The sequence below is a fragment of the Drosophila ananassae genome, chromosome 2L (genome assembly GCF_017639315.1).
Source record: "Drosophila ananassae strain 14024-0371.13 chromosome 2L, ASM1763931v2, whole genome shotgun sequence".
NCBI lineage: Eukaryota > Metazoa > Arthropoda > Insecta > Diptera > Drosophilidae > Drosophila > Drosophila ananassae.
The window spans coordinates 14,755,220-15,842,630 of NC_057927.1; the positions used below are offsets into that span (position 1 = coordinate 14,755,220).

A 1,087,411-nucleotide genomic window follows, 5' to 3' on the forward strand; every position below is an offset into this window, starting at 1 on the left:
TTTATTTCGAGAATTTTTAAGATCCATTGATGGAGATCTACGAGGATTAGTTCCCTGATTCATGAATGGTACTCCGTTTTTGAATCGGATGCAAAATAGTTAAGATATTCTCAAAAAAGTGTGAGAAAAGCGACAATCGCACTTTTCCAAGGGGTACCACATGATTTTGAGCCGAAAATGGGGCCAAAATTTTATTTGTCGATATTCACAATATTTGAATGCAGATAGAATCTACTCGGAACCCTGATCCGAGCTTGTATATTTTCCACCCAAGGATCTTAACTTGGTCAACAGGTATATGAAATAATTTATTTCAGAGTCATTATTTACTTATGATTATGCAATCGGGAAATTTTACATTTTTCCTATTTGATACATATTTTCTAAAGGTATAATAAATCTTCTTAGTCATGTAAAAATGCATGTCATATTGAACATATTCATGGAGCTAGCAGCGATTAGCGAGGTGTTAGTTGACTGCAACCTTTTTATACCCTTGCAGAGGGTATTATAATTTTGGTCAAAAGTGTGCAACGCAGTGAAGGAGACATCTCCGACCCTATAAAGTATATATATTCTTGATCAGGATCACCTCCTGAGTCGATATGAGCATGTCCGTCTGTCCGTCTGTCCGTCTGTCCGTCTGTCCGTCTGTCCGTTTCTACGCAAACTAGTCTCTCAGTTTTAAAGCTATCGAGTTGAAACTTTGCACACACCCTTCTTTCCTTTGCAGGCAGTATATAAGTCGGAACGGCCGGGATCGGTCGACTATATCCTATAGCTGCCATATAACTGATTGATCGGAAATGCCATAACTTTGGTGTTTTTTAAGTTAGAGGGTTGGGACTTTCCACACATGTTATATTTGACCAAAATATCTTGTGTGCAAAATTTCATAAGGATCGGCCGACTATATCCTATAGCTGTCATAGAACGATCGAAATTGGCATAACTTTGGTGTTTTTTAAGTTAGAAAGATGGGATTTGGTACAGATTACTCTTTTGGCAAAATAATTCGATATGCCAAATTTCATAAGGATCGGCCGACTATATACGATCCGCTATATATCTAATAATATAAGATGCGTGGCGCCACCTAGCGGACTGCGACTGAACTGCAAGGGTATATCAACTTCGGCTCCGCCCGAAGTTAGCTTTCCTTTCTTGTTTTTTTTACAATTTGGCATATTGTTATGCCAAGCTGGCCGCGTAGTCTTTCACCTTTACAGCCATCTGATTTCGCTCCTCATCGTTAGCAAGGGAATGATGTACTGCCTCCAAAGTTAAGGAAATGCATTGGTTCCTGCTCAGTCCAAAGACTTCCGATGCCAGGAGAAATTCTTTGGAGAGTGTCGTGTCGAACACTCCACTATCATCAGTGCATAGTACCTTGTGGGCATCCGCTTTCATAAGTCTTTTGAGGTGGTGCTCCTTCAAATCGGGAACAGTTCCGGATTTCAGATTGCTCGTTAGACAACATTCAATGGCAATATTCCTTTCCTTTAAATATGTAATATCGATTGGATCTAGGAAAGTTCCGTGGCCACACCGAGACATTCCAAACTGCAGCATCTCCTTGACTTCTGGGGGGTTTTCAATTTCCGCACAATGTATAACCAATTTAAGACCCATATCACGGGCGCGCGATAGGATTGGGACAAAGTCTGCAAACCTTCCCTTGCCAGGATTACCACTGAAATCGATTCCTAGAACCAGATCTGGGTGAGATCGCGCAAACTCTATGGATAAAGACACTGTTTCTTCGGCCGCCGCCAAAGGTTCCGCCCGATTTATTGAAGGCAAAAGTTTAACCAGTATCCGTGGGTACTTTTCCCTTGCCGTTCTGATTGCATCGATTACGGTCTGCAAATAATCCCTCCGGGAATAGTTACTATTCGCCTTGGGTGTTGTCCTTATCTCCACATACTGGACGTTGTCCTTGTCGAAGTCCCGCACTGCTAGTTCCGTGGCATAGCGTAGGCCCTCCACTGTGGATGTCAGCTCATGGACAAAACTAAACTTCTTGAAGCACGCATCCAAGTCCGAGTTCCTATCAAATTGAATGAACCGCTGGCATAACTGCGAGAATTCCTCCGAGGTGGATCCATACAGGCGCTCGGCAAGATCACGAAGGCTTTCGATTCCCAGGGAACCGTTAAGGTGTGCATGCAACTCCACTTTCGGGAGTTTTTTCAGAAATTCCTCCATTTCAGTGGTATTAAAAATATTCAATAATAATTCTAATCACTGCTTATCATCCGGTAATTATCGATAATTGATATGTAAAAGGATCAGCCGAAAAAACATGATAAACATGGCTTTTTAAAGCCAGAAATTATCGTTTGTGCTACTTTTATCGAAAACAGCTGAGACCCGATAACTCGCACTTCTACGGGTGTGGCAACCCTGCTGTGGAAAATTAAAGGGAAGAAGCTGGTTTTGTAAATATAGATTTTTCCGTAAGAGTTTTTTAGAAAATTGGGATATCATGTCGGATGCGCACCTAGAAGCGCCTCCATCGGTGCGTCTGACAAACGATGATTTCCGTAAATTGCTGGCCACGCCGCGTGCTCCTCCACCGGGCTCTGGAACCAGCAGCACATCTGGCGGAGGTTCCCTGGCTACGGCTACATTTGCTACGCCTTCTGGCCCCGCCTCCTCAGGCTCCGGTGGTGAGAAGAAAAAGGGACAGAGCAGCAGCGAGCGGAATGATCTACGTCGTAAAAAGAAAAACTTCTATGCGGCGCTCAAAAAACAGGAGGATGTCAAACTCCAAGAGCTGTCGGAAAAGTACAGGGACAGAGCTAGGGAACGACGTGATGGCGCCAATCCAGATTACGTGAATGTCAGCACGCCGGGGCATGGAAACAGCACTCAAGCTTACAGAGCAGTGGCTCCTGATATGAAGTCCGGAATAGATGCCGCAGAAAGAAGGAGGAGAATCATTCAGGAATCCAAATTCTTGGGTGGTGATATCCAGCACACCCATTTGGTGAAAGGTCTGGATTATGCGCTGCTACAGAAAGTTCGTTCCGAGCTCCATTCGAAGGAAGCAGAAGAGGAGGAGCTAGCCGCTGCGGCAGCCCGGGAAAAGCTTGCAGAAGCGGCAGCTGCAGCCGAGCAACTGGAAGCGGAACGGCGAGAGTCGGAGGACATAAATGCCATCAACGGGCCTTTGGCCAGGAACATTTACAACCTGATCCAAGCGAGGAGATCCAAAGAAGTGCCACGCAACGAACTCTTTGCGCCCGGACGCATGGCCTATGTTATCGATTTGGACGACGAGTTGGGCGAGTCGGACATCCCAACCACGCTTAAGCGATCCAAGTTTGAGGTTCCGGTGGCTCGCGAGGATGTGGCCACACTGACCACCAACGATATTGTAATCAACAAATTGTCTCAAATCCTCAGTTACCTTCGGGCTGGCGGTCGGAACAAGAAAAACAAGAAGCGCGACAAGGATAAGCCCCTTTTCTACGATAAGGAAGTGGACACTGCTCGCAGCCATCCTCATAGTGGAGGCAGCAGCGCCCCTAACTCTTCATCCAGCAAGGGAGGAAAGACTGCTGCTCCATTGGGTGACAGCATCTACGACGATGTTGGAGACTACCAGCCCTCCGCTTCTCGGGCAGATCGCCGTAATCAAGATTCTGGTAAACCAGCCGCTTCCTACTTCGGTGATGCTGCACCAGAAGCCGCTGAGGAGCCCATGATCACTAACATACCACCGCCGCCCAAGATATCGAAGGCTATGGCCTCACGATTCGCCAACGAACCTGAGGGTTACGCCGAGTGCTATCCTGGTCTGGAGGAGATGAACGACGCCATCGACGATTCCGATGACGAGGTTGACTACACAAAGATGGACCTTGGCAATAAGAAGGGGCCCATAGGCCGATGGGACTTTGATACGCAGGAAGAATACTCCGACTACATGAGCACCAAGGAGGCGCTGCCAAAAGCCGCGTTCCAGTACGGAGTTAAGATGCAGGATGGGCGAAAGACGCGCAAGAACAAGACCGAAAAGAATGAGAAGGCCGAACTGGACAGAGAGTGGCAGAAGATCCAGGTACGTGCATCGAACATTTTAATGCATTTTAGTACATACATCATAATAATTTCCCAATTTTCCAGACCATCATCCAGAAGCGGAAAATGCCCAAGGATGGCGGCGGTGGCGGAGGTGGGGATGAACCAGATTACAAGTCCGCCAAGTACTAGAAGTCTTGAAACATTATTCTATATTTGTAATTTAATTTTGTAAAACATTAAATATAAGTATGCGTGTAATTCTTACATGCTCTCAAGTGTACATTTTAGCCATGTTATCACTATTTTTAACTGCTACTGGAGCGGGACTGTTGGGGGGAGGTAGGAAGTGGGCATTTTGGGGATACGGCTACGTTCAGTGTGCAGCTTGGCAGGCGTGCTGTACCAATATCCGGGGTATCAGCACCAGTACAATGTGGCTCGGAACTGCGAAACCGTGTGGGCGAAACACGTTCGTTTCAATTGCATCGAGTAAGGCCAAATTTGTATAAAAAATTGTTTAAATAATCAAATAAAACTATCATTTTTTTTTTTGCACAGTTTTTACAGTCCCGAAACGCATCACTTATGCCTGTGTGGTTCCTAGTTCTGTGCGAGCTAGGGGTTTCATTAAGCTGGATGGGTGTGCACCTAGTGCCACCTTCTTTCTCTGCATACCTTAGACATATGACACTGAATAAGGGTAATTACCATCGTGGGAATGCTAATCTTAATCGCTACGCTATGTCCGAGTGAGAGGTGGTGTCTATCGACGAACGGATGCACGTGTCGAATGAAAACCATTATCCTCCGGGCTAGCCGGAGCAGGGCCCTTCGCTATGTCTATGAAACGGACGGAATAAAAACGGATTTTCTATTCAAATAAAACCACTATCCGACATGTAAGAGTGTTTCCGATGAAGGATACTGTAAATTAGATGGATTACAAAACTGGCTGGTCAGATAGCTGGTACGATAATTGGTAATTTTGCGTATTTCGGATGCCGCCACACATCCTCATCAGTGACCTTCGAAGAGTTACACCCAATAGCGGCCAATTAATTCGGCAAACACGGACACACAGACCGGACCGGAACGGAGAGTACTCCGTTCTTGACTAGCTAAGCGCTCAAAAATTGAACAACATATATGCTGAGGGCCCTCCAACGCCTTGGATGTCATTCCGGCAAGGAATTTGGGGGATTCTAGTGTTAGGGCTTAGAAAGAGTGCTTAGATTAACATTAATCTAATCGTGGTGCCAGCTCCTGGCCTCTGTTGTCGAGTTCCTACGTCGGCGCTCCACCAACTTGATGTCTCTGACGCACAGGTCGTGCTTGGAGTTGCTCGCAAATCGAATAACCGACTGGGTGCTGACTTGTGGCACATGGCGCAGATCCAACCACACAAGCATCTTGCACTTGGCCAGGTGTTCCAGAGCATTTTCCGATACCAGGCGGCATGCACTTAGATTCAGTTCGGCCAGACGGGCGATGGCCGTGGTGGAAGTGCCTATTTGGGCTACACCAGCATCCGTGATCCGCTGGCACGACGAGAGATCCAGGTGGCGCAAATGCGGCAGTGACTGGGTTATGTATCGCACCGCCACATCGGAGATATCCGTACCAGCTAGCTTCAGCACTTTGAGATCCCGTAGCCGCGTCTTAGAGTCACTCAAGCCTGGCCGTGAATCCTTTGGCGGCGAGAGTATATCCCGGACAGCAGCGTCATTCAATCCACGGACAAAACTCAAGTCAAGGGTCTGAAGGGGCGGGCAGAGGCAGGTGTGGAGCGCCAGTACCGCTTGAATAGGGCAGTTTTGCAGCGAGAGATTCTTGAGAGCGGGTAGGCGGGCCACCAGCCATGCCAACTGGCGCTTGGCTATTTGCGTCCAATCCAGGATCAGGTGCTCGGGCTGCCGTCGAACTATGGCTGTCAACAATGAAGCAGACATCTTGTGCTCCGAGCAATTCATAGTCTTCCAAAGATCAGGGTCCACCGCGGCGTTGGACCACACCTTGCACACCGAACAGCAGGTGACCAGTGTGTCCTGCGGCAGATAGCGGAAAATGATTTTAAGAACAGTGGGATCCATGGCCAGGTTCTGGGACGAACTGTGGTTACTCAGACCATTGGAGCCACTTAGTCCTCCGTTATTGGCACCTCTCTCTCCATTTCCACTGAAGTTGGTTCCACTTTGGTTGCTTCCATTGCTAATGCCATTAGTGCCGCCCGCACCACCTGATCCATTGCCGCCGGAGGAGGAGGAACTGGATATGCCAGCAGGACGCACAACATACTGCGGCTTTTTTAGAACTCTTGTCGAAGAGTTCAGCATCTGCTGAGCCAGTTGTGAGCGAATAGAGTTCTTTTTTCGCGAGCCACCGCCTCCTCCGCTGCTCCACTGGCTGGTCGACACATTTGCGTTGCCTGTTCCAGTTGCTCCATCCACGGAAGAACTACAGGGAGCATCGTTACTCTCCTGCATGCTGCTGCTGACGCTGGTCCCGTCGTCGCTCTTGCGCCGCTTTCCTCCCTTGGAATCTCCACCCACGGCACTCGGCGAGATCCCCGGAGATGGTGTGTCGCAGCTGTTGTTGCGTTCGGTCTTGACCTCCAGCTGGTGATGGCGCTTCATTCCGTGTTTCCAGTGTGTCATATGGCCGCTTGCTGTCCCAGACTCCATTTCCGATTCGCTGGTGAACACGAAGTCATTGTACTGGCCAACTGGCAGGGGCAGGCCACTTCCCTCCTGATGGGCATCGCCAGTACTTCCCGGGCCGTGGGAAACAGATACTCGACGAACCTCCGAGGATTTTTGACGGGCACGGAAGTGACGGGGCTTCAGCCATGAAATTTATTACATTTACGATTACACACAAATTTTTTCAATAAATTTCATAGCTCACCTTGTAGTCGTAGTTCTTTCCGGAGCGACAACAGCTCGGACACTCCCAGCTGTTTGGCAAATCTTCGTTCACGATGCCCTTGGCGTCCGCGGCATCTTCAGTTCCGTCCAACTGGGACAAGGCGCAGTCCGGGTGGGCGATCTCGTAGCACACCGAACACTCCATCAGCGCCGAGGGCCCATCAACTGAAGCCAGCTGCTTGGTCTGAGGCGATACAGGGGTCTGCCTCCATCCATCCAGGTGACAATAGACGCACTGCGCCGTAACCGGCAGCATCGGCGACAAGCACTGGCGCATCATACACGTTTGCTTGGCCCTGCCCGGTCCTCCGAACTTGACCATGTCCATGCAAAAGGGACAGGTGCCACAGTCTGAGCGCTGGCAGGCAGCGCAATTTTTGCAACGGGTCCTGCGCCTACGCGGCTGCCCAGCTCCCGTCAGATTGGGCGACAACTTCGGACCTGCTTCACCTGGGGATGGACACTGTCCATCTAGGCTGGAGATTCCACCTTCGCTGTAGCTTGAACAGGTGGCGATGACGCTAATGGGCTGGCCTGCGCCCACAGCAGTTGCGGCTCCAGCGGTGGGGCTCTGATTGCTGCTCGGGAGTGAAGAACTCCCGCCAGTGGATCCTCCTGGTGAGCCACTACTGCTGGACGCAGCAGCAACGGCTTGGGCCAGGTGCATTTTCTTGGGTGGGCGATACTTCATCGTGTCCGTCGGCAGAACGAAGGTGGCTTCTGTAAGGAAACAAACAAAAATTTTGAAGAATGAGTTTTCAAAAGAACTGGAAGGGAATCTACCTGGCTGCGATGTGTGGCCAGCTGCTGAGGCTCCACTTCCGTTCTCCAGCTGCTCCTTTTTCAGAACACCATTGCTGTACTCGATGCCAGCTCCGATCCCCAAGCCAGATCCCGTCCCGGTTGACTGAGACGCATCCGACTCGGCATCGCGTGCCCGCCCCGCCTCCAGTTGCTGCTGCTCCCGGATAACTTCGGCGTTCTTTCGCGCAATTTCCTGCTTGATCTCCTGCTTCACCCGTGTCCGATCGTACAGCTGGAACTGTGGATGGGCATCCGATGGAGTCCTTAGAACTGACACACCTGTGATGGCTAGATCCTGCTGGTCCTTGCAATGCCGCTCTACCAGCGAGCGAACATCCTTGATTAGAGCAACCGGATCCAGGACCAAGCTGGGCACGTTCTTCTTCTGCGGCGGCAGATCATACAGATACATCACAATCTCCTTCAGGCCGAAGAGCTCGTGGTGGGTGAGATGCGTGTGGGGTCTGGCAGCCATCTCCGCCTCACTCAGCGAGGGCTCACCATCCAGGTGGGAGTGACCCAACAGGGTGTGAACGTACCGGGCGAGGACGTACCACAGCATCTCCGTGAAGAATGGATAGCGGAACTTCTGGGGCACCTTCGTACTGTCCTCCACACTGGCGGTCTTCAGTTGCTTCACGATCCCGAACGAATGCAAGAAGTTTCCGCCAAACACGAGGGATTGGGTCGGCGTGTAGACGGCATGAATCCATCCCGTGGGTATGAAGAAGGTGTTACCTGCCGTCAGGTAGACCCTGGCGCACTTCTCCACCGTGTCGCCAAAGAAGACGTCGGCCTGCTTGCCGGACAACACCCACTTTTCGTAGAGTTGGAGATTGCGATCCGTCGGTGGGATCAACCAGAAAACTTTGCTGCCCCGGAGGATGTGATACCACACCGAGGTGCCGCCGAAATCAATATGAAAATCCGTATAGCAGTTCTTCACCGACATGAGACAGTACTTCTGCACCTTGGGGTACATCATGCCACCCAGTAGATTGGTGCCTTCGCGCTGGGCGTCCTTCAGCTGCTTCGGCCAGACCACATCTACCCAGTCGATCTGGCGGACGATCTCCGGGCTCTGGATGAATCGGTCCAGGCGTGTGTGCGAGAACTCCAGTGAGATTACGTTCAACAGGCGATCCTTTTGGGGATTGTCGTAGTATTGCTGCCACTCCTTCATCGTCATCTGCAGATTTTTTTGGGTATTAACGTCCATCACGTCGAGGAGGCGGCGAGATCCGACGCAGAGACGGACATCGTTCACAGTGAACTCCTGAGGATCGGGCATCTTTAGGCCCAAGCCGGCCTTGTCCCGGAACAGCAAAGGGATGTTGAAGCCATGCTGCTGCAGGAAGCTAAAAGAAGGAGTTTAAGGAATTATTATGTATCTTTTTTTAGCATGTTCTAGCCCCTCTAATATTAAACTAGTATCTAATATCTATCTAATCCCATTCATCCATATCCACTAATCACTTGAGCTGATGAAAACAAGCTTCAAGATCATTAGATAGCTCTTAAATACTAACAATTCCGTTAAATATCAACCGATAATAGCCCGCCCATTAACAGACAGATTTGAGATACTTACGCGACGGTGAGATCGCAGCCGCGCATCTCTCGCACCATGCCCGCCTGCGCGAACTTGGAAGACTCGAGCTTCTCGGCCACACTGAAGCCCCGCGTCCCTTCGCCGTCGTCATCACCCAGCGACCACTCGTCCAGATAAAGCTTGCGCTGCTTCCTCTCCCGCTGCAAAACAAAAGAGAGAGAGAGAACGTCAGAAAGAGCTTAAACAAGAACCATATAAAGAGCCGGAAGAGAGAGAGCGTAGAGAGTGTAAAGTGTAATGAATTCCTAAAAATACACCTTCTTGGTGAACGGAGGAGGGCACCTGAACCAAGCCCACCCGTTCCGCTCTCTCTCTCGTAGCTTCCGAAGAGGCGCTGTTTTTTGTCATTTCGTTTTCATTTGCTGTCGGAGCGCTGAGGTGATGGGTTCGGCACTCGGATGACGAGTGCGATGGTGCGATGGGGGTATGGAGAATGGATTTCGTGTTTTCTGGCAGTTTCCGCGGCATTTGTCACTTGCCAGCTAAGACGGCGCTGCCTACCTGGCCATATTCCCTTCAAATTGGGCTTTGGAATTCATACTTTGGGTTTAGAAATGGGTTAAGCAAAAGCACTCACTAGATAAGCTAATTATTTGAATGAGTTAGCCAAGTGCTCTCAAAAGATACTTTTCAAACCTGACCTTTGATGCTAGATGCATGGAAGGGTTATCATTATGATGTACTAGCCATCCCACCAATTGTCAAAGGGCAACGGAAATCAAGTTGTCCGCGGCAAGCAACCCCACCTTTGCCCCGTTCTCCTGTTGCTGTCGGTGTCGGCGCCCTCCCCTCAGTGCGCATGCACTTTGCATAGCTTTTGGACCGGTGGTGGTGGTGGTAGTGGTAGTGGTGGTGGTGCATGCACCAGCACCGGCAGAGGAGGCCCGGATGAGAGACTGTTGCTCCAAGGAGCGGAGAGTGTGCAACTGCTGCCGTGTCTCCTGCTTTGGGTTTATTTTGGCCGCTGCAAGTTCGCTGGCAAGGGGGGCTTGGGGGCTGTGCAACCAAAAAATCTATAAACTTGGATGCGCCTGCCCTCGTTCGCCTGTGTGCGTTCTGTCTCCGACTGTATGCGTGTGTGTGTGTGTGTGTGGTATATCCTTTTTAAGCGGCTTGCCCCACAGAAATGCTGAAACTTGTTTGGCATGTTCTAACCGATTTTTAGTGAGTTTTCATTGTGGCGGCACAGTTGCACAGCGAAAAATAATGTCAGCAGTTGTATAATTAAGATAGATCTTAATCCTAAAAGCAACTAATAATATTTTACAGATTTTTTTATTATTCTTGACAGTAACTTCTATTTATAAAATTATGAATTTTTTCATAAGAGATCTTTTTCTGGCTGTGTGTTATTGTTGTGGCTGAAAAGCTTGTTTTGGTGTCTGGCCGATTAACCATCGACAGGTAGAAGAGGAAACAATAACAACTACAACCACAACAACAACAACAGCAGCAGCCGCAGCCGCATACAAAAGTTGCGTGCTACTGGGGAGTGTGTAAGGCAGAAAATCCAAAATCCAAATCCAGTCAAGTGGTTTCGTATAATCGTGATGTGGTGGCGTCACCTCCACAAGCTCCACCATACCCTTCCCCACGAAGCGGGTCACCTCACCCAACCACCCGACCACCTGGGTACCCTAATGTATTCTATTTAAGGTGCTAATTGCGTACCCTTATCTGCCATGTGCTCTCGGTCTTTGCTCCAATATGGTTCTCTAGGTTAGTCATCGCAATGAAAGTTCCACCGAGGTACTCGTGTCTTTCACTTTCCGCTCTCTTCCCCACAACTCGTACATTTTTAATAGAGGTTTCGGTTCGGTCTTCCTGCCTGATACCGCCACTATGTACTTCAATATGCATAGATAACCAAGCCGCGATGGATCCGAGTGCGTAGAGCCAACTATCGAATGCCCTAACCTGTACCACTGCTGGTGACGTCAAAAGGTGTATCTTCCGTTAGATCTCAGCTACTAAGCTTTGAGTCACTCTTATAGAACTGCAATACCATCCCTAGAACTGATTCACATCTGTTTTGGTTTTTTGTTTACCTTGGGAGTGCAGGAGGGATAAAGGGATAGGGGGGCGCATTCTTTCTCATCACAGGGGGGCTCATCGAGGGACTGAAGAGCGAAGGAGAGGCGACGAGCGCCAACAGCTGCTGATCCAATTTTGGTGCTAATCAAATGTGAGCTGGCGCTGCCGCTGGCACCAGCGCTGGCGAACTTTGTGAGTTGGCCAAATGAGATATGAAATCCCCAGGCCCTAGAACTCTGTAGCTCCCCTCCCCTTAACTGCCATCCACCCACGAATCACTGTACTGGAGCACTGTCAACGTCAGCATTACTCTCTCCTCCGCCTCTCTTACTCTCTTCTCTCTGCCTCTCTCACTTGGTATGTAAATATGTTGGGCCAACAACAACAATTGAAATAATGACCTGTTATCTACGATACGGAATAGAAACTGAAGCAGAATACACCAAACACACACAGAAACACACCTATAGCCAAGGCAAATTGAAAACGAAATGCGAGAAGAGAACAACAAACTGCAAAAATGGCAAATAAAACTCATTGCTTTCGGTCATGCGGCCTCAGTTGAGCTCCAATGCTCATCGGGCGCAGAATGGAGATGCCCCCCACCCCTCCTAATGGGGGAGGGAATGGGGGTGTTGGGTAGAGAGTTGGAGACGGAAAACGAAAACGATTGGAGGCGGGGCATGCCGCGTGAGCATGCACTTATGTCTTTCCACCGATTAATGATGAGTTTTACGTTCGTTTCCACAACTAATTTGCTATCTCTCCACTCCACTTCCCCTCCCCTACAGCTAATAGGGCTTATCACTCTCGATTGCAATCGGCATTCAATAAACGAACTGGCCATCTGTTAGATATGGAGTATCTTTTAGGAACAAGATTTTTTCACTAATTTGTTTTCTAAACTTTAGTTTCTTTTAAGAAAAAAAAAAAAGTTAACCATTGAAACTAATTTGACAAAAAAAAATTCAGTTTATTGAGCTTCCACTGTGTGGCTTTGTTGCTTTATCGGTTATTGATAGTGGGGCGAGTGAGAAAAGGGGAAATAGTGGGGGGGACACAATGCAGGGTGCACGGTGCACGGTGCAGGGAGTACTCACCAGTTGACGCCGCTGCACGCCTTTTGCATTTGGGCTGGGATTACCATTGCCGTTGTTGCTGTTGCTGTTGCTGTTGCTGTTGCTGTTGCTCTTGGCAGGCGACGACCCCGTTTCAACGGCGGTGGACATCGCTGCCTTTTAATAAGCCTGCGACTGTGCCAGCGACTTGAATCAGTTTCTATTTATTTCCTCCTTTTTATACGAATGTGTTCGGTTCCACTCCGCGAGCACACTCCACTCTATCGGCCAGGCTGTAACTGCAAGATCGGAGATGCGTCAGGCGTTTAGAGTCGTTTTCATGCAGATTGCAATCCGTCGCAAATAATTACGCTTATTACTTCACACAAATTGAACGCCAGCAGACACACACACACAACACACACATCGGCAGCCACGCGACACTTAGCAGCAGTAGCAGCACACCTGCTCACCCACACGGTTCAACGTCGATTGAGGCAGAGCCGGACGGAGCCCAGGGTGCCCAGCGCCAAGTCAGGCGCAAAGAGACGACACCACACGAGTTGGAGACCCAGCCGTCGAACTCACCACGCGGCAAGAACAGTGGCTCGTCGGCGTGGGGCTCACTGCGTCCGGGCACCCCCACCACGTGTGCTGCTGCCCAGGGCTACGCCAGTGCCGCCACCGAGGTGAGAATCCACAAACGAATCCAAGCGAGCGAGAGAGAGCCGCCGCCGAACAACAGAACGAGCGAGGTGGGATTCGGATTTCGGATTTCGTATTTCGGATGCGTGGTACGCGGACTCGGACTCGGACTTGTCTACTATGTGGCTCGCGAGTCGCGACGTTGGGCCATTCAACAATTCGACAAATTCAACGTTCAAAACTTAAAAACGCCGAGGATGAGCAACACAACGCCGCCGATTGCCGCTGCTGCTGCTGCTGCTGCTCCACTCACTTGGCTCCACAAATATTCGTCACGGCGGCTACTTTCCCATGAACTTGTAATAAGAATTCTAAATTTGCACTTCGCCGCCTCGTATCTAGTTTTTGTCAGATTCTTTTTTTTTTTTTTGTCGCTCGGCCGCTGCCGCTGCTGCTGCTGCCTGCCTGCCTCTGCGGATGCGATTGTGTTGGTGGTGGCTTTGCTTTTGCTTTTGCTTTTGTTCTGGCAGCGTCGCCGCTTCCCGTTCTCTGAGTTACAATCTTTTATCGCTTGTGCCATGAAGTAAATTTTAATTATAATTAATACGTACATATGTGTACGTTCATAGGCCAACACAATCGCACACACAGCCGTACAAGCACAGTTTTGGGCACTCGCGTGTGTATTATTGTGGGGTGTGTGCTGCCAGTTTAAAACCAAAACAGAATATTACCGTTTAATTTGCGTCAGATAATCACTATTTTTCCGTAGCCGATTTACCGATTTAGCTGCAATTTCCGAAAAGCGGACGGCACCTGCAGTTATACCCACTTTTCGCAATTTTTCTGGTCTTCACTCGAAAAAAACGTCCGCGAGTGTACTCGTACTCAGAGTAACCATCTCAGTGTAGCCATTAATACGTTTCAGTATATATACCAGTATCAGTGAGACCAGCTATGTTTCGTTTTTTGAAGTAAAATTAAATTAAAAATAGTTCTTATTTTTGTTTTATAAAAGAGGAATATAAATTAATCCCTTATTTTTAAAAATATTGGGCAATTTCTATCCACATTCAATCCAAGTCTTTCATTTGTAAACGAGCACAACTGAATATATCGATGTTTTTAGAACTTGTTGCTATCGATTTTTTTTGAACTTCACAAAAAAATACGAATTTAAAATTTATATAAAACGTATTTTTTTAAATGAATTAAATATCTCCTTTCAGTGCAAATCTCAAAATTGAATTATAATATTTAAAACCCTAAGGTTGCAAAAAGAAATATTTTTAATTCAATTTATCAACTTCTGACAAAAAATACCTGGCTTTCTAGACTTTTCCATACAATTTCTTTACCTTAATAACTCATTTATTTGATTGAGAAATTTTAAAAACTTGAATCAAGTCCGCAGATGGCTGTTGGGGCTCACATACATACATCTATCTATTTTCAATAGTATTCATTAATACAAAGTAAGGTAAAGGAAGATGAGTATTCATTGCATGCTACCAACTTTTTCTTACTGATACAAACATACAAATCTACACAGTTTATGCTTATTGTTAGGTTAAATTATGGCTATAGCTACAGGTCCTCGTCCATGTGCTCATCAGACTTGTTAAGGTTCACATTACATGTATTGTTATTCTCGAAAAATTCCAGATCATCGTCGTAGTCATCCAGTTCCTGTCCGGTCGGTAGCCCCACGAGTTGTTGCTGTGGAGTTTGTGGTGTCGGAATCTTGTTCATTGGCATGACCATCTGTAGGGGAGATGGATGCCATGGCACCAGAGCAGTGCAGGGACGAGGAATGGTTTTGAGCAACCACTCCGGTGGGATTATTGGAGCACCAACATTTCCAGGACCTGTTCCTTGCTTCAGTTCATCGCAAATCACAATACGATTGGCATTGCGCAGCTTCTGCTCCAATTCCATAGCCGCCATTTGGTAGGCGGGATTAGGGTGGTGGGTCTTTCCAGTGCTGGTGGATGGAATATCATCGGTGGCCAAGCCTCCGGTAACGTTGGTAACGCTGTTATTGTTACCGTTGACCGATGAAGGGCCCACATTGATCTTGGAATCTCCAGATATCTGCAGACCGCTGAAGTGCTGGGTGATACGCTCCTCGGTGATTAGCTGCTTTGGGGGTCTATATGCCAGAGAGATTTCGAAATTGAATAAATGCTTTCACTCGCAGGTTCATATCACTTACAGGACTGACTCTTGCTGTTCTGATTTTCGTTTATGCTGCCATTTGCCACAGTCAACTGAGTTTCCTGGATGGCCGAAGGGATTCGCATTGAAGCTGCCGCTGCAGTTGCCAAAACCAAACTCCATTATTCCGCCAGGTTGCGGGGCATTAAAGGGAAACGACTTCCGCTTGGACTGGGGCTTCATCTCAACGCCTATGCATCACAGGACGAGGTGCGAGTGGGCGTGTGCAACAGTTATGCAAATAATTGTTGTGTACAAATTGAAAATTGCTGAATCTTCTGCGACTTGTTTTCTTCTTCTCCAGAGTTGCCACCAGCGATGTGTTAGGGAATGTGCTAAAAATGACCAGAGAGCCACAGGCATATAAAGCGCGGAGCCCGTTTCTTTTGAATATTTAAACGCGCAAAGTCTTCGAGAAAGTGTTCCATTTAAGCTCAATCTTAAGTTAATATATCAAGTCCAAACAGTGCTATTTTGTGCGGTTTTATACAATATTAAACTCACGTTGAAAGATCTAAATAACAAATTCCAAAATGCGATTCACAAGGTGAGTTTATTTTAAAAAAGAAAAGCTTTAAAAACCATTACTTTAAAAAATGGTTCTGTATTTTATAAGATTTAACTGATTTAAAGTGCGTGAATTATTTTCTTTCCTAAATGTTATTTAAAATAACTTATTTTATCGAAATATTCTCAACTTCTCTCTTCTGTAATTTATTTTTATTTTCAAGGGTTTTCAAGAAATTTCCAAATTCAAAAAAAACACAGGTTTACCATTTACCAAGATTTGTTTTCAAAACTATTTGAGTCTTTTATTGATAGAAAATGTATGAAAATTATGCCACAATCTTTCCTTAAAATGAAAATTTTAAAAATTATAAAAAATTCCTATAAAAACAAGGCAGCTCGTGACACCGATTAACTTCGATTTGCAGCTTCCATTGGGTGGCTCGCCACTCGCACTTTCCTTGGCTTATCTGGGATTACTTTTCGAAAATAACATGTTTTTCAACCCAAAACGGGCGCAATCGTCGTTCGCGAGCCACATTGCTAATGACGCTTGCATTGTTTTTCCTGGGCCTGGCCTGATCGCCAGTTACCAGGCGATTGAGCATCGATTCAAGACACTTTATGGTTACTATGAGTAAATAAAAAGAACCAGAGGGGGTTGCATCAGATTTCTTATCAGTTTGAGACGTCGGGAGGCCCCCTGGGGAGCAAATTGACGTCACTGCAGGAGCCTCATCCCCATCTCCGAGTGCAGCAATCAGGAATTAGAAATCAGCTATTTGTGTTTCGTCATTCGACGCGTCGAAGAAAAACAATCGGCTGGAAAATAACCTGGGTGTCTAGCTATTTTTACAAGTTCAAAACAGCAAAATATTTGTTCGATCGATCGCCTGTTGCTAGTTGGAAAACTTTTAGGGGCACGTGTGTGGGGAGCTTTTGCACGGAGACCAATTGGAAAACTTCTAAGTCGCGCTCTCTCCCTCGCTCGCCAATTTCGGTGAGCTTAAACGAAAGCTTTTATCCAAAAAAAAAAAAATAAATAAAACATTAATTCTTTGGTCTTGACAACACGTGCGGGGGCATATCTAGATCGGTGGATATATATTGCCATTGTTTCGGGATCCAGCAATCAGTTCAGTTCAAAGTGTTCCTCCAGGGAAAATTTTTATTTTCAGCAAAGGAAATCACAAAGAAAAAGTGCGGAGCAAGTAAACAAATTATTTCATTTTAATTAAGAAAATTAGCTTCTTCATAAACACGTTTATCAGCCTACGAAAAGTGGAATACAAAAAATTAAATAAACATTATTTATTGATAGTCGAGTACCAATATTGACACATCACTTGCTGAAAATATTTTATTATTTTTAATTAGAGCTGTGAAAACACGTTTTAAATTAAATTTAAATAAAATTAGAATCGTTGCATTATTGGGAGCAATTTTTAACCCATTCCCCAGACGAAAGCTTAGAAGTCAGGACCCGAGATTTGTTTATGTTTTCCCTGCTAATTTATTATCAAAATAAACAAAACTCATCGAGGCTGATAAGGTGAAAAAAAAAAAGTTGTCACCCACACAGTGATAAACGTACACATGGGCCTGGCAACAAGAGGAAGAGAAAATCACGAAGGGGTCAAGGTGTGGCGTTTCATTTGCCGCTGATCAAGACGGTATCAGAAAAGTGCAACGAAATCAGAAATATATTTAAAAAACACAGCCTGGCAACAGGTTTTTGGTGTTTGTAATTCGTATCACGAACGACTCTCGTAAATGGAAACATTCTTATTTTATTTCAAGTTTGGATAAATATATTTTCTCATTTCAATTGTATTAAAAATACAACATATTCCGATTATGTTGCGGCGTTCTATAAATTCCATAGTGATTATTGCAAACCGCAATTATACCAACAAGCCATGCTCCAGGTTCAGGTGCGTAGAATTAAAAGTGCAATTAGCAGTGTAAAATGATATCCAGTTGAAAAAAGAAAACAAAGTCCGCTGGGGATGGGCTCGTGCGTGACTTTCTAATATGCCAAAAATAACTTTTTTTATTTCTGGTTTACGAAAAGTAATTTTCCATTAAAAAATAAATAAGTGCTACAAGAAATAATCCAATAAGCAAAATCTATAAAAATAATACAAACAAAAATCTCTTCTAATCCAATCATTAGTGATTATTTTATAAAATTATTCTTGATTTGAAAATCTTTTTTGCTTGCTATGGTCGCTTCCGATCATAGCCTTGGTCTCAATTTAAAAAATAGATTTATTTAGAATTAAATGAACTGTGAAATGCCTCGCAACTGCATGTATGATCAGTTAAAATAACTAGGGTGCGGCACACGAGTATCATAAACAAATTATTTAAGGTGAAACCATTTTACCACAAACATACAATCAATTTATACCTAAAAAAATAAAATTTTTAAGTTACATATTAACTGTAATATAGTTTTAAGGTAGTCACGAACTCGTCTCAAGTTTTCTCAAACAGCTGTTCGCAGGGAGTTGCCACAGTATCGAGTTTCCTTTACTGGCAACTCCCCGCCCTTGCGCGTGTACTTTGTTGAATAGTATGAGTGCGGGCGAGTTGAATTGGAGTATTCAAATTAATTACGTGAATCGCACTTATCGTGGAAAAGCTGCTTGAAAGCTCGACGCGGACAGCTTAAACCTGTTATCAACTAGCTTGTTGGGGAGCGTGATTACTTGTTTTCGTCCAGTGTCGCTCCATCGCTCATTTTCGTTCCAGCAGTGTCGCATTCAAGTTCTCCGATCCGCTGTGTCTCTGATTGCATATATGTATATATTTGCCTTCTGACCAGACTACATATATTTCGCGATTTGGTTGTGTAAACAACTGGCACCGCGTCCCGCGAATCCAGAATTCCCCGAACAAAAGTAACGATCGGGTGTATTATCTGCGAAAACGAAGGGAAAAAAAATCACACGGAGTGGCGCTGCTGAAAAACCCGTGAGTCACCGCGACGTGGCCCAAGATAATTTCCCCGTCGAATAGAGACTTCGGGGAAGTACCTAAAAAACGATTGGTCAGCAGCGAGGCAGCACGGGTCGTTGAAGATCATTAGTGGCCCGCTCGCCAAATGCTGTGGTCGAGTTTCTGCGACGCAATAGAAAATCGGTAAAGAAATTCAAGCAAAGATGAATCAATACTATGACCTGGACAAGGGGAAGAATGTGCTGTTTATGAACGATGCCTCCAGCACAAGTGGATACAGCAGCGGCAACTCACCGACCTCAACCACCCAGTCCTTGTCGCCCGCCCACTCCCCGGCCACCATGGCCTTGCAAACGGATTTCGCCAATCTCAACTTGCCAGCCGGGAACTCACCACATCAACCGATGCAAAGTTCACCATATCAGCTGTTGAATGGCGGTTTGACTCTGGACGCGACTAATTTGTTAAATTCCTCTGGTGTCCCGAACGCCATGAATTTTGGCAATATGTACAACATGGATCACCAGTACCACATCTCGACATCGGCTGCGGCGTCGCAAGTTCAACAAAACTTTGGCTACCAGTCGGCGCTTGGCATGCTGCCACCTGGCGATTCAAAACACGTGCCCCAGCTGAGAATCGTGGAACAGCCAGTGGAGAAGTTCCGCTTTCGGTACAAGAGTGAGATGCACGGCACCCACGGCTCCTTGAACGGTGCCAACTCGAAGAGGACCCCGAAAACATTTCCGGAAGTCAGTCTGTACAACTACGATGGTCCCGCCGTAATCCGATGCAGCCTATTCCAGACGAACCTGGACAGCCCCCACTCGCATCAGTTGGTGGTGCGCAAGGATGATCGGGATGTGTGCGATCCGCACGATCTGCACGTGTCCAAGGAGCGCGGCTATGTGGCTCAGTTCATTAACATGGGAATTATTCACACCGCCAAGAAGTACATATTTGATGAATTGTACAAAAAGAAGAAGGATCGGCTGGTCTTCCAAATGAACCGACGCGAGTTGTCCACCAAGCAAGTGCAGGAGCTGCACCAGGAGACCGAGCGGGAGGCCAAGGACATGAATCTTAATCAGGTAGGTGTTTGGAGTTCGCTTCTTGGTCACCTTCCCAGAGCCCTTCAGACTAACTCTGTTTGGTCTGCTCGTTATTGCAGGTTCGCCTTTGCTTTGAGGCCTTCAAGATCGAGGACAATGGCGCATGGGTGCCACTTGCGCATCCGGTGTACAGCAACGCGATCAACAACCGCAAGTCGGCCCAAACCGGAGAGCTGCGCATCGTTCGGTTGAGCAAACCAACCGGCGGCGTCATGGGCAACGACGAGCTCATCCTGCTGGTGGAGAAGGTTAGCAAGAAGAACATTAAGGTGCGCTTCTTCGAGGAGGACGAAGACGGCGAGACTGTGTGGGAGGCGTACGCCAAGTTTCGCGAGTCGGATGTCCATCACCAGTATGCGATTGTTTGCCAGACGCCTGCGTACAAAGACAAGGACGTGGATCGAGAGGTGGGCGTGTCCATTGAGCTAATACGCCCCTCCGACGATGAACGCTCCTACCCGCCCCTGCCCTTCCGCTACAAGCCGCGCGATGCGATCGCTTCGAGAAAGAGGCGACGCACCTGCTCCTCCGCCACCAGTAGTTCGGGCAACTCCAGTTCCAACAATTCGTTCGATTTCCCGAAGACCATTGCAATGGCTCAGCCAAATGGAAAGCCCAACTATTCGCAGCACGACAAAACCATCAGTCAGGAGTTTGGACGGGACAATCATCTGGATGATCTGTTGAACTCTCCGGACTACCGCAAACTCATCTACCAGAATTCAGCCGAGCTGGAGAAAATCTGTCAGTTGGGCGAGTTGGTCGAGCTGCAGCATGGGGGCGAGCTTCAGAACGACGGCCATGGCCGCTCAATGTCGGACGTGCCTTCGGCAAGAAATTTAACCAATTACTACCTGAACGAAATCTTCAAGATCTTCGACGAGGATCGACACGCCAAATCGGAATCGGCTCGTCGGCGGGTGGAGGAGCTGTTCACAGATCACGCCCTGAAGAACGAGAACAATGACACGTTGCTGCACGAGGTTATTAGCTGCAAGAAGGACAACTTGAAGCTGGCCATTAAGACCATACAGGTTATGAACCATTTCAAGCTCAATGAGCTGGCCGACAACGCCTTGAATGCGGATGGAGACAGTGCCTTGCATGCGGCCTGCCAACAAGATCGGGCGCACTACATTCGACCACTTCTGGGACTGGGCTGCAGTCCCAATCAACAGAACCACGCTGGGAACACGCCACTGCACCTGGCCGTCAAAGAGGAGCACCTGAACTGCGTGGACAGCTTCCTGAACGGAGCTCCCATCAGAGCGGGAGAAATAGAGCTGGACTTGACGATAAAGAACGATGATGGATTAACGCCCCTGCACATGGCCATCCGGCAAAACAGGTACGATGTGGCCAAGAAGCTGATCAGCCACGACAGGAGTTCCATTAGCGTGGCGAACACAAAGGACGGAAATAACGCTCTGCATATGGCAGTCCTGGAGCAGAGCATAGAGTTGCTGGTGCTCATTTTGGATGCCCAGAACCAATCTCTCGCGGACATCCTGCAGGCAACAAATGCCGCTGGATATACACCCATACAGTTGGCCAGGTGCAAGGCCAACGAGCGAGTGGTGCAGCTCCTGGAGAAAGTGTATCCGGAGAAGAGCGATGTGGCTATGACCTGGATACCGCGGAAGGTGAAAGAGGAGATTGACTCTTCCTCCGATGACAGCAGCGATGCTGGGCAGCTAGAAATCAAGGCGGAGGAGATGTACATAAAAACGGAGGATGAGGACTCCGTTGAAATGGATTTGAGCAGTCGAGGAAGTCGGGAAACGGAATCAAGTCAAGACGCTGAAAGCGGCACTTCCCAATGGCACAAACTCCAACACCTGCTCAAGAACCATTCTGTGTACGAGCAGCTAAGTGCTATGCTCGGTGAACCGGTGGGTCATGGTGCCGATGCCCAGGTGCCCAAATGGAAGCTAATCGCCCGCCAATCCCATCTGGAGAAATTCGCCTTTCTGTGGGCCAGTGCTGATGAACTGTTGGATTATATTCTGGACAATGCCGCTACCGTGGACTTTGGAGCATTCGCCAGCGCCCTGCAAGTGATAGATCCCAAGGCCTACGCCCTGCTGGACCGGGATTTACGTTAGTCTCCTCTCCAGGTTACAGGAACCACCTCTACAGGAAAAAAGTTGTGGTTTATTTTGTATTGAACATTTTTATCAATAAAATACTTTAGATTTAAGATAATTAACACTTAAATATGGTACTTGTAATTTGTTTATTATTTAAAGAATTTGGAGAGTTTGGGACTTAAGAAAGGCAACTATTCTTTAACTTTTTTCAGACACTGTAAGTGGGATATTGAACTATACTAGATACATATACTATATTTTATTACTTGTTAGTATCGAGAATAGTGATATCATTTTTTAGAAGCTTTTTTCAACGAATCGCAGCTATCAAAAAGTACACTCCGAGAAGGGGGATTCACTCGGTTTGTTTATGCATCGTCCCGATCGCCCCTCCCTGGCAAATATTCTGGTGAATCACCGATCCGATACATATATTCGCCCAAGTTTGTGATCTAGGGGAATTACTGCAGCGCAACCACGTTGGTGGCCAGGGGGTTTCCCGCTGCATCTTATCATTTTACGACATTCCGGGTTTATAACCTTGCATACTAATACACTCGAAAAAGCTCCGCAAAATACACACACGCAATCTTTTATACACACGTTCTGGATCGGGATCCCCTCTCGGGATCCCCTCTCGATATTGGCACGTCTTTGGTGGTGGAACCCCTTCACAAACTTTCGAAGGCATGGGGCTGCCAATATGGTGCCCAGCGGAGGCCATATCTCTGTCCATATTCATCCAATCCTTAAGCGGAGTGCCGTAAACGTTTTGTAGTTTCATTCTTTAACGATTTCCATCAAAATTTAAGATTCTAGTATTTTATAGATTTTTTGCACCATTTTCTGTGGGGTCCCCTTCAAAATTTGAATATTTTAAAGATTTTTTTTATCAAATTTCCAAGGGGGTCCCCTTCAAAATCTGGAAATTGCATGGGGAGGACAATATGGCTCCCAGAGAAGGCTATATCTTTGCCAATTATTATCCGATTCTTGAGCGGAATACCTTAAACGATTTGTGGATAGATTCTCCATCAATCTGCATCAAAATCTAAGAACAAAATATTTTTTAGATTTTTTCTCAAATTTCCTGGGGGCTCCCCCTCAAAATCTGGAAAATGCATAGGGGGGACAATATGGCTCCCAGAGAAGCCTATATCTTTGCCATTAGTTATTTGATTGTTGAGCGGAATACCTTAAACGATTTGTAGATCGATTCTCCATCAATCTGCATCAAAATCGAAGAACAAAATATTTTTTCGTTTTTTTGTTAAATTTTCTGAGGGATCCTCTTCAGAATGTGGAAACACCTTAGAAAGGACTTGAGGGCCCCATCCAAAGGCCATATCTTTTCCAATTTCCATCCGATTCTTGAGCGGAATACCTTAAACGATTTGTAGACCTATTCCCCATCAACCTGCACTAAAATCTGAAAATAAAATATTTTTTAAAATTTTCTCCTTTCAAAAGGAGAGAAAATATTGCTTGAACCCTTTCTTTTATTCATCCGAATATTCATCCGATTATGAAACGGAATACCTTAAATGATTTGTAGATTAATTTTCTATTAATTTATGCCTTCGACAAAACAAAATTAAACAAAATTTGTCGTTAAATTTTCTCGTTTTGAATGTCCTAAGATTGGAAAATTTCCCTTCTCCTTTTTATTATTAACCATTTAGGTAAAAATTATAATTGTTTTATTTCTATTTTCAGCAACATGGCTCAAATCATCGATGGCAAGGGCATTGCTCAGGATATCCGCTCCCAGTTAGCCAAGGAACTGAAGGAGTTCGTGGCCGCCGGCAATCCAACGCCTCATCTCACGGCGGTGATCGTGGGCGAGGATCCTGCCAGCGAGAAGTACGTGGCAAACAAGATGACTGCCTGCCGCGAAGTGGGAATCTCCAGCGAGACCAGGAGGCTACCCGCCTCCACTACGCAGGAGGAGCTGCTGGCGCTGATTGATCAACTTAACAAGGATAATCGCGTAAACGGAGTGCTGGTGCAACTTCCGGTGCCGGAGCACATCAATGAGCGCACTATCTGCAACGCTGTTCACGTCGACAAGGACGTGGATGGCTTCAACGAGCTGAACATAGGGCGCCTGGCTCTGGACATGGAGGGCATCATCCCAGCCACACCCCTGGGCGTGAAGCGATTGCTGGAGTACACAAATATTGAGACTTTGGGAAGAAATGCTGTCGTAGTTGGCCGTTCCAAGAACGTCAGCCTGCCAATGGCCATTCTCCTCCATTCGGATGGGAAATACGCCACCAAAGCTCTCGATGCCACCGTGACCATTTGTCACAGATACACGCCACCAAAGGAACTGGCCCGCCACTGTCGCCAGGCGGACATTATTGTGGTGGCCGTGGGCAAGCCAGGACTAATCACCAAGGACATGATTAAGCCAGGAGCCTGTGTCATTGATGTGGGAATTAATCGCATTAAGGACGAGAAGACTGGAAAGTTCAAGCTAGTCGGTGATGTGGACTTCGACGGTAAGTAATATTTTTAAATCCTCTAAAACTTGTATCATAAATTCTTTGTTCACTTTTTCAGAAGTCCGTCAGGTTGCCGGGCACATCACTCCAGTTCCTGGCGGCGTTGGTCCCATGACAGTTGCCATGCTGATGCAGAACACCATTCAGGCGGCGAAGAAACAGCACTGCGCCAAGCTGAGTGCAAGAAACGAATGAAGCTTCGGCTTCAATCATCTCCTGGGTTGACGCTTCGCTGGGCGAAACATAGTATTTTTTTATTTAATCCACTAACCTGTAGAAGAGTTTAGAATTACTGACCAACCGCTAACATGACGATTGTACCACAAACAGAAACTATTTCACAATATAAACAATTTCAATCTTATCTTTGATTGCGTGTTTTTATACCACACTTTTTGGAAAGCAAACATAGGCAACAAGTTTCGCTTTTAGTATCGAAACAATCTTTTTATTATCACTAGAAATACAATTTACTTGGTTTCGCATCTGGTTTTTGTGTAACTTACAATATACAAGTCAAACAACAAACTTTATGACTTAACCCTAAGACTGCCAAAATGAAGAGAGCGCGCCTTGCTGTCTAATCCAAAACATGGATGTACAGACACACAATATAGAGCTGGGCGTAAAATCTAACTGCGAGCGCGGTTTATTTAAAAATTACAGATCATAGAGAATAATCGGAAGTGGTCCAAGGTTTGTGGGTGACCTCACAGAATCAAGGGTTCATCATTGCAATAAAATGTTTTCAGCAGCATGTTGAAAGGATGCGAGTAGGGTTAGAACCTCAAGTCAGGCTTGTATTTGGCCATATACCTAAAAAAAATATATATTCCATTAAATAAATATAAAATATATCAAAAATAGTTCACTCACTTGTCCAAAGTTTCCCAGAATTTACTGAGCACAGCCCGGTCCAGATGGCGTTTGTTTTGAGAGAGACGCAGCAACGTCACCGACCAACGCTCCACATTGGAGTCCAATTTCAGCTCACTGAAGCATAAATGAAAAGCGCAAACTGTCGAGAAACGCAGATGATGAGTATAAGAAATCTCAATGGGAAGAACATAATATTTCACATACTTTTTGAGAATATTTCGACGGGATTTCCATCCCAGGGCCAGCCCTTAAACTGCCATTGTGGTCCCATTACAAACACGGCCACCACACGCTGCCAATCCTGTTGCGAGAGCTTGATGGGATTGTCTATCACTCGGTAGGACACAGTCTGATTATTCCGTTTACGCTGTCAGAAGGAAGAACAAAAAGTTATATCAGAGAATGCCACGATAATTGGAACACAATTACGTCAAGTGGTTGCATCACAGAGAGAGTTTTTAGAAACCACATCGCACATGTGTCGGGCAAAGGCAATCACAACGAAAGAAATAATTAAAACAGACACATACGGTTACACATTTTAAGCTGTGAGCTCTTTTTGTTTGATTTTAAAGTCTGCTGTAAAAATACTATTAATTTCTGTTGGGTAGCGCACCTGTAATAACACCTCGCTGTCGCGCTGGCAGCCTTGCAGCTTCTTTTCGGCAGTGGACAAGAAGCGGAGCTCCTGGAGGATGTCCTTCACATTGAGCATGGTGATGAGACTTGTGTTGGCAGACGGAATAATGATGATGGGTGTGCGAGAGGGTCGCTTCTGTGGTCCGTTTGCGGGCAGTTGCCTCGCCTGGGCCGTGGGTACTAGTTCCTTGGGCCGACCGGCGGTGGCACCCGGCATACCTGGCGCTCCGGGCAGATTGTTAGCTTGCGCCTTGCGCTGTGCCAGTGATCCCTCGGTCACGGATTTCAGTGACATACCATGGTATGTACCCAAAGTATCAATCTTGAAGCCCTCGGTTTCCTCTTTTTGCCTGTTGAAACGCTCCTGATCGTAACGATTGTATTGGGATAACTGCGGCTGGGGCTTAGCTATCCGCGCCGGCTCAGGCATCTTGATAGGATTGGGGGCTTGCGGCCGGTTACGTCCTTCCTCGCGCGCCTTGATGCCCTGGAGCATGGCAAATATGTTCTTGGCAAAGACTTTTCCAGTACTCTGCAAGATAGAGGTACGCGTGCGCCACTGCCGTTCTCTGCTTATGATATCTTTTGTGGAATCCACATCGTAATCCAGGATGGCTCTCAGATCTGTGCCCATAGCCTCGTCGTTGTCTGTCCTTTTGATGGTCGTACGTTTGTTGGCCAAGCGCTTAGCTTTGATGGCGGCAATCTTCTCCACGGACATGGTCTCCGAGAGCGACTTGATATTGTCCATGTTCACGGCTGTCTCCTTTTGATTGACATCCCAGCGAGCCGCCAGTTGCTCGCGCACTTTTTGCACTTGGGTCTCCTCGAAGCGGGCCTTCTTGGCCGCCACTTCTCCGCTGGCTGCATCTCCTTCAGCTGCCCGTTTCACCTGGGTGGGTATCTCCAGCGGGGCACTTTTGTCGATGCTGGCACAGGTTGTGGTTTCGCCATTTAGATATGCCAGGAGCTCTTTTCGATCGGGTCGGTTTACGGCGGGAATATCCTCGGCAGCACACTGACGCACATACACGGAGTGCTGAAGCATAACATTCTTGAGCAGGTACAGCAGGCACTCCAGCGTGTAATATTCACGTGGAGCGCCCTTCTTGCCGGATCTGAAAGTTGAAAACATACGGATGTAAATTCCATCTCTTTGGTGATACCACTCTTGCGACTACTGACCCATATTTGAGATAGTTGGTCTTCACGCTTTTGGGCCAGGAGAACTCGCCAAATATGATCTGGCTATCGCGCTCGACAATCTCCTTTTTGTTTATGTTGTACTGCCGCAGCAGGCTCAACGGATCCGCCATTTTTCGGCCGCTCTTCTGTACGTTAGCTCACTAGGATCCCCCGGGGAATCGCTGGCTAGGATTGTGCTGCTTTTAGGCACTTATATTCTTGATATAACCACGTTTAAATCACTTAAATATAACTTTTATGGCATATTTTTCGCGTACTTTTTTTGGCAGAGGTTGCGTGGAGAGTGACCGTTCACGGGAAACTAAAAAATACCACAGATCACCACAGCATAAACATTACAGTATATATCGGCTCTATTTGAAGCTCGGCTTTGCAGTCATACTTTTCTCGACTTAAAATTATAATTATCTAAACATTTCCATTTAATAGAAAATATTTTAATAAAACTCAGCCAACTCGGCTGATAGCATATGTTTTTATTTTGGTAAGTATTTAGTTCGAGATTATTCACCTGCAAAATTATTCGGTAGAATTGGTATATTTTGTAAAACGCACTAGCGCCTGCTAATGGAAAAATATTGAACTAAAAAAGCCTTCCAACCGGCAGCTCCTAATAACAACTAAAATATCAATATAATTTTAAAAAATGCATTGAAATTAACGTTAAAATACGCAGAAGTGATCGCGAAAGCCATCGCCCATGATCGGTGTTCGAAAAAAGCAGAGTCGAAAGTTTCCCGAGGGCTGCGCCCACGTGAAAACTCAATGCCAAAGGAGTTGTAAATGTGTCCTTGTTCTTGTGGCTGTCATTTGCTGTGCCTTACTGCAACCAAAACAAAAAGTTAATGAGCCTCACGTGCAATGGGTCAATCGGCTGGTAAAATAGGTGAGTGCAAAGCTAAAATCTACTACATTGGTTTTTTGGGAGATGTAAATCCAATTGGTCCATGAATTAGAAACCAATGTGACAGCAAGTTGGCATTCCCAGTGTGGGAACATATGACTGCGCTCGGTGTTTTCCAACACTTGTTAAGCTGCCCTGTTTCGCGCGTTCTTATCTGCCAAATTTTATTTAAATTTTGCATCAAAATGTTTGAAAAGATTTAGTTGTTTATTACTATTTAGTATAAGGGATGCAAAATCTAAATCAATTACAAATTCTATTACAAATATTTAGTTTTTATAAGTAATTTCTATTATTGCAATAATTAGCTAACTATCTATATTTTTGTATAAAAATCTGTACAAGACTTAGAATCTGATATTTATTAGAGGAAATAAAGGCTTACTTAGGCATCATATAAACCTATCTATAAGCAGCTTAAATATCCAAAAAAGTTACAAATAAAGTCACATGAAAAAATCGAAAAAAAAAAACATTATGATACTCTTATTCTAGTTGCCAGGCGATAAATTGTCCTTAATGCTAACCGTAACCGTACCGGTTACAGGTGAATTTAAGGGGCGATGCTGGGCTGGAGTTACCTGCTCACTGTCGCCTCCATCACATCGAATCAACTTCGATTAGAACGAAGCTGCCCATGCAGCTGTAGATAATAAATTATTGGGTTTATGGCAATGATTTCTCAAAACAAGTCCAAGAAAGGACGAAGGATAGCGCAAAGACAATGGAGGGAATAAGTAACCCCAATAGGCGCTCAGTTCAGGTAGGATGGCTGACCCTGAGACGCAGCCACATGCTGTGGAACGCCGAAAACCCACCACGGCCAGGACCCTCTCTCTCTCTCTCTGTATGACTTGCCAAATGTCCTGTCTGTATCGGGAAAGGTATCTGCTGCATATCTTGTTCGTGGGACGAGGGAGTTTTTCCGTTTTACGGGCGGGAAAAAACTGCAATGTGGAAACTGTGAAAGGCGAAACCCCCCGAAAAGGCAAACATTTGGCCGGCAGGACAAAAAAATATATATATATTTCTCTAACGGAACGCAGCTTCCCGAGCATGTGTTGCATTATGTGCATTGGCGGGTATTTCTCGCATCCTTCGACATCCTTCGATGATGTTGATATTTGATTAGCGTTCGAAAACGGGGATGCGGATGTGGGAAGTGGATGAGGATGAGGACGAGGATGTTGCCAAACACATCCCTGCCAATTTCCGAATAAGTTCCTTTACTTAGATCTTGATCAGCGGGAGGAACAACTGCTTCGCAGGTATCCCAGAATACATCCTTAAAGAAAGTCACAAAATGAAACAGAGTCATTGAACCAGGGGACTATGACTTAAGTTTAATTTATTTTATATTATTTAATAATAAATCATGTACTATTTTCGGTAGTCTCCGTATAAAATGAACAAGCTATCATCTGCTTCCTTTAGAAATAACAAAAATAGTTTCCCAAACCATATGATTTAAAGAATTGAATGTGAGTCCCTATCCCTCAGGCTGTTTCCAATATCCCTTGAGAGTCCTGAGATATTGGTACCTATATACATACACATTGTATGCCAACTCCTCCACTCCCAGAGTTTCTCAAGTGCTTGCGCAATTCGATTTTGGGTTCTCCACAATTCTCCTTTGTATCCTGGCTGGATTAGTTCGGGTTTCTGTCTGAAACTCCACAACTGCTCCTGGCCCTGGCTCTGGCTCCGTTTCCCCTGTTTGCTCGAGTCCTTTCCCTTTTATTTTCCTTTCCGATTCCTGCTCCTTCTGTCGCTGGACTGGCCCCGTTTGCATATGTCGTTTTCTAATTAAACATCGGCATTTGCTACAGTTTTTACTTAATTATGTGTATATTGATCGGCTATCGGGAATCAGTATGGGGAGCCGAGGAATTCTCAGCTGTCTCAGTGCCGACAGCTGCCAATTTGTTATATATCTTTATGCTACTTACCTGGACTTATCTATATTGAAATTATATTTCGAATTTAATTTAGAAATTCTTATATGATATCCAAGGTGAAGGTGGTTCCAAAAACACATTACAGTTCAATCATAAGGTCTGTGATAAGAGAACCATGGATATGTGTATGAAACTTTAATCAAATACCCATTTTTGTAACTTTTATCGCACAACTTTTATTAGATTATATGCCCAGGGGTGTGATTTTCTTATCTATAATGGTTGGAGCGTCAGAAAGAAATCAGAAATAACTTGAGCCGCGGAAACTTCCACATGTGAGGGCGATAATTGATCACCTTTGGAGAAGATTAATTAGAAATTCCCTTGGCTGAAATGCCAATATCTCAATAAATCCACAATATATCTTTTAGTCTGCTAATTAAAATAGAATTATGGTTAAGTTTAAGGATTATATTTATATCAATTTTAGATATGATAAAGGGGAGTACCTTGTCTGCCATTTTCTTCAAAATTAAAGGGAATAACTATGTCCCTTTAGAGTTCATCGTTTGGCATTTTCATTAAACGCCTGCCTAGTTCGATTCTCCATAGAGGATGATTTTATAAAGCCGCAGGGATTCTGGGTTAAGGAACTGTCCGAAAGGTAAATCGCTGTGACATTCTCCAGACAATGGGCGAAAAAAAAAAAAGAAAACAATTGTGAGGCCAAAGGTAGAGGCCAGACTCGATGCGGGCCTTGATTTCCAAAAATCGAAGAAGACCTGAGCCATAGAGCTGTATGTGAGGTTGAAAGCCAGATGTTCGTGGGAGACCAAGAACTGGAGATTATAAAAAATTGCACTTCGATGGAGGGACTTTGTGGTGGAGCACATGTGCCAAATTCTAAAATTAAACTCAGACAACTCGCAAAACGGTGCAAATAAACAAAAACAGACCTACACCGGGAGGGAGATCTCCCCCGTCAAGGCGACAAATGGAAATGGAGGAGCAGCAGCTGGCTTCCAGGGGGCTGACAAAATATGAATGCCATATCGAGGCATATGTATAAAAATAAATGTAATCGTTAAAGGATCGGTTCGAACCGATCTGGAGAAGTAGAGCAACCTTATCAGTCAAGACAACTGGCGCACGTCTCTTTTTTGGTTTTTTTTTTTTTTTTGTTTCTTGTTGGTAACCTGGCACGTGGTCGACTGGTTGACTGGCTGCCCCTACTCCCTGGCTGCTTCCTTCCCGAAAATCCCTTTCCGCCCGTATCTGTCGCTTTTTGCTACGAATTTACACCTGGAATTGGCAAACAAACAGAACAGGGAAGGGAGGGGATGTAAAGCAAACCCTTTTCAAGTCCTTTAGCGACTGCAGCCACAGATGGACACCTTTCGTTGACGGATACAGTGGGTATACAGTACACTGTTCATAAAGAGATAAAATATTTTGAAATTTATTGAAATTTAAATAAAATCAGGAGATGATCATACTTTTGATAGAGGAGGCCAGCCAGGTCTGATCTATTATATAGAAATAAATTCATGTCCTTTTTAACCAATATTCCCTGTACTCCCTTTTGACAATATTGGGGTTGGTCGCTGGTCTCGATTCTCGCTGCACGGTGTTTCGACAGTTCCTGTTTCGCCAACCTTCTTCGTCCTTTTTTGCATTTTTGCCAAAAGCGGAATAAAGGCCAGCGGTAGTGTAGTGGAGGGAGGGGAAGGTAAGCAGCAGCAGCTGTATTTCCAGGACGCACGCCTGCTGCCAGGATGCTGAATATGCATTTCCACTTTAATATCAAAAATGTAAATGCTTTCTTGCCGATCCGATCCCTTCCGATCTCAGAAATTGCATCTGCTGTGAGGTCTGTCCTTTGAAACCTTTGGTTTGCTGATGCAAAGGACAAAGAGAGAGAGCCAAGATGACGATGGCTGTGGAGCACTCGGAGCACTCGGAGCAATTATCCATCCTTCATCAATGACTGCGTGGCGGCCATAAAGGATCAAGGATAATCAGACGCCAGACGGCAGTTGTTCGATTCTGTGCGGTTTAAGTTTAGAAAATGAGACCACAAAAGCGTGTGTCTGCTGTCAGTGGAATATCCTTGCTGAAGATTAAGGATCATAGGGATGGTAGAAGTCCTTATAACTAGGAGGTATATAATTCCTATTTTAGAAGGGGAAAAAAAAAGCAAAACTCATGTACTTGATAGCTCTCTATAACTTAATTATTTGGCCGGCAAAGTTCACGATCAAAAGCATTAAAGCAATTTACATAGTTTCTCAGTTATATGAGTGCCAGACCTTCTAACCTTTGCGGAGAAAGAAAGAATTGCTTTGAACCTGGGGCTGAACTGAACCAACAACAACAACAATAACAACAGTTAACAGCAGAGATCAGAGCAGCTTGGCCAAAAACACAGAAAAAAAAAACAACAAAAAATGCTTACGACCTGGTCTAGAACAACAACAAAAGCAAAAGGAAAAGCAGAAGCAACAGCAGGAAAAGAAGTGGAGGAATCGCTGATCAAGGTGCACAGGCATAAAGGTAAATTATAAGGGAGGCTCAATAGACGCGAAAGGCAGGCACAAAGGGAAACCTTAGTAAAACAGCTGCAAGAGGAGAGCCGACTCAAATTGCCTGCCGAAGTGCCTTCTCTCTCCAGCGCTCTCTTCTCTTATCAGTGCTGAGCAGTAAAAGAAATTGAAGTCTATATGGAACACTTAAAATAATTATTAATTTAAATAAAAATACAAAATAATTTTGTAGACATTTTTTTGTTGTCTTTAGGTAGAGCTTTGATTAAAATTTGAACCTTTCCTGACCAAATTTTCTGTATCTGTTGTTTTAATTTCTTTTAATTTTGTTTTTTATTTATTTTATAAACTACCTGAGGTATAGCTAGTTAATAATTTTGTTTAGCTAACTTACTAAATTGTGGTTTTAAGTTGTTCCTAATGTATTATCATGATTAGTAACAAATAAAATGTAATACAATTTGTATGAAAACTCTAAACAAAAATACTACTAAGGTAGTAACTTATTCAATAATAAATTAAACTAGTTTATAAATAATGAGAATTTGAAAAAGAAACGGCCATATCTGGCGGCCATCATTGAGAGAGCCATGCCAGCCATGAGAGACAGGGCAACCATTTTGAGAGAGCGGGTGTACAGAGCACCCTGTAGCACACAGGCACTGCTTAAGAGTACCGTAAGCCAAAATAAAACGGTCAGAATAACAAGAAATCTCCCACTGTGCGGACGTGTGAGAGTCTTCTCGAGGATAAGTCTTCTGAGATAGTGTCGATACCGTCATTTGTGCATCTGACGGATCGTCGTGCCGTAGGAATCATAATTTTATTTGTAATTTGAACGTGGAAGCGAAAGGTTCGCCCTCATCGTCGTCGTCGTCGTCGGTCTCTCGTCTCGTTCGTGCAACTAACTCCGTGCTACCGTTACGCGCAACCCAAACCAGCTGCCGATTTCCAAAATGTTTTAACTGAAACATTAAATTCAAGGAACTCTCCCCGCAATTTGGTGGGAAATAGAAATAAAAGTAGCATATCGCGTGTGCTCCGATCGCGTTTAGTTCTGTTTTAAATTTAACAAGAGAATATATTTAAATTCCAAACATGGGTCTATCGGATATACCAGCCAACTACATGCAGGGCAGCCATCCCCACCTGAGCCACCAGCATCCATCCCAGCAGCATCACCTGCACCAGCAGCAGAATCATCACCAGCATCAGCACCAGCACCAGCTCCACAATGCGGCTACCACCACGCCCGCCCAACAGGCCGCCCAGGTGCTGGCAATGGAGAGCAACGAGCTCCTCATGGCCACCAAGGACAAGCTGTCGAGCAAAAAGAAGATGCACTTGCTCAAGAAGATCAAGAAGCGTTTTGGACTGGGTTAGTACACAACCTTAAAGCTCTATGGCAGTTAAAAACATAATTATCGCGTGCGAAAATGTCTCAGATACATTATTCATTGAATCTGGCATGGAGCTACTACCTCCTATATATCCACCGATTCCCACATAATATTAGCATTCGGTCGGTCGGTTAATTAATGCGGCAAAGATAAATAAGCTGTGCGGCAAACATTTGTGCCTACATTAGCGTTTTGCGTTTTTCGTCTTGCTTCTCGAGAGAAATAAACAAATAAAGATTAAAGCAGAAAGCATTTTATTTGCGATTGTTTCAAGCAAAAAGCAAATGATTCAACGCTCCAAAAAGCACGCATAGCATAGCTTGGAGAGCTCATTGAAATAATACTTTTTGCTGAAAGAATTATATGGGAAAAAATCTAAAAATTACACCAAGGTCTTACTGCAGCAGTTAACCTCGTAGTAGTTCTCACAACTCTTTGCCGGAAATGTCAGTTTTCAGTTCTCAGTTCCCCTTCCTAAAAAAGTAATGCATTTTTCAATCACATACTCGAAAATGAAGATGAAGAACTTCCAAAAACCACAAATTGGTATACCTCCGAAAGCAATTTTCCCAAGGAGCGATTATGTTTATCATAACGATTATCTGGGCTGGTTCTGAGATTGTTTTTGTTTTGGTTGCAACTTGCAACCACCAGCTGAGCAAAAAGCCAGGCTCAAATGCATTCTCAGTCTCAGTATCTGGCAGGCCCCAAGCCGAAGCCAATGACGCATAGGCCAAGCTTCTCCTGCCACTTATTGCTTTTTTTTTTTTATTTGTCTTCCACAAACAGATGCGGACAAGAGGGGATAGCCGTTAAATTTTGAATATATATTTTTCTGTTCCCGACATCGGCTTTTGTTTAGTATTCAGTTAGTGTTTAGTCGCTTCTGGCACTATTCTTCTACCCACCGCTGTTGGCATCTGGCTCGGGTCGGGTTTGTTGCTTATTTTTACTGGGAATCGTACGCGAAGCGCCGTTTGCCGCCAAGGGGCAGGAGCCAGGTTGGTCAGGAGAAGAAGAGGTGTGGTGGTTCAGTTTTTCTCTCTTCTCCTCTTCTTGTTTTTTTTTTTGAGCGTTTTAGCTTATGGGGTATGCTTTATGTGGCGGCTTCCAATCCGTGCTTTTTGAACAACGTGCGTTGTGGCTATCGGTAATCAATGAAATTACTTTGTTGTTGTCCGGAATCAGCTGTTGTTGTCTTTCTATTACACTCGGTCTGTGTCTGTGCCCCGTGTATGTGCTGGCATGCCGGGCTTGCTTTTGGCTAAAAAGTTTATCTGCTCTTGGCTTTTACTTCTCACGGTTTACTTTTCGAAATGTTTATGTGCGTGTGTGGCTCTATCCAGCCTAGCTAGCTGGTTAGCTGGCTAGCTGGCCTGTAGTGGAGTTGTACGACGACCTTCGCTCGCTGACCAAACAGAAATAGAAACCAAAACATGGCACTCCCCCGCAGGGAGTACTCTACTATGTCAACTGGGAACATCTGCCACGATCTGCTCCCTCTAGCCTCTAGCCCCTGGCTATGAGCTCATCTGGATGTGTCATCTCTCGGGTAGTTTTGTATTTTTTCTCTCAAAAGTATGTCCATAATTGTTGCTATCAGTACTTAGACTACTCCCTAGTGCCAATTCCGGGTGATAAGGGTCAGTGCAAAAATAGTTATCAAGGAGAGTTTAGTTCCAAGCTGATTAGTGGTTATAAATAAAAGTTATTTTTCAAATAAACCAAGGGGATGTACAAACACAGACATTCTTGGATGTAAAAGAAATAACTCCCCTTGTTTCGTTCCAGTAACTTATCGGGTGGCCTAGTTATAGTTCCAACATAGTACTGTGGATATAAGAAAGTGTTCCTCCTAAAAGCTCTTCTATCTGACTGTCATTTTCCTTCAGCCATACCGAATGTAGTACAAAATTGTTAACATTTTGTCTAGGCCGAGAGATAACAATACGCACCCCAAACAGATACAGATACAGATACAGACAAATTAGATAAAAAAAACAATGCGCCGCAGGGTGTTGCAACTGGCCAAGCGCAACCCAGGTAGCAACAGGTAGAGTCTATAACCAAGCTATAGTCATCTATCCATAGTAGTTACCTGGCCCGAGAGCAGCTGTAATTGCCAGAGATGGCCAGCTATCCGAAAGGCATCTCTGGGTCGATTTTGAACGCCTTCAGGAGGGCGTTTTTCGGGTTAACACGGGCTAGTGCTACACTCTGCATAAATCACTAAAGTATTTTTCGATCCAAGCACCTACGGGTCTGGGATCTGGGTCTCTAATCTATGTTTCTGTCCACCAGCAGCTGTTCGGCGATCCATCGCTGACCAGTTTCGGGTTTTCTTGGCTCTTATGGCTCTTGGCCTCTTGGCATTTTTCGTTCCAGCCGAACTTTGATGTAATTAATATGTACACCTATTTTGGAGCGAACTAGAACTAGACTTGATTTTTTATTCTGCAGCTGTTCAGAGTCGTTAATATGCTAAAGTTAGCGATTTGAATGATAATCCCATTAAAGTTAGATAATGGGAATAATAATAATGCAACCAATCGAACAGAGGCCCGAAAAACATCTTGAGGCGCTTGCTTCTGCCTTTGTTATAATGTAATAATAATGCTATAATTATGTGTAAGACTCTTCTGTGGAGTGGAAGCCACTCCACTCCGAGAAACTCAACGCTCGAGTGATTTAATTACAGAGAGGTTTGAGGGAGTGCTGCCTTGTGCAGTCAAGTGCGAGGAAATGCCAGTCTCATAGGAGTAACTATGTATATACAACTATATATAATACAATGGGTATATAATACATCCATATAACGTTTGTGGGCCCTTTGCAGTAATTGCAACGCTTCGATAAACACCAGTCTACAGTCTACAAAGCGGAAGACCAGTCTACTGGCCTTATCGAATGTTCATAGCAAGTGGAAACTGTACATTATATTTTATTTATATTATATTTTGTAAATATATACTACAAAGTATTAGGCATTAGGAGAATGATTTACAAAGTATAAAGATTGCAATTAACATTTTCCTGTTTAAGAAAAATAAACAAAATCATTGTAGCTTCCTTATGGCTCTGCGTATAATTTTAGATGGGTTTCATGTCTATGCGGACTCGTTCGGTTCTTCTTGGCTGGGGCCTCCTCTTCTCGTACGCTCCAGCGCCCAACCGTGGATATATATATACTTTTATATATATATCTGTATCAGGCGCATCGATAGAGAGTCGTCCGTTGTTTGTAGGCTTGTAAAAATAAACATGTAAATGTGATTTGGCCACCTACCCTTCCTTGGCACCCCTTTCGCCGGCTAATTATATTAGAAAGAGGGGGCTCTCATCCATCCGGGTGTTTACAACCGGGGGTGTGTGGAGCTGTGGAGTCATTGAACCCAATAGCGAGGTGTGAGCCATTTTTAGGGTTAGAAGTTCTTAAAAGGCTTCTTTTCAGAGTGTTCTTTTCCTTATTCCTTCCTAGAATTCCTATAATTTTGATTAGAAGTTGCACACTCGAGTGACTGTCCTTCTTTTGATATTTTCGCAAATCAGTGTGCTTTGATTTCCCCACTATACCCACTGGCTATCAGATTTCGCTTAATCGCATGAAAAGTGCAATGTACTTGCTGCCTCGAAGAAGAGCTGTCCAGACCGCCGGCACACACTACTCGTACTGGTTACAAGAGCTTGTCGCAGTTTTGACCTCTGATGACATCGTTGTCATCATCAGACGGCCCTCTCTCTGTTGTGTAATTATTTTTATTATATTCGCCGAGTCTATTTCCATTGTGCCAGAGACTGGGCTTCTAGAGTTACTTGCCTCTGTGGCTGGCAGTGCGATTTCCGCTGCACTGGTCAGCTACACTGGACCAGCAGTGGTCCAGTCAGAACGGAAGTGGTTTTGCCAGCCAGATCGCCAATAATGTTGTGGAATTTCCTCCTCAACCAAACTGTAAACAAGAAAATTGTAGAGAAAATATTTAGATTCAGAGAAGTGGTGCCTAAGCCATCGGAAAAGTGTGTGGAACTTTCATATTTCCTCGTCCTACGCCAACTCGTTGTTTGTGAGAGATTAATTAACATCAATTAGCTTAATATTCGGATGTTTAAGAAAAGAATTTGGCATTGCCTTTATTGCTGTGAGAATTGGTATCTCGACACTTGTCGAGAGCGAGCGCCCTGCCCACAGACACACACCCAGACTAACTAACCAACCAAGTCCCGACCCACACACTGTTTCCTCTACTAATTTTCAAGATATACTACGCTTAGAGACTTTGTCGCTTATAGCTATTTGGCGGCGTGGGTCGAATCGATCCATTGACAAGCCCGGCCCGTGGAAGTCGAAAGCTTAAGTCCAAACCCAATCCGAGTCACTCACCCACTCGTTCTGACTGATTGCCGATAATTTATGCCAGTCGACTGGGTTGACCAATTGATACAATTTGTAAATGATCCAACCCACCCATAATACTGCCGCCCTTTCCTTGAGAAAGGCCCTGCTTTGTGGGCCATTTCCGGTGCAATTAAAAAGGCCTTCTGTGGCGTTAATTGTCCGCACACGTCCCGTGACTCATGCACGTGGGCTGACAACAAGAAGTACAAGTTTTTGGGTGGGTAGGCAGCACGTGACCTGTGACCTCAATCGGGGTAAGTGTGCCAGGGATACTAAATGATGAAATAATTCTCCTTTTAAATACTTATTTAAAGCAATTTCTTTGAATTAAGTTTCAAACACGATCTACCATTCAGACTTTACAATAATCCCTCTGTAATGACTCCACTGGAGGAGGGTCTCTCCACTCTTCCCGAGTGCCAATCGAAATCTAATGATGTCGACTCAATGGGATCTCGAGTGCTTGGAGATCTTCATCGTCGGATCGTTAAAATGATTTCGTCTAACGATTGCCTCACTGGTTTTTGTGTTTTTTGTTTTATGACACCTGCATGATTTTCACATTTCCCACCCGCTCCATCTCCATCTTCATTTCGATCTCCAGCTACAGCTGCAGCTTCTCCAATTCTTCGCCGAGATTCGGGAAGATCCAACCACCACCACCACCACACTCCTCTCTTGCAATTACCGAAGCTTGTTACAGGTTTTTGGCGATCGGTGTTTGGTGTTTGGAGTTTGGCGTTCGGCAATGGCAAATTTTCTATATAGTCGCCTATATATACAAATTTGGAGTCGTGGGAATTGTTTCTTCTCCACAGCACACAGTGTGTTTGCGTTTGTATCTGAGTTTCAGTTTGAGTTTGATTTTAGGCCCAGTGCTCGGGGATCGGAGCCTCAGTGCTCATAGCGTGGGAAATGTTTTTTTCCCGCTCTCGCTGGCTGGCGGTGAAGACGCGATCCGCCAAACGGTAAATCAGGTTTTTCCTTTTTCGCCAAACTACGAAAATTTGCCTGCAACTGCAACTGCAACTGAAGCTGCAGTCCAGGGCCACGTTGGGAACGTTTTTGGAAGATCAGGCAGAGAGGCAGACCAGGCCGAGCGGCAAACTCCAAACGCATAACGACCACCATCGAAAGTTTGAACTTTTCATCTCCGGAATCGGCAATCGGCAGTTGGTTAGTTGGCTGAATTATTTCGAAATTGGAGGATGATCAGGGATCATCATGGGAGAAGGGATAAGGAAGAGATTGGCCAACTATCTGGCCATTGGATAGAGCTAAGGGGGCATCATTAGAGCCACGATCGGAGACAATGCACTTAATTAATTAGTAGCCACTGGTCGGGCTAATTGAAAGTATCTGCGCGTCTCCCAGCACCGTTTCAAAGAGCAGCTCTGCGGACTTCAAGGAAAAAAAAAAAGTGGAAGCAAAGCGCGTATTTCATTCATTCATGCCATCGGAATCCATTGACGGACGACTGACGACGACGACTGTCTGGTGCGGTGATACTCGTGTCTTCTGTGGCGCGTCTGGGCCGCAAAAAGTAGGCGTCGCCAGTTGGCCAGGCCAGTACGGCCAGTAAGCAGTATAGACAACATCCTGCAGCTAATAGGCCCAATCCAATACACGTCCCAAGACGTGATTTCCTACTTCCTCGTCGCGGTCAAATCATAAATATGGATGGGAGATCGCCAGGCGTACTACACTACATACTCCAAGTGGAAGACCAGGTCTCTGCCTGGCTTTCTTTTCTCCACCACTCCACCGAGCGCCGCTACTCTTTCGGCTCAGAATGGGAGCCCACCGGAAGCTGATGGTGCTCCCTTTCCACTTCCTGTTCTTCCTTTTTCCCGCTGCGGAAGTGCCGGCGCACCACTTGAGGATTCGTTTGGATTTTTCGACATCAGGCAGAGACGAGATTTTGTGTGCAAGTCATTGGCCCTTTGGCTTAGGATTAAATTTCAACCCTCAAGATACGGCGAGAGAATCTTGCACAGCTCAAAGATACACTCTATCTTGTATCTGTCTTCCAGGGTTCTTTTTCCATTTTTTTTTTGTCGAAATTTGAACAGCTGCCGAGTCCGGCAGGAATAGCAGAAAGCAACAACCCCTGAGTCTGAACGAGGATCGAAGGGCATCGAAAACAACCCTCCACATTGCAATCGCAACGGGGACAAAGACCAGACGCTCGCTCTTTAGGGTTTTAGGGGTTGGTTGGATGGCTCTACCTGTTCCACTCCTCGGCTGTTCCAGTGTACAGCTGCTTTCTTCTGACCTTCCTTTACTTCTCCACGCTTACTCCTTGGCACAAAAACAAAAAGCAGAAAGGAAAAAAGGCAGCTGCCACATGCCGCTTTAAAGCAAACACATTGATCTCCAAGTGCCACGCGCCGCATATCAACATGGTAATCAACCTCCGCCTCCTTCGTCTTGTTTTTGTCCTGCTGGCAGGTCCTTTTTCTCAGGTATTCTTATAGTTTTTATTTTATTTTTTTTTGTAATGCAACTGCTGGCATGCCGCCGGGATCTTCAGATCTTGGGCATTCCAGCCAGTCGAGGAGAAACCTGTCGCCATCCCAAGACTCCTCCTTGGGTAATTATTTATAGGGCCATATGGATCGGGTATAGGCATTTTTTTCTACTGATGGTCCTCCTGCAGTCTCTGGTAATTGTCAGCAGCTGCTGAGGTATGGGGATTTGCTGGCAAGGTGCAATAATTATGCCACTTTTTGGGGAATATGTTTTAAGGATTCCTCCCAAAGCCTCCCGAAACTGCTGATTCTTCTCCGCATTTGAACTGTTGATTCAGAAAAATAAACAAATGATTTCCAGGAAGAAAACTCCAATAGTTCCAACCACTTCATGGGTTTTCTTTTCCAAGAAAATCACCAAGCAGCTGAGACAAAACCATGAAGAATCCTTTATTGTTTCTCAGTCTATCGAATGGATTTACTTTTTTCTTAAAAATACAATATATCCCCAAGAATCTCTCGATCTAGTCACGTGCCTGGAGCCGGAAAAGTAACTAAATTTGGGTTATTGACTCGCAGGTCATCTGTTGGGAAGGCTTCTGCGTAATTCGATCCAAAGCACATGGCTTGGACCCGAACTATTGGATCTCTGGCTACCTGTAGCCTCAAATGCTGCGTAATTCGATACTGGGAGCTGGAATTCAAACAAAGATTTTAAAACAATGTAGCTGAAGATGTATCTGGAAGATAAATGGAGAGTCTGGGAATGGGAATACACTATAATAGATACAATTACTAACTATAACTTTCATTTTATTATTAATTTTAGTTCGCCGCTCGCCTTCATCCTGCCCTGGTCCCAACAACCTGCCACCGCTGCAATTCCACAGCGTCCATGGCGATAATATCCGGATATCGCGGGACGGTACCCTGGCCCGTCGCTTCGAGAGCTTCTGTCGGGCCATCACCTTCTCGGCGCGTCCAGTCCGCATTAACGAGAGGATCTGCGTTAAGTTTGCCGAGATCTCGAACAACTGGAACGGCGGGATCCGATTCGGTTTCACCAGCAACGACCCGGCCACGCTGGAAGGCACCCTGCCCAAGTACGCCTGTCCCGATCTAACGAATCGGCCCGGCTTCTGGGCCAAGGCCCTGCACGAACAGTACTGCGAGAAGGACAACATCCTGTACTACTATGTGAACGGAGCCGGGGACGTGATTTATGGGATCAACAATGAGGAGAAGGGTGTGATATTGTCGGGCATAGACACCAGGGGCCTCCTCTGGACAGTGATCGACATCTATGGCAATTGCACGGGCATCGAGTTCCTGGACGCCCGCATCTACATGTACCAGCAGCAGCCGGCCGCCATGCCACTGACCACACCACCCGCGCCCGCCCAACTCCAGCAGCAGCTCGCCCAGCCCGCTGTGAACGCCGCCTCAACTCTGAATCCGCATCACCCGCACCAGCAATCTCGCCGCTCCCTGCCCGGTCACAGTGGCGCCATCGAGCACGACCTGGAGCGCCATGTGATGCCATCGCTGCAGTCGCTGCACTTGGCTGGCACTGCCAATGGTACTGTTTCCAGCGTAGAACAGGCTGCCATCGCCCACGACCTGGCCAATGGACTGCCGCCGCTGCGCTACAATGGCAACGGAAGACTGATCCCGGTGCCGTTCCACAACACGAAGGGACGGAACGTGCGGCTCTCGCACGATCGCTTTGTGGCCTCCCGCACGGAATCGGACTTCTGCCAGGGATACGTCTTCACGGCCCGACCCATTCGCATTGGCGAGAAACTCATTGTGCAAGTCCTCAAGACCGAGCAGATGTATGTGGGTGCACTGGCTCTGGGCCTCACCTCCTGCAACCCGGCCATGCTGCAGCCCAACGATCTGCCCAATGACTCCGACTTCCTGCTGGACCGTCCCGAGTACTGGGTGGTGAGCAAGGATATTGCGGCTGCTCCGCAGCGGGGGGATGAGATCGCCTTCTTTGTGGCTCCCAACGGGGAGGTGAGCATCAGCAAGAACAACGGACCTGCGGTGGTGGTCATGCACGTGGACCAGTCGCTCCAGCTGTGGGCCTTCCTGGACGTCTATGGCTCCACTCAGTCCCTGCGCATGTTCCGCCAGCAGCTGCCCAACATGGTGGCGTATCCGTCACAGCCGCAGGTGAATGTGAATGCCAGCAGCTCCTCGGCCTGCACCGCCTCCACGTCCCGCGTGCTTCCCATGACCGAGTCGATGAGCAGCCTGAATGCCGGTGCCACCGCCAAGCTGTTGCACCATCCTTCCCAGCTGAGCATCACCCAGAGCACGAGCACCTTGGCCTCGGCCGGTGGCGCCAATGGCAGCCGGATGATCAGCATGCCGTCCAACGGAGACATCCTCCAGATTCAGCCGAATGGCGGTGGCACCGTTCTGGTCGTCAATCTGCCCCCAGCCAGCAGTTCCCATGACATCAACGGACAGCTCAACGCCCGGCCAACGGCCACGGTGAGCTCCAGCGGTATTCTGGCCGGAGCCTGCTCCAGTGGCACTCTCATTAGCACCACCAGCAGTCAGTACATCGAGGTGAGTCTCCTTATAGCGGCCTTTTGAAGTAGCACCCTGACTTATTCCCTCTTCATTTTCATTGCAGCCTGTGGCCAATAGCACAAATAACGCGTCCAACAAGTGGAAGGATAGCCTGAGCGACCAGCAGAGCACGGATTCAGGCGTCGAGTGCACCATCTGCTACGAGAACCCCATTGATTCCGTGCTGTACATGTGCGGACACATGTGCATGTGCTACAACTGCGCCATCGAGCAGTGGCGGGGAGTGGGCGGCGGCCAGTGCCCGCTCTGCCGTGCGGTCATCCGCGACGTAATCCGTACCTACACCACGTAGGATCTACGAAGAAGCAAGTGTTTCCTAGCCAAGCAACCTTTTACTCGCAACACACACCACACACTACACACAAGTTATTGCATTTTGATAGAAATCGAGCGCAAACTAAATATTTTAAAAGGAGAGAAACGATGCGTTATTTTTGAAGACTAAACTGAATGGGATAGTTTTAACATATAGTTTAGGATATCGAATTATCACATATTTATGCTCTATCATTTACACCGTATATGTTTAATTTTTTGTGATCTTACGAGTAAGTGAGCCCGCGAGCCAAAACTACGATATATGTACGATGTTCTAACCGATCGATTTTCGAGATTTTTTCGTTTTTTAATTTTTTTTCAAACTCTTGAGACGCACGACGATCGCTCGATATCGCGTGCTGGATACTATGTTACCAAAGTATTGTGTAGGAACTAAATGTATTTTTGAATTAGAATTGACGAGTTGTTGCAAATTTACCTAGTTTTTCTTTATGTCAAAATTCGAAATTAATTAATTATGCTATACTTTATTTGGCGAATGATCATTTTGGTGCTAAATGTTACGAATTGCAAAATACAATTGTTAGCCGATTTGAAAAGTTATGTTTAAGCTTGCAGCAACTATTGGACAACGAAGAGTTTCTAAATTAAATCTCTATTAATTTTCACAAAAAAACAAATGTAGAGGATAAAACCAGTTAATGACTAGACTTTCCGGCAAGGAAACCCTTGAGTTTTTCACTCAAATAGAAGCACAAAAAAGTTTGAAGAGATTCAGATTCAAATCAGAAGAATACTTATGCACGAACACCAAAATAGAAAACAAACAAAAAATGTCAAAAGCGTGTTAAAACCTAGTGTTAGTTTAGTCCTAAGTACTTAAGTTAATTTCTAGTCAACGAATTATGCTGAAGTTTAATCTAGACCGGGACTTCATCCAAAGCCCTTGCGAACTACGAACAAAAAAATAAAACACCACAACACACAAAAAGACGTATTAAGCACGCTAAGCAATTTTAATAATGCCGCATTTTAAATTACACTTAAGTAGTGCACGTATTTTAATGCAGATTTAAATATATATTTAAAAAAAAAAAAAACAAAAACATAGAACAAAAGACTTGTATGTTGTACCAACAGATCGAACGTAATATGGTTAACGAATGCCTACATAAATCAACCATGCAGTTAGAAAATTGCCAATAATTAATTAACAATACCAAGCAGAAATATAAATGAAGCAAAAGAATGCAGATGAAAAACTTTACCTAAGATTGTATTAAAACAAACAAAAAATGTAATAACTAAAGAAGACAAAGAATATAATGCGAAATAAAGCGCAAGCTTACTATTTTTGTTATAAGTATGAATCCGGAAAGCCGGCCTTGGAGAGATGTTATTGCCACTATTAATAATTAACTTTTAATTTTTTTAAAAATGTATGAAGAACGTTCGTAGCGATACGACACTGCGCCTAGTTATGAATAAACATTTAAATGTATTTATGAAATTATATTTGATATATGTAAGAAACCGCAATGCTGTAATACCATTAAATACTGACAACAATATCAGAATGGCTTGTTTTATTATGCATAAAAGGGAAAATAAGATAAAACTGTGTAGAGTTTAGAGAAAATTAATTTACGGATGGATCATAATCGTTCAAGGTACTCCGCTCAAGAATCCGATAATATTTGGCAAAGATATAGTCTTCCCTGGGAGCCATATTATCCTCCCCGTGCATTTTCCAGATTTTGAAGGGGACCCCCCAGGAAATTTGAGAAAAAATCTTCAAAATATTTTGTTCTCAGATTTTGATGCAGATTGATGGAGAATTTATCCACAAATCGTTTAAGGTATTCCGCTCAAGAATCGGATAATAATTGGCAAAGATATAGCCTCCTCTGGGAGCCACATTGTCCTCCCCATGCATTTTCCAGATTTTGAAGGGGATCCCCAGGAAAATTGAGAAAAAATCTAAAAAATATTTTGTTCTTAGATTTTGATGCAGATTGATGGAGAATCTATCTACAAATCGTTTAAGGTATTCCGGTCAAGAATCCGATAATAATTGTCAAAGATATAGCTTTCCCTGGGAGCCATATTGTCCTCCCCATGCATTTCTCAGATTTTGAAGGGGACCCCCCAGGAAATTTGAGAAAAAATATAAAAAATATTTTGTTCTTAGATTTTGATGCAGATTGATGGAGAATCGATCCACAAATCGTTTGAGGTATTCCGCTCAAGAATCCGATAATAATTGGCAAAGATATAGCCTCCTCCGTGAGCCATATTGTCTTCCCCATGCATTTTCCAGATTTTGAAGGAGACCCCCCAGGAAATTTGAGAACAAATCTTCAAAATATTTTGTTCTTAGATTTTGATGCAGATTGATGGAGAATCTATCCACAAATCGTTTGAGGTATTCCGCTCAAGAATCCGATAATAATTGTCAAAGATATAGCCTCCTCCGTGAGCCATATTGTCTTCCCCATGCATTTTCCAGATTTTGAAGGAGACCCCCCAGGAAATTTGAGAACAAATCTTCAAAATATTTTGTTCTTAGATTTTGATGCAGATTGATGGAGAATCGATCCACAAATCGTTTGAGGTATTCCGCTCAAGAATCCGATAATAATTGGCAAAGATATAGCCTTCTCCGGGAGCCATATTGTCCTCGCAATGCATTTCTCAGATTTTGAAGGGGACCCCCAAGGAAATTTGAGAAAAAATCTAAAAAATAATTTGTTCTCAGATTTTGATGCAGATTGATGGAGAATCGATCCACAAATCGTTTAAGGTATTCCGCTCAAGAATCCGATAATAATTGGCCAAGATATAGCCTCCTCTGTGAGACATATTGTCCTCCCCATGCATTTTCCAGATTTTGAAGGGGACCCCCAAGGAAATTTGAGAAAAATCTCAAAAATATTTTGTTCTCAGATTTTGATGCAGATTGATGGAGAATCGATCCACAAATCGTTTAAGGTATTCTGCTCAAGAATCCGATAATAATTGGCAAAGATATAGCCTCCTCTGGGACCCATATTGTCCTCCCCATGCATTTTCCAGATTTTGAAGGGGACCCCCCAGGAAATTTGAGAAAAAATCTAAAAAATATTTTGTTCTCAGATTTTGATGCAGATTGGTGGAGAATTTATCCACAAATCGTTTAAGGTATTCCGCTCAAGAATCGGATAATAATTGGCAAAGATATAGCCTCCTCTGGGAGCCACATTGTCCTCCCCATGCATTTTCCAGATTTTTAAGGGGACCCCCCAGGAAATTCGAGAAAAAATCTAAAAAATATTTTGTTCTCAGATTTTGATGCAGATTGATGGAGAATTTATCCACAAATCGTTTAAGGTATTCCGCTCAAGAATCGGATAATAATTGGCAAAGATATAGCCTCCTCTGGGAGCCACCTTGTCCTCCCCATGCATTTTCCAGATTTTTAAGGGGACCCCCCAGGAAATTCGAAAAAAAATCTAAAAAATATTTTGTTCTCAGATTTTGATGCAGATTGATGGAGAATTTATCCACAAATCTTTTAAGGTATTCCGCTTAAGAATCCGATAATAATAGGCAAAGATATAGCCTCCTCCGTGAGCCATATTGTCCTCCCCATGCATTTTCCAGATTTTTAAGGGGACCCCCCACGAAATTTGAGAAAAAATCTAAAAAATATTTTGTTCTCAGATTTTGATGCAGATTGATGGAGAATTTATCCACAAATCGTTTAAGGTATTCCCCTCAAGAATCGGATAATAATTGGCAAAGATATAGCCTCCTCTGGGAGCCACCTTGTCCTCCCCATGCATTTTCCAGATTTTTAAGGGGACCCCCCAGGAAATTTGAGAAAAAATCTAAAAAATATTTTGTTCTCAGATTTTGATGCAGATTGGTGGAGAATTTATCCACAAATCGTTTAAGGTATTCCGCTCAAGAATCGGATAATAATTGGCAAAGATATAGCCTCCTCTGGGAGCCACATTGTCCTCCCCATGCATTTTCCAGATTTTTAAGGGGACCCCCCAGGAAATTCGAGAAAAAATCTAAAAAATATTTTGTTCTCAGATTTTGATGCAGATTGATGGAGAATTTATCCACAAATCGTTTAAGGTATTCCGCTCAAGAATCGGATAATAATTTGCAAAGATATAGCCTCCTCTGGGAGCCACCTTGTCCTCCCCATGCATTTTCCAGATTTTTAAGGGGACCCCCCAGGAAATTTGAGAAAAAATCTAAAAAATATTTTGTTCTCAGATTTTGATGCAGATTGATGGAGAATTTATCCACAAATCGTTTAAGGTATTCCGCTCAAGAATCGGATAATAATTGGCAAAGATATAGCCTCCTCTGGGAGCCACCTTGTCCTCCCCATGCATTTTCCAGATTTTTAAGGGGACCCCCCAGGAAATTCGAAAAAAAATCTAAAAAATATTTTGTTCTCAGATTTTGATGCAGATTGATGGAGAATTTATCCACAAATCTTTTAAGGTATTCCGCTTAAGAATCCGATAATAATAGGCAAAGATATAGCCTCCTCCGTGAGCCATATTGTCCTCCCCATGCATTTTCCAGATTTTTAAGGGGACCCCCCACGAAATTTGAGAAAAAATCTAAAAAATATTTTGTTCTCAGATTTTGATGCAGATTGATGGAGAATTTATCCACAAATCGTTTAAGGTATTCCGCTCAAGAATCGGATAATAATTTGCAAAGATATAGCCTCCTCTGGGAGCCACCTTGTCCTCCCCATGCATTTTCCAGATTTTTAAGGGGACCCCCCAGGAAATTTGAGAAAAAATCTAAAAAATATTTTGTTCTCAGATTTTGATGCAGATTGATGGAGAATTTATCCACAAATCGTTTAAGGTATTCCGCTCAAGAATCGGATAATAATTGGCAAAGATATAGCCTCCTCTGGGAGCCACCTTGTCCTCCCCATGCATTTTCCAGATTTTTAAGGGGACCCCCCAGGAAATTTGAGAAAAAATCTAAAAAATATTTTGTTCTCAGATGTTGATGCAGATTGATGGAGAATTTATCCACAAATCGTTTAAGGTATTCCGCTCAAGAATCGGATAATAATTGGCAAAGATATAGCCTCCTCTGGGAGCCACATTGTCCTCCTCATGCATTTTCCAGATTTTTAAGGGGACCGCCCAGGAAATTTAAGAAAAAATCTAAAAAATATTTTGTTCTCAGATTTTGATGCAGATTGATGGAGAAATTATCCACAAATCGTTTGAGGTATTTCGCTCAAGAATCCGATAATAATTGGCAAAGATATAGCCTTCCCTGGGAGCCATATTGTTCCTCCCGAAGAATCACATATTTAGTGGCAAAGATATAACTTTTAAAATTTTTATGAAATTAATAGTCTATTATTTCATAAAATTTGAATATTTGAATCTGAAGTTTAAAGTTTTTTGTGGGCGCGGAAGTATCGATCTATGAGTTGTTTATCGATGTTTCTACTCTTCGCGACTAAATAAAGTTGGGTCCCGCGAGTTGGCAGCCCAAGCGACATTTCGATATAAATATACTGCACGCAGTAAACAGAGATTTTATCGTGTAGTTGAAAAGAACAGATTTGAGGTGTTAAACGCGCATAAAATAGCCAATTCAGAGTGATTGGATGTACACATAACATTATTAACTATTGGAAGTGTAAGTAGAAAAAGAGCAGTCGAGGGAAAACAGTTTTCTCGCTGTTTTCAAGTACACACACACACAACGTAGACAAAATACTAACCCCTACCCCGCCCCTTGCTCTCTTTTCCACGAACCTTTTTCCAGAGCAGAGGCGACCTAAATTGTTGAAACATTTTCTAATTACGCATTCTGATCATGGATGAGGCGAATATACAGGACAAGGAGCGGTTCGCCAGCCGCGAGAATCACTGTGAGATCGAGCGACGGCGTCGCAACAAGATGACGGCCTACATCACGGAACTTTCGGATATGGTGCCCACCTGCAGTGCCTTAGCCCGTAAACCGGATAAATTAACAATCCTTCGGATGGCAGTGGCTCACATGAAGGCTCTCAGGGGCACTGGGAACACTAGTAGCGATGGTACCTACAAACCATCGTTTTTAACCGATCAGGAACTCAAGCATCTAATCCTGGAGGCGGCGGATGGCTTCCTGTTTGTTGTGTCCTGTGATTCGGGTCGGGTAATTTACGTCTCGGACTCTGTCACTCCGGTACTGAACTACACCCAGAGCGATTGGTATGGCACCAGCTTGTATGAGCACATTCATCCCGATGATCGCGAAAAGATCCGAGAACAGTTGTCCACCCAGGAATCGCAGAACGCTGGACGCATCCTGGATCTCAAATCTGGAACAGTTAAAAAGGAAGGCCATCAGTCAAGCATGAGACTGAGTATGGGCGCTCGTCGGGGCTTCATCTGCCGGATGCGGGTGGGAAACGTTAACTCTGACTCCATGGTTTCTGGGCATCTGAATCGCCTGAAGCAGCGAAACTCGCTAGGACCGTCCAGGGATGGATCTAACTATGCTGTTGTCCATTGCACTGGTTACATCAAGAACTGGCCGCCCACTGACATGTTCCCGAACATGCATATGGAACGGGACGTGGACGACATGAGCTCCCACTGTTGCCTAGTAGCCATTGGACGCCTGCAGGTTACCTCCACTGCCGCCAACGATATGAGTGGATCCAATAATCAGAGTGAGTTTATTACACGTCACGCTATGGACGGAAAGTTCACATTCGTGGACCAGAGAGTACTGAACATTTTGGGTTATACACCCACGGAATTGCTTGGGAAGATATGCTACGATTTCTTCCACCCAGAGGACCAGAGCCACATGAAGGAGAGCTTCGATCAGGTCCTAAAACAGAAGGGTCAGATGTTTTCCCTTTTATACAGAGCTAGGGCCAAGAATGCCGAGTATGTTTGGCTGCGAACGCAAGCGTACGCCTTCCTGAATCCGTACACTGATGAGGTGGAGTACATAGTGTGCACTAATAGCTCAGGGAAGACTATGCACGGTGCTCCCTTGGATGCAGCGGCTGCTCACACGCCAGAGCAAGTGCAGCAACAACAGCAGGAGCAGCATGTGTATGTTCAGGCAGCACCCGGAGTGGATTACGCCAGGAGGGAGCTCACACCCGCAGGTAGTGCCACCAACGATGGCATGTACCAGACGCATATGCTTGCCATGCAAGCTCCTACGCCCCAACAGCAGCAGCAGCAGCAACAACAACAGCAACAGAGGCCAGGATCAGCTCAGACCACACCTGTAGGCTACACCTATGATACCACGCATTCACCATACAGTGCTGGTGGCGGAGGACCCTCCCCGTTGGCTAAAATCCCAAAGTCGGGTACCTCACCGACACCAGTGGCACCCAATTCCTGGGCAGCACTGCGTCCACAGCAGCAGCAACAACAACAGCCGGTGACTGAAGGCTACCAATACCAGCAGACAAGCCCGGCCAGATCCCCGAGTGGACCAACTTACACCCAATTGAGTGCCGGCAATGGAAACCGACAACAGCCACAGCCAGGAGCATATCAGGCGGCTCCCCCGCCACCACCGCCCAATGCGCCGGGCATGTGGGATTGGCAGCAGGCTGGCGGACACCCACATCCTGCGCATCCTACGGCCCATCCGCACCATCCACACGGTCATCCTGGAGGACCGGCCGTTGCAGGACAGCCGCAGGGTCAGGAATTCTCCGACATGCTTCAGATGTTGGATCACAGTGCGCCGACAACGTTCGAGGATCTGAACATAAATATGTTTAGCACCCCATTTGAGTAATCACGAAGTATATTTCTGTCAGTTTTCTTTCCTCCTTCCTATTTCCTATCCCCTCCACTGTCTCTCTTAATCACTTCTCAAGTGCAATCCATCAGAAAATTGTTGAAATAATTCAGCCAAACGCATGCAAATTGTAATCTCGTAAATAGCATTTTAAGTACATAACGGTAGTCACGTACACGATTCTGATATCTTTAATTTTGAGACCCAAATCATTTCCACCTCACTCCTCCATGCCTCCACCACCTCCCACCATTTTACAACCAGCCCGTGCAAAGTATTTACATTTTAAGTTTAACGATCGTTCGTTGCAACAAAAAGGAATATATACATTGCTATATAGCCTATGAATTCTAAACTTTCTCATCGATTCTATAGGATTAAGTTGATGTGTCGTCACACACGCTACATGCTGAGTATTCACTTGTATTTCTCATCAAGCTAATTTCAATGTTCATGCAACGTATACATATATAAATATACAATTCGTAGTATAATATACATAAAACAAATTGATAATTGTAAGAAGCTAAGAAGCCACAATTGCACCACTTCCCCAAACAGCAACCTTCAACATTGACACCATTTCCTATTCATTTTGCTCATTTTTTTTGCAAGTGAAATTCGGAGAATACATATACACAGATTTGCTTAATGTGCAGCTTTTCTTTTTGTTTTAATTGCATTTTATGCAGCGAAAACGAAAACTTGTAAGCTCAATACAGTGGCGCTATAAATTAAATTGCCGCATGAACGCGCACAACGATAGATAAGACCAACCAACCCCCCATTCATTCATTCAATCCCAAGTTCAAACATAAAACTAGTTAATTAAGCTTTAATCCAAGAACAAAATTTTTAAAACAAATCTTTAGTCGCTAAGTTCCACTTTTTGTAATTAAGCCGCAACAACGATGATAATGCTTACATTTTTTGGGTATTGAGAAAACAATTTCGGTTTTTGATGGAAATAAACTTAATGTCCTACAAACTATTTATAAAAAGTTTCGGAATTTTCTTCAATCTATCGCTCGCCCGATTTTACGTCGCTACCACTGCTACCCGGGCTTTGTCGAAGAGCCTTCTTAAACTCCCGGAATCTAGGTCTCTTGGCTGGGCTACCTATGGGTGAGCCATCGGAACACTTTCGTTTTGCTTCGTTATGTTTATCCTGCTCCTCATCGCCACTAGGATCACTTTGCTCTTCCTTGATCTGCTCCTCCCGCTTTCTGCGGACATTCAGCCAAGCCATCATTGTCTTATTCATCGGCGGTTTTGCTGGTTTGGCGGCCAACTCCATGGGCTTGTTGCACTCTTCGCTCTTGTTGCGGGAATTGTTCACCAGCTTCGTCACTCTATGCCATTGCAGTGATTGGGCTGGCCGTAAGGTGGCCAAGGCTTCCGAGTCACTTACCCGCTTAAAGTCTAGCCAATCCTGGAAGAAAAATGAATTTTATTTAAGCCTTTTATCGCTAAAGTCGTGACCCACATTCATTTGCTCTTCGGTTTCAAGGATGGCCGGCATCCGGTAGTGCATCCAGGACATTATCTTGCTGGACTGAAAGGTGATAATACTGTAGCTGTACATCTTGTCGCCACTCTCGTCCTCCCACACGTCGAAAAGTCCGGCCATGCGTAGCAGTTTTACATCCGTCGGGGACCAGGTACTTTTGTCGTAGATCTTGGCATCGCCTTGTTGAGGAACGTATACCAGGTAGGCCTCTCTTTCTGATGGCTTTTTGGCAGGACCGGCTGTCTGCCACTCGTAGAATCCCTCGCAAACGACGACACAACGCTGGCCACGCTTAAAGGGGCCTCGATACAATTTAGAATCCATCAGGTGCTCCAATCGACAGTTGTTGGTGGTGAGTCCGTGTCGCTTATAATCGCCCTTGTGCCAGAAGGGTATCATGCCCCACATCATTGGCATCACGACCCGGGCGCACTTCTGGTCATCGGCATCGGAAAAGTGGGCAGCAGATACTATTACGGGGGTGATGTCGGTGGGCGCAATGTTATATGATGCCTGGTAGCGACGTCCCAAGTTAAATTCCGCCCGCCACTCAGGTGTTTCCATGTTAGAACTATCTTCATCCTTGGTGACATCTTCCTTTGTAGTGTCCGGCTCCTTTTTGACTGTTTTTTTGGGATACTTGCAGGCACAAAGCACCTCATCCGGATCTAGGGTCCTAAAAATTCGATTAACGGAGACTCTGTTAATGGATTCAACTTCTTACAAGCAAGTGCGACCACACATTAGTATAGGGGGGTAACAAAATTAATCAGTAATTTAATTATTTGACCAAGAATAATGTAAACAAAATATATATCAAGGCGGTCAGATAAAGATACCGCCTCCTATCATAATACTAAAATAGTTGTTTTGTACTAAAATACTAAATACTGCCCAAGTCATGGTGTTCTTCAATACCAAAACTGGTCACACTTTACCAAAAGTCAAAACAATTCGCTCCGTTCTGGTTTCTTGAGCCAATTTAAACGAATTTATACGTCATGGGAGAACGCTACAACATCCACAGCCAATTGGAACATCTTCAGAGCAAGTACATAGGTACAGGACACGCGGATACTACCAAATTCGAGTGGCTGACCAACCAGCACCGCGATTCCCTCGCCAGCTACATGGGACATTACGATATCCAAAACTATTTCGCTATTGCTGAAAATGAATCAAAAGCACGGGTGAGATTCAACCTCATGGAGCGGATGCTGCAACCGTGTGGACCTCCGCCAGAAAAGCTAGAAGACTAATCAATTATAACTAGAATTTACAAATAAAAATAATCATTTTCAAGGGCTGAATAGAAAAATATTTTTCGTGGTGGGAACAGAACCGATAGTATCGGTGTTATCAGCATAATTTCAATGCTGGAAACCAGGGATGGTGGCTCGTAGGTATTTTTCTTTTATACGGGTGCGGTCTTACTGCAGGTCAGGAAAAGCTTTTCACTCGATATAACTTATTTTCCTTTCAATTAATACTTTTCGAATGATAGTGTTTTAAAACAATCATTTAAAAATACATGCCGCACTAAGCAAAGTACGTTAACGGGTATTCCAATGGAATGGGGTAATTCCGGTAACCCCCAAAACGGTGAACAAAAAAAACTGCAATGCAATATACAGCAGCAGTCGCAACAACAATAACACATCGAACGGGATGCATATAGGCTGTGCGAAAATTCGCGGTGAACAAAAGATATCCCAGCGCAATTTGCAATTGCGTAGAACAAAAATTCGTATGTGCACACACAGACACACACCAGTGCAAAAAATTGGGCCTGCTATTTGCGCTATAAATGTCAGCAAATTGCGCACCGATGAATAATGAAAAATGAATGCAAAACCAGGCGACGCATAAACTTATAAATAGTGACAAATCACAACCTTAAGCAGGCCTACTGTTATTTCCCAGCTGCCCAATCAGCCTGTCTGCCTAAAGTTCTCGTAAAAGCTCCAATATTGCAGCCTGTAACTATTCGGATTTCCGCCACTGTGGTCTGACGAATAAAAAAAAATTGCACGCGGCGTTGCCAGACAGGCTCGAGAAAAAGCGTAATTCACCAACTAAGAACCCGAGTGCTCATGGCATGATTAATAAAAGTCTGCAAATTTTCCCGAATGGCTGAGAATGTTTATAAACAACCATTAAAGTTCGTCCAAGGATGAATTTGCGAATTTGCATCGCGAGTTTGCACCCACAGTCGTACGGCAACACTTGCGCATATCTGCGCTTTGCTTTTCCAAGGCAGGCGAACGAGGGGTTAAGGCGAGGAAGAGGGATGCAAAAAGCCCACGACATCGTCGAGTCGAAAATTTTCGCGAAACCAAAAAGATAAAAATAAATGTTTACTGTGCTGAAAGAGCTAAGGCATCCGACGGGTAGCAGGGCAAATTGTAATTAACCCACCGCTCCGCCACCCGGCATTCTCACCCCACAAAGTGTTAAATGTAATTTTTCGATGGCTGGCGCTCGATTGTATTGAATAATTCGCTGGCCCAAAGTGGGTTCATGGGAGCGGGAGTGCGGGGGAGTATCATTTTTTTTTTGTGTGTGCTTCTCTTTGGCTTTCGAAAAAGAAAAAAAAAAAAAGAAAACAGGGGGAAGCGAAAGAACCGTAATCGTGAAAGCACGGTGCGAAAATAAATAGAAGAGAAAAGAAACGAAATGTAAAGAGAAATGGGAAGCCCAGGGAAAACAAAAGAAAATACTTGCCAGGTCTGGCTCTTTGTCTCTCAATGATTAATTCCCGCATCATTGCAGCTCCTCCTTGTCCGAATCTTGGTGGCATAGACCCGATCCCCAGCACATTGGAGTCATAGCGCATTGAAAACTGAAAACTGAAAACTGAGAAGCAATCTTCATCGGGAGAGACTCTCCTGAACGCGTGGAAGTGGAAGTGGAAGTGAAGTGAAGCTTACTGCCGCTGCCAAATAATGAGTCGACATGAAGGTAAGTCCTTTGGAAATTATTAACCATTACTGCAATTTAAGTCGATTGATGATTGTTCCAGGCGTCAGCTGCGATTCATGTCTCAAGAGCAACTTTAACGGAAGGAGATACAAGTGCTTGATTTGCTATGACTATGATCTGTGCGCCGACTGTTACGAGGATGGCGTCACTTCCACGCGCCATTTGGTCGAGCACCCAATGCAGTGCATCCTTACCCGCTCCGACATCGAGCTGTACTTTGGCGGCGAGATGCTAACCTCTGACCAGCCACAGAGTTTCACCTGTCCCTATTGCAAAAAAATGGGCTTCAGTGACGCCACCTTGCTGGAGCACGTCTCCGCCGAGCACACGGAGACCAGTCTGGAAGTGGTCTGTCCGGTCTGTGCTGGCCTGCCGGGCGGAGAGCCGAATCTAGTCACAGACGACTTCGCCGGTCACTTAACACTGGAACACAGGCAGGGACCGCGCGAGCTCATTTCCTTTCTGATATCCTTTTCAAAACATTCCAAAAGAATAATATTTTATTTGCAAAGCAAAGAAAAAATAATATTACAATTTTTCTATTTGTTTTTTAACCAATTTTCTTTTATTTTAAAATTCGAAGATGTAATTTTCTCAAAAGTGCTGCAGATAACGATATTATTCGCAATGAAAAACTCATAAAAATATTAAAAACTTTCAGCGTAGTTTCCAAACTGAAATGAGTGCTGAAATTTTTATATAAGATTTTTTTTCCCCCACTTGACAATTGGATAACCTTAACCTATAGACTATACGACGAGCCTTCGGCCATCCGACATGGTGGTGGAGTGCGACGTATTCCCGGACGCACTCTCGGAGGACCGCGCGCAAGGCGCTCCAACATGCACTTCAGCTCTTCGAGCGGATTGTCGGCCTTGTCGCCCTCGGGTCGGGAATCGGTTGATCCCATTGCAGAACTGTTGTCGCAGCTTTCCGGAGTGAGGAGGGGTGGTCCGCCTACGTCGCAGCTGCAACAGCTACAGATGCAGATGCAGTTGGATCGCCAGCAGGTGACGGTAAGGGATAGCTAGTAGCATCTATTATATTTGTGTGTATAAGGAAACTGCGACTTTTGTTGCCTTTTTGTTTTGCCCGCTTGCATTATTTTAGGCATCGCGCCAAATCGATCGGCTGCCAAGGCGTGCGCATCCCATAGTCTCAACATCGAACTTGAATGCAGCCATGGCCGAAGTGATCAGCGGTGGAACAGGAAGCGGAGGAGGTGGAGGAAGCGGCGCAGTTGGAAGTGGTAGTGGCGGCGGCAGCGGAGGCACCGCTCCGCCCAACCTGCGCACCACCGAGTGGCCAGTGACAGCCAGCTTCTCGACATCAGCCAGCAGTCACTCGCAGACTCAGTCGAGTCTGGCCCCCAACCTCAATGCCAGAGAAGTAGTTCATCCCACAGTAGTTCAATCCCATGAATCAGATGTCCACTAATTCCCTTTGTCTCGTTATACAGGCGGTCAGCACTAGCAACAGTAGCACCAATACCCTGGGCATCAGTGTAGGTGTTGGCGGATCGGTTAACGGCAATGGAGCAGGATCGAGCGGAATAGGAGTTGTTGCTGGAGCAAATGGTCAGGCCGTGGGCCAGGTAGGAGCGCCTGCCGGCGAGACCCTTTTGCTGTCTCAGTTCATGCAGCCAACGCTCACCGAGGCCGAGTGGGCGAACGTGGAGCGCAAGCGGGGAGAACGGTAATTAAGTTATTTTACCAATCGCACCAGGATCTTACTAATTATTTTACTTTAGTTCCATGTTTGTGCAGTCGCTTATGCTATCGATGCTCTGCACTGAGGCACTGGACTTGAATGACTCCAATGAGAGCTTGAGCAAGAGTGATAATGTAAATAAGGGGCAACAACAGCAGCAGGATGAGGCCGAGGCGGAGACGCTGCTAAATAACAACGCCGACGTGGAGCAGCTCCCACAACCGGCGATGGTGCGACAGGTGAATCAAATGCAACAAACCTCACCAGAGGACTTTGTGTGTGACGAGTATCGCTATAAAAACAAAAAGGCCAACACAACACAAAGCGGCGCGGCAAGTGGCGTAGGTGGTGTGGGTGGTGGCGGCGGGGGATCGGTCGCAGGATCAGGAGCCGCTGCAGCTCCGGGTGGTGGGACTACCGGCGGAGCTGGCAACAAGCCATCGGCTGATAGAGGCATAGAGAGGCGCGGCGGAGGACGGCCACCGCCGGCAGAAATGGCCACGGGATCGCAGCAGCCTCAGCAGCAACAGTCCACGGCCAATACTGCGGCAACCCAACAGAAATACAAACAAAACGCTAATGCTGCGACGGCGACAGCTAACACAAATCAAATTCCCGACACTAGGTAGTGCCTCTGATGATGTTCACCAAGAGATGCATCAACATCAACAACAACCACAACTACAATAGAAACCACACCCAATGTAGCTGCAGCATCCACAAAAACAAATCTATCACCACCACAAAGAGCAAACAGCAACCGAATAAAACCGAAACCGAAACCGAAACAGAAAAATCAGCAGCCACAGTGGAACTAAAACCAACACAGCCGTATAAGTAACAAGTAAACCGTAGTGGAGGATAGCTGCTGCTCTGGAGGAATCCGATTCGTCTTAAGCAGTTGCTGGCGTGTCCGCCGCAGCAATTTCGTCAAAAAGGAAAACTATATTATGTATCGTTTATTAAATATATTAAAATTTATATAATTATAAAAAATGAGAAGAGATGTGCAGCAAGAAAAATTATTGTAATCATTGAATTAATTATAATTTAAAGAAACCACAAAAACAAAAAAAAAAATGGATGGTGTTTCAAATAATTTTTTAATTACAAAAAAAATTCAAAACTGGGAAGTGTATTGAAGTAAAAATTAGGATCGCAGACCCTGGTAGATATTAGATACCCTCAGAAGCTCAAAATTAGTTTTGCCTTTTAATTTATTTTTAAATCTATAAGTTTTGAAACTTAATCGAGCAACAATTTGAATGGAAATGAATACTGATATGGCAAAATGAAATGCGTATTCTTATCTTCTGATAACACGGGTCTTCTGATGCTTAAATATATTAATCTACAACTTATCAATACCCATTAGGTATCGAATTTTTCCACGTCCAGGGGCGGCAGGTTGCTCAGATCATAAGCGCTCTGAATTCCTCCAGGCCTCATGCAAAACAAACTCTCCACTGCCTTTTTGATTTGCTGCTCAGAGCAATAAGGGTTTATCATAACAATCGAATTAGCCAGCAGTTTGGCTAACTTCTTGAACAGGAATCGATTGGCAATTAGACCATCTTGCAGAGGACCCATCAACTGACAAACAATCCACGGACATATCCGCCGCGTGCAGCTGGCCAGCAGCACCTCGTCCAGCATATCGATTGAGGGGCTCGAGATTTGAGTGGCGAAGTCGTCATCGCTGTCCTCGCCGAAGAGGTCACGGAACATGTCCTTCAGTCTATCCTCACAGCGCCAGTCGGCCTCTAATGAGCGGATCAGACAGGCATTCAGCCTCCTTCTTTGGGCGTAGAGTTCGCAGGGCCAACGACTCTTACGGAGATCTTGCTCCCTTTCCAGAGCGGGTGAGAGGGATGGAAGTGTGGGTGAGGGTGTTTCTTCAGTCTTTTTGGGGCATGGCAGATCGGACTTTTCAATCTCCTCCAGTATGGCCGAAATCTGTGGATCATCGGTCGCAGCGGTGGGTTCAATGCCAAAAATATCATTTAGGTCGATGCGATCATCCCCAAAGAGCATGGCCAGCTCTTGGGCTACTTCGTCCTCAGTTTCACAATCGGGTGAGCCCTGAGTATCCATGTGATTCGTCTCCGGGATCAATGTTTTACAGCGACATATCTTACAAAGCGATTCGTTTTGAGTTTCAGATTCCTCAAGGCTGGCTTGGAATAAATCGATTTTTCGCTGGAGTTCATGGCTACCAAATTCATCCCTCTCGGTTTGAGACAAATACCCATTATAAGATTCATTCCAAACCGTCTGCGTGGTCTTATCTTCTAGTTGGTGGCGCTTGATGGACGCATCCACGCCTTTAACAGGACTAGCTTGAGATTGAATTTGGTCAAAAATAATATTGGCAAGCCGGCATTCCTGAGTGTTTTTCCTTACGACGGCTATCTGTGGAATGGAATATAATTACATATATGTGTATTGGGAAGTCAAGGTCAATTAAATGTAATACCATCTTGACCATTGCTCTTTGGTACACTTGTGCCGCCATGCATGCCTTCAACGCCTTGTCCTCCAGTTGAATCACGCTCTGCGGTATCCAGGCCAAAGCAGTGGGTTTGTGATGGTTTCGAGATTTCGCCGCCCAGGCTTTAACATTCTCCTGTAACTGCCGCTCTAAATAAAGAACGTATTGTTTCCGTACCTAGGCAACCAATAAAATGGTTAAATAAGTTTCTAAATCGAATAAGCAAATATTTATGTATCTTTATTTAGTACCACATCTGAGAGTGCCACAAACTCATTATTGCTCTCTTGTAGCATGATTCCAGTCTTATTTAAGGTTTGTACTTTTCAGTTTAATTGACTTTATCCATTTTTACGTTGTTTACAAACGGTTCATTCCACCAAAAGTGCGTCTATTCGAGAAATAATTTAAACAATGTCACAGCGTTGCCACTAAGTTGAAAACAGATGTTTTTGTCTGAAAAGCTCTAAAAGGACAAGCTAAGGATTTACCGTTTAAAGTTTGGCTACTAATCGGGATACTTTCTAGACTAGACTGTGGATATATTAGACTTGGGGGGTGGTCATGCAGCTGAACCTCCTTTGGCACCGGCACATGGGGCCACGGATCATTACAGACTTCAGGACTAAGGGCTACAGAGATATCCAGTTCCGTAAGACCCTCCTATTTGCCGGCTTTAAGGCGGAGCATCAGACTCTGTGAGCATTTTATAGACATCATATGGAATTTTTATTAAATATTTCTTAAATTCACAGGCGACAGTATTACATAAATCAATAAATATTAAAAAAATTTAGTCAAATAAGTTATAAAATTAATTCAATAGCATTTTTTGATTTACAACATAGTAGTGCCTATTTACATTATATGTTTATATGTTCGTAATAAGCCTATTTTAGTACAAGTCGAGGAAGTTCCATTACAAGACAAAACAAACATGATACAACATCAACAAAAGTCTAGTTTTGCAGAGCCAACGGAATCGCGTAATATTCCGCCATATATTTATTACAAATCGTTATTTTGAACAACAACAAAATTAAGCGTGAGGAAAATCTATTATATATATATGAATAATTGTATTTTAGGGCTAAACTGCTAAGCCGCGGCCAATAATTGGCTTAATTTTGAATATCAATCCGTCGATCGTTATTTTGACCCAGTTAGTCCAGAAACATGTTGTCGTCGTCAAATGTGAAGACGTTGTTGCGAGGCTGGGCGGGATTCGCAGAAGCTTCCGTACGGGCTCGGTTTCTGTCCGTGGGAGTTTGGGTGGAGCTGCTGGTACTGTTGGTTGGGGCTGGGTTCTCTGTTCCTGTAGCATTGCTGGTCGAATTCCTGGCAGCATCTGCTCCATTTTCGGCAGAAAATCCGTCCAGGAGGACGAATTCCTCGTCGGCATCACTGCCGTCGTCCGCAAGTGATTTTCGGCAAATGGGACAGGTGCTGTGAAGATTTAACCATGGCACAATGCAATTCTCGTGGTATAGATGCGAACATGGTAGCTTTCGCACAGTTTCGTCAAGTTTGAAATCGTCCCAGCATATAGAGCACTGAATCTTTCGTTCCACCTCCTCGGCAGTGATCTGCACATTGGGTATCTCGTTTATGCGTTGCGATGATAACGGTGGCGGTCCCGAGGTCTCCATCTGGTTGAGCATCTGGGTAACAATGGTGTCCAAGCCCTCCCGGCCCCATGCATAGTCTCCGGGGTTTCCCATAAAAAACATGTGTGAATTACCACCCCCACCGACGCTACCGCCAGGTCCAGTAACTATTTCAGCCGTGGCGCCGGCCAAGGGCAGACTCTGCAGAAAATCAAACAGCACGTTGTCAAGACGATCAAGATTTGCAGGACGCACACGTCCCCCGGCGGTCAAACCGGCCGACGAACTAGCCGAAGGTCCTCCGAACCCGCCCAGGTGCACCACATTGCCGTGCCGCCTATTTGGTTCAATGGTAATCTCCAAGTTCGGTACATTCCGCATACTCAGTAGCGAGACTATGTCATTGCGCAGTGACTCAACGTTAACCTGGGAGCCTGTGGATGAGCTGCTTCTGCTTTGGCCATCTTGCGATCCTGTTGATCCGCTGCTGCCTGATCGGCCACCGCTTGTGGTGGCAGCTGCCGGTGAAACCGATTCCGGCGCGTTCGCCGGTAGCTCCTCCACGAAGCCGTTGGCACACAGCGGGCAGGTGAAGTCCGCGTTGGGAATGTTGATTTCCACGTTGCACATGTGGCAGAAGAAGCGTTTCGGCTCTGCAGCCCTATCCTCCACCATAGCCTCGGCCATCCTGTGAGTCCTTTTCTATATCCTGCGGGTAACTGGTTGTGCAAGATGCCTAAACCTTTATGTTTGGTTGTTGTTATTTGTCAGCTCTAAGCTTTGCGTTGCACGGGCGGGGACAATGTACGCACACCGAACTCCACGCCGGACATTGGGTCTGCGACGAACTTTGGGGAATTTAATGAATTATATTTTTCTAAAAATAAGGCCTTTCAAAGTGGCCGTCAGCGCAAAAGAGCCGAAATCTTGGAGTCGTCGGGCACACTGATCGATATCGTGCTGCCAACTATTGAAAGTTTCACATATTAAATACATTGGAATAATATTACTTTCTTGAGTTATGATTTTATTTAATAAATTTTACATTTTTTGATAATAAAAAAAAATTAAAATATATTAATTTATAGAAAAGAGCCGTAGAGCTTGCGAATTTACATTAGTCCCGTTTCTTAAAATTAGCCAGGGTGTCAGCACTACCCGGCAAAAGCTGTCAGTTGCCAGACAATTTAAATTCGCTTGTCATATTTAGCACCTTTCAATTTCACAGTCCGGCAACCTAGAGCAGAAACAAAAAGTCATCTTCTCTGGCGGCGTTTAGCATTTTGCAAAATTTTCATTCCCAGCTAAAGTAATTAAATTGAACAAGATCCGAAGGCACCATGTCAATTTTAGCTTATAACGGAGGATGTGTTGTGGCGATGCGCGGCAAGGACTGTGTGGCCATCGCCACGGATCACCGTTTTGGAGTGCAGGCCCAGACCATCTCGACGGACTTCAAGAAGGTGTTCCACATCGCCCCTCGTATGTTTCTGGGACTCACAGGCCTCCAAACAGATATCCTCACTGTTCGCGATCGCCTGATGTTCCGCAAGAATCTGTATGAGACGCGCGAAAATCGCGAGATGGCCCCCAAACCCTTCTCAGCCATGTTGTCCAGCTTCCTATACGAGCACCGTTTTGGCCCGTATTTCATTGAACCAGTGGTGGCAGGTCTGGATCCACATACCCTCAAGCCCTTCATATGCAACATGGATTTGATTGGTTGCCCCAACGAACCTGTTGACTTTGTGGTAGCCGGCACCTGTGCGGAGCAGTTGTACGGCATGTGCGAGACCCTCTGGAGGCCAGACTTGGAGCCTGACCAGCTGTTCGAGGTGATCGCCCAGTCTATGATGAATGCTTTCGACCGCGACGCTATGAGCGGTTGGGGCGCCACGGTCTACATCATTGAGAAGGACAAGATTACGGAGCGCTCACTGAAGACCCGCATGGACTAGATGATGTTAAGAGTTCTCTTGGTGATTTTGCAAACAATTTTAAGAGAAATATACATATATACAAATAAAATTTGTTTAGGTACAAACTAACCGATTTTGTGAAGTCTGCCATTTATTCTGGTACTATTAACATCATAGGTGTCTTAATTACGAAACACTTTATTGAAGCAATATTTAAATTTAAAAATTTTTGTCATTTACTCCTCGGACCACTCAATAGATTTCTTAGCCATTGACAAGGCAGCCTCTTCGCTTTTAGCACCGCCAATGAACCCACTATGGTGAACAAAGACGAGACCTTCCACTCCTGCCTTTTTAGACAGCTCTTCATCTCGCAATCCTCGCCACGGCGTGGGAAGGAACTTGCGTCCGACGAAGCTGCTGGGACTCACGGGGACTCCAGCGACTCGCCAACTAGTGCCATCATTAAACACGACCAGCTTTGGCACACCCTCCACCTTGTATTCTTTCTCCAGATCTGCCAAATGTGCCTTCCAAGGGCAGAAAGTCTTTAGTACCAAGATCTCGCCGGAAGGATAGACACTTTTTGCATTTTCCAAAGCTTCTCGAACATAATCTCTGGCAGCTATCCAGGAGCATGAGACTTCTATTACGTTTTGCACAAATTCCCGACCAGCAACTTCCATAGCTTGGCTGAACCGCTGTTCGATATCCACGCTTGTCTCCTGCCAGGAGGGATTTAGTTTTCCGATCCGGGCGGAAAGATGGGTGGAAATTTTGTAAACTGGTTCTCCGCCCTCGAACATGGGTACACCGTTATCGATGGCGTCCAATTCACTGATTAGGTTTCTGTAAATCTGAATAAAGGCCAGTTTGAGGTTTTGCGGAGACAGTTGGATGCCTCGTTCCTTTTGCAAAATGCTTTGGATGACTCTCTCGCCGTAGTGACTATAGACCAAGCCAGCACTGCTAAGCCTGTTGAAGATTAGACGATCGTGTACAATGATCTTAGAGATTTGGAGCTAATCTTACCTGATCACGTTAAATTCCTCGCTAACTTCTGGACGAATACTGCTGAGAGTTTCTCCGAATGTTTTTTGATGGTGATCATACCATTTCTTTCCATGATCATATTCTCCACCCACATCCACAATTATATCACACTTTTCCCTCAGTTGTTTGTCGTCCCGGCTGCGGAAAATCTCTGCATTTTCGTACTCCGGCAGCTGTTTCAGCATGAAGCAGGCCACCACCTCGTCGCAGTGAAAGGTGCCGTTGTGAGTGCCGATCCACAGGGGTGAGCGCTTAGGGGGTGTGCTTCCAGCCATTCTAGTCAATAGTTCTGATATAAACGTGTCATTTATTTAATAAAAATAGGTTTTAAGAGACTACTTACGAAAACGCGGTAAAATAAGTCTTCCTAGCATTAGGGATGGAAGCACCGAGGCATCGATAAATCATACTTCACAGCGACATCGATGGCAACAGGTGGAACTAACGATAAGATGTGAAAGGTGGCATCATTGGTAACGGATTTTCAAATTGAATAAATTTAAGCTTGAAACTGAATTAATTAGCCTTAGTTTTTAGCATGATTTTACTAAAATGATATGAAAAAATATACCTGGTGTTCCTTACATGTACCAAGCACTGCCAGCTGATTAGAAATTCAACCTCTCAGCCATCGTTTGCATGGGCGTTCGAGTTGATCTAATTAATTAACAATTTGATGTTAATTTTTAAAACAACTTATAGCGACTACTTGGACTTTTGCTTCGATTTGAGAAAATCAATTGGAGAAAATTTCAGTAGGTCTCAGCATCTCAGAACCCACGCATGGATATTCAATAAATCGAACTAAAATAGTAACTTTCCGCAATGGCCGAAGCCCGATTACGCCGAAATATTAGTCGGCAAGTACCAGCAATGTAAGAGTGAAATTAATATACAAGATAAAAAAAAAAGAATATTAAAGTGGTTAAAAACTTGTAAGCCCCTGCTGGGAATTGAATTATATAACACAACTACTGCCTCAAGTTATTTAAATTTTGCATTTCCGTTAATTGTCGGCAGCAACTGATGAGCAAACAATTAAAACCTAAATAGTTTGTGTGTGCGTGCCTTAGTCTGGCAACAGAAAAAAAGCACATAAATCACTGGCGACTACAATGATCACGTGTGTGAGCGTACAAAAACAGTTTACATCAAATTGTTGCACAGACATTTTCCCTGTTTTCAGCCTCCCACGACCTTCAGTTTGATGCGAAAGCTCGGAAATCGACAGGTTCTAGTGGAAAAGGAAGCTGCTGGAACCGCACCAAACTCGTTTCTAAATACTTCTCCAATTCAATCGTGAAACGCAACTCAAAGATTAAAGTGCAATATACGCGATCCTGGGGGATTGTTTGTGTGATCATTGCAGACACATTGCTTATCAAATCGTGGAACGGTTTCGACCTCAGCTTCTTTCAATTAGGCTTATCATTACGATTACGTTAGAAGTTCGTTGCCACTGTAAAAAGCCGCTCGTTTTTTAGATTACCCTAGCAATTACTTTTTCACGCCCATAAACAAATGAGCAAATAGCAAAAGTACACAAAAATTTTTACCTGGCATTCACACTTGGTGATATATTTATAGAAAAAATGTAAGGCAATAGTCTTTAGTTTACTTTTTGTTTTGGAATTTTTACCTTATTGCAACCATAAAACCAAAAAGCTTAGCTCACGTAGTGAATTGTAATACGCATTTTTGAACGTAGAGGGTATTTCGTGTCCCAAACCTAAAGTTGGTGGTGGGATTTTCTCCTATATGGCCATTTAACTTATATTAGCGATGCTTTTTTTCCAGCAAATTGCTTAATAACACAAATATGTGAGTAATGCTTGAACGCGTCAAAGCAAAGCCAATGGCAATTAGATGGAGCAGTCAAAAAATATTAATAATTCGGACGATGACGGCTTTACACCTATTTGTTAGAAATTGATTTCCGCACCACCTAATAAAGCACTTAGTTTCGTTACCATTTTTTTCATCCAATATTTACCCGCGAAATTGCTAACAATAAGTAATTTATTTAAATAGAGTGATGACAAATTGCAGAATGATGCTGTGATTGGCCTGTAATAGGGTAAGAAATTGTTAAGTACCAGTATTGTAGTTTTGGGGAATAGCTTAAGTGAACTTAAGTGGGTTTCGTGTAAGTTTTTTAGGGGGGTCTCTTGATCAATGAGGGACTGTTACACGCTTCTGGTTCTATTCATGTGTGACGGCTTTTATGCAATTGTCGGCTAACTAATGCGAGATACACCGTTTCCTGGCTTAAATTTGCATCGTGTAAGCTCTAACTAGAATAGTATGTGTATTTATTTTCACCCAGAACCTGAATCGGAATGCTGGCTAGTGGAGCAGCTAAAGTATTGATTTGAATTGAATTGAATTCGCATCGACTTGGGGGAGGGGAAGATTTAGTGACGGGGCATTCATCAGGTAAATAAAAAATAAACAAAACTGGTTTGTCGGCAACTTAATTGTTTTCGTACTGAATGAATATCTTTTAGGTGCTTTGTTTCTTTATTTTTTGTTAATTCACCCCCCTCTGTTACCAAATTTTCTACTACTAATTGGCCCAAATGCCAGTTGGCGAGCTTTTTGTAAGCTCGGCTTTGTGGAAAGCTTCCTGTCGTCGCTTTGTTGTAACGGGACAGTTGGAGGCAGAAATTCGCGCTCAGCTTGGGTTTCGGTTTCAGTTTGTTTTTACCGCGCGACACGTTCAGGTGTTAGCCCTAACCGCCGGGCAGCCTTAGACTTCTCAAAGAATTTCTCGCGGAATATATTAAGTGTAGTGTAGTGGAGTTTGTCAAATAATGTCATTCAGCCTAAGTAGCTACTAGGTATCAACACTCTTGCTCCTGTTTAAAAAAAAAAAAACAGCCAAAAACCAGTTGAGATTTTTTGGCGAAATCATTCGAAAGTTCAACAGACCGATTAAACCTGCTGTAATCCCTTAACAAACGACTTGTATGCGTATAGTATACATATATCTCATCGATTAAGTGCAGTGTTTCGACTTCGTCTTGGAGTTCCGTGGCACGCAGCTCCTCCTTTAACCCTTTAATGCAAGTTAGAAGCTTGGCCATTAACCGCCTGACTTATGGCCATTAACGAGCGAGTTTTTGTGTTTTATTTTTTGTTTTCGCTATTGTGAAACCTTTATCTGAAAATGTCTCAATCTCAGTAAATATAGCAATCGGGTGCTATATACCCCAAAAAGCAAAGTCAAGAATTGACACTGGATTTTCGAAAAAGTTAAAACCTACCGAAGGTGGATATTCCACATACAGACGGCAGTCGGTGAAGGTGCGGCACCATCCGTGGAAGTTTTTCGATTTCGGGTTCGTCTTCAAAAACTTTAACGACCGGTTTACCGGGATCCCATTACCACAATGCGATTTATTACACATCTCATAGATAGTGTCTTACCACTAAACTCAATTTCTATCCAACCCAAAAATAACTGGTTTTCACGCTCAAGGCTTTCCTTTTTTCAAAATTTGACTTAATTTGTGCAGATGCATAAATTTCATATTAATTTTCATAAATCATCGGATGATGATATCCCACGTGAGAAATGAATTGAGAATTGAATACAATCCGCACCTTATTGCTACTTTCTTGTTGGCTTTTAAAAAGAAATTATTTCCGACGCGTACACACATATAAACACGTAATAGTCAATTGTGTCAAAAACTTCACTCGCCCCCCAATATCACATCGCATAATAAACGAGCTGGAATAAATAAAGAAAGCGGACAAAACAAGAAGACGTCGAATAAGTGTCGAATTATTGAGTATTTTTTCTTTGATTTCAAAAAAGGTTTCGCCACTTAGCGCCACTGTCGGGAGCCATTAATAAAAAATGATTGCCAAATGATGCCAAACTAATGGGAAAAAGCCAATGTATATAGTATAGTACTCAGTGGAGTAGTGACACTGCAAAATAAATAAAAATTATAAGCTCACAGGCAAAGAAAACAAACTAAGACGAACAGCAGCACGTGAACAAACTTAAAGGCGCATCAAGTATACGCCACGATGTCCAATGGCAAGGCCGACACAGCTGGCGCAACAGCTGAGAAAAACGGGTAAAAAAAAAATATTAAAAAAATATTAAAAAATACAGTTGCAACAACTGGTAGTGCAGCAGGCATAGTTCTCGCTTAGACAATGAAGCATCGTTTAATTGCCATCTGAAAATCAAAACTAATGGAATGCTAAATACACACTTCTCCCTCCATTCCAGATCTCTGAACGATCGGCCATTGTTCATGCAAGGCGTTAATGGAGGACGCATTGCACCCGCCAACGATGTGGAAGTCAGCAACTTTCGCCGCGCCCTCCCACAGTTCCTTGCTGTTAGTATTAAGAACATATTGCTATTCGGTAAATAACACATATATTCCAAATAAACCCTCTCTTATACGCCTCACAAAAGGGGGAATGAAATTGAGGATCCATCCCTTAAAACAAAATCAGCCAATTGCAATTATCAGTCATTATTTAAGTCGGGGATTTTACGATAACTCGCGCCTGCAATTAAACAATCATTAGGAAATTAGAAGTTGGTTTGCAATTCTCTTAAATATTCAACACTTTGATGTTTATGGATGCTTGTAAAATTCTACTCAAGACAGATTTTTATGCAAAAATCTATAAAACATACAAAATTTACACCATCAAATAAAAATTATATGCATTCCTTTCCATAAAATTTCATTCCTCCTTATTAAAAAATAGTATATACATAACTATATTTTATTACAAGTATAATTATTAACTCTTAAGGCTATGGCATGACATTGGGTTTTCCCACGATCGTGATCCCTGCCATTCAGGGCGGCGAGGGACGCAGTGAGTCCAGTGGCGACATTATCCTCAACAAGGATGAGATCTCCTGGTTCAGTAAGTCCTTGAAGTCTATTATCATTTTATTAATTAATGAAATTCAAATTAATATTTTAGGTTCTATTAATCTGATTTGTGTGCCACTGGGTTGCTTGTTTTCGGGAATTATAACCCAACCTTTGGGAAAACGAAGAGCTATGCAGGTATGTAATATCTTACTAACTTCTTATTAATTAATCTACATTTAATTTGGCTTAGATCCAAAGATATACTTAGCCACAATAATTTTGCGGCTCATTGCAGTGCAGGTTGGGTTACTTCGGTTACCGATCGCTCGGAACACTGACACACTGAGCTGGAAATGAGCTGCATGACTTTGTTTGGCTTATGCAATTATGTTTATCCATTGGTGCTGATCCACCGATCCCCTCTGCTTGCTTCCAGTTTGTCAACCTGCCCATTCTGGCCGCCTGGCTGCTGTTTCACTTTGCGACGCGCACGGAGCACCTGTATGCGGCTTTATGCTTGGCTGGACTCGGCGGCGGTTTAATGGAGGCGCCGGTAAGTGAATCCCAACCACACCGATTAATTGCTCTGAACTATAGATACCTTGTCACATGCTTTGTGCCGAGGGAGCTTCAACTTTAAAACCCTTTGTTTATCCACTGATTTGCATAATTCTCCAGAAAGGGAATGTGTTTTTCCGCTGTTGAAACTGCCAGATGATGTAGGTGCGAAAATATTATTTTTAAATGATTAAGAGAAGCTATAAAAATACAAAATATACAAACTTTTATCCGAAGAGCTTTAGTTTATTAGGATAGAATAAGAAGAGTTACTAACCTTTTTTTTTAGAAAAATTAGTTATTAAAGAACTTAAATCAAATGGAGGTGTGGTTCTGGGGGTTTCTGATTTTGTGTTTTGAGAAGATTCATTTTTGGGAGGTTGTGATTGTTTACTTCGATCCTTAAACTTTCCTTTGATTTTGCTGCGTAATTTTGGGATGGTGTCATAGAGTTTGCCACCAGACACCACCCTATGGGAGAAGAGGCACGTGGCATACATCCTCCCTATGGCACTTAGCATGCCACAACCGATGTATCTGTTTTTTTCATTCAACAAATTACCGGCTGCCATTACAAGGGGATTGGGATTTTGGGGAAAACTGTCCACGTCTTCGGGACTCAACTTTTGTGCGGCTGCAATCCATTTGTCTGTGAAGGAAATCATATCGGGAAAGACACCAGGTCTCAGTACCATAAAATCCGAGGTTTCACCCGCCTTTCTGAACCGATGTGTGTTGATGCAAAATCCCTCCAGTGTGTCCTGGCACTGGTTGCTCACCCGCATCGCGAGGATCCACAGATCGTCATCCCAACTTAGCGGCGTCAATTTTTTGGCTCGGGGCAGGGTCGGAACCTTTCCATTCATAACCCTTTGACGAAATGTGTTTATTCTCTTCAGTATATAGTCCCTTTGTCCAGTTAGCCCGACTCCCTCATGCCTTTTACCGCATCTGGGACTCCACTAGAATTGTTAAATAAATGATTTAATTTATTTAAAAAACGTGTATCTAAATTACTTACAAACATTTTGTTGCAAGTGAGGTGCGGTTTGTTGGCAGGACAGATGCGAGCATTACACAGATCGATTGGTTGAACTGGATCTGAATAAGACTCTTTGGGTGTATAAAATGGCCATTTGGTTCGGTAGATGACGTTGAAAGACCGGCGGACCAAAAGCAAGAAAATTAAATATTTAAACAACATTGTAACAAACAACATATGTAAAAATATAACTAAAACTAAGTATAAACTAACTATTTGTTTATTGGCGATAAATAATGGCAATTTGTACGCTTTGATTTGCCATTAAATACGAGTTATTTTCTTAAAAGTTAATTTAGTTACTGGGTTACTTCTTTTCTAAGCAAATTAAGAACTCAATAGACCTTTAAATGCCATGATCAGAAGGTCTTCTACACCTGTGATTACCGATTCCGTTGAGTATGTTTGTGTCATTTGCTGATTGCCCCTCATGATTGCACATACTGACCCACATACTCCTCTTGCAACAATGGCTAGCCGCGTCGTTACTCCAACATGACCTTGGCCAACTCCTTGAGAGCTTTGGCAGCCACTTGCCACTTGACTTTGCCACAAGTTGGCTGTCTATTTCTGTTTTTAACCCATTGTAACTTGGTTTTTAGTAGAAAAGAGGTATGCGGTATATATATACTCATATAATATTTATTTTTACTAATTCTAGTCTGAATTATCTACCATTTTAAGTAATTACTTTTTTATTAGTTAATTTCTAAGAAAATGTTAACATTTTAAAAAGCGTCTCAAATCAGAAAACTCTAATCTCTTGAAAAAATAACGATGATTTGAAAATGTTTCTTAAATGACACCGTACTAACGGACGACCTTGTGGTTCTTGCAGGTGCTCACCTATGTGGCCGAGATCACAGAGCCAAAGTACCGGGGCATTCTATCAGCTCTGGGAACTACCTGTGTCATCACCGGTGTCTTCATACAGTTCATACTGGGATCTCTGATGGACTGGCGAAGTGTGGCTGCGGTGAGTTCGGCCTTTCCGGTCATTACCATTGTGATGCTGTGCTTTGTGCCGGAGTCTCCGGTCTGGCTGATCCGCGAACAGAGATTCCGAGAGGCTGTGAAGTCACTGCAATGGCTGCGTGGCTGGGTACCCGAGCACAAGATCGAGGCGGAGTTCAATCAGTTGTACGACGAACTGATCACCCAAAAGGCCATCGAAATGGCTGCCGATGGAGCACCGCCCCCGGGACAGCGTAGTACTCTGGCCCAACGATTGCGAATGTGGCGGAAGCGTAGTTTCCTGGTGCCCTTCATCCTGGTATCCTTTACCTTCTTTACGGGCCACTTCTCCGGAAAGACGCCTCTGCAAACGTACGCTGTCCAGATTTTCCACACCCTCAAGGCGCCGATGAACAAGTACCATGCCACCATTCTCCTCGGAGTGGCCGAGATGCTGGCCACCATTTTGGGTGTTTGCCTGATCCATTTTACAGGCAAGCGACCATTGGTTTTGGTTTCCACTGTCGGAACAGGCCTGTGTTTCTTCGGTACTGCCACCTACGCTCATTTCCTGAATGAAGTTCCGGGCTTCACGGTCAACAATGTGGTGGTCAATGCCTCCTCAATCGTGCCCAAGGAGGCCATACTCTCCCAGGCTAATATCTCAAAGATTTTTGAGTCCGAACAAATGGCTATCAGACAGGAAACGGAACAGTTTACGACATTGCTGCCGGACTTGGAAACCACAACCTTCTTCGAGACGGAATCAAACAATCGCAGTAAGCGGCAAGCCGATGATTTGGATACTACGGATGCTCCGTTGGAGACCACAATGTATCCAGAGCCAGTCAGCAGTCCAGAACCCCCTCCCAGTTCTACCACTACTCCGACGACTACGTCGACAGCAAAACCACCCATAGTGGAGGAAATTCTACTGGTGGTGCCGAAGCAGGAGCATAACTATCTGGTTTGGCTGCCACTCATTCTATTGCTGCTATCTGCCTTCTTCTCCCACCTGGGCATCCGCATGATACCCTGGATTCTCATCGGCGAGGTATTCCCCGCAGAGATACGTAACAGTGCCTCTGGATTTGCTGGCGGGGTGGGATATATATTCGGGTTCTTGGCCAACAAGCTCTTCCTGGTAATGCTCAGCGCACTTACTTTGCCAGGAACGTTCGCATTCTACGCTAGTGTGGCCTTTGTGGGAACCATTGTGCTTTACTTCACACTTCCGGAGACGGAAGGACGTACCCTGGGTGTAAGTGTTGCACGAATTTGTATATAAGAAGTAATTCAATTAATGGCAAAAACATATTTTTTTAGGAAATTGAGGCACACTTTTCTAAGAAATCCGACATGAATCTGCTGCGCAAGCAACCCAGCGCCAAGTTGCCAATAAAGGAGGAAACTCCATATCCGGCAAACACCCTTAACGTTGAAAGCATGCAGAGTTTCCACGTACCTATCACCTCGCAACAGCAGGCCAAGATCATCCATCTGCAGCAGAGTGACTTCACTCCCAGGCCACAGAACGGCCGTACAGCTAACACAGGAATGACCAATCCGGCATTTGAGGAGAGCAACACCACGCACCTGTGAGGGCCATATTGTTATGTGGCTGTATTGTTAGTGTCATTGCCTAATTACATCCTTATCTCTAAAAAGTGCTTAACATTTCAGTGATATTTCTGAGAAATAAACATAGTTTTATACATGTGTATATGAAGTGGGTCTTGTTTGGCGATGAACTTTACGATTTAAAATGGTAACAAAATGCAAATACATTTTTAACAATTTGGAAGTTTTTGAAATTGCTTGCGCCCGCTTATTAAATAATCCATAGTTTGTCTCAATGTTAAGCTAACTTTTATGTGAACTCGACTTTTAACGTATTTTAAAGCATGCTTATAAGTAGTATTGTATAACACATTTCCTTGGAGATATATAATTTTAAAGATGCAGCTAACGCTGGTTGTTTCCTATGTCTCGTCGTCCTGTAGCTCGAGGAATTGTGTGCAGATGTCCCGACTGCATTCGCCCTTGTTATTGAATAGGAATTTATAATAATGGCCGTCCGCACAAATGGCTATTTAAAAACAATAAAAAAAAAAAACAATTAGATAATGGGAAGCCCAAGGGAGTTGTGGCTGCATATGCCCAAAAACTCACCCACAACCGAATTCGGGTCGGCACCGAAGGCACAAACACATCTGGGTCCCTGGGGTATTGAGAACTTAACGAAGCTCCACTGGCTCGAGAAATACTTCGGTAATATAGGCAGAGACGATTCACGCGGCTTGTTATCCTCCAGGCTGAAGACGTGAATGGTTCCGTGATCGGAGGCTACAACCAGCATGGTGCTCTGATGGTTGAAGTTGATGCAAAATATATTGGCGTGATTGCTACCTCTTCTCAGTTCCGAAACCTTCTTGCCACTCTCCGTGTCGAAGATGCGAATGAGGGTGCCCTTCTCCCCCGCAGTAGCCAGTCGGGTGCCCTGTAAGTTCAGGGCGATGCAGCAAATTGCCGCCTCGTGGGCAATCACTTCCAAAGGAGCACGCTCAGTGTTGGCCAAGTCCACAATCTGGACGTGACCGGTGCGCCGGCCGGGGAATGCGAGGAGGCTCTTATTGCTGTGCGGACACAGCACACATAACCCATTCGGATTGGAACTGGTCTCGAACACATGCAACTGCTGCGGCTGTTGCGTGAATGTGAACACTTTTATCACACCTTCCAGGACAACCACAATACGATCCCGACGTAGTCTCACTGCCCGCACTGGCTGGTTGAAGTCCAACGATATAGCTGGTGACTTTTTGAGATCGTCCCACACGATCACTTTATTTGGGGGATAGAGGGGCCGGATGCCACCGCCCACCAGAGCCAGATAATTGCAGCGGAACAACATCTCCACATGGCCGAGACCACCTATGGATAACAATGGATAAGCGTTCACACGGGTTCTTCATAATATCGTATGGCAAGGTGTTTCTAGCACAATGCAGAAACCCAACAAGCTTTATTAAAGACAGAATTATAGATCGGATTGTGGGTTTCTGAAATTTGTTGTGCTAACTCCGGCTGACCGAAGTTATTATGCTTTTTGAAAGAATATTACCCTCTGGAAAGTACTGGCGCTCCTTCTCTTTCAGCGGATCACAGTTGTAGACGCGGAATCCCGTGTCCGTCGCACAGGCAAAGCATCCTGCAACGCAATAGGTGTTATACATAGTTCAGAGTCATTCTATATCATATAAATAAACAACACACAACTATACACATTTACATACCCTGGTCCTGGTTAAAAGCTGCATAGAGCAGCCCATTTCCGTACGGATTCTGCTCCGTCAGATTCATTGCACTCTCTGTGGTATGCTGAACACCCTGCCAGTGGCGAAATCTTTATTTTTATTAGTGGCCACAGGAAATAAGAATTCAGTGGGACGGCAACAGCGGATGATTTTATTTTTCGTATAAAAACAATGGCGCAGTGTTAGAAGGCGTAGAAAAACCCGTGCCGCAAGTCGATAGAAGCGATAGCTTTTTCATTATTCGGCAGCCTTTTTATCGAATTCTGCCGAAAAATGTAATTCAGATAGATTGGGGATAGATTGTATAAAGCAAAATACATAAAATAGTAGAGTATAATTAATATATATAAACCAATCCAGTATAAAGTTCTATGCTATTATTGCTAATATGCTTACTATTGACATAATTTGATCAATGTCATTAAATTATTATTAATTTCATTAAAATTGTATTCTTTAATAAATAAATATATATAATAAACAACTTTTTTAAATTTCGTTAGCCGTTATTAGTAGGAAATCTATCCTGGGCCTGGCTGGCATCACTGGCAGCCCCACCACTTCAATTCTCCTCTGTTGTGATTTTTCAACACTGACCATTGCTTGCCCCAATCCACACAGAAAACAAAAAACAATATCTTCTAACGGCTTGAATTGGATCCGATGAAGTTACCTTACATATAAGCCGCGCAATGGAGTTCACCACGTGTCTCGATAACTTCGACGAGGACTCCATTGAACCCTGTCGCACCTGTGGCATTTACTATACGATGGGCCTGAACATGGACCAAGCGATGGTCAAGCCCATATTCGGAAGGGACAACGCCTCCAAGGAATACTTGGGGGAAATAATCGAGCAAATGGGTGCTTGGAATCTAAAGGTTCAGCACGTTCAGTGGTGATTCATTGATTCATATTTTAATGATTGTACATGTTTTTTTTTAGGTTGAACGGGACGATGGTCGACCACAATACATGTGCATATCCTGCATCGCCGAGTTTCAGAAACTTCTGAAATTCAAGCAGAGTTGCCTGGAGACGCAAGATCAGTTTGGTGACCTCGAGGCTCAGCGAGGAGTTGTTATTAAGAAGGAAATCGATGCTGATCCGGAGGAACAGTTTTGCGGGTTTATCTATTTGGACACTGATGACGAAGACATCAGCGACGAGGATGGAAGCCGACGTGTTTGCGCCGCATTCGACATTCCACATGTTCCCATCAAGGAGGAGCACATGGCCAGAGTGCCAACCCAGAATGAATCAGTATTCCAGTCGCCAGAGCCAAAGACACTGGGCTCACCTCTGCGGTCAAGCTTCGACATGATGGATGTGGAGGAGCTAACCGGCGGCATGTTTGTCACATCCAGCGAGGATGCGTCAGCAACGGCGGATGAAAATGATGACGAGGATGAGGAAGAGGACGAAGAGGAAGAGGAAATTTTTAAGTTCACCTACGACGACGAAGGGGAGACACAAGCCCCGCTACCATTGCCTGTACAGTCGCCAGTTGTCTACTGCAAAATGTGCTCGCACGAGTCACCCAGCCAGGAGGAGCATTTAAACCACATGAGACGTACCCATCTGCTCAAGGATTGGGAGTGCCATATTTGTGGCAAAAAGATTACGAACGCCCCGGAATCACGATTGAAGTTCCACATGAAGTGGCACAAGCTGGCCAATCATCTCAAGTGTGCCATTTGCGGTTTCCTTTGTAACTCTAAGGACACCCTCAAGGAACACAAACTGGCCGTTCATACTCGCACCAAATGTTCCTATTGCCGCAAGAGTGAGTAATTATTTTAAAGTTTTAGCTTACAACTGGGGTAAACAGAAAACTTGATATTTATTTGTTTGCTAAGCTTGTTTATTTAGAATATAACAAGTTTTGTTAGATGTGGCTTCCAATAAGTTTCGATTTTCTGATTTTTAAGCAGAATAACTTGAACAATTTGAAGATCAATTCTCAATAAGAAACACATCTTTTGAAAGGGTTTTTTGTAGGATTTTCTGCTAGTCCCATGTGGTTCTAATATGCAGAGCTAATACGCTCTTATCCAGTCTTCCAGTAAAGGCTACATCTTAAACTTATTTATGTATTCTTATTAATTTTTCAATAACTTTAATTGCAGCTGTTAAACAGAGCTTACTTCAGGAGCATATGAATAAACATTTGGAAGGTTTGTTAATTAAAAAAAAAACATTTTTATGTATTAATTGAATGATCTTTGCAGAACGCGAGGCAGAACTTGCTCAGCATGTTCAGCAAAATACGAAAATTCAGACCAACGCCAGCATTGGACGTCAAAAGCCATCTTCCAATAAAACGATCTCTGATGGCTCAGAAAAGTCTGAGCTAAGAAACAAATTACCTCCTGAGACCCCGTCTAATTTAGTGACCACTTCCGACCGAGTGGTATCATCTGCTTCCGTAAAACCAACATTTCAAGCTCCCTCTCCACCTATGAGGGAACCACCTTCCATGTCTATTCTGACGCTTGACGAACCGTTCAACCAGTCGCTTGAGTTGGAAGCTCACGTTCTGGCCAGTCATAAAACGCCACAAAAGAGAAAGAGGTCTTTGGAAAATGCACCAAGAACCACCCGATACAAGAGTCAAGCACAGTCTTTGTCGCTTCCGATGGAATTAAAGCAGACCAGTATTGCCGAGCCGGAGAATTCAAAACTAGAGGAGCCTAAAAGCCCTCGAAATGCTAGCCCAAAGTCGTATACTTCGTGCCACATATGTGGCAAGGAATTCGACTTAAAGATAAAACTTAACCGACACCTCAAAACGCACAAGATCTAATCCGATCTAAGCCATCAATTACCACCTGTATATATCCCATTTAAACGAACCACAATTCGGGAAGTTACTATGAGCTGAACCTAATGTATAGCCCTCTAAATTTTTAAGACTCATTGTGGTTATTACATTCATATATTTCATTGCCCATATAAATTAAGGTTTATTTAAAATCGCGAGTTGAAAAGCTATTTAAATTAGTATTTTTTTTATAGTTTATGAGATATCTGAAAATGAAAACTAGATTTAAAAAACATGACGTGATTTCATTGGAGTTTTATTGGGTGTCTTTCTAAATATACTTTATAAACTGTTTCCACAAAACTGGTTGCTGGGTGTCTATCATTTCACTTAATACATAGAAATATTAGCAATCGAACTTTCTGCCTATATATATAAATTACACGATGTGTTTAATTAAAATAGAAGAAGGATAAACAACGGGTTAACAAACTTCTTCAATCCACCTGGTGAGGTGGAAAGCCTCCTAGTTGCCACTTCCAGTGGCTGTTTTCAGAACTGTGGCCGGTATCAGTTTGGTAGTCAAAGTCTTTGTACCACTCTCCCCGGCCACTGTCGTCAAGGAGATCTTGCCACCAGTTGCTCCTCCCGCCCCCGATGCAGATGCCATTGGTATCACTTTTAAACTGGACAGTGGCTTAAGATTCATTCCCTGTATTCCTTGCGAGAAGAACAGCTGGCCACCGTTTCCCTGAACCGCAAACATGACATTGTTTCCAGTCGTTGTGGTCGCTCCAGAAGCGCCTGTCGTGCTGGTAGATTGCTTATTGGCAAGCATCACATTCTTGGCGATGCGAAGGGTTTGCGTGCCTCCCGCTCCGATGACTAATGTCTTTGGTGCTGACGCTATGGATCCTGAGGAAGTGGTTGTCGCCGCACTACTGCTGGTTGCAGCTAGTCTGAGGAGCTGGTTGCCCATAATAACGGTCTGCATGGGTGCGCCGGAAGCTGCCCGAGTCGGAATCTGCAGGGAATAAGGTTTATTAATACATATTCTCCAAGGAATAGTAGCTTTCGCTTTATGGGATAACTTACCGCGCCCTGCAGCTTCACCGTCTGACCGCCAATCACAATGTTCTGGGCTGTTCGCACTCCAGTTGTGGCGACTCCCGTGCCTGAAATGACAGTCCCTCCGCTAGACGCCGCTGTTGTGGTCGTGGCGGTGGTTACTTGGGTGGTGGCCACACTGCTGCCGCTCAGTTGCTTTATCGTCTTTGCATTCAAAAGCAGAGGTTTTCCCGGGAGCACTGTGGTTTTCCCAATTATCTTGGGCCCTGTGGCTACAGCACCAGTTTGACTGGCTCCAGTGCCAGTGGTCGTATTTGTGGCACTTACGATGCGCGCCATCGTAGGCAAGTGTTTTGTGGGCTGATTGGGACTCAGGGTGATCATATTGCTAGCTGAAGAGGTGGCCAACTGAATAATATTGTTGCCTGCCGTGGTGACGAGTTTGCTTCCAGAAGATTGCTTCTGAAGCAGGCCGTCAAGAGTGATAATTTGTCCCGCCGCTTGCGTTGTGCTTCCACCCGAACCACCTACAGCTGGCGTGGCACGAATAACCCGTGTTGTGGCTCCTCCTACAGTGGCTGTGGCTTGATTATTGGACAGCACTGGCTGCTTAAAGTTCTGGAGCACAATCCTCTGCTGAGGCTGCGGCTGTTGTGGCGACAAGCTCGTTGGCGTCTTGGAAACCGAGCCACTCGGGGAAGTGGTGAGTATTTTGGGAGCAGCTTTCGTCACAGCCTGGAACACAATCTTCTTATTCGCCGAAATCGCCGTGTTACCTACAAAAAAATTAAGTTTCAGAATATAATTTCACATAAACTAAAAATCCTTTAGTTAAAACTAACCCACAATAATCCTTTGCTGGGGGGAACTCTGGCCAGGAGTGCTGTTGTTGGTTGTTTGCTTCAGCTGTTGTTGTTGCTGGAGCGTGGCGAATGCCTGCGGCGACATCTTGACAATGGTACCTGCCGCGGGAGTGGGCGTTCCTTTGGCAAGCGTCGCAGGATTTGCAGCTTCTGTAGCAACACTAGTAGCCACAGGTACTGGCTTATTAGCCACAATGGATACCGCCCCGATTTTCTGCTGTACTGGACGCAGAGTCTGCGCTTGGGGTCCAACTATACGAGGCCCAAGCATTTGCACAGTGGCGGTCTTGGGATTCGTAGTCGTTGGATTTCCGCCGGCAGGCAACAGACGAATAATGTTCTTCGGCATCTGAGGGCGAGGAGTGATGGTCACTGTTTTGGGTTTGCCAGGTATTGGTTGCACCGGCTGTTGTTGCTGCTGCTGTTGGTCCAGTGGTATGATGAAGTTGCCAATTTTATTCCCAGGAGTGGGTTTCTTGATCATCACTTTCTTTGTTACCGCCGTGGGCGTAGATCCAGCTCCTGGTGTTGGCGTAGTAGACACATGTACGGTTTGCAGGCCTGTGGGCGTCGATACTAGAATAGGCGTAGTGTTCCTGGTCGGACTGATCTTGGAGATCGAAAAGGATCCGGCTTTTGGTGTGATCGACGTACGCGGAACGGGCGAGGAAGCCGGTATGGACACAGCGACTGGTTTGAGTAAGGATTTCTGCGCCAGTGGCGATGGATTTGTATTTGTATTTTGATTGGGATTCGAGGAGACAGCACTGGGCGTTCCATGAGGGAGGTGATACTTTAGAGGCGGCACAGGCGGACATTTGACAGCCAGTGGCTTTTTCACTTGGGCAGAAGCACCCACGGGCAGTTGAACTGAAACAGGAACTGGCGATACCACTGCTGACACCAAAGCAGGCGGATGATCCTGCTGCTGGCGTTCAGTACCAGGGGCTTCCGTTCCATCTTCCAGCTTCGGCCGGCTCAGTTGCTTCCTCTGTTGCTGCTTCTGCTTAACCAGGGACTGATTATGCCTATGCATTCGTTCAAACTCGGCTTCGGTTCGATTGCGATGCAAATATATCCAGATCTTCCGTCTGGCATCGTATTTCACGCAAGGATCTTGGCCGCCGTGCATTCTGTCTAGCGCTCCACTGACTATCGTCTGCAGGACATTGTCAGCTGCTTGTGGATTTACGTACTGGGAACATTTTAGTAATTCGGATATCTCGGCGCGAGTGCCTTCACCATTCGGCAGCCGGGCGGTGGCGTCGCGCACCAGTGTCAGAATGGTCACAAACGGAGGTCGATCGTCCACCATGACGGCATGGCCGCGGGCTTTGTTTAAAGGCATACTTTGGGTATAGATTCCTTTGACGGGGCCCACGACACTTTCGTATCCATTGAGGCGATACGTGAATGGACGATGTGGATACTCGAAGCGCATTCTCTCCTGCCGCTGGAACTCCTGGATCTCCGATTGGCTGGCCGTTCGGACGGTCCACGTAGTGGGACATCTGGGAGGAGGTGTTGGAGTTGTATCCACTAGGGAACTTACATTTGAACTCAACGCCGGACTTAGCTGCGAATTCTCATCCCGTTGCGTCCTCAGCCAACTCTGGCACAAGCCTATTAGCCGTGCATCCGAGTCCCGGCCAGCTCCGATCCATTGATAAATCCCCATCTGGGTTTTATTGTCAATGTAGGGTACATATTCCGTTGGCAGAGATCCAAAATCTCCGGATAAAAAGTTAATTCCAGACTGAAGTAGCTTCGACCAATCGATCACAGAACGCGGCCACTCCCCGATCGGAAAAGAAGCATCCGAATGCGCTTCCCTCCAGTTGTTGAGGAGGATTTGAAGTTCCCCATATGTGAGCCGGTGCTGAGGAGTGGATACAAACAGGTCCCTAAGCAGCGAGAAGAACGAAGATGGTCGGTTGGAAGATGTCGGACGTTGGACTGCTTCCCTAGTGGGGCTGCCGGTGATATGACCAGAAGCCTGACCAGGCAGAGCAGCAGCTGTTGGACTCGCACGGGGTTGCGCAATCGGTCCGTTTAATGGCTCAAGTTTGGGTATGGGCTGAGAGACAGGTGTAGTTACTGGTGAGGCAGTTGCTTTCTTTGGCATGAACTCCTTCGGCGTCCTGTGCTCCTCCGACTGGTCCTCGGCGACCCGGCGGCCAAACAGCTGATGTGGTTCATCCAGTAGCATGGGCTCCTCGTCCACCACTTCGCTCTTAGGCCCGGCTGAAGCCCCAATTGGAACCAGTGCGGGTGGATCGGGATTTAGGCGGGCCATCAGTGCCTTTGGTTTTCTGCCCGGTTTGAAATTTCCAACAAACTGAGCTCGGGTACATATGTCGCGCAGGCGCACCTCGGAAGTGTCGAATTCGGGACTTTCCTGAAAGACAAAAAGCAACTCAGTTAGTCTTGCTTTTGTTGAAATTTCAATATTTTACATTTTATTTAACTAATAGGAAAAAATATCAATTAAAATTCGAAATTATTAGATAGATTATTATTATTATTATTATTATTAGATTAGAAAATCAACACTTTCCAATTGTGATATGTCAGTGACGTAATACTTTTTGAGTCCAACAATAGATAACAATGTCTCTACTTGATAGTTAACCAATATTACTATTACTACTTAGTAAGGGAAATAATGCGTCTAGACTCTAGACCTTTATATATTATTTTAGACAAATATTTATATAATTTATACCAATCATATCATTACTTACCGGCCGCTCCAGTTTTCGGCGCTTGTAGTCCCGCAAATACTTTCGGAAATTCTTGTCGTTGAGTTGGGTGTTCCGTTCCGCTTGCATCAGGCGCAGTATCTGGTCGTCCTCCACGCCCGGTCGCCGCTTAAAGAACGTATTGTAAATGCATTTCTTGTCAGCGGCATTCGAAGGCCTCCCAGCTCCATCCCTCTCCTGCGCCTTGGGCTCCTCCGGAAGAACTTCTGGCGGCCCATAGGCCAGCCGCTCTAGCAGCTGAGAACAATCCTCGTCCTCTTCATCATCCTCGGCACTAATGTCTCCGGGCATTACCTTCAGCTCACCCATAACTTCAAGCAGCTCCTGAGCGTATCGTTTCTTCGCTCGCCGAGTGCAGCATCGATTCTGAGTGTTCAACGAAGGTGGCTTCTGCTTCCGTGGTCGTTGCCTCGGCAAATATTTACCAAAAGAGCCGTCGGTAGGAGGAGCTGATGTGTAGGCGTGCTGCAGGACCTGCTCTCTGGACAGAAAGAGTTCCTTGGCCAGCTGACTAAGGCGCTCTGCCTGCTGGAAGCGAAATTCCCTCCGACTGGAGTGCTGTATGCTCTTTCGTAGCTGCATGACATCCGGTCGCAAGCTGCCCTCCTCCAGTTGGCGTTGCAATTGGAGCAGCGGGGATTGTCCGAAGCGCTGGAGGCCACCGTTAAAGAGCTGCACGAGGGTTCGCTGTTGCTCAGCTCCGGCCTGTGCCGGCCCCGAAACCAGGCCGGTGAAATCTGGCAACAAGGACTGCAGTCGGGCTTGAATGGCTTGAGGCAACTGCTGCCAGGTCTCCATGGAGAAGAACTCATGGAATATGGACGAACTTTCGCAGAGACCACGAGGCAACCGAAAGACATCCCTTCCATTTAACTGAGCGAGTTCTAGTTCGTCCGACTGATAGGTGGCTGTATCGTCCTCCGTCTCTGAGCCACTGGACATGTCCTCGTCGGGTTCCTGATCCTGTTCCTGGTCGTCATCCAGCGAGTCGCTCGAATCATTCGACGAACTGCTGCTGGAAGTGCGACTCCGCTGGCTGCTCACCGAGCTGCTGGTGTCGCTCATCCGTTCACCGTCCCCCTCCTCTTCCTCGACAGATTCCGGACTACGATTGGGAAGCGAATGCTGATGGGGATTCGAACTGGGCCTGGGCACGGTGTTTATGTTTATGTTGCTACTCATCGCTACAGTTTTGTTACCAGCTTTTTTTCTGTTACGTGCTCGGCCCCAAAGAGCAATTTTTTCTCTACACTCAGTTATAAATTTTTCTCTTGTGCCCCTGGTGCTGCCTCGTTATATCAAGCTGCATATTAGCCAGCGCTGGCGCTGGTTGTTTTCTTCTTTTTTTATTGCCCAGCATGTTTTCTCTGCGATTTTTTAGTGGGCCGAGTTGGCAGCCCCGACGACACGCTAGGGATGAACCGATATGGCGGCTTCGGTTATTCCCGACAACCTGTATATAAGCCTTAAAAAACACAAAAACATAGATTTTTCGGTTTCTTAACGTTATGGTGTTACATTGTGCGAATTTTAAAGTATTGTGTCATACATAATTTCAGCACTAAGTTGTCAGCCAAATGTCAGATTTTGCATAACCGCTAGAGATGGGACGATGCAGCGACTTTGAATTGTTCATGAATATAATGAATCGGTAACGTTTCAAAAACAGTAATCTATGATAAATGGGATTTTATGAGTCAATTTTGATATTGGGCATTATTCTATATGTGTAAAAATAGAACAAAAACGTAATTCTTCAAAAATTGATATTCCAGTTAGAGATGAACTGTTTTTAAGTTTGAAATTTTGCCGTTCAGTATACCCTCACATTGTTCACAATTTTTATATATAAATAAGGGTGTGTTTTTCATATTGTTTGGGGTGAAATGTTCGTTGCATTGAAATCGGTAAAATAAGAGTTGGCAGGACGGTTAACAACGGAAATATGCTGTAAAAATACCAAAGTTTTGTGTGCCCTTGAGAAACCAAAACCTCTTCATAATGGGAACACTGGAAACGGAAATATACTGCAAACTGAAAAAGAAACATCGATCATTTCGATGTTTATTTTTAAATAATATCGATGAACCCGTAAAATTGGCTTATTTAATTAATAAAAACGTTACGATCCTCGATCCTGCAGTAAGGCACTGTATATTTGTATAAATTGGCCTTTTAGAGACTATTAGAACATGATCCAGCTCCATTTGGTATGACCAGATGGAAACCCTTGAAATACCAAAAAAGCTTTTTTTTGTCTCAAGTTAATACCGAAAATATCGCGCGCCATAAGTTTGTATATATTTCCGTATCACATATATAAAGACCCAACTTGTTCCAATCGCAATTCAGATCGCTCGCCGGACGGATTCTTGTTGGAGAGCCCGCGTTACCTGTGCATTTAAATTGATTTTAATTAATTCCAAAACAGGAAGAGCATTACTCCCTGAGATTTCATTCTCTTCATTTCCCAAAGAAGGTAAATATTTAAATGAAATAGTGTGACATCAACCGAATCGAATTATATGGGGGGGATGTGAATTTCGCAAATTGCGGCGTTTGGGGCCATACAAGTTTTTGTTGTACTGCTGATGATGATGCAAGCAATTTCTCCACATTATGTAGAATTGACTTTGCCGCCTCACAAACACTATTGAAAGTTCAATTCACACAGATTTGAACGCTCTAAAAAGCGTCTTGTTAGCGGAATGTGTAAAGGTGAAATAGAAGTCATTCCATACGGTGCTCGAAGCAAGAGCCCAACCAGCACTCCCTCTATAAAACACGCCATCGGGAACTGCAGCAATAATAATCACTAAACTGTTTCAATTGTTGTAAATCCGGGGCTGTCTTATCGAAATTTTTGAAATGCCCTGTGACGCTATGACGGATGAGTAATTGACACAATTTTGTCTGCTCGACTCTGAATACTTTTTTGTTGCTAAATTCATATTTCAACTGATAGGAATTTTATTGTATTCGACATTGGGTTTAGAAGTAACGGTGCTAACGTCCTTTCGAGGACAAGTTCAAGGGCAAATTGCATACATACATATCTACAAACTCAGTATGTGGGTAACTTTATGAGCTGGAAAAGCGCTTTCACTTTCACTTTCCACTCAGAACTCTGAAAACATCTCTCCCGAGTTTCCCGGCTGCGAAAGCTGCAAAAAAAAGCTTCACGCCATTTGCGCGTGAGAGAAACGAACGATAAAAAAAAAGCACCCCCAACCTCAGGAATATACCAATACTTAATCGAATGCTCACGCACTTGCATAATGGGCGTGCGAGTGGGATGGAACCATCCTTTTGTGGAGCACATTAATTTGTCAAGGTCAGTTGGCGCTTTTTTTTTTTTTTCATGTTTAATGCCGGCTGATAAGCGACATCTCTATGGGGAACAGAACAGCTGCTGATCAGTTTTTTTTTTGTTTACTTACTCACACATGCAATCATCACGTGCATACTTAATATATTTAAAAAAAAAAAAAAACAAAATTTATGGACACTCCAAGATTCGTTGAACTTTTGGCTTTGCCGGCTTCCGACTGCCGGCTAGAAACAAGCTTTCCGTCAGGTAACTCCGCTGCTTCGTGCTCCTGCTCCTCTTTGGATAAACGGTTTCTACCCCGCATTAAAAGGATAGTTTCGAAGGGTTATCATTCCCTATTCTGAATCATTTCAGTGACTGATTTTTAATATTTATTTATTTTAAGAAAGTTTAAATATATCTTAATAAAAGTCAGTATTTAAATCTGCTTATAAATAGTAGTATGTTACTACTTATGTTATAATAATAGACATAATATGGATCTATTTAATAAATATAATTTTCCCCATCCTAGATTCAAAAAAGGTTTAAGTGCGTAACGGTCGAGCATACCTTTTTTAATCGTTTTTTTTCAAACGGGAGTCGATAAAGTTGGCCCATAGGGGTGGCCTGTTGCTCTTGTCTCTGCTGTCTCATCGGCGACAGCGGCGATACTCTCTCGCGGCTCTTGCGCTTTCGGTTCGTGGGGTTCTCGGTGGGTTCTGAGCGCTTTTGTTGCTCGTGAAATTTTCCGCTTGCCAGGCTAGGCCAGGCCAGGCCAACAAATCTGTGCGGCATTCGAAAAGTTAGCGTTGTCCTCGCCGTGTCGGTTAGTCGGTTTGTGGCTCAGTTCTGTAATATATATTGCCAAAATATCGAAATCTGATTTCCTGCCGGATTTTGTGTTTTGTGCGTGTTGTGTGTGCTGCCAGAGGATATAGTCATCCCGATTCCAAGCTCCTTTGTCGCTGCATTAGCTCTGCCCGATCTCTAGGCAACAAAATGGTGAACGTAACCATCTACGACCAAGCGCCCCAGCTGAAGGTACATACGCCCCTGGCCTTTCACCGCCACCGCCACAATGTCACGGGAGTTACTCTACCCATTTTCCTGGTCCATAAAGATATACATAATCAGTTGGCTGGCTCGCTTTATCCGATAAATAAGCACTCATATCCGTAGATGGCCGAGATGAGTTATCACAGGGGGGCGGAATATGAAAAAAAATTATGCAACTGGGCCGAACTGCGCTGCAGCTGTGAAAAGTCTCGGTCGGCGGAACTGACCTTCGGCGGTGCAGCGACGTCGGTGCAAAAGTTTTCTTCCGCATAGCACTTTCCCTCTCCCAGGGTCTCTTCCACGCTCTCATTTTTCTTTTCTGCTCTCGACTGGTCGGACCACCCACCGCCCACTTCTCAAGTACGCACATTGTTGGCGTTTTGGGGGTTTTGTTTATAAATTTGGTCCAAAAGCTTTTTGATAAAACATAATCATTTTGGGATAATTAATAATGAAACCTAAATTAGAAACTATATCCTTGATATCTTACTTTTCAAACAAGGATAAAAAGTATGTAATAGATATACCCCTTAATTCGTAGCATTTTTTTCAAGTGCAAACTCGTGCCTGGTTAATTGTTTAGGGCTTTGTCGATCCTATTTTTAGACTCGTGCTAAATTGCCGCCTAATTTAGTCGATAAATTCATTATCGACCCGTTTCCCCAAAAACAGTACCAGACGCCCCACCATATTATGGCTTTTCATCAGTTCAGAAGACTTACTTAGAAGTTCCACGACAGTTTCTTAGATTATGAAATCAAAATTGTTTACTATTCATTTATGTTAGTTGTTTCCATGGAGAGCTAAATAGTTATGACTATTTAGGTAATAGTCACATGCCTGTCATGTTTTTATTTCAAGTAGAATTTCTTTCGAAATGATTCATTAAATTTGAAGATTCTATTCCTATTAGGATTATCCCAACTTTAAAACATAGATACCTAGGATAAGGTATTTTCTTAAAAATTTTCAACTAAGTTATTGAGTCTAGTTTAGAAACATTTCATAACGTTTACACTTCACACAAAGCCACTACAATTTCAAAATTAACAAACATTTTTTTTGTTATAGTCATAATACTGCCTCCATCCATCTCAAATTACCAGAAGAAATATGTTTTTCCTTCGCCCCTCATATAGGCTCTATTACAGTCATAAACAAACTGTCCGTAAATCTCATTACTCAGGCCCCGACGAAGTCTGTTATTGGCAACAAAATTATAACAATTTTTACTAATTTTTGTTCTTAATTTAATTCTATAATAGCCCAACGAAGTACCGCAAAACATGGCCGCTGGAGCTGATAGCCAATTGGAGCACATGTGCCGCCTGCAGTTCGACTCGCCGGTTCCCCATGTTCGCTTATCCGGAATCGTCTGCACCATCGGACCTGCCTCGCGCAGCGTCGAGATGCTCGAGAAGATGATGGCTACCGGCATGAACATTGCCCGTATGAACTTCTCTCACGGCTCTCACGAATACCACGCCGAGACTGTGGCCAATGTCCGTCAGGCCGTTAAGAACTACTCCGCCAAGCTGGGCTACGAACATCCCGTGGCCATTGCTCTGGATACCAAGGGTCCCGAGATCCGTACCGGTCTGATCGGAGGCAGCGGCACCGCCGAGATCGAACTGAAGAAGGGCGAGACCATCAAGCTGTCCACCAACAAGGACTTCCTGGAGAAGGGCTCCCTTGAGGTGGTCTATGTGGACTACGAGAACATCGTCAACGTGGTGAAGCCCGGCAACCGCGTCTTCGTCGACGACGGTTTGATCTCTTTGGTGGTCAAGGAGGTGACCAAGGATACTGTCACCTGCGAGGTGGAGAACGGCGGCTCTCTGGGATCCCGCAAGGGCGTCAACTTGCCCGGTGTACCCGTGGATCTGCCAGCCGTCTCTGAGAAGGACAAGAGCGATCTTCAGTTCGGTGTGGAGCAGGACGTGGACATGATCTTTGCTTCGTTCATCCGCAACGCCGCCGCTCTGACCGAAATCCGCAAGGTTCTTGGCGAGAAGGGAAAGAACATTAAGATTATTTCGAAGATCGAGAACCAGCAGGGCATGCACAACCTGGATGAGATCATTGAGGCTGGTGATGGTATTATGGTGGCCCGTGGCGATCTCGGTATTGAGATCCCAGCTGAGAAGGTCTTCTTGGCCCAGAAGGCCATGATTGCTCGCTGCAACAAGGCCGGCAAGCCCGTCATCTGCGCCACTCAAATGCTGGAGTCCATGGTGAAGAAGCCGCGCCCAACTCGCGCTGAGATCTCCGATGTGGCCAACGCCGTCCTTGATGGTGCCGATTGCGTCATGTTGTCCGGTGAGACCGCGAAGGGCGAGTACCCTCTGGAGTGCGTCCTGACAATGGCCAAGACCTGCAAGGAGGCTGAGGCTGCTCTGTGGCACCAGAACCTGTTCAACGATCTGGTGCGTGGTGCCACTACTCTGGATGCTGCCCATGCTGCCGCCATTGCTGCTGTTGAGGCTGCCACTAAGGCTAAGGCTGCCGCCATCGTAGTGATCACTACCAGCGGCAAGTCGGCCTTCCAGGTCAGCAAGTACCGCCCACGTTGCCCCATTATTGCCGTGACCCGATTCCCGCAGACTGCCCGTCAGGCCCATCTGTACCGCGGCCTGGTGCCCCTCATCTACAAGGGTAAGTGTCTTATTACTGCTTCTGTAAAATAGCTTTTCTAACTAGATTTCTGCTTACAGAGCCTGCTCTCAGCGACTGGCTGAAGGATGTGGATGTGCGCGTCCAGTTCGGTCTGCAGGTCGGCAAGAAGAACGGATTCATCAAGACCGGCGACTCCGTGGTCGTGGTTACTGGCTGGAAGCAGGGCTCCGGATTCACCAACACCATCCGCATTGTGTAGGTTTTTTTGGAATTTTTTTTTAGTTTTCAAAACACAATTTATTTGACTTGAACTTTTTAATTTCTAGCCCTGTCGAATAAACCTCTGGCGCTCAGGATGTACCTTGATGCATCGCATCGGCTGCGGTCATCACGTTAAAGATTACTATTAATAACCAAGCTAATTTATTAATACCACAATATTTGGAATATTGGATACTGCATGAGAATGCTAGAACCGCTGTCAAGGCGCCGAAAGCCGGCTTTGGCCACAAACAGACACACAAATATAATGTATCATTGTTGAATAATATAGTTTTTTCAAAAGTAATAAATTCGATATATGTATGTATTTATGGAAACTGAGTTGATATTGAAAGGAGAGATGAGGTTATTCTTATAAAAAAGACATGAATTCAAAGGAAAATTAGTAATACTTGAAAGGCAAACTTCCTTGGTGAAGAAAAGAGTTCTTATTAGAACGGTATAGGGTATATTTATCCAAAGTGTTTGTCAAGCTTTTGTCAAGTTTCTGACATTCAAATTGTAATCATGATCTAGAAAAATTTTACACCTTAACAGACTTTGTACAAAATTTCTCTCTTTCGGCCCATTTGATTTAAAATTCTTTCAAAATTCGTCAATACGTCGGAACCGCCTTTCGGAGGGCAACCATTCGTGTTGTCCCCCAACTTCAAAATCCTTTATCAAACACAAGTTGTCGTCCCTATGGACAAAAGAAGAAGGTGAGTCCTTTTTTTGGGAAAGTCTAGGTAATTCGGCTAACATTCTTTACTCCCAAATAGTGTCTCCAGGGAGGAGCCGAGGCCGAAAAGTTCAAGAAGGATTCCGGGCCTTATGTCTCTCGGCTGGACTACTTGTCCCGATTACAGTTTGATACACCCGCCCTGAGAAAGAACCTTACTGGGATCATCTGCACCATTGGTCCCTCTTCTGACAAGCCGGAACTTTTGCTGAAACTCATCAAGGCGGGAATGCGGGTGGTGCGTTTGAATTTTTCGCATGGATCCCACGAACTTCACTGCAGAGTCATTCAGGCGGCGCGCAAGGCGATAGAGATGTATCAGCAGGAGACGGGCATTCCATTGACAGTGGCCATAGCCCTTGATACTAGCGGTCCAGAGATCCGAACAGGACAACTGTCCGATGGCAGTCCCACCTCTGTGGTCCGCCTGAAAAGGGGTGATAAGATTATTCTCACTACGAACAAATCTGTGGAGAATCAGTGTACCAAGGAGAAGATCTATGTGGACTACGCCAGGCTTCCGGTCGATGTCCAGGTTGGGAAACGCATCTTTATTGATGATGGCTTGATTGGTCTGCACGTTGATAAAACGTCTAACGAGGAGCTCTTCTGCACCGTGCTGAACGACGGCAAGTTAGGCTCCCGGAAGGGCGTTAACCTTCCGGGATCTGAAGTGGACTTGCCAGCAGTTACCGAGAGGGACAAAAGAGACCTTAAGTTCGGTGTGGAGCAAAAGGTTGACATGATCTTTGCGTCGTTCATCCGCGATGCTAATGCCGTTGCCGAGATCCGTCAGGCTCTTGGGCCGGGCGGTGAAGGCATAAAGATCATCTGCAAGATCGAAAGCCAGGAGGGAGTGAAAAACATAGACGGCATCATCAAGGCCTCCGATGGCATTATGGTGGCCCGCGGGGACATGGGCATCGAGCTGTTCTCAGAGGATGTGCCTCTCGCCCAGAAAGCAATCATCGCCAAGTGCAATAAGGCCGGTAAGCCGGTAATTTGTGCCACCCAAATGCTGGAATCCATGGTATCGAATCCTCGCCCCACCCGGGCTGAGGCATCGGACGTCGCTAACGCTATCTTCGATGGTGCTGATGCGGTAATGTTATCCTCCGAGACGGCAAAAGGAAAGTATCCGGTGGATGCCGTCCGAAGCATGGTCAGGATCTGCGCTAAATCAGAGGCGGCGCTGTGGTACGAGAGCATGCAGGACGACCTGAAAAATGTGATCCGGTCGACTGCGGCGGATCAGATTTCGGCGGTGACCACGGCGATTGCGGAGGCTGCCATGGTGAGCCAGGCGAAGGTCATCGTCGTAGCGTGTCCCTGCGCCATGGTGGGCCAGATGATCAGCCAGATGCGACCGATGTGTCCCATTGTGATGCTAACCGGCTCTCACACAGAAGGCTCCACGTCGATGATCTATCGAGGCGTCTATCCGTTGTTGATCGAAGAAATGGCTTTGGGTTGCATGGATTTCCGCCGCATCGTGCGCACGGGCCTTAATATAATGGCCAGGATGGAGATTCTGGAGGCAGGGACGACTGCTTGCGTTGTGCTGGTGAACGCCATGTTGGCGAATAACATCAGTTTCCGGCTGTTCACGATAAAGCAGCCGTCCCAAAAGGAGATGGAGCAGAAAGAGCGTTGCCGAAAGCTGGCCCTGAAGAAGAAGTGCAAGAGCAAAGCCCCATGTAAGCATTTCAAGGACAAGGATAATAAAACCGAAAAGAATTGCAAATCTTCAGAAGCAGATAATTGCAAAAAGCTCCTTGAGCAGCAGAAAGAAAACGCTCAAGCAAAGAAGTGCCAAGTTTTGAGCCAACTTGAAAAATGCAATCAGTTATCTCAAAAGGATACGTGCAAGCCGCCGGAAGTCAAAACTGATAGTTGCCAGGAGGATAAATGTGTATCGCAGGAAGCTTTAGCGGAAAAGAAGAAGCAGCAGGAGAGGGAAATGAAGTTAATTGAAGAGGCCATTGCCAAATTGGAGGCAGCCGAAAAAGCCAAGCAATGTGAGCAGGCAAAACAGGATCAAATAGATCTGGAAAATTGCAGAAAAATAGCTGAGGAGGAGGCCAAAAAGGAACAGGAAAGAAAATGTAAGCAGATGGAAAAGAAAAGAAAACGAGCTGAGATGGCTAAGAAATGGAAACGGCTTTCGGCCAAAAGAAAAAAAAAGCGAGAGGCTGAGCTTTGCAAGCAGATGTCGCAGGACTCAGATAAAAAGGAAGCTGAAGCGGTCGACAAGATCATGGACGCTGTGTGCAAGAAACTGGCCGAAATGAGAAAGAATCCAAACAACAACAACCAAAACAAAAAATAGATATTACTGTCATTTTATTCGTGTTAATTCTAGATAGCAATAATTCTAGGATACCAAAACTGGCGTGCATTACATCGTATTTCTAAAAAGGGTTTTCCGAATAATATTTTTGAAGGATTTGGTTTTAATTTTTTTATATTATGAGTAATGAAAAATCTACCAAATACAAATTTCTGGTACTTATATCTGGTAAGGAGCTGGTCTCAAAGGTAACAATCCAAAAACATTTTTGAAATGTTTTTTAAATCGATTTCTGTTTGTAACGGTCGATTATCGATAACACAACGCTATTTTTTAAGGCACATCTCTAATGCGCGAAGTATAAACACACACCACGTTCTTGTTATTTCATTTTGTTGTGAAAAGCTTATAGTTGGTGCAACTTAGGTGGAATATATTTTGTTTAAGAAACCGCAAGGATGTCATTGCCGGTGACGAAAGCCACATCAGCCACTGCCACGCATGCTGTAGTACAGGCCGTGGAGACCTACATTCAAAACCAAAATTTGCTCGGCGAGATTGCCGAGCTGGATGAAATGTTGTGCGACTTGGTGGACTTGCACAAGGATAACGAGCTAGCCCTGAAACGTGTACTACAATGCATCCATAGCCTATTGCAAACGAACAGCAAGTGGAATGTGCGCTTTGGCCCCAAGTTGTTCCACAAACTCGTCTCTGTGGTGATCGCCGACAGTCATGAAGACACACCAAGTCGTCGGCAGCTCGTAGCCAATCTTCTTATCTGCGTCCAGTTACACGGGAGGAAGTTCCCGCGGATCCAGGGAAAGTTCGTGTTGCAGCAACTTTGGGCCCTCAGTTTAAGCAACGATCGGCAACCGCATGCGGCACAGATTCTGGTACACCTAGTAGACGACTTTGTCCACAATCTCGGAACGGAATGTGGAGTACAGTTGTTGGGGATAACACAAACTCTGTTGCAGTCAGAGGTGCGGGAGGATCGGCGATCGGCTTACTTTCTGATGAGCAAATTGAAGGATGTAGATGGGGTTCTGGCTGCCCTTCAGTGCAGCGAGCAGAATTGGAATGCCTACGTTGGCATACTGGAAAATCTAGAAGAGCAGCAGTCTCACCTTGTGCTTCCCACCCTGGGCACTTTGGTGCCCCGCCTTGGCTTAATGGCCAGTAATCATAGTGACGATTGGATGTCGTGGCTTCGAATCCTCTGTATCCGCCTTCTAAATGACAACAATAGCCTTGTTTTGCGTTGGACTGTCAAGTATTTGCTGGCCAATTTGAGTCTCTCCCAACTGTCGCACTTTAATTTAGTTACCGAGTTCGTGGCGGCTACTAATCGAACTCAACTGTATAATTCTGAGATACCCGATCCCCTGACAGAGCAGCAAATAAGAGACTTCATGGCAGGGTACCCGGTTGATAAATTGCTGGAGGCCATGGTAACAGTGCAGTGGCATTGTGTGCCACTGATTCACTGGCTCATGGGCTGGCGAGAAATACAGCTGCCTCTAGTACCCAAGGAGCTGCTTCTTGGCTTGTGTGCACGGATACGTGCTTTGCAAAATCCTGTACTTCGTGGATCCGCCATCAACGAAGTCATATTTTTGTTTGGCGTAAGTCCCCCCAATTTCAGTATCTCTTTATCCTCACTTTGCTCTGATTACAGAACACGATAAACGCCTTATCCTTGTGCGACTACTTGATGTTTATGGAATCTTTGTACAACACCGTTGACGACTATGCAGACCACCATCAACTGATCGACAAAATCAATAATTGCCGAAATCTGGAGGAGCATATTGAATACTTCAGCAAACGCTGCGCCGAGCTTATATCGCGAAAAGATTACCAATATGATGTGTTTGTTGCTTTTTTGGAAAAACTACGACTTGTGCCCACAGAAAAACACGGGTGGTGGCGACTAGTGCCAATATTTCTTCATCGAGAAATCGACAAACCGGAACAATATTTGGATTTCTACCGAGACGTCTATAAAGTAGACTCTTCGTTACTTAAGTCCGGAGTCAGTCTAGACCAGATGCAGAGCCACCTGCTGGACCGCCTCGGTTGCCGGACACGAGAGGAAAAGTCGTTTGTGCGAGAGAACTGTGTTGATCTTTTCGTGAAGGTCAATATTCAAACGTGGGATAAGCTTCATGAGTTACATCTAAATCCCACGGAACTGTTAGATCAGGGAACTGATGCCACATTTAAAACCCTTGCAAATATTTTAGCTGAGCATACGAAACCATTGGAAGATGTGACACTTATCTCTACCATGGTTTCACGGTTGGACCGTTTGAAATGCCGAGAAACGTAAATAGGGTGGGAGATAAATTTTAGTTGTAAACTAATTACACTTTTAATTTTTTAGGCAAGCAATCTTACAATATTCCGTGGCCAACCTGAATGACGATGAATACGAAAAATGTGTTGTGGGTGTCCTGGAGAAAAATACGTTTTTGTTGGGATGCCTCGATTCGGAGAGTTATATAAAGGCGCCTAAAGCTTATGTTCTTCAAAGGCTGTTGGAAGGAGAAACAACCACAGGCGATGCAAGGTATTGCACGAGATAAGTTATAAGTTTCATAAACAGGCCTAATCTTTTTTATTAACTGAAATTTCTTAGAATAGAGCGATCATTTGAAAATGAATTTGGGCAAAGGAGCGATGTTGAGGCTATGGCTCGCGTTCAGTTTATAGCATATAGCCAAAAGTGTAAAACATTGGACGTCAATTCCATCTGTGTTGATTTGCTAAACATGAACAACGAGCTATCCAGGAAAAAACCACGTTATTTTGCCAACTCTAAGGAGCACAGGAGGAAAATGCGGATTGCCAAAGCGATACTCGACCTAAGCAATCAGTGGATGCCTGGGCTGTGGGAGGCAGTTTTGTGTCCAAGCGACCAGCTGAACATCAGCTTCATCTACGAATATCTGGTGGCCAAGCTGCTGCCCGACATTGCCCCTTTACTAGACCAACTGAAGAATTTAATCACTCTCAAACCCAGTCAGCAAGTGTCACTGATCTCCGTAGTTCATACTTACTGCTTGACTCGATGGGACACTCTGCAACAGGAGCAATTGACAATCATTTTTTCAACCCTTTTGCCTCTAACAATGGGTGCTAATTTCCAGACTCGCTTATTTGCACAACTGGTTCTGCATCGATTAGCTACAAAGTGCATTGGAAGCAGGTGAATTTGAAATTAATAACTTTCGAAACCATAATAACTAATTGTTTATGTAAACAGCCTTGACCAACCCATAGCGGAAGTCCTGAAAAACTCAATTGAGGCAACATTGGGCGACAAACTGGCCGAGTTCCAAAAAGATGCTCGGCTCTTGCTACCTGAACTAGTCGAACAGGGCATTGAAAATGTTTCGGATGCTATTCTTTGGATGACAAACGCGCCTTTCGATGAAAACATCAGTTTTTTTAATTGTCGCTATGCCTTTAGAAAAAAGTTAATGGATGTTCGCGAGACCTTTCAAGCAAAAAGGGGAGAACAAACTCCTGAACACAACTCGCCAGCATGTTCGCTCAACGGAAATGTTCAAAGGAAAATGAATCCTATTGGTGATATATATCCTGGATGTGATTTTGAGAATACGTCTAATACGCAGGAAGATAGGGAAATCATTGTGGTGGCTTCCTTAATCGACAAACTGCCCAACTTGGGAGGTTTGGCCCGAACATGTGATGTACTCGGTGTAAAAACTTTAATCTTGGGATTAAAATCGCAGGCGGAAAAAAGTGATTTTACTAACTTAAGGTGAGTATTATAGAAATTTATATCTATAAAATCTTATTAATGAGAAAAAAATTTAGCATGACTGCTGAAAAAACTTTGAACATTGTTGAGGTGAAGCCCGAAACACTGGCCGAATTTTTGATTGGAAAGCAACTAGAGGGATACAAAATTGTTGGTGCCGAACAAACTGCTCACAGTACAAATTTCACGGAGTTTAAATTTCCGAAAAAGTCCATTCTTTTATTAGGGTGAGTATATTTTTGGTTTAAAACTGAAGTGAGAAATAATACTTCTATGTTCACTTATAGGCACGAAAAACATGGAATACCTGCGGATCTTATTGGTTTCCTGGACTATGCCGTGGAAATTCCGCAGTTTGGAACTGTTAGATCTTTAAATGTACACGTGACTGGATCACTTTTTATTTGGGAATATTGCAAGCAACATTTAGCAAAGGATAATTAGGATTATAGAAGTCTTATTGTACACACATTTTTTACATATTTAGAAATGTATATTTAAATTATAGTCATTTAAAACTACTGATTGGGCTTCCATTTATTACAAATAAAAAAGCTTTGGCTAAAAGCCAATATAATTAAATTATTTTTCAGTTATTGAATTAATTTTAAATTTGTTGGGTACTTAGATAATCGACTTTGGCTGATATCGATAACAATGAGCGATAATTTGAAGTCAGCTGATTAATGGAAACAAAACATAACAAATTGGACCTGAAACACTTAGTTTAATTAAAATGAGCTTCTCGGAAAATACCTCCGACTCAGATTGGTGAGATAGAGAAATACTCATTCACGGATGCCGTTTTTACGCATAACATTTTTTAGGAAGGACGCCAAAGTGAAAGTATCTCGGACCATCAGGGAATCCATATCCAGTTCTGGGAGAAGGACAAGAGATAAAGAAAAACACAAAAAACTGTCCTCGAGCAAGCCCAAGTACAACCAGAAGTTCTGTGAGAAGTGGTTAAAGATTTTCGAACCGTGGCTCCGGCGGGATCCTAATGACCAGCACAAGCCCTTTTGCCGGGCCTGCCAGTGCAGCATGGACTGCAACCGGTGCCACCTGGTGCGGCACCAACTCACCACCAAACACAAACGGAACCTGGAGTCATTTCTCACCCAAGGTGAGGGCGTGGAACGACGAGAGGGGCGTGTACGCCAGGAGCGGAGCAAGTATTACCATCAGCGAAGACCAGCCAAACACGAAAACAAACCAGAGGTTCGACCAAATGAAACCGCTGAGGAAGGTACTTCCTCTACGCTGCAACCCGTTGACAACCTGGACCCCATGGAAGAAGTGGCTGTACCCAAACAGGAACTTTCGGAGACAGAAGCCATTTCAAAAACGGAAGAAACTGCTAATTGCCAACCCAGGCCCTCTACTTCTGCTTCAAATCAAGAAGGTCTTAAACTCCTGCTACAGATCCACCAGGACAAGAACGAGTTAATGGAATCCTTTCGAGAACTGATGGGTAGCCAGGCGCACGTACAGCACCTTCCAGCTCCGACACCGGCCAAGGAAAAGAATCACGTTGATCTGTTCTTTGAGAGTGTCAGTTCGAGTGTCAAAGCATTATCACCCAAGCTCATTGCCGAGGCCAAGATGCGAGTCTCACAGCTTATTTGTGAGCTGGAGTTGCGTGGCCTCACGGATAATAGTCCCCACGATGCTGGAGCCGCACACTCGCCGACAAATAGTCCATTTGTACTGCAACAAAATGGAACTGGAGGTCAGATAAAGACACAACAGCCGCGTTTTAGTGGCGTTAGCTAGGAACAGTGTAATTAGTTTACTAGGAGTATTTTATGTATATTGATTATAGGTAAATAAGTGTTTAATTATATATTTTTGTACATCGATGGTTATAGATAAACCATTTTGACCAAAATAATTAATGCGAAAATATTTTTTCGTTAAATAAATTTGTATATTTTAAAAAAATACTGGTTTTCAAAAATGTTTCATTTCGATTTTTTTAAATTTCAAAAAGTTGTTATCGCTTAAAGAAACTGTCATCTCTAATACGCTAAAAGGCTAAACAAACATCGCTCAGCTGTGCGAAGAGATTTGAAATTTTCAAAACATTAACTTTCATGCTTAGTACATCTTAGGCATTAAGTAAAAAGCGGATTTGCCTAATGAGCAATGGAAAAACATTTGGGACGTCGGTAAGGCGCTCACAGGATCAACAATCAATGGCCAGGATTTACGGACTCGGTTCCAGCAACGGTGAAGTCTCACAACTGGAAAATGTGTCTTCAAATTCTGGAATTTTTGAGGTAACGAATGAAGAAACCGATCTTGGTTCATATGGAACGATGGAGCAAGATTTAAAGGTACCGTCATCTCCTATATGCGTCGGCCCATTTGTAACTCCAATGTATACAAAACTCTTGAATTCCAGTTCAAAAGGAGAAGATTGCATCGCCCTAATACCGTATGGAAGAGGAAGGACCTGCTTAACGAAAAACAGATGCCACAAACACGTCAGGAGCTTCTCCAAAGTATTGGAGAGCAAAGGGAGATCTTAGGGGCTTACTTTCAAAGACTGAACGAACAGAAGGCGGAAACCAGTACTTCTTCTGCTACAGCGATTGGTTCTTCTTCAGCTACATCTATTCCCGTAACTCCTCCGCGTAATAGCTATGATCTGTTCTTCGAAAGCGCCTGCATCAGCGTTAAAAGTCTTCCACCAAAACTTGCGGCTGAGGCCAAGAGCCGTATATCGCAGATCATCACCGAGTTTGAGATCCGCGCCATTTCACAGCAGGAGGAGCGGCAGGCGGCGGCTCAACAGGGACGCCAGCATAGACTGGATGAAACAGCTGGCGTCGTTTATGAATTTCATCCTTGCCCATAAAGTAGGTGGGGAGTTTGCTGTTTGGGCGCTCCAGCTCATACATTCACATCAAATTTTCTTTTTGGCGATTTCAACTCCGGATTTTCAAAATTCTCAATTAAAAATTAGAGTATTTTACATCCAGTCCAACATATAGGCGGTCATTTGGTCGCGTTTCGGCCCTAAATTTCTGGTATAAGTTTTTGATAAGGGAACGATGGCCGAAAACATTAAAGTATGCATTATTGGAGCGGAGGGCTGGTAGGTGGCATTGGGTATCCTTCCAGCAATATCTGTAACCGTTGGATGTTCCCTTTCTCGTTGTGATTTAGGGGCTCGGCCATTGCAGCCGCCGTGAGCAAAAATGTACGCCAGGGCATTTTCGACAGCCGTGTTCACATTTATGTGTTCGACGAACTCGTTCGCAGCTCTCCCTTGTCCGAGGTCATAAATGATAGTCACGAGAATGTCAAGTATCTGCCTGGGATCAAGCTACCCAAGAACTTGGTGAGATGAATTTGGCTTTTAAATGCAATGGTTTTAATACGTTAACTGGTCTTTGGGTTTTACTCTTAAAAATAATTGAATAATAGTTTAAACAGATATTTTATATAAGACTTCTTATAAATCTTACCTAAGACTTCCTTATAAACTTAAGGTTTAAATTATAAACTCTCGTTAACTCTAAGAAAGATTTTAAATAAATAAAATATAAACATGTTGTTCATATTTTAAGCAACAACTTCCTTCTTTAGGTTGCGGTGAATGATCTTTTGGAGGCTGCCCAGAATGCAGATATCTTGATATTTTCCATGCCGCAGAGCCTCGTTGATTCCTGCTGTAACATCCTAGAAGGTAACTTAAAGGAGACGGCCATCGCCGTCTCCATGATCAAGGGTCTAATGGAACCTTGCGACGACGATGTGGTTCTCGTGTCTCACGCTATTAGCGAGCGCCTGGGCATTCCCTGCTACTCAATGATGTCCCCCCATAACGCATTGGATGTGGCCCAGGGTAAGCCATGCGAGATCACTTTGGGCTGCAGCAATCCAGACCACGGGGAGCTACTGATCGCCGCTCTCGAAACCAAAAACTGCAAGGTGATTTCCATTGATGACGTTGATGGTGTTGAACTGTGCGGGACCCTAAAGGATATCATTGCCCTGGGAGTGGGCTTTGTTGATGGCCTTCACCTGGGCGACAGCGCTTGTGTTGCAGCCACCCATCTGGGTCTCAATGAGATGATGCATTTTATGAAAGATTATTTTCCATCCGCAAAGATGTCGACGGTCTACCAGACATGTGGAGTGGCCTCTACCTCTGGTTTGTCCATTTCTTCATGACTTTGGAAATCCGTAAAAGGTTTTTTTTAATTCTAGTTGATCAAAACATGACCATTGCCAAAAACCTTATTTCCTCGGGTCAGACCATTCAAGAAGTAGAACGCAATCTTCATGGAGGTCGAAAGCTACAGGGTCCCTTGGTGGTCAGCGAAGTGAATGCGATTCTGGAGACTGATGGGAACCAACATAAGTATGTGGTCCTGGCTATATAAGGGCTTAAAATTTAACTTCACACCTTAGGTTTCCTCTAATTACGGCCATACATAAGATATGTCAGAATGAGGCCCCACCAGAGCTAATACTGGATGTCCTGAGAAATCATCCCGATTTAAGGTATATTTTAATTATTCTCTTATCTTATAATGAAACTTAAGTTGCTGAATATTTTATAAATAGAAACTCATCCGTTTTGGATTTGTTGAACGAAGAAACTGACGAAAAGATGTCCTCCGAAGTTCTGGACGAAGTAGCCGACACTCTGCCAAAACTGAGGACTGCTCTCGACAAAATCCTGTCCGAGGCAGGCGACAAGAGCTTTAAGCATCTGAAAGTAGTGGGTAGCTGGTCCCCAAAAATTCAAAAACTAAAGGAGCCCATAGAACATCAGGTCCCAATCGAGACAGAGGACATCCCCGACTCGTTGAGTGCAAAAGCGTCACAGATACAGGAGGAAATACGCGATGGAAATGTGAAGGTTGCCTTTACGATGGATGTTGAGGACAAAGGCCGCCAGATGCGACTCCTATTGAAGGAGGCACCAAACTCTTCTACATCTATGGGGCAGTCAGTGGTCTTACCTGGAGTGGCATCGGGAAAGGGAAAGGAGATGACCCGAATGGGCAAAAGCGTTCAAATGGACTCATCATTGAGGTCCATGGATATGGATGCCCTGGACTTGAGCACTGAACCCAAAAAACCCACGCCCGACCCCTGGTTACAAGAAATCAAGCTAATAGACGAAACTATTCAATTAATGCAAAATGCATCGTCTCATTCCGACCATTCTGAGCTATTAGAGTTAAAAATGCAGAATACCAACGAGGAAAATGTGCAGGCTCAAGATAATCTTATAAAGTCGATCAAAAACTCTCTAGAGGTCATGGACGACAAAGAGGTGATAGACAATCTCATTGGTGAAACCGAAATGGTAGAAAGGAATCTGATTCAAGAAGAGTCCCAGCTTCACGATTCAAATGAAAGCGACTGGAAGATGTTTAAGGATGAGGAGCTGCAGGATCGAAGTCCTACTGCGGAACTTGATGAGCAGTATGAGTCGAAATTCTTCCTAGCGGATGAGGACTATCGGGAGAAGCGGCAGACCAGAATGGAACTCAACGAGGAACAAGATGCAGAGCTCCGAATGGAACTTAATGAGAATGATCCGGAGATGAATAAGTCCAAACATTTCACTGAATCCGAGCCCATTGGTTATCTAGCGGAGCGGCAGCCCAGAATGGAACTTAGCGATGACCAAGAGGCAGAGATTCGAATGGAACTTGATGAGGAGGATCAGGAGATAGAAAAGTCCAAATACTTCACTGAATCCGAGCCCATTGATGTGAATTATCTGGAGGAGTGGCAGGACAGAAAGGAACTGTACGATGAACAAGAGGCAGAGCTCCGATTAGAATATAATGAGGAGGACCAGGAGATGAAAGAGTCCAAATACTTCACTGAATCCGAGCCCATTGATGTGAATTATCCAGCCAATGCGGATTTGGAGGGGCAAGAAAGGGCCCAATTCGGCGACGAAGACGATCTTGAGCAGCTGGAGAAGAAGTTCCAGCACACGTACACGGTTTCAGAACTGCAAGATTCTGGTTGGGAAACCCTACACGACACGGAGCCCTTCCAAATATCAGAGGTGCGCCAGGAGGGTAAGCCAAACCTCCAGGATAACCTAAGCTCAGACCTTCAGCTGCAAGGCGAAAGAAAGACTCCATCAAAGAAGCTTATGGAGGACTGGCAGGATGTGGAGCAATCGGACTGTTTAAGAGTTCGGGCTAAAAGTATGGATTCCTCCCCCTGGTCAGTCGATAGTTATTTAAAGGGATTTGACGAAGAGTCCTCTGTAGATAAAAGTCGCTACTCAGACCATCTCGTGCGTTCAGATTCCCACAAACCATTCAAGTCCAAAATAACAGAAATACTGGAAGAAACGGCTGAGGACTTTCAGGATTCTGATGCTATTAGAGCTCGGGACGATCTCCAAGAAAGAAGTTCCGAAGACTTGGAACTGAAAGCCCGGAATACAAAATTGGATTTGATGGACCAACATGAAGATGTGTTTGACAGAACTGATGACGAGGATATGAAGACTTTAAAAAACTCAGATAAATTGGAGGATCGGCATGTGGCGCGGTATCATTTTGAAAAGGATTTAGATAATTCTATGGAGGATGAACAAAAAATGGAGCATCTCTACGAGGCAAAAATGGCTGAGGATCTGCCGGAGGCGGACGAGCACAGACATTGGAAAATGGTCGAGGATAAAGACACCATTAAAATGCAGGAGGAATCCGAGCTAGTGGAGGAAAAGGATGTCATCAAAATGAATGAGGATAATGATATCAAAATGCAAGACGAAGCCGAGCTAGAAAACTGGAAAACCGATGATAGAAATGTCACCAAAATGCAGTCTAACAGCTCCGATGATCACTTCGACGAGGACAACTACTGGAAATTGAAAGAGTTTGGGAATTTGAGGGATATGGGGTACTTTGAGGAGGGTTTGGATGAAAGACTCGTCGAATCAGCGGAAGAAAAGCGATCGACCAAAATGGGCGAAAGACGACCGCTCGTCAGCTTGGAGGAGGTTAATATGCGCTATTATAGCGACCAGAAGGACGGCGAGGGCAGCCATGAGTGGGATTGGCTGTTGAACAACGAAAAGATTGGGAAGGATGAGTCTGAGCCCCGGAAGTATGAAGAAACACTTAGCCGAGCAGATGAGGAGAACTTGGAAAAATTGAATGATAAGCTTACCCAGGCCCTAAAGCAACAAAAGGCCAAAGCAGGCGACGACTCCTTGCAGGGCAACTATTCGAAGATCTTCAAAGATGCTGGTTCCGAGTCCAAGTCCTTGGAAGATCTCGCCGAAGTTTCGGCCTATGACAGCAAAAACACCCTCGGGGACGAACAGGACACTGAGGCTACCAAGAAGCGCATACCACGTGAGTTTGCAGTTCCCGCTCCGGGTGCTACTCCTGCCTTCATTCCTAGAGAAACCCGAAAGCCGCAGCGAAAGCCTAAAATCCAGGAAGGCACCCCTCACGTTCAGATCGAGCCACGAACAGCTCCCAGCCAACAGCCCCACATCCGGCCCCACGAAGTCGAATTCGGACAGGAGCAGCGAGAGGTCAAGAAAGAGGAGGCGGCGGCCAAGCCACCGAAACCGCCGGCGAAGGAGCAGGCTCCTGCGCGCAGGCCCCCCGGCGAAAGGGTACACAAAAGGGAACAAATCCCGCAACCTGACAAGCGTAGTCCTGAGCGAAAGCGTCCTCAGGCCGATCAATTGGCATTCAAGAAACGAAGAGCCCCTGAATCAGGACTGGACCGAGCGGAGCGGAAAATGAACAGCATCATGCGCCAGGGCAAGGATCGCCAGGTCAACTACAGCGGCAAGAATCCCTTTAACAAAACGACAGACAAACCGGTAGACACCGACCCTAAGCAGAAGCAAGGTAGGGATGATGGACGTCGCCGTGTGGTGATATCACCACCTTTCAACCCGCCCATCAATCCCCGAGTGCGTGTGCCGCGTCCGCCCTTCGACGGACGAGATAAAGAGTATCACACGCTGACCTCCACCCTGACCACCAGTTCCCTGGTGCCGATTATGCGCAGGCGTCCGATGCTCAAAAAGAACGCCCTTCGAGGTCCCATTGTATCCAGTGCCCAGCTGAAGCAACTTTCCGTAATACCTCGACCGGTTCAGGCCATTCGGCGTCCGTCTCTGCAGATGCCGCCTGGGATGCCGCGTTCTCCGGCATTCACCAAGATCCTTTGCGCCTTGCAGATTGGATTCCTTGCCTCATACCTGGCGCGCTTCCGGAAGCAGAGATAAGATGTTGCCAACTAGCCCCACCCAAGCTCGGGCCCATCGATTCCCTTTGAGTGTAACCACAGTAGAACTAGCCCCACAACTATATGCACTTAGTATTTATATAAATAAAGCCGTTAAGTTTTATTCGTCCGGCTATAACCAAATCAGTTCTGGCAGCTCCAGCAGCTGCTGCCGATACTGTACGGTCTGAAACTGGTGGACAGGAGGCGGACGACGGTAGAAGATCGCCCGATTCTCCTGCGGCTGCAGTGGTCGAAAGTTGTTCACCAACGGCCTGTTCCTACTATCCCTCAGCAGCCAAAACTTGGGCAGCTCGTTGAAAGATATGGGCAGCACATCTTCGAACACGTGCCACAGCACCACCGGAGAGCAGAGGGGCGTGGTCAGTGATCCGCGGTAGGTGTAGAACTGGCCCCGGTTCAAGTTGCTCATCAGTGAGTCCAGTGTCAGGTTTTCGGGAAGTGTGTAGCTACTGTTATACGCTCCCAGGTGCAGCAGCGAACTAAACACCTCGTGGAGTCCATTTTCGTAGAATATCGGCGGTGTCTGGAATGCGATATATTAATCTGTGTGGGGAAGTGTCCTATTTCAATATTAATTCCAAGTTCTTCTTACTCTCACAACTCGGAAGAGTACGGCCAGAACAGCAATACCATCACTGTGCAGTTGTGCCTCGTCGAGGGTCAGGTACTTGTTATTCCGATGGACTATATGCATTTCGACGTCGTAGCGTCGTCCGTTCAGGACATGCTCGGATCCCTTGCTAGTCGGAGAGCCCCAGTGGAAGTGGACACCTTCGGCCTCGTAGCAGTCCAGCATCAGGCCGCCCGTAATATAGGGCTTAACGCCGTAAAATTTGGTTGTCGGAACTTTAAAATCAGCTAGTCAGTAGAAAAAAAATTAATTATACTCAATAAAAGTAAGTATTTTTACAAAATTTATGTACCTGTGTGTCCATTATTTCTTATTACCGCTTGACTGACAAATGACTGATCGTAGAGAACGAATTCCAGTGGAGGTATATCAATGGGTATTACTTTCCGGGAGCTAATCGCAATGGGGGATTGTTGGGGACCTCCGCAGTTCTTGTATGTGAGCTGCCACGTTTCAGGAGCATCATAATCAAAGTGGATTTCCGGCTTGAAGTCTGAAATGACAGGTGGCAGGTGGAGTATTAGAGCTAGCTAATGACAGTCTTGAGTAATCCCCTCTGGACATCGGGTTCCCATCTTCAATAGGATTGTCTTGCCAAGATTGGCAAGACATCACTGTAATTTTTGCACGCAGCTTGCAATTTTGGCCAAAGACCCTCTGAAATTTGAGAAATGCTAAGCGATACATAATTGATTTATTTGCGGCCCTCCGGACTCCGGAATCCGGACCATGGAAATCTTCAGTTTTCTTGTTTACATTGTTCCGATCGACGGATCTCGCACACGCCGGTTATATAACAATGGATGGGGTGTACTTCGACATCCGACTACAACGACTCCTCCCCCCAAATTGACGCGCTCATTGGCTTTCATGGAGCATTTGTGAATGCAAAAAAAATTTAATTATTGTTATTATTTACAAGCCACCGGGTGGGTTTGGTTGTTTGCCGTCCATTAGGCGATCCGCTATGCGACAGTTTTATGGGCTCAAGATTTGTTGGTTTTTATTTTTGGGATCGGGGATGGATCATAAACTCTCGAATGGCCAAGAAGCTGCGCAATAGGCTTTAGGGGTCATGCGGCGTTTCGGGTGACAAAGTCTGGGGACTGTTTCATTTTTTCCGACTGGACCATATCGATGTCGTCTCAATATCAAGGAGATCCACTTCGAGAGTAGGGCTGCGTACGATGCGTATTCTTAAGATACGACACACTTGGCTGATTTTCAGATACTTCTTGTACTGCCCCACTCACTTGCAACGAACGGCAAAAGAAACAGAAACCGCTGATAGAACTCATCGAATGCCGGAAAATGCATTTCCACCCGATCTATACTTTGTTGCACCGAAATTGCACCGAAACTGAACTCAAACCGCACTTTTCGGAGCCGATCTTAGTGAACCATACACGTTAGTCTGCAGACTGAGCCATCAGCTACTTTGGCCAAAACCTTTATACCATCGGGGGGCCAAATAAGGGCCGCACACTGTCTGGGTCCCAGGGTTTCTGCCTCTTTGAGAGCAACATTGTCAAACGCTCGACGGAGCAGCAGCAATAGATGGTTATCGCAACTCGACGCGGTAATACCTGGTACTTGTGCCGAGCTGAGCCGAGTTCGAGCACCGTTACCCCCGGGTATTGCATATTGTAATTGACAAAGTCGCGGGGGCGCCATAATGCAGATTATGGTAAATACCTGACCGCATATCTCGTTGAAAGTTTAGTTCCTGAAACACGTGGAAGTGTAGCTTTTGGCCAAGAAATTCTTAGATAAAAATAATTGAAAATCAGTATTTTTACATGGTATTTCTAGATGTTTAGACCATTACATATTTTATTTTATTTATAGAGTTTAAGTTCTTAAGTTTAAGAAAAATAAACAAGAAGTTGTTCCAATTAAATATTATATATTCCACCGACACTCTTCCTTATAAATATTAATTCTACCCTTAAAAAACTACTTTTATAGATCACTTATGCAAATGTTATTATCATATTACCCTAAATAAACAGTATTTATTTTGATCTTTTCTCATGACATCTTCTTGTAAATTGTAAGCTCGTTTTATGTTAGACTTTTGGTTAGTCCTTGAGCCGTGATTTAGTTATGTTGGCCTGGCTTAGAAAGGCAAGTGCGTCAGGCTCTTGAAGTCTGAAATCCAGTTTCTGACTGCAGCTGCGGAATGTTCAGCATATATTACTTACCACATTACAATTAATACAAGTAGGCAGTACAAAAGGCTTTTTTTTTTAAGCATAATAAGCTATTTTTAAACAGCTTTCAGGTGGCATTCGTTCTTAAAATATAAAGGCATGTAAGTTTAATAAATTTGTCAAAAGAATGGCTTAGCAACTCTGAGATACTTGAAATTTATAAAAAGTAAAGATGTTACCAAGTGCATTTTTGCCCTGATTAACAAAACTGTCAATGTGTTTTTTCTTAGCCAAGTAATTATGTAATCAAATGTAATTTTAATGCGAATCAGAGGTTTGTGTAGATTTTCGCGGTCAGATTCAAAAGAAATCTACCCCAGTTGGCGGAAATCTGAACAGTTTGTTTTTGTTTTTGTTTTTTTTTTTTTGTAGCTCGGCTTTCTGGCGCAACAATAACAAATACGTAAAATTTCAGTTGATATTGATTTTCCCCCAGTGGATCCCAAAATTGAGCGTGGAACCAGGTACCAGCGACCAGCGACCAGCTACCAGCCGGCATCAGCTGTTGGCCAAGTTGAAAGCAACAACAGCCGTTTAAAAAAAACAACTGCGCCGCGATAAAATTGTTTGCCAATAAGAATAGAGCTTAGTGCGAAGTGGAAGCCGAAAGATAAAGGAACGTGGCTGTAGCTGCAGCTGCATCAGATACATTTCCAGATACAATTTCGAGATACGCGCGAGATACTGAAACTTCAGAAAAAACAGGAAGAGAAGCCACCATCCACCACCATCGCTGCTCAAGTCCCGGCCATGTTCAAGTTTTTGAAAAGCAAACTGTAACGTATTTAAAAAAAAAAGGCCTACAACAAACAAAAAAAAAACTATACAAAGTTATCCGCAAAAAAACTAAAAAAAAAAAAACATCAAAACAAAGCGTGACAAAAAAAAAAAACTACGTTTCTGCGACAAAAACAATGCGCGAATTTGAGGCGTAAGTATGCGAGTGGGCGTGGGCGTTGTTTACGTCTAGGAAGTATCTTTGAGTAACTCGGGGAGTATATGGCGGTCGCTTGGGGTAGGCGGAAGGGAGGTGGCGAAGAGGAAGAGGAAATTAGGCGCGGACACGACTGAGAACCAGAATGAGATTCAGATTGAGAATTGAGAATGAGGTTGAGAAGGGACTGTGACTGAGACTGAGAAAGAGCCGAGCAAAACACAAAACACGCGAAGCCAGCCAAAAGTATCTGTGTGAATGAGCCACTCTGGCTGTGTGTTAGTGTGTGTGTGTGTGTGTGTGATTATGCTGCCGTCTGGACATCAGATAATGCGAATTATATTCGGTTTTGTCGCGTCATGTTAGGCCAGACGAAGAGCGCGCGCTTTTTTTTATTCCATTATTATTATTATTTTTCTTTTTTTTTTCCGCGCTTTTATCCATCGGATACACTCGTACACTAGCCGAAAATATGTGTGGAATGTGTGGGGCGGCGGAGGCGGTGGCGGGGTGCGGACGGTATGGAACGGAAGCCAACGCAACGGAAAGCGACGCGGAGTTCTGGCCTCGTGTGGAGCACGTCTCTGGACCGCGGCTCAATCGCATCCGGACGATGCCGAGGTGAGCATCACACGTTCCTCCTACAACATATCCGTTACCGTTATCTTCGTCGAAAGAAACAAGAAAAACAACAACAACAATAACATTCGCAGCCATGAGGTAGATTCTCGCTTCTTCCCCATATCGGCTAATCTGGTAACTAAGCTTTGTCGTAAAGCTACTATATGGTGGCTAAAAGATAGTGACGAGTGCCACTGGATTTAGAAGATATAGTAACAAGATATATGTGATAGCCAGGGGGTACTATTTGTATTTATACCCAAAGGGTAGAGGTTGAGATATTTTATCTAAATTATTATATGGTACTATTTTTTATATTTCTATGTGTATACCAAGTGCCTTACAGTTATCCTTTTTGATCATTAAAATTTACTATTAACACAAAGTGAAATTTAATTTTTATAAAGGATTAACTTGTAAAGAAAAAACCGTATTTATTTTATGGTAAAAATAAGTAAAAAGTCTAAAAAAAACATCCTAGAACTGTTTTGTCAGGTGTGGGGTTCGAACCCACGCTCTCAGATGAGAACCAGAGCTTAAATCTGGCGCCTTAGACCGCTCGGCCAACCTGACTTGGTGTCTCCTGCCAGACAAAATCTGATTCATATTCTAGAAGCTATTATATAATATATTTTGAAGTTGAAAACTTTTCAAATATATTTTGCCTTTTAACTTAAAATTTGACCAATTTAAATAAGAGAATGGTTAAGAGTTCTAACTCTCATTATTTTTATAAAAAATTTATAATATTTTTTGTATAATTTCAGTTCTCAATTCATTCCGAAACTAAATCGTTTGGTTATTGTGCGCCATGGAGAAAGCGACTTCAATATCGGAAATCGATTCTGCGGCTGGCACGACGCTCCATTGAGCGCCATTGGTAAGTTCCAAGATATATGTACGGTTGAATTCGTTACCTCAGTAATCCGGTTTACCGTCCAATCGTAGGCGTTAAAGAGGCTCTCACCGTCGCTGTTCCAGCCCTGCTACAGTCGAAGCTGGAATTCGATGTAGTCTACACATCGGTGCTAAGCCGATCCCGTGAAACCGCCGACATGATCCTAAGCAACATGAACTGCTCCTATGTGCCCGTCAAGGAGGACTGGCGCCTGTCCGAGCGCCACTACGGCAATCTCACCGGGGAGCGGAAGCGCGAGGTGGCCAACACATATGGCGAGGATCAGGTGATGCAGTGGCGACGGGCCTACGATGTGGCGCCACCACCGATAGAGGAGACCAACCGCTACTACTACACCATCTGCAGCAATCCCATATTCGACGAAGTGCCGCCGGGCCACTTTCCGAACAGCGAGTCCATGCATATGTGCGTCGAGCGGGTGGCGCCGATGTGGCAGGAGGTCCGCCAGGAGCTTCTCAAGGGCTCCAAGGTGCTGATGGTGGTCCACGGCACCGTGGCCCGTGCCCTCGTCCAGCTGATCGAGGGTGAGACCAGTCTTAGTTACCTATCCTGGAAATAGTGTTAAATATTATAATTTGGAATCTCCTTAGGCCTCTCCAACGATGCCATTGAAAAAATCAACATCGCCAATTGTGTGCCCCGCGTTTACGAGTTCGATCTGACCACGGGCAAGTTGATCGGCGGTGGCATCAACCTGGGGAATCCCGACTACATCAAACGCAAAGTGGCCGAGGTGGCCGCCATCGGGCAGTGATCTGGGAACTGATATTCCAATCGATGATTTATGGCAGTCACTCCGATTCTAAGTTATGCTACGTAACCCTGTGTCTTTGCTGGATGAAGTCTGAGTTGTTTGGATTTAAGTCTTAAATATTATAAATTTAATTTATTTTGTCTAACCTATCAAATATTTTGGGCCAAAAATATATACATTTTATACTAAAAATGGTTTGATTTTCTTTTTTGAAATACAGCTATTTTGGAAGAAGAGTTTTGAAAGAGTTTTAAACTCAAAAAGTTGTTAAGATTTAAATATGATATTCTTTACTATTTTATTTAATAATTTAATACCTTTAATATTAGAATCAATCCTTAAGAGAGTACATATTTGTTTAAATTACTTGAAATTATTAAGGATTATATTTTCTAAATAGTTATAGTCTTGCATTTAATTATTCTTCGAACTAGAACCTATTAAATGCATTTTATAATACTTTCAGTTGTTGCCACACACTGTGGCAGCCGCAGCCCAATGCCAGATCAGTAGTAACTCGGTTCGTTGTAGAGCGGACTCAGGTTGTTCGGCAGGATATAGATGTCCTCCGGACGCCCGTTGAAGACGAAGGGACGTTTCAGGGACGTGAGCTTGGAGTCATGCTGCGGAGCCGGCATCGAGGCCAGGCCGAAGCCCTGCGTGGATCCTCCATAGCCGCCCATGGAAGAGGACCCGGACATAGGCCTGTAAGGGTTACTTGGAGTTGGTGGCCTCATTCCGTATCCCCCGCCGCTTCCCAAGCTGGGAGGAAGGTGTCCCAAGCCCTCAGAGGGCGAACCATTGACCTGGTAGATCCCAGAGGGCTTTCCATTCGCCAGGAAGTTTACTGGTAGATTGAAGACGGATCCGAAGGCGGAGAACGAGGGCATCGGCTGGTATGTGAGGAGCGGGGAGAATCCTCCGCCGAACGGAGAGGTCGGCATGTTGGGCAGGAACATGTACGGCGTGGGCGGCAGCCGGACGTGGTAGATGGGCGAATTGCGGGCAGCCGAGGAGTGACTGGCCGGGGGCCGACGTCCGCCCGCCGCTCTGGACATGACCACGTCTTCGAGGTCGTTGCTGGCGCCCGGGAATGCGGGGTAGAACATGTCGGGAGCCAGGTAGAGGGGGAAGGGTATCAGCACCGGCTGGGCGTATCCAATAAAGGGCAGCATCTTGGGCATGGGCTCGTACGGATTAGCCGGAATCCCTGGCGCTGCGGCATACGGACTCCACGGATAATTCGCTGACGTGGGCAGTCTGGACTCCTGCTTAGGTTCCTGCAACATCTGATACGGATCATGCTCGTCTTCGTCCTCTACCTTCAGCTCCTGTTGTTCCGTGTCCTGGACATACTGCTGCTGCTCCTGATGCTGACTTCTTGTCTGCTGACCTGGCTGCGGGGATGGCACCACCAGTGGCTTCTGCTGGCCTTGCTTCTTCACCAGTTGAGACAGATTGGCCGCCTGCGATCCAGCGAGTAGCTGCTCCAGCACCAGAACTCCCAAGAAAATGCTCCACATATGGCTGGCCATTTAAGTTTGTAGCTGTGGATGGGATGTGAGTTAAGTCTGAGCTGATCTGCGGATGACCCCGAACCAGCCAAGCTAATCAGCATGCCTCCAGATAGTTTCTCACACTCCAATTGCGCAACGGGGCGGAGTTTCCCCCAATAAAGTGGGCAAGTGTAAACAACGGAGTATATGGATTACCACGGCTGGTTAAGATCGGGGCGAGAAGCTTCAAAGTTTACAAATTAGATAATTTTGTTGCCAAGAATTTTTTTAGAACTTCACTCACTTTAGTTACTATATTTAGTTTATTCACTTTATACAGACACTTTATTTACTACTTACCTTATTTTTGAATCACAGGATAATGGTATAAGTCCTTTTGAAATCGGAAATCTTTCTGAAGGGCCCCTGCTCGCAGAGGCGTCCAACTGGAAGTGCGATCGCGGCCAGAATCTGGGCTTTTTATATGGCCAGAGAAGAATCTGCGCCTGCGCCCCTCAGTCGACGTCGGCGCAGAAGCTGGCGGCGGCGCTGCCAGTAGAGCTGCGCATGCGCCGCAAAAGTCAAGTGCGATTCTTAAAGTTTGTTTGCATTGGCTTGTAGCTGCGGCTTGTAGCTGTTCTCAGCCATGATTTTGAGGTTCTGTGGCAAGTGATAAATCGGCTAATTGCTGACGGCTTAAATGCCCGCTTAATTAGCCCGACCTTAGAGAGTGGCCGGGCGGGGTCGGGTCGGGCTGGGCCGGGAGGCAGAATCAGCAGCTGCAAGTGGCAATATCACATTGCCGGCATGCACATGCAATTGCTGCATTTTGCTCGAGACGCCACATAACTCCACAACAAAAAAGCTAGAGAAATTGCGAGCAATGTTAATTACCTTTCGGGAGCCTTTCTTATAGCTAAAGTAAGAAGCGCCCTCTGCGAGCAACGCCCGCGATTATGCATTTTAATTTTTATGACAGGGCGAAAAGAATTGCGAGCTGGAGATCGGAGATGGGCTCATTAGTCAATGATATCCGTCCGGCTATCGCTATACAAGCACCTGGTAGCACCTGCTCCACCTTCTCCTCCTAGCTCCCACTCTCTCCCTTTTTTTTTAGCTCCACTCCGCTCCGAGTATCTGTATCTCTTCCCAGTTGCATAATTGGGCATAATTGTGTGCGATTGCATCGGCGTGCATAGCTACATATTTAGAGTGAGTGCATCTTTATTGTGGCTCGTCTAGAAGCCACTAGCCTCCTCACTTCCTACTCCCCGTTGTTGGGCATCAAAGGGGGCACATAATTATGTTGATATTCCGGAATCTAGACGATCTGATACACCAACTAGCCCTGCTCCCAGAGCTCCGGGGCATTATTAATAATTCTAATATGAATAATTTGTTTATTTGTCAAAGCCAGTGGCGTTGGCGCCGGCGTTGAGATTAGAGCAATAATAAATTACGCAGCTAATTAAGCGACGGTTGCAACTCCAACAGCAACAGAAGCAACAGCATCAGAAACTTTAGCGACATCCACGCAGATGCAAAAGATACAGATACATGCCGCAGATTGCAACGTACTTGCAACAAGCGGCGACGACAATAATGAACGGTTCGTGCTATACCTGTATGTATGTGTGTGTGTGTGTGTTGGGCACAACCAAGCCCAACTTGGCCAAGCCCCGGCCGGCCATGCCACACGTAATTAGCCTTGGAATGTCCTTGTGCACGTGACTTGCCCCGCGGAAGGAGGAAGGAGGAAGGAGTCACCATGGGCCATGGTGTGGGGCTAAATATAAAACGCGCGTGCCTGCGGATCATCAAACTTGGCCACTTTCCTAACGAAGCCACGTTAGGTGACGATGTACTCGATCCACTATAAAAAAAAGAGTTGAAAAACAAACAACAATTTATTTAAATTTGTTATCTATATCTTGTGGGTTTTGGATTTTTGGGAAATCTCGATCATAACCTTGATAAATTTATTAAAAATTATATTTTTAACTGTGTAAGCTTGTAATTCTTTTATATGTAGGATTGGTAGTGGTATCGTAGTATCGGCATTCGGAACGTAAACAACTAACAGCTATCAGGCTACGGCTACAAGGGTTCATTAACACCAACTGACAGCCCGGACAGCAACATGGCCCAAACAAAATGATGCTGTTGGCCAATTGCCATTTAAAAGGCCTTACCTCTCCAGCTCTAGCTCCATCTAGTATCTAGTATCTAGTATTTGTATTTGTTCTCGTATTAAATCATCACCAACCACCATCTACCGACACACTCACTCGAGCATGGCCCATCTAAAGTAAACCACTTTTGTTTTTTACTTCGAACGAGAGGAGATATAAAAAGAAATCGAAGCCAGTAGCCAGTAGCCAGTAGCCAGTAGCCAGAAGACTCAAGACATAAGATCACCAGAGAACTGGGTCAGAAGCGGCACGACCGCCGGTCGAGAATCTGAATTTCCGAAAACCCCTCCAGACGGGGCTAGACAAATAAATTATTTGGCAAATAATAAAAAGAGCCTATCTCGAAGCAAGTACCCTGTAAGAAGTTTATGTAGCTCTAGGGTGAGTCCCAGGTATCCGCAGTCTCTAATACCCATCATATAACATTTTCCAAAAACCCTAAGCTGCACTTAAGACATCGCCCCCACATGTTTGGTACTCGGCTACTTTCTTTAATCGCAAATAAATAAACAATTTAAGCAAACACTTTGCAAAAAGCTCACTTTTGCTGCAATTATTGCCAACCATTGACACAATTAATGGAGAGTGCGCAGAAATAAATCAAACAAATGCTTCCGGACGATGTTTGTCCAACAAATCGAATGATATGCTATAAAAATAGTTCGAGTACTTGATTTCAGTTGCGGTTATCGGGGGTTCTGCTGATAAGAACCGGGCGGTTTCATTTGTTTCATTGGAAGTTTAGTTTTGTTCGAGGCGAGACTCGAGAGACGAGGTGGCCGAGAGGTTAAGGCGTTGGACTGCTAATCCAATGTGCTCTGCACGCGTGGGTTCGAATCCCATCCTCGTCGAACCCTATTTTTTAATTTATTTTTATTATTAGTTTTTATTAATTAAGGATTAGATTAATTTTAAGCATTTTTAAGAGAAATTTTTGTTTCCTACGGTTACAAGTGGTATTTGTATTTGTGGTATATGTAAAAAATATTATAAAAAACCTATCAAAAGTTTGTTTTTTGTAAGTTATTGTTTAGTTGGAGACTCATAGGATCTTTTAATTATATCCTTGCATCCCTTATAAATTATAAAAAAAAAAACCTTCCGACGAGGATGGGATTCGAACCCACGCGTGCAAAGCACATTGGATTAGCAGTCCAACGCCTTAACCTCTCGGCCACCTCGTCATATAAAAATAATCCTTTTCTAAACATTTTTTGAATTAAGAACTTAAGAAATAATGTTATATAATAACAAAATATAATGTGCAATATTTAAAGTTTTAAAATCAAATCTAACGACTAAGTAGCTCGTAAAACTAACAAGAAATGAAAATAAATTAATAAACCTTAAAAAATATTTAAAAAAAACTTAAAACTATCAAAAAAAAGTTAGTCGACGAGGATGGGATTCGAACCCACGCGTGCAGAGCACATTGGATTAGCAGTCCAACGCCTTAACCACTCGGCCACCTCGTCCAGTGACGAGGGTAGGTCCATGTGCGCTCTAGTCATTAGTGGCGCAAATTGAACCGTGTTATCGACTGTAAGCAGTGTACTCTGTTAGAACTATGTCAAATGCTTTGTTCTGCTGTTAAATGCGATAATGTGTAGGCGAAATAAATAAAATACATTTTTAAATATAAAAACACCTCTAGTCATAAATACTAGGTAAACTATTCTTTGTTAAGAACCTTTGCCAATTATTCGCAAATGAGCAAGTGGGGCAGTAAGCGAGCTTGTGGCTGCCAAGGTCGCATATGACGAGGTGGCCGAGAGGTTAAGGCGTTGGACTGCTAATCCAATGTGCTCTGCACGCGTGGGTTCGAATCCCATCCTCGTCGGTTTGCTTTTTGCCGCCCCCATTATTTTTGGTTTTTGTTTATTTATCCCCACCGTTTAGTTAGTTGTTTTGCTACCGTAGTCCAAAAATAAACTTTAAAACACGGAGGACCATTAAAGCCGACACAATGCTCTGAAAAGCGAGATGCTAATCGCATTTCGATTGAAATTAACGTTTTACGGCCTCGACATTAAAAACGCAATGAAAATAGATACATTGATAACGGCTTAAGTGTCGGTGATGATGCTGGAGTAGGCACTGGATGATTTGGCCTTCTGATAAGCTATCCCGTGTGGAGGATGCTGGAATATGGTCCAGACGGGGGCCGCCGCACCATCCCGGCCAGATGAATTCCCCAGAACCGAGAACGGAGAACGCAGATCAAGAGAGGTTTATTGACTCCGAACCCGAAGCCGGCCAGAAGTCATCCCAAAGTGTGCCTTTCGAGACATTTAATGGCCCGACTGTTTGGCCGCTCAAGGTCGGCGGCTGGTTGGGATTCGACCCTGGGTCGAATGAAATTCGCAAACCAACCCGTGGCCGTAGGCATTTAAAAGATGGCAAATACTATTTGGATAGTTTAGTATAGTATTGCGAACAATGGCCACTCACGAAATTAAATTCCAATTGAAATAATAGTTGGCTTTTGCCAACCGAGTCCGGTGCGAGAGTCCAAAACAATATAAGCCGACGAGTAATTAACGTCGTTTCCAATGATTTCTTTCTTCGTCCGCTGGCCGGCTAATTAATGCATTTAACGCAATTACAATACACACATCCATGGGCATTTTATGTTATATTTTCCCCAACATTCGGTTGGGGGATTTCATCTGCTTTTCCTTTTTACTGGCTACCATCCAACTAGCTGGTAACTAACTGGTTTTCAATTACGAAAAACGTACTTCTCGATCATTAATGATCGCTGAGGAAAATGGGTAAAGAATTTTTGCGCCATTTGACGGGCGACGACGTGTTAAAATCTTTCCAGCCACTGAAAAAGGCCATAAAGTCATCATTAACGATCTATGTATCTTATGGATTGTATATCTCTCCATCTATCTATCGTTTGCTCTGATTGTTCATGATTTTTTGAAAGTGGATCGACTTTATGACGATTATAAATCAGTTGTTTCGGATAATCCGCTATTCTTAATATCTATTTAATAATTTAAAATTTTTTAGATTTATTTCAAGGGGCTTCCCCTTCATCTAATCACTCCCTCACTCATCCATTCTGTTTGGAGACAACCTCGAGAGCTCTTTCCCCGAACCACTCGAACACCCGGTTATGACTCAATAGAGACTCCAATAGGTAGCCAGCAGTCTTGACTTTGATGGCAATCCATGGCCAATTGACAGCCAATCGCCCCCATTCGGCTGGAGGCCAAGCTCCAGTGACCATCGCAACGCCCATTTTGAACCTGCTCCGTGCTCTCTGGCTCCCTGGCTCCATGCCCCCGGGGACTTTCACAAATCCCGCGAAAAATTCACTAAACGTTTTGGAACGGATGAGCAAATATTGAATTTTGCGGCCGGCAAGTGGCAAGTAGCTCGCTGACTTGCCTTGTACTTGTCTTTTCCTTTCGTTACACTTTTCTTTTTGTGTGCGCTCCACAAATATTTGACTTTCGATGAAAGTGCTCAGACGTGGAGGCAGCCTGACCCCCATTCGAGTAGCAATACGTATATCCCAGAAATGGCTAATCGACATGATTGGCATCGGTGGCATTGCGTAAGCAACAACTTTATTCCAAATGCATCTCGCATCTTTTGAATCAGTTGGAGATCGAAGCAAATCCCGAGTTTATCTCCCCCAACTTAATGCTAAAAACAAACCAAAGTACGGAGCCAGTGAGTCAGTTTTTATGGGCCGTACGCGGGTTTAACGAACTTGCGAATTTATCGACAATAAAAGATTCGCTATAATTGGCCCATATATAATCGTTAGAGATTTAAGCCGACTGATTAGTCCCCTCTTAGCTGTGACGTAGTGGCGGTGGGTGTTCCCGCCATTCATCTAAATGGATCTGCGGCGCTGTGTGTCTTTATAAGCGGCTAATTAAAACGTTGCCAATGTAAATGAAGCCTAAGAGCCCCTTAGACCCCTTCCACCTGCCCCAAACAGACGGCGTGTTGGCGAATGCTTAAAAATTCAGTAGCCAAACACGCGAACATCGCCAAGAGTATGTGTGCCTGTCATTCAGACCCAAAGTTAGGGGGGGTAAGGGAGGTCCGGGTCTAGACCCGAAGATTCCACCACCCAGCCAAGACTGGAACTGAGACTGCTGATGATGAGAGTTTGGCGAGGTCCGGGGCCCGTGCTCGGGCAATCTATCTGTATTGCTTCCGTCAGCATTAAACATATTACTCTTAATAATGCCTAAAACTTGGTTCACACACGACGCTCCAAATGAGACAGATCCAGAGATATGTGGATGCACAGAAACACCTTGCAGATACACCGCTACTACCCCACAGATACAGATACAGCTAAAAAGAAGCGCCTGGCGTTTGCAGCTTGTTCGTGATTTGTGTTGTCTAATCGTTAACAATTACTGATCCGCTCCGACTGCTCGTTTCTGTTCTGGTGCACCATCAGGAGCACTTGCAGAGGCAGATGCGTGCCGGCGAAGCGATCTATGAGAACGTGTATCTGTCAGATAGAACGCCATTTGGCATTGGCACATGCGAGAGCTTACGCACTTCAACACACACTTCGTAGGTCTAATTGCCAACAGTTTTGCTGCCACGGCTAATTAATATTTAAAAGGGTCTTCACAGCCAGCCCAGAAGTTAGTTGGCCAGACCCGGGGATAGGTACTACTACTATCATTAGTTTCGAGTATTTGCGGTTGTGTCATTTGTTTAGTTTTCGGTTTGGTTCGCTTGGTTTTTTTTCGGGGAGCCAAGTTTTAGAGACTCTCTGTGGTTTAGAAATGGTGAAAGACACCACATATGTGGGGTTGGGCCCTGGGAAAGTTGTGGTATGAAGTGGAAATGCCTTTATATAATCCCTCATTGTTAGTTGCTTTTACTTGTTTTAATTAACAGGCCATAAAACGGTGCTGCGAAGGGAAGCGATTTAATTAAGTCAGATTTGCCCAAATTTCGCCATAAATTATGACGATTTGGGCAGATTTACGGCTGCGCTTTTTGGTCCATTGGGTCAGAGGTCGGGAGATTTCTCCCCCCGACTCTCAGGCCCCACAATCAGCGTCAACAGCTCACGCAAAGGTGTTTTAAGGAGTTCCTGCAAACACCATTCCAATTAAATTATGATGAGGGCAAAAACCAAGATCCCTTCAAGCGCCACACGCACTGCCTCGGCCTGGAATGGAGTTCTGTCTGCCTGGTGGCCTGTCAATAAGCTAAACTAAAAAGGTATACTCGCAGAGAACACCTCAGAAGCCCAGAGCCTACCTCAATGGGGGCTTCGTGTTACCGCCAACGGCTTTTGTTGTCGTAGGTTCATTTGTAACTAATTTGTGCACAACATCGGAGAGACAAAGGAGCCTGACAGCCCAGACTCTAGACCTCATTTCACAGATCCCCTAACCCCTTACAGACCCTCTTCAATGGGTAGACTTAAAAAGAAGTACCTTAACCCTAAGTTGAATTCAATATTTGCATGTCATTTATCAAATATTAAATAGAAACTAAAATAATGTTACTATTAAATATGTGTTTATTTGATTTATAAAATTCGCATGAAATCATAATAAAAGGTTATGGCCGGAAAATGCATAAAACTAAGCTAACTATTTATTTTAATGCAAATTATCAAATAATAAGACTTTAATTGCCGGGAAGAACAGTCTTCCGGCAGATTCGCAAATAAATATAATAAACTTCTTGGACAAAGTGTTAAGGCAGCTGGCGGTTTGCCCGACGAGGTGTAATCCAATCGAAAGCTGACTGACTGGTCAAGTGGTGTTGGATTTCCGGCCGTTCTGCAGCTCTGCAGATCCAGAGACTCTGCAGAGAGACTCACGACTCCCCTAGAAATGCAAAACTGATGAATTTGTTTAGCAAATGGCAAAATGCGGAGCAGGTATGGCAAATCCCACAAAGTGCAATTGCCAACTGTAACAGTAAGTGGACAAACAATAAACTGGCTAATTTATGGCCCGCTCATCAGCATCGTCTGTCCAGCATCCGACCATGGAGTTGGAGCATCGGCATCATCATCGTCTGGGTTTTGGACCTCACACAACAATAAATCCCAACTCCGGCAAGTGAACGCTCGCACTTCCAGTTGATGCCGCTGATGACGAAAGCAGCAACAGAAGCCGCACCACCAGCAGCAGCAGCAGCAGCAGCAGCAACAGCAGTGGCAGCGACGCCGGCCGACTGATTTTTGATTTAAGACGAAAGAAGAGAAAAAACAAATTACAAACAGTCCGCAGATCTCATTTATTTGCCGCACGCCGAGGCGTTCACAACGTCGCGCTCAAGCTTACAAAAAAAAAAATCACAAAAAAGTCGGCAAAGCAGTGCGGGGAAAACTTCTAACACGGACGCGGAAAAAATATCTGAAAACAGCTACTCAAGTGGAAAATTCAAATAAGCAACTGTAATAAACGATAGAAAACGTGCGCCTGCCATTACGCATAAATTAATTTCAACAATTTATTCAAGTACACTAAAGACTCAGACTAAAAAAAAAAACGCAACAATCATCTTCGGTAGAAGGACACTTGAGCAATAAATTAACAAATATAATTAAAGAAACTTTTGCAATCAACTAATCCAACCGGCAGCTGCAGTTACAGCCATTTAAAGTGAGTGCGATTAGAATAAAGTCGTTTGTCCATTTGCAGTGTTTAATTATTTGCATTTGACGGCCCAGGCCGACGGGCGTCCGTTCATTAATAAGTTTATAATTACCGCCCCGTCCGCAGCGAGTTCGTTGCCTAAGTCTTTCGTTTTTCGTCTTTCACTTGCCGGGGACGAGCGCGATATGATTAATCATATCCGAGGATAGGCTTTACCGAGAAGATCTGAAAACAACCTTGGCAATAATGTTGATAAAAGCGCCAAATATAAGCGCTAAGATAATTGAAGTTAGCGAGTGGACAAATTAAAGTTTTCGAGTTTTTTTCTCAGTTCCCCAAAAAGTGTGCGAGAGCCATTAGGCATATTTCGAGGGCTCCAAAAAAAAAAAAAAAAAAACAATTAAATTGTAATAAACTTTTAAGCGATTGTGTGTGGTCTTAAATAAAAATATTTTTAAATTCCGCTTTTTGTTCCATTATCACTCGAATTCCAAAGATCATATATCATGCGGGAAAACAAAGCAAATTGCAAATTTCTGTCATTTGTCTTATTTTGGCGCTTAACACCAAAGTTTGACAAATATGAAATTGAAGGCGAAGTTTATCTCTTTAATTTAATTCAAATTAATAATTTAAAGTTTAGACGTGTCCTGTTTCTTGACATTGCTAGACAGCTCTTCTAGAAAGTCAATAAACTTAATAGCCATAATTTAAAAAAAATTTCCAAAAATAAAACATGTAGGGTTAAAAAAAGAGGGCGCCACCTTACATAGCGCTTGAGGGAATTCTGCCAGACACTAGAATTATATGTAGACAAATGTCTATATCGTAAAAAGAAATATATGTTCAGCTGATTTGCATATCGCGGACAAACTGTTGAGGCGGGGGTCGGTACCGCAACGCCCCTAGTTAGCCCCAAAAACCGTGTCTTGGTGTTGGCTTGGTTTTTTCGGCCTTTGCGGCTGCGCGATGGCGATCAATTTGTTTTTACTGGCTCATTAATCACTGAAGCGTTGAAATCTGCGCCGCCAGATGGCGCTCGACGCGCTCATTAGCGTAATTGCTCTGCCAGCGTCGCAGTTGGCTTCTCTGTCGGCGTTGCTTTGATTAGCGTGCATTAAATGCTTTCATTTAAATCAAATCGAAACGAAAATTATCTCAAACCTGGTGTGAGAGTGTCTACTGGCATGTGTGTGTGTGTGGTGTAGTGGCGTGTGTGGTGTATGGTGTGTGTCTGTGGGGAACGTGAGAAACTTTACAATGTAAAGGCGAAACATTTTGCGCTTTGATGCGCACAGACAAAATTTATTTGTTATTAAATTATTCGGCTTTGGCATGTGACTTGCAGAAAATCCCAGTGGCTATTATAATTATTATAAATGCGAGCGATCGAGTTGGCCACTTCGGTTGCCACCCCATCGATCACAGCCTTGAACAATCGCCACTCCCGTCGAGTGGGGCGTGGGTGGTGTTTGGGGCAACACTCAACACTTTCGATGCCTCTTTCTTACCTTGACACCCGATATTGCCTCTCACATTGCCATTTTTTTTTTGGTTTTTGCCACTGCAAGGCATGGATAATTTTTAGATTTCAAATAGCATTCCAAACTGCCAATCACCAAAATTCTTATTCATTTTTGGAAACAATATCATAAAAATCATTTTTTCTCAAGCTCAGAATTTGTAATAAAGAAATGCTATTTATATCAAGTTTAAAAAGCAAAACAAAACTAAAGTCATTAGCTTCCTTTATAGTATAAGAATTTCAGTGGAAAATTATGTATTCAAATTGCAAAATTTAAGATTTAAAAACTTAGATAATATGCAAAAATTATTCGTATACTTTGGCCTAAGCGCTACCTAACAAATTTATTTAGACGAAGCTTGTGGCATAAATCAAACAGAGGTTATTTATAAAGATAAAGCCTCGTTATTATTGAAGTAAGCCTTTTATTATAATCCATGCTACATATGTCACTGATAGAAGAGATAGGAATTAAGACGTTGGTTTAGAACTCAAGAGAGATTGACATTTTAATAAAAAAAAACATATTTTGTTTTCTCTTTCAGAATGTCACCCCTGCTGCCATTGGTTACTTTACTCATCCTGGTCCATTTGGCCAGTGCTCGACCCTATTCCTATGGCCCACGAGCGGATGCATCACCCACCCGGATGCCAAACCGGATTGTGGTGCAGTCACCCTCCCTGGAGAACGTATACATGGACTATGTAGTGACGTCCAAGCCACTGAACCTCCGCAAATACAACAAAAATGGCAGTAAGACGAAAAAAACGAAAAAGGATTCGAAAATCTATTACATTCCCGTACCTCCACTGCCCTTCCGTCATATACCCGGCATCGGTCTGGACTACCAGCCCATGAAGATCAATCCCATCCTACCGGCCACACAGGAGGTCCAAAAGAAGACGACAACCGTCCGCCCCACGACATCCCGGCCTAAGCTGGATCATCGGATTCAGAGCCCCAGCAAAGTGCTGAGGGTGCAGCACCACAAGGACTACTACTTCAACGGTCGTCCTTACCGACTGCAGGTGGCCCATGCCGATGCGAAATCGAAACTGACGGCCGAAAACCTAAAGTCAAACTTTTATTATAATAAAAATATTATTTATTAATACCTATAAAATTAGTTAGCAAAAAATAATAATAACAAAGAAAAAAACTGGAAGCTCAGTGGTGTTTTGATTCGATTGGGGATAAGCTTCTGTTGAAAAGACCCCGCCCAAAGGGAAATGGCAAAAGCCTTTCAAGCGGATCGCGTTTCCTATGAGCCGAATTGACAAAACCCCTGGAATTGGGTCAAAATCAAGCAAAATAAATGCGGAGAGGGGCCCATTATGTTTGATGATAGTTGTATGGATCATGATATAATAGTTAACCATCATGATTAAGTCGACTTCCGCATCGGTGGCTCCATTCGCCAGCAGCATCTCCGAATCATCTTCACGTGTGGTCTGGCCATCTTTCCAATCCATTTAGTAAAAGTAATTACTGTCACCGTTGTCTATTCGCATGCTAAATTTTGTGGCGTTGTGCAATCGATAATAATAAATAATAAGCCGATGAAATGTGGCCGGCTGAACCGAACTAGCCAGATGCCGAATTTGGGCCAATTAGAAAACTGGTGTTGGTATGCAAATGCGAATATTGGAACTCATTAGATGATTTGGGGCTTTCACTTGTGGAAATTAAATGCGAGTGCGTGAGAATATTAAAGTACAGTAGAGCTTCTTCATAACAAACCAAAGTCTAAAGCTAATGACCTGAAACTATGAACTAAACTATATCTAAACTTCCATAGATTAATGAGATTAGGGAACTGTAACCATAATTTCCTATTGAATTTTAAACAACGATTGAAGCTCCACTGCCTCCACCCCGAGAAAATAAAGGCCAGAATGGCTCTTTGGCCTACAAAGCATTGTTGCCACAACAGGGCGCCTAGCAGCGGCGGCAAGGTTATTGAACAAATTCTGCGGCCACGTCCCACCACCCATGGGCTGTGGCCATCTTTTTGAATCAATACAGAATACCCCAGCAGGCAGTGAAGAACTACAGTTTTTGAATTAATGTAACGGCTAAGTTTTCAAACAATTACTCGTTCACTGACGAATATATTTTGTGTGGCAAGATGAGCGACGAGGGGCGACCCCCAACGTTCGTGTCGAATGTGCAGCTGAATGTAGACCCCAGCGAGCAGCCGAGGCAGGATCCCGGCTGTCCGCCTCCATTAGATTCCCGCGGCACCGAATCCGAGGAAGTGCCATCGGAAGAATGCATCGTTGAGCTGGAGAATGTCACGGTTAAGTTTCGAATTTCAGAGGCGGACATAGTGGCTCAGGTGTATCCGAACTGCATGACTCTCTCAGAGATCAAGCAGGACATGGGCCGCAAATTTGAAGTGGATCCCTCGCTGTTAGTGCTGCGCCAGGATGGTCGGATTCCATGCGACACTCTGCCACTGAATTCCACGGCCTTGGATGAGTTCGGTATCCACGAATTTCAGCTGCAGCTAAGGCCTGACCAGAAAGGCGGCAGTGACTCCTCCATGGCCAAATTGGATTTGGAAGTTTACTACGAGTGGGTTACGAGGAAGATTACATAGATTGGAGTCCATAATGGTTACAAAATATATTATCCTTTGCAGCAAACACCGTCTGGCGGACTTCATCACCGTCCACATTTCCGGTGACGACACCCAGGATGGCCAAGCCAAGTCCGTGGTGGTGGAAATTGAAAATGCGGCTATTGTGAAGCCCTTTTTGTGCGGCTACAGGGACAAAATCAGTGGAAAGGAGTACCTGGATGCCTTCACCCAAACCGGTCCCTACTTCGACAAGATGAAGTTCAGGAAATACAAATCCAGGGACACGCAGACCTGGGAGCATAAGGAAAAGACGCTTGTGAGTTATAGAGATAAGCTTTAACTTCATTACCTTATCCGACATGAATCTTCTGCCCAGAATACTGCCCATGAGCAATCTGTGCAATGCTTCCTAGATGGTATCAATGTCCTCTATGTGTCCGCAGCCAACGACTTTACCATAGTCCCGGGCAAGTACCAGACTTTCGCCCAGAAGGAACGGGCCGAGCGAAAGCTGGAGAAGATTCTACTAATCCAGCGCAATTGGCGGCGCTGGATCCTTTGGAAATACATCCGATTGAGGGCCAAGGAATATCGGTTGGTGGAAATATTTGTTTATATATTTTATTATCTAACATTTGGTGGAAACATTGTTCAAAATCAGGCTCCTGGTCAGTAATCGTGAGGATGAGGACAAGAGGTACGAAAAATGCGTGGAGGAGCGAGTGGAACGAAATGCGGTTCTGAAACAGTTCCCCAAAACCAAGGACGACTTTGATCTTCTTTTCGCCGAAGTGGGCCGCTGGAAGAAGGCCGAACTAAAAAGAATAACGGCCAACTATGAAGGTCCTGCCCGCATTGCCGAGGTGACCATCCTGCTGGACAAAGAGATCCAACTTTTAAATGGAGTGGAGCGCCAGCGGGACCTTGTCTTCAAGGCCATGGAGGACTTCCGTCTCGAACAGCTGCTCAAGGAGATGGGTAAGCCCATTGAATGGATCGGCTACAAGGATTGCAAGATTCACATGGATCTGCTGAGTACACAACGAGTGCGTTTCCTTACCGAGATCTACAAGGATCTGAAGAAGCCGTTAAAAAAGGAAGAGCGGCTTGAGCTCCTCCGACAAGTCATGGCGGTGATACAAGAAGAAGCTTGTTATCCAAACTTTCCCGAACTTTTCGATCTTTTCGATCGTGAGAAGAACCTGTTACTCTACACGACGTCCTCTGATGTGGAAATTTTGCGCAAGCGTCAGGCAATTCTATTCTTTGACCTGATCAAGTTCACCAAGGGCCCGCCAAAGAATCGTGAGTTGTGGTTTAAAGCTTGGTCTGAAACTTCTGATGGCTGTGATTCTTTGCAGGAACTCCCTCACGCATGTGCATCGTTTGCAAAAAGGTGAAGGCCTTTGGGGAGTTTGCCATTCGCACCCGTCAGAGTCATGTGGACACCTGCAAGCACTGCTATTACCTAAAGGTATGTTTAACAGTCTATCACACTATCTAAGCCATTACTATTCCCATTTATTAATAATCAGCTTACGGCCACGGAGAACACGGTGTACCAATCCATTCTGAGATGTATCCATCGCGATGAGCGCAAGCGCAAGTGCACCACATCCTTTGCTTTCGTGATGCAATCAGACGATGTGCGTCACATCATCGACAAAATCTGGCATGGACACTCGGCACTCAGCAAGTCTGAGAATCTTAGTGAACTAAGGTAGGCCTTTGGAAAATATTACGTCGGATAATACTGATAAGTAACTTCTGAAGATTGCCACGCTGGAACAAGAGCGATGACTGGGCACCCTGGAACTGCATTTGCCTCACGGAGCGGGAGACTAGGGATCACTACAAGATCGACGATATCGAAAAGGTGTACGATCCAAAGTTTGTACTTCACGTCAGCAATCTGCACATGCTCGCGCGCAGCCTGTTCCACACTTTAGCTGCCGTGGCCGTTGAATTCCAGGAGACCGGGCAGTGGTGGCAGGTCGGAATGAACCAGCAACGCAGCAGCAAACTAGACGCCGTATAAACCATAATACATACTTCCCAAATAGTCATATAAAACAACTCATTTTGGTTTAGCATGTAATAATTCAGCGCCTAAGTTTACATTTACAAAATTTAAACAATTCCAATCTTGATCAAACATTACAAGGAAAATTATAAAAGCTACAACTTCAATTATTTGCTACTAGGTCCAAGTGCCTTAAACTTCGCCTCCAAATACTGAACGCGCTTCAGTAACTTGTCACTGGTGCTAAACTCATTATAGGGCACGGGTATAACATTATAGCCGCTCTTCTCGAGGAGATCGAACGTCAGATTCGTAACGCCGCTGGCACTGCGATGCGTTCCGTGGCAAATGTCATGGAAGTCGATCACCATCAAGGCCACCCTAGAGTACAAGATTGTAAGTAAGCAAACGAACCATATATTCAGCGAGTGGGTTACCTAATGGCTTTGGGGTTCTCCTTGTCCAGGGGCAGGGGATTTTTATTCGCATCAAACTGACAAATTGCATCTGCGAGAGAGTAAGTTATAGTTTCGGTGCAACTGTTAGAGGTATTATCTTACCTATAAGGAAACCCATTTTGCTATCCACCGCCGTCTGAAAATGATTGGTGGACGGCAGTAGACTTTTGAGAGCATCCAGCATGCCGTTGACTAGCACCTGCTTCGCTTTTGGATGCGCCATGAGAACCTCGTAGGCAGGGCTGTCGGCGGGCAGAAGTGGTCCTTTGTAATCTGTTGCCAAGAGTTGAGCATAGCTGTTTAGGTTGAGTAGCCTCATTTTAGAGGTCGCTGTCACGCCAGATTTATCCTTGTCTAATTTCTCTAGAAATTCGGGACTAAAAGAAACAATATTTTAGAATTAAATAGTTTAAAAGGTTCACGGAATCAGCCCACCTTAGAACCGAAGCCAGATGGTTTTGTTCAACCAGTCCCAGCATCGTAAGGGACCACACAAAGCTCAACCAATCGGATTGCTTCGTAAAGTCTTCTCGAACAATGGATTTTACAAGCTTTTTGCTCACTTCTTCTAGCTGAGAACTTTTGAAGTTCAGCAAGGCGGAGGTGAAGAAATAGGCACTGACGTCCTGAGGACGGCAGATTTCACTGTTCTTGAGAATCCATTGCGTCAGCGATTCCAGAATGTCTACAATTAAATATTGTTAATAAGACATAGATTAATTTACAAGATAATGCCAACTTACCCAAGTCTCTGTAACGCAAAATGCCCAGGCTGGTAAGTATGGATCCTACAACGGCAGACTTTTCCACATTCTTGGGCAGCACCGATTGGACATCCGCACACACCTTGGCGCCCAGCACCGAGTCTTGGAAGTTAAGCGTGGACATGGCATACAGGACATCCGCCGACTGTTTCAGATCGAGGGTTTCCGAGGCGCTGCTGATGTTAAAAGCCAGGGAGCGCAGCAAAGGTGTGCTTCTCCGCTTTCTTTGGGCAAGCGTACTCATAACCTTCACCATCTGGGGCAAGCTGATACTGGCTATTAACTTGGCAGCCTCATCATCCCCCGCAACGCCCAAAACAGTATTCAGATCGTCTGTGCGGAAGCCGGAAATCCGCTTAACGGCACCATTACTATCCCCTGGTGTCTTATTTCCATTTCCTCCAGCCGCATTCTTCGGAACAGTGCGTCCTAGCATGCGGCAGATCCGAAGAAACCTGGTGTCGTTCTCAAACTCGGAGATCTTCACCCGATCAATGGTACTCCAATCCGCCAGGATCGATACTATTTTTAGAGCATGCTTGCGAGAGAAGGCAGCATTGTTTTCTGTGATGGCCAGGAGACCGTTGACTGTCTTGGCATTTATAATGCGCTCATCAATGTTGCTGGAAGAGGGGCTTCGCTTATCATCTTTGTCATTCTTCAAGGACTCAAAAGCAGCAGCCACCATTTGACCTAAAAGTAAAATATATGTATTCCTTTATCTGGACAAAGTGGATCCGGGGATACTTACCCTTTGGCTTCTTGGGGGTCGCTTCAGTTGCCGGCGTGCGAGGGACTTCCACAGGCTCCACAGCATCCGCCGGCTGGCTAGTACCCGTAGCCATAGTCCGGAGACTGCTGTTGTAGGTGGCCCGGCGGTATAGCTGCTGGACCATGTTGCCGGCGAATCGTTGCAGTCCCAACATTTTTGGTCACTCCTCACGCTGCAAGAACCACATAGAAGTTTACATAACCTTTTTGTTTACATTTTTTACGACCCATAACAAGCCGGGGGTAGTTTTCCCAGGCCATTGATACTTTGCAAAGCATGGTAATCAATATATTTTGAAAAATCAATGGAGTTTCATTTAGAATTGTTTAAATAAAAGGATAACTTTCCTATTAGACGAGAATCCACAGATGACGGCACTGTCGGCAGCTGATGCTAGTGTTGGCCAACGCTCGTCCCCAAAAGTATCGACGACTTGCAACACCGGCTGATTGCGGCGCTTCGCAACACTACGGGACGACAGCTCACCAAAAAATTTTGCTGCTGTGATTTTGTTTTACAATTTTGGTTTAAATTTTTACATTTTTGTTTGGCGGAGAGCGCGGGCCGAATGCAGCGGGTAGACGGTTAAACAAAGTGCGCAATTTCCATGCAAAAGTGTAACAAAACGGCAGCAGACGAGCAAAAACAACACGCCAAGCGAAAACAAGTTCGAGTTGGATTTTCCAGCCACTACGGTCTTGACGAGATTGTGTGAAAAATTCCTTAGCTTTCAATTGCCCCGAAAATGGTTGATAAATTCATAAGCATGTGGAAAGTGCGCGAATTGGCGGACAAAGTGTAAGTTATGACCAGTAATGAAATGATAATGGGCCAGAGATAGCAATTGTGTGTACAACCTCTTCGTTGGGGGAAGAATAGAGGAGAATGTGGCGACTCCCACGCCCCGAAACTTTAGCCTTTATGTAGCCCCGCCCCCTTAAAATAACATATAAGTGCTAAAATCTGGGTAAATCCTTGATTGCTCAAGGAGGTGGGGCATTAGCTTGGATGCAATGCATTTGGGAGCTGGATTATGGTCGCTTTTGTTGCTGCTTTCAAGGTTGTTCGTAATTCCGAACGGGCTCGCACACACACACTCTCGCATTCCGATACCTGTCTGTGTATACACCTGAGGGAGAAATAATAGTAAACTTTTAACTAATAAAAAAAAAGTAGGAATTAAAACATATTATAGAGTTGTAATAAAGTTTAGTATTTAATGGTTAAAAATAAACATTTTATTAAATAATTTATTTGATGGATATTCCACGTTATATTTTAAATAATATATGGTTTATCGCTTATATTTGTATGTATTCTCCGCTCATTTGATGAATGAACAAAGTTTTTATCTCAAAACTTAAAGCTCGAAAAATAATAATAAATATATAATTATACACGACCCGGGCTGTTCTTGTACCCCACTTTGTAGCTGTAGACGTGTGCGTGAGGCTTTATCAAGAAAACAATTTGTTTGATTCCGCTGCCCAAATATAACAAAACATTTCCACCTGTATTAACACCACCAGTCAGTCCGCTCGCCTGACTTTCCACCGAAATGGATGTTTCTGTTCGGCCATCGAATTATTAATTATTGCCCGACGACCCACCCACCCCATATTCGGTCGTCCAACGGGGCTCCACTTTCCTACGACTGCACCTAGTAGTGACTCCCCTTAGGGCTAATCGGATAAAAGTGAAGCTCATATAATGGGGATAGACTCTTTCCCGGTGCTTATCAGGGGGTGATAACGGAAACTGGCCCAGTTGCGACAATTAGCACTTGCCATCGCCATTTCATCACGTTTCGAATGCCCATCAACGTCCGAGTACTTGCTTTTATTTATCTTTGACCAAACAATGTAAAGCTGTATTGTCGCACATCGTATATTTTAAGATATTTACGATTTCTGATTAGCGGCTGATATGGCTTTAAAGCAGCCTCAAAAGGCAATTCAGCAACTATAGAAATAATATCCACCTAGAAGGTTAGAAAATATTCTAAGTCTAACGTGTAATATTTATTAAGATGCTAATTGAGCAGGCATCGTGATCTTCTTAAACTTACTAGTAATATACCTTCTATTATTCAATTTTATAGCACCAATGTCGTGATGAACTACACGGAGACGGAGGGAAAAGTGCGGGAGGCCACCAACGATGATCCATGGGGCCCAACGGGTCCTCTGATGCAAGAGCTGGCCTACGCAACCTTCTCCTACGAAACTTTCCCGGAGGTGATGTCCATGCTGTGGAAGCGGATGCTGCAGGACAATAAAACCAATTGGCGTCGCACCTACAAGGTACACTCCATCTTTATCACTTTGTTACTCTTTCTAACTCTTAAAATAATTATAGAGTCTACTTCTGCTGAACTATTTGGTGCGAAACGGCTCGGAGCGAGTGGTGACTTCCTCGCGGGAGCACATCTACGATCTGCGCTCGCTGGAGAACTACACGTTCACCGACGAGGGTGGCAAGGATCAGGGTATTAATGTTAGGCATAAGGTACGAGAGCTTATAGACTTCATTCAGGACGATGATCGGCTGCGCGAGGAGCGCAAGAAGGCGAAGAAGAACAAGGACAAGTACATCGGCATGAGCAGCGATGCGATGGGAATGCGAAGCGGTGGCTACAGCGGCTACAGTGGTGGCGGCGGCGGCGGCGGAAGTGGAGGTGGCTACAATGACGGCGACTATCGCTCCAGTCGCGGAGACAACTGGTGTAAGTAGAGTAAGATAAGGATTCTTGGAAAAGCGAAACAATTTCTCGTTTCATAACCACAGACTCTGACAAGAGTAACGCGGATCGGTATGAAGATGATGATACTCACTACGATGGCGAGCGCGAAGGATCCGATAGCGACTCACCCAGTCCAAGGTAAGGAATCAATGATTATCGAACATGACATTTATTTATTATTCAACTTCTATCGTTCTAGACGTAATTATCGCTACAATGACCGAGCAAGTCCCGCCGACGTGGCCACCGAAGCCAAGCCCTCGAGCCTCAACATGAACATCCGTTCGAAGACCGTCAGCTCGCCGGTGTCCAAGCAGCCAGCACCGGCTACGTCTAAGCAGCCACCGTCGCAGAAAAAGATTGATCTTGGAGCGGCAGCCAATTTCGGAAAGCCAGCGCCAGGCGGAGCGGCTGGAATCCACTCGCCCACACACCGCGACACACCCACCAGCGTTGATCTGATGGGCGCCGGCTCACCAGCTTCTGCCTCTAAGGCCAACAACAACAACACGCAAAGCAATAGTAACGATTTGCTGGATGATCTGTTCAAGACCTGCTCGCCCACGCCGCAAAAGCAATCGGAGAAGACACTGAACCCCGGCGCAGTCACGGATGACGATGACGACTTCAATCCGCGTGAGGGCGACGCTGGTCAGCAAGATTTTGGTGATTTTGCTTCGGCGTTCGGAGGATCGACCACCGAACCACCTTCAACTGGCCTGGTCCCGGCAAGCAATGATGAGTTTGCCGACTTTACAGCATTCCAGGGATCAGCAACGACCAGCTCGGGACTAGATGCTAATCTTCTAACGACGGCCACGCCGGCGAACGACTCCTTTGACTTGTTTAATAGTGCTCCCGCAGCGGGCACGACGTCGCCGGGAGCCACCACGGCCACAGATCTCCTGGCGGGCCTGGGCGATCTGTCCATCCACCAAAGCATGCCAATGGGTGAGTTGCCGTTTGCAATTGTGTCGTAATACATAGTTTTAGGCTCTAGGATTAGGCTAACGTTAGAGTATAGAGTATTTAGAGTTCGGCTGTATTTAGGAATCGCTGCATGAAGGCGCGCCTCCCGAGCTTGACTAGAGCCACTAATCTCTACCTCGAGCTCCCATTTGTCCACACACAGAAACACACCCCGACTAATTACACCCTACCACACATAAACGGCAACATATTCCAATCGGATGCACTCGTTCTCTTCTCGTTCTCTCCCCCAGCTGGAGTCGAGGAGCAGGTGTCATTCGTGGATGATCCTCTACCGCCGCCCCCGGATTCGGTGCGCCTAGCTTTGGTCAATGCCCAGAAGAAGTTGCTCGAGTTGCAGAGCGTGCAGAGTTCCTCAGCAGCTACCCAGGTGGCTGGCATTTTGCAACAGCTTCAGGAACTAAATGCCTTGCCGGGTTTTTCCACCCCGGAGCAGTTGGTCGGCTGGGATGCGCCGAAGTACGACTGGACTTCGCTGGCAAACGAAGAGTTTGCGGATCTGCTGAGCCAATTGATGGATCTTTTCAGCCAGGATTGGCCAGATGCCACGCGGGACGTAGAAGTACTGAATCTGTTCAAACTGGATCACAGCTTTGATTACATTTTGGTGTCCTTTGAGGCGCTCATCAGGAAATTAGATCAGCTGCCTGCCACAATAAGCAGTTTTCTTGGAAACTTGTTGCAAGACGAGTGTTTGATTTCCATAGCGTTGCTGCACATCTCCCGCCAACGAGAATCGCTGATGCAACGCTATTCCAGAACCATTAAAATAATGCCGGAGAGGAAATTGGAGGAACTGGATGCCCGGGTGAAGGGATTCTTTCAACTGCTCGTTGGACTTCCGTCGCATGTTGCCAACCGTCTTGGCCGCAACCTGCCAGACATATTTTCTCCTGTTCCCTATAAGCAGCTCCTCCTCCGCCAGTGGCTGAAGTCCTTTCACTTCATTGTCCAGAGCGATAATGGGGAGGAGTCCTTTAACTTGGCTCCTTATTCCTGGCTATTGTCACAAATTGTGAATCTTTTTTACGATGGCCCGACTCTGGAGAGTTTCCTGAGAGTGCTCAAGGACTACGCGGTAGCCACCCGTGGCAGAAAGTTTGTGCAGAACATCCTTATCGATCTTGATCCGGCTGCCTGTGTCAAGGTGGCTCAGTCGGTTCTCTCGGCGAGACTGAATCTCTACCTTCTACTGGGACCTGGCGCATTGGAGGGCCCCCATTGGAAGCACTGCTTGCTTCAAAAGCTACCTCTTCAGCGCACGCCAGTGGAAAATGAGCAGCTGAAAACCTTAGCAACGTATCTGAATGCTACTTCTCCAACTCAGCTGCAGGTGCTGTTCCATCAACTGCTAGGAATCTGGTCCAAGCGCATCTCACTGCAAAAACTGAGCAGCCAGGAGCACTTGGCCATATCCAAGTTCCTTGTCCTGGCGGGAAAATGCCTTTGCCGCGGCCTAGAAATCGGTCTGGACAGCAAACGCCAGCTGCACGATGGTCTCAGCCACCACCTGCAGTCCCCCGATGCACTGCAGCGATATGTGGGCATGAAAACCGTAGAGCTTTTGTTCAACTTTATGGAACTACCGAACACAAAAGAGGAGGATCGTTTGCGGTTCGATTACACGACATTTAAGGAAACATCTGACTGGCACATATTCGAGGAGCTGGACGATCTGGCCCAGTTCGAGTGTCCTAGTATTGCGGAGTTAAACGAGAAGCCCACCAAGGGGAGCTTCCATCACTTGAAATTGCACTTGGAGGAGTTTATGAGCAGCTCAGAGGAAGAGAAACATAACTCCAAAGTAGAAGTTGTTGAGAAACCAGCAGCTGTCAGGAAGGAGAATCTCAAAATGCAGCTGGATTCTGATGATGATGAGCCTGAGGATGAAGATGACGATGATCTGAAGCCTTACAGCATGTCCAACGATATTAGCACCACTTTGGAACAGCGTCCAAAGTTTCTGCTTGATCTGCTGCATCTGCTGCGCACCAAGGTCGAGAACTATCAGGTCTTCGAAGGTGCCTTGGGCACGGCGGAGAAACTGATCCGCGGCCAACTGGCCAGGCATGACAGACAACTAGCTCTGGACTTGATGCAGCTATTCATTACCCTCGATATGCAGTTCTATTACGAGAACTTTGAGAACACCCGCTTCCAGTGTTGTGTGGCCATTTGTGTGTCGCATCCCGGGCCTTGTGCCGAGTACTTGTGTCGCCAGTTTCACACGGACAACTCCAGCTATGCGGCGGACGTGCGCATTCTCATCCTTCAAGTGCTCGCTGCCACGGCCAAAGAACTGTCGTCCGGCAATGAGAAGCAGGAACAGGAGCAAATGTCTACGGACTCTCTTGACATAATTCCGCCGGCCGCTAAGCAACCGCGCAAGTTTCAACGGTTGCAGGAAGAGGAGAACCCGGCAGCTCGGTTGGCGGCTGCCCAGCGAATCATCCGAGAGCGGTTGAAGGCCAAGACCAAGAGATACTTTAGCAAACCGTCGGCAACCGAGCGGATGGAACGGGCAAACCCATTCCACCCAGTTGCCGGCACCTTCTTCTTTAGCCTGGTTAGGGGTCAGCGGACCCGGCAGATGCTGTTCGTCAAGTACGAGAACATAGCCCACGACATCGACACCCAGCTACTGGTGAATCTACTGCACACTCTTTCCGTGCTGGTCATGGCTTCCCAAAACTGTCCCCTGCTGCCGGCGATGACCCGTGAGATCTTTGACCTGTGCGCCTTCGTGAGATTCAATGCCGAGGCTCGCGTCCGAGCAGCCACGCTTCAACTGATCGGGATTGCTCTGGTGACCACTCCGGCCCATGTTTTGGGCCACCATTTCGCCGAGTCGCTCAACGAGCTGCAGCGTTGGTTGGAGGATTTCATAAGATCGCCCTTGGTGGGCGGAGAAACATCCGAGGAGTGTCGAGATCTGGCCCAAAATATTCTGGATACCTGCTACAAACTATTCGATGCAGCTGCCATGGAGCAGGCTGGCTAAACTTAGCTATTAAGCCCACAAAGTGGGTCAATTTGTAACCATAAATTGTGTACAAAATATCTTCATTTAGAAGTACTTCACCCACTTTAATATAAATACACACTTAAAACACAGTGTCCTTATACCTACCATATATAAAATATTGTTTTGAATAGTTTGTACTTCATGAAATTACAATTTATGTATTTAAAGCCCGCCAAAGCATTGTATTGCAGGTATATACGGATTTATTTTATTTAAACTACTTTCTTCTGTTCATTTGTTTTTCTCCAACTCCTACTGCATATTTGTATTGCAACCACACACACATCGGATCTAATTTTATATTAAAACAAATATATATAAATATGTAATTAATTATGGTCGATTGAAAAGCATTTCTCAATATTCCGGGCATTGTGCCGCCGCCGCAGCCGCGGAGCCATTAGGTAAACAAACAAAACCCTAGCAATTCAATAGAAACTGCCACCGCAATAGATGCATATTTGATCTTATTTGTTTACAAGCTAATTGCACCCGACAACTTCATTTGCTACGCCTGAGTTGATCAACATCGCTTCCGAGTAGAGAACACTAACCAACTAGTAGTGCAATCGAAATCATATTCCGACACCCCCTACTAATAATCCAGCTTTTATTTAAAAGCATATTCTCCAAGTAAAGGCCTCCTAGTAACTTCTACTCTTTTTCTTTTCCAGACAATATGCTGCCACCTATCAGCAACAATCTGCTCCAGCCAATGTCTGTCACCAGTAACAATAACAATAATAACACAACAAATGGAGCATCAACCACCGCGTCCAGTGTCCAACCGGCCAATGTGGGGGCCACCTGGTCGGGCAACCTGAAGGCCGGAAACCTAAACATCGATCTGGACAACTTGCTAGTGAGCAAGTCGGGCAAATCAGGTGCCCCAGCGCTGTCGATGAATGCCCTTAAGACGCAGAGTCCGGCGAAGAACCCTCTGAATGTGCAGACCACTGGTGGATTCCCGGGACTCTCGCCGATGACTAGTCCGAATGTGTTCGGGGCCCAGCAGAACATTCCACAAAACCAGGCAGCATTTGCGAACTTCGGAGCATTTCAGCAGCAACCACAGCAGCAAAATCATAGCAATAATAACAACAACGGCTCGTCGGCATTCGATTTGTTTCAATGATATTGTTTAGCCTAATTAACATTACTCCGATCTACTTCCCGATATTTCCACTCACACATTCACATTTCCACGATCGCTAAACTTATCGTACTATTATTTACGTTTATCTACAACCCCTCCTCCTTTGCTGTATAAAGTTTGCGAAGCGTGCAATTTGTTGCTAAATTAATTGTTAGAAGGCTCCGTTCTCCTCTTTCTTGGATCCCACCACCCACCACGCATGAACTCCACATCTCCGTCCTGATTGTCCACTCGAAGCTTGGACGCCACCACCAGAAAGGTGATTGGCAGGCCATCAAGCGAACGCAATACTGAGTTAATGAATAATGGTTGTACTGAACGGATACATGTAAGCACAACGCGCGGACGGACGGCTGAGCGATCCATCATTCAAATTGTTAAAATACTACAAATAATGAAATCAAACAATTTTAGCAATAGTTAACGTTACGATGTGTCTGTATATAAAAATTGTATGTGAAAAATATGAAATATAAAAGAAGAATTGAAATCAATAATTTGCGAAGTCTTCTTGGGAACAGCCTTTCCGGCCAAGTTTTTGAAGTCCGATTCGAATTGGCCCAAATATTGACTAAAAAGTGTCTCAAAAGTGTCCATTTTAGCCACCCAAGGATCTTAACTTGGCCAACATGGCCTCCCCATCGATTTATTTCAGGAAAAAGGCCATAACTTTGTTGATAATTGTCCGATCGGCGAATGTTATACCTTCCCGATCTTGGATCTTCGAAAACTATAATTTTCCATCAAAATCTCACCACCTAAAATCGGACCCCATTTTCGAAATTTTTCAAAGTAACATCATGATTTTGGCCAAAAATCGAGCCAAAATTTTATTCCGCGATTGGGGACTACATTTTGATGCAGATTGACGGAAGGAATACCCTGATTTGTAAATGGTATTCCTTTTTTAAATCCGATACGAATTGGCTTAAATATTGACTAAAAAGTGACTCAAAAGTGTCCATTTTAGCCACCCAAGGATCTTAACTTGGCCAACATGGCCTCCCCATCGATTTATTTCAGGAAAAAGGCCATAACTTTCTTGATAATTGTCCGATCGGCGAGTGGTATACCTTCCCGATCTTGGATCTTCGAGAACTATGATTTTCCGTCAAAACCTCACCACCTAAAATCGGACCCAATTTTCGAAATTTTTCAAAGGGGTAACATCATAATTTTGGCCAAAAATCGGGCCAAAATTTTATTCCGCGTTGAGGACTACATTTTGATGCAGATCGACGGTCCTTAGTTCTCTGATTTGTAAATGGTATTCCTTTCTTAAATCCGATTCGAATTTGCTTATATATTGACTAAAAGGTGTCTCCAGTTTTCACTTTTTGGTCACTCCATGGTTTTAACGAGGTCAACAAGACCATCCTCAATGATTCTCAGAGACAGTGGCATTTCTTTAGCCCTTCCTTGAAGCCCTATTGACAGAAGGTCTTCATGGAACCCGGTAGTTGTCTTCTAGTTTCTTAGACCCCATGAAACATAGTAAAGAAATAAGCATTTGGGGAAATATACCCTATAGAATTTATTGAAAATAAAGTTGGATCCATTCGGACATAATGGAAATACAAATTAAGAAGGTAAAACGAAATTGGGAACTTAAAACTACGCAGAATGGAGGCGACTATTACGCTTCCACGGCTTCCTTATTTTTGTTCTTCTTTTTCTTCTTCTTCTTTGGCTCTCCATCGGCGTTTCCGTTGCCGTTTTCTGCCTCTGCCTCTGCTGCTCCGTTTCCATTGCTGGCTCCATTAGTATCTTCTTCTGCACCGCGCTTCTTCTTCTTTTTCTTCTTGTCCGACTGAGCAGAAGCGGCAGCTTCCTGACCAACTGCCTCGATGGCCTCCTTCATGACCTCGATATTCTTGCGAGGCACATCGCCGGATTCGTAGAACTTGAGGCGATCTTCCACCTGCTGCTTTAGCGATTCTCCGAACACGCTAGTAGGCTGCTCGAGGAAGCAATCAATACGCGAAGCAATGGAGCACTTGTTGGCCAGGAAACGGGAAATGCGGCCCTTGTTTTTAAGTCCGGCACGGCCAATGAACGACGAGTGATAGATCAAACCGTACTTGGGGGTGTTGGAGCGGGTCTTCAATGCACGGAACAGTGCCTTCTCAGCACCCAAAATTTGTACCGTGGATGCAGGGTACTTGGCCAAATTGGTCAAGCTGCCGGCATGCGAGATGAGGCGGGCACCAACTTGATCGCCAATCAAAGACTGCAGATTGGGCGCCACCAAGTTCATTTTGTTGTGCAAATAGGTGGACAACTTCTTTCGGTACTCGGATAGTTTCACAACTCGCTCAGCAAAGAGCTCAATGTTCATCAGATCAACGATGGAAATATCCATTCCCATTGACATCTTAGCCGCATCAATGATGGCTTGCGCCTTGGCCGAATCCATGACGATCTTTTCGAGCTCATCCAGCTGATCCTGGCTGAGGTTCTTGCGGTCCTTAATGAACTTGGCGGTTTTGGCAAACATGTAGTTGTCGGGCACGATTTTAACCAGTTCCGGGAAGTGGTAAGAGTACCACTCGCGTATGCGCATGGAAAAGGTGTTGACGTCCTTGTCGAGCTGATCCAGCAGAGCAATAGACTGAATGATCATGTTGTCCGAACGATGGACATTGAACTTGACCTTAGCACGGGAATAGCTATGGCCCAGACCCAGCTGAGCAACGCCAGCAGATTTGTCCGTAAATCCTGAGAAGAAAGAGCGAAACAAAACATTAGTTATTGAAATCTGTTTAAATTGCAGATCATCCTACCTTTGACCAACTTGGCGAAGTGGAAGCGTACACCGCGCAGAATTTCAGGAACTACACCGAAGTGACTGCACTGTACTCCAATGGCCTCAGTGATAGCTGCTCCCAGCTTAGCATCAGCAATGCCTAGGGTGCACTTCTTCTTCTTCAGCTTGGCGAAGAAATCATCGAGGAAACTAAGCAGATCCTGTGGCACAATACCCTCAGAGATGGCATTGATGTTTTCCAGGGCGGCGATGGCCGTCTTGAAGGGAGCAAATCCAGCCAGCTTCACTATCGAGTTGAACTTGGCAATGTCCGTAACGGAGGACTCTACCTGGGGCAGGAACATGGACACCTCCTCGAACTCCTTGACGGAGAAGAGCGAGAAGCCCGCTGCATGCTCGTAGAGCACATAGAGGTTCGACTGTGGGAGGGGAAAAATCACATAAATGATGGGCAACAATCAATTTGGTGTGGTGGCAAGCACATGTTTTGGAGGCCCTTTCGTCTGATACCAGTTTAGGTTAGCTTTTGCCGTATAAACACTTCACTGTTGCTCTTTTCATATAGCATAACTAGAAGGCAATAAATTTAGCATTTATATTTACCATATTTATGTCGAAAGTACACCGATTTTATTAGTAAATATATATTTATTCACAAAATGCGGTGCTTCACTTGTTTTTCCACGTGCTATACTTCCCAATGTGACCAGAGTCTGTGAGGGGAAAAATACAGTAGCCCTTTTCAAAATACCGATGCAAGACCTGTTTTGATATTAGTGACATTTTTCGCAAGCTGGCCACGTTGATAAAAGACAGAGAAGGAAAGAAAGAGTCTGCGTGAAAGCAATTTTATTTTTATTTATAACAATTTTTGCGTTTATAAACAACTGAAATCCGTAGTTGCACTGCACACTATCTGGAGTTCAGTTTATCAGCTGTTGAGTTAGTGTAGCAGCGTGTCACCGAAAGCGCAACAAATATCGGATTCTTATACGTCCCCCATTTCGTTTAAAAACCTGCTGCAAAAATTCCTTTCCAGAAATTTTTTTTTAATTTCATTGTTGCTTCGTATTGTGAGTTAATTGTGGGAATATTGGAGGAGAAAGACCCCAAACACCCAGACAAGCGGTGAGCTACTCGCCGAAAAAGTCCCAGCAGAAGCTTCCATTGCAATATTCGATTTGGAGCAGGTGAAAGGCAAAGGAGAACTGCATGGCCATGGACTTTTTGTTGTAAGTTCTTCATTGAAAAAAAATTTAAAAAAAAAAAAAACAAATGCAAAAACTACACAAAAAAATATTCCTCTTCAGAGGACAAAGAAAGCTTCGAATTCTCCCCTTCCTCGTCGCTGCTTTGTTCCCTACAAATTGCCCTGGCGGAGGTGGGGTTACTTCCCCAACTTCGTCTACAAAATGGGGTTGTTGGGGCCAAGACTAATTCGTTTCTTTCTCTCCAGCGGCTCGCGTTCCAGCAAGACCTTTAAGCCAAAAAAGAATATACCCGAGGGCACACACCAATATGATCTCATGAAGCATGCAGCCGCCACTCTTGGCTCAGGCAATCTTCGCAATGCAGTGGCTCTTCCCGATGGCGAGGATCTCAACGAGTGGGTGGCTGTCAACAGTAAGTGCACCCTACCCATTCCAATTGGATCCGGAATTCTTATAAAATCTTTCTTCTTTTAGCTGTGGACTTTTTCAATCAGATCAACATGCTGTACGGCACCATAACAGAGTTCTGTACGGAGGAGAGCTGTGGTATTATGTCGGCGGGACCCAAGTACGAATACCATTGGGCGGATGGCCTGACTGTGAAGAAGCCCATCAAGTGTAGTGCCCCCAAGTATATTGACTACCTGATGACCTGGGTGCAAGACCAGCTGGACGATGAGACTTTGTTCCCTTCAAAGATCGGTGTCCCGTTCCCAAAGAACTTTCTCTCCTCCGCTAAGACCATACTGAAGCGTCTTTTCCGCGTCTACGCGCATATCTATCACCAACACTTCTCAGAAGTGGTGACGCTGGGCGAAGAGGCCCACCTCAATACGTCCTTTAAGCATTTTATCTTCTTCGTGCAGGAGTTTAACTTGATCGAGCGCCGCGAGCTGGCCCCTCTGCAGGAACTCATCGATAAGCTGACGGCAAAGGATGAGCGGCAGATATAGGAATCACTGCAGCTGGTGGACTCTGGAGGTGGTGGCAGTGGGAGTGATTCAGGAGGCGTTGGCATGCAGTTGGACTTGTGATGGGAGCGCTCCGGCAGACTTTAGTTAGTTACCGCCCTTCCCCTTCCTCGTTTATCGTTTATAGCTTTTAAGTTTCGTTCAGTGCTTCACGTGTTCCCACTAAAAACATAAACAAACCAGAAGAAAAACTATAGCGGGCTAAATGCTGATCAAGAGCAACAACTATATTTTTATATGTGAAAAACGTAAATTTAAGAAATATAAATCATATTTATATATATGTAAAAGAGAAAACTGAACAGCAGCCACAGCACGCCTTCTAATACTAACCCACACATACCCCGCTTGCAAGAATCATTATTACGTTCACAAACTATGCGTGTTTTCCTTGTTTATCGTTTTTCTTTCTGTGTATGTATGTATGTATTTATTACTATTAAACTATCGCTATTTAGCTCGGCGTCGTGCAGCGAATTAAACGAAATGATTTTGTAATGCAAACCCCAGAAATGTGAGGCGGCGATGATCGTCGACAGCACCCAATAACTGATAATAATTGTAGACTTGATAAACATTTTTGATACGTTTTATACTAATAAAGAGAATATTATGAATTATGACACTCTTTATTTCAAAACAAAAACAAAATGGGTTAGATTAACTAGGTGAATACCAAATACTTGATTGTGACGAATAAACTTTAAAACTATGGATTAATGGGGTATTATGGAATAGCTCTAGTTTGCTTCCTTATGACATGACAGCCGATATGCGCTTAGTGAGTATTTGCGCATTTTTTGCACAAATAATCTCTCGCATTTGGCTAATCGTCGTCTTATCACTGTCGCCACACTAACCCCAATCACTTGAGCTTGCTTTTGTATTTGTCTTGCTCCACATAGAAATCGGCATTCTCCTCCAACAGCTGCTTCCATTTAAGTGCAAGCTCCTCATAGCTGGGACCCTGGCCACCCAAATCTTTGGGGAGTTGATCACAGTTAACAGAGGTTCCCTCCCGGCGAACAAACAATCGAGACCGAATCTTGGGGGTCATAAAAATTCTGAAAATGAACATTAATTAATTAAATGAAATTAATATCTGTTCGTTGTTCGAAAATCCAGCCCACCTAAAGGTATTTAAGAAGATGTTGACATGCCGTGGAGCATTGGTGAACTCCAGGAGCTTCGGCTGACAAGGGTACGCTGTCCAGCTCTCGACCGATCGCTTGATAAGCTTTGGATTCAATTGCAACGCATGACCTAGCTGAACGCCCTGCATATCTAGAATGGCCACCATGCCTCGGGCACATATCTCCGGCTCGAGTTTGAGCAGCAGGTCCAATATCATTTTACTTGTCTGGGAAATAAAGTTTTGAAAAGTTAAAATGTGCAATTCCAGAAAAAGAAAAATAACTTCAAGTATTTTTAAATCTCACCCATTCGAGCAGTATACACTGCGTATGAGTAGAATGTATCAAGAACTTTACTTAATCTACATAAAATACGGGGTTTATGAACTTTATCCTCCCATGTATGGTATATACACAAAGAGGCGAGCGTAAGGCCTTCTAATTTTTATAAAAATTAACACAAAGTGTGAAGTTGAGCACGAATCCATGACTCACCTTAAATACGTTGTTTTGAGAGTGCTTCTTAGGATCATGAGCTGCGGTTCGGATGACCACCACCATCCTTTGTTCCGCGTCCGCCCCAATTGGAAGGAATACGCCTAGATCAAGCAGCTCCTGGATTTCTGGAAGCTTAGGATCACGATTGTCAAACCACTCGGTGCGCTCAGCTCTCATTTGGTAGAATGTCTTTAGTTTTTTCTTGGTTCGTTCCACATCGAATTTAGAGGTCCGTAGAAAAAAGTGCAGGTTTTCGTAAGAGTTGCACCCGTTGACCTGGGGATTGGCTGTGAGCCAGTCGCTTAGCTCCTGCACCTGTTGCAAAACCTTCTCGGGATCATCTTCGCGGGTCGCCACTTGTCGCCGGGAACTACTGCTGCGGGACCACATGTCGGTGGCGTTAGTACGGCGGTTGTACCCGTACTAAACTATTGTTTATTAACAAAATTGGATTGCTACACATGCGTCGCTATCAAAGGGTGGCAAAGCTTTCCAAGCTTTTCCATCAAAATTGTTTTGTCAGCATTCTGCTTTGTCAATTCTAAAAATATATTTTTTCCTTATCCATTGCAAGCTTAATTGCTGCGTTTGCCAAAATAGGATTATCGCGGTTGATTTGTGCAATTGTGCCATTTGTTTACATCGGGGATTTGTTTTGGGGGCTTTTATTTTGGTTTGGAGCAGATCGATATCGATAAACGTCAACAACATTAGAGATGGGAGACAGTTAACATATGTAAGATCACTGTTAAATTTAAATTCAAAGAAATACCGTTGATATTTCAGAAAACAACGTTTTTTTTCTTTAATATAAGCTTTATTCACAAAGAAAATAAATAATTATTACATTTCAACACTTTTCTGGCAAGTGGTTCACCATTAAATCCTTATCCTCCTCCATCATTTCGGGTCGCTCGAGCTGCACTCTTCCGTTTTTTTCTATACTCTTCTTAGATTTTAGTCTTATGTTTTAAAATAAAATGAATATTTACAAAGATGTTGTACGTAAAACTTAACTCAACTGCGTAGATTTTCGAATAACAGGGTAGGGACTCAGGAGCAGGACCAGAAACGGAAACGGAGGGTTTTTGGGTGGTGCATCTTTTTTAGATTTTACTGTTGTGTGGGGTTTGCTGGTGGTGCTTGTGGTGGTGGTGCAAGTGCTCAAAAGGCCCCGTTGAAGTGCAGGTTTTGTGAGGCGAACTGCGGGATCCCGTGGTTGAGAGCTAGAACTTTACTGATTACTTTCAATTCGTCAAGATTTCTTAAGCTGCTAAATTGACTAAGTTGATTGCCACTCGAATGGCTCGAATGTCTATTTTTATAGTTTGCATTACCTGGACTGACTTCACCTCCTGATTTCGCCTGTTGTTGCAACAATTGCTGTTGTTGCTGCTGCTGCAGATATTGCTGGGCGTTCTGCTGCAACTGATTGCTGAGCTGCGGCGTCAAATGTTGCCTGTAAAAGTTCTGGTTATCCAAAGTGGGATTCGAACTCGGCTGCTGGCTGACAATTGTGGTGGCAAAGGAGTTGCTCGGCTGGATCTCCACATTGGAGTTCAGTCCAAAGTTGCCTACTCCCGTCTCTTGACGGAACTGGCGGCCCCTGTGCTGCTGTTGTTGTTGCTGCTGTTGCTGTTGCTGGAAGATCGCATTGCTGACATAGTTGGGCACTAGCAACTGATGTTGCTGCTGGAGGGGCTGCTGTTGAAATTGCTTGTAATTATGCTGGGGCAGGGCCTGAAGTTGCGACGCCTCGGCGGGTGAAAAGTTGAACTGATTCGAGGGCTGGACTTGCAAATTTTCATTCGATTTCTGCAGCGATTGCTGCAGGTTTTGGAAAATTTGCTGAACTGCATTCGACGGTGCTGGCAATTTTTGATAGTTGGTGTTGCTATTGCCATTGTTGTTGCTGTTTTGCAGGGCGAATTTATGACCCGAAACGGCATCGCGCAGCGGCAATTGCTGCTCAATTGGATATGTGGGATAAATAACAGTTTTGGTATGTGTGCTGGGTATAAATTCCACCGAAGGTCTTATGGAGTAACCCACTGAGGGTGGTTGCAGTGCCGTCTGAATGGCCTCCAGCGAACCATGTGGCTGCTGGACCGGTGGCGGTGGCGGTTGCTGCTGCAGTTGCTGTTGCTGCTGCTGTTGTAGGTGCTGCTGTGGCTGCAATGTACTGGGTTGTGCAATGGGCGTGGCCTGGTAACGGTTCTGGCTTTGCTCCTCTAGGAGCTTCAACTGGCGCAGGATCAGAGCCTGTTGCTCTTGAGCCTGAATCTTCAGTTGGTAGATCTGCTGCTCCAAAGCCCTCTGCCTTTCAATAAGATAGTTGTTCACATTTGGTGTTTCCTGAATGTTGCTCCTAGGCTCCTGCTAATGACAAATTAATAATATTGAAAACTTGGGAGTTGGAAATAATTATAAATAAATTAGTGCTATTAGAGAAATGGTCTTTTAATGTTTAAGCCTTAATTTTCCATAATTTATTCAGTTTACCTTCACATAATTGGTAGTGGTGCTGGCCAAGAAGGCGGGCGTGGTAGAGAAACCATTGTTGGCCGCAGTACTGGTGGTAATCTGGGTGGTGGTGGTGCTGCTGCTGGTGGGTGGAAACTGTGTGGGCAGTGGTGTGGCCGGCGGCTCCGACTCCAACACATTCAGTTTGGTAATGGTGGGTCCGACATGTTGCTGGTGTGGCTGATGTGTCTGTTGCAATTGCTGTTGTGGTGCAAAGCTGCTGCGCTGATTGCCCGCGAGCAGTGGGCGGAACTTATGGGCCGTTCCTCGCTCATCCAGATCCACCGTGAATGCGGTGACGAGCGGTGCTTCCTGGATGCGAATATCCTGCTTGTCCACCAGCTCGATATTCTCTCCATCCTCGTTGTGCGTGGGCCGCGGAGTGGTTGTCGTAGTCGTGGTGGTTGTTGTGGTCGTACGACGCCTGGTGGTGCGTGGTCTTGGCGTAGTTGTTGTTGTGCTGGTCGTGGTTGTGGTTGTTGTTGTGGTGGGTTTCCTTAAATTGCTGATTTCGAACTTGATCTCATGGCTGCCACTGTCGTGGGAGATCTCATTGCTGGTCACGGATCCGGAACTCGCGCTATCCACACTTCTGGTAAGTTGACGATTTTCCGGACCATCGGCCTCTGCGGACTTCGGTTCCAGAAGAGAAGAAACTGTGGGGGAGTTCTGCTTACGCAGCGTGGTCTTCTTCCACAGCTTAGAACGATCGATGAAAGAGGATAGCAACTGCTCCTGGGCATTCCGCTCATCGAAGGTGGCTGTATAAAACTGAACTGTGGGCACCACCGGCTCCGGCTCGGCGCCGTTGGTACTCTCCTCCAGGATCTCATCCTTTTCACGGTGTGATGGCAGAGTGCTGGTTTCCGTGCGCAGGAGTGATCGGGATCCACTGCTGCTGGGACTGTCCTCGCCACTTTCCGTCACCCCGGCGGCCGCCTCCTCTTGCTCCAGTTTGTCTATGGCCCGGAGTAGGGCCTGTCGCACGGAATAGTCCAGTTTCTGGATCGCTTCTCTTGGTATGATCTCATTGCTCTCTGTACTGCCATTGTCCGTGGCTGTATCCTCCACTTCCTCCGCAGCATTGGTTACATGAAGCCTCAAAGCCGCCAGCAGTAGAAGGGCCAGCAATACCCAGGGCAGGCCGTTTAGATGTCTCTGTTTGGTTGGGAAGATAAACCAAAGAGAGGAAATATTAATGGATGAGCTTAAGAGTTAATAACTTAATAAGTTTAAAACGTCACGTTTTGGGGGTCTTAGTTTCATGGCTCATTTCGTTTAACGACCATTGATGCTCGGGTTGTTGGCGACACCTTGGGCTGAATCGGTTTGGCTAATTGTCTGTGACATCTTCACTATTTCACAAGCCATTGCATTAGTCAACGTGGGCTTTAGTGTTATTTAAAGGCGGAATTTTTAAAAGTTTTTGGGAAATCTTTAAAGATTTTAATTGGCTTTTAGAGCATGCTGAGCTCTGCGAAATGTTTTGTAAAAAGCAAACTCACGAACATTTGAAGTATCTATGACCTTTGTAATATTTTTTTTTTAATTTCAAACAATTAGAGAGTCGAAGGATTTATGTATAGATTTCATAAATATGATATTTAACCTTTACAATCTTAACTTTACAAAAAGTGTATTTCATTCATGGTTCATTTTATGTTCAAAATATAAATAAATATGAAAAGTATTCCACATAAGACATCAAAAATATAAATTATAAAATACATATATAGAAACTCCCATCCCAACTCCCCAACTAATCATAATTTTCTTATTAACCTGTCACATTTTATCTGTCTCATACATTTCTCAATTATTATGCTGCATTATCGCTTTGAAATTTCTGGTAATTTTTTTTTAATTTCCCAGAGACCAAGCCCAGTTTTGAGCCAACTTGTGCAATCTGCTGGAAAATGCATGAACACTCTCTGACCCCTTCGTTTTTCCAAATCAAGTCTACTAATCGCAGAGCGGTAATCTTTCCGGCATATGCCCAACGGAAAATCATAACGCATTATATGTAGTTTTTTCTTGCTTTTTGCTGGTCAGACTGCCCACTCAGATGGCATCGGAGCATTCGGGTTTTCTTGACTTTTCCAGGGGAATGAATCCATGCACTGCGTTCGGGCCCCTTTTGCACAATTTCCCATTTTCAACAGCTTGACGATTGATTTCTGGTGGTTTGCTGGCTCTAGCTTGCCGAGACTTTTTGCAAATTGCCTTGCAACGCTTGTTTGGCCGTTGCCGAAAGTTTAGGCTAATTGTTGCCCCAAACGAGCCATGGATGCTGGCTGAGGGTTGGCTGGCTGGGGGGTTGGGGGTTGAAAGCCAAGCCATCTGACCACCTGTCGCTGAAGCACAGAGAGTGCCTCGGACTACGTGAGTTTCTCGCTTTGATTTGGTTTCGTTTCGGTTTTGGGCGCTCATTGTGGGTGCCCAGGATTTTCTTTGGTTTTTATGCCAGTCACGTTGTTGCCACTTGGCACTTTGCATTGTTTCTCGTTTTTGGCCAAATTTGTACGATCGTGGGGAAGTCGTTTCTGGCCGGCTGGAAATTATTTAATCAGCTCAGCAGCAACAGATGAAATGAAAAGCCCATTTGATTCGCAGCCAGGATTCCAGCGATTTGCATCGCCAATGTTGCATAAATATTTTATTACACGGGGGAAAAAACCTTCTTTTTTTGGACAGGAAAGAAATTGTCTTTTTATAAATTTTTTCCAGTGACTTCGACAAAAATCATAGAAACCATTTTTCAATTGAACCGCCTATAGTTCATCAATCTTTCGCATTGATTAAATCTTTCAACTCTGCTCAACACCTTTGACTCCAGATTTTCGCCCCAAAACTTTCTACTTGTTCGCCTTCAAACAACCGCAAAGGCCTCTCCTTTGAAGTTCGTCATTATAAAATCGAACATGACGCGACTTTTTATGCATTTTGAGTTAAAAAGACTGGCGGGAAAATCACCATTATTTTTTACAATTTAACTGGCAGTCCTCTTCCGCCCCAGCCAAGGCCAGAGTTCAAGTTCTGTTAAAGGGCAAAGCATTAGGAGCCACGCCACCATTTTCGATGGGAAATAATTCCAGTCTGCAGTCATTTCTTTTCCAACTTGTTTGTATTTTTCGCGGAGCTAAAGCCCACAAAAAACCAATAGCCCTGTCTGCTTTGCTGATCATTTGCATCAATCTCGGTATGGAAGCCATCAAGTTGGCGCTAAGCTAATCAAGTTTGCCGGCTTTGATTTCGTGAAGGGGCCAGGCTGGGGAGCAGGTAGGGAACAGTGAAGAGAAAAAATAGCAATCATCATAAATTGTAATGGTCAGGCCAAGGTAGTTGGATATCTCTGGCATAGTCATATTAAAAGGCTACCTGAGCATGTTGGCTCAATCGCATGTAGGCATTCCCATTCCCATTTCCATTTATTTCATTTCGGGCTATTTCCCTGCAATGTTTGGCACTTGAATACACGAAAATACAATCCGCATTATACGGAAGTGTTTAATTGTAAATATTTGCTGCAAATCGTGAAGGAAAACTCCCTTTAATATCTGTTGAATATGTTTTGTGGATGGGAAAGTCTTTAATCAAACTGAAGGCTAAAAATAAAAGCTGGCAAAATGTTTAAAATTTCTCTACTTAATATACTAGTTCACAGCCAGCTTCATTATAATAATCCCTTCCGAAGCTGCCAATTTCCGTTTTAATTGGACGAAGATATTCATATTGTAAATGTACGAAATTAACAAGCGCGTAAAACGCCATAAGGCAGCTCAATAAAATTCCTTTAATTATCCATAATTATTTTTACTGGCCGCAGAGTTCCGCAAAATCCCCCGAAGCCCCAAAAGCCGCAAAGTGTAAAAGTGATTTAACAACAATCGGACAACGCCAATAAATTAGCAATAGCCCAATGGTTGATGGCCCAGAGCTGTCTATATTATTCATATATTGCTTGATTTCTTGTGTGTAAAGTGTGTGTGGGTAGAAAATGTTTTCTTTTTGTCTTCCCCTCGTAGCAATTGCATAAGCCGGGAGCTGACCATACCGAAAGACTTCACTTTCGACGCCAAGACTGGGTAACCCAGTTCCACTCGACAACAATAAAAAAAATAAAGAGAAAAACAATAATAATAACAAAAAAATGGTACATCATATTCGTATGGCTCTCCCCTGGCTTTGTGATTAATTTCACGCCTGCTGAGCTCGGCTTCACCTCGGATATTTCGCATTCTGCAGATGCATTCCGCATTTTGCATTTAGCCGCACTCGCTGGGTGATTGGATTGCATCAGACAAGCCTGCGGTTGCCCACCGCCAGTGGCATCTACAAGCCGCCACGCATTATTAAGCAGCCCGGCAGCGGCCAAATGATAAGCCCCGAAAACCTGGTTGAAAGTTGTACATCTTCTCGTATAACGCAATCCATTACATTCCCATTCCCATACCCATCCCCACCAAAGTCCGATCGAATAACCAACCAGTCCACCAATTGGCGAGCCGGTGCAAATTGCCGTTTATGCTCAATGTGGGCCAGCATTAATATTTATGTGTGTCAGAGTTATGTTGTAATCCTGACTAGGCCGAGGAATGTCATAAAATGCAGTCGCATGCAAACTTTTCTCACTTATTTTACGACCAAGTCAAGTTCACGCCCAAACAAACGATATTTTAAAGGGATTTTTATTTTTTGTGGCTCTTAACAATGCTGTTCCAAATTAGCTATTAATATAAAAAACAAATTGGTTCACATTCATAACCAAATTATGGTTTATAAACAATGGATTCGTTGTTTCCCTAAATATAATCGAAAATATTCCAATTTTGAATGTTAAAAAGTAGTTTTCTGAGAAACTTTTTAACACTTAAGCTTCTCCTTAAAGGAGTTCTTTAAATTTCTAAATACTTGAAGAAGTCATCACATTTCAAACTAGAGATCATGCCCTAATCGATCATCTACTTTTTATGTCGTCTCAATAACAATCCCCTTGTTTTCTCTTGCTCAATAAATTTGTTACAGTATTTTATGGGCTTTTAACTGCCTTTGTAGCTACCAAGCTTTGTTGTCCACGGGCCCATAAAAAACGACTGTAATTGCGTGTGTGGGCATCTTGGCTGAATGGTAGCCGCCTTTCCAGCCCGATACCAGATCCCAGAAAGTGGATGGTCAGATAGCAAGTCCCCGGAAATTAGCATAATTTCACACTCGAATCGATTCGAGGCTGACGCGCCCTGCTCGGTATCGGGCCTGCCATTGTTTCGGCGCGATATATTAACCTAATCTCCGCGGATCGGGCCGATACTGTTTTGACATGGAATCGGGCTTTTGATTGGCATTGATTGGGCCCCCAGATATTGACCAATAACGTGATATCGCGATATATGTGTGCGATATGCGATATGGCAGGGGATATTTTTGGATTCATTGCTGTTTACATTTCGATTAGGGCCCATTTTGCTGACTGTTATTTGCATATTGATGTGCATTTAATTGGGTTTGGTTGCGTGTAAGCCCTCGAAGCTGCGGCATATCCGATGGCATTCATATAACATAATATAACAAGGCCCAGAGACACTGGTTATCTCTGGCTGATTGGCCAGAGGTCAAGTTTATTGATCGTCTCGATAAGCAGATGAGCAAGTTCAAGTCGAGGTATCAAATTCAATTTGCCAGCCTGTCTGGTAATAAATAATATTATGCTGTCTATTACAACAGGTTTCCATAATAATTTTGTTGTTTTTTCATATTATTTTTGAGATATTTTTACATTGTATTTGATTTTTTTGCCACGCCAAAACAAACTCTCGCCAACATTAGCGGCTGAGTGAAAATCCGTATCTTCATTTGATTGACCAACGCGTTTGGCCATCTCCCCGGCTTTTATTTAGCCACACAGCACATTTCATAATAAAAATAAGACAAAATTACCAATGTGCGCATATTACAATAAATTTCCGAGATACACACACAAATAAAGACACCCTACCGTATCTGTAAGGTTTTTCCATCCTAAGATAATGTTTGTTTGCTGGCTTTTTGCAGGCGCGTTCGCGTAATGTCTGCCCATTGTTTGTGTTTTGGGTCTCGGGAGTTCGAATTTATATATGTATAGTCAAGATGGGAGGGGCTGGAGGGAAAATTGCCGCTTTTTCCATTTTTTTTCTCCACTTTTTGTTTTGCTCTTTACATCTAATGGCGCGTTGAAACAAAAATGCAATGTCAATGGCATCATTGCGCCGTGTACTCGGCAATTTCGGTTTCACTTTTATCGATGCCCGGGCCCCTGGTCTTTTGAGGTCTTTTTTGAGGAAGACCCCGGATGATAAAGATGAAGATGGAGCCGGAGAAGAGATCATCGGATGGTGGCAGTGCCCAGTGGAAGTGGTAAATGTTTTTTTATGCCCAACGCCTGGACGGGGGCTTTGTTTTGTTTGTTTTTGGGTCTTGTGGACTGTGGACTGTCCATATAGTTACATATTATTATGTAAATCGCTTACATTGTGTGTGCAGCGTCGTGTGCCAGTTACTACTCAGCGTACAATTGCCATCGGAGGCTGCTGTTGACCTTTCGGCGTGAAGGCAGTTTACAAAACAAAAGACTTAGGCAACGAACTCGACACTAAACTCCCCCTAAAAGCCATCATTGCACTTGCTGCTTACGCTTCTCAGCATTTATAACTGACATATCTGATATACATATATATATATTATATATGTATATATATTTTTATCCATATATCTCAGGTGCCTGCTGATTTATGCGCACAAGTGCAGATGGGTTTCTCCTATTCCGAGTGGCCCATCTATCATATGGTAAATTGTAAATTGTTAGTTTTTGACAATTGCACAATTTCGTGCAGACCCTGGAATCAGATACAGATACAGATCTCCCGGCACGATATATGTGTTCGCCGCTCAGTGTGCGGGCGTCTTATTATTTATTTCTTGAATAGGATCCATGAATTGAATATCTTGTGAATGAAGCGCCGCTGGATCGTGAGTGAGTGTGTGGCACTTTTACTTTTCTACGGGTTTTGGATACAATAGCGCCGGGTCAACAGTTCCGATAAGCAAATCAAATACCATTCCCTGATCAATGACTGTGAAAATCGGAACCCCGGGGCACTTGGAAACATTAATTGAAATGGCTCAGATACTTGAAACTCACACACACCTCATTTGATCCATTATATGAAAAAATGTTTATAAAATTTTTTACGGAAATGATAGTAATGTGGAGATATAGTAGCGCTTTACAATTTGTTGTGTTATGAAGTTAATGTGTTTTCTTACTGTTACAATCATAAAGTCGTTTATTTGATTAGACACCATAACTTTCTTTTGATGATAAAATAAAAAGATGTGTTTTCTTTTTCCGTGCACTTTCATCTAATCCTTAATCGCTTAATTTTTCTGACCAAATCGAACAAAAACACATCCCTTGACACTCTCTGTGTGGATGATTTATGACCCGATGGCTAATTTTGGGCTGGTGAAATCGGCAAGGAAGATGCTTTTTGTTTGGATATATAATTTTTTTATTTTTGCCAACGCAAACAGAAAAGCGAAAAAAAGTGCGAGTGCAGCATAATCAATTTTAAGCATTGTCAAACTGCAATTATGCAACGGTGAAAAGTGAAATTTTATTGCATGTCAACAGCGGCAGACATCTACACACATCTTGCGTCTTCACAGATGACTTGCTGCCGCCTGGGCTGGGACTTGGGACTCTGGCTGGCTGGATGCCAAAAAACTCGCCACTCAGGTCCGAAGGCTGGAGCCAACTCTCAACTTTGGCTGGCTGGAACAGGTCGCTTTGGCTGGCAATTTGAATTTGGCCATAAACTGTCGATTGCGCAACCTGAAATCGGATATGCTTGTGGGGTGTGGACTTCGATGCTGGGTCAACATACGGGCCACAAGACACATAAATCCTTGTAACTCCCTCCCCATTCTCCATTGCCCAATCTAATTCAAGTCAAACGACCACCTGCGATTAGATGTCTTATTTTGATCAACATCCGCTTATATATGTGGCAATTTTAAGGTCTTAGAGTCACAGCTTATCGTTCTTATTTTTTATCGTTTTTGGGTCTTAATCAGCCAAGGCATTTAATGATGCCTTTCTGGTCGTTTTGACTATGAGTGATTAACGCTCGTAAAACAACTCGATCGGTAGCTGACATTCAGTCTTTCAGTCTTCAAATTAACTGCGTCTCAGATGTCGCTAATTAAATTGTTTTATTGGAGCTCCCCGGCTGTGTCCAGCTCTGAGACGGATTCATTAAATGGCATTAAAAAGCCATTACACAAATGACTTGGCAAATGACTTTCAATAATTTGGTCTTGCCAAAAACCAAACAGTCCCATGCATATATTAATGATTGGTCTATTCGATCGATCACTGCTCTCGCAGAGACTCCCACACTCTGAGATTTCTTTCAAAGTGCCAAAAATGGGCGTGTATAGACAATATTGACTTGTGTTTTACTAATTGAGTTTATTAAATTAGTGAAATTTCTATTCGGGGTGGAGAAAAAAAAGAGTTATAAAAAAGAGAGTGCGAGGGGATTTTTTTTTTGGTTTCTATCGATGTTATAGTTCAAGGAGAAATTTATAAAGTTTGATCTTTTAAGAATTCGATTCGATTAGGACATTTAATTGGATACTGATTGGTGTTAAATATTTAAGACTTGTTATTTTCAAAATATTTCTATCTTTTAAGGGGGATATATATTTAAGGGGGAATATAAAGTATATATCCGTCTTTTTATGAAAATATGTTAAGCAAAGGCAAGGGCTTTGAATTTTATTTATTCGGGGTTAAATAAATAAGAAAATGTTTATTATTTGGAAATATATAACTTAAAATTAAAGCTTTTTTTAGTCTTTAACATAATCATAAAAAAAAGATCTAAAGTCCTTAGTTCAAAACTCACACCAAACATTTTGACAGCGTATCTTTATTGGGATATATCCGATTATATAGCGCTGTAATCCAACTCGAACAACTGCTCCACCTCACCGCTCCTTGGGGGCACCTTGTCCAGATGTTGCACGCAATCAAATAGTAATATTCGAAAATGGGGACAGGAACAGAAACTAATCAAATGCGAATTAACTGCTAACGTTTCCTTTATTGTATTTGGATTATAGACATTTGATTTGTTTACAGCTCATCCGCCGCAGGCTGTCGGCTTGGCTCGTTGCACTTTATTTTCGATTAATTGCCAAATTTCGAATCGTTATTTTCGAATTAGCGGATAGTTCACACCGGCCGGATCGATGGAACAAAGCTAATTTTCGCGGCTCAGAGATTGTTTGATTTTTCTTCGTGGTCTGTTTTAACTTTTTTTTTTAGTTTTTTGTTTATTTTCTTGTTGTTTTTCGGGGAAGTTGCTGTCGAATAACAACTGAACAAAAAAATCAAAACCCAACCGAACAGTCTGAACGCTCGAAACCGTCTGAAGCGCGAGTGGTTTTGAATTTTTCCTGGCCGAAGACAAAAGCATTTTGGCCTGAAGATGCTGCAAGTGTTGCTCGCAACATGTTGCTGGCACTCAGCATGTTGCCGACTCGCTGGCCAGCTTGGCTTGCGGGCTAATGAATGAAAGCACCACACTCATTATTGTGGCTTGCTGCTTGAACTTGGCCAATTGCCAATTCACAGGCGCCCTTTGCACATTTTAGTGGCCATTATGACGCAACATAAATTCTACACTAAAATCAGCCTGCAGTCAGTTAATTAAATTTTATACGTTATTATTTATACATTTTTTTATTGGTGTTTTATGCGTGTCTCGTTTGATGTGTTTTCGCCAGACTTTCCTTTTCGTCTGCTGGCCAAGTTTTACGGCATTACCCAACATCAACTCTGTGGCATCTTCATCGCCGTATCGGCCAACTTGTTTCGTTTTCGTTTTCGGCCAAATCCTTGCCCAGAGCCAAAGCCGGTGAGCTTAATGAGCGCTCCGAGCTCCGCTCCAAAACCCCAGCCAAGTTGAACGTCCATCCAACTCGCCACAACGCACACACGTGCCGCAGATCAAAGTTGGAGTCTGCGGCTTGAACTTCCTAGTGGCTGTCTGGGTCTCTGCAATTTTTGGGCCACTTTGTGGTGCAAATTTCTCTCGCATTAGCGCCAATTCAGCATGTAAATTAACTCATTTCTGAAGACGCATGGTTAAATATATTCGATTTCCGGTTGCCTCTTTCCACTTCCGGTCATCTTCGAAGTCACCTAAACTCTGGCTATGCCAATTATTTTATTTTTTATTTCTTTATCAATGTGTTAGCAACATTGTTGATGTGCAAACAGGCCAAACCTGGAAGCATCTCTTGGCCATGAATGGCACTTATAAAATGAAAATATCATTATCCACCAATCGGAAGTAACATAAAATACTTTATAGATTGATTTTCTCTAGTATTTTAGTCCTAAATATTAATTAAATATCCTTTAGAGACTATGAACATTTCTATATTTCGGAAAAACATATTTGCAATGGCTCAAATAACTCACAACCCAAAAAAATTTCCTTAATTTAAATAAGTAATACGCCATCGCCTTTAATAACCTTTTTCAGGTATTACCAAATTTCACTGCCTAATGCCATAACACCTTTTGGGTAACCTGCATAAAAAAATTACCAATCGGCGGGGGAGGGCACTGGATACTCATCCGCTGTCAATGGGAAATGGGAAAAAAGATTGCCAGGCAGTTGGACAAGTTTTCCACCGACATGCCACCGGGAGGAGAGTCAGTGTTGGAGTCACATCTCTTAGCCGCATATTATTTGCCAAATGCTTTGCCACAAACCAACAGAAAGCCGCAAAAGCGAGCCAAAAACCAAACATCGAACCCATCGGAGGGGATTCCAGGCCCACCAGTGGCAGAGGCAAACCAGCTTTCTTCGTCGTCGTGACTTTTGATATTTGAAATGATGCCGAGACGCCTCGACGCCGACTCTGAAACAAAAGTGAGCTTTTGAACCCGTTTGCACCCTTTTCCATCTGTTTCATGTTCGATCGGCATGCGTTTCTCCCCATCCCCGTCTGCAAAATTTTCAATTTCCCCAATGACTTTTCCGAGGCCAAGCAGTTAGCTGCTCTGTATGCTGAACAAATTTTGATTGTGGCCAGGACACGGCCTGCCCATGTTCCAATGTATGTACCTACCTACTCGAATACCTGGGTAACATGATGCAAATGCTCCCAACTGGAGGCCGAACGTGACGATCCGCAGGCCATTTGGATCGCCCATTTGGCATGTTGATGTATTGCCCTGCAACACTGAGACAATCTTAAGTCGCCCCTACTGAAATTTAACAAAGAAAAGTGCAAATATCACTACAAATTTGAAAAAGACTTATAGCTTTTTAGTATTTTATTTAAAAGTAGTTTTAAAGATTAGTTTCTTTCCAGTGCAACCATAATTGAAAACCATAGATTTATGGATTTTTTGAACAGCCATATGAGCTGGATTCCTAATGAAGTTTTGCGGTTATGGATTGGCATCCGATCATCTCAGGTGAAGCCTGCATCCATAACTCATGCTAGCCACGATTTAGAGCCACGATTGGTAACTGCTTTTGACCTTAGCCACCTGATTCAATTGGCCACGCCTCGTTCCCACTACTGTGCATATATTTTTTATAAAATACATAAATAGGTTTTTTTATATCGCATAATATAGTCATCCATCTGAGCAAACGATCATCGGAGTGGCCTGGGGCTAAGCTTTATTGTGACACTTGATTGTCCAGGGAGCTCTGGCAGGCATTTATGATTGGTAGTGGAAAGAAGCAAATGAAATCATAAATAGCAAAAGGAGCAAAGAGTTCAATAAATGGGACACTGGCAAACTGGCAAAACAATCGAGAAATTTGTTTAAAAATAAATTTGTATAAATTGCATACATTTGACATAAGACAATGGCATTGTGAGCTATGAAATCAACGTGTCAATGAGGGCCAGACCAATAATTTAAAATGCAAATAGTCGAAAAAAGCAATCGTAGATTGTCGTTTAAGGTGTGAAATATGAACGCAGCAGAGACAGTCTCAGTCTCAAATCTCCAGGGAAGGAGACACACTCCGAAACCCGAGAAAAGATTTGCCAACGCATTTTGGATAATCATATGCATCCATCCACTTTGGCTATGTTTTTATTGGGAGTTGTCGCTGCTTGGGGTCTTCGGTTACACTTTTTTTGTCGGTTCGGGGCCTTGTCAGTTCCGGATTAGACGAAATGGCTTTTTAAGTAAGCTAAATCAATCATTTGGCAGCCGCTTAATTGGCCGTCGATCGGTTGCCACGCCCTGGATAGGCGGCCATATCGATGGGATCTCCAGTATTGTCTTCTAGCTCTCTGACAGCCGCTGTTGCGACGGCTACTGGCTGACCTTTTGAACTCTATTTTTCGGGTGACCCATTGTGCGTAGTTCAATGCCATGGCAGTCCATTTTCTTTTCCAAATGCCAGCCAACCCATGAAATTATTTGAAGGACTTTGATTGATGTCTGAAGTGAAATCTAAGAGATCTTTAGAAAGAGAAATCAGCAAAGTTCCCAGGGAAAATCAATGGGAAATGGCTTATAATATAGTTTTCTGTAAAGTTTAAGGCTTAAAAAGTCAAGTACTGTACTTAAATATATGCCTAGATTTTTCTATACTATACTATAAATTATATATTATACCCAAACTACTATAACATTCAGTTCTTTTCGCTAATTAAGCCAATTTACTTTTACAACCCACCAATATTAAAACAATCCATTATGTGAGCTAATAAGAGCTGATTTCTCAGATCGTTTGTTGGTTTTTGTATTAATGCTCCCATGTTTATGCCTCGGGCTAATCAAATTTATACATTTATTCGATCCACTATATTTTTTGGGCCAAAGAGATACATTTGATACGTTTTGGGATGACGTCCGCCTCATAAACAACAAAACGCTAAGCAATATCAATCAATTATGTCGACTCCCAGAGCTCCATCTGCAACTCTAGACGGGACCCAGCCCCGGGTTTTATGTAACGGAATGGCTAAGATTTCGTTAGATTTCGAGGCGTCTACTAAAATCATAAATCTTGTGAATATTTTCGTCCGACTGTTGCGTCAACTTTGCGCACTTTGCTTTACATATTAGAAATTCAGACTCTGGCCTTAAGCCTTTTCGGATGATTAACATTTTGTTGACCCAACAAATTGTAGGTGGCGACTGGGGTCACACATGAACTCGAAGGGGGATACAAGGCGCTGCAGGGGAACACCCACTTGTGGTGCGTGTGAAAACCGATTGGCCAAATTAAAGACACACTAAAGGGTTTTGCCATAAACCATCTATTTTTGTTGTGGATTTTCTTTACTTAATTTTTTTTTAGGTTCGAGTTAAGCCGATCTTTTGTTATGTTGATGGCCCGTAATTTGTCATATGCTGCGGGGCAAACTAATGAAGGTTGACGAGGCTTGCGGAGCAGCCCCAGCGACGTGACAGTTCACTTTCAACACATCTGGAAGTGACTCCCACCAACATTGATACCGCATGAGTTACGGCGGCCATAAGTCAGGCTTCGGCGCTAAGAGCTTCTCTCAATCATCCCTCGCCTGGAAGAGATTGTGTTTTGATTTTATGTTTCATTGCATACAATTTATTACATATCTAAATTCTATAAAAACAAATTTTCAGCTTAGGGAATACAATTTTATAAAATCTTTCCTAATCAGCCGACTCCGTCAGCTGCCTCTGATCCTTTTCAACATTGTGTGCCCGCCACCAGTCGCCGACATATTCGCGTAGACTGGATAGGGCCAGTATAGCTGGGACCTCTAGCTGGTGTTCGTTTGCCAGCCAGTTGCAGTACTCCGATCGGGAACAAGCTCCCAGGCCACCGAAGCTCTTCACATAGCGCACTCCTGGCAGCAGATCTGGCCAATGCCGGGAGAGACACTCTAGCAGGACGTCCAATTGTTCAGCGGGTAGAGCACGATGCTGACCAGTGGCAGAGCCCGTCTTCCACAGCACATTCAGAAGGCGTCCCATCCCAGGCACCGATATCCGTGGCGAGAGCAAGGGCAGTAGTTGCAGTACCAGCCGATACAGACGCAGCTGGATGTGATCGTACTCCGGAAGCTCCGAGCGAGCCGCTGCCAGAGCATACCACAGATTGTTGATTATGCTAATGATGCCTTCGATTATGTCAAACTGATGGAACTCCGTGTCGCGGATGACGCCCACCAGCCACGACAGAATGCCCACATGCTCCAACATAATCTTGACAGCACCGGGAATCTTCACGCAGGTGGAGAGCACCGACAACAGCAACAGATTAGTCTCGAGAGTGGCCAAACTGGATCCGTAGAAGCCGAGCAGGACCTTGAACGTGTTGGTGGACACCAGCAGGAAGAGATCGGCGCTGCACTTGATTCCACAGCGCAGCAGCTCCACAATAAACTCACGGTATTGCTGGTGTTCCGTCTCCTGGGAGTAGAAGAACACATTGAAGTCCGGTATGGTCTGGAAGTTGAAGCTCTGCTTCAGTCGCAGGTACATCATGAGACGCTTGTACAGCAGATGCGTGGGCTCCGTGCTGAGGTTGAAGCTTTGGGCAATAAACAGAGCAGGGATCAGCGGTACTCTGGGAGTGCCGCCGTGGGTTCTCGTCTGGGCCAGCCACGAGTTTCTGAGCTCCGCCAGTCCAGCTTGGATGTTGTCATAGGCCTGGGTCCATAGTGGTTTCTCGTAGAACTTGGAGAGCTCAAAATGAGCGCGATACCGCTGCTGGCAACTGGCCGCCGCCAATCGCATGTCCCTGTCCAGGGAGGACAGTCCACAGAAGCTAATGGCCAGCAAACCATTTTGCACGGGCCAGCGAGCCCACACCACCGATTCCGGAGCGAAGCAGTGCATCATCAGGGGCAGCAGGAAAGCAGGATCGTAGCACGACTCGTATATTTTCTCCCTCTTTGGACAAATACGCCGCAGCTCCTGGGGGAAGTCCAAAATGCCCTGTTCCACCATTTTTTCGAGCTGATTGTCACCGAAGTTTTGGGATTTCTTAGCCGGATCAAGGAACTCCACCGAAGGCAGTTGTTGGCTGGCATGCAGGCTTCTCCAGATGGGGAAGTTCTCAATGGTGTACTCGCTGGTCTCACGCACGATCAACGCCAGCACCTGGGCCACGTTCGTCTCCTGCTGCTGCAGTCGTGCCCTTTCATCCTCATCCGCCGCCCGCAAGGCGTAATGGGCTACGGCGCTCTCGCCCCAGATGAAGGGTCGGTACTGGTCCAATCCCACGTCGAAGCGTTCGTAGTGCTCCAGCAGGGCGAGTGTGTAACGATCTGCAGGAGAAAGTTTCGCATGGTAGGAGCCAAGAATTACCGGTATGTGGGAGGATTGCAGGGCACTGGGACCCTTCCTGGCCAGCGTCTCCATAAGCTGCAGCAGATAAGTCTTCGTCTCAGTCTCGCCTCCCAAGAGGTGATCAAAGCAGCAGGAGTGAGTACATATCATTTCGTAGAGCAGCGCAGGCGAAGCATCCTCCTCGCCCTGAGCTTCCTCCTTGTAGTCCTCGTACATTAAGTTGCACAAAAAGGCCATCAGTTTGAGGACAAGACCGTTTGTTTGGTCCTGCAACGGGAGACGCTCCTCGGCCAGATGGAGAGCTAGTTTCAGGCAGCTCTTGCAGAAATTAAACCACTGCGGATTCCCCAGCAAGCGACTCCAATCCAGAGGGAGCGATTCGGGGTCGCTGTGGTGAGCCTCCCACCACTCGTAGCAGTTCCACGATATTTGCTGCAACTTGGGCAAGTCCAGGGCCTGCTTCTTCAAGTCCAGAGCCAGTAGCTGGACATTGAGGTTGATGTAGTTGACGAAGATTGTGGCCTTTTGTTTCTCATCCTTGGCAGCCCCAAAGGCCTGCCAATAGATCTCTCGCAGAACTCGCACCTGGAAGAGCTCCACCGAATCGAGCTTCAACTGCTTCTGGCAGTAATCCAGGCACTCCGACTTGGGCATGCACTGGGCAATGAGTAGGGCACTGGCCTCTGGGTGTTCCCGGTAAATGAGAGCTGCCTTCTGCGGCTTCTCAATGCTCTTCATGAAGCCATTCTTATAGGTCTGGTAGCATCGCTGCAGCACAGCATGAGGTAGTTGATAGTTCTTGGTCAGGGCTATGTCCAGAAGTGGATAGACCAATTCCTTCTGCTCTATGTTACTTGGTAGCAGTTCTGCGAACTTGTCGGCCAATTGGTGCCGCCGCTCCAGCAGCAAAGTAGCCATTCGAATGGCAGATTTGCTCAGCTTCCTAGTGGCACCAAAGAAGCATCCGAAGAAGTCTTCATCGCAAGCGGCCAAATGATGGTGATAGCTGGTCAGGAACTGCAGCAGGGCCACCTCCAAAGGTTCCAGTTGTTGTTCGTGCAGCTCACAGAAATCTTTGTAGAAGCTGAGAAGTACTTTTAAGGATTTGTGGCAGTCGACGGGTTCCTTCAATAGAACCAGACGGGCCAGAAGGCGCAGCAACAGATCGAAGAAGTGATTTGGCTTGGTCTTCGTTAGGAAGTCTTTAGCTTCCAGTTTGGTAGTGAGGAGCTCCAGTATCTGAACACATTCGCTGGAGTTCAGTTCAAAGGCGTCAACCAGAGCCACGCACTCCACAAGTTGCTGTGGATGGTCGCATTGCTCCTCCAAAGAATCCAGGGCAATATTCAGAGCCTTGACCAGATGCAGGCGGTAGTAGGAAGAGTAGCTCTCAAATCGAGGTAAGGTGCGACAAAATTCCGTCAAACGGCGCAGGAAGATCACATAATTCAAACGGGTTTCACTCGTAACACTCAGCAGCTCCGTGGGATGCAGTTGACCCAGGCGAATGTTGTAAATGTAGTGCAGTAAGCTCTGGGTATGGGTTTCGTCTTGCTGCTGCTCATCATCCCCTAAGACTTCCTCCCGACCATCATCCACCTGATTAGCTATTTGGAGGAACTTGATCAGATAATCGGCCACCAACTCCGCCTGAAGTTTACTCAATCGCTGGCTGGAGAAAGAATGGGTGAAAACGAAAAGCAGGTCCTGGACGTAGATCATGTTGCGTCGCGGATTAACTAGACTGGGATGCAACAGCATAGTCTGCCCCTCGCTCAGCTTCAATTCAAAGTTTTTGTCGGCCGTATCGACCTTGAAAATTTGCTCAAATGGTTGGACGGCCTCGTCAGTAAGGGCCTTGCGCATTTGCTTCAGTAATGGCCAGTTTTCGGCTATGACGGATGGAAGTTTCTTGGGCTTTTCTTTTCCGGCGCTAGACGGAAGCCAACTCTTCATGTAGTCAGTGTACTTATCCAGATGAGTGCTATAAAGTTTCAGCACCAGTTCCGGCTGGGTGTGATAGTGAAACAGCAGAACAAAGACTAGCTCCACATAGGCGTCATAGGGAGCTTCGAGTACCACTCCCTGGAGCAGTAATGGCATCATCTTGCTCAAGGTCAGAGTTTCAACATACGCCTGTACCGTATGGCCCTGCTCGATTTGTGCAAAAAGTCTGCTAAGGTTTTCGTTTTTAGTTTCGGTCTCTGCAATGCTCAGTTGCGGGAGTGCGATCTGCCGCCAATCTAAGCAAAGTATCGTCAGCAGGATGCTCTCCACAGTGGATGCTATATCAGGATCGAATCCGATGAGGGCCTCAAGCCAGATATTTATTTCGTGGCTACAGGAATCGAAGAGGCCCGTGTTGTGGAAGAGCTTGTGCAGAATGTTTCCCGCCTCGGATTTAATGGCCACATCCTCCAGCCTGTAAGCTTTGATGAACGAACCGAAAACATTGCCGAAGAGTTTCTCCTGCGGATTAAGTGATAGGGGAAACAGTAATAGAATAGTTCGAATCGACTTCAACTCCAGTTGGATCTTTTTCAGTTCTTGCGGACGATCGGAATTGAGGAAATCAGTTTGGTACAGCGGTCGCAAGACCTCCAAGTAGTTGAGAATCTGACTTGTTTGGTTCACAAAAGCTCGGTTCTCCTTGCACATAAGCAGTACCAAGTCCAGGGTGATAGAAAGACACTCCAGAACATCAACATCTTCATTATTTTTCTGCTGCCGGATGGCCAAAAAGAGGGAGTACAGCACTGATTCAATAGTGGGAAAATGAACTAGCAGATGATTCAAAAGATCGAATTTAAATTTTCTTAGGGAGTTGCCAGCTTTCTTCGACTGTTCCCGCAAGGCTATGGCTTGGACATAGTTGCTGTACTGCCGCATCATGGAGAGGAGCAATTTCTCCACTGCCAATCTCAAATTGAAGTCTCCGTGATTGAGATAACTTTTACCCGTAATATGGAGCAGGCCTTCAATCGGCAGACACAGATTTTTGATCCAAAAACTGAAATCGGTGAGCGTCATCTTGTTGAAGGCGGCGCCGAGGGCACTGGGGGGCACAGCATCTATGATCTGAGCCAGAAATGTAGCCACCTTGTCCACGTCTGCGATGCCGGTTCTAGCGGGGCTTAGTAAGCCCGACACATTCCTCACAGTGTTGCGCCCCAAATCGGGGCAGGCTTTTACGGTCTTGATAACCAGATCGACCTTGCGGGGATTCTCGTAGGGCTTGTAGAGTGATCCGAGCAGCTTGCCTTGCATCTTGTTTTGCTTCTGGCGGTAGTGAGTCATGGCATCGAAACAGATTCCGTGCTTTCGGGAAGTAAGCAGCACCAGCAATAGTTCGTGAACTGCTGCCGAGACTGCCTCCGCATCCTGTGGGTTAGGTGCGATCTTTGTGTTTGCTTTTTGCTTGCTGAAGAACAATTTGAGCCCTGCGGGGCCCTCCCAATCATACAAGCGACGCAGGTACTTGCAGCATTCCAAATCGAAAACGATGACCTTCTTGGTCTTTTGAATGTCTGGGTTCTCCAGAACGTACTGCCTCAAGGCGTTGAGTACCACGCACACGGTGACATGGTCGTCATAGACCAAGCCCTTGGCCAGAACACCAATCAACTGGCCGTGATCTAGGATATTTCTTATTAGCAGTGTGTTTCCATCGACCAGAAATGCCAGTACAAAGTGTATATACGCCTTGCGCACTGTATCCTCATTCTCGTAGTCGTTTTTCGCATGCGACAACATCTGCTGCATCACCGCGCTGTTGGAGAGCACATCATAGGAGTTGAGAACCTGACGACCCAGCTGCGGATCTATGCAAACGATAGCCGTAAGTAGTTTAAGAGCATTCCGCCGATGGCTTGGTCGCGACGACTGGAGAAGACTATCGAGCACTCCACCGTGGACTTTGAGGAAATAGCGGCAGGCGGCGACTGCAGATTCCAAGTGGCTCTTCTGGTTGGTGACTACCTCCATTACAATCCTTTGCAGCGCCTCGGTAAGGTAATCAGCGTGGAAAAGGTTGTTCTTGTCGATTCGGTCGAAGGCTTCCACGAGCTCCAACGGCTTCCCGCGCTTCTCAATATACTTGGCCACGATTTTGGGACGAGTGGTGCACATGTACAGGAAGTGTCGAAGCTCTAGAAATATTAGTTGTTTGAATTAATGGATAAGCTAGTTTCTCGCAACATACCTGTAATAAAGCTATTTGTACGAAGCTTGCTGCGAAAGTGCATCATTTTGAAGTCGTTGGGAAACTTTGGCGCACTCTCCTCGGGTTCAATGCCAGAATCAGGACTGATCTCGGCCTCATCCTGACCCTTTTCCTCACCGTCCTCACCGTTTATACTCTTTCTATCCTTTCGCTTCTTGCTCTTTTTAGAGGGAGACTCCTCCACATCCATTTCCACCTGTGGCGTCTCATTACCTTTAGGGGACTTTGGCTTCTTTGATTTTTTGTTTTGAGGTGGAGTTTCTTCGGACTTTTCTGTTGTTTCATCGGCTGGACTTTCAGCATTTTTATTTACCTTTTCTTTCTTTTTCTTCGGCGTATCCGACTCCTTTGAAATTTTCTTAGGAACCTCCACTTCGCCGTCGTCCAGCTGTTCTGTATCAGCCTCCTCGTGTTTCCTCTTTCGCCGGTTTGCTTGGATGGCCATAGTGCTTTCTTTTCCCTTATTTATTTATCAAAATAAGGAATAATTAAAAATTAAATACAAAAAACACCCGCACACACGTGCTGGTTTACGAGCGGTGTGACTGCCGTTGGATTTAAAAAAAACCCCCCTTTTATTGGAGGAGTGTTGCAAAACGGTAAAACCCCTTTGGCGCGAAATTTGAATTGTTCAATAATACAAACAACTAAATTTTAAGCCAAAGCACTAAGATTTAGTTAAATTACAGATAACATTTTATTTTGAAACAATAAAAGACAATTTTTTACTAAAGCTATTACTATTACTTTACGGACTATACAGAAGCAATTCCGGCAAGCCCTCATGATCCATGACTCATGATCCAATCTGCCATTTGGCAATCTAAAATTTTCCCTTCGACGTAATCACTTTCAGCACTTGAAAACTGCTTATTTATAAAGAATCCCTATTAGTCGACCTCAAGAGCGGCATTGCTGACTCCATTGAATCCTTGTCCTGTTGGCTGAGTGGTAGTTACGGATCCTGATACGGGGAACTCGGGGAGAGTGGATCGCTGCTTACCGGGTGCTGGTGGAACCGGTGGCAAATCCACCGATTTACTGGTACCTGTAATCAGCCATTTGTTAGTAATCATTGTTTATGCAGATATTTGTAAAGCAAACCACTTACTGCAACAACAACCCATTATGATGAACGCTTGAATTCTCCTCACTGAAAGTTCTTTGAGCATTAAATCAGGCAAATCAAATTGGTGGCCAATTGAAACTAGCGTGCCAGCGACTCATGGCTCATTGATAAGCGTCCCTGTTACTTTTATTCTCTTTTTGTTTAAAATGTAAAGTGGGTTATTTATGACCATGGGTATGTCCGTTATCATTTGTAGGTACAAACCAGGTCGTATGAACGTTATAGAAACCCTCCTAGCGATATGGCCATAGCGCACACAGTTTTCGGATATGGCTGAGTTGAAGCTACGAACTTGCCAATTTAGATAAGCTCTTATCACAAAAGTTTTTCTACCGTTCTGTAGTTGGCGCTTAAAATTTAATTGGTTATCGAATCGTTATCGAATCGTTATCGAATAACAATTATTTGATATTTTCTACAAAAGGATATATTAAGGATGATCATTTTATTTTTCTTTTAACTTTTTTTTGATGATAATGTATTTTTCTTCACCCAATGCCTATCAGGAAAAAATTGCTGCCAGTTTTCACACTTAATAGTAAGAAATTAATGTAAGTGTTTTCTGTTTCATATAAACACATTTTTTTAATAGATTCTTCAAACATTTAACCATTTATTTCACAATTTATATCCATTAATTTTAAATTCAAATCATTCCGTTAAACTTATCGGCTAACGAAAAGCTATCGACCGATATAAAGAAGTGTTGGTTAACACGTCAAAGCCAACGAATTGTGGGCGGGGAGGCGGGGCATTCATTATCAGCCGGAACGTAAACAGCGATAAAAATGTTTAAATCACACAGTGTTAATTAGAGCCGAAAACAAAATCAATGCGCCTGTGGACGCGGACGGCTAAAGATCGTAAGCGCGTGAACGCGGATTAATATTTAACTCAGAGGCCGGCTCAAATAGGAATAATAAATATATATAAGTGCGTGAGAACGCGTGAGTTGTGATTTGCGAGTGAACGAATCACGAAGCAAAGCGGATAAACAAAAGCCATAAAAAACAGAATCGCACGAGACCACCGAAAATCTCTTGTCCGTCAATCCGGTGTTAGCTTGAAGAGTTAAAGAGGTAATCGGCGCGGTCTATAACCTGGCCGCCATGGACGACGAGTTCAAGCTCTGCTGGAAGAACTTCCAGGACAACATAGCCAGCGGTTTTCAAAATCTCTACGACCGCGGCGACCTGGTGGATGTGACACTGGCCTGCGATGGAAAGCTGCTCCATGCCCACAAGATAGTGCTGGCTATATGCAGTCCCTACTTCCAGGAGATCTTTACCACCAATCCCTGCAAGCATCCCATCAGTGAGTATCTCAAGACCACAAGCTTTAATGTTTCATTATTTCTCAAAAGGTGTCAGCATTCTTTGTTATTTATAAATTGCGGATGCGGCAGAATACCAAATCTCTAGTCTCCACCTTTAAGTTTCATAATTTACGTACCAATCATCAGAGAAAAGCAGAGTCCTTATGGTATTTGAGGACATAAGCAGGAGTTAAAGTACCAATTTCAAAAACAAAACACGCAAAAACGCATTGGTTGTTATAATTAATCCCAACTATTAGCAATATGTATGAAACGAATGCAAAATTATTCGGCGGTCTGTCACATTGTATGAGCATTTCCGCCTGCATACATTTATTGGGGCATGCAATATACATAGTTCTGGACACCGACGACTAGCTCCCTCTGCATATTGGTCATTTTATCACCCAGGGGACTGGGACATGTCCGTCAGTTTATCGACAGCCTGTCTGTTCGTCACCGTTGTCAACAGCTTAGATATAAATCAACCTTTGTGTTAAATTCCATGACACATTCGGCGGTTATCAGGAGGCCAGCTACTACAACGGCTGGGACTACCACTACGGCTATGGCTACGACTGCGACTCCGACTCCGACTCCGACTCCTTCTCCGCCAGCACGTGTAGAGTTTGTCACGGAGTCGGGAATGATTTCGCTGGTTGTAAATCTAAAAGTAAACAGCAGCAGTAACCCAGAATCTATGTAGGTCTGATAATCCTCCGCCGCCACTTTGTCTATGGCCAGCAGGAGGCCATCACCACCTCCAGTGCCTCCATGCACACACTTTGGTTGTGTTTACCGAAGAACGCACGCATTCGAATATGCACTGTGATAAGGTTCGATCCGATCGGGGGATTGGGCTGGTGCGTCGCTGAGCCGCTGAGCCGCTGCTGACCTCATCAAATGTACTTCAAATGGACTATAGAACTCGCTATATAGAAAAATAAATGGTATATGGCGCATGGATATCATATCGCCCGGGGGCCCTCGTTCGCGGACGTGTTGAACACGGCTGCCTGCTGCACGGTGGCTTTATCTGATCAGGCTGGCAATAAAAAATAAGGTTTTATCTTTTCAAGTAGCAGCAGAAAGGTGCTACCTATGCCCACCGATCGTTTGCTGCTACAAGAGGTATTTCCAAAGATAAAGAATATTAATATACCCTATAAATAACGGTAGTGGCAGCGTGCAGTGGGGGCGAGAGAGTTATTAAAAATAAACCAACAAACAGTCCAACTGTCGAACCCCAACCACCCAGCCAAGCAACCACCCAACAACAATCATTGAGGTGCTAACAAGCCAAATGGCGTTGGTCCCGATGTTGGCTTACTGCCTTGTGTCTGCCTTGTGTGTAACACGCAGCAACAACAAAACTCTAAATATTTTTATCTTTTTATCGCGTTTAACAATCATTTATTGCCCAACTGAGCAACTGGGTCCCACCTCGCCTACTCCTACTCCGCCCCCTAGCAGTCACTACAGATATTGATTAGAAAGCTTTGTTCATAGAAGAGAAGGTCTATACTATCCTAAAGAATCCTTATTTAAAGTCTTCTATTTCATCACCTTGATATTATTGACCTTCAAACGATTAAACACGATTCCTATATCATTAAATAATTCCAAAAGTTCCATTTCCGCTGCTACTCGCTCGCTCGTGTAAATCAACCCACTCCCAACCACCATCTGGCCTGGCGGACAAGTGGTTATATCTCAGTTCCAATACAATGCTAATCCTCAAAAATTATCTATTTATTATTGGCATAAACAAGACGGACATCGGCTATGGGACTGTATGTTTTATCAGCCTTGCGTTTAGTGCCAGCCACTTTAGTTTGGGTATCACTCTTGATCGTAAAATAAGATTTTGAACTTATTGCTGGTTAGATAACGCACTCAGACACCCATCCGAGCTGCGAGCTCGAGGCCCAGTTATTGGGGGCTCTCCAAGAGCAAGACTCCAGGTCCAATGTATCCCCACTCCACATCCCCCTCGATCGCCCCGTTCCCGATTTCAAGTAGCTGGCTCCGCTGGGCTAGGCTAGGCGATCGAATATAGCCTGCGGTTGCTTACCAGCCATAAACGTTCAGTTCAGAAAGATAATATAATATCGATCGATGGACTTGTCGTAAATATTAAATTCCCAATGTTATAAATATATTGCCATACCGTGACTAAACCAAAGACGTTGTGTATTTTCCATAACTCCTAAGGGGGTAAAAAATATTTTTATGAGGCTCTGCTTATTGTTCTCCTAACAACTAATCCATTTTTGACTATTGGACTTTGCATTTGTGTGCTTCTGAAAGACGTAATCTGCTTAGAAGTTTAACAATGATAATCAAAAGTACTTTAATTTGCTCGAAACTATGTCAGAATTAAGGCTGATTGGCAGAGATTTTTATAATTGGAAGGAGTCTTAATAAATTAGCATAGAGTTTGGAAGAGATTAGATGGGAAAGTGAGGGTCTCTGCTTTGAAGAAAGGTATCTGCTGGGTGATTTCGCTTATCCATGATATCCTCCAAGGGAATGTAATCTAAGAACTCTTGTTTTTGAACCCTTCTAGTCATTTCCGCTTCTGGCCTTACCCGATCGATCGCATTGATCGCTACTCCTGTTCGTAAGCGTTTATGGTCTCTTCATATTATATCAAACTTTGGCTCTGAGCATACAGAATTTCATAAATGCTTTTATTGGCCATTTGCACTGACAATGGGTAATTTATGGCCCCGCCAGCCGGTAGCCAGTAGCCATTTAGCCATTAGCCATTACCCTTTAACCAGTGGCCACAAATAGTGGCTGGCTATCGGCTAAGCTGGACTAATCCCTGGGGCCTTCTTGGAGACATCGCCATTGAATTTGGCCCAAAAGAGAGTCGGTAGGCGACGATCGTTTGGCCTGCCGGGTTGGCTTGGTCTTGGTCTTATTTTATCAGGTTGTAGCACCACTACCAGCAAGACATTCCGCCTCGATTCAATTCGATTCGACTACTCGACTATTATGGCGTTCACAGATAACAAATATTTATGAATGTTTGTGCGACGACATTGTCAAAATGAGGCAGGCAGACCTAGGCACTCCACGCCACTCGCCACTCAACGGGGAGAACAACAACACCACCAGGGCCCGTGGCGTTCTGATTCGATAAACATTTATCATAATCATAAAATAAAATTGTTTTCGAAGTCGATCGCCTGCGATTCGATTGGTGGAATCGACTTGAGGGGGCGTGATATTCGGGAATGGAGGAACAAATCGAAATCGACCACAAGGAAGATATCGCTGCACTTTTGCCGCTGCACAGGCACCGCTCTACTCCACGCTCCACGGGATGGATCTACTTACATTGGGAATGTTCTGATATCAGCGGAGATCACCGCGGGTCACATTCCCATTAAATCCAGTGGCATACATTTAAGAAGAGAGCGATCGAATTGGACTTTTGGGTACTACTGACTGACGAGACATCGGTTATCAGCGCAGCATACACGGATTTATCACGATTTCCGTGAACTTTAGACAAAGTTTATCTACAGTCCGGGGCTTATAAACGGTTTATTGATTCGAGAGAAGTGGCATTCGGGCGTGTGTGGATCTCTTTGTCTTCTGGACGCATCCAGGGCCAGTGGCTTTATCTCTCCGCCGAAGAAGAGATGCTGCTCCCCGGGATGTATCTTCGATGAGCTGTTCGAAGAGATTATATGGCGGAGAAAACTAACGTTGGAGAGATAGTGCTGAGATCGAAGATCGGCGGGCTAAACTGTACCCCGGATTTTGATCTTCGCCAACTGTGAACACCCCGGCGATCATAATACGGACATGCCAAGGCGCAGATAGATAGATAGGCGAGACAAAACGATCCGTAATGACGACTACGGCAAATGATAGGGCAAAATTGATGTCGTCGCACGGTCAGATTAAGCAACCGAGTTTGTCTGTTGCCGATCGGCTATTTAATACACTTACAATACATACAGCCTCACCAGCCCGATGTACGTACGTCCGTTTGTGTAATAAAATTGTTATTGAGAACAAGAGATAATATTGTTTTTTAACTAGAGATTGATGCTGCACAGTGGGCTGAGGGGACTTTTTGGGGCAAAACCCAAAAAAGATTCGGGGTTTTTCAAGATTTTTTTCACAATCTATGGAGAGAAAGTATCAGGGAGCTCTTTTTTCAAAGAGATTAAATAGGTGTCTTACTTGACATTATGACTTATTGATTTGTTCCCAAAAATGTGATTTAGTTTTTCAAAAAAACTAGTTTTTGAAAACTTAAAAGGGTTTGATGGATCAGTATATCAAGACATTAGAGTCGTATCCACTTCAGAATACCATGTTTAAATCCTGCAAATTTTTTATTAGAAATGATATATTAATCCATTCTACTAAATCAATTATTTTTTGTAGAATTCTTCTCCCCTCAAGCTTATTAAAATTTTATTTGTAACTTATGTCCTAACATACATAATCTTTTATTTGTTTCTGTGCTCTCTTGATCCGAAGGTTTAAAAAGTACAGACCGTTTTTATTGCCTCGGAGAACTATTAAGTTTTGAAATACATTAAACTGATCTCCTATTCCGTGGAGATAAGAGATCGGGGACCACTGTAGTAGTAGTGGGGCGGAATCACAGCTTCTTAGGCCGTGTCGAAAGCCTGACTCGCCCGGATGATATGGCTATGGCATGCTACTTATTTTATAATTATGGCTGTGCTACTGCGCTGCTGTTGTTGAGTTTATATTTAAGTTTTCAGATTTCTTATCGTAGCTGTTTTTATGTATTGATTTAGTATTTGAACGTTTCGATGATAACATCTCCACTACGAATGTGACCTCCTTTCCTACTGATGTTATTGTCGTTCCACAGAATTTATGTAAACAAGCGAATTACGCTGGGATTATTTTATGGAATCTTTCAAAATTTCCAAATAAAAACACTCTCGAAAATATTCCAATAGATCTGAATAATTTGTAATAATATTTTTCGTAAAAATCCCCACTTTCTTCTTGTAGTTATACTCAAAGATGTGAGCTTCAACATAATGCTGGAGCTGCTGGAGTTCATGTACCAGGGCGTGGTGAACGTGAAGCACACAGAGCTGCAGTCGTTCATGAAGATCGGCCAGCTGCTGCAAATCAAGGGTCTGGCCACCAACTCCTCGCCAGGATCGAGTGCCTCGGAGAAGTCCGCCAGCCAGCCCCAGGCGGAGGAGTCCCCCAACAGCAATAGCAATAACAGCAATGCCCCGGCACACAGCAATCACAACTCTAGCATTAATAGCAATAACAATAGCAAATCGGAAGCGGATCACAATGACTCCAAGGGCCAGAGCAACTCCAGGACCACCTCGCCAGGTGGGGCAAGCAGAGCCTCCAACGACGGCAGCCACCTCTACTCATCCGGCAAGCGCCCGTTGCCCTCGGACTTTGGCAGCGATGCTCTGTCCATCTACTCCGGCAAGCAGCTGAGACGATCGCTAAAGGATCATGGATCCAGTGGGAATGAGGGCGGTGGCGGAGGCGGTGGCGAGAACTCCGACAATGGAGCTAGTTTGGAAAACAGCTTGAATGCCGAGGAGTTTTTCCTGCCGCCCATTCCGCACATCTCAATGGTGGAGCCGCGTTACGATCTCGGCGGGCTGAAGCGCGAATCGGATAACACGCATCACGGCCCCTCTTCCGGGGGTGCCGCCAGCTCCGGCAGTGTTGGCAGCCTCACCTCCTCGGCCTCCTCCTCGACGGGGATCCGCAATCCCTTCGGACCGGCCTTCAACATGGAGAACTACAATTTCTACAAAAGCGGCAACAGTGGCGGCACCAGTGGCAGTACAAGCAGTGCCACTGGCCCCGGATCAGCCATCAACAATAATGGAGCTGTGGGACTCGGCTCCGGCACCGAATACCCCAACGAGCTGTATATGCCCAACGATTACTCCAAGAACTTTGCCAATCACATGGACATTCCCTCAAGTAGGTGCCACTTTAGATTTCCGTCTTGAGTCACATTTCTGTTGCATGTAGCTTGGCTTTCATCCATATTGGTTTTTTCTTGAATAAGACTGGGTTTTGCTTGCATCCAACCATCCAACCATCATTGCATCCATTGGCACACATCATCCGCATCTCCCGCACCCGCACTCGCACCCGCACCCACAGCCCACTGTACAGACCGCCCCGTATCCAGGAGTGCCCTCGAATGGAGAACCCAACAGAGCCCCACGATTGATTCTAGAGGCGGGATATGTGGGGTAAAGGCATTAATCACAGGCACTCGAACCGAAGGCGAAGATAGATAAACAATTGATAGCTTTGATTGTCTTCGACATCCAATTGTTCACACGAGCAGGCAGACACATAGACTCTCTCGTTGATCCAAGTCTGAAAAAATAGTAGAATAGTTGACATAGTAATGGGTTTATTGGGGAGTCCATGAAAGGTTTCTGTTTCTTGTCAAAATGCTAATAGTTGTTTGAAAATGTTATTCCTTAAAAAGGGATTTTCTAAAAGTGGTTCAATGATTAGTTTAGGGAAGCTAAGTACCTTTGTGGTGATTAGTTTTAAGGTCTATCTAGGGTTTCAGTGACGAATCTTGTTCTAAAGAAGGTGGGATCATTTTCTTAAAGCTGTTTTCAAGACAGAAACTATTCCAATTACATCCTTTTGAGACAGAGACACCACACACACCCTTTTTATTTTAATTTAACGCATAATTGGAGTTTCAGTTAAACCTTTTTTTAACTCACTAACTAACAGTATTAAAGCTTATTAAAAATAAAGAGACTTAAGTTGTAAATAAAAATATCTAACCTGTTAATGGCTGCTTAATGGCCCTTATAGAAATATCCTTTTATGCTAACAACCGCACAGTCTTGAGACACAACCACTAGCTAGCACATAACTAGGGAGGATCTGTGCCAGACGGACCTCCACCACCCACACAGAATAGCTTGTACCGACCCAGTCCCCTGTAAATAACACCCAAACCCATAAGCGCCACAGCGATCAACTTGACACTAATGATCCACAATTGTCCGTTTGTCGCCGGCGAACCAGACGGCAGCAACATGGTGATGCTGTCCACCACGTCGCTGCTCCACGGCAACTGCGTATTCAACCGCAACAACACGGTGGCCACGCAGCAGGGCATGAAGACCTACTGGCTGTGCAAGTCCTACCGGATCAGCATGTGCCGGGCGCGCTGCATCACCCACCTGGGCAGGATCATCTCAGCGACCGGAGTGCACAATCATACGCCCCATATGCGTGCCGGTCAGGGATCGGGGGGAGCACCAGCTACAAGTGCTGCGACCTCGAGTGCAAATCAGACTCTCAATTCGAATCCGAATCAAAGCCAGACGGGTTACCCGCTATCGGAGGCTTCGCATCACCTGGGCACGGAACTGCAGCACGGCAGTCGAGTGAGCAACATGTTTGCCAACCAGACGCCACCGCCACCACCACCTCCGCCGCCTACCGCGACTGCCGGCTCGCATCACCCGCACCACCACCACCATCACTTGGGGCAGCCGCTGCCGAATCTGCTGGTGCAGCATCATCCGGCGGCGCCATCCCATATGGAGCCGAGCCTGATGCACAACCCCAATCTGATGCACCTGCAACCTCAGACTCACCACCACCAGCAACAGCAGCACTCGCCACACAATCCGTCAGCACCACCGGCGCAGCAGCACCACATGGAAATGAGCGGTGGATCCGGCCCAGTGCTCCTCTCGCCGGCCCAGCTGCAGCAGAGTCCGCAGTCCAATCGCAGCAGTCACTCCCTGCACGCCCAGAGCCCGCCGCCAGTGGCGGAGGAGCAAGCGGCGCAACAGACGACCCAACAGGAGGCCACTAGCGGAAATGGAACTCCTGATGCCGGCACCGCCCACGTGATCAACTCGATTACGATATCGCCGAGCAGCAGGCACAGCTTCAAGATGGAGAACATGTAAGCCCGTCGCCGCAGAAGGATAAGAGTAACTTATTTTCGTCTAGTTAGAGTTGTAGTAGAAAATTGAATTGGAATTTAATTCGAAAAAGAGAGAATCAATGTATATAGTTTATTTACTTTGATAAAAATAATGCGAACCGATAAACCAAAAGATACTACTAACGGGCGCTCTGAAACAAATCCCAGATTAAGCTAACCAGAGTAATTTTGGATGTGTTTCGAAGCCCCGAGCGTATGTCACTGGGTACTAACCAACCGATCCTTAGCAAACTGATTGTCCTGGCAGGTAAGTCGATTGCATGACACACATAAACACACATAATTGGGCTCATTCGTGTATGTCCTGGCATTCAAAACAAACATAACCAAGAGGAGATTAGCCATCCGATAATCAAGTAGCACTACTCCATCGACTGGAGCATTACTAACCATAGAGAATTTCCAAAGATTCAATCCTGAAATCCTTTGAAGGATTTTTTATGTCTTGGTTATGCGACATTCAAATGGGTATTGCTTGCTTGGGTATTACCGAACCAAAACCCCTACCGATCCTCACCAGCTATCTTGTATGTCTTGTAGTAGCACCCGGCGAACACTGGTTCCAGGGCAAGCTGGAGTTCATGCTGAGCCAGCGGGGCAAGCCGCTGCTCGTCCACGACGGCCACACCTTCGGCATCCAGTACGTGCGCAAGGACAAGAAGTACTGGCAGTGCAACCTGTCCCGCAAGTTCAACTGCAAGGCGCGCGTCACCACCACTGACACCGGCGAGATCATCGTCACCAACAACGAGCACTGTCACACGGAGATCCGCCAGCACCTGCGCAAGGACTACCAGCGCAACAAGGTGATGATGAACGCTCTGATCAACCTGAGCACCAACCGTTTGGCCGACCTGCGCCGTCACAACCTTGCCGGTCTCGGCGCCCTGCCTTCGATGGTGGTTCCCGAGGCTCTGGCCCAGGCTTCGCCCATCCACGAGATGGTCCAGAATCTGCACGACATGGCAGCCAAGGCCACGGCGGAGCAGCAGCAGCAGCAGCAAAGGGAGCAACTGCAACGGGCGCAGGAGATGGAGGAGCCTCTCGACTGCAATCGTCGATCTTCTGCAGCGCTCGAGGAGATGGCCCGCAGCTTCATAGCCAACAACAGCAAGCCCTCCATTGCCTTCCCCGGCAGCGATGTCCATGTCGATCCCAAAGAGGAGCCCTCGTGGAAGGAGAAGATCGAAGGCGAGACGCACTAGGGGCACATCCAAACAAATATCAGGTCAAAGGACGGTTAAGTACAAAAATGGAATGATTTCAATAATACTCAAATACAAGGCGTAACCAAAACAATTCCAAAGAATTTAGTTAATACATATTAAGCGTACGGGCACTTGACTAGATAGAGCATTTCCATGAGTTTTTGTCGTTTGATGTACGTGGCGTTAGATTTACTTTGTAATAGATGTTGAATTTTAATAAAACTTTTTTACGAAATCACTCAACTTTATTAACTGGAAGAGGACAGGGCTTTCCAACTGGGTTTAAATGATAACGTAAGTATGAAATTCAAAGTATTTATTAGATGCTATTGGAAGCTACAATTTATTGTGAATATTTTCTATAGCTTTCCTTTCAATATTTTAAAGGGAAGTTCCCTATCTTACCAATTATTTTTCGATTAGAGTCTATGTTTTAAAGTTTATCTCAAATTTTCTGGGGCATCCCCTTCGAAATGCGGAAAACGCGTGGGGAGGACTATTTGACCCACGACGAAGGCCATATCTTTGCCAATAATTATCAGATTCACGAGCGGAATACCTTAAACGATTTGTGGATAGATTCTCCATTGATCTGCATCAAAATCCAGGAACAAAATATTTTTTCGATTTTTTCGTAAATTTTCTGGGGCATCCTCTTCGAAATGCGGAAAACGCATGGGGAGGACTATCTGACCCACCACGAAGGCCATATCTTTGCCAATAATTATCAGATTCACGAGCGGAATACCTTAAACGATTTGTGGATAGATTCTCCGTCGATCTGCATCAAAATCCAGGAACAAAATATTTTTTCGATGTTTTCTTAAATTTTCTGGGGCATCCCCTTCGAAATGCGGAAAACGCATGGGGAGGACTATCTGACCCACCGCGAAGGCCATATCTTTGCCAATAATTATCAGATTCACGAGAGAAATACCTTAAACGATTTGTGGATAGATTCTCCATCGATCTGCATCAAAATCCAGGAACAAAATATTTTTTCGATTTTTTCGTAAATTTTCTGGGGCATCCCCTTCGAAATGCGGAAAACGCATGGGGAGGACTATCTGACCCACCGCGAAGGCCATATCTTTGCCAATAATTATCAGATTCACGAGCGGAATACCTTAAACGATTTGTGGATAGATTCTTCATCGATCTGCATCAAAATCCAGGAACAAAATATTTTTTCGATGTTTTCATAAATTTTCTGGGGCATCCCCTTCGAAATGCGGAAAACGCATGGGGAGGACTATCTGACCCACCGCGAAGGCCATATCTTTGCCAATAATTATCAGATTCACGAGCGGAATACCTTAAACGATTTGTGGATAGATTCTCCGTCGATCTGCATCAAAATCCAGGAACAAAATATTTTTTCGATTTTTTCGTAAATTTTCTGGGGCATCCCCTTCGAAATGCGGAAAACGCATGGGGAGGACTATCTGACCCACCGCGAAGGCCATATCTTTGCCAATAATTATCAGATTCACGAGCGGAATACCTTAAACGATTTGTGGATAGATTCTTCATCGATCTGCATCAAAATCCAGGAACAAAATATTTTTTCGATGTTTTCTTAAATTTTCTGGGGCATCCCCTTCGAAATGCGGAAAACGCATGGGGAGGACTATCTGACCCACCGCGAAGGCCATATCTTTGCCAATAATTATCAGATTCACGAGCGGAATACCTTAAACGATTTGTGGATAGATTCTCCGTCGATCTGCATCAAAATCCAGGAACAAAATATTTTTTCGATTTTTTCGTAAATTTTCTGGGGCATCCCCTTCGAAATGCGGAAAACGCATGGGGAGGACTATCTGACCCACCGCGAAGGCCATATCTTTGCCAATAATTATCAGATTCACGAGCGGAATACCTTAAACGATTTGTGGATAGATTCTCCGTCGATCTGCATCAAAATCCAGGAACAAAATATTTTTTCGATTTTTTCGTAAATTTTCTGGGGCATCCCCTTCGAAATGCGGAAAACGCATGGGGAGGACTATCTGACCCACCGCGAAGGCCATATCTTTGCCAATAATTATCAGATTCACGAGAGAAATACCTTAAACGATTTGTGGATAGATTCTCCATCGATCTGCATCAAAATCCAGGAACAAAATATTTTTTCGATTTTTTCGTAAATTTTCTGGGGCATCCCCTTCGAAATGCGGAAAACGCATGGGGAGGACTATCTGACCCACCGCGAAGGCCATATCTTTGCCAATAATTATCAGATTCACGAGCGGAATACCTTAAACGATTTGTGGATAGATTCTCCATTGATCTGCATCAAAATCCAGGAACAAAATATTTTTTCGATTTTTTCGTAAATTTTCTGGGGCATCCCCTTCGAAATGCGGAAAACGCATGGGGAGGACTATCTGACCCACCACGAAGGCCATATCTTTGCCAATAATTATCAGATTCACGAGCGGAATACCTTAAACGATTTGTGGATAGATTCTCCGTCGATCTGCATCAAAATCCAGGAACAAAATATTTTTTCGATGTTTTCTTAAATTTTCTGGGGCATCCCCTTCGAAATGCGGAAAACGCATGGGGAGGACTATCTGACCCACCGCGAAGGCCATATCTTTGCCAATAATTATCAGATTCACGAGAGAAATACCTTAAACGATTTGTGGATAGATTCTCCATCGATCTGCATCAAAATCCAGGAACAAAATATTTTTTCGATTTTTTCGTAAATTTTCTGGGGCATCCCCTTCGAAATGCGGAAAACGCATGGGGAGGACTATCTGACCCACCGCGAAGGCCATATCTTTGCCAATAATTATCAGATTCACGAGCGGAATACCTTAAACGATTTGTGGATAGATTCTCCGTCGATCTGCATCAAAATCCAGGAACAAAATATTTTTTCGATTTTTTCGTAAATTTTCTGGGGCATCCCCTTCGAAATGCGGAAAACGCATGGGGAGGACTATCTGACCCACCGCGAAGGCCATATCTTTGCCAATAATTATCAGATTCACGAGCGGAATACCTTAAACGATTTGTGGATAGATTCTCCGTCGATCTGCATCAAAATCCAGGAACAAAATATTTTTTCGATTTTTTCGTAAATTTTCTGGGGCATCCCCTTCGAAATGCGGAAAACGCATGGGGAGGACTATCTGACCCACCGCGAAGGCCATATCTTTGCCAATAATTATCAGATTCACGAGCGGAATACCTTAAACGATTTGTGGATAGATTCTCCGTCGATCTGCATCAAAATCCAGGAACAAAATATTTTTTCGATTTTTTCGTAAATTTTCTGGGGCATCCCCTTCGAAATGCGGAAAACGCATGGGGAGGACTATCTGACCCACCGCGAAGGCCATATCTTTGCCAATAATTATCAGATTCACGAGAGAAATACCTTAAACGATTTGTGGATAGATTCTCCATCGATCTGCATCAAAATCCAGGAACAAAATATTTTTTCGATTTTTTCGTAAATTTTCTGGGGCATCCCCTTCGAAATGCGGAAAACGCATGGGGAGGACTATCTGACCCACCGCGAAGGCCATATCTTTGCCAATAATTATCAGATTCACGAGCGGAATACCTTAAACGATTTGTGGATAGATTCTCCGTCGATCTGCATCAAAATCCAGGAACAAAATATTTTTTCGATTTTTTCGTAAATTTTCTGGGGCATCCCCTTCGAAATGCGGAAAACGCATGGGGAGGACTATCTGACCCACCGCGAAGGCCATATCTTTGCCAATAATTATCAGATTCACGAGCGGAATACCTTAAACGATTTGTGGATAGATTCTTCATCGATCTGCATCAAAATCCAGGAACAAAATATTTTTTCGATGTTTTCTTAAATTTTCTGGGGCATCCCCTTCGAAATGCGGAAAACGCATGGGGAGGACTATCTGACCCACCACGAAGGCCATATCTTTGCCAATAATTATCAGATTCACGAGCGGAATACCTTAAACGATTTGTGGATAGATTCTCCGTCGATCTGCATCAAAATCCAGGAACAAAATATTTTTTCGATGTTTTCTTAAATTTTCTGGGGCATCCCCTTCGAAATGCGGAAAACGCATGGTGAGGACTATCTGACCCACCGCGAAGGCCATATCTTTGCCAATAATTATCAGATTCACGAGAGGAATACCTTAAACGATTTGTGGATAGATTCTCCATTGATCTGCATCAAAATCCAGGAACAAAATATTTTTTCGATTTTTTCGTAAATTTTCTGGGGCATCCCCTTCGAAATGCGGAAAACGCATGGGGAGGACTATCTGACCCACCGCGAAGGCCATATCTTTGCCAATAATTATCAGATTCACGAGCGGAATACCTTAAACGATTTGTGGATAGATTCTCCATTGATCTGCATCAAAATCCAGGAACAAAATATTTTTTCGATTTTTTCGTAAATTTTCTGGGGCATCCCCTTCGAAATGCGGAAAACGCATGGGGAGGACTATCTGACCCACCACGAAGGCCATATCTTTGCCAATAATTATCAGATTCACGAGCGGAATACCTTAAACGATTTGTGGATAGATTCTCCGTCGATCTGCATCAAAATCCAGGAACAAAATATTTTTTCGATGTTTTCTTAAATTTTCTGGGGCATCCCCTTCGAAATGCGGAAAACGCATGGGGAGGACTATCTGACCCACCGCGAAGGCCATATATTTGCCAATAATTATCAGATTCACGAGCGGAATACCTTAAACGATTTGTGGATAGATTCTTCATCGATCTGCATCAAAATCCAGGAACAAAATATTTTTTCGATTTTTCTTAAATTTTCTGGGGCATCCCCTTCGAAATGCGGAAAACGCATGGGGAGGACTATCTGATCCACCACGAAGGCCATATCTTTGCCAATAATTATCAGATTCACGAGCGGAATACCTTAAACGATTTGTGGATAGATTCTCCATTGATCTGCATCAAAATCCAGGAACAAAATATTTTTTCGATTTTTTCTTAAATTTTCTGGGGCATCCCCTTCGAAATGCGGAAAACGCATGGGGAGGACTATTTGACCCACCGCGAAGGCCATATCTTGACTAATAATTATCAGATTCACGAGCGGAATACCTTAAAACGATTCGTGGATAGATTCTCCATCAATCTGCATGAAAATCCTGGAACAAACTATTTTTGTGGACTTTTTATTCTATTTTCTGGAGAGAGGACTTTATGACGCACCGCAAAGGCCATCTGAATCTGAATCAATCTAATAATCGGGTGGATCTCCCCCGCATCTTTTCACAAAACGATCGTTTATTAAGATGAGAGATTTATAAACACCGGTCGGATCTAAGCCTTCCGTTAAAGTTTTTTCTTTTATTTCAATTTATTAGTTTAGATATTTTTTATTAGATTTACACTGTAATAAATGTTGAATTTGAATGAACCCTTTTTTACGAACTACATTAGATGTTTATCACGCGACTCAGTTTCTGGATGCGGTTGAGCAGCAGGTCTCCCTGCTTGATGGTAGCTTGGTACTGCCAGTTTTTATTGTCTGGCCGGTTCGTCTCAACGATGCCGCCCACTCGGTCAACCTTGGCATGTAGCCGGCCAGCGGCGATGAAGCGAGCCAGCTCCTGGTCGATGTAGTCGACAGTAACGCCAAAAGCTTCCGCCATATACTGAAGAGTGAGGGAGCGGTAGGACTCAAGTAGCTGGGTGTAGCCTAGAATGCGCATCTCGCGCACATAGTAGCGGTAGTGGGGATGGATTAGATAGTCCGCGCGCAGCTGCTTTTCTACGCCGGCTAGATGCACGTAGAAGTTCTCGTACTGACAGTTGTAGAGCGAGAAGAGGAACTGCTTAACGTCGGGCAGACCATGAAGAACTTCCTGTATTTCAGATCCCTTGATTACTTTGTCGCGCAACTCATTGCGTGGTAAGGCGATCATGGACACGTAAACGGTGTATCTCACGAAGGTGGGGTAGTCCATCAGCTCGTACGACGTAAAGGTGCTCACGGTATCCAGGAAAAAGGTGGCAGCGGCCTTGAAGTCACGCACGGCAATTGAGTAGACACCCTGGTAAACCTTAAGCCGGTTGCGACGGTCCCAGTCGCCGCCTTCCTCAATCAGGTACTTTGCCTTGTCGATGTTGCGCGTGATGAGATCGTGGTCCAAGTAGAAGAGGCCCAGGCGGATTAAGTGGAACACGATGTCAAGGCGGTGTCCCAATGACACAGTCTTTTCGTAGGTTTTGCGGAAAGCCGACTCCGCCGCTACTTTGTCACCGATGCGGCACAGATATTCTGACTTCTTAAGATTCGCCTCGCGAACCTCCATCTCACCAAGATTCTTTTCCGCGTCCTCGATGGCCGCGTCCAGCTGTTCCAGCTCCACGCGATTGTTCTCCTTCATGCGGGCCAACAGGTCCTTATCCAACGTCCAGCCGAGCTCTGCGCATATATGCTCGTACCACGGAGCCATATTATCCGTGCGAATTGCCTCCAAAAGTTTCCCTTTCAGAATAGCATCCTGCTTGTGCTCCGCCAAAGTGAGCAGGAATTTGGTTTGGGCCAGCTCCAGGTTGGGGTTCTTCTCCAGGCCCTGCTCCTCCAGGTTTTCGGCAGGCATTATTATAGGTTTTGCTTGCTACGCTTCGGTTAGAACAGAGGAGTTGTAGATTTTCTGAACGAAATGAGATTTTGTTTTTGTCAAAGCCGCAGAGTCATGTACAAAGTTAAGTTGGCTGTGGCTAGTCATACTGGCGTTGCCAGAGTACTAAAAACTTCTTATCGATGAATAGCTACCCCCCCTTAATATATGAAATTGTAAATAATTTTTTATTATGCAAATCAGTTCAAGTTAAATTAATGAAATTATATTTGGTTTTCAATCTCATTTTTTAAATAATAGTGGAATTTACACTGTCAAGTACAATAGATATATGTATACCACAGTGTTGTAAAACGACAATAGAATTGTTTACCTCTAGAAAATTAACAGCTGTTGCAAGATTTTTGACACAAATTGTAGCGTTTAGTCCAATTATTTCTACGTAACATTATGAGAGAATTTATAATTAAATATCAATTGGTCGGTTAATCCATGCCGCCTAAAATAAACAAATGTTAAGGGCTATCAAACCACCCTCGCCCCCGCGAACGCTCCTGTCACAGAAACGTCAAAACAGTCGCGAATTAAAAGTGCAAGAAAAGTGAAATGAGGCGTGCAGACGTTCGCCAAAGACAATAAAAAAAAAATAAATACCAGGCAGCACACACATAACACGCTTATGAGGCTAAAATTTAAGATATAACCATGGGCGATAAGGAGGAGCCCACCACACCCGCACCCTCGCCGACGGAGGAGGGTCTGGCCGACTTCGCTGCCGGCGTAGGAGCACCGAGCGGGGGCAACGGTGGTGGAAGCACCAGCGGCAGCGACAATCCCACTCCCACCCACGTTAAGGTAGTGATCATTGGAGCCGGCATGGCCGGATTGTCAGCTGCCAATCACCTGCTGCAGAACGGCTGCGAGGATTTTCTCATCTTGGAGGCGAGGGGTCGGATAGGCGGCCGCATCGTGTCCATACCGCTCAGCAACAACCAAAAGGTAGCGTTATATAACCCCAGCCATCCAGCGGGAGCCCCATATAACACCATGAAGCATGGTTCACTAAAAGTACAATGCCTCGAACCAACTGGGGGCATGCTGTAACAAATTATAGATTTTTCCAAGCGCTGCGCAATCAGCCCGCTTTGCGCGTTTTTTCGTCGATTCTATTTTTGTACGCTACATTTGGGCCTCCTGTTCCCAGCTGAGGATTCACCCCACTTACTCCCTAATTATTTTTAATTTCATATTTTTTAGTGAATACTTTTGTTTTTATTTGCATCAAGTTGCCGGTTTTTAAGGAAGCCTATCAACAAACATGTTATACAACTTTCACATCCAAATCACAAACAGATAAGATAAGATGGTACCTATTTGGAATTGGCCAACAATGACGTATTTAGTGCAATGCCCTTACGATCACGTAGCCCCTTGTTTGGAATTTTTTATTAATAATTTTGTTAAATTTATGTCATAGGTATTAATCAGTTTACTATTCTAAATGTTAGATCTTGTTGTAGAAGAAATACAAATATAAACTGCATAGCTTGTTAGCTTCTCCGTGTTTTTTAATATTTTATTTTAATTCGCCCCTAAAACGTATTTATTTGTAGGTCAGTTCTTATCTAGTATCACCTAAAAGTGAAAACAGTATATCCACTTTATTCTCTTCACAATAATCTACAAAGTAAACCCTCTCCAACTTACTCCACAGATTGAACTGGGAGCCAACTGGATCCACGGAGTCCTTGGCAACCCCATCTTTGAGCTGGCCGTGCAGCATGGTCTAGTCAGCGTGGTCAACGTTCCCAAGCCGCACAAAGTGGTAGCCACCACAGAGGACGGGCATCAGGTGCCGTTCAGCATCTTGCAGGAAATATACGAGGCTTATGTCTGTTTTTTGCGGCGCTGTGATGAGTACTTCCTCTGCCAGTACAGTCCACCGCCGGATATACACAGTGTGGGGGAGCACATAAACTACGAGATCGAGATCTACTTGAGCAGCGTTCAGGATCCTAAGGAAAAGAGGCTGAAACAGTCGATTTTCAACTGCCTGCTTAAGCGCGAGACCTGCATCACCGGCTGCAACAATATGAACGAAGTAGATCTTCTAGAGCTGGGTGAGACTTCCACATAATACCTAAAAATAACTAATATTAATTTTATTAACTTTCCAGGTAGTTACACGGAGCTGCAGGGCGGTAACATAGTGTTACCATCCGGGTACAGCTCCATCCTGCGACCCTTGGGTGCTCAGATACCCAAGCAGTCCATCCTGACCAAATGTCCGGTGAAGAAGATCCACTGGAAGCGGAAAAAGACTTTCACCGGACTGGAAACCGTCGACGAGAACTCAGAGGATGAGAATTCGGACGATTCGGAGCGGACGGTGACAGAGGTGCCGACGGGCGGAGCAGGACTTCGTGAAGCCTCTGTGGAGTCAAACTCAAGCAGCAATTGTGATTATGCCGCAGGCAATGTGCGCGTGGATTGCGAGGACGGTCGGGTGTTCCACGCGGATCACGTGGTTTGCACGATACCCCTAGGGGTGCTGAAGAAGTCGCATCGCACGTTGTTTGATCCGGTACTGCCGCAGTACAAGCAGGAGTCAGTCGAGAATCTCATGTTCGGCACCGTGGACAAGATTTTCCTCGAGTACGAGCGACCCTTCCTTAGCGCTGACATATCCGAGATAATGCTCCTGTGGGACGACGACAAGCGGGACATGAACAGCAGCGAAGAGGAGCTGGCCAGCGAAGAGTACCTCAGCAAGAACTGGTTCAAGAAGATCTATTCATTTGCAAAGATGACAGACACCCTGCTTCTGGGCTGGGTTTCAGGGCGAGAGGCAGAGTACATGGAGACCCTTAGCCACGAGGCAGTGGCGGAAAAGTGCACTGAAATTCTCAGAAACTTCCTGCAGGATCCGTACGTTCCAAAGCCAAAACGGTGTGTGTGGTAAGTAATATAAATTTCATCTATTTACAAAAATTAATTACTTATTACAATTTTAGCACCAGTTGGAAGTCGCAGGACTTTACGGGCGGAGCATACACGTCGATTCCTGTGGGAGCCACTCAAGAGGACATTGAGAACCTGGCCCAACCACTATATGCCACTCCCCAGGCCATGAAGGTAGGCAGTCACGTTACTATGCAATGTCAGAGTGTTAACATTTTGTGTATTAGCCCGCCATTGTGTTTGCCGGAGAGCATACGCATTCCAGCTTCTACTCCACCGTACACGGCGCCTACTTGAGCGGAAGAACAGCGGCGCAGCATTTGCTGGCCAGCGATGAGCCGGATGAGATCATCATGGAGTCGGACGGCAGCGATCTGAGCGCGTGGATACAGGGCATCGCCTTGGACTGAGTCTAAGCCAACCACAACGATCACACATCGATATTGTATTATAATTTATTTCCGTTTCCTTGTACTCTCTCTTCGAACGCTTTTTAGCTAGTGATATTTCATATTTTCGATTGTAATTTATTTTGCATAGCTCGTTGAACGAATTAACTCATTTCTTTTGTAACATCCCTTTTTGAGCATTTGTGTTTTACTTTGTTGATGCAATTATAATTATTATTTGTAATTTATTTCCAACCCGTTTTGTACATTTTTATAAATAAATGCTACGATATAGCTGAGCTGATCAATGTGCTGCCAACTCTGACATACTACTGTGCACTCGCAGCAGCTTTAATTGGACGAAATGTGTGCACAAACATGATGTTGTTTAGAACTAATTATAATTACCGATTAACAGACATAAGTGAATACATAAATATTGCCTATTTTTATAAATTCGTATTCGTAGGAGATGATGCACTAAGTTGGACATGTGTCGGAATGAGCTAAAGTGCAATAAGTGTACATTTGAACCTAACTATTGTTAACGTTGGCTATTTTGCTAAATAATTTATGCATTATTTCAATATTTAAGACGGGCAAAATGGCAACAGTTGATATTGATACATATAGGGACTTCAAACTTGTTTGTATTGTAACGAATATATCGACTTGTGCGCATAATATTAATAAAAGAACACGCTAATTATAAATCAATCTTTTTGTGACTCCTGTGGAATCTAGTTACCTTTACAACCGACTTGACTAACAATTCCTTTTGTCAAATATTCACTCCAAAATTCTCTTTCAAATTGTTTCCAAATCGTAGGTAGAACTAGTTAGCTCTCATTGAACTAAATTTTTTGTGGCTTTTTGCAATCAGCATAGATAGGGGGGAGGACATTGTTAGTATACTGGAAAAGGTAAGTGTATTTACAAAAAAAAATTAATTTATTAATCCAATTTTATATACAAATTTCTGTACAATATATTTACTTGGCTTAAAAGACATGGAATATTGTACGCAGGACTTTTAAATCAAAATCTTATAAGTTTCATAGAAAAAACCATATTTTAATAATCAAATTTTCAAAAATAAAGTTTATAAATAAATGATTTATGATTTAAATTAAAAGTTTCTTTAGATTTCCTCATCCCAACTAATATATTTTTCAAAAATTCAAAAAAAATAAGGCCTATAATCAATTTTTTTGTTGGTACCATTAACTTAATTAAATAAATATATAATCTTGAGCCTCAAACTTTCAAAACTTAAAAATAGGTAATTTTAGGTTTAGTATTTCTAATTCTTTATTTACTTTCCTAATTTATTTTGCAAGTTACAGTTAAATTTTTGATTTAAGTAATATATTTTTAAACCTAATATTCTTTTTTTTTACTGTGATCAAGAATTAATTAAACTTTAGCTATAATGAAACCAAAGCCTATAAAGAATTAATTTTTTACTGTACTGATCAAGCTTTGTTTAGGACCACCCTAATGTTAAGTTATCTCGTTCCAGTGGTCTAATCAGAGAGTCGGAGCTCGGAGCTTTGCCTACCACCGACTCCAGAGAGCTTTCGAGAGAACTATTCCACGATTGAGCTCCTACAGCGTAAAAGGGACCGAAGCAGCGGCGGGAGTAACACTTTCGTTCCCACACGCCGGCTGCAGCGGTCCATCAGTTCGAGTTTAGCTTCCAAGCAACCACGACCTCCCTTCTGTCGGTGTTCTGCAAACATAGAGGTGTCATCCTTTGGCTAACACACTACAAACCAATCACTTTATCTCATCGGAAATTAACAAATTTTGTGAGGAAGATGTCGTATCACAAGCCCGAAGCCAAGACCGTCCAGGACCTGAAAGATCTGGCCCAGAAGCTGCGCATCCACTCCATCACCTCCACCCAGGCCTCCAAGTCCGGGTAAGCTTTCGCAACTATGCTCATACCAACTGCTCATTAGCAAAGTTTGCAAATGTGATTGTGATTTGAAAAGTTGTGCACCTTGCACTTGTTGCGGCAAAGGTGACCCTCCCTAATTCTAGTGAGCTTCTAGTGACGTATTCCAGGAGTTCCAGGAGGGGGGTTGTCTCTGTTGCCAAGCCACGTGTTTTCCAGTGGCTTTCGCCAATTTGCTAATTTTTTGCCCCACTTTGTGGCCTGCTGATAAGCCGCATTCACCTTTATTTGCCCAGTTTTTTAATTTAGTGACCTTAGACGACCTTGGAGAGGTTTTGTTTTGTGCGTGGCTTTCAAAACCACCGCCATCATACATAGATATACATATATATATATAGCTGGCGTCTGGTTCAAAGAGAGTATTGGAAAGTATAGCTTATGTCGGGAATGAGAGAGACGGGCATGTTAATGGAACCGGGGTTGGAAGTGATCCCCTACACTATAAATTTACGACCTTATTAAATTCGTTTGTAATTAGACTTCAGATAGGCGGGGGACTAGAATTGTTACTTAAACAATAAATAATAAAAAAGGAGAGCGGACAGATAAGGGAAACACTTTTATCGCTTCCATTAGTTTTCCATGTTTTTTTTGTTTTTTTTTCCTCTTAGCCGCCAGATAAGTTTGCTCTAAATGTGACCTCTGCCGGCGAGATAGGCCGATAAGCCGGGTCTCAGTTACACTCACTTCAGAATGTGATATGACCGATTAGGAACCCCATAGGGAATAGAGGTGACCAGCCGCTCGAGTGTGTCTCCCTCTCGACAATCGACGGAAATCACGGAAAATTGATAAAATGAGCAACTTGGGTCACTGCTGACACTCTGGAGGATCACCTTCATTAGTTCTTGATAAGAGTGGGGAGAGAATTGGGGGACCTATGTACTTATGAGGAGAATATTAAAAATCACGTGCGCAGACGCAGATCGCCACGCCAGACCGTCGTGTAACCCAAGAATCTTGTTTTTTGAGGCTCTCTGCTCTTGCCAATATCGGATCAGGGGAGTTCAAGGTCTAGAAACCGGTGTGGAATTGCGATGAATGTACACAAAACACACTAGTACACACTGAAATCACACCATATACGAGCGCGATAAGTTTTATTTATACTTCTGAGGGGTAAGACGAGCCCCCTGCCGGTCTAGAGTGGCGTATTTTTGCGGTTGGAGTTGTGCCAGATCTGCATTTCAGACGACTCTGGGAGGCCTAATCTTGTTTATCCGAACTCGATAGCATGGGAACGATGTGCCTCGACTCTAGGGACATAGATGTACACTTGGGAGTGAATATAAATCTGATACTTTACTCGGAAAGTTCTAGAATTGCAATATTTTGTTAGCTTGTGTAGCTTTCCATTCTTGTTGAGAAGGCCGATCGGGCAGTAGCCTTCACCCAGATATAGCTGGACAGTCGAAGTAATTGCTGTTTGGTTCCTCTCTCTCTACAGACATCCCACATCATGCTCCTCGATTGCCGAGATTATGTCGGTGCTGTTCTTCCAGCAGATGAAACTGAACCTGAAGCACCCTCGCGATCCCTCCAGCGATCGTCTGATCCTGTCCAAGGGACACGCGGCTCCTATCCTGTACGCCGCCTGGGCTGAGGCTGGTCTCTTCCCAGTTGAGGATCTGCAGAACCTGCGCAAGATCGACAGCGACCTGGAAGGTCACCCCACGCCCCGTCTGAACTTCATTGATGTGGGCACTGGATCCCTGGGTCAGGGTGTTGCTGTTGGCGCCGGAATGGCCTATGTTGGCAAGAACTACGACAAGGCCGATTACCGCACCTACGTGATCGTCGGTGATGGTGAGTCCGCCGAGGGATCCGTGTGGGAGTCCCTGCACTTCGCTGGCCACTACGGCCTGGACAACCTGTGCGTCATTTTCGACGTGAACCGGCTGGGTCAGTCGGAGGCCACTTCCCTTCAACACAAATTGGACATCTACCGCGATCGTCTGGAGGCTTTCGGCTTCAACACTCTGGTTGTGGATGGTCACGATGTGGAGGAGCTGTGCAAGGCCCTGCACTGCGCCACCGTTACCAAGAGCAAGCCGACTGCTCTCATCGCCAAGACCTTCAAGGGCAAGGACTTCCCCAACATTGAGGATGCCGACAACTGGCACGGAAAGCCCTTGGGCGACAAGGCCGCCGAAGTGGTCAAGCATCTGCAGGGTCTGATCGTCACCAAGGACGTCAAGCTGTGCCCCAAAACCGTGGGCAAGAGTGGAGCTGCTCCGGAAGTAGATATCTCCAATGTGAAGCTCAGCTCTCCTCCTAGTTACAAGCTGGGGGATTCGGTAGCCACCCGTCTGGCCTACGGCACTGCGTTGGCCAAGATCGCAAAGAACAACGAGCGTGTGATCGCCCTGGATGGTGACACCAAGAACTCCACCTTCTCTGACAAGATAAAGACTGTCTCCGCGGAGCGGTACATTGAGTGCTTCATCGCCGAACAGAATCTGGTCGGTGTGGCTGTGGGTGCCGCCTGCCGTCGCCGTACCGTGGCTTTCGTTTCCACCTTCGCCACCTTCTTCACTCGCGCCTTCGACCAAATCCGCATGGGTGCCATCTCCCAGACCAATGTTAACTTCGTCGGCTCCCACTGCGGCTGCAGCATCGGTGAGGATGGTCCTTCCCAGATGGGTCTCGAGGACATTGCCATGTTCCGCACAATCCCCGGCAGCACCATCTTCTATCCCTCGGACGCCGTGAGCACGGAGCGGGCCGTGGAGCTGGCCGCCAACACCAAGGGCGTGTGCTTCATCCGCACCTCGCGTCCCAACACCTGCGTCATCTACGAGAACGATGAGCCCCTGTGCATCGGCCAGGGCAAGGTGGTGCGCCAGAAGAGCTCTGACGAAGTTCTGCTCATCGGAGCTGGCATTACCCTGTACGAGTGTCTGTCCGCTGCTGACCAGCTGGAGAAGAACTGCATCACTGCCCGCGTTATCGATCCTTTCACCATCAAGCCCCTGGACGCGGATCTGATTATTGAGCACGGCAAGCAGTGTGGTGGACGCGTCGTCGTCGTAGAGGATCACTACCAGTAAGTCTTCGCCTTAAATTTCTTACAGAGGTGTTTGTTAATTAAATAATTTCCTCAATTACAGGCAAGGTGGTTTGGGCGAGGCTGTGCTGAGTGCCCTGGCTGGAGAGCGCAACTTTGTGGTGAAGCACCTGTACGTGCCCACCGTGCCGCGGTCGGGACCTCCCTCCGTTCTTATCGACATGTTCGGCATCTCGGCCCGCCACGTCGTCGCCGCTGTGAACGATCTTCTCAAGCAGTGAAAAGTTAACAGACTCCTAAAATTATTATCACATCGCCTACAGGAATTCTCCAGCTACACTTACCATTAACATTCCCCCTTAAAGATTGTTGCCTTTACAATTGCGAATTTTTTAATGTTCGGATGAGGAAATAAATTCTTTTTGATAAAAGAAATAAAAAAAAGACAATATGTATTTGCTAGAACTGCTAAAAAATAACTGAATTTGGTAGGTAATTGATGAGTTATTTTTGAGTAACGAATTTTATTCAAAAAATAAGGAATAACACAAATTCTTTAGCACCTTTTGGTTAATGGATAATGGCTTCAAGTGTCTACTTAGCTTCTAAATACATTGTGAGTACATATTTTGGTTTTTTCGATCGTTACATATTAGTAATATAAACAGAAACGATTAAGGAACCACCTTGCCTTAACTTACTAAGACACTTAGTATTTTCGAACTTATGAATGTAGCGTGAATACATATTCTGGTGTATGTATGGAAATATAAATATAAAATGAATTAAATGTAGCTTCAAATGCTACGTGGTTACATTGAAAAGAGTTTCTTTATCTCCTGGAGGTTAAGACCACCGCCTTGGCGAGTGGAAACTCCGCCCTCTTCTTCGGGCAGAACTACTTTGGCGATCTCCAGCTTGTAATCCTGCAGCGCCTTTATTCTCTGCTCCACTGTCTCCTGGCACATGAAACGATATATGAAAGTGGGCTTCTTCTGGCCGTAGCGGTATATTCGGTCCTGGGCCTGTTTCTGTAGCTGGGGATTCCAGTGGAGATCGACCAAGAGCATGTGATTCGCAACATTGAGATTTAGGCCCACACCGCCAGCCGAAAGGGAGAGCAGCAGCACCCGCTTATCGTTGTTGGGATTATTGAAGTCGCGCAGAACAAGCTCGCGCTCCTTAGCAGACAGCTGCCCGGTGAAGTCGAGCGTCGACCAGCAGAGATCGTTCAAACGCTGTCGAATGACGCCTATAAAGGTTATCCATTGAGAAACAACAATGATCTTATCGCCAGTTCCGTTTAACAATTCCTCCAACTTTTCAATCACTAGTTTCAGCTTGGCGGAAGAGCGCGAGAAGTCGAAGATAGGATTCTGCGGGCTCATGAGCTGGAGAGCCTTGATCCCGCTGAAGGGATCGGGTTGAGTGGCCGAGGAACTGCATGACGGCTCCTGTTTGATGAACGATTCCAATATAGTCACCTTCTCGTCTCTAACGGATGACTTGTCATCAGAGTTCTCGATTTTAATTTTTGGATTACTCGAACTGATGTTTTCGTCTTCAAAGTAGTTTTCTTTGTCACCGGGTACATGGTACTTCTTCAATTCTGATAGAACATCCGATTTAAGGGGACCTTCCACGTCTTCTGCGTCCTCTCGAAGATTATTCACCTCATCATCACTCATTGGTCCACACAGCATCTAATTTTAAAGTAAAGCTCACTTTAAAGATTAAACTCTTCAACTATTCAGTGTTACTTACTCCAATCATCATTCCCGGATGACAACAGAACTGACGAAGGCGCAGCAGAAGTACGAGGATGACGATACCCTGAATCTTTGCCCTCGGATCGTAGCCGAGCGAACGCAGGAATCGGTGATATATTTCCATGTACTTGTCCTCAAAGTTTTCGCCCATGAAGTGCGGTGTGTTCTCCAGGGAGTAGTAGTTCAAGTCGCTATTACCTTTGTCGCGCTGAGTAAGGTATTGGGCAAAGATTCTCTGGGAAATGGCCGAAAGGACCTGGTAGACGGCCATTTCCTCCTCCGAGAGCTGAACTGCGATCAACTGAATAGTTAGCGGCGGTAGTGCCGGCATACCGCCAGTGGCCTGCAGCTGCTGTTTGGTTCTGCGCAGCATTAGCGGCTTGATTATGAATCCTAGTCGGCGATGGCCTGCCATTCCCTCGTTCAAGTACTTCTTCCACTGCTGCAGATCCTGGAAATTGGGTACATTTAAAAATTGCATCAGCGCGAACACATCTATGGCCCGATTCTGGATTGGGGTGCCGGTCAACGCCCAGTGGTGGATAGCCCTTAGCTGGCATATGGCGAAGCACCCGATAGTTTTCGTATTTCTTATGATGTGGGCCTCATCGAGGATCACTCGATGCCAGTTGACAGTGAACAGCAAAGATCTGCTTCCGTATTTTCTATATTCGCTAACAACGGTGCTGTAAGATGTGATGACAAGATCATAGCTTCTAAAGCGCCTTAGTTGCTGGTCGTGACGATTGGGACCATGGAAAGTGAGTACCTTGTGAAGATATAAATTATCAACGTTAATATTTTAAGATAAGCAAATTTTGTTTATTTCCTTACCGTTAGGGCATTCGCCGCTACTTTGGTGGCCACTTCCTGGGCCCATTGGCACATAACACTCATCGGGCAAACGACTAGAGTGCCAGCCTTGGGATAGGGTTCGTTCTCAACGCAGTCATCGTCATCGGAGTCGAATAGATCGTCTGGTGAAGCCAAGAGCTGACGCTTCGTTGGAGGCTCATACTTCTCGTCTTCCTTGTCGTTCTCTTCGTCATCGAACAAGTTAAACTTTTTGGTCGCCTTCAAACATAGCTGCTGGGTCCACTTGGATCGCAGGGCTTGCTGTTTGTCGGCTCGTTCTTTCTTTTTGGCTTCGAGGGAGGACAGCACGAGGGCAATCATACTCAACGTTTTGCCCAAACCCATATCATCGGCTAGAATTCCACCACAGATTTTCTGCCGCTCCCGGAACTGCATCCACCGAAGACCACTTTTCTGGTGCTTCAGCAAGGTGACCAACAGCAAGCTGGGCTGTTCCGCAACATCCTCAGACGTTGGTTTTGGCTCCGATGGCTCATATAAGGCCTTGAGACTGTTGATTATGTTTGTTTTGTTTTGGAAGAATGCAGCCAAGGAGAGTTTGGACTTTTTTCGGTGGCGGTTCAGTCCGGAGAATAAGTTAGCCCACCGTGGTGTTTCCGCTTCTACCGGCTCCTCTTTTACGCGCAGGGTGTCCATGAACTCGCAAATAGTCTCCAGACGTTTATTTAAAGTATTCAACCGTTCGCTTATGGAGTTTTTTTCTTCTGGATCCGTCACCTGACTTAGCCTCTTTTCTGCTGTCAGCACCTTCGACACCAGCTCATCCACCTGGGCTTTCTGTTGCGCATACTCGGCGGCGCACAGAAAAATAGCTCCTTCATCATTGGCATATTCTACGAACAAATAAGAGTGAGTGTGGGTAAACATTTCTTGGCTTACAAACAGTTACCACTGGAAAGTTCGAATGAATCGGTCTCCTCACGACTACCCACGTTTTCTTGGGCCAAAGAACTGCAGCGGGGCGGTGACTCTTGTTTTATGGGCCTATCTGAAATGATGCATTAAAATCAAGTTACAATAGATACAAGTTTACAATCAGCATTTTTGAAAAGCTTTCGTTATCTAAAGACCTACCTATGGAGAGTGCCAATGTATCTTGTTCTAGAATCTGTGAAGCTGATCTTGGGGATTGTTCTAAAAGGAATACTAGATTATGATTACAATTAAATTAAAATCATTTAAAAAACTTGCCGTTGGGAGTTCTGGCATCTCCTTCTTCCTGTTCGGCCAAGCTTCCACAAGCGAGAAAAGAGCCTGGCGGAGTGATTGATCTTTGGGGATCATCTGCAAGTAAGGTGGTTTGTGTAATACGAGCTTATTGTGAAATTCATGCATACATATGCATAAATATGGCATAAACAAGCAAAAACGTTCATAATCGGAGGACCTACCTTTAGAGAGTGCCATTGTATCTAGTTCCTCTAGTTGTTGGGAATCTAATTCAATGGATTGTTCTAAAGGTAAAGATTAATTCTACATAAAATTAAACTAAATTCGATTATGAAACTTGCCATTAGGATGTGCGGCATCCAAACTTGCACTTGTAACTGAATAAAGATAGACCCCATGGTTCAAGGAACTGCAGCAGGGCGGGGACTCCGATCTTGTCGGAGGGTCTGAAAAATATACTATGTGTAAACAGGCATCCCATAGGAATTCAGTTTCAGGACTTACTTGGCGGCGACATCACTACACTAATTTATTTACGCCGCGGACAATATTACGACTTAAGACCCCACTTTCAAAGAAATCCGCTAGTATTAGCGGTGGGCAGATCGCGATAGGTCGCATTCCGATTACCCCAACAGTTCATTAATAAACAAGTTCAATCTATACAAATTTTAAAAAACAAATGTTTAACTTAAATTCCCTTTAAAAATGCAAATAAAATTTAAAAGTATTTAAAACACATTCAAATATTACAAGAAGTTTGGCGATTATTCTGGCGATACTTCTATCAGATGGCAGCATAGAAGTTTAGGAAGGTGGCAACTCTATAATTAAAAGGCGCTGAGGCGACGCGTGCCTGAATTCGTATAAAAATTTAAATAAAAAAATGTCCAGCGACAGTGAGCCATATTACAGCAATGAGGAGGAGGAGGAGGATGAAGTCATTAGCAACACCAGTTCAGGTTGGACGTAGCCAAAGCACTTTGCTTCAGAAATACTTAAATTCGTGCTATTTCATTCTATTTAGGCCGATCAAGCCGATCCTCGCGCCCCACTAACCGTTATAGCAACGCAAATAGCAATTCTGGTGTCGTCATCGATGAAACAGAGTCTGAGGCACCAGATACTGAACTAGGCGAGTCCGCATCCGAGTCCGAGGAGGACAGCGTGGGCCCGGGGACCAAGAAAACTAAGGGAAACCGATTGCGCCCACCAGCAATTCTTTCCGACAGCGACGAGGACGAACTGGATCAGAGAGCTCTCTCACCTTGCACTAGAATGAGTATCACCGGAGTAAGACCACAGGATTTGGGAGATGACGACAGCGAGATCGAATACAGCGATGAGGTGTCAAAGTCCCCGGACACCCCTATTGGAAGGGAGGATGCTGCTGCCTCCCGCTACCGCCAGGCCATTGAGGGACCGCCGCTCTCACCGCGCTACAGTACTCAGTTCGTGGGCAACATCGAGGAGACTCTTCATTCCACTATTTTTCCAGTAACTGAAGATGTGGGTCCCCACGAAGATTCCAGCGGCAGCGATGTGCTGATCCTCAGCAATAAGGAGACCCCAATCGAGATTTCGAGCTCAAGTGCCGACGACGAAGTTGTTGAGAACAAAGAGAACATATCCGGTCCTCCCTTTGTACGCCCCTCGAGGTCCTATTCGCCCAGGAGCAGTGCTGGCGCTCCGGCCAAGACTACCAAAAACCTTAGTCAGCCCACGATTCAGGCGGCACTGCAGCAGCGTAAGAGCCGCGTTAAGAGCGAAGATCAAGACCCAAACCAGAAGTTGGTAAGCCAAGATTATTACAATAAGGAGTTGCACTCCCTCTCCAAGTTGCGTGTAGAACTGACCGACGCAGAGAAGCTCTACGAGAAGGTGGCTAACAAGCTGCCCGACAAGGGCACCCAGATTCTAAAGCGTATCGAAAATTTGCGTAATGAAGTAGTGGCCAAAAGCGCAATGGTGGATAATCTTCAGGTTCAGACTCCTAAGATTCCCGCCATTAGGGTGATGGATTTCGCAAAGCAGACTGCAATGCCTTTGCAAGATAACTCTCCTGACTGGGACGAACTCTCGGCGGCGGTCAATCAGATCAAGCCCGTGTATACTGGAACCCAGGGAATGGCCACGTTCAACAACCAAAAGGCTTTGACTTTGGAGTCCCTCAAGGTAAGGAAACTACTTACCGAGTTGGTAGAATTAGGAATATTTGTGTAATCATGATGAGTCAGAACGGATATCTGAGTAACTTGCTTATATTTGGGGTCGTTGGGCACGAGTTACTGTGCGACGGTCATCAAGAGCAAGTCAAGATTAAAGATTCCAAGCCTGAAAGGTTACTCACATTTAAAGTTCTATAAAAAGAGAGCAGTTATTTAATGGTTGATGTTTCAGGACCTCCATGGCTCGTTGAAAGACTGTCCAGGACCCGACGTCTTGGCCGAAGATCCCAAGGGCCTGAAAGTTTCTTTGATGGACCACCAGAAGCACGCCTTAGCTTGGATGGCATGGCGTGAGCAGCAGCGTCCTCGCGGCGGTATCCTTGCCGACGACATGGGCTTGGGAAAAACCCTGACCATGATATCGTCTGTACTGGCCTGTAAGAATAGCCAGGAGAGCGGGGAGGACAAAGATTCGGAAAGCGACGACAGCGATGATGAGAAGGGCAAGAAAAAGGGCGCTGGAGGATGGAACTCTAAAGGGCGCAAAGGCTGTAAGTTTCACAAGAGAATTATTTTTTTGCCAAGCTGCTAATTTCTGAATCGTTTTGCAGCCTACAAAGGTGGTACCTTGGTGGTGTGCCCAGCAAGTTTACTGCGTCAATGGGAGAACGAAGTGGAGTCCAAGGTGGCGCGGAACAAGCTGACCGTCTGCGTCCACCACGGTATCAATCGGGAGAGCAAAGCGAAGCATCTGCGCACCTATGACATTGTTGTTACCACTTATAATATTGTGGGCAGGGAGCACAAAGAGCAGGCCGCCGTATTCGGGGTCAAGTGGCGTCGTATCATTTTGGACGAGGCTCACGTGGTTCGGAATCACAAGGCGCAGTCTTCCATAGCAGTTAGTGATCTGCGGGGAAAGTACCGATGGGCCTTGACCGGTACCCCCATCCAAAACAAAGAGCTGGATGTTTATGCGTTGCTAAAGTTCCTTCGCTGCTCACCGTTTGACGATCTCAACACGTGGAAGAAGTGGATTGATAACAAAAGTGCCGGCGGGCAGAACCGTTTAAATCTGTTGATGAAGTCTCTCATGCTCCGGCGCACCAAGGCACAGTTGCAAGTGGAAGGCAAGCTCAATAACTTGCCCAACAAGGAGCTGCGCATGATCGAGATTTCATTGGACAAAGATGAGATGAACGTTTACCAGATGGTGATGACCTACTCGCGGACTCTGTTTGCCCAGTTCCTCTTTCAGCGTGCCGAGAAGGACACTGAGTTCAATTTCAGATCTGATGCGAACAAGCCAACTTACAATCAGGTCAAAGATCCCAATGGAGCTTACTATAAAATGCACCAGAAATTCTCCAAAATGGCTGGCGGAAAGAAAGAAGTAAAGTCCCATGAAATTTTGGTGTTGTTGCTCCGGCTGCGTCAAATTTGCTGTCATCCTGGGCTCATCGATGCGGTGAGTCAATAATGATTCAAACTATAGTAGATTAATAAGACTAACTTGTATTTATTATTAATTTAAGATGCTCGAGGGAGAAGAAGCCAACAATATGCAAGCTGAAAGCAGTGACAGCGACTCTCCTGAAATCGACTTGCTGGCGCAGCTTAACAAGCTGACCATCAAGGACACTTCCACTTCTTCTAATCACGGTGATAGCTTTGGGCGGGATGAACAGGAGGAGCCTCCGTTGCACGGAGAGGAAGCCCGCGTTGCAAAAGCCTCTAAAAATCTTCTAAAGAGAACCAATCCCGTTTTTAATTTGAAACGGCCCTCGTCCAAAATGCTTAAAGTGATGGAAATCCTAAAGACCTCGATTCTAAAAAGCAAAGACGACAAAGCCATAGTCGTATCGCAGTGGACTTCGGTGCTGGATATATTACGCGACCACTTGGAACATGCGGGTTTGCCTACGCTCTCGCTGAATGGAACCATTCCCGTTAAAAACCGGCAGGACATTGTGAATCAGTTTAATAATCGGCAAAGTGACAAGCGTATCCTGTTACTGTCCCTAACCGCTGGCGGTGTGGGCTTGAATCTCATCGGTGCCAATCATCTCTTGTTGTTGGACTTGCACTGGAATCCTCAGCTGGAAGCCCAGGCCCAAGATCGTATTTACCGCGTTGGCCAAAAGAAGGATGTTATCATTTACAAGTTTATGTGCGCGGACACTGTCGAGCAGAGGATCAAGGCGTTGCAGGATAAGAAACTAGAACTGGCCAATGGCGTGTTGACCGGCGCCGCTGTCAGTTCTAAACTCACTATTGATGACCTGGAGGATCTCTTTGGAATGTAAATTGGCACTTAAATTTAGCTTTCAGCCCTCGAATTTGGCTTCTTAATTTTGAATCATTCCAACAGAAAAAGGAAGTAATCTTTATTTACAGCGAAATGTTTATTCAAGTTAATTTTATAATTGTTTTTTGTTTGTTTTTATTTCTTGGTTTCGAAGCATTGTATTAAAATTAACTAGTATACCATTAATATTGTTTAGTGTTTTACAATGAGTTCCATTTATAGTGAAATGTGTGTTCTACTACGATTTAATTTTCTTAACGTTACTATTTCGCGATGTCTGTTGAAGCGGATTCAAACAAATTCCACTACAATTTGAATAGCATAACATATTTGGTTTTTGTCAAACTGTACAAAAGAAGACATTAATTAATAAATGAATATCTTAAGATTAGAACAGTACGCTACACTACTCTCAGATCAGCCGGATCAGTTCTCACGAAGTATTAATGTACCGCATGCTTCTTAACATGGCAGCGCACAGCCCACAAAAATGTAATGTACGTTTTCTATATAGGACATAATTAAAGAGTTAATGTTTCAAGCTGATAATCTCAAATCGATTACACCCTTTATATTGAACAATCTTGATTAAGCTGATGTGATTTCTTGCTAATCGGTTGCTGCTGTACAACGATAATTTTTGATAAAAGTGCTCAAGCTTAGGACTAGAATCGTTTTTCAAAACGTGTGCCTATTATGAGTCTGGAGTAATTTTCTGGTGAAAATTTGTGCAAGTCTATATTAGATTCTTGATTATTTTTTCAGAGAAACTTGAAAATTAACTAAGTTATATACAATACATGAGTTAATTATATAGATACACACATCATGATTTATCATAGTCTCAACATGCAGTATAGTTCAAATTTTTTAAATTATATATGGATATTTTTAATTTTTTTTTTGTCGGTTTGAGATCAATTTGAAAACGTTTTCGGGGGATAAACATTTAGAGTCTAGAATCTAGATGATTTATTCTTTGTATTCTTCACCTTGGAATAAGACAAAGCCTAGTTAGATATTAGATAACTTTTCTTCGGGAATTCGGAAGTTTGAGTTGTCGCTTTCGGTTATTTTTTGGGCCATCTATTGTTGTGGGTTTCAGAGTAGTTGTGGGTTTCCAGATACTTTTCAGTTATCGCTGCGAAAAAAAGAAGGAGAATGCATTAAATTATTAGTTTTTATTTTCGTTGGATTTGTGTGGCGGCTCATTAATTAGCCAGAAATTCAATATTACATTGGCAATATCCTTAAGCGCGAGTACGGCATAAAATCGGTTTTAATGCCAACGATTCCATATCCCAACGTGCCCATATGGGTGCACTGTCTCGGCCATAAAATCCATTAAAATCATTGTAATGTCCGTCAGTCAGTCAAAGGCAACGAAGACGAGCCAAGATATCCTGGGCCAGTTTACCTGCTTCCTCATACTTTCGGACTCTAAGGCAATGAGCTCTGGGCCCAGTGCTCGTAAAAGCAAATTTTATGGCCACCGCTGGCTGGGCTGGGTTGGGATAGAATGGCATGAGATGGTTGGGCAACCGGGTCCGAATAATACTGGAAGCAGCTGGGCCCCGAGCCAAGAGCTTGATTTTTATAATGCGAAATGTGATTTTTACGACGCGTTTTAAGATAATGCGGCAGGCGCTGAATCTCGATTCTGGATTCGTTTTGCCTGATTTCTAATTGTCGCCGTCGAACTCATTTGGTCTCAAGCGAACATTGAAATCTACTTCTCCTGTACCCTGCCCACACAGCCACTTAAGTCCTTTCGGCGGAGCTCCTTAAGTCATTTTTTAAATAGTTTTCGAACGGTCTATGTTTATTGAAAAAGAATACGATTGTCATAGGAGTCTTGTAAGAAGATCAGAAAACAGTTCGTATTACATTCGAATTTTATTAAAATTGCTTTTGGTTAAGAGGTCTGTGATTATTTTTCTTGCTTTAATAATTATTTAAAATTGTAGTTCTATTATTCATCTTTTATAAATAAATACGGTTAATGGTACAATTTCTTGTGCATCCTAAAAAATGAAACATTTTTTATCTCAACCGTGAACTATTAATTTTAGTCGAAATGCTTCATTGTTTAAACTTTAAAGGCTGATATCCTTTGTGCATAGAGTACAGCATATTCTTTGTACTTCTGGAGTTTAGCGGATTTATGTATTTTTTATTTGCTTTTGCAGTTTCAGTCGTTTTTTACGAGTGCCACAAAAAAGTTTCCGCAGAAAACGGAGTAGCTGAAAATGATTCTCGGGGTTTTGGAGTTCAGTTCGGTTTGGTTTGGTTTGGTTTGGTTTTGGTTTCTGGTTTTGTATACATCATACATTATTGTTTATTTTTTAATAATGCGTGTCCACTAAAAACCGAAAATAAGAGGAAGCGTAACGCGGCACCATAAACAGCGAAGGGTGCTGGGAGTTGGGAGCTCAGCACGCAAGTCGATGGGAAACAATAAACACGAACGCCGAAAACAAATGAATATATCCCATATATATATGTATTTGAGAGAGAGAGAGCAGAGTGGTCTGAAACCGAATCGGGGTATAGGGTATGGGGATCGGGTATTGGGGATGGATTGGGATTGGGATTGGGATGGGGTTTGGAGAGCTGTCTAAATGGGGCAGAAACAAGAGCAGAATGTCAGAGCGAAATTCGAGCAGCGTAAGCTGAAACCGAAAACTCCAGACCTCGCTCGCGGAAAACTATAACATTTTTGTTTTTATTCCTTTATTTTGTTGGGCTTTATTTTTATGGCAAGCGATGCATTTATTATGGCAGCCCCAGTGTATACAAGAGGAGGCTTAAGCTCGGGCGACGACGGCGATGGATGATGACGACCGGAGCATTAAAAACGAAGGGACTTACACTTTTTAATGGCAACTCAGCGGAAATTAGAAATCAGCGGAAATTGTATGGCAACAATAATATTCACAATATATTGTATAATGTTCCTTGTATGTTTATGCATAATCTTCGGAGAGGAAAACTCCAGGCGAGCTCCACAACAAAGTTGCCTACTTGGACGCCTGAAACGGAAGTCGGTTTTTATGATCGGCCCTTAACGATTGGGTGAGATCTGTACAGAATAAGCTATATCACGCCATTTAATAATTTTGGTTTTTCCCTACGAAGCATCTTAATCTATTCAATTGAAAAGAAGTTTCTAAATGTGAATGCAATTATTTTAAAATAGCATTTTATAGTCATATAGTATGAGGACCATGTCACTTTGATGTCTGTCGCGTGTGCCTTAAATTCCTTGTCTGGTTGTCACTTTTGATGTGCCAAAACATTAGTCGATTCTAGGGGTTTCACTTGCCTCTCGAATAAAATTAGACTTCTTTACGCAGAGAATATGAAGATGTTCTTCAGGAACTTCCCGCAGCTGTTAGTGTCTCAAAGGTGAGTCCGCATTGTCTGGGAAAATGCACGGAAGCAAATGGAAACAAAATATCGTAAAATGGAAACTTATGCATTTATTGCCGTTTTGGCCACGGCAACAAAAGCGACTTGAAACGGAATTGAAGTGCCATTCGAAAGGATATTTTCTGCTCCTCCTGCTGACGTCCTGCAAAATGAAATGCTTGGAAGGAACTGCTGCTCGCAGGATCTCCCCAAGGCTCGTAAAAGTTTTCGGTATTGTTTGCCCGCTTTTATGAGTTTGAGTTTTGCCAGAATAATTGTTTGTTGTTGCCGATGATGTTTGCTTCCTTTTTTCTCGACTTTCGAGTGAGTCCTTTTAATAAGTTTGATTTGGCAGATCCCCCATTCGTCACAGAGTTAAATGAACTTTTTGAAATAGTTTTACGAGATCTCACCGCCCGACTTTGTAGTCTCGCCCTGTGGCACGGAAAACGAGAAAAAAATTTAATTGCGGCCCGGGGTTCTAGGCTTAGACCAGGGCAGAAATACTTCTTACTACGACTACAAGCAGGGAAAAAATATTTTCACGCAGCTCTCGTGCGATTCAGTTTCTGTTTTATGATCCAGACCCATAAAAACTGAACACTGCGTTGCGTCCCTTTGATGCAAGTATATGTTGTTGCAGTCATGCCACAGGAGTGCGGTAAGAGGTGACACCAGAGTTCAGTTGCGTTTCCCCAACTTGAGTTTTTAATGGGCGCAGAACAATCGAAGGGCCACAGTTTCTAGACAAGATTTAGATGCCAATTCGCTCCTCTTTCATAATTCTCGAGTGCGAATATTTTATTACCTTAGACGAGACCAAAACATTGAAATATGCATTCTGAAGTGTCGTCTTCGTGGTCTGTCGGGCAGAATCGTAAAATAAAAAAAAAGGAGTAAGGGAGAAAATAAAGAAGCGTAAGTTTTGATGTTTGGATGTTGCCCGCTTCCGAACCTGAGACCTAAAAAAAAATAAAATAGCAAGAAGAACCCATCCCCCCGATCCCATCCAGTCGAAAATGGGAAACTGGAGAAGCCCTCGCCGCTTCTGGCGCCACTTGAGTTTTTAATTAAAGCAAATCGCTTAGCAAAACAAAAGGCTACAAAATGCTTAAACGCTGGGAAGCACAAAACACAAGCTCGTCTTGCTCCTCGTCCCAATGAAAATATAAACAAAAATGCGCCAGCCAGCATGGAAATTCGACACTTGCCTCTGAATTAAGCAACTGCAACAGCAGCACCAAGAAAATGGCAAAATGCTTCAATTGTCAGGGCGAAACGATGGTGGGGGGGTGGTGGCAAAAGAGGAATTGTTTTTCATCTGGTGGCAGCTTTTGTTGCTGCCTCTCTGTGCCCACGTTGCACAGTCATCAGAACAAATGATGAAAAAGCCATTGCATACTTTCGTGCGCACTACGGAAGTGCAACACCCACACACAGACATCCACAACCCGTTCGACAGATGAAAGTTTGCGTTCGTAGGGATCTGGAGCAGGTCCTGCTGCTTGGCTAACAGAGCCCGAGCCGGCAGCCCAAATTGTGGCCATAAAACTATGCTACGAAATTGATTTGATTAAAGGCAACGCGCCTGGGCCAGCATGCGAAATGAGCTGCGAGTGGAGGAGCGGAAGCGGAAGCGGCCATGGACACAAAAACGGAAACGGAAATAGGGAACAATCTAATTTATTCCAACCTTGGATAGTCTGATGTAAGGCTTATCTCAGAAGAATGTAAGGATCTTAGGGAAAAAAGGGTATAGTTTTAAACGAAATATATGTATAATTAATTAAAATATTATATTTTAAAAATAGAAGCTTATAATTTAATCCTGAAAAAACTACTTACACAAAAAGGACAGCTGCCGCTGCTGCTGCTGCCACGGCGGCAGCAACGTTGCGATATTGCTACGTGGCGCCCGTGGAGCTCACCAAATGGTGGCCGTGGTGGTATGCCCCATTGCTGTTGCTGTGCGCCGGTGGAGGTGGTGGCGGCGTGGTGGGCGTGGCTGATCGCGATCTCTGCCTGCGACTGAGCGTCGTCGTGGACGTGGATGAGGTGGTAGCCAACGTGGTGACCATGGTGGGTGAGGCGGCGGAGTGCACGGTGCCGTTGCTGCTGCCCGGACGCGAATGCGCCTGGGGCAGGGACTGCGTGTGCTTCTGGAGAGGATGGGCCGCCGCTCCGCCGGGACTGTTCGGCGAACGACTCAAGGCCAGAGGCTCGGGAGTCGGTGGTCGGATCTGGGTGAACGGCAGGTGCGCTCCGTAGCGACTCTGCTCGATGCTCGGGTAGGTCAGGTACATGGGGGCTCCATTCACCAGAGCCATCGGGGTGTAGTAGTTGTAGTAGATCTGGGCTACAATGCGGTTTATCTCCACGCGTGCTGGGGATTGACAAGGGATTAGCGATTAAAAAGTGATCTTGGCTAAAAGTTGTCTCCAAAATAATTTTAGCATCAAAATTCCTATAGAGAATGTCGCTTTAGAGGTCCTGTGGAGTATTTTTTCTACTATAATCATCGTGAATTTTTGGTTTACACTCTTAAGTAGGATTCTACCATTTTAAAAGATATCCTTTAAGCTTAATTTTTATACTAAAGTATTATATATATTTTCCACCTTAAATAGTTTATTTTACAGATTTTAAATGGAAGGAGAGTATAAAACTTTAAAGCCATAACATTAACTACGGCCGGCACTTAATGTCTATGCCACCCGGCCAAGAAATGCGCCATTTTGAAAGGCACATGTGGCTCCGGAGACCCCCGACTCAAGACCTAGGACTCCGCACTACGGCTTACGGACTCTGAGCTGAGAATACGGCCCACCTATGGCCTCGGCATGCACTTTATGTGCAACCTTCGCACGGTGCTCACACAATAAACCTCCTTCCTGCCTCCATCTCGAAGGAACGTACGCTCCAAACTGACACGCCCCTAGATCCACATCCATATACCCATGCCCCCATACCCATATCTCCATCCCCATCCCATATAGTATATCCCAATTCCAGTTTGAGCCTTTGTCTTCGGCTGACTCCTCGCCTTATCTGCGTGGCAAAAACTTTTCAAAATTTTACTGCTTGCTGCAACATCAAAATGCCAAGTTTTTACGATTACGCTGCTGCTGCTGCTGCTGCAATTTTACTTAATTTTAATGGGATTTTTTCTTCCGCCAACTGCAGAATGCATTAAACAGGGCCAGAGCATACAAGATGGGTGAGGGGGCTTGGGAGTATTACGCATGAGCGTGCCTCCTTACACTCCTCCCTTTTTCCCGGTGAAGGCTGGAAGATATAGGGGCATAGGTACAGTCAATGCCAGACCCAACCTAGTCGCAACTAATGCCGCCCGCCCATTGTGCAATTTGACGAAATAATAAAAAGTCGTAAAAAAGTTGTGACCTGAGGTACGCAGCGGGGCCAGAGGGCAGTCCGGCTGCCCCCTCCCGCCGGATTAGCTAGCCGAAGTACTTGTTAATATATAGCCAGTTCGCATTGGGCTAGTCCATAAACAGGGTCTTGGCGTTGGGTTAATTAGAGGAATGCATTCTGGGCAGCTTGAGCCGTGACAGGAGCACTGCCCTCCTCTTCCTTCCCACTTCGATGATTTCTCACTGCTTTGGAATTTATTTGCCATTGGGAGGGCAGTCAAATAAGTCAAGGATGGAGGAGCATTGGAATTCTTAAGCAGTTCTTTCAATATAATCCGAAATGGTAAAAATGGAAATTAGTTAGTTTTAGAATCAGTTAGCAAAACAATGAAGACAAAATACGAAGTCTTATTATTTGAGGATTTAACTTCTAAATTGTACTTCTATTTATTTCCTTTCTTCCCAATTTCAAGTCCTAAGTCCTAAGTTTAAAAAGAATCAATAAAGGCTTAAAAAAACTAAAGAAAACCCCAATCTATGACCTAGATAGAGCTTAAGTCTTCTAGTTTAATGACAGGACATTACTCGGGTTCTCTAAGCCCCAAATTAGTTGTGCTTCCTGGCACTCTTCAAAGGTTTTTAATCTTCCAGTTTGCAGGCCACAAACCCCGACACTAAATTCACGGTTGAATTGACTTTGGCCGGGACTCGGAGGCGACAGGAAGAATAAGAGTCATCCGGGTGCGTGGACAATATTATGGATAACTATGTCCAGCCCGATTACGCCAGCGGCATTTATGACAAACTGGTTGCTTATTATTTAGCCAGTCCAGAGTCCATAGTCCAGTGTCCAGAGTCCGGACCATGGCCAAGATAAATCATGATTGTCTATATGTAAGCCGGATCAGATGTCTGGCACAAGTGGCAGCTTGTAAGTCGGCGGGGCACTAAAAATGACAGTAGCATAACTGGATGGGGCAAGTGGGTGGGTGGCAGTGGAAGTGGTGGTGGAAGTGGAGTAGAAGTTGACGCTGCACAAATATTTTAAGATCCACCCACAATATGAAGTCGTAAAGCTGGAAATTTTTGCTTCCTGCTGCCGCTGGGTCTGCACTTTCCTATAGTTTTTAATAAGCATTGGTAAATGTTTGGCATGAAAGTGGAAAGGAATTTGTACAAGACTCTCGCCCGGCCGCAAAACTGAACTAAACCAAACTGAGCTGCCTGGGCGGCCATATGAAGATGATGACGATGATGACTCCGATATGGCTCACAGCCCGTTATGGCCTCCCGTACAAAATGGTATACTAGCGAGTCTATTTTTTTATGGGAAAACAAAGAAAGGCGTCGCTAAAATATGACTGAACGCAAGGATATGAGAATGGGTCGTAAAATAAAGTCATTGGAATGGGTTAGATTCCATTCTAGTTTGCTGCACCCACTGAGTCATGCGATTCGAGTTTTATAAAATATATTATAATAAAGGAGACTGAGAAAAGGGTGAAATGGGAAACTAATTTGGTTGCTAATGGAGTCTCATATATTTAATTATTTTCAAAAACTAATAAACTCTGCTGATAATTCCAATCGCAGCTTGACATTTTCAATAAAAAACCCCAATTCTTTGGCATCAAATCCCTCTACATGTCGAGTGATTCCTTTCCTCACTTGGCTCGCAATTCAACCATAAACACTTTTAAGCTTTATGGTGCCCACATTTACACGTCGCCATTGCCTACCCACAGTAACCCGAAGATTCGCCCATCCAGTCTCCTGCCCAGAGAATCCTAAATTCCATTTCGACGTGTTTAGTGCCGGGAAGCTGTTACGGCCGGAGTATTGCAGCTACCTGGCGGAGGATGAAGGACTAGAGTTTGGGTTCTCCAAATGGTGGGAACAATTTAGAGTTTCACACTCAAAATAAGAAAAAAAACGTAATCTTAAGAGGATATAAGAAATTACAATGATTATCATTAAAAGTAAACATTAGTAGGTATTAAAAAATTATATATTCTTTACATAAATAGTAAACAAAACAAAAATAAATAAATATAAATTTTCCTTAAAAGCTGAAACTTTCTTAGAGTATTGTTTCAAGTGCAGGTCCTTTGCGCCACGGTGTTGGCATCGTCGTAAATTTTTCGCATGCATTTTTCGGTTTAATGATGCATTTACGATCCCGGCAGCAGTGGCGACACAAGTAACTTCCATCTCCCTGGTCCTTTGGTCCCAGGGCCCAGGTCGCAGAGCCCAGCTCCCAAATATCGCTGCTGCTGGGACGTGCAATGGTAATGGATTCGTGAAATGGCAACAACTTGAAAAGCAATCGTTGCCATTTTTAATGTCATCAACGAAACAAACACCAGCTGACACTTCTTTCTTTTTCAGCAAAGTATATAACTCTAAATAATTTTTGAAAGGGAATTTGTGTTTCAAGTTGAAACTTTCAACCGTATAACGATTCTGTTTAAGGAAAATAGTTTATTTCTGACTTTTCAGGTTTATCCTTTTTATAATATTCTGTTCGGCTAAATCTTACTTAAGTTGATAACAATATTATACAATGTCGATGAGAATTATTGTTATTAAATATTACAATCAGAGTTTCGCAAGACATCGATAGAGTTAACCTAAATATATAGTATTTATTTTATTTGTGCACCATCTCACAACTGTTTTGTTTTGATACCAAGTTCCCCCAGGAAGTACATAAATACATTATTCCACGGGCTGCTAATTTCCTTGTTAAGATACAAATTTACACATAGAGGAGATTTTTGAGATTAACGACAAGCCTATTTGAATGAGTTTAGAATATTATTTCCTCTCTGATACTATCTGATGGCTAATTTGAAATATTTTGCTGTACTTCTTCCCAATTAAGTACCAAAGTAACCGAAGAGTAACACAAATGACTGGTTTAGGGCGCTTTCAATATCCGTAACTATAAGATCGCATTCAAACCCAGAAGTAATCTAAATAATTAAGTAAAGCAAATCTTAAATATGCTTAAACTAAAGCTATACAACCGATGTGAAGAAATTGTTGAACTTTATGTTGCAATGTTGATCGTTGATTTTTACGGAGTTATTTTCGATAAAAAAAAATATATAACCGGCGGCAAGAGTTTTGTTGATTGTTGATATTGATCCGTTTGGGGGGATTGTTGATTGAAGATGAAGATATTGTTGATTGTTGATTGATGATTGATGGCCAGACATCAGACATCTCGGGTTTTAGGGGGTATGTTGATTGAAGAAATAGTGCGGAATCAGCGGTCACAGCGATCACCCATCGACATATTTGGCTTGTTGATTGTTGAAATCCACGTTGCGCATTAGCTTACCGATAAATTCGGAATATATACAGAGGTTTTCGCATCTTAAGGACATTACGTTACTCCACTTTAAGCTACGACAACAATTAAATTCGCGCGCGATCTCACCGAAGCATTAAGCTACTATGTGATGCTGAACAATAAATATTTTGTATCGGATTAAAGTAAGGATTATCGCAATTATCGTTACTTTAGTTTAGTTCATGAAAAATTATCATCCACATTGCCGCGTTGTGTTGCGCAGCTCACCCCCGTCATAGATATTCAAATTGTGCTGACGGGAGTATTCATTCACAACGTATTGGCCTGGTTTGAATCAGATCGAAAGACATTCGCCATTTAATACGAGTACCAGATTGGCTATTACAGGTATATAGGTGGGTATATGTTCGCTAAAAAGCTATTAACCGATCGGTTGACTTACCCTCTTCGATTCGCCGGGAAGCCTCTTCAATGTTGGCGTCAGCATCCTTCAATATCACATACATGAGCGGCATCAGCTCCCACGGATAGCGGAATTTCTCTAATAGTTTTTGGCAATAGTCTAGGAAAACGTCTTGGCCTGAAACGAATGCAATGAATAGAAATTGGTCAAATTTCAAAGCAAATCACAAGCAATCACAAGCTCTCCATTCATCAAAGACTGGCAATCGATCTGTTTATTTATTTCCAAATCAGTCTCATTGACAAATTCCTACTTCCCCACATAAACAACCATTTCGACTTGGGTGCCCCATCAGAGTCCATTGTTTCTTGAATTTCGCCTATCTGCAAAAGTGCCTCGCTTCAGACAAGGCAATGGCAATGTGCAACGTAAACATGGCGGCAGAAACGTCGGCACAAATTGCAACTCAATCCGAGCCAGCCAATAGATATCGAACAAATTGCCGCCCCTGGCATCGCATTTCATTTATTCTCCAGACATTGCTTCGGGTCAGTCGTTGTTTCAATTAATTCAATTAAGATGGTGTTTTGGGAATCCCCATAAAACTAACTATTACAAGCTAGTTTACAATCTATTAACTAATGCTTGTAAAAAGCTTTCAATATTTTATTTCTTTTCCAAAATAGTGATAATACAATTGCATAAATACTTTGAACATACTATATAATATAGTATATAGTATAGTAGTACAGTATATCTTTAACGTAGTATATAAGATATCTTACAGATCTTGTTTTTTTTGTAAAAAATAATATATTAAATGAATATATTTTTAAAATCATCCCATATATTGGGTATATTATAACATAGGTGTAGGTAGTTATCAGATAAAATTATGTAAATTTTGAAAAATCGCTATATTTAATCTCTATATTTCTAAAGTTAAAGATTGAAGATCATATTGTAAACTCTTCTAAATATTTTGTTAAAATGGTACATTCTTCTCTTGCAACTTAATCCTACTCTTTATTATCGCAAAATACATTTCATTATATCTTTTTTAATCGAATGCAGAATTTTATTAATATATATGTACGCTATATCTTGTATATGTAAGCTATGTCTGGTTTATTTATGTGGCCACTGGTGTTGTCTTTGCTTGTTTTTTTTGTTTCTTTTCTTGTCTTTCTCTCTTTCGGTGGCCGAGCTTATGCCATTATGCTCTTCGTATCGCCGGCCATTTTTTTTTCGTTTTTCTTGTTTCTTGTTACCTCCACAGCAGCAACAGCAGCAACAACAACAACACTGCCACATCGTCGTCGTCATCGTTGTCGGTAGTTTCGTTGTAGGCGGAGCTTCATATCCATTGGCCCGTTTTATTATGGCTCTCTGTGCGCTGCTCCTTAAATGCTGATGTTGTTGCTGGCGTGCGAGTTGCTGTTGCTGTTGCCCCGTTGCCGTTGCCGTTGCCGTTCCTTGTGGTGTTGCATGTTGCAGGGAGATGGCGATGCAAGATTTGCATTGGTACACTCACTTTGCGTGCACCAGCTCGACTCGAAACACGTTTTCGGAACAGCTCCGCTTCCTGTCCTTTCAATTCGCCCATTCATTTGCTCTTCGCTACGCTGCTGTCTCTACTGGCTTTTTAATTTAGTAATTAAGCCATTAGTGGGCCGAGCATTGCATTGCATCGCATGGCTGTAGTTTTGTTACCATTTTATGTTTTCAAATTACTTTATTAGACGCTAATAAATCTAATAAATTGATTTATTGCCGCCGTATTGCAACCATGTCCACAACACCCAAACAATTTTATTAGCCCTGATCGTTTTGGGCCGGTCTGTGTATTAAAATTGCATGAGGGAGTGGGGATTGTTTTAATAGCAATAATTCGAGGGGACTGAAAATAATCTAATCAGATCTTGCTGAGAAAATGGCTTTTATATAAATGCATTATATTTCCACTCCAATTACATATACAGAAATGATTAGTTGGTTAGCTAAGAAGTACATAGATTACAAATGATATTTATTTCATAAAAAATACTTAGTTAAAATAATATTTCAGATACACCTACATTTTAAACACTTTTGATGCCATTTCTTATAATATAGACATTATTTATAGACAGATGTACATAAGCTGCTCGGGAAATGCTGGTAACGCCCACCTAGCACGAATATTTTGTTCGCCTCATGAAGTGGCTGCAGCTGTCGTTATTGCACTGCCACACCCACCAAGATGCAAACACACACACAATATATATACATATATATAAGTATGTAGATCTGTTTGGCTAGATGCACGTCTATATGCATGTACAGTTAGCCAGTAAACGATGCCATTAACGCGCATAAACCGACTCTGCGCAGGGCCATGTGGCAGGAGAGGAAGGTACACAAATCCAAGCTCAGAGAAGTATGTATATAAACGGTGTTATATACAAGCACATACATATACATGCATATATGTATGTATGTATATAGGGAAGTTGCTGCACAAGATGCAGTGGTGTTGGTGTTGTTATTACTTTTATTACTGTCCAAACTGCAGCTAACCTTCCACTCGGCAATATCCGAGCTCTGGCTCTTCGGCACCGAGTCCTTTCACGAAAGTCCTCGCTCCTCTGCAGAGCTCTGCAATCGGCCCCACTCCACTATCCGTACTCCCATCGTTTAAGTCGTTAGCCAAGTTTTCTTGCTCGTTTTTCTGCGCCTTTTTATGAGTTTGTTGCAGCGACACGAAGCTCCCGTTCCAGCAACTGCAGCTGCTCGGGCGGAGAAACTTTCCCACATACATACAGTACATCTATATAGTTCTTTGTACCAATTGGCAAGCATTACATGGCCAAGACACCTCTCCTCTAGCACAGATAGTTTTCTTAGCCAATGATTTTCCATTTTTATATAAAACTATCAATTATTGTTGGGATTACGTATACGTAATGTCATTTATGCTTAGTTTTATTTCAATTTTTATGGAGCATAAAGGTATTATGTATTGAATTAAATAAGAAAAGCATCTAAGAATTTTGTAATTCTTTTAGCTAGTTTACGATTGTCTTCTTAATAGGTGCCTTTTTTGATTTAAGAAAAATATCACGTATACGTAAGTAATAATGTAAATGAGATATCTTTATAAACCAAATAGTAAGTGTGTTTCTAAAACTAAAATAAAAGAATATAGACTTCTTATAGACTATATAGACATCTAAACATCATTTTGCTTTTAATTATTTTTCTAAAAAATAATTTTGACTTATTTAGGTATAACTTTTAGATCAAGATAGCCAAAATAACGAAAACCTTTTAACTCTTTATCCCAAAATATTTAGCAGATAAAACTCATTCATTCGGCAGCTGCTAATAAACGAAGAGAAGACTCTCTCCGTGCTGGGCACTTTGACATCGTGTTGTAAAATTAACTTGAGCAATAAAGAACGAAATGCAGGCGAGATGCTGGCGAAATATTTTGATAAAATTTCCTTGAGCTTTGCAGCTGGATGGATAGAGCGGAGCAGAGCAGAGCCTGCTATGTGCCAGCTACCAAAAAAGATGAGAAAAGCCGTAAATTTCTCGAAATATCTGCAGATCTGCCCCGTCGGCAGTCAGGAAAGTCGTAAAACGTAACAACAATAAAAAATAATAAATCGACATATCCACAAAATGGCAACTCAACTCAAAATGTTCCAGCATGCACCGAAAGGAGTAAGTGGCAGGCAAATGCCACCAGAAGGAGCACGAATTGATGAAATCCTCTCGCATGGGGCAATGTGGTAAATGAAGCAAGCATCGGAATGCTTTGTGGTATCTTTCTGCTCATACTGTTCTGCTCTGTTCCGCACTCTGGTCCGGAATACGTATATATCTTTCGGTAGGGACGGACTGACGACCGAACTGGGTTGGGTGTAGAATGCAAATTCACGCTGCGAAGACAATATAAAATCTTTGGCAACGGGAATGGAAATAGAAAGGAGCTGAAACAGTGTTTTAATGAGCCACAACAGCAGACGCAGCAGATGTGATGAGTTTCCCTGGAGCTGGTTGTCTAAGTGATTACTGTGGGTTAAGCATTCGGGATATTTTTATTCTATAACAAATGATGCTTTCCGAAAAGCGATCAGTTATACTTATTAAAGAAAAAAATTATTCTTCTTACATGTCTAGTCTATAACTTTTTTTTTAATGAGTTTATTTTTAATACCTTTTACTAAATATGAAATATGTGCCTACAAAAGTTGGGTTTAAATAGTCAAGTGACTATAAATTTCTAACTCTTTTTAAAAAAACAATCAAAATTTTAAGAATGATTGAAATTTAATAAGCTTTCTTTTTAATATATAGATTAACTATTTCCAATAAACCTTATTTTATAAACCTTTTGTAAAAGAAAAGAAAAATGTATACTGATTAAAATTCCCCAATGCGGAACAGTTTCCCCAACAATAGCTCCGACGTTTATAACTATTGAAGCCGTAAAGTTTGAAAGTAACCATCGCCAGATTGCATTCGCCTTTTCATTTGTTATTCATTGCCTCACCTTCAATTGAGTTAAATTCGCAAACACTAAACCCTCGGCCAATATCCGCCGCTGTAGCTCCTGGCTCCTTGGACAATCCTCCGCCTTGGCTCACCTTTTACCTGGGAGCTTTCCTTTCATCGCCGCAGCTCGTTCGGGGGATTGGCGGAATTGGGAAGAGGACTGGGACTGGGAGAGCTCTTTGTGCATTCGTCAACACAACTGCAGTAAAGGCTAATAAAAGTGCATGTAGCATGCAGCCGTTTTACGACCATTGGGAGGGACTGTAGTGGGGCATGGAGCTCTCGTCCTTGGAGCCAGAACGCGGAAGTATATGCCAGTTTGCCGGCGAAGAGCTTTGTTTCCTTTGGCTTGCTTTTAGCCAAGTTAAGCTTGTTAAGCCTGGCACGAAAGCAGTTTTAATCTCAAAATTAAAACGTTTGCAATTTTCGAGAGACTTTACGAGTTATATAAAGAAAAAGGCGAAAGCATCGTACTCGTCTTTGTCGTCGTTTTCGTAATCGTTGTCGTTCCCGTTGTCGTTCTCGTTGTCGTTACCCCGTCTAGAGTCCTGCCTCGTTCCCGAAATCCTCGCGTATCCTTGTCGTTATTCACTTGAACTTGTAGTAATATTTCAGTCATACTTGTGCGTATACACGCTGTTCCCCTCAACTTTCCGACTTTCCTCTAGCGTTTTGCATGCATTTATATAGTTTTTATTTTTATTATGGAAAATAACAAGGTTTTTCTGTAGATTTATTTTTATGATCGCCGCGCTGTCGCTGCTTTTTTTACGGTCTGAACTTAACATTTGACTTCAACTTCAACTTGTTCCCCGTAATAAAACTTCCTTTTCTAAGTAGTCTTTTTTTGTTTCACAGTATTGGGGGATACAAATTACCAAAGATTAGATACGTTTTTTCTGAGTTTGGTAACTCGACTTTTGTTAGGGTAGCCATTTTACTGGATTTAGATTGGCCTAGAGCTGGAGCTGGAGCTGTCAAGCACTTTATAATACACTTTTTTTGCCAGCCGCCATTATCAAATTGTTTGTTCACCTTCGTTCTGAGAGCTTATCAAATGTTTGTTACGCATCATTGTTGCTCTATTGACAAGAGCTTTATGTGACTCTGGGTTTTATAAAAATGCACAAGTACGAGTACAAGTATATAGGGCAATTGTTCAAATACCATTTTATACTTTGTACTGCGCTGCAGTTTATGTAAAAACTACTGTTGAATATTAAGTTGTTTCACTGTCCCATTTTGTTGAAAACATTCGCACTAACTCTTAAGTAATTTTCGGTAGACCCTCTAATTATATGAAAAGTGGTGTTGACATTGCTGCTTTTGTCATGGAAGTCCCAAAATTATGATTTCTCAAAACAAATTAGCATTTCTGCGGCCACGTGTTGGCACACCTAGTATAATAGTCTTAATTGTCTGAAATTTGTTTCTTTGAGTGCATTATGCCCTGTTACTTTGTATAGGCCCCGCACATTAAGCCAAATTTTAATTGCCATCAAAAATACTTTGGCGCGGAATGCGCGACTGCAGCAATCGAGATGCCAAATAGTTCTATTCACTCAACTCTGGCGGCTCGTCTCTAATTTTATGACATTTTAATGAAGGCATCCCAAACACAAAAAAAGGAAGAGAACCCAAATGCCTGCTCCCACTAATAGGCTTGCTAAATGAGCCAAGATGTCTTGCAGATGTCACTGGGTTGATTTTTGGCTAGAGTGGTGAGAAAAATGGTACACATGGGCTTTAAAACAATAAATTTACTAAAAATATCTCAACAATAAGAATATTAACAGTGCAATAAGATTGATTGCCCATTAGTGTTTGTGAACAGAAAGCTTTTGGCATGAGAAATGATTAAATTATTAAGGACCTCAGATAAGTAGAACTTATAGAACACCTACATTATTATCATCTTAAAGATTAAAAATATTACAGGCTCAACACGTTCTAGAGTTTGTTTAGACAAGGTCTTTAGAGCGAGCTGGAATTAAGATAATACTCACATATATGATAATTTCCCAACCAGACAGAAACTAATAGAGACATCAAACACTTGACAAGGCAAAGAATTGAAACCAACTAAAGAAAGTGAGAAAAAATAGCCACTGTCTGTCAGACTTTGCTGATTTTGGCAGGCAGGGAGACGCCACGTCTCCTGATATGTTGCCTTTCTGCCACTTTCAATCCAATTGTGCCAAGTTCGGGGAATGCGTCAACTCTTTATGGATTACACGTGTCCGGCATGCCAAGTTCAAGATGCCGGGCCAGTTGATTGGAGCACTTTGTTGGCAGATCGTTGGCGCTTAAATATCAAAGGCAGGAAATCTTAACGCCATCCCATTTGGAATAATTAGCTAAATTCCGAAGTCAGGCGCGCAATTGCCAACGATAGTGATACGTTTCAGTTTAATGGATGCCTTTTTAGATTTAACATCTTTTTAATATCAAAATGATTCCCTAAAAGTATTTTCATTCAATTGAGCTGAATATTTTTATATTTTCTATAAACTATTGTTGAAAATACTATTTTTCCCATGCTGTGAAAATATTTAAATAGAAACCAGGTCATCATAAACTTTCCAAATTTATTTCTTCCGGCAATCTTCACTTTATTTTATTTTCCCAAAATATTCATTGTGTAAATGAAAGCATATAAAATATATTAAATATTGCTGTTTGTAAAATCAAAATTGTGCAATTGGCGCCAATTCAAAAGTTGATGTCGCCGACAGCGCTAGAAATTGCGCATAAATTGCAAAAAAAAATAAGAAAAAGGAACAGGTGAGTTGCGGCAGGGAAGTGAATTACCTAAGGCAGCATCGTCTCCTAATGATGCGTCTATTGGGTCGCCGTGGCCTATAGAGAGTAAACTATAAATTAGGAGCCAATTATACAAACGTATAGCCGCTATTTATAAACTTTGTAATCCCAAGAAACGCAGTGCTGTCGCAGATTTCAACTGCCAATTGCTGGCACGCCCCAACACCTATGATGGGAAGATTTGCTTAAATGCCAAGTTGTGTTTTCAAGATCAGGGTAATTTTAGTACAGAATATTTTAATGATTAAACTAATATAAAATATACAAAATTACACAAAAACTGAGTAAATTAATAAATAATTATACCGCATCTTTAAGTAAACTATTAGTTATCTTTAACAAAAAAGTCGTATAACTATATCGTCATTAGGTTTTTATTAGGTTAGGTAATTTGCCCAACAAATAAATAAATATAATTTTCATTTAAATTTCAGCTTCAGATGAAACTGCAGCATGCCAAGAATTTGAAAGCTGTCGCAGGAAGATGTTGCCTCAGTGACGGTGGACTGAGAAATGCCACGGGATGCATCCCTGGCTACCCCGGTCCACATTTTGGCAGCACCGGCTCGTGGGGGATATTTTTAGACGGTCTAAAACGGTTGGAAGGGGTAGAAAAAAAAGCCAAGACCGCCGCAGGCGACGAAGGGGGAACTTCCCTTTCACTTTCAAATGCACATGTCCCACTCTGGGCTTATCATTCTTATCAGCGCTTGTGCAAGCTTATTTGCCCTTTTCCCGGCTGATGTGGTGATCGCGATAAGAGGAAAGGGCTTACAGTCCTTATCGCCAGTTCGGTCAGGGTTTCCAGCCATTGCGAGAACGTGACTCGACGACGATGTTGCACTCGGAATACTTCGAAGCGGTTAATTGATTTTGGGAACATGCTTGGGTGTTGGGTTAGGTCCCGGAAACACAATAAATTGGCAATTGGGTTTGGTTTAAAGAAGTATGCAAAGATTGTTGAAATAACAAGGTAATAATGCTATAAATTGGTATGTGTTTGTTTTAATATTTCTTAAAATAATTATCCCTCCTTTGAGTGCCTTAATTGCTTGAGAACTTGGCTTCTGCATTCATCATCGAAGGGATTTCCGAGCCAAGTCAAGGTTTTGTCATTGAGTTTGGCTTCCTCCTTTTGGCCAAATGTCAAATGCTTGCTAGACTGTGGCATCGTAAAGTTTCCTTTTGCGCTTTTTACGAGCCAGTCCGAGAAATGTTCACGTTGACGCTGATGATGACGAGCCAAGTTGTAGCTGCTCTAGTACTGGTTTTTCTACCCCAACTGCTACTACCCCGACAAACATATTTATTTGGTTTTGGCCCGCAAGGTTTTTGGCGCTCGTAAAATTAAGAATGAAAACAAACAAAAAATGTTCTTCTCAGAAGAACGTTGATTTCTTTTTCCTCCCAGTGGTTTTTCCCTTTTTGGTTGGCTTTTATTGCCGATCGTTACATTCGCGTTAATTGCTGCGACTGTGATATAAATCAGTTGATATGACGCCCGTGTCCTGGCGCAAGGACTTGTCCCTGCAAGTGTTGGGTGCTTTCCGAAAATTGATTTTCAGTTCAACCCCTGAGCTCTTGATTTATCCGTTGATACCGGCAGTCGATGGGAAATTATGGCTTTTATCCTTAAAAGGATTAACGCATTTTTTCCTTGACTCTATTTGCATTTAAAAGCAATGCTAATGGAAGCTATTTTGGGTGTTCTTTTTTTGGAAATATTCTATATGTACTTAGCTACACAAAATCGCGAATTTATGGACGGAATTTTAAATATTGTTCTAGCAGAGACTTTTCCGTTCAATTAAATTTCTCGTTCAACTAAGCAGCACCCCTCTAATCTAATACCAATTTGCATGACAATTTCGACGTATAAAAAGATATTAGTATTCATTCTCAAACATGTGTTTGATTGGAGCTGAGTTCTTTCGCAATTCCAGCAACAAAAAATCGTAAAGTTAATGAATCAATTAAAGCAAAAACAAAAAAAAAAACAAAACTGACACTCCACAAGCGGCGGACCACAGACCCGATTTTGAATTTGGATTTTTGCATCGATATGAAAATAAAATTGCAATTTATTGCGCGTCACCTGAGTGATAGGCAACATGTTATTTGAATTAAAAAACCTGCCTAATTGTCGCACAGAGCGCCGATTGAATCAAAATGTTTGTTTTTCAAATATTGTTTAATGGCTTTGGCCAGCCAGTTGCATTTACCAATTAACGGCTATTTGCATGTAAGCCATTAAAAATAAATATATTGAATTATTGTTTCGCCAGCAGATAGTGGCGTTAAACATTAAGCATACGCCGTGTTGGCCATAAATCAGAGCCCATGAGATAGCCGTCCCATAATATAACTTCAGGCAGAGACCGCAATAAATCCATGCTCGTCTCAAGACAATTAACGATATAATTATATGTGCCGAGCATAATTGGATAATTTTGTTGCATCGCCCCGAGCCCTATGAGCAAATAGGCAAAGGACTATAAATTATCTGTGCGATTGTACTTTTCCCATAAATAAACCAGCTAAATGACTCGAAAAATGTGAAATTCTGTCTCTGGCCGTCTCAGCAGTTGATGTTTCACTTAAATAGTCGCTCGCCCCACGTTGCGTATACGTACTGGTGGCCCTCGAGCATAAATTAATATAATATTATAAGGCGAATGCAGTTCCCGTTGCGCACTTTCTGTTGCCAAGGAAGGCCCGTTGCCCCAAACAATCAAGAGAACCGGCCCAGAGAGACAGAAGGCGAGAGAGAGGGCGCGTGAGAGCGGAGTGCATTGAGAGTGCATTTGTTTGCGATTACGGCAACAAATTGCTTACACGTGCCGAATGTCATAGAAAGGGGGGGAGGGCGGCCGGTAGGGGGATCTCTCTGTTGGGCTTTGGTGAGAGCAAACTTAAAGAGACCGACGTAGTGGCAGTGGGTGGGCCAGGGGGTGGTCTTGTTACGTGTGTGAGTGTGCTTGTTTTTGTGTGTGTGTGTGTCATAAACAAATGCATTCGACTTTGCCGTTAGAGGGTACACCAAGTACAGTGCGAATATGCTAAAGTGTTTTGTCTTTTGGGTTTACTAACTGTAAACCCCTGTACTTTATTGATAAAAAGACAGAAAAATCTATAAGATACTATATCTATAAGAACTGATCTTCCGATAAATGCTTTAAATTTAGTGCCATTTAGGGGCCTCCCACTGTAGACAACTGTGAAATTCTTTTATTTCCTATAGACAGTGGGTGGTGGCAGAACAACTTGTACACCGACATGTCTGACAATTTCTTGTTTTTTTTTTTCCTTGCCAACCGGCTGAATAAAGTGCGAAGCGGAATCTCTCATCATCGTCTGTGGTCAATTTTAGCGGCTGTCGGTGGCAAGTAAATAAATTTTCCAACCTTCGGACGTGTCTGCAGCGGCCCGTCTAGGACTCGGGTAGGACCACTACCAGGGAGCCCTGCCATTCCCTCCAATCTGTCAACTACGTGCCTTATTGCCCCATAATTGGAGTTGTATTGAACGAGTATTGCGAAGATAAATTGACATGTTGATAAAAAATAAGAACAAACCACAAAAAAAGGAGTTACAAGTGAAGCAACTCTTGAGTTTGAGGCTATTTTTTCGAAGTTGTTAAATGGCGGGCTGACAGGGGCTATTTGTACGTACTATTTGTGGGCTAATTTTTGATCGCACTGAAAATTTCATTTTTATACCCAAAGTAACAACTGCAGATATGTCGGGGAAATTGTAAATGGAGAATCTGCGGCCCGGGCCCATTAAAAACCATGACCGCGCTCGTAAATTCCGAGCGAAACACTCTGTGGGGCGGCAGAACTGAAATTACCAAATAAATCGCTCTGTCTTTATGGTTGCCTGTTAGGAATTTGTTAGAATATTACATAAAATTAACTATAAGACAGTCCCAGTGAAAAATTGTTTTTTTTAATAAATATTATTTTCATAAGAAGAGTGGCTTATTCATGTTAAAACGTAAAAGTTTTAGAGGTTCTGGGAATAAAAAAACAAATTATAATTGGATGGTAATTGGATATTAATGAAGATCGTAAAACTACAAGATACAGTACTTACTATTATTAGTTATAATACTTACTACTACTAGTATAGAATGTTGGTTCTGAAAACTAAAATCTCCAGTCTATCTCTGGCCTATAAATTGAAATATCAAATAGGCATGTGCCAGGCGAATTTCAATCAAATAAATATTGAGCTAAAATTTTTGGGAAAAATTTCCTAAACAAAACTGACCCGTTCGATGCAATTTCCATTTCAAATGCCCAGAAGTTTCACTTTCCCTCACTTGGGGTGCATGTGGTTTCTGCAACCGGGGGGACCGGACAGCCACCCCACGTGCCCACCCTTGGCACATTTGTTTGTGAACCGGTGTGTTTGTTGAAATTCAAATGCCCAGGCAGACACATACACATACTCTGTACATATGTGTACATTTAAATATAAACACTTGGATATGAATAAGCAATGCAACGGAAACTAATTCAAGTTCAAGGTGAATTTTGTCGACGTTCGCAGAGCGTTTTTGATGATGATTGGGTTCTTTCCGCAGCCGTCAATGTTCGTTTTGTTATGCATATTATGCAATATGTTTCCCTAGTTCCCCTCCCCCGTATTGGGCTGGAAATGCAAACATACTCATATGCCGTGTATCTAGTGTAAGGCATGTGCCTCCATTCGCCGGGGGTTCAATAGCCGATTGAAGGTTACACTTGCATAGCCGAGATGCAGATGAAAAAATGAATATTACAAAATCTAGACAACAATGTGAGTAGGTCTTGACCTATTAATTGTTGGCAATTTATAAGCGGATTCGTAGTTTTCATTTCCAGGTTTATATCTGGCAGAGATGCATAAAAAGTATTTAAACGGAAACGATTTAAACTAAAATCATCATCGGCAACATCGTTTCGCAGGCAATCACAAAAGCCACAAGCAGAGCTAATTAAATTATTTTGCCGAGATGGAGAAAGGAACCCAAGGGTGTCAGTCGCTGAGGACTGACGATCGGAGGTTGAGGACCCACCAGAGGCTTAGGCAGATACATATTTTCCTTCCATCTCGCGACCCATCTTCATGGATCTCCATCTCCATCTCCATCTCCATCTCCATCGCCAGTCCCATCTGTTTGATGCGCATTTCATGAAATTACGCGCTGTTAAAATCAACTTAAAAAGACTCCACGTAGTTTTATGTTTCTTCCCGCCAGCCAGCGGACAAAAAACAAAGTTGTAAATTATAATTTAATGTTTGAAATCTCAAACCAATAATGTGGAGCTGCAAGAGTTTCGCGAAAGGGTAACCAATTGCCAGTGCGAATGATGAACGGTTTGGGCCGTATTGGGGGTTTTATGGAAATAGAAAATCCGCAAAACTTAATCATTAATGGGAGATTATTGAAAAATGAATTAAATTAATTTCTAAGCACTGTGAGAAAGTATAATTTTTTTTATTTCTTTTTCGAAATAAAACCCCTAAGTCGCAAAGGCTCAAAGCCTCTGTATTTTTCAAGTGTATGGCTTAGCCGTAAGTCGTAAAGAACCTAACAAAAATATTGTAGAAATTGAGCAAAACGTCGTAAAAGAAACTCAGCCCGGCGCGCAGCTCATTAAATGCGTCTGCGCAGCGTAATTTGCCTTTGAGGCGCGCACGTTCCCAACGTTAAGTTCCTTCGGAGGTTCCCCCGGCATACGGATACGTATTCCCCGTATCGTTACACGCCATATACCATTTTACCGTACTCCCTAGACACACACACACACACTCCCATACACATATTTTACGACACTGCGCGACATTTACAACTTTGATGCCCAGGAACGAGATGCAAAAAATGTTTTAGAATTGTAAAAATGTTGAAAATAAATTAAAAATGTGCTAAAAATCGCGAGCAGCCTAGCTGGCTTGGCTGGCTGGCTGGCTAGGCTGGGTCGCTTTTACGATCCTCTTTGCGAGCATTTTGGTGCTAGTTAATAGCCATCCCATATAGCCATGTGCAGGAATGGCTGCGTGTGGGCGAGTCCGAAACTTTGCCGTCATTTCGAATTTAATGCTGGCCACAAAAACCGATTCGAAGTTGTTCAAATGGCTCTGGAAGCATGAGTTCTTGTGGGAAGTTCCAACTTCTAAGGACTATAAACTAAGGTGTCTTGAGTGAATTAAATATCTTAAATTTTAAGAAGGAGGCTTAAGTATTCTAAACTAACAAGGCTAAAATACTCATTTAAGATGATTAATGAACCGGTTTGAATAGTCTCATAAGTATGATTGAGACATCCTTCTCGCCCTGTTTTGACTCAGACTCAGCATCCTATCTAAATCTGCTCTTCATCCGACCAGAGGCCTATCCATAGTATATAATTTATTCGCCTTCACTTGACACCCCAATGCTCCAGCGTTGCAATTTAGCAGCAATTTATGATTCCTGGCCCAAACACTAGTCGCACTTGGCCAGAAAACGCGGCCGGAGAGCTGGTACCTGCTTACAGACCAACTCGGTGTGGTCAGTCTCCATTAATGTAAATCAACGTGTGCAATTTCATTTTCAATGCAACAATTTGTGGCACTCGACGGGGCAGGGGAAGTGACTGTTTTTTGCTTAGCACAAAAATTGGAATCGCAACAAGTTTTAATGAAGTGAATGGGGTGTGCGCTGAGGTACGAGAACTGGCGAATTGCAGAAATTGTTTATAGACAAGCTGGCCAGGGAGATCTGCGGGTGACAGTCAGTCGAGTGTGTGCTGTGCTTGTGTGTGACAGGTTGAGGGCGTTGGACTGTGTGTGTTGGAGTCGTGTGGTGGAAAATATTCAAATTTGCATGTTTATTTAATGGCCTCGAGCGGCCAGAGCTCCTGGCTAGTGCTAGCGCATATCAATCACTGGATTCTGGACATTAAAGACGAAATAAAGTCGTTTAGCCGGACGCCTTCGAAGGGGTCAGGAGCTGCACAAAAAATCGATGCGAACCGAGCAACGATCACCGAGCCTTGCATCAATCACCTTAATGTTTGGCCAGCGATACCGGTTAGACCAGCCTTGGGGTGCTCCGCGGATTGAGATGCAGATACGCTTTGGAGTTCAAGATAAAACCAAACATGACCAAACAAAGGTGTGTGCCACCTATAATTATGTCGAGTCGCAGCCGCCCCTCGGTTTGATTTGGTAATTTAGGAATTGGGGGTTTGGCGTGCTGGACTTCATCGCCGCCGATCATTTGGCTTAATTAGACGGCAGTCTGGGGAGCAGTCTGGGGTGCACATCGACGTAACCAGGAACCGGGCGGTGGAACTTGTTCTTTGCCGGCCAAACTATCTGCGAACAATACATATTTATGAGGGGGCTGGGCAGAGCAGAACTCTCTCACTCTGGGGAAACATGTAATATGGACAGGCACAGGTACTAATGTGACAGATCACGGCGAGAACTTAGCCACTAAATAGATTCCGGCATGCAATCTACACAATAAAACCCACATATAAATAGAAAATCTAATTTAATAATTTGCATATTTTGATGATGATTCGCACTCCATTACAGGCAATTGGAAAATGGAAATTGATTGAGGCAAAAATCGAATTCAGACTCAATAAACACGCTGATAAAATATGTGTCTTCTCTAAGAGATTTAATTCATTTTAATAATTTTGTTTATTTCTTTCTGTGCATAGATAAAAACCCTCTTTTGAGGGATATCGTTGGTCTAGGAGGCAGCTTGGAATTCGAGCATCTTGAAACCTGTTTTGCATTCGGCCTATAACCAGCTGATCGATGCAACTACTTCTGGTACTAACTGTTCGCTGGCGAGTTTAGATATCCAAATGATCAAAGCGACTTGGCTCAGAGACACTGAAAATGGTCCATAAGTTCTGGAAATTATTACCAGTGCTTATGTGTTTTCATGTTGAGTTGCTTAGATAGGAAATGGAAAACAAGATGGACTTGAACTGGCCCTAGTGAGGCCTATTAATTGACAGAGTATAGTACCATTTTGCTGGCGTGAAATTCTACAGATTTTGCGGCTGATAACTGCTAACACCTACACACTGGTATCTGCAGAAGCCCATTAATCATTTTCGCCCGCGGCAGGAGCAATCACACACTCGGTTTATAAAGTAAGTTCTTAGCACCTATGGGCAGATGCTTCCCATAAATTGTGAGTGCTTTGCGCTGCTCCGGTTTGACTCCAGCCGAATTCCAGTCGAGTTCGCGAATAAATCTGCCCCAGGCAAGTGCAATACAGGCTGCCACCGCCGCACCGATGCAATGAACAATGGTTGCCCCAAGCCGTATCATAAATTGCGTGTCTGTGGAAATGTAAACAGAAAACGGGCTGGCGAGTCACTTTAACGCAACCCGAGACGGCGACCGATAACTAAGTGGTAACAGGAAGGAAAAAGCCAAGAGTCCAAATCTTTTGGGAGGTCTATTGTTGTTGCACCGGATCGCATGCAATTGCACAATTTGCGGCAACAAGTATTCCGTCCAGCTTTATAAATATTTAACTAATTTAATAAATTGAGTGGCGAAGAATATAGCCGCTGGGCCCCCTTGGCAGTGTTATTAGTTTAAGTATTTTCATGATTAGATGTAAAGCGGAAGGAGCCGGGCTCCGATCTTGTCAACACTCTGTGTTTAATGGGCTGCCATGTCCATAATAAATAACTGTCTTTTCGCAATTACGAGCCCCCTGCTACTAATTTTCTGCTGCTTTTAGCCTTGTTTTTTGTTTGGCAATATTGGCAATACCCTATAATTTGAGTCACTTAAAAAGCCATTGAATCTTCACACATACGAGAGTGAGACTTTTTTCGGGATCGGGTTCGGTTTTCATGGCCCAGAGATCAAACTTGTGTTGAAACGAAGTGCAAGGTTTAATGGCCCGTATTTTGGCCACCAAATGGCCATTTCGCCATTCACTTCAATTGAATAAGCGAGGCTTAGAACGGTGAAAATAGCCGGGTCGAAAAGGGGGCTTGTTTCGTTGAGGGCCCTCTAATTGGGGCCTTCGAACGAGGGCTGATAATGCCTGTATTTGGATGCAAATGGCCCTAGCAGGTTGCATACATATATATATTTGCCGACTGGAGTAGGGTATGCCTATCAGCACCGGCACTTTAAGCAGATGCAGCTGCAGCGTTGCCAGGGTCCGAAGGCCATTTGGCCAGTTGAACTTCGTCTACACTAATTTTCTGCTCGTAAAAGCCAATTTAATTGCGAAAAAAGAGAAAACCATATTTTTATTGTTCTCATCGGCGAAAAAAATAAGTATTTTGTGGTCTGTTCGTGGATAGATTCTGGCCATATAATTAAGCTGCCATTTGGGGCAAATATAATCCAGACTTTGGCGGGCCCGCGAAACAAAGTCGGGGGAACTCTGCTCCTCGAACAGAGTCCGGCGAGAGGTATTAAAAGTAATGCCAACATATTAACTGGAAATCTCGTAAATTATATGCCCAAATGACCTGTCAAAGATGCCAGAGATGCTCGAAATCCCATTTCTCAAATATGGCAAATAATAAAAATGCAAACTACGCTCACCAGTTGGACTCTCCACAGCCATTTGAAACGAAATCGAAAACAAAATCAGGCAAAATGTATGAACCCACAAAAAATATATATATACCAAAAATACATTTTACAACTTTATTTTACGAGCGCTGCAAAGTTTTTTGCTTTTTGTTTTTTGCGCCAGGGGTTTTTCCAACGAATTGGCGGCACTAAATGTTCTAGACAGAAAACAAACGGAAGGGCTGGCCAGAGTCCCAGGACCTGGCCAATACGGCTGCCTGTCTTAAGAGCCAAGAGCTCGAAATTAGCTCAGAGCATTAAATTAATTAACTCAAGTTGAACCTAAAGCTGAAGACGAAGCTGAAGCTGAAGCTTATCGATTACTGGTATGCTACCTTGGCTTGTTCAACACGCTACCATATCAGAAGTTGATTCACGTTTAGAGTTTTGGCATTTGGGGCATGGGTTTAGGCCAAAGGTCGATAACACTTACCATTGCCATTACATTATTTAATACTCTTTCTCCAAAGGAAGTAGAGTTACAGAGTTATAGTCTGAACTGGTCTGACTAGATGTTTAAAAAGCAGTTCATGTTCAATTTCTTGATATGATTTTTAGACTGGATGGCCATCATCTGGGCCATGTAGGCCATCAAAGTTGATGACAAAATGATACCTTTAGGCGGCAAGTGCTGGGCCAAGTGCATAACCTCTGGGTCTGGATCTGGGAAGCCGGCATGCCTAATTCCGAAACCGGGCAGGGGCAGTGCGAGTGGCAGTGTGGGCAGAAGGCAACAAGCAGGCAGGCAAAGCTAATGAGCGGTCCAACTTGTTTTCGGCAACAAAATAGGCAACAAAGTTGCCAGTTGGCAGCGAGGAAAACCCGATCTCGGTTCCTGTTTAGAGAGGCCCAGACGAGTTATGCAGCTCCGTGCCGGCGATGGAGATTACGAGTGAGTTTACACATTTGCAGACATCGGGGCCACAACCTAACTACTGTCGGACTGGATATGGGGAGGCCGGAGATGGGAGTTAGTAGTCGAGGAGCGGCGGTGGCCAATTGATTGACGAACTGCCAGCAGTTGACAGACATCGGTCGTATTGTCTACACTTATGCTAAACGATCGCCATAATGTCGGATCCATGTCTGGCTGCCATTACCAGTAGATAATATGCATAAATAAGTCATCGGCGAGTGGAAAATGCAACTGTGAAAAAGTTTCATGCCTACTTAGCACTTTGATGAATGCTCATGTTGGATTGGTCTGACAGCCCGGCTTGTAATCGTTCGGTCTCCGGACTCCGGACTCCAATTCAAGATTATGCTGCATTTGTATGCCGCCGGTTGTGTGTCGGGATGCAATTAGGGGAACGTGGTCAGCCGAGCGTTGGATGGGCGCTCATTGCACCTGATTCGGTGGATTCCACACCCCTAACCCTAAACGCGATCCAGTCGCTAATGAGACTTTATATTAGGAACATTCAAATACCCCCATTTCGTGTTCTTGGGAATTACCACTACATGGCCGTAAATGCCTGCAAGACGGCATCGAGTGGCAATCGTAAAGCTTACTATATAAAAATCATTATTCATGAAAACTTATTCTCCCCGACAGTGCCTGCGATAGAGTCTGACAGCGCCAAAGTAATCTATTATTTATGATGTGGTTAGATTAGCAAAAGCATATGCAGTTTAAATATTAATATACAAAGATAGTAAAAAGGTTAAAAACTTGTAAACTTTGATATTTGATTTGATTCATTTGCTAAGAAACTATTATACTTATATCAAGATCTAAGCAGAAACTATATAGAAAATAAACTTGCTTTATAAACACATCAAGGAGCTTGTTTATAATATAATTTTCTCACACATCAATTAAACCTAACCGCTTTAAGATCAGAGTGATCAGATCGCACAAAAAAAGGTTGGGAACGGCGCCGCCTTCAGGTGTCAACTGCTGACAGCTTTGTGGATCTATGTTAATTGATTATTTCATGCGCCGTCTCCGATGCCACTTCTCCTTTGATTTTAAGTAATTTGTGACATGTGCCTTGTGTTGCATGGTTGCATGCCTTCTGAGCACACTCCTCAGGCCACTGATTAATACCGTAGGAATTTTCGATCAATGGGTATAAGAGAGAGTTCTTCAAAAATATAAACTGAAAAATGTAAGCCTGACAAGACCCTTTCAAACTTGGCCTAAAAGATGGATGTTTCTGACCGACTCTTAAACACAATCACTGGGTAACTTTTGGTCGAAACCAACTCGCAATGCATTATGGCCGGCTCCTTTTGTTATTTACTAGTCTGGGCTCTCCTCTGGCCCGAGTAACAACAACAACCTCTACCACTTGATTAGGCCTTCTGTCAGAGGCGTCTCTGGCCCAAATGCCTTTGGTAAACTATTGTACGTGGTACGTGCCGAGACGACGCGTCGGTCTCTGCGAATATGGATGTGGATGTGGATATGGATGTGGCTGTGGATCTGTCCTCGTTGCTCCCAGCGGCGGCGGCATATTGTGGCCTATAATTAGGTGGCAATCATTTAGAGGCGCGAGATGTAGGGCCACTCCTTGCCAGGCCCCGGTGGGGACTCGTCGCGGGCTAGAGGGCAAGGATGATGAAGAAACTGTGCAATTTTCCCTGGATTTTTCAATTTCAATTTTTCCCCCTGCACTTTACTAAATGAGCCATAAATATTACTAGATACTTGCCAAGATCGCAGATCAGACTAGATACACTCCTCATTCCACTATCTTGGCGGAATACTAATAAAGCGTCCTTTCAGACCTGTCAGAAACTCTACAAAATAAATGCCTAATTGAATTAAATTCTTGTAGTTTCATTTGAGATTAATTGGAGAAAGTTAGGGAAGTTGTAGACTAGTGGGGTGAAACAAAATATTTGTGATTCCTTCTGAATTATTTCACTGCTTATCTGTCATATTTTCGGGGTATTGCTTTCTACAATTGTTGGAAGGCGTCTCACAAGCCTTTCCTTGGATTTTCAACATTTTAAGGGGATTCCCCGAAAGTATGACAAAGAATCTGAAAAAAATTGTTGCTGCTGATTTTTATGCAAATTGACGAAGAATTGATCTACAAATCTTTTGAGGCATTCTAATAAACAATCTGTCGAAAATTGGCAAAGATATAGCAATCATAATGGAAAAAATTAATCCTTCCTAGGCTCTTCCCACTTTTTGGAAGAAAAAACTGATAAAAAATCAATCAAAAATGTTGGTCAAAGGCCGTAATGCAAATTTAAATTTTGGAAAGTTATTTTGGAAATACAGCTTGCCCTTCAACAATCAAAATTATGTATATTGAAAATATAAAAGACAAATAAAAAAAACTCACCTAATGGCACATTGGCACCATTCTTCCGGTTGACGGAGACTGAGATCGGCAAAATGGCGGCGCCGGAAGTGGACGACGGTGAGGGTGACGATGAGTCGCAGGAGCCCTCCAACGACTGGGCGGGAGTCGGCACGGTGGTCATGTGGTGGTCAGCGCTGGTGATCACCGAGGTGCCGCTGCTGCCTGCCCGGGGTCCTCCTCCAGCGGATCCTGCACCTGATCCGGGGCCAGCTCCTCCATTACTACTGGATCCACTGCTGGAGGTGGCAGCGGTGGTGCTGCTGGAGCTGGCCGCCCCACCGGAGCTGCTGGTGGCCGGGCCGTGGTCGCTGTGCGGCGGCGATCGCAGCGCGCCCTGCTGCTGCTGCGGATGCTGGTGGTGCGGCGGCTGCTGGTGGTGGGGGTGATGCGAGTGAGGGTGGTGCTGGTGCTGCACTGAGGCCGCGGCCGCTGCGGCCATGTGCACGTGATGGGCGTGGGCGTGGCCGTGCAGGCTGGCTGCTGTGGCGGCGGAATGGGATGGTGGTGCCGCCGCTGCGGCTGCCACTGCCGCTTGCTGGTGGTGCAGCACGTGGCCGTGGTGCGAATGGTGTCCGTGGGCGGCGTGATGGGCGCCGTGCATGTGGGCATGGGCGTGGACGTGAGCGGGGGCGGCGGCGACTGCTGCGGCGGCGTGGTGGTGGTGGCTGAGCAGAGTGGCGGTGCCCGTTGTAGTCGGCGGCACCTCGTGCATGTGGAGCGCCCGCTGCTCGTCCTGGGCCTGGGCCCGCCTCAGGGCCGTCTGCAGGGCCATTACCCTTTGACGGTCCGCCGTGAGCCGACACTTCTCGCAGGTGCAGTAGCGGTACTTGCAGTAGCGCTTGTGGCCCTTCAGGGTGATCTTCAAGCCGTGGTTGCGGCAGCGGGCGCAGTTGGGCGGCGTCCGCGGGGAGATGGAGCTGCCGCTGGAACTGGAGGCCCCTCCGCACACGTCGTTCTTGGAATCAATCATGTCCGAGTCGGACATGGTGTCGCTGTTCCAGTTCTCCTCCGAAACCATGTCTGCAGCTTCTTGGGTCCTTGCACTTTAAGAAATTGTTCGAGTGTTGCGTTAGTTTCGTCCTTTTCTGACTCGTCTAAACCAGTTCTGGAAGCATTTTCTGTTACAGATTCAGTGGCTTTTTAATTTATTATTCGCGATATTCATAGATTTTAATCAATAGCGATTAGTTTAATTTATTTTGTTGATATTTGGAAACATTAAGTGGGTTAAATATTATTGAAAAATGTAACTTTATTACGATTAAACTTTTTTTATCTTGTCAGTGTCTACAGAGTAATGAGGAGTAATAAGATTTTTGTTTCACTTTTCATTATTTTTTTGTTTACCATAAGTCTGTAAGCACCTGGAAAGATAAGAAACGAGAGAATTCTTGCTTATTACTGGGAATAATTTAGCGGCCACAATTAAATAATGAAATTGGCTAAAATTTGTAAACAAAATTCATATGGAGACTGGGGTTTATTTTTGAACGAGTGCACTACTCGGCAGCTGATGTAATCCCGTGGAATTTATTTTATTTCCGCCCGCCGCCAAATACTTAAAATTTACGTTTGGGAAAGTTTGTTTTTTTTCATATTTTTTTTTCGCACGCTCGGTTAGCTCTGGCAAACAAATTGCATTCGCATTTATATTTAAATATTAAGCCGGCAAATGCCTTCCATATTTTTGCTAAAATTAGTTAGATGTGGGCTGGCGGCCGAACTCCATTTCGATTGGCCGCCGCCTATCGCATGTCGTGTGGAAATAAAATTTATTAAATATCATTTTGATTCGATCGGCCACGCCTCATTTACATAAGTGCATGCTTAGATTTGTTTTGGATATTAGTTACAACCAGAAGGTGGAGTGGTACATCCAGATACAATGTAAAGATAAAAGTCGTGGATCTGTCATGGTCGTATATAATTTTGTCCCATTAGCCAGTGGCAGATGCGCAGAATAATAATATTGCTTGACTTTTCGCTCTTTGAACTGGGCAGCTATTACATTTTTAATTTATCGGGCAGTCGTAAATAAATAGTTTTAAAATATATATTTCGGGGATCACATTTAGGTTAAAATACAAAGAAAATCATGAGGCTACATGGCGTATGCGCAATGGCCTTAAAATTATTCTGTAAACAGTCTACTACTTGGGGTTTATTGCTTAGATTCTTTATAAATTATAATTTATTTATTAAGACTGTTTGAAAGTGATAATCCCCTTGGAGAATTCCAGTCTTTTGATTAACATATTTGTAGTTATTAAAGTGTCAACATTCAATAACTCAAAACTAGTTAACAACTCGGATAACTTTTCAAATAAAAATATTTTCAATTTACCTTTGAAGTATATGTTTTAAGCTTTATAGATATTGTATGTGATATTTGATTATAATATTTTCAGAGTTAACTTTTTAATAGGTTTTTGTATTGGTTAGAAATATTATAAATATTTTGTATTTTCCAGATAACTTTAAATGGGAGTTAAATAGTATAAGTAGCTAAGATTTCACTTGAAAGCACTGAATTTCCACAATTCCAATTATACAGTTACTCTTGGCTGTATCGATTAAAATATTAATTAAGAATTGTCACACAATAAACAAAAAATGCACACATTTAATTGAGAGCGATCGCGATTTGGTGTCGAAAAGCCGCCGGTAAACGCGCGCTACCTGCCGCCTGTAGAACCAGAAACGGAATGCAATCGATAATGATTGCAGTCTATTAGGGCGTTTAATTCCGCAACAATGGCACCGCGGAAATCAATATTTATAGGGCGGCCCCAGATCACAAGTATTTCAGAATGGATGACTTCTCTCAAAATCGTTCCGCGGGTCGCGAGCCGAGCTTTTTTTGCTTCTGGTGCTGCTGCTGCTGCTTTCCGATCTGAAATCTTTGGCATGCACAAGGCAACTCACATTGGGCCGCAAGACGCGGATGCAAAGAACTCGGCAAAGCGTCGAGCGCTGGCTGCACTAGTGGTAGTGGTGCTGCTGCGCCTGTGTGCGTGTGTGTCTGCTGGTGTTTGTGAGCGAGCGGGATGTTTGGCTGTGTTTGTTTGCGTGGAAGCGGCACCGCCAACGAAACGGAACCGAAAATCGCATCGAGAGAGCAAGAGCAGCTCTGGGCCAAACAGTCACAGTGACTCGAAAGTCCTTTCAATTATAATTCTAATTTAATAATATTTTATTATTTATTTATATTATTTTTTAAAATATTTATTTATATTTAAAATGTTTATTTATATTATTTTTTACAATTTCCTAAATGGGACTAAAAAAAAGAATATGGCATTCTTAGTCTAAGAGAGCCTTTTAATACTTCCCTTTTCAAACATGACTCCCATAAATATGCAATACTTTTATCTTGGCTTGCTGATATTAAGATAATATTAAATTAAATTAGTTTCATTAATTTTTATGAATCTCTTATACTACCCTAGTCTTGTTTAAAATTTAATTAAATTGTAAAAATTGTTTAAAGAAATATATTTTGTAGACACTGTGCCCCGTTGACGTTGCGTGCATTTGGAGAAATGGGGGGCTGCACACTGATACACACACTCACACACACCGCTGCCAGCACTCTCACAAAGGCGCAGCGACAAACAGACACAGCCCTTGTACATAGGCAGCCTTACACACATTGGCTGGCAGCTCGGCATTGTTGTTGTTGTCGTGTTTGTTGCTTTTGTTGTTATCGCTTTCGTTGCAGTTCTTGTGTTGGCAGTTGGTTGTCGAAGTCGCACTGCGACTTGCAACTTGTTCGAGTTGCAGTTCGACCTGCACTGAGTTGCAGCGCTCCCACGTATTTTTTTTTCACCGTTTGCTTTGTTTAATTTCATTTCCGCTTTGTGCTGCGAACTTTATTGCGTTTGTTTTGGTCATTCCTTCGTACCAAAGGGCGTATGAGTGATGTGCAGCTTTCGAGATAGCCCTGGGGGTATTATGGCCTATCAGAGGCTTGTGCAACTTGCCGAAGGGTATCTAGTCGTTATTATATGACTAACAATATTAAATTGGAATCATTTTAGTTATATAAGGCTTCGAAGTATTTAATATATTATATAGAAAATTTGTATCTTAAAGATATTGTATAGCTATAAAAAGATATGGTATTAATTATATGTTTCTTAGGTCTTTTTAACGCTTTTTATTAAATAAATCACATAGTATTTTTGAAACATAACAATTTTTTTAAATAACATTATTTTCAAATATTTCTAATGTTCAAAAATTTTTCTCACTGAATATTTCTATTTACTTTTGTTTTCAAAGACAGTTCTTATTGCTAATTCAAATGCATTTAATTACATTCTTATCAAATCAAGGAAGGGAATTTCGTATTCATTGTCATAAATTGAGCGATTACCCTTGCATGCAGGTGTGTTTAATTCGAGTTTAATCTAATTTGCAAATAGTGTGACATTAGGGTGATTCATTGTACTTGCTTATCTATTGGCCAGGTTCCATGACCCATATATGTATGTACGAACATTTCATGTTTAGTATTTAGTATAATTTGTTAGCCACTGATAAGAAATGATTGCTATTCTTGTTCAAAAAGAGACATGGGGGCTCTTAACTAATGGTCAGGTATTTGAGCTGATTAGCAGAATGGCACGAAATGTTTGTTTGCTTCAATTTCGGCCAACTGTAATGGCTTAATTCTGGGTGTCTAAAGAGTTAATGCCACACTCTGGCCAAGAGAGGTAATTGAGCATGGAAGATGAACTGATAGCGGGCCCGCATTCGTGTCCCGCCCTCTTTCTTCCACCGCCCCTGGGGCCACGGGAAATCGTTGTTACTTCTGCCCGCCTCGTTGTATTAAAAAACTGCACACGATTGCTTATCTCGCATGTCGCAACTAATTTGTATTTGCCGAGAGATCGAGAGAACGAGCACTGCTGGAGGAGCCCCGCGAAGAGCAAGACACTCTGGGACTCGTATCAGCGGAATGCGAATTTTATATTTTAGGTAATTATGTTATGGGAGCTTCGGGGAGATCAGGCCTGCTTAATTAATTTATTGTAAAGATATAAGCCCGGCTTAGGTTATTAAATGGCAAACCCATCTCAAGTCATTTATATGGTAATCACAAAGAGGCAAGCAAGGTGCAGACCAAGGTGTGCGTAGCTAGTGGACCTCGAGGTAAACGTGAGCGATCGTAAGTCTTAACTAAATCGATGTAAACCGGATGGAACTGAACTTTCAAATGGAATTATAATAAAATTCTTTCCTTCTTCGGGGCTTTGTCTCCATTTGCATTTGCCTCCGGAGTCACTGACTTGAGTCCAGATTCCTTATATGCTGCCATCTCCCCCACATTAGCCTACTCTATCCTAATAGGGTTTTGTAGGCAAAGACTGGATTTTTTTCTGCTTTTCTACGAATGCGAAGGCGACCGCGAAACACGACTTGCTGCTCCGGGTAAGCCGGCAAAGTTTCCTGTACAATTTTGGTAGCAGTGACCGGCAGGCAAGGCAGACAATGGCCCGATCCCGATCCCCGCCTGACCCAAGAACTGCCCCATACTGCCATTGTAGATGACAATCGCGGAGCGTACCTGCCGCTATCGCCATTAAGCCTTGTACACACGGGCATTTATGTCAGGCAATTACAAGGCAGTTTGCAACGCCCCCAAAGCGGGCAGGCCGGAGAGTGACGACCAGGGGTCGGAGAGGGGAACTATGTGGCATGCCACTAACATGTGGTAGCAAAGCAGTCATAACTCATTGTTCACTTACCGCAGCAACCAGGCGAAATGCAGCCAGTCGGACTATACCTCGGTCAGACTATCTGCCGACTTGCCGACTAGTTTTATCTTTTGTTTATCCGTATCTGCATCTATATTTGCGTTTTTTGTTTTTTTTTTGTTTTTGTGTTTTTGCGCCTTCCAAGTACACGGCTCTCGGTTATGCAAGCGAGATGAGATGTGAGAGAATCGGTGACGATCTGCGAGAGCGTTGGGGATCGTTGGGCACTGAGACTGAGACCGAGAGTGAGAGTTCCCGGTAGAGGAGCCAGCGGTGAATATTATTATTTGTTATCTTAAGGGTACAAATTCGTTTGGCATGGCACTAGTAGCTTGAATTTATTGCCCCTTCCATCACTCGCGTTTTATGCTGATTTTAGAATCTAGAGATATTTTCAGACTGGGTAGCACTACAAAAAAACTATCACATTTCGCTCCAGTTTTGATTCGGTTTCGGTGCGGGTTAAGATTGCGAATTCGAGCACGGAACGCGAAGCTCGCCAACCGAGCAGCGTGCACGAGCGCAAAGGACGATCGATGCCAACAAACTGGTTGCGGAGCACTGAAGCTCCAAGCTCTGAGCACCCGGACCAGTCCGACAGCCGACCCACGGGGGCATGGGTGGCAGGGACGGGCCGCGGGCCGCGGTCTGAGCATGTGTTTAGCTGGCAGAGAGACGGACCCACCGACTGTCGTCGCAACGCTTTTGGTATTTGCACTTCGCTGCAGTGCAAAAAATAAAACGATTGCGGGCGTAGTCGGCCTTAGCAACTACTGGATCCACTATAGATTGTTTCCAATTTTTAATGATTTTCTTAAAATAGTAATAATAAAAAATTACAGTCAAATTATTTACTTATTTAAGTATTTATTTCTTTTATTGATATAATAAATTTGCTTTTCATAATTACGAAGGATGGTTACAATACAAAGTCTGTATTTCCGGCATCCCTGAAGTAGGCAATACATTTTTTAAGTTGATTCTAAACTACGGCGCTTGAATAGAATTGGGCTTTAAGAATTTATACCTTTTAAATATCAAAGAAATTACGCTTGAAATAATTAAAGAATAAACTTTAATTTTTGTTTTATCAAATTAAGAATAAAAACTAATAAGATCGAAAAAAGAAAGGTATTCGGGGGCACTTAAACGAAAGCATCTTGAGAGTAAAAGAGCGTGCGAGTGAAACAAGTCTGGGAGATTGGAAAAGTGCATTTGCCCCACAAAACCGTAAGAGCTGTGGGGCTACAAAATATTAAAAAAAAAAGTTGTTCTCTCTTAGCCAGAGCTCTTCTACCATGAGCTCTTCGGCTTCCATGTGCTTTGCGAATCTCTGCGAGGCAGTCGAGTGGAGCAACTTTGTTGCCGTACATTGACGTCTCCGGCTGCAAATGACGATCGTAAATTGCACTCTCACAATCTCCCAAATTTCCCACTCTCCTGCTCTCAATCTCTTTCTCTTTGAGGGGATCGGTGGGCCCGAACGAAGAAGATGTACAGCCTTTTATGGCCAGAATCGGGGAATCGGGTTTGGACGTCTAGCCAACGGCCTTTGATATAGGTCGAGCTTCCATCGGACCGGGCTCGCCGGGCTCGGCGCATCAGAATATTTATGCCACCTTCAGGTGCCCCGATTTGCGTGTGCCGCACTCACATTTATCACATTTAAAGTTTCTTTTCATCAGCCGTTCCATCGCTAGCCGCAATCGTTTATTCGGCCAGATTCAGATAATTAAGCTCGAGCACGGTTCCATTAAAGTCACTGTCTCCCCGAGGCAGAACACGCAGTGAACATAATCGAAGCCTTCTGTAAAGATTGCAGTGCCAAGGAGAGACCGAAATTCAAGGATCGTGCTGATCACTGAGAGACTTATGATCGCACCCGAAATTTCGGTACAAATTATGGTAATTTTGCAAAAACATATGTGAACATGTTTTTTTGTTCTCTTTAGGTAATACGTATTAAAATACCTGGTAACTTTGTTTAAAAGGTAAACAAAGGGATAACTATACAAGGGTTAAAAAGTCAAGTAAAAAAAAATGTTCAAGCTTAAACTTTAATGTTATTTCAGTTGTGTTTATTTATTGAAGAGAAATAAAGCTTACAAAAAAGTATTAAGTACAACTGGACAATATGGAAGACAATAAAGCTCACAGCGAAGACCATATCTTTGCCAATACATATCCGATTCTCAAGCGGAGTACCTTAAACGATTTGTAGATCGATGTTCTATCGACCTGCATTAAAATCCAGAAACAAAATATTTTTTTCGATTTTTTCTCAACTTTGGTGGGGGATACCCTTCAAAATGTGCAAAATGCGTAGGAAGGACAATATAGCTCACAGCGAAGACCATATCTTTGTCAATACTTGCCCGATTCTCAAGCGGAGTAGCTTAAACGATTTGTAGATCGATTTCCCATTAATCTGCATCAAAATCCAGAAACAAAATATTTTTTCGATTTTTTCTTAACTTTTGTGGGGGATACCCTTCAAAAAGTGCAAAATGCGTAGGAAGGACAATATAGCTCACAGCGAAGTCCATATCTTTGCCAATACTTGCCCGATTCTCAAGCGGAGTACCTTAAACGATTTGTAGATCGATTCTCCATCGATCTGCATTAAAATCCAGAAACAAAATATTTTTTCGATTTTTTCTCAACTTTTGTGGGGGATACCCTTCAAAATGTGCAAAATGCGTAGGAAGGACAATATAGCTCACAGCGAAGACCATATCTTTGTCAATACTTGCCCGATTCTCAAGCGGAGTAGCTTAAACGATTTGTAGATCGATTTCCCATTAATCTGCATCAAAATCCAGAAACAAAATATTTTTTCGATTTTTTCTCAACTTTTGTGGGGGATACCCTTCAAAATGTGCAAAATGCGTAGGAAGGACAATATAGCTCACAGCGAAGTCCATATCTTTGCCAATACTTGCCCGATTCTCAAGCGGAGTAGCTTAAACGATTTGTAGATCGATTCTCCATCGATCTGCATCAAAATCCAGAAACAAAATATTTTTTCGATTTTTTGTCTCAACTTTTGTGGGGCATACCCTTCAAAATGTGCAAAATGCGTAGGAAGGACCATATAGCTCACAGCGAAGTCCATATCTTTGCCAATACTTGCCCGATTCTCAAGCAGAGTAGCTTAAACGATTTGTAGATCGATTCTCCATCGATCTGCATCAAAATCCAGAAACAAAATATTTTTTCGATTTTTTTTCAACTTTTGTGGGGGATACCCTTTAAAAAGTGCAAAATGCGTAGGAAGGACAATATAGCTCACAGCGAAGTCCATATCTTTGCCAATACTTGCCCGATTCTCAAGCAGAGTACCTTAAACGATTTGTAGATCGATTCTCCATCGATCTGCATTAAAATCCAGAAACAAAATATTTTTTTCGATTTTTTCTCAACTTTGGTGGGGGATACCCTTCAAAATGTGCAAAATGCGTAGGAAGGACCATATAGCTCACAGCGAAGTCCATATCTTTGCCAATACTTGCCCGATTCTCAAGCGGAGTACCTTAAACGATTTGTAGATCGATTCTCCATCGATCTGCATTAAAATCCAGAAACAAAATATTTTTTCGATTTTTTCTCAACTTTTGTGGGGGATACCCTTCAAAATGTGCAAAATGCGTAGGAAGGACAATATAGCTCACAGCGAAGACCATATCTTTGTCAATACTTGCCCGATTCTCAAGCGGAGTAGCTTAAACGATTTGTAGATCGATTTCCCATTAATCTGCATCAAAATCCAGAAACAAAATATTTTTTCGATTTTTTCTCAACTTTTGTGGGGGATACCCTTCAAAATGTGCAAAATGCGTAGGAAGGACAATATAGCTCACAGCGAAGTCCATATCTTTGCCAATACTTGCCCGATTCTCAAGCGGAGTAGCTTAAACGATTTGTAGATCGATTCTCCATCGATCTGCATCAAAATCCAGAAACAAAATATTTTTTCGATTTTTTGTCTCAACTTTTGTGGGGCATACCCTTCAAAATGTGCAAAATGCGTAGGAAGGACCATATAGCTCACAGCGAAGTCCATATCTTTGCCAATACTTGCCCGATTCTCAAGCAGAGTAGCTTAAACGATTTGTAGATCGATTCTCCATCGATCTGCATCAAAATCCAGAAACAAAATATTTTTTCGATTTTTTTTCAACTTTTGTGGGGGATACCCTTTAAAAAGTGCAAAATGCGTAGGAAGGACAATATAGCTCACAGCGAAGTCCATATCTTTGCCAATACTTGCCCGATTCTCAAGCAGAGTACCTTAAACGATTTGTAGATCGATTCTCCATCGATCTGCATTAAAATCCAGAAACAAAATATTTTTTCGATTTTTTCTCAACTTTTGTGGGGGATACCCTTCAAAATGTGCAAAATGCGTAGGAAGGACCATATAGCTCACAGCGAAGTCCATATCTTTGCCAATACTTGCCCGATTCTCAAGCAGAGTAGCTTAAACGATTTGTAGATCGATTCTCCATCGATCTGCATCAAAATCCAGAAACAAAATATTTTTTCGATTTTTTCTCAACTTTTGTGGGGGATACCCTTTAAAAAGTGCAAAATGCGTAGGAAGGACAATATAGCTCACAGCGAAGTCCATATCTTTGCCAATACTTGCCCGATTCTCAAGCAGAGTACCTTAAACGATTTGTAGATCGATTCTCCATCGATCTGCATTAAAATCCAGAAACAAAATATTTTTTCGATTTTTTCTCAACTTTTGTGGGGGATACCCTTCAAAATGTGCAAAATGCGTAGGAAGGACAATATAGCTCACAGCGAAGACCATATCTTTGTCAATACTTGCCCGATTCTCAAGCGGAGTACCTTAAACGATTTGTAGATCGATTCTCCATCGATCTGCATTAAAATCCAGAAACAAAATATTTTTTCGATTTTTTCTCAACTTTTGTGGGGGATACCCTTCAAAATGTGCAAAATGCGTAGGAAGGACCATATAGCTCACAGCGAAGTCCATATCTTTGCCAATACATATCCGATTCTCAAGCGGAGTACCTTAAACGATTTGTAGATCGATGTTCTATCGACCTGCATTAAAATCCAGAAACAAAATATTTTTTTCGATTTTTTCTCAACTTTGGTGGGGGATACCCTTCAAAATGTGCAAAATGCGTAGGAAGGACCATATAGCTCACAGCGAAGTCCATATCTTTGCCAATACTTGCCCGATTCTCAAGCAGAGTAGCTTAAACGATTTGTAGATCGATTCTCCATCGATCTGCATTAAAATCCAGAAACAAAATATTTTTTCGATTTTTTCTCAACTTTTGTGGGGGATACCCTTCAAAATGTGCAAAATGCGTAGGAAGGACCATATAGCTCACAGCGAAGTCCATATCTTTGCCAATACATATCCGATTCTCAAGCGGAGTACCTTAAACGATTTGTAGATCGATGTTCTATCGACCTGCATTAAAATCCAGAAACAAAATATTTTTTTCGATTTTTTCTCAACTTTGGTGGGGGATACCCTTCAAAATGTGCAAAATGCGTAGGAAGGACCATATAGCTCACAGCGAAGTCCATATCTTTGCCAATACTTGCCCGATTCTCAAGCAGAGTAGCTTAAACGATTTGTAGATCGATTCTCCATCGATCTGCATCAAAATCCAGAAACAAAATATTTTTTCGATTTTTTCTCAACTTTTGTGGGGGATACCCTTTAAAAAGTGCAAAATGCGTAGGAAGGACAATATAGCTCACAGCGAAGTCCATATCTTTGCCAATACTTGCCCGATTCTCAAGCAGAGTACCTTAAACGATTTGTAGATCGATTCTCCATCGATCTGCATTAAAATCCAGAAACAAAATATTTTTTCGATTTTTTCTCAACTTTTGTGGGGGATACCCTTCAAAATGTGCAAAATGCGTAGGAAGGACAATATAGCTCACAGCGAAGACCATATCTTTGTCAATACTTGCCCGATTCTCAAGCGGAGTAGCTTAAACGATTTGTAGATCGATTTCCCATTAATCTGCATCAAAATCCAGAAACAAAATATTTTTTCGATTTTTTCTTAACTTTTGTGGGGGATACCCTTCAAAAAGTGCAAAATGCGTAGGAAGGACAATATAGCTCACAGCGAAGTCCATATCTTTGCCAATACTTGCCCGATTCTCAAGCGGAGTAGCTTAAACGATTTGTAGATCGATTCTCCATCGATCTGCATCAAAATCCAGAAACAAAATATTTTTTCGATTTTTTCTCAACTTTTGTGGGGGATACCCTTTAAAAAGTGCAAAATGCGTAGGAAGGACAATATAGCTCACAGCGAAGTCCATATCTTTGCCAATACTTGCCCGATTCTCAAGCGGAGTACCTTAAACGATTTGTAGATCGATGTTCTATCGACCTGCATTAAAATCCAGAAACAAAATATTTTTTTCGATTTTTTCTCAACTTTGGTGGGGGATACCCTTCAAAATGTGCAAAATGCGTAGGAAGGACAATATAGCTCACAGCGAAGCCCATATCTTTGCCAATAATTCCCCGATTCTCAGGCGGAGTACCTTAAACGATTTGTAGATCGATTTTCCATCGATCTGCATCAAAATCCAGAAACAAAATATTTTTTCGATTTTTTTTCAACTTTTGTGGGGGATACCCTTCAAAAGGAAGGACAATATAGCTCACAGCGAAGCCCATATCTTTGCCAATAATTGATCTGCATTAAAATCCAGAAACAAAATATTTTTTCGATTTTTTCTCAACTTTTGTGGGGGATACCCTTCAAAATGTGCAAAATGCGTAGGAAGGACAATATAGCTCACAGCGAAGCCCATATCTTTGTCAATACTTGCCCGATTCTCAAGCGGAGTACCTTAAACGATTTGTAGATCGATTCTCCATCGATCTGCATCAAAATCCAGAAACAAAATATTTTTTCGATTTTTTTTCAACTTTTGTGGGGGATACCCTTCAAAATGTGCAAAATGCGTAGGAAGGACAATATAGCTCATAGCGAAGTCCATGTCTTTGCCAATACTTGCCCGATTCTCAAGCGGAGTACCTTAAACGATTTGTAGATCGATTTTCCATCGATCTGCATTAAAATCCAGAAACAAAATATTTTTTTCGATTTTTTCTCAACTTTGGTGGGGGATACCCTTCAAAAGGAAGGACAATATAGCTCACAGCGAAGCCCATATCTTTGCCAATAATTGCCCGATTCTCAAGCGGAGTACCTTAAACGATTTGTAGATCGATTCTCCATCGATCTTCATCAAAATCCAGAAACAAAATATTTTTTCGATTTTTTTTCAACTTTTGTGGGGGATACCCTTCAAAATGTGCAAAATGCGTAGGAAGGACAATATAGCTCACAGCGAAGTCCATATCTTTGCCAATACTTGCCCGATTCTCAAGCGGAATACCTTAAACGATTTGTAGATCGATTCTCCATCGATCTGCATTAAAATCCAGAAACAAAATATTTTTTCGATTTTTTCTCAACTTTTGTGGGGGATACCCTTCAAAAGGAAGGACAATATAGCTCACAGCGAAGCCCATATCTTTGCCAATAATTGATCTGCATTAAAATCCAGAAACAAAATATTTTTTCGATTTTTTCTCAACTTTTGTGGGGGATACCCTTCAAAATGTGCAAAATGCGTAGGAAGGACAATATAGCTCACAGCGAAGCCCATATCTTTGTCAATACTTGCCCGATTCTCAAGCGGAATACCTTAAACGATTTGTAGATCGATTCTCCATCGATCTGCATTAAAATCCAGAAACAAAATATTTTTTCGATTTTTTCTCAACTTTTGTGGGGGATACCCTTCAAAAGGAAGGACAATATAGCTCACAGCGAAGCCCATATCTTTGCCAATAATTGATCTGCATTAAAATCCAGAAACAAAATATTTTTTCGATTTTTTCTCAACTTTTGTGGGGGATACCCTTCAAAATGTGCAAAATGCGTAGGAAGGACAATATAGCTCATAGCGAAGTCCATGTCTTTGCCAATACTTGCCCGATTCTCAAGCGGAGTACCTTAAACGATTTGTAGATCGATTTTCCATCGATCTGCATTAAAATCCAGAAACAAAATATTTTTTTCGATTTTTTCTCAACTTTGGTGGGGGATACCCTTCAAAAGGAAGGACAATATAGCTCACAGCGAAGCCCATATCTTTGCCAATAATTGCCCGATTCTCAAGCGGAGTACCTTAAACGATTTGTAGATCGATTCTCCATCGATCTTCATCAAAATCCAGAAACAAAATATTTTTTCGATTTTTTTTCAACTTTTGTGGGGGATACCCTTCAAAATGTGCAAAATGCGTAGGAAGGACAATATAGCTCATAGCGAAGTCCATGTCTTTGCCAATACTTGCCCGATTCTCAAGCGGAGTACCTTAAACGATTTGTAGATCGATTTTCCATCGATCTGCATCAAACTCCAAAGAGACAATGTTTTTCCCGATTTTTGCTCATTTTTTTGGGAAAAAAATTATCCCCTTTGTTCCCTTTAAAATTGTGTAAACTGCTTGGGAAGGACAATATAGCTTTCAGCGAAGGCCATATCTTTGGCCATTTTATTAAGCGGAATACCTCTAAAGATTTTTAGATCGATTCTCCACTGATCTGTGTCAAAATCTTGCTGTAAATCTGCATCAAAACCTCTGAACAACATTTTTGATCGATTTTCGACCAATTTATTTTGTTTTCTTGTTCTGACTGTGAAAGATAAGAAAGCATCGATTGTATTCGGCATCAGTGGAATTTAGAACCTGCGGCAAAAACAAATTAAGCTTGAATTCCATTCCTCAATATCAATAACGGCTGGAATTCAAAAAATCATTGTAGCCATACTTCATGCATATTCATAGCTCGGTTCACACGCATTTCAGCCAACATTTAGGAAGAGTGTCGAAAGATCGTGGCTGCAGGCATTGGCTTCGCAGGCCGACTTCAGTTGCATACTCGTAAATCAATTAGCGAAGAGCGACGAGCGAAGAGTATCTGGCAGATACGCAACCGAAGCGAAACTTGTTTGGATCCGCCGCACGGCTTTCGAGTTCTCGATTCGCTCTCAAAAAACGCCAACAAACACGGGCCAGAAAGGCAAACAAAATACAGAAACAGAGAAAATGTAAATGCCAAGGAAACCGGCAAATATTTATTTATGATTGCTCTCGCTCTGCCTCACATCTCTCACTCTCCTCGGCTCCTTCCGCAATTCTCTAGATACAGATACTCGCGAACTTAGGGTCGAGATGCACTCGTCCCCCGCATCGATCAACTATTTGCATGTTTTATTTTTAACGATTCCACCGCAAACGGTGGCAATTGCAAACATTTATACAAATTGACGTTTGCCTGTCGCTGTTGTCACCTCGCAAGCCGCACAAAGATACCCAGCCTCGGCCCGGGCCCGGGCGACACTTGGAAATGCTGCGAAGTGTGGCGATGCCAGTGCAGTGCAGAATTCTCCAAATGACCCGGCGATGTAATTCAAGTTGCCAACCGCAGACGTGCCCCCGATTCCCCACTGGTATCCCCCTTTCCCACCCCATCAGCTCGTGTTCGTGTTTTATAATTGTTATGGCCATTCTACAAGTTGTTTTACATTGTTGGCCCTCTTCCGAGGGCTTTGGGCCGGGCTCAGAGCTCGCTTTAGTGGGTAGCTGGATGAGTTGCTTAGGCATGCGAATCGCACACATGACTGGCGCCCAGATCACATGAATATATATCACTGCTGGCTTTTGCATTTCCTCTGAAATTCGACCAAAGAGTGGATAACGCGAAACCGCATCCGTGAAATTGCTCTAGTTGGTAATAAAGTTGTAGATTGTTACCAATGGATAGAAAATATGTGGTATTGGTTACTAAGAAGACAGCTTTACTGTTCCAAAAGATTATTATAAATTTTTTCTTGCAAATTAAAAGCAAGTCCTCAAAGCTACTTAAAAGTTCTTGAGCTCTCACTTAGCCATAATTTAACACTCAAATTTCGTCAGTTTTTATAAATATGGCTTGAGTGGAACTCCTTTTTGTTCTGAACTCATAATTATAGTCATTCAGCCGGCTTTACCTTAATTTTCAGGCGACGATTAATTCTCATCCCCGAAAGCTGGCTCGTCCTCTTGCCTCTTGGCCTTGTTAATTTTAAGCTACTCCCGTCGCCCTCCAAACAAGAAATTTGAGATGTTTTTAAAGCCGAACAAATTGGTAGCTTAATGACAAATGGAGTGCCAAAAAACGTGTTTTATGCTCATAACCAAGATACGCAAAGAAAGATATTTAAGGCACGAAGAAGAGCCCAGATTCCGACAGGCCGCAATGCTCCAAAGTTAAGTGAGCTGGCTGGTGAAGGCAATCTGCATATAAAACGTAACCAATACCAAAGGACCAACCTTTTAACCGACGGGGAGACTTCTCCTGAAGGACATCAAGGGGGGCTCAATTCCGAGGAAGAAGGAGTTTTTCGAACAGAGAGTAATTTACGCTTGCATGCAAATTGAAAAACAGTCCAGAGCAGGCTCTGGACAGTGGACAGTGGACACTGGACCCTGGACACTGTACACTGGATTCTGGAGTGTGGACTATGGACTGAGATGGGGATAAGTGGGGTGTTGGAGCGAGTGGCGAGCTGATTGGGCGCCGGGATGATGCATTTTAAAACAAATTGGCACAGTTTGTGAGAGGTGGCCTGTGGGTTTGCTGATGGTGTTGTGGCGTGTTTGTCACTCAATTAGATGCAACTCATTTAGCCGCTTTCGCATTTGGCCGGCTGGCATTTGTGTGCACAAAATGTTAATCAAAGCCTGATGGCTTTTTTTTTTAGGCCAACTAATGAGTGATATTAGGCGGAGAGTGGGGATATCCTCGGATGGGGGTGGATGTGGCACAGACATATTCATGACAGCCACTCAATTAATATGCAAAATTTATGCATGGGAAAGTTCAAAACAAACAAACGAACCATACCAACAAAGAGTTGTATAAAATCGGGCGGGAAATATAGGGGGATATGGGGAAGGAAGTGCAAGTGCGATAAAAAATCAATACAAATTAGCAGCTTGCCTTTGTTGTTGTTATGTGGTCTTTATTGAATCCAGTTGATTTTACTGTTGCCTTTGTGCCCCATAATCCGATGTAAGCCCCTCAAAAGTGTGTTCTATGTGTGAGCTTAAATAGCCGTCATGCGAATAATCTATGACACCCAAGTCCCATAAGTATTGAATTTTAATTGTAGAGCTTCATGAAGACAAAGTAATAGGTATATATTGTAGGAGAGAATAATAAACAATTTTTATAATATATTATATTCAAAAAGCTATGATTCTTTAAGTCCTCAATACATAAACCTCAATTCATTTCGAGATTCAAGGACTGCCGTCTGCCGTAATAGATTAATTTGCGAGTGTGACAAGCCAGCAGATGTGTTGCACGTTGCAATTAAATCGCCGGCCAGCCACCGTGGATGGCCTGTCGTGAAGGGTAGTAACTGCTGGTGCTGCACTTGATGACTGGCTGATGGAAAAGTTGTAGCGACAAAATAATTTCGCATGCCACAAGGCCAGCTCCGAGGTTGTGAGTGCAAATGGAGGGTGGTGTAGATGGCAGGTGGAATGCACAGCGGGCCAGTCCAAAAGTTTGCTGCTTTCGGATGATGATAATCACGATGATGATAATGATGTCCTGCGCAACAATAGTTTGCATCTCAGAGATATCCCAAATGAAGTTGAGTTTGTTCTTCTTGGTAGTAGCATTTTCTTGTTATTGTTGCTGGCTTGCCGCAATCAACTGCACTGCATGTTGTGGTTCCTCTAACAACTCGCCTCTTTCTCGGTGAGTTGGTTTGAGCTGTTTGTGTATCTAATCACATTAGCACGTGCGCATATCCTTTTTGGCCGGAACGTATCTGCGTATGTGGAGGGTGGAATGGGGAATGGAGATCCTGCTCCCCAGGCTGCCATTCGTAGCCAGGACTCTGCAAACTAAAAACATTTTGGGCGCTTTGTTTTTGGCTCATTTCGTTTGTCGATTTTGATTATTTGTCTGTGGCTGCCCGCACAGACCTTTGTTTGTGCCAGCTCGCCCCAAACTATTTGTATCTCAAAGTTAGCCCACACACGTATCCCAGATATTTTCCTTGTGAATTTCTAACTTTTCACAAAGGCTAAATAATTTTGCATCTTTTTGGTTTTTGGGTCCAGTTGGACGTGGGTGGAATTTAGGAGGGACTTGGCAAAACGTAATAATTTCTATAGTTTTGAGAAGAATTTGAAACTTCCGGTTCCGGCGTTGAAGTTGCCAGATGGTTCGAAAATGGTTGGCTAAAAGTGGCCATTTGTGACTTGCCACTGTTGCCAGATCTTTCCAGTTTATTTAAAATTTTAAATAAGTTTTACTTTTTAATTAGCCCCAGAAACAAGTTTAAAGATTAAACTATAAAAAATAAAGCAAATTTTATTAAATGCAAGCAAATAGTTAATTTATTTTGAAGCGTTTTCAACAATCAGAGAACTTTAACGCGTTCTAAGCAAAGTATTTTTTTAAGAGTTTTGTTTTTCGGCTTTAAATCTCAATAGTTAATGAAGCAAGTTACAATTTAATAAACACATTTATATTCCGTATATAAATATATGCCTTTAAGCCAATGTCAAAGGGCTGCTATTATTTTCGCTGGGGGAAACCGTTTACTCCGTAGTGGCCGGAACGTAGGTGAGGATGATGGTCGAGTGCGGAGCGACCTTGAGTTGCTTGAGATTCACCTTGGCGGCGTGGCCCACCTTGACGGAATTGTCCTGGTTGTTGTAGTCTTCGCTGAAATAGGACACTGTCATCTTTTCGGGAAGCTCGGCAGGACCTGTGAAGTTACTGGACTGCGGCAAGTCGGTGGGATTGAAAACCACAAAGTAGCCAGGATTTCCAGACTTGATTCTAGATGGAAAATAAATCATATTAGTAATTTTATAAATATTTTAAATATGTGTAGTTTAACTATGTAAAACAATAAATATTAAAATTATAAATAAAACTACAAAAATATAATAAAACTTTTTCAAAATACTAAGGTTCTTATTTTACCTTTGCCTTCAGTGGGCAAGCATGTTAGAATTGGATTAAAATTAGTTGAAATATAAAGAGAAACTCTGGAATATAATTACCTGGAATAAGCCACCAAGGAGTCGGCTTGGAACAGCTTCAGCTCGCCGTGCATGTAAGATGCCGATTTACGGAGCTGCTCGATCTGCCTGTAGGTCTCTTCGGTCACGTTTCGATACGCAATGGCGTCCACTGGTACCACCGGGACACCAGGAAGCAGGGAGAGGAACAGGGAAAGGGCCGACGGATCCTGGGGTGTGTCCACATAGATGTCCCCAAAGTTCCACTGCAGCCAGCTGCTGTTGCCAGCCTGGAAGAGTGTGTTCTCCAGATCCTTCTGCAGCGACTTCTCTGGCTTGGACTTGCTGAGGACCTTCACAAAGTCACCGTACATCGGGAGATCAATGCCATTGACGCCGGGCACCTCGCTCAACTGATACACCTGCGGCTGGATCACATCCTCGGCCACCGACAGGAAAGCTTCGTCGGAGGCGTTCTTCACGATGCTCAGGTAATCATACAGGACGTCTCCTAGGCCGGATTGGAACGTGGTCTGCTTGTGGTCATAGAATCCATAGTCGCTGGGTCCTTGGTTCAAGTCCTTGGGAGCTGCCGAAGGGAATTCATCCTCCAGATTCTCGGAGAGCACGAAGAACTTTGTGTTGTTCAGACGGAATCCCTCGACACCCAGGCTAATCAGATGCTTCAGTACGCCTCCGAACTCCTTCCGTACCAGGGTGCTGTTCATTTTGAGGTCGTAGTAGCCGTCCTGGAACTGGGAGAGCACATAGCTGTCGCCCACCTTCTCCCAAGCACTGCGAGTTCCGCCAACCTTGAGCCAGTTGGTGGGCACGGTTGTCTTGCCAGTGACCCACACAAAGGCGGATCGCTTCTCCGGATCGGCAATGGCATCCTGCACCAGCTGCGAGTCCTTGGCCACATAGTTGGGGGTCACATCGAGAATCACCCGGGTATCGCTGCCCTGGTACTGGGCCACCAGTCGCTTTATCTGCTCCTCGACCTCCGGCTTCTTTACGTTGTAGGTCAGGTCGGCGGGCAACTCATAGATGGCTCCTGCGGCATGGATCTTTTTGGCAGATTGGACATCGTCTGGCTTGCAAGTTTCCAGGCTGGCGAACTTGGCGTGCGGGCCGCGCTTGTACCACGGCAATGGCTGAGGAGCGGCGCACTTGGGAGCTCCGATGATGATCAGAATGGCACCCACTAGCATGCCCACCCACACGGCCCAGAAGCCCACGAAGAAGATCCAACGGAGACGGACCCAGAACGGATCATTGGCGTACTTCATCAGTTCCTCCTTGCTCATGCCGGTGAAAGCCTGAAAAAAGAGGATTATTTTTATGATTTATACTTTATAATTTATAATTTAGTTTAAGTTTTAGTTTAGAGAACTATATAGTTTAAAAAACTTACTGGCTTTCCTCCGTTGACTGCTCCAATATCGATTTTGGCATCGCCGTTCTGGTGGTCGCCCTTGATGAACTTGACCTCGTCTCTTCGGTCGGCCAGCTTGTCCTCCAGCCCGCCGGAGCCCAGCATCTGCTCGTCGGCTCCGTCGTTGGGGGCTGTCTTCTCATCCTGGACCATTTCGGCTGAAAAGTGGAGAATAATTCACAAATGGTTAATTGACTCTAATCAGTTCCAATCAAGCTCGGGACAAAAGCTCTTTCATCGTGCGAGACTTTCACTCCAGAACAAGCTCTGTATTATTTAAGGTTACGTTGAAAACCCAAGCCAGGCATGAGCAATATTAATAGGGGAAGGGGGATAAAGTCCCAAACCCCAGTATTCCAGATGGAATTTTCACAAGGGAGTTGTGCTGACGTCACAGAAATCCAGGCACTCACTTCGCGTCTGCGCTTCGCAGAATAATTCGACCTGTGGCTTGCAATGTGGGCTGATAAAAAATCAATATCTTTTTCCGCTTGTAGCGTAGTTTCTTATCTACTCCACTGATAACGCTGTACCACCAAACCTTACAGTTATTCTACGTGCATCTACTTATACATAAGTATATATACATGTTGCATATATTCATTTCTACAGATACATATCCATTAATTTTTCCAGAGCAATATCTACGCTTTGTTACGTCAGCTATCCAATTTTCTCAATTTATGTATCTGTAGATGCGAAAATTGCCTTGTAGTTACCTTTTTCAGGGCCTGAATTTCCTCCCAGAAACTTGTCCTCCGTTATCGTTTTATAAACTTCAGCAGAGTCACTCGCAGCTTCGCCAGAAGCGTTGCTTTTATTAGCAGACACGCCTAAAATGGACCACAATTAGAACAACGATGTGAACACGTTGAGATTTTTTTTAAAATTAATTCAGTGTCAGATAGGTAATACCAGACAAAAAGTATCTTTGGTATTTTTCTGAAGCAGTATATCTGGGTGGCGCTTGGGCAACCCTGTTTTTTCGGCAGCCCTGGCCGCTATGATTGGTAAATTTGTATTTATTTTTTGTTTGGTAATCTTTCTTTTTAATTTACTTCTCATAATTGTTTAGCTTTTTTTTTTTTTTTTACCATTTTTCAAAGGAATATTTTTTTATATAATATAGTCATAAGTAAACTATTGAAGTTCGCTATCTTTTTTTGGTATTATTTTTGGGCGCTTAATTTAAATAGCATTACACATCAAACTTACCAGTTACAGGCAGTGTCACGGAGTTCTAAAAATTAAATAAATATTGTTAAAAAAATACTTGATTATGTAATTAAATTTACCTTGCTGGAAGCCCCTCCCAATCGTTTAAGTCGCGAAAATAAATTCATGGCAGTGGAATGTGAAAAATAGTTTTTGAAATATCTTCAAACTGTCAGTCTTTAATCTTTAAGAAAATAAAACTTGTTACAATAAACTGTAATTAAATATAAATGTTTTCCTTACAAAAAAACGTCAAAAGTGTTAAGATGTAAATAATAATTAACATCCCACAGTAATTATAATGTGTATTTACACGTTAATTATATGTTTTGTTTATACTTTTTTATAAAGAAAATTTTTTGTTGGAAGAAAGGTAAGTAAAGTCACTTTTAGTTTTGCTTCACAACTTTGCACTTAAATTTTTGCAATCTCAATTCTTGAGACCTGTCTCGCTAGAGCTTTGAATCAGAACTGAAGTTGTGAATTTTCTCGGTGGTGCAACGATCTCAGAGTCGCAGTTCAGATCGAAATCTCTCCTCCTCGAGTTTGATTTAATTATACGTATGTGTCCGCCCGATCGAAAGCAAACGAAACGCGTTTCCGTGCGCGTAAATTCGATTTATGGGCCTGCGCTTCGAGCCGGGCCCAAAAACTACCTGTCTGCGTGGCGGCTTACCTGAGATTGCTCGCACGACGATCGGGGCTGGTTTCTGGCCAGGCCAGACCAGTGGCCAAGGCAAAAACTGCACTCGTCGGCACATTCCTGGCCAAAATTGCAACTTTCAGCGACGAAGTTGACGTCTCGTGTTTGAAGAGTTTTTTGTCGCGAAATTACTGGCACTTTCGCAAGGTTGTCTAGGTCGGCTAGAACTCGAAATTGATCAATTTCGACCTTGCATTACCTTTGGCCAATTATGCGTCATGCGAGGGTCATTAGCCCATTAAGTGGGAGCTATATATAAAGCAGGCTGGTCCACCCTTTGCAACGAATCTGTAAAAATGGGCTTCCATGTGGGACGACAACTGCTGCTCGCCGGATTCCTCCTGGTTCTGCTGGAATTTGCACCGCCCTCGGAGGCCAGGCCACAGGTTCGGGGATTAGTTTGAGAAAATCGATGTTTGGTTAATTATGCCGCACCCAATACCCCCAGGAGGTGATCACTGTGGTAAAGGAGGAAACGGAGGTGATTAAGCAGGAGCAGGACGGTGACGACGACGATGACTCCTCCTCCGAAGAGACAGTGGAGGACTCCGGGGAGAATCGAAGACGCCGACGCGAGGTGAACACGGACAGCACTCTTTCCGCCCGAGCGGGTATCCCAGGTTTGCCTGATCCAGCCACCATTATCAAGATCGCTGAGCTTTTTCAATCCATAGGCGAGCAAATAGTTCCCATTCTCGTCGACGCAGTTCTGCCGAGCGCGGTGGCCGATCGCCTGTCCAGATCCGCAGAATCCGACCAGGAGGGAACCACCACCACCGAGAAGACCGAATAGATCCGATCAGACTTGGCTTGACTTCGATACCAATGACATGGATGGCTACTGATGTCTTAAATTATACTTTTATTTTTCTTTCATACGCTGTTTTAAAGCAGAATTTTCACGATACGAACCCAAGCACAGCAAACCATAAAATATATGAAAAAAAAATATGAAATGAAATTAACATAATATTTGGTTTGGGTAAGATTTCTATAAAAGTTTTAACGAAAGATGTGGTAAAAATAAAGCCGCTAATCGGCAAATATTTAAAATTAAGTGTGTAAACGTTCGACACAGTTTTGGAGGTAATTGGATAAATTATTATTTTTTTAACCAATAGTAAACGATAAACACCTCTAACTTGCTAGACGCCCATTTAATGACCAAAATACACAATCAAACGACTGTCAAATATTGACTCGCACTGCTACTTTTCGCAAGTAACTTTTTATAGAACGCACATTGAGAATTCAAATTAACTCTCATATTCAGGGTACTTCAGAGTATATAAACTTCGGATATTTATTTGTTTAAAATGTATGTCATACAAAAAAAAAAAAAAACAAAAGCCAGTCTGCTTTTAGTATTATTTTTTAAAGAGTTTCGTGATTAGTATGATCCGCGGTAGTCGTAATAAAATAGGCATTGAATCCATTTCTTTCGGTGCAACTTTTGTCCAATTTTCCGAATAATATCTCTTCAATATGGTCGATGGCCTCCGCGAGACTTCCGCCACAATAAAGGGTTTCCGTGAAAGTCATCAGTACCAGGGGATGAATGGACTTGAAAACGCACAGCTCATGAAGGCGATCCATAATTGCACCCACCATGCCTCTGATGAAATGGGCGTCAAAATGCTCTTCCCTGTATATCGGCTGGCAATGATTGTAAAATGCTTCTAACTTACTTCCATTAGAAAGACTCTTTTCTCCGGCACTTGTCGTGGCATTGTCGCTCGTCTGATTTGTTCTAGGATTTAACCTAAAGTGCTTTTGTTTAAATCCAGGTAATATTTTAGCTTCTAGCACACTTGGGAGTAGAAGTAGGAGTGCTGTCGTCCAAAAGGATATATAAGTAACAAGTTTCTAACAAAAAACACCTTTAAATAATTATAATATTGTTCCTAAGAGTTGTTCTTACCATCGCTCTAGTTGTTCACTCTGAACCCGATTGTAATTTTGTTGGGATGTTTTCCATTGCATCTAATTAGCTATTATTCGCTATACTTAACGTAATTTTCCACAGCCAATTGGGATTTATAATAGCTTCATGGTCTTGAATCCTCATATTTAAGTATGAGTTCTGATGGAAATGAAATAATAACCATATGCATATTCCGCGAAAATCAGAAGCAAAACTGACTGATTGGCTGTAAATTCATTCTGCCCCTAAGGATCGGATGCTGGGCATTAGCTCCTAATGAAATAATTATACCTGGTGACTGGTTTTTTACAAAGTATTGGTAGCCCATTTGCATAAATTGCAGGAGCAAGTATCTGCTGGCCTTATTTTCTTGATGTCTTCGTTAGTATCCTTATGCTCAAATGTGAATTTCAGGCCATTAAGCCAAATGACCTGACATGCCTACGATTCCCTTACCAAGATGCGGCCCTTAACTTTGTTTTTGCTTCACAACTTGAAAACGCATGGACTTCTGATCACTGAAAGGTGAATAGCCTTTTGATTCCTGTTTATATTCGTTTATTGTCAGTCCTTTAAAGCGGGCTTGGGTTAAGTCAATCTAAGTTTTAGAATTACATCTATACAGTTTCATGTTCCTGTATAATAACAGGAGAATCCATTTGGTAATTCCAATTCAAGAAAAGAAAGCAGACAAATATCTTAAGAACCCCCAATCGTGCTTAACATTCATTCTACATATTGTTTCCTCCATCCCGAAAGTATGCTTTTCTAAATACCGATTTCAGGTAAATAAAATCAGGTGTAAAATCGTGGTAGAGATGAGAAGCTTAGCTTTAAATAACTCCCCAAGAAATAAGAAATTTAGGTTCTATCTCGAATTTATTTATAAAATAAAAACACATTTCGTTTGTTCAAATCAATCCAATTAAATAATATACACGTATTAAAAAGTATCGCTTGCATTTCCAAAAGTACAAAAATATAGAAAAATAGATGAATAAAGCGAATAAACTTGGCAACTGGGGGCTGAGCCCCCAAACTGCCACCGTTCCATTAAGATGCATTATTAAGTACTATAATTAAATGATATAAAATCCTCGGCAACTATGAACGATCTATGTACATGACATCGGGATGTTTATGCTGATATTTATGAAGGTATATTGGAAGAATGATATACATATACATATAGAAAATATATCTATATAGAGATAGAGAGCAGTGTGCCAGCGATCTGTGATCCTTACGTGCGATCACCATGGATTGGATGCCCTTGAAATAATGTTTTTGTTTGCTTCTCCTTGTCGTTAACTGATTTTGATTTGCGAATTCGTTTTGGCTTAGATTTAGGCTTCGACTCCCTATGCTTACGTTTAATTTAAATGTACGGTAATTTAATTGGTAGCGTAATTAATTTATGCTTATGTTTGTTTCATGTTTGGCTGGCTGGCTGGTTGGCTGGCTGGCGGCTCTCTACTTATTACCCGCGTTGATCGGGACGCGCTGTCTCGCCGCGGAGTTGGAGTTCAGGGCCGGGTTGCACATCTCCGTGGTGAACTTGGAGAAGGTGTTGTGGAATCCGTTGACCTTTCCGTTGCGGACGGGCGTCACCTCGCCGTCCTTCAGGGCCTTGGCATGGCCGTTGGCATGTCCGTTGGCCTTCACAGCCGATTTGTCCTGGAGTTAAGTATATGTATTAAATATATATGAATATTAAGTAAGATCAATCCAGTCTTACCTTGCCATCACGCTTCACATAGGCGCGCTTGTAGAAGTTGGAGAACAGGAAGTAGAACATCACAGCATGGGCGCCGATGAAGTAGGCAAATCCGATGGGGTAGTTGCAGTCGTTCTTGAAGAACAGCTGGAAGGAGTGCACCATCACAAGGACGAACTGGATCATCTGCAGCACGGTGAGGTACTTCTTCCACCAGAGGTAGCGCTGGACCTTGGGTCCCATCGCTGCCAGCATGTAGTAGGCGTACATGATGATGTGGACGAAGGTGTTCAGGAAGCCGAAGAAGGTCGAGTGACCGCCGGGAGTGAACTTGACGCCCCACCAGACGGAGACGGGCATGATGCCGTGGTGGATCACGTGCAGAGTGGACACCTGGTCGTACCGCTTACGCATCACGAAGAAGAAGGTATCGAAGAACTCGGTGAACTTGGAGAAGTAGTACCACCAGCATCCCTCAGCGGTCTGTAAAATATAAAAATTTATTTTTTAGCAAATTGTATTTCATTTTAAATATTTCCACTAGTTTCTTTTTTAAATTAGTTTCTTTTGGTCTGCATATTAAAACAAATAAATAGTATTTCTTATGTTAAATTTTTGCAAAAACTTTCTTTATCGTATTTGTTTCTTTAAGTTTGAATATTTAAACAAATGATATTAATAGCATACCCTTCATAATACCCTTTTTATTTTAATATGAAAGTATCTTGCTCAGACATTGTCATTGTTCAGACATTGTCATCTTTTTGATTTAAAAAACTCTTTTAAGATAGCCTTACTCATAAAATTACCATAATGTTCTTGACAAAAATGAAACCCATCCAGAAACCGAATCGACCTAATCTTAACCTTAAACATGGCCAATCATTCAGAAGTTTTTTGTTATGCAAAAGCTTGATCACAGTTTCTGCGGTTTGGTTCCATTTGCCCTGGATCTAACGGATCTAACAAACCCCCAGCTTATCAATACCATAAGAAATATAGGTGATTTGCAAAATATTTCGCCCAGCGACTTTCTAACCCCGCCACTTTCTTTGGGTCGTTTACCCACTTTAGCCGGCTTGGCGACACACGTGAGGAGCCGAATACGGACATGACTTTAGCGCGCTTAGATATGGATGGGACTCTGAAATATTTAAATAGATTCTTGAATCGCACAAGCCACACGGCAGTTGGCGGTGGCCGGCCGGCTTTCGGCATCCATCCATTTCATTGTGATTAGCATAAGAGAACCTGTCGCGATTCCCGTCTTTTCTAATTTCTGTTCATCCCGTCGCGGCCAAAAACAGGTTGCTTACATAAAATCTAGCCCAGTCAACAAAAGAACCTTGCTGTTTGCCAACCATAAGCAAAAATTCTAAATTTATTGGCCGATGTTTGGCTGTACACATGCGACTATTTATTTAGCCGGCTATATAAAAGTCTCAGAAGTGCCAGAAGAAGCAGCTCCCTTATATACTTACACGTATCGCTTTGGGCGAGTAGGAATAATCAACGGGTTCGCATCTCAAGTTATAGCCGTTCAGCCATCCGCCTATGCAGGACTATAAATACAGAACACAGGGTTGATTACAATTCTGGGGAACTTATTAAGTTTATAATCATTGATTACCTCGTAAAACAGCCAGGCACTGAAGATCACTTGGGCGGCATTGTAGACGATCAAGACTTTGCGCAGCTCAAAGGGTTTTCTGTTTTCCATCAGCTTCGGGCCGAGTACCTTTGGGGAACAGAAAATAATTGTTAGTGGTCGTAGTTGCTAATGAAATGTTTCCCACAAACTGTGTAATTGCATCCCCTTTCCCTGGCATCTTCTACAAGTTTTTTCACAGTGTCTTCGCGAGTCATTTAACATAATCAAATAGAGGCCAAAGCCTGTTGCAGCAATTATCAAATCAAATCAATCGACAGCGACCGAGTTTGTTTGTTGGTTTTGTGACAAGTTTGTTGCCTAAGTCTTTTGTTTGGCCATCTCCCCATGTGAAAGTAAGTTAAATGCTTTTGTCAAATTATGAATGTGAACCAATGCAAAGCGGGAAACCTAAATAGAAATCGTTTTTCGAATTGATTTTTTAGTTTTTTTTTTTCAAAAATTTTGCATAATCGTAGCCCAGTGCCTGGGTCACATTTCGACACCGCCGACTGCGAGGAAAGATCGCACAAATCGCACAGATCGGATGGCCCTGAACCTCATTTCTGATTTCGCAGTCATCTTGCCAAGCAATACATAAAATAAAGACAAAAACGAAACTAGTTTTTGCGAAGGATCCAGAAAGGCACTCCCTGGCTAATCATATAATCAGAATGCATCCATTTATGGTCTAGAATTTCAGCACTAATTGCCTTGTTTTGTTCGGTTTTTTATGTATTTCATAAAGTCCTCCTGATGTTCTTCCCCATTCCCAATAATTATAGATAGGTGATTCCCAATTGGAGACTGCGAAGCCACTTACCTTCACACAGTACGCGTATGTCAGACTGATGGCTATCGTGGGGAACGGCGAGCTCATGAGCGGGTAGTCTCGTGTTCGCGGATCCGATTTGTTGTCCATAAGATCCCGCCATCCATCGTAGAATTTTGTGAGGTACTCCTGCAAGTGCAAAAAGATTATGGAGATCGATTAGTCAAGTGTTTTGTGAGGGATTGGCTAATCGCCGGAGGCAATTAGCTCGTTTAGCGAGATCAAGTGTCAAATCAATAAATTTGTAACTTTGGCGATTGCAACACTGCAACATAGTTTCCGAGGCAAATCGGAGGCTGGCAAAGTTCACAGAGGCGGACAACTGATTGATTATGACTATTGTGAGGTTTTTTGTTTCGGATTTTGGTTTTAATTAAACGTAGGGGCAATCAAACATATGTTGCAAGCGACGACGAAAACAAAGCCAGTGCAGTGGCTCGGAAAGAAATCAGTTGGCCAAAAACTGCATTCTGCACAAATTTCCGTATGGAGCTCACCATTAGCCCATTAGCCGACACAAACCATGATTTTGTATCATATTTGTGCGCGGTAATTTCCCATTGTCGATTAGCACTGAACGATGCCAGTCGCAAAACTATATAGGCATCAAAATAAAATGAAAAATCCAATGGAAAAACTGGTGCAGCCGGCTTGCGGCTATGTTGCAATCCGCAATGGCCTCTTATCCGTGTGATAAATAAGAAAACAAAGCAATCTAGAAATGATTGGACAGTCTGACCGACTGACTGACTGAATGGCTGGCCAACAAAGAAGAAAAACGGGGGGCCTGGAGAAGGGGCTGATGACAAAGACCCACACTGTGGGGATGTCAGGAAAAGCTAAACCAGTTCCGCGAGTGTTAATCGTCGCTTAAATAGTTAAATACCTGACTGGCGGCAATTAAAGAAAACAACGCTACTCTTAATTGCGGCGAGGGTAGCTGCCGATTCCGATTCCGCAGAGGGGTTAGGGTTGACTTAATTGATACAAACAAATCAGGGGCGTAGTGGCAGGGGTGGCGGTACGCCGCGGAATGCCAAGGACTAATGCGATTGGGAAAGCGGTATTTGTTTCGCCAATTAATTTTGTTGTCATCATCAACATAACTTAATTAATTCAATAAAAGCCAACTTTCAGTAATTGAAAATTGTAATAAAAATATGAAACCTCATTACAATTCAGTGGGTTTTGCATTGATTCTTACAAATTCAATTGTGAAATAACTCCAGCAGAGTATTATAGCCCACTTTTGTGGTTTCAAAAATTATTATTATTTCTTTTCAGGCCACATAACTTCGAATCTAAAGCTAGAGAACCATATGCATTGATTCCAACTCTCAAATTACTAAAAATCCTAGATTTATGTTTCTGTAACCAAACACAACTTCCTGGTTTTTAATACAGGTGTCATTTCTTTAAATAATATACTTTTGCCCGTTATGACTATTATTTTGGGTCGTTTAATATGTTCCAGTTATGCATACCCCAAATATGCAATTTGCCCGCTAAGTGCCTTGCCCCAAAAATTTGTTCGAGTTACCGAAAACTCAGATTGGCTCTTAAAGTCGCTCTAAAATTAAACGTGTGGAATTAAACGTTCTCGGACCGCCCCAGAGCGTTTTTTTCACCATATTTTGCATAACACCTGAGTCTGGGAATTAACAACGCCACTGGCCATTCGCAGCTCATCCATCAAGTGTGGCCGGCGGGCCGCCAGAGTTTGTCGTGCACTTGCAACCGCGCCAGAGGCAGGTGGAGAGGCTTAGGATGCAAAACAATGCTCATATGTCGCCAGGGTACGTCAGCAATCATCATGGGGGATGGAGCCTCTCGGGCGGGTGGCGATCGCGGATCGACGATCGAGTGCTAAAAGCTGCGTCATGCCGTTTGTTCATTAGTGAACTCTGTCCGCCATTAGGCCGCCAGGTGAACTTACTGACCGACTGCCAGCCGACGATGTGGGAGTGGCCCGGGCCGACCGTAATGAGAGTGTGTAATTGCTGGTTTCTTTGGGAGAACCGCAGTGCTGGCCAAACATTTTTGGGCCTCAGTGTCCATCTCGCTCTGGCTATCGTGTTGCAAGATTTATTGAAATTTCAGTCACTCCACCGATCAAAGAAATGACTGGCAAATTTTTCTATTACACAGCTGACGTAATTCGGGAATACTCGTGTCGCCAGTGAAGCGTCTCAGAAAGATGAGTCAGGTCTGGTTAATATCAAAGGTCTGGCCAAGATATAAAATTGCTCTAAAGAGTCCGGAAGGGACGGCATCTCGCAACTTAACAATGTCGCTGTTGATTGCATCTAATTAAGATTCACTTTCCAAGAGAGATTTTCACTTTTTTGGGTGCGTGCTAGATAATTGAATTCAAGGAAAGACGGAAAAGCTGAAAGTGCAAAGTTGTGCTGGAATCTGGGAGAAACTTTAATCACTTTATCCAAATAAGACAAGTAAGACAAATTTTAAAACCCATAATTTATTCCAAGGAGTACTTTTCTGAATGAAAATGAAGTTTAGTTCTGTTTTGCGAGGAAAAATAAAACTTTGCTAGACTTTTACAGCTTCCGGTGCTTTGGTATTTAAGGTAAATTTCAAGCTTTCTCGAAGGTTGAAGATTTATGGCTCATGGCGTAGGTGAGGTTCAAGTATAGTTATGACCGATTATAAACAGCAGTTATGGCAGACACCGATGGTGGTTATTAAGTAATTTGCATTGCACTCTCGCCCGCCGGCTGACGTAGGTCAGCAACGACAGTTTTAATTTCACATATTTTATGCATTTGATTAAGGAAATCGAGGAAAATCACTAGCGATGAGCGTCATAAAACCCGTTTTCTCACACTAACTGGGTGAGATCCATTAAGATGAAAATAGTGTATACTTAGCAAGGCGTTAAAGCCATGGACTGCCGCTAAGTGCAATTAAATTTAATTGTCGGTCTGCGTTGTATTTGTTATAGTCTACTTTTGCCACTCAACCTGTCAGCCGGTGTCCGAATTGTTGGTTTTTGTTGGTCGCTGCATTTCCGAGTGGGGGGCCGGGGCGCTCTAGTTAGAACCGCCATTTACGGTCATTGGCTTAATAGATTAACCAGTTTTCCGGCCACATTTCGGCTGGAGGAAGTTCATGCCGGTGTCTGTGCCGGAACCATAAGGAATTTCATTCATAGTCGGCTGCTTTGTGGTCGCTCCGCCAATCAGTTTATCCAATGATCTGTCATAATTTGATCTATCATGCAAAGGCATAATTTGTCATGTCGGAGCTGCTAGGCTGTTTCTTGTTTTCGTGATCTTATCGAGAGCCAAACAAAAGACTCAAGACACGAACCTGCCGGACAAAAAACAAGTGTTTACGGGCGGGGGCGTAAAGTTCGACAGTCATCGTGTTGATGGTTTTTGTTCAGCGAGTAGTGCGCACTTTGGCTGCATTAATCAGGCAGTGGATATACATCGTATTAGTAAATTTCCTAGCGCTGACTTGAATTCGAAAGAGCGGCACTCGATTCCGGTGAATTATTTGAAGTCGGGAATGCAATAAAAATCAAATCCAAACAATATACGCACTAAAAACGCAAATGCGGCAAACAGACTGGGTGGTCGGGGAATACATAGAAGTTATAGATATAGAAGCTGTGGGACGTAAACAAAATTAACTGGCCATCTGTAAGCTCGGAGCAAATCTGAAATTATACTTTTAGCGCGGATCGCGCGGTTTGTTGAACTTTGTTTTTGCCAAAGCAAATTAAATAAAATAAGGCATAGAAACAAAAAACAGGACAAAGTAAGGGGAAACCGGTATATGTAAAGATCAACAAAATGGGGAATATATATATATGTCTATATGTACACTCGAAGAAATAAGACGAGAGCTATTAATTTCATTTTATAAATTATGGTCCCATTATATTTATTTACTTTTTTGCATAATTTTAGACCATAAACATGGCACGAATACATCTAGAATCAGAGATATCAGTACATGCCATAAATAACACTTTTTGTTTGTTGTGTATACGAATTCTAAATGATTGTTTTACGACGGATCTGCGAAATGGTTGGCCAATATTTGGCAACATTCAGTGATTCACATCAGTAGGCTTTGGTGTAATCCCCCTTTATATCGATTTCTGCCGATTCACGATGATGTTGATGATGTTTATTTCAGAATTTTAGCTTCTTAGCAAGTCGTCTCTTTTGGCTAAAATTAGACAAAAAAAAATCATCAGCTGTTGCCTATGCCATTTTGGCCGTCGTTTGGACTTTGGCCCAGCAAACATGGCAGTTGGAAATGTATTGTAGTGTTAGCTATTACATAAAGCCGGCTGGCTTTGGTCAGTTTGCGTAAGCCGCAGCAACATAGCATCGCATCTCTGGCCAAATGCTGACCCTTTTTCGCTTTCTTTGGTTCACACGCGCTGGGCTCCAAATGCTTTCCCTAAAAACCCACAAAAATGCTTCCGTCAGCAACAGCATCCAGTACCACCAATACCACCACCATCGGCGGCAAGTGTAAAGAGGCATTTGTAATTGTTGTGGCTGCTGCTTCGGCTGCTGCTGCTGCTGTTGCGCGTTACATTTTAACGCTTCATTATGCGCCATAAAGCCAAAGTCGAGGTCCGAGCACCAAGCACCAAGCACCGATCACCCAGCACCGAGCACCTTAAAGTCCGGAGCACGGACAAATGAGTTAAAATTTACAGTGCCCATGATTTGATGCCGGCGATGAGTTGACCATTCACCATTCATATCCACCATCATTGTTCCACCGATGTCGCCATCGATAGGCGGAGTAGCTCCCCAAACTGGCCCCATCTGGGCCAGTGACTAAGCTCCGGACTGGTACTGCTGCCTACTGGGAAAAATCATAGCACTCGGCTTGACGGACAATGATTGTTTTTAGTCGCACCCGCTTATGACAATTTGTTGCCCTAATGTGTTGCCAGTGACTGTGTAATAAGTGAGGCCACTTGTCTCTAATCGCAGCTCACTGGGCACTGGGTTGGGCAAGTTGTCTGGGAATCACAGTGGTATAGGCTTTTAAATATTCAAATCCATGGAAGACATACTGAAATCTATACTAAAATCGGAAATATTTTATTTCAAAATCAATAGAGTATTTGGAAAAATTCATTTCCATCCAATTTATTTTGAATAACTTAAATGAAAGTAGTCCACTTTTTTTTGCAGTGGCATATCTATGCCAAAACCTCAGACGTATTCAGGGCTGTTGTGGCTAACATTCCCGCTTGGTTTTTTTTGTTGATTTAACTAATTAATACCACTATTCCGATTTCAATGCCAGCGTCTTTCGGTTTATTATTCATTCAGGCTAGCTGGGAGAGAGATAATGCCAAAGGCAGCCATCCCGAACCACAATGCTTGCTAAATCCGAATCAGACCAGCTGCATTTTTTATCATACAAATGTTTTGACTTTGCACAATTTGACCCGAAAGTTAATATAAATCAATGACACCGAAACATATTTGCCAACATTTGCATTGGACCTGGGGGTTATGGGACCAGCGGGCAGGCAATCGGTTTGGATTGCCGGATCGGCAAAAGCAATTAAATTATCAGTGACAGCACTGGCAGCAGCAGCAACCATCGAACAACAAAAATGTTATTAACACTTAACAACATGTTGGCAATTAATTAAATCAAGCGTCCAAAGGCCCCACCCCCGTTTCTTTTATCTTCGAGTTCCGTCCCAGACGCCAACCAACTGCCCCGAAAAGGTATCCGACGGGTTTTGAGTTTCAAATGCATAATTGGGAAGACAACAAAGCATCATCTCCGGAGCTTGGAGGACTTGGAGGGCGGCTGGCGACTTGCGGGAATGAAGATGATGAAGGTGTTGAGGCTGCGATGTAGTAACAGACATCGGTTCAAATCTTAACATTTTTTAGTACGTATTTCTTTACAAGGTTAACCGGCTAGTCGGTTTACTGACTGGGATTTTGGATTTTGGATTTCTGTATTTTTTTTTTTACATTTTATTTTGGATTTTTGCAATTGAAGAGGGAGAAGGTGAGGTGGGATGAACAGGTGACAGCTCCAACTGTCTAAATCTCTTTCTTCTCAGTTGATTTTTAATTTGATTTATTTTAATGACGTTTATATAAGTCTCATCTGCCGGGGCGGCACTAAGCAATTTGCACAGGCTACAAAACTGATGCTGAAATAAGAAAAAAAATTATGGTTTCCCGTTTGTAGAGTCGGTCAGTCAGCCCCGCCGCATAATTGTCCAGCTCAACACTTTTACTTTCCCAGCAGCGAGTGAGAAAAAGCAAAAGAAAAAGCACCAAGCTGAGGTTTAAAGGGCCAAACAGGTTTGCACCCATATGATCGAATCGAATCGAATCGAATCGGATTGTATTGGATCGGCGTTGAATCGATGCTGAAGCCAAACTCGTGTCGCACTTAATGATTTTCGATCATTAAAGAAAAAATTGCTTTCAATAGACAAGCCGAAGAAAAATCAAATTTATATACAACAGATACAGATACAGATAAAGATACAAAGATACAGATACACGAACCTGCGCAACATTAAAATCAATTTATAGGTCAAGTTGAGCGCAGCAGTGAGCGAAAGAGCGGAAAGAGCAGTGCCGGACAGCACGAGAGAAGCTGAGTATCTGTATCTGCAACTGGCTTGTGAAGCTGAGATTCAGGTTCAGCTTGCGACTTTTACTCCAGCGGCATCCCGTCTAATATGACGGCGGGGATGATGCAACAGCACCACGCATACACCTGTACAATTTTTTAAATGCGTAAACAAATCTTCGGCAAATGGAAAGCCGCAAAGAAAACACCCAACCAGATCCCCAGAAAATAAAAAAAACAATAAAACCGAACATAAAGCACTGATCGCAGCCCAATGATCGATTCGGCATTAAGCATTCCCAGGCGATGTTGTGGGTCAAGTTGAAAATGCAGCGAGCTGAAGTTTGCTTTCAATCTGCGCGCGACTTGCACGCGATCAAAAACGCGCGCAGCAGGCAACTCGGAGCGATTTCAACAGCGATCAAGAGAAGCAGCAGCAAACAACATTTACTGCACTTGCCACACAGACGATATAGTATATGAACGTATATATCATATTTGATAACTGAGAAAAATGTATTTTTAATATATTTGTAATTTAGAATTGGTTTTAAGATTGTATCTTTAAGAAATATAATTGATAACTATTATTTTTCAATTGAAACATTAAAGTTAAGAGGTTCTTAATTTTTTCTTTAAATTCTCATCATTTTTCCCTATTTTTGTAAGTGTATAGATTCTTGTTTACTTGGTTTTGAGAAGAAGTTTTCCAACCAGAAAAAAAATCGCGTTAATTTGGCAATCGAATCTGGCTTGTAGTTGTTTGGTTGGCAGTAGTCGCCCGCTTGTCGTTGGCCTAAAATTCCAAGTAATTGGTGCAAGACATTTGTTGCTTTTATTTTTATTTCTGCAGGTTGAGGGTGCTCTTGGAGGCGGGTTTTTCTGCCCGCTCACCCAACGCAGACGGGCGCGTTTCGGACGCGTTTCAAGTTGCAAGTTGCTTAAATGCCACACTTTTTGTTGCTGCTGCCGCATTCATAGGCTCGCTTAATAGTCAAGTGCACAGCTGCAAATACTCAGACTGCTGGCCAACGGTGCGTAAGTGTTAGTACCTCCAAAATGCCATTTGTGAGCCCCAATTCAATAATTTAGCTGATTCATTCTACATTGCATCCACCGAGGAGTGTTTTTGAGTTCAAATTATTTGATTATTTTTTTTGCTGCTTTCAGTACCCACATACAGTATTTGTTCGATGTTGCCAGTCAGGTTAGGCATTTGCATTAATAATGGCATACAGCGATTTGTCTTTAAATTCGGGTGTTTAAAGTACAATTCCAGGCCGAGTGTCGAACTCTTAATTTGAATACTTGTCTCTTGTCCTCTGCCCTGCTGACGTTTCCCAGTTCCCGTAAATCGACAATAATGTAATTAAGCAAGCAATGACTTTTAGCTCCTCAATCATTTTATATTCGCTTACTCAACGAATTCAGGTATCTCACAAATTTCAATGTTGATTTTGACACAAAAATTATTTAATTGCCATCCTTAGATTTGAAATATTTTTGCGTTGAATGTGAGCCTTTTTTTGACAAATAAATTCTACTTCTTTATGTTCCAATAGTATTTGTTTGAAGATAAGTTGTAACGAAATTAAGATATTTTATTTGAGAAATTCAAAGTCAACATCCTTTTTATTTACTGCATTTAATTAGCCCTTTTAGCTAAAAATACTGTGTATTTTAATATGTATTATGCATCTTATTTAAATAGTTTAAGTTCTCTTAGTAACGTAGAAGTGACACTTTAATTTTCGAATTGGTTAAACTTTAATTTTATTTCTTACAGCACGCGACCTAATTAAAAATCACTAAACCTTATACATTTTGTTTCGTATTTGAAAATTAGCAAACCACTCAAAAAACAATAAAATATGCCAAGCCAGCGATGTTCGATGTAATTTAAAGCCTGTTATTTTTAGTGTGTTTTAACAACCTTTGGCTTTATCTTGGCTGTCTAATCTCAAACAGCCAATAATTAAACTGCAAATGACACTTACTTCAATCTCGGCCCGATAAGAGTCCATAAATATCGTCATTGTCGAGGTTTCTCTGTCGTGTTATAGAGTTTTCACTCTCTTTCCTGGTCTTATCAGTGTTAAGGGAGAAAATGGATACAAGTAGTGAGAAAAATCCTGGCACACTTGGTTTTTTAATATTTTTTCTTAAAGAATTTAACACAGAGACTAAAGACAATTGTTTTTGCAGGTATGTGAATATCGCGCATACGCCGCGTGTGCCAAACAAATGAAAACTAGAGCACAGCACTGAGATCGCTGTCACATGCGGCGAACCTTATCGCTGCGCTGGCTCTCTTTTTTTTTAATTTCATATTTTATTTATCTTGCTGGCTCTCCCCCCAAAAATCAGCTGAGAGCCAAACAAATAAACGACGTCGCCGTAGTCGTAGCAGTCGCTGTCACCGTCCCCGTCGACATCGACGTCGCTAACTGTCTCTCTAAGTGGCCGAGCGCCTAACAGGGAATGCAAGCAAATCGGCTGATTAAGGCACATTTTTATTATGATGACTGGGCGGCGCAGTTTGGCGGCTCGGCGCTGGGCGGCTCTGACCAAGTGGCCTAGTAAATAGTGAGTTTTGCCCGCCAGCGTCTTTGCACTTTTCAGTGTCAAAAGAGCCAAACACCACAAAACACAGCCGCCAAACTGCGCCAAAGAGTTGAAAGAAAAAAATAAATACTTTCGGCAAAAGTCGAAGTCAAAAATAAAATCGAGGTGTAATAATTATTGTGTAAGCGGCCAAAAGGAGAAGAAAACAACTCGAAGATTTGAATAAGTTTCGATTTCTGGGCTGGCTGTTTTTGAGTTTTTTTTTTTTTAGCTTTTTGTGTAAAATGGTGCAATGCTCGGAGCCCGAAACACCAAGTCTGATCATTAGCCAGCGGCATCTGTGATTGGTAAACCCTCTGGTATTTTTTGTTTTACTTCGAATTTCGAATTTGCAGAGACATCCCATCGCATCGCAAGCTGGCTTAAATGAATATGAAAATCACGGGATTTCTACACCGATCAGATGCAGCATCTGCAATGATGAGCGGAAATTTTACACGAAAGGGGTTTTCTTTTCAAACCTTTTCTAAATTGGCTTATACATGTCATTAAAGGAGAGAAATAAATATTATAAATTGATTTTTATGATAAAAAAATGCGGAACATTTTTGAAACATTTTTTTCCTCTCTGTAAGATGAACAAAAACGATTGGCCTGGCCGTGAGGGCCATCATTTCACTTGGCCAGGCCTCAGTTATCCAGTTATCCCGGTTAAAATTCAAGGTCAGCACTGCAGTGCATTTCCGTGTGAAATGTTGTCGGGCCAGCTCTCTTGGCCAGCTAACCGAAAGCTATAGCCTTATAGCCACCTAGCCTTCACTTCACTTGACCGCCACAGAGCTATGTCGTTGGTGTTGCTGTTGCTGCAGTTACTGGTGTTGCTGCTGCCACGACAGACGTAACAAGGCAGCAGCGTCGAAATAAGTGCAGCACTTGCAATTTCGGTGTGCAACTCAAGTGCGAATGGCTCTAGCAAAACAGAAAACGTTCACGTTTTTGGGCCGAAAGCGAGGAAAGCGGGGAAAGAGCCGTCGAAAGGTCTGCGCGGCGTCGGCAAAATTGCTATTTGAGAGCAAGACATTGGAAAACCTTGCTGGCGAATGTCTTGTGTACTTGAAAGCGAAAACCAGTTGGTGCAGCAACTTTGGTGTTTTTCCACATCTACTTCTCACTTCCAAAGAAAGCGAAAAGAACCAGCCTGGAATGTGAGGTAAACGGAAAGGTTTCTCGATGAATAATCACCTGTATGAATGCCTTCCTGCCTCGCAGCCTTCTTGCCTCTGGGCCTCTCAGGAGGCTATTCAATTTACGCAATTAACTGTAGGCATAATATTTACAGCAAAATTATCGCGCATGTTGTAAGAGTCGTTTGCATCGCGGGGGGTTTTCGGATTATTTTCTCGATTTTCCATATAAAAAATATATTTTTTCAAGCATTTAATAACAGTCGCCAGCCCCCTTGTAGACGAGTCGTGTGGAAAGGGTCATTTGTCAGATTGATGGAAAGCCCAGCCGTAATCGCATTTGTGTATTTTTATTTGGGCTTGCATGCGCAGCATCTTGCTTAAAATTATAGGTTTATAACCAATTTGAATGTTGCACATGGGAGGATTAAAGTTTGCACAATATTTCAGGTTAAAGGGGGGATCCCCATGACGATCTCTAACCTTTCGGAGATTTTCAGGAGAAAACCAGCCATTCAATAGCCTCTTCATACTTTGACACTTGATGACGTTTGTCTTTTTTCCATATTTTATATTTTTCTAAACTTACCATTTTCTTTAATTTGCTGGTTTAGGGCACTAGAAGTCGAATTATCTTTTTTCAGAGATTTTTTCACTTGGCTAGCTTGCAGAGACTACCTCGGCTTTGGCAAACGAATTATCACTTTAGTCCACAGATTATCCTGGATTTTATTTGAAATTCTTTCAGTGTTTCAGTTTTTGGTGATTAACACGCACTGTATGTCATTTTTTTTTGTTTTGAGGGGTTGCTCGATGGGAGATCACAGGCGGGAAACAGAAACTCTGGCGGGAGGAGCGATGCTACTGCGGATGCTGCTGCTGCGCTGGTGGACTCAACTGGACAGCAACTGGACAGCGACTGGGCGAGCGAGCGCTTTTCACATTCAAATCAAAAACACTGAAATAAGTTTGATTTCACGCTGTCGCTTTACTTTTATACGACTCGGTAGTCGTAGGAGCGGAGTTGCCGGCGCCGGCGTCGGCAGCGACGGTAGCAGCTGCGCCGACAACGCCGACGCAGACGCTCAATTTCGGTGAGCGTGCGCCACGGCCAAAAGCCGAAGTCAAAAGCTTTCGGCAAAATTCTGAGCGCAGCAGCAGCGCCAGCAGCCCCGACTGCGGCAGCAGCAGCGGCTTAAACAGCAACAGGTTGTCAGACCGCTCATGTCTATCTCTGGCTCCCTCTCGCGCGCCCTCTCGCTCCAACCAGAGTTTGCGCAAGGATGCTAGATGCTGGCCGCGCAGTCGCCGCTCACTGAGCAGCCAGCGTCGCTGCTGCTGCGTCGCTGAGCGGCAGCCCTTTGGATCGAAATTATAGCCATATAGGCATAAGTAATACCTGTTTGCACCTGCCTTTGCACCCACGCCCAAGTGCGGCGCTAATTACGTCCAATCTAAATATCAGTGCGGACTTTTTTGATTGCCAGGTTCAAAGTTCTGGCAAAATATCCGTTAATTAACCTCTGACCAAATCGAAAGTGTGCAAAAATTCCAGCTCTATGACTAGATTTCTATTGAAAAGCAGAGCCAAGAGCGACGATTTCTAAGCGCGGCTTTGGTGTGGATGTCTTCCTCAAAAACTCGTTTCTGGGCTTTCCTCTGTGTGCCATAAAAACGGCCAAAATGTGCCGTGAACTTGTGAAACAAACATCGCTACTGGGCCACCGCAGCAGGCATGGCAACCGACCTGGCGTATACTTGATATTTTTGAGGACATGGCGTATACTTGATTTTTGTTGTGTGCAATCGAAGCAATTAGATAGGGGGTTCACGTCCGCTGCTTCAGCTCGAACTTTGACAGAAGGTGACGATGTGGTTACCCTCAATTAGTGGAAATCCAGGTAGTGCAGTGACTTGCATCTACTACTTCTACCTATTTCTAATTTGCCTGCTAAAAATCTCACCATTATATGGCCGTTTCGTAAATCTTTGGACAGAAGTAATGAAACCAAAGCAAACATTTGCATATTTCGACTCAAAGTTCGCTGCACGGTCGCCGAGCCGGAGAAGATATATATTTTTGCGGAATTCTAACCGAAAACACATCTCTGGCCAAGTAATCGGCTCAAGCTCTGACTCTGGCTCTGGCTCGAACGTATCTATTTGCATGAGCAAACAGTTGGCGGGGGAGACGATGAATAGTCATGAGTACAGTGGCCCTTTCTGATCCCATCGAACAGATCCGAAACACGCGTCATCCATATTGGGGGGAAATTTGAATACGATTTTCTCAAGGGCTTCTCCACTGGCCGCATGACTAAAGGAAAAAGTTCACATTGAATTTTTCATCGTTGGGTGTTTAGGAACTTCCTTATAAAGATAAACACGGTTTGCCAGCACTAACAGAGAGCTACTATAGCGGAAAGTTTCAATGATTAGCAAAATTTTCCACTTAAGCAAAACAAAATAAACAGCCAAGAGAACCCATCGTAAGCCTGACCTTTTTGGGAATTTAAAAGATTACGTCAAGAATAAAAGCAAAAACGCAAATAACAGAATAGTTTTTGAACAGTTTGTTTTTTTCCAGCAAATAATTAATCATTTATATTTTACTTACAGTTAAAATGAATTAATATTTACAAATTTTTCTTACAACTTAAAAGAAAAGTTGAAGGAACTTTATAAACGCATGGTGGCACAAGTTACGTTTTTTGCTTATTGACCATCAATCAGACCAAAATAAACGTGCACTCGATTGCCGGACCCGTCCGGTTTTCAGCCTCGGCGCATCTTCCGGTCCACATCCCCCGGCCCGGAGTACAGTGACTTTTTATCGAGGCACTTCCCAAAGTAATATAGATGGGTGTTTTTTGCGGCACACGCTACGTATACTTAATGGCACAGCCTTCGGCCCAGAAACATTGACTTTAATTTGAATCTCAATCGCAGTCTCAATCACACGAGCCAGGTGGCGATCCGCAATGATGATGATGGCAAACATGATCGCCACGCAGATGGCCAGCGTCCGTCCAATTTTGGCCAAGTTCGGGTGGGTGTCGATCGCCGAACTGAAACAAAGCCATTGTTTAATGGGCCAAGCTTGGGAGTATATTTGTGGACTCTCGTTAGTACTATTGGCCTTATCCAATCATAGAGATGCTAAATAAAAGCCCCGAGTTCAAGGTTACGCATCTCGTAAATAACCAAAACGATCGAAACGCGCCGAAAGGGAAAAATTCTACCCCGGACTTTGCTCAATAAACATTTGAGATGGAGCAATAAAGCCATAATGGCAACCATCTTGGTATAGTTGCAGTTAGTACGGTAGTGTGGCTGGGCCACTTGGCCTTCTCGATCTTTTCCCGCTGCACTGCACCGCCTCCCAGGAATTGCGCAACTGTTGATGATTGATGCGTTGATTTAGCGTTGCCGAAGTCTCAAAAGCCCTCAAAGCCGCAAAGGCAGCCGCCGCGTTGCAATCCAACAATTAAGCACTGAGGAAAATTGCAATCATTAGAATTTGCAACAAAATAAATATACAGGAAGTCAATATATCTTTGAAAAAACAAGTATTTTCTTTAAGAAATAATGTATTGTAATTATATTTTAACACAATTTTTAACACAATAGAATTGTATGATCATTGCACTTTAATAAATAAATAACTATATTCAAATTGAAACTTTTTGATGGTGTTTGTATTTCATTTGCATGGAATGATTATTTAATAACGGTTAACCCAAGTGGCATTTCACGATCCTGCAACTCATTCCCGCCTTTACATTTTGGTGGAATTTCAAAGTCCGAGGTAGTGCAATCGAAAGTGTGATATTCCAATAGCAGCCCAGAATAATAAACAGATATACGAGTCATTCTACAAACACCTAACACCTAACCAGTGAGGCAGAAACCATGATTAAAACCTGTTCAACACTTGCCAAAAACTTAAAACGTTCCTGTTTTTGTTTTGAAAAAGAAATTAAGTATAAAAATTAGAAAAACTTCCAAATCAGTAGGCTGGACTTCCCATTCAAGACAATGTTCGATCGCATTTGTCAACAGCCTTCCGAAAAAGTTCGACGCAAATCGATCAGCCAGCTCCCAGCCAGTTCATCCAAAAAATCCCAAAAAATAATACAAAGCCGAAGAGGAGTCGGAGATGAAGACGGTGGAGAAGAAATAAGCAAGATGATTGGCTTTAGTACGCATATAAAAACAAGAGAGACATTAGAAATTGCGCAAGCCATTCGTGTTTGAACATTGATCGGCCATCGTGAAAATATATCAAGGTCAGCCGGTTGACACAGAAACCAAACGAATCAGCTAACTAACATTAATTGATGGATCTGTGCGATCCAAGCCGGGCAATTTCGCTGGCCTTCCCACTTGGGGGAATAATCTGCACTTTGGTAATCCGGTCACTTCATTCATTTGCATGAGAAGAGGCTGTAAATTTTAAATAAATTCAATTAAGATACACGCGTACATTTGCCATATATTTTATTTAGTTAGTGATTGTCCGAACAGGTTATCATTCAAATGCAAAGTGTGTCAATAAACTGATGAATAACGGTGAATGAAATGCATTTACGACGAAGTTGACGACTTTTGTTATTTATGTGCGATTTGATTGATTTGAACAAATATTTCAAAAAGCGCGCCAAAAATATACAAAGATTGTCTGCACTGGTAGCCGATGACTAAAAATACAACTCGAATTTGTATAAGACTCTGATTTTCTAAATAAAATATATTTATGTAAATTATTTGATTATCCTGCTGCTCATTAAAACTTTTATATGTTTCTTCTTTTTACCTATATAATATCTATGTCAATTTTCCTTTTCCTAGTGCAAATAATAGTTGTGCAAAGTGCAATGATTTAATGTGATACTAGATTGTAGTTAGTGAAAAGGTCGATGCGGCACAGATGAAAGTTGACCTCGCAGCAGATTTTGGCAACTGACATACTCACATACACACAAATGTGTACCCAGATGTTGTGTGAAAGCGAAGAAGTGTGGAAGGAAAAGAAACAAAAAGAAGAGGATCGCCAGACTAATTTTAAAACCCGCTCGTCAACAAAATGCTAAATTTAGGCAACGATAAAGTGGCTGCCATGGATGAGCCTCCGCCCGCTAACGGCGAGGAGAGCTTCCAGCTGCTGGAAAGGAATCTCGCGCCCACCGTCCCCCTACAACCCCCATTCACCACCCCCCTCGCCCCCTTCGACATGGAGCTAATGAAACGACACGGGCTCCACGAGAGATTGGCGGCCAAGTCGGACAGCATCTGGGGCGAAACGAAGAAGTTCATGGAGCTGGAGCGAAATTCTGGACAGGATGAGCTGGGCTCATCGCTAAGTCTGTCCGAGAAAAGGGCCAGATTTGCCGAAAGGTAATTATCCAACTAGGGGGGTTTCCCTTACAAAAGAGCGGGAAATCCAATCATACCTTGTGCGTAAAGGAAGCATTCATTAAAACTAATTGCGGTTTCAGTTTTGGTTGTCAGTTATCTGTAATTGAGTTTTTGTAAGATATACAGGGTGTTGTTCTTAATTCTAATATAATATTTATATTAAAATTTAACTCTAAATTAATGTTCTATCTATAAAATAGTCTTTAAATTCTTGATTAAAAATGAAAATGTTTCAGAGAAAAGAGTAGAAAACACCCTGTAATCCCTTATCTATTCATGTTTAACATTAACACTTGCTGAAAAAATAATATTTGTTAGTGCAAGTGCTATTCAGTGTTATTACCCAAATATTTGATTTTATTGTTCACTTTTCTGATGACCTTGTTTGGTGGGGAATGATTTGTATCTCTTAGGTGACTCATAATTGTTTCCGGGGAAGTACCAACATGTTGCTGGTGGAGAAGGTAGTCTCAGGTGTATGGATTTGATCGGTAATTGTATCATAACATAATCCAATGGGGTAATGGGAAGCTAGAAATTGTCTCGATTATCCATTTAATATTTACATTGAACTGGCAGCAAGTACTTTGCACTTGACATCCGGATTCCGGATGATCAGTCGGTTCTCTCATCCCGGCCTAAGACGGCATGCTCCAGCTTCTTCTCCCGCTCTTCCGCTCTCTGAAAGAAACAGCTGACTTGGTGGCAATCACCTGGGGGGTAGTGGAACAGGGGCCCCCACCGGCAAAACGCTCAGCTGTGTTTCTGCCTCTTTCAGCTTGGTGTCTGGCTCTCTGGCGCTCGCTCCCAAACATAATCGTGTATTTGTTCGTTGCCATTGCCAACGTTCGTGGACTTTTAATTTCAGTCTCAGTCTCAGTCTCAGTGTGTAGAAATTATTCGCTCGGCCAAGAGGTGAAAAATTTCATTCCAGAGTTTCCGTCGTAATTGTAATCAAATCAGCTGGTAGGCTCTGAATCCGATCAGCTTTCGGGGAAACGGGTTTATTATATTGCAATAATACCCTCCGAGAGTGTACGAATTATTAATCATCATCGGGAGAAAACCAAAAAGACAATGTTTTCTTTATCTGTGTGTGACACGTCGTTTTTGTGTTTACCCTTAGCATTAAGATCTTGCCGGATGAATAAGCCTTCAGTGCATATAGAAGCTATACGATCTGGGCCATCACCATCTAAATTATATAAGCAATTTCCTCGAAAATTTGCGAAAAACTGTCCCGCATATGCCTAATAAATTAATTCCTCTCTCACTTATTGGCCTTGATTAAAGCTCATGCCAAAAATTTTAACGTGTGGGCCTAAACAAATCATCAGACCTGTTGTATGTAAATTTTAATAATTTTTTCCACCAAAGAAGTTAATTATGATTTGTGTGAAGGCCGGAAAGGTCTAATAATGCTTGATGAACTCTAAAGTTTAGGGTCTCAGACAAAATACAAAAGAGAACAATCCACAAAAACAATTTAACAACAAAATTTATGGTATGAGGAAGAAAAACTAAACAAAAATACCCGCCTTGAGTAGTCTGAGAGAATAAATGTTCTCTCATGCAACATTTTCTACTTATTTTAATTTAATTTTGCTCTAAAAATGTACGTATTTATTTTTTGCTGATATGAAATACATGTTACAGAATAATCGGTTCTTTTCATTACAATATTTGATAACCAGATGCCCTATTTGCTATCAACAATGCGGGAACTTACATATTATATGAAATAAATATAAATAAATCATTTATAAGATGCAATAATCAAGAAACGTTCATCGAGTTTCCTATTTCTCTTACTCGGAAAAAATTACTCATGAAGTGCACTTTGAATCTCAAATTATTCGCAACTGGATACAGCAGCCGTGATTCACTAAAGACTTCTCTTATAGCAAGTCAGCTCTAAAATCACATGAATTGGTGATTATTATTAGCAAACAAATAACAAATCTTCGAGTGTAATTGGATACAGTTTTTGTAATAATTCAGCAGCGGTTGTAGAAATATTCATGATTAAAGCTTTTCGTTCTGCAAACAACAGACTGCATGAGTACATACATTTTGCTGATAAATGTAAACACAGAAAGTATTAACTTGGGTCATAGTGTGTGCTTCGCCCATATGGAGGACTGTTCGTTTCATTTGATGAGGCAGCTCGTAAAAATTCAGTAGCTTCGACTCTCCCTAGGGTTGACCTAAATATGTATGTAGCGTCCAGCAGTTTGATGTGTTCGGTGTCCCAATAGGAGCTCTACGCACGCCAGGAGTCGCCCACCCGGGAAATTAAACGACTTATTTTCTTTTAATAAACCTGAAATGAACTTTAATTTATTTTAAATGAATTTTATAGCAACGCCTCCACGCTCCAACTGCAAAACTCTGTTGAGCTCCAGGCGAATGGAAAGAAGTCCTCTGGGGACAGGACTAAGCTCACGAATCTCTCAACCCCTCTACTGCCAATGACTGATTCCGAGCTTGCGAAAGGCAATGGAAGCGGCCCGTACGATGATCGCGAGTGCAGCTGCCCTCGGGAGTTTTATCAGCGAGAGGAAATCAATACCTCGCTGTTCTTTGAGGACTGCAGCCGGTCAATCGACTTTGTCCTGGCCTTCAGGATCAATGCCCACGAGCCGACGGAGGCGGAGAACACGGAGAAGCGACGGGTATTCGAGGCGAATCTCATAAGCCAGGGCCTCGAAGTCGAATCTATACAAAAAGACCAGATTTGTTTCGTAAAAGTAAGTAAAATCTTTACACTATTTTTACTAAAACTAATTTATTAACATTTTTTCAGATACATGCTCCTTTGGAGGTCCTGCGACGCTACGCGGAAATACTTAAGCTGCGAATGCCCATGAAGGAGGTAATTTTGGGGTTTCCGGTGTCCATTTGTACCTCTATCTCAAGCTAAACCAAAATTAAAGCATACTTTTTGGCAAAACTTAAAATCAATCAGTTTCGGTTTCCGGCCTTTTTCTTTCTATTTTAATTTTCCATCACTATTATAATTTATTTTGTATATTTCTTATGATTTTAGTCGTTGTGCAATTTGCGCATAACCGAAAGATCGAACCGACTCCATAATGCGGCTCAATACCTGTCCAAGAAGGTTGGCCCGAACGTTGAATCAGTTAATTATTTTTATTAACCCTTTAACTGAATATTAATTAAATGCCATTTTTCGTTTAGCTTCACCTGCGAGTTATTTAAAACCAGTTAAAAAATAAGTCTAATACCCAGCTTAACCATAAACCATAGCATTGAAAATATATTGTAGAAAGTCCAGCTTAAAGTTATTTTTTCTGCAATACTTTAAGGATCATTTCTGATTCCCATTTTCGACTCTTCTAGATTCCCGGCATGTCGGTGGTCAACCGCTCAACAAAAAGCATCTTTTCTAGTCTCAAAACCATATGCAAGTTCTTCCTGCGAAATATCTATGTAGATGAGAATATCTTCCCCCGACGAGCTCATCGTTTTACCGCCATTTACAGTCGCGATAAGGAGTATCTGTGAGCTTATAATGAAAATTGATTAAGGTTTTTCCTAAATAACCCTCCTTTCTGTATGTATAGGTTCGATATTCGTCAGGATTGCTTTTTCACCACTGCCGTCCGCTCTCGCATCGTTGAATTCATCCTGGACCGCCAGAGATTTCCTACCAAGAACCAGCACGACATGGCCTTTGGCATTGAGCGCCTCATTGCTGAAGGGGTCTACTGTGCAGCTTATCCCCTGCATGATGTAAGTCCAACTATAAGAATAATTCTAGAATATCAAATAAACTAACTTTTGTCTCTTTAGGGTGAAATAATGGAGACTGGAACTATGAGAGCGCTGCTATACAAGCACTGGGCGTCTGTCAAAAAGTGGTATCGCTATCAGCCTCTGGATGACATCAAGGAATATTTTGGCGTTAAAATTGGTTTATATTTTGCCTGGTTAGGCTACTACACCTACATGTTGTTGCTGGCTTCGATAGTGGGTGTGATTTGCTTCCTCTACTCTTGGTTCTCCCTGCCAAACTATGTGCCTGTGTGAGTTTTTCTCTCTATTTTAATAAAAATATAATATTAAATTAACAAATAATTTATTTTAGAAAAGACATCTGCGTGCGCTCTAATAAGAACATAACAATGTGCCCACTCTGTGATTGGTGCAACTTCTGGGACCTGAAGGAGACCTGCAACTATGCCAAAGTGACCTACCTCATCGACAATCCCAGCACCGTGTTCTTCGCTGTATTCATGTCCTTTTGGGCTACTTTGTTTTTGGAACTGTGGAAACGATACTCGGCCGAGATCACTCATCGCTGGGATCTGACGGGCTTCGATGTCCATGAAGAGCATCCGCGGCCCCAGTACTTGGCTCGCCTGGAACATATCCCGCCGACCAGAGTGGATTATGTGACGAATACAAAAGAGCCCACGGTTCCCTTTTGGCGAATGAAGCTGCCGGCCACGGTGTTCAGTTTTTCTGTGGTGCTATTATTGATTGCTCTGGCTTTTGTGGCTCTGTTGGCTGTGGTGGTGTACCGTATGTCCATGTTGGCGGCTCTTAAGCTGGGCGCCAGTCCCATGACCACCTCAAGCGCTATAGTTTTGGCCTCGGCTTCAGCTGCGTTTGTGAATTTGTGCCTTCTCTACATCCTTAATTATGTAAGTTACTACAATGCATTCAATTATTCGAACTAATCAATGATATACTACCCTTTTTAGATGTACAATCACCTGGCTGAGTACCTGACTGAACTGGAAATGTGGCGCACTCAAACCCAATTCGATGACTCTCTGACCCTCAAGATATATCTTTTGCAGTTTGTCAACTACTACGCCTCCATATTTTACATTGCCTTTTTCAAAGGGAAATTTGTGGGCCATCCCGGGGAGTACAACAAACTTTTTGACTATCGCCAGGAGGAGGTGAGTCCAAACTGCCAGTTCTGTGCATAATAATTCAGTATTATTCCTTTCTAGTGCTCCTCTGGTGGCTGTTTGACAGAGCTGTGCATCCAGCTGGCCATCATAATGGTTGGAAAGCAAGCTTTCAACACCATTTTGGAAGTGTACCTACCCATGTTCTGGCGCAAGGTTTTGGCCATTCAAGTGGGCCTGTCGCGCTTGTTCAACAACACCCCAAATCCGGATAAAACCAAGGACGAACGATGGATGCGGGACTTTAAGCTGCTCGACTGGGGTCCACGCAGTCTCTTTCCGGAGTATTTGGAGATGGTGCTGCAGTATGGTTTTGTGACCATTTTTGTGGCGGCCTTTCCACTGGCGCCATTCTTCGCGCTTCTAAATAATATTTTGGAAATGCGTCTGGATGCCAAGAAACTCTTGACCCACCACAAGCGTCCAGTGTCCCAGCGTGTCAGGGATATCGGAGTTTGGTATCGGATCTTGGATTGCATTGGCAAGCTAAGTGTGATTACGAATGTAAGTGATGTTAAGGTTGTTTTTAGATTGTTTTTAAATAACTTTTTAACTATTTTTAGGGATTCATTATTGCCTTTACATCTGACATGATCCCACGATTGCTTTACCGAAATTACATCTCAAAAGACGGAACCTTGAATGGATATTTGGACTTTACCTTGTCCGAGTTTAGAATCGCTGATTCACCCACCTTGAACAGCTTAGCTGGAGACCAATCCAACATTACTACATGCAGGTAAGTAAAATAATTAAACATTTTTGTATAGCCCTTTATTCACGACTGTCTTATGCTTATTCAGATACACGGACTTTCGATTACCACCTTCATCACCGGAAAAATACACTTTGAGCAGCATGTTCTACATCATTTTGGCCTGCCGATTGGGTTTTGTGGTGATTTTTGAGGTGAGTTTAGCTTCTTCCAAAGATTCGCAAGGACTTCCACATCTTATTTTATTTGCCTCTATGGAAACAAAAGCGTGGTCAATTCTTTATCGTATATGATCCTAGTGTTCAAAATAGTGTTAGGCATTGAATGTGTGGGGGCTTTGTGGAATAATTTCAACATTCTCACTGGGTGCAGACTTGAGCTTCCGGTAAAGGGCATAGACTCCGTACGAAAATAACGTGTTGAGCACTGTCAAGGGTTTGAAAGTTAATGTTTTTGATAAAGTGGAAAGTTAAGGGTTAAGTTACCTATAAATACGCCAAAGATCAGACTGCGCGCTATCCGGCGATCCACGGCAGCATCAACCTCATCAATCCTGAGTTCCAAACTCACAAAGATACCCGTTTCAATAATAATCGACAGGCAAGAATTGATCAACCAGGGGGCAATGCAAACGAGTCGTTTCTTCGGAAATACAAGGATTAAGCATTTAAAAAAAATAGTAAAGTACAATTGTTCTCACCTGCTTGATGCCATCGACTAGAAGAATGGCCACCATCAGGTTCATCAAGGCCTTGACCCAAATAATGAGCGTAGCTGTCATATAGAAGACTTGCGAGAATTCTCGCACCCATAGATAATCCACTGGAAATCTCAGTATTATAGTATATTTTAACTAATCTAGCTTTCCATTATACCTAATGTTGTAAAGAAGAATCTAATGGGACTTAGGGCTTCTACTTCGCTGCTCGATTCCCATTTTTCAATGTCCATAAAGTCAAAGTATAGATAATAACTGGAGGGCGCTAAAACGCTCAGAGCTATCAGTATATCGCCACATGCTATACAGAGTCCCACTGAGGTCAGGCTTAAGAATTCAAAGTATTTCATTGTGATTGTGATATCCTTAATCCTTGACTTAAGTACTGTGTTTCACTTTATTTCAGGATTTTGTATCCTTTTTATAATTATTCACCAGAATTCGATTCTAAACACGACCAGTCGCCCCGAGTTGAATGCAGCTACTAACTGAAATCGGTGACTCTAACTAGAACTAGGGCTAATTATCTGTTTAGTTGCAATTCTGTGCTTTCCTTCTTCCATTTCTCTTATGCTGCAAAAAGTCAAAGTCCATTGAGCCAAGTATGTTGCATGTGTTGCATTGTTGCTTTGCCAAATGCAGCTGGCCGGTTCGTTTCTATGGGGTTTCTTTTTTAATAAGGGGCAGCCGGGTCAATTCGTTCTCAATTCCCAAAATATTAGGGTTGAGGCTAACACTTGTCTTAGCTGCTCTTAGCCAATTGCATTCGCAAGGCTTCTGGTGACCCCAAAATAGTTTGAAAAAGATTATTCGACTCAGGGATAGGAGATGATGAAATATTGTTCATTTATTAACTAAACAAATAACCTCAACTATGGCTTATTGCTCTGTATTTGCAGAACTTTGTGGCTTTGGTGATGATTCTGGTGCGTTGGTGCATTCCGGACATGAGTGTGGAACTTCGCGACCAAATCCGACGCGAAGTCTATGTGACCAATGAGATTATCATCGAACAAGAGGCTCATCGAGCTCGTTTCGGTAAGGATTTCAAATATATATGTAATAATTATTTTTTAACAAAACTATAAACTTTTTAAGAGCGCGCCAAACGCAGCAGCTCGGTGTTGCAGACGCCCGCTGATCAGGACCTGGATGCCGCCTCCATTCAGGAGCCGAACGCCAAGTTCATAAACATTGAAAAGTTACTCACCGAGAATCTCACTCAGATCGAAATGGATGCCATTATCCATGGCGAAAACAAAACCACTGGCATTGCAGGTGCCGATTGCTAGGACCAGGTGCACAAATGACTCAGTGACTTTAGTTTTTAGTTTAATATTTAGTTCTAAGTCCGTTGGAGGGCAATTCATTGTGTTATAAAAGTTCCTTTCACTCACTTAATTAGGCCTTAGTTATGACACATTTATTGAAGAGTAATATTTGATTGCGATTTGTATTTTGGTTACAAGCTTTACAACGAATCAACTGTTTTATAGGTTATGCTTTTTATGATATTCTGCTTGAAAGAGCTTTATTGTAATCTCAGACCTTTTGAATTAAGGGAGTCCATGCGAGTGCCAACTTAGAAACGAGCACAATTGTTATAATTTCAAACTATGGAATACCACAAACTAGATACATTAACTAACTCATTAACTAAAATAACTCAGGCTCTTACATGACTCGTACATTTATTTTCGATAGGATAAAATGTATACAAAAACATACATATATTTATTGCATTCATAGAATATTGTATATTGGTGTTGATGTACTGAAATGTCTATTTAATGTTGACTATACACAAAAAGTAAATAAAATGAAAAATACGTTAATGAAATTTTGAAAAATATTATTATTTAGAAACCTATAAAGCCCATATAGCCGCCTGGCTAAGATGTAGCGCTTTGGGGCGCCTCCAGCCCTGGCATAGCTGAGAGAGACCCCGTTCTTTCCGTGATGGGGACCAAGTGGCGCAACAAGCATGCATTTGGGCCAAGCATATTCGGCGCCCCAGCGGTAAACTTCCTCAAGATACAGCTACAAGATACTTTTCGTATATGTATGTAGCTCTCAGCCAGCAGCTCTCTCTGAAAGATTTTGGCTGCGCATGAGTCGCAGCCATGACGTCACTTGAGAAAAGCGTGCGCGTTCAGAGGGGCTCTCAGCTGATTTTGGCCGCGCACATGGCGGTATAGTAAAAATACTACTCGGACTTTTCATTCGCTCGCCTCGTTTTCCACAGTGCAGACCAGATGCTGAGCGAGCGGCACAAATTGGATTGGGATTCGGGTTTAGTTTACGCCGCGAATTGTTAGTGTCAACAACAGGATACTGCCAGGACTGCAAGGACCTCGAGGACGCCATGCCGGGCTCGATGACATTCGCGGCTGCCAGTGCATTCGTTTATTGCCCCACAGAGCTGTGGCCACTGCAGGAGCTGCGGCTCTTAACGACTTTCCCCTAGATTATCCTAAGGAGCGCCCACAACCGTTGTCCTGGCAACTTGCAAGTGTATATACCGCTTGCCCCATAGCAGGTGCAGGGCCTGCGGCGGATTGGACTCTCTACGCATCTTTGGGTGAGTTAATTAACAAGTTTCCCAGCCACTGCATTTACTTTTATTAGTTTCATAATTTAATTTCTAAAAACCACTGTGGATCATGATGTCAAGCTTAACCGACTGAGGCTTTACGATGCTGCATTGCTCATACGCCATGTTGACCTTTGCAACTTTATGACTTTATGTTGGTCTAGATGTGGATTTGAGTCAAATAAGTGCTCCCTGACAATGGAATTATATTTCCACACTCCGTTTAAAAATAATTTATTAATTTAGCACATGTTCTCATCAAGCCCGTAAGCTAGTTTATACGACAGTGCTAAATGCTGTGATATTTTGTCAAGTGACATTCCCTCCTCTTCCCGTTCCAGCTATCGATTTTTGGTGCCGGGCGCCGGCGAAATATTAAGGCAAAGAAAGTTGTAGCTGTTGTCGTCCTCGTATCATCGTATCATTGTCTTGCTTAGAAATTCCTGCGCTGCGTGGGTGGGTAGCCGGTTGCACATTGTCCTTTGTGGCATTTCCCAGTTGGAGGAGTTGCCGGGACATCGGTTCTTTGTGTTGACAGACTTGTGAATGCCACTAATGGGATGCGATTTATATCAAGTCAAAGTACACATCCAAAGTTTGATTCCTTTCACGGCAATAAGTTCCTTGAACTTGTTCCAAATGTAAAAGAACAAAAGCGAAATTCCCCCGGAGATGGCGAAAAAGTTTCGCAGCCTTCATGCTAATCAGGTTGATAATTTTATTGATTTAATAATTCCGGCTAAGTGAATCACTTTTTATTATCCCCAGCCATGATATCGAATATCGCTCCTATAATTACACGAAACTGTAATGACTTTCCCAGCTTATGCTGCGTGCTTTAAATTATTTACATTTTGGCATGGTTTGCTTAGCCGACGGCAGCTGACGGCGGGGCCCAACTGGGCTTAAAACCGTATATATATTTACCCTCCAACCCCACCGACATTCTAGTGTTATTTACATGGCTACACTAACATATTTGTTGGCTTCAAGTTGGCGCTAAATAATGCACGGTGAGTGCAAAGTGCCGAGCTCTGTCAGGTTGTGTTTTCTTTGGCCGGGAGACCGCCATGACATTGAATAATGATGTTGGGTGCTTATGTTTCCTGATGCGTAAATATGAAATTTTCGAATAACAAGAAACCATCAAATTCAGCCTGACAACTCATTCAATCCTGGGAAATCCTTTCTTGTTAAATCAATGAAGTGTGTGCAAAATTGTGCATACGTCATGAGACACGGGTCAGGTATTTTTCACAGAGGTTTGAAATCAATATTCTATAATTGAATAAATCGAAAGTCAGTTAATTATAATAAATATGTTATTACTGTATTTTAGCATACATATTCAGTTCATTAATCATCAATAACGACATGCATGTGTTGTTTAACCTTCAATTTCACTTATCATCTTCGAATCGGCTTTAATCTGAAATTCGAAAATATGTTTCGTAAATTCGTAATATTCTGTGTTATTGAAATGTACATTTCCGGTGCTTAGTGCAAGAGATTGATGAAGGCAGATATAAATAATAGATACATAGCACATGGGTGATGATCAAATATGGGTGATGATGGGTGATGATGTGTTGAATATTTAAACCGACTCCTTTACAATAAATTCCAGGCTTTACTATTTTGTTTGAGGAACATCAATCTTGCTTCCATAAGAAACCATAACTAATTGTTCGGTTGGCAAAACAGAAGCCCACAAAAACAACAAGTGAATAATGAAAGCAATTTCCTTTCAAGTTGGAACATAAAAGCAGGAAGTCCAAGAACCGCTGACTCATAGAATTTTTGGCCTTTGTATGCACTTCCCAAACTTTTCGTTCTAGTATGTTTATTCATGTACATATAGTATATTGTATCACTGTGGCACACGCGATTTGCGTGCTTATAAATTAAGGCGGCAGCGTCTTCCTATAGTCTGTGTATATTTTTCCGTCCTTGAGGTGCTCTATAAATAGACGGGGCACCCCTCAAAGACAACGTCCGCACCGATGTCGAGTTCCATTTACACGCCAGGAGACCCTCAATTTGAGGAGCCTGTCCCACTTTCCATTCGCCCGTTGCTCTGTTTCCCCGCCAAAGTGCTCCCCCGTTGATTCCATTTGGTTGGTACAATTGCAAATCCTGTTAGATTGTCATTTGTATTCCTTTCTCGACGCTCCAGCTATGATTTATGATGCCACTGATTTGGCAGCAAGGAGCTGTTTAGATTTGATTACCGTGGTGAAAGCTTATCGGGTTTCGTTTTGGGATAAACAATCCGAGAATTTGCGTCATCTGACTCCTAATTAGTTTCGCATCCAAATTAGCAATCGCATAAACCCGACTTAAAAAACAAAAAAACCCAGCATAAGCATGTCTAATTTTGAAAAATCACATCAAACTAATTATATAAAGATCGCAAATAATCTATTTTTCAGATTTTGTGGATAATTATTTTTTTCGCTAATTCATTAAAATAATTTATTTTATTGTCTGCCTCGGTTGTTGAAAAACAAACCGAAAATATTATATGGTATTTACTGGTCAGCTCTTCGAGACATTTAATATTTATTCACTTGGAAAGTAGAAAGAAAAGTATGCTTGACGAAAGACAGACAATAGCCGACTTCTAAGGCGAATAAAAAATGACAACAAAACAGCCAATTTGTTTTGTTATGTTTTCTCAAAATCCCACAATCATAATATATATTTTCTAATATTTTTAATAGTATACATTTTCGTTTACTTTATTTGTTTCTCTCTTCAAATTCCGGCAACATCCATAAAAGTCTAACTAAAACTAGGAATTAGGCAAAATGAACAACCTAATCGATTATGGTATATGATTGTTTGCCACCCTATTTAACCGATAAGTGACCAACTTTTCGGGTAATTTGGAATAGCTCCTATCAGTATAGGCAACTGGGAATTAGAGGGTATTTTCATAGATTTCAATATCAATTTGGATTCCCATACCAATTTAAATACTATTGACAAGCCATGGGCCAAGTTGGACTGACGCATTTGTTTAATGAAAGCGAATATGTCGTCCACAATAAATGCATGTGTTGCATCGACCTTACGCAAATCGAATGGGACGCCTTGATTGCCGGACAAGGTCGTCGAAATATCGAGTCGTTCTGATCCTTATTATCAGTACATACTCTGATTATCTAAGGCAAACATTCAGCGACAACAATGTTTGGTTAAATGTTCTAAAAGCATCCTAAGTGCAAATATAGAGCCGATACTAATTATAATTCTATAGGCAGTAAACCAAGAGAGTCAACACATGAATAAGCACATTCATTTGGATGCTGCCAAAAACCGAAAAATCCGGCAAAAATAATTCGATTCTCAATGTGAAGGTCGCCCCTAAAGATGAGAACGTGATATGAGTATGAATTGGGCTACATACAACAGGTGTTGAATGTTTAATATAATAACTAATTATTATGTAAATATCTATTTTCTTCTCCAACAATTATGATACCCTAGACTTTGAATACGCGTTTAATAGTCTTCTCTAAAACTGTTTTCTATAGCATATTTTTCAGCGTCGTTTGTTGTGTATCCTAAAAATAGCCTAGAATAAAGAGTCTTCAAATTCAATCTCATATCGGAGAAGTACCGGATATTATAAGTCCTTATAAAAATATATGAAATATTTTAAAAAGTGACAGTTTTCGTGTCTGAGTATCACCTCTAGCACCTGGCGCTTGTTAGCATTTTTAATGTTCATCAAAAATATTCTCTTCGGCCGACTGGCGGTGAATGCTCTCAAACAAATCGGAGACGCATAATGAAGGCAGACCAAACAAATAAAATAATTATAATTAGGCATTTGAAAAAGGGAGCACACGAGTGATGACGTCACTGGGTTCAGACTAGACACTAACAGTACAAAAATAAAAATTAGGCGCAAATCGAACCGGTTCCGTTTGGTTTAATCAAAACAGAATAAATAATACTTAACAAAGAACTGCATTAATCAGATTCATTTTTTGTTGATTGTACAGACAGATGATAATTTCTCTTTCCTATTTTTACAAAAGGTTATTATGTTTTTATGTAATTAACTTTTTTTATTACCTGCCACCAGGTTATTGCGTTGCAACGCACTGATGCATTATTTAATTCGAGGTGGTAGGTTGTGTTTCCAAAAATGCGTAGATATCTTCGATGGGGGTTGAATGCATTTTCCTTACCCTTAAAATTAAGCATCCCTAGAGGGGATTAAGAAACCTATGCACCCTGTAAGATGGTTAAGATCGGGAGAAAAGATACTTATCTGCGACTATTCAAGATAGAGAGAGCAACACAACAAAAATCAGAATCTAGATATACCCTATTTTAAAATTATTGTGGGGTATATCAAAGTAGGATTAAGAAAAAAACTATAATTCTTTAACTTTATTTTATGGATTCTGGTAGTCTTTCATATGTCATAAAGTGATTAAATTTATTAAGCCATTTATTATAATTATAGGTGATTTTGATTTGAATTCGTTATCCATTTGGTTTTGTAGATCCCCTTATTTTCGCTCCGAACTTGCAGGGTACTGCCTAGTCGCATCACAGATTTACCCTTGTACTTGCTTTAGATTTCCTTTGCCAAAGTCATGGCCGATATTTTGAATACCTGACGAGTACTGAACAGTCGCTCGTCGGCGCTCACTGAGGAACCCAGAAGTACCAACCGGAACGGCTAAACTGTAGAACTGCAGTCAGTGCAAGTGCTAGCGGTTAATGGCATAAAATATGCTGTAATAAGCAATTAAAATTCAAATAAAACTGTTGCGGGAGCGTGCGGAAGAAGGAAATGCAGCTGGCAGCAGTCCGCAGTCAGACAAATTTCAGTTTTCAATCAGACCAAATTCAAAGAATCGGGTGCCAAAGTGCGGGTGTATAGTATGTGCAAGTGTGAATATAAATAAACAAACAATTAATTGACGACAATTGAAGTGCAGTCGGCGATCGGAAAAGGCAGCATGCAAAGAGTTTATCACAGGCGAGTGGAAAGTTTTGCCTTTCGATCTATTTATTTTAGCTCTGTCGCCAAGTGACAGCCGTATATATACCATATATATGGCAATTAACAAATTTATGCAATCTTCGATGTTCGGGCAACATTGTGTATTTTGTGCCCATGTGCATTTAGAAGTTCATATTTTGAACGCCTTTCAAAATAGTTGGCTTTTCTCAGTGCCTCTCCGGAGAACTGGCATCAATTTATATTTTTTTTAGATCGTGACCAAGACACTTGGGCTCTTCTGGCCTTGGCCAATTTAATGGCTCCGTGTGGGCTCTAGTTCTTAATGGGCGGATTGAAACTTCTGGGACAGGGATAGGAAATGCAAATGAACGTCGCATCACTGCCAGTGGATTGCTGACTTTAGTCCTCCTCTTTTTTGTTCAAACAGTTGAAATACAGTAGGGGTTAAGGGCTTTAAGCTAATCAGCATATTCAAATGGACTACATTGTTAAAAAATAGAATCATTTAAAAAAGCAAACAATTTACTCTCTGAATGTTTAAATTTTAAAGTGAAAGATAATAAAATGTTTCGATGAAGTGCCCACTCATGTTATTAAATAATAAACTGAATTTTAAATCAATAAATGCCATCAAGTGCCTGTCGAGGGTAGAGTGTATGGGTTTCTGCACTTTTTCAATTGGCACTTGAATACCTGTAGCAATTACACCTGAGCTGCACTTGTGCTGCTGCCAGGGGAAGGAAGTGAGCCAACCGCCAAAGAACTATTATCTCTGGCAACCAGTTGAATCTGGTATCGGAATATATATTCGCACAGTAATCTTGATTGGTTTCGTGGAAGCAATCGCATAGTGCAACGGATCTCATAACGAGTTTTGTTTTCGCCTTTTGTAACTGGTTTGTCGGAGAGACCTGCCGACAAATGACATTTGACCGATACCGAGCTCAAAAATAATCTTATGCCGATCCCTATCTGTGAGCTTGAGCTGTAAGTTTGGCAGTATGATTGATATTTGAGCTTGAAGCCAACCAGTTTGCCTGATCCGTATCCATTCGATTAATAATCGAATAATACGCATAGTTTTATGTAAATATGTGCGGCATAAATTAAAGAACAAACAAAAAAATTAAAGCAAAAGTTTAGTCACGTTTTTGACTCATTTCTATCTGCCGTCTGATCGTTATGTGCGAACCATAAACAAATATATTATATAAAATTAAATATAAACTTTTTATGCCAGAGACGTCGTTGCCAAGCTCGTTCGGCTATTTGCTTATTTTTGTTTGACTTTTTTTTTTGCGTTAGCCAAGATGTTTTCGATTGAGGGTCAGCGTTTGAAAATCTCTCTGGGTGTTCACGTTTTGCACTATTTTTTTTTCCATGTCTGGCGGGTATAGAAAGAGTTGCCCAACAAGTCGACCGATCGAAAGTCTGTTTTCTGCTCAGCCATAAAATGTTAATGCGTGTCTGGGATTGAAGCCGGGACTGGGTTTGGGTCTGGGTCTGGGTCTGGGCATTGATCGAGGGACTATATAGCCAGCTAGCTCAGTATAAAGCTACATATCAGCTGTGTCAGCGATTGGCGCAAAACTGCCAAAGGTAAGCCTTTGTGCGGCCTTTCGTGGCGGCCCGGCCGTGCAAACCGATTCATACCGGTTCGGAAAAGCTATGGCACTCGGATCTCGGGGCCCTCTGATCAATTTGTTTGTTTTGCTTTGTTTCTGTCCCCTATGGAATATTCCCAACATTATGCTGGTACGGCACATCTCCCCAACTGAATTCAGAAGATAGAATGGGGTTGGGTGCCATGACATCATTTGCATAGAACCCATCCCGGTCGACATCTATCCAATTGCCAGCATTTCTCGGTGAGTCGACACTTTCGTTCATCGATTTGTTTATGCAATAATTGATTGTTGTGCTTATGTTTGGCCGACCAATTGAACCGGTTTCTTTTCATGGTAGATTTTTTTATTCCCATCCCAATAGGGGGGATGCTGGGATGGGTCAAAAAACTTATTAGGCCTGAGATGTTCGTTTTTTTTTGTACTAAACTAAACTAACTAAACTAACTATAGTAGCTTATAGTATATGGTGGGTAATATTAACAAGAATTTTAAGTGGGCATAAGAAGGGCAATGAAGTAATAAATGTCGACTTAATAGGCCTTTTTCCCCGAACTTTTGGTAGAATTCATGGAAAAGAACCGACACAAGCGGCATAAAACTTTCGACGCCCCTTGGGCGACAATGCGAATAAAAAGTGCCCAAGCTGAACTGAATCAGCACTCATAATTGGTTACAACTGACCCAATCCAGTCCGGTTCGGATGGCCAACTCTAAGAGAGAAAGAACCAAACGAGGCGAGAGAGATACTTGGTCTTATCAATGTCGCTGAATGCTCTTGATCGTGGAACTCCTTATCACTCGGATCTATGGCATTTTTTCTCTTTCCCCTCATAGTGGTAACTCTTTCAGAGTATTCCGGTTAGTTGCTTTCAAAAATAGGGCAGATTATTCTAATCTGGTCTTCAACAAAGTCAGTTTTTTATGGGGTTTACGAAGTACCCCGTATTTAGAATTACTCACAGTCGTGTGCTTTACAACTTTAATCCGATTCTGCGGCGTAATTCCCGCCCGCTAAGATAACTCATTTAAATAAATGCCATATTCATAATATTCACATTTTGTTCTTGACTACAAGACGCCTTCTAGGAAATCCCATATGGCAGTCTTCTTATAATCAAAATCCACTTTATTTTCGATGTATCTATATCCCCAAATGTTTTAATTGATGCCAACTGCTTTTTATTTATATCCATTTATGGGGTTATTCGTTATAATTGTGAGTGCCCCCCCAAACAAAAAAGAAATGGTGTCATTAAGGGTTAATCATTGACAAACAAAAGCAAACATTTGAGTCAATTGGCGGGTAAAAGAAGAGAAATTCTTTATGACGACATGGTGGATGTTCGAACCTAAACAAATGGGTTGGACAAATGCTCTACTCTAACTCATTAACTTTTCTCCCTGTGTACGATTCGAAATGCATCAAAACTCTTGCTTACATCCATTCAGAGAGTAAGAAGAGAGCGAGCCAAGAATTACAGCTGCAGTTTGTATCTCAACTGTGCCGCCACACAAAAGTATTTAAAACCCACAACATACGTTGAACTTCAAGTCAAAACGAATCCAATTGTCGCGCAAGTAGCAGCTGGAGCGTCGAAGAAAGAGGCCGCCGGGGAGAAAGTAACAGCTGATCGGCAGGAGAGTGCAAGTGGGAGGACGACCGCGAATAAGATGGAGAGATGATCGAGAATAAGCAGCCATTTGTTGTAACTTTCCCCTGAAGCAGCCCCGAGCTGCGAATTTCAACGCAAAGTGTATTATTCAAAACAGATTATTTAATTAGTAAGTTTAATGTGTACTGGCTATTATTAAAAAAAAGCAATTTCGAAATATTTCACAAGCGTGTGTGAAAAAAATAGACGCAATAGCAGTTTATGATGCGAGCACATTTTAATCCGACTCTGCTAAAAAAAAACCACAAATTTTGACCAGTTCAAGGACCTAAAAACAAAAGGAAGCTATAAATAAAAAATTAAAATGTGTATTAAAGTGCAAGCTGTATTCGAAGGGTGTTCATTCAAAAAGAAATGTTGAAAATCGAAGTCCTAACCGAAGTGGACTAAGATGCCAGTCACTAGATCATTCGCTTTGTGCGTTTTACTCAAAAAATATAAACCTCTTAACGCAAATACAAGTCTATAGATAAATTCCTTTCAGTCTAACACCTTTGCATAAGCATAATCTAGGTGTTGCTAATATTGGCCAAACGAATTAATATAGCTCCAAAAATGATAATTCTCGCCTCGGATTGGTTAACGCCTTTGATTTGAGATTCGTTTTTTGCGGCTTTTTGCTATTTGGTTTTCAAGTAGGTGTCAATATTAGCCAGAGGGTGTAAGAGGATCTGCAAGACAAGACATAAATGCGGATTAGTCATTTAAATCCAGTGAAAATTCCCCATGAACGTCGGACAACACGGCGGATGAGTAATGCGCGTTATTCGAGCATTTCTTTCTCTATGCATTGTGGATTCAAGAACTCTGATGTTTGGAAAGGGCCAGGCCCTGCACCTTCTTTGTTCTTTGTTGATTTCCGGCAAACAAAGAAAAGCCCAATGAAAATGCAAAAATTCAGGCTGTATAGTATTCTTTCTTGCGAAAGATCATCCATCTGTCTGGGTACAGTTGGCGAAAAAATATATGGGACGGGCCGGCACGTGTTTTTTCCGTTTTCGGATAGGGAAAGTGCGATAAGATCGAACTCAAAGTTTGTGTTACGGCATTGAAAACATATTTGGTACGCACCCCGAACTTTATGGCCACTTACTCGTTAGCACATGGAAGTCGACTACTTGAGTGCTGTAGCTCATCGTCTGCAGCCAGGCATTATCTAATCGCCAGTTGTTAGTACGCCGTGTTCTTGATTGGGTTTTAATTGCATTGGGTATTAGCCGTGAGCTTTGATTTCAGATTCGTGTTGCCAACAAATTGATATTTATTTATGGCTTGCTGCTACCCCAGTCTTAAGTATGTAATAAACTGTTCATTAGGGAAGTATTTTTTAATTAAATCAACTTTTTCTGCCACTATTAAAATCCAAAGCTATCATTCTTTGTGGGCGAAAAAAGACAAGAGGTTGTAGTACTTATTCGGGGAGTTCTTTATCTTTATGAAACTTTATTATTAACTAAGACCTTTATTTATGCGGCAGCAGTAGCACTTGGGATTATGGAAAGTATGACATATCACACTGAAGTCCCAAAATTAACAACAAAATGGCAATCAAAACAAAAAGAAAGTGGCCCCAAAAGCGAGATATTTTTAATACAAGTTACAAAATCGAAGGAAATTATAATTGTGACAAATAATTACCATAATAATCACAATAGCAGTGAGTCAGACCAGAACCCCCTGGAAATATTAAAAACATATATAAAATGGAGTTCATAGATTGCCCAATCAAAGGGGACTTTTGCGAAAAATAGAGTGCCCTAGAGTACATTTATTTATAGGGCAAGTTAATAACAGAGGCAGCTGGGGAGTTTGGCTTAAAAATTAGCAGGGCAATTTCCTTACCATGCGCCTCGTCCGACTGCCATCAATTCGATCACAAGGGTAGAGTATGGGGATGTAAATCAAATGAAATCGTATCGAATCCAATCAAGTATACGCCGTGTGGTAGCTCGTAAAAGCGCGATTGTCCGAAAATCGCAAATCTCGAGCTTGGCCTGATGATTTGTTTGTTTTTCACAGGTTTTGAATTTAATTATGACCCGTTTCTGGCCGCATTCGCCCCGCCCCTCCTTCAGCGGCTGGCCCCTCCACCCCATCCACTGCCGTACTGCGCCTGTTGAATTCGATTTGGCGTCGACGTCGCTGCCTTTTTGGCGCTCGGCGACGCGAACAGCTGTTTGGCGTTTTTAATAAACAATCGTCGGCGTTTGGTAGCTCAGTCTGTGAGGAGTATTCAGCGGATACACATCGCCAGCCATCGCCAGTTTGTGCTTTTGTGGCCAGCTCGTCCCACCGGGCCAACGCGGTTCCGCCAAACTGAAAGCAAAACTAATAATTTTCAAAAATCCATAAAAACTCAAAACCGCCATTGCAAAACGGTCTAAACTAATTTAAATCAAGCCCAGCCTGCTCGTTTGTGTTTGTGATTACTCCAGCAGACAGTTTGCCAAACAAACATTTAACGTCTAAATCAGTGTCCAAATCGGAGAACGAAAACAGCGATTTTTTGTTGACTGTTTTCATATTTTATTGGCAGTGGCGTGTGCGTGCTGTGACAAAGCCAATGAACTTTGAAATACTGAGAATTTATTTGAAAAATACATAAACAATATCGGACATATATCCGTATACTAATTGTTGTCGGGAAATTTGTTTGCTGTGCGTCGCAGAAAAAGACTTGTTTCTACGCTGCAAGAATATTTTAAATTTATACTACCGCTTCGCCTGATCTGCTTTGTTTTGCGTTTTCGTAAACAAATTTTGTGGCCAGCGATTTCACTTTTCCGAAACACATCTGAGGGTTTTCCGCACAAAGCACTAAGAGGTAAATAAAATTTTGTAATTATTAATCGAGTTCTGAAAGTGGCCACAACAGATTCTGCGTTGACTGTACAATATTTTGTAATCCAAAAGCCTTGAACAGTTTTTACATGAAACAAGATTTTGTCTATAATTTGTAATCATAAGAAACCTTGAAACCGTTTTCATTTTTTTGTAACTAACAAAAAAGTTGTTCGGTTCTAGGGCAGACAGCAATACTGAAACAAAAACCAGTTGCAATGCCTCCCAAATATGCATGAGGCTCTCCGAAATATATTCATTTATTTTGTAGTTGCCAAGATGTAAATCGTAAACCTCTTATGTCGAGTGCCCAACTCCAGTTTTTCACGAGGTCTATGGCGTCAGCTACACGTGCTTCGAGATCCGATTGGAATTCACTTCAGAGAGCTTGACAACAGTCCCCTAGTGCCCTAGTGGAACTATTAGTCAGTCTGGCTCTCATATAGGGGTTTTATCTAAATAAACGTCTATATAAATATTTTGCCAGTGATAAGCCAATGTAACCGCCTATACAACGACCTTAATTTCGGTTCGTTCAACATTTCTAACGATGTTTGGCCATAGTCTGATCGTGCTTCGTTATCTTCTGTCTCCGGATAAATATTCAGTAGCTCCGGCTAACTCGCCGCTTATCTGTGCTGGGACAGCTTGTTCAATATGGTTAGCCCTGAGGCGAAATGTTTTTCCCAATTGATTTTCTCGCTAAAATGTAGAGTTTAACGTGCTAAATGAATACATTTATTTGCCTGTTTCAATTATTCCGGGCCAATTAGCAGGGGAAAATCTTGCTAAAACGGAACTTGATGACAAAGCGTGGCTGCCCGCAATTAGTTTAATAATAAAATGTGAAGTGTCATTTAAATAGATGCGATTTTTGGTTCTAAAACCTAAATTCCTAAAATAATTTTTGAAATTTTGGTCCAAAAAGTCACGTTACAAACTCTACACAGTTACGGTGAAAAGGTATTTACGGTAATGTTACCGAAAATAAATAAACTTGTTCCGTTCCTTCTTAGAATAAAATACAGTTCTACTATTAATAGGATTTTGTATATTTGTTTGTATTTAAAGTTCAGAAAATTCTTCGCGAAAGGCGATATATTAATAATCATTGTCTACATGTGTTCTTCGTTGCAGACCAAGCCAAAGCTACAAATGTGACAACTAACAATAAATTGTGATACAATACATGTGAACTACGCTGCCAATTGGCCTTGCCTATCTCCCCACAACTCTTTATTCGGAGGGACCACGTCACAACCTTCGATAGTACAAACGCCCTACCCAACCCCAACCCAAACACAAACTCAACTCAACCCTTAGCTTCAATTGAACGCATTTCAACATGGATTTCGATCAAATTCTGGCCAAATGTGGCGATTTCAATCGCTACCAGTTCATGATACTCGCCCTCTTCGGATTCATTAATATCATCGTATCGATGGTGAGTCAGATGAACAAATTATCACCTTGTAATCTAGGATTCTAAAATTTTGATTTATTTTCAGCATTATTTTACCCAGACAGTCATTAGTTTCGTGCCAGATCACTGGTGCTATCATGAGAAGCTAGTGAATCTCACCTATAAGGAGATAGCCGACATCTACTCCCAGTTTGAAAATCCTTCCTGCACGCGACTGGAGGACATCAATGGGCACAATGCCACAGTCAGCAAGGAGAAGTGCGAGCGATGGATCTACAACTATGATTTCGGCTACAGGAGCATGAATACAGAAGTGAGTTTAAAATAAATATTTATTGAAAATAACTAAAATTTTTTTTTGTGTTTTTTAGCTAAACTGGGTCTGTGACTCGGCGTACAAAGCTCGCATCGGGCAGTCACTGTTCTTCATTGGCTCCGTGGTTGGAACTCTGTTTTACGGATTGCTGTCCGATAAGATTGGCCGTGTTCCCGCCCTGATATTGTCCAACTTCTGCGGCTTTGCCGGAGACTTTTCCACAATATTTACAAAGAGCGTTGGAACTTTCACTCTTTGTCGTTTCATATCTGGACTGGCTGCCGATACGAACTTCTATCTCATGTACATTATAGGTGGGTTTGAACAATTGGGCTTAAAATAAGTTCTTTGGACTTAACATTATTTATTGTTTTACTTTCTAGTGCTCGAATATATACGGCCCAGTATGAGGACCCTGGGTCTAAACATGGCCGTAGGCCTGTTCTATTGTCTGGGCCTGGTATTCACGCCCTGGTTAGCGGTTCTGGCCGGGCACTGGCAAATTTATTTGGCCTGCACCTCCCTGCCCATTCTCCTGGTGGTTCTCTACTACTTTGCAGTGCAGGAGAGTGCTCAGTGGCTGGTCACTAGGAACGACATCGACGGAGCCATTGTCAGGCTAAAGCGGGTGGCCAAGTTCAATGGCTGCCGGGTGACTCAGGCGGACTTCGACGAGTTCCGGCGCCACTGCCAGATGACGCGGGAGATGCAGGGAGGCGATGACAAGAAGCATGCCACGCTACTGGATATGTTCCGGACGCCGCGCATGCGAAAGAATACGCTTATTTTGTTCTTTAAGAGGTAGGTCCTACAACAAAACCCTTTTTAAAAACATAATCATTAACTATATGATCGTTTCCAGCATGGTGATCACCTTGTGCTATGACGCAGTTTCTCGCAACGTGGAGGGCATGGGCATCTCACCGTTCATCATGTTCTCCCTAAGTGCTCTTGCAGTGCTGCCCTCGAGTATATTGCTGGTCCTGCTCCAGGATAAGATTGGCCGCAAGGGCATGGCCTCGGGATCTCTGTTGGTGGGCGGACTTTTTACCGCCGCCGCTGGCATTGCCATCGCTTATCAGCAGCACAGTCACAACGCCATTCTGCTGGCGTGCCTCACCATCGCCGCTCGGTTCGGAGTGGCCATTTCCTATGAGTCGGGATCGCAGTACGCCACCGAACTAATCCCCACCTGCGTTCGTGGACAGGGCGTTGCAGCAGTCCACGTGGCTGGTTTCGCGGCCTCCTTCCTGGCGCCCTACATCCTTTGGCTTGGAACCTTCTTCAAGGCGGCCCCCTCGATTATCCTGGGTGTGCTCTTCTTCGCAGGATCGTTTGTCTGCCTGCTGCTGCCCGAGACACTCAATAGGTTAGTAGTGCTTACAACATAATTACATTCCCGATTACAAATAGGAAATTTCTATTAGAGTTAAATAATTTATAGCTTTATCTGCTTATCACTGTGATTTGTGATTAATTTATTAGTAAACAAAGACTAGGAAGGTCATGCTTATGACTGCTGTAATCATAAATCTTACTCTTAATCAGCAGATGGTATTCATTATTCACCCAATCACTTATCATAAACCATTTTGTCATGATTAATTGTTGGTTTATTTGTAATTATTTTTCTCAGGGGTGTAGCTACATAAAACTATCTAAAAAATTATATTCCCAAATTATGTTAAGCTCTCCACAATAGTATCAATATTTTAATCGACATAATGTTTACTCTTTTTAGGAGCCTTCCAACGACTATCGAGGAGGGAGAGGTGTTTGGCAAGGGCGAGCGCATGTTTGACTTCCCGTGCCTGCACAACAAACACGATGACGAGGAATCCGACTCGGAGCTGGAGAAGTACAAGCGCAAACACTCCCTGATCGACGCCAAGCAGATGGAGTCCTCCTCGAACGGAAAGCGCAAGCAGTCCCTGATCGAGGCTGATCGCGAGGAGCAGGCCCTGAAGGATGCCAAGCACTGAGAGCCGGCGACAGGACCTCAATAGTTCGTAGTTTAGCTAACCAATTTTCGTCTAGATTGTAAGACCACAACCCACAAGCCTCGAGAGATCCAATCCCTACATGATTCGACGGCCAGTTGGATGGATATTCTATGCCCATGAAGTGTGCTCAGTATGCTGAAGCCGATGCGGAAGCCTTTCTTATATTTACAAATATATATATAGAGTTTTCCCAATTATATAAATTTATGTATGTCTACTCTAGCCTTAGATTGTAAATTAAACTCTAACAAAAATCTTCTTTTTTTCCAAAACGCTGATTGTGTATAAGATGGAATCCTAAAGTTAACACTTAAGCGGCACAAATCACTTAACTGAAACCAATTCAAATCTTTAGAGTAAGAGTTTTTGTATAAATGCTAAGTTGCAGAAGTGCTACACTACTTAGGCCTAAGCCAGTAACTGATTGTTCTATTTTGGATTTAGATCCTTAAGATAAACGGAATCATTAAGAAAACTGATAATAATTATTTAAAATCAGAAAAAAGATACGAAATATACAAACCCAATTCAAATTCAAAACTTTCTGAAGGTATTTTTTGGTAAAAAGGTTACCGCTGGTTTTTAGAGAATCAATATTCATATTTTTTAGGGTAATCCGCAAAAAAATTGTATATTTTTTACTAAATATTTAATATCTAAAAGGTAGTTTGTTCTTCACCTACAATTTTCGATAAGAAATCTCAAATCTTCTCTGAGGGGATTTTTTGAAATCAATATAATGTTTAGATTAAAAGTTGTTATATTATAAATTTTATTGGGAAAGAAATTGAGTATATAATACATAATTTTTAGCAGTTCTGTTTGGATATATAGGGTTAGATAAGTGGATTTCTAACCAACGGTTAGGGTTAAATTACTATGCATTCTTAACATGAGTAATTACTATCAGACCATTCGGTTGCAAGAGCCAAACTACATTGGCTCCATCTTCAGGTTATTCGGCTAGCAGGTTCCAAAGTAGTTGTTTTCAGTTCCAGTTGAGATTTCAGTTGCATCACTCTCTAGGGTTCAGACTTGAATTCCTCATGCTTGGTCAGACTTTCGCGTCGTTTCTGGAAGCAGGGGAAGTAGAAGCAGCTCTCGTTCATTGCAAATTGTTCGCCATCGGCCAGGGTTTCAGGTAGTTTTCTACAACAAATGAAATGATTAAATGAAATAATAACCTAAGCTTAACTTAGACTTACTTGTGCAAAGTCTCCGGAAGCGATAGGCAGAGAAGGGCGCCGAGGAACATCAGGATACTGATGAAGATTGAGGGCAGAGGCTTGTAGTACTGAGCCAGATAAATCACATAAAAAGCCAGCGAGCTGGAGGCTAAGCCCACCACGTGAATGTTGGACACTGCCTGCCCTCGGACACTGGTTGGTATAATTTCAGCCGCATATTGGATTTCCGCATCGTAGGAAACAGTAGTGCCGAAGCGACCCAATGCCACCATGCAGGCTAGCAGAACAGCGTTCTCATTGGGATCCAGGAAGGCGATAAGAAATCCAGTAACTGCGGTGATGATGGCACCCACCAACAAAGCTCCACAGGCCATGCCCTTGCGACCGATCCTGTTCTGCAGCAAAAGGATAGCAAATCCTGCTGGGAGATATACTGTGGAGGTCAAGGAGAACAGCTTGAAGGGCGACGATCCTAAGCCCTCCATGTTGCGGTTGATCACATCGTATGAGAGTGTTATGATGACCCTTTTCGAAATTATACGTTTTTTAGGTAAAGGATTCTATTCTAACCCCGATTCTACTTACGATTTTACTAAAAGAGTTGTGGTGAAACGCCTTAGACGCGGGGTCTTGAACATTCCCAGGAAAGTGTCCGTTTGCTTGTTGGCTTGACTTTCCTGGTTCATTTTTTCCCGGTAGTGCTTGACGAACTCATCGAAAACTGAGTCCTCCACATGGCGGCCATTGAATTTAGCCACTTTCTTGAGACACGTCACAGCTTCGTCGTACTTCTTCTTGGTCAACAGCCACTGGGCGCTTTCGCAGATGAACAAGGGGTAGATGAGCACTCCCAGAGCAGGGAGGGATGCCACCCAGAGATAGCGACGCCAGTTGCCAATCCACATGGCGATCCAGGGGGAGGTCACCAAGCCAAAGCAATAAAAGACCGCCAGGATGATGTTTAGCCCAAAAGTGCGACGCTTGGGACTCAGGTACTCGAAAACTAATAGTGGATTAAGTTAGTCAAAGTTTTCAGCTTTTAAAGATCAGACTCACCCAAAATGTACATTAAATAGTACATGGTGTCCGTGGACAGACCCGACACAAATCTGGAGAAGGCGAACCAAGGCAAGGTGTGCACAAAGGAGGTAATAAAATCACCTGTAGCCCCTGATATGGCTGCCATCAACATGGCAGGCAGACGACCAATGTGATCTGACAGGAAGCCAAAGGTGATGGTGCCCACCACAGATCCCAGAAAGAAAAAGGACTGACCTACCGCCGGCTGGTGGGACTTGTCGCATACCCATCCCAGTTCGGTGGTGAGACTCTCGTATCCATTCTCCCGCTCGAAGATCCAATCCTGGCAGGACTCCGACTCCAAGACCACGCCGGTGCCATTGATCACCCCGGATAGCGGAGTACAAGCTGGATGGGAAACATTTGAGTAAATAGATCGCAGCTCTGCGGCACTCAAGCCCATTAGATCGTCATGGGAGCACCTAAGGAATAGAAAGAAACGGATTATGCTCATTAGAAGTTAAAAATCCTTTTAAGAAAACTTACCAATGCTCGGGAGTAAAAGTGATCAGGGTCTGAGAGAAATAGTGCAGCGAACTTAATATATTCGTGTAGCCATATAGGATGAGAACAACAAACTGGAATCTTCCGAAGTTTCCGCACTTTTCTAGTACGCGGTCGAAATCCATTTTGTATTTTATATTTTTGAATCAGAAAAAATCTTTAGCGAATGTTTTTATTTTTCTGGAGTTCCTGGCGAAGAGGCACCTACATTCTGTCTGTGCGCGCAGTATTTTGATGCTTGGCGGGGATCAGTAGCTGCCTTATATAGTATAAAGATACAGGCGTTGTCTCTGATTAGCTTGGCTAATTACCCAGTAACAGAGATTGGACCTGGCTATCTATTAGGCAGTTTTTGGGGTGTGTGTCGATGATAACAGGCTGGGCGATATATAAAAAGTAGGAAAGTACCCTACACAGGAGGTAACGTGCTTGTTAGTTAAACGAAAGTTAAGATCTTACAAATCTTTTCCAAAGTTTATCCAACTTCCGCCCATTACAACCAATTGGACGCTGACCTTGATGGCTGGAATACGTAAAAATGCGTATTTTGTCGCTTATCAGGCATTTAACTTGGCCCACTGGCCAGGTTACGGGCTTTCTCAAAAATTTGGACTCTTGTTGACTTTGTCTTAGATTATATTATGGAAGCTTTAGGCACTGGCGTGGTGTAAGTCACGCCTAACCGGCGTTTGCTTAACGAGGGGATTAACCGGATCCGGGAATTCTTTGTTTTGTCTCCTGACAGTTTAATGGGAAGCCCGTTTAGAGATATAGATTATATATAGTATAGATTACAGCAACGACACTGGCTGGCGCCAAAAGAAGCCTCTGAAACTGCAGTAAGAACATGTTTTATCTCGGACGGTAGTAAAGAATCCGGAACAATCACCCTGATCCGTCTCATAAACGTAAAAACACCCTTTGAGAGGCCCCACTATCCAGATTAATAGATGTCTGAGCTGGGACTTAGTGTGTTGACTTCTGAAATGCGATCAGTGATGAAATTGAGAACATTCGGTAGATCTAGATTCCAGACTTTATGGCCCCTTCTAAGCCCTCAACCATAATAAGTATATGAGACCAATTAAGGTTTGTGTTATTATTGTGAGGGTATTAAGGAGTATTATATTTTATTTTGTTTATGTACACTTATTATAACTACTTATTAAATTCATTGGCATCTTCCAGCTGAGCTGTTGATTTGGTATTTTGTTGTCTTCTCGAAAAACAAGGGAAGTAGTACCACTTCTCGCCTTTGGCGAATGTCTCGCCCTCCTCCAGGGTCTGTGGTAGTTGCCTGAAGGAATTCATTTTAGATATAAATTGTCTGCTTAGCAAGGATATTATATTGCAAAAACCTACTTGTTCAGGGTTTCTGGAAGAACGAGACACAGGGCCGCCCCAATAAAGAGCAGAACGCTAATGAGCATGGAGGGCAGGGGCTTGAAGATCGTACCCAGAAAAATGATGTACGAACTGAAGAACCCGAATCCATTGCCCACCACATGGATGTTGGCCACGCCTCTACCCCGGACGCTGGTTGGTATGATCTCCGCCGCATACTGGGCCTCTGCGTCATAGGCCACTACCGCACCGAACCGTCCCAGACCCACCATGAAGGCCAGGATTAGGGAGTGTTGCTCCGGACTGAGGGTAGCCAGCAGATATCCCGTAACTGTAGTGATGATTCCGCCTACAAAAAGCGAGGAGCAGGCCATGCCCTTCCGGCCAATCTTATTTTGAAACAATATGATTGTTAGTCCTGCGGGCAGGTAACAGAATCCTGTGAAGGAGAAAAGCTTAAAGGGAGAGATACCAACGCCTTCCACATTACGGCTCAGGATATCAAAGGCAATTGTGACAATCATTCTGAAAATGTAATGTATATCATATGTTTGGAAAAAAGAATAAAAATAGAAAACTTACGATTTGATCAAGAGGATTATGGTAAATTTTCTCAGTCTTGGTGTCCTCAGCATGCCCATGAAAGTATCTGAGGACTTGATCTCCACCGATTTTAGTTTTTCGCGATAATGTTTAATGAACTCGTCGAATACAGAGTCCTCTACTTGGCGTCCATTGAATTTGGCAATGCGCTTAAGATTGTTAACCGCCTTGTCGAACTTTCCTTTGGTCAGCAGCCACTCGACGCTCTCGTGGAGGAATACTGGGAAGGACAGCATTCCCAGAGCTGGCAGAGATGCGGCCCAGAGGTAGCTTCTCCAGCTACCCAAGTAAATGGCCATCCACGGGGAGATCATCAAACCGATGCAATAGAACACCCCCAGGATGATATTCAGTCCGAAGGTGCGGTGCTTTGGGCTCAGGTACTCAAACACTATATGAATTTAGAAAATAAGAACATAAATCTATGGAGACGACAGTCCACTTACCCAAAATATACATAAGGACATATTGCGTATCCGTGGATAGCCCGGAAACAAATCGCGTGAGGCAAAAGCAAGGCAGATTGTTAACAAAGGAGGTAAAGAAATCTCCGGAAGCTCCAGTCAGGGTGGTCAGGACGCAGGCTGGTAGCCGCCCTATCCGATCTGCCAGATACCCGAAGAAAATACTGCCCAGGACGGAGCCGATAAAGAAAAAGGACTGACCCACTGCCAGTTTGTAGGCGTCGTCACAGACCCATCCGAGCTGTGGTCAATATTTTGAGAAAGACTGTTTAGCCATCAAACTTGTTTCATACTTTTGGGCTGACGTTACCTCGGTGGTGATGCTCTCGTAGCCACTTTCCCTTTCAAAGTCCCAAGCGTTGCACTTTGTTTCACGATATGAGCTAACGTCTGCATCATAAACTCTAAGACTGCAACTTGTCAGTTCCGTATAGTTATCTGGAATTTGGTTTAACGCAACAGAGCATCTAAGAAAAATATAATAATTGATTAAATAATGTTCATGATCGTAAAATCTAGGAAATACTACCTGTGTGAGGGCGTAAAACTGATGATGGTCTGGGAGAAGTAGTGCAGCGAGGACACAATGTTTGTCCATCCGTAGAGGCCCAGTAACAGGATCTGGTAGGGCCCAAAGTTCCCACACTTTTCCAGGACGCGCTCGAGATCCATTTTTCAGCACGTAGCACGCGTTAGCCACGATCGCAAAATAACGACTGATGTCCACGGAGGCGTCTAAATAGTTGGTTATATACACGAGCCCGAACCCAAATCCGAATCCGTATCCGAGTACGAGAGGCGTCTATATGGCGTTAATACCCTGCAAACAAAAGACTCCGGCGAGACTTTATCTTGAGAGGAGGAAGAAGCTTTTGAACAATTTCCGACGTCTGGCTTTTTAAGTTTGGCGTGTGGTTCCAGGTGCTTCTTGTTGCCGGCTATGTTTACTTACATAAACAATTTCCAGCATAGGCATGACCTCCTTATCTTGTTTTGGGAGTTTAATAGGCCTGTTAAGTCCTACAGTCCGGCAAATAAAGCTTTAAAGATTTAGAATCGTAGACATGTGAATATTCTAGTTTGTGCTCATGAGATGATGAAATTCTTTCTCCAACTTAGCAGGCCATATATATAACAAATTATAATAGGTAATAATAAAAAAAATTTCGCCTCTAATATAATATTTTATTTTCATAGACTCTTTCTGATTTACTCTGATCAATATTTAAAAACTTTACGTAAGATCATTAAATTCTGTTGAATTAAATGTTAAATTTGTTTGTTTAAGTCTTTGAATCGTGAAGAATATTATTTAAAGATCCCATAGGTATAAAGTTATTGACCTCAGATGTATGGAAAAATAGCTTGCTGATGTATGTCTAATATTCATTTAATTTGGTTTACCTATTCATATACCCAATTCAATACTCAAGTTTAGATATAAATAAATGGAATATACTTTGTAGCTCAATTTTAGGATGAATTCAAATTGCATCTGTCTCATTCTTGTTATCTTGTTTCAAATGTGGAAAATTTCCACCAAAGAAAAGTATTCTTGATCTTAAAAGGTTCTATCCCAATTTACTTTAAATATCATTAAATTATTTGCTCTCTTAGTTAACATTTATTCAAAGGGAACAATGTAAGCTTTAAGGGCTTTATAAGCTTAGAGATTGTCTTCTTATAGAGTAAAACAACGTCACGAAACTTATATTGTTGCTTAGGGCGTAGTTATCTTATAAGACTAAAATGTAATCTAATAAATTACTTTTGAAACAGACGATACCCACGAGTTTATTTAAACAAGCTTCACAGGTGGACACATGAGACTCGTAATGTGCGTCTGAGCTGAGGATCATACGTGTGAAAAACAAAACAAACTTATAGACACAGACACTACTCTTTTATAATATCATTCGTTTTTTATTATTTTATTGACTTAGTAAAACTATTTTATAATCTAATGAGCAGACTCCAACTGAGATTCGGGTTTGTTGGCCCGATTTTGGCGGGAAAAGCAAGGAAAGTAGTACCACTTCTCGCCTTTGGCAAATACTTCTCCCTCCTCCAAAGTCTGTGGAAGTTTCCTGAGGACGAAGGAAGGATTAGATTAATGGAAAATCAAAAATAACTTGGGGACTCTTACTTGTTTAAAGTCTCGGGTAGAGTGAGGCACAAGCCGGCTCCAATGAAGAGCAAAACACTAAGTAGGAACGAAGGCAGGGGCTTGTAAATTGTGCCCAGATAGATGATGTATGAACTGAAGAACCCGAATCCATAACCTATTACATGAATGTTGGCTACTCCTCTGCCCCGGACGCTGGTCGGTATGATCTCCGCCGCATACTGAGCCTCTGCATCGTAGGCGACCGAACCTCCGAAGCGGCCCAAGCCCACCATGAAGGCCAGGAGCAGGGAGTACTCCGTCGCATCGAGGGTGCCCACAAGATAACCCGTAACAGCCGTGATAATGGCACCTCCGAAAAGAGAGGCAAATGCCATTCCTTTTCGTCCAATTCTATTCTGGAATAGAATAAGGGATAGACCTGCTGGAAGGTAACAGAATCCTGTGTAGGAGAATAGCTTGAAGGGAGAAGTGCCTACGCCCTCAACATTGCGGTTCAGGATATCAAACGCCATTGTGATTATCACTCTGGAAAAGGAAATGCATAAAATATTTTATTTAATTTCTGTGGATATCTGTTTCTTAACTTACGATTTGATTAGAAGGGTAATTGTAAACCTCCTGAGCCTAGGCGTTTTCAGCATTCCCATGAATGTGTCTTTGTTTGTTTTCTGATCACTTTTTAGCTTTAAAGTGTAATATTTGATAAACTCGTCAAAAACAGCATCATCCACTTTACGGCCATTCATTTTGGCAATGCTGCGGAGATTTTTGGCGGCCTTATCGAATTTTCCCTTGGTCACCAGCCATTCGACACTTTCGTGAAGACAAAACGGATAAATAAGCATTCCCAGAGCTGGTAGGGATGTGGCCCAAAGATATTTTCTCCAGCTTCCCAGCCAAATGGCTATCCATGGCGAGATCATCAGACCGAAGCAGTAAAACAGGGCCAGGATAATGTTCAATCCAAACGTGCGATGTTTAGGACTCAAATACTCGAAAGCTATAGAAAAAATTGGCTCTCAATTTTAGCTTTTTGTTTTTTAATTAAATTTACTTACACAAAATATACATCAGGACATACTGAGTGTCCAATGAAAGTCCGGAAACGAAACGCGCAAATGAAAACCATGGCAGATCACTCACAAAAGAGGTTAAAAAATCTCCAGCTGCCCCTGTCAAGGTGGTCAAAACGCAGGCCGGCAGTCTTCCAATGCGATCCGCCAGGTATCCAAAGAAGATGCTTCCCATTACGGATCCCACGAAGAAAAATGATTGACCCACAGCCAGGTTGAAGGCCTCATCGCAAACCCAATTAAGCTAAATGTATAATATTTTAAGAAAAATTCAAATAGTAATTATGAATAATATTTACTTCGGTTGTGATGCTCTCATAGTTTTCTTCCCTTTCATATTGCCAAGAGTTGCACTTCGAAACTTGACTATCATTTAGCGTAAAAGTACAAGCCTCCAGTGAGGTAATATTCTCCGAAAAATCTGCAGTTGACAGAGAACATCTGAAAACAAAGCGTATTAATATTAAAATAACTATAAGCATCAAGCTATTTATTAAGATTTTACCTGAAGGGAGGCGTAAAACTGATGAGAGTCTGTGAGAAGTAGTGCAAGGAAGACACAATGTTTGTATATCCGAAGAGGCCTAGCATAAGAATCTGGTAGGGGCCAAAGCTACCGCACTTGTCCAGGACATTCTCAAGATCCATTTCCAAGCACGCACCCACCGCGATTACCAGCAAACTACTGATGCCAACAAAGGGGCCTCAGTAGCTGAATATATAACATTATCTCGTGGGTCGTATAGTTCTAATACTCTTCAAACACCGAAAATCCAGAAGGGGCATTATCGTACCCCCGCAATAGGACAAAGAAAGAGTTTCCGACTGAGACCGGTAATTTGTGTCTGGCGACAGTCTCTATCGGGCCCTAAAAAGTGTTTCTTCAAATGATTTAATAAGTCCTCTTATCATTATATGATATTTAAAGGTGGGTAACTAAGGCTTCTTAGATAATAAAACCAGGTGCATCTAGCAAAAAATTATTGCTAAAATAATAAAAAAATTGGCATATTAAGTCGCAAAAAGCTATTTAATATTTCCGAAAGCAACGACGACTAATTTCCAACTGGATATATTTAGGGAAAGATGCCATAACTTTTTTGATAATTGTCCGATCGGCGAATGTTATGGTTTCCCGATCTTAGATCTTTGAGAACTATCATTTTCAATCAAAACCTCACCACCGAAAATCGGACCCCATTTTCGAAATTTTTCAAAGGGGTAACATCATGATTTTGGCCAAAAATCGGGCCAAAATTTTATTCCGCGTTGAGGACTACATTTTGATGCAGATCGACGGTACTTAGTTCCCTGATTTGTCAATGGTATTCCTTTTTCAAATCCGATACGTTTTGGCCCAAATATGAACAAAAAAGTGCCTCAAAACTACTCATTTTAGCCATCCAAGGATCTTAACTTGGCCAACATGGCCTCCCCATCGATTTATTGCAGGAAAAAGGCCATAACTTTCTTGATAATTGTCCGATCGGCGAATGTTATGGCTTCCCGATCTTAGATCTTTGAGAACTATCATTTTCAATCAAAACCTCACCACCGAAAATCGGACCCCATTTTCGAAATTTTTCAAAGGGTAACATCATGATTTTGGACAAAAATCGGGCCAAAATTTTATTCCGCGTTGAGGACTATATTTTGATGCAGATCGACGGTACTTAGTTCCCTGATTTGTCAATGGTATTCCTTTTTCAAATCCGATACGAATTGGCTCAAATATGAACAAAAAAGTGCCTCAAAACTACTCATTTTAGCCATCCAAGTATCTTAACTTGGCCAACATGGCCTCCCCATCGATTTATTGCAGGGAAAAGGCCATAACTTTCTTGATAATTGTCCGATCGGCGAATGTTATGGCTTCCCGATCTTGGATCTTCGTGAACTTCGAGAACTATCCTTTTCAATCAAAACCTCACCACCTTAAATGGGACCCAAAAAAAAAAACCCATAAATCAAGGCTCTAGGCCTTTATTGATTTCAGGAAACTTATTAAAACTTTGCTTATACTTCGACGTTTAATAAAATATGTTTTTTTTGGCTTCAGCTTAGCCCGACTTTAGTTTCCTTCCTTAAGTTTTATTATTTTTAACGCCTAACTTGTACAGATATCGTGTTAATATATCGCGACCCACGACCGATAAAAGCCTAAAAAATTATTGATTAGAAATAAACAGACGAGTCTGAGGGCATTTTAGCGTTCTGGGTGGCCAGAGTGGTGGCGGATTGAGTGCGTTTTTCCAAGAAACTGAATGAGTACCACCGATCGTTCTTGCCAAAGTTTTCCCCGTCATCCAGTGAAGTGGGAAGGGTGCGGTTAAGCGTTTCCGGCAGCAGAAGACACAGGCCAGCACCCAGAAGCGACAGGACTCCCAGGATGATCTCCGGCAGGGGCGAGAAAATGCTCCTGGTGAATAGAATGTAAGCGCTGAAGAAGGTGAAGGCATACCCGGCCACATGAACTGCAGCCACTCCCTGACCACGAACGCAGGTGGGGATTAGTTCCGTGGCATACTGGGCTCCGGAGTTGTACGCCACCGTCACTCCAAAACGTCCTATCACGGAGAGGGATACCAAAAGTTTGGTGGCTGCGGAGAAGAGAAAGCTATATGAGTTGGACTGTTCAAGTGTTTCTGTTGAGGGCATTTTATAGTCTAGACATCACTTCTTAATTTAATCTGCATTCGCTTACATGCTTTATCTTAATCAGTCGTTAAAGATCATGGCGAACTTACTCTTACTCGAGGCAGAGGCCGCAAAGAGAAGGCCGCCGGTGCCCGAGATGAAGACTCCGCTGAGAAGCAGGGAGACGGAGGCCATCGCTTTTCGGCCGATGCGATCTTGGAGGGCGATGATAAGGAGGCAGGCGGGCAGAATGGCGGTGGCGCTGAGAGAGAACATCAAAAATGGCGAGATGCCAAGGCCCTGAACATTCCGCGACACCGCGTCGTAGCAGAGGGTGATGACCATTCTGTGGCGCGTGGGAGAGATCAGATAAATGCAATTTAATCAGAGAAGGCTATATCATTTCTGGTTGTCTACTCACGACTTGAAGAAGAGTATCAGCGTGTGCCGACGCAGACGGGGCGTCTTAAACAGGTGCAGCAGGTGGGGCGACGCCTTCTGATTCTGTTGGCTGTATTTGCACTCCTCGATAAACTCCTCGAAGGCGCTCTCCTCCACCTCTTTGCCATTGAACCTGGCCACCCGCTTCAGGCAACTCACGGCCTTGTCATATTTCTGCGTGGCAATAAGCCACTGAATGCTCTCCGGCACCACCAAGTAGAAGAGGGGCACCAGGAGCAGGGGCAGAGAGGTGGACAGTAGGAATCCCCGCCAGCTACCCGTGAGCACGGCAATCCAGGGCGCTGCCATCGATCCCAAGCAGTAGAACATCCCGATGCAGATGCTAAGGCCAAGGGTGCGCAGGGATGGCCGCATGTACTCCATAACTACGCAAATATATATTGGCGTATTGCTTTTAAATATTCTAATCCAAACTCACCCAAAATGTACATCATCACGAAATTGCTGTCTGTGGCAAAGCCAGAAATCAGGCGAAAAATACAGAATAGCGTGAGGTCCGTGCCCAGAATGGTCAGTAGGTTGCCCGCCATGGCGATCAGATTCGCCACTATCAAAATGGGCAGGCGGCCCACGATGTCCGCCAGACAGCCGAGGGTCAGAGTGCCGATCACAGAGCCCACAAAGAACATGGACTGGCCAAGGGTCAGTTTCCAGGCATCAGCGCAGATCCAATCCATTTCGCTGGACAAGCTCTCGTAGCCCATGTACAGCTCGTAGTCGTAGGAGTGGCAAGTTTGTCGAACGGTGCCATTCTGGCCTAGTGGCCAGCAGCTTGACTCAGCCGGCGGTTCACTGGAGGAGAGACCATCTGCACACCTGGACGTATGAGTGACGCATGAGGTATCCGCGAGCTGCTATTCGGCGCCATACCTACCAGTATTTGGGTACAAAGCTAATGATCGTCTGGGAATAGTAGTGCAGGGCGGAGAGCACGTTGATCAGGCAGAAGAGGAGCAGCATGAGGAGCTGCAGCCTGTTGCAGTCACCGCACTTCTCCAGGATCTTGTCCACCTCCAGCATGGTGTTCCTTCGGACGCGCAACACTTGCATCCACCGCTCTCCACTGATCACCGGACAATGGGAAGGTTTCGGCTCCGGAGGGATGTCGGACTCATCTTCGCCGCCGCTGCATTTGCGACGCTCTTAATTTCGTTTAATTTCCAAAGCCAATTAGTACGCTCCGAGATTCTTGCCGGACTGAGCTCTGGAATGATTCGTGTTGATGATTTTTGACAGCTTGGAGCTTTTCGTCTGATTTTGTGTAGTATGTGTTACTGTGGATTTGTTTACGTTTTAGTTATAGTAGCAGAAGCAGACGGACATTAAAACTTTCGGTGTGTCGTTAAAATGCGGCTAGTGGCTTGGACGCTTTATACATGTAACTGGGGAAAATTAAAATCAAGTAAAAAATAATCAAATTAAGTAACACATAGCTGTGTCAAGGTAAGCAGGTACAAACTTCTCAACTGATTGGAAGGCTCAATAGAACGGCGATAGTCATACTTACTTATATACTTTTTTTTAATATATTTAATTTGGATTTTTAAATTTTGCTCAGATCGCAAATCATACAAATGATTGGTTGACTGCTGGCTGTCGAAAAAGCGAGAACGAACAATTCCGATAAGAAACATCCGAGTTAAAGCACCGGAATAGAACTCCGTATAGTCACTGACCGAAAATCGCTCGCCTCAAGCTATTTGCGAAATTGTCAACCGCACGAAACGAAAGTAAAGTTTGATATGATGCTCTCGACTCGCCTCCAATTGTATTTTCGCGAAAATAAAATTGCACAATCCATGTAGAATGAGAATAATGTATCAACAACAAGATACTTATTAAATATTGTTGGTAGATCGGAGTCGATTAAAAAGCAATAATATTTTATAACACAATTTTGTAATGATTAGTTTAAATATAGTGTTTACTAACTCCTGATATTTGCAAACCCACTTGGTTTATTTGTAACATTTTTAAATAGTTAATAAGCATTGTATCGCAAAATACAAAATATTAATCATGGCAGCGGAGCATTCAAAAAATTAGACCTTTCATTTTCCAGTTACGGGGATGAGGAGATAAATATAGATTTTTGAGGTTACTGATTGCAAACATGCAATGCCGCCTATTTGCAGTTAAAATGGCGTTGAATTCTGATGTGACGTCAAAATGTCGTGAAGATTGCACGTTCCAAGGCTGTCATTTAATTTTGAATAGAAAATAATCCTGAAAAGACTTCCAGCAAAAGCCCAAACTAGAGCTTATGATGTAATTTCCTGCTGGATGGTTGATGTTTTTTTTTTAAAGTTTCGAAATAATACAGGGCACTTCTTTTCAATTGGTTCCATTTATTACGAATAGTACTAACCACCCACCCATGTTTTCACAATTTAAAATACAAATAGGTGTTTTTGAATCACAAACCTTTACTTTCGAAATTTTTAATTATTAATCAGTCTTCGATCAATTTTTCAACCAGATGACAATGTGCCATTTACAATGATCGTTTAAAATCACGTCCTTGCCTGGTTCTTCTCTGTCCTGTTCATCAATCCATGTCCTTGTCTCAGGCGGAGCCATTTTTCACATTTTTTCTCTTCTTCTGCAGACACGGAAAGTAAAAAAAGCTCTCGTTAACGGCGAATTGCTCCCCATCCGCCAAGTTTTCAGGTAGTTTTCTGAAAGTATTTCAATTTATAAGTTTCTAATCGTTGAATCACAAAAGAATGAACAACTTACTTATCCAAGGTCTCCGGCAATGTGAGACACAAACCGGCGCCAAAGAACATCAGACAGCTGATGAAGATTGAGGGGAGGGGCTTGTAGTACTTGGCCAGGTAGATCACATAGAAGGCCAGCGAGCTAGAGGCCAGTCCCACCACGTGAATATTAGACACCGCCTGCCCCCGTACACTGGTGGGAATAATCTCCGCCGCGTACTGGATCTCAGCATCGTAGGATATGGTGGCTCCAAACCGGCCCAGAGCCACCATTACGGCCAGCAGCAGGGCATTCTCCGAGGGATCCAGATGAGCTATCAGGAGTCCAGTAGCCGTGGTGATCAGTCCGCCCACGAAGAGGGCGGCACAGGCCATACCCTTGCGGCCAATTTTGTTCTGTAGCAACAGGATGGCAACTCCGGCGGGTAGATATACCACTGAGGTGAAGGAGAAGAGCTTGAAGGGCGAGGTTCCGAGACCCTCCATGTTGCGATTGATGACATCGCAGGAGAGGGTAATGATGACGCTTGAATGGACAAAGAAATACATTTAAAATCAAAGCATATTTAAAGAGGTTGGTAACTCACGATTTGAGCAACAAGGTCAACGTGAATCTCCGCATACGTGGTGTTAGAAACATCCCCAGAAAGGTATCCTCCTGATCCCCCATCTTAGTCACCTCCAGCTCCTTTTCCCGGTAGTACTTGACGAACTCATCGAATACAGATTCCTCCACCTTGCATCCATTGAATTTGGCAACTCTTTTCAAACAGGCCACCGCCTCGTCGTACTTTTTCTTGGTCAACAGCCACTGGGCACTCTCGCAAATCAGAAGGGGATAGATCAAGACTCCCAAAGCCGGGAGGGAGGCCAGCCAGAGGTAGTGCCTCCAGTTCCCTATCCAGATGGCAGCCCATGGAGAAGTCATCAGACCGAAGCAGTAGAAGATGGCCAGGATGATGTTTAGGCCAAATGTTCGACTCTTGGGGCTAAGGTACTCGAAGACTAAAAAACAATTATTTAGAAAATGTTATAGCATTTTTTTCAGATAGCTACAAGTACTATTCATTAATAGTAATGTTTATGATTATTAACTATGTGTAATTGCAGTTGGATGAGCATTTGTGACTGATGTTTTTACTCTGAAAATCGGTAGTTGATCGATCGCCGAGTTAACCGATGAGTATTCCAGTTACAGGTGTAAATGGTTTTTAAAATTGCAGGTGAGTAATTTAAGTGAATGGCTTGAGTTGCCCAGAAACGTCACACTTTCCTAATATAGTTACTAATTTTAGACCAAAACACACAAACTTACCCAATATATACATCAGATAGTACATGGTATCCGTAGATAATCCGGAGAGGAATCTGGAGGCGGCGAACCAGGGCAACGTGTTAACAAAGGATGTGGCAAAGTCGCCCGCGGCGCCACAAATGGTGGCCATCAGAAGGGATGGCAGTCGACCGATCTGATCCGATAGATAACCAAATGTGATTGTGCCTATGACAGATCCAATAAAAAAGAAGGACTGACCTACAGCTGGATGGTGGGACTTGTCACAGACCCACTTTAACTAAAGGAATAAAGTGAGGATAGAGTTGATTAGGAAGCAAGTCAGAAAGGGTACCTCGGTGGTGATGCTCTCATAGCCACTTTCCCGATTAAATATCCAGTTCCTGCATTGTGCATCTTCGGCTGCTACTCCTGTGCCATTGACTATGTCCATCAGAAAGGTGCAGGAGGGGGCAGAGATATTGGAGTACACCGATCGAAGTTCATCCGCATCGAGACCATAAAGATCGTCGTGGGAGCACCTGTGTGTGGGAGATGAGCATTTCCTAATGATTTCCCTGGAATTCTGATGACTCACCAATGCTCCGGCGTGAAGGTGATCAGCGTTTGCGAAAAATAATGTAACGATCCGAGTATATTTGTGTAGCCGTAGAGCAACAGGAGCACCACCTGGAATCTCCCGTAGTCCCCGCACTTGTCCAGCACCTGACTAAAATCCATGGGGCAACGTTGCTTGGCTTAGAACCGAAGTTACCGACTGGCGAGCTCAAACTGTCCCGCAGCTACGGCGAAACTGCCGTAGAAATACTAATTAATTTCCCTTTTGGCTATGACAAACAACATGTTTTTTTTGCGGTCAAAACAGCTGGACGCGCATTTCGGAAACGAAGATATATTTCCGACTGCCGTACCAGGGCACATATAGCCCACCATCCATCACAAAGGCTTATGTCCTAAAACTGTGTCTGTTTCTCTTCAATTATATAAGGGCTTTAATCGTTATTGGCTTTTCTTAACAAAATGTTACATTATCGTGACATTACGATTGATCAATTGCTTTGATCTTCAGGCTAAAAATAGTTCATGTCCACTAAGTAGTGGGACAACGACTGACAATGCGCCGATGGCACGACTTTGATTCTTTGTTAGACCAGCTTGTCGCATACTCAGACTCGATGGCGACCGCGGAGTGGTTCAAAAACAATGCATGCAGCTGTCAGTGCTTTTCCAGATTGCAGATACAAATTTGTGGCCATAAATTAAGCTCACAAAACGGTAAACACAAGAATTGTCGCAACCACTCGGCTGTGAGAAGCTGGAAAGGGTATCCGTCGGATGCACGGAAAATATTCAAACGGAAAGCATTGCGTTTTAATTTTTTAAAGGGGGTTTACAAATCTTTTGCTTAGTAGTATAATTTAAATTCTTGGTCAAAATCAATTAAGATTATTAGATCCAATTTGCTAATCTCACATAAGTTGTCTATCCAAAACCTTATTGAAAAATAAGACCCTTCTAACTACGCCTTAATTTCAAGTCTCAATTGTTTGTGAAAACCATCTGAAAAATGTTCTACAATTAATTTAATTAAAAGCTTGACATTTTTTGGTGTTGGGAAACAAATGACGAAATCGAACCAACTGGCTTAACTAAACAAGCAGCTCTTTAAAGTTTATTATTCGGGTTTCACGTGTTTAGTTTTGGCATGGGGTTAAAAGCTATTATGCATTACGATTTGTATAACCGAATGGCTATACTCCATCTGGGAAGGGCATTATTAATAACATTATTATAGCTCAGACCGAGAGTGTTTTTCGGCCACACTAATGTGCCGACATCAGCACGTTGACCTTTTGCTTTATTAGGTGGCTTTGACTCCGGTCCGCTCCAGGCACTCTTAATTCAATTGTGGACCGAATGACCTTTTGCGCATGCGGGGCAACTGCAACTGCCATTTCCAATGCCTACGGCTGCGATCGGTGCAGCATGTTCTTCCCCAAGAAGTAAGAACTGGTAAATGTTGCTAATTACGCGGGGATCGGAGCATCAGGTCCTCTTGGCCAGGCGATGTAAATTTAACATTTCAATTGTCTGAAGCCAAATAAATTTTCACATAATTGGCCAAAAGCCGGTGACCAAGTGGGAATCGATGCGCGAATCGAAAAGTGAAAGGGCACAGGCACTGCTCTCTGGCTGGCTCTTGGTCTGGCTGGTCCCTTTAAATGGTTTAGCGGAAGAATAACCTTTCTAAGTCGACACGATAAATGCGCCAAAGTTGAAGTCGGGCACACGATTTGCCGCCAGGTGGGCAACCGGCCACCCCAGCCTCCTCCTCTCGCTCCATACTTACAGTGGCGGTGCATTAAATAGGCAATCGAAGTGTTCACAAAAGTGTGTGTTAACTGAACTGTAGATTATAAAGAATTATAGGCCTTCCAAGCCATCTTTATATACAAATGCTCTTTTATATTTTATTTCTATTTTAAATATTCTCCGGTTTAATAATAAAATAGATGCTTGAGCTAACGACCTCAGGTGTAGGTGCAACTTCGACTTTTGCCAGGGTCTCTGAGCCATATGCTTGATCGTTGGCCCCTGACTAAGACTCTGGATCTGAAATTAGTTTATTGCTTTGGCTGCACCATGTGAAGCAGGCGACATTTGCCGCCAGTTGGCAGTATAAATGGCCAGAACTCCGAGCCACAGCTTGCAGTTTTGTTTTTGGCTTCTTCTTGCGCGATCGTCGTCGAATTAAACGCTCTTTGGACCACTCTCTGATTAACCTGAGGTGGTGTGTCTGTGAACTGTGAGCGAGCTGAAAGGATACCCGTTCAAGGACTACGTTATGCTGAAGGTGTGCTTCGAAAAGTGACTTAATTAAATGAGACATAAAATTGTTAACTATCATTAGAAGATAAAATATCTTTTCCATGAGTTTTAAAAATTGTGTAAACCCTTATTGATCTACCTCTAAATATTTCCAGATTTCCCTGCTGAGCGCCGTGCTCGGCATCGCCTATGCTGGTGTGATTGGCCCCGGACCTTACTATGGCGGACCGGCTGGCCCCGGACCGTTACACGGCTACGCGCCCTATGCCCCTCCCCATGGACCTTTACCTGCCCACTACGCGGCACCCAAGCCCGTCGCCCCAGAGCCCTACGACCCTGACCCGAAATACTCGTTTGGCTACGACATCCAGGACGGATACACAGGAGACCTGAAGTCTCAACACGAGACGCGCCACGGCGATGTGGTGAAGGGCAGCTACTCGGTGGTGGATCCGGATGGCACCAAGCGAACCGTCGACTACACGGCGGATCCTCACCATGGCTTTAATGCGGTAGTGCGCAAGGAGCCACTGGCCTACAAGGCCCCTGCCCATCTTGCTCCCGTTATTGCTCCAGCTCCTGCACCCGCTCCCCTACACTTGGCCGGTCCTGCCCCAGCTCCACCTCTGCCACCCGTTCCCAAGGCACCCCTGCTGTCGTATCCTTTGGCTTTGAGCACTCTTCACCGGGCTGGCCCTGCTCCAGCACCGGCTCCTGCCCCTGTTCCTGCTCCTGCTCCCATCCCGGTGCCAGTGGCTGCTCCAATCCTGCCCTCCGCCCACTTCCATGCCGCCTACCCGGCGCTGGCCCACAGTGCGTATGCTCACTACCCGGCTCCGGTTCCGGCACCCGCTCCCGTTGACCCCCACGCCTATTATCACCACTGACCGCCCTTAGGGCACCCACCGATCTGATTTGATTTGATTTGAGTTAATTTGTCTTGTGACTATTGCACGCAGCTTACACTACTGACCCGAAACTAAATCTCCGGCTCTTTCCGTGCCAAACAACGCTCCACTCTACTCAACCTCCTTTGCTGTGTTCTTCGAGGGATTTGATACCGATCCAGTATATAGATTGGTTAAGATACACCTAGCCTATGTACATATCTATAGCATATGTTGTTGAATGGTTAGTCTAGATCTAGTAAAAATAAAACGATAATGGAAACAGAAGATGGAACTATTTTTCTTTACAAAACACTATATATTAGCTAGTAATATAATATTATTCCGAGCGGAGTAAAATCCAAACAATCCCACATTTAACGCAATTGATGTGTGTTTTATTTATTGTATCAACTTTTCGCAATGTTTTCATATATGTATACGTTATATGATATCGTATGTGGCATATCTCATATGTATAATTATTCTGATTATGTATAAATATATGGGTGTGTTGTATATAAACGACTCGAGTATGTCACCATATGTTTTTTATATATATATTTATATATATGTATAAGTTTAGTTCAATGCATATTTCCATATGTATAATGTATATAATGTGTCATTTATAATACGTTTTATGTACGAACAGATGGAAATGTGTACCAGACTCCGACTCCAACTTCACTCCCCTGTTGCGAATGCGTGTTGGTCGCGCTGCACTCGTTTAGGTATACAATTTAAATACGATTATAGTCCTTAGTTTTGTAATAAACGGTATCAAAAGATAGGTACAATTGAGTCATGCCTGCTACCACTAAATTAATTCGAAGCATCTATTCCAACACAAACGGTTAACTGCCAAGCTCGGGGCATATCTGATCTGTATCTGAATCTGTATCTGTTTCTTTGTCTATCTCCGATTGTTTTGGTGTGTTTGGTTATTAAAACTAAGGTCTGGGCTGGGCTGGGCTGGGCTAGGCTAGTGAGATACCATACAAAATGCTGTGCTCTTAAAGCCTTTACAATTGGACACAATTTAGCTAAGTAGATCTGCTTAGAATAAGATACTAATATACGGTGTACATACGATAATTAAGCGGCTAATATAGCTCACAAATATTCCTTGACAAGTGTATAATATTTATAATTCATAATTTCTTCGTTGATTGTTTGGCTTTGACTCGGAACTCATCCTCCGCCCTCCGATTTAAGATTTTGGTTTTAAGATTTCCGATCTCCCATCGGCAGTATGCATAAGGTATAAATCTATCATAGACAACCACTGGATGATGAAGACTATTTCGGGATATGTTTGAATTGCTTTGCTTGATATAGTTTATCGGTATAAAATGGGGGGCAAACAAATGGCAGCTTTGGCTATTCTCAACTCAGATCTCAGTTACAAGTTACTGGATACTTTAAATTCGTCCTCGACTACATACTCCTAGAAAATGTGTTTGATCTATATAGATATATTTGATGTATGTATAAGTATTTGAATGGGATATGTTTCACTAATGATTAGATAGTTGATTTAAGCATTTTGTTTCGGTTTTGGTTCATTTGTTTATAACTTGAAACGGAGGGTTTTCTTTTTATTAAACATGATTGGTTATTGGTAGGACTTCCATTTCACACTTTTCTTCAGTTTGGACATGGTATGGTTATTGGTAGTGGTTAAAAAAATACTCATAGTTGTGGGATATTTCACTACACAGAAGTGGTTGAAAATTTAGCTAACTGCATTTGATGATAGCTATATCTAAGTATATTCTTGTATATCTCCATATATAATTAAATCTATATTTGTAGTCAGTTTGTTTGCTAAGTGCTTGGAAATTCTAGTGACAAGAGAACCTAATTAGATTTAACCGAAACGACGATAGTACATAAATAATAACAGTTCCTAAAACTTGTTCCATATTGTCCTTCTTTTCGTACTAAATTTTTCCAAAATTTCGTTAACTAAAGTTGGAAATTTCGAGAGGAGTCAACTAAATAGATCTTATATCAATATCTAGTAATATTCGTGTGAGTATCTAGGTTAAAACTTCTCTCCCCTTCAGTTATATCCTTTGCGTATATTCATGTGAGTATTGTACGATATTGGGTTTCAAGTTAGACATCTAAATTGATCGATTTGATTAGTACTTTGTGGTATTTAGGTATTTTAAAGCAGTTTCAATATCGTTTGATTCGTTAGTTTATCTGGTTTATCCATGTGTAATTTGACTAGTTTCAATTGGAATGGAGTGGATTATCTAATTATGTTATGGTTCTGGTAATAGAATAGATTTAATTCGAATATGTAGATAGAAAAGGTGGTCCATTTAGTGATCGTATTCGTCAGCATATGATTAGGTTGATAGAGATGAGACATGAAACCGAAAATAGAAACAAAATAAATGATAAGTTCTCGTTTTCAATAATAGTTCTTTAATTAAAAACATTGCAGCACATTTTCAGTTAGCACAGATATTAATATTAAATAATTTTAAGAAATAATACACAAGAACTCGGAATAAATAAGGATGCAAATAAAAACTGATTTCGCTTAGAAATTTACATTTTCACGCTTATTGTATAAGCTTTAAAATGATATGAGGCTAAACCGAAATACGTTTCGCCTTAGCTTTTATATTTTATATTTAAATTGATTTCTCATCAGCTTTTCGTTTTTGAAAATAGTACGAGTTATAACAATTTCGCAAGTACTAGCAATTATGATTATGTTGCATTTATGATATAGGTGTTCTCAATATTATATCGTAGGTATGTATGTGTGGAAGTTATCGCTTATCTAATCTTTAAATCTTTTCTGCATTCTTTCCAGCATTCAATATGTTTCACTAACTTATGTATCGATATATGTATATAATATATATAGATTTGTATCTTCTCATAACTACTAAAGGTATGCTCGAAACTCTTATCCACCTGACACTTCTTCGTTAGCATAGGTATAAATAATGTACCACAATAGTTATATGAATTTATCTTTAGGGTAGTAGTAGTAGGTATGTGTATTTAGAATTTTTGCAGGCCAGCCAGTTTGATTTCCGCACTTGATTCTATTGGTTGTTTTCAGCTTTTCTTCCATTCATTTTTAGAAATTTAAGTATCGAAGGTGTTATTTTTGCAATTCCACGCAAGTCTTCTCCGTGGTTGCCGTGGTCGTAGTCGTCGTTGTTGTATTCGTGGTGGTGCTGCTCGACGTCTCGTCCAAATCATCGTTGTTGGTTTCCATTTCCTGCTCGGTTATGACGGTCACCAGGCCACTAGCGTTCTCTGTTCGGATGTAGAAAATGACACGAATTAGAAATAATTTCTTTCTAAAACAGTTTTGCAGCTGAAAATGTGAAGTCACAACACAAATTGTTGCATTACCGATTTAATCCAAAACTTTCTAGGCAAGATCTGTTGGGTGGGGGATATTGGAATGAGAGCAGAGCAAGAGAAATATTCAAGATTAGTATTAAAAGAATATGACAGCAAAAAACGACACTCAAACAAAGGATGTAAAATTTACACTCTGAGTACTCAATTTAAGGAAAAATAATGTATGATATTTTTAAGTGAAAGAAATAGTCTGATGAACAAATTTATATACAATTTACCAAATACTAAACAATATTTGAGCCACAAGAAGTAATTGAAAAGAAAAATCAACTGAAAACCTAAGGAAGTGAAAATAAAATCGAACGCTCAAAAGTAGGCAACACAAAATGGAAAGCTAGCACAACAGTCGCATCCCGAAAAACGGGCTGACTTCAAAAGGTGACAATGACTGCCAGCAATTTCCGCACCGTTCAAATGCTGCTGCTGTTGATGCTGAAATAGACTGGAGTGTGGCGGCGGTGGGGGGCGGCCGTGGCCGTCGTCCCCCAAATATCCGGTCGACGTCTGCATGCCGCCGGACATATCGATGCCTCCGTTGCCTGTCATCATGCCCCTTCCTTGCTGCGGATGCTGCTGATGTTGCTGCTGTTGGAGTTGCTGCTGTTGCTGTTGGTGCAGGGCGTTGAGGGCGCCGCTGAGCTGGTGCTGATGATGCTTGGCCGCAAGACTGGCCAGCTGGGCATGTTGCTGCTGCAGCTCACTGTTCATCCCCGGCAACATAATTCCCTCTGTGCGTTTGCCAATGCGTTTGTGTTTGCGGTTTCAGTTGCCACAGTTTCAAAGTGGGGGGTTTATCGATGGGGTGGATGTTAAAGTGGGAGTTGGTCGAGGGATGGGGCAGGGATGCAGGTGGAGCGGAACAGAAACAGACAAGAACAGCACACAATTAGAGGTTAGTTTGCTAGAGAGCCTCTTTGCTAATGCCTGTGGGATATGCCTGTCACTCTTTGTTAGTTGGCATGCTAAACATCGGTGTAGGTTTTCCTGAACAATCGAAGACTACTATCGTTCCATTATGCTCTGGGCAAGTGTCACTGCATGCTAGCTATCCCTTTAAGACTGTTATAAATTTACGTTGATATTAATTCCACTGAATCGAAATGCAAGTTTCAAATATTTACTCGGCAAGGTTGTTAGATCAAATTGTTACAAGACTGTTTTCCATTTAAGTTCAGGCTAAGACCCTTTTATACCAACATTGAAGAAACATAAGTATCCCAATTATAGGTATTTAATATAAAAGCCTACAAAATCCCTTTTTTAAAGCCCCTAAAACCAAAAATGAATCACAAAAGTCTTTCCTATCAAAACCAATACCCCACATAATATTCAAATATTTGTTATTTCCCAATCACTCACTTGAATTGTGCTCGTAGTGCCCATTTTGCTGGTTCATCTTGGCCGGGGAGTCCGTGTTTAGCTGCGAGGCGGTCACCGAGCGGGTTTGCAGAGTGTTCGGCTTGGAGTTGAGGGCCGAGCCGGGGGCGCTGGGCAGGCCGCTGCTGGTAGCGCTGCTGCCGCCGCCGTTGGGCTCGTCGAGCAGCTGGCGCAGTCGTTGCAGTTGCGCCTCCAGCTGTCGGTTGTGGTCCTCCAGGATTTGCATGCGCGCCTCCAGGCGTCCCTTGTGCTGGCGCAGGAGCTTAGCCTCCGCCATCATGTCCTAGAATCGAAAGTCACGCATGAATAACTTGAACAAAAACCAAATATCGGATGTGAAACCCACCTGTCCTTGCTCGCCTTGGCCAGAGAGTCCTGTCATGCTGGAACTGGAGTGCTGCATGCCATTAGAGTCTTCCGGCGTACCGCTCTGCTGTTTGCTGCACAGTTGCTGGTACTCCGCCTGCAGGTTAGCGTTCTCCTCCTCTAGATCGCGTATAATCGCCTCCAGTTCTTCGCGCTGCTCGGCGTCCATGGCGGCCATCACCTGAACCGGCGACTTGGGAGCGCTGCCGTTGCTGGTGCCTGGCAGGGCCTGGCAGTACTGCGCGATCAGCTGGTGTTCGTCGTCGCTATCCGGCGTCGAGTTGGATCCAGTTCCGCCGTACTCCACTTGGGCCAGACGCGAGGCGTACATCTCCAGCCGGGAATGCATGTCGCTTTGAAGCTGGTGCGTCGTGTGCTGCGGGCTGGGCGCAGGACTCTCCAGAGCATCTCCTGGTTTAAGAAATAAATAATTACGATTAATAGATTCAAGGAATAATGAAATGGCCTATAAAACATACCCTCCAGGACACTCTGTACAGGCAGATAGCCAACGCGAGGATGTTTCTTGAAGTATTTGCGACTCTTGAATTTGTTCTTCAGTGCACGGCCAAAGTCACGCACGTCCTCGGTGGATGTGGTCTATAAAAATAGTAATATTATACATTTTTCCTTCATTTGTGCCAGCAACAAATCACTCACCGTGGTGCAGTACTCGTGCATGGGATGTGTAAGCTTGTGGTTTTTGGCATTTCGACCGAAGAAGAAACACTTTTGGCACATGTCGAAGTTGAAGCATTTGAGGCATCGGTATCGGAAGCCCACGATCGGGTACTCCTTGCAGATGTTGCACTTGGCCTGGTGCTTGGCCGCCTCCGCTGCCGCCAGCCGGTGGAGCACCGGCAGCCACACAAGACTCTGCGGCTCATGTTGCAGCCAGCCGAGGAAGTGCTGCAGCTCGATGGAGATCTCCTGGTTACCGTCAATGGCCTCCTGTGATATACCAGCCTGCTCTAGACAGGACCGCACCGAAGGCTCAATGTTGGAGCCACCAAAGGCGGCCACCTCGCCGAGTTGTCGGGGAACCTAAAATATAAATCGTTTAGAGTTCTCTGGGTTTTTGGAGAATGGTTTCAGTCCCTACCTGTATGCAATCGTGAAGAAGGAGACCCAATCGCCGCTGGTCCGCCCTGCGCTCGGTGTCTGCCACCAGGCGGAAGAGATAGCGATACTTCTCCTCCAGGTGACCCTTACATAGGAGAACCAGGCCGACCTTAAAACTGAGCACCCGGATCTGTCCAGTTCGCTGCGAGTCGTAGACGTTCAGGATCCAGTTGATGGCCAGGTCTAGCATCAGCGTCAAATCAATTTTATCGATTGTCACGTAGAGCGAATGCAGCACCGTGGTCATGTCCGGGATGTCGATCAGTTTGTCGTTCTGGGCACGCAGGCCATGTCGGTCGAAGGACTCGCAAGCGGTGGCCATGCTGATCCTGTCGAGGGCTGTTGTGGTAGAACATTTAGAAAACATTCCATGAGATAAATCTTTCATAACTTACCCAATCGCTTTTGCACGGAACGCAGTTTCATTGCGGTTCTGTAAGCCGAAAACCGAATCTCGTTGAGGTCCGCCAGACCCTTCATCAGTTCAATCATCTCCGGATGGTCCCAGTGCGTTGTTTCCCTTTCGTGGCTTTAATAAAAAATATTGATTTTTTTTATTTGTTTAGTCAGTTTACCAATACTTTTATCATCTGATTACTCACTCGATGTAGTAAGGCACGTTGGCAGAGGTGGTGGCCCGCTCCCAGGGCGGCTTCACGCTCTGGCCGAGATTGGGCAGCGGTCCGATGGTGCCGCTGTTGGATGTGGTCCGCCCGTCGTCGCCGTTCTCGTGGGACTGCTGGGCTCCGTTCTGGCAAAGGACCTTCTGACGTTCGTCCATGGCGATTTGCAGAAGTTTCATGCTGCAATCGACAATCCATTCAAATAAGGATTCAAACAGAAGTTATTGAGTAAGGACTTACCGCGTGTTCAGGTCCTCTAGCTTGGAGAGGCAGGGCGTGGGCACCAAGACCTGGTTGGCGGTGAAGAAGGACTGCTGCTCATTGCAGTCGTCCAGGAGGGCGCTGGCCGTGGTCATCTTGTCCCTGAGACGCTGCAGCTGCTGCATCTGCTCGTTGGCCTCGCCCACCGAAGCGGGCGGCAGCCAGGATGTTTTTGTCTGCTCGGCGAGGGCGACGCGGGAGCTCAAGTCCTCCAGGATCTTCTGGAATTGACGCATTTTCTAAAAGTAAACAAGAAATACAAAGAAAAATAAATTACAAAAGTTACTCGCAGTTGCTGCATGAAAGGATTAGAGGAATTAATTCAAATTATGAAATATGGAAGTGAATTGCCAGTGCCTTGGGTACTCCCGCATCCCTAATTCGCTTCCCATATGCACAGGATTCAATTTGCTGCCAGACAATATGCTTGCAACAACAATTACCACCGAGAAAATGAATTTAATCTGCATACCTACACGGTGCTGGATGCACAGACAAGTTGCAGCCATTGTGCTGCCCGCAACTTTAATTATTATTATGAGCTTTATGGGGCTTTTTGCTCGGCTAAAAGGATTAAAATGTTTGCCCAAGTTTGCCGCGCAAAATAGGAAGTAATGCCGGGCAATATTCTATACCTTCAAGGAGAGAGGGTTTAATTTTAATATAATCTAAAGGTAACTTTTTCTATCTTGTTATTACAAAGAGGTGTGGTGTAAGCCCATGGCAGCTCCGTGTCTTCTCCCCTTTTCGAACATCGAGATGGTTTTAAAGAGTGTGTGTTCAGTTAGTTCTTCATTAGCAGTAAAAAGAAGCCAGCTTGAGCTTTAACGTTTATGTTTTTTGTATGCAGAGGGAAACCCGAATTTCCATGCGGCACTCCACTCCCCGGTTCCTGCAGCTTTTCTCACTTTCAGCGCTTTCCGCTGCGCCAATTTGGTGCTTTGTAACTCTAAACTGCAAAAGGCATTGGCAGCACCAGCACCAGCAGGAGATGCAACAGAAACAGGAGCAACAGGACGAAAAGGAGCAGCAGCTGCCGCACACGTTTCATTTGGCCCATTTCACCCCGACCCCATGAGAAAATTTTCGCTTTTCAATTTCTACCTTGGCACCCCATTTCCCGCCCAGCTTTTCCATTTCCATAACCGTGCAACAAAAACTTTCATTGCCTGGCGCTTTGCATGCAACAAGCAAAATGCATTTACCTTGGCAAAGCTCAAGTTTGTGCCACCCGCAAGGACTGACGGAAGGAGTCCTGGATCCTGGATCCTTGAACCCCGATCCACCCAATCCACCCACTTTGCCTTCTTCGTTTACTTTATTATTTCATTTAGTTTTCTCTTTCCCGACATCCCCCTCGGCTTTCTTCACAGATCCTCCTCCGCTGGCTGGCTGGCTGGCTTCTGTGTAGTTTTTTAATTTAGTTTTCTTCGAGTTTGTGTTTTTGATTTGGAACTTTTGCCTTGGCTTTTCCAGCCTTTAACTCTTTTCGGTTCCCGGGGCAAGTTTATGGCCCATAATGCACTTGTCCGTGTGTTTGCTGCAACTTTTGTTTGCGGCATTTCCCCAGTGACGTCCAGCCATGGCAATTGTTGCATTGTGGCTCCTTTTAGGGGCTTTTTGTTTTAGGCCATAAATATTTACAGAGTTTTACTTTGGGGGAAATACTAATATTATTTTGATGGTGTTTCTAAAAAACATCTCACCCCAGGTGCTTCAAATAACTTATAGACTTCGTGAGTCGGTTAGTTTTATTTAACAAAGGTAGCTATTGTGCAAACTTTACGCTTTACTTTATTAATTAACATTTTCCAGCCCACATCAGGGATTGCCTTTTCGTTGCGGCCTACCTGAGTCCTCGCCCTAGTCCTCCCACTTTGCTCCATCCCGTTGCTGCTAATTACGCATACAAATTATTTTCTGCAACTCCAGTCTTTTCTGAAAAGAAAAGCCTTTGTGTGCGGCTGCTTTGAGAGCTGCATCCCGTTTCTTTTTGCAGGCAACAAAGGCGGCCGAAAGGCTGCGGCCAGCGTGTCGTAGGCAATCAATAATTTGATGTTTTCAATAAATACGCAATCCCCACCACTGCCATCGCCCCTACTATTGGCCGCCCCCATTAATTAGTGGCAACAAGCCAACAAAGGCAAAAAATGAAGGAGATGTGTCTGGCTGATAAGAGGGCATTGCACTTTTAAAGCCATCGCCTTGGCTCGGAAGTTAATCACAGACCACATTGTGCATTGGGCATGGGCGACGCGGCGACTCCAAAGGAATCCTTGCAAGAGTCAACACGGAGGCAGAGGTCGGAGGATGGTGGCCGGAGGAGCTGCCGTTGGGGGCGTTTGTCCATGGCGTCTACTTAAAAAGTGCAACTCTGTGTAATTTAATACCCTCCGTTTGACTTCATAACAATTCCTTGGCCCGGCTTCCACCTGCGGCTGCCGAGCAGGGAACTTGGTTAAATAAATAAAGCCAAAGCTGTCGCCATATTTTCTATGGCATCACACGCCCCCTGAGCTTATTTAAAATGCTTTGCACTCTCTCTGGGAAAGGGATGTGCACGGGGAAAAATGAATACCAGTATTCATAAGTAAATTTAAAATTTTATTTACAAGCGGAGTCTCTCTCTTTTCTCTTCTGGACCAAGAAGAAAGCGAAGAACATTCCCATCTGTAATTGACATTTTGCGATTCCAGCAGCACTTTAAACGGAATTTTAAGGGAATTAAATCAATCATAATATTATGTGAACGCACTCCATCCCTATTTTATCCCCTCTATTTTACTTCCTGCTCAGTGAAGCCGTAAACGGAAATCCTTGCTTGCATTAATTAATTGAAATTGCAAGTGAGACTGTAAAAGTATTTCGCTCAAACGAAACGAGGGGATTGGTCGAAAGGAGAACGAATAAGGAAGAAAAGGAAAAACTCGGTTAGCAGTTTGCCATTTTTAACAAGGACATGTCTACGTAAATAAATCAGAACGAATCCTTTATGGCAGTGGGTGGGAATTAATCAAGACTTCAAAGGAAATGATTAAAAAGCGAGATGCAACAGCAGCAGTGAATAATTTTAATTAAAATTGTACATTAAAAAGGATATTGGATTTAATTTTCAGTATCACTGTGTAAATATTCTTTGCCAATTGTGACTTAAAATAGATGGAATTATCCTTTAAAAAACACTTTTAAAAAATATAAAGACTGTATTTCTCAGACTGAGTATGCCCAATATTGTGGCCACCCCTGTTAGCCAATACACAAACCTCTTTTTCATCGCGCAAAATTCCGACGACCTGGCGGTACATGCGCTCGGCCTCGTTGTTGGGATCGTAGTTGGAGTAGGTGTCGTCCACCAGGGTGATGTCGCCTATCCGCCAGAGCTGCTCCTCGGATGAGGAGGAGTACAGTGACAACATGTTGCGGCGCCGCTCATCGGCCACGTGCTGCCCTGATGTTGCAGCAATGACCGGTGCTGCTGTGGCTGCTTCTGTGGCAGGCTGATCCTCCGCCGCCCGAGACTCTGCCTCATCACATCCGCTGCTGCTCAGTTGGGAGTAGCTGAGGCTCAGCTCGTCCAGCTCCTCGCCCTCCTCCTCCTCGTCCTCCTCGTCGTCCTGCTCCATTTCGTGCTCCAATTCGGTGCCACCGGTGCCACTATCTCCGCTCTGCGAACTGGCCTTGGCCTTGGCCACGCCGCCCTCCGAGCCCGCCCCCACATTCACCACCACCATGTTGTTCAGGTGGTTCAGCTGATTCACGTGGCTGCCAAACTGGTGGGATTCATTGCTGCTGCTGCTGCTCCGACTGCGACGCTTCATCGAGCGGAAGGGGGAGAGGAAGCGGCGGCGTGTGCTGCTGGTGGGCGTGGCATAGGGCGGGAGCAACTCGATGCTCTGCTGATGGATCTTGGTGGAGGGGGCCCCGGCATAGCGTTCCAGGGACCTTGACTTGGCTCCGTTCCCGGATCGCCTGGTGTGGGAATTTTCAATAACCTCGCCGGCCTCGTCGCTGGAACTGTTGGCAATCGCAGCGGTCTGGCCGCTGTTGGAAAACAGTCTCATCCTGGAAGACTATTTTCCAGCCTTCAAGTAATCGGTAATGTTTCTTCGTGTTTTTTTTATTATTTTGCTGCTGCTGATGCTGCTGGCAGGGCTGTCTTGCAGCTTCTCCGTTTTGCCGAGTTAATTAATCTTGTTCTATGCAGATTTCAGGTTTTTTTCGCCGCCACTTCTTTCGAACAAAACCAACAAAGTGAAAAAAAATGAAGTAACCACTAACTTAGGCACTTGGGTGCATCGTTTTAGGGCACATTCTTGCGTAATGAACGTTGTTTTTATGCGCTTATCTATTTATATAAACCGGTTCGACAGGATTCTGTGTTTATTATTCCGTTTTCTCTCTTCTACGCTGGGCAAATATGACAAAGTGCGATTGTGTGTGTTTGGAGAGTCAATAAGCCACTAAATTACGCCGAAATTCCCAGCTCACGCCCTTTAGACATCCCATCCCCCACCCACCCATAAAGAATCCCCCCCGTAACTTTGACTAGCGTTAATTAGCCAGACATCGCGGAGTTGTTTGTCAAGCAAAGAGGTTGACTGCATTCTGTTTGCACAATTGTATCTGTCTTGTGGCCGTCTCACTCGCTTAAATTATGTTGGCCAATATTTGCCCGCCCGGCCGATAAGCCAGCTCCAATGTTTCAGTTAAGATATTTATTGTCCCTGTCTTGGCGTTCTGTTTTCCGTTTTGTTCATGGCCAAGGTGCGATAAGTGGAGAGGGACATGGTGTTTGGGAAAAGCCAATAGAAAAGTGGGATAGGTTAGTGGAACGATCATATATTTAAGAGCCAACAAAGGACAGAACTTGTTAAGAAACGGCGACAAATACCTGGGAATTCCCACAGAAAAATGACCATGTTTTCGTTTAGAAGGAATATCGTTTTTTAATTAACTTGAAATTATTTTATCATTTCCAACTGAAGACCAAACTATATTTGACAACCAGTCTCTACAAATAGTAGCTTTCCCCATTGAGACCACAAGGGGGGACAAGAGCTTAAAGTAATTAAGTTGTTCTGGTTTCAATGGGAAATTTAACCCGGCCAAGACCGTCTCAAGTGAATATAACTAAGCATTGACCCCGTGGTGGATGGATGAAAAATGGAACTGTGAAAAGTGCGCAAAGAGAAGGCCTAAAAAATAGATGACATTTCAGAAAGAAGACCTGACCGACCGAACGAAAAGCGGAAAAATAACCATGAAAAGTAGGAAACCAGGAGCGTGGAGCAGACGAAAGCTCATTAAAAATTCTAAGCTGTAAAGCAAAACAAAGTTTTAAATAAAGTCGAGAAGGGTGGGGCGGCTGGAGCCGGGAAGAGACAAGTAAACTAACAAGCCATTGACAAAGACTCCAGTCACTGCCGTGATGAGTGAGTGCGTCCAAAAGAGTGACGAAGATAAGGTTACTTTCGAAGCGAAAGAGATGGGTATGGAACGAAAGAAAGAGAGAGGTGCTGGAGAAATGCCAACGAGTAATGCCGGTAATGACATTGTAACGGTATTTATTACAACATTACGACGAATGACAAGTGTCTAATTAGTTGAAGCAACATTCCACTCGCTCCCACTCCCCATCCTGTCTCCCTACTTTGGTTCTGCATAAATTTCGTGTTTCTCGAAATTCTGTTGCAACTTGCAACACAGTTGCCCCCATCCCATCCACCCAATAGTATAATTGAAAATTATTGTTGCATGCCAATTTGGGCAAAATGTTTATGGCACGAGCGCAAAAATGTTTGTAGCTGAAATTATACATTAAATATTGGATGCATTTTTCTCATTTTGCTATTTACATGTTTAAATTACGAAATGCGGAAAAAAGAACGATATGATGGTTGCATTTCAATTTGATTGATGTACTTTGTGGATACGTGAGGGAAATCCCAATGAATATCATTATAATTTTCACTTTTTCCCCTGCCGAGTCGGCACTCTACTCTACGTTGACTTGCATACAAAATCCCATATCCATATCCCCCGCATACGTATGTATATTGGGAATATGAATTGATATTGATAGAATGCCCCGCTGATGTGTACGGAATGTATTTGTTATTGCTTTGGAAATGCAAATATTTTATGTTTGGCTGCAAAAAGGATGCACCATAGTCTGCATGTGTGGTTAGGAGGCTAGTCCACCCACCATGCATATGGACATATGGATGACACTTCTCCAAGCAATTTCGGTGAAATAATTTACACAGATTGACAATGATTTCTACCGATTTTTAATCATTCGTCGCACAACCGGACTCTATTTGAATGTTATCAGTGGAACAAATCAAAACTATAAAGTTTGTTTTCACTTTCGATTCGTTTTTGGGGTTTTTGCGAAACTAATCCCGATGCGCGGCACATGCGAGGGAGCCAAACATTTAACGAACTACAAAGCTTAGAAACTACAATAAATCACCAAAGTGAGAAGCAGTGGGGAGTCTTAAATCCGTTTACCTGGCTCCGATGCCCGGCTTTTGTTTATCAACAACCGAACTAATTAAGTTGGCCAGCTCCAGGGGAGCTACCCGGCATTACACACTGAGGGCCATAAAGGAAATAGAAAGCCCTGCGGTCACACTTTGTGATCTCAAAAGGTCCAGAAATCCAGCCAGATCTATGAATAGAATGGGAGTGCTGACTCATGGATCGCATTCGAATATCGCTGTGAAAATGGCCCAACATAAATCAAAAGCGTCACGAATCGTAGATTCGGGTTCGAGTACCCAACCACGTGCTTACGATAATTGCAATTTGATTGAATCTAAGAGACCTGAAGTTGGGCTTGAATTCAAACTCGGTGTGCCCGGAATTTTTGAACAGGGTACTGAGAACTGGGTACTGGGTAGTGGGTACCGGGCACCGGGCACCGGGAGAGAGTCATTCAACTTTGAAAACAACAAATAAGAATCCGAATCATGCAAAGCCGCGTCTCTGGCGGATTACACAAAAGCCCAACCGGAAATTTCAGCTGGAAAAAGAGCAGGAAAAAGAAGCAAAACCGAGACACAAAAAAAGTAACCAAAAAAGTAAAAAAATAAAAGCAAAAGTGCATTATGCGACCCTCGGTTCTGGGCTTTTGTTTAGCCGGTCTCGCTCTGTTTGGTTTATGCATTTTCACAGAGAAGCAGCCGAATGAGTGAATTCGAATTTCCCATTCTCCGGCCCCTAGCGCCTTGCCCCGCCTGGGTTCTGAGTGGCCGACCATGAATAATTTTCCAGTTGTGACTTTTGTCTTTCGATTGTCAAATCCATACAAATGATAAACAAAAGAGGGAAATGTGTGGGCGGACGGTTTTTTAATGTCTTTAATAGGGCTAACACTGATACCGCTGATATTTGGGGAAGATAAGGCGACTAAAGTTGTTCCACCGATGGGGCAATGTCTAGATTAGAATCTGGTTTGGGGTTGGAATTTATGTGATACCCCTTTGTCTTGAGAGAGTATTTAATTAGAAAATCAGTCAGTGAGTTGCAGGCCCCAAACATATGCGAATATTTCTATTCTATGTGGAAGGGGGAGGGCCTACCCCGCAGCCTCCTGAAATTGGCGTTGAAAAATGATATCAAATTTGTATTTGCCGGGCGGGCGGGCCGGGCGCACAAAGTTGTCGCGGGGCAAATAAACTGTCGACCGAATGGCAGAGCCAGCATGGCAGTGCATTGCCATTGCATTTGGGCCAAGTTACCCAGTTTCAGTTTCAGTTCCAGCGGCAGCGGCAGCTTCGGGAGGCAAATAGAAAAATAAAACAGGGCCAAAGACTTTTTGATGGCCAGACTGTGGACTTGCCCATGGCCAGCAATAAAAGTCAAGAGTGCCAAGCGACATGGAACAATTTATCACGAGCAAATGATCAAAACAAGCCAGCCAGGCAGCCAGGGAAAAAAAAGGGGCAGACTGGGGAGAGAGTCCTGCCCAGGGCGATGGGCGTGGCAGGCAAGGCTTCGACTTTGGCTTTGACTTAAAACGAATTTTCATATCAATTCCGTTTTGGGTCGGTCTCTGCCGAGTGGGAGGAGGAGAAACGCTTCGGATTCAATTGTTGAATTTTCCACCCAGAACGTGGCCGCAGGCGAAAATAACGTGGAAAATTTACAAGATGTTTTCATTGCGATAAATAAAGTTGCAAATGCGAACTGCATCAGCTGCCTCACCTCCTTTCAGAACCGAACCGCCACTCTAATCCTCGATAGAGGCGCTCGTTGTGGCAATTTGACTCAAATCGCCTGCTCTACGCACTCGCCTTTGAACAAATTGAAGGTCTGCATCTGTATCTGGGTATCCGAGTATCTGAGTATCTGCATCTGTGCCTGGCCGGCTAAACTGGTTCAAACTGTGCCTGTCAGGAGAGCTTTAAGACATGTTTATTGGCCAATGCCTGTTCCAGATACAAATGCTTTATTTTCGCTTTTAGAGTGGGTGGAGTTTCCCGCTTTTTTCTTGGCGGAAAGTGTGTGTGCGGGGCTTCAGTTTGAATGACAATTAGTTCGTGTTTTTCCCTATTTTCAAACTTTAAGATTTTTCGTTTGTATGTAGATATAATCAGAGCCAAGTCTCCTCTGTCCTGCCGGCAGCAAAAGTAATTTTCACAGCATTTTATGGCCACGCATTTGGATTAATAATAAATGCAGCTCCGCCCGCTTCTTGGGCTCTTTAGAGTGGGTGGAGCGCATAATATGCGAATATTTATGGCTCTAGTAAAATGTTATGCGAGATTCTTTGCCTTATGACAGCTGCAGGAGCACAGTGCCCGGCTAACCAACTCTGAATCGAATAAAATTAGTTGAAACTTTGAGGTTGCCGACCATCAAGGTGTTGACCCCGTAATCTATTCAATTAGAAGAGCTGACCACCGGATGGTGTGGAAAAAGTGAGGAGAGTCCTGCACGTAGCACGTCGGGAAACGTGAACGGAACAGGGACAGACTTGCATGTGCTGGCCATTGTTTGTGAAAATTATTTTATAATCATTTTATCACATTTTCCGAGCAAGTGCAGAGCACACAGCTGCCAACAGCAGGAGCAGGGACATGAGCAGGAGCAGGAGTAGGGGTTTCGTGCCGTGGCACACCTGCTGCCAGGATAGATCGTATCCTTGCTCCAACAACAATGGCTCAAAGCCAAAAGCAATGGCAGAGCATGCAGGCAACTTTTGCCTCGCCATTGATGGCTAGATACTCACCGACACACTCACATGTCTGGCCATTTATGGCTTTGAATCTTCATTTTCCTTAGACAATGACAAAAAAGGAGGATAATAGATAAAATTAAGTGCAACTGCAGCGGACACGGTGACGGGGGGCTCGCAGTAGGGTTGCCTTTGTGACGATAAAGCTTAAAGGACTCAGGCTCGGGAACCCCCATCCCAGAGGCGAGAAGAAAGCCCGACGAAGTCATGGATGCCATTAATAAAGTGCATTGAATTGGCTGCTCTGCACTCAGCAGAAAACGGTGCTAAGTCTTTGCCATGCACCTCCCTTTTTGGTCCTTTTGGGCAACCGTTTAACGAAATTGTTGGGCAAACATGGAATAATGGCTCTGGGAGTTGTATGCATAAGCCATTAATTCAAAAGTCAGATGAGAAAGTTGTCACGAAACTTCCGCATTGACTTGATATATTATCACAGTCGATAGTACCTCTGGAATCTCAATCGAACAAGATATTTTAACAAGGGAAAGTATAATGAAATCTATAAAGAATTCTGTTTTAATGGTCTGAAGAGGGAAGTATTTATTATTGATTGCTTAAATTGCAAGATTAAGTATATTCGATAAGCCAAACAGAATAAAACATGACTTTAAGCTGTTATCTTTGGAGTTAACCCACTTCCCGCATGGAATTAACTCACTGATGTTACCTGTTACCTCTTATCGTTATCACATTACTTTCCCCCCTTCGAATCGCACGGCAACCAGATGCTTGTAATCAACTTTCACTCACACCTTACCAAAATATTAGTCGAACAAATTGAATTTAGCATTCTAGGAAGCACTCCAACACCCCTCCTGGAGAACCCTTTACGCCTTTTGAGTGGAAACTTTGCGTAGTCTTTTCCCCGGGAAATTCGTGGGAACCACGCAGCCCCCGGGCGAAACTTTTCAACTGTAATAAGAATAAAACGAGTTTTAACCTTTGGCATCCCAAAGACCTAGACCTCCTCGGTCTTCACGCCCTTCAGACATTAGCATCAAATTTCATCGAAATGTTCCCGCAACAATTTCACGCAAATTTCCTTTCTGTAATAACTTTAAGAGCAGTCCGTGGGGCGTGGCGGGAAAAAGGATCACCATTGACACCTACGCAGTAGTCCCCGAAAAAGGACCAAGCTCATCCGCCCTGCCCGTGGCCATTATCTTTATGCCGAAACAATAATAATTTTTAATGAGTTGTAAAGCATTTTTTACAACTCTCCGTTTATAACTGCGGCTAAGAGCTCCGAGCCGGGAGCTGGGAGGCCAAGAGAAAAGCGAAAGCCGAGCACCTGAATTGGTAGGCCCCGCGCATTCATACAATATGTATTTATGGTGTATATTTGGTTATACATTACTTTTGATGGCTCAATTTCCGCTGCGGTGCCAACTTCCGTGCGCCGCCTTCAATGAGCCGAGACACAACACGCCCAAAAAACAAATTGTTGGAAAAAATGCGAAAAAAATGAAGCCAAAAAACAAGCAAGTTGGTACGGAGCTCGGAAAGTTGGGTGATATGCGTGATTAAGCACTGACTGGTGGTCCCCTCCTCTTTAATTTTGTATTTTTTGCACCAAGCCCAGGTTTAGCTTACATGATTGTTCTCTCTTTATCCGGAGACAAAAAGTGAAGCGGAAAAATAATGATAAATATGCTGGAATCTATTCGGAATCAGGGGGACTTTGTGTAGGCGGGTGTGGCACTTAATGGATTTTCTGCTGAATTCCAACCGAACAAGTCCCGAGTCCCCAAAGAGGTGGAGGCATCGGTGGAGCTGCTCCGATGTTACCAGAATGATTTTCAGTTGTCAAGGTAACTGAAATGCGATTATCAAAAACATCCCAAAGTAATTAATTTACTTATGTCACACCTACTACTTATATAAGACCGAAAACAGTTACGCTTTCTTTGCTGGTTAAATAAATGAAATGAGTCTCTGGGATTCGTTTTCAATTTCCTGATTTATTCCCCATCCGCTTACAGCCCACAAAATCAGCTTAGATGTGATTCTGTGACGCTGTGCCTCCCCGGCTTTGCTTTTTGTTAGTTGCAGTTCACTAATTAAGTGGATCTAAGCGCTTTCCAAACAACCAAATGCGGATGGCAGACGCCGGGCTTTAAAGCTTCTGCCGAGAGCCAGACAGCGGAATCGATTAAGAGCCGTGTGGAAGTCCGTGTGGCAGGGGCACCCGGGGCGTAGCCGACGGAGTCGGGGTCTATGGCCAGTGTAATATATTTGCATTAACCCAGTGACACATTTTGACATAATCTGATTAATTGGCGTGTAAAGGAGAAATAAATTGAGCGGCGACTAATGAAGCGAAGCCCGAGGGAAGCTGGAAGGAGAAGAGCTGCCAGCCTCCACTACCAACTGGCGCCGGGAACAGAGAACGCCCACTCGATAAGTGGCTCGATCTGAAAGGGGTCTGCAACCGGGACTATCTTCACATAAAATGTTCCTGCAATGCAATAATTTGAGCTAACGAATGTTGATAGATTTTACATTGCCTGTCAGCCGCCAACACTGCCAGACAAAAAGTTAATAAAAGTTAAGGAGAACTCCCATATACTATCATCTAGTTGGGGTTTGCTTTTCAGTTTTTTTTGCGGTGCACACTCTAACGCGAATAGCTAATTGATGTCAACGGCTCGACGGCAGCTGAAACCAGGAAGATTGAGCAACCAGGCCAGACCACAGTATGTTGCTCCGATCTCCGACTGCTCCGCTGGCAACTCTATCAAAAGACGTGTCAATGGTTGGCGGGCGGCGTTTTGGCTTTTCTTGTGGTGCGGAGTCGCGTCTCAGTGTCTCAAAGCCCCCACTTAACCGCCAACGCCGCAAAATCAATCAGGCAGAGGAAAACCAGCCCCCAGAGCCCGATGCTCGCCTTTTTCAATTTATTAAATGATATTTGCTTAGCATATTCGCCTAGATTTCTTTACACAAAATTTTCGCCAGCGGCCCCAAAGCATCAATTTTTAATTTCATTAGCATGGAGGGCATAACCTACTTCACCCCGGCAAAGCCCCCGTAAACCGCGGCCTAGCTTTTTTGGGATTTTTTTTTTCATTATCTGTTTTTCCAATTTGCATTCGCCGGTCTCTGTTTTCTTGCTCGCCATTTTCCGGTTCATGCGTTGCTCGCATTTGAATTTTAAATGATTATTGATTTTACATTTCTGGCCAGCCAGTACAGATTGTATTCGAGAGTGTACTAGGTAGTTTAGCCTGCGGAATAGCTTCCCCTTCCCCGAGCTGGCCGATTTGGTCAGTGGCCTATTTTTAAAATCAATTCGGTGGTCGCTCGGCTCAGGGTCAAATAAACTTGCTAATTACCCAAAGTGCATGGTTCGAGATCTTTGGTCCGAACAGCAGCCCCCCTCGTTGACCAAAGTTTACTTTTCTCTCTGGCCAAGCTGGCAGTGTAAACAAATCCTAACGATGTCTAAATAAATATTCATGAAGGAATAAACAAAAGGTGTGCGAGCAAAAAACAGATTTTATCCATCAACCACCTCCATTACTCAACTGGTCAACAGATGTTGCCAATTTGGCCTCTTAAAGGCCATTTCACATTATTTTGTTTTTATTTAAATATTACCTTTTCCAGGTGGGAGATTATTATGGAATTTACTCAGAGCTTATCCCATTTTGCCCCGAGACTAAGCTAGTTGGCCCCCCCATTAAAGTGCTGCTCATAAAACATTTCTGCGTGGCTTATCGAATTCGGTTTTTGTTTATCCATTGAGCACAGCCGAAACATTTTAGATAAAAGCTCTGACTAATCAGACCGGCAACCCACAAAAGAGCCAGTACACCCATCCGAGACCCATCCATATAGGTAATCCGAAAATGTTTATTTAATAAATAAATTGCAGAGAAATTGCGCAGCTCAGTGGGTGGATTGGAGGATGGGTGGATGGGACCATGGATCACTGGATGGGTGAGTTTTTGGTCGTTCGGTCACACACCGAATGTATTTATTCAATTAAAATAATCATAAAGAGAAATGTTTATATTGCTCTGCTATGCAAATACAAACAGAATTGCCAAAAATATTGTTAATTAGGTTCGAACTCGAACTACGCAAATAAAAATTGATTGAAATGCGGTGGCTTAAAACTTATTTGTGATTTGGTATTCGACTTATTCTTTTAAAGTCTTATTAGGCAGTCATTAAAGAACCATTAGAGACATTGTCGCCGGAAAAGCGTCTCCGTTTTAAACTTTCTTTTTCGCTGGCAACCTTACAATAGTTTGGGAATGCTTCACGGCTGACTAAATACGCCGGATTCGATCTGGCTGGCAGTCTTTGATGCGGGCCGAGCTCTGACGTTGATTAATGACTAAAGTCCAAGAGCGAGCATCCCATGGATAAGTAACTAAATTTCCGCCAGGCCCAACTCCGGGGCCTCCTCGGGTACATTTTCTGCTCAATTGGGTTGTCAACATTTGGACAAACATTTGAGCTCATTAGAGCATTCGGAATTATGAATACTTGACTTCAGTTACAGTCAACCGAAGGCTCCGGGCTGTGGGACTGCCTTCTGGGTAATCTGTTTGCTCCAGTGATTTGCATAAAATGTGGAGTGGATTGCCGGGCGATTGAGCGATGGCTGGGAGAGGCCATCCAGGCTGCAGAACAAACGGGGAAATTGACTTTGGCCACGTTTAACCTCAGCAGTTCAGGCTCACAAACTCCAGCCGGGGACCTCGCTTTAATTGAGCTGTCGCCCGAAAGAGGCGCAGGAAATTTAATTGAGTGCAACTGCATAATTGTTCAATTAAAGTGATTGTGTCAGCACCGAAAGAGCTGCCGTGGCAGTGGCAGAGGCAACATCAGTCGATAAACACGCCACAATTAGTGCAGCAATTTTTTAATTGATTGAAACAGAACTGACATCGACTCCCCACAGCTGCCGTGTTTTCTACATTTCTACTCCGCGGGTGCGTGAGGAGGCGCAGAAACACTTATCGGGCAGCTGGCTTTGGCCCCCGGGTTACGTGTGGAAGCGGGAGTCTCGTCTTGGCCAATAAACCAAATTGTCCCAATCTGTAAATATTTCACACAGAGCCCGGCCCGGCCCGGCCCGCCCCGCCCCGTCCCGGCCAGGCCAGGCAGAACAGTTCGAGCGAACAAAGCGGAGCTGCCAATTCCGATTACCTGAATTGCGCCACTTTTCAGATACTTTTCTGCGGAGGTACATGGCTGCAAATGCCAGTTGCTCGTTGAGATACATGGTTTGATTCATGCAATGCCTGTCGAGCTGCATGCTCTGGGAAATTTGTCACAACTTTGGGCAGATATTTATGTGTATTATTTAGCAGGCCAAAATGGTTTTGAGCCAAGAGGGACATGTCTCTCACCGACAGTTGCAGATACAGTAGAACTTTCAAGCAAGAATCTCTCTTTCATAAGTTTTTATTTTAGTTTTTCAAAAGTATCTAAAGGATTATAATGGTTCTGTCCCATCTTTGGGTGATATGGAAAGTTTTATTTTGTCATCTGAAATATGTGTAGCATCTGCAGTGGAGCTAAGCTCTTCCCAACTGCATTCAGACATTTATTTACAGTGAGTAGATGCACGGAATTGCATTCCCAGGACAGATGTAGATACTCCACACCCCGAAAACGACGAAATTGCCCGACTTTCTTATGCAATCCGGCAGATAGTTTTCGCTCGGCCCCGCATCCAAGTCCACAGCCACATCCATATCCACCGAATTGACATGCAAAATGTGTGCTATGGCGCCAGGCTGATGTCTGAGCTGCGACTGCCAGCCATTTATTTGGCGCTGGTGGAATTGAGATGCATTTGCGAATTGGCACTCGCTGGTTGACGGTCGCCGTTTGGCGCTTGGTGTTTTGGCGCTAGGAGAGTTCGTCGTTCGCCGTTTGCCATTTGGAGTTGCAGTTGCATCTGCGGGCCTATAAATAAGCACGTCGCACAGCTAACGCCATTAACTGCATATTAATTGGCCGAAATAGACACCGGCGGAATGGCGTCAGGATTAAGCCACGATCCGGCTGACATTTGTCCAAGTTTAGATATGCTTTTGCCCCAAGAAGGCATCGCGTGTGTAAGACTCTCCAAATGGCAAAAGACACTTGGAATGTGCCACGAAATGGGTCTCACATTTCCACAGTTTTCGGGGGGCGTGGTGGCCGCAATTATGCCGAAATAATATTTATTCTCTGGCACACTAATAAATACCAAGCGGGGGAGAGAGCAGAGCCAAGACAGCACAACATGTTGCGCACTTCTTTGGCGAGAGCGAGTATCTTGCAGATACATTTGTACACTCGCTCGCACACATTCATCAGAGACAGTACGCATGCATAAATTAAGTGCAATTAGCATAAACAATTTTCAGCTTTTAACTGAAGTGGGGGAGCCAACTGCTTGCCGGGGGTGGAGTCAGAGGGTCTTCCTACCCAGTTGGGTAGGATGGCGAACACATGTTCGGCAGTCGGGGCACGCCACAGATTCTGTGGCCACAATGCCTGGCGTTCTGCATATAAGGCTGCGGCAAGAAATGCAGCTTTTGTGGATAGATTGCTTTTGGCCAAATTCGGCAAGGAGGACGAATGTTTGGACTTTCGGAGATTTATTAGATGCCTCGCTAGCCAGACTCTACGAATTCATTTGCGGAAGTTAATGGCAATAAAATGGAAGACCATATTAAAGAGTGCCTTGGGCCAGATAATGAGTAATAAAAACTGACAACACTCTTTTAAAAATATCCAAAATTAATCCACATCAAGGCTATAATGTTACACCCATATCTTTTTATTCAACTGGATGGATACTTATTTGTTTTCTCCCCAGCCCGGACTGATGATTTCATAATGCAGCTGCAAAAGTTTCAAGTAACGAACAACTCCGTTGTTTTCTTTTCTGGATGCTCCTTTTTGAAAGCTCTTCACAGGCGAGTACTCGAAATCGAAAATGAACAGAGTGTGGGGATATGGGGAGAACAGAACCCCGTTCTTCGATGCAGAACTCAAAACAAAATCCGTCAGAAGCACATGGGCTGCTGGTATCCGATCGCTGTCGCTGGTGTTTGTTTACAGAGTATTACATACATTCCGAGGGATATGTACAAATGTCCGTATATACGAGTGTGCATGTGCATATTTAAATGCGATTGGACTTAACATATGATGTTTAAATGGCGTTTAGTACGTGAAATGTACGAAAATGTCGAGCACATGGCAAACAACGGCGGCAATCGCAAATTCGCAGACCGCAGTGGGTAAATATTACACACCACCATGAATAATACACACACTCACACACCCAGAAGGGGGGGGAACGAAAAAGTGAATTCGAGAAATTTAAATGAATTTCGCGAAAGGGGAGACGTGGCCGTGGCTCCGTAATTGGGAAAGCGCCGCCTCATCAGAACCGAAAAATATTTACAATTATTACTGAAAGCCGATCTTTGTGTGGGAACTGGGCTCCCCCCGTATCGGCTGTACTTATATAAACAGACGCCAAGGTCGAATCGGTTTTTGGGGTTGCTCGGAATCGTCAGTGTCAATAGGTTGAACTAGATTTGAGTGAGTGATGCAAACGAGTTGCCCGCTTCGGAGTATTCCAGCTGACAGCTGGGGAGCTATTCCTTAATTGGTCATTGCCCGGGGCTAGAATCTGTCGGGAAAATCAAAATATTTTGTGACTCACAATTAACATTTCGGTTTGAATTGAGACTTATTGGTCTGAGCAGATCGGTTGGAGGGATGTCTTATCAAGTGGGTCACCCGTAGCCCGCCCGGGTCCGAGTTCAGAATCCCCACCAGCAATTCATAAAACACACTACGCCGCTCAGTTTTATTGGACGGCAGCCGCATTAATTATAAATGCTTGTCAACAGCACCAATAAAAAGGCCACAAACAAAAAATAAATTAAAAGGCAGACACCATATCATCTAAGGAGATACGGATCTCCCCCAGAACCCAGTAAATGCGAAGAGTTATCTGTTATGTTAGGGAAATGTGTCGCATTGATGATGCTCTACTTGTAATCGGAATGCAAATGGAAATGGGAATTGCGCCAGTGCCGAATGAGTATTATGGTTATTGTTTGGTGAGATTGTTTGGGGTCGGGGTCCCGGGCCACACTTGTTGTTTGGGTGCTCGTGGGTTAATAAAATCGGGAATGTAAACAACGGACAGAAATGAGAAAACAAAAGAAAGACATACTTTGAGCGTGTTGGAAATTAGAATTTCCGATACAACTGAAACAGATTGCGTCTGTAAAAATAAAACAAGAAATTTGATCACTTAGATGGTTATTAAAAAAACGTATGGTGCATAAATAGTTCTAATAAACAGAAACACAATATTGGCGATTATTATTGCTTCGACATCAAGCCCCGCTTCCAGGGCTGACATCATCGGCGCGATCGGGAATGGATGTGGATTTTGGCAGAGGGGTTAACAAACGGAAATGGCCGAGAATTTGGGGCACAGCAGGCAGTCCCCCGGCAGATGCAAATAAATTAATTATATTGATGGAGTTTAGAAAGTTTAGTGGACGAGGCGAGAAAAACGGCTATCGAGTGGCCAGCAGATAGCAGATATGGCAGATGGCGCCAGAGCGTGTGAGGGGCATGTGCGCTCTAATTAACCAACTGACACTGACACCCATTCAAAAGCGGAATAAACCGAAACAAAGGCTATCTGGAGAGCCCCAACAAGCACAAGAATGAGCAGCAACTGGCAACCAAGATAAAAAATCGCACAACCCAGTCGCCAAGGTTTAAGAAGCTGCGACACAATGTAAATCCCGACGAGATACAAAGATGCAAAGATACAAGATACATGTGTGTGGATATTTCTCGTGAGGAAACAAGAGGCGTTGGAGTAACAAGGCTACCAATAACACTCGGAATGATGACAAAGAGAAACTGAGCCACTGGGAGGGATACGAGATGCGAAAGTTAAGTGACAACTTTAACAAATAAAGTGAGCCCAACGACTAAATCACCTTATGCCAAGCCCAGCAGAATTCAATAAAATGCAAAGTAAATAATAATAAACGACCTTGCCATGGAGCGAGGATATCTCGCAGTTCCTGTAGCCATATTTTCGCTCCACTTCCCCACATCCCCACTCCACCCACGTGGTCGGGTCCGGTAAGGTTTGGTCTCCTTTTTGACAGTTCAACGTGGGATATTGAAATACCTCCACACACACACACACAGATACACACAAGCACTACATGGACAGAAAAAGACACCTCGGGAGATTTTACTCTCCGAGATGCAAATGAGATTTTTCCTGAATCCGCTGGAATCGGAGAACCCAGGACGGACCGGAGCTTATCTCCAGATACTCTGGCAGGCAATTAAATGGACGAGTCACTGGCACCGTTTGCAATACGAACACAAATATTTGACAGAATGCAATTATTCAGGGAATTGGCTTAAGGACGGACACCTCAACAGGTGACACCGAAAGAAATAAATTTTGATATATTACTGTCATAATAATAACACATTACTGTTCCCTCTTGATCAGTAATTCAGAACATTTTTTAATAAATTTATTTTTGTAATTTCTAGACGCCAAAAGCTGAGCTAGCAATATTTTTCTTAACGCCGTTGTCATATTTTTTTTCACTTGTTCCCATCGCGAGAGAGAGAAAACGAACTTATTGTTAATTTATTTATAGTTAAAGGTTGCTTTATTTTATTTGCCAGTAAGCCAGTAAAAATAATGTTGTATTGAACACGCTCTGGCAGAATCGAAATAAAAAGAAGTTGGTGAAAAGTGCGCACAATTTTAAACGTGACGGTTACAAAGAATTTTGTTTCATTTATCACACACACAAATACAATATCTGTTGGTTTTTGATTTTTTATTTTATTTTTTGGTCATATATATGTATATATTTAAGCCAGACTGCTGTTGTTGCCTTGTCGCCGACGTTGACGAAAAATTATTATTATAAATACGACCTTATTACTCTTGTTACTTTCGTTTGTTCTGCTGCCACAGAAAATAATAACAAAGTATATACGAAAAAAACAATACACCACAACAATTTATATCTGCAATTTTTCTTTTCGCGGTGTTGGTTTACATTTGTGGGAAAGAAGGTGAAGATTTTTCAGCGATGTATATTCTTTGTTTTTTTCGCACTTCAAAAACACTTGTTCTTAATGATCCTAAGGTTGCTGGTTTTATTCTTTGATTAATTTTAAGAATTCCTTTTTGTTGGGGCTTCTGTTTAAGGATCCTTGTAAAGGATTCATGCTGACATTGTTTGATTTTATTGAAATATTTTTTGTTTAATTTTTATTCGTTATATTTTGTTCACTCTTGAATGATCCTCTGATCAAGTTTGGAATTTTTTTTTACATTTTTTACCGGCAGATCGCGATCGCGACAAAAAACGCAACCGAACACGCGAACTGTCCCACTCGGAGTCAGCTGCTTATTCGAGCCAACAAAAAACCGGCGAGCACTGCAGCCACTGGCACTCAAACAGACACTCAAACTCGCACTCACACTCATACTCACACTCCGAAAAACGAAACTTGTTCTCTCTTTTAGAACTTGTTGCTCGAACTTTGAGTGTTGTTTACGCTGGGCCCCCGAAGAATTCTTTGTATCTTTGTATCTTCTTCGGTTGTAGAAGCCAAACTATGCCCACTCCCCCGCTCTCGACCGCTCTTACATTCACTCTCTCCGGTTCGGGTTGCTCATTAAGTGGTTGTTGTCATGTTGAGTGGCCCCAGTGAGTGGCGCTCTCGAGTGTTGTTATAATTTTTCAATCTGCCAGATACTTTAACCGCCCTCCCTGGCCCTGGCACTGCCTTTCCACCTTCCTCTGGCTTATTTATTACCCGAGTTTTGGGCTCTTTTCGATACAATTTATAAATGCATTTGAATGGTCTGGTATTTTTTGTCTTTATCGTCCCGCATTTCATTCGTTGGGGTTTGGTTTTATTTGTTTCCTTTATGGCGTTTTTATTTGATAATTTACACGCATTTTTTGTGCCATTTTTTTCTTTGAATTTCGTTTTTGAATGAACGATTTTTGTGACTCACAATGAATGTGATTGTGTGGTGTGAGTAGAAATAAAAGGGTTGAAGCTTGTTGCGAGGATATCAAGTATCAATTAGAATTCTGTTTAAAAAACGTAAAAAAAACTAAACAATAAAAACCTATTCACTATTTGTTAAGTTCTGGAGTTGCGAAAAAATATGCGAACCGTGTCGCAGAAAATCCTAAAATATCGCATTCAGTTCTTTTTCTTCCCAGACTTCCCTATCCGACTGTCAACTTTTTTTGCCAAGAAAATCTCATAAACAAAGATAGCAGACAAAAATGTGCTTCCTTCTTTCTTATTTTTGCGAAAAAAAATAAAAGGAAAAACGTATAGAAAAAAGAGAAATGCAAAATTGGCAAATAATTTTTCCCGTTTGGCCGTTCACACGTGACAAAGTGTGAAAAATGCCTCCAACTCATAAGTGAGAAAATTTCTTCGTTTGTATCTTTTTGTGGGATTGTCTTAAGCCTACACTTGCCACAAAAGGCGGGGAAAAGGATGTGGAAACCAAATTTATGAACTGCAGACGCGACAGAAAGTGAGATGGGGCTAGTGGAGACAAATCCTCAGCCATAGTTCGTTTGTCTCTCGGTTTGTGGCGTGCAGCCGGAAAATCTATTTTCGAGCGCATAATTTTCTTTTCCAGTCCGACACCTTATAGGGCAGTATTCCTCCGCCATCGCCTCCATACACCCTCCCCGCGTGTGAATATTTATCTTCTGCTTGGCGATTTGTCGTGTGCCACAGACAAAAAAAAAAATAAAAGACCAGAGACCAAAAATGTATCTCAGCAATCTTTGACTCTGCCTTGCTTTCGGATTTCCTGAATTTGTAAATTGAAATTGAATTCTCCTCTGCTGTCTCTTCGTTTTCTAATTGTTTTCTTTGCTTGTCGGGCCTGACTCGATTCGTGTTAGTTTAAATTTTTCAATTTGGCTATGGCATTTATAAATGATGATGAATGGGCCAAGGTTTCCTTCGATACTTCCGATGATAAATACTAATTGAAACAGCTAACTGAGAAAAACGTATAAGACATATAAGCTAACTGATGAAGGCCGTGATTCTGGAGTTGATTTGTAAATATCCTTGGGGGAAAATGTAACTATACGTATTTACCAATTTAATTTATTTGCTAACAACTAAAAATATCCTAAAGGAAATAAGCTAAATATTTCTGCAATTCGTTTAAACCTCGAATAAAAATATATATTTTATTAAACAATTCCCCAAAGGACGGAAATAGTTTACGTTTTTGTGCATTGCTTTGAAATATTTTAATAATGACATTTTCAAAACACAAAAATAAATTAAAAATTGAAATACATAAATAAAAGGAATTTTACATAATAAACGATTTTCATGACACCACCTCAGGTTCAATTATAGGGAAAGCAAAGCCAATTAGAGAGCGATATGATGGAAAATTGTGGCCGGTGGCAAATATTTACCAAATGCTTGTTTTTGCTACACACCCGTCTATCCACCCAGAAAAAAGCAGAAAAACATACAAAATGGCAAATATTTATGAAATGAAAATCCCCAACCCCGCCAGAAGGGTCAAGCGGGTGAAATTGGAAAAAGTTGACTGCCGCACAAAATGGCGCCGTTAGCCACTGGAAAACGAAGCAGTAGTTGGGAAAAATATTGACAGGACAAATGAATTGGCCACATGGTGAGCCACGCTCCCCATAGAAAGAGAACGAGCCTCGGTGTGTGTTTGTGTCTGCGGCAATATAAAGCACAACACGTTTGACAATTATACATTGGTTACATTTCGTGGCATATTTGTGCAGTTTGTGCAAATAACAAAAATGAGAAAAAGAGCAGACGCAACCAGGCAACGGGCCGGGAACAGAAAGTCAGTCGGGTGGTGCAATATGTGGTTATGGCGCATTGATTGTGGGCGTGGCCGGGGGGACAAGAAATATCCTATCATAAGGACAAAGTAATAACGCTGATGGAACGGTCGAGTGGGATAAAAAGGGAGACAGAACATAGCCCAACCATGTTAGCGTGACAATCTATTGATTTCCCAGGCGGTTGACGAGAAATGATATATGTATTTTGCCATATTTGATGCGGTCTATCTGCCATTTTTGCGAACCTCAGCTGGTGTTCCATTTTTTGTTCAATGTTCAATGGGCGTTAAAGGATTTAATGACACGATTTGCGGAACAATTAAATGGCCGATAAAAAAGGAAATGGTTTTTGTTGAAAAAACCAAACGTATACTTAATATTTTTGCAGTCTGTTATATGAATGTAAACGAATTAAAACGACATGATTCAATATTAAACTCTTTAAGCTGATACTTGTTTAATATTTTTATAAAAGCGCACAATATCCATCATGGAAGAAGCTACTCCGCCATTTGTCTTTATGTTTGCTTTAAAAATCGTTGCATACTTGCAGGCACTCATATTTTGGGGAAATTTCCGGTCGAGTGGTTTAGGTCTTGGCTAACACGCATGCAATATTTACCAAATTGTTTTATTAGCTTTTGCTCCAACTTTCCCTGTCCGGTAGTAATCTTTGTTGCTAAATCAAAATTTCCATAGATAATATTTCTCCTGGTGTCAACCGAGGCAACTTCCTAAAGTGTGCACATAAATCACAGGCAACAAAGCAACACAGGCACAGGCATACTACACTCTTGCAGCGCACACACTGCGTATGAGTGATTTATTAAACTATTTTATGCCAAAGTGAGAGGACGAGCAGCTAAATTGATTTCGTTGTGTGTCCTAGCCTGCATAATAAACCAAACAAACTGCAACAAAAACTTCAGCTTTCACGAGGACATTTTTCAGATTTTCCCCAAAGTGGTTAAGAAGCCAAAGGACAAGGACCCAGTCTGCCCAGACACACCATCTGTGTCCGAGTGGTCATAAGGGGTTAAATGAGTGTCCAGTGTGTGAGTGCGAAACCAACAGCTTCAATATCGACCACATGTGGTTAAATTATGGCCACTGCTGACAGCCCTTCAGCATCCGTTCTATTGCCGTTTCTGTGCTATTTTTCTACCAGTTTTCCGGGAAATCAATGAAACATATTTCAAAGCGTTAAGCAATTGCTTTTTAGCGTCCATTCAGCATGGCACTACATGGGACTGGCAATTCCACAATTTTCACCACCCACCCCATGGCCGACATTCCGCATTTTAAGTGGTCAAGCTCGGATTCAATTTGATTCTCTCAAGCGTGACCCCACATGGGGATTCACGCATTCTGCGAGGACCCACAAATTCTCTCACTGCTATTCCATTGACTACATAAAATTCAGAGTTTCGCATTATTTGCCAAATGAGCCAGAAGTAGTTAGGGGGACGTGTCTCGTCTCGTCCAGAATTTCTTGCTCCGAAGCTGAGCCTTTTCATTAGCATGGAAGCCACCGGCCACCGCCCCGTAATCTGATTGAGTTTGCGGTTGATTGCCGAGGAATTTCGGCGTGGCTGTGATGTCGATGGACACATGCATCATTCAAAGATGGAATGCTAAGGGGAAAGTACCCTTCGCAATGATTGAAGACCCTTGCAGGGCAATGCATTCTTGGTTCTCTAGGTGAGGGCCAATCGAGCTTCATTAGGGTTGCATATTTGATGGACAAATCTTGTTGAGGGAAGTGGGGGAATGCTATTCATAAGCGTTTGACAGTGCAGTCATGACGTGCCTTATCAAATGCACTGAAGTTAGACTTTCAAACGAAACACTTCAGTTTCAGGATCCTGAATTCATTGTCCAGGACCCAGGATTCATTGTCAATCAATGCAATTGGATATGTGTTTAAAAACATATTTAATTTCCTATTCCTAACTTTCACATACCCTGTCAGCGGTTTCCTCTTCTATCTGGTTATATAACCTCGACTTGAAATGGCCGGAAAAAAATTAACTTTTTCTACTTTCTGCTATGCAAATGCAATTTTCCCAAGGGAAACTTTTTATTCAATTAATAGAACATTTCTTGGTGTGGTCAATTAACCACGTGGCCAGTGTTCTGTGGCCTGGGAGGATATGGGGGAGGCTCCCAGCCTCTAACTCAGGCGATGAGATGGAGAATTGGCTAGGAGCCGGGCTAAACTTTGCCGCAGCTATTTGGCGACTTCATTTAACGTGGCCCGGACAGGCTTTCATAAAACGTCCTCAGAGTTTCAGCCCCTCCACGCCCAGATACTATCGCCCTTACCGGTCGGTTCTCCGTTCTGGATCCATGTAATTGTTTTAAGTTGCATTTATTTAAACTTTTTATATTCGCTGCTGCTATCCAACTTTCCTTCCTGGCAAAACTTTTTCTTTCATTACTATTTTCATTTTTGCTCGACTGTGTTTTATTTTACGCATTCACCCCCTTTAGTTTTTTGCATATTGTTAATTTTGTTTCAAGTTCTCCTATCAGTTCGGCCATGGCATAAAAATTAAAAATACATTTTATGTAAAGGGGGAAAAGTATCGCAAAAATAGTTTACCAACTTTTGCACTGAGTTCGTTTTTCTGAATTTTTTCAGCCGCTTTTAACGTGATTTTATGCCAAAGATAAAAAATCATTAAATGCACCGTATTTAAAGCATTTTTCGAGGAGTCTGCAATTTTTTGGAGGTGTCGAGTGGCACCGAGAGATTATTTCCAAAGCGATGTGAGCAGAGAATTGAATTGGATGGCATTCAAATGTGCGGGAATGATTTTGGCGGAAAACTAGTCTATTAAATTTTGTTGAAACTCATGAATAAAACTGAAATATTCTAAAAAAAGGAAACTGGGTCAATATTTTTTTGCATCTGACCCATTTAATGGTAAACTGTTCCCTGATGAGATTTTTTAATAAAAAGTAAATAGCTCTGATTTATGTGCTTGGTTTCTGTTTGTGTTAAGAATGAATTTGAATTTAAAAATGATTTATTTTGGTGTCTCACTAAAATCTAATCAGGTGCTCTGATTTAGCTTCATCTTCGTATTCACCGAAAGATTACAAGGCTCCTGACACTTTTTTGTTATTTACGGCTTACTCCAGCTGCTTTAAGCCCAGGACTTCTTGATTTTTATGACTATTGCCTTTTGGTTGAGCTTTGTTTTCTCCTGAATTGTTTTCCGTTGCCCCCTCTCTTGGTCGCATTGATTTTCGCTTCGCTGGCCGTTGGGAGTATGCCACACACACGCACACGCTCTTCCATGCTGTTACACTCACACATGGAGGCAGAAACACACACCTACACACGGGAAAACAGACGAGCATCGCATACAATATGTGCACTTTATGCGCTTTGATATTTTATACGTTCTGTGTGGGCCACTCAACGAGTTGTTTTTGTCGCCGCTGCCACTGGCGCTGTTGGCGTTGCCCCAAAATGGCGGAGTGGCACATCCCATGTTGTATCCATTGTTTGCACAGTCTGTGTGACATTTTTATGCGATCAAACATTGTTGCATCAAATTTACGGTGCGTATGAGTAACGACAGCAGCAGACAGAAACAGAAACAGAAACAGGGTACAGCGAACCATTCAAAGCATTCATACTGTTGTCCCCGCATTTGCGGTTGAATATATTATGTTGTTGTTCTTTGACGGAATGAAACCCGAACGACAGGCATCGTAAAAAACACACTTGCATTTATTAGCCCGAAAAAAGGCATCAACAGAAAAAGGACAACGTTTCCGGAACTCTTTGGTGGTGGCTGAACTTGTTTGTTCGCAACAGAAGTCATTGATTAAAGTTAGAGGAAATGTGTCAGGAATGCGAATTTAATAAAGATTCCTGACAAGCACATTTTTTCCGATTCGTGCCCTAGTTCCATTTGTTTCAAAGTCAAATTGTAGAACAAGAAATGGTAGAAACTCAAATTCAAATTTCCATAAGTCCCACTCAAATTATGAAAATGTCGCAGCGGCAATGAGAGGAAAAGTTGCAAATCTTGACTTACCGTCATGTATTCATCCAGACGATGCTTCCAATTGTCAGATCTATCGATTAGATTGTTCCACTGCTCGGAAAGTTTTCCCACCTCCCGCCGGATGCTGCGTGTTAGCTCCCGGCTCTGCTCCTCGGCGGACAAGTAGCGGGAGTCGGAATCATGGTTGGCTAAAATAAGGAAAGAGATTATGATAAAAAGCGTTACACTGGAAAAATAAATATGAACTTATAAGTAAGAAAAGCAAGAACAATCTCCTTCTAAACCTAAGCTAGAAGGTATATATATTCCTTATTTTAAACCCCCACCAAATATTTATTTCACTGTAAATGATAGCCCCGGAAATTTATGAAAATCAAAAAAGCCAAGACAAAGTTCTGACAAAAAAGACAATTGCGCTGCCATTAAATTGGAGGAGCGGCTCCTCCACCTCAAGTCCTCCCTCACTTCCAAAGTCACTGGCACGTACGAGAGTTTATGAATTAGAGATGATATTATGGCTTTTAGTACCGGGGCAGGTCGATGATTATTCTGGTAAGGCAAACCGGTTGGTATCTTTGATTATGCTGATTGCAGGCTGTGATTAAATTTGCAATAAAATAATCTCAATTCGAGCAGAACGGACAGGTAAGCCCGTGGGATATGAAAGCTGAAAGTTAAGTGAAAACAAAGGGAAACTCGAATTTGATTCTGGTCCGGCCATTTCCATTTGATCGCCAGGGGAATCAATTAGCTGGCTGAAACGTTAAAGCCAAAGTCTCGAGATAAATTCAATAAATATCAATGTCTTTAAGCCATCGATTAGCTTCGATGAGACCGCAAAGGCGGCAACTTCCTTTCAGACCAGAACGAGAGCTGAAAGACGAGCCTGGCTGGCAGTGGGGAATATCGAAAAGGAAAAGTGTCAGGAAATTTGAAAGACAAACTGACGCGCTCTTGTGGCGAAGGGAAATGCAATAGGAGATTCAGGACGGACAGGGCAACTCACTAACTGACTGACGGACGAATGGCAGCTGCTCCTGCTGCTCGTCTCCTATATGTATGTACAAAGCCAACACAGTGACACAAAAAAGTACAGCAACAGCGACAACAAGGCGAACTCAAAGTTGGCTAAATCCGAATTTAATTTAATGCACGGACGGAGACAGCGCGCAACTTTTATGGCCCTGGGAGAGGTTGGACAGCTGGTAATGTGATGCTGAGCAAATATCGAGAGTTGAATACTTCTCCCGTCCTCCATACAACTCTTATATAATATTCAAATTCAATTTAAAGATTGAGTTTATCGCTCTGCATGTTTTCTGCTTTTTGCTCGCATCAGTTTGCTCGCCATTCGTTCAGAGAAACTTTTCGTTTTCAATTCCGCCAAGAAGAAAGTTTTCTTTCTGGAAAAACTAAATGAAACGGTCTTTGCTTATTTTATCATTAAAATTAATTAAGAAAGCCTTAGCAGCCATAGAAATAGCCAAAATACATTAATTATTTAAGATTTTAATAGCAAAAACATAATGAAATGCCAAGTAGAATATATTTTCCGAGCCATTAAAACGAGGAAGCTATTAGAGCTGGGAGCTAAGCTGGCTTATTATACCCTTACAGGGTTTTATAGTTTTTGGCAAAAATTGACGTTGGGAAGGAGAAATCTCTATTAAGCTTTGAAGTTTAAATATATATAAACTGTATATAAATAATATATATAACATATATATAAACGCAAGAAAGAACAATATGATCTCCCGCAAAGACTATATCTTGGCCATTTTCCATCCGATTCTTGAGGATATGTGGATTGATTCTCCATCATTCTGCATCAAAATCTAAGAACGAAATATTTTTTCGATTTTTTGTTAAATTTTCTGGGGGATCCCCTTCAGAGTTGTGAAAAAGGCATGGAAGGACAAAATGGCTCCCAGCGAAGACTATATCTTGGCCATTTTCCATCCGATTCTTGAGCGGAATACCTTAAACGCTTTGTGGGTTGATTCTCCACAATTCTGCATCAAAACCTAAGAACGAAATATTTTTTCGATTTTTTGTTAAATTTTCTGGGGGATCCCCTTCAGAGTTGTGAAAAAGGCATGGAAGGACAAAATGGCTCCCAGCGAAGACTATATCTTGGCCATTTTCCATCCGATTCTTGAGCGAAATACCTTAAACGCTTTTTGGGTTGATTCTCCACAATTCTGCATCAAAATCTAAGAACGAAATATTTTTTCGATTTTTTGTTAAATTTTCTGGGGGGTCCCCTTCAGAGTTGTGAAAAAGGCATGGAAGACAAAATGGCCCCCAGCGAAGACTATATCTTGGCCATTTTCCATCCGATTCTTGAGCGGAATACCTTAAACAATTTGTGGATTGATTCTCCACAATTCTGCATCAAAATCTAAGAACGAAATATTTTTTCGATTTTTTGTTAAATTTTCTGGGGGATCCCCTTCAGAGTTGTGAAAAAGGCATGGAAAGACAAAATAGCCCCCAGCGAAGACTATATCTTGGCCATTTTCCATCCGATTCTTGAGCGGAATACCTTAAACGATTTGTGGATTGATTCTCCACAATTCTGCATCAAAATCTAAGAACGAAATATTTTTTCGATTTTTTGTTAGTTTTCTGGGGGATCCCCTTCAGAGATTTGAAAAACGCATGGAAGGACAAAATGGCCCCCAGCGAAGACTATATCTTGGCCATTCTCCATCCGATTCTTGAGCGAAATACCTTAAACGCTTTTTGGGTTGATTCTCCACAATTCTGCATCAAAATCTAAGAACGAAATATTTTTTCGATTTTTTGTTAAATTTTCTGGGGGGTCCCCTTCAGAGTTGTGAAAAAGGCATGGAAGACAAAATGGCCCCCAGCGAAGACTATATCTTGGCCATTTTCCATCCGATTCTTGAGCGGAATACCTTAAACGATTTGTGGATTGATTCTCCACAATTCTGCATCAAAATCTAAGAACGAAATATTTTTTCGATTTTTTGTTAAATTTTCTGGGGGATCCCCTTCAGAGTTGTGAAAAAGGCATGGAAGGACAAAATGGCTCCCAGCGAAGACTATATCTTGGCCATTTTCCATCCGATTCTTGAGCGGAATGCCTTAAACGATTTGTGGATTGATTCTCCACAATTCTGCATCAAAATCTAAGAACGAAATATTTTTTCGATTTTTTGTTAAATTTTCTGGGGGATCCCCTTCAGAGTTGTGAAAAAGGCATGGAAGGACAAAATGGCCCCCAGCGAAGACTATATCTTGGCCATTTTCCATCCGATTCTTGAGCGGAATACCTTAAACGATTTGTGGATTGATTCTCCACAATTCTGCATCAAAATCTAAGAACGAAATATTTTTTCGATTTTTTGTTAAATTTTCTGGGGGATCCCCTTCAGAGTTGTGAAAAAGGCATGGAAGGACAAAATGGCTCCCAGCGAAGACTATATCTTGGCCATTTTCCATCCGATTCTTGAGCGGAATACCTTAAACGATTTGTGGATTGATTCTCCACAATTCTGCATCAAAATCTAAGAACGAAATATTTTTTCGATTTTTTGTTAAATTTTCTGGGGGATCCCCTTCAGAGTTGTGAAAAAGGCATGGAAGACAAAATGGCCCCCAGCGAAGACTATATCTTGGCCATTTTCCATCCGATTCTTGAGCGGAATACCTTAAACGCTTTGTGGGTTGATTCTCCACAATTCTGCATCAAAACCTAAGAACGAAATATTTTTTCGATTTTTTGTTAAATTTTCTGGGGGATCCCCTTCAGAGTTGTGAAAAAGGCATGGAAGGACAAAATGGCTCCCAGCGAAGACTATATCTTGGCCATTTTCCATCCGATTCTTGAGCGAAATACCTTAAACGCTTTGTGGATTGATTCTCCACAATTCTGCATCAAAATCTAAGAACGAAATATTTTTTCGATTTTTTGTTAGTTTTCTGGGGGATCCCCTTCAGAGATTTGAAAAACGCATGGAAGGACAAAATGGCCCCCAGCGAAGACTATATCTTGGCCATTCTCCATCCGATTCTTGAGCTGAATACCTTAAAGTTTTTGTGGATTTATTCTCCACAATTCTGCATCAAAATCTAAGAACGAAATATTTTTTCGATTTTTTGTTAAATTTTCTGGGGGATCCCCTTCAGAGTTGTGAAAAAGGCATGGAAGGACAAAATGGCCCCCAGCGAAGACTATATCTTGGCCATTTTCCATCCAATTCTTGAGCGGAATACCTTAAACGATTTGTGGATTGGTTCTCCACAATTCTGCATTAAAAATCTAAGAACGAAATATTTTTTCGATTTTTTTTAGTTTTTCTGGGGGATCCCCTTCAGAGTTGTGAAAAAGGCATGGAAGGACAAAATGGCCCCCAGCGAAGACTATATCTTGGCCATTTTCCATCCGATTCTTGAGCTGAATACCTTAAACGCTTTGTGGATTGATTCTCCATAATTCTGCATCAAAATCTGAGAACCGAAAATTTTGTAGTTTTTCGTTTAATTTTGATGACATTTTAATGATACAACTTTGTTGTTTTTTTGGATAGAAGGTTGGAAAATTTTAAAAATTTGTATGTTGAGAAATTTTTATCATATTTCAATTCGGATAAGGTTCGGCCAAATATATTCGACACTTGCAATATATATTTTATAATATTAGCTGCTACTTATCCGCATCGCTATATCAACTACGCTTCCGTCCGTTAGCTTTCCTCTTTGATTTTAATTTCAATTATCATTAAAATTCATTTGCTCCCGTCGGGCACACACACAAATCGGGCAGGATGACGCGAGTGGCGAGTTGGCGAGCCACAAATAAACATCAGCATGGCTAAAATCAAAGACCAAAAGCCTGTGCGGGCGAAAGAGACAGTCCGAAATCTCTCCAACAGCTGATGGCAGGCACTAATAGCGTACTAATCGCACTAATTGCTCTGGTCGCAATTATCGTCCTCCACCCCCCAGCCTCAGAAACAGAAGAAAAAATCGAAAAACAAATCCCCTGCCAGTCGCTAACCTCACCGACCGAGCTAAACCCACACAGCCATTTGCTAAATTGTTAACTACAGTCTAAAAAAAAAAACACGAGAGGAACTAAAGCCAGTTGGCGAGGGTCAGGAGCAAGCGGGGCGCATGAGGTGGTGCAAAATCAATTGGCAATTCCCAGGTTTCCCCACAACAGTTGTCTACTTTTAGGCGCTCACGTCCCAGAGTCCTTTCCTCTGTGTGCGTGCCTCGGAGTGTGCGAGAGTGGGCTTGGGTGTGTGTGGTTTTGAGCTGGCTAAGCTTTTGTAAAATAGTTAAAGCAAATTCTTACATGTTAGTTTTCGTTGATTCGTGATAGATATTCGACAGAAAGTTCAATCAATTGTGAAATCCTCGAAGGATTGCGAAGGGAAATGTAATTCAGATGGGAGACCAAGGCCGCATAGAATATTTTTACATAGATGCATTTTTATAGAGGAAGTTTAAAATATATATGGAAAAATGTGACTGTTCGCACACTAAATTCTTAAAAAGTTAGGCATAGACTGATTGAATAGTCTAAGGATATGCATACTTTAAAGTTTTTTTCACGTTTTTAAAGTCAGTATACCTTAGGAATAATTTTACTCTAGGATCCAACTAGAAACCCAACTAGTAATCGTATTAAACTTCTGATTGGCCATTTTTTTCTCTGGCAGTTTATAGACCATCACTAAAATCATGATTTCCCACCCATCGCCACAGAACCAATTTTAGTTTTTGCCAAAAAGCAGCCACTTGACAAGATTCATGGCCAAGCTTTTTGTGGTAGCCGTAATGGGCAGTTTAGTGAGCGACTTTTTAGTGGGTCGGTCGTAAAACCTGAAGTGAAAAACAAAAATCAAACTTACCCTCAGAGTCGCTGGTATCCGAGACGGCTGCCTCGTTGGCAATGTACTGACGACCGCTCGTTAAATTGCTCTCGACAATTGGCCGCTTATCCTCCAATTGGCGGCGAAAGGCTTTATGATCGTCCTGCAAGTGCAATATACGAATAAACGAATGAGAGTCTAGTAAAATAAATATAAAAAATGTATAGGATTCGCCGAAAATATAGTTGAAGTGGTCAAGCCCCATAAACTATTAAAAGGAATGGCATCCTCTGCAGCTCGAGGCAATAAATTCTCGTGTTTAATGCATTTAGTTGGGGAATAACAAAATGCAACAATATAAAACCCTAGACGGAGAACAGGGCCAGGGCTTTTGTAGCTGTTTGTTGTGTAGCATGTTGCCCCGAATCCTTCGTCCGTTGGCAAATAAAATCTTCAAGCCGAAATGTAAATGTTCGGCAGACCGTAACTTAGTGGCAGGCAATAGATTTATACAGTGCCCCCTGCTGATCCCTCTTTTGGACGCCTCTTTCTCCCCAGCAGGGTGAAAGTTGACTCATTTTTTTCCAGCTGCTTCGCAGCCTTCCTTTTCATTTCTTCCCTTAGTTTCCTCTTGGCGTGGGGGAGTGGATGGGGATATAAGTGGGGGCAAGTGAAATTCAAGTGCCTCATGCTGTGTTAGACAGTGTTTCCCCATTCTGAAAGTGGCCTGCTTGGTTCTCCCTTGCCGGGATTTTTCTTTCCTGGATCCTTTCTTGCCCTTCCTGGCAGGTCCCTAAGTGATTCCCCCCATATGAGTCGAGGCGGTCCGGAGAGTTTGTGTATAGGTGCACTCATGTTTTTGACATAACAAGCATCATTTAACAATTATTTAAGAATTCCTGGACCTGCAGTGGGCGTGCCTGAATTCGCAATTTGGTCAAGTAGCTCGATATGAGGTCTCACGACCACTTAGTCGAAGTTCCTACTAAATTCAGGATTTCAACGGTGCCCATAAAATACAGTAAAAGGGATCTAGGTAGAACAAATTGAAATTGATGAAGCTGATTTAAAAATTACAAAAGTATGACAGAGCTAATATTCATTTTATTGCAATTAAATGAAATACTTTATGGTCATAATACCACGCTATTATTATTATAATTATTGGCATATTGTGACTTTGCGTCAGTATCAATTATAAGCTGATAACCATGCATTGGCTACAGAAAGTGAAGGAAATTTATGAAAATTGCATATTGATTGCCTCGATTCCGAGTTTACATATCTGTATGCCCATTTCAAATGTCCATTAAGGGATCAGAAAGCTATAACAAATTGAATATATTTTAAGCATTGTCCGGTAACTATTTAATTATGGCTCGAAGTATTTGGTTAAAATATGCAACCCAGTATGCAAAATGGCAGCCGGCCAAGTCACTTTGGGCATCATTACGCCCAGGACCCGGAATCGGGTCAAGAGTCCACGCAGACCAAAACTTCCACACAATTAGTTGGCCAAGCTCACAAACAAATTGAGGTGCTGCCCCGGGGGAGCTTCAGCTCACAAAAAAGGTCAAAATTGGGTCGTTGACAAAAAAAAAAGAGCAAGAAAAACATGAAATAGGGTTGGTTCACAAGACTTACCAACTGTTTCTGCAGGCTGGCGGCATCGCCTCGAACAGGGCCGAGACCCAAAGTACTCAGTTCGGTGTCCTTGCGGATAACCCACTCGGTCAGTTCGCGGAGTGATAAAAGCAAAGCGTTCCAGTGCTCCGAATTCGACTCCAGGCGATTCCTAAAGGGCGAAAAAGGATAATGCTGTTAGAAGAAAGTCTAAAGTAAACCTAAAACACCAAAATAATTGTAAAGGTTTGGTCCTTATAACAAGAGTAAAGGTTCTCCCAGTGTATTTGAAAAAGTGCTCTAATAATATTAAATTTAATTTTCACTTTACAGCAAACCCGGGAAAGCATCTGTGCTGATTGCACCCACAAAATGTCAGCGACAATTTGTCTATTTCCTTGTGTTTCCGCTCCGCCTTCCGGCACTTTGGTTCCTCTCTCCTGGCGACCCCGCCCACAAATTTCCTCCTTAAGTGAGGTCTATTAAAGTGTCCTGTTTTGGCATTTGGCCGACGGCAGAGCCCGGCACAGACGGGCACAACTGGGACTGGTCTATGCTAAATTTCAGCTGTCGCTGTAATTGTGAAATGCCATGACATTTTATTCCCATTTTACTTGCCCGGGCTGGGCAGGAGGAGAGCACTGCGTCCTGGCATATTTTCGTTCATTGTGCCGGCCATGGTGGAAAAATAACAGACGGAAAGAATCTGAAAGTCCCCAAACCCTCGACCCGGTAATAACAATAGTCACTGCCTCATTGTCATCTCATTTTTCCCTCATCGTCGCGTTTTCTTGTGATTCGCTCCTCCTCAGCTAGCTGCTGGCTGTTGGCTGCTTCCTGCAATGTCCCTTTGTCTGTTTATCTTTGGCGAATTCCTTTGGCCGTGCTCATTTCATTCCTTTATTATGGCTGCTCTGGTTTTGCTTATAATTAAGGCTTCGCTCTCTAGCACCTCTCATCTCCGTCTGGCGTGCAAATCGCCTCAGCCGCCTCACTTTCACTTTCCCTCATGCAAATAATAAGAAGGAATAACTTGAGACGGCCCAAACTTTGGGCTTTTGCCTCAAATTTCAGGCCCTTTGTTATTTTCTCACTTCGGACGCCGTTTCTGTTTTTGACTTGGCATTCGGACAATTATTGACGTGGGCCGAACAAATTGGTTTCGAAATGGATATGGGTGAAAGTGACAGACCCAGCAATTTAGGAGATAACTTTAATAGGACAGGTATTCTATGCAATGCAATTAAAGATCTTTTCATTCCCATTTTGATGGATCACTATCATGTAGTCGTCAATCCATCAATCCAGCAGTGGTCGGGAAAAAGTCCTCGCCTTAATCATTTTTAAACTCGTCCGAATCCGAGCTTAAAGCAAAAACGAATCCGCATAAAAGATACGGGTTCATCAATCTTTCCCACACGCCGGCCACCCAAAGAGCAATCAGCGGTAAAGTGTGGAGGCAAAGCCCGGATCCGGAACACCTGTAGAGATGCCACACGCAAAAAAGTTTGCCCAGTTCAAAGAGCTGACCAAACTTTGCACATAAAATGACCCAAAGCCAAAAAGTGCCGCGGCTAATACAAACGAACAGCGAACAATGGCCAAAACCAAATAGAAGCGGACTGAAGGGGAGGGCGCTTCGACCGGAAAGCAGACGGCGCGCTTGAGAAATGGTGGCTACGGCGAAACTTTTCAAGTGCCGTCCAAAATATTTCAGAGGAATTTATAAGCCAACAAATCCGCAACGCAAACAACAAGCCAAGGCAAGCAACAAAGGAAGTGGCTCAAGTTTGGCCGCCGGAAATGTGCCAGAACACTGCTACAAAGGGGCGCGGGAGAAGTGGCCACTCTTCAGGTGTCATTCGTCATCCGTCTGTTACGTTTAATTGAAAATTGTGAGAGGCACTGGCAAGAATGGTAATTTTGTTGGATATTTATAAATTTGTGAAGTACAAGAATAGAGCATTGTTGACAGCTAGGAAGCTTAAAATTATAGACAAAGTTTGCTCTACCAATAGTATATTTCATTAAATTCATAATGCGAAAATTATATAAATAATTTGATAATATGCTAACTCTTTTAAGCCGCTGTGATATGGTAACAACTCAGCCATTATGTATAAACGAGTGAAAATTATCGTTGCCTGCCTTTTTGGGCGCAGCATCACGTATACGCCGTGTTGGCACGGTCATTGGATAATTGCCATTTATATTCATTATGAGATCTCGGCGGCTTCTCATTCAGCGTATTTCGTCGTGTCACCACCATCATCATTATTCATTTCGCCATAGCCATAGACCCCGCCATCCTACCATTCCCTGGGCCAGGAACCCTTCTGTAAACACATCCCCTGACTTTCATCATCGGCGGCATCAATATCAACAAGCGCCCAATATTTGTGTGCTCCAGCCAAGCTTTTATTTATGAAATGGGGAAATTACAAACGAAAAACAAAATAAAAACTAAAGGGAACAACCGGAGCTGGACGGATTCTGGGGCAGTGTTTGCACTCGATTTCATCAGTGACACAGTGTCCGTGGATCCTGGCGGCAGGACCTCGATTCCAGCTCGGCCCTTCAGTCGCTCCTCACACGTTTCGGTTTTAATATTGATTTTCGTTCGGCTCGCGGCTTTGTCAGCCGTAAAGTGTCGCCCCCTCTTCAGTTTTTCCACTCCAGTTTTCCATTGACTGCTCGCTTTTCCGCCGTTGTTTTTCGCATTTTCATCAGGACAAAGTTGCTTAACCCGTGGCACAAAAGGCGGGGGATTTTCTCTTGTTTTCAACTTGTTTAACACTGTCTCTGCGCCGCTCTTTTTTCCACCGGCTTTAATGTGGTTTAATTAACAGTTTCAGCAGCGTTTCAGTAGGGATAGGGCCTTCTGTCCTTAAAAAAGTAGTAGTAGGGCCTTTTAAGCCATGAATATTACAAAATTTATTCATCGCCGCTTAAATATTTTCATCTGCTAAAGCGTTGAAGGGTCTATTGCTTTTTTTGGCCAAAACCTAAAACCAACATAGATCCGGCATCATTCATCATACGCACTGTTGGCGCTTTAACAACTCCCCGGGCAATTTTCACCCCAACTCGACTTCATGCCCATTTAAACACTGAAGCCAAAAACTGCACGGAGCTACTTTAATTCTATTCAGCAGGTTTTCAAGCATCCTTCGGCCACAACCTCCGCTTCCGAATACAAACATTGCAGACCGACAACAACAAAAATGAAAAGCAGAACCATCAGAAATGCTTTTACCACCAAACCTCCTCTGCCTCCTCTCCCAGGACAAACAATTCAGCAGTAACATGAGGGGGGAATGGGAGCACACTTAAAAAAAAATAGAAAAAAAACAAGGACGGCTATAGGAAACAAGAAGTCAAAAGCACTTACCTGATTGCAATACTTTTCGATTTTAAATTATTCCAACGTTGATTCATTTCATCGAGGCGACGCTGCAGCATAACCGCATCCTCTTGTGAGGTGAGCGAACCCAAAAGTTTGCGGCCTGTTCCATCGAGACGATCGTAAACCACGCGATGGGTTTCAATTTCCGATTGTAGGTCCTGGAAGGAGCGCAAAAAAGTAATACGGCCATGAGAGTCTGCTTTTCGTTAGAGTATGAAAAAAGGCTAATAAATGGTTGGGTTTTCGTTTTGGAATTTATTCAAACAGGAGTAAAACTGTGCCCCTTCTTGGATAGTGGAAGTTTATAGTTCATTTATATGATTTTGCCTTTTTTTTAAAGTTAAAGGGAACCCAAATCCAACGGAGTGACAAGTATGAAAGCTCTCCACCTGGCCAATTATTAACCACATCCGTCCCAGCTGTTGGGCTCTGCCCAACCCCATTTTAGCTGTCATATATTCTGTGTTTCTCTCCAATTTCCCCCAAAGCCCCTTTTGAGCTTGTCGCATGTCAGGAGCTTGTTTTTCGTTTCACGACCAAAAAAGGCTTAGAATGTTAGCCGCTTTGGTTGCTCGTTTTTGTTGTGGTTCTGGTTTTGTGTTTTTTTAGCGAAACATATATTTTTTTGTGGTCAGCTAAGCTGTGTACTCGGGCCTTTAATGTTGTATTTTTCCTTTCGCTCATTTGTTTACTTATCTAAAGTGTTTATTCAATTAGATTGAATTTAATTAAGTCAATCAATCAATCACTCACGAAATATACCAAATAAAGCAATTAAAACTGGAATTAGGGAGCAGCACATAGCGCATAAAATAATTGAAATGCTATCCTGGAATCCCTTCATCTCTGCCATTTTTGTTTTGCCATTTTTCCCCCTATTTTGCGAGTGTGTGTGTGAGTGTCGCTGCATGTGGGAGCATGTGTGTGAGTGTGTGTTTGCTAATTAAACCTTCATTAGGAGGGTCGTAGCCTTTGTTGCAAGTAAACAAAAACAAGAGAATAAAATGGAAGAAATCCCAGCCAGTGAAAGGACGTAAAATTCCTAGCTGGCTAGATGGCTGGCTGGATGGCTGGATGACTGGTGGGCGAGATGAAGCTCCAATTAATTTGGCTTATGCATGTCACACTCTCCCACACAGGCTCACGCACACGCAACGCACACCACCACACTGCCACGCATGCACGCACACACACAAACAAGCGGATTCAATTAATGCGCAAAAATTGTTTATACGTCAATAGAGCGGAAATGGGGCAAACGAAAACAGGAAAAAGTGGCACGGAAGAAAGGGGCACCGCTACGCAAAATACGAGCCATTTTAATGAGCTCCGTGCGGACGGTATTGCGGGGCAGGGGCAAGGAATGGATGGAGGAGAGGGCCGTTTAAGGCTCGCGACACATGCACCAAAGCCGATTAAATCAATTAAAATGAGAAAATGCCGCCAGGAATGGGGAAAAGCGACAGCAAAGCGCCAGTTTGCAGCACGAGTGGGCGCATTCTCTGGTCATTATCGCAATGCCCCACATGCCACATGCCACTGCCTCCACCGGCTTGGGGCTACCTCGAACTAATGCCGCTAATTTGTGCGACGAGAGACCGCAATTTCTCGCATGGAAGAAGAGCTCATTCAGTTTTGCTTACCTCTTTATATTTCACATCTGTGTGTTGATAAAAGAGGAGAGTTTCGTTTTTTTTTCAAGCTTATTCCAGAGGCAAAAAAAACATATACTTAATTAAAGCCAAGCGCTTATCCTTTGCCAAAGGACAGTGTGAATTGTGAAGGCAAATCAAAAGCCCTTTTAATTAGAAATAGGGTATCATAAACTTGTTTAATACTCCACCTTTTAGGTTTATTAATGGCGAGCAGAAACGTGGCCACTTTCGGGACTTGTGGGGGGAACTGAGAGTGGCCGCGACCATTAGCCCGGTCCAAAGGCTTCCTCGCTGCGGACCAACAACAAATGCAACCATCAGCCGCTCTTTATGCCACAAGCTATAAATATCGTACATGGGCTCGCGTGTGTGAGTGTGCCTTTCCGACGCGCTTTTGTTGGCTCATTTTTCACATTTCCGCTGCTTGTCCTTGCCAAGTCACGACATGGTCCAAACTAATACATCCACAAGAGCTTACGTGCCGGCACCAAATACATACACACACGAATATACTACACATGTATTGTAGAGAATGGCATCTGTGAGAGAAGGACTGCATTTTGCAGTTTTAAGCGCCAATTAAGTAAATGCCATGCTCCGCTTGGCCCGACCAAAGCTGCCAGTTGAGGAGACTCAGATAGCCGGTTAAAAATGTCCTGAGGGCGTGGCCAGCCCGCTCTTCCTGCGGGCGCTCTGAATCGGCGCTCTAACTGGCCTTTCTGCACATAATTACGCTGCCAAATGGGCATTAATTTAAAGAGGCAATCATGAAACTTTAAAGAGCCAGCCATTTCCGTTCTATTTAATAAAAATCGAAATATTCTTCAATGCTCTGCCTGCCTGCGGTAATTCATTTGATTGAGCCACTCGAGACACTTCCCGAAATAATGTGCCCCATATAAATTCATAAGGAAATTATGCGCATCATCCGCCCACACACACACACACACAGACACCCAAGGCGCACAGCACACAGTGCGTATGATAAATATGCGGCAGAAGACGAAAGCCCCGCAAGATGTCTGCATGAATTTGAAATCAAATTTTTCGAAATAAAGCAAAAATACCTACGGGTGTTATTTGCCTTTTTTCTTATGCCGCCGAGATGGCCGTGTTTTGATTGTTCCTCCTGAACGGAGGAGCGATGGGGCAATGTAAATAAAATGAAAATGCGTTTATAAGACGCCTCATAAATATATTAGGGGCCCATAATAAACACATCACCAAGTGATGTCTGCTCGGCAGTGACGAATGTTCGGTATGGCCATGCCAGACCAGGCCGACCCGGGCCAGGACCTTCACCACCGCCGGGGGAAAACCTGTCAAGTGCTCCTCGCAAGGGGCGTTCAAGCATTACTGACAGCCATAAGCAGCTCCCTCTCCCTTTCCCTGTCACATTTCTGTTTTCCCTCCAACATTTCCCCAATCCTCAATCCCCAATCCCCATTGAAAACAAAAATGACAACAAATTTAAACAGGAAAGGTCCTTATCCAGCTGCTGCTGCTGCTGTTGAAAGTGGCAGTGGAGCGTTTTACATATTTTAGTCAGCTTTCTGTTAACATCCGTGTAAATCCTTTATGACCAAACTCAGAGCCCTCGGCCTCTCCAGGCTGGTGATATGGGGGAGTGTATACTGCACGGGGAGATGGAATTCGATTTGGTTGTATCAGGTTGTTTGGCAGCTCCCCACGTTGCTTATTTATTCGATTATGTTTATTTCTTGTTATATCATCATGAGCGATGTGTCAGAGCAAATGTTCCATAAACATTTATTTTCTCTTTCTTTTTGGGCATTATGGGGAGCTCTAAAAACGGGGATAGGGAAAGGAATTTCATTTCCAGGTCAAATAGAAAACAGAATAGACCCAGGAATGTTAAAAGCATAAGACAAATATGATACTTTGGAATTTAAAGTTCCAGTTCAAGTTATGCAAAGTTTGGTTTGGAATGAATGGAAAACTATTGGTGTTTGAATACACAAACATTGCAGTTGGCTTACAGAAACTTACAATGTTGAACGTACGAGTAACTATCTCAGCTTTGCAAATCTTTAGAAATTATTTAATAATAATATTAAATAGTTTAGCTAAATAAATTTCTGAATTTGTTATGGTTAGCACTCGTAAATAAATAAGCAAAAAGGATGTATTTTCGGCAATTCCTAGCCCCTAAGCTTCTGTGATGGTCGAGTTGAACAAACTGAGACTGGAGCCATCAAATGCAGACTGAAAAATCTGCCATCAGAAATTCATAAAGCCAAAGGCGAGGGGCGGAACTGCAGCACTGTAAGTGGCTGGGAATATGAGCTTCAATTTATCCGCATGCAATATTAACTTGGCTGCACTTGGCTTTGACTTATCTGCAGAGTTTACGCTGCACTGAGCAAATAGACAGGACTCAGGACTCAGGACGCAGGAGGCAGGACTCAGGACTCGGCAGCCCCCAGAGCAGACACATGACTGTGTATAATCAGGTAACAAACCTGGTTAGAAAGCGGTTGAAGGTGCATCCTGGCCGAAAGGAATTCAAGTCGCAATCAATGTGGCGGCGGTCGGATGAGGTTGGCAAATGCCAGCACCCCCTCTTTAAGCTGCTGACAGCAAATGCCAAGCCGGGAAAAAGAAGGAAACCCGAATAAACCGAAACCGAAGTTAAATGTCCCGGGCTTCCATGGCTATCTCTAGCAGACCAAGCTCCTGTGGTTTTCGGTGCTCTGGCGGATGCTCTGTTGACCATATTATTAGACACCCACATATGCAGGGTGGTCTTTCGGGTATCCATCCCCGTCCTCTTAAAAAATCCCTCCGCTTCTTCCGCTCCTCTGTGTCAGCTTTAATTCACTTCTGGACACAGAAAGGCAAATATCGTCGACTGTTTCCCAGCAACCCCTCTCATTTTTTATCCTTCGCACACATTCTGCTTATAATCCTTTTTTGTCTGCTCCCGGACTCTGAAGGCGGCTCAAGTTTACGGCTTGGGGTTTTTTCAGATCCTTTTTTTTTTTGCCTCCCAGCTCCGGTTTATTTCCCTTTCCACCGCATACACTTTTTTTTTGGTGACCTGTGCTACCTTTATTGTTTCTCTTGCCCCATGCTGTAGCTTTTTATGTCGGGCTTTGAATTTTGTATTCAAAGCATCTTTTTCAGCTCGTTATGTGCCTTGGGACCTTCTCCCAGCTTCTTTGGCGGCATTTCTTCTTATCCAGAAAAGAAGTCTCGCAATGCGCCGTCTTGAATCAACTGAGAATTTCATAAAAAATGCCAAACTCTATAATTGAATAAATTCTAATAAACTCAATCATAGCCAGCGCAGGGAAGATCTATTCTTTAATAGAATTTCTTCCATCATTAATTGGAAAAAAATATTTGGAATTCCCGTGGAGGTGTCAGGTGAAAATCTTTCTGTACAATTGTCCTGCCGCCCTGAGATCGGATCCTTTTATGGACTCCTTTGTCATTGTTTTTTATTGTTGGCCGACTCGTCTCGGTTGCTTTCTTCATTTGGTTTCTATTTCCATCTCGGCCGCAGTCTCAGTGCGTGTCAGGCTGTTAAGCTGCCATAACAATTGCCTTTCTACCAGTTCTGTCACCTCACCAGCCTCACCTGCCCCCCACAGACGTATATTGTAACTCCTGTTACACAACGAAACAAAAACCTTTTGCCATTATTTCGTGAGCTTTGCACGTACACTCGGTCACCTTTTGGCCTGTCGGGCCTGTTGGGGGCGGGGCATTGTCGTACCGCAGCCTCCAACGCCCCTCCGCGCCCTCGCCCGCTCCCTTTAGCCGCCGTTGGTGGCTATTAACCCAAATCCCCCGAGTGGCAGTTGTTATGTGTGTGCCTCGGTGACTTTAGCGGAAAGTTCAACGTTCAGTCATAAATAAAAAATAAAAATTCATTCGCCTCTTTGCTGTTCTTTTTTTTTTTGAATGCATATTAATCATACGCCGCGTTCGCCGCCCTGCATTTCAATTGGCCAAAGTTGACGGTTTCCTCGCGGCTGTTTTTTCATCTTATTTGCACATATTTCACTCGCATTAATTAATTTAAAATAGTTACTGCAAAAGCCACTGCAATTTATGCCGGCCATCCATTAAATGCCCCGAAGCAATACTGCAGACGACATATTTTTAATTGTGAATCGAATGGAACGTAAAACATATTTTAATTAAGAAATAGTGGGCGGGAATAAAAAATGATGCCACAGTTGCACTTGGCTAACATACAAAGCATAAAAATGGGCAAATTTCAAGGGAAATAAGTTACAAATTTCACAATCAATAACAGCCTATTAATTATTTTGTTTGGAATTTAACAAGCCACTCAATAAACTCAGTACGATATTGGCCAGATGTTCTTCTGAATTGACAAACTCCGCTTGGCAAACTGGGACTTGCAGTTCTCCGCCTCCTTCGCGACTGCCAGAAACTGCAGTTTTGGCAAACAATGCAAATTCTCAGCGATTTAGATGTGCAAATATGTAAATTTCAGTTTTATATAGAGAGAGAAGAGCTGGGAGGGGCGGCCGCCAACCGGCGCAGGCACAGTGTTTGCCAACGAAATTTGTTCGCCACGTTAACGAATATTTAGCAGGGCTAACAAAGGACCCGGCTTCGTTGGCCCAGCCCATTGGCCAAGTTGGCAACGCTGAGCTGCCGCAACTGCATACGTGGCAGAGTCAACGGAGCCGGAGAGGCGGAACTGCACATCCTTTGAGCCAACTCAAATGACATTTGCATTGAGCATTTCAAGTGTCTAAAGTGTCTAAATTTCAGGCGTTCTGTTCTGCCTTCGTTTTTTGTTGCCGGCAAACGAGCACCAAAAAAACACGTTCATTAAAATTCATAAAGAAAAGCAAAGTAAATGCGGAGCAGCTCGAACGACTCGCAAAAATAAAAACAAGTACAAGGAATTCTGGCGTGGAGAGCCAAAGAAAACGAGCAAAATAAATTGAAATAATATTTACGTAAATAAAATTTCTGTGGTGGCGTTATAATTGCGCAACTGTGGCGCATCCTTCTTGTCCTGGCTGGAATAATAAAATTCCGCCAAGACATGAGTTTCAAAAATACAAAAAAAAGAGAAGCAACCAGCGAAAAGCCAAACCAGCCAAAGCGAATAAAAAACAAGCCAAAATAATTGAGAAATTTTTGCTGTGGGCGTTGGGCCAAATGTGCAAATTGCTCTTCAGGCCCTGCTCCATGTGTGGGTCTGGGCCTTCAATTCTGAGCCAGAAATCCCACATATGCGAGTATCTGCTCGTAATCCTCGACAAATTAGGATTTAATGAATGTTATCCCGCGACTTTTAGAAAATTCCCTGGAAGAGGCACTTTAAAATTTAAAAGCTTAGCTGGAATTCAATTGTCACAAATAATAATTTGAATGTCTTTTATGCCTTGGATTGTGAGAAATTGTTGTTCAAAGTGTTCCAAGTCAATAAATTTCATAAAAACTGTTGAATAAAAGTGCCATGTTTCAAGCACTCCGAAACCCTTTCCGGATTTGATATTTTCAAAATAAAGACCCCTGACACTGTTTTTAGCCCCACTTGATCTCAGACTCATCGGATATCTTGTGTCAGTGCCACCCGAAAAAGTAAGCACCGAAAACTGCACAGACAGCAAGTTTAATTTGTTTATTAAAACTTAAACGAGCTTTGTGTGCTCGGCGGCCTGAATGGGGTGGCAATGGGATATGGAGGATTCGTCTCCAGTTAGTTGGCCTGGTAAGCCCATCAGCAGCCGGATAGGATGGCGACGATGAGGACGGCGACGACACTTTTTAAACTACTTAAACTTTGCTGTGCTGGGTCTGATTCTCGCTTTTGGTTATATCCCCTCTCACTCCCGAACCAACCCGCCATCCAAACACCCACCAGACGGGATGGCTTTGACCTATGTAAACGGGTAAGCTCACACGGTGTCTCTGGCTCAGCATTTAAACAGTCTTTTTTGTGAGGCTCAGCAACGTGAAAGTTTGCACACGATGACGAGATCTGCTGGGGACTTTTCAAATTAGTCGTAATAAATAATTAAGCATATCACATGCATATTTTGTTTGCCGACAGGGTAGGCAAATTGCAGTTAATATTTACTCTCTTCCCTCCTGATGGCAGGCCAAAGTCTTTGCGGTTGGGTAAATAATTCGGTCCGACAAATGAGCCTGAGATTGTAAAGGAGTTGTGGTAACATAAAGTGGAAACATTAAATATGAACCTTCCTCGTGAAACTCGTTCAGCAAAAATTAATTCGCCGACTACTGTGAGAATTATTTTTTAAGACCAAATTAAAAATTTGTCTTTGCTTTGATTTCATGGCCAACGTGCTTGCTTAACATGTAAACGAGGTACAATAACGGAAACAAAGTTAACTGGCCAGAAGCCAGGGGATCAGAAAGCAAACCGAGTGGGTAAGTAGCCAGAATTGACCACATTTTTACTGGCCGGAGTGGCCTTCCTCTGGCTTCGTGATGAAGATGATGGCAAAGTCACGTAGTGGCAGCAGTCGGTGCCACATTAAGTAGCATGCAAACAACGGCAGCAGCCGGGGGAAGTCAGAGAAAGGACAATAACAGATATTGAAAGCTGGCCCAGAACACACAACAGGGAGGAACACGGAGGAAGGCAGAGATGGATCGGCAGCGGACATCCGAAGGAGATGGCTTCAAAGAAGGACACTTTACCACAGAGACAGAGACTGGTAAAACGCAACTGGTTGTAGTCAGTATATCAGAGTCAGTCCATCAGAGTCTCAGTGCTTTCGGTCTGGATCTGGATCTGGGTCTGGGTCTGAGTTGAAAAAGACAAACGCAACAATCGCCGAACACAACAAAACAAAACAACCGAAAACATTTCAATTTTCTTGACGACTTGCAGACCAAATAATAAAAATCAACTATGGTCAAGTGAGCAAATTGGCCAAATGAAAACGATGTAATGAACTAAAGTGCATGAAGCAATGAAGTAAACGAGCCAGGGGAAAGGGCCAAGGGAGGCCAGGAGCACAGACCACTCGATGCATACTCAATAGAGACATCTGGGAGCCAGAGGGGGAAGTGAATTTTCTGGTTCGGAAGTTTGTGTTTCCAGATGTGAGTCGGTTGCTCAATGAATGGAAACAGTGGCCAGGGAATCCAGATTGAAGCATCCCAGTGGTTTGAAGGACACCGTACAATAAAATGCAGTTTAGTTAAGGGCTCAATCATATTGATTCATTCAACGTTTCGGTTAAAAAAACAATTTATATTCATGGCAATTACTAACAAATTGATCCAATTCACTATAAATTGCAATTAAAAATGCTCAAAATGCCGCAGGGAATGGAGCTCCAAATGGAGCTCAGGTCAGTAGATTCGCCCTTAGACCCCCGCTGAATTGTTTTGTGTGAATTAATTGCCATAACATAGTTATTTTTTCTCATCGCATTCCCCCGGTGGGCCATCAAATATGTTCGGTCACTAAAGTGGCTGCAATTTGTTTTTCTATCAACATAAATGTTCGCTGCGCAGTGCACATGTTTTTATAATTTATTAATTACCCGCATGAAATTACGATTTCGCGAACAATTAATTTGAACTCTTTGTTTGTTAGACACAATTCCTGCGAATAAAGGATCAGCTGAGCTGGACATGTGTGAGTTTGTAATTCATTTTAATGCCCTGCTTGTTTTTTCCCAGGGCTTTACATTTAAAATTTTCTACAGCTCTACATAGCCTGTTTTTCCCGTTTTTTTTTTGCCTTTAGCTGTTCAGTCCCAAAGCTGCATTCGCTTTGCATAACTAATTAAAGTTTGTTGGCGCTTTCATGCGCTATTTCTTCTGGCGCGGAGCGGAGCTCCAGGATAAGGGAAGCGGAAGCCAGAAATTATTATGACATGAAAAAGGCGTTAGCTCCACTCAGCGCCACACCCACTGCCACTGGGTCGGTATGGAAATGAAGGAGTTACCCAGGGAGAGAAAGGGAGTTCAGGCGATGCTGACATTAATTAGAAGCTACAGCTGCCAGCTATATAGTTGGGCATTATATTGCAGCTGGGGCTGTCATGGAAATAAAAGAAATCCTTGAACTTATAGATTATAATTATAAGGAGTTTTATGGATGATATCCGGATATCCGGTACTCCTCCTAGACTCCTTTCAGTTAACAAACATGCTTTTAATTCCATCAATGGACAAACGTTACTAAGTAACACTGTAGTTTTAATAGTCTGTTGTTTATATAATTAATTTATTAGACATTCAACACATTCCATTAAACAAACTACTACTTTGACTCAATATTTTCCATGGTTGAAAAATTACATTATAAACTTCACCTGCACAGCCTCCGCGAACAGCATGAAACACAACGGGGAAAAAATATATAATAGCTGGTGAACTTTTAACAAATTATCAACGCACAGGAAATGAAACTTTTCGCAGGCGAAACTTTTTGTAGAAAAACACACACCACGCCCCAGTACTCATGTAGTCGCATTCGGGACTGACACACGTGAGTGCAATTATGTAATACAAATAGGTAATGAAAGTTTCGCACAACTCGAGTCCACTTTCCCTCCGGCTGGCACACAATTAAAAACAGGACAATGGGCCAGGCTAGGATCTGCAGGCCCCGGAGCCAGGCAATCCACTATTTGGATCCTGGTCAAGGATAGAAAATAGTTTACGAAAAGCCCCATAAGCGCCAAGGTAATTAAATTTATTGAAATAAATTGTCTCTGGCTGGCACCGAAAACCAACTTAACTTTTAATGAAATGAGTGCATAATGAAACAGGGAAAATAATGGGTAAAGGCGAAAGTAGCGAGAAAAAATTGTATTCCACGGAGAAGAATGCTTGGAAAAAATGGCAGCGAAAAAATTGTGCAATTTTTAATGCGTTATGATGGCGAGCAAACATTCCTAATGTATTATAGTGCTGGCTATGGGATGGCTCCTACCCCCGCCCAGAAAGAAAGCATTCTACCCTTGGCTACCCAGTGGCTGCCATTGCATTTGTTGCTATATTTAATGGCGTCGAAGCAAAAACAGAATGCGCGGAGCGCCAACCTCATTGCCACTTTGGCTGAACGGAAAAATGGGGAATGGAACGAAAGGAAAAAATTGAAAAAAATATGTTATTGTGGCTGGCGTTTGGTGTCAAGTGGGGCAGGAGTGTGCACAAGACCCCATTGAGAGTGTACTAGCCAAGACTAGTTGTGGAAAGTGCCGGCAATGGCTCAGAAAATATTTGCCCAAAGTCTTTAGTTTTGTGCCCTCTAAGCTCACTGTTAGCCAACAATGAAAGCACTTTAAAGTCGGCCAACAAATTATATTAAATTTCTTTTGCTTTGCCTGTTAAATAATAAAAATAAATCAATGACAAATTCCACCTCAGTTAGGGCCCACAACTTTTTGGCCCCAGAGTAAATAAAAGTAAAAAACAACACGCTCCCGAGGAGTAAACAATGAACAGGAAGGTCATAACGACACAAAAGCCCGCAGACAGTCCATAAAAAATAAGCAAGCACGAGGCCCGGACTCACACACATTAATAAAGTTGGTAACTTGCGGTTAACTTTACCCGTGAGTGTGCTTTAACATTATAAACAACCGACAAGGACTAAATAGCGTTACCGACAGTCGCCCGAAAAAGTATGCAACACGCACCGAGGCAATAAACCACATTCAGCCGCAGCCTTAGGGGTGACGGCAGCGGTAAAGAAAAGTTTCCGGAGCAAATTGCAAACTGATTTAAAATTAAGCAGAATTATTTGGCAGAGTCGGAAAAAAGCGAGAGACCGAAAAAGCGAACACACGTAGCACAAATGAGCGTCATCAATCAAGTGAGCGGCGGCGCGGGAGGGCCTGGCGCTGCCAAGGATAAAGGATAAGCAGCTAACTTAATTCCTGGCTGGCGGAAGTGAAATGGCGTGCTCTTGATTTCCCACTGATTTCGTTTTGCAGGCAGCGGGGGCGGGGGCGGCAGCATGTCTCAGATGCTGCATCTGGTACATACAACTTTCCTAATAAGCCCGAGAGGGCCGCAGCACCCTCGTCTACGAGCAAAGCAATCAATTATGTTAATAAAAAACAATAAACAAATTGCGGAAAAGGCCCGACTCCCTTTGATTTAATGTGTCCCACTTTTCCTGGCTGAAAGTCTAAATTTATCTTTGGCCAACTCCCTGTAAGCGATAAAGTTGTATTCCCTAAGTGGTGTGGCTTCTCTCTTTCGGCTTTATTGCTCGACAAACAACAAACACAAATTCAAAGAAAACTTTACTCTCCTTCTACTTTGTCAACTGCAACTTGCCCCCGCCAGAGTTTCCCCCGGCGGCCGAAGCAGCTGCTTCAACTGACTGTTTATATCGCAATTGCCTGTCTACTTTTCTTGCCACTTTTCTCTTTATTCTTGGTCCTGGCTAATAAGAGTCCTTGCCGCTCCTCTTGGCTGACAACTTTGCCAGAGTCTGCGGCGAAGTTGGTTTATTTATTTGAAAATGATTTTAGCCAGAGAGAGACCCTACCGCAGGTACTTGAAGTTTAATCATTTACATTTCCCCGCCGCTGTCAACGGCTCCAGAGCTATCATCATCAGACGAAAACAACAATATGACCATTTTGAGGCTTTCTTGATGGTAAACAGTGCCAGATGAGCGGAAAACTTTGTTCATTTTGCAGGGGAGTTTCTGCATCTTGAAGACTTCCTTATGCCACAAATAGTTTCTTCTTAGAAATATAATTTAAAGGTACTCATTAATTGCAAGCCATTGTAACTTATTAACTATCCATTTAAAGGCTCAAGCCAAAGACCATCCTGTAACTACAACTTCCTTGGGGTAATTTCCTTAAAGATCTTATTTGTTAGCCGAGCCAAGTCGCAGGACCTGTCACTCCCGCCTCGAATCCTGTCGCTGCTCTAACGCGCGTTTAAGTGGACTAGTTACCCACACTGGCACGAGCTGAAATCAAAGTTAAGCTCTTGCCAGATGAAGTCGACAGGACGCCCTGCTTAATGTGATGCGGTTAGGGAAAGGTCGCTGGGATTTGCCACACTAAAGTCCCTGGAAGTGAGTGCTCTTTTTTGGACGCCACTACTTTTTCCCTGCCACGAAAAGCGGATCAGAACGGCACATGCCTAAAAGACGCCAACACTTTTTGTGCGTGTGTGTGTGCACAACTGCTAAGTCAAAAATCTGGTTGGCAAATACTTTTGGCTGCGAGTGTGTATGTTAAGAGTGGTGTGGAGCTCGGGAGGGATAAGCTGGTCGAGGAGCAGACTACCAACTAGACGCGACAATCAACACGCCAACATGTGTTCGCCCCGACCTCCTTTTTCCCATCCGTGAATTATGCTTATAACTTTTACATCCACTGGAACTCCGCCCAGGAAGATCTTGAGTCCTGGGGCGCTTCATTATTTGCACAATAGTTTTGTGAAATAAATTTTACCAAGTTGCTGTTTATTGTTATGCAGTGAGAGCTGGAGCTGGAGCTGTAGCTGGAGCCGGGTCGCTGCCTCATAACTTGTTATTGTCGCTGTTAACATGTTGTATCTGTGAGATACTTTCTGCGTGTCTGTCTATCTGTCTATCCGCCTGCGTGCTGAGTTCGAGTCTCCTCTTTATTTTTGTGCTTTGGGTAATTTGTCATTGTTGGCAGCAGATACAATGGCATGTGTGAGTCTCCCCACTGCTAGATTTGGCCCGAACACCTTTCACCCCATCCGGCGTCCTATAATTTATGTATCTTGCACTCTCGGCTCTATTTAATCTCCTTTAAATATGATTTAGGATGGTGAAAAGCGCCGAGCAGTTGAGACCACTGAATTATTGCTGAGACCTGGCAGCGCGAAGCTCCTTAAGATAGTTTATAGTCTAAGTTTTTATGGTTCTGCTGGCAGAACTTCTCAAAGGGGTGGATGTCTTGAAGTCTTTGTTAAATGCTTTACAGCTGCGTATCTGGCTATAAAAATTAACAAATCTCAGATGTCAACCACTTCTAAGGACTTTATTTGCTTGCTGATCTGGTTTCTCGAGCAAATACCCGACTAAGCAAACTTTTACGAGCTTACAGCCCTTTCTCTGACCCGAAAAGAAAACTTGGAAAATTCCCTTGACCACATTTTAAATATTTAACGAAAATTTTCGCCATTTACGGGATTCTCGGAACTGAGCAGCTGTCATTTCGTATATTGATTTTCACACAGCAAAAAAATTATCCACCTCTCCGAGCTGTCGAAATAAATAAATGTAGCACACACTTGCCCAAAATCAAGTCGACAAACAGCAGCCGCAAAAAGGGAAAACTACAAGAAAACTTTCCTCAACAACAACTTGGCTGGGAATTTATCAAGAAGAGTGGACGCCCGGGGGCGGGATATCTATTGTGTGGCATTTACAAGCAATTGAAGTGTGGCAAGCGTCGTGTAAGAGCGATAATGTTGTTTGTCCTTGGCCGAATAGTTTTAGTTTCGTTTTTCGGGGCAAGAACCCTTTTTCGCCTGCCAGCACACAACAAGCGAAAGGGCTCTGGGTGGAAGAAAATAAAAAGGGGGTGAGAGCGATAAGAGATAAGAGGGCCGAAGGTCGAGGGGTGGCCCTGCAATTTGTTGCCGGGGCTGAAAATTCTTTAAATATTAAAATCTTGATTAAGTTAAATGCGCATTTGGGGCCCACCACGAACTCGGGGATACACACGACCAGATGCTTTTAGCCAGGCCGAGAGACAACCACAGAAGAACTGGCACGACCACACATTTCTTCGCTTACACCGAACGAAACGCAATAGTTTTTATTGATTTTTGTCCAAAACATTTGCCTTTTCATCAACTTTTAGGCAAACCGCCATGGATTTAAACCATGCTTTCAAGGATATTTGATTTTAAAAGTTTTTCAAAAGGTTTTCCCGCATGGACTTTCAGTATTTTCAATGCAGTCAAAAATTTGATGCACCATTTGGGAAAAGTCCGCCGCAGAAAAGCAGTTTCTAAGGCCAAAAACATTTTCATAATTGCTTAGCCGGCCTAGTCCTTGGGCCACATCAACTTTCATTTGGCCAGGAGAGGGCGGCTGAATTGAATTACATCTCTGCCCTTTCACACTTGGCGGGAGCCAATAAAAACTTTTGATGCTTCAATTAGCAGCTGGCCAACCAGCCAAGTGAGAAAACAAACAATTATGCCCTAATTGAGCCCACATTTCTCAAGATCCTTTCTTTTCTAACCCCAGGACCGAACGGGAATTTTCATTGCCCCTGCCCCTCACTCTTTTCTTTTCAACTTAACTTTCTTTTTTCATTTTCCTCCTTATTCTTTTATTTTTCCTCTTTTTTTGTGTGTGTGTTGTTGGGAAGCCTACTTAAGTTGTCATTTTGATTGCTTTTGAAGCTTTTTTAGGGCCCACGCTAATTTTTCCTGGCCGCCTCGCTCCACCCGGTACTGCCATCTATCATTTTGTCAGTTGAGTCGCGCAGCTAACACAATTTTCATCGTTTTTCTTCTCGGCACTCCGCTTATTTGGATTTGCATGTGACATTTCCACCGACAACAACAAAAGGCGCAAAAAGGACCAAAAAAAAACCGAGACCGAAAACGAAAAATAATAAAATCTGCCTCGCATTCGGGAAGAATAGCGGGATAGCGTTGCCTACATTCGGGCATTGAATTATTAAGTGACAGCGGCGAGCCGAGAGAAATGCTCAGCGCTTTCACTTGCACTTTATTAGATTGACATCCAAAAATGTCTGGGGCACTGGGGCTCTGGGCTCTGGGGAGAAAAGCCGGTAAAAAGAATCCCTCAAAAAATCAGTGCCAACTGGGCAACCATTTTCGAAACGAAATTAAATCCGATTTGAATTCAATTAGCGAGTGACAGTTGGCGAATCGTGTACTATGACGACGGGATTGAAAAAAAATACATCAAAACGTAAATATAAGTCCTGCAATGACAGCCCATGAATCTCATAAGTTATTTACCATTTCTGCATTTTATTTATCAAAGTATCCCTCCTCTATTCCATTTATTACTTACTAGTACCTTGGCTCACCAAACTAATTGCATTTATTTAGCTTACCTGCAATGAGAAGAGAAAATATTTGTTATTAAAAGTTTCCCCGTAAATTTGCTTAGCCATAAATGATCATTAAATATTTATCTTGTGTTTATGGCTCCCCTAACCTGGGAAACCCTGTCTAGCGCACATTGACCCTCTGATGGCAGAAACATGTGTTTGCTTTATTAAATTGAAGCTTCTAAAAGTTGCACGACTGTGATAGGGACTCTGATTTCCAATTGAATAAAACAAACATTGTGGAAAATTACAACAAAAAGAAGGAAACTTGCTCGTCATGTTCAGGAAATTAACTGAAGGGGATACAGAGCATGTGGTCCTACTTCTTCTAGGTCAGGCTGTGGGCTCCGATTTCATTTCCTCGCACTTCCTCACAACAATTTTTTCCCCACAAAATCACAAAATATTTTTTCCATCAAAGAATTTTTACTGTTGTTTCTATATATATATATATATTGTATTTTTTATTCGCCGTAGGCTCATTTTCAGAAACCGAAAGCCGAAAACAAAGCCATCGCCAAGAGGTGCGACAAAAGTAAAGTAACAAAAGTTGATGGCAGAAATGAGCATGCGGCAAATGAGATTTTTAGGTCAACAGAGTCCAACCAGCGGCAACTGCCATATGAACCGCGTTGCCAGCACTGCCGGTTTTGTGTGTCACTTTCCGCTCGACTTTCCACTTTCCACTTATTTTTCCCCCTTTTTATGCCAGGGTCTCCTAGAGCATATATATTCTAGAGGGTATATTCTATTTGCCAAGCGTTTATTTTATATATGATGCTCTATAAAGACTTAAAGCTTTGAAAACCGACTGAAGAAAGTACAATTTCAGATTATTTTTAATAAGTTCATCTAGCCCATCTAATCCATCTGCAAAGTTGAAACCTATTGACTAAGATTGTATTAATGAAGATATAATTATTTTACCCACTTCATCTAATAGTTACAGGATATTTTCTAGTCCTTATTCCATCATCTCCTAGAGTGGTCCTTTTTTCTGTGCCTCTCCCAGTGGCTCCCATGCTTTAACGCTTTGATGCTGTGCGAGTTGGCTGTAACCAACTGAAGCTTTATAGGCTAAATAAATACCGCAAGCTGCCTGCCGGGGGTGGTGGTGGCCAGCAGAACGGTTCTAAAGGTGGTTCAGGGTTTCAGGAGCCAAGCGATGCGGGACTTGGGAGGGGGGTGTGCCACTGACATCACACTTTTGTGATGGTTGCCCACGGGCTGGCAGCCGTGGCCTCTTCGTGCGTGCGCCTTTAATGGAGCCAAAGTGTACAGATTTTGTTGCCGCAATCTGTGGCAAAGCGTGGCTGTCCCACTCTAGAGCTATATCCGTGCAGGTGTGCTTGTGGGTGAGTGGTGGCATACCCGAGCGAAAGTGCATTGCATACTTATAGGTACTTATGCGGCACATTAAGAGGCTGACCTGAATTTTCGGTCGCCTGCTAATGATTTTTGGAAAACTCCAAGAAAAGGAATGGCACAAGTTCGGTCTCAAGTGGACCGAAAAACTGCTGGAGTAGTAGGATTTGGCCCACAAAGTGTAAACTTTTTAGTGGCACAAACAAATAGTAGGAAATGGGATCAGGTCGCCACAAAAAATTGTGAAAGATATTGTAAAGATATTTTTTTAAAAGACTATCAGATTACATGTTTCGTGTCATCGGATTTGTATAGGATTTATTAATTCGGCTTTATAGTTGCCTAATGAAATGTAATGCATTAATAATTGTAAAATAGTGAAAAAGTAAGCATTCAGATTATGTTAATTAATAATTGATTGATATGAGTATAAAGTTTATACTGTAAACAGTCAATTAGAAAGACATAATGATACGGATCTGAGTAAATTACAGTTTAATTGGTTCTATTATGCAAACAGTTTTGATTGCCAAGTTGCAAAAGCTTCCTTTTCACAGCCATTAATGGTAATAGGTGCCAGCAGAGTAAGTTACCATTTTAATTGATTTATTTTTTCCTTTCGCAGGGCTGCCAACTGCACATCATTACGGGAATATTCGTTGGCAATCAGAAGAAATCCCCGTTCTGGCCTAACTATGCTAATTCAAACTCTACGAGCATAACCAACTCGCATGCAGCAGCACTCAAATCACTGACGAGTCTTGTTAGCAAAATCCGCAGACAGTTAACTAAGCCGGATACGTAGCATTCATCGGGCGATATGGAAGGCCAGACGTACAGAAGGGGGCGGCCTGTTTGGTCCTCGTTCATATTTCCCATGTTGCATGTTCCTGGCAATGCTACAACGATGAACATTTCTCGTTCTCACTTTTTCATGTTTTTTTTCTGTGCGCAGCTTAAAGTTTCCCTCGCCCTCGTACCTCTCGTACCGCCAGTTGTAAAAAATCATGTTTTCTCAGTGTACAACACTGCGTATGTGCAATATGAGCATGTGTTGGCCGGCCATAATGAATGCCAAGCTGGCTGCCAACTCATTACCGGCCAGCTGCCTTAACTTTTTGGCAAATGTTCATCCGAAGCTCACATTCCACTGGCATTTTTCAAGAGGGGACGCTCTTGAATGCGGATTTAAGTTTAAAGCTCCCGTACATCTGTCATAAGCGGGCTTTGGGTCTCTGGTTTGTTTTACTTAATGATACAAATCTGCACAAAATAAACAAATTAGTTGACTTGAAACTACCCACATGCCATCAACAACTCTCATCTGATTAGCTACCCGTCTCTGGAAAACCGCAAAAAGACCCAGAAAACCAGAGCAAAAGCCATAAATAATTGCAACTAATTTTGGGACAACTTTTTCTCCCAGCTGCTGAGGAGGGCAACGCAAAAACTAATAATGCCAATGGCACACTTACATCTCCCACACACACGTGCGGATCACGCCGACAGTCACACTCATTCCGAGAGCACACATGACACATAATCACATAAAAGTAATGAACTCTACACATAAAGCGGTTGCCTGACTGACTGAGCTTTGCTCCGAGGACCGAAAGGGTCCTTCATCTCATAATGGCGCCACTAAAAGTCTGCGTTTCATTCTCGCCCCCGACTACAGCTGTCTCTGTCTTCGTCTCCGTCAAAGGGAGCTCAAGCGTAAATGCAACACAAAACTTTAATGCTGCAGAAAGAGCCAAGGAAATGGTTGCCAAAGCTGGAACACGAACCAGAACCGGCCAAAAGGCAGTGGCAAATCAGACCGAAAAATACACGAAAAAACTGAAATCCTCATCTACACCCGCAAGGACTTTGTCAAGCCCTGGAAGGGACGATGAAAAACGGCCCGGAAAAATGTCCAAAATGAACACGGAAAAATTAAAAGCAACCAGACCAAGTAAAACGAACTAAAAATGCCCTTTTTTTTAATGTTCTACTTTGAAATTTACTCCTTAATTCCGTGCATGTTAAATTCCTGCTCACCCATTTCCATAAAATAGTTCCAGCCCTTGGAAATTGACATACTTTTTCCAGCCATCAATCACCAAACTATTTCTTAACTAAAATTCCCTATCAAATTCATTAAGCCGGAAGAGTATGCTGAAAAAATTTCAACAGCTCCGAGCGAGCAACTAAGGGTTTATTAGTATGTATAGTCACATGTCAGCACCGTCGTCATGTTGCGGCCAGCGGTTTGAGCTCCTGCTGCTACTCATCCTGCCAAGTGCATCCTGCTATCCCAGTATCCTGGCAACAGTGGCCACCGGGACCGTGTCCATGTCCCCCATGCTAGGTCTCCGCTCGCGTTCTTGTGATGTGGTCATGTCATTGGCTCGGCATGCTGATAACAATTTTTAACAAACTTTGAGTTAACGACAGCACAACGCTTCTGAGTATGAAAGGAGCGTTGGCTGCGCTATACTGTGCTGTGCTGTGCCATGAGTGTGAGTGTGCGCTTTTGAGCTGTTATCCTCCAGCCCGACGAGCTGTTTGAAAAATGGCCAAACACTATTAGCTTTCTGTCGGAGAGCAGGAGCACCATCAGCAGCCACACAAAAAATGACGGCGAAGCAATACAACGTCTAAAATATTAGTTGCAACATTTTTCGTGTCATAAAACTTTATTTTGTTTGCAAGCAGAGAAGCCAACGAAACTACTAAAAGTTCCCATCAATTTTATCTGAAGTTGAGTGAGAAAAGTTCCATCACAGAAATGCAAAAATGTAATAACCGCGAGCTCTCCTTTAATACGGATTTATGGTGACATTGGTATGACGAATATTTGATATAAATTATAGAAAACATAAAAGAAAATCTGCACCACCTGTAACATTCGGACTAGACACTCTCAGATTTCTTTTTAATCAAGCCTTGTCTTCTCGGGTCAATGTTTACCTTTAATATCCGTTTGGCAAATCGAAATCCCCTATTGCTCCTTCCCCAACAACAATGACTGGGAAAAGACAATACCGACAGTCTTAGTAAGCTTTTCCTTTTTCCCATGCCGGGTTGTTTGTTTCTTTTTTTCAATTTTCCACACAATCGAGCACGAGACAAAGACAATGACAACACATGGAAACTATGTGACAACTATTCCACAGCTGTCACCCCTGGAAAGCGGGTGCTGGGGCCTAATGGCGGGAATGGAAAAGCGGAAAATCAGAAGAGCGGAGCGTGCCTGGCGATCCACAAATCCAGTCGCCATAAATAAGGAGACTTTTCAACACATTAAACACAATAAATCCCAAAAAAAACAGAAGCGAGAACTTGACGCGTCTGGCAGAAACAGTTCGTTGACAAATGTCAACAATGGGCGCACGAGATTGACAAAGGGAAATGGGCAGTGGGCGGTGGGCGGTGGGTGCTGGTGGTTTTATGGTTGTTTTTTGCGAGGGGCAACTGCATCAAGGCTCAGAGTAATTGAGTGAGGATGGTAGTTGCAGCTGCAGTCGCTATTGTTGTTGCTACGGCATAGTCACTTCGCATTCGCCAGCATTAGCGGGGATTGCAATTACCCTTTTGATGACATTGCCCCGCTTTTCAACTCCAGCTAGCAACAGTCCGCAGAAACTCATCCTTGCTTGACAACTTTTTATTCTAAAACGTATTTGGATTTAAATAATTTATCAATCTGCAATTTATGTTTCTTTTTCTAATTTCCAGATGAATCACAAATTTTAAAATATGTATATTGAAATGTCAATATGAATCCCATCATAGGCCACATATTGGCCAACTTCCATCCGATTCTTGAGCGGAATACCTTAAACGATTTGTGGATTGATTCTCCATAATTCTGCATCAAAATCTGAGAACGAAATATTTTTTCGATTTTTTGTTAAATTTTCTGGGGGATCCCCTTCAGAATTGTGAAAAACGCCTGGAAGGACAAAATGGCCCCCCAGGGAAGGCTGTAACTTGGCCAATTGCCATCTGATTCTTGATCGGAATACCTTAAACGATTTGTGGACTTATTCTCCATCATTCTGCATCAAAATCTAAGATCGAAATATTTTTTCAATTTTTTGTTAAATTTTCTGGGGGATCCCCTTCAGAATTCTGAAAAATGCGTGGAAGGACAATATGGCCCCCAGCGAAAGCTGTATCTTGGCCAATTTCCATCCGATTCTTGAGCGGAATACCTTAAACTATTTGTGGATTGATTCTCCATAATTCTGCATCAAAATCTGAGAACGAAATATTTTTTCGATTTTTTGTTAAATTTTCTGGGGGATCCCCTTCAGAATTGTGAAAAATGCGTGGAAGGACAATATGGCCCCCAGCGAAAGCTGTATCTTGGCCAATTTCCATCCGATTCTTGAGCGGAATACCTTAAACTATTTGTGGATTGATTCTCCATAACTCTGCATCAAAATCTGAGAACGAAATATTTGTTCGATTTTTTGTTAAATTTTCTGGGGGATCCCCTTCAGAATTGTGAAGAACGCATGGAAGGACAATATGGTCCCCAGCGAAGGCTGTATCTTGGCCAATTTCCATCCGATTCTTAAGCGAAATACCTGAAACGATTTGTGGATGGATTCTCCACCATTCTCCATCTCTCCTGTAATTAAACTTATCTTGTTTACTGGCACGAAATGTAAAGCATTCAAGCATTAACCCATTCTGTTTCTCTAAGAATACTCGGCCGCCATTTTAACTTTGTTGTAGTGCACTCTTGAAAAGTCAAGTTTTCGCTTGCCTTCCCCTTTGTTAATCTTGCCTCTTTTCTTCACTACTTATAACACCAAAGTGTCAACAGGGCACCGGCTTAAGGCGCCTTTTACACCCCATTGGAGAAGGATCAAGTCCTGGCTGGGGTTAAGTGAAAGTTGGTCTTAAGTGAAATTGACATTTAGGCCGTAAATTGCACATCGATGCAAATTGTGACTCCTTTTCACTGAGAGCTTGTCGTTCAATCGAATTCAAGTCCTGTCATCGTGCAACCCAATTTTCCGACCGTAACACCGCCCCTTTTCTATTTTCCTGACTCACATGTGACTGGGCGGAAAACATGCAAGAAAGCAATTTCTTTTCCTCTTATTTTCCATTTTCTTTTCGTATTTTTTAACTCTGCCCCGTTCAGTCCTGGTTGGCACAATTCAATTTGGCAAAAATGTAATCGATGCTAAGATGTGCAACGAAAACAAGCCAGTTGCGAGAGAAAAAGTATGGTTCAGTTTTGGTTATGTGGGTGGCTGCTAACCGGGAATTTGCATACAATATCAATGTTTTTCTCTATTTTTTGTTGCAAGTGCTGGAATTTAAATGAAATGCGGTAACAGAATTAAGCGTAACTGGATGGACTTTGTTATTAAACTCTCGTAGCTGTCTGGAGATTGTTGGTCTAAATGTAAGGAGTTTAAAGTAAAGATGTAAATTGTTAAATTGGATAAGATTTAAGGACTAGATTTTATTATAGTTCATATTTTACAAACTTGAACTTGTTCTAATTAAAGCGCTTGTTTGTAGCAGACTTATACCCACACTTCTTTCCGACAACATTAATTTTCCTGGCATATTCCCTTAATTACTTGGGCATACATCATAGGAATGAGATCCAGCAGCCTCCTTCCTTCCGGAACCTGTTTTATTTTCTCGAATTCAATTGCAATCAATCAAAGCCGTAATCATGACCCAAACTGATGCCAGCCAGACTCCGCAGTCAATGATTTTTTATAAAGATATGTGCACTCCTTTCACCGCAGTTAATGACGGTTCCATTCAAAATAGCGAAGTGGGAGATCCGCGACGAGTTGCGGTCCTTTGCACCCTTTAAATGGCACAGCACAGCCATGTGGGGGACGTCGTAGAGGTAGCATTAAAGTAATTGCTTGCAATTTGATTTCATCAGAGGAACTCCCAACGAAGTTTCCACAGAAAGCCAGAAGCTCTGATCTCTACCCATTGTCTGGCTGAATATTCGCATTAATGAAGCTGCCATTCAAACAAATGCAAAATGCAAAAAAGGAAGAATTGCATTTGAGGCAAGTGCAGGGCCGCTCAATATAAAATTGAGCTGTTGCATATGGCCAAAAAGTGAGTAGGGATGGCAGAACAAATTGCGAAAACGCCGTTTACTGCGAGCAGTTTTTTACACCAGATTTTTTACAACCACCCACCGACCCACCTCTTTCTTGATTCTTTTTCATTTTTGCAGCTTTTGTTGTATCCATTTTCTGACAGCATTTGCATAGCACTCGCTCGCACCTCTCGGCCTTATCGTCCCTGTACTGTTGCAATTTCCATTGCAGCCATGTTAACCCAGTTGCACCTGAAAAACGCCCCGAAGTTTGTTAGTTTGTTTGCTGCTGCTGGCAGCAGTGGTGGTGGTGGTGGTGGTGCTGCTGCTGCTGCCAGAGAAAATATGTCAAAAATCAGCAAGGAAAAAATGGAAAAGACAAGAATCTGCCTTCGATTGCCTGCAGCAGGGCAGGGCAGATAGTTACGCATATGCACTTTGTTGTGTATTGCAGTTGACGCCCAGTCGGAGATGCTGAGGCGCCTGAAAGTATGCAAACAGTTTCGTTTCGTCTGCTGTCGGCTTAGATCTCTTTTCGCTTTGTTTTCAAGCTCGCCCATAAAAAACTCGACCAAAAAAAGAAGGCTAGCATGATAAGAAATTGTTTACTCGAACTTCTTGCTGCTATTTTTGATAGTTTCTGTGCGTTTCACTCGAGGGCGCAGTTAATCTGGAGAGAATCTTTAAATTGCTTTTGGATTGCACAAGGCAGTTCTACCACTGTCCCACTAGTAGTACTACTTTTTAAAGATTCCTCTTCCATAATTTTTCATACTTTTCTTGAAGTATTTTTTCTTAAAATTACTTTTCAACAGTTGCGAATTGAATAAATAAATTTTCAAAAGGAATTAAATATCTTCCCCAGAGTCGTCCGGAGTTGATTCAATTTCACTTGATTAAGCCGCCTTCTTGTTGGCCGCTTTTCGCGACTTAACGGGATAATTTTCACCTCCCTCTCCTGGCCGCTGCTGCATTCCCGGCCATCTCCCCCCACAAGTAATGGAGTCCTTAAAATATTAAAACCAATTTACGGGACAACATACGCATGTTATGACGCTTGTTACCAGCATTTTTGCAGCCCGCCTTTGTTGCCACTGTTGCCAGCGATGTCCTTGCTGTCATTTTTTTTCTCCCATGGTGTTGCTGTTGCTGTTGAGTGGCCAAAAAGGGAAGCAGCTGACATATTTCCATGGCTCCGTGGACCAGTGCCCTGAACCTGGGTCCTGGTAAACTTTTGCAATTAATCAAGATAGGCTGGCCACCAGCGAAATGAACATCGCAATTTACATGCCCCACCATATGGCAGACGCTTGGCCTCTCGCTCCATCCGCCCCACCCCACCTGGGATTTATCTTCCCTCTCCCTCTGTCCATGCCCCCTTTGGGTCGAGTAGTCCTAGGTGGATGCGTGTGTGCGGGCGACAAAGATTAATAATAATAACTGCGACTAGCCCAGCGGTTGGTCAGCTAGTGGCATAATCATGATTTATGACATGCAATTAATAAGCGACATGGCCCTGGAGGCGGGACAGGGCGGACGGGGCGTGGTCTGTTGGGCAACAAGGCGTTGAGCCTCCAATTGAAAGCCGTTGACAATGCCACAGCCGCCATTACCCCGGCTCTGTTTGGTCCACCTGAGCCCTGGTTTTGGCGCTTGACAATTGCAATTATTTTAAGCACGCACTTTGATGGTTGCTTTTGTGGTTTTTAATCAAAATGTGTGAAGCTTACACTGCACTTAAAGGTTCAATTAAAGATTAAAATCCATTTAAATTACTTAAAATATAAGAATTTATGAATGTGTCTTAATGCTTTGGATCTCAACACTTTTCTCTCGAAGCTCAATATATTTTTGTTAGCCCAAAATCCTATCCACCCTAGAAATTGGCCGTTTATATTACAATTTTAGCCAAACAATTTGAGCCACTGCAAATTGGCTTATCGCTTACCATGTTGTGCAGTGTAATTGACCGCAATGTCCGTTTTCAGTAATTAAAAAGTTATTTTTTGGGTTTTCACGCCTCTGCCGGCAATGCAAACACAAACCCACCCACACACTCTCCATAGAGTGCAAATAAATGCACACAATAAACATTAAAGGCCACAAAATTGCATTTGTTAATTGCGCCGAGGCTAAAAGTGAATTCGCTGCCGTGCCCTGCCGAGGGAGCCCCACTGGTCCTGCCGGTTCGCTTTTGTTGTCCTGGGAGCTAATTAAAATAAATGTCACTCGGCCATGGCTGTCAATAAATAGAATGGCCAAATTGCAGTTGCTGGCCCCGGTCGCGTTAATATTGCACTTCATTTACTAAACAAAATTCGGGCAGACGGTCGGGTGGAAGGGCGGAGAAAGTGGCGGAGCAAGTGTTGCTGAATTAATTACTTTATAATGCAAATTGTGAAATTGTGAATTGTTGTGTGCGTGGGCACTGTAAATGCAATTACTCTAGTTCTTTGCAATTGTTGGCCATTGCATTATGGGTAGCATACTTTTCAGCAGCGCATTCCGTGTCACTCGTGCCATGAAAATATTATTGTTGTGTTGACAAAATGGCAGTACAAGTGGCCTAAATATAATATCCAGTCTCTGAATGGGAGATGGCTCCTGATATTGCAATTTAAATTGCTGAAATTTAATTCCAAAAGCAGAATAACAGAATTCAAATGTGCATAGTGGCCATTTTCACATCCGGTTGGCATTTGGAATCGTATCAGCTAATTGGCAGATAGAAGCTTCCTGCATTTAATTAAGATGCTTGCTTTTGATAACCAAAAAACACGTGTACTTTTTCTTAAATCTATGCTAATTAAGGAAAATATTTAGAGGAAATAATATTTCGGATCTGATAATCCTGGAAGGTAGGTTCATAGTTCCCTGAAAGCAAAGGGTTCTTGGTGTAGTTTGTATTTTGCAATTCTGAGAGTGCCCTAAATAATCGCATTGTACTGTGGCTGACAGATTTCCAGCACTGTTTTGGTAACTCATCGGGGGGCACATACTCGTATAAACTCAATTTCAACATTTCATGCATCCCAAAGGACTCGAGCGAATTCAACACGTTCGCACACACCGACACAGGGGGAAGCCACATAAATTTAAATTAGGCCCAAACCCAGGGAGGGAGCGATAAGCCCGGGCCGAGATCTCCGTGCCAGACAAAGCCCACAATTAGAACTAGTTCCCATTTGTCATTAGCCATATTGTTTTATGTCGGATGGAGAGTGACACTAGCGAACCGGCAGAGACTCCGAAAAGGTGTTATTATGACGGCAGACATTTCCGCTTCGACCTCTCTGGAGGCCTGATTTATTTACCATATCAACTGCCGAACGGTAGGACTCCGTCAGGATGCGACCTGGCAAAGGAGCAAGTTGTTCGTGAAGGAAGCCATGACATGCTCAGTGATTATCAACATAGCACACAAAGTGTGCGTGTGTCAAGTTTTATGGCCTCTATGCCGCAGCCGCATGCCGCACAGCAGCTCCAAGAAATTGTTGATTAAAATTTAAATTTTGGCTTGGCCGAGATTAGTTTACTTGCTCAGCCGAATGACTTTGTAGTTTATTAAAATTAATTGGCTCTGAGCAAATTTTGTGAAAATTGATGGAAATTGATCCATGGCCCCGTACCAGGACCGCCGCCACCGCCCTGGTGAGTTTAACTTTCTGGGTCATTAACTGATTTGATGGCTTTTGGCAGCGAAAACTGGCCAGGGGAAGGGGAGACCTTTGGCTAGCAGGAGATAAGCGCATTGACCCGCCCCGGTCACTCCGATGATGATGAATTATGTAAGGCAATAAAAAGCTATCTGATGTGCATGTGCGGAGGATGTGGAGGGAGGTGCTTAAATTTATTCCCAAGCATGCTTGACTTACTCATTTCATTTCGCATTCAGCGGCACAAAAACAGTACATACCTGAAACGGGAAATGGGAATTTTTAATTTGATTTAATAAATATGTATAAATTGGGGGATTTCATGGAAAAATGTTAAAATAACACCAGCTGCTGACACTGCGCATGCTTTCAAATACGAAAGAAAATGAATATATTATGCCCTTCTGGAAAAGGCAGCCCAATCCTTACCTGACTCAACCTGTCCTGGCTGTCAATAATGTCGATGAACAACCGCATTCGATCGTCGAGTATCTGGAATCCATTCCGGGGCTGCAGGAGTAGATTCTGTACCGCCTCCCGGATACTTCCCGGAGTCGTGCTGCAAGAACTGCTGTCGTCGCTGGCGAATCCGTTCTGGAACTGTTGCTGCTGCTGCTGGTGGCTGGGCAGATGTTGCTGATGCATCTGCTGCTGCTGTTGCAGCTTCAATTGCAGCGAGTGCTGTCTGAGAGCCTCAGAGCACTTGCGCAAATAGTCGTAGGAACCTTTCGATTTGTACTTGTCGGCCATGGCCTGAAAGCTGTCCAGGATCTCGTTGAAGTCGGTGATCATCGGGGCGGTGGAGGGCGTGGTGGTGGCACTCGACGGCGTGGTCACCGATCCCAGGGAGCTGTTCGACTTGCTCATCACCATTTGCTGCAGTTTCGGGGAGGTGCTGTACGGCGAGGTGGTTATGACCCGCAGTTCCGTGGTCAGCGAGCTGTTGCCGTTGGAGGCCAAGGTCTTCAGGCTGTGACTACTGGATGAACTGGGCACCGCTTTGCTGGGACTCAGGGCCTGCAGGTCCTCGCTCATCAGCCGGAGGTTGTCGGAGATCTGGTGGAAGCTCTCCGAGGTGACCAGGGAGTGCTCCCGCTGCTCCAGCTTTCCATTCGAGGTGCTGGGCAAAATACTGCTCTTGGGTCTCCGCCGGGTGGGCAGCCCATTCGATTGCCCATTGGCTAGTCCCGGTCCTGCCACCGATCCTGGTGCTATTCCTCCTCCGGGCGTGCCCGAGGTCACATCCGGCATTTGCAGGGGCTTCGATATAAACGAGTCCAGCGTCTGCGAGCTGGTCATCTTTGGCTTGTCCACATTTTCAGGAATTTTATTGGCCCTGATGGCGTCCAGAAACTGGCGCAGCTGATCCGAGGGAGTGGGCGCGGCTTCTGGTTCCGGTTTAACCGGCGGGATAGCCGGGGGGCCGCTCTGCACCTCCACGCTGTTCCTCTTCATGGTGGCAGTGGGCTTGAGCACGTCTTCGGGCATGTGTTGCTGGTACTCCTGGCGCATGCTGCTCCTGATGTTGTCCAGAAAGAGTCTCAACTGGTTGGAGGGAGTTTGGGCCTCGTTGGCCTGAGTTGTCGAGAGGGAAGCCAGCGATTTGCTGACTATTTCCGGGGATATCATGTTTGGCTGAAAGTTATTATTGTTGTTGCTGCCAGCGGAGCTACTGTTGCAACTTGTGGGCGTGAGGAGGTTGAGATTCGTCTGGCTCTGCTTGGCCAGTTGCTGCTGCCTTTTGAGCTCCGATAGCAACTTGGCCTGCTCCGAGTACTTTCTCACACTTTCTGTGATAGTCCTTAGTTGCTCCGAGTAGGCCCTCAGTTGGTGCTCCAAGTAGGCCTGATCCGGAGCAGGAGCGGCGTAGCTCAGGGGCCTGGCCTGATCCGCCTTCGGCCCGTTTTCTGTCTCCTGGCCGCTGTGGAAACTGATGGAATGACGCATTGTATTCACCTGACTGCCTGCAGGACTCATCAGCATGTTGTCCGCACTGCTGCTCTTCTTGGGACTCTTCTGGCGGCCCAGCGTGCCGTTGTTGTTGCCACCGTTGCCATTGCCATTGGCGAAGCGCCTCAGGGGTATGGGCGGTGCCTCCGATTGCAGGCCGCCATTGAAGCGATCCAAGCTCCGAGGCCTTTGGGTACCATTTCCATTGATCTGGCCATTTAGCCCCGCCTGTTGCTGCGGCTGCTGCTGCTGTTGCAGTGGCGGCCTGGGAGTGCTCTGCGATCTCCGAGGAACCACTGGAGCCACTGCGGGCTTTCGATGCAACGGCACAGGCGGTGCAGGCTGGCCATTCGTAGGACTCTGTCGGTATTGTTGCAACAAAGCGGCGTATATCGACTCCTTGTCGCCGCCGTTTGCATTCGCGGTTGCTGCCGTGACGGCGTTTCGCAGCTGTTGCTGCTGGCGCGAGAGCTGCAGCAAACGCTGCTGCTGCTGGGCATTGTAATCCACAAAACTGGAGGCCGGTGCCCCGCCCACCGCAATGCTGTGGGGCCGTTGCTTCAGCCCCCTTAGCCTTGATGGCTCCGCGTATTCCGGCATCTCGTAATTTCCGGAATTAGCGGAACTAGTTACTGTTGCTGCCCCAGTGGACGGTGCCACCGGCAAACTGGGGGCCGTCTGCTCCGTGGGCGAGGGACTGTTCAGGAAGGGATTGTTGCCTTTCAAAGCGATCGGCTGAGCAGCTCCTGGCAGTCCTGAGCTGGGCAACATGCTGGTCAGTTGAGGCGGCGGACCAGGAGAACTTTGCAACACTTGTTGCGGATGTGGATGCTGCTGCTGTTGCTGATGCTGTTGGGTGCTACCAGGATACAGAAGCGATTCGCTGATATGCAGGTCCAGCTCGTGGGCGTTGGGCTTTGCGTATATCGGATTGGGGCGAGCGGGGGGCGTGGCTGCCGCGGGGTAGCCGGTGATGCGAAAACCATTCATAGTGGTTGCTGACTGATGTGGCAATTGCTGTTGCTGTTGCTGTGGCTGTTGATGGTGTTGTTGCTGCTGCTGTTGGGCACCCTTTGCCGTTATTGTCGTGGTCATGGCGCAATTTTCGACTTCTTTCTCTTCTCGGCCATGAATTGTTCGTTAGCCAATCAAACTATCAATCAATCAATCACTCAGTCGCTTTCGTTTCTTTTACTTATTGACATTCACAGTAATTGCACTTCGAGGGGCAATTTGTGAAGAGTTACTTGTAAGTTCACTGCATGTTTAAGAATTCGATTGAAGGATTACAATTAACTTTTGATATTTAATACCTAATAGGCCTTTTAATGATTTGCCAGTTGTGGAAAGTGTGGCAAGAAAAATGCAATCACGACTATGCTGACATCAATAATACCCTCAGCTTTGCCCTGCCAGTCGACAAATAATTTCTTCGCATAAGCTAAGGACATTTGTATGCTAATGGGATCGACTGGCTCTGGCAAATACTATATATTTTGCATGGAAATAATAACCGAGCAATTTGTTCAATACAAGTGCAAGAGGATTGGGATGCAAATTGCCATTCGGTATTAGCTGGAAGTAAGTCAGGCCAATAGCAAAGGTAGTAGCTTGAGGTACTTGCCCGACATGTCCACCCAAGAGTTCCAAACCGAAAATGTTCGGAACTTGGGTTTTAGTTGCGGCCGCTTTGACAAAACTATTTATGACAATGTGTGCGGAAAGGGACCACATTCCCCAGTCCCTTCCTGGGGACTGGTTCTCCGAGAGTTTAAAACAAAGGAATGGAAAACATTTGGACGCTTTAGAGCGTAAATTCGCCATAAAGGGAAATGAGCGACGATTATACCCATGAAGGGATGCGTGTGGTTGTGCGGCTTGGAACTCTGAATAAACATAAATATTTAATAAAAAATGCGCATAAATTATAAAATACAAATTCGAGCTGGAATAAGAAAGCAAACAAATGAATGTGGCCGGTGGGAAAATGGCGGTTGCCGCCAGGACGAGGCCGAGGACGAAACAAGCCATGAGGGAAATACGCGCGAACATGTAACAAAATGCACACATGAATATGGATATTAAGGAGTCAGAGAGAGAGAGTCGCAGGACGAGGCTTCCATGTGCCAAGTAGGTGGATTAATTTGCCCAACTGACTGTATTTGCACTGGCCGAAAATGGGGAGTCCTCTTTAGGGCCTTAAGTGTTATTTCCCAGGAAACCTAAACATAAACTAATTTAATTAATTTCACACAGTCTAGCACTGACAGCCGGAAAGACAATTATTTACTCCATCGTTTAATTCGTTTAATATGCATTTCAATCAATTAAAATCATGCTGCTATTTGACAACGATTCAATTAGGACTCTCTTATTATAACTATCACTTTCAGGCCACCAGGTATGTAGCTCGGAATTTAGAGCAAATTAATTTGCTAATGTGCAAAATAATTTCGAAATTAGGGCAAACAGACTCGAGTATTTTTCGAGAAGTGTAAACAGAGAGAAGGAGCTGCCGGATGGCCCGTGATGCACTTTGTCAACTCGTCATGCTCTACGTGCTCAGCTGTCTAAAGCCAGGACCCCGGGATTCCATTCTCCGTCCCGCTTTTGTGGTTTACGACTGCCGGGCGGAACAGAGAAGGGCTCAGGCCGACATCTCGGCACTCGGTGAGTGTGTCAGTGTGCTAAGACAGCAAGGGATTGGGGGGATGGGCGGCAGATGGCAAAAGTAACTTGTATCAACACTTTAGCACATGCACAGCAAACTGAAGAGACCCACTTTCCACACACAACTAGGACACTGCCAGAAAAGCTAGTCCAACTTCTAAGATCCTTTTGGTAACCAACCCATCCCTGTTCTAGGATTCATGTTGACTTTATAAACATGATTAGTAACCCTTTTCGGGCTCAGTGCAGGCACACCTGCTGACCCTTTCGGAGCATTGCACCCTGCATCAACAGAAGGCCCGAGAACCGGCTTACAAATGCCAGCCATCGTCTTGACATATTTGGGTTAGATTCGCCCGCTCTCGCTCATTAGGAATTCCAACTAAAATTCTGGTCTTAGTCTCAGTCTCAGTCGCAGTCTCAGTCGGAGATCCAGTGCGTTTCGCTGCTAATGAACATAACTCTGAGGAGCTCGCAGCACCGGCTGACAGACAGCTGAGAAGTTTTCGGTTTGTTTGCGTAAGTTTTAAATTAATGGCAGCATATTTACTTGCGGTCCGAGAAAGGGGCGAGCGAGCGAGCGAGCACAGCTGGGTCGGGCTGACCACCGGGCTGAGCAACTCGAAAATAGATTAACAAAAATTAATGTTATGCTCGGTTTCCAGCTCTCTGAAGCGGAATCAGGTCCTGGGCCCTGCAAATTAAATAAGATGTCCTGTCACTGTCACGAACTCGGTGTTTGTTTGCCCGGCGCTTGGTTGTCTGTTTGTATGTGGCTTCCTGATGAATCTCCCCGCCGGCTCCTTGGCCTTTATCTCCCCTCCTGTCGTGGCAAGAATTTGATTTAATTTGCGGCACTGGCAGAGGCAGTGGCAGCCTGGGTCTTAACCTAGGACGAGATTCTATCGTGGCGGTGCCATCATTTGTTTGCATTGTTGTTTGTGGCTGCTTTGGAAAGCGAGTTCTAAGACGGCAGAGACAAATAGCCCCCGGCAAGCCTTTAAAGACTCCCCCAACCACTTTTTCAACCAGCAAGCCATTGTTTCAAAGTTTTGCACTCATATTATATTATTTCATTTCGCATACCGCCTTAATAATTAAAATTTCAATTTGCCAACCGCAAATTCCGCTAATAACACACGCCATAAATTAATTAAAAGACAACAAATTAGCAGACAGACAACTGCCGGCCAGTCAATGGTTTTCAATTAGTGCGGAAACCTAATCAAAGTAGCAGATATCCGACCACAAGGCGGTGGCTTTATGTAAAAGGATAACCGGCAGTATTGGCCAAGGATAAAATGAAACAGAAACCAAAATCCGCAAAGCCAGGGAAAATATAATTTCGAAGGAGCACTGAGACTGAGTGGAAGTTCGCAGAGAATAAAAAACAAAACCTCTGCATTCAAAAGTGAAAAGCTGCCCGGCCCGGCCCGGCCCTGCCCGGGTAACAACTGAGTGGAAGCAACAAAAGCAAACATGGATAACAAATGAACAGGAGATGGAGGCTAGGCTGCCAGAAAGGACTGCCAGCTGGCGAAAGGACTCCTCGGGTAGTACTCTTCTTGTAGTACACGCCAAGGGCCAGGCTCAAACACTAAACAAATAGACATGATAAATTAAAAAAGCAGAAAGCAAAGCAGCACGAGCTGAAAAAAAAAAGGAATGAAAAGCAAATAACGCGACGCACTGCACGCAGAGCTCAAGAAAAGATTACAGCCACTCCAGTCCGCCCCCCGACAAAAACGGGGCGTGGCAGTGGCGGTGGCGGTGGCAGCAGCGACGGTGGTCGATGTGTGTTAAGTGGCATGCCCCAAAGGCGTCAAGAGGCACGCAGGATAAATAACAAAACGACGCTGATACAAGCCGAAGCGAATCCCAGGAAAAGTGTGGAAAAGGAGGTGGAAAAGCTAGGGACCAGAGGGGGCAGATGGGCGTGGCCTCTGACGAGGGGGCGGGCCTGTTTGGTTAAGCCTTCCAGCAGGTGTTGGCGCTTTTGAAATGCCAGCGATTTGCAATTTGCATAGTAGCGTCGATCCTTAAATCCATTCTGGCTGCCAGGGTTGGCGAGTGATTTAAAAATATTTTCATATTATATTTTTTGCAGATCTTCAGGCCAAGGATAAAGAAATACTATTGAGAATAGTAATCCCACTTTCTCAAAGCTGTTTAAACAAACAAGTGAATCAGCTTGCATTCGCAAGCCACCTGACAACCCTGTTGGCTGGGCAATTTATCAACAGGACACCTTCTGGCCAATAGACATTGCCAACATGGCTAATACCAACAAACCCCCGGACAGCCTGGGATATCCTGGGATAGCCATGCAAACACCTTGCAAATACGCAACCGAGTGAGAAATGAAGACGAGTTAGTTAAAAAGGTGGCAGGAAGAGGGAGAGTGGAGCAGGAGGAGGAGGGCGCCAGGATAAGGGAGAAAGGATATAGGAGCAGGGGCCAGAGATAAGCCCGATGCAGCCACCTCAAGCCATCTGGAGGGCCTTCGACGTGGGCGGAGACAGGAAGAGCGACAGCATAAATCAGGATACCAAGAGAGCGAGACAGACAGACCCTGAAACAGAGAGGGAGAGGAAAAAGGATACAGGACCAAACTGGCCAAGGAAACCGCTCTGGAGCCAAACGGCAACACTAATTGAAAAGCAAGGTAGAATTAATGGCTAGGGAAATGTAAGCGCCCCATAAACTTTTTCCCAGCCAAGTCCTTGGACCTGCAAGCCATCTAAAGAAAAAGGAAATTCCGAACTAGAACGTAACGGTACTTAAGTTGGCCAATTTGGAGACCACGCAGATAGACCGCATATCCTCACTCACTCCTGCTCCTGCCCAAGTCTCTGCCTCACACGAATAAGCACGGAAATTAGTTTTTTCGGTTAGACAATTTTATTAACATTTAATTGAAATAACCAAGCAAGCAATAAATGAGCTGCCACAGGCAATATTAGGGGGGTACAGTGCGAGGAGTTGCTGTAAGGACTAAGGATAATTAACAGATATTGCCAAAAGAAAACATATTTAAAGAGTGAAGTTCAAGTATCACACTTTTCATTTCTTTTTTAAAAAATTTATTATAATAATACTTCTAAGAAACCATCAACCTCTTCTTAGTATACCTATCTGAATCGCACTGTATCACGCTTAACAATTAACACCCATTTAAGCTAGTTAATAACACAATCAAGATTCCTGGACGAAGAAGGCCTAGAGCTGGGGGTCTCTGGCACTCCACTAAAAAGTTTTAATCCGCTAAAAGCCAGCCGAAGTAGGATTATGGGCTTTTGGCATGCCATTGATATGCCTGCTCCACACTGGATGGTCTTTGTGGGCCAGGGGTCCATATGCGTATACGTTTTATGGTGATGAAGGTGTGAAAATGGCGAAGGTGTGTGGGTGGGTTATAAAATAAACTTTTAGCGGAAGTTATAAATAAGCAATAAAGGAAGCGAATCGAGCAAAACAAGACTGGCTTGAAGTTTAGGAACTTAAAGAAAATTTAAAGCCAGCGTATCTCATAAATACTGTTTCGTACATAAATCCTAAGCCACATAGCCAGATAACTTAAAAGCCTATCCTCAGGGCAGACAGAATAAAATATCTCGTGTATCCACCCAAGTTATGACAATTAGGTTTGAGTGCTTCGCCTTCGCCCCGAAAATATATACAATAATCGTCTGGATAATGACTCAAGTTCAGAAGAACCATAACCACATTCAAATGCCGTTCCAAGCCTTTTCCGCTTTAAAGGTCGCTCGTATTTATTTATTTATGCGACGGTTTCTTTTGCCTTCCAGCCGGACATTAAAACTCGATTATTTCGATAATAAAAGTTGAGCCAGGAACGTGCATCGGAAGCAAATGGTTGAATTCTAAACTTCAAGAGCGAACAGAGAAGAAACATTAAAAATGAAATTATCGAAACTTGAACTATTTATGAGGGAACAAACACCTAATTGAAAGGAGAGCTGGCAAGGACGAGATTCCATTAATTTCGGGACAATGGAAGTGCCCGAAAAACTTTCGAATTGCCATTTCAATTTTCGTCGTTTTCTTGGAATTTTTACGCTGTTACGCTGCCGTTGGGAAACTTTTCGCTTGCGCAAATAAAATCACAATAAACTAATTGAATTCAGCAAATCGTTTGCCGACAGGAATGTGGAGTGGAGTGGATGGGAGCTGTGCGCGAAATTAATTCAATTGACTAACAATAATAATTTGCACAATAAAAACGGCAACAATTGAATGAGGCAGAGGCGAAACTTGCCTCGAAATTAAATCACACGACACACTCCCTTTCCCAGGGAGGCATCTGCTACGTGCTTTTCTGCTCGAATATCCTGCTCCTGCTCCTGCTACTGCTATTGCTGGCCGAGGCAAAAGTTTTGCTCACTTGTTTTCATGGAATTAATGAATTTGTTATGCAAAATCAGCAGCCAACAGGAAAAGAAAATAGCAACAATAACTTGGTTGAAAGTCAAACAACAACTTAGTGACGCAAACAATAAAAGGCTTTTGGAAACTGTGACAGATGAGAATTATTCTATCGTAATATTCATGTAACCAATCAGAAGGACATCAGTTCAGGAGCATTTAAATGAAATTTAGAGACTGCATGTTAAGCGTTCGTTCAACTCTGCGTATACGCAATATCCGAGTCAGAACCACTTCAGCAAGCATACGACAAGTTTCCTCACAGATCCGTTCCTTTTTTCGGTTTGGTTTCACTCTGGCTCTTCGCAAATAACCTCGGGCACGTTTTCTGGCTAACTGCTTACAAGTCCGGCCCGGCATTATTCCCCCACCCTCACATCACATCTCATTTTTATACGGCAACAATGCCGGCTCCTTGTACAACACTTACACTTAAATCCCAATTCGTTTCGGGTGCAGGAATCACAGCACAGCTCAGATATCGCCAGCAAGGATGTGTGGCGGGGAGCACTTACTTAACATGCATGTATGGATATTTTATTGATACGCAACTGTGAGTGCCGCTGGGCGATTGGACGGAAGGATGGAAAAGGACTCTGACTTGGAGATCGAGAGTGGAGTGTGGCGTGTGGAATTGGGGAAGTGTGGGGGTGACTGGAAATAAAAATGAAAATGTGTTGTGAGGCCTTTAATGCGTTTCGCAAGCATTTTGGGTTCTTGCCTCGAGGAGTCTTACGCACAAACACTGTTACAGGAGGCGAGCACAAAAGTGGAATGGCCCAATAAATGGCCATTGGCCAAGGACCGAACACTCGTAAGGATTCTGCTGCAGTCATCTGGGGACCACAGCCGGCAAGTCATATGGAAAACTCTTTGAGGTTCTATTCTCACATTACAGGTTTCCACCCTCATTTACAATAGATGTTGAAACTCGACAGTAACTGAAGGAAACCAGGAAACCATTTCCATATTTATTTAAAATTTTCAATAGCCTTTTAGTAGCCATTACCAATAATTTAATTCTTTATTCAATAAAGAGTTTCAACCCAAGTTGGTATATATTTTCCGACAAGAGTATCTGCAATTCCTCAGAATCTGACCATTACCTTTTTTCCCACTTCTCCCAATTTGCTCAGCTCGTACGTCAAGAGTGTTCATTCATCTTCCTTCGCCGGGATTTTGCTACCAGACCGGCAACAACAATCAATAAAATTGAAGATTTGCCTTTTTCGCCCAGCCACACAAAAGTCATGCCAGATGCTGCCCGGATCTGGCCCATCCTCCTTTATATATCGGTTCGAAGCTCGAACATATATATAGAAAGCGAGTGAAAGGCTGTCATGGAATTTGCAAATGCCGACTGATTAATGACGCAATAATTGCCGGCACACGCAGTCCGTCCGAAATGTATTTAAGTTTCTGTTTTGTTTTCGCCCAAAAAGGCAAACAAAGTGTTAAAAAATTGACTTTTGTGATGCCATTGGCAAGAGGGATCAATGGCAGCTCGTTTTTTGGGCCATTTGATAGGATTATTATCGTGTTCTTAGCCCTTTTGGCATTTGATTTTGCGGAAAGCTTTCAAGACGCCTTCCAAAGTTCCATTTCGTTACGTTCAATTTACCAAATTGCTTGAGTGGCGAGTGAAAATTTCAACTACTTTCCCCATCTAGGGTTTTCCATTTTCTATTAGCGCATTGAACTCTTCGGGGCTGGAAGATGTTAGGGGCTTGAGTCTATCCGAGCCCCTTAATGATGATTTATATTTGCTTTGAGCCTCGGATGGGCTGGTTAATTAGGCCAGTTAAGCTACTGTGGTTTTCGGGCATCAAATGAATTTCAATTTCGGCAATGATAGCTGGCACTTTAAATGGTCTTCTGATTGAAGCTCATTGATGTGCGTTCCAGATACCGATTTGGAGTAGGGTTCTGGGTCATCGGTTTATTGAATTGAAATAGAGCCGATGCATTCCAAATAAAGCCATTTAAATCTGGTTCTGTTTCTAAGATACTGTAGCTCATCTCCCACTCTATTAGTGATGACTCTACGAAATGATGCCATCAAGAGCTTAGCCTGAAATCCCTTCAGGACCTGGGATCCCCGAAGCACAGTTGTGTGTCCTGCCATATAGTATAATCGCACGCAGCCCAAACAAAGGATAATTAGCAAAAGAAGGAGATAAAGGGATCCAGTCCTCGGAAGGTGTTGAAAATTATGCATAAGAGAGAAAACGGAAATGAAGTACAAATTTCCTAGCTGCTACGATTTATGTTGGCCGGATATCCCAAAGGATATCTTCTGAGGATACTGCAGGTGATGCCGGTTGCCGGGCGCGCTAATTTGTTAAGCTCGCCTACACATTGGTAGCAGAACCAGGACCACCATACCTCCGGGGAGATCCTGGAAAAGGCTTTTGCGGTATTATCATTAGAATTTAAATTGCCTTGCTGATGCTGTTCCTGTTGCCTGCGACTGCGTCGTTAAGGTAAGGGCAAATAATTTGTGGCGCCACCGCTGGCATATTTTTTATGAGCTTATTTACCCTTCCGCCCGACTCCTAATTTAAGCGCCTTTTCTTTAAGCTCTTTTATCTAACTGAATATTTAATTAACCGCACAGCGAGTTACCGTCGACGACGACGAAAAAGTGAAAACTGTGAAAATGTGTACTGGCAACTAGCAACGTACCATATATACAGAAAAGAATTGGGTTAAGCCAACTACAACCTGGAGCCAAAATATTATCCCAGCCGAAGGAAAAGTTTTCTTTCACGTCAGAATCAAAGGGAGAACTTTCGCTTCAGCCTGGGCCATCTATCTATGTATCTTTGGGATGGTTTTTAAGCCATTTTTATCTTATTTAACTTTTATTATCTTGGAGCTTGATAAGGCTTATCTGGCATGTGTTTTGTATGGTGGGCCGATGGCTTTTGTTTCTGTTGCTGCAGTTGGCATTTCGGAATAGTTGTGAACTTTATCAACACGACGAGGCACAATGGGCCAGCACCAGCACCAGCAGTGGGTGGTGCTCCCACCACCACATTCTGTGGTTGGCACGGCATCATCCAGCCATCACCACCCACGCACCACCCATACCTCTGACCTCCCAACCGCATGTCGCTTATAATTTGCTGTAACTTTCTAGCCCACTGTTAACTGACATTTTTGGCTTTTGCGGTTCTCTTTTTTTTTTGCTTGGCCCATGTCATACTTTTTGGGCTAATTTGGCCAGCGACAAACACGTCGGAAAATATGTAATATTATTTCAAGATTTATTTGTGTAGCTGCGGGCCAGATGACATTGAAATCTTGATGTGGATTTATTATCTTGAATGTGGTTCCCTCTGTTCTTATTTTTCAGTTGGTCTGGAATACATTTTTGTTTATGAATTCCTCAATTTATGTTTTCGCTTCTGGTATTTTTGACTGACAATTGTGTGTTGGCCGAAATTGTTTGTGGTATCACCACTCATATTCAAGCTAAAATTTGTATTTTCTTTCAAATAAATACGCTTTTTTGACATTCCAACAATGATCAGTCTGACTCCGAAGCCCCCAATTGAAAATTGTAACTTAAATCTAGGCACTCTGCGTATTTCTGTCTTTTATGTATTTCCCTGTTTTTATTGCAGTGACACAGATGCTGTCATGACATTTGCCAATTTTGAGAGAATTGTGTCGAACTGGCCTCTGGAAGAGAATTTAGTTTCTTTTCATGTCGGATTTGCTTCTCGCCTTTTTTTTCCTTTTTGTATTTTTTCTGTTTTTGGTGCAGCTGTCGGAAGATTGTGTTGATTTATTTGATGAAATGCTTTTCTTGGTGGAGCTGTCCAAGCGAAATATTCATGGAAATGCAAATTCCCGGATTGATGGCAACGGACATAAACAAATGTGCAGAGGTGCAGAGATACATATATTTGAATATAGAGCTTCCGATAGATGCAGAAATATTCTTCAAGCTTTAAATTATATTTAAAGTAGATTCTAGACTGATAGAACTTCTCCCCTTTTTTCCTTTCTTTCTTTAAAGATTATTTTTAAATTAATAAAATACCATTTTAAAGTTCCAAACTCTATAATTAAGATGCCCTTCAAAAAAACCTACACAAACTCTGTTTAAATTCCTCCCACTTGCAGGCAAGTCCTGCAATGATAATGCATTTTTAATATGCACAAAATTCTCCTCTGTATATTTTCGTAAAAGGACAAAGATATGACAAAACCTCGGCCAGGAAAATTACAATAAAATGCCGGAGAAAGGCCGGGCTGGGCCGGGGAGGATGGTAGGAAGCTGTGGAGAAGCAGAATAAATAACATTTAGCGTGAACGCCGAGAACATGCGAAAACGTAGTTAACATTGCAAAACAGTAACGAATGAAGTGGAAATGGAATTGAAAGCGCAGCACACACACACACACTTACAGAAAGGACCTCAGCGCAAAAGTATGCTAGAAAAGTCCTAGACAAAACGTCTGTGTGAGTGTGTTCGAGTGTGAGTGAGTGGGGCATCTTTTGTGTTGTTTTGTGTCTGTGTCTGTGTCTCTGTCTCTCTTTTCTGCATTTCCAGCTGCATAAAGTTCGCATTTAATTTCGTTTGTTTTTGAGTTTTTCCTTCTGGCCTCGTATTTTATTTTTCTCCTTTTTTTTTTTGTTTTTTAAAATATCTTCCCGCCCTGTTTTATTGCATGTTTGGCCGCGAGTTATCACACACACTTAGAAGCGATGTAAACATGTCGCAGTGTCTGTGCGGCGTCTGAACTTCTCCACCTTCTCTCCTCCAGAGCACCCACTCTCCTCCATTTTTTTTTCCTTTTTTGAGTGTTCAGCAAACAGGAAGCAGGCAGCCCAACACTGGCACAAATTAAATGCAATAACACCAGAGCAAAAACAAAGCAAAAATAACAAACAGAATGGGAGGGGAAAAAAAATAGAAAAACTAGAGAATACTTGTATGAACCTGGAGCTGCTGCAGCGGAAATTCCTGGCAGGATAAAGAGAAGTCGAGTCCTTTCGAGAGGGAGAACAAGGGGGGGAACTAGTGCCACGTTCAAGCAATTATAGTCAAAGTGAAGTTGTAATCTGTGGTGGGTTCTGTGCAGATGGCAATGACAAACAACTCTATCTGGCAAGCGAAAAAAGGGAGCCCTAAGCTTTACGATTGGGGAGATTTTAAGCTCCATATGGAAGCTGTTCTAGGGTTCTATTTCTGATTAAGGATTTCTTAAATCTCCCTTTAATCACAGAACAGAAAACTAAACAGCCTGCATGTCAATCAAGAGCCATCAGTGTATCGCTGATCCGGTCGACACTCCACAGTATGCAACAGAACGTTGCAAGTTGCTTTCGAGTGACACTCCACCGACCGGCAACTCTGCGACTACAGTGCCCATCAAAAAGCAGGACACACACATCTACACACTGTGGTCATTCCTGTCCAGCTGCCGATGGCGGAAAAAAAGCGGAAATGGGAGCAAGCCAGACAGGAGCAGCCAAGCCAAGCCTCCTGGTCAATCGTCAGCGTTTGGCGTCCAAGTCAAGGGCCATTGCCTTCCCCTCAAGTGGGGCATGCCCCTCCCGTCAGAGTCTTTGTTTTTGTTTCTGTTGCTGTGTAAACTTTTTCCTCTCCCATTCCCGCCACGCCTTCTACTTTTTTTTTTTTTGGCCACGCTTTGCGCGGAAATGTAAATTAATTGGTCTAACAAAGTGCACTTCAATAGTGCTGCGGGCATGTGTTTTCCTCCAGTTGTTGCTGTTGTTAGAGTTGTTTGGGGGAGTTTTTTGATTCTGGCTGGCCGACGATCATTAAAGTTTCGAGTGCCCCATAATGCTGCCAGGCAGCCAGCATACAAGTTCTGAGAGCCTCTCCCTCCACTCCCTGCGGCTGTTGACTCTTTTGACATTTTCACAATTATTTAAATGGAAATGGGTTTTTCAATGAACCAATACTTCTACGCAGTCAGAAAGAGTTGAAATTTTATAGTTTTTTAAGACCAATTTCCATAATACAAGGCAACAAACCAAAAATCACTTTCATTAACCAAAATACCACGGAAATGCTGCACGCTTCCCAACTAAAACCACAATCCGATCCGGTGATTATAATTTTAAGCTAAATAGACATTTAATGGCCAAGAGAGCTGCCGGCCAAAATCCCCTCCTCCTCCCCCTCAAGTCACGGCACTAATCAAACAGCTTTTCGGGAAACCCACGCAACCACCAACAGCAACAACATCAGGAATTGGTCAGACGACTTCAAGTGCTTCTAACAAACAAACTTCAAAAGCCTACGCATTCTGCCGTTGTTATTTGTTGTGAACTTGTTTCTGTGTCTTTTTTTTGTTTTTGGTTACTTGTTGCTCAGCCGCCGCCGCCGCCACTTTTGTTTCTGTTTCAGTTTCTGCGCCTCAACAGGTAAAGTCTTATGCCCCACACGTCTTATGTCCAAAGTGTTGTCAAGTATTCGGCGGGTTGACATTTGTTGTCTGTTTGGGTCTCTGCTTGTTGACCAATGTCGTCGTCTCCCACACTGGGAGTCTGGTGTTCCGGAGCCTCAAAGGTGTGGAAATCTTGTCTTGAATGAGCATTTCCCCGCTTCGGAACATTCGATTGTGTTGTCAGTCGGTGAATAATCGGCTTTCACCCTATCCCCCCTCACTAATCTAGTTTCTTCGGCTCTAAATCGTGTTAACACATCTGGGGACTTGACTTGGGGTCTGCTCCCCCGGGTCTTGAAAGTTTTTCAATCTTATTTTCGCTTAATTATTCAAGCTTCCGTATGGCTCTTTTTAATAAAAGGTAGACACTTTCGAGTGTCCTCCACTTTAAGCAGATAATTATCTGGGTTAAGGCTGAGTTACGACATAATAATGGGCTAGAAGAATTTGGTTATCTTCGGCAAGGTCCAAGTTCTGGTAGAGCGTGATAACATATTTCTAGAGATTATATCTTATGGATCACGTGGTTTTTGATGAGAATAACTTAGGATTTTCTTAACATTTTTAAACTTGAATAAGATGCTATTGTAACACCCATTATTCCTTATATCTTATTGCATTGCAGGATTAAAAAATTATTAAACCTCTTTGAAGATTCTATTACACTTTCCACAACTTTTTAACAAATCACATTCAGCTTAACACTTTAAAATTGTCATGTTTGTTTGAGTTTAGAAATGTTTTTTTTTGAGATTTTGTTTTTTTTCCAGATTACTAGACACTTAGGGCGAATATGTGGTTATAGGTGAGCAAGTGTAATTTTTGTACAATTTTTCCGGTGATTCAAAATTTCAATTTCACTTAACGCGAAACGCTCACAACAACACAGTCTCGTGCGGTCGAGTGAAATATGTGTGCATAATTAATGCACATTTCACTTTAAAATGCACAGGCACACACACACTAGCATGCACTCACACTCACACACACTCACACTCACACACACTTATGCACAAAGAGAAAATGGCGACGGCTGTGACGCCTTTTCCGCCATTTGCTTTGAGCTGAGATTTGTGTTTAATTGTTGCATGGCGAATTCAATTTGCATGTGTGCAACATTGTTGCACTTGCGAGAGTGTGTGTCTGTGTCTGGGAATGCAATCTGGGAGTGCAATGCACGCCCCAAAGTAGGCAGTGTTTGTTGAGTCTTGGGTCTTAGGGCCAAAAAAAACTATTATTTTGAAAAGAAATGTTTCATTTTTGTTTATTTCTTTTTGTTGCATTTTCATTACGTTTTCTGTTTGGATTAATTGAGAACCGTTTTAATTTTTAATGTTCACAAAACCGGAACCGGGTAAAAAATTGAGCCGCTTGGCGTTTTCCCGTTTCCGTTAAACACGCGCGACCGGGCGCATCTCAAAACACGAACTGGGGTCTGAAAACCGAATCTGAAAACTCGGCGCCAGCATCCCAGCAGCGACGCCGGCTGCTGCGCTAACTGCGGCAGCGGCAGCGACGCCAGCTGGCCGAGTTATCCGAAATAGCCAAAGTTCGTTCGTCTATCGGAATCGACAGTGCGCTTCGTAGCCTCTCGGCCATCGGATTTTCTTCGGCGAGTCGGGCATTTTCCGAGAAAACAAAAACAGAGAGCGAAAATGAAAACAGAGCCCCCGCGGAAGTCTACTATTGCGGGAGCAACTCTCCAAAATGAGAGAATCTCACACACCTGGGAGAGGAAACAGCCGGCTCTGCGTCCCGCTATTAAACTACCGGCATAATAAACAAAAACAGTGGATGCCAGATTTGCACAAACGACTACAGGAGCACCCTTTAATTTTCAAATAATTATATTGAAAATTGTATAGATTTAAATTTTAGGACTAATAGTAATTATATTTATATTTATATTAATTATTAAAAAAAAAAAACAAATGTATCAATGCAAAAACAAATATATATAATATATTGGAGCCTTTTATATAAAATAAAATAAAATAAAAACGGGAAAATATTATTTAAAATCTTAAAACTTTTATTAGGAATAAGTATTTTTACTCCACACTTTCTCATATTAGAAGTGGAGACATTTCTCTATCCCACTATTCCTTCAATGGAGAGTGCCAAGTAAGCTTTTTGGAAGGAAAATGAGTCGGCGCAGGGGAAATTTGTTGGGAAACAAACTAATACGGGGAAAAGTCCCTTTGAAAGGACATTAGTCGGTATACAAACCAGGACAGAAAGTTTATATTTTGAATATTGAGTTGAAAACAAAATTTAAAACAAACACAAACAATTTATTTATTCTTTTTTGCGCATAAGTTAATAAGTGTATACATTATTAAAGACTTGAATTTAAAAAGGATTTCTTGAAGGCGTTACAAAAAGAGAAACAGAACATGTATTACAAGGACGAATAGATAATCCCTACAGAAAACCCCCCAAAAACCGAACAATTTAATTTTCTAGCCAAATTTACATCCGCACCCCTGATAATGTAGCAATAAAATTAATTATAATTTAATTGAAATAGGAAGGAAGGAAAACTGAAAGACAAAGGCCGGAATATTGAAAAGAAAAGCGAGAAAGCATCTTACAATAATTATCTTAAATAGGCGAATGTAATTACCGCAAAAGTTGAGGCATGGAACAATGGCTGGGACGCTCCCCAGCCCTTCTAAAGCCGTCTCCCCCTGCTCCAGTACTCCTCCCCCAGTCCGGCCGCAGAGCACTCCGTATAAACAAACAAACAGACGCCAGAAAAGGCACTTGAGGAGCGCACGCCGCACTGAACTCTCGAGAATATTGTAAGTAGTACGCCGGAGGAGAGATAGGATGATGGCGCCGGGAAATGGAAGGGGGATAGATGTCACTAATAAGTGCATCCAGCAAGTGGGCAAGCCTCGGTGCCAATTCTGATTGCATCTGCCGGAGCATCAAGTGGACATCTCATATAGACTCCCATCATTATGGGCAAGTTCAAGTGGATCGAAACTTGAAAGTATAAACCAACAGGATCCCCCACCACATCTTATCCGGAGAGATAAAAGCAATTAGGGAAATTAAAGAAAACTTTTGTGAATCGAGGAGTCATTGGGGCACAATTTGACTTAAATAGGGCAATGCAATAAAGTCTAGAATCTACAAGGTCATTAACCAATTCCAAAAATAAGTTTCAAATAGGAGAGCAGTCTGCTTTACTTTTCTTGAAAAGATTATATCCTCATCCCAGAGATCTCTGAGATCATCTCACTACGAGCTGGAATAGCTTACAATTAGCTCCAATAAATCGCATTATTGCTCATCATCTTCATGAAGAAAATTTATAATCTGTTTACAGTCTTCTTTAAATTATAAAAGAAAGCATGTATCATTATGTCAGCAGCAGGGTGTATTCAAAATAAACCACCAGAAAGATAAAGAAGAGGTCACCTACCTTGAACATTAATGGATTGCGTTCAATGTCGGACTCCGCATTCTCACAAAGTGTTTCCGTTTCCGAAAGAAAAGCAAGGAACTGTCGAAAAAAAAGGTTACTTTTAGCTTCTCCAGGACATATTCTTTTAAAAACTTACCTGATCCATGGCTCTATCAAATGATTGTAGATTGTGGACAGCAGCATGCAGTTGTTTTCCGCGATTGATGACTCCATTGTTCAAGTTGGCATAGCTGTTGGAAGGATTAAGGAATAAGTTATCTTTGTCATAACAAGGATTAAAACTAATTTATTTAGTATATGGAATTGGAAATATAATTCAAATGATTCCACATACTATATATAAGAGCAAAGAGTTGAAAAACGTGTAACTTATAGTCGTATTTTATTAATCTTCATGAAATCCTAATCCTTCATGCAAACTATCATATATTATTTTTAATCCTGGCTACCTAGAATCAACTTTGTTTCCCCCTCCGCCCAACTCACCGCTGATTGATGGCCTCCGTCATCTTTTTGATCCTGGTGGTATCGTCATTGGGATAGACTGCAATCAGTTTCTGAGTCAGCTCGTTGAATAAGTCGAAGTGTTGCTTGTTCTGGTGCAGCTCGGCGTGGAAGGACTATCGGAGGAGAAATTAAGATGGATGGCAATCTCAAACAGATTTAAAGCAATTTAAGGGGTCTGCGTACCTTTTGCTCCTTTTGCTGCGCCTCCAGGATGTCGGCTGTGGTGGCAATGGTGCCCATCCGCTCGGCTCTCTGTTCCATCCTGGTGAGCCACTTCTCGAGCTCCACGCGCTTGGCCTCGAACCTGCGGTTAATTAGGGGAGGTGTTGGGGGTTAAGTGGTTAAGCTTCCTGGCTAAGAGGCGACACCTACCGCTGTGAGTCGCTCAGCATGTTCTTCAGCTGGGCAGCCCGCTGCAGGACACATTGCGAGGTCTCGTCCCAGTGTTCTCGCAGTCGGGTAACTGTTGAGGGTTCAACAAAATTAGTCATGTGCTCTTTATAAAGGCCATAAGTATTGTAAGTGGCAGTTAAATGAAAATATTAAGTAACCGGATTAAGAATAAATCATTAAACAAAGATTAGCCAGAGTTTATTGCCTTTCTCTCCGATTCACTGCCCGACCATGCAATTTAGTAGGAATAGTAACTTCGTTAGCAATTTGCCTTATCAGCTGGCTCGGATTCGGATTCGGATTCGTGTGTGTGCTGTTAGGGGTTAAGCTGGGCGCCCTGTGCGGGTTTCGGGTCAGATTCGGGTTCGGGTTAAGTTACAACACAAACGCACTCCTTGTGGGGTTCGGTTCGGTTACCTTTCAGGCAGCAACGCATATAATCTAAGTCCGCTGAACAGTGCGGTGCTAAGGAGAACTGTTTCAGCTCTACAGGTCCAAAATCAAGAAGAAATAGAAATATTAAACCAAAAGTGATAGAACAGGCCGTTGGAGAAGGTTTCACCAAGTTATTTCGAAAAGAAAGAATATAAATATTTAATTTGTCCCTAAAAGAGTGAAATCATAGAAAAATGTCCTTGAATTTCAAGCCAATATTGTCAATTATATTGCCTATTTTATAAAATAAAATATAATTACTATAATTATGCCTTCTTAAAAATAAATTAAATATAAATGAACCTTACTTCGGACTACTTCCAAAGAGGCATTTCATTTTATTAAAATATACACTTTTGAAGTCAAACTTTGACGTCCAACCCTTCTTCGAGAAACCTTACCCTGTATGCCCCCGTTAGAGTTTTGGGCGAGCTGGGTCTCATCGTGCGAGGATCGTCGTCGCATCCGCAGCTCCTCCCGGGACAGACCCCCTCCGGCGACCTGTGCGGCAGCAGCAGCAGCGGCTGCTGCAGCGGCGGCGGCTGCGGCCCGCGACTGCGCCTGATGCTGCAGCAGAGCGGCGGCGGCGGCGGAGCCCGGGGACTGCCCCATATTGTGCACCACCTGGGGCGGTATGTTACCCAGGAGCTGCTGGCGGATCTGCTCGCGGAACTCGCTGCTCAGCGGCATCGGCTGCTGGGGTCCTGGAGGTCCTTGACTTGCGCCATTGACAGTTGCGGAAGGATTCCCGCTCGCAGCAGATGCAGCGGCCACGGCATTCAGGTTGTTCTGGAACCGATGACGGCTGTACTGCAGCTCCAGGGGTAGGTTGCGGTCCAGGGATCGCATGTGGTGCTCGATGGTGGATCGCATGGACTGCTCCACCTGGGAGTTGGAGCTCGAGGAGGAGGAGTTGTGCATGGATTGTTGCTGGGCCTGGGCCCTCAGTTGCTTCAGTTCCTCCAGTGATTGTCGCGAGTCCCCCGCTCGGCCCTCGTCCAACGAGAGGTTCCTTTCGTAGTTGGCGGTTCTCAGGTTCACGGATCCCCCGCCCAGATGGCGGGTTCCCGCCGCCAGACTGGCCTTGAAGCTCAGATCGAAGTTGTTCTGCACCGCGGCTTCCAGGTTCCTCAGGTTCATCTGCTCCTGCATGGCCCTCTCCATGTTCCGGAGACCGCTCTCGATGCCCCGCAGAGCGTCCTCCGATCCGAACTCTTCCGTGGGCGAAGCTATGTTGGCCCGCTGATTCGATTTCTTCACCTCGCTGGCCCGGGTGGGGGCTGGAGAGGGCACCGGGTTGAGGCCGTTCTTAGAGCTCTGTTCGCTGAGGGCGGCCACTGCCGACTGGAGCACCAGGGGCGGCGGTGGGGGTGGCATTTCGAAGGGATTGGAGCACCTCCGGGCGGCCATGCCTTCGGCGGAGAGGGTCGAGTGCTTCTCCGGAGGCGGCGGCGGCTTATCCTTGAACTTCATGCCCGCCAGGGGGGAGTTCTGGGCCGAGCTTTGTGCGGAGCTGTGGGCGGAGGCCGGCTTCCGGGGCAGTGGGGGCGGTTGCCTGAGGGGCGGAGGCAGGCTGGGCACCACCATCGGCTGGCTGTCGGGAAGACTCTTGAGACTGTGCCGCTTCGGCGGAATCTCCGGCGGTGCGTTCCGATCGCTGGATCCTCTGGCGGGAATCGCCGGAACCGGGCGACTCTGCGAGGGCGGCAAGGGGGGCGGGCCGCCGCTCTTGTGGGCCGGCAGGGTGTTGGTTGTGTGCTTGTCCTGGGAGCCCTGCTTTCGGAGCAGCTGCTGGGCTCTCATCGCTGCCTGGGCGGCCAGTTCCGAGTTGATGCGAGGTATCTCAGGTGCGAGTTTGGGGCCACCGGGGTTGGAGTCGTCGCCGCCGCCCATCGTGGGCGGTATGGGGGGCGGTGGCTTGGCAGTCATGGCGCTTATTGTTCCGTGCTATCTGTGCGTTGCGGGGCTCAGTTTCGGATGCTTCGTTCGATTGTTTCGGATTTAATTATTATTCACTTCACTTTATGTGCATTATCACGTGCCGCATTATGTGCGTTTCATTGGTTTTATTGGTTCGATTGGCCCTCGGCTCAATTAGAGTCGGGATAAATATTTATAAAAAAGCGTATAAAAAAGCGGCACTGTTGACATTGGTAAAACGGTAAACGTTAATGGTAAACAGAGGGTCCTTGCTTGCTCTCCCCACCCACCCACCTCTCTCTCTCTCTCTCTGAATCTCTCTTTCTGGTTTGTTTATAAAACGTGCCGGAAACTTAAATTTGGCACCGGCCACAAGCAAATACGGCCAAAGAGCAAAACAAATACAAGAGACTGGACTGGACTGGACTGGCCTGGCCCTTACTCTTTAAACTTCTCTCTCTTTCTAAAGAAAGTTTTCTCTTTGGAGAGTTTGTACAAAAGTCTCTTTGCCGCACACCTTGGCGTTTTCACCACACTTTTTGGCTTTTCCTGCGCCGGCTGTTTTCTCATTGCATACGTTTTGGCGCTGTCTGCTTTTCCGGCTCATTCGCCGCGTACAGTGAGCACTTGATAGAGGGGATTTCTATTTCGAAATCAAATATCTTACAAGCAAGTCACAGTTGCTATTTATTATAATATTTATTTATTTTTATTTACTAAGCCTTTCAACTAATTATGGTGTCTACTGCTAATGTAACTTATAGTCAGTGACGTTAGTAGCCTCCTTGGAGGACTAACGTCCTGCATACGAAATCAGCATACAAATGGCAATTTTTTCACGCACCAAGGAGTCTGGGCTGCTGCTGCATTTAACTTTTGGCACCAGCACCTGCACCTGCAACAACGTAAACGAGGCGCCACCAGACAAGACATGTTGCGAGCTTCATTGTGGCACAGCCCCTTAAGCTACTTGCCCCTTAAAAACCCTCCATCCAGTCACTTCCGTGGTGGCAGGTGCATTTAACTTCTGCCACAGAAACCGACACGGCAACGGACACTGACATAGCTTCAGATACAGATACATATAGAGATACTTATACATATACAGATACAGATACAGATACAGATACAGATGCGGATATACCGGATATGCCGGCAAACACAAGTGCAGACAACAATGTCGGAACGATGGCCATTTGGCTTACAGCACATTTCAGTTTCAGTTCGAGATTCAGCTGCAGCTTCAGTTTCCACTTGTGATTCCTTTGTTGCCCGCTTGCCACTGTTGCATGCCCCCAGATCCTACCGGAACCGGCTGTCAGTACAGTGCAGCAGGACTAAAAACTATTATCCAGCATAGGGCTTCAGGGGCTCCCACCTGACATCCTTTCTTCCTTCCTTCCGACTGCTGTTGCTGCTGCTGCTGACTTTCAGTTAATAGCGTTCTCGCCGTAATTTTTACTGCCGCGTCTGCCTTATTCTTGATTATGCAGCCGTCACCAGATCCTTTTAATTTATGACAAAAGTTGATTATTTAAAACTTCACTCCCAGCTGGTGCTGGAGCTTGGAGCTTGAGGGAAACTTTGTTTCTGCCATTTTTCGACTGCCTAACAATTGTACTCAATTAGCTGGAGGCTTTGCAGAAAGTTAAGAAAAGCGGATTAGCAGGCTAATGGAATGGGATTGTCCTTAAATTTCTCACTAAATATTCCTCCTTCTCTATTCCCAATAAAATCCATATTAAATGACTACAAATTCCCCAAGTAATCGCCCACTTCGACCTGCATATGTCACCACTTTAACTCAATTACGATTCATGTCCATGAATTAAGTATGTATAATTCCTCAAATCTCGACCACTTATCGACAACATGCTTCGTATTTGGCCAACAACTTTCTTGATTACCACAATAACAAATACGTTTGGCCATTGCCCGCTGGCCGCCCCTTTGGCCGCCCATAAATAGGCTTCAATAAATTCAATACGCACTGTTGCCCCAACTCCCTGCCACTAGCCACTTGCTACTGACTGCTCCGAATATCACAATAATGGCCTCAATAATCGGAGCAATTTTTCCACGACACCCAATTGACACAGCCATTGTTCTAGGCCCAATATCGATCATTAATCATACTTTTGATGTCCCCCCCTCAGCTCACTTTGGCATTTCGACGATTTTTCAATTTAAGTTTTCAGCACGGCTCTTCAGCAGGGGAACAAAAATTTCCCCGCAAATAGCCACAAAACATGCTATGCCCTGAAAACTTTATCCAACTGAGCCAGAGCCAGAGCCAGAACCGGAGCCAGAAGGTGTGGCTGCGGGGTCAGATATATATTATTCAGGGTAGATAGATAAACTATTTTTATACAGAACACGTTCTGTTCTGCCGATGCGATGGATGCGGGCGGCATTCCGCCACTCCACCCCCAAAGTATGCAATGAAGTCAAATAAGTTAAGCTGCGGGCTGGTGTGAAAGTCCTTGTTGTTGTTAGGCTTAGTTGTTGAATGTACACTTTTTGCTTCTGCTGACTAAGATTTTCTTGTATTTGTAGCTTTTGGTTTTTTGTGGCTCTTGTTATAGAGAGACTGCATGGTAGTTATTTTTTTTATTCGAGCTTCCTTGTTTTTGTTTCCATTTTTTCAATTCTTTTCTGGCTTTTTTTTTTGTGCTTCCCATTGCCAGACGCACATGCACACAAGCACACATTCACTCACACACACAAGCACGCCTCAAGTTATGCTTCACATTTTTTCCGCTACTCGCGTCTGCTACTCTTCAGTTCTCCATTCCGTGTAATTTATTGAAACACATTCATTTCTCGCTATGATGTGAGCAACAACAACACCAATCTCTTCAACAATGGTATTATACACAACAACAACAACAATAATAATAAGAACAAGAACAACCAAAACCGCCATGGCTAACACGCCCACTTTATTTAGCCATTTTCCGTTCGTTGTTCGCTCGATTTTTGTTTCGCTGGGAGCGGGGAGCTGCTTTATTGAATATTTATATGCAAATAGCTCCCGAATTTGGCCAACATCCTTTTTTTATTTGATTATTCATCTGTAATGGCATTTCGTATTTTTCTATAATTATTCCAATGGATTTGTGATGGGTCTGGGCCTGGAAGGCTCTTGTAATTTATGTCGCAGGATTATGATGATTTTAATGGCATTTAAATAATATTTAATTTGTTTACTTTGGATAATCTTTTCGGGCTTATTTTAATTTATTTAATAAAAAAGCCTTTTAACTAAATATGAATTATGCTTTTTCCCTAGAGACTTTATTTATTTATTTAATTATTTAATTTGTGTTTTATTGTTATTTTTTTATAGTTTTTATTTATTTTGTTTTATTTACTTTCTTTTGGTCAACTAATATTTTTTTTACACAACATTTGCGGCTTTTTTTGCCACCCTCGCGTTTATTGATTTACAAATACGGCGGCAGGGAAGAGCGAAAGAGAGGGGCGTTCGAGAGATAGAGAGAGAGAGAGAGATGGAGCCACTGGGGGGAGCAGGACAGGGCAGGGCTGCGGAGCAATAAGCCGCCGCAGACACAAAACTTTAAATGCCATTTAGTGGTTTGGCTTTGCTTGGCTCTGGGCCTCTGCCCCTCACACACCAGCCCCCACCCCCCTGAAACTGAAGTCCCACTTGATAGTGGCCAGAATCGCGATTAAATTACAATTTTTCCCGGTTGTATTTTCGGTAATTTTCTCGGCTTTATTCACGCGACGCGCACGATGCAGATATGAATGTGGGATATGGAAATGGATGTGGATGTGGAGTGTATGGAGGAGTGTATCACAACCGTGTGTAAGCAGTCGAAGCCAACGAATGTCCTCGACAGTCGCTCTGAACGCCACGGACCCCAAAAGCGTCCAAAGAGAACGTCCAACTTGGGGAGAGATAGAGAGAGAGCCGTCGAAAGTCACGGCGTATTTCAACACGGCATTACCGTTATCTCTGGCTCTCACCGACGAGCGCTACAATCACCCGACCAGCAACCCCCAAATGGGTAAACAAAAGGTGGCCGGGAGAGGGGGGGAGCTTAAGGGGGAGAAGGACGAAAGCATTGAACGAGGGGCTGAAGCAACCCCAAAAATAAAATGTGCGGGTATTATACAGGGAGAAGTTATTTCGCTCTAAAATAGTATATAAATATTATACACTATTTAGTATTAAAAAAAATAGGTTTATAAAAATTTAAATAGTAAAAATATTAATAAAATAAATAATTTATTAAATCCTTTATACTCGATTTCTCCAAAATATATGATAACTTTCCCACAGTGCACCCACCACCCACAGAAACTCTCTTAAACTCTACTCCCTTCTCTACCGTTTCTTTGTTCACCGGCATTCCTTCAGTTCTCTCTCTCCCTATCTCTCTGTACCTTTCTCCCAGAGAATCTCTCTCCATTTGTTTTGCTTGGGAGGACATGCGCAGTGATATTCCGTTATAGCCGGAAGACATTCAACCTTCCTGCCACATGTTGTGCGTACGCCTCTGAACCTTGACAACTGATAAGGAATATATTCGCACAGGGTTGCAGCAGCACCCACTCCGAGAAAGGGACAGCCGAACTGTGGCAAAAAGAGAGGGAGACACAGGATTGAGCTTTTCTTTGGGCCATTGATGGAATTTGATGTTTATGTTATTGTGGCTCAGATGGAGATTTTCTTTTATGGGCTGCGCAGCGAGGAAAACTGCTTAGTGTGCACTGGCCTTAATTAGTTATCATCTTCTAGATGGGGTCGATGGGAAAAACAGCACACTAATGATGGAGCAAGAAAGTAGGCTACGAAATATTTCTAGCGAAACTATTCGAAAATATTCAATAAAAAGTTTAAGAATCAATATTAGATTTAAAATCATTATTATGACATTGTTATGAATTGTTAAACTTTAATTTATTATATATAAAAATTAAAGTATTTAGAATTTTTTAACTGTGTATGAATAGGAGTGATGCTTCTTTAGGGAATTCATGTAGAAATTTAAATTTCCTCTCTAGCTCTCATCCGCTTATTGCAACTTCTACATGTCCTTTTTGAATTTTAGAACTACAAAACCTTATTTTTGTTAACTATTTATGCAAAAACAATAAAATACTATATTTGATCCATTAAAAAAAAAAACATGGCAATAATCACCAAAAACACAAAATATTCATGGACAACAATGTAAATGCAAATGGAGTAGACCAAAGCAGTGTCCTGCAGGACTAACGAGTGCAAGCTTTTTAATGAATTTAATTAAAATTCATTAGACAGCAAAATTGTTGACAACACTTGGTCATACGAGATGGCCAGACAGAAAAACAGAGACCAGGAACACGACACGTTCAGTGCTAGCCCAGGACAATTTGCGTAATGAGTGAGTGCAGCAGGTCCTGCCCCGTGCCATCCCCTTAAAATTGCAGGGATTTTTTTATTTTTATTTTTTGTTGCTAGATAAAAAGAGCAAAGGACACGGCTATGTCCCATGTGGAGTCTGGAAAGCATTTTTTCCCAGGACACCCAAGGGCGCAGAACGCACACTTTTAAAAAGTTTCCCCGAAGCACCTTTCTCCAGCAATGTTTAGACAAATTTTCCGCATTTTTCCTTTGCAGGAAAAATATATATTCGTGCGCAAAACTATTTTGGCGCAAATAACTCACAGGCCATAAAGGGCTCAGAAGCCGAGGCTAAAAAGTCCAACAACCATGACAATAATTTCACTTAATGCTAACTGGGGTGCCTTTGTGTCATAAAAGGTCTGAGGTTAAGCAGCCATAGGAGAGGCTCTGCTTCACTTCACTTTTTTGTAAGTAATTAAAAAACAGAAAGAAATAAGAGGCGGCGAGTGAGATTTGAGAAGTCGAATGGTGGATGCACTAATAGGCTAATAAGCCACTAAATCAATCAATTGAATCATTAAATATTAATTTAAAAATCTAAACAAAAATATCTGAAATAAAAAGAATACAATGTAGTCTTTTTAAAATCAAAAACTCTAAAAATATGCCCAAACGCGACTCAGTAGCTGAGGGAATCTCCACTTTAAAGCAGGGTAGCCAAAGCAACGAACTTCTTGAAAGCGCAGACACATGCCAGGAAGTTATGCCAAAGCATTGAAAAGAAGGAGCCCCGTCTCCTGGGCTGGGCAGACATCAGATAAAGGGGCCAGGGTGCTCCGGCGGAGGACTCTTTTTCGGGGGAAAGGCCTATTAAAGCGTGTAATGGCGTGAAGCGGGCGTGTGTTGCGCCTAAACACAAGGACATGCTGTGGAGCAGTTGGACTGTGAGGCGGTGGCAGTTGGAGGCGTTGCAAGTCGAAAGGCTGCAATTAAAGGCAATTTGGGTGCGAGGCAGGGGGTGGCAGAGGAGGCAGAGGAGGCGAGCCACTGAGCCTGTGCCTGGCCAACTGAGTGCGTTGTCCTTTCAGACAATAAGCAGTCTAGAGATGGCAAAATGGATGTTTATTGTATTGCCTACCATTATTATAAATATTTGTATCAAAAGTGTGATAAAAAGAGTAAATAACAAGCTATCTTATAGATGAAAATGGTAGGAAATAGTAGCTACTAGTTTCATATATCCTTCCGATATTTAATATGTTATTACATCCCTAGTTTCCCTCTTGGTGTTGCTCCTGTAGGCTGCTTGTTGGCCAAGTTGCAGCAACAGCCGCTGCACAGAAATTGCATGTCAAAGACAGATTTACGAGCCAACCTCAACACAGACACATGGAAACACTCTCCCACACACACACACACACTCATATAGAAGCACCGGCAAAAGGACTCAGTCTCCGTGTGGGTTGGCATTTTATTTATGATAAGGACTTTGGGGTCATTCGGGTTGGAAAAAGTTTGTGCGATTGCCGGCCGACTGGCCTGGGAGGGAGAGAAAATGAGGCAAAGTAAGGTGCAGCCGCAGGACTAAGAGATAGGCGCAAGGAGGTAGAGCAGACAAGATAATGAATAATGGTTTAATTAGGCTTCACTTCACTTCGCCAAATACGTAATTAATTGAAGTCCTGGCTCCGCGGCCACCTCCTTTCCAGATAATGAACTGGTCATGTCTGTGACCTGTTTTCCGGGAAATCCGAAGCGCTATTTGAAAAGCAAATTGAAATACAATGCCTTTACAATGGTAGTGCTTCGGTTTGGCTATTTGCCAACAAGAGCCCCAAGGAGGTCCTTTAAAGACCAAATAATTACGAATTAAGTTCACACAAAAATCTGGCTTGAAGCGACAATTGAATTTGAGGAAAAAACAATAGAAATACGTGCAAGCAATAGCCTTGGGATGAACATGGCTGCAAGCAACTGTGGCGAGTCCATTACAAAAGGACCAAGCATGGCCTCCTCGTCCTGCCGAAACTTCAACGAAAATATACAAAAATGCACGTACAAGCCAGCCAGAGAGGAGGGGTTACAAGGAGGAGCACAAATGTTACAAATGTTTATGACAAACCAAACATCATAATAACGTGTAACAAGCAGTGCAGGCAGTCCCACCCACTGCCACCTCCTTTGGTGGCTCCACATCCTGAAAATCCACTTCCACCAAAGAGCACAAAAATATTTCTGCTAGCATCCGGCTGCTGTGCTGCTCCCGCCTTATCCCCGCTTGTCAATTAAATGTCAACTGGCATAAATGTTGCATGCCTCCTGCCATATTAAAATTCCGCACAGAAGCAGGATAAAATAATGAAAAAAAAAACATGTATAATATCCTTTAAGAGCACGTCCAAGAGAGCTATTGGCTCTTTGCTCAGTGATTCTCAAACTGTAGACTCCATTTTTTTATTCACCACAGCCCGAGGGTATGCAATATTTTTTTTACTCCCAAACAAACTTTTCTCTCTCTCTCTTTTCTCACTTTGTATTTGTGTTTGTTTTTGTTTTGAACAAAAGTCCTTTGTCTTTGGGCCTGCGGGTGTATTGGTGTGACATTGTTTTCGGGGCAGACGATTTAAAGAGGAGTTTTTTTTTCGGACCGAAGGAGCCGGCTTCCGAGGTTCACGGCCCCGTTATGCAAATGTTGACAGTCCCCGTAACCACATTGCCGCCAGTCCTCCCACCTGCCTCCTCCTGGAAATCAACATTCCTCTGACTGAGTTAGCAATTTTAAGTGGCCATCCGCCGGTGTCTGTTGCTGTTTTCACTCCAAAAACTCATATGTCTCGCTTCCACCCGTTTGCACTTTTCCGCTGAGCTGCCGAGCCCCTTAACCTATGCATTTGTGTCTCGCCCGGCGGAAATTTGTTTGCTCTGAAGTGATTTTCTGAAGTGGAGAGAGGTCCTGGGGAAAGGAAATGGAACCGTGTTTCATTGCCATCAGCAATTTGCAATTCAGCAATCCTGCAATCCTGCAATCCTGCAGTCCCTTGCCGGCAAAGAGACACGACAGCTAAACGGGGCCTAATGAAATTACCATACGTTGGCCCATTTTGCCAATTTCGTTCAAAAATTAATTGGCCATCGAAAAGTCTGTTACTGCCAATTAAACGATATGTTCTACTACCAGGAGTAGTACTTTTGGTATTCGGTTTGTCCGCGAATGAAATTCAATTAGAATAAAGATAAATTACACTAATCTTACAACTAAAACCCATAGTATGAGTCCCCTATATCCCACAGGACACTCCTTATAGTGCCACTGGTCGTTTGAAAACCCAAACTACCAATATCCTTTCCACTGGACTCACCTTTCTCCTGCAGCTGCTGACGTTTGACGTCGCTTTTGAGCACTTCCGCCGTGTGCACCAGTTCGTTGAGTTGTGGCTTTTTCATTTTCAATTCGCGCAGGACTTTCTGTTGAAAGAAATGGGTGAATACATATGTGAGTGAGTGTAGTGGGTGTCCTTTTGTGGGACGTACCTCCTGCTTCTCAATGGCCAGCCGCACGGCATCGACGTCGTCGACCAGGACACTCTGTATCTTGATCATGTTTTGTTCCCAAGTCAGCCAGTCGGATATCTGCAGCACCGACTTATCGAAGCTGCCAGCCAGCTCCCCAGTGCCGCTCGGCTCGTTATTGTAGTCTGTGGATGGGGAAAAAAATGGGACAAATTCAAATGGGCGGTTTAAAAAGAAGAAACGGAAGAGAAAATTCCTCACTAATGGCAAAACATCTTGCTAATTAGCGTGTCCTTTGACGACACTCTGGCTGCTGGTGATGGCTTTCTCATTAAACTGCTGCCACCATCTGCGGTTTGGACCTTATTTGGACCAACTGACCACACAGCCCGCTAGCATGCTAAATGGGGCCACTGTTACTGTCTATTCAATTCAAGTCGTATTTTCTTTTTCCCGCTCCTCCCATCACAATCACTTTTTGGTTTTTTTTAGGACTTTGTTGCACATTTCAGCAGAATGCCAGTAAATGAAAAACTATTTCAATGAAGCAAAAGTTTCGAGTGTCTTGAGTGATATACGAACAGTGGGATGAGTTTGTAAAGGAAGTGAAAAAAATGGTTATTCTATTTAAAGGATTATGAAATGTCCTTTCAACTTCCAACATACTTTTTCCTCTAATAAACCCAATTATTGCGACAAAAGTATTACAACTTTTTTAATGAAAACTAGACCAATGACATCTAACAACATTGAATCATGACTGAAGAGTAAAGTTTGCAAAAATATTATTTCTACCCTTCTCCCGTAGCTTGATCTGTTTTCTTTGGAGAGTTTTCCCTTTTTCGCCTCACTTCCTTTTATTAAATAGCAATTTTCAATTGCCACTCTGCCAGGACGAGCCATGGTGCAAATATTTCAGAACTTCAGAAAGCAAAATGGAAACTCTTGAGATACTCGAGTGAAACGAGTGGAAAGGCGAATCGAAAGAAACGCTTAAGTAGGCGCAGAGCAAAAGAACTGAAAGGAGTCCTGTAGAAAGGATAAAGGGAGCAGGTGGGACAGCAGGAGCTGGTCCGGCCGTCCTTTGACAGTTATGAAAGTTTCTCCCACCTGAGTTTGCCAATAATCCGTGAAAAGAAAACCAAAACAAAAACTAAAACCGAAAATGGTGGGAAGCCTTGGCTTTTTTCTCGCCGCTGTTTTGGTTTCTAGTTTTCGCAGAGTCCCTCGCAGGATTAGGCCGGTCGGCCTGCAAGGACAAGGGATTTGGCGACAAATACCGAGCCCAAGGCGGGGCTTTCCCCGCCACTGGACCCAGGACTCGGGACTCGGGACACGGGTCGTGTCAAGTTGAGGCGTCTGAAAGCATTTAGACTGAGTGAGCGACAGAATGAATGAGATTCCTGCCACACAAGAAGCTGCTTAGCAAATATATACACTACAAAAAACAGACGATGATACTAACATTGATTTTAAATTGAAAAAATAAAAGAGTGTCCAGTATTTCAAAGTCTTTATAACCCCTTCTAAAGTAACAAGCCTGTGGGAAGTCTTGAAAAGAATCTTATTGCAGTGTCCGGAGCACATTGAATTTATCGACATCATAAATATTAAGCAGATTTAATAGGACTCTTAGTGGCCTAAAAATATCACTTTTTTCTGTGGATTTAAGTCCACAGGATGGGGATTGGAAAGAGTGGAGACCAGAAAGGAATAATAACATTGCTGACAACCAAACACACACCCTTGAAGTAGCAGTGGAAACACGTTAAGTGTAAAATTTCTTTTCACTCACTCTGATGAATGTTCCAGGTAGGCCCGACACACACACACCCCTTGCCGAGGTGCTTTGTGTTGTGGCATTCACGGAACAGGTGCAAAATGGTAGAAAATATCATATAAAATAAAAAATATAAAACACTCAGAAAAGGAAAAGCACTGATAAGAGCCCCTCCACTTTCCCTCGCTTTACACGACGACCCACTCCTGCCATCAAGAGCGTACTGATTCTACCAGGAAAATGTCATAATTCATTAAAAGCCAAAGAAAGCATGAAATTTTGGACACCTACAGCCCCCTTTCAGATGTCACTCTACGGAGCAGCGTTTTGGGGAAAGTCCAACAGGGACTTTAAGACAAACTCGGTGACATGCTTGCGGAAAAGAAAGTGCTGTTAAAGTTTTAATTTCAAGTGATGGATGACCTTGATGGGATTTGTTTCTTGATTTATATTTCATGGAAATGGATATCCTCTAAAAATTAGTCCCTATTGTAGCTCCTAGATACTAACTTAATTGGTTTTTCCAGATTATTTTCGAAACACAATTTAACTTTCAAAAAAGATTAAAGAGAAAATAATGGTTCACTTTCACACTTTTATCATTTAATTGTGTTTCTATTTTCAATGAATATTTTTTAAAATACATTTCCGTTTATTTAGAGTCCCGAATAACTGGTTCACAACAAGACTTTTTTACTTCCTTGCCGCTCAACGATTTATTTTGAAATGTTTCCGTGTTTGTTAGGAACAGCTGTTTGAAAAAAAAGCTCAGGACAATCACGTAAAAAAGCGCTCGGAAGCTCTAAGCTCAGGATAACAGAGTCAAGTCCTGATCCCTCTGAAAATCTACAGGCAATGTCCCCACCAGTCATCCTGTCCCAATTGTTCATGTTTTAGGTTCTAAAATTCGTTGTACCTCAATAGAATTTGCCATTTTTGTCAACATTAATTTTTGTCCCAATAAAAAAATATAAAAAAGAAACGAACACCACAAATACACCATACACCCCACACAAATAAAACAAATCCCTACTTGAACTTAAACTTAATCTTAAACTTGTAAAAATACATAAAAAAGAACCACCAATACAAGATGTCCATCGAAGAGAACACCATAAAGCCACTTCGTCCAACGATAACCAAAAATAAAGGTACCGCCGATGGAGCCGGGTTTAAAAAATATAACCGCGCCAAGTTCGTGCCCATCGAGAAGATACCCATAGCTTCCAGGGATTACGGGCTGATGAAGAGCAACAACAAGTCGTCAACTCCCTATCCGCGGGTCGATCATGGCGTGGATGCCACGGTGCTGAGGGCTCGCCTCTCCATGCGGCGACAGTTGGAAACCAAACGGAATCTCGACAAAGATGGATCTCCGGATGTGGGTGATAGCATGGAGGGATCCTCGTACAAATTAAACCGCGCCGAAGCTCCACATATGGGGAGTTCAAGAGCGGTAACTATGACCCGGGGATCGAACCAGGACCTCAAGCACGAGTTGTCCCTCGGAACACCGCATCCCAAAAAGGGCGTGGCCCTGAACGCCAAGATGCTGACCAAGCGCATATCGACCCTCAACAAAACCCCGAGCCAAACTACAGTTTCTGGTCCAGCCACTCCACGATCGTCGACAAGGAAAAAGGGGATCCTCCTGATTGACTCTGGGAGTAGTGCGCCCCCAAAGACGGTTCAAAGTGGCTTGCCGATGGCCAGCAAAGGGAGCTTCAACAACAAAGGCTCCTTCTCGATGGAGTACAGCCTCTCGGAGAGTCTGCTCATGAGCATCGACTCTTCGGAGATTCTGAGTTTCGCGGAGAAGCGCAGGCGGTTCAACATGGGCGAGTTCACCCTCACCAAGGGCCGCAAGATGAGCGACGTGATGATGGCCGGCGGGCTGGAGCATCGGGACGGCACTATCGTCGACAGGACCATCGACTTCGCCAACAAGGCCAAGCAGGAGATCGAGAACTACATCCAGAAGCAGGGGCTAATCAAAACCACCAACGACCAGCTGACCATGACCAGAGCCCTCGATAGGGTTTCCCGGTTCAGCGCTGCGGACGCCCACAGCATCAAAACGATTGGAAGCCTGCGGGAACACTCATCGGATGATAGCCACAAAGGTCTCCGTCATGGACGAAAGCATTAACATTGGAGTGTGGAAGCCTCTCACTAGCGCGACTGGCGGAAAAATAATTATGTCGGTGTATTTATTTTTTTCCGGCATTCTGGCTAGTCCTGCGGCTCACACTCCCAGTATATCTGTAGATATCTTGTACATTTTATTGTCAAAAATTATGGTCAACTTCGAGAAGTCAATGATGGCTTTTAAGATTAAACTAAATGAGAACTATTTTATAAAAATCTGATGGGTATTTTCATTTAATCTGTGTTTCAGCTGAAGAACACTATCAATTTTCCATGGCTGGCACTCGAAATATTTACCAACATATGCCTGCATCTGTTATAAAAACAGGAACACGAGACAGCAACAAATGGGGAGAGCCCAAAACAACCAGATCCACCTCCCATAGTGTAAGTCAACACCGTAAACATTCCCATAAAATGTCAAAAGTGCCATTGACGTGCCACATTTGGGTGCGGGCTGCCCTTTTTCCAACAAAAATATAAACATCCAGGCGGAAAAAGTCGACTAAGGAAACATAGGAGCTAAATTTAAAGACTTGTACTTTTTTCTAAAGCTAATTAAGGCAAATTTATGTAAATTAATCTTCAACAATCGTTCAAAGCGAAATTGAGCCAAAATCAAAAGGACTTGTGCGTGATTTTTTCCAGTTTTTGCTTTTTCCGCAAAACAAAAACTGCCCTGAATAGAAAAACATTTATATTGAACTAAAAAATGGTAATGAGCGCACATAAACTAAAAAGAATAAAAGAGGAGTAATTTCAATGAAATTGTTATATTTATTCAGTCATGAAATAACAATTTTTTGTCAGAGCGCCCTTCGATTGTATAAATTTAAAGGCTAAGCTAACCAACATTCAATAATAGACTTCCTTTAGAAAAAACACTCATAAAATGTGCTCATCCCATGGAGAGGCACTCGACCAAGTCAACTTATCCACATTTAAGCAGTCGTTTGAAGCGTAGACCAAGCTATTGAAGACAATCGAAGTTGCCGGCAATCAACAGCCCCCGAATGAGCCCCCGAAATGAAAACTATTAGAAACACTCAAGGGGCAAACTTACCCGAACGACAGCTGATGGTGGCCCCACCGGAAGATGCATTGCCTCGCTCCTTGCCATTGGAAATTCGGGGGCCATTTCTCAGCTCCGTCAGCGAGAGCTCAATGGAATCCGCATGAGCAATCAAATTGTTTTTGGTCTGAAAGGAGGGCAAAGGAATTTAAGGATCTGTTGAACAGGAATGGGAGTCGAATGGCAGAATGTGGAGGCGAACCTTTTCAATTTCGTTCATCATGAGGGGCGTGACCTTCGGCATCTGGGCGTTCTTGCCAATGGCACTAACAATCACCTGCAAATCGTCGTGGCGCTCCTGCAACAAGAAAATAATATAAGTATTTTGGCCCAAAAGTGGTTCTGTCATATGACAAGTTTGAGATGCTTAAATTATCCCATGTTCTTTGTGTTTGAGTTCTTTGAAGTGAAAATAATTTGGCCATAAAGGCATACATTTAACTTAACTTTCGCAATCATTTAATTATCTTTAAATTGTACATCAAATAAATTTTAGTTATTTTTAATGGATGAACAGAAAACAGCCCGATTCAGTACAAAATAAGGAGTTAACCAAGCCGTAGATTTAATTTTCTTATTAATTTTCACGCAGCGGAAGCGGAAGCTGAACAAACACATACTGCAAGTTATGAAATGGCCGGCGCTGGGAAAGGAAATAGCCTGCGGCGATTCGAATTCAATTTCTGCTGCAATCATGCAGGGACCTTCTCCGGGAAGGACAACTGGGGTCTGGGGTGGTGCTTGGTGGGCGTGGCAGGGGGGTCACCTCTCTGACGGCGTTTGTCAACCAACAGAATTGCATTGGAGGGCCCTGATGCCTCTGCTCTGCTGTGGAATGCAAGTTGTTGCAATTCGCTATCCGGCTATCGCGCCAAACAGAATTTCCCGCAAATTTACAATCAATCACCGTGGCGGAAAAACAGTTTTCAAATCAAAATGTGTATGAAAAAAGAAGTATAAACACCATACGACCGCTATTCCTAAAAGACGACCTGCGACTGAATGGGAGAAAAACAAAAAGTCTATAAAAATAAAAACAAAATATCTGATTTTGCCGGCAAAGAGAAGAATTTACATGTTGGGGGCCCTCTTTAGAATAACATCATCATAGGCACTCTTCTGTTTCGTTTTTCTTCTCTCGGGAAAGCCGAAATCCGAAATGTTTTTCTATTTCCAATTTTATTTGTTCGCTTTTTACGAATCGCTGGCGTTTGTCGCCATGCTCGCTGGTGCCATAAAATAAGCCAACAACAACATGAATAAATAAAAATAAAAATAAACAACAAATGATTGCAGTGATTAATGGCTCTGGTGTCCAGGGATGGAACTTGTTGAAGCTCCTAGATTTATCATATGCATGTCGAAGAGCCGTCGGCGGAGGAAGTTTTTGCGCCAAAAAGAGTGTCAACTGCGAAATGGAAGTTCAGAAATTTAATAAAAAATTACTCAAACTTAAAGTATGTTTTTGGGACAGAGGAGACCTCGAAACATTTCTTATTATTAACGACAATATTCATATACATTCTCATGCCTCAATCCATCAAAAAAATCTGGAAACATTTTCGAAAGAATTTCATAAAACACGACAGGCTACAAAAGTTAATCCACCCCTTCCAACATAAAGACTGCACTACAGTGCCTGAGGATCTCTTAAAATCGCTCTTCCTCCCACGAGCGATCTCTTCTGACCCACTAAGGCATCACTCCTCGCCGCCAAACTGCACACAGATGTGTAACTGTGTCAGATCGGTTTATTTTTGGGCCTTCTAATGGACCCATTTAGCCACTGTGGCCACTGCATATACGTCCATGCAGCCAAATTCTCAAGAGGGCAATTAACTTGGGATAAAGAAAACGGATGAACATCGCCCATGGACGTGACGCCCCAAAGAAATGTCCAAGCGAATGACTAATGGCCACAATTAAACAAAAATGATTTAATTGTAGTTTCGCGTAGATCATTTAAATTCAATTTTCGGCCACGGCCAGATGTTTTCACTTTGAACCTGGCCAGGTGCCAGTATCGGCTGGCCCCCAGCCACACTTACATTGATGTCCTCCATGCGCTTCTCGAGATCGGCGCTAGACTTCAGATCGACGGGCTTCTCGATGAGAACATTAATCCGCCGCAGTCCCTTGGTGACCAGCTCCTCTATATTCACGCTGTCCAACGGAGGAGCCGGGGCGCCACTTCCCGAAGTCTTTGATCTGCGAAGATGAAGCCATAAATTATCCGGCACATTGGGGGATTGGGAGGACTCTTACTTGGCCTGCTGAACTTCGCGGAACTGTTCTCGCAAGATGATTTGTGTCCTCATCACCAGGCGGGATATGCTGCCCTGCTTCCCATGGGTTTCCAGCACCAGAGAGTCGCCCTGGGATATCAAAGTAGCCGCATCTGGAGCTATCAGCAATCGCAGGTCATCTCTGTAGGAATAAGGATTACTTATCGAATTATGTTTCTAAGTATTTTAAGAAAACATACGCTTCGCTTTCGTGGCACTGCTCGATTTTGGCCTTGGTCAGTTTCAGTTTGTAGATCATTTGCTTGGCCTGCTTGTCGAACTCCCGGACCCGGTCGTCTAGGCTCCTGGGCTCCACCTCACTGAGAGGGCTCTTGAGGGTGACATTAGAGTCATCCGTTGGCGAGGGCATCGAGTTCAGGACTTTGCTCAAAAAGGAGTCCGGCTTCTTGGCCGAAGGTGTCTCTATACGGCTCTATTTCGAAATAATTCAAATAGTTTAATAAAGTTTAAGAAAAAATATATTAAAATTTATATTTTAAAAAAGAAAATCATTAAAATTATTCCACCAAATTACCGTATCACTATCGGAGTCTATGGTTGGTGTCATTTCCATGGAAAAACGAGGGATATCCTCATCGTCGGAGAAAACGAGAGGCTCCACATCGAAGCCGGACTCTTTGTCCGGACTATAGAAACTGTCGCGACCAGGGGACTCCGGGTCCAGGGCCTCCAGCTCCGGCTGCAACTGCCGCCATCGCTTGGGCTTGGAGACTTGCGTCTCCTGGGGCGTATCCGGTGTCTTGGGATCGTCCTCCTCGGAATCCCGCAAAATATCCCGCTCATTGGCTATCCGCTTGCGCTTCTCATCGAAGGAGATGCGGTGCTTCTCCACTCGGAGGAAGGGTGTACTGGTATTGTTTGCACCCGGCCGGAGGAGATCCTCCTCCTGCTCCTCATCCTCGTCCGAGACCGGGGCCAGTGGAGAGTCGTTCAACGAATGCTTGCTCTTCGAGCGGCGGACCTCCTTGCCCTCGGAATCGACTCTCAACGAAGAGTCAGAGTCCTCGGAGAGATCCACAATCTGCACGGTCTCCACAAACTCGGGGACGAATGGTTCCACACTCTCCAAAATGTTGACGGTGTCCACGATTTCCCCCTGAAGCGGCTCCAGTGCGATATTTTGCACCGACATCTTGTCGTTCTGGATGTTCTTCACCTTGATCTCCACCACCTGGGTGGGTGTGCTGGGGGCCTTTCGCTTGGTCTTGGCCGGTTTCGGTGGCGGGGTCTTGGAGACTTTGGCGGGATTCAGGGATATCTGGGAGAAGAGCGTACTGGACTCGGCCAGGCGGAAAGTTTGCGGCGGCAGGACATCGGGCATCACTGGCTCTCCAGCCGTTGCAACGGCAGTCTCCGCTGGCTTGGTGGGGGACTCGGAGTGGCTAGTGTTGGCGGAGTCTCCGGACTGGGGTGTCCTTGCTCGCCGTTGTCGCACAGTGTCGCTAACAACAACTATCTCCGTGTCGTCATCGTCCCCGACTGGAGACTTTTGTGGAGAGTTGGAGTTGCGAGTGGCAAGGGTTGTGGCTTCATTGAACCGCGTTTTCAGCACGTCCTGCGCAATAAATGCATATGGCGTCATAAGTCTACAAGTCTCTACAAACTCTCCAAACTTTCGGAAGGAAATGAAGCCCAAAACACACTTATACACTTAAATAAAAGTCTCCATTAGGGAAGCAGTGGCCATTTATTAGCTTTTTGTTGGTGAGCGGTGGTTTTTTATATTTAATTTGTAGTGGTTGGTGGTGGTGGTGGTGGTGGTGGTTGTGAGCGGTGGATTGGGAGGATTACGTTTTATGTTTCTTTGGGATATCATGGTTCGATCTTTTAACGCAGCCACAACCAATTGAACGCCACAACAACAATTAGGGAGGGAATCAATTATAAACTCTACACATTAACAATTTGAAGCGTGAAAATGACACCAAAGTTAGACCCCGTAGAGCGCTAGTGATACGGTGATTTCTGGTTTTGAAATATTTATAAAATGCTTGGCTTTTAGCCGGGGTGATATGGTAGATTTGATGGTATTGCATTTACCAACACTGGCAAATGTGATCGGATCTGGATTAGCTTTTTGTGGAGAGATTACTTAATGGCATATGACGTTGAAAAAATTGAAATGTAAATGATTAAATAGGCTTTAAGATATAAGTTGTAATGTAATGAGAAAAGTAATTAATAAATGATTAAGTGTAAGTACAATTATTCTGTGGTATGGCGGGGATATGGAGATTTCAGGATAAGCGTAATTACAGGTGACGGTAAAGCAGAAGGATAATTTAGAATCTGATAGAAATGGAGTTCTGTTTATGTTGTTTTAAATCTTAAACCCCTTGGGGTATTGGGAAGGGGGTATCTGGTGCTTGTAAATCAAATGATGGCAGCTCAATGATGTGAAACAGAAGGAGTGGAAGCAAGGTGAATGCGAAACCCAATTCCATTTGCTTTGTACCTGCCTGGGTCAAAGGTGTTCGGGCAGAATCATCCTTCAGAGGACACAGGACCGAGGGCAGGTGCAAAGCGAAAGGTAAGGTAAGCAAATAAAGACACACCAACGAGAAAATGGAGCGAAAATGGAAACCGATAACAGGACATGATGTACAGAGGTAAATTTAAACTTTAAAGCATACATTACAGGGCATGAAGGATGAATGCGGAAGGATATAGAGAGTCCAAGCGATAGGGAGAGGAAAGCGTAGTGCAATTAAGAGGATTTGTTTGCTGGCTCCGACTCACCACGACAATTGCAATCACTTGTTGTTGCAACTTCTCAATTTCAGGATTCGAGGGCACATTAATCTCCTTCAGGTCATGCTCCATTGCCCTGCAAGAAGGTCTCAGTTAGTTGGGGGAATTGCAAAGGACTTGAAGGATGGGGTTCATACTTTAAGGTCTCCAGCGAAATGTTGTCTAAATTTTGCAACGTGGCCTTCATTTCAGTGAGCCTCTTGATGATGTCCGCACTGGTCAGCTTGTGGTAGGTGGCCTTCAGCCCGTCTATCCTCTGGCGGGTGTCCACCATGCTGGTCTGGTCACAGGACTTGCTGTACTCGTTGTAGTGCTCCTCGCACTTCTGCAGCACATCCTCGAACTCCAGGAGTATGGAGTTCCGGTCGTGCACCTCCTGCGGCGACTCGAACCTTCGAATCAGGGTGTCTGCCGAATCGAAGCACTCCTCCAGCTTTCGGGCCAGCGTGATCAGGCTCTCCAAGAACGCCTTCGACTGGGTGACATTCTCCCCCAGGGCGTTGTACAGATGCTTCAGGGCGTCGATCCGCTGGCTCAGTTGCTTGGGCGACTTGGTGTATCTGTCCTCGCACACCCGACGCCCTGTCTTGATCGTGCTCTCGATCTCCGCCTTGATCTCCGACAGAGTCCGGTAGATTTGCTGCAAAAGTACATGAAGGTACCACTGTTTTGGATATAGAAAGTAGTACCGTCTTACCAGGCACATCTGGTACTGGGCCTGCACCGCACTGGGACCAGCTGATGCCACATCCAGGACCAGAGTGGATCGTTCCACGTTCCGGAGATCACAGTAGGCCCGATTGAGGCGCGACTCATAGGCGGGCTGCGGGGCTGTGCACTTGCTGAGCTTGGCCTGGCAGGCCTTGAATCTCAGCTCCATTAGGTTGAGCTGCTCCTGTAGGCGATTGGCGGCTCCCACCTTGCCCTTTCTCGTATGCTCATCAATGATCTCGGCGATCTCCTTGAAGTTTTTCTCGTTGGCCACGAACTCCCTGGCCAGGCGCTGTGGAAATAGTGGAATTTGGTCTAGAATTCAAGGCATATTTGTTTGTAACCTACTTGAAAGTCCTCTGGTAGATCCTCGATGGTCACATCGTGCTCCAGATGCTCGCTGAGTATCTCGTCCACCCGGTTCAGCCAGGCCTCGAACTGCACAATACACTTCTCGGACTGCTCCGCCTCGCTGACCTTCTGTTCGAGGAGTTCGGTGCGATTTTTGGCCTGTTGCTGGAGCTGGGTCCACCTCTGGACAATGTCGTCGATGTCCCGCCGCATGGAGTCGGCCATGAATTCGTTGCCAATTAGCTCATTGCCAATTTCCTGAATCTTGTCCAGCCATTCCTCAGAGTGCGAGCGCAATACGTTTTCCAGATCCTTAAAAAAATGGAAAATTGTTTAAAAAATCAAATGATAAGAAGAGTGCTCTCTCAACTCACATCAAGTTCCTCCATGATCTCCTCGGCGTCGGCTGCATTCTCCGGCGTGTTCCGAATCTTGTTCTCCAGCTTGTCCAAATAGCCAGTCTCGCTGACCATGAACTTCTTGAACTCACCCAGCTGGGTGGAAATGTGCTCCAGCAGGGCAGTCTTGGCGTAGACTCGCTCAGTAACCTCCGTCCAGCGGGCATTCAGGCGGGTGAACTGCTTGGCTAGAGGTCCGTACTGGGAGTCCTTGCTCTTGTCCTGCAACTCGTCCATCTGGAGCAGCAACTCCCCGCCCAGTTCGTTCAGTTCGCGGAACTGTGTCGTCTCGCGTTCGCAGGTCTCCTTGAGGGTCTGGAAACGGCACTTGGACTGGAAGAGCTCGTTGGAGTTGGCTATGTCGTTTATCCCGGACTTTGGAGTGTTGGTCTCCAGTTCGGATAGCCATTCGTCCGTCTGCTTCAGTCTCTGCTGGATCACATCGATCTGACCCTGAAGGGCCGTCTGCTGTTGCCTTTTGGCCCGATGGACTTGCTCCACCTGCTCGTACAGAGCATTCAGGGCTCTGATCTGGGATTGAAGGGATTCCTTCTGGGCCGGCTCCGCCTCCTTGATGAGGATTTCGCTGAAGTTCCGGGCACTGATCACATCGATCTCCAGTTTGCGGAGGTCCTGGCTGCTGCTGCCTACAAGGCCTTCCAATTTCTTGTCCGCCGCGCTCCGCAAGACGGCTATAATGGCATTGTACTCCGCCGCAAAGTGATTCAGATTTTCAATGGCCGTGGTCTGCTTGATCACCCGCTCGTTCAGCTGCTCTGGGAGTCTGTGCCAGGTGGTTTGCAGCTCCTCGCTCAGAGCATGTCTCGGCAAACTGTCGTAGGTCGGCCGAAGAGACTCCATCTCGTCCACCAACTGGTTCAGCAGCTGCTGTTGCTTCTGCATGACCTCCAGGTTTGAGACTCGCACTTTCTGGCTGGAGACCTTTGCTACAAAGTCCTGGAGCTGCTGGAGTTGCCTGGAAAGGCTCTCCCCTCCTCGCTGCTGGATGAGAGCCTGCAGCGCCTGCTTCATGTCGTGCCAACTGTCGTAGAAGAGCCCAAAGTCCTGCTTCCACTCCAGCAACTTGTCATCCAGCTCTTCAGTGGCGGCCTTGGCCTCGGCAATTTCGGAGGCCAGCGACTCCATGTGGCTCAGGCGCTGCTCCAGCTCCTGGCAGCTGGCCGAGCCGGCGTGCTGCTTGTACCAGTCCCTGGAATCGGCCAGGACCAGCTTGAATCCAGTCAGACTGTTGTAATACTTTTCTTTGGCCAGCAGGGTGCTGCTCTCGCTCTGCTGGCTGGTTAGTTTTTGGGCCAAGGCCGCATAGCGCTGCTCCAGCTGCTTGATGTGGGTACCCTCCAGCAGAAGGTTCCTCGACGGATCCTCCAGTTCACACACTTCGAACAGCTTCTTCAGCTCCGGCAGCGTCACACTCCGCCGGCTGTTCTCCGCCTGGAGTTCCTTGAGAGTGTCGCACTGTTGTCGCAGACTGTGTCTCTGCAGCTGCTGGAGCTTCTGCTCCGCCTCCTGGACGTGGGAGAAGTGCTCCATGATCTGCGTCTCCAGGGCAAAGAAGTTGTCTGCATTGCGAAGCTTCCGCTTCTTGCTGGCCAAGTCGTGTTCGTCTTCCTCCTCGGACTCCTCCTCGCCGAATCGGATGATCATCTGGTAGTCCACCCAGCCCTCGGGACGCACCACTCGACTGTCGTCGTAACTGGCCCGATCCCGTCCAAAGTTGAAGCCCTTTGTCTCAATGCGGACCGTTTGCACCTCCACGATCTGCTTCAGGGCGTCCAGCCGATCCTCGTAGCTCTCCAGCTGCATGAGAACGCGCTCCCCTTTGTCGTCGCCGTCCTGCAGGGTGGCGGCCACCATCTGGCGCAGATCAATGAGGTATCTCTGCAGTTCCAGCAGGTCCTTGGCACAGTAGTTGAGCTCGTTGATGCGCTGGGTTATGCCGCCCACGTCCGTGACATCCCTGCTCTCCATGAGCTTGAGATCCTGCTCGCGGGCGTCCAGCCACCTGGAGATGCACTTGTACTGCTGCAGCTTCTCGGTCCGCAGATCGGTCCACTTCACCACGTGCGACCATCTCTCGCCCAAGGCGCTCAGCCGATCCTCCAGATCATTGAAGTTCCCTGAGGTGTCGTTGACTATAACGACCATGCTGCTCAGACTGTCCACCAGCTCCTGCTGTTCACTCAAATCGGACTTTAGTTGCTTGGCCTCCAGGAGTTGCTTCTCGGCTTCCCCCAAGGTGGGGCCAATATCACTCATGTGTGAGATGCGATCCTCGACATTGGTGAGGAACTGCCGCAGCTGCTCCAGCTTCTGTTTCTGAAACTCCGCCAGCCGCATCAGGATCTTCGCCTGAACATCCAGAGCCTTGAGCCGCAAGGTCTCCCATCGCTCGTTCAGCAACACCATTTGCTGGCGCACCTCGTTCTGGTCCTCCTGGCTCAAGCCAACCCCTGCCTTCTGGGACTCGTTGATCAGGTTGCTACCTTCCTCGAGGGCTTCCCCCACATACTCCTGGTGCTCCGTGAGTTTCAGCATGAAGCTTTCGTTTTCGTGAAACTGCAGCTTGGCGGTTTGGAAGTCCTGCGGGTCGGGCAGCTCCTGGGAGAGCAGCTGCTCGTCCTCGAGCAAGAGGGTGAGCACAGCTTCCAAGGCACTCTGATAGCCGCTGATCTCCACACTGGCGTTCGTGGCCGTGCTCAGAGGACGCAGCGGATTGTCCTTCAGTTCGCCCGAAGACCTCTGCTCCATGCTGCCGCCACTGTCGGAGGTGTAGATGCCCAAGCTGGCCCGATCATTGTCCAGAGGGACTTCGTCCAAGTCCGTGATGCTGGTGCAGGGCACTCTCTCCGGATCCGTGTCCTGCTCGTGCTCCTGCTCCTGCTCCTGCACTCTCGCCCGCATCGATTCCATGGCGTGGTACAGGCACATCACATACATCTGGATGGATTTGTTGTCCGGCTTGTGGGTGTGCACGTCCTCGGCGTCCAGCAGCTTCTCGATCTTGAAGTGCCGATGCGCCAAATCGAAGGCCAAGTGGAGCCGCTTCAGGGCGTGCTGCTGCAGGGCGGAGTGCAGGTTCAGCTCCTCGATGTGAGCGTCGAGGATCATGATGAAGGCCCGTCCGTCCGCCCAGGAGCTGGAAAAGTCGCTGAGCTGCAGGCCGTGCGGCTCCGTGTACTGGCGCGCCCAGGCCAGCAGGGACTTCTCCACGCCGTTGCTGGAGTGGCTCTTGACTAGATGCTGCCCGTTGAACTCCAAGGCTATCAGCCAGATGAGGCCCAGGGTGAGTTTGGCATTGCCGCCCACGATGTCGTCACTGGAGATGTTCACCAGCTTGACGCCGTGCTCCTGGATCACCTGGAGGACCTTGTTCAGGTTGTTGATGTGATGAACTCGCATCCGTCCCTTTTCGGGTTTCTAAGGGAGGGGAAGTTAGTTAGTTTACTGGAGTACTGCAGATAAGTCATTGAGATCATAATTACCAACTGTTTCTGGGTCAGGGCACTGAGGAGGGCCAACAGCCGATGTCCGTCCCGGAGGTCCAGAAACAAGTCCTTCACTGGCGTGCACTGGGTGTCGATGAGATGTGAATTGATCCATTTCGTGAAGGTTTTCTTCTGTATGTGCTGTCGTTCATCTGGAGCGGTCGCGGCCGAAAAGGGACAAAAAGAAAAGTCTCGTTAGATACTTTAGTGCCGAAAGAGTTGCCAACTTTCTTCTGTTAACCTCGTGCCAAGTCGGCGGGCTTCAATGCCACCAGATTGTAGGCCATCGCCGGGCAGCCCAACCCAGAAAGTCTTTGGATTCCAGACCCGAGTCTTGTCTATCGCCAGAGCCCAACCCCAGAGCCAAACGCAACTAACTGACTGCAGGCCAACTCCGCTAATGAACTGCAACAAAACGTGCCAAATCACTCGCTCAAAATCAATTAGCAGATCCGATCGCAGCCGAGAGTTGAGGGCTCATGGCTGGTCAGCACTTTGATGCGGTCATACACTCGAAGAAAAGTGGGCCACACAATAAGAGGGAGTTTTAAATTGAAATTAAAATAGGTATTGTATCAACTATAGTTTAAACTTGTGGCCTTTTATTTTCAAGCTCATCTTAGACTTGAGATTTGGACTAGTTTTTTTCTCTGCCTAAACAGGCTAGAGGTTCGAATACCATCGCATACCACCTCCGGTCTGAGTCATTTGTCAGTTTTGTGTGAAACCGCAGCTCAATCTGTTCAAAAGCAATTTGCATCGGTCTCTGGAAGAAGTCTCCAGTCTCTGGCCTCTGATTGATGGACGTCTTGGGTAGACAATTAAATGAATTGGCATTGGCTTGCGTGTAATTGCTGATCGATTTTTATTATTTTCGGGTGAGTAATTGCCCCAGCATTGGACCTGATTTGAATTGGTTTTTGGTTCTATGCTAATTGACAGGTGAAACTGAGCAGACAGCACACGGAATGCACCCAAACCTAGACCTGAGCCAACTTTCTGAGCCGATTACCGTAATTAACTTGTTCTAATCGGTTTGAGGCTACAGCTAATCACTGTTTGTACAATAATTAGCTGGAGAGCAGCTGGGAAGTAATGCCCCTTGAGGTAGTGCTTTCAAAATATCACTTTAAAAAGCAATCCATATCTGTTGGTAAGAGGCTGCTGAAATATCTCACTACCTACTTCCATCTCGAGCAAGAGTTATCCATTTTGGAGGACATAAATCATCGCAAACGCGCCATCCAAGTGGAAATTGGAAAAGCCAAAGACGAAAGGCTAGGCACTCAAGGCAGGCCGATGCGGAATTTAATTGCCATATAAATGAAGGACAGCTAGTGCCTCCCGGAAGACTAATTGCCGGCCAGGAGCAGTGGAAAACGCACACAGAGTATTGATCGATGTGGCAAGTCACGATGCTGCCGCTGCCACTGTTGCCTGGTTGCCTGGTTGCGACAAACTGTTGCATGTGACCCACAAATGAGCCCAACTGTGAACCAAAGGACCCGACCAATTGAGCCTGTTTCCAATGGCCCCGGACGCTGCCACACGTACAAGTCGCAAAGCCAACTCGCCCGGCTCTCGGTTCAAATTTAAGCTTTGCGGAGGTGGTGGTGGTGGCATGCCACAGCCGCCCGCTGATAATTAAATGAAATTTCATTAATTGAGCCTTAGACTCGTTGAATTCATTAACTTTGTACCCTCTGAGATGGCTGAAACTGGGACAGTGTCTCTGACAAGTTGAAGATTTATTGAAAGGGTCTATCTCGGCTTCAATATCCTTTCATAATTCTGCCTCTGTAATATTTGCTGACTTGTCAGAGTACCCCCTCTTGGCTTGTCGGCAATTAGATAATTTTTGCTGTGCCCCATAGATGATTGCAACATCATCAGCTTGAAGCCACATTTCAGTGTCAATTACACTGCAATTTCTTCGGCTCCCTGGCTCCCTGGCCCTCTTGCAGTCTTGGCACTGCTCTTTTGTTTACCAGGAAGCTGGTTTCTGGCTATGAACTGGCTATGATGACTAGCCTGGCACTTTGTTTGGTCAAAGTTGTTTGGAAATTGTTTTCCCGGAAAACCTCATTGAAGTTACTCCTCATGCAGTCTTGGCTCCTGCCGATTCGCCAAACAATTCAATTCAATTTATTGGTTATGGTATTTATATCATATTCCTCACGAGCCATAAAAACTTTGAGAAGCTTTTCGAAAAAGTTTAAATTGGAAAAGCAGTGACTGCCGATGGGGGAGAGTGTGGGAATTATTCAAATGACATTAAGGTATTATTATTCGGCATTTATTTAAATAGTTTTTAAACTATCATACTCTGATACTTTAAGATACTTTGTATGGGCTATAATCTGTATTATTTTTGGCCAACAAACAGCCTTGGAAACAAGACAATTAAACGAAATTTGCAATTCCCAACCACACAAGTTTTGAAAATTTTTTTGTTCAGTTTTATTTATTTATTTATTTTCTATTTGTTTGTCGTCTCTGGCTTTTTGTACTGATTGTTTCAATGTAGCCGGGCTTCGGCGCAAATTTATTGCAAATTGAAAAACCAAGCAAACAGAATACTCGAATTCGATTCAATGGAACTGCGCTCCGTGGAGGAACTGACTGAGTGACTGAATGATGTACTGATGTCATTACAGTGTGCTTCTCTGGTCGTTGATTTTGTTATTTTCCAAACGTTTATTGCCTTCAATTATAAAGCAATAAATTGATATTTTATGGCTTTGTGTGTGCGAGAGCTCAGTCTCTATGTAAATGGAGACCAGCTGAGCAGGAATTGTTTCATGTTTTGGCCCATAAACCGAAATATATCGATTGTCAGTGAACCCTTTCCAGATTTCTTTCCGATTCCTGTCATGATATAGAGTCGTATTGTGGCATTATTCTGTTGCCAGCTCCATTGTGCTCCAAAGGTATGCGAAGCTGAACGAGCTTGTTGATTTATTGACAGCTTCTGCTGAAAGCCGGCTATTGAAATATTAAATTTGCGAATTAGGGAGCTTGTCAGAGATATTTGAGTGGAATATTATCAGAATTTTCAGAGTTATTAATCCAAAACTATGGTAGCACCCTTTAAAAGAGCCATTTGATTCGGTAATTAGAATTTATGACTCCTCTGATAGGAGCCCCATCTCCCTGTTACATTTTCGGTCTATTTGTATGACTTATTTGAGTTATAGTACCGACGCGTGACCCGCATCGGATGAAATGAAAACAAAAATTATACATGTAAACAATCCTCCTGCTCGCTGTCTGTTTATTATTGGAAGCCCGGTTGGCTTGTGCCGTCCGATCCCCCTTCATTGTGGGTCATCACACTCGCAGCCCCTCCTCACGCACTCAAATACAACAAACTACAGTGCCATTGGGGCAAATATTTATTCGCCGTCCCTGCAGAGAAAGAGGTGAAGGAACTCTCGTACGGCCACCAAAATGATAAGACCCGCAATAGTTCCACCTCTTATCAGCGGAGAGCGACTGGGAAGAGCCTAAAAATACCCGAGAAGACCGAGCAGTGACGTTATTTTGTTCAATAGAGAAGCGTTCCGACTGGGTGAGCCTCTAAACTAGTTGGAATAATACTAGGGAGTAGTACTCAAGTTATTAGAATGGAAAGTGACATCAGAACTCATTAAAGAGTATAAATATTTTAAGCTCTAAAGAGACTAAAACTGTCTGTAATCCCACCCTTTGACTTCCAATTTGGGAAGCAATCTCGAAACAATTTCCAACCAAAATAAAATGCAAATTGACAAAAAGTACATTTTTATTTTCCCCCTATGGTTCAGTGGGTTCTGGTTCTGCGTTATAGCCAAGCCTATCTATCTATATATCCCCCACGGTCGGATGGGCTCAGTTGTCATGACTTTATAATGGAAATTTCAGCTTTCTTTCAGAGTCGTGGAGGGGGAGGCCCGCTTTTAATTGCTCGGTTTTACAGGCCAAATGGGAAATTTAGAGGCTGCCGGGGGCCAGACTGCGGATGGCATTTTCCCAAACTCAGCCACTAATTCACATTTTCCAGCAATTTCCCGATTTCGATTGGCGGCAACTTTTTTTACGAATTGAAACGTGACTTCTTGCGACATTTCGTTGCAAGTGACGTGCATTTCAATTGGAATTCAGCTGGTAGTGTTTTATTTTGATTATTTTTTAAGGGTTTTTGCTTTCAATATTTATTAAAATTGAGTATTAAAGAGAATATACTACCTCTGGCGCTTATCTTTTTATTTATTTTTATGTCCAACACCTCTCTAGCCCTCATTTGAGGCCAGAAACATGAATTAAATGCATCGTTCTGGCCAAGATTGGAGCCACCTCCCAGCCCGCATAAATTAGAATACCAAAATGAGTTTCCAATGGCCCGAAAAGCCAGCTTGCATATAGAAATAAATGTATGAGAGGCAGGAATGCTGGGTCGGAGGGGGAAAACATGGGGAAAACCTGTTTCCCCCAATACAAAAATGCCTTTGGCGCAAAACACCAGCATGTCCGACACTCTCGGAGTGAGTTTCAAAGGCTTTATCAATGTGGGAGACACAAGACGAGGAGAACAACATGCAACAGCCAACACAACAACAGCTAACCTGGCCAAGACCCAACAAACTCCACTCCCCCACTGGCCGCCTCCACAACACAAAAAATAAAAAATAAAGTGAACTGCAAGCGGAAGTTTTAATTCATTTTTGTTGCTCATATTTTGTTCATGTCCGAGTTGTTGTTTCTTCGCCGCTCGGTCAGCACTATTTTGACGCTTCCGGTCAGTTCTTGGCCAAAACGTTTAAGGGTGTTAATGTAGAGGGTTTCCAGCTCTAAATGATTAATTGCTGTCAGAGTGAGACCTATTTAAAGAGAGATATTTTTAAAGATTGAAGTAGGAGGCACTTGCACAACCCCATAACCCATTCCCCATAGCTATAGCCACTTATCTATAAATATTTATTAAATTATTTAGCCATATCTCAGCTGAACGGCCTACACTCGCCTCGCAGCGAGTTGAGTTGCTGACTGCCCACTTCTGCGAAGTATCTTTGGCGGTGGCCGAAAATTGATTACAAAATCACTTAACCGCCACCGGTTTGTCTGCCGCCAGTTGCCGCTTAATTTTTACGCATTCATTAATGTTACGGATAATTGAATTTACTTATCGCGGAATTCATTCACTCGAGCATTAATTGCAAGTCAAGCAGCTCCAGCAGTGGAGGCTCATTGTGGTTGACAAATTCTCAATTCCCGGTGGTGTTTGAAGGCCCAAACAGGTTCTTGGCTGGGTTTCACTTTTAAATGCTTGAAAGAGTCAGCTTTTGGGCTACAAGCAGGAGGAGTGAGACAAGATTACAGAGATGTTGAGGATGCAGAAGCACGAAAATTAAATTTAAATATATTTAATAATATGAAATAGTATCTCTTGCGCTTTAAAACACGTTATCAGCCTCCTCGCCACTCAGTCTGGCCCACAGCTTATTCCTCCCAGGGCTTATTAGAGCTCACTTAACTTGAATGCCTGGCCCGGGCACTTGATCCTGCCTCCTGTTATTGCTCCTGCCTGTTTGGCGACTTGAAAACAGCTTCCTTGTTATTTTTACGAGTGTTGGCGAGTGGGTCTGCTGGGTCTGCTGACTCTGTGGCTCTTGGCCCCGCCATAATTGATAGGGGTTTAAGTATGTGTATCTTGCCACTGCCACTGCCTCCCCTCGAGAGCGTGAGAATTGCCAGCATTCGAGTCATGTGCTATTTATTATTGGACGAATAGTATGTGCTCTGCCAGTACGCATATCTGATAGTTCCAATCGCCGCCAGCTTCCATTAATTCCTGTCAATTAACTGATGTCTGTTTGCTGTTCGTACTCCTGCAGCTTTTTAATTGAATTCCCTGCCTCAGACGCATTCTGTCAGATGTTTGTTTATCAGTTATGACTCGGAGGGTTTAATTATTTACTGAGGGATTCGCTTTTCGCGGATCTCTAATTGAGGTTTAAAGAGAGCTTAACAGGGCTGAGACACCTGCTGAGTTGTCAGTTGCAGTAGGTGAGTCTGAGAACCACTTTAAATCACTTTCTTATCAGAAAAACAATAGAAGGCACTACAATACATAGGCTTAAGTCTTTTTCAGAGATTACCAACAATGAATAGCTGAAATTCTGACTCATATCTGACCCACTTTATTATCAGTCTCCTCATTCCAATAATTGGGGAACATCCTTGGATAACCCACTCCGAATTGACTCTGAATCGAGCTCTGAATCTGACCTATACAGTGGCGAAACGCACTGTATGCTCAGGTGCACTCGAAGGCGATTGTCAACACAAGACAAACAACTGCAATGCCGACAAGTCGTGGCTGTAGTTGACGTTAAACAATGCACACACGTAACTAAAAATAAACCTTAAGGAAAAAAACACACTGCCGACCGACCGGCTTTAATCAATATTTTGCCACAGCTCGCCCCCACACACACACTGACACTGAGAAACAACACGTTCGGCCGAACAGTTAACTAACTAATTAGAAAGTTTTCCCGGCCAATAAGGCGAAAATTGAAAAGCCAAACGGAGTAAGTGAAATGCTGGCCAAGTAACTTGACCAAAAGCCCGCTCCAGACCCATTCGGGCATCACAAATCATCAACTGCAACTACAACTGATCGCCTGCCACTTCAACATATCGATGGGTGCTCAGCCCCTCGAACTTGGCGCCCTTTCTCTTTTTTTTTTCTTCTCATATATACTCTTATATCTCGATTCCTCGCTGGCACGCAACATCGATCAGTGATAAGACAGCTCTCGGGTTATGAATTGAATTTATTATTCGATTTTCAGCGGGTGAGCTGCTATTTTGTGGGTCGTACAGATCGATCGCTGGAACAATAATTGAATGGCGAGTTATGGGCTGAAAGCCAGATTCATTTCAGATAGCCGGGTTTAAAGTCAATAGAACTCCTCCTCCCACTCTGCCCACAAAGTACCTACAAAATCCAATCAAGCCATAAACAAATGGAAAGCCATTAGCCAAAAAAATGAGCAAAATAGCCGGAATAACAAATTGCAGCTTGTAGTTGGAGTCATTTTTTAGGGTTGTGTGTGGCAGTGGCAGTGTGTGCTCCAGATTCCAAGCCAACAGAAAAATAGGAACAAAAATATAAACAAAATCCGACACATGCGGCCAAATGCAAATGCGCATTTTGACGCATTCCAAGCCCAGCTGGCTGGCCTGCCTGGTCTGGCTCTGCCGGTTTTAGCCGCAGACACACCAGAGACAGCCACGGATAAAAAGCCTAATGCCTAGGCCACATTTGGAATGGGTTTCCAAATCCAGAACCGAAGCATGCTGAGCTCACTCAGTGGTCCAAAGTGAGGTTCATGAATCACATTATGAGGCTTCAGAGCAGTTCCTACACTATTTAGATTAGGAACTACAATAACTATCCTATAACTAAGAAGTTCCTACTATATTTAAACCAAAAATCATATTCCTTAAATTCATATTCCTTCCTTGCCGCATCACTTGTGGAAAGTGGCATATACCCCGAGCTGATCTGATACCGATTATTGAAACCCACACACATTAAAGACCTCTCGCACAAATTGGTGTGGTTCGTATCGGAATCGAGTCTCAATTACACTGTGGGAAAAAGCCAACAACTACAATGACTGACACCCCTCCTTGCCACAACTGCTGCTCCCCCTCCGAGTGGTCGGACTCTCATTAGCTCAGCGCGGGTTACGCTGCGTGTTCTCCAACCCTGCCACGCCACGCCCACCCTCTTCCGACCCGCAGCCCCCATCCCATCCCATCCCATCCGATCATTAAATGCTCAACCAAATGAGCTAAAGCGATAATGCTGCGGTTCTCGAAGGGGTGTGTGCCAACACATTGATGCTGTTCTACACAGGAAAAAATAAGTTGGACCTTCTTTTTTCAACTCTGCAATGGATAAAGGAACTAAGAATCGATCTATTAATTAATTAGGGTATCTCGCTTGAGAATCGGATGGAAAATGGCAAAGATATGGGTTTTAGGGCCAGAGACGATAGATCCAAGAAAATTGGAAAAATTCTATAGAAAATTTTCAATTTCGGGATTTTGGTGGAGATTAATGGTTAATCCATATCTTTTAAGGTATCCATCTCAATAATCAGATAAAAATTGGCAAAGATATTGGTAATATTTAGAGCCAGAGACTATAGATACAGGTTTTTCCAAAGAGGCCTATCATCAAAAATTCTTAAAAAATTTATCGACAATTTTCGATTTCTAGATTTTGATGAAGATCAATGGAGAATCCATCTAGGAATCTTTTAAGGTATCCCGATTAAGAATTGGATGAAAATTGTCAGAGATGGCCATTTACAAATATTCTTTATATTTTTGTAGGAGCTCCATAAAGAAATATATGAAAAAAATGGACCGAAAATTTTGATTAGAGATTTAAACGCAGATCAATAGAGAATCAAACCTCAAATCTTTAAAGATATCCCTCTCAAGGATCGGATAGAAATTGTCAAAGATATGGGTATAGTTTATGGCCATATATGAACACCCCGGAGTATTTCAAGGGATCTAATCATAGAAACTGTTCATTAACTTATTTATTAACTTATTATTAAAAAATTGATAATAATTCTGCCTTTTTGTTTTAATTTCTTCAAGTGTAATAAGAATGAACATGTGCTGGAGTGGCTGTCTTCTAAAGTCCAACTTGCAGCTGAAGAAAGCATGGAAATTATGTGAGATATGTACATATGTATGTGAAAATGGGGCACGAGTTCTGAGCTCTACTCTTTCAATGGGGTTAATTATTGGGTCTGGAAGAGAGAGGATTATTAATTGTCATGCCATATATATACTTTTGTACATAAATATGAACAAAAGCCATCTCCCAGCCAGTACAGGCAAATAATTTCAACCAATTTTACTTCAAAATACAACAAATTAAAGTCAAAAACTGCAAGCAATCTCACCAATTAAAATTCCGGGCTCCATATTCCTTAAATATTGATATCCTCGCCTAGTCCCAGTGGCGAGTTCGGTGTCGTTTCGATAAAAGTTACAGTCGATCCTTAAGCTTTCCCAAGGTCGTGTCGAATCGAATAGAATAGAAGTCGCGTCGAATCACATGAAGAGCGGAGACATGCAGCTATGTGTATATTTCTGGGAACCAGACCGATAGCGCTACATGCCACTTCGCCACCTCTTTCGCACCTTTTTTTATTATTATTTTTTTTTTTGTTTACCGCCGCGTTTCGTAATGATTCGCGATAATTGCTGAAAGCGAAGGTGCGCCGAGAAATTCTAAATTAAATAAAAATTCGGTTGACACCTGCAGTGTTGTTTTTTCTGTTTTGTTTATTTATTTTCGCTTCATGTCGAGTTTCCCACCAAAAAAAAAAAAACAAAAAACAAAAAAACTTTGCGCATGCGCAGAGACGAAAAACAAAGAAAGGAAAGCCATGGCCTGAAACTACCGTTAGCTGCAGCATTTTCGTCTTGGTCTTAATGAGTTTTCTTGTTGTTTGTTTGCCTGCCATTTGTAAGTTTAACAAGCTGCGTTGTTTACTTATTTCGATTGTTTTTATTTTCCTGCCCCCGCCCCCACCTCCGCTCCTCTTTATCAATTTCCTTGGCGATACCACGAATCCCACAGGTGGCGCTCTCTCTCTCTCTATCTCTCTTTGGGGCTGCCCCCCCTCTCTTCCAATTAGAAAACAAACACCGGTTGGGGCCGCCGGAACGTTGGCAAAGCCGAAACAGGCGGCATGAAAAGCGAAAACCAGAAATGGAACGTATGGCATGCGGAACAGACAACAGTTTTGGACGCTGGCGTCGCAGCCGGCGCCGCTGCCAACGTCGTGGGTAATTTGTGAGTCAAAGAATCTCTATATGTGTGTGTGTCCGTCAAGAAAATATAATAAAAAAAAAAGAGTTAAAACTCTCAGAAAACGAACAATAAATAAAGCGAAATCACAAACTTTGCCACTCTACAGGGTCGGTTTATATATTTATTTACACTTGTTGCAAAAATTCCACAGAATTCTATTTGAATTTCAGTTTAAACAACTTGTTGCACACACACACACACACACACACGCACACCTTCGACACCTTGAACTTCGGCTATTTTCTCAGCCTCTTCCTCTTTACTTTCCAATTCGAATCTGATTAGATTACTATTTTCACAGATCTCACTTTTATATCTCACTTGTATTAGCTTTTGGGGCACCTTTTGCTATTATTAAGCTTCTTTGATTTTTTCTTGGCTGAAACGCAGCCTTCCGTTAATAACTCAGTCGCGGCCGCTCTCGCGAGCACTTCAACTTCGACTTGTTGGGGTTTTGGTTTTTCGTGCTACCACGATCTCAGTTCGCGTTGGGGAGAGGCCGCTCTCGCGAATGGCTGGAATCTTGATGGAACGGGCCGGGGCTGCGAATAATTCTCAAGCGCGCCTCACATGGCCCGATTCCGTTTGTGGCGCTGAGAGAGAGCGGGAGCGCGATCATTGGGATCCAATTCAAATCGAATCGGAATTACAGTAAAGCCTCCAATACACGCACACATTGAGAGTGTATATCATTTCCGGCGGAAACAGGAGCGTCATTTTGGTTTCCTTACAATTGAGGAAACAATATTTGCAATTTACTATTTATTTATTTTAATTTTAGGATATTGGGACTTTCATATATCAATAATACCTAGTGATACTCCCCCTTTTAAAAGTTCCACCTACGCAACTGCAGCCTTACCCATTTTTTATTTTTTAGCCTATTTTTATGTATGTATGTGAATATGCAAAATTGTGGCCCGCAGTGGCATTTTATCAGGAGTGTCATATCAAGAAATGTTCGCTTGTTAAAGCCTACAACAAACACTAGATAAGAAAGTCATAACTTTGTGTGGGCCAAAAACCAAAAAGAAAACTCACCCATCGTCTTCACTCGGAATTCTTCATAGTCCATCAGTGGAGGGGTTTCAGCCCCTCGGACGGTATCCAGGAAGTCCTCCTCACTATAAACCGAATCATAATCACTAGGGTCGTGCATTATTTTTATGTTTTCTTAAAAGATATAATCACTGACACTGCTGCACTTAACTCTGTTGCATACTTTTGGGCCGTATAATAAAATATCCCAGGGATCAATTGATTTTATTTAAATTTCCCTTGGGTCATAGGGATTTCTTTGCACTTTTCACATCAGCCATGTTGGAATTAACCGGAAATACGAAAATGGACTCAATGGCCGTTAAGAAATATGGTAGGATCGGTAGCACAGAGAACCGGCAACCGCATGCGCTTCCAATTTAAACAAGACTAAGGTGAGACAAGCGATTTGGTTGCCTTCTCAGCTAATCAAAAACAAATACTACGAAGGCTATCAAAAACAACAAACAAATCTACAGGCTGATTAGAATATAAAGTAGTTGAACAAGTAGAAAGTTTTAAAAATAATCTACAGACGATTTGATACTTCTTAATAAAGGGGACATTATTAGTTGGCTGAGATTAAGTTATTCCTTGAGGTGCTATTGGGGTATACTATAGAACAGCTCTACTATACTTTATACGGTAATGTATCGTACTATGTGGTACTGTATTAATAATATTTTAATGATGAGAAAGTTTTAATGGAATAAACTATAATATTACTAAACAACTCCTAACATTCTGATATACCCTTTCTATGTTAAGAACACTGGGTATAAAAACATACACTTCTATTTGCCCTGAGAACGCGTGCTATCTCTGCTCTACCTTTCTCTCACCCAGGGAAAGTAATTATTGGAAGTGCGAGCAAGGCAGGCACATATATCTTATCAAAAGTGAAAAATTTGGACTGATATAGTTAACAACTCTGGGCCACAAGGAATTCCTCCCATTAATTAACCATTTATAGTTTAGTCATACTCTGCAAATAAGCTGTAAGGGTAATACATTTTAAATATTATTTCCAACCTCCAATAAAACACATTAAATTTTTGTTTTTAAAACGACACACCAAAGAAATAGCATCATTGGAATGTTAAAAATTTTATTTAAGTTATTCTCCGCATTTTGCTGTTATGGGAATTACGTTTTAAAATTTAATCCATTTACACATAGATTTTTGTTCGTAATTGTAGTGGGTTTTCCATCAAAAACTCGAATTGTGTTTCGTCGGAATGTAATTCAAACTTTAAATGTATATTTCGTATTGCATATTATTCTATATAGCATTTTTTTGTTTGATTTTTGAAGAGTAATTTGTCTCTTGTTTGCTGGAATATTTTGTTCACTACGTTTTTTCAGTAACTTATGCGTTCGTTTATCTGTTTCATTTAAATATATTTCAACTATTTCTTGAGAAGGTTGTAATTGGTGGTTTTGATATTTTCTAGTAACTTTGTGCAACATAAGTTAAGAGAAACAAATGTTAAATAATAGTTAATATAACTTATTGGAGTAACAAGCTTTCTTTTTATTAACAATATGGACTGTCAATATTGCAGAATTGTTTCGCCGTTTTAAAGGTTCAATGGGTCAGTTTTGGTATTAAAACCCCGAAACAAGTTGCAATTTATTAAAAACCACAAGGAAAGTAATAATTTAAAAAAAAAAACCAACAAAGGATTAACAATTAACGGTTTCAACATTTCACAAATATCCTTTGGTGTGTTCAATTATAAATTTTTTTATATATAATTATCTTAACTTTAATAGAGGTGTTTTTGCTTTGATTTAAAATTTTCTTTCGCTTCATATTTGATATGTTTTTGTTAATTGATATGTTGCATATATTTGTGTTAAATAGGTTTTTGTGTGTTTGTAACTTTTTGCAGTTGTACTTCCTCTATAGGGATCTGCTGATATGTATGCGATATATTTTCTGGGGCTTACGCTTAAAAATTTCCACGCTTGTATATAGTTTTTTGTATATTAAAGATTAAAAAAATATTCACAAAGAAAAAACGTTTTATATTTTGGTATAATTTTCCTCAGCTTTAAATTATTTAAAATTTACAGGCGAATAACTTCTGATGGAACCCAAAGTAACAAATTATCACTTGTTGTTTTTTTGGTTTTTCCTTATATTTTTTTTTTAACCATATTCATTTGCATCGATTATGGAATTCGTAGTTTGTCTCCTCTTTATTTACATGGGGCATTTACTCACATCGTTTCATCATATACAGTGTATATATATATAGTTCAATGGATCAGTTTTTGTTCGTTATCATTCATTTATATTACTCTTGACTTGTTTCTATTTTTCGAATAAATGTTTACTCATAAATATACATTAAATAGACGACTATATAGTTAAAAAGATCTTGTTCGTACATTTTTTTTTTGTTTTTTCTTGCTATTTTCGCATTTTTAATAAATATTTGTAGTATTTTTGCTGTAGTTGTATGATCTATCAGCTAATTCAAGGTACTTATAACTCCATTAAATTTTCGTTTTAATTTAAAGAAATTTCCTTCAACGTTGGGTTTCTTACTCGTTTTAGTTACTTTTTATACTTTCTGGTCAACAATTCCGTGCTCCATTTGAAAAACGTTTGAATTAGAGGTTCTAATACTAAGATAAACTTTTTTTGAGCTTTAAGAGTCAATTTTAGAGTTTGCTTAGATGGTTTCCAAATTGTTTGGGTCAGTTTTTTGTTCTTGGCAATTAAAATTGGCTCTTAAAACTTGAGAATCTCATTTTGGTTACAATTTGCTTTTGTGTGTTTTTTCTTTCTAAGAAGTATACTTTGAGAATTGAATAAAGTTGGGTGCAATATTGTAAAATTAACATTAGCTTTTGTAATAATAATTTTCGTTTAATGTATAACTTTAGATCCCTATGAAAGATCAACGCTTATATTTTTTCTTAGACACCGAAAACATTTTCGTGAATTATGCGACTCAAGACCATTATCTGTTGCACAGTAGCTCGACATAGCTGGGTATTTTTCTATGATATGTATAGTTTTTAAATATTTTTTTAATATTCTTCATTTTACTTCGAACAGTGGACTGTATGTTCTACTGGAAATAACAATAGCTGCAGGGCTTTCGCTACATTTAGTCACTAAAACTAAGTTTGTATATAATTTAATTAATAGACGGTTATCGAAAGAGGATAAGTGTACTTGGTAAAGTACTAAAGAAAGTGGTTGGAAGGTTCTGTACTGATAGCCTCGGTTTCGGATTTGCTTTAATTTTTCGTAGGGACTTTGGTGTGAATACCTTAAGTGACGGATCTAAAAAGCCTTGAAACACTTTACATACACATCAATAAAAAGGATTCAATAAATATCGGTACACATATATATGTTTCAGAAAAGGTTCATATATAAACATTAATATTTTTTTTTTAATTTACGTTTAAGTTTCGCTTTTTTCCGTTTTGTATTTTGCCAAACGATCCTGCTTCCACATTTTATTTGACTATTTCTTATGAAGTTTGGTTTGCAATGTTCTGAAATTTGCGCATTGATTTTCTCAAAATAAATATAGATCGCGATAGAGACGCAACACATAAGTATATAGAAGTTCGAAAGAGAGCGCAGAAAGTTGGGGGAAAGCTAAGATTTGATTTCGTAGATAGCAGCCGATATATAATATGATCGAAAGATCGGATTCTCTTGCTTTATACTTTGTCTTTTCGCATTTGGTATATTTATTTTTTTTCTTTTTTTTTCATGATATTTTGCCATTTTTTTTATTTTTTGATTTGTTTTATATTCATTTTATATAAAAGTGTTGGGAAAAAGAAAGTAATCAAAACTGAAATCGTCAAAAGGTTTTTCGAAAGCAACAGGTAAATCATAACCAAAAATAGAGTTTGAGAAAATATCTTTTTGGCTGAAATGAGTGGGTGTCTGGGGTGACTCTCTGGGGTGTTTGTGTTAAAGGACGATGATTGTAGGTATGTGTGGGAGGTTGGGAGTGTAATTCGCATTCAATAATTGTAATTATCATAGGGCGTACCCAAATACGAATAGAAATTAGGATTGATGGGCTGTGCGTGTGCGTAATAAAATCCAGAAGCCGGATCTGGCGCTACTCAGTCGAGGAAACCGGTGTTGACCAGTTTCTCCAAGAAGAACTTCACGTCGCCCAGCTCCGAGTCCTTGATGCCCAACGACTTTAGCATGCCAAGGTCCCCGTTCTCCACCGCCATGAAAACCGAGCGCAAATGTTCCAAGTCCGATCTGGAAAAGTTAAACAAGGAAATGGGTTAATTTTCAGCTTGTTTGTGATTAATGGTAAAACTTAAATAAAGTTTTCTGGAAAAATGACTTAAGTCGGGAAAGTAGCAGCCACCCAAAGTCTCAGGATGGCATTTAGCGTGAAATAGTTCACGCTTGTTGAAGGGAAACCAACTATCATGTATACCTTGGTACTGATTCCATTTATATAAGAGAATATTACTCCTTTTTCTATTAAATTTAATAATAATCCTACCCAAATCCAAAGAATGTCAAGAAATTCTTCTTTAAAGTGAAATTTCCTGCAACAAAAATATTTATCGGTGGAAATGTCCTACCCTTTGACCTTTTAACTGCTATTTCAATAAACATCAGCCCACTGTGAACTTAACAAGCCAAAGCTCCGCCACCATAGGCCACCCCCAGAGAAGCCACATGAGAAGCAGGAGGGACAAGTTTAAGCTTTGCTGCGGTGAGTCTCAAATTATACGCTTTGCTTAATTAATCCCCGCAGGTAACGTGGGGCTCTCTTGTTCGTCTTGTTATTGTTATTGTGGTTGCTATCCTGTGGTGGCCTTTAACCCCCAACAGTCGAACCTCGCTCTTTTCTATATCCACATATTTTTCTGCTTGTTGCGGCTGCTAGATAAACTTCATCATCATCTAAATAATTAGTGAAGTAAGTGGGTGAAAGTAAATGAGGTCCACAAGGGAAAAAGTTTTAATGTTTCTAGCTAGAATATATATTTAAAAATGAATTTAATTGAAAAACAAAGTATTCTGTCAGGAAGATTATTCAGTCTTGTCCAAAAACTATATAATAACTTCTTATAAACCCTATTTTTTCTCTGTGTAAGAAGTTGAGGAACCTGGAGTGCAAAATACGCATTAATAACATTTGTGCGTGTCTTGTGGTTCGAGTACATCCATTCTATCCCATACCACTCTATCTGCCACTTGGCGCAAGTTGAGACTCTAGCAGGGTAGGATGACATTATGACACTTGGGCGATTAATTGCCTTGATGAAATTGTGTAAAATTCCGACAGGGATATGGAGGGCACTGCGGAGCATAGCCAGACAGGCAGGACCCTTCTTATATCCTTCCCACCTCAACCTCAACAGCAGGCTGGTTTTTTTGTGTTTTGCTAATTTATCAACATGTGCGTGAAGGCAAATATTTTCATGCCCCTTTGTCTGGCCCATAGCTAGAGATCCTGAGCCTCCGAGGCACACATTTTTATGATTATTATTATTGCCACTCCAGCTCACCTTGCCGCCCCGTTTTTGTGGTTAGTTTTTGTTGTGCTAATTTAATGAAAATTTTCCTTTCATGTTCCTCTCCCCAGCCAACATGTTGATTTCGGCGCATTGCTGTCGTTTGTGCTCAGTTCGTTTGTTTTTATTTTGGTTAATTAAATTTTTGCTTTTGTTTATCTTGGAAATTGCAGCAAGGGAAATAGGGAGATCCATTTAAAAAACAAGTTGAACAAAGTGCTACGGACTATAATGTAATTTACTTGCCTAACGAAGGGGATATCTGAGGCGCCGTTACATTCAGATTTGTAAATTTTAGGAATATAATTCAAAAAGAAATAACTTTCAGCCAACATTTATTTATGTTTAAATTTTAATCCCAAATTTTATGTCCGTACCATAATATTTTTTTGGTTTGCCCTGCCATCCTATGAATAATGGCAAAAAAAGAGCCCACATCCATTTCAGACATCCTTGTAACCTTAATTTATAATTGAATTCATTAGGCAGAAGCACATATTTTGTTTGCATAGGACAGACCAAGAAAATATTATGGCAAAACCCTAAAGCCCCACAAAGAAGCTCTTAATATGAATAAAACCGAATAAGAGGAGAAATATGAAAAATATGTATGAAATATTTTAAAATTTCATGACACTTTTTGTGCTTTACGTTTGCTGGCTTGCCTTGAACCGGACAAATTTTATTGTTCCCAGTGCCGCAAAAATAGCAGAACAGAGTAAAAAGGACTCGAGGCACTCAGAGATAATTCATGGGACAAGGACAAGGACACGGACAAAGCAGCTTCAGTGAGGGAAAAAGGATGCTGGCCTCTGGACTTTTCGTATATGGAAGATAGTTTCAACGGAAAGAAAGGGTTCTCTCCACAACAATGTGAAAATAGCCAAGGGCCAATGGTAAAGTTTCTTAAAGCGATTTCATTATTTATGTAGCACAAAGAAGCTAAGATCCGGCTTAAAATTATGTTCCATGCACGACAAGTAGTTGACAAAAAGGAGACTCATATTTGCCTAAGGGCTTATGACTGGAAAGGACATACATATTGCCAAATTGAAAGTGTTGTGGGGGATATGAGATTCTCATTCTCATGGATTGTCGCTCAGTAATGAGGCTCCCTCAAAGCGGAAAATGCTGATGGTAGTTGTATAGTACTCACCTCATTAGATGAAGGGCAGCGCCAAAGTCCTCAATGGTCTGCGACTCGCTCAAGGCAATGGCCACCTTCTCGACACCGCCCAAAGGTGAAAGGGCGTCGCGGGCCTTGCTGCCGAAAAGTTTCTCCAGATAGTTGGGTCCGTGGGAGGCGATCAGGCTCTGGAGGAAGGATGCGGTCTCCTCCACCGGCGGACGTTTGGCTGCAATTAATAAAAGAGACGGGTCATCAGTTTTATTGCGTGTCGTTAAAATTCGATGGGCAAGGGGATATGCCACCTGAAACGGTAATTAATAAAGTTGCGGATGCCTTGATTATCATCAGCTTAATGCATTTGCATTCATAATTTATTCCAATTTAAATTGATTTTATTAATTAAGCCAACAAGCAATCCATTCGAAATCAATAATCCGCTGCTGATTAATAAATGAACAATACATTCGTACTTACAATTCATTAAAAATGAATTGAGAAAATACAATCAGAAAAAAGTTCAGGAAGCAACTGACAATTTCCTAGACATTAATATTAATAGGAAACTTTAGTTGTATATTACTTTGAATGGAGGAGGGAGTGGCTGCCCCGAACATTCAACTTGCAACACGTGCGTGCATATTAAATGATGGCTCATCTCGAATGAATTATATAATGGGTTTACACCGAGGAGGAGCGGAATGTCCTGCGAGATTTGATAATTCCGGACAATGCGAAAACATTTTAAATATTTTAACGGCAATAAAAAAAGCGTTTCCATGAAACTACCAATAAACCAAAAAACAATCATTTAACTGTGTGGCCGGTTAAAGTTTTAACAAAAAAATCTTAAAGCTCATATTTCAGAGCTAAAAAATGTTTGAATCGCTTCAAGCACTTTTTTACACACCTATGAAATTTTTATGAATGGGGAGGTACTTCAATTTTGGAGAAATAGCTGAGCAGAAAGAATATACATATATATTTCCCATTTCGCTTTCATGCTCCTGTTGAATACGCCTTTCTTCATTTATTCAAATTTCCTTAGTCTTTTTTATTTCCCGGAGAATTTATTTGTGTTCTCGTTGGACCCACCAAACATTTATGGGTCAGGCAGCCAGTCAGGTAGTAAGTCAGTCAGTCAGTCAGTCAGACTCTGAGTCCTCTGAACCAGTCATGCACAAAGGGCAGACTTTACGGTCCTTGGCTTCGCTTTTTTAACCCACTGACTGCACTTGTTAACCCCTGGGTGCACCACGTCCCTCCACACATATGCTGGCATTTTTAATGGCTGCAAGGACACGTATCTAAATGGGTCTGTTTCTCTGTATGTGTGGGAGTGAGCGTCTATACATACATATATGTTGATTCAGTTACTGACTGTATTTGTTATGCAAATGACGGCGTTTGCAAACCCTTTTTCTTCCCAGTTCCTTCCGTCTTTTTCCACACCCTCTTCTGGTCGTATAGGTTCTTTTATTTTGTTTTATAAAGATAAATGTGAGCTGTTTTTAAATTAACATGAAAACCAAGCGTGGCTAATTTGTAATTACGGCAAGAGCTTTTATCTTCTCGCGTTTCTTGTTTCAAGCGCAGAGAAAAAACACGTATCTAATATATTATACTTTCTATTTTACACTTCAACTATTCCATTCTAAATTTAAGGTATTTTTCTTAGGTTTATCGTTTATAGTATTAGGAAAAAATTAAGCTAAAATTTACACCATGTATTTATCAATCCAAACACTATTCTATCACTTTATATATTATTTTTTTCTCTCTATACTGCTTATATAGTACAAGTCCCTGCTCCTTTATGTATTGTGAGTATCGCTTCAGGGACCGAGCTGAAATTCTAGGTGGGACGGGGCGGCTCTGGGAATTTCGATTGTCGCCTGTTGTTTGCCTTTAACTTGTTACATATTCCGGACGATGTATATCAGCAGTTTAGATTAAGTCTACGTGGCAATTCCGAGTCCTCGGAGTAACCAGCTAGCGTGGGTTACATTTTTTCAACTTTCTCCGCTTTTGTTGGCTGATAAAATGTATGCAAAATTATGTTAATTTCCCAAGGGTATTCGACTGCAGCGCGTTAAAAGTTTTTCGAATACTTTTTATTGCAATTTAACCCATTTCCCCCCACATTGTTGGGTTACCAGCCCTGTATTTAAATGAGGAATAAAGTATTCTAGACCCTTCCGTTGCCTTTATGAATTAAATATAACTACTCCCTACCAAAAAGCAAGTATTTATTGTTTCCGGCTTACTCTGTATTGTATCTTGTCTAATTACAACTTGATTTGCAGGGGGTGCTCGCACCTTTTCCCTTCTACACAGTAATTATTGCCCATTATGAAGCAGTTTTTTGTAGCCTCCTTTAAGGACAATAAGCCCCAATAATTAAACAAGTGTTGGCGCAGGCAAAAACGTTGCCCAAAGCCTTAGTTTTGTCTTTCAACTGTTGCCTAGCTGCCAAATAAGAGGGAGACGGCGAGATAAAGGCAAGAGGAGTCTCAGGATAATAACGAGGAACTGGCAGAATAATTTATCAAAGACCGCCGAGCTTGGAGCAATAACTTAAGCCAGCGCCAAAGCAGCCGACACTTCCTAAATGATTTCATTGTCGAAAAATAGTTTTTTCATGGAGGGGCGAACAATGAAGGAATACAGCGAAAATTTATGCCATTGTAGCAGGTTTCCCGGGGAAACGCCACCACCGGGGAGGCAAGACAGTGGGTGGAGGGAAAGGAAGCTTCAATGTTGGATTCTATCTCAACTTTCAGGCAAGTGAATTGCTGGCAATTAGCAGCAACAATTTGCTGTTTGGCCTCAAGTTTCGTATTTCCCATTTTCGGTTGGCTCAGCAGGGACCCTACAGGGGCGGAAATCTTCCCGCCATTCCCCAAAAAAATAAAGTTTTCAGCCCAATTTGCGGGGCCTTTGTTTACACCATACATAGGTGGAGAACTTTATAATTTATCATCAACATTTTGCCGTCCATGACATAATAAGGGTAACTATAAAAAGTTTTTATTGCCATTACTTCCCCTCCCCACTTCCTGTACTATCACTTTTGTTATTTTTTAATGGACGGGTATACACACCATCCTGTATCGATTATGAAAATATAAATTAAATTTGTTCTTTAATTGGTTTTCAATTTGAGGCAATTACTTTATCTGTCGGCAATTGCTTGTACCGCTCCAGGCTAAAATGTGAAAGGCTATTAAAATCGATATGCAATTTGGCAGGCAAATACTAATTAGCAGAAGGTAAATTTGTGAGGAAAAAGTATTCTTTTTTGATTATTCAAAGGCTAATTGAGATGCTACTATAAATTGGTGTTGGATTACTAGCATTCAATCAAATTTAATAATGATTTAAATTGAGTTTAGGAGGAACTTATGTTTAGCTTTTGAATCGACAGAGAGTAAATTGAAAAAATGCAACCACCGCTTCTAATTATAAATTATTCATATTTAAAAATCATTTAATAACCAGAAAGTTTGTGAAAACTTTTCTTTTGTAAAACTTTCTGGTCAGTTTGACAACGAACCCATTTCCCCTGCACTTGTAACTTGGCCGAAAAACCTCAGTTGATGGACAACCAACTGGGACGAAAACTTTCAGATTTTGTTCAAAAACTTGAGTGCAGCTTGTTGTAATTTGATTAGGTGCCAGAGCGCAGAGACTGCCAAACAATCTGCTAAATTACAACTGTTAGTCCCTTGGAAGCGGGCATTGAATATTATTTTTTGACATTTAATAGAAGTCCGTCTAAAAATCGTATCACAAAGGCTCCTTAAAAGTTACATCATGAAGCTATCTAAACCGAATTATTTATGCGCTATCGATTTACACATTATTGGATCAGAGCTAAACAAAAATAAATAAAAAGAACTTACCCGCTGTACAAAGTCGCATATCCTCATCATATCCGTCTGAGCAATCGGGTGCACCGTCGCATAAATATTGGATGGAAATGCAATTACCATCGCCAGGACATTTGAAGGGCACGTATGGGTGACAGGCTTCTGCAAATCAAAAGGATAAGTTTTAAAATTCCATCGCGTTGGGTATTAAAAAAGTGAATAAACAATTTAAAGCTACATTTTCAAAGCAATGCAAACTGACAAAATATTTTGTCATGTTTACATTCGCAAAGCGGATTTGCTTGCCATTAGTTTGTTTCATTTATTTATTGTCATTGTTTATTCAGTGTCACGATTTTGCCGGCTTATTGGATTTAATGTATTTTTCAAATCTACTCAATATTGTCAGTTTAAAATTTAAACATAAATAGCTTTAATACAATAGTCACATTAACCTTCAGTTCATGTACCCTGCATTAATTAGTGTATTATAATTTTTTCCATTAGGAGCAGAAGCTGCGATTATATTAAATTAAAAATTAATTTAGAAAGAAAGCAAAGTAACAACGCAAACAACGAATAAAAAATTCATTAAATAATACAAATATCAAAGAATGTTATCTGACAATTAACCAATTAACCAATTAACCAAATTAATTTTCTCTTCCTTGTTTATTGTTTGTATTTTGTTTTGAAAACACTTCCGCAGCCCATAAAATGGCATTCAGCAAGCTTTCAGTTTTTATGGCGGAGTGTGAAAGGAAGAAAAGGATAACAACGTGATGATGTTTTTTCCATCAGAAATGAACATCCTCCCACACGCAAAAAACAAGGAGGAACAAGAGAAAGTTAATTGAATTTATTGTTTTTGCCTGAGCCATATTTCATACAATTTCCTTTATTTATGACGAAGCCAAATTTGCACCCTGGTTTTTTTATTTTTATTTTTATGATTATTTTTGTATATGAACATCCTTTGGATGGCAGACGCAAATTGTTTTTGTTAGGCTTCAGTACATGGAGTCGGCAGTCTTTTCGGATAAACATTTTTCATTTTTAGCGCCGCTCTCCGTGAATCAGAATTGTGGGTTAAATCCCCGCCGCAAACAAAAACGTTAGCTCTTTGGCTTTCATTTTATGCCTGGCCCAAACAAGTTAAGCATTCAAATATCAAATTTTTTTTGTTGGGCAGAAAGTTTAATTTAATTTTCCGCCAAAAGAGCAAGTACTTGCTGGAAACTTCTCTCCCGACACTTGACATATTTTTCTATTAAAGTTTAGCTGGAGTTTTCGTTTCTTTTTCATTTCCGTCGCCATTTTGTTGGAGAACTTTTCCAAAGAAAGCCAGAAATAATAATGTCAAAAATTGTATTTGGATGTCAAGAGTTCTCGGCGAAAAAAAAATTCCAGAAAAAATGTGGTGGCTTCTGGACACATCGACTTTAATCTTGTCACCTTGGACACTGTCAAGGTAAAGAAACTTCGAGGATAACGCTTATACGCCGTGTAGCACGCGCCAGACAAGTTAATTTCGGGCGATTCATTATTTTCCGTTGATGTCAAAACAATTGGAATTTATGTGCTCGGCACCACTAATTGACAGGCCGAGGGATCCAATAAGTCTCCCCTCACCCGCTTTCGTCCTGCCCCAAAATCAGTTCGCAGCAAATAATTCAGTTCGAAAAGTGTTTCGGTTTATTGTGCGTGTTGTGTCCAGATTGAAAAGGTCAACGGAGCCAAAGGGTTTTCTTGGCCTTTGGCCGATTTCTCGTCTTTACTTCGGAATTCCCACCCGTGAAGACACTACCCCTGCCCTTTGTGCTCGCCCTTAAAGTTTTCTTTTATGTGGCATAAAAGGACAACTTGGCATTTTGTTGTGGCATTGAAAACGTCTGTTTTCACACCCTTTACTTTGTTGTCGGATTTACTTTAGCATCGACTTTCTGTTCATTTTATTTGGCAATTGATTACCATTTGAATTCTTTATTATTTTTAATGGTTTTCGGTTTACGATTATATGTGATTGGTTGAAAGTAAAAGGATTGGCGATGTGTGTTTAAATATTTATTCGAATCTTTAATGTCTTTAAAGCTTTAACAGAATTTTTCATTTATTTATTTGCAATAATGAAGGGACTCGGAGAATAAGACGCAAAGTAAACACCATTTAATGTGTATATTATACTGCAAAAAATACAATTTATCATCGATAAATGTTTCTGAACTAAGTAAGACAAACAAAGTTAATTTCCTGCTTTAATGCGTTTACCAGTGAGACCTCACAACAAAAATAAAGTAGTTTTTAATGCATTCCTCAGAATTTATGCTAAATTGCTTCCCCTAAAAGCTGGCTACAAAAATTCTTGTTTTTTCAGCATAACAACTATGTATCTCGGGGCCTCATTGCCAGAAAAACAAACATATTTTCCATCCATTTAAAGCAAAACAGCATCATAAATACCTACCTACCGAGCTCATAAAAGACCGCAAAATTGAGTGTGGTTTGCACGGGCAGATATTAATTTTCAAAAAATCAAGAGGCTGGAGGAGCGGCTGAGTGGCTGAGGAGCGTGCAAGGCTGGCGTGGCAGTGTCGTGTGTTGCACACATAATGAATGTTGCATAAATGTCATAAATATGGAGCCAGCACGCAGCACTCCCCATGGGTTTTGGCAGCTCAGACTTTCTCTCTACTCCGACCGACTTTTCCTTTTATAACCGGGAGAAAAAAAATAGTAATAAGCGGATACTACTGGCCGGGGCCAAACAGTCCTAAATGAAGCGTAAAGCTTCTGCCAGTATACACACAATGTTGCTTCCGCCTGACAATGTCCAAAATGTCAGAAGCCCGATGTCCAAATATCCAGAAGCCGTTCAACATTTTTGCTAAGCACTGCACGTGACACCAGGAAACAATATTTTGTGTTTGGCTTCTGTAGCCGTCTCCGTATGTAATAATCTTGGCTCTGAGGAACTCTTTTTGGCATAAAAGGGTATTATAACACAGTGCAACAAAATTTACGGACTTTTGTGACAGCTTTGTGATTAAAATATATATTTTCTAAATGTTATGAGGCTTTTTTTCGTTCTGTTTTTCAGTTAGCCTTTTACACTATTTCTTTAGGGCTTGAACAGAATTGCCTTTTGCGAAAATCGATCGAAAAAATTTCAGACAGTGTAGGGAATTACTCCTGCCCTTTAGGCAGTTAACAGAATTTTAGTTTTCATGTGTCAATTTGCCAAGCAGCAGCAGCTCGGTGTGTTGTCACGCATGGCGTATGCGCAATATTGTACTAGTACTGCTTTCGCCTTGGGTTTGTTGCGTCAGCTGCTGCCGATGCTACCCACAAACAGCCATCCTGCTATCCTGCCAATTGCAGTTCACCTGACCCCCGCAATTGCCTGGGCGGGCCCCCGTTAAGGGGTGGCTTCTCTTTATAGCCGATGGGCAATATCTCCTCAAACGCATAGTACAGGCAAGCGACTGGAGGCGGGGTGGCTTAGCCTAAGTTTGTCCAAGACTTCGATGTACTGACAGCTGCCAGCTCATAAAGGAGCCCGGGACACAACAAGGTACAGTTTTGGACAAAAGTTAACTTTAATGGCTCAGGAAACTTCTATGGGGGTCTGGGTTTGTGCGGCTGACTTTAATTGCCGGTGGGTACTAGGAGTCATTATAATGTGTGGAAATAGTTTTGTTTGAGGATCGTATACTTTTGTGAGAGTAATAAACTTTCCACCTGGCCCAACTATTTGAATTCTTCGAAAGAGACATTCTTAGTTTAGATCTTCGTTGTCTACAACTCACTTGCTGTGACCGCAACTACAACCATTCCTGAGGAGCAGGCTCCCTCCAGACCGTAATTAAGTTTTGCATAAGCAAACCGCAGGATGACTAACCAAAGTTTCCAACTGTGGAGCAGTCGTTCACACAATGGGTGAACGTGGGGAAACTGAAATGTACAGAAGGAACGGCACGAAATGACGTATACGCAATATCAACTAAATAATTGCACACACCCTTGGTACACTAATGAAAATTACTTTTCTTGGCTGTCAGCCAGTTGTTGGCATATGCGTGTGTTTGGTTGGTCGCTTTGTTGCCTTTTGGCTGAAAGCAGTTTGATTGCAGTGGCAAAAACAATAGCAGCTAGAACTAATTGTTTTGCTTATAAATTAGCACATTTGTATGCAATGCCACGCACACACCAAACAAAACTCTGACGTAATTTATTACAGCCGCACTGTATTCCCCTAGTTTCCTTTCCCCGAGGACATCTCCTTGCCATCCGTTCGATTGTCCTGCCGCAGTTACGGTTACGGCCAACAGGGTGTGAGATATGGCTCCGGCCCGGAATTATTGTCGGTGAATGTGGTCTGGCACGAAGAGCAGTGACAAATAGTGGAATCGATTGGGCGGACGGGGTCGAAGCCGAAACGTGTCGGGCAAAGAAATCGCTCCAAATCGTAGGATCATAAATTGGAAAGAATATGGTGACAAATGATAGTTATATACGGAACGTGGTTTATTCGATTACAAAATTAAACAAATATCCCATTAATTAGTTTATCAATTAGACGCATTCGAACTAGGTGGAATGGATGGGTAAATAATTTTTTAGATTAATAGAAAGGGTGTCTGAAACAGCCAATCTTTTAAGAAATTGCCTTGCCTATACAGCCTTGTAGCCCAAATCCCAAACTAGTTTCATTTTCCAACCATGCCACTTTGTCCTTGTTTGCTTGTTTGCTGCCAAAATATCTTCCACTTTCGACAACTTAAAAATTAATCAGCCTCACCATTAGTCCGATTAAGATAATTGACCAAGGCCAGGATAAGACGAGTGTAAACGAGTTGAAAATTTAGGTACTAAAGGACAATGGTTGGCAAGTGTCATAATTAATTGGAAATTACCGAGTCATCAAGTTACAATAATATTGTAATCCTGCACTTCATATGCTTTCAACCTCACACTTATCAAAACATCTAATATTCAGGACATTAGTGTTGTGGCCTGAGGACCGTGCCGTTGACTGACATTTACAAAATTAAATATTAACCAGGTACGCAAATGTCAATTAAAGTTTTGAAGGCTTAAGGTTAAGTTCAAGGTAGGAAAATCTCTGTAAATAAGAACGTTGAAGGAAAACTACTGAGTATCTGGTATTTAATCAATATCAATAAACCCATGGGAAGTTAATTCTACAGTTTGGGGCTAACACACCTGATAGAAGAAACTCGTTAAAAACTGCTGTTTAAACTCTATTCACCGGGTAGAAACTTTTTCCATTTTCCGTTTTGTCCAAAATCACAGGCAAATAAAAATTCGAGCGAAAATATTGCCAACCAAGTTTATGACTCTCCAAAGTCTGCCGTAAACTTTCCACTATTATTGGCCAATAAAACAAAAAATACGTCAAATAAAAGCGTGCCTTCCATAACGGAAACGCTTTTGTTAAAAGTGTGGAAAATGCTCCCAGGAAAACGCTACCATACATGTGCGAACAGAAAAATTTGCAATCGTAAAAGCCCGGATTTCTGTTTTTGTTCGGCAAAATGGCCGAGAGTGCGGGAAACTAATGCAATTCGCAACGTTTCGCACCAAGGATTTAGGCGTGTCCGGGTGGGATTTGATATTTTTACGCAAATTTGTTGACGGGAAATGAATCGGAAATGAGAGCACATCGTTAAGGTGTAAAGCAATTTCTTAACATGCAGAGAATTAATGGCTCCGAACTTGGCCAGCTATTTAGTTGGCAGAAAGGCAATTATGTATATTTGGTTACCAAAGCAATTTAAATTAAATACTCAATTTGTTTAATTATATTTATTTTATATTTGGTCCTATTTTCATTTTGCATTAAAATGTTAATAACAAAGCCATAATTCATAGCTGAAATTGCGTCTAATTTAAATGGAATTATCTGTTACGTTATGCCAATCCTTTTCATGAAAATATGAGGAAAAAGCCCCAAAAGTTTCTACTCCAAATCCGTGAAAATAAATTCAACTAAAATTTTTAGTTTTGGGCAGCCACTAAACCCGAAATAAATCAGCAACAAACTCTGCACAATTTTGACGGCAAAAAGTTTTCGTTTTTTGGCAGATCCCGCTGAACATGCAAACAGAACAAAACAACGTCATTAAACTAAAATAAGCGAACATGAGCGACTGGCAGTCTGTCTCCGCGGCTCCCTTTTCCCAAGCGGATTCTCCACTCGACTAAAAATATATTCACAAAATGGCCAAAACGAGTGGGACAGTCGGGGGCTGCACTTCACGCTATCAAACTGAATGCCAGGCCAACAATTGTCATTCGGCTAGCGTGTTGAGGCAACCGCAAATAAACAAACACCAAATGAGATGTATATATACATACTCAGATAGGACTCAGTACATACATATATAGTCGGTATACATTATTCCATCCAGTCAAAGTTCGCATTAGAAGCGTGCCACCCAACGAGCCAGAATGGAAATAATTTCGTGCAAACAAATGCCAGGCGAAGGGAATCCAACAAAGCGAGCACCAAGCTTTCAGTTTAAATGCGAACAAAAAATTATACAGCTAAACAAACTGAAAACAAAATAAAAATGCCACTGACACTATTCCAACAGGAGGATGAAAGCATTTCACATGATCCTAATCGCTATTTGTATGTTTGCTTGTTTACTTTGTGGGGCACTACAGAAAGTGAAAAACTGTGTGTCCTTGGTTCGATGTACTAATATGCTTAAAGAATTTCTTTTTAAGAATTTTGCCTAACAAATTTATGACCTTTTAAGATATTCTGCAAGACTTCACACCCCAAGGTTCACAGGGCAATCAATAGGAGGCCCAAAATAGGCCATATCTTTGCCAATACGTAACCGAGTCTTAAACGTAATACCTTAAACTACTTGTACAATATATTTTTGAGATTTTTTTCACATTTTCTGAGAGATACCCTTCAAAAGTTAATAAATGCATGGGTAGGACATTATGGCCCCCAGCGATGGCCACATCTTTGCCAATATTCATCCGATTCTTGAGCGGAATACCTTAAACGATTTGTGGATCGATTCTCTTTGAATTTGCATCAAAACCTGACAACAAAATATTTTTGAGATTTTTTTCACATTTTCTGAGAGATACCCTTCAAAAGTTAATAAATGCATGGGTAGGACATTATGGCCCCCAGCGATGGCCATATCTTTGCCAATATTCATCCGATTCTTGAGCAGAATACCTTAAACGATTTGTGGATCGATTCTCTTTGAATTTGCATCAAAACCTGACAACAAAATATTTTTGAGATTTTTTTCACATTTTCTGGGGGATACCCTTCAAAAGTTAAGAAATGCATGGGTAGGACATTATGGCCCCCAGCGATGGCCATATCTTTGCCAATATTCATCCGATTCTTGAGCAGAATACCTTAAACGATTTGTGGATCGATTCTCTTTGAATTTGCATCAAAACCTGACAACAAAATATTTTTGAGATTTTTTTCACATTTTCTGGGGGATACCCTTCAAAAGTTAAGAAATGCATGGGTAGGACATTATGGCCCCCAGCGATGGCCATATCTTTGCCAATATTCATCCGATTTCTGAGCGGAATACCTTAAACGATTTGTGGATCGATTCTCCATTAATCTGCATCAAAACCTGACAACAAAATATTTTTGAGATTTTTTTAACATTTTCTGGGGGATACCCTTCAAAAGTTAAGAAATGCATGGGTAGGACATTATGGCCCCCAGCGATGGCCATATCTTTGCCAATATTCATCCGATTTCTGAGCGGAATACCTTAAACGATTTGTGGATCGATTCTCCATTAATCTGCATCAAAACCTGACAACAAAATATTTTTGAGATTTTTTTAACATTTTCTGGGGGATACCCTTCAAAAGTTAAGAAATGCATGGGTAGGATATTATGGCCCCCAGCGATGGCCATATCTTTGCCAATATTCATCCGATTCTTGAGCGGAATACCTTAAACGATTTGTGGATCGATTCTCTTTGAATTTGCATCAAAACCTGACAACAAAATATTTTTGAGATTTTTTTCCCATTTTCTGGGGGATACCCTTCAAAAGTTAAGAAATGCATGGGTAGGACATTATGGCCCCCAGCGATGGCCATATCTTTGCCAATATTCATCCGATTTCTGAGCGGAATACCTTAAACGATTTGTGGATCGATTCTCTTTGAATTTGCATCAAAACCTGACAACAAAATATTTTTGAAGTTATTTTTTCACATTTTCTGGGGGATACCCTTCAAAAGTTAAGAAGTGCATGGGTAGGACATTATGGCCCCCAGCGATGGCCATATCTTTGCCAATATTCATCCGATTCTTGAGCGGAATACCTTAAACGATTTGTGGATCGATTCTCTTTGAATTTGCATCAAAACCTAACAACAAAATATTTTTGAGATTTTTTTCACATTTTCTGGGGGATACCCTTCAAAAGTTAAGAAATGCATGGGTAGGACATTATGGCCCCCAGCGATGGCCATATCTTTGCCAATATTCATCCGATTTCTGAGCGGAATACCTTAAACGATTTGTGGATCGATTCTCCATTAATCTGCATCAAAACCTGACAACAAAATATTTTTGAGATTTTTTTAACATTTTCTGGGGGATACCCTTCAAAAGTTAAGAAATGCATGGGTAGGACAATATGGCCCCCAGCAATGGCCATATCTTTGCCAATATTCATCCGATTTCTGAGCGGAATACCTTAAACGATTTGTGGGTCGATTCGTTTTTAATCTGCATCAAAACCTGACAATAAAATATTTTTGAGATTTTTGTCACATTTTCTGGGGGATACCCTTCAAAAGTTAAGAAATGCATGGGTAGGACATTATGGCCCCCAGCGATGGCCATATCTTTGCCAATATTCATCCGATTTCTGAGCGGAATACCTTAAACGATTTGTGGATCGATTCTCCATTAATCTGCATCAAAACCTGACAACAAAATATTTTTGATATTTTTTTAACATTTTCTGGGGGATACCCTTCAAAAGTTAAGAAATGCATGGGTAGGACAATATGGCCCCCAGCAATGGCCATATCTTTGCCAATATTCATCCGATTTCTGAGCGGAATACCTTAAACGATTTGTGGGTCGATTCGTTTTTAATCTGCATCAAAACCTGACAATAAAATATTTTTGAGATTTTTGTCACATTTTCTGGGGGATACCCTTCAAAAGTTAAGAAATGCATGGGTAGGACATTATGGCCCCCAGCGATGGCCATATCTTTGCCAATATTCATCCGATTTCTGAGCGGAATACCTTAAACGATTTGTGGGTCGATTCTCTTTTAAGCTGCATCAAAACCTGACAATAAAATATTTTTGAGATTTTTGTCACATTTTCTGGGGGATACCCTTCAAAAGTTAAGAAGTGCATGGGTAGGACATTATGGCCCCCAGCGATGGTCATATCTTTGCCATATTTTTACCAGTACTTAACCGATTCTTGACCTCAGCTGCTTAACCTTTAAATATTTTTAAATTGGATTCCTCCAAAAACCAATTTAATTTCTTAGTTTCCGCAACAGCTCAATTCCGGATCGTTTAACACCCCAAGTAAATGGTTTGCAGTGCCATCATATTCCCGGGTAACAACTTTACGTGTGACTGTCGTGCCGCAGGCAATTATCAAATGCCACAGTGAGACACAAAAGTCAACTGCTGCTATAAATACGGGTGTTGTCGAACAGTAACTCTATCTTAATCTCTGGCCGGCCACGACACCCACAGTGGTTTTGGCCTTGGCCCAAATGTACGAGTTTCCATTGCCAATGTCAATGAGGAATGATGGGAGACCGTCAACGGGAAGTCATTAAATTGATGGAGTTTCCGCTACCGTTGTCCATATTCTTTTTTGTTGTGAGATGGCGTGGAAATAAAGTAAGAATTATTAATGTTTATGCACTCACTCGTCAATGACACTGACAATTCTCAGTCCGTAATTGAATTACCGAGTTTGCACTTTGGACATAAAGGAAGAATTATTGAGGATTGGCACTTGGCTTCTGTGAGTTGTAAACATTGATTGCCCACTTAATTGCCATTTGATTTTATGGATGAGTCACGACCTAACTGGGTGGTAGAGGCTCTGGGTATTCCAGTTCCGCTTTCTTGTCACTCAAGTACGGACACCTTGACACCTTGACTTTCATGAATAAACATTATCACGCAGACAAAACCCGTTTTTCACCTTACAAATTTCTGAATAGAATTCTCCGTTTAAAAATGCAAATGTCAAGCTCTAAATAGGACCAAGGTCCTGCCCACTTGGCTTGGCTTGGCTGACACATTTTCAGGCTTTCAGCGAGCGGCCACAGTTCTTGTTAATTGCTGCAAAGGACCTTGCACTTCATGCGCCCGCCCTCACGTTGCAAAGGAAAATACGTTGCAGAAATAATGCCCAGTTGAGTGGCTGCCGAGAAAGAAATATGACAATTATTCCAGCCCAGGACACAGTGTCCCTGGCGGCATGCGGTGCCTCGTTTAAGCCAAGACCATTACCCTCCCGACGCCAGCACATTCCTTTTAAACGCCCTCTTCTATGCCCGGCAATTGTGGCTCAAACAATTAAATGGCTTCAGTAAATTTAAACACGTCCTTAACTTTGCTCTTTATTCAGTTGAGGGGTTACATTTAGCAAACAAGTCCTGGTGGGGTTTCTGGTTTACTTTATGGAAAATATATAAGGTCATAAGATGAGCAATGGGAACTTAAAACTCCGACCCACAAGCACAACTTTAAGAACAGCAAACAAAGATGGCTGAGGGCAAAGTTTATGGCCAAATATTGGTAGGAAAACTTCCCAAAATTTGTGATGTGAAGTCAAGCTTATAATTAGCTCTCGCTGAAGTTCTTTATTAAAAGCTTGTTTTAAAGTTTTGAATTACATTCCAAAGATGAAGATCTTATTAGTCTATGATATTTACCTTAATTATATCCCTACTAAGATAGTGGACTAACTTTTATCACAAGATCTTTTTCTTATTAGTAACTTATTTTATTATGTAATGCAAATAATAAAATACTATCCCTTAACTAATACATTGTCTTAACTGCTTTTCACACTCAACAAAATCGAACCGAAGCCCACACTTTGGCATCGAAATGTCAGGACATTAGCGTACAGGCCACAAAATTAATGGGCTCTAATCAGCGTGAATGTTTGGCAAGCTCGAGTTTACCCACGATTTTTCGAAATTAGCCGTAATAGAGGGCACGTTACGGAAGTACCATGTCCTGGTGCTTGTTGTCGTTTGTTCTCGGATGTTGTCTGCAAGTTGCTGTAATTGACAGATGGTACCGACATTCGTTTTGATTAGCATTCTATTGGGTTGATTTTCCGGTGCAGGAGCTAGAGTGTTGGAACTGGAAATGGAACAAATTAAAGCTCGCTGAGGTCAGGGGGCCACGGAGAGAGTTTGTGAAGGCCCGGAGGTGTTTTGCGTTTTTTCTCAGTACTTTTTGCGCCGCAATGACTTTTTTTCCGAAAGCGCCGCGAGCAACAAAAGTTATGCCAACAAATTGTACTTTTCTCTGGTGGTGTTCTGTCACCTGATGTAAATCACACGCCTCAATGGGCAAATTACAAAAAGGGCAGAGGAAAAAGGAAAAAATTAAAACGTAGGACAAGGTCGAGGTATCGTTTGCATTTCACAGTAATGAAATTGCTCGGCTGTTTGACATTTAATGTGCCAGGCAATTCGAGTCGCAGCCAGTTAGTCTTCAATTTTCCCTGGCATATCCAGCGACAGTTTATGACAGTTTGCCGATGAGCTGGGTTCAGTGGTTTATGGTGTCAGATAGTCTGGCAGACCACCCAGACCACCCAGACAGACCTTCCGCCCATCCGCCCATTCGCATCAATCGCTCAATAAAGCATTGACTTAATTTTAAATAAATTTTCCTAGAACCCATTTAATCGATAAGCCTGGAAACCGGCAACCTGTATCCCCATGTCTGCGATAAGATGCTGCCAAAATTCCCTGCCATGGCACTATACCACCAGCTTAACGCTTCACTGCAGAGACAGCCGTAATCCCGAGCTAAGCGGAGGACGGAGCCACATATGGTTCCGGATGTATGGTAAATATGTAAATTCAATCCGGAGTATTATGGCAAAAAGATAGGACGGAGAGCTCGCACAGGTGGCCCACATTCACGGGCACAATAGAAAGACACGAAACCAGAAAATATAAAACAGTTTATAAATTATTTAGATTAAAACGCTTTCGCAGCGTTGTCGGAGCCACCCTCGCCTCGCACTCATGAGCCACCGCGTTCACATGTTGACAATGACTTTGATGTTCGGCCCGGCGGGAACGGAACTCTTGCTGAAATTAGCCACCTCCTCAGCCATTTGGCCAGGGACCTCCAGCTGTGCAATCCACGTAATCGACCCACCCAGCCCAATGTCAAAGCCGAAGCAACAGCGAATTTAAACCATACCCAACGTGTGCGTGAGCGACTACGAGGGTGCTAACAACAGTTTTTTAAAAAACATCAGGGACGCTTTCTAATATGCTTTAGAAACGGATCGATAGTGGCACGAGGGAAGCCAAATTTGATCAAATTTAAAGCTGACTAATTTCCAATGTACGTCACTAAAATATCAGAATCTTGAGGTCTTATTAAGGTCCATGAATTTAAGCCGTTCTTCATTTTACAAGCCAGCCTCGCACGTGAGATTTTCCTGGAACATTGCCGGGTCCTTAATGGGTTTATCAAATATTTATACAGAGATTCGAGTATATAATGTATAAAAATAAATTGATTAAAGCTTGGAGCAGCAAAGAACATTGAAAAAGTTAATATTTCAAAAGAACTGGATTAACAAAAATTCAACTAAAAATTGAATATGTGTAGATCGTGGCTTCCCTATCACTTGAATTTGATAAATTGCATTGACATTTCGTTTTCAGCACTCAGCTGTGCAAATTGCGTTTGCCAGCTCTTCAATTGATTCAGATGATAAATTTGACTTCGTTGGAGATACACTCAAATATGAATGATGAATTCATTTGGCTCATGGGCAGATCAATCAATCAAAGGGCCAAATTTTCCACGCCTACACTGTTGACATTGCCTAGGCTTATATGCCTGGTCTTTAGTGTGGGAAACGGAATGTCTGTTGGCCCTTTCCAAGTTGATTTTTTCGCTTATTCCTTGCATCACTCTCGTAGCTCGTCGTAGGCACCATATTTTATCCGCTTATCTCTATTTATAAGGCAATTATCTAATGTAGGCAGACCCGGAGACTTTTTTTAATTTAACCCTCATTTAATGGGCCATATCGGAGATGGTTTGGCCAGAGCCTAGGCCAGCATACATTTATACTAATGAGTTCTTGGCCATTTGAACGGCACTCTGATTGAATTACATCGAGTCATGTTGGTGGAGGGCAGTTTTTGTGTAGTCCTTTTTGCATGGTTTTGATTGGCCAACTTAATGGCTTTGTAATGATACCACATTGATTGGCCCTAGGGGACAAGGCTGAAATAATTTGTTGTCCGATCAATGTCCTCTGCTTTTCGGCCTCCCTCAATTAGCCGCAGGGCCATTTGTCAAGGAGGCTTATTGACAGTGTATTGATTTGATATTATGTCAAGAACAAGGAGGTTAGCGCTCCGACTAAGTCGTTAATTGAGTTAAAACAAAGTGACCTTTAAGAAAATTGCAATATTAAAGCCTTGGGATGAGGTCAGAGTGCCCATCGATTGTGAAACATATTTTAATGGACAAACAAAAGCACAGGATGTTCATTTATTTTCATCGGACTGGGGAAAATAAAAATTATGCAAATCTCTTAGCCGCAAAACTTAGAGCAAAGTTTTTCGATTTCGTGCGTAAATTAGACAAGCATATTCCATGGAAACATTTGCACGAAATTATAAGAACTTAGCCGCAAACTTTTCAACCGAGACGACCATAAATCAGACATTCAGACAGAGACGGGGTCGGAGCCGTCTGTAGCTCAATTATGCAAATTTATGCCAAAACAAAACCATAAAACGCAATAAATATAAGCAGCTGAATAAAAAGGACAAATGTCGCGTGTGTGCTATTCTACATATATGCTTGTGTCTATATAAATCAAATTAATACGAGCCAGCGAAATGAAAGCAATTCGAGCTCACGCAGAAAGCGCAGAAAAATAAGAGCCAATGGCAAACACGGCGTATACGTAATGAGTGCAGACGTATGCGCAATTTTATGAATAATTGACAGCTGAACTTTAACAGCTGTCTGTCGAGCTAAAAAGAGCCACTTGCCATTTGCCTCTTGCCTCATGCCTCTTGCCACATGCCGTACCCAATGCCAGTTTACTTCTTTGGACAGCCATCAAAGGTCCATGGCAATTTACATACTCATGGTTATGGCCAGAAAGGGGGAGAGTTGCTGGAAATGGAGGAGGCTGATGTAACAGCCACCAGCTGCAGCTGCTCATCATCATCATTATTTTAAATAAACATTACGCTTGGCTTTATAACCATTTATCACATTTGCAGATTTATGTCCTGCCATTTGGCCACGCACGCCAAAAAGCCGCAAAAAGTCAGTACTCGAGTAAATTAGCCATTGCCCAACGAAGAGGTGATGCTCTTTTTGGGGGAAGTGGTTCACTAAAGTTATATATAAGAATTAAATATTAAAATAAGGACTATTTGGTACTAGGGAATAACTATTTATTACGAAATTAGATCTAGCAACAAAACCAATTCAAGACCTAAAATTCGGTCCATTTCTTGCAGTCTATTACCTTAAAAGCTGTAAACGTTCTTCACTCAATATGGGCAACAGATTTCCCCTTTGTTTATCGAGTATGAGGAATAGGTTACTTTGACTATGCAACTTTTAAGTCGTTCGCCGTTTGCAGGGAATTATAAATCATGGCACGTCTAAGGACCGCAAGTGGAGGGGGCGGAAGAAAAAAAACCAGGAAATCATGGCGAGTCGCTTAGCTAAAAAACGCTCATCGTGGCAAGGATTTTTCAATCTCAGCTGCGTTTTCGAGCCCTTCGCACGGCATACACATCTATATATTGATTTTCGCTATTTTTTCCACCGCTTTTCCATGTGCCGAGCGAACGTGTATACATTCCAGGCGAGGTTGTCCGTTTTTAATGGTAATTGGTGTCTGCATAGCCATTAAAGGGTTTTATGCGAATGACGTGGACGTTGCTAGCGGGTGCGTGGTTGTCCACTACGGAATTTGGAGTTAATTTAAGGGACGTGCCACCAGTTTAGTCGCGTTATAAATGCGGCTTAGCAGGCTTACATTTGGATGATCCAAAAATGTTGTTGATTGATTTTCTGTGAGACGGAAAGCAACAACTGATGTTGGAACTTTAGGACTGAGAACTCAATATTTTTTATTTAAAGCAATACAATTTATTTAAAAAATAACATAGGTCAATTTATTTTACTTTCTTGAAGTGAAGCCCTAAAGTGCCCGAGTGAAATTATATCCCCAGACAGATTCTCCAGTTGCTACCTGACCAGCGCCACGTGTCCGTTCCAGGACGTCAACTTTTATTGTTAGAGAAGCCAATAGAAATTTTATACCAACCGGCACTTTTACCAAGAAATTTTCCCACACCCCCGGCCAGCCCCGGTCAACAAAACTCGGCCAACAGTTGGCCATTTTGTCTGGCCAAGATTTATGCGCGATTGCTCAAGTTTTATGAGTTACGTAGTTGCACTTTAGATAAACAAAAGAAGCAGCCAGGATGAGGTATCTGGACCAGAGCACAAGAATGAGATATCTGGCCTGGATTGAAATCACTCATCTTCAGGCCCGCGCCCTGCTGCTATTTCATTATGAGTTGAGCAAAGTTTTTACGACTCTGTCTTTTTGCAGAGCACGTTGCCCGAGATTAAACAGCTTTTATGCGCCGACATAAGCTGGGGTTTAAGCCAGCATACTTACACTTATGGCCAAAAGGTTAAAGTGCAACAATTTCTCAGATACAAAGGGTCAGCTTCCCAGAACCAAAACCAGATCGCAAAGCAAATGAAGATTTACATTTGTCAGCAGTTTTTTGTTTTTGTTTCTGGTCCATTGCCATTTGAAAAAATTGTACTGGATGAGTCTACAGTTCCCGAGGTATTTGCCGACAACAGGATACGGATATGGCAGAGCTTGTCTAATAAATTCTTTGATGTATTTGCTCTGACAACTCCCTGGGGAAAGTGCTGAGCTCAGTTCGAGCCGGATGCCATACTTTATTTATGTTCGGGTATGGGCTTGAGTCCCCCAGCCTGGCTCCGAATCATAAACTCCGGGCCGTCATCAACAATTACGAATGTCTGTCAACCGAGCCCCGAAAAAAGGACATCCATTACGAAGGCAGAAAACGGAATAAAAATAATAAATAAATTGTCGCCTGTGCGGTGGGCCTCTGAAATTTTCCACTGCCGCTTTTCCATGCCCTGTTGGCTGAGCAAATATTTGTTCCTCGGAAACTTATACACGTCTACAAGGCATGGGCAAACAAAACGAAAGCACAACACAAACAATCTATGCCGTATCAAATGCTATTTGGTCCTTGAAACACGACATAAAGTCAAGAAAGAAACAAAAAAAATATGATTGGTCTCCCAATGACGGCAGAATAATGATGAATTGTGAAATCGAATACTTAAAGTATATTTTAATTAGTTATTGTAATTATACATAAATTATTTCCAGTTCATATGCGTTTCAGGTTCAGGGCCTCCTTTCCCATATGGATATATTGGATTTCGGTCCCCTCTGGAATTGAATTCCTGTCCAACATTTTTGTGTATGTTTTGGGACAACTCAGCAACCTCTGAAATTAATGTTTTTAAAAGGATAGTTTCTTTAGACTATTTATAGCTCATTCATTTGGCTCGTCTCGACTTAAGAACAGTTAACAAAATCTCTTAAAAAAAAGACAAATTCCATGTGGAAAAGATTGGGAGCAGGCGCCAAACACCTGACAGTTTTTAGTAAGAACGATTCAGAGTCGCGATGCAAGCGCACCATGCGATGCCAGACTTCCGATGTCGCAACAACTGCCAGCACAAGGAGTGCCAGCGGCATGCCCCACTGGGCATCATCGACCAGCACACGCAGTGCAAGTGCCTGGGAGAGGTGAACGCCAGCTCGATCTTCCTGGAGAACGTTCTGGACCTGGCCAACACCCTGGCCCAGATAATGATCATTTGCGGGATGCACGAGTGCAAGGCCAAGTCTACGGTGGACATCATCACTTATGCCTTCCTGCACTACGACCAGGTGTGCTACTGCATCGACACGACCCCCAAGAAGCGGCTGCGTAAGGAGGACCTGTTCCACGAGCTGGGTAAGAAGTCACTGATGAACAAGGTGGAGGCCCACCTGGCCTATGCAATCATCAAGCGGGGCTTCAAGGCGTACTACTACGAGCCGAAGACGGAGCTGACATACGACGATCAGGGCCGGCCCTCCTACAACGACGAGTGCGTGTGGGTGCACGCGGCGCGAAAGTCTGCGGAGAGCTATGCCCGCTTTGACGGGCTTTCCTGCGCCGACCAACTGGCCTACGAGGCCAAGATCAAGATCACCTACAAGAAGTTCTATGACCGTATGCAGACCCGTAAGCGCCAGCCGGAAGGCGACGACTGCAACTGCTGCTTCTGCGCCAAGAAGCGCGGTCACCTTGTCTACGCCAAGGAGCCGGTGCCCTGTTCTACGACCAAGAAGAAGCCCAAGCACGTATGCCCCTATTGCTGCAAGAAGAAACAGAAGCAGCAGTACACCCATCCAGCCCGCCCGCCAGCAAAGTGCCCCAAGTGCCACAAATCGCGCAAGTTCTGCTGCTGCGCCAAGATGGACTTCAATCTACAGTGGGTCAGGAGCATCTGGGAGCGGCCAGACTTCAATCAGTACTACAAAAACGAGATCGCAGAGATCGAGGACCGTTTGGTCAAGGGCACCTGCTGGCTGCCGCCAGAGCCGGACGAGCCTATGGGCGACGAGGATGGCGAGGAGGAGGAGCATGTCGAGGAGGTTAATGCCGACACCCTCCTCGCATTGGGCGGCAAACCTATACCTGTCGATCCGGAGGCGACAGTCACAGCCACTGCTGCGGAGACCACCAATAATTCGCCGCCGGCCACCAAGCCGGGATCGGTTACCGACGTCGAGCCCGAAGCCTAAGTCCAACTTGGCTGTCCTCATCTGGCGAGCAGTCTGCAAAATTTTCCGTGCAATCAGCCCGATTTGATCGAATCGGTTAATAACTTTATAACAATCTAGAAATCTGCAAAACAGCGCAACCAACGCAATCATTGTATGTTTTATTTATTTATTGTAAATTTAGGGTAGGGGTAAAAATAAATTGAAAATACAAATTTGTAGTGGCCTCTAAAGAAAGTGTCAGTTTTTCATAAATGCATATGCATTAGTTGTCTGGATTTTGGCCATGTATTTCATAGTCCATAAAAGCAATATGCCGAACAAAACCAAATCTTGAATGTGAAATTAACTGAACCCACTCGCTTATGCAAAGACGGTAAATTGAGTTTGTTTTTGGGGAGAACACCTGCCATTTCAGCCACTTTTCAGCTCACCAGCACACTCGGCCACTTGGCAACTGGCTGAAGTGCTGCATAGCTGACTGGCAAACTTGCAACTGTCTCTGGGTGTCTACTTTGACCGAAAGTGGCATGCAACAGTAATGGAAAATACATTTAATCTGGCTTATGTTGCAGCTCGTGCAAACGATAACTTGGGTGCACTTACTGGGTACTCCCACCCCGGTGCTCGAAGACCGACCGACAGGTGGGAGGATGGGGCGGAAAGTGGTAAGTGTTCATGATGGCCGGAGGTAAGCATCTCTCACCTGAATGAAATGTGTAAAAATGCTAAAATGTTGACCATCAGAGCGAGGACTGCTCTGCTGCCTTGAACTTCACTCACTTCCCCAGGAAAAAAGTTTGTTCATTGCGAATGCATGGAAACTTTCGCTTTGTTTATTTCACTCGGTTTTCACTCTCGAACATAAACGCACAGTTTTGGCCAACAATGTTGGCATGTGGCTGGGCAAAAGTTTTCCGTTTTCCGTTTTCCACTTACCATTTTCTGTTTTTCATGCTGCCATTTTGCCATTTTGATTTGAAACTGAATTTGAACCGCACTCGCCTATTTGCCAGTTAGTTCGATGGTGTAATCAAGTGGGCCGAAATCATCGGGAGACCGCACAAATAACAACGGAACAAAGCCAATGAAAATTTACACCTGCCGACCGCAACAAATTGCAAATAAATTTAAATATGCTTTGTGGTTCAGGCCGGGCTATAAATAATGGATGATGTCTATTGCGGGTAATTATATTTTCGCATTTTGAACGGATGGCGCAAAACTTTTCGCAATACAGTTCGTTATTGAATTATTCAGCGATGCTGAATATTTCTCTGAAAGCAAAATATCAATTCAATTAACCAGATAACAGGAGAAACTGAGCCTTAAAGACCAGGTCATTCGGTTTTATGAACACTTTCCTAATGAAAGTGGGCAGGCTAGATGGTAAGTCTTGAAAATTAATTTTCTTACTTTGTTTGGAAATTGTGGCAATAACCGTAAGGTGGAAAATAAGCAGACACCTTTTTGGAATGCCAATGTAATGAAAACCCTTTAAAACTAATTATCTTGAAATTGTCGAGTGACGCAAAAAAGTTTTCGCATTCCACTCAAGAAACCTAATTACGGAAAAGGGAAATTGTATTTTCTGTTTATGTCATGGGCAATGTCACGGCAATATTTCACACATGCCCCGAGCGTTCTGTTAAATGTTATGCATACTTTGCACATGTGTGAAAATTGTGAAAATGCCTGGAAAACTCGCGCAAATTCGCGCAGCTACTTTGCGTTTTTGCACCAGCCAGCCACCTCCCCCTCTTCAACCAAATCAAGTTGGGGCTAAAATCAGGTAAGTGTGGGCATGTTTAAATTGCGGCCAGTGTGTAAAGTGCACAAAGGCAAAATATTGGAACAGGGGCACGTGATGTTGCCATTTCCCTGCAAACAGCCATGCACTTACATTCGCATTCTGCCAAATTGGATATGCAAAGCTGAGATGGCGAAGTGGCCAGAGACGTCTGGGCTAAGACCTAAGCGCAAGTCACAAGTGGATTTCCCTGCGAAAAGCTCTTCAACTGCAACTGCGGTTATCCCATTCCCATCCGGCATATCCTTGGCTCAAATCTTGTTCTATGCCGCCTTTGGATTTCCATTTGTATGCATCTAACTATATATAGAATGTTTCCTTGCTCGAAATTGGATTTTATGTATTGTGCATTTGCCACTGGCTGCCATTTCCAGTAATATTATGGTTTGGATTGGCATTGGCCATAAATGTGTAAGTATGCTAAGCAGTTGGCAACTCAACAGCTCCGGGCTTTGCAAATAAAACTTGCCATTATTCATCCGACGGACAAAAGGGGCAGCAGCCCGGCTTCAAGTTTCCTCAAGTTCAAGTGCCCTGTCCGCCACAACTTATTTCCTTTTTTTGCTCTCCTCAGCTAGGAAATCAATAAACCAATTTGAGTCTACCTGCCGGACTGCCGAACCCTTTCCACGACCATTTTGTTAATGAAAGACTGATGTTTTTCGAGCCAAGCGATTGCTTCTATTTATACGCACAACAGGGCGTATGAGTAACGCGGGCGCAGTTGACCAACCTGACCCTCAAGTAAGCTACTATTTTCGTCCTGGTTTTCTTTTTTGCATATTACACAAGTCCATTTTCTGCGCTAGTCCGTGGCACGGCCAACTTTTAGTGCGCAGTGCAAATAAATAATAAATGATCCAAGACTGAATGCCCAGCCGAGGCAGGAAAAACACTTTCTCGCGGCCGTAAAAATTGACAAGATATAATACAAATATTTTGTATATCTGGCAGAGTCGACCGATAAAAACTTGCTCTACTCTTCGAGCATCGTAAAATATTATGGCGCCGTAAAAACATAAGAAAACGCCAAAGAAAATACATTTAGTTAGGACTTGATGCGTCTCCGTCTGGAGCAACGAGACTTTAAGGCGGGACAGAATGAATAAAAATTTTTATGTTCAAATTGATAATCTGGGGCGGGAGTGTTAAACTTTCGTTTAACGAGGGGAAATCAATTGCCATCGATTGGCACGACGAGAAGGACAAAGTGAGAATTAAAGCCATGTTCGATTCGCGATGAAAATATTCATCGCGAGCACAAAAGGGAATTGTACTACATATATGCACCACTTCATTTTGATGTCCGAATGGATTCTGTCGCACAGTTTTTAATGACCTTGCCACATACTCGGGCGTATGGAAAACCATTTGGCTGCCACACAGCGCGATGATGGCCATTTGTTGGATTATATTCGGTAAACCAGTTGACAGTTTACCGAGTTAATGGGGACAAAGTGTGGATTGATCGCTGTCCGTGGCCCACACGGCGTATACGTGACCCACAAGGGCGCAATAAGCTGGTATGGCGGGAACAGCCCATCAATTTGCATACGCACATCTAGTAAATATTCATAGATTTGCATATCAGTGGCCGAGTTTGCAAACTTTGGAGGCCCCCGGAACATGGTACGATATAAATCTTGGCAATCAACCATAATTAAACTGTCAGCATAATTAAATTTATCGGATACATTGCATCTGAGGCATCTTTAGGTTTCGATTTTCCTACCTTTCGGCTCACCTTTTTATGGCCTTTGTAAATTACCCACAAAATTGCTCTGTCCAAGCCAATATTTTCAAACGTATTTTGTTTCGCCATTGGATTCACATTCTCTTGGAATTTATATAGCTATTATTCATGCCAGTGACTACCGACTTGCAATGGCAATAGCAATAAATATTTCGATTTTTCCATGAGGGTTTGTGGCAAAAGCACTTGAACTGACATTGCAATTTTATTCTAAAAAAAAAAAGATTATTTTTTGATGGGCAATGATCTTATAAGTTATTGTAACTATAATTGAAAGCTAAAATAAATTGTATTCTTTCCTCTTTTTGTGGCTCAAAAATGATTAAGATACCTAAGTGGTAGATCCCACCTAAAACTAAACCTTTATTATTCTCAGTTTTTATTACGTCTCTTAGCGGCGCCCTTTTGGTGGCAATTAAAATCCGTCGGAAAAATTCCATTAAAAGTTTCCCTAGCTCAAATTTCTCACTTCTCAGCTAGCTTATAACCACTTAGAGACCCCGCACAATGTCCGACCAAGAAAATTAATTAAGAAACATGGTCGGGAGAGTCGGATGCAAAAGTTGCTAATAAAATTATTCAGAGTTTCAGGTTCAAGTCCATGGCTTTTGGCTTTCGGTTGGCCTAAATGCTATTTGGAGAGGAAGTTAATGCTAACTGGAGTCTAGTTGGCTGCAGCTCTGAATGCCAAATGCTTTTGTTGGCCATAATGCGAGGCGTAATCACGTTTCAGCTTTTGCCTGAGCGCTCTGTTGGTTTTGGGACTGGGCCACCATTCACCCACTTCAGTCATTTCTTTCTGAGGCACTCCGGCGTTTTTATGGAAATTTCATTTTGTGGCAGCTGCAACCGAAGCGATCACGTAAGTGGAAATGGCCGAGTCCACGGAATGTTTTGTAAGCCAATATGTCCTGCAGCTGGCTTAGAGCTGAGGTTTGCGTTGCAGGCATTGGTAGATGTGTATTTGTGGCGCAACCGAATCCATTTGCATGAGCGGCACGCTCCGCCGGCTGGCAGCCAGTATGCTACGTTTTGTTTGCCATTTGTTGCCGCTTAAGTCACCGCACATCGGGCAGAGGCAGTGGCACAGCCAAGGAAAATACAACTCCCCAGCCACCTGCCACGATTTTTGGTTTCCTTTCCGGGCAAGCATATTAGCTGAAAACAAATCAAATATTGCATAATTTATGCCTGGTAACTGGACAGGGCTGCTCTCGTATAACTAATTGAATTATTCGGTTAATATTTATGACACCCTAGGCACCGCTACTACATATATTAATATTTAAACGAGCTCGGAGGGAAAACACATGTCTGGGACGAAGACTAAACTGGAAATATATTTCTAAGAAAAAAAATTAAATCATACCCAGTAGAATTGAAATCCCATTTTATTTGAAATAAATTTCTGCAGAAATTCAGAACCTTAAACGTAAGTGACTCAACAGAAGGAAAAAAGTCCTTCACGAATAAATTTCATTAAAAAAAATGTCAATCATCTTTCTGACCCCATCAAAGGGATGGCGTGGAAAGCAAAAAATCAAAGCAATCATAAAAAAATGTAATGAATGCTTTTGTGATGGAAAGAAAAAGCAACTTCCGCCAAACCCTTTCAAGCTGTCATTTGGTGCAGCGTTTCCGAGTGCTCCCGGGCAGCTTTTGTGGCGGTCAAGCGGTGGCACATTTATTAACTGCCACAGGATCGCCCGCCCGGCCCCAGCTGACCAGAAAATTACGACCTGGCCTGGCTGGCCAACAACCCACGCTCGTTATCGTCCGTCACAAAGCCGGAATGCCACCGAGCACAAAAGCAGGCCACAATAAATAAACGGAGTGGCGCTGGCCAAAACCAAACTGGGACCTGGAGCCAAAAGCTGAGTAAAGTAAGCAAGTTTCTTTTCAGCAGAAAATTGCAGCATAAAATATGTTGTCACTGGCAGGAAAACTAAAATTATTACACTGCGCTGCAAGCTTGCTTTTTTGAAGAAGAAATTTCCAGGGGGAAGTGGCGACAAATTGGCTAAGGTTTATCTTGGCTAAAAGTTTGTGGCATTGTACTTCCTGAACAGAAGTAACTTTTAACATTCCAAAAGAAGATTGCGAGTTGAGATAATTAAGGTGAAAGTAATTCAAAGGATTCGATAGTGGTCTGGATTTTCTAAAATGAATATTTCTAGAAATATTTTCCAAAATTTATCCTTCTCAATTTTTACTTTTTTGTAATGGGTGGAAGATAAAGTTTCATTTCTGTGGCCACTTTGCGGCTGACAGTTTTGTGATTCGCCAAACGGCGTGAAATAGGTTTTCTTGGGTTTTTTTCAAAAATTCATTTACTGTACCTGACATAGGGTTGAAGGAAAAAGAAAAGGCCACCTGCTGGTGAGAGCCGTTCAAGTGTCAAATGCATTGGAATTACACTGCAATATACTGCATACACTGCATTTCAAACGCTATTTCAGTTCTTCTGTTCTGTTGGTTGACCAGGAAAATAAACTTTAAGCGGTTAATGGAGCGTTTGCTGAAATTAGTATAATAGAATAATTATGCTCTGAATATTCATGAGATGACAAGCGACAATTAATGGTCAATTGGGGTACTGACTAATTGAAGTCTGTTCGTGGGCCATGGCCATAATGCCGCAAATTAAGTTGGTAAGCATTTGTTGGCCAATTTATTGCCGCGCTTCAGTTAATTAGATTTTTGGGTAAATATGATGGGTGAAACGATACGCGCCTAATAAAAATAAATAAATTATTTAGTTGGCAGATTTCGTCCAATTCCTTAAAAGCCACAAATGGTAGCCACTACGGGTGTTAATTAAATTATATAACAAATATTGAGGGAATGACTGCGGAAATTCCATCACGAACTAAAATACCGGGAAAACCCAACCTAGTAACTGCAATTAAAAATTCTACAACTGGCTTAAAAATCCAATTTACATAAACTCTGAGCAGAAAGTAAATGAGATTTCCATCGGTTTGAGGTGCTGCCTGTTGGCACGCGAACAAGTAAGTTTTAAAAGTCTAAAAGGAATAAAAAAGAAACAAAAGACATAAATAAAAAACAGGTGCACATTCATTATGCAGCTTGCTTTTATAAAAAATAGTATAAAATAAATAAAAAGGTAAATAAAATAATCAAATGCCAGTGCCGAGCAGCAGGGAAAAAGTAGTGAGAATGTATTTATTGGCATTAAGGTCTAAGTAAGGCAATAAATAGTGAGAGGTGCAAAAAAAGGCGGCAAAAAAGTTGTTCGGGCTGAAAAATGCTAGCAAAGGTCCTCCCATGAGGGAGAATGAAGGTCAATCTGTGAATGGCTGGAAAACATGGCTTACGCTACGTTGAAAATAATTCAAAGGCCTTTCCCTTAGAGACATTCCTTTAGAACGTCCTCTGCAGATGCCCCATGCCCGAAATTGCGTATCCGCCAGGTGGGCCGCTCTAATAAGATTTCCCAAAACAAAATAGATGGAGTTGCGTTCGATTACTTACCGCCCCGCTTCTGGATGGGATTGGCCATGTGGCCGTACAAGCGGCTCAAATCGATGGCCATCGTGCTGGTTGCCGCCTGGAGGAGCAGCAGACAGATGGGGAACGTGGGCCACATGTTGAGATGGCGATGTTGATGATGATGGTCCATGGCCATGGACATTTCCAGCTGGCTGGGGGACTGGCAGAGGGTCCGAATTAAATCGCTCGCCCTGCAGAAAGTTTTCTCACACGCGCACGCACACGTTTTCCACTTTATCCGAGTGTTTTGATGAAGTTTTCTAGTTCGTTTTTGCTTTTAGTTGCCAACTGCAGGAACAGTGTCCTGGGCCACTTATCCTCCGTGCTTCTTGGCCGCTTATTTAATTATCGTTGGCACGTCAGCTCCTAGCTCCAAGCTGGTAGCTCCGAGCTCTTAGCTCCTCGTCCGTCCGTTTGTCCTTGAGTATGCTAATCGTCCTCTAATGGAGTTATACGCACCAGAAATTAGCTGCGACCTCTTCTTTATTCCGAATCCCTATCTTGACGTTTCTAAAAGTTTCGTTTTCTACTTGGTACTACGACTACATGCAAGCAATAACCCGTTTGGTTGTTTCGTTCGTTCGATTTTGTTTTTTGCTGTTTCGTTTTCGTTTTTGGTTTAATGTTGTTATATTCGTTTGGTTGAAATTAAAGTTGAAAATAATTTTGTAGGCAAACAAATATTTATATGTGTATATATAGATATATGTTTTAGTCGACTTTTTACATGTTTCTACACTGGAAAGAGAAGAAAAGGTTTCAACTAATTAGTGTTTTTAAAATATTTCTAAAAAAAAAATAAAATATTGAAGTTGATCGGTGTTATACTAGGTTATAGAAATAGGCAACAAAGTTCTGGTGTAAGAATACAAATTAATATATAGATTATAAAATAGATAGTTGTAAATATTTATTGTTACTTCAAAGAATTTCCAACTGTGTGCTAGTTTTATTATAACAATTATACCCTTTATAATATAATGAATTCTTGAGTTAATTTGTCCTTAGAGTACTTTTGAAGGTCTATTTTATGATGCCCTGCCCAGGACATTTCTTTTCCAACCGCATTTGGATGGGCAATGGTGACCTCGGTTGGATTGAGACCTCGGGAAGTTGACACCAAAAGTGTTGGGGATTACGTCGAAACGTCTCCAGGACCCAATTTACATGCCCCAACAACTCGAGACACAGTCATCTAATCAGCTTAACGAACTTTAACTTTGCCCAGCTCATTTTCCGCTGGCATGTTGTGTTTTTGAAGGGTGGCAAGTAGCGAAAGTCGACCACACCAGGGAACGGGGAACTGGGAATAGGGAGCAGAAGTTGAACAACCCTTTTTCGTCTAATTTTTAGATGGATTTTCAACGCTCACACACTCGAGAGAGTTTTAATGACTCTCCCGAGCACCCAAAACACATACGAAGCGTGTAGCCCAAAAGTAGCAGCTAAAAGCAGGACGCTCCGTTCGGGGTTGGAGGGATAAAAAGAGGTCCAGACATAGACGAACCTTTAATTATGGACAAGTTGACCCTTCCGTTTTTGCTCTTTTCTTACTGTTACTGGCCGAAGTTGAAAAAGTGGAAAAGTGTTTCAACTTTCTGCTGCATACTTTTTGGGGCAATCAAAATTGGACACACGACAAAATGAGTCCTTGCTCCTCGTCGTCGGCACACGGAACCTTGGCCTCAAAAACGTTGAAAAGGGAAAAGTCAAAGACAGACGAGCGTCCAACAGGCCAAGCTTTTTAATTAGTCCTTTTCCGAATTCTCTCTTATTTTCAGTTTTGGGAAATGAATAATTTAGAAAATGCTGGCCTCATTATTTAATCCAATAAGCACAGCTAAGCAGAGTAAAATGTTGTGTGCTAAAATTTTGTGATTTTTCAAAGCCAAGTCAAAAGTTTCCAAGGCCAAACTATAAAGTTTAGATTGCCTGTTATTTCGGAGATTTTTCGAACAGCCCAATGAATTTTTCACAATTAGGAAGTTTGGCTTTTTGGTCCATTGGGAGAATAGAGCCGTAAAATCTTGTTACGATTCCCAGGAAAACATAAACTTACGCAGACTGCGAGGGAAATAAACACAAACATTAAGCACATAAAATTCTTTAATAGACTGAAAATGAAACTTCTGCCGTGGCTCAACCGATTTAATAAACACGTAAAAAGGCAGACGGCAGACAGGCACAAGGACAACGACAATTTCCTGGCAGCCAAGAAGAGAATTCGGCTCCTAAGACACGTTGGCCAAATAGTAAATATAAGCCACGAGGGACTCACAGACAAATAGCGCAAGCCACAGCCAGGAACTTGTGCTCGGGCAACGGAAAGCGGGCCAAATAAGTGAGTTATTGCCAAGGTGCCAAAATGTGGGCCAATAATGTGGCGCAAATTGCTGGAATAAGCATCGACAAGGTAGGAAGCGAAGGTAAAAAGAGCATCGGGATAAGTGCTGTAAGTAAGAGCCATTTGTAACAATTTTTAAAATATTTTGAAAGTGGGCAGTGATTTGTGAAAAAGGTCAATCGAGGATGAAGACCATTTTTATAGGTTTTGGAAATAATTTAATGGGAAAGACTTTAATCGCCATTATTTCGATTCTAATTCCCCCAAACCCAAGGCACCCCCAAAAACCCATTTGTAAAAACTTTGCTTTTTAAAATCCCAAATCATATCTTAAAGCAAAGCCATATTAAAATCTTTCGTTGAACACCTTGGCCTAAACTGAAACACCAAAAAGCGGGAGCCAAATCACAAACAAACATTAATTTGCATAATTTACTGTACAGTCTGCGAGGGTGGACACCCAAACAAAAAAGAAGTGCCACCATTTTGGCAGCCAGTATTTTTGAACCATTTCCTTTCCTTTTGAGTTTTTTGCGCCTTTGTGCTGGTTTGGGGCTCTTAATGCATAATTTAACAGCAGCCAGAGCAGCCAGAAGAAAATAAAAGGACGAGCGACTGGGGGGAGGCCAAGGAAGCCAAGGAACAATCAACAACTGCGTGTTGTTATTCAAAGCACACGCACACAGGCTCATCCGCGCGCACACACGGCGTATACGCAACGTGAATCATGGGAGCGGGACAAGACTAACGAGGCCTAGGCCTTAAAAAAAGTAACACACACACCAAAAAAATAACAAGAGTGCTGCCAGGATGGGTCGCAAGTATAAGGTAAAGGTAATGAGGAGCAACAGCAACAGAGCAGAGCCGTAAAGAAGCAATTTTCCACACACACAGATTTTTCTTTTCAGCTCAAATTTCGTGTGAATTTTGGGCCTTTCGTTCTTCATTCCACCACAAGAGTTTGCTTTTCGTTCTATATTATTTTTTATTTTCACAATTCTCATTTAACAGTTTAATAGCACACGCACACGCGTCAGTTGGAAATCCTTTTTTCTTCACTTATATTTAATTTTTTTGCCTATTCTGGCAATATTGTTATTTCCCAAATTTTCGCTAGGGCTTAACGTGGAATGGTAAGGATATTTGGTGTTACAGTACGTTTGAGTACGAGCCAACAACTCGAACAACTATTTACAACTCCGCTTGAGTGTAAGTTTCAAACTCGACTGAAGCGTTGAGCGCTTTGGGCCCGACTTTTAAGGCCTCCGACTTTCGCTCAAATTGAGCTTCGTCGCCGCCTACGCACGAGTCCTGCTGCGAGTGAGTTTTCTGGCGAGCGAAATGTCCTGCCACTGCCTTGGTTTCCCTTCTGCGGTTGATTTTGGCCCCTGCTCTCTCGCCCTTTGCCGTTGAGCTCTCAATGTCACTCGTGGAGGTCTCGAGCAGGTGCTCTGGGGCATATATCAAAGGCTCTGGTGCGATGGGTTTTCGGATACTCAGGGCCAGGACCGGACTGCTGGATAGTTCGGGGAATTGAGTAGCTAGCTTTTGAAGTCCTTGAAGTTGTCAAAGTACAATAAATAATTTAACTTTAAAATAAAAAGTATAGACACACCTTCTTAAAATCTTAAAAACTCATGTTGGATATTTGATAAATTAAGATTTTAATTAATATTTACCTAAACATAAAAATATATTAAAGTTTAATATATTTAATTTACAATTTCTCTAAAAATAGTATAAGAACAAGGATGTTCGCCTCCCACGCAGCTCGATAATCCTTTCGCCACTTATAGCTACTCGTAATTTAGCCAATAAATGAAGCAACAAATATTAATTAGTGGCAGGACGCACAGCATCGGTGGCTTAGCGGGTGAAACATGGCCCAAAACCCGAGCAGAAATTGTTGAGCAACAGTCCAAGAAATGTAAATAACAAGTGGCGAGCCAAAGAGTGAGAGCCAGAATGAGAGAGTGCCAAAAGCCGGCCCGCCCCATTTCAGCTGCCCACGCAGCCGTCTTCCTGCCCCTGGCCCCTGTGTGCGAGTCCTGTGTGAATGTATCCAATAGTTTCTGGTGCCAACCGGGCCTTGGTCCTGGGCGCCCACGCAGACCAGCAGGTGACGCTAATTCGACGAGGTCCGCCCGGCGTTGGCGTTGCACTCAATTGGCAAAAGCGATGGACGAAAGCTTTTCCGGGGCGGAAGGTGAAAGGATATTGGGTTCATGCTGCGACATTCACGAATTTACAATTTGTTGAACATTTTAAACGCTTTTAAGGTTTTTATTTAGATTATCAGCTTTGGTAATTTGTTTATGGAAAAGTCTACTAAATAACTTGAAGCTTTATTATATGTACATTTTATTAATCAGCCACCATGTGCTTGTTTATGTTTCTTCTTTTGATTAAATTGTAAAGATTTTATAACCTCTTGTATGTTATGTAAGGCAAACACTACTTCCAGTACTAAAGGGACAAACCAAGTCCTTTTTCAAGACGTAATTTCATCAAACACCTTGAGAATGACTTTCGTAGGTGTCCCCTCAATGGAGTCCTTAATCAACCAATCAAGCCAAGACAAACAAACTCAAGAAAATGCACAGGCCAGAGCAGAAGTGCAATTTCCTAATCAACAAGAAAATTGTTTACCCAACCAGACATATCACTTAGTGTCCGAGCATCACTCAATTTATCTCTGTTTGCCAAAGGACAAAGGACAAAGTGGCCAATGGAACTGCGACATTTTCAAATGGGCTCGCACAACGCATTTGTTTATTTAATAATTCATTCGTTGGGATTCGGTGAAGATTTATACATGACGACGCAAAAAGGACATCACACGCAGCTTGGCGAGATTCATCTGAACGCTGTCCGTTATCCGGATGCTGGCCAAATCCTCAACATGCGAGTAGCCTGTGGCACGTGGCAGAAAACTAAGCGGAGTCTCTCAATCATTTGGCAAGGACTCACCCGTCAGGACGATGGCCTGGCTGCCTGTTTGCTGGCCCAGAGCACGCCACGGATCCAGCTGGCCATGCGTGAAGATTACTTGTGCATAACGCTCGCTATGATTGAAACCGAACCCACCAAATTCCAAATTCGTTTGCCGGATACCCCGGGCCAACTTCTGCGGAGTCTGTTCTGGTCCGAACGCATCCTGGCAAAGTTTTTCGAAGTAGGACAAGGGTACCTGTTTGGCAAACGCGGCCGATAATGATGACTTTGATTGGGTGGTGGTATACCAGCCAAATTCATTGCATGTTTGATAGAACCAGGCTCGAGCTTTAAAAGAATTTACGGAATAATATTGAAAGTGATGACTTATATTTCAACATACTGCCAGAGCCGTGATCGTCCTCTTCGCTAAACAATTGGAGCATTGAAGAGTATCCAAAATCCTGACAAGCTGTGGATCGTCTGCCCTCGGAATATAATAGTTCTAAAAACTTTATAAAAGCCACTTCATCACTGGCATCCAAAGACATTAAACTTTCGCACAAACGGGGAATATAAGCACTGAAAATAAACAAATCCTTGAAGCCTGAATATTTATTTTTTTAACCCACCTATAGCTTTGGACAATCAAGGCAAAATAGTTTCCTAAGCCGTTGAAAAAAGCTGCCCTGTCCAAAGGATTTTTAGGATCATAATCCTTGCAGCCATTGAACTTACTCAGCAAAGTTCGAATATTGTTTTCATGAAACAATTTTACCAAATATTCAAAGCCCCTCGAAATTCGCTGGGAACAATTCTGGCCATAGCTGAGCTGCACGGAGCTGCTAACCATATCCATGTATTCTGAAAACCAAAAACAAATATTGAAAGCCATATAAAACAAAACAAAAATTTACCATAAAAATCCGCTTTGGCCAGCAGGGGAGCACTTGAAGCCCAACTAGCAGCTATTAAATCCGGATACCTTTGCGTCATCCAGGTCACCATGCTCCCTGAATATGACCCGCCGACCAAAATCACTTTGGAGTCTTTTAGTTCAGGATTGTTTGACTTTTGATGGCGTATAAAGAAAGCCAAATCAGCCAAGGATTGTTGCAGATTGAGTTGCTTAAGTTGATGCACTTTCAGACTCTTATTTCTGAGAGGAATAAAACTTTAATGTTTTGAAAATAAGAAACTTTTGTGTTTTTATTTACTCACCCGTGAGGCAAACTCAGGCCATAGTAGCGGTGTTCTGTGTAGAATAGCATTCCTGAGTTTTCCACAGCCATGTCGTGGGTCAAGCCCGTGCTCATTAGTCCTGGACTTATGGTCCACTCACCGCCCACAAATATGTAAATGGGTCCCTGGGGATTGTGGTACTTTGCGTTCCGAAAATATCTCTTAAAATTCATAATTATTATCTGTTATCTGAAAACCTGTCTTCATTCGATATCCCACCATTTTCCAAGTTCCATTGTTGTTCTCATCGAAATGATCGACCCTTTGATCCAACCAAAGTTCCTCAACCGAGGCTACTTCGTTTTTTGTATAGGGTCCTGAGAAGGGCTCTTGGTAAAGTAAGTCCAGATCCCGCTTATAGGGATTATAGTTCGCCAGAATAGATGACAGGGACACTATAACTGACAGACCACCACAGACCCACTTCATTTCGACGTTTCAGTAATGAATTAAATAAATTGCGATAGACGGCCAAGTTTTAATACTTTCCTATACCCGTATGTTTTTCTCTCATCCATAATCAGTTTGAATAATTATCAGAAAGTTATGATTAATGCAAGTTCAGTGGAGCAAGGCAAATGCAAATTTATGGGACAACAAATATAAGTTAAGCCCGATACAACACTAGAAAAGACAACTTTTCTAAACCATTCTTAAACCATTGCACTTTATTGTGATTTGCAGATTTTATTTTGCTGTAAAATACTTTTCCTTTTTATATGCCCCAAGTCAGCTTTGAGGGCCATAAATATTTTACTACTTTTCCAATTCTAAAGCCTTACCTTGCTGGGCTTGGAAACTTTACCAGGTTTAGCCAGCTCTAAGCCATATAAGGCCATCATAGCGTATACGCAATGTCACTGCAGGAAAACAAACAAACGGACACCCACACAAATAGTCCCACGCGAATAGAAATTGCAGGAGCTTAGGAAAATATTTTCGCAGCGATGACACAAAAAAAGAAGGCAACAGAAAAGGAGCAGCCCTTCCAACAAGCAACCGGAGAATGCACAAAATGTGTAATTGGCATATTACTCATACGTCGCGTAACCAACGGAGGAGCTGCTCAGCGAGTCAGTGAGCTTGTTGAAGGATCCCCGCCGTGTTCCGGAGGTTCAAAGCGAGAGGGAATGCAGAAGCGAAAGTCAAGCTGGGAGAACTTATGCAACAATGTGTCTTCTAAAAATATCGAAATATTTTAATAGAAGTTTTCAACCGGAAAACAAAACTATACTTTTCCTTCGTAATTTATTAGTCATTCTTTCGTAAAAATTAACATTATTCCTTATTCTTACTATGTTAAATATCTTCTAATTAATTTTAGCCACTCCCATCTACAACATGGCCCAGCAATCAATGTAGCTTGAGGGTAACAGGATACATCAGTTGGATGGCATATCCACTTGTCTGCGGGTCGCTGGGGGCGCTTAACGGCAATGGAGTGCTATGAAAAGTTATTATTATTGAGGCTCGTTGTCGCCGTGATGCTGCCTCTGTTTTTCTTCGTCTACTGCTTCCAGGCAGAAATGGCAAATTGCTTAAATGGAGGAATTGTCGCTGAGCCTCTGATCCGCCTCTTTACTGTTGCACTACCTCGGGAAGCTGATACGATGTCACGGGAAAGGATTGTTAAGGGTAACCAGGAAACCAATCCGTGGCGCCGAGTGTCCTCCAAAAATGGACTCGCAAAAATCATCAGCATATAAATAACATTTTTATGTGCCTGGAAACAGTCCACATGTGCTCGAAAGCCACAAACCTCCATTACCATACCATCCCCCAATAAGGGGGTTTATTTTTTTATGAATATTTATAAAGAAAATAATATTGTTGTTGGTAAATGTCTGAAAGAGAATTTTAAATTTGAATCCTTAGTGTATCGAGTAATGGTTATTTGTTAAATTTTTTTCTTGTATTAAGTAAACTATTTATATAAATAATAGTTTTCATTCTTGATTTTTTTTTATTGGAGCTATATTTAAGTAAGTTTTTATAAAATAGTTGTATCTTATTGCTCATTTCTTAATTTTAAATATAACTATTTAGCTATCAGTCAAAATTTAGAAACCAAATAGAACTCCGGTTTGGAGTTTCGTTCTTCAGTCAGTTGTCACTTTCTTTTCGGCGGCAATGTTTTTGCCAAAAACTTTCTTTTTGAGGAGAGCTTTTGTGGACGAGCATGCGCCTGGGAAGAAGGCTCAAATCGAGAGAGCTCAACTGCTACCCCTTAGAGTGGTCTGAAGCTCTCTCTTTTTTGGCTCCGAAGTAACGTCCTTTATGAATGGCCTCCTGTTGCTCCTGAGACATAACAGGTGGCAAGGCTCCGAGAGATAGCTTAAATGGAGCTGTTGATGGCTTACCGAAATACAAAGCCAAAGATGCGACGTCTTCGCCCCCGGAGCACTTCGAGAGGATGTGGCTGAGTGTTAGCTTTTGGACACCTTGGCACTGTGACACACTAAAAAATGTCGAGGCGAATTTAAATTACTGCAACCCCAACAGGAGTGCAGAGTGTCTGGCTCAGGGCTGTTGCCTTGAATTTTGTTTATGGCTCTGATGTGGATTAGCCTGGCTCCATAGCACTGCTGACTTCTAGGAGCTGGCTTAGTCACCTCTTAACTTAAAATCCGCCTCCCACAGTTTAAAATTAATGTAGTGTGCCTAAAATTAGGTATAAGCATCGAGGAATTCGTAGGGGTTCTTGTTAGAATGTGTTATAGACAAAATTTAGCATCTCTACTTAAATTTATTTAAATAAGGACTGACCTTCCGCTACGCCCTTATAATATCCCCCACTCTCAAAGGGTATACCATTTACCTTATAAAGTTCATTTGGCGCCAAGTGGCAATCGATAATTAAGCTGAAAAGTTATCCTGCTTCCCGGGGGACTGGCTATCTGACGAACTTTGTTCGCTTTTCAAATTTAGAATTATAATTTAATAAGAGCTCCATCTGGCTTTCTTGAGGGAGTGACTGCGCAACTGGCTGCCCTTGGTGCTTGTTTAATTAGCTGTGGAATAATATTTTTCCACTTGGTCAGCAAGCACTAATTTTATATTTTTAATGTTTTTGCAGGTGTAGGAGGAGATGGATGCCGTCCAGCATTTTCTGAGTAAAATAATGGTTTACATTAACTGGGTTTAAATCTTGTAATATATTCTATCATTAAAATGCAATTCATACTTCGGAGTAAAGTAATAAATTTGTAAATGTCAAGATTCTTATAAATTATTACAAAAATATGTTTTTCAAATAAGTATGTTATTTTGTAGTCTAATATGTTTGGGGTATTTGAATAATATTTATGAAATTTAAGCCGATTTAATGCTCTGCATATCGTGGCAAAACAATTTTTTAAGCTTCTAGCTTGATTCATATTTTTAAGAGACATGACTCAAATGTTTTAAAATTATGTGCAATGATCTGAAAAAAAATGATGAAGAACTTTTAGGCATTTTTGTTTTGGTTTGGTTGACTTGAAGTTGTTGGATCCTAAACTCCTTGAGTCTGGGCAGGTTGATTGACATTAGAGTTTGGTTTTTGTTGGCTCGATTTTTGATTGGGATTTTGAGGTTTATTTTTATTTGATTTCTTATTTGTTTTATTCTGATATGGCCGATTTGATTGATTCGGATTCTGAAGATTTTTCTCGGTGGGATTGCCCTGATTTGAAATTGAGTTTGGTGTTGGCGCCTGCCGGTTTTGATTATTCGCATTTTGTGGATTCCATTTCGGTCTTGCCCCTTGACTAGTTAAAGCAACTTGACTAACCACACTAGTCTGATTAGGAGGTGTGGGGTGGACTAGATAGTTTGTTGGTGGAGGCGGTCGGAACGAGTTGAAACCCGGATGTCTCATTCCCATTGGTTGACCAAACATTGGAGCTTGTCCAAGCCCTACTGGCTGATAACCCTGATGTTGCGTTGGTGCCCCGAATCCATTGATTCCCGGATGCATGAAGGAGTTACGTTGGTGATTTTGTGGACCCCTAGGAGCGTTCCACATGGGCCGTGGTGCACGGGGTGCCATATTTCCACGTGGCTTAAAAAAAGCCCCCCTAGGTCCATGTGCCATGTGGTTTCCTGAATGGTTTGGTTGCGGCGAAGCCAATGGTTTAATGTTCAACGGTGGTGTGTTCCGGAATGGGTTGTTGGGATTTTGAATGTTCATCATGTTTACCGGTGGCCCGGAAACATATTCTGCATAGCCATTCGCAGCCTGATCCTTGGCTTGGCAGTGCAGTGGGGTTGCTAATGGTTTTTGCGGCATTTCAATCGACTCCTTTCCAATTTCAGAAGCATTCGAAGTTGCGTCCTCACTGACGCTGGTAGTTTCCAACATTTTTAAAATCTTGTCGAGATTTTTCTTTTGTTTCCACTCTCTTTCTCTACCCTGCCAGTGCTGAAATAGGTGAAACTTTAGATCCAGCAGTAAATTTGTTTCAAACTCGCACTGGTTGCAGTGCAATGGTAACTTCAGCTGCAGCTCTTTGCACTTCTCCTCTGAAATGGGATCAATGGAGCCCTGCAAGCTTAGCATCATGTGGGCCACATGAAAGGGCATAAATAACTCCGAATTGAAACTATTCCAGTGGCGAACACGTTTCATGGCCACCGAATAGAAGTCATCTGAGATGACGTGTAAGTTAAGGCGGTTCCAAAAGGTATTAACTTTGAAGCCGATGCGAAAGTGGTGCGGTTCCAAATGGTCCTGCTTCTCGATTACTTCATGGGCCAGGTCCATTAAGTGATCCAGCAAAGGCAAATGATCCCCATTTAACTAGAAAGAGAACAGGTATTAATACTTATATGCAGTATAATATTATCAAAGGATCCGACAATAAGTAACACCCAAGAGAAGTGATAATAAATATTTATTATTTTTTGAAAAGCTTTTGAAGCAATGTTTTTATAGATTATAGATTAGATTAAAAAGAGCCTGACATTGTACTATATTGTAGCCTATTGTTTCGATCTAAATATAATTTTTTTTTTTTATATTTTATATCCTAAAGGAAACGCACCTGAGTTACATCCCGTAATTCTTCTTTGGCCACAACTCTGAAGTGATATTGCGACTTTGGGAAGTCCGCCTTGATTACCACTGCCCGATCGCTTTCAATTATAAAATTCTTTTTGTCTTTTAGTTTACGTGATAGCTCGTCACGAAAATAGTCCTTTGGGTCGTGTTTTGCCATTTTTTCTAAATTACTTTGAAACAAAAAACACTTTGTGTGAATTACAAAAATTGGAAAAGAAAGACCTGTCAGATGATAACTAATTTCTATCAAACTATCGAACTGGTTCCAAGTTACATACTAGTTCTGCGATTTTTGTGTGCGGTCTTCGAGATGCTTCGCCAAATGTTCCTTAAGTGTTGGTAAATTGGGAGCTATAAATTTACACTGGTTACAAAGCAGCGGGGTGGCCAACAGGTCGTCCTTCAGGCTTTTTGGGAAGCGAGTGAAACAATTGTCCTTCTCCACTTGGGCAACAAGTTCTAAAATTATAATGGTTAAACGAAAACCATTTTTTTATAATCCCACAAAACTTCCAACTACGAAATTCTGAAAGGCAGTGAGACCTCTACAAAGTTACTCACTTTCGAAAGGAACAAAAAGGTCGGTATTGAAACTGTTCCAATGCTTTTTGGTCTTCAAACAGGGCGACACAAAATCCTTTGAGATTACATGCAAGTGAAGCCTTTGCATGCTAGGCTCCGCGTGAAATCCCACTTGAAAATCGTCCCAGCATGCGCCTTTCACTTCCACAACGTTATGAGCCAAAAAATGCAGTTCGTTTAACAATGACAGGTGACTTCTGTTCAACTGAAACAGCAGAATTTATAAAGCCTATTTAAGGTTTAAAAACCCATTTCTTACTTGGAATATACTGGGAATATCGGCAAGGGGCAACACTAGATAGTGATGCCGAGCCTTTGGGAACTTGTCCGCAATGACTACGGCTAGTTCAGTGACGATAATGTGGTTTTTGGAGTTTACAATTTCTTTCACCAAATTATTTGACCAAGACATAACAAATTGTAATCAAAATCACAAATCAGAACGAAACCAGCTGGGCAATCGGAACTAGAGTTGGCCAATCAGCATTGTGATGGCATTTCGAGACGAAAAGCGATTTCGATAAATATTTACTAAATTCATTGGCATAACTTTTGGTATTTTTTGAGCCCATCTCTTTCTCGATGACCACGAAACGATTATTGGTGCTTAGTCGGGGGCATTCCCGGAAATTACTTTCATTTGAACTGCTGCTTAGAGAAGTCTAACAAATTTGAAGCTCTAAAAAATTATAAAATGGCCCAGAATCAAAGACTTAGTGCTAAAGAATTCCAGAAAAATTTTGCAGAATCTCTTAGCTGCAACGACGAACTTATCTGGGACTTGTAAGTATTTATCTTATCTAAATAAAAATCGTATCTAAGTAAAATGTAATATAAAACTTTTCCACCCAATGTAAAGAGTGCCAGAAAATCAACCAGATTTGTTGAAGAAGAAACTTAAGGAATTGATACCCGATCATCAGACGCGCTCCAAAAAAACTCAGGACGCTGTATTTACTTCTCTATGGAATCAAAGTAAAGATTTTTAATATTGCTATCAAAGTATATAAACTTATTTTTTTTTATGATTAGGAAAATACACAAACGGACAATCGCTGACTGCCATTATTTATGTAGTTGTGGTCCCAGAGGAAAAAAATTTTGAAAATGCTGAGATAAGCACAAATTTCTCCTATCATCCAGTGATCCGTGCCCGCCGCTGCATATGTAAGTTTATGTTTGTCCTCAAGTCTTTATCGCTTCTATTTTTGCAAGATGCACGTATTTTCGGGTGTGGGTCTTTTTTGGAAAAGAAATTGGAAAAAGCTAAAATAATTTATTTCTTCTTTAAGATGGAACCAGCAGCTCCCACTGCTGCAATTTGTTTGTTGATGAAAACGCACGCGTCTACCAAAATTGGGGACATTATGTGGCTACCAATAAGTTGCCTCCCGGTACCATGGTGGCCCCCAAATCCGGAATTTACAAGTTGGTGGAAGGCGAGGTGAGCCTGGAGAAATTTGTAACACCAGCGGGCAGTGCCGGTAGAAAAGCTCTTCACGTTCTTGATACTAGCGTTGCAATTGGAGGATTTGCCTCTGCGGGAGTCTCAATTGTGGCAGCAACTTGTGTGTTTCCCTTCGCGGCTCCTCTGATGGGCATTGCCGGACTCGTCGGCCTGGGCACTGCCACATATGCGACGACCAGGTCCAGTATCAGACTGGCGGATCGCTCCAAACACGAGCAATCGATCAAACTGACTGATCGAGAGGCGCGCGGACACTGGCTGAATACAATGGCCGGTGTCGTAGGAATAGGTGCTGCCGGGGTCACAAAAGCCGTGGGTTTGGCAACAATCGCTGGAAAGGAAGTTGGGAAGGTGAGCTAATAATAAACCAAGAATGCAACCGTTTTGAAGAATGGTATATAACACTTATGACATATATTTATAGGTCGCTCAAATGACAGTCAATGGAGTGAACATAACTTCGATTGCAGTTTCCGGATCAAGTGTGGCAAATGGCGTTGTGGACATTATTATAGTAAGCTAATTTAATCATTTTTACAATCCATACCAAGTCACGAGTCACCTGTCTTACAGAAAGCTATGGACGGGGAGGACATCACTGCCATGGATGTGCTTCAGTTGTCCGCTTCGCTGGTATTGTTCACCCACAGCATCCACAATTTCAAACTGGCCTCCACCATCATTAGGGAGGCCGCCAATGGAAAGATAGATGGCTTTCGAAAAACCCTTAGTGAAAGTCAAAGGTAAAAATATATTAAAGAACACCATCTCTTAAAAATTTGACCCATTTCGTTTTTAGGATTTCATTTGATAAGTACCTTGAGACGACAGTGTCTATAAGGGGAGAAACCAAGGGAATATTGGATATCATACGCTGCATTAATGATACGCCATCCCACCACGAATTGAGATCTTTATTTATGAGCCCTAAAGGTGTAAAAAATACCGTAAATATCTCTTGTTCCAATTTGAAACTTGGGCTGTTACTAACCGAGTGCATAGTGACGATTGGAAAGACATCCTTTAATCTTAAGGATTATGGGGAAGCTATCTTGAAGAACGTGGTCAATGCCGAGTCATTCGAAAACATAGTTCGCGTCGTGGCCGAATCTGTGGTTCCAAATGTTTTTAATTTAATCATGAACATGACTGAAACTTTCCTAAACCTAATGCTCAAAGAGCTGACCGAGTTGTTAAAATTCTTCATTTCGACTGAGTCTGTGCTTTTCCGTATGATGGAAACGGTATTGAACGACTATCGGGAAAAGTCTTACCAATTTATAGAAGCACACACTTTGCCAATTATGGAAAAAATAAAGCGTCAATTTTTATCGCTTAACCCAAGCAACTATATTATCCCACGTAAGAAGTGCGAGGTCTGCGACGGTTACTATACTATTTGCCCTCTGTAGTGGAACGACAAATTAACTCTATTTATAAAAATAAAATATTATATATGTTTAAGACATTGATATGTATTAATTTTTGACACAAATAAATATTTCTGAAATATAGGCTGGAAATATATATTTAACAGATTGTTAGAATTCTATTAAATCCGAAATGGCAAAACATGGTCATTAAATCAATGGTTTTATTTATATGGAGAGTTTTTTAATCAACATAGTTTAAACTATAAATTCCATAAATTTTAAACTATAAATGTTTCTGTTTTAAATGTAGTGTTCACTGTAGTTTAGTATTTTTTTGGTATTAGAAGCTCCTGAACTGGCATTTCCCGCCGCACCAGCTACGGTCATACTGTTGTTTACCTTTCTACGCGTGCCGGACGAAATTGCAAATTACGTGAAAATATTGGTGAAAATTATAGTAAAACAGGTTTAACAGAATGGCCGGCATGGACACTAAGCCCGGCAATGCGCCACTACCAGTGCAGCGTCCTCGAGCTATGGCGGAGCCTTTGCACGTACAGCGCCTGGAAGCGGCTCTCAACATGCGACCCTTCATGGAAATGGCCAAACAAGCTCTGAAGAAGCCTCTTAGCAGCGAGGACAGTGGCGAGGAGTTGGAAATAAAAAAAGAGGAACCGGAAGACTCCGATGACTCGTCTATGGTTGGAATTGTCAAAACGAGGAAGTCTAAAAACAGCAAGAAGCATCTGTTAGGAAGCAAGGAGGGTGAGCCCTGAATCTCACCAAGAAATAAATAAAGACCCTAATAATATTGTTCTTTACAGAGCGACAAAGTGTGAAGGCTCAGTTGTACAACTTTAACGATTTGACCAGCGATCGTGAGTGGTTGTATGACTTGCTGCTGAGCGATACAGAAAGCGATGACCCAAGCGTCACTGAGGATGAGTACGTCCACCAGATGCTGCGACAGCACATAAGGGAGCAGCGTCAGCGAAAGAACTACTACAAGAAGGCAACAGTGAGTAAAGAAAAGTAATAAGCGGGAAGAATTGTTTCAATTTGTCATCCACAGAACGCCCAGTTTGCGTACTACTCCAGTGGTCTATTGTCTAACCACGATGTCTTCGCCGAGCGCCAGCAAGCTACGGCCGGGGTGCGCAAGCGACGGCGGCGCACCAAGCAAGAGATCTTGCTGGCCCGCCTGGCCGAAGCTCAAGCCGGTCCCAAGCCCAAACAAAGAAGACGTGGTCGCAAGAAGCGGGACATTCTGGGATCTCCCGAATCTGGCGAGGTGCCGCCTTCGGAACTCGGAAAATATACCTTCGGCGACACACTGCCGGCTAACGATGACGAAGATGAAGACGGCGGTGAAGTGGACTATAAACGGGAGCTCGCCAGTTTGGCTCTGGATTATCCAGAGGAGGAAGAAATCGAGGAGGAAGTAGATGTCGTTGGCGGTGCTGAGGGACAAGTGACAAAGGTGCGACGCAAGCGCAAGAATCCCGCCGCACTGGCCGCGCGTCGCCGTCGCATTTGGCAGATTATGTCGAAGAAGGAATCTGGTAGGCTTCAGCGTATCAAGAGCAACAACCATAAAGAGATGCTGGCCAATTGCAAGAGAATAGCTGGAATGTGTGCCAAGGTGGTGCGCCAGCGAGCCATTAACTCCCAAAGAATCATGAAGGAGACTGTGTGGCGAGCAAAGCGTCTCACCAGGGAAATGCTTACTTACTGGAAACGATATGAGCGAGTGGAGCGCGATCAGAGGCGCAAGCAGGAGCGTGAAGCGGAGGAGCAGCGCAAACAGGACGTGGAACTAATCGAAGTGAAGCGACAGCAGCGAAAGCTTAACTTCCTCATCACCCAAACCGAACTGTATGCCCATTTCATGTCCAAAAAATTGGGCCAGGGTAGCGAGGAAGATCAACTACGTATTCTTAGTCAGTTGGATGAGGAGACCAATGCCCGGTTATCAGTGCAAGATGACTACGATGCAGGGGAGATGAAGCTGTTAGCCCAGGAGCATGCCGAGGCTGCCATGAAGAGGGATCTGGATAAGACCAAAGCATTTGATGTGTTTGTTAAGAAGGAAGAGCCGGACGAAGACCCTGAAGAGCTGGAGGAAGCGGAGGAACCAGAGGAGCAGGAAGGCGAGGATGAGCCTAAAGCCGCTCCCCGCCAGGAAATTAAGGATTTGCCCCAACCCAAAATGTTTAAGGGAACCCTCAAAGGGTATCAAATCAAAGGCATGACTTGGCTGGCCAACATCTATGATCAGGGTATCAGTGGCATACTGGCCGATGAAATGGGTTTGGGAAAGACCGTGCAATCCATTGCGTTCCTGTGCCACATAGCCGAACACTATGGAGTGTGGGGACCGTTTCTGGTCATCTCGCCCGCCTCCACGCTTCACAATTGGCAGCAGGAGATGTCCCGATTCGTTCCTGAATTTAATGTGGTGCCCTATTGGGGTTCGCCGGGGGAAAGAAAAATTCTACGCCAGTTTTGGGACCAAAAACACCTGCACACTCGGGACGCCAGCTTCCATGTAGTCATCACTTCCTACCAGCTGGTGGTAAGCGATTACAAGTACTTCAACCGCATCAAGTGGCAGTACATGGTGCTGGACGAGGCACAGGCCATCAAGAGTGCGGCGTCACAGCGTTGGAAGTTACTACTTGGCTTCAGCTGCAGGAACCGACTGCTTCTCAGTGGCACTCCCATCCAAAACAGCATGGCCGAGCTCTGGGCGTTGCTGCACTTCATCATGCCCACTCTATTTGATTCGCACGATGAGTTCAACGAGTGGTTCTCCAAAGATATCGAATCGCATGCCGAGAACAAAACGGGCATAGATGAGAAGCAAATTTCCAGGCTGCACTTGATTCTCAAGCCGTTTATGTTGCGGCGCATTAAGAAGGACGTGGAGAATGAGTTGTCGGACAAGATTGAAATCATGGTCTACTGCCCTCTGACCATTCGCCAGAAGCTGCTCTACAGGGCACTGAAGCAGAAGATTAGGATTGAGGACCTGTTGCATTTGACCAGCGGTTCCTCCGCTCTCTCATCGTCCTCATCTGCTTCGAACCTGATGAATTTGGTCATGCAGTTCCGAAAGGTGTGCAACCATCCGGAGCTCTTTGAGAGAAGGGATGCCAGAAGCCCGTTCTTTATGCGTTGTGCGGAGTACGTAATACCTAGATTGGTGTACGAGGATGGACTGCTCCACAGAATCTTGCCGAGTCGACAGCACCTGCTGTACAATCGGTAGGGGAACTTGATTAACAACTGTGTAAATTTATTAATGCGATTCGGTTCTTTCCAGTTTCAACATCTTTAAGTCGGAACACATGCAAAGATCTCTGTGGGAGGACGTGAATGTGGACAGCGCCTTTGGGTTTACCCGATTATGTGATTTGTCAGTTGGAGACATGGTGGATGTCACTCTGAATGGGCTGATTACTTTGTGAGTATTTTGATGAAAAATGTATCGTTCCCTCTAACTTTCTGCCACTTTGATTGCAGCCTCTTACATTACCGCGTGATCCTTGAGAAATATCCACTTCTGGCGTACCGCCGGGAATGGTGGAAGAAACATCGAGCAAGTAGATATCAACTCCTGGAACCGATGCTGGAAAACAAACTGATTCCGGACTATATGCTCCCGAGCAGTGTATTGCGTAATTTTATTTTTACAGCCATGGTAATTGTAGAAAGTGCTTTTTTCGAAATAAAAATAATGAAAACAAAATTCTCCCTTGTTAGACCGCCAATGAAAGTAGTGTTTATGCTTTTGGAGACTATTTCACCTACAACATGCAGGAGACCATTGAGCATCGTGTGATTCGCTCCAAGGTTCTGACTCAGAAGTCAGACCTAATCGAGGAAATGGCGGACGATTCAAAGCCGGAGCTTGAGGTGGAATCTGTGGAAGTGCAAACCAAATCTAACACCAAGAGTGATGTCAAGGTGACCAAGCTTTTGCTTTTGCCAGAATTTCCGCATCGACCTCGCAAGCCGAGGAGCTATAAGTGTGAGCCTTTATCGATGCCACGCCTTCTGTATGACTTGGGCCAAAGAGTACACGCGGTGAACAGGCGCTTGTAGTAAGTTCTCTGTGACATAAATGTGGTCTTCAGTGTGAAACTCTGTTCTATTTCGCAGTTGTGATAGTCGTTCTGCTGCCTGGACACAGATTCGCCACCAACAGTGCGAAAACAGTGATGGCAGGGAGCTCGTTTCCAGCTCCTTGGCTCTGTGCAAGCCGAGGGGCGGCTGGTCCTCGATCGTAGTACCTGATAAGGAAACGTTGATCACCGATGCCGGAAAGCTTTTCGTCTTAGATACGCTGCTAACCCGCCTTAAAGCTAATGGACACCGCGTGCTGATCTACTCACAGATGACTAAGATGATCGATTTGCTGGAGGTGAGCTCCTGAATGAAATAATTGTTTATTGTTGCTAAGAAGTCTTTATTTTTTAGGAGTACATGTGGCACCGCAAACATCGTTATATGCGATTGGATGGCTCGAGCAAGATCTCAGCTCGTCGGGACATGGTGGCAGATTTTCAGACACGGGCGGATATCTTTGTCTTCTTACTGTCGACCAGAGCTGGAGGACTCGGCATTAACCTAACAGCCGCCGATACGGTGAGTACTTATCTGACTTATTTAACCAACCTTTCCTTCCAGTGTATGTTCCACATTTAGGAGTAGGCTTTTCAGTAAACTTTCAAACTTCTTTAGAACACTCTCTTTCACGAACAAATTATTCGTGCATTAGCATTCTATTTGACCTCTCAAGGAAATCATTTGTACTCAAAATTTAAAAATACGCAACATGTCTAAAAACCGCTGTTTAGAACCAATGAACCTTCATTGTTCCTCGAAGCTGCCACATCTGAGGGCAAGTGTGACTCCATACTGCCCGAAGCCGACTCTGACGCGGTCAGATTCTCCCAAGCTGGAGAACGACAAGCGCAATGGTCTAGATATGCAGCTGCCCGAGGAAGAGTACGATATAACCGTGAAGCGGGTTCGATGGGCTCCAACATACGGAGATAGAAGCTCGAGTGAGTTGACAGACAGACCTGCCACATATATCACTCCACGAAGCACCAAACAGATTCAATTCGATACGGACACACCCGACGAGGTGCGACTGGCCCATGAGCTGCGTCTGGCGGTTCATCGCGGTGGTGGCTCCGTTGATCCCGAGCGAAATTCCGAGCTGAGAGCTCGCCTGTCGCCCATGCAGCTGCCCTACAGCCGGGTGCAGCGCATTCTGCGAGAGTGCGAGCTGTACGAGCGGAACCAGACCACCTACATCCTGCCCATAGACTATGGCCGCCAGACTGTGGGACTGATTTGCAAAGCCCGGACCGATAACCTAAGTGACCTGAAGCTTCGCTTGTTAGTCATACTGAAGCAGCATAGGGCTCGCTTTATCAATCGCCATTTGTTCAAGGAAGCTGGCTTCATAGAGGCCGTTCTTCCGAACAAGGTGCTATTGAGCTTCGAGGATTTCAATCAGACTCTACAAACAGACGCCTTGTGGTGCAAGGCAACCAGTGTTACCATAAAGAACTACGCAAAGGGCGCCGTCACCTTTCAGTGCCAGCCACTGGACCTGCGCGAGGTGAAGGCCAAACTAAGGGATTGCGGCTACAAGATCACTCACTCCGAGCTGGGGCACAGTCCGAAAAAGGCGCTTGTTCAGCTCCCCGAGCGCCAAATGAAGCGCTACAAGGAGTTTCTCGAACAGCTTAAGCAGGACCACGATGTAGTAAGAGTCTATGACAATGTGCGTGTTTAGTACAGACTAGAGTCGAGAATAGCTAGAATTGGCGATTGAAAATTAGTACCCGTAATTAAATTAAAAGTATTCGGCTAATCTCTTGATATATTATTTAGCATATTTTGAATCCCTTCTAAAGGAACAATTTTAAGAAGTGTGTATTTTAGAGTATAATGACAAATTTGGTATATAAGTAAATTTTAATAAATACTCCTGACTTGAGGTTTGATAGAATGCAAAAAACGACCTAGCAGTTAATTTATTTTTTATTCCATGACGAAGAAGCAAGTCTTCCTCACTGTCATTGACATTGAAAGCCAGGGCTCAAGTGATAGCTGAAAATGAAAAGCCACTGCGACACGGGAAAACCCTGTGTGGTTCGTGTAGCCATTTGCTCAACTACTTGTTCATGCATTGCAGCAGTCAAGGCTGAATCTTGGCCAGGGGAATGGGGAGATCGGTGGGGCGGCGGGCCATGATTTACTCCTGTGATCTTTATCGCTTCTTAACAATGAGACCCACCAATCCGGCCAAGTTCGGCGGCCACGTAGAGGAATTCTCAGCCCGAAAAGGACACAATATCGAACAGAATTTTTGCATGTTGATCCCCCAGCCCATCTCTCATTCGATTTCATCGGCTATGCCCTGATCCCTGGCTTCCATCGGCAGCTCCGTGTGAACGTTTTTGCCCTGTTCCTAAATCATTTTGTCACCGGTTTTGATTTGTTATTTGCGCACCCTGGTCGAGAGTAATTTGGTTTCGGCTCCTACTCCTCTGTCATTTTATTGCCAGGTTCTCAGGCTCAGGCTCAGGCTCTGGCTTTTGTTGTCATCTCGTTCTCGTTCTCCCCAGTTTATGGCTTGTGCTGACTAATTCAATCTTGGTATTTTTGTTCATTGATTGTTCCCCATCAGCGGATCTGTGAAAGAGGTCCAACCGGCCTTCTTAAACGATGGTTCTGGGCCAAGAGCTTCGAAGATGACTCAGATACTGTGTAGATTATTTTAGCCAGCTTAGTATAACTTATTTTGTTTACAATTTAGTTTCAATTTCACATGAAAATAGTAACAATTTATCCCAGAAGAAAGCCAATTTCGAAAAACTTAAATTATGGCAAGAATTTTTATTTCTGTTTCAATATAATTTCTCAAACACCAACCAAAAAATTCCCCTTTGTCCTCAACACCGGCAAAAGTATTTCCCGTTCATGTCTGCGGTGCATACCAAAATAATTTGACCAAAAACTCAACACTTTGGCATTTCTTGGGCTTAAGCTTTTCCCTACCCCGTTCTTCAGCCCCAAAAAAAACGAAACCTTTAAGAGCGGAAAAAGAACTGTACCAGTTACAGTTTAAACGATACGAGACCCACGAATTAATTGTATTTTAATGCTATTTATAAGCAAATTGTCCGATGGAAGCCAAGTAGACTGAGGATCTGTTTTTGGGCCTGGTTTGGTCAGGTCATTATAATGCGTGACTCGATTCGGATTCGGATTCGGCTCTCAAGATTTATGACATTTTCTAAAGCAATGCAGAGTCTTTAAGTAGCCGGCTGTCTAGGGATCTTGATATGCCCAGCACGTTTCTGGATTTAGTGCAATTCATTGGGTGTAGGAGAACCCTCGGCCCCCTTAACCCCATCAGTTTTTGGGTCTGCCTTGGTCCGTGAGGGGCTGTCGTAGTGGTCACACCTTTTCAAATATTTTTGATGGATTTGTGGGCTACATAAATTTTCAGTTTTATTGCATCATTTTTGCAAAAACCTTGAGCTTCAAGATAACACCAGTTTGCCAACAATCAGGAATAGAGTAAGCTGCTAATGATATGCTCTTCTTCTCTTATGAATTTAAAATTATTTAAAATCCATTTAAATCTATGGTTTCAAATGGTTCTTTTTATGAGTATGCTGAAATGTCTTTTAGTAATTTAAACAAGATTTAGTTTATATTTCTTATTTTCTTTATTGAGACCAAGTTTTTGTGATTATATATTGTAAACGGCTTTCAGTCCTATAACGTATTCAAAAAAGAAAAAGTAACTTCGTACCACCAAAAACGGAAAATGTACGAAAACTAAATCATTTTCGATATATAATATATGGGTAAATATATAATTAGGCTTCCTCCAGCCACTGAGCCACCAGAGCTATAATCTTCTGCTTAGAGGCAACCAGTTCGGGACTATCGCTGGCGGAGATCGATCCGCCATCGGGGCAGTGGGAGGCATAGGGGATGATGGTTGCTCCTTGTTCCACACCGGCTCCCACCTTTCTCCAGCCGTCCATCTGACCTTGCACAAAGTAGACGTTGGTGAAGTCGTTGTCCAGTCCTCCGAACTCGGCGTTGGTTGCCTTGGCATTGGCTCGAATTCCAGCAGTGTTGTATTTGGAGCCAAAGACTGTCTCGCAGGTATCCTCGTAAAGCTTGGACGGGAAGGAAGATCCGAAAGGTTGCTGTCTGCTACCGGAAGACTGGAACCAGCCGAACTCGCTGCAGGTCTGGAAGAACCAGGGAAGCATGCCTGCGAAAATGCGAATGTGCGAATTTGTTCGTTTTAAATGTCCTCAAACATTTTTCTATTAATGAAAAAACTTACTGTCTTGGTAGTTATCCTTAGCCCATTCATAATAATCAGTAGTTCCTTTAAAGGTTGCGCTGATACACTGTCCAGAGTGCTCATGAATACGCCAGTTAATAAACTTAGAAAGGGCCACAGAGTCATCATCGCTGAAGGACCTCAGCACCGAGCAGTACTGGGCGATGTCATAATTCGCTGGGCTGATATGCATTATAAGCTTAGATATGGCAGATTCTTCATTTTCTATAACTGTGCTACTCACTTTTGGTATTGAGCGATTCCTGCAAAAATATTGGCAATTGTGCTGAATATCTGCCAACGGTCCCTTTTGTTGTCCGCATCAAAGTTGTCGCACAAGTTGAGCTCCTTCTTGGCCTGGTCTCCCTCTCCATTTGCGAACAGATCCTCGTAGTAGGATGTGGCATTGTCGATCAAATCGTAGCAATACTGTCCCCCCAGGACCTTGTACGACTCGCCGATAACTTTGAAGTATTCCTTAAAGTCTACCTTGGCCACGAGCGGAGCCGAGGAAGCCCAGCTTCCCAAAATAGTTTCAGGATACAGTTTACGGATCCAGGTAGCCATAGATGCAGAGTAGGAGCAGCCATGAATAACAATCTTGGAGTCCTTATACTTGTCCTCTTCCTTAAGGTTCTCAATCACGTTGATGACATCAGCCAGGGCTTGATTTACGTTTTGATACTTTTCGAGGTTCTCCGTCGAAAACGGACTAAAAGCAACGTTTTTTAATTAAGGACATAAAAATTATTTTTAAGAGAAACTCACGTTATGGGAAGGCTTTCGCCAAAGAATCGGTGCTCGGTGGTGACGATCGTACCATTGTGTTGCTTGGCGATGTCTACCCAGAGTCCGGAAGTAATGTCACCGGGTTGGATCTTCCACTCACCGCCCAGATAGATAAAGATGGGTGACCCGTCGACAAAGTAGTCCTCGTTGATCAGAATGCGCTGGTAAGGAAAATTACTTATAAATATTCAGATTACCTTGGCACCATGGGTTACTCACATCCTCCCAGGTGGCGTTGTTGTCTCCGTCGAAGTTGTCCAACCACTGGGTGATCCAGCGTTCCTCAACATTGGCCCGTGTCATCGTTGGTTCGGCAGGACTTCCTCTGTGGAGGTCCTTCAAGGTCCGGATAAAGTCATTGGCCTCTGGCTTCGATTCACCCAAACTTGCGGCGGTAGTGAGGGGTGAAAGGATAGCCAGGATGGCTAGAGCTCCAAGAAAAGACTTCATATTGCTAGTTGCTGATAGTTCACAAGTTTGCGAATGATTTCTCCATCAAATGGGCGGACTATTTATTCAAAAAATATTCGCTGCTGGAATTTGCTTTAGCCTTTTGAAGATAGGGCCTTTGAAGGGACTTAATTGGTAAGTAAACAAATATGAGAAAATATATGGCTCTGATAAAGTCAAGGGTTCTTCGTTGGGCTCACGTGTTACATCACGTTGTCGTAGCTACGCTTATTAGAATTCCTAGTTAAACTCATGGATAAGAGTTATGTTTCTTACTTAATGGTCCAATTAGTCCGTTACCTAAAAACTTGGTATGCCCTACAAAAAACTAATGTGGTATCTTAAAAATTTCTTGAATTTAAATTTTAATAAACTAAAGTGTCTTTCATAATGAGGCTTATTGGAGACAATTTTCTTTATCAACCTTTGCCGCCCTTTGTTGTTTAACTATTATAGTGGCACTAAAGAGCTTTATCTATCGATCGCTATACTATAGAGAAACGCCGATTATTTTATATAATTCAATAATTTTTTCCCATTTGATCTATTTGAAAAAATCCAGGATATTTATAAATGGTCCCAAGTCATTCCCATATATATTATGACCATTTTCATCCGATCCTTGAGCGGAATACCTCAAAAGATTTTTGGTTAGATTCTCCATCAATCTGCATTAAAATCTCTAAACGAAATTTTCGATCGATTTTTTTCAACATTTTTCTGGTGGGGTACCTTTGAATACCAGGATATTCATTTATGGCCCCAAGTCATACTCATATTTTAGTCAATTTTCATCCGATCCTTGAGCGGAATACCTCAAAAGATTTGTGGATCGATTCTCTATCAATCTATTTCAAAATCTCTAAATGAAATTTTCGATCGATTTTTTCAAAATTTTTCCGATGGGGGTCCCTTCATATACCAAGATATTTATATATGGCCCCAAGTCACACTCATATCTTGGACAATTTTCATACGGTCCTTGAGCGGAATACCTCAAACGATTTGTGAATCGATTCTCTATCAATCTGCATCCAAATCTCTAAACGAAATTTTCGATCGATTTTTTTCAACATTTTTCCGATGGGGTCCCTTTGAATACCAGGATATTCATATATGGTCCCAAGTCATACTCATATCTTGGACAATTTTCATCTGATCCTTGAACGGAATACCTCAAAAGATTTGTGGTTAGATCCTCTATCAATCTGCATAAAAATCTATAAATGAAATTTTTGATCGGTTTTTTCAACATTTTTCCGATGGGGTTCCTTTAAATACCAGGATATTCATATATGGCCCAAAGTCATACTCATATCTTGGACAATTTTCCTCCGATCCTTGAACGGAATACCTCAAAAGATTTGTGGATCGATTCTCTATCAATCTATTTCAAAATCTCTAAATAAAATTTTCGATCGATTTTTTTCAAAATTTTTCTGATGGGGTCCCTTTATATACCATTATGTTCATATATGGCCCCAAGTCATAGTCATATCTTGGACAATTTTCATCCGATCTTTGAGCGGAATACCTCAAAATAAATTTTCATCCAAACAAAATGATATTATTAAAACACTTTTGTAAGAAATTGGCCTATAGTTTATTCCTAGACTTTTATTTAACCGTAATATACGGTTATTCGGTAAAAGGTAATACGGTATATACGGTAATATTGAATAACTGGACTGCCCCAATCAATGCCTCGTTGGATAGTGTACACATGCCAATGAAATCATTTTTCGATGGCCAATTAAGCCCATTATAAACAATTCTAACTACCGTTTATTTAACAAACACATTTTTATTTACCTTCTTTGTTCAAGAGTCTGAAGTATTATCATGATGTAAGAGAGGGTGCCTCAAACTCAAGCCACCTCAACAAACGTAATAAAATTATCTTTTCATCGAATTCCTTATCAAGTACAGTGAACTTTTAATAAAGCGTGCTAAAGTAATTGTAAGAATGTAATAGGTTCTAAAAAAAGCCTTTTCTATTACCACGTAATGATATATGAAGGGATTCCACCTCAATGGCTTTGGAGTTACAACGTATGTACCCTTGTTTGGTATACATTATAAGACAACGAAATTTATGAGATTTTTGATTAGGTAGCTATAGAATATAGAAATCCTTATGAGAATAATTTTTCGGCCATTTTTCGGAATAAATTTTTCTGAAACCATAAAAAACTAGAAAGAAAGCTTAATTCGGGCGGAATCTTTTAGGAATTTACGTATGTAGTAAGACCAATTTCGTATAATATAAATTTGGCAAAATGTGACAAAATTCGATCTGCACGTTCATAAATGTTATGGCATTTCCGATCGATTCCCGAGTTATAAGGGAGTTGTAGGATAAATACGAATGATCCCGGACGTTTCCAATTATATTTATAATGCGTGCAACGGTACGAAGTTTACCTTTGAAAATTGAGCCTATTTCGCTTAAAAGAGACCAAAATTATAACACCCTCGGAAAGGGTACGGATAACAGGGCTACTCCTCATTGTTTTTAAAATTTGCATGGCCGGCAGTCATGTTCATACAAATTGTGTTAATTTAAACCTTATTTAAATGATTGTGATGAACAAACACTATGCACCACTAACGAATTAAATTTGCTTTATAAAACAAATGTTTCAAAATCAGATTTCTAGGTTTATCAACTCGAGGTCCAAAACGTTGCTGTGACCTAGTGTTATACATTCGAGCGATTGAATTATATCCTTTTACTCAAAGAGTAGCGTGTACAAGTAAACCAGCACAAAAGTATGCACCCTTTCTATAAAGTCGATGGAAATATTTGCAGGATAATAAAGAGAAGATCTATTTGAGTTATATTAGTGGTTTTATTGAGACCAACTTTTGGCTATTAGAAGTTTGAGGGTCTTGAGACCGTTTAAAGGTAATTAGAAGGTAAGAGAGGACCGTTTTCAAAACACGGTCAGATATATTTATAAATATATCAAGTTAGGCTTCCGCCAGCCACTTATCCACAAGAGCGATCACCTTCTGCTTGGAAGCTACCAGTTCGGGGCTGTCGCTGGCGGAGATCGAACCAAGGTCGGAGCAGTGGGCCGCCGATGGGATGATGGTTGCTCCTTCTTCTACTCCGGCTCCCACTTTTTTCCAGCCATCAAGACCACCCTGGACGAAGTAGACGTTGGTGTAGTCGATGTCCAGTCCTCCGAACTCCGCGTTGGTTGCCTTGGCATTGGCACGAATTCCAGTAGTGTTGTATTTGGAGCCAAAGACTGCCTCGCAGGTATCCTCGTAAAGCTTGGACGGAAAGGAGGATCCAAACGGTTGGTGACTGCTACCGGAAGACTGGAACCAGCCGAACTCGCTGCAGGTCTGGAAGAACCAGGGCAGATCGCCTGATTTTTTTTTGTTAAGGAATGTTTGCCTAAACTTTATTTTTTTGTGCAAGACTTACTATCTTCGTAGTTATCCTTGGCCCATTCATAATATCCAGTAGTTCCGTCGAAAGTGGCACTGATGCACTCCCCAGTGTGTTCATGAACTTTCCAGTTAATAAACTTCGACAGGGCCTCAGCGTCATCATCGCTGAAGGACCTCAGCACCGAGCATTGCTTGGGAATGTCATAATTCGCTGGACTTTGGAATGTAATTAAATTAGAAATAACAGTTTCTGTATGGTGGGGAGTGCTACTTACATTTGGTATTGGGCAATTCCTGCAAAAATGTTGGCAATAGTGCTGAATATTTGCCAACGATCCCTTTTGTTCTTAGGATCAAAGTCGTCGCATAAGTTAAGCTCCTTCTTGGCCTGGTCTCCCTTTCCGTTAGCGAAAAGATCCTCGTAGTAGGATGTGGCATTATCGATCAAATCGTAGCAGTACTGTCCCCCAAGAGTCTGGTATGACTCGCCAACAACTTTGAAATAATCCTTAAAGTCCACCTTGGCCACAATCGGAGCGGAGGAAGCCCAGCTTCCCACAATAATGTCAGGATACAGTTTACGGATCCAGGCAGCCATGGCTCCTGAGTAGGAGCAGCCAGAGATCACAACCTTGGAGTCCTTATACTTACCCTCCTCCTTCAGAGTCTGGATTACGTTGATGACATCGGCCAGGGCTTGATTTACGTTTTGATACTTTTCGAGGTTTTCAGTGGAAAGTGGACTGTAATAAACCGTTTTAAAATGGGTTGTAATACTATAAGAGGAACTCACGTTATGGGAATGCTCTTGCCAAAGAATCGGTGCTCGGTAGTGATGATGGTACCATTGTGTTTCTTGGTAATGTCCGCCAAGAGGGTGTTGGAAATGTCCCAGGATTGGATTTCCCATTCACCGCCCAGGTAAATGAAGATAGGGGAACCATCGACAAAATGTTTCTCGTTGATATAGATGCGCTGGTAAGGAATCAAACTAATAAAGCTTAACTTTATCTTAAACTCTGAGGATTCTTACATCACTCCAAGTCGCATTGTTGTCGTCGTCGAAGTTGTCTAACTTCTGGGTGATCCAGCGTTCATGAGCCTTAGCCCTGGTCATTATATGTTCTTCTGGGCGACCTCTGTGCAGATCTCTTAGGGTTTTAATAAAGGCGTTCACCTTGGGTTTGGGTTCCCCCAATCTGGCGGCTGCAGTGAGTGGCGCCAGGACAGCCAGGATGGCTAGAGCTCCAAGAAAAGACTTCATATTGCAGTTGCTGGCAGTTCACAAGTTTGCGAATGATTTCTCCATGAAATGGGCGGACTATTTATTCAAAAAATATTCCCTGCTTTAGCCTTTTGAAGATAGGGCCTCTGAAGGGACTTAATTGGTAAGCAAACAAATATGAGAAAATATATGGCTCTGATAAAGTCAAGGGTTCTTCGTTCGGCTCACGTGTTACATCACGTTGTCGTAGCTACGTTTGTTGGAATTCCTAGTTAAAGTCTTAAATAACTAGAAGCCTTTTTACGAAATGGTTTAATTAACTTGTTTGTGAGATTTATTATATCATGCAAATTTGAATATACATAAAAGGGAAAAATTTAAAAAGCAAAGTATAAAAAATATACAGAAGTAATATATCTTCGAAATAGCTGGTGCTATTCCATAAAATACAGGCATATTATATGATTCATAAACTTTCTATGTGGAGATTTTTAACAAATTCCTTTGTATCTTATTAGAAATGGTTTAATCTTCTATCATAAAACCAAACATATTTGATATTAATTAAGTGGATTTTACTAAACTATACATATTATAAAGTATATAAAATAGGCGGTTTCAAATAATAAAAAACTGATCTTAGTTAAAAAACTATAACAAAGTTATTTATTTTCATTGGTTTTCTTATTGAATAAGTGGACTGCCCCAATCATTACCTCGTTGGACAGTGTACACATGCCAATGATATCATCTTCAATGGCCTATTAAACCCACTATAAACAATCCATACTACTGTTTGTTTAGAAAATACACACTTTTTTACGCTCCTTGGACAATAGTCTGGGGTGTTATCATGATGTAAGAGAGGGGTATCTCACTATCAAACCACCTCAACAAACGTAATCAATTATCTCATTCATCGGTCGGCTTATCAAGTACAGTGAACTTTTAATAGAGTGCGCAAGTACTGCGAATATGTACTGTAATATTACATATTTTAAAAAATACTTGAATTTTATTTATTCTGTTAAAATAGCGAAGTTCTTAGAGAAACAATTTCACAATACTTGTCATAATTATTCATAAATTAAAAAGTATGTTCCTTTCAGGCAGGAACTTAAAAATATCTTATCATTAAATGGGGTGGTATTATTTAATCATGTTCCCATATTATTTATTTTTCACTTAATTTTATTTTTAGCTTAAAATGTGCTTCATGTATTTTGTTAAAATAAATTCCATATGAAAATTTTTCTTTGCATACGCTAGGGCGCTGACTAAAAATTACTCCTCCTAGTGACTCCTTATAGTGAGAATAATACTTTACACGTAAGAAAGTAGGTACAGAATGTTTTCTGGAAAGCTCATATGGTAACATTCATACGACGGACTATTTTGTTTAGTAGAATACCACTACCACTAACACTAAAAAACTAAAAGACCTATGCTCAAAAATGCTTCATTCGGCTTATTTAACTTTATTTATTAAGATGGGATATTTATAAATAATTTCATAATTTTAATTTAATTAAAATTTGTTGAAAAGAGTTTCAAAAGTGTGCAGATTGCGCTTCCTCCAGCCACTGATCCACTAGAGCAATCACTTTCTTTTTTGAGACGAGAAGTTCGGGACTGTCGTTGACGGCAATCGAATCGGTGTCGGGGCAATGGGAGGCCTGTGGGATTATCGTTGCTCCCTGAGACACTTCAGCACCCACCCTGGTCCATCCGTCGAGTTCCCCATATACGAAGTAAACATTGGTGTAGTCAATATCCAAACCGCCGAATTCGGCATTAGTCGCCATTACATTGGAGCGGATGCCAGCGGGGTTGTATGATGAGCCAAAGATTTCCTCACAGAGGTCCTCGGAAAACCTAAGAGGAAAGGATGTTCCGAAGGGTTGTTGGCTGCTACCCGAAGTCTGGAACCAGCCAAATTCCCTGCAGGATTGGAATAACCAGGGCAGGGCGCCTGATTTTGTTGTTAGACAATTTTAAGTTCAATTTTATATCTTGATGCACAACTTACTGTCTTCATAGTTTTCCTTGCCTTTTTCATACATTTCCGTAAGATTTGCGAAAGTGACATTGATGCACACACCAGTGTGATTATTCGTTTTCCAGTTAACGAATTTGGACAGGGCCACAGAATCATCATCGCTGAAGGACCTCATTTCCATGCAGGTCCGATGAATGTCTTTGTTAGCTGGTCTAATATACATGATAATCATACAAATCACATATGTCCAATGCCTGTTCTACTTACTTTTGATATTGAGCAATATCTGCAAAAATCATGGCAGTATTAATGAAAACGTGCCAACGATCCCATTCGTTTTTAGGATCAAAGTCGTCGCATAAGTTGAGCTCTTTCTTAGCCTGGTCTCCCTTTCCGTTTGCGAAGAGATTCTCGTAGTAGTTTGTGGCATTATCGATCAAATCGTAGCAATACTGTCCTCCAAGGATCCTGAACGACTCGCCGATAACTTTGAAGTATTCCTTAAATTCTACCTTGGCCACGAGCGGAGCCGAGGAGGCCCAGCTTCCCACAATAATGTCGGGATAAAGCTTACGGATCCAGGCAGCCATGGTTGCAGAGTAGGAGCAACCATGAATAACAACCTTGGAGTCCTTATACTTGTCCTCTTCTTTTAGAGTCTGGATTACGTTGATGACATCGGCCAGAGCTTGGTTGATGCTTTGATACTTTTCGAGGTTTTCGGTGGAATACGGGCTGAAATAAAGAGTTTTTAAATAATATCTAATACTAATAGGAGGAACTCACGTTATGGGAGTGCTCTTGCCGTAGAATCGATGTTCGGTGGCGACAATCGTTCCATTGTGTTGTTTGGCAATGTCCACCCAGAGTCCGGAAGAAATGCGACTGGGTAGTTGCTCCGACTCACCGCCCAGGTAGATGAAGATAGGGGAACCGTCGACAAAATCTTGCTCGTTGATAAAGATTCGCTGGTAAGGAAACAAAATAATAAAGCATAAGGTTTCCTTAAACCCTGAGGATTCTTACATTGCTCCAAGTCGCATTGTTGTCCTCGTCGAAGTTGTCTAACTTCTGGTTAATCCAGCGCTCATGAACCGTAGCTCTCGTAATCATTGGCTCTTTTGGAAGTCGATTTACTTTGGGCATCGGTTCCTTGAAACTTGCACCCACAGTGGGTGCCGACAGGACAGCCAGGATGGCTAGAGCTTCAAAAAAGCACTTCATATTGCTGAGTAGTTCACAAGTTTAAGAATGCTTCTCCCACTGCATTGGTAGACTATTTATTAAAAAATTTTCGTGTTGAAAAATATTTTGCAATGATAAGGTCGAAAATTATATAACACGTGTCAACTCAACTGTGTTATCAATGGTTCGAAAAGAACTGGCTTTTGAAGTCATAGATAAGTCTCTGCCAGGAATCCTCATTATTGTTGTACCCGGTACTTATTGAGTACAAGGGTATATTGTATTCCTGCGAATTTATGTAACAGGGAGAAGGATTCATCTCTGACCCCGGAAAGTATACATATTCTTGACCAAAATTAATATCCAAGTCGATATAGTCATTTCCCTATGAACGCTTGGATATAAAAGACTCCAAGATATAGAGCTAAAAAATTTCCCATGTAGGCTACTATGTATAACAACTTATCAGTTGAGGAATATTTTAAATTTTTTCCACATTTTGTAATTAAGCAATCCACAGTCAGAAGTATGCATTCCTTTCATGACTTTAAATATTAAAAAAAATGTTTCAGATCATTTCATATTCCATTCAAAGAATGACAAAGATTTTTGGAATATAACAAATATTTTTATTCAAAATTTTAATCTGCTTTTTAATATATCAAAATTAAATTGTATATTTTATTAGCAGAATTTTAAGCCAACCATTCGCGCATCAACTCGGCGAGCTTTTCCTTAGAAGCCCTCATTTCTGCAGAATCGGTAGATCTGATCGATCCAAAGTCAGAGCAGTGGGAGGCATTGGCAATGAGTGTGGCTCCTTCAGCCACTCCGTGACCCATGGGATTCCAGGGATCGAGGGCGCCATGGGTCATGTAGACATTCTCCACTCCGGGCTCCATGCCGCCAAAGTCTACGTTGGTCTGGGCCACATTGTTGCTGATGTATTCGTTTCCATACCGCGAGTTGAAGACATCGCCGCAAAGGGTGGTGTACAGGGTGGCGGGGAACTTGGTGCCGAAGGGCTGGTTCCTGGAGCCAGAGCTCTGGTACCAGCCGTACTCATTGCAAGTCTGATAATACCAAGGACGACCTATCGGGGATATTCATTGATGTAGTTTTCATAGGCTATTACGTTGTTATGTGACTTACCAGCGTCAAAGTTTTCCACGCCCCACAAATAGTACTCCACGGTGCTGGCGTAGGTGGCATCAATGCAGCTGGGAACGCCCCAGGCCCAGTAAACCAAGTTGGCAATGGCTGTGGCATCATCACGGAAGCTCAACAAGTAGTCGCAGTAGTCGTTGATGTCATTACCACTATGGGTGGACAAGAATGAAGTATAGAACAGAATTGAGTTAGTTATCTTACCTTTGGTATTGTGCGATGCCAGAGAATACATTCGAGATACTGCCGAACAGGGACCACAGGTCCAAGTCGTTCTGGTCATCGAAGCTGTTGCACAACCGCAACATGGCCCTGGCTTCCGCACCCCGTTTGTTGGCGAACAAGGACTCCAGCTCGGCGATACCGTTTTGGATGCGATTGTAGCACTGCTGGCCGCCCAGCTCGAGGAAGGCCCTGCCCACCACCTCCTTGTACTCGGTGAAGTCAACCTTGGCCAGGAGTGGAGCGCTGGAGGCCCAGCCACCGACAACGAGGTCGGGATAGAGACGCTTGAACCAAACCACCATGGTGGCTGAGTAGGAGCCTCCGGCCAACACCACCTTCGAATTGGCCAACTGAGCGTTCTCCGACTTGAGGGTGGTAATGAAGTGGGCCACATCGGCCAAGGCCTGTTTCACGTGCAAGTATTGCAGGTTCTCAGTGGACATGGTGCTGTTAAACAAACGAATCTTTTAGCTAATGAAATGGAAAAGGAGCGCCAAAGCTACTCACGTGGTGGGGATACTCTCTCCGTAGTAACGATGTTCGGTGTAGACAAGGACTCCCTTGTGCTCCTGGGCCATATCGTACCAGTGGCCAGCACTGACCATGCTCTGCTCGATGGTCCATTCGCCACCCAAGTAAATGAAAATGGGACTGCCGTCCGTTTGGAACTCGTCGTTGATCAAGTAACGCTGTAAAATAAGATTGTACACATTATATTATATAATTTGAGAAAATAAATCAATAACTACCATCTGATAGGTTTCCGTGTTGCTGTCGTCAAAGTTATCCAACTTTTGGGTGATCCATTTCTCCTGGACATTGGCGCGCTTAGTCACCACCTGCTGTGGCGGACCCCGATTCAAGTTCTTTAGAGTCTTGACCAGAACTGGCACGTCCTTGGCCTTGGAAAAGTCCAATGCATGGCCAACTCCAAGGACCAAGACAATGGCAAGACAAACCAAACGAATCGCAGCCATTTCCACAAATGAACTAGCCGACTAGTTGACTTTCGGCTTTTAAGTTAGCCATTATGACGGGAGAGTTATGTAGTAATTTGCGGTCACGATAAGGATTGTAAATTTTTCAGATTCGATAAGTGACCAGCGACATGATATGATAGCCTCCAAACCGCGATTAGAAACTGTATTTTCAGAATGCCTTAAATCGATCGGAAGCCAGTTGAACCTTTCTGTCATTAGCGGGGAATCCATATTTATAATTCGACCATCGAAATCACAATCAAGAAAAAAACGCTTTTAATTATTTTCCACGTTTATCGATAGACTTTTCGAAGAACCCTCGACAAAGTATACTATTTAAGGAGCGTCCACTTGGTAATCTTAATGGCCTTTCCTACGAGTGATTGAAAATCATCCACACAAAATTAGTGATTATTAATGGGAAGTTCTCTTAATCTTATCTTTTTCCGTCGCTTTCGATCAATAAGTGGCTTCTAGGTTGTGTACATGTTTATTTACTTAATTAATAGTTACATTGCGTTGATTTATTTGTTTATTTATTTTATTCCTCGTTTACTTGACCCACTCGCGAACCAACTCGGCAATGCGTTCTTTGGACGCCTTCATTTCAGCTGAATCACTGGAACTGATTGAATTGAAGTCCTTGCAATGGGCGTATTCTGATTGGGTTAAAGATTATTGTTAGTTCTATCTTCATTACATAAAGTTCCTTAAGAATCTCACCTGGTAGGATGGTTGCTTGGTCTGCATCCTGAATTCCCATGGCCCTCCAAGGATCCAGCTGGCCATGAGTTAGATAGACGTTCTCCACGCCAGGAGACAGGCCGCCATAGTAGGCATTGGTGGTGCTCACCTGGTTGGTGATGAACTCGTTGCTGTATTTCGATCCGTACAGATCGGCACACATGGTGGTATAGTAGGTCACTGGGAACTTGGTTCCAAATGGTTGATCTGCGGAGCCGGAGGTCTGGTACCACCCGTACTCGTTGCACGTTTGGAAAATCCACTGGCGCACTGTGACCATAAATTATGGGATTAGAGGCAGTAAATCAAAGCTTTATGATAACACTCACTGATATTGCCATTGTAGTTAGTATCGAGAAGCACTCCGGTTATACCATCATAACTCAAATCATAGCACTTGCCGCCGCTCTCTGCGAACTCATCCAGTAGATAACTGGCCACACCAATCAGATCACTTGATCCTGCCATTATTTGTTGGCAAACTCCTTCGATTTGACCAGCACTATAGGATGGGATGATTAAAATACCATTCCTAATATATTTCCTATTGAAACTCACTTGTGTGTCTGCACAACTCCTGCAAAAATGTCCGAAATCTCACTGAACAAGGTCCAAATATCCAGATCGCTGGACACATCGAAGGGTTCGCACAGTTTCAGCAGGGCCTTGACCTCTCCTCCCCTCTTCGTGGCGAACATGTCCTCCATTTCGGCAATGCCATTTTCGATGCGTTTGTAACAGGCTGAGCCACCCATTAGTTCAATAGATTGACCAGTGATTTCCTTGTACTCTGAAATAGGTATTAAAGTGGTTAGAAAATACTTCAAATGAGCGTTTTAGCTCCAACTCACCTACAAAGTTCACCTTCGCAAATAACGGGGCACTGGAGGCCCAGCCGCCAGCCACCAGGTCGGGGTAGGTCTTCTTGAACCAGGTGACCATTGTGGCGGAGTAGGAGCCACCCACAATGATGACCTTCGACTCAGAAAGACCCTCATGGGTTGCCTTGATTGAGGTTATGAAGTGGGCCAGATCAGCCAGGGACTGATTGACAGTCAGGTATTTAATATTCTCATTGGAAAGGTCTCTGAAATGGGTTGTAAATATTTTAATAATGAAGGGATATTTATTAAAAATTTACTTACGGCAGAGGCTTACTCTGTCCATAATAGCGATGTTCGGTATAGGCCAAAAGTCCATTGTGTTCCTTGGCCATGTCATACATGTGGCCTCCAGTTATTCTTCCAGAGGATATCTCCCATTCTCCTCCCAAATAAATAAACAGAGGTCCTCCCGATTGGTACACTGCATCGTTGAGCATGTACCGCTAGAAGTGTTTTAAAAATCTTTTAAAATAACCGTTCAGATAAGGGAATATCTTGGAATATTTCCGAATTATGAACACCATTGGAAATGTGGTAATAATTTTCATAATCTTTAGTCTGAAATTAGGTAATAGTCTCGTATCTTGCCTACCATTTGCCAGGTGCGGGTTTCTGCTTCATCGAAGTGATCCAATTTCTGCTCGATCCATAGGGTCTCTACTATATCCGCTCTGTTTTGATTGCTTGGCAATGGAGGCTCTTCATGGAGCCTCTTAAAGGTCCTTTGGAAAATAGTAGCCCTGCTCTGGGCAAAGGCTAGAAGGACCAAAGCAATTCCCAACCAGAACTTCATCGTTGTCCGTGGAGACTCCAAATGGAACTGATCAAGCCCCAGCAGTTTATGTGCAAACTGATTCTCTTGGGTTAGCTAAAAGCCAAATCTTATCGCCAAGTAGTACTTAATTAGCTGTTTGTTAAGCCAGTAAATAACATGTCAACTGGGCTAAATAGATTGTTGGGTTTTTGAATGTTTTTTCTTATTAGCCTTAAATGACATGCGGCGTCTTATCGAACACCACCACCTATTCGATTATCAATCATTGTGTTTCACTCGCTCTGGTCGAGGGTACTTCAAATGTAGGTAATAGAATTACCCCGATAAGAGCTTAACACCCTGTAGTACAAGTACTACTTGTTCTTGTCAAGTAGTAGGAGGTGTTTCACATACCCTTTCGTGGAAAGAACAAACTACTTTATTAACTTTTTTTGCTGAATCTATGGATTTCTTGAAAACCCTATTTATTATTTCCGAATTCTAGTTCTTAACTTGTAACTTTTGAACTTCCCAATAAATATCTCTCTTCAACTTTTGTATAGAGGGTTTATTATTCTTATTACACGCTTTCAGATCCTCGCAGTGAAATGCATCTACGAAAATCAATCATCAATCAAAAATGCTTATAATCCATACTAGAAAGTCACTTACCTTTCAAGTAGTAGGTTCGATTGTGATTTCTTACTTTTGTGGCTGACCAAGGATCGTTTTCCGCTTGAGTTAGAAATACTTTACGAACACTAGAATTTTCGTCCATGTCTTCTAAAACTTGATCAGTAATTTTTATCCTTTCAAGAATATATTCTCGTGGTATTGTAAAAATTTCTTCACAATAATTTAAAAAGAATTGTAACGGAATATATACTGTAGTTTGAAAGTTTCCCAACTCAGAACATTGCTGGTAAAACCAAAGGCGGGCTGAAAATTAAGTTCAAAATTCTATTTAATATTAAAAGGAAACTACACCCACCTGAATCCGTCGCATAGGTCTCATTCTTAAGAGTCAGTGTCATGTCTAAGCATTTAAAATCAATTCCCAAATTCTCAAAAACATTCGGGTTATTATTTGTATGTCCTTTGAAACTTTGTTGATAAATACACTTAAATTCGTGAACTAATTGGCTTCTTAGATACGAAATAAAGGAGGTTTCCAATATATCCTTACAGGCCTTTCTAATAGTGTTTTTGCTGTCACAGAAATGATAAGATTTTGAACAATTTGAACAAATTATTGAACAATTATTATTCATTTTATTACTTACTCTCCAAACTGAACTAAAGATGCAAAAATGACTGCAAATCTTTCAAATGCAATCTGTTTTCTCCAATATTCTTTACATGGTTCTGACTTAAAAGTATAGTCACAATTTTCTGTATACTGACTGTCAATACTTTTGAAGCCTTTTATTATCTCCTCATGACACTTGTGACCGCCAATTTGTTCTATAATATTGAATACATTTTCGAAGTAGCCTTTAAAATTGGCCTTAAACTCAAAGGGTGCACTTGAACCCCATCCCAAATCAATTAGTTCGGGATAGAGTTTGGCAAACCAAGGCACTAAAAACCCAGTATACGATCCGCCCACAAGACATACTTTGGAACCTCCAAAGTAGGTGGTATTAGCTTTTAGGAACCTTATCAATGTTGCAACGTCTTCCAAAGCCTGCGGAATAGTGAGGTATTTGAGGTTCTCCAATGTCAAGCCTCTGACAATTTAATATTTCATTACCTAAATGTCAAATATTTGCAAAATATCTACCTTATTTGGGGTTTACTTTCTCCGTAGTACCGATGTTCGCTGTGGATCAGGTATCCATTAAACTCCTTTGCCAAATCGTGCATGTAACTGTCAGTTAACATAATCTTCGAAGCATTTGTGCTTGGCGATAGAATAGTGCCTTCTCCGCCGATGAAGAAGAAAATACTTTTATTCGGTTTGAAGTAGTCCTCCTTAACCATGTATCTCTAAGACACCAGGAACTATATTTTAAGAAGTAGGAAAAACTATACGCACCATTTGAAATGTTTGGGGAGTACTATCGTTAAAATGATCCAACTTTTGCTCAATCCATCGGAATTCGATGGGAGAGCTGTCCGATTGAATGGTACTATAATATGTTAAGAATAAATATATAATTAGCTTCCCGGTAGCCATTACTAAAAATATTACTGTACAGAGTCTAACAATGCATTTGCTTTTATAGGCTTTAGAAAAGGCATATAAAATTACAATTAAATGGTTTAATTTCCATGGCTAGAAGTATCAAGTTACTGCTCTTGCTTATCTTTTAATATAATTTCCACTTCTATCGATAGACAAATTGAATGTCTTCCCTACTCTGGATAGAGTTCAACACGTGTTCCACATAAAAAGAGAGACACATCAATGCCTATGATTTTCTTTCGATTTTAATTAGTCCCATCAATTGGCCGGAAATGCTACTCCCCTTGACAACCCTTGAGAAACCGACAAGGAATTCCTGAACACTTGCACACCAAACACGTACCAAGTGGCGGTTCAACTGGGACCACAAAGGGTTATGGCTGGTGGGGGAAGTTTTTCCTACTCCAGATAATAGACAGGAAAAGCGTAGAATTCGTGGCACTACAAAGTGGATTATAGAGTAGAGGAATTCGAGGAAACACTACTTTATATGCAGGCTCGAATAATCAATGAAATGGCAAAAGGATGTGCGTGTGCAATAATGATTTGCATTTTGGTTTGGGGTGTCTTGATTTTATATATTTTCCTCTTATTACAACAACCTTTTATAATAATCATTTTAAAATCAATCTACTCCTAGGTAATATTCTATGATTCGGACTGGAATCCCACTGTCGATCAACAGGCCATGGACCGGGCGCATCGTCTGGGCCAAACTAAACAGGTGACCGTCTACAGGCTCATCTGCAAGGGCACCATCGAGGAGCGGATCCTACAGAGGGCCCGAGAAAAGAGCGAGGTGAGTGATCGGGGTACAGGAAACCCCATTGAAACCAAACCGCAAACTCTTCAAGTTCGCTCGGTTTTCCTTTTGTTTAAACGCATATTAGGCACGTGCTTTTGTTGGGTTTACAAAAAAAGGCCCTCCTAAGCCCGAAGCATTGTTGCGCCTTTAGGTATTTACAAAAAAAAAAAAAAAAAAAATAGAGGGCTACCCAATGCGAAACACGACTACCAGTATTCACAGATGCGATTGGAATGAGTTGAGATGGTAAACCAACACCGGAAATTATTTATACAATTGGTTAGGCGACATTTCGGTTACGCCTCCTGGGTTCTCTATAAGTAAGAGCATTTTCCGCTTTCTTGTGCATTTATTGGTTTGGTAAACAAAAACGAGAATGTCCCTGATTATCATATAAAAGCATTTCGGGCCGCCAAACGAGGAAATTCGGGGTACACTTTGGCGCTAACCCCAAATGCTCGAACGTGTTTCGTTTCGTTTCCTGCCCTGAATTTCTAATTTTATTCAATTGCATATTGGATACTTTTCTCTTCCGATTTCAGATCCAACGCATGGTCATAAGTGGCGGCAATTTCAAACCAGATACCCTCAAACCCAAGGAAGTGGTCTCCTTGCTGTTGGACGACGAGGAAATCGAAATGAAGTGTAAGTGGAAAAAATAGTAAATTAAAAGTTGATGGTGTTAATATTTATTTATTCTTCAAACAGATCGACAGGAGGCCAAGTTGCAGTCGTCCTCACCGCTTCCAGGAGCCACTCAAGGCGAACGCAAAAGACGAAATCCCAATAAGGTGAGAACGATTCGTCCCAAAAAGAAGGAACATCGTGTTGGCCATTTCATGCATTATCCAAGCCGACTTCCTACCTAATGGCCGTTTATTAGACCAAGTTTGCACTTGCTACACGACAAGATTCGTCTTCGCTTCCTAATGAAAGTAAATGATCTTTTGAGTGAGGTTCAAATTGCGAATACGGCCATATACAGAGAGCAGAAACGAGAAGCAGGCCCGGCTCTGTTGTTCTTGGTCTCTGGCATTGCATTGGTGGTCATGGTCACGTGATTCATGCAATATCAGACACACATACGACCAACAACAAAGACAATTCAATTTGCTACAAAACTCAACTCATCGTCTTGGCTGGTCTTGGTCTGGTACATAGCGTGCTTTGAACCTACTCCATGGCCCATGAGCCACTAGCACATCCAGCCCACTGTATTCATTCATCCAAGTGTGGTGCACTGCAAAAAAAACCTATGTACAATGTTGAGAGAAAGTTAGAATTATACGATAACTGGAATTCTTCTAGTCCCCCAAGTTCTAGCCATTTTAGGGTTGTTTATTCGACAAGCAGCGAATAGAAGGACTTGAAACTAGTGCAATAGCCAAATATATCATACTTGAGATTCTTTTAAAATTATTCCCGGTGTAACCATATTCCCCACTAGATATTCCATACCTAGTACTCTCCAAAGCAAACACTTTGCCTTACCCTACTTGGACTCGCAGTCTCAGTCTCTCGGAGACTCTTTTAAAAATCAGTTTGAAGTGCCTTTTGGCTTGGATCGGATTGGATTGGTTTGGTTTGGGTTGGTTTGGGGTGCAGGCTCTGCCGGCTCTACTACCACTGACAAAACTGCTGCCACTACCAACTAACCACCTCCAAACTCGGGCCCTGGCTCTTCTTTGTGCTTTGTTTTTGTTGGTTTCGCTAAATGATTTTGTGCGTTCAATGGAACACTGATTATGGTCTGGTGCTGGTGTTGCTTCTTTTCTGCCTTTTGGCCAAGTCTGAGTCTCCATCTCCGTCTTGGTGGCTTCTCTCCGTTTTTGGTTCTGTGGCACTGCCAGCTCCTCCATTTAGTGAGTTGGGCACTCAGACCTGCAGTTGTACTCCACTCAAGTTCATATGCCACCGGCCGCCGACACAATGCGATACTATACCATACTGGCACGCAGCTTTATCCCCCAATCTCCCCCCGACTGCTCCCGGCTGTGTTGTCAATTCATTTACGGTTGGAAGTTCAAGTTTCCAATGCGCGAATGCGAATAGTACTTTTCATGTTTTCAGGTTAAGTGCTGGCTGGGCTGGCAGAGTTTTCCTTCCTTTTGGCTGTCCGATCGAAGAGGGGCATTCATTTGGAACAGATTCTGCTGCGGAAGATTTGTGTGTCGCAGTTGTACATTATGGAACGGTTTATTTTCTTTACTGAAATAATGACTTATAATTTACCAGAGTGCTTTATGCCCAGTTGGTTTTATTGGTAGAGGAATGCTAACCGATCGTCAGTAGAAGTTTATACTTTAATTGCATTTTAATAATCATTTAAGACATATGTGAGATGGGATGCCTCTAAAGATGATTAAAAATTGTATAGCTTTAGCAATGGGCTTGGATTCTCATATTCTTGCCAAACTATTTCAGACTTTAACAAGGTAATATCATTAATCTTTGAGCGACTTAACAAGCAACTAAGTGCATGTTGGAAAATTGCTACTGTTTTCCCAGCAATTGGCCATCAAAATCTGGGCGAAATATATGCAAAACTCTTTACCCTACTTCCGAACAATTTCTTCAAGCATAGCAATTACCAGATAGCCTCCCTCCGAAAACAACCTCGACTGCGTCCCATTTTTAACACTAGCCCCTTAACTTGACCGGCCCATAGCTCTTGGTTCTGGCCAAGTTTGGCATGAATGATTTTATGCCACCTGGCAGGGGGCGGGGGAGCGGAGATAACTTGGCATAAATTATAAATGGCTTAAAGGGGAGGAAGCTAGAGGGGCCAGCCAGAAGATTGTATCGCAGGAACAACAAAGATGTTCCACTTCCGTTGCCCATTAAAATGCTAATTGATTTGATTGTTACATTCGGGAATTGAGGTATAACCTTTTTATATCATATTTGTTTTTATTGTCTTAGGATGTAAATATGGGTGGCAGCTCCACCCCTGCCCCCGTGGTGGTTAGAGAACCCGACGACGATGTGCCCAGTTGCAGCTCGGCGGCCAAGCGCCCGAAACTGGATCCGGAGGAGGACTTCATCGACGTGGGCATCACCTCCTCGGCCTCCAGTGTCGGCACGGACAGCAACCATCCTACCCAGAGCCAGGAGACCTATGTGCCAGGAGCCACCTGTGTGGACAACGACTCTGAAACCGAAGCCGTCGTGGTGGACAACGATAGTCCCACAATAATGGGTCAAAATGAATCCCTGAGTGAGTAGTTTATGTATATGGATCGGAAACCTATCCTTCCGCGAAACTCGCCTTCAAAACCTGACAATGTTTTCATAATGTGGGCGCATGGCATCTCAAACTCGAATGTCTTGCTATTTATGTAGCTAGTTAGTGATTAATAACTCATATTATTTGGTAATCGCCTCCAGTACATAGGCAGCCGAAAATGTGGTCTACCAGGCTAACTTGCCTCATGCCCGAGAGCATGTCGGCTGTTATGAGGGGCCAGTTGCATGTGGGATGTGCAACGATTGCAGCTTGTTAGCTCATGCGATTTGGTATTTGCATTCGAGACGATAAGAGGAGGAAAATGAGGTGCTGCAATGCACAGGCCACAGACATTTCAAATTTGTTTAACAATTAACCAATCGAAAGTACAAGACGTTGAAAAGTAGGCAACGGGTAAAAAACAGAAAAATAAAACTGATGTGAAATCGCGACAAGTGCAGCGTCAGCAGATCGTTGATGCAGGTTGCTGGTTGCAAGTTGCAAGTTGCTGGCTGTGGCAGCCAAAGCAACAGCAACAGCAACACAAGGAGACAGCAAATGCTACGATGGCATCTGTGACTTGACCAGTTTGTTGCCAGTTTGTTTGCCCGTTTGGTTGGCCAAATTGTGGCACACTCACTGATTGGCCTGCAATTCGCCTGCGAACGCAGCTAATTTTGCCTATGTCCCGGTTTCATCTCGTTACTGGAAACGCGCTCCTGTCTCTTGATAACGTTTTCATTACGACTTGTTGTCGATGTTGATACTTCCCGCTCTTCACTGGATTACTGGAAAAATAGTGATACATGTATAAAAAATATATGCTTTTATAATACTTTAAAACTCATATTTAATTACTCTTTTTGCTTCTTAAAATAACATTTTTTAATCCTAAATTGTAAAAAGAATCAACTCCAAAGTCAATCAACTTCGAGAGTATTTCCCAGCCTTGTAAGACATACGCAACCCGATTGATTGTGGCCGAAGTTGATTATGTTTGGTTAGCTTGTCACTCGTCGTTTGGTTTTTGTTTTATATTCGGTTTTTGTTTAGCATTAAAATGCCACAAAAAAGCAAGGAAAGCCAGGGGAAAGACTGTAAGAAAAACGAACTGAAATGCGGCTCATAAATAATTTTTTTTTTACGTGCACAGGGCTTGGCCGAAAGACTCGGCTAATTTAATCAATGAGCTCACGTGTTGTGGCTACATAAATTGCCAATCCGAGCAGGTTGCTCTTGTTGTTTTGATTTCGTAATGTTAACCGACATTTATTTGCCGTTTATTGCTGTCTCGGGGCAAAATGAGGCATTGTCATGAATCTGGGGAGGAGGGCAGTTGTAGTGTCTAGAAATTCTTTCCTAAGAAATGCTGACTTCTACCAGACTCAACTGGAGCGAAATGTTTCACTTGACGGGATTCCTTGGCGGGAGTTTAATTTTATGCAGCAGGACGGGCCAATTGTCCACATTTTTGTGTTGCATTCATCATTCAAATTTCGCAGTGCGTGCACCACTTTTCCCCATTCCCCATTCCCCTTGGCCACCATTTAATTGTCGTCTTGTGTAACACACAATGTGCAACAATTTCTTAATTGATGCCGTTCAATTGGGACACGTGCCAAATGTGCAACTTTCACATGATCCGTCCAAGCGAAATGCAACCGGAGCGGATTACTAAACGATGCCATTACTCCACCCCAAGGAAAATAAAACGAAATCGAATTAAATATTCATTAGATCATAGATCCTTGTCCACTTTGTCAGCGGAGCTTGTGAGACATGAAAATAATTAAGCGAAAACACTTGTCGTACATATACATAGTACGGTACGTACGCGTACCGGTATTGTTTTGACTCGCAGCTCCCAGGGAACAGCGGCAAAAAAGTATCTCATAGAATACAAGTTAGCCATGAGTTGCAATTACACCGGAGATCTTGGCAGCAAATCAAAACTGCGAACAAAAACTTTGATTGGCCACAAAAATTCACACAGACGCAGATAATTACAAAACCTAAAAAAATCATTCTCGAATGCCAATCATCCAAAGGCATATGAAAAATGTGCGTTTCGTTGGAGCAGTCAGAGCAGAAGTATTCAACATAGGATCGGTTTGCTAATGCCTTAGTCGATTTTAGCCCGAAGTTTGGCGCATAAATTTACACCTTATTGGCCCCCATAGCGCCCATAGTGAGTACGTGCCGGGGATCGCAGCGCTGCCTTGTTTTTCCTTTTGGCCAATTGCAGTTGGCCACTTGTCGGCCGGCCTGAGACTCTATAATTAAAGTGGTTTTGACTCAAATTGGTTAATCATATTTGCAATGTGAAAACGAAACGAATTCGCTCAAGAATTCGCAGCTAGACAGAGTGGGTTGGATTTAAATGCTTGACTTAATAATGGGGTATCAGATGGACATTAAAACCACTTTGATTGATTGTAATACAAATTAAGGCGTTTAGGATTTGATTATAATAATTAAATTCTTGGAATATTTTGGCTATTATCTTTATTTTCGGATTCTTAACTTGATTTCTTACTAGTGAAAAATGAAATATTTTATACTTTAAACAACTGCTGCTAAGCTAAGTTAACGACTCGATGATGTTTCCAAAATAATCAGACCACAAAAATGTACATTCCAATTACATTTCAACCCCTAATGTTGCCTTTTTTAGTCGATCCTTTGGGGTGTTGCCCTGGGGATATGTATGTATTTTTTAGTCGCCGGCTCCACCAAAAAATAATAAGGGAAACGAGGAAGGGCAGCACCATCTGCCAGCGAGGTTTTTGGTCATTAAGCAAATGTAGCGTAAAATTGTTGGCGTTTCCGTTAGTTCGAGTCCCATCTGTGGTGTCAATTTCACACATGCTATGATCACTTTGCGGTTGCCAGATTGACGACTCCTTTTTTTTGTGGTTAGTCAATCCATAAAGTCCTTGTGCCTGTTTGGTAACACCCTTCGCAGTTCCGGCCAGGAAGTGTTCGGCTAATGACTTTCAACTTGGCTTCGGCAAACAGGAAAACTGGCGACAACAAATCAAAACAATGGCAGCGGACAAACCGCCGACAACGCAACAGCAGTTGGCTGCTCATCAAATGCAACACGCTGCCGAAGACGATGATGAAGATGGGCGACATAGCCAACAGAGACCACAAGTTGCAACCGGGGCCAGGCGTAGACAGCGTTAGAAAGGCCAGAAGAGGCATTGGCATTGGAGGCAGACGGCAATCACCAGGCAAAAAGTGCGATCGATAACAATGCGCACCGAATTTCAATTGGCTGCAGGAGAGGATCGCATCGCAAATGGGGAATACAGTTGCAGTTGGCCAGCCACGAAAGGAATTGGGTTATGACCTCGAATGCGTGTCGCCACGGGCAATGCCACAAAGCATCTTCTAGCCACTTGCAACTTGCAGCTTGGAGCTTGCCTGGGCTCGTGATTGAGTCGTTTGGGTTCAATGCGGTTTGCATAAAAACTAGCCAGTTTATTCAACATTTTTCAAGCTTTGAAAGGATGTACGTATCTTTTGCAAGAAAATTCAATCAAATTTGAATGCCGTGTCTAAAACGTGAAAATGGAAAAAGGAAAAAGGGATTTTCTTTGCTCCAACTTTCAGTTTTTGTGTCAACGGTTGAATGTTTCTAACAAATCACAAATATTGTTGCTTCGAAATGAAGAAGAGTAAACGGTTTGCCAAGATGTTTCTTAAAATAATTTGCAAAAGCCTAAATGAAAAAATCAGAAAAAAAAGTTCTTACAAATTTTATCGAAATCCTATTTTGGAATCCCTTTTATTCAAGCATTTCAAAATTCTCTTTGGCTAAGTACGAGTGCTTTGTAATTTCTGGGCCTTAAGAAGCACCATGTCGGACGCGCGCTTAGTCCGTTCTTCGCAACGCGAGTGGTGTGATCGCAACTCGAAGCCCAAGCCTCCGTTCTACACACCATTCACGAGACCGAACCCGACTCGCTGGCAAAAACCCGGACCTATGGGCCGGGATGATTGGGCCAATTTCCACAAACAGTATCAGGGTACCTCGAGGGTAGAAATGGCAAGACGGCTAGCGGGTGGCCGGGTTAACTCCGATAGGTAACGTTTCCAAAATTATGGAGTCCTTAAACCAGACCGTAACCCTTCTCTAGGGCAATAGTTAATAGCGGGAAGAAGCCGCCATTAAGAGAGCAAGTTTCGAGCGATGTCTTTGAACGCTTGAGCCAGCCGAAGTGGCAGCGCGAGAAATACGTTCCTCCGGAAAAGGAAATATTTCCATACCGTCCGCATATCAGAGGACGATGTCCTCCGATGCCGGAAAAGGGCAGACCCTCGAGGAAACCAAAGGTGCCTTGCTGTTTCCAGCACAAGGATCTAGAGATCGAGTTCTGGTCGAACATCCGTTTCCCCGTTTCGCGGAAGGCCCTCTGCGCCCAACCCAAAAAAGCTATCATTACACTATCCAAGCCCAGGGAGTATCCGCCACCTCAGCACTGTCCAATCCCTGATAGACCCGATGATCTCTTCGTGCCCCGTCGTAACAAGATGACGCCCATGCAGTGGCGACTCCATCGCCAGCGCCTCGAGTTCCTTGCCAAGCCGCCTTCACGCGTTTTGGCCGAACTGTGCCGAAATTGAATCCTAAATTGTGGTTCAAATTCTTGGCACAAAGCTACATAACCACTAACTAAACCGGGTAGCAACCGTTCCTATCCAGTTTAGTTAATGGAACTGTAGTTTGGTGGTAATAATTTTACCTTCAAATTGGAACTACTTTAACTCAAGAAATTTTATTAAATCTGTGCTTAATAAAGAATACATTTTGTTAATTTTTTGAAGGGTGTTTAAGAGCATATGTTTCAGAAAGTTATATGGTGAAGGCTATAGAATAGTTTTCAATCTCCAGTAGGCCACAAAAATGTTTTCGAGAATAAGGGCCCGAAAAGCAAGCACATCAGCTTAGGGAAGCTGTTAGGGCGCAGCCTAGACTAAAATTTTGAAAAAGTGTAGGTAAATAAAAAAAAAAAAAGAAAAATTTTAAGTGGAACCTTTAGACTTCAGGCAAATGAGGAGCACAGAGCAGATGCTGGGCCAGGGTGATGTAGCCCCCGATGGTTTCGCCATTGAAACGGAACCCGGGACAAAATCCGCGCCTCCGCCCTCATGGTTGGAATGGTGTGAACGCAATTCAAAGCCTCTGATTAGAACGGTGACCCCGGTCCGACGGAAACTCACTAGATGGCAGAAGCGGGGTCCGATGAGCAAAAAGGATTGGAAGCACTTCAGCGCCTGGGCGGCAACTCGGGCAATGCCCCGGGAACTGCCCGAGATTGAACCGACGCCGCTTCCATGTGCCGCCAGATACCTGCCATGCGCCAAGTGGGGGAAAAAACCTTTAGATCCGGATGAACGGGAAGAGAAGTTGGAAGCGCTTTCCATGCCCCGCACTATCACCGAGAAGTATACTAAGATCTACGATCCGCCAGCCTACTCCCCGGCGATTGTGTGGGGTAGACCGCCTCACCGCGATCCTGGAAGGCCTTTCAAGCCTCCCTTCGTTCCCCAATGTTTCCCAAACGACGACATAGAAGGAGATTTCTGGGCTCAGATGCGCTTTCCCATTCGTCCGGCTGCTCTTTTAGGTTCGGCCACTCCTCGAATCGTCAGTCTCGCCAAGCCCCGCCAATACCCTCCCATTCCACATTGTATACTCCCGAAGACACGATTGGATCCATTGGACGAGCGACCACCGCCGCGGAAGAAGTTCACCCCCAGGGAATGGCGCCACCACCAGATCCGGTTGATGTACCTCTCCAAACCGATCACCAGACCGACCTATGATTTCTACTACTACATGGCATAAAGGCTGCTGCTCTTGGTTCTTTCATGTGTTTGCCAAATTTACTATTTGTGGGTCAAATAAAATTTCGAAATAATAATTTTATGAATAATTATTAGAAATAGTTTTAGTTTAATTTTACCCTTGTTACTTTATTCCCATGAATCAATGATTTTACGTTTAATTCAGACATGGCTAAATGGACCATGCAAAGGTTGCACAAGTGTACCTTTTTATGTATTTTGTTCTTTTTTTAAACATTTTTTTTAGTTTATAACCAAGAAGCCTTTGCTTTAGCCCTCAGTTTAGCCCTATGTCCTAAGTCAACAAACATGTCATTCTATTTTTACTAATCGTAATACGCAGACCACAAATTTAAAAGTTTTATTTTATATTTAAAAATATATGTTGCCTCGATTGAGTTTTAGTTCCAAATTCTAAGTGAAAGATAGGTCGTTGATAGCAGGAATCAGAATCCGAAAACGAGACCGAAAAATCCCAACTAGTCAAGATGAGTATGCTTCAGGAGGAAAAGCCAGCGAGTGTCTTCAGCGTGGCAAAGCCACCGCCCAGTTGGGTGGAGTGGTGTGAGCGAAATTCGAAGCCTAAATCCCCGCGGATTGTCCGTGAGAAGTATGTTCCCACTCGATGGCAGACCCCGGGACCGATGACTAAAGCCGACTGGAAGTACTTCTACGAATGGGCCGGCACGCGCGCCATGCCGAAGGAGCCGCTGCCGGAGCCTGAGAAATACGATTTTCCGTGCGAATCGAAGATTTTGCCCTGTGGCAGGAAAACGAAGACCCCCGATCCAGAGGAGAGGGTTGAGAGATTGAACAATCTTGCTATGCCTCTTTATCGGAAGAGCAGCGAGAAGCACCAGTACTTCTATCCTACGCACCCCTACTCACCAATAATCGTCTGGGGCCAACCGCCGCTGCATGACAAAGGACGGCCCTTCGACCCCCCGAAGATACCAAAGTGCTTCCCCAACGAGGAACTTGAAGGCAAGTTTTGGGCCGAGCTGCGCTTCGAAGTTCGCAAGGCAGCCCTCAAGGCCAGGATCTCGCCCCGAATTATGAGCATCTCCAAGCCGAAGGTCATGCCGCCCTACCCGCCCCACTGCGTAATGCCGGAACACGTCTACGACGTGCTGGACGTGAAGCCGCCGCCGCGCAAGAAGTTCACGCCCCAGGGATGGCGCCTCCACCAAATCCGCCTCATCTACCTATCGAAGCCTGTGTCGCGACCCGAATACGAATATTTTTATATGTAGTTTTATAAGTGAAGGGGTTGACCCTTTTCTTTGAAATTTTGCTGCTATTAAATAGACTTCCTTGTAACGTGGAGAAAAAATATTTGGGGCTATATCAGTTTCTCATTTTCTTTTGGGAAAGGCCAAAAACTATCATTCTTGGCCAGACTTAGCAACCAAATCCGTTAAAAAATGAACAATTTCGCACACAGATAAAAATCGCAAATTTATTTGACTTTTTATGGCTTACAGTAGCTGGTAAGAACCGGAGGAGAAAATGTAATCTAAGCCTGCAAATCTGCGATGGCAAACGTGGAGAGTACTGAGGGCCCGGCAAGAAGTCAAAGAGCCACTTAGTCATGGCCGGCGCATTACAGTCAAAGGTGAGCTCCTCGGAGCCGAGATTCCCTTCTTTCATTTCGTTTATCAGGCGTAACAAACATGCGTCACATTGACTCTGACTCTGGCACCGGGCCCCGAGAGCTAGGATCAAGGTTCACAAATGATCATCAGTCAAATCAATTAGATAATTGAATGAATGATTTGTAAAATCCGATTATGCTCGCCGGATTCTTATTCTTCCTCTGCTGCCGAGCTTCGTTGTTGGCAGTTGCATATATTTTTTACTTCCCGCTTTTTTCATCAGTTTTGTTTTCTTTTTTGCTGCTTGCAGTTATTTCTGTGGCCTTTCGTGCCAATAGGCAATATGAAGGTGCCCCAAGTCCCAAGTTCCAAGCCCAAAGTGAATGTTACCCGGCAAACAGCAGCAATTCTGGCAAAAGCAAAAATATTTATTACAATCGTAAATGCAACTAGAGCAGAGGGAATACTACGTATTATTGATGGTATAGGCAGTTCAATGGGTTGGAGGAATGGGGCAAAGTGTCAAAGGATTTTTGGTAAAGTTCTGGTGGACTGAGAAGGGTCCTTTCGACTTTAAACATAGCTGAGCTTTGTTAAAAAAATTATATTATAATTGTACTAAAAGAGTGAGAATTTTACCCTTTTTAAACACATTGCCTAACCTACTGTCTAAATTCATGAATCATAGCATTTCAATTGACTTTGACATTTTGCCGCCAATATCCTCCCCTCGTTGACAGCTTAAATATGCTAAAAAGCGAAACTTTTGTTCGGGCTTGATGTTCTGCTGCAATGCCGCGACGTTTGACCGAAATACATGCCAACAAAACAAGAACAAATTGCCGAAAAGCCAAGAAACCTCTTCGGGCTGTGTGAATTGCCTTGGATTGAATATTATTGATAAAACTTATGGCTTGAAATCAAAGTTCAGTTCAATAATGTAGCCAAGCTTGTTTAAGTTTGGTTTTCGGGCAAAGTATGAAAGGTACTTAGGGAAAATTAAAGAATTTTCTCTACCTAGGAATTCTGCAGACAATTTCTCTGGCGTCTGGCCGATGGCGATGATCACTGTAGTGACTAGACGATGTCGATCATGAGTTTGGGATCGAATTGTGATGCGGTGATGATCATTGATCATCCGATGGCCGATGAGGCTGGCTGCACTTGTGTGTACTGCATACCAAAATAGCCAAGCGCCAGGCAATGTCGCCAAACACCAGACAAGATACCAAGCAACAAATGCAACAACTGCAGAAATGGAACCAGTAGAACAGCAACATTGTTGTCTGACAATGTTCGTCTGCCCGCTGATTGCATCTTTTCTAACTGGCTCTTGTTTATTGTTTGTTGGTGGAAGTCTCGGTTTTTATTTATGCAATTTACAGTTAAGCTAAAGTCAGTGACATATAACTGAGTGAAATGAAAATGCTTAACCCATGTGCTCATAGCTTAGCTTGATTGTTTTTTAAACTTTTGGGCCAGTTTATGAAAGCAATTATTGCTAAAATCATAGAAATTTATAGAATCAAAAAGAGTACTGACTTTGAAAACCCCCTGTTCATATGCGGGTTAAGAATTTCAATATGGAAATATCTAAATTCGCATATTTTTCGTGTGGCATTTGGCTTGGTCTTGGCGAGGAACTAGTTTGCCGTTGCCATTGTCTCTGGGGCATAAAAAGTAACACGTTAAGTGCACCAATATGGTCATGGCACAAATAACGATGGTGCTAGTGGGTTTGCAGTGGCTGGTGGGTGCTCGAAATGGAGATCTCTGCCACAGGAAACCCAAGAAGGGATCCACGACTGCCAGCCGGCCGAAGCCCAGACCATCCCCATTAATTAGCCATTTACGTTCTCGGTTGGCCATAAAATTGTGGCAAATGTAACGAAACCCCAATTTTAATGTTTGTTTTTTGTTTTATATTGGGCCAGATGTTTCTGGATTCGGTCCCACTAACCGCAATTAATCAATAACGACTCACCTATAAATTTCCGTTTGCAGACTTCCTCGGCGACCTGAGCGGCATTTCGCCGATGCGGCGACGTCACCACCCGCGCGGCACCAAGCGAGGTCGTCCCAGGGGCAGCACGCGGCGGGGCGGCGGACACGGCTCGATGCAGCGCGTGCTGACGCCGACGCAGACCGGAGCGGGATCGGTACCGGGAGCGGCACCGGCAGCAGCTACGCCAACGCCAGCAGAAGCGGGAACGAGACCGGCAACGTCTTCACCCCTGCCACAACAGGAAGTAACCGGCGGTGGCGAGAACGTCGGCGAGGAAAGTAAGTACACTGGTAAAAAGTTTGGGATTAAAAAGGAGTTTCATAATAGAATTTTTAAGAAATAGGAATTAGGCTTTTCTTGTAGAGCTCAAAATTGAAAAAGAAGGTTATCCAAATCTGACTTCAATCTTTTCTTAAACTTAACTATTTGAATAGTATTTTTCTGTAAAATGTTTTTCTGTATCGCCTGCCAACTCATCCCCTTGAAGGAACTAACCCTTCGAAAGGATTTCCCCCGCTGTTGAATCGAGTGTCACTTGTCGCTAATCGCTTGTCATAATCACGTTTATCGCTGCCTTTACCGGAACAAGTATTCTTTTTGTTTTTTGGTAATCACTCCATTTCTCCCCATATTCAAGGTATTATCTTTTCCTTACTTTGTGGTTGATCTACCGGTAGTCCCCCCTTCGTGGCATTCACTTTTTTAATGTCTCGATTACAGCCCGCAGGAATAATGCCGCCTCTTTGTGGTACGTGACAATTTTAACGCAGTACCCGGCGTTTTGGAATTAAACAAACATTTTCAATATATATCCACTGAAAAATACTTTCAGATAAAACACCCCTTGGGGTGCTCCCCTTTCAGGCGACGGCAAGTCAAGCCAAATATTTGTTTAAAGATTTGCATCTGGTTGCATTATCTTTCCCCCTCGTGTCGCATTCCACATTGCTGTTAATTGAATTGGTTTTGGGGGGAAATTGGAACTAATTTATCCGTAAAATGTCATTCCTAATGCCTGGGCTACATCCAAGAACACGTAACTACGAGCAGATTGCAGTCAACGTGAATTATAATTTTCAAAAGTAATTCGCATCTGTTACATGGGGTACTTTGCGATTTTAAAGTCAAACAAATTCGATTTAAAGGACGCATAAGACTGCAACAATGTGGCAATTTTCAGTTGTATTTTCGGGCTCACGACAAATGATAATTGAATAAATCCGCTTAAAATCCCAGACTTCTGATGCGGAGCGAGGAGGGAGCACGTGACAGGAACACGTTCCGTAGCTGTTGTCCGAAAATGGAGACATAATCGCAATGGCAAATACGCAACGTTGCATAAATTACACTTGGCAAGGAGTTGGGCTTAAATGCGCCGGGGACTTTTGGCAATTAAAAAACCACAATTGCACACATTGCCACAGCCAGGATGCGTTCAAACGTGCGGCGGCAAATGTCAAGGGAATTAGTGTGAAAGTGGCCAATCCTTCATGAGTTCCTTTTTCATTCAACTAATGGAATCTACAAAAATGTTTTAAAAATGTGATACATGAACATTGAAGTTTATTCTTTATCCATTTCAGGTGATGTCACAGCCGGCTTAAGTCCTGCTCCTTCTGGCCAGTCTCCTGGAATGGCTGCCAAGCGTGGACCCGGAAGACCCCGCTCCAAGACTGCCACCCCCATCAGCCGAGGTACCCGTGGAGCACCACGAGCGCGTCGACCCATGGGTCCACTGCTCGTTCCTCTGGGTCGCAGTCCGGATGCCACTCCCCCTGGCAGCAGTCCCGCCACAAGTCGAGCACCAAGCCCTTCTCAAGGAACCACTGGACCTGAAGAAAAATAAAGATCAAGATTTTTTGATACAAAAATTAGTTTTTTAAATTGTTTAATAAAGATGGAAAATATACTAAACGAAGTGTCCAGTTTTAACAGTGTTTCAGACATTGCAGAGGATTTTCGGCTTTCAAATGGAGTACTAGTTCCAAAAGCAGTTGTGGTTTCCATCGACATATTTGGCATTCATCGCAATAAGGACTTTTGGGGACCAGAAGCCAATAAATTTAATCCAGATAACTTTCTGCCTGAAAATGTTCTTCAAAGACAACCGGTTGCCTTTATTCCTTTTTCTAAAGGCAAAAGAAATTGCATCGGTTTGTTTTTGTATTATAAAATTATAGTTATATAGATTGTATTAATTTTATCGTATAATTTTCATAGGTTGGAGATAAGGACTTATGTCTGTCAAGTCTGCCTTAGTAAAAATCTACCGAAATTACAGACAAAGCACAAGATATCTCTATGAGGACCTGGTTTATCACGATAATGTTGCCATGAAGCTGGCCGAGGACCCATTATAGAAATTTCATAAACGGGATTAGAATTTATTTTGATTTTAGTTTGCATATTTAGATTATAAGTTTTAGTTGTAGAAAAAAATCATTTTCATTGCTTTGTTATACCGTGGTACCATGGAATATAATAATTAGATAAATAAAAGTTGTATCCCACTCTTTTGTTAATTAGTAAAATCTTCCTTTTTTATGGTAGTTGTAATCATAAATTAATGAACTTGTAAAACTGTTAAAGCACTTCCGTTGACACTTGTCGCATTAGGCCTTTTTTAGTTTTGTGGTAGCAGACTTTTGGTAGAAATTCACGCATCAGTCGTCTAAATAATTGAAGACCGTGAAACAAAAGCCTTCAAATGAGAGGTGTAATAAAAATTTCTTAAAATTTGTTTCTGTTGTAATCAACACTAGCAGAGAAGCTGAAATTAGCGCAACCATCGGGCCCAGGCAAATAAAAGTCGTAATTAAATTAAGGAAAATGAGAAAAACTCGGTGAGAAATAGTGGTGGAATCATTGTCATATTTGGGCAATTAGTTACGCAGCACGATTCCCGCTACAAAAGGTTTCCTTGGCCAGACATTTATGTTCTCTATTAAAGTTTTACAAACTTTTTTATAACGGGGGAAATATGCTAAGGTAGCCGACTTATAAATTAAACAGGACACGCTTCTGTGCCAAGCAATAACTCAAAAATACTAAAATCAACACAGATACCAACGGACAGAACTTGCTCGACTGGATTTGTGGCAATGCTCTACAATGGCACTGATTGTTGGCAGTGTAAGAATATAAAGAAAGGGTTAAGTATTAAATACAAAATTATATTTTTTAAGGCAGGCAGTATTCCATATAAATTAACAATCCTTTTCTCTCTTTACTTTAATAAATAAGTGTATAGCTTATTCGTGACTTTCTCAAGACCTGATTTTCTATAGCTTGGCTTTGAGTCTCGTGGCATCTTTGACTTTTCAATATGACAATTCTTAATATTCCAACTGCAACTTGTTTTCCTTTCGGTGGCTATTTTTTCTGCTTTTCAGAATCGCCGGCGGCCAGTTGGCGACATTGGCGAACTGTCATAAAGCTGCACGATTCTTTCGTACTCACTGCAGTTGGAGAATCCGAGAAATGCTAAAAGTGTGCATTTATGCCAAGTGGCATCAGCGGCGGCGTCGGGCAGCCAGTCGGGCTTCCTTTACCCCCAACCTCCCATCAACTACTCTGCGGACCAGTGCGTTTATTAATTAGCAGCCCATCACAGAAAATCCAGATGCTCCTTGTGGACACTCTAGCTGGAAGTTTTCTTTTCACATAACAAATTAAATATTTAACCAAATAAATATTACAAATGTTATAAATTACTCAATAACACATAGTTTATAATATGTTTTGATTTAATATAAAGGGTAACAGCAGTTTCGGTGTCATGAAAGGTCCTTTAATTCCAGTTTTTTACTCAATTAAAAATCACAAACAGCATTGCATTCGTTGTCGTCTGCCTTGCACTGGCTGGTGAGGTTGATGCAGGAAAAGAAAATTGTTGAAAAGCCGGCAGCAGGTTAGGCTGTCTTACTGGCGTCGTTTAATAAGTTGGATAAAGCTAACCTGGCTAGTTAGTAGTATATCTATGAGCAGTCTATGTAGCCAGAAACTTATAAAAAAAAAACCTTAGAAAGTTAATCCTTCTGCAGCTGCTTCCGTGTGAGCAGGGGGCACAACCCAAGAAACTCATTCCGAATCCCTTCTTTTGATTTAATCCAGCGCAACTAATAAGCCGCAAGAAGCCTGACTCGAATCCTTTCCCCGGCAATCTAAGCCGGCGAAGATGTTCCACGGACAATAAAGAAGGAGCACAGGGTAGATTGCGTGGCCACACCTTGAAAAAATAAGCAAAAGGATTAGATTTTCTTCAAAAGCGAGCCACAAAAAAGGGGAAATTCAAGTTCCACTCCTTTCGGGCTCTGCCTACGCATCTGAGCGGCTTAGACCTCTAGATTCAGCTCATCATCCTTACAAAATAAAAAAGGGAAGGGATCGCAGGCTGCTCTAGTTTCCCTGCCACTTAAGAACAACAGAAGATCAGGGAAGAAAAGAAGGCTAGGTACGCAGTACGCATTCCATTCATCTGGCAGTCTATTTTTGGGAAATTAAAATGTCTACTCCTACTATTTGTCTGCGAGGGTACGGCCCCGGTTTCGCCGTGTCTTCGGCTTTTTTATGGTCCCTGCGCATCCCTCCAGTGACTATCTATCATATGTTCCCATCCCCAAGGCCGGATGGATGATGAATGTGCGCGTTTGGCGTCTCTAATTCAATTTATCTTAGACAAAGTCAGACTCCGCATAATGGATAGAATAAAGGAACTTTTTTCTCGAGTGGCAGATGTCCTTTCAATGTTTTTTAGGCGGCTGTTGTCTACATCAGCGAAAATTAAACAACTTCAAGGTATGCGAGTCCTAAGATCCTCTTCCAATGCAGTGATTTTCGTATTAAATGTATGTTATTTTAAATTGGCGTTTTGAAAAGTTTGCTTTTTAAGTCATTAGTTTTCTGCGAAAAAAAATTTCTTTTACATTCAATAAAAGTTTGTTTCTTAAGTCATTTGTTTTTATGCTAGGAAATCAGAATTCCAGAAATGTTTAGATAAAACCCAAGTAATCTGCCGCCCAGCAGGAATATTCGCCAAGGCAATGCAAACTATTTTAATGTAAATATTTGAAACAACATGCTACGACTACTGGACTCACATAATGAGCCCTGCTCCTCAACCTGATTCGCAGGTTGCCACAGGTTGAGGTCCTAGTCATTTAAAAATAGTGCAGACAGAGCTTGCCAGCAGAAAGTCGATGTGGAGGTGAAAAAAAAAAACTTGCACGGGAACCCGGGAGTGGAAAACACGTTACCAGCTTTAATGCATCAATTAAATTTTTTTCTTTTAATTATTTCTGCTGTTGGTGGCTTTTTGTTCCTGCTACTCCTGTCAGGCAACATGCTGCGCTCTGTTTGTTTTTTTTTACGTTTATTTTTTGCACAAATTGTTGCCTGCTTGGGGCATCTTGGAAGCTCGTGTTTAGTGTTTTTGAAAGCCAGGCCGAGCCACTTGTCCAGAGCAGCGCAGTGTGTTTATTGATATGTGTTCATTATTGGATTAGTTGTGGTCACGTTGGTTTGCTTTTTTTGAAAGAGTATTAGGGGTATTGACATCATTCTTTGAATTTTATAAACATCAATTTTCTAAGACTTAAAATCAAGGATAATAAAATCATTCAAGATATAAGATCATTGTTTTATTATTTTATTAATAGCTATGAGACTATTTTTACAGTATTTAGTTATTCGACTTATCTAACCTGATCCTTTTCCTTGTTTGGTTTTGGTTTTTATTATTATTTCTTTTTCACGAGTTGTTAAAAAAAGTCAATTAAGTTTTGAAATCGTGTTAGAGATTTCGCATAGTTTAATGTGGGAAAACAAGAGATGTTGCTACAATTTTAAGAATCTTGAAATGTTCAAATTACTTAGCTGCCTAAAATTCAATTTTAAACTTCTCCTTGCTCCTCACAGTTTGTCACAAAAGACTCCCCAAGCTAAAAAGTTACAGACCGCTCTTTTGTCATTAACATATCTCATCCTGTCGATCTGGACGCCAAGCTGAAGATTCCCCCACTGTAACCGAAACTTGACAAATATGCTTTCGGGTCTAATTATACCCAAGGAGCTCCATTGAATGGGCATGCTCAGTGAGCTAAGGGAGGAGCTGGTCGTGCGACCCCGATTCGAGGACCCTCTTGGGTTTTTTTTTTGCTCAGGTGGCTCTGCAATTACGCGAAATGAAAATGTGAATGCCAACTGGCGAGGGACACTAAAAAAATGGTAGCAAATTAAATTGTATTAAAATTGTTCGTATTTCAGTTTTTTATTTACTCGTTTTTTAAGCGTGTGAAACGTGAAACCATAGTTTCTATAAAACATTTCAATTTGTTCCACGCCCTTTCGTCAGATTATCAGCTTTATCTCAGACGATGATCGAGCTTCGCAGTTGTTAAAAATAGAAGAGAAATCATTTGCATATTAAGCAGCCCCTAAACCACGTCTGTCACAAATGCTTAGCATAACACGATTATTCATTTTTACAGAATAGTTAAGAGCTAACAATCGAGTTAGCCACCAATTAGTATTTGTTTGGCATCTTTCCTGTGGCCATGTTTTTGTAATTAGTTACGCCTGAAACCGTTCGGATCTTTGGCAACTTTATTCCCCATTCGGGGCACGTAGCTGTGAGGGGAGGTTTCAGATGGAGGTCTGTCAAAGTCCTCCAAGTCGAAGACGTCAAAGTGGCGCCATTCGTGGTCACATGCCATGTAATTTCCCTTCACAGAATTATAATTAAAACTAACTAATACAAGACAATACAATAATGTAAGCAATTTCTCTCGACCATTTATTTTTTGTGATTTTGGTAGAGGGTCTTGGGCTTGTTTGTCCTCAGTGGCTTTCATTTGGGAGAAATGTTTGCGTGTCCACCTGGGAGAGCTAGCTTCTTGCCAACTAATTATGATTTTATTAACATTTTTGGGCATGACATTTTGGTACAGTGGGTCGATTTATGGAATAACGCCAGAATTTACCGAAAAAACATATATATTCTTTGTATAAAATCACACGTACTAACTAACTTATATATTATACAAATTTTAACTAAAAATATTATTATTTACGTTTTAAAACCATTTTAAGCCATTGTTCAATGTGCATTTTTTTGGCTTGTGCTTATTAGAGCGTCTCCAGCTAATGACTGTTGGCAGTTTGTTGAAAAAAGTCCATTGCCTGGGAATGCCAAATGAAATTCATAATTTTTATGATAAAATATTTATGAACAATTAAATATTTCCCAAGCCAGTCATTTCAGCTTTATAGACTCGGCGAAATATTTCACGTATCAACAACGAAAACCCGAAAATTGCTCAGGGAACGAAAATAAAACAGAAATCTGCAAAATCTGTATAAATTAAGCATTAAATGCATAACTTTACCGGCCCAGGCAATTTCCATATAAATTATATACACTTACGCTCAACAACAAAAGGCAATTGCTCCCAATACCCGAAAGCTGTTTATGATGATGAAGCCGGTCGACGATGATGATGATGATGGCCACACTTCGGGCGACAATGTTTTCGCACCTCCCGGCCTCAGAGGGCCAAAACCAAACTTTCCTAAAGTGTGAACATCACAAAACTCACTCGGATCCCAGCTGGACACGCGTAAAAGAAAGTGCGAGAGCCTGGCGATGCGTCCGGGGCATGTAAAAGTGATTCGGGGTGTGGCAGATTCGTGGTCCAGCGCCAGCGAGGGCAGAGTGCCACAGATCCCGCGGATATTGCTGTCGCCGCCGCGGATCGCGGTGCCAACAATGACACCCCGGCGATTTCCAAGTGTTGACGCTGATGACGACACTTTCTTTTCCACCTTCCATCAAGCGGACACCAAGGAAAATAGTTCATTTATATTTAAGAAGGGAAATTTTGCTCAGGTAAGATATAGCAATAATATACAACAGTATCTTTAAGCTAAAAGTTATGTTGGAAAATCTTCTAAGCATAATCTATACCATTTCTTTCAGTGCATTCCCGGCCAGCAGCAATTTGAGAATTCTCAAGGCGAAAGTCGCTGCCTGAGTTGTGCGTGTGCAGGGGGCGTGGCTGCAGCCTTCAACGTGTAGCGCAAATTATGAGGTGTTATGTCAATGCGTTCCCCTTGCCGGCCGCCCTTACCCTCCCCGGTCCAGCTTCCTTCGCGGCTCCATGGTCGACGGCGTTAAAGTGCCTGAAAATGTGCGTTAAAAGTCACACGACCAGGCGCAGATTGTGAAAGGTCTGCGGCAGGATGACCGGGGCTAAATTAAATTGAAAACGCCCCATGAAAGGGAAACCGCAGGGAAACATAATTATCAGCTACTGAACATTGATGGCGATCGTCCAGCGAGGAAAGCGTAGCTGATTGCCGAGGGAAAATACAAAAGTCAATTTTTAGTTAAAATTACTTAAAGTGCTTATTATTTGCTTAATGCGAAAATTTGCCAGTTTTATTTATTTTGGTACAAATATTTCTTTACATAAAAATATTTATTTAATCGTCTTTAAGAATTCAGGATATTCAATTACCAATAAGGAAGTAAATACAAATAATCGTCTTTATAAACTTGAAACTTAATATTAAACATAAAGTTTATGAGTATAGTATTCTTCTATTCATATGCAGTACATAAAAATAATTTATATTTAATTTTATGTTCTTCTCTCTCCTCCCAGATTCAAATCACTTTTTACTGACTTCAACTTGGCCTTTTGCTTTTATCTAGGCACGCAGGAAACTTGGTCTAAAGCCAGTAGCCTGTTTCTGGTTCTCCTGCTGGTTTTTTCGATATTGTCATGGCTGTTGTTATTGACTTCGCTTGCCGATGTTGCAGTTGCAATGCCTGATATTTGCTGCCACTGCAAATGCAACCATCATCAAAGCTGTTTCGATCCGTGGCCAGCGACGTGGGGCATTTTATGAAATTGCTTGTTGTTATTATTATTGTTATTATTAGTATTATTTGATGTGCTCGCTTCTGCCCCTCTTGCAATGTCATTTGAAGTTTGGCGCTAGCGCTTTCAGCTAGCCAGTAACTAGCAACCAGCAACCAGCAACCAACAACCAGCAACTTGCAACTGCCAAGCTCTCACGTCGTTCTCCACAAAAATATAAACATAACAATCATTACAAGTGGCTAAGCAGCAGCAGCAGAGGGAAAAACAAAAACGAAAGCTGAACAAAAACTATTATTGATATTGATGAGAATTATGTTGACTTCCTGCTCCGCTTGAAATGTTGCTGCCGCCTCTGTTGCTGGTGTTGTTGTTGTTGCACAGTGGCGTCTTAAGTGGCGCTAAATGCGTGCATTTAATATAATAAATCTTTTTCTGTTGAGCATTTTTGTTTGTTGAGATTTTTGTACCGCCACTTTTTTTTCAAAGCCATATTTTGTGTGGTCAGGCACGTACGCATTAAATTTTGAGTGGCGTGAAGTGAAAGGGTCGACAGCCTGTAGAAACGTTTTGGACTGGGGTTCAAATCTTGGGAACGTTAGCTGGGGGCTTATGAAAAGTGATAGAGCAGCCAGATAGTAAAGGCCTAAAAGTCTGGATTTGAAAATTCACAGATTTGGGTTAGTTTTTCTCATTGGGAAAATTGGTCTAGATGCTTTCTTCTCTTTGACAGCTGAAACGCTTTATAAAAATCTTTTTCTTATATTTGAAAGTCAGTGAACCATATTTCAGAATGAATTAAATTCTCTTCCCTTACTTGAAAATATTGCAATTCAAAGAAAATACAGAAAACTCCTTGAAAATATTCTGATTTACTGATTTAGAAAGGTATATTTGAATTCAAGTCTAACCCTCTGCTTCATCACATTGACCCAATCTTTGGGCGCCTTCGCAGGATACCCCCTAATCGATTGCCCGAACCGTGGCCATGCCTTGACCAAAGTTTGTTGTCTAAGTCTTTTGTTTTTCGTGGGCCGAGGCCGTATGCTTTGGCAAACCGTTAGATGCGGCGCTCATGCATCATCGGGGCATCGGGACTGACACACAAATATTACAAAGATAGAAGAGTATTTGGAAAATATATGTGGCCATTGTTGCGATATTTCACGCTACTACATCTCCGCCTGGGGACAATCGATGCGAATGTAAACAGAAGGCACATACGCACAATAGGCCAGCGGAGAAAATTCCAGGGCCTTTTCTCGCGTTTCTCCTTATTGATTTCTGTTTGTTTTGCCTGTTGGTCATAACTTAGGGCCAACAGAAGCAGCAGCAGCTCTGGACCCAAGGAGCTACATGAGGCGCAAATGTCAACGCATTGTCTTCGGGTTGTCATGAATGCTGCCCAGGATTTCAGTTGGGGGCTGCGTGTTGTTGGTCAGAGAGAGTGCTGTGAAATCGATTGAGCAGCGCTGAAGAGGTTCCGCTTTCGGGGCGTTGCCAGTGTTAACGTGTGATGAACGCCCTGAATAACTGCGACATCGATTAATTGCGGAGCGGTCAAAAAAAATACCAAAGAATGGCATCTCAGCAAAGGAAAATACATCAAGAAAAAGTAATTGACCGTTGACACAATTATATATTTTCTCATTCCCATTTTATGTAGTTTACAAACAAAATCTATAGTTTTTGTGTCAATATTTTGTAGCATTTTGATTCATAATAAGCTTTTTAAGTTTTAAAAACCAAACCTTAAAACCAAGCTGCAAAGATGGTTTTTAATCTTTGTTATAATCTTACTATATTTATGACCCCCAAGGGGGTTTATAAACAGGAAATATTTAGACCAAGACTGTCTGATCATTTCCCTTGAACTTTTCTGCCACTTTTCCAACTCCCTCGACAACCGGTGGCATCTGCTTGTTGGATTGTCAAGCCAAGAACAAAAGACATACCAGCAGAAATAATAAAAAAAAAAAACAAAAAAATTCAAAACAGTGGCAAAATATTTACCGAGCCCTGCTAGGCAGGGGCTCCCTCAACTTGAGTTTCTTGAGAAATTGGCGCATGCTGTGCAGTGAGTTGCAGCCAGACGGACGTAACTATTTTCTACATAGTCATGGATAGAAATTGCGTTGCTTTTGTTTGGCCATACGAGTATTCAGTTTTCAGTTTTCAGTTTTCACGCCGTTTGCGACGATCTACGATGGGAAGGCATTGCCACTGACTCACGCTGAGCTCCTGGGCATCGCATGGCGTTATCTACCGAAAGCTGTAGGAAAAAGTGTCAACAGCATTTGGCAGCTACCGTTCTACGTTCGCCACGGAAAGCTTTATTTGCGCCTTTCTTCATATTTATTTTTGGCACTGAGAAAAAATTGGAGCTCCATCCTTACAGTCTCTCCGAAAAGATGGAAGCCAATCGAAAAACTTGGCCAATTTAACTATTATATTCTGGCACTTATATTATATAAAGATATAGGCTTAACACTTTTATATTCTTTACAGTGTGACACTTTTTACGCTCGTGTGGAAAACAATTTTTCGCTGGGTCCTTATCTGATCACACTGAGTCATGCAACGTCTTTGCCAGTATTTGAATTATGGAGATGATAATGCGTTCGATTTTGGTTTTGGTCTTGGATTTGCATTCGCTATGATCCTTTAACCGCCATAAATACATGCATTTTTTTCTTTTGCACCAAAGACACTTGGCTAAAACGCAACTCAAAGTTGGTCAATTAAGTGCCATGTACTGTCCACCAGCCATCAGGACCAGGGTCCAGAGCTCTGGACACGCTTACACTCCGCTTAATTGAGTTTATTAGCCTCTTCCCAGTGGCCTGGGAAACGAACAAAAAGAAAAATATTTATATATATAATCATACATACATATATATAAATTCGGCGCGGACAACGAGAGCGGCTACCTTGCCACAGAAATAACGGTAACATCAAAATATTTCCTTTACAACTTGTCCAATTCTCCTTCAGCCGTCTCCATTCCGCTTGTCATGCTCGGCCTCCTGCACCACCCCCTCCAACGACCCCTTTCCCTTTATTTGTTGGCCAAATTAATGACACTCACTCACCGGGATACATACCAACATAAATGTGAAATGATAAAAAAAAAACGAAGGAAAATGCAATTTTTGAAATAATTAAATATGAAGGCCCACATTTCTTTTTGGCCACATCTTGAAGACGGTTCTCACATGCCACGGAAATTTGAAATACCTCTCTTGTTCGTTTAATTTTTGGGTCAACATTTTATTTGCAATTAGCTGAGCAGAACATATAAAATATGTAAATTGCTTACAGGTTTGTTGGTTTTGGATATCATTTTCGAGGGTAGGAAATATTATAAGCATGGAATTAAAATTATTGTGGGAACTTGATCTAAGAACGGGGTGTTTTTGGGTAACAAAAATATACATTTTTATATCTGATTCTGAATTTATAAAAAATTTAGAATTTATTAGGAAGTTAGCCTTTCCTTAAAACCCAAATCTTAAAATCTGTGACTAAGTTATTTTCAAAAGAAAAAAGCTGGGTCAATAGCCAAGTTAGTGGGAAAACTTCAGGAGAAAAATGTCAAGTTGGCAACCCATTCGGAGCAACAAATTAATGAGTTCACTTTGGACCAAAGAATGCTGCAAATAAAAAATAGACAAGACACTTGCCACTTGAACCCGTGCTCTCATTAAGCCTCACACAGTTACCCACACAATTATACGGCAGCTGCTTCTGAGATGAAAGCCGGGCCTGAATGGCGTTGTTAGCCAAGACTAAAGCTGAACCCAGATGGGAGAAAAAAACTCTCACTAGGCACTTAAAAATTAACGCTTTTGACAGCCAAACGGACTTTCAAATACAACCACATTGAGGCAAAGGCAAAATAAGATAAAAAACGAGCAAAGAGCCAAAAAGCCGGACGACTGACTTCCCGCTCGAAAACTCTGGGATTGTAACGAGTAAGCGCAACAAAGTGTCAATGCGGCTTTGAGGCAAGTTTAACAAGATTGGCAGCGACGTCGTCTTCGGCCGACGAGTCTTAAGATTTTTCTCATAAGGTGCAAAATCTCTCGACATCATAAAGTGGAAATACAGCGGAGGAGCACCAGCCCAGGGGGACTGGCGGTAAACTGACTGGAGACAACAGAAACATGCACAGAGATGAGCATCCATAAAAAGAAACATTTTCGAGTGGAGATGGTGTGTTTTCGGTGTTACATATATTTTCCTCGAAGCTCCTAATTAGCCAAAGCCGGTTCTTTCGGCCTTTTTGGGCTGCTGTTGTTGCCGTTTAATATTTTATTATTCTTGGGTCCAGCCCCCGTCTCAAAATAAGCGAAAAACAATGGAGCCGTAAAAATCTGGGGATAATAAATAAATTAACTCCTTAACGATGACAAGAAGCCAGCTGGGACAGGGCTTAAGCGGCGTTGGTCGGCCTGCAGCTTCAACGTCTCAATTAAGTTGTTCAAGCTCATTGTTTTCAAATTTTTGGCTTAATTTTCTTATGGTTATGGCTGCTTTGTTTTTAGTTTTGCTTATCTCATCTCCAATGAAATTGCGGAAATTTGTAAGCGGCCGCCGCGGCACTTCAGCCTTATAAAGCCCCAAATCTGGTTACTAACCCTGAAATCTCACAGAATACCACTTGCCCTTGCTATTTTCATTGTAACCATGTTTTAATTAACTAATTGGCTAATTTGCAAACAATTAAGCTAAGGCAGGAAAAGAAAACTGAAATCCTATGAGATCTTTGGCAAAGTTGTCGAGTCATTTGATTGCAGATTGCGGATCGGAGATTGGACAGCTGCTGGCGGAGTGAAATTGCTAGGAAAGTGAGGTGAGCAAACAAAAAACATTCCATTTAATGCATAACATAAATATTTGTACATCGAAAGAAAGAGTGAATGGGAAAATGGAAATTAGTGTCTGAAAATAAATGGAAATTTACAAATTATGAGAATGTTTGTACCCGTAATGCCAAGGAAAGTATTTGCTTTGTCAGCCTTAATGAGAAGTATTTTAAAGAATAATTTAAAACAAAACGAAAAAATATTGTCAGAATTAAAAGCGTCAGAGATCGTTTGTCTTGGAAAATATGAATCTCAAACCGCTCATTCATCGATAGTTCGAGCTTCACCTGCTTTTGATTTGCTGCTGATTTGAAATCTTTTTCTCAACTTTCGATGTTGTTGCAAAACTCAGTTCCCACGTTTTGCAAATAAAAAACAGCAGAGAAGAAAATCTAAAACAGTTTTATAACTGTACCAAACAAGAGGCATTCACTCTGGCCTGAGAACATTTCGAGCTGTCCACCTGCAGCAGAGACACTGCTCACAAAAACCATAAAGGAAAGAAGATCTCTGGGTTTTCAACCCCAAAAAAGAGTATAGAACACGAAGATCAAAACCACGCAAGAAACTATGAGTACCTGCCGCACAAAAAGCATTTCCAAACAATTGAGTTTTCGAAATGACAATTTTCCTCGATGGGAGTTGGAAATTGGAACAATGCCGAGAGCTGACATTGCACCTGAGCCCGCAGCTCATTTCTATTGTCCGGGCCACAGAGAAAATAATACTTTTTAATAATTACCAACAAAAAATACAAAGCAGACACGAAGAAGCAGCTGCAAAAAGCGAAAACTGAAAAAAATTAAATTTTGGCGCCCCAAACCGAAAACAAGTTCGTTGCCTGAGTCTTTCGTTTTTTTGGATAAAGGAAGCTTGTTTTTTTGGGGTCTCGATTTAACGCTTCACAACTGACAAATGAGCAACATATCCTGTTGATCCTGCTCCCAGGAAATAATAATAATGCTTGCGCACAAAAAATATTAATTGCGAAAATAATTAAAAACTCATAAATTAGCACATACCATACAACTTCAGGCCGACCAGCCAAGTGCAAATTTAATTATAGCCTGCATTAATTAATTTATTAAAGAAAACGAGTGAAGAGAGCGAAGTGTTTTTTGCAACTAACTAAATCAATCAACGCCAAATACAGACGATCAAAAGGTTCCCTAAGGACTCGGCCTGATGGAGTTGCAACCGGTTTGTCATCACTCCTTTTTGGCGTCCTTAGAATAAGTTATGCAACTCTTACTGCACAGAAACAAAAATATTATTTTTTATAAAATAATAAGCGAATATGACTAAGCCTTTAAATTAAGTCATATTTTTAAAAAGACTACTATTCAATATATTTTAATTTAAATCTAAAATTCAAAAAATATACCTTTTTTTACGTGCTTTATAGGGAGTTGTTCTCCCTTCGGCTTTCATAATTTATTGATTTTATATGGCGTCACATTTGTCTCTCCTCCGCCATCCGCTGACAGTTTTTGCCACTGCCGGACATTTTGACAGTTGCAGGTTGTCATCGTCCATTGACCAGATCCCCCGTACCACACCTCCCCACCCACCGACATATCCTCTTCGGGTGCATCCTCCTGTCACTTGTAATTGCAACTGACTCATTGCCAAAAATACGCATTCGGTTCGTATTCGCCCCATCATAAACTCAACTGTCATTTCAATTTCCCCCATTTCGGGTGCAAGGTGCTCTCGACTCTGTTCAGCCTATAGCATTTATAGTGACCAGTCAAATGTATGATTAAGTAATATCCCAATGCCGTAATTTTTTTCCTCCTTCGGATCTGAAAGGAACTTCCAGGCTTAAGTCGTTTTGTTGCCGAGTGAGTTTCTTCCATAATTTCGATAGCATTGCGTAATAAAGTTGATAAGCGTGGGGAATACGAGTTTCCAGCTGATAAGGCATGCAAATTATATGCTTAAATGAAAAGGGTGGATATCGCAGAGGATCTTAACATCCATCCTTCATGGAAAGGGTGGGAATCTTACATGTTGCCTCTGAATTGAGCTGTTCCAGCTTATTGTATTCATTTTTAATTGCAAGGTCGTCTTTTAACCAGCCTAGTTTTAAGTTTATGATAAAAAGTTTGCTTAAAATAGTAAGGGGGTTATATAAATAAAGAATATGAATTTATTACAGCATAATAATATATTAAATAAAACTGCATCTGCCACAGTTGAGCAACTTCAACCCCTTTCGAGTGACCAACTTTTGATGAATAGATAATAAATTATATAAAAAACCTGTCCAAAAAGAAATTTAATTTATACCTTTAAACCAAGAACCCTTTCTTCTAACACGCCTTTCCCTTCTCCCAAAAAAAGAAAGGCAGCTGCTAAAAGCTGCTAATTTCGACTACCAAAAATGAAGTTTAACAAAACAATTAAAATGCAATTTCGTGCAAAATCCTTTTGCAAGGAGAGCTGAGCAGCTGCCACAAGCTGAACCTGTTGCAGATGTCTATCTGTCGCTGGCCGCTCATTAACTTTATTAATTTCTGATATCAAGACTTAAAAACTTCGTTTGCTTTGCATTTGTGTCGCCTGCCACATGCAACAGAAAGCGGCGATCCATGCACCGTGACCAATTTTCCCCGAAAAAAACGCAAAACAGACAAAATTGATATAAAAACCTACACATGTATGAATACACTTATATGTAGTGACCCCAACTCCGTGAAGAACTTCTTCAACCCTTGCGGATGAACTACGAGCGTTAAATTTTCGGCTTGACGTGCATCGCATTATTCCCCACTGGCCGTTCGATTTCTACGCTTTCTACACTCACATCTTCCAGGGTTTGTTGTGTTCGTGAACAGGTGTAATGATTTTTGGTTTGCACCTTGACTTTCTGCTTCCGTTTCAGTTCGAACGAGGCTTGTCGATAAGTTTATTCGGGCAAGGCTTTGGGTAATTTGTGGGCATTTACTTCCTTGACGTCGAGCTTCCGAACAGGGTGTCCTTTTTCGAGTCGTCCTCCATCAACCCCTGGTTTCTCATCATCCCAGCTATATTAACCGTTGGAGGATTTTCTTTCTCTGATAAACTTAGATTTGAAGCATTTTTATTAACTTTTCAAAACAATTATGTACTTACCCAGCTCCTTACGACGTTTGTATTCTTCCGACTCGGCCTTTACACATTGGGCCAGGATGAAGTGCAGCAACGGAAGCACAATAAACAATTTGGGAAAGGTTCTCCAAGTTATTTGCATTTTAATGCGGCTTTATTTCAATAAGTTTTTATTGAATATGTACATTTTACAAAAGGGAAGTTGTTCAGAATATGGAACTATGCTTGGGCTTACTTAGTTTTGAAAGGGCACCCTATTCAGTATCCTTCCTTTGCTTAATTGTTAAGTTTTTGCTAAGGACTTTATTAGCCCAAATAACGCAAATGAAGAAACACTGCAAAAAAACGTATGGTGGATTACTGATAGATTTTGATGATTAAATTGGATCTTATCCAATCCCCACTCATGAGCTGTTTAATAAAGTCTTTCAGTGTAGCCCCTAAGAAAGGATATTTTGTAATACAACCGCAGGGCTACTTCCTCAATATCAATCATTACGCTCGGCTATATTACCAACCCCTTAGCCATATCCGTGCCAAGCCTTTCTTCATAATGCATATTTAGTGCTCGATGTGCGTTGTCCCCGAAACAAAGTTTCCGTTTTACGAGTACATATATTTATAAACCGTTCTCCTTTTTCGGGTAAGCTGCAATTTTCAGGTGTTAGCCGAGAGCTTCCAGCCAACTGGCCATCCAAGCGAACTGAATTCAGCTCAACCCTTTCATTAAAAAGGGAACTAAAATGATATATTTAATCCGTTCGGTCAGTGAAGCGAATGCTTGTCTCGGAGCAATGACAGCGAATGATAAACCTGATATGGAACACACTTAAGGGCTCAACTTGGTAATCTGCAGTGTGCTCAAGTAGAAACAGCAGCTACGGAGCCGGGCATACAGTATACAGTAAACAGCAGCTATAGCGTCAACTGAAGAACCACGCAACCAAAATTAAAACCCCAGGGATCGAGGATGGAGGGGTATATATGGTAGTTGGAGATCGCAGATCGTTTCCAGTCGTGCAGGTGGATTTCTCAAGTGGCTGCGTCCGCTTTCTTGGCTTTCCTCTCTATCCCTCTTGCTCTGTCACTGGCCCTACTGTCCCGCTTCATCTCCATGAGTAGGATGACGATCTGCCACCGAGTCAGGTCGAGAAACACAAGACCTGTGGAAGTAATAGATACATCTGCACTTGGTCTCAAGTGAAACAAGTGCGTCTTAGAATAAAGAGTTGTCTATTGCCAGATGTTACAAAATTCAAAATCCTTACATATAATTGATGCAAAGTTTTCAACTATTTTTAAATTGAAACATAATCGGATTTCCCGATTCATGATTGACAGATTAATGGCCCCAAGTCTGTATACTTTACGCATTAGCTCCCCTTTAACTAGATCTTCATAAAAATGTCCACCAAAAATGCAGTAAATGTCAGCTCCTCACATTTCGAATTAAAGAAGGGATCCAAGAAACGACAGTTGTCACTGACATTATGCATGCTTGCTTAAGATTTTCCCCGGAGATCCTTGAGGAGTTTCCTTTCGGGGGGTGCGACAGCAGGGGGAATTGCAATTGTATGCGGTGTCAAAAGTCGCACAGCAATCCATCAATTTAACAGCCATGGAAAATCAACACAATGCCAGTCCATTGTATGAAATGTGTCAGTCAGAGAAATGAAGAAAACGAGAACTCCAGGACAAACGGAGCCAGGACAATGGACACAGTAGTCGTCACAGTTTGGGGTGTAAGTAAGAAATGCGAATAAGAAACAGTATGATTTCCTTTTCCTTTGCCTTCTTGGCTTGTTTTTAGGGGGAAAAAGATGCCACAAAGGAAGTAAGTGCATTTATACAGAAATCATCGGGGCAGGGCAACTGTGTGTCCTTTGTGACATGTTTGCGCAATGTTAACACGCAGCAGCTCGGCAAACTTTAAGCTGTTCAAACATTTTGCAACAGCAGCTGGCCCCAGTGTCAACAAACTCTCACTAACCTCTGGTTTTTTCTCCAGTCTAGATACATCTCTTCGCCAACGCGTGCCATATGCCCATGGCCCGAAATGTCAACTCCTGGCCCGGTGTAATTAAAAACCGCACACCCTCTGATCGCCGCTGCACGCTGATCATTTATTTGCGTACGAGGCATGCCTGCCCCAAAATCAACTTTCAACCTGCTGCTGCCGGTGACCAGATTTTGATTGGCTTCGCGGCCTGCCCTAAACAAAGGAAAAGTAAACCAAACCAAAACCTTCTCGTGGCAGCCGGCGACCATCAGGCTTCACTTCACGTCTGCTCCTCGATTTTTTGCACTTGCTTCAGTTTTTTGTAGGTTTTCGTGTGTGGCATAAACGAGCGACATCATGCTCCAAACATTCCACACGATAAATTTTGGCATTAAAACTTAAGCTCGTATTTAAAAACTTGTCTGGCACCGCTCTCTTTGAATATATATAATTTATTTTATTGTTTATGAAGCATTACGGTAGAAAGTATTATCCTTAAGTATGATGTCCGTATTCCGTGCTTCAATTTAATATTGAGTTTCGTTATTAAATTGGGATTTAACTTACCTTTAAAACGAAAGCCTTTTGACAGGCTTCATCTGTAACATCTATAAAGAGAAACTTCTGACTCAACCTGTAAGCTTGACTATTTTCACCTCTTTAGTTTTCCTAAGAAGCCATTTCATACCTCCGGCTGGCATTCCGATTGGCTGTGGCTACTCCTCATTTCCCCAGTAGACTCCAACTGCTTTGCATAAAAACCCTGTAAACAATCCAGACACGAATACAAATCAAGCCATCTTCGTACCTAACAAATTCATTGGAAATTGCAAATGGTCAACGTAATTATTTGGTCGCTTTTAAATCGATGGGGCGTTGGCCAAAACGTGTGAATGTAACAGAAATATGTTAATCACATCTTGGATGGAATTTCAGCGGTATCTAGTAATATTTAGTTCTACTCTTCAAAAGTAATTAAAATGCAGATGTTTGTCTAGTTAAGAGGCCTCTAAACTGGCTCTGTTGTGATTTCTGCCATTTTGCAGGACTCTACCAATATCCCGGCAGGAGCTGCAGCTGCCATCAGGACCAGAACAAAACAAAAAATAAAAACACAAAAGTAAATCTTTCCTGCATGTTAAAAAAGGAATCCATTTGGGCTAGTGCAGCCTGTTGCACTCAGCATCCAGCTGATCCTTGGGTCGAATTTAACCGAAGTACCTGCTGTGGCCACCAACTGCCTGCCCTCAGAGATTCGTTTCATTTGTTGCCTGTTTACCTACTAACTACCAGAGTCCCCTCGGCAATCTGTTGCTCTTGCACATGTCTCTGATACCCAAATCCTCGAATCTCGAATCCCTATTCCTGTTCAGCGTAAAAAAATGATGGCGAACCGAATTTGATGCCATGAAGAGGGCAAGGTGTTCCACTGACCCTGTTCTTCCGTATCTCTCTGAACATTTGGAGTGATTTTTGTTTTCGCGGAATGTTCTATGAAGGAAAATTCCAGCACATGTTGCTGCCACTTGGGGGAATCCTTGTGAATCCTTAGAGAAGTTAGTACAGTACTCGGTACCTCAATTTCTTATGGGTTTCCCATTTTTGCTAAGGGTTTTCTTACAAGCCACCACTTTGCTATACTTGATGCTGAAGTACAGTTTTCTTGGAAACGTTTCCATTCTAAGTGCAGAAGTTTAGGGTACTCTTTGTGGGAAACGTATTATATTTTTCTGGCTTTTATTTTTAATAAATCCCAAATCCAATCACTGGTTGTCGTTGCCGCCCACCAACTGCTAATAAAGTTGTCATTTCTGCACGATTGAGCAGTTAAGCAAACATTTTGCAGTCGAAAGCAGGGGCGACCCCCCCTGAGACAGCACGTAGAGTAAAATGGCCAACAATTACCGGTCGCAACGGCAGAGAGTCATTACAGTGGCCAGAGCCAAAGTTGGCCATAACGAGCAAGTGGCGCTCTATAATCATGGACCCAACATGGAGATGGGGATCCAGATGGAGCTGTAGCCGGAGTCTTACATGGTGGGGGCACTGGTACTCGCACCGGCTCTGGCACTGGCACTCTAAATCAATTAACAGTCACGTCAAAAGTGTTGAAAATCGGAGCAGGAGATAGACAAGCTGCTGATGGGGCTGGGAAAGTGAGGTGCAACCTGTCGGGCGACTCTCCGTCCAACATTGAAGGCTAATCAGCATGCAAATAATGTTGCCGCCCATCTGGCACAAGATTAAGAGCCAAGCGGCTGTGATATAGCCACCGTGAAGGAGAACGCCGCTGATGGAGCTGATGGTGGCTCCGGGGGCAGCAGCATACGTGATGGAGCTGAAAGAAGCCGAGCAAACGCTGGGCAAACCAGTTACAGATTGCCAAGTGAAATGAATTTGTTAACACCTAGCCAAAACGAGGCGGGCGTGCCACGCCATCAACCAATAATTAAATATGCGTCACGTCAAAGATACACTCAGAGAAAATAAAAGTAAAGGATGTAACAGAGTTTTCTGTAATATTACATCCAAAGATAGACCGATTTTTGTCACATTTTCTATATATTTTTATAAGCCCACATTTTCTGTGTGTAACAGACTTGGTGGGGCTCTGCTCTATTTGCTTTCCCATTAGCGAACAGGCGTAATATTTTGGTGTAATTATGCGTTGTCCTCCTGCTCAGTTACTTTTTTTTGCTCTCGAACATGTCTTCATTAGACCCGATTGCCAGCTGAAATGGTAATTGCGATTGTAATAGCGATCGTAATTGTAATGTCAATGGCATTGTTATTGTTATGATTGCAGCCCCAACTTGTCCGTTTGTTTGTCTCCTTGATTGGCATTCACTTGCCACATTCAGATTGAGATCTTTGGAAAAACTGTAGCAGCAGGTTTTTCACTTTTATTTATGATGAAGATGTCAATCTCGCAGCCGAGTGGACCGTCCGAGTCGGCATTTGTTTGGTTTACCAATTGGCTTCTGCAACTAACTGGGGCTGTCACCGTTCGACTTGGTGGGGGACGACTTTTTTCCTTTTGGGCCATGCCTGGGAAAAGTTTTCTCCTGACGAGCAAATACCAAAAGGGGAGAGTTAAGAAAGTTATATATTTGCTGGCGGCATCTTTTGTGGGATTAGAACTAGGGTAATTGGAGAAAAGTCAGTAATATTATTTAATTACATGGTGATTAATTGTACACAGAATGATCAAAAGACTTAAAAGATTAAATTCTTCGTTTATATTTGAAACATTGCTTATGAATCCACCGAAATACCAACCAAAGTTGTTGAACTCCTGCACTCATTACTCCCAAGAACCCCCTTCATAAAATGAACCCTCTTATCCTCTAAGCTTGAACATTTCCGAAATGCAAAACATTAACGATAAACAACAACTTTTACGACCGAATTTCATTGAATGTTGCCACAAATTGAGGAGGCGAGACGTTGGCTCCCTCACACGTGTCCCGACTGCCAAATCAGAGTCAATCCGGCCACAAAAAACGGTAGTCCAGAAAGCATCTTGGCCCAACGACTCACACCCATACTCACGAACTTGAATGTGGCCAAAAGAACACCAATACCAAAATACAGAGCTCGTCTTCAGCTCCAAAACTCTCGGTCGAATCGGGCGTGCGGCTATTTGATGTCAAAATAATTGTTAATCCGGCAAGCAGTAGCTTCTTTATACCCTATAAGGTGGAAATGGCTTGTTTTCGGGTCTGAAGGTTAAGAGGAGTGAACATAAGGACCTTAAGATGTTTCCTTCAGTACGTATTTTAAATTACAAAGCTTAGGGTCTTTAGTCTCTTCATAGTAATTATATTCAAAATTATTTAAATTTCTTATGAGTGGCTTACTTATTCGACCATACACCTATAAACCTAAAGACATACCTAGAGACTAGAGAAAAAGTTAAAATATCCTAACCTTGTCCAAAAGCCTTTCCAAAGAGCATTTAAACTTCGTGTTGAAGGTCAGTTGAGCTTATTATTTATTTTATTTTGTTGTATTTTGGGTGGAAGAACTTCGTCAGTGGTTAGACCGGCAGATATTTACGAGTAGCTGTTGCACTGGAAACGTGACAAGCTTATGAAGATTTATGGGGTTCAGGAGGCAGGCGAAGACGGCGGCATTCGACATTGTCGCCATTTCCATTCTCACGATCGGTGTTCGATCGACAGTTCTTTATCGGCTCCCTCCTGGCTCCCTGATACCCACACCGCCCCCTTGCTCATCATCATGGGTATTTGGTTAATTTAAGTACAATGTACGTGTTGTCTTCCGTCAGGCAGGCATTGATTTTTAATTTGTTCATTAAAATACAATCATCACGCACCCACCCAGGACCGATTCCCAGCCTCGAATTATCAGTTTCTTTGTCTTTCCATTTGATTGTGACAAAATATGGCTCATTATTTTGGCCGATTTATATTTATTCCTTGTGCATAATTTGATGGCATATCTCCCGGCATGTTACATTTAATATCTGCACTCGGCTTTAATCAGGCATGCAGTCGGGGTTTTTAGCGCAATAAATTCGCATCGGGCATTTCAATGCCCATGGCCCCGTGGAACTGCTCCATTTTCGTTTTGGCGTTTTGGACAAAATGCAAATGGCCAAATTGTGAGTGGATTTTAAATGGCTCTGAAGTGGCGCTGTCAATGGGGTGAGTCATCCCCAAAAGGGGCTAAGGTATATCATAATCTCCCAACATCTGCCTCATTTTATTGACTTTTTAGTTTACCAAAAAACTTCTTTCAATCAAAATGGAAATATTCCCACAAATCGAAAGGATTGCCGTTAAGACTAACATATTTCCCAGCCATCGAGTCCTCATTAGGCATGCACAGCGGTTTGGTGGACACATGTTTGACATTTTCAAACCGCAGCATCCTTCTCCTCCATGATTTTTTGTTTTTTTCATCTTTGGGTCTTGTTTAATGCTCTTCACACATGCTGGACCCGAACGGCAGCAGTAAAAATGGAAATAAATTCAAAACAGGCCGGGAACAGTTGTGATTTCGAGCGAGCAGGGACAACTGTTGCTCAGAACTGGATTCGAATCGGGACTGCTGTTATTTCCGCTTTCGGGATTCTCGCATTCTCATTCTTATTTTTAAGGTTTTGTTTTGATTCTGCGGGCTTCCTTCCGCATCCTCAATATCCTTGAAACGCATCTGTCGTTCAGCGTGACAGGTACACAGTATTCCTGTCGTATACCTACGCATCTTTTGTCCGTCGATGCGAATCCGCATCCGAATCCAAGTCGGGCGCTTCCTATTCCCGCTTTTGTATTCCTTCCATTTATTTTTTATTTTGCTAAACCGGAAGTTTTTGTGTCTTTGGCAAACTGCAATCATTAGGGGATCACGGATTTCGGCAAATTACAACTGGGCGGGTCACAGAGTTTCCAAGGAAACTATCAGTTACAGGTTCAGGGAGATCTCAGAACAGGTCTCCCAGCATTTCCTTTCCGAAAATTTGCATGATCGGAAGGAAGTCGTTTGCTCATTTGAGACGGAAAGATGACACCCAAGAGCCTTTGTTTGTCAATGCACTTATAATTGGAGAGGAGTGGATTATGGGAGTTACAAAGATTTGCGGGAACACAAAAGAAACAAATGCTTTAAGAAAATACTTTGAGATCCGTCTAGGAAAAGAATCTTCTAGAACATAGATCCCTATTATAAAATACAAGTTTCTGAATACTTTATCGTACTTTTATTGCTCCAATTCAAACCTTTAATCATATAGTTTTCGAAATGTCTCAATTTAAGTCCTCTGAAGGAGTACACAACCAAGACCAACACGAATAGCAGCGCTCGCATGTCCTGGGAAGCAACAATTGAAATCAAGATAAGCCCGAGCAACAGGATAAAGCTGCAGGACAACCATAAAGAACGCAACACCACCGGCACAATGCATGGAGAATTATGATATAAATTATACAATGCACATTGCAACATTTTAAATGCCGGCTGCCAGCGACCGGCTGCTGGCCAGGATGAAATCGTGAGCAGGACAATGGGTCAGGACTACCTGCTATTCCTCCTTCTTGCATTCTATCCCCTGGCCCCAGGCGGCTTGAACCTGCCGATGTTTATCGCTGGTTTAAAGCGTCTCAAATGAGTCCTGGCAGTGTCTCCTTTTCTTTTGCCAGCGTGACGAGCGATTAGAGATTAGAACTTGGCCAAGGACGAGGCCCAGGACATGGTCAAGCGTTGCAGGGGATCGCCACGCTAAATATTTCTCTATCACCTGACCGTGTTCCACAAAAAAGAAATACAAATGTCTATTCTACAAATTCCATAGAAACCCAGAGGGTCACAATTGATTTTTTACTGAATTAATTGGAATATGTTTCCAATTTTGTGATAAAAATTGATAAGTTATGACCCTCGAAAAGATTGTATCTTGATGTTAAATGCCATTTTAATAGCGATAAGGTGTGATTCTTGGTAAAGGGAATTTTCTTTTGATTTATGTATCGAATATACTGTTTAGTGTTCTGTATTCATCTATCTCAGGGCTAGCTAGAGTCTTATTTCTTAAGGCTTTAACTCTTTCCGAAGATTGTCCCCTAGAACCATCTGCCAATGCAGTGTCCCCTATTTAATCGAAATCCAAACAGTTGCAAAATTGTCAAAGGCCATTGAGAAAACACAGAACCGTATCAAAATGTAGACAACAATGAAAGGATTGCACAGGACTAGCGGATAATCCGGGTATTGTGCTATAAATTTTGCGTCAAATGCAGGCAATTGTCGCCTCGCAGACTGAAAGGATTGGCAGAAGCCAAATAGCCCCCAAAAATTGAATTGAATATATGCTCAAGGACCGGGAGGGGGCCTGGCAGACATCTGCTGTCCGAGGACTGTATGTGGGTGCAGGACAATATGCTAATGGACGGCAGCTGAGCCGCAGGAAATAGACTAAAAAATATCAAATCATTTTTTTCCCCACACCCGCTCAGTATCCTGCACTTGCGGGCTTTATTTTTTGTTAGTCGCCTTTTGTGGATACGCACGCTCCAAGGATGAAGTGACAGGACGATCATTGCCGGTGACAGCTGCCGGCGAGTAGCACATGCCGCATATGCAACTAAAGCAGGATACGCATATCCTGCGTGGGCCTCACTAAATTGAGAGATTTTTTCTATTAAAAAACAGCAAGGAAATTGTCGTAGGCGGGGAAGGACACGCGCTCCGCTTGACCTTGACATTGTTCCTAGATGACAGGCAAGTCCTTTGCCGAAGACTGTACAGAGCCTATCTTTTGTGCAGAACACATGTACAGCCTGCCTCAGACTCTCTGATACACGGAGAGAAAACTGGCATGACTCTGAAAATTCTTAAAGATTTTTCTTTAGTTTTTGAAAGATATTCTCGCGTGGGCATCGCTTCACAATTTAATACTTGTGTCCCAGTATTTTCCTCAGTGGTGAGGTGTTTTTTTTAGTGTTTCTCTTTACTTTCTGTAAGTATCCTGTTCCAAGAGGTCCTGTGTGCGTACAGCAGCAACAGCAACAATACCAAGAAGACGGGCCACAAGAAAAACGGAGCATAAAAAAATAAGGAGAGAAAAAATTGAGCGGGGCAGATGTTTCCTCAACAGGCTGCAAACAGCGTACATAACACCACGCATGATCAGTTCATGTCCTTCGTCCTTTTTTTAGTCCTGGAGCATTGTCCTCCACGCACAACGCACAATGCTGGCCGACTTCTTTTCTTTTGTGTGTGTTCTTAAAAAAGCCAAATCTCTTTCGCCTGAAGGGAATCAAGGAATCATCTCCAAAGGAGGGCCTCTCCCAGCAGGAGATCCTTCCAGAATAGTGCGGGTGTCTGAAGCCTTCGAAAGAAGTTTACTTTCTCGTCTTGCCATCCGATGATTCAGGGCTTCTGAAAATAAACGATTCGAGTTTCTCATTTAATATTCAGTTCAGGTTCAATCAGCAAGTACTGGCCAAGATTCAGATGTTTTTTAGCCATGAGTAAGCAATGTATTTTTATAAAAAATTTTGAAATGCCTAGGAAGTAAATATGTTTAATTAATGGAGTTTATATAATTATATAGTAACTCTAAAGTATCTGGCAAACTAAAAGACCTAATTTTCTAAAACTTCTCCCTAGTAATGAAGTATTCCTCGTACTACATTTGAATTATTTGCAATCCCCATAAAATGATCCACATATTCAGGGAATTATGCACAACCTACCCCATTTCCGAAATTTGCGTGAATTTATAGACAGCTGTATTTGTATCTTGTATCAAGCGCCTCCACATTGTTTGCCAACAGCGAGCATAGCAACTGAATTAACCCATTATTGTCAAGGGCGAAAATTACCTACACTAGTTACCCATATATGTGGATATCATTCAATCGATCAATTGAAGTTTTTGCAGCTTGCCTGTGACATTTTCCGATTGTTTGGCCCGGCAGAATTTTACGCAAACATGACGGGCAAATGTTTACTCTTTCAATTGAATCCTTTCGCTGCGATGCTCCAGATTGATTTGTCACATTTTTCAAATGCCAGGAGGAGGGCTTGCTGTTTGTTTAATCAAATTGGTAGGCATGGTTGTGGACTTGGAGTTGAAGAAGACATCTGCCTAGTCGGAATTGAGTTTTCCGTGAAGTATTGTCAGATGGTACGTGATATTGGGCGAAATCCTTTCTGAGAAGAGTTCTTTATAAAGCCATAAATCCACATCATAGAGCGATTCACACTTGAGCGTGATTTTTTACGCAAACAAGGTGGATGTGTGAATGTTTTTCCGGGTATTAACTTCAGCGCTCGTTTGTTATTCAATAGATGGGAAAATACATCTGTTCTGGCCACTTCATCTCGGCTGGCCAGAATGCAAATACCTCAACAGAGGAGAAGGCCGAGAGAAGCAAATTATCCTGGCCAGCAGGTTCTGTGCGTTTCATCATTGTTTGCCGTTGTCCTGGTTTCAAATCCGACCCTGTTTGATCCTGCCTGTTGCTTCCTTTTGTTTTAAGCGCCTTGCAGCTGCCCGGCTCTTAGAAAATATTTGCATACGAGCACGCACTGTGGGTGTTTCTGACCAAACAATAGGCCACCTCCGTCCCAGTCAGCATAGTATGCTTCACCTGCCCCAGAGCACCGACAATGGCACGTGCTTTTGTGGCCCAAACTGACCTTTGCCTGGCTTAAATATTGGCCAGGATATTCGAGGCCGGCTTAAAATTTCGTTTTCCCTTCTTCGTGGGTGTTTTCTGGTGCATTCTCTGATGATCCTTTCCTGTAATTAGGAACCAAATGATTTTTATCGAAAATCTAATCCTTGAAGCTGGGGGATTTTATTGCTAAATTATTCTTATCGATCAAGGATTCAGAAATTTGTATATTATTTCATGTTCTCAAGCTAGAGATTATTACGAATTCAGTGGATTAGGATAAGAAACATGCCTTGTTCTGACTAAATAAGTTCTGTGATCAAATTGCTATTGGAATGAAACCATATCGTACTATATTATATCTATAAGAAAACCAACATCTTTGGGATATATTATGTATCTGAAAAGTAGGCAAGAGTATAATAGAGCCAAAGATTGCGATCCTCCTTAAATCCTTATTGAATGTTCTTAGAATTGCATCTTTTATTAAAAACTAGATTATGGAATCTCCCGCATAGTAAGTCTTGATTGCATCCTGTGCTCTATCATTGACCAGTGAGCCGTGATCCTGCATCCCTCCATTGCATAAGATTCAATGGATTCTTCCCCCATAAAGTTTCCAGAAATGTCTGAGATTCCATATTTTGACACCATTAAACTAAGATTTTCGGTTTGCCGAGTAGCGTACGCTCCGAGTAGCGTGAGTTGAAATAAATTTTATATAAATTTGACAAAATGAATCACAACAATAGCCCAAGATGCAAGGACACGCACGCTGCGAGGGACAAAACGGTGACGACAGAGCTGCACAATGGGCGCCGAAGCACTCGAAACCGGACAAAGGACCAAGGACTAAGGACCTAGTGATAAGACCAAGAAAATGCCGTCCAGCCAGCACCTGGTGTCAGTCACTGTTGTTTACGGCCAAAATGAAATGAAGCCGCTGCAAGGACGATCCCCGGTACAGTTGACTCTGCCTGCCGAGGACCAAATATCTCCGAAGTCAAGCTGGGCACGTGCCCTTCGCTAGACATTTGTTCCACTTAGAAATGCGATGGCGATGGCCGCAGATGCCAACTCGAATCGATTGTCAGATACGGCTCAATTAAATTTAAGACTAAACCCTTTTTTGGGTTCTCTTACACTGAAAGAAACTGTGACTATGGGAAGGATTAAGAAAGGATAAGGATTAACATCCAGCAAGGCCTTTTTATATGTCTATAAACTATTATACATCCTTATATATAGAATCCTTCGGTGCAATATAAATTATATAATAAAATATGATTCATGAATAATTGAGCCTGGCCATAATTATTTTTACGAGTGCAGGAAAAACGGCTGCTGCTGGCTCTAGCCGGCTGGTCAAGAGCAAGGACCAGGAGGACTCCAGGTGGTAAATCCCTAACCCGACCCGATAATTGCGCCATGCCATCATTTGACTGACTTTGACTCGAACCCTTCGGCAACTGTTTTGTTTTCATTTCGTTTTTTTTAGTCGATCCTTTTTTTGTGTTTCTCGTGTCCAACCCGTTGGCATATAATTCGTTGGCATCTGTAAGCGCAAGGGCTTCGGTTTTTTTTTTAGCCACGTTGTAGATTTTCAACATCGTCGTTCATTAGCCGTCTCGAGTTTTAGTTGCTGCTGCTTTGGGCCCTGTCCCTCACTCCTTTTTGGCAGTTGGTCATTACGCATTCATTGGCAGATGCTCTCGAGCCGCTACCCTTTCTGCTTTTTCTGGCTAAGTATCCTTCGCAGAAGGGTCAAGCAACACCTTTGATTTGGAGCTGGCCCGAAATTGAATTTGTGAGCGCGGTTAGAAGGGTTTCGACAGTTTCTCGTTTTTGGGCATTTTGCAGGTTGCCTCGGCGATCAGTTGCGACTGATAAGTTGCAGCCGCCGCCTGTCGCGTGTAAATTTGGTTAACAAAGTATCTCCGGCTAAGATTGTTCGAGATATGTATATTCGGGCCTTGGTAGTAGCAGCAATTTGCCGAAAGTTGTCAGTAAATTGAACAATTGCAGGATCTCAAAGAAAACTAACAAAGATTGGCCAGGGAACAACTAGAGACAGAAGGCGAGGAGATATCAATATCCATATCGGTAGCCGGGACAGCTCAAACAACTGCTGTTGCTGACATATGGATAAGTCTGGACATTGCCTGATTTTCAACGGAACTAACTAGTAACCCAAGACCAGGCACTGAGAGAAAAGATAGGAGAATATATTTTGAAAAAAGTTTCTTAAGGGTGAAAAATATTTACGAAATGGCATAGACAAGAAAACTATCCCATGCCAATGAAATGCTTTATGGAATGTGATAGATTTATTTAGCAAAATGTTTTTTTAAAGTGTATTCTCTGGTCAAGCATCAGTGACAAGGTCCATACTACCTACCTTCTAAGTGGCTTAGACCAGCGCCGCCTGCAACGCCGCATGTGTCTGGAACCTTGCCAAAAACAAAAGGCACAGGACATGAATCACGGTTCGACTGTGGGTGTTGTCGGGATCTACCCACCGGGCGTCTGGTGTCCTGAAGGTCCTCTGACTAGTTCTGGGACTCCTGCAGCGCCGTTTACGTTTGTCATTTTTGCGGTTTTGGACGTCTGTCCATTCGTCCTTCTTTTGTTTCAGACCTTTTTTCGTTTCACGTCGAGCAAAAATGCATTCTTCGCATTCGTTTCGTATTATTTTTCAATAATGTGTTTGCAATTGTTCAACATGTTCTTCGGCTTGGTATCGAATGTTTAACAGAAGCTGGTCATTTGTAGAATTATTTAATTTTCTGAAATTAAGTTATCATATGACCTAGAAATTCTAGGAATTATTTGGAGTATTTCAAAACCTAAGTTGTACTCTTTAAGCTTGTTCCATGAAAATTAGTAATTAGATCGTTTAGACCTTTTACTCTTTCACCCAATGGGAGGTCCCCTTCTCTAAAATAAGGCCAGTATTGAGCCCCCAATATAATTTTGATAATTGTTGCGTGTGTGTGGTCAGTTTTGAGATAAATGGATAGAACTAACATGAGCCCAAAGAACACGGCCAACATCCATGGATCGTTTATAGCTGGTTCAGACCATCACGTATGAATCGTTAAAGTAAACCCCCATTAATAGCCCGACTTGCGGTCACTTCAAAGTCCGTTTGAAAATAGTCAACCCCGGGCAGGTCAAAAGGTGGGGATTCAAATCGTAAATGCAATAAGTGTGTCATAAAGTAGCTAAATGGAAATACTTGACTCCGACGTGACAAAAATACACCCGAGTCGAGACCCTTCAATTGTAAGAATTCTTATCGCTTATAATGAATGTTGTTTTCCAGATGAATACTTCCGCTAATGAACGGACATATTGCTGGATTGCCTAGTAACCCTTTAGTAATTTTCTGTTCCTTATTTGGCTGTTATTGTTGTTTTTATCCAAGCTGATCTGAAAATTGTTATAAATTTGTTCCATGAATGCGCGCCACCTGAGCCAAATTAAGTTGGGCCCAAAGTCGGCTAAAGCAATCTCGCTCGCCGTTCGGTGTTTTCTGCTTTCTGGTCGAAGCTCAAAGTTTTCTGTATTCTGCTCTCGGCAACAGCTGGCGGCACTTAAGGCCTCAAATAGGTGATCCGGAGCACCCTTTTCCATCACAAGTCCCAGCTACAATATCTTTCTCCTGGTTATACTCTAACACAGAAGGTATTATGGTATTAGCTTGAATAATCACTCTGATTACGAACCATAAGAATGTCAGCATTCCATTAAATCTTTCAATTTTATATAATTTAAGTTTGTTTTTAAAGATTTTTGTCATGAAAAATAAAATGCAATTAATAAAACCTTAGTAAAAAATACTTCTATAATGGAAAGTGCATAATAACTTATGTCTCCAAGACACTAAGAGTAAATACAACTATAGAATATTTAAAGCTTCGGTGTCTTTAGCTATTCCATCCTCTTGTTTTGTTTTGTTATAATTCGTGTTTAACTAATTTCGGACTATTATCGCCGTCATTATTATCATTAAATGTGGAAATTGTTGTTATTGTTTGCGCGCATGCGCATTGGCAATTTCACACAGTCCGAGTTTGGGCTTTAGTTCGCATACCCCAGAGTGATCAGAGAGTCAGGTTGCTGTCAGACACCAACTGTTGTTTCTGGCTGAGATCGGGATGTGGATGGATGTGGCTGTGGATGTGGGATGGGGATCTCTGGGGAACCAAGCTGCCTTGCCGCTGGGGTTGCCTTCGGGGTCAGAGAAACGGCCGGCAACGTTTTGCGCCTGTTACGAGCTTTTCAGCAATATGTTCTATTTTTCACTCTTTACTTGGTTTTATTTTTATATACACCCTTTTTCTTCTCGCCCCTTGTTGCTGCGCAAGGCGATTAGCCGTAAAGTAATTTTGAGCGGAGAAGATTGCCAAGGGTCGTCCTCCCTCAATTGAGGTGATACGATGGCTCCGTCATTTATTAAGTTAAGTTTTGGGCAAGCATATAATATTCATTTTCCAACTCAAGTCCTAATAAAGTTATAGCCAAACCAAATAGCCAAACCCATATCGTGGCCAATATATTCCCGATACTCCACGTACATACCTGCATCAAAATCTAGGAACAAAATATTTTTTTGTAAAAGTTCCTGGTGGATCCCCTTCAAAGTCGCGAAAATCGCATGGAACGACAATATGGTCCCCAGCGAAGACTATATCTTGCCCATTTTTCATCCGATTCTTGAGCGGAATACCTTAAACGATTTGTGGATTGATTCTCCATAATTCTGCATCAAAATCTGAGAACGAAATATTTTTTCGATTTTTTGTCGAATTTTCTGGGGGATCCCCTTCAGAGTTGTGAAAAATGAACGGAAGGATAAAATGGCCCCCAGCGAAGACTATATCTTGCCCATTTTTCATCCGATTCTTGAGCGGAATACCTTAAACGATTTGTGGATTGATTCTCCATAATTCTGCATCAAAATCTGAGAACGAAATTTTTTTTCGATTTTTTGTCGAATTTTCTGGGGGATCCCCTTCAGAGTTGTGAAAAATGAACGGAAGGACAAAATGGCCCCCAGCGAAGACTATATCTTGCCCATTTTTCATCCGATTCTTGAGCGGAATACCTTAAACGATTTGTGGATTGATTCTCCATAATTCTGCATCAAAATCTGAGAACGAAATATTTTTTCGATTTTTTGTCGAATTTTCTGGGGGATCCCCTTCAGAGTTGTGAAAAATGAACGGAAGGACAAAATGGCCCCCAGCGAAGACTATATCTTGCCCATTTTTCATCCGATTCTTGAGCGGAATACCTTAAACGATTTGTGGATTGATTCTCCATAATTCTGCATCAAAATCTGAGAACGAAATATTTTTTTGATTTTTTGTCGAATTTTCTGGGGGATCCCCTTCAGAGTTGTGAAAAATGAACGGAAGGACAAAATGGCCCCCAGCGAAGACTATATCTTGCCCATTTTTCATCCGATTCTTGAGCGGAATACCTTAAACGATTTGTGGATTGATTCTCCATAATCCTGCATCAAAATCTGAGAACGAAATATTTTTTTTATTTTTTTTTCAAATTTCAGTGGGCGATCCACTTCAAAGGTTCATACACGCATAGGAACGGGAGGTGGCCCGCAGAGATACCGAAATATTTGCCAATATTCATCCGATCCTTGAGCGGAATCGATTTCTTATCTTTGATCAAATTTATCACATACAATATGGTACTGAAGGAATATGTAAAACGATATTGCTTTTGTACTTGACCTTAATTTCTATAAAATATGCGTATGATCATCGGGTTTCCTCAGCTGCCTGGCTGATCGCACTTTTACCCCGAAGCTATTATCTGGCTATCCGTATCAAAAGGCAAGATGCAAACACTTAGCCAACCACTCAAGCATTCGATTTGCTAGCTATGGAAATGAATATTGAAATATTACATGATGGATAACCAATCAAGCGATTATCCTTGTAATTATGGATGGACTACTGAACAGCCAGAATAGCTTATCCTGCCGTGATCGACCACAAAATGCAATAAACAGAAGGCAAGAAACTGACAGGCAGTCAGTCAGTCAGTCGGACACAATGCGGCCAAAGAAATCTAATGTGAAATGTATAACGTTTTTCAGATACAAAAGATGATGTAAACTCGATCAGAAGATGGGCTGCCATTGACGACAGAATCGGAGGCGTCGGCTCATCTGCTCAGGGGTGGATCAAAGAAAGGCTCAAGGATATGGGATGCCAAAGACGAGCAAGGAATGAGTTTGGGGGGAGAATGATCCAGGAATGATCTTTTGTCCGACTTTATGGGCCATTGTTTGGGCTACTGACTTGGTATCGATATCAAACACAGCTTGCAGTCATCTTTGTGGTCTCTTTGGCCAAAATAGATCTGATACAGATGAGCTCCTGAAAATAATACCAATGCGAAGGTTTGCCAACGATGTTAAATTTTTTTCAATAATTAAAAAGTAACCAAAAATAGATATGGATATTCATTGAAAAACCCAGTTCTCTTCAAGGTGGTCCATTAAAATAAAAATTCCAAATTGATCTCCCCTAAATTAGCTGTCAACTGCATTCGCGGTCATAAAAGTCTTAAAAATAATTTTAATTTAACTATCCATAACCAATAAAACTGCAAGATCACTTAATGAGGCGCAACTTAGTTTCAAATGGCATAATCAGAGCCATAAAACGGGGCAGCCATAAAAGGCGCATATCGTATCCTTGCGACAGATGCCAGGCGGAAGGATATGGCACAGTTTTTATTGCACTACTGAGCAAACATATTGGTTCGGATCGGATGGGTTCTGTTCTGGGTATAGCGCGTGCCTTTTCGGTTTATCTTTGGGGAACAGCTGCCTGAAGGATTGATAACGTACGAAAACGTATTTACGAGGAACTCTTTAAACTTCTCAACATTCCATATTCGACTGGTATTTGTGTTTGTGTTTGCTTAGATTGCATACCCATTATCTTATCTTTTTCGCCCGCCAACCTTATCAGTGCCTGGCATTTTGTTTTCCGATTTTTCAGAGTTCGGCTTGAGGTGCTACCTGAGCGTTTCGCCTCGAAACTGAACTTAACCCCAATTTTTCTCGGAACGTCGATACTTCGATATAGAAATTCAAATATTTATTGTGGCATTTGGCAAAAGCTTAGCACGAGCCAAAAAGCAATAAGTCTGTCTGCCCGTTGAGCTCAGTCAATATTTTTTCACTCGAGGGGAAGATATTTTGAAATAATTTTGCGACTTGTCAGAAGGCGGAATTCTTTTGGCAAAAAATATAAAGCAACACGTCGGCATCGGTGCAGATAATTGGCATTTAAAAATCTTAATCACTGACCCAGATATGCCGCTGAGAAAATATTAAATGATATATCAAAATATTTCCCTTCACTGGGAATCGGGAATCGCGCGAATCCGGCGGCATTTAATGCATTTTGTCATTTATGATAATGAAAAATCAGTTTTGGTAAAATATCAAACAGATTAAGTCCAAGGAAAGTGGCCGCTGGGGATCTGCAAAAAGAGTCGTAAAGCTGCAGCTGCCCCTTTTTCAAGCAAGATTAAGCAAAATTAAAAATTTTCGCTCGCTTTAATTTCGGGGATGTACGGCGAGATAAGCCTAAACGGGTTTCCCCCACAAGGGAGCCCGAAAAAAAATAATTTACTCCAACCTGTTGCAGTTGAAATTAATTTTTTGTTTTCGGCCTAAAGTTTCGTTTCGTACTTTCGTCAGTGTCCTGGAAGCAAGCTGCATCCGGTGTGTCTGTTTATGCCCATAAACTTCCGTTTCCCCATCTCGGTTCCACAGTCGCCCCCCTCTCACCTGCGCCCACGGCCGCCGTCTGGAATCGTCGGGAAGAAGACTTGTTGTTGCGCTTGCGTAGCCACAAGTCAGTCACTTCGACGGACCGTCAACAGGTGTATTTACTGTTGTTCCTCTTCCATTGTTTATCACATCGAAAAAAGTGGCAGCCCAAGGAAAAGTAAAGCTAGTGGGCTCCAAACTTTTAAAAATGTCACGACGGATGTGTATCCTGTAAAAAAGGGAGTTAGAGGATACTACTATCCTTTAATAAAGTAAAAATGGGGAAGGATAGTAGACTTATATAATATATAATATTAATATATAATAATATATAATATTATTATTATAATACCTCACAAGACAAGCTAATTGAGAGGTATTAGCCACTTCCATTACACCCAGACAGCCCCCATATAACCCCACATGCCCCGTTCCTGATCCTAGGGCACTGCTCCCCAACTTTTTGGGTTTTATTTATTTTTTCTGCTTTTTCGTCAGTTTTCTGCTCTTGCCAGTATCTTCTGGTGTTTTTGTTCGTCTTGCTTTTCGGCTTGGCAACTTTTTCATTGCCATAATTACCATGATTAGCAACGAATGCTGGGGCCAGCTACCCAGCTACCCAGCTACCTTGGCTTGTCCCTTCCCAGTGCCCCAAGTCGCCCCTGTCACCTTGCTCCCCTTGCCACTAAAAGGGGGTTCCACCAGAAGGGAGACAGAAACAGCAGGCGACCAAACACGCGACAAATTTAATTTTTATGCTATTTCTTTCTCATTTTATTTAAGTTACTGTTGTTGATGTGGCCGATGCTGATGTTGTTCGGTGTAGTTGTTGTCGGTTGTTGGATGTCGGTTGTTGGTGTTGCATATATTAACCGTAAGTTGGCTGCACTTTAATTTGTATTTATGCGGGCTGATTATCTGACTTCAGACCAAGAGCCAGCCAGCCAGCCATCCAGCCAGCCACGTGAAGGAGAAAAAACCTGACACGATCACGTTGATTCGGATGATGATGTTGTTGACTTCTTTCCTTCTACTCTTTATTGGCTTTGACATTCGTTGTTCATTATTATTATTATTTTTATTATTACTACTAGTATGTTACTGTTGCTGTTGTTGTTGGTTCAGCTCATGGAGTTGGCGTAACGAAACTGTACCTGCTCGAGTGCGTATTCTAAAGATACTTTTGTGCCTCGGTCGGTTCTGATTCAGAACTTTTGAATGGTTCAGTTACTACGTCGGCACTTCTTCTATTTGAATAATAGAGGTACTAACTATGAGTAAGTGAAACTATCATTAAGAATCAGATAGTGATCTTCCATCTTGAAATCTTAGAGGGTTTCAAGGACATTCGAGTATAGCGAGACATACTAATCGATTTCACAACTAAACAAACTCAAACTGTACCTTCGCCTCTTTGTTCAAGGATCTCTTTTGCGTTATTCAAATATCTTATCGCAAGGATAAGTGCGTGCCGGTCCTGTGTCCAACACATGTTAGTCCCACCCAGGGAACTACCCACACTAAAATGGAAAACCTTTCCAACTGTACCGAACCCATGCAGCGCATTTCCCTCTTCACGAAAAAGGACACGTAGCGGTGTAGTCTAGTCTACAAAGGAAAATCGGGTCTCTTTTATTTTCTTTTCGCCAACCTGCTGAGCTCTGGATATTTCCAATTTCAAAGGCCAAGGAAGAAAACGCCGAAAGATATTCTTTTCATTTTTTGCGCAATCATTTCGGGTTTCAGATAATTATTTTTGCCGTTCGGATTCCTTGGGCGTTGAATTTGGTAACTCCCACTAACGCTCCAGTCCTCCCACTCTGCATGAATTTGTTGATTAATTTAGCTACCTGGGCAGGTGTATCCGAGCACCCAGGCTATAGTCCTGCCCTGTCTAGACATTTGTTTGGTGGCCATATCAGCAAATTACCGTTTTGCTAATGTTGTTTACACAGTCCTTCCCGGTCCTGGCCATGGCAATGAAAATTTTAGCTTGTTATGGTAACTGCTCCTTTTGTCAATTAACCGAAAAAACAACAAAGGAGAAAGTTTTTTTTAATTACTAGGCAAATAAATGGCGAGACTGTAGAGAAGTCATAGTCTTTTGGCCTAGACATACTTTCGGCTAATATAAACTAAATCTCTTCCTCAAGATATCCTTCTGGAACACTTAAAGTTCACTTTTGCTGAATCAATCGATGGCGACAACATCCGGCCCGCTGCTCTCAAGGCAGCCACTTGATGCTGGCGAGTATTTGCTCTGAAAACGCATGTCCTGCTTGGCCTGGGATGGCGACATCCTTATTTGCATGCCCAGTGGCCCGCAGGAAATGTCCAGCAACGGCAGCGGGGATGCTCCAACAGCCATCAGAACAACAACTACGTGTACCTGCTGTGTGTAGTCGGCGTCCTTCGCGCATCAAACCGGAAGTAGTCAAGGCTCAAGGTGCAAAACAACCAAACAGCAAAGGCAGAGGCAGAAGGAGAAGCAGCATGTGGATGATGGAAGGATGGGCTTGGAAGGATCTGAGGCGAGAGGACTCCACTCAAAGGCAGACTGATTCGATTCGCAGCCACGCGTAATTTGATTCGCGCTCATAGAAAGGACTGGGAAAGGAGTCGAGCCGGGACCTGGGTCTGAGAACGCCCGCACTCGGAAGGAAGTGACCCACGAAATTCCCACGAATTGCTGAAGTTTCTCGTTTCCGGTTTCTGTTTACGCGAAACTTTTACGCATTCGCCTTGAATGCTGATGGCGATCTTGGCGATCGGCATGAATGGAAAACGAGTTGGACGGCAGTTCCATAACAGGATGTTTTGCTGCCACTGGTCCAGCTGATGGGCAAGGACATGCGGCACAAATTCCACGAAATGGAGCGCGTGTGCGAGATGAAATCCTGACCCGATTCCAGGAACCAAAGCTGCAAAGCTTCCTACTTTTTGTTAGGTCAGGGTCAATGGGAATATAATAGGTCCTTATTAACTGATGATATTTAAACTTCCGAGGCATCAAAAATAAAAGATAATTATAAAAATACAATTTTATTAAATACATTAGAAGGCGCTTGAATCGAACCCGGAATTAGATCAATATCACTGGTCTATGTGCATTGTTTGCTCCCAGGACTTCCCACGCTAAGCCACTTCCGTTTGCATAAGGATCCCCCGGTCTTCGGGCCCTTCTCTTCCCCAGAAACTGAACGATATTCCCACACAGCACAGATACGCGAAGAGGGAGACAATGGCAAAGATTATGCAATGCACCTGATCCACCCTCGCATTCGGCGAACCTTGATTTGATTTTGACCCTCCTGTGAAAACCAGGGTGCTGATACGAAGGATCCCAGTTTGCAGCGTTTCCGTTCTCAGGCAGAAGAAAGATTTCCGATAAATTTCTTGAATTCAATAACAAAGAGACAGCAACTGCTGCGGTTTCTCCCGTTGCTCCAGCCAATCTGTTCCTGTTTCCAATTAAGCGAAAGTCGAGGATCTCTGCGTCTAACAACTGGCAAAGGATTAACTAGCCAGATGCTGTTGTTGTGCGAAATCCCTCCGCAAAAAATTCACACGGAAGTGAGTTCGCATCTTCGAGTGGAGGCGACACCTCCATATGAGATGAACCTGCAACAGTAAAAACAGAAAACAGTCTCGGCAGTAAAATATTCAGAAATCTCGTAAAAGATCGAAAAGCAGCTGCCCCTTGAGCTGCCTGGGAAGAAGATTCTGTTCCTTTCGGGATGGATATTCCGCAGGATTCTCTAGCCGAGATACACTAGCATGTATGTACCTGCTGCCGAGAGTCCTGTGTGGGAAGCGCACATGTCTTCAGATTCGTCCTTCGATTTTATCCTCAGGAGATGCTGGAATGCTCGTTTTCGGCTTGGGCTTGGGGTTTTCTGAGTTTCCCGTTTCCCAGTTTTCCCATTTTCCCGTTTTTGTTTTGCATGAAAATATCGACTCAAGGTTTCCGATTCGGTTCTGTTACATTTGCATCCTGTGTGGGAAAATTTGGCTGGGAAATTTTTTAAAGCTGCACCTGCAACAGAAATATTGGAAGTATAGCTTGGAATATGTATTTTTTAATAGCGTTTTCAATGAGCCACGATGTTTATTGTTTACCATTATTAAATGATGTTTATTTTATTGCACATTCATTTAATTAAAAGTTTTTAACTACCTACGTAGTTTACGTGCCAGGCAAACAAGTTCAGCATTGAAGAGACACATGCCACACGAGCAGCAGCATTATCGGCAACAGGTTGCAATTGATCGTTGCATCATCCATCTGAACTATAAACAGTTCATGAGCGACACACGCTCCACTCCGATATTAAGACTATGTCCCGCCTCCAGATCGCTCCACCAACTTGCCGCATGGATTGTCACAGGCCACGCGCCTCCAGAGGCTAGTCAGTAAAAAAAAAATGTTATACTGGATGTTTCAGGCCCAAAAAAAAAAAAACGAAGCAAACGCAAAAAAATATGCATAAACGGCAGAGGAGGCTGCAAAGTGAAAGATGTTGCCTGTCTGGTGGAGCTGGCCAAGTACATGACCCCAATTTCTTTGTTGCGGCTGCCTTATTATTCAAACTGCACGGCGCCCTTCGACGCAAAAGCCGGGCAGTGGCAGGGGCATGGTCTGGGGAATGGATCCCGACACAAGGATGGATGATGTATGTTGCGCTTTCAATTTGGAGCAGCAGGACATCTGTTTTTCGGCGATGGAGCACCCAGCTCCAGTCAGCACTCGGTTACCTGCCTTGGGAGCCAGCGAACCCGAAACCGGTTTACAGGTGCTAACTCGGCTCCCAGTGGGCACCGGGGGCGTCGCGGAGGCTGCTGGGGGGGTGCCACAGCGATCGAGAGGCTGCCGTTCGTCTTTGCCCCACAGCCTCCAGGTTTTTCTCCTCGACTTACTCCTTTTTATTATTTCGCCGTTGCCGTTGTTTGATCATAAATTTGTGTTTAATTTAAAAACTTTTCACTCTTCTCAGGGCTCTAAACTCCCGGTGCGAGTATTTTACTGTCAAATTTATGGCGAGAAATATATTTTTTGGTTGAATATTGAATTGCAGTTGAACATCCATAAAACTCACAAAGTTATAGCTTTTCAATCGTTTTTAACAGAAATACAAGATTTATACATTTTTAAATATTCACTTAAAATACTCCCAATAAACATCACTATTCCTTCCCAAGTTAGCCATGCTTCACTGTACTCCCAAAGGATCGGTGGCGGACACTTGAAAGTTCAATGGGAGAAATTTCGGGCCTGGATACGGATTTTCTTGTAAAATTGGGTGTTAACTTGATTGGTTTCGTTTTCTGCGCTTTTTCTGGACTCCTCCTGCTCTCATGAATATGTAAATGTCCCTCGGTTCGATGCAAATTAATGAAGACCGATTTTTATTGCACAAATTTCAACAACTTTATTTCGCGCGAGGAGAGTTCTGGTTCTCAGCCCTTTTGCACTTTTGGTCAATTTATCAGGGCCCTGCGATGGGACTCCCGTTGCCAGGTGATTTACAATGTTTGACCAAAGAAACTGAGTCGAATTAATCTTTTTTTCCTTGATAGTGATTGGCTTAAGAATTATTTCGAGAAAAGGTAGAAGCCAAGGACCACCAAGAGGTTTGAGTTTATTAAAAAGCTGAAGGGATATATATTATTGAATAAAATTCTATCTCTCAGAATTAAATCGATCTCACTCTAAAAAATGCCAGAGCATCCAACATTTCAGCGCCAAAAAACAGAAACGATAAATTAAATCCTTTTCATATGCAAATTTAGAAGCATAAAAAACGATAGGGCGTCCTTACGGGCAGGAGTTTTGTGGTGCTATTTTGCAACTTAGCTTATGACTTCAACCCCTATTTGGTTATCAGATTTTTTTGTATTTCTATACCATTAAAAAGATACCTGAAATTCGAAACTAGAATCTAGAAACTAGAAAAATAAAAATAAAAACTTTTATTTGCAGCTATCATTTACGTTAGCAACATGTTATTGCAACAATGTTTCTGAAACATTTCCACATCTGTCCTTCTGTTGCAAGCAAAAAGGTACTAATTTTTGCCTCCAAACATGTTCAACGCGCCGCAAGAGAGCAAAAACGCGGCGCGAGAGAGCGAAAACCGACGAGAAACGAACAAAAGCCGAGGGTTTACAAGAAATACACTTGAAAAATAGTTTATTAAATATGCAATATATGGAAGATAAGTTTTTCTGAGCTGATACTTTGTGGAGTTTGCTGCAAAAGGCAGGATACAGAGTTTGGCAAAGGAATTATATTTTCTTATTTTTAATAATATATACGAAGTTTAGAGTACAAAAAATTTGACTTTGAAGGAAAGATACATTGGAAAATATTCCTGAAATATGGTACAAACGGGCGGAAGTGCTGAATAGTCAGGGGTTTACAAGACTAAATAAATGTGCCATTTTCATAATTAATTTAAATATTTCCTCAAAAACCATGATATATTAAAGATAAAATGAGTAAAATTATGTTTAATTTTTAGAACATCATTTAAGTATTGTAAGTATTTTATTGTAATTCTGTTTCAATATTTTGCGCTGTGCTACTGGACTCTCTCGTGTCTCTCAGCAATCAGCTGTTGAACCTCTCTCGTAACCCCCAGCGCTCGGGTGTTCGGGTATTCGGGTGCTGGGCAAGACCATAGCCGATAGCATACGATATAACTCGATACTACGATACCTCATCCGCGTCCGGAGGTGCCGCTCATTTCGAATTCCGCTTTTGATCTGCTCGGTTGTGTTTTTGGCCTTTTCGAAAAATAGCCTTTGGTGTCGTCGGAAAAGCGGCAAGCCGGGAACCGAACCGTCGTCGGAGTGCGGAAAAACACAAGTCAATACGATCTATATGTATATGTATAGTGCCAGTGAGCTGCCAAGCGAAAGATAGCGAGCGATTTCCACAAATCGAATTTGGCAGTTTTTTGAAAATAAATTGAAAAGTGCTAGAACCAGGAATAAATTATCCAAGATCACAGTGTTTTCAAAAATCGAGAAACGTCAGCCGTTAGTTCTCCTCCGATAGCCTTTGGCGCGAGAAGCTAGAAGCTAAAAGCGAGAAAGGGGCACAGAGTCACATAAAAATAAAATATAAAAGTTTAAGTTTCGCGTACTTAAAAATAAACACCGAAATGTGGCGCGTGCACGTGTAGATTGCAAAAAGAAATAGAAGGAAAAACAACAAAAAGCTCAAGATGCGAAAAGCGAATAGCCAAACCATGTGCGACAAATAATCGCGGCCAGCGGCTACAAGTTACCAAAAAAAAATCAAATAAAATAAACAATTTGAGTAGTTGCTGCACACACACACACACACACACACACACACGTGGATTACTACACTTAAAGCGACACTCATCTCAACTTCACATCATCCACCTCCAGAAATCAATAAACATGCATTGGATTAAATGTTTATTAACAGCATTCATTTGCTTCACAGTCATCGTGCAGGTGAGTGGTGGGGCATGCCCCCAACAAGTTGTCTCCTCCCTCCCTTCCCCCACCACCTTGGTAGACTGTATTTTTGGCACTTTTCCTTCGCATTTCCTCTCATGCGCCATGCGCCGCTGAGCTTGCAGCTGTCGCTGTATGGGAGCTGCGCATGCGTGGCGTGTCCGTGTGAGTGCGAAGGAAACGGGGCGCTTAGAAGAGCTTCCTGGCGTTGCCAGACCATCAGTTTGTCTCTCAGAATTCTGAGAGAAATGTGGGTGGTTTAATGGGGGTTCGATCGGGGATCATTACCGGGGAAATCTATCCCAAAATCCAGTCGAAAATGCCCGTTTTTTTCCCTCCCAAATGCCAGTAATTTGAGAACTTTTCGAGGGAGAAACAGCTGAGCCAACCGACATAAATTCGATAAATTTCGTTAAGGGTGGAAACTACGATCACCCCTTCCGAATATGGGTGTTTAGAAAAAACTAGTTTTGAAACAGGCGAAGCGAATGGAAAACAGGTCCATCCCCGAAAAAACTACACGCAGCACATGGATGAGTTTTTCATGAAATGGAATTAATATTAAAAACTTGAAGTATTCTTCAAGTTAATTAATTTTTTTCGCCGAGGAAGTTCTTTTTATTGTTTTTAAATTGACGTCTCCCTCTTGAGGCCAAAAAAAAAAAAACAAAAAAAATATAATCAAATCAAGCCCCAACATAAAAATTTACCTCCAACGGCGTATGCCGTCTGAACAGCAGCAGCAAAAAATTATAAAACCGCTCGATTTCAGTATTCCTATACTTGGAAGCTACAGACTCAGATGCTGGGCAACATCTGCCGTTGTGGCTGTCATCTCCCCGCAGCTCCCGCCCCCCTGCTTTTTTGCATGCGCTTTTTACATGCGACTTTTTTTTTCGGTTTACTTCACTCTGCGTAGGTCAACGGCGACACATGCGCAGCTTCACTTGCTCCACTGCTGCTCCTCTGCAGCTCCCCACTTCTTCTGGCGTTGCTTTGTGCCATGCTTTCATTGATCTTTAACGCCAGCAGGCCCTGGCTACACGTGGAGAAAATTAGTGTCACTTTAAACCTAATCTTCCTCCAAAAAAATACATAATTAAACACATAGTTTCTCTTACTTCTAATCTTTAGAATAGCTAAAAATTATGATTTCTTTCGTCACAAAAACCTCTATACTTTCGGTGCACTTTGCATGTGCTCTGGCCTGGCTCTGGCCTGGCCTCTGGTTTCCGTCTCTCGAGCACGCAATGGACCTGACTGCCAGTCTCTTATTTAGTCGCTAATTTTAACAACGTTCCAAAAAGTGTCTCGACAGCAACCTCCTGGGGTCTTGAAGCGGCTCCCTCAACTCTGACTCATATCTCTACTCTTTGGCAGAAAGTGGGCACATTTAGTTTAATTTGCCATTTAAAATAATATCACAGGTTAATTGCCGGCCATTAGCCAGGCAATATTATTCAATTTTCATTCTATTGTTCCATAGAGACTCTCACAATTTCGCAGTGAGTTTAATTTTCAATTATACTATCCAATAACCGTAGTCCCCATGCCTGTTTCGTTTGTGCAATTTTCATATTAACATTGGACTTCTCCATCACCCACCAAGGAATGGAAATGAATGAATGAATGAATGGAGCCGACTTGGGGGAGCTCTGCGTGCTCTCTTTTGCGACTCCCCTGCCCGGCGTAGCATAATTAATTGCAATTTAGAATCTCCCACACAGTGACTGAAATACATCCACTAATGCGATGATTCACTTGCGCTTCTAACTGTTTCCCAAGCCCGTTGTTAACGGTTGATTATGACTATGATTATGAATTTAAATGATTAATAAACAACGTCCCAGAGCCAGGGCCAACAAAAAGGGCATGAAAACAAACACCTGTAGGAAAAGTCGAGGAAAATTATAATGAAAATGCGTGCCTTCATACATTTTTATGTCTCTTTGGACCTCCAACAACAACTGCCTGTCAGTCTTTCCGTCAAGTTGACGTGGAAATGGCAAAAAAAAAGAAAATAGAGGGGAAAATACTAAGATATAACTAGGAACAGAGAAAGAAAAGTGTTTATATTTGTTACTAAATTATTATTAAAAGAAATGCTATTTACGATTATATTTTCAATCAGTATCTTCTGAAGAATATCTTTAGAATTGTTTCTTAAACCTTTAAAAAACATTACTATTTTCCGCTGTGTAGCGGCTTCAAGCTTGAGTGATCGCTGAAAAAATAGGAGTACCTGGCCAAGAAACAGGGAACTGAGACAAAGACTTGGCTTGGCCACAAAGAACGGCTAAAAAGAGCGACTCGAGCTAAAGGTAAACAATGCAACGCACTATTTTCTAACACTTTAACAAGTGTCTGTCTCCCACCTGAGAGCTATTCGCTACTAGCTGGCATTCGCTGGCTTTCAAGTTCCACCTGGAAGGGTCTTCAAGCGTAGTGGAGTTCATAGTTGAAGGCAAAGGCAAATAAAAAACGGAAAAGAACAAGTGTACACCGTAGAGAGGGCCAAGTTATAAAGCGGAATTGTGCAAGGTGAAACCCCCTAGAAGACATTTTTCCAAAAGAATTTAGCCAAGATAAAATAGCTTAATAAATAGTTTACAGTTTTAATTAAATAATAATACTAAAATTATAAGCTAATATTGAAAACTAAACCTGAAAAGTGTGAGAAACTGTTACCAAAATTGGTGTCAACTGTTGGACAAAACTATTGTGGTTTTAACGATTGCACTTTTGTTTAGTTTCTTCCCACCACTGCGAGTGTGTGTGTGTGAGAGTGTGTGTGTGTTATGCAAATTGATTTTTGAATTTTTGTGTTTTTTTTTGTTTTTTTTGTGTACATATTTTGACAACTGCACCTTTGTTTGTGGGCGCTTTTTGTTTGTCTCTTTGTTCGTTTCGTATCAAAACAGTTTTTTTTTAGTTTGGCTTTCCATTAGCCACGCCCCCTCCCCCGTCAGCCCCATCCGCCCAACTAGCCGTCCTTCCGCTCAATGGTTTTTCTAACGCTTTTTGCCCTGTTCTCTCTCCCTCTCTCTGTCCATTTCTTTTATTAATTCAGACGCAGCATCGTTTTCTTGATAGTCTATTAATTCTTTTTTGCCAGCTTCTTTTTTTATTTGCGCATATTTATGCTCTTCTTCAAAGCGCCGTTGAAAACAAGTTTTTTTGCTTGGGGAGCTCCACTCCGGCTCTCCAACTCTCCAGCTCTCCAGCTCCCCATCTCTTCAGTTCTTCGGCTCTCCTCGGAGCAGCTGCACTTTTTGTAAGCCAAGACTAAGCCCCCCCTCACACTCACACACACACATACACAGAGGCCCAAGCTCGGCTCCAATTCACTTTTAAGTCACGTTTTGCTCTTTTCCAGCTGACAACCACCAACTGGCTGGGCTCTCTCTCTCTCTCGGCCGCCTCTCTGGGCCAAACTGTTATAGCTCGGGGCTGGCTGGCTGACTGGCTGACTGGCTGGCTCTCTCGGCGATCTTTCAATATGGCTGCATGCACTGCTCTTCTTCACCTGGCGTCCATTCGCTTACACCTTGGCTGGTGCTCTCTCGCTCTGGCTTAAGCCAGAGTTGGGGCTGGGGCCTCCTTCCTCTCGCTCCCTCTCCTGCGGCCGTCAATGTTGACCGGCAAAATCGTATGCCGTGGGAAACAATTCGGTTTTACTTGAACATTTTTTCATCGTTTTTCTTCGCTGCCACTGCGCAGTCGCTGCCTGTTGCTGCTGCTGCTTCTTTTATTTAATTTTTTTTTTATTTTTTTTTTGCTGCTCTTTTGCCTTCGTTTTGTTTTTGTTGTTCTCCTGCGCTGCTTATTAATACACATTTTGTTGCTTTTGTTTTGTCTGCGTTCGTTGCCTAAGTCTTTCGTTTTGGCGTCTGAGTTTGTTTGATTTGCGTTTAAAACGCTACTCTAGACGTTCTAAATTTCGTCTCAAGTGATTTATTGATTATTTTGCCATAAAGCTATACATAAATTTTTATTTGTAATAAAAAAATAGTAATGTTGATTAGATTTTAACTTTTGAAATTCGTTATGGCGCTCTACTTTTCTTGTCATTTAAGTGATTTAACAATTACATGGGCTGTCTCTCTGGACAATGTTAGCGCCAGCTTTGTTACACTTTTCTGTAATCTTCTCTTCCACACCTGTTTTTATTGTCTGCCTGCCGACACGCTTTATTCTGCTTTGAGGATTACACCTGTGACTCTCTAAAAGCGCCCAGACACAGCATCTCTAGACCGCACTTCTGCTTAATTGAGCAATTAAACACCCATGTTCGTACAAAAGCGGAGGAAGCGAGGAAAACCAACAAAACTTCCCAAGCCACATGTGGAGCACTCAACAATAAATAGAGAAAGAGAGGGGTCCGACAAAAAAGTCCGACTGACTGCTGTGCTCATGTCTTGTTAACAATTAAATTGTCGTTTTAACAAGCTTCACTTGTTGTGGCTGAAATGTTAATTGCCGAACAGTTATAGAAAACGGAGCAATAGCTCCGCGCCAGTGCACCTATTTTTGGGCATTGGCCGGCTGTCCAGCCCATTTACGGCCTCCGAGCGATGAAGTCATAATTAAATCTTAAGTACCCGCTCCCAAATCGTGGTGTAGTTAGAATTTCCCTTCCAGAAAAAAACCCTCTCAAGAAAGAGATGTACAATTTTTTGAAAGCTTTTAATGATGCTTTTATGCTTCCCTTGACTTAAAAATTTTTATTGATATTAATTAGCAATTTCCTTAGACAGAAAATGGTAGAAAATCAATCCAACACATGCCTCTGACCCATTTAGCTAATTTCCCTCACACCTTGCCCGACATCGCATAAAAGTCGGAATCAAATTAATTGAGAAATTTATGAGACGACGGCCATCAAACAAATTTGCAAATCCGAATATGCAAATATGGTCGGTGCTTCAAAACGAAAGTCGAGCAGAAAGCTCCGGGCCCGGGCCAGGGAAACGAAGCGGAATTTATTGCAAACCGAATCGGACCGCAACGAAGCGGAGCGGAGCGGATGGAGGGATGGATGGATGGGTGGGGGTATGGGGTATATGGGGTCGAAGAAATCCAAAACGACCGCTTGCTGAGCATTTGTCATGTGGCCGGGCTTTTCGGTTGGTTCTCTTAATATTTCATAAGCCCGTTTTCGTTTTGTCCTTTGCATTGGTCTCTGGGCCTGGGCCTGGGCCGGGGCCGGGGCTTGCCTCGGCTGCCGCTTTTGCTGCAAATTCCTCTGCAATTTCAGTTTTTGTTCAAATACCACGTTGAAAGATTTATCGTCTTGTTGGGAGCTGCATTCTTTGTTTTCTGATTTTTTTTTTCGCCCCCCTGCCACTCTACCACCCTGCCTTTGTCCCTCTTTTAATGAATTGCTTTTTAATTTGATTTGACTAATAATAATAAAAAAAAATGCTCCGTTCGCAGGTTCACAGTTCCGGCAACTTCGAGTTGCGACTGAAGTACTTCAGCAACGAGCATGGCCGCGACCACGAGGGACGCTGCTGCAGCGGGGAGACGGACGCGGCGACGGGCAAGTGCCTCGGTAGCTGCAAGACGCGGTTTCGCGTCTGCCTTAAACACTACCAGGCCACCATCGACACCACCTCGCCGTGCACCTATGGGGACGTGGTGACGCCCATCCTTGGCGAGAACTCGGTCAACCTGACCGACGCCAAGCGGTTGGAGAACAAGGGCTTCTCCAACCCCATCCAGTTCAGCTTCCAGTTCTCCTGGCCGGTAAGTACACCCCTAAATCCCAGTAGCCATAAGGGATTACAGATTTATGAAGAGATATACCCCACATCGGAGGGCTGGCAGCTCTCACAGATTGCTTGGCGAGATGTGTGGCGTTTAAATATAGACTCGCCCTGCGACGTCGCCAGACAGTCACTCACTCAGTCATTCAATAAAAATTTTCAAGTTGTCTTCTGCCGTTCTGAAAACGGCAAAAATGGAAACTTATTCGTGCGGCATCTTTGCTAATTTGTTTGGGCTTTTTATAGACGGGTTTCTGCCCTGCCTGCCCGGCCCCTCCCCTTTTTTGAGCCTCGTAGGAAGAACTCCCCAGGGCCGCCGCGTTTATTTCCGCTGCGCGTCCTTGTCGAGGGTTGTTGGCGCACACGCCGCTCCGAACATCTGTCGGCTATTAAAAATGCGCTGAAAACGCGTGCGCGAACCGCACCACAGAGCACCAGAGTACCAGAGCAGTGAACCACCATATCGCACCACTCAGTACTGCCAGTACTTCCAGCACTTCCAGCAGTTCCAAGCCCTTCCACCACCAGAGATCCGATCCGGAGCGACAATTTCCAGATCGCTGGCACACAAGGTTATAAGCACATAACCACCCCTAGCTCCTGGAATAGCCGTTACTTTTTTCCCTGACTCTTGTGGGTATATGAGTTTATAAATATAAGTATATATGAACAACAGGGACTCCCCTGTCGATAAGTGGAGTTATTATAAGCTGTAGTAGAATCAGGGAGTTGGAAAAGGTCTACCTTTTTAATAGACTACTACTAGATAGATCTCCAATACTTGGTACTATTTAAAGAGCTCCTTTTGGTGATTTATTTGTCAAAGAAGTTACCCCCTTTATTACTCCCTTTGGAGCGCACGTGTGCTCATTGAAATTTTGAAATACCTCCACAGAGGCTAGCTAGTCTTCATTCTGTTCAGCTCGACTGGCCAGGAAAAGTATGTATATCGCGGTATGCCGTGCATTTCTTAATTATTATTGCAACAAGACGCTCCGCCATAGAGAACGCTGATGGGTCCACCCTAGAAACGAAGAAGTCACTCAAGCTTCAAAGCAATAACTGGAGTTTGTAACGTATTTTTGTGTCAGTGCGCCCGCAGCCTAAGGGGTGTTTTTATTTTCTACCTTTCCTACAGAGATATATACACGCTATCCCCCTTTTTTTGAGAGACTCCTCTCTGCGTAGACACTTTACTTCCTAATTGTCGAGTGTTGCGCATGTGCAGCGTCACTATTATTATCATTACACACATAGTCGAGTCATGGTCCGGCAGGGGGAGGCTAGGAGGACTGCCGGACGTAAGATGTTTGGCACGTGAAATGTGTAAGCTGCATACATTTTTAGCGGTTTGCTGCGGGAAGGCATAAATAAACAATTAGCGAACTGTGGGCTAGCATAATTAACTAGTCGCAGGGAGCGCTTAAAAGGCACACGCCAAATGCACGAGAAATTATGGAAATTTTCAGACTACCACATAAAAATAGTCTAGTTTCTCTAGACATCTAAAAATAGGGGGATTAGGGATTATATTTAGAACTAGTATTTAAGGGCTTCTAGTCGCGCACTTTCAACTCCCAAACTCCAACTATTTCTAGGTCAAACTATAAACTTAATTATAGCTGTGTCTGCGACTGCTGCACCAACTAATTTAATGTTGCACTTAATTAAAACAACGCATGCCAGAGACAACACACCAAAAGATGTTGGCGATGTTGCATGGGGGTTGCCAGCCCTGCCTCTCAACCGCCTCTGCCGCCCCTTGAAGACTAAAAATAGTCAAGCGATGGCAGGCAGCATTCATGCTCCTCTTGTTCGTATTGAACTTTGCTACTCTTGTCCCCCAGCCTGTCCGAGTGTCTTGTCTTCTGTCCTCTGTCTTCTGGCTGGTGTCTTCTTGTTGGAGAATTGGTCCCCCTGTTGCTACGTGTCTGGCTGGCACTGCCACTGCCACTCCTACTACCGAACTTCACCCTATCCGACTCCAAATCCCTATGTACTGGATATTGACGTTGATATACAGCACCGACGCACGCGATACTCACTAAGCGGCCGCTGATGCATGTTGCCTCATTTATTTTTGGATCTGGCATACGCCGGGGCACGAGCAGAGCAGAGTACTCGTTTCTTACTTATCTGCACAGAGGAAGCACATTTGAGGTGAAAAATGCCAACTTCCCTTTGAAGAAATGGCTATAAGTTTTAATATCTTTCAACTTCATCGCTTATCCCCGGATAGATGGGCTGTATAAATATGCCATATTGAGATTTCATTGTTTTCTAATTAATATTATAGGAATAAAATACGAATCGCCAGCGGCATTAAAATGCCACACGTTAGCCGCCTGGTGGAGATTTCCCACAATATCATAGTGCATCGCGGACGGGAAACTTTATGCAGACGACCAACCAAAGCAATCACGTAGCCACTGTTGAAAAGTTTATTTCTCTGGACAATAAAACCAATAAACCATCGCAGCGCTTCATTTCATTTTATTCCGTTTCCATTCGTCTGTTATTACCTTTCCTGCTCATTTCCCATTGTGTTTAGCGGCTATAGCTGATCATCTATGTCTGATTTGCTTCCTGTCGTGCCCATATAAATTTTAACGTTTATTCGCAACAGAAATTGCAATAGCACTACCAGCGACAAATAGAAGAGATTTCAATGTCTGACACACCAAATGGCAATCGTTATGCAATCAATCGGCAACTCCGGCTTATCAACCAAATTAATTCTACATCTCTACAGCTCCGTGCATGCCCTCGCCCACGCAAAAAGCGCAAAATCGAAAGTTGGTCGAATCGGAAAAAATTAGTCATTTACATGCAATGCAGTTAGTTGAGTGCTTGGATCTGGGATCTCTACGCAATCCGAGCACTACGCCCATGGAAACCAGCCACAGCCATAGCTGACACCTCTGCAAAAGTTGCCATAGGCTGGTTTTTCATTTGGATTTGGATTTTGTGTCATCTCTGCCGGTTTTTCCAGCAGCAGCCAGCATTCAGCATTCAGCTTCAGCTGCATTTGAAATCAAGTGTGAATTGAGGGCGCTGCCTGCCGGTTGCAGCAGCTATATGTTATGCTATATGGTAGTTGCCGATTTGCATTTCAAATGCACGGCATCCGAGGCTGTGTGGGTGTCTTGACTGGCCCAGCCGCCTGTCATAATCTCTTTATAATGAGTGCTCGGTGTGGGGGCTTGAGAGCGTCCCATTAGCTCAAAATTAGTTGCAGACGATTCGGATTGATAACTTATATTGCCAGTCATTTCCTAGGGAGGTAAACTTTCTTTAAGCCTATCTAACCATTTCCTTTCTTCTCTCCGACTTACAGGGCACCTTCTCGATGATCGTCGAAGCCTGGCACGACACAAACCTGACCGCCAATGCGCGATCAAAAAGTAAGTAAAATATTTTTTCCAAAAGAAATACTTTTCAGGCCGTTAAATTACTTCCTTGGAGAATTCCTCGCCAGACTTATGAGCTCATCATCGTCCTGCTTCCTGTGATGATCGAAAGCTGTCAAAAAATGTATGAGCCCCCGAGGCGGACGATCGCCAACCTGCAACTCGATACTCTGGCAGGTTCTAGGCTCCTTCGCTCGCTCAGTGTAAGATTTCCGGGGTATTGAGTGGTTTTAAATAACCAACACACAGCACATGCACACACTGGGGGATAAACCGGGGTTATGTGGCCCAGACTTTGTCGCCTTTTGTTGTCTGCTTGTTGTTGAAGTTCGAACGGAAGTGTGCGCTGAGGTTGAGCTTGAGCTGAGCTGAGCTCAAGTTAAGCCCATCCCTCATTTGCTTAAAATGCAATTAAGCTGGAAATCACGATCTAAAAATGCTAGTCCAAGGCGATGCCGATTCGATTGTCTTCCACAGATCGTGTGTAATCCGTCTTGGAACAATGCTACATGGATCTGTGTGTAGTAACTGATTGTCTTCGTCCGATAAGGACCACACAAGGATCTGCCCGGAGAGGAGTCCTTGACAAAGCCAACCCAATCCCAGCTCAGCACTGAGTTTTAATAAAATCCCATTTTTTTGTTGACGATTTTCCCACACAATTTGATAAAAGAGTGAAGGAAGGAGCTACCTGCTCGGGGCCTAGCTACCTGCACTTTCTTCTGCCGGAGATTTATGGAGTTTTCATTGGAATTTCTATCATGTTATTCTCTCTTTGTTTTTTGTCTTTTACATTTTTCTTTTTCCTTTTTTTTTCTAAATTTAACTTGCCCTATTCCTTGAAGGAATTTTAATTGTTTCGCCCTCGGTGGAGAGCGGTGCTCCTTAACAGATTTTCACTTGGCCGGCTTCCCGCTGCGCCAGCCCGGCTACAGGCTAATTTCCGAGGCGGTCCCAGGCTAATAGATCTTTATCGGTACAAGTATCTGTTGGATGCATCCCCACTACCCACTCCCCACTCCTCCTGACTGCAATTGCAATTTCAATTTCTGCACACCGAGATTTCCTAGTCTCGCCGCCTGTCAAGGATTAATTTCATTATTTAAAAGTATGCAACACAGTTTTTTTTTCCTCCTTTACTCGTTTCGCTGCCGCCTGCCTGACTGCCTGCCGAATGACGATCTCCCGCATACTTGGAGTTGCACAGCGAGTTTATGCCACAGCGTTTTGCCAACGAGTTTAGCTCCTTTTTGTTATATTCATTTAACATAAATTACATAAAGGAGAGGGAGACGCACACGGCCACGCACATGGCGACCTTTTCGCCAGGTTTTCTTTCAGCCCAGAGCCCAGAGCCAGGGGCCCACGAAATGGCCAAGAGCCCCACAGACCGGACCTGTTGGGCAAAAAGAATCTGACTGCGAATGCACGCAGAAAATCATAACTTTTCGTTTGAAAATGAAGATGTTCCTAATCTGAAAATCAATAAGATAGTATCTCGAAAGTCCTTTTCTCGTCAGACTAGAAACATACCTAGGATATCCTTTCTTTTCAAACATTTTAAGCAAACTTCTCACAGTGTACCAGGTATTGCAAGGTGATTCTCGAGACTCTCGGCTTGATGCGTTCAACCAAAATCTTTCAACTCATGGCTCTCGAGATTTTCATTGGAGTCCGTCCGCACTGGAGACTCCAGAGTCCAGAGAGCTGTTTCCTCACCTATCCCTACCTACCAATTAATCTCTGCCAATGCCAAAGTTGTTAGTTGCACGTTGTTGCCGCTGCTCTCCTGGTTCGATGTTGTTAAAATGCTTATCTTTTAATTTTAACTCATTGGATCAAGAAGCGGCAGCCCGGCAACAAGACTCTGTTTCTGTGGACTTGGACTTGGACTTCGCCTTCGATCTTCTGTATTCTGTCTGCTGTCTTCTGTGTCTGCCACAAAACTTGTCGTTGTTGCTGTTGCTGTTTTCGTTTTTGTTGTGTCGTCGTGTGTCTTGATAAAATGGTATTTTCGAAAAAATTCCTCAAGTCCAAGTCAGCGATACTTGGGGAGGCGGATGCTGCAAACCAACAAAAAAAAAAAATATATATAAATCGAGGGGGGGGTTTGTAAAGGATCCAGAGTCAGAGTCAAGTTTGGATTTCTTGTTGAAAATTTGTTGCACACAAATTTCACTCATTTGTATCCTAAATAGTCTGACAAACAGGCCAAGACTGAGTATACAGTATAGTAGATTTAATTGCTTTTTAATTAGCTCTCTGGAGAAATTCCATCGTTGCACAATTCAAAAATCTTTAAATACTTAGCCAATCACTTTTCCAGGCATTGCGAAAGCCGTCCATGGTAATTATGAGGAGCTGGCTTTGCGTAAATATTTTCACAAAATTTGCCTGATACATTTATTTTCCGATGCTTTTCCAAAAACTGGCTAAACCTGGCCGGGCCAGGCCAGAAATTGTGCGTCTCTCGCCGGCTTGTCTAATAACCTGTCATGCCACAAATCCCATGGGCTTTATCGCATTAGTCTGTGTGTCTGCCAACGAATGTAAATAAAACCACGGCGGAGTACAATTCAATTTTTTGTGTTTGCTGTGGGGAATGTTGTCGGCTGGTGCGATTTTTGCATTGAACGCTTTTCCATGTTGCCGGCAGGTGAAGCACACACGACTACGACTCGGCAAAGGCCAAAAATGCAACTATGCCAGCGAACGACCAACCAACCAACTGGCCAGCCGAGAATTCTTGTGCATATTTTTGGTAATTAATTAGTGAGTATTTGGAGTTGGTGCAGTTTTTATTTAATATTTTTATTGGCCAACCAGTTGGGCCGCTTGTCAATAAACCCGCTCCATATGTGCAATATATAGCTTTGACAATGCGCTCCGATGTATTTGGGCAAACATTTTGGCTTGTTACCCAATCGCCTGCGAGCAAAATGGCCTAAAGAGTGAGTTCCCTCTCATCGGTGCTCTGGTTTTCACTTTCACCTGGAGGCTACTGCTGTGCTGCTACTGTGTGCCACTTGCAGCTCTAGTTGCTGTTCTTCTGTTGTTTTGTTCTTGGCTCTTGGCCAAATATCTTAGCGGCTTGGCATTGCGGGAGATTTATGTTGGCTTTTCTCGACTCGATCCAAACTCGACTTAGCTTTAGCTTTAGCTTCAGCTTCAGCTCTAGCTTTAGCTGCATGCAATTCGAATAGTCATGCACCTGCAATTTACCTTATAGACCATGGCATAATGCGGCTGCACATGTATCTGCATCTGCATCGGTATCCGTATCTGCTGTGGCGGTGTAAATGTGCCTGTAGATACGCGACACACACACAAACGAGTTGCAGTTGCCAGTTGCCATCCCATCCAAAGTCGAGACCGGTCGCCGAACAGCTGAAAAATACTTTACCGAGCTTGGCTGGCGGTCGGTCTGCCTGCTGCCCAGTTTTTTTTCTTTCTTCATTTTATTATATATTTTTTTTTTATTTTAGCCATGCCATGCCATGCCCCGTGTCTGTCTGCCAGCTTGCCTCTCTCATCGCCAAATACCAAGTAGTACTCCGTACCCTAACCAAACTGCATACCTCAGCTCGAGCACTTGACTCTGTGACAAGCAATTGCATTTCGGGGGTACACGGGTGTATTCAAGTTTCTTCGTTCGATTTCGGTTTTCAGTTTTCAGCTTTACAGTTTTCCGTTTTTGGTTTTTGTGGGTTTTCGGTTCTATTGCTCATTTGTTGCATTCCAATGGGCTGCGGCATGGGTTTCTGCCTCGAGCGCCATCTCATCGGATCATCTTTAACCCAATTAATCTTCATTAGTCTATCGCCGGCCTCAACTTGTTCTCACACACTTATCGTGGTCCCGATCTTTACAGGCAAGCTCATCCACCGGCTGTTGGTGCAGCAGGTACTGGAGGTGTCCTCCGACTGGAAGTCCAACAAATCGGAGTCGCAGTTTACCTCGATGGAGTACGATTTCCGTGTCACCTGCGACTCAAACTACTACGGATCCGGCTGTGCGAAATTCTGCCGGCCCCGCGACGACTCATTCGGCCACTCCACCTGCTCGGAGACGGGCGAAATTATCTGTCTGACCGGATGGCAGGGCGATTACTGTCACATACGTAAGTACCAAGTTTTAACTATATTTTCCTTAAACTATGGGAGGGTGTGGGAGTTTTACAACGCTTGGTTACAGCTTAGCAAATAATAAATCTAATAGAATCAAATAGTTTCCTCTAATTCGAAATTTCCTCACCTGATGAAATATTCAAGAAAGCCATATCTCACGGATCAATAGCCTCGATCAGCACTCAACGCATTCTTTGGGCCGAAACCACTTGGCCCGGTGTTTGTTGTTGCTTCTGCCGATCTCCCGAGTCAAGTGGCTCAAAGCCTTAGTTATTTTTTGCTGGCAGCTCTCGTTATTATTGAAAATCACTTGCTTGTCAAATCAAATGAGATGATTGTACACAATACCCGAAAACAGTCAGAGAAACAGTCAGACGACTGCCTGGGCCAACGAATTAAAGTATAATTATTGTTGAATGCGTACGGCGATGAGTTGACAAGAAAAAATTATTTTAAAAAAAGTTCGAGCTACAAAATTTGAATACAGAAAATGGATCTCGAGTGGAAAAAATCAAAGTCAAACAAATAAATTAAAAATCAATGAAGTTCGGGAAACGAGCATTCAAAAAAAATATAAACAAAATGCCCAAGTTATCGGGGGGAAAAGTCATTTGTCATTCAAAAGAACAAAACGTCTAACGAACTCTAGGGCCCGAAGCGAACACAAAATTCGGGCAGCCCTTTGTAGTTGCCAGTTTTGTGGCTGCCGTTGCCGTTTCCAGCTACCTCTACCAACATTTTCAACTGTGAATCAGAGCAGACACAAAAGTGATGATGCGGAGTCCGGAGATCGGACGGAGAACACAAAAATCTTCCCACGCCAAGTGCAAGGGCCCAGGTTTTTCGGACCAAAAAGGTGTGGTACCGTGGCTCTTCTCCGTGTACCTGTAGATGTATCTGCATCTGTATCTGTACCATACGCAGACAGATACAGAGCAGCACAGCGGTTCGGTTCGGATCGGAACGGATCGGTTTGGTTCATCGTCTGCATGCCGAACATTTCTGAGGACCAGGAGACGAAGTCTCCGAACTCGAACCCAAGAACAAACTTCCTTTAGGGCTGTGGCAACGTCTGATTACACCTTAAATGTCGTAGTCTGCTGAAGACTGGCCTCGCTTCTTCCGCCACTCCAGTCTTCCCTTCTCCATGCTCTCTTCTTGGGTTATTTTTTTCCTGCTTCTTTTTTTTCGGGGCAAATAATTTTTGTGTCCTGCTGCCGGTTTAGCAAGTTGCCAGCGGAAGAGGCAGCTGCTGCTTCTTCGGCTGCCACGGCTGCCTCCTATATTTTATTTTCAACTTAAATGCGCAAAAATGAGCTTAAATTAAGGCACACACTCACACATGTGCGAAAATTATTTTCCAGCAGCAGGAGCAAATAAAAAGCCCAAACGTGCAGGCTGCAGAACCGACAAAAAAAAAATATAAACAGCAGAGAGTGGAAGGCCTGTTCAAGTGGAAGTGGTCAAGTAAATTGGCCCAAAAGGTCTCGGACGTTTTTTTCACAATCCGTTTTTTGTTTTTCGGCCAAGTTGCGTATGAATGAAGTCCGGAGCTCGGAGTTAATTTCAAGGAAATGAGCTATTTCGGCAGCTGGACGGCCTGTGGGTGCTAAAAAGATACATCTGCGAGATACTTCATAAAAGACACGGGGGACACGGAAGCCTTGAGAATTATAACTAAAAGTGAAAGTAACCTGGAATGGGCCGTATATCATTCGATTGAGTGGATAATCTCTATCAATTTGGTGCCTTCGGGCGTGTGAACTTATCTCCCGCCACCAGACTGGGAGTTCACTTCACTTTCTGGCCGAGAAAATCTATTTCCAGCGGTTGGCAATAAACATCATTGGCCATTGCCAATATTACGCTTTTTTCCTCCATCTATATATATTAAAAGAGGGCAGCGGCAGAACAGAACACGTTTTTGTGATTTTCTAGCAATTTTCCTGCCGCCGATGCCTGCTTCTGAATGAAACTCCTCGGCTTGGTTTAAAGAGGAGCAGGCTGCTAGGCTCCTTCCTTAGCCACCTCCATCGCCATCGTCATCGCCATCGCCATAGCCACCACCGCCGCCACCAAGGGGTTCTGTGGATTCCTTTTGGCATTGCCTTTTTTAGTTTTGTTCACGACTTTTAGCCCCCGTCCCCTCTACACTCTCTAGGCCCTTGTGGCAACTCCCCAACTTCCTGCCTTCTTATTTCTTCTCTCGGCGGCAGAAGAAACATGTTTGCCACATTCTTCAGAGATCCGAACTTCAAGCTCTCCAGCTCCAGCTACAGCTCCAGCTTCCAATCGAAGTTTTCGTCGAACCTTTTGAGCTTGGGAATCTGTTTTGGGCCACGGCCTCCGCCTCAGCTGCTTCAGCCTCGACTGCTGATGCTGCTGCTGCTGCGACTGCGACTGCTACTTCTTCTCCTGGCCATGGGATTATTTCATTTTGTGTGTTTCCTTTTTGGCCTTAGAAACAAGTTATTCCTGCTTGGCTCAAAACACTCACACCGACCACCACTCGCCAGAAAGTTTCAAAGCCACTGGCCATGATTCATTTTTATAGTTTTTTGTGTTTCTCCTTTTATTTTTTTTTTTTTTTTTAGTTAGTGCTAAAACATTTTAAACGTTTTTCTATTGTTTACTCCGCACCGCTTTGTTTTATTTCCCAAAGACATCTTTTTGGGAGATTTTCATTGCCAGACGCGTGAAAAAGAAAGTTTTTTCGGCACTTCTGCCGCCTCGGAATTGCCTCGATTTGATGGATCTGAGAATGGCTGTGAGTGGGCCGAGGCAGTTGAGAGTGGGTGTCCCCCACTGGCAGCAGGTGGGGAGGCCATTTAAGCTGTTTGGAAAGTGTTTCGACCCCCCATCCCACCACACCACACCCGTATAGTTTACATTTCAATTAATTTATATTTAAATGCTTCTCCCCTCTTCTATTTGCAGCGAAATGCGCCAAGGGCTGTGAGCATGGACACTGCGAGAAACCCAACCAATGCGTGTAAGTATCTTATTTGATTTTAAATATTTGATTGGACCTTTGTGAACTAAACTAGTGACTATAGACATGCCTAGCAACATCTTATGATGACAATATATCAGTTTCCCAAAGTATGCCATTTGTAGAGTGCCTATTTATTCAGCAAACTGTTGCTAATGAAGCCCCAACTAACTTGGCTTCAATTTAATGATGATTCTTGTCCTCCTTGGGTTTGCACGTTTTATTTTTTTGTGTTTGTTGTTTGCTTTTTGTAACAAAAAACAAAAAAAAAAATGGCAAAAGCAACAAACAGACACAACTGCCATCATGATGGGACTGGGACACACCTTTTCAATGTAATGCCCAATGTTTGACTGCTACCGAGTATTCGCTGGAATACTTTGCCAAAAGGGCAAAAAACACTTTGCAGCTCTTTTTATATTATTTTTTTATTTTTATTATCGTTTTATATATTTGCACGTTTTTGTTTTTGTTCGACGAGCGCAAGAAATTCTTTCGGTTCGACGGCGCGATGTCATTTGATTTGGCCGGGGTTTTGCATTACAATTGTGCCAGGCGGCCAAATTGAATTACAAGTACCGAAGTTTTCCCACATTTCTGCCCATCAAGGTGTAAGCGAACACTTTTGACAACGCTGGCAAATATTTTCATTTATTTGCCGCATAATGTTTCAAAAAAAGTGGCAGCCAGCTGTGTACGAAAAGGATTATTGCCAACTCAATGTTTTGTTCCATAACATTTATTAAAATCAGATATGTTGTTTCTGGAGGCTTAGGAGTTGTTATTGGCACACTAGCGATCTGCCAAATTGATTTTCTAACGTCGAGAGGATGTTGCTCATTATTTATGCATTATGTTGGCCAATAAACATCTCTGTTGGGCTGCGAGCCAGGCGGAAATCAAACATTTTGTGGTCCAGCACTCCGATAATTGTGCCAAATAAAAAAGAGCTCCAAAATCCACACATCATTGTGTGAAGCACACAAGGTAGTGGCGAGGTAAGGTGATTGGTTTGGTTTGTTTTGTGAATCGAATTGTGTTTGGAAGTTAGCTGGAAACCGCAGCTACGCCCGGGTATGCGTGCCACTTGGCCAGGTTGTTTGATGGTGGGAATATTTTAATAATTCTAAGCGCATATACGGCTCAGCAATACGGCACACAAAACACTGTGTGCAACAATAACACTACACACAATAAGGTAATGCACAAACAAACACATGTTGCGGATAGTTGGCAGTTGCTTTTTTGACATTTCTTTGTGGCATACACTGGCTGACGCATATCAATTACTACTTGTCTGTCTCACCTGCCTCCCCCTGGTTTCCACCTGGCCCTCCACTACTCAACAGGTTAACTGTCTGTCTGACTGTCGGCTAGTTTGAATTATTAACTATTGAAATTTTTGTGGGTGAAGGCTCTTTTGCATTGCATCTTGGGGGATTGGGGCAAGCGAGCCAGCGAGCGTGCGTGCGTCTTTTGCGTGCCTGCGTTACTTGTTGCAGAGGAAACAGTCCTCTTTTTCTTTTATTTTGGTACGAAATCAATTTATGATCGTGAGAAATGCAAAGATATTTCGACTCTCCAACTGGCTGGGGCTCTTGCTTTCGAGTGTGCGGATATGACTTCTTGCGGAGAGACACTCGCCTTATTTTCATTTCAATTGCGAATGCGACTTTTTCAAGTTGACAAGCCATCTCCCTCTCCGGTCTCCGGTCTCTGTTGCTCTTTTTCTTGTGCAGCGTCTTCTTCTTCGCTGGCTGCAATCAAGCGTGGCATGCAAACAAGTGTGGGGGGAGCCAGGGGGCAAGGTATAGTGCGTGGAGCAGGTGATGGAGACTCAAAAGTAAGCCACCGCTCGCGGCGCTTCAGTAAGCAGAGTCAAAGATATCTGGATGTTTTGTAGTACGTAAAAGTATTTAAGGCTTAGTTTGAAGGAATAAGGTCACACTGTTTCTGCTTCAAACCCAACGAAGACCACACTAACCACCCGAATTGTTTTCTCTTATTTTTACAGTTGCCAGCTGGGATGGAAGGGAGCTCTGTGCAACGAATGCGTCATTGAACCAAACTGCATCCACGGAACCTGCAACAAGCCCTGGACCTGCATCTGCAACGAGGGCTGGGGCGGTCTCTACTGCAACCAGGACCTCAACTACTGCACAAATCACAGGCCCTGCAAGAACGGCGGCACCTGCTTCAACACCGGCGAAGGACTGTACACCTGCAAGTGTGCCCCCGGATTCGTGGGCGACGACTGCGAACGGGAGATCTACTCGTGCGACGCCGAGGTCAATCCCTGCCAGAACGGCGGCACCTGCGTAGATGAGCCACCGACGAAAAACGGCTACAAGTGTCACTGCCCCAACGGCTGGAGCGGCAGGATGTGCGAGGAGAAAGTCCTGACCTGCGCGGATAAACCCTGCCAGAAGGGCATCTGCCGGAATGTGCGACCGGGCCTGGGCGGCAAGGGTCAGGGATACCAGTGCGAGTGTCCCGTCGGCTACAGCGGACCCACCTGCGAACTCCAGCTGGACAACTGCAGTCCGAATCCCTGCCAGAACGGAGGAACCTGCCAAGCTAATGGAAAGTGCGTGTGTCCGGTGGGATTTTCGGGTCCCAAGTGCGAAACCAATATTGACGACTGTCTGGGCCATGAGTGCGAGAACGGAGGCACCTGCATCGACATGGTCAACCAGTACCGCTGCCAATGTGTTCCCGGATTCCACGGCACTCACTGCAGCAGCAAAGTGGATCTCTGCCTGATCAGACCCTGTGCCAACGGAGGAACCTGCACGAACCTGAACAACGACTACCAGTGCACCTGTCGGGCCGGCTTCACTGGCAAGGACTGTTCCGTGGACATTGACGAGTGCAGCAGCTCCCCCTGCCACAACGGAGGAACCTGCATGAACCGGGTCAACTCCTTCGAGTGCGTCTGCGCCAATGGCTTCCGCGGAGAACAGTGCGACGAGGAGTCCTACGCCTCTGTCAGCTTCGGCGCCCATCAGTACGGAGCCACCCACCAAGCAAGGGCCGATGGTCTGACCAACGCCCAGGTGGTTCTGATAGCCGTCTTCTCGGTGGCCATGCCTCTGGTGGCCGTGATCGCCGCCTGTGTGGTGTTCTGCATGAAGCGGAAGCGCAAGCGCGCCCAGGAGAAGGACGACGCGGAAGCCCGGAAGCAGAACGAACAGAACGCGGTGGCCACTCTGCATCACAATGGCAGCGGAGTGGGCGTGGCTCTCGCCTCATCATCTCTGGGCGGCAAGACAGGCAGCAGCGGCGGCCTCACCTTCGATTCCGGCAATCCCAACATCATCAAAAACACGTGGGACAAGTCTGTGAACAACATCTGCGCCTCGGCTGCTGCGGCAGCGGCGGCGGCAGCTGCGGCGGACGAATGCCTGATGTACGGCGGATACGTGGCCAATCCGGCGGACAACAACAATGCCAACTCGGATTTTTGTGTGGCTCCCCTGCAGCGGGCTAAGTCCCAGAAGCAGCTCAACACAGATCCCACGCTGATGCACCGCACCTCACCCGCCGGCAGCTCCTCGAAGGGCGCTCCGGGAGCAGCGGAGGGCAAGCGGATCTCCGTGCTCGGCGAGGGATCCTACTGCAGCCAGCGTTGGCCATCCCTGGCGGCGGCTGGAGTGGCGGGAGCCTGCTCCACGCAACTGATGGCCGCCGCCTCGGCGACGGGCAGCGGAGCGGGGACGGCGCAACAACAGCGGTCCGTCGTCTGCGGAACTCCGCACATGTAACTCCCCAAAACCGGAGGAGATCTCGAGAATCTGTTGAAGCTAACAGCACACACACAAAGAAAAGACTGGGTTGGGTTCGAAATGTGAGAGAGACGCCAAAATATTGTTGTTGATTGAAGCAGTTTTAGTCGTCAAAAAAAAAGCAAAAAAGAAAAGATAAATCTGTAACAAGCATAACTCGTGAAATTCCCTGAAAATTTTACAATAACTACCAAATCTGTAACCAAAGCCGTTTCGACAATATTGAAAATATTTTTTAAAGATTTTATAATTGCATTGGCATTTTTTAAACCAAACCTACAATATGTCCCAACTGGCCAATGGTAACAGATTTCGTAACCTTGGACACAAATCCAAAGGACTGACGTAAGCACAAAGTAATACACTATAAAGTCTGCCCTAAGAAAAATCAAAAAACTTATTGTTTCGGGCCCCCAAATACCACTCTAAAAACTACTTGACCAATTGCTAGATAGAATTTAGATCAAGACCAAGAACCAAACTGGACGACAGAGTCAGAGGGATGACTCTGCACACGTTTTGACGTTTTGCATGTTACTGAAAAATCTGCTTCAATTTAATCTATTTTTTTCACTTAGTTCGATATGAATTGTAAATAGTAATGGTAGCCTACATTAGCCTACGCTCGACTAAATGTAATCTAATGCTAAATGATTGAAAAGAAACCTCCTCATTGACGCCGCACCGCACGGGACTGCTTTTCTATGCAAGGCAGTTGTCCGGATCGGGCGATTTGTATATAGTACTTATAGGTCACATCGATATACGACAAGGATAAGAGAAAAACATGAAAAGCCACACAAAAAAACTACATAAATTGACTATCTCGACTATTTAGTTCTAACTATGTATTTGTAAATGTAGCGAATCGAAGAAGCCCTAAACTTAACTCGACCCTAGCTTAATGTTAATTTAAAAGACCCTAAAAACAAACAAACAAACAAACGAAGACAAGCAAAAAATTTAGTGATTCTATTTTAAGTACTTCTAATTTACTACCCTATCCAAAATTATTTTTTTTCTCCCGATTTTTAATCTTTTTATTTTTATTATAATTTTTTATTATTGTCAATCTTAAACCTCTATAATATTTTTTGGCCTATTCCATTTGGAGCATTTATCAGCGATGAAGTCAATAATACTTGTAGTTAGCAGCTAAATGTAAACGAAATGTATTGAATTTATAAATTGTAAGAAAGAAAGAAAAAAAATTATGAAAATTTGAATATTCATTGAACAAAAAAAAAAAAACAAAAATGATACAAAAACTAAGTAAAAAATGAATGAAATATACAAGCGATTATACAAACAAAAACCTATGAAATTTCGTGTTCTTTCAAAGTCTCCAATAGTCTTATAATTATTATTTTTGTTATTATGCAAAAAGGTTTATACAATTTAATTTTGATCTCAAAGCCGAAGACAACAAGACAATGTGCAGCACGAAAAACGCAAAAACTGTTTGCGGAATTCCAGAATGTCAAAATTAAATCCACAAAACTACGTTTAAATTGCAAATGGTTCCTCGTTAGTGTAAACAAGTGAAAACTAGTTGTAAAAGTGCTAAACAAACACACTGTGCAGCAAATAATCTGATAACTCGAACACAGTATATATATTTTTATACATTTGCTATCACAGTTCTCTCATCCAACTTGTACATAAAGTTCTCCGATCCTGTAAACTGCTCTCATACAGGACTTAAGCTATAGCCACTCACATATATTTTTTATAAATATTTAATTTTTAAATAGTCGTTTTTAGTAATTTATATTTTTATTGCAAACGAAAACCCGAAAAAAATGAAACAAAAAAATTAGAAAGCACTCGCAAAAAGATTGTAAAAAGTAAAGGACCCTACAAAATATTTATATGAAAGAAAAGAAAATGAAAAAAAAAAAAACATAAAATAGTAGTTACATGCATACAATTGTAATTTAGTGTTGTACTTACAATTTAGTCTAAACAATTTTATGAAATTTTTTAGTAATTAAAAAATGAATTCAAAACACAAAGCAAACAAAAAAGCCACAAAAAAAACGAACAAGCAAAAAATGCAAAGAAAAAACTAAAAAAAAAAACAATAAAAAATTTTTATGAATGAATTATAAATGAAAATGTTTTCTATTTGGTTGGGAAAGTTGGGAAAATCATGGATAATTTCAGCTATTAAAAGTGCGTTAAAAGTCGATTGAAAGCTGGCTATAAGGAAGTTTATATATACACAATTAGCCAAATATATATTGGCTAAAAAGCAAATGCAAAATCAAGGAATTTGTCTTGGCTGTAAAATGGCATTTTAATTGCAAAAATGCCAAAAAAAAAAAATAAACTAACAACAAAAGTTATTTATGGCAGTTTTAGTGCCAACATAGCCACAAAAATAAAGTCTAAAAGTCAGAAAATATTAAAAATTTAATGCCTTAGTTGTCTTTTTGTTCTTTGATTTGTGCTAACTTTGGAAGAGGCCACTGTGGAACCTGACTATGATGTTCCTAAAATAGTAAAGCAAAAAGTTAACTTTGTTCTTATCCGGCTAGATGTTACCTAACTCCCATAAATCCCAATCAGAAAATGTGTTACTTTGTAACAAAAACATAAGTTGCATAAAATGCAACCACTGTGCTGCATCCAAAGCAAAGATTACAACAAATCACACTCTCTCACAACACACCGCAAAATCGGTGAGGAGGGCAACAGAGCATTAACAATAAATTCTTGCATGCCATTGTGAAATTCTCACAATAATCATAAATAATAGTTTATTTCTACTTTTTAAACGGCCGGACCGAGAGGCTGTTAATGAAGTTGCCTGCCTGCCCGTCGAGTGCGTATCTGTCTGATTTACTAACTGAGCGGCGGTACTAAAGGAGAAATAGGCGACGAGACGGCGTCCACCTCGAGATTCTGCCTCTGATGCTGCCTAATTAAGCAACTTTACACTGGGAAAAAATATTATAAATAAAAATCTATGATAAAGAGGATTTAAATCTGTTGAATCAGCAGTGGTTTAATTCGTGTATCTTATGGATCTATTTTTACAGACTTAGATTGTTAATTAGATTAGTGAATATCTAGTCCCTCTAGTCCCTCTATCCATAAACTCATCCCCACATTTCGGCTGAGTGTAAGCTTTGCATTACAAACTGAATAGTCATTAAGCCAGCGGGAGGGACAATAGAAGACGAAGGTGTGCTGCAATTGGATATGGCCAGCATATCGCTTACCACACAATTGCGGCAAAGATGCATCGGCCCGTTCTCAAGGGGTTAAACCATTAAAATGCACTAAGACAATATTTTGTTAGGTCGCCGCACACACTTGAGCCCCAAACGGACCATCATCAATGATCATCAACAGTGTTTGTTTATCAAGTTGGTTTACTCTAGATTTTGTCATTTCATCTTGGCCCGTGTGGAGATTTCCCCAAGTGGTGATCTCTTCTCTTTTAAACACTTTTTTATTTTTTTTTTTGGCACCTAATTGTGTTTACGTTTGCCCCTTGCTCCACACCAAATTAACCCATTGAGGACGCATTTCAATTATGTTTAGATAAACAACGGCAATGGGAATATTCGTTGACAGTAATATTGCCCCAAGAAGTCTGTCAGAAATGGAAAATAAAAGGCCAACATGAAGTATCCCAGACCAGACCCATTCCGCATTTATGCCTTTGTCTGAGCGCGTTGAAAATTGTTTGGCTCGATTCTCATAATACGAGACAACAAAAACGAGAAACCAAAACTTAAAAAAAAGATTAAAAAAAACCATTCAGTGTTCTTGTTCTCATTCTTGTTGTTTTAACTTCTGTCTCTGTCACTCTTGTTTAAAAAAAGGTTTTTTTTCGAATATTTTCTGTTTTTGTGTTGTTTGGGTTTTTTTTTTTGGATCCATCGTGCATTCATTGTCTTGCACTAATCGCCATAAAAGATCTCGCTTTTCATCTCTTCTCGTGACGCTGCGTTGTTGATCTTGAAAATCTGCTGTAAAAAAAAGCCAAAACAACACCGAACAAATCTCCGCTCGAACTCGAAAACCGAATAGTAAACCGAAGCTGCTGAGGGTTTTCAAATGAGTTTTGGTTACTTTGTCAGCTAAATACAGTAATTGCCTGAAAAGTGTTTTTTATTCAGGACCATATATATTTTACAGTGAGAGAAAAAGCTATAATTATAGACGCCAAGATACAAATGTATCTCACGTTTTCAATATTTTTTAATTATGCCAAAAAATAAAAAGTTCAAGATGTTCCTCCAAGTGTCTACTACTCATATTTCAATATATTTCGCTGGCAGATTCCCAGCCCCTCGCATAAGTGATCCATAATTTAATGAGCTTCATTCATCCATTCATTCATGGAGCCCAGCCCGACCGAGTGAGAACTAGAGAAACAAGACTCCTTTTCTCGGGACGTCCAAAAAAAAAAAAATACAAAATAAAATTGGAATAAAAAAGATGAAGGAGCCAGGAAAAAGGAGAAAAAAGGTCATCTTATCATAAATAAACTGACATAAAATCAAGAATCAAATTCAAAAGCAAAGACCAGAAATCCGTGGCGACCAAAAGTACATTGTAGGGAATTACACAATAAATGAAATGCAGACACGAGGAGGAGATCAGAGCTCCCAGTCGCATCGGATGGGGCCTGAGAGGGCCAAGTATCTGGGGGACCGGGCGGCCACAATGATTCACAGTGGTATTTTATGAGCTGAGAACATTTTGAGTTGGAGTTGGAGTTTGAGTTTGAGCTGAGGCTTAGCAACTGAAGTAGCTGAGTGCATAAGCTTCAATCTGCGTTTTTGGGGGCTTTATCGGCTTTGGGAGATACATATGCAAATGAAATCGATAAAATATTTGTGTAAGCGTTTACAGATGCAACCGATCGATAGAAGCTCAGCTGCAGCTAATAGAGTGTGAAGCCCCCGAGAGGGCAGGGAGCAGGAGGAGCCTAATCTGACCATAGATCAACGGATCCCGGGTTCAGGTAGCCGCCGGGTTGGGAATTCCGGGTTGGGGCCAATAAATTTCCACTAAACGGACAGCGGACAAAACGTTCGACTTAATTTTCAACTGCTTATAATTTATTTTCACCAAAAAGCCGAGACAAACCAAAGCAGTCTGGAAAGAACAAGCCAGCCAGATAAGGAGGAATCGCCAGCACTGCGTTCTCTGGCCGCTGCATAATTTGTCGACTTGTAGATACATTTGTAACTTTGTATCTGCTGCTCGAGTTCGTTTGAATTTCAGTTGGGGTAGCGCCAACTCCTCGACATCGTCGTGTGTGTCGCTGCTTTTTCTCTGCCACTCTCTTACTTTTTTTTTTTGGATTTTATTTTTTATTAATGATGTGGGAACTTCTGTTCGGACGCTTGGATTTTTGGGTCTGCATTAAATTTCATTAATTATGAAAAATCATTTCATTAATATCGGTTTCGTTCTCGTCCGTTCGCTTTCGTGTGGGGCTTTCATTAATTGCCTTTTCTTCGGTAATTATCGTCTCATTGAAATCAATTAAAGTGGAAATGCTAAAAAACGAAACCATTAGGGGAAAGCCAGAGGAAAGCCACACCAAATCTATTGACATTCTCAATTAGACCCGAAACACTCTCCTCTTCATCATAATTAGCATCTCGTTGAGGGTCCGATAACGACACTAACTGATGATGATGGATAACAGGAGATACAATTTAAGGTCTTTTGAGTGCAAATAATTAGACAAGAGTTAGATTCGGCCGTCGCACCGCAGTTCTCACAATTTAATTAGTATGCATTTCCATTATTTATCTGCCGGCTAAGACATTCTTGGCCCGTTCCCCAGCTCATTTGGCTCGTTGTGCGCGTTCTCAGCCATGTTTTTCTAGGGTTTACGATCGCTTTTAACAGCCCCAACAATTCAGTCGAGCTGAGAGTTGGCTTGAGACTTCAGACTTCAGAGTTCCACAAACTATCGTAATACATCAATATGATTATGAGCCCTGCAGCCGGGGTCGAGTTTCCTTCACATCTTATATACATTTGTGGCATGTGTTGATTTATTTGAAATTCGTTTCTGTTCTCCCTTTTGCCTTTCTGTTTGTCAAAGGCAAACAAACCGATTCGAAACCGACTGAGCCCCCCAAAAATCAAGAAGAAACACCGTTTTGTTTGCCTGATCATTCTTCCCAAGTGCCAGAGATCGCTGCTTAATTTCTGTGTTCTTCCAAAAAGTGTTAAGTTATGACTCGAACCCGGACTCGAACTCTTCTTTTTAACCATAACTCATCAATATTTGATTTCTGTTGATGGCCTCCGACAGTCACTGTTCCTTTTTCTAAGAGCTCATCTTGGCCAAGTACTTAAGGTCTTCGTTTGTAGGTCAGGCAGTTGCATCTGTAGATTTTAAAAGATATTTTGAAGCATAAGATTTTTCTTAACAAGGCTTATATTTAGGGAAAATAGTTGCATCTTTTAATTGATCCAAAAAACCAGCTTAACAAGTCACTAGTTACAAGTAATCATGATCGACTTCCATTAGATTTAAAACCAGAAGGCACTTTCTTTCGCTCTAATTGCCTTTCCCACACCCATTTTCCTTTTCCCATTACCCATTACCCAGTCACTGTGCAACATTTTCACATTCACAAAGAAAACCGATCAGCACAAAAAAATTTGAGCTCCAATTGACAAAATCACGATTCATCGAACAACAATCGAGCGACGACAACTTAACTTTACACACATTCGCATTGCAAAGCCAGCAACTCCTCCTGCAATTGGCCAAATCCCTAGGAAATTCACAAAAAAATCTAGAGATTAGAAACGGGCGGGGAAAAATGTTCGGCAATTGGAAGTTGGCGGCAAATTTTGGGCCTTTGGGGCGTCTGCGTTGGCTGATGGAAGGAAGCCGGCACGGCTACCTAGGAGTTGTATTGTCAGCCAAACGATCTGCAATGGGACTGCAGTGAAAACTATTCAGGCAATGCTTTATAAGCCAGAAAACTAACTTAGATCTGCGAGTATGCCATTTCTTCCAGTGCACTTACATCCTAGCTATCTCCCACACTCCTGGCTCTGGATTTCTACTGTTCTTTCCCCATTTAACTGACAACTTTGAATGCGGACAAAAGAACCCGAAAGAGCCACAATTACGGTACTCGGCGTCATTGGCTGTTGTTGCCGTTTTGTTCTGTATGTTGTTTTGGCCGGGCTCTGGCTTTTTGCAAAACTGTCCAAACATTGTCGGAAATTTGTTAACTTTAATTTCTATTGCCAGTCGGACAGGAAAACTTGGCCAATATGAGAACGGTACCAGTGGCCGAAAGGTGCGGGTGTTGGTTGCAGCTTCTTGCTTGCAGCTTCCATTTTCCCATTGTTGGGCTGTCGAAATTATGACAGCCATGGCAATGGGCTTTAACGGTTGTTCTTTTCCAATGGCTGCCAATTTTCGGAATGTCGTAAATTTGTTACTCAATTTGCTGGACCCAAAGAAGATTATTTTCTGTGTATTAGCCACTTGTATTGCCATAAACGATGATTTATTCCTTCGGCTCATTAGCATTCACAGAATTGCCGGCACGCAAGATTCCTTACAACTCTCTTATGACAGTGATAAGACTCCCAACTGGCCATAAACGGATGCGACTGCCCATTTTGTTGGCATTTTTGAAATGTTCAAACAAATATTGAAACAGAAACTATTTTGTTTTTCTCGCCGACACAAGGCAGATCGCGACGGCGACGGGCTTTCTCAGGCAATGGAAACTAGTTGTGCGGATCGAAGATCACACACAAATCAATTTAACGACGCGCTAGCCCAGTTCCAGTTTGTGTCCGACTTTGAGTTCTGGTTCCCTCGGAGCTCCCCCAGCTATGTACATCTGGGGCTTTCATTCAATGCGAGGGAATCGGAATCAGAATCGAGAATCGAGCGGGTTGTCGACTTGTCGTCGGCATTGCAGCGACGACTTGGACTTCCTGTTGTCGCGTCATTATTGTCCATCATCATTTCCATTCGTAATGAGGCTAAGGCTACTAAAACGAAGTTGATCTTTAGTTCATTTAGATGCCGCCGCATACTCAAAGAAAAAAGGGTAAAAAAAAGCCCCCGCCACACAATGCATTGGCGGGGGCTCGTTTCACGACTCCTGCGATCAGCTGTGGATCACCTAACCACTTGTGACAATTCCCCGTGTAGTGAGTGCAACGTCGTGTTCGACTACGTATACATATCATCCCGGAGAAGCCTGAGGACTATCTAAAAGGCCTACAAACCGGCCTTAATGTATGCGACCCTCTGGCCAGATCGGGATCCACTGCCAACTGGCTGGGCCATGTGTACAACATTTACTATGTTCGCTGACATTCTTCGCGTAATTCTTCAATTTCAATTGCATACTCCGCTAGTTTCTTCGGCTTTAGACCGCGAGCTTCAACCTCTGCCTCGATGTTGGCACTTCGGAAATGGCTAGAACTGTCCAAAGATGAGGTCCAACATATTCCCTATATAATAAAGGATGGTATTGTTTCATTTATTAAAAATAATGGAATTATTGTCCGCTTGGCGGACCTGTTAAGAAAATAAATCAATTGGCAGCCACTCCAAAAATATTTACAGTACATACGAGTTTCCAGAGTACAGCCAAATACTCATCTCAAATTGGCTTGTTGCTTAGTTTTCCTTTTTGCAGGCACAATTGTCGCGACATATTTCTAGGTAAACCTCACGAACAATTGGCGACACGCTTCTTCGTGGCAGCATCAGCCCCAGCTTCAGCTTCAGGTCCAGGGAACCTGCTGCTGCCCCTTTAGAGGTGGATGCTGCGTGAGTTGTGACCAGACTGGTCCTGGCCAAGTTCAGACCGGGCCTCGCTTTGGATTGCTGCAAAGAGTGAACAGCATCTGCAGCAGCAACAGCAGCAGCAACAGATAAAAGTGTTTATCATGTTTGCAATTATATGCTAAAATTGTAATTGCAAATGTTTGCCTAAGCTGTTGAGGGCTTTTCCATTTGGCGCAGATAGACGTTCAGCAGCTTCGCTTTGAAGTGTCTCGTTGGTTAAATGGATTGCTTAAACGGTTCTACCGAAGATATTCCCCTCGCTGAGAACCGGATGCGAGAGAGTAAGAGTTGGCTTTTATTTTCTTTTTTCCCCCAAGATGCAACAAGGAAGTTGGAAGTGCTTCAAGATGAGTCTTAGGAATTGTTGGATAATTGATTGTGAATCTTTATTATGGCGAATGGGGAAGGCTAAAGAGCATTTTGGAATCTAAAGTCTTTAAAGTATTTTTGAAAAAATAATATTTTTTACTATTACTATATAATATTCAGAAAAAACATATGATATAAAGGCTAAAGAGCATTTTGGAATCTAAAGCCTTTAAAGTATTTTTGTAAATGTAATATTTTTTAACAATTACTACACTCGCAACACAATATTATCAAAGTTGATAAAATAATAATGGTGTGGATTACAACCTACAAGTCCATTTCTACCTACCCATCTTTTCCTGAAAATAATAAATCTTCAAGTTGATTAATTTGTTTACCTTTTTAACAACAAAAAGTGGAAATTCTTATTCAATCAACGGCTTAGATGGCTCTTGACAGAAAGCTTTGTAGTTATGACACGGCTCTTGTAATTTCTCTTTTGTGGCATTTTATGATCCAACTCAATTGCGCCCACCTGAATGCTGGAGCAATGGATATGAACATCATGCATCATGCAAACATCGCGCTGGCCATAAATTTCTTACCAACTGACCTCGGCTGGCATCAACACTCCATCAGAGAGCCCGGCACTTAATGCCCACCCAAAAATGGCCACGATGATGGTCATGACGGAGATGAAGGCAACAACAACGGCAACGACATCGCATCAAGTGCCTGGGCGAGAGGCATAATGGTGCATCCAAAGTGCAGCTAATTTAAGGAAACGCTCACTCAACGCGACACCAAAACGCATGCACCGCCGAGATTGAAGCAGCAACTCTGGATGCCATCATCGCCACGGACTCTTCGTTTTACACCACTGGAACTCCTTTCCTCCCTGCTTCCAGCTGCTTCTCTTGGCCAAAAGCCCACACCAATATGGAGGCGTTTGCTGCACCGGCGCGTGACGTTTCAGTGTCCACTTTTGGTTGTCAAGCAAATTACATATATGATTTTTATGTGACAAATGAGCTTAAGATGTTGTCGCTGATGGGGCAGTTCGGTTTGGTTCGGTTGACTTTTCGTTTAGGGTTTTGGATGCTTCCAGGTCGGTGTGTTTAGCGATGACATCGTGATCACCAAAATAATAATAATATTTTTTAAAATCAGAAACTACTACTGACTGTTTAATGAAAAGAAAACAAAAGACTTTAGAAACGAACTCGGTCCCCAAATATCTCAATATTTTTTAGCAATTTTCTTGAAAAAAAAAAAAAACGAAAGACTTAGGAAACGAACTTGATTTCAAAATTTCATTCATAAAGAAATGCAGTAAAAAAAACTTTATCACACTTTAAATATGAAAGTCCTACAAAAATATACTCCTCTCTAGTTGGCTTCTTGAAACCCGGAACTGGCTCTTTACCATTTTGTTTGTCGTTTGTTGCACAGTCGCCGGACACACTCACGCACATTGACACAGTGACACATATCGAAGATGTTTTTGTGTGTTTTCTATTTCGTTTTATGATGGGTCCATCGATTTGCATATTAATGCTAGACATGTTTAGATACGCCCGCGCTTCTTGTTTCCGCCTTCTTGCGCTGGGATCGAAATTGGGGAGATGGCCAAGATCAGCGATGGGGAGGGAGAAAAGTGAGAGTAAAGGTCTTGGCTTGGGGTCATCTGTTGTCGTTTGATTTATGTTCCGTCTAGTTTCACGGCAGATAGTTTACGATGTGTTAACTTTTCGGTCGCAGAGGTGTTTGGCCATTCGAGTGGCATGTTTGTGTTCGAATACCGCATCTGAAATTCCATCAAACTCTTTCCACTGCATTAAAATTGCTCGCCAGACTGCGTGAGTGTATTTAAAGCATTCCGAAAAACAAGACATTGTCATAAGAGCCTCTGTAACGAAAAGTGTAACAAGTAAGCGGAGTGAGCGCAAAAATGTTGATGCAATCGTTAAGTTTGGCAAATATGGTTAGAGCTCTGATTTGCGGATTCTTGTTGGTGGTTTTGAGTTGTGAGTTGGGTGCCATGCCGAGGAGTTTTATTTCGCTAACATGATCCACTGGCTGAACTCCAGCAGAGTCTGTTTAGGAATGACCAGAATTTTGTTTGCCTTAATTAGAACATTGTTTTTTGGCCTCACTAAGCTGGGGGTCATTTCTTAATCTAACTCTTGGTTCACATGGCTCTACGAATAAAACACCTAAAAAAATAACTTTCTTTTGAAATTAAAAACGATAAAATGTATAAAATCATTTAATTTAGAAAATTATTTTCAATAAAATAGAGACATTTTGTCATCAAATATATAAGGATGTGGACTTAAAATAAAATCAATTTTCTAAAAGTGTGCCTATTTTTGTTTTAATTGGCAACTCACGCATAGTTGACCCCTGTAACTTGGGGCATAAATCGTACAAGATATGGCTTATTTCTGAGCTGCCATCAAACGGAAAATTCTAACATGCCTAACATGTTCAATTTGAGCTCATTACCCGGACCTGCACTTGCTCGCAGTTGGCTTTTGGCCATTTAGCTGATGGCTTTCGCCTTTGGGCCATAAAAGAGCGAAGACTGTATCAACAGAGCATGTGGCAGTTATGCTGAAATTCCATAAGCGACATCATCGCATTCTCTCATAACCCGCTAGCAGCACCTACGGCTACGGCTCCGGCTCCGTCGTCATTTCCATCGGGATAGCCATCAGAATCTCCGCCAGAGGCTTCTCCTTAGCGCCTATTAGCTTAGCCAATACTTCAAAGTGCAGACGCTGACTGCAGCGCCAGAGCCTTCTTGTCGTATTCTTCGTTTGGGCCAACTTGGCCTCGGCTGGACCATAAATCACTTGGACGAGGATGCGACTAATTAAAAAATCGACACGCTTAACTGGCAAAAGACAAAATTAACATTTGCCCAGGCAACGGGGGAGCAGACCGGGAACTTGTGGAGCCGAGAAGGATTCAAGACCTAAGCCGGCCGACTGATAGGCTTTGTCTCGTCTCCGACTTGTGTTTGTCTTTCATTTGTTTATAGGATTTACAAGCCCTGGCATCGCCGTTCTCGATTGCCGGCTTTGCAGTTAAAATTAACGACAATAATGTCAACAAGTTTTTGTTCCTTAACAGTCCAACTGGAATAGCTTTATACCCTATATGGCAGACAGAAGATTATTTATTGGTCTAGTTGGTTGCAGGACTCGTCATAGCATATATCACAAGAATACATTTGTCATTAGAACTGTATTTATTAAATGTTTGATAAATTATTTCTTAAGACCCAGATTCAAAAATTATAAAGTAATTCGAGTTTTCTGGACTGGATATTTTCCGAACTGGAAGGAATCCCAACTGGCGTGCAAATGATCTGTGTTTGCGATCAGCTCTTGGCGGCAACCGGAAAGAGGGTCTCAACCAAAGTCAACTTAAGCAATTTAAGCGCCTGAGAGCTGGCCCTTCTGAGATTTTCTGGCAGTGCACACCCTCAACCTCCCTGATGGCATTAAGTCGATAATGCATAAAAATAAGGAATACGCTTCATTGGACTCTAATTGCTAAACGCAAAGAAAGAGGGACAACAACTTGACTCTGCTCCGAGCTGGGACAACACGGCACTCGAGGAGGAGATGACAACGACAGTTGGAGGAACGCTTCTCCGCCGCGTCAAGTGCAATTGCATCGATGGGGGATCTGGGATCTGGGTCTGGGAGAGAACCAGAGGAACCCCTGACCGATGGATGGTCCCGGCCCGGCAACAACGTTGCGTGTAATTAAAACGCAAACTTGTCCAGGAGAGAGAGACACAAATGGTGGCGAGGAAGTACACTGAAAGACTATGTTTACCACACAATGTTTTTTAAATAAAATTTCACCCTTAAGATTTCTTTATTTCTATAACTACACGCCAAAATATTATACATATATTGTATTAAACAACTAAGACAAATATGAAGACAGGACTATTTTCTCTGTGTGGCATATCCCGATCCCAGTTTTTCTTACCTCAAGTAGGTGAAAGACTTAACCATTGGAGAGAAGCCAGTGCTTCTCTGGCTGATTTCTTGAAAGATTTGTAAACGTTGAACTTTCGAAAAGCGGCTCAGAAGTTAACCAGAAGTAAATATCGACAATCGTTGTGCGTTCGGTGGTTGGCTGGCTTCGTCGGGGAGAAAAATTAAGAAAAACTTAAATGAGTCAAGGCAAAAAAAATTCCTCACAACTGCGTGAGAAGTTGCCGCTGTCGCTGTTGCTGTTCCTGCCGCTGCCAAGAGCAAGACGACGACGTCGATTCACAGATACAGATACATATGGAGAGGAAGCTTGGAGTTTGGGGTTTGAAGATGAGGAGCCATCCGTGGCTTGTTGCATTTATTGATCGCCGCTTACCGATTATTGTTTAAACTGTTTTCAATGCGTTTACTTTGTGCAAATATTATTTTTTCAATTTATGAGCCGCGCGTCTGGGCCTGAGAGATTCTCCGCGATTTCTCCCCCCGATTACTGCATCCTCTGGCGGACAAATATCAATTGGAAATCCCATGCCTCGAAATTGGAAATCTCAAAGATACAAACATGAAGCGCTCGTCATTATAATGTCTTGTCCTCTTTTTTTTCCTGGCTTGATGCTTGGCATCCACCTCCTCCGCCTCCACGGCATCGACCGCCTCCTTTTGGCTTACTCCGTTTGATATAAACCGAAATATTTTAATGTTATTAACCGATTTTCATTTAATGACAACGGCTGCTGAATAATTGGCATTTTGTTTGCTGTAATGAGACTGGCAGTGGAAATGGAAAGGAGTTGTGCATTTTTAGCATGGAAATGACTGAGTAATGAAGCAATAAATCCATAATATCGATGGTTACCGAGATTTGAGTTGTAGCTGATGTGAAATAAGAGTCAAAGGAAATAATTAACACGAATTTATACTCTTAACCTTCTCATTTCAGGCCATCTTAGTTGTTCACGATAAATCTTAAAGCCATTAAATAAACTACAAACCTTAAAATGAAGTTGTATTCGCTCTGCAGATTGGCTCCCCACAGCATGAGAAGGTCAATTAAATTACTTTACAATCAGAGCATATGTCGAACGGAATTAATTGAGATATTGGGCTAACGAAAACAAAATATATCCTGTTCAAAAGAGATACTAGTAAACAAAATACAGCGCTTCTAAAAATACTGTCCAAATATTACTCAATTATCCGTCTACTGGTTGTGGCGATATAGTTTCCAATTCTGAGTTTGTTTTGAGTTTCGGTTTTTTTTTGGCCCAAACAGGCGCCATCTAACGCCGTCGTTTCAGCCGTCTCCAGCCAGGCGCCACATGGTGCAAGTGGTTACTCTGGATCTGGGTTTGGTGGCTCTATCTTTGGACCGGGGCTGGTGGCTGGGACCGCTGGCTAAGATCAAACGGTGTCCGGCGGGGAGGTGGCAGCACGATCTCAGTGGTCATGACGACGATGATGATGCGGGTTCCGTTTTTGTGTAGCGCTCTTGTAGTTAGCGTTATGAACAAGATATATGGCAGAGGTATGCCCATAAAACCGCTGATCTAATTAATAGGCTCACATACTTTTTTGCACCTGCATTTGGTGCGTGCAAATATGCTGGCCTCACAATACTTTCAGTTTTCCTGGCAGTTGCCATTGCCAAACATGATCGAGAGCGGTACGTGTCCATTCGACTCCATTCGCACTCGCTTATTAATTTGTATGATATAATCGCCATCCTTCGAATCGGGAAGGTGCGCTTCAAATGTGTGTTCCTGTCCGAAACTCCCAGTCCCACCGGCTGGGTGATTGATCGAAACCCATATTGAATTCAAGCAGCGCCGTTTTGATTGCCACTAATAAGCGTAATTTTGACTTAAACTGCTCCTAGTTGCTGGACATAAATTTTACCATTAAGCTAAGATATGGATGGGAACAGACGTTGAATGTGCATATTTTATACTTTTTTGCGGGGACAGAAATTAGCAGAAAAATAACGTTCTTCGCCTAGCATTAAAAACGGATTGGACATTATACACTTAAGAAGATGACTATTGGCTAAAACGGAAACATCATGACCAAAGTCCAAGATAGCTTTTGGCCAAACCACATCTTTTGAGACACTGTTTAGTCAATATTTGGGCCAATTGGTATCGGATTTGAAAAAGGAACACCATTTACGAATCAGGGAACTAAGTACCGTCGATCTGCATCAAAAAATAGTGCCAACCGCGAAATAAATTTTTGGCTCGATTTTTGGCCAAAATCATGATGTTACCCCTTTGAAAAATTTCGAAAATGGGGTCGGATTTTAGGTTTTGGGGTTTTGATTGAATATGATACTTCTCGAAGCTCCAAGATCGGGAAGGTATAACATTCGCCGATCGGACAATTATCAAGAAAGTTGTGGCCTTTTTCCTGAAATAAATCGATGGGGAGGCCATGTTGGCCAAGTTAAGATGCTTGGGTGGCTAAAAAAGACACTTTTGAGACACTTTTTAGTCAATATTTGGGCCAATTGGTATCGGATTTGAAAAAGGAATACCATTTACGGATCAGGGAACTAAGTACCGTCGATCTGCATCCAAATATAGTCCCAACCGCAAAATAAAATTTTGGTCCTTTTTTGGCCAAAATCAGGCCTCTTTCCTGAAATAAAACAATTTGTATATTCTCAGCTTTAAAAAAAAATGGCTTCAGATTTGACTATTAAATGTTGACTTATTCAAATGTACTGACTGAAATAGTAGAGGGTTCGAATTAAATTAAAATAGCTAATATATACACTTAGAAGGTAGACAAAACTTTCCAATTTAGCCAAAGTTTGAGCTGGCCAATAACATGGGACTGTGGGGATATTCCTACAAGGGTATACAAAACGGATGCAAATTTAGTTGTGGTGGCTACAAGACTCGCTAATTTTGGCCTCGCTCGAATGCCACCCACCTAACTGCTTACCAACTTACTGCTTACCAACTTTGGAAGAGCTCCGCTAATTGGATATTCACACTTGGCCACATTTTGGGGCGGCGTAAATGAGAGGTGCATGGGGAAAAAGGCGCCACTCCCAAAATAGGTAGCCTGCAAGCGCCAACCCGAGATGCACATGGTAAAATGGTAACAAAAGATCGTCAACAAGCCAGCCAGCAGCAGAAATTGTGGCACTACCAGGATGGATGTGGTTACACGATGGAAGAGAGACGGAGTCTGAGCTGGAGAAAGGGAAAGAGAACGGGGAGAGATCCCAAAAATAGGCATACCGATGTGTGCGCATGCACGGAATTTATGGTGACATTTGAGTGATTCGAGCGACGTGCTGCTCCTGCTGCAGAAGCGTTTGGTGTAAAGGCCAATTAAATTGGAGGAAAATTGGAGCAGCAGAGTCCAGTGGTGATCTCGGTCTCGTCCCGGGTCCATGTAATTGCCTTTTCAACTCTGCCGATTATCCCAGATGATTTCGCAGATCGCAGATCCCCTGATCACGGGCAATGGCATTCAATACCCCAACTGCTTACAAGATCGCAAAATTAGCGTAATTTCGCTCGCCGATCACCGCCAACGCAGCTGAAGCGGACAAGTGTCAAAGTGAAAGAGTCGGGGATTGGGGTCAGTTTGAAGTCCCTTGTCTTCTGGTTTGTTGGCTTATTGCACAGGTTGACCGGCAGAAGAAATTCCCGGGAAATGCAAAGCAGTCGCAGATGTATTGGATTTAACCTGAGCCGAGTCGAACGCTTCGGTCACACACTTTCTGATCTTTTCTGGGCGATAAGGTGTAAGCTCTCGCCCTCTTTTTTTTGGAATCTGTAATCGCAAAAATTAAGGTAGAGTATGTGGGTTCTTCAAGGTTCTAAGTTTTCAAAAATAAGCTTTAAAAATCTATATATTTGTCTTTAAACAATACTAACAAAGCATTAAGCATTAAGTAACTGTTTTTTTAATATCTTTTTTTAGGGTATTTCTTATGTTTAAGCATATTTATCTCCGATTTTTTTACTGGACATACTGCATATGAAACACACTTAACGATTATTCCATATTTACTTATTTTTACACGCCGCTCGAAAGCAAACTCTGGCTCTGGCCGAGGTATATTATTTGTGCGATTAAATTGATCGCGAATGGTATAATCTAAGGGGCTGGGTGGAGTGCATCCATGGAGTGAATGGAGGGACCTCGAAGAGCAAGGGGACTGCAAAATAAGACTCCTTTGTGTTTCTGTCTGGTTTTTGGCGGGGGCTTCTGCGGCAGTCAACTTCACGCTTCGCTCAAGCATCACCAAATAAATTTCATTGAGCATCAACGCATAGTGGGTTTCAAAAAATAGGAACTGTAGATGATGTATAAAAAAAAATATATAAATTTAAAAATTATTTAGCTTTGTGATTAAACGAAAGTTATAAAGTTTCAAAACTAAACGATCAGATGACATTTAATGCTACATATATTTTCAGAGTTTGGCAAGAGAAGAGTATTCTATAACCTCTTTTATATTAGAAGTCATGGTACCCCATGAAGGGTATGCCTCTATAGATGTCTAAGTACATTTTTTTAAAGTCTAGCCCACTGTGCTTATTGTTTCACGACGCAGTTCACTCTCTGTGTGATCCAAGGCGACGTGCCGCGTCTGGCGCGGCTTCTGCTCCTTGCTGCCAATGCCGATGCCCATGCCTCGGCCACATTCCAAGTACTTTACCTTTTGCCTTTGCATTTGGGCTTACCTTTTTACCTTCACCTTGGCGGCTGCCTCTTACCTCGAGTTGGCTTTTTGCTTTTCTGACCAGGTTGCTGATGCTGCATGCCCCAGCGCATGCTTCATCTGTTGCATGTAGTTACCGCTTTCATGGCTAAGTGGTTGACTGGACATGGTCGTCTCTCTTTTTATGCGGCTCTTGGCTCTTGGCTTTTGGGTCTTGGATCTGGAGTTTGGAGACTGGGGTCTTGGGTGCCTGCTCCGCATCCAGAGTCCAATCCCGACCGCGAATCATCTTCCACTCCTTGCCCTGTGAGTTGTGTGTTGTTCCTTTTTCTGTTGCGTGTCACGTACAAGCAATTCGCATGTTTCAAAAATGCCTGTTCTTCTGGCGGTTCATCTCTCCGCAAAAAGGAGCTGGCGGTGCGGCCGGAGGTGTGCCAGGAGCAGGAGGAGGTGGCCGCATACTTGTGTGCGTACTTAAAAATAAATGTTAATTCTTTTATTTATTTCCTTTGTCAGATTAAACGGTTTAAAGGTTACATAGCTTGGCAGTACTCTCAGTACGAGGATCCCACATATTTAATATGGGGTTTGTGTGGCCTGGCAGTCTAAAATATGGTTTTCTAGACTTAAGAGGACTTGAGATTTTACAAAACCAAGGAAAACTTCCTTAGTGGGCTTTAGAGGAAAGCATATATTGCCAAAGAAGGAATACTTTTTAATAATTTCATTAAAGTAGAGTAAATCAGAGATATCCTCATACTAGTATGTAACCAATTAGCAATGCCAACTGGCAGCATTCATAATCTTCCAATTCCATCAAGTGCAATTCAGGCGAACTGCAGGATTTTCTGGGCAACTCCCTTGGGCCCACACCCATCTGGATCCATCCCAGTTCTCACGCTGCACTCACCTTTGGGCTTGACCAGTTGGTCGGCTTGCCAGTGGACTTGGGGGAAACCGGCACACATCAATCTGCTTGTGTCAACACTACCACGACCACAACCATAGCAACAGCGACATCATCCAGAGCCTGGCCACCAAGCCACATCCAAACATTCAAACATCGAAACATCCACTCGGCTCCCGACTTGCTGACGTGCAATGCCCTAAAAGGATGTTGCACTCCTATTGACTTGTTAATGTGATCACTTTAACTGACCCAAATATAGTCAAACGTTTCAATTTGTGCAGCGTTTTTGGGCAATTGATAGCCGCAAGCAGAGCAAACAGCCAAAAGAGTGGGCCTCAAACAGAAGCAGAAGTCAGCCCAATACCAATCCCACTTTTTTCGGTTTTCATCGACACCATCCAAGGAGGTAACATTGCACAGAAATTAAACAAAGTGATTTTATATCTGGATTAATTAATGAAGAAATATGCAAGTTTTTTTCTTAACTCTGTAGGTTTCTACAGGCTTGAACCTTAAGTCGGAAAATCTCTGGCTTTGTTATTATTTGTACAATGTTTCCTGGCTTTTTTTTCACTGCACCATCCAAGCCCCTTTCCAACGCGTAACGCGGTGTAAATCGCCTCGGGCCCAGACTTATTCCCGCTCTCTAGTTGCCCAGTTAAGTTGTAGTTGGGAGCTTCTCTTTTGGCCCGGCCAATGTTGTCTAAGATCGTCTGACGCCAGTTGACAGATTGCCCGCAGGCCGCGATTCGCGTTTCGCGGCAGTGTGAGTGTTAGCTTATTTGGGCCTGTATTTGGACTGGCTCGGTGCTGATGAGTCACAGATAGGAGGAGGATTGGATATGGAGTATGTAGTATGGAGTGGCAGCTCCGGCAGCCGAAAGGCAATCGCTTCCAGGAATCAGTTCAGGGCTGTTATTTTGGGGGAGGGAACTCGGTTTAGAAACTTCAAAGAAAAGGGTTCCAAAGTGGTTATTCACAGGATTTAGAAACCCTGCAAATAAATAAAATCTTAAGAATCTACTATGGTTTTGATTTAGATTTGGTTCCCTTTGAATGGACACTATACACACTCCTCATACCCTCAATTAGTTAACGTTAGCTCTTTCAACATATGAAGGTAAATGTCCTGTCATTTTAGCTTATTGCGACCTCTGCAAGACCTCTCACGTTGCTTTCATTTTTGGCCACATGCTCTCGTACCTCTGGAATCGGCCGTAACCTGTTCGATCCAAAACAATTTGTTTCCTAAGCATGACCGCAGAAATATTACCTTTGCGCTGACTTTAACTTATTACCCGTGCATGGCCACACGCTAAGCTAACAATCATTGATCATCATCCTTCGGTCCGGCTTTCGACAATATTGAAACATTAAGCCAGCCGAAAGCCAAAAAAACCAAATGCAATAAAGCCAAAGGACGGCAACAGCCCAAGAACAACATCATTGAAAACTTTGGCCACAACGCATTTCATTAACCTGCTGCTGATTCTTCTTTTGGGAAGGGAGCGCCTGCGTCTGGGACCTGGAACCTGGGACCTGGTAGTATGGAATCCCACACCTGGGGACCAGGGTAGCTGGGGTTATGAGGAGAACGTGAGCCACACAGCATGGACATGGATCGTGGTTCGATCTTAATACCAGTGTCAGTATTTGAGTATTTGCACAGGGAAATAACTCGAAGAGAAAACGTAAAATTAATCAAATTATATTTTAATTTTTAGGTCTGCATATATTCCCATTAATTTGTTATTCATATTTTTTAAGCATTTATAATTAGCTTCATATTCTTCCCCTTTTTCTCTCAGTGTCTGTGTGTGCCCCCAACTCACGTGCAATTTTTAGCAACTTGCTGGGACCGAACCGGGGCCATTTCTAAGATTATGAAAAGTGCCTTGCCCGGGACGGTGTGTATTTTGTGTGTGGTGCATGGTGTATGGTATATGTGTATGGTGTTCGCCTCTTCAAAGGTCGTCACTGAAATCAGCCGGCGACGATCAGCGAGAAAGCCTTAACTAAGTACAAACTCGGATCTCTCAGCGTGAGCAGGTTCCCGTGCAGCCCAGTCTGGGTCTGGGTTTTTGTTTGGGCCTCGGTCCCAGTTTGAGGCAATGTTGCAGGTTTCGACCCAGCGAGCCCTTTCCCAATCTCTGGCTGGGATGCTGGTTCATGCGCCCGTCCGTTCCCCATCGGTGGTATGCTGCGTGTGCTCTATAGGTGGTCATTATCGCGGTTCTGTCCTCCTGGATGCAGTTTGCTGCCCGGGTCGAAGTGGGAGGGAGAAAGCCGACGAGAGAGTGGCGGAGATCGTCGTCTTTAGACGTCCGTGCTCTGCCAAGTGTATGGAGACTGAGGGTCTTGCAAAAAATCAAAGATAAGTATGCAGTTTACTCATATTTGTATCCTTTATTTATTTTATTATTTATGATTTTAGAATATTTGGGAGATTAGTTGTATTTAAAAAACAATTACATAAGATTTAAGAAGTTACTCTTTTGTTATTTACCAAATATGTATTTTAGAAGCTATTTACTTATCTGTGTGACCCTTTCAAATCCTCTAGAATTAAAGGGTATCCTCATCAACTCATATGAAAAACGACCCTTTTTGTTCTTAGTTTTTTTAGGAATCTCGTCTGAGAACGGCAGCCCCATCCTCAAATGCAACCAACCGCTGTTCTACTTAATTTGCCGCTGCGTGCGTTGCCGATTTCTGATGACGATCCCGATCTCAATCCCGATCCTCAGACCAATCCAGCGCCAACCCCAGATATAGCCACAAACACCACCAGCATCACTAGCACCACCCCCACCATTTCCTCCACCGCCGACGCTGCTGCGTTGGGTCCTCTTGGCCAACAACTCATCGCGAAGGCAGCAACAATTACCGCATTACCAACGCGTTGTTGACTGACGGACGAAACCTTTGGGTAAGGACACTGAGAAAAGAATATATACTTTTTAGTCTTCTCTAAGTAATTAACTTAAAAAAAGATAAATATTTCAAAGGGTTTTTGTAAAATAATTCCAAATAAACGTCTTACTTTTTCTATTATGAGAAGTGAAAAAAATATAAAATAATATTCCAAGTCACACATTTCTTTTATTACTGTTTGTCCCTTTGGATAACTAATTTATAATTAAAGGTATTTAATTTCTTTCAGCGTGTTTTTAGGATGATCTGGGCAACTGGCCAGGAGTCCGAGAAAAGTCCGAGTTAACTTCTGCTGAGGCTGCGCCACTTTTGCGGCCTGGGTTTTACTTTATTTGATTTGTTTATGCAGATTAAATGCAAACGATCTTGATAATGACATTAACCGACAGAAGAAGCGGCGACGCAGCGGCAAACTGGAACTGGTAACTGGGGTTGAGTAGTATCTGGAACCTGGGGACTCGGGACTTGGGACTTGTGAGTTGGCCTGGAACTTGACTGCAACTGGGACTGTGTTGTGGGGATTGTTAACTTGACAGCTTTTGAAGGCGGCTTCGTGAGGATCGCACCGCAATCGTCATGGGCTCCCTTACCCCTTGGCTGACCTGGCGCTGTTTTTGGTCAATGTGCTTAAAATTAATGCTCCTTAAAGCCAAAAAAAAAAAACTAAAAAGAAAAATAAGGTGAACAAAAAACTCTGAAAAACAGAACACAGTGAAACGCATCTGAACTTTGGCTGCCTCGTTTTATCTTCGTTCTCCGCTCTCGTTCGCTTGTAGCCTAATTAGTTCGGAAACAGATTAGGCCAGGCCAAGTAGAAGGAGTCAATGAGACAAACGTCGCAGCTCATTAAGATCCCGAACCGTGGCAATCGAATTTCCAGATTCCCAGTCATAAAATATGGCCAGCGAGTTGTTAACAAAAAATCTTCACCAGCTTTACGCCTCGCCATATAAAATAAAGCGTTCAATATGAAGCACTTGACTTTATTGTTTCATAAAATCGCCATAAAAATGTGGCTCATCAAAGACCTCGATTGAGAGCAAAAAACATGAATTTAATGATACCTAAGTTCATAATTTAAGCTTCGGTCTGAACACAAACGACTGCACATTGTGAGCAATATTTTTATGTTCCAACCGCTTCAAAGGCAAGTTTTTTTCGATTCACCTCAGACTGTTTCTATTGCCCAGATCGAAGACGATCCTCTCCGATCCGAACTGCCGGCTGCATTAACATTTAGCAACTTTTTTCTGCTCGGCGCTTACATTTCCGGTGCGGGAATCAGTTTCAAAATTAATCAACAGCTTCACGGCGATGGATCCCTCATCGCAAAATCAAGGGTTCAGCGACCGATCAAGAGTGTTGGAAATAAACAGCAGCACCGCCATCAGACTCATCATAATTATCGACGATTCCTTCCCTTTTTTGTTTGGAGTCCGGGCAGGATTTATTTTCGAGGAGGACGTCTTAAAGTTAAACTCAATTATGCGGAGGGCAGTTGTAGCCCCGTTGATACGGGCACATTAAGGAAATTTCTGAAATTTCAACATGATCAGATTGCCGGATGGCGGAATATTATGCGTATTTGGGGCTCAACCGAAAGTTGCATATCTGGCATATCAATTACTCGGCGGATACTCAGGTGTTGCCTAATTAATGAGATTACGTGAGCGAAAAGATTCAAGGTGATGAAGTTTTTTACGAAGAGTATTTTGCATTGGGACCGAAGATTTTTTTCCTGTAAAGAATCATTGAGCTTCGAGGCTGGACTTTCCTCTTAATCCTCTACTGAGTCACAACATAATTAGCGTCCGATCACCAAAGTCGGGTGGCTCTTTGAAGTCCGTTTAAATAATTAAATAAATAAACTGTCATAATTAATTTTGTGGGGCATCGTGAACCTTTGAAGACGAGCTTGGTCACTGAAAGGAGGCAAGAGGCAAAACAGAAACGGAGGTCTCGAAACCACACAGACAAATGGTGACCCAAATACCTTAATAGCTCCAGTCGCAGTTTCCCTCCACTGGGATCCCATAAGACGAGACGAGACAAAAGAGTCTTTACAGAAATGTCTTAAAAATAAAAAATAAAACTCGAATAAATGTCGAAGATGTCGCCTCAACTGAGTCACAATTTTACAACGAAATGAAAATAAAACAAAACTGTGGGACTTAAAACAGAAAAAAAATAATCCGAATAGGTAGCTTGAAAAGCCACAAAATATTTATCGCTTCCGGATTGTTGGATTGTGGAGCTGTCGTTAAAAGATCTAAGACTATTTCATATGCATAAATGGCCATAAATGTTGCTTTATTGATTCCACGATCTTCCAGGCGACTGCCCACGGTTGTCAACGTGGTTTATCTTACGGGTTTGATTGATATTCGTATCGATTGCGTTTTGCGTTTGACAAGTTTTGCAATTCGCCTGTTTCGTGCAACTGTGCAACCTGTTGCACTATACCAAGTCGGCTCGAAAAAAAGCTACGAACTCTTGAAAGTATCATTTTGTTTAGTTTCGCTACGGTTTCGTTTCTTTCAAACCGATTTGCTTTTTTTCTTTTTGGATTTTTTGGCTCGAATTAAATGCATTTATCAGAGTACATGTGTGTGTGAATAAAATGCATTTGCCAAATGTCGATGTGAATGACGATGAAGCTGACAATGCCTTCACTAAAAAAATAGATATTTTCTAAAAATAGTTAGTATTAAATAAATACTTTGAAATATTTCTTTATCCTTGGGAATCCGAAAAGTTCCATGTATTATTAAATTTTAAACTTAAAAGTTTTTTGTATAAAAAGTGAATAAATATTATTTTCTCTGTCTATTTGGTTTAAACTGCCTTTCGCCTCGTTTTTTGTTTTTTGTGAGAGAGCACCTGAGTTGCAGGTAAATTCAACGTCTTGAACCTGTCGGCGCATTTTCTACGCCTGTATGACATATCGCGATAGATTTACATTGAATTTCAATAACTGTTGCTTGTCGACCAAGTTGGCAAACATTGCCAGATGAAGATGAAAAGCAGGCATTATATGTATGTCTGACTTCCCATGAGCTTTCACTTTTTCGGTTTTCCCAAAAATTGCAATCGAATTGCAAGAGAAGCCTCTGCCGAGAATCATCTGTGGCTGGTAATCTTCCTATAATAGACATTCATGTGTCTAGACCTTTGACAGCCCCGCCCAGCTATGATTGGATTGTCCCAGCCCTTTTGAAATCTTTAATTGAGGGTTCTTCGCATGGCAGGGAAAAGAAACTTTCGGTTTCGCCTTAAATCCATTAACTTTTGACAAACCAGAAACCCAAAACCGAAATCTGCTCAGCGACAACCTACAAACTTTCACCTTTAAGCAAATATTTTCCATCATTTTGCAGTGCATTTCGAGTGTTCGTCAAACAAAACGGCAACAAATGTCATATTTAAGCATAAGCCCCGGCCCATGCCCATGCCCAGGCCCTGCAACATTCAACCTACAACCCAACAGCAACAAGCAACCAAGCCATCAACCTGTTGCCGCACTGCCTCGGGGGTACTAATTACCCCAAAGACCCAAAACAAATTTTCAGCCACATATTTACATGGTGCTCCAAAAGGGGGGTTGGGCTCCAAAAATGTGGCATGCCTCCATCGCATTGTTGCAGATAATTTGTAGCTAGAAACACGAAGATAAAATTAAGCATCAATAGGTTGTGAGTACGAAACGCTAATGCCCTAAGATTAAGGGCTTACTATGAAAATATCTACTAGTAGCTTGATCTTTATACTCACCATAAGCCAACAAGTCCATGGACCTCTTGGCAGGGAATCAAACCCAAAAAATACTAAACACTTAATGCACGATAAACAAAGACCTGGTCCCTGATGGTTGTCGTCAGGCCTTCAGTTCGGGCTATCAACGATGGCTCATCAACAATAACAATATCAGCGCTGCAGCCCCGGCTGGATTGAGCGGAGTTGGGGGAGGTTGGAGGAGTCGGTGGATGGGGCTGGAGTGGGGGCTTCATTAGCAACCACGACAACAACAGGAACAACAACTCTGCCAAGGAGTGAAACCTTTTTAAAGAGTGAAACTGAGACGGGGAATGCAGCTTGTGACCTCCTCCGCTTTTGTGGAATGACCCGAGATTGTAACGCCCGCCCAGGTAAATAGCTGACTGGCTGAGTGCTCCCTCCTCGTTTGGCCAACTATGTATGGCAAATCAAGCCAACAACACTCGACAGATACAGATAGTATGCACTTGCCGGCAGAAGGGGCATCCTCCCATGCCCAGCCAGCCCAGCCCCCAAATGCAATCTGGGCACATCTCTGGTTAGTTAAATTAGCCAGCCTCGAGAGGAATAGAGTGGAATGGCCCACAAGAGGAGGAGAAGGAGGAGGGTTAACTATCTGGTTCGCAACTATCTCTGGTAGTCATCTTTTAGTTACACATTTTGTTGATTTAATTTCCATGTTCCAGCAGGGCCCAACACTTCCATCAACTGACCACGAAAGTGCCGACCAAGGAAACTTTTTTCCATTCAATGTTGCGGCAAAGTGCATAATTGGTTTATTATTTTTATTTTATTTGCTCGATGCTCGCCACTATGACTGCGGCAGCTTCCTGCCATATCGTTCGCATCGCTGAGCAGAGATTTTCTTTGGGGGTTTTTCTTCTATATATATACAATATAGATTTGCTTTTTTTTGGGCCCTACCCAGTTTTTTGTGCCTTGTACCCCCTCTGCCTCGTGGCACTTGATTTTCATTCAGATTCAGGTTTTTGTCATCTTTTGAAGTGTGTCTCCGGCGTTGACTCTCCTCAACTTCAGCTTCGGTTTGCCAGGCATGATTTAAATTTTTTGCTGCTTATTTTTTCTCTCTGACTTGATAAAATATTTGCCTCCACTTTCGGTCGGTCGGTTGGTCGGTCGGTCGGCTGGTCGTCTGTTTTTGCACTGACTGAGTTTTCCTTTTTATCGTGCCAAGGTGTGCCATCAATTGTGTCTTCCTCCGACTCAAAGCCAGACTTTGTGGCTTGGCTTTGGTTTTCCGGCTTGCTGACTGGCTGGGCTTGGATCTGTGGGCTGGCTAACTGGAAATGGCAAAGAAATGCAAAACACTCGCCGATAACCCAGATACAAGTTGTCGCTGCTTTCGAGCAGGCTTTTCTTTCAGCGCTTCAAAGCCTAGCCACACACAGGCTACCTTCGAGGCGAAAACAAAACTTATGGCTTACATTCAAGGGGGCTGGAGATAAAAAATCGAATTAGCTTGAGATTTATTCCATGAAATGCAAAGATCATTTGTTATTATTTAGGATATGCTATATCTTTTGAGTACCAAGATTGAGTACTGAATACTGATAGTTTTCAAGTTGTCCACCTCATTTCTTGGCCAAATTCCCACATGCTAATTAGATGGCTGAAAACGATCAATTACAGGCGATTCAATATTCAATTCACTCGCTGGCAAATAAATCAAAAAAACATGTGCAGCCAGTCAACAGAAATATATATCTTTTGACCATTCAGCGGGCCATTGTTAGCAGATGGCGGCCTCCTAAGCTGCCGACTCGAACAATTGGCCAATTTATTGCATGATTAGATTTTCTGAAAAAGCAACACCGCAACAAGCGAAACCGAACTTAAAATCAATAAAACAAAAAGTTCTCGAGCTCCGTGAAGCAGAATTGAGCAAGAAATCAAAACTTTTCAATAAAACCCCAAGATGCGATGCCACTGCGATGGAGGTGGAGATGAGATGAGGATGGGAAGGCGACTAGTTAGCGTACACGAACCGATATTTGTTTTATGAAGCCGCTGATGTCTGGGGCTGAGAATCCCTCCCTCACCTTACCTATAACCCAGAAGAGAACAAAAAAAAAAACAAAAATACCAAACCCCTTGTGTTCGATGTGTTGATCTTGAGATTAACAGGCAGCAGAGCCAGCAGGCAACTGGCAACTGGCAGAAGTTAGCCAACCGACAGCAGCCGCTCATGGAGATTCAAATGAGCACGACTTTAATCATGGGTATAGCATACCCCCATATCAGTGTATACATACAATACACGTATATTTTGGAGTGGTCAGCCTATCTCCTCCCCCGAAGACGCCTCCTCCTCTTGGCGTTGGCGTTGGCGTTGGCCTTTTGTGAGAAAAACGCCAAACTGCTTATTAGACGCAATTAACAGGCCCAGACGAGGGTGAGCCGATCCGACCTGGCCGGATCAGAACGGACCGTAAAGGAGGTGTCCAAGCGGTGGCCGGGTGTCAGAATCAGAACTATCGGACGGGGGTTATTCGTTTGTGTCGGCATTTTGCATTAGACGGGTGTTAATTTTTCCATTCGCTTGATTTCGGAGCTAAACGCCGCCACCGTCGCTGCTGATTAATAGGATTTTGGTTTCCCCACAGCCCCGAAACTCGGATTTGATTTATGCCGGCTCCTGATGAGTTGATTCCCTTCTGGGCCGATCACTTCCATTCATGGCTTTTGCGGTCTGAGTATGCAATTAAAGGCTTATATGGGGTTAATGCAATAATTTAGCAGGCTTCCGGCTTTTAATTGGAAATGCTCCTCTTAATCGTACAACTGGGTGGTCTTCGATTCTAGTAATTATAGGTTGTGACTTTTCTAGGTTCAAAGGTTCAAGGCTAGCATTTGATTAAAACATTGGGGAATCAGCTGTTGAAAAGGTGCCTTTTAAATTTAAGTTTTAAAAACTATAACCAACTTGCAACAGGGCGGGGTGCAACTAGACCTCATTAAACTCTCCCCACCAAAATTAGTTAAAAAAATAAAGACCAAGGGGGCTTTAGGGGGCACTACGAAAAACCTACACAAACTTCAGGGAACGGACCCAACCCGTTATGCCATCTACTGCAGTGGCAGTGGCATAATCTGGAAAACTTGTCTGCACTTGTTGCAGGCTTTTGGTTTCTGCTGCAGCCTGCAACCGGTGCTGCCCCACTAAATGGAGTCGGTCGGACTGAAAAACTATTTCTACTTATATTTTATTGAAGCCGAAATGCTGCAAATGTCAACAAGTTGGTCCGATGACGATGCCAAGATGCCGATGAGTGTTGAATGGCTCAGTGAGCATTGGATTTGGGACTTTGTATTCTGTGTTTTGTATTTCGGATGCCGCTTATTTCTATTTCGCCCGCCGTTGTGCTGTTATGCGAAAATCGATTGGCAACAATTTTTCCCCATTTTTTTCTCCATTTGCCACAAAAGTTGGATTCAAAAGTTTTTTTTCGGTTTTTTCGGAGCCAGCCAACACGTATAAAGATTATTTTTAAGGTGCGCACTTTTGAGGTTGGTCCTCTCCTGATTTCCCAAATGCAACGCCTGTTAGTTTACCGTTTTCGTTTTGGTTTTCAGTTTTCGGCTTGGTTGCAGAGATGCTGCCAGATGAGGTTGCATGCAACGGGCGGGCGATGTCTCGCTTTGAGTCATGACTGCCAACAATCGAATATCCAGCAGCAGTTGAATCGGTGCCCAGTACATTGGTATAAATATTATTAAGCACTTTTGAATTTATAATAGATTTTCGGTTTCCGCAAACTTGCCCCAGTGTCTGCCAGTCTGCGGCGCGTTCTTTGACAATTTTCAACGCCTTCGTGGCTCGGATCTCTGCATGAGATGGCAACTGTTGCTCCTACTGCTGGGGATGCTGGTGATGCTGCTGTTTGATGGCTGGATTGTTGGACGGATGGCTGGGGGATTTTCTATTTGTTGCATTATGATTTGGACGGATTTTTTGGGTTTGTTTTGGCCCGGAGCTGATGCTGATGCTCCGGCTGTTTGTTATTGTGCCTGATGATTTTATTATTTTCCCCAAATGCATTTCCTATTGGGTAATATTTCGATTTGCATTCCAGGTGATGCGCATCACGCTGCCAGCCATCCCGCCATACAACCAGCCCGCAATGAATTGCATTTTAATTAGATTCATGATGGTTTCTAGGTGGGTCCCCAGAACAAACCCTCCTCGCTCTCGGCCTGACCTTTTGGCGGCTTGGCAAGTGATGCCAAAATAAAAGAGTTATTCAGCATTCCATAAAGTCGAACAATTGTTTATTGTGCCCATTCCGCCTCAGAAATACCCGGCTGTTGTGTCAACAAGAGTCTAAAACAAAAATGCCTTCGGGCTGTTCATTAACACCTTTTTAAGCCAAAGTCAGACAGAGACTCAAAAGAAATCTAACCAAGTATTTCACAGTTTTCTCAAATAGAAATTGGGATGCCTTGTGAGCTCGGTTTCATTAATTGTGTTTGCTCACCTGGTGTCCGAGTAATGAGACGAGTAGGCGGCCACTCTCAGACCTGCTACAGGTTGCTCGACAGGTATCCCCCCTCGGATCAGATTCTGCCTCGGATCGTGTGTAATGTTGTGGGTGTTGTCCGGTAATTGGCCTGACAGGTTTCCCCTGGCATTTCAATAATTGTTAATTGTCTTTTGTTGTTGCTGGCGGTTCTATTATTAGCTTCAATATTTCATAGATACATTATCTCTAAAAATATTCAAAAAGACGTCATAAGCTATATATGGCCTCGGCTCAAATATCCATTGTGTTTGAAGTATTTCACTCACTGTCCTAGTTAGAGCCTGGATTTCCCTTTTACTATCTTGTGTCCCATAACTTTTCTTTAACCCAAATCGAAAGTTTGTTAAATAAACTATAAATGACTGCAACCAAGCAAAACCCAAATCCATAGCCATAACCTTATCAACCCGAAAAGTACAAACAATACGGTTTTAAGTTCCAAAATATGAATGGCAATCAATAATCAAATCAACTTTCTACCTGGCACCTCAATCACTGCCTGGCAAGGTTAGTCCTGTCCATATCCTTTCGCCTGGCACCACCGAAAAGCGCAGTCTGAAAGGACCAAGAAAAAGGTAACAAAAAAAGGCACCAGTAACGTGACAAAACAAAAGGCAACAGAAGGTAAAGTTTTTGTTTGGCGTGCCGATTTGCAAGGATATGTCTACATATATGCAGATACAGTGAAAGAAAAGAAGGCATTCTGCTTTTGAGAATCAATCCATTTAGAGAACTATTTGGTAGAAAATATCCTCAGTGTAGTCACAGCCTTGCACGACATGCAAAGGAAATCATATTGATAGGGCGCTGGTGCAGCCCATCGAGAATATGGAATGGGGGTGGCCTGCCACTTTGTTATGTGCCGACACTTCCGACTTGGAAATTCGTGCCACGACACGGATTCCCTGGACAGCCGACACATTATGGTCGCACCTCGATCCCAGTCGAGTTGCATTTACTCCCCGGAGACTCGCCCGGAATGCATGTCAAGCCGGGGTTCAAGTGGACTGCCAACTAGAGCAGGTTAATGGTGATGGGTAGGAGGCCCTAGGAAGTGGACTCGCAATCAATAAGTTCAGCTACTTTGAAGCTTAAAGGCGGGAAATTGCATTACTTCTAGTTTTAAGGATGGCAGGGCCTCGAGACTAACGAGTCTGAAGAATCGGATTGATTCGAGAAACCGAAACCGATTCAAAAAACAAAAGATGATGACCGTACATATTTGTGTGGCTTCTAATACTCATGGGTTCACTTTTGACTTTCGCTTTGATCTTTCATTGGACATGTCTCAAGTGCACTTCATGATGAATTCCTTCTATAGACGTCATCGTCGTCATCATCACCATTTTGGCCTCATGCAAATTTGTGCCAAAAACTCAATTACCAGACGTGTCAAGTGCCGAGTGTGTTTCATTTGTTTCTGCTGCAAGTGTTTTGCTTTTTTTCTCGAAATATTATTTTTCCGCCGGCAACATGTTGCGCAATGAAAACTCGACTTGTCTTGGGCTTCTTCTGGCTCTGCAATATTGATTTACAATACTTACTTCAAAAACATCAGACGTACAACCTAAAATTTTCGGTTTAGCATCGCTTTGAGAGGCATTGAAAGATTTACTCAGCTGAGGGCCCTGCTCATCTTTCGAGTGGTCGTCTTGACAGCCAGAAATGAGTTTTGGCCAAGTTTAAGTAATTGTATGTATTTCTAGTCGTTTTTGAGCCTTAAAGAGGGGTTTTTGCCAAGCAAAAATGTGCTGTAAAGTTTTTAGAGGTATTATGTAGTATTTGCATTTCGCTTCTTAAAGACTTCCATTTTCCTCACTCTCCCAGGCTTTTTTCACTTGTTGTTTACACTCTCAACTGTGGGGCTTCTTTGGCGAATTCTCAACAATTAGCGAATTAATAATTTACAGTTTTCTAATCATCATTATAATGACACTTGTGTTGACGTAATTGCAGCTCCAAGTCATCAGAAAGTTACACACAACACTCACACGCCGATCAACTTTTACAGCTTCCGTCATTGTATGTGGCAGCATCTGGGTTTTGTTTTTGCTTTCCACCGTCAAGAGGAAAATTTTTGCAACTTAATTTTTATGACCAGAAGACCCGGGACTCGGGGCCGACTAGGGGGCCAGCAATGTTTGCCTGTGGTTTCTGTCTGCTGTCAACCGCTTGATTATTATTTTCCTCGAAACAAAACGGAAAGCCTGCGACCCGGCCGGGGCGGAGGCGGAGAGGAATCCGAGATTTACGATGCGGCCACGTCGAAAAGGGAAAAGGGCGCCATTGGGTTATAAAATCTAGTGGAGAAATGTCAAGTGCAACGCCCCCCCCCCCTCCTTCGGTAGCGACGGGGAGCGGTATGTCTGATGCTTCTGCAGCGTCATTCGATTCGATGATGCATTGCTGTTATTTTTAATTACGCCCCGGCAATGGCAACAATGTATCTGCAAGATACACACTCGCACACCCATCGAGGCATTTGCATATGACGTCACTGCCAGGGCATTGTTGGTGCTGACATTTGAGGCTACCGGGTCAGTATTAGATATTTCATTATGCTTCCAGACTTCTCACACAGGTCTCATAGCCTCTCCCTCTGCCACAGCACCGACGCTCTTTGTGGCGCCCCATTGTTGGTGGCTCGTCGTTGTTGGTGGTGCCTCAAGTAGCTGCCTCATATGCACAAATAAATGTCAAGGAGCTGGGTGCTGTGGGAACACTGCGCTTTGATCTCGTTTCTGGCCAGGCTATAAATTTCAATTAGAAGTGCCTTCGATCGCGTTGAACTTGAATTGGTTATTTTCCGCCACTAATTTCACTTCTCCCACTATTTTTCGTTCTTTTTTTTTTTTTGGCAAAATGAAACCAGCCACGACGTCAAGGGCTTGATGAATTTCCACGGTCTCCGATGTATCCAGGAATATCACTTTTAATTACTAGGTGCGAGGTGGGCCAAGCAGCGGCATGTCCGTCCGTGAGAGTGTGGAAACATAAAAATTCATTTTCATATTTAATTGCTGAAAAGCCAGCAAATGAGCTAGGGGCTAGGCGATGGCTCCAGGCAGGGAGCTGGGAACTGGCACTCCGACGGTGGCAGGTCATAAATGAGTCAACGACTGGGCTGCTCGGGTGGCGACTCAATCCGTCGTCCTCCGTCCTCCATCCAGCACATCAAACCAAAACCAAAGCGAGCCAAAAAAGAAGAAATGTGTGAAAAATAAGGGTTTTTTGAAGCCAAGTTGAAAATACTCTTGGAAAGAATGTAAACATATTTAAGGATAAAATTAGAATCTATGAATTCCTTCTTCTCCAGAACTTTTTGGAGCTACTACCTATATGGAAAGAAAGGACCTACAACTACGAACTTGCCAATCAAAGTATTTAGTACTTCTTGTATCTTTTAGTAAAATTTGCAAATATGTCAAGAAATACATACCTAATAAATAAGGCTTTCTAAAAAACCTATTAAAAAGTAACTTGAAAGTATTTTAAAATTAAAATTGCCTTTAAAATTGAAAATATAATTATGGACGAAAAGCGAAAATACCCTTCGGCAAGGGTATAAAAAATAAATGCCTAGGCAGAACGCCGTGAAACGAGTTAGCGATGCCAAAGATTCCGTGGAAATGTTTATTAAACTTGGGGATTTTATGATTATGCTGCCTGGCAGTAGCCAAAGCCAAAGCAAAAACCTGGCCAAATTCGAGGCCGAAACCGAGGCCTCCTTCTTCGGTTTCTTCTCCGGCTGGCTCTACTGCGTTGGCAATTAAACTGCCCGCTCTGTCGGCCGTCGATGAAATGCCATTCATTTCGCTGGCCAACTCCACTGGCTGGCTGGCTGACTCCACTGGCTAGCTGCTTTTGGCCAGGTCCTCGTCTGCCTGCCTACCTGCCTGTCTGGTTGGCATGGCTGCTGCTTGGCTATTCAAATTTCAGCTCTGCCTAGCCGGGGCTCATTTGGTAATTATGTGAAAAGTGCATTTGGGTGCTGCCAAAAGCGTTTTTCCGAGCCGGGCCGAAGCCATTTGGCACAGCTAGCAGACTACCAGTTTTTCCCAATAGCTTGGGACTTGGGCTCAATAGCTTTTTTGCTGCCATCGTGCCAACTGTCGATGCATGTCAACTCATTTCATTTGCGGCCAACAAGGAGTGTTCAGCCTCAGCCCTCGCCCCTCTTCGCCCCGCCCCCACTGCCGTGTGTGTTGTGTGTGGCGTGTGTGTCAGGCTTTGTTGTCATATTTGTCAATAATGTTGCATTGCGTCTGCGACCACCGTTAGAATGTTGCTAAGCATGTTGATAAGCCTTGGGCCATTTGTCAAAGTTTGTCCGCGGGGCAGGAGCCGTGGATGGAGGATGGAGGCTCGAGGATCGGCATGACCATTTGCGGGGTTAATGGAGTGCACAATTTGAATATTTCTCTAATAATTCACGGAAATCGTTTCCACGCTTCCAGCACTTGCAGCATTAATTAACCAAAATGTGGAAAATAAACATGACTGTGGCAGGATGTCATGTTACTTGTCCCAAAAAAAAAAAGAGTTATGAACCACATCCATACACATATGCGAACATGAAAAGAGTGTAAGAAATTGTTAAGCGTTAAAAGTACACAGGAAAACACGAGACGCTGCTAACCCTGCTGGTGCTGTGGCCAGAAATATTTTCCGCAATTTTTGCATATCTTGCACAGGACGAGAGCGCGGCAACAACAAATCAAATAAGGAGAAATGTCGCCAAACTTTTCAATTCAACTGTCAATCAGTTCGAGATAGTGTCCGGTCCAGACTCTCGACTCTTGACTCTCGATTCCGACTCCTGCCTGCTACCTCCTGTCGCCTCCCGCCAGTCTCCTGCCAGTTGCTGTGCCACAGCGGCAACAATAATGACATTTATGCAAAATAGCCACAAAGCGGATGGAAACGGGGGAGTGCAGATTGGGGCTAGGGGAGAGGGCAGGTTAGTGGATTGGATCGGAGCCATCCACCGGGGGTGACCATCGGGCATCGACGAAAGCTGGTCACCTTTTGCCATAATAATTGCACTTGCATTGCATGCAAATCAAATTGTCATCACGCTGCATCTTCTGGGGTCTCTGGACGAGGCCTGGCTGGGTTTTACACTGAACGAAACATTACTAACGATTTTACAATTTTTATTTTGTTCCATTCAATCAGTAATCGTTTACAAGAAGTCCTATACTCACCTCACCATAGAGGAATGCGGGAAAAACTTGACTAAACCTGAAACAAAACTGTGTGGCAGTGTAGCATTAGTATTGCTTTCAGGCCTGGCCCAGGAGCGGCTTTTGCTTTATTGGCCCCAAAGGATAGACTTCTGTCGGTCTGTCAGTCAGTCATGGATTCAAAACCGAAACGTTCCCGAATGATCGATGACAGAGTTTGTGTTTGATTGAAAGCAATTGGTGGCACCGTCACTTGGAGCCCAGGCTTCAGGTTCCTGTGGTCATAGCTTTTCCTTTGTTGTGGGCGCACAGCCTTTGTGGACACAACACCACTCCCTCCTCAGCTCTATCCACAATGTTTTGGCTTGGTTTCTCCACAAAAATTATTGCCACACGCGTCTTTCCACAAAGAAAATTTATTACTCTGCCCCAGCAGCTTCTGCACTTTTTGCGTTGGCGTCTTTGCAGTATGGTTTCTTTATGATCTCCTGGATGACATATTTTGACAGTCCTTAATTGTTTCATTCTTTATTATTGCCGATACGATATTAATTCATAAACAAAGGCAGGTGAACTCTAGATGAAGTGGAACAAAGTTTGTGGAGTAAACAATTCCTAAGGCTCTTTAGAAATGAACAGAAAGAGTTACAGCACCATTTGAAACCAAACGGAAAAGGAGTTAGAAAATGTATCCACCATCTCTGCTGACCGAGGCTATTGCCTGGGGCCATTAGCAATTACCTTGGCCCGGCTAAGATAGCTTAATACACCCTATCCATATACAGAACCAAATGCACAAAACATTAAGGTGCAAGGCAAATCCGGGTAACAAATTAATTTGTCATATTAACAATTGCCGCATAAAGTCACACGCTCACCTCACCATCGCCGATCGTCATTATCTGGCGGAGATTCAGCAGGAGGAGGAGGAGGCGGAGCAGGAGGAGCCGACTCTAGGGCTCGCTGACTGACTAAGTGGAGGCTTATAGTCATGGACTAGGGGAGTTGGAATCGGGCTAGAGCTACATGTAATGTGCCTTCAGCGAATAGAGCTCCCAGTTACTATTGCAGTTGGTGCTGTGGCTGTTGGGCTGCGGGTACTGTGATGCATTTCGTAGATTTTTTAATTGAAAAAACATGTTTTACGAGCGTCGCTAACCACGACAACGATGACTATACGGCAACAACAAGCTCTGGTAACAACTCAAGGCGCAGCAGATGACGCTGTCGTTTGTTAAGATTTGCGCACTTTTTCATCCCGGCCCCAAGTCTCCCAGCTAACAAGTTGGATTTAAGTACTCTTCGTCAACGGAACAAAACACAAACGACTCTGAAAATGGCTAGAACAAACGGCTTGCGTAATGAGAGCCAGAACCCTTTATTCCGGAATGTGTCATACATTCGGTGCATTAAATGATCACATTATTTGAGTCTCCAATAGTAGGAAAATGCATAAATTTAATGGTATAATTATCTTTATTCATATTCGAGAAGATCGTGAATAATTTAACTGAACAACATCTGAAGGGATTAATGTTTGTGGGAGTGGAGTTTTTGAATTCTCAATAATTAGTTATCTTTAATATGAATTAGTATTTATAATATACAATGTAAATTATTCTTATTATAAAAGAACGCATCATTTCAAATATTTTTGTACTAAGCAAAGAATTTATGACGAAAGTTGAAATTATGTTTATTTAAGAATTGACTCATTTACATATATCCTAACCAATATGCATCCGATTCATAAGCAGAGTATCAATCAATAATCAAAAGATTCTCCATCAATCTGCATCTGCATTTTTCAAAATTTTAAAAAGCTTAGAAACGCATAGAAATGCTCCCAACGATGGCCATATCTTTGCCAATACTTATCCAACTCTTGAGCGGAATACCTTAATAGATTTGTACATCGATTCTCCATCAATCTGCATCAAAATCTAGAAACAAAATATTTTTGAGATTTTTTTCAAAATTTTCTGGGGGTTCCCCTTCAAAAATTAAGAAAAGCATGGGTAGGACAATATGGCCCCCAACGATGGCCATATCTTTGCCAATATACATCCGATTCTTGAGCGGAATACCTTAATCGATTTGTACACCGATTCTCCATCAATCTGCATCAAAATCTAGAAACAAAATATTTTTGAGATTTTTTTCAAAATTTTCTGGGGGGTCCCCTTCAAAAATTAAGAAAAGCATGGGTAGGACAAGCATGGGTAGGATGGCCCCCAACGATGGCCATATCTTTGCCAATATACATCCGATTCTTGAGCGGAATACCCTAATCGATTTGTACACCGATTCTCCATCAATCTGCATCAAAATCTAGGAACAAAATATTTTTGAGATTTTTTCAAAATTTTCTAGGGGTTCCCCTTCGAAAATTAAGAAAAGCATGGGTAGGATAATATGGCCCCCAACGATGACCATATCTTTGCCAATATACATCCGATTCTTGAGCGGAATACCTTAATCGATTTGTACATCGATTCTCCATCAATCTGCATCAAAATCTAGAAACAAAATATTTTTGAGATTTTTTTCAAAATTTTCTGGGGATTCCCCTTCAAAAATTAAGAAAAGCATGGGTAGGACAATATGGCCCCCAACGATGGCCATATCAATTTAACTGAACAACATCTGAAGGGATTAATGTTTGTGGGAGTGGAGTTTTTGAATTCTCAATAATTAGTTATCTTTAATATGAATTAGTATTTATAATATACAATGTAAATTATTCTTATTATAAAAGAACGCATCATTTCAAATATTTTTGTACTAAGCAAAGAATTTATGACGAAAGTTGAAATTATGTTTATTTAAGAATTGACTCATTTACATATATCCTAACCAATATGCATCCGATTCATAAGCAGAGTATCAATCAATAATCAAAAGATTCTCCATCAATCTGCATCTGCATTTTTCAAAATTTTAAAAAGCTTAGAAACGCATAGAAATGCTCCCAACGATGGCCATATCTTTGCCAATACTTATCCAACTCTTGAGCGGAATACCTTAATAGATTTGTACATCGATTCTCCATCAATCTGCATCAAAATCTAGAAACAAAATATTTTTGAGATTTTTTTCAAAATTTTCTGGGGGTTCCCCTTCAAAAATTAAGAAAAGCATGGGTAGGACAATATGGCCCCCAACGATGGCCATATCTTTGCCAATATACATCCGATTCTTGAGCGGAATACCTTAATCGATTTGTACACCGATTCTCCATCAATCTGCATCAAAATCTAGAAACAAAATATTTTTGAGATTTTTTTCAAAATTTTCTGGGGGGTCCCCTTCAAAAATTAAGAAAAGCATGGGTAGGACAAGCATGGGTAGGATGGCCCCCAACGATGGCCATATCTTTGCCAATATACATCCGATTCTTGAGCGGAATACCCTAATCGATTTGTACACCGATTCTCCATCAATCTGCATCAAAATCTAGGAACAAAATATTTTTGAGATTTTTTCAAAATTTTCTAGGGGTTCCCCTTCGAAAATTAAGAAAAGCATGGGTAGGATAATATGGCCCCCAACGATGACCATATCTTTGCCAATATACATCCGATTCTTGAGCGGAATACCTTAATCGATTTGTACATCGATTCTCCATCAATCTGCATCAAAATCTAGAAACAAAATATTTTTGAGATTTTTTTCAAAATTTTCTGGGGATTCCCCTTCAAAAATTAAGAAAAGCATGGGTAGGACAATATGGCCCCCAACGATGGCCATATCATTGCCAATATTTTTCCGATTATGGAGCGGAATACCTTAAACGATTTGTACACCGATTCTCCATCAATCTGCATCAAAATCTAGAAACAAAATATTTTTGAGATTTTTTTCAACATTTTCTGGGGGTTCTCCTTCAAAAATTAAGAAAAGCATGGGTAGGACAATATGGCCCCCAATGATGGCCATATCTTTGCCAATATTTATCCGATTCTGGAGCGGAATACCTTAAACGATTTGTACACCGATTCTCCATCAATCTGCATCAAAATCTAGAAACAAAATATTTTTGAGATTTTTTCAAAATTTTCTGGGGGTTCCCTTTCAAAAATTAAGAAAAGCATGGGTAGGACAATATGGCCCCCAACGATGGCCATATCTTTGCCAATATTTATCCGACACTTGAGCGGAATACCTTAATCGATTTGTACACCGATTCTCCATCAATCTGCATCAAAATCTAGGAACAAAATATTTTTGAGATTTTTTCAAAATTTTCTAGGGGTTCCCCTTCGAAAATTAAGAAAAGCATGGGTAGGATAATATGGCCCCCAACGATGACCATATCTTTGCCAATATACATCCGATTCTTGAGCGGAATACCTTAGTCGATTTGTACATCGATTCTCCATCAATCTGCATCAAAATCTAGAAACAAAATATTTTTGAGATTTTTTTCAAAATTTTCTGGGGATTCCCCTTCAAAAATTAAGAAAAGCATGGGTAGGACAATATGGCCCCCAACGATGGCCATATCATTGCCAATATTTTTCCGATTATGGAGCGGAATACCTTAAACGATTTGTACACCGATTCTCCATCAATCTGCATCAAAATCTAGAAACAAAATATTTTTGAGATTTTTTCAAAATTTTCTGGGGGTTCCCTTTCAAAAATTAAGAAAAGCATGGGTAGGACAATATGGCCCCCAACGATGGCCATATCTTTGCCAATATTTATACGACACTTGAGCGGAATACCTTAATCGATTTGTACACCGATTCTCCATCAATCTGCATCAAAATCTAGGAACAAAATATTTTTGAGATTTTTTCAAAATTTTCTAGGGGTTCCCCTTCGAAAATTAAGAAAAGCATGGGTAGGATAATATGGCCCCCAACGATGACCATATCTTTGCCAATATACATCCGATTCTTGAGCGGAATACCTTAATCGATTTGTACATCGATTCTCCATCAATCTGCATCAAAATCTAGAAACAAAATATTTTTGAGATTTTTTTCAAAATTTTCTGGGGATTCCCCTTCAAAAATTAAGAAAAGCATGGGTAGGACAATATGGCCCCCAACGATGGCCATATCATTGCCATTATTTTTCCGATTATGGAGCGGAATACCTTAAACGCTTTGTACACCGATTCTCCATCAATCTGCATCAAAATCTAGAAACAAAATATTTTTGAGATTTTTTTCAACATTTTCTGGGGGTTCTCCTTCAAAAATTAAGAAAAGCATGGGTAGGACAATATGGCCCCCAATGATGGCCATATCTTTGCCAATATTTATCCGATTCTGGAGCGGAATACCTTAAACGATTTGTACACCGATTCTCCATCAATCTGCATCAAAATCTAGAAACAAAATATTTTTGAGATTTTTTTCAACATTTTATGGGGGTTCCCCTTCAAAAATTAAGAAAAGCATGGGTAGGACAATATGGCCCCCAACGATGGCCATATCTTTGCCAATATACATCCGATTCTTGAGCGGAATACCTTAAACGATTTGTACATCGATTCTCCATCAATCTGCATCAAAATCTAGAAACAACATATTTTTGAGATTTTTTTCAAAATTTTCTGGGGATTGCCCTTCAAAAATTAAGAAAAGCACGGGTAGGACAATATGGCCCCCAACGATGGCCATTGATCTGGGTATCTCAATTGACTTGTTGCTTTATCCATTAACCTTGATTAATACTTTAGACCAAAGTGTGATGATTGGGATACTTTTTTAAAATTTTTATGATAGAGTACCTTTGAAGAACCCTCTGGCATATATGTATAGCTTTAAACCTTATCCATATCATTGACATTTTTTCATCCACACGTAAGTAAATCCATCTTTTTTAAATATAGAAACTGTTAAATTGCGAAAATACATTTAAATAAGTCAACATCCATTTAACCCCGTCTGCCCAAAAGGCTTATCATATCCGCAACTTAATTGCCAATTCTTAATTAGTGGCCTTTAAGCTGTGGCATTGCATAATCTACAGAATGCAATTGCAACTGCAACTAAGTGCAAGGCAACAAGCGGAAAATTGAACCTTGGCGAAGACAGAGTAAATCCGCAGAGGAATTAAATAAAAGTGCGGCAATTAAACGCAACCTGGCCTGGCGTTAATCGCGACTCCGAATGTGAGAGATGCCAGGTGAGAAGCGGCACACGCATCTCCCCGGAGAATCGAGACAGAGACACAGACAGAGACGGAAATAGACTCTGGGACAGTGACACTTGGAGCCGCACTCTCAGATACTTGGCACTAACTTGGAGATACTTGGACTGGCCGGCAGCGAATGGCGGAAGATGAGGCGATTAAACCCGAGGCCTGAAGCTGGGGTCCAGGACGATGGTGAGTCAGAGGGGGGAGAAAATTAAAGGGGAAAACTAGAAATAAAGAAAGAAAGTTTAGCTTTAGTGTGACCCGGCTACTGAGCCCCTGAAAAATGCACGCAGCTGAAGTGCAGAGAGATTTGTGGGGAGAATGTGGCAATGCAAAGTAAGAGCCATAACTGAATGCAAAAATCAGGCAAATGGTAATAAAAATTAAAAATGCCGAGAGTGGAAAGCCGTTGAGCATCTGCGAGTGTGTGTAACTAACGGATAAGCCCCGGAAAATTGACGCTGACAAGGCTTGGCTCCACTCGGCTTGGCCAACGTTGCGTATGCTTAATCTGCCTATTTACATCGTGCCCCTCTTACTTTTTTTCTTTTTTAGCTGTATTTTTGGGTATTTGGCATCCCGTGTGCGTGCAACCGTTGCCATGCTGTGACTATCATTAATTTTTCATATTCATAATCATCATCTAGTCAGCGCTGTGCTGAGTTTTCCTCTTATATTGTTTTTTTTTCGGTGTCAAAATGTTGTTTCTTCTTTCACATTTTTCACGCGATCTATGCACATTCTGGCATGGCCTGTTCCCCTCACTCACCTCCCAACCCATTTTCATCTTCTGGACACACATCAGAGGCCAGCCTGCCCCTTGTTATCTTCGGCCGAATGTTTTACATGCAACATATTCGCCAAAATGGGAAGCCAGCAAATTTGGAAAGGCTAGAGCTCCTTTTTCGGCCGGGTGTTGATATTTTGATGAATGTTCTTTGAAAGTCAGGCTTTTCGATTAACCAGCATGAAGATGAGCTTAGCCATTTGAGCCAAGATCGATATGGGTTTTCCTAAATTTAATTTGATGACTTTCCTTAAAGAAATATGGAATTCTTAGCACAAAGATTTCATTTAACATTCGTCACCTGTCGGGGCTCGCCTGGAGTTTAATTTTCACATTAATTCAAGCATAAAACAACGCCATGCCCATTTCCGAGTGCTGGGCAAACATTTCGCGAAATGAAACTGAGAAAAATCTCTCATGTGCCAATTTCCATTGTAAGCTTAGCGGCAGCCGGCACTTAGCATTTTTACACGTGTAAACGGAACGGCGGGATGTGCTAAAAGTGCGGCAATAAAATCGCAGCTCAACTAAAAAAGTGGGGGAATGGAGGTGGTGTCGTTGAGTCGAACAAAATCGTTAAATTAGTAGAAAATAGTGTGAAAAACGACACACATATACACACACCTAGGGAGTGTGTGGGGTGTTGGACAAAAAAAACAAAAAACTGAAATGGCAATGGGATGGATTTTGGACGGCTGAATGCTTGAACGCTTGTACTACACAACCGAAGACAGTTTAATTACGGCGTGAAGTTGCGCGACTCCACGTCCGAGTCCGTTGTTTGGGCCAACTTCCTCCCTTGCCCCCCCACCTGGCTGAGCAAGCCCCTCCCTACAGTTGGCCTAGTCACTGCAAGATGGGATTTTAATGCAAGCGTGAATCATAAAACGCTCAGTTGATGTGTTGGTGTCACTTCGGTTACTACCTTCCTTCCTCCGGTTCAAACATTTCGGCTCTGGGGCGAGTCTTCAAAGCTCCGAGTGGGTGCCCATCTAATAATCCATTGCGAATCGCGCCCAAGATAATTGTCGCTTTTTGTCTTTGCCAAATGTTTGCCAAATGCTTCAGCAAATGTTTGCTGCAAAATCTGAAATGGGCTTGCTGAATGGTTTAGGTCATCCAAGTTGAATGTACTTTATTTCAATTTTCATTTAGGAGCGCGCTTTAAAAAAGAGCAAGGTGGCATGTACTTGAGGAACTCCCATAACTACAAATCACTTTTCCATAAATAGCCTTAATCATTATTTGATTAATTAAAGCCTTACAGCGATCGAAACTGTTTAAAAGCTTACACAAAAAAAAAAGAGAAATCGAAGAATCCTGATTTTCAGATTGACATGCCATTAATCCAGCCAATGACTAATTAGTTTGAGTTACGAGCCGAGCAAGATTTTATGACCCCTAAGCGATTGCCCGATCGAAGGGGGAACACCTTGTGAACCCGAACAGGACCTCATGCCGTTTACATAACCATTAAGCCCGGTTCGACTGGCCAAATGATCGACTGACTGCTCGGCTGGTGAATTAATTGCAGACGCAGGCAAAAGAAACCTGGCTCATTAGATAGACTCCCAGCGATAAGGAAAGCATCCGAGTTGATCGCTTTATTCAAGTTGCTTGGCGCATGCCGATTGCATTTTATTTCTTTCAGTTTTTCCCTCTTTACCTGGTTTTTGTTTCCATCGATAAATCGGCAATTAACAAGCCCAAGCGGTGGTCCGGCCAAGAGCCGTTTAATAAAGTTAGCATTTGTATAATGTCTTGTCAAAAATTTATTGGCATTTTTGCCAATATTTTGTCGGTTCAATCTGGCAATCTTCGCGGTAAGACCGTCCAGACCCACTCTCCGCATCTGTGATCTGTTCCGCGATGGCAATGGTGATTGCGATCTCTCGGATGCCGTATTCGAGGTATTCCTCGAATGAATGAATTGAATGGAGCCTGGTTGGCTTCGATTTTTTTCCTCTTTTTGGCAATTAAGCCACGACAAAGTGTTTGCCGATTTCTCAGACCTCTCACCGGCTATTTACCTATAATGCTTCGCAGGATTAAAGCTGCACAGTTTTCACCTTTTGTCTCATTCCGAATTGATTAAATTATGCAAATGCTTGCGGTACACTCTAAGAAAAATGTAGAAAAAAAATGCAACTGTGACAAAAGGCGTTGCCAGGCACGCTTGCTTGCCAACATTTCCCTGTGGTTCCCACACCCCCAAAAAAAGCCAAAACCAAACCAAACCTCAAAAATGAATTTCAGTTTCCTAATTTCCATCAAACGGCGCTTTTTATTATTCGGTCTGCCATGCCACAAAAAGATTCTCATGTTGTCTTTCGATGTCGATGTCGATGTCGTCTTTCGTCCTCGTCGTCTCCAAGTCGTCGTCATCGTTGCTGTCGGAGATTTGGTTTTCGTTGGCGGTGTCAGTGGATTTTCAATTTCTAATGTAGTGCACGTTACGCCCTGAAGGGATTTTTATTTTATACCCTTTTTTTTTCTTTACTTTACGGTTTTATTTATTTATGCTGGCGTTTCTTGGGTTCAGGGTACAGTGGCTTAGAAACTAAGCAAATTTTGACGAATTTATAACAATTTAAGCTTAATAATATTTTTGAAAATATTCTCATCTTGTTATTGTAATAACAATAAGCTAATATGGCTAAAGGTCTATCAACTAATCATAAGAAAAGTCAAACTAAGTTTACTCATCATACAATTATTATTTATCAAAGTTTTGAATACAAAATGTTTGCCTTTCATCACCAATATTTCTTAAAATCTTCTAAATTTTAAGACAAATTTCCTGTTGACATAACTTTCCCTTAAAATAACGAACCAAATAATGTAAATTTTTTAAAATTTCCATCAATATCCTACTGTGTCATGCAAGACCAACATAAAGTTGTCCATGGTATCCCAAAAAAGCGCCATTTGATGACAAACTTGAAACGTGGAGCATGCAATATGCCATTTTTTACCTCTTCTTCTGGCTGTCTTTCTATTGTTGGCCAAGAAGTAATTTTTGTTGTCGTTTTCATGATTGCTTTGGTCTAGTTGTTGTTGCCGGGCTGGTGCTAGAGTACTGACTTTTTTGATGGCGGCGGTGCACACTTTTAGTCATCGCCATGTCAGCGACGGCATCGAGAGTTCAGCCCGAATCCAAACAATCAAAATGATATGCAAATGTATGTAAGAGTACCGCTACGAAAAAGGCGTGGGTTAATTGTGACTTTATCATGCAGCAGCGCCAGCAAACGAATCCATGGTAAAAATCTATGGTAACAAAAAAAAAATAAGGTAAAACATCGCGAAACGAACAGTGGGGGAGGGACAAATCCATCCGCATCGCAATCGAAAGGAAAAAATCAAATTTATTACAAATTTAAGCATAGAGACCGCGAATCGAGCGAACGGCGATGCGGCGAGTTATGGATTTCGTCATAGTTCGACTATCTCTTTCCGAGGCGAGACGTGAAAATTTTAAATAAACCTGTCAACAAACACCAACGCCAATCGGGCGAATAGGATGCATTTCCATGTGAACTACGAACCCGCCATTGAGACCGCCCAGTCGGTGGGTGGGCGGCGCCAAAACTAAGCCACCAAATCTACCGAATCACATCAAACACATTAGCACGGGGGCAGCCGCAGAGTACTGGGGACGGAAACTGTCGTTCCCACAAAGGCAAACATTATTGCAATTCAGAGTTCCCATCTGAAAATGCCCCGCAGTTGACCAACAGCGTGAAATATTTCACACAACCCCACTCAGAAAAATATCTTGAATATGTACAATAAATATATATATTTTTTTTAACTATTCGTTCAGTGTACATCTAGAGTTTAGTTGCATCGAGTGATCTAGACACACAGTTCCTGCCTGTAAAGCAGTCTGAAGCCACGACCCACATACTCGGCATCGGTGCGAAAGGGCAGGATTATGGGTCCTGCGGCAGTGTCCCTAACGGTGGCGTGCATGGTGAAGTCATCGGTCTCCCGTCCATCGTTGAACCTCTCCCCGCACAACGGCACCGAGTTGATGGCTATAAAGTCATCCGGACAGTTGAAGATGCCAGCTCCCGCCTGGCCATCAGAGATCAGATCGTTCTCGGCTGTCAAAGCGTGCAAATCAGATACATATTAGTTGGGAAGTGGGTCAAAATTAGATATAGAATTCGTTATACCTTCGTCTTTGTTAACAATCTGAAAGTCTGGTTGATCGCCACCCAGTTGTTCGGTATTATAGCTCACGCTGCATACATTTTTCAAACGCGAAAGGCAAATGGCGTAGTTCAGATTGTTCTTAAACAAAATACGTTTTTTACATTGATATTTCTTGAATGAGAATTACTAAAAACTTACGAAATAAGTAGCTTCCCGATTGTCCACAATGGATCCATCTGCATCGTAGTTAAAAGACTTGACAATGCCCTCTCCTTCGGTAAAATATTGCAGGCAATTATTGGGAGCCAGATTGTCCTCCAGTTGTGAGACTTTGATGTTAAAGGAACGTCCGCCCCCGGAGACCTTAACGAAAACCGAAAGATAAACCTTACTCTCACTCGAATCCCCCACATGTATATAAACTGGAAATATAATGAAATTAAAGTTGAATTAAATTTTAAGCCCTACAGGTATTTCTCACTATGTTGTCCTGTGTTGATACCACATAGAACAGGAATTTGGAAATTGGAATTATGACCCGACACAATAAATTGATCATCCAGACAATCCCCATTGGTGGGTCGACTTAGCTGAAATCGAAGGGTTATTAATATAGTAAATTATGTACATTTCAGATACTATCTCACCTCAAACATTTGGAAGTCTAGACGCAGTTGCTCCACTCCCTTCTTCACATTAATTATCAAGACGCATATCATCATTTCGCGAACCGCTTGCGGGTAGTTGGGACTCTCAAAGTAAAGGATTTGCTGGCTGGTGACATCGCCGCATCCATTGACGACTGGAAGAGAAGGATCGTCAAGCTCTAGGAAGTTAGATCCGAGAACTTTCACTCACACACACAGCAGACACCGACGCCCTCGGCACAGCTTTCTGTGGGGATCCCCCCGAGACTCTTGCACTCGAACTCGTGGTAGCAAACCCCCTCCATGCTGCGAATGTCTCCCATGGAGACACTGCACTTGTTGTTGGGGAACTTGATCACCTCGAACAGGCTGAGGAAGCCCTTTCCCTTGGATCGGGGTGCATTTGGTTTCTTCAAGATGAGATTGGCCTCGATGGGCGATCCGAATAGGAAATTTTTCAGTGGTGGCCGATGAGGTCGCATTCCCGGAGCCTTGGTACTGAAGGGTGGCGTCGGCACTGAAGGTCTCATCGTGGGTCTGGGACTCGGACTCGACATCATTCCAGGGGCGCTACTGGGAGTGGGCATCATCATCATCATGTCCGTAGCGGGCGGGGATGGAGGAGCCTCAGTGGGCGATGTGGTGGGTCTCATTGGAATTGTGGGTTCCGGCTCATCCGGATCAAGGGGTCCAGGTTCCGGCGGAGGGGTGGGCATTGGCATGGGTGCCTCCGTCATTGCAGGGGGCATCTCTCCTCCACCTCCTCCTCCGTCCATTCCATCTTCCGCCTGTTGTTGGGCTACTTTGTGAAGATGGAATCCCGGCTGATAGCGAATAGTGTACTGAAATCCAACTCCGTCCACTGACATGCCACCGGGACGCAAGGAATGCGATGGAACACGCCTACTCCTCCGCAGATCGCCCATCGTCACAAAGTCGGAATCGGGCACCGCGACCACGCCCACATAATAGAGCGTTAAAACGAAAGCGCTTATCAACGCATCGCAACGCTGTGACAACATTATTAACGGAACTTCGCGCGGCAACTGTGGCAGATGTTGCAGTTGCAACAGCAATTTCTGTCCATGTTGCTGCTGGCCGCGTAGCATCTTTCTTTGGCTTTATTAGAGCATTAATTGTCGCCTTTCCAGCTTTTCAACCTTCACTTTTGCAACAACAATCAAACAACAAAGTCACGCTACTCTGATTGCACTTGGGATGTTGCTGCTGCAACTACTGATTTTTCTGTTGCTGTTGCCGCTGCTGCTGCTGCTGCATGTTGCTGTGGGTAACAGGGTAAATGTTATGTTTGGTATTTCTGTAAGCTCTCAGGGAATTTGTGTTAATTTTAAATGAGAAATTAAAAGGCCTGAGTGCCGCAGAGCCATAAAAAGAGTATGGAAAACACTTGCAAAATGCGCACTTCATCAGTAGCAGTAACAGCAGCAGCGGCAGCAGCAGACCCATCGATGTCATAGGCTTACGAAATCCGGTAAATGCTAACGAGAATATCGAATGGCCACAACGATCCATAAATTCGTATCGTATATGCCGGGCCATCACTGAAAGTCGAATAAAACTTTCATAATTAATAATGCCTAACGACAGCAGTTGCAATCACCAATCGATTATGCAAATGCGGTCGATGATGTCGCAGTTGAAGCGTGGATTTTCGCAGCGAACACTTCAAATTAAAATCGTTTTAATTGCGAAATCGAAGAGCACTCGACGATGCAAATGTATCTCGGGACAGAAATCGAAAACATTTAGCAGTTTTTTAATGCACCAGCATCTGCAGCATCATCATCATCGCCATCAGCAGATCACGAGATGATCATGCATCATGCACAACAAGGTTAAAAATTGTTAATTGTCGCTGCAACGAACAGCAACAGCAACAGCAACAGTTGCAATTGGTATTATTATGCACCGACAACAACGAACCCAGCAACTAGTAACTTTAGCAACTCCCAGCTGCTGTCGTTTGACGTTGGCGTTTGCAAAAAAAGATAACCATAAATAATTGCGCACTTGACAAATAAAACCTCACAGTCTTCCAACCGACTGACTGACTGACTGCAGAATATGAAGAGCCAGTCAGAAAAAATAATTCGATGCAGATACATTTAGACGCGACAATGCGGGCGTTTAGTTTTAAAGATTATCATTATGAGTGGTTAGTTTTAATAAGGCCCCGGGTAGGTGGATGCCGGGGGTTGGCAGTGGGGCGTATTTGGAATTTCGTGATTGATGCTCAACGTATTCGAAATAAAATGGCAATTAATCACGATCGCGGTCAGAGCTTCCAAGTAGTTAGCATACGAGTATGAGTTAATGGATCACACATGCTTATATGCGCTGTACTTGTGCATTTAAATTTAAAATCATTAAAATAATATTAAATACATCCTTAAAAAATAGCAAAATCAAGATCAGTGATTAGGGATTTTTCACACAAACAGATATTTGCCACTTGATGGCAAGAAAAACAGAGGCTTCTTGGTATAGAACCACTTGCAGCATCCCTGAGCTCACTCTTTCTGTTTGCAGAGCACTCGAGCTTCTGCAGCATCTCCGAATCCATGTGAGACTCCGATTCACATGAGCCGGCCATCCAGACGGATCATCAAAGTCTGAAAAGTCTGCCTCGCAGTCTGCCTCGTCTTCGGAAACCAAAAACCAAAACCAAATCGAAGAGAACCCAACCCAATCAAACCACACGTACAGACAATTCCCGTCCATTAATTGAATCAAATCGAACGTTACGCATGCGTCATGCCAAAATGACAAAGGGAGCCGCCACCACCACCACCGTTACCACCAAAACCACTATGGAAGCCACCATAAGAGGCACACACATGCAGATGATGACGACAACGATGATGCCCCGCCTAGAAGACTCCTCTCCGGCTTGTGTACACAATATGGTTATAGCTATTACTTCATGTTATGTTATGTATTTGTACTTGGGCAAAGTGGAAATCGCAGCTGGAGCGGAGGAAGCTTCTGAAACGGTGGGGCTCAAATCATGGGCGGGGTGTAGGCCAGGTTAACAGAAGGTGGAGTGGTGAACAAATCAAACTGCCTGACCATCGCGACTAGTGGTTAAAGTCCACTTAATTGACGTTTAGTGGACACTCGAATGCAAATGCTACAAAGGCTAAGAAGTCTCCAAGGATGCACTGGAGAAAAAGTTTTAAGAAGATTACTCTTCAAGCTTTTCTCATAAAATAAAGTAGTAACATATATAGATATTAGATTTCATTGAAGATAGCTGAAGATTAAATATAAATAGAATATATTAAGTTCCCTCGTGCCCTTAGAAATATAAGTTTTTTTTCTGTACAGCCCCTAAACCAAAGGCTAGTGTCAGTCTAGTGGAAGCTGCGTGGATTCGACGGGCGCGATTCCCATCAGTGCTATAAGTAGTTTTCCTTTTTCTCCAACTCGAATGTAAGTCCGGGAATCCGGGAGTTTGGGACACTGACCACATTCTAATGATGACTTTGATAATGAGCATGTTGCCAGTTGCCAGTTGCCAGTTGCCAGTTGCCATTCCTGCTCCAGCCTCTTCTCCAAAGATTTCTGAAGATGCGACTGTTGCAACCAAATCGGCAGAAGCAGCAGCAGAAGTTGATGCTCTTCTGCTGTTGCAGAAGCACCAGCCAGACATCATTACAATATAATTGATGGGTTATAGCCGGCTAACGGTAAAACCAAAAATGTTTCCTTTTTTACTCATCCAAGTATTATTCCTTTTAGTTTTTTTGGGAGGAGGCTGGGAGGTTGGCAGCCAGTTTTCGGTTTGGAAATTATCATTGTTCCCAAATGACAGCTGAGAAGTTGTGCGTATGGGCTTAAGTATGAATATGGAAAATGGTTATAGACCCGCCAAATCGGGTGGCTAATGTGAGCAGTTGACATAGAAAACTACTTAGGCTTTGGTGCTTACAACTCAGGGGGGGAAGATAAACAACCTCAAAAAGTAGGCTTACAACATACAAAAAATCTTAGTACATACTAGTAGATACAAGTTCTATTGCAGAACTATCCATGACAGGTCAATGGCCTATGAAATTATAAACAAAAAATTCTAGAACCTCCTCCCATATACCAACTCAACCAATGCGACACCGATTTTCAGAAACAATCTCAAAATCCAAATAAAAACCATTTGAATGTCATTTAGTCTTGCACAAAAAGCAAAAGGCCAAGAGCAACGAAAGCGTATCTCAAATATTGTATCATATCTGTATCTGTATCATGGCCAATCTAAATCGTAGCGTTCGAAACCAAAACACCAGAAATTGCAAAAAACATTTGTGGTTACTGAAAATTTTGTGTATTGTCGGTTTAAGTTTTTGCGGTCTTAGCCAAAATGCCGCCTTAACCGCAGCTGTGTCGGAAACTTTTTTCCTTCCCTGTCTTCAGATACGCTGCACGCACCACGATGGAGATGTGAACGAGGATGTGGATCGCCGGGGGGACAGGACATGGAGGATGTGGAAGGGCCAGCAAGGTAACTGATGACCATAAATGGTGCGCTAATTAAATGCTTTATTACCATAATACAAATGCATCAAGGTTTGGCAATGGAAGTACCACTTTATCTCTTCAAGGGTGAATAACTTATAATATATTATTGTACACATCTTATAAGGCTTTAGCAATTATATTATTCAATAAAATATGTCCCAAAGTGATCTTAATGGTATAAAGTCAAAACCTTATAGCTTGTGACATAAAAATAAATGACTTATCCTCCGCTAAATAATAAATTAATCCACTTAACTAATTTTACGCCATTTAATTCGATCGAACAAAAAAAATTGGGGTACTATAAGTAGCGCTTCTTGGCCATTACCGATATTTTGGGCTAATCTTCAACGGTCATTTAGCCTTGGGTCGTTTGGTTATTTCGCTCAAGCCCGATCAGGCTGGAGTTTTTTTTTCGAAGCAGGGCATGCAAAATTAGGACCGAAAAAGGATGCCAGGCGGAAGCTTGGCTTGATTGTTACCGCTGCCTTTTCAGTTTCTTGGTTTTATTTTAAAAATTTTTTTTTTTGGTTGCAGCAACACTTGTTGGCCTGACCTGGACCTGGAGCTGAAGCCTTTGTTTCTGGAGGTCTCCGGAGTGCGTTTATCTTGCGGTTCGACTCGGTGGCTGGACTCTTTTTTCGGGGGTTCCACATAGCCACACACTCCATACTCCACGCCATTGATCACGATCCATAATGAGCGATAACTGCAGTTGGGCTTTTTTCAGTTTCAGTTTTTTTTCGGCGGACTCTGCTTTTGTTTGGTCCTGAGATTGAGAGCGGTATTTTATTTTCGTTGCGGGCCTTTTTTTCTACAATATGTTACGTATCTGGCGGATACATTAAGTATCCGCATATCGTTCGATAGCATGTAGCGGCATTTTTTGTTTGTCTCCTGGAAAATTAAACTGTTAACTTGCCATGTTTAGCTGCCATTGTTTGGCCGCAACTGGCTGACATTGTTTTGGCCGCAGCGACGAAGGGGCAACATATGTATGCTGCCCGGACGGGGGATCGAGTATCTGTATCTGTATCGCTATCTAATCGCTTTCTAATGGCCTCCGCCAGCCACGGCGATCTATGTTAGCTGTCAGTCGGGCTTGTTTGCCAAATAGATTTTTTCCCAACTTAAACATATTAATAAATTAGAAAATGTTTTTCATCTCCTTTAGCTGCTGCTGTTGCGGAATTTTTTCTATTTTTTGTTACTGGCCTTTAAACTTTAATGCATGGAGAATTGCATGTCGATCGGTCGATTTGGCCAACCTTCAAAATTAAGTTGTCTTGGTTATTTATGTTTAATTACTGACTTCTGGCTTCTCTTTCTGGCTTCCCCAGTCGAGCTCTCTCAGCCTGCAGTCTGCAGACTCCGTTTTTAGGAGAGTGGCCGTAATTAATTGCCGTCCAAGTGTGATGAACTTTAAGCGGATTTTGATAGCGAACGGTGTATTTAACACCACGGATCGATTTGGACGAATTACCTCCGGAGATGCTTCAACTCTTCTGGCCGTAAATCAGTTAGTCTGAGTGGTCTCAGATAATCGTGAGAAACTCGTAAATCTATCGAAAATTAAAATTTTTCCTCCTGGTGGTACTCATGCATGACTAATAAACTCATCTCCGACGGAATGGATTTCCCTCGAACTTCCTTTGCTGGCTGAGAAAATATTACACCCAATATGTTAGAGTCGTACATCAAGTATTTAGCAACTTTCTAACCATCTGCATAATAAATTGAATACATCAGAAACTATAAATAATTGCCAACAACTGCACGGGCCCAGTGCGGCGGGCCATGTTGCAAGTTCGCTGTTTGAAATGAAGAAATTTTGCCAGAATTTCGGGATTTGTGCGTGTGGTGCATGTGTCTTTGGCCCGAAGCCGAAGGCGAAGGCGAAGGCTAATGGCCCCCAAACGACCGCAACGACAGGCGTTTACAACTTGGCCGACTGTGTGCGACAAGTGCAGGTAAGTGGTGGCAAGAATAGTGCCACCCAGGTTGCCAATGGGTCACCTACTAAGAAATATTTTCTTTTTCATTTATAAGATAATAATAATAGTACAATTTTCATTTATTAAGAACCTTCATCGTGAGGAATAAAGCTGGCATTGCAGTGCATTCAGGGAATCTACCAGACCGCATCAGTCAACTGCCTGTATTCCTTTTCGAGGCGCATCACAAGTGTGTGCCACAAGCCAGGAGATGACCGCGACCGCTGCAAGACAACAGCAACAACAACAGCTACGGCAGCAATATCAAGGCAACAACAACAGAGTCTACGTCAGGGGCCAGGCAATCGGCCAAACTGTCAGACATGGTGCGTTGTGTGCCAAAAGAGCAACCACAATAACATCAGAAACAGCAACAGCAACAGGCACAGCAAGAGCAACAGCAACAGCAACAACAACATCAGCCAAGAGACAGCCAAGAGACAACGGACAAGCAACAGGCGCAAGTCAAGTGAATGGCCAATGACCACCAAATTGGCAGTAAAGCATACAAAAATAACTTCAAATGGTCAAAAGGTTAACAAAATCAAGCGGAGAACAAGAGAAGACAGCGGCCAAAAGGATATATGGTGTGTATATGGAGGAGGCAGAGAGAAGGCTGAAGACTGGAGACTGAATCGAGAAGCTGCAGCTGCATGCTCAACATGTTGCCAACATTCCGTCAGAGGCAGCAACAGCGGCAGCAGCAACTGTTGCTGTTGCAGGCACATCGACACACCGGCTTGCAACTGCAACATAATCCCCCAGCCAGAGCTCAACGAAAAAATGATTAATGAGTTGCCTCATTACCTGGCGAAAATCAATGTCTTGCGCATATTCTGCGGCCCAAGAACCCCAATCCGGAGCCAAAACCTGTCGCAGACATGTTCCTGATTCGGAGTCGCGACTCGCGAGTGCTGTTGCCGTCGTTTGTTGTCGCATAATAAATCGATCATAATTTTCAGCCGAGAGAGACTCAAATATCGCATGTGTCGACGCTGATTCTGATCTGGGACCAGCGACAATCAGCTCCTGTCGCACACGACGACAGCAGCAGCATCAGTAACACACACGAGCAACATCTGACTGATCTCCCAGTGTCGATCTTTGCCGCACTTGGGCTTTGACTTTGCCCCTTTTTTGTACTTTTTTGTATGAGTGATATTTTTTTTTCGTTTTTAATTGCAGTCGCGCGCCCGAGCTGGTAACCCATCTGGCTGGCACGATACTGCTGACTGATTTTATTTATTAAACTGTTGACATTCTGCCTTTTGCCGCCGCTGGCGCCTTTGATAGCCATCAGTCGATATCTGGCTATCGGCGAGGAGTGGCGCCTGCAACGGTTCCGATTTATTGCCACTTGCATTATTGATTAACTTCATGGCCATGTTGTGACTTATTGTGGCAAGAAGATTCTCCCGTTTAAGGACTTGTTTCATGTACCCATCTCATCTCAGATATCGAGTCGACTTCTACCTGAATGGGTCGGGACAAGACGGCGATAAAGTGAAAGTGTCAGGTCGTAAATGCAAACTATTTAATCAATGATTACACGACGATTACACAAACACTCGCTGGCATGGATTATTATTATCATTACACAATATTATTTATTTAAAGAAAAGAGCAATAAACCGATGCGATTGAACTCTTTATCGCTGCCTTATCTGCTCCGAGCTCCGCGGCAACTATGTAAATATTGTAAATCTATAAAACCGAACAGCAGGCGGACATCGCAGAAGTGCCAAATTGAACTTGAGAACCCGATTATGGAGTGAGGGGAAAATTCTACGATTTATGGCTGAGTGACTGGTTAAGGTTTACCTTTCCCACATACACTAGATATTTCCCGGTATCTATCATCACGCTTTTCAGACTACGTTTCCAGGCTTCCAGGGGAGGTAATAAACGCAGACCCAAAACCGAAATATTAAAGTCAACAGCACGAAATTGTTGTGGTTTCTGTTTGTATACCAAGAAAAAATATGTATTTCTTTGCGATCAATGGGTATGGATTTATTGGAGTTATACCTTCCCCCAAGAATATCTTAGGGAAATTATAATTTTTAACAAGGACTACCCCAACTAATAGTTTTTAATACTTTCCCAAAAAGGAGATACAATATATCCCTATATTTCAGTTCCTGTTTTTGCAAGTGTTACAATTTCTGTTGGTGTTGCAAGATGATGTTGCAGGAGTACAAACAAGTTGAATGGCATTGCAAATGCGCAACAAGAAATGAGCAAATGGCAGAAGGGGCTGGGGCACAATGGGAAGGGCCGGACTGCCAACAGCAGTTTGATTGTTATTGCCAATGAATGAATGCACTTGCTCTGAGGATTTGTCTGGCAGACCGACTTATGAGTCTCCTCCGTCCAACTCCAACTCCAGTTCCAGCTCCTGCACCACCTTCATCGCCATCTCCATCTCCATCTCCATCTGTATTGCCCCAAGGGCTGTGGCAACACATTTTGCGGTCTGCAGTTGCAGTTGCAGCTTCTGTTGCTGCCTCCGTTGCCATTGTGTCCGGGGAATGTTGCTTTTGTGGCTGCGTAAGCCTGCAGGGGGTGTTTATGTTTTTGCCGCTTGTTGTTTGCCGTTTTTGTGCCACTCTCTATCTATCTGCCTCTCTGCCTGTGTGTGTTGGCAATGAATTGGCTGCAAACAACATTTCCGTTTTGGCCATTATGTGGCGCCCACCCCACAAATGGTGGGCCACAACTCCCCTTTGGCACTGACATTTTCACACTTTGCAGCGGTGTGGGCGAGCAGCTGCTGACTGGCAAAAGGATTGCCCTGGCATTATCCTTGTTCATTTCCCTTATGGTTTTATTGTTGATGATTTATTGATGTCTCCTCGCTGTCAACGTGGGGGAGTTATGCCTTCAACTTTTTGGTGCAAGATAAATGGAGGGTGGAAGGGTCTTTAAATTAAAAAATAAAGTATATTTTGAAAGAACAGACTATAGAGGAGTTATTTCAAACATAAAACTATGAAAAGATAAAGCTGTGCCTCAAAAATTAATCAAAAGTAATATTACAAACAATAAGATTGAGTTTCTCATCGTTTACCCCTGATATTGATATGAAATTGCATCTTTCTTTTTTATGCGGAATTTCAACACCTTCACGAACAAAAGCCCGACAGAAGCCCTCGCATGCTGCAACTGGACCAGAAATTGTCCATTGTTTTGGGTGTCCTGGCAACCGGCAGACGGCACATAACTACATAAATTAACGGCCTTCGCCGGATGGTTGGACGGCTGGAGTTGCTGGAGTGGGATGGCGCAGTGTCGACAGCAGGAATCGCCACCAGTTCTTCAATTGATTTTCGAACGACTTTGTTGGTGGCCCCGAACTCACAAACGGAGCTCCGTACCGTACCGCTGCACCAGAAGCCGGACAACGGACACCGGACAACGGACAGCGGACAAGGGAAATCGATCGAACATTTGAAACAATGGAGCAGCAGCATAACAAGGGGTATTGCACATATTGAATGAATTGCTTCAAGCTTTTATTTCAGTTTTCTTTTTTGTACTGCAGGCTTCTGTTTGGCTTTGTCCTGGCCGAGAAAAGAGTTCGATTGTGGGGAGAAACGAGGGAAAATGAAATCAAAATCGTATCAATTGAAACCTGTTTCGATGTCGTTGTTAACACATGTTAACCAAACGTTACCAAATTACTGCAAAAAATGCAGAAAAAGATAGTACACTTTTTTTTTGCAAAAATTACTATAAAAGACGATTAAATTTCGAGTGTTACCAGACATTTTTCTCTGATAAAATTATCAAAATTATACATCAAAGATCTCAAGTCAAGTAGGCCATGGATTTCCCAGCAATTTGCCTTGTGCACGCCGCTAAATAACACAAGGCATTTTATATATTTCGTAAAATATATTTCTAAAATATACAATTATTTAAAATTTTCGTGGACAAAGGCGGACACGATGTCCAATCTGGAGGATATACCGCTAGCCGAGCCGCAAACTCTGCCAGTGGCCCCATCCGAAATTACCCAAGCGTCGAAGTCTAACTCCCTGAAGCGTTTCTTCAAGGTCAGCAAGAAGCCGCTAATTCGGGACCAGCCAGATGACGACAGCGATGCCTCCTCCGATGACAACGCCAAGGAAGGCAGCAAGCCGAAAACCCTAACTCGATTCTTCACACGCAATAAGACAGTACAGAAAGGTAAGATATAGGGCTATCATAATTTTAGAAGTATTTTTAGAAGTTTTCTCATCAGATGTGGTGGAAGCGTCCAACACCATGGGAAGTCCCGTTACCGAACAGGAAAAACCCATTCCCAATGCGAAGCCCACAATCAAGGCATCCATTTCCACCTACTGGAAGCTGCTCTTTCATCGCCAGAAAAATCGGCAGGACGCCGGCTCAGGAGCCCAGCAATCGAATCTGGGTGCCGCCGAGCAGGAGGAGGTCCACGAGCTGCAGCAGGTGCAGTTGCAGGAGTCCCAGTCTCATTCAAACACTGACCTCAAAGAGACTGACGGAGAGGAAACCTCCACTGATCCGCCAAAGACCGCCAAAATGACGGCTGAGGAGCTTCAGGACTCGCTCGAGGGCGGGATGGCCTCCTCCGGAGATCCTGCAACCGAAACTGAGACACCGTCTCCCACATTTGTCAATCAGTATCTATAAGATTTTGTCGGACCACCATTTCACCGTTCTCTAGGCGCATATTTACACTAATTTCACTATACTACAAATTTTTCTAAGGCATAGGATTCAAGGTATTTCCGCACTTAGATGATAGCCACATTTCCGCTTTAATTACACATTTAAATTCATTTAGCTGCTCTAAATAAATACACAAGCCATGCACATATGCACACTTGAATAGATTCGTGTTTAATCCTTTGCTTTTTTGGTAAACCCATCCGATTTCGACTGCCAGTTGGGTCAGAGAGTTCAGTTAAATCAGTTGTTAAAATAGGGTTTCGATTTCCAGAAGGACGAAACGAAAGGCTGCCAACGAAAGGGTTAAAAGGTTCGGTATTAGCCAGAAAGCCCCACGAAAATGTTTTCGTTTTCTTTTTTCAAAGAAGCCGTAGAATTTACCAACCCCAACAATTTGGTAATGAATATTTAATTAAAAGGAGCGACTATACTATTTACAGCTGATTTTGTATCTATATTGATGTCTACATAAAATCTTGGTAACTCTCCAAAGGATACCAGTTGCACAACTGAAGCATCAGCTGGGAAAAGTTTACAAACATTACGTGCAATCTGCGCAAACTCCCATCCCGGCTGTGAACTGTAAATATTTACCTCCTAGACCGACTAGACCACAACAAACACTTGTTGGTAAGTGCGGCAAATCGGAGATAATCACGCGATATGCGCATGTCCTACTTCGGAGCAGCTGTTCTCAGGGCTGCTGGCGAGGGTGGGTGGCAAAAGTGGGTCAAGTCCCCACCCTCCAACTTCAATTTGCACAAATTCCTTCACATTTAAACCAATTAATTCCATAAATTTCTTTAGTTTCAGAGCAACAACACCTTGAAAATCTGACAACCTCCAAACCGCTTTGAAATATTCTTTAAAAATTCCAGACAAAGGCTGCCTAAATACGGGGGGGTCAGAGGGCATCCAACAGATAGCCCTATTCCCCGCACAGATACACACCAAAAACTCAGTTTAGTTATAGAGATTTTTCTTCGTGGACGTGGCCTGCTGCAGAACCCGTAAAAAATTGCAAATTTATTGAAAAAACTAACCAATTTCGAGGTAAGCTTGTCAAAATTATTATCATTAGGGAGTAAGGTTTATGGGGGACATGGAACTTTTCGGTTATCTATGAAGTTTCATGTGTTTAAGCCACTTTTACTTTGAGTAGCATCTTGAAGTGCGTGACATTACGTAATTATGGGTGTGATTTGATTCTACTTATGGAATATTTATTACTAAAATTACAGAATGCGAAGTCCCTCGGCAGCAGTTTCGGCAATGCGAAGGATTTGTCTGATATAATGACTGGCAGCTTTAAGGTGCAACTCATCAACATGGGCACTCGTGCTGCCGCCTGTAAGTTGTCCCCAGGAGTCTCAACTTGAGGTCCTTTATACCCTCTCCCTCTCTCTTTCTCTCTGTATTTACAGTTCAGGCAAAATTGAGAGCCCTTCATGAATACCATGTACGCCTTTTGCACAACGTCTTACCTGCGCCCTCTGGCGTCGATATTGCTAACAATATCAAATACTTTTCTCAAACTCTACTAAGTGAGTTTAGGTTTAAAATATTTACTATATATTAAATTTAATTTATTTTCCACAGCTGTCCTAAAAGATGTGCGCACCTCGCCGCACGAGCTTATACGCGATCCTCTCGAGGATCCCACTCGCATGTCTGCCTATCCCAATCTCGAATATGGCAATCTCTACAACGCTCTTACTATGCTCATTGATGTGGCACCTTGTATCCAGTATGGACAAATCGGTAGATCATTTAACACTCTAAAACACAATGTTAAATATTTTATAATATTATCTTTTTTCAGTTTTCGGCAAAGCCCTCTTGCAGTGCCTCAGCTGCATCCTACCCTTCCTCGACAAGGATCTTATCGATAATCTACCCTATCTAGTCAGCTCTACTATATCTGTTCTACCACCAGCCTTACACCAGGACATTGTCAATGCTCTATGCTACTATATACTACCCTTTACTATAAGTATGATTATAAACCATTAGTATCTAGGATCTTACTTATAAACTAACACTATTCCATCTAACTTAGCACGCCGGAGCTCCGATGAGCAGGAGTGCCAGGCCTGCCAGTCTGTCTCCTCAGTGATTATGATGGTATTGCAGTACTCCAACAACCCGGCACATCACTGTCAGTTGCTGGAGTGCCTGATGACTCTGAAACACAACGTCGTCAAGGACATCCTTTGCGTTGTGGCCTATGGCACTGCTGTCTCCCGCTCCTCGGCCGCCAAGCTGCTCTTCTACTACTGGCCCGCTTTCGACGCCAATCTCTTTGATCGCAAAGTGCTCCTCTCTAAATTAACAAGTATGATTTGATTTTTTATTTTTAATAAATTGCATATTTTAACGATTCTTTTGCTTTTCAGATGACCTGGTGCCCTTCACTTGCCAACGGGAGCACTGTCCCAATGCCGGCAACGCGGAGGCGGCCAAGGTCTGCTACGATCACAGCATAAGTATCACCTACGCCCCTGACTGTCCGCCGCCCCTCTACCTGTGCATCGAATGCGCCAACGAGATTCATCGCGAACACGCCAACTTGGAGTTCGGCGACATCCTGCACCCCATGCAGCAGGTGTCCATGGTCTGCGAGAACAAGAACTGCCGCTCCAACGAGAAGTCCGCCTTCTCTATCTGCTTTTCCACGGAGTGTGCCAGCTTCAATGGCAACCACCCCATCCGCTACTGCAGCCAGTGCCACAGCAACAGACACAACTCCCGGCGTGGTGGCGACCACGTCGTCCATCGCAGCCTGCAGCCCGCCTGGCAAATGGACCCTGAGATGCAGATGCACATGGTGGAGTCGGTGGTCAGCCTTCTGCGCGAAGCCAAGCCGTTGAATTTTGAGCCAGGCAAGGAGTCTTCGTCCGCCGAGTCCAAGAAAAATGGCTCTTCGCTTACAGCCGACAATATTTCACGGGAGGAAAGACAGCGCTTGGGCCGCTACGGCATATGGCTGCTCGTAGGGCGTTGCACGCCCAATGCCGACACTCCCGTTGAAGTCCTGGGCAGGATCCTGAGCATGCTGTTCCATTGGTTCCATGTCACCGCATATTCGTACGATGGTAAGAGATTTGAAAAATATTGATATTTTAGATGAAATCAATAAAGTTGTTTTTTTATTTTTTTTCCATTTTTATTTTTAAATTTTAATTTCAACAAAAACAAATTTAAAAAATAAATTTTTTTTTGAGACAACATTGCGGATGCGTAATATTGGAGAAACCATGTGGCACATCCATGGATTCCATCAGCCATGTTTGTTTTGAAATGACACATCCGCCATGTTGGCCCTCACCACAATCTCAAAAATTACTCATCCGCCATGTTGTCCGGCAGTATGATCTCAAATAATATTCATCCGCCATGTTGTCCGCCACGGAGATCCATGATGTCAGCCATAAAATATTACTCATCCGCCCTGTTGATCTCAAACATTACCCATCCGCCATGTTGTTGTGAAATATTACTCATACGCCATGTTACACATTTTCATTTAAAATTTATATGCTACGACCCCCAAAAAGTAGGCAACAGAAAATATTGAATATTATAAGCTTGCTGCTAATTTAATAATAAAAAATTTTAAATTACAGCTGCCGGCCAGGTTGAGAGCACCATAGAGAAGCTAAAAGTAGATCATGTGTGCAACTGGTTGAAGGACATTTGCCGCATCCACTACAACGTATTCATCTCCTGCCTGCTGCCCCATCCCCCGGAGTATGCCCGAGTTGGTGGCCACTGGGAGACGCTGGCCTCCAGGACAAGTCACCTGAAAGAGGGCCTCCAACGATTAATTTGTCTGGTGCCATACGAAGTGATCACCTCCGAGATCTGGGACTATGTGATGCCTCACTGGATGGAAGCCATCACCAATGACGTGGCCGAAAAAGAGCTGAACGAATTGAAGATTGTGCTGAGCAAGATACTCGATCCGGAGATGTCGCCGCTCGGCTTTGATGCCAAGACCATGTACAACTTTGTGGCCATACGGTTCGAGAAGACGACGGCCAAGGTACAGCAGCAGGCCCTCCACTGGCTGCAGATCCTCACCAAGCTGGAGATCCTCATTCCGCTGGTCCAGCTTTTTGCCATGTTTGGTGACGGGGTGCGCATTATGAAGTACGGAATTCAGCACGAGTTGATGAGGGAAAAGGATGCTCAATCGCAGACCAAGGCCCCGAAAACTCCATGCAAAGAGAGCAAGGAGACCAAGGCGGACATGGCCAACCCCCCCAGACGCAGTTCCATTTGTAAGTACATATTGTGGAAGATTTTCAAAGAATGGTTATAAGAATCGATGGTTTTTCAGCGCCCGTTGTGGAGGATGATTCTGGCAACACTTCTGCGATTTCCGATGATGAGGCCCCCACCAATCGCCACACAGAGTTCTCAACGGATGCCGAGCACAACCTCACCTGCTGCATCCTCATGTTGGACATCCTGTTGAAGCAGATGGAGCTGCAGGACGTGGAACAGCACATGGGCATCCACACGAGCGTCTGCGAGAATGTCTCGCGTCTTATCAAGTGCATGGTGACAGCAGCTAGAGTGGGTCTTAGTAGCCATGTCTGTGCCCTTAAGGTGAGGACTCTATAGAGGAGCTCTCATATCGAAATTATACCTCAATACCTATTCTCAGGTGGCAGAATGCGCTTATTGCGAGGCATCCATTATGTGGCATCAGCTCTCCACCAAGCTGGTTCAGTTCATGGCTCCACTGAATCCTGTGAGACCCCCCGATGTATGAAACCCCCATAGATTTTAAAAGAAAGGGTTTAAAAGTTAATTATTACATTTTCAGGTACCCATTGAGGATATCATTGAAGAGGAGAAATCATCGCGAAAATCTCCGCCAGAATCCGACAAGGAGAAGACGCGGGATCGAGACGTTTCCCTATCCATGGCTCCGCTACCCATTCCCCTGGGACCTCTAGGAGGATTTGCAGGTATACCCAGACTTTCTGAATTCCATTTTATATGATGACCCCGAGATGATAAAACCCGGTTGTAACATAATCTGTCTATAAAGACCCGCCCCAGTTTCAATCCCGAAAACCACCCACCTATAAATAAACTAACCACCGTAACAGTAAAGCAGTGAAAATTCACCAAAAAGTAGCTAATTGTAGACAGTACTTGAGCCTGGACATTAAATACATATAACTTTGTATAAAAAAACGTTGCGGGCGAGTGGCGTGGAAAGAAGAGCCCATTTAAAAAGCCCGCCTTAGACTAAAAACCCACGTTAAAGCGCAAACCGAACGTTGTTACAACCTACAACTAGATACCTGCACTGCTATGCCTTGTAAAGTACTTTCCTGACCCCGAAACTAAACTAAATCCCAGAGACTAAACCCAGAGATGTATGAACTAACAGCCATCTAAACCGATCACTCGTGATAATCCATTGATTTCCCATTAAGCTCATCCACTGTACTTATATTTTCCAACCATAACTACTTGTCTATCTACTATCTCTCTCTACCTAAATATATGTATATTTGTTTCTCTCTCTCTATCTCTAACAAATTCTACTGCGCGTCTGCCTGTACAAAACTAAAATAATCTGTAACTAACGCTGTCTCTATCGATCGCACCCTAACATATATCGCATTAATATTCCGCGTCTATGTCACACTCGAAAACTTCCCGTATATGCCAAATGCCAAATGCCAAATGCCAATCAATATGCCAAATTTAATCAACATAATACCAATGTCTACTACTCATGAAAACTAATACCAAACTTCATTTGAATCATTATCAGATATCTTTAAGCTAGATCAATTCTTTTCAGACGATGGAAAAATTATTATAATGGCAGGTGATGCACCAACAGCAAATTTTTCATTCGTTAAAACCAAATACCAAAAAAAAAACCAAAAATCAAAAATACCAATTACAAATTTACATTACATTATCAAGCATTTGTTGAAACATTTCGTTACTCAACCCAATAAACTACAATCTTTTATTAACTCTCCACTCCACACGGACAACAGATTCCCACTCACACTGAAAACAAACAAACTATAGTTTCTCAAGCTCCAACACCAGAACACACAGTGCCCCCCACACAGATCTAGTGAATGATTAAAATAACCCAAGCTTTTACCTTTAGCTGACCCAAGTAGTACTTTAACAGTCCCCCTAGAGAGTTCAGTTCCAGTTTGCCATACTAGATCGATTTATTTCCTTTCGGTTCGGTTCGGTTGAAGACTTTCTTAAACACACACAACTTTTCGAGATAATACTGCATACCACACATATATTTTTTAAAGAGATCTTTCGTTCCTCGGGTGGCAGTTCCCCGAAATTGGTAATATGGGAAATGTGATATTCGCTTAGACCTCGATTGGCAGTGAAGTTAAACCCGAACACTTGTTGATCCTGCATGAGATACTTACAGTGACATCCTCTTTTTTTTTTGGGAATTGTTTTGTATATGTACTTGGCTGCATGATCGATTATTGAATGCGAATCAGTTGTATGTTGACCACTTAAGCCAACTTCATTTTAGCTGGACTCGACTTTCCCATTGCTTAACTCATGTACTAATCCTGGTATTTTACTCTCTTTGCAAAGGTCCTGTGCCAGTGGCCGTGCCCCAACCCGAACCCCACTCCGTGGGCGGAGTGCTCGTCCACATGCCCCACGTCTGTTCCGTATGTATTTCGATCATAAGCACTTGAAACCAAAATTATTATCTTTAGTTGTCACCCATTTATTGACGACCAAACTCGAATTTAAAAGTTCTTTACACATTGCCAAAAAAGTATTATCTTATATAAACAAAAAAAAAAAAAGAAAAGAAATAAAATTCAAAATATTATGCGTTGACTGTAGGTATATTAAAACACCCCATATTTACATAATATATCTTTTTAATATTTGCTATAAATATTCAAAATAATTACAGCAACAAGCAATACTAAGTTGAAGTAAGCATTCGAGTTGTTTCATTTTATAAACACACACAAGTTCTTAAGTTTGTTTTCCTTTCCTTAACACAAATTCCAATTGAAAGTTTTCATTTTCCAAAAATTGAAAATCGATATTTTTCCAACGATTATACAAAAGTTTTTGTTTCTTCGTATATTTTCTATAGAATAACGAAAATGGGCATTCAGTTGATAGTAATGAATTGAGAAAAGTTCACGCCACAAACGAGGTACTTTGTGCATTCTTAAAAAGAAATACCCAAAAAAGACAAACAATTCTACAATCAAAAAAAAAAGCTATACAAGTTTGTTTTAAATATTAGTTCTTTGATTTTTCCCTGTTACGAACCTCCCAATAATTCGATAATTGTAAAATTCGTTAAACCTGCTTTCTTACTTTTTGTACTTTTGTCCAATCCTAAAATTTTACTCGTCGTGATAAGTGTAAATAAGTGTACAGAGTGTTTTTCCTGTTTATTATTTTGATTTTTCAAATAAAAATTAATTCATTTCATAATTTTGTTTTATAATTACGAAGATTCTTAGGTCTTATTAAGCCATTTAGTGGAGCGTTTTAATAACTAGCCATAGAGAAATCTAGGATCAAGATATATTCTATGAATTTTTTAAATAAAATACATACATTTTTTACTTCAATATTTTTCTAGACAAATAAAATGAAGTCTCCGAAAAATGGACCATTTTCTCATAGAGAAAATTCACACAGATGAAATATCTTAAATTATACATTTTAGATCGTTTTATCTTACAACTAGTCCTCTTTAATTTTCTAGTTTTATTTACTAATTTTGTTAAACTGCTGTGTGTCAAAGTATCTTGTATGTGTGTGAAAATAAATTACAATTTATCGTATAACGACAAAAATCTCTAAAAACAAATTTAATATATGAACATTTTATTATTTTCTATCTCGATTTAACTTATTCTTACCAACATGTAAATATGTCGTTCCATACTAATTTCCACATAACAGATTTTTCATTTAAACTTTTTGGATCATTGTTGAGAAAGCATGTTCAATGTTCAGCACTGTCACAGTTAATATTTATGATTCACCCAACCACCAACCACCGATGAATAAAATCGTTGTTGATATTACTCACAGAACTGCACAGAAAATGTAACAAATTTATGCAATTTTACGTGTGTTATATGCCATTTTTATGTATATTAACCGACCATTTCAACCGGATATGTGAGTGTAAACGAATTGTCAGTGCCCCGACCATTGCATTTGTCTAAATGTTTTATCTAAGGAATGTAAAATAATACCGTACACACCAAAATATGTTCCAACCCGTGTATATATATACGATGTAACTCTGTTTTGCGACCCCCACGGTCCCAGCTCGCCCTAATCCCGCATCCATTGTCTCATGCAGATCATGACGGCGACGGTAGAAACTGTTTCAGAACAGCTCGACCTGGCCTCCATCCTGCCCACAGACCGGGCCATAGCCCGCTCTATAACCCTGTCCGATGCGGACGTCGGCAGCGCCAATGTCAGCGTCACCAAGGCCTCGGTCATGGGTGAGAACGGCGCCAATGGCACGGGAGCGTGTGGCGGTGGAGGCATCGGCGAGAATGGTAGTGGCTCCGAGGAGGACGAGGAGGAGGAGGACAGCGACGACTTCTGGCACACCTCCGTTGGCAAGTTCAAGTTCACCCTGGATCAGTTGCCGCAGCCCCTTCAGTATATCCATCAGCTTTTGACGGTAGGGAAGTCTGACTTTTAGAAACACGTCTAACAACTATGTTCATTGCAGGAAATCCCCACAATCAAAAAGCCCGAGATCCTGTACTATGTGCTGCAGTGCCTGAACACAATGGCCCTCCATGGAGATGCCCTGGCGAAGGCAGCCAAGGAGCAGCGTGGCTTCTTTATTTGGTGTCAGGAGAACTTACTGATCAAGAAGTTGGTATTTAGCCTCCAGATTACGTATTTAACTATAAAATGATTGTTCTTTATAGCCTCTGGGAGCTGTGCAACGCGGAGCACTCCCACATCTGTCAGGTGGGCGTGCCACTGCTGCTGCACTGCATCACGCTGCCGCTCGGCTCGGACGTCTTTTGGCGCGTGGTGCAGGAGGCCTTCCACGACACGGACTGGCGCGTCCGGTTCACGGCAGTGGAGCGAGTCACCGTGATTACCCGTTTCATGGACTCCACCCCGCTGCGCTCCGAGGTGGGCCTGCAGACGGCCCTGGCCACCGCCTTCTGCCACTTGATCGCCAGCATGGACGACATCAATGTGTACGTGGCGCAGCGGGCAACCCTCTACATCGGAACTATTCATGACACGGCAATTCGGTCGCTGCTCTTCTGCCTGGAGTCGCAGTTCGATCTGTTCATCGTGGACCGGCCGGTGGTGCTGCAGTCCGTCTACCAGCTCCACAACTCCCTATCCGACCGCAAGATGCTCGGCTGGGAGTTCTTCCTCAACCGGTTCGACACCCTCTTCGTGGAGGCGCAGATCAACCTGGAGAAGTGCGGCGACATCTCCTACTTGCGGGATCTGCGCAACTCGGACAACGGCAGCGAGGCCCTCTCCGCCAAGATCCAAAAGGCCAGGGAAGCCCTCAGCCAGTCCGACACCAGCGGCAGCATGGCCAAAACCCTGAGCGCCTCCTTCGGCACCAAGTGGCCCTACAAACGGACCATGTCCGCTCCAGCCAGCATGGCGCCGCGCCAGGACAGCAAGTTTAGTAAGTGATCCTCTTAGATACAAGCTAACCCATACTGGAATTTGTTGTTTCCATTTTTCAGTACCCGAGAAGGAGAAGATCTACAGCCGGCAGGTGTCGGCGCCGATCCTCAAGAGGAAGACATCGCGCTTTGGACTGGGTCAGTTCCTGGGCAGTAGTAGTGGGGGGGCTTCTGGCAGCAGCCAGTCGTCGAATCCTGCAGGAACGGCAGCGGGCTCCTCCCGACCCAAACCGCCGCCTTGTCCAGTCCACCAACCGTCGCACACGGCCTTTCCCTATCACCACCACCACCACCCGTATCCGCATCCACACCCGCATCCATACCCTCACCCTCACCCCCACCATCACCCGCATCACCATGCCGGTAGTAGTGCACATGTAGCAACCACAACCAGTCTGGGCTCGATCCACAGTCAGAGCCACCAATACCTGGTGCACTGCGTGCCGGCCACTCACCATAGTCCGATGCCCACGCTGCAGGAGGCGGAGACGCTACTCCGCTCCCAGGTAGCCGCCGACGCCGCCGCTGCCGCAGCTTCAGCATCAGGGTCATCGCTCATCCAGGAGGCACCGGGAGGATGCAACTCGGGAAATCCCCCGCCCCACCACTCTTTTCATTCTCACTTCCAAAAGCATCCGTCGGCACCCAACCTGCTGCCCACGCAGCCAGCCACCGTGCCGGCCCCCAGTCCCAGCCCCTCGACTCTGGCCTTCCCCATGCACTGCACCTGCGATGCCGCACCACACCTGTCGCATTCGCAGGGCGCGGGTGCGGCGGCCACCGGCAGCTCGGCGAATCCAGGTAGGTGCTAGAGCATGTGTGTCCCCGTGTTACATTTCCTTTTATATAATTTTTTGTTGTGTCTTTCGTTTCTGTGTATCCCCTCCCCCACGATGGTGTCTGATGATCGGTGTTTTTTGGCGATCAACATAATGTGTAAACTACTCGCAAAGAATCGAAAGTTTTTCAAATAATAATACCAGTTTCGAAGAATATTTTCAAAATTTTAAGATACAAAAAATGAAAAGATACAAAATTAATTAGTTTTGAAACCATCTAATTTTTGAAATCTATTAATACCGATTTCAAGTATTTTTTTAAAAACTTTTCATGTAATAATCCATTTATTTTCAATATATTTTTGAAGAATCATCTGAAGGATTCCTTGAGAATGGTTTAGCCATTAATGTTAGCTTGCCCATTGTCGGTGTTGCTTTGGCTTGATCAGTGTTAAAACCAAATCTACATTATCGTCAAGATCAGCGAAGACCGGAGAAATGATATACAATTTTGGCTTTTTCTTGATACTTTCCATATAACAGACAAGTATTTGAGACACTGTTTACAATATTATTTTTTTCAAAAAACAATTTTTAACATCATCTTAAATCATTGAATTAATTTGCATATTTATTAACTTGTCTATATTTTATACAAGATTTTAAAACACAATTTTAAGCGGCATGACCATCATATTGATCAGAAAAGCATGCTATACTAAACACAACCATTATTCATTTATTTTTTATTTATCAAAGTCATTATCTAACTATAATATACTCTATATAAAATGTGTATATATTGTGTGTAATATCCGTATTATTCAGCTGTGTGTATCTTTGCTTCTCATAAACAATGTCATTTAAGTGTGTTCCCCCCGAACTGGTATGTATGATCATTATCTTTATCGCGGATGACTCTATCACTTCTCTATTTCTTTCTATCTCGCTCTTGTTCCCCATCTCTCTCTGTCTCCCCCCGAACAATTTTAACTCGAATTTAAATCAATTTTACTCAACAGAGACATACCCTGTATATTATACAACTCGCAAAACATTTTCAATCTACATATCCAAAAATCAATCTTATTGTGAAATTGGCATGTGGCTGAGACCGAACAAAAATTAAAAAGATATTGGTGTTTTTTCCCCACTCCCATCCAAGCAGATAACCGATCCTGCCCTAAAAAATAGTAATAATACCTTATTTTATCGATCCTCCTGAAAATAGATGGACACATACATTCGTTGGGAGGCTTAAACGATGAGAATCTGATTGGCCTGCTCTCGAGGATCACGGAATTGGAGGAGTCCGATCGGGAGACCATTCACCTGCTGGTCTTTATGCTTATGCAGTTCATGTCCCGAACGGATCAGGCCTTTCCCTCTGAGGACAAGCCGGTGACCAAGACCCAGAACATTGTCTTGAAGCATCTTTTCCTGCTTCTTGGTCACAATCAGATCGACAAGACCTTCCACACAACCCCGGAATCTCTAAGGTAGTATAATAAATTCTATAAAAAGCGATAATATATCCAAATGACTTCTCTCCAGAGTGTCGGCCGTATTCAATGCCTTCCTGGCCAATTTGCCGCAGGTCCTGGATCAGAATCACTTGATTGGTGGCCTAATCCTGCCCTCGGTGATGCAGATTATCCTTTATGCCCCCAATCCGACCAGTACTTCTGGTGAATCCTATCAGAACATTGTCTTCAACTACTCGTTGTGGCACCTAGAGCAGTACCCCCGCCGCAACTGGCTCTTCACCCTGCTGGTGGTACTCTACAAGTACTCCTACACCCAACCACCTCTCAGTGGCTATGTAATCTCGGCCATCCGGATGATCATGAATAGCTTGCGTGGCCACTTCCATCAGTGTCGTCGCATTCCCACCACCACAATTCTGGATATTCAGGGAGTGGGGGGAGCTTCCAGATCCCGGGATGTCAGCCAGCCATCGCTGGGTACTGACCCGGACGACAAGGAAGCCAGTCCTCCCGCCAGCCCTATGTTTCCTTCGGAGGGCACCAGTGCTGCCTCTAAGAGCAAGGGTCAGAACGTGGCCTTCACTCCGAAGCTTCAGCATGCTTTCAGGAAGTACAACGACTCCAGCCTGGACGCGGATGAAACCGAATCGGAATTGGTAGCCATTCCAGAAAGTGATCTTTCAGACAGTACTTTGCACGGCAGTAGTGCACCGGTAAGTGATGGCAGTTAATGAATTATCTATCTAGAAATATTTGAATTTTATTTCTTAAAATCATTTCAGGGCTCCTTTGACGACACCATTCACTTCGAGGATGTCATGCCGCGTACTCGACGAACCTTGGAATACACTGAAGAGGTGAACATATTCCCTAATTTATAACATCTTTGCATATTCTTATATTTTGTTATTCTAGAAGTCGACAAAATCGCACAAATCCATGATAACCACCAAGGTGGGCGACACATACACCACCAAGATCAAGGCCACCACTAGCAGCGAGGTGTCCAGCCACACCCGGCACAGTCTTCAGGAAGGAGTGCGCATGATTGTGACTCCTCTGGTGGGAGCCGAGACCACCGAGACGGCGATAGTGAGTCCGCCGGTGGACGTGCACCGGGCGGTGACCGTCCGAAACAAGTCGCTGGAGAACGCAGCTGCCTCCACATCGAAGATGTTTGCCGCCATCGCCACGAATCACCTGAAGGCACTGGGTGCTCTCCAGGACTTGTCAACGGGAGGAGAAAGGAAGCCGATTGGCGGCTCCAGCAGCGGCAGCGCCAGCGGAAGCCGATCCGCTAACGGTACCAACGATAGTGGAGGTGCCCTTTCCGCTGCCCCCGGACAAGCTGCGGGTGGCAAGCCCATTGGACGCCACAAGACGATAGTGGAGTGCAGCGCTGGAAACTCCAGCTCATCGGAGGTTGACTCTCGGCAAAAGAAATCCCAAACCAAGTCTCTGAAGCGCGTGGACAAGAATTATGGCTCTCCAGAATCCCCTCTATCCAAAATGAGTGTGATGCCAAATCCCAGGGACGAGGTGGACGAGGGTATACAGAGCCTGCCGCCTCCAAAGAGTATAGCTGCCTTGGAGATTCCCACACCGGAACGTCTGCTACCCATCGGCACCCAGGACACGGTGGTGACATTGGTGGAACGAGTAAGAGAAGGCCTCAATCTGCCGGACATCAGTCACCTTAAGCAGGATAGCCTGGACGTATCGGAGAGCACCAAGGATGACGCGACCCCCAGCAGCCGAACCAACTCTCCGCGCCGCCTGATTAAGCAAGTGGCCTTGGAGTCTCCACCGAATCCCATTGCACAGCTTCCCTCCCAGCCGCCGGCTGACTTGCACACCTCCATTCTGAAGAACGTCCAGCAGGAGTTGAAGCAAACGGCGGGTGGGTCTAGCGGTACTGCCGGCCTAACCACCAGCAACAGCATAAAAAGACCTCGTCAGAAGTTGGCCCCATTCAATGTGGACACCAATGCTATTCCGGACATCCGGTCACGATTCGCAGGATCTTGGCCTCCACCACCTTTCCAGCCCGTGAATCCTGAGCCAGATGACGACATGGATGAAGGCGAAGCCGAGGTCTCCAACGGCCATGGGACACACGCCACTCCCCATGCTCCTCGAGGGGTAAGTTACTTTATGATAGGAATTCTCTATCTGCCGGAATTCAAAAACTTGCTCCCATTTTTCATTTTTAGAGCTCCCGTCGGGTGGGTGATTACACCATCGTGGAACGCTGCTCGGACTGTGGTGCCCACATCGAGGAGTACACAGATGAAGAGATTGGCATTTTCATAGTGATCATGGGAACTTTTATTCACCGTGAGCCGGCAATGGCAGCGCCATTCCTACCCGAGATTCTAACCATGACATCCCGGTAAGAAATTCTTTAAATTCAATTATATCTAGGACTTAATCTTTCTTTCCAATCACAGAATCTGCTTGAGCTGCACCCACGCGTGGCAGGGTGAGAATGGTCCCCCATTGGCCAGCAGTGCCCAGGCAGTTGCCCTGCAATTCTTCCGCTGTGTACTCCACCAACTGGCTCCCAATGGCATCTTCTTGCAGGTGTTCCAAACCCAAATGAAGAGTAAGTAGGAGATTGAATAGCTCTCATGGAAAGCTCAACCATTATGCTTTCTTCTTTCAGTGAAAATACGACACAATCACTTCCGCAGCATCGCCAAAGCTCTGCAGGATTTCCAGGATCTGAACGTCACCAGTCCTATTTACATGGTCTGCGAGTCCCTCATCTCCAAGAAGGCCCTGCCTGTTGACCAGCTTCCGGTGATATTCCGGAACATGGCCGAATATCTGAATCTGCAGTGCGTTCCGGCTGAGGCGGGTGTGGGCTTGGTGGTTTGGTCCCAGGCGATGCAGGCCATGGAATCGCTACTCCGACAGGTCATTGTGATCATGCCGAGTCTAAGCAACGCCGAGTACATGCTGGACATCATAGCGGCCACTTTGCGGCTGAACTGTGTGCCCAAAACCCTGCTGGATCCCTATTCCAAGATCATGGCCTATTGCGTGCAACACACGAATCTGGAGTACCAGACGCTCTACGAACTCTGCACCCTCAACACTCGCTCCTTCAGCAAGGATAGGGATAAGAATCTTCTGTGCCGTCAGATGATCTTCGAGTTCGTGCAGGCCCTCAAGTTCAAGACGAACATTCCGGACCATAATCTTCTCACAATCATAGGCTTTGTTCTGCTCGACGCCGGTGGAACATTGCCTCCGGGAGCTGCTCCAGGTATGCCTGATGCCGCTCCTCTGCTGACCACCAATGCGGCTGACTGCTTGAGACAGTACATCAATGATGTGATCGACTTCCTGGCAGATTTCCACACTCTCAGCAAGATCAAGGTAAGAAGATAGTTACTTAGAGCTCCTTAGGTTCTAAGAACTTTATAATTTCAACTTCTTAGAACTTCAAGAACGGACAGACGAGCAACGGCCTTGGCGAGGATACCCTGGGAGGAGTTCTAAAGGGAGCTGTGGCCCAGTACCTGGCCCTGGAGATGTCCCGCGGCAACTCCCGTGACAACAAAGCCGTGGCTCGCTATCTTCCTTGGCTGAATAATGCGCCCTCTTCTCTACAACAAGGGTAAGATGAAAATGAGTTACATCCTTTCCTTTGATTCCTGAAATTTTAATCTATTCTCAGACCCAAGGAGTTCACTGAATGCGTCGGTCACATGCGCCTGCTGTCCTGGCTGCTTCTCGGCTCACTTACCCATATGGCTCTAATGCAACGACGCCAGGAGACGCACACGATTCCCACGCCAATGCCTCCGATTCCGGCTCCCGGCCAGGGACCCATTCCCGCAGCCAGTGTCCATTACCAGCACCAAGGAGTAACCTACTCTCAACCAGTGCCCCAGGAGGCATCATGCCACATTGCCGACCACATACAGGTGATCTTTGCCGGGTTTGCGGAACAGTCCAAGACTTCCGTGCTACACATGTCCTCGCTTTTCCACGCCTTCACTCTGTGCCAGCTGTGGACTGTCTACCTGGAGCAGATGTCCCACAACACGAATAACAATTCCGAGGGCAGCACGCTGGGAGTGCTGTTTGAGTTCTGGGCCAAGGTCACGCCATGCATCCTGCAGCTGGTGTCCCATGCCAAGCCGACGGCCAATAAGGACCAGCCGCAGACTCCCGCGGATTTCCAGACCCAGAGTGCCAACTCCAAGCTGTCTGAGATGGTGAATCTGCACTTCCTTAGCCTGCTCGAGGCGCTAAAGGACACCAATTCAACGGTTCTGGGCAAGTTGCTGCCCATGTGGAGCCCAGTGCTGTCCTCGCAGACCCAACTTTCGGATACACTGCATGTGCGCCTGCAGAATGTGAGGGACTACGCTCCGGATTACGAGGAGCAGCAGGCCTTCAAGTCGGAGGCTTTACTGAAGTGGCTACAACGTCTCCAGTTCAAAATGGGACAAATTGAGCTCCAGGCTTCCACAGCCACGCAGTTCTACTCTATCTAAATAGCAAACACGCACCATGTAATAGTTTAATGCAGTCTTAATAGTAATTGTTGCTTATACGAATAAATAATTCACAATTTGTTTGAAACAATGAACCGGAGTTACATTCTAACACAGTTTCTGCTTTGAGGTTACTCGTAAACTGTGTAATGGATGCCACTTGCGGCAGATCCTCGATCCAGGATTGAGGGGTCGTGGACTTCATGCTCCTCGCTGACTTTTTGTCTACCCTCGATGAGGAAATCCGTTTTGGGATTCCGGTAGTTGCGGAACGATTCCTTGGTTTTAAGTATCGTTTCTTCCGGAAGGCTGAGTCCTGAGGCTTTTCTTGTTTCTATTTGCTTGGCCAGGCGCTGCTCAGCCTGCTGAATGCGTAACTCCTGCAAGGGAATTGTATTGAAACACATCCAAAGTTGACATTTAATTATCCCTACCTTAATCCTCTGCATGTAGTCCACCTGCAGACTAGCCGATTCCGCGAGGGGCACCAACTGAACCTCTTTGTGTTGAATAAGAGGCGGGGTGGCTGCCGTGACCTCCCAGTACTTGCCCTTTTTACGTTTGCGCTCCTTATCGGGATCATGAACATTTGAGACAGTAGTACGAAAAGGTTTAAACTTCTCTCTGGCGGATGGGTTAATATTGACTTCTGTTTTGTCGATTAGATAGCGGGCATGTTGTTCCAGAGGCTCCTCTTTACCCAATTTGGCGGCTACTATACTGGCATCTACCTCAATTATCTCTGCAGGAAGAGAGCTGGTGTCACTGTGATCGTGTAACGCTGAATCTGGCGAATCTGTTGGCTTCTTGAAGTCCTCAATCTCTGCCAAATCTTCAGCTGTTATGAGACTGGCAGAAGGTGGAATCACTTTAACCTTCTTCTCATGCATGGTGCCCTGGGCAATGATCTTTAACGGATCCATCTCCAGCTCGTCGTCACTGTCCAGGATGTCGTCCACGTGAGCGCCTTCATCTGCTGTCCTGCCATTCCACTCCAGGTTGCTCAGAGCCACCTTTCCCTTCTCCGCAATATTTAGTCCACTGAGAAGTCGAGTAGCTTGCTCTACTTCGTCGCGTTTCCTGATCTCATCCAGCAACTTATCGTAAGACTCCTGGAGGCGTTTTCCTTTATCGGGCAACTGCAGCAAGCGTTTTCTAACAACGAAAAAGAGGGAAATCAGTTTTAAAAGCGGGAACTCCACAGGTTAAGCGACGGACTTACTTGAAGCTAAGAAAGTGAGCTTGTCGATCCCGCATCTCCAACAACTGCACGTAGGTGAGCGTCGTTAGATCCTTGCTGTGTTGCTCCTTGACCTGGCTGGTGCCAGGAATACGACTTAACGGAGGAGCAACAAGATTTTCGCTCATTTTTGCTAAGCTATTTCAAAACAGCAAAAATAAATTTCAACCTGGCCAGATTTGGCCAAAAGCTGCCAGATTTGGACAATTTCTTGTGGTTGCCACATCGTTGAGTTCTCGTTCGATGATGTTCTTTTTGTTGGCAAAACTTCTTTTTTCGCAAAAAACTTGTTTTGTGTGTTTTTTAAGTTCGATTTATTTACCCAACCCGGACACCATTTATTTTACGATTTGTACTTTTATTTCTTTTTTCCCCAATTTAAATTGGTATCGAAAAACGGATATCGATATAAAAACTGGAATATCGATTTTTTAGCGCGCAAGTTTAAATTTTATAAACTCATTTCATACATTTTCAGCTTTATTAAATTTAAATTAATTGAGTGAGGCTATAAAAAATAAACTTTCTCAAGAAGAGTTTAAGAAAATTGAAAACTGTAAAGATAATAACGAAAATAAACAAAACAACATTCATAAAACTTTCAAACATTTTATACAAACTCTCATGCCTAACGACGCAATAATCTACTCGGGTCCTTATGAAATCAGACGACTGCGCCGCCGCCGCGATCAACGGGTTCAGGAGTACATTTTCCAGCGATCCAAGCGGACCAGTAACCCACCGTTAAATTGCACCATGTGCCGTATAACCAAGCTAGTACTATACCTAATAGTGTTTTTTGTGGTTCTGGGACTTTTCACCGCCGGAATGGCGTTCCTGGTTATTCATTTCCGCGTACCCGCGGAAAAGCCAGGGGAGCGGAAAATGCCTGGACTATGCACGGCACCCGGCTACTTTGTGGGCGATGTGAAGCACATCCTTTGGAGCGCGTCCCGGTCCAAGGAGCTGGGTGCTTTCCGACGCCAAATGTCCCGCTTAGTAAAGCCCTTCGGAATGGATGGCGACACCCGAATGCTTCCCTGCAACCTGGACGACAGCTGGGGATATACTTCCGGCAAACCCTGCATCCTGATGAAGCTCACCCAGGCCCTGGACTTCGAGGCAGTGACCTACAACGACGGAATAACCCTGCCGGATGAAGCTCCGGATGAGCTATACGACTACATAGTGCAACTGGCCACCGAGAACAGACTGAACCGCATCTGGGTGGCTTGTGAAGTGACGGCTCCGGAGAACCTAACCGTTAGTATTGACTATGTACCCTTTCGGTACTTCGACGCAGATGCCCTCTTCACTCGGGGCAATGTCTTCCTCAATGTCTCCTCGGAAAACGAAAGCGGCGAAATTATGGAGAATCCGGGACTCAGACGCCTGATCGGAGTTCAGTTTACGAACCTACCCAACAACCTTGACATCTTCATACGCTGCCAGGTGTGGGCCAAGAACATCCCGCTAGATGTGGGCTCCGCCAAGTTTATGATGCATGTCACTGCTCCGGTGTCAGCCACCACAGAATCGGACTACTTGGACGGCCTGGAGTCGTGAGCTTGGCACCCTGGTCCTAAGGTTTCTATAAGTGTATTCTATGAGATAATCATTTAAATATATTTACTTAAAATATATAATAAAAATAATAATTTTTAATCCGAAAGATATATAATAAAGTTATCATGGCATTAAGTTTCAGTCTAAAAAGAAACACTCATATATGTGTACACTTTACACTTCACACTTAATACACAAATATATATTTCCCCTTTTGACCCTCTTGGAATAGCAAAGATGCCCGAGGAGAAGATGGTCGCTGCTGGGTCGTACAGGCTGAGGAAGCAGTTCCGGAACGAGACCTACAGACGAAAGGAAAAGGATATGCCCTGGACAAAAAAAATACTCGATCTGGACCAGAAGAAGCTATTTGGGAGGACGGCCTGGGCCTGGTTCCGGATAATCGGATTCTACATGGTCCTCTATCTTTTGATCACGATAATCGTAATCTTCTGGTACACGCTCTTCAAGCTGGTGGTCCTTGAGAAGGATAGGCCGCATTGGCTGAAGGATGCTCCGGGCCTGTCGGTGTTTCCCACAAACGAGTCCACTGTTAGCTACTATAAGAACCTGATGTCTGAGATTGTTCCCCTGGTTGACAAGATCGATGATGTGCTCTACAGGCTTAAGGACAACGCTATGGAGTATTTCAGTTATTGCAACGACGACGAGGCGTGGGGCTTTTCTGTGGGCAGGCCCTGTTTTTTTATTAAACTGAACTATGTTTACGGTTTTACGGCCCATACGTACGACAGCGTCAGCGATCTGCCCAACAATGCTCCGGCGGAGCTGGAGGAGCACGTCCAAAAATTTGCTGGAACCAACAGGATCTGGCTCACGTGCAAAGTAACCGAGGGACCCTCTCCGAAAATTGAGTACATCCCGGGGCCGTACTACACCATTTCCCATACAATGACCGGCACGCAGCGAGTAGTTGCAGTCCAGCTGAATGATTTGGTACCGAATTCCGAAGTTTTCATTACCTGCACGGCTTGGGCTAGAAACCTTCCCATTGACCTCCAGTACAATGGCAAGGGTCACGTCAAGTTCTCGATTAATATGCGTGTGGGCACTAAACAGGCACCGGAACCTTTGAATCAAAGCCCCATGACTCATTCGAAAGAAAAAATGGACACTTCGGCACCGGAGCCCCACAATCTAAACGCCGCTCTTCTGGATATGCCTCCAGAGGTAGAACCACCGGCAGAATCGGTTAATGTCGGTCGCGAACCCCTCATGGAGCCACCGGAGACTGGCCCTGGTCCGGATCTTCTGGATATGCCCTCTCCACCAGAGCTGGAACCACCGGAAGAAGGGGTTGATGGAAGCCGTGTCTCCCCCATGAAGCCACCGGAGAGTGGTCCTGATTACGGCCCACCGACGGAACCTCCTAGTTGATCACCACCTGACAACAAATTGTGATTGCTCTTTGGTCAAGTCAAAATACCCACTGACCAGGTAAAATTCCGGTGATGAGCTGCAGAATCTTGTTTCGCGGAATTTTGCCTTGTCATAAGGTTTTTTACTTGAAATCCGTAATTTTGCACCTCTGTACATTATAGAAACTTAATAACCGTCTACCACTTTGTCTACAGTGGAGTTTTTATTTATAAATAAATTAAACGTAAATTTTGTTTATATTTTTTTGATATTTTATCTGCCTAAAGTTACAGAGTATTAAAGTATTAAGTACAGTACTATTATATTTAAGTTTAAAATTAAAATTAAAGCGAGAATCATGGGATTAAATCAAAGATATGTAATCCATGAGATATGTATCCGAATGTGTACAAATAATTCATTGAGTTATATATCATTTTCAAGCAGGATACAGATAGGTGTTAATCCAGTTCATACTTTTTTCCCATTCATCATCATAAAATCGCAAAGATGCCCGAGGATGAGATGGTCCCCGCTGGGTCGTACAAGCTAATCAAGCAGTTCCGAAGTGAAAACGCTTTCCGGAGCGCTAGGGATATGCCCTGGTCAAGGAAAATCCTCGATCTGGAAAAGAAGAAGCTGTGCGGACGAACGGCTTGGGCCTGGATCCGGGTTATCATGTACTTCGGATTCCTCTACTTAACGCTCATCGCTTTTTTCTTTTTTTGGCGCTTAGTATTTAATAGTTTACATAATGACGAAAGCGGACCACGCTGGCTAAAGGGTCCGCCAGGCTTGTCCGTATTTCCCACTAATGGTAGCACTATTTCGTACTACCAGCACCTAATGGCTGACATCTACCCGCTAGCAGATAGGATCGATGAATATATATTCAACCTGGACGACAATGCGGAGGACTATTTTGAAGAGTGCAACCACGACGACCTTTGGGGCTTTCCGTCCGGCAAGCCCTGTTTATTCATTAAACTTAACTATGTGTTGGGTTACATACCGGCCACTTACGACACCCCCGGCACTCTGCCCTCCGACGCTCCCGCTGAGCTGGCGGATATTATAACTAAATATAGCGGCGTCTCTAAGATCTGGCTAACGTGCGAGGTAACCGCAGGGCCCGCTCCAAAATTTCAATATATCCCTGGGCCGTTCTACACCCTTGCCGATGAGAAATTACCAGCTAAGCCCCTTGGAAGAGTAGTTGCCGTCCAGCTGAATGAATTGAAACCAAATTCAAAAACCTACGTTACGTGCTCGGCCTGGGCAAGGAACATACCCATCGACACCGAGTTCAATGGGATAGGACACGTCAAATTCTCTGTGGAAATGCGCACGGAGACCGTCCAAAAGCCGGGCGTTGATAACTGGAAGACCACCGCCTCTCCTCCCATACGTAGTCATGCTCATGATCACGATCATGACAATAAAAACGTCCAGCCATTTCCCTCACTCGATGGTGAGATGAAACAGGATATGAAGGTCGACGATCGAAATTCCGATTTTTTGAACAAGCCGGCTCTACCCATGGTGGAACCGCCGGAGGGAGTTATGGCTGAACAACCTTTGCCCCCACAAGAACCTCCAGAGGGTGGTCCCTATGATGAACCACCAACCGAGGCTCCCAGCCTATAAAATTTGCTCTGGCAATGGCTTATCTAGCGATTGTGACTCCAAATCCTGTAATACCGTAATTCCCACCGGTGCAATCCAAATTCCAGGTGTTTTGTTTTAGCGTAAAAACTTTTTTAAAATCTAAATCGAAAATGTAGGGAAAAAATGAATTGGATAATAACCCGTTTTATAATCTCATATATTTTGTACTGAACCAAATTTTAAAGAATAAATCTTTTTTATAAATGGTTTTAAAAATACTGAAAATAAAGCTTAGAAAAATACTAGTTTATAAGGGGCACCCTAACGGACCTATCGCCAGAGCTGTGGCGCAATCGATAGTTTGCCCATCTCTAAATATGACCGCCCTCTACCAATGGGAATCGATGTTTTGGACTGACATCGAATCAAAATTTAGGCTCCGACACGCAGTAACTTAACAACAAAAACTCATTGCTAATATTACTGCCGCCTATTTGTAAGCGCCAAACGTTTTCGACATCTGGCAAAGCGGTCCCCCAGTTGTACGTCATTGCTTAATTGATAAATTTGCGGTAAATGAAGGAAACCACTGTGGTTCTGTGGCCGAAGGCTGTGTCCGTGTGCCTGTGGGTGTGTGTGTGCGTGTGCATATGACTCGAGTTTTTTGCCGACAATCTGAGGAAAAAAAATAGAAGCAAACTTAACTAAAGTTTGTCACTAAAAGCCGCTGAATTAGTGGCGCAGAGGCGTAACATAAACAAACGTTCGAGTGTGAATGCTGTGCCAAACGGTACACCACCCCCTTCGGCACCGTCACACAGAGTATAAAAAATATATATAAATTAAATATAGAAGAGAAGTGCGTGCCAAGGTTAGGCGTCGAGTGCAAGTGCATTATACGTATGGAAAGGCAAAAATTTCGCCAAAAAAAACGTCGCCAAAGCTTCTAATTCAAATAATATCTAATTCTGTACTCATCCCCCACTTCCCCTCTATTCCCGTCTCTAACACAGCAACTCAAGGAGGAAGAAGAAAAGCTAAATATTCGGAAAAAATGCAGATCAAAGAATTGTGAGTATTCCTTAAAAAAAGTAATGATTTAATTAATTAACTTTAACAACATTTAAAAAAAAACAGTGCAAGCCGCAAATTATTTGCGACAAATCGATTTTACGCTCTTTCACTCTCTCTCTCTCTCCGAAGCGCTCTTTCTCTTGCCAGTCGCCTGCCAGAGGGACTCTCTCCTCCCTCTTTCTCTCCGCCGAGCTAAAGTTTGGCGTCGTGTTGGCTGTGTTGTTGTTGTTGTTTGCCGTCAAATTGAAGTTTGCGGGCATTTTCCCCCATTACTAACAACAACAACAAAGTCTTATCAGCCCCCTCCACGGCCAAGGCTCCCCCCACTCTCGTCCTCCCGCCTTGTTCCGCCCCCTTTCCCACGGCTAGTTGGTGACGTAATGAACTTGAAGTCAGCACTGATATTGGAGTTTAAATCTAGTTTGGAGTGTTTGACTTTTTAATTATAATTTAATATTATTTGTTTAGTTGGAAGCTCTTTTTTTCGCTTCCCCTGGCGCCGCCGCCACGTTGTCGATGTTGCCGTCACTTTGTGAGTCACACGCTCTTGCGCCTCTCTCTCGCCGCCGCCGCCGCCGCTCGCCGACTTTAATCAAACAAGTTGTTAAATGGCGATAAGGTCGTTGCGTAAAGCCCCTGCCATTGACTCACTTTGGTCCGAATCCTTTTCTGCCATTTGCATCCTGCCCCTCCGACATACAAATGCGACTCAATCAGCTGCCCCTCGCATTGGCAAATCCCTCACGTTCCTCTCACATTTGCTCCGCCTCTGATACTTTTAATTTATTGGCGGAAATTGCCAAAAATAAGGAATTTAATTGCTCGGTAATTGATTTTTTCTTGGCAGATGTGACAGCCCAAAAAAAGGCTAGGAAAGTGATGCACATTTCAGGTCTCATACCACATTCATGAGGAAAAAAGTAAATAAAATGGAAAACTCTCTTTTAGTTCCCTAATCAGTTGAGTTACACAATTGCTTGGAATCTGATAATGGGCTGTAATCGCCCATCGGCTGATATTTGATAGGAATATAGCCCTAGGCCCTCTAAGCCTGGGATTAACTTTGAAAGCTTTAATAAATATGGACTTTAGATTCTGTTTTTAGGTGGAGGACGGGGATGCAGATATTCAAGGCTTAGATGATCCAAAATATATAAAGGATTCTAAAAATATAGTATATTCTTTTGAAAAATATGTTATAGTATTGGGAAAAAGATTTTTTTTTTTCAATAATACTTGAGGAATATATCTCAGGTGTCTTCTTAAGGCATAACTGCTCCTGCGTATGATTTTTATTGGTTTAAATTTAATTGACTTTTAAAATAATATAATAATATTAATAATAATAATATTTCAAAAGAATTGAACCGTTTTCGAGAAAGTAAGATCAGCGATTTAAAAAAAAAAACAGCCACCAAAAATATCAATCAGATTTAGGTTTTATATTCAGAAAATATATGTATATAAATTCTAAAAAAAAAAATTAATTTGGAACCTCTTTGAAAAAAATAATATTTAAATGCATATTCAAAACCAGATGCATTATGCACGAGTTGTATTAATTTTTAATAGTTCCAAGTGCCGTAATTCCTCCGCCCACCCAGAGGCTGCAGCCCATTTCGAAATGCTTTTTTACGGCCAGATTTTCCATTCTGCTGCGACTGCCGACTGAAAGCCATTTGGCGGTGAAATTTTCAACACCATCATTAAATGAAAAATGGAATAAAGGTGGAAGCGAACGGCTGGCTGGCTGATAAACAATTTTAAACGGCCAATAAACAATATTTTTTGAATCGGAAGGCGGCCGCAAGAGATGTCAACAGCCTGGCGTTGCATGTGGCATCTGATATTGTGTGGTTAACTCCTTTTTGTTTGCTGTTTACATTAAGGTTTTAAGTGGCACAGTTTATTTATTGACGGGGCTAGAATGGAGAGTTTAAATGACACCGATTTCATCTCGATTGCATGTCAAATAAGTTGAGCTAGTTGAGAAAATTATTATATAATTATTATATTATAGTATTTGTTTTGTTTAGTAATATATAATAGATAATCTGTTTAACTTTCAACTCATTCCAGTGAAAACTCAATTCAAAAATAGTGTTTGGGATAAGAGTTATAGGGAGTTAGGAACCTTAAAACCTAAACTTTAGGGCCTAAAGCCAGACCTAACCTTTCAGATACTCTCTTAAAACTCCCAAGTTCAGTCTGTGAAAGCAAAGCTGGTTTTCAATGTCACTCCTCAAAGGCACTCGCCATAAACCCGGGGCTAGCGTGACTTTTAGTGCCCCAACTGATTGGCTTGGCGCACTTTGTATCCGCACATATGTATCTGATGGATACCTTCCCCAGCCGCTGCTCTTCAATTTGAAAATGGCACGAGCTCCAGTTTTGTTCCGACATATGTATTTTTTGTTGTTTTGTTTTATGTTCCACCGATAAGATAACCCGCAGCGGCCTGTAGTTTTGGTTTCAAATACTAGCGAGTCTGCCATGGCACTTGGCTTGTTTCACAAATAATTGCCAGTTGTGCCGCTTTTTATGACTACGCTTCATTAAGTCCCCCTGTAATGGCTCCAGTTTTGAAAAAGTGTTTGTATATTTTGTATTCCGACATTAACCTGCCAGTGCCATTAGCATAGAGTAGTGGCCCAAATGAATAAAATTCGAACTTCCAGTGAGTCACTGGACTGGCATTCGGAGAGCCCCCCTACGTGTGACATCTTCATTGCGGACAAATCAATTATTACTCGACCTTCAATGGCTCCAGTGCCCCGTGGGCGTCCCACTTGCCCCAAAAGCCCACCCGCCCCAATCACTTTCCCCTTTTTCAATTATGAGCCCACAAGAGCAAACAATGGGGTTAAAGGAGAAGGGCTCTCGAGGGTTTCTTTTGGCAACTTTGGTCTCATTAAGAGTTCTTCAATATTCCGCCTGTCCTCCCTCATGTTATTGTTGTGGCCTCCTCCTCCTCCTCCTCCTCCTTCATGTGTACCGATTTCTTTTTATGTTTTTCTTTTATTTTTTTGCCTAATATCTTTATTGCTCTCAGTACGCTCTGATTCAGACACTCGTCTATATCGTTTGATCTCCGGCATTGGGATATCTGACCCAGTTAGATGTTGTTTCAACCACTTCGTACTCCGTACTCCCTTCCCGTGCTGCTTCGGAAACTTATCTTTTTGGGGCACAAATTTTGTGACACAACCACGTTCTAATTTGTTGTTTTTTATACTCGGTAGTTGTAGGGTTCAAGGGTATGTTGTGTTTGAGGGAAGGTATGTAACAGGAATTTTTATATTCTCACAACTATACTACTATCAGGACTATAAGGGATAGATCTATGGGGATATATATTTTATTATATAATATATTATTATCTAAAGAATCTTTTAGGGATAGATCTATAAGATTTTTTATGTAGACTATTGTACCAACAAAAGGTCAAGTTTGTTGAAAATATTTTCAATTTCACACTAAAAGGGAAATTTTTTTTAAGATATATTGAGTTTCTATTTAGACTCTGTTCTATAGAGTATTTATATTTACATACTGGCTTCTTCATAAGCACCAAAAAGTATGCAACAAAATTGTAATTTATGAATCTATTAGGAATCTCTTAGACAAATAAAAACAAAGCATAAAATAAATGATTTTTAAATTAAACTTTCTTGAAAGATACAAGTACAGGGTATCATATAGGCGAGATAATAGATGCCAGACAACCTTACATATATTTTTTATTTATTTATTTTTTCCCTTCTAAAAATATTTTCCCTCTGTACTTTTTGGTATCTGTGTTTTTTTTTTTCGAAGAAAAAAAGTTCCAAAAGTAAAGGCCTGGGGAGTAATTTTTTATGGGCCATTTATTTGCGCAAAACTTTTAGAATTTGAATTGATTAAACGACAAGTGCGGCGTGGCAATTTGCTGAAAAGAAAAGCTATTTCGTTTTGACGAGATTTCAGACTTCAGAGTTCCTACGGAATTCAATTTGTCTTTAATTTGTTGCGGAATTAAATTAGTTTAAGAAGCAACTTGGCTTGGAGTTTATTCCTTTGAGTTAATTACTGAAAGATGAACCCAAGTTCAAAATAACTTCATTACCATTTAAACATTGTAGTTCAGCTTGTTTTTGGGCAAATCCCCCCCGGATGAACAGAGGCAAAAGTTGGGCATTAAGGAGGGCTCTCTGAACTTTAACCTTTTGAGGAGCCTGGCGCTTAGTTTGCCGACATTAAAGTCCCAGATAACTCAGGCCCCCGCCTACCAGTTGCTCTCGAGTCAGTTGGCAATTAGGAAACACATCATTACGAGAGTCAACAGTAGGCCAAAAGGTTAATTGCGTCTCCAAGACTCCCCGGCAGTCCATTTCCCGTTCTCCGGTCTTTTCTTGTCACTTTTGATTGTTCTCGAGTCGTGTCGTGTTTTCTCTCGGCTGCTTATATTCATTCTATGTACTATATGTTGGCCATAAAGTTGGGCCAGGACACGGTTTAGGTTCTTTATGGCCAAGGAGCTTCAGTTCGCACCTTGCGAACGCGAACGCGAACGCGGAATGCAAGTCAAGGCTTCCGTCACACCATGGGGAGCCATTTGGCATTTTATTTTCAGGGAAATATTTCATTTGACTTTCCTTGGCTTACAAGTGACATGAATTCAGCAAATAAAGGACAAGATAGCGCAGATATTTTGAATATTTTCAAGTCTTAAATATGGTATTGTGGGCCAAGTGCATTACTCGCTTATTAACAAAGCCCGGAGCAATTAAATTGTCGCCGAAACCGCAACAAAAGCCAAGCCATGCGAGCAAGTTTCAAGGTTGTCATAATTATGTGGCCAACCTCCCTACCCTCTCCCCCCAGGGGTTGCCTGGCGACCTTTTTGGTAATTAGAGGATGAGTGTGTGGGCCGGAAGTGGGTGGTTGTGCCGCGGGTTTTAGCCTCCAGCTCCCATGCACTCGAATTAAATCACAAAACGCAGTAAACTTTTGCGTTCTCAACGTTTTTCGGGCAATAATTTAACAAACATTTAAATAATGCATAGACTGGGGGAAAAGGGGAAAATAGCTTTAAATTGTTTCATGCAGTGCTGCATATTTAGTGGATCTAATAAATGGCTCAAAACAATGTAGCTGACAAGCCAATAGCATTAGCCAACCGGGCTAAGTCACTTATCGCATTGACAGGACAATGGAGCTATCGGGCTGCGAAAACTATGCAGAAAATTAAAACAAAAGATTATTCCATGGTTGCAGGCCATGCTTCCGAGTTGTTTGCTTTTGCTGGAAAACTAATTTGCCGAAGTACTACATTTTAATTGCAATATTTTTCACCCAAATCGATACATTGTTTATTCTACTTTATTAATATTTCAACTACTCGTTGAGAGTATCTGTAGCTCTTTATTCCCTAGGCTGATATTTAATTAAAATTGTTATTTTAAACTTAATTAAAAACGTGTAGCCATTATGCATACAAACGCTGACACTGATACTTCCATTGTTTTTGCTTTCGTTGCAGCCGAGTGACTTTGCCATTGACTGTGGAAGAGGTAAGGACACAAAGGATAGCCCCCTCTATACCCAGCGAATAACTTAACCCTTTATTTTTCATCTGCAGTACCAAGTCGCACAATTATTCTCGGTGGCCGAGGCGTCAAAGGAGAACACGGGAGGCGGCGAGGGCATCGAGGTCTTAAAGAACGAACCCTTCGACAACTTCCCCTTGTTGGGTGAGTTGCTAATCTTAGTTATAACTCAAAACTCTGATATTAACTTTGATTTTCTCACCCAACCCAAACTCAGGTGGCAAATACAATTCCGGTCAATACACATATAAGATCTACCATCTGCAATCAAAAGTTCCAGCGTACATAAGACTACTGGCGCCCAAGGGCTCGTTAGAGATCCACGAGGAAGCTTGGAATGCCTATCCCTATTGTCGAACGATTATCACGGTAAAGGGGGGGTCTCTGTTTCAAAATCTGATTAAAAATAAAATGAAATAATTGGGTGGGATAACAAGGAAGATCTCACGATGGGCTGTAATTTTTGATTATTTTGATTACGTTGCAATTCTAGAACCCCAAATTCATGAAAGATGCGTTCAAAATAATCATCGACACGCTCCACGTGGGCGATGCGGGCGACTCGGAAAATGTAAGTCAAGTATCCTGATCACGATTTAACTAACTGTTGTTTTCTACTTTCTCTCCATAACACAACCTCATCAACGTTCGTCCATCACGCACTCTGATTTCTTTTTAAATTCATCAAAATTATTATTTGGCTTGCTTTGGTTTTGGTTTCGGTTTCGGTTCTTTTCGATTCGTTATCGGTTATCATTTAAGAATCCCGGTTATATGAATAAAAATTTTAGAGTAGACGTCTTTTCGAACCATTTAGAAAATGATATTGGCTTTACGGATAATGTAAGTGTCATTTATTTGGTCCTTTCTTTGCCGTCCGCTGCTCTGTTTAGCTTTGTAGCCAATTTGTTGTCATCGATCCATGTTTCTGTGTTGTGTGCCTTTGTAGACAAAAAGCTTTGTGTGTTTCATTTTAGCATTTTAGCGAGAATAAGTAGTTACCAACTTGTATCTTGTAGGTGCACGAGCTGACGCCCGATAAGCTAAAAATGCGCGAGGTGATACACATCGACATTGCCAACGATCCGGTCTTGCCAGCGGATTACAAACCCGAGGAGGATCCAACCACGTACGATCTTAAAAAACTATATTTCTTATTTATACTAATATTAAATTATTGTTCCAGCTATCAGTCAAAGAAGACCGGACGTGGTCCGCTGGTGGGACCAGAATGGAAGCGGCACGTTGATCCTGTGATGACCTGCTACAAGCTGGTCACTTGCGAGTTCAAGTGGTTCGGCTTGCAAAATAGAGTAGAGACCTTTATACAAAAATCGGAGCGACGCCTTTTTACAAACTTCCATCGGTAACTAACATTTAGGATTTATTTAAATAGAGTATAATATAATATTTGTCGAATTGTAGACAAGTTTTCTGTTCAACTGATCGCTGGTACGGTCTGACAATGGACGACATCCGCGCCATCGAGGACCAGACGAAGGAGGAGCTGGACAAGGCGCGGCAGACGGGCGAGGTGCGGGGTATGCGCGCGGACGGCGATTAAATCTAGTAGAAAATTGTAAACAAAACTATGTGTATGTAAAAAAAAAACCAGGCAAAACCGAAACTAGAAGGTAAAAAAAAAAAAGAAACAAATTAATGAAATGGAGAAAAAATTGCATAAATAAATTTAAAAAATACAAACAAACTAACACCAAGAAAACAATACAAAATGAAAGCAATTCAAAGTAACGGCTGCTGCATCAACAAACAACAAGAAACAAAACTAAAAAACTAGAAACAAACAATGCAAACACCAAGTGTACGACAACCGCAACAAGCTTAGATCTAGTATAGCACCAGACAAATTAAAGAACCCTGTACACAGTTGCAACCGCAGTAAGTTAGTTAAGTTCCTTCCCCATACATTGTATCTAAATGTAGTTGCAATGCAAGCCAACAAGGACACTACACGACAAGAACAACAGCAACAAATAAACAAGGACAACTGTTGATGGCACTTCCCCCCGCATCCGAGTATCCAAGTATCTAAGCATCCGTGCATCACGAGAACACCAATTGTTTAAGTTGCATTTTGTAAATTGTGAAATAAACCAAATGACAGTTAATGTATAAAGTTAAACGCTAGCATACGCAAGTATGTATGTAATCGATGAGAGGTCAAGAGGTGAAGGAGCAAGGAGCGGTTCAGAGCATTTTGAATATGTGATTTTTGCGGAGAAAGCCATTCCGGTCAGGCGGCATCCGAGACAGCTTGTATGTACATAGGCAGGTCTATATTTGCATTCATTGGTTATGCGTTTGTGGCTGGCCTGTATTTGATTTGCATTTCGGAAAGTCAATGCAACAGCCTGATCCTAAGACGACAAGCTCGGAGGAGAGTCTGTGGGGCTGAGGATTGGCTGAGCAAACAGTTATCTTTGATGGGCCAGTTTGAATGATTTATGAGCTTGAAGTTGCCCGGGGGCATACTACGTTTGAGAACAATGGAACACGAATTGCTCTATAATCCCATTGCCCAAAACGATTTCAAGCATACCACAAAGACACTAGGAAACTGCCAATACCCTCGAATTACCGAAAATCCTTCAATTAAACCACCTTAGACACTCTGCTGTAGGCACACACCCTCAAGAACTCTTACTATCTGCCGCTATATTCTGCTCAAATGAACAACCTACAGTTGATATCTATGTAAAACTATAATATCTATCTATGAAACGTCCATTTTAAATCTATAACCTCTAGAAAACCAAAAATATGAAATGCTTTTAACTGAATCATTAGTGAAGCTCTATTTACATGGTCTTATAGCACACGACATAACACTTGTACCATTTCGATTTCGCAAAAATCCATTGTCAGAACGATTAAAATTAAAGTCACATGAATTTAATTGAACCTCATAGGCTTAAAGCATCCATAAGTATGGAAAATGGGCGAGAGCAAGGGAGAAATCAGGGGGATTTAAAATGTATTGATGGCATACTCAAATGGGGACAAGCTGCTTTTAATTTTATAGCCAATCGGTTCGAACATACACACTATATCGAAGCATCCACTTGGCACTCAGAATACATCAGCATAATATACACTTGTACATACAGACAGGCAGACACTTGAAGCAAGAAGTACTTTAAAAAAAGATATATATAATATAATATATATAATAATGATAAAAGCAAAATGCGTTACGAGATATTCCATAATGTATAAATTGCGTCAAATTGTTATTTGCTGTGTGAGTTCTCGTTCGTTCTCGTTCGTTGGTTGATTGAATTGGGTTGGTTGGTTGGTTCGATTATTTATTTATTCAGCTATCGTATACTACGAATATATGTGTGAAATTTACATTTGCCACGAAACTAAATCGATTTGCATTCCAATTTTTTGCCAAGAAACGCTCTAAATGTTTACTCGAATTTATTGTATTGTTCAACTAATTCCGAGATCTTGGAATGCCTATATGAAGACATCAAAGTTCTAGAAGTATTCTAGAATTCTTGCGGTGAAAACTTCGGATCATTCGAGGTTAAATTTCTTTAATTTTATTTGTAGCAAACTGTCGAGGGACTCAAACTTCAACAATAACTCCTTTTAGGTCCCCAGTATACCCCCTTTACCCCCCAAATCCCCATTTATATGGCACACTTCTAGACGGAATACAAAATTCTAGGCATTAAAACAAAATATACACCACAACTAGAGAAATTATAAGATATAAAGTGAATTCTCATTTAACGAAAACTAAACGAAGTATCAAAAGATCGTCATTAATTAAATTTCAATATTTGAAATAAATTCGCGTTCAATTTTTCTCGTAAAAACAAAAAAAAACACATTTAATGCAACTAAAAGCAAAAGAACTATTTAATTAATGCTGTTAATTAACATATAATTTAATAACGTAATACAAATGATAATAATAATTATATACATATACACCATAAACGATTTTTAAAGTAAGCTGAATAAAATTGATACATGAGTAACACGTTATAAGCTGTTAAAAATAAATCGAAACCAAATAAAAACAAATACAAATTGTATTGTAGAAATTATTTTAATTGAAGAAAATAAAGCATTATTAATGATATATAATATACACCGGGTAAATGACTATTTATTGCGTATTGCAGTAGGAATATTTTGGATATAGGACCTCTGGTCCTTAAATCGTCAAATCCGCAAGCCAGAAAAAGGTTCGCACTTCCTCCTCGTTCGAGGGCCTGCAGTGCGGCGGTGGTGTGATCAAGGAGTCCCGTAGGGTCTTCATGGCCAGCATGTTGCCTTTCACGGCCTTGGAAAGGTCGATAAGACGATCCGGATAGTGGACTCCGATGAGGCACTCGTACTGTTCCTGCTGCTGCAGATTCATACGCCAGGGCTCGTGTCTGTGGGAGAATTATTAAATATTTTAATTTAAGAAATTTAAACTTTAAAACTCACATAAACTCCCTGGGTACATTCTTCAACTCAGGGACATATTGCCGGATGTAGGCACCGTCCGGGTCAAGACGCTTGGCCAGGGCCACCGGACAGGTCACCAAAGAGGAGTCCAGCAGCCTCTCGAACGCCGAACTGGAGACCCACATCCAGTTGCCGGCGCAGACCGACCAGTCGGCGTCCAAGAGATACCTAAGGAAGTGTTGCACGCCGTGTTCCCAGCTCTGCCACAAGCCGCCTCGGGTCAGGAAGGTAGCCACCGTGTTGCGGAGCACATGGTGGAGCCAACCCTCGGCCAGTAACTGACGCATTGCAGCATCGATCAGCGGAAATCCGGTCTGGCCCAGACGCCATTTCTGCAACTGAGTCTCATCCCGCTTCGCCCAGGGTATGCTTAGGCAGATCTCGTTACCGTCCATGCGGTCGTAGTTGGGATTATTCACGGACATTGTGTAGAAGTACTCTCTCCAAATCAACTGGCCAGTGATGTGGGCTCCGCCCGTCATCTGAACGCCACGTACGCAGGCTCTTAGCTGGACATTCTTGAAGAGATCGTGGACACTCCAATAGAAGCGGCGCACCGAAAGGCATCCAAATCGCAAGTGGGGGCTCATAGACTTGGGCGTTTCCTGGATATTCGGCAGCGCCTGGTTAGGCATATAGTAGCCCTTCTCGAACGCGTGCTGCTCCACCTTCAGACGCTCGTCCAGCAGCAGCAGGGCTTGCCTTTCGCCGCCGCGCCACCTGATCTTGGACAGGAATCCCATGTTGTCCCCGTACACATTAAAGTGTTCCGGAGTGGGTATCTGCTCCAAATAGCCAAGATTGCGCAGCAGCTCTGGGTCCATCTGGACAAAAGAGGCATCCTCCAGACGGGCATCATTGACAGGCCGTGGCGGCAAGCCGAGGATTTGCACAGTGTGCTGTAAAAATTAATTAATTAGAAGGGATATTTTTAACGACCATTTGTATAATCATTTCAAATGTAAGAATGAAAGGGACCGACCATCATGGCCAGAGAGATGCCTTTATCTTTTCCAAAACACACCCAATTTATTTTATATGTGGAAAATGCTTGGGTAGGACAATATGGCTTCGAGCGATGGCCATATCTTTGCCAATAATAATCAGATTCTTCAGCGGAATCCCTTAAACGATTGTTGGATCGATTCTCCATCAATCTGCATCAAAATCCAGAGATAAAATATTTTTGAGATTTTTTTTGAAATTTCCTATGGGTCCCCTTTAAAAGTTTAGAAATGCATGTGAAGGACAATATGGCTCCCAGCGATGGCCATATCTTTGCCAATATTCATCCGATTCTTGAGCGGAATACCTTAAACGATTTGTGGATCGATTCTCCATTAATCTGCATCAAAATCTGAGAACAAAATATTTTTGAGATTTTTTTCAACATTTTCTGGGGGTTCCCTTTAAAAGCTTAGAAATGCATGGGAAGGACAATATGGCCCCCTGCGATGGCCATATCTTTGTCAATATCCATCCGATTCTTGAGCGGAATACCTTAAACGATTTGTACATCGATTCTCCATTAATCTGCATCAAAATCCAGGTACAAAATATTTTTGAGATTTTTTTCAAAATTTCCTGGGGGTCCCCTTCAAAAGTGTAGAAATGCATGGGAAGGACAATATGGCCCCCTGCGATGGCCATATCTTTGCCAATATTCATCCGAGTCTAGAACGGAATACCTTAAACGCTTTCTAGATCGATACTCCGCTAATGCCCATCGAAACCTAATAACAATTTATGTTTTAGCTCAACTGGTTGTGCTACTTACTAAAAACATTTGATATGTAAGAGGTGGAATGCCCCCATTCGTCTCGATCACACTTTGTGGATTCCACAGGGTGTGGGAAACCTTTTCTACGAACTCGATGCCCAATTCGTGGCATAGCGATCGGATGGTCTCGTCCCGATGGTTCCAGATAGGCTCACAGTCCTGTTCCAAGCAGATTTTGTGCAAACGCAGTTGCTCATGCAGGCGCCGAAAAATATGCTCCGGTTTTCCCTCGAAGAGAAGGAGCCGGCCACGTCCATCAGTTAAAGTTTGGATCTGATCATCAATGTCCTGGAGAGAGTCCAACAGGAAGCGCATTCTGTTGTAGCCAACATTTTTGGTTCCTAAAGTAGATATATTTTTATTGTTAAAATTTAAATATGTATTCATAACTTATTCATTAGCTTTCATTAGGAATTCATGGCATAATGGATTTCCATTAAGACTTAATGGTGAAATGTTGCAACTAAAAATGCAAGTTTAAGCCGTTTTGCATATTCAATTGCAACTTAACTGCTATCCGCTCTTCGCCGCAAAACGCAAAACGCTTCTTATCGGTCAAGTTGGACTGCGACTGAGAGAGCGCTCTTCCGACATTTGCACAAAAAGCTACTATAGCTTCCGACCTCCCTATATCTCTCGCTATTTTGCGAATTCACTGGCGCATTCGTGCAACCGGCACCCGCAAATCGCATTAAAACGCATCGTTTGTTTTGCATTAGGTTTTCCCCTTAAAACCCTGTCCCAAACCCCTTCCATTGTGCATCTGAAATGACCAAATTCGCTGACTTGGCAGCGGTCGGAGAGAGAGGAAATATTTGATAACCGAAACAAGTCGCAAGTACATATTAGCTCATACGTAGAACGAGTGTGGAATTACACTCGTGCAGTGGTTCTCTTTTTCAGTCAACACTTTGCATTTGCAAACTCGTTATTTTTCCAGATATTCCCGCAGTTCTCCGATAGCTTTCGATTGATTAATTACCTGCACTCTCTCCATCGAAAATAAAGACAGGTAGCAGGGCTATGCCCTGATCCTTTTCGGCGAGGGCCGCCAACAAAGCAGGATTATCGTGGAGTCGCAATCCGTGTCGGAACCAAATCACATTCGCCCCTCGGGTAGCCATTTTGGAAATGATATTGGAAAGTTTTTCCAGCCGACAATTCCGATCCGATCGACTCTTTTTATGAAAAATATCAAACACGGAATTTATTTTCCACACACGCGACCCGCTCGCGCCGGTTGCTAATTGACGAATGCGAATACAAATGCGAAATTTGAGCTAGAAAAGCGTTTTTCTACGACTGCAGCTAAACGCTCAAACAAGACCTTAAGGGGGTGGCAGGGTGGCGGGGCATGGATATCACGCTGTGGGAAATGCACTGAGAAAATTCATTATTTTCTTAACGATTTAAATTATGAAGACCATGTTATATTAATTTTTAAACAATTTAATAAATATTTTTCTCAATAGATACAATTTTTTTTTATATAAAAAAAAATAATCAGTCTGCCATTTTTTCTGTTAAGTGTTCAAACGGTAAAGGGGGGGAACCGGTAACTCGACTCTGTCCGTCCGACTGCGTCAACACAAAAGCTATGAGTGTGTTTGTGAGCCACAGCAAAGTTTTGTGTGTGTGGGGGTGCTTGGGTGCGCATAAGTGTGGCACTGGGCTGCATTCTGAGCACAGTACTGCACTCAGTTCTGACTACTGCCCCCCAGATCCCAGTCCACTCCCATCAGCTCGCTTTCAGGCAAGCTTCGGGCTAGTTCTCTTTCGCACACACGGGTTTAGATAGCGTTCCGTGCACATAGAACACAACTGTTGCTGCTCATTGCTGGGTGAGCTTTTTTCGAAAGTAACCTTTCGAGGGGTATGGGTACTGATCGATTCTACTTTTTATTAAATTATTTCTATAGGTGTTTTTAATAGTTTCAGTTTTTATTTTGCAACTTGCACATTTTTTAACAAATTTTAATAAAAATCATTAAGCCGAGCACCCAAATTCTTAAAATACTACGCCCATGATTCGGAAAAAGTTGCCAGTGAATGGTTGTCCAGGAAACCAGTCACAACAACAACTTGAAATGCACTTATAACAACAACAGCAACAACTATGGGAATAACAAAAAGTCAACTGCAAAGCCCCGGTATTTCACGTGTCCTGGCAAAAGCAACAAGAGCAACATCCAGTACATGCAACAATCTGGCCAGGAATTCAAATGATGACGATGATGAGCGCAATGTGGTAGTACCTTCTCCAGTACAGAAGAGGAATAAGGAATGTGGAGAAAGGGCAAACAGGAGAAAGGGGAGAGGGTGAACAATGGACAGGATAAGGGTCAGGATAAGGGGTTCTTCACAAAGGAATTTAGTTTGCCCTGTTAGCTTTTATAAAACTAATTCACTTTTATCGATTGGGAAGTCCAAAAAGATACCTCAAAGAAGTAACTTACAAATTGAAATTGTTACAAAATATTTCAGGTACTATCATCTACTTTAAGTTTAAGTTTAAAAATATAACTTTTACGCACCATGGAAGCCAATTAATGCAGTTCCTTTGCCTTCATTTTCAATTATGAGCTAAAGAAAATGAAAAAAATGTCGCAAAGGCCCAAAGGATAAAAAAAACGTTTGTCAATTGCAAGGATGTAGTCAACATTATGAATTCAGCAGATGGGACTCACTCGTTCAATAAGATTTCACCAACAATTGCAAATACTTTGTTGGGAGTTTTCTTTTTCGAACAGATAGTTGTTCAGACATTGTTGGGGAAACCATGTTACATGATTTATCTTCCTTCCAGAAAGTTGACATCTCAGGTGCAGTGGATGCACTGTGGACTCCCCGTCCAAATGCCGAGCGCAGGCTGCTTGTTTCATTCTTTCGCTCAACACGTCACCAAGGACTTGAGGCGCATCCTTTGTGCAATCAGCAACAGCAGCAGGAGCTCCACATCCACGCCTCGTCTCACCTGCTCCCCGGTGGACCCGTCTGTTTGTGTAGATGCTCCACTACATTACATGATTGCCAGGCAGCCAGGATGCCAGGGTGCCAGGGTGCCGGGGCTGTAGATTACAGCTTGTTAGTGAAGATTGCGAAAGGAAGGCTTGCTCGCTCGCCCCAACAATATATTCCTTTGGACTTGAGTATTTTTAGAGAAGTTATATGTGAACAGCGGGTGGAGCATCAGACAGCATGTAACAATTTATGTTCAGAGAAGATGGGGCATTCCTTTCACATCCAGACAATCGAATCTGCAAAGCAATCCATCACACTTTTGTGTTTCATTTATGAAATTGAATTTCTTGTTGAGTGATTTCAACTGCCTGACAATGTCATATTGAAGCTTTTCAGAGCTGTGAGTGAACATACATGTACGTTTAAACATATAATCATTTCATTAAGCCTGACAGAAATCTGACAAATGTCGAAATGCTTTTATATTTGCACTTGCAGGACATTGAGCGGAGGGCATTCTCTATGGTAAGCAGATTATGCTGTCGATACCATTGTTTTATGGAAAAGTGAATCCTTGACAAACAATTCCAAGTATTTAGTTTACTCAATTATGCTACCAAAACAAAGGACTTAACTAAATTGAGGAAAATATTCAAGAAATTCTTTGTTTTTTTATTACAAACATTACTTGAAAAGGTTTGATTTTGTAATTCCCATTTATTATTATATAAAACTTAATATACAATATTATACACCCATTTTCTTAAAAAATCTTTCTCATTTTTATCCCTTCTTAGCTTTTTGTTGTTGGCTTGGCTTTACTGACTTGGCTAATACAAGTTAAACAATCAAATATGTCAATCATACGCACCATTGGATCCTTTATGCCAGTAATAATAAAGAACAAACACACACAGCGAATCCCTATAAAAGAAAGTCCTTGTGAGAGAGCCATAATATTAAATTTAATTTTATGTGCTTTTGTATGGCAGAAGATTGGACTTCTCTACAGGGAAAATTAAGCCAAGGAAACAAAACATTTATTACAATAAAGGGTATTGTTATAAGGAACTACCAGTTAGATAAAGTTAGGATTTAATATTAAAATTTCTTGAAATCTTTAGAGCCTTGAATATAGGATATCTAGACTGTATCCTTTACATTTATATATGGAATTTATGTAATTTTTTGCCTTTTTTGTACTATTGTTTATTTTTAGTTGAAGCGACGAAGGCACGCACACTCAGACATGTAAGTGACGGGTTGCGTGTCTGCTGGGGAATGTGTGGGGGCGTGTATGGCTGCCAACAACAGGCGCCGCCTGTCGGGCAAACAAGGAGTGATAAGTCGCCTGTGTGTGGCGGGTAGGTGAGGGGCCTGGATCGGAAAGGTCTGAAGAGCCTCGTCAGATTGCAGGGCCTCGTCCTTATTTGTTTGTTTACCTGCGGGTATCATGGACGGACGAAGCATTCAGGCGAGGAAAACTACCCGCCGACTTTACCCACCCCCAGCCATCTGTGGCACAGTGAACCCTGGTAACTGACGTCAACTGGTCACAGAGTCGTATTAATTCCTTACGTCGTTTTCAAATTGTAAATATTGTTTCACGTCTGATTGATTGCGACCGGCCACGCCTCCTCCGACTCCCCCAATGGTCGTCCTGTGTCCCAAGCCTTTGGCATATATGCCGACAAATTAACTCGCATAAATATTTATGTAAAGCAGAAGGGACCTTTGAAGTCAACCCGACTGGCGAATCGGCTGTGAAAATCCTGGGGCCCAGCACAAGGTCCTTACCCAACCAGATCTGGTTTGTTCAGGACTATGGTAAGTGGCAGCACTGAGAAAAAGAGGGTCTACCTAGATTTCAATGAAAAGCTTAAATCTTTTTCAGAGAAAACTAATTTTTTTCAGTTCAGTGGTGTTACGCTTTATTGAACCGTTGAGCGGGGAATGCAGCTTGTAAGGTTAATTAAATGGGGACTGGCAATGACGTGGGGCAGGCGGACTAGCGTGTTCTTTGAACAACCTGACGCCAGGACCCCGAACAGGACTCGCCGTCCCAATATGTTGTCGTAAACAACTTTAACAACTCGGCCCGATGATGGAGGCTTAGCCACATTTATGGCCGTCATAACGTTCACCTCGTTCCTGCCAGGAATTAAGCCGCATTATCGCGTCTGTTGTCCCAGCCAGGAGTCATTTGTCCATCTGGCTTAGAAGCGGACCCCTTTCGTTGGGACGCAACTGGCGGGGAAATTGGCTAATATCCTTGATAAATCCTCACCCGTAAATCCTTAGCCAGCTATTAATTTGGCTCCAGCGCGCTGGTCGCATTGGAGATAAAGTTTTCGGATAGAGATTCTCTTTTGGGAAGTCATTTAATAAATGTTCCTTTCGCCGCAGAGCGGAAACAGAAAAAAAAAACAACAGCACCAGCTTGGAGTAAACAAATATTAATCACTCTTAATGAATTTGATGTCAAGCATGAATATTATTATACAACTTTCCGTTGCTAAAGCTGACAGATAGCGAGCGCCATGCGCTCTGATTAAAAATGCCGCCAGTCCGACGACTGGCAGGGACAAGGATACAGCTGCAGATCCTGGCACAAAACGGCAAGTTGGCAACAGTGACTCCCTGGGCATTCATAAAAGTAAATTATGTAAACGAAACTTTCCTTCTCCGGCTTTTTATGCTGCGATGCTCCTTCAAAAAAGTTCCACTTTCATCAAGCTTCATTTACGTCTTTCAGCCTCTCCTAGAAGAATTTCCATCCAATTCAAAAAGTTCAAATAATTGTTTTGAACTGAACTTAACTGAACTGAACTAATTTTCATGAGCTCAGCAAATTAAACTTTTTATTTTTCCATTTTCCATGCCATTCTTTTCTCGGCTCGGACATGGAGTCCGGCACTTAGGTCCTAGGCCGGATGAAAATGGCCAGGTTAGGAAAGACAATGGGATGAAAATCGATAGCAGGATTGCTGAACTCCTTCTAGCTTACAATTTTATTAAATAACATTATACAATCAAGTATTATGTTTCAAGAAGGGACATATATTAGTAATATATTCTCTTTAAGTTTTCTTTTTTACAAAGTCTTTTATTCCAAAAGAATTTAATACATAAATTATAGGAATAAAAAACGATAAATTTAAAATACCCAATCGCAGGCAAAGGACCCATAGTGCAACGTCCTGATACTGCCTCGTTCTGAAGTACCTTCGCATCTGGCCGACTTAAAGACAACATAATCTTTGCGCTCAGATCGGGATTGAAAAATGGCTTGATGCGGCGTTAAAAAGATTTGGTCGCATTAAATGCTGTCGTTTATGTGGCACTTGGCTCACACCACTACATCCTCGAATGTCCTTAAAGAGCGGCTGTGAAGCATGTGTGATTGTGTGTTTGTGCTGGAGGCTTGTGTTTGCCTAATACGCTCCAACTTCTTTGCCCCAAAGCCAAAACACAGGCACATACACATGGCCCATAAATAGGGGCAGGGACAAGGGATCGGCATGTCAAAGGCACGTGCAATGCAATATAAACAATTCGCCACACAAGGACACTTGGAAAAAGTGTTTTTGTAAAAGGAAAAAATATCAAATAATCCTTATAAATTTTATCCCTATGATATTTATTATCTTCAAATCAGATTCATCCTACATTTCAGCTGGGAATGTATATATCCTTCGTTTTATTTTTCTCAGTGCATTGCACACTCATTCACAGTAGCGCTCTGTTGAACTAACCGGCGGCTTTTAATTTTTTGCCGCAACACTCACACACCCACAGAGTCCTTTTGGCATTCGCCAGGTTCGACTCCTAGTACTCACCGATGTGGCCATGTTGGCAATATTTCCACTCTTTTTTTTGGCTCTATTTTTTTCTCCTTTTTTCTGCCCTGCCCTGCCCCATGCCGAAAGCCGCCTCAGGGGGCGCCACAATGCGAGTAACACACACACACACACACACACATACACCCGCACACACTGCGTATACGTAATGTCAAAACTATCGATGGCGAATTTACACCACATTGTGAACACATTTTTTTGCCGCAGCTCCTGTCGTTGTTCGAGTTGCCCGACAGCGTTGTTGTTGCCACGTTAGTTGTTGCATCCACACAGGGCTTATTTGTGGGTCGTTGCAATGGGCGCATCCTGGAGAGAGGTATGATTGGTATGGTATTTAATCGAGGTAAGATGTTATAGACTATAAAATAATGTTTTTAATAATGTCTTGACTGTATGTCAGTTTAATTTTTAATCATCTTATATACATATACTAATATTTAAATACAAATTTAACAATTAGTTTAAGACTAAACCTTTAAATATAAACCCCAAGCCCTACAAAAAATCCTCCCCTTGTATCCTTTACAGGGTATTATTGTAGGCCATCCTTCATAATGTCTTCATTGCTGCTATTACGCTGCGGGGGCGACCTCTGTGAGCTTCTATTCGCATATTTCACTATATTTTCATTTTAGCGCCTTCACACAGACACACATAAGCACTCACATCGATGCACGAGCACGCATCACCCATACACTGCCACCCAAACAATGGTCGCACTTCCTGTTTCCGCTTGTCGGTGTTGCAGAGTGGCAGAAGTGGAAAAAAAAGGAGCGTGGGAAAAGGAGCGGAAAGCGAGGGGGGAATCGTGGGAGATGAGGGGGCAGGCGACACTGGGGTCAAGGGAGAAATTTGCATAAATTTTCCGTACATTTCGCACAGAAGGCAAATTGCATTTTCAGCATAACACGTACTCCATTCTACTTACACCAGCAACATCGGCCGACACACGCACACAGTAGTTTCTCTTCCTTCGCAGTCCTGACGCCCCCACCCACTTCCCTTATTTAATCCCCGCTCATCCTCGGTCGAATGCGAGCGAAAGGTAGGCCGTGTTTTCCTCGACGCCTTCATCCTCGCTTTCCTGCCAGCGTCAGGAGCTTCATCCTTATCCTGGCGCTCCATTCGTCCGTGTTAGTTTAAGGCATGCAAATGTTACGAAAATTGCTTTTTACTTCCCCATCATGTAGGTGAATGAGTTTTCCTCCTTATACACGCCGGCAGGACACACCAGGACACCCGCACACACAAGTAAGTTAAGCGTTTGCCTTGATGTTGTTACTGCTAAATTACCTTTTGTTATAATTTTTGGTCCTGCCCAGGTTGTCCCTAGAACAATGGTCCTCAAAAGATTTGGTTTTTAAAATTAAATAAATATTTAAATCGTTTCTAACGTGGATACAATATGATACATGATATCCATACAAAATATTAATAAATATTCAAAGTCATATCCATTTTATTTAAAACATAAATTCGTTTCATTGAATAACCTTTATTTAATTGTATTAGATCGAAGATATATGTATATTTCAATGATTTCAGTGCCTTTCAGAAAATATTTTACAAAAATCCTAAAAACCACATTTTAGTCCCACTCCTCCACTGGGAACTGGAAGTCCCACAGAGTGTCCTGTTAAATGATGTGTTGTGCAGCAATTTGGGCAAAAACTCTCTATTGCCTTCCCGTTCGGGGTCCTCATTCGTTTATTTGCACTTTAGCATTTAAATCTGATTTATGTAGCAAATTGAAGAAAAAACATTTAATTGCTCTGAACCCCAGTCACCTATCCCCCCATTTCTGCTGGTTTTTATGGCTCTACTATGCTTTCTATGCAAAAATGTTAAATGCAATGTCAAAACAGAACGGAAACATAAAAATAAAAAAACAACTAAAAACCCAAAACCCAAACCGAAAGGGACTGAGAACTCAAATAATATTCTGCATACAAAATAACTTGGTTTCTCTAATGGCTGAATTTTAAAATGCATGAGCTACGCTCTGGTCACCCCTACTACTACTGCCATGTAACCCGTATCCTTTCGGGTCCTGCGAGCATGTTTGTATTTGGTGCTGTGCTTTGTGAACTGTTGAAGTTTATTTTGCCAGATTTTAATATGTATGAGTTGAAGATGAAGCATTTATGGCAACACAACACAGTGGCAGATAGAATATTCGGTATGTGTTTGGCATATTTATGCAGGCGCTTTTGAAGGCGTCAGGGAGGTGTTAAGGGGGCGTGCCATACAGAGGAGGACCTCTCACTTCCCTAATAGCAATTTCCTAGCCTAAAAGTATTTTTCGGCATTCTCAGCAATTTTCCCACTGCCAAGTGACTGACTAATGTAAGTTACGTGTATCCTATATGTAACCTATCTCTAGGACTCCATTCTACCCAATCCGTTTCATTCCACTTCACTTCCTGTTCAAGTTCCCTCATCCTTATCCCCATTTCCCATCCCCCTTCCTTTTTCCAGTCCCATCCTTTCGCTATGCTCCAATAATGCAAAACATTTGTACAAGACAAGGCTGCTCCATTTTCTTGGCAGGATTCGTGTCGGTGGTGGCCTGGTGGCCCTGGTTTTTGTATCATATGGGGACTGTGGCATGCGGCATCTTTCTTGCGGCTCGTTAAGTTAGCCCAATGCCATTTGTTTCATGCTGCTAACTCAATTTATGAGCGCCACTCATGAATCAAGGGGATTTTCAGCCGTTCTTGAGGGGGTTTTTAAGCAAGCGAAATATGCCTGCCAGAAGCAGGTCATTAAGATAAAAGAGCATTTTTAATAGACTTTATTTGGAAGTCATAAATGAATGAAATGAGCTCGTTTTGACATACCAAGGCTAAAGCATATTGGGCTAAAAATTTCAAAATAAAGGGTAAGATAATAAATCCCTTTATTCAGTAGAAAATCAAATGGAAAATATCAACTGATCAATTATAATATAAATTGTTGGCGCAGACATCCCATTTCAAGCCCCCATCCATTTATTACCTGGCCTTCGACACCCGACATCCCAATTCAATCTTATCTCCATCAGCCTGTCCCTAGCTCATCTCATATGCATCGTCCTGTTTGCATGTCCTGCCCCTGTATCTTATTAACCGAATTGATGTGTTTGCTTATTTACTTAATGTCGCAGAGCGTACGTTTCTGTTTTTGGTCTGGATCCAGTTGCTTCCCTTTCAGGAGGGATGCTGCTTAGCTAACGTGGATGTGTCCTTGGCTCCCCCATGTTGTTAGGAGCGTTTTACGTGCTCATTATCTGCGCTTCCGAACAATTAGATTCAATTACCCACCGCCCTTCTTTCTATTGTCGGTGGCTGTGGCGCCACAAGCTGGGAATCCTCTCGCCTCACATTTCGGTGGCGTGTCTGGCTCCCATAAGATGCGACTTGGACGTGGGATTATTATTCCCGTAACGTAATGTTATCCGGACTAAACTCTTTGCCAGAGCACACACGACACGTATCAGAGAACATCCTGCTAAAGCACCATACTACACAATATTCCTTCCGAAGAACTAATCCATCACATTTTTTCGTGCATTTTAAATGATTTTCGTGGCCCTCGTCAGCCCTCGAAAGGTAAGCGAGGATTAGAGAGGTATTAACACCCATCAGAAAGTCAATTGCTTGTAAAATTCCCTTCCAAGGATATTCATCAGGCTTTGGCCGAACCGGAGGGTCCGCTGCGAAATCCTTGGAAATTTTTGCAAGTGACACTTATTTATCATTCGTCCTTTGCCGTATTTATCATCAGGGCACCAGCGGCAGCAACAAACAAACAAATTGAACATGGACTTATCCTTAATGTGGAGTGATTTGTCAGCTCGAATGGAAGATGTCCCTAAGAGGATTTCGAAGGCGGCCGGAATTTAATTTCATACTTTGTTAAGAGGGCCAATCATTTGTAATCAGAGTTTAACGAATCGGCAGGAGTACTCCACTGATTACCAAAATTAATGTCAGGCACCTGTCCGTCTAGGTTGGACGGCTAGACCCCAAAAGAACAACAAACAGATTAGATTATTTAGAGTTCCATAAAATTACGTATATTTATTCGGAGTATTTGTGTCAAATGTTTGTTTGCTTTGCATTCTTAAGAGTTAATTATTGAAAAATCACACTGGGAATGATTTTCTCTCCTCACGATTTACATCTCATCCTAGCTGTTACAAAATGCACATTAAAAACCATAATAAAAGGCTACGGAACGAACTATATATAAGGTGCAACAACTTACAAATTAATATCACTATAAATGCTTAAAAGGGGTGAAAAAAGTGTGGCAAGTGCTACGATTAAATTAAAATTCCGTATGAAAACTGTTGGCCGTGTCGATCATTTTGGATTGCAGAAAGATCTCAGCATTGTCAGTCATCTGTGGATGGAAAAACAAGATAAAAATCAAATGATATATATGGTTATATATAGATTTTATAGATGAGAAACCCACCTCCTTAAGAGTCAGCAGTTCGTCCTTGTTCTCATCACACAGACTAAATAGAGTGGCCGCTTCCTGGAGAGCGTAGCGTGGCGTCTTGGGATTCACGTAGTTCAGGAGTTCCCCTCGATCGGCCTTGCCGTCGTGGTTCTTGTCAATGATCCGCTTGAACTCCTCCCGTCGCTCCACTAACGTCTTGGAAATCAATGACTTGCGCAGCAAATCATCATCGTCGTCCACGTTTAGATCCGAGAACTCCTCCAGCGTTAGTTGATCGTCCCCGTCCTGGTCGAACTGGCGCAACAGGTCGTCCACCAGCTCCAGCAAGTTCGAGACACTGGACTCCGGATGCCGGAAACTCAAGTACTCGTCAATGGTCAGCGTGAAGAGATCGGTTCGCGCCGCCTCTGACCACCGGGCCTTGTCACGCATCATGTCCTCCCTGGCCCGCCTGTTGAGAGCTGTGTGCCTGATCTCGTCGTGCTCGTCGATATCTGCCTCCGTCATGCCGTGATCTCGCAGGAAAAACCGATGGTACTCGTCCCAGGTGATCAGGCCATCGGCGGGTCCAATATCCACTCGCCGGAATTCTCGGGCATTATTCAGGATCGCCTCGTCGATGTGCTCCACGATCCTGCGATTAATATACTGACCCAGCTCTTGGATGGACAGGATTCCATCATGATTGCGATCAGCCCTGCAAAAGATTATAAAACTTCTTCAAAATATGACTCAAAATGCAACAAAGCAATTGCTTAATAATTTAAAATTTAACCGAGTTAGGGTGGCATAATCAAATGTACATTATACATTAACATCCCAGGACTGTCTCCCCCGGCAATTGCCACAAATTCCCTGTTGCATGCTTGTCTTCTCCGCGCCCCAAAACCAGGAATTTGCCGCAAACCGTCCTGCTGTTTCAGTTCCAACTACCCCACCGCAGCAAAGCGGTGCCACCAAATGCTGCATATGACAGCTGTCTAATGATTTCTCAAGCCCAGAGGCATACAATGCACTCCAAAAAATTAGGGATTAAAATAATTACAGAGCATAGGTATTGTTTTAATTTTAGGAAACCTATTAAGAAATGCTATGGAGGCTTGTTTAGAAACCCAACTCTTTTAGATGAATTTTTCGGCCCAATCCATCTAGGTCGAAGTTTTTTTCCAGTGTATTACCTGCCCCCTGGCAATGAAGTGCGAATGCCCAAAACAGGTGTCAGATATTAAAGCTGCTTATTGGGACCCGGGTGGAGCAAAAGGAGGTGCGAAGGTGGGGTACCCACCGGGAAGGACTGGGAAAAGCCAGCAAACCACTGGAATAATCAGGAAATAGCACAGGAGCGAGACCAATTGTTTCTACTTGCGAGTGTGTGTGTGTGTGTGTGTGTGTGGGGGGCGACAAGGCGGAAACGGAAGTGCCCGACAGCCAGAGCGGAAGTGTGGGAAGCAGCAACCGCACAGTGGTTTCATTAGCATATAGTTGATAAATAAATAAAGTTGAAACTAAAACGGTTTCAAGTTGCCTCTTCCTTTGGCATAAAACTTCTCGCTCCTAATTCTTCAGTGGGTCACGTTCTGGCCTGGCTCTTCAGTTCTGGCCCGAAATGTATATGCGAAACGTTTGCGGTCGTTTGCGAGTATTTTTTCGAATGGGATCAAAGGAAGCTGGGAGCGGGAGGACATCAGGAGGCCGGGCCGGGCCGGGACAGAGTCTGGTAAATCCTCGAATATAAAAACAAAGTTTTTGCGCTTTGCGTTTCTTCCTTTGGCATCTTGTACGTGCAAGAAAGTGAGAAGCTGAATACCGCAAAAAAAAAATATTGGAATAGGAGAAACTTTTTCATTCGTACATTCCTCCATTCCAGTTTCTGCCATTCAGGATCTCTTGAAAATGTACCCCGAAAAGGGGGAAGTACACGGTACGGATCCCCAAAGAACGACGGATTTGTTACAAAGCACAAAGTGCATTTTGCATAAGCCTGCGGTTCCACTAAAGTTGGCCAATTGCTTCTGCCCCTGTCGAGATTCCTGGCTAAAAGGGGGCCACGGTGGTTGTCTGAGAATTTGGTCGACAGGATGCATAGAAGGATTGTGAGTGGTGCATAAAACTATTATTTGATTGCATATACACGAGTCTGAAATGAACTTGTGTTCTGTATTTATCTGGCCAAGTTTTTCTTTGCTTCTCCTCTCTCTCTCTCTATTGGCTTAAAGCCTTATAGCCAAAGTTAAGCTCAACTACTGAAAATTTAATGGGATTACTTGAAACTTGAGTTTGACTGTTCAGTTTAGGCCTTCTGGCTTGGCTGGCTGGTTTTAATTCATTTGTGTTGGTTTGGAAATTTATGTTACTGTTGCCAAGGATAAAATGTATTCTTAAAGGAAAATGCATAAACTTCCTTCAAATGTGGCATTTTTCCTTGCCATCTAATAGGCTTACACTTCAACTATACGAGTAACGGGTGTAACTATTGAAGCCCCAACAGCCATATCTGAAAACAGGGCGAAAGGAAAGTTTTTCGCGTTGCGTGAAAACTTTTCTCAAAAGTTTATTGCACACTCCTGCCGGGCAGGACAACGACGAGAAAAGGGAGAGTGCAATTTTAGTTCTACACCAAATCAATGGGAGGGCGTGCCGAGGGGGGATCGCCCTGACTGGCCTAATTGGATGCAAAAGTCAGCCAGGACATGGAACACGGGACACAGGACATTAGCGCGCCTGAGTGGTCGGGTCGGTCATGCATGGGGAATGAGATTGGAACTGCAAAACTGTGGAACCCCAACTGGCAACCGTCGATGGCCCGTGGCTGCGGAATGTGTCATGTGGCATGGAGGAGTTGCCCGGGGCAGGGAAACGGTCCTCAATTAAAATTTATAACAATGTCCTTTCATCGTCCCGTCGGAGCGACAGTTGCAGATACAATTTAATTGCTCCTAAAAATGGCCAGAGTCGAAATGCCGTGAATCCCCGCCTCCATCCCCGTACAAACCGCATTATTAAAACGGAATTTACACGCCGAAGGAAAGGCTGTGGATGAGGATACTGGGATATGATGAGGGGTCGGGTATATCCACAAAAATAATGACTATTAATTTCAGGCAGAAATGCAATTATCACAACATTTCTGGTCACTTTAATTGCAGTTTAATGTGAAGGCGTCAAGTGGAAATCCCCACATAACTCACATAACACCCAAGGGGCCTTAAAGATCCACCGATGCAACACAATCCTTGCTTTAATCGATGACTGAGTGAGCCTGGTTAGAAATTTAATAAATACTATGCATCCTTTTCGCTCAGGCTTTAATAAATTCCAAACAAATGCCAGGATGGAAAATATAATCGAATTCGGCTTCGATTCCCCAGGGTGTCGATGGTTTTAAATGTTATCCTTCATCAAATATTAACAAAGCTTCTGCAAATATGTATGTGCTTGCAAATCCAATCAAATAGTTGAAAACAATTTCGCGCAATATTTTAGCAGTTTAAAATGGCCTTTCAAATATTAATTTTTTTTAAAATATTTTAACTAAAAATGTACGATTTTTAAGGGCTATAACTTATAATAGTAAAAAATCATATATGATTAAATAATTTTAACATTTATTTCCTATTATAATAACCTTTAGTGTAAATATATCAATATATTATTTTGCGAAACGCCAAATGCTTTCACGCCCCGATTACCCGACATAGCGGAATACCCTGAAGAGAGATCCGAAACCGTGTTGCCTGTTTCACGGGATTTGGCCAACTTTGGTGTCGGGCAAACGAACTGGTGTTTGCTTAAAGCCCTTCTGTGTTTATATTTACTGGAAACTGCATACAACCGGCGCCCTCGTGATGGACAGGTTTCCGGGGGACTGGCTCCGGGATTTTAGCTGGTTATCATAGGTGCCGAAGGACGTTTAAGGAGGCAGCTGAAAGTGGGCCGCTGGGTGAACGGATGCGGTGCTAGCATCGTCCATGGCCTTGAGCTTTCGGTAAAGCGAAAGTTCAGCCAGGCAGAAGCAGAAGCAGAAGCATAACCTCCAGCCATGAGCACTATCAAGAGGTTAACCTAAGGACTGCAATGAATGCCGACAACGTAAGGCTGCAAGCCAGGAGGTTAAATATTATCTTAATATATATTTTGTTTAAAAAGAGCATTTAAATTTCTTGGAAATAAAGTCGTCTATTGCTTTAAATTTAATGGATTAAAAAGTAAGTTCATAAATGTGTTCTTAATATTTCATATTGGCTAGTTTACTTTTAAAGGGCACTCTCAAAAGTTAAACGTAAACTGCCTTAGGTCCTGGCCATTTATTCGAAAATCAGAGAGAGATTTTAAGCCGACAAGGGAATGTCTTTCTGCTCTATTATTTATTGAATCGAAGTGAGTTTGGCCAAAGAAGTTTAAAGTTTACCAGCCACAAATCGGACTGCTTACTGCCCAACAAAAAAGAGGCCAAAAGTTTCGGGTCAAGCACAGAAGGAATTCAAATAAATATGAAATTGCAGTGACAGTTTGATTTCTCTCTCGGTTTCTGCCCCCAAAAATATACGTACTTCGTTGCAAATTCGTTTCAACACCTCCAGTTTTATTTTCGTGTTGTATTTTGTTTTTGACCCATGTCTGGCTGGCATTCTGACTGCTTGATTACCCCCAGAAAAAAAGCCCCAGAGCATCAAGTTGCAATTTCAGACAGGACCCATGACTGGAAACTTTACAGTTTACGACCGAACACCTCTGGCCCTCTCCCGGCAACCGAAAGATTCCATTACAGGCCAAGTAATTGGCCAATTGCCTAATCACTTGTGCAGGAGCTGGGAACGTTTTATTTAGTTACTGTAATTAGGGGAATTGTGCAAGTCAGTTGGATAGAAATCAGCAGGGCTTCCTGCAAGGCAATTACGTGATTGAGGCAGGAAAAAAGTTAATAGAATGATAGGAACATGTAATTTTAAGTTTCTGACCCAAACTAGTCCTTTAACCTCAGATTTCCAGGATAATTTAATCTTCTTGTTCCTCTGGAATTGAATTTTTTCTTGGTTTGAACAACAAGATTGTCCAATCAGGGTTTATTAAATTCGGTTTGTAATTCGATTACCGCTCGAAACATTGCTCGAAACAAATCAAAGCGTGGCAGACAACAAATCTCGCTCCGTGTCCTTATTGATTCGAAGCCCTGCCCAGGACATCCATCAAATCCAGCTGCCGCTGTTGCTATTGCCACTAATTTTTACAATTTGTCGTACCCAGAGAGAGTTATGGCGGAAGGCGGGCGTCTTTTGTTTGCGGCCAGGACGGGAGGGGCTATTTGGGGCAATGAAAGCCGCAGGCAACATCGTTATGCGCCACAATAAAGAAGCCACCGAACTAGCGCCAAATTATCAACCGAACAAACCAGAGGGCCCAGAGTCGAGAGCCGAGAGCCCAAGGCCATAACTCAGGAAAACTTACCGTTTGAAAGCTTTTGCGAGTATTTGCTTCTCATTCACATTGCTGGCCGCTAAAATAACCGTTTCTGGCTGGGGCTGGTGCTTGGACTGGGCCGGAGGATTTCGAGGGGATTTGCTGGCATTGTCGGAGGAGATCCCCTCCAGCACTTTTCGCCGGTTATGTCCATTCCCACCAAAATCCAAACTGTTTGCCCCAGGCGGCGACTTCAGCCTTTGCTCCATTTCTCGTGTATTTTGGCTTTGGATTAGGCCATTATGCCCCATGTTGCTTGCCACTTTGGTTTCTGACAGCGAACTGGGCGGCTCACTACTGCTACTGCTGCTGCTACTGCTGCTGCTGCTGGTGGTGCTGTGCTCCTTTAGCTGCTGCTGCAACTTGGTGCTGGTGCTGTGCAGGATCAGGCCAATGAAGAACATATAAAACAAAATTGCGCACAATGTCGAGCAGCGCAGCCAGCGGAAGCTTTTGCTCAGCTTGTTAACGAAAGTCATTTTGTAGCCGCCACCGACGACCTCCTCCTCGTTCTCGTTCTCGTCCGCGTCCTCGTCCCTGTCGTTGTGGCAGGACAATGGATGGCAGTGGCAATGATGGCTATGGTGATGGTGGCGATGGTCGTGGCGTGGTGGTGGTGGCGATGATGGGACCAGTTCTAGGTTCTGGTACACCGACTCCTCTACCTCCTCCTCCTCCTCGGTCCACACGGTTTCCGGCTCCGGCTGCTCCAACTTGGACTCGTTGCGTGTAATTTGCAGTTATTGCCCCGCTCGTCTCTCTCCCTTCCTCTGTCAGCTTCCAGTCTCAGTCTCTCGGGCAGGTCCTGTTGCCAATGTTGTTGTAATTGTACATTAATTGACTTTTATGTTGCAACCAGAGACAGGAAAATAGCGGTGCCTGGTCCGGTTCCAATTTGTGTTACTGCTGTGGCCACGCCCACTCTACCACGGGGCGTCAAAGTAACAGCTTCTAATACAAATTTGATGCGTTATTGCCATTTCGCGCAGTTGCCATTTCCTTTATGCGTCAGGACATCATCTCCTCCGCACTTTACACCAATTTTACATGATTATTGGGCGCCATTTCCATTATGTTTTCGCTGATAATGATGGAGAATTGGGAGAGCTATGGAGCTATGGAGCTATGGAGCTGTGGAGCTGGTTGGTGGTTGGTGGTTGGTGGTTCTGTGGGGCGGAAGAGAAGAAACGGAAATGGATTTTGCATCAGTAGAGTGGAGAGAAAATCGTTTTCGTTGCGAATTTAGTTTCGGGTTCAGTGGATTGTGAAAGGAAAGCGGATGGAACTCGTCGAGAAGCGAGATTCTCGAGATAAAACTTTGACATTCGGATGTCAATAAATATTTAAGAGTTTAGTTTATAAGGAAGGAATTTATATACCTATAACATAAATTATCATTTAAGCCAATTACAAATAAAACACGAATTAAATCCCACTAATTAGACGTCAATAAAATATATTTCCCTCTTGAAGTATCCCGTTGAGCTACAACCACAAAGTTATTAATTAGCCATTTCAGAATCTTTTCAGCCACTTCAATGGCCTCCCAAGGGGCAAATCGAAAGGGGGCTGGGGTTGCAGCCATTAAGCAGCCAACGAGCGAATTAGAAATTCCCATAAATTTCACTTCTTTCTCGTTATTGAAGTTGGAGGAGGCCCTCCCGGCCGGAGGGCATGGATTCCATCCATAAAACGAGGCCAACCTAATGACTTACATAATAGAAAGTACTAAAACAGGAGTCGTAAATGAGATCAGATGAGATGAGAGTTCAGATGAGATGAGATGGGATGGGAGTTTGTGGCATCCTTTGATGGGTAGTTAATTTTAAAAGCCCACACATAAAATGTTCCACACTGTTCGTCATGAACAAAGGATCACATCCATATCGGATTTAATAAGTTCTCACTTACTGAGTAAAGAACAGCGATGCCAGTATATAAATATTTTAAAAAAATGCTATTGAATTGACAGAAAAGTCACTGCATTTCATATATTAATGTGGATTGAAAAACTCGTTGTTGGTCATTCATGCGAGTGCGATGAAAATTTCCATTAACTCGGTATTCGGTCTTTACTGCATAAATTGATATTTACCTGACCTGCCCGGCCCTGCCAACGTTAAGGATGAGCTGCAATTCATTACAAATGGTATTGGTTGTCAACATTTGCCCACCGATTTTCCTCTGTAAGGCCATTCAATCAGATATTCTCTGCCTGCAATTCCATTCAACGACTGCTCTTTTGTAAATATATATATAATATATGGAAAACAGTAGACCCAGTCCCACTCCTTTCTCTGAGTCCTCCTCCATTCGAAATTGACTCACTGACTCAATTTGTACTTATGAATATGTTGCACATGTGCACCCAACATTCGTACATGTTCATGTGCAAATTTTATGATCCCCCAGTGGTTGTCGGTGCTCGGATGTTGGTCGGTTGCCACACTTTTTAACGCTTTTGTCTCGCGCCGTTTACTTTTGTTGGCTTCGTTTTGCTGGCTGCGCTTGTCTTTTCTTTATTCAACTTGTTTTTGTATTTTATTGGCTAACAGAAAACCAGTTGAACGTCTATTTAAGCCAAATGTGCACTCAGGAAAATCTATATTACTATGGCGAGTAAGAAAAATGAATATTTTATTGCATACATTTTGGGGCATTAAAAGGACTTTTTATAAAAATCTTAATTATGTTTCTGAGACTTTATTTCTTAAGTAACTGGTTAGAGCCAACATTTATTTATAAAATAAATTCCAGTGTTAAATCCGACTTACAAACTCTGGGGCATTCAGAAACCCATAAGCAAGTCGCAGATGTTTCATTCATCGCCCGGCGATTATTGTCTCGTGTTGGCCAACAGCATTTGGCCATTGCCATTCGTTGTTGCCACTTTTACTGTTTCACTGTTTGTTCGTTTCATTTCTTTATTTTCGCTTTCAGTTTTTATTAACTGCTTCTTTTTTCCGTTTTGTTGTGCTTTTACAGTGTCTTTTCCTTTTAGCTGCAACCTTGTTTTATGTCTCTGTGAACTTTTGTTGGTTATTAGCTTGTCCGCACTCCCAAAACAGATGGCATGGCAGAGGGAGATGGCCAAAAAAAAAAGTTGGTAATAAATTTTTAATGAAATTTCTGAACAAGCTTAATGAAAATCGAGCGTAAAGATATAAGACAAAAAAGAGAAAAATGGAGTAAGACAATTTTTAATCAAATTTACGTTCATATCGGCAAATCAAATCCAATTAGCAACTTTATAAGAACTTTCCACTTGCCTGCCTTCCCATTATGGCGCACATTTTCCAGCCAACACCAGAAAAGGCAAAGTGGATTCGCTCCAGTTACTGCTCATTAAAAGTGTCCCTCGCAATGAGATTGTTATAAAGATTCTTGTTGAACGGCCATTGCGCGGCTCTTTTCCCCCAGATAGTGTCAATTTCAATAAAAATCGATGATGTAGCAAAAAGTGCATGGGCAAAAAAGCATGGCGAAGCGAGTCGGGTCCGGGTTGGAAGAGAAGAGTTGGAAAAAATGCGTTAAACTTTATTGCAAAACTATTGCCAGACAAGCGGCACAGAACAGGGGGGCGCAATGGCTGACAGAGGGAGGTGATAAGCTCTGGATGGCTGCACAAGTTTTTAAAGATTTGATTTGGCAATAGCTGCTCCATCGAAGTGCAGAACTGCGAGGAAGAATTCCCCGATTCCCGAACCAATGCTTCCTCCCCGTCCATTACAAATCGATGGTAACGATGACGATGATGAAATGTTTGCCCAGCCATTGATGGATCCATCTAGTATGGAGGAAGCGGAGTGGAAGATGATTGGCCTGTGGGGATGGGATTGGGATTGGGTTGGTCTGGACTGGGGAATATCGCAAGATTGGAAGCCAAAAGATTGTTTTGTGCCACGAGAATTGCAGTTTGAAGCAGCACCGAGACAAGTTAAATACTATCAGTTCAAACGTACTTTAACGATGACAGGATGATATATTTGATAGGTAATGTGACATACGATTTAAGCCAAAATCATTGGGCAATCAGATTTAAATATTCCTCTTTCCTATTTGCACAAAATCAAGCTGTTCACAGTTCCGACCGACCGAGACTAATCAATTATTTTAAATAAGAGCAACTACCGTATGCCTAAACTATCTGTATCTGTATCTGTTCATTTATCTCGGTATTATTGCTAATTGAACATAAGCAACATAACCAAAAATTGGCGAAAAGCCCCGATGGCAAAACCATCGGCAACGGCCAAAAACAACAAGGCCACAAAATAGCAGAATTCTATAAAATATGCATAGGAAAATCCATTTCAATTTTTTGTCCATAACTGTTTTCCAGACTCTGACATTTCAATTAAAACTCGAAGCGATTTGATGAGCCGCCCACACCACCACCCCAGCCCCACATCAACGAAGTTGGAACGATGAAAATGTTAATAATAATATGATAATCATGTTGATGTTGAGAAGGATTATAATAGACTGAGTGAGTGGCAGGGAGGCAACGTTGATAGATTTAATTTAACTTTTTAATGGCCTCGAGCTGAAGCAGCAGGGCCCTGCTCCATTTATCGCAATTAGAAAAAAAGGAGTTTTTCATGTTTTTTTTATGGCAAGGATAATCCCAGAGCAAGCCATTAAAATATGTGAACTTTAGCAGCCCTTTTACCTTGTTCTCTACTTCACTTGCCTGTAATACCATAATCAACTGTACTTCGGGCCAAAGTCAAAGCTGGCCATTTGGGTGTGAGTGCTTGTGTGCGAACACTGCACTCAATCAGTGCCGGGCAAACAACCTGCAACTGCAACAGCAACATCCAAAAACAACAATTGCAAAACGAGGGGAAAAAGAACAGGAAACAGACAAATAAGTTGATTTGTTTGTTGTTTGTAGAGAATGAAAATGCCGAAAAAGCGCACTGCAAATGCAAATATCCACCAGAGAGATGGAATCCTGCGTCTGAAATATGGCATAGTAAACTTTGAATGCTCTTTATTTTTACTTTAAAAAACTTTAATAGGCTGCCAAATAGATTTTTGTTTCTTGGAAAAAGCTTTCCTGGAAAAAGTAAAGTTTTAATATTTTTTTTTATTAAAGAATCAGTTTACATAAATGTTTCTCTTTTCATCTACCCAAAGGCAACTTTCAGGGTTTGGATTCCATGTCCAAAAAAAATAATAAAATCTCACTCAAACAAACGTTAAATTACTCAAATATTTTCAAATGGCTAAAACAATAAAGGGATTTCCATTTATTTTTTCCACGAGGTATCATACAGGAGGTATCATACGATTTAAAAAAATGAAGGCCAGAGCAAAAGTTTGCCGGTCTGACGGCGTCCACATGGCGTATACGCGATGTGGTCGCTGCAATGCAGAGGAATCGAGTTGACGCCTCAGCAGGTGGCAGGTGGTAGATGTCTAGTGGCAGGCAGGTAGCCAGAGCATCGGCATGACCACTGCCATCAGCATCCGCCGGCAGACAGGGGGATGAGAAGAAGGAGGCCGGCCGGAAAAGTGCACAACAAAACCGTAGAATGCACTTGAAGGCCAAAGAGTCGACTCGGACGGGGCAGAAAACAAATGAATGCGGCCATTTGGGGCCAGGACTTTGCTACTTGGCATTCTGCTCCGATGCAACGTGTCAGTCAACTGGCAGGCGCTAGATTCACCGACTTACCCAAGGACTCTCTGAGGAAGTTCATATATTTATTTTTTTTTGTGGAAATTTACACATGGGACTTGAGTTCCCGCCCACACTGACAAGACATTCAAATGTAAATAAGCCTTTATTAGGATGTCAGGATGGGGGAAATCCTACCTGGAGGCAGTCCCTGCCTGCCTGCAACTCCCACTCAATCCAACTGCCGGTATTCAGGAGAGACTCGAATGGAAATTGGAGACTGAGTTGCATATTGATTGCTATTTGGATTATTGAATTGATTGTCCTTTTCTTTGCTTTTCGCAATTTCGCATTTTCCTTTTTAGCTGCCAATAGTGGGTTATGGAAATGCAGTTCAGGGACTTTTTGTCAATTACACTTCTATTTCAAAGATAGAGTCCCAGAACGGGACTGTTTTTGGCAAACTGGCTACTTTGGAGGAATTTCCATAAGAGGAAAGTTTTAATTAGCTTGCGATCTAGCTTGTGACATTGATGGATGTTTTTGGGTCCAAAAAAATATCCTTCAGCCTAGAGTAGCAGCGAAATCAATCAACTTGGACACTTTGCGGTGATGAGGATGAATTCGGAAAACAGATTGCTTTAGTTCCCCGAGATAATTACCGCAAAGTGGATTAAATAGCTAATCGGAGCTAGCCGCCAGATGTCTGGTTCACACACCTCCATATAGCATTGATTTTTTATTTATATTCTCCGGAAAATGTATTTCATTGCGATTTGATAGGGACTAATCTGAACTGGCCGCAATTTATAGGCAAAGGCGAACATGAAAAGCTCATTTGCGGCCCAAACATAATCCTGATATTCGGTACAACGTGACGTATGCGTAATATGGCTTTCATGTTCAGATTCTCCACTCTCCCTGTAGGTTTGTAGATATATCTGTGGTATTGATCGGGTCCAAATACGTTTCTAATTATTATGCTCTTTTGCTACAACTTCTGTCTGTGTGATTATCCTACTTTGGTGGGAAATTAGAACGAGGAAATTAAGTTCAAACCGTGGATGTGCCCTACTATCCGAAAATTTCGCCAATTAAATTCGTAAGAGAGATTCGAAAATAGCGAAAGAGAGGGCCTTACCCTTGACTCACTTGGCCACGATTGTCGTTTTGCCAGTTTTTGTGTTTTTTTCCTCAGCTGGGTAGAAAGTGAAAGTGCACTTTAAGCCAGCTCACACACTCTTTTGGAGAGACCTGTGGAGGAACCACTCTCGTGCTTATGCATATACTCGGATACTACAGATATGTATATAAAATGCCACATGTCAGCACGCCCGTGTCTAAGTTTATGTTTGTAATTTTAACTGCAGCTGTAACTGTGACTCTGGCTATGACTATGAGCCGACATTTAAACAGACACTTGAGTCTAGCTAGTCGGTAAAAGGCACTAAAAAATATTGGTTGAAAGGGCAGAAAATAAAAATTTATGTATAAAGTGATTATAAAAAGAATTAATCTGTTGGCACCACACTCTCATACATTTTTTTAACAAAAGCTATATATTATATGTACTATAAACTATAACCAACTACCATTCTTTTTCTGAGTGCAGAAATGTCAAGTCTGAAAATGGTGGCCACGGGAGGCAGGTGCAGGGGCATTAATGTATGTGTGTCTGTGTGGCATAAGCGCGGGTGTTGGGGCAACAATAAACCGTAGGGAAGTGCAACAAATGCATGAATAAACAACAACTCAATTTGAATAAAGCAACAGCAGCGCAGTCGGCGGCGATGATGGGCGGTGTAAAATAGCAGCTTAAGCTCCACTTTAATGTCCACTAAGCTCTTTTTTCTCTTCTCCAAGATTTGTCAAGAAAGTAAACTGAAAGAGTTTAAGCCAAAAGCAACTAAGTTGGCTTACTGCCAGGTGAAACAAAAACATTTAAAGTCAAGTTGCTCTAATGATTTTAAAGACTGTAGAGTTTTTCTGTGAAAATTTAATTCATTTTCCATAAATTATTCACTTGAAATACAGTATAACGGAAATAATCAAATTAATTGTAATTTAATCAAAAAATAATTGTATATGCTTCTATGGAGAGTAAAAAAAACTAAAAAAAACTATGTTGTGGTTTCGCTCGCTTTTCAAATACAAAGCTAATACCATACTCTCACCGCTTATGTAAACCGAAAAAAAATAAAAAACTAAAACTGAATTTGGGTAAAGCTGCAAAAACTGGTTGGCTCTCTCGTCTTGCGTTTATGGCATACAACAATTGATTTTCGTGGTGGCGACGCGGTTCGGGGCTAGAGGAAAATGCAAATGAAAATGGCAAAGTGCTCAGCGCCAACGCCGCTCTAGGAGAGGAGGAGCTTGGCAATATATGTTGTATGTCTGTAGTTTGTATGTAGTTTCGAAGAAACTTCAAATTGGCAACTACAAAAGCAACTCTTAGCCAGACGCAACACACAATTACACCAATGAAGCATTACATAGTCAGAGGGGGTGGTGGCAGGCGACAGGACAGCGCTGAGCAGCGCCCACCTGATGGGCGGGAGACTGCAGCAAAAATGACAAACGTGCTTTTGATAGACTTGTTGACGACAAGCTCCTGGCGCTTGGCAGCTGTCAGCTGCAGCCCAGAAACGTTGTGATATCCTCACACATGCATACACAGAAATAAATTAAAAGAACAACTAAGAGCAATCTACATTTTTATGTATTTATGTTCATTTATAATTCTAGAACAAATACGAGAAAAATATATAAATTTTATAAAACTTTAACCCATTTATTCGCAGTGTAAGCTTGTTAGCATATGTGTGTGTTTTTATGGCGCGGTAAGGCAGTTGCGAATTTTGTAAGCAATTTTATTGTGGACTCCATTAATAAATAATGCCGAAAATCAATAGGATGACGACTCCTTGCGATTGCCATTTTTACGACCGCCACCACACAGTTCATATTGCATGTTGCTCGCCCCGTATGTTGCGGCGTGTGTTTGGGTCATGGGTCATGGGGGTATGTGGCTAACTGTGTTCGCGGTCCAATCTTGGTAATTGCAATTACAATCCACTTTGGTGGCCGCGTTTATTGTAATCAATTTGTTGTGTTTATTACGGCCAGTTCATGGTTGCTGCAGCAACACCACAAACAAAAATCTATCCCCTTGGTGCACTCACTCTTTTGTGGTTTAGTTTTGGATTTGTTTTGGCTGTCCTTTCTTAACTGGCTTTGCTTGTCTTTTTTTTTTTTGTTAACTTGGCTTACGCGCGCGAGCCAGAACGAGATGTCGACGTAACTTTCGTAAACTCGTTTTGTTATGATGATGTCTGAAGCCAAACCGATGACGCAATGGCACGTCCAACACGTTCGAGAGGCGCTTACTAACTGACTTTGTTTTGGCCAACTCGCCATGCCGAGCCGAAGAGGCCAAAACCGAAGCTGAAAGCGAAAGCCGACAAGTTGCTTGCTAGTGGGGGGTACCACCTACAATTTGATATTATTTCAAGTTACTTTTTACATCAACTTTTATTTCATATTACATTTCGTTTCGTGATTTGTCACAAAAAAAAAATTTATTACGTTTATTTAATGCAGCGTAATCCGGAATATCGGACATTGTAGATTTTTCCATGGATTTGAATCCTGGTAAGTGCGCAGCTATTCTGGGTGGTCTTAACACTTCATTAGATTCATGAAACTCTATGTTCCGATGAGGCTCCTCGAAAAAAGAGCTCTTTTCCTATTATTTTTAAATTTAAATTCTTCGCGCGGTTTAGACCGTTAAATAGGGGGGCGCAAGGGAGTTGCCAGAGTTTTGGTCTGGACATTAGTTCTGGCAACGCCAAAACTAGTTCCATGAACTGGTTCAAAATCAGCTGAAAGAAAACGATAAACTCATCTTCAACAGAAAAGTCACAAAATTACATTGTAGTTGTTTATTCGCCTTATTTTTGGTACTCTAACTTATCTAAATTATGCCTGTGTAATGCTAGAAAACATATCATTGTGTGTGATCAAAATCGAAACGGACCTGGAGACCAGTGCAGGTGAGAAGCTCAAAGAAATTGCGACGTTGATTGGACAAAGGAATCTTATGTACCCATTTCACAATTTTCCAGATTCAGAAGGTGCCGTTTCCTCCGAACACCCCACCAATCCACGCTTCCTTAAGGAACGGGAACGCGATCGCGGACTGCGTCAGGCCCGCGACATAACCATCGAGACGTACATCAACCAGCGCTGGTCCAGGGAACTGAGTGCTGACAAGAACACGGATACGGAGGGCAATAGGATGAACTGGGCAGCAGCCCTGCAGCATGTGAACAGCCCATCGGCGGGCAGCTCTCGAGAAACCACTCCCCGCAACGGTGATGAGACTGGTGGACCTCAAAAGACATCCTCAAAGTTTCCATTAGAGATTGGCTACTTTTCGGGGAATCCCATTGTTGAGGTGACTAAGGGCCTCATCCATCTGTACAAGAAGAAGTAAGTATTTCTTAATAACCTTGTTCATTTGAATCTTTTTCTTACTAATTATTCATGTTATTCCGTTTTAAGCGAACGCAAGGCCATCAAGGAGGCGCCCTCGAATCAACTCTGTCTGCTGGCCGTTCCAGCCACTCTCAACTGTCACGATCTGCTTAACTTCATCGCCCCTTGTCATGCTGAGATCAAGCATGTCCAAATCGTGCGTGATGGCAGTCCCAATCAGTTTATGGTATTGCTAGAGTAAGTTACAGCAAAGAAACCAAATACCCCAACGATAACCTTCATTTCCCTTCAGATTCCGTTCGAATGAATCGGCTTTGGAGTTCTACAAGTCCTACAACGGCATCGCCTATAACTCCCTCGAACCAGACTCGCTATGTCACGCGGTTTGGGTTTCCGCAGTGGAGCGAGGTGAAAACGGAGTGCCCCCATTAGGTCACACGGAGCTTCCCACCTGCCCCGTGTGCCTGGAGCGCATGGACGAGAGCGTGGACGGTGTGCTGACCATTCTGTGCAACCACGCCTTTCACGCCAGCTGTCTGATGAAGTGGGGTGACTCCACTTGTCCGGTATGCCGTCATGTACAAACACCAGAGCTCATCGAGGATTCGGTTTGCATGGAGTGCGAGGGCACCGACTCCCTGTGGATCTGTCTAATCTGTGGCCATGTCGGCTGCGGCCGCTACCAAGGAGGACATGCTGCGGCCCATTATAGAGCTACCAATCACACTTTTGCCATGCAATTAGGCACCTCAAGCGTATGGGACTATGCTGGCGACAATTTCGTCCACCGCCTCTTTCAAAACAAGTCCGATGGCAAGCTGGTTGCTTCGCAAACGGAAAAAGATGAACGTGAGGAGAAAATTGATTCGATGCAAATGGAGTTCACCTATCTGCTGACCTCCCAACTTGATACCCAGCGTAAGTACTATGAGGAGCGTATGGAACGTCTCGAGCAGGAGTGGCAAAACTTTCAAACGAAAGCCAATGAAACCAAGTCGGAGATGACAGAACTACAGCAGCTCCAGCAGAACATGCTAAAGGAGAAACAAAATTTAGAGCGGAAGCTGGCCCAACACACTGCCAAGTAAGATCATTTCTATTCTATAAGTTGATCTATTAAAGTCATTTTAATTTTAGACTCAAGGAAGTACAAAAACAGCTGAACGAAGAACGCGAGCTGTGCAAAGCCCTGCAGGGAAACCAGATCTCTTGGCACAGCAAGTATAAAGTTCTTGAGAAGCAATACAACGACTTCAAACAAAACCATGATGCCGAAGTCACCGACCTAAAGGAGCAGCTTCGCGATGTGATGTTTTTCCTGGACAATCAGCAAAAGATGGCTAACTCGGAACTGGCCGGAGCATCCATAACAGGAATCGGCGGAAAAGATCCGGAGCCGAGCTCCAGGCGTGGCAATCGTCGGAAGAAATAGATTCACCATAATAATAGATACCAGATACACCCGTTGAAAGAAATTAGTGTATGGCCGATAAGAGTTACAAAGTTCATTAATCAATTTGTGAAGGTTTGAAAACCGAATACATTTAATTAACAGCTCTATATGTGATTTCCTTTGTGAAGAAAAGCCGAAGAATACAATACTTCTAATGTTCACTACTATTAAGCATACATATTTTAAAAAGTTCTTTGTGTTTGTATTTCAAGCTAATAAATAGATTATGGAGTAAGTTAGGTTGGTTTCTAGTAAGTGAATTAAAGGAAAGTTCTGCATGAAAGTTTAAAAGTTCTTATCACATTTGGATTTAATTTTATTTAAGTATTGCTCCTACTATTTATTTGCTAATCTTTTTCTTTGGAATGTATAGCAATTTACATTTTTAATTTTAAGTAAAAAGTACCACATTCAATAAATTTTGTATATCTTCATTAATATTTCAGAAAACAAGCTTTGGTTTATACATTGAATTTCTTAAAGAGACTTTTTACATTTTTAATTAAAATATAACGCATTGGAGCTTTAATTCTCCGAGGGGGGACACACGTTCTCACAATGGAACGTGGGATCAGAAAGTTCCTGGGGCGGCGCAACTGTCGGCGCCTGGAAAATAGTCAACTTCTGCTTCATTTCATGCTCGTTGCGATCCAAATTCATTAAATATGCGGCAATAAAGGCTCTCGGATCCTGCGGCATGTGCAGATGCAGCTGGGCAAAGGCCCGCACCAGGACCTCACCCATTTGTTCCTTGATGTCTGCAGTCATACTCTCGACTGCCTCTAGGTTCGAGCCAGTGGGTAACCATTCGTATTCCTTGAAGCAACAGCACTCGCAGTAAGCCTTCGGATCAGACTCCTGAAGGAGCTTGAAAAAGGGCTGCAGCTCCGACTCGCAGCTTTTTATATTGGCCACCTCGCGCACAAAACGCTTATGCAACTCGCAGACATCCCGCTCGCATCCACGGACCACCTCCTGGTCCTGGGACAGAGCGGCGGTACGTTTAATATAGTCCACTGTGTTCTCGTGGAACGACTTGAACTTGCACTTCTCCTCATTGTACGCATAGAGGCACTGTCGGGCATATACAATAATGTTGTCCCGGCGCTTTCGGATCTCATCGCACCTTTTACTGAAGTGGTGCTTTATCTCGTCCAAGCAACTGATTCGCTGGGCGAATTGGGTCATGTCCTCGATGCTCTCGCACACCACCTTGCCTCGTTTCTCCTTGCCGCACTTCACTGAAGCCTTGTTGATCTTGTCCAGCTCCGCCTTGAGTTCCACCTGTAGATTCCGTAGCTGCGTATTCAGGCGCTTCACGTCGTTGTCATTGCAGATTAGGGCCTGGAGCATCTCCCGCAGGCAGTTCTTGTGCGGATTGGGCAGTTCATCGGGACAGGCAGTCAGCATCCTGAAGACTTTTCTGGTTCAAAAATATATTTCACTTCGATTTAAGTAGATTGGAGCAATACTATATATTCTTGAAATAATGTGAGTTACAACTGGAAAACTAGAGCCTGCTACATTCCTTTTGAGTTTCTAAAAATCATTTATAAAATAAGGTACAACGCTTGAGAATCGGATGAGTATTGGCAAAGTTATGACCATCGCAGGGGCCAAATTGTTCTTCCCATGCATTTCTAAGCTTTTGAAGGGGATCCCCCAGAAAATGTTGAAAAAAATCACAAAAATATTTTATTCTCAGATTTTGATGCAGATTGATGGAGAATCGATCTACAAATTGTGTAAGGTATTCCGCTCAAGAATCGGATGTATATTGGCAAAGATATGGCCATCGCAGGGGGCCATATTGTCCTACCCATGCATTTCTAAACTTTTGAATGGGATCCCCTGGAAAATGTTGAAAAAAATCTCAAAATTATTTTATTCTCAGATTTTGATGCAGATTGATGGAGAATCGATCTACAAATTGTTTAAGGTATTCCGCTCACGAATCGGATGTATATTGGCAAAGATATGGCCATCGCAGGGGGCCATATTGTCCTACCCATGCATTTCTAAACTTTTGAATGGGATCCCCTGGAAAATGTTGAAAAAAATCTCAAAATTATTTTATTCTCAGATTTTGATGCAGATTAATGGAGAATCGATCCACAAATCGTTTAAGGTATTCCGCTCAAGAATCGGATGTATATTGGCAAAGATATGGCCATCGCAGGGGGCCATATTGTCCTTACCATGCATTTCTAAACTTTTAAAGGGATCCCCTGGAAAATGTTGAAAAAAATCTCAAAATTATTTTATTCTCAGATTTTGATGCAGATTGATGGAGAATCGATCCACAAATCGTTTAAGGTATTCCGCTCAAGAATCGGATGTATATTGGCAAAGATATGGCCATCGCAGGGGGCCATATTGTCCTTCCCATGCATTTCTAAACTTTTGCATGGGATCCCCTGGAAAATGTTGAAAAAAATCTCAAAAATATTTTGTTGTCAGATTTTGATGCAGATTGATGGAGAATCGATCCACAAATCGTTTAAGGTATTCCGCTCAAGAATCGGATGTATATTGGCAAAGATATGGCCATCGCAGGGGGCCATATTGTCCTACCCATGCATTTCTAAACTTTTGAATGGGATCCCCTGGAAAATGTTGAAAAAAATGTTGAAAAAAATCTCAAAATTATTTTATTCTCAGATTTTGATGCAGATTGATGGAGAATCGATCCACAAATCGTTTAAGGTATTCCGCTCAAGAATCGGATGTATATTGGCATAGATATGGCCATCGCAGGGGGCCATATTGTCCTTCCCATGCATTTCTAAACTTTTGAATGGGATCCCCTGCAAAATGTCGAAAAAAATCTCAAAAATATTTTATTTTCAGATTTTGATGCAGATTGATGGAGAATCGATCCACAAATCGTTTAAGGTATTCCGCTCAAGAATCGGATGTATATTGGCAAAGATATGGCCATCGCAGGGGGCCATATTGTCCTTCCCATGCATTTCTAAACTTTTGAAGGGGATCCCCTGGAAAATGTTGAAAAAAATCTCAAAAATATTTTATTTTCAGATTTTGATGCAGATTGATGGAGAATCGATCTACAAATCGTTTAAGGTATTCCGCTCAAGAATCGGATGTATATTGGCAAAGATATGGCCATCGCAGGGGGCCATATTGTCCTTCCCATGCATTTCTAAACTTTTGAAGGGGATCCCCTGGAAAATGTTGAAAAAAATCTAAAAAAAAATTTGTTGTCAGATTTTGATGCAGATTAATGGAGAATCGATCCACAAATCGTTTAAGGTATTCCGCTCAAGAATCGGATGTATATTGGCAAAGATATGGCCATCGCAGGGGGCCATATTGTCCTTCCCATGCATTTCTAAACTTTTAAAGGGATCCCCTGGAAAATGTTGAAAAAAATCTCAAAAATATTTTGTTGTCAGATTTTGATGCAGATTAATGGAGAATCGATCCACAAAGCGTTTAAGGAATTCCGCTCAAGAATCGGATGTATATTGGCAAAGATATGGCCATCGCAGGGGGCCATATTGTCCTACCCATGCATTTCTAAACTTTTGAATGGGATCCCCTGGAAAATGTTGAAAAAAATCTCAAAATTATTTTATTCTCAGATTTTGATGCAGATTGATGGAGAATCGATCTACAAATTGTTTAAGGTATTCCGCTCAAGAATCGGATGTATATTGGCAAAGATATGGCCATCGCAGGGGGCCATATTGTCCTACCCATGCATTTCTAAACTTTTGAATGGGATCCCCTGGAAAATGTTGAAAAAAATCTCAAAATTATTTTATTCTCAGATTTTGATGCAGATTGATGGAGAATCGATCTACAAATTGTTTAAGGTATTCCGCTCAAGAATCGGATGTATATTGGCAAAGATATGGCCATCGCAGGGGGCCATATTGTCCTACTCATGCATTTCTAAACTTTTGAAGGGGATCCCCTGGAAAATGTTGAAAAAAATCTCAAAATTATTTTATTCTCAGATTTTGATGCAGATTGATGGAGAATCGATCTACAAATTGTTTAAGGTATTCCGCTCAAGAATCGGATGTATATTGGCAAAGATATGGCCATCGCAGGGGGCCATATTGTCCTACCCATGCATTTCTAAACTTTGAATGGGATCCCCTGGAAAATGTTGAAAAAAATCTCAAAATTATTTTATTCTCAGATTTTGATGCAGATTGATGGAGAATCGATCCACAAATCGTTTAAGGTATTCCGCTCAAGAATCGGATGTATATTGGCAAAGATATGGCCATCGCAGGGGGCCATATTGTCCTTCCCATGCATTTCTAAACTTTTGAATGGGATCCCCTGGAAAATGTTGAAAAAAATCTCAAAAATATTTTGTTGTCAGATTTTGATGCAGATTGATGGAGAATCGATCCACAAATCGTTTAAGGTATTCCGCTCAAGAATCGGATGTATATTGGCAAAGATATGGCCATCGCAGGGGGCCATATTGTCCTACCCATGCATTTCTAAACTTTTGAATGGGATCCCCTGCAAAATGTCGAAAAAAATCTCAAAAATATTTTATTTTCAGATTTTGATGCAGATTGATGGAGAATCGATCCACAAATCGTTTAAGGTATTCCGCTCAAGAATCGGATGTATATTGGCAAAGATATGGCCATCGCAGGGGGCCATATTGTCCTTCCCATGCATTTCTAAACTTTTGAAGGGGATCCCCTGCAAAATGTCGAAAAAAATCTCAAAAATATTTTATTTTCAGATTTTGATGCAGATTGATGGAGAATCGATCTACAAATCGTTTAAGGTATTCCGCTCAAGAATCGGATGTATATTGGCAAAGATATGGCCATCGCAGGGGGCCATATTGTCCTACTCATGCATTTCTAAACTTTTGAAGGGGATCCCCTGGAAAATGTTGAAAAAAATCTCAAAATTATTTTATTCTCAGATTTTGATGCAGATTGATGGAGAATCGATCTACAAATTGTTTAAGGTATTCCGCTCAAGAATCGGATGTATATTGGCAAAGATATGGCCATCGCAGGGGGCCATATTGTCCTACTCATGCATTTCTAAACTTTTGAAGGGGATCCCCTGGAAAATGTCGAAAAAAATCTCAAAAATATTTTATTTTCAGATTTTGATGCAGATTGATGGAGAATCGATCCACAAATCGTTTAAGGTATTCCGCTCAAGAATCGGATGGATATTGGCAAAGATATGGCCATCGCAGGGGGACATATTGTCCTTCCCATGCATTTCTAAGCTTTTAAAGGGATCCCCTGGAAAATGTTGAAAAAAATCTAAAAAAAAATTTGTTGTCAGATTTTGATGCAGATTGATGGAGAATCGATCCACAAATCGTTTAAGGTATTCCGCTTAAGAATCGGATGTATATTGGCAAAGATATGGCCATCGCATGCAGATTGATGGAGAATCGATCCACAAATCGTTTAAGGTATCCCGCTCAAGAATCGGATATATATTGGCAAAGATATGGCCATCGCAGGGGGCCATATTGTCCTTCCCATGCATTTCTAATCTTTTTGGAGGGGACGGATGGGGTTTTGCACAGATACAGCCTTTGTGGTGGTCCTTTAAATCCCAATCATCGTTTAATTGTATAATATCTAATAAGGTACAACTTGCAAAACTTTGATCATTAGGCATGACTAAAGCATTTGGTTTCTACTTACCAATTCCAAAGAACAATTTCTATTCAAAAGTTTACAGATTCCGAAAGACAGTAGGAACCGGTTTGACTAGAAAACGAATCTTCACTTGAATTGCGTACAAGAACAGCAACGAAAAATAAAGAACGCAAACAAAAATTTAATTCATTTGACTGTGAACAAAAGACAATAACAAAATAAATAAAATTTTATAATGGTCTCCCCAATAGCCCCCGTCTCTCATTTTCTTTTTTTTGTACCCGTCTACAATTGGCACACGATCAATCATTATGTCTTTTCTACCAAAAATATAAGTTGCCAAATAAAATTTCGCGTATTTGGATTAATTGATACCCTGGAAGTGATGGGTATTGATTAGAAGGTCTGGTATATTTACAGATTTGTGAGGGTATGCCCGGTTGCGAATAAATCAAAGGCCCCTAACTCCCACTAATGCCCATAGCTAAATGTTTTTGGCACAAGACAACCAGTTTTTCGACGATGGGGGATTCAACCTTTGTCCATCTTGTACCTGTAATTAAGTAACTTAATTAATTTCACGCAAGCCAAGCTCATTTATAACAAAACGTAAAAGTAGCTTCGACTTTGCAAAATTTTTATTTCAACCAATGAATAAATTTTGCATAATTTTCGCTTCGAAAACGTTTTAAAGAATTTGATGAATTCGGAGTCGCTTATCTTCCAAAAGGGTATAATTTGATTAATTTTTACCAAAAAGCTTTAAATACTTATAGGTTAGGTCATCTAGTTGGGTATTTTTATTTTAAAATCAGTTATGGAATAGACTCACAAATCGTAAGATTTACACAGCTGCCTGTTTCATTCACGGCGGAAACAAATTATAATAATTAAAATTATTGAATGTGACTAATGAGCAAATATTGTATCTAGAAATCCTTTTTCAGGACATGAGATGAGAACGGAGTATGCAAAATAGATAAACAAATATGCAAAGGACAAAGGATGCGAAAGAAAAGTAGAAGAATATCCAAAAGGATGCGATTGAATGAGAAGTAGCCCATTACCCATCAGCATTATAAGCCCAGGGTGGTTTCTTGGCCCTCAGGCGACTGAGGTTTCCGTCTAGAGTGACCCAAATAGGAAGGATTCGAAATCAGAGCACACCTTGGTCCTGCGCATTTAGAATCTAAAGAAAAAAACTACATTTAAATAAATTGGTTATATTTCTAATTGAAAGAACACCGTTTTTTTTTCGTTTTGGTATCGTTTTTTTACGGAGGATAAATGAAAAATGATGTTTGACCCTGTCCTGGGGAACACCCTTCTCCGTGATCATGTATGCAAATGCGAAGCGATGTCCCAGCACAGGATCACTCATTTACCCATTCAACCCTTTAAGGACAACGGCTGGCGTCCGATCCGCGAACGTGTTGTGCATAAATTAGGAAATCCTTTCGTTCCATTGTCGTCGCACCCTTGGTGGTTCGGCAAGGAAACGCTTCCTCATGGAAATGAGGCAAAAAAATCCGGATTTTTTTATTCCTGTCTTCTCCCGACTGCGTCTTCGGGCGCGTCCTTTATCCTTGATCGTCACCCTGAGCCCTGTGTGTCTGAGTCCTGAGTGTCTTGAGCTGTGGGTAGCCTTGCAGGGAGAAAAAAAAATCGTGAGAAAATTTCCAGCGCCAAATATTCAAATTAGGTAACCAAATGCCGCCCTTTGCCTACTTTTTTGACTGATTTTTTGTGAACTCACCCAAAACTTTAACCGAAAAAAATAATCAGGATGCATGCTCATCCTGGCAGCCCTCATTGTTGGTCTCACCAGTTTTTTAACCCATTTTTTTTTATTCCCGAATTTTTTATGCTTGACTACCAAAAAAAAGTCGTTTATAATTAGACCGAATTCAGATTTTTTTGGCGCGTTTTTTTCTTCCAACTTCCCTACTTTAAATGTTAAAATCCTGTGTGACAAGTTTTTTTATCCGTTTGTTAAAAAGGACCTCGACAGAAGGACATTTTGTTACTGTAGTTTTTTATCCTTGTTTTTTTGTAACTTTTTTATTTCATTTTAGAAAAAAAAAGTGGTGCGAAAATGTAAATTAAATTTTTGTTAGTGCGTAATTTTATGGTGAGAGGCAATTCCGGTTCACGACTTCTTTCTTTTCAATTACGCAGTTAATTTTTATTTTTTATCTTTTGATTCAATTTTTTTCCCCACGTGTTGGGTGTCAAGGATTTAAATTGTAATTTGCAGCCAATAGACAAGGGGATTTCGTTTTTGAGTGAATGTAAACACTTTGAAGCACTTTGTTAGCCATGTAAAAAATGAATGATTTCTGGGAAAAATACATTTTAATTGAGTTGAGATTTAAAAAAATAAGGGTTCAGTTAAAAAAATAGGTTTTGTTCTATAAACTATAAAACATAAAAACTACACAAATTCTATAAACTGTCTTCTATAATTTTTCTTCCTAAAAAAGGACTCTCTTCCTGTTTAGGAAAAATGTTCTAAGAAAATCCAACACCCTCATCCAACATCTGCTTTTTAAAAAATGAAATACTTCCTGATTATACCACAGTGTGTGTGGTATAATACCTGATCTTTAATACCTCTTTGATAAAAATCAAAACCATTCCAATCACAAAAATATATCTGCAATCGAAACGTTTAATTAAATTGCCTGAAACCCCATTTTTGGCAATATGCCAATATTCGCTCAAGTATCAATTACATAACAATCGAAATGATAAAGGGAAATCAATCCAAACACAAGCGCAGAAACCTCTACAAAAGATCCGATTGTGCGAATATTCGAAAAGGGTGCAAATATGGTTATAAGAATAGCTAACGAAAATCGCATCAAATTTCACAATATCGCACCTTATTAGAATCGAACAATACCACAAGGAGGGAGCACAATTGGCAAGGAACTATGCAGAGAATGGAATGCAAATGCCGCAGGAACAAGAAGTTATGGGAAAAACATACACACCTTCCACTCGGCTTCGATCTGTTCGAGCCCCTGGCTAATCGGTGGAGTGTATCCGCATATTGTGTGCATTGTCTAATAATTTCATAAATAGTTTATCCAAAAGAATTGCTGAATGCCGAACCGACTAAATGCCATTCGCGAATGGGTTGCCTCAACCCAAAGGTCCTTTCTTATGCTAAAAGAAGGTCCTTTACTAGGGTGAAAGGTTTTTTTTTTTTTTTGGATGGAAGAGATCCGGATGTTTTGCGTGCAACCCCTAGTGATCTGAGGCCAGGGTCCTATCTCTACCTCCCAAAACATCCTGTCCTTCGTGTGTGTGTGTTTTGATTTTGGGTCTGGAGTTTAGAAACCATAAATCTATTGATGCCTTTGATGACGCCTTTCTGCAGCATCGAAATGATCTTTTGGCATTGAAAGGGTATAGATAGTATTCAAATGAAAGTATTTTGCATAATGCTTTCCCCCATGCTGATGAATGGTAGGAGCAGCACTGAGAGAAAGTAGATAGGAGTAATCAGAAGAGAAAAGTGATATTAAAAAAAATGTATATATTCCTAAATGTTTTCTTAAATTCTTGAATTAAAACATGTAACTTTCTCCCCTATTTATCCCTATTTTAATCTGATATATCCTCATATAACTTAATTATCCTTAAAATGATGTGACTAATAGCCCTCGCTTATTTATATCCTTTACGTGGATCCTCCAAGAACCTCAACCATCTGCCTGTCTCAAGAATGCCTTGCTGTCCTCGGGCACTGCATTCTAATTATCATATCTATCAAGCTGCAAGTAAAAAATGACAGGACACAGTCAGGATATCTCCTGGGCCAACGTTTTTTCCCATAGTTACCATAACAAAGCCTGATGAGACGCAACTATGAACGGATTCGTGATGATTTCCGCACCCAAAGACAAGACGGACCCGGAGAAGCCACCCCGGAGATCGGCTTGGGCAACGGGACAATAACCACCAAACAATCCCATGATCATTAGTGCATCTATGATAATGCCCATTGATATGCTAATGCCTGAATTGAACGGGGAATCTTCAATGCCTGAATGGTCCTATGATCGATGACGATCGCTGCCAGAAATCAAATCATTTATCAATTATATTATTGGCAAACATTGGGCTGCAGGGCCCTCGAAGGAGAGGGTTGGGTGTGCCAAAAAAAAAAACGAAAGATTTCGCCCTTTCTCGGTAGCCTCAATTTTGCACTGTGCCCTTTGTTTTGCATTTTGCACAACTGCCAAATGATCGATTATCGATCCTTAGTCCTATTGTCAGAGGACCCTGGGTCTTTGTCCTCTGCGGTGTGTTTGCCAATTCTCCTTTGATGATTTGTTGGTTTATTGTCGGAAATCCTTGTCGCCTCCTCAGGAGCGACAGCCCTTTTTAGCAAAAGGATCGTGCCGAATTTTCGCACAATCCGATCTTTGTTGACAAAAAGAAAACAATTGGCTAAAAAGTCCTTTTCGGGAGTTTATGTCTCTATCAAATGTTTGTGGGTGTCTGTCTGTCTATTCATTCCCAACAATCCCCATTGTTCGGGCAATCTTTATGAGCTCTTTAGTAGTTTTTTATTTCGCGTTTATTTGCGGCATAAAAAGATCATAAAAAGCATTTTACTTTTTTGGTTGTTTAACACAATTTGCTGCTATTTATAATTCCATTCAAACGCTGCGCTCAGCGAAGACAGAGGGCCAAAAAAAAAGCTTTATAAAGAGAAAATATAATAATGAAAAAACACCTGTTAACAACTTAAACTGGTTTTGTGTGGGATTTTAAAATTTATTGTTTTATTAATTAGCTATGAAATTCGTTTTTGTGGGATTTTTTTCTCTTCAGCCAGCTATATTCATAGACTGAATGAACTTGGTTGTTTCTTTAGCGGCACATAAAAAATATCAATTTACTAATCCGTCTTCGGTGGCTGTAACTCAAAATTCTGGCCAAGAACTCGACATTTTCGAGTACTTGCCTCAAGTTGCAAATCGTGATGGCTGGAGAACTCTCGAAACTTCAACTCTGCGGAGTTGAACCCGTTTCATATCGTGTATGAAACTCTCAAATAAGTCCCAGCGAATCTAGTTAAATGATTCATTTTTCATTAATCTCTGCCCCGATCAGCCGAAAATTTCATTTCTCAATCAGTCATCAATCATTATTCGCCAACGGAGCGCAGTCAAGCATTTCGAGCAGGGGAAAGCACTCTCAGCTGAGATCTTACCCCCTGAGACAACGACTCTGGACTCTGTCTCAAGCCCAAGCGACAGCTGCGAGTTAGAGAAATTTTGGAGATAAGTCTCGATCGGATCGGCTCCCTACATTTCCCAATGGCTACTCGGATTATTTGGGGTGAACATAAATCTCTTATGTCGCCTCGGGCACAAAGAACCTCTCCTCGAGGATGCTAAGCGGATTAGGTTGCATTTTTCTGGATCGTTGCATTTCCCAGTGCCGATTTAAATAAAAGTCTTGCGGTGGACTTAAATTTAAAGATTAAATATGTATAGTCTTCGGGGTGTTTTATAAATAATTTCAAAATTTATTATTTTTATAATTTTACAATTTCAAACTGATCCATTTTGTAGGTTGCCTAACAAGTAGAAAATGTCCTTAGGGCGCTAGTTAGTTGATAAATTAGGTAGGATCTAGGTACCTATATCTAGGACAATACGATTACATTTACAGCACAGATATACATACATCTATGTACAATCTAAAAACCGCAGGTCTACCGCCGTACTTTGTACGGCCCCTAGTGGATGCCAAAACTGTGATCTATTTAAACCCAATCAGTTTAAATAATTCAGAGTTTTAGCTGGATATTGCTCATGAACATTAAAGGGGGAGTGTTACGAATAAATAATTAACTATATCGTATAGAAAACCTGAGTCGACCCACACAATTATACTTTACGTTGATGTTGGAAGGGGCAAGAAACTTGAGGACTTCTGAGAGTTTCCCTTGGACTTCGGGCAGTGATGATCTCTTTATGATTCGTATACAGATATAGATGATTTGGGATTAAAGGGGTTTCTGGCGGAAACCAACAGCAATCCCAGCTTCTAAGCCACTTCCAACTTCATTATGTCTTAGACTTAAAATTATTTGTAATTTGAGTGTTTCAAGTGAATTGTCTTCAAAGTTTAAGAACAGGTTAATGCACAAACTTGTTTGTACTTTTCAACTCTCCCTCTTCGAACGCAACCCAGTTGAAACGCTGACCTAAGGCTAATGTCATCGTTGCTGCCTCTTGCGGCCTCGCCCAGGCCTGTACTATTGCGCCTTCTCCTTGGCGGCGTTGACGGCGCTCAGGCCGAGGGGGAGGTGATCGCCAGCGATGAGACCCGCCGCTCCTGGCTGGTGGGCATAGTTGCGGATCTGGTGCAGCGAAATGAGCTGCGTGGGAAAGGCAGCGGCCGCAGCAGCTGCATTCTGCTGATAGAGGTAAGCGGCAGTGGCCGCCGGCGGTGCCCGATGCTGTTGCAGGTGTGGCGGCGGCGGTGGGGCAACCGAAGCTGTGAGCGGTGTAAAGGCCGAAGAACCAGGGCCCGGCTGTGATTGCTGTTGCTGCGCCTGCTGCTGTTGCTGGAGGTGATGTTGTGGTGTCGATTGCCGCAAGACGAGATCCTCTCCCGTGGCCTCCTCGTGCGGACTGTGCGAATGCCCCGGGGTATCGGCCAATCTCTGATGATGCTGCAGCAGCTCCTGCGGCTGGTGCTGCGGTTGCAGGGAGGCGAAGTTACCATACGTTTGACCATTCGCCTGCGGAAGCTGCTGTTGGATAGCCTCCGCCAGCGAGGCAGCCGCACTATCGGCTCCCATTTTGGCCCAATAGGCGGCATTGGCATCGTTCATCGCCTGGCGCTGCAGGTTGAGGCCAATTCCGCCCGCAGGGACATGCGGTTGATGGGCAGAAGTCACCTGGGCAGTGTGCCTGTGCTGCTGCTTCTCCGCTTTCTCGGCGTGCTTTTGCAGATGCTTCTGCAAGTACGTCTCCTGCGTGTACGACTTCCCGCACAGGTTGCAGATGTGCGTCTTCAGGTGCTTGGAGTCCTTGTGCTTGGGTATGTGCTCCAGCAGGGTCATTTCGTCCCCGAAGCACTTGTAGCATGAGTTGCACTTGAACGGCTTATCCGTCTGGTGGCATCGTGAGTGCGACTGCAGATTGGAAAGCTGGGAGAAGGCCTTCGGACAGCCGGCGTGTCGGCATTTATAGGGCTTGTCGCCCGTGTGCGTCCGGATATGCTGCTGGAGGTGCGACAGTTGCGTGAACTTGCGCTGACAGATTTCGCATCGGTACGGCTTGATTCCCAGGTGGATGCGCGTATGCTGCGACAGGTAAGAGGAGTTGGCAAACGATTTGTTGCAGGAGGCGCACTTGTAGGGCTTCGCCTGGTCGCCATCGCCGCGTCGGGACTCCTCCTCCGGCGAGGATCCGTTGCTGCCGCTTCCACTGGCACTGCTCATCTGTTGACGCGGCGGCGATCGACTAGGATCGTACTGGAAGTAGAAATGTTTGGGAAAAGATACAATAAGTTGTAGAACTTTAATACTATTAGGTCCAACAATATCTAATCCTAATAAACTTTGGAGGCTTTGGAGTTAAAGACTGACCTTCTGCTCCTGCTGCTCGTGTGGAGTTGGCGGCGAGTTGGGGGCACTGTAGCTCGTCTTGAGTTGCTGTTGCTGCTGCTGCTGTTGGTGATGCAGATGCTGCTGCTGGTCGGGATGCTGTTGCTGCTGCTCCATTACCATTTGCTGTTGCTGCTGCTGTTGGACCAATCCATTCTTCAACGAGTAATCCAGGCGCTCAGCCACATTCTGACGGAATTCGCTGATGTTGAAGGGCTTGTAATCGTGGACTAATTGAGCCGTGGTCAGATGGCCCAGGGATCTCAGCTGGTCGATGGATCGGTGCAGGTAGTCGCCGCTGGGGACGCCGTTCGGCGCCGTCGGCAGTTCGGCCATAAGCGGCGGCTGATGGCCGCCAAGGGTCAGCGGGCGGTAGGGGATGGTGCGAGCGTCCAGCTTGGGGGGCGTGGTCAGCGAGCTGAGCTGGCCAACAAGTGCGAGTGGAATGAAGTCGTCGACGGGAAGTCGACACTCAACGGGCGGACTGGCTGGCTTACACAATTCAGCTGTAGCTTTGTGCTGAAAATACAGAAATATTGTAATTCTTCAGTACGAAAAATAGTGCCCAGTCGGCACAAGTGCTTAAACTACTTTTCGATTTCGCTTGGCCCGCTATACTATTCCCGCTCTCTGCCCCGCAGCGGGTACATTAATTTCTGCACATTAACATTAAATGTGCATGAATTAATTAATTGTTTGTGAATTAAACGTGCTGCATTCTGAACAAAAGCTGAGGCCCAAGCACCAAGTGCAGCAGGCAGGCAACCCAGTAAAAAAGCTGCGAGTGTTGCGCGAATAGCAAAAAGCCAAAAGAATTAATAACAATGCCGAGCAAAAAACAAATAGTCAACGAAAAAAATCACAAGATAAACAAAAAAGGCGCTTGCGGCCTGAAATTGTTGGTGACAACAAGATGGAAAAGCGAAACGAAATCGTTTTGCTTGAAGAACCGAAATCGCGGTTACTGGTTGGTGGTGGTGGTGGTATTGGGGCGGATTGAAAAAGTCAGTGGGGAGGGCTAGCTAGAAAAACAAAAAAAGTCAGGGGCGCCAACGGAACGTGTCAACAACCTCGAGAACTGAATGCAATTGCACAGGCAGCTGCAGCAACATCTCCGGAACATTGTAGGGCGGTGCACCAAACCTTCTAGCGGGTCAATGCTGTTTTAAGGCCACAATTTCTTATTGTCTTTAGTCTTAAGAGAGAAACCATTAAAATACATAAATAAATAGAGTTTAAGCTTGAAAGAAAGTAGAGATTTGAGATACTTTTATCTTAAAATTTATTTAATTTAAAATATTATTTCAATATCTTGTGAAATTGTAATTTTCAGTTAGTAGGAATAGATCTAAAAGTTATAATTTATTATCATTATTACAGTTATTATCATTTATTAAGTCCCCTATGAAGAACATATCTTTGTATCTATTAGATACAAAAATCCAAACCTTTTCTAGATTTCATTCAGAAAACGAAACCCACGTCATAAACTGTATATGTATATTTTGACAAAAGATAACTAAATCTATTATTTTAATGGTATTATAATTAAATAAATAGTTCAAATAAATAAACCGGAATGTTGGGACGCAAATTTGATTACGACCTTTTGGTCGGGTGGGCGTTGACGTCAGAAGTAAATTCGTTTTTTTTTTTTTTTTTGGAATTGTGTTTTTGCTGCTTTGGTCAAAATAACCGGTTTTTTGGTTTTTTGTTGTTGCTGACGTTGTTGGACAATTGAATAGCATAAAAAAACAGGAATAAATTGCGAGGGCAGCAGGGTAATGTTAAAAAGGACGCACATTTCGCTTGTTGCGCACATTTAGAGCGAGATGGGGATAGAGCGAGGGGGGCGAGGGGAGCGACAAACAATTGTTTGCTGGCGTAACGGAACAATTGCAAAAACGAAAACGAAAAAGTATGTGTTTCAGCGAAAGTGGCATGAAACAAAAGTCGAGTCGTGTAACTACAGAACTACAGAAACACGGAAAATCGGCCACTCAACCTGATAATGCAAATGGGGGAACAAAAAAAAACGCAATCGGGCAGGCCCCAAAAAAAAAAATCATATAAAATAGTATACACAAAAAAAACCAACACACATACAAGCAACAAAAAACGAATCAACGAAAATTAATTGAGCGCAAGCAGCTGAAAAAAAGAGAGAACAAAGAGCGAGCAAGAGAGCAACATAAACAAACACTCTTTTTTTTTTCTACTCGCTCAACGTGTGCGAAAAAACAGCGAATATTTTGAATACAAAAAAAGTTGGGGATAAAAAAAAGACACGACGACACACAAAAATACATTTAAAAAAAAAAAAAACCGAATGAATGGGAACGAACATTAAAAGTCAAACAAGCGACAAACAAAAGTCCCCATTATTGCAATTAAAATGTTTTTAATTCATTCTTACTATATGGAATATATTATGTACTATGTAATGTTGTTTACAATCAAGTTTAAAATATAATGTGAAGGATTTCAATGAAAAAGATTACAGAATCTGGTTCGAATATGTATGTTTGTTTGCAGTGGCACTGTGGGACTAGAGGTCCCACTACTTCCATTAATACTTTATTTAAACTTTTAAAAATTATATTGAATTTTTGTTAAGAAATATAATAAGTTAAGTAATTTCACCACGAATCATAAAAAACAGAATATTATTACATTATTTATTAAATAAATTAGAATTTCTTCTATCCTTTTAAGTTAACAATTTCTATTTATTTTTCCAATATGATTTTAAGGTTCTTATTGAAAAGGTATTATTTTCTGTTTAATTTTTGGTAAAAATTGTGCTAATTTGATGGAAGTTATAAAACAACTAATATGTGTAATATTAATAACTCCAAAAAAGGTCTGGACTACCATAAAAATACAATTTTTTAAAAATTGAAAGAAGCTAAGATCACTGAAACATTTATTAATATTTTGCGCGGTAAAACTATCATGTGACCACTGTGCGTGGGAAGAAACAAACACTCCCAGTGTTTGTCCAATAAGTAAAGTAAATAAACAAATTGTTGGCGGGGGGGAAGTACTAACCAATATTACAGTCCTTTCTGTATCTCAGCTGGCAGTATTGGCCTAATTTAATGGCCAGTTTTAAATTAATATTCAGCGAGCACGTGTTCCCCAACTGATTTGTGGGTGGAAGCGGTTGCCGAGGGGGCTGTAGGCGCGTTTACTCTTTCTGTGTGTTTCACTTAGAGAAATTGTGTGTGGATTTGGGGCACTTTTTTTGGGGTCCGAGTGTTTGTTTTCGGTGCCCTCTGCGATTGATTAATTTTCCACAATTTAGCGCGAATATAGTGCGGATTTTCGTAGTTTTTCTTTGCGGTTTGGCGTCTCTTTCGCTCCCACAGTATTAAAACAAGAAAAAATGGCCGCGCACGCCAAAAATATACACCCACACCAACAAACACATCCGTAGTTTCGGTCTGGTTTTTTTTTTCTTTCTTTTTTTTCTGCACTGGGTTGCCCTTTTTTTTTGTCAATTTTATTTCGGCGAACGGCGATTAATTGCAATTACAACGAGCACGTTGCGAACTTCGTCGGTTGTTTACGTCGCACAGCAGAAAAAAGCAAAAACCGAGCAGCGGAATAAAAACAGCCGGAATATGTCCTCTCCCGCCGAAGTTTTTTTACCGAAAAAAAAAATTATTCAGTTGTTGATGCTTTTAAACCACGGCTGCTCCGTCGGCAGCGCTGCCCGAGCACTCTTCGTGCATACTCTTCAAAAATACTTGTTTATGTTTTTTATGTATGTACTTTCGGCTCTCTTCGGCTCACATTTTTTTATGTATGTACTTTTTAGCAGCTCTCTCTTCAGATGCGCTCTCTTTCGTCAATTCCGGTTTTTTATTCCGGCGCCTCGGATTTTTTTTCGGCCATCCTACTTTTTTTTTTGTTTGAAACCGAATTTAATTGGGCCAAATGTTGGCGAGAACAGTGAATAAAAGAAATCCTACTCTCCCGGAATCCTTCCCCCTCAGAATCCTTCCGGGTGTCTTGACCCTTTCGATTTCACTCGTGGCGGGATCGCATTCCTGCGTATTTTTAGTCAAAAATAAATCAAAATTTAAATTTCAAGTTCTCTGGCTATTTTTAACGCTATGTTTTTACCTTATATGTTATTTATTTTATATTTTTAGTCCCATATTGCATTAAAATATATTATAATTGTACCTCAGCTTTGTATTTATTTTTCTATATTTTGGATGAGCCCCGAAAATATATTTTCAACCTTATTTTAACCTAATTCCTTTTAAACAATAGAAATAACTTTTTATGTATTAATTTGAAGAATAAATTTTCCTTAAAATAAAATATTGCATTAAAATATATTATAATTGTACCTCAGCTTTGTATTTATTTTGCTACATTTTTGATGAGCCCCGAAAATATATTTTCAACCTTATTTTAACCTAATTCCTTTTAAACAATAGAAATAACTTTTTATGTATTAATTTGAAGAATAAATTTTCCTTAAAATAAAAAAAATCCTACTTAATGTCCATCAGTGTCTTCCAACTCATTCTTAAATATTTACCTCTTATAAAATTTTTTTTTAAATTATTTTAAATACCCAATAAGAAAATAGTCTTACAAACAAAAATATTAAAAACAATGTTGCATCTTCGATTTTATAAAGAATAAATATATAATTGTTAATTTTAAGAAAAAATGTACCAAAGTATATATCGATAGTTTTTTTTAACTTCGACAGGTACGATAGGTACAAAACTCGATTCGATAGGTACAAAACTGGCGGACCACACATCCCTACTGAAAACGCTACCTAAAATTGGACTCCGTGAGGCTGAAAAAATAAATATATTAATTAAACAAGCTCTTCGAATAGAAGGCTACCACGATTGCTTGACAGAAAACTAATTGTTAATCTAAGAAATGTAAGTAATGGGGCACAATAATCGTATTTTCAATGAAAATTTATAATTTTCTCTCGCAAACAGGGCGCGTGCCCAGAGTCCCGCCGGCGAAGGTGAGGTGAGAGAAAAGAAGGAGAAGGATAACAAAGATAAGGACACTAAAGAAAAAGACGGAAAAGCGGCAGCCAGTTCCTCGCGTAGGGAGCGCGAGCGTAAACGTCGGGGCTCTGCATCATCCAGCAGCGACTCCAGCCGCAGGTAAGAAACCGGCACCTAATCGGATTGTGTGCATATTTTTAATATTAAAAAAAAAACATTTCTTAACCTTATTTTAATAATTTGCAACAAATTCGCATGCTCATAACTTAAAATCTTGTTTAAATTTGTTTTTCTAGCTCATCCGATAGCAGCTCGTCGCGTAGCAGTTCTGGAAGTTCACGTTCAAGCTCGAGCAGCTCCAGTGACTCTTCGAGTTCCTCTTCAAGCTCATCCAGCGACTCTGATCGCAGTGAGAAGAACCGTCGTCGCGGAGGGGCCGGAAGTGGTGCCAAGGATAAAGAAAAGACTAAACCCAGCACACGGTCTCGTTCCCGTTCACCAAGACGAGCCTCAAAGTCGCCCCGCCCTGCCAGTAAGGCTCGCAAGGAGCCAGAGCGGGATCGTGAGCGCCGCAGTCGCTCTAGAGATCGCGTCCGCCGTGCAGGCTCCAATGAGAGGCCCTTAGTTGAAAACAACAACCTTAAACGAGAACGATCCCGCTCGGCTAGTCGCTCTCGGTCGCCGCGTCGTCGTGGAAGGGGCTCTGGGGAAAGAACGCCGCCTCCAAAACGGCGAGAGCGCACCCGCTCCCGATCTCGCACTCGTACTAGGTCCCCCACTCCAAAGCCGGTGCGCATTCATGTCGGGCGACTTACTCGCAACGTGACAAAGGACCATGTGTTTGAGATTTTCAGCAGCTTCGGGGAAGTGAAGACGGTGGAGTTCCCAACTGACCGGAACCATCCAAACTTTGGCCGTGGCATGGCTTACGTGGAGTACTCCACATCCGACGACTGCGAGTCGGCCATGAAGCACATGGATGGCGGACAAATCGATGGACAGGAGATTACGGTCTCGCCTGTCATCCTCCCCAAGCAGCGGCTACCCATGCGCCGACCATCGCCCCCAATGCGTCGTCCTCAAGGCAATCGCTGGCGCTCACCTCCACCCTTCAACCGCTTCAACAATCGCGGTGGAGGTGGTGGTGGAAGACGCCCGTCTCCTCCGCGAGGCCGTCGTTCCCCACGCCGTCGATCTCGTTCACCGATTCGTCGCCGGCGCCGCAGCAACAGTTCCGACAGTTCCCGCTAGAATTGTTTGAAATCCACATTGTACAATGGACCGACGAGTCATGATATTTGGTAGAATTGAAATGCAGTTTACATCATATTATAATCCAAACAACAATAAACAACATACAACTTTTTCAGTGTATAAAAGAGCATTCTGAGTCGGAGAGAGGACAGGAAAGTGGATGGTGAAGTTTGAAAAAGCAGTTCCTCTTCCTTTTTGTGAGTTGGGAGGCAGTAGGTGGCTTAGGCCTCCGTATTCCTACGAGGTCGCCGCCACAAAACTCGAATACCTCATGCTTGTTCCGCAGCAGGGTTTTTATGCCGCCACACTCAGATTTAATGTTTCTCAACTCGTCCTTGGTAAGGCTCTGGGCGATATTTCTCATGGGCAGACGCCCTGACCACATGTCATCTTGAGAAGCAAGCAACTGCTTGAAGATTTTCAGCACCAATGAGTCAATGATGGGTTTCTGTATTTGCGTACAATTGCGAACCAGCTCCTCCTTTCCTCGCAACTTTATTTGTGACTCCCCGGTTTTGTATTTTGTTAATTCTTCCTGAACGAAGCACTCTAGTTCTTCCCTGCTCCTTGTCTTTGTTTTTTTCAATCCGATCAGAGCCAGTCGCTTGGTGCTGGGAATTTTAAGGCGGTCTTCAAGGATTTCAAAGCCGCACTCTTGGGAAACTCTTTTGACGTAGTGAAAGAAGTCCTGGTAAGCACTTATGCCAGTGTTGCGCCTCTGGAACTTGGCTCCCGATAGCTCAAATGGGCAGCATGGCAGCAGGAAGAAGCTGCAGTTTAAACGCCCGGCTAGCACCGGCAGCCAGGGTGATAACTCATCCGAGTGATTCCCGATCAGCCAGTCGATTTCTGGGAAGTCTAAGCGGAAGTTGTTGGGCTCCACTGTCTTTTCTATTAGGCTACTCTTGGTATCCTCTGGATAGAGGGACCAAAGCTTCCGTTTCCTGATGTCGTAGCCGTAACCTTTGTAGCCCTCGGCGTTTAAAACATGAACCAGTAGTCCGTTACCACAACCCAAATCGGCAAAAGCCTGCGGCTCTGATTGCGTATGACTCCACAGAATAATAAGGTATGCCGCGATAGCCAAGTCCTCGTAAATAAACTTAAGGGGGTCCGTTGATTCTTGTGCAGTTTTCCAATATTGGAGCAAACGCTGGGCATGTTTTTCCTTCAGCTTCTTGTACAGGTCATTGTACTTCTCCTCGCTCACCAAGCTTAGGGACTTTACTTTTGACTCTTCTTGTTGGGATTGCGACCAGTTCATAAGCTTCGGCTTAAGGACAAACTCCAGCCAGTTCGGGTTCTTCTCGGAGCCAGCTAATACAAGCTGTCCATTAAGAAAACGCACATGGAAGTCCTCGATATTATTGCTGGCAAACTCGCACTTGTAACTGCAATTCACAAAGTCTGTAATAAAATATATTAAATATGGGAAATAAACTTTAATGAAAGCTTCGCACCCACAGTTCCAGTGCCCAAGATGTTGTCAGAGAGTTTCTTTGGCAGTAGTTTGAATCCTAACTTAAATCCTCCGCAGGTGCGCTTGTTTGGCTCCTCTTTAAGGCATCTCGTGAGTTCCTCTTCGCTGGAGTCGCACAGTCGGCTGTCTTGCAGCTTTTCGACAGCAGTTATCACCACTCCGAAGATCTTCTTATTCAAGGCATGGTAATTTTTGATTAATATTCCAATCCCTTGCCAAAATTGCGCTTCTTCCAAAGACATGATGGCTGGACAACAAGGTGGATTTGTAAATAAACTTCGTGTTATTTTTATCGATAGATTATGTTTGGCGCTTGCTTTTGATTAACAAACTTTTTATATATTTTTTATTAAAATAAGAGATAATTTCTCTGAAAAATTTGTAAGTATTTGTTGGCCTTAACTAAATAAAAATTAAACTAAATTACAAAATATTTTTTAAACTTTATTATTAAAGAGTGAACTAGCATCTTTATGTGTAAATACGTCCTATAATTGCACTTCTTAATTTAAGTTATTTTATTCAATAAATTTCTGTACATTAATTTGGTTTAATGAGAATACATTTTTATCAAAGTTGCACTTTTTTAAATTTTGTGCAATTTAATAAAGATCGATAAGTCTATCGATCACCTGCTGGTTGCGTAATCAGCTGAACACGCAGCTGAATCTACATCTTACCTGCATTTAATAGTTTAGCATAATATTATAAATAGCATGTCGTTCCTACGGAAAACTATCCCAATGTTGGGCGCCTTGGGGAGGCAGCATCAGCACCTTAAAACGGTCTGTAACTGAATTTTATAGTAAAGATGTTATTGACTCCTAGTTTCATGCCAGGTTGTTGGAGCACTGCCCACATCTTCGCGGCAATACAGTTCCGATCCTGCAAACGACTACGCCAACTTCCCTGGAGCAAAAGCACCATTCGTAAGCCAGCTGAAGCTAAACCTGCCAGAAGACTATGCCCCAATCCCCATCTACCGGGTGATGGATCGGGATGGCTTCATTGCGGATGAGACCCAGGATCCCCAACTGAGCCGAGAGGTGGTGGAGAAAATGTTCCGGGACATGCTGCTGCTGAACACCATGGACAAGATCCTCTACGAGTCGCAGCGCCAGGGCAGGATCTCTTTCTACATGACCAATTTCGGAGAGGAGGCTTCACATATCGGCAGTGCTGCAGCCTTGGAAATGCGGGATCTCATCTACGGACAGTACAGAGAAGCTGGCGTGTTGGTGTGGCGTGGCTTCCGAATCGACCAGTTCATCGATCAGTGCTACGGTAACGTGGACGACTTGGGTCGCGGCAAGCAAATGCCCGTCCACTACGGATCCCGGGAGCTGAACTTTGTCACCATCTCAAGTCCGCTATGTAAGTAGATGCGCTTGCCACTCTTTACTGGACTACACTAATCCCTGTTTAAATTATAGCCACCCAAATGCCCCAGGCTGTTGGAGCTGCTTATGCCATGAAAATGAAGAAGGGTAACGATGCATGTGTGGTCTGCTACTTTGGCGAAGGAGCTGCATCCGAAGGAGACGCTCATGCAGCTTTCAACTTTGCCGCTACCTTGGGTTGTCCAGTGATCCTCTTCTGGTGGGTTTTACTCTCTAATCCCTTTTGAAAAATTATATTTATTTGTGTCGTTTTAGCCGCAATAATGGTTTCGCTATATCCACTCCATCTCACGAGCAATACAAAGGAGATGGTATCGCTGGGCGTGGACCAATGGGTTATGGAATTGCCACAATTCGAGTGGATGGCACCGACGTGTTCGCCGTTTACAACGCCATGAAGATGGCCCGTGAATATGTACTGAAGGAGAATAAACCTGTGGTTTTCGAGGCTTTGGCATACCGAGTGAGCCACCACTCCACCTCGGATGACAGCACCGCCTACCGATCTCCTGAGGAGATTGAAGTATGGAACTCTGTCGATAATCCCATTTCCAAGCTGAAGCGCTACATGGTGCACAAGGGGTGGTTCGATGAGGCCGAGGAAACCGCATTCATTAAGGACGTGCGTAAGAAGGTTTTGAAGCAGATCGCCGTATCAGAGAAGAAGCTCAAGCCCAACTGGAGGGAAATGTTCGAAGGTGTTTACGCCGAGATGCCGGAACACCTAGTGGAGCAGCGAAAGGAGCTCGAGAAGCATCTGGAGGCACACAAGGAACATTACCCGTTGAAGAACTTTAAGCAGTAATTCCATCGTGGCCAAAGGAAGCTAGTAACTCAGAAATCAAACCGAGAGACTCGATTGAAAGTGCATTTATTATGATTAAGCAAAAGTCAAACAGTTCTGTGTGGGTCCAACCCGTTTGTTATGACTCACCTGTGCCGATTGGGTGGGTCAATTTTTATGTTGTTACCAACTCAAAACCAAATCAAAACCGTGTCTTCTTACAATAATTTTTTAATAGTTAAATTGATTGTTTCTCATGGTCTATGGATGGATTTAATGTGTACTTTTTTTTTCTCACGCAAATTGACCCACTCTGGTGCAGGTGTTATGAAAAGGTGTTAAAATTTATTAGCTTTGATTTACATACAATATACATATACTGAAACAATACAAATACAAATATACTTTTGACTTAACGCAATGCATCGCAAAACATAACGCAGGGGTATGAGAAGCTGCCTGTTACAGGAGCCGCTCACTGAAGCTTGGCTGGAATGATGCTGCGGTAGGGCTCTGGAGCTTAATTGGTGCGCAACTGGTAGTCGCCGTTCTGCGTGATATACCGCACCCATGGCAGTGCCTGGTATCCGCTCTTTTCGATAATTTTCAAATATCGTACTTGGATTCCTGACGTAGTGAAATAAGGAATTTCAAAGCGCACCTGAATAGGCGGCTTGCCCTCTGTATTGTCTTCACTCTCCACGCTCGGCAAACCGAAGTGGGCACGCATTAAGTATTCCTTGCCGCCTGGGAACGACTTAATCGTCCAGATAATGGCGTTCTGTTCGGGCGCGTACTTGCAGCTCCCGATGGTCGTTTTGAATTTCGGTGAGTCAGCGTCAGCAGGTACTGGGATAACTATCTCGACGTTATTGGCCGTCGATCGCCGCTTAAACTGTGACTTCGCCTTTATCATGTACTCCACGCGGGAGTGGGCATGTCTCTCTATTACCGACTCAATCCATATAAGGGGTTTAACCTGCCAATAGGAAGAGATTTAGATCATGGTATTTACTTTTCTTTTATATACTCACGTGCGTGTTAAGGCGGTACGACATTAGCTCGAATTCACCGTCCGGGGGAATGAACGAGATCGTCCGATCGTTCTCAAAGCGAGACAAGCGTACACACTGATGGAACTTGACATCCTCGAGCTCTACGGACTTGGATTTGCCTCGCCCCGTGCTCTCGAATAGGACTTTGTCATTGAGACCTAGGCGCAGCTCAGGCATGCCCGAAAGATAAACGCGCATTTTTATAGCGCCCACAATTTCGCTTCGAAGAACATTTCCGTTGGCATTAGCCAGCAAGTTCACCGACTCAATTACGTCAAGAAAGACCTCATTTTTGCGGTACTTAATGCCCTCGGATCGCCAAGACACTGCATTAGTCACTGCAACCGGAATGCGTGGCTGCAGCTCCAACTTGTGGCCTTCCTGTGTAATGTACTCTTGCAAGATCTTCGAATCGGTTGTCTGCGGGTACCCAAAGTCCAGAAGCTCATCTAACAGTTCGTAAATGATCACAAAGTTGTCCCTAATGGATTCCTCCTCCAGCTCCTTAAAATACTCTACAAAAACTTGGGCGATCTTGTGCAAGAATACGAACACGAGGGCGATGTTGACGTTCTTGTTACGCGGTGTGGTTGAAACGATGTAAAGGTTATTGGTTTTAATGTAGGCAAAAGTTGTCTCCGCCGTCTGAAGGATTGGGGTGATCAGGCCCTCCTCCTCCCGCTCCATAAGCAGTGGCATAAACTTGTCGATGACGGCCATGTCGATGTTGTCGCCGCGGTAGTTGCGCGATATCAACACCTTGCCCTTCACGTCCAGCACGAAAATGGCTGAAGAAGACATGTTAGTGGAGGTGGAGGTTTAGCTCGCCCAGCAGCTGCCACTTGTCCCAGATGTAAAGTTTTCAGTTGGTGCGAATTAAGACTTTCAATATTGATTGAACGGCGATCGAGCAGGCGTTCTTTTTCGCGGGCAGCGACTGTGGCGAGGTGTCTGAGGCGCGGCGGGTGTCCGGCTGTTCGTTTTACATAGTTTTCTCGTATTAATGGCCAGGAAATTGCTATTGAAAACTTGAAAATTTCTTACGTCGCCTTTTCTGCTGCTTCTTCTTCTTCTTCTCGCATAGACCTGCAGCTATCGATTGCAATCACAGTGTTGGAAAACGAACGAATGGCGAAATGTGACCGGAGGACATTATATTGCGAAGTATACTTTAAGGTGTAATTAGTTTATTGATGCTTGTGGATGTTAATAAAAAATAATTCTTAATTTGTTGTATCAGCAATAAATGGGTAATCCCATACAAAATATTTCATAGATTTTTATAAATTGCACCTTCTGCAGGTGAATTTTCTTGGTAGCCCTGGAGGTGATATTTTCCGTTTTCCCAACTAAGGTCATACTGTTACTCTCTAGACGCTGCTTTGAGAATATTTTTAATTATTTATTTTGGCGAGAATGCAAATGAACCCCAGCGTTACAATTGAACGTAAACGCGTCGATGTCTTGCCCAAAGGATGGCAACGCGACGAGGGTCGCAAGTCGGCTAGCAGCGCCAACAGCAACGCCAGCATCACAACCAATAGTAGCAGCAACAACAACAACAAGGTGGATGTTTTCTACTACAGGTAAAGAGGATGCGGGATAAGCAGGCGAACTCCCAGACAATCTGGGGTCTGACCCCAATGTACAGATCACTGCACGCCATGGAATCGGATATACGATTAATCACTTTCACTGCCTTTCTGTTATTACATTCACATAAATACCACACAACATAAACTATGTATACACACACACATACACTTGCACACGGTCCACTACTATTCTTTTCCATCGCCGTGTCTATTCCGCCACAGTCCCACAGGCAAGAGGGTCGAGAGCAAGCGTGGTGATGGACTGGACACCGGAAATCTTGACTATCCAGTCGGCAAGGTGGAGCAGCGCCCACTGCCCTCGCCCTCCATTTCTTTGTACCGCTGCAGTGCCATGCCAATGCCTCTGACTGGAGGCAACGGAAGCGGTAGCGGTGGACCTGCACTGAAGCGAAAGTATGCCCGTTCCCAACTGGGCCAAGGACCACCGGGAACAGGTGCCGCAGTCACAGCTACTCCAGCAACAGCAGCAGCAACCACTAATCCGACGGTTACTGCGACGACCGCCGGCAATCCGCGCCAGCAGCAACAGCTTGAACTCAGGTAGAGCCAAGTGGAGGAGCACTTGGCTCTTGCATGCAAGCGTGTCCTGTCTAGTTATCGTAGCCTACGTCCAGGACGCAAAGTCTACAGCCGGAAAAGAAAACGAATTCAAAATAATCTGAAAACCCAAAATCAATCAATTGGCTTCTTAATCGCTGTAGCTCTGTGCCACCTGAGCTGTGTTTTGTTTCATACGCATGTTTTTCTCAGCTTTGTTTTTATTTTGTGTGCTGTTCGGTGTGTTTTAGAGAACTCTTAAGGGATGTCTTATTAATTCCGTACACTTTTTCCATCACTTTCAGTCGGGCATTACGCACAGATGTCTCCCTGGTGCCACCTATTCGACAGACTGCCTCGATTTTTAAGCAGCCGGTGACGTCGATCCGCAACCACGAACCGGAACCTGGAAAGGTAAAAAACGATGCCAAACACGGCACTCAGGAGAAACCAAAGCAGCTATTTTGGGAAAAGAGGCTGGAACGTCTGCGTGCCTGCCACGACAACGGGGAAGAGCTGGATGATATTTCACTGCCCAAGACCATACGCACAGTTGGCCCTAATGTCAACGAACAGACCGTCCTGCAGTCGGTGGCAACAGCTCTGCACATTCTGAACGCTGGCGTCCACGGCCAAAGTTCGACAAAGGCTGAGTTAACCAAAAACGCCATGGCGTTCATGAATCCCGAGCAGCCGCTCATGCACGCGGTGATCATATCCGAGGACGATATTCGGAAGCAGGAAGATCGGGTCAGCGTGGCGCGACGGAAGTTACAGGATGCGCTCAAGACATGAGTGTGTCGGATGCCACCCCTTAAGCTACCAATTCCATTGTAGACTCTAACATCTCTATTTATCGTATTGACCCCTTATTCGAAATGTAATCATAAGTCTAGTGTGTAATAAACCCAAGCGACTCCATGTGACATTGGTTTTTATTAGAGATCAAGACAATTCAAAAGTCCTTTTTACGCCAAGAGCGTTGGCCCTCTTTATTACGCTTCCAAATGCTATTCTGCACAATGTTAAAACTGTATTGGAACTAAAATACATATACACACATATGTATATTAGAACGGGTCGACTTTTATGGATGATAAATGCATCCAATGGGAAAATCTTTGGAATGGAAGTAACAGAGATGAACGGGTTCTTTGTCAACATTTCATGTCGGACCAATAATATGGGGGACTTTCAAAAGATATTGGAAACATGTACTGTCCACTCCTGCCAATCTCTGCACAAAAATAGACCCAATCTTATGTATATTTAACGTTCTAACTTTGGACAGATTTGTGCTTCTCTCCCCTTTTATATTTTAAAATGTAAACTCTATAGATACACATAGACATCGTTGTAAAGAGGTACGATTAGTCCAAACCCTCTTCCAGCTCATCATCCTCGTAATCAATGCCATCGTAGTCCGTCGAGGAGCGCGTTGTTAGCTGCAAGGGATGAAGCAATCGGAATTTTGCAATGTAGTGAACTGGTAATTTTGGCTTATACGGGTTGCAATGCTACAAGAGTGTCTGGAGCCAAATGAAGACATTCACCCAAAACTAACGAATAAACTTCAGGAAGTTAGGGGGTCAGGTCTACGTTACCCAATCAGTCACACCCACCTGGTTGTATATTCCCCGCCATGCTGCAAACGCCGCCATGGCTGCGATCGCACCGACGCCAGCCACGACTTTGGTATTGAATTCAGATTCCAGGAACTTGCGCTCCGAGGGAGTCAAATTCGCTTCCGTGCCGCTCGGAGTCTTCGTCAGCTTGACGGAGCTATAGCCCTCGTCTCTGAATATGTCCCTGGTAATGCGGTTGATAAAGTTCACTAGATTCTGGCAGCCCTTGATGTGGTTCTGCAGTGGATTGTTGGGCAGTGTGATCTTGAAGATAATAGCCAGGTAGCTGTACACAATGGCATCGAACTCGCTATAAGTGTCCCCGAAGAACCAGACCTTTCGTCCAAGCTTGCGGGAGAGCAGATTCACGCACTTTTTGGCATTTGCAACGAGCTGGAAAATTAAATAAAATATATTACTTGTTTTAGTAACAGCAATCTTAAATTGCGAAATAAATTAATAATATGAATCATAACCAATAACGCAATTTGAAATTCGCATGGGGAAATTAATCCTTTCAAAAGTGATTAGATATGTTCTATTCTGTTCAGAGTTCCTGTCCTCCACTTACGTAGTCCCCTTCGTGCTTGTCCATCTTGTCGTTGACATCGAAGCCGGCCATCACCTGGACCACGTCGCAGGCCTCCTTCTGGTAGGACGATGGGTAATAGAAGTTGAAGGGGAACGGCGTCCGCTTGGCATAGAGGCTGCGTGTAGTGGTGTCGAAGTTGTGGGGCTCTCCGTACAGGAAGTAGTGATAGTACGCATGTAGATTGGTGAATACCCAGTTAGCGTAGGTGGTGGACAAATGCTTTTGTTTGGTGCTCAAGTGCGCATCAATCGGGTAGCCCTGGAAGAGGATTGGACGAGTGGGGTCGTTTAGCTATAAATAGGCACGCAGTTTGTTCACCCGGCATTGCTTTTGCGAACCGCTGCCGCTGTTTTGCGCGCCTGACTTTCGGCACTCACCTCGCGATCCAGCACACGTTTGATCTGCCTGTAGCCCGCAAACTTGTCGTTGCCAATCTGCAGGTAGGGCAACTTGCCGGTTCCCGAACGCAACGGATTGGAGCTTGTCTGAACCTCCATGGGACATCTGGTGAATCTTAGCAGGCACTGTGGATAGGAAGAGTTGCTTTTGCTCATAGATAGCGATAATAGGGAAACGGCGTGCTGCCGATTTGTGTGATGCAACGGAACTCACCAAGGCACGTAAACATTCAAAGTCAATGGACGGCAGTCCCCACTCGCCCTTGTACACATGCAGCATGGCGCCCAGTTGCATCTCCATTGGGTCGGCTTCTTTGCTCGTTTATACTCTTGTATTTTATGGCTTTTCAGCAATGCATTGTACCCATCAAAATTTGAATCCAAAAATATATGCCAGAATTTGTGGCTGCTTTCTGTGCTTTTGACTGATAAGTGCTAGGCACCCTGTATCTCTACATTTCCTAACGCGTTGTCTTTTTTGTAAATCGTTGGAAACGCGATTCAGACTACGATTGTGCCAAGGATTTAATTTATTAATTTTTGATCTTTTTAAACATTTTTTAAGCAAACGAACTTTATTTTAACGCCTCCTATTAGCTTTTATAAAAAAAAGCCCGCATTTAAGCTTCCACCGGTGATTATCGCTGTTATCACTAAACTATCGAAAAGTGCCCATCTCCAGCACATCTGTTTGCAAAAAAATATTTTCATTCGATTTTCGCCTTAAATTAGCTGGCCAAACAATGAATCTAATTAGTGGAATAAAGCTGTACATAGATAAAATGTGCTCCGAGTCTGGACCGGGCATGAAGATCATCCTGCTGGACAAGGAGACGGTGAGTGCCACCATACCATATGGGACAATTTGACCCGTACTGAAATTCTGATTTTTAGACGAGTATCATTTCAATGGCTTTTAGCCAATCGGACATGCTGCAGCGGGAGGTGTACCTGTTTGAGCGTCTTGATTCTGGGAGATCCAACGAACGGCTGAAGTACCTAAAGTGCATCGTATTTATCCGGGCCACGAAGCAGAATATACAACTCCTGGCCAACGAACTGCGGAATCCCAAATACAGCGCCTACTACATATGTGAGTCAAAACCATAAATATTTACTTATAAAAGGCTAATCCGAAATAAAATTGTGTTTCAGATTTCACCAACATAATACCCCGCACTGATATCAAGTATTTGGCAGAGTGCGATGAATCGGAATCGGTGCGCGAGGTTAAGGAGCTGTATGCGGACTATCTCTGTGTCAATCCGAATCTCTTCTCCCTAAACCTACCATGCTGCATGGCGAATCTTAACTGGCTTCCTGACGCCCTTACCCGTAGTATGCAAGGATTAACTGCAGTGTTATTGTCATTGAAGCTAAACCCTGTAATTCGCTATCGAGCCGGATCCCAAGCTGCCCAGCTTCTGGCCAAACAGATCTACGAGCAAATTACCAAAGAATCAAGCCTGTTTGACTTTCGCTCCAACATAGATGGGGCAGCACCACCACTTCTATTAGTACTCGATCGAAGGGACGATCCTGTGACGCCATTGCTGCATCAGTGGACATACCAGGCGATGGTGCATGAGCTTTTACAGATAAATAACAACCGTGTAGATCTGTCTGACCGGCCCAATGTGCCCAAGGACTTTAAGGAACTGGTATTATCCGGCGACCAGGATGAGTTCTACGGCAACAACATGTACTCCAACTACGGAGAGATCGGATCTACTATCAAACAACTAATGGAGGAGTTTCAGCGGAAAGCAAACGATCACAAGAAGGTCGAGAGCATCGCAGATATGAAGAACTTCATCGAATCGTATCCGCAGTTCAAGAAAATGTCCGGCACAGTGCAGAAACATCTTTGCGTGATCGGCGAGCTTTCTGGACTAAGTAATAAGAGAAACCTATTCGAAGTGTCTGAACTGGAGCAGGAGATCGCTTGCAAGGCGGAACACTCCGCCCAGCTGCAGCGTATAAAGAAGTTGATCGCCGATGAGCGCATTTCCATCGAGGATTCCCTGAAACTCGTGGCTCTCTATGCATTGCGATATGAACGTCACGCTAACTGCGATACCTCTGGATTGCTGCAGATTATCAAATCACGAGGCGGTCGGGCTGCTGTAGTTCCAGCCCTGGTTGAGTATGCTGGCACCCATGTGCGTCAGGGCGATCTTTTCAATATGGTACGGATAACAGATGCCGTAAAACTGACCCGCAATCTTATCAAGGGCCTGAAGGGAGTGGAGAACGTTTTCACCCAACATACTCCTTTGTTAAAGGAGACTTTGGAGGATGTTTTCAAGGGTCGAGAGCTCGATCCCCAATTTCCAGCTATCAATTCAGAGCTAGTGCCATTCCGAAGACCGCCGCAGGAAGTGGTTGTCTTTATAATTGGCGGTGCCACCTATGAGGAGGCCTTATCTGTTCACCAGCTCAATAATGCTGGTTACCGGGTCATCCTCGGTGGCACAACAATACACAATTCGCAAAGCTTTATCAACGAGGTCCTGGCTGCTACAAATGGTATTCAATTTAAGCATACCAAATCAATGATCAAGTACTGTTCCACAGACAATATATAAAACGAAAACTGCACATACAATTGTATAACTAATACTGTTAACTATTTATTATTATCATCTTATTTTGTGTAATTCTAATATCAAACAAAAAGCTTTTTCTTTCGAAACTTTATCCAATTTTTAGACCATTTAACCAAACGTAATTTGCGATATTTTAGACTATTCCATTAATTATTGTCTATGTAAGCAGATAGCCCATTTAGTTATAAGACTATTCCATGTAATATTTGTGGGTGTATATTGAGGAGACCTCGATGCAACTAATGATTATGAAATGTATTATATTATACACTATAAAACCGCTGAAAAATCATCAAACATGTATTTGCTTTGTAAGGATTCTACCCTTATAGCCAAACAAACTCCATAGCAACTGTGGCCCCACCAGGATACTAGTTGATAAAACAAACAGTTCAAAAAACTAATGTGAATGCATTACCGGATTTCTATTCGCCATGTCCAGCACGTACTTCAATGATATTTGGCATACAGCCCAACATGAGTGCGAGCTGCTCTCAACTATTGACTATGAAAGGCAGCATCAGGAGTTGGACACGACAGTGGCCACTTTGGGCTCCGTCGCCGCCGAAGCAGATGCGAAGGCCCTGCTGCAAGCGAGTCTGTACGAGTTCTATCTGCGCTACATCTGCCTCAGCAACCGACTGGAGGATGTTTACGACAATGTAAGGTGTACCACGATGTATCCTTAATAGATGGTACTGATTTCCTTCCCATTTCTTCATTTCCCACAGATGATCCAACCGCAGAAGCGCCAGTTGGTGCGAAAGCTGCTAGACGCCTGTCTGGGTCGTGTGATTGAGCTGAAGCACGATCTGGTAAACATTGACTTAATGGAGTTCAGCTACAATGACGACGTGGTGGAGCGGTTGCGGCTAACGCCCATGGATACAGAGTTACGGGTTCCCCGATATTTCCTGCGCGAGCGGCAGCAGGAACTGGAGTTTCGAAAGAAAACTATGCAGGAGATTCTCGTGAAACTCGGCTGGTTGGAGGAGAATGAAATGGAGGAGACGATCACCACAGAAATCGAAGCCATTCGGATGCTTCAGATGCATGAGAGAGCCCGACAGGGACGCTTGCGGGCCCATTTCATGAAAGAGATCCGAATTCTTAAAGAGAAAGGCAAGTCCGAGGAGCGAAGCGAAAAGGAGCGCAGTGACTCCGGACTGCTGGCTGCCATGAAGATCCAGAAGATGTGGAGAGGCCACACAGCCCGTCGGATCACCCGGCGTCGCAAGATGGAAGAGATGATCTTAATCGGCATGCTGCCACCCCCGCCAGCAGTGCTTAAGGAGCGGGCAGAAAAGTTGGAGAAGCTACAGCACAATGAGAAGCGTTACCAGGCCCAGGCCCTCTACGGGGAGCAATTCGAAGAACGGCAGCGAGTGGTTCAGGAGGAGATCCGTACCAAGCATGGCGCCAGCATGAAGGAAGACATCGCTGACGAGATACGTGGCTGGGTGAAGGACTGCTACGATAAAACTGGCAAGCTGCCCGACTTTCCCTCTGAGGACCAAGGGGGATCCTTGCATATTTTCAGCCGGCCGGGCACGGAGAGCGAGCACAGCAGGTCGTCGGCTCGGTCCTCCAAGGAGTCACGCAAGACCAAGGACAAATCCAAGTCACCGGCACGTAGCGGTGATCTCAATGTCAATGAAGCCCAAGAAGAGGATATGAGCTATCAGCCTGCACCCTCCGTCTGCCTGCCAGACATCCGTGCGGAGATCGACCTGTAAGTTAATGAGTTCATGAAGGTGAGGTGTTTTTAATTTTATTATTTACAGTTTTAACGACACCTGGCGCGACAAGGACGAGGCGGGTGTGTTGAGCCAGGCAGCTTACGAGGATATGATATACAGCGACAAATACCAAGAGGTGGAGCTTGAGTTCCGACGCGCCGTTGACGATGTTATGCGGCAGGAGATCGAGCTGCTTCAAACGGCTGTTGGGAAAAAGGTAAAGAAGAGCAGCAAGAAGACCCGTCGCTCTGGGAAGAAGAGCAAAAAGAAGAAGGAGAAGGATCTTACCCCAGACCGCACTACCGAGTCTCTCTACGAGGAGCTGGTCACAAATGGAATTATCAGAAAGTATCCCGAGTTGAAGTTGAAGCAATTTCTCGGAGATAAGGCTCTGACTGCCCGAAATGGAACAAATCCCTCTCCTGGCGACATTCGGCAGATCCTCACGGAATACTGCATTATACCACTCGGCTCTGAGACCATTCACAACTGCACACCGCTGATTCGATCCGTTTTGCTGGCCGGTCCCAAAGGATCGGGAAAGAAGGCTCTCCTGCACGCCATTTGTACGGAGGTTGGAGCTGTACTGTTCGATTTAACTCCTGCGAATATAGTTGGAAAATATCCGGGAAAATCAGGCCTTATAATGCTCATTCATCTGGTCCTAAAGGTGTCCCGGTTGCTTCAGCCAGCGGTCATTTACATGGGAGATGCGGAGCGTCCTTTCATGAAAAAGATTCCAAAGACGGACCGAACAGATCCCAAGCGATTAAAAAAGGATCTGCCCAAGCTTATAAAGAATATTGCACCAGAAGATCGCGTTCTCTTTGTTGGAACCTCAAATCTGCCGTGGGAAGCTGACCAGAAGCTCCTGCAGTCGGTCTACAATCGGTTTATATATATTCCACGTCCGGATTACGGGGCCATGTCCCATGCTTGGAAATCATTGCTTCAGTAAGAATTATATTAGAATACCAACACGACTTTGTCGATTATTCTACAATAATTTTCAGCCAATATTCTGGGGGTATCTCCAACCTGGACACCAGTGTCATGGCCAAAATTTCCGATGGTTATACCATTGGATCTATTGACGCTTGTATTAAGGAAGTGATGACCTGCAAGCGAAAATTGCAATTGCGAACTCAGCCCCTGACAAATGCCGAACTTATCAATGTTTTGTGGTCAGTGGGTGTCATTAGGATAACTTCCTAGTTTGTCTTAAATTTATATTTTAAATAACAGCTCTCGGGATCCGGTCTATCGCGAAGAAGAGGAGGCTTTTGAGTCCTGGTGGTCCAAGACACCGCTGGGACGTCGTCGCCAGCGATTCCTGGAATTGGAAGAGGAGCGTCTAATAGAGGAACAGGCACAGGCGGCTAAACAGGGCAATGGAAACAAAAAGAAAGGACAGAACTAAAGGATATTTTAATAGACTTTTTATATTTTATCTTGAATAACTAATAATTATACATTCTTTATACTCCCCACTTCAACATTTTCATTCTGAAGGATTCATGATTAAGTCTCACATGGTTTAACCAGGTTATATATAACAAAAAAAACTGGTCATCCAAGTTCAACTTGACCTATTTCAAAATATAGGAAAAGTCCCTATTGCCACATTTCAAATGGACATCAGTGACAGGCAGTGGTAGGGTGTCCTGATCGGCAAGCAACTCTTGCAGTTCTTCCAACTTTTCGGTAAGAACTTTTGTCTGATCGCCCACGCACCAAAGCAGACTAACGTGGAAAGATGGCGGGTCATAGAATGGAGGTAACCTGTATTCCAGCATCACTGAGTCGATGGGATTGAGGAGCATCGATGCCTTGTCCCTGAAGGCCGCGTCCAGTTGGACGGCAACAAAAGTTCTGGTGGACTCATCATTCGTGTATATCCGAAGGCCATTCAGGCTGGCTGAAAAGCTACAAATGCGTTGTTAGCAAAGGATCTGGTTGATGAAGATCATCTAAACTCACCCAGTGCAGCTGTGAAGAGCAGTCTTTAGTGATCTCGAGAACTCATCTATCTGGTGATGCTGAAGCACTACAGTCCGGCTAAGACTAAGATGCAACGACTCGTTGGCTGTCAACTCGACTTGGGGCGCTAATTTGGCAATGGCTTCGGCCTGGAAATCCTCAAGCTGTTCCGCACAGGCCCCAGCCGGCACATAGATGTAGGTGGCCCAGTTGCCTCGTTCGTGCTTAAAACTACGGATCCGTCCACCGTGCTGGGCAGGATCATCAACTACCTCTTCCGGCTTGTGTTTTTTGGAACCCAAAAGCGCTTCAGCTGTGGGCAAAGCAAATCTTCACATGAAAATGTAGAAATTCGAAGGATCCCCCAAAACTACATTACCTTTTCAGTGGGACCGTTGCTGGGATGTTGCTTGAGAGGTCCTCGGCTTCTGAGGTGGAGGAGCTGCTATCTCCATAGTCAACAAGAGCCATTTTTATATATTTAAGGTTTCCACTTTGGAGTTTCCAGTAAACTTATAGATAATGCGCGCTTTTTGTTAGTGAATTGGTATTCGAAGTGTGACCGAATGCATCCATATTTTTGCTGGCACAACAGCTGATGCTTTTGTTTTCGAAAAAGGGAAGTCTTTTCGAAAATGGAACACATCCTGGATCTCAGGGATTCAGCTCTATGGATTATGAAAAATTTATATTTAATCAGGCTGCACCACTAGTAGATAAAGTGGCTTAGATATACATAAGGCTGTTTACTGAATTGGATCGTCGGATTTAAATCTAACGGTGTATTACGCCACCCTCTAGTAATGTTGGTTCCAAAAGCTAAGGAGTCTAAACCAAGTAATACACAGGATTATTTTTCAATCCAATTCTCAAATCAAAATTCATTATTAAAAAATCTACGGATAAAGATTTTATTCATACATGGAATCTGTTTCAAAAAGGTGTTAATGGTTTTTGGTTTTTGATTGGAATGCGAAATGGTCAAAATATTCCCCAAAAATGTAACCTAAAAGATTATATTTTGACCAATTTCCATCTCCACTTCATTTATTTAAGACTAGCTTCGACTGCTGGCTGCTCCTTCGCCTTCTCCAATTTGGACTGCTCCCACTTGTAGTTGTAGGCGCGTCCCAGTTGAAAGAGCTGGGTGAGACTCACGAAAAGGTTAACAGCAAATAGACTGTAATTCTTTGGAATAATCACTAAGGCATATCGCGTCCAAATAAGATTCGTTGCGCCAAGAGCCAAGCATCCGTTGGGCGAAATCTTATCCGCAGGACGGGTTAGATCACTGAGACCGGCAATAACAAGACTCTATGGGAGAGAAAAAATAAGGAAACTCTTTGAGAATAGAAAAGATTAGTAAGGTGGATCCCCTTGATTGGAAAGTTTTGTGGCGTGTTTCTAAAAATGCCATCTCATTTAGTTATCAGAATGTTCGCACATGCCACTAAACCAAATCCAGATACGGACACATACATATTTATCACGAATTTGCTACTATGCCCAGGGAAATAAACAAATAATAAAAACACAATATACGCTTGGTTTAGCAGCTTGCCCACAGATTTGTTTATCAGCTTGCTGATAATGAACATCGGCGGAGGACGCTCACAATTATGTCACAATCCTCTCAACTCACCCATTTGACGAGGGGTGCCCAGAAGAATATGGTTTTTGGTCCTGGGAATGAAATCAACATTAATGTATAGTATGGTGATCGATATGTAGATACTTTACCAGCTGGATGCATCCATAAGGGCCGAAACTTGGCAGGCACGAATTTATCGCAGGCTCCAATCAGGCCATTATACGCCCTAGAGTGAAGTCCTTTTCCGGCGGAAGATAGTGCCTTGGAAGGTGGGGGAGTGGGTCCGGTCGACATACTTGCTTAAAATTATCTCACCAATAATTTAACTCGTAGTTCTTGAAGAAAATTAATTAAATCTATCTTCAATCAAGTGTTTGTTGATTGATTTGGATGCGATAACTGTCTGGTCGTCGTCTAGTCTAGGAAACTGGAGCTAGTACGATTTGAGGCCCAACAGCTCCATCGAAGCTTCCATCGACAACTGAGCTTTCCTGCTCTCGCATTAGAGGTTTAGCTCTGTTATCACTAGCACTATCAAAAACTAATGAATTGCTCCGGCACCTTTCCAGGTTTTTATTGTTCATAAAAATCCCATTTGTGACTGCAAATATTATTACAGTTTTCAACTGCATACTCCAACTACTTAATAAAACTTTATGAAAAGCAATAATATCAGTCATTGTATGCCTTAATAGCTTTGTAAAAAATGGGTATTAAAATGAATAGTAAAGTTGCTAAAATTAAATATCAATCTATGAAACCAGTCGTTATCTTCGAGTCTTTGCCAATACCTTTATAGACTATCAAGCTCTAATTATAAAACCAGTTACAAATTATTTGATAAAATCGATAAAACATGCTAAAAATTTATAAAAGTAATCAGGTTAATGAATTCCAATACATTGTATCATCCAAGTCAGAATTAAAAACAAATCAGATTCGATATTATTTACAGTCTTAATTTAATGTTTATTGGTTGACAATCACAAAATGTCCAATAATGCTCGTATTAATAAAAACTATTCGTGAAGCCTCCACAGTTCCAACTTAAGTAATACGAATCACGTCGATAAGGCGATAAACCATTATTAAAAAACGGCTAGCAGATTTTAAAACACAGATCACAGATCTGCAAACACAGTATCCTTTAAATCTACTACTCGATTACATTGTGCCCTTGTGGGATATTATTTTCTACGGGTGGGGATAGCACCGGGTTCTGATTCGATATGGCTCTACTGGGTCAGTGCCAGCTTGGGGTTCTCCTTCTCCAGCTTATCCTGCTCCATCTTGTAGTTGTAGGCTCGTGCCAGCTGCACCACCTGGGTGACGCCCACGAAGAGATTCACGGCAAAAAGGCTGTAGTTTTTGGGTATGATCACCAGGGAGTAGCGAGACCAGATGATGCCCGTGGCAGCCAGAGCGGCGCATCCGGACACGGAGATTGTGTCGGCCGGACGGGCCAAGTCACTTAATCCTGCAATGACAAGACCCTGAAAAAGGTAGACATTTCAGTGTTTTGCTTTGTTTGGTGTTTGTGAAGTTGAGTGCTTTCTAAACTGGTTTTCTGCGAGACATATTTCCGAGGTAGGTTGTTTAAAATTCTATAAAGCACAGTGGAGCTCGGAATATGTACGCTCATATGGACACACGGCAGTTATCAAGCGCAGGTTGCTCAAAATAATCAAATAATTTCGTTTAATAGCACCTGCGCACAGATTTGTATACTACTGCTTGGATTGACAGTGCGGGCGGTAGTATGTGTGCGATAATGAAAATCAGCGAAGGTCGCTCGCTGTCCCAGTTATGTAATCCCTTCCTGTCCCGACTGTCTGGCCACTTACCCATTTGAAGACGGGTGCCCAAAAGAAGATGGTCTTGGGCCCTACAAAAGAAGCAACAGGTTAAAATAAGAAAATAAATATTAAATGACACACATACCAGCTGGATGTAGCCAGAGTGGACGCATCTTGGCGGGCACAAATTTGTCAGCAACTCCAATCATTCCATTGTACAATTTGGAATGAATTCCTTTTCCTGCGGAAGCTGCAGCGGATGCTGGTGGTGGTGGGGGTGGAACGGGAGGCGGTGGCTGAACGGCGGCGGACGACATTGCGTTATTTGTGCGAAAAATTCCACGAGCAGCGTTGATAATTCGTCGACCAGACACCTACGGAAACAAAAACATACAGAAACCAGCGCTGAAACACCTCGATGTTGGCGACGTGTGCGCACAAATAGAGAGCGACTCTCAGTAACAGCTGATTGCATGGGCGTAGGTGGCATAGAAATAATAAATTTTAGAAATGAATAATTGTACAGATGTACATATTTTTCATTAGAAAAATTTTATGAATTTGAATTTTATGGCATTTCTATTCATTTTGTTTATCCCCCTTCTTTGAAATTAGCTACGCCTTTGACTAATTACATGCTACAAAGTTAGCTCTCTCTTGACTTCCTAGAGATCTTACAATATTTTTTTATTTGCCTCTAATTAAATTTAAGTTTACGCGGGTGAACGGGTTTTTTCCAAAGTTCAAAATCTTTCAGTGCACCAGCCTTGACCTTGACCATAGCCTTGGAGTCTGAGTGTGCCAATTTCCGGCGAAATGTTTACGGAAACAGACAGAAAATGCAATGTATCTAAAAATAACCCATACGCATGATCTTTAATTAGGAGTCACGCGATCACAAGCTTTCTTTTTTATTAATGCTTTTTAAATATGGCGGTAAAGAATATATTAAACTATAATATAATAAAGTATTTTTTTCCTTAAAACTACATTTTTTTTTTATACTTTTAATTACAAAAATATTTAAATTATGGCAGCCCTGAGATACGCCTAGCGGCGGGAAGTGGAACTACACTTTTAGTGTTGCCAATACATTGTGATTTCTATAGGGCCAAAAAAAAAAATAAATAAATACAAATATTGTAAAATCCAAACCAAAATTAATATAATTAATACAATACATGCTCAAAGCTTATGCGAAAATTTTTTTAAACATTTTTATATCTCTGGAATTTGTTGTTTATACCAATATTGGTTTTTACTTGGGATTCCCCCAAGTAATGTCCGTTTATAAGTCCTTTTAATATCTTGAAAATCCAACGATCAGAACATTACTCCAACAATTAGATTATTGTTAAAATCTTCGCTATGCCGAAAATAACATATTTCGTTTGTTTAAATAATTTGGATGGTATTTTTGGTTCATCTTCCAAGGCTACACCGCACTCCCTCGAATTGTAATGCGTTGGATCTTGTGTGGGTGGGTGTGGGCATTGTTTAAGTATACATTGGACCTGCTTCCAAGTGTGAATATTTTGCTGCCGCACTGTGGAGCAAACGCGATTGTCCAGCCCAGCTGCCACGGCTATTGCGCATTAATGGAAAACGTGCTCAAGTGACGCACAAATCGGAATAAATGCTAATTAGCAGCAACTCGGGCGATACCTTCCACAGAACGCCACCAAAACACTTGTGTTTATAGTTTTCTGCTTAACTTATCTGCTGCCTGGAAACAAAACACACTTCTGGCCATTTGGTTTTCATCGCTTTCATGTTAGAAATGTATACATATGTAATTTCAAATCAAAAGGCGTACATATTTAAATTAATCCATATAAATCAAATAGTTCTACATTGTTTTGAATCTTATCATTCCTGTGTAATATATTTTGGATGAGTTCTCGTCGAGTCAGTCCAATCAAATTACTTCTTGCACTGCATACAACCATACACGTGCGTGTATGCGTCGCTGAAATTATTAATTTTGATAACACAGAATTGAGAGAAGCTAAAACTGTTGCAGCAGAGTCCAGTGGTGAATTTTTCCAAGTTCATATCCTTGCTCCTAAAAAAAACTTGGCTGTGTAATTGCTGCTGTTGAGGGTGGACAAATTATAATATTATGTGAATTGTTTTCCGGCGTGTCAGGGGTTCATACACAAACTGTGTACGGTTTAAAAGTGCCAAAATGTATTTTGCTGCACGTGTTTGGTTTCCACTCTACTGTTTCTGTTTCTGTCGCTGTCGCTGTTTTCTTTTAAAGTTTTTATCGTTAAAAGTTGAATGAGTTCATTGGTAGTTTTTCAGCGTTCGGATCAAAGTTGTATTGTGTTCCGTCAGAGCTGGGGGCCATGCTAGCCTGTTCACCCTATAAGAATTTTTAAGAAATAAAATCTGCTTTAAATAATAATTACATGAGTCACTCACATCATCCGTGAAGTACTGATCGATGATTTCATAGGCTAGTTTGTAAATCTCAACATTCTCGTGGCTTTGAAGTCTCTCGATCTTGGCCAGACCCTCGCATTCCTCGATTAAATTAGCCACCGTCTCAACATGAACATCGGCCATTTTGAGCATATTGTTTAGACCATCAAGCACAACCTAAATTTTAAACAAGTTGTAGATCAATTCTTTAAAATTTAAAACAAAAAAAATGCCTTACATTGATAACTTGCGTATCCTGGCACGAAAGGAGATCACAGAACGGCGGAATGACGCCCTCCTTGATCAGAGTAAAGACCTGTTCGCGGTTGCCACTGATGGTAAGGTTGCTAATTGCCCAAGCGGCCTCCTTCTGTGTCTGGAACTCGCCCTTGCTCAGGTTCTCGATGATCTTGGGCAGAAGATTAACGTTGATGACTGCCTGTACCTGCGACTGGTTGCCGGCGGTGATGTTGGACAGGAACCAGACAGCTTCCTTGCGTATCTTTTCCTTCGGGTGCGAGAGCAGGGCCGGGAAGTAGGAGAGCGCATCATAGTTAAGCACCACCTGCGTCTGCTCATCGGATCCGGTTACAATATTGCCAACGGCACGCAGCGCAGCAGTCTGCACTTTGACTTCATTATTTCCAAGTAGCGGTATCAGCTTGGGCACAACTCCGCTCTCAATGACCATCTGAATCTGCTCATTGCCGCCATCAGTTAGATAGCTGATCGCCCATACTGTGTCCACCAGGATGTTTGTGTCGGTGTGGTGGATAAGCACATTAAGTGCGGGCAGGATCTCGTGAATGGTGGCGGTCGGAGGAGCGGGGTCCTTGTTGCGGCACAGATTGACAATCACCCAGGTTACGTTGCGCAAGAACGAAATGGGGATGTCCGGCTTGATGAACGACAGCAGTGGCTGAACTACGCCGTGTTTGATGACAAAATCTCGCAACAATGGACCATCGCCGATTATGTTACCCAGCGCCCAGACGGCTTGTTCGCAAACATTTGGAGCGGGCGAGTTGAGAAGTTGAAGGAAGAGCGGTACGGCACCAGCAGCAACGACCTACAGGGAACAATTTATTGTCAGAAAATAGTCCAATTGTTGAAAAATAAACAAAATTTTGAAGCGTACCTGGTTAGTCTGATCTGAAGTACCAGAAGCAATGTTGGTCAGGGCCCAGGCGGCCTCGAATTGTAGCATTGTGTGATTATGTTGCTTCAGACACTCCACCAAAATGGGCAGAATGTCACTGTGGATCAGATCGTTGATAGGTGGATTTTTGTCGGAGGATAGCAACTTGCGAGCGGCTTGGACGGCGGCAAGCTGCTGCTCCGGCTTAGTGGCATCTGCGGCAGCCTGGGCAAGCTTCTTCAGATTAATGGAAGTGGGCAATTGCTCGTCCTCGTCTGTGTTCGAATCCAAATTGGGAACATTGCGGCGCTTGAGAATAGTTTCCTCGCGCTTGTTCTTTCGCAGCTCCACAGTAACCTCATTGCGGCGACGACGCATCTCCTGGAATACAATGATAAGTGTTCACCTAATTGGTACATCTAATTGGGAACAGACTTACATCCTGGTCCTTTCCTTTGTTTTTGAAGTTTTGTAAGCGATTTTGCTCCAAAGACGTCATCTTGTGGCCGATTCTTCTGTTTTTTTTTTTAGTTGTTATATCTATGAGAAATTCGAGCTGAATAAATGTGCGTATGCTAAAAATCAATTTCATATGGAGATGTGCGACATACACCTACTGGGTGACTTGTTTAACAATTTGTTTCAATTGAACGAGAGAACGAAGGAAAATTAATCACACGAATACTACGACTCATATCATTGTTATATATACACGACAAAACTGCGAAAAATAACGTAGAACCGACCAACACAGTTGCAGGCGCAGCGGAGCAACACAAAGTCAAGCAGCACGATGGCGACGAAAAAGGAAATGGCGATAAAATACACGGAAATTGTGTCGCAAATTGTGAAATTTTCACTTCTTGGACTTTGATGGGTTCTATACTTACGTTTGTAGCTAAAAATTAAAGTTAGCTCGACGACACTGACACTTTAACGCCTTTTTTCTGACAATTTTTTTCTTTTTATAAAAATTGCAATTCGTGACAGCGACGTGAGTGAAGTTGGCTGCGGTTGGCACAGGGGGCTGCCAACTGAAGTTTAGTTGCTTGTCAAGACAATTTATGAAGATGGAAGAAATTTAGCTTGTTTTTGAGTATTGTGATAAAATAATACAATTTTAACTAAATAAGTTTCTTAATGACTTTATTAATCTTTAAAACCCTTTAGTAATAAAACAACGCTTTATTGGGTATCTGCTATGTTAATTTTAATATTGTTTACTTTATCCGATATTTATATCGAATAGATGTCAAGTAAATCTCATCTCTATTGTTCAGAATCTAACAAGGCGTGCGAAAAAACATTTAAATCTGAAAAACAAGGAATTTTGTGATCTACGGAGGTTTCCAGCGGTATGCATGGATTCTAGGACGAGCCCCCAATGCCGCGGCATAACAAATCGCAATGACGGAGAACACAGAGCACGCCGCTGCGGTGGAAAACCCTCGAATAACCGAGTCGAATCTGGACCCAAAGCCTCCGGAGCAGGAACCAGTGGCCTCGGAGATTGTCCCATCCGTTAAGGTGAAATGCGAGCGACCAGACGCGGAGGTGGAGGCAAAACTTCGGGCCCTAAATGCCAAGTATAAGGCAGATGCCCTGGCTGCGTCGCACAGAAACAGCAAAGATCAGGAAGATGAGTCGGAAGATAGCGAGGCCTCCTCTGCAGAGGATAAGAAGGCTATAATGCCCGTTAAGTCGTCCAACGAGATCCTCGCCGAGCTATTCGGCGTTTTTAACGCTGCCCCGCCTGAAGAGCTGCTGGACGACAAGAATCTTCTCAAGAAGAAAAAAGTCAAAAAGGAGAAAAAGGAGAAGAAAAGCAAAAGGAAGAAGGCTCCTAAATCGGATGGCGAGTGCAGTGACGCTAACTCCGCTGAGGGAAAACACAAGCACAAGCGAAAGAAGCACAAGCACAAACACAAAGACAGCAAGGACAAGGATAAAGTTCGAGATCGGGAAAAGTCGAAGGAGAAAATAACATTGGCGGGTGCTAGGATAACTGCCGATACTGCTACAACGACAGGGAAGGATAAAGTAAAGTCTGAAAGCAGAAAGAGATCTGCCACCGAGGCGAGGAGTCACTCGAATTCCCATTCGCTTGTAAAAAAGGAGAGGCACGAAAGGAACAGGGACCGGGAAAAAGAAAAGGGTCAGGATCATGATCGAGAGAGGGAACAAGGCCGAGAACGGGACCGTTCCGGCAACAGCTTCTATAATGGCCATCGTGATACGGAGCAATCCAGAGACAATGAAGCCGAGTCCAAGTCCCGTCAGTCACGCGAGGTTTCGGACGTCTCATTATCCGACGAGGAGTCTTTCCTGCGGGAAAAGGCTAATAATGGTCGCCGCCGGCCTCATCACAATCCCTTCTATGATGTTAAAGAAGAGCCTAGATCAGAAACGAAAGTAGTGCCCAAGCAAGAGCCGCAGCAGAGCAAGCGGAGAGTGCGAGACCATGATTCCCGGAGGCAGCGAAGGTCAAGGTCCCGTACACGATCTCGGTCGCGAGATTTGGGTATCGACAAAAAACGTTTATTGGAGATCGCCCGCAAAAACGCGATCAATATGTTTAAAAGGGGAACGCTGCCCGGGGTTGCGAACATGGCACCTGAGGTCAAGGATAAGGTGTTGGTGAAAATGCGTTACGGCGGGAGGAGCGTTCAAGATTTAACTGATTTCTGTAAAAAAATCTCTAACGGGGACGGTCTCTCCGACCTAAGCTCGGACGAGGATTCGGACGTGGATAAAAATGGAAATGCGAAGGCCTTCCATCATCCATTCCAGTTAAAGGAACGGGAACCCATTGTGATGCACATCCGCAACGCCACGCCTCTGACGCCAGCCGCACCACGGAGTGAGGATCAAACGAAGGCCATAACTATGCAGTTTCCGGTTTCATCGGGACAAACGCATCGCATGAACGAGGCGTGGGTGCCGGTGGAGCCCAAGGGTGCGCTGGCGCCACTTCCTTCTCTTCCACCCGCAAAGCAATCCACAAATATTTTCAAAGAAACGCAAAAGAATGTGTTTGCCAAGTCCATCCCCTCCCAGGATCAGCAAGAACCAGCCTTTAAAGCGATGGGGGGACCCGGTGTAAGACCCGCCGTTCCATCTGCTCAAGAACCCGTCCCGCCTCCTGTTCCGGTTCCAGTCGATACTGCACCGCCGGCAATTGTGGCACCATTTGTTCCTGAGGTACCCATACCATCGGCAACACCAACACCTGCGCCAAATGACTCGATATTTCCGGAGGTGGCACCGCCCTCCATGGATGTGGGTAGCATCATTACCCAGCGTCTCAGTGCCATTCGTCGACTGCAGGTGAGCTCATTCCCTAAAGGAAGCATTTTTCTTTTATTAATCATGATCCTTTTGCAGGACAATCCATCTGACTCAGAAGCTTTAAAAATGATGTACGTCGCTCAGTGTAATATGTCATCGTGGGCGAGTTCGAAGCACTTGCCTGGTCAGTTTACCGGCAGCACTGGAGCTCAGGTGATGAAGGCCCATGAACTGAACAGCGGTCCTCAGCTGTGGGTGCGCAAAGATCAATTGACTTCTACTAAACCGGTGACCGGTGGCATGGGTATGGCGTTGCTGCAAAAAATGGGTTGGAAGCCTGGCGAGGGCCTGGGGAGAAGCAAAACAGGATCTCTGCAGCCCCTCCTTCTGGATGTAAAGCTGGATAAACGAGGCCTGGTGTCTCGAGATGACCTCAAGGCCCCTCAGTCGCGACAGCCACCTGTCCAGCGTCGAAACAAGAACCCACCCGCTCCCATCGGAGTACCCGGCCCACCGGGAATGAGAATGGGAGGAGGAGGAGGAGCCACGGCAGGGCCGCCAACGGGGACATGTCCTCCATTGATCACACACGACAAGCATCCGGTGTGTGTGCTGAACGAATTGACATCAAAGAATAAATGGACGCCACCGCATTACACGCTTCGCGAGAATACTGGTCCGCCTCACAGCCGGACGTTCCTTTTCTCGGTGGAGATTAATGGACAGACTTATACGCCGGACCGGGGCTGCAATAACAAGAAGGAAGCGAAGCTAAACGCCGCCAAACTTTGTCTCTGCGCCTTAGGCATTCTGCCGCCAAGTTAGTAGCGGGAGTCGGGAGTAGGATAAATTGTAGGTAGTAAGATGCAAAGTTTACTTCTAAGACGAAAATGTAATGTGTACATAAAGATAGCCATAAATTATAACGTAATTTTTAGTCTCTTCCTAAAAATATTATCAAAAAAACTTGATATATCTGCTTTGAGTTAGATCCTTTTTTGGAATAGAATATCTTTTGAAGAGGTCTCTCAAAGAGGCAGATATGTTCAAGTTTTGTCCGTTAGAGCTTTAACTTTACAGTTGCAGTTTCAAACGCTTTCATGGAGTAGTATGGGGGAAGGGGAATGAAGCTTTTTGTGGCAGTGGCACATTAGTGGGGAGTTCGATAAACTGTGCCACCATTGGTGCCCCCCAGTTTGCGTTAGCGAGCTTTGCGCAAGTACCCAAACAAAGTGGAACAGCTGATGGCTTTTGCCGAATGGCTAGTATGCGCTGGGTGGCTGGGATGCGAGGGTGGTTGGTGTGCGTGGCGAGACCCTGCATAGATAAGTGTATGCGCGTCCATTAAATCTCTCGGCGCTGCAAGCCAAAGCAGATTGGGCCGTCGCGAAGGTCAGTTCACACGGGAGTGCGCGCCAAGCAACTTCGTCGGCCGTCGAAAGAGGACAGGATAGGCGCAGAACAGGACAGGCATGGTGGGGAGGTGGGGCAGAAGGATAGATAGGTCGTCACCCGGATACAGACACAAAACTTTTCAAAGTGCCCCAGTCCCAGCATCCAATTGGCGTGAAAAACATTTGTTTTGTTTCAAATATTTCTCGCTACATACAGATGAGATGTGGGATTTGGGTTTGGATTCAGGCCTGGATTTTTCAGTGTAATAATTATAAAGTTGCATAATTCCCCACACACGCACACACCGACACATGATTCCATGGAAATGGGTTCCGCCGCATCGAATTTGGGCGTTGCAGTTGCATATTAATGCATTATTGCCGTTTCGCTGGCCACTGACTTGTGGCCGCCACCATGGAAACGTGTCGCACCTGTGCGATTTCCATGTTTGTCTGCGATTTCGAAAATGGCAGCAACAATTTCTTGGATCTCTATCATCCCAATTGCTGGCCCAGCGAGATGGCCCAGATACGACTGCAGTTTGTTAACTGGAATCTTGAGGTGAGTGAAGTAACTACAAGAGTGGAGTAACCGCAAGAGGAGCAAAAGTTGCAAGATTTCGAAGTGAAAGTTGTTATTTATGGCAGAGTCTTGCTAAAAAAAAGGAAATTATGACCATAAAATAGAGTAGTTTTGAATATTGAACTATTTCTATATAATATAAAGACATAGAGTCTATAGTATGGTATAATATCATTGTTATTAAGAACTATTTTATATTATTTTTTTGTTTCAGTTTCAAGGTATTATTTCCAATGCTTTCATAACTCTTTTGTTTGTGGAATGTTTGAACTTTACACTTTTATCTTAAAGTTTAAGATACTGGCAAACAGAATTTTATATAGATTTTTACTAAAAATTTTAAAATCTTATAAATTTATTAAATCCAATTTATTTCCCCCAACATGATATTAGATCTCACCAAACGACGGTCTACCCCAAAAGATCTGCAGCGATTGCTTTGCCAAATTTTGCTCCATAAACGCCTTTCGAGTGGTCTGCCAGGAGGCACAGTCGAAGTTGTCGAATATTTACGACAAGATCGATGCCAACAGCCTCGAGGAGGATGATCAGGAAGATGCTTCTTCAGACCAAGTGCAAGATGTTGAGGGAACAGGAGCAGGCACACCAACAACGATGGTTTCAGCCGAAACTCCACCAAACACTGCCATTGATCCCATAGAGATTTTTGTGGACGAGGAGCAGGAGCTGCAGCTTGACCTCGAGGAACCCACTAGCCCGCAGCTGGCCATTAGTTACACCTGCAAGTTCTGTCTGCGGCCCCAGGAGAGCTACCAGCTACAGCAGATGCTGCTGGAGCACATCAACACTAGCCACGACCCGGAGCAGCCGTACAATTGTCCAGAATGCGATGCCTGTTTCCAGGATGCGGCATCACGCACCGTACACCTGAAGAGCTGCCACGTGGAGAAGCAGCATACCTGTGAGGTGTGCGGCAAGAAGTACGGGGATCGGCACAACCTCCGGCACCATGTCGAGAAATATCACACGGAGACGGACTTCGAATGTGGCCTCTGCGAGAAGCGCTTCCTCACCCGCAAAAGCCTCAACTACCATATGAAGTGGCACAACCCGGAACGCCAGCTCAAATGCCGCCAAAGTGGATGCGAGAGGCTGTTCATCAATCAGCGTCATCTGAAATGCCACGAAGCTACTCACCTCGGAGCAAGCTCCCGGAAGAGTGAGCATTGTAGCTTTTGTGGAAAGAGTAAGTAAAGATCTCCCAAAAAATACAAAATAAAAATCCATATATCCCTAATTTCTTAGCCTTTATTCATCTGAAGACTCTTCGATGGCACATCTACCGACAGCATGGAGGAGTGCGATACCCTGAGAGTAAGTATATGGCCGTGTGACTTAGCAACGTGTGTCGGGTAATTAGGCGGATAGGGGTGTTGGTCCTCCGGGCAGAAGGCTGGGGTGCGCATGTGTGGAGAGTCTCGGGGGGGGTGGGGATGGACTAAGGGATTTGGTACAAGCCGACCGTTGTGGAATGGGGGCATGGATTAGTGGTTATGGTCTGTTCTGTGATGGTCAATGCTTGTTGATTGAGGCGGATGAAAGGATGAGGGGGGGGGGGGGCGTTATGGGCATATGAACTAATAGGAGAGGTTTCAATCTGTCGCATCTTCGGGCGTGTTTTCACGATCCAACAAGCGCTTTAGGACCGAAGGGATAGAGGTGTGGCGCGCCCCGTCGGCGGCTGCCTGTGCTTCTTGTTAGGGGGTTTATGGTTGAGTTGAGGTAGGGGGGGGATTTAAGTGGGTGAATTGTGGATGGATTGGAAGGTTGTTGATTTAGGGGGGGGTAGGGTGGGTAGAGTGAATAGGGTGTTGTTGGGGGTAAAGGATTTAATGAATTGGGTATATTTTGATTTTAATTAGAATGAATATGGGGTTTGAAATGGGGATATGGATGGTATGTTTGATATAAGGTTTGAAGGGTTTTTGTAGATGTTTGGGGTTTTGTATTTTGATGTGGGGGGTTAGAGGTGGAGTGGGTTGGGGGGTGGGATGTTATGGTTTGTTGGATAGTAGTGATGGTTTAAAGTATAGTGAATAAATGGGTTTAGAAAGTGTAGAAGTTGTTGTTTTGTGTTAGTGGAAGGGGAATGTGGGGGGATGAAGTAGAAGTGTTGAGATGAATGTGAGTGTGTGATAAGGTTTTAATGGTAAGAATGAGTTAGTTGAGTGATGTGGGGAAGATGATAGGAGGAATAATATGTAAGGCCTACATATCGGCGGGAGGTGCTACGGCTGAGTCATCGACCTGGCATGCCGGTGATTGCCAACAACAAGCGCGTCCTGCAGCAGAAGCGAGAGCGCCAATACTCCGGACTCTTCCAGTGCGGCAGTTGCACGCAGAGGTTCAACATGAAGTCGGCGCTGGAACGGCACTCTGCCGTCCATTCGGAGAAGGACCGCCCGCACGCCTGTCCCCAGTGCTCCAAGCGATTTAAACGTGTCCAGGACATGAAGTGGCACATCAAGACGCACGAGAAGGAGAAGCCAAACGTGTGTGATGTATGCGGCAAATCCTTTGCGCTGAAGTACGTGCTAAACCAGCATCGACGCAGCCACGAGGGTGAGTCCTTAAATCCGCATTATCTGCATTATCGATTCTTAAAAAGAGTGTCTTTTAATTCGAGAAAAAAATCTCTTTCAGTCTTGGAAAAGAACTTTAAGTGCAGCACTTGCGGAAGAGCCTATTTGTTTGAAAAGTCCTTGCGACTCCATCAAAGGGTCCACACCGGAAAAACCTACTATAAGTGCGATCTCTGCCAGGAACGCTTTGTCACGCACATCAAGCTTAAAAGTTTGTATTTTATTTCATAAAATTTAAAAGATAATTAATGTATTGTTTATTATACAGCTCACATGCAAAAGACACACACCTCTCAGCCACCCGCTGAGGACACTCTGGATGATCTGATAAACATTGTGATTTCCTAACCAAGAGGAACAGCAAAGAATACTGTAATAGCTAAGCACATACAGAAACTGTTTTGCATTCTGAGCGTAGCTCTCACTAAATACTCACTAGCAGCATAGAAATCAAGCCTAGAACTTATATACCACACCCTCCATCCAAAGTTAGACCATTTAGACACAGGGATCGCTGCGTCGTGAATGTGAGCCGTGAGCTTTATCTAGAATATACCATAGGGAAATGTTATATTTTACTATATATGACCCTTATCGTAAATATAAAAACTATATCATATTTATTCCTTCTTTCTGACCTTACTCAGTAGTCTCATACCTTCTATCATCTCTGATTCATACTCAAGCCTTATATTAATCCCTTAATCATTGCTGACCATTTAGCGATAAGCAATAAGAAAAACATGTTGTTAAAGAAATTTAAGCAATTAAGCAACTGAAGATGTATAATGCTCAAGGAATGCATTTATTACCAGAAGAAAACCGAAAAGTATTTACATTAACATACAAAAATTTGAAATATCAATATACTACGGATTTTTAATTGTAGTGTTAGCCCTATTTACCGAATTCATGTTCCAATTTAACAGTAATTTGAAAAATAAAACAATTAAGATTTGTTACGTACAAGATTGGAGATTTTTTTCAGAATTTCCTGGGGGTCCCCTTCAAAAATTAAGAAATGCATGGGTAGGACATTATGGCCCACTGCGATGGTCATATCTTTGCCAATATTCATCCGATTCTTAAGTGGAATACCTTATACGATTTGTACATGGATTCTCCATCAATCTGCATCAAAACCTGAAAACAAAATATTTTTGAGATTTTTTTCGAAATTTCCGGGGGGTCCCCTTCAAAAGTTTATAAATGCATGGGTAGGACATTATGGCCCACTGCGATGGCCATATCTTTGCCAATATTCATCCGATTCTTGATCGGAATACCTTAAACACGGTTTGTACATGGGTTCTCCATCAATCTGCATCAAAACTTGAAAACAAAATATTTTTGAGATTTTTTACAAAATTTCCTGGGGGTCCCCTTCAAAAGTTTATAAATGCATGGGTAGGACATTATGGCCCACTGCGATGGCCATATCTTTGCCAATATTCATCCGATTCTTGATCGGAATACCTTAAAAGATTTGTACATGGATTCTCCATCAATCTGCATCAAAACCTGAAAACAAAATATTTTTGAGATTTTTTTCAAAATTTCCTGGGGGTCCCCTTCAAAAATTAAGAAATGCATGGGTTGGACATTATGGCCCACTGCGATGGCCATATCTTTGCCAATATTCATCCGATTCTTAAGCGGAATACCTTAAACGATTTGTACATGGATTCTCCATCAATCTGCACCAAAACCTGAAAACAAAATATTTTTGAGATTTTTTTTGAAATTTCCGGGGGGTCCCCTTCAAAAGTTTATAAATGCACGGGTAGGACATTATGGCCCACTGCGATGGTCATATCTTTGCCAATATTCATCCGATTCTTAAGCGGATAACCTTCTCCATTCTCCATCAATCTGCATCAAAACATGAAAACAAAATATTTTTGCGATTTTTTTTTAAATTTCCTGGGGGTCCCCTTCAAAAGTTTAGAAATGCATGGGTAGGACATTATGGCCCCCATGCGATGGCCATATCTTTGCCAAAACACATCTGGTTCTTGTGCGGAATACCTTAGTCAATTTGTAGTTGAATTCTCCATCAATTGGCATTTAAAAGTTAAAAAAATAAAAATTGTTATGTTCAAATTTTTAATGTAATCGAAATTTATTTGATTTTATCGATATTTTTGTTTTGTCGTGTTCCAAGTAAGCGTTGCCAGAAAATACCAATCTAGCAACATTTTCCCCCATCCCTGGTAATCTTTGCAATATCTGGAAATATATTTTTATTTATGTTTCGATACTACATGATTTTTCCTCTTTTGTATAAAATTTTATTTATAAATCATGAATTTCCAGCCTTAAGGGAGGAGGATGATGAATAACCAAAAACTAGGGGAGGCGGCACTTAAAAATACCAGAAATATTTGGACCACACGGAATGGAATGAACGAGGGATGGGGGATTGTTCAAAAAATCGGGCAGAAACACGTCAGTTCTAGTTTATATATATTTATAAGCCCAAAGTTCTGTGTCAAAAGCGGCCGCGGTTCAACAATACAGTGGCCGGAATGCCCAGAGAGTCTCTCACTTTGCATATCACGTAGAAACGGGAACGAGTAGCTGCCTAAGTCAAAGGAAGTGAAAAATCGCAAAGGCCGAACTGCCGAAATCTTACCAAAAACGGACGCAATTTTCGTAAAGCCTTAACATCACAGTTTATTGAAGAGGGGGGCTGGGTGAAAGCGCAAAGATTAGCAGCTGCCACGCCAAGCAGATTCGCCGAGTGTCGTGCGTGTCGATTACGCCCACACAGGTTCGGGCTCACCTAACTGACCAAGTACACGTAGTCTAAGCAACGCCATGGCCTTGCCGTTGAGCGATCTCCTTATGTTTGGCAGCGGGGAGAAAAAGCTAGCCGCCTGCGTGGTGCTCCTGCTTTTGGAGCTCTTCCTAGAAGGTGCATATCTCAATGGCCTTATCTATGAGGGTTGATACTTACACGTCATTGTTTTTCTCACAGGCGCCGAGTCGGTGGCCAGTCCCGCGGACATCGAGAACCACCTGGAACTCGGCAAGGATTTTCTGGCTCGTGGGCAGCTTTCGGATGCCCTAACACATTATCATGCAGCAGTTGGTAAATAAAAAAAACACTTAAAAGCTCTATTTATACCCTGGCAGATGAAATTTAAATATTATTAGAGGAAGTTAAATATGCCTAAGTAAATATTTACATCTGCAAGGCTCATTTTTGTTAATGTGATTAAATTTAACACTTCTCTTCTCTTTAGAGGGTGATCCGAATAACTACCTGACCCTCTTCAAGCGTGGAACTGTTTACCTGGCGCTGGGTAAGACACGCTTTGCCGTACAGGACTTCAGCCGGGTGCTGGAACTCAAGCCGGACTTTACGGCTGCGAGAACTCAGCGCGGTGTGGTGCATATGAAGAGTGGTGAATACGAATTGGCCATTCAAGACTTCGAGGAAGTACTCAACGAGGAGCCGAATAACGGGCTAGTTTTGGAGCACTACTCCCGCTTGTCCCCGGCTCAGGAGCAGTGGCAACTAGTACAGCAGTTGGTTAGCCATCAGGACCACCAGAATGCCATCGCTATGATTACACAGCTATTGGAGATTTCGCCATGGGCCGTGCCATTCCGACAGGCTCGATCGGATGCCTACATTGCCATAAATGATCCACTTTCCGCCATTTCTGATTTGCGGCAGGTGAACCGTCTGACCCAAGACAGCACAGAAGGACATTACAATATTGCCCAGCTTCTATACACGATAGGCCATGCCACGAACGCCTTGAAGGAGATCCGCGAGTGCCTTAAGTTCGATCCAGAGCATAAGTTATGCTTCCCCTTTTACAAAAAGTTGCGAAAGGTGGAGAAGCAGTTGGTTGCCGCGGAGCAAGCCCGCGAGGAGAAGCAATTTGCTGACTGTATCGCTGCTGGAGAGGCAGTACTTCGGCACGAGCCGGAGGAGACTATGATCCGATATGAAGGTCACAAGGCACTCTGCAGCTGCTATACGGCGGATGAGCAGTTCGGCAAGGCATTACAGCATTGCAAGGAGGCGCTTGACATCATGAAAGACGCACAAGTTTACTGTGATCGCGCCGACGCACTGCTTGGCACCGAGATGTACGACGATGCCATTCACTCTTTCCAGGCAGCACTTGACTTGGAGGAAAACAATTCCCGTGCCAAGGAGGGCATCCAACGAGCCAAGAAGCTACAGAAGCAGTCGGAGCGCCGAGATTACTACAAAATTCTGGGTGTGAAGCGCAGCGCCAGCAAGCAGGAAATTGTGAAGGCGTATCGCAAGGCTGCGCAGAAGTGGCATCCGGATAACTTCCGGGATGAGGAGAAAAAGGTGGCCGAGAAGAAATTCATCGATATTGCTGCGGCTAAAGAAGTACTAACTGATCCGGAGAAACGACGACAGTTCGACAACGGTGAGGATCCATTAGACCCCGAGGGCAACCAGCGCGGAGGCTTCCACGGAGAACATCCGTTCGCACACTTCCAGCACGGGTCTCCCTTCCAGTTCAAGTTCCACTTTAATTAGTCAGCCAGGTTACTTCGTCGCCAGCAGCGATTTGCTTTGTGATGTTCTAGCAGCGATCACCGATCCCCTACTCCCCAAAAACGAAAAAGATTTTACACAGTTTGTTTTGTTTATTGAATGGCGTGTAAATAGTAGCATAAAGCATAGAATCCTGCTCCGTTGTCGGAGAGAGAAAGCGCACCCACATAATGAAATCGCAACAGCACACACTGAGCACTTACATTTAATTAGTTTATTTAATACAATACAATAATTATAATGTAGTACATTTTTCTAATTATGTATAAAAAGAAAATTATGCAAAACAAGCAATTAAAGACTTGGCAAAGTGAACTGAATTTGACAATTTCCAACAACTTTTTTTTATTACCAAACTTACGTTACTAGACTTGACCCACAAGGGGTCTTAGTTTTAAAAAGGTCCTTTAACCAGCGTTATGAGAGATTATAAACCAACTTCCACATTTTTAAGGCATGTAGGGTAGTAATTTTCATCTTTAACTATCACCAGGCGTCATAATAACGTAAAAACACGTGGCGAGCATCACTCCCAGAATAAGAAAGAAGTAGAACTTGAGGTTATACTGCCGGTTCACAGAGTTGACCAGCTCCTTGAACTGTGACATCGGCGAACCGTGCTCCTCTCGACGCACCAGTGGTCTTCTAACTTGGGGTCTGGCCTGGGGCGGTGATAGGCGAGTGCTTCTGATAGGAGCTTCCTCTACTTCAGACTCGCTTTCTGAGTGTGCGTTGTCGGGTTGATCGTAGAACTGATTAAGTTGAGGGTAAAGAGTGTTCACTGTGGTGGTGGGCTGCAAGATACGACCCCTAGCCGAGCTGAATTCGGTAATAGGACGACGCTGGCGAGAAATGGGTTCAGCTGTATCTGGTCCTGGGCCTCCGAATGGCTTTGCCGAGCCGCTGAATGTGTTCCTTGGGTGGATAGGCGACGGCGCCTGATTGTATCCGGATTCCTCCAAGTAGCTAGTGGAGTTAAGCTGGCTCTGAGTTAGTACTGGACGAGAGAAGCCCAGGTCAGAGCGTCTATAGGTAGATGGCTCTATTCGAGGCTCATATGTGGGCAATGTGTGTAGTGGCGAGGTTTGGATCGTTGGTCTTTCATATGTGTAACTACGGGGCAGATCCTCTTCAGCCTCCAGAACCTGATTCGGCTGATTCACTTCCCGAGTATAGGACGTGGTCAACACTCCGGATTTTGTCAAGGAAACTGAACGCCTGAGCCGATTTTGCTCGGAAGGTGTTTGCGTGGAATGGGAGTAGCGCACACTCGGAGAGTCTACCATAAAATAGTCGTCATCCTCCGATTGAGAGCCCACATCCGACACAGTGGTTGTGGTTTGCACAGATCTTCCAGAAATCGATGTGTTATCCAATCCATAGGCTATGGTCCGGCGACTTGCAGCGCTGATTTTCTCGCCGCCAGCACGACTTGGACTTTTACCTGCAGTGCGACGAACTGGCTCCGACGTGGGCTGTGCCACATGGCTTCCATGAACAGTTTCTCGCCTGGGGGTCGCCTTCTTGGTCTTGCTTTTGTTTAGGGGCGTCCCTGTGATCGCCGCTCGCAGCCGGCGGATGATGACGTTTCGGGTGCTGTCTGTCACAGGAACTCCTGGCAGGCCGAGCTCCAGGCATTTGGCCAGCAGTTGCTTGTTGTTCAGCGTGTCCAGATAGGCGAGATCCGACATCGTTTCCAGTTCTGATGAAACAAAAAACAAAAATAGCAATGTCGTCACAGCTTGTTATTGCTCTGCGATGGTGTGACCAGCTTGTAATAAAAGGTATATTTGGAGAGCGGGAACTTATCACTATTTTATTATTACTATTTAGTTTTTCTTATTTTGGGATAGATTATGGTTTTTAATATTTTCAAAAACGTTTTCCTTGGTGAAAATTTTTGAAATTCTGGAAAATGCTTTTACTTATCCAGCAATCGGCAATATCCAACATACAACATGGAATAACAGATTTCATTTCTGTTAACTATCGAATAGCGAAACCTTAACATGGCCATCCCTAATGTAAAATTTGTCAACAATGAGAATTTTAGAGCTTTTCTTGGTTTCTTAGTTGAAATGGCAAAGAATGGCTTCATCTGAGGTTCCCACAAACATTTCCGATCTATTATGTCGCGTCTGTTTGAAGACACACGATGTCTCTATCCGCCTGAACTACAAAATCGAGTTAAACCAGATGACCCTGAGGATCTGGCAGCTTCTGGAATCCATATGCAAAGCCCAGGTGCCAGAGATTCAAATAATTTAGTTTTAATGACCCAAAAGTTTAATGATAGCAATAAATAATGATATTAATTTGAAACAGTGCCCCTGGATGGAACCAACTCTTCCGAACCAGCTGTGTCAGAACTGCACGCAGCGCCTCGTTAATGCCTACGAATTCATACAGGAGGTGGAGAGTGCTCAGCGAAGGTTGCAAAAGAGAGGAAAATCAAATCAGGATAAGTCAACGGACGTAAGTCCAGAGGACACCGGCGTGGATGTGGTGCAGATTGTCGAGCAGGGAAAGGTCATCGATCCTGACGACATTGTGACTGAAGCCACAATCAAAGACCACCATGAGGCTTCGCATTTAGAGGAAATAGGAGAGGGTTTAGAAACTACCAAATCGAGATTACTTGTCGAGAATGTGTCAGTCACGTTCGAAGATAATAATGTGGCTTCGGAGGAAGAGGAGGATTTAGAAATGGGAGAGAATTTAGAGACTTCCACATCGGAAACCGAGGATGATGCACATTTTTTTTCGGACGGTGAGGTAATAGACACCGGAGTGTTCTATGGAGAAGTTAAAAACCTGCAAAGCCAGTCTAAAGAGCATGTGGATAATCAATATTTGAACATAACACGTCCTTCGATGTTAGGCAGCCGTCTGGCCCAATCACAGAACTTCAACTATAAATGCGGCATGTGCCCTCGGACTTTCGCCAAAAAAGAATCTCTGGCCAGGCACCTTGCTCTGGCTCACACTCAGGCGGCTGACACTGCCGCCCAGAAGCTGGCTAGCGAAGAATCAAACGAACTAACTTGCACACATTGTCCACGTTCGTTCAAAAGGCATTATACTCTGCGGCGTCATATGGAGGCATTTCACCCGGACGCCTCCGATATGCCAAGAAGTCCAGTCAAGAGGCGCGTTACCAAGCGCCGTGACTGCCCCTACTGCGGTGTCAGCTTTCCTGCATCGAGCATTGCAGTCCATATACGCCGACATACTGGCGATAATCCATACAAATGCACTGAATGCGAGAAGGCGTTTCCGCGCAGCCAGGATCTGAACCTACACATGCGCCAGCATACGGGCGAAAGGCCCAGTGAGTGTAGGATCTGCTTCAAAAAGTTCATATCTCCGAACAAGCTTTCGCGGCACATGCGATTGCACACTGGGCAGAGGCCATATGTCTGTTCCATATGCCAGAAGGCATTTGTTCAGTCGAACGATCTCAAAATCCACATTCGACGCCACACGGGCGAGCGTCCGTACCAATGCGGGGTATGCGGCGATAGCTTCATATGTGGAGCATTTTTGAATATTCACCGTAACCACAAGGGCCACAAGAGCCACCAGGAAACTGCAGGTTCAGATTCCGATCGCCACGGGAAGACTAGTGTGTCTAAACGCGGAGCAGAGGATCTCGTACGCATGCGCAGTCAGCGTGCAGAGGAGCATCTTCTAACGAGTTCTACTTCACTGACGGAGAGACCAGAATTTTTCTATAAGTGTGCTGTCTGCAAAGCAAGTTTCAAAAACGGAGCCTTGCTGACTAAACATCGAAACAACATGAAGCACTATGAGTTGGGCAGGGAGGAGAATGGGGATCCTCTTCCCAAAAAGCTTTAAGATTCAGAAAATTGAGACTAAGCTACCATTTTAAGCGTGATTAAAATAGTTTACTAAAAGCATTTAAAACAGAAGAAAAATAGAAAAATGTACAATTTAACAAGTATCTATAATCAAAGTCTAGTGGCGTTTGCGTGAATGAGACGCGGAAGAAGAGGAGTGCGATTTGGAGTTCGAATGGGAGTGGTGGCTGCTGCGCGACTTGGAGCGGGATCTCGTCCGGTAACTTCGCCGTCTGCTGCTGCTGTTGCTGCCGTGGTCGTGACTCCGGCTGCTACTGTGCCTCGAAGACCGGTGCTGGCTACTGCTTCCTCTATCGTCTTCAGCAGATCGGCTCGACTCTCGATACCGTCTGTCGCTCTTTCGGTGGCTGCTGCTGCTGCTTCCACCGCTGTAGTGGTGGTTCTGGCGTCGATCTCGGTCCCTGTCTCGTTCCTGCTCCTTTTTCCTGTCCCGGTCACGCCGATCATACTTGCTTCGGCTACTGCTGCCCCGATCTGAGCGTCCGTGCTTACTACTGCGCTTGCTTCGACTGCTGGAGGTCTTTGAATCGCTTGAACTGCTATCGCTGCCGCTCGAGCTGCTGTCACTACTGCTACTTGAGGATGACGAGCTGGACGAACGGCGGCGGCTGCTCTTGACCTTGCTCGACGACGACTTGTTGGCATTATGCAGCGCCTTGTCCGCCGCACTAAGCATGGTTGTTACCGAATCTGGCATCTGCAACAAGTTGGTCGCCGGATTGGGAACTGGCTTCAGCTTCTGCGGCACAGCGCCAGAGACGACGCGGCTTAGCGGGGACACTGCAGCGGCAGCTACCACCTGATGGACGTAGCTATGGGACTGGTTTTTGCCATCCTTGTTGTCGCTGAAGCGCGTGGTGCGCTCCTTGCGGCTGAGTCGTTTTCCCGCTGCGGAAACAGAAGAATTAGTTCATTTTTAGAAAGGATTTTGAGTCCAACAAACCATTAAACTGCTGCAGCTTGTCATGGGCGGAATAGCCAGTTTGGTCTTCAGAGAATTCCTCACTGGCCACCGGGCTGCGCCGTTCGCTAGCAGATTCAGCTAGCTCCCGCCTGCGATGCCTTTGGAGCGTCTTTTCGTCGCGCTCCTTCTGCTTGGCCATTCGATTCTCAATGTCGTCTATAACCCTCTCGAAGGATCTTTTGCTGCGCCGTATGCGAGCCTAAAAATTCAGATAATGTTAATCTGAAAGATAAAGATTCTCAAGAAACAAACCTTCAAGTCTTCCGCGCTCAAGTGTACACTCTTATCAGCATCCTTGACTGCGTCCGCTTGACGATCTCCGTCGGCAGGGTCCTCGTCCTCTTCGCTTTCGCTGGAAGAATCGCTGGCATAGGCCGCTAGCCCTATAATTCAAATCAGTCAAGTGCTAATTGTTGCTACCAAGCTTTGATGCAGATGGGGGCGCTGATTTTTTTTTTTTAAGTCTTTCTTAATATTTCAGTTTTTTTTTTTTGGAGAAATGTATACATTAACTTGAGGTGGATAGGGGAAGAAGAAAGATTGGGGAGCAGCAGAGCACACTGCGAGATCAAGGGAGATTAACTCAAGAATACAGCGAGAAAGTTATGGGCTCGAAAGGGACCTAGACTGTTACCAATGTTTCTTTTCGTTCATGAGACCATTATTGGGGTATTTGGGGGGGTAATAAAGGATAAGCTTATTTCAGACTACCTCTAAACAAAAACAGTGCAAAAGAATCTTACGCACTAAATTGGAATTTCGTTACTTACCCAGGTTGCCGGTAATGGAAGACAAGGCGCTTTTGCGAATCACTTGGGCTGATGACGCTTTTGATTTACATATACATACATATATATAGGTATATATTATATATTACGATTATAAAATTCAGCAAGTGATTTTTTTTTTCATTGATTTGTGTGGTGTTTGATTCATTCATTTCAATATTTAAAGGATTTTTCAAAAGAATTAGCAGAGATTTAGAATTAAAAAATAGAATGTGGAACACGCAGCGATCAGATCACATCGCCCCGACGACCTAACGTAGCCAGGGCCATTCCAGCCAGGATCTCAAGAAAGCGAAAGGCAATCCGCGACATCTTACGTTCTATTATGTATATTACTTACACAAACACACACACGCGAGTTCGCTGCAAGAGATCGGTTTTGGGGGTAAACTTAAGTGTAATATATAATGTACCTTTAGCGCGGTGCGCTTTCAGAGTCTCGCCAGCAATGGCAGCTATTTCTTCGTTCGTCGTTTCCAGTAGGATTTCGGTTAGTGTGCGACGCACAGCAAGCATCTACAGATGGGTATTCAGGATTGATTGCAGCGCTATATATTTATGGTCGGATGTGATGCCGGTAACCAGGGAATGAACTCTAGTGCAGAGTGAACGAACTGCAGCAACTAAAGTCTGAACCGCAGTTCCTTCGGCTCTGAAGGTCACTCGACTTCATCGCATGGCTGAGCACACTACCGGATTAAAAGGAATGCCTACCAGATCTGCCAGTCTTTCTTCGTAGTTTTTACCATTCACAGGTGCCTCCCTGGCCTCAGCAGGACCCAATCCAGTCTCCTGTTGTTCCGGCTCGCTATTATCCGCCTCCTCATCATCATCGCTGCTCCCGCTATTTCTGGCCTTACTCATAATCTCATTACCTATTTGCTCCTCCCTCGAGTTTCCAAGTGTGTCCCCTGGCATTCCGACGGAATCTTCGCTGTCGCTAGCCTGAATTTCAAGGGCACGTTTAATGGAGGCAGTGGTTTTGGGTATGAATTTGTGAGTCTAGGTTTCAGTTCGGTTCGGAGTTTTATGCGGCCAATTAGTGTAAAATGAATGCCCCACTTTTCGGCACTTTTCCGTCCGTATTGAGAGTCAGAATTAGCCTCGTTATCAGACCTTACTTACCACATTTGCGATGTTCAAAAGATTAACAGGTGTAGTTAGTGTTTTGCTTGATACTTGCGTAACATCGATGCCATCGACATCTTCTGTCGCGGACGTGGCCGTGGAGAGCTGCTGGCGCTCCAGCTGCCGCTGTTTTTCGCGCTCCATTTTCTCCAGGCCCTCCCTGCAATATTTAACATTTTTAACAAACGAATATTACATTAAAAGAAAGTGTTTTCCATGCTACAAGAGGCATCATTGATTTTCCTCTTAAGTCATCCATTAAAAGAAACTAAAATAGACTTTCTTGTCTTTCCCTGACCTTATCCAAGCTGGCAACATTTTCCGTTTGTTGGCATCAATCTCATTGCTGACGCTGCCGCTGGCATCACAATCTTGCTGGTGGTTCTGTGGCTGTTGTTGCTGCTGGTGCTGCGGCGGCTGTAGTTGCATCTTCATCTGCAGCTGTTGCTGCGGCTCATTGGGATTGCTGACGTTCAGTTTCAGCAACGAGGGGATGTGCGCCGTAGGATTTGCGAGTTTTCCGGGCTGCCAGTTGTTCCACGGCTGCTTTCCATGCGTGGCAGCTGAGAAAGAGGAGGGTATTAGGAAATGCAATGCAGGAAACCTCTTTCCCCATGTCTTACCAACGCCGGAGGGGCCTAAATTGGTGGGGAGGACAGCTGGGTCTGATGCAGACGCTTCACTGGCTGCCAGCCATTGGGATTGCGTAACCACGGGTGCCGGAGGGGGTGGCGTTTCTGCACCGTTACCCCGTTCGGGCTCTTCGTCCATGTCCATGTCCGCCTCACCGTGCTCCTCCAAGTGCGGATGGGGTGCCTGAACAATGATGGGTAACGGCAACGCTATTGCCGGATGGTGGAACTCTGGAACATTGCCGATAATAGGCGGCGGTGGAGCTACGGGTGGCATCACGGCACCAGCGTCCCGCATGTGAATCCATTGCTGCGCGAGCTGCGCCCAGTCTATACCAGCGCCCCCCTGCATGGCTAGCGGGAGGTTGGGGGCCACCAGTGGGTTCAGTTGCCCGCCAGTTGGTAACGCGAAGTGTGGGGGTGGCGGCGGAGGCTGCGTCAGGAACTGATTTTGGCCGAGGCCGTGACCAAGTCCGTGGGCATGAGCATGCTTGTTGTAGCCTAAATCGGCATTCGCGTTCCCGCCGGGATACATTTCTTATCGCAGATTAAAAACAACTTGAACTATGTATTTTCCTAGGCTCCTTGGTTTATTATTTTTTACACAAATCCTCTTCCTTACGCCATTTTCTCATCCAATAGTGTGACCAGTCTTTATTCCCGAAATCACACCAAGCGCCGGTAGCACATACATTTTTTTAGAAGAATTTTTAAATATTTTTGTGTTTAAAAAAATCTCGATTTTTAAAACATTTTTTTAAGTAAGAAAAAAATCTATATATTTTTCCTAATAAAAAATATAAAACCTATTTTTAATGTACCCTACTGTAGTTATAGCCACACTATAGCTTCCCCAAGGAGATTGAAAATTTTCCCGTTGTGAATTAGTTATGAATTAAAATTTTAAATGTTTAAAGATTCATTATTGGTATTTAATAAATAAAACCTAAATTATTCTTATAAAATTTGTAAAATTTATTTATTTAGAAGTTTAGTTGCCAAATCGTTCCTAAGACTTAAAACCAATATACGATTTAAAAGATTACCAAAAAGAAATCTTAAATTATTATTTTTTTTAATTATTAAAAGTGGCCCTCGAAAAACAGTTTAAAAAAGTCCAAAAACACAAATTAAATTTTTAACAAGTAGCCTATACATATTTATTTCATATATCATATAGGAAAACTGCCGAACGAGCTAAATTAGAGTCCGGCGCCAGCGAGAAGTTTAATATAAATCTCTCAAAGTGCTGGCGCGGCGAGTTCCAATTATACGTCCAAAGCTTTAACATAGGAAATGCAACAACAGCAGTTAAAATATAGAGCTCTTATTGTACACACTAGTGAGACAGTTAATGCAAGCTTATAATACAATCATCAGTGGGTAAAACTTAATTGTATCTTTAGTCAAACACGTGAGTCCGTCAACGATTTTGTACCGGCTGTTAAATGCGTAATGTACATGTATGCACACAAAAGTTCATTTCGGCTGTTGCATGGCTGTTGCATCCGATAGTCAGATAAAGCCCTGTGCGTTGCCAACTTAAAGTAAAGTCATCTAAATACTAAACAAGGTTTGAATGCAGTTACAGATTCTGCTTCAACATCAACTCTCCTCCAGCGGCAGCGCCTCACAATTTATTGGCAGTGAGAGTGAGCGGCGGAGCAGCGGCTCCAGTGATGGATTTGTGGTCGGCCCGTTCCTGATCCGAAAGCCATGCCATCTGTGGAGGAAAATAGTGATTAGAAATGTAACTAGACGGCTCGTTAGAGAACCAACCTTCTGTTTATGTTGCTGGGCAGCGGAGTAGCACCTGTCCAGCACCATCTTTTCTGTGAGGAGACCCTCTTCGGAGGCGTAGACGGCTGCCTGCCAAGACACACCAAGCTTGGAGATTTCACGACCGGACATACCCTCGCACAGGGCAGCCATCTTCGAGCACGTCTTACCGTAGTCAAAGGTGTCGAGTTTAAAGCGCCTGGTAAAAAAATAGAAAATTCGGAAGTCAATTTTATGTTTTTAGTAAAACTAACTATGTGGTTACTTACTTGGCTCCCGAAGCTGCAGGCTGCAGAACGTACTTATCGAAGTACAAGCGCAACAGACGTTCACGCTCCTCCAGGCCCGGAAGTGTGAACTCCACCATCTCGTCAAGACGATCGTTGATTGCGTAGTCAAACTGTTCCGGTGTGTTGGAGGCCAGTACTAACATAAATTTGGGATTCTGCTCAGAGGTACGGTACAAAAAGGCGTTTAGGGCGGCACGCAAGTCCTCGGAGATCTTTTCCGAAGAACGCTTACGCAGAAAAGCGTCTGCTTCATCCACGAAGAGCAACAGGCCACGCCGCGATGTATTCGACCAGTCGAACACCTTGTGGATAGCGGTTACGCCCTCCTTTCCCATGGGTGCTACATCGCCACCGGTCATAATCGCAAAGTCCATGCCGGAATGCTCGGCCAACTTCTTGGCGAACATAGTTTTGCCAGTTCCAGGTGGACCGTGCATCAATACGTTCCGGTACAGACCGCGGTTGATTCTCGTATTTTTCGTGGCGATAGCGATGTCACGCAACCGCTCTTCCAGCTTTGGGTTTAGCACCACACCCTGCAAGGCGTCGGCGGGCTTGGCCCGAAGCCTTTTGAAGTAGTTCAGTGGGTGCTTCAGAGCGTCCAGGAAGGCAAAGCGGGATGTCTCCCCCACTAGTGTGGGCTTGCCGATGCGTGCCTCGACGTATCGGGAGACGACGCCCGTGGCGCCCTTTGCGGTGTACACGCCCAGGGCGAGAAGAGACAGGCCTCCAGCAGCTGTTAAAACCTTGTCCCAGTCGGTAAGCATGGCCTCCGCTCCCGCACCAATGACGGAACCAGCCGTTCTGTGGGTAAAGAAATAAAAACATTAATTAATCCATTTATTAGAGGTAGTCTAAAAAACTCACTTGATGCCTTCCAAAACAGTTGTTCGGTGCTCTTGAGCTTTCAACCTAATTTTTTCGAGGTTGATGTCCCGGTTCTCGCGGTCAACGCGAGCCTTGGCCCGCAGCTCATGCTCCAGCAGTTTGAGGCGGTTCTTCTCCTTCATCTCGATTTCGTGTTCGATGGTCTGACGGCGCATCGCCTCCTGGCGCTGCACACTCTCTTCCTGTTTGCGCAGATTGTCCTCTTGTACCCGTTGCTGCTGCTGCAGCTGATCTTCGTACCGCTTGCGAGACAGCTGGTCTTGATATTGAGCCCGTTGTTGCTGCTGTTTGGTCTCTTCGATTAGAGTCTTACGCCGCTCCTCATGGTCGATCCGCTTCTGCTCGACCTTGGCCTGTTCGATGTGCGCCTCGTACTCCTTGACCTTCGTGTTGTACTCCACTTGCCGGGTGGTTTCCTGCATCTTGGACAGCTCCAGAGCCTCGCGCGCATGTTCTGTTCGAGAATATCATAGGTCACCTTACAAATAGACATACACCACATTCCCGGACACACGCACACGCACACGTATCTGCGATAGCATGCGCATGTCGGTTATGCAATTGGCTGATGAAACTTTTAGCTTACTTGACCGCTCTAGTGTCTTGGCCGCATCCGCCGCCCTTTCTAAGGCGGAGGAGTCGAACCGGTAGGCCTCCATGGCCTTCCGCTCCGCTCGGCTCAGCTGCGAGTCCCCAGAACGTTCGCCGGCCGTCTTGCCCTCCGGGTCAGCCCCACCTCCATCGGAGCCCGCCGGTTCCGGCTGCGGCTGCTGACGGTTCCTACCCAAAAGCCACGACATTCTCCACTCTCTTGCTGCTCCTTTAAGCGCTCAATTGGTGTGTGATACTCGCTGGATTCTCTATTAGAGTGCAATTTTGCTAAACAATACACGAAATATTACGAAATTTTGACAGCTTTTGCAGCTCCAACTCAAAGACAACGTGATTTCTATTTAAGTGTGACCGTTTTGCAACCAGGGCTGCCCACGCAAAAAAGGGGAGCCAAGTTTTGATTTATATTAAGTTATTATTTATATTTGCTATCAAGCCAGCAGTTAAATTTGTATTATTTGCGAATTTGGCTACTGATATAACGTATTTTCAATTAACTGTAAATAATTGTCGTATAATTTATGTTAGCTACATTTATATTATGTTCCACAAGATCCACAAGTGGCATCTGGTCATTGGCGCTAAATTCAAAAAACGTGCTTAGAGAGTACCTTCCGCGAAAAGTAAATAATATTATTATTTTTTCTTAGTTTGCATTCAGTATTTATTGGATATTGAGTTTTAAGCTCAAAAAATTGAAAATAACAAATACATTTATAGTTCCTTTGCCTTTTCATTTTTGTACACAGTATTCAGGAAAAGTCTAAAAAAACATGAGTTTGTAATTTTCTCAAGGAAATTTCGAGACTATTTCAAAATTATCTGTAATACCAAAACAATGGCCAATAACACAAATGCAAGGAAGTTGGTACAAGTGTCCGAAGAAGCGGCACCACCTGTGCAGAGTAGGTATCCACTTATAAACATATATAAACCATAGAAATCCTATCTTATAATCCACTACCCTATGCCAACAGTGCCCGTTGTGGTGGGCAATGAACTCTTTGTGCTCACACAGCAGGATATTCGACGGGTGGAGGACATCCGCGTCCTTAGCTACAACCGGGTGTCGAGCAATGGACAGATCTGCCCCATGGGTGTTGCTCCTCCAGTGAACAATGCATTCAGCCACGCTGCCATCCAGACGCCTCTGCTGCCAACCTGCCACGGTGGCACCATAGAGGACCTGATGCCCCCGAAACAGGCAAGGTTTCTCCTGAATAATGAGGATGAGGGGAAGCATCTGCTCGCGTCCCTGCACAATGTTTCATCCCGACCTCCGAAAACAGTGGCCAGCGTGGCCACCCAACTGGGCTGGTGCAAGCCCACGGAGGAGCCGCGTGTCAGCTTCACTCTCAAGTTAAACGCTGCCACCTCCACTGGTGGCCTGATGACCAGTATTGGCTGCCAGAAATGCTCTACGGGTGAGAAGCGCCACACCAGCTGTCAGACCCAGACCTCTCAATCTCGGAGTCCAACTCCAGATTCGACACCCAAGCCTGCTATCGCTCCAAATCCTAGCAAGAAGACGCAACACGCCTGCTGCCAGACACTGGACAACAAGGCCCATAAAGCATGCAACACCTCAACCAGCCACGTTGTTTGGAAGACCTCGTCGACGCCAGGCTCGACTGACGAAGCGGATACCATGTCGGATGAACCTGCTGGTCGGTGCGGCTGCCGGCACTGCAAGTCGATACAAGTAACGCAGCATCCCAGATGCCCCGCGGATGATCCCTGTACATTTCAATCGACCAATACCGATCCCTGTGCCCAATATCAGCAGAGGCTGAGGGACTTATGCAGTCGAGATGAACAGGGACTCCACTCGAGGGGCTCCAATCCTCGCAGCCAAAGTTACTCTCCCGCTCCCGTCACACAAAATAGCCAGCTGAAGCTCTTTCCGTACAAGCAGAATCGTTATTACAGGGAGTTGCAGGACGACCGAAGGCGGCACCTGAAGAAATCGCAGGATGACTGTAGTATGACAGAGTAGAAGCATCAATGACCTTTCTTACCTTTTTCATATATTTCTACCACTGTTGGCTACTTCAATAAAATTACGTATTTGGTAAATAATCTGCTTTTTAAATAGTTGATTATTGGCATTAAAAATTATCTATTTAATAAGGACTTAAGCTACACAACTATTTATACAAGAAGGTCATCTTCAAAACTAATTAGAAGCACTTAGGGTCGAGGCCTTTATGGTTCGGTTCTGTTTAGGGAGTTTCGTCGTTACAGGAGCATTCAGTTTTTGCTTTTTAGGCTTAAGAGTAGTCTTTACGGTTCCCTGAAGCTTCTGCTTTTTTGTCTTAGGAGTAGTCTTTGCTGATCCCTGAAGCTTCTGCTTTTTGGGCTTGGGACTATCCTTCTCCGTTTCCTTTTCCTTCTCATTGTTAAAGTACCTCTTTGGCTGCTGGTGCTCACGCTGTTCTCGTCGCAACTCCTCAGGAGTGGCGATTCGCAGATAGAAGTCTTTAAGTAACAGCTTGAAGTCCTCCAGAAGCGTCTCCCTGTTTACTTGGACCTTGCCATTGTCACATGGAGTGCACGCCTGCACCTCATTCACTTTGAATGGCTTCGGCGCGAACTCAGAAGGTGGGCGCCACATAATTGCCAGTTCCTTGCCGCCATGTGGATTGTAGAAGAAGGCGGCAAAGTCGGAGTACGCTGACTGAAAATGATTTTTAAATAAAATTACAAGCCAATGAAAAAAAAATGATCGTTCTCTTACCCTCAACTGGCTGACAACGGCCGCCAGACGATCCACTCCTGCCAGAGGAATCTGGAAATTGGGCTGGCCAAAGGACACAAATGGAGATCCGAGGTCGTAGCACAGAGTGTTTGGAACCAGATCGGGCTTCAGCTGTATGACCAAGTCGTAACCCTCGTTCGAAGCTCGGAACAGTTGGGCGGGACGCACGAATCTCAGGTCCTTAGACATCAGACTAGTCTGAATCATCTCAAAAGAGTGACGTGCCAGCTTAGTAACGTGACCGAGCACCGGCCGGTTGGGTGCCTGTTCGGAAGTCCAGAGGCGACCGGCATGTTGTTGATCGTAGGAAGTGGCCACGACCAAATGTGGATAGCTCTGGCGATCAGTGCGGAAACTATTCTCCAGATCAGCAATTTGTTGTTCTACAAAATACCAACTGTTGGTTAGTTTTTCAAAAAAAATGGATTATTTAAGAACTCACCCTGCCAGCTGTTGTTGAAGTTGAGCAGGATCAGTTCGCTGGTCCAGTCAGTGTGGGAGAGCAGTTGGAGGAAACGAATAAAGCCAGCCTGGGGCGAGGCAATGGGCTGGGGGGCATGGCGTTGCTGGAAGAGATGCGCCACCAGCAACTCAGTGGCCATAGCTGGCCACAAGCCCTCATCCAGAAGCTGAGTGGCTATCCAGCGCTTTGCCAGGAGAACCGTAGGACCGAAGGCAGAGTGCGTTTGATGGAGCGAGTGCAGGGCACCGCTCACCTTGGGAAGGATGTGATGCTCCCGTTCCAAGGCTCGACTTTCGGGGTTATCCACGTACGTCGTCACACCCCGGTCTGTGACCGCTTGCTTGACCAGCGCCAACTCCTTGCTGTGGGCCAACTGGATCATGAAGCAGAAGCCCTGTTTCAGGACCAACAGACCCTCGGATGTGATTGACCATTTCAGGCGGAACTGTGCCTCCAACTTTTCTCCAATTTCAATCAGGAAAGCAGTTTTGAGAGCCCGCAGGGCCGTCAACTCACTGGGCCACTTGCCGCTCTGGCCCAGCTGTATGACCACCTGTTGCACCTGAGTGGCGAGGATGTGGTCGCCTTTAAGCCGCGCCTGCGGCAACACCGGCTGCGGCTCACAGTACCGAAAGACTGGCGAGGTACCCGAAATGGATACAATTTCCAGAGGCAGTTCGTCAAGGCCGTGAAGTTGCCGTGCCAACTCGTCATAGCACCGAATAACATGCGGGCTAAGTGCCTCCGAGTCAGTTTCCTGCTCGATGGGCAGCTTAGTCTTCAAGTGGGCCACCTTGAACCAAGGAGACAATCGGTAGACCTGCTCCAACTCGCTGGCGATATATTGCACGTCCTTGCTGTCCACCTGTAGGTGATGTTCCAGCAAGTGCAGGACTATTTGTCGGACTATCAATCGTTTCTTGAAAGGGGCATCCTGGGCGGTTCCCCAAACGACAGCTTCGGTTATGCTGCCATCCTGGAAGCGTCGGAGGTTGGACTTGTCGCCCCAAAAGCGCCGAAACTCCGCGGCACCCTCTGGGTCGTCGTTGGCGGCGGGTCCTTTGTTGAGCACCTCGTAGGCGTGATCTGGATGAAGTATGAATCCCAGTTGGATATATTTTCCAATAGCTGGCGCTTCACTCTCCACGGGCCAGGCCACCGTCGCCGTTTCCAAGGGTAGAATTGCCTGAACTCGCTCGGAGAGGCCTTTTTGTAGAAGCCTTAAAATATTTCACTATTTAATATTATTCTAAAACAGTAGCATAGCATCACTTACTCTGTTAGCAGTTGCAACAACTGAGGGTATCCGTAATCGGCGTAATCGTACTTAACTCGGGGCTTGGAGTGCAGCAGCAGCATTTGTTCCACACACGAATAGTTTGTAATTCTACAAAAATAATCAGTTCAGATAGGCAGTTGGTTATTCATGTTTTTGGAACTCACTTCAGGATGTTATCCACTCGACTGTAGAGTGGACACTTTTGCATGAAAATGTACGGGAAGCTGTTTATCTTTGTGTCGTTAAGGAGATCCACCGCCAACTTGGCCTCGGCCCGGACCCTCTGGTAGAGGTGGAGTGGAATGTTGGCGCACAAATTGTACTGATTTGTGACGTCCAGGAAAACGACATCGTAGTGCTTCGCTACCTTTTCCATATCATCAGCTTTCAGACCTGTGGGGGCCAGGCTGATACCACTGGTCCAATCCGTGTTGGCCAGTTGGTTCCACACAGTTCGGGCCACTTGGTAGCTGCTGCTGGACTGATGCAGAACGCGATGCTGGTTCAGGTAGACAATAAACGAGCCCAAGATGTGGGCGCCAAACCCACTGAATCCCACATTTAACTCCCGTTGCCGCAGCCACACTTTAAGGAGCAACAGACCGTCTTGGAAATTGCGCTTGCCCTTGAAGAATTGATCCAAGTGCTTCTGATTCTCGCTCAGGGTCAGGTCAAAGAGCACGTTCGCGTTATAGTGCTGCGTGGAGGGCAATGGCTCTTCCTCGTCCCACTCATCTTTGTAAAAGGCGGGCCTGATGTTATTGTTCCATGGCACAAACCTGCCCGGCTTAAAGCTGTTCAGGGGTGCCGTTATAAAGAGCCGTATCTGGAGGTGCTTCGTCACTTGTTTGGCCGCTGGCGTTAGCTCCAAGACGGGTTTCAAGGGATTGTTTGCGAAATAATTGAAGGAAAATAGGTCCTGGGCGTACTCCGGATACTCTCGCATCCTCTCCGTGACATAGGTCAGGTAGAGTGCCCTCCTTTGATCGTAACGCAGATTAATGTAGTCTTCCTTGTGAATGGATTCTTTGGGCATTTCCAGAGCAACATCCACTACAATTTTGGGGCCCAAAAGAGTTCCGGTGGAGGCGGCTCCGATCAGATATGGATCCCTCGTTGGCTTGGAAAACATGAAGCCTGTTGCCTTCTGCGACAGCCTCAAGGGTACCTCCAAGTTGGATCCCTCCATCAGCCCGTCTTTAAGCTGTGCGGCGAAGGCCGTGAAGGATTCTAGCCAGTGCTCAATAAACTCTGAATACTTGGTCTTCAACTGCAGCTCCTCCAGCATTTCCTTCACCTGCAACTTGAAAAGATTGGAGTGGAACAAGTTGCGGGTGTCGCGGAGCTCCTTCATCTCCTCTAGAGTCGGAGGCTTCACGTTTTTGGCCTCATCTTTGAATTTGTTTTTCTTTGGCTTCAGCTTGGACTGGGAGGCAGATGTGGGTTGCGGGTCCTTCCTAACAGGGGAAGGTTCTTCAAAGCCATCGTCAGTACTCGAAATAGCCTGCTCCAAGTCACTCTGATCCTCGTCCGGAGAGTCATGCTCTACAACAGAGTCAGTAGAGTCCTTTCGAGCCGCTTTTTTTGCGTCGTTCTGAAACGAGTTTATAGTTTAGCTATTGAGTTGCTTTGGCGTTATATTTAACATACCTTAACCGCGTTTCTTTTAACTTTAACCATTCTGTTTAAATATTTAGAAATCCCAAGCAAATTGTAAATTATTTACTGTTCGGAGAGAGAGAGAGCGAGCGAAACTCGCACGTGTTGCAGTTTCTGTGGTATTATTTGGTATTCTCCCGCCGATGAGATACTTTCATACCGGCTAACGGTCTTTTTTAGGACGATGTTTTCAAAAACGTCGTTATAAAGATTTTTAAATCGAATATGTGATAATGATAATTACATGAAAAAGTTTATATGGTATATCTAACTATCCTTTATTACCTTTATTACTAATTGTTTAAGTGCTTATCCTTTGCTTTTTTGAAATGGCTAGAAGTAGCTAAAAAGACAACACTGCGGGCTCATTAAAATTACAAAAATACGAAAAGCTTAAATCATTTTTAGGTAAAAAATACAGCTCTGGACACAAAGCTGGTGTAGAATAAGAAATCTTAACGAAAAGAAGTAATTAAAAACGTTAAGATCTAATATAAACATATTTTATTGCCGGCATATTGTCTGAGGCAGGTATGGTATTTTTTGGGTATTTGAACTATGTAGATTATTTTACTTTAAATCTTTATAATTTCCCTTTCAAGCCAATGACGATTATTATTAAATATAAAGTTAATAAATATTAAATTTGAAGGAAAAACACAAAAAACTTAAAAATCAAAAAAATCACAAAACTATTTTGGTATTTCGCAACTATGGTATTTCCGAATTGGATCGAGCCGGTTACACCAGTTCGTTTTCGAGCGTGTGTGTGTGTAAGCAAGGGAAAAAATCGCACCATTTTTCTCGTGCTCTCTTGCGTGCGTTTTGGTCTATTGGGAGCAGTTTAATTGAAAATCGAACAAAATAAACCATGCTAATATGTAAAAAGTAGTGAATTAAGTAATAACCGGAGCGCCACAAGACGAAACTCGATTAGCGCACAGCTCAAAGTAGTGCGAGAGCAATTGGAATTGCAAATTTAATTCGGTTCGACCGTGTGTAACTGTGTCTGTGCGTGCGTGCGTGCGTGTGAGTGTATGGGTGAAAAAATGAGGCGTAGTGAAAATGCGTGCAAAACTGTCTAAAAGGTAATTTTTCGAGATGAAGCAATCGAATTAATTGGTCGTGAAAGTCATTGAATCGAAATAAAATCAAAGTAACCGCTAAATTATGATGCGTTGGCAGAAAGGCGGCCCATTGAAAAAAATATGGCCAAAAGTCGAGTAGTTACACCCTCTCTTTGCTCACTCTCGCTCTCTCTCTCTTACTCTCTTGCTGTCTGTCTCTCACTTTTGTCGTCAGTTGGTAGCCGCAAATGAGTTCTTTTTGCATCAAATAACAAAACGTGAAAATGGTTAAAAATAAAAAAAATCACGTACGGAAATATTTACTTTGACCTTGCGGTCAAGATGTTTTTTTTTTTTTAAAGAATTTTACGTGGTATAGGCCACGAAGCTAATTGGCCTAATTTCCTAGTTAGCTGCTTCTGTGATCAGATGAGATAAATGGTGGAGAGAGCTTATATTAAAAGTAAACCTATTAATAGTTAATTCAACCGGAAAGAGTTTATAGATTTTGGAGTCTGGTGATATTAATAACCTAATAAAATAAATGAAAATCAATGAGCAAAAGACAGATTCGGCTAACTCTCTCAGCGGCAAGTAGTGTGGCCAGCTCCAACATAGCCAGGCACAACATACCAAAAAAATACCAAAAAATAGAAAATATGAAATATTTAATTTAAATTTAATTTTTATTATTAAACTAATTAAAACTTTACTTACTTTTTTTTTTACTTTCAGCCGTGGGAACAATGTGCTATGAGTGCTTTAAGCGTGCGATCGTTGAAAGTATACTACTACTGACCGGTTAAATTGTTAATAACTTAAATTTAACTACACACCGCAGATCATCCGTTTGTTGTTGTTTTTTTTATTATTATTTATAAAAAAAAATTTGTTTATTTTCGTCGCTCGCCAATCGCCGCAACACTTTTGCCTATCATGTCAGCCGGCTGGATAAAAAACTGAATGAAATAAATCGGAGTCTGATTTCGGATTGGATTTCGTTGTCACACAATTTGTTGGGATAAAATGTGCAAAAGTGTGTTTGTCAAATTGTTTAGCCAAAATTATTTGTTTACCTAGTTATTCAGCGTAGCACGAGACTGTTTTCCTCACCTTTTAACACAGCCCTTGCTAATTTTGCTTTGCCATAACCGGTACATAAGATACAGAGATACTGAAAATAATCAAAAAATCAAAGCATAATCCCCCTCCGATCTAAATCAAGGAGGAGCAAGGAGCGAGGCCAAGGAGCACAGCCTGGAGAAGATCGAGCGATAGCAACAGAATAATAACTTTTTACAACAAATAGCCAGCCAGCCCGCCCGCCTTTTTGACATATGTACACTCACTCACACCCAACACAGATCCTAAACAAAAAAAAAACACACACAAAAAACAACTAAAAAAAAAAAAAATTACAAAAAATAAAAGAAATTTGTAATAATCGGAGAAACGAAAATTCAAAGAGATGCTGCTCAAAATCAATACTTAATGTCAAACAACGACGATCCCACAGCAACAGCACCCAGCAACAACAACAGCAACATCAGCAACAGCAACAACAACAACAACAGCTAATAGCTAAAGCGGGAAAAGGATTAGGAACAATTGCCAGCTAGCGGCGAAAGGTGGGAGGAGAGAGGCAGACACACCTGGTCACCTGGTCGGTCCACCCGGGAGAGAAGTGGTGGGCAGTGGATATAGCCTGGAGTGGATCTCCCCCGTGCGCGACATGCTCGGATCCTGAGTGAGTCCCCAGTGTGTGTGTGTGTGTGCGAGTGTCTGCACGCATCCAACAGATCCGATCCGATCCGATCCGATCCTCAATCCTCAACAAAGAATCTGTGCAGCAACCAAAAAGCATTTCGGGTCGACACTATCAAGGCCAATAGGAGGTGGAACCATAAAACCATAACAACAATAGAAACAGCAATCTGGGAGCAGTTTCAGCTAATCAAAATTCAGTCATTATCAAAATTCTCGGATTTTTGAGTCAAAATTCAAAGTTAAAAAGCGGAAGGATTACTGATCGAAGCCAGCAAAATGCAGAGACGCGAAAGGCAAGCCAGGTGAGCTATAGATTGGTGTTCCCAAGACATCCTCCCTCACATATCACCGAAATATAATTTTATTTTTATTGATAAGTGATAAGATTATCGAAGCTGATATGTACTTCTTGCAGAATAAGTTAGAAATTATATTATTTAACAAGCCATTTCTATATTATATAATTTTATAATCTATTTAAGATTTATTATCATAATTTACTATCATAATTTATTATCATAATTTAAGAAAAATGTAATCAAGAAAAGACAATGTATGCTTTAAAGTTCAACCAAGAGGTTGTTTCTTTTTTCCTTCTTTATTTTTTTGCCAAACAAAAAATTGTTATTTTTAGCAAGAGGATGTTTCTATTTAAACTTGTGTTGTGTGCTCGGTGCGGTTTGAATTTGTTTTTTATTTTTGCCTTGGCATGCTGTTTTTTTTTGTTTTTGGCAAATGAGGAAGACGCTCCGCTCCGGGTGCAGAGGTGAATGAAATGGGTTTCCAATCGTCGAAATAGGAAGCGGAAAGTGACACACAACACGCACATTTTAAAATATATATTAGGGGCGACCTCCTTTTTTCTTCCTTCAAGAAGTCCTTGTCACTGTGTTGCCACAGCAATGATGTTCTATTGACATTTCTAGGCTGCCAGAGTCTCTGTCTGTGTTTCAGTTGCCCTTAGAAGTCAGTAGCTTCTCATTAGCAGCTCAAAAGTTAGTCTCATAGATCACAGCTCGTAGGGTTTCCAGTTTTTAAAGTTTTTTTGAATGAAAACCCAAAACTGACTTCATGTTGCAACATTTATTTGACACGCCGCTGGGCTCTCTATAAAGAAAAATCTGAAAACTAACGTTGTAATTTTGTTGCCAGCCAACCACCACAAACACTCCACACACACTCACTTTTATTATTTAATAGCAGAGTTGGGATAAAAAGGGGAGAGAATTGTTGCAAGTTGGCGGGGCAAAGGGGCAATAGGGGCATGGGGCATGGGGCATGGGATAACCTAAATTTTGAGTTGGCAACAAGAATAACAAGCCACATAACTGTAACATAGGCCAGGCCAGGGCTGCCACCTGTCCCCATTGAAAAGGAAATACAGTAGAGCTTGACTAAAAGGGAAATCTACTTAGTTATTTATTAAAAAAGTGCAAGTTTTGGCTTAAAAATGTTAGTATTTTAATCCTAAAATGTCCTGAAATATTGTTCTATTTATCCATGTTTGACTGTAATTGGAAAGAATAAGAAAAAATAGCCGCTGAAAGCTGAGAGTTGCGTGTGGCGAAAAGTAGCTTCAATAATAATAACACAAGAAAGCGCTGATGAAAGCGAGAGGGGCAGGCAGCCAGCAGTGGTGGCAAGCAGCAGCAGCAGCAGCTGTGGCACATAAAAACAAGGACAAATTGCGGATTTAGCAAAAAGAATGTGAATGTAAAAGGCAAGCACTTCCAGACTTCCAACACAAGTACTATGCGCCACACTACACTATACTACACAGATTATGTATGTAGTCTAGTGATGACGTCATTAGGCTGTTGTCGACTGTCAATCGGTGGCTCTTCTTCTACTGTCTGTGGCTGTGTGTAGTGGGAGAGTGTGTGGGCGGCGGGCCTCTCGTGGCTGGCATGTGGGTGCTGGCGGGCAGGGCAGGCCCCAAAAGATTGCTGCCGATTAGTAGAATAAGTGCCTGAGACTAAGAGTTTAAGTCAAATGTTTAAAAGTTTAAAATTCAATTATAATAATGTCCTTAAAGGGAGATTTAATTAGTTATTGAAACTAAAACAAGTGCTGCCTTGGCATTCTGACTAGAACACAAAAAGCAATAGTGTGAGAATTTCATCTAATTGAATTAGATGCCAGTCATGCCTGAATCAAAGAACGAGAGACGTAAAAAGTCTGTCAAACAAATCGATGGGATTATCGATGGGACCGGGAAACAGCTGACACAGGCTTTGGAAGAGAGCCCTCTTCCCTCTTCCCTATTCCAGATCCAGTGACTCATCAGGTACTTATGTCACTTGGCCACACTAACAGGAGTTAACTGAAAGTGTATTTATTTTTTTTTTATAAAATATATGTAAGTAATATAATCTAATAGCTTTTTAAATCTGATAGATGGCTTCAATCAAACATTAAATCTTTTAAATTTGATTAATAAATTTAATGACTTGCTCGTCGGGCAGAGTAGAGCACCCTTCTTACATTTTTCTCGCATTTTTCAGATTTTCTCACATTTCTCGAGAGCTGTGTTAGCAGGAATATGAAAAGTTCGCTTTTATCTTGCTAGTCCTTGAGCTTCCAGCTCTATTTGCGTTAATTTTCATCGCTGTCTTCAAGTTCCTACTCCTCAAGTGGATGGAAAACAGAGGAATTTGAGTTTCAAACAAGTGGCTCAGGTCAAGAAAAAGAAAAGCATTATTTTTTGTTTAAATTTATTTGTTTTTTTGCTAAGCCGCACTTGTAATTTCAGGAATTTAAGCCTTATTCTATTATTATTAAAGCTTATGCTTAGCTACTAGTTATAGGGCATTCCATAGTCGGTTATGCCCTTCCACTCTAAATGACAAAAAAAAAGTAGAGTTTAAGACAGATTTAGACATTCTTAATGAACAAAAGTCTCCAGCAATCTCCACCTATCCATCTCTCCATCTTTCCGCCTTTCTTGTTTCTTTTCTCCACCCCATTGCCTACCCCCCACCCACCCCCGCCGAAGAGTGTCTGCCCTGTCTTTCTTCATAATTAAGAAGCAACTGGTTTTTCGCTTTTTCTCCTCTCGCTCATAATTGTTTTTAATTTTCGAAAACAAATAAATGTCATTGGTGGAACAGCAAACATAAATTACATTTTAATTAATTAATTGCCCGGCCGCCAATGTAAACCAACGCAGTAGGAGTCATAACTGGAGGAAATGGATACAAGACTGTTCTTGTATTCTCTCCAGTATTTACTTTCTGGAGAGACTTCTGCAGATAACTGTATAACCATCTCCCTCGCCCTGTAATTGAGGTCAAATGCAAAGTCCCATATCAGTCTGTCAGCAAAGGAGATGGGTGCGGGAGGTGGTAGTGGTGATCGAAGCATAATCTTCCATTTCGTTTAAAAATTATTATTTTTTGAAGGTTAAATCGCTTTGAGAGCTTTAATTTAATATTTAATCATTTAATTATGACGTGCCGAGTATCTTTATTCAATTCATGTTTAAACATGTTAGATGTTACATGTCTAAACATGTTTCAGATTAGATTTCTGCATTGTAGATCCCATTGTGCATTTTCTTTTATACTTTTTTGTAGACATCTCTCTCCCTCTCGGCGTCCGCGTGCGAGTTCGAGCAGGGCCTACAGCTGTCTCGTTTATCGGCGTTTAGTATGGCAGACACCATGAGTCACACTCTCACACTTTCACACTCTCGACCACCCTCACCCCCCGCCTCTTCCATAGTTCGCAGTTGCGACTGCGCTCGCTTAAAAATCTCGTAGAATCAGAGGCCAAAAATTGAGGTAGCTGGCTTTTGCCGGTGGGCTCTTGAGCTTTTCTCAGTGCCACTCTATGTGTGTGAGTGTGAGTGTGTCAGTGTGTGAGTGATTGGCAGGTGCGTTTTGTTTGTGTAACGAGTTTTCTGCCAATAGTTTTCAGCCTCTGACGCATGAACTGAACGCTCTCTCTGGTCTTTCTTCTTTCTCTGTGCCTCTATTTTTATACCCTAAGAGAGAGTATTATTAATGTGACTAAAAGTTTGGAAATAAATTATATTCTGTCTAGAATAGAATAGTTTAGAGTATAAGATACTTCCGCTTAGCCTTTCTTTCTAGTTTCCACTATCCACTATCAGCACGTTGAGTATCTGTATCTGTATCTGTATCTCACCCCTGCAGCGCACCAGAAGCAGATACAACAAAAACAACAACTATCAGGGCATGAACGATAATTACATACTAATACAAAATGCTCATTTGCCGCATTTTTATTTTCACACGCTCACAAGTGTTTTGAGTGCGTTCGGCTCTCTCTCTGGTTGTCCTCTCTTCTCTCTCTCTTGATGGTTCTCATTTCCATGGCTTGTAGACTGTTCTTGGAGGCGGCGAGGAGCTCTGAGCTCATTTGTGATTCGATCGTTCGCCGCGGCAGTTGTCATTCCGCATCCGTATCTGCATCTGTGTATCTGTATCCGGCGGATTTTTTGCAAAACGGCTCGCTGCGGGTGTGCAACAAACACACACTCATACACTCACAAGCAGCAGAGTGCTATTTGTGTTGTTGTTGTACGTGTTAATCGCTTTATCGCTGTGACGTTTGAATAATTTGTGTTTGCTCCAGTTTTGCTCTGAAATGCCTTTTGAATGCAAGTCCCCCCCTGCCTGTCTGTCTGTCTACCTCTCTTGTGTGTGTTGGTAGTGTGTGTTTTGTGGGTGTGCTCCTCGAATAGTTATAGAATAGCGGTGCCTCTGGCCTGGAATGAGTTGTTTCTGTCACTGCCGGTTTCTGTCCTTATCGCTGGACAGTCTGCCACTCGTTGCAGTTGCCGTTGCAGTTGCAGTTGCACACTATTGAGATACATCTCAGCTGTGTATCTTTCAGTTTTGAAGTCAGCTGTCCGTGCTTTATTTTTCCATCTTCTGCAACAACTTTAACGAGTTTAGTTTGGTTGTTGCCACTGCCACTGTCTTTGCCCCCTTCCTGTATCTGTATCTTGTTGTTGTTGCTGCTGCTGTTAAGTACTATTCTTAGCTCGCTCGCACTTTTCTTCTTTTTCCTCCTGCACATTTTGTTTATTGTTGTTGTTGCTGCTGCTGCTGCCTGTTTGTACACCGGCAACATAAACTGGTTTTTCGAGTTATTTATGACTTTTTCTACAATTTATTTTGCCTGCCTGCCTGCCTGCTTCTTTTCGGTTCAGTATCTGTATCTATCTGTCTCTGTCTGGCCTTTTGTATCTCCCACTCCTTTGTCTTTCAGACTTTTGACCTGCAAAAAAAAAAAAAAAAAAATCAGAAAAAAAAAGAGTAAAGAAACTTTGGGTCTCCGGCATTGGTTTTTAATTTCGTAATGTGGCGAAAGTTTAAGCTTAGAGGCTCCAACGCATATTGCAACACACTCAGATACTACTTCTCAGATACTTCTCTCCCCCCCAACCTCACCCTCGCACACAAAGACAAAGCGTAGCGGATGTGACAAATTAAAAGATTTTCATTCAACTCCTCCGGTTAAGCTTCAATAATAAACGTGAAGAGCAAACACAAATACAAAATACAAATAAGAAAAAAAATTAAAAATAAAAAACAAAAGAGAAAAGCCTGAAAGAGTGAAAAGAAAGAAAGCGCAAATTGCGAAAAATTGGCGCTGCTGGGAAAAAGTGTGGTGTGAAAAGGTCGAAGAAATACGGTCGAAAAATAATCAACATATTTTCAATTTAATTTTCAAGCCCAGCCAGAAGAAGTGAAGTATTATATGTGATATTGTGAAATAAAGTGCATGCCATGAGAGCAATTAAACAATTATAACAAAGGCTCAACAACAACAACAAAAAAAAAACAAGTTCTTACAAGTGGAGAGTGGAACGGCCGGAGGAGTCGCAGGCAGCAACAGCTGCTCACAGTTTGGCAGTCATTGGCTCTGCTGCTGCTGGCGCTGCTGATCCCCCGCTACGGTATCTTACGGATATTCCATGCATGAGGGCTCTCTCATCGGCTCCCACTGAAAGCGCCGTTTAACGGAGTTCTCCGGGTTAGTCTCCAAAACTCATGCTGCTCATTATTGTCTCTCTCTCAGTACTTTGGCTTATGGTGAACACATGTTTAGGGGTGAACCTCAAAAGGGATAAGAGTGTCAGTTGGCATAACGAGTATCTGTGGGAACAAGATGCATTTTACAGTTTCTAGTGTGACCAGAGCAGGGATAAACCTGTTGCAGTTTAATTTCATTTTTTATGTAGATTTTTTATCAATGTATCAAGTAATCTTCTGATTAAAAAATAAATAAAATAATTGAGAAAAAAAAAATTAAAATTCAAGGTTTTTAGGTTCGCGACAATGAACTTGAACAGAAGCTGCAAAAAAATAAGCAAAAAACGGGCGAAAAGAAACATTTTGTTGGCAAAGCCAACGCACGTGAGGTCTTCAATGCCAATCAGCTCCCCTTTGGGGCGACCCTGACGCCCCCGCCGCCCACCCAAGGCGGAAGGAAGGAATCAAACGTAAATAACGGTGAAGGAGACTTGAGTGAGGTGGCTTCCGGGGTCACATGTACTAGTACTAGTACTAGTACTAGAACAAAACAAGTCAAAATTTATACTCATAGCTATTCCTATTTTAAAATTAGATTAAAAGGAAATCCTTGCCTTATTATCCCTTATCAGATGCTCTCTAGGTAGAATAGCACCTCTGCAATATGACCTCTCCAGGCTTTTGGCTTCTGAGGCTAAACTAATTAAGACTGTGGGCTGGGCGGTGATTGGATTGCATATTCAATGTTAATCTAACATGCAAAGGTCAATCGGCCATTGAGGCGCTCCCACAGACACTCACACACACACACAATGTTCCAGCTGCCACATTGTTCACGTTTCAGTTTCAGTTAGAGGCTGTGGCGTTCCTAGACAGTGGGATTAAATGGATTTCTTAAAAGTAAAAAAATAGAAAAATAAAAATTTCTATAATAATGAGATATTTATTAAAAGCTACTATTATACTACTTCTATAATTATTCCTAAAGACCTGTCACTAAGGGCTGCCCACCCCACCCACTGTGCAAGGTGCACCTCATCAGCTGCTCTCTTCTCCATTCTGCATTCCCCACTCGACCGAGCCCCCCGCCACTCACTCAGTCTCCAACATTTGGCCGCCACTCGTTCATTTCGACTCGCTATTGTCTGACTTAGCCGCTAATCAAGGCGCGCTTATCTAGCCAACTTGTTCACTCTTGTATGGATGTGTGTGTGTGAGTGTGCGTGAGAGTTCTCGAGTGCTTTGGCTATGAGGCAAGGCTGTCTCTGTCCCTCCATCCATCTCTCTTTTTGCCGCTTATCGGTGTTGATAGGTCAGTTGTTGTAGATACTACTAGTGTGAGTGTGAGTGTGTGTCATTTATGTTATGCGAATCAAAGTGCCTCACTGTACTTGTCAAAACGTCAAATGCCATTGAAAATGGATATTGACACGTTACCGTTATGCGATAGTAATTTGATTACGAGCGAACCATAACAGTACAATTAATGTTCAAGATACAAATGTATCTATGAGTTGTTTTCAGCTGTTTTTCTGATAGTTTTCAATAAAGAGAGTGTGTGAGAGAGAGAGAGGGGATCTGATCCCTCCATGCAATTGTTTTGAACAATTTTTTAATTGATTTGCATAATTGAAATTCAATTGTTTGTGCTGGCAATTATAATGAAATTGTTTGTTTCTATAAATAGCAATTACAGCAACAAATCAATTGCAAGTCACTTGGAAGGGCACATCCACAGAGAGAGAGAGAGAGAGAGAGAGAGAGAGAGAGAGAGAGAGAGAGAGAGAGAGAGAGAGGGAGCATAGACGTCACAGCAATCTCTAACTGATAAGGCACACTCACACTCACAGTCACAGTCAGGGACATAATAAAATGTATAGACACACGCACTTATCAACCTGCCTTTATCACAAGTTTTCTGTTTTCCCCCCTGTTTTTCCGTTTGTTTAATTTCTAAGCGGTATTTGCTTTCTTTGATTGCTTATGTAATTGGCTGCTTGTGTGTGGCTTCTTTAAATTAGAGAAGTACTTGGAGACTTAATTTAATTTTTAGTGCGTGTACTAAACTTAGTCATCAGTGGTGGATCAGACAGTGCGCGTCACCTTAAGCTCGTCAATTGTCTGTCAAATTATGAGAAATTCTTTTGCGGTTTCATCTGTCTCCCCACCACCTGCCCCTCCTAGCCCTCCCTAGCTCTACCCCCTAGTTAGTGATTGTTCTTTTTGTGGCTTTGACAAATTCTAATTGGGATTTTCCGCTGTTTGCGGTTCATGCTCTTGTCGTCATTCTCTCTCTCCCCCTCTCCCTCTCTATCTCTCTCTCTCTGTGTTGGCCCTCCTCCTCCTCCTTACTCTTTGAGTCGGATTTGTGTTCAATTTACACTTGATTTATTTACGGGACTCTCTCTCACACACACACACCTGTCGATAACTGTCTCTGAGTGCTTCTTAGAGTGTGTAAGCAAGAGAGAGAGAGAGAGTGGGTTTCGGCCAACCCACCTGGTGCATAATTTTATTTTTAGATGCTGGTTTATTTTTATTTTAAAATATTGATTTTTTATTTTTCCATCTGGCTGTCAGAGACACGCAGGTAACAGAATAAACAAATGCCAGTGATTGCTATCCAGGAGTCATTGTCATTTCGCTTTCTTCAAAACGCTCTCCACATCAGATTATTAAATTTTTAATTCGTTCACCCTTAGAACCAGTTTGCAGGCCACTTCAGATACTTCAGATACATTTCAGTTGCAGGTAGTTGTAAGCTTTTTTTTTTGGCTTCAAAGGAATAAGTAGAGATCTATAGTTGATAGCTCCATGAGAGAGAAAGAGAGTGAACCAGTTTTGGCCTGCAGGATATTAAGCCATAAAACACAGTCATGGCAGAAAAATAAGTCATGGCGAGACAATAAATCCTCTCTTAAGAACTCTTAAGTTAAAAAAAAAAATTTTAATAATTTGTAGATTTCTTTTACTTGCTATTATTATTATCCATTATTCCTTATAATTTTTAAGATATTATTTCTTATATATAGAGTAGAGTAGAGTAGAGTTGAGTATCTTCTGGCCCCTTAATTTGCCTACTTGTGTCCAGTTTCAAGTGGCAGGGGCAAGAAGTCGAACTCCAACTTAAACTCGTTTCTGCCCCATTTCATCGCTTACTTGCTGCTCCTCTTTACGTCCCATTGCCGTTTTCGCTCTAAACTTCTCCATCTTCTCCCGCCTCTTTAATTGTTATCGGCGGGGTTTTTTTCTTCTTTTTTTTTTTACTCTGTTATTTTTTGTACAGCAGCTTTTAACGGTACAATTATCGGTTGTGTATGTGTTGTACTATAACTTCTCAAATTTTTTTTTTTATGAAGAAACTTGTGAGCAGATAAGATTCAACTCGCAGCTGGCAAATAATCAAGAGGCGGGAAGACTTGATATTAGAAGAAAGTATAGAGTTCTTCCAGAGAAAGAAAGAGAGAGAGTGGGAGAGTGGGAGTGGGGGAATATAACCAACAATTTCCTGTTGAGGTTCAAAAAGAGATAGTTGGGAATAGCAGGAGACTAGAAGACTAGAACTATCTGCTACACAATATTTAATATTTAAACCTTGATTAATTAATTAATTATTAATTTAATGTAATTTATCAGAATCGCCCCCTAGTCCGGCCACTCATCACTAGCATGAGTGGCTTGAAATTTTTTGTGCCACACCCATCAGACTAGACTTAACTGCAACAAAGCACAGAACCTTTTGTCTTAATCAAAAAAAAAAAAAAAAAATAATAATAAAATATTTCCCTCGCCGACTCGTGAGTCATGAGTCCATGATTCTATATCTTTTTTTTTTTTTGCCTTTTAGTTCGCTTGAAATGGTTACACCTGGCCTGGCCTGGCATGGCCGGCCTTACTTGTTTTCCATTCATTTCCATTTATTGTTCTTGAAAAGCATAAATTCTTGAACAGAAATTGACATTTAAGGCTCTACTTTAGACTCTAGACTGGCTTCTAATTCAAAATCTCAATCAAATCTACATATTTGTTCTGGACTGTGTCTCAATTTTTTTGAATCAAGTATAGCCGAGCTTTTCTCATCTGATCCGAGTCAAAATTAAATGTTGCGCAAATACCTATCCCTGAAAAACTTTACAAAGGATGAAGAGTATGTATCCTGAGAAGGACTTGGCCTTTATCCTCCAACCCATATTTTCATTTTACATTTTTAAAAATATTTTATTTCTAAATTTGATTTTGACATTTAAAGTTGGGCCTTCTATGATTAAATATTATTAGACTTTAATTAATATCTCTTATTAATCTCATTGCAGTGGAGGTGGCCCACAAACGACAACTGCCGGTGCATCTGCTGGTAATGTGGCTAATGCCACCACAGCCCTAGCCGGTGGTAAGAGCTCAAGCAATAACATGTATTCCACCCGCCAATCTGTAAGCACCACGACCGGTGTCCTTATGGTCGGACCAAATTTTCGTGTTGGCAAAAAAATTGGCTGTGGTAACTTTGGCGAATTGCGTTTAGGTAAGTTATATCTTTAAACTTTAATAAATAATATATGTTTGATGTAAAGATATGATATATTATTGTAATAGATAGGATAGATAGTTTGTATTGCTTTTCAAGCGAAATAGGCTTAGATTCTTTAGGCTTGGTACCAAAACTAGCTGAGAAGATATAGAATATGTCCTTCCTATAATGATATGATAGATCTTGAGGGATCTGAAGCTCTATTCCCATAAAATTGGATGGATTCTATATTCTTGGTATCAAAACTAGCTAAAAACATATTTATACTCTCTTAAGTATTACTTGAGATCTTTTTAGTTCAAGTATAAAGACCTCTGAGATCTATTCACATAAAAGATATGAAGATCCATGTCCCTTCTTGTTTTATTCTCGATTTTTAAGCCAAGAAGGTTTAAATATACATTAAATACTTCATATCAACTCTAGATGAAAATATATAAAGCCCTTCCTATATGATAAGATGTTGAGATATATTCCTGAGATACTAAGATAGCTTGCTTTAGGATAGTTTGCTTTGCCTTTTATTTTTGCTTTTTTAAGCAAATTGGGTTTTATTAAATATACTTGGTATCAGAACTAGATGAGAAGATATAATAGATGGCCAGAGATCCTAAGAGTTATTTCTCTAAAAGATATAACGAGCTATGTCAGTCTGTCCCGCTGTCCTTTGCTTTCTTGCCTTTAAAATCAACTAAAGTTATGTTTTTATACTCCTGCCTTCAATAAGCTATGAAAAGTATATAATATTAGTTACTCCCTTAAGTTATTTTCCCTTTGAATATCCCTTTTTGCAATCCTTGTTTAATTTGTTATTCATTTTTGGGGAATAACCACTTCCTCTGTCTGTCTGGCTGGCATTTCCAGGTCGGTTGCCGCCAACAGCCTTAAACCACAATGGGAACACGGCTTCTTCTTTGCCTTTTCCCTTTTTTGATTCCTTTGTTTTTTGTTGTGTTTTGTGTGTGTTTGTTTTGTTTTTTGTTGTGTTGAGTGTGCTTTTTACTTACGAGAGTGCATAATAATACAACAAAATGCCATACCATTCCGCCATCTGTTTTCTTGGCGGCCGTCACTTTTGCTTTGTTTGCTAAATGCGCTTTTATAAAGTTGTTTCATACCTGCCTCTGCCTTCCCCCCATTTATTTTATTTTTATTTATTTTTTTTTGGGGGAATGGCACTTCCTCGGCTTGCATTTGTTGTCAAGTTGCCAACAGGTAGTCTCTGGCAGGCTAATTTTGTGCCATTTTCTGCCAAAAGTTAAACTCAAACTGTAATTAAACTCATTTTGGAATTAATTTTTTTCACTCTCTTCACGATTGTGATTTCTACTTATTCTTTGTTCTACGTCATATTTCGATATTTTACTTGATTGTATGTTTTTTTTTTGCGGCTTTTGAATGACTCATTAAGCTCCCCCACGACAATAAAGAATCAAAATGATGATTTTTAATTGGCTACAGTTTGAGAGTCACATAGATAAACCAGAACATCACAGTTTTGGATACACTTTTCTTTTGAAAAATAGATAAAATTGCAATTAAATTTTTGTTATTTATTTGTGACGTTGCAAACTGTTTTAGTTGGCCTCTGATGTCACTTTTATTAATTGTGATCTATAAATACCCTCCTCAGTGTGTTATTAAATCCGATAAGTACTGGCGCTGAGATAAAAGCCACCACTCTCTCTCTCTCACAAAGTGACATAATTTTGTATTAATTTTTTTTTTAGAAAATAGTGGAATAAGAATAAATTAGAGAAACAGTTGGGCAAGAAGAGTATCAACCTAAATAGCCACTTTCCGCCTCTTATTCTTGCCGCGTTTTATGGGCCCATTGCGTGGGCGTTTCTCGTTTCATTTTTGGGAACTTTTATTTTATTTTTGTTTAGCGCGAGGCACGCCCTTAAAAAAATGTTTGTTTTTTGTTTATAAAAGGGAAAAAAAAAACTCTACAATGATTGGTGTTGGTATTGGTATTGCGTTAGGTCACGGTATTGGCTTTTTTTTCTCTCAAAAGTTTGAAATAAAAGGGATCTGGTCTGAAGTTTATTGCTTATTTTGCATTTTAGGGGAACTTTAAGAAATATTTCTGCCTGTCAGCAGTTGAGCAATTAAGTTAAACGCTTTTAAATGACACTCTCACATGGCTAAAATTTTGTGCATTTTGCATTTTTTGGCTTTTATGAAGGCTCTTAGAACTCTTGGCTGTCTAAAGGGGCGTTGCCTGCCTGATATGCCTCTGTCTGAGCTTTAATGTTTTGTGTTTTTTGTGATAAGCAATGACGGTCATACCTGCCCTCCCCCAACCAACCAACAAACCACCCACTCAGTCAGCCAACCACCCAAGCACTTACATCCACTCTCAAACTCATGACATAATTTTTGAAAATCACTAGAATCTCATACTAGAATTAAATTGTATTTTAAAGGCCTTGCTCTCGGAAAAAAATGAAAAATTAAAAGCAAGAAAATCTAGACTTTTTTTTAGATATTTTATTTAGTTTTTTTTTTGTTTTTAAACTTGGCCAGGACGACGCATGTGTTGCTTTGGTGGTGTTGGTATTGGTGCTGCTGCAGGGCGTAGTGGGCGTGGCACTGTCGAGAACAGCGTCGCAGGTAAAAGTTTTCAAAAGCATGCGATTGCAATTTTTAGCATGAAAGGATTGGGATTTTTTTGTTCTATTTCTATAAAATTTTAATAAAATTTAAATAATTATTTGAACTAACTTTTATTCACTTTCCTCTGTTTTTCAGGCAAAAATCTTTACAACAATGAACATGTAGCAATAAAAATGGAGCCTATGAAGTCAAAGGCTCCGCAACTACACTTAGAGTATAGGTTTTATAAACTATTAGGATCACATGGTATGTAAAAAAAAATCTCTTAATGACTTAATGACTACTAGTCCGATATATCCCACTTTTCCGAAGCTGTCGTCCTCTCTAACTCGAATTTTAACCAAAAAACTAACCACTACTAACCAGAGATCTCTTCCTGGAAGAGGACCAATATGGAGTGCCAGTTTATTGGCACTTTTGGTTCCGATCTATATGTCCTTTGTCTCTGTATCTCCCTGCCCGCCCACATCTATCTATCTACTACTAACTCCTTAACTCCAAAACTAAAAAAAAAAAAATCGTAAAACAAAGTTTTGCACCGTTACCACCACTTGATTATTTGTTCCTTAAAACGTAATTTATCATTTTTGAAATAATAATGATTTTTGGTATCTGCGAAAGATAATGATAAATACGAAATGGAAAACATGAATAGATTTTCTCAAGCATATTTTCGGAGCTCGGTCGGTGCGTGAAGTTCTCAAAATCAAAAATAATAAAATATCTCAAATAAAATAAAATAATAATTGAAATAAATAAAAATTGTACAAAACACCAGTCTCTATAATATTGTATGTCTTGTGGTAGAGCGCCTTGTAAAAAAAAAAAACAGCTCGAAAATCACTTCACTGCCAAAGTCTCTATATCTTTTATTTTTTTGTCCTATTTTTTGATTTAAAAAATATATTTTAATGTTACATTTAACACCGAAAACCCACCGAAAAACACTGCTAAATTGTAATTTAATTCCGAAATCGAAATCGATCATCATGCGCTGCCTCTTTTTCTATCCACACATATATGTATCTTTATCCGTGTCTGCTGCAATCTCAACCACACAACTCGAATCTGAACCAACCAACCACCACCGATCCGATACGATACTCAACAACAACTGTTGCATAATACCAAATATTGTGTGATGTGTGTGTGTGGCATGTTTTTGCTAAAAAAAAAAAAAAAATACAAAAAAATAATAAAACCAATCCTCCCACTTACTATATCCCAATCGCCATGATACAACCCTGCAATTGGACCTGAAATTTGGACATCATCTTCCATCCCATCTGAATGAGAATAGCCGATAACGCCCCAGATGGCATACCACGCATTTATCATTTGGGCACTTGCGGTGGCCGTTACAATGCCATGGTTTTAGAGTTATTGGGATTATCATTAGAAGATCTCTTCAATATTTGCGCCCGTAAATTTTCACTTAAGACTGTATTGATGATAGCGAAACAACTTGTAAGTGCTGCCACGGCCCGGCTCCTACTATCCTACTTACTATCAACAAAAACAAACTAAAGTTCGAGCGGATTTCACAAGATGATAGTTGATTTTTGTTTAGAGATTTAATTTCTATATATATAGAGTGGGCGTAACAGCTTTTTTATTCGTATAACACCTTCGGTATAACAGTTTTAGATTTCAAATCTTGCCAAGTCCGCTCGAAATACATCTAAAATGTTTAATTTTTTTTTATTTTTTATTTATATTTTGACTCAAAAGTGTCTCAACGGCTAGGATTTTATATAAATTTGTTTTTTTTTTTTTTCTATTGATTTAGAATGATTTTTTTTTAAGTAAAAATACAAAACTAATAGTAGAAATACGCAATGAACGTTAGTGAAGTTTTTAGTTTTCTGTAGATAAGCCTCGAAAGTTGATCGTAGCCTGTAATCTGTAATCCAAATGCATTTTTCTTTGTAGCTTCCAGTTTATATAACAGTTTATAACACTAAATTAATATCCTATAAGCATGTACAAAATTGGCATTCTCAAGGGTTTCTCAATTTAGATACATTATCTTGTACATAAAACACAAACAACAACAAAAAATAGCCAAACTTTCCTTGTATTCGAATTGTTTCGAGTTCGAATTCGAAAAAACAACCGTTATAAGGCATATAATATAACAGTTACGATGTTATACTTATTAATATACTTTAGTTGGCATTCCTAGTTCTCTTTTTTTTGTTTACCAATCTCTTGCTATTATATACACGCTCTTTATTTTGACAAAAAAAAAAACCAAAAAACAAAAACAAATGTAAATGTATATAATTTAACTAAAATACTAACACTATTCTCGAAAAATATGTTATAAACTCCACACAAAACTACAGTTTAATTATAATTCTAGCTACTAAGCAACACTAGTACGAGATTAAAGTTGATCTCAAAAGTTAGGTTAGGTTAAAGGAGGAGGAGGAGGAGGAAGGAGGAGAATGAGTTGGTTCCTGTGCTCCAGTTTTTCGTTCAGCAGGCTGCTTCCTCTTGTGTATATGCTTCGAGAATCTCTATTTTTGTTGTTCTTGTTGTGTTTAGCACAGTCAGTTGATTATATAATGATTATTATTATGACGCTCGCTCCATGTTAAAAGAAAGGTGGTAATACCGTAAGACGCGCTACACTAACCTGCAAAACATGAGCCGTATATCCATCGCTCTCTCTCTATCTCTCTCTCAACACATCAATCTCCCCACTCTCTCTGTAGCTTTATCTCTATTTCCTTGTTGTGCCCGCCCGCCCACCGCCCACCTGTCTGAATAACGGAAGAACAGCTACAAAATAAAACTTTTATATTAAAAAAAAAAAAAAACTATTTTGTATCTCTTATCTTTCTTTCTTTTTTCTTCCCATCTCTCTTTATCTCGCTCACGAATTTTTGCATAAATACAACAAAAACAACAACAAAAAAATAAAAATTAAAAATATAAATAAACGAACAACAAAATCTTTTGTGCGCTGTCCAACACTCGCAACAAAAAAAATAAAACACTCGCTCGCTTCTTCCAAACAATATTCCATCCCGTACCCGATACTACAAACAATCGATAATTCGATAGCAGAGGGTGTACCAGAAGTATATTACTTCGGCCCATGCGGCAAATACAATGCTCTTGTTATGGAGTTGCTTGGTCCATCACTCGAAGATTTATTCGATATTTGCGGCAGACGTTTCACTTTGAAGAGCGTACTACTGATAGCTATACAATTAGTAAGTACAACCACAAAAAAAAACCACCACAAACCACTTTAAACACGGCAGAAAGGCTGCAGTCTTCTGCGGCAATCGGAAATTGTTTTTTAAAGCACGCGCATAACTTCGCACATAATCACATTCACAACACTGGTAGTCGACGACAAAATTAACCAACACTGCATAGTAATAAGATCGAATCCAAACTTTTGATTTCTGTTAACATATGGTTTTGGGGTGTGTTTGTGTTTTTTTTTTATTCTAATTAGGTTGCTTGGTTATCTAGATTAGACATTTTATCAATTTTATTTTTATTAATTTCCTTTTTATATGATTTTTCATCACTAACAACAACAAACTACTAGGTCGTTGCCTTTCTTACCCTCTCGACTCTATCTGCCTCACTTTCTCTTAAAATCTCTTCAAGTCGCCTGGTTGAGGGTTAGTTATGATTATTATTTTCACTTATTTTATTTTTTTTTTGCATACATTTGGAAGTAGTCCTAGTCCATCACTTAAAATATTCAAACTCAGCCTTCAAACTGAAAGGAAACGTTCATTGTACTGAAATAAAAATTTGCATGAATTACATCAATTTCGTAGTTTAATCTAGAAACTCCTAAGTTCTTGTTCATTATTATGGTTTATCGAAAGAAAATTTGCCATTCAAAAGCGAAAATCAACATTCAAATTACATAAACAGCAAGTTGAGACACTACAGAAACAAAATGTAAAATTAATTCAATTATAAGCTAATCTTAAAACTAATTTAACTTGGAAAGAATGAATAAAAAGTGAACAATTAATATATGTCGATGGAAAATGTATATTAACTGTTCTGCTTTTGCAATAAAACACTATGACTTATGAACTAATACTATTTATTTTTATTATTCAACAAAAAACAAAAATTATAAATGCAAATGTAGCTCCACCGGATCGAATATGTTCATAGTCGGCACTTAATATATAGGGATGTGAAACCAGAGAACTTTCTCATCGGCAGAACGTCAACAAAACGTGAAAAAATTATACATATAATTGGTGAGTATATAATTTCTGCCTGTAATTATTATTATTTTAATAAAAATTCTTCTTTTTGTAGATTTCGGTTTGGCCAAAGAATACATTGATTTAGATACAAATAGGCATATACCATATCGGGAACATAAATCCCTTACTGGCACGGCACGTTATATGTCAATCAATACGCATATGGGACGAGAACAGTCGCGGCGCGATGATCTGGAGGCACTGGGTCATATGTTTATGTATTTCTTAAGAGGTTCACTGCCGTGGCAAGGCCTTAAGGCTGATACACTCAAGGAGAGATATCAAAAAATCGGTGATACGAAACGAGCAACGCCCATTGAGGTTAATCACTCATTCATTCATTCCCAATTAAAATGAAATGAATCTTTTAATTAAATTGTAATTTATCCCTTAGGTGCTTTGTGATGGACATCCAGAAGAGTTTGCGACATATTTGCGTTATGTGAGGAGGTTAGATTTCTTCGAAACTCCCGATTATGACTTTCTGCGAAGACTGTTTCAAGACTTATTCGATCGTAAGGGATACACCGACGAGGGCGAGTTCGATTGGACAGGGAAGACAATGGTAAGTGGATTCGATTTAAATCTCATTTAAATGAAACTATTTTTAAGACATCCACAACAAACATACTAACCAATATGATAACTCTGCCGAATTCTAAAACGTCGTCCTAATCTAATTTATAGGAGACATAGTGAAATGCAAGCCATTTAGATACCTAGTCATATGAATCAAAATCCGTAATACTCTTAAGTTGACTAACTTGTAACTTGCAAAAATCATTTCGAATGACCGCGCAACATCTCATTGCACCCGAGCATGTCAAATAGAAGTCAATTAATAACCAGCAACCTCAACAAATAACTCCCAGCGATTGCGAATATTTAAAAACAAGTTAACCCAAAAGAATGCAAGGCCCATTGGTTGGCGGCCGTCTATTTTAACATATCACTCTCCTAACATGGCTGGAATCATCGGTTGGCATATCCACTCGCCGCTGCTGCACAGAATACGGGGCCAAATTTGTTCCACACAGTTCCCACATTCATGTTATATATATCTTTATCCATTCCCGAAGTATATTTTTTTATAAAGAGCCCTCGAACTATATGAAAATAGGATCTCAAATTAAAGAGCAATCGAATCAGTAAAAACTACAAAAATCCCCTTGCAAATATAAAATGTGTTTTACTCATTAATCCTCTACCCCTAGTGAAGCAAAAGAAAAAAATTGTATTATCAATCATAATTGAGAAGTTTTATGTTTTGAATTTAAGACCAAGGAACAGCTGGACCAAATGAAGGTCATAAAGAATGCGCCACCATCGCATTTGGCTAAGAACAAATCTGACAAGGTACAGCACAACACATTGTATAAAAGCGACAGTGTTGCAAAGCTATGTATGATGCTCGATTCTCTTGTAAAGTGTTGGTTAATGCTTATTTTCGCGCGTTGCTTTAGGTGGCTATGCTAGAATATAATTTAAGCGAGAATAAAAAAAAAATGAATAATAATAAATTAGGTAACACATTGAAACAATATTTAACAGCACTTCTCTTCTTGATCTCTTCTCTTTTTTCGGTTTTCAACACCGTTTCATGTGCGTTTAACTCTCTATGTGTGTTTAAATCCAACAACCGCATCATTATTATAAACACATGTGTAATCAAATAAACAAATGCATTCACATTACTGACAACAAACAGTCAACGCCCGTCGGATCTCTGCAAACTGGCCATGAAGTCATCATTTCACCAAATAAAGATCGACATAATCTTGCAAAGGTAAAGTATTAAACATTTCAAGATCTACTACCATAGTTCGAAACGGAAGAAATTTGGTTTTCTTTTCAATAAAAATAATCTTGATTATGTTACCGTGATGGCTGTTGGAAAACCCAATTTTATATTTTAGCAAATTCTCTTTTTTTGGTTTCTCTATTCTTTTTTTTTTTTAACATTGGCTTTAAACTCTTATTTTTCTGTGCTCATATTAAAACAACTTTTTTTTTATCCTACCTCACACAATATAATAATAAATAAAAAACATTAGGATGTTTCGTATTTTGATTTTGATGATGATGTTGACGTTGAGAATGAGGAGTTTATAATACTTCAGGTTAGACGTTGTAGACTTGAAAAGTATCTCTGTACTGGTTAGTGTGATCTAATTTGCTCTTCTCAGTCATACTTTTGAGACTATCTGCTAGTTCCTCTTCTACTCTTCGATTCAGTATTTTCTTAATAATTTAAGAACTTCCTGCTGATAAAATTGTGGTTAAATTAGGCTGTAATTCTCAAGCTTTCTATTGGTGTAGTAGCAAAGAGCTCAACTAACATAGTCTTACAACTGTACTGAACTGCTAAACCAATTGGTATATGGGACTTGTAGAGTTCTCTACTTCTCTAATTTGAATACTATCTTCTGTTTTTGCTCCAGTTTTTAATTTTTTATTTGATTCGCTTTAAGTGTCTACCATATGGATTAAGATTTGTTTTTGGTTCTATTGTGGCGTACTCTTGACTTGCTTATTATTTTTTTTTTTTTTTTTTTTTTTTTAATTTAGACTCACACTCTTACACTCTCTATAATAAACACACACTCGCATATAATATTAAATCTGTCTCCTTGTTGTACAGTATTAAACAAGAAACATTTATGAAAAAATGTATAATTAATTACTGATAATTTTGCATAAATCCGTTTCCCACAATTGCCCGCCCGCTCGCAAACCGAACTGAACTGTACCCAACACCCAACCAAAAAAAAATATTAAAAAAAAAAAAAAAATCTATCCAAATCCTTCACATCCACTTCAACCACCATCACCATCCGTCCAACCACAGCAAAATGCCAAAGGAGGTGTTGCTGCGTGGCCTGATGTGCCAAAGCCGGGGGCAACACTAGGCAATTTAACACCGGCCGATCGGCATGGTTCAGTGCAGGTAAGTTCGCTGCGACAACCGGCCAGTGTTGTACAACAGTTTTTCTATCTTCTTTTCTTTCCGTTTCGGTTTCCGTTTCCGTTCCGATTATTTCTGTTATGTCGCTCGCTCGCTCGCCTTCCTTTTTCTCGTATGCCCAGTCAGACTGTAATGTACTTTTCACACACATGATATAAAAAAAAAATTATATGATAGCAATCAACTTCTTTCTGGTCCACAACTCATCCGATTTCGCCTCATTTCTTGTTCTCAATCATATGAGTTTGTACATATAGTGAATCCGTATATAAAATATATATATTTCCTCCAATTACTACAACGAACCTATCTATCGCAGACTGTTATATTTTTGGCCTTTTCAATTCTAATGTTTTCACTTGATTTACTCTACATTAGCTCAACAAGGTACTGAACAAATCTCTCCTCCCAACCGTGTGTTATTCCTATTCCTCTCCACTATAGTTTATTCCACATAAGTTCGGTTCATTTAGTTAAACACCGTTCCGTTCCATTCTCTTTTTGGGTAATTTTTCCTCGGATCTTCCATTGAAATATTTATTTTTTTCAAATCTAGCATATTCCTTCTTATAGTAGAGAAGTCGAATAACGAATGAGGATCCCAATAGAAACAAAATAAATAAAATGCATGAAATTCAAAGAAGAAACCTTCGTAGATTTCCTCCGTTTTCGCACAATAATATATGCATGTTTTTGTGTGTTAACCAACACTGGTGTAGACACAACCTCAGCCTCAGTGACCTGCATGCCACCACACACACACACAAGACATTCAACACACACCTTACACACCTTAGTATAGCATGGTTCACACCTCCCAGAATCACACTAATTTCGCCTGAATAGGCTAAGTAGATTTCAATATTCTTTGGGAATTCGGCCCGAGGATATGTCTTCCATCTTCCATGAAGCAAACCAAATCATTGGCATGTGATAGAGTTGTTGGAGTGTAAAAACAAATCGAAAACCAAAACCCAAACTTATTGCAGAGATTGCCTGAAGATTCGAGCTCGGATGACGATAGCCCCTTTGATGCTTACTATGAGAAAAGCGACACCGAAGACGACCCTAAGAAATAACCACCTCCCACAAGACCTACTTCTCCAATACCTACTCCAATATATTACTCAACTATTGCTACTTTTAAGACTTGAACGACAACTCTTCTACGATATCCTTTCCTTAGCGTCCTTCAAACCTATCGCGAGGTATTTTCAATATGAACTGTTTGTCCTAGTCCTTTGATCTGTACTTTGTCTGTGTTCTAGTCCTCCATTCTATATGTTTATGTGTTCTAACCTGACATGGCAGGCAATCTCTGAATTAGGTTTAGTGAGGTATCGATAAACGATAAATGCAACTATCTTTTCAAAATTTTAATTTGGCGAAACAGAGATCGAAAATTGTTTTTTGTACCTGTATAACAGTTTGAATTATTTGTGATCTATGTATGTATCATCCACCCCCACCCACCAATCCTTAGATTTGTCTCTAGTGTTAATGAATGGAGTCATTTATTTTTGATTAGCTAAGTGAAAAAAGAAAGTGTTAATCGTCCAAATATGTCTATCATGTATGTTTAGTTGTTAAAATTGATGGAAAGTGTGAAAGGAGACTAATAGTTACAATTTTATGCATTATTTTTCTTTGTTCTTTATCACTGTGCTTGCAGGTTGTGAGTTCGACGAACGGCGAACTAAATCCGGACGATCCCACGGCCGGACACTCAAACACGCCCATCACACAACAGCCGGAAGTGGAAGTGGTCGATGAAACAAAGTATGTGTTATACAAACGGTCGACTAATCGATATATCGATATGTAGATAATGAGATTCACATGTGCATTATAAATAAATAAAAGGAGTTTTAATAGAAATTTAATAATACAAAAATAATTACCCTTTTTTGAGATAGAGTTAGTTTGTAGCTCACGCTTTAAATCAAAATATAATTTTAATAATTTAGGCTCATAGACAAAATTATTTAACGGGGAGATATATATCGATACATTGATTATTAGATCTAATAGATATTAAAAAAAAAAAAAAAAAACAATTTTTTTGCTTTGACGTTTTTAATGCGCAACTTCCGTTTTTTGTTCTCTCTCTTTCTCTCTTTCTCCGACCACTCCACCTAACGCCCGATCTCTATGACCTATGACCCCATTCCGTAACCTGAAACCTGTATCCCGTAACCTGTAACCCATACCCGTATCCGTATCCGTATCCGAATCCGTGTCGTTTCTGTCCCTTGGTTAACTGTCTCCAGTGGTTCCTTATATTCCAGATGTTGTTGTTTCTTTAAACGAAAGAAGAAGAAATCGACGCGCCAAAAATGACTAGACGGTGTACAATGTAGTCCAGAACGCGAGGCAGTCACCCTGCTGCGCGCCACTTCACATTCAAACTCACGGGATAGCGTATTGAATAATCCGAGTCAGGATTATATCCAGCAGGCAACGTCGCAGCACACGTTGCGTTATCCTCCATCCGCGTCGATGCTGACGCCCACACCAACTACAAACACACCGACACTTCCGTTGTAATTAAAAGATTAAAAAAACAAAAACAAAACAACAAACAACAAAAAATAATAAAACATAAAAGATACAAAACAAAACAAAAAAAAAAAAAAATACAAAAATCAAATATAAAAAACAAAACAAAACCCAACAAAACAAGAAACCCCGTAAATGATTAAATACACACTAAAAACAGTAAAAACAAACAAAATGAAACAATTTTTGATTAATTATTGTAATGATTGTATTTTATTATTATTTTTATTATTTACCAATTTTGCGTTTATTATATAAATTATTATAATTATTAATTATATTATTATTAATTAATGCTATTATAAATAAAAAAAGAAAACAAAATTCAAACGTAAATCAAACCGACCGAAAAGCAAAAATAAAATCCAGGCAGCTCCCCAGTCGGTGTCCTGTGAAAGGGATATGGGAAGGAGCATCCGATCCTCCATCCAATCCCAGAAAGCCCACTCCCAGAACCCCCCCCATATTGCTCCCAAAACTTGATGAAAAACTTAAACACACAACACAAAAACCACTTAAACATATTTATATATACACAACATATATATTAAAAAACAAAAAACAAAAAAGAAAGGAAACAAACTAGTGCAGTATCATTAAATGAGAAAAAGGAGAAAAATGAAAGAAATATTTATACGCAACCAACAAAACTTGTAAATTATAATGAAAGAAAAGAAAGCGAAAATAAAATTCATTTTTGAAAACTTCAAAACTAAAGATATGTATGCAGGTATATATGAAGCAACTTATACATAATACGTATGTATCTAATATATAGTATAATTTGTATGCCTCCCTCGCTCGGACATAAAATCAGCTGCAGTTACTTCCCGGTACTATCATCTACCAGTCCACTCCCCCAGTATCGATCCAATCCCCCAGCGTAGGCAGCTTGGTTTAGCTCTGTTTTTTGGATGCACTTTTCTAAAGCTATGTACATAATATATATATTATATATATACACACACACGCGAGTATTTTGATATATATACACGTCTAATGTATCGGATAAATCAAAAGTTAGAGGTCCTCTCTTGGTAGTCAAATTCATTTTTGTGCATTTACTTTTTTGGGATTGTTTCTTAGGTAAATTTTCGTTTAAAATGTGCAAGTTAGAGGATGGTATCTGCTTTCGGGGGCAGATCACTCCGAGCAGATCAATCACCTTTTAGGTAAATACTAATGTACTGAGTAATTCATTTGATATATTACGTGATATGAGTACTAAACTAACCGATAAAGTTGCCTGCAGCCACGCCCCCTTTTTCCATATATCTTCCTCCAAAAACACACACGACTCTGACACCCACACACATCTATGAATCTGAACGAATTTGTTTTCCTCTACACTCCGCCATGAAAAAGTGAAAAGTAAAGCTAGAATCAATAAATCGTATGTGGAATCTATATATATATAAATATATATTTTAACAAATTTTTTATACTTATTACAAATATACATACACTGCAAGAAAAGGAAATCAGAATAGCGTTAACTTTACAACAAAAAAAAAGGCAAACTTAATGTGTTTTTCGCAATCTTTCTAGCATGAAAATATTTAAAAAACAAAGAGAAAATATAAAAAAAAAAATCCCAATTTTACATGAATAACATTGCATATGAAATTAACCCAGATTTCTTGTATAGTTAAATGAAAATCATTTGTATCATATATAACAACAAAAAAAAAAAAATATTGAAAAACAAATTACGCTAAATGGATACTTCGAAAAGGTAAAAACAAAAGTCAACAGCAGGAAAAGGAGTATCCGAAATAACAAATCGCACTAGTTTATATATATATACATACCTAACTTAAAGTATAACAAATTATACATAAAGTGCATAAAATTTAAATGTTGATAAAAAAAAAGAAACACTTTCTTATAGCCATGGACAGATTTTTAACACACTGTGCCTTGTCATTCTTCAATTGGGGGTATTTTCGAACCATCAGGATCACCACCCACTAAAGCTTTTCCAAAAATTCCCAAGCCTTCTATCCATTTTGTAGTACGTTTCTGTCCAGTGTGGAGTTAGGGATTGTTTCAATTAAATCCCTATTAGGACCAAGAAGCCCCCAATTAAAGATTGAAAGACATTGTGGTCTAGGTATCTGCCTATTGACTGTATATATTCAAAAAAAAGAACAAAAATAACATATTTGCGATATTAAAAATCCAAAACACACGTACCACAGATACAACAGATGCAGATACAGATTACAGATACAGATACAAATAACGGAAAGACGTAAGAAAAGACGTATGACGGTTGGCAAGCAAGCAGCGCACGCAGGCCTTTTGCTATTTGCAGGTAAAGCAGTTAACATTGTTAACAGCGGCAAAGCAGTTTTAATATAAATGAAAAAAATCGAAGAATTATAATTCTAATAGATCGAAACAAAAAATTGATAAATTGATGAACGGTAATTGGAAATCATATTTTCAACTGGAGCATTATATCGGTTGCGAAACATACACGTAAAAAAAAATATTGTGTAAAAAATGATTTATTATTAATTTATAAGTATAACATCAATAACAAAATGATAGCATAAACCGATGTAAGCAAAACGGAGGAGGAGGAGATAAACAACCAACAAAAGAACAAACAAAAAAATTGAAAAAATGAAACCAAAATAAATGAAAAATTATTACAAAAATTCATGGAAATCTGTTTATTTGTTAGCTGTCATTAGGATCAGTTATGGAAATATTTACTGATCCACATCAGTCCTATAAACAAAATAATTAGATCAATTAGGGTCTAATTAAGGATTAATTAGGATATCATGTGCCCCTCTAACAAACATCTCACGATCAGTCCACGCTTCCACTTAAGATCTTTAATTTGTAATTTATCAGGTTTGTATCTTATAGATCGAATGAGTTTTACAGGCTTTTAATTGGATGGAATTTTTGAGGATATAAGCTAGAAATTGTCATAAACCTTATACTATATCATGACTATATCATCCTGTTAAAAATTTAGCCATTTATTAAACAACTGAAAGAGAGAAATCTTTATAGCCAAGGGGTTTTCCCAATTAGCTTGAATCTTATCGAGGTCTTTGACTCAGCTCAGGGTTAGCTATTATAACTAGATTATGAAATAGACTATGAACTTAGTCCCCATATAAGCAGTGATCGGGCCGATACCGTTAGTTACATGTTAGCCAGGACACGAACCAAAGCTTTATGCTTCCGGCTCGAACCGTTCGAAGTAAAAGTTGCGATTGGCTATCCTACATCTTGGCTAAGGTCAGGCGGCTTAAAAGTTAGCCAAAGTGAGCGGATGCAATTACTCAATTGCTCTGGCCTTTGTGCATTATGTGTGCTGGTGTGATTGTGAGTGTGAGTGTGTTTTATGTTGGTCCCAAGATAATTATTATTATTGCCAAAGTAGCAGCGGTAGCAGCACTCAGGTGAACGTTCGCGGGTGGGCGAGATAGAGAGAGAGAGAGCCGGCCAGGGAGCATGAAGAGCTGAGTTTTCTTACCTGTTTAACCTGCTGCTCACGTTCAACCTGGTAGCAGCAGCGAGCGAGTGAGCGCCGAGCCGCGAAGCCCGCGAAAAGATATTCAAGCTAACTACCAAAACTCGAATATGTCAGTCTGCGAGGCCGCTTCGAGCGCTAAACACATGCGCTGCTAACCCAATCCGATTGCGAATTGTTAACAAAATCGGCCGAGTTGTACTACCAATTAGCGGTGATCTCTTAAATTCAAATGAGGTGAAAGAAAAGTGGTCGAAAAAAAAAAACAAAAAAGTGAAAACTTAGCTGGAATGCAACTGCAGAAGTCGCTAACCACCTAGATGTTAAACAGCCCCACCCACCCACGCAGCCCAGCCCAGTCCAGTCCAGTCCAGTCCAGTCCATTGAGATTCCTAGCGCACACATGCCGCTGGTAGAGTTTTAGCCAAGAGCGCCAAGTCACCACCAGCAGGAGTGGACCGGAGTGGAGTAGCAGGTTCGAGAGATCGGTGGAAAACCAACAAAAAAAAAAACAAACAAACACAGGAGGAACAAAGCAAACCAAAACAAAACAAGCGGAGCACAAAAGCGGCAGCGAAATCATGAATCAAACGCAAGTGAATAATTTTCTCAAGTGCTTCCTGCAAATCGATGAGCCCGTTAGCCACTGGGCATCACCCCGTCACGACGACAACGACGACGACGATCACGACCACGATCATGATGATGAGGAGGAGGATTCGAGTAGCGTGTTGGTGGCGAAGGTCACCGCCATGGTGGTTCTATGCTGCGCCAGCACCATCTGCGGCTCCATACCCTTCCTGCTGAACCGTTGCTACCGCTGGACGGAGACCCAGACGAATGCCCGGTCCGCAACGGTGGTCAAGTGCCTGCTCTACTTCGGCGGAGGAGTGTTGCTGGCCACCACCTTCCTGCACCTCCTGCCCGAGGTCCAGGAGGTCGTCGAACAACTGCAGGAGTGCGAAATCATCGGGGAGCTGAGCTTCCCGCTGGCGGAGCTGCTCATGTGCTGCGGCTTCTTCCTCATGTACTTCATCGAGGAGGCCATGCACACGTATGTCCACCACCACCAAAAGGACGAAGCCGGTGCGGCCTTTGAACGTGGCCACAGCATCCGGAACAGTCACCTGATGAAGCCCACCGATGGTGCTACTGCCCCTCCCCTTCCATCCGCCCAGCAGTCCAGCGCCGAGCTGGGAACCCTTTCGGTGCAGAACCTCCTGCAGAGCGATCTGGAGCAACAGAAGTTTCAGAAGGCCCAGCCAAACGGACACAGTCACAAAAACAACGGACATGGACACAGTCACGGACACGGACATGGCCACAGCCACATGCCAGTGATCGCGGATGATGCCTCCGCAGGAGACATGCTGGCCTCCTCCCTGCGCGGCCTCTTCATCGTGTCCGCCCTGTCGCTGCACGAGCTCTTCGAGGGAATGGCCATCGGCCTGGAGGGAACCGCCAGCAACGTGTGGTTCATGTTCGGAGCAGTGTCCGCCCACAAGCTGGTGCTGGCCTTCTGTGTGGGCGTCGAACTGATCGTGGCCCGCACCCGGACGACGCTGGCCGTCCTCTACGTCCTGACGTTCGCTGTGGTCAGCCCCCTGGGCATTGGCATTGGCATCCTGATCAACCACGGCCAGGAGACGTCAGGTCCCAGTCTGGTCTCGGCCATCCTGCAGGGCTTCGCCTGCGGCACTCTCATATACGTGGTCTTCTTCGAGATCCTCTCCAAGAATCGGTCGGGACTGCTGGCCTACCTGGCCCTCTTCGTGGGTTTCTGCGTCATGTTTGGACTGCAGCAGCTAAGTAAGTACTGATTGAGTTTTAAAACGTATTCCGGGACTGGCACTGACTCATTCCCAATTAGGAATTCATATTTTAAAACGATAATAAGCTTCAACTACTGAGTAACGCCTAGGCTATAAAAGAGTTAACATTGACTTAAAGGGTAATTAGTGCGACAGTCGCCGGGCTGTCAGATGAGATTCTTTAACCGGAATCGACTGGGGAATCGAATTGGGAACAGGTTCTATTCGGCTGATCCGCTGGACACTGCGTGGTTGGCCTTGTAACAGACCTTGTTGCGGTTTATTTTGCATACCTCCGAATACCTCCGAACTTCGAGATTTAGCCAAACAAACAGGTGACACGAAATTCCCGTCCCTCACATGAAGTCATCTCCGATGTCTACTTAAATCTGGGGGGGTTGCCCCATGAGAAAAAAAGCACCGAATGATGGAAACCACACTAAAGTCCATGCGTTGGATGAGCAATAAAAAAAAAAGGCAAAAAATACAAACAAAAAAGAAACAATTACCACACCCACAGGCGATTAAGGGGGATCGAAAGTCGGATACGTAAATATATGGACCAAGATAAGGGCGGGACAAAGCGGTCATAAATTATTGTCTAGATCGGGGTAGTCGAAAAGCGTTTCGGTGCTCACCATTTCCCAATCCTAAGCCTATCCGGCTAAAATTGTTTCGCTATCGATTTACAAAGCAGCCAGCTACTAGGGGGAAATGGGTTTGTCCAGATTGCGATTGGCACACTTGCTTAATAGCTTAAGAGGTTATACTTCAGATAGATTTATTAGCTCCAAGTACTGGGCCATGAAACTAACCTACTGTTCCACTTCACTTTCTTGTTTACAGCTTCCGGTGGCGGACACGGCCATAGCCACAGTCACAGCAGCTGCTCCGGCCATACGCACGAACACACCCACGAGACTGAGACCAGGTCGAGCTCCGGTCACGCCCACGCCCACGCCCACGAGCACGATCACACTAATCCATCCGCGCATCACAACCACGCCGAGGAGCTGGCCGCTGTCCAAAATTACGAGCAGCAGCTGCAGATCCTGCGGCAGGTCACCCAAAAACTGCTGGAGGCACATCCCAAGAAGGACGTCTAGATTGTATCTGCCGAGCAGAATCTTGATCTTTTCTAATTTCTAAATTAATTCTAAATTAATCCTTTGTATTATGAGCTGTAAATTGTATTTATGTAGAAATAAAAACTTATATTAAGTGAATGTATAAACAACTTGGACTAATTTTCTTTATGTCATGGCTTTGAATATTTTATTTAAATAGAAATTTAATAGCAGTCGGCTTTTTTTTATTCCTAAAGATAAAATATGGAAAGATCTCCGGGTAATAAGTTCTAAGCTTAATGCTTAACTTTTCCCTTTCATTAGCATTCGGAATGTGTTTGTTGATAAGTTCTTAACTTTTTCACGTTTTGTACATAAACCCTAAATAAACTGAGAAGTAAAAGATACAAGATAAAAAGATATTGTCTTGAAAAAGAACATGAAGTTGATCCATTTCTTGAAACGACAGTAACCTTTAAAATATGAGTTCAAATGGCTCAGTTTCTCTCCATACTATCACTTCAAGAATCTTAAAAAAACAAAAATATTTATATTGGAAAAATAAATATTAATACAATAATTAGGTAAATTTGTGTTTGTTTTAAAAGGGAAATATATATTTTGTGTGAATTACGTAGTTGTTGTATAAAGAAGGAATTCTTACACATCTCTTATTAACCACAAATTTAAATTGATTTATATTAGAATTTTAATTGGTTCTTTCAAAAGTAATCATAATTTATTAAGTTCGTGAAAGCTTCATATAATATCTCAAAACAGTTTAGTTGTTAAATAATATCTTTCAAATACCTTTCAAACGTAAACCCCATGAGCCCCATGAGTTTATTTCCCTTAAAAATATAGACAAAGTCTCTCTACAGATACAGCTCTTTACTAAATTGTAATAATTCAAAATACAAAATATAATTTTTGTGGAAATTTCAAGTTTTATGTATTTAAGAATATATACAATGTAGTTAGAAAGTGTCCAGGGTTTGAAACATTTTCAGTTTTTTAAAAATGCACGAATGCATTTTAAAGAAATATTGTTCAGTAGTATGTATCTAAAAGGTACAGAACATGGCCAAAACAATTTATTGGGCCAATTCCGCAGTTGAATTAAATTCCACTGTTCGAAAACCAAGTACGTGCCTGGGTATAAAGTGTTTTTTATGATCAGGCAGATTTCAGGCAGGCCCCGCTTGGCTCGTCGCGATTCTGAACATTGTGAAATTTCAGCACGATATCTCTCAATAGCAATATACAATGTACGTATGCGAATCGTAAAGTGGCTGTGAACCTATGGACGAGGCCTTGTTGCTAGGCCTGGTGAGTTCATCATGTGATCGGGTTTGTTTTTCAAATGCCACAAATGCTAGGCCACAATAAACACAATTTCCAGCTGATAACTTCATTGCTTGCGTAAATTTTTAGCACGATATCTCCGCCAAAAAGACGCAGACCGGTTTCAAACCGCTCCCGCTCGCAGAGCACTCGCTATCTCTCTGTTTTGTGTGATAAGTGAGATAAGAGTGCGTTCTCCGCACGAGCCAATCTGTCGGAGCGACAACATCAACATCTATGTACATACACCTCCTGCCGCTCCCTTCCGGTGCTTATTTTTTCCGGACCCGGACCCGACCCCTTGGGCACCCCCTCCGGTTGCAACGGAAATTAGCGCGTCAAGTGTCAAAGTGTGAATTGTCAGTCGGTAACCAAGTCGGCAGCAAATGAAAACATCTCCGTGGCTCAATTATCGCCTCCCGGGTGATCTTATTTACATCTTTCAATGGGCAGTGCCTTTGACGGGTTTGATGATGCTGGTGACGATGACTCCCCTCCCGTTGTGTTCCCAACTCGGAACTGGCCTTATCACTCCAGATGTTATCACACCCATTAGAACTATCTCGGCAGAGTGCACACACCTTAACTTTGTTGCAAAATCGTGTATGTAGCTCCGCAGACTGAGCAGGTTAATCTCTGATATTCTTGCCTGATAGGCAATATTATCATTTCACCCCATGCTCTTGAACCAAATATACTTCTGGAGGGCCTGCAGTAAATCTTTTAAGTCACTGGCATGCGAAAGGCTAAATAAGAGATTCCAACCAAAAATATACTATTTTTATTGCCCTTTCTGGGGGTACTCTGACTATTCTCGGACTACAAAGAACATTCTAAAACAGTTTCCATAATAACTAATTTAAAGCGACAATATAATTTGTATCAAAGTTTATTGTTGCTTCAATGTTTTCAATTAAACAAATTAAATAAATATCGTAGTCACTATTATATAGTAATATTATTTATCTTATAACAGTAAACCCTTTAAAATCCATCGATTCTCCGAAGTATTCACCTCAAAATCCTGGATTTCCATTCCTGGGCACTAAAAACGCTGTATCTTCGGCACTTCGCATCCGATTCCTAAACGGAATACCTCTTTCGAATTCTGGAACTATTCTCTTCAAATCCTCATCAAAATCTGGATACAAAATTTTCGACCCCCAATTTTCAATTTTTTTTAGGGGTACGCCTTCAAAATCCTGGATTTCCACTCCTGGGCACAAAAATCGCTGTATCTTCGGCAATTCGCATCCGATTCCTAAACGGAATACCTTTATCGAATTCTGGAACTATTCCCTTCAAAATCTCATCAAAATTTGGATGCTACATTTTCGACCCCCAAAGAATGCTCTATCGGAGTCAGGACTTTAAGGTCCTTTGAACTGCATCAAAAGTTTTTGCATCAAAGGACGTTTTATCCTTGAATTCGAAGAAAATCATATGTGTTTAGTATTCACTATCGTGACAACTTTTGTTCAAGGACATGAAGGATATGTTGGTGGAGATCGAAGGACATTAAAAATCTGATCTCAATATGGTATCCCGCTCCCAAATTGGTTGGAAAATAGCCGAGATATACATAATCGAAAAAACAGGAACTTAGAAAAATATTTGTTTTTGGCCAATTTTAACTTCCCCTCGGTGTTAACTTGGCTAAGACCCGATCGTGTTGGCCACTCGACGCGCCTTATTTTTGCGCTTCTAATGACCTATCACGATCCTGGATTGGAAGCGAAATGGCCGAGATATTCACAAAAAACTGTTTCAGAAAATAGAATCCACCTACTGGCCATTTCTGTTCGCCTAGTACTCCGAGCCTGGTGGCGGACCAAAATTGAAAAATTTTCAGCCACAAAAGTCAGTGACGTCACGGAATAGGCTGCGATCCGTTACGTCACCACTTGGTGGTATCTTGGCTAGACTGGGTTGCGTCTTGGCTGAACCGGTTGACCGTTTAAAGTCACCGGTTGATATTTAAATTTCGCGGGGGCGGCCAACTATTTTCGAGTTTTAAAAAGCCCGGGTAGGCGCGGGCGGGATCTATTTTTGAATTTGAATTCAAATGTAACGGACCGAAATGTGGATTCTGTGTGGAACATATGTGGATCCTTTAGCCAAGACACCCCCCAGTGTGACGTCACATGTAGAGATTCAATCCGTGACGTCACAGACTTTTGTGGCTGAAAATTTTTCAATTTTTGGGCGCTACCAGGCTCGGAGTACTAGGCGAACAGAAATGGCCAGTAGGTCGAATTTGATTTTTGAAAATGTTTTTTGTGAATATCTCGGCCATTTCGCATCCAATCCTGGATTGGGATGGCTCAAAAAATGCGGAAAAAGAGTCTCCACCTGCATGGCTAAAAAGTATTGGTATTGGCCACGTTAACACCGTGGGAAAAATGTTTTTGGCCAAACATTTTATTTTTGATTAGTTCCTTAGCTTATATCTCGGGAAATCCATAACCGATTTTGGAAAAGAATGCCATATCGGAGTCAGGACTTTAAGGTCCTTTGAACTGCATCACAAGTTTTTGCATCAAAGGACGTTTTATCCTTGAATTCGAACAAAATCATATGTGTTTAGTATTCACTATCGTGAAAACTTTTGTTCAAGGACATGAAGGATATGTTGGTGGAGATCGAAGGACATTAAAAATCTGATCTCAATATGGTACCCCGCTTCCAAATTGGTTGGAAAATAGCCGAGATATACATAATCGAAAAAACAGGAACTTAGAAAAATATTTGTTTTTGGCCAATTTTAACTTCCCCTCGGTGTTAACTTGGCTAAGACCAGATCGTGTTGGCCACTCGACGCGCCTTATTTTTGCGCTTCTAATGACCTATCACGATCCTGGATTGGAAGCGAAATGGCCGAGATATTCACAAAAAACTGTTTCAGAAAATAGAATCCACCTACTGGCCATTTCTGTTCGCCTAGTACTCCGAGCCTGGTGGCGGACCAAAATTGAAAAATTTTCAGCCACAAAAGTCAGTGACGTCACGGAATAGGCTGCGATTCGTTACGTCACCACTTGGTGGTATCTTGGCTAGACTGGGTTGCGTCTTGGCTGAACCGGTTGACCGTTTAAAGTCACCGGTTGATATTTAAATTTCGCGGGGGCGGCCAACTATTTTCGAGTTTTAAAAAGCCCGGGTAGGCGCGGGCGGGATCTATTTTTGAATTTGAATTCAAATGTAACGGACCGAAATGTGGATTCTGTGTGGAACATATGTGGATCCTTTAGCCAAGACACCCCCCAGTGTGACGTCACATGTAGAGATTCAATCCGTGACGTCACAGACTTTTGTGGCTGAAAATTTTTCAATTTTTGGGCGCTACCAGGCTCGGAGTACTAGGCGAACAGAAATGGCCAGTAGGTCGAATTTGATTTTTGAAAATGTTTTTTGTGAATATCTCGGCCATTTCGCATCCAATCCTGGATTGGGATGGCTCAAAAAATGCGGAAAAAGAGTCTCCACCTGCATGGCTAAAAAGTATTGGTATTGGCCACGTTAACACCGTGGGAAAAATGTTTTTGGCCAAACATTTTATTTTTGATTAGTTCCTTAGCTTATATCTCGGGAAATCCATAACCGATTTTGGAAAAGAATGCCATATCGGAGTCAGGACTTTAAGGTCCTTTGAACTGCATCAAAAGTTTTTGCATCAAAGGACGTTTTATCCTTGAATTCGAACAAAATCATATGTGTTTAGTATTCACTATCGTGAAAACTTTTGTTCAAGGACATGAAGGATATGTTGGTGGAGATCGAAGGACATTAAAAATCTGATCTCAATATGGTATCCCGCTCCCAAATTGGTTGGAAAATAGCCGAGATATACATAATCGAAAAAACAGGAACTTAGAAAAATATTTGTTTTTGGCCAATTTTAACTTCCCCTCGGTGTTAACTTGGCTAAGACCCGATCGTGTTGGCCACTCGACGCGCCTTATTTTTGCGCTTCTAATGACCTATCACGATCCTGGATTGGAAGCGAAATGGCCGAGATATTCACAAAAAACTGTTTCAGAAAATAGAATCCACCTACTGGCCATTTCTGTTCGCCTAGTACTCCGAGCCTGGTGGCGGACCAAAATTGAAAAATTTTCAGCCACAAAAGTCAGTGACGTCACGGAATAGGCTGCGATCCGTTACGTCACCACTTGGTGGTATCTTGGCTAGACTGGGTTGCGTCTTGGCTGAACCGGTTGACCGTTTAAAGTCACCGGTTGATATTTAAATTTCGCGGGGGCGGCCAACTATTTTCGAGTTTTAAAAAGCCCGGGTAGGCGCGGGCGGGATCTATTTTTGAATTTGAATTCAAATGTAACGGACCGAAATGTGGATTCTGTGTGGAACATATGTGGATCCTTTAGCCAAGACACCCCCCAGTGTGACGTCACATGTAGAGATTCAATCCGTGACGTCACAGACTTTTGTGGCTGAAAATTTTTCAATTTTTGGGCGCTACCAGGCTCGGAGTACTAGGCGAACAGAAATGGCCAGTAGGTCGAATTTGATTTTTGAAAATGTTTTTTGTGAATATCTCGGCCATTTCGCATCCAATCCTGGATTGGGATGGCTCAAAAAATGCGGAAAAAGAGTCTCCACCTGCATGGCTAAAAAGTATTGGTATTGGCCACGTTAACACCGTGGGAAAAATGTTTTTGGCCAAACACTTTATTTTTGATTAGTTCCTTAGCTTATATCTCGGGAAATCCATAACCGATTTTGGAAAAGAATGCCATATCGGAGTCAGGACTTTAAGGTCCTTTGAACTGCATCAAAAGTTTTTGCATCAAAGGACGTTTTATCCTTGAATTCGAACAAAATCATATGTGTTTAGTATTCACTATCGTGAAAACTTTTGTTCAAGGACATGAAGGATATGTTGGTGGAGATCGAAGGACATTAAAAATCTGATCTCAATATGGTATCCCGCTCCCAAATTGGTTGGAAAATAGCCGAGATATACATAATCGAAAAAACAGGAACTTAGAAAAATATTTGTTTTTGGCCAATTTTAACTTCCCCTCGGTGTTAACTTGGCTAAGACCCGATCGTGTTGGCCACTCGACGCGCCTTATTTTTGCGCTTCTAATGACCTATCACGATCCTGGATTGGAAGCGAAATGGCCGAGATATTCACAAAAAACTGTTTCAGAAAATAGAATCCACCTACTGGCCATTTCTGTTCGCCTAGTACTCCGAGCCTGGTGGCGGACCAAAATTGAAAAATTTTCAGCCACAAAAGTCTGTGACGTCTGTTTTTTATGCCAATTCCGATCCTTCTATGACAGCTATTGGATATAATGGGCCGATCCGTATGAAATCCGTATTTTAGTCAAATATGTGAAAAGTTTCAACCCTCTAACTTTAAAAACACTAAAGTTATGGCCTTTCCGATCAATCAGTAATATGGCAGCTATAGGATATAGTCAACCGATCCCGGCCATTCCGTCTTATATACTACCTGCAAGGAAAAGAAGGATGTGAGTAAAGTTTCAACTCGATAGCTCTAAAACTGAGAGACTAGAAACCGTCAGAAAGACGGACAGACAGACAGACGGACAGACGGTCCGACGGACATGCTCATATCGACTTAGGAGATGATCCTGATCAAGAATATATATACTTTATAGGGTATAAAAGGTGCTACCTAACTGCAAGGGTATATAAACTTCGGGTCCGCCCGAAGTTAGCTTTCCTTTCTTATTTACATTTAAGTTTAACGACCTTAGCCAAAAAGTATGCAAGAAAAAGCAACAGAAGTTTATAAAATTAAAAATATATTTGAAAATAAAGATAAAAACCAATATATTACATTTCAAATACTCAGTGAAACATCACAATTTTAGGTTTAGTATAAAAACAAGCCTTTCAGAGTTTAGCCAGACGGCTCCATATTTCATATCTCCAAAGGGGTCATTACCAGTGGTTGTTTTATAATTTATAGATCAATAAATTACGCAATACCATTGATAAAAGTGTACTATTTGCAACTTTATTTATTGTTTTGTTTGTATATTCGAAGTATATATTAAATTTGAGAGCTAATATTAAGACATCATTAACGTGGCAGATACAATGTGGTTAATAGTGGGAGGAGCGGTGAAACTGCTACTAAACATCTTTGGGAGTGTTCGGGTGGAGCTGGGGCGCAGGACTCTTAACAATTAAAACGTATCTAGTGGGTCACAAATAGGGCTTCGATCCTCTAATACATATTGACAACTGATCGTTACATATACATAGCGTTTGTTCTTTAGAATTTATGAATAAATACAATTTCATTTGGATTCGCTACGGCTAATCGTTTTCTTTACTATTTTAAATTCTCAACTAATTAAACTTTTAACCAATTTTTCTAAATAATTTATTTAGTACATGTATGTAGCATTCTTTATTCGCTGGCTGCTATTCCCCTTTCAAATTTATGTACAAATCAGGGCGCCTAAGAGCTAATAAAACATTGTGCTCGCAATTAACAATATTGCCAATTCGGTTCGGTTAAACGAGTTCTAAACATAAGTAGATAGATTAAAAACACAGTCTTATTTATGTATGAAAAAATCCAATGTGGGCAGAACCAAACTAAGGAGCAATTCAGGCAAGCAAGGTACGCGTAAGATATGTGTGCTGTTCACTCGGCAGTAGTTTCCGCACGACCATAGCCCCCAGCTCATGCCATCGAGGTGGTCACGGGCTGTTCGGCCGGATATCTTGGCGACATCTGGGCCTGTGGTTGCTGCTTCCAGGGGCGCCGCTTCAAATGTGTTTGCTGTGATCCGGTCCATCTGGAAGCAAAGATTTTATTAGCAAGCGGACTCTATGTTCTTGGCAGAGCCATACCTATGGTATTTGGAAAGCTTCCTTCGGTTCTGCGGCGAAAATCCGTCCTGGTCCAGTCGAGAACCTACGAACGCGTAGTTCTGCCCCACAGTGCCAACGAGAGGAGCTTAAAGAGTTTATAGTTAGTATAAAAGTTATATGTATTTCCCTGTTAAGCTTACTATGCTTTCGTTTGTTGTTGCGCTGAACTTGATTGGCGCCACTTGGCAGGAGTGGGGTGCTTGGTCCGAATTCCAACTGACCCTGGTGTCTCCGGATACTGCAACTGCGTCCGCGGCAGCCCTTCAAGTGATTCAGGGAGTCGTGCATATGGGCTCTCTCTCCGGGAGTGAGACTTGCAGCGCGGTTCGTGGTCTCAAAAGGATCTGTAAGGACCATTAGGTTTAAAGTTAAACAGAAATTTATGAAGAAATTCCAAGGATAATCCCACCTATCGTCAAATTGTAAAAGGTAATCAGGCCCGTGGTGAACTCGCAATACAGATAGTTGTGGGTGGCGTTGATTGTCCTTAGGCAGGAGTAGGTGTTGTTGTTGGCATTCATGCAGAAGCAGAAGGGACTGTCATTCCACATGGGTGCCGTGCGCCAGTGCTGGCTGTCGTGCAGAAAGCAGTTCATCTTCTCCGAGAGACACTCCTTCTCCAGGCGAGCCTTCTTCATGCGCTTGCGCTCCTTCTTGCGTTGCCGTTCCTCCTTAAGCTTCCTGCGCGCCTCTCGTGCCATTTCCTTGGAGTCCGCATAGCTACTGGGGATTAGGAAAGATTAGAAATGAATTTCATATGCCATATGGGATTTGCTCACATCTCGCCCACATCAGGCTCGCAGTAGCACTCTGCCCGCGAAGCGAAGTGATGGGTTTGGGGTTGTTCCACAGAATCGAAGGAGTTGGAACCGCCGTATCCCCGGAATATCTCCTTTTCTCCATCTACATTCGATTTGGGCGTGCTGCCCACATCGGTGAAGTAGCTCATGTTGAACTCGGGTCCGGCTCCGCTCTCCGTCAGGTGGGCCTCATTCCGACGACGACTTTCATTCCTCCGGTTGGCGGCCAAAGCATGTTTGTTGTTTTCCCGCAGCTGCTTCTTTAGCTCCTTCAGTTTCCCAATCTTGTCCTTTAGCAGCTTTATTAGCATGTCGATCTGGGCGCGAGAAGTACGCCACGTCTTCTCGTCATCGTACACCACATCCGAGCAGATGACCTTGCTCGTGACAGAATCTACGTAGCAACGGTGCCCCGCTTTCCCGCCAGCTGTTTTTGGCAGCTTTTCTTCTTGTCCAAACGGACTGGAGCTGGAGACGGAACTGGATCCAGTGCTGTGCTGGTCATGCTCATTGAACTTTAACTCCAGGGCCTCCAAAGTGGTCTGTATCTGTTGGATGACTTGGGTGATGGTCTCGTTGCCACCACTATTATTGCCAGAAACGTCTCTTTTCTGCCGATGAGAATGGTCGGCCAGGAGGTCCACAGCCTGGTGAAGATCCAGGAGCTCTTCCATCTCGTAGGGCAGCTCTGTGTGGAACACCTCCCGCTTGTTCCGCCGACGGCCGTGACTGTGCTGGGTCCGCTTGTTCACGCGATGCATGCCGGAAGAGGGAGCTCTGATCTTGGTGTACACCACGCCGTCCGGGGTGAAGCAGGCGCAGTTGCGTTGGAACTGTTTTCGGGGCATGGTGGCCAACTGTTGCTCCAACTGGAGCTAGAGGATAAAAGTTAGAACCAACAATTTCTCAATATATATAAAAACGTCGCTTACGTGGAACTTGCACTTGTGTTTCCGCCATCGCCCTTCCTCGTTGATGCACTTCCACTTCTGCCCGGGCAGGCAGTTCTTCAGAAGAGCCGGATCCGAGCACTCCGAGTTTAGACGCATCATCTTGGTTATGTAGGGGGCCATGGGTAGGTCGTTTCCATAGTGGTGCAGGAAGTCCTGCTCGTCCAACTCCTCGTCGCCCTCCTCAGCGGCCACGTCCTCTACGTCCTCATCATCGAGGAGCGCCGCGGAACTGTCCATAGCTCCCTTGCCGTCGTCCGTATCGTCGTCCTCATGATCTGTATCCACATCCTCCTCCACTTCCTCTGTCTGCTGGTGGGTGGATGTCGTAGAGGAGAGTCCCATCAGCGTGGAAGCGGTGCTGCTGCTCCTGAAGCTGCTTGGGGTGGTGCCCTCTCCACCTCCTCCAATAAAATCTTCCAGCAGCGAGCTGTTAACCAGCTTCATGCTCCGGCGGTCGGCACGAAGACGGGCCCGTGCCTCGGCAATCTGTTCGGCTGTCTCTCTCCGTCCCGAGCTCTCGATGAGGAAGCTATCGGGCCAGTTGTCGCGTACAGCGCGGTTCCTGCTTAGCAGAAGCGGAAGGATACTGCGTCCGTCCATGTGCTGGGGCGTTGGTACTCCGCCCATGTCCAGGAAAGTGGGTGCCAGGTCCACGTTCAGCACAATCTCATTGACTCTGTGGAGAGTAACCGTTCCGATTAAACATCAGCAAAGTAAGACCGGAAGGTGAAACTACTTACACCTTGGATGCCTGGATGCCCGGTCCACGGATGAGGAACGGCACTCGGACATCAAACTCGAAGGGAAAGCTCTTTCCCTTGATCAGTCCAAACTGACCCAGGTGGTAGCCGTGATCCGAGGTGTACACTATGTAGGTGTTGTCCAGTTCGCCCAGACTCTTGAGCTCGTTGTAGACCCGCTCCACGGCCACATCCACGCTCTGCAGAGTCTGCAGGCGCTTCGTCATCAGGAGATTGGTGAAGCGCTTGTGCACGGGTTGCATGGGTTCGGTGACCCGCAGGATCCACTGCTTGTCCGGGTTCGGAGCGTGATCATAGGAGGGAGTGCTGTAGGCAGACATAAGTCAGAAAAGTGGAGGAGTGCGTCTGGGATCTACTTACTGATGGGTTGTCACGTTGAAGAACAGGTGGCTGTACTGCGGAGCCGAATCCTCCGGGCCGTGTGGCGCCGGAAAACTCATGGTGAGGAGGACGGGCTTGCGCTGGTTCTGTTGCTTGGACGAGCGGAGGAATGCAATGGAGTCGTTGGCTATTAGATCAGGATAGTAGTCCTTGGCGTAGTCGAAGCCGTGCCGGATCTTCTGCCCGTTCAGGTTGATGCTGTAGTTGTAGTACTTGGAGTTCATGATCAGTCCACCCCATTCCCGCCATCCCGGCGGTATGTAGGATCCGTTGTACTTGTTCAGATACTTTCCAAAGTATCCCGTGCGGTAGCCGGCATTCGATAGATACGTGGCGTAGGATCGGGTCTCGTGCGTGGCCTGCCACTGGGGGCTGGAGCAGTTGTCGTTGTTGGTGAACACCATGTGGTTGTGCACGTACATCCCGGTGAGAAGCGAGGACCTGGCCGGACAGCACATGGGCGTGGTGGTGTAGGCGTGTCGGAACTCTGCTCCGCCATCCCGCAGCAAGCGCAGGGTACGCGGCATGAAGTTGAGGGATCCCAGCTCGGCATCCTGGTCGTCGGTCAGAATGAGGATGATATTCGGCCGCCGTTCCCGGGCCGCATTGGAGTCGCGCGAGAACCGCTTTGCGGAGCGACTGCGCTGCCTGTGGTGATCGTGGTGCTGAGATCCTGGCGAGGGCTCTTTGCTAAGCACGTGCAGCACAAAGAGGAGCAATATGAGGCCGCCAATGGCCAGGCGCAGACTGGAGCACTGCATCGTCAGGCTAGTCATGGAATTCCCTGTCCAAGGTGCTTCACAATCCGAGGCTTGAGAATTTCGTCATGGTTTGGTGGCCTGCAAAGAGGGAATCGCTTTAGCTAAGTTTGAACATCGAAGATGCTGCATGCCCCACAGCCCTGCCCCCCTCCGAGTTGGCCGATTTGAACCTGATTTCGGTTGCAGCTGCTGCTGTGCACTTGACGGCTTGGCAGCTGCTGCTCTGCCTGCCCCAAAATTCATGCACCAGTTGACCTCGACTCGAGTGCCCTTGCCGCCAAATAGTGCCAGCCATGATTGTTTGGCCAAAAGAGACGGAGAAGCTGAAAATCAGAGCGATGCACATTTTGTCCACTTATCAGAAAATGCCGGCGACTGTCAGCGCACGGTTGCAAGTTGCAGGTTGCAGGTTGCAAGCAACCACCCACTTAGCAACCTCCTGATTGCGGTAAAGTGTATTCGCGTCCTTGCTGAAATTTATGTGCCACTCGCCGTTAAGTGAAACTGCGTTCGCAGTGCTTTTCCTTTTTCCCTTATCCTTTAGCCCAATCCACGTGCATTTTCTTTTGCAACTTATGCCTGCTATGTGGCATTGAGCTGCCACCTCTCCAGCCCGAGAGCCACCCACACGACTGGCAATAAAGAGGTTTCCGGGGGCCGTTTAAGTGTGATTTATGTGGTGTGGTAGCTTGGGCCCACTATTTGTTGCTTTGCAATTGCCAGTCCGGAGGGAGTAGACTTCTTGAGGCACTTCTTTAAAAGTCAAATACCACCTGAGCACCTTAAGACCTTGATGCAGAGCCATTTCTATAGTTTACTAATAGAGGTTCCAAAGGTCCTCTCTAGGCCTTCTTATTTAACCATTCTGTTTAAAGCCCGAAGCAATAGCCTCTGTCCAGCCCAGTCTATATTTCAATCCTCAATCCAAAAACCTCTCTATAGTTACATAATTCCAAGCAATTTACTTCCTGCACAACACTTTTGGGTGTGGAGTTCACTCGAGTTTGACATTTCAAACAAAAACCAAAAAAATTGTAGTTGAATATGCAATCTAAAAAAAAATGGAACATACAAATGGAAATGCACAATATCCGGCTGGTAAATGGATAGCTGGATTTTGGCCAATTCAGTGTGCCACTTGAGCTTTGTTCGCCTTCTCATTTAAAATGCAATATTTTAGCAGGCATGTGATTGGTTTGTTTCTGTTCCTCCTCCATATTGCAATAGATACGGTATATGGGAGGCCAACTAAAGTGGCATTCATTGGCAGCTGGAAGCCTTCCGCCACTTGACAGATGAAACTTCCTTGTTTTTTCCAAGGCTATTTTCGTTTTGGATCCACAATTTGCTAGATGGCCGCCGATACACGAAGGAAAACCATGCGGATGGGGAACAAGTTTGGGCCCAGCCAGACTAAGACTCAACAGTCACCGATCCAAAAAAGGAAACATGTTTCTCGGCAAACAAACCAAACAAACCCAGTCTGGCACTTTTTGTGTGCGGCATCTTCCTGTCGCCTGCTGACAGACGTCACGCATGCGCAGGGGGTCGAGAAGAGGCAGAGGGGGAACGAAGGAGCCTGGACCTGGACCTGGACCACAGAGAACGTGTGCCCCGGCCTGGCAACAGCGCCAAACTTGTCCCGTCCAACCCGGACAGCCCGCGGCGGCAAGGAGGGAGGATGAAAGGCAACACGATTTCCTGATTCATTCATGAATTTCATGACTTTCGTTTTGTGTCCTTTTCCCATCCACTGGCCGGTCCATACCCAATCTCCCATCTCCCAGGTCTCCCAGGTCCAAGGCAATTCCAATTCCAAGTCCATCTTCTTGCGATTGAAAGTCGTGCTTGTTGCTAAGCGATCGTAAAATTTTATTACAGAGTTTTTCTTGAAGGATGCTTTTCAGTTTCTTCGGGGGCTCGTTTGTTGGCATTTTTATAGGTGTCTGTTTTCAGTCGAAGGGAGTTTTGGAGGCAGGGAATTCCTTGGAATGTGCCAGTCAATATTCTAGTATTCTTTATACTGTACTTTCCTTAGAAAGGTTAATATTCGTTCAATCATGGAAGACAATATTAATAGAATTCTTAAGGTAGAGGTTTAATCGATCGTTTCCACCAAAAGAAGTAGTACAGAAATATAGTTTATGACCCATTCCCTTAAGTCGAACTCTCAAATATAAGTTTCTTGTAAGGATTTCTATGAAAACAGCCTCACTTTTGAAACTAAACTCATTGGAGCAACACCATTCCGCATTCAAGGCTCCTCTTGACAATATTTGAGAACCGATCATCAGTTCACGCATTGGAGTTTCATGTTGACTCCACAGTTTCCAGTCATAAACCTTATACACTATATGATCCCTAGATTGTTCTAATCCCGTGGACAAAATGATTACTCAGCAGACACGGAACAGAAGCCAACTGGGAATAAAAGGGAAAGCTGGCAGACAGCATTCAATTAAATGTAAAATACATATTTCAATTAGCTTAGAGTCGAAGACCACTTGAGAGATGCAGATGCAGATCGTGTAGTGGCAGACCAGTCTTCAGGTCGGCCTGTTGCTAAGATTTATGAATATGCAAATAGAGCGATGTGGACTAATCTGACAGCCAGGCACAGATGATAAATTCCGCGTTATCAGGCCGACATCGCGACGCATTGCCAGGAACTTGGAGTTGTCTGCGACTTGGACTCGCGACTCATTAGTGGACATGTCAGCATCTCAGGGGGGAGAATCCCAGGAAGGGGGTCTGAAATGGAGCAAACTATCAAGGCACAGTGGTGTGTGCTTTAATCTCAGTCCATAAGATGGTAATAACTATAACAATTATACCCAATACTTGATCGTACTTAACTAACAAGGGTACAAAAGGAAAAACTTTGTTCTTTTTCTAGGAAAAAGTGTTATTTATTTGGTATGTGAACCTCTGGAACCACAGTGCCATGCCATCGAGTCTGCTAATGTGGAGCAAGCGCTGCGTAGGCTGAGCCCCTGCCAAGTCCAACTTTGCGCTTAATTATGCAATTAACAAGGCAAGGCAGCCGGGCGGCTAGGGATTGGGTCTGGGCCTGACATGTGACCAGTTGATGGCTTTGCCAAGTCAATTTAACGCTTAACTAACTATTTAAAAGCTAACTCATGCACGCCGTGGCGGACTCATGAACAACTTCCACCCACACATCCTCCTCCTCCTCCTCCCACGCATACCGGAGCGAGTGCAGCATCTTCGTTACTTGAGCTGCCTTCTGGCGGCATTTCCAGTTCGATTTATGCATATTTAATGGATCCCACAACGCCTACAACCTCTGCAGAACCCAAATGACGACCTGCAGAGAACATGCAGGGGGCGTAGGTTAAGGGGCTCAACCAGGTCGATTTTGCGGTAAGCCAATTTGCGTTTAGCTCACTCAACCCGCCAAACCCCAACATGTTGTGACAGTTTTGTAATGGACTTGAAATATTCAAGTTGTCCACAGGAGGCTTTCGGGGCGATTATGGAAGCGACAGGCGCGCCGGCAATCATCCAGAAGTAATCACAGAGTTAATTATTCAGATGCCTTCTCGCGGAATATTATGAAAAATTGTTCCTCAAAACGACACTGTTTCGGATAAAGACATTAATTCAAGGCGGAACCCAGTGCGAATGACTCTTGGGCACGTTCCGAATTCGGCCGAGAATGACAACTGACAGGCGACAGGCCCAGACTGGTCTAAAAGAAAGCCGCTAAACATTAACAAAACATATACAGATTGTCCGGGGGACCGGAGTGGGTTAGGAGCGTATCGTTAATGGAAATAAAAGTTCCAAATGTCGTGAGGGAGTCCGTTCTCCCCCTGTGACTGGGGCGGAATACATTTAAATCGTGTTCTCGAGTCGCCACAATAAAATTCAATGGCAACAAATTGTTCGCAAAACGACTGCCAATAAATCTTGTGGTTTGTGCGATTTTTTTCAGAAATATAGCAGGGAGAGTGACCCGTCAAGTGCCGAGATTCCCGTTCAGCTCAATTTATTGTCAATTTGGAAAAGGGTAACGCCCTGTAAGAGTCTTCCGATGAGGTTCCCCACCAGAAGTTGCAATTGAGTTGCTAACTTTTCAAATTAATATTTATTTTCATTAAATTATGACTGTGACTATGACTTCTTTATTTTTGGTTAGTCGAAAAACGTGTAATTAGCTGCAGCTGTTGGAAACAAGAATTTCAGCAGTTAACTCAATTACAGGCTAGAGACAGCCAATAACTAGTATTTGCCCATTTGGAAACTGCTGCTAAAGGTTAAAAGCTAGTAGGTTGTAAGAAAACTTCGGGTGTAGTTGCTGAAATTGCTCTATTGAGACACTCGCCATAAATAATTCGCAAGTGTGGCCCGGACCGAAACAAGCCAGGAAGTCGGCCCGGCCAACTCCTGCTGCTGTTGTTGTGGCATAAACAAATCAAATCCAATTGTGACCCACTTAGCTATTTTCCACTGCAATGCACACTGCCGGCAAAAAGTCAACCAGCGGCTGCAAAAAGTGTCCTCGACTTCACTCGACCCAAGTGCTTGCCTAGGAGGTTGGCTGTCGCAAAGAAATAAGGATGTCTGAACAGTTGCCTGACATTTGCATATAATTTGTTTTGCCAACAATTACTGGATGGGGCTGCTACTCGATGGGGGGCTGTACTCCTCCCTAATGGGTTTTTGCGCACTGACTATGTATTCTTGGAAATCGATTTCCACTTCGTATCTGGCTTTCCTCCTTATCGCCTCAAAATTTGAGTCAACTTTATCAGTTCATAGACCTGATGGCCGAAACTATGGCGCTTTCGTAATTTCGAATTTCTTGAAATTAAACAATCATATAAAAAAACCTCTTGACGAGGTAAAGTACCGGTGACGAACCTGCATGCGAAACCCAAAATATCTGATATCAATTTTAGTGACGATAATATGCTATATAGGTGTACAAAATTGCATATAAAAAATATTCTTGTTCGGCACGTGCAAGAAAAACAAAAAAAAAAAATCAGTCACGTGCCGAACAAGAATATTTTTTATATGCAATTTTGTACACCTATATAGCATATTATCGTCACTAAAATTGATATCAGATATTTTGGGTTTCGCATGCAGGTTCGTCACCGGTACTTTACCTCGTCAAGAGGTTTTTTTATATGATATCAGTTGTTTTTTTTGTATATATTGATCTTCAATTATTTAAAACAGAACGCATAATATATAGAATATATATATATATATGGAAGTAACCTCTGGACAGGCGATTCACACAGTTAGCAATACTTTAATTGTAAGGATAAACATCAAAACTCTTTTTTTTTTAACTCTTTAGATTTTGACATTCAAGAAGGTGGAATAATTAAAAACCTTTCCAAAGACGTAAAGAATTTTTCGATAGCTTCAGTGGCTCTGAAGTTATACGTATTTTTAATTTACAAAGGTTTTGGAATTTGGTTAGTTTAAAAATTTTAATTAAAAATTTGCCGAAAAATGTATTTAAAATCCAAAATTGTTTCATAGTTGTGGGAAACCAAATTATTTTAACAAATTAACAGAAAGGTTTGCCATTTCCGATCGTTCAGTTATATGGCAGGTATAGGATATAGTTGCCCGATTCTTATTAACATAGGATTAGATTGCCCAAAACGGAAACCGTACACAGTCCCATCATTCTAGCTTCAAAAACAACAAGGTTAAGAAAATTATCCTAATAAAAATTTTGCAAATCGGATAAAATTTCCCAAAATGCAATCTGTACTAAGTCCCATCCTTCTAACTTATAAAAAAAAAAAGTTATGGCATATCCGATCAATCATATAATAAACATGTATTATATCTCAAAAAAATGCGCAAAGATAAAAAATTAAAAAAAAACTGGAAATTACGTTTTTCCAGATTTTCTAGTTAAACCAATTGTTGAATATAACCATTTATTTTGGGTGTGCGATATAAAATAATAAATATTAGAAAAGTAATGGCGGAGTTGGTTTGCCTGGTTTTTTTTTTTGCTTTTAATTCATGATTTGGCCCAAAACGGTGGTGGCTGTAATTTAAGTAAAGCAGAGTTTTATTTATATGCATTATATGCTCAGTGGGGGCATATGCATATAAAGCTTTCTACTCATAAAATTTTGCATTCTTCTCATTAAGACATGAGACACTGAAACACAAAGCAGAATTACATCAAAATTTGCCATCAAGCAACGAAGTTCGAGATTAGCCGAGTGGAGAGCGTTGTGGTTTCTAACACGGGAGGGCCTGAGTTCTAATCCTAGTTGAGTCAATGTTTATATTTTGCTTTTTAAGCCCTTTTTTATTTGGATTTTATTTTTGAAATATTTGAAAATATCTTATGTACAAAATTTCATAAGGATGGGCCGACTATATCCTATAGCTGTCATAGAACGATCGGAATTGGCCCGAAGTTAGCTTTCCTTTCTTGTTTTTCTTTGGGACCTCAAGATTGGTACCTCAACCGACCCGATTGACATTTCTTTCAGAAGCTATTCAAGAAATTAGATTTTTACAGCTTTTTCAAAAAGTTGTAGAACAATAATTGCTCATTTCATATGAGTCATATGACATTAACAAAAATCTCCAATTTTATTCAGGATTGCCAAGATAAAAATATAGACAAACAGACCCACTGGCTTCATTTTGAAAGAACTGTAAAAATCGAATTTCTTGAATAACTTCTGAAAGAAATGTCAGACCGGGTCGGTTGAAGTACCAATCTTGTGAGTCTTCTCATTAAGACATAAGACACTGAAACACAAAGTAGAATTACATCAAAAGTTGCCATCAAGCAACAAAATTCGAGGTTGGCCGAGTGGAGAGCGTCGTGGTTCTTAATATGGAGGGCCTGGGTTCGAGTCCAACTTGAGTCAATGTTTACGTTTTACTTTTTAAGCCCTTTTTTATTTGGATTTTATTTTTAAATATATAAACTAAAATCTGAAAAGATATACTCCATATTTTTTAGGGTATTGACCAAATATATGCAGACTCCAAAAAGGAAAGTTGTCAATCAAATACACACACATGTATAAGTAAATGCAAGCTTCACAGGAGGCTGCACAAAATGGGTAGCTGCTTTAAAGGGTATATCTTGAGTTAACGGATTTTGCCAGATATGAGCGATATATCAAAAGTTGCGTCATCTCAAAATCTATCTCCACGTGCAATATAAAAAGGATCAATCGACCAAATTTTGAAAAATAATTTTTTTTCTTAAAAAAAAAGTTTATTTTCAGTGTATTTTTTTTTGTGTACTATATAGACGTTTGGTCCCAAAGAAAGTGAAATAGATATTTAAAAACCCCTTTCAACGGTGTAAAGCTTTTTTTAATATCTTTCTTAATTATAAAGTTATGAATTTTTTCATTAACAAAGTTTTTTTAATTTTTTGACGTAAGCTTAAGGTATTTCAAAAAGTTGTAGAACAATAGTTGCTCATGTGATAGTAACAAACATTTTCCAATTTTTTTCAGGATTTTTAAGATAAAAATAGTGCAAACAGACAAACCGACAAACCGACAACAGGCTTCATTTTGAAGAAGAAGAAAAAATCGAATTTTTCGAATAACTTCTGAAAGAAATGTCGGATCCGGTCGATTGAGATATCAATCGACGCGTATTTAGCTCTAGAATGCGAATATATAAAAATATTCTTTCTGCGGACTAAAATGTGTCCACCAGCCTCATTTTAGTGATAAAAAAATTTTTTACTTTCACCCTAATTTCTCCCAAACCAAATAACTTTTGGAATATGTTTCGACAAAAATTATCTAATTGAAACAATACCTTTCGATTGGTATATAATTCATTTAGATCGGTTGCCTACAGAAAATTTTTAATTCTTCGGCTATATATAGAGTTTCCTCGCGCACGCCTAGGCATGCAGGTCGTCACCTCGTGGACTTCCGTCCACAGTGATAAAGGTCTTCCCCCCCCCAGCGGCACTCTAATCATCCCCATTTTGGTCTTCAAGGTCTGGCCCCAAACCGACCAAAAATAGAAATTCAAGCAAAAATGCTAAACATTCTCTTGACATATCAGCGGAATGCTGTCTCTTGTCGTCACATCTGTAGTTATATATAGATGTATGTGGTATATAGAGGCCCCAAAGGCCTCCAGGCCACTGGCGAATTACGTTTCCGATGACACACAAACCGGCGCACAATTAAAATAATAGCAAATGCTGAAAAGAAGAGCAGACCGGCTCGCCTTGGACAGAATTCTCTGGCCAGGCCAGGCTATAAATCATATCCAACCACGGGGCGGCAGTGTGGGCGTGGCTGGCTCAGATTCGTTTTCAAAGAATTTTGGAGCTGCCACACGATCGCTTTTCAAGAATGTGAATCATTTGCAAAAGGCCTGGAAGGGATCGTCCGACAGGCAGGCAGCGAAGATGATGAAGACTCAGATCGGTCGGTGGCGGCTGACTCAGACGACTCTGTCCAAGTTCGGGTCGGATCAGTTTTCAGCGCCGGGCGTCAAACGGAAGCCGCATTAGTTGCACACTCACACTCTCCATGAAGGTGCTCCACCTCGGGTTTCGGATCGGGTTGTACGCCCTCCAGGGACTCGAGACATACCTGCCCGAGGCATTGGCCAGTGGACTTTGTTTTCAGCAGAGCTCCTCCGAGATCAGGTTCGACAAATTGAAATGAAATAAGCACATTTTGGATTTACAAAAATGTACTCACAAAATGCACAAGCATTTGCCAGAATTATGGCCAACATAAATAGTCGCTTCTGTAAGCTTTATTGCCTTTAAAATATCTTTTTTGGACACCCGCTAAAGTTCAAAGATCAAAAAATTGCTTTTGAATGCTTGCCAACTAAACAAATGCTAATTAATGTAACCTTGCGGTATGTCTGAGGCGCTTGGGTGCTAACTTTTTCATTATTACACAAAAATTATTACAAATTTCGTATATATTCTCGTTTTATTATCAAATTTTGCCATTCTGCCAGGAAAGTGTGGTTTCAACTGCAGCTGCACAAAAGTCTTTTTAGAATAAATGGAACGCCTATTAAGACATGCCCGTGTCAGAATACATTTTCGCAAATGTCTGAAATTTTGACAGACAGGAAAGCTAAATCAAATTTCAAGATTTATTTCTGCATCCCGTTAAATGTGTTTTAAAAATAGATGATTCTGAGATTGTAGATTTCCTGAAAGATGAACTTTCTTATTCTTATTGGTCTAAAAATAAAATTTCTCCTAGGTGTTTATAATCTTTAATTTGTCGGGACTTTCACATCGGCCGAAATAGCTCAGTTGGGAGAGCGTTAGACTGAAGATCTAAAGGTCCCCGGTTCAATCCCGGGTTTCGGCAATCCTTTTTTCTTTATTTTTATTTTTTACTTTTTTATGGAAAGTGTGAATGCAAGAAAAACATATAGTAGAGAGAAAAAACTTCATATACCTTAAATAAATTAGTTTAATTTATAATTTTATTTGAAGAACGAAACTTTGAAAGCAACCCTCTCAAGAGTTTCCGTGGTGTAGTGGTTATCACATCCGCCTAACACGCGGAAGGCCCCCGGTTCAATCCCGGGCGGAAACATTTGGGTTTCTTTTTTAATTAAACGTTTTTTTTATAGATAATACATTTTACACAAAACCATTTAAGTAAAAAAATATTCGAGTTTAGTGTCAGTTTTTAGGCCTTAAACTGTTTCAAAAATTGTTGGGCAAGAGCCCGTGTAAAATATATTTGAGACATACTAAGCATGCCCGTCCAATCCTCCTGGCCGCGCACCTACCTCAACTGGAAACGGGTGCTGATCCTCTCCCTGAAGTGCGTCTACTTCATGCTGGTGGTGAAGTTTAGCCAGAAATGCCTGGCGAAGACGGTGAAGAACCACTTGATCCAGCGGAAGATGAAGTCCGGAAACCTCCGGCTGGAGGATCTGAGGAGCGAAGCGGCACACCCCATGGTCACGTGACGATTTTTATGTATATTTCACACTTTGAAGATGCCAATATGGCACATGAATAAACGACAGTTGGGGTATGTCTATGGCTGTGGACTGTCTTAATACGTTTTTATTAGCCAAGAGATTCGCGACAGGCTGTCGTCCGGAGTAATTAGACTCCATTAGTTGGCTGGCAGACATCGTCGCGTTTCTCCCGAAGGCAGTACTTAAGAAATTTATGCAAAGTGCCTCATGTGCCATGTGCTGTGTGCTGTGTGCCAAGTTCCAACTGCTGAGTGCCGAGTGCCCAGTTCTCCAGATCCATCTCCAACTACAGCCATGCCCATATCTGTACCCGAGGCCATATGTTGGCGCTCATAATTTTTACGCCATTAGACAACTTTGTGCCTAAACTCATTAAAATGTACTTGAATCCCTCCGCCGAAACGAAATGGAGACGGCGTTGCAGATGTGGATGTGACTGAGACTGTGGCTGCGGCTGGATCTGGAGCTTTGATGGGTTCGCATTTGGCTAATTTGTCGAGCAGCGTCAAATGACAGAAACTGGCAACACCCCGACTCTCGATTCTCGACTCCCGACTCCCCAGTGCCCACTGTATCCGCCACGGACCGTGGGACATGTGGCGCGATTTGACAGTTTGAGGGGCAATAAGATAGATTGGCTACAGCGAAGATGTTGTGCGCTCGCTGGCCTGAAGTGCTTGGTGTTTGCTGGAACTGGATGGAGCTAATGGAAATGGCAATGTCGGAGCAGACATTACGCAATTTGAGACAACTCAAGCAAACACTCGAGTGCCCTCGCGCCCCACCACCAAGATGATTATGAGCCCGATGAAATTCCTGGCGGCTTGCTCTCTTGGCGGTTGGTGGCTAAAATAATGAAGACACTAGACAGGCACTGTGGAGCGATAGTGGAGGCTGGGGAGATACACATTCCGGGGGCTACAAAATTTCAATTTTTCCAGTTTCTCCATTAGACTAAGAAATAAAGCAAGCCCAAAATGCAATTGTAGATAAAGTTTTCAAAAATATATCTATTCCGATGACTGATTACCCGATTTTTTGGTCAACAACTCAGAGGTTCTAAAAATAATACTACCCCCTGGCAACTATGGGGGACAGAGTCCCCCAAGAAGTCCCCAATTATGGAGGGATTCTGAATCACAATGAAGGCCAAAGAGGCCATTCGATCGTGCGATATTTCTTGAGACCCCTTGTATCTATAAATTGATAACAAACTCAATTACGTATCACATAATTATCGACCACACTTTTGTGATTTAAATGCCATGGCTGGCTTCTGTCCGAGCCTCAGTAACGAACGAACCAACGAACGAGCCATTCTTGCCACAACCTTTCGACAAAAGACAACACAATGAGTGGAACAAAAATCACCTACGTTACTGAGGTCCCTCCGCCCCCACAGGAGGTCATCATTGTCCCCACTGCACCACCAGCAGAACCAGCGAAACCACCAAATCCTACTATAAAAGTCACCACAAGAACGAGTTACTTCAAACAACGAAACAGACAAATGTGTGTCCAAAATGCAGGTATTTTAGATATTTTTTTTACTGATTGGACAGATCCTATAAAGATTTATCTTTCCAGTTTTCTTTCTGCTCATCTATGGAGGAATGGACCTGGCCGACAGCTTGGGCTGGAACCAGTCCTATAGCCTCCTGGTAACGAACGAGTTCTCCTACAGCTGGTTCATAGGATTCATCATTGGAGCCTTGGGCTCATCCGTAACTATGATGTCCATCCCAAAGGTGGCTTACTACGTAAGTAACGGTTGAAAGACCCTTCTTCCAAGGAGATCCTAACCTTACATCCTCTTCTTTACAGGTTCTAGGAGGTGTAATGGAACTGATCGCCTCTATTATTGTTACCGCAGTACCCGATGATAGTGAGTGCGTCCTAGCCGCCCGGTACGTGGGCGGCGTGGGCATCGGCCTGATCACAGTGCCCTTCCTCGTCCATAACGCCGAGGTGTCCCTCATCAATAACCGTGGCGTCGGAGCCGGAATGGAGCAGGCTGGACTGACCATGGGAATTGCCTTCCAGGTGTGGTTCTCCTCGGAATGGGAGAGCCTGGGTTACTCGCCCAGTCTGATACACGGCGCGCTGGGCATAGCATTTAGCGTCATTGGCCTGCTCCTGTGCATCCTTGTGGTGGAGTCGCCAGTCTTCCACTTGCAGCATAACCACGAGGAGAAGGCGCGTCAGTGCCAGAGGCAACTGAATGCTGCCACCGCGACAAAGGACCTGGAGGAGGCCAAGATTTACCTGGCGGAGAGCAACAGCCGAAGCCTAATGGAAGACCTTATGGGATCTGTGCTGCCCTTCATCAAGATGCTCTTCTTCCGCTGCTTCGTGGCCTTCTCCATCTCGATGCCGCTGGTCAGGTCCTTTGTCATGAGCAGCCGAGTAGCCATCGGCTACTTCTACGCCTGGCCGATATACGTCTGGGGCGCCCTGCGAGTGATTGGCGTCCTTGTGGGCCTGGTGTGTTTGGACATGGCGGGTCGGAAGGCCGCGTCCCTGTTGGGACTTCTCTGTATGGCCGGACTGATCCTGGGCCTAGCCGGGATTTACGGAAACATCAGCAGCTGGTACTCCATGGCATCGGCCTCCAACATTGGACTGGCTTTCCAGGCGTTTGCCGGACTCTTTATCTGCTCCTCCTCGACCTACATGGGCGAAGCCTTCCCGCTGCGTCTGAAGCCGTTCCTGGTCGGCTTCATTGTGTGCATGGAGCAGGTGGTCCACGTAATCGTCCTTGCCTGCGTGAACACTTTGGACTTCACAGTGTACTTCCAGTACTTCCTGGCCGTGGGAATAATCATGGTAGTATTCCTGATATTCTTTGTGGTAACCATGCCGGAGACAAAGCGGGTTACTCTTCGAGAATCGGGAAAACGTTTCCAGCAACTACTCTATATACGGTTGATATAAGCCTGGTCCACTCACACCAGGGTTTAGGGAAGGATTTTTGGTGATTTCTACTTTAGATTAATAAAATGAGAATCATGTTTATTGTATTCTAGATTGTAGTATTTAAAGTTATATGTTTTATACAATTATAGTTACTTTAAAGATACATGAGAGTTTATAATGGAAAGGGATTTGTTTTGAAGTTAATAATTCGTAGACATGTAAAGTCTGCTAGACTAAGTCTTTTAAAAAAATATTTATATTTAAATAAAGCCTAGATTAAAGCAGCCAAATGCCTAAATTCTATAAACAAATTGGACAAGGATAAAAGTGAAAATATATACATATTTTTATCGGCACCTATTGAGGCTTTCTTTTATTATCAATAGGACCGAAAAGGGCTTACAGTTAATACCTCAATAGGTTTAAATAAGTTACAACTTTGTTGATTTCCGAGGAAATTGCAGTTTGCACTTGGCATTCGAATAGAGAACCTGGATTGCCCCCTTGGGAATGAAAATATGACTGTTATTTATGAAACTGCCGACCACGGAAGCCTTCAAACACCTCCTGTAATCTTTAAGGAAACGCCGGAAGGACCTCAATTAGCAGTTGAAGTAGTGTCTATAAGGATCAGCGATGTAGGATCCTGGCGAAAAATGAGCAGGCAACTGAGTGCGGCTGCTGCAGGTGAGGATGTCCAGGATGTCTTGAAATATTTAACTTAATATCCCTCCTGTTGCAGTATTCTTTCTTTTCGTCTACGCGGGCATGGACTTGGCCCACAGTTCCGGATGGAATCAGACCTTGAACGTCAGTGCCTCCCAGCAGTTCGAGTGCAGTTGGTTCATCGGAGTGCTAGCAGGAGCTGCAATATCCTCCATGGCCATGTCCTTTATACCCAAGCTGCCGTTCTACGTAGGTTATGAATGAGATCCTTGAACAGAAACCATTTCATGATAGTCCTTCAGGTTCTCGGAGCTTTAATGCAACTGGCTGGAGCCATTATGTACGCCACAGCTCCCTACAATTACTCGGTTCTTCTGGCAGCTCGATATGTGGCTGGGATTGGAGTTGGCCTGATCACAGTGCCCTTTATCATTCACAGCGCCGAGGTGGCGTCGGACAACTATCGCGGGATCAGCGGCTCAATGGAGCAGTGCGGACTGGCCCTGGGAATCGCCATTCAGGTGATCGTCGACTCGCAGTATGTGGACGACAGAGACGCATCCGTCAATCAAATTCACGGGATTCTGGGAATCGTACTCTGCCTCCTGGGATTGGTCCTGACGAGTCTCTCCATTGAGTCACCCATCTTCCACATAAGACGCAACCAGGAAGAGACGGCCCGCCGATGTCAGGAGAAGATCCTCGGAAACTTTATCTACAACGTTGATGTGGCTTTCGAAGAGGCCAAGGGCTATGTCCAAGACAGTAAGCAGCTGACCTTTTGCCAGGAGCTTCTCAGATGCCACTGGTGAAGGTCCTGATATATCGCGGCTTTGTGGCCTTCTCATTCTCCCTGCCGCTTACCACCTCACTGATCTCGAGCTCCCTGCTAACAGAGGGCTACATCGGCTCCTGGCCGGTGACTGTGTGGGGTCTGGTGCGCCTGCTGGGCACCCTTGTGGCCCAGGCATTCCTCGAGAGGCTGGGCCGGAAGCTCTTCTCCCTCGTGGCGCTCTTCTGCATGGGCAGCCTGATCCTGAGCATGGCCTTCATGTACGAGGATAGCAACAACGTGCGGAGCTACTACGACATGCTGCAGATTCGGAGCCTGGGAGTGGCGATCCAGGCCTTCGCCGGCCTCTTCGTCTGCAGCTCGCCGGTCTATCTCGGCGAGGCCTTCCCGCTGCGGGTGAAGCCCCTCCTCGTGGGCTATGTGGTCGGCTTCGAGCAGACAGTCCACATTATAAACATTATTGGATACAGGCGGGCATCCTCGGCTTTCTTCTACCACTACTATCTGTCTGTGGGGATCATCCTGCTGCTGGGAGTGATTCTCTTCGTCGTCGTAATGCCGGAGACGAAAAGACTGACCCTTCGAGAGGCCGGCAGGAGGATCCAACGGTGGCACAACTTGAGATGCTTTTAGTTTATTTCCCCAACGAATAAAAACATTCTACAAGGCCAAAATTTGTCAGAGGCAGATAGCGTTTATCTTATCCCCACATATTTTATCTCTGACATTTGTTAATCGAATCAATTACTGGACTGTGATAACACATTTCCAATTAATTTTAATGTGCTGCTCTCTTGCATGCTTAGCCTCCATTTTTCGGGGTATACCCCTCCTAGGCGATGTCTCACCCATGAACTTTGTCCACCGACTGGCCGCGATCCATTTAACTATTCGACTAGGATCCGACATAATGGTGAGTAACCTCGAAACCAGGGCCCTTGAATGCACCAATGACTTTATCAGGACTTATCGAGGCTTTCGCTCAATGAATCACGGCATTTGGCAGGCCTACCGTAAAAGAGAGAACACGAGTATCTATCTACCAGCTGATAAAATATATCAATTATCTGGCTGCTAGATATTTTAGGCTGATATCTACTACTTACGCGGCAAAAATTAATAAAAAGAAGCCCAGTCCGTAACTAGCAGCCAAATCGAACGAACCAAACGTGCTCCTTGGAGGTGGAAATAAAAGCTTAACTTTCGAGGTTACGTAAGTTGGGAATATGACGACTACATATGTCACCGCGGGTCCATATCCCGCCCAGCAAACCACCTATATTACCACGGGTCCACCGCAAGGCCAGACCACGTACATCAACACGGGGATACCGCCACCACCGCCGCCCGTGGTTGTGGTCACCGCTTCCAACACAGGACGCTGGGCGACCAGCGGGCAGGCTTTTTCCGGAACAGCTGGTGAGTTCTACAGTTTAAATAGGCCATTGTTTTTAATAGGAACAGGGGTCTAAAATAGTGTTTTGATGATAAGACTTGTCATACAAGGTTTTGGCAGGTTTGTCTAATTCCTACATTCCGCGGGCAGATAATTGTTCACGTTTCTAGAGCTTGGCATTCGGAATAAAAGTTGCAAAACAAAATCATTTTTTAATCTATACCTTTACCTAAAGAATTTCCTTTATTTTGTATTTCAAGTTATGGCTAGAAGTATAGAAGTAAAAGTAAAAAACTAAAACAATTCTTTCGACTCTACAGCCACTCTACTCTTTGTTTATGGAGGCATGGACTTGGCCCAGGGACTGGGATGGAGTCTGAACGAATCCGTTTTCAATAGCACTATGGAGTTCCAGTACAGCTGGTTCTTCGGAGTCATTATTGGCGCCTTTGTATCTGCCCTGACGGTCTCCTTCCTGCCCAAAATGATCTTCTATGTAAGAAGCATCAGCCCCAGAGTCATTATGGCATCTTAACTCTCTTATCTCCAACAGGGTCTTGGCGGAGTTATGAACCTCATCGATGCCATCATCTTTGTGAGTGCTCCCTACCAGTACGAGTCCATCCTGGCCGCCCGGTACGTCGGTGGTGTGGGAATAGGCCTAATAACAGTGCCCTTCCTCATCCATGCCGCCGAGGTGGCTTCGAGTAGCAACCGAGGCTCCTGCTGCGCCATGGAGCAGTACGGTCTGGCGCTGGGAATCGCCATCCAGGTGATCTACGATGCGGAGTGGAACACCAGCCTGGACATGACCATCAACCGGGTGCACGGTATCTTCGGAATCGTCTTCTCGGCCTGTGCCCTCGGCAGCGTGGCTGTTAACTCGGAGTCGCCGATCTTCTACATTCGCCAGAACCAGGAGAACAAGGCACGGGACAGCATCAAGCGGCTGATGGGCGCCTACTGGACGAGGGAGGCCGGCGACCAGGCCTACGAGGAGGCCAAGTTGTACGTGGTGGAGGGCAGCAGCCAGGGCTACGGGGAACAGTTGGGCGAGTCCATTATGCCCTTCCTTAAACTGCTTCTCTTCCGCTGCTTCGTGGCCTTCTCGTTCTCGATGCCACTCTCCCAGTCCGAGCAGTACAGCACCACCTTCGTGTACTTCACAGTGGACGCCTGGCCACCGATTATCTTCGGCATCCTGCGCTTGATTGGCGCCCTCATCACCATCGGCGTCCTGGACACGGTGGGCCGGAAGTTTGTCTCCCTGCTGGGCCTGCTCTGCATGGCCGGACTGATGCTGGGCATGGCCGGGGTCTACGGGGACTACTCGCACGTCTACGACTACTACTACATGTGGCAAATCTGCCGGCTGGGCATGGCCTTCCAGTTCTTCGCCGGCCTCTTCGTCTGCAGCTCCTCGGCCTACCTGGGCGAGGCCTTCCCGATGCGCGTAAAGCCCTTCCTGATCGGCCTGATCGTGTGCTTCGAACAGGTGATCCACATCATTGTGATCGTAACATTCTCCTCCAGTGCGGCCTACTATTACAGGTACTACGTGGCCGTGGGCATTATCCTGGCGGTGGGCGTGGTGGTTGTTGCAGCCATAATGCCGGAGACCCGGGGCATGACCCTGCGGCAGGCTGGTGCCCGCTTCCGAAGGGTGCACGACGTCATGGCCTACTAACCGTTCTCTGTCCGTCTTTAATGTTCGCTGGTGGTGTAATAAAGTGTGGCTTCGAACCTATAGAGTGTGTTTTGGGGAATACTAGTGGAACTACTGGGCACTGGAACCAGACATTACTCATCCCACTGGCTGACCTCAGGATTATCCAAAAATACAGTCTTGTTTACGCATTTATGTCTTCTCAAATATATAATGGGGTTTATTTCCCCCACTGGAGACTATTTTTATAGACTCTAGGCGGCGGCGTAGTTTATTTTGAACTTTATTATGAGCTAATTTATGTCTCCGGCAGCTTTAGAGACCCGGGATTTCAGGGGACGATTGGGATTTGTGCCGCGGAGTCTGCTCCATTTCTGACACTTTGATGGCGCTTCTGTGGTCTCTCATCGGATGCCGAACATGTTTGTCTGAAGCTTCTGCCGACAGTTTATGCGTTTTTAATGCACTTTTATGGATCAAATCATTTCCATGCCCAATTAAACATTTTGTCCGACAGCAACAGCTGCCATCTCCGAAAGAAACAAATTTTAAATGGCAGTAATGCGTGTAAGTGTGTATGGTACTTGTGAAAAGTGTCATTTAACTGCTAATGCAAGCCAGTTGTAAACGATTTCAAGGCATCTGATACCTCAGGAACCACAGTAATCTAATTGCTTCCCACAGACCCACTGAAAAGCGGCAACCGAGCACTCCCTAGAAGTGAAAGCCCGGCAGGGGCACTTACCGGGGCGACACAACAAAGGCCTATTGAGGCAACCATATAGCGAATTATATGAATTACGATTGAAATTATCTGTGCGGAGGGGGCCGGGCGGTGGATACATTACATCGCGCAAAAATGCGCATAAAAATTGCATTAAAATGCCATCCAAGACTCGGGCCTAATGAAGGAATGGCAATAAAGGACAATTGACATCGGCAGGCATGGCGTTTGCTGGGAGCTCGATGATGTTTGCCAGCCAATGCCCTTAAATAGACGAGATGCTGGCCAAAATGGCAATCTTTCGAGTGGCTTACTCGCCTAGGAGCTGGAGGAGTTGGAGGTTTCCCAGGCACCCAAGTGAATTAAATGCAGACGCGTGATTTTGCACATTAATTAGGCGCCCATTTCACCCTCGGGGGCAGCAGGATGGGGATTGGGGGTGAGTCCATAAGGCATTGCATTCAATGGCCTCAAGAGCCTCGAGAGCCAATGGTAGAGAATGCCTGAAAGCAGCTGCAACCACTAGAAGAACTCGGCTAAGAACGAAAGGTATTTTATGGCTTACAGCTCGGGCTAATTGCCGGAAGAAAATTCCTAAAATTTCACCCAGGCAGAGCTATATATTTGGAGTATTGTTAACTCACCTTATAGTTCAAAGTTCAAGCGCTGTTAGGGTCCTTGGGATCTCTATCTGATGAACCTGAAAAATAAAACGTGCAAATGTTACGCATTGTATATTTGGAGGAAATCTTAATCAAACAGGACGGAAGCCCTGTCATTAATTCATCTCAATTAAATGGAGAGCCTGCCCAACTCAGCCTAGTGACATTTCTCCAGAAGCCATCCGGAAAGGACCGTCGTGAACTGACACATTTTGCACCTGTCTTGCAGGGAAATGAGCACTGAATGATTGATAGTTGGACGCGGGGATTGAAAGGCAGTGGAGTGGAGAGGCGTCCGTGACCTGGACTTGGCTTTCCTTGGCAAGGTACACTTCCATCTGTCAGCTGTCAGTTTTGAATGTTGGCAGGCGCTGAACTTGGCATTTTAATTGAGTGCATAGAGCTCTCAAGAAAATGATTGCAGCGCGAATGTGAATGCGAATTAATGGGATTTGTTGGAGGAGAAGGAGGCTCTGCAGAAAGAGTATCCCCACTTCGTTCTGCCATTCAGAGGCTATCATGCTTTTATTGAACAAACAGCTGCCGCTTAACTTTAGTCGAGCTTTGGCTTTCAGGTTTTTTTACGACTCGACTGCAACACTGCGTTTGCACAATGTTGGCCCAGTTAGTACTTCTGCTGGGGTGTTATCACCACTATCTTTTTTTGGGAAAGTGTTGGCTTGACATGCAAACACCCAAACAATGCAAATTAAAGCCCTGGCAACCTTGAAGACATGTAAACAGAATCGAATTGAAACCCAGTCGAAAAGAAACTTCATCGCCCACTGCGTGAGTGCCTCCTCCTCTGGCTCCGGCTTATTTGCCCTGCTATTTGTGCCTCTCGTGTCTATTTACATACAAGGCAGACAAACAAACTGAAAGGGAAAAACATAAACGGTTTTGATTGCAGGTAAATAAACCGGACAGTCTGCTCCTCGTTATTGATTGCTGTCCATTTATCATGCCGCCCCGGAGTTTATCAACGGAGAGCTCTCTTGATAAGCCCCTCGCTCCCTAAACACTCCGGAGTCATTGATCTTGACAGTAGGGAAACAGCTAGTAGTAGTAGTGAGTGGAGAAGCCTCCCCATCGATGATTTCATGCCACCAACTGAACAACGAGCAGGAAGATAAACAATTCGAATGGCAATAATGTTTTTTTGGCCACGCTCCATTGGCTCGAATGGGAGGAGGAGCAGGAGAGTCTAGAATCCGGAAAAGTTACGCCCCAATTACGACCAATCCGTCGATAGAATGTGGGAAAAAATTCCAGCACCGACACCAGTTATCTTTAATACGTGCTTTTCGAGTCAACGAGCAATTAGAAAGATTAGCTTTCATTCAATTACATTCGCCTCTGTGCTGGGCAGTTCATAAATCTGCCACAAATCGAATAAAAAATCAAACGCATGGCAGAAATAGCTCGAACCGAGCAACAATCAATGCCATAAACGCCTCCGGGCAGAGTTCGGGCTTGATTGAATTGGAAACGGAGCATGCAAATCAGAAATAGCTAGTTTATTATTGCCATTTGCCAGTTTATTTTAATGGCTGGAATTGCATTCGTAAAAAGGTTATTAATTGATTGCCCTGGCAAGGTATTTGGTCGAACAATTGAACATTTGATGGAGTGTTCTGGGCTGGGGAATTATTTATGGATATTGGCGGAGGCAGCAAGTAATATATGGGAGTTCAGAGTGATTTACTTTGGTTCTGCTGGGGTTCCCCTTTGTCTTGCCCCCGCCAGGTGTCATTAGTGACACTCTCAGAGTACAAAAGGGCCTACCACATGTGCTGGCCAGGAAGAAAGGCCAGATTTCTTACCTGTTTCTCTGCCACTGACTTTGACAAATTGAAGGCCACAGTTACTTAGCATTTACAGAAATTTGTTTTTGAGATATTTGTGTTAATTTGTCAATGTAGGAGTTCTGTTTGAGGTCAAAATCTGGAGCAAGGCACTGCATTCTCCTTACCTGTTCAAGAAAACTATTCCTTATGAATGGCTTTAAAAACTAACTGATTAATCGCAGTCAAATACGATGACAGCAGTACAAATTGCTTTTGAAATACAACTCAGGCTTCTAGGAAATATTTTCAATTAGCACCGGCTGAGAAATATGAGAAATATTCCAGCGGAGAGCTCCCCAATATTCGGCAAACACATCATTAATCACACAACCTCTACAGGTTCAAGATCATCTGGCACGCGAAATATGGATGTATATTTTTACTTTTCAACGCCCCAAAAACTGGTGTACAATTTGCACATTTTTCGTTTCATGTTCGGCAACATAATAACAATGATAATTAAAAGCATGAGCAATATTTATTAACTTATTTGTTTTTCGAGTGGCGTGCTCACTGCCGGCGCTTCTCAGTTCATGTTTGATTTGCGGAAAAACCATGTGGGATTTTCATCCATTCTATCCATCATTAAATCTATTTTTCTCGAATCCGAGAAACAAACACGAAAATTTATTGATGTAACGAGTGGGGGTTTCGGTTATTTGTTTGTTTATTTCTTGTTGCACAGCGAGAATGTGAATTATTTGCAATGCAGGATGGTTTTAGTGCTGAATGGGCCTTGGGATCAGATTTCCAAAATATTCATCTTGTTTTTGAGCGTTTGGAAAGTGGGTGGGATCACCTCATATTTGTATCTAAACATTTTTTTACTTAATATCCAAATGCATATTGTTTTAGGGTTTCAATTGAAAACTCCTAGATGGACTGTATTATTTGGAGAACCACCCATTGTCTGGGACTTCAGCCACAACCACACTCGCTTTTCATTGCTCGCTCCTGGCCTGGTCGGAAACTGAAAATGAGACTGTGTCTGGAACGGAGTTGCTCCCATTTTGCCTTTTTTCACGCTTATTATGTGGTGGCTGTTGTTTGTTTTTGTTGTGCACATATTTTGTATAGCCTGGCGGTATATATATTTCTCTTTAGTTTAAATGTTGTCAGACAGGATTTTCCACTTTAATGCAGTCGACGTCGCTGCTTTTTGGCGCGTTTTTGCCGCACAGCTCATCATGGATCAGAGCCTACCCTTTTCCTTTCCCAGCCCAGTCCTTCATCTCGTCCCGTGGGTTGTTCCTTCCTCCCTCTCCACCTCCTTGCTGCAGCTGCCCTCGCTATCAGGGCACCATTCAGGTTAATGCAGCCTTTATTCATATTTCTAAGCGCATTACGCTGCCAGAGCCTCGCTCAAAATATTAGCAAAAATTATGTTAAGCCTGATGGGTGGTGGGATGCGGCTGTAATCCTTTTCCACCCGAGTTAAATTATTTTAATAGCCGCTTACAATAACGAGGGCCAACCCCCTTGCGGCTGAAGCTAATATTTTTTAATGTTTGACGCGATTTACTGACGTTTTTAAACGCGACTTGCGGCTATTACTGAGCTTCTAATTTTAACTAAAAAAGCCTATCAAAGTGAGGAGCTTTCACGCCCTGGACTGATGGATTACCCGTTGACCTTTGAACCCCATCCATCGGAAACAACAAAAACGTGTCCATAAACATTCATTCAATTCCCAATTAACCCCAGATAGTGTCAGTGCCCCATCAATGGTCCTTATCGGTCTTCGGACAAAAGAGGCAAATTGAAATTGATAGCCCGACTAGATGTGTTAGTTCCTACACACTCGCCTCTAACCAGCTGCTCCATTAGGCGTTCAATTTCCTCTCATGGTCCGGCGGCCGAACGAACAAGCCGACCTAACGACTGCCGAGAAATGCAAATTGAGGCGTTTAAAATCGCGTACAAATCGCGCGCCGCAATTAAACGGCGCCCAAAAACGCGTGCCCCATCCAGCCCGCCTCCTGGGCGATTTTTATGACTGTATTTTATGCGTGCCATGTCTGGCATGCTATCAGCCCATATAGGCATAGTCGGCGGCTAATGACTCCTCGACTCTGCGTGCCTGTAGTGTGGATGCTCTCGGGGATGAGTGTGGGGCGCGGATGTGTGGTGGCCGGGGAGGGGGATGCAAATGGGAGTCGGCGACGCCTTGTCCACTCATTAAGTGCTATTGGTCAACCAGTTCCGAGGACAGCATGATGGATTGCCGGGCCGTGGCGGGCCAGCAGAGCAGAGGCCCCCAATCGCTCATTCAGTCGGCCATTCATTCATTCATTCATTCTGCTTGTCGACGTACAGGCCGAAACCGAAACCTGATTACGGTAAAAGGCCAAAACGGATCGTTCTCGTTACCCTGGTCGCCTCTGGTCGATGCCTCGGGGTCCAGTCATCGCCTCTGGCAGCCACCAGGCAGCCCCTCTCTCTCTCTTTTTGACGATGAGCCTTAACCCGTCGCTGACCGAATTGTGGAGCATGGAGCGTGGAGCGGGTAAACAAACCAGTTTCCAACTCTGACTCCGATTCTGGTAGGCCGAAAAAGGCCAGGAGAAATTGCCACAGTCAAAACAATTAGACGGGCCGACGGGGCTGGCGGCTTCAACTTGTTGCAGCCTCTAACAAAGTATTGCATTTCGGTTTCGGAAAAGTACAAAGTGCCTGTTTAAGTGCCTACTTTGGCTACTCCGTGAAAGCCAACGTGCGAGGCGAATCTGTTAGTCAAAATACTTGGAAGCGGGTCTCTCAAATACTCTAAAATATAACACATTATAATGTTATTTACGATTACTCGAAGAATTCCTGGAAAAGCTTATCGCAATTTTTCGCTATTTTTACAATTATATCATCATTCCCAATAAAATATATATGATTATTTTTTAAAAATACAACAATTTTAACTCTGAAACATAGACTGAACCAAACCAAAAGGGAGAGTACCGGCCAACCACAATTAACATAAATTGCCAACACGCTGCGGCTCAATGATTGCACACAAGGGGTTAAGGGGTCGCCGTTACCGGCCGTCAATCATTCGCGCCAACAACGGCGGCACTTGAATGGGTCTCCCCACTCCTCTGGAGGCCACCGGAAACTCCAGAAGACTGCACCTGTCGCAGTGCGGCGGTAGGTGTGATAAGCATCTCGTCACAACAAAAGATTAACTTGCCGAAGTGGGACAAAGACCAGACTCCGAGCAGATGGACGGGTCTGCGATTAGAGACGCTCAGGTGGCATGGTGTTGTCTAACGACCTACCCAAACACGGCCATGCACTGCGAAAAACTGTCCCCTTGAACTGGAAATTTATTAAAATTAATACACAAAAGTAAAACATAAATAAAGCAGTTTTTCTAGCCGTGCACTTGGATGTGAAAAGCAGCCTTGAGGAGTTCCAGGTAGGTGGAATTGTTTGGTCTTAGGTAGTTGCCGCAAGAGGCAACTACCGACCTTCATCGGTATCGGATTACCGAAGAAGCACCCTAGGAAGCTGTCAAGTGTCGAATGCCGATCATATCCCAGTGGGTCGGATCGCCTTGCCAATGTCAAGCGATCGAGGCGATCCCTCGAGGAATTAGGCGGAAGTTCCAATGAATCAGAAACAAGATGGAATTGTTAGTGGTTCTGCTTGGCCTGGCCTTAGCCCTAGCCCATAAAGCTAATTTTAAATTATGATCAATAAAAAACCTTTTAAGTAGCGAACAAGACCAATAATTCCCGAGGCAGTGATTTGCTTAGACTGCATTTTGAATTAGCGATTTTTACGATCGCAGCAATTCCACGGCCGTGCAAACATCGGTGTAGATGCAGTTCCCCTTACCTTCTGTTTCTGATATATATGAAGTTGTTTTTATTTTTCAAAAATCACTTTTCAGTTTTCAGTTTATGTTTGCACAGAAAAACACGATCCAAATTGGGTTTGAGGTCAATTCACCATTTAATTTCGACACTTCACCGTCTATTTTTAGTTTGTAGTCACTCACAAGTGCTTCGAGTTAGATGATAAACCGGGTAATTGGTTGTACAATTAACAGCTGCCGCTCGGCAGATATCAGCGCCCGATCCGGTTCAATAAAAGTGGAGAAAATGCCGCTGATAAGGCGGCGATATTAAATCCACGGCAAACAGGTAAACAACTCCTTCAACGGCCCTTCACCTTCGCTCACGGTCTTAGCAAAGTTCCGGATAAATTAGCTGATCTCAATGATCACTTCCCGGCTAAAGTTCCGGAGGTGTCCAAAACTTTTCGCGCACTTTTGCCGCAGGCCCAGGGCACATGCGATTCTTGTTTGGAGCGCGGGAGTCCGCGTTCAAATATCCGCGACGCACGTTCGCTCAGTCGGTTCGGTTGGAGCAGTGTGACCAGTTGGGGCTGTGGAGCAGTTGGAGCACAATGGGGCATCCACAACAATGAGTTGGCAGTGCTGCTGTTTTCGTTTGACCTCCTCTGCGAACCGGGAGACTCACTCTGCCGTGTGACCAGCTGAACGACTACGATTTTGTTTGAAATTCAACCAGGTGGGAAACCACCCCCCTCAAGGCCGTTCATGTCGAATCGCCCTGTGCCCAGGAGTGCAAAGAATCCCCGAGTCACCCTGTTTGTTTCCTCTCTCAAAATCCTCTCCAGGATAGTTTTTAAATTTTGAAATATTTCAAAATTTTTTATTTATTACAAATGCTTTTTAATCATTAATTGACTATGTTTTGTTTCTTAAATAATTTTTTTTATGGATTTTATATATGGATATGAATATATATACTAGCCAGCTTTTCTGGTGATTACGAAATAAATAAATCCCAATCTCGATTAGATTTTGAATCATATTGTTACAAAATATTCTTTTTAAAAAAATCATTCATAAATAATTGTCATTTATGAAACCCTTTTTTTATATTTAATATCTTATAAGATTAAAATCATTCATGAATAGACTACAAATATGTAGTCAAACCTTTAAGAAAAATCAAGCAAACACTATTTAGTTTTTGTTTTTTAATTCAAATCGGTTTATTTGTGGTTTATTTTTTGTTGTAAGATTATATTAGAAACTTAAATAGGACTCCATTTAAAAAGAATTTATTTTCTGTGCGGATTGTTACATTACATCGGGAAAAAAGGAAACTTCATGCAAATGAAACGGACGTGGGCCACTTAAGCGGGAAATTTCAATGTTTTTCTGTTCAAAACGTGGAAAACAAAAATAAAAAAAAAAAAACCCACATTACGTTTTCTTCACGTTCCGAAGGTAACAACAACACGAATGGAGACGAAAGAGCATGGTAAGAATATTTACGTAAATTATAAAACTAAAACGCAAAATAAAATATGTAAAAATAGAGTGGCATCGAACATACCGATAGGAGGCAAGAAAGAGGGAGGCGGAGCAGACCAAGGACCACTATCCACTATCCAGCGTTGGCTGCAAGCAACGTTGGATGATGCACAGCAAATCCTGTCAATGACACAACGACTGGGGCGCAAAGGCCTCGAAATACGCGGTTCCCTGTGTGAGTGTGATTGCGATTGCGAAAGTCTGTGGGTGCGATCCGAAGAAGGCCAGAACAACGCATGTGAGCATATCCAATAGAATCCTAATCCCGACCGTCATGCGGACGTTGAAGAGAAGAGAAGCGAGGCGAGGCGCGAAGTCCGGCAGAGCCTGTCCAAGCCAAATAGTGTGTTCCTTCTCCACCTCCAAAAATGTGTTTTACCCATACCATGATATGACCAAAGGATAGACACAATATCCTCGGTAGTGGAGCAAAAATGAAACTTCTCCGTCTCCATATCCTCCTCCTTCTCCTTGGAGACGCGAGTTAGCCAAAGGATACTGCATCCCACGTTGTCCTAGCGAAGGGACAGTCCACAGAACAATCCTAAATCCAAATCCATTCCTGATATCTTTTAAATATACACATATTTATAAAGATCTATAGACACATCCTGCCTCCACTAAATTCCATCCAAATTATCCACTTTCGACAAATCAACATCAAAATATCCTTCTCCTTATCCTCCTCCATTAATCCTCATCCACATCCTCCATTATCAATCCTCCTCATCCTCATCACTCTCCAAACATAAACGCGCAAATTGGGGAAGAGAAGAAAATAAAAATGTAAGTATTAATAGTTAGCTTATCAATTTCTTTGACATTTCAGTTTGTGTTCAGTTTCTTATTTTTGTTCTTTCATTATAAACATATTTATTCTGTATCGATGTTTGTTGTTTTCGTTAAGGTAAAATCTAATAAATTATGCTTGGTGGTAAATGGACCCAAAAAAGTGAGCTCGTTAAATAATTTAGCATGATGCAGAGGCTGGCAAGGGTTAAAAATAATCGAAATGCGAAACAGGGAATGCTACGTGGAAATGTGGCTGCTCCCTGGTTCGCATTTGCGATTATAAAAACTATTTTTTGTCAAAAATATGCCAGATAAGATGTTATTTAAGATATTTGCTCTGCATCTTTAGATCTGTGGCTCTGGTGGAAAAGCAAGTGGTTAAAAGACTTTGATTGGCCTCGACGAGAGCTCGAAACTTGAATGAAGGATTGATTTTGCTTGATATAGCTTGCTTGTCAATTACAATGTAGTTTTGGGACTTGAACAAACATTGAATGGGCATTCTTAATTTAGCTTGCTTTTCCTAACGGTTCCTGCTCGTAAAAAATATTTTATATTAATGGATAATGCTTGGTAGTGTTTAGTAATTAGAGCGTGAGCGAGACCTGGAATAGGATTGACGCCGCACTGGCGAATATGTGGGTGTTCCCCTACGCCGCGGCCTCGACGAAAAGGAGCGTGAGCGAGACCTGAAAGTATTCTAGTATTGATCGGCATCTATGGAAATTGGGTTTAATAGTCAGCGTACCTGTCGCGGTAATCGCGGCCTCCACCGCCACCACCACCACCACCGCCGCCACCTCCTCCGCCGCCGCCACCACTGCGGTCGTTGTCGCCACTGTCCTCTCGCACCCGAATATAGGCAACCTCGCCCTGTGAAGAAAATAATTTGATTTAATAAAAAAAATACCTATCATTTTCCATCCAGCATTTTAAAAAATACAGACTGGTGGAAGTTTTTTCTTAAAGTATAAATTAGGCCGACTTAATGGGCATTTAAAATGCAATTTTGCCAACTTCGAGTACTTATAAATCTGGATTTTTATATTCCGGAATAGGTAATGGAATCAATTAACATACCTCGTGCGAACGGAAGCGAGAGTCGTCAAGTTTCTTGATGGCGTACTTCATGTCCTCATGGCGCAGGAACTCTACCACACCGGAGCCATCCTTGTAGGTGTCCGCGAAGCACACATCGCCTGCCTCACGCATATGGTCCTTCAGATCCTGCCACGAACCAGAGCCTGGGAGACCAGTGACCATGACACGGTACTGGGAACGCTTAGCCGGAGGCCCGCGACCACCCATACGACCGCCATCACGGCTGCGGTCATTGCGGTTGCCGCGATAGCTGCCGGGACCGCCGCCCCTCGGGAACTCTACGCGCAGGCGGTACCCGTCGTAGTCGTAACCATCACGGGCCTTAACTGCGTCATCCGCATCGCTGCATTAGCGGAAGGAAATCAGGAAGAGGGTGGGCACAAAATAATGTTTCATTTAGGAAGCCCTTTTAATTGTGTATGTATTCGCTTACTCACCGCGCATCTTCAAACTCAACAAAGGCAAATGGCGGCCCACGCCGATTCTTCAGGTCTACGAACGTGACTTTTCCAAACTTGTGGAACAGATCCTGGATGTCCTTAGTACGGATATCAGGTGGCAGGTTTCCTACGTAGATGCGGCACTCATTGCGGGAACCCATTTTGCAGAAATATCACACGTTCAAATAGCTCGGCTGGCAGAAAGTAATTTTTTCGACTTTTTCCTGTCAGATATCTTCTTCTTCTCAAAATGCAAATGGCGGATGTGTGCCCGTTCGGGCATGTACGAAAAAATCCCTGCTCACAATTGGGGTGAGTAATCGGCCCCTCTGTTATCGATGATATGTCATCTCTAGCAGCTGAGCGTCGTTCTGCAGACGAAAAAACAACAAATACAATAAAAACAAACCACTATAATTGGTAAATAGAAGCTCAAGCGGGAAAATGGCAAGTGGCGGCGCCAACGTGCGCTGCATCAATTACTATGACTTGTGTCGCCTCTGCACGGACAGCGCCGACCAAAAGACAGATATCTTTTCGCCCGAAGGACGCGCCAAGAATCTCAGCCAGAAGATCTTCGAGGTCCTCTCGCTGCAGGTAAGTGGATCTCGTTACCTTGTCGAGCTATTGCGGCACCTGACCCCTTCGTTTTGCAGGTCGAAGAGAAAGACCGCCTTCCCAAAGGCGTCTGCAGTCAATGTGTCCAGACGCTGGAGCAGATGTGCGGGTTCAAAGCCACTTGTCGAAATTCGCAGAACATGCTGACTAACTGCCTCACCATCCGCCCGGCGGCGACAAGTGACAAGCTGTACATTAGGGATGCAATTGACGAGACCGGCAAAAGCCTCGGCGTTGTCCAAGCGTCTCCAGCAACCTCTACTTCCTCGGCATCGGCCCAACAGTCGAGGAACCTTCTGAACAGCATTATGCAAGCTGTGAGTGTCCAGCCTCAGCAACAGTACACCATAACATTGGACAACGGAATCCAACAGCAGCAGCCACCGCAGCAGACCACAACCGAACCCATCAAGAGCGACAAGCAGACGTAAGTAGCGCCTCTCCCATTATTAAGTTGATTTCAACATATTGAACTATCTATTAGGGTCTTAGAGGAGTTTATTCGCCTTAAGCCAGATATTAAGATAACCCCGCTGGGAAAGAAGGATACCAACGCTACCGTCAGAAACCAGCAGCCGCCCCCGCCTCAGATCCAGACAGTCACAAACACAAGCCCCACGGTCGCCACTCCACAGATACAACTGCAACCGCAACTGGGTGATCAACTCCAGCCACTCTGGCAGCAAATTCAACAACTACAGCTACAGCAACAACTTCAGCAACTAACTAATCAACTAAACAGCCAATTAACCACCACGACCGATGATACTGGCGGACCCAGCGACACCAAGAAGCCAAAACTAAACTTCGTAATCTCTTCGCCGGCTACTCCACAATTTTCCACGCAGCTGAATCAGTTTGGGTCGAACCAGCCTCAAATTCAATTGCAGTTGATGCCAGGAGGCGGCGGTGTGGGAGTTTCAGGGGCCTTAAACGCCCCGGTTCCGACACAGCTCAATGCTGCTGCTTTACTCTCAAGCTTGGCAGCTCCTCAGCCGACACCCAACCTTCTCTCGCCCAGCAAATGCTTCCTGCCTATCACTATTCGAGACGAAAACTCGGATCAGCAGATTGTGGCGCACATTGATACAAAGAACTTGGTGTTACCGACCACCTATCAAGTTCAGATGAAGCTGCAGCCACAGTTGGCCACCGCTGATGGACAGCCGATAATGCAGCTGACACCCACTTCAATACCGGCTACTTTGCAGCTAACTCCGCAAACATTAGGGGGCACACAGGCAACAGTCGCTCAAAACCAGTACATAACTCCACAGGCCACGCAAACCCTACCTATTCAAAATCAACAAATAATTTCCCAGCAGCAGCCGCAACTACCAGCTCACACGGCCCAGGTCACCTCCCAGCAAATAATCCGATCTCCCCAGTCAACCTCTGCGAATCCGCAGTTGGTGATCCGCAATGTAAGCACAACATCTACTCCAACCACTCCTACGAGTAGTAAAGAATCACCTGTATTCAAGACGCCCTCACCTAGGCAGAGGCCAGCCCAAGCGCCAAAGTCTAAGGTGATCCCTGCTGCTACGGCTACTGGATCCACTTCGGACCCCAAAAGACTAGTGACTCAAGTCAAACAGATTAAACATCCACTACCGGCAGCCCCAGCTGCCCCGCAGAATACGATCTCATCCAATACTGCCCTACAGCGGCTTTCCTCAAACACTACTATCACCAAAGTAACAAAGCAGTCTGCTTCAGCGGCGGTCACTGCACCTGCGCCAGCACCGGTATCAGCTCCAACATCAGCTCCGCCGAAATTGCCAGTGATTAATAAGCAAAACATAACCATCAGTCGAATCTCTACGCAACCCCCACCTAAGCCGCAAGCGAAACAGCCAATCGCAGCACCAGCACCGGCTCCAGCTCCATCATCTAGCCCACAACCCATTCCAATCTCAATTCCCGCGCTGAGCAAAGCCCAGCCACCTCCAATGGCATCGCAGCACAAGAAGGTGGTACACAAGCCACCTGAAGGCCAGGAGTCTTCTGATCAAAAGGCTAAGGTTCCGCGTCCTCAACAGCCGATTCTGCCACTACCACAACAGGATGGCCAGCAGTCTACTCTTGTGTCAGGGCTTACCTGTCCCACCTGCAATCGCGAATTTAAAAAGAAAGAACATCTCACCCAGCACGTTAAGCTTCATGCGGGCTTGCGTCCTTTCAAGTGTTCGGAGGACGGTTGCGACAAGGCATTTAGCCGCAAGGAGCACTTATCCCGGCACCTGGTTTCTCACTCAGGTCAGAAAATGTACACCTGTGAGGTCTGTCGGAAGCCATTCTCCCGCAAGGACAACCTTAACAAACATAAGCGGTGAGTTCTCAATTCGAATGCTTAAAAGCTTCGCAAAAGGATTATTTATGTGATTTTAATGTCCATTTCTTCCTATAGAATACATACCCAGCCCGTCAGTGAGACTCTGTATTGCTGCGATATCTGCAACAAGAACTTTTCCAACAAAATGCATTATGAGAAGCATCGCGAAATGCACACCGGGAAAAGACCGCGTGCGGAGAGCATTACTTCTGCTCCAGTTCCGCCGTCTGCGCCAGCTCTTCTGCCGTCCCAAGTTCGAAGCAATCCACAGGGACCCAACAAGGTAAGAAATACTACTTAGTCGTAGCTAGCAGTGTCATGATCCTTTTATAATTCCAGGATATATATGAAATAAAGCAGCGAGCTCCCCAGCAGCAGCAACAAGCGCAAGCACAACCGCAGCAGGCGCAGATAATGCATGTGGTGACTACCCAAGACTTGGCCGGAAACACCATTACTATAACCCAGGCGCCAGATTCCAATATTAATGCATCGTTGGCCAACTTTGTGCAGCTGGGATTTCCGTCGTTTCAGAACGACACCGCGGCAGCCGCTAACCGCCAACCCACTAGTCTGTAAGATCGAAAAATAGACTCTTTACCTTACATCGTGTGCTAGTCCACCTCCTGGTTCCTTATTATATTTACTTTATACTTGGTTTTTACCTTTACTCATATTTTGTGCAATATTATTTTTTATGGATTTTACTCGTGTTTTTGCGCGTATTTTATAGCCTTATTCGTTTTTGTTCGTTTCTGTTCTCATTTAATAAAACTAGCAGAGCGATATTCCCGCTGTTATTTATAAGTTTTATCTCAAGATTGTGTGCGCACTTCGATTCTACTCTTAGGACATTGTAAATAAATGTATGTGTATATCTATTGTACTTCAGAGTTGTAAGCAATTGATGGTGAATACCTTTTTGGGTGAAAACAATGATTCCATGCGAAAATAAATAGAATGTAGAATTTATGGCAGAATATGTTATGAATGTTTCATTTTATTTGGTAATGCACACAGGAGCCGTCAGTTCTGTTCGGCTATAAAGCAGATGTGGGGCCCAAACAAGCCCAAATGTTTACGTGATTATTTTTGGTTAGATTCGACCCACTGAAAGTAGGAAAATCAGAAGGTTAATCCAGAGGCCGGCACGATTTCTGAAAGATTTTCGAAACAGCTCATAATTTAATTCAAAGACATGCAAACTAACGAAACAAATGTATGAGTTCTTCCAGCCAGTTTCCAAATCCAATTTTATAAGCATAAAGAAAACCAATTCCAATGAATTTCTGTGTTTAGGCATTTAATTCTGGATAATAAATAATACTTGGCGTGATATGTGAGAGCATTACGTATAGGAGCTTAAAACTACATCCAAAATAATGTGGAAGACTTCAGCAAGCAGATTCATTCAACGTGTATGATACAAGAACTTCTTTGGCTTAAAAACATTTAACAAAAAACAAGTACTAAGAACTACAAGCGGGAATTCAAGTAATGGATGCAATAAGATCACAAAATATGGGGTTCATGAGGCTGTGGATCAAATTAACGTCCTTTGTCAAAGGGGCTCTACAGGGATACTAAAGGACTTTAAGGAGGAAATGCGAAAAATGAGGCTAGAACAGCAAAACCAAATGCTAACGTGGTGCCAAACCCAAACTAATTAAGTCGATAAATAGTGCCAAAAAAAGCTAGGCCGTGCATTATTAGGTCTACGAATGGACCGCCACCGAACTCAGATGGAAGATGCATTCAAAAAAGCGGAATGAGCGGCTACCTGGGGATTGGGGGCTGCCTATCAGTCGTAGGTCAGACCAAACTGGTTGACCTTCTGCACATCGCCCCACACCTGCACCGCTTGGATGTCGGAAAGTGAGAAGAGGGTTTCGTACTGGGTAATGAAATTGAAGCCCGCCTCCTTGCCATGGTAGACGAGCATTATGGAATCTTCGTAGTTGAAGGCAAACTCAAGGCTAAACGAAGTCTCTGTGGATGAAAGTTGGAGGGCCTGGTCAATCTCGTTCATAATAAGGGTGATGCTCTGGGTCAATGTGGTATTCTTAGCACTATCTCCTGTACCGTTAAAGATGTCCAGTTCCTTCTCCTGGTGCAGGCTGCTCCACTCGCCATTACGCTTGTAGTTCTCGATTATCGTCTTGGTGGGAATCACCACCTTAAAGTGGTATGTGATGTTGTCCGTGCAGTCCGGGCTGTTGACAAAGTTCACCGAGAATCTGTGGGGGAGGAAAGGGACTACTTAGCAAATAGTTTGTGTAACACCAACATGTTAATGGTTTAGTTGGGACCTTTACATCATTCGTCAAACAGGAACTAGTTAAAAATTAATTAATCAAATAGTCTAAGCCTGACGTCCGCTTTGAGACCGAAGCTCCAAGATGTCTGATGCTTGTAAGAATTCATTTTAACCCACCTGAAAAGGTGTTTGTAGATATCCCAACCAGACGTTAATGACATAGTTAAGGCATTCACATATTGCACTGAGGTTTAGTGACTAAACACTAACTTGTCGATAATGAATCTATCAAATAGTGCTACAAATTACACTACCCATTTTCTAGTGACGTCGCTTATTAATTTTTGACCAGCCCGAGACTGGTTTAGTCATTTTTCATTTGTGGAATTCACAATGGGGATAATGGACTGGAGCTCCCAAATGTCTGATGTTGGTGAGAAATCGTGCCAAGCATTCAAAGAATGTTTGATTTCCGACAATTAGGAATTTCACGAAGGAATGTAAATTAGTCACCAGTTTAGGGTGTTAACATTATTATCATAAAGTTCATTGTTTAGCTTATCTATCTGGTATCGCTTGTAATATTACTAAGGAACTTTTATTTCCCCGTTTTCCAGGATTTCCTAATTAAAGTTGGGTGAGTCATCTCTTGCACTACTTGCTTAGTTCTTAACTTGTGTATTACAAGCATACAGAGCAAATAAATTCCTTGTGACACATATCAGTAGCTATCAATGCAGGTTATCAATTCCAGAAGAGATAACGAACAGAAGTTCTTCTTTTACGAAATATTGTAGACAACATGGTGGGAAATCTACAACCCGGATTCTCACCTCTTGTAAACGATTTACTGACATCATTTGGCCAACAAATATCTGATTGCCATCTTCCCACCTGGCCACAACCATTTGTTTCGTTGATTTCTTTGCTTTTGATTTCATTTTGACCATTATTATTCTTTCGACCTTTGTTTTTGCTTCTTTGCCCGGCATCTTCAGCGCGTGTCTTATTTAATTTCTGTTTGGTGATGTCATAGATTCTGGAATTGATACAGTAAAGTCACTCAAGTCAAGCTTAACCCATAATGGCCTGGCATATTAGAACTCTAATTATTATTTTATTAAAAATATATAATTTTAAATATCGTACTATTCGTAGAATAAAATGTATGAACTTTAAAAGTGCACTTAAATTTGAGTAATCAAGCACATGCTTTAATTTCTATATATTTGAATACTGTTCTAATTTAAAAAAAACTTCGAATGTTTTAAATTTGTTTTGCTATTTTTTGTTATTTAAGAGTTCTTCCTTTAAGAACTAAAATATTTAATTTCCCAGCACCACATATACTTTTTTTCTGTAAAGTTTCACAGGCTATATTCCAGCACAGTTTCTAACTAGATTTTGATCCTTTATGGTGAAAGTATTAAGGTGTTAAGCTTTTATTTGATAATTGTTCATGCACATGTGTTAATTGTTTTTTAGTGTTGAATAGCTTCGCCTTATCTATGTAGATCATAAATTAATAATTTTCTTTGGAATGTCTAAATAAAGAATCTCAGAAACTAGCGAGGGAGACTAGATTGTCGAAATTTAAATAGCCCATTTGCATGTTTCATGTGTTTGCCATAAATCGTTCCTAAATCGTCTCGTGAGAATTTCCTCAAACCGGGTCATATATTCGAGAGGCAGACTTTTTTTTTTTAGAAATTGTTGCTGCACGCAATAAGGAAACTGCTCCACTTTTCCTCGCTGGTGGGGCCTGTAATCGATTTTCGTAGGGTTCTGGCGCTTGGGGATACTCACTGTTGGGGATCCTGGAGCAGGGTGCCGCTTATGGCCACCTTTGTCACCCGGTTCGAGGCACTCGCGGTAGTTGGCAGCACGGACAGGAACTTTACATCGGGCATCTTTTGTGCTCTGTTTTGATTTTTGGTTTATTTTAAGGAGGGTGTGTAATTGCTAATTATTTCCGTGAATGTGCCAACGACGTCAATATCTTTGATATGGCAGTTACTAACGGTTACACAACCGCAATTACTAGCGGAGTTTCTAGCACTTGGCCGCCTTGGAAAATACTGCGAGAGCTCCAACAAGAACGCGGCTATTTTAAAGGAACGCGAGGAGGGTTTACGAATAAAAACGTCACGGGTAAAGTACGCTCGGCCGCATATTTGTGCGAATTCTTATATACGTACATATATGTACATTTTCGTCCGTTCGCTAACGCGCGCTATTCAAAAGTAATCAAGAATATTTTTGGGGGAGACTAAGAGCCCAGCTGAGTGATCCCCCACACCTGTTTGTGGATTCTAAAGAGAATTGTGTAAACAGGTTGTTCTCTTTGGGGGGAGTTTTCAAACGTGGCGCCCCGATAACGATAACTTTTATTGATGCCAGCCGAAATCAAGACCATTTCCTATCCTAAAATGACTGGGTTTTCAGATTTCTTTGTTTTTTATCTAATTTTTTTTTAATATAAACACTGTTTATCTCATAAATCATTAATTTGTAAGTTAGTAACAAAAATGTAAAAAGAAATCCACAATGGCTACATAACATTGAAAAGCAAAAGATCGCAAAATAAATGTATAAAAAGATTCTTGAAAAGTGCAATAACTTCATTTTTGAAATATATCTATGATTTAAACTTCGAAAATACGCGAAGTGTTTTTAAAAATCGATAGTCGTAACGAACAATATTATCGATATAAAAAATTTTAAAATCACATTGCTTTTCCATCCCTAGAGGCAGCTTGGCACGTCGCTATATCTCCATAGAACAAATTAAATAAATCAGAGACAACCTAAACACCGTTGAACAACGACGAGATGAAGACAGCACATCTGGTGGTAGTAGTCTGCTTCCTAGCCGGAGCTCTGCAAACGGCAGTGGCGCTTAAAGAGGAAGATTGCGAAGGTTGGTTGGGCCACGTAAGTGATTCTGTTGGGGACAGATTTTTACCGGCTGATTTCTCTCACAGTGTGCGTCAAGACCGTGAGACGGTTCGCTGACTCTTTGGACGACACCACCAAAAAGGACTATCGCAAAATCGAGACATCTTTCAAGAAGTTCTGCTCTGGCCAAAAGAATAAGGAGCACAGATTCGTAAGTAACCGGCAACCAAACGCCCCCTCTCCCTTCAAAACTACTAAAAATGATACACGTATGCGTTCTTCTTCCACGTAGTGCTATTACCTCGGCGGATTGGAGGAGTCAGCTACAGGTATCTTGAATGAGTTGAGCAAACCACTAAGCTGGTCCATGCCAGCGGAAAAAATTTGCGAGAAGCTAAAAAAGAAGGATGCTCAGATCTGCGATCTGCGCTACGGTAAGAAATTCCACGTCTCAAAGTTGGATTTTCTTACTGACACATTCTCTTACAGAAAAGCAAATCGATCTGAACAGCGTGGACCTTAAAAAGTTGAAGGTGCGCGACCTTAAGAAGATTCTCAACGATTGGGACGAAAGCTGTGACGGTTGTCTGGAAAAGTCCGACTTTATTAAGCGTATTGAAGAGTTGAAGCCGAAATACGCGCACGGCGAACTGTAAATGTAATTTTTAGATACTTGTGTAGTTACATGGAACACGCCCACTTAGCTAAATCCTCAGCAACATCAACAACAGCAACAACACGAAACGCCCCACTACACAGCCGTAATTTTAGTTAATTTACAATTTTGATAGACTTTGAGAGAATTGATTATAACTATATACCTAAAGATAACTATATTTTGAAATAAAAAACAAAAAACACACCTGATCCCCTGCTCTCTATGCGCTGATAAGTAAAACACACATTCTATATTTTTTATTTTTCACGTGTTAATCTATTTAAGTTTCTTCTCATTCGCAATTAAAAGTATTACGTACAAATTACAACAGAAATTCTCAAAATATCCGGATTAAAGTTTTATTTAAATGTTAAATACATAATTCCATTGCACTTACTGCCGCGGGCCGCGTAAATTCGATGTGAGCGAAGGGCAGACACGCCTCCATTAATTAAATTACAATTATTAGTTAGACATAGGCACTAAATACAAACATAAGCAGCTAGATGATGAAGAGTGAGATGGTGTTTGCGTCTAGAATGCAAATGGTGATGAGCCTGGTGATTGAAGGACTCCCAGATTTCTAGCGGCGGTAAGGCTGTTTGTTGTATCGCCCACGCTCGTTCTCCTCTGAAAGATTGGCGTATTCGCTGTAGACCACGCACCAGCAGTAGGTGAGGACAGCTGTACATGAGAAGGAGAATATGAGTTAACTTTTGGGAAATAAAAATTAATAAATACATTTTATGAAATACGAAAAAGGGATGAACTATGAGTTTTTATGTTTAAGCTTCCGTCTTAAGACTGTTATTTTTTAACATCTGTTTAAACTCCAATATCAGTTGATAAATCAGGTAAAACATGAGCTTGTTTATTCAATTGGGCTAATTTAAATGAATACATAAAGTCAACTTAAAAGGAAGCTGTCCAAAATGCGGTTCAAATGTTCATCAGCAGTCTACTTTTTATAGTGAATCTTTACATTCTTGAAGATTTCCTATATGGAATTGGGTTTTCGGGGGTTTTTAAATACCCCAGCGGGTTAATATTTAAGAATCCTTTAGTTTTTAGTTTTAAGATTTATTCTGCGCTGTAAAAATGACGCTTTGTTAGCCAAACAAAATCGAAAAAGCTGCAAAGTATGCAACAGAATTTATATTTGAACAGAAGATTTCTTTGTAAAGGTTTATTTTTTAACAATTCTTTCTGGCATTGTTCCTTTCATTCTTCTATAACACATGAACAAATTTATTAATTAAATAACTTTTATTTCAATCCAATTATAGTGCATCATTTAGTATCATTTAGTATCATTTTCAATCTAAAACTTATATTATAGAAATCCAAATATCCTTAAAATTTGATTTGAAATTAGACTCTCTGAATTATTAAAAATAAATATAGTTGTGTCCTAACTTATTGTTCTAAGCTAGATGTTGAATGAAGTTTACATATTACCATATATTTCAACTTAACGATATATCAAGCTGAAAGATAATATACCTATAATCTGATCGTAGAACCGATTATCCATTTGTTAGGTAATAATTCTCATAAACTTTTGAAGCTAATATCCCTATAGCCACTCAGGCTCACGATATTCGCATTTAAATAATCTTCTGTCGCCTCTTGGCAGTCGTAAAAATTGCCAAAGTCATACAGTTCGCGCCTCGTTTGTTGCTCCACCCGCTAATCCCCTTGCTGTGCCTTTCCCGGGGCGCCGCTTATTTTGTATTGGCGGAATGGCCCATCAACGCATGATAAATGCGTCAATAAAGAAAAAGAGACTCGCATAAACCGCCTTCCGGTGCTAAAAACCACTTAAGGAGAAGTCGCAGTTGCCCCCCATTATCACTTGAGGTGGGGAAGTGCACTTACCGCAACAAATTAGCCCGAAGATCAGCCAGAGAACTCCCGTCAGCACGTAGCCATCGATGAAGAAGACGACGGCGGTGTAGATGACGGAGATCAGGAGGCCAATGGCAATCATTAGGCCCAAAACGACCCAAGGCACCATCAGATAGTGATTGCGCTGAAAGAACTCTGGTTAGTTACTGATCTCACCTACAGGATAGCAAGAAGCTTACCTTGAGAACGCCTGCGATCATGAGGAGGGATATCAGGATGGTCATGCAGAGGTTGATCACCAGGATTATCTTGACGACGTCGTTCGAGATGCTGTCGAAGATGATAGTCTTGAAATGCACACGGGTCGTGAAGATCACCACAATGGTGATGATCGACAGGACTATCGCCAGGATGCCGGATATGACGGAGCCATTCCGGGTGGACTGGCAAAGGCAGCAGGAGTTTACCAATGGCTTTGGCATTTTGGAAGTTTTAATAGTACTAGCTGGAAAAGAGATAAAACGATTCAATGAGTATTAAGTTAAGTGGTTTTATTATATTTTTGTTTCCAACTTTGCAACCTAAATGTAGAAGAAGTGCAATTCCGTTTTCTTTCCTCCCAATGTTTACGGCTGGCTAAAAACTTGGCTAATACGATTGTTTTCACACGGAAACCAGAGAAATATTTATGGCATTTCAGTTCCTCCACCTTGACCGCCTTGGCAATTGTAAAGGTAAAGATAAACAGCGCAAAAAAACAAAGAAAGATTGAGAAAAATTTGGCCAGTTGTGACGTCAAACCAATAAAAATGTGTATGAAACAAATGTGCTTTAAAAATAGACGGAACTAAGAAAACAATGGGTAGCTAGTGGGGAGTAGAGGATAGATCGTAAGACTTAAATTTAGAAAACCGATAAAATAAATCATCAACCGCCATGAATAATCCGGATAGGTCTGATTGATCCGAAGTTATGGCTTGGGAAAGTTGATATAATCTACTTGGACATGCGCAGGCGCACACGATCGACATGAGGCATGAGTATGTATCTAAAATTGTGGGTTGCACCCCACAGAAAAGCGCCACCGGGCATTGTCATTAAATTAATCAAACACTTAACGTGCTTCGGCTGCGGAGCCGGCTGCGGAGCCGGCTGCGGATTGATGTGGCGCATGTTGGCACTTGCAAATGCCGATGCAGATGCAGCTGGTTTGTATCTATCGGATGCATGGACATGCACACAGACACATGTTTCTGTTAGATACGTATTACGTACATGTAGCCCGCGGCGGGACTGAACAACTTGATGAGATAATCACACGCCAAAATGTCTTGTCTTACACTTTGAGTCATTGTCCGTAGAAGTAGTGGAGTGGGTACTCGAACTCGAACCTTAAGTTCAGCAGGTGCTATCTTCGCAAAGTTTAGCCAAAGATAAAGATACCATTAGTATTTAAAGCACATTTCCGTCTATTTTACACTTAGCAGAGATCTGCCAGCGGAAAGCAAACCTCAGAATATCCGAAAGATGCGATGAAGCTACAGAAATGCTAAACAAATTACGCAATTAACAGAGGCGGCGGGAACGGGGGCTGGTTCGGTACGGCCCAGGTTAATGCCCAAAGATCACACATTCTGGGCAAAATGCTCGGAAAGCCAGAGTAAACTTTTTATAGTTTCGTCACAAGCTGGCGGAGCTGATAAACCGGACATATGGCGCATTAACTCACTGTTTCCACGCGTTTCGCACGCTCTCTTCTTGGCCGTCGGATCTGTTTGTACATTAATCTATCTTTATACGATTGCCCACAGACCGACCCCACAACAGGCATTTAGGTGGCTTCCATTACTGTTCCATCTTGGGTTACGTTCTGCCGTTATGCGATAGGTTTTGGCCTGGTTAGGCCTCAAGCACACTAGAGAGGCACTCGAGGCCCCTCGAGAAGCGATTTGGGTCAGAGGCGACTGCGCAATATCAGGGAGGAGGAGTACTCCGCCTCTGCCCTCCCAAGATTACATCTAATGGCGATAATATTCGCATGAAATCATCTAGTGCTGACGTTGACTTCCGCTCGCCTCACACAAAGTTGAAATATGGGCGTGATCCGCGCTAGAGTCAAGTTCAAAGCGCTGCGTGGGCGACTCTTTCCGTGGAATGTGTGGAGCCACTTGGTGTGGGCTCCGGAAAGTGCTCGAGACATGACAAGTGCAACTGGACGCAGTTGATTGCGGAGTGTGTGGGTGTCGGATGCTGCTGGTGAAAGGTAATGTTTGTCAAACAAATGCATGAGATCAGGGAAAGCTTTTGGAAATGACAGATGCATCCGAGAAATCTTCGATCAAAGATGTGAAAAATGCTTTCTATTCGTCATGTCATAATCGACAATTAAACTGAAATAAAATATAATATTTCAACCACAATTTTATCGTATGAATTAATCAATTGCTGACCCATTTGCCTGAGCAAGCGGATAGAATTATATACGTCCATTACACACAAATAGCGTTCATATAAATCATGTCAACTGATATCGGCAGCTGCCTATTGGAGAATTGAAATTGGGTTCAATTCACTCGTCGATTGTAATTTTCGTGTTCAGCCAACGCGTGCTTGGGCTTTGTATCCGTTGGATACGTTATTGTTTCCCAAGCTAAAGCCAATTATTTTTGGGCTTTATCTGACCCCATGCCGCCTGCTACTCAGCAATTAGTTTGCGCTTCAACGCGTAATTAACTTTGACATTTTTCTGCGCTACTTTTTCCGCGCCAACCACACAAAAGATAGCGGATTGGCACAAAAAGCTATAGCCTGTTGACTCTGTATATGTATCTGCGATTGGACGGCGATGTGACTGGAAATTGCTCAATTTTGACTGGTTTTGGGGCCCCCCTTTGGACAAACCGGTCAAAATCGTTCTACCAAATTTGACAGGTCCAAAGCACGCGGCATTTTTGGTTTTTATTTATTTCTCCGATTTCCCCGATTTCTGCTATTCCGGCTCCCCCACTTGAGTCGCCAGATACGCTTTTTTTTTGTCAAATTGCTGCTGCTGGGGCTTTCAATCACAACACGACTTGCCTTATAAATCAATTAAAACCGTTGCAGCTGCAAACTCAATTGCAGCCTTTGAAGTTGCATTTGCCGCCAGAGAACTGCGTCATGATTTTGCCATTACTTGGAGCAGCGGCACGCACGGCGGACAGCGTTGCAAAGATACAAATGTGCGTATCCGTGAGATACACACTGTCAAGTGTCGCGGCGCTCTGTCAGCGTTCTTCAGGGTCAGGGAGGCGGCGGCGGTGACATTGAACGCGTTCAAAAACTCAATCGCCGAGGATATTTCGGATTTTGGGCTTTCGTTTTCCCCGCCAAGCGAAAGTCAAATCATAAAGCGATTGCCATCAAAATGATTCATAAGCGAGGCGCTCTCGTCGAATAGAAAACAAAATACACGAAATGCTTATAAATAGTTCGCAAGGTCGCGAGAATTCAACCGGGAGATCTAGAAACTAGCGGCTAGAGGTTTAGAAATAATAACAACAAAGCTGCCTCGGCTACCTTAGAAGGCATATAGTGGATATATTGAAGTGCCCCCAGATTCTGTGCACAGTGGTCAGTCAATGGGCCTTCTTCAATCACCCAGTCAGCACCTGTTGGCCAACTTTTCGGCGCCACTGTGGCCATCGGCCGTCCCATCTGGCGTAGGTGTGCGAACGCCTTCGTTTATTCTGCCATAATGTATTTTCGTGTGTAGTATCATTCTGCTTTTTTTGTTTGCCATATATTTGTGGACGTTTTATCTGCTGCCTTGTAAATTGAGTAACCTTCACATTGTTCTGGTTTCTGGCCCGTTAATTTTCCACTTCTCCCAGATAGATGGATGTGCGTCACTGAACTTTGCGCTGAAGCGCGCCATCCATCGAACTTGAAAATCTTGGCAATTTCCTATATTTTCTATAATTATGGCCCAGGGGAGTGTCTACTTGAAATTCTGTGCTTGGCTCCTCGATTTGAGCTTGAATGTGATTTTTATGGATCGCAGCAGAGGCGAATAACTAAAAAGTGGCTCACATTGCGTATACGCCTCCGCACTCCAGCTCCTGGACTGGCTGCCGTCTGGCCTACTTGGCCCATCTTGACCCCTGGTGCCCTAACCTGTTTGTGTCGGAGATCTCCTAAAAAGCCAATCTGGGACTTCTCAATGCCGTTCGCAATGCTGACATCATATCGAGCTATATGCAACTATATAGAAGCAACTGCTGGCTGCCGTTTCTCCCAATATGTCTACGCTCAATTGGGTCAGGCGATCGACGATCTGTGATCACTGATCAGAAATGAAAACAAACAGTAGCATTATTTTCTTATTATTTGAATGTTGCCTTTTGTTTTTCGCACATTTGTCATAATTTGCTGGGGCTACGGACGATGCAGGCGCTCAGAAAAATCGTGTGGTCCGGGGACTGGGGACTCTCAGTCTGAAGTTCAGCGATCATTTGAATATTGAAATTGCTGCCGCACCGTCAGCAGCAACAGCGACAGCTAAATGAAATTGAATATATTTTGTATAAATAACACACGGCGGCACACACAACCGCAGGCAGACGAGCAATCGCGCCTCAAGTCGGGACTGGCTCTAGGTCTCCGGCTACTGGTGGCTACCACCTCCTCCTCAGCCCCTTCTCGGGCATTACTGTTTGAACACATATGCATATCCACCTCCGTTGGGCAGCTGCTCGCCTGTTATTTCAATTTCGAAGCGATCGTTTATCACTTCATTTGCATGTGATCGGTTCGATTGATCTCTCCCGGTCTGGTCCGCCCAATTGGCTGCCCACTGCACTTTTTAGCTGATAATGTCAGTCTCTTGGCAGACGGCCAAAATCACTTACACTTTCTACTTGCTACTCTTGCTGAATTGGCGACTGTAGTATTATACAGCCTTATTCAGGAGGACCGATTTGATTTGGCTCGCAATCAATTAGTGTTTAATATTTCTTTTCGGTGCGTTCGGTTTTCACGCGATTTCGACTCGGCTCGCGCGCTGTTCCGATGCGATTACAGCGGGTCTCACGTAGCGACTGAAATCGCGGGCTGCTGCCACTAGAGAGGCAGCTGGCAAAAGTGATCGTGGACTCGGTATGTGGCTCTGGCTCTCATCTAACGATGCTCGGTTGGGTTCCATGCTTTTTCTCAGCACTGGTTGCTAGAAAAGTTCTCAAACTTAAACGCTGATTTTAGTCAAAGCATCTTTTGGATGGCGTGGCGGGGAAGTTTTCTCCGACGTCCGAAACCTGTTATGCCGATTGACGTTTCTGCTCTGCTGTTCCGGCATGGAGTTATCAGACACTTGGCCAAACAATGCTCGATGATCGGTTACACTGCTTCGCACTAGCCAAGCCAAACAAATCGTAAGATGGGACCGGGATGGAGGTTGGCCAACTTGAGATGCGCTCCACAGATATGTCGACACGCCATAGCCTGGCCATTTGTGGCCAGCTAGTCGCCAAGATTTTGGGCACTGAGCCTGAAAATGGACGGGGCCAGCGTTCGACTTATTGGCTGTTGGGCGAGTGTGGTTTTGTGGGTCAATCCGCGGCGTGCAGCTACTTTCATATTTATCCAATCAAGGCGAACCAAGCTTCCTTGTTTATTTTGGCATTTCCATTTGTACCCTATTGTATGCAAATTTACCCTGCAGGATCCGACTCCCTAGGCCCCCTTTTAAATCGAGTTTCTTTTGACCTATTGAGACTAAAAGGTTGCAGTTTCTTTTCGCTTATATTTAAATGTTTGCACTACAGTTATTGGGTTTACTCTGGGGCTATCCAATCAAGTATCAATCTTTAAATCTCTCTCTGGCGCCCATCCCAGATCGGTCGACTCACAGCAAAGGGTGGTGTTCAAAATGTTGTCTAGGAAGTCTCGAAGCCATAATTTATATATATATTTTCTTCAAACGCATAATACATAATATTTAGCAAGGCATTGCAGTGCACAGAAAGGGCTACTTTCTAGCGGCTGCATATTATGTTTTATTTGAAAATTTATATATACATTACAGTAAATAATTTAGTCAGGTAATTGCAGAAATAAATTTACTTAATTAACGTTCAGCAGCATGGCAAAATAAAAACGAATACCAAATCGCTATTGAATCAAATCCTTTGAGCCCGTCTGAGTGGAGCCATCGTGGCCTATTGCTATTGCTACGTCGCTTGCTCTACAGCCTGCTAATATCTATGCGCATTGTGGCGTCGAAATGTATACAGTTCTCATAATCGTGTTGTTCATTTACAGTTATTAACCACTTGGTAGACTATCCTAGGTCCTGGAGCGAATCGAGGTTCCTCTTCACGACTGTCCAATTTTAGCTGGCAGCTGGGTGGCTTTCACGAAGATTTGCCAGCATCCGAAGGATTCATTATTTGCTTGTGCCGGCTGCGGCGGCGTCCTCTTTTTTCTTTTGCTTCTCTCTCATCACCTCGGCGTCCCTGTCGATAAAAATCAGGTTAATCTAAGTGGCACATCCTCCGCAGGACTCTCACTACTCACCTGGCCTTGCGCTGCTCCACAGTTAGGTTGTCGGTGCGCTTGCCCTTGTTGGCGTCCGCCTGCTTCTTCTGGTTCTTGGCGCGTGCCAGGTCGCGTTGGTTTCCACCTGAAAGACATGAAGTGTTACTTAGTTAATAACTAAGCCAAGTCACTCGCCCAGAAGCGCGTGCCAAGTGATCTAATCGATCAGAGAGGTTAGAAGCGCGTCAGGGGTGTCCCATCGATTTTGCCTGGCCAGTGGCTAATGCAGCACCGGAAATCCCGATTAAACAGAGTGCCATAAACACATGTTCTATGTGATTAGCCACAAAGACAGGTCTATAAACAGCATCTTAGTCGCTTTCCTTGACATGCAAATCAATATGCGACATTTCAAAATATATGTATGTATTCCAGATCTGAAACGACAAAATGGCCGTGGCCACCACATGCCACCCACTTACGTGTCATTTTTTCAGCTGCGTTAGAACAATGGTCAAATAATTGCTACAATTTTGTTCCGAATTCGTCTATGACGTGTAAATTTTAGTTGCTTGTTGACGGGATTTTATTTAGTTATTGTGGATGATAAAGCCGTGAGACTAAGCAGTCCTCCACCAAGTCTAGATAAGATTCCCTCTGCAGCGACGACTGGTCACACTGTTGGTTTATTTTTGGGCAATTTAAAAATGTCAGTAATTGAATGTAGTTTCTGGTTTGTTTCGGCAACGTAGTACATTATTTTGTTTATATTGTTTATTTAACACATATATCAAAGTGATAACACAAAACCATTTTTCATCTACACTTTTTGTACAGAGATGCCATATCGTCAAATTTAAAATGTAACGGATTTTCATTGGCTTTTGTGACTTCAAATAAACATTATTTAACGATCTTTCCCTTAAATAAAAATATTTATACCTTTTAATTATTCAAAATTGGAAATTTGCAATATTTGGAAGATCATTTTTCAATAATCTTGAAAGCTGGTTACACTTAACAACACATTGGAGGGAAATTTTCAAACACATCGCACATCATGATAACAGTTACAAAAAACGATGTCTGTTTAAGTCCAAGACCAAGAAGTAAGAAGATTTGTTCCTTTAATTTGTTAACTATGATAATAAACTTTAAAAAAAATATAAAATTTCACTTTTGCTTCTCAAATAAAAAAACTACATTGTAACAGAAAGAAAAGACAGAAGTATTATATTTGTATTTTAAGTAATAATAGTAATTTATAAGCTTATATTTTCTCTAACGATTAAAAAAAATAAAGGCGGCACATATTTTTTAAATTTCGTTCCCATTTGGGTAATTTATTTTAATTTAGATTGCTCGGGTTATGTTCTTAAATCTTGTTTAGAATAAGATTTCTTGGGAGTGCTTGTGCTCCAGAGTGTTGTATCGATCCTCCAGATCCTGAAGAATGGATTGACATGTAAGGTCTTCATATTCCCTGCGTATAACCCACACTTCCAGGGTGCTGAGGATCATGAATTTTGTTCTGGCGCACTAAAATCAAAACGATTGTGATTTTATCCTAATGGGAAATCATCGTATTACCTCTTTTGGCTTGTCTCCTACCCACAATCCGACCGCTTGAAGGTATATCTTTAGCATCATCTTCCAGGTCCAGTAACCATGAGAGTCTCCGAGCTTAGAAATTGGTGGATTATGCACCATGGCGATTTCCCCAGCCTCGGACTTGCCTCGTGGTGGAGCATAAGTGTCCCCCATAATTAGACTTTTGATATATTTAATCAAATTTTGAACGAAACCGAAAATAAATTGTATAACCATAAAGTCCGAAATCACATTTTAGATTATCAAACCTTTGACGTATATGGCTAAACGTCATACAGATTTGTAAATTTTGCTAGATTCCAAACAAGGTTTGGAATATACTTCGAGATTTTAGAATCTATGACAAAAAATCATTAAAACACCCATTCATAATTTACAAAATTATTTGCGTAGCTTTAATTATTAATCTGCGGATATACAATAACATTAACACTTAAATGCGTGGTAGATGCTTCTCTCCGGCGGCGGCTAATACTAGGGCTAGGAGCAAATGCGGATGCGAATGCGGATGCGGATAATGACATGTGGATGTGGGGCAAGGGAGCAGACGGACAGGGGACTATCTGCGCAGACACGGCTCACAGGTGCCCGGAAGAACAAACGAGGGATGGCACTCCGGGCACTTGGGGTTCTCGCCGAACCACTTGGCCCGCTGCTCGGGAATCTTCAGCTGGAACGAGTTGTATAGGTCTCCGGTGAATCCAGCTCCTCCCGCTCCCGATCCGACTCCGCTGCCCGGCCCGTATCCTGTGCGTCCGATGGACTCCAGCGGGAAGGCGTACTCTGGGATGAGCAACTGCTTCCGAAGGTGGCTTATGTCTGTGGAGCTAGTTACCACGTCTGAGCGGCGCTCTGCCGTCTGCTTCTGCTTCGGAGCCTCCTCCTCTTTGGCCTTGATGGATCGTGAAATGGGAACTCGGCGGCTGGTGCTCGACTGCTGGACTGATGGCTTCTGATGGGTGGTGATGTCATTAAGCCGGGTGTTGAAGATCTCCGACTTGCTGGTGCCGTAGTTACCGTCAGTTTCTGGATACTCGCGGCCGTCCACACCGATAGGCGGATCCAGTTTTGGCGGCTCGAGTCCGTTCGAGGGAATCTTCCACTCGTAATAAATGGGCGGTCCTTGGGTGGTGGCTATATCGTGAGGCACAAAGTCCACGAAGGGCGGCAGTAGATCGTTGAAGGGCAGCTGAGCAGGTGATGCCGGCGGGGCTGGTGTTGTCGGGGGCGAGGCTAGGCGGAAGCTCTGCGCTGGCGCCGGAGTTCGGTTGTCACTACGCGGGGGAGCTCCCAAAGTGCTAGCAGTAGTGGGTGGTGTTGCGAAGGAGAAGGGCACGCCAGCCAAAGTCGTTGGTCGGCTGATTGGTCGGGCAGTCGTGGTACTGGTCTCCGGGCGACTGGGAACAGGACTGAATGGAGCTGCAGTGGATGTGCGGATTCCTGGGATTACAGCACTGCTTGGCTGGGGCTCCTCAAGATTGTAGATAGGGTAGACGAAGGGCGGCTCGTAGATCTTCGAGGGCGGCTTGATGAACTTCACCAGCTTAGTGCTGGTCTGCTTGGAAGGTGACTCCGCGGAGTTGAAGTCAGCAGAGGTATTGTACCGAGTGCTGTGGCTAGTTCCGAGATCGTCCGTGTCGTGAACTTCCACTGCCTGGAAACTGGGGCGCCTCGTGTGGAGAGCTTCTGTGCGTTTTGTTGCCACCGATGGCCTGCGGGTTGTTGTGGTCGTGAAGGCAGTGGTGGTGGTGGCGCGAGTCGTTGTGGTGGTAGTGATCCTTGGCTTAACAGTGCTGCTTGGCAGCTCTATCTGTGGCTCATAGGCGGGCGGCAAGATGGTCCGGCTGGGAGGCGGAATGCGCCAACGCGTCTGCGACGATTGGGGGTCGAATTTTCCTGGACTTCCGCCCTTGAGAGATTCGTCTCTAATCTGATTCGGGCTAGACGACAGTTGCTGCTAAATGAGGGATAAATTGAGTTTGCAACTTAAGCATCGAGGAGCCTTCTCACCTTGTATTGGCTTCGGAAGGACTCGCCGGAGTAGTCTGGGGCATAAGGCCGATCCAGCAGGTCTGGCCGTGGGGTGCGTAAATTATTCTCCTCGTCGTTTACAAAGGGCTTGTCTCGCTGACCTGTGGAGTAAAACAGAACCATATCGAAAATAGAATATCCCTTGGGATTTAGAGTGCCTGGAAAAACTAACCAATCAGGAGATTCGCCGCGTAGTTGCTCTCCGCCTTGGAGCAGTTGACCATGTACCAGTGGTCGCAGATTAGCATCCTCTGTTGGAAGAGGGTGGTGTTGGGGCACGTGTAGCTGAACTGCCTGCCCAGGCCGTCGCACATGTGGTACACCTGACAGCCCGTCTCCACGTCCGCGTAGTATCCGGCAGGACGACCGGCGCAGGAGAACGAGGTCTTCTGCATTAGGTGCGAGGCAGGACTCGCTGCCTGGATGCTATTTTGCGCCTAATCAAAGAAAGACGGTAAAGTTACGGAAACAATAATAAAGCTCATTAAGTTGTTAAAGACAAATTGCATACAAAAGGTAATTTAATTTCAGTTTAATAAAATTTCAATTAGAACTTAACAATGGGCTGCAATAAATTTTCTTAATAGCTTAGATGGTAAAAAAAAAATAATAACTATTTTATCTTTGATTTCATAAATTACTTTTAAAGTTTTGAATGTTAGTTGGTTAAGAGTTTAATTTAAGTTAATGACTTCATAAATCTTGGATTTTACAATGGCGATCAAAGGTTTTGATGTAGATGAATAGACAATTGAGGTATTACGATCAAGAATTGGAAGGGAATATTTAATATATTGTCATCAAAGAAGGAGTTCTACCACAAAAATTAGAAAAAAGATTTTCGAGTCCTTGTGCGTTGAAAGGAAAGCCCTTCTGACAAACCCGTCTATTGGCAGACATCTAATGATCTCTGTAAGAAGGCACTATCTAAAACTAACACTATCTATAATTATCTGTCTTTTATGGGGCTCTCACATCACAGACCAACAAATGACAGAAAGATACGTATCGGATTTTGCTCGTGCCCGGCATGTGTGAATACAGCTAGTGCTGCCTAGACCCCATCCATGGGTACTCGCAGTTACTCATAAGCTGCACTTTTGGGAGCTGTGATTTGAGAGCTCTGAGACACGGGTCGCAAGTCGCCCTGACTCGGGCCCAGAAGTGATGAATTGTTGTGTTGTCATAACGTGGCACATGGTGCCACGGCTGCTTGCAACAGACGACCTGTGCTGCGGTGTGAAATGTCAACTTTATTCGTAGTCTCTATAGGATTTTTTTTTTACTGCCGATTTTTTGAATGTTTCTTTATGCCGTGTTTAATTATATAGAAAAAATTTCACGTCGGCACTTGCAAATTATAGCCGAATGACTTATCGAAATCTGCCACTGGATCTGCTGGGCGTACGTGCGAAACATGTGCAGAAGCTTCCGACAAGTCCGTGAAAATAATTTTCCCAGCATTCCACACAATCTACGAAATCATGAATCTTTCACAGTCGAAGGGAGATCTACATGCTGCCCTTATGTAAGCTGAGGCTGGACAACGATCTGGAGTCACGAGCAAATAAATATTTATGAACCAACGACATTACATATGTAGTTTGACATTCTTTATGTTAAAATGGCTTTTAAATATAAGTCTTATACGATTAGAAAATCATTTAATTTTAAAACTAATTCAGCTATTATTTTAAATGTCTCCTTTTATGGCGTTGTGATTGTTTCCTTAGAAGTTTATCTTCCAATTTACCATATTTGACGGTCTTTACGACTACTTAGTCGCGGAAAGGAAGTCTGGACTGCAATAAATTCAAATTCGGTTTGCAATCCCAGAGATACAATGGGTTCCCCTAGATCCCATTAAGGTTTTCAATTTCAAAAAGCTGTTGGTATTTCTGGTAATTTGCCACAATTCGAGACGCTCTTCAATTTCATTTCAGGCATATTTACGGGCCGCACTAAACACACATTCTGCGCCTAGATACTCACTCGGCCGTTACATAACTGCCAAGGCACAGCTACAGATACAAATGCAGCTACAGATACAGCTTCGGCTTCATCCTCGAGTTGAGTTTCGTTTTAATTTCTTGTATGCAAATAGCGAAAACAATCAACACACTTTTCTCGCCGTTGTTTGTTCCATTTCTGCAAAAGTGTCAGTCGAGACGGAAAAAAGGTCACTTGGTCAGCCGAGCCGAGTCTTTTGTTTTTTAATAGTTTGAGACCTTTGCTGGGTGAATCATGTGTGCCGGTATGAGTGTATATCTGAATGGTGTGTGGATAGTGTGGATGCACTCACGGAGACACACATAGAATAAATTAAAAATGAAACAAAGCGTAAAGAGCGCAAAATTACAACATTTTCCGCCGTTGCTCAAAAAGTGTCTTGGGAAGTAAATGCGGTGGCAAAAACGATCAAGATGTGGGTGGAGTGTCCATGGGTAGGGTCTAGAGGGGTGGTCCTTAAATTCATATTTGGGTGATCAATTAAATCCTTTAAAGGATTTCCTAAAAGGAATAGCCTTAATATTTAAAATGAGCATGGAGTTGAGAAATCAAAAAAGTGATTGAAAGATTATGGGATTATCACCTTGCATTAGTAGAATAATTCGATTTCTAATTATACCATAGATTACTATAATTCCAATTTAATTTACAAGTTAATAACCCCCTTTTAACCACGCCCCTGAGACATGGCTTCAAGATCACGCTTTGTATAATCATAATCAAAGTTTTAACGGATTACCATTCCAGAGATGATTACATTACATTGTTTCGGGGTAAGTGTAAGAAATTGTAAATTAAAATGTATCTTAAGTTGGTTCTAAATGATCGCTTAGGTGGTGCTTCATTAGCATCGCATTGACGAGTGTTTACGATATTTTAGCAATTAATTATTGCAATCTTAGGCTTAAAGCTAATAACCACCTTCGACGCTGTTTAAATATTTATAGTATTTCGCAATTTGCATTTGAATGCTCGCTCACGTGCACATCAATGGAATCTCCGAGATATGGGCATTATCATTCGCATTCCCCAACCTTTTCAGCCCCCGGCTAAGGGTAGAAGTCAGACTTACCTCACTGGCCAAAAATAACGCCGAGCAGAACAAAGCCAGGGCCAAAAGTCGCGAATGCGTGGGGATCATTAGCGCCAACATTTCGCCGATTGCTGTGTTTTCTGCGACTGCTGGGACTGTTGAGGGTGGTCGGCGGTGTTGAGCTAACAATATAAATTTATTAATAAGCTTGGTATTGAATAGGCCCAGGGCACAATTGATGGGAAAGTGCAGGCAGTGGCCCTAAGTTGGCGCTAATTGCCTTACACAATTGCCATCGCATCCCATCCACCCATAGCACAATAATTCCAGCCCCAGCCCGACCCTTTTGTTGCCAATCTTTGCGTAACCGAAACTCTGTTTACTTAAGTCATAACTTTCCCAAAAATATCTCTCCTCGCCGCATCATAGGTGCTTTGGGGTTCGATAACAATGTATCTGGCTAAGTTGTTTTGTTGTCACTGCTGGGGAAACCAATTTTCTTCGGTTTCGAGTTGATTGTTCGATTCAATGTTTTCGTAATGAATTGTAATTTAAAAAACATTAACTTCTGTTGGGGCTGCCGCTCCATGTTGATAGAATTTGCAGTGATGCGACTGGCGCTTCTTCCCCTGCCTCGACCTCCACCTACAATTTAATTTAGCAACCTTGCCACTTCAATCCACTCCCCACACTTCTCTGAAGCACAAACACCAATAAACCTGTCAAGCTCTGTTGCCAACAAAGTGCCCAAATTGAAAATGCATTTTATGCTTGTTTATGGTAACCAAATTGGTCGGAATTGAGTTGTCCATTGGAAGCTAACTTTATGTATCCTCGATGGGGTCAAGAGCATCTCCACTCCACTGGGTTCCTACACTCATTCTCAGATGCCAAGAATGGCAAAAAATTTAGAAGCCATCAAGTCTGTCTATTGGTTTTTGTCAAAGCAAGATCCATCACCAAAGTCTATAGATAATCTTAAAACTTGACAAATAAGTCTTTTACTTGAACTTGAATTTTAAACAGAGAATATTGCAAGTCTTTAAATTAAAAGTGGTAGGTTTTTAAATTAAAATTTGTCCTTATTATTTTATAATAAAGCTCCAAATTTCAAAACTACTCTAAAGCTAATTGAAATATAGCTAGACTTTTTAATAACCCTGTTTAAATTTATGAGGTTATCATCTAGCAGAGCTTCGAAGCTCAATTGCCAAATAAAATATCATGCTATTGGGTTAACGAGATCATCTGTCTCAATGCTAACCACAACATTTGTGGCAAGTTGTGGCCAGAAGCAGAGTGGCAAGTGCGTGTGGTAACAACGACTTGGGCACCAGAAACTTGAACAATATTGAACAGGCGTCTAGTTTGGCGGTTTTTCCTTGTCTTGACCTTTTTGACAGAAAAACGGAAAAATGTTCACTACTTTATCCTCCTCAGCCTGAACTCGTGATGCTGGTTTTCGGTTTTATTTTTATTTTTTTTTGTAAAGTTTTGGTTTCTAAGTTGCCTTGTGGCCGTCCAGCAAGGCGAAGCCTATTTGACATTTTTGCCAGCAATTTCCACTGAAAGAGCATTGCGAATTTAACCGAGAGATGCTCAAGACCCGCAACATCGAATAATAGCAACAAAACAAGCGACTGCAACAAATTCAGATACAACAACAATTATGCCAATTAGATGGCATTACAGGTTGATTACAGCAGGGCCAGGCCAGGCCTGGGCCAAAGCATTTGCTTAGCCATAGTTGGCATTTTTCTAATTGTTTCCCCAAAGTGGACCCCCTGGTTGTCGGTTGCTAGTTACTGGATGCAGAGGAAGTTATTAAGATGCAAGATGCAAGATGCCGATCTGGTATCCACTGAGCACGGCTCACCTTCAATCTTGGCAATCGGAGAGTCTTAAATTGAACAAACTAATTGTCGCTGTAGGTGGTGTGCTAAAATATATTCCATATGGTCGACGATCGACCGTCCTTCCCCGTCCGCACACACACCCGATGCGATGCAGTGTGATGTGATCTTTGCAAAGATCAAATGTCAGAGACAGCGCTTCCAGTTGCAGTTCCAGTCTCCAGTCTCAGATGCAGTTGCTCCAAACAAAGTCAAGAGCACTCGCACACCGTCGCGCCAAATTGGTTCGCATAAATTATATAATATTTATACTCGATCGCGAACGCTACTTCTCACATGCCAATCCAAACACTATGGCGCACAATTTTCACAGTCCTGTCGGCTACCCAGAGTATCTGGGTATCTGAGTATCTGAGTATCTCACGGCGTATTCCCTAAGACGGAGCGACACAACCGCGTCGCACGAAGTCGCGCTTTCAACTGAAGCCTCCGAGTGCACCCAGTTCGGTTAAAGATTCACATTAGGCCGCCCGCTACAGAGCCATAGTCTCGTAGATACACAGATAGAGATACAGCGCCAAGAAGAAGCGCCAAGCCGCGCTTCGTCATCGGCGCACAGTGGGCGACAGTGGACAGTGGGGAAGTTAGTAATGTTATCTTTTAAAATCTATTCAATTTATATAAAATAAATTGTATTATTTCCAAGATTATATAGTAGATTTGTGGGCATTTTGGTATATAAAAATAGAAAAGATTATATATAAAGTTCTCAGGTTACCTAATATTATTGAAACTTAGTATTAGATAAGCCTTACTCAAAAGTTTATCATTAAAACTCGAGTATTACCATATAAGGTCATCCTAGACAGCCAGACAAAAATATTCAACCTTCCCATCGTACCTGAAACTGCCGCCCACTTGGTCGGGAGAAAATTCTGTTAATTTGTAAAGATATAAAGATAATATATGCAAATACTTTCGAATGTTGCCAAATAAGCTAATATGGCTTAGTTGACCAAAGAGGCTTACAAAGAATTCGCAAGTCGAGATCATGTCTCATAAAATTAATTTTCCTTTTGGAGCCAGGGTCTTGGGGCACCCACTGTGCCGTCTAACGAAGTTCAGCCAGTTTGAATTTCAGGCAGAAAAAAGCAAAGCGTTAACATTGCAGCTTCATTTTCGGCTTAGAGCCCCGTTCTCAGTTTCAATTTACCGCTAACGGCTTCGTTTTCAGTTTCATTTTCATTTTCATTGCACGTTATTAGCATTTGCAGTGCCACCGTTTAGGGAAACCCTTCACCCACTGGTGTTTATTTGTCTAATTTATTGGAACGTTTTTGTGGAGAAGATGGGGCCTGCCGATGCTGATGCCGACGCCAAAGTGGGCTAAATAGAGCAATCGAGGCTAAAAGATCTTAGTCAGATTGGGCGGCAGTTGCGAAAGCATTTTCCCCCCATCCCAGATTCAGATTCGGATTCGCTAGCTTGTTCGGTCTTTTGGCGGCATCATTGTCAGATTTCTGGCAATGGGGTTTTGTAAGCCACGAAGATTTTCATTTTCCATTTTCATTTTCGTCTTTTTTTATAGTTTTTTTCTTGGCTTTTTCTCGGTTTTCGATTCATGCCGTTTATTTACTCGTCAAAAGCCCTTTTGTCGTGAAGCAAAAAGCCGAGAACGACCAGGTCGGGTCGTGTGTTGCCTCATTGGCTTTCTGGGGCTTCATATTCGTCAGGGCTTTTCCACAAAACAGACGGAACAGTATCGTGACGTGCCACAGAGAGGAAGTTGAAAGTGGAAAAGTGGGAAAGCGTTAGTCGATGGTTTATTATTGTCATATATTTGGTATGCTGTTGTCAAAAAATTAAATAAAACATATATCATAAACGCCGCTCCTACGTTGCAACATGAAATTTTGTGATGTTTTGCTGGCTATTGGCTATGGCTATCCTGGCTAACTAATCCTGCCTCCTGGTTAACTAACAATCTAACTAACTAACTAAATGGATTGGAGCGGCTAAGCTAAGCTAAGAAGCTGGAGCTCTTGTCTGATGATTCTAATTATGGGTCGTTTGTTGCTGGTTGTTGTGGTCGTGGATTCCACGCTCCTACTCCCGCTTCTGCATGGCCAGCGAGTGCTGCTGAAAATCGGCCAGGATGCGGCTCTCGGGGATGTCCGTCTCGACGCGGCTGCCCACAATGTCGATATCGCTTTCCTTCTTGTCGAAGAAAATGTCAATAATGATGCGCACACCTGGAAGACAAAGTTGGTTTTAAAGTCTAGAGCATCCTGTGGAAGGACCTACCATGATCAGTGCGGCGAATAGTAGTCTTGCTCTGATAGGACTTCTCCACGGAGCAGTTGGCAGAACTCTCTTCGTTGCCGTTCGAACGTAGAAAGCTCTCTCCCTCCGCGGAGTTTGTGCGGAAGCTACTATAGGAAGTGAAATATTTTATTCCTGACGCCCTAAGGGAGAAAAATCAATGGGTCTTACCCTCCCTTGTCCTTGTCATCCGGCGATAAAGGGCAGCCCTCGATCTGGAGCTGCTCGGCTTCAGAGCGGGAGCCAAAGTATATGGATTTGGCCTGCTCCAGCTCCTGGTTCTTCTCTGTGGCTAAGTTATAAACGTTGACCAAGTCGCGAACCTTCATTGGAGACTCCATGGTCGAGCGTATCCGTCCAGTCTCGGGCGAGCTGGTCACGAACTGGGACGGGGATACGACCATGTCCCGGCTCTGGATGGAGCCAATCGAGTTGTTGCTGCAGACTTCTTCTTCTGCGGTGTTCATGATGTGGCGGCGGCTAATGGTTTCTATCTACCTCACTACCTCTAAATTGACACGAAAGTTTCTACGCTGATTTCAAACTTCCGATTTTTAGTTTTATTATTTTACAATTTTTCTCAGCTTCTGATGTGTCTGTGGGCGAATGAAAACTACTAACTACGACTTCGTTTCTGACAATGTCACCTCAAAATATTGACCTTTACATCAAAGATATATTTTCGGATCGTGTTTGTTTAAATCTGAAATTCATGAATTTGAATTTGGTAAGTGTATCCGTCCAGCAATTCGTTAGCAATTACACCAACGAAATGTAAATGTAATTCATCTTTTGAGCCGCCGAAGACGAATCGATGGGGGCGACCTTCGGTGCAGCAATCGAAAAGTCGAAAAATGAATTCGATCGATCTCTTGATTGATCCCACAGAGGGGGGACGCTGTTTGGAAGGTGGCACGGTGATTAGTGAAATTTGAGCCACACGCTGAATGCCAATGGAATTGTCTTAAAACGGATTTACTCGCAAGTTTCTTTTCATTTTTCCCCCCCAAATTTCGTGTACATGGATGTGCGTTATTAATATTTTGAAATTGGGTGAGCAATGACTTGCCGATGCCGCAGCAGCAGCAGCGGGGGCATCATCATCGTACCACCATCATCGCTCGGTAGCTTGAACTGACCAGCTGGAGGTCCATTTGACACACCGTCCCAAAAAAAAAAAATCCGTTTTTAAGGTCAATATATATTATTGCGAGCGACACTTCAAGATTGGCTTCAGTAAACTGAAGATTCGCAATTTGGCGTTGATGTTTTCGGGCAAGGTTTACTGTCAACTGCGAGCAACAAAGATTTCGAAACAAAGAATATAAGAATACGAAAATTTGTTTCCCAGGTTGCCAGCTACATATGTACTACCAAAGATTATACAAAGCAGATTATTCATAGATTTTGCTGTATAACATTTTCAGGTAGTAAATATAATTCTCTAAGAATTATTCTTATAAAAAAAAGCAAAAATGTCTTTAAAACTGCAATAAAAAGGTTTGTAATTTCTACGAGGGCCTCCCACTGCGCATCAGCAGAAAAGCATTGGGACTATACCTCCAATCAAGGATATCAATCCAAAAAACGTCTCCTTTTCTGAATTGGGATATATATTGGATAAACATACAGAATTTACCTATAAACAATGGACGGCATAAGCCATATATCAGCCAATTCGAATCAATCATATTTTTCAAATCCGATACGAATTAGCAAAATTATCTACTAAAAAGTGTCTCAAAAGTTTCCATTTTAGCCATCCAAGGGTCTTAACTTGGCCAACATGGCCTCCCCATCGATTTCTTTCAGGAAAAATGTCATAACTTTCCTGATAATGGTCCGATCGGCGAATGTTATACCTTCCCGATCTTGGAGCTTCGAGAATTATCATATTTAATCAAAACCCCACCACCTAAAATCCGACCTCATTTTCGAAATTTTTCAAAAGGGTAACATCATGTTTTTGGCCAAAAATCGAGCCTAAATTTTATTTCGCGGTTGGGACTATATTTTTATGCAGATCGACGGTACTTAGTTCCCTGATTCGTAAATGGTATTCCTTTTTCAAATCGGATACGAATTGCCCTAAATATTGACTAAATAGTGAACAAAAGTTCCCATTTTAGCCACCCAAGGATCTTAACTTGGTCAACATGGTCTCCCCATCGATTTCTTTCAGGAAAAATGCCATAACTTTTTTAATAATTGTCCGATCGTCGAATGTTATACCTTCCCGGACTTGGAGCTTTGAGAACTATCCATTTCAATCAAAACCTGACCACCTAAAATCGGACCCCATTTTCGAAATTTTCAAAGGGGTAACACCATGATTTTGGCCATAAATCGAGACAAAATTTTACTTCGAGGTTTGAAGTATATTTAGATGCAGATCGACGGCACTTAGTTCCCTGATTTGTAATTGATATTCCTTTATTCATTTATTCCTTATTTTGGTAAAAAACACATAATCTTTGCACTAGCCCGCCAATTCCAATATTACTACATCGTTAAAGTTTAAATCAGTTGGGACTAATACTTGTGGCTATAAAAGAATCATTATAACCTAAATATCACCCAGATTAGAGATCAGAACAGTGGTTTGGTAATACATTTTTAATAAAAGCCAAAGGCGCGAAGAACAATTGGTGGCTCAAAAATTAGTGGTAAGTGTGGTTTAAGTATGATGACGCGATGATGGTGCATTGTAACCGAAAAACCGCCAAAATTAATTCAAATGGGAGTTCTGTGTGGGAGTTCTGGCTCCCTTGATCGGCATTCTTTGACTTTTAATTCCATCATATCACGAACTTGGAATTCTGGTCTGCGCTGCCCTGCTCTGCTCAGATGCTTGTGCAATTAGCAGTCGATGTCAAAGGGGTTCACTCCAGTCATGGCAAAAGAACACTCCAAGAAGGTGTGGGACCCACAGCAGGCATTCACACAACAGATGTATGTAGATACATACATACGTAGCATACATCGGTCTGTGTACATAGGTGTGTCATCATAGTCGTCATCATCTCTGGTTGTGATTCCATTGAAGGTCGCTCAGCCACAAACAAACGCCACAAATGCTGGAAGTTGCCATTTGTGCTCACTGGGAGGCACACACAGCTTGCCTCTCTCTCTTTTCCGCCCACTCGGGGGGGCTACACATGTTTAATTGCCAAATTGGTGCAATTCCCCATAATTCATGCCGATGCTCGGCCAGAGCAGAGCAGAGCAGAGCACAGCTCTTCTCTCGGGGAGTTGTTAATTTGGCAAGGTCTCCCCGACCCGGGCTTAACGGCATGGCAAATAAAGGCAGCTCAGGCGGAGAAGATTCACACGTTTATTAGGGGGCAGAGTCGTGCTGCGAATTAAAATCGAAAGTGGAGCGCTAAGCACACATAATTGATAACGGCGAGCAGTATGGAGATTATTGCGCATACGCCTCCGTCAACGACACCAAAGACTCCACAAAAGTGCTAAGAGTGCTAAGAGGAAAACCAAACACCTCATCCACCGCCAAATCTCGTCGAGCTCAAGCCGCATCCGGTCGCAAGCAAAGTGGCCTGGCGCTAGTTGCTACAAATTTGTCAAAGCAACAATGCTGCAAGGTCGCCGCCGAGCGGTGATCACGTTCGCGTCCGGCATGCGGTCAGCTCTGCCATATCATTGACCTTAAGTGACGAACATGAAGAGCAATGAATAGCCCGAGATTATCACCTTTGGCAGCGTTTTATTGCACTTACACAGGCAGCCGCCAAAAACGGATTTGAAGTTCAATTGCAGCCATTTGGTATGCTCCAGCTCCACGTCGGCTCCCCATCCACCATCTTCATCTCCATCTCGATCTTCATCCGTGGACCTACCAAGATGCCCGTGGCACAATGTACAACACGACTATTAAAGGTCAAGCTCCACCAAGGCGGCAATACAAAAATGAAACTAAAAACAAAAAAAACAAAAATAAACGGAAAGCTCAAAAACGTTAAGTAAATCAAAGTAAACAAACGGCGCACTTTGTTAATTGTTGTATTTATTTCTATTTCAGTTCGAGCAGTTTCTCTTTCTGTTGGGGACTGCAATCGCTAAGATGCTAGAGAACGATCTCAAAGATGCGTCAAACGAAAGACTCAAGACACGAACTTGCCGGTCAACAAAAGTGAGACACAGCCATTTGAATCGTCAGCTACCCTAACTGGGAGAAGTTTGTTGGAAAGCATAGTGACACCTTGGAATCGAACCACTTGAAATCGAAAAAATCCAAAACAGAGCATCGGTGATTTGTAGGCCACCGCCGTTCACTTGTTGCCTCATCGGCTGCCGGAGAGTGTTGTTCTGAAATGCCAAAAAGGTAGCCAAGCGCCATTGTTTCCCAGTTCGGCAAAGAGCCATGTAACCTTCGCTTGGCAATGGAACAGGAGGAGGAGCAGCAGTATCAACTGCCGCGGCAGCACCTGGCCCGAGGTGGCCCGGAGGGCATTCGGCGAAACCCAAGTCAAGTGCGCAGCGCCAGTCAGACAGACTCTTCAACAATGAAGCCATCAGATCGACAAATATCTCCAATGTGAATTTGGTTCAACGCTTCAATTGTATCCGCACATAGGAACTAGGGTGAGTGATTAATTGGTTTGCTTTGGAGGTTCGAGGCTTATGTTTTGTGTTTTGGTCTTGGGATAATGCCAGTGAGTACTGCCGCAGAATAAATCATTTAATACCCGAGCGTAAACAAGGCAGCCCACATATGATTGCTTGCTATTCAAGTTTACGTGGGTTCAGGGCGCTCCCGGTACCGCTCCTCCTCCGCCTAATCCTCCTCCACCAGACGCCACTCGATTGTGCCTTTGTACGGCGTAAGTCTTCAAATCTGCGCCCAGCATCGGATGAATGCTTTTCCATTATCCATAAAGCCGAGTAAAATATGATTGTTAGGTGTCAATCAAAACTTTTTGTGTCGCGTGTGTGTGCCGTGTTGTCGTCGTCAATTATAGGCAGTAAAGTCTCCAATTAAGCTTTGAGATGGTAATGGCTTGCGGTTGAATTGCCATTGCTCCATGGAGGGAAAATGCTGATTTGGCATTGTTATGCCTTGAATTGAGGATGTTGCAGGTCGCCTATTTACGGACCTATTTTTATTTATCCAATAAGCGTTGACCCCATATAGCCATTTGATTGATGGGGAAAATTTAGCAATAATTGGAAAACTGTATTCATATTTTTAAAACGAGATTTAAGGGATCTCCGTATCTACAGTAGTAGTTTTGGTGAGAGATAAGGTTTCACTTTTAAGAACTACCTTTCAGAATTATAGGGATCTATAATTATCCAGGTAGTTTAATTTATCCGTATCTATATTATCCGTCTATAATTATCCGTATCTATAGACCAGTATTGGTATTAGTTAGGTTTTACATATAAGAACCAAATAAAATATTATCTGCTGAAAAACACTATACTTAAAACGGTTTTAGAAGAGTTTCCTTCCAAAACGTTGAGAATTATTAGCCTATTTTTCTGATGGAACTTTAAAAGAGGAATTTACTGCATAATTTTAGGCTTAACAAAAAGTAAAGTCACTATTTCATGATTTTGAATCGAAAACCTTTGACCAGAGGTTTCTTTATAATGATTCCTGTCATTGTCTGGAACCCCAAGCACCATAAATGAACAATAATATTTTAAATAATTTGTTTATTTTCTAGATTTATTTTGCTCTGATTGTTTTGGATAGAGGCGCTTAACATGCACTCGAGATTTATTTCGTAAATTTATAATTGAAATTGTATTAGCTGAGAGAGTATCTACATTCATGAATTGCATTTTGCTCGGATATATGTATAGGACTTCTAGAATATTATGCGTTAATTTTGATAGCTTATCATCCATGCTGGTTAACAAAATTCAATTATCAATATACGAGTAGTACGAACTACGGTACAGTATTGCCTGCCGAATTGCGAAATTGTACACTATCAAAGTATATATATTATATATCGTATATTTGTTTGATTTATAAGTTAATGTTTTATGCGGGCGACTAGAAATTCCAAGAAAACTTTAAACTTTAAACAATAAAGTACAATACAAGGGTACGGATATGTCCGCTTACGGACTAATTGAATTACTTGCTAAACGATAGGAATCATGAAAATTACTTTATCTCTTGCATTACCCTAAACGCCTAAAGATACATTAATTTAATATGGATACAAGCATCTGTTATTCCCTTAGATCTATGCTTAAGCACTCCTAGACGCAACAAGTGGGCTTGTGCTCCTCCTGCTCTGCTCCCGACTGCAGCTGGAATGTAACTAATTGGATTGGATGCACCGCATTATGCTAAAATGATAGTTTTAAGAGAAATCTTTGGTTGCAACTACAACTGAATTGAGGGTCGCGGCGAGGACATCGCTTCGCAACTTTGTGCTGGTTAGGATCGCAGTATCTTCGCCCCATTGATGTTGGAGCTGTGGATACGCGGATATTGCGGCTATTTCGTTCGGATTGGTTTGAGGATTTTTTTCAAAACCCAGGCAATGTATCTATAAATTATCACAGTAAAATAAACATAATTCTTCGCTACCGCTGTCGCTGTCACTGCCACTGCCACTACCGCTGCTAGCTGGAAAAATCAACCAAGGAGTGGGGTGCGCTAGCTATTATCCTGGTTCTGTGCTGGTTCAGATTATGGAAGATACGATAGTCATAGTCCACATTTTGGCAAAACTGTTGAACATGGTTGTGCTCCCTCCTCCACCTTCTACTCCTCCTCCTCCTCCGCCGTCCCAGCTGCCCATGCTTCCACTGGCTTCCTCTCATTGACCGGCTCATTGGTTCAGGAGTGTGTTGGTCACCTCCGAGAACGAGAGCAGCGGACTGCCATCGGCGTAAGTGCCCCCCGCAGTGGGTGGGGCATAGGCCAGAGCCGTGTGCGCCGTTATGTTGGCCGGATACAACAGATTGTGGTGCGAGTGCTGCTGCTGGTAGAGAGCGTGCTGCTGCTGCAGGGACTGCTGCTGGTGCTGGACGGCGTGTTGCTTAATCGACTTGCGTCCCAGGCCAACCTCCTCGGCGCAGATCACGAGCGGAGCGGACACGAGGCCCAGCTGCTGGTAGGGGACATCGGCGGATCCTCCGGCCGCCGATCCGTTGAGCAGGCTGCTCACCGCCGGCAGAGCCACGGGCGAGCGGGACGTTGGTGGTGGTGGCGATGCTCCAGCTCCGACTCCCACTCCCATCTGGTGGTGCAGCGGGTAGCTGGCTAGCTGCTGCTGCTGGTGTTGCTGCTGCTGCTGCTGGTGAGCGGCGAGTATGATCTAGGGAGGATCGTTATGGTTAGTAGGCAGGCGAGAGGTCGGTTCTACTGGTGTCTGAGTCAGAGTGTGTGGCTGTGCGTGTGGCAAAGTACAGGGTGTGTTGGGTGCTTCATTACGGGTGCAATCTATAAACGCCTTCTAGCGGTGGCCGTGGTGCAGGTGATGCGACTGGGCCGGAACGTGGTGGCCGCCATGGCTGCCGGCGGTCGGGTGGTGCGGGTGCGAGTGCGGATGCGAATGCGGATGCGGATGGTACGTGAAGTACTGCGAGTACTGCGTGTAGGAGGCTGGCGTCCATACCTCGCTGCCGTGCTGATGCGCCACCTCGTGGTGGTGGTGATGATGGTTATGTTGCGAGTGAGGATGCGGGTGGGCGTGGTGGTGTTGCTGCTGTTGTTGCTGCTGCTGCTGCTGTTGGTGGCAGCTGGGCGGGTGCACCGGCTGGTGATCTGTGCCCGTGCTGTTGTTGCCCGCGGCTCCGGTGACCGCAACTGGGTGTGGAAGGGAATTACTGGTGGCGCTCACATTGGAACCCACTCCTCGCGGCTGCTGCTGCTGCGGCGAGGTGGTGTGCGAGGAGGCGGAGTACAGCCCGGAGTCGTCGTGCTGCAGCTGGTAGCTTTCCGGCGTACTGGCGCTGGCAGATTTTCCCGGCAGCTCCTTCGTTCCGTTCCACTTGGCCGCCGTCGCCGGTTCGTGCTCGTTGTTGTTGTTATTGGCGCCGGCATATCCCAGTCCATTGGTGAGGGGCGTGGTCCGCTGGGGGGAGCTCGGATTGCCCGAGCCTGTGCGTCCGCCCTGCAGGCTGTTCAGCGGGATGCCGCTCGAGTGCGTGGTGCCCCACATGAGCACCGTCTGGCGTTCGTAGGGATCCTGGCCCACAGCAGCGCCCCCGGCTGTCGAGGCCGAGAGCTCCACTTTGGGCGTGGCATTTCCGGCGCCATTGGGAGTGGTTCCGCCCACCGGTGAGGGTCCGTCCGAGGAGCAAGAAATCACTTCCATAACCTGGGGTGAGGACTTCGGTGTCTTCAGAGGAATTTGCTATAAAAAGAGAGGTTTATTTGGGAACAGGCATAGAGAAGTGATAGCTCACCTGCGGCGTGGAGGTGGGACTTCCATACCCACTGCTGTAGCCACTGTAGTACTTGCCCGTCTCCTGCCACTTGTCGTCCGCCTTGGAGGCAATGGCATAGCCGTCGTACGAGAGGAAGCCATTGGCCACATACGCCGAGGCCGGACCGCCGGAGTGCGGATAGTCCGTGTAGTAGCCGCCGACGGCGCCCTGGAGCCGGTACTGGTGGAAGAGGTTCTCGCTGACCGGGTAGAAGGCGTTGGCCGGCATGGAGCTGCCCATGTACAGGTTGTCGGCCGCACTGGCGTACGGCGAGGCGGTGTACATGGGATTCAGGTTGGAATAGGCCGCTGCCACAGCTGCCGCCGGGTCGGGCAAGTACTCCACAGCCACAGCCGGCGAAGGGGAACCCACCGGGCCACCCAGGGGCGAGGTCTGCTGCGACTGTTGTTGCTGCTGCTGTTGCTGCAGCTTGCGTTTGCTGCGGCACGTGGAGAGGAAGTCGCGTAGCTGCGTCTTGTAGCGGCGGTTGGGCCGAGTCGGCGTCACCGGCGGCGGTAGGGCGTGGGCCGTTGGCGAGGCGCTCGGCGGCACTACTAGCTGGTCCGCCTCGGAGAAGTAGGTGGACGCCAGGCCCGTGTCCAGGTAGCTCACCTTGAAGTCCATAGTGCGCTTGCCCAGCAGGTCGTGGCCCTCCTCGTCCATCAGCTGGCGGTGCGTGCAGATCACAAAGTCCGGCTTGGAGTTCTTGTAGACCAGCCGGGAGCTGGTCTGCAGCCACTGCCACTCGCCGTCCTTCTTCTGGTAGCGGTAGGCGATCATGCCCGATGCTCCGGTCTTCAGAACTAAAAAGGACATCCCATTAGCTCTTCGATACATCAGTTTCTATGGTTAGACTTACGCTCTTGATGGGCACTGGCCACGTAGGCCAGGTCGTCGTAGTGCACCAGGTCGTAGCCGCCCATGTTGACCAGCTCGGCGTCCGCGTAGCCCAGGATGTGCTTGCCGCGCTGATCCATGGACACCAGGGAGAAGTCCAGCTTGTGCTTCGACTTGAACATGTTCTCCTTGTGCGGGATCTCCAGGAGGCTGGGCGGCCCGAACGGAGTGCAGTAGGCGAAGAGGGCCAGCGGAGGCTCCTCCGTTTTGCGGTTCTGGCCGTGAAGCACCTTGATCCGGCCGCGGATGTCCAGCCTCAGGAAGCCGCTCGTGTTGTCCAGCAGGCAGCGGAAGCGGACGGTGAAGCTGCGCTCCAGGTAGAGGGCCTTGTCCGGCGCCAGGGTCTCCGCCAGCTGCATGCTGGACATGTCCGCGGGCAGGAAGCTGTTCCACAGCAGCTGGCGCTGCAGTTCCTCCCGGTCCTCCGAGTGGACCAGCTCGTACACCGACTGATGGACAATGTCGGACTAAGGAGAGAGAGTGTGTTCATAATTCAGTTAATTCCAGGCTCAGATAAGTAGGATCAGAAATTAGTCGAGGGGTCAGTAGCCTCCAGCTGGGTTCTCATATTGATTTTGCTTTGTTTTCACTGCGGATGGCCGCTTTTCGCCTCTTTTGGATTCGCTTTTTTCGGGGCGTATAAATCAAAATGCGCGCAAATTGAAAATGCGCCCCATGTTGGCCACAAATTGAGACATAAATTCTGCACGCGCCAGCAGCAGCAGCAGCCGGATGGTGATGGTTTCAGGAGGAGGCATGCGGGGATGCCAAGGGATTCCTTGGCCAGCAAAGCAAACAAACCAACCCAGTGTACATTTTGGACTCCAACTCGAAGTCGAAGTCGAATCGTAGCGGAGCAGGAGCAGGAGCAGGAGCAGCTACGCTTTTAATTGAGCTGCCAAACGGGGCGTGGCAAGTGCCGCTTTACACATTTACAACTAAATTAAAAAAAACAACACGGGCGGATGCTAAGTGCAATTTCAATTTCCATTCGACAATAAAGTAGGCAAAACTACAATGAAGCTGCACCCCAAACATGCCGCGACGCGGAGGAAGCCGGATTCAAATCGGGATACCGAGGCATCGGAATCAATCTGGCCACGCCCAGCTACTGCAATCGGGTGGGGGGGATCCTCTTCCTCTGGAGGAGATTCCCAGCGATTGCGCAATCTGATTTTAATTTATGATCTGTCGGAGCCGCGAATCGATTCGGGTCCATACCCTTTACCACCAGTGAGCAGATACAAACGAGGTTACACTTTGGGAATCTTTGGGAACAGGTAACTAATACCTGTGTTTCGATTCTGGGCCAACGGGTTTTTAGTTTGGAAGGAATGAGGCTCAAAGAAGAACAAGGCTTATGCCAAAGGTGTATGAAAGGATTTCTTACTCCTTTTTTTGAGCTGTGTTTTAGAGGCTCTGCCGAAAGGTATACTAATAGTACTACTATCTTTTTGAAAGACAAAGCCAATGACTTCCCCTTTCTTGGACATCTTCCGCCTGCCGTAGATTGACCCAAAAACACAGACAAAAATAAAAACACTCGACAATTAAAATCAATCACAATGAGATGGAGCCCCCAGGGCGGCGGTGTCGGTGGCGGTCGGTGGCAGTGGCACTTACCTGATGAAAACCCAAATAGCTCTCGATGCTGTGCGTGGCAAAGAAGACTTCGCCTTCGCATGTCAGTATCATTAGAAATCCATTTAGGGCCTGCAAAGAAATCCAAAGAGAAAGAGGAGATGGTCAAAATTAAATCAAAACTATGAATTAAATTGTTGTTTCTGTTCCAGAGACAAGTGGATGGATTCAAGAATCAATAGGTAGATGAATGAATATTATTGGAATGGGAATGGGATGGGTTGGGACGGATAGAGGTGTAATTACAGTAGCTCGTCATTTTGGTGAATGAAATGTTATCCATCATGGCAGCCGGAGGTTACTCTACACTCAGAGAAAGCCACAACTATCCCCGTTACATAATTTGTTTAAAAAGAAGAGCGTTTTTGTCGGTGCCTCCATATGACCTCCAGTGCTGGCCACATGAATGAACTCCGGGATAACAGCAATGGCGGGCCTCTTCTTACTTGCGGCCACAATGTAATCATCCCATAAGCGGCTCATTTCATCCAAGCCACATACACGGACGGACGGGCATCCCCAATCCCGATCTCAGTCGGAGCTGGAGTTCCACATCAAACACAACCAGGAAATGGCTTGCAATTAAACCAATGACTTTCGAGCGAGCGACTGAGAGAGGGTAGATTTTGGTCGATTCTGTGGAGTAATTGCAGGTTTCCATTCCGGTTCCCCGCCCACCTTTCTGAATCCCCCGATGAACCATTGTCATTATCTATTCGGATATGCGCTGCCAAAGACTCTGGCTAGCTAACAAGATATACGAAAAAAGAGATTAACAAAAACGTGAAATAAAAACGGCAACAAAATCATGCAAAGCCTGTAATACTTTTCATTGTTTTGTTTATTATTTGGCGCATTATTGTTTTTGATTGCATTTTAAAGTCGGGTTTTATGGGCTGCTAATGGCTGCGACGCATGCGATTCCCGGCAGATCTCAACTGGAACTAACGGTAAGCCGGACTCGGAGTCGGAGTCGGATGGCGAAGTCGGACTCCGAGTACCGCTCGTCGATGTGTGAAATAAGAAAACTAAGCTCCGGTCTCCCCATCGGATCGCATTGAAAGACAAATTTGCCAATCCTCCATTAGTGGCTCTGCGGCGGTGCGGTCGTAATTAATAAAACCGAACCACGGAGCGTAATTAATACGGGCGTATTTAAATATCAATTTGCAGCCGCGAAAGGAAGTCCCCCTTTTTCGAGCTGGAGAAAAATGTGCGCGATTGCTGCTAATTACAGGGGAGCTGGACCTGGCGAGGATCTCTGGGATGTAACCGACTCCGTGCCAGAGTTGGCATTAGCCGACATAAATGCTAAGTGGCGTCATCATTTAAAACGCATCAACAGGCCGCCAAGGATATGGTCCTCATACACATCGTATGTGTATTGTCATCATGAGGGGACTCACTCTGGAGCATCAATAATCGTCATAAAGATCTTTCCAACGGTAGCTGGAGATGGGAAGGATCGCAAACAACAACCAGGTTGTAAAAATGCGTATGCTCTACATCATATTTATGAGAAAATATAATATATATATTATATCACATGATATACAATCTAATAAAGCATCTAATTCTGTTCAGTTGGGAGGTTCTTTATGAGGACTATCTCCATTTCTGACAAGCACTAGAAACAAGTATTATATTAACTTGGGTCTTAAGGTATTCGTACTTCCACTTGGAATCCTGTTTTCTTGCTTTCTGATTTCTTTCTTTCCACATTGCTGTTGTTTCGTGGTGTTCTCTTTTCATTTCTTGCGGCATTTTATCTTTTTATACGGACATGAAAGATTTCTCCCCACAGTCTAATTGTTTCTCTGGGCCCGCTCGTTCCCCCAGCTACCATTTAGACAAGCTCGTCTGAGTCTGCGGCGTCTTCTAATGCGATTTTAATAATACACGCCCGACATTCAGTGAGGGGGAGCCAGCAGAGAAAGAGATGCTGCTGCTGCTGCTATCGGGCAGGTCTTGCATTTTTCTGCTGTGAGATTTGATAAGTTGGCGGCGATTATTTTACCATTTCCTAGCCGAGAGTTTCCTGGGGAGGAGGCAGGCAGCCGGCAGTCGGCAGTGGGGGAGGCGTCATCTAGCCTCTCTAGTTTCTGGCCAATTGGCCCAAACTCGTCTAGATAATTGCTTAATAAAGCCCACCCCTAGCGGCAGTCTCGGAAGATATCTCTGGCGGATCTGCCAGCCAAAAACTATACAAAAAAGAAAAACAATAAACTGTTGCATGGAAAGTTGAGTTCATTTCATGTTGGCTGGCAAAGTGTTGAAAGTGTTTTACTTTCAGCGAAAACGGAAGACAATTAAACGAGTGCTGGGCTGGAGAGTATGTGTGGGTTAGCCCTCGAAAGAGCTGCGTGACAAAATGCCATTTTCTAATGATAATATGTGACCCATAATAAACAGGAACAACAACACCATCAGTTGCAGCAAAAAGTAAAACTTCACGGGCAACAGGTAACAAATACCAGAGGTATTAAAACTAAATATGCACTCCTCGTCCCGCCAACCTCGGCGCGAAAAGTTCTATGCCATTTCCCCCCCAGACTTCCCAGGCGCTGAGACAGTGAGACTAAAAATATGCACGGAAATGCACAATTGTGCAGTTTTGAGCCCGACAATTAGCTGCAGTCAGGAAGGGAGGCCCAAGGAGGCCATCAGCCCAGCGACCAAACGTTCGAACGCTTTTTTGGCTTGCATTCAAATTTTACCAACTGGCTCCGTCCAGCCGGCCACCTTGCGTATACGTAATGCATCCAAACACGAAACTGCAATAGGTATTGTTAGTGTGTGTGTGTTGGTGTTGCTGCAAGTGTGGCAGAGTGTTGCATAGCTTTGGCGGGTGGTGGTGGTTAGTTTAGACTTTGACATTGAATTGTGTGGAGTGCAGCCGAAAAAAAAGAGGCATGGAAGGAAAAAAAAAGAGAAACGATTGCAACGAGTGCATGTTGCACAATTGCGTGTGTCTGTCTCGGGGGGGTTGGTGGCTCGGTGGCTCGGTGGCTTGGTTCGGCTGTGGCAACACCACTTGCCCGGTGGCCGAATGCTCCAATGCCCGGTGAGCTATGTGCGCATTAAATTAAACTGTCATGACTGTGACAAGTGCATATGTTGGCGCCTCGGACACTGCAACAAAACAAATGCAGAGGCACATTGCACTTTTAATTCAGCAAAAACATGCAACTGTCCGCCGGGGCAGGGTCGGGGTGGACAGGCGAGAGGGAGTGCTTTGCGACAATTTAATTGGAGTATTTTGGCACATAAACTTGAAATGCATAATTTTTTATGTTTGTTCCACTTTTTGTTGCAGCTGCCCCTCGGCTAAGGCCTTAGCGTTGATAACCGCCAATTAATAGATTGCGATTTGAGTGAAAAATATGCAAATCAAACGATAAGGAATTTAAGCCATAAAGTTAGCACTCAGGTATGGGGATTACAGATCTATAAACCAATCCATTGGAAGTGTATAGCCCACAGATACATCATTTTTTCCGGCTATTCGTTTAGTAATTTTCAATTAGGTTAATCAATTGGAGGACTTATTAATTGCAGACGATTACAAATGATGGAATGGTGGCACGGAGTGGGGGATTTCCGTGTCCAGACTACTCCTGCGGTTGCGTGCCTCGCATTTATCAATGGATACTCTCTCACTCGCTCGACTAACAAGACGCTGATTGATTATGCCCCTTGCCATCCCCACATCCTTACATATCCTGGCCAATGAAGCCATCAAACAACTACTGATGAAGACAAATGGCGGGGAGGTGATTGGCGGGGCAGGGAGGACTTACCTGGAGGAACATATCACCATCCAGCAGGCCGTGCTCGAAGGCGCCCAGCTCCCGTGTCCTGTAGCCGTCGTGTGCGTGTATGTGGGGCAGGACTCCGTTCTCCTCCTTATCCTTATGCATAACAACTGCAAAGAGAACGGATAGTATTTACGTAGGCATTTTTCGATATTTTATTAACCATAAATATTTGATATTCCTCAAAAAGCAGCCGAATAGAGTCGAGGAAATTGCTTGCCCATAAATAAGCCACTCAATTGTTTTACAAACTCCTTTTTAGGGAGGAGATAGGAGGTCGGGGAATAACCATAGTAACTTCATAAAAATCCAATATATCATAGAGGTGTATGCCAGGAGTACGATGGGTATGTGTGTCTCTGGCAGGACTCGCCGAAAATGCTCGTACAATAAATATTTACGGCTTTGGCAAGAGTACTAAAAATTGTTTATGGTGTCATTGTAATATTTTATGAGAACTTTCGCCCCTTGAGGAGGATATCTATCGCCCGCCTCCCAAGGATATCTATCCACCCTTAGGCCTTACGTCCTAAGCCTTATGCCAGGACCCGTCCGCCATTTTGCCTCGAAAAAATTCATTTTATTTCCCACCCCACCCCAACTCCACCCACCTCAACTTTTGTTTATTTATTTCTTAGCGGCAAAGTTTTATTTTGTGGGAGCCGAGCGGGTTTTTATAATAAATTTGTCACAAAAATTGATTTATGCGCGATAAACGATAAAAGAAATGGAACTTCATATATTTTCACAATATTAGTAAAAGGTTTTCTTCTTTCGGGTTTTCGGGGGAGGGTAGTACAGGACGGGTGTCCTGTTCGGGTGGCCACCAAAAATTATGCCACGCCAGCTGATGTCATAAATTATGATTTTTATCAACGCAAATGGGTAAAATAAAAAATGTTAAACAGAAATAAAACAGTGGCTAAAATAAAAAGGAAGGCAAACTTAATTTACGCATGGCAGGACCTTCGGGTATGAGAAGGTGCAACCCCTAAAGCCCTCCAGCCCCAGAAGCTTGGCTTCAATTTCAATTAGCAGGTCAGCCCACTGGCCTCTGACCCTCTGACCACTGGAACAACCGCAAACTGGAGCTCCTTGTCGCCTTGGCTTAATCTCAGCCTTTTTGGCCTTTTTATCAAATTAACAAAAGTGACTGGCTCTCACTGGCCCACCCGACTCGCTCCCCAAAAGATTGTTCATTTTAGCGAAAGTGCGATAAAACAAATAGTCCTTGCTGGCCGCTCCCACTCCAACCGCCCGCCGGCGGTAATGTGGCCCAAACAAATTGCATCATGTGCGTGTAATCCTGGCGTGATCCTTTACAGCCACTTGGCCTAGGACGCGGCGTAATTATTCATAATTTAATTAGGCTCAGTTTACATTCGTTCCTGGCATTTCTCGCTGCTGGCTTTTTATTATTTCTGGGTTTCATATTTAAATTTTTCTGTGGCTACGTGCATAAACTCATTTAATTAATTTCTGGTGGGGAGAGATTTTGGCCCGGCTAGGGTTGGGTTCTGGCCATTTTGGCCAGTTGGCTGGGCCCCTCGGCTCCGGTTACAAAATCTGCCCGGAACAGCCTGGATTTTTATTGCACTTACATTGTATTATTACAAGGCGTATAAACCGAAAATTTACGACAAATTCTCGGCATTTTCCGCTCTTGTATTTTTCTGGACTCAGGACTCAGGACGCAGGACGTAGGACCCACCCCTCCCCAGCTAGAGAAAGAGAGAGAAAGTCGTTAAAGACGACCATCCACCCTGAAAAGTGGATGAAAATCTTAGGCTTCGAACGACCGGAAAAGCGCAAAATCTCTGTCGGGCTGTCGGTCTGGCAGGCGGGGTGGGGCATGCCACAGCTCGATGATGTACACACATAAAAATGGCGGCGGCGGTGGCAACTGCGATGGCGATGGCGAAGCCCAGATGACCCCACCCAAGTGGCCGCATAGAAAAAATGAAAAACAAGCTGGAAAAACAGAAAGGGGAAAAGCGTGCGCAGCGAACGAAGAAGACCCGAAAGATACGAGAGTGTACTCGCCCTAATGACGTTGCACTGACGGCACCTTGCAACCCAACGTTGCAGTGGCGGACGCCAATTATGTTGGAGCTGAAACCGAAACTGGGAGTGCCCCCGGAGCTGGAGCTGTAGCCGGAGCCGGTACGGCGGCACGGCTTGGCGCAGAATAATAAATAAAGTTTAAATTTTCTGACATTTCGGCAAACATTTTCCGTGCCGACAGAAGCAAATATGTCATGGAAATGTCAAACTCATCAGCGGATTTGATTGGAAAACTGACAGCGGCGGTGTCGGGAATATATATATAGTATATGTATCCATCCAGTAGCATCAGTGGCGGCACCACCAGCACCGCTAGCACCTCTACCTCTAGCCATTGGCAGCTGTCAGGAGTGACAGGCTTTTGGATGCATCCCCGGCCCATTCCCTCGAGGCATTGTGGGTCAAAAGGAAAGGTTAACGGGTGGGTGGCTCCAAATGCCAGGCGAGTGGAAGGGTAAACTATGACTTGACAGGAGGCTATCGGCAAATAAGACGTTATAATAGAGTTTTTAATGAAGAGAACTGCATTGGAAAGTTTAAAGAATGAGAACTATACGATAGTGATTAAGAAAATTATTTTAAAATAAAGCCAAAGTTTATAACTTCAGTGATAGGAGTTCTTAATAAAAGTTCCATAAAATAATAGAGTTTGGAACTCCCAAGAAGGAGTTAAAGTTCACGTCCCTTTGGCAATTTTCAAGTTGCTGAATCGTTTATTGGACTTTAAATTGAACTAGGCCTTAGACATTGTATCCCTGCCTCCCCGAAGGCAACCGAGAGCGGGGTCTTGGGGCCGTGGGGGTGGTGGTGTCTGCCTACGTAAGTCACGCAATGCTGTCTGCCGCCGCCCTCGACCAGTGCACACTATAGACTGGTTTATATGTGGCGGCTATGTGTGCTGAAAAAACAGCTGAGCATTGGCCGGCGTGACAATACGACGCCTTTAAGCCACAAAAACAAAGGCAGGCGCAGGCAGGCTGGGCAGGGCAGGCACACCGATACCCACAACACCTGGTAGGCAAGTGCATCGCCTGACTGATTGCATGTCCGCCTGCGACCTGCGCCATTCATTGTCTGGCTCGGAGGAGCAGAGGGCCCTCTTAACTGGAGCAACGCACGAAAGTCATGTTACCATGTACGAAAAATTGGCCAAATGCCGCCAGAGCCGTCTACGGCTATGGCTAAGGCCTCACTATGTTTATAGGTTAAGAACTCTGAGCCTTGGCCTGATCCCCCTCTGCCTTGGGTAGACCCACTTTTCAGTCCGATTGGGAGCAACTGCCTGTAGGCAATTTTGATAATAACATAAATGCCTCCGATGCGGGGGAGTAGGTGCTGACCAAGTGACCTTGTCGTGGCCACTAATCGGTGGGTGACTTGCTGGCCAGCCCGGCTCGGGTATCCAGTGCATCAGGTGCAGTTCTTGGCCCACAGATTCATTCATAAGGTGCTTAGAGAGTAGTCACAACAGCACGGCTCCCACGGGCCTCCCAGAACCAGTTGGTCGACTCAAGACTCAAGAGTAATGGCGACATGATTTGCCCGTAAATCTATTACATAAAAAAGCAATGCACTGAAAGAAATTAGGATGTAGAAGAGGTCTAAGAGAAGTAAGCATCTTTGAAGAACTATTAGTGTTTAGGGTCATAATAAATCAATATTTTTTATCAGAAGTCTAGCCGACTCTAATGAATGCCTTCTTGATACAACAAGGTAGTATTTTCTGACAGTGTCTTGGTGTAATCGTGTGTGGGAACTCTGGTTGGTAAAAAAAAAATGCCAAACAGACGCCAATGCAAATGCAAATTCGTTCCCATCTCGGGTTACCAAATCTTCGAGCCAGTTCTTGGCTCTACTTGGCTCTGTTCTTGGGAACTCAATTTGCCTAAGAACCCCGAGCTTTACGACCATTTTAATGGCATTAGTTCCTCGGAGGGGGTGCTTCTTGAATGGGACTTGGACGTGGCGTGCCCGCGTCCCAGAACCAAATAGGGGAGCACTTGTGAATAATAATCGTAAAAGAAGAAACTAACAAACTATCAATATCAAAAGGGTCATAACAACTAATGCTCTGGCTATTGTTTCAACCTCTTCCTTGCCACTTAATTACGCAACTCATCAATTAGACGGACGTCGATGTCGATGTGCCAGGGGGGAGGCAGTAACGGAGCATTAAAAATGTAGAAATTGCGCGTCTTAACAATTATGGCCAGGTCAGGCCGGGCCGGGCTGGGCCAAGAGGCGCAAGGCGGCCCTGGCAATTATGGACAGCTACCACCCGTCCTGGCATTTCGCATTCGGGCCAAGACAATGGCCCATTAGCAGCGTGCTTTAATTATTTAGTTTGCGGCCAAAACCAAACCCAGAGATAGTGGAAAAAGTGCTCGGAAAAAGCACGAAAATGCGCCACAGAATTACTAAATCATCAGGGGAGTGGGGTGGGGTGGGGTGGCCAGGGCGGAGGACAAAGGGGCGTGGCTTCGCGCATAAGCACAACTACTACCAGAGAACATTTCCAATTCGGGCTTTGTTCGTTTGGAATTCGGATTCCGATTCGTTTTCGGTTTCTGTTTCTGTCTTCTGCTCCGAGGAGGAGATACATTTTTTTGCGCAAGTCAGGGTCAAGATACTTCCCCAGCCGGTGGGGATGCGCCGTAGATACAAAGTATCTGGCAGATACAGTTCCCCTAGGAGCTGCAGCGTTAGCATCCGTTCGACATCTAATCAATTTTAATCGTCTTGAGTGCATCCGTAGGAAATCCTAGTAACGCACACGTCCCGTGTTCTGTGTCCTGAGTCCTGTGTCCCGTGTCCTGTGTCCTTTGTTCTGAAAGCACGTACCATTCCCAGGCCAGAGGCCGATCAACGGCAAACAACACTAATTGTAAATTAAATGATCCCGATAATATCCGAAAAACATCTATCTAAGCAAACAAAACAAACGACAGCCCGAAAACGTTGACCTCTTGCCGTGTTTTGTGACAACCCTTAAGGTGGACTGTTGGGAGGAGGGGTGGCCACTGGCCAGGCTGGTCCTGGGCCACTCACCGGGGCACACGCCGCAACGGTTCTGGTCCATTAACCCGTCGTCGTCCTGGTCGTCGTCGAGTGTCTCTCCCAGAGCTAGGGGGATACCGAAGGAAACTAATGTTTATATTGACTTTTCACAATGCACAATGCGGCACGTGCCCCGCGGCTGCTCCTTTTTTCTGGGCCGGTGTTGTCCTTAAAGCCCACCGTTTGCCAGTGCAATTAACGCTGAACTCCGATTGACCGCTAATTGTCAAAATATTTACCAAGTTTTGTTACCTTTTGTGGGCCATGTGGGTGGACCGGAGGCAGGAGTAGTACCAGTAGTGCCAGGCACTCTTTAATTCTGCACTCAAACTTAATTAAAGCTGTCATTCCCCAGCCCACTGCCCATCTCCCACATCACACTCCTCCTCCATTCCAGCCATTGGACTTTGCCAATTTTATGGCAATGAAAGCGAATGAAGCAATTAAATATTTTCTTTTTCATTTTTTCGTGTTTGGTCATTAAAAGAAACACGAAGTGCCAGCGAACTCGAGGCGGACGAATCGTTAATCAAGTCATCAAGCTCCGGCCCAAGCCCCAGCCTGAGAGTTTATTGCATTTCTTTTAATTAATTTAAATTATACAAATATTTTGACCCTCGTCCCTGTTTTCGGGACCGAGTTCAGCTACCCCTAGGTAGAGTCACATGTGGTGCCGCGCAGCTCTAAAGCACCCCCGAGAGTCCTTTGTACATATGTCGGGGCTAGCTCTAGTTCTGGGTCCAAAAGGACAGACTTAAATAGGGCCACAGTCCAGATCTCAGAGACCTTTAACCCCCTTGACTGAAAAACTCTATCAAAGTCTTATAAATAATATTAAAAGATATTAGTTTGTTCTGAACCGCCCTCTGGTCGCTTCCTTCCTGCCGGATCCTTAATCCGTCAGCAGCACGTGCGTGTGTTTGCCTGCCGGCCTGCGGCCTTCCAGAAGGAGAGGAGGACCTCCTGGCGCTGCGTTGAAATTAGTTTTGAATCATTTATGAGTCATGTTTAGGGTCTAGGTCTGGGCTGCAGTTGGGCTGCGGGGAGTTCCTTCCTCCGACCAGGCATAATCGATTTAATAGGCCAGAATCGTAACGCGCCGTATGGTATGGTATGGTAGCTAGACCAGGTGGGGAAGCGGAAAATACTCACCTTGAAAATAACTTTTGGTTCTTAAATAACTAACGGACAGCCTTAGAATGCTCAGTCGATCCAGTTTGCTCAAGATGTTCTGCTCGAAGGGCAGGAGGGAGGCCAGGAGGTCCAGTTCGGCGTTGAGGCGCTCCCGATGCCGCTTTGATGGATTGCTCTTTGTGACGCCATCCTTGGGCGGCGGCTTCAGGCTGTGGAAGGACACAGAAACAGAAAGAGAAAGGTATAATGTGAGTGAAAGGGAAATTAAAAACAATTTTCATGCATAAATGGAAAGTTGGCTCCCTAAATAGACCGCGAACGCGTCAGCTGGCGCCGCCTGAACTTGAAAAGGTCAAAATTATTAATTGCACTTATCAGTTACCCTAACCCGAATATAATGACCAGACAGAGGACCTCAGTCCACCCCCCCAGATGTTGGGCAATGTCAAGGACTACAAACGGGAATGGATATATTCCAGGGTGGTTTCATTTCGATTCGATTAGCTATGGCCACTTGATTCGCTGATTAGTTGGGATTACCATTACCATTACTATTAGGGGACTGCCGTTGGACAACAAAAGACCTATTAAAATTATTTTTGAAAAGCGAACTGCAGTCGGGGAATTCAAGGAACTTAATCGGCCCATTACCCGGCTCCACCTCTAACAGTGGAGTCAGTTTCCGTGAATCAAATCATAAACCCGATCCAGACACAAATCAGAGCTCCGACCGCAATCCCAAGCACTCCAATTAAATGTCATAAATGTTCGAGGTCCGAACTGGAATACCATTGTAAGTTCATAAGGATCTGGGGCAGGGAATAGGGAGCTGGGAGCGGCAGGAGCCGAGCTCATAAATGCAAAATCCGTTTATGATGAGACACAGGGAATGGTTATGGCGATCTGGATTAGCCTCTGGATGGATTCCTGGACTCAAAGCTCTGCCGCTAATTCATCATTACCTGGTACCTGGTGGCCGTAAGCGGATAACCGGATAGCCGGACGGGCTACGGGTTCTGGCCGAAGCTATCCCCGTCTTTGTCTCCGCGACGCTGCACCTCTCTTTCTATTGTGTCTTGTTTTTTTCTAATCATATTTTGTCCCATCATTTTCATTGACATTATTACAAAGTTAATTGCGGTAATTAAATATAATTATTTTTGTAATTTATGAGAAGACCCCCTCCCTCCATGGTCAGCTTTTTGTCACTGTTTTTAGTTTTTTTTTTTCCACTAGGTGGCTCTTTGTTTGCTGTTTCACCTTTTCTGGCGTTTTTTTTATTCGGAAAACTTTTTGCCCGGCTGCCAGGACCTGGTTCGCTGCAGGATACTGTCGCGTTAAGTTAATTGGCTGGCGGAGCGTGTTTTTGTTCCTGCTGCCACGTCCAGTGGCATGTCCGTTCGGTGTCATCAGACGGGAGGACATGGCCCAGCCGGCCGGATGATCCCTCCCAGCTGTTATCGCAGCAATCCTAATCCCCAATCCCAGATGCATTATCGCGCCCCCAAGGCGCTGCCACGGACGAGGAATGCCACATTGGCGCCTTGCAGGATAGCAGGATAGCAGGATCTGCGATAAGGATGGCCAGTTGTCCTCGCCAAATCGCCGCTAAACGCGAGACATTCCAATCGAAGGGAATCGAGAGAACTCGCCTAATGAAATGGCCAATTACGAAGAAATTCGAAAACGATCAGTGTCTGGCGGCAAAAAAAAAGGATAAACGGAGGTACCGCTGCCATGATTATATCCCTCTGTGAACCGTTAGACGCATCGGAATGCACCGGCGGAGCAGCCAGTCAAGGCTGCCCATTGGCAGACGGAATCGACATAGAAACAATTTGGAGCCGAAAATTGAGGCCCCGTCGCCAAATTGGGGGCAATGCGGTGTATTATTTCGCCCCATGTCTTGCCCTAAGTTCTCGGCATAAAATGTATAATTTTCTTATTATCTATAACAAAAGAGAATGGCAAGGGCGAAGCAGCAGGAGCAGGAGCAGGAGCAGGAGTAGGAGCTGGAGCAGTAGCAGGAGCCAGGGCAGTGGGAATAAAATGAATTCCATAAACAACTTTCCAAAAAGTAAAGAGCTTTCGGGCCGGGGTGGATGGAAGAAAGGTGAAAGGTGGCTCAACCTTTTGTCTGGGGGCCATAAAAACGTCAAGCCAGAGTCGGAGGGAGGAAAACAGAACAGAAAGTAAAGAGAGAGAGGAATCCTGGCCAACAAAGGATAACTGCAACGTGTGTGTGTGTGTGTCCTCCTCCTTGCCTGAGTTTAGCCCCAAAAAGCCATTTTTATTCTCCTTGAGCGACGTCGTCCTTTTCGAACATTCTCCTCATGTATTATTTTTCGCCATTTTCGTGGCTTTCCCAGCTCCGCCAGCCAACCACCCAACCACCCATTGACCCATCCACCCAACCACCCAAAACCCTCCCCCTTTTCAGAAACTCTCCATTCGGCATTCTTCTTTCTCAACATTTCTTCTTTCCTTTTCCCATTATGAAATGAATTGCTTTTAAAGAAATTACAATGCGGACGACTTTTGGGATTGGGGCTTGCTCCGCCGGATCGCCGGGCAGGGGGCGACTGGGGCCCAGGGACTGGGGCGAGTGTGTGTGCCCCGATATGGTTGACACAAATTGCAAGGTCCAGGGCTACAGTCTCGCCCACTTGCCGGGGACTAGAGTCCACCGCAAAGCAAAGTCCATAGATCTGACAAACGAGATACCAACTCTGAATCCCGATTCACCACGCCCAGTCTATGCAAAAAAAGGGAGATGGAATAACTTTGAATAGGTAATCAAATCTTTTATGTTGATGGATTTTAAGTGAAAATAAATAGGAATTAACATAAACTTAGATAGTTAACAAGCAGTTTCAATTTCTACTTAGCCTTACGAAATTATTAGGATATATTAAGACAATATTTAGAAATCTTACTAGGATTCTAAATCTAACCGCTGTTTCTATCTGTCTAGCTGCACTAACTGTCTAACTACTTTTAACTGTATTATCTACTCACATTCATTCATACTTGTCAGTGACTATTAATTAAAAATAATACATCTAGTTACCAAACCACATCAAAGATATGCAGCCGCCTGACGATAAACTTTTCAAGGAAAGAACCAAGCCTTTATTTAGAGAAGAATCTCAAAAACACTAAAGTTGGAAGAGTACTTGCGGTCCCTTGACTTTGAGACTAAGACAGATAAATATTCTGAAACTATTATTACTTAAATTAGAACTTCTACAATTAGAATTACATAAAACTCTCTTTTTAGGGCCAAATACAAAGCAACTTGGAAGCCTCCAAGACTCAAAAAATATTAAAAATGTTAACTAAGCATTGTAGACCAAGCAAGTACTACAACCCCTTAAGTACTATTAGTTATAGTTTGAAAGCTTTACTGTCTTTACTATCTTTAATCTTTAATAATTTTAACCACAAAGACGTGCCAGTTTATAGTTACTATTGGCCTTTTACTGAGTATTTATCCTAGTTTCATAGAAGATGATATCTCATCTCTTCGTATCTCATTTAAAATCATGGGATAACTAAACAATTACTTTTACATTTAAGTTCATAAAGACGTATAAGCCACCAAGTGGTCTAAAAAGTACTCCCCAGCAGATTATCAACATGGTCTAGTGTATTTTTTTTTGCAATTTTTTGTAACATCCTAAAAACTTTTGCTGCAAATATGCCGCCATTCGCAAGTGTCGATTGTTGCTTAATCTAAACCACTTTCTCCTGAAGCCCTCTGTTGTTTTGCATACTGGCTGTGGGGCATGGCATGGCTATGAGGCAATGGGTGTGAGGGCCAGCACCCTCCCCTGTGGCCCATCGGCAGGGTGATGTGTTTATAAACAAATGACACGCAATCCTTTGGGGGGCACGTGAGTTTATGGCATCCAGCTCAGCTCAGCTCAGCTCAGCTGACGCCTGTCTACGCCTTCACTTTTCGCTCGCTTGCTCCGGACTCTGGAGCCGGGTTGCATGCAAAGCATTACGCATACGCAGCGTGTTCAGGTGGCTTCTGTTCAGTAGAAGTGCTTGTTGTTGATCATAGCACGCTCGATTTGGCGCCAAAATCGCTGCAAACCGTTAGTCACACTCGCCCCACACACGCAGACCCCGCCAGACCATACCAGGCCATGCCAGACCAGACCAGACACTCGTTCATTCATCAGTTCGGGCTCTTTCGACTGTGGCCTATGCGTGTTGGCCGAGAGAGCTGCGTGCCGGCAGTGCAGCTGATGGGTACTACTGGCCCCTACTAGCCCACCCCCGACAACCCTTTCGGGCTGAGCCGCAAAACGCCAAGTGGCGTGCCCCGAAATCAAGCCCCAAACAACAACAATGCCTCAGCATTGCACTTCTTTTCCATACTCCCACTTGTTGAGGCCCCCGGTGCACTCTATGGGCGCAGTCTAAGTCCTCAAAAGTATCGCCCCTAAGATGTCACAATTAATTGCATTTACATTTCAGCTCGTTCGAGAAGGAGTCACAACAGAACAGGGCCATAAAGGAGATCGCAGGGCTAAGCGCCATTTAAGGAGGCTGTCATCGGGGCAACATGCTACCGCTACCGCTACCGCGCATCCCAGCCACTTAGGCAGCGCACAAAGGGAGCTGCCTCCTAATCTATGGACCACTTAATGGATCTGCGCCAAATTCACGCATAAATTTCATGGCTCAGCATCCCAAAGCTGTTAAAATTAACGAGGACGGAGCTGTTTAGCAGGATGGGAAGGATGGGAAGGAGAAGGAGCTTCGCGGGCCGGCCAACTCATTAATTTTGTCAACCGAGACCCGAAAGCGAAAATGGGAATCGCCAGGCAGTAGCTGAAACCAAAGGCGACTACAAAACGATCGCGCAACTCTGTCAAGATAAGAAGGAGGCCGGAGGAGCAGGGCTTCCAGGAGGAGAAGCAGATGTTGCAGCTTCAGTGGTAGGAGTTGGAGGAGCTGCTACTGAAGGAGGTGGTACACAGGAAAAATATCTGTCAAGCGTAGAGTAATTTTAAAAAGAAATAAATAAAAGAATTGCAGAAGTACTACGTATCTATACCAGTAAAGATTACTTTTCTAAAGTATCTGCTAACCAAAACCTACTTAAACAATCACCTAATTTTTCTCACAGTGTATGGGAATGAATCTCAGGACCCAGATCCCCGAGGTTCATGGCCCGAGCTAATCGTCAGAGGAGGAAAACACTTCTTGAATGGACTGTGAACCGAATTAAGTTGTTAAACGCATTATTTGCATATTTCGAATGCGGCGGATGCCACATTAAGATGTGGCATATGCAGTACGAACGATACTGATGCCGCTGCCCCTGTCCCTGGAACTCTACCGATCAGGACACTCTCCTCTCATTTGCATATTAATTGTGCAAACAGAGGCGGAGGAATGTTCGCTCCGGCCGCTTAATGAAGTGATAAATGCTATCGATATCTTGAGAGGGGCCGCCAATCGAGAACTTGATCTATGAACCGCAGAGTTTGTTCCTTTGTACTTTACGATCTCCGTGCCCGTACGGGAATAGTAGTAAGTAGTTCGTATCTGGCAGATACATTCTTGCCGGGGAGTACATAAAACTACGGTTATTACGGTTCTGAATGCTTCTACTTTTATGATTATCCTTGTCAAGCTCGCCTTTGGCTTCCAGTTTGTTGTCTGAAGTTCTGCACAAGTTCTCCGTACTCACAACAACTAAAACAAGAAAAGGTATATAAACTGGCAACAACAAGCATGTGGCAGCAACAACTAAACTGTGGCAAAGGCAACTCATTTATTTTATCGATTAAACATTTTTGCGATTCGCGCACCGGAATCTCTTTGGGTCTCTCACTGAAAGGAGCCCCCAAAGCCTCGCAGGGAAAAAAATGTATCTACTACTGACACACACACATTAGTACACACTAGCGCACACACACACACACACCCACAGCAATACACATCCCCTAACACACCAACAAATAGTGGAACATTCGGGGGCGACATCAAAGCGCCGGGCAAAGGCAACTTTGAAAACCTTTTGACAGCTGCGAAGGGACGAAGGACTGGAGGTGGATGGGGATGTTGGTCGGGATCGGGGGAATCCAGGAACTATACAAGAAGAAGAAGAACAAGAAGAAGAAGTAGTAGAAACAAAGTGGAAAAGTAGAGGCGGGAGGGTATGGGAGGTTGGCCGGTTCCACCCCGCTTTTTCGAGGTGGGCGCGGCCTTTGGATTTAGTGGGGCGCAGGATTGGATTGAGGAAGTGGACGAGGAGAGTCCTGGGACGAGGGAGTGGAGCAGGCAGGGCAGGGCAGGGCAGGGCAGGAAAGGGGCTACTGTGCGCTAATGATGCGCATTTGGCATTTTGCCACTAATCATTTATCATACCAGAAGGTCCTGTATAATTATCAAAAGCTATAGCTGACTTCGATTTTTCGCAGGAATGACAAGGAAGACATAAACAGGAAAAGAAAAGGATAGTACCTTAAAGCATCTTAGTTAGGATAACAAATCTATTATAATACTTTGTATCTATTCTAATAGATATAGTATCTATTCTCTCATGACTATTCAGATTTTAATCCTTAATAGCAACCTAAAAATAGTGTCCTTTTTAACAAAGACTATTTCAAAAGTTAAACGGGCAGTTTTCGGGCAGGGTATCTCATGTCCTGGAAGGGGAACTCGAGCCCGAACCCGAAAGTATCACCTGCCCCGGACAGACACCACCTCCCGGCCAGAGCCAAAGCCCTCGGGCGCTCCAGTTCAGCGCACACTCGGCGCAAAAATGCAGAAGGCCGAAGGCAACAGTGCGTCCTGGTTTGGTCCTGCTGCTGGAACTTGGTGCTAGACCGGTGGTGGATTTTAATGGAATGCTTTGGGTTAATTCGTAATTCTTTTGTTTTGCTTTCGCTGACTAACCTGGGCAGGGCTGGGCTGGGCCAGGGCTTGGACTCGGGCAGGTGGCCTTATGGATTAGTGGTGGCCCAGTTGAGGGGGTGGGGTGCTCCTCTCCGTCAGACAGTTCACTGACACTGATCCCGATTGGCCAGATCCTGATCCCCTGGCCAGACAAATCGATGCGTTAGTCTGGGAAAATCGCTTGTAAGGCCGTAATCGTTTCAACACCTCCCGACATGCCGTATTGGCAACAAAGTAGCTGCCCCCAATGGCGGATATCTTGGGGCATCTGCTTCCCGTCCTCCGTCCTCTATTCTCCTGGGCATATGGAGCAGCACTATTTAGGCTTCGATACGCTGCATTACGCAATGGTGTTAATTACCAACACAGACCCACAGCACACAGCCCACATCCCACAGCACCTCCCCAAGCACCCACTCGGCAGAGCGGGCGTGGAACAAGGAGGGCTATAGACCATGGACTCTGCCAGTCGGATAATCGCCGGCAAGCAACTGAAGCGAAATGGCAGTGGAGAACGGTTAACTGGTAAGACGGTAGCCGGGTAGCTACTAGCTACCAAGCGCTCCCAATACAAAATCGTCCATAAAAGCCAGCATTAAGCCAGAAGGGGTTGCGTCGATTTCCCTCCAAGAATTTCACTTTAAACTCTGCAGAGCTGGAAGGGATAGCCCGCTGGCCCGCGGGGTGTATGTCAGCAGGCCTACTCACATATATCACTGATCTCGGAGACCTCCCCGCCCACCACTAGCCGGGCTGTTCTCGTAATTAACTAAAAAAAATCGCCCGCTAGTCCGCTAGTCCGAGGCGAGAGCCCTTTAACCCCGACGAGGTGGAGGAGGTGGAGAGGGGCGCAGGCGCAACTAATGAGCAACCCACCACCATGCTCGGGCCATGTGTTGGTCAGTCTCCTCTGACCAACATTAAAGAGGTCCTGTCCTGGCCATCTGGTCCTGGCCAGGTCCTGGCTCCCCCTCCCGGCTCCGAGAACATATGTCGCAATGGGCTGCGGTTTTCCGCCGGGCGATCTCCAGGCATGTGGGAATGAAACAGTTCCTGTGCCGCTCTGAAGGTAATTCATCAAAAATTTCACAAATTAATTTGTTGCAGAAGGTTAGGAGTCACCCTACTTATAGGGTGGGTCATCCACTCACTATCTATCAGGAGAAGTAGGGTTCATCAGCCGAGTCTTCTAATAAGCCATCATCTCTTAGGCTAATAGGCCTTTTAAGTTCAAGATCCTTAAGCCCCAACTCTTGCAACTCAATCAAAGTAAGCAACATTCTATCGCTTGAACTTTAAACTCCTCCTCAAAGGCAACTGCAACCCGGCTAATTGCAATGCCAATCGAAGCTCAGAAAGGAGCACTGCCAGGAGGACCAGCTGCGGCAATCAATAACTTGGATACCCCTTGGCAAAGTACTTGCCTGGAGTTGCAACCAGCAACTAGAACAACAACAATGGCAGCTTGTTGGTGGCACCCATAGAGAGCATAAACAACCTGCTGATAATCAATAAAGCAAAAGCGGGACTCAAATATCCATAACAACCAACAAGTGGAACTCAGTGAGGGAGGAGGACGAGGATGAGGGCCAGCCAGGACTCGCGGTAAGGGCCAACAACGGTCCGAAACGGATGCCACGGCTTCCAATTAACCCGCTCACTGGAGGGACTCCTTTCAGGAGAAACGCCCGCGAAAGAAAGGAAAGAAATGCCCGCGATTTCGAGATTCCACAAATTACACTTTCCAGCCAGACTTGACTTGAACTCCGGCCTAGGCGGCGTATGCGTAATATTCCCAAAGGTGTCAGGGCTGAGGGGCAGAGAACAAGGGGCAGCTGCTCGCTCCTGTGGCACTTATGAGCTCAATTAAAAAGTTGTAAAAAGTCGGCTCGAAGCTCGGGAGAACACATTTTGATCAGCTCATTAAAAACATTAAACATTAAAAAATGTAAAAAAAAGGAGAATGAAACTATGATCCAGGGGTGCCGCATGAGCCAGTAGTACGGGGCCTGTCGGGTAATTGCAGGTGTGCATTGCAACCGGGAGAGGCAAGGTGACAATTTTGCGTCAGTCGAGCGCGGCAGAGTCGGTGTCAGCCAGGGACCAAGGGGTGGCACTTTTAAAGCCCCTTTTTGTTTCTACTCTACTGCAGCAAAGGCGTAATTGTTTTTCCCCACAAGTTCATTCATTCTTTATCGAGCCACGGAGAATGGACGGCATATTATGCGGCAGCCTATTGATGAAGTGGAGGTTTCTCAGAGGAGTAGATCTTTAATGGATAGATAAATAAAAAGGGGTACTCTTGCCGATGAATATTGAAATTAATTGGCCCAAAGCTTATAGGTCACAAGGCTAGTTCTTATATATTAGTTATTATATTATAGTTCAGAAGAGAGATGAGTTAGGATCATAAGTTGGGATGAGTTAGGTTAAGATATTTTTATATCAATCTATCAATATCTATATCTTATCTTATTCTTTTTGAAATAAGATATTTTAATATGTAGAACTGTCTATTTTCTCGTTTAATATTTCTTGTTACTTATTATTAAATTTGGATATTTTACTTCTATTTTTATTTAGAACCCCCTTATACCATACTCCTATTTAAACCCTTCATAAACCTCTTATAACACTCATCTATTAGCAACTATTTAGCCTCCTCATATGGCTTATAAAAATCACATAATATGATACAAGAAAAGTAACTCTCCTCTCCTTAATCAAGCCATAATCCTGCAAAAAACGAACCACTTCTAATCAGCCTTATAGAGACGCTGCCGAGTCCGCTCCAAGACAGCCAGATAGCCAGGCAGTTCAAGGATGAGACTGATCAGTGACTCTTGATTATGGGGATCGCGGACATTAGCGGACGAAGCGCATCCAACTGAAGGCGAGTGGGCGTGGTTGGTGGTGCAGTGGTGCACCACGGCGAGAGGGGCCCTGGCCAAGATAATGCGTGTGTTCTCGTATATTTATATTGAAAACACCATTGTTTGGCCGCAGCAGTGGCTAAGTACACAAAATTATCAGAAATTACGGGCACCTTGGGTCAGGCCGGGCCTGTGGATGCCTCAGATTCCGATCTCCCCCAGCGCCCAGGCCGCGGGCTGTTCATCATCGACCGTTTGGCTACTGTAATTTCACGGTAACCTGCCCCGGCACATGCATAATGCAAATCAATTTCAGGCGTTGCACAAGGGGCAAGATGGGAAGGAGCCAAGACCCAAGGGCCGCCGAGAGTCGAGAGTCGGTGGCAAAGGTGATTTGTCAACAAATGGCCGTCGGATCATTAATAATCGAATGGAATGACGTGGAGTCAAGACCAGTAGCTCTGGGAGATTGATAGAGGACACGATGGAACCGTCAGCGGGTGGCGCCAAGTGGCAAGTGCCAAGTGCCAAGTGGCAAGCCAATCGCAGCCACTCACGCGCCTTGATTGAAATCTTTCAGTAATAACAGAGCTAACCAAACACTCCGCCTCCCGCTGTGCAATTGTATCTGTATCTGCATCTGAATGTATCTGCATCTGGTACTCACCTCTTGCCGTTGCGTCGCCTTCGCTTGGTGGCGTAGACGGTGCCCAGCTGGCTCATTGCTAGGGCGGAGTTCGTTATGGTCGCCGTGGTGAATGATTTTTATTCTTAATATTTTTCGTATCAATATCTCCAGTCTTCCCTTCCTCACTTTTTTTTTTGTACTTTTTTGTTTGTAATTGGTTTTTATTTATTGATTTGGCTGACTCTGGTACACTCCACACTCGCACACTCGCACACCACACTGGGATCCGGCACACAGACACAGCCAGAAGCTGGGCGCGATCAGATCCGCAGAGATCCTGCTGCGGGGTTTCGGTTTCGGAGATGTAGCCACGCGTAAATTTTGTATCTTTTTCCCTCTTTGTGTTTTATTTTTAATTATCATCACGGTTACATTTTGTTTGCTTTTTCATTTCTCGCTTCTTTTATTTTTATTTTTTTGATTTTTTTTGGTTTATTGCACTTCAGTTTCAGTTGGATGGATCGGATCTATATAGGCACGATTCGATGGGAATCAGAGGTTTAGCAATTGAGAGATTGAAAAGGGGTGGGAACTGCGATGGGTCTGGCGATTGTACTTGGGCCTGCTTTTGTTCGAAATTGTTGAAGTTGTTCTGCTGGTAATGGAATGCCAATTAGCCAGTTATTGCAATGTGTCACCAATTTGGGGCCATCGTATTAGAACATCTATCATTTGATTTGCTCGAAAGGCTCTAATCAAGTTCATAAAATAGCCACTTAGACTTTGAGGTTTCAAGTAGTAGTTTACAATAGATGTTTTAGAACTTAGATAATGAAAAAAAAACACTTCTCTTTAGAGAGAATATTATCTTTTATTGGAAATCTCACTTGAGATCAAAGATTAGTGGGATTATCCCTTAGTTTATCAAGTTAGGAGCATTATTTTTTGTTATAAGTTATAAGAGATTTCGATCGGAACTTATTTCTGGGGGAATAAGCCTTGGGATAAGCTCATAATATTCGTCTAGTACTAGAATTTTTAAATCTTGATCAAGTTAGTGACATTATTTGGAAGCCCTCTTAAGGCATAAGTCCCGAATAAGTTCTTTTAAACCTCATGTAATACTTCCTTAAGATACACTTAACACTTTTACACTTAAACACTTTTTTAATTTTGAAAACATTATCAAGTTCCCGATATTATTTTGAAGTTCTTAAGAAAAAAAAACAAATAATGAATAAAAACATGTTTTTGAAGAGAATTATTATATTTTCTTTATCGTTATCTATCACATTATAAGAAATCTCAATTGGGTTCAAAAACTACTGAAAGTTTTCAAAGTTTATAAGGATGGGAACATTAGCAACATTATTGTCTGCAACCGAGCGTATAATATTCTAAAGAATGTCTATAACATACTTCCTTGAGATCTAAAAATATTTGAATTCAGAAAACTTGATCAAGTTATATTATTTGGAAGTCCTTAAGGCATAGAAGCTAAGCTCTCATGACTAAACTCTCATTTAAATTGGAAATTGGAAATACTGCCTATCAGAACCGTAGTCCTCTGACCCCAAGTCAACCCCCTTTTCAATTTCTGTCCACTCTTGCTGGATTGTTTTTGTTTTGATTCTGGAAACCCGATTTTTGCTTGTTTATGTTTTGGCCGATCGGAGTCATTTGGGCCATCACTTGCACTTTTCGAGGAATGTTGCTTCTGTTGTGGTTGGGATTGCGTTGGGGGCCCTGGCTTATCAACGGCTTGTCGATGGCAGAGGCGATGGCGACGCATGCAACAGAGGAAATCAGAATCGGCACGGAATCGGAATCGCTAACGCAAGAACGGCACGCAAATCACTTGCGGCACGATCGGCAGAGGAGCGGCAGAGCCAGTGGCAGTGGCAGAGGCAGAGGCGGGCAAGTTGTCAAAGTGACGTTTGTCGCTTGCCACACGCACACCTGATATACCATACACATGTGTGTGTGTGTGTGGGTAAGTGGGTGGAAGATGGAGCTCAATGACCGCCGGCGGTCTGCACTTGCACTTGACTCCGCCGCTCACTCCTTTCCAGCGGCCCCAGTAACTGTTGTTGTTGTTGTTTTTGTTGCGTGAGCTAGTCCAGAACTTCAAGTACAGGGTATCGCGTGACAGGGTATGCTGCGTTTCGTTTTCGCTGCCATTTCACTTTTTGCCCATCACTCGAACGGGAGCACGGGAGCACTCGCACACTCACACACACACACACACCGGCACACGCACCTTTTCGGGATCTGGCGACGGCGAAACAACCGTTAGGGAGCAGCGACTGCACGCGAGCGCCAGAAACGAGTGAATGAGCTCCACCAGCGCCAAAAACCAACGACTGGGCCAGCTTGGCTCCCCCTCTCGGTAGCTCGTTCTCCCTCTATCGCGTCGCCCCGCCTGTCGCTGTCTCGTTTACTCGCGACCAGGTTAAAAGCTCTCTTGGAAGTCTCACAGTCTCTGAGAGAATATTTTCTCTCTGTGTACTAGCCAGGCGGCAAATTACGAACCGGTAAGGATGAAGCGACAAAGAGAAGTGAACTGAGCCGAAATAAACGAGAACTGAACGAGAGCTGGGAACGGGCCGAAAACCAGTCCTGCGAGAACGGCGGGAATCGGAACACGGTGGGCTTTGTTGTGGTGGTCTTCCAGTCGTCCTGGCAACTAACGATCACCAAGCGACGCGGCGGGAGCGAGCGAGAGGGGTTGAGTCCGCGTTCCATTGCCGCCGTTCCGCTGACGCCATGCCTGCGGCTGTGTGCGTGACTGGAAGGGAGCAGCCAACCAAGGCAACCACCACCGCCGCAATCATGGAAGTGGCGGTGCTGTCTCACTCTCACCCACTCAAACCACTGACGGGGGCGTGCACTTTCTCACAAACTCACAAAGTGGCCAGGTGGGGTTGACTCTCTTCACAGCTAGCCACTGGCCACAGACTCCACAAATGCATCTATCATCTTGTTTCATCTCATCCTTAAAAAAGGATAACAATTTTTCTTCCGAACTACTCCAGACGAGAAAATACTCTGACTTGGCTGTTAAATAAAAGAGAGTTTGAGGATACCCCATCGGATATCTTCGAGATACAGATAGTGCCTCTTCCACTGCTAAGGATAATAGGTCCTAGACCTTGTTATGTCTCATTTCCACTTGGCCTCACTTCTTAAGAGACTTCTCTAAGACATCTCTCTACTAATTTTTCATCTTTTAATTAATTGAGCGGTAATTAAAAGATATCACTCATCTCCGCTCTCTATATTCCCCGGTTTTGGACAAAAACTTATCTAGGCAGAGTGTTCTTTGGTCTTTTCCTCGGAAAATGCAAATTTTATTTGGTGTGACTAAAGCCATTAAAAGCATAAACATGAGCACTCACTCGGCGCTTATCGCGAATGATTTATTCCCATGTGCCACATGACAAGAAGCTTGCCACAAGAGCTGGCCCGGCACAGAGTGCGAAATGTATACCCATAGCCGAAGAACAGGAAAATGCACATCCAGGTGGGCAAAATGTCCGCACTCAGGATACCGATTGGCCTAGCTCGGTCTCTAGTAGTACTCATCCGCACCATAGGCTTCTGCAGACTCAGAACCAAGGGTTAAGGGGAATCCTTTTCGAAGGAATAGCTTTTCCTTATGAATAATGAGTAGCTACTGTAACTGCCCTTTGTTTTCCTTCGAAATTGTGACGTCAGCTGGCTCTGTCAATTACATTGCGTGCAACTATTCAAAGAACAGTCTAGCCAGGAGAAGAGTCCCAAATCCTGCTGGGCAGACAAAGGAAAAACCAACAGACACTGCCGAGGCTGGGACAGGAGTGGAGGCCAAACAGAAGGCAGCTCTTGTCAATCGCTGGCACTAATAAGTGAGGAGTTCGGTCAAGTCCAGTGAAGCGAAGTGAAGTGAAGTGAAGTGAGTGGAGAGCTCCCAACCAGTTTAGTTGGCCAATTCCTCTGGCAGCTTATCAATTTGCGCTGAGGCACTGGAGGTGTGTGTGGGGCAGGTGCTTTTTTTTCTTCTTGCGGATACTTGGGTCCTTACCGACAGTACTCACTCGCTAAAGGGGAAAGTAATATTGAATAAGAAGCTATCAGGAACTGTGCACTTTAAAATATTTGTAGATTTTTATGGTAGACTATCTTAATTTTAAAGTTTGAAAACCTAAATTAAGTAAGACTGTAATTGTTACTTCTTAAATTCTTAAATTGTTGTTTGTTGTTTACCTCTCGCATATCAATTTCGCGATGATGTTCCTGCCACAAGTCTTAATGCCACTTTCAACCATGCCCCACACCTCATCAGTCCCCCTCCTCGGCTTGCCTAATTTCGTAACAAGTTCCTTATTAACTCGTTTTTTTGCTCGCTTCTTTGGTAGGCAGCTGCCTGGTCACATCAATGTCAATGCTGCCCAGTCGGACTTTTCGGTGCTAGCAGCGTTTCGGTGCATTCCGGCAGGCATCTTTCGTACCTTGTTCTCACCCACCCCGAGTTGAGAGAGGGAATTTGTTCTCTCAACATAGATTTCGCTCTCAAAAAACTGGACTTAGAAAATTTTCGTCTCGCTTGGGACTTAGAAAAATTTATGCGTGGGACTTTTAACTTAGAAAAAATTATTTCATGAACAATTCAACGTATATTATTTAAGTTTACCAATTTATGTTCTATAATAATTTTACTGAAGTGCAAAATTTAAACATAGCTCAATATTTAATGAAAAATATTATTCATATAAGGAATTTATTTTTTACTTTAACTGAGGGCAGCAAAAAAATAATCCCGCGTAATTAGTGTGCGTTTTGTGCAGCGTTTTTATGCTAAATCAACCCAAATCGAAACGGTCACATAGGGTTGTTCATAGTGAGTCGCATTGGTTTATTATTGTGAAATGGTAAGTTTACTGCTCTGTTCATTCAATTAATCCTATTTTATTGTGTTGATAATAATGAATAAACGTATTTCATTAAACAAATATTTTCAGTTCTGGCTGTACTAGAAATTTGGACGTCTCAATATCTTTATTTGTAAGAATCTTATTTGTTTTTATTATTTATTTATTTTTAGCTTTTTTTTATTTCTTTTTTTTATCTTTTCAGTTTTATGTATTAAGATTAATAAATAATAAATATAATTAATAATAAATAAATATGACAAACAACTCACTTCGAATTTAGTAAAAATCAATGGGCATGGTTGGGGAAAAACAAAAACAAAAACCAAAAGCAAAGCAAAAAGCAAGGGAAATTTTTTTCAACCAGAAAATCCCTGGGTGAGATTTCGCGCCGATCTCCCCTAGCCGGTAAGCTTGCGGGTAGGGGAGAACCGCCTTCTTTTTCCGATCGCCAAGCATATTGATACTCGCTCCGCTGGGTGAGAAAAGCGGCCACGCCAATGTAAATCGGAATGATGGTTTTCCGCAGATGGGAGTGCGCCGCGCACTCCTATTTCCTACCGCGGGATGCGCGTTTGGCGAGCGCCAGGCACGACTGGGTGATCACATCTAGACAAGCCCCCCCTTTATAGCCCTCCATATGGATCTATATAATTTGCCAATTAAGTAGGGTAAAAAGCATTAGCGAGCCGAAAGCACAAAAACCAGCAACAAATATTTTTTTATCGAACTAGTCTACAGGTCTAAAGGGAAAGGGTCACATAAAATTCCTCAGAAAGAAGGGATGGCCGCTATTCATTTCCCCATATAATGTTTACTCCAATCCATTGGCGGCGCCAATTAAATATAATTATTCTAAATACATAAACAAAAGTTGTAAGCCCGAAACAAGGGAAGGCTATAAAGTAAACAAAGTGCAGTCTTTGATGGGAAGCCAGAGGTATACCCGAAAGAACCTGAAGAACCTGACTTAAATTCCATATGTATTTTATTGTTAAGAGTCGAATATAATCGCTTTACAGATTACTGAGAACAGTTTATACGATTTAATTTAGTAAATTACACCGATTTAGATGGGTATTCAGGGATTCGATTCATTGTGGGTCGACCATCCAAAACAATCAACAGCAACTGGCTAAAAAGCGATGTTTACCTTTTAGAAAAATGCAGTGCCCCCAACCACCCAACCACCCAGCCACCCAGCCACCCCATCCACCAGCCATTATGCATACTAACCCACCCACCCACTGTCCGATAAGTAGCCGCAATTATAATTGCCGTTTGCGGTAGTCCGAAAATGGCTGCCTTTGTTGGAAAGGAAACAACACTCACCCACACATATAGACCTGCCATGGGCATGGCAAACAAACCAGCGACAACAGCTCGGACAAAAATGTCATTTTAGACAGAACACAGAACACGAAACAACAAAAAGCTGGTGGAATAAAAAAAAATGCAAACAATGGCCGCCAAAAGGCAAAGCCAACAGCAGCAGCAGCAACAACGGCTATAACAACCCGCGATCAATTGCGCGAGATAAGTGCCACCACCACCACCACCACTCTGCCACCAAGGGGCAGCCAACCCAAGCGGCAGACAACCACCCTCTCACCCCCGGGCGTCCTTGCATTGCTGACATAGTTCGGATTGACATTTTTCTTCCAGCACTCTTCCTGGAAAGGGTGGTTCGACAGACTGACTGGATTTGTCCTGGAAATGGTAGATACTTTCAACTCAATAGGGTTCTCTGACATGATATCCTTACTGGTATAGAAAGGCTCTAATGGAACTGGCATATCCCCTTAAATCGGTAGAGTATCTAGTTCCAACAAGCCCTGTCATCAAAATCACTGAATATTTGCTTTTTGAGCCAGCACGTATCTGAAAGATACACATGTTTGACTTTTTCCAACATTAGGCTTCCATGTTATGGCCATTTTTATGTGTCCGTTGTCGTGTCATGTATTTGACGCTGTTATTAAAACAAATGCCAAAAGCTCACCCCCTATAAGGTGGTAAGGTAATTCCTTTTTTTTTCACCCAAAAGACTGTCTAATTATGCGAATGTCAATCTTTGTCGGCATTTTAAGGTCTCGCAGATTCGCAATTTCCGATGCCCTGGCTGTGATTTCCTCCGCGAATGCCACATTGCCACAAGAGACCAAACAAAATATGATTTATGAAGCGATGCAGCTAACGGATACTGGATTCTGGAGACTGAACACTATGGAGCCAGTTCGGTTTCGGTTGCGAGTTAAGAGTTAAGAGCCAGGGCCGGAATGGTCAAGCGGTATCTGAAACAGTTAATCGGCAGCAAAATTAATAAATCCGTTGAGTTTAATAGAGTTCAAAAAGCGAGCTGGGCCGAAAGGGCGAGACGAGGCCGAGGAGAACGACGCACAACACAAAGCGAAAGGCAGGCAGGCGGACAAGCGGACACGCGGACACGCGGACAGATGGACAAACGGACAAGACCCCGATACGCAGTCTCTGTCTGTGGATTCGGCTGGATCTCGGACTGGACTGGAGAGCTTTAGCTGGGGAGCTGCCTTTGGGGTCAACGCCGCCGAGATGTTCCCAGAAAGATCAGCAAATGAAGATCTCAATGGGCAGCAGGCTGAGCCAGGCCAGGCAGCCCGGCTGGCTGCTCCTCGTCTAGGCCATGCGCTCAAATAAATTCAATCTAAATTGTAAGTTTGTTTAGCTGGAGGAGCAGAGGGCAGAGCCCGTATCTGGGGAGGATGGGACGTGGCTAGAGCTGGCAGTGCAATAACAATAATAATAATAATGCAGCGAAAAGAAAGAGAGATGTTGGCCTGTTTGGAGCAAAACCAACCGAAATTAATCGACCGGACAGACTCGACTCGGAACTCGGATCCTGGGAGTTGCGACGTGAAGCCTGAGACCAAGACTGGCCCAGCCAAGCGCCTCAAAACAACGCCAACTTTGGCCATTTTCGGGGCGCAAATAAGATTGATCTTTTGTAACTTCCATGCTGCTTTCCGAACGCCCTTCTCCAGCATCCAGCAGCGGTAATTTGTTATCGCGATGATTTATGAACCATTGGAGACTCTGGCTCTAGCAGTTTAGTGGGTGTTTACACAAGCCACAGCTCCGCAGGACGAGAGAGAGTGAAAGGGGGAGGCGGGCTCCATTCTAATACCCCAGACCGCCCCGAGGCTAATCCAAACACTAGATGGCGCTGCCTGCTTCTTGATGGATTTCTTTCTTGAAAATAATAGCAAACAGGGCACTTTGAAGGAAAGTAGCTCAACTTTTAAATGACCTACAATTTAGAAAAGTAATAACTATCATTTATATATTATAACTACATATAAAAAAGTATAAATAATGATGTGTTAGAGTAGTACCATCAAGAAAATGTCATAAAAACTTACAAAGTTCTAACAAACTTCATTGAAGATTCTCCTACAAGTTTAAATATTCAGCATCCATGTATCAAAATACAATACTCCCAAGAGCTTCAGCTGGTACTGGGTAAAATGCGAAACCCCCTATTCAATTCAAAGCAAAAAGTCTGAAGAATCCAGTCCGAGAACCCCAGAGAGTGCGATTGTGAATCGCCTGGCACGTTTCCGCATTTTGTTGGCTGGATTGCGAAGCCAAAACATTTTTATCCAGTCCAGTCTCCCGCCAGTCCTCCCTCCATCCTGATCAATGGCAGCAGCCGCGGGGCCACAAAATGATATTGTAGCTCTATATTATGGAAGTATTTAAGGTTCTAAACGATCCAATCGCTGGCTCTGCTAGCACTGAGAGAAGGATCTGTGACAGGCCTCCCGCCAGATATCCTTCAACAGCAGTCCCGTTTCTTGCGGTGCACCTTAAGCTGTGATGTCTAAATAGCCAGGAGAGGCCAGAAAACGTTTTTATTTATGCGCCAAGTGAGCTAATACCAATTCGCTTAGACCAGGCGTGGGCGATAATTGAGAATTTATTCGATGCTTTCTGGGGCGACGTTTATTGGACCCAGGTCCCCTGTTTCCTGTTTCGGTCGGTGGAGCGACGGATCGCCAGAGCCAGTCCCCGGCCACCTGTCGCGCCTGCTCCGCACCCATTAATCAGGCCCAAAAAAAAAATACGTATTCAATAAACTGCTCTTAATGATAAGCCCCGGTCCCGTAATCTTTTTAAGGAGGCCCCGAATTGTCAACAAAATTGCCGCTGATGGAAAACACCAGCAGCCGAAGCACTGGCCCTAATGGCTCCAAATAACAATGATTAAGACGCCAAAGGACTCCGAGATCCCCATCCATCCCATTCTTCCACCGAGTCCAGGGGTGTGAGTCAAGCTCCGCCGGCGGCAGATCGTCGCGGTTGCGTTGCGCGAAACTCGAGATCGTATCGGGAATATTTCGCATCGCATCGCCGAGATCCCCGATCCCCAGGTCCCCAGGTCCCCAGATCCCCCGATCATGGAGAAGACAGAAACCTGTTGACATTGATATTGGCAGGGCTGGGGTAATGGTATTGATATTGTTATTCCTATTGCTTCTCCCCTTCTGAATGCATATGAAGATTCCCCCATACATATATGTATGTATCTCAGCTGCGTAGTGCTTACTCCCGTGGCAGGGGGATCGTATAGGCCCCAGGATTATCCCTCAAAAGGCCGTGCCTCTGCTTTCTTGGCGCCTGCGACCGAGGCCGTGGCACACGTCTATCATAAGCCAGGGGCAAGCACCTCAGCGTGCCGCAACTCGACTCCACCTGACAGTGGCGAGGTTGTCACGTTGCGAGGGAGTATCTCTCTGGCTCTGTCTCTGGCTCTGGCTCCCCGGCTTGGTAACCCGATGACTGGTGCATTCTTTTACGGCTAATTTAACCGATTAGCAAGTTGTCCCCGTGAATTGAATTTTGAGTTGCAGGTTGGAGGTTTGCGGTCTGGCTGTCAGCCACTGCATGGTTTCGGTTCGATTCGGTTTAGTTTTCTCTGCCCGGCCCGGCTTGCTTTGGTGCCAAGTAACTGATATATATAGTGACGCCCACACACGTTGCAAGGACTTGTGAGTGGTGGGTGGAGGAGAGCTGAACACTCCACACTTTGGAGCAGGGTTAAATGCAAAATAGCTGACAAATGGCAAATTGCATACGATTCCAAAATGGACGAAGGGCGAATCTGGCAGGGAGTGGGTGGTTTTGGAGGGCTCAGGTGGTTGGTTGCCTTGATGATGGCCATTAAACGGCGATTTGAATGGCCCTAATCATGGGGTCTGCCGGTCAGCGACTGTCACGCCTTTTTGGCGCCCCGAATCGGTCAGAAGAAAACCGTTTAAGCCAGCCAGAAGAAAAAAAATATATATCCAAATGACTGCAATTTTTCAACGCTTAAAAATCACATTAATTAGCGTTCATGTTTTGTGCACTTCAAATTGCAAGCCAGCCGCTCAAAGAAGCAAAAAAAAAAAAACACAGCAGCACATATGAATTATAAATTATGAATTTATTCTCACTCCAATTATCAACAAAGTTAAGCATACGCCTAGTTGCACTTTCAGCAATAAATAATTGCGCCGAGAAACAGAGAAAAACTTATATTTAAACACAACTTAAAATGCAAATTTTATCATGCAAGCAGGGGCGTACTGGGACCTCCAATTCTCCCCCTCCTCGGCCAGTCTCATTACTGCTGAAAGCCAAAAGAAATAAGTATTTTCTTGGCCGCTTAATTGCCGTTTTAGCCAAAGAAAGAGTCAGTCAAAAGAAATGGTTTTGCATTCGTAATTGCCGAGAAAATGATATCAAGATAAGCTCAGTTGCTTATGGTTTGGTTCGATTTCTACAATTCGAACTTATATATACTTATATATATATATACTGTACTGTAAAGAAGTGAAAGATTCTAATCAAATAAAGACTGAAAGGCACCCTACCTTCTACAATTAGTCAGAACAGAACCCCTTGAAGTCGCTTAATGTTTCGATTATCAGACTAACCCTTCCTGGAGCCCCTTCCCAGAGCATTCTATTCAAATGATAGTGCCGCGCCGGGGGCATCGGACCTAGCTAGGCGCTAAGCCAGATCTTATCGCAATGCAAATTTTAAAAGCATAATTCAGCTAATCATAAGAGGCCATGTCGAAATTTAACAAGCACCGAATGAAAGCCAAAGGCGCTCAGAAGAGCCTCAGACCCTTTGGGCTTCAGCGGCTCTGCAGACAGCAGACGGTATGCGTGCCGGGTTATGCTAATGCCGATCTGGGCTCTCACTCGCCGGCAGCCCCCCTTGGCAGTCCCTGCCCCAGCGCCCATGAGAATTGCGAAATACACTCGACTCACACTCGAGACCTGAGACCGAAATGCAATGCGCCAAAGAAATTAATTTAAAAAGCGCTGCAATAAGAGCAAACAAAAAAAAGAAATTAAATAAAATGTGCAATAATCACAAGCCCCCTCGGGCCCTCTCACCATCTCTCAGCCTGTCTGCTGGCCGTTCCCTGCTCCGCACAATTCATAAATCATTTTGAAAATTATGACTTTATTTTTAAACATTTTCTCTCCCGGCCCGTTCTTCTGTTTTTATTTGCGCATTTTTATAAAAAAATTATTCGCAGACCTCGCCGTGTGTTAGCCTCGATAAGGTGTGTCCCAAAACTTCAGGTGGGTCTTCAGGTGCTGCTCTTGGAACAAAAAAAAAAAAGTAAAAAGAAAAACACATTATTTAGTACATTTTTTTATGACTTTTTAATTGTCTTGCAGAGTGGCTAGAAGAGAGCTCTATCGGGGAGTCAAGTTCACTCGTTAAAAATGCAAATGCAAAACTCGTGTTCGCTCAAAATGGAAATTGTACTAAATGCATTTTTATGCTTTTGAAAGAGGGGCTGGAAGGACATTTTCTGAAACTGGAGAACTGTCCCGAAACAACCCCAGCCCCGGGCATTTTAATAACCATCCCCCACGTCCAGCCCAATCAATAAAGACATTAACTAAAATATTACCAAAACTAACACGCAATTTTCCAATTGCTATAAAAACACTTTATTTCTGTTTACCAGTAATCATAAACAAATTATATTAATTAAAGTGAATTATTATTTGCGCAAACTAGCCCAAATAGAATAAACTCCAGACCCTTTCGAGAAATTACAGAAACCTGACAAATATTCGACAGCCGACCTTTCTCTATGATTTATGATTCTGAAGCAATAAAAAATACTTTTGGGGAATATTTTATGTGGGTGGAAGAATAATGTGATGTAGACTGATATAAAATGGATCTACAATTTGATTCAGGTTTTCGGCATAGGGATCCGATGCAAATTGAACAAGAAATAAACATCGGTAGGGACTATCTAACACTTCTTTGCAAGGGACTTTATCACAAAAATGAAACAAAAAATTTCAAAAATATTTTGTTTCCAGATTTTAATGCAGATTGACGGAGAATCGATATACAAATCGTTCAAGGTATTCTGATCAAGAATCGGGTGAAAATGGGCAAAGATATGACCTTCCATGGGGCTCACAATGACCTTTCATGAGTTTCTCGAAATTTTCGAGGGCGACCCCCAGAAAATTTATCAAAAAATTTAAAAAATATTTTGTTTCCAGATTTGGATGCAGATTGAGGGAGAATCGGTATAAAAATCGATCAAGGCATTCCGATCAATAATCGGATGAAAATTGGGAAAGATATGGCCTTCAGAGGGGCTCACAATGACCTTTCATGGGTTTCTCGAAATTTTGTAGGGGGACCCCAGGAAATTTGACAAAAAATTTCAAAGATATTTTGTCCCCAGATTTTGATGCAGATCGACGGGGAATCGATATACAAATAGTTCAAGGTATTCCGATCAAGAATCGGGTGAAAATTGACTAAGATGTGAAAATTTTAATGGGGGAAATGTGAAAATTTTAAAAATTTTAACCACCAGAGAATTTATCTGAAAATTTTAAAAATTTTCTGCCTCCAACGATATGGCTATGTTTCACAATATCCTTCCATGTTTCACAGTTTTAAAGGAGGACCTCCAGAAAAGTTGAGAAAAAATCTAAAAAAAAAAATGTAGTCCCTAGACTTAGAAAATCCTTTAGAAATGACCCCAATAATAGAAAAAATGGATAGAAAATGCATTTTTGCGCTCTATATTGTATTTGATTTTAAATATTTGTTCAGACCTAGTAAACACTTTCGGGATGGGAGGGTTCCCCTTGGGGTTCTCCAGGTAACACGGGCAATTTGCGCTGCATTAACCAGCCGGAGGAAGTCTGCCAGTCGCTGTCGCATTTCTTATCTAGATTTCGAGCTTTCAGCCGCCCCCCTGAAATCCAGCCACCCACGACCCCCGCTCCCCGTGCGGCGTTGTTAAGTGTGTTTACACTCAAATCACATTTGTGGGGGGGAATTGTGCAAATTAGAATAATTAATAGCTGGTGAGCGACGGGGCTGTAGTTGCTGTTGTGCGAATGCAATTGTTACCTTTGTTCCATTCTTCGGCGGTGTCTGCACTTTGCGAGGCGTTGAAGTTGAATTGCTTCCCTCCATTTCACTCAAGCCACGCTCAAAGAGCAGAAAGAGTGAGTTTCGACTCAGTTTCCAGTGGCCGGAACGAAATGGGAAACGGAACCCGCCATGTTGTTGCCGGTAATGGGACTCTCTCGCTCTCTCTCTCTTGGAGCACCTTGGGGGGCGGAGCCTAATTCGTTCCCTTTGCGCCATGTAATGTTTAACTTTTGTTTTTTTTTTTACCAAAAAAAAGGCAAACCAACAATTTTTTGTTACTGCCTAATTACCCGACAATTAAGCGACTGCCTCAGTTCTTTATAATTCAGACACAATTAGTTAATAATTAAAGTTGACAATTGTCGCACACATTTGTTAATCTTCATAATCGACGCCCGCCGCGTTTCTTACTTTATTATTGGTTATTTTTATTTTTTAGGCCTAAGTACACGTCACAACATTAAATAACATTTTTAAAGTTCAAGAAAAGTTTTAACTTCCATGAGAGAGAGACACACGCAACAAGAAGGTTTAAAAGTGAATGTCCTGATTATTGATTTGTAAAGGGATATTATTTAGAATAAATAGACTTTACCAGGAAATCAGACTACATTTATACATTATCTTCAAGCCTTTTTATTGATTAATTGTGGGATATTTCACTACACTTTTTTATTAACTTTCCCATGGAAGCAGACTTGTATCTTTCCATTCACCTGGGCAGTTCTCAAGCCTTTCCTTATCTCACCTGGCAGTTCCATGATGCAATCCTTAATCCAATTTGACTTTGAGCGAATTTTATGAGGTTCTTTTCTATTTTTCCTGTTCATATGGCCTGTTGGCTGGTCTAATTTGCATTTTGCATTACATCAACAGTGCCCAGAAGAACCAGCCGTAAGGAAGGGAATTGTTTATACGACATTCGCGTGTTCGGCCCGCTAAAGTATTCCACTTCCATTATTTTTTGTTTGCCAAAAAGAAGCCGCCAAAGTCAAGCAGGGCAAAAAATAAAAAATAAATAAAAATCCAAAACCCATACTCACAAACTGATCCGAGTATGTATGATGGATTACTGCAATAATTAATTGCAATTAGCCGACGCCCGACTGGCAACCACTACCATCACGCCAAAAGTCGTCTTAATTGGCCAAAGTCGGTGGAGCCATTTAGGCCTTCGAAACTGGGCTAGACGGGCGAAGCTGCAGTTTATTGGTAATTTAAATGTTAAGTTATAATTTGCATTGGAGCAGAATAATTCATATTGTACATAAAATTATAATTCACAGTTTAAGTGAGTTTATAATAAAAATTTTATCATTTTTGAAGAAAATTACTTGTTTTGGGAGGGACTTAAAATAATACATGAGACTTTGGGGTTTATAGAAAATAGGAGCTTAAAGCCAGAGTATTCCAAAATTCGTACTGCCATAACCCTGTTTTAATCCGGTTTTCTGGCTTATTTAAGCCCCAGTCAGTCAAAATAAATCGGCGGGAAAGAGCCAGCCGGACGAGACAGACCAATCGGGCCAAGAGGAGGACAGGACAGGGTAAGATTAGAGCAAGTATCGCTAATGAAAACTGGGCATGAACATGTTACCACCAACTCATTTGAATTAGTTATGTAAATAACATAATTATTAATTAAACGGCAGCCGCCATAATACTAATGTTTATTAATTGGCTTTGGTTTTAAGCCAAGTCTGGCGCCAGCAGCCGGATACAATAGATAACACTAATAACTCCGAGGGAAATTAGCGGATTTAATGAACTGAATTTGATTGACAGGACAGCTGACTTGAAGCCCTGGCAGTCAGGCGGCGGAAACCACAAACGCTGTCGTCCAGATCGTCCTATTCGAAGCCCCCTTCACAGGGACCTCAATTTCGTTCGAAGATAATTACACAGAAAATTCGGCTTCAAGCCAATCATAATTTTCAATTTTTTATTTCGGCTTCCTTGCCTTTTCCCAAAAACAAAAAATTGGTCAGAACGAACCTAATCCCCTACATAGAAAGAGGCAGCATGTGGCAGAGACCCTTTATAAAGACAAAAAATATAATGAAACTTGTACTGCCCACTTTGGTGAACGGCCGGCCCTCCGGTTCCCCCACTCCCGTCGAACTCTAGTTATATAACTCTCTTGCCTGTAATTTTCTTGTTGAGAGATTTTCTATGTGAAGGTTGCGGCTCTATCAAAGCACAAATACACACCAAAACCGACAACCTTACAATGGCAAAAATAATTTGCAGTTATGTGTTTATAAAGCGCTGGCATTGAGCTGGCCAAAGGGGGGTTGTGGAGTGCTGGATTGGTGTTGCACTTAGCTTTTGACAATCACTGACAGCGGAACTGACAGCGAACAAAAGTTGCAGGAGCCGCAATCGCAGGAACTCCTTGAGTGGGCCGAGTTCGCGGGTTGAGTCGCGCTATTTTGCACACTAAAAGGTGCTAATTGAACTGAAATCGATTGATTATTCATTCGCTATATGGAGAGTGAGTGTATGTGTTGGACGGGGGGGAGGCAGGCCGATGGCAGGCCGGATCGGGGGGGCTGGTCCGTGGGGCACGCCTTCGCTGACCGACTCTGCGCCATTAAATCGCGACTGTCACTTTAGACCAACTTGATGACACGCACACGGGACCCGGGTCCCAGTCCTTTGCAGACATATCGATAACTGACTGACAGGGACAGGGCGGGAGGTAGTGGTAGAGGGGTAAGGGACAGGAGGCCGAAGGAGGCAGCCCGCAGAGGCGCATAAATTGTCTGGAGCGCGCCGCAGCGAGTGACGTCAGGTCGGTCAGTCAGCAGTTGCAGTAGGTGCAAGGATTGCGTGCAAAAATGCACTTCTGTCTCCAATCCCCCCCCGCCTGGGCAGTTCGTCCCATCAAAATGCAAATAAAGCATTTCAAATGTCCGCAGATACGAAGAGTGCCAGATGAGGAGTCCAGGCAGGAGCCAGGAGCTAAAAGGGTAACCAGGGCCCCATGGGAAAAATATTTTGTTTCTTCATCTTAATCCATTACACGAACCTGAAACATACGAGATTGCGACAATCTAAGTCACAGGGCCTTTAACCCACTATGGCATTTCTTTTGGAAACATTCTTTTATTATCAGTCTTAAGAACTCATTTTAAAGGTTCCTATAAGGAAATTCTTGGGCACATGGGTTCTTCAACTTCATCTTCATATAGTACATCTTTTTAAAGAATACTTTATCAATTTCAGTTCAATTCCATACACTAACTTCACCCACCATAGCTTTCTTTTTGAGAAAGTCCTTTTGTATTAACAGTCTTAAGAACTCTCTTGAAGGATTACTATAAGGATACTCCTTGAAACATAATTTCTTCATTTCCAAACAATATTTTATTTAATAATACTCCATATATTTTAGTTTAATCCATTACACAAACTTCAAAAATAATGTATTACGACAATCTAAGGCGCAGGGCCTTCAGACCCACTATATCTTTCTTTCTGACAAAATCCTTATATAATATCCGTCTTTAAAAACTCCTTATAACGGTTCATGTATTACTATTCTCGGACCAAATTGTTTCTTGAAAAAAAACATCAATTTAGTATCAATTTTGTTTTGTTTTTCACTTTTTACAACGAGTGATTTCTCCCGATCCTTCAGGGTTATTTCTGCCGCAAATTATAACGAAACTTGGGGCAGCCCGGGCAGCCTCTTCGAACAGCATCCGCAAAAACAAAGCTTAAGTTTACCATTAAATTCCCATTTAGGCTGTCAATCATTTGCGCTAATTTTTCTTGGCGGCTTCAATCCAAGAGGAGCGACCTCATTCCTGCCGCTCACTACTCCTCGATCCTCCTCCCCCTGTCGATCGTTTCCAATGAAGATTAATTTTGCTCTGCCGGAGTCCGGAGTTAAGGGGAATTTTGGCATCAGCTCTGTGTGTTTCCTTAACTTTATGCGAAAACTATGGCAACGGTTTCGATGACAATGACGATATTGGGATCGCAGCCCTCCATCCCATATCCCCATCACACTTGATGTGGCCAGAAGATTAGCTCAATTTGCATGAAACGTTTTACACTTGTTTCCTTATAGAGATCCCCCATGTACGCTGGACATGGCTTGAGGTCAGCTGGCGGACAACGGACAGTAAACAACGGACAGCGGACAGCGGACATAGGGCCTGGATGTCGATCGTAATCTGAGCCGACGCGCCGTGATGAGCTTGCAAATTCCCCTTGGGGCTTTTGTTTCGGGGTAATTTGTTAACAAGGCTGAAAGGAAAGGGTCAGAACTTCGATCTAGAGCGAGATACTGCACTTGATAATAAATTATATGCGAAAGTTTGAATAGTTGGGGGGTCATTGTTTATTATATGTGTTTTTATGAGGCAGATATTCAACTCCAAACTGTGTTTATAGTTGAATATCTAATCTTTTAAGCTAAAATAAGAAGGTAACTACCACATCCCAGTACCAGGTTCTAGTACAGAACAACATCCCCATTTTGCTGCCAAAGAATCTGAAAAAGATATATAACTCATATCTGAAGAAAGACTCTATAGAACGCCATTTTCAGGCCGACAGACTATCAAAGACGACCGAGATACCAATAATTGCTTCCTAACCAAAACAGAGGCTTGCCACAGAAAGGGGCACGGCCAGGGGCAGGAGCTGCGGGGACCAATCAACAATGGAAAGAATCGAAGCCGCACCATCAGACGTCGAAGCATCAATCAAATCAATTATTATCGACAATGGAGAGTTCGTGGAAATTATCTCGGAGTCTCTCGGGGATGGGAGTCTGGTCGGAATATGCAGTTGGGATCGGAGTTTGACGGAGCCGCGTCTCCACCGTTGGCAGCCATTAATAAGCAGCTTTGGCGGCGCATTTGTTATTTGATTGGTAAATTGAGATGCCAAAGCACAGATAATGTCCCGATCCCGGCCTTTTCCTTTTCCCGCCCCCCTTCCCCAGATCAGGCCTTCCTGCTCCCAGACTCCCAGACGAATGTAAATGGCTCCAGTAGGTAGCCAAGATGGCCGCCGCAACGCCAGAAGCGGCACGAACAGCTCGGTTTGGGCCAAAAGCCAGACGGCTAACAATGCCAAATTACAGGGGAAACATCTGCCATCGATCGAGAGAGGCCCCCCAGGCTTCGGTCTTCAGATGCAATTCGTAGACAGGAATTTAAAACATAAGGCTTTTCAAAAAGTAGAAATATTAGACATTTGTAGCAAACAAGTTTTGACATAAACGCATTTAAGGTGGAAGGATAATAAAGTACTTTTTAACTTTACTAAAATTTAAATTTTGGAGCTTAGGCTAGTAAGAGTGCTCTCTAGGGCACTAGGCTCTCTAGGAGTAAAGGCCGGATCAAGAATAAACTCAGAAATGTTCATAAGGATAATAATGATAAACAACCACCTTTATTTTTAAGTTTTTCCTGATATGTTACATCAGATTTTTGAATAAAATAGTGCACTTTTTTTTATAAAACCAATTTTTTTATGCCGTATATGTATATTTTACCCTATATTTGGCCAATATTGTATTATTACACTCGACCGATGCTTCAACCCAATCCTTAGCCAGTGGTAGCCCCAATCTTTGGCCGACTATTTTATATACTCCGATTCTGGGCCGATTCTTTTAAATCGGCTTCCAGTCTTTGCTCATTCATCCACCGATGCTCATTTTTGCAGGGGATGAATGAGATGAAGAATTGACGATCTTTGTCCAGGATCTATACAAAGCCTTAATATATTTAGTAGACTTTTAAGTAAGGAGTAGTACTTGATATATACATTTATAATCTATTTAAGACAAATAAAATAGCATGTATTTCCTGTCCTTGAATACCCCGAGTAATAACGCAATGTACTCTACAGATTCCTTACCTCTCAGGTGATTTTGGACTTGGTACTACCTTCGTATGCATTGAATAATTTAGTAATAAAAGCCTGCGTTAGATTAAACTAGATGACATAGTACATCGAATGTTACTATGGGGGGGGGATAACCCCTTTCCCCAAATAAACTTGAAGAACTGTGGAAATGTCGCGGCAAATCCAAACAAACAATTCATCAAAAGTTGCGACAATTAAGCAATGAAATGAAATTCAAATGAAAAAACTCACAAGCGCCAGTCGCTGGAAAAGGGGCGGTGCCTGGATGGTGGGTAGGGGGCGGCTGGTGGCCCGGGCTGGAGAGGGGGAGGTGAGTTGGGGAAGAACGATTAGGGAAGAAAGAAGCCGCCGACGCTTGATGAGTTTCGCCGCTGCAACTGCGGAAAGATAAATTGCCCCGCTGATGTAGGCAAATGCACAGAGATCTCTCAGATCGCTCAGATCCCTGAGATCGTGTCGGCGGCATAAATCATTGTGATTGACAGCTGCTGACCATGATAGTGGTTGGAACTGGAGGTACATATGTATACACACCATATTGTGGCTGCACTACTCCGGCTATCTGCCGTTTGCTGCCCGCAACTAAACTCATTTAAATTCCATTTCAATTGGCCGAAAAAATAAGCGATAATAAAGCGAAAACATTTCACGCGCTAATTACAGGGTGCTCTGGACAGTGGACACAGATCAATCATATGGGTATATGTATATCTCTGGCGTAATTGAAACAAATGCCCAGCTGTGTGGAGGAATTATTTCATCAGGAACTATGGGAGGGAGTACTCCAGGGTCAAGAAGCTTGATCGACGATAGAGTTCCTTGTAATTGAAATGAAATTACAATTTAAAAGTAGTTCTTTTCCCTCTTGCCGAGGCAAACTTTTAATTTGTATTTCTTCCCTACATAAGGGATAAATTCTATTATATATTTTATGGAACTAGGCCCTATACACCCCCCAAAGAATGGTCGAAAGTTTCAAACTTCAGGAGCAATTGGAAAGTTGCGGAAACACGCACACTCGCTCGAGTCCGGGTGAGTAAATTGTGAATAATTTCATGTTGTCTCATCAATATAAATAAAATATTTATTAACAATTTGTTAAGAGCTATAAATCGCACTCAGCGGCAGCTTTCGACCGATCCAAAAACCAGAGGGATGTCACGGAAACCAGAGGGGATGGCGCTCCCCCAGAGTTAGGGTCGAGGCTGGAGCGTTTTCGCAAAGGCCTTCTCTCACCAGGATCGGGACACCGGGATACCAGGGGGTCGTCGGGGGGTCTAGAGGGGTCGTAGGAGGTATCATGGCTACGGTTGGGGACCTGTGCCGATCGGCGGGCGACCGCCCGTGGTGCGGGCGGCGACGGCGGCAGGCTGGGCATATTAATTGTACGCTTGTTCCACAAGCAGCGATCGCGTCCGGGTCGGGTCCAGTGCCAGAGATCGGCCAGGTAACCCCCGCCACTCCACTCGCTGTCGACTGTTGGGTGTCTGGCCAAATTGCTGCTATTTATGTTGGTAACTACCGTATAAACTTGGCAACAACAACAAGCCCACTTGCACACACAGCCGCAGAAGACATCGCTGGAACACGGCAAACGCTGAAATCAATATGTTCGCTAATAAATTGTCCCAGAATATTCATTAAATTAAAAGAGTAACAAAAGTGTTGTGCAAGCCTTAGGCTGCGAACAGGAGCGTATCAGGAAGACTAAGGGGTTTCTCTTAACTAATTAAATAATTTAAAAATATATATATGAAAATACACAATAATAGTGATAGTTGTTAGGTAGTGTCATGATATATTATCCTGAAAAATTATACCCAAAATCCCAGCAGTGTCTTAAGCTAATAACAAGTTTACTATTAAGTTATTTTATATATGACTTTTTGTGACATAAGATAAAATAATAATCCTTAATTTAAAATTGATTAAAATCCTATAAAACCCAATAAATAAATCCATCCCTTTCAACCCAGAGGGCGAAAATTTATTTTTAATTACGCAGCCCCAAAACATGGCACATGCAGCGGGCGACACATTCTGATGCCAATACTCAGACCGAGGCAGATGCCGATTCCCGAATCCAGATTCCCGACTGAAGCCTGGACGCGGCTGGAGATGGGAATGGGACAGTGACTGGGCCTGGGCCTAAGACTGGTAACAGGACGGGAACAGAAGACTGGCGCTTGGAATGCGTTGCTCCTGCTGGTGCTGTTGACTCCGCCGCGGCCAGGGCATTGCAAAATTATGACATGAACATGAACGAAGTCCACATAATGATGTTATACAATACGCCATCTTAGCGTAAACAAGGCGAAAAGCCGCACCAGAGTCCCTGGGACCTGAGACCTGGGCCTGGTAATCCCATCCACATCCACATCCCATCTCAGCCTTGTCGACGTTGGGGATTCTGGACATGTGTTGAGTATTTTTGGTTCTCATGCCCTTGACAACAGGGCGGGAGTAGCTATTCCTGGACATGTAAGGAGTTCCTATTTATAGGGATTTATTTATGCTTGGAAGAGTAAATGGGGTTTGTCCAAAATTGTCCTTAAATCTCTCTTTTGAAAGGGAAAGGTGGCTTATGTTTCCTAGTCTTTATTGAGAGCTCCGACTTGAAGGCAATGGCTGGAATGTAACCCACTTTCAACGGGGCTTTCCACTTTAATGACACAGAAACCGAAAGTCCCCAAGAGGAAAAGTTCGTGTGTGCGTGGGAGGGCCACAAATACATTTCCCGTAACACATAATGCCGGGTTCTTGGCTGCCATTACGCTAAATATAGCAATTACGAGCCAATTGCGATTCGCAAATGCCATTGAAACTGCATTCAACAAAGGGAGTTCCAGGGGGCGGAGGTTGGGGGCTCACACGCACATTTCCAGCTCCATGAATATGCATCTACACACGTCCGTGTGGGCCAGTGCATTAGGGTTTGAGGGTGTAGGTGTAATTGGCAACAACCAGTTACAGCCATATTCTGTCATTTGCCATTAGGTTCAGAATCAAAGCAACAGACTGAGGTCAAAAGCTTCTACCCCTGATGACCCTTTTGGAGCCAACTCACAATGACAATAGCAACCTTCACACAGAAAATCGTTCATTAAGAAAATTATGGAGATGCTTTAGGAAAACAGAAAATAGGGGGCAGGTCTTTTTGAATGTATGTTATGTTATGTGATGGGAGTGTTATTTAAACGGGTTATAAACGGGTATAAAAAGGTTAAAAGAAAACCTATTTGGAATTTGGTAAAGTATCTTTTTAGGGATAGTTCCCATGGATTCAAAAAATGTGGTAACTTTTTTGATGAGATGGCTTATAGCCTAAGTGTTTCTAGTTCAAGCTATTGATAGTATAAGAACTATTTCTATTACTAAGTATATGGGTAGATGTAAGTGAGATGTTGAGACACTTAAAGTTACTTTAGTTTCTATCCTAAGGATAGTACCCGGTACTTATGATACTTATATATAACTTTATTTAGTTATATTTATATTTTTATTTTAGTTAATATTTATTTATAGTTAAATATTGAAGTTACGTATCTGTATTACCCGATTTTTGAAACCAAAACTATATATATTTTAAAGGAAGCCTTAAAAGACAATTGCTATTTAACTTAAATAGGGTTTTGCTTTAATGTTCAAAGTCTTATTTAAATCCCCTTATCTGCGACAATTAATCTCTTATCAACTGGAGTCATTCATGGCATTATGTCCGTCTGGAAAATAGTGGATCCCCATAGCACAGCTCTCGGCCAGTCAGAGTTTCACTCAAATTGCCACTCAAATCTCAACCCGCAGACTGTTGAGTGAGGAGTGTGTCCAGTGGAAGTGGAAGTGGTAGTGAGCTGGCTGGGGCCACTGGAATCTGGAATATGGGTGGAGACACCTCTTGGCTCCCGCTCGCTGGCTCTTTCTCTCCACATGTTGGCATCTCGCTCTGGCCGATGCATTTGGCGGAGCGGTGGCAAGGAATCTGAGTCGCAGCAGGCGGTGGTTACAAAAACAACAAGGCGTCGCCCAGAGCAACAACAGCAACAAGGGCAATGTGAAAAAATCAACCACGAAAATTTATGAAATACAGAAGTGGAGGGAAAAACAAAAGCAAAACACAGAGCCCCAGCCAGAGCCAGAGCCAGAGCCAGAACCAGAGCTGAAAGCCAAGTTAAATGGCGACGACGACAATGTGGCGGCAGTGATTTGGTCAACAGAAGAGGCAGGAGGCGGCGGCGGTGGTGGCGATGGAGTATAGGCGGGGGCAGAAGGGAAGTACAAGAGTGGCAATGGCTGCGGGCACTCACAGGATAATAAATAATTGCCGACAACGGCAGGAGACTCGGCTCAACGCATTGGCAACATAATTTCTGCGGCCCGAACCTGTCAATGTACCTTCCCATCCAGGAATTGCACATGTTAAGCCCCCCGAGGGCTCTCGTCCTGGTCAAACTCATTCCCTACCCACCTGATCCGGTCAGTCATGTGCTGGAAACATGGAAAGTTAATCCCGAATAAGCAAACGGATGATGAGGCAACGCCCTCTGACACTGACAGGAGCCGGGGTTAGGTGACAGGGATGTGCAACAACAGCTGGCCAAATCCTGGGGCGGGATGGGAATTGCGGTTGCAAGGTCACCCGACTAGGTTCTAGCCTAGACTGCAGGCCACAAGACTGAAGACTGTAGACTTCAAACTGCAATCGCTCCGCTCCACTGCAGTTGCGTGATCTGGGTAATTATCCTTCTCAAAGCGATCTGTTCGATCGATCGATGGCTCGATTGATCTGCACAGGCAGCAGATCGTGACATTTGATGGACATTTGCCGCCGCTGCCGTTTGCCGTTTCCAGTTTTCAGTTTCCACACTATGCCATGCCGGGGCTGATTCTGGGACGGATGGGGTCCACTAATCAAATAGCCTGAGAGAGCGAGACTGCACTCCACAATCTGCTGCCTTCAATCAACTCATTAGAATCTCAATTCCACAACTGACATCGCTGCAAATTGGCATTGACGCTGCAATTGTGAAATCAGAAGCGTTTCAATGTTTAAATGAGACAATTTGCAGCCATTTAAATGAGTCAAAACTACTGCAGATAAAAAATAGTAGAACAAAAATGTATAATCCGCTTTTAAATCCTATTACTAGGAATCCTAAGCGTAGGCCCCGGCGAGATTCGAACTCACGATCTCCTGTTTACTAGACAGGCGCTTTAACCAACTAAGCCACGGCGCCCTGTTGTTTTAGACCATTTCGGAGGGGTTCTTAAGAAATTGGCCAACAGAACTGGCACTTTTCCAATCTATTTTCATCTGGCTAATGGAAAAACTAAATTCACAGCAACAGCAAGATAACAAAACAAACCGCAGTGTCAATGTTTTCACTTTAAAAATTGATTTTTTTAATCATATATTGATAAGGTAGCACGCAATATCAACCAATATATTATAGTTCCATATTGTGCATATCAATGGCAATATATTTAATCTTAATATATTAGCTTAGACTGCTATAGTACATATATATTTATATCATTATATTAAAAAATGTATAGTAGCTTTGAGATATGATGGAATAGATTAGGAATATGAAAGTTCTTGAGGTTTAATTGGAGCTATCTGTTTCTATTACTTTATTTTTAACAAAAACAGATATTTAATTTATAAATAACAATATACTCTTCCATATTTTCCATAGTTGTTTTTTTCATAGAAGTTGTGTATATCGAATACTTGCTTTACATCACATCTCATTTTAAAACAGTTCTCTAAATCATTCTTATCACACTTGAAACCAAATGAACTTTTATACAAATGTGTACTAAGCACAAACCCTCTTACACATAAGTACAGAAATCCATCAACCCAATTTATTTCTTGGTAATGCAATGAAAAGGTAATAAAAGGCGAGTGAATTTAGAATTAGCCATTCAACAGCTCAAGGATATGAGAAGAAATTACAGTGAGCAGTGCCTACAAGTTCCTGGCTTGGAAATAAAATCATTCCAAGATGCTTAGCTAGGAGCTCTTAAATATAAATTTGATTTTAGAATGGAGCTCCACTGCCCCGGCATGCTCGTGTTTATTTGCGAAGGGTAACAATTTGAAATTTGGCTCAAGCTGCAATTTGGCGGCGTGTTTTGCATATTATCAGCTAATTTCGCGGCCGAGATAAGCTCTGTTTTAGCCCAATTGCCTGGCCATGATGGTAATTTATGCCCCTCCACTGCCCCCATCCCTCCTCTCCGGATCAGAACCGTCCCGAGTGAGTGGCAACAATGAAATTGTTTGCCAGTTCTTTGTGCAACAAAAAAATATTTATGCAAATCCGTCTGCGCTTTGTTGCAACTCCATCCATATTTTATTACATTTTCAAATATAATTGCGGCTCGAGCTGAGCATGGACATGGCAGAGGTAGTGCCACGTCTTTGTGTCCACTTGGAGAAATAGTAGGTCCTTGTTTAATGAAATTTTCCTAATATCTATAAAGTATCTAAGTCATAATATAACAGTGGTTGAGGTAACATGTATCAAGATTAAATTGAAATTAGTACGGATTGTTTTCGGTGCATCACTGCCCTGGAATTCCACTTTGAGCAGCTTTTCGCTGGCTTTTCGATTTAATCTCGTTTAATTGCTGCGACTAAGTGCGGATGTGAGGGGCCACAGGGAGAGGGTTACAGTCAGCTGCCGGCAAATGAAATTGCATCAATGTCAAGCATGTGGAGCGGCTGGTGAGGCACAAAAAAACTGCAGGAACGAGCCCAGGAGCACGTCGAGGTGCCCCAATTGATGGCCTGCTGAACACCTTGCATGCCCCCTCACAGCCTGCCTCCCTGCCTGCGATTACTCTTCTGCTCCTGCCCAAAGATTTTCCGCATTAATATTGCAATTTTATGAAAACAAGAACTCCGAGGCAAGAGTCGCGTCTCCCTGTCGCCGCGCCAATTGCACCTGCTCATTTAGGACACACCGCGGTAGTGACAAGTCATGTTGAATATCCCTGAGCAGGGTCCTGCTCCTTTCCAAAGATATACTTTTATGAAGGATCTCTTACAGGCACCTCACTAAGGGAACTAGGGAATGCACTTTTTAAAACGAAAATACAACAATAAGTTTAATAATAATAATGGAATCTTAAATGAATCATAAATGAATTATCAATTTCTTTTTTTCTTGAAGGCCTCTCCTTGTTAGACCATTTTATTTATACAATATTTATAGTTTGAAAGAGTTTATTAATAAAAGAACTCTAGTTTAAAAAGTATATAATTTTCTTATATAGTCCTTAATGGTACAGACTAACTTTAAAAGGTCTTCCCGTTTAGGGTAATCATAGTTTTGGGTTCGACATGGGTTCATAGGGCTCTGGCTCTATACTCTCCCACCAGAGAGTGCTCCAGTGAATGGCCCAAAATTAATTACATTATTTTCGCATTAGGAAGCAGCCATGACACGAGCACTCATGAACATTTTACGTAATTGCCGTAATTATTGTATTAATTTTTTGCCAGACGTTTTCGCGGGATCTTGACAACTAGCGAGGATCTGAAAGGAGAAGGGGAGCGGCAAGTGCGATTAGCAACGTCAAGATACGCGCCAGTTACTTCGCTCGGGCCAAGACCCGGAGGAGATGGCCACAAGTTTCGGGTTGCAATTTCAAAAGCGATTATGCTAATTAACCTAGTAAGGAGTAAGGAGTTCCCCTCCTTTGAGAGTCGACCTGCAGGTCGCAATTTCATGCAATAAATGCCGCCAATGCGGTGAACATTTCGTAGCTGAAATGGAGGACGACACCCTCTGCTGTGGCAGGGAGCTGCTGCTCTTCATAAATTGTAGGTTTTGGACCCAAAATTTGCATGAAACAAAATATGGAGTACAATAAATATTTAAATTTTATTAGACCCCTCTCTCCCAGCGACCATGGACGATCCATCAACGAAAACAAAAAACAGAGCTGCAGTTGAAAAAACTGAAAGAAATAAAACTTAAAAGCGTTAAATTTACGAGGTCTGGCCAAAGTGGTAGACGTTTATGGGCAAACATGGCCGGAGCAACTGCGATTGGTCTTCTCTCGCCGGATTCTTGGCTGAAAAGATGGGGGGAGTGGGATGTGGCAGAAGGAGCTACCATTTCGCATGCGCGCGCATTTAAATTCACTTCCGTTTTTGCCGCAAATTATTGTTTATGTATGTGAGCCGAACGCTGTGAGTGGCTCTGGTCTGTGTTTGAGTGCTTTGTAGGCTGCCATAAATTCATAACTTTGTGGAAAATCATAAAAACAGAATTTATGGCTTAATTATATATGTACAGTGTACACTCCCTGGAATGGAATGGGAATGTTGAATGGGGTATAGGGTATGGGGGATGGGGGATGTAGAATGGCGAATGGGAGCAGGGAAGAGCCAAATCCGCAGTTGGCCTTAACTTGGGCATTTCTTTTTCTTCATTTCACGCCAATGATTAAGTGTCGCAGGGCGAGGCAGGTGAAGTAGGGGGAGGCAGGTGCCGCAGGGAGAGGCAAGTGAGGCAAACTTTTCGCTTGCATTTATGCTTAAATGCACTGCAATTGTTCTTAAAACGCTGCCAGGCTGCACGCGATGATGGAAAACTTCAACGATTTTCATTTTATTCTGGCCCGGTCAGACGTTGTTGGCCGTTTCTTGTTCGGCTGCTGCTCATAACTTGCAATTACGTGCTGCATTTTCTTTTGTTACCTCGGCGAAGGCCTTATTGATTTTTGTGCTGTGATGCGGGGCTTTTGGTATAAAATTGGGTTAAGCTGTTTTGCATCTGCAGCTAGTCTGCACGCGCCTCGATATATGTACGATTCCCACGATTCCAACAGGAGCAGCAGGCAGCAAAAGACCAGGACCTGCAGACAGTTTGTCTATAAAGTCAGCCAGGAAAAAGCGAGAATTTCTTGCATAAAGCCAATTAAATTAAGAAATCTGATGCAGCACCAACGACAACAGCACCAGGCGAGTAGCAACTACGACTGAAGCAAAAAAAAAAAAAATAAAAACAAAAATCGGATGAAGCAGAAACGTGAATCACAGAGGAATCTCTTACTCCTCCGTTCCCTGGCAATTGGTATTTTACAACAAACAGAGCTTGCGTTCAGCTTATTTAACATAAATCGAATGGCTACTGGAATACACCATCCTGGCACTCATCCTGGCAGAAGTCTTATCTGTGGCTGTGACTTTGACTGGCTTCATGCTGCTGGTATGTCTCTGATACACCAGCAGAAATATTATTGTATTTCTTTAAAAAAAACAAGTATACGCCATGGTGGTCAGAGAAGCTTACTTTGTACGACTTGCCTTCTATCTTGCCTTCAGCAGCAATACTAGTTTCTTTTTTCCCAGTGTCTCTACAGAAGCTGAGCCAATTTCATTGAGCAAAGGCAAATGTAAAGGTAAAGCAAACGACCTTTAGAAAAATTGCCAAAGTCCGAGAAGTTGTTTTTGTCTTTCGCAGACAAATCACGACCCGAAGACGAAACCTGTAAGGGATTGGGGGACCCATCGGAGGGAGACCAAAACAGATTTCACACCTCCTCCGCCTTCATCGAAAACAAAAAAAAAAAAAAATCGTAAGACGAACTGACCCAACTAATAAGAGTCAGCAACAGCAACAGAAACGCCCCAACAACGACAACATCAAGCGACACCAGCAACAACATGGCATAATAAATAAAAGCCAAGTAGCAGTTGCTGCCTCGGAGTCTGGGTCTGCATCTGGGCCTGGTCTGGTCTGGTATGGTATGGTATAGCCTGGCCTGGCCTGGCCTGGTCTGGTCTGGAGTCCGGACACCATTCGGTGCAGAGTCTGCTGGGCCCTGCGATTTTCACAAGTTGATATCGCAAACACAAAATGTTAATGAGCAATTTCGAGATGGTGCGAAGTGATTTCATTATTTAAACTTTTTTTTGCTTAGTTTTTGCCTTTTATTTCGTTGTCTTTGTCTCTGGGTTTGGATGTGCTGTGAGGTTGGTATTTTGGTTTTTGGTTTTTTTTTTTGGGCTTTTTGGTAAGACTTTTATTACGGATACACCATTGGGTAATGAAAGCGAAATAATTTTAATTGGCACTGGCTGGCAGCACTTTTATTTTTGGGTCTTTCGATGCCAAATTAATTATTTCCTGTCAAATTAGTTTTGAGTTTTGGCATAAATTAAGGCCCAGCTTGGCTCAATGGCTATGAATATGCATTGCACTCGCCTCTTCCCCACTAAACCCCATCGTTCCCCTGGCGAAATGTCACCTGTCGTGGCATGTCGCGCCGGGTTACTTCAAAACACTGTTCCGCCGCATAAATTAAGGCCGGCAACGTTGATTAATTGGGTCGCATTTGATGATTAAAACATAAATTGCAATGGATGCAGAAAACTTGGCCATGGATACGTGCTCGGAACGATAAGCTCAATTTGGTCAAGGACCCGTCCTAGGGGTTGCAACTTGCAAGCCACTAAAATTACACTTAATTAAACAACAAGCCATTAGGGATCCCCATCATCACGAGCAACTTAAGGGTTTGTAGGAATTTCATTTCCTGAAAAAACAATTCCCCAAGTGAATTACTAATCGAAGGAAAAACATTAAAATGAAATATTTTAAGCAAACAAGCATATTCAGTCAAAAAATGTATAGATATCTGTTAGTTTACTTCGCTACTACATTAATCCAGAGACAGAGCACCTTGGCCACTTTGTGCATCACCAAGGTAATAGTGCGTGTGCCTCGGGAGAAGGACATTGGCCTGATCTTTGGTGAGCTCCCCTCCAAACTGGCACCCCCATACCTATCCTAGAGGCTTAATTTTCCAGATCTGACCGTCATCAATCGAATAAAGGGTATGAAAAGGGAAACAGTGGACTTTGTAATCGCCTCGGACGGAGAATGCACTGTGAACACCACTCGAGGAGAATTGGTCTCATCGGTAGGTCGGGTTTATGGTGCGGATTTTGGAACACTAGAACCAGGGAAGAGTGAGACTGTCTCCTTGGTCTGGCCAACAGTGGTGAGTTGATAAACTATGGGCTCTATGATAAATTATAAATTAACTATCAACCTGTAGTCCCTGTACAACCGAGTGGGCAGTTGCCCCATCACAATAATCACCACAAATGCGCAAAATGCAGTCTCCACCTCGAGACAAATAATTCACTTTGACACTCGGTTTGAGGTCCTGGATCCGAAGAAACAAACCCTGTGCAAGCGCAAGGACTTTGTCAACTGCCATAACTGGGACAAGGACTACCTGCGCAATTGTACGCCTCTGAACTGCGAGGAGCGCTATTTTGGGCAACGGAGCTTCTTCAACCAGGACACGGGTCAATGCGAAGTGGTGCCACCCTGTTATGGGGACGGGAAGTACTACGATCCTTTTGCCAACGAAGGAGTTGATTTTGGGGGTTTCCTGTCGGAGGATGAGGTCGAGCAGATCAAACAAGGGGACTTTGATATAAATTTTTTGGAACTGCGTGGACCTCCAAAAGTAATTATAGAGAAACCCTAAAATATTTTCACTTAAGGTATACAACAAATTGTATTTATTTGTCTTGAAAATTATTTCAAAAACTGGAAAGTATCCATGACGCCATCTTTTGGTAGTTTCAGCAAACAAGAAAGCGCCACCTACTGTTATTTCCGTACGACTGCTTTACTTTCACGCAAGCAGTGTGCTTTAGTACGAAAAATAACCCTAGCAGTCTGCATGGCGCCGTGGCTTAGTTGGTTAAAGCGCCTGTCTAGTAAACAGGAGATCGTGAGTTCGAATCTCGCCGGGGCCTATGGAGCAATTGTAACGCTCCATTTACTTTTTTTTTATTTTACCTAATCTTATTTTAAATAAACTTTACTTTTAAATTTATATAAATGAAAATTATTCTTCTCTTTGGATTAGGAACCACAAGAAAAATCTAAAACATTCGTAGAAAAGGAGAAGCCCCCGACTGCCACTCCGAAAGCTTTAGCTCTTAGTCCGGAAGATTGCGATAAGTCCATTCAAAATACAAAATATCTCACGCTGGCCGACTTTATCGAGTGCTTCCAGCACATAAAAGAATCTTCAGGCGATAAGAAAATACAGAAAAAGTCACCTTTTGAGGTGCCGCTTCTGACCCAGTTGTATTACGACTGGTTCTTACCCATCAGAGCCGATACTTTGAGTGACTTTCGGGGGCGCATTGCTGCAGATGGCCCCAGCTCCAAGCATGTGCGTTCGGGGGCTGAGCCTCTCATGAACTGGCTAGCCAAACTGGACTACAAGGATTGTCTGAAGCTGTTCTTTAGAGGACTCGCTATTGTAAGTTTTTGATATGGCTGGCCGACCAATATACATAAATTGATATTTGTCGATATTGCAGATCTCACTGTTAATTCTGTTTCAGATTGGCATGACTCTCCTGGCCTATTTTTTGGTGTGTCTTGCCGTCTATGGATTCATTGAGATCTACTCCACGTGGAAGTCCGAGGATTCGATTGGGACCTATGTGGCAGACGTGGCTTCCCACAGCAGTTCCTTAGATGTTGTTACAACCGAAAGCCTAATGTCCAAGCGTTAAAAGAGCGCAATTATGCGAAATTTAAAAAAACTGGTATTAAGCTTCATTCAAGTCCTTAAAAGCAAAACTCCCCAAATAAATCAGTTTTTCTTTATACAATCTAGTTTTATTATTCAAAGATAGTTGCATTTCCTGATCATTGATCAACATTCCATAGACTTAAATGATGTTTAAATTTGTTCTTACAAGAATTTTAAATTTTAAATAAATCAACAGTTTAACTTGAGTTCATCTTACACTCAAAAAGGTAACGTATTAATAAAGGTTTTGAAGTTGAAGTTTGGGTATGGAATTTTTTATGGTCATACTGAGAAATAAAAAACTTTGATAAATTCGAGAAAACAAGAAACAGAAAGGTAAATCGAAAATAAAATTGAATTCTGGGTCGGGTGAACTTAAAAAAATTGTCCAACGGGAATGGGAATTCTGGCAACGACAAAGTTAGGGAATAAAATAAAGTCCAAAGATGTGGCAACACAAGAAAGTATCGATAACCCGCTTTTTGTTTATTCTTAACTTAAGAATCTTAAGGCAAATATCAAAAACATAATATTATTTCAAAAACCCTGTTACATTTCTGCATTTCATTTTAGTTTCAAAAAATCATGAAGCCGGAGGAAGAGCTGCTATTATTCCGGGACTTTCAGGGCCTGAGGAGCTGCAAACACGACGACGAGAAGGTGTCCACAGCAACCTCCCGCGAGCAGGTGAGTAATCCCTCCAGTATTGCTGTGGGACGGTTACAGATAAGAGCCTTTATTGTTTTCAGCAAAAGACAGAGAGCTCGGTAGAGAAATGCTTCGACCGGTTCGAATCCCTGCTGTTTACCCACCCGCGCCTTTCCCAGTTCTTCCGTTTGGAGCACCAGCACTACCTGGACACGATGCTGCGCCGGTTGCCCTCAAACTACGAGTGCCTGGACAGTAGCCGTCCTTGGTGCATCTACTGGATCCTGCACGCGGCTCAATTGCTGAGCTTTAACTTTGATGACAAAACCCAAGATCAGGTGGTGCAGTTTCTCAGCAAGTGCCGTTCTCCGACGGGAGGTTTTGGCGGCGGTCCTGGCCAGTATGCCCATCTGGCACCCACATACGCAGCGGTCAACAGTCTGTGCATCATCGGAACCGAGCAGGCCTACCGTGTCATTGACAGACCAACGCTGGTGCAATTCCTTTTCAGCGTGCGAGAAGCGGACGGATCCTTTCGCCTGCACGTAGATGGAGAAACGGATGTGCGAGGTGCATACTGCGCTATTTCGTGCGCCAAACTACTCAATCTGCCGGATCCTGTGCTCAGAAAGCTATTTGCTGGTACCGGCGACTGGATAGCGGGATGCCAAACGTATGAGGGTGGATTCGGAGGCGCCCCCGACTTGGAGGCTCACGGGGGCTACACCTTCTGCGGCATTGCCGGCCTTGCTCTCCTTAACGAAGCTGACAAGTGCGACAAGCAGGCTCTGCTTAAGTGGACACTGCGACGGCAGATGCGGTATGAAGGTGGTTTCCAGGGACGAACAAATAAGCTGGTGGATGGCTGCTATTCCTTTTGGGTTGGAGCAACTATACCTATAACACAGGCCACGCTCTCCGCAGACGACAAAGAGATGGATCACACTTTGTTTGATGTAGAGGCTCTGCAAGAATACATCCTACTTTGCTGCCAGAAACAGAACGGTGGGCTTATCGACAAGCCAGGAAAGTAAGTTCTTCTAATTAGTTTGTTTCTTTTTAAATAAAATTATTTTTTTTTTAGACCACAAGATCTGTACCATACGTGCTATACCCTAAGTGGAGTGTCCATTGCCCAGCACTCGGAATCCGCCAGTTGCCCTCAAGTCCTCGGGGATACCATCAATGAGCTTCTGCCCACCCACCCGCTGTTTAACATCCCACCGAAGGCCGTGGCAGCAGCACGAAGTCACTTCGACAAATGCAACGACATGGAGTTCGCCGGTAGCGACAGTACCTGAACGGAGAGGATTTGTGGGATAGCAATTATGGTTAATAAGGAAGATAAGATCTTTCTACGGGAACAGTTGATTCCACTTAACATTTTTTGAACCAAATTTTTCATAATAAACTATTTTGAACTGCGCTTATTTATACATTGGATTTGGAAAACCATTTTAAGGTTCCCAGGATGGAAGGACAATATGACCCCCAGCAAAGGCCATATCTTTGACAATTTTCATCCGATTCTCGAGCGAAATACTTTAAACGATTTGTATATCGATTCTCCATCAATCTGCATCAAAATCTGGGGACGTAATTTTTTTTAGATTTTTTGATCGAAATTGGCATAACTTTGATGTTTTTTAAGTTAGAAAGATGGGATTTGGTACAGATTACTCTTTTGGCAAAATAAATCGATATGCCAAATTTCATAAGGATCGACCAACTATATACGATCCGCTACATATCTAATAATATAAGATGCGTGGCGCCACCTAGCGGACTGCGACTGAACTGCAAGGGTACATAAACTTCGGCTCCGCTCGAAGTTAGCTTTCCTTTCTTGTTTTTTTTAGATTTTTTGTTAAATTTTATGGGGGTCCCCTGCAAAATCTTGAAAACTGCATGGAAGGACAATATGACCCCCGGCGAAGCTATATCTTTGACAATTTTCATCCGATTCTCGAGCGGAATACCTTAAACGATTTGTGGATCGATTCTCCATTAATCTGCATTAAAATCTGGGGACGTAATTTTTTTTACATTTTTTGTTAAATTTTATGGGGGGTCCCCTGCAAAATCTTGAAATCTGCATGGAAGGACAATATGACCCCAATCGAAAGCCATATCTTTGACAATTTTCATCCGATTCTCGAGCGGAATACCTTAAACGATTTGTAGATCGATTCTCCATCAATCTGCATCAAAATCTGGGGACGTAATTATACCCTTGCAGAGGGTATTATAATTTTGGTCAAAAGTGTGCAACGCAGTGAAGGAGACATCTCCGACCCTATAAAGTATATATATTCTTGATCAGGATCACCTCCTGAGTCGATATGAGCATGTCCGTCTGTCCGTCTGTCCGTTTCTACGCAAACTAGTCTCTCAGTTTTAAAGCTATCGAGTTGAAACTTTGCACACACCCTTCTTTCCTTTGCAGGCAGTATATAAGTCGGAACGGCCGGGATCGGTCGACTATATCCTATAGCTGCCATATAACTGATTGATCGGAAATGCCATAACTTTGGTGTTTTTTAAGTTAGAGGGTTGGGACTTTCCACACATGTTATATTTGACCAAAAAATCTTGTGTGCAAAATTTCATAAGGATCGGCCGACTATATCCTATAGCTGTCATAGAACGATCGAAATTGGCATAACTTTGATGTTTTTTAAGTTAGAAAGATGGGATTTGGTACAGATTACTCTTTTGGCAAAATAAATCGATATGCCAAATTTCATAAGGATCGGCCAACTATATACGATCCGCTACATATCTAATAATATAAGATGCGTGGCGCCACCTAGCGGACTGCGACTGAACTGCAAGGGTATATAAACTTCGGCTCCGCTCGAAGTTAGCTTTCCTTTCTTGTTTTTTTTAGATTTTTTGTTAAATTTTATGGGGGGTCCCCTGCAAAATCTTGAAAACTGCATGGAAGGACAATATGACCCCCGGCGAAGGCTATATCTTTGACAATTTTCATCCGATTCTCGAGCGGAATACCTTAAACGATTTGTGGATCGATTCTCCATTAATCTGCATTAAAATCTGGGGACGTAATTTTTTTTACATTTTTTGTTAAATTTTATGGGGGGTCCCCTGCAAAATCTTGAAATCTGCATGGAAGGACAATATGACCCCAATCGAAAGCCATATCTTTGACAATTTTCATCCGATTCTCGAGCGGAATACCTTAAACGATTTGTAGATCGATTCTCCATCAATCTGCATCAAAATCTGGGGACGTAATTTTTTTTAGATTTTTTGTTAAATTTTATGGGGGGTCCCCTGCAAAATCTTGAAAACTGCATGGAAGGACAATATGACCCCCGGCGAAGGCTATATCTTTGACAATTTTCATCCGATTCTCGAGCGGAATACCTTAAACGATTTGTGGATCGATTCTCCATCAATTTGCATTACAATCTGGGGACGTAATTTTTTTTAGATTTTTTGTTAAATTTTATGGGGGGTCCCCTGCAAAATCTTGAAAACTGCATGGAAGGACAATATGACCCCCGGCGAAGGCTATATCTTTGACAATTTTCATCCGATTCTCGAGCGGAATACCTTAAACGATTTGTGGATCGATTCTCCATCAATCTGCATTAAAATCTGGGGACGTAATTTTTTTTAGATTTTTTGTTAAATTTTATGGGGGGTCCCCTGCAAAATCTTGAAAACTGCATGGAAGGACAATATGACCCCAATCGAAAGCCATATCTTTGACAATTTTCATCCGATTCTCGAGCGGAATACCTTAAACGATTTGTGGATCGATTCTCCTACAATCTGCGTTAAAATCTGGGGACGTCATTTTTTTAGATTTTTTGTTAAATTTTATGGGGGGGTCCCCTGCAAAATCTTGAAAACTGCATGGAAGGACAATATGACCCCCAGCGAAGGCCATATCTTTGACAATTTTCATTCGATTCGAGATTTTTAGGCAGAAGAATGTACAGATTATTATATTTTTAAGCCATTGTAAATTAAGTTTGTTTTTATTTTGGTATTTTTATAGTAGTTTGTGGACGCCGATTTTTTGGTGTGACTGTTTCTCGTTGTGAATGTCACAACTTTTCCCCAATTTTTAGGAATTTCCTTTAAAATTAAAGGCTTGCTCCGTCTAATGTTTTCCAGCCATCAGAGTTTAAGGCGGAGGACACCTGCGCAGGGAATAGAGAGACCGGAGTACATTGCTCACTTAGTGGATGAGTACTACACGACCACCAACGTTGGCAAGCTTAGCAACCTGTTGCTGTTATGATGTCCACCTAATTGTTGAAATTTTTAGAGGCCCAGGAACAGGTCACCGCCAATTTGGCAAACTTTGCTTATGACCCGATTAACTGGCCTTATCTACTTCAGGCGGAAGCCCTCGATGTGTTCACGGCATCTCTAGAATCAGCAAATCCCCATCTGAAACTGCATGGAATCGCAGCCTTGTGTAATATTTGTTTGGGTAAGAATTATCAGTCATTAGTTGAGTTCTTATTTAAAAAAGTTGTTCACTTTCCAGAGAAATCAGCGGTTAAGTTCATCAGGGAACATCTCAAGCTCATTACCGACTTGTTTGTGCGCACGGACCACCCGGAAATTGTGCTCCACAGCCTTACGCTCTTTTATCAGCTGCTGGAGTCCGAAGATTTGGACCGTGAATTGCTTCTCGTTCCGGCTGTGCTCAAAACTGTCCAAGAGTGGCGGCAAAAATCTGACGATCTTCGCATTGTTCAGCTCTGTCAATTGTTGCTGGTTGATTTCGCTAGTCGATCTGAGATTATAGAGCTGCAGAATGCTCCGACAGCTCTGCCGGCGCTGGAGCAGCCAAGCACCAGCCGGGCTGCAGCAGGTACAACTGACTAAGAGATTTACGCAACAAGACCTAGAACAATTCGCCCGGTTCACGGGAGACTACAACCATATACACAGCCAAGACACTCCAGTGGAGGAGAGGCGAGTACACGGTGCCCTTCTAAACGCTGTAGTGGCCGGTATAATTGGAACAAAGTTACCGGGACCAGGAACCGTGGTGTTAGAACAGAACTTTCGGTTCCTTAAACCTTGCCGCATCGAGACGGACACCGTGGTGACGGTCCGACTAATGAAATCGCGGAAGATATCCACAGTGGAATATGACTGCCGGCAGAACGAAGAGGTTGTTTTTGCCGGAAACGCCAAGCTACTGACTCGCCACCAAAAAACAGATTTCACAGAATAAAATATTTACATAGTATATTTTGTACATTATTTCTTAGAGGCCCGTTTGCCCTCTCCCTTTTTGGGAGGCGCCTTGCCACGCAGCTTGCGCAACCGCTTCATTTCCTCCTTGAAATCCTGGTGCTCATCTCTGAACAATCCGTAATCGCGAAGGTTCTTCATCAACAGATGCGTTTCCACGTGCCGGGGGTACCAGTTGACAACATAGTCGCGCTTGTGAATGGGCTCCTCAGCGAACATGCGAACGACCTGGAAATCAAAAGTATATTCTAGGATTGAAAAAGCATTTAAAATAATAGTGGATAGACAAACCTTCATGGACTTCTCATTAGTGGTGCGTGCAACTTCTCCAAAAATGCGATTTGAGAGATAGTTCATTCGCCGCGCATACTGGGTGCCAAGTTTGATTAAATCGGTGTATTTTTGCGACATGTTTGGTCGCTTTAAATTGTAAATAAATCTAAATTTTCATTCAATACGACTGTTTTTGTTTTTAGCCATTTGGTGGTTATGTCACGAATCGGAAATCGGATATCGAATCGGAGTTATCGGTAGGAATTCCCATAACTAATATATGGCGCCAAATTTAAAATATTTGAAAAGTCACTCATTTACCCATAAACCATAAAGACCCAATTTTCTACACTCTTTGCATTAGCCTACCAGAAAAACTACACATTTTTGTTTAAATTAAAATTCGTCAAAACAACTTTTATTTAAAATGAAAAGCAAATAGAGTATACCACCGGATAAGTTAATTGGAATAACAAAGTTTTAGCAACAGTCTAAGCATAAAGTTTTTGAGTTTTAACACTAGAATTTTTAAGCTAATCTAGACCGTTTCTATAATTCCCCGGCGCCTGGCCTCAGAGCAACCTGCAGAGTCATTTCCATCGTTTCCAATAAAGGAGGTCTCTTCAGAGCTCTGAACTGCTATCACCTCCCGACCCATTGGCACACCGTTCAGCTGACTTAGTAGCGCATTCGTGCCGACCAGGTTAGTTGCTTCTCGAGGGGACCCGCTGTGCACAGAAATCTGATCGTAAAGGTGCATACGACTGGGCGTGTGGGAGCGGGAGGCAGGCGAATGGTTACCGCGTGAGTGCGGACTATTAGTGCGAGAGTGCTGGAAGTCCTCCAGGGGGATTTCCTCTGAACTGAATAGAAAATTAATTAAGTATATTTAACTCTTCAATATAAATGCTACCTATTACCGCGGTCTGGGCATCCTGGGGCTGTTGTCACGGGATCGGTTCCCGGCACTTCTAGGTTGAGAGTTTTCCCGCGACTGCGAAGAAGTTTGGCTGCACAAACTTACACTAGGAGACCTCTCCCGGTCGGAGTGATCCGCCCTCAGATTCGAGCCCATTGTCGAGGTGGGACTGCGTCGCCTGGAGCGACCCGCGCTTTCGTTTCGTATGCTAAAGACAATAAAACAATAATTAAAACAAAGATCCAAAAGGTAAAAACTTTTTAATTACCCCTCGATTGAGCGGTTTTGGGCCATTTGGGTTCGGCTAACACCGGCGCTATTGCCTCCTCTTAGAACTGCAGCGAATCCTGGAACGCGGTTCGCCGTTGAAAACATTGGTCGGTGGTGGCCACTGCGGGAACTGCTTCCACTGCTATTGGCGCTGCCACTTCCAGAAGGGATCGCCATGGTCCCGCCCACAGCAAATACGGGCGAGTCCATCTGTCCCGGGATCTCGATGAGCTGCGCGATCTGGTACATCTTTTTCTGGCGCGCTTTGCTGCGACCCTTTGTCAGGCGTTGCTTGGCGGCCATGCAGCGGATGTGGTCGTCGAACAGGAACTTGGCAGACAGTAGCGGAGTGCGGTTATGGGTAACTCCGCCCCGGTGGACAGTGATGTGGAGACACCGGGAATCGTCCTTATCACCTTGCACCTCCACGTCCTGCAGGAAGCCCACGAACTTGGCTACCCCCCAGCCGAGCAGCTTGGCATCTGGTTCAACGAGGATCAGTTGGAGAGCGTCAATGACGAGGAATCGCCGCTGTTTGGTGCTGTCTTTGGCAACCACGGTACACGCGATTAGGTCGCTGTTGTCTGGAAATAACCATTCAAAAGATTTTTGATTAACCATTCAAGGAACACTTTAACAAGCGTACTTACTTAAATCTAGTACATTCTCCACTTGAACGAGATTTACGGCATTCGTCAGAGGCAGCAGGCACTCCTTCTCGTTGAGAAACTTTTGGCACGTACGGCGTAGCAGAAAATATACGCGGATGGCCCGCCTTGCCTTCTCCACCTCCCCGCAGGGTAATCGACGTGTAAAACCGATACCCGTTAGAGGTGTTCCTGTGGGCGGCAATAGGATTGCAGAATCCATACACAAGAACTCGACATTCAACTGAGCTTTGCGCATCTCATTGTATTCATCCTCAAAAAGGTCAAGAAAGATATCTTCCGACTTGTAGAAGTTTCGCAGCACCACCATCGACTGATTTCGGGCGCTGAAGAGAAGATCCTGTTGCGAGGGGGTGATGCAACGGGCCTCATCGGAACTGGGTCTGGTGAAAGTAACCAGCAGTTCCAAGGCGATCTCAACAGTTATCAGACGAATGCGGCAGGCTGCAATATGAAAGCAATATATTTCCAGCACAAATCAAAATGATTCGACACGGGGACTTACATGGCTGACTGGACTGGGTGATGATGTTAAGCAACTGCTCTATCAGGGCTGTCTTGTAGCTAAATGAACCTCTTGTAGACTTTGCCAGAACTTGCTCAAACCACTCATTCTTAATACCTGCATGGAGAATATGTTGTTACTATTCGCTTCATTCATTAAACAATTCTGAATTAGTATGAAGAATGGACAAGTTACGTACCATCTAGACATGGCGGGGAGAGGTGCCAGAATGTGACATAGAAAGCAGTTAATAGAGCATGATTGGTGTAATCAGAGTGGTGAAAAATTATGTAGCATTAGCCCATAGACAGTAACAATAAGTTAGTGCAGTTTTTAATGAACCTACCTCTGTTGTGCGACATGGCGTAGATGAGGCACAGCGATAGCAGAGCTAGATAGTCATTCTCCGTACAATCCAAGGCATGTAGAACTGTATCCAAAAACGGCTTGGCCAGCTCACCAAAGTCCGCCTTCGCGGAAGAGGTAGACTGCTGCAACCTCTGCTTCTCCTCATCTGTTATGTTGCGTAGTTTTGTATCCCCCGATTCCACGGCTTCCGCTTGAGACTCGGCTTCTGTGGCTACCGGAGAAGATGACTCAACGCCACTGTCTTCGCTTAAAGCATAGCTGGAGGTACTTCCCTGACCCGTAACTGTGTCCAGGGCCTGCTCAAGACTTTCAACGGGTTCCCCAAAACCGGGTACCACAGCCTCTCGGCGCTCCACGTATGAGTTTAAGATCTCGGCAGCGCCTTCCTTGAACACACTATGATCGCCGTTAAGGATCACCCATGCCAGAGCATGAACCAACGGTGCGTGAGATACAACCAAAAATACCAGAGAAAGCAGGTACAGAGCTACGATAGAGCTAACGCGCGGATGCTGTATCTCCTGGATGTCGATGTCGACGTTACGGTTGAGGACGGCGGCTAGGTTCTGGGTGACTACTGCCAGGGAGGGCGGCGGAGGAGCTGGCGTTAAGGAAAATATGTACAAGGGCACAAACAGCTTGTGTAGCAGGTGTTCCGTGAGCACTGCGTTCAGATCTTTAATGTCCAGCAGCAGGATGTCACTTAGGTAGTGCAAATGGTCCAGGTGCTCTGCCACTAGATTGGATAGCTTCTGGTTCGACTGATGGCTGTGATGGGATGATAAAATTAGGAAGGATAACCGAATATTCATAAGGATAAATCTTACTCGATGTCCGTGCGAACACATGTATCCAGCTCAAGAATGTGCTTACCAATGAACCAAACCAAATTACTAAAATAAGGAGCTGCCGTTCTAGTGAAAAACAAAATTATAAAGAACGTTATTATAATAATTTTATAGTAATAGAAAGCTTCTTACTTGTCCCTAATAAACCGCAACATGCTGGAGTTCTGCACCTTGTAGACGTTCAAGGAAATCGTTCGAACAGCAATCCTCACCATGGACTCTGGGTGATTAAAGAACTTAATGGCTTCCGTGTACAGGGGAAAGTCGTTTGTGTGCTAGAAAGAGTAAAAATATATAAAAATGAACGAGCTTGCATTGCTTCTTTCATCTCTACCTCATTATAGAAGAAATGAATGGTGTGGGTGTTCAGCTTCAAACTCAGCGTCTTTAGGAAGAGGATATAGTAGCCCATCACATCCTCATCGGAAAAATCGAACTTGTGCACCATAATAGAGTTAACATGGTTATTGCTCAGCAGATAATCTAAAAGAGTTAAGTTTCTTGTTATTAAATATATTGCAGTTAATTATTACGGAAACATACACAGGGACGTCTCATTCCGGATATTCTCGAACAGAATGTTGAGGGTCTGCAGCAACTGCACACACACGAAGCTGGAGCCTCCGCTCTTCTGACGCATGATGTGCAGAAAGTAGGATAGCATGTTCTTCTCCAGAAAGAAACTGCCAAAAAGATAAGAAACATATAGCAAAGAATGTTGTCGCAGATATGTGGACACCTACTCGAATACCAGAGAGTCGTGCTGGTCACCCCAGATGAGGATTTCAGCAATGCACCGCAGAGATTCAACCAGCAATCCGCGATTGTTCTCCGATACGGTGGTGTTCTTCTCCAAAATACTGTACAGGTACTTAAGGTGGTCAAGGGACAAGCGGTTTTTTGGCCGCCCGCCCCAAGGTCCGCCAAACCAGCTACGGCTGCGGAACATGTTGGCAACTGGATTATAATCAACTCGCCCCTGTCCACCTGGATGCTCTCATATCAGGGTGTGAAGTTGCGGATTGTGAAACGCACCACTGCTACCACACACGCCAAACACTAAGCCGTAAATCAGATATCCCAGTTGCTTGTGATTGTATGTTTCGAATTTTATAATTGGCGAATTGCGATTCTTTTTTTCAACAATACAAACACACTTCTTCTTCGCGAGAATACAAGTGTCACAGTCAGCTGTTGATTCATTAATATTATCGTTATCGGACAGTGTTGTAAATCGACATCGGTTTTGAAAAATCCTTTGTTTAAAAACAAAGATCTACAAGCTTTTTTGAAACTAAAACAAATAAATTAAAAAAACATAACTCATATTTTCAATAACTACAAAAAACATGGTACAAAATATTGGTACCACAAAATTAAAGTTTGGCTTTATCATTAGGGATTAGTTACAACATCACATTCTATTAACCGTTTATAATTCCTTCATTAGAATTTCATCAAATTTATCCCACATAATCAGATTTTTGAATACTTATTTTTGCATTAGGCTTAAAACAGTTTTATTTTTTCTAAGACTCAAGGTACCACTCTTAACTAGCTAGGGTTTTGGTTGAAGTTTATGGAATAGGAACCTGTATTAGGATCCTGTTGCATTTGAAAGTTTTGAGTAGATAGGCCAAAGGGTCGCAAAATCATGTTTCCCAGATTTTTTAGATTTGACATCATTTCGGTCTTGAGCTTTTCGTTTCGCTCATTAATTATGGGCGGCAGGCGTACCAGAGCCTCGCGCGCTTCCCTCTGGCCGGGATCGAGCTCAGATACTTTTTTGTAGTCTGCCAGTGCCTCGTCAGGTTTGTCGTCTTGTTCGTAGAGCTTGGCGCGCCTGTAATATAGAACGAAAAATACCATTAGTTTCATCCCTATACTGACTTAAAGAGTCTGAATAACCTGAGCAGAGCACGTAGGTACTCCGGCCATAGTTCGATGGCCTTTGTGCAGTCGTCAATGGCAGATTTGTTAGCCTCTAGCTTCATCTTGGCGGCGGCTCTGTTGCCAAACAGCACAGCTCGCTCCCTTGTGTTGTCTGAGGGGCACACATTCAAGGCCTCTGTGTACACTTTGACGGCACCGTCCGCCTGGTCGTTTTTGAACAGCTCATTCCCCTCCAGCTTAAGTTTGTTGGCTTGTTCCTTGTTCGCCTCCAGTTGCTCGGGGCTCAAGTCCTTCTCCAGCTCACGCAGCTCCTCAACTGAAAGCTCTGCGTCAATCGGATTTTTTGTCCCATCTGCACCATCCCCTGCAGCCGAATGCTCGTTCTCTTCGCTAAGACTCAACTGGCTTTGTTGCTCCACAATCTTGTCCACATCTTCCTCATCCAGCTGCGGGGCAGTTTCCTCATGTCCGGTGACCTGGTCGCCTAGGGCATCCTGGAACTCGTCGTCGCTGTTGGGGTCTGTCATATTGGCATTTAATTCTAGGTGTGTTTACTGGAAATTTCGCTTGGACAGCAACAAATAGTGCCTCATGCCCACCGATGACGTTGCCTATCGATGACAAGACGGCTGTGCTTGCCAGTGTTGCCCCTTTTTTTGGCTTTACTTGGCGCATACTTTACCAGAAGACTAATAATAATAATTCTGGAATTAAAAGCATTGTAAAAAAAACAATCTTTTCCCAAATCATATCAATAAATTGTATTTATAATCCAGCTCATTTCTGACGTTAAATCCGCCAACACTGACTGGTAGGAATCTAAAAGGAACTTCTCCCATTCTGAACCATGACGTCTGAATCGCCAAGTTTGGGAAACATTGACATAGAAGCCTACATTTTGAATGAATACATTCCCGCTAAGCCTCTGGATGGAAATTTGGAAGTCCATTTCAGTGACTCGGAGCTTGTAAGAACTGTTCACAGATGTAGAAGGTGTCTAAACCACTTATTTGCAGGCACCAACGGAAGCATGTGCACAGCTGAGATGCGGAGAACTTTTGAAATTCCCATTTGTTCGGCCAGGGTGTCAGCCGAGGGCAGTGGCGATAAGAAAGAGCGACGTTCTCGTTCCCGACGATGAGGCAACAGCAACAAAACGCGTGGTAGAGCTTACGCTGGATTCCCCGGATTTATTTGAGTTCCAACCAGGAGACACCATCGCCGTTTTGCCAAGCAATGATGGGAAACTTGTGGATGAGTTCCTAGATCGCCTTGAGCTGGTCTCAAAGGCAGATACGATGTGCAGCGTAAAGCTGGCTCTTAAGTGTGCCAAAAAAAGCGCCAAAGTTCCAGCCCATATTCCGCAGACAACGAGTCCTCGGGAGATCCTTACCCACTGCCTGGCCCTCAATGCTGTTCCACAGAAGCAGTTTCTCAGCGCGTTGGCTGGTTTCACTGACAATGAAAAGGAACGATCTTTCCTGGCTTGCCTTTCTTCAAAGCAGGCCGCCTCTTCCTACAGTGAACTTGTTTTAGAGCGAGGACTGCGCTTTTTGAACATTCTGGAGCTGTGTGCCACCTGCAGACCATCCCTAGCCTTCCTGGTCGAGCACTTACCAAGGCTATTGCCACGTCCTTATTCACTTTCCAATAGTCCTTTGGCGAGCGGACCCCAGGAGCTGCAGATAATCTACTCGATCCTCAAATACAAACCTGGAGTCACAACCAGCATGTTGGAATCGAAAGCCCAAAAAGTCGAAAACGGAGAACCCACTGAAGTTGTTATTTATCCTCGGCTAAGCAATAATTTCCGATACACAGAGGACGACCTTTCCAGCAATCAAATTCTGATCGCTGTTGGTACGGGCGTAGCTCCTTTCCTCGGCTTCCTGTCCCACAAAGAACAGCTCATAAGCCAACAGTCGCCAAGGGAAATAGGAAAAACGTGGCTGTATTTAAGCGCCAAGACAACGAGGGCTACTCTGAATCTAGACCAACTGCTAGTCTGGCAGCTAACCTCAGTGCTGGAGCGACTTCGCATGTGTCAATCGCGTGGAGAGTCTCCCTGCTACGTGCAACAGCTGCTGGAGGAGGATTCGGAGGAGCTGGTCGCCTTGCTATTGCAACCCAATACTGTGCTCTATGTATGTGCTGACGGTGCCAAAATATCGCAGTCTATTGCTGGGGGCTTGATAAAGTGCCTCCAGACAGCTCTGCAGCTCAGTGAGGAAGAGGCGGCACAAAAGCTCAAGGAGCTAAGAGCGCAAGGCAAATACCGCGAGGATGTCTGGCTATAAAGTAAGTACTAAGTAGGAGTTCTCCGGTTGAAAGTAGATTTGTTGTTGTCTTAATATTTAAATACTTGTCACTGAAAATAAATGAGCTGTAATTAGATTAGAAGAAAAAACACTGGCTTTGGTCGAATAAGTAAATAACGATATATTTAACAACACAAAATAAAAATTACAGTGCAGTCTAAACTAAATACATACAGTTGTGAAGGATCTCCTTCAATGTTCAAAATGGATGGGGGCGATTACGATTACGAGAACTAAATGGGTTTTGGGTCGGTGCGTAAGGTACACTTAACTGGTAAATCGAAAAAATAATAACTCTAAATAGCGGTAGAATATACGATTACGACTTAGGATTCAAAGCGAAAAATAAATGTGTACATTAAACGTAAAGAACTTATTGTGGGAATTTGCTCAGTTTGCTAGAATTAAAGCAACCATTAATTTGATAAATAATCGTTATTTTTCGTTCGCTCTCCGCCTTTTCTATATACCGATATCTGCGTACTGTTTATCATATACTGTTTAAAGTTTATTTTGGCAAGTCGGCCCTTGCGGTGACCTTGCACATTAATATGCATTCTGTATTTTAACTACGTTTAAGTTATAATTGAAATAGCGCCAATCCTGGTCGTGTATATTAATATAATTACGAATCGATCAAAATTGATTTCGGCTTCACTCTTCACACTCGTACATATCTTTACAATTGCAATAAAAGTTTCGTATAAAAAATTATGCTACCTCTTGTTGTTCTTTCTTTTTTATTTGAAGACTTAAGTTTCGTTTACGTTTTTACTTTAATAATTGCAATATTTGCGTTCGTCTTAAATGCGTTGGCGAATATGTAAAGTCGGGTATGTCTCGGTTACCAAAAAGGTCCTTTTCAAATCCTTTTTCCTTTTGTTACTGTACTCTCTCTGTCATTTATGTCCTTACAACAATACTACCGTTCGTTGACTTGTCTAATACTCATTTAAGCTAAACTAAGAAAATCAAGTATATTTTCGATTAATCGGTAAGGTATGTAAGCTCTTTGAAAATTATGGATGCATTAATTTTAGGCCAAAAAATGATCAATTTTTGTTTTAATATAAAAATTTAACTATGAACCGATCTGCAGCAGCAGCAATCAATCAATGTGATACTAAATGTCCGAATTGCAAGCAAAAGATAATCCCTAGCCCCTACTACATAACATTTAATAAAAGCCAATAATTTAGTTCCTCCTTCGTTGTATTTTAAGCAAAGCCCTATTTAGCCGGGCTCTGAGAGAATAGCGACTAGCCATGGACACTCTTTCCGAATATTTATTGGGATGATGGGAAGATAGCATCAAAATTGAACTAAAAAGACGAATTAGAAACGAAAATATTTTGGCTACACGATTAATTATATGAAGAAGTTCTCCCTCATTCCATTTTGATGTTTGGCATTGCTCGTAATTCCCGATGGGACTAGGTGTAGTATATGCATCCTCTCGATAAGGATATACTGTGCTATCGTTAGCTCCATTAGCTTTGACACATTCATTATACGGTTAGATGTAAAACAGCTCTATTGTGATAAGGTTTTGGTTAAAAATATATACGCTTATGGCAAAACCTGACAGGGAAGGAACAGGGGAAAGTCTGTCTATTCTGTTCTTTGTTTCATATATAATATATATGTATTTCGGTTAGTCTCAACTTTGTACTTATTTAAAATGGAATATCAATTAGTTATCTCTCAATCCTGTCGGTGAATATCAGCTAATATACATGCTCCGGCTAGTTTTCTAATTAATTAGCTATCTGTAATGATATCTGGTATATCTGTTCTTTGTGGGAAAGACATATCGAATTGTGGAGATAATTTCTCAGTTTTGTGCTTGTTGCTGCTGATGCGTCGCTTGCTGCTGCTAGCTCTAGTCCTAATGGCACTTGTTACAATCATTTCCACTCGCTATATTTATCGCCTTTGCTTTTTTTTAGTTTTCTTATTTTTTTCTCGTTTTTTTTTTTTTGGTAATTTACAAACAAGTATTGCATGATCTCTCTCTGGTTAGGGTACGGTTGCACTTACAGACTAAGACGAATTTTATGTAGAATTGCATAATGCAGATTTGATAAAATCGCTTAAATCACAATTATGTATATATAAGGGTATATAAGGAGTAGACCAACTTAATTCCATACAGTTAATAATACAGTATCTATGTATATCATATGTGCGTGCTTGTGTGCGTGGTAATATACATTGGCGCAATGTACGAAGTAAGGCTAATTTGCCATAGGACGACAATCTAATCTAAGCGATAACTCCTCCCCGCTGTCATCTGATAATTTTGCGACCAGTGCGAGGTGGATCCAGCAGGAAAATTTAACTCAATTTCCGTCCTCCTCTCCATAAATGGTTTCACGTGCTGCAAAAAATAAGAAAAATATATGGTTAATATTTTAAATTCTGGCTTTTAAATTATTCTCTGCACTGAGGCAGAAAAGAAAGAGGAAAATGGCAGCGCAATAATTAACATCTCGACCTATAGTAATTGCCGTAACCCTGAACACACGACCTAGACTATATACGCCCATGGGCACACAAATAAAATCCGCTCCATGTTTGATAAAATTTGTATTTTGACTTAAAAGTTATTCTATCTACGGAATACTATAAGAAATGTTGCCACAAACTCAAATGGGTGCTCGAAAATACCATTTGTTGGCCAGGCGAAAAATATATTTATTAATCATACAAATGTGACGTTATCAGCAGAACCCTTACTCCTTATCAGCGCTTTTGATCCAACCAGCTGATTATGTGAAGGCGAAGAGCTCGTTAAAAATAGATGTCCACTCAGGCCAGCCAGGTAAGCCTTGACGAGGGGGTTGAGGTCAGGCGAACTGCATAATATAATTAATAATGCATTATCAGTTCCATTTATAAGCGACGATGGTTTGGAACGAGGTTCTCCGGGTTTTGGTTGCCCATTTTGCTGCCCGCCCTGTCCCCTGTCTCCTGTCTCCTGACCTCTGTCATTAGCAAGTGTGTCGCATATAAAGCGGGGATCCCAAAGTAGTGGCTATTGTTATGGCATGGGGCATGGGAGAGAGGATCAATTATCAGCGCAGTAATTTTTTATATTTATCGGCATGTGAAGCGGGAGCACTCGGCTCCATCGTCACGCTTGGATTTCAATTCAAGCGCTTGTTTTCAGAGTTTTCCCTACAATTTTCCATTGACAGAAAAATGAAAACAGATTCAGACTCTGAGAGAGAATGGAATAGCGATAGAAGTTTCACGAGCCCCAACCTCATTCGGAATATGATTGTGGATCGTGTTAAAATGCATTACATTACGATCCAATGAGTCGATCCGACAATAATATAATATAACTTGCTTCCACGTTTAGCGCACTTGTGAGTGCAGCCCAGCGAGTGCATGGATGGGATGCCTTTGTGTATGGATGTATGTATGGATATGGATATGGATGAGTCTGCCGCAGACATTGAAACTCTGACAAAACGTTCGCTCGAGAGTGTTGCTAAAGCGGATTCATTATAATTTGCATTGGCGGCTTGCGTGATCCAACCGGGGGGAGGGGTGGGAGAGCATTAAAGATGTACACACAGCCATGTGTATGTAAAAAAAGAAATAAAACACCCCTTTGGCTTGTGGGAGGGGGAAAAAAAATGCGAAACCCCCAAAAGTACTGGATGATTCATTTGAAATTCCGCATAGCTACCATGAAAAAAACAAAAAAACAAACTTGTGTGGTTCAATAAACGAGACACACACACACACACGCATGGTGGGGATGGGGGGCTGCCGAAAACGAAAACCTTTAGCGCAAGGTGAAATTATCATTTGGCGGCGCCATTCGAAATCGAACTACATGCTAGTGAGTGGTTTAGTCATTATTGGCCGGGTCTTGGCTCTTGGGGCGTCGCTCGCTAGAGACTCCACATTTCAATGTCGGTGGGGATCCACGAAGGCCCTTTCACTCCCTCCCTCTCTCTCTCTCTCTGGCAGAGTTGTACTTTGGACCTCTGGTACCGCCACCAGTCTTTTAGCACAGATACAGATCGGAACGGTCGGAAGAAAATCGTAGAACACATTTCAATATTGGCGAGAAATTCCCATGTGGAAAATCCCTCTCTCTCTTCTTTCCAGCTTCCAGGAAATGGAAGACGGCACATGAAGAGTTTCCTTCTCTTTCTCGGCCCGCTAAGTATCGCGGAACGCAAAACGGAAAGCAAAAGTGTACATCACTAATATAAACAAATAAAGAGCCTAGAGAAGACCGGTAGGAGTTGGGGCCCGAGCTTGAGTGGGGGTATGGGGGGAGGGAGGGAGGACACAAGACATACGCGAAAGTGGGAGTGGGGGAGTGGATAAAAATAGCCAGAGAAGACGCGACGTCGCGTCGCTGCAGTCCCCCCGCTGCAGTTTTGTTTTTTTTTTGTTTCTTGTCCGTTGCAGTGCCAGCAATTAAATTGAGTAAGTGGGAGGTTGAGCGAAGAAGACCCGCCGAAGACAGAGGAAAGTGGAATGAAGAAAGAAGAAAGAGGAGCCCATGGAACGATACATACTCTCATTCTTTGTGTGGCAGGAACGGAACACACCCAGGCCAGGCCAGGCCGACTTTACTTTCCACCCTGCCACCACCATCTCTCCTGAGTGCCTTGCTTATCTTCTCCAAAAAAAAAAAGCACAAAAATCGTTCTAGGAATTTGATTATTTCTGCAACTGTTCCCCAACTTGCTGGGGACTTACAATATCACTTATAGAGTGTGTATCCCCCTGATAAGGCCTATAAAGATACAATTGGTGTTTCAGTGTGGGTGTTTGGTCTGTCTGTGAATTAAAGTTTTGTTTTTCCGTTATACCATTATGATGTATGAATATTTTTTTTTTTGGCCGGCCAGACAAAGCGATATTCCAAACAGGAAATGCGAACGAGCGTGTTAAATTGCGTACTTAGTGTTATTTGTTGTTGTTTCTGCAGCGTCTTCCCATTCGTTTTTGGTTCATTGTCAGTCTTCAATGGGGATGTCTGTATGCACAAAAAAAAACAACAAACACAAAACTCTCTGTACGTAACACACGTAATAGGTGAGGTAAGTGAAAGAGATGGCAGCTGAAAGAGATGTCTCCCGAATAACGGCACAATGCTTTCGTAAGAAAGTAATGCCAAACTAACGACAGGTAGCGAATCCTTAAGGACTCATGCATGAAAGGGCAATGAAAAGTTAGAACTAGTCACTTTATTAAATATATACGTAATAGCAGAGGCAAGTGAAAGAGATGGCTGCTGAAAGAGATGTCTCCCGAATAACGGCACAATGTAATGAACTACGACCGTTGCGAATCCCTAAGGATTCATGCATGAAAGTGCAATGAAAAGTTAGAACTAGTCACTTTATTAAAGATTATCTTCTAAACCACATTTCATTTTCTAAAATGAGTTGTATTATGAGTAAACCACTAATGACATTCGCTTTTATAACATTTCTGATATTTATTTGCTAAACCCTTTCAGAAAATATGTAGTTTTTAAATCAAAAACCTCGTGCTCCTACGCGACCTTGATCGCTTTCAGTTTGTTGGTTAAACCGGAGCTACTAACTGATTACTGATTAAGCATGTTTAGATAGCCCAACTATCGCTGTTCAGGCCTGGTCATTTGACTACTTTTCAGGCCAATTCACTAGGGCCGACTTATAACCGACCACTGCCTCTGTTTTGTTTCCTCATGTGTGGTTGCGAAAAGGTTTCCGTCGAAACGCAGATCACTTTGCATGAATAATCAGGGTAGGCTACTACCTGAAAATGAGCGGGTCTTTGGGACTTACCTGATTTCGACGGGGAGTGGCAGAGTCCTAGTCCTGATCTCGCTATTTCTATGGTTGTACGTTACACACTACAAAGACTACGGTCAGCATTCTGTTCCAGTTACAGTTCCAGTTCCGGTTGCGTCCACACAAAATAAATTTACATTTGAAAACTCATTATTCACAAGGGCAGGCCCCACTCCAGTCCCAGTCCCAGTCCCAATTCCAGTCCCGATCACGCGTAGAGCAGCCTGGCCGCACGGTGATTGCACAGCAACTATACATTGCGACGAAGGACTTTCTTGGCCGCCTTGATGTTGGGCACCAGCGCCTTGACCTCGCTGCAGTCGTTGAGGAATGGATGGCAGAGCAGCTCGTCGGCAGTGGCCCGGCGATCCACCTCCACCTGGAGGCAGCGGTCCAGGAAGTCCTGCAGATTTGGACTGAGCTTCTCCCAGCTCTTGATGTCCGGCCGACCGTTGGCGGCAATCAAGTAGAGGGCGCGGAGCGGAGTTTCGTACAGATATGGCGGCTGGCCCTCGATCATCTCGATGGCCATGATGCCGATGGACCAGATGTCCACCTTCTTGCCGTACTTCTTGCGCGTGACCACCTCGGGCGCCATCCAGTACGGAGTGCCCACCATCGTCTGTCGCTTCTCGTCGCCCTCGATGTTGGCGCAGAAGCCAAAGTCAGTCACCTTCACGCACCCGTCCATGCCGAGCAGCACGTTGTCCGACTTGATGTCCCGGTGGATGATGCCCTTGGCGTGCAGGAAGCTGATGGCGTAGAGCACCTCGCGGCAGACACAGGCGATCTGGCGCTCCTTCATCACAGTCTCGGTGACGACGTCGGTGAGCGGGCCGCCGTCCATGTACTCCATGACCACCCACAACTGATCCTCGGGCTCCAACAGGTAGGCATCCAAGAAGTTCACCAGATTCTTGTGATTGAAGTCTTTCAGCACCCGGATTTCGGTGAGGATTAGGTCCTTGGAGGACTGGTTCTTCATGTCGATCGTCTTGACGGCCACTTGCGACTCGTTCTGTAGGTCGCCAGCGATGAACACGATTCCGGAGGCACCTTTGCCCACTTCCTGGGTAGTCTTGTATCGCTCGCGGGGATCCTCGGGATTGCAGATGGCTCGCAGCTCATCGTAGATCTCGGCGTCGGTTTTCTGCGTCCGCTTCTCCTTCGACCGGCGGAGTATCGTCTCGTCCGGGTTGTCATCGCCACCGGCGTCTATGTGCTGGCCGGGTGCCGCCGGCTTGATGATGATCGTGTCTGTGTTGACCTTGTGCGGGTGTTCGCCGTCCTCGTCCCGCCGCAGGTCGGAGGTGCGCGAGAACTTCTGGGTTACCCGGGGCTTGGGCTTTATTTGCGGTTTGGGAGCCATGGCGTGGGGTGATTTTTTGGGCGGCACTGGTGGTGGCTCTTGAAGCGGCTGTGGTGTCGCCTTCAAGGTCTCGCGGTGTTCCAGGCTGGATTTCAGCTCCTTGAAGACCTCTTCCAGGGCATCCAGTGGCACCGCCGACTGCTGGCTGCTGTCGTTGATGCTGCTGCTGTTGCTGTTGCCCGCCGAGGAGCCGCAGCCGCTGCTGCTCTCTGTGGCGGTTCCATCGTCGTCCGACTTCTCCGGATCCTGCGACTTGTGCTTGTTCTTGTAGTTGACATAGTTCTCGATTTCTTTGGACTCCTCGTGGATCACGTCTTCGGTGATGAAGGGCTTGAACACTTCGTTCTCCTTCTTCTTGATGGAGTAGTTGTAGTACTTGACGGCATGGTACGCCGCATCCGGATTCTTGTCCTGCTCGTCCCTGGTGATCTGTGAGTTCATCAGCCGCACCCAGGGGGCCGGCAGACCCTCCAGGTCGCCCGTCTCTTGATTGCGGGACACATGGAAGTGCCGCTGGAAGTTGGTGGGGGCGCCGATCTCCGAGATCTGCTCCTTCTTCTTGAACCACTTAGTGAAACTCATGGTCCTGCTAGTGTGCTGTGCGTGGGACTCGCGTAGAATTTTTCCTTCAACGTCGATTAGTTCCGCTCAACTTGGGAAATTCTATTCTTCAGTCGGCGATTTGTTGTTGTTTTGAGCTCGCTTTGTTGCCGTAGGTAGATTAAGCCACTCTCGCTCTCTCTCTCTCTTTCCTACTCCCTCTCGCTGGCCAGCCGTGAGTCATAAACACATTCACACGCACGCACACCACTTCTGTTCTGCGCTGTCTACGTGTGTGTGTGTGTGTGAGCTCTTCTTATCTCTAACTGTAGCTGTAGTTTCTGCAGACGAACGAAAAACGCAGAAGATTTTCACTTTTTATAGTCGCCCGCACTGCTAATTACGATATTTGCAGCCCTAATTTATTCAGCAATCACAAGTTTTAACAAACACACAAAGGCGGACGCGGACACGAACACGAACACGCACACATCTCGGAGTCGGACACAAAAGGAGTGGCCGTCGCCGTCGCCGTCTTGTTCTTTTAGAGTAGCTTGTTGTTTTAGCTAAAACAGGCCGAGTCGAAGTCTATTTAGCCGCTCCTTGGAGCCATCTTCAGCCGTAAAACCGTGCGCGACAGAGCGGTTTCACTCTTTTTTATTTTTTTTTTTTAATTTTTAGCAGGTCTGGGCTGCCTCTGCAATCAACAACTTCCTTGGTTTTTCTCCTTCGCTGCAATCGCGCTGCACTCGGCCGTGTATTTGCTGTCGCTGTCGCACTTGTATCTTGTATCTGAGTGTTACCAGACACTACCCTGTTAATTATCCGTGAGAACGATAGATTTCCTTTGCGATGTTTTTAGGAAGTGTTCGAGACAGGTTGGCAGCGCTACATCGCTTTAAATCGGAATGGTATATCGGATATAACGACTTAAAACCAATTATTCAAAAACTAATATTTTTTAAAAATATATATTTATATATATTTAAGTTTGTTTATTTTTTAGAGCATAGTTTTAACATCATGATATCCCTTTTTTATGGAAATTTTTTCATAAAAAAACATTGTTTTTATTTATAAGAACAAATAACAATTCTGAATTGAGCTGTTTGATATTTCTAACTGAAGTGTTTACTTTTGACTCATGCTTATAATGTTTAAATAATTCAGTCAATCAACTAAAATCAACTAGACTCCTAACGAAGTCAACTGGGATTAGTTTCTTCTTGAATATCCCCGTACTCTTGCGGAAGTTCATTGCCATCGTCAGCGCTGTTAACAATAATAAAATCATCAAATCGGGAAACCCACTCGACAAAGGTTAATTACTAGGCGGAGCAGCTTCTTCAGAAACCGTGTACCCGTCTAGATAACGACCGAAATTGATAACACCAATGAATATATCGGCCAACAGCTTCCTGCGCTGGTTAGTTTCCATCCATAAGCAGCGCCATGCAGTCTTCTGTCCCGATTCCGTTGTTATATGGGACTCTGCTCATCCTGGTCTCCCACCCACTTCATACTGAAGCTGCAGCTCAGCGTGCTCCGGACAGCCGCATCGTCAATGGGCGCGAAGCAGCCGACGGAGAGTTTCCGTTCCAGCTTTCGTTGCGCCGCCAATCAGTTCACATCTGCGGTGCCTCGATCCTGTCCGGATCCTGGGCTATTACGGCCGCGCACTGCATCGATGGCCACGAACGGCAGCCGAACGAGTTCACCTTGCGGCAGGGAAGTGTATTCCGTGCTTCCGGAGGAAGCGTCCAACCCATAAAGTCAATTCACAAACATCCCTCTTACGATCGGGCGGATATGAACTTTGATGTGGCGCTCCTGCGCACCCCGGACAGAGCCCTTAGCTCTCCCCTGGGAAAAGTGGCACCCATCCGGCTTCCAGCGATTGGAGAAGCTATCGGAGAAAACGTACCGGCAGTGGTCTCCGGCTGGGGACACATGAGCACCACTAATCCCGTGTTATCGTCAATGCTTAAGAGCACCACTGTGCTAACGGTCAACCAGGAGCGGTGCCACAACGATCTGCGTAATCATGGAGGAGTTACTGAAGCGTAAGCAAAACTATCCGAATCTTTCCACAATTTAATTATCAGATTCCGTTTCTGTCTGTTATGGAAAAACCAATTACGAGTCAATAACGCCTAATAATCAATTTTTTTCAGCATGTTCTGTGCCGCCGCTAGAAACACGGATGCTTGTCAAGGTGAGAAGAAAATTAGCTGATATTCCACATGATTATTGAATATATCTTGTTAATGACCTTTTTTTTAGGTGACAGTGGTGGTCCGATCACGTCTGGGGGAACCCTCATTGGGATTGTGTCCTGGGGAGTGGGCTGCGCGGATCCATATTATCCTGGAGTCTACACACGCCTCGCACACCCGACTATTCGCCGCTGGATTCGCATGCTAGCCAAGCTGTAAAATAAAGCTTTGATTGTAATTGATCTTAAAACTGGTAAAGGAATAAACTTGAAAAATAGGAACAGATCATAATTTGTCCATATTTTTTCATTTGGATTAGTTATAATCAAAAAATGTTCATAAAAAATTAATAAGATTTAAAATTATTATTCGATCTTAATCTATTGGGGTTTTAAATTTGTTCAAAGATAATTTTAAATTTAAATTATTATGCCGCCATGGTAGTGTGACCATGGAAGGAGGATAACTATCTGGGAACGCTGAAGAGAGAATCAGAGAAGACAAAACAGAGAGAGATTACCAAACGAAGAAGAGAATGGAAGACCACGAAAATACAATAAATACTGTTTGTCCACCCTCAACAGAAGGCGTCACCGAAAACCCGCAACGACTTAAAATTGGCGAGACTAGCCCCCAAGTGTCGTTTGATCCGGACAAAGGCGATATAGGTGCAGGCGAGGAGTGACCAACGGCCGAAAGTGGACCAGCAGCGGTGGCGGCACACATTGTAATTGGGGTAATTGCGCCTGGCGGACGGGGCGTAAAAATAGACACTCGGCAGACACCATAGAGCAGGAAAAGTCTCGACCTACTCCGCCATCACCTCTGCCTCCACCCCATCCCCACGCAGCTCTGTGCTGAATGTCCTACTGGCGCTGCTTGTGGGTAGCCGTAAAGATGATTTACCAGCTGCTGTGCTGCTCGGTGAGCCTGCTCCTCTTCTGCTTCAACCTGCTCTGGCTGCTCTGCAACCTGGCCATCCCGTGGTGCACTCTGACCCTGCTCCTCGTCTGCATCGCCTCCAAGTTCGTGAAGCTGCAACGGAGTCCCAACGAGAAGAGACTCCTCAGCCTGCTCAGTTCGCCGGAGGATAGGCCGAACTACTGGCCAATCGCCAACCGGGCGGCCGGCTACGACGCGCCAGAGAACTCGAAGGCGGCTATCAAAAAGGTGACGTCATATGCCGGTGGTTGTAAATCTAAAATCAATACCATCCCCTTAACCAACCCCTACCCATTTCTTTTCACAGTGCCTCACACGTGGGTATCGGAACGTGCTGCTCGATGCCTGCCTCACATCGTGCGGGGAAATCGTGGTGGCCAACCCCAAGCGGGTGAATGCGGCCCAGCAGCCGCTGGCGGAGCTGCAAAAGTTGAATATCACCGAGCACCATCCGATGGGGTGAGACTCAAAGCAAATCAGCCGGAATTGGTATTTCATTTTTCTACATTTCACCGCACACAGGTCCCAGTACGAGGCGGAGTCGGTGGCCACGCTGGGGCAGCTCAACGAATTCTTGGAGGAGGAGGCTGCACAAGTTACGGTCTTTTTGCGTCTACACGACAACAGTGCCCGGACTGTTGATCAGCTGCACAAGTTCATGGTCGCCAATGAGAACTTCACGCTGCGCACCATAGTCATAAGTCGTTCCCCGCTGGCCATCTACCAGCTGCGCAAGTTGCATCCGGAAATTATCTGTGGCTTGTGGCATGAAACCTATCTATCCTTAGCCATCCTAAAATCCTCCACTCTGATTACCTCAATTTACGGCGCAATCTTTCGCAACATAATCGCCCCCGTGATCGGAATCAGTGTCGTCTTTCTCAGCAAAGACGAGTTTAACCTGTATGAACTCTGATATACATATAAGAAGGAACCTCAACTAAACTACATTTTTTCACTTTGCAGACACATTGGCGATTTGTGGCGCAACGTCGGCGTTCGTCCAATCGTCTATATGGTGAACTCTCCCAACGAGAAGCGATACTTCCAGAGAACCATGAAGATCCAGTATCTTACGGACTCGCTGCGTTCGGAACCGCACCTGCTGATGAATGCCTAGAACGGGGCTCATGGGGAAGCACAACGAACGAAAATACACAAAAGGCGCCCAATCGCACAAACTGTTTGCATTTAGCCAGCAGCGCTTAGCCCATAAGAACAATTCGTTTCTACCTACCGTTTTATGTGTGTAGGCCTGCGTTTTTGTAGAAGCTTTAGAAAGTATTACCCGACAGAACCAGTACCAGTGAGATTTAATGCTATGATTTGCGTATATTTATCTGATTTTATGTATTATTTATGTATTTTGAATGCTCTGTGTTTAGTTTATTTTTACGTTCCTTTTTTTTTGTTATTTTTATATCTGATAATGCTTTATTTGATATTAGTGTTCTCGATATTGGTATAGACTTATATATACGATATTTCTAGGAGTGCCGTATGTGGCACCTGCCTTTTTGGACGTGCTATATACATTTTTATGTATACTCTACACAACCGCGCCGCTTTTATATAATTCCCAATGTTATTAGCCGATCGGAGTCACAATTACTTGTCCAAGACCAGTCCCAACCCCAAATACTATTAGGTCTTTTGTCTATTCTACTTGTGTTTTAACAATCTGGAAGCGCTATACCAAAAAAAAAATATACTCTGATAAAGATGATCCGAACGATACGAATGAAATAAAGATACCTACGAAGATAGTTCTTGTTTTTAGGTTTTCTTTATTATCTTTTAGGGATTTGCGATAAATTGTATTACAGCTATGATTAATTATTATGGTACCATACTTAGGCCTATTAAGGTGTTTTTTATTTCCGTTCAAAGCGAGCCAATGACATGCGAATGATAGACATGCGGATTAACAATATAACTTACAATAATCGTGACTCGAAATTTCCACAAATCCAAACATTTTTACAAAACTGATTTAAATAATAACAAATGGATAAAAAAATATTTATAGGAGAATATGCTAAACGATGGAATCAAACTCAATTGAATTACTTCCGGCGGGAGCGAGTGGCTCGTTTGGGAGCCGCTTCGCTGCTGGATGCCTCCTCGGGAGTGATAATGGCCTCAAAGTGCACCTTTCGAGCACGTCCACTGCGCGCTGCTGTCGGGGCTGGAGCTTCGCTTTCGGATTCCTGGGCGGGTGGGTGAGGTTCCTCCACAACAGCAGCAGCAGCAGCTTTGGCGCCACCGCGAGCACGGCTCCGAGCGGCGGGTTTCTTGACCGGCTCTTCTGGATCAGTGGTTACGTCTTCCGACGATGGAACTGGCGTCTTGGCGCGGGACGCAACACGGCTCTTTTTGATGGGTGGTTGTTGCTCCTCCGCCGGAGTCTCAACTTTGGCCTTTCGAGCTGTGGCGCGTGCGTTCTTTTTCGCTGGCTTTGTCTCTGCTTCCGTTTCCGGAGTTTCGACTACAGGAACCTCGTCGGCCTTGCGGCGTCCACCACGAGCCTTCGAAGCTGGGACAACTGGCTCCGGTTCGGCAGTGGCTAGTGGTTCTGGTGCCTCCTGGGCAGTCTTTTTCTCCTGCGGTTCCTCAACTTCAGCAGCCTTTCCCTTTCGTTTTTTTGGTGTTGCTGGTCGCGGGGAGGAGTTTACAATCAACTCGAGTGCTTTAACAGTCGGATTGCGCACCCGGCGACTACGCGACGAGGGCTTGTCCTCATCCGGCGCTTCGGCGTAATTCTTGCGGGGTAAGTTGCGGCCCTCACGGCGTTGCGAGGTCGTCGGCTCCGGTGGGGCCACAGTGTTTATTGGTGTGGCAGCTTCCTCAACCGGCGACTCAATCTTTTGGGGTGTCATTGGCGGCGGCGTAATCTTTTGGGGCGATACTGGTGGCGCCTCAATCTTTTGGGGCGACACTGACGGCGCCTCGGCCACTTGAGCCTTGATAACTGCGGGCTTTCGTGCTCGGCGAAGCGAGGAGCTCGGCTTGTCCTCGTCGGAGGTCTCGTCATAGTTTTTGCGAGGCAGGTTACGGCCTTCACGACGGCGCGGTGTGATCTCTTCTTCGGCAGCCTCCCCACTGGATGCCGGCTCCTGAGCATTCTTCTTAAGCGAAGCCCCTGTGACAACGACGGCTTCCGCGTGCTCTGTGGGCAGATCGTGCAAGTTGATCCGCTTCTCCAGTTCGTCTTCGTGAGTCGCATCTGCCTTCCGTGCACGTCTGGCAGTTGTCTTCTTAACTGGTGTCGCCTCGTCCACATTAGTGGAGGCTTTGCGAGCACGGCGAGCCGGCTTCTTTTCAAGCACCTCGGTTGCTACCTCCACCACTGGAGTAGCTTCCACTTGAAGGTTCACCGGGACATCGTGTTTCACCTCCTCCACGGAGGCATTGCGAGCGCGACGTTTTGGTTTCGACTCCACGGATGAGTGGTCATCGTCTTCCGTGGCCTTTCGCCCGCGTCTACGCGCCGTCACAACTGGAGCCGGTTCCAAATGTATCGCCTCTGCCGTTGCTGCAATCTCCACTGTTTCTGCCGTGGCCTTGCGGCCTCGTCGTCGCGTCTTTGGCTCTTCTTCCGGCACCGGCACCGGCACCACCGGCTCTGGTTCAGTCTCTGATGCCGTAGCAGACTTTTCCGCTGCCCCGGAATGTAGCAAGTCCTTCTTAGTTGACATATCCTCTGGCTCTACCGTGGGTTTGCGACCACGACGACGTGGTTTATGCTCTGCTTCTTCCGCCAGCGGCTTCGAAGCCTCTGGAACAAGATTTGGTTCTTCCTTGGATGACAGCTCCACTGTCTCCGCCGTCGGCTTGCGACCACGTCGTCGGATCTTGTGTTCTTCCTTTTCTGGCAACGGTTTCGTGGCCTCTTGTTCTGGTTCTGATGCAGTGCCAGCTTTCTCATCGACCACGGATTTTACCAAGTCTGTTTTGGATGGAATCTCTGCGGATTCTGCAGTTGGCTTTCGACCCCGTCGACGCGGCTTGGTTTCTTCCTTCTCCTGCAGTGGCAGGGCATCTTGTGGCCCAGTTGTTGTAGCACTCTCCTCTTTAGTCTCCGCAGAAGCTTCCGCATCGGTCAATGGCTTCAATTCCTCTTGTTGTGGAACATCCTTCTCGTCAATATTCTCCAGAGGTTCATTTTCTGGCACCACATTCGGATCGGTAGGCTCCGCCGAGGCTTTGCGCAGATTTCTTCGTGGCTTCTTTTCGGTTGGCTCTTCAGGGTCCGCTGGAGTTCTTCCCCTTCGTCTGGGTTTCTCTACGTCTGCGTGGACGACGTTGTTTGATGGTTTGCGTCCGCGACGTTTTGGTTTTTCAGCATGATCAAGTGACTCAGGCGCTTCATGTATAGAAGGCAGTTCCTGCTCCACCTTGTGAGTTTCAGAGTCATCCGTTGCAGCATCCTTCGCAGGGTCCTTTGAGGTACTGCTTGCCACATCTGCCGACGGCTTGCGACCACGTCGTTTTTTGGGCTCCTCGTGATCTCCTGCGTGGTCCGCACCAGCATCGTTCTTGGGCGCAACTTCCTCAGCTATTGTCTGCAGGGATTCTTCAGAATTTTTGCTATCCTCAGAACTAATAGGCTCCTCTGATTTTTCGTCGCTATTTCCCTTTTCAATCGGAGTTTGTAGCTCGTTGATTGTAGAAGATTCAAGCGCCTCTTCCTCAATGGGCGGTAAATCATCTGCCGCTTTGTGTTCTTGAACATGTTCCACTTCTTCAGCAACCTCGGATGACGGTGTACGTCCGCGTAGCTTCGGTTTGCCTTTGGTGGATTTAGAAACATCTTCATGCTTGTTTTCTTCAACTTCCTTCGATGGTTTTCTGAGTCGCCGCCGGGAGTTCTCCGGTACTGATTCCTCCTTATGGTCATTTGATTCTTCCACCACTTCAGCCGATGGCTTCCGGGCTCGTCTCTTTGTCCTCGTCAAGTCAATGGCTTCATTGGATTGATCGGCATGGGCCGACCCCTTCCTGGTCGTCCTCTTAGCAGGTTTTTCCTCCTTGGGTGCTTCTTCCTCATCGACAGATGGCTTCGGAATGGAATGGGATACTGCTGCTGCTTCTGGCGTTGGATCTTCTGCAGTTTCAATTGGGGTTTCAATATTAGTCAAGTTTGGAGTGGCTTCTTTCTCCTTTGAAGGGGTTTGGATGACTTCCTTCGGAGAATCTTCAGATTCGTCATCTGAACTAATCGTCACAATGTTTGAATCAGTGGCGGCTGTACCCTCTTTAGAATGGTCGATGTCCAATGGATTCGCGGGCTGATCTACATTTGTTTTCAACTCCGAATGGACATCCATTGTCTGGGAATGCTTTTCTCGATCTTCTTCCATTGGAGTGGCTGGGGGAATTATGTCTTTCTCGGAAGATTCGCTTTCCTGGGAAATGTTGTCATCCACGGGGAGATCCTCGATGGCAGACTCTTGCACAGTTGCAATATCCAAATCAGGAATGTTAGTGTCTGATTCATTTGATGACGATTTAATCTCATCGACGCTGACTTCCGGCTTATCCGCTGTTTTGGCAAACTCCTGTTGGCTTGAACTTGAATCGTCTATTTCAATCACGGGATTCGTCTCAGTTATGGCGGCGACAGGGGAGTCTTCCACTTGTCGGAGGGAATTCTCCGCCAATTTTATGGATTCATGAGCACAAGCTTCTTCATCAGGGAGCCGATCATCTTCAATAATAATTGCATTATTTTGTTTTTCCTGTTCAGTTTCGTGACATTCAGTTAAGCTGATATTATTAGCAAATTCTGGAACGATACTGCTACTATCCGGAACTTGCACTTGAGCTGCAAATACATTGATGGCGTTACTTGGAGAAGATTCGGCGGGAATGGTAACTTCCGGCTCTTTCGTAACATCTTCATCACAAACCCCAGGAAGTTTCACACTCTCTGAGTCTAGATTATTAAGGTTCTCCTCGTCATCTGTGATATCGATGCAAGATTCTGGCTGATTGGGTGTTTTGCTCGGACGAGTTTCGGCCTCAGAGGTGACTTCATGCTCTTCAGTAACTTCTTTAGCTCGAGTTGGTTCTGTGCTCTCCGTGTCCGTGTCGTCTGTGATGTCGATGCAGGGTTGATCGGCCTTTGCTGAAGGTGCAACAAGTTCTTCTGGCTCCTTGAGTGCTTCGTCCGGACAAGTATCGGTCTTAGAAGCAGCTTCTTCGGTAACTTCATTAGCCTGAGCTGGTGTTATGCTCTCCGAATCAACATTATGTAGGCTCTCTGAGTCGTCAATGGTATCGATGCAGGGTTGATCCGACTTCGTTGAAGATGCATCCAGTACTTCTGGTTGATCGGAAACCGATTCCTTGAGGACGTCCTCCGGGCAAGTAACTTCATTATCTTCAGTAACAACTTCTTCGCAAGCCGCAGTTGGTTTTGTGGTTTCTAAATCATTATTCAGGCTCTCTGTGTCGTCTGTGATCTCGATGCAGGACTGATCCGCAATGGACTCCGTTGAAGGTGCATCAAGTTCTTCGGGCTGACTTGTTTCCAATTCTTTGGGTGTGTTGCTCGGACCAGTTTCGGTCTTTAGGGCATCTTCCTTCTTTTCAGGAACTTCTTCATCAGAAGAAATGGGTTTTTTATTTTGACTGTCAGTGTCGTCTGTGATATCGATGTCCCTTATAGACTCTGTTGAAGGAACATCTTCTGCAGGATTGGGTTCTAATTCCTTGCAGGTGTTGCTCAGAGTTTCGGTGTTTAAAGTGACTTCTTCAGTAACTTCTTTAACCTCAGTTGGTTTCGTGCTCTCCGCATCAACATCATCTAAGATATCCATGTCGTCTGTGATATCGATGCACGGTTGAGAAACATCCGTTGAAGGGGCATCAAGTTCTTCGGGCTGATTGATTTCTGGAACTTCTTCAGCAGCGTTTCCTAATGCGGACTGCTCTTCAAGTTCCAGATTTCCTTCAGTTGTAGAAACTTCAGCAAAAGATACATCGTTAGCTTCTTCGATGGAATTCGAATCTTTGTTGGTGTCAGATAAGGATTCTTGGCTGGCTGGTGTTTCAACTTCTTCAGCAGAAATCACTTCGGTTGCAGGCGAAGCATCAGAATTTTCTTTAGATGGCGGGTCTTCAGCAGGTTGATCGGTAGGCTCGGCGGCATCCAGCTGAATAATTTCAGATTTCTCTTCGGGATCAACTTCTGTAGTTTCCAGACTGGCGGGCGGTAGGCTTTCCCTAGTGAGTTCGGCAATGGACTCTTCATTATCAGCAGCATCTTCAACTAATTCCTCTCGAACTGATATTGACGACTTGGTTTCCTGGACGCTATTCACCTGGACATTGTCGCTTTCGGGTGTTGCCACAAACAATGAGTCTTCGAGTACATTTTCAACAATATCCGCTGAAGTCTTTCCATCAGACGCAGAAGAGATGTCGTTCATGCCTTGAGTATCTGTTTCTGCCTTCGCAATGGAATCTTCGGCATCTTCGGAATCTTCGGTTTTCTGAGCTTGGCTTGGAGGTTCGGCTGCAGGAAGTACCACAAGTTCGTTATCTGGGCTTGAAGAAACTTGGGAGGAAGCTGCCTCATCTGCACCTTCTGCTTTCTCAAGAGATTCTTTGGCATTAATAGCGGTTTTGTCTTCTGGGATTTGTGGTAAGGATCTGTCCAATGATTGGTTGGAAGTATCCTTGTCAGTGAACGAGGCAAGACCTGAAGATTCCAATAAAGAATCAGTGCTCAAGGGCGTCTCATTTTCTTGCGTCTTTTCATCAGAGTTTTCGACGTCACCAGAGGTTGCATCGCCTTGGCAGAGAGAATCGTCCACAAAACAAATATCACTATCGTTATTAGCAGATGTCTCTACTTCTGCGGAATTTATTCCAGAAGCTGTGTCTGCATCCTCAGTGTATCCAACTGAAGTGGTGGTTTCTTCTAGGACTCGGGTTGCATGACTTTCGTCCACAGATTGGATCTCCGTTTCAGGATTTCCGGTTTTCTCATCTGAAGCATCCGCTTTATTGGATTCCTCAGAGTGGTTTTGACCGGCAGGTTCATCCAAGGAATGAATCTGAATTTCGTTCGCACCATTCCCAGATCCCACATCATCCTTGGCTGATTTATCAGCAACTAAAGAATCCTCCGAGGCATCCTTAACTACGGCGGTGCATGCCCCCACTGTAAGGTCTGATGAGACATTCTCAGTTTCGTTTTCTTTGGTCTGTTGAGCAGTAGACTCACTTTCTGTTTGAGACGCCAAAGGACTCTCCTCATTGCCATTAGCAGTTGACTTTGGAGGTCCATCGTCTCCTGCTACTCCGTCTTTGTGCTCCTCTTTGGCTGAATCTAATAAAATTTCCTTATCCGTTGAGGGGGTCTCAGAGATCTCTTCGATAGTAATGGGACCAGTTTCCACATCCTCTGAAGTAATGGATTCTTGAAGCAAAGATGCATCAGCTTTAACATCTTCGGCTGGTAATTCGAAGGCTACATCTTGGTTATCGTCAGGAATCTGTTCCGATAGACTTGGCTGCTCAATGCAAGTGCTTGTATCGCTTGCTTCAGCAACCAGTTGATCAGCCTTTTCCGGAGAGGATTTGCTCTCCGATGATACATCAGGAATTGGTTGATCCTCAACTGGAAGTTCTTGAACTTCGTCTTCGACAGTGGCAGGCTTCAGTTGAGAATTACTTTCTGTCGGTTTTTCAGAAGGTTCAGCATCTTCTTCCGTGGAGGCTAAAATAGAGACCTCTTCTAAAGTGTCATTAGCAAGAATATCCCTTGATTTTGAAATATCTACTGTCAAGTCGATATTTTGCGATTGATTTTCTGAACGACTCTCCACTGTTGAATCCAGATAATAAACCTCTGATTCTACGACAGATGCTTCTTCCAATAGCACGGCCTCAGACTCCAGAATTGTCAAATCAACAGTTGCAGACTCATTGGTAGCTTTAGGCGGTGCTTCGGTGTCACTTGAATCATCGAGCTCAATGACCAACGACTTATCGGTTAGCTTGGTTCCATTTTCGATGCTCTCGGCTGCACTTTCTTCTGCCTTAATCAACGAGATCTCAATCTGAGACTCTTCTAGTTTCTCGGATGCCTCAGCTATGGCATCTGCCTTATCATTGTCCTTTTTAGATACTTCCGGAGCAATAGACTCTTCCAGAGTGTACTCTATAGACTGCCCTTCAAATGTATCATTATGTTTTTCTGCTGCCGATTGGTCCTTAGACTTCTTAGGCGTTGCATGGGATCCTGAGCCCTCCTCATCATCATCGCTCAAGACAAGAGGCTCCGTCAGACCTACATTAGAGTCTGTATCGGAGCGATCATGCGTGTCCTCGGCATGTCCTTCTACTGGGTTGATAGGAACGTCCGCCTTCGTCTCTTCCACGGTTATGTCACAAGAATCCACAGCTGACACCATCAAAGGTTCGGAGAACATTGAATCCGAAGTCTGGTCCAGAAGTTGAATGCCGCTCATTTCGCCGACATCGGGTGATACAGGTCTGTAGTCGGTTTTAGTGCCAAGGAGCTGATCCGCTTGCAATGCTCCCTTGTAGGTTGTACTGGTCAGCGGATCCTTGCGGATGCTCTCATTACCGGTGGTGCAGACACTCATCAGGGCCTCGGACGAGATAGTGTCGTCCTGTTTTGTTGCACCAAGTGGATCTGCAACACTGCTGACAGTGGTAACATTGATCTCGACTTCGGTGTCGTCTGCGCTCCTTGCCACATCGTCGAAGATCTTGTCCAGGTGCAGCGTTGCGTTTCCCATGCTCAAGTTGTATTCGGTAGTAGGTGGAGCTACGGAATCCGTGCGAGACTTGAGGACGGCACTGGCTGGATCATTGGGCACCATTATGTTTCTGGCGCTGGGAGTCTTGAGAACTCTGTCTAGCAGTTTCCCGCCTTCTATAGTGACATGAGCCACAGAAACAGAGCTGCTCTTATGGTGGGGAGTGCTTCCCGCAGAGCTTTCAAGCATCTCTTCGATATTGTCCAAAATTGGCGAAGCGGGAGCTTTCGGTGTCTGCATCATCTCTCTCAGCCCCTTGAACCGCGGCGTGCTGCAGCTCTTTGGCGTTTTTAGCAAGTCCCTAAGACCGTGGTAGTCGACCTTGTCCACCTCGTCGCCCGGCAACTCGTTACCGTAATCTTCGTCATCGGCAACAGCAGATATCTCCCCTGAAAGAAATATAATATGTTAAGTGACAATTGAAAGTGCAACTTTATCTTAACCCACCTTCATCATGGGAAGTTTCCTCCACTATGATTCCCATGTCGCCAACAGACTCATCCACGGCCAAGGTCTTCTTGGGAGTGTTTAATAAACGCATCGATTGGCGCGTTGGCGTTGACATGTCCTCCGATGTGCGACGCTTACGACGTGGGGTAGTGACTTCCTGCCTCTCAACCGCGGAGTAGGAGGCTCTCCGTTTTAGTTTTTTGGTTGTATCTGTCTCAGCTTTTTTGCTTGCCTCCATGGAGGCCCTTCGGGTGCTACGCCTTGGGGTGGTGGCCACCGCTCTCTGATCAACAGATAGGCGTCGAGAACTCCTTCGGGTAACTGGCGTTTGTGCGGTCGGAGTTTCTTCATTCCTTCTTTGAGAAACCTCTTCTGTGGAAAGGAAATCAAAAATGTATAAAGTGAAACAGTTGAGGAAATTATTTTCAACTTACCCTCGCTGACAACTTTCTCAGCGGGCACCTCTTCACAAATAATGTCGTCAATTACTTCAACGATCTTTTCTGCTTCTATTTAAACACATAATTAATATTTAAAGATTTTCAATTCGAATAAATTAAACTTACCGTCATGGCTCTTCTCAGGAATATCAACATGAACCTCTTCGCAAATGCTCTCTTCTATAACGGGAGCGATTTCTGGATTCTCTTCGGGATCTTCGACGCATTGGTCTTCCAAAGCTTTTGATGGCTGGGACTCGACAACGGGGACTGCATCTATTGGACTCTCTTGTTCTTTTGTTGCGTCAACAGACATATTTTCCTCAGCTGGTTCAGCTTGTGTCGCTCTTTCTTTCTCCTCCGACTCAAAATCAGTTGCAACACTGCTTGTTTTTGTCTCTTGTAGTTGTAGAGTCTTTTCCAGAGCTCTCACATTATCTTCAATTTGAAAACTGACCTCCAGTTCCCCGGAGACGATGGCTGCCACCGCTTCGACCACCGATATCGCCTTATCCTTCTCCTCGCCCTGGTTGTCATCCAACACGGTGAAGGTGCGGCTTAACTCTGAGGTTGAGTCGTCGTTCTTTTCCGGAGTGGAACACTTCCGTTGAGACGTGTTGAAAGTTAGGCGATTCACCGGCGACTCGGGCTTCGGGGAGCCCGGCTTGGGAGAGCCACCTTTGGGCGAGTTAAGTGATCGGCATGCCTTGGCCACCAGCATGTTGCTCTTATCTACGGCGGGGCTGCGCTTAGACGCGGCGAGACTCTTTCGAAGCTGGGAGAGCTTGTTTTCGCGAGGAGTGCTCAGGTTCTGGGAGTGTTTTTTACGGGGCGAAGTTTTCGGTGGTTTGTTCCTATCCGATTCATGGCTTCCAGATCGGTGGTGCACGGGCGTCTGACGGTGTGGATGGAATGGCAGGCGGCGCGGCGTTGTTAGGCATTGGCGACGCGCCTCCAGCAGAGACATGCGCTTGGGAGTGGGAGTGGCAGCCGCTGAGGGGGAGCCTTTCACGCCAGGACCATTGTGCTTTTCTGCGATCTGCTTTTTCGTACTGGTGAGCAGGGCCCGCTTCATTAGGGATTGGGGTGTACGTTTAGGTGTGCCGGCCACCAGCCGCCGGGGTGTCTGGTTGTCCTGCTTAGCTTGGGGTACTGCGGGCGAGGGTGGTGTTGCCGAGTTGGTTATATCGATGACCATCGGCGAGCCATCGGAGGATTCGTCAGTGCTGTCCACGCTAATTGGTGTTGGCAGCTGTTTGGCGTTAGTCGTTTGCCGTAGCTTCGAGGGCGTAGTCAGGTCGATCAAATACATTGACGACTCGCGCTTGCCCTTCTGTGAGGTGGAGGGTGTACTGAAGTCCATCAGATCGCGGCTGCAGCTGTCATCGTTTAGCTCCGAGAGTACTCCCTTCGGTGTACTGTACGCGCTCTTGGGTGTCGATACGTTCGGTGTGGTCGCCACAGCTGGCTTGCGTACGCAGGTGAAGGACTTTTCAATCTTAACTCCCGTTTCACGAGGAGAGAACGATGTGATGACCACGTCGGAGCGACCACATAGCTTAAGTAGCTTCTGGTGACTAGCCGGCGTCGAGGTGGTGTTTTCCTTGTTCTGTGTGGCTTCTACCAGATCCACCTTGGGCGTCTCGCAGGTTGTGGGCTCCATGCTGGGTGGCGCCGTCAAGTTCAGGTCATTCTCGGGTTCAGCGAGGGACTCGTCTTGGTCCCGCGACTCTATGGACGTGTTGCCCTCGTCGTCCGAATTAATGCTGTAGTGGAAGCTGCAAAGAATTCAGATAGTACAGAAATATAATTTGTGTGTCGAGGAAATCGAAGGGGAAGTGACACATGCTTGAAATGTGCCCCTGCAGGGATTCGTTCTTATCGTATTTTTTGTGTGTGCGCACAAGGAATTTTAGGGGTTGGCGGCTACCTGGGCCGGCGTCTGCCTGCCGTTCGACTTACTTGTGTACGGTGAGGCGCTTGTCGATCTGCGGTCGGTGGGACTGAAAAGGAGAAAAACAAATCTTACCAAACTGTACCTTCTGGAGGGACTATTGGGCACTCACCTTGAGCGATGGGCAGGAATTGGAGCCCTGCTCGGCGGGCAACAAGCGCTCGGGAGTGCCTGGTACATCCTCGGCATCGTCACTTTTTGGGAACTCCCAAGTATAGTCTTGATCGAAGATTTTGATTCGGCCGCCGTGCAGAAGCGGTCGCTTTTTGTCCTTCAAGATGGCCTTGTCGTCCAAGTGAATGGTCTCACTTATGGACTTATTGTACAGGTACACCTAGGTTGGCATTACCAGCATTAGTCAGCAGAAATTCGAGGATTTGGGATGTGCTTCTATGATGACTAAATATCATCTACTTACCCTGCCGGAAGCGTCGCGCATTATTTCACAGATCAGCCGCTCTCCCTGCTCGCCGCCGAGGAGCAAGTCGCAGGTTAGGTAGGCGCCGACCTGGAAGGAGCGACCCTTGGCGGGCACCACCACGACAGCGCCATCCTTGTCCACATAGTGCAGCCGGGCACCATCGAGGGACATTTTTCAGGCCAATTTGAGCAGAGCAGCTGTGGCTTGGGTTTGGGGAAGCCGAGGAGCGACGCGAAAACGAAGTGCAACAAACGGTTGCAGCAAGCCTCTTTCTTCCGTGTGGCAGATAAAATTCACTTCAACAAAAGGTGTTCACTCTATTTTATGTTTCACCTTTCACAGCGGTTTTTCGGGCATCATTTCGCGATTATTGACGTCGCCTAATGGAAGCGAAAACTCCGAGAAGCAGAAGTGTAGGAATTTTTTTTTGCAATGGACGCGCAAGTCTGGAATGCCAACTTCTTTGAACCGCCACACAGGCGTTACATTCAAATCTTCGAGGAGCGGGAACTGACCACTCGCTTTGCATTAGGTATTCTGACTACCCATCTTTAAATATCAATTTATTTAGTTGGGTGAATATTCAAATATATCTTATCTTAACCGAAAATGAGCGTAAATTATTATTTAACACATTTAATATCCTTATTCCAGGGTCTTTCCTGTCAGAGGTAAATTTTCCATTGGGCTGCCTTACCTCCGTCTAGTCCTTGGCGTTGCCACTTGTTTTTTAGTACCACTTTTCCCCGCAGGTAGCGCTGTTGCGACTTTCCGGAACATCCTATCGATAATTTGCCATCTCTAGCCGGAATAAAACAAAATTCGCAACAAAGGCTGAAATTATTAAAAACACCTGCAATGGACGCCGACACCGCACAGAAGACATGGGAGCTGGAGAACAACATCCAGACGCTGCCCAGCTGCGACGAGATCTTCCGCTACGATGCGGAGCAGCAGCGTCAAATCATCGATGCCAAGCCCTGGGAGAAGGACCCGCACTTCTTTAAGGACATTAAAATTTCGGCATTGGCGCTGCTGAAGATGGTGATGCACGCTCGCTCGGGCGGCACCCTGGAGGTGATGGGGCTGATGCTCGGCAAGGTGGAGGACAACACTATGGTAAGTGGTCGGATGTGGAAATAGATAATGGCTTATATGTATGCATATTGCCTTGTAGATTGTAATGGACGCATTCGCGCTGCCGGTGGAGGGCACTGAGACGCGCGTGAACGCCCAGGCTCAGGCATACGAGTACATGACCGCCTACATGGAGGCAGCAAAGGAAGTTGGCCGCATGGAGCACGCGGTGGGCTGGTATCACAGTCACCCCGGCTACGGATGCTGGCTGTCGGGAATCGATGTATCGACGCAAATGCTAAACCAAACTTATCAGGAGCCATTTGTGGCCATCGTAGTGGATCCGGTGCGCACCGTTTCAGCCGGCAAAGTGTGCCTGGGCGCCTTCCGCACATATCCGAAGGGTTACAAGCCGCCAAATGAGGAGCCGTCCGAGTACCAGACCATCCCGCTAAATAAAATCGAAGACTTTGGAGTGCACTGCAAGCAGTACTATCCCCTAGAGATCAGTTATTTTAAGTCGGCCCTAGACCGCAAGCTGCTTGATTCGCTGTGGAACAAATACTGGGTAAACACACTGGGTAGTTCGGGCCTGCTCACCAACACGGAGTACACCACCGGCCAGATCATGGACCTCTCCGAGAAACTGGAGCAGAGTGAGAACTTTTTAGGTCGCGGTACATGACGAGTCAGACCAAAATTCGTGCGTATAATTAATCGGTTTAATATCAACAGGCACCGACGTCAACGAGAAGCGTTCCGAGGATAAGCTGTCCAAGGCCACTCGCGATTGCAGCCGCTCTACCATTGAACTGATACACGGCCTCATGGCTCAGATCATCAAGGATAAGCTTTTCAACAAGGTCGGCCTTGGCAAGTAAGCCAAATCTCTGGATTCCGATAATTATATGTAATCTAACATGTATGTAATGGCTGCCGAGTCGATTTTCTCTATGAAAAGCTATTTAAAGGTCGTTTCCTTGGGGAAACATAATAAGTAAGTCAAGTTTATCTAAATGAACATAAAAAAGCCTCTTAGGCGGAATAAAAATAATCGTAATAAGTTGTTTTTCTTGTAAAATAATGGTTTTAAAAAGGTATCTTAAACTAACAGCAATCAGATCCCAATCCTACCAATAAGCTTAAAAAAGTTCTAGGACTTCCGTCGCTTGCATCAGAGGATAGCATTAAATGCTCCCGCCTCATCAATCAAATGGTTTCATCATTTATATCGTTTGGTGTATTTTACAACTTTTATTTCTCGATTGCGTGTCGGCCGAACGGCCGGTAAAGTCTACAGTCTACTGTCTCCTGTCTCCGACAGCATGAGCCACAAGTGAGATGTCAACGGCCTCCCTGCACGTGGGCCAATCAATTTGGTTGTCTTGGGGGTTGGTGGGGCAGAGCACTAATTAAATACGTCGTCTCGTTTACAACCAGAAGAGGGTGCCAATGCAAATAGAAGTCCCTGCTTAACTGTTATCGTCACTGCGAAGCAGGCCCATTAAAATTTCAGCATTTGTGAGCTCCTGTAGGGGGGTGGGGTTTATGTGTGCTCCACAGCTTATCCTGTGGCATTTTTAAATCCTCCTAAAAGTTAATGCAAATTGTGGAGAAATCCACACCAAAAGAATCCCACATCAAAAAAGGGACAAGCTCAAGGACAATTGGAATTGGAGCAGTGGTATTTTCCTTTATAGAGATTTAGGTGACAAACTCTATCCTATTGTGTGTCCTTTTGAGTGCGTGTGAGCCATTGTTGAAAAAGCAATAAAATAGAAAAATACTTCATTTTTTGATACTTTATCGAAAAGTAACCGTCAATTGGCATCAACAAGGAGCAATGACATGAAATGGTACACCGCCAGAGGGTCTGCGGCAGTCGTGGGGGTGGGGATCTGCTTAGCGTTTGGGATGGGGTTTCGAGGGGATGCAAAACCGGGGCCGGTGACTATAAAAGACCCGGCTACGAACGGCAAGCGTTTCAGTCGCACACGGAGTGCCAGCTTACAAGTACCGGTCCCAGGATCCACACCGTCACCACGTATTAAAAAAAATCATGGCATCCTTAGCAGAAATTCGCAAACAGTGAGCCCCTAAAAAAAGAGTCAAAGGACGTTCTCAGGGATTTCATATGTGTTAGTGCGTGTGTACATTCCTGTGGGATTTTCGTGCCAGAGTGTCCTCATAAATTGAATTTGTCTGGAATTATAAATAAATAACACGGACACTGCCGCTGGAGTGAATTCAATCTCAAGTAATCAGCCATGTATGGAATGCTGTATGAGAGTGTCCAGCACTACGTGCAGGAGGAGTACGGAGTGGAGATCTGGAAGAAGGTGTGCCACATTATCGACTGCAAGCACAACAGCTTTAAGACCCACCAGATTTACCCGGACAAGCTCATGCCGGACATTGCTGCTGCTCTGTCCGCCTGCACCGGCGAGTCCTTCGACTTCTGCATGAACTTCTTCGGAAAGTGCTTCGTCCGTTTCTTCAGTAACTTCGGATATGACAAGATGATCCGGTCAACTGGACGATACTTCTGCGACTTCCTGCAGTCCATCGACAACATCCATCTGATAATGCGCTTCACCTACCCCAAGATGAAGTCGCCCAGCATGCAGCTCACCAACATGGACGACAACGGAGCTGTTATTCTATATCGGAGCAGTCGCACCGGCATGTCTAAGTACCTCATTGGCCAGATGACGGAGGTGGCTCGGGAGTTCTATGGCCTGGAGATTAAGGCCTATGTCGTAGAGAGCCAGAATGACATCACGGGGGGTACAGCCGGTCCCATCAAGCTCACCGAGGGACCATTGACTGTGATTGTCAAGTATCGGCTGGACTTTGATAATCGGGAGTATATGGCCAAGCGGGTCAACACGGAGGCCCATCCCTCCCAGCTGAAGATGCCGACGGTGAACCTGAACGTGTTCTTGGACCTGTTTCCCTTCACTTTCGTTCTCAATCACGACATGAAAATAACCCACGCGGGTGAGAAAATTGTGGAGACGTGGATCATGCACAACCCGGGGGCCAACCCAAAGGGCTTCATAGGCAGTCATGTGATGGACCGATTCCACTGCCGCAGACCCAAGGACACTGCCATCGATTGGGAAACCCTCATCCAGATGCGGGCGGTGCTCTTTGAGTTCGAACTGATCCGTACCGGGCATAATAGAGCCGCCTACGATGCCGTTCTCAATATGGATTTCGAGAACTACGACGAAATGGATCTGAATGAGGCCCAGACCATGGCACTGGCCAAAGCCAAGGAGTTTAATGAAGGGCAATCGGCCGACACAGATCTAGCAGCAGGAGAGGACGAGATTGACCCCGCCACTGGAGAACGTCGTTCCTCACAGGGATTGCGGTCCATTCTGTTGAAGGGCCAGATGTTCTACATCAAGGACGTGGACTCGCTGATCTTCCTGTGCAGTCCGTTGATCGAAAATCTGGATGAGCTGCATGGGATTGGACTGTACCTCAACGATCTCAATCCGCACGGTCTCAGTCGGGAGCTGGTCATGGCCGGGTGGCAGCACTGCTCCAAGCTGGAGATCATGTTCGAGAAGGAGGAGCAGCGCTCGGACGAGCTGGAAAAGTCGCTGGAGCTGGCCGACTCGTGGAAACGGCAGGGCGACGAACTTCTCTATTCCATGATTCCACGTCCCATTGCTGAGCGAATGCGGCATAGCCAGGAGCAGGTGTGTCAGAGTTTCGAGGAGGTGTCTGTCATCTTCCTCGAGGTTCTCAACGTGTACGATGGCGGTCTGAACAGCATTCAAGGCGCCATGGAGGCTGTTAACACTCTCAATAAGGTGTTCTCCGCCCTGGACGAGGAGATCATCTCGCCGTTCGTCTACAAAGTGGAGACTGTGGGAATGGTCTACATGGCGGTGTCGGGAGCTCCGGATGTGAATCCCCTGCACGCAGAGCACGCCTGCGATATGGCATTGCGTGTGATGAACAAGTTCAAGAAGCGCGAGATGGGTGAGGTGGCCATTCGGGTGGGAATCAATTCGGGACCCGTGGTAGCCGGAGTGGTGGGACAGAAGGTTCCCCGCTACTGCCTGTTTGGCGACACTGTGAACACTGCATCGCGGATGGAGAGCAGCAGCGATCCCTGGAAGATCCAGCTCTCCAAGTACACGGCCGACAAGGTGTGCCAGGTGGGCTACAAGGTGGAGTCGCGCGGCACCGTCAAGGTTAAGGGCAAGGGCGAAATGGAGACTTACTGGCTGCTTGAGGGACCGGAGGGTTAACCAACAATTTTAAATCAATTTCCATGTTAGCACCTGCACAAAAAAATTATACGACACCTGTGGCTTTTGTAATCTGTTCCAATAAAGAAAAGTTACTTCATAACACCATGAGCTTGAGTATTTTTGAAGTTGAAAAGGAAATGTCTACAGAATATCTTCATTTTTAAATGACTCTAGTCTAGACATTTTTTGACCGCCATTCAATCTATATTGCCGAAAATACATTATTCAATTTTTATGAGCAGTTTGCGTGTCATAATACCTATATATAAGCCTTACATAGAGCCTGCCATCCAGGATTCGAGTCCTGATGGCCCAGAAAATTAAATTAAGTCACTGAGCGTGTTGGGAGTAGAAGCAGCTCAAGTGTCTCTGCATTTATCAATTAATTTTGGTACATTTCTGATAATTAACACACTGAAATTTAAGAGAGCCGAATATATTTTCTTCTAGCCAACACTGAGGACGGTATTCCATGAAAGTGATGAACTTCTCCCCGTAGTGTGCATAATTTCCGTAACTTTAAGCCCTAAAGTTTAGCGCTTTGAAATTCCTGAGAACGCTAAACAAAATGAAAAGCTTTGTAGCTAAATTATTTAAAAAGTACTAGTACGTTTTTCTCTGTGTAGTCACTTTATCGCACGCCACACTAATTAAGTTTTTCCTGCGGGAAACGAAAGACAACACTTGATGTCCTCGAAGTTTTTGCGCCATTTCCCTTTGTAAGCGCGCCTGTCGTTTGTGTTATTAATGGCATTTTGAGTAGCTTTTAAGCATGCCCCAAAATATCCCTTCCGTGTGTCCGGCTGGGTCTCCAGCCTGACCCCTGACCCTACTCCGTGGCCCTAATACCCCCACCCAAAACCCATTATCGTCAGTTTCGCCAATTCATGCGCTGCCCATAAAATTGTCAACGTTTATGCGAAAACCTTTTTCGAAAATCCGTTTCGTTTGGGGAAAGCTTTTTCAGCGGAGCTGTGGATGGTTTGTTCGTTAAATTTGGAAATCCCCTTTAAATTGCTTTAAAACAACAAACCTTATGTGGAGTCAGGACTGGGAATACTCTTAAATACATATATACAGACGATTCAAAGTATTTATTGCAGAGGAGTATGCGTGAAAATGGAATGGCATTAAGTGGGAGGACTCCCCACTTTTGGGTGGAAAAGCGAAAGGCTATAGCAATGATACATTTGAAAGTCCTGTAGAAGTGAAAGAATTCATGGGATACATGACTGAAGGAGAAGAAATAAGAAAAATGGTTTGAATAAAATTATGTTGAGGTTTGAAAAACGACAATAATTATTTCCGATTTTAAGAAGATTTTATGAGTTATATATATTGTTTTTAATAAAGTCCTCTTTGTAAACTAATATTTTCCAGCCCTGGAATGTAGCTTTAATAGCAAGGCAAGGTCGTAAGACCCAAAGGACAATATTTTGCACGGAATGCCAGGAACCCCGGGCTCGTATATAAGCGTACTGGGGGATGGGGCCATAAAAGGAATGAACGCGGAGAAAAATTACTCCTTCGGCTGTGTGTCAGTGCATTGGAAAGAGACAAAGTGGCAATCGAAGGAGCATTGACTGCTGATATCCGGAGCAACAATGATAATGATGATGGTGATGATGACGATGGACAAACAGAGAAGTGCGTGTCGAAGTGCAGGCATGAAGGTCGTAAGTGGCCCGGAAATATTACTACAACTGACAGACAATCCGGGCTATAAAAGGTTTGACCGCCAACGACACACGCTCCATTCGCCCGAAAACTTCCCGGCTGAAAGGCTGAAAGGGAAAAGCTTCTCTCAACGTAACCGACAGCAACAGATCCGACAACGACTCCGGCCCCGGACACACGAAGCTCGTCAGAGGAAATCATGGAACAAATCAGGCTGCCAGAAGCCAAAGAAGCAGCGACAGGCGGCAAAACAAATTTAGTGTAACAATAGCTACTGCCGACGACGCAACACGGAGTCCGGATTCCGGAAAAGTGAGAGGCCTCCAAAACGTACGTATACGCCTCCGGGGAGGCTGTGTGAAAGTCTGAGCATATGCCTGTGTGTACCAGCTCTCCTTAAATTATAAATAAGCAAAGAGCAAATGCCGCGTGGATAAAATTAAACTTCATTGCGGCCTCTTTAAGAGGTGTGAACCGAACTGATTCGCTGCTGGAAGACCGGACAGGAATTTAAGTGTACGGAAGGACAGTAAAATAAAGTAAGCTTTCGCAGGGAACTGGGGAAACAATGTGCAAATTGGTTTAAATCGTTGTTTAGAGGGGCAAGTTACTAGGGAAAGTAATACTCAGAAACTCAGTAAACGGAATATATAATTTAAAAGTTTCACTCATATTTACTAAAGGAGTGTAAGTTAAATTCATCCTTCATCTTTCGTTTATCCTTTAGGCCGTTATTAATCAAGTATTTGGCTTTTATTAAATTTCATTTGACAGCTCATAACATCGACATTAATCAAACGCAACCATTTCTACTCACAAAGCACCTAAGAATTTGTAACATTTTTTACGACTTCTGGGAGAAATTTTGCATGTTTTTGGTCAAAATTGAATAATACAAAGTTAGGGCAGATGTTGGAGGATTTATGGCCGTTGTTAGTTAGCTTTAGAGGGAAAATCGAAGAGCAGGCACTGCCAAAGGACGAATTAACGGCAACAACAGCCAACGGAAATACGTCAAGAGGCCAATGAGCTCGTTCGCTACCTCCTGCTGGGACGTGACAAGCTAAAAATGGCGGAGAGGAGGATTAGGGGTCCGTGATGGGGGCGCTGGAGCTGGAAGACTTCGTGGAGGCGCGTGCCTGCGGCTGCCACATGAAGCCAAATTAAACTGTCGAGGCAATAAATCAAAAGGAGCAGCGAGCAGCAAGCTTCACTTTTCCCCAGTGTGTTTGAAGACTAGATAAGGGACACTTCATTTCAGATTCAAGTAACCATATTTCTTCGGTTATAATTTTAAATCAATCTTAATCATATAAAAAAACCTCTTGACGAGGTAAAGTACCGGTGACGAACCTGCATGCGAAACCCAAAATATCTGATATCAATTTTAGTGACGAAAATATGCTATATAGGTGTACAAAATTGCATATAAAAAATATTCTTGTTCGGCACGTGACTGATTTTTTTTTTGTTTTTCTTGCACGTGCCGAACAAGAATATTTTTTATATGCAATTTTGTACACCTATATAGCATATTTTCGTCACTAAAATTGATATCAGATATTTTGGGTTTCGCATGCAGGTTCGTCACCGGTACTTTACCTCGTCAAGAGGTTTTTTTATATGATATCAGTTGTTTTTTGTATATATTGATCTTCAATTATTTAAAACAGAACGTATAATATATAGAATATATATATATATATGGAAGTAACCTCTGGACAGGCGATTCACACAGTTAGCAATACTTTAATTGTAAGGATAAACATCAAAAATCTTTTTTTTTTTAACTCTATAGATTTTGACATTCAAAAAGGTGGAATAATTAAAAACCTTTCCAAAGACGTAAAGAATTTTTCGATAGCTTCAGTGGATCTGAAGTTATACGTATTTTTAATTTACAAAGGTTTTAGAATTTGGTTAGTTTAAAAATTTTATTTAAAAATTTGCCCAAAAATGTATTTTAAATCCAAAATTGTTTCAGTTGTGGGAAACCAAATTGTTTTAACAAATTAACAGATGAGAGGCCTATTCTTATGAGAGTTCCACTATATAATAAATTATAAACAAAAAAACAAGAAAGGAAAGTAACTTCAAGCGGAGCCGAAGTTGATATACCCTTGCAGTTAAGCAGAAGCTTATATTATTATTATATATTTCGGATCCTATATAGTTGTCCGATCCTTATGAGAATTTCACCATCAACAAAACTTCTAATAAAACAAGAAAGGAAAGCTAACTTCGGGCGGAGCCGAAGTTTATATACCCTTGCAGTCCGCTAGGTGGCGCCACGCATCTTATATTATTAAATATATAGCGGATCGTATATAGTCGGCCGATCCTTATGAAATTTGGCATATTGAATTATTTTGCCCAAAGAGTAATCTGTACCAAGTCCCATCTTTCTAACTTAAAAAACACCAAAGTTATGCCAATGCCGATCGTTCTATGACAGCTATAGGATATAGTCGGCCGATCCTTATGAAATTTTGTACATATTTTTGTACAATTTATTTTGTACAAGATATTTTGGTCAAATAAAACATGTGTGGAAAGTCCCAATCCTCTAACTTAAAAAACACCAAAGTTATGGCATTTCCGATCAATCAGTTATATGGCAGCTATAGGATATAGTCGACCGATCCCGGCCGTTCCGACTTATGTACTACCTGCAAGGAAAAGAAGGATGTGTGCAAAGTTTCAACTCGATAGCTCTAAAAGTGAGAGACTAGTTTGCGTAGAAACCGACAGACAGACGGACATGCTCATATCGACTCAGGAGGTGATCCTGATCAAGAATATATATACTTTATAGGGTCGGAGATGTCTCCTTCACTGCGTTGCACACTTTTGACCAAAATTATAATACCCTCTGCAAGGGTATAAAAATGTATGGCATATCCGATTAATCATATAATAAACATGTATTATATCTAAAATAAATGCGCAAAGATAAAAAATTAAAAAAAAAATTTCTAGTTAAACCAATTGTTGAATGTAACAATTTATTTTGGGTGTGCGATATAAAATAATAAATATTAGAAAAGTATTGGCGGAGTTGGTTTGCCTGGTTTTTTTTTTTAGATTTTAATCCATGATTTGGCCCAAAACGGTGGTGGCTGTAATTTAAGTAAAGCAGAGTTTTATTTATATGCATTATATGCTCAGTGGGGGCATATGCATATAAAGCGTTCTACTCATAAAATTTTGCATTCTTCTCATTAAGACATGAGACACTGAAACATAAAGCAGAATTACATCAATATTTGCCATCAAGCAACAAAGTTCGAGATTAGCCGAGTGGAGAGCGTTGTGGTTCCTAACACGGAGGGCCTGAGTTCTAATCCTAGTTGAGTCAATGTTTATGTGTTACTTTTTAAGCCCTTTTTTATTTGGATTTTATTTTTGAAATATTTGAAAATAACTTTTGTACAAAATTTCATAAGGATGGGCCGACTATATCCTATAGCTGTCATAGAACGATCGGAATTGGCATAACTTTGGTGTTTTTTAAGTTAGAAAGATGGGACTTGGTACAGATTCCATTTTGGAATCATAATAAATAACCTTATTGGCCAAATTTCATAGGGATCGGCCAACTATATCCAATAGCCGCCATATAACTGAACGATCGGAAATGGCACAACTGCAAGGGTATATCAACTTCGGCTTCGCCCGAAGTTAGCTTTCTTTTCTTGTTTTTCTTTGGGACCTCAAGATTGGTACCTCAACCGACCCGTCCGACATTTCTTTCAGAAGTTATTCAAGAAATTAGATTTTTACAGCTTTTTCAAAAAGTTGTAGAACAATAATTGCTCATGTCATACATATGAGTCATATGACATTAACAAAAATCTCCAATTTTATTCAGTATTGCAAAGAAAAAAATATAGACAAACAGACCCACTGGCTTCATTTTGAAAAAACTGTAAAAATCGAATTTCTTGAATAACTTCTGAAAGAAATGTCGGACCGGGTCGGTTGAAGTACCAATCTTGTGAGTCTTCTCATTAAGACATGAGACACTGAAACACAAAGCAGAATTACATCAAAAGTTGCCATCAAGCAACAAAGTTCGAGGTTGGCCGAGTGGAGAGCGTCGTGGTTCTTAACACGGAGGGCCTGGGTTCGAGTCCAACTTGAGTCAATGTTTACGTTTTACTTTTTAAGCCCTTTTTTATTTGTATTTTATTTTTAAATAAATAAACTAAAATCTGAAAAGATATACTCCATATTTTTAGGGTATTGACCAAATATAAGCAGACTCCAAAAAGCAAAGTTGCCAATCAAATACACACACATGTATAAGTAAATGCAAGCTTCACAGGAGGCTGTACAAAATGGGTAGCTGCACTTACAGGACCATATCTTGAGTTAACGGATTTTGCCAGATATGAGCGATATATCAAAAGTTGCGTCATCTCAAAAGCTATCTACACGTGCAATAAAAAAATAGGATCAGTCGAGTAAATTTTGAGAAATAATTTTTTTTCTTAAAAAAAAAGTTTATTTTCAGTGTATTTTTTTTTTTTTACTATATAGACGTTTGGTCTCAAAGAAAATGAAATTGATATTTAAAAAACCATTTCAACGGTGTAAAGCTCTTTTTAATATCTTTCTTAATTATAAAGTTATGAATTTTTTCATTAACAACGTTTTTTTAATTTTTTGACGTAAGCTTAAGGTATTTCAAAAAGTTGTAGAACAATAGTTGCTCATATGATAGTAACAAACATTTTCCAAATTTTTTCAGGATTTTTAAGGAAAAAATAGTGCAAACAGACAAACCGACAAACAGACAACTGGCTTCATTTTGAAGAAGAAGAAAAAATCGAATTTTTCGAATAACTTCTGAAAGAAATGTCGGATCGGGTCGATTGAGGTACCAATCGACGCGTATTTAGCTCTAGAATGCGAATATATAAAAATATTCTATCTGCGGGCTAAAATGTGTCCACCAGCCTCATTTTAGTGATAAAAATTTTTTTTACTTTCACCCTAATTTCTCCCAAACCAAATAACTTTTGGAATATGTTTTGACAAAAATTATCTAATTGAAACAATACCTTTCGATTGGTATATCATTCATTTAGATCGGTTGCCTACAGAAAATTTTTAATTCTTCGGCTATATATAGAGTTTCCTCGCGCACGCCTAGGCATGCAGGTCGTCACCTCGTGGACTTCCGTCCACAGTGATTTCATGCCTAGTGAGTTTTTTGATAGGGAGCTGAATTAGTGGGGAAGGGAACTCCATTCAAAAATTCACAGAATTTCAAACATTTTATCTTTTCTTGAAAGGTCCAGTTAAAGAAAGTATATTTTTCTAAGGACACTTTTTTAATCTTTGTTTAATTCGTATTTCCGTATCCTTGGCTTCCTAATCCCGGACCTTAGCCAACTAAATTGACTTGAATCCCCCGGATCCCCGGTAGAATACAAGTTACCTAATTTGCTTGCTATGAGAAATGGAAAAACTTTTCCTGCCGCAGCCTATTTAATCGCCTCCCAACTTTGGCTCCTTGCAGGAAAAGTTTTGCGAAACCAATTTGGACGATAGACAGGACGACAGGTCCTAAGTGACTGCCGGCCTCACCATGTACGGAATGCTGTACGAAAGCGTGCAGCACTACATCCAGCAGGAGTACGGGATGGACACCTGGAAGAAGATCTGCCAGATTGTCGATTGCAAGCACCAGAGCTTCAAGACCCACCAGATCTACCCGGACAAGCTGATGCCGGATTTTGCCGCCGCTTTGTCCGCCTGTACCGGAGAGTCCTTCGACTTCTGCATGAACTTCTTTGGGAAGTGCTTCGTGCGTTTCTTCAGCAACTTCGGATACGACAAGATGATCCGCTCCACGGGAAGGTACTTCTGCGACTTCCTGCAGTCCATCGACAACATCCACGTGCAGATGCGGTTCACCTACCCTAAGATGAAGTCGCCCAGCATGCAGCTGACCAATGTGGACGACAACGGGGCCGTCATCCTCTACCGGAGCGGGCGGACGGGCATGTCCAAGTACCTGATCGGCCAGATGACGGAGGTGGCCAAGGAGTTCTACGGCCTGGACATGACTGCGTACGTGCTGGAGAGCCAGAACGACATCTGCGGTGGAACGGCGGGTCCCATCAAGCTCACGGATGGCCCGCTGACGGTCATCGTCAAGTACCGACTGGACTTCGACAACCGGGACTACATGAGCAAGCGCGTAAATGTCATCGCCCATCCGTCTCAGCTAAAGATGCCCTCAGTGGACCTGAATGTGTTTCTGGAGCTGTTCCCGTTCACTATAGTGCTGGACCATGACATGCGCATCACTCTCGCCGGTGAGAAAATCATTGAGACCTGGATTCTTCACAACCCGGGCGTGAATCCAAAGAGTTTTATTGGTAGCCACATCTTGGAGCGGTTTAAGTGTCGGCGGCCAAAAGATACACTGATCGAATGGGAAACTATTCTGCAGATGCGTACTGTTCTCTTCGAGTTCGAGCTCATCCGAACAGGACACAACCGAGCCGCCTACGACGCCGCTCTTAACATCGACTTTGATAATTTCGACGAGGCCAGCCTCAACGAGGCCCAGTCCATGGCTCTGGCCAGTGCCCAGGAGCTCAGTGCCGAGAACGCCAAGGACGATGCCGTGGCTGGGACGTCTAAATCAAAGGAGGAGATTGATCCAGCCACGGGACAGCGCCGCCACTCAGTCGGTCTCAGGTCCATTCTTCTGAAGGGCCAGATGTTCTACATCAAGGACGTGGACTCTCTGATCTTCCTCTGCAGTCCGTTGATCGAAAATCTGGATGAGCTTCATGGGATTGGACTGTACCTCAACGATCTCAATCCGCACGGTCTCAGTCGGGAGCTGGTCATGGCCGGGTGGCAGCACTGCTCCAAGCTGGAGATCATGTTCGAGAAGGAGGAGCAGCGCTCGGACGAGCTGGAAAAGTCGCTGGAGCTGGCCGACTCGTGGAAACGACAGGGCGACGAGCTGCTCTACTCCATGATCCCCCGTCCCATTGCCGAGCAGATGAGAAAGAGCGAGGAGCACGTATGCCAGAGCTTCGAGGAGGTGTCCGTCATCTTCATCGAGGTTTTGAACGTCTACGACAGCAGCTCCAACAACATCCAAGACGCCATGCAGGCGGTGACCACCTTGAACAAGGTATTCTCCGCCCTGGACGAGGAGATCATCTCTCCGTTCGTCTACAAAGTGGAAACAGTGGGCATGGTCTACATGGCTGTATCAGGCGCTCCGGATGTGAATCCCCTCCACGCAGAGCACGCCTGTGACCTGGCTCTACGTGTAATGAAGAAAGTGAAAGCCCATGCACTGCCTGGCGTGGCTATCCGAGTCGGCATCAACTCAGGTCCAGTGGTTGCCGGGGTGGTGGGCCTTAAAGTGCCCCGGTATTGTCTTTTCGGCGACACGGTCAACACCGCTTCGCGTATGGAGAGCAGCAGCGATCCCTGGAAGATCCAGCTCTCCAACTACACTGCCCTCAAGGTGCAAAAGGTCGGGTACAAGGTCGAAGCTCGTGGGTTTGTCAAGGTCAAGGGCAAAGGAGAGATGGAGACCTATTGGCTTCTGGAAGGACCAGAATAAATTTGAATCGTTTCGTCAGCAAGTCTGTCGTAATCCAGGGCACATACTTTTCTAAATATTTGAAATAGTTCAGAAATAAGCTCCTAAGGTACAAGTATTACAAAAAAAGTTAGTTTTTTTATAATAAACAGTTAAATAAAAGTGGTTTTCGTGGATGAAACTTTACTTAAGATTTCAATATGAGTATTTTAAATGATAATGGTATTATTTATAAATATATATAAACAGAAGATACTTTAAAATAAGTGTTTTTTTAACCGTATATTTAAAAATATTTAAACGAACTCTTTATGGTCGTTAACTGCGAGAGCCGTTGGCTAAGACTACGCTCAAATTTTTGAAATTTGTACCCGTGCAATCGCTAAAATCTATCGTTTTTTAAAATAATTTATTTGGTAACTCCAAAATTCCCGCGCAAAACACAAACAGCTGTTTTCGGTAGCTTAAAGGAAAGCTTTTTTAGTGATCCCGACTCAGGAGAGGCAGTTTTTAATATTGTAGAAACAACCTGTCAATATAAAATGCGGCGCTTTAGCTTAATTGTGGCGGTTAGCGAAAACCTAGGCATCGGTATAAAGGGCGACCTTCCATGGCGCATAAAGTAAGTCCCAGAAATACGAATACTCAACTTGCTAAGAGCTTGAACCCACAGATCAGAGCTTAAGTACTTTAGCCGGACAACAAAAAGAACCAGTGATCCCAGCAAGCGCAATGCTGTTATTATGGGGAGGAAGACGTACTTCGGCGTTCCCGAGAGCAAGAGACCACTGCCCAACCGCCTGAACATCGTTTTGAGCACCACGCTACAGCCGGAGGATCTTCCCAAGGACGTCATGTTGTGTCCCAACCTGGAGGCGGCTATGAAGCATTTGGAAGGTGATGACCAGATCGAAAACGTTTGGGTCGTAGGTGGCAGCGGAGTATATGCGGAGGCAATGGACTCGAATCGTTGCCACCGGCTATACATCACCCGAATACACCAAAAGTTTGAGTGTGACACTTTCTTTCCCACGATTCCCGAAAGTTTCCGCGAAGTGGCTCCCGATCCGGACACACCGGCAGGCGTCCAAGAGGAGAATGGCATTGAATACGAGTACAAAGTGATGGAGAAAGAAACCAAATAAAGAATGCCTTTTATTTACTACGAACATCGTCCGCCGTGATTGTATCGCCTTCCAGGCCCTTTGCCGCCAACATGAGTTCGTAGAGCTGCACCACCTGGTCGTCTTTGAGCATTTCTACAGCGTTCGTGTCCAGAGGCTCGCCCAGTTCCCCCTTGGGCTTGCCGCGAAGACCTAGTTGCTTAGTTATCGTCGAAGCGTAGCGCTGCATGAAAAGAATCCACATTTAAGATCAGACCATTGCCAATTACGTAAAACTTACGGCCCACTCTGTCATAAAGAGCTGCGCCTCCATAGGATTACATTTGAGGTGTCTTCTGAACTCGTCGCGCACATAGTTGTCTCCCAGGGCACGAAGTTCCGCAGGCAAGCCTACAGGTAAAGGAGTTGCAGTTGCAAAAGGCGGTTTCTCGAATTTTTGGATGCAACTCACCTCTGTGCAGGCGCAGAATGGTTTTATACAGCAGGCGGACGCGCTGCGGGTGTGTAAGTTGATTCATCAAAATTTTAGACATTTTATGCTTATATCCTACACGACATGCTAATACTGTTATTGTTTAGACAGTTAAAATAGTAAATAAACAGAAGGTAAATAAATCGCGATTCCGGTAATCGTAAAAAAGATAGGGCATCTCTGCTCCATAAAACAGGGCTGCCACGTAGTTTTCTTGCTGGCGCGCGTTTAAAAAATAAATTGTAGAACGTAATTTGTACTGTTCAATAAATTCCCTTCCGCGATCAATACAAAATGACACAAATGCCATATTTAACAAATTTTATAGATAAGAATAAAATGGTAAAAGAGAAAAATAAACAAAAAGAAAAACAAACATCAATAAAAAGTCAAAAAATAAATGAAAAGATAGTGGTGCCACTACCACTCGGAATTTCCAACATTTTTCATACATCTTGATTTATTTCTTGCATGGTTGTATATATATAATCACATGTGCAGTGTAAGTTCAATCTGTCGTGAAGGTAACCCTTGAGGGCGAATTAAAAGTACATCTGGCGTGGCCATTGGTACCTGTATGAGAAAACAAACAAGTAACCAGGCATACACGCATTAACTTTGGCTAACTATTGCACGCCTCCTCAATACTAATTACACCAAGCACCAAACTGTATGTAGCTGAGTGGCACTCAACATTGTCATCAACTTCGTCATTAGAAATGGGAATAGATTAACAATCTAGTATCAGTGATGCTATTGCTCCGCTGGTGCTCGTTGTTCTGCTGGATCGGGCTGGCCGACTGCATCATTTTGCTCTGGCAGCAATGGTTCGCCTTCGCCACCCCAGGGAAAGCCTCCGGGTCGGTCCTCGACAGGTGCTTGATAATTACGCTCGATGTGCTCATTGAAGAGCCGTTTCCTACGGGACAAATTAAAATGAATAACGCTTGGAGCTTGCTATTTGGGTTAACTTACAGAAAATATGGCGTTTTTATCAGTCTGTATCCGTTGGATAATGTGGGGTAAACATCCTCAAGCACATAGTAGATGTGGCCCACACCCATGCCAATAATATCCACCCACACTGTGTTGCCCAGGATCATCGAGCAGCAGAGCAGTACCCACGGCAGGTACGGCGCCTGGAAGTTTAACATTCCGAAGAAGTTCATCGGTACGAGCGGGTTGCGCCGTGACCACACGTACACAAGCATCAGCGTAAAGGCCTGTCCCAGGAACAACAGGTTGACAAAAATTCCAAAGAAGGTCATTAGCACGCCGCCGAATATAAACATCATTACAAAGTCGGAGCTACGGCCACGGAACGAACCGTCCTCCAGCATCCGGCAGTATCGGTAAGTGAAGACCATGTTAAAAAAGAAGCTAATGCCGATGGTGCCAAAGTAGAGGAATGTGGTGGCAAGTCGCCAGATTTGGAATTTGCGAACGATTAGTGTGGGATTAAAGTACAGCTGCAGGGGTGAAACCAAATCCAGGTGCTAAAACGATTCAAAAGAATATCACATACGGTACACGTCACCTTCGCGGGAGACTGAATCCTAGCCGGACACTTACCACTGCCAATGTGGTGAAGACGCAAACGGTGGTGTATGCCCGCGTCACCACCGGTATCTCCAAGTAAAACTGCCGTAGGGCATTCATGGTTTCAAGACTTCCCAGATGGGCTTACAAGCTGCTAGATTGGTGGGAGTTGGAAGGTGGTGGCGATGTGTAGCTTTCCTAGGAATTTGTGCGTGGCTCCCTTTGTCGCGCAGAGCCTTCTCGGTCTCGCCTCTGCGCCTAGCTCAAATCTCCCGGATTGGCAAACGGAATTGATTCGGGCCTCAACAGCCTGTTGGAAAAACAAATGGAAAAACTAGCTGGCTAGTTTTTATTTTTATGCATCCCCACGACCTGATAGGGATGGCACTTGCAACTGTCAACCGGTGGCTATCGATAGTTATGTTATCGTTATATCACGTATTCACCCTCTTTACAATACATGTTACTTCCGGGATTCCCCAAGATACTTTTTGAATATTGAATTGGAGTTATTTTTGGCGCCTTTATTTATTTTTATATTATTTATGCTTTCGAATCATTTTTTTCTTGGCAGGTGCTAATATCTTTAACTTTGCGATCCTTCGCGCGAATACTACCAAACTTATCCTGTAGATACTTTTGAACGTTGCTATTATACTGTTTGCGGGAAATGTGTCCTAATTTCTTTAATATGGGTGTGGTGTTTGTTGACTTCTGCTCCGAGCTAATCTCTTCGGATTTTTCCGTTTTAAATGATGAACCAGCAACAGATTGGTTAGAATGGCCCAGCAGGAGCTTATCTGCAAAATATGAGACGTAAATATTTATTAGGACAAAATGATAAGACTTCTGGGTAAAATTTTATAATACTAATATTTACCTCTTAGTTGACAATCGACTTTGCACTCAATATTGACGGGCACATCATTCGTATCCTTATTTCGCTCTGTACTGGTATCATTTAGTTTGTTTAAATTTGTTTTTTCATCGCCGATGTTAAAATTCCGGTGAGGCTTAGCTATCACATAGCTGCTACTACTTTGAGTGATATTGAATGACCCAGGTTCCATGCATCTGTCAGTGCTAGCTTGTTCCCCATTTAAAACATCAGATGGAAAGCTTAACGGCAACAGGTGTGTTTGCTTTTCTGGATACATTTTCCTCAATCGCTTGTAAAGGAGGCATGTAATCGTGGACAGCAGCATCGACATGCCGAGGAACCAAATCGTTATGATACAGACTACTGTGAAAAAGTTAAGGTCCAAGAAAGGATTTGATTCGGCGAAGTTTTGAATCACAAGGCTCATCTGAACGAAATCTCTGCCACCGGGATTCTCGGCTATGCAGGTGTAGACTCCTTCGTCGGACTTCTTGGCATCTATGATGGTAAGGCGCGAAACAAAAGTATAATGACCCATATTCTGTTCTGGTATTTGCTTTTCCAGCACAACTTCGATGTAAATCCTCTGCTGCCGATGACTTTTCAATGGCGTGAAACCAGCAACATACAACTGCTTGTTGTAGTCCCAGGCAATTACGGTATTGTTTGGTCCGTGGACGCGACATATAAGCGTCACATTTTCCTTAGACGTGTTAATGGAAATACCGAGGCCCGGATACACAATTTTTGGCTTACAAGCAAACGCCACCGGCTTATCCACGAGCCACTGCAGACCCCGCAATTGCAGAGGATAATGACACTCGATGGATGGTGTGTAAAGATTCATCTCTACCACGAAATCCCGGAATGGCTGGAGGTCACATGTGCAATTCCAGGGATTCTGGGCCAGAGAAAAGGTGCTCAGCTTGGTCAAATTTTTAAAAGTTTCCTTTCGCATGAGGGTAAGCTCGTTGCCATCCAAATAAATCTGCGACAATAGAGGCACGCCAACAAAAGCCTGCATTTCAATACTCACCAGGCGGTTATGCTTCAGCTCTATTTTGTGGAGATATTTAAGGTTGTGGAAAACACCTTTCTGAATCCTCTGTAAGAGATTTCCATTGAACACCAAAGACCGAACCTTACTTAGCGGTTCAAAAACATTTGGTAGAAGCTCCACAATCTTATTATTCGACAAGTCAAGTTCAATTAGAATGTTCAGCTGGGTGAAGCTTAGCGGATGAATTCTCCTCAAAGTACCATTAGTTATAACAAGTTTATGCAAATTCTGCAACTGCTGAGACGAGAATACGTTTTCCTCCAAGTAAAATATGTAATTCTGTGACAAATCCAACACCTGGACCTCCGAGTTAAGGTATTCTGGGACTCCGCGAAGGCTCAGATTGCGACAGTCGGCCGTTTTTTTTCCAGACACCCACTTGCAGCGACAGTTGCCGCATTCCCTTAGCCAGTCACTGGAGGAGGCTGTGCCTGGAAACAGGCTTATTAGGAATACGAGGCAGGAGAATTTTAATAAAGTAATAGGCGACAGACTGCTTTTCCTGGTAGCCATTGGTTTATCCTAGACGAAATCTGTTAAATTAAATTCAGTTTAAATGATATTATATATATATCAGACTTTACACATTAGTTCTGTTAGTTCTACTAGCTAATTTTTATTTTATTCGCATTTTGCGCGACTCTTGGTTGGGTCTGTGACACTGACCGTGGAAATAAACTTTTTTCTGCACTTTTTTGGCTTGCCACTTGCGGTAGCCACTTAAGCTTGTTTCAATGATGAATGGTAATTTCAAATAATTGGTCCGAACAGCGCAACGTAAACAATTGAACTGTCTGTTAGTTTAAAATGTGAAGTAACATTTACATATTTGTTAATTGTGCGCATGGCATATGGCTTTCCCACTCTCGACCATTTCAAATTTTCCTCTTGTTTAAGGTCGTTTTGAAATTCAACAGGTTTCCTTTGTTTACCTAGACAGGTAATTTAAAAAGGAATATTCATAAAGCTCAAGATCTGACTCAACAAGAGAAACACGTTTCTACCATTCTTTAATGTCCTTGAAGTTCAACCTCTATAGAATATTCAAACTTTTCATGGTACCCAGCCGTCACATTAAACAAAACGTGCACTACACATATATTTGACTAAATCGGGTAATCGGGATACTAATTTTATGCGCATAGATAAACATAAATCCAGTATAATTAAAAGGGCGATGACAATATTCAAAAAGAAAAGTTTTCCAGACATTTACACTATAAGTAAAAGCCTGGGGTAGTCCCAGTTCCCAGACGTGATCAGAATGCCACCCAATAGTAGCGCAACTACCGGAGTGCTCTATGAGCCAGAAACAAAACTCCTGGAAGATTCTCCGGCTATGGATAAGGATATCGGGCTTCAGAACACTTCAAAGGACTATGAACTGAAATGGGTGTGGCGAAATATAATCCTCTTCGCAGTTCTTCATATATCCGCGGTGTACGGTGTGTGGCTCTTTTTTACTGAGGCCTCGTGGAGAACTCATTTGTTCTTCCTGGTGACACAGGCCATCGGGATTTTCGGGATTTCTGGCGGAGCACATCGCCTGTGGTCGCATCGGGCCTTCAAGGCTAATCTGCCACTGCAGCTCATCTTGCTGTTCTGCAACACATTTGCTTTCCAGGATTCCGTCTATGTTTGGGTCCGGGACCATCGCGTGCACCACAAGTATACGGAAACAGACGCCGATCCGTATAATGCGAAGCGCGGCTGGTTCTTCGCCCACATTGGATGGTTGTGTTGCAAAAAGCACCCGGATGTGGTGGCCAAAGGCAAGGAGATTGATCTTTCCGACCTTAAACGAGATCCCCTCATCATGTTCCAGCACAAGTACTATCTTTACTTGATGCCAATAATCAGTTTCGTCCTGCCCACTGCTATACCAATGTACTTTTGGGGCGAGTCCTTGAACTGCTCCTGGCATGTGATGTCGATGTTCCGATGGTGCCTGACCATGAACATAATCTGGATGGTGAACAGCTCGGCACACAAATTCGGAATGAAGCCCTATGACAAGAACATTGGACCTACGAATGAGAATGTTCTGATATGGATGCGGCTCGGGGAGGGCTACCACAATTATCACCACACTTTCCCGTGGGACTACAAAGCCTCGGAACTGGGCCCCTATTCCTGGGAACTAATCACATGGTTGATCGACTGTTTCGCTAAACTTGGCTGGGCATACGATTTGAAGTCAGCGTCAGAAGATTTAATCCGACAACGAGTCCAGCGCACGGGCGACGGGTCCCATCCCTTATGGGGATGGGGAGACAAGGACCAACTGATGGAGGACATTGTTGGAACTACGATCTCTAACTGACGACAAATCCTCATTTTAACTCAAATTCATTCTTTATACTATAATGACGCAATAAAATCGTATTCAAATTCTACGGAATTTACAACTCAACTTCAAGTTCAAACTGTGCTAGGAACCTATCCATAATAAATATCCATAATTTTATAAGGGTTTTGGTATTATTGAAAAGGGCCGATGAATTTCTTAAGCGGAATAATTGGCGAGTACCCTGCAAAAATTAGAAAAAACTTCCCCTGAAAAATTGCATGGAAGGACAATATGATCCCCGGCGAAGGCTATATCTTTGACAATATTCATCCGATTCTCGAGCGGAATACCTTAAACGATTTGTAGATTAATTCTCCACCAATCTGCATTAAAATCTCAGGACGCAATTTTTTTTAGATTTTTTGTTAAATTTTATGGGGGGTCCCCTGCAAAATCTTGAAAACAGCATGGAAGGACAATATGACCCCCGGTGAAGGCTATATCTTTGACAATTTTCATCCGATTCTCGAGCGGAATACCTTTAACGATTTGTAGATTAAGTCTCCATCAATCTGCATTAAAATCTGGGGACGTAATTTTTTTAGATTTTTTGTTCAATTTTATAGGATCCCCTGAAAAATCCTAAAAACTGCATGGAAGGACAATGTGACCTCCGGTGAAGGCTATATCTTTGACAATTTTCATCCGATTCTCGAGCGGAATACCTTAAACGATTTGTAGATCGAGTCTCCACCAATCTGCATCAAAATCTGGGGACGCAATTTTTTTTATATTTTTTGTTAAATTTTATGGGGGGTCCCCTGCAAAATCTTGAAAACTGCATGGAAGGACAATGTGACCCCAATCGAAAGCTATATCTTTGACAATTTTCATCCGATTCTCGAGCGGAATACCTTAAACGATTTATAGATCGATTCTCCATCAATCTGCATTAAAATCTGAGGACGTAATTTTGTTTTAGTTTTTTTTTGCAAAATCTTGAAAACTGCATGGAAGGACAATGTGACCCCCGCCGAAGGCTATATCTTTGACAATTTTCATCCGATTCTCAAGCGGAATACCTTAAACGATTTATAGATCGATTCTCCAACAATCTGCATTAAAATCTGGGGACGTCATTTTTTTTAGATTTTTTGATAAATTTTATGGGGGGTCCCCTGCAGAATCATAAAAACCTGCATGGAAGGACAATGTGACCCCCGCCGAAGGCTATATCTTTGACAATTTTCATCCGATTCTCAAGCGGAATACCTTAAACGATTTATAGATCGATTCTCCATAAACCCTTATCAAAATCTCGGGGCATAATTTTTTTTTGGTTGTTTTTCAAATTTCATATGGGGTCCCTTGCAAAAGTTTTAAAAATGCATGGAAGGACAATATGACCCCCAGCGAAGGTCATATTTTTGTCAATTTTCATCCGATTTTAGAGCGGAATACCTAAAATGATTTGTGTATTGATTCTCCATCAATATACATGAAAATTCAACTTTGTTTTTATACTTTTTATTTTTGTTGGATTTGTTTTATTTATTCAGGCTGCGCTCCAGTTATGTTTTTCCTATATATCCTATATCCTTGATATAAGAATATTTTTTAGACAGAAATTGTTTTGCGGTTCGTTTTTGAATTTAGGGGAAAAACTGCATTTTTTAGGGCTTTCAGAGTTACCCGATTGAATTTGGCGGGATGTCAAAATCGGCATCTGGTAACTCTGGGCGCATTGGACAAATTTAACATTTTGTGCTCTCTTCTTTCGATTCGAAAACGAAAGAGAGAATGAATTGCCGCGGCTTTTGTTTTCGGATATATTTCTATTTTCACAACTAAATTAATACAAATATTTTAAATCGTTTAAGTAGTGCTCGTTGATTAATGTGTGATCCGCCGCGTCCATCCGCTCGATTCGGTTCTTTTTAACGAGTATTTCTGCCTGCCGTGCCCTTGTGTTTGTATGGTGTGTGTTCAAAATTCCTGCATCCCGTTGAAAATAGTTGCTGTATTTGTGCCTCCAGTGCCGGTTTTAAATTAATTGGTTGTTGGTAAGTACGAGCGAAGCGATTTCCTCAAACCAAGACATCCTCCGCATGGAGGAATTAGTCATCGCTGGTATATTTTGAAGTTTATGAAAAAAGTGGCGCGGCTGCCTCCTGTTTCCCGCCGCACCCAGTCGCAGGCGACGCAAAGAGAAATGTTGCGGAAGCAACAGCCAACTAAGAGAGACTGTGATAGCGAAAGAGCGCACACGTGTCGGCTGGGAAAGCAGTGCACAGGGGCGTAGTGTTGACCTTCTGCAAGGGGATTCAATTTTCATACTCTTCCCAATACAAATTCAAACTGTCTAATTCAGTATAAAGTCGAGAAGATAAAGATTACTTTTTAATTTTTTTTTAAGTTTATTTATTTTTAAAATATATTTTATATACAATTTGAACAGAGATTTATTAAATAAATGTTTAACCTTTTAATTCTACCAAACCACCCCATGTTAAGGAAATTAGTTAACCACATGTTGATGCGGGTGCACCAATTGCATTCTTAAATGTTTTAAAAATATAATCATGCGCAGATGTTCATACTACATTTTCTCTTGCTATTTGTGATTAAAAGAGTGAAGGAATTCCCGTCGTTTCCTATCTGTCTTTCCATTTATTAAAAAATGAATCATATATCATATGGCTTAATAGAATATTTCTTTTATACTTGTATATACAAGTTCAGCTTATTGAGAAAATGCGGAAGAGTCATTAAAACTCTACTGACACTGCAATTTCGGAGCTATTGTTGGGTCAGCACTTGAGCACTGCTCTAAATATTTTTAACAAAAAAAAAGTATCACGGCCTCGGTTGGTAGCTATTCGATAATAAACAATTTGTACTATATTTAAAAAGAATACATTTCATTTATAGGTTGAGGAGTATCTATAAACAGAAAAGTATCTCAAGGCGGCCACTGGCCAGTTCCAAAGTACATTGGCGGTATGATGCAGGTGGCGGGTACTAATGGATCAATTTGCTCCTTGGACCCCAGCTGTTATCACTAGGAACTTGGCTAACAGCAAAGTCAACACACGGTAATTAACATTTCAAAGCAAACAAATCAAAATCCTCTCGAGAAAGCCTCTCCAGTCGCAGCTAAAATGCAAGTTGGGTGGGGTCTAGCTGGGGTGGTCATGCCTGGGATCGATTCGCCGTGGACCCGCAGTTTTTCTAAGAGAATCTCCGCACACACACACTCAGACTCTTGAGAAAGAATATTTATCGACCCGAATAGAAATTTCATTTCTATGGCTGGCAACGGTGTGAGGCGTCCAAAGTCCAAGCGAATTTGGGCTGTGTAGATCCGATCCGATAGCGTACGGGTGTGCGTATGGGCCGTACTGGTGTGTATGGGTTCTTGCTAATATATGTTTTAACGTCGCATGCTTAATAAGCACTTCTTGCCACTGTCATTATGTTCCGAGTTCTTAACCGGTTTGCTGCTGCCCTACCATGGCCAAGAACAATCGGTTCGATGGTGCTCTCTGGGCCACTCGTTCGGTTCGGCTCTGCCTGTCATGTCAGCCAGCTGCCGGTCATTGTACCATATTAGATCTTTCCCGGCCCCCAGACTGGTCACAGTTGCCAGTCATTTGTTTGGCTACAAACATTTGAATGGAACCACAGCCACAGCTACAACGGCGACAACAGCATCGGAATTAAGAGAGCAGCCTCCACAGCAGACACCTGTTGCTCTGATATGAAGACAGATATTCCGTTAGAATGGGGGGCGATGCTGCTCCGAACAGTGTTTTCAGATAGTCCAATAATACGTCTAAATAGGAAGCCAATACTTGTAAAAAAATATTTCAAATTGATAGATATTTTGAGCTTCATCTCCTTATTATTTGATTTATTTGATTATTAAATTATAAAACTAATTACGAACTGAAAAAGAGCAGTGTTTCCAGCTAGTGCGTTTATCCGTCAAAATAAGAAGTCAATACTTGTAGAAAAATATTTCAAAATTTATTCATTATCTTAGCTTCATCCTCTTTAGACTTATTATTTGATTATTAAATTGCAAAAAGAATTATTAACTGAAAAAGAACAATGTTTCTAGCTTGCCTGGTAAACCACCAAAATAAAAAGCCAATACATTTAGAAAAATATTTCAAAATTTATTCATTTTCTTAGCTTCATCCATTTAAGACCAATTATTTGATTATTAAATTGCAGAAATAATTACAAACTTAAAAAAGAGAGGTACCTGCATCCTTACCTGTTGTACCTTCGTGCTTTCCCACAAACTCCGATGAGGATGTTCAAAAATTGATTGCAGGTTGACCGATTTTTTTTTGTTCATATCGTTTACATCGAACAATCTCGATGTTTTCGATTTCGAGTTTTGCCATAGTCTTTTTCTCTTATGAGTCTGGCTAAATTTTATATACTCTGCACATTAAATTGACCGCCTTTGGGGACCTGTTGTGTTGCTTTCTTCGGTGTCTGTGTCTTTTCCCCATTTTTGCCCTCCTCTGCCCTTTGGAGGCCATAAATTGGCCATGTATGTACATATGTACATATGTGCGTTATTTTCGTATTTTACTTTCATTGTGTTTACCATAATCCAGACGAGTTTTATGTATTTTTTGCAAACCCACCTGACGGGCCATTATGTAAGTTGAACTCTCAATGGTTTCACCATGACTTAGAATGCTCAAGGCAATGCCTTGCAAAAGGCAACCACCTCCAGTTCCAGCTCCGGCCAACACACGCTCCGGAACTATGCATTTAAATATCGTTAACAAGTTGGCCGAATTAGTGGCCGAAGTGCTCGCTCGCCCGAGAGTGAAACTTTCATCAAAGGTGTCAGCTATTCGGTCACATATAAAGTGGTGTCTTTTGGCCTTCCCATCGAGCAGGCCACCAGCAGCTAAGCAAATATGTATCGGAGGGCTGTTTTTTGGAAGCAGGCGGGCGCGGCTCGTCATCCACTTGCGCTTTCAATCCGAGCTTTAGCGATCGAAGCCAGTTATCGGGGACGCCTTTATTTGCTTTTTGAATCGCTTGGAATTCCAAGCTAAATTGTTTAGCTCTACTGTAGCCCTTTGGGATTAATTTGTATACATGGTACGGTGTGGTAACTAGCACCATTAAAGCCAGGCTTAGATAGAATTCAAGATTTCCTTTGTTTTCTCACCTCTTGTAAGTATTTAGAACAAGTAAAGTAGGTCGTAATTGAAGCCAATAATTGAGTGTACTTACATGCCTGATTTTAAAAACATTTCTGTTGATTTCTGTATCAAAGTGGAGGTGCTACTTGCCGCTAATCAGTTGCGCCCACAACACTCATTCGCCTCACTCGGATAAGCAAATTTGTAAATCTTAACCCGCGAAACTCCTCCAGCAGCTACGCAACTCTTGACCATGAAATCCATTTCGGATACGTGCTGTTATTTCCGTTTTGTAAGCCAGTTAATTGGCGCTGTTTTGGACGACGACGATGATGATGATGATGATGATGATTTCTGCAATTGCTGCAAGTGTTTGACTTTGACCCGATTTGCTTTTGGCATTTTTTTTGTTTAATGGCAGGCCTTTCCTACCGATTTGCATATCCCAATAGACGGATGACTTCGAATATATTCATAGATTTGAATGCATTCTGGCGGCGATATCTGTTTTTGTTTACTTCCCGAGCAGGGGGGGTCAAGCACGATTGGGTCCGCGCGAAGGTTGTGTTTATCCGCAAATATTGGCAGAAGAATAGACAGCGAGTTTCGTTTTCGTCGTAAGTCGTAGCTCATCTTACGCAACTTACCTTACTATTTGTTTTTGGATAAATATTTACAAACCTTATTTAGAATCAAAAGGTTAGGTGTTTAGTTGACGTATGTAGATATGCCAAAGTTCATTAAAATTCTATTTAAAATCAAGAGCTTGAACACGCCCACCTTTTAGGCCTCTTGGGGGGATTGAGGTCCAAAAGGAGCAACTAGCCATAAAGGGTCACATTTGCATTTTATTATGAGAGAACAGAAAATCGAATGAAAAGAAAGTAGTCGGCGCGGAGAATATAAAAAATGTATTTCCAGTTGGCCAAGTTTTGGGGCAGGCTGCCTGGTTGACTGACCAGTCAACAAATTAGGCCTCAAGTATGCAGGTAACGGTTTCTCGAATTCGAGCCACCAGCCAGCCATCCAGCCAGCCAGCAACATCTACTGCCTGAGTCGAGTCTGGAGCTGTAGAGCTGTAGATGGAATTGGCTTGGCTCTTTCGCACTTTTCGCCGCCACCGTCGCTCTCAGTTAGTAGGCTTGCATCGGTTTCTTGGCTTTCAGGTTTCTCGTCTCATTCGGACCGGGGGATTTCCTCGCACTTGTTGCATGTGGCACAGTTTCGCAAGCGGCAAACACTTCCGAGGAGCCAAGCAGCCGGCAGCCACAGTGTCTGCCACCCCCTCGTGAGTCAATTAGCAGTGGCTCAGAAGCGGGCAGGAAAGCGAAAGTGGTTTCAGCACCGCTCTGGCTCTGGCTCTGGCTCTGACGGTTCAGAGCCTCTGGTCAAATGTGTCCAATGGCCAATGGCCAACATACTGTCGCCTCAATAGCTGTTACATCAGCCGAGAGCTCTTGCTCCAGAAGATGGCGACTTGCCGCGGAAAGCAGAAAAGCAGAAAAACAGAAAACCCCACTTCAATTTCCCTGCTTGATTTTCTCCGCTTCTTTCTCTGCCACCACATATTTGAGGTCTGCTGCCACAGCCATGGACGAAAAACCATATAACTTGGATCTATAATTGCAAATTTATTCAGTTTATATATTTTTAGAATATATTTCAAGCTTATCATTGCCTCTAAAACTAAACTAAACAAATTCAAACTTCAAAAGATTCGACAAGAGATTTCGAAAGTGCTTGATGACACGGTTTTGAATCAGGTTTCAGTTTCAAAAAAAAGCTTAAAATGAATATTTTTAGTGATGCTAGCTTCTTCGCCACCGCTGTGCATAATACATAATTTGCAATGTAAGCGCGACTTGGCCGCAAATATGAGCCGAGACGAAGCCCGGCCTGGGACGGGCCAGGCCATCTTTGATCGGCGTTGCAGAGCGCTGTGTCAGTTGTATTTCTGGCACGCCGGCCAACGGTTCACCTAGAGCGGCTCTGCCTCTGGGCTTCCGATTCCGACACGACTCACGAGTGATTAGTTTGAGGCCAAAGTAAATTGAAAACCGATATACCCCCGATACCGGTGCGAGTTCTCCCCTCCCATACCCCAAACACAGGTGATTTTTCGCTCTTCCGCTCTCTGGCTCCCACTCTCTCTCTCTCTCTTGTTGCGTTGGGCTCCCCTGCAGGGCTGCTCGGCCGCTCGGCCGCTCTCTGATGGGGTACTTGATGTGATTCACCGTTAAGCCGTTAAATCGCTTTGCTCGTGCGCGCACTGATCGATTCAACTTCGCTGTCGTGTCGCTGCCGCTGCCGCTGCTGCTCTCCCGCCGTGGTTGTCGCTTGTCGTTGCCACTACTACCCCGCCTGATTAAGGTTCAGACGCACATCCGACCAGCCGTCAGTTGGCTCAAAAGCTCCAACAGCGGAGCATCGCGTTAACAAAACAAAAGGAAAAAACGGAACGGAAAAAACGGAACACGGAACAGGGAACACTCGCTGGCGATCAAAAGCCACAACAATATTGATATCGAGTCCCAGTCGGGTGAAAAGTCGGCCAGAAAGCCTGATTGTCCGAGTGAGTGTCCGAGTGAGTGCGCGCCCCATCACGATAAGTGACTGTGATTAGATAATGGATACCCAATTGGAAACCTGAGCCGACTATTCAGCTTACATTGCGACCAAAGTTAGAGAAAAAAAAATAAAAGAGAAAAACCAGAGAAAAGTAAACAAAGTAGCGGAGTGAGAGAGCCGAGAGATGCGAAAGCGTATTTTTTTTTACTAATTTAAAAAAAAATTAGTACATAAGACATGTGCGTGGGCCGAGATAATGTCTCTTGCCATTCGCCCATCTATTGTATAATCGTCCAAAATAGGCTCAGAACGTGACGCGAATGCAGAGCGGCCAGCTCCAGCAATTCCATCAAATAGTGGCCAAAAAGCCCATCATTCTAGCCGATGGGCGACGGCGGCGGAAGTGTGTGGCTAATCGCCATAATCCAATTAACCATCGCCTCGAGGAGATCTATGCCGAATAGAGGCGAAGAATTCCCTGCCGTCTCACTGATAACGGACCGATAAGGTCGGCCGGCCGGCCAGCGGGCCGACTCATTCCGGCCCATACTTGGCCCACTGATTACTGGCTATCAGACTTCAAGGAAATTGCCTCCTATCACACTGTAGATTAAAAGTCTGTCATATGAGTGAGTCATCCGACTTTGCCGCAAAGTGTGTCGTGTTTATCACGCAAGAATGCGTCCAAGAAAATCCTTAAAGCGCGCCAATGGCGTCAATGTGCATCGATTTTCCGGTTAATTAAGTTTTCTAAGCGAACGATTGTCACGACAAGCCCCAGCCCCAGAACCGTATAATCAGCATATTCATGTACCTACACGGACACGGACACGGACGCGGACGCCCAGAGAGGATGGATGGATGAGCGGCGATAAAATCAGCAGAGCCATCAAACTATTTACGATGTTGTTCTCTGCTGTTGTTGCATATTGCTTTGATTGTTGTTGTTATTATTGTTGTGGGGGCGTAGCCGCTCCAATTGATTTTGAAAATGCAAGCTACTGCAGAACCTAGGTCGTGTAAATATTTGCGTGCCAGCATACCCGCCACCCACTGCCCAGGGTTCTCTCTACACCTACCCTATCCCTGACATGATTACGTAGCTCTTGGCCGTGTCTTGGGGGTGTCAGAGGGGGGCTGCCACACAGCCGGAAGAGCAACAGGCGGCGGCACTCGATGGCTCATTGATTGTTTACTTGGACTTGGGTGCAACACGGGCACAAGCAGGGGCACGGGCACGGGCCTGTGTTCAAACACATGTTATGTTACCCGCCTTGTTTGTTTGTTCGCCGATTTGTGTGTGTCTCCTCTTCCTCCTCCCCCGAATCTTGGCACCTCCGCCCCCTCCCCTTTCAGTCGATTACATAAGCTAGGGCGCCGCCTCCCATTTGTGTTGCTTACCTTCGCAATTCCAATTTCAAGCTAACCCGCAGCGAGTGTCAGCAAGGGGGTACAGGTGGTTGGCCCATCCCTCGGCGGAAGCGTCATCGTGGCTGTTTCATAATTTATGCAAATCAAAGAGCGAAAAACCCCCTCGCCCCCTCCAGTGCTGTTGGATGCTGTGTGCGCCACCAGACGAGGCCGATCGCAAAGCGTGCCACTGACCCACACACAGACCCACAAAAAAAAAAAAAAAAACTAGCAACAGCAAGAGCTCGCCAATTGCGACAACCGCGAATTTCGGGCTGGCTGAGGCAACGACGATGGCGATGGCGATGGCAATAAAGCGGCACATTTTTGTCAACGGTTATTGAGCCAGTTGCTCAACTCCTCTTACGTCTTACGCCTCTCCATTGGCATAGTCATAGTCATCGAGGGGCCACCATCCGCCATCCACCATCCACCATCCACCATACACCGTCCAACGCCAACGACATCACCATCTCCATGGTCACTTTATTGTTCATGACATTCAAAAAAGCAACTCGGCCGTGCAATCGCCTTTGAGGAAATCTTGACAATCTGCTTTCTCACACTGCAGAGATATACCCCCAAAAAGTGTAGAGTTACTTAATGTTAAATACAAAAATAGACAATTAATTTTAGATTAAAAGTATTGCATTTTTTGTTCTGCAAGTTTCAACTTCAAAAGCTCACAGAAATTATCACCAGAAATTATCATACTTTGGAGGTTGAGAGAAAAAAGGGGTTGATGTATTCATATCAGTTATCATTTCATTGAAATTTTTTCGGTGTGCACTGCCACAGTCGAGGCTTGACCAGCAAATCAATTGAAATTCATAAGAGAAGGCGTCGGAAACCAGAAATCGCTTTCCCTGTGTGAGTACTTGAACTCTCTGAACCCGCAATTGGGAGGGTTTTGTGTGGTTTGTGCCCACTGTGCTGGAATTTGGAATCCGCTCGATTGACACAAAGTGCAGTCTTTGTCCAGTTAGCGGCATCTTAATTGCCAACAGCCGAGAGCAAATAGCCAGTGGTCATTTGGACAGCCACCGAGGGGAGAGCTTCGAACCCCCGCAACTGTCCGGGCCACACCACTACTCCTCATTACCGACAATGCACTGGCATGTTTTCCGCCGTGATTGTCTATAATTTCCTGATCTCAAGTGTTGATTAATGGACAGGTAGATACTTGCATAAAAGTAGCTGTTAGAGTGCCTCTAATGCACTGGCAATTACACGCCACCAACAGGGAAGTGACTTGGCCAGGAACCCCCGAAGCCATCAACAGTTGGCTTTGACTTAGACACTGACTTGACTGACTTAGACACCCAAAACTGAATTCCCAAAACAAATACTAATTCGCTTCATCTCCAATTCCAGTTTGTGTGAACCAAAACCCTCTGCTGATACCTTTTCCATCCGCAAACACCCCCAAGAAGCACCAAAATGGCAGTCTTACTGCAGGATTTTCAGGAGTGGTACCGCGACCTCATGGACAACAAGAGTGGTGAGTGGAATGAGATTTCAAGACTATCTATCCGAACAAATGTCTAAGATATATTTTTCATTCCTCAGATCCCCGCGTCAGCGACTTCTTTCTGCTGTCCTCGCCACTGCCCACGCTGGGCATGTGCATATTCTATGCCTACTTCAGCAAATCTCTGGGACCAAGGCTGATGGCCAACCGAAAACCAATGGAGCTGCGTACGGTGCTAGTCTTTTACAACGCGATACAGACCATTTTCAGTGCGTGGATTTTTTACGAGGTAAGTGAGCGATATCTTCCAAAAGCTATTAGCTAAAATGTCCGTATTTGCAGTACTTAATGAGTGGCTGGTGGGGCCACTATAGCTTTAAATGCCAGCCCGTCGACTACAGCAACAGCCCCCTGGCGATGCGAGTAAGTTTGCCGTTAGGAGGAGGCTCTTCCCCAGACAAAGTTAACCCTTCTTTTGGATCCTTACTCCCTCTCTGCTAGATGGTCAACATCTGTTGGTGGTACTACATATCCAAGTTCACCGAGTTCTTCGACACACTCTTCTTCATTCTGCGCAAGAAGAACGAGCACGTCTCCACCCTGCATGTCATCCACCACGGATGCATGCCGTTCTCGGTCTGGATGGGTCTTAAGTTTGCCCCAGGTGCGTCATAGAATCTCTCCTTTATAGTGGATCGCAACTCATCTGTTTTTCATTGCAGGCGGACATAGCACGTTTTTCGCCCTCCTCAACTCCTTTGTACACATCGTGATGTACTTCTACTACATGATCGCCGCCATGGGCCCCAAGTACCAGAAGTTCATCTGGTGGAAGAAGTACCTCACCACCTTCCAAATGGTAGAACGCAAAATTATGCAATTTAAACCATTTTCTTAACATTTCTTGTTGCATTTTCAGGTCCAGTTCGTGGCTATCTTCACGCATCAGTTCCAGCTGCTGTTCCGCGAGTGCGACTATCCAAGTGGATTCATGGTGTGGATCGGTCTGCACGGCATTATGTTCCTGTTCCTGTTCTCCGACTTCTACAAAGCCAAATACCTGAGTGCCACCCGGCGTCGTCGCCAGGCTGTCAAGGCCAACGGACATGCCAACGGTGTGCAATCCAACGGGCACTCCAAGCACCTGGGGGAGGGCGATGCTCCGCTCACCAACGGCAGCAACAAAGGAGCTTGTATGGTAAGTTTTTTTTTTTGCCACCTTCGGGCAAGATAGTACGCTGGTCTGCTGGAGCTTTTAGCCGGGCTGGGCAAACACACTGGCTAACCATGCCGATTGGACCGGTCTGGATGGGCCGAGACGTGAGAAAAGTTCGGAAGAGACTATTTGGTGTGGGTAGTTGTTGTATCATCCGTTTGTTGATCAACTTAAAAATTCTAACTAGCTAAGTTAAGCAAACAGTGCTGGCAAACTCTCAACGCCAGCGGGGGACGTTTCAATTAGCGCTCACATGTGAAGCCGGATGCGAAGGCCCAAGCCCCAGTCCCCAGACCCCAGCCCTAGCTACTACCCTTGCCCCTGCAGCTGGCACTGCGCCCACGTGCCCCGATGTTTATCGAAGCTCGAGTATCATAACTGAATGACTGAGAATATATTGTGTGTCTTATCTTTGCAGCCCGTATTGGAGGATGAGTACGTGAAGAGCAATGGACACACCATGGATGGCTTCTTCAAGGAGGGCGTGCTGTCCAGCAACGATGCCATCTTGAACCCGGACAGCAGTAGCTCTAGTCTGCACCAGCGCAAAGTCAAATAACTACTAATTAGGAGTACTACGATGATATTCATTATGATTAGCTTAAGTGTTTAGCGTTAAAAGCAACCAGATTGAAGGACAAGCATGCTAAGATCTTGCAGAAGATCTTGATGAACTATCAGAAAGAATGTGACAATTGCAACCGCAATCGGGGCGAAATCAGGAGAAACACTCAGTTGAAGGATTGTTCTTTTCATAATTTATAATACAGATACGTACAAAACATGCGAGATGTTTAGTCAAGTCGATGTGAAGAAACGTACCGAACAGAAGCAACTTGTGCCCACCCACCCGAACCGTCAACTAAAGCTAAGTAGGAAAAAAAAGCATCATCAGCAGCAGCAGCAGCACAAACTGTTATGACCTAACCGAAACCTTTTATAAACGTTTTCTATGGCACCAGTTTACAAGCCCTTTTTATGATCACTCACCTCACAGAAACCGAAACAGAAACAGAAACTGAAACAAAAAAAAGCATTATTTTTGGAATGATATTTGTAGGCCCCATTGAAGCGTGTTCTAAACTAGCGACATAGACCATTAAAATTTTTTATAATAGCATAACATTGATAGTTGTAGACTTTTTTATGGCAATTTTGATAACTAGTTAATGAAAAGAGAAAACAGAAATTCTAACGATAAACTGCAGCTGCTAAGTAGGCTCTTTTTGTATAGGCATTTTGTAACTTAAAGAGCAGGTTAATAACTATTTTTGGCCGGTTTTGTATATTGAAGAAGGATGGACGACTTTGTTGCAATACTTTGTAAAGAAAGGTCTAATAGTTAAACTTATTTATACATTGTAGCTAGCTAGCCAATTGCAAACGTAATAGACAGTCTGCCAGACTAGTTGAAACAACACTCCTTCTACCCTCATAGAAGGTTAGGTTAGGATAACGAAAGGACATCGCATGAAGGCTTCAAGGCTTCAGTCGTGGAGACTCTGAGTGCAAAACGGCTTTAGAGCAGACAATCATCAGTTAATGCCTATGCGTTGGTCGCCAACGAAAAAAGGAAACAAATCATTCAACTATTATACTATTATCTCTGAACCTCATTTTGGTGTGGCTTACATGCGTATAATATTTTTAATCAAAACTACTTGTACTTGTATGATATATGTACTACCTACTATCCCCTTTTCCCACTTTTGGTTTGAAGTTGTTAAACGGTTTCATTTCAGAGAAGAGAAGCAAAGCATTTGCTAAAATTGTTCGTACATTTAATTCTGTCTGTTAACCTGTGCGTATTGGTTTCATTGTTAAGTTATGTGGTTTAAGCTGACAAGTTCAAAAACTATGGGAAACCTGAATAAAGCTTATTAATTAATTTATACTGAACATTGAAAGTGTATTTATTTTGGGGGGTATTGTAAAGGTGGGCTTTGCTATATTTTCTCATCAAATGGATCATATTCTATGAGATCATAATGCCTTCCATAAGTCCCTTAAGGCATTAGCAGGCTTAGATCCATTTTTATAAAAGATATTACGGGTTTAGGAGATGTTTTTTAACTTACAAGAAGGCTAGGTCTTAGCCAATTATTTTTGTAATTTTTTTAAAAACTACTACCGAGTGGTATAGTGTAATACATAGTATGTTTTGGCCTTAGAAGTTTAAACCATACTGCATACTTTTAGGAATAAGCTTTAATAAAAATTCCTGTTTAATTTCAAAAAGGCTTCTTGTTTACTTCGGTCAATTATCTGTCACTTAAGTGGTATTGTCCAAACCACCAAGACTTAGAACACTTGAACCTATTATCTTAGACTTTTCTTAACTAAAAAGAGACCCTGCCCTTTGGGCCATTTTCGTTGCTTACGACCAGGTTTCTCCGAGTCCAAGTACAATGTTTCGATCCACAGTGATCTAAGCCGTTTTTAAAGGCAAACAGATAGATAAATATTTTGCTGAATGGGAGAATACTGGGGGTCAGTCAATTGGCATGACTCTTGGTTTAAAAAAAGTCAGTTAACAACAAACTTGTGGTTACCGGCGGCCATAACGCATACAAATTTGTCAAGTCAGCAAAGTCAGCCGAACTGCCGCACCCCCTCCTTGCGATACAAAGTCGGACTTGGATCCCGTGGATCCCCAAGATCAAGTTCCAAACGATCTGGCGGTGCATACTTTGCTCCAGAAATGCCTCTACAGTATTCGAATGACTCCTCAGGATCGGCGAAAAAAAGGCCATTATCTTAACGATGCATTTCTGCCACTGGTTAAACATCGAAATTAGCAATTATTTCATTTACTAATTATTGACAAACAAAGGCAATGGGCTGCGCGTTCCGGCGGCAAATATTTGACACCCACTTGACCTTGCAGGGCGTGATGTCAGGCACTGGCGGCTGGGTTTACATAACTAAATGCATCGGGATGCACGAGGAGATGCATTCGCCGGCAATGGTGCTTTCGAGATTCTCGAGGGCCCTTGAGGTCTATTTTCAGGTAGCTCTCAGCCCACGCCGGCACGCGCTGAGACTTGGCAAAATGATTATCCCATCCTAGTCCAGTTTTACGTAATCCTAGCTCTCTTAGCCATTCCACGTTCGAAGAACAACGATACTTTGTCCCTCTGGTGGGCACCGTTGGCTGCGCAATAACCGAACCTGGTACCCTTGGACATTGGGCGGGAGAATCTGGAAACCCATAATACCCAACCTGTAGCCATATGCACTTGAACTTTGCCAGCCCGCCCCAAGTTACATCGACACCAGGAGGCTCAGTAGGTTCGGGTCGGGCCCCAGGTTGTCTTTTCGGGGGACCGAGGTAATTAGAATGTTTACTTTGTTTCATCTACTTGACGCGGACAGCGGCGGTGGAGGTGGAAGTAGCGGTTGCAGGCGGAAAGTTTTCACGCTGCACTTGGCCGTAAAGTTTCCACACACACACACCTGCTCACCTGCTCGCCTGCTCGGTTGGACTTGCCAATTCTGCGCCTGCGCCTGCGCAAAGTCAGCGCAGCGCCGGCGTTGCCGTCGAAGTCGACAGAATCGGCGCAGCGTCGGCAGCTAGTCGTCGCCATCCGATCCGGGTTTAATCAGCGACACAGCTGAAACGGAGCTCACTTTTCATTCAGAAGTCAAGCGCGCGCTAATCGCCAATCGCTTGCGAATCGAACGCTTCTCGCCAGCTAGCCAGTGTTCGTGTGGGCCAAAAGCTATTGCGAAAGTAATCAGTTTAACAAAGTTCTTTGGCAACAATTTGTGAAATAGTTCGGGCCCGCGCAATTTTTGTGTTGTGGTTTTTGCAGTTTTCAGTATACGGTTTTCGGTTTTTAGTTACCAGTGATTTACCAACCGCTCCCCGTTGGCTGCTGTTTGCCTGCTGCTGGCCAGCCTGCCCCTGTCTGCCTTGCTTTTGGCCGTTTTGCGACTTAGCCGTCTCTGATCGGTTGCAGAGTTTTGAGTTTTGAGTTGTTGGTAAGTGGCCTGCACATGTGATTTTCTCGTTCTTTTGCAACTATTCGTTGGTCCGTTCACAATAACCATTTTAGACGGTACGGTACGGAACGGAGGTGTCCCCATCCTCCCCAAATTCCGAACGAAGATTATGGATTAGGCTGACCGATCGAAATGTGGCAACCCCACCATTTTTATTTTATAAAGAATTCCCTGAAATTTGATCCAGAAAAGTTCCTGATTCCTTGTTTTTATCGGAATAGATGCCTCCCTTAAAGGTGACCTCCGAAAGTGATAAGTCTCTGGTGTTGTAAGTAATCCCTGGCTCCAAACTTGGCTTCTCCGAACCACTCTTAGACAGCTGGGAGCTTGTTTACATTTTGATAACGTGGAGCCCAGGACAGCTGATTGGCAGAACCCCCAGTTTTCTAGGCAATTGCTAAATTTAGACCGCGGCGTAATGAATAATTTTCCAGCTAATTGCCAGCAAAGGGTTTAAAGTTCGAGCACCAAGGTGCTATTCTCAATTAGCACGCCCTTGGCGAATATTTATTGCAGGGGTTTTTCTTGCAATACTCGCAATTATCGATGCCTTGAAGATGCCCCGTGAAAACGAAAAACCGGCCCCATTTGGGCCCGGACCTGACCTTGGACTTGACTCTGCGGATCCTGCCCTAGCCTTGGGTTTTTCCCCCAGCTGCCAATCACAGAGTCATAGACCTGTAAACCACTTTGGGAACAACTTTCGTGGAATTACACATGTAGCTTATGATGGAAGCTGCGCATGCCTGATGGGATCTCCTTTCAATAATGGATGCTTTTAGTTCTCGCTTCCGTGTTGGCCAATTAATTGCCCTAAAAGGACCAGGCATCACTTCCTGCTCCACCTGCGAAGGCATTTAGGTCTTCTTGGGGGTTTTTTCTTCTCCGTCAGCGATGACTTAACAAGCAAGACTTCGAATCGTAATATGGGAATTTCGCTTTCTGCATTTACATACATATGTATACGATATGTGTTTTTTTGCGTACACATACCAGCCATAGCCATTGCCATAGCCGTTCTTCGAATGCCACGCACGTAGTCCGCATTTCAGACGAATTTACAGGCTACACGCCAATCCCCTCAGATCGCGGACCGCAGATCCGAGATCTGAAGTCCGCGGTCAACGCGCCTTCGGGTTGACGACAGAATTTACCCAAACATTAAAGCGCTCAACACTCGACGACGTGGGCCGAGGCCTCACAAATCATTCTCTATAAATAATTCAAACAAAATTTCTGTCTAGAACAGGATCTCTCCGCCGCTTCCTCACTAAATGGCTCTCGGCCTGGCTAAGATGCGGCCTGCTAATTGGCAAGCAGGCGGCGCACTCGCCCCCCCCAAATTCGGCTTTTTGGGCAAACAACCGACTTGAAGTTTGGACAGCCCGATATGAAGAGAGAGAGAGAGAGAATCGGTTATTAACTTGGCCAAGTCTCCACTGGAGGCACTCAAGTGCATAAATACGTTTATCGAATCAGATCGACCTTTGATCGGTTACTGTTCTGAGTAACGAGGAATTTTCTGGTCTGTTAAGATACGGTGCTTTAATTGCCATTTAATATTGTAATATTGGATAATGGCATAGTAGTTAAAAACTCTGGCTAGTACTGCCACTAAAGTGTTTAAAATCATATACATATCTATAAATAATGATTCAGTAGAAACTAAACAGTTTCATAAATCTTTATTGTGAGTTCTTGGAAAAAAGATAAGACCTTTCAGTAAGTACTTCCATTAGAACCACTCTTTAAAGTGGCAGTTCAAAGTGCTTAAAAGTTTGAAAACATATACCATATATGGGAATATATAAATGTATATACTATATCCGTATGTTTAGTGACTAATGAATACAATTAACAAAGTTTCGTCTGTCTGATACGTGTGGGGCATATGAAGCAGAAGGCAACCAGAAGCAGAAAACGCAATCCAGATAGAAGATGTTGACAGGTCTGACGTGAAACGATTCTGGGAAGATGGAGTGGTGTTGATGGGGAGGAATCAGGAAACGTCGTGCAACCACTAATTGCATCCTGAACTTCAGGTGATCAAGTCGGCCTGTTGGCCGACTTACAAACTCTGATATGTATTTCCAAAATCAAACACACACACCCGAACGCGTTGAAACTCACCGGACTAGCCATTCCGGCCACCGAAAAACAATAACAAATTACACAGACTACACGGAGAACACGGAGTACGTTGCAGACGGAGTTGCTACTACTGCTACTAATCTGGCTGGCCCGTTAATTGCCGCAATTAGCGAGTCGAATAAAACAAAGCAACAATAATAAAAAAAAACAAAAAACAGAAAGTATCTGAGGGTAACGGAATACAACAAATGGATCATTACAAAATCTTCCATAAATGATTCAAGCTTGCGCACTTATGCCTCCAATCTGTAAGTCCAATACTACCTATTCCTACAACTAAATATTCGAAGAGTAGGTATCTAGATAGGGTCGTTGGGAAACATTGTTTACAAATATTGCTTAGATGTCTTGCAAACACTCTCGATTCAGCCCGATTCGGAAGGCCAAAACATTAAATAACTGCGTAGAATAATCAGATTTTGTTTAATTCTAAATATTGTTACTAAAAACCCAAGAGGCGCGAAGCCCCCGTAGGTCTAATAGCTTTTCACATGCTAATTATTTCCGTGTGGAATTGCATTCGCATTGCATGCTAACAATTTTCAATGCATTAATTAGGGGGGGGAATGCTTCCAAAAGATTAAAACAAGTTAGGCAAGAACCCCCCAGTGCCCCATGTGCTACTCCGGAAGGAGGGATATCAACAGGTAGCATTGAGAATCGTGTCTTGCCTTGACATCTGGCGAAAATAAAACTGCCCGAATTAGTGACTAATGTGGCCAAAACAAAAGACAATTGTGCTCGGACGAGGTACTTGCTCGAGCGCTGCTTCGCTTTTAATGAACATTTGGCTCATTTGCGCGCTCGCTTTACGGGCCATAAACATGAATCCGTCAACAAAAGCGGGCTTCTCGGCTCAGCATTTTGGCATTGAAAGCGGCAGAAGATGGAGCTGGAGATGAGGCGTTGATTGAGTTGTCGAGACGACGCAAAAGACAATGTCACTACCAAAATGTTACTTTTACTCGGCCACCTTGCCGTCCATTGTCTTGGCCTGCTCCAGTCCCCCTCCCCCCAACCCATCTCCCACCTGGCTCATTTGCGGTTTAAACGCTGCGGAGATGAGAACACGCACATGTTGGACCCAAATGGTCCAAGTGTTGGGTTTGCACAGAGATTAGTGGCTATTAGCGAAGTCACCTTGTGCGGGACAAGGTGAGACATCTCGGCCTTGTTTTCCTGATTCGCATAGCCAGGAACCTCTGCGGGATCAGCACTACCCAAACCCCATACTTAAAGTCCAGCTGCCGTGGCCAAATGTCACGGGGCTACTCCCATCGAATTTTGAAACAGCTTCTTAATGCCGCTATTAGGTAACCATCCGCGGAATGCCATTACGGAATTGCATTTTTACAGCGTCTCGGCTGATCGTGCAATTTAACTGTTGATTAACAACCTGGCATGATGTCCGTAATTGCTGGTTCTTGCTTAATTATCGAATTCATAGTCTCCCGGCTCCTGACCTCCCGGCTCCGGACCTCCCGGCCATAGTGCACTGGAGGCGGGCCCTTAGCCCCGCCCCTTCGCTTCGACGATATCTACATATAGCCAATATTTGGTTTCGTGCTGTTGTGGTCGAAGTCGGATGTTCGACGCTGATTTAATATGCCGAGTGTCGCGGCCCAACGGGTCCCAAGATGAACTTTGTTTATCCATTGTAAGATGTTTCTGGTAAATAAGCCACAAATTGCGCCATGTGGATTCCCATGTGGGGTCTCTCCTCACTTAAAAAACAACGAAAATGAAAGCCTATCGTAAGGGGAAGCCGAAGCTTCTATACCCTATCCGTTTCTTATTTTGAAATACATGAACAACCCTTTGAAAGTTGATAAACTGACTGAAAGAATTTCCAACTTTTTCTTTGTCTTATAAATTACTAAAGATCAGAGTAGTATTTAAAACCCCTACACTGTGAAAGGTATAGCTTGCCTTTAATTAGTTCAATTACATTAGTTAATTGCAGTTTAAAGCATGGCTTCCAGCTACAATCCATTAATCCGAGTTTATAATCAAGAAGCAATTAATAGTTTATAGATAACTGTCTGTAATAATAGCATATTCACACCTGCATTAGTCGATACCTGCGATATAATAATTATTCCCAATACTTGTAGAGTCTAGAGAGACCTACCTATGAAGGTGATATAAATAAGGAAATAAAAATCTATATCCAGCATAAAATTTTTCTAGTAGGTAATATGTTGTTTTAGATAGACACTTAATGAAACAAACTAATGTCTTAAAGGGGTAATTAGAATACCCCATTTGAAGAGTATGAGAAACAACTTTCGATTATATTCTCATACTCCAAATGGTCAAAACAACAAATACACCTTGATAGGAGCAACGTCTATTGGGTTTTTAGGGTGTGTGGAGCAAATATTGCGACTGGACAGCGTTGACAGCACCTCCGGATAGCTCCCGATCTGGCCAAATATGGGAAATCGAGACTTTCGATTCCCAGGCCAATCCACTAACCAACTAGTAGATCACTTCCCCGGGGCGAGGCGTCTATGGATGGGTCTGTGGAAGGTTAAGTAGCCAACCTGTTGGCATGATCTCCGTCTGTCTGTGCAGCCGACTTCCCAGTGCTTTTCGATTTTTTTCCGTAAATCCATTGTGTTTGCTCGGCAATTGCGAAAACTTGACGCTTCACTGATTTTTATTTCCAGCCTCTAGATGCTGCGCCCTCTCGCCGGTGGGCGTGGTCGTGATTGTGGACTATAATATGGGCTATATGAGCTACTCATTATCAGTCGGCGTAATTTTTACCCAAATTTCACGCTTCAAGCTTAGAACGCGTTCGCCAAGATATTGTATTCGGGTAATGGTTCAAATTTTAATGCGAGGGAGTGCGAGGGTCGCGGGATTTATGGTCCGTAGAATTGTCAGGGAGGGCAGCGTCGTAGAAAGTCACAGTCAGGGCCAAACATTGCGTTTCAATTGAGCCATCGTCACTTTCGGTTTGGCAGTGGAGTTGGCCAAGTCGAGACTCTCTCGCAGGCCTCCGGTCCCTGGTCTCCGACCGAGGGCAGTTGACGATGCATATTTGGCGGTTGGGTATTTGCCAAGCTTAATCATTATCATTACCACACATTAGCTAACTAAGCCTTCAATTTGAAAGGTGTCTTTGTGCTTTGTCTATGAGGGTGACGTGACCATTGTGCAATATCTCAAGTGCCTGCCGCCAAAAGCAGTCAGTACCCGAATTTACATAGATTTCTTTTTCTGTCGCGCTGCCATTGTCTTTGGGCCTTTGATTTTTTGTTTTTATTGTTTTTTTTTTGGGCACTTTGGTGCATATTTAATTATTTTATTCGGTGATTCGAGCGTGTACTGTTGCGCTCACCAGAACCCCCAAGCGATCGCACTTTATCGTAATGAACCTCGAGTGTTTAGTTTATTTGCCAAGAGCGACCAAGCTGCTGGTTTATTAGCATTCGGAATGCCAGGAATGCCAGTGAACGTCAGCGAAACAAGGGTATTAAAAGTGAAATGCAATGCCACGTGGGATAGTGGTTAGTGGCCCATTTCGTTAAAAACAGTTCCAAGTTACAATACATTGTGCCTTTATTTTATGGTTTCTTGCTGGTTTTGTGAAATAGTTTCAACACCCCATAAAAGTAAAACACTATCTTTGAAATTTAATAATAAATTTAAAGGAGTTTTAAAGGTTTAAGCTTAGATTAGAAAGCTTAGATCTTTTAGATTGTTTCTACGATCTTAAAATCCATAAGATCACCTTATCTTAATAGCTCTGTTCCAGTTCGGCCTCCCCCTCGGGCCAATTGGAACTATGGAGCTCTAGTCTTCAGGCTGACAAAGACGACATAGCGATATGGCGATATAGCTTCTCTACGTGCCCCGGCTGCTCAAGTTATTTGACGGCCAGCAGCGGCGGCACCTGCGCCCTTGACTCACTTGCAGTGGCCTGCAAGTCGGGTTGGGCATGCGCAGAATAAGTTTGGAACTGGCCGGGTCTCATTAGGATTGGGATTGTGGGGTTTATTAGTGAATTACGCCTCCGCCCACAGTTGTGCAATCTGCTAATTCAATTCATCAGCCGCCGGGGGCTATAAGCTAATTTTAATTGTCACTTAGCCGCTGATGCTGCTGGAGCTGGGGCAACCGGCGGAGTTGGATTTCGAGTTGGAGTCGGAGTCGGAGTCGGCAGAGTTGTGCAGGCGGGCAGCGCAATCTCCGGTTTTTATTGTCGGTGTCTGTCGCCGTTACTGTTACTTCACTGTGGCAACACGACGGACGCTGCCACAGTCGTTGATAATGGCATTTCATTTTCGAAATTTATTAATCGATTTATATGCGCCCGGCACACGGGTAGGCGAACCGACTCGGTGGCCAGTTTCGGATTCCAGGGGGCATCCGAGCCCAAGGTGAGATGTTAATTTATATCTTGGCCAGAGCTGGGTTAACCGTTAGCGATTGCCGATGACACAAGAGAAGAAAATGTGACTTAATCTACGACATTACAAGAATTTCCATTCAAAGACGTTCCTATGCCGAATCAGACTGTAGTCTGGTAGTCTCTTTCAATATTACGTATACGACCTGTTGAACCATAATCTCCTTCTTCAGGCTCTAATCTCTCAGTGACTACTTCAAAGTCCAATTCTTCTGGCAGTCTTATCACTGATTCTCCTGAATCCATTCCTCTATTAATCATAAAAACCATCAGCAATGCTTTATGGCCCATCAAGCTGAATCGTTGTGGGCTTGACACATTAAGTTCCAACATTGTATTGCCAATGCGAAGAATATTGGCCACTAGCCAGCGGAGTGGCGTGGAGTTGGAGCCCCATTGGACATGCCCCGCCCACTCCCGCCCCGGGTGTTTGTTCATTTTGCTTACGAAACCGGCGCCATTCGGCACCTCCGATGATCGCTCTTCTTCGAGCCGTCCGCTATCCGCTATCCGCTTGTTTGCTGCCGTTGACTATTTTTCATTCATTTATTGTTCGATTCTCTTGCGCAATAATGCAGTATTAATTGGGTTTTGGGAAAGGGGCCCAACGGAAGGGCCCCATAAAGGTGTTGGGGCCATAAAATATGTTGGCTATCGGAGTAGAAACGAGAACTGAGCGACATAAATAGGTTTATTTGCAATTTCAGGTGGTAAGTGGTTAGGGGTGTAGTGGAGTGGAGTGTGGAGGGCTTAAAGGGGTAACATCGCTTTCGGTTTAGTTCCGCTAAAAAGAGCATGAGCGCAAAAAAACAAACACACCCAGCAGGATAAGCTGGAGCAACTGACCCGTGTCCTTTTTTATGTCCGTGTGTCCGTATTGCGGCCCAAAGGGGTGGCTTGCAACTAACTGAGAAGAACAAGCCCCGAAAAAAATATTTAAAAAACGGGCCACAACAACAACACCCAGATAGAGGGTAACTGGGTGGGGGAAAGAGAAAGAGAGATGGGGCGACTAGAGAAGGCCTCAAGCCTCTCCCGGGTCTCGATGACATAATGCAAGTACTTACATACGTATGCTCGTGTACAAGTTATTGTTGTTCTTTTTGCGCCCCACTCGTGCCAGCTACTTATTTGGCGGCATGTGCGTTTCTGGAGGCAATTGGCCCGAAACGCGAACGTTGGCAACCCTCCTCGCACCAGAGCGTATCCAACGGATACACGCTGCCACTCATAAGAGAACAGAGAACGGAACGCAACGGAACGGAAAGCAGAAGAGAATTTGAGCGGGGAATTCGTTATCAGCAGCCCAAAGAGAGGGGAGAGAGACTGACAGCGAGAGAGAGAGAGGGAGTAAAAGTATGGTAGCCGGTCTTTTCCAACCGCCCAGCCATGTATCTGACAGATGCGGAGAGCGCAACCCATATTGTATCTTTAGGGTTGTGCTGGAGGAGAGCGCGTGACGCAACACTCGACGTGTAAAATACCGCCAGCTGGTGCTTCTTCTTGCCATGCCATGCCATTTGCCATTTACCATTTGCCACACGGTCCTAGGTAGTCCCCGCAACGAATTGTATCTTCTTCTGCTTCTTGCCCGGCTGTCATCCACCAGATACAGATACACCGCAGAACAGAGCGCCAGAGTATCTGACGGCTGCTCTCTTATGCCGCTAGCTGAGCATATGGGGCTCCCACCCGACTCTGCTCTTCCGAAGGCAACCCGTCTCAGGGGTTCGCCCGTCGGAGTCGGCCCGCTCTTCGCCCGAACGACTGGCGGCGGCCTCTGGTTTGCATTTCGCTTTGGGTTGTCTCCTCGTCTGGTTCGCTTTTTGGGTCAGGCCAGAGTGATTTCCACACCGAAATTCCTAGTTGCTGCTGCCCACTATCCGCTATCCGCTGTCCGCTGCGAGCTCTGTGGATTCAAAGTAAAGTGTTATTCCGAAATGAAGTTGATTTGATTTCAACTATCGAGTGGCAATACGAGTGCTGCCACAAGATACCCCTGCCTGCCACAAAAGTGTCATGCCTCCTCGTGTGTTGTACTTGTGCCGTGTTCTGTTCCGTTCCGTTGCGGACTCTTGTGCGTGCGGTTCGTCCTTGTGAGTCGCGTCGGTCGCGTTATTACGAATTATTACGAATAGTGCGAGTATCTGGCAGATACCAACGTAACGTAACAGCCTGTCCCCCTTCCCACGGACCGCTTCCGCTGGCGAAAAGTTTGCCTGGCATTAGCACTAGCAATAGCCCAACATTGTTTATCTATTGCTCTCGGTTCTGCCACCTACCACCTCTCACCTCCCACCTTGCATCTCGGATCTCGGATCGCGAATCTCATTGGGACTCGGGACTCGGGAGTCGGTTCACGGTTCTCGGTTCTCGGTAAGCGGTACACGGTGCGCGATAAATCAGCTTGCCCTGTCAGTTCAGAGGCGGAATCAGTTGATGTTGCACCCGCGCGACCCCGGCCATGTCTGGGGGCATCATGCGCTCAATTAGCCAAACAGTCGCCGCCCCCTGGCCCGGTCGCTGCACGGCTTTTCAGCATTAATTGACCCAAGTGCGCCAACTAAATATATCCAATACAATAAAAAAAATATGAAAGCAGCTCCCAAGCAACGCCCGTTGTGTCTGTGGCGAAGCTCTCGCCTTTTCACTGCGCCCTACGACTTACGACTCGCACCTCGCACCTGCGGTTATCAGTTGCCACACACACCTTTCCCTTAACCACCTTTCGGTGGAGTAGTCTGATTTTGGGCAGACAATTAATCACGAGTGATAACGTGAAAATCTTAGATTAGAACGCACGTAGAGCGGGAATGGAATGGAAAATAGTTGAATTGAAAGTACTCGTACCCGTATCCGTATCCGTACCCGGTCGAAGGTGCGTCACGTTGTTGTAACGCATGTGTGTGAAGATATGACATAATTCCAAGACATATTCCGCTCCTCAGCACCCACATCGCAGGGACTCTCTCTTAGGGGCAGCTATAAAGAGCACAGAGCCAGATGCCAAAGAGAAAGTTTTGAAAGTCAGGTGAAGAGCAGGGCCAATACATATTGGCGACCTGCGACCCCTCAACAAGTCATCGTTTCTGCCCCCCTTTTTGGGATTTCGTCGTCTCCCTCCGGCCCCTTGGCCAGCTGCCATCTGCCACGCCCCCGTGTACCTGGTCCGCTCCATCCGCTCCACCCACCGCCTAATTGAAATGCATGCCGGCACTAAGAGCGTCGCCAACATGTAACTAAGTCTAATACATAGGCATATTTTAATATTTTCGCGGCAGTGAGTGGGAGGCGGATCGGTGGTGGTACGCCTTAGAAAAAAAAATAAATCAGAAAACGACAGCGCTTCGAAATTATGAAATAGCATTCTTCTCTGCCAAGGGGCGATGGTATCCCAATAAATAACAAAGGCCAAATTGGGGAATATTGCGTCAAAAATGGGAAATAACAACAAAGGCAACATTTCCATTTCATCAGGTCAACCTGTTGTTGGCCATGTCCGCTCTTGCTGGCTTCTTTTTGGCGACATACATTCGTAAACAGTTTGACCATGAATTCGATTTTGAATGCAAAAGTCCCAGGCAGCCACAAGCGGCTCGAGTGAAACGTGAAATGAAACCCCAACGAAAGCCAGCTACCCAGCTAGCCAGAAAGCCCCAAAAGCCTGAAAGCAAAAGAGCCGTGGCCCGAAAAAAAACCCGGGATGATGTGCCAGTATGTGTGAGCCAGTGGTGGATATGTGTGAAATGCCGTAATAATTAATTGATCGACAAGTGCGGAGCTGTGATTTGGTATGCCAGCCATCACCTGCCTCTGAAATCGATCATGACGTGGGGCCCTTACACCATTGCCATTCAAAAGCAGAGGCAGAGGCAGAGGCAGAGGCGGTAGCCGAGGCAGAGCCAGTGGCAGAGACCAGCTTACGACAGAGCTGCCTCTGCTTAAACACCTGTTGTCAGGTCTTCTTTACATTTTATTTTTTTATTTATTTGTATTTATTTCTTACCGAAAACCAATATTTCCCAACGAAAGGGAGTCACCAAGGCGGAGGCGTTGGGAAATGGAGTCGAATCGGACAAAAACGCTTTTCAACTTGATCTCCATCCTCCCACTTTTTGAAGAAATTTATTTTAATTCATAATCTATCAGCAGAGTCGCCAACGCCGACGTTGAAGTTTGGCTCAGACTGCAGCAGAGGCAGAGACGGAGGCAGAGGCAGAGGCAGAGGCTTCAACGGTGACTGCGACGCAAACGCTGGCTCAGCAGACGCAACGGCAACGGCAGCCGCAACCGCAACCGCAGCCGCAGAGGCCTTAGTTCGTCAGTCGCCGTGGCAGCCAGTTAGTCTTGCTCTGCTAGTCGTTGTTGACGGTTTTGTCTCTCTTCCGCCGCCTGCCGCCTGCCGTCCTCCGCCTCTCGCCTAACGTCATCTAACGGTTCAAAAAGTGAAAACCAAAGACTTGGCCCGAACTGAATTAGAAATCCAAAGGATCCCCCAAGGATCCCAGTGCGGTATAGATAGACTCTACGGCCCCCTAGCGTCCGGGGCAGGTTCCAGTGCCAATGAGTCGAGAGTGCTCCGCTGCTGAAGTGGGCTTTAATCAAGAGGGCTTTAATCAACTGCCATAATAAAGCACTTCGGGTTATAGCCGATTATAGCCAAGTGCCCTAGCGTTAAAAGGTAAATTCCTGAGAAGTCCCCAGCCAATGCTGCAGTGATTATGTGCTCGAAAGACTTTCCCAGATAGCCAGGATTGATTAAAAGCGCCTCGTTTTCACAATCTCACAGATTTCTGATAATTAATTATGAATTAATTATTGGCCAATACGAAATCGGCATAACCCGTATCGTTTTCTTTCCGTGAAAGTGATTGAACCTCTTGCTGGAATGCTAATTTTTTGGTGGCTGGCCAAATCCGAATACAAATGAGTTTTTTTTTTGTTGTTTCTCAATGGGTTTACAAAAATCCAAAATATATATCCGAGGCATAATAAATTAGAGAGAATCGTTAGAGAATCCCCCCAAAAACCGACATCCTCTACAGGTCGAGGGGCCTGGTGCGTTGGGCGCTGGGCGATCCTGGTGCCGTCAAAGTTTGGTAAACAAACGTCAAAGCCTGTGATTATTGGCAATAGCCGACTGGCCGGAGGGATCAATTTCGAATGGCTGTCGACCTGCCCAACCCATTTCCACTTCCATTTCCATTGGCCTTTGACCGAGTGCAGGGAGCATGTCAACACTTGGCAAGTGGCCTGTAAGCCTTGGCAGCCGAAGAGCCCTAGGAATCAACCATGTCGAAAATCAATACTAAATGGAATTGGCACCCAAGGAGCTGCTCTTGGGGTGGGAGCCGGAGTAGGAGCGGCTTCTCAAACCACCCAGTGCACGTGACACCTTCGGCTGATTTCGTCCTCCTCCTCCTCAACTGCGGCCTCCCTCGCCCATTGACACAATAATCCAACGACTACCCCCAGCCCCAGCTCCTGGCAGACGACAAGCGCCTTTTCGGCGTCATTGATGGCGTGTTGGGTGAGCATTAGGCGCGTTTTCCTCGAAAAGCGCCAGCTCTTCCCCAAAGCTCTTGTTTTGCGGCACTTTCTTACGGCCTGCCGCCTGCCGCCTGCCCGTGCTGCCAAGACTATTGGGGTGCGTTGGGTGAGTCACGCGACACCAGACACCAGGAACCAGCTAACCGCCACCCATCAGAGCCACCAGCCATCCGCCACCGCTCTCGTGTTGGCGTTTTCATTCAAGAAACTCGCCGCGAATCTCTGCGCACGCGCGAAGGGAAATTCTATTGGCTAAGAGAAACCCTATTTGGCCCAAACGAAAGAGTCAACATCACGTGATGTCCCTGCTGGTGTAGCTGAGAGTGTGTGAGTGTGATTGTGTGTGTAGGTGTGTGTGTAGGTGTGAGCGTGTGGCAACGTGGCGCCTTCGTTGACGCCGGTTTAGCGGCGTGTTGCTGTCTGGGCCAGGTTATGAGGTGGGAGGGTGCTGTGCTGTGCTGTTGACTTGGCTTGGTTGCTTGGCTGGCCCCTTTCGGGTATCGCCTTGCATGGCCAAGTGCCGTGCATTGTTGCTTCATGCTCCTAACAGGGCTTAAAGCAAGCGTGTGTAGAAGCAGCGGCAGCAGAAAAACATCGAAAATCAGGTCAATGAAATGGCAATATTTGGCACGGCTTTAAGTCGCTGCTGGCATCGCTTTTCAGCAGGTACGCCACGGCGCGCTGAAGGTGAGAGCTTAGCTCGGCTCGGCTGCCACAAAGACCAGTGAAGGCGAAAACCATTGCAATACCTCCTCCTCCTCCACTCAGCCATTTCGAATGGATTCGTGCCAGTTTCTTCTACCATTTTATTTTGTTTCATGTTGTTGACAGCATTTTCCGCCAACAACGCCGTTGTTTGGGTGTCTTCATCGGCGGTGTACACTGTTTGCATCTTGCTTTGACTTTGAATTAGTTTAAATTTGGCTCCTCGGTGGTGGCAGTGGCTCAATTTACTTTCTTGTTGGCCCACGGCTTTGTTTTTATTTGGCAAAGGTGTTTTGGGCCTTTGTTTGTTTGGCTTGTTGCTGGCCAAGCCCAAAAAGTGGGCAAACATTTTCTCTGCTGTGCTATTATTTGGCTTTCAGGCAGCGATTGGCCCGACACGGTACAGTGTGTATGGTATGTTATTGACCCATTGTCTTTCGACTGATCCATCAGCACTCGGCTCGGGTCGCAAACCAATTCCCTCGAACGCGGCACTTAATTTTGATTTATGACGCCCCTGCCATAAGGAAGAGCTGCTTCCCGGGCCAAAGTGCCCAGTGTAATAACCATCGCGGCACACACGCACAGGCCCAGGCAGGCACACCCAGGAGCAGGAAAGGACACAGAACATGTTTCATTATGCCAGCATAGGTCCTTTGGCCAGCCGCTTCCATTAATTATATTTATATGCCAGGAGTGAGTCCTGGAGCCATCTCTAGGCCATTGTTGTCCCATTAGGCACTGCCCTTTCATAATTATCGCCTGTGCGCCCCTTCAGATGAGATGCCATCGAGCTGTATTATTAAACATTTACGATACACTTGTGTGACGTACCATGCGGCGTATGAGTAATATGCCCATGACGCTTAGCACTCGATATGGCCGAGGGCCGCTGGCCGAGAAATGGCGAAGCGTGAGAGCCTCGATAGTGAGCATCCACAGATTTGTAATTGAGGCCCACAATGGCCCGGCAGTTAATTGTTTTTTTTTTTATTCATTACTTTTCTATTCAAATACATAATTGACGAGGGCCGGAGTGTGACTCTTTTTGGCAGACCACCGTCAGCAGCTGGGGAAGTGCAAGTGTATGGGGAAAACGGAGATGGACAGAGAGTGTGTGCCAAGTATTCGCTTAGTTGTCCTTGAACTTTTTCCCTCGTGGTACAATATGTATTTTCGTGAATATTACTCATCCGCCCAGTACTCCAGTGCTGACGTTCGCTAACGCCATTGCCCGAATTTATCGATTTGCGATAGCTGGGCGTGCTACGATAAGGGGGCGCAAATTCCGCAAAAATACAAAATAACACAATATAAACTAAAACGAAAGACAGAACCCGGAGACCAATTATAAACAAGATGTAAATGTGCCGATCAAATGCTGACAGGGCAGCTTTTGCTTTCAGTTTATTAACCTTATTCGGTTTCTGCCTACGAGTTCGGCTTTAACATTTACGTGTGTTCTTGCTGGCATGTAAACGAGTGCAAAAAAATGTATATCTTTTTGAGTGATTACTAATTTATTTCTTTACCTTACTTTCCAGGTGAAATATTAGCATTGATGCTATAAAATCCAAGATCTGTCGCAGGCCGTGATTCCCGAAAGGACTTGAACTCAAACCACCAATTACCAATTGTACAATCAGCAAAGAAATACTAACCGACACTGAGGAAGGATCGCAGGATACCAACCCACAACTACACAGCAACACAATGGCCTTAATTATGAAATACATCGACAGCATAAACAGATATATGGACTCACATAGTGGTAAGAGCTGGGAATTCGCTAAACTGTTTAGCCTTGATTTTAGTTACGGCTTTAACCAGCAATCCCAGCATCGGATACAATTCAATGTCGCCTGAAGCTCTCTCTCTCTCCAGTACAGGCTCTCCCCAGCAAAATGGTTAAATAATTTTTAGCACCACCTCTCTAATTGGCCAAGAGAGGCAGTGTGAGGCCAGTAGGCGATCGCCCTCTCAGCCAATTTCTCTTAAGAACATCTACTTTTCATTCACGTGCTGGATATTGATGGCTGTCGCTGGCTATCGCTGGTGGTGGAGTGTTGGTTGAAGACACATCCGTGTGGGCATATATTTGTTCTATTCATTATATGCAGCCCCTCGGCTGTCTTTGGCCAAGCTGGCCACCAGAAACGTGTTAAACTTATGTCCCAACATGATTTATTCGCCTATATCTGGATATAAGGCAGTGCTCTTTTTTGAGGGGCAACCCTGCCACAAAAGATTCATTTTTGAAGGGGCTTGAAAGCGCGAGAATTTCAGATAAACTTTATAAACAGCTCTCTGGGCAATTTCTCCGAAAATAATGGTGCCTTATAGGGTTATTTCATATCCAATTAATATTCAACACGTGCTCTATTATACACATTCCATTCGTGTAGGACTTGCGTACAAATTCGCAGCAATTAGGGGCATTAGGAGCGGGCACGTTCGCTTTCGAGGCGCTTTCGAGTCGCGGATCAGGGTCAATGCTGGCAGAGACAGCGAATGATAAGATCACGGCGGGCGTTATCTAATGTTTGTCTGTAATAGCTGCTGTTGACATAGGCCTGTTGCTATTTGTGGTCAAAGTCAGGCGACAACGATCCGAGCCATGTACTAACCTCGCCCCAACCTCTCTCTACCCACAGACTCAAGGACAAAGGACTGGCCCATGATGTCGTCCCCGTTCCCCACACTGGCCGTGTGCCTAACATACGTCTACCTGGTCAAGGTAAGTTTCCACTCCTCCACCAGATGGCCCTATTTCGGCCAACAGGTGTCCGATTAGCTGGCAGTTTAGTGGTGTCCAGACCTGGAATATCTCAGCCACTTGAGGTGCTATTTCCACGCGGAAGGCATTAATCTCGTTATAACTATGGAGTGCCGATAAGGCATTCAGTGTACTCATTTCGGTTTACGGCCCTCTTGCTGCCGTATCAGCGTCCAATAAACCTGGCCTGATGCCGCCGGAGATTACCAAAATTCTGATAATGCACCACCGTCCTTCTCCTCCGCAGGTGCTCGGACCCCGATTAATGGAGAATCGAAAGCCCCTGCATCTGCAGAACACACTAGTCATGTACAATGCCATACAGGTTGTATTCAGCGCGTGGCTGTTCTACGAGGTAAGTAACTCAGCTCCGAATAGGTCTTCCCACATGGCAGCTCCATCTCATCGCGTGGCATCGTCGTCGCTGATTTCGACAGGACTCACCAGTGAACTTCACCCCTCCGTCGGACCCCCTGGAGAACACACACATCTTAATATATATTTTTTTTTACGCTTTTGTTTATCCTCACTCACCAGTGCATTTTGCAACTAATGTCTCTGTTCTAGTGCTTGATGGGCGGCTGGTGGGGCTCGTACAGCTTCCGGTGCCAGCCGGTGGACTACACAGATAGTGCCACATCCCGGAGAGTAAGTGTCCCGAATGCCATTGCGCCGATATACTGTTAAGAGTTTGCAGGACCCCGATTGATTTGCCCCCGAAAACCTTTCAGCAATCTTTAATTAGCGCAGTTACTCGCATACAATTCTATATCAGCATTCAAGAATAAACAACGCGGCTTTCTGCTTAATCTAATCCTATTATTATACGATTATTGGTTGTCGACTGACCTAGGCCAAGCTTTTTTGGATTATTAACCACCAGCCACGCCTCGCCTCGTAGTGTCTATTGCCCATTTTAACACAACAGCGTCTTGTCCATGGTATATAAAACAAAAAGAGACCATCTCGCCAGGACCGGACGTGCCCTGCCGGCTTTGACTAATAATACTGAAGTGTCGAGTGTCCTAACGAATCCACGTACAGGGTCAGTGACTTCTGGCTCCTCCAACTGTCGCAACTGAAAGTGATTTGTTTTGTATATAAAAATGCTAGTCAAATACTTTGTCCACACACAGTACCACTGAAAAACTGGTGATTAATTTCGCTTTGATTAATCATAATTTCGCTCCATAATCTAAGTTGAAAGTATACTATTTAAGCGCTATTTTACTCACACTAACTCTGCACACGCCAACAATGCACAAGTCTTAAAATTAGAACCACTTGGAAGATGCTGACGATGCCGATGAGGAGGACGATGCCAATGCCCATGCCAATGCCACATCATATTCCACTATTTCTTGATTCATCCAAGAAACATAGAACCGAGCAACGATATAAACGTGACTTTTGTGCTCTACATTACAGATAGGCATTTCCGGTTGGCTAACTGGACATTATAGCTTCCGATGTCAGCCAGTCGACTATAGTAATAATCCTAGAACGTTAAGGGTATGTGTTAACCGCCTCGAACCGTAAGATAACGATTATGATAACATTACCGATAAGCATTCCGGGCTCTACTATTTATTTCAACTTTTTTATTTATTTTATTTTTGGTTTGTGAGCATGAAATGAAATGGGTTCTCTACGCTTTACACCTCATAACTATACTTACCCACTCCTAACTGATACACACACTGATACACTCATAGGGGTAGATGATATCTATATAATTTATAATACTGGCTATACTGGGGTTACTGGCTATTGCATACATCCCAAACCAAACCAAACTAATGCTAACACCGACTCTCGAAACTCTTGGATGCTAACCCAGATTGTAGCATGTGTATGCCGTCATAACTGTCTACTGTTCTCTCTCGTCACTAAACTCTAGAGATTCAGGGCTCCCACTCCGATTATATTCATCCTTCTGACTCTGACTCTGACTCTGTCGAAACCCAACTAAATTTTAAAATTAAATCTAAAGGCACTCCTAACGATCATTCTGTAACAATATTGGATCTCAGACACTCGGACTTTCTCTTCTCCGAACTCTTTGAAACCCGAGGAGTGCATGAACTTTTGAATGACTTTCTACAAAATTTTAAAATAAAAGACTTCTTGTAGGCTTAGTCGACACGATTAGGCTTCTCTGTCCCATCTGAAGGGATCGGATTGGCTCCCGTATGTCTTATGGGGCAGAGATGCCCAGTGCTCTGTCGAAACCCCACTCTCCAATGGCTTTATTGCAAGATTGCTAATTGAATTATAACTCTCCGTCCAGATGGTTCATGCCTGCTGGTGGTACTACTTCTCGAAGTTCACCGAATTCATGGATACGGTGAGTGAAAGATCAAAGCTCCCCACCGACTCATAAGCAACATTCATAAATCAACTTTTTTTCCGTTTTTGTCGCAGATTTTCTTCGTGTTGCGCAAGAAGACCAGCCAGGTTACAACGCTGCATGTCATCCATCACGGCTGCATGCCCATGTCGGTCTGGTTCGGCGTGAAATTCACCCCAGGTAAGTGTGTGCCACTGAGCAAGTGCATCCGTAGCATGTCTGACCCAATTCCCATCCAGGTGGCCACAGCACCTTCTTCGGCCTGCTCAACACCTTCGTTCACATCGTGATGTACACCTACTACATGTTCTCGGCCATGGGCCCCCAGTACCAGAAGTACCTCTGGTGGAAGAAGTACCTGACCACCCTGCAGATGGTAAACTAGACTCCAGGGACCATCTGACACTTAACTTAATCCCTTGTATCCTGTTTCTGCTCCCGCCCATAGGTGCAGTTCATCCTGATCATGGTCCACGCCTTCCAGCTGCTCTTCATCGACTGCAACTATCCCAAGGCCTTCGTGTGGTGGATCGGAATGCACGCCGTGATGTTCTTCTTCCTGTTCAACGAGTTCTACAAGGCAGCCTACAAGAGCCGCATGATGGTAAGTCGCCCTCACCCTCCTGGCCGGAATGGGCCCGGAAATTAGAGTCTTTCTCACATTAGTCGCCAGTAATGGCCCATTTATCGCTCGGCCGAGATCAGCTAGACCGGAGCAGGGGAGGGGCTAGCTCCGCCATTGTCTCCCATGGCGTGCCTCGAGCTTCCCACGTTGCCCAAGGGGCGAGCTGAGCTCTCGGGCCGCAATTAAGGTGTCGTGCCGCGCAAGCGCTCGCTGGCAAGCGGTGTTCCAGATTCCGGTCTGTGTTAATGAAAATGAAAACGAATTCCGCGCAGACCCGGGTCCGGGGCCGGGGCCGAGAGCGGTGAGGCAAATGCGGTTATATCATCGACACTGCACCTTGCCAGTCGGGCTGGCGCTTCGTCGGCATCGGCGATTACGACTGCGCGAGATGCGAGATGCTGTGGTCCAAATTCATTAACAAGATTTCGTCAAGTAGGTCTCTGGGAATATGGGTGTTGGGTTGGAGGCAGAGTCGGTCGCTTCGGCGGCGACGGTGGCAGCAGCAGCAGCATCAGCAGCATCGCCGCTAAAGACTTCGAAACGAAGCCGGTTAACGATCGTTTTGGCCTCCAGCATCCGCAACGTAGCGTCGCGACGCGACGACGCACAAGTGAAAGTTTAACGGGGAGACAATAACAAACACTCGCAGATAAATTTACAAAATTTCGATATGGATACGTTGACGAGCATTGCATAATCCTTATTTTTTGTGTTTGCCCCTCTCTTTGGTTTTCCAGAAGAAGAACGGAGCGCTGGCGAACGGACACGCGAAACCCAATGGCTACTGCAAGAGCATCAACGCCCACGACGACCTGGCCATGCCCCAGCCGACGGAGGCGGAGGTGGCGACGGCGACGCCCCTTTCGAAGGCCAACGGTAGCACCACCCCGCTAACTAATGGCCATGCGAACGGCCTGGCCAACGGCTATAAGCAGCTGGCCAACGGCAGCACAGCGCACAAGGGGGCGAACGGGGGGCTGGCGACAAACGGATATGCCGCCAAGCTGCTGGACGACGCATCCCAGGACCTGAAGCAGCGGAAGACGCCGAAATAATATCGGGGCAAAGCGGGGCGGCGCCAGCACAGAGCTTAGAGCGGACCAGAGCGAGGGACAGCAGCGCCAGGAGCTTTCCAGCTGCCCGGACGATGGGAGCGGGAAGCTCCACGAGTCATTTCCATAGACATTCACAAACTTCACTTTACTTCATCACACAGCCGGCATACTCGACACAAGGACATAAGGATGCGGGCGAGCAGCCTGGGAATAGGATACTGAGTAGGCGTAGAGCTGAGAGCTCGAAGCTCCAAGCAGAGAGCTTCTCGTTCGAAAGGCATTACAACTCCCACTCTACAACGTCCACACATCCACATCCACATCCAGAACCACCCCCACTTCCACCCACAATCCAAAATTCATTTACGCGGACATAAAAATATGCCAATCGTAAGCAGACCTGCATACGCATTGAAGCATATCCAAATGTATAGGCATTGCGAAGGCATATGCGCCCATTCGTCTAACACACTATATATTAAATATGTTTTGTTGCTTCTTTTTCTTTAATTACTTTAGTTGTACAAAACTTACCTATTCTAAGTACCCGAAGCGGATTGTAAAAACGTGAAACTGCAAACCTGCAAGCATCAGATTCAACTAAATGCAAATTTAAACAGAAGCCCAGCATAAACGATTTAAATACAAAAAAAAAAAACTAAAACTAAAGCTAAAGCATGGAATTCAACTATTTAAGTCTAGAAATTAATTTGCATATGTGTACATATAATACATGTATACAGAACACACAAAAAAAATATATAAAAAGAATACAAAGAAACAAGAACTTTTGTAAATGTATAAAGCATAAATAAAACAAAAATTTAATTTAAAATTAGGCACAATAATTGTTAAAATAAAGTTCAAGCTGAAATGGTCTAGATTCTAGAACTATTGGGCGACAAAAAGTAAGGCAACGTTTCAAACTAAACAAGCAAGCAAGAAAGCAGAAACAATGTACGAAAATTAAATCACAGGCTATCAAATTATCCCTATACTGTTTCATTAATTTATTACAAATAAATTATGCCGCTAACCTAAAACCAAAAAACACGATTTGTATGTGCATTGCTATTTGATTAAAAAACAAAATCGACAAACATCCACAAAAACATGAATATTAATTGACAAAATAATGAATACAGATAAGAGTATCCATAGACTCTATATATTCACTTGAAACGGAGCATTAAAATCAGCAAATTGTTGGAATCAAAAAATAAACAAAAAATTTATTACAAAAAACAAAATAGACTGTAAGTCCCACACTCTAGGTTCTATAGGTATGCAATTGCAATACGTTTTGTATGCGTAGTAGCCATTTTTGTGGAGCAGTATGTAAACATTACCTATGTAATTATTATTATACAACTACAAAACCCAACAAAAAAACAAAAACATGTGTAGAAAATTAGGCGAAAATGGAGTGGAGCATTTTTTCAATAAAAACACTAAACAAAATTCATTCCCTAATTGTTTCGATAAGCGTGTTTTAAATAGAATTTTTACGTAATGGGGGGCAGATCTTTTCAAATCCCTACTTGGCTACTATTATATATATAGTCTATATCTTTTTATATCCTAGACCTTATCCCGTCCAGTCTTAAATATACATCCTTTAAATTTCCAGAAAAACTCAGTTCATCCAGAACACTCTTAAGATTTGAATAGTGTTTTATTAACATTATCGTTCGTGTTTAATTCCGATGTGTTAAATTTTACATGTGTACCGCCGCATTCATTAAGCAAATGAACGCTTGGACGGGATACTTAGTATACTTAGGACTTAGAGCTAATTTCTTGCTACGAGCTAGGCGTGTTAAGCCGCCCATACAAATGGACAGAAATAAAAGAAACATAGATGCAATCTAAGTGGTAGAAAAATTGTACGATTCTATGCGACAAGAAGAAGGGTTTACGATCATCCTTAAAGCATCGTGTCCAAAAATTTTAAAATTGGGATCGGGAGTTGGCGCCGAAATAATAGAGATGAGTGCCGTTTTTCTACTGTCGTTTAAAAGTGGGAGTAAAATTCATGCAGTCGCCAATGACGCATGGACTCAATTACAATTGTGGAGATAGAGATTTTAAAAACACTTATAAATATGCCGGTTGGGGTTCAATTGCGTCGCGTGCGCCTTCGCGCATTGCCAGCAAAGGAGTTGGGTGCGCCGGGATGCTGGCCACTGTACAAATTGTCCAGGAACTCGTGCAGTGTTGCCTCGCTAAGGGATCAACATTTGGATTAAAACTACAGGCTTTTTATATTCTTCATCTCTTACCTAACGCCACTGACGCCTCCACCAGGATGATGGCCACCCCGGTCGTGATGTTGTTGCTGCTGCTGCTGTTGGTTGTGCTGTTGTTGCTGTTGCTGCTGCTGCTGTTGTTGCTGAGCCCCGCGGACAATTCGATACTGAACCATGTGGGAGTTGGGTTCCAAATGGGACAAGGCTCCCTTTTGGCAGTTGGCCCACTCGGTTATATCATAGACCTTGCCGTCCATGAGCGCCAAATATTTCCATCGCAGTCCCATCATGCTCGTCTCAGCCCAGATGTCGCCCTGCATCAGAACGTGTTAGTTTGAAAAAGATTAAAGTAGACTTGAGACTTACATCTTTGGCGGAGTGACGAATCTTACAAGAGGCACACTCCCGCGCCGCATAGTGAGGACGCTCAGTGAGCTTACGGGGGTGGCGCTGGGCACAGGTACTGCATCTGTTTGGGCGGGAAATGTCCAGGTTATAGTTTCGACTCGAATCTAGTTACTAGAGTTGATACACATACCTTATAGTGTTAGCTGCCTCAGCCATTTTGGTTTGCAGTTGCGACAGCAGATCATGCAACTCCGTCCATTCCTTCTCAGTGTGTAGCGTCTCAGCAATGCTTTGGTCATAAATGAGGCGGTTTTCCTGCATGAAAAGATGTTTAGTTAACCCACAAAATAGACATTTGATGCTCTATCCTTACAGGTTCGCCGATCAACTCAAAGGCCCGCTGCAACACCTTAAAAGCCTCTTCTGCGCCAGCTTGCTTGTTCTTGTCGGGATGCACGAGCACGGCTATTTTCTTATAATGCTTTCGTATCTGCTCCTGTGAGCTATCCGGTGGGACTCCCAGTATGCTGAAACAGAAATAGGAAAGTCTGCAAAGAGGCACCTTCAATTGATAAGTGATTCCTACCTGTAGGCATCCTTTCCTTTACAATTAAGCAGAGAATACATTGCCTCCTCGCCAGTCTGCGGCAGGCGACCAGTTTTGAAAGACTCGGTAGAGGGTTCAGGGGGCTTTCGCTTGTAAAAGCGCCGCCAAACAGCCCATTTCGAGTTCTTGGCAAAACGGGCATCAAAACGTCGCCAGTAAGTTCGCCACCAAATAGTCGGTTTGCCAGAGTTCTGCTTGAGTTCCTTGTGTAGCTGCTGGGCGTAGCATAGTCCTGCGACGTAGGCCAAGGTGAGGCGTTCGTAGCCCATGCTGAAGCCCAACACAACGATATCGTAGACCAGATAGAACAGCCAGGTGAGCAGCTTCAGCGTATATATCCACCAGGTGTGCAATATACGCTTGGCCAGCTCGTAGTTGCGATTGCTGGCGAAGCTGCCGGCATGGGTGGGTGAGTTGGACGAGGAATAAGCGTTGCGATTTCTTTTTGAAGAGTAGGAGTAGCCGGAACTGCTATTCGAGTTAACATTTACATTCGATGAGGAATACCGCTTGGACGAAGAGGAACTAACATTATTGTTGTTGGAGTGGTTACTGTTCATGCCAGTATTATAATTTGGGCCACTCGAATTCGAATTCGAGTTGGAGTTACTTTTAGAATTGCCTTGTTTCCGAGACAAGTTGCTGGCACTGGTGGCCGAAGTGGAATTGCTGCCATTGCTGTTTATCGAACTGCTGTTGACGGGAATCGTGGTGGATGGCGTCTTTTGATCAATAACCCTTAAATTGTTGATGTTGCCGTTACCGCTACTTATGTTATTCTTTTGCTGCAAAGGGCGCTTCTTTTCCTGATTACTCGCCTTGCTCGTCTTGTTCGGCAACTGCTGCACCGGCTGTTGAAGTTGCTGTTGCTGCTGCGGCTGCCCTTGCTGCTGCTGCTTTTGGGATGCATTCTGGTTCTGGTTAGATTGGCCCCGCTTCTTACTTCGGCTGCCGTGTGAGTGGCCACCACCGGACGACCCCGGAGCAACCTCTTTTGCGTCGTGCATCGGTGACCGCTTCGCAGCTCTCATTTCCCGACTCCCGGCCCCCTCATCCTTTCCCTGACGTCGCTGGGACTGGGTTGAGCCATCTAATCCGTTGGCCGCCCGTAAATCTCGTGCTGCAGTGCTCGTTTTCGTGCCTTTGCTGAGTACGTCGGAGTAGGACATGGGCATCGGCTTCACCTCTGCAACAATACGCTTCTTTCCTTCAGGCTGAACCGACACCACGATAGGTGCTTTGTTGATGGCAGTTGGCGGAACGCTGGCAGTGGCCAAAGGCAGTGACGAGGACTTAGAAGGCTTGGTGTTCGCAGTTAATGGATTGACAGTCTGGCTCTTTGGCTCGGACTGGGGCTGAACCGGCGCCAGAGGCTGCTGGCTCGGCTGAAGTGCTTGCGGTGGATGTGGTTCTGCCTGGTTTGTGGCGTTTTCTTTAGCATCGTCTCCCAGTTGAATGTAACTTCCTCCCGTCAAATTGGGCGACCAGTTGTTAACCAAGTTGTTGATGAGTAGATTCGCGTTGTTTGGAGTTTGAAGGACCTGGGGAGGAGGTGGGGATTGCGGCTGCTGCTGGGGCAGGGCTGTCGACACAGATTGGCTCGCGCCCGCAATGTTTACATCCGGCTTCGGTAACAGAGGATTGGCAGAAAACAGTTCATAGAGCGGAGTGGGTTGCGGTGGTGTCTGCGGCGGTATTTGGTGGTGTTGCTGTTGGTGCGGATGCTGGTGCTGGTGGTTCAGCGAAGCCATGTTGATATGCGTGAAAAGCGGAGCGTTGGCTTCGTTCACGGCGTTTTCCGGGCAGTGATACACCTTGAGAAAGTTTCCAGGGCCTACGGGCAGCACCGAATAGGATTCCGGTTGCCCAGTTTGTCCGGGAAACGCCAGGTTGTAATAGCACTCGTTGTACATGTGCTGCTGCGGCTGTTGAGGCTGAAGATGGGAAAAAGGTGGAGCGGCTATGTGGGGAGGTGGTGCCTGCCACATAATGGGTCCTGGGGGCTGGCCATGCTGCTGCTGGTGGAGAAGGAAGTTTTGGTTGTGTTGCTGCTGTTGATGAGCCATAAAGTTGACCATCTCCTCTCTCGGGGGCAGGATGCAAAAGGGGGCGGGTTCCGCAGCAGCACCACCCCCGCCACCGATCTCATCGCCGCGCTCGTCCTGACGTGACTCCATGCCACGCGCGCGGACGCACTAACTTGTCCTCGAGCCTGTATTTTTCCACGCACTCGCTGCGCGCTGTCCTATTGGAATTTCATGCGTGCCTCATGCGTGGCCCAAGGCCTGATGCAATCCAGTCAGGTGCTTGCAGGGCTTGCAGCATTAAGGAAACTGATGCTTGGTCGGCTTAATGCCACTTCCGCAACGTTTCTTATTCTAAGCTCCCGAATATTTCGCGAATATTGCTTTTTATTTTCTTGTTGCTAACTCTCTGCCACCTGGTCACTCTTAACCGATTACCTTTAGTCGTGTGTCGATAGAGATGGCCCAGTCTCGATATTCATCTGCCTTGTCACGCGTTCCTCTCTAGAAACTAATGTGACCGTTGTCCAGGCTTTTCCTAGTTTAAATTCCAGCCACGGATGGCGCTGTTTGTGGTTTCCACTCATCTCTAAATCCCAACACGCGCTCATTTTGTAAATAAACGTGAGAATTTGTTTTGATCCTGAAAAAATGAGTTTTCTGAAACCCAAGACCCACATTGAAAAGGGCGATGTGGTCATCCTCTATCTGAGCGTCAGTTCCATGCATGCCATCGAAGCGGTTCCAGAAATTGTCAACAAAAAGGGAGAAACTATTCCACACATCTTCCAGACCAATTATGGGTCTCTGAAAGTGGAAAGTAAGTCGGAAAACTTGCCTATACTGTGGTTACGGCATATTCTAATCCTTCAAATTTCCAGATATCATTGGTGTCGAGTACGGCAGTCGCGTGGAGCTGTCCAAAGGGTGGGCCCATGTTCTGCAACCTACTCCGGAACTTTGGACACAAACCCTGCCCCATCGGACTCAGATTATATACACCCCCGATATCAGCATGATCCTACACCAACTGGAGGTGCGACCTGGCGCAGTGGTTGTTGAATCCGGCACGGGGTCCGGTTCATTGTCGCACTATTTCCTGCGCGCATTGAAGCCCACCGGTCAACTGCACACTTTCGACTTCCACGAGGCTCGGGCGGATCAGGCTCGGGAGGAGTTCCGGCGACATGGACTATCCGACTTCGTCACCGTCTACCACCGGGATGTGTGCAACCTGGGCTTTACTGACGATCTCGATGGAAAGGCGGATGCAGTTTTCTTGGATCTTCCCGCACCGGATTTGGCCGTGCCGCACGCTTTTAAGGCGTTGAAGCTGTCGGGTGAGTTGTCAGCGCCCTTCGGCAATCAAGTTCGGTCACTCAGTCAGTCAGTCAGCTATCCAGAGGCTGACCAGTCGGCCTGTACGCCAGTCACCCAGTCAGTTGGGCTGCCATTTCACCGTGTGTGACATTGAATGAGCCCGCTTTTGACACTTGATGCGGCCAGGAAAGCAGGCTGACCAGGCGACCAAGCAAGTTTGTCATTAGGGGTATTGGAACTTCAATTGTTCAATGGAAAAGTCTGTACTTGCAGTAGCTATGTTGGGAGGGACCAAAAGAGATAGGTATAAACATCAATAGGCAGCAAAGGATATCAGAAGTTAAACCGGTTTTTAAATAGTAGTATTTTCTTAATATTCCCTTATTTTAATTTCAGGCGGTAGATTCTGCTCATTTTCGCCCTGCATCGAGCAGTCTCAGCGCTGCATCCAAGAACTGACCAAACTGGGCTTCAATGAAATCGTCTCCATGGAGGTACTGCAGCAAGAGAGCGTGATCAAGACTCGCACATTGCCCGTAATTGATCTCGAGTTCCTTAAGCAGCCGAAAAGTAACGATGCCCCAACAAACTCAGAAGAAAGTAAAGCGTCCAAGGAGGTGAAGAAGTACCTGACCTCCAGCAATCCCCAGGTGCTACCTGGACACACGGGCTTCCTCACCTTTGCCACCCTGCCACCAAATATACCCAAGGCGTGAAAAATAAACTTGCATTTCGTTTTATTACTTGCCATCTGGCTTCATCATTCGTCGTATGTGTAGGAGTACGAGAATTCCTCGAAAAACTTGCGTTCGCTGCTCTTGACGAAGCCGCAGTGGTAACAACGATGTTGCTTTGTTTGCTCGCTGGTTTTACGGTTCCAAGACTTTCTCTCCGGCGCCCAAGGAGTCCTTTGCTCCGGTATAGCCACCTCAGTGCGCTCCGGATTCCCGCTGCAGGTGGGACAGCGACCCATCACCTTTGGCTTGGGCAGTATGCCGTAGATGAGCGGTCCTGGCGGTTGCTTTCCATAGATTGTAACGATTTCGGGCAGGCTGGAGTAGGGACGGGTGGGGAATAGCTTCTCACGATTGAGGAAACTGAAATGATGAAAGGGTAAGTGGAATACAGTACCATATACAAATACACTCACTTCGGCCTTGGCTCCAGCCAAAGGTTATTGATGCGCTTGGTCCGCATTATGTCGCCCAGCTTCTGGAGAAGACGGAGGTTCTCCCGCTCGATCTGCTCCTGGCGCTCCCGCTCGACCTGCTGCTTCTTCCACTTGCGCTGGACGTGCTCGTGGACTCGGGGCGAATGTGAGTCGATGGCCGGACGGGCGGACATGACTTTTTCGCGGTGCTGGGCATAGCGCAGCTGCTCCCAGGGCTGCTGGAGCAATTTGTCACGGCGTGAGATCATCTTCGGTGGTATCGATTCGTGTTAATAAAGTGAGTGCTGATGGGGTAGCGGTGTTTCATGGCTTTTCTTGGCCATTCGGCCGTGTTTGCAACAACAAACAAACATTGTGCGTCCATAACAACCTTGCCAGGACAACGGACACTCGGCGAATGTTGCACCATCATTCCGAGATTAAGTTCAACAACCAGGCGGCGAGGCGGCGGTTGCTTTGCTCAGCTGTCCGAGTTGTCGTTGTCTATCCCAAAAGAGTGACATCTCCAGTGACTTGACTTGCAAATTTGCGGGCCAGTTGCCAGTTCCGATGCCGGTGCATCTGCATCTGTTGTTACATAATTCTGTTCTGGGCCGCCGCCGCCGCTGCTGCTTGTTAGGTCTCCTGGATTTCTGTGTAGTAGCCGCTCTTCGAACCCAGTACTTGGATGTGGACGTGGTGGTGGTGTGGCGGCAAAAGTTCCTTTCTTCTTTTTCAGCCGCTGCTGATGTTGCTGTTGCTGCTGCTGATGCTGCTGCTGCTGCTCATATGTCAACCGGCAACAACATGTGCCGGCAACTTGTTGCTGCTGCCGTTCTAAATACTCCTCGTTTAGTGTTTTGATGGATGTTAAGTGCCAGCCGCATATTGGATTCAATCATTTGCATCGATCGAAATGGGTTCTCGGTAATCGCAGAGTTTATTTTCCTTACTCCCCTCTCCCACTTGCGATTCCCATTGATCCGGTCAAGGAAATGAGCTTTGCCGGTAACTGTTCTTCTTTGATGTTGATTAGCTTTTAAAATTTACGTTTTTTTTATCATTTAAATATATTTTACAGGTATTGCTTTATTTTCTAAACAATATTCTGATTAATTTTTGAGTAATTGTTTATGTAAAGAAGCAATTCCGGTAAACTCTTTTCACAATTTCCCCCAACCTTTTTACCTTTTTGTTTTGAGTTCAGATTAAATCATTTTGCATCGTTCAAAATGGATTCCCGATTATTAAGATTCCCCCTGCCAACTACTTGCAATTCCCATCGATCCTGTCAAAAACAATACTCGGTCGCAATTGTTCTCGTTTGAAGTTGATTAGCCCCCCGTTGTTGCTTACAAAATGCGTCTATTGTATTGTGCCTGCAACAGCAACACTAACAGCAACAGCAACAGCAACATTGCGTTGCTTGGCCATGGCTAGTGGCAATATGTTGCCGCGTGAGTTGGCAGAATTTGGAAAATTAAAAGGTCCATGCCGCATTATTGGTCAGTTAATTGGAAGATCCGTAATTTGATACCGACAATGGCAACGTGTTGCTTATCACAGCTCACCTTGTTATTCGGCTAAAAACGAATTATCTTGTTTGATGAATCGACAACTGTAACGAATTCCCACCCAGCATCTCCGAGGGGAGTCGGTGGTCCCAGGGAGCGCAGGTTAGATCGGTGATGCTTTTCACCTTTAGCCGAATCAGTGCCCGGGCCGCTTGACTCGTCACTAAACACCTGCTTAGTTGTGCATAAATTTCATTTGGAAATGATTATTTTTATTGAAAAATTTTTGTAAAATGGCATATAATTGTGCCGGCCCAGTCTCTGTGGTCTCAGTGTGTATTTGTGTGTGAGTTAGGAGGGTGCAGCCTTACACCCGCCAGCAATATGGCCAGTTTCTCACCTTTAGAAGCCGGCCCCAAAGTCGTCTCAGATAGCGAGAGGGACGACCGCAAAATTGATGCCGCAGCGGAATTGCCAAAAGATTGGTCAAGTGGTGGTTAAGTGGATACTCTTACATTAAGAGTTATTTATGGGTTCCAGTTAATTTCAAAAAAGTATTCTATACTTTGTTATACATTTATATTGTCTTCACAAAATATCTAAAGCATAGATTAGGTTATTTAATTACTACATTGATTATGAAAGTCTACTGGTATCTATTCTTTAATAATCCTCAAGGACTTTGAGGATGTTGCTGAGATACTTCTAATCTGTTTTAAAGTACTTACTTAATGGTTAGTTTTGTCGCATTTAGCCAATTGCAAATTTGACACCATCATCCATCATCATATGGGTTGCAAAATGTTGAACCTTTTTGTTTAGGTTAGTACTAATATACAAAGTGTATACGGACAGTACTGGGCCCTGTCCATTTATTACAACATGAGCCGGCAACCGAGCAGCAAAGGCGATGGCAACAGCAACAGCAACAACTGCAGAAAGTCAGTTGAAAACTGCGATTTGCTGTCAGCTAATAATAATAATTTCGATATTGAAAATACGTTTTCTTAGTTAGGTACGACACTAAACGATTTCGCCCAGTCGTCGACGATGCGATGCAGCAACAACAATATCGACAGTGCTAAAAGTCAGGCAAGCCAACCAGCAACACCAAAATCCGCAAGAGCAACAACCAACAAACAACAACTGCAAGTTGACCGTTGTACGGTGGGGAGTAGGCTCTAATTTTTTATTTTTTTAATAATAATACAATATTAAAATAAATGAAAAATTTATTTTGAGTCTTAAATAGTTGTAGTATCAATTTTATTATATTTTCTATAGGTTTGGAAAAGATTGTACTTTTATTAAAAAACTAACGTTCTTGCTTTGATTTTATTCCCATAAATATATAGTTTCTACCATAGTACTTTGGTGGGGGCGTGCTATTTGCTGCTGCTGCTCCTTCTACCCTTTGCAGACAGGTGGTGTGTGGTGTCGATGTTGGCCGGATCGTCGACTGTTGGCTGTTTGGCTCCGCTGCCCGCTGGTGTTCAATATGAGCCACAATTGAGGCATTTAATCGAGCATCTCTTAACACGCCTTGGAATGTTGACTTATTATTGGCCCATGCAGCCAGCCGGAGCAGAGAGAGAGGCGGACACTCCACCTAACGGACGGACAGTTGGACTCCCTCCTCGTATCTATATCTCATGGATGCGGCTTTAGCTTCAGCTGTAGCTGTAGCTGTAGCTTTTGCTGGGGCTGTGGATATATCGCTCTGTGTGTCTGCCGGGGTCTGCGTCGGTGTCAGGAGTCTGTAGTTACCTCACAGTAAAAGCGTTTATCATCATTAGACTCAATCTAAAGACGTTTTTGGCCGGGGTTATCATGTTGATTATGTTGTGTGAAAACAAATTACATTTTTTCTCGCCCTCTCTCGCTTTAACACCATTTGCCGGATTTGCGGTTGAGGTTGTTCTCGTCGCTGCTGGCTAATTACGAAGATGATCGCTGATTTCAATTGTGCTTATTGACAAACCAATTGGCCAATGTCGGGATGATTTTTTTTGTAAAAGGAAAGGAAAGCCTTTTCCCTGTCTTGGAGTGCCGTGAGAAAACTGCAAAATCGAACAACAGCGCAAAAATATTTCCAATTTGCTAATGGCAATAATTGTTTCCAGTACCAGTACTTGACTATGTATTTTTCCTTTTATTTTTATTTATTTACTAAGCACAGCTGTGTTCTATATAGTTACTGTTGTTGCAAGTGGCATTGCCTGCAGCTGCAACAACAACAGCAAAAGCGGCACCAGTGGAAACACCAGCAAGAATAACTGCTTTGGCAAGGTTAACTTTGGCCCTGACTGTCTGATAAAATTGTGCAACAAACTTTGGGGCATTAATAACTTGGCTTTTAACTTGAAATGTTTTACACTATATAGCTAATTTTTTTAAAAGAGATTAAAACATAAAATAGATGTTATAAATTACTATATTTAAGAACAATAATTAGGTTAATTTTTACATTTTTGCTGCTCAGTGTAGTTCATTTGTCGTGGCATGGAAAACCAAAAACTCCAACTCCAATAAACATTTTATGCACTTTTAAATGCAATGTTTTATTGTAGTTGCTCCGATAACGTTATAATTTTTTTGTTTTGTTGTCTTGTTGTTGTTTGGATTTGTGCCACACACAAATACAAAATATAAAAACAACAACAGCAGGGTCAATGTCACACCTTGACGCTTGAAGCCAGTATATAGATTTTGTAGCCGATTTTTTTGTATTTTTTTTTGTCACAATTTATTGCATTTGGGTTAGAGTCGTGTTTGCCTGAATACTGTGTGTTATTTTGCCTCAATCTGTGTGGCTCGGCCGTTTTATCTTGTCAACGCAATCGTCTATGGGTATTTCTTTTTTAATTAATTAACAACAATTGCATGGGTGTCAATGGCACGGCTTAGTGCGGCATACTTAGTCGCCTGAATTGGACTTTATTGGCTAATGAATGCTGAAAGTGAGTGGGGGAAAAGCCTCCTATGCTTCTATGCTCGAACCAAAAAGTTTCTCCGGGCCGAACAACTCGGAGTTATGCAGAAACTACAACTCAACAAGTATGCAGTGCCAATCAATAAACTTTCGCGCAGTCGCAGAGAGAAGCCGCAGGGAATAATGGTATGGCCGAATGGTATAGTCAATTCCTGGGGTCTCATGAGAACTAATTGAGCCATTTCGAGGTCTATGATAATCGTTTGTGATGCAGCAGCAGGAAACCAACTAGAGAAAATGACTAGGACAACGCCTTCACAGAGTCCAAGAGTTTGACTTTGTCAGCTATACTATGCATTTGCAGAGAAAGAAATTACTTTGTTTTAAAAATAAATTGTTATAATAATTATAATTTATAATTTTATGGTTAATAAGGTAGGTTTGATAACACAGTTCTTAAAAAAGATTACTCCTAAAAAATATCTCTTTAAAAATTATACTTTATTATGCCTCCTTAGGGTTTCTTTTTCTGTGTGTCATAAAATTAAAGTTTTGTTTATGAATGGAATTACACGACGACATTTAGATGGCCAAAAGAGCAAGAAGGCAAGCCAAGCTGGTAACCGAGAGGCCGCCGACTCGGCTCAGATTCACAGACACTTCATCTAAATGTCAGGCCATATCTAGCGACACTCGCAACACTTGGATTCGCACTAGCCTCGGATCTGGGAGTAGGACTCGCCGTTGTGGACCTGGTCTCCTCCGGTTGGCGGATGGCGGCTGGCGGCTCTCTTTGGCGGCTGCTTTGGCTTTGGCCAAATCAATTGAGCCGCCTTCCTCCATAAACGAGCTAAAACAAATGACTCCACTGCAACTGACTCTGAGACCCGGGGCTGCTCAAGATCATTAGTATAATTTAAGTAAATTAAACGCAGCGATTAGGTTCGGGATACGTCGGCCAGCAGAAATAAAAATAAAAACAAAAAAACCAAGAGAGAAAAAACTAAAACAAGGCAAACAGCCATCGCAACAAACGGCACCAAGTATTCTCCAATCGTTGGGTTGTCGGCAAAATGTGCCTGTGTTTATTCAAATTTATTGTAACATTTTCGTTGGCGATTTCAATTTGTAAAACAAGCGAGCAAACAAGCTGTTAAAATATAATGATTGGCACCAGAGCCCCCATTTGCTGGAGGATCTTAAGAGGCGATGTGCGACTAAGAGGGAAATCGAGATTCAGATGTGGGTTAAACTGGCCGCATATGCTTATCGATTCTCGGGAGATGCTTAAAGTGAATTTATGCGGCGTTTAAGCATTGTCCGACCAATGCATTTTCGCTTTATGATTGCCATGAGCAGTCGAATGCATAAACCATTTGGCATTGAAAACTATCGGTTAGCATACATTGTATTTTCTTTTTTTCCATTATTTTTTTTTTGTTTTTGGTCCAGCCAAGCAGCAGCCCGGCAGTAGAAGTCGCTGGCTTTTTCCCACACAGACAATGGGCCAAAACGGCGACAACTGAGTCTGGCCTGGTTGGTCTGGCCCGGTGGTGTCTGAGCCTTGTGTCTCTTGGCTTCGTGTGCAATATGAGGAGACTTGCAGCTTCGACTGCAACTGCAACAGCGATCACAAAAGCTTGCTGGCCAGACAGAGTTACAAAAACAGACTGCGGAACAATGCTGAATGCTAGCAGTTCAATTGAATACAGTGTGTCAAAAATGTTGGTAGTTATTATTTGGATTATTCTTGCTAAGAAACAGTTCCAAAACTCATATTAAGGGTCGATTGACTGATAGCTAAGAGTTGAAAAATGTTCAAGTTCGTGTCTTAAGTCTTTTGTTTTGGTACACCGTTTGATGAATTTTTAAATAAAAAATTTCCTTTTTCTTCAAACCAAGATTAAGTATGGTTCCTAATGCATACTTAAACAACAAGAATTGAAAAATACAAATCAATAATTATCAAGTTCGTTTCCTAAGTCTTTTGTTTTTTACACATTTTTTTAAACTAAATTTTTATAGATACCAATAATATGAGAAAGTGAAGAAACGATCCTCGAGACCACTGTGCTATAACAATTGACAAAAGCCCCAAGTACTCCGAAAACGACAATAACAACAAATACTGCAGTGAAAAGAACAAAAAGTAAGTAAGAAACAAACAAACAGTCAGTAGAGTCAGACACAAACAGCAATTCATATTTGCTCTGATTTATATGGCGTCTAGAAGTTTTCCATTTTTATTATGTATCATTATTATTATGATTTTTTCCCAGGCCGAAAAAAGGCGCACAGACGCAAGCGCAAGCGCAGGAGGAGACTCTGGATCTTTGTGTGCCCCGCCGGTTGGTGTAATCAATCAGCAGGAGGAGCGAAGCTGAAAGTTGAAGCTAAATCTGCAGCAGCCGCCGTCGGTCGAGTAGTCCTAGTCTGGTTTCAGCTTTTCGTTGGGCGAAAATTAATGTTCTTTAATTTGCAAGTTTGTGTCCTAAGTCTTTCGTTTTGTCCTGCCACACACAGGCAAATTCTGGGTGTACTTCTCTTTTTTCTTCTCTCTGTTGTTGCTGTTGTGGTTCTTCCCCAGAAATGTCATTAAAGCGCCACACAGATCTCGGCTAGCTGGGTGTGCGAGCGCTTTTTGATCTCCTGAGCCAATGTCAATTGCTGGCATCGCCCGCAATTGCTGGATCGCAAAGACAACAGAGAAAGATCTGCATAGCTTGATATTCTAATTGCTGAAATTGTTTGCCACAGACAAGTGTGTCGTTGTGTATGTGCCTGTGTGTGATTGTGTGTTTGTGACTGCCATGCCCAATGAATAATCATCGAAATCCGTTCGTTGGCAAAAAACAAAAACTAAACAACAGTCAAAGGACACTAAAAAAAAGTTTTCAAGCCAAAGACTAAGCCTATGTTTTTATTCTTTAACAATAAGGCTTCCAATCAGATTCTTTCACTTGGTTAGTAACTAAAATAAACACAAAATTGTTTAACATATAACTAAATGTCTCTCTGTGTAACAGAAATTGGGATGCCTGCGATACATGGTCCTGTGTCTCCTGCCTCTTTTGGTGGTCCCTGCCTCATTGGCCTGCTCATTGTGTCGCACTGATCCAAATCGCATCAAATTTTTCGCTGCACTCGTTTTCAGCTCAGTTTTCTTGTCGAAATCCCCTCGATTTTGTTCGCTGGCTGGCTGTGTCTGCGGGTCTCCTCCTTGCTCTGGCTTTTCAATCAGATATGAAAGCTGGAGCGCGTCTTCGCGGTTGTTGTCGCAACGCAGTATATTTTTTTTCCTTTTTGTTTTTGAGCCTTTGACTTGATTTTCTTAATTAAATTTTTTGCTACGCCGCTGCCAAGGCTATACCCCGATTCTCCTGGAGCTGATCAGCTTCAGCTACAGCTCCAGCTCCTGGCCGATGATGATAGTGAGGGTGGGGATGATGTGTGTGTTTTATAAGTCGAGTGTTGTTGGCTCAGTCGCTGATTTGAGGGCCTTGATAGGCAGGCCTTGTTTTGGCTACAGTTAACACACTCCCACATTTTCGGTTTCACTAAAATGTTAACCAGAAACAGCGAAAAGCGAAAAAATTGCATTCACCAAAATGGCAAATTTAGGCGAGTAAAAAAATGAACGAACAGCCCAAAACAGCTTCTTCTGCGGCACAATCTTAGAAGCCATTACGTGCACTTGGCCGCTCAACAAGAACTTGAACCTCATTAACCCATCAGCCCCAAAAACAATTTGACCCGGGCTCGACTCCAACGTACTTCGCCAGCCAGCCCAGCGACTCGGATTCAGACTTCCACTTGGTACGATGCCAACATCATTTACATCATCATTCACAATAAAATAAAAGTGCACACGCCCACTTAAAAGGGCCCCATAAATTGTATGGAATAATCAGTTTCAACATAATTTATTGTAATTTACGAGTGTCGGCCAAACGGGCCACAAGAGGCCACAACACTAACGTGTATATATTACTTTATATATATATTTTATATATATAAACATTTTAAAGCGTGTCTGGTGTATAGCACTGACATTGCCAGAAGAGGAGTCGCCGGTCTCTTTTTTTTTATAGAGCAGCTAAATGCTACAAATGAAAATCCTAAACGAAACATTGAAAGCATCTTGATAAGAAGCCAAGAAACGGCAGGCGAGCCAAGAGTTAAAGCCAAATTGAAGCTGAAACTGGAGTTTAAACTGAAGCTGAAGCTAAAGTTGAAGTCGATTTGAAGCTGAGCGTGCAAACACCTCGGAAAGTCCATATTTCATAGCCTAATAATATTTTTTCTAGCTCGACCTCATCTAGATGGTCGAATTGGCTTCGGATATTTCTGGTTTACATATATCGAGCTTCTCCGGTTGGGCCTTTTGTAATTGAAACTATTGTTTTGGTTTCCCCCATAGGCTACCCTATAGCAGCATTTTATATCAATCACTCAATAAAAATTCAACGATCAATCAACTTCAGCAATCAAGAGTCCCAAAGGAAGCTGATTTCCATCGAGCCGGTGGCTTTGCTTTTGTTTTCATACCGACTCGAATCATCCGAATACTCATTCAAACAGTCGTACTCGTACGTATTCCCAATCAGAATTGAAATGTCTGTGGATAATAAACTTCAAGTGTCAATGCAATCTCCTCTTGACAAACTGACAGTCGGAATATCCTTTTCCTTTTAGTCTATTATCGCCGTTTCGCAATCGTTCAAAGTTTCATTGTGGCTTCGTCAGCGACTCTCTCGTATCTAAGTATATATCTATTTTTACTTTTTTGATTTTATTTTCAGATACTTCGATTGTTAAGCTCATTATACAGGGGGTATTTATAAGGCGGCTTCAGCTCTGACCGTCTAAATTGGTTATTTTCACTTTGCATGTAACCTTAAATGGTGACTGTATAGTTATAATATTATTTTTAAAAGATTACCCTATTTTTTGGCTTTCTAAACGTTCGAACCAATTAAATTTCAAGCTCAAGCGCAACTCGACTCTCAACTTCATGCAAACATCACACAAATAGCTAGTAATTTGTTTAGTTGGCCAACAAAAAATGAGTCTGCATAGCTGAGAACGGTGAAGCCGCATTTTCGGCTGACTGATCACTTTGGTGAAGTATTGGCAAATATTTGTTTGTTTACTTTGATTAAATTTCAACGTCCGAAGCGCTTTCATTCTGCAATTACTCAGCGGGCATATGTCCGGAGAACCTTCCATGTTGACTGTAATTTCTGTGAGTTCAAAGTGCTTAGTAGATGTAAAAAGAGTTTTCATTTAAAATGCACTATAAAAATATTTCATTTGAAAAGTAATAAAAATTTAAGTCGTTTTTTAATGAGAATTATGTATAAAGTAACATGCGTTCTATTCTTCAATAAAAAATTCTTTAACTTTTTATAATAGTTCATAGTTCCCACTCTATTTATCAGTTTTTTGTCAGTGCCTTCAAGTTCAGGGCCTTATCTCTGGCCTCTTTCCTTGCTAATTTGCCACTGAGTGAAGGACTTGACTGGGGAGTTACCTTTGCTGTTGACCAGGTCGCTGCACATCTTCCCAGCGTAATTTAAACTAAATCGGCCTGCTCGCTCGCTCGCCAAACTGCGTAGAACACCGGGCCAGATCCTCGCAACGGTCTGGCCCAGTGTAATGGCTAAAACAGACACGGCCAACACACATACTCATAAGCAGAGAGGTTGCGGTGGGAGCCGTTGTTGCATGTGCAAAAGTCCCCTGTCCTTATCCCTGACTCTCCTTACCGTCTCCTCGTAATAATCAATTATTTCTGTGTAATTTATGGTAATGTTCAGTCATGATGGATTGACTGCTCTAATGTCGCTCTAAATCTTTGTAGCTCGCTTGCCGGGGTACGCTCGCCTGCGATCCTACAAGCCAAGTTAAGCGGCGCGAAGCCGAGCTTGGCCGAAAACCAAAGCAAAGCCAACCGAAAGCCAACTAAATCCCGGCCCAAACCAAACCAGAGCACAGCACAGTTTCGTGGATCTGAGCAGGCCGAGGCAGGTGCAATTGCTCAGCGCGGAGAGATGTTTTATTTATTTATTTATTTTCTTATTTTTTTTTTGTTCGGTTTTGTTTTTGCCGCACAGCTCTCCCACTAAAGCCTGGCCCGAATGTCTGCGAAATCAGCCGAACAGGCACTCAGGTCGTCGGACAATGGGTGTCTTTTATATATTTGTATATAAAATATTGAGATATGTTTTTATGGAACAAATATTATATAATATCTATACACAATTTTTGACTTATTTAACTAAAAAATGGTAAATTTTAGTAAATGAGACTTACGAATTGTATAAAAATTCATTGATATTTTTTCAGTTTTATTCACAATATTCAACCTACCCCATAGTTCAGCTTGCTCCTTTACTTCCGTCACTGGTCGATGCGACTGCCACGTACCTTGCCCCATTCCAGACCACCCCGGCCCCCCAAACGGCCTGTACCACCTTCCCCCATCGACCCCCGTCAGCGGTAATATGTAGCATATGTTTTCGTAAGTTTCTTCTTGTATTTTGTTTAATGGCAGCTTAGATTACACGAGCCCTGGGTGGACAGGTGAGTGCGGGGGGAAATAGAGTTTCGCATGTTGGCTGCAGTGGCTTCCAATGGCTTTCTGCCTGCCACAATTCCTAACTCCCCCCTCTCCTATGCGCTGCCATCGTTCGATGTAACTGATGTTTAAAATTGCTCTGTGATTTTCGTGGCGAAATTAATGTTAAATAAGCTTTTAGTTTATGTCCCGCCACAGCGTTGATCAATTTCTCAGTCACCTGGCCCGCGCTCATCTTCTTCTTATTTACCTGTGGATGCTGCCACTTCTCCTTGCCCCTTTTTCTTGTCCTCGCCCCTTCTAAGCCTGGTTTCTGGTGTGTGTGTGTTAGCCCGGCTATCTGGCTTGTTTATGTGTAAATTATGCTCGTACACATTTTACTGACAATTGTGTATAAATTATAGACGAATTATTGTGTTTGTTGTCGGGCTCTGGTGCGGCTTACATATTAATATAGCACCAAAAAGGAGGCGGCCTCCTAACATTTGAAATTCAATGAATGCCAATGGAAGAATCTTATGCATTGGGTATAATCTTTAAATCTGTGAAGAAAGGCACTTTGGGTATAGCCGATGCTTAAATACCCTTCTAAACTAGAATTTATAAACATAGCCGTCCGTTCTCAAAGCTCCAAGATCGGGAAGGTATAACATTCGACGATCGGACAATTATTAAAAAAGTTATGGCATTTTTCCTGAAAGAAATCGATGGGGAGACCATGTTGACCAAGTTAAGATCCTTGGGTGGCTAAAATGGGAACTTGTGGTCACTATTTAGTCAATATTTAGGTCAATTCGTATCGGATTTGAAAAAGGAATACCATTTACGAATCAGGGAACTGAGTACCGTCGATCTGCACCAAAATATAGTCCCAATCGCAAAATAAAATTTTGGCTCGATTTTCGGCCAAAATCATGATGTTACCCCTTGGAAAAATTTCGAAAATGGGGTCCGATTTAGGGTGGTTAGGTTTTGATTGAAATTGAAAGTTCTCAAAGCTCCAAGATCGGGAAGGTATAACTTTCGACGATCGGACAATTATTAAAAAAGTTATGGCATTTTTCCTGAAAGAAATCGATGGGGAGACCATGTTGACCAAGTTAAGATCCTTGGGTGGCTAAAATGGGAACTTGTGGTCACTATTTAGTCAATATTTAGGTCAATTCGTATCGGATTTGAAAAAGGAATACCATTTACGAATCAGGGAACTAAGTACCGTCGATCTGCATCAAAATATAGTCCCAATCGCAAAATAAATTTTCGGCTCGATTTTCGGCCAAAATCATGGTGTTACCCCTTTGAAAAATTTCGAAAATGGGGTCCGATTTTAGGTGGTCAGGTTTTGATTGAAGTTGATAGTTGTCAAAGATCCAAGACCGGGAAGGTATAACATTCGACGATCGGACAATTATTAAAAAAGTTATGGCATTTTTCCTGAAAGAAATCGATGGGGAGACCATGTTGACCAAGTTAAGATCCTTGGGTGGCTAAAATGGAAACTTTTGGTCATTATTACCCATATACCCCTTTCTGGTTTCAAAGAAAGATTTTTTAATGGTCATCTGTTGGTTTTTTATTGTTTTACTTACGATACTCGCCTATAGCTTTCGGTGAGGGCGTATCGGAATATATTTGCCATGAAAGAGGTCTGCTTTTCCCGCTGCCTCCTGTGATCTGACTTCTGGCGGGCATTAGTTCCGATGGCAATTGCTGTGAACTGCATAAAAATGATTTGGCATGCAGTGGCAGAGCGCAGGCGATCTGCGATCCCAACTGGAAAATGGCCAACAGGCCTGCTTAGCTTGGTCGGTGGCTAAGACAGAGAAAGGGAGAGCGTTGCAGGAAGTGAATTGTTAAGGCCTGGGAAAGAGCGATAGAAGTGGACCTCGAGTACTCGGGAATCCTTGTTGGCTTTTGTGGTGTTATGCAAATGCCATTGGGCATCAACATCATCGCCACCAGCAGCAGCCGCAGCTTAAGCATCAGTTTCAGCTTCATCTTCGGCTTCAGCTTCAGTTTTCAGCAACACCACTATCTCGGTTGCACCACCCTGTGTGCAGCACAATGGCTACCGTGCGCGTGCAACAGAACACGTACAAAACAGCAGCTGTTTAACATTTATTTGCCTATTTATTAATTTCATGTAACATTTTTTTCCTAGGAAAAAGTTCCACAATGCGAAATCAAAGCCAAAAGGCTCTGCAACAAGCTCAACGCATTCTCCTGACGCCAGGCAGTCGCCTTTGGAGTTTTGGGTTCCAGGGTTCGGGTTCGGGTTCAGTTCCAGGTCCAGGTTGGACCAGGGGTCTGTAAAATGTCCAAGCTCCAGCAGGGCCAACTGTTTTGAGCCAGAAGACAATAAGCCACAGTCCTGGGGTCTTCGGGAGGGACTCTTGCCATACTTCTCCCACTATTTTACTTCGTTTGCTGCCGATGTTGCTGCTGCTCCTGCGACTGTTGCTGCCTCAGCGACTTGTGGCTGCTGCCACAAAAAGTGTCGTGACCCCGGCCAAGGCATTGCATATGCTCGGAATTGTGGGAGGCAGCTTGTGGAGCCATGGGGCCTGCCCGGGAGGGCGGCAGTACAAAAATTACATGTTGTTCCTGTTGAAATGTTTTGTTTTCTGTGTGCAGCATTCCCATTGTCGACGACGTTTATTTATAAATTTCTTTGCGTTGTTTACCTTTTGAAATACTCTTTGAAGAAGAGTCCTTTTAGATCTTTATATACTGAGATCTTAAGCTCCAAATACCAACAGCAAGAAATAAAGTGAAATATTTGGGAAAGACACCCTTTTCAATCGAATATTTTGTGTAATATTGGTAATATCATTGTAAAAATTATCTATAAATTTTATATACTAGTAAGGATATAGTGACTAATTATCTAGGCTAATTATAAGTTTGACCCATTTACAGAGTAGACTTGAGTCGATAAATCTGTCTTCCGTACTATTTTATTTTTATGTGAATTGGCTGGCCTTCTGGCTAATATAAAAGGGAAAAAGGAAATATGTAACAGTCCTCGTGCTGTTCCTGCGGTCTTCGCCAGGAATCGTCTTACATAAGCATCTCCTGGCTAGGACAAAGGAAATGCAAAAATGCCAAAAATCGCAAAACTCAAAAAACAAACTAAAAAAAAAAAATAAATAAAAAAAAGCTGAAAGGAAATAAAGAAAACGCGAATGCGAGTAACTTGCACACAAAACGATTCTGGCACCCATGAAGAGCAGCAATGGATCCGGTAGGTGGGTTGGGAAGAAGTAGGGAGGAGAGGGGATTAAGGCTCTGGATCGAAGGAATCATCGAATCGGCCTGGGCGGGTGGTGATCGTGGCACATTTGCATACAATGAGGCCAGGACTGCTGCCCCAAACGGCCACTCATACACACACGCTCCCAGCTTCCACTATACCCCTTCCTGGAGGGGCATACCCAGATCTCCTCCTCCTCCGCCTGCCCCAACATGTTATCTGCGACTGTGACCTACACCAATATTTCTGAGAATGCTGCTGTTGGCCGACGTCGTCGCCTGTAAGTGTGTCGTCGTCGTCCAGTCCCAGGTCTCCATCTCCAGCATCATTGTTGCACTGAGAGAAATGGATAATAATAGTCTGTGGGATATTAATTGTACCTCCTTTGATCATACGTCCAACATTGCTCCTTTTTCGGTGAAAGTGATAAATATCTTATTTTCTCACTGTGTAGCTGAAGATCCAGCTCGCCAGTCACATAGCCAGTCAGTATCTCAGACGACCGACGACGGACGACGACGAGGAGTCATTCAATCGCGCCAGCTGCGGCGTCTACATCGTCAGCGTTCCGATCCGTTCAGCTTACTTTTTGTTTGCTTTGTTTTCTTTTTGTGCATTTTGGTTATTTGGTTGGCCATTCTACTTACAATATTTGTTGGATATCACCAAAAGATCTCGGCAGCAGCAGCCTCAGCAGCCGAAAAAAGGAGCCAGCCAGCCTCCTCGAGTGGGGCTTGTGTGTGAAATCCGACTGTCTGCCGCGTCTGTGGCGTCTGTTCTGCGTCGTCGTCGAGGTTTCATCTTGGGCTGCTCCTCGTCACCATGAAGTGGCACGGATACGGGTACCGGGTACGGGATTGGGCATCGGGTATGGGTACTAATACTCACAGTTTCAAATTGAAAATGTATGTCTATGGGATTGCTAACCAAACTTGGCGCTTTTTTTTTTTGGTTTGGTTTGGGGTGTGGGGAGTGGCTCTTGGGTTGGATTTTTGTTGTTAGCTTTTTGGATAGTTTTTTGGGCGAAAGCGAAAGATTCCAATTCAGCGGCTGGTTCAGAGTTCGAGGCATTAGTGGAGGACCGAAAGAAAATCATGACATTTTCCCATCGATTTTCTCGCTATTATGGTAATCGATTTATGTCGACTTGTATAATCACTGATCGAAGGGTATATTGTCTTCCAGATATGATATGTGCTGGGATTTGGGTCAAGTTAATAAATTCTTAGATTCCTATATAGAGGAATAGAATCTATTGGAAGTCAAGAGCCACAATAGTTGCATAACAAAATAATTTAATTAAATTCCTCTATAAAATTGTAAATTATTGGTGGCTACCCTTTAATTAGTCGTGAAATAAGCTCATAAATCAGTATTCGTTTCTCAGATTTAAATATTCTATTAAATCTTTGATTTATGACCCCATGTGTGGTTTTTTGTAATTGTTCCATAAAAATTATGTGAATGCCTGGCTGGAATTTCTGCCCATTAAAAATCGAATATTTCAAAAGACAATACTTTACAAGTTTATTCAATAAGCAATGTTCGAAGCATAGAAATAAATATTTATATAAATAAACGTTTAATAAATATAATATAATAATTAACCTAAATAGTCTACATTTTCAAAGTTACAAATACAAAATAAAAAGGTAATTGAAAAAAATTTTAAGTGCGCGTCATAAAAGTAATGCTAATAGAGCTCTCTTGGCTTGATATTTTTTTTTAACATTTTCAGTTAAACAAGTATTCTTTTAACACGCTAATCGCAAAAAGTAATTTTCATATTTTTAAGTGTTTTTCTTGATTGCACATACAATAGTGGAATGGAAAACAAAGGGATTTGCGAAAATTACTTAAATTAGTTGGTTATATCGAGAAACGAATGTGTTATATCGGGGTTTATGGGGTTTTCTGTTGCTGCTATTTTGTTTGTGTGGCATTTGTTTTCCTTTCGTTAGATAAAAATAATTTAAACGCTAAGATGACAAGTGGCAATTAATTTAAGTGTGATTATCACCTGGCCGCCGTGGCAGGCCGCATCGAACCCAGATCGTCCGATCTTCGGATCTCTGGGAAATTCCAAGCTTTGCGTCGATCACTAATTTTTTGGATCTGCAACGAGGGAGAAGGGATTTTGGGTGTGAGGCGGGGCATTAGCATAAGCGTGGCATGTGCCTAGCGGAAGCTTATCAATAATTAAGATGATTTTTACTAGTTTTCGGCTTTGTTTTGGCGGCCTTAATTACTTAGCGGTCGGGTGCCAATTGGCCGCAGCTTTTTTCATATTTTTTCGATTTTTTAAAATCGTGCCAATCAGAAAAATTAAAAAGAAAAAATGAGAAATATGTACTAACCTCTATCCTCAACCGGTTCGCTGGCATCCCCATGGCCCGTGGCCAGCGGTATAGGTATAGGTATGGGTATTGGTATCGAAATGGGTATTGGTGGCACCACCACCACCGCACCACCCTCCAAGCTGCCCACTCCAGAGTTCTCCGCACGCCCATGGTGAAGTGCTAAGTGCTGGTGCTGTTGCTGCTGCTGCTGATGTTGGTGTTGTTGCTGCTGCTGGAGGATGAGGTGTTGCTGCTGGTGGGGATGCTGGTGTTGCGGCTGGGGATGCTGAGGATTCTGGTGGCTCTGACTCTGGCTCAGGTGCTGCGACAGGTGCTGGTGATGATCCCCCGTTGGCGGCCACTGCTGGTAGCTAACCGGCACCAACGGATCCGACATCCACTCGAAGCTAAAAGCAGGTCCGATCGTCTGTCCGCCCAAAGGGCCGCCGTTCTGATGGGGCGTGGCACTGGTGGGCGTGGGCGGAGTGGTGGTGATGCAGGGACTTAGCTCGTGGGAGGAGCCGAAGCTGTCCAGCGAGGCCTTCTGTGCCGACTCCGACCACGGTGGACTGGGATTCCATTGCTCTATAAAGTCCGCCGGATCGGGCGGAAGAGTTTTGTTGGGCAGCCTCGGCCTGGTAGGCACTATGGTGGCATAAATGACAGAGGCATCACCACTGGACTGGGCATAGGCAGCTGCCGCCGCTGATGGATGAGAGTGCAGGGCGTAGCAGTCAGGCTCCGGTGTAATTGCCGCCACCGGAGACCGCTCCGCCGCGTGCAGGTAGAGCGGCTCTAGTTTCCGGGCTCTCTTCTTGGGCGGCGGAGGCGTGGTCGACTGCGAAGACTTCTGGCTCTGACTGGAAGGCGGGGGATTTGGGGTGCTTGCCGCGATCGGAGGAGTTACCTGGCTGTAGTCCACGGGCTCTTGAAAGCTAAACAGAGGCTGGTCCTCCTTGAGCTCGATGGCGGAGTCCGCATGGTAGACGCCTCCGTAAGTGCCCATGTGCGGGTGGTGATGATGGTAGGCGGCCGCCGGATGATGGTGCGGGTGGTGGTGGTGATGAGGATGGTGGGAGTGGTGGTGGTTGCCAAAGGCATTGGCAATACCCAGGCCAGGCGTGGCGCCACCAGGCGTTGCGGGTGGATGCGCCGCATGGGGGCTATAGTACCCGCTGGAGGGTGTGCCCGGGGGCACACGGATGCCGCTTTCGAGGGGCATGCCGAACTGGATCTTCGACTGGACCGTATAGTAGTGATACAGCCAGGAATTGGCCAGCATGATAGAAGCCTCGCGATCACTAAAAGGTTTTAAAAGTTAAGGGATAGGTCATATAATTGATTTATAAATAAACTATTTAAGTATTGAGTTTATGCTTTTAAATGACTTACTTGAGTACTTGATTGGTGCAAACAATAACCGGTTGCTGAGTGGAATCGGGGCTGTCCCGGACCTGGAGCACCACGTGGACCCACGTGTACTCTCCACTGGAGCGTTGCATTCGTACTAGCAGGATACAGCTGCGATCCTGTTCCGATTGCGTGACTAAAAAGAATAAAAAACGTTTATTGTAACTATGTTTATATGTTGAAGGTTTACTTTATTAAAAAGTATATTTTTTTCTGTCGGAATAGTTAATATTTTTTCTAATTATTATGCTTTTAGAACTGCTGCTTAGGCATTCAAAATCTTAAAATATTCTTTGTTTTTGCGAAAGCTTTTTAATTAAATTTAAAATTCGTATTAAACAGAAACTGGTTTTATTTTTTTATGCCTTAATTATACACATTTATATTAAAGCTTGTATGTCCAATGATATAATGGCTATAATTTGATGATATAATTCTAATATCTTTCTTTTAACTCTAAAACTATAGGATTATAATAAAAACTTACTTAATCTATGCTTGTTCTGCGCCTCCCTCAGATTTTCACTGTGGATGAGATTGTACCAGGAGGTGCCTTGCAACGTGGCCTTGTCATAACCCAAATGAAACTCTCCACTAAAAATATCACAAAATTATAAAAAATATTAATTATTATCAGATTTTATTATGATTTAGATCTACTTACTTTTTGTCAATGTGGGCTATTTTCATGTCCATCGAGTGGATCGTGGTGAAGACATTCGTGGCACCTTGTACCACACACTCCCGGGTCTCGGGCATGGCAATGGGAGTGCAGGTAGCCAGGAAGACGGGCTCGTTCCGACTGCAGAGCGGCAGAAATGACAAATAGTGACCCTGGACGAGGACAACCTGCAATTGGAGAACGCAATGAGCTCGATTCTGAGATTGTTTGCGACTGGCTCCCACGAAAATTGGCGCCCGTCGTAAGGCAGTTTGGGTATTATGGCCATTTTTGGCCCCGGCATGCCGGCGCTCTTCCCTCCAGCTCTTCCCTCCCTTTCATAGACATTTTACTCTGATTCCATAATTTAAAAAAGGCAATCACAGAAATGTTTGTGTGCCAGTACCACACAGAACTCCTCCACCAAAGACACAGCCCCAAAACACCAGGCAGTCTCAGGCTCAGACCCCAGCCCGGTCCTCGGCTCAGTCTCTGGCTCAGTTTGCAGACTGCAGTCGCAAAGCCATTGTCTCCCAATTAAAACGTGCCTGCATTTATTTCGTCCCAGCTGCAATTGCATTTTCGTAGCAGCTTCTTCTGCTTAAATGCAAATGCAGCCCGACGATCCTGATACCAACGACTACAAAAAAATATAAACCCGTCGGATGACGCAGACACCACAGTCGATGGTGGGTTCATTCCGTTTAGTCTCTCTGCCTTTTTTTTTTGTATTTTTGATTTTGGTAAATGAGACGACCTTAGACTGGGGAGCAGGCGCCACTGCCGGCTTTGTCGCCGCCGTCTTTTCTTTTTGGTTTTGGTTTTTTGGGCCTTTTGTCTATGGGATATGGTCGGTATGGTCGGTCTGGGGTCTGGGTCTGGCGTACTAGCTCTGAACTATGCCTGACCTCATTCATAATTATTTATTGGTCCATTTTTATTGCATATTAACGAGTGCCAGCCTGGGAGTGAATGTGCTTGGATTTTGACTCAGCTCGGAGCTCGGAGCTTGACTTAGGGGGTTATCGCCGACTCGGTTCATGTGGGTCTTGAGCCGCGAGTGTGCCTTGGATTAGATTAGGTGGCTTAAGTCCAAAACAAGGCTGGGAATGCTTTTGAAAGTCTGTATTTGGATAAGTGTCTTAGGAAGTTGAGTTTTAAATACTTCAAGTCTTTGCAAATGGTTCAAAAATCATTATAAGGAGGTTTGAAGTAAATACTTAAAGCTATTAATGTCAGAAACTTAATATTTATGTATTGGTTTTTTTTTTTTAAATCGATCTCTATAAACTCTAACCAATTTATATGTATCCATTAACAACATTAATCCTGCTAGTCTTCTAAACCCTTAGACCTATGTAATTTATTATAATTTTATTTCCTGATTTAATAACCATCTTCCCGTAGTCCCATTGCTTAGCTCTGTAGCCCTTTTATGCAAGACTTCCTGCACCTCATTAAACTGCCAACACTCAACTTAATTAAAAACGTTTTCAGCCAACTGTCAACGCTGGTTCTTATCTCCATAATTTTGCTCACTGCACATCTGGCCAAAATGAGGAGAGAAACAAAACGGCTAAAAGAAAAAATGGACGCGTCTCGGATCGGCGGAGATATGAATAAAAGTGAAGCGACCGCCCACCAGATTTCGCACAGTAGCGGCAGTGTGGTGGCACAACCACGCAGGCTCACATTTATACCCAAAACGGGTAAGAGTTGCGGCTGCCACAGCCAACGCGTCGCTCAACACGTTGACAGATTTGGTCTTGTCTTGTTTTCAACCTGCGGCTGGTGGCTGGCGGCTTGCGGCTGAGGAGCTTGGCTGACAACTCTATATTGTTGCCTCATCATGGTCATGGCGGGGCGGCCAATCAGAGCAGCTAACTGTGGTGGGATAGGGGCAGGGATTGGTGAAGGGCACCCACCCGTTTCCCATCAACTGTCATCGTTTGTCAGCTTATAGAAACCCGGCTCGCTGGCCTGCCAAGATGTATGGCCAGTTCCGACGCATGCTTCTACTCGAAACTCAACTCAAACTCTGTCTCAGACTCCATCTCCATTTCCATTTTTCCTGCCTTCATGCATAATTCATGCCAGAGCAAGATGTCGAACTCGAAGTTGGAGCCTGAGAGCTTCGGAGGAGCCTGTAGACTGCCTGCAAAGTGTTACACGCAACACGCTTTCCAGGTGATTCATTCATCAATTTCTGTCAGAGACTTACACGCGCTTACTCATCCGCACAAGACTACACAGAGAGAAAAGTAATTCTCTAAGCACTTTCAATTAATTTTATTAAACAGATTAGAGCCCCCTTTGGATATCCCAGTGTACTCACCTTCTGATCGCCGAAACGCATTTGCCGTCGCGCATTGCGACTGACATTCATGCGACAGAGGAACATGCGATGCTCGCCTTCGAGACTGGAGGCGCCTCCAGCACCACCGCCGACACCACCACCACTGCCACCGCCGGTGGCGCTTCCATTGCTGGACGCTGAGTCGCCACCAGCACCACCGCTGTTCGGCTGACTGGAACCACCTGGTTGCGGCGGCACGTTCCGATTCAGTTCCGCCTGGATGGTTGCGTGATCCTGTTTGTCAATGATATCGTAAACGGAGTCCCCGTGTATCAGCAGATCCTCCTGAAAGCATAAGGGGAGGTAAAGAGGTGTCGTTAGCATGAACATACACTGGTTGGGGAATATTAAGGCCTCTAAGCTCAATAGAACTACTAGAACTCGACAGAACTCAAGTAAGTTCAACCTACTCATTTAACTAATTTGTTTTTCTAGAATACCTTTCCATAAGTTTCTTGTTTGAAACTATTAATTAAAAAGAATTATCGTTAAATTTTATTACCAGTCTGTACTGTAATTTTCCTTTGAATTTTCATTTCAATTAGTCAGCCGTTGGTTTTAATTTGTAAATGATGTGTCAGAGGATTGTTGCGGCTTTCGCACGCTCCTCGGCCTTTTGTGTGGGTTCGATGTTGCTTGCCAATTGCCTGCCGGCCGTTTATGTCAGGAGCTTTTATTATTGTTGACAATTATGGCCACGGAGTTGGCCAAGAGATAGATCGCCGGACTGGCCAAGGAGAGAGAGCGATTAAAACGAAGCCAATTCGATCGAGCGATCTGGCCAATTTATAATGGCAAGCGGTGCTTGTGCTTGTAATTTATTTATGGCCACTGTCGCAACATGACACATGACAATGGCAACTTGTTATGGGAATATGCAAAAATCGAATTGGAATTATGATGCCCAACAACAGGCATAAAACAGCAGCAACATCGGCTAATACAGAACAGCAACAACATCCGAAGCAACAGCAGCATAGCAGGCAAAAAAACAACAATGTTGCCAAGATCTATTGACATTTTTGGCAGTTTGTTAATTAACTTTGCCTGTAGTTGTACGGCTTGTGGGTTGCTGGCTGCTACTGTCTATCGCCGCTAACTAACTCAGAGCCTTGCCACAAATTAAAAGGTTGGGCAATCCACTTTTGGGCCTGTTCGCTTTTTATTGTGCCCGTAATTATGCCAACACATGGCATATGTACGACTGAATTTATGAACTTCGCTGACCACTCCACTGCCGGTGGGTGTCTCCCAGAACTTCACTCCTCCACACCACTCCTCTCCACTCCCTAACTGGCTGAGTTTGGAGCAGCTCCTTGCAGCTCCTGATAAGGCCAGGTCTCGGCACAAAGGCCAAAAGGCTGTCAAATGTCATGGTTGCCCATTGGCAAGTTTCTTTTTCTTTTTTTCTTTGCCTGGCCAAGTTTCAGCTTGTTCTTGTCTAGCCTCTGACTTTTAGGGAAGGGGGAACGCTGCTCTTTGTTGATATGAAAGGTTGTCTGGCCAAAAAAAACAAGTGGCCTCATGTGCCATGTGGAGGGTTTCCGTTTGATATGATGCTGATCATGTTTTTGGGGCCCGAAAATAAAGTTACACCAAAAGAAACTCTTTGAATTTTAATCCAAGAGATAAATTAATATTTATTCTTGTTGCACATTTGGGATCACAGGCCAGGACTGATTTATGGCATAATTTTTCTTCAACACACATTGCGCATACGCCCCGTTGTCGCTAAGAGCTCTTGAAGAGCCGACAATCACCTGGCGAATAATCTTGTGTACCTTTGTCAATGTCTGTTCTCTGTATGTGGAACGGAGATATGTCACATGTGCTCCGGTCGGCTAGATTTATTTAAACAGTTGGTTCAAATGCAAAGTGAAAGGCCACCATATATATATACGTATATACTCCTCTATGTATAACCTTGCTATTTAAACGGCGTAAACGTGCAATAAACAAAGCTCGAAACACGGCCCAGCAGCAATGTAGAGGCAGAGTTTTTAAGGAAAAAGCCAGCGGATTTATATAAGTAAGCTCAATGAATCGGTACTACAGTACTCGTTTCGGGTCTCTAGACAGTTGCTAACTTGTCAACGGGAGCAGCAACAACATTAGCAACTAGTACAGCACAAAAACCGCAGGAAATATGTTGCTGCTGCACTGATGTTGCTGCCATTGCTGTTGCTGTTGCGGCAAATGTTGCTGTTGCTGCTGTTGCAGACTCTATGACATGCTCTGACGACGACAGGCATCGTCGTTGCCTGTTGTCGCTTGTCAGAGATTTGTATCAACGGTTGTAACAATTTCGGGGACGCCAAACAGTAACAAACCCATAACCAAAACCCAAAAACCAAACTAAAGCGATGCCTTCAGAGCAAACGTGGGGAAAAAAAACAAGAGCTCTTACCATGGAATGGCCCAAGTATTCGGCCGCATTATCCGATATATAGAGCAATTTGCCATTTTGTGTGAGCATCATCAAGAAGCCGGAGAGTGCCTGTAAGACAAATAAATGTAGGTTTAAGATGGGGCTTAGGTTTAAGAAGTAAGGATATGCATGGAATATTTTCAAATTTTATACAAAATAACATTAGGATTACCCTAAATCTACAAGTATTAGTTATTTTATACTTTTAAAGACTTATGTTAGAGGATAATCCCAGCCCGTTTCCCAAACCCATCACTCTATAATAACCACCTCTATTTAAAAAATCATAAATTGAATCATGTGTTGAAAATGCAAATTCATTTTCACGTCTCTGCACTAATAAATTGTGGGCAAAAAAAAGACTGGACCGGCAAACTCGCGGTGTTGACAACTGACAGAGCTTTGGGGGTTGATGGGGATACAATGAAAAAAAAAAAACTAAAAAATAAACAAAAATTTATACATATAAGCCAGCCAAGTGAAGAGAAGAGAAAGAGAAGTACTACGACTATGGTTATAGTATTTAATTCAGTCACGAGTGTGCACAGTCTACAGGTATGTAGATCAATCTCGCCCGACTGGAGCAGTCAGTGCCGGGCAGGCAGCTTGACTGACTACTGTCTGCTGCTCCTGGTGCTCCCCGTAAATCTTTTTGGCCATTTATTGTTTTTGTTTTTGCGGCTTGTAGCTTCAGCCAAGAGGCTTGCCTTGCTGACTTTGTTGGCTGATTTCTTCTTCTCGCTTTTGGCGCAGCAAGTGGCGGCGGCCAAAACGATTTCTGACTTATGATATGGCCAGCTTTTGTGCCATTAATAGAGTTGTTTTCCCGGGAACTTTCGGTTGAGTTGTCACCGCGATTGCGCCTAAATTGAGTTGTTTCTCCCAGCTCCCCAATCGAAATGCCATCGGTTCGGCAAAATAGCCCCGGAGTTTAGACCCCAAATGAACAGAGATACTGGCATCGGATTCCTAATTACCGCTCCGATTGAATATGAATTGTGGGTAGTAGTTCCGGGAAATGCCAAGCGAAGCTTACCTTTGAGAAGCCAATATTTGGTGTTGCTGTCTGGTGGTGGAGATGATGCATCGCATTGTGGCGTTTGAAAACTGCAAAGATTGAGAGGGCAATTGTTAGGAAAACAAATTCTTGAAAATTATGCTAATTAAGTTAATTGACCTTTTGCGCCTTGGACAGGCTAAGGCGCGCCCAGGCTAATAAGACATCCGTTTAAATGGGCAAAGTAAAAAATAAACATCCACTAAGTGGATATGAGTATTTTCCCATGGCTGTATAATTTGTATGCAAAAGCCTGGCTAATTAAAAAACTATCTGTTAATAATAGACTGGGTCGGCAATTGTTAGATGCATTTGATTGTTAATTCTCCGATTATATTCTACATACAATGAGCAACTATGTTTGCCGCCTTAAAAAAGCAAGTGAATCACAAAAAGAAAATGTGTCATTGTCACCGAGAGAGAGACAGCGCCGCAGCAGCAGCAACAACAACTGAAGCAGCAGCAGCAGCAACATCAACGATAGTGGCAACAGCAACATCAGGCAGCGATCGCTGAGTGCAATTGCTGTTTTGCAGCTGCATTGGAGGCAGCATCAAGATCAATTATTTTTAAAACACTACGAGATACTCCCGCACCTGGCAAACTAAACAAAACAAAAACCACAACAACAAAAAAAAACGCCAAGAAACAGCAACAAAATCAGCATCAAGCCACAATCACCATTGCAACTGCAACTGCAACAGCAACAGCGGCAGCAGCAGTATCTGCAACAGCAGCAACCGCAACTGGTAATTTCATTGAACTTGAACGGAAAGGCCATGAATGCAGCCAGATTTTCGCTGGGCCTTAATATTATCCACTACTATCCGGCAAAATACTCAGAAATCCGTTTTGCCAAGAAGTCTGTCGTCAGCATACCTGACTTGGCCAAAATAAAAATAAAAGGGGAGTGGCACTCGGCTCAATGCCTTTTCCATTTGGCTTTAATGTACGAGTACAAGGGCAAGGGAATGTTGCCGGTTCGCTTGGATTTTTTATTACAAAGTATTTTATAGATAATAATACATTTATTGAAAATCTGTACAACCAAGATAATAATTTCTGAAGAACAAGTTGTTTCTTTAAAAAGTAAAACATAAAATCATCAATGAATGGGATTCCTAAGGTTTCATCTGATCTCTAAGTGGAGTTATAAGAAAAGTCTTTTTTAAAACTTCCGATCACTTTGATCATAAGCCTTAAAACTATTTTTAAACTGTGACCACTTCACAGGTTATTACTTTTTTTAGTTTATCTGCAAGATTCACTGGCAAACACGACACTACTAAATGCCAGCCAATTATACGGTCTTGGATCTGAATCTGAATCTGAATCAAGACGCCGCCGGGCTTGAGATCTTGCATACAAACTAAAAACGGAATCGGAATACTCATTGTATTGAAAACTCAATTTCGTTTTATAAATATGTATTTCATTAATCGCGAGTCGCGAATCGAACTTACGACTTACGACTATCTCAAAGGCCACACCCACCCACAAAAACTACACACTCGGCAACAGGCCGAGACGGAGAGCAAACGAATCCATTGAACTTGGAGATAAAAAGCGATTTCGATGGCGTGCCAATATTAACACAATTTGTGATTATAAATGCTTTTAAACGGTGCAATGACAATGAGCAACAACAGCAACAGCAACACGGCAATAGCAATAGCAATAGCAACAGCAACAGCACACCCAAATAACCGAAAGATACAATATACGAGCCCACAAAACGCCGACAATTTCTCACACTTAGTAGACGACGAGTGAGACAGCAAACAAGGCAGAGAGAGAAAGATAGATAGAGGGGAGGGAGAAGCAGTACTTAAGTTTAATTTTTTGCAATTTGTAGAACACATAAATCGCACATTTTGATTTATCGCAATATTTATAGCAATGCCAGGCAGACGCTCGTTGTTACCATTGCAATTGTGAAATTGGCCAAAAGCCGACCTGGCCAGAGCCAGAAAAGACTGGCAACTAGCAGTTGGAGGAGTTGGTGGTTTAGTGGCGATAGCACTTTGGTATGGTTGTGGTGCCAGTACTGGCATACTCTGAGATCTGGGATCTGGCTTGGATCTGCAATAGTTTCACATGGGTATTCCTCTGCGAGACTTTCCAAGGCCTGTGTGTTATCTATGGGCTTATGTACCGCACAACGCTAATTTGAAAAACAATTTTCGTAATTATCCGCAAACAAAAAAAAATTGTAAAAATCTGGTAAAAAAAAAAAATGGCAACAAAAATAGGTAAGTAAAGAGCGAACGATCTTGTTCGGTTGCGCGTTGACCTGAGCGCATGCGCATTAAAGGAGGATGGGATGGGGATGGGACAGACCTCTAGGGGGGCTTTGAGGACTTCCCGGGGGAAATCGGGGTCTTTGGGGGAACCTGAGGACCTGGCACCGATCTTCGAGGGGCCCGCAGCAATTTCGGCCCGCCTGGGTTTTGGGTGCGTGCCTAGACGCTTTGGCAATTACTTGGCCAAAAACAATTTCAGCTGGCATTCGGGGGAGCGTGGAGCCTCTGATAGAGGGACACTCGACATATGAATGATGTTGGCTTAAACCAAAGCGAAGCCGTGCGCCTAGCGGTTTTTATTCCGGCTTAAACGAGACTCAGAGGAACACTAAACAAAATTTTGGAGTGACTTGTGCTGGTTACAATTCAAGAGGTTTAAAAACTGTGTTCCTTATTGATTTAGAAACCTGCTAACGATGGTTTCAGGGAAAATACATCATATTTAGGGGTTTCCTTGGGAATCCTCCCACCCCCACCAAAATTTGTGGGAATTTTTGGAGTGCAACGATGGCGGCGGTGGGTCCTGAGCACTCTGCAAACTCAATCTTCGCGGCTGCACAATCTCAATCACAATACAATCACATTCACAATCACAATCTCCATCTGCTCATGACTCATGCATATTCAATCAACGTGCAGCCAATTATCAGCATGCATATGCATCAGTTACCTGGCTGGCGGTTGGCGGTTGGCGTTTTGCGGACTTACCTTGTTGGAAATAGTTGGCTTTCCGCACATACACACAGACCAGAGCCATCAGCTGCAGCTGGGAGAGGCGCTGCCGTGTGGACTGGGGCAGTGGCAGCAGATCCCGCAGATTGGCTATCTCCGCGTTTATAAGATCGCGTCGCATCTTCGAGGCGCCCTTCGTCGATTTGTTCGCATCGAACCTGCAATGGGAAAGCAAAGACAAATGTGAGTCTCTGGAGGGTTTCTGTTTTTTGGGGGGAGTGAGGCAAAAACAATTAGAATATATGGGCTCGTTCACAGCTACAGCTTAATAACAGCAAACACACACCATTCCCGTATGA

General features: G+C 43.4%; 158 protein-coding genes, 7 long non-coding RNA genes and 9 other non-coding genes across 326 annotated transcripts in view; 90 read left to right on the plus strand and 84 right to left on the minus strand.

Moving 5' to 3' along the window:
• Positions 1-295: 295 nt before the first annotated feature.
• Positions 296-2,319, minus strand: LOC6499377 (adenosine deaminase-like protein). The gene has a single exon (XM_001954720.4). The coding sequence runs from the start codon at positions 2,206-2,208 to the stop codon at positions 1,192-1,194; it is 1,017 nt and encodes a 338-aa protein (XP_001954756.1). The 5' UTR covers positions 2,209-2,319; the 3' UTR covers positions 296-1,191.
• A 37-nt stretch (positions 2,320-2,356) lies between these two features.
• LOC6501203 (protein Red) lies at positions 2,357-4,312 on the plus strand. Its single transcript, XM_001954721.4, has 2 exons — positions 2,357-4,069; positions 4,135-4,312. Exons 1-2 carry the CDS (start codon positions 2,489-2,491, stop codon positions 4,219-4,221), a joined length of 1,668 nt encoding a protein of 555 aa, XP_001954757.1. The 5' UTR covers positions 2,357-2,488; the 3' UTR covers positions 4,222-4,312.
• LOC6499376 (jmjC domain-containing histone demethylation protein 1) lies at positions 4,235-14,053 on the minus strand. Of its 3 annotated transcripts, none has more exons than XM_032449592.2 (6): positions 13,891-14,053; positions 12,507-12,763; positions 9,352-9,512; positions 7,740-9,118; positions 6,937-7,676; positions 4,235-6,869 (listed from the first exon to the last, which is right to left on the minus strand). In XM_032449592.2, exons 2-6 carry the CDS (start codon positions 12,633-12,635, stop codon positions 5,277-5,279), a joined length of 4,002 nt encoding a protein of 1,333 aa, XP_032305483.1. In that variant the 5' UTR covers positions 12,636-12,763; positions 13,891-14,053; the 3' UTR covers positions 4,235-5,276. The 3 variants fall into 3 exon arrangements, with proteins under 3 accessions (XP_032305483.1, XP_001954758.2, XP_032305484.1); XM_001954722.3 differs by having other exon boundaries at positions 13,844-14,053; XM_032449593.2 differs by lacking the exon at positions 13,891-14,053 and adding an exon at positions 12,845-13,037.
• A 409-nt stretch (positions 14,054-14,462) lies between these two features.
• Positions 14,463-15,671, minus strand: LOC6499375. Its single transcript, XM_001954723.4, has 2 exons — positions 15,325-15,671; positions 14,463-15,261 (listed from the first exon to the last, which is right to left on the minus strand). The coding sequence occupies exons 1-2, from the start codon at positions 15,507-15,509 to the stop codon at positions 14,697-14,699; spliced, it is 750 nt and encodes a 249-aa protein (XP_001954759.1). The 5' UTR covers positions 15,510-15,671; the 3' UTR covers positions 14,463-14,696.
• A 46-nt stretch (positions 15,672-15,717) lies between these two features.
• LOC6501205 (bifunctional methylenetetrahydrofolate dehydrogenase/cyclohydrolase, mitochondrial) lies at positions 15,718-24,870 on the plus strand. 4 transcript variants are annotated; one of them, XM_014911448.3, is made up of 3 exons: positions 15,718-15,873; positions 23,716-24,503; positions 24,565-24,870. In XM_014911448.3, the coding sequence occupies exons 1-3, from the start codon at positions 15,860-15,862 to the stop codon at positions 24,699-24,701; spliced, it is 939 nt and encodes a 312-aa protein (XP_014766934.1). In that variant the 5' UTR covers positions 15,718-15,859; the 3' UTR covers positions 24,702-24,870. The 4 variants fall into 4 exon arrangements, with proteins under 4 accessions (XP_014766934.1, XP_014766933.1, XP_044573236.1 ...); XM_014911447.3 differs by lacking the exon at positions 15,718-15,873 and adding an exon at positions 16,882-17,033; XM_044717301.1 differs by lacking the exon at positions 15,718-15,873 and adding an exon at positions 16,900-17,044.
• On the plus strand, positions 17,858-22,126 carry LOC6501204 (nuclear factor NF-kappa-B p110 subunit). The gene is made up of 2 exons (XM_001954724.4): positions 17,858-19,888; positions 19,969-22,126. The coding sequence occupies exons 1-2, from the start codon at positions 19,001-19,003 to the stop codon at positions 22,012-22,014; spliced, it is 2,934 nt and encodes a 977-aa protein (XP_001954760.1). The 5' UTR covers positions 17,858-19,000; the 3' UTR covers positions 22,015-22,126.
• A 56-nt stretch (positions 24,871-24,926) lies between the features above and the next one.
• LOC6499374 (parafibromin) lies at positions 24,927-27,590 on the minus strand. The gene is made up of 5 exons (XM_001954726.4): positions 27,210-27,590; positions 26,002-27,142; positions 25,590-25,752; positions 25,383-25,524; positions 24,927-25,322 (listed from the first exon to the last, which is right to left on the minus strand). The coding sequence occupies exons 1-5, from the start codon at positions 27,338-27,340 to the stop codon at positions 25,286-25,288; spliced, it is 1,614 nt and encodes a 537-aa protein (XP_001954762.1). The 5' UTR covers positions 27,341-27,590; the 3' UTR covers positions 24,927-25,285.
• Positions 27,591-27,789: 199 nt separating this feature from the next.
• LOC6501206 (protein neuralized) lies at positions 27,790-45,299 on the plus strand. 2 transcript variants are annotated; one of them, XM_014911450.2, is made up of 3 exons: positions 27,790-28,116; positions 41,669-43,419; positions 43,487-45,299. In XM_014911450.2, the coding sequence occupies exons 1-3, from the start codon at positions 28,092-28,094 to the stop codon at positions 43,733-43,735; spliced, it is 2,025 nt and encodes a 674-aa protein (XP_014766936.1). In that variant the 5' UTR covers positions 27,790-28,091; the 3' UTR covers positions 43,736-45,299. The 2 variants fall into 2 exon arrangements, with proteins under 2 accessions (XP_014766936.1, XP_001954763.1); XM_001954727.3 differs by lacking the exon at positions 27,790-28,116 and adding an exon at positions 33,234-33,953.
• A 3,942-nt stretch (positions 45,300-49,241) lies between these two features.
• On the plus strand, positions 49,242-52,522 carry LOC6501207 (aryl hydrocarbon receptor nuclear translocator homolog). 2 transcript variants are annotated; one of them, XM_014911451.3, is made up of 2 exons: positions 49,242-49,401; positions 49,531-52,522. In XM_014911451.3, the coding sequence occupies exon 2, from the start codon at positions 49,582-49,584 to the stop codon at positions 51,526-51,528; it is 1,947 nt and encodes a 648-aa protein (XP_014766937.1). In that variant the 5' UTR covers positions 49,242-49,401; positions 49,531-49,581; the 3' UTR covers positions 51,529-52,522. The 2 variants fall into 2 exon arrangements, with proteins under 2 accessions (XP_014766937.1, XP_001954764.1); XM_001954728.4 differs by having other exon boundaries at positions 49,536-52,522.
• Positions 52,353-53,914, minus strand: LOC6499373 (abasic site processing protein HMCES). Its single transcript, XM_001954729.4, has 3 exons — positions 53,766-53,914; positions 53,018-53,717; positions 52,353-52,963 (listed from the first exon to the last, which is right to left on the minus strand). The coding sequence occupies exons 1-3, from the start codon at positions 53,783-53,785 to the stop codon at positions 52,553-52,555; spliced, it is 1,131 nt and encodes a 376-aa protein (XP_001954765.1). The 5' UTR covers positions 53,786-53,914; the 3' UTR covers positions 52,353-52,552.
• A 29-nt stretch (positions 53,915-53,943) lies between these two features.
• Positions 53,944-54,351, plus strand: LOC6501208 (splicing factor 3B subunit 5). Its single transcript, XM_001954730.4, has one exon. The coding sequence runs from the start codon at positions 54,043-54,045 to the stop codon at positions 54,298-54,300; it is 258 nt and encodes an 85-aa protein (XP_001954766.1). The 5' UTR covers positions 53,944-54,042; the 3' UTR covers positions 54,301-54,351.
• Positions 54,352-54,439: 88 nt separating this feature from the next.
• LOC6501209 (E3 ubiquitin-protein ligase Kcmf1) lies at positions 54,440-58,755 on the plus strand. Of its 5 annotated transcripts, none has more exons than XM_014911452.3 (7): positions 54,440-54,589; positions 55,814-56,002; positions 56,064-56,488; positions 56,779-57,039; positions 57,134-57,412; positions 57,483-57,718; positions 57,774-58,755. In XM_014911452.3, the coding sequence occupies exons 2-7, from the start codon at positions 55,987-55,989 to the stop codon at positions 58,360-58,362; spliced, it is 1,806 nt and encodes a 601-aa protein (XP_014766938.1). In that variant the 5' UTR covers positions 54,440-54,589; positions 55,814-55,986; the 3' UTR covers positions 58,363-58,755. The 5 variants fall into 5 exon arrangements, with proteins under 5 accessions (XP_014766938.1, XP_032305526.1, XP_014766939.1 ...); XM_032449635.2 differs by having other exon boundaries at positions 54,453-54,480; XM_014911453.3 differs by lacking the exon at positions 54,440-54,589 and adding an exon at positions 55,304-55,446.
• LOC6499372 lies at positions 58,643-60,645 on the minus strand. The gene is made up of 3 exons (XM_001954732.4): positions 60,476-60,645; positions 60,210-60,401; positions 58,643-60,145 (listed from the first exon to the last, which is right to left on the minus strand). Exons 1-3 carry the CDS (start codon positions 60,518-60,520, stop codon positions 59,105-59,107), a joined length of 1,278 nt encoding a protein of 425 aa, XP_001954768.1. The 5' UTR covers positions 60,521-60,645; the 3' UTR covers positions 58,643-59,104.
• A 537-nt stretch (positions 60,646-61,182) lies between these two features.
• On the minus strand, positions 61,183-62,777 carry LOC6499371 (E3 ubiquitin-protein ligase Iruka). The gene has a single exon (XM_001954733.4). It carries the CDS (start codon positions 62,516-62,518, stop codon positions 61,388-61,390), a length of 1,131 nt encoding a protein of 376 aa, XP_001954769.1. The 5' UTR covers positions 62,519-62,777; the 3' UTR covers positions 61,183-61,387.
• A 249-nt stretch (positions 62,778-63,026) lies between these two features.
• On the plus strand, positions 63,027-63,879 carry LOC6501210 (proteasome subunit beta type-3). The gene has a single exon (XM_001954734.4). It carries the CDS (start codon positions 63,172-63,174, stop codon positions 63,787-63,789), a length of 618 nt encoding a protein of 205 aa, XP_001954770.1. The 5' UTR covers positions 63,027-63,171; the 3' UTR covers positions 63,790-63,879.
• Positions 63,880-63,883: 4 nt separating this feature from the next.
• Positions 63,884-65,243, minus strand: LOC6499370 (MYG1 protein C27H6.8). The gene is made up of 3 exons (XM_001954735.4): positions 65,147-65,243; positions 64,783-65,092; positions 63,884-64,725 (listed from the first exon to the last, which is right to left on the minus strand). Exons 1-3 carry the CDS (start codon positions 65,175-65,177, stop codon positions 63,987-63,989), a joined length of 1,080 nt encoding a protein of 359 aa, XP_001954771.1. The 5' UTR covers positions 65,178-65,243; the 3' UTR covers positions 63,884-63,986.
• A 255-nt stretch (positions 65,244-65,498) lies between these two features.
• Positions 65,499-73,939, plus strand: LOC6501211 (facilitated trehalose transporter Tret1). Of its 5 annotated transcripts, none has more exons than XM_014911456.3 (8): positions 67,491-68,144; positions 68,627-68,894; positions 69,053-69,192; positions 69,595-69,711; positions 69,772-69,857; positions 70,099-70,215; positions 72,101-73,477; positions 73,543-73,939. In XM_014911456.3, exons 2-8 carry the CDS (start codon positions 68,845-68,847, stop codon positions 73,816-73,818), a joined length of 2,163 nt encoding a protein of 720 aa, XP_014766942.1. In that variant the 5' UTR covers positions 67,491-68,144; positions 68,627-68,844; the 3' UTR covers positions 73,819-73,939. The 5 variants fall into 5 exon arrangements, with proteins under 5 accessions (XP_032305511.1, XP_014766942.1, XP_014766944.1 ...); XM_014911458.3 differs by having other exon boundaries at positions 67,491-67,643; XM_032449620.2 differs by lacking the exons at positions 67,491-68,144; positions 68,627-68,894 and adding an exon at positions 65,499-65,678.
• On the minus strand, positions 70,393-71,347 carry LOC26514171 (antigen 5 like allergen Cul n 1). Its single transcript, XM_032449656.2, has 2 exons — positions 71,242-71,347; positions 70,393-71,182 (listed from the first exon to the last, which is right to left on the minus strand). The coding sequence occupies exons 1-2, from the start codon at positions 71,245-71,247 to the stop codon at positions 70,493-70,495; spliced, it is 696 nt and encodes a 231-aa protein (XP_032305547.1). The 5' UTR covers positions 71,248-71,347; the 3' UTR covers positions 70,393-70,492.
• Positions 73,940-74,062: 123 nt separating the features above from the next.
• On the minus strand, positions 74,063-75,746 carry LOC6499369 (WD repeat domain phosphoinositide-interacting protein 3). Its single transcript, XM_001954737.4, has 4 exons — positions 75,513-75,746; positions 75,341-75,427; positions 74,389-75,150; positions 74,063-74,305 (listed from the first exon to the last, which is right to left on the minus strand). Exons 1-4 carry the CDS (start codon positions 75,577-75,579, stop codon positions 74,199-74,201), a joined length of 1,023 nt encoding a protein of 340 aa, XP_001954773.1. The 5' UTR covers positions 75,580-75,746; the 3' UTR covers positions 74,063-74,198.
• Positions 75,747-76,084: 338 nt separating this feature from the next.
• Positions 76,085-78,595, plus strand: LOC6501212 (zinc finger protein 845). Its single transcript, XM_001954738.4, has 4 exons — positions 76,085-76,414; positions 76,479-77,319; positions 77,663-77,710; positions 77,765-78,595. The coding sequence occupies exons 1-4, from the start codon at positions 76,226-76,228 to the stop codon at positions 78,337-78,339; spliced, it is 1,653 nt and encodes a 550-aa protein (XP_001954774.1). The 5' UTR covers positions 76,085-76,225; the 3' UTR covers positions 78,340-78,595.
• Positions 78,596-78,597: 2 nt separating this feature from the next.
• On the minus strand, positions 78,598-84,673 carry LOC6499368 (nuclear factor related to kappa-B-binding protein). The gene is made up of 4 exons (XM_001954739.4): positions 82,973-84,673; positions 80,208-82,626; positions 79,393-80,141; positions 78,598-79,321 (listed from the first exon to the last, which is right to left on the minus strand). Exons 1-4 carry the CDS (start codon positions 84,170-84,172, stop codon positions 78,824-78,826), a joined length of 4,866 nt encoding a protein of 1,621 aa, XP_001954775.1. The 5' UTR covers positions 84,173-84,673; the 3' UTR covers positions 78,598-78,823.
• A 640-nt stretch (positions 84,674-85,313) lies between these two features.
• LOC6501213 (pyruvate kinase) lies at positions 85,314-90,564 on the plus strand. Of its 3 annotated transcripts, none has more exons than XM_014911460.3 (4): positions 85,314-85,469; positions 88,625-90,014; positions 90,074-90,230; positions 90,302-90,564. In XM_014911460.3, the coding sequence occupies exons 2-4, from the start codon at positions 88,646-88,648 to the stop codon at positions 90,312-90,314; spliced, it is 1,539 nt and encodes a 512-aa protein (XP_014766946.1). In that variant the 5' UTR covers positions 85,314-85,469; positions 88,625-88,645; the 3' UTR covers positions 90,315-90,564. The 3 variants fall into 3 exon arrangements, with proteins under 3 accessions (XP_014766946.1, XP_001954776.2, XP_044571314.1); XM_001954740.4 differs by lacking the exon at positions 85,314-85,469 and adding an exon at positions 87,082-87,344; XM_044715379.1 differs by lacking the exon at positions 85,314-85,469 and adding an exon at positions 88,538-88,556.
• A 174-nt stretch (positions 90,565-90,738) lies between these two features.
• Positions 90,739-93,490, plus strand: LOC6502679 (pyruvate kinase). Its single transcript, XM_001954741.4, has 2 exons — positions 90,739-90,958; positions 91,019-93,490. The coding sequence occupies exon 2, from the start codon at positions 91,208-91,210 to the stop codon at positions 93,305-93,307; it is 2,100 nt and encodes a 699-aa protein (XP_001954777.1). The 5' UTR covers positions 90,739-90,958; positions 91,019-91,207; the 3' UTR covers positions 93,308-93,490.
• A 236-nt stretch (positions 93,491-93,726) lies between these two features.
• Positions 93,727-97,630, plus strand: LOC6501214. The gene is made up of 7 exons (XM_032449659.2): positions 93,727-94,896; positions 94,950-95,599; positions 95,658-95,843; positions 95,913-96,482; positions 96,540-97,061; positions 97,118-97,288; positions 97,349-97,630. The coding sequence occupies exons 1-7, from the start codon at positions 93,727-93,729 to the stop codon at positions 97,503-97,505; spliced, it is 3,426 nt and encodes a 1,141-aa protein (XP_032305550.2). The 3' UTR covers positions 97,506-97,630.
• An 84-nt stretch (positions 97,631-97,714) lies between these two features.
• Positions 97,715-99,000, plus strand: LOC6501215 (protein suppressor of variegation 3-7). Of its 2 annotated transcripts, none has more exons than XM_001954743.4 (2): positions 97,715-97,832; positions 97,889-99,000. In XM_001954743.4, exons 1-2 carry the CDS (start codon positions 97,798-97,800, stop codon positions 98,835-98,837), a joined length of 984 nt encoding a protein of 327 aa, XP_001954779.1. In that variant the 5' UTR covers positions 97,715-97,797; the 3' UTR covers positions 98,838-99,000. The 2 variants fall into 2 exon arrangements, with proteins under 2 accessions (XP_001954779.1, XP_044570710.1); XM_044714775.1 differs by having other exon boundaries at positions 97,730-97,832; positions 97,893-99,000.
• Positions 99,001-99,065: 65 nt separating this feature from the next.
• On the plus strand, positions 99,066-100,055 carry LOC116654469 (protein suppressor of variegation 3-7). 2 transcript variants are annotated; one of them, XM_044714825.1, is made up of 2 exons: positions 99,066-99,400; positions 99,469-100,055. In XM_044714825.1, exons 1-2 carry the CDS (start codon positions 99,203-99,205, stop codon positions 99,922-99,924), a joined length of 654 nt encoding a protein of 217 aa, XP_044570760.1. In that variant the 5' UTR covers positions 99,066-99,202; the 3' UTR covers positions 99,925-100,055. The 2 variants fall into 2 exon arrangements, with proteins under 2 accessions (XP_044570760.1, XP_044570774.1); XM_044714839.1 differs by having other exon boundaries at positions 99,066-99,343.
• On the plus strand, positions 99,915-105,435 carry LOC6501216 (myosin-7). The gene is made up of 6 exons (XM_014911461.3): positions 99,915-100,164; positions 100,236-100,410; positions 100,659-101,226; positions 101,283-101,436; positions 101,487-101,579; positions 101,643-105,435. Exons 1-6 carry the CDS (start codon positions 100,121-100,123, stop codon positions 105,310-105,312), a joined length of 4,704 nt encoding a protein of 1,567 aa, XP_014766947.2. The 5' UTR covers positions 99,915-100,120; the 3' UTR covers positions 105,313-105,435.
• A 9-nt stretch (positions 105,436-105,444) lies between these two features.
• LOC6499367 (carbonic anhydrase 15) lies at positions 105,445-107,401 on the minus strand. The gene is made up of 4 exons (XM_001954746.4): positions 107,220-107,401; positions 106,259-106,459; positions 105,928-106,193; positions 105,445-105,858 (listed from the first exon to the last, which is right to left on the minus strand). The coding sequence occupies exons 1-4, from the start codon at positions 107,281-107,283 to the stop codon at positions 105,445-105,447; spliced, it is 945 nt and encodes a 314-aa protein (XP_001954782.1). The 5' UTR covers positions 107,284-107,401.
• Positions 107,402-108,551: 1,150 nt separating this feature from the next.
• LOC6501218 (2,3-bisphosphoglycerate-dependent phosphoglycerate mutase) lies at positions 108,552-111,594 on the plus strand. 3 transcript variants are annotated; one of them, XM_014911462.3, is made up of 4 exons: positions 108,552-109,110; positions 110,502-110,614; positions 110,683-111,177; positions 111,244-111,594. In XM_014911462.3, exons 1-4 carry the CDS (start codon positions 109,094-109,096, stop codon positions 111,405-111,407), a joined length of 789 nt encoding a protein of 262 aa, XP_014766948.1. In that variant the 5' UTR covers positions 108,552-109,093; the 3' UTR covers positions 111,408-111,594. The 3 variants fall into 3 exon arrangements, with proteins under 3 accessions (XP_014766948.1, XP_001954783.1, XP_014766949.1); XM_001954747.4 differs by having other exon boundaries at positions 108,552-108,955; XM_014911463.3 differs by lacking the exon at positions 108,552-109,110 and adding an exon at positions 109,580-109,734.
• Trnal-uaa lies at positions 110,224-110,307 on the minus strand. The gene has a single exon. It is a non-coding gene; the product is annotated as a tRNA-Leu (tRNA).
• A 99-nt stretch (positions 111,595-111,693) lies between the features above and the next one.
• LOC6499366 lies at positions 111,694-113,351 on the minus strand. Of its 2 annotated transcripts, none has more exons than XM_001954748.4 (2): positions 113,264-113,351; positions 111,694-112,954 (listed from the first exon to the last, which is right to left on the minus strand). In XM_001954748.4, the coding sequence occupies exon 2, from the start codon at positions 112,940-112,942 to the stop codon at positions 111,914-111,916; it is 1,029 nt and encodes a 342-aa protein (XP_001954784.1). In that variant the 5' UTR covers positions 112,943-112,954; positions 113,264-113,351; the 3' UTR covers positions 111,694-111,913. The 2 variants fall into 2 exon arrangements, with proteins under 2 accessions (XP_001954784.1, XP_044571539.1); XM_044715604.1 differs by having other exon boundaries at positions 111,694-113,147.
• Positions 113,352-115,864: 2,513 nt separating this feature from the next.
• Positions 115,865-115,946, plus strand: Trnas-gcu. The gene has a single exon. It is a non-coding gene; the product is annotated as a tRNA-Ser (tRNA).
• A 251-nt stretch (positions 115,947-116,197) lies between these two features.
• Positions 116,198-116,279, minus strand: Trnas-gcu. The gene has a single exon. It is a non-coding gene; the product is annotated as a tRNA-Ser (tRNA).
• Positions 116,280-116,488: 209 nt separating this feature from the next.
• Trnas-gcu lies at positions 116,489-116,570 on the minus strand. The gene has a single exon. It is a non-coding gene; the product is annotated as a tRNA-Ser (tRNA).
• Positions 116,571-116,853: 283 nt separating this feature from the next.
• Positions 116,854-116,935, plus strand: Trnas-gcu. Its single transcript has one exon. It is a non-coding gene; the product is annotated as a tRNA-Ser (tRNA).
• Positions 116,936-121,308: 4,373 nt separating this feature from the next.
• LOC6501219 lies at positions 121,309-124,400 on the plus strand. Of its 2 annotated transcripts, XM_044716446.1 has the most exons (3): positions 121,310-121,715; positions 123,780-123,988; positions 124,087-124,400. In XM_044716446.1, the coding sequence occupies exons 2-3, from the start codon at positions 123,781-123,783 to the stop codon at positions 124,170-124,172; spliced, it is 294 nt and encodes a 97-aa protein (XP_044572381.1). In that variant the 5' UTR covers positions 121,310-121,715; position 123,780; the 3' UTR covers positions 124,173-124,400. The 2 variants fall into 2 exon arrangements, with proteins under 2 accessions (XP_001954785.1, XP_044572381.1); XM_001954749.4 differs by having other exon boundaries at positions 121,309-121,715; positions 123,780-124,400.
• Positions 124,401-125,282: 882 nt separating this feature from the next.
• Positions 125,283-128,009, plus strand: LOC6501220 (IQ and ubiquitin-like domain-containing protein). Its single transcript, XM_001954750.4, has 7 exons — positions 125,283-125,812; positions 125,880-126,135; positions 126,196-126,413; positions 126,481-127,124; positions 127,181-127,293; positions 127,355-127,539; positions 127,593-128,009. The coding sequence occupies exons 1-7, from the start codon at positions 125,364-125,366 to the stop codon at positions 127,855-127,857; spliced, it is 2,130 nt and encodes a 709-aa protein (XP_001954786.1). The 5' UTR covers positions 125,283-125,363; the 3' UTR covers positions 127,858-128,009.
• LOC6499365 (FAST kinase domain-containing protein 4) lies at positions 127,897-130,291 on the minus strand. Its single transcript, XM_001954751.4, has 7 exons — positions 130,184-130,291; positions 129,816-130,008; positions 129,044-129,757; positions 128,736-128,985; positions 128,403-128,677; positions 128,280-128,349; positions 127,897-128,223 (listed from the first exon to the last, which is right to left on the minus strand). The coding sequence occupies exons 2-7, from the start codon at positions 129,988-129,990 to the stop codon at positions 128,010-128,012; spliced, it is 1,698 nt and encodes a 565-aa protein (XP_001954787.1). The 5' UTR covers positions 129,991-130,008; positions 130,184-130,291; the 3' UTR covers positions 127,897-128,009.
• Positions 130,292-130,494: 203 nt separating this feature from the next.
• LOC6501221 (clathrin interactor 1) lies at positions 130,495-138,244 on the plus strand. Of its 2 annotated transcripts, none has more exons than XM_001954752.4 (6): positions 130,495-130,634; positions 131,938-132,139; positions 132,195-132,561; positions 132,624-132,717; positions 132,779-133,530; positions 137,269-138,244. In XM_001954752.4, the coding sequence occupies exons 1-6, from the start codon at positions 130,582-130,584 to the stop codon at positions 137,727-137,729; spliced, it is 1,929 nt and encodes a 642-aa protein (XP_001954788.1). In that variant the 5' UTR covers positions 130,495-130,581; the 3' UTR covers positions 137,730-138,244. The 2 variants fall into 2 exon arrangements, with proteins under 2 accessions (XP_001954788.1, XP_014766950.3); XM_014911464.3 differs by lacking the exon at positions 137,269-138,244 and adding an exon at positions 133,803-136,937.
• Positions 138,245-139,253: 1,009 nt separating this feature from the next.
• On the minus strand, positions 139,254-141,245 carry LOC6499364 (nucleolar protein 56). Its single transcript, XM_001954753.4, has 3 exons — positions 141,121-141,245; positions 140,534-140,936; positions 139,254-140,468 (listed from the first exon to the last, which is right to left on the minus strand). Exons 1-3 carry the CDS (start codon positions 141,121-141,123, stop codon positions 139,387-139,389), a joined length of 1,488 nt encoding a protein of 495 aa, XP_001954789.1. The 5' UTR covers positions 141,124-141,245; the 3' UTR covers positions 139,254-139,386.
• A 51-nt stretch (positions 141,246-141,296) lies between these two features.
• LOC6501222 (MOB kinase activator-like 1) lies at positions 141,297-143,317 on the plus strand. The gene is made up of 3 exons (XM_001954754.4): positions 141,297-141,749; positions 141,974-142,140; positions 142,203-143,317. Exons 1-3 carry the CDS (start codon positions 141,730-141,732, stop codon positions 142,679-142,681), a joined length of 666 nt encoding a protein of 221 aa, XP_001954790.1. The 5' UTR covers positions 141,297-141,729; the 3' UTR covers positions 142,682-143,317.
• LOC6499363 (retinol-binding protein pinta) lies at positions 143,273-145,002 on the minus strand. Its single transcript, XM_001954755.4, has 3 exons — positions 144,328-145,002; positions 143,830-144,059; positions 143,273-143,763 (listed from the first exon to the last, which is right to left on the minus strand). Exons 1-3 carry the CDS (start codon positions 144,718-144,720, stop codon positions 143,565-143,567), a joined length of 822 nt encoding a protein of 273 aa, XP_001954791.1. The 5' UTR covers positions 144,721-145,002; the 3' UTR covers positions 143,273-143,564.
• A 124-nt stretch (positions 145,003-145,126) lies between these two features.
• Positions 145,127-156,354, minus strand: LOC6499362 (putative mediator of RNA polymerase II transcription subunit 26). Of its 2 annotated transcripts, none has more exons than XM_014910548.3 (4): positions 155,799-156,353; positions 146,833-148,011; positions 145,668-146,709; positions 145,127-145,556 (listed from the first exon to the last, which is right to left on the minus strand). In XM_014910548.3, the coding sequence occupies exons 1-4, from the start codon at positions 155,805-155,807 to the stop codon at positions 145,495-145,497; spliced, it is 2,292 nt and encodes a 763-aa protein (XP_014766034.1). In that variant the 5' UTR covers positions 155,808-156,353; the 3' UTR covers positions 145,127-145,494. The 2 variants fall into 2 exon arrangements, with proteins under 2 accessions (XP_014766034.1, XP_032305653.1); XM_032449762.2 differs by having other exon boundaries at positions 145,133-145,556; positions 145,668-146,706; positions 155,799-156,354.
• A 4,134-nt stretch (positions 156,355-160,488) lies between these two features.
• Positions 160,489-167,012, minus strand: LOC26514649 (nucleolar pre-ribosomal-associated protein 1). Its single transcript, XM_014911831.3, has 2 exons — positions 166,425-167,012; positions 160,489-166,371 (listed from the first exon to the last, which is right to left on the minus strand). Exons 1-2 carry the CDS (start codon positions 166,888-166,890, stop codon positions 160,580-160,582), a joined length of 6,258 nt encoding a protein of 2,085 aa, XP_014767317.1. The 5' UTR covers positions 166,891-167,012; the 3' UTR covers positions 160,489-160,579.
• Positions 167,013-167,118: 106 nt separating this feature from the next.
• LOC6499361 lies at positions 167,119-167,717 on the minus strand. Its single transcript, XM_001954757.4, has 2 exons — positions 167,557-167,717; positions 167,119-167,493 (listed from the first exon to the last, which is right to left on the minus strand). Exons 1-2 carry the CDS (start codon positions 167,615-167,617, stop codon positions 167,336-167,338), a joined length of 219 nt encoding a protein of 72 aa, XP_001954793.2. The 5' UTR covers positions 167,618-167,717; the 3' UTR covers positions 167,119-167,335.
• A 580-nt stretch (positions 167,718-168,297) lies between these two features.
• LOC6501223 (protein abrupt) lies at positions 168,298-178,331 on the plus strand. Of its 4 annotated transcripts, none has more exons than XM_001954758.4 (3): positions 168,298-168,888; positions 173,909-174,865; positions 175,949-176,999. In XM_001954758.4, exons 1-3 carry the CDS (start codon positions 168,684-168,686, stop codon positions 176,845-176,847), a joined length of 2,061 nt encoding a protein of 686 aa, XP_001954794.1. In that variant the 5' UTR covers positions 168,298-168,683; the 3' UTR covers positions 176,848-176,999. The 4 variants fall into 4 exon arrangements, with proteins under 4 accessions (XP_001954794.1, XP_014766951.1, XP_014766953.1 ...); XM_014911465.2 differs by lacking the exon at positions 175,949-176,999 and adding an exon at positions 174,954-175,572 and having other exon boundaries at positions 168,300-168,888; XM_014911467.3 differs by lacking the exon at positions 175,949-176,999 and adding an exon at positions 177,429-178,331 and having other exon boundaries at positions 168,301-168,888.
• A 5,058-nt stretch (positions 178,332-183,389) lies between these two features.
• On the minus strand, positions 183,390-184,828 carry LOC6499360 (26S proteasome non-ATPase regulatory subunit 6). The gene has a single exon (XM_001954760.4). The coding sequence runs from the start codon at positions 184,693-184,695 to the stop codon at positions 183,526-183,528; it is 1,170 nt and encodes a 389-aa protein (XP_001954796.1). The 5' UTR covers positions 184,696-184,828; the 3' UTR covers positions 183,390-183,525.
• Positions 184,829-185,020: 192 nt separating this feature from the next.
• Positions 185,021-189,939, plus strand: LOC6501225 (peroxisomal N(1)-acetyl-spermine/spermidine oxidase). Its single transcript, XM_001954761.4, has 6 exons — positions 185,021-185,676; positions 186,392-186,797; positions 186,855-187,635; positions 187,692-187,812; positions 187,866-188,950; positions 189,550-189,939. Exons 1-5 carry the CDS (start codon positions 185,383-185,385, stop codon positions 188,046-188,048), a joined length of 1,785 nt encoding a protein of 594 aa, XP_001954797.1. The 5' UTR covers positions 185,021-185,382; the 3' UTR covers positions 188,049-188,950; positions 189,550-189,939.
• Positions 189,816-193,438, plus strand: LOC6501226 (transketolase-like protein 2). The gene is made up of 3 exons (XM_001954762.4): positions 189,816-189,951; positions 191,435-193,033; positions 193,098-193,438. The coding sequence occupies exons 1-3, from the start codon at positions 189,848-189,850 to the stop codon at positions 193,273-193,275; spliced, it is 1,881 nt and encodes a 626-aa protein (XP_001954798.1). The 5' UTR covers positions 189,816-189,847; the 3' UTR covers positions 193,276-193,438.
• Positions 193,439-193,447: 9 nt separating this feature from the next.
• LOC6499359 (transcription termination factor 2) lies at positions 193,448-197,442 on the minus strand. Of its 2 annotated transcripts, none has more exons than XM_032449732.2 (9): positions 197,314-197,442; positions 197,151-197,255; positions 197,031-197,075; positions 196,831-196,923; positions 196,714-196,773; positions 196,529-196,627; positions 195,598-196,472; positions 194,759-195,532; positions 193,448-194,697 (listed from the first exon to the last, which is right to left on the minus strand). In XM_032449732.2, exons 1-9 carry the CDS (start codon positions 197,324-197,326, stop codon positions 193,807-193,809), a joined length of 2,955 nt encoding a protein of 984 aa, XP_032305623.1. In that variant the 5' UTR covers positions 197,327-197,442; the 3' UTR covers positions 193,448-193,806. The 2 variants fall into 2 exon arrangements, with proteins under 2 accessions (XP_032305623.1, XP_001954799.2); XM_001954763.4 differs by having other exon boundaries at positions 197,031-197,093.
• A 153-nt stretch (positions 197,443-197,595) lies between these two features.
• On the plus strand, positions 197,596-202,426 carry LOC6501227 (transcription termination factor 2). Its single transcript, XM_001954764.4, has 5 exons — positions 197,596-197,771; positions 197,837-198,984; positions 199,210-199,528; positions 199,589-200,445; positions 200,513-202,426. The coding sequence occupies exons 1-5, from the start codon at positions 197,696-197,698 to the stop codon at positions 201,281-201,283; spliced, it is 3,171 nt and encodes a 1,056-aa protein (XP_001954800.1). The 5' UTR covers positions 197,596-197,695; the 3' UTR covers positions 201,284-202,426.
• Positions 201,362-238,410, minus strand: LOC6499358 (protein doublesex). Of its 4 annotated transcripts, none has more exons than XM_014910547.3 (5): positions 237,834-238,407; positions 232,060-233,444; positions 211,829-211,966; positions 206,542-207,079; positions 201,362-202,426 (listed from the first exon to the last, which is right to left on the minus strand). In XM_014910547.3, exons 2-4 carry the CDS (start codon positions 233,096-233,098, stop codon positions 206,601-206,603), a joined length of 1,656 nt encoding a protein of 551 aa, XP_014766033.1. In that variant the 5' UTR covers positions 233,099-233,444; positions 237,834-238,407; the 3' UTR covers positions 201,362-202,426; positions 206,542-206,600. The 4 variants fall into 4 exon arrangements, with proteins under 4 accessions (XP_014766033.1, XP_032305635.1, XP_014766032.1 ...); XM_032449744.2 differs by lacking the exon at positions 237,834-238,407 and adding an exon at positions 234,425-235,004; XM_014910546.3 differs by lacking the exons at positions 201,362-202,426; positions 206,542-207,079 and adding an exon at positions 210,529-211,764 and having other exon boundaries at positions 237,834-238,410.
• Positions 222,595-224,079, plus strand: LOC116654533. Its single transcript, XR_004309757.2, has 3 exons — positions 222,595-223,685; positions 223,743-223,957; positions 224,010-224,079. It is a non-coding gene; the product is annotated as an uncharacterized LOC116654533 (long non-coding RNA).
• An 11,884-nt stretch (positions 238,411-250,294) lies between the features above and the next one.
• Positions 250,295-254,086, minus strand: LOC6499357 (4F2 cell-surface antigen heavy chain). Of its 2 annotated transcripts, XM_014910545.3 has the most exons (8): positions 253,867-254,086; positions 253,704-253,807; positions 253,624-253,648; positions 253,128-253,241; positions 252,388-252,566; positions 251,016-252,292; positions 250,936-250,941; positions 250,295-250,788 (listed from the first exon to the last, which is right to left on the minus strand). In XM_014910545.3, the coding sequence occupies exons 2-8, from the start codon at positions 253,749-253,751 to the stop codon at positions 250,545-250,547; spliced, it is 1,893 nt and encodes a 630-aa protein (XP_014766031.2). In that variant the 5' UTR covers positions 253,752-253,807; positions 253,867-254,086; the 3' UTR covers positions 250,295-250,544. The 2 variants fall into 2 exon arrangements, with proteins under 2 accessions (XP_014766031.2, XP_001954802.3); XM_001954766.4 differs by lacking the exon at positions 250,936-250,941 and having other exon boundaries at positions 253,867-254,080.
• Positions 254,087-254,357: 271 nt separating this feature from the next.
• Positions 254,358-255,260, plus strand: LOC6501228 (antennal-specific protein OS-C). 2 transcript variants are annotated; one of them, XM_001954767.4, is made up of 3 exons: positions 254,358-254,712; positions 254,775-254,946; positions 255,001-255,260. In XM_001954767.4, exons 1-3 carry the CDS (start codon positions 254,623-254,625, stop codon positions 255,117-255,119), a joined length of 381 nt encoding a protein of 126 aa, XP_001954803.1. In that variant the 5' UTR covers positions 254,358-254,622; the 3' UTR covers positions 255,120-255,260. The 2 variants fall into 2 exon arrangements, with proteins under 2 accessions (XP_001954803.1, XP_014766954.1); XM_014911468.3 differs by having other exon boundaries at positions 255,013-255,260.
• A 351-nt stretch (positions 255,261-255,611) lies between these two features.
• Positions 255,612-256,296, minus strand: LOC26514562. The gene is made up of 2 exons (XM_014911816.3): positions 256,248-256,296; positions 255,612-256,192 (listed from the first exon to the last, which is right to left on the minus strand). The coding sequence occupies exons 1-2, from the start codon at positions 256,248-256,250 to the stop codon at positions 255,701-255,703; spliced, it is 495 nt and encodes a 164-aa protein (XP_014767302.1). The 5' UTR covers positions 256,251-256,296; the 3' UTR covers positions 255,612-255,700.
• An 814-nt stretch (positions 256,297-257,110) lies between these two features.
• On the minus strand, positions 257,111-271,781 carry LOC6499356 (elongation of very long chain fatty acids protein). 2 transcript variants are annotated; one of them, XM_014910544.3, is made up of 6 exons: positions 271,395-271,781; positions 260,439-260,576; positions 259,598-259,705; positions 259,449-259,529; positions 257,989-258,450; positions 257,111-257,927 (listed from the first exon to the last, which is right to left on the minus strand). In XM_014910544.3, exons 1-6 carry the CDS (start codon positions 271,395-271,397, stop codon positions 257,724-257,726), a joined length of 996 nt encoding a protein of 331 aa, XP_014766030.1. In that variant the 5' UTR covers positions 271,398-271,781; the 3' UTR covers positions 257,111-257,723. The 2 variants fall into 2 exon arrangements, with proteins under 2 accessions (XP_014766030.1, XP_001954804.1); XM_001954768.4 differs by lacking the exon at positions 271,395-271,781 and adding an exon at positions 269,054-269,154.
• A 3,061-nt stretch (positions 271,782-274,842) lies between these two features.
• On the plus strand, positions 274,843-284,442 carry LOC6501229 (anoctamin-1). 5 transcript variants are annotated; one of them, XM_032452364.2, is made up of 14 exons: positions 274,843-276,202; positions 278,586-278,973; positions 279,030-279,098; positions 279,273-279,365; positions 279,587-279,747; positions 279,811-279,979; positions 280,040-280,272; positions 280,335-280,893; positions 280,954-281,157; positions 281,212-281,673; positions 281,733-281,908; positions 281,973-282,078; positions 283,502-283,640; positions 283,701-284,442. In XM_032452364.2, exons 1-14 carry the CDS (start codon positions 275,892-275,894, stop codon positions 283,892-283,894), a joined length of 3,264 nt encoding a protein of 1,087 aa, XP_032308255.1. In that variant the 5' UTR covers positions 274,843-275,891; the 3' UTR covers positions 283,895-284,442. The 5 variants fall into 5 exon arrangements, with proteins under 5 accessions (XP_032308255.1, XP_001954805.3, XP_032308260.1 ...); XM_001954769.4 differs by having other exon boundaries at positions 279,273-279,344; XM_032452376.2 differs by lacking the exon at positions 274,843-276,202 and adding an exon at positions 277,069-277,138.
• Positions 281,927-283,364, minus strand: LOC26514686. 2 transcript variants are annotated; one of them, XM_014911836.3, is made up of 5 exons: positions 282,760-283,364; positions 282,585-282,706; positions 282,370-282,526; positions 282,248-282,310; positions 281,927-282,179 (listed from the first exon to the last, which is right to left on the minus strand). In XM_014911836.3, exons 1-5 carry the CDS (start codon positions 282,950-282,952, stop codon positions 282,157-282,159), a joined length of 558 nt encoding a protein of 185 aa, XP_014767322.1. In that variant the 5' UTR covers positions 282,953-283,364; the 3' UTR covers positions 281,927-282,156. The 2 variants fall into 2 exon arrangements, with proteins under 2 accessions (XP_014767322.1, XP_014767321.1); XM_014911835.3 differs by having other exon boundaries at positions 281,927-282,310; positions 282,760-283,350.
• Positions 284,443-284,869: 427 nt separating the features above from the next.
• Positions 284,870-300,609, plus strand: LOC6501230 (organic cation transporter protein). 3 transcript variants are annotated; one of them, XM_014911469.3, is made up of 7 exons: positions 284,870-285,183; positions 297,465-297,771; positions 297,836-298,063; positions 298,122-298,380; positions 298,450-298,867; positions 298,929-299,435; positions 299,808-300,609. In XM_014911469.3, the coding sequence occupies exons 2-7, from the start codon at positions 297,673-297,675 to the stop codon at positions 300,046-300,048; spliced, it is 1,752 nt and encodes a 583-aa protein (XP_014766955.1). In that variant the 5' UTR covers positions 284,870-285,183; positions 297,465-297,672; the 3' UTR covers positions 300,049-300,609. The 3 variants fall into 3 exon arrangements, with proteins under 3 accessions (XP_014766955.1, XP_014766956.1, XP_001954806.1); XM_014911470.3 differs by lacking the exon at positions 284,870-285,183 and adding an exon at positions 293,331-293,595; XM_001954770.4 differs by lacking the exon at positions 284,870-285,183 and adding an exon at positions 295,684-296,310.
• A 208-nt stretch (positions 300,610-300,817) lies between these two features.
• LOC6499355 (organic cation transporter protein) lies at positions 300,818-303,081 on the minus strand. Its single transcript, XM_001954771.4, has 5 exons — positions 302,823-303,081; positions 302,313-302,758; positions 301,842-302,259; positions 301,275-301,781; positions 300,818-301,218 (listed from the first exon to the last, which is right to left on the minus strand). Exons 1-5 carry the CDS (start codon positions 302,963-302,965, stop codon positions 301,092-301,094), a joined length of 1,641 nt encoding a protein of 546 aa, XP_001954807.1. The 5' UTR covers positions 302,966-303,081; the 3' UTR covers positions 300,818-301,091.
• An 843-nt stretch (positions 303,082-303,924) lies between these two features.
• On the minus strand, positions 303,925-305,983 carry LOC6499354 (organic cation transporter protein). Its single transcript, XM_001954772.4, has 6 exons — positions 305,781-305,983; positions 305,562-305,718; positions 305,234-305,492; positions 304,767-305,178; positions 304,203-304,709; positions 303,925-304,137 (listed from the first exon to the last, which is right to left on the minus strand). Exons 1-6 carry the CDS (start codon positions 305,921-305,923, stop codon positions 303,999-304,001), a joined length of 1,617 nt encoding a protein of 538 aa, XP_001954808.1. The 5' UTR covers positions 305,924-305,983; the 3' UTR covers positions 303,925-303,998.
• Positions 305,984-307,166: 1,183 nt separating this feature from the next.
• On the minus strand, positions 307,167-309,155 carry LOC6499353 (organic cation transporter protein). The gene is made up of 6 exons (XM_001954773.3): positions 308,958-309,155; positions 308,752-308,893; positions 308,438-308,696; positions 307,968-308,379; positions 307,398-307,904; positions 307,167-307,338 (listed from the first exon to the last, which is right to left on the minus strand). Exons 1-6 carry the CDS (start codon positions 309,098-309,100, stop codon positions 307,212-307,214), a joined length of 1,590 nt encoding a protein of 529 aa, XP_001954809.1. The 5' UTR covers positions 309,101-309,155; the 3' UTR covers positions 307,167-307,211.
• Positions 309,156-310,419: 1,264 nt separating this feature from the next.
• Positions 310,420-312,601, minus strand: LOC6499352 (organic cation transporter-like protein). Its single transcript, XM_001954774.4, has 5 exons — positions 312,426-312,601; positions 311,970-312,367; positions 311,511-311,916; positions 311,200-311,435; positions 310,420-311,052 (listed from the first exon to the last, which is right to left on the minus strand). The coding sequence occupies exons 1-5, from the start codon at positions 312,599-312,601 to the stop codon at positions 310,628-310,630; spliced, it is 1,641 nt and encodes a 546-aa protein (XP_001954810.2). The 3' UTR covers positions 310,420-310,627.
• Positions 312,602-312,867: 266 nt separating this feature from the next.
• On the plus strand, positions 312,868-313,499 carry LOC123257399. 2 transcript variants are annotated; one of them, XR_006507441.1, is made up of 2 exons: positions 312,868-313,002; positions 313,110-313,499. It is a non-coding gene; the product is annotated as an uncharacterized LOC123257399 (long non-coding RNA). The 2 variants fall into 2 exon arrangements; XR_006507440.1 differs by having other exon boundaries at positions 312,868-312,994.
• A 458-nt stretch (positions 313,500-313,957) lies between these two features.
• Positions 313,958-316,363, minus strand: LOC6499351 (organic cation transporter-like protein). The gene is made up of 6 exons (XM_001954775.4): positions 316,143-316,363; positions 315,900-316,086; positions 315,587-315,845; positions 314,859-315,276; positions 314,291-314,797; positions 313,958-314,229 (listed from the first exon to the last, which is right to left on the minus strand). The coding sequence occupies exons 1-6, from the start codon at positions 316,283-316,285 to the stop codon at positions 314,118-314,120; spliced, it is 1,626 nt and encodes a 541-aa protein (XP_001954811.1). The 5' UTR covers positions 316,286-316,363; the 3' UTR covers positions 313,958-314,117.
• A 1,848-nt stretch (positions 316,364-318,211) lies between these two features.
• LOC6501231 (larval cuticle protein A1A) lies at positions 318,212-319,569 on the plus strand. Its single transcript, XM_001954776.4, has 2 exons — positions 318,212-318,419; positions 318,550-319,569. Exons 1-2 carry the CDS (start codon positions 318,411-318,413, stop codon positions 319,279-319,281), a joined length of 741 nt encoding a protein of 246 aa, XP_001954812.1. The 5' UTR covers positions 318,212-318,410; the 3' UTR covers positions 319,282-319,569.
• Positions 319,570-321,700: 2,131 nt separating this feature from the next.
• LOC6499350 (dystrophin) lies at positions 321,701-447,733 on the minus strand. Of its 30 annotated transcripts, XM_032449882.2 has the most exons (37): positions 447,331-447,729; positions 436,392-436,546; positions 432,865-436,326; positions 432,488-432,802; positions 432,126-432,431; positions 431,566-432,068; positions 431,417-431,504; positions 429,192-430,232; positions 428,857-429,089; positions 428,637-428,798; positions 428,420-428,579; positions 426,574-426,669; positions 426,363-426,498; positions 421,393-421,556; positions 421,221-421,326; positions 410,565-410,633; positions 410,127-410,217; positions 409,938-410,058; positions 409,734-409,867; positions 409,384-409,477; positions 409,245-409,325; positions 363,494-363,666; positions 360,124-360,274; positions 358,519-358,642; positions 352,664-352,821; positions 343,889-343,939; positions 326,415-326,674; positions 326,154-326,354; positions 325,947-326,080; positions 325,532-325,890; positions 325,090-325,473; positions 324,909-325,029; positions 324,410-324,840; positions 324,046-324,346; positions 323,094-323,414; positions 322,675-322,704; positions 322,433-322,575 (listed from the first exon to the last, which is right to left on the minus strand). In XM_032449882.2, exons 1-36 carry the CDS (start codon positions 447,446-447,448, stop codon positions 322,694-322,696), a joined length of 10,815 nt encoding a protein of 3,604 aa, XP_032305773.1. In that variant the 5' UTR covers positions 447,449-447,729; the 3' UTR covers positions 322,433-322,575; positions 322,675-322,693. The 30 variants fall into 30 exon arrangements, with proteins under 30 accessions (XP_014766019.1, XP_001954813.1, XP_014766015.1 ...); XM_014910540.3 differs by lacking the exon at positions 323,094-323,414 and having other exon boundaries at positions 447,331-447,728; XM_044716212.1 differs by lacking the exons at positions 322,433-322,575; positions 322,675-322,704; positions 447,331-447,729 and adding exons at positions 445,373-445,703; positions 446,632-446,793 and having other exon boundaries at positions 322,711-323,414.
• Positions 424,050-425,515, plus strand: LOC6501232. The gene has a single exon (XM_001954778.4). It carries the CDS (start codon positions 424,245-424,247, stop codon positions 425,298-425,300), a length of 1,056 nt encoding a protein of 351 aa, XP_001954814.1. The 5' UTR covers positions 424,050-424,244; the 3' UTR covers positions 425,301-425,515.
• A 646-nt stretch (positions 447,734-448,379) lies between the features above and the next one.
• LOC6499349 (IDLSRF-like peptide) lies at positions 448,380-486,691 on the minus strand. Its single transcript, XM_001954779.4, has 5 exons — positions 486,614-486,691; positions 483,094-483,849; positions 457,891-458,019; positions 454,016-454,214; positions 448,380-451,585 (listed from the first exon to the last, which is right to left on the minus strand). Exons 2-5 carry the CDS (start codon positions 483,251-483,253, stop codon positions 451,438-451,440), a joined length of 636 nt encoding a protein of 211 aa, XP_001954815.3. The 5' UTR covers positions 483,254-483,849; positions 486,614-486,691; the 3' UTR covers positions 448,380-451,437.
• On the plus strand, positions 474,741-476,184 carry LOC6501233. The gene has a single exon (XM_001954780.4). It carries the CDS (start codon positions 474,887-474,889, stop codon positions 476,054-476,056), a length of 1,170 nt encoding a protein of 389 aa, XP_001954816.1. The 5' UTR covers positions 474,741-474,886; the 3' UTR covers positions 476,057-476,184.
• A 1,523-nt stretch (positions 486,692-488,214) lies between the features above and the next one.
• LOC6499348 (putative serine protease K12H4.7) lies at positions 488,215-490,060 on the minus strand. Its single transcript, XM_001954781.4, has 7 exons — positions 489,851-490,060; positions 489,611-489,792; positions 489,307-489,548; positions 489,022-489,253; positions 488,793-488,971; positions 488,426-488,737; positions 488,215-488,368 (listed from the first exon to the last, which is right to left on the minus strand). The coding sequence occupies exons 1-7, from the start codon at positions 490,058-490,060 to the stop codon at positions 488,265-488,267; spliced, it is 1,461 nt and encodes a 486-aa protein (XP_001954817.4). The 3' UTR covers positions 488,215-488,264.
• A 2,707-nt stretch (positions 490,061-492,767) lies between these two features.
• LOC6499347 (aprataxin-like protein) lies at positions 492,768-495,755 on the minus strand. Its single transcript, XM_001954782.4, has 5 exons — positions 495,514-495,755; positions 495,234-495,459; positions 494,951-495,131; positions 494,656-494,842; positions 492,768-494,411 (listed from the first exon to the last, which is right to left on the minus strand). Exons 1-5 carry the CDS (start codon positions 495,664-495,666, stop codon positions 493,125-493,127), a joined length of 2,034 nt encoding a protein of 677 aa, XP_001954818.2. The 5' UTR covers positions 495,667-495,755; the 3' UTR covers positions 492,768-493,124.
• A 44-nt stretch (positions 495,756-495,799) lies between these two features.
• Positions 495,800-498,293, plus strand: LOC6501234. The gene is made up of 7 exons (XM_001954783.4): positions 495,800-496,037; positions 496,114-496,229; positions 496,287-496,421; positions 496,547-497,073; positions 497,147-497,236; positions 497,296-497,465; positions 497,522-498,293. Exons 1-7 carry the CDS (start codon positions 495,949-495,951, stop codon positions 498,132-498,134), a joined length of 1,740 nt encoding a protein of 579 aa, XP_001954819.1. The 5' UTR covers positions 495,800-495,948; the 3' UTR covers positions 498,135-498,293.
• Positions 498,294-498,436: 143 nt separating this feature from the next.
• On the plus strand, positions 498,437-537,898 carry LOC6501235 (chromatin-remodeling ATPase INO80). Of its 2 annotated transcripts, XM_014911472.3 has the most exons (14): positions 498,438-498,860; positions 498,920-499,113; positions 499,168-501,362; positions 501,421-501,561; positions 501,621-501,798; positions 501,861-502,201; positions 502,260-502,521; positions 502,578-502,745; positions 523,126-523,284; positions 523,833-523,935; positions 523,999-524,081; positions 526,213-526,507; positions 535,972-536,250; positions 537,556-537,898. In XM_014911472.3, the coding sequence occupies exons 1-14, from the start codon at positions 498,572-498,574 to the stop codon at positions 537,816-537,818; spliced, it is 4,950 nt and encodes a 1,649-aa protein (XP_014766958.1). In that variant the 5' UTR covers positions 498,438-498,571; the 3' UTR covers positions 537,819-537,898. The 2 variants fall into 2 exon arrangements, with proteins under 2 accessions (XP_001954820.2, XP_014766958.1); XM_001954784.4 differs by lacking the exons at positions 523,126-523,284; positions 523,833-523,935; positions 523,999-524,081; ... (1 more) ...; positions 535,972-536,250; positions 537,556-537,898 and adding an exon at positions 502,806-502,919 and having other exon boundaries at positions 498,437-498,860.
• LOC6501236 lies at positions 502,820-503,988 on the plus strand. Of its 2 annotated transcripts, XM_014911473.3 has the most exons (2): positions 503,028-503,167; positions 503,221-503,988. In XM_014911473.3, the coding sequence occupies exon 2, from the start codon at positions 503,347-503,349 to the stop codon at positions 503,908-503,910; it is 564 nt and encodes a 187-aa protein (XP_014766959.1). In that variant the 5' UTR covers positions 503,028-503,167; positions 503,221-503,346; the 3' UTR covers positions 503,911-503,988. The 2 variants fall into 2 exon arrangements, with proteins under 2 accessions (XP_001954821.1, XP_014766959.1); XM_001954785.4 differs by having other exon boundaries at positions 502,820-503,988.
• On the minus strand, positions 505,837-507,775 carry LOC6499346 (putative serine protease K12H4.7). The gene is made up of 5 exons (XM_044714041.1): positions 507,499-507,775; positions 507,259-507,440; positions 506,735-507,202; positions 506,491-506,672; positions 505,837-506,415 (listed from the first exon to the last, which is right to left on the minus strand). The coding sequence occupies exons 1-5, from the start codon at positions 507,727-507,729 to the stop codon at positions 506,009-506,011; spliced, it is 1,470 nt and encodes a 489-aa protein (XP_044569976.1). The 5' UTR covers positions 507,730-507,775; the 3' UTR covers positions 505,837-506,008.
• On the minus strand, positions 510,562-512,440 carry LOC6499345 (putative serine protease K12H4.7). Its single transcript, XM_001954787.4, has 5 exons — positions 512,168-512,440; positions 511,928-512,109; positions 511,410-511,877; positions 511,169-511,350; positions 510,562-511,109 (listed from the first exon to the last, which is right to left on the minus strand). The coding sequence occupies exons 1-5, from the start codon at positions 512,396-512,398 to the stop codon at positions 510,703-510,705; spliced, it is 1,470 nt and encodes a 489-aa protein (XP_001954823.3). The 5' UTR covers positions 512,399-512,440; the 3' UTR covers positions 510,562-510,702.
• On the minus strand, positions 513,826-515,602 carry LOC6499344 (thymus-specific serine protease). The gene is made up of 5 exons (XM_001954788.4): positions 515,385-515,602; positions 515,145-515,326; positions 514,626-515,093; positions 514,389-514,570; positions 513,826-514,331 (listed from the first exon to the last, which is right to left on the minus strand). Exons 1-5 carry the CDS (start codon positions 515,580-515,582, stop codon positions 513,910-513,912), a joined length of 1,452 nt encoding a protein of 483 aa, XP_001954824.2. The 5' UTR covers positions 515,583-515,602; the 3' UTR covers positions 513,826-513,909.
• LOC6499343 (thymus-specific serine protease) lies at positions 516,150-517,954 on the minus strand. Its single transcript, XM_001954789.4, has 5 exons — positions 517,685-517,954; positions 517,443-517,624; positions 516,915-517,382; positions 516,696-516,862; positions 516,150-516,636 (listed from the first exon to the last, which is right to left on the minus strand). The coding sequence occupies exons 1-5, from the start codon at positions 517,910-517,912 to the stop codon at positions 516,239-516,241; spliced, it is 1,443 nt and encodes a 480-aa protein (XP_001954825.1). The 5' UTR covers positions 517,913-517,954; the 3' UTR covers positions 516,150-516,238.
• On the minus strand, positions 518,390-520,376 carry LOC6499342 (putative serine protease K12H4.7). The gene is made up of 7 exons (XM_001954790.4): positions 520,136-520,376; positions 519,805-519,986; positions 519,511-519,746; positions 519,218-519,449; positions 518,989-519,161; positions 518,639-518,929; positions 518,390-518,574 (listed from the first exon to the last, which is right to left on the minus strand). The coding sequence occupies exons 1-7, from the start codon at positions 520,334-520,336 to the stop codon at positions 518,468-518,470; spliced, it is 1,422 nt and encodes a 473-aa protein (XP_001954826.1). The 5' UTR covers positions 520,337-520,376; the 3' UTR covers positions 518,390-518,467.
• Positions 520,738-521,430, minus strand: LOC123256984. The gene is made up of 3 exons (XM_044714042.1): positions 521,289-521,430; positions 520,970-521,216; positions 520,738-520,911 (listed from the first exon to the last, which is right to left on the minus strand). Exons 1-3 carry the CDS (start codon positions 521,310-521,312, stop codon positions 520,799-520,801), a joined length of 384 nt encoding a protein of 127 aa, XP_044569977.1. The 5' UTR covers positions 521,313-521,430; the 3' UTR covers positions 520,738-520,798.
• LOC6501237 lies at positions 530,137-531,358 on the plus strand. Its single transcript, XM_001954791.4, has 2 exons — positions 530,137-530,608; positions 530,662-531,358. The coding sequence occupies exons 1-2, from the start codon at positions 530,382-530,384 to the stop codon at positions 531,146-531,148; spliced, it is 714 nt and encodes a 237-aa protein (XP_001954827.1). The 5' UTR covers positions 530,137-530,381; the 3' UTR covers positions 531,149-531,358.
• Positions 531,408-532,449, plus strand: LOC6502680. 2 transcript variants are annotated; one of them, XM_001954792.4, is made up of 2 exons: positions 531,408-531,516; positions 531,565-532,449. In XM_001954792.4, the coding sequence occupies exon 2, from the start codon at positions 531,576-531,578 to the stop codon at positions 532,371-532,373; it is 798 nt and encodes a 265-aa protein (XP_001954828.1). In that variant the 5' UTR covers positions 531,408-531,516; positions 531,565-531,575; the 3' UTR covers positions 532,374-532,449. The 2 variants fall into 2 exon arrangements, with proteins under 2 accessions (XP_001954828.1, XP_032305909.1); XM_032450018.2 differs by having other exon boundaries at positions 531,419-531,516; positions 531,572-532,449.
• On the plus strand, positions 532,679-533,707 carry LOC6501238. The gene has a single exon (XM_001954793.4). It carries the CDS (start codon positions 532,861-532,863, stop codon positions 533,623-533,625), a length of 765 nt encoding a protein of 254 aa, XP_001954829.1. The 5' UTR covers positions 532,679-532,860; the 3' UTR covers positions 533,626-533,707.
• On the plus strand, positions 537,870-538,469 carry LOC123256985 (probable cytochrome P450 313a2). Its single transcript, XM_044714043.1, has 2 exons — positions 537,870-538,125; positions 538,193-538,469. Exons 1-2 carry the CDS (start codon positions 537,870-537,872, stop codon positions 538,201-538,203), a joined length of 267 nt encoding a protein of 88 aa, XP_044569978.1. The 3' UTR covers positions 538,204-538,469.
• Positions 538,470-552,363: 13,894 nt separating this feature from the next.
• Positions 552,364-553,067, minus strand: LOC26514743. The gene is made up of 2 exons (XM_014911847.3): positions 552,840-553,067; positions 552,364-552,781 (listed from the first exon to the last, which is right to left on the minus strand). Exons 1-2 carry the CDS (start codon positions 552,955-552,957, stop codon positions 552,669-552,671), a joined length of 231 nt encoding a protein of 76 aa, XP_014767333.1. The 5' UTR covers positions 552,958-553,067; the 3' UTR covers positions 552,364-552,668.
• A 6,038-nt stretch (positions 553,068-559,105) lies between these two features.
• On the plus strand, positions 559,106-559,828 carry LOC116654577. The gene is made up of 2 exons (XR_004309807.2): positions 559,106-559,484; positions 559,558-559,828. It is a non-coding gene; the product is annotated as an uncharacterized LOC116654577 (long non-coding RNA).
• An 18,646-nt stretch (positions 559,829-578,474) lies between these two features.
• On the plus strand, positions 578,475-603,932 carry LOC6501241 (neurogenic locus protein delta). The gene is made up of 6 exons (XM_001954796.4): positions 578,475-579,267; positions 584,707-585,018; positions 588,376-588,442; positions 592,320-592,568; positions 595,513-595,567; positions 597,582-603,932. The coding sequence occupies exons 1-6, from the start codon at positions 579,211-579,213 to the stop codon at positions 599,329-599,331; spliced, it is 2,490 nt and encodes an 829-aa protein (XP_001954832.1). The 5' UTR covers positions 578,475-579,210; the 3' UTR covers positions 599,332-603,932.
• A 2,232-nt stretch (positions 603,933-606,164) lies between these two features.
• On the plus strand, positions 606,165-606,296 carry LOC26514551. Its single transcript, XM_032449795.1, has one exon. It carries the CDS (start codon positions 606,165-606,167, stop codon positions 606,294-606,296), a length of 132 nt encoding a protein of 43 aa, XP_032305686.1.
• A 34,485-nt stretch (positions 606,297-640,781) lies between these two features.
• On the plus strand, positions 640,782-646,352 carry LOC116654551. The gene is made up of 3 exons (XR_004309788.2): positions 640,782-640,869; positions 646,091-646,204; positions 646,264-646,352. It is a non-coding gene; the product is annotated as an uncharacterized LOC116654551 (long non-coding RNA).
• LOC6499339 lies at positions 645,288-647,642 on the minus strand. Its single transcript, XM_001954799.4, has 6 exons — positions 646,487-647,642; positions 646,276-646,430; positions 646,110-646,218; positions 645,827-646,050; positions 645,649-645,766; positions 645,288-645,576 (listed from the first exon to the last, which is right to left on the minus strand). Exons 1-6 carry the CDS (start codon positions 647,382-647,384, stop codon positions 645,326-645,328), a joined length of 1,755 nt encoding a protein of 584 aa, XP_001954835.3. The 5' UTR covers positions 647,385-647,642; the 3' UTR covers positions 645,288-645,325.
• Positions 647,643-656,621: 8,979 nt separating this feature from the next.
• LOC6501242 lies at positions 656,622-657,663 on the plus strand. The gene is made up of 2 exons (XM_001954800.4): positions 656,622-656,996; positions 657,052-657,663. Exons 1-2 carry the CDS (start codon positions 656,756-656,758, stop codon positions 657,462-657,464), a joined length of 654 nt encoding a protein of 217 aa, XP_001954836.1. The 5' UTR covers positions 656,622-656,755; the 3' UTR covers positions 657,465-657,663.
• A 767-nt stretch (positions 657,664-658,430) lies between these two features.
• On the plus strand, positions 658,431-674,072 carry LOC6501243 (protein unc-79 homolog). 7 transcript variants are annotated; one of them, XM_001954801.4, is made up of 27 exons: positions 658,438-658,556; positions 658,745-658,853; positions 658,928-659,047; positions 659,103-659,264; positions 659,326-659,496; positions 659,563-659,838; positions 659,900-660,598; positions 661,130-661,786; positions 661,846-662,117; positions 662,176-662,277; positions 662,338-662,482; positions 663,304-663,360; positions 664,122-664,201; positions 664,645-664,707; positions 665,881-666,213; positions 666,265-666,413; positions 666,470-667,203; positions 667,265-668,005; positions 669,215-669,482; positions 669,538-670,183; positions 670,253-670,327; positions 670,386-671,612; positions 671,684-671,862; positions 671,921-672,075; positions 672,136-672,854; positions 672,917-673,095; positions 673,156-674,072. In XM_001954801.4, exons 2-27 carry the CDS (start codon positions 658,799-658,801, stop codon positions 673,979-673,981), a joined length of 9,090 nt encoding a protein of 3,029 aa, XP_001954837.2. In that variant the 5' UTR covers positions 658,438-658,556; positions 658,745-658,798; the 3' UTR covers positions 673,982-674,072. The 7 variants fall into 7 exon arrangements, with proteins under 7 accessions (XP_044570158.1, XP_001954837.2, XP_014766963.1 ...); XM_014911477.3 differs by having other exon boundaries at positions 658,439-658,556; positions 667,265-667,342; XM_014911475.3 differs by having other exon boundaries at positions 658,439-658,556; positions 667,265-667,342; positions 672,926-673,095.
• LOC6499338 lies at positions 674,001-675,431 on the minus strand. Its single transcript, XM_001954802.4, has 3 exons — positions 675,204-675,431; positions 674,416-675,136; positions 674,001-674,361 (listed from the first exon to the last, which is right to left on the minus strand). Exons 1-3 carry the CDS (start codon positions 675,347-675,349, stop codon positions 674,113-674,115), a joined length of 1,116 nt encoding a protein of 371 aa, XP_001954838.1. The 5' UTR covers positions 675,350-675,431; the 3' UTR covers positions 674,001-674,112.
• Positions 675,432-675,787: 356 nt separating this feature from the next.
• Positions 675,788-676,885, plus strand: LOC6501244 (probable sodium/potassium-transporting ATPase subunit beta-3). Its single transcript, XM_001954803.4, has one exon. It carries the CDS (start codon positions 675,846-675,848, stop codon positions 676,785-676,787), a length of 942 nt encoding a protein of 313 aa, XP_001954839.1. The 5' UTR covers positions 675,788-675,845; the 3' UTR covers positions 676,788-676,885.
• Positions 676,886-676,923: 38 nt separating this feature from the next.
• LOC6501245 (sodium/potassium-transporting ATPase subunit beta-2) lies at positions 676,924-678,421 on the plus strand. The gene has a single exon (XM_001954804.3). The coding sequence runs from the start codon at positions 677,025-677,027 to the stop codon at positions 678,183-678,185; it is 1,161 nt and encodes a 386-aa protein (XP_001954840.1). The 5' UTR covers positions 676,924-677,024; the 3' UTR covers positions 678,186-678,421.
• A 256-nt stretch (positions 678,422-678,677) lies between these two features.
• LOC6501246 (sodium/potassium-transporting ATPase subunit beta-1) lies at positions 678,678-679,814 on the plus strand. Its single transcript, XM_001954805.3, has one exon. The coding sequence runs from the start codon at positions 678,678-678,680 to the stop codon at positions 679,812-679,814; it is 1,137 nt and encodes a 378-aa protein (XP_001954841.1).
• A 349-nt stretch (positions 679,815-680,163) lies between these two features.
• On the plus strand, positions 680,164-688,580 carry LOC6501247 (phosphatidylinositol transfer protein alpha isoform). Of its 5 annotated transcripts, none has more exons than XM_014911481.3 (9): positions 680,164-680,317; positions 680,789-680,846; positions 686,371-686,401; positions 686,470-686,581; positions 686,655-686,806; positions 687,200-687,280; positions 687,457-687,566; positions 687,624-687,803; positions 687,863-688,580. In XM_014911481.3, exons 2-9 carry the CDS (start codon positions 680,830-680,832, stop codon positions 687,999-688,001), a joined length of 822 nt encoding a protein of 273 aa, XP_014766967.1. In that variant the 5' UTR covers positions 680,164-680,317; positions 680,789-680,829; the 3' UTR covers positions 688,002-688,580. The 5 variants fall into 5 exon arrangements, with proteins under 5 accessions (XP_014766967.1, XP_014766966.1, XP_001954842.1 ...); XM_014911480.3 differs by having other exon boundaries at positions 680,165-680,347; XM_001954806.4 differs by lacking the exon at positions 687,200-687,280 and adding an exon at positions 686,931-687,008 and having other exon boundaries at positions 680,165-680,317.
• A 1,752-nt stretch (positions 688,581-690,332) lies between these two features.
• Positions 690,333-693,972, minus strand: LOC6499337 (cryptochrome-1). Its single transcript, XM_001954807.4, has 4 exons — positions 693,691-693,972; positions 692,706-693,049; positions 690,908-691,827; positions 690,333-690,852 (listed from the first exon to the last, which is right to left on the minus strand). The coding sequence occupies exons 1-4, from the start codon at positions 693,830-693,832 to the stop codon at positions 690,630-690,632; spliced, it is 1,629 nt and encodes a 542-aa protein (XP_001954843.1). The 5' UTR covers positions 693,833-693,972; the 3' UTR covers positions 690,333-690,629.
• Positions 693,973-703,563: 9,591 nt separating this feature from the next.
• LOC6499336 (45 kDa calcium-binding protein) lies at positions 703,564-709,915 on the minus strand. The gene is made up of 3 exons (XM_032451955.2): positions 709,424-709,915; positions 703,991-704,675; positions 703,564-703,915 (listed from the first exon to the last, which is right to left on the minus strand). The coding sequence occupies exons 1-3, from the start codon at positions 709,912-709,914 to the stop codon at positions 703,841-703,843; spliced, it is 1,251 nt and encodes a 416-aa protein (XP_032307846.1). The 5' UTR covers position 709,915; the 3' UTR covers positions 703,564-703,840.
• Positions 709,916-718,595: 8,680 nt separating this feature from the next.
• On the plus strand, positions 718,596-721,246 carry LOC6501248 (BRCA1-associated protein). The gene is made up of 6 exons (XM_001954809.4): positions 718,596-718,712; positions 719,060-719,113; positions 719,186-719,552; positions 719,625-719,795; positions 719,851-720,642; positions 720,696-721,246. The coding sequence occupies exons 1-6, from the start codon at positions 718,697-718,699 to the stop codon at positions 720,988-720,990; spliced, it is 1,695 nt and encodes a 564-aa protein (XP_001954845.2). The 5' UTR covers positions 718,596-718,696; the 3' UTR covers positions 720,991-721,246.
• A 180-nt stretch (positions 721,247-721,426) lies between these two features.
• On the minus strand, positions 721,427-722,535 carry LOC6499335. The gene has a single exon (XM_001954810.3). The coding sequence runs from the start codon at positions 722,419-722,421 to the stop codon at positions 721,537-721,539; it is 885 nt and encodes a 294-aa protein (XP_001954846.1). The 5' UTR covers positions 722,422-722,535; the 3' UTR covers positions 721,427-721,536.
• A 9,631-nt stretch (positions 722,536-732,166) lies between these two features.
• LOC6499334 (zinc finger protein squeeze) lies at positions 732,167-738,040 on the minus strand. Of its 2 annotated transcripts, none has more exons than XM_001954811.4 (3): positions 737,335-738,040; positions 734,266-734,802; positions 732,167-734,151 (listed from the first exon to the last, which is right to left on the minus strand). In XM_001954811.4, the coding sequence occupies exons 2-3, from the start codon at positions 734,617-734,619 to the stop codon at positions 732,925-732,927; spliced, it is 1,581 nt and encodes a 526-aa protein (XP_001954847.2). In that variant the 5' UTR covers positions 734,620-734,802; positions 737,335-738,040; the 3' UTR covers positions 732,167-732,924. The 2 variants fall into 2 exon arrangements, with proteins under 2 accessions (XP_001954847.2, XP_044571268.1); XM_044715333.1 differs by lacking the exon at positions 737,335-738,040 and adding an exon at positions 734,875-735,774.
• A 976-nt stretch (positions 738,041-739,016) lies between these two features.
• LOC6501249 (RNA-binding protein with serine-rich domain 1-A) lies at positions 739,017-740,654 on the plus strand. Its single transcript, XM_001954812.4, has 3 exons — positions 739,017-739,202; positions 739,266-739,439; positions 739,577-740,654. Coding segments are annotated over exons 1-3 (1,131 nt in total). The 5' UTR covers positions 739,017-739,200; the 3' UTR covers positions 740,532-740,654.
• Positions 740,594-742,305, minus strand: LOC6499333 (probable tRNA (uracil-O(2)-)-methyltransferase). Of its 2 annotated transcripts, none has more exons than XM_001954813.4 (2): positions 741,995-742,305; positions 740,594-741,941 (listed from the first exon to the last, which is right to left on the minus strand). In XM_001954813.4, exons 1-2 carry the CDS (start codon positions 742,254-742,256, stop codon positions 740,647-740,649), a joined length of 1,557 nt encoding a protein of 518 aa, XP_001954849.1. In that variant the 5' UTR covers positions 742,257-742,305; the 3' UTR covers positions 740,594-740,646. The 2 variants fall into 2 exon arrangements, with proteins under 2 accessions (XP_001954849.1, XP_032310288.1); XM_032454397.2 differs by having other exon boundaries at positions 741,999-742,128.
• A 329-nt stretch (positions 742,306-742,634) lies between these two features.
• On the plus strand, positions 742,635-744,588 carry LOC6501250 (2-oxoisovalerate dehydrogenase subunit alpha, mitochondrial). Its single transcript, XM_001954814.3, has 4 exons — positions 742,635-742,799; positions 742,854-743,388; positions 743,448-743,613; positions 743,670-744,588. Exons 1-4 carry the CDS (start codon positions 742,731-742,733, stop codon positions 744,217-744,219), a joined length of 1,320 nt encoding a protein of 439 aa, XP_001954850.1. The 5' UTR covers positions 742,635-742,730; the 3' UTR covers positions 744,220-744,588.
• LOC6499332 (AP-1 complex subunit mu-1) lies at positions 744,522-746,387 on the minus strand. Its single transcript, XM_014910526.3, has 3 exons — positions 746,298-746,387; positions 745,233-746,226; positions 744,522-745,177 (listed from the first exon to the last, which is right to left on the minus strand). The coding sequence occupies exons 2-3, from the start codon at positions 746,052-746,054 to the stop codon at positions 744,719-744,721; spliced, it is 1,281 nt and encodes a 426-aa protein (XP_014766012.1). The 5' UTR covers positions 746,055-746,226; positions 746,298-746,387; the 3' UTR covers positions 744,522-744,718.
• A 168-nt stretch (positions 746,388-746,555) lies between these two features.
• Positions 746,556-748,327, plus strand: LOC6501251 (methyl-CpG-binding domain protein 2). Of its 2 annotated transcripts, XM_001954816.4 has the most exons (3): positions 746,556-746,839; positions 747,071-747,409; positions 747,712-748,327. In XM_001954816.4, the coding sequence occupies exons 1-3, from the start codon at positions 746,670-746,672 to the stop codon at positions 748,199-748,201; spliced, it is 999 nt and encodes a 332-aa protein (XP_001954852.1). In that variant the 5' UTR covers positions 746,556-746,669; the 3' UTR covers positions 748,202-748,327. The 2 variants fall into 2 exon arrangements, with proteins under 2 accessions (XP_001954852.1, XP_014766969.1); XM_014911483.3 differs by lacking the exon at positions 747,071-747,409 and having other exon boundaries at positions 746,561-746,839.
• A 41-nt stretch (positions 748,328-748,368) lies between these two features.
• On the minus strand, positions 748,369-750,579 carry LOC6499331 (metaxin-1 homolog). 3 transcript variants are annotated; one of them, XM_001954817.4, is made up of 5 exons: positions 750,236-750,579; positions 750,001-750,147; positions 749,603-749,881; positions 749,029-749,424; positions 748,369-748,851 (listed from the first exon to the last, which is right to left on the minus strand). In XM_001954817.4, exons 1-5 carry the CDS (start codon positions 750,320-750,322, stop codon positions 748,777-748,779), a joined length of 984 nt encoding a protein of 327 aa, XP_001954853.1. In that variant the 5' UTR covers positions 750,323-750,579; the 3' UTR covers positions 748,369-748,776. The 3 variants fall into 3 exon arrangements, with proteins under 3 accessions (XP_001954853.1, XP_014766011.1, XP_032306194.1); XM_014910525.3 differs by having other exon boundaries at positions 748,369-748,965; positions 750,236-750,480; XM_032450303.2 differs by having other exon boundaries at positions 748,369-748,977; positions 750,236-750,480.
• A 64-nt stretch (positions 750,580-750,643) lies between these two features.
• LOC6501252 (vacuolar protein sorting-associated protein 45) lies at positions 750,644-752,922 on the plus strand. The gene is made up of 3 exons (XM_001954818.4): positions 750,644-750,857; positions 750,916-751,114; positions 751,177-752,922. Exons 1-3 carry the CDS (start codon positions 750,765-750,767, stop codon positions 752,607-752,609), a joined length of 1,725 nt encoding a protein of 574 aa, XP_001954854.1. The 5' UTR covers positions 750,644-750,764; the 3' UTR covers positions 752,610-752,922.
• A 135-nt stretch (positions 752,923-753,057) lies between these two features.
• On the plus strand, positions 753,058-755,789 carry LOC6501253 (dynein regulatory complex protein 11). The gene is made up of 5 exons (XM_001954819.4): positions 753,058-753,292; positions 753,362-754,362; positions 754,415-755,323; positions 755,383-755,553; positions 755,615-755,789. Exons 1-5 carry the CDS (start codon positions 753,065-753,067, stop codon positions 755,787-755,789), a joined length of 2,484 nt encoding a protein of 827 aa, XP_001954855.1. The 5' UTR covers positions 753,058-753,064.
• On the minus strand, positions 755,779-756,939 carry LOC6499330 (U6 snRNA phosphodiesterase). Its single transcript, XM_001954820.4, has 3 exons — positions 756,729-756,939; positions 756,350-756,679; positions 755,779-756,295 (listed from the first exon to the last, which is right to left on the minus strand). The coding sequence occupies exons 1-3, from the start codon at positions 756,818-756,820 to the stop codon at positions 755,959-755,961; spliced, it is 759 nt and encodes a 252-aa protein (XP_001954856.1). The 5' UTR covers positions 756,821-756,939; the 3' UTR covers positions 755,779-755,958.
• A 305-nt stretch (positions 756,940-757,244) lies between these two features.
• Positions 757,245-758,437, minus strand: LOC6499329 (mitochondrial pyruvate carrier 2). Its single transcript, XM_001954821.3, has 3 exons — positions 758,090-758,437; positions 757,992-758,032; positions 757,245-757,663 (listed from the first exon to the last, which is right to left on the minus strand). The coding sequence occupies exons 1-3, from the start codon at positions 758,232-758,234 to the stop codon at positions 757,397-757,399; spliced, it is 453 nt and encodes a 150-aa protein (XP_001954857.1). The 5' UTR covers positions 758,235-758,437; the 3' UTR covers positions 757,245-757,396.
• A 441-nt stretch (positions 758,438-758,878) lies between these two features.
• On the minus strand, positions 758,879-760,151 carry LOC6499328 (mitochondrial pyruvate carrier 2). The gene is made up of 3 exons (XM_001954822.4): positions 759,882-760,151; positions 759,785-759,825; positions 758,879-759,433 (listed from the first exon to the last, which is right to left on the minus strand). Exons 1-3 carry the CDS (start codon positions 760,051-760,053, stop codon positions 759,176-759,178), a joined length of 471 nt encoding a protein of 156 aa, XP_001954858.1. The 5' UTR covers positions 760,054-760,151; the 3' UTR covers positions 758,879-759,175.
• Positions 760,152-761,488: 1,337 nt separating this feature from the next.
• On the minus strand, positions 761,489-764,346 carry LOC6499327 (importin subunit alpha-3). The gene is made up of 6 exons (XM_001954823.3): positions 764,192-764,346; positions 763,741-763,841; positions 763,302-763,682; positions 762,402-763,232; positions 762,164-762,340; positions 761,489-762,104 (listed from the first exon to the last, which is right to left on the minus strand). Exons 2-6 carry the CDS (start codon positions 763,798-763,800, stop codon positions 762,009-762,011), a joined length of 1,545 nt encoding a protein of 514 aa, XP_001954859.1. The 5' UTR covers positions 763,801-763,841; positions 764,192-764,346; the 3' UTR covers positions 761,489-762,008.
• A 182-nt stretch (positions 764,347-764,528) lies between these two features.
• On the plus strand, positions 764,529-767,520 carry LOC6501254 (protein Son). The gene is made up of 2 exons (XM_001954824.4): positions 764,529-766,628; positions 766,686-767,520. Exons 1-2 carry the CDS (start codon positions 764,709-764,711, stop codon positions 767,412-767,414), a joined length of 2,649 nt encoding a protein of 882 aa, XP_001954860.2. The 5' UTR covers positions 764,529-764,708; the 3' UTR covers positions 767,415-767,520.
• Positions 767,521-767,627: 107 nt separating this feature from the next.
• On the plus strand, positions 767,628-771,946 carry LOC6501255 (zinc finger protein 2). The gene is made up of 6 exons (XM_044714061.1): positions 767,628-768,545; positions 768,960-769,773; positions 769,833-769,915; positions 770,813-771,149; positions 771,231-771,380; positions 771,438-771,946. The coding sequence occupies exons 1-6, from the start codon at positions 768,399-768,401 to the stop codon at positions 771,515-771,517; spliced, it is 1,611 nt and encodes a 536-aa protein (XP_044569996.1). The 5' UTR covers positions 767,628-768,398; the 3' UTR covers positions 771,518-771,946.
• Positions 771,947-773,559: 1,613 nt separating this feature from the next.
• On the plus strand, positions 773,560-776,041 carry LOC6501256 (dnaJ homolog subfamily C member 3). The gene is made up of 3 exons (XM_001954826.4): positions 773,560-774,086; positions 774,150-774,263; positions 774,418-776,041. Exons 1-3 carry the CDS (start codon positions 773,990-773,992, stop codon positions 775,701-775,703), a joined length of 1,497 nt encoding a protein of 498 aa, XP_001954862.1. The 5' UTR covers positions 773,560-773,989; the 3' UTR covers positions 775,704-776,041.
• On the minus strand, positions 775,921-777,500 carry LOC6499326 (LEM domain-containing protein Bocksbeutel). Its single transcript, XM_001954827.4, has one exon. The coding sequence runs from the start codon at positions 777,410-777,412 to the stop codon at positions 776,201-776,203; it is 1,212 nt and encodes a 403-aa protein (XP_001954863.1). The 5' UTR covers positions 777,413-777,500; the 3' UTR covers positions 775,921-776,200.
• Positions 777,501-777,707: 207 nt separating this feature from the next.
• Positions 777,708-779,603, plus strand: LOC6501257 (zinc finger protein 26). The gene is made up of 2 exons (XM_001954828.4): positions 777,708-777,965; positions 778,047-779,603. The coding sequence occupies exons 1-2, from the start codon at positions 777,810-777,812 to the stop codon at positions 779,577-779,579; spliced, it is 1,689 nt and encodes a 562-aa protein (XP_001954864.1). The 5' UTR covers positions 777,708-777,809; the 3' UTR covers positions 779,580-779,603.
• Positions 779,604-779,607: 4 nt separating this feature from the next.
• Positions 779,608-783,791, minus strand: LOC6499325 (arginine/serine-rich protein PNISR). The gene is made up of 9 exons (XM_001954829.3): positions 783,106-783,791; positions 782,781-783,045; positions 782,480-782,642; positions 782,069-782,299; positions 781,768-781,870; positions 781,337-781,393; positions 780,819-780,949; positions 780,546-780,765; positions 779,608-780,490 (listed from the first exon to the last, which is right to left on the minus strand). The coding sequence occupies exons 1-9, from the start codon at positions 783,647-783,649 to the stop codon at positions 779,700-779,702; spliced, it is 2,505 nt and encodes an 834-aa protein (XP_001954865.1). The 5' UTR covers positions 783,650-783,791; the 3' UTR covers positions 779,608-779,699.
• Positions 783,792-784,244: 453 nt separating this feature from the next.
• LOC6499324 (ATPase family AAA domain-containing protein 3A homolog) lies at positions 784,245-787,063 on the minus strand. Its single transcript, XM_001954830.4, has 5 exons — positions 786,658-787,063; positions 786,051-786,525; positions 785,163-785,987; positions 784,894-785,092; positions 784,245-784,837 (listed from the first exon to the last, which is right to left on the minus strand). The coding sequence occupies exons 1-5, from the start codon at positions 786,869-786,871 to the stop codon at positions 784,745-784,747; spliced, it is 1,806 nt and encodes a 601-aa protein (XP_001954866.1). The 5' UTR covers positions 786,872-787,063; the 3' UTR covers positions 784,245-784,744.
• Positions 787,064-787,356: 293 nt separating this feature from the next.
• Positions 787,357-788,762, plus strand: LOC6501258. The gene is made up of 2 exons (XM_001954831.4): positions 787,357-787,588; positions 787,661-788,762. Exons 1-2 carry the CDS (start codon positions 787,522-787,524, stop codon positions 788,677-788,679), a joined length of 1,086 nt encoding a protein of 361 aa, XP_001954867.1. The 5' UTR covers positions 787,357-787,521; the 3' UTR covers positions 788,680-788,762.
• Positions 788,763-792,993, minus strand: LOC6499323 (nucleolar protein 6). Its single transcript, XM_001954832.4, has 6 exons — positions 792,834-792,993; positions 791,348-792,777; positions 791,181-791,291; positions 789,884-791,124; positions 789,421-789,824; positions 788,763-789,360 (listed from the first exon to the last, which is right to left on the minus strand). Exons 1-6 carry the CDS (start codon positions 792,861-792,863, stop codon positions 788,860-788,862), a joined length of 3,717 nt encoding a protein of 1,238 aa, XP_001954868.1. The 5' UTR covers positions 792,864-792,993; the 3' UTR covers positions 788,763-788,859.
• A 586-nt stretch (positions 792,994-793,579) lies between these two features.
• Positions 793,580-820,442, plus strand: LOC6501259 (casein kinase I). 35 transcript variants are annotated; one of them, XM_032450347.2, is made up of 14 exons: positions 793,580-793,930; positions 794,645-795,978; positions 805,995-806,203; positions 808,964-809,074; positions 811,901-812,052; positions 812,964-813,078; positions 813,140-813,408; positions 813,482-813,652; positions 814,366-814,443; positions 814,796-814,873; positions 815,142-815,207; positions 815,936-816,034; positions 817,725-817,831; positions 818,323-820,442. In XM_032450347.2, the coding sequence occupies exons 2-14, from the start codon at positions 795,953-795,955 to the stop codon at positions 818,390-818,392; spliced, it is 1,551 nt and encodes a 516-aa protein (XP_032306238.1). In that variant the 5' UTR covers positions 793,580-793,930; positions 794,645-795,952; the 3' UTR covers positions 818,393-820,442. The 35 variants fall into 35 exon arrangements, with proteins under 35 accessions (XP_032306238.1, XP_044571592.1, XP_044571584.1 ...); XM_032450357.2 differs by lacking the exons at positions 793,580-793,930; positions 794,645-795,978; positions 811,901-812,052 and adding exons at positions 800,038-800,220; positions 801,381-801,682; positions 810,129-810,295; XM_044715631.1 differs by lacking the exons at positions 793,580-793,930; positions 794,645-795,978; positions 811,901-812,052 and adding exons at positions 800,038-800,220; positions 801,386-801,682; positions 810,129-810,295.
• A 1,576-nt stretch (positions 820,443-822,018) lies between these two features.
• LOC6501260 (zinc transporter ZIP1) lies at positions 822,019-825,158 on the plus strand. The gene is made up of 2 exons (XM_001954834.4): positions 822,019-823,919; positions 824,768-825,158. The coding sequence occupies exons 1-2, from the start codon at positions 822,692-822,694 to the stop codon at positions 825,025-825,027; spliced, it is 1,488 nt and encodes a 495-aa protein (XP_001954870.1). The 5' UTR covers positions 822,019-822,691; the 3' UTR covers positions 825,028-825,158.
• Positions 825,159-832,323: 7,165 nt separating this feature from the next.
• Positions 832,324-862,136, minus strand: LOC6499322 (extracellular sulfatase SULF-1 homolog). Of its 2 annotated transcripts, none has more exons than XM_001954835.4 (10): positions 861,347-862,136; positions 855,651-855,706; positions 836,089-836,948; positions 835,708-836,034; positions 834,947-835,643; positions 833,994-834,889; positions 833,624-833,934; positions 833,355-833,558; positions 833,194-833,299; positions 832,324-833,138 (listed from the first exon to the last, which is right to left on the minus strand). In XM_001954835.4, exons 3-10 carry the CDS (start codon positions 836,883-836,885, stop codon positions 833,024-833,026), a joined length of 3,453 nt encoding a protein of 1,150 aa, XP_001954871.2. In that variant the 5' UTR covers positions 836,886-836,948; positions 855,651-855,706; positions 861,347-862,136; the 3' UTR covers positions 832,324-833,023. The 2 variants fall into 2 exon arrangements, with proteins under 2 accessions (XP_001954871.2, XP_032306305.1); XM_032450414.2 differs by having other exon boundaries at positions 833,624-833,937.
• Positions 846,145-846,217, plus strand: Trnaf-gaa. Its single transcript has one exon. It is a non-coding gene; the product is annotated as a tRNA-Phe (tRNA).
• Trnav-aac lies at positions 846,376-846,448 on the plus strand. Its single transcript has one exon. It is a non-coding gene; the product is annotated as a tRNA-Val (tRNA).
• On the plus strand, positions 846,463-846,902 carry LOC6501261. The gene has a single exon (XM_001954836.4). The coding sequence runs from the start codon at positions 846,615-846,617 to the stop codon at positions 846,828-846,830; it is 216 nt and encodes a 71-aa protein (XP_001954872.1). The 5' UTR covers positions 846,463-846,614; the 3' UTR covers positions 846,831-846,902.
• Positions 848,128-849,924, plus strand: LOC6501262. Its single transcript, XM_001954837.3, has 3 exons — positions 848,128-848,374; positions 848,433-848,605; positions 848,670-849,924. The coding sequence occupies exons 1-3, from the start codon at positions 848,197-848,199 to the stop codon at positions 849,777-849,779; spliced, it is 1,461 nt and encodes a 486-aa protein (XP_001954873.1). The 5' UTR covers positions 848,128-848,196; the 3' UTR covers positions 849,780-849,924.
• On the plus strand, positions 850,234-851,937 carry LOC6501263 (probable glucose transporter rco-3). The gene is given in 4 exon segments (XM_001954838.4): positions 850,234-850,448; positions 850,504-850,676; positions 850,730-851,216; positions 851,219-851,937. Coding segments are annotated over 4 exon segments (1,464 nt in total). The 5' UTR covers positions 850,234-850,279; the 3' UTR covers positions 851,854-851,937.
• On the plus strand, positions 852,321-854,363 carry LOC6501264 (D-xylose-proton symporter-like 2). The gene is made up of 3 exons (XM_001954839.4): positions 852,321-852,639; positions 852,937-853,112; positions 853,170-854,363. The coding sequence occupies exons 1-3, from the start codon at positions 852,447-852,449 to the stop codon at positions 854,301-854,303; spliced, it is 1,503 nt and encodes a 500-aa protein (XP_001954875.1). The 5' UTR covers positions 852,321-852,446; the 3' UTR covers positions 854,304-854,363.
• A 451-nt stretch (positions 862,137-862,587) lies between the features above and the next one.
• LOC6499321 (serine/arginine-rich splicing factor 1B) lies at positions 862,588-865,461 on the minus strand. Of its 2 annotated transcripts, XM_032450432.2 has the most exons (5): positions 865,190-865,461; positions 864,732-865,095; positions 864,400-864,524; positions 864,257-864,340; positions 862,588-864,184 (listed from the first exon to the last, which is right to left on the minus strand). In XM_032450432.2, the coding sequence occupies exons 1-5, from the start codon at positions 865,351-865,353 to the stop codon at positions 864,175-864,177; spliced, it is 747 nt and encodes a 248-aa protein (XP_032306323.1). In that variant the 5' UTR covers positions 865,354-865,461; the 3' UTR covers positions 862,588-864,174. The 2 variants fall into 2 exon arrangements, with proteins under 2 accessions (XP_032306323.1, XP_001954876.1); XM_001954840.4 differs by having other exon boundaries at positions 862,588-864,340.
• Positions 865,462-865,504: 43 nt separating this feature from the next.
• LOC6501265 (transcription factor Sp4) lies at positions 865,505-869,031 on the plus strand. The gene is made up of 5 exons (XM_032450416.2): positions 865,505-865,789; positions 865,849-866,237; positions 866,295-868,142; positions 868,221-868,428; positions 868,485-869,031. The coding sequence occupies exons 1-5, from the start codon at positions 865,637-865,639 to the stop codon at positions 868,722-868,724; spliced, it is 2,838 nt and encodes a 945-aa protein (XP_032306307.1). The 5' UTR covers positions 865,505-865,636; the 3' UTR covers positions 868,725-869,031.
• An 82-nt stretch (positions 869,032-869,113) lies between these two features.
• LOC6499320 lies at positions 869,114-872,681 on the minus strand. Of its 4 annotated transcripts, none has more exons than XM_044715683.1 (4): positions 872,209-872,680; positions 870,228-870,382; positions 869,926-870,134; positions 869,114-869,255 (listed from the first exon to the last, which is right to left on the minus strand). In XM_044715683.1, the coding sequence occupies exons 1-3, from the start codon at positions 872,310-872,312 to the stop codon at positions 869,947-869,949; spliced, it is 447 nt and encodes a 148-aa protein (XP_044571618.1). In that variant the 5' UTR covers positions 872,313-872,680; the 3' UTR covers positions 869,114-869,255; positions 869,926-869,946. The 4 variants fall into 4 exon arrangements, with proteins under 4 accessions (XP_044571618.1, XP_001954878.1, XP_014766009.1 ...); XM_001954842.4 differs by having other exon boundaries at positions 869,114-869,302; XM_014910523.3 differs by having other exon boundaries at positions 869,926-870,382; positions 872,209-872,681.
• Positions 872,682-873,083: 402 nt separating this feature from the next.
• Positions 873,084-874,167, plus strand: LOC6501266 (mesencephalic astrocyte-derived neurotrophic factor homolog). Its single transcript, XM_001954843.4, has 4 exons — positions 873,084-873,322; positions 873,387-873,511; positions 873,593-873,734; positions 873,790-874,167. The coding sequence occupies exons 1-4, from the start codon at positions 873,235-873,237 to the stop codon at positions 873,954-873,956; spliced, it is 522 nt and encodes a 173-aa protein (XP_001954879.1). The 5' UTR covers positions 873,084-873,234; the 3' UTR covers positions 873,957-874,167.
• Positions 874,168-874,303: 136 nt separating this feature from the next.
• Positions 874,304-880,982, minus strand: LOC6499319. 3 transcript variants are annotated; one of them, XM_014910522.3, is made up of 4 exons: positions 880,696-880,982; positions 876,046-876,311; positions 875,837-875,990; positions 874,304-874,642 (listed from the first exon to the last, which is right to left on the minus strand). In XM_014910522.3, exons 2-4 carry the CDS (start codon positions 876,286-876,288, stop codon positions 874,542-874,544), a joined length of 498 nt encoding a protein of 165 aa, XP_014766008.1. In that variant the 5' UTR covers positions 876,289-876,311; positions 880,696-880,982; the 3' UTR covers positions 874,304-874,541. The 3 variants fall into 3 exon arrangements, with proteins under 3 accessions (XP_014766008.1, XP_001954880.1, XP_044571627.1); XM_001954844.4 differs by having other exon boundaries at positions 876,046-876,307; positions 880,696-880,906; XM_044715692.1 differs by lacking the exon at positions 880,696-880,982 and adding an exon at positions 880,202-880,276.
• Positions 879,217-880,173, plus strand: LOC26515398. Its single transcript, XR_001409060.3, has 2 exons — positions 879,217-879,625; positions 879,679-880,173. It is a non-coding gene; the product is annotated as an uncharacterized LOC26515398 (long non-coding RNA).
• A 792-nt stretch (positions 880,983-881,774) lies between the features above and the next one.
• Positions 881,775-883,101, minus strand: LOC6499318 (putative SERF-like protein). The gene is made up of 3 exons (XM_001954845.4): positions 882,802-883,101; positions 882,359-882,464; positions 881,775-882,297 (listed from the first exon to the last, which is right to left on the minus strand). Exons 1-3 carry the CDS (start codon positions 882,806-882,808, stop codon positions 882,228-882,230), a joined length of 183 nt encoding a protein of 60 aa, XP_001954881.1. The 5' UTR covers positions 882,809-883,101; the 3' UTR covers positions 881,775-882,227.
• A 529-nt stretch (positions 883,102-883,630) lies between these two features.
• LOC6499317 lies at positions 883,631-884,197 on the minus strand. The gene is made up of 2 exons (XM_001954846.4): positions 883,910-884,197; positions 883,631-883,858 (listed from the first exon to the last, which is right to left on the minus strand). Exons 1-2 carry the CDS (start codon positions 884,144-884,146, stop codon positions 883,706-883,708), a joined length of 390 nt encoding a protein of 129 aa, XP_001954882.2. The 5' UTR covers positions 884,147-884,197; the 3' UTR covers positions 883,631-883,705.
• Positions 884,198-884,299: 102 nt separating this feature from the next.
• On the minus strand, positions 884,300-891,363 carry LOC6499316 (mucin-5B). Of its 3 annotated transcripts, none has more exons than XM_032456174.2 (5): positions 891,001-891,363; positions 889,044-889,186; positions 886,134-886,398; positions 885,941-886,062; positions 884,300-885,887 (listed from the first exon to the last, which is right to left on the minus strand). In XM_032456174.2, exons 2-5 carry the CDS (start codon positions 889,122-889,124, stop codon positions 884,490-884,492), a joined length of 1,866 nt encoding a protein of 621 aa, XP_032312065.1. In that variant the 5' UTR covers positions 889,125-889,186; positions 891,001-891,363; the 3' UTR covers positions 884,300-884,489. The 3 variants fall into 3 exon arrangements, with proteins under 3 accessions (XP_032312065.1, XP_001954883.1, XP_032312064.1); XM_001954847.4 differs by having other exon boundaries at positions 884,300-885,884; positions 890,881-891,363; XM_032456173.2 differs by having other exon boundaries at positions 890,881-891,363.
• Positions 891,364-892,674: 1,311 nt separating this feature from the next.
• On the minus strand, positions 892,675-893,830 carry LOC6499315. 2 transcript variants are annotated; one of them, XM_032449586.2, is made up of 3 exons: positions 893,351-893,830; positions 893,162-893,286; positions 892,675-893,109 (listed from the first exon to the last, which is right to left on the minus strand). In XM_032449586.2, the coding sequence occupies exons 1-3, from the start codon at positions 893,644-893,646 to the stop codon at positions 892,964-892,966; spliced, it is 567 nt and encodes a 188-aa protein (XP_032305477.1). In that variant the 5' UTR covers positions 893,647-893,830; the 3' UTR covers positions 892,675-892,963. The 2 variants fall into 2 exon arrangements, with proteins under 2 accessions (XP_032305477.1, XP_001954884.3); XM_001954848.4 differs by having other exon boundaries at positions 893,162-893,289; positions 893,351-893,828.
• A 2,660-nt stretch (positions 893,831-896,490) lies between these two features.
• Positions 896,491-897,287, minus strand: LOC116656067. Its single transcript, XR_004311081.2, has 2 exons — positions 896,917-897,287; positions 896,491-896,844 (listed from the first exon to the last, which is right to left on the minus strand). It is a non-coding gene; the product is annotated as an uncharacterized LOC116656067 (long non-coding RNA).
• A 1,558-nt stretch (positions 897,288-898,845) lies between these two features.
• LOC6499314 (protein single-minded) lies at positions 898,846-927,222 on the minus strand. 2 transcript variants are annotated; one of them, XM_044714821.1, is made up of 9 exons: positions 926,891-927,222; positions 924,670-925,157; positions 914,224-914,414; positions 907,936-908,060; positions 904,118-904,207; positions 902,457-902,961; positions 901,577-902,400; positions 900,784-901,524; positions 898,846-900,483 (listed from the first exon to the last, which is right to left on the minus strand). In XM_044714821.1, the coding sequence occupies exons 2-9, from the start codon at positions 924,723-924,725 to the stop codon at positions 899,995-899,997; spliced, it is 3,021 nt and encodes a 1,006-aa protein (XP_044570756.1). In that variant the 5' UTR covers positions 924,726-925,157; positions 926,891-927,222; the 3' UTR covers positions 898,846-899,994. The 2 variants fall into 2 exon arrangements, with proteins under 2 accessions (XP_044570756.1, XP_001954885.2); XM_001954849.4 differs by having other exon boundaries at positions 924,670-927,222.
• Positions 927,223-930,879: 3,657 nt separating this feature from the next.
• On the plus strand, positions 930,880-932,234 carry LOC26513780. Of its 3 annotated transcripts, none has more exons than XR_001409062.3 (3): positions 930,919-931,259; positions 931,314-931,560; positions 931,631-932,234. It is a non-coding gene; the product is annotated as an uncharacterized LOC26513780 (long non-coding RNA). The 3 variants fall into 3 exon arrangements; XR_004309771.2 differs by having other exon boundaries at positions 931,318-931,560; XR_001409061.3 differs by having other exon boundaries at positions 930,880-931,560.
• A 16,821-nt stretch (positions 932,235-949,055) lies between these two features.
• Trnat-agu lies at positions 949,056-949,129 on the minus strand. The gene has a single exon. It is a non-coding gene; the product is annotated as a tRNA-Thr (tRNA).
• Positions 949,130-954,508: 5,379 nt separating this feature from the next.
• On the plus strand, positions 954,509-956,560 carry LOC6501267. 2 transcript variants are annotated; one of them, XM_001954850.4, is made up of 5 exons: positions 954,509-954,669; positions 954,727-954,920; positions 954,978-955,397; positions 955,806-956,207; positions 956,269-956,560. In XM_001954850.4, exons 1-5 carry the CDS (start codon positions 954,543-954,545, stop codon positions 956,464-956,466), a joined length of 1,341 nt encoding a protein of 446 aa, XP_001954886.1. In that variant the 5' UTR covers positions 954,509-954,542; the 3' UTR covers positions 956,467-956,560. The 2 variants fall into 2 exon arrangements, with proteins under 2 accessions (XP_001954886.1, XP_014766971.1); XM_014911485.3 differs by having other exon boundaries at positions 956,293-956,560.
• On the plus strand, positions 955,619-955,692 carry Trnat-agu. Its single transcript has one exon. It is a non-coding gene; the product is annotated as a tRNA-Thr (tRNA).
• A 355-nt stretch (positions 956,561-956,915) lies between the features above and the next one.
• Positions 956,916-958,568, plus strand: LOC6501268 (protein farnesyltransferase subunit beta). The gene is made up of 4 exons (XM_001954851.4): positions 956,916-956,997; positions 957,060-957,173; positions 957,236-958,164; positions 958,219-958,568. Exons 2-4 carry the CDS (start codon positions 957,072-957,074, stop codon positions 958,433-958,435), a joined length of 1,248 nt encoding a protein of 415 aa, XP_001954887.1. The 5' UTR covers positions 956,916-956,997; positions 957,060-957,071; the 3' UTR covers positions 958,436-958,568.
• Positions 958,569-961,169: 2,601 nt separating this feature from the next.
• LOC6501269 (armadillo repeat-containing protein 7) lies at positions 961,170-962,376 on the plus strand. Of its 2 annotated transcripts, none has more exons than XM_001954852.3 (4): positions 961,170-961,381; positions 961,438-961,605; positions 961,663-961,881; positions 961,979-962,376. In XM_001954852.3, the coding sequence occupies exons 1-4, from the start codon at positions 961,273-961,275 to the stop codon at positions 962,359-962,361; spliced, it is 879 nt and encodes a 292-aa protein (XP_001954888.2). In that variant the 5' UTR covers positions 961,170-961,272; the 3' UTR covers positions 962,362-962,376. The 2 variants fall into 2 exon arrangements, with proteins under 2 accessions (XP_001954888.2, XP_014766972.1); XM_014911486.3 differs by having other exon boundaries at positions 961,171-961,381; positions 961,438-961,451; positions 961,512-961,605; positions 961,663-962,376.
• On the minus strand, positions 962,349-962,905 carry LOC6499313 (28S ribosomal protein S33, mitochondrial). Its single transcript, XM_001954853.4, has 2 exons — positions 962,673-962,905; positions 962,349-962,609 (listed from the first exon to the last, which is right to left on the minus strand). The coding sequence occupies exons 1-2, from the start codon at positions 962,790-962,792 to the stop codon at positions 962,388-962,390; spliced, it is 342 nt and encodes a 113-aa protein (XP_001954889.1). The 5' UTR covers positions 962,793-962,905; the 3' UTR covers positions 962,349-962,387.
• Positions 962,906-963,038: 133 nt separating this feature from the next.
• Positions 963,039-967,442, minus strand: LOC6499312 (protein CLEC16A homolog). 2 transcript variants are annotated; one of them, XM_014910521.3, is made up of 12 exons: positions 966,977-967,442; positions 966,777-966,916; positions 966,568-966,716; positions 966,366-966,508; positions 966,213-966,299; positions 965,363-966,153; positions 965,216-965,218; positions 965,017-965,133; positions 964,494-964,955; positions 963,842-964,427; positions 963,575-963,781; positions 963,039-963,517 (listed from the first exon to the last, which is right to left on the minus strand). In XM_014910521.3, exons 1-12 carry the CDS (start codon positions 967,180-967,182, stop codon positions 963,193-963,195), a joined length of 3,216 nt encoding a protein of 1,071 aa, XP_014766007.1. In that variant the 5' UTR covers positions 967,183-967,442; the 3' UTR covers positions 963,039-963,192. The 2 variants fall into 2 exon arrangements, with proteins under 2 accessions (XP_014766007.1, XP_001954890.1); XM_001954854.4 differs by lacking the exon at positions 965,216-965,218.
• Positions 967,443-967,736: 294 nt separating this feature from the next.
• On the minus strand, positions 967,737-968,794 carry LOC6499311 (tetratricopeptide repeat protein 1). Its single transcript, XM_001954855.4, has 2 exons — positions 968,142-968,794; positions 967,737-968,076 (listed from the first exon to the last, which is right to left on the minus strand). The coding sequence occupies exons 1-2, from the start codon at positions 968,651-968,653 to the stop codon at positions 967,788-967,790; spliced, it is 801 nt and encodes a 266-aa protein (XP_001954891.1). The 5' UTR covers positions 968,654-968,794; the 3' UTR covers positions 967,737-967,787.
• Positions 968,754-971,158, plus strand: LOC6501270 (methionine synthase reductase). Its single transcript, XM_001954856.4, has 3 exons — positions 968,754-968,847; positions 968,903-969,093; positions 969,143-971,158. The coding sequence occupies exons 2-3, from the start codon at positions 968,974-968,976 to the stop codon at positions 970,421-970,423; spliced, it is 1,401 nt and encodes a 466-aa protein (XP_001954892.1). The 5' UTR covers positions 968,754-968,847; positions 968,903-968,973; the 3' UTR covers positions 970,424-971,158.
• LOC6499310 (serine/threonine-protein kinase PAK 2) lies at positions 970,541-978,997 on the minus strand. The gene is made up of 2 exons (XM_001954857.4): positions 976,255-978,997; positions 970,541-972,824 (listed from the first exon to the last, which is right to left on the minus strand). The coding sequence occupies exon 1, from the start codon at positions 978,209-978,211 to the stop codon at positions 976,511-976,513; it is 1,701 nt and encodes a 566-aa protein (XP_001954893.3). The 5' UTR covers positions 978,212-978,997; the 3' UTR covers positions 970,541-972,824; positions 976,255-976,510.
• A 335-nt stretch (positions 978,998-979,332) lies between these two features.
• Positions 979,333-980,676, plus strand: LOC6501271 (trypsin-4). Its single transcript, XM_001954858.4, has 3 exons — positions 979,333-980,232; positions 980,344-980,384; positions 980,453-980,676. The coding sequence occupies exons 1-3, from the start codon at positions 979,622-979,624 to the stop codon at positions 980,602-980,604; spliced, it is 804 nt and encodes a 267-aa protein (XP_001954894.1). The 5' UTR covers positions 979,333-979,621; the 3' UTR covers positions 980,605-980,676.
• Positions 980,677-980,925: 249 nt separating this feature from the next.
• On the plus strand, positions 980,926-983,093 carry LOC6501272 (glycerophosphodiester phosphodiesterase 1). Its single transcript, XM_001954859.4, has 4 exons — positions 980,926-981,555; positions 981,635-981,786; positions 981,850-982,230; positions 982,294-983,093. The coding sequence occupies exons 1-4, from the start codon at positions 981,247-981,249 to the stop codon at positions 982,445-982,447; spliced, it is 996 nt and encodes a 331-aa protein (XP_001954895.1). The 5' UTR covers positions 980,926-981,246; the 3' UTR covers positions 982,448-983,093.
• Positions 983,094-983,097: 4 nt separating this feature from the next.
• LOC6499309 (microtubule-associated protein futsch) lies at positions 983,098-994,946 on the minus strand. The gene is made up of 7 exons (XM_001954860.4): positions 994,390-994,946; positions 994,084-994,305; positions 993,980-994,020; positions 992,144-993,795; positions 992,012-992,086; positions 991,575-991,949; positions 983,098-991,516 (listed from the first exon to the last, which is right to left on the minus strand). The coding sequence occupies exons 1-7, from the start codon at positions 994,561-994,563 to the stop codon at positions 983,394-983,396; spliced, it is 10,662 nt and encodes a 3,553-aa protein (XP_001954896.1). The 5' UTR covers positions 994,564-994,946; the 3' UTR covers positions 983,098-983,393.
• Positions 994,947-995,147: 201 nt separating this feature from the next.
• On the plus strand, positions 995,148-996,523 carry LOC6501273 (COP9 signalosome complex subunit 5). Of its 2 annotated transcripts, none has more exons than XM_001954861.4 (3): positions 995,148-995,511; positions 995,570-996,140; positions 996,205-996,523. In XM_001954861.4, the coding sequence occupies exons 1-3, from the start codon at positions 995,251-995,253 to the stop codon at positions 996,348-996,350; spliced, it is 978 nt and encodes a 325-aa protein (XP_001954897.2). In that variant the 5' UTR covers positions 995,148-995,250; the 3' UTR covers positions 996,351-996,523. The 2 variants fall into 2 exon arrangements, with proteins under 2 accessions (XP_001954897.2, XP_014766973.1); XM_014911487.3 differs by having other exon boundaries at positions 995,150-995,511; positions 995,570-996,146.
• Positions 996,524-997,452: 929 nt separating this feature from the next.
• Positions 997,453-999,841, plus strand: LOC6501274 (soluble guanylate cyclase 89Da). The gene has a single exon (XM_001954862.3). It carries the CDS (start codon positions 997,737-997,739, stop codon positions 999,738-999,740), a length of 2,004 nt encoding a protein of 667 aa, XP_001954898.1. The 5' UTR covers positions 997,453-997,736; the 3' UTR covers positions 999,741-999,841.
• Positions 999,842-1,001,468: 1,627 nt separating this feature from the next.
• On the plus strand, positions 1,001,469-1,009,204 carry LOC6501275 (soluble guanylate cyclase 89Db). 2 transcript variants are annotated; one of them, XM_032456254.2, is made up of 2 exons: positions 1,001,469-1,001,959; positions 1,006,948-1,009,204. In XM_032456254.2, the coding sequence occupies exon 2, from the start codon at positions 1,007,017-1,007,019 to the stop codon at positions 1,009,024-1,009,026; it is 2,010 nt and encodes a 669-aa protein (XP_032312145.1). In that variant the 5' UTR covers positions 1,001,469-1,001,959; positions 1,006,948-1,007,016; the 3' UTR covers positions 1,009,027-1,009,204. The 2 variants fall into 2 exon arrangements, with proteins under 2 accessions (XP_032312145.1, XP_001954900.1); XM_001954864.4 differs by having other exon boundaries at positions 1,001,470-1,001,750.
• Positions 1,009,205-1,009,438: 234 nt separating this feature from the next.
• Positions 1,009,439-1,010,174, plus strand: LOC6501276 (dihydrofolate reductase). The gene is made up of 2 exons (XM_001954865.4): positions 1,009,439-1,009,627; positions 1,009,679-1,010,174. The coding sequence occupies exons 1-2, from the start codon at positions 1,009,548-1,009,550 to the stop codon at positions 1,010,148-1,010,150; spliced, it is 552 nt and encodes a 183-aa protein (XP_001954901.1). The 5' UTR covers positions 1,009,439-1,009,547; the 3' UTR covers positions 1,010,151-1,010,174.
• Positions 1,010,128-1,010,967, minus strand: LOC6499307 (succinate dehydrogenase assembly factor 3, mitochondrial). The gene is made up of 3 exons (XM_001954866.4): positions 1,010,581-1,010,967; positions 1,010,410-1,010,519; positions 1,010,128-1,010,352 (listed from the first exon to the last, which is right to left on the minus strand). The coding sequence occupies exons 1-3, from the start codon at positions 1,010,660-1,010,662 to the stop codon at positions 1,010,161-1,010,163; spliced, it is 384 nt and encodes a 127-aa protein (XP_001954902.1). The 5' UTR covers positions 1,010,663-1,010,967; the 3' UTR covers positions 1,010,128-1,010,160.
• A 67-nt stretch (positions 1,010,968-1,011,034) lies between these two features.
• LOC6499306 (derlin-2) lies at positions 1,011,035-1,012,554 on the minus strand. Its single transcript, XM_001954867.4, has 3 exons — positions 1,012,174-1,012,554; positions 1,011,577-1,012,097; positions 1,011,035-1,011,520 (listed from the first exon to the last, which is right to left on the minus strand). The coding sequence occupies exons 1-3, from the start codon at positions 1,012,258-1,012,260 to the stop codon at positions 1,011,355-1,011,357; spliced, it is 774 nt and encodes a 257-aa protein (XP_001954903.1). The 5' UTR covers positions 1,012,261-1,012,554; the 3' UTR covers positions 1,011,035-1,011,354.
• Positions 1,012,315-1,014,853, minus strand: LOC6499305 (leucine-rich repeat-containing protein 24). 2 transcript variants are annotated; one of them, XM_001954868.4, is made up of 3 exons: positions 1,014,747-1,014,853; positions 1,013,021-1,014,613; positions 1,012,315-1,012,940 (listed from the first exon to the last, which is right to left on the minus strand). In XM_001954868.4, exons 2-3 carry the CDS (start codon positions 1,014,591-1,014,593, stop codon positions 1,012,684-1,012,686), a joined length of 1,830 nt encoding a protein of 609 aa, XP_001954904.3. In that variant the 5' UTR covers positions 1,014,594-1,014,613; positions 1,014,747-1,014,853; the 3' UTR covers positions 1,012,315-1,012,683. The 2 variants fall into 2 exon arrangements, with proteins under 2 accessions (XP_001954904.3, XP_032308744.1); XM_032452853.2 differs by having other exon boundaries at positions 1,013,021-1,014,602; positions 1,014,665-1,014,774.
• Positions 1,014,854-1,015,321: 468 nt separating this feature from the next.
• On the plus strand, positions 1,015,322-1,016,493 carry LOC6501277 (acyl-CoA Delta-9 desaturase). The gene has a single exon (XM_001954869.4). It carries the CDS (start codon positions 1,015,345-1,015,347, stop codon positions 1,016,401-1,016,403), a length of 1,059 nt encoding a protein of 352 aa, XP_001954905.1. The 5' UTR covers positions 1,015,322-1,015,344; the 3' UTR covers positions 1,016,404-1,016,493.
• Positions 1,016,494-1,017,907: 1,414 nt separating this feature from the next.
• On the plus strand, positions 1,017,908-1,030,111 carry LOC6501278 (elongation of very long chain fatty acids protein). Of its 4 annotated transcripts, none has more exons than XM_044714302.1 (8): positions 1,017,908-1,018,433; positions 1,026,900-1,027,026; positions 1,027,095-1,027,285; positions 1,027,339-1,027,419; positions 1,027,498-1,027,660; positions 1,027,719-1,027,855; positions 1,027,916-1,028,194; positions 1,028,631-1,030,111. In XM_044714302.1, exons 2-8 carry the CDS (start codon positions 1,026,966-1,026,968, stop codon positions 1,028,769-1,028,771), a joined length of 1,053 nt encoding a protein of 350 aa, XP_044570237.1. In that variant the 5' UTR covers positions 1,017,908-1,018,433; positions 1,026,900-1,026,965; the 3' UTR covers positions 1,028,772-1,030,111. The 4 variants fall into 4 exon arrangements, with proteins under 4 accessions (XP_044570237.1, XP_001954906.1, XP_044570238.1 ...); XM_001954870.4 differs by lacking the exon at positions 1,017,908-1,018,433 and adding an exon at positions 1,022,388-1,024,119; XM_044714303.1 differs by lacking the exon at positions 1,017,908-1,018,433 and adding an exon at positions 1,022,388-1,023,658.
• Positions 1,030,112-1,031,828: 1,717 nt separating this feature from the next.
• On the plus strand, positions 1,031,829-1,053,314 carry LOC6501279 (elongation of very long chain fatty acids protein AAEL008004). 6 transcript variants are annotated; one of them, XM_001954871.4, is made up of 11 exons: positions 1,031,829-1,032,196; positions 1,046,588-1,046,814; positions 1,047,698-1,047,780; positions 1,048,067-1,048,174; positions 1,048,387-1,048,467; positions 1,049,248-1,049,331; positions 1,050,110-1,050,166; positions 1,050,244-1,050,349; positions 1,050,409-1,050,545; positions 1,050,618-1,050,773; positions 1,051,532-1,053,314. In XM_001954871.4, exons 2-11 carry the CDS (start codon positions 1,046,757-1,046,759, stop codon positions 1,051,847-1,051,849), a joined length of 1,188 nt encoding a protein of 395 aa, XP_001954907.1. In that variant the 5' UTR covers positions 1,031,829-1,032,196; positions 1,046,588-1,046,756; the 3' UTR covers positions 1,051,850-1,053,314. The 6 variants fall into 6 exon arrangements, with proteins under 6 accessions (XP_001954907.1, XP_014766974.1, XP_014766977.1 ...); XM_014911488.3 differs by lacking the exon at positions 1,049,248-1,049,331 and having other exon boundaries at positions 1,031,831-1,032,196; XM_014911491.3 differs by lacking the exon at positions 1,048,387-1,048,467 and having other exon boundaries at positions 1,031,831-1,032,196.
• A 191-nt stretch (positions 1,053,315-1,053,505) lies between these two features.
• LOC6499304 (dual specificity protein kinase splA) lies at positions 1,053,506-1,057,556 on the minus strand. The gene is made up of 6 exons (XM_001954872.3): positions 1,055,033-1,057,556; positions 1,054,820-1,054,973; positions 1,054,637-1,054,761; positions 1,054,465-1,054,567; positions 1,054,132-1,054,412; positions 1,053,506-1,054,074 (listed from the first exon to the last, which is right to left on the minus strand). Exons 1-6 carry the CDS (start codon positions 1,057,228-1,057,230, stop codon positions 1,053,969-1,053,971), a joined length of 2,967 nt encoding a protein of 988 aa, XP_001954908.1. The 5' UTR covers positions 1,057,231-1,057,556; the 3' UTR covers positions 1,053,506-1,053,968.
• A 55-nt stretch (positions 1,057,557-1,057,611) lies between these two features.
• LOC6501280 (tRNA (adenine(58)-N(1))-methyltransferase catalytic subunit TRMT61A) lies at positions 1,057,612-1,059,142 on the plus strand. The gene is made up of 3 exons (XM_001954873.4): positions 1,057,612-1,057,897; positions 1,057,959-1,058,417; positions 1,058,794-1,059,142. The coding sequence occupies exons 1-3, from the start codon at positions 1,057,729-1,057,731 to the stop codon at positions 1,059,111-1,059,113; spliced, it is 948 nt and encodes a 315-aa protein (XP_001954909.1). The 5' UTR covers positions 1,057,612-1,057,728; the 3' UTR covers positions 1,059,114-1,059,142.
• On the minus strand, positions 1,059,128-1,060,284 carry LOC6499303. Its single transcript, XM_001954874.4, has 2 exons — positions 1,059,548-1,060,284; positions 1,059,128-1,059,494 (listed from the first exon to the last, which is right to left on the minus strand). Exons 1-2 carry the CDS (start codon positions 1,059,814-1,059,816, stop codon positions 1,059,158-1,059,160), a joined length of 606 nt encoding a protein of 201 aa, XP_001954910.1. The 5' UTR covers positions 1,059,817-1,060,284; the 3' UTR covers positions 1,059,128-1,059,157.
• Positions 1,060,285-1,075,328: 15,044 nt separating this feature from the next.
• LOC6499302 (protein trachealess) overlaps positions 1,075,329-1,087,411 on the minus strand; it is a 22,784-nt gene continuing 10,701 nt past the window's right edge. Inside the window, exons 1-10 of one of the 2 annotated variants that reach the window (XM_032456465.1) lie at positions 1,087,399-1,087,411; positions 1,087,089-1,087,270; positions 1,084,057-1,084,127; positions 1,083,000-1,083,089; positions 1,080,572-1,080,877; positions 1,078,240-1,078,424; positions 1,078,063-1,078,169; positions 1,077,558-1,077,711; positions 1,076,184-1,077,466; positions 1,075,329-1,075,941 (exon numbers count right to left, since the gene is read on the minus strand). The exon at positions 1,087,399-1,087,411 is cut by the window's right edge and continues 106 nt beyond it. In XM_032456465.1, the coding sequence (XP_032312356.1) occupies positions 1,075,928-1,075,941; positions 1,076,184-1,077,466; positions 1,077,558-1,077,711; positions 1,078,063-1,078,169; positions 1,078,240-1,078,424; positions 1,080,572-1,080,877; positions 1,083,000-1,083,089; positions 1,084,057-1,084,127; positions 1,087,089-1,087,270; positions 1,087,399-1,087,411 (2,405 nt within the window). In that variant the 3' untranslated portion in view covers positions 1,075,329-1,075,927. The remainder of the gene's footprint in view (positions 1,075,942-1,076,183; positions 1,077,467-1,077,557; positions 1,077,712-1,078,062; positions 1,078,170-1,078,239; positions 1,078,425-1,080,571; positions 1,080,878-1,082,999; positions 1,083,090-1,084,056; positions 1,084,128-1,087,088; positions 1,087,271-1,087,398) is intronic. The other variant, XM_001954875.4, reaches the window with a different exon arrangement.

Excerpts from the sequence above, each read along its gene's own strand:
- LOC6499366 (XM_001954748.4), bottom strand. The coding sequence starts at position 112,942 with ATGGCCAGCCATATGTGGAGCATTTTCTTGGGAGTTCTGGTGCTGGAG.
- LOC6501266 (XM_001954843.4), top strand. The coding sequence starts at position 873,235 with ATGAAGACAGCACATCTGGTGGTAGTAGTCTGCTTCCTAGCCGGAGCT. Across the intron at positions 873,323-873,386 it reads TAAAGAGGAAGATTGCGAAG|TGTGCGTCAAGACCGTGAGA; the intron begins GTTGGTTGGGCC and ends TTTCTCTCACAG. Across the intron at positions 873,512-873,592 it reads AGAATAAGGAGCACAGATTC|TGCTATTACCTCGGCGGATT; the intron begins GTAAGTAACCGG and ends TCTTCCACGTAG.
- LOC6499352 (XM_001954774.4), bottom strand. The coding sequence starts at position 312,601 with ATGCAAGTGTTGCGCGTCCGAAGGAACACCATGCTGGAGGTGGACAAG. Across the intron at positions 311,436-311,510 it reads CTGATACTCTTCTTCAAGTC|AATGGTCATCACCCTCTGCT; the intron begins GTGAGTAGACAA and ends CACGCGCCACAG. Across the intron at positions 311,053-311,199 it reads GGCCTCTGCCTCGAGTAAGA|CCACCAAACTTTTGGTATCC; the intron begins GTAAGTTCGCCA and ends TCTTCTCCGCAG.
- LOC6501204 (XM_001954724.4), top strand. The coding sequence starts at position 19,001 with ATGAATCAATACTATGACCTGGACAAGGGGAAGAATGTGCTGTTTATG. Across the intron at positions 19,889-19,968 it reads AGGACATGAATCTTAATCAG|GTTCGCCTTTGCTTTGAGGC; the intron begins GTAGGTGTTTGG and ends TCGTTATTGCAG.
- LOC6501205 (XM_001954725.4), top strand. The coding sequence starts at position 17,691 with ATGTTGCGGCGTTCTATAAATTCCATAGTGATTATTGCAAACCGCAAT. Across the intron at positions 17,768-23,715 it reads AAGCCATGCTCCAGGTTCAG|CAACATGGCTCAAATCATCG; the intron begins GTGCGTAGAATT and ends TTCTATTTTCAG. Across the intron at positions 24,504-24,564 it reads CGGTGATGTGGACTTCGACG|AAGTCCGTCAGGTTGCCGGG; the intron begins GTAAGTAATATT and ends TCACTTTTTCAG.
- LOC6499345 (XM_001954787.4), bottom strand. The coding sequence starts at position 512,398 with ATGAAGTCTTTTCTTGGAGCTCTAGCCATCCTGGCTGTCCTGGCGCCA. Across the intron at positions 511,878-511,927 it reads GGCAAGAGCATTCCCATAAC|TCCACTTTCCACTGAAAACC; the intron begins GTGAGTTCCTCT and ends GGTTTATTACAG. Across the intron at positions 511,351-511,409 it reads GGAATTGCCCAATACCAAAT|TCCAGCGAATTATGACATTC; the intron begins GTAAGTAGCACT and ends TACATTCCAAAG.
- LOC6501245 (XM_001954804.3), top strand. The coding sequence starts at position 677,025 with ATGCCCGAGGAGAAGATGGTCGCTGCTGGGTCGTACAGGCTGAGGAAG.
- LOC6501248 (XM_001954809.4), top strand. Across the intron at positions 719,114-719,185 it reads GGACCTGGAGACCAGTGCAG|ATTCAGAAGGTGCCGTTTCC; the intron begins GTGAGAAGCTCA and ends ACAATTTTCCAG. Across the intron at positions 719,796-719,850 it reads CAGTTTATGGTATTGCTAGA|ATTCCGTTCGAATGAATCGG; the intron begins GTAAGTTACAGC and ends ATTTCCCTTCAG.
- LOC6501236 (XM_001954785.4), top strand. The coding sequence starts at position 502,936 with ATGTCTAAAAACCGCTGTTTAGAACCAATGAACCTTCATTGTTCCTCG.
- LOC6499335 (XM_001954810.3), bottom strand. The coding sequence starts at position 722,421 with ATGCTGACTGCCTGTCCCGATGAACTGCCCAATCCGCACAAGAACTGC.
- LOC6499361 (XM_001954757.4), bottom strand. The coding sequence starts at position 167,617 with ATGCTCAAAGAACTTTCAGTGAGGAGAATTCAAGCGTTCATCATAATG. Across the intron at positions 167,494-167,556 it reads CATAATGGGTTGTTGTTGCA|GTACCAGTAAATCGGTGGAT; the intron begins GTAAGTGGTTTG and ends GGCTGATTACAG.
- LOC6499364 (XM_001954753.4), bottom strand. Across the intron at positions 140,469-140,533 it reads CTTCGCCAAGTTGGTCAAAG|GATTTACGGACAAATCTGCT; the intron begins GTAGGATGATCT and ends CTTTCTTCTCAG.
- LOC6499307 (XM_001954866.4), bottom strand. The coding sequence starts at position 1,010,662 with ATGTCTAAAATTTTGATGAATCAACTTACACACCCGCAGCGCGTCCGC. Across the intron at positions 1,010,520-1,010,580 it reads CATTCTGCGCCTGCACAGAG|GCTTGCCTGCGGAACTTCGT; the intron begins GTGAGTTGCATC and ends CTTTACCTGTAG. Across the intron at positions 1,010,353-1,010,409 it reads TCTTTATGACAGAGTGGGCC|CGCTACGCTTCGACGATAAC; the intron begins GTAAGTTTTACG and ends CTTTTCATGCAG.
- LOC6501211 (XM_032449620.2), top strand. The coding sequence starts at position 65,629 with ATGGCCGAAGCCCGATTACGCCGAAATATTAGTCGGCAAGTACCAGCA. Across the intron at positions 65,679-69,052 it reads AGTCGGCAAGTACCAGCAAT|ATCTCTGAACGATCGGCCAT; the intron begins GTAAGAGTGAAA and ends CCTCCATTCCAG. Across the intron at positions 70,216-72,100 it reads GCGGTTTAATGGAGGCGCCG|GTGCTCACCTATGTGGCCGA; the intron begins GTAAGTGAATCC and ends TGGTTCTTGCAG.
- LOC6499317 (XM_001954846.4), bottom strand. The coding sequence starts at position 884,146 with ATGGTTATACAATTTATTTTCGGTTTCGTTCAAAATTTGATTAAATAT. Across the intron at positions 883,859-883,909 it reads TAGGAGACAAGCCAAAAGAG|TGCGCCAGAACAAAATTCAT; the intron begins GTAATACGATGA and ends TTTTGATTTTAG.
- LOC6501208 (XM_001954730.4), top strand. The coding sequence starts at position 54,043 with ATGGGAGAACGCTACAACATCCACAGCCAATTGGAACATCTTCAGAGC.
- LOC6499320 (XM_014910523.3), bottom strand. The coding sequence starts at position 872,312 with ATGCCCGATGTAAAGTTCCTGTCCGTGCTGCCAACTACCGCGAGTGCC. Across the intron at positions 870,383-872,208 it reads CTGCTCCAGGATCCCCAACA|ATTCTCGGTGAACTTTGTCA; the intron begins GTGAGTATCCCC and ends CCTCCCCCACAG.
- LOC6501219 (XM_001954749.4), top strand. The coding sequence starts at position 123,781 with ATGTCACCCCTGCTGCCATTGGTTACTTTACTCATCCTGGTCCATTTG.
- LOC6501251 (XM_001954816.4), top strand. The coding sequence starts at position 746,670 with ATGCAAATGAACCCCAGCGTTACAATTGAACGTAAACGCGTCGATGTC. Across the intron at positions 746,840-747,070 it reads GTGGATGTTTTCTACTACAG|TCCCACAGGCAAGAGGGTCG; the intron begins GTAAAGAGGATG and ends ATTCCGCCACAG. Across the intron at positions 747,410-747,711 it reads CAGCAACAGCTTGAACTCAG|TCGGGCATTACGCACAGATG; the intron begins GTAGAGCCAAGT and ends CATCACTTTCAG.
- LOC6501250 (XM_001954814.3), top strand. The coding sequence starts at position 742,731 with ATGTCGTTCCTACGGAAAACTATCCCAATGTTGGGCGCCTTGGGGAGG. Across the intron at positions 743,389-743,447 it reads CACCATCTCAAGTCCGCTAT|CCACCCAAATGCCCCAGGCT; the intron begins GTAAGTAGATGC and ends TTTAAATTATAG. Across the intron at positions 743,614-743,669 it reads TGTCCAGTGATCCTCTTCTG|CCGCAATAATGGTTTCGCTA; the intron begins GTGGGTTTTACT and ends GTGTCGTTTTAG.
- LOC6501280 (XM_001954873.4), top strand. The coding sequence starts at position 1,057,729 with ATGAGTTTTCTGAAACCCAAGACCCACATTGAAAAGGGCGATGTGGTC. Across the intron at positions 1,057,898-1,057,958 it reads TGGGTCTCTGAAAGTGGAAA|ATATCATTGGTGTCGAGTAC; the intron begins GTAAGTCGGAAA and ends TCAAATTTCCAG. Across the intron at positions 1,058,418-1,058,793 it reads TAAGGCGTTGAAGCTGTCGG|GCGGTAGATTCTGCTCATTT; the intron begins GTGAGTTGTCAG and ends TTTTAATTTCAG.
- LOC6501261 (XM_001954836.4), top strand. The coding sequence starts at position 846,615 with ATGCCCGTCCAATCCTCCTGGCCGCGCACCTACCTCAACTGGAAACGG.
- LOC116654469 (XM_044714825.1), top strand. The coding sequence starts at position 99,203 with ATGAGCAATGGAAAAACATTTGGGACGTCGGTAAGGCGCTCACAGGAT. Across the intron at positions 99,401-99,468 it reads CGATGGAGCAAGATTTAAAG|TTCAAAAGGAGAAGATTGCA; the intron begins GTACCGTCATCT and ends CTTGAATTCCAG.
- LOC6499314 (XM_044714821.1), bottom strand. The coding sequence starts at position 924,725 with ATGAGCCAGCTGGGCACCGTCTACGCCACCAAGCGAAGGCGACGCAAC. Across the intron at positions 904,208-907,935 it reads ATGGTGATATGTTCCTCCAG|GCCCTAAATGGATTTCTAAT; the intron begins GTAAGTCCTCCC and ends ATTTCTTTGCAG. Across the intron at positions 900,484-900,783 it reads CGCATCAGCACGGCAGCGAG|ATCATACTCGCCGCTCACCA; the intron begins GTATGGACGCCA and ends GATCCTCCCTAG.
- LOC6501222 (XM_001954754.4), top strand. The coding sequence starts at position 141,730 with ATGGCCATGGACTTTTTGTT. Across the intron at positions 141,750-141,973 it reads ATGGCCATGGACTTTTTGTT|CGGCTCGCGTTCCAGCAAGA; the intron begins GTAAGTTCTTCA and ends CTTTCTCTCCAG. Across the intron at positions 142,141-142,202 it reads CGAGTGGGTGGCTGTCAACA|CTGTGGACTTTTTCAATCAG; the intron begins GTAAGTGCACCC and ends TTCTTCTTTTAG.
- LOC6499337 (XM_001954807.4), bottom strand. The coding sequence starts at position 693,832 with ATGGCTACCCGAGGGGCGAATGTGATTTGGTTCCGACACGGATTGCGA. Across the intron at positions 693,050-693,690 it reads TTTCGATGGAGAGAGTGCAG|GAACCAAAAATGTTGGCTAC; the intron begins GTAATTAATCAA and ends TATCTACTTTAG. Across the intron at positions 691,828-692,705 it reads TTACATATCAAATGTTTTTA|CACACTGTGCAAATCCTCGG; the intron begins GTAAGTAGCACA and ends TAATTTTTACAG.
- LOC6499377 (XM_001954720.4), bottom strand. The coding sequence starts at position 2,208 with ATGGAGGAATTTCTGAAAAAACTCCCGAAAGTGGAGTTGCATGCACAC.
- LOC6501244 (XM_001954803.4), top strand. The coding sequence starts at position 675,846 with ATGCCTAACGACGCAATAATCTACTCGGGTCCTTATGAAATCAGACGA.
- LOC6499333 (XM_001954813.4), bottom strand. The coding sequence starts at position 742,256 with ATGTCTTTGGAAGAAGCGCAATTTTGGCAAGGGATTGGAATATTAATC. Across the intron at positions 741,942-741,994 it reads CTTGGGCACTGGAACTGTGG|ACTTTGTGAATTGCAGTTAC; the intron begins GTGCGAAGCTTT and ends ATTTTATTACAG.
- LOC6499359 (XM_001954763.4), bottom strand. Across the intron at positions 195,533-195,597 it reads TAGCGGCGAATGCCCTAACG|GTACTCACTTTCCATGGTCC; the intron begins GTAAGGAAATAA and ends TATCTTCACAAG. Across the intron at positions 194,698-194,758 it reads ATCCGGGAATGATGATTGGA|ATGCTGTGTGGACCAATGAG; the intron begins GTAAGTAACACT and ends CTTTAAAATTAG.
- LOC6501235 (XM_014911472.3), top strand. The coding sequence starts at position 498,572 with ATGGCCGGCATGGACACTAAGCCCGGCAATGCGCCACTACCAGTGCAG. Across the intron at positions 502,202-502,259 it reads GCGGTGAACAGGCGCTTGTA|TTGTGATAGTCGTTCTGCTG; the intron begins GTAAGTTCTCTG and ends TCTATTTCGCAG. Across the intron at positions 523,936-523,998 it reads CGAGGAAATCGAAATGAAGT|ATCGACAGGAGGCCAAGTTG; the intron begins GTAAGTGGAAAA and ends TTCTTCAAACAG.
- LOC6499349 (XM_001954779.4), bottom strand. The coding sequence starts at position 483,253 with ATGTCCATGGCCATGGACCATCATCATCAACATCGCCATCTCAACATG. Across the intron at positions 458,020-483,093 it reads TCCCATCCAGAAGCGGGGCG|AAGCCTGTCACCCATACGTG; the intron begins GTAAGTAATCGA and ends TTTGATTTGCAG. Across the intron at positions 451,586-454,015 it reads GCTGCCCTTCATCTAATGAG|ATCGGACTTGGAACATTTGC; the intron begins GTGAGTACTATA and ends TAACTTTTCCAG.
- LOC6501226 (XM_001954762.4), top strand. The coding sequence starts at position 189,848 with ATGTCGTATCACAAGCCCGAAGCCAAGACCGTCCAGGACCTGAAAGAT. Across the intron at positions 189,952-191,434 it reads ACCCAGGCCTCCAAGTCCGG|ACATCCCACATCATGCTCCT; the intron begins GTAAGCTTTCGC and ends CTCTCTCTACAG. Across the intron at positions 193,034-193,097 it reads GTCGTAGAGGATCACTACCA|GCAAGGTGGTTTGGGCGAGG; the intron begins GTAAGTCTTCGC and ends CCTCAATTACAG.
- LOC6501262 (XM_001954837.3), top strand. The coding sequence starts at position 848,197 with ATGAGTGGAACAAAAATCACCTACGTTACTGAGGTCCCTCCGCCCCCA. Across the intron at positions 848,375-848,432 it reads AATGTGTGTCCAAAATGCAG|TTTTCTTTCTGCTCATCTAT; the intron begins GTATTTTAGATA and ends TTATCTTTCCAG. Across the intron at positions 848,606-848,669 it reads TCCCAAAGGTGGCTTACTAC|GTTCTAGGAGGTGTAATGGA; the intron begins GTAAGTAACGGT and ends TCTTCTTTACAG.
- LOC6501249 (XM_001954812.4), top strand. Across the intron at positions 739,440-739,576 it reads AGCAGCGACTCCAGCCGCAG|CTCATCCGATAGCAGCTCGT; the intron begins GTAAGAAACCGG and ends TTGTTTTTCTAG.
- LOC6501274 (XM_001954862.3), top strand. The coding sequence starts at position 997,737 with ATGTATGGAATGCTGTATGAGAGTGTCCAGCACTACGTGCAGGAGGAG.
- LOC123256985 (XM_044714043.1), top strand. The coding sequence starts at position 537,870 with ATGGAAAATATACTAAACGAAGTGTCCAGTTTTAACAGTGTTTCAGAC.
- LOC6499322 (XM_032450414.2), bottom strand. The coding sequence starts at position 836,885 with ATGACTAGCCTGACGATGCAGTGCTCCAGTCTGCGCCTGGCCATTGGC. Across the intron at positions 833,559-833,623 it reads CTTTTACAATTTGACGATAG|ATCCTTTTGAGACCACGAAC; the intron begins GTGGGATTATCC and ends TGGTCCTTACAG. Across the intron at positions 833,139-833,193 it reads AAGCTTTCCAAATACCATAG|ATGGACCGGATCACAGCAAA; the intron begins GTATGGCTCTGC and ends CTTTGCTTCCAG.
- LOC6499311 (XM_001954855.4), bottom strand. The coding sequence starts at position 968,653 with ATGACAGACCCCAACAGCGACGACGAGTTCCAGGATGCCCTAGGCGAC. Across the intron at positions 968,077-968,141 it reads TACCTACGTGCTCTGCTCAG|GCGCGCCAAGCTCTACGAAC; the intron begins GTTATTCAGACT and ends TCTATATTACAG.
- LOC6499315 (XM_001954848.4), bottom strand. The coding sequence starts at position 893,646 with ATGAACACCGCAGAAGAAGAAGTCTGCAGCAACAACTCGATTGGCTCC. Across the intron at positions 893,290-893,350 it reads GATGACAAGGACAAGGGAGG|TAGCTTCCGCACAAACTCCG; the intron begins GTAAGACCCATT and ends CACTTCCTATAG. Across the intron at positions 893,110-893,161 it reads TATTCGCCGCACTGATCATG|GTGTGCGCATCATTATTGAC; the intron begins GTAGGTCCTTCC and ends TTTGTCTTCCAG.
- LOC6501260 (XM_001954834.4), top strand. The coding sequence starts at position 822,692 with ATGAATCAAACGCAAGTGAATAATTTTCTCAAGTGCTTCCTGCAAATC. Across the intron at positions 823,920-824,767 it reads GTTTGGACTGCAGCAGCTAA|CTTCCGGTGGCGGACACGGC; the intron begins GTAAGTACTGAT and ends TCTTGTTTACAG.
- LOC6499326 (XM_001954827.4), bottom strand. The coding sequence starts at position 777,412 with ATGTCGGATCTCGCCTATCTGGACACGCTGAACAACAAGCAACTGCTG.
- LOC6499344 (XM_001954788.4), bottom strand. The coding sequence starts at position 515,582 with ATGAAGTGCTTTTTTGAAGCTCTAGCCATCCTGGCTGTCCTGTCGGCA. Across the intron at positions 515,327-515,384 it reads ACAATGCGACTTGGAGCAAT|CGAATCTTTATCAACGAGCA; the intron begins GTAAGAATCCTC and ends TTTCCTTACCAG. Across the intron at positions 514,571-514,625 it reads GATATTGCTCAATATCAAAA|ACCAGCTAACAAAGACATTC; the intron begins GTAAGTAGAACA and ends CATGTATATTAG.
- LOC6499374 (XM_001954726.4), bottom strand. The coding sequence starts at position 27,340 with ATGGCGGATCCGTTGAGCCTGCTGCGGCAGTACAACATAAACAAAAAG. Across the intron at positions 27,143-27,209 it reads ACCAACTATCTCAAATATGG|ATCCGGCAAGAAGGGCGCTC; the intron begins GTCAGTAGTCGC and ends TTCAACTTTCAG. Across the intron at positions 25,323-25,382 it reads TTCTGGGAAACTTTGGACAA|GTATATGGCCAAATACAAGC; the intron begins GTGAGTGAACTA and ends TATTTTTTTTAG.
- LOC6501237 (XM_001954791.4), top strand. The coding sequence starts at position 530,382 with ATGTCGGACGCGCGCTTAGTCCGTTCTTCGCAACGCGAGTGGTGTGAT. Across the intron at positions 530,609-530,661 it reads GGCCGGGTTAACTCCGATAG|GGCAATAGTTAATAGCGGGA; the intron begins GTAACGTTTCCA and ends ACCCTTCTCTAG.
- LOC6499328 (XM_001954822.4), bottom strand. The coding sequence starts at position 760,053 with ATGTCGTCCGCCGCCGTTCAGCCACCGCCTCCCGTTCCACCCCCACCA. Across the intron at positions 759,826-759,881 it reads ACTCTGGCTACATCCAGCTG|GGCCCAAGACCATCTTCTTT; the intron begins GTATGTGTGTCA and ends CTTCTTTTGTAG. Across the intron at positions 759,434-759,784 it reads GGGCACCCGTCTTCAAATGG|GGTCTTGTCATTGCAGGATT; the intron begins GTAAGTGGCCAG and ends TACCTTTTTCAG.
- LOC6499346 (XM_044714041.1), bottom strand. The coding sequence starts at position 507,729 with ATGAAGTCTTTTCTTGGAGCTCTAGCCATCCTGGCTATCCTTTCACCC. Across the intron at positions 506,673-506,734 it reads GGAATCGCTCAATACCAAAA|CCCAGCGAATTATGACATCG; the intron begins GTGAGTAGCACA and ends AATGCATATCAG. Across the intron at positions 506,416-506,490 it reads TAAGGATAACTACCAAGACA|GCATGCTTCCCTGGTTCTTC; the intron begins GTAAGTTTTTTC and ends GCATTTTCGCAG.
- LOC6501228 (XM_001954767.4), top strand. The coding sequence starts at position 254,623 with ATGGGCTTCCATGTGGGACGACAACTGCTGCTCGCCGGATTCCTCCTG. Across the intron at positions 254,713-254,774 it reads CCTCGGAGGCCAGGCCACAG|GAGGTGATCACTGTGGTAAA; the intron begins GTTCGGGGATTA and ends CAATACCCCCAG. Across the intron at positions 254,947-255,000 it reads CGCCCGAGCGGGTATCCCAG|GCGAGCAAATAGTTCCCATT; the intron begins GTTTGCCTGATC and ends TTCAATCCATAG.
- LOC6502679 (XM_001954741.4), top strand. The coding sequence starts at position 91,208 with ATGCGGGTGGTGCGTTTGAATTTTTCGCATGGATCCCACGAACTTCAC.
- LOC6501278 (XM_044714302.1), top strand. The coding sequence starts at position 1,026,966 with ATGGCAGTCTTACTGCAGGATTTTCAGGAGTGGTACCGCGACCTCATG. Across the intron at positions 1,027,286-1,027,338 it reads GTGCGTGGATTTTTTACGAG|TACTTAATGAGTGGCTGGTG; the intron begins GTAAGTGAGCGA and ends CCGTATTTGCAG. Across the intron at positions 1,027,420-1,027,497 it reads ACAGCCCCCTGGCGATGCGA|ATGGTCAACATCTGTTGGTG; the intron begins GTAAGTTTGCCG and ends CCTCTCTGCTAG.
- LOC6501276 (XM_001954865.4), top strand. The coding sequence starts at position 1,009,548 with ATGCGGCGCTTTAGCTTAATTGTGGCGGTTAGCGAAAACCTAGGCATC. Across the intron at positions 1,009,628-1,009,678 it reads GACCTTCCATGGCGCATAAA|ATCAGAGCTTAAGTACTTTA; the intron begins GTAAGTCCCAGA and ends TTGAACCCACAG.
- LOC6501241 (XM_001954796.4), top strand. The coding sequence starts at position 579,211 with ATGCATTGGATTAAATGTTTATTAACAGCATTCATTTGCTTCACAGTC. Across the intron at positions 579,268-584,706 it reads GCTTCACAGTCATCGTGCAG|GTTCACAGTTCCGGCAACTT; the intron begins GTGAGTGGTGGG and ends CTCCGTTCGCAG. Across the intron at positions 592,569-595,512 it reads GGGCGATTACTGTCACATAC|CGAAATGCGCCAAGGGCTGT; the intron begins GTAAGTACCAAG and ends TTCTATTTGCAG.
- LOC6499365 (XM_001954751.4), bottom strand. The coding sequence starts at position 129,990 with ATGTTGGGACTGCAACGATTCGCCGGCAACATGGTCCAGCAGCTATAC. Across the intron at positions 129,758-129,815 it reads GACCCCCAAGAAGCCAAAGG|GTCAAATGGTGGCTGCTGCT; the intron begins GTAAGTATCCCC and ends TTTTACTTTTAG. Across the intron at positions 128,224-128,279 it reads GAGAACCCCAAAGCCATTAG|GGTGGCCTTGATGGTGATCG; the intron begins GTAACCCACTCG and ends CTTGTACTCTAG.
- LOC6501275 (XM_032456254.2), top strand. The coding sequence starts at position 1,007,017 with ATGTACGGAATGCTGTACGAAAGCGTGCAGCACTACATCCAGCAGGAG.
- LOC6499362 (XM_014910548.3), bottom strand. Across the intron at positions 146,710-146,832 it reads CCACTACCAATTATGTGAAG|CAGGAGCCTAGGAGCAACAT; the intron begins GTAAACTGAATA and ends ATTTGTCATTAG. Across the intron at positions 145,557-145,667 it reads AGGAGGTGAAGTCAGTCCAG|CTCTCAACCACGGGATCCCG; the intron begins GTAATGCAAACT and ends GTAAAGTTCTAG.
- LOC6501243 (XM_001954801.4), top strand. The coding sequence starts at position 658,799 with ATGACTGGCAGCTTTAAGGTGCAACTCATCAACATGGGCACTCGTGCT. Across the intron at positions 659,265-659,325 it reads TATCCAGTATGGACAAATCG|TTTTCGGCAAAGCCCTCTTG; the intron begins GTAGATCATTTA and ends ATCTTTTTTCAG. Across the intron at positions 664,202-664,644 it reads ACATGCCCCACGTCTGTTCC|AATAACGAAAATGGGCATTC; the intron begins GTATGTATTTCG and ends TATTTTCTATAG.
- LOC6499342 (XM_001954790.4), bottom strand. The coding sequence starts at position 520,336 with ATGAAGTTCTGGTTGGGAATTGCTTTGGTCCTTCTAGCCTTTGCCCAG. Across the intron at positions 519,987-520,135 it reads AAACCCGCACCTGGCAAATG|CGGTACATGCTCAACGATGC; the intron begins GTAGGCAAGATA and ends AAACACTTCTAG. Across the intron at positions 518,575-518,638 it reads CCAAGCAACCATCCTACCAG|AATACGCCCATTGCAAGGAC; the intron begins GTGAGATTCTTA and ends TAACCCAATCAG.
- LOC26514743 (XM_014911847.3), bottom strand. The coding sequence starts at position 552,957 with ATGCAAATAACTTGGAGAACCTTTCCCAAATTGTTTATTGTGCTTCCG. Across the intron at positions 552,782-552,839 it reads CAAACGTCGTAAGGAGCTGG|AGAAAGAAAATCCTCCAACG; the intron begins GTAAGTACATAA and ends TAAGTTTATCAG.
- LOC6501225 (XM_001954761.4), top strand. The coding sequence starts at position 185,383 with ATGGGCGATAAGGAGGAGCCCACCACACCCGCACCCTCGCCGACGGAG. Across the intron at positions 187,636-187,691 it reads AAGCCAAAACGGTGTGTGTG|CACCAGTTGGAAGTCGCAGG; the intron begins GTAAGTAATATA and ends TTACAATTTTAG. Across the intron at positions 187,813-187,865 it reads CCACTCCCCAGGCCATGAAG|CCCGCCATTGTGTTTGCCGG; the intron begins GTAGGCAGTCAC and ends TTTGTGTATTAG.
- LOC6501242 (XM_001954800.4), top strand. The coding sequence starts at position 656,756 with ATGTCCAATCTGGAGGATATACCGCTAGCCGAGCCGCAAACTCTGCCA. Across the intron at positions 656,997-657,051 it reads CAATAAGACAGTACAGAAAG|ATGTGGTGGAAGCGTCCAAC; the intron begins GTAAGATATAGG and ends TTTTCTCATCAG.
- LOC6501214 (XM_032449659.2), top strand. The coding sequence starts at position 93,727 with ATGTCATTGCCGGTGACGAAAGCCACATCAGCCACTGCCACGCATGCT. Across the intron at positions 97,062-97,117 it reads AGTGATTTTACTAACTTAAG|CATGACTGCTGAAAAAACTT; the intron begins GTGAGTATTATA and ends AAAAAAATTTAG. Across the intron at positions 97,289-97,348 it reads AAGTCCATTCTTTTATTAGG|GCACGAAAAACATGGAATAC; the intron begins GTGAGTATATTT and ends GTTCACTTATAG.
- LOC6501221 (XM_014911464.3), top strand. The coding sequence starts at position 130,582 with ATGGTTGATAAATTCATAAGCATGTGGAAAGTGCGCGAATTGGCGGAC. Across the intron at positions 132,718-132,778 it reads AGCGACTCACCCAGTCCAAG|ACGTAATTATCGCTACAATG; the intron begins GTAAGGAATCAA and ends CTATCGTTCTAG. Across the intron at positions 133,531-133,802 it reads CCACCAAAGCATGCCAATGG|CTGGAGTCGAGGAGCAGGTG; the intron begins GTGAGTTGCCGT and ends TCTCTCCCCCAG.
- LOC6501207 (XM_014911451.3), top strand. The coding sequence starts at position 49,582 with ATGGATGAGGCGAATATACAGGACAAGGAGCGGTTCGCCAGCCGCGAG.
- LOC26514686 (XM_014911835.3), bottom strand. The coding sequence starts at position 282,952 with ATGAAATACTTTGAATTCTTAAGCCTGACCTCAGTGGGACTCTGTATA. Across the intron at positions 282,707-282,759 it reads ATTCTTCTTTACAACATTAG|TGGATTATCTATGGGTGCGA; the intron begins GTATAATGGAAA and ends TGAGATTTCCAG. Across the intron at positions 282,311-282,369 it reads GATCTTTGGCGTATTTATAG|TGCTCAACACGTTATTTTCG; the intron begins GTAACTTAACCC and ends AACCCTTGACAG.
- LOC6501256 (XM_001954826.4), top strand. The coding sequence starts at position 773,990 with ATGGCCTTGCCGTTGAGCGATCTCCTTATGTTTGGCAGCGGGGAGAAA. Across the intron at positions 774,087-774,149 it reads TTTGGAGCTCTTCCTAGAAG|GCGCCGAGTCGGTGGCCAGT; the intron begins GTGCATATCTCA and ends TTTTTCTCACAG. Across the intron at positions 774,264-774,417 it reads ACATTATCATGCAGCAGTTG|AGGGTGATCCGAATAACTAC; the intron begins GTAAATAAAAAA and ends TCTTCTCTTTAG.
- LOC6499312 (XM_014910521.3), bottom strand. The coding sequence starts at position 967,182 with ATGTTCCGCAGCCGTAGCTGGTTTGGCGGACCTTGGGGCGGGCGGCCA. Across the intron at positions 966,154-966,212 it reads TGTGTTCGCACGGACATCGA|CCATCAGTCGAACCAGAAGC; the intron begins GTAAGATTTATC and ends ATCCCATCACAG. Across the intron at positions 963,782-963,841 it reads CAAAACCGCTCAATCGAGGG|CATACGAAACGAAAGCGCGG; the intron begins GTAATTAAAAAG and ends TATTGTCTTTAG.
- LOC6501234 (XM_001954783.4), top strand. The coding sequence starts at position 495,949 with ATGGCCCAGAATCAAAGACTTAGTGCTAAAGAATTCCAGAAAAATTTT. Across the intron at positions 496,230-496,286 it reads TACTTCTCTATGGAATCAAA|GAAAATACACAAACGGACAA; the intron begins GTAAAGATTTTT and ends TTTTATGATTAG. Across the intron at positions 496,422-496,546 it reads CCGTGCCCGCCGCTGCATAT|ATGGAACCAGCAGCTCCCAC; the intron begins GTAAGTTTATGT and ends TTCTTCTTTAAG.
- LOC6501264 (XM_001954839.4), top strand. The coding sequence starts at position 852,447 with ATGACGACTACATATGTCACCGCGGGTCCATATCCCGCCCAGCAAACC. Across the intron at positions 852,640-852,936 it reads GGCTTTTTCCGGAACAGCTG|CCACTCTACTCTTTGTTTAT; the intron begins GTGAGTTCTACA and ends TCGACTCTACAG. Across the intron at positions 853,113-853,169 it reads TGCCCAAAATGATCTTCTAT|GGTCTTGGCGGAGTTATGAA; the intron begins GTAAGAAGCATC and ends TATCTCCAACAG.
- LOC6501254 (XM_001954824.4), top strand. The coding sequence starts at position 764,709 with ATGACGGAGAACACAGAGCACGCCGCTGCGGTGGAAAACCCTCGAATA. Across the intron at positions 766,629-766,685 it reads GTGCCATTCGTCGACTGCAG|GACAATCCATCTGACTCAGA; the intron begins GTGAGCTCATTC and ends ATCCTTTTGCAG.
- LOC26514551 (XM_032449795.1), top strand. The coding sequence starts at position 606,165 with ATGTTCGGCAATTGGAAGTTGGCGGCAAATTTTGGGCCTTTGGGGCGT.
- LOC6499309 (XM_001954860.4), bottom strand. The coding sequence starts at position 994,563 with ATGTCCCTCGATGGTGCCCGGCTGCACTATGTGGACAAGGATGGCGCT. Across the intron at positions 994,306-994,389 it reads TGCGCGACGCTTCCGGCAGG|GTGTACCTGTACAATAAGTC; the intron begins GTAAGTAGATGA and ends ATGCCAACCTAG. Across the intron at positions 992,087-992,143 it reads TCCTGAGAAGAGCCATGACG|AAGCAGAAAAGATCGTTGAA; the intron begins GTAAGTTTAATT and ends GTGTTTAAATAG.
- LOC6499363 (XM_001954755.4), bottom strand. The coding sequence starts at position 144,720 with ATGTGGTCCCGCAGCAGTAGTTCCCGGCGACAAGTGGCGACCCGCGAA. Across the intron at positions 144,060-144,327 it reads CTCAAAACAACGTATTTAAG|ACAAGTAAAATGATATTGGA; the intron begins GTGAGTCATGGA and ends TTTATTTCCCAG. Across the intron at positions 143,764-143,829 it reads ATCTTCTTAAATACCTTTAG|AATTTTTATGACCCCCAAGA; the intron begins GTGGGCTGGATT and ends GTTCATTTTCAG.
- LOC6499367 (XM_001954746.4), bottom strand. The coding sequence starts at position 107,283 with ATGCATTTTCCGGCATTCGATGAGTTCTATCAGCGGTTTCTGTTTCTT. Across the intron at positions 106,194-106,258 it reads AAGAAATAATGGACACACAG|CTGATTTTAAAGTTCCGACA; the intron begins GTACATAAATTT and ends TCTACTGACTAG. Across the intron at positions 105,859-105,927 it reads TACTCTTCCGAGTTGTGAGA|ACACCGCCGATATTCTACGA; the intron begins GTAAGAAGAACT and ends ATCGCATTCCAG.
- LOC6501215 (XM_001954743.4), top strand. The coding sequence starts at position 97,798 with ATGAGCTTCTCGGAAAATACCTCCGACTCAGATTG. Across the intron at positions 97,833-97,888 it reads AATACCTCCGACTCAGATTG|GAAGGACGCCAAAGTGAAAG; the intron begins GTGAGATAGAGA and ends AACATTTTTTAG.
- LOC6499343 (XM_001954789.4), bottom strand. The coding sequence starts at position 517,912 with ATGGCTGCGATTCGTTTGGTTTGTCTTGCCATTGTCTTGGTCCTTGGA. Across the intron at positions 517,625-517,684 it reads ACACGGAAACCTATCAGATG|CGTTACTTGATCAACGACGA; the intron begins GTAGTTATTGAT and ends CTTATTTTACAG. Across the intron at positions 517,383-517,442 it reads GGAGAGAGTATCCCCACCAC|CACCATGTCCACTGAGAACC; the intron begins GTGAGTAGCTTT and ends TTTGTTTAACAG.
- LOC6499334 (XM_001954811.4), bottom strand. The coding sequence starts at position 734,619 with ATGGCCGAACTGCCGACGGCGCCGAACGGCGTCCCCAGCGGCGACTAC. Across the intron at positions 734,152-734,265 it reads ACGAGCAGCAGGAGCAGAAG|TACGATCCTAGTCGATCGCC; the intron begins GTCAGTCTTTAA and ends TTCTACTTCCAG.
- LOC6499371 (XM_001954733.4), bottom strand. The coding sequence starts at position 62,518 with ATGGCCGAGGCTATGGTGGAGGATAGGGCTGCAGAGCCGAAACGCTTC.
- LOC6499338 (XM_001954802.4), bottom strand. The coding sequence starts at position 675,349 with ATGAGCGAAAATCTTGTTGCTCCTCCGTTAAGTCGTATTCCTGGCACC. Across the intron at positions 675,137-675,203 it reads GCTCACTTTCTTAGCTTCAA|AAAACGCTTGCTGCAGTTGC; the intron begins GTAAGTCCGTCG and ends TTTCGTTGTTAG. Across the intron at positions 674,362-674,415 it reads ACTACATGCAGAGGATTAAG|GAGTTACGCATTCAGCAGGC; the intron begins GTAGGGATAATT and ends ATTCCCTTGCAG.
- LOC6499313 (XM_001954853.4), bottom strand. The coding sequence starts at position 962,792 with ATGTCGCAAAAATACACCGATTTAATCAAACTTGGCACCCAGTATGCG. Across the intron at positions 962,610-962,672 it reads CTAATGAGAAGTCCATGAAG|GTCGTTCGCATGTTCGCTGA; the intron begins GTTTGTCTATCC and ends TTTGATTTCCAG.
- LOC6501258 (XM_001954831.4), top strand. The coding sequence starts at position 787,522 with ATGGCCAATAACACAAATGCAAGGAAGTTGGTACAAGTGTCCGAAGAA. Across the intron at positions 787,589-787,660 it reads AGCGGCACCACCTGTGCAGA|TGCCCGTTGTGGTGGGCAAT; the intron begins GTAGGTATCCAC and ends CTATGCCAACAG.
- LOC6501238 (XM_001954793.4), top strand. The coding sequence starts at position 532,861 with ATGAGTATGCTTCAGGAGGAAAAGCCAGCGAGTGTCTTCAGCGTGGCA.
- LOC6501232 (XM_001954778.4), top strand. The coding sequence starts at position 424,245 with ATGTCCATCGAAGAGAACACCATAAAGCCACTTCGTCCAACGATAACC.
- LOC6499324 (XM_001954830.4), bottom strand. The coding sequence starts at position 786,871 with ATGTCGTGGCTTTTGGGTAGGAACCGTCAGCAGCCGCAGCCGGAACCG. Across the intron at positions 786,526-786,657 it reads CAAGACACTAGAGCGGTCAA|AACATGCGCGCGAGGCTCTG; the intron begins GTAAGCTAAAAG and ends ATTCTCGAACAG. Across the intron at positions 785,093-785,162 it reads CCTGCAGCTTCGGGAGCCAA|GCGCTTTAAACTCGACACCT; the intron begins GTAAGTAACCAC and ends TTTTTTTACCAG.
- LOC6501269 (XM_001954852.3), top strand. The coding sequence starts at position 961,273 with ATGTTTTCCAGCCATCAGAGTTTAAGGCGGAGGACACCTGCGCAGGGA. Across the intron at positions 961,606-961,662 it reads CTTGTGTAATATTTGTTTGG|AGAAATCAGCGGTTAAGTTC; the intron begins GTAAGAATTATC and ends TTCACTTTCCAG. Across the intron at positions 961,882-961,978 it reads TCTTCGCATTGTTCAGCTCT|CCGGGCTGCAGCAGGTACAA; the intron begins GTCAATTGTTGC and ends GCCAAGCACCAG.
- LOC6501265 (XM_032450416.2), top strand. The coding sequence starts at position 865,637 with ATGGCAAGTGGCGGCGCCAACGTGCGCTGCATCAATTACTATGACTTG. Across the intron at positions 866,238-866,294 it reads ATCAAGAGCGACAAGCAGAC|GGTCTTAGAGGAGTTTATTC; the intron begins GTAAGTAGCGCC and ends ACTATCTATTAG. Across the intron at positions 868,143-868,220 it reads AACCTTAACAAACATAAGCG|AATACATACCCAGCCCGTCA; the intron begins GTGAGTTCTCAA and ends TTCTTCCTATAG.
- LOC6501223 (XM_001954758.4), top strand. The coding sequence starts at position 168,684 with ATGGACGACGAGTTCAAGCTCTGCTGGAAGAACTTCCAGGACAACATA. Across the intron at positions 168,889-173,908 it reads TCCCTGCAAGCATCCCATCA|TTATACTCAAAGATGTGAGC; the intron begins GTGAGTATCTCA and ends TTCTTCTTGTAG. Across the intron at positions 174,866-175,948 it reads TCACATGGACATTCCCTCAA|ACGGCAGCAACATGGTGATG; the intron begins GTAGGTGCCACT and ends CCGGCGAACCAG.
- LOC6501206 (XM_001954727.3), top strand. The coding sequence starts at position 33,674 with ATGGGTCTATCGGATATACCAGCCAACTACATGCAGGGCAGCCATCCC. Across the intron at positions 33,954-41,668 it reads CAAGAAGCGTTTTGGACTGG|TTCGCCGCTCGCCTTCATCC; the intron begins GTTAGTACACAA and ends TATTAATTTTAG. Across the intron at positions 43,420-43,486 it reads CCAGCAGTCAGTACATCGAG|CCTGTGGCCAATAGCACAAA; the intron begins GTGAGTCTCCTT and ends TTTTCATTGCAG.
- LOC6499323 (XM_001954832.4), bottom strand. The coding sequence starts at position 792,863 with ATGGTTAAAGTTAAAAGAAACGCGGTTAAG. Across the intron at positions 792,778-792,833 it reads TTAAAAGAAACGCGGTTAAG|AACGACGCAAAAAAAGCGGC; the intron begins GTATGTTAAATA and ends AACTCGTTTCAG. Across the intron at positions 789,361-789,420 it reads CCGTTGTCAGCCAGTTGAGG|TCAGCGTACTCCGACTTTGC; the intron begins GTAAGAGAACGA and ends AATCATTTTCAG.
- LOC6499360 (XM_001954760.4), bottom strand. The coding sequence starts at position 184,695 with ATGCCTGCCGAAAACCTGGAGGAGCAGGGCCTGGAGAAGAACCCCAAC.
- LOC6499347 (XM_001954782.4), bottom strand. The coding sequence starts at position 495,666 with ATGTCTTGGTCAAATAATTTGGTGAAAGAAATTGTAAACTCCAAAAAC. Across the intron at positions 494,843-494,950 it reads ACACAAAAATCGCAGAACTA|TAATTTAGAAAAAATGGCAA; the intron begins GTATGTAACTTG and ends TTTGTTTCAAAG. Across the intron at positions 494,412-494,655 it reads AATTACGGGATGTAACTCAG|TTAAATGGGGATCATTTGCC; the intron begins GTGCGTTTCCTT and ends TTCTCTTTCTAG.
- LOC6499336 (XM_032451955.2), bottom strand. The coding sequence starts at position 709,914 with ATGACTTTCGTTAACAAGCTGAGCAAAAGCTTCCGCTGGCTGCGCTGC. Across the intron at positions 704,676-709,423 it reads CTCGCAAAAGCTTTCAAACG|GGCTGATCGCAATCATGATG; the intron begins GTAAGTTTTCCT and ends AATCTTTTGCAG. Across the intron at positions 703,916-703,990 it reads AACTGCTGACTCTTAAGGAG|ATGACTGACAATGCTGAGAT; the intron begins GTGGGTTTCTCA and ends TTCCATCCACAG.
- LOC6501279 (XM_001954871.4), top strand. The coding sequence starts at position 1,046,757 with ATGGCCTTAATTATGAAATACATCGACAGCATAAACAGATATATGGAC. Across the intron at positions 1,047,781-1,048,066 it reads CATACGTCTACCTGGTCAAG|GTGCTCGGACCCCGATTAAT; the intron begins GTAAGTTTCCAC and ends TCTCCTCCGCAG. Across the intron at positions 1,048,468-1,049,247 it reads ATAGTGCCACATCCCGGAGA|ATAGGCATTTCCGGTTGGCT; the intron begins GTAAGTGTCCCG and ends TCTACATTACAG.
- LOC6501218 (XM_014911463.3), top strand. The coding sequence starts at position 109,586 with ATGTGTGGAATGTGTGGGGCGGCGGAGGCGGTGGCGGGGTGCGGACGG. Across the intron at positions 110,615-110,682 it reads CGCTCCATTGAGCGCCATTG|GCGTTAAAGAGGCTCTCACC; the intron begins GTAAGTTCCAAG and ends GTCCAATCGTAG. Across the intron at positions 111,178-111,243 it reads CCTCGTCCAGCTGATCGAGG|GCCTCTCCAACGATGCCATT; the intron begins GTGAGACCAGTC and ends GAATCTCCTTAG.
- LOC6501220 (XM_001954750.4), top strand. The coding sequence starts at position 125,364 with ATGAGCGACGAGGGGCGACCCCCAACGTTCGTGTCGAATGTGCAGCTG. Across the intron at positions 126,136-126,195 it reads AGCATAAGGAAAAGACGCTT|AATACTGCCCATGAGCAATC; the intron begins GTGAGTTATAGA and ends TCTTCTGCCCAG. Across the intron at positions 127,294-127,354 it reads AGCACTGCTATTACCTAAAG|CTTACGGCCACGGAGAACAC; the intron begins GTATGTTTAACA and ends ATTAATAATCAG.
- LOC6501271 (XM_001954858.4), top strand. The coding sequence starts at position 979,622 with ATGCAGTCTTCTGTCCCGATTCCGTTGTTATATGGGACTCTGCTCATC. Across the intron at positions 980,233-980,343 it reads CATGGAGGAGTTACTGAAGC|CATGTTCTGTGCCGCCGCTA; the intron begins GTAAGCAAAACT and ends AATTTTTTTCAG. Across the intron at positions 980,385-980,452 it reads AAACACGGATGCTTGTCAAG|GTGACAGTGGTGGTCCGATC; the intron begins GTGAGAAGAAAA and ends CCTTTTTTTTAG.
- LOC6499329 (XM_001954821.3), bottom strand. The coding sequence starts at position 758,234 with ATGTCGACCGGACCCACTCCCCCACCTTCCAAGGCACTATCTTCCGCC. Across the intron at positions 758,033-758,089 it reads CTTATGGATGCATCCAGCTG|GACCAAAAACCATATTCTTC; the intron begins GTAAAGTATCTA and ends TTTCATTCCCAG. Across the intron at positions 757,664-757,991 it reads GGGCACCCCTCGTCAAATGG|AGTCTTGTTATTGCCGGTCT; the intron begins GTGAGTTGAGAG and ends TCTCTCCCATAG.
- LOC6499373 (XM_001954729.4), bottom strand. The coding sequence starts at position 53,785 with ATGTGTGGTCGCACTTGCTT. Across the intron at positions 53,718-53,765 it reads ATGTGTGGTCGCACTTGCTT|GACCCTAGATCCGGATGAGG; the intron begins GTAAGAAGTTGA and ends TCGAATTTTTAG. Across the intron at positions 52,964-53,017 it reads AAACCGAAGAGCAAATGAAT|GATTGGCTAGACTTTAAGCG; the intron begins GTGGGTCACGAC and ends TTTTTCTTCCAG.
- LOC6499304 (XM_001954872.3), bottom strand. The coding sequence starts at position 1,057,230 with ATGGAGTCACGTCAGGACGAGCGCGGCGATGAGATCGGTGGCGGGGGT. Across the intron at positions 1,054,568-1,054,636 it reads GAGGCAGCTAACACTATAAG|ATGCAGTACCTGTGCCCAGC; the intron begins GTATGTGTATCA and ends CCGCCCAAACAG. Across the intron at positions 1,054,075-1,054,131 it reads GGAGGCGTCAGTGGCGTTAG|CGAGGCAACACTGCACGAGT; the intron begins GTAAGAGATGAA and ends TTGATCCCTTAG.
- LOC6499321 (XM_001954840.4), bottom strand. The coding sequence starts at position 865,353 with ATGGGTTCCCGCAATGAGTGCCGCATCTACGTAGGAAACCTGCCACCT. Across the intron at positions 865,096-865,189 it reads GTTGAGTTTGAAGATGCGCG|CGATGCGGATGACGCAGTTA; the intron begins GTGAGTAAGCGA and ends CCGCTAATGCAG. Across the intron at positions 864,525-864,731 it reads CTCGCTTCCGTTCGCACGAG|GGCGAGGTTGCCTATATTCG; the intron begins GTATGTTAATTG and ends TTTTCTTCACAG.
- LOC6499325 (XM_001954829.3), bottom strand. The coding sequence starts at position 783,649 with ATGTATCCCGGCGGGAACGCGAATGCCGATTTAGGCTACAACAAGCAT. Across the intron at positions 782,643-782,780 it reads ATGTTGCCAGCTTGGATAAG|GGAGGGCCTGGAGAAAATGG; the intron begins GTCAGGGAAAGA and ends TAAATATTGCAG. Across the intron at positions 781,871-782,068 it reads AAGAAAGACTGGCAGATCTG|ATGCTTGCTGTGCGTCGCAC; the intron begins GTAGGCATTCCT and ends ACCCATCTGTAG.
- LOC6499327 (XM_001954823.3), bottom strand. The coding sequence starts at position 763,800 with ATGACGTCTTTGGAGCAAAATCGCTTACAAAACTTCAAAAACAAAGGA. Across the intron at positions 763,683-763,740 it reads ACAAAGGAAAGGACCAGGAT|GAGATGCGTCGTCGCCGCAA; the intron begins GTAAGTCTGTTC and ends ATTGTATTCCAG. Across the intron at positions 762,341-762,401 it reads AGGATACGCAAGTTATCAAT|GTTGTGCTTGATGGTCTAAA; the intron begins GTAAGGCATTTT and ends TTTAAAATTTAG.
- LOC6499375 (XM_001954723.4), bottom strand. The coding sequence starts at position 15,509 with ATGAAGCCCCAGTCCAAGCGGAAGTCGTTTCCCTTTAATGCCCCGCAA. Across the intron at positions 15,262-15,324 it reads GAACAGCAAGAGTCAGTCCT|ACCCCCAAAGCAGCTAATCA; the intron begins GTAAGTGATATG and ends TCTGGCATATAG.
- LOC6499376 (XM_032449592.2), bottom strand. The coding sequence starts at position 12,635 with ATGTCCACCGCCGTTGAAACGGGGTCGTCGCCTGCCAAGAGCAACAGC. Across the intron at positions 9,513-12,506 it reads GCGTGCAGCGGCGTCAACTG|CGGGAGAGGAAGCAGCGCAA; the intron begins GTGAGTACTCCC and ends TTTGTTTTGCAG. Across the intron at positions 9,119-9,351 it reads GGCTGCGATCTCACCGTCGC|CTTCCTGCAGCAGCATGGCT; the intron begins GTAAGTATCTCA and ends TCCTTCTTTTAG.
- LOC6501210 (XM_001954734.4), top strand. The coding sequence starts at position 63,172 with ATGTCAATTTTAGCTTATAACGGAGGATGTGTTGTGGCGATGCGCGGC.
- LOC6501252 (XM_001954818.4), top strand. The coding sequence starts at position 750,765 with ATGAATCTAATTAGTGGAATAAAGCTGTACATAGATAAAATGTGCTCC. Across the intron at positions 750,858-750,915 it reads TCCTGCTGGACAAGGAGACG|ACGAGTATCATTTCAATGGC; the intron begins GTGAGTGCCACC and ends TCTGATTTTTAG. Across the intron at positions 751,115-751,176 it reads ATACAGCGCCTACTACATAT|ATTTCACCAACATAATACCC; the intron begins GTGAGTCAAAAC and ends ATTGTGTTTCAG.
- LOC6499318 (XM_001954845.4), bottom strand. Across the intron at positions 882,298-882,358 it reads GTGGAGCAGCGCAAGGCCAG|GGACGCCGAGGTGATGAGAG; the intron begins GTGAGTAGTGAG and ends TTTTATCGACAG.
- LOC6501230 (XM_014911469.3), top strand. The coding sequence starts at position 297,673 with ATGGATTTCGATCAAATTCTGGCCAAATGTGGCGATTTCAATCGCTAC. Across the intron at positions 298,381-298,449 it reads CTATCTCATGTACATTATAG|TGCTCGAATATATACGGCCC; the intron begins GTGGGTTTGAAC and ends TTTACTTTCTAG. Across the intron at positions 298,868-298,928 it reads CTTATTTTGTTCTTTAAGAG|CATGGTGATCACCTTGTGCT; the intron begins GTAGGTCCTACA and ends GATCGTTTCCAG.
- LOC6501255 (XM_044714061.1), top strand. The coding sequence starts at position 768,399 with ATGGAAACGTGTCGCACCTGTGCGATTTCCATGTTTGTCTGCGATTTC. Across the intron at positions 768,546-768,959 it reads TTGTTAACTGGAATCTTGAG|ATCTCACCAAACGACGGTCT; the intron begins GTGAGTGAAGTA and ends ACATGATATTAG. Across the intron at positions 771,381-771,437 it reads CACGCACATCAAGCTTAAAA|CTCACATGCAAAAGACACAC; the intron begins GTTTGTATTTTA and ends TTTATTATACAG.
- LOC6499358 (XM_014910547.3), bottom strand. The coding sequence starts at position 233,098 with ATGGTTTCGGAGGAGAACTGGAACAGCGACACCATGTCCGACTCGGAC. Across the intron at positions 211,967-232,059 it reads TGGTGCCAATGTGCCATTAG|GCCAAGACGTTTTCCTAGAC; the intron begins GTGAGTTTTTTT and ends CATTCGTTTCAG. Across the intron at positions 207,080-211,828 it reads TTCCCGGCGAATCGAAGAGG|CACGCGTGGAGATAAACCGC; the intron begins GTAAGTCAACCG and ends GTCAATCCCCAG.
- LOC6501267 (XM_001954850.4), top strand. The coding sequence starts at position 954,543 with ATGTATAGATATCTGTTAGTTTACTTCGCTACTACATTAATCCAGAGA. Across the intron at positions 954,670-954,726 it reads GGACATTGGCCTGATCTTTG|ATCTGACCGTCATCAATCGA; the intron begins GTGAGCTCCCCT and ends TTAATTTTCCAG. Across the intron at positions 955,398-955,805 it reads AACTGCGTGGACCTCCAAAA|GAACCACAAGAAAAATCTAA; the intron begins GTAATTATAGAG and ends TCTTTGGATTAG.
- LOC6501209 (XM_014911452.3), top strand. Across the intron at positions 57,040-57,133 it reads TGGATCGCCAGCAGGTGACG|GCATCGCGCCAAATCGATCG; the intron begins GTAAGGGATAGC and ends GCATTATTTTAG. Across the intron at positions 57,413-57,482 it reads CCAACCTCAATGCCAGAGAA|GCGGTCAGCACTAGCAACAG; the intron begins GTAGTTCATCCC and ends CTCGTTATACAG.
- LOC6501259 (XM_032450334.2), top strand. The coding sequence starts at position 805,782 with ATGTTGCGCAAATACCTATCCCTGAAAAACTTTACAAAGGATGAAGA. Across the intron at positions 805,829-805,994 it reads AACTTTACAAAGGATGAAGA|TGGAGGTGGCCCACAAACGA; the intron begins GTATGTATCCTG and ends ATCTCATTGCAG. Across the intron at positions 813,079-813,139 it reads AAAAATTATACATATAATTG|ATTTCGGTTTGGCCAAAGAA; the intron begins GTGAGTATATAA and ends TTCTTTTTGTAG.
- LOC6499306 (XM_001954867.4), bottom strand. The coding sequence starts at position 1,012,260 with ATGAATGCCCTACGGCAGTTTTACTTGGAGATACCGGTGGTGACGCGG. Across the intron at positions 1,012,098-1,012,173 it reads TCTTCACCACATTGGCAGTG|CACCTGGATTTGGTTTCACC; the intron begins GTAAGTGTCCGG and ends GAATCGTTTTAG. Across the intron at positions 1,011,521-1,011,576 it reads ATAAAAACGCCATATTTTCT|GAAACGGCTCTTCAATGAGC; the intron begins GTAAGTTAACCC and ends TTTGTCCCGTAG.
- LOC26514649 (XM_014911831.3), bottom strand. The coding sequence starts at position 166,890 with ATGGCCATCCAAGCAAACCGGCGAAAGAGGAAACACGAGGAGGCTGAT. Across the intron at positions 166,372-166,424 it reads TACAAATAGCTTTATTACAG|AGCTTCGACACTTCCTGTAC; the intron begins GTATGTTGCGAG and ends TAATATTTCTAG.
- LOC6499332 (XM_014910526.3), bottom strand. The coding sequence starts at position 746,054 with ATGTCTTCTTCAGCCATTTTCGTGCTGGACGTGAAGGGCAAGGTGTTG. Across the intron at positions 745,178-745,232 it reads CGTACCGCCTTAACACGCAC|GTTAAACCCCTTATATGGAT; the intron begins GTGAGTATATAA and ends TCCTATTGGCAG.
- LOC6501270 (XM_001954856.4), top strand. The coding sequence starts at position 968,974 with ATGACGTCTGAATCGCCAAGTTTGGGAAACATTGACATAGAAGCCTAC. Across the intron at positions 969,094-969,142 it reads ATTTCAGTGACTCGGAGCTT|GCACCAACGGAAGCATGTGC; the intron begins GTAAGAACTGTT and ends ACTTATTTGCAG.
- LOC6501216 (XM_014911461.3), top strand. The coding sequence starts at position 100,121 with ATGGCCGAAAACATTAAAGTATGCATTATTGGAGCGGAGGGCTG. Across the intron at positions 101,227-101,282 it reads TGGAGTGGCCTCTACCTCTG|TTGATCAAAACATGACCATT; the intron begins GTTTGTCCATTT and ends TTTTAATTCTAG. Across the intron at positions 101,437-101,486 it reads ACTGATGGGAACCAACATAA|GTTTCCTCTAATTACGGCCA; the intron begins GTATGTGGTCCT and ends TTCACACCTTAG.
- LOC6499319 (XM_014910522.3), bottom strand. The coding sequence starts at position 876,288 with ATGCCAAAGCCATTGGTAAACTCCTGCTGCCTTTGCCAGTCCACCCGG. Across the intron at positions 875,991-876,045 it reads TGATCGCAGGCGTTCTCAAG|CGCAATCACTATCTGATGGT; the intron begins GTAAGCTTCTTG and ends GAGTTCTTTCAG. Across the intron at positions 874,643-875,836 it reads CTTCGGGCTAATTTGTTGCG|CTGTCCTCACCTACTGCTGG; the intron begins GTAAGTGCACTT and ends TCTCATGTACAG.
- LOC6499357 (XM_014910545.3), bottom strand. The coding sequence starts at position 253,751 with ATGAATTTATTTTCGCGACTTAAACGATTGGGAGGGGCTTCCAGCAAG. Across the intron at positions 253,649-253,703 it reads TGGGAGGGGCTTCCAGCAAG|AACTCCGTGACACTGCCTGT; the intron begins GTAAATTTAATT and ends TTTAATTTTTAG. Across the intron at positions 253,242-253,623 it reads CGTGACACTGCCTGTAACTG|GCGTGTCTGCTAATAAAAGC; the intron begins GTAAGTTTGATG and ends GGTCCATTTTAG.
- LOC6499368 (XM_001954739.4), bottom strand. The coding sequence starts at position 84,172 with ATGAGTAGCAACATAAACATAAACACCGTGCCCAGGCCCAGTTCGAAT. Across the intron at positions 82,627-82,972 it reads GCCGAAAACTGGAGCGGCCG|GAAAGTCCCGAATTCGACAC; the intron begins GTAAGTAATGAT and ends TTTGTCTTTCAG. Across the intron at positions 79,322-79,392 it reads CGGTGAAGCTGCAGGGCGCG|ATTCCGACTCGGGCAGCTTC; the intron begins GTAAGTTATCCC and ends TATTCCCTGCAG.
- LOC6501203 (XM_001954721.4), top strand. The coding sequence starts at position 2,489 with ATGTCGGATGCGCACCTAGAAGCGCCTCCATCGGTGCGTCTGACAAAC. Across the intron at positions 4,070-4,134 it reads GAGAGTGGCAGAAGATCCAG|ACCATCATCCAGAAGCGGAA; the intron begins GTACGTGCATCG and ends CCAATTTTCCAG.
- LOC6501246 (XM_001954805.3), top strand. The coding sequence starts at position 678,678 with ATGCCCGAGGATGAGATGGTCCCCGCTGGGTCGTACAAGCTAATCAAG.
- LOC6499339 (XM_001954799.4), bottom strand. The coding sequence starts at position 647,384 with ATGCTACGCGGCCAGCAGCAACATGGACAGAAATTGCTGTTGCAACTG. Across the intron at positions 646,431-646,486 it reads CGTCGGTGTCTGCTGTGTGT|TCGTCAATGGATGCGGCGAT; the intron begins GTGAGTGAAAGT and ends CTTCTCTTCCAG. Across the intron at positions 645,767-645,826 it reads ATCGGGAAGCTACTTATTTC|AACAATCTGAACTACGCCAT; the intron begins GTAAGTTTTTAG and ends ATTTTGTTTAAG.
- LOC6501273 (XM_014911487.3), top strand. The coding sequence starts at position 995,251 with ATGGACGCCGACACCGCACAGAAGACATGGGAGCTGGAGAACAACATC. Across the intron at positions 995,512-995,569 it reads AGGTGGAGGACAACACTATG|ATTGTAATGGACGCATTCGC; the intron begins GTAAGTGGTCGG and ends ATTGCCTTGTAG. Across the intron at positions 996,147-996,204 it reads TGAGAACTTTTTAGGTCGCG|GCACCGACGTCAACGAGAAG; the intron begins GTACATGACGAG and ends TAATATCAACAG.
- LOC6501213 (XM_001954740.4), top strand. The coding sequence starts at position 87,303 with ATGGTGAACGTAACCATCTACGACCAAGCGCCCCAGCTGAAG. Across the intron at positions 87,345-88,624 it reads ACCAAGCGCCCCAGCTGAAG|CCCAACGAAGTACCGCAAAA; the intron begins GTACATACGCCC and ends ATTCTATAATAG. Across the intron at positions 90,015-90,073 it reads GGTGCCCCTCATCTACAAGG|AGCCTGCTCTCAGCGACTGG; the intron begins GTAAGTGTCTTA and ends TTCTGCTTACAG.
- LOC6499369 (XM_001954737.4), bottom strand. The coding sequence starts at position 75,579 with ATGAATCTGACGGAGCAGAATCCGTACGGAAATGGGCTGCTCTATGCA. Across the intron at positions 75,428-75,512 it reads AGCTTTTAACCAGGACCAGG|GATGCTTTGCCTGTGCGACG; the intron begins GTATGTAAATGT and ends ATTGCGTTGCAG. Across the intron at positions 75,151-75,340 it reads GCGCCAGTACTTTCCAGAGG|GTGGTCTCGGCCATGTGGAG; the intron begins GTAATATTCTTT and ends TGTTATCCATAG.
- LOC6499354 (XM_001954772.4), bottom strand. The coding sequence starts at position 305,923 with ATGGATCTCGAGCGCGTCCTGGAAAAGTGTGGGAACTTTGGGCCCTAC. Across the intron at positions 305,179-305,233 it reads TGTCCTTATGTATATTTTGG|TGTTTGAGTACCTGAGCCCA; the intron begins GTAAGTGGACTG and ends AAATTCATATAG. Across the intron at positions 304,138-304,202 it reads CTTCCAGAAACCCTGAACAA|GCAACTACCACAGACCCTGG; the intron begins GTAGGTTTTTGC and ends GAATTCCTTCAG.
- LOC6501247 (XM_014911481.3), top strand. Across the intron at positions 687,567-687,623 it reads CCCGAGGAGGATCCAACCAC|CTATCAGTCAAAGAAGACCG; the intron begins GTACGATCTTAA and ends TTATTGTTCCAG. Across the intron at positions 687,804-687,862 it reads CTTTTTACAAACTTCCATCG|ACAAGTTTTCTGTTCAACTG; the intron begins GTAACTAACATT and ends GTCGAATTGTAG.
- LOC6501229 (XM_032452364.2), top strand. The coding sequence starts at position 275,892 with ATGCTAAATTTAGGCAACGATAAAGTGGCTGCCATGGATGAGCCTCCG. Across the intron at positions 276,203-278,585 it reads AGGGCCAGATTTGCCGAAAG|CAACGCCTCCACGCTCCAAC; the intron begins GTAATTATCCAA and ends TGAATTTTATAG. Across the intron at positions 281,909-281,972 it reads TCCAACATTACTACATGCAG|ATACACGGACTTTCGATTAC; the intron begins GTAAGTAAAATA and ends ATGCTTATTCAG.
- LOC6499350 (XM_032449875.1), bottom strand. The coding sequence starts at position 447,448 with ATGCACGACCCTAGTGATTATGATTCGGTTTATAGTGAGGAGGACTTC. Across the intron at positions 360,275-363,493 it reads TCGAAAAGTATTGCAATCAG|GAATCGCCTGGAGTCGAATT; the intron begins GTAAGTGCTTTT and ends TTCGCCCTTTAG. Across the intron at positions 325,030-325,089 it reads TGCACGAGTACTGCACCACG|ACCACATCCACCGAGGACGT; the intron begins GTGAGTGATTTG and ends CTATTTTTATAG.
- LOC6499331 (XM_001954817.4), bottom strand. The coding sequence starts at position 750,322 with ATGGAGATGCAACTGGGCGCCATGCTGCATGTGTACAAGGGCGAGTGG. Across the intron at positions 749,882-750,000 it reads AACGTGTGCTGGATCGCGAG|GGCTACCCGATTGATGCGCA; the intron begins GTGAGTGCCGAA and ends ATCCTCTTCCAG. Across the intron at positions 748,852-749,028 it reads GGCGGGGAATATACAACCAG|CTAACAACGCGCTCCTCGAC; the intron begins GTGGGTGTGACT and ends CATCCCTTGCAG.
- LOC6499355 (XM_001954771.4), bottom strand. The coding sequence starts at position 302,965 with ATGGATTTCGACCGCGTACTAGAAAAGTGCGGAAACTTCGGAAGATTC. Across the intron at positions 302,759-302,822 it reads ACTTTTACTCCCGAGCATTG|GTGCTCCCATGACGATCTAA; the intron begins GTAAGTTTTCTT and ends TCTATTCCTTAG. Across the intron at positions 302,260-302,312 it reads CTATTTAATGTACATTTTGG|TTTTCGAGTACCTGAGTCCC; the intron begins GTGAGTCTGATC and ends ATCCACTATTAG.
- LOC6499351 (XM_001954775.4), bottom strand. The coding sequence starts at position 316,285 with ATGGATTTTAGTCAGGTGCTGGACAAGTGCGGGGACTACGGGAGATTC. Across the intron at positions 316,087-316,142 it reads ACCTTCACGCCGGAGCATTG|GTGCTCCCACGACGATCTTT; the intron begins GTGAGTCATCAG and ends TCCCACACACAG. Across the intron at positions 314,798-314,858 it reads TTGACCTTGTTGCTCAAATC|CGTCATCATTACCCTCTCCT; the intron begins GTGAGTTACCAA and ends TGTCCATTCAAG.
- LOC6499310 (XM_001954857.4), bottom strand. The coding sequence starts at position 978,211 with ATGAGTTTCACTAAGTGGTTCAAGAAGAAGGAGCAGATCTCGGAGATC.
- LOC6501257 (XM_001954828.4), top strand. The coding sequence starts at position 777,810 with ATGGCTTCATCTGAGGTTCCCACAAACATTTCCGATCTATTATGTCGC. Across the intron at positions 777,966-778,046 it reads AATCCATATGCAAAGCCCAG|TGCCCCTGGATGGAACCAAC; the intron begins GTGCCAGAGATT and ends AATTTGAAACAG.
- LOC6501253 (XM_001954819.4), top strand. The coding sequence starts at position 753,065 with ATGTCCAGCACGTACTTCAATGATATTTGGCATACAGCCCAACATGAG. Across the intron at positions 753,293-753,361 it reads TGGAGGATGTTTACGACAAT|ATGATCCAACCGCAGAAGCG; the intron begins GTAAGGTGTACC and ends CATTTCCCACAG. Across the intron at positions 755,554-755,614 it reads GAACTTATCAATGTTTTGTG|CTCTCGGGATCCGGTCTATC; the intron begins GTCAGTGGGTGT and ends TTTAAATAACAG.
- LOC123256984 (XM_044714042.1), bottom strand. The coding sequence starts at position 521,312 with ATGAGACCTATGCGACGGATTCAG. Across the intron at positions 521,217-521,288 it reads GACCTATGCGACGGATTCAG|CAATGTTCTGAGTTGGGAAA; the intron begins GTGGGTGTAGTT and ends TGGTTTTACCAG. Across the intron at positions 520,912-520,969 it reads TCGAACCTACTACTTGAAAG|ATGCATTTCACTGCGAGGAT; the intron begins GTAAGTGACTTT and ends TGATTTTCGTAG.
- LOC6499316 (XM_032456174.2), bottom strand. The coding sequence starts at position 889,124 with ATGTTGGCGCTAATGATCCCCACGCATTCGCGACTTTTGGCCCTGGCT. Across the intron at positions 886,063-886,133 it reads CGCGGCGAATCTCCTGATTG|GTCAGCGAGACAAGCCCTTT; the intron begins GTTAGTTTTTCC and ends TTTACTCCACAG. Across the intron at positions 885,888-885,940 it reads CCTTCCGAAGCCAATACAAG|CAGCAACTGTCGTCTAGCCC; the intron begins GTGAGAAGGCTC and ends TCCCTCATTTAG.
- LOC6499305 (XM_001954868.4), bottom strand. The coding sequence starts at position 1,014,593 with ATGGCTACCAGGAAAAGCAGTCTGTCGCCTATTACTTTATTAAAATTC. Across the intron at positions 1,012,941-1,013,020 it reads AGTCGATTGTCAACTAAGAG|ATAAGCTCCTGCTGGGCCAT; the intron begins GTAAATATTAGT and ends CATATTTTGCAG.
- LOC6499353 (XM_001954773.3), bottom strand. The coding sequence starts at position 309,100 with ATGGATCTTGAGAATGTCCTGGACAAGTGCGGTAGCTTTGGCCCCTAC. Across the intron at positions 308,894-308,957 it reads AGTTTTACGCCTCCCTTCAG|ATGTTCTCTGTCAACTGCAG; the intron begins GTAAAATCTTAA and ends CTTTGTTTTCAG. Across the intron at positions 307,905-307,967 it reads ATTACCCTTCTAATCAAATC|AGTGATAATCACAATGGCGT; the intron begins GTAAGTTAAGAA and ends TTCCTTTTCCAG.
- LOC6502680 (XM_001954792.4), top strand. The coding sequence starts at position 531,576 with ATGAGGAGCACAGAGCAGATGCTGGGCCAGGGTGATGTAGCCCCCGAT.
- LOC6501233 (XM_001954780.4), top strand. The coding sequence starts at position 474,887 with ATGCAAGCGCACCATGCGATGCCAGACTTCCGATGTCGCAACAACTGC.
- LOC6499372 (XM_001954732.4), bottom strand. The coding sequence starts at position 60,520 with ATGCTACAAGAGAGCAATAATGAGTTTGTGGCACTCTCAGATGTG. Across the intron at positions 60,402-60,475 it reads TTGTGGCACTCTCAGATGTG|GTACGGAAACAATACGTTCT; the intron begins GTACTAAATAAA and ends TTGGTTGCCTAG. Across the intron at positions 60,146-60,209 it reads AAAGAGCAATGGTCAAGATG|ATAGCCGTCGTAAGGAAAAA; the intron begins GTATTACATTTA and ends TCCATTCCACAG.
- LOC6501212 (XM_001954738.4), top strand. The coding sequence starts at position 76,226 with ATGGAGTTCACCACGTGTCTCGATAACTTCGACGAGGACTCCATTGAA. Across the intron at positions 77,320-77,662 it reads ATGTTCCTATTGCCGCAAGA|CTGTTAAACAGAGCTTACTT; the intron begins GTGAGTAATTAT and ends CTTTAATTGCAG. Across the intron at positions 77,711-77,764 it reads TATGAATAAACATTTGGAAG|AACGCGAGGCAGAACTTGCT; the intron begins GTTTGTTAATTA and ends TGATCTTTGCAG.
- LOC6499330 (XM_001954820.4), bottom strand. The coding sequence starts at position 756,820 with ATGGCTCTTGTTGACTATGGAGATAGCAGCTCCTCCACCTCAGAAGCC. Across the intron at positions 756,680-756,728 it reads GCAACGGTCCCACTGAAAAG|ATTTGCTTTGCCCACAGCTG; the intron begins GTAATGTAGTTT and ends TTTCATGTGAAG. Across the intron at positions 756,296-756,349 it reads GCTCTTCACAGCTGCACTGG|CTTTTCAGCCAGCCTGAATG; the intron begins GTGAGTTTAGAT and ends ACGCATTTGTAG.
- LOC6499303 (XM_001954874.4), bottom strand. The coding sequence starts at position 1,059,816 with ATGATCTCACGCCGTGACAAATTGCTCCAGCAGCCCTGGGAGCAGCTG. Across the intron at positions 1,059,495-1,059,547 it reads TGGCTGGAGCCAAGGCCGAA|TTTCCTCAATCGTGAGAAGC; the intron begins GTGAGTGTATTT and ends TCATCATTTCAG.
- LOC6501268 (XM_001954851.4), top strand. The coding sequence starts at position 957,072 with ATGAAGCCGGAGGAAGAGCTGCTATTATTCCGGGACTTTCAGGGCCTG. Across the intron at positions 957,174-957,235 it reads CAGCAACCTCCCGCGAGCAG|CAAAAGACAGAGAGCTCGGT; the intron begins GTGAGTAATCCC and ends TATTGTTTTCAG. Across the intron at positions 958,165-958,218 it reads CTTATCGACAAGCCAGGAAA|ACCACAAGATCTGTACCATA; the intron begins GTAAGTTCTTCT and ends TTTTTTTTTTAG.
- LOC6499348 (XM_001954781.4), bottom strand. The coding sequence starts at position 490,060 with ATGAAGTGGGTCTGTGGTGGTCTGTCAGTTATAGTGTCCCTGTCATCT. Across the intron at positions 489,254-489,306 it reads GGCCAAAGCGGATTTTTATG|AATACATGGATATGGTTAGC; the intron begins GTAAATTTTTGT and ends TTTGGTTTTCAG. Across the intron at positions 488,369-488,425 it reads CCAGGCCATCGTCCTGACGG|GCTACTCGCATGTTGAGGAT; the intron begins GTGAGTCCTTGC and ends CACGTGCCACAG.
- LOC6499356 (XM_001954768.4), bottom strand. The coding sequence starts at position 269,092 with ATGACGATATTTATGGACTCTTATCGGGCCGAGATTGAA. Across the intron at positions 260,577-269,053 it reads CTTATCGGGCCGAGATTGAA|GAGTACCTCACAAAATTCTA; the intron begins GTAAGTGTCATT and ends TTGCACTTGCAG. Across the intron at positions 259,706-260,438 it reads CATACGCGTACTGTGTGAAG|GTACTCGGCCCGAAGCTGAT; the intron begins GTAAGTGGCTTC and ends TGTTCCCCAAAG.
- LOC6501272 (XM_001954859.4), top strand. The coding sequence starts at position 981,247 with ATGTCCTACTGGCGCTGCTTGTGGGTAGCCGTAAAGATGATTTACCAG. Across the intron at positions 981,556-981,634 it reads CGAAGGCGGCTATCAAAAAG|TGCCTCACACGTGGGTATCG; the intron begins GTGACGTCATAT and ends TTCTTTTCACAG. Across the intron at positions 982,231-982,293 it reads AGCAAAGACGAGTTTAACCT|ACACATTGGCGATTTGTGGC; the intron begins GTATGAACTCTG and ends TTCACTTTGCAG.
- LOC6501227 (XM_001954764.4), top strand. The coding sequence starts at position 197,696 with ATGTCCAGCGACAGTGAGCCATATTACAGCAATGAGGAGGAGGAGGAG. Across the intron at positions 198,985-199,209 it reads TGACTTTGGAGTCCCTCAAG|GACCTCCATGGCTCGTTGAA; the intron begins GTAAGGAAACTA and ends TTGATGTTTCAG. Across the intron at positions 199,529-199,588 it reads CTCTAAAGGGCGCAAAGGCT|CCTACAAAGGTGGTACCTTG; the intron begins GTAAGTTTCACA and ends ATCGTTTTGCAG.
- LOC6499370 (XM_001954735.4), bottom strand. The coding sequence starts at position 65,177 with ATGCTAGGAAGACTTATTTTACCGCGTTTTC. Across the intron at positions 65,093-65,146 it reads ACTTATTTTACCGCGTTTTC|AACTATTGACTAGAATGGCT; the intron begins GTAAGTAGTCTC and ends CGTTTATATCAG. Across the intron at positions 64,726-64,782 it reads GAGGAATTTAACGTGATCAG|GCTTAGCAGTGCTGGCTTGG; the intron begins GTAAGATTAGCT and ends AATCTTCAACAG.
- LOC6501277 (XM_001954869.4), top strand. The coding sequence starts at position 1,015,345 with ATGCCACCCAATAGTAGCGCAACTACCGGAGTGCTCTATGAGCCAGAA.